The sequence below is a fragment of the Lonchura striata genome, chromosome 8 (genome assembly GCF_046129695.1).
Source record: "Lonchura striata isolate bLonStr1 chromosome 8, bLonStr1.mat, whole genome shotgun sequence".
Taxonomy (NCBI): domain Eukaryota; kingdom Metazoa; phylum Chordata; class Aves; order Passeriformes; family Estrildidae; genus Lonchura; species Lonchura striata.
This window is the reverse complement of record NC_134610.1, coordinates 9598027-10409384: the sequence shown is the minus strand read 5'-3', so window position 1 is coordinate 10409384 and position 811358 is coordinate 9598027. Positions and strand designations below refer to the sequence as shown.

The following is an 811358-nucleotide window of genomic DNA, read 5'->3' as shown; positions in this document are numbered from 1 at the left end:
GTAATAAACTGGGCCCAAGCCCTTTCCTTGAGAAAAGAGGGAAGCAATGCTATTCCTAGATGTGTCTGTCTAATAAGATAGTCAGCAGTATTTTACCATGCACCTTTAGAGCACTCATTGATGCTTAAATGACTCCAGATGATCAGAGTTAACCAGGAGAGCTACAAAGCTCCAAAAGTCATATAAGAAAGCAAGTTTTTGCTGCATGTATGTCTCACAAAACTTACAGACTTCTCTGTGCTCTCTTCAGGAGAACTGCACATCCAGTGTGATGATGCCAGCAGGAGGTCCAGCATTAGAGCTCAGGGGTGATAGAGAAAGGCTTCAGTGGTGAATGAGAAAAGCCAGGATAGCTTCAGCTGAATTTTATGGAAATAGTTTCTGAGAGATCAGGGCTATCACAGTCACTATTTCCACCTTCTACAGATATCTAGAGTTTCTTTTAAGCTTTCACTGAAACACAGAAATTATTTGCAAGGAAAATTAACAGGACAAAAGCATTATTTCCTCCAAATGTGTCTGGTACATTCAAGGCTCAGGTAGAAGACTGCTGACAGAATTCCACTGCCATGCAAACAATATAATCCCATACAGGAAAAGTGCTTATGAAAAATCCTGCTGAAAACTGCAGTTTAGCAAGAAGCTGAGCAATTCCTTGCTCAGCCTAATTAGAAAATGGGAAAATGGGGAAATGGGAACACAATGGGGGCAAAGAATATTGCAATTTATATGAGAATATAGCAATATATTATCAATTATGGATGGAGTAGGAAGACCAGAATTAGCAAGCTTAGCTAACACATCCTGTCAGCTATTAACTTCTCTGTTAAATAGTGATCAGACTGCATAATCTAACAAATACAGGTCCTGATCCTAAAACTGAGATGCAGGCTTCCTTCACAGGCTCAGAGCTGAGGTACTTTGATTAGAAGTGCACAGACTTTTATAAGCATTCTTTGGGGAACTTGGCTTGGAGGTCCCTGGAAGTTAGAGCTATGATTTATAATGAACTACCCACAGACATTCAGACTCTATTATGGTAAGAGTTTGTTTTCTCCAGTGGATAACTGAGGAAGAGTCTTATGCTGGTAAGGGTTGCAGTGGAAGAAAGATGGGAGCAGATTCATATACAACATAGTATTTGCAAGGAGAGAAGTATGGCAGGAAGGAAAGGGCAAGGCTTTAATATATAAGCATAAAACCACATAGATTAGACCAAGAAATGCAAAACTGCTCCAGAAGAAAAGAGCACAGTCTGTCAGTGTTATTCAGTGTAATAACACACAGAAGGAACACATTAATTGTAACCTTGACTCAATTGTCAATACTTGCAAGAGGTGGATGGGAACAACAAAACTAGTTAATGTCCCCTAAAACTGCCAGAATAACTTATTTAAAACTCTGCAAACCCACAAACATTAAATCCCTGGTGACTTGGCATACTACACCGCCAGGCTGTCTGAGCACAGGCTGAGAATGATCAATTACAAGCCTTGTGACTCAAGTAATGAATCTTGTCACAAGCCTGTAAAGTAAACTTCAAAAGGAGAAGGGTTCTTTTGCTAATTGTTGGAGCCCTGAATGATTTTTCAACAAAACCCAGGCACTTTAAAATGACTTTCATTTGCAGTCCTCCCAGGTCCCAGTAAAAGGAAAACCAGACTTTGGGAGCGTTTAGTGTGTTCCTGCTTAAAAGGTGAAAAAGTTGCTGCTCAGATGCTTCAGCAGAGGGGATCCAGCTGAAGGAGCCAACTGGGAGGAAATTTCTAGGCTTTTAGAAGTTGTTTCTGGAATTTAGGAGCAAAATGTTTCTAATTGTGGCTTCTGTGGGATGAAATGACTGATGAAACAGTGTATTTGGAAGATGTGGCCAAATCCAAAGCAACCACTTTCTGCAGCACGGCTGGATGACAACAGCTTTTGTTGTAGCCGAATGAAACAGTGGTTTAGAAATGCCCAGAGCTGTTTACAAAGGAGGAAAATCAGCTTCAGATAACTTTTAGAAATGGCCCCTTTTATAGTGTCATGGGCATGAAATGTAGATATCGCCCACGATCATGCCTGAAGACCCTTAAGCAAGAAGGGTCCAAGTACTGCAGTCATTTTTGGGACCTTTGGGACCTTTGGTGGAAGCTTCCAAGAAGGCCATTGGAATAGATTTAGCAAACATCTTAGTAATTTAAAATATTAATGGTGAACATGTGTTGTAACTGCAGTTAATTAAGCGTTGATAAAAGAATCTGAGCATAAACAATTACACACTCCCTGGAATATTTCCTAAGCAGCACCAACAACAGCAGCTCTGCTGTGCACAGACTGGGGCAGCCTGCAGGAACGAGCTGTGCCTGAATCTTCTTTGTGGGTTTTTGGAGATGATTCCTGCTCTTGTTTGCAGAGCCAGCATCTGGGAGAGAGCTCTGCTGCAGTGCCTGTGCTCTGAGCCCAGCTCTTGGAGCAGGGGATGCTCTTGATCCCTTTGTAAAGATTAGGGCTGGATTGTGATAGCAAAAGTGGAATAAAGAGAGTGATGGCACATGAGGGAGTGTTTGATGTGTGCTTACCCAGCACAGGGTATGAATGGGCAGGGCTGTGACTCCACTGTCCACACACTGATCACTGTTATCTTAGATGACATAATAACTGCAGCTGTGATTACCACTTGCAAAGGGAAGGTTGTTATTGACTCTCAGAGGCTTCCCAACAGCACAGCAGTGATTGCAGGACCCTGCTCAGGAAGGCTCCTGGGATGAAGTAGGAAGCCTGAACAGGCAGATGTCTATATTTGCTCAGTATATTTTACCCTGGGCAAATTGGAGTGATGATGGATAGTGTTTTTAAAATAAAAATAGTCAGTGCTTTTGAATAAAACTCACTTCAAAGTCTGATCTGAGCCTGTTGTTCCTCAGTCAATGACTGCTACTAAAGGAGTTACTTAAGCTTTGATTCAGTGCTTACAGGGTGGCTCCACTGCTCTCTCACAACACAGAGGGTCATGGTTTAAAAGATGGGCAAGGTGCCAACATTCCCAAGTGTTTGGGTGTCACAGAAGAAAGGTGAAAATCAGTAGTCCTTGAATGTCATGTTCTTGCCCAGGGGCCTGTGTAGGACATAAAAATGCCACACTCTTAGAGTGGAAAGGAAACTTTGGTTGGAAAAAAGATTTGTGCTGGAGAGAGCTCAGTGTCATGGTGAACTGCTGCATGGGAGGGAAGGGGGATGAAGGTGCAGGGAATACACGGGAACATCTTCCCAGTGTTGTCTGTCTGAAACCTTGGGGAGTGGAGCAAAGTACTTGGCCCTGGTTTGCTTGTGTTTCTTGGAAAGAGGGTGCTGGAGCAAGGGTGATGTTGGGATGATCTTAATACTGAGACTAAGTATGGAAGAGAACTGGCATTCCCCAGGGAATAAAGAGAACCAGAAACTGATGATAAAGCTATTTATATTCTAGATTATGCCAAGAAAAATATTTTACACTTAGCTTAATATCATAATTGCAAGTCCAAAAACACTCCTAACTTCTAAATACAGAATAGAATCTGGGAGGAGGCAGTAAGAAAATATATGTTTTGGCTTTATGATTGCAGCAGAGAAATAGCCAGAATTCATAATCATGGGCTTGGACAAAACCAGGAGTTTTAAAAGAAATAATACTTCTAAGTGGTCTTCAGACATTCAAATGCCTAAAGAGCCTATAAACCACATAATGTTAGCTGTAACACAGATGGCCACTACACGTTGAGCAGTTTAAGCTGCTCTGTTTGCAGGCAGTGAAGTCCTGATTTTACACTTTCTTTGGAACACAGTGTAAAAGCTTCAGTAATGGATATTCCCATGAATGCAAAAAGCAGATTTTCAGCATGTGTCCCTGCCTCTGAACTTGTAATACTACTGGTGTCACTTCATGACAGGATTGTTCCATGCCTGTGCACTGTGACTCCAGTCTTGTGTGGGGCCAGGAGTACAGTGAGAACCTTTGGATAACATTTTCTCCATTCTGTGCCCTGATAAACAGAAGTCTGAAAGCATTAGGCTTTCAGTTCACCTTGATGTTTGGTCTTCAAATAGTGAAACCATTCACTGATGATCCATTTAGGTAAGACCACATGATCTGTGTAAATCTGAATTTCATGGTTGATGCATCTTGCTCACATACAACTTCATCCCTGAAAATAATCCCGTGTAACTGTGGCATTTCCAGCAAGCCTTGAGAGGGAAAGCAGTGTAGACTGCCTACAGAGAGGCACCTTTCCCTTACATCACTGCAGTAAAAGGCAAAAAGCTATAGTGAATACACTTCCCAAGACTGTTAAGAAACACAGAAACAATCCATTTTCATAGATTAAGAGAAATCTGGAAACTAAAGCAACTATTTTCTTCTCTACCAAAAAGATTTATCTGAAAAAAACCTCTCAGCCTATGCTTACGCTGAAGAGAGACCTGATCAACTGCAATAGGAATCAAAGGCTGGCAGACAGTTCTCTTCAGGCTCCTGTCTGGTTACAGCTCAAATTGCAATAGTCATGAAAGTGACTGTGACTCTTAATTTGACCTTAAAGCAGAGGTTAAAGTGAGCTCAGCAATAAGACCTCATCTCCTACTTGACACCTCTGTACCTAAGGTTCTGCAGGCAAAAGCCCTGACTCATGTAACTGAACAGTCCAGAATATCCCTACAGCTGGCTGAAGGAGAGCAGACTGTAGGATTTTGTTGTGCAAGGAAATTACAGAAAAAATTCCATGAATTTTCGGGAAGACAGGTACTATCTCTAACACTATTTGCATTAATCTTGAAGATCCACTTGAGACGGCCTGCCTGAGCTTAATTGGAAACAGGTAATTAGTGTGGGTAGTCTGATCTACCTAGGATGCTTCAGAGGTAAATCTGTTTGGACTGAATTCTCTGTCATACCCACTTAAATATTCAAAATATGACTTAATATTTTCATCTATTCTGGTAGATTCTGGTGCTGTGGCAGGTGTGCAGACCTGTCCTGGCTGACCAAACTTGAATAATCAGCTACACTATTTGAGGACCACTGATGTGACTAAACCTATGACTTTCTTTTTTTACTCTTTTTTTAAATTTTTTTTTGCCTTAGCCTGTTTCTCTGATCTAACAAAGGAAATGTTCCTTTCCCTTCTAAGGAAAAAATCACCCTTGTTAGGAATGCCTGCATTAAGTCAGAGACTTAAGAAAGGTGCTTGAGGTAACGGCAGCAATCCCTCGTTGGTTGTTACACATTTTGTGAAATATTGAGGTCTAAAACCTCCCTTCCACAGGTAAGTGAATGATGTTGCCACTTGATGGTGCCAGTTGCCACAACTAGTGTCCCAGGTAACTTACTAGCACACACAGATGCCACACTGGCTTTACTTCAGCAAATAAGGCAGCTTTTGTTCCTTATGAAGTTTTTGATGGAATTGGACAGAGTAGTAAGACAGCAATCCTTCGTGTTTGCAGGAGCCATTACCATTCCCCAGTTCCTGGAATGGGACACTGGATTATAGGCACCCATTGCTCAAGAAAGCAGAGCAGGGAATTATATATGGCTTAAACTCAGGAGTGTTGCCCCATCTTTTTTATGTTTCACAAGAAAAAGGGTTCATAATAGGAAAAGAGCTTGATTACATGTTTTAAGAGTTTCTTTTCTTTCCACACCACTGGAAGACACAGATGTCAACTTCACAGTGTACGATTTGTTAAAATGACACTCTTGTATCTTCTGTGTTTACAAGAAAAATCTAGATGATGCTACATATTATAGAATGGTTTGGGCTGGAAGGGAGGGAAAACACCCTCTAGTTTCAACCCCCTGCCCTAGGAAGGGATGTGGTCCCCTACAGCAGGTTTTTCAAAGCCTAGAACAGCCTGTTCAGCCTGGCCTCAAACAATTCCAGGGATGGGGCAGGCACAACTTTTGGGGAAAACCTCCTCCAGTGCCTCATCAGTCTCATAGTAAATATTTTAAAAATAATATCTAATCATGATCAGTGATGTTGCATTTTGACCTATTCAAGTTAATCCATACAACAGAAGAGGCATTTCACAGCAGCTATTACTGAACACATAACAGTGCACATTTATAAGGCCCATATAGGGGAAATTTTATATTTCATTAAGTTGCCATAGCTCTGACTGACATACTGGAGTATAAAACAAAGGACCATTTTTTTAAAAAGTCTCCTCCTTCCTGTCTCTTCTTCTACGTTTCTCCTCCTTGGAAGTAGGGACACATTTCCAACCTGCTCCTATGTCATTTTGCCCAGGAGTGTTTTCCAGTAGTCATCTCCTGCTTTCACAAAACTGACTTCATAAAGGCAAACGCGAAACACGTAGGATGGTGAAACATCTTCCCCCACAGGTAACAGTGAATGTAAATGCTCTCAACACAAGAGCAACAATGCTTGGGCATCCTAACACCACAGCTGCCTTTAACATGCTGCAATTAGCTTTGGCCAGGAAGAATACCCTCCTTCAAATGGAGAAAGTCTTGGCTGCAAGGAGAAAATTGAATGAGTTGCCTACTAGTGAATGTTCTTCCCATCTTTTTTCAGGTTTCTTTTGAGTTCTAAAGACTAGAATTTATTGTAGCTTACCTTTAACCCACTCCATAATAATTGTTTAAATCTTGCTTAGCTTCTACACTGAAACTACTTGTAAATACTTACTTAAAACCTGTTCACTTTCATACCACCAACCTTATTTTGAATGTGTGCACAATTAGTGTGGAGAATACTGAGAAATCCAGGCCAAGCCTTAAAAGCATTCTAAATGACTGAAGTCACTATTTAGTCTAACTTTCCTTTTTCAAAGCAGGAGTGCCAGTTGGCATCTTCTGTAGTGAATGTTCTCTTCATACCTTTATATGACTCAGTTACCAGTGACTAAAATAACCAGAAATGCTCCCCAGCACAATGCATGGACAGCATCCTAACTTTAAATGTGTCCACACAAGCAGATAACCATGAGGGACTTTTCTCCTACGTGGAAACATACAAGAAAAGAGTGCCAGGAACTGGCAACAGTGTTTTCTAGGAAAAAAATAATAGGCAATTCTGCAGAAAAAGCAGTCTTGAACTCAGGTCTTTATACTGCTGTTCTTTTTCCAAAGGTACTTTCCCTGAAAAACCACTCTGAAGCATTGCTGAGGGTGTAAGAGGTACAGAATGGTAGCAATGGTACCTTCCTCTATCTGTAACTTAAACACTTACATTATGCATATTCTTGAAACTGAGATGTGGAAAAGCCTGTCAGGGAGAATAGACTGGAATTATTCCCTGCTTCACTCCCATTCCTTTGAGAGCCAATTTGGGTGATTCAGTCAGACTCTCTGTATTAATGTCCAAGAGATGTTTGACACCTCAACAACTGCAGAATTTCCATGCCTTCCTCAGGCTGTATATTCTGATGCTTTTCTAACTGTACTGGCTTGCCAGCTTTCAACTAAAGCCTCATTTGTCTCCTTTGTGTCAGCTCTGCTGCTTCTGTTCCTCAGCATCTTTCTATTCTGTGTTTATCCACTGGTACTACATTCCTTTTTACTTTAGATAAAAAGCAAATATTTGTAAAAGCATGCCCTATAACAGAACTGTAGAAAGCAATGGAAGTTTGATGATCCTTTTCTTGCCCTTGTCTGGACTCTCCACTTCATCAACTTCTTCCTCCAAGTACAATGCTCTAAAGAGAAAATTGTTTTAGCAGTGGTGAGTGAAAAGGGATTGCTTCATGTATTTCACAGGATATACACTAAAAATCCCATATCGATGGCTGTCTTTATTTTTGGAATAGCATGATCCTAACTTAGCAACTGTAACTCTATCATTTCTGCAGAGCTGCTCTGTAACTTACTCTTCTCTGGCCTCTACCTGTGGAACTCTTGCTCATGTGCAGCACCTTACAACAGTTCTTTGGGGAAGGAAAAAATCCACAAGTAAACGAGCACATTTAATTTTGCAAGTAAATAGTATAAAATAAGTAATAATTTAAAAAGCCATTTCTGTTTTATATAAAAAGCCAGTTATTTCAAGTTGTACACATCAATAGGAACAGCACTACAGCCTAATGAGGAACAAATTCTATCCATAATTAAGACAGTTAGGACATACAAATATACATATCAGTACCATACTTAATATACTTCAGAAAAACTTCGTTTATCCAAATAGCTGCAGCCTATTTTGCTTTCTTATACTCATTGTTTCCTAATGTTACTTTGCAGAGTCCTTTGTAACCTGGCTATGTTGGCATCCAAGGCTGCTAAGCTATTTTTAAAGTCCTCTTCATCTCGAGAAGTAAATGTTGAGAAAGAAGATGCGCTCCAGTCAGATCTCCCTGAGAAATCATCAAATGAAATGCAACTAAAATCAGCTGCTTTACTGCCCGATTTCTGAGAAGCCCCTGCTGGAAATGGCATGGATGCACAAGGGTATGGACCAGGCTGAGGCTGGTCTGGTTTCTCCATGAAATCCTTTGCAGCTCCACTTGGAATGCCTCTTGGTCTCACTTGGGCTTTGTCTCCTTCTGGCTTTGCTTTACCCCCTGTAACTTCAAGCGCGTTTTCCACAGTCTTTTTCACATTGTACCCAGCATTTAATTTATTCAATAGAGTTGGATCCTCACATCCATATTGCTGCACAGAGCTTGGGAGCTCACAGTTGTAATCCAGCCTCTGGCAAGCCCCTCTGCTCTGGGGTAGCACACCATTTCTTCCAGAGAATGGCTGCTGTTTTTTAGAGGCACTGTTAGTCAGTGGAATATAAATTGTCTCATCCAACTTGGTTTGGTCATCTAGTAAAGTTCCAGAATCACTCCCTGTTTCTGCATCTTGCTTCAATGGAGCTGGTGGTCCTCTGGGAGCTGATGTTTGTTCTTCTGTGAATGTACTGTTAATTTTACTTCCATCAGCAGCAAACTTTTCATAGGACAGATTTTGCATCTCTACTTCTCCAATTTTATTTGAGAACTGAAGATCTGTATCTGTCAAAATATGATCCATTTCTAATGTTTTAAGGTAAGTCATTACTGAAGTACTCCCAGGAAACAGCTCAGGTTGCATCTGCTTTTCGTGGTCTTCCAAAAGAGATTTTGAGAGAGCTTTTTCAGGTTTGGGTCTAACATTGTCCCCTGTGAGGTCAGACAGAAGCTTGGCCATGCTGCCCTGCAAGGTTCTGTTAGGGTAAAATCAACCAAACAGATTCAAAATCAGTCACCAAAAATAAATAGTTAGAAGCTTTTCTATAGAAACAAACCATTAGATTTATTAGGCTGTGGTAAAGTTGCAATGCACTTTCTAGACATTGTTATAAAATGCAGTACAAATGTGAACCAATTCCAAGTTTTTTGAATTCTTCTTCAGCTCATTGTGGCTAAAAAGTAACAAAAATAGCACAACCCAATGAAATTCTCCAGATTATTCTTGGTGTACCCGCTTTGAGCAGTAGGATGAAATAAATTGATGCCAAGAAACTGCTACAAAGTGGATAGAAGCAGTTACCAAAATCACTAAGAAAGGTTTTCTGAATTATTCTTTCCATTGCATCTAAATTAAAATAAATAAATAAATAATTCTTCTAACTTACTGCTCTGCCCATCAAAAGAGATTAACGTTTCAATGTTTATGTCTTTAGCATATACACACCATGTGTAATGTGACATCATTCTGCTACCACCTGGTGGTCAGCACAGCATAGAAGTATCTAAACTTCCACTGAAGAATTTCAAATGCTTATTCAAAATATTCTACTGTTCCAGTCAGTCCAACTAAAAACATACCAGAGAACAGTTTTGTTTCCTCTGCATAACATATCCAAAGCAATTGTACATGCACAGCACAATGCAGCTGCAAAAAGATATTTATATCTCCCAGCTTGCCATTATTTTCAGCATAAAAGAACAAGCTAAAATAAATTCACACCAATAGTTTTTCCTGGCTAATAGATCCTTACAGATGTAATAGATCTGCTATTAGGAGTTAAGACTTCACATAAGTTATGGCAGATAGTATTTTACTTTACCACAGAATTCAAGTCACAGACTATGACAACTCCATTTTAAAACAAAATTATAGCAGCATTGTAACAAAATGAACTGCAAAGAGAAGGTCTGGCTTATGTGACCTCCCACCATCAAGGTACTAAGACTACAATAATCCACAGGATGGAAAAAAAACCCCTAAAACCCCAAGGAATAAGAAAGATTTTTAAAAAAGAAAAATAATGTAATGAGGCCAAATAGCCAATAGTACCTGGTTAATTCCCTCAGTCTCTTAACTTCTGCATCACGCTGACGTAATGTTATGCCCAAAATCTTGTTTTCTTTCTCTGAAGCTTCCAGCTTCAACTGAAGGTTCTTCACAGTTCCTAATGCCTCTTCCACTTCTGAAATGCCAACAAGAACTTACATAATTACTTATTTTAACTTTTAAAATACTAAACAAAGAATAACCAAATTGAAAACACATACCAATCTTGAGCTTGGTGGAATTAATATCATAATGCTGCTTGTTTTCTAGCAATTCTTCTTCTTTATCTTGAATACCTTTTACAAGGTGTTTATTTTCTTCTTTCTGACTTTCTATTATTTTCAGTAGTTCTTCATTTTTAGACTGCAGTGAATCAAGGCCTTTCTGGGATTCTTTCAATTGACTCTGAAGCATCATATTCAAGGACTGCAAAGAAACCACTACCAAAAGTAAAACAAAAAGTTTAAGTGTTTTGTGTGGTAGCTTGAATTTCTAAACCAAAATTTTTATATTAGCTTGGTAATATGAATTTTGGCTAAGATAGAAGGGTTGCTTTTTTTGCAACAAGACAAAGCTCAAGCTTTCTTCTGAATTATTAATCAGTCATCTTCATTTTCCGAGGCACGTAAGAAAAAATAACCTGCTTGGCTGCTGAAGAGCCAAATCCCACATCTCAGTATGTGGAATCTAAAAAGGCCCAACAGTCCATGCAAATGCAGTTCCAGCACTAAACCCATTTAGTTCAGCTACTACTAAAGGCCACAATACATACAGACATATGAAACTACAGGTCTTTAACAAATATGGCTGTTATGGCTGATATGGCCCCTATCAAGAAACATTATTGGTACTTTACATTCATAGTTGCAGCTCTGTCCAGATGTCTTCTCACCACTTTCTTGTTCCCTGAGTTGCTGGTTTAACATTCTTAGTCTCCTAAACATGAATTGTGAAAAAGCACAGATTCAGTAGTATTAGAATACAATCAAAAGGACTCACTTTAAATTAGTTAGGCGAGAAATTGTTTTTGGGAATTAAATGTCAGGGAATATTTCAGAAATATAAAGAAGTCTTAATAACATATTTTTCATACATTCTGGTACTTCTTCAATACAGAAGACCCTTTCCAAGTATCTAACAAATACCTGGTATATTTCCAAGTGTCTGATAAATACCTGGTATGTAACCCTCTTCTGAAGTAAATGCTACTCAGTTATGTGAGAACCCCCTGAAATGAGAGACACTTTTGCATTTGAAAATAAATTACAAAAAGAATAAGAGCAAGCTAACTATCTTGTTAGCGCAGTTTTCAGAGCGATGCATTCACCCCACCCAGTCAAAGGCCCTATCATGAGGTGACTGATACTACCAAAATACCAAAGTCATGCTATGTGTTATTGTTTTTTAGAGTGTATGGCCTTACCAGCACACTTTCTAATTCACAAATATTGCACAGACAAGAAGGGAAGAGCCTTAACAAAGGCAATTTAAACCAGAGCAGTTAGAGGTGCTTTAGGTGTGGCTGCAGTAAGCACAGGCTCACTGAGGAGCTCCCCACCTGCGCAGCTGGGCATTCTCACTGCGCAGAGGCTGCAGAGCCAGAGCTATTTCAGCTTGGATATTTGTGCTTCCCACCACAGCTGGGAGCAAGGATACAGAGTCTTCTACTTCACTCATCAACCTCAGCATTTCTGAGTCACCTGCAAGAAGTGAGGGAAAATAGACTCCATAAACCTATAAATCTATAATATAACTAAAGCTTTACATGTGATTAAGCAATCTGGAAAATTATTTAATAGTATCTGGCGGTTTTTCCCCTCAAGAAAACTTCATCTTTAACTATATTTATTTTAAATTGTTGAGCTTGAATAAGAAAACTATGCTTTACAGCCTCAGTAAAACACAACCCACCATCTTTCCAACCAGCCTAGGTGGGACTGCTATTGCAATTTGCCCACACCAGGACCCTTCTCAGGGAAAAGCTCTGTCTATGGAATAGCAACAATCTTTACTTTGCTATCATAATAAGATTAAAATATTATAAAAATAATTTAATACTTATCCAGAGTGAATCCTAAAGGCTTTACAGTTGTGAAAAAACACAGTAAGATGTCACATATCTGACACATACAACTTCCAGAAACTGAAGTTATTGACTTCTTTAATCAAGCTCTTGTGTTATTTGTATGTAATAACTCTACTGCAAAATGAAAATGTCCTCACCTTGATCTGTTACCAGTGCTCTGAGCTCACCCATAAGATATTTTACAGTCCTAACTTTATGGGCTGTTTCTTCTGAGCTTTCTTTTCTAGATTTTAGAACTTTCTTCACATAAGTTGTCTTACAGCTTGTATCTTTCACTGGAGACATGTCAAGTACATCCAGTTCATCTTCTTCACTGACCATGTCCTCACTGTGCTCCTCAGGAGTATCCTCCTCTGTGTCACATGAGCCATCGTGTTTTGCTGGACAGTGATGATGGCTCCTCTGTTCAGTCCTGCCATTCAGGATTTCATGGGATTGTAACAGGGCTTGTATGCACCGCACCAAATCTGCTTCTTTCATCTGCTGCTCTTGGCTTGGGGCCACCTCTCTGGCACAAGATATTGGGACCAATGCAGACACTGAAGGGGTTGATGCTCCCAGTGCTGTACAGGGCATCACACCAGGAAGAGCAGCCCCAGACTGTGTCTGTGCAGCAGGAGCAGCAGAAACCACTGGGCAAACCACAGGTCCTCCCATTTCTGGCACACATTCATTGGCACTGCCTACAGGAACACCCTGCATAAAAGATATTCTAATTAAATAAAAAATAAACATGATTTTTAAATCTATAGGAGAAAAACCCCAAACAGCTACCCTTGTCTGACTCAATGTAACTTGTTCATTCTTTGCTAATTATAAGAACAACTACTCCTGTATAATAAGGAGCACTTATGTAAATCTGATTTTGATTACCTTTAATGTTATTAAAGCACAGTTCTTTTACAGCAGTTCTGTAATGAAAACCCTCAGCAGTTTCTTGAAAGCAAGCAGAAAAGGAAGAAAAGAAATATAAAGGACACTGTTACTTTTCAGTATCTTAAATAGATGATTTTTTTTAAAGCCAAGTTCACCACTAGCTACACATGGACTGCCTGCAGATGGAAAGTAAATCTACAGTCTTACAGATTCAAGGTAGATTCAAGCCCTTTGCCACATTTCCTGAGGTGGCAGCTGGTATTCTCCACCACCTCTATTCTATATCCTGAAATACACAGGCATTTTAACATGTGGCTCCAAGATAATACAGCATGTCTGAAGAAATAATTGCCTTGATCATTGGCAGGGAAAGCTCCATATGATATGAGTTCTTCTACCAGGAGTTGCTTAATGATCCTAGTGTGCATTACTGAAAATGCAATTAACAGTAATCAATAATTTCCTGCACTTTCCATGTTGCTGTCCTTTACAGAATTCCCCAGACAGAAGCAAGCAGCCAGCTGAAATGCCTCTTATTTCATTTTTTGTTGTCTACATAAAATGTGTTTTGAATAGCAATGTTTTTTTCTGTGCATCACTACTGTTTGAAATACACAATTTTTTAAAAGGAAAATTATTAGGAAAACTTACCCAAGGAAATGTATAAATAAGTAGAAAGTGCTAATTCAATGTTTATTGATAGTGAGAAACAAACTTTTACTTACTGACTGCGTGGATAAGGGGTTAGCTGAATGCTGCAGGGATGGTGCTGATGTAGAGGTAGGTAACTGATAATTCAAAGCTGTAACATTTTGACATCCTAAAATAAAACAACATTTATAAATCAGGGCAATGTGGGCAAAACTCATGCAGTTAAATAGTCAACTCTACATTAACAGGTCCACTAACCCTGGTTTGGGGTAGGAGAAGGAGTTACAGTAGAAATTTCATGACTCTTCTGTGGGGATTGGCCAGTTATCAAAGACATCTGAGTTTGCACATGCTCATACAGTTTCTGATATGACCCTGGAGCACTGCAAGGCACATGAATTGGTTGAACCATCTGGTTCTGTGCTGCACTGGAAAGTTCCTTCTCAGTAGAAGGTGTGGTAGATGAGGCAACTTTTCTATTCGATACTGGCACTGTAGAAAAAGAAAGAACAAAAAACTCCAGTTGAAGGTGCCCATCTTCCTGGTCTACACAAACCCACTGTATTGTCTGGCAGATTCTGGAAGGCTCCCTTGGAAACAGAAACAAAGATCCTATGGCCCAGGAAGCCAGTCAGATTTTGATTCACCAGCAAATGAATCCATCCATTTTTTCCTTCCAGATAGAGCAACCTAAACGAGTTGGACAGGCAGCTGTCCTTGAAGGATGCACAGAGACTTAATCCTACAGAAGGCCAGTTCTAAAACAATTCCTGAAATCTCTGCTTAGGTATAATTAAAACTCTGAAATTTTACAGTGCTGGGAAGATATCAGCTACATGCTCACTTCCTACAATTCCCAGTGGGCATTCTGCTACACACCTGTCTATAGGCAGGAATAATCTAATCTCACCTACTGGATTAGAAACTGTGCAGAAGAAACAGGATGCATAGAGGCAGAAATTACAATAAATTAAATATTTCCCCTGAGAGCAAGTCAGCTAACAGCATTCCATTCAGTGCTTTAGCCACTAAACCATTTGAGGTCTTGTCATTTCTAGCCACACTTCCCCGTTTCCACAAATCCTTTTTTGAGAAAAGCATGCCTGGACACTGAACTTCAGGCCAGTTTCTAGCTGTGGATCCTAAAGCGAAACCAGGGACTGCAACGCTTCCCTGTCCAAGAGAAACAGGGAAAGGGTATTATTCTCCACACTTCCTACCCGATAAACCTGATGAAGTTGATATTTATAAACACACTCAACTTTCTTCCTTGTACCTGAAGTTTAAACACTTGTGAATTTCAGTAATTGTTTAGTACATTTAAGTTTAGTAAACTTATCTTTCTGTGGAAGATTTAGTAACCATAATCTTTCTGTGGAATCAACCCAGGATCAACCTGTAACAAATGGCAACAATTATGTGAAGCCTTGATGAATCTCACTAAGTTGAGGAGCCTTTCAAGGTTGCTTGCACAGAAGAAGTAAATCAAGCCTAAGAAAGCCCACTTACCAATTTCTTTCTGGACAGGGGCAGGAGTAATGATTCTTTTCAACCCTTTCTTCTTGGAAGTATTCCCTTTGGTTAGCAAAGGCTTGGAAGTAAATTTAAAGGTAGTTGTTTTCCCAGGTTGTTTAGGGACAGTCTCTCTTCCTAGTATTAATTGAAAGAAAAAGTGGTCAGCAAAACAAATCAAGAGAGTATTAAAAAACTAAAAATGTAACTTGTGTTTTCAATAGGTACAACCTGTAGCTTCCTTTTGTAAGATATTCTTCAGTAAAGCTGCACAATGGTCAAGTCCATTTTGAATAGCATCAACCTGCACAAAGAGCACTGCAGTGAGTAAATGAGTAGCACTGTTTTCTTTCAGTAAACCAAGATGCTGTTTTAGAGGTGAGCATACTCTGATCTGCCAGCTGACAAAGAACAACTCATAACAAAAACAAAATATCATTTCCCATGCACTACTTTGCAATTACATGGAAGTTTGCAAACACACAGATTCTGCAAAATAACTAAGTTGTGCTGTTGCACCAGTGTCCATTTCTTTAATTCTTATTTTCATGTACATTTAAACAATACAGCCTACTTGTATTTTGGAGAAAACTGGCTCAGGACCACATAAAAACAGTACTGCAGCACTGACTGTGCTACTCATTCTTTCCAGCACAAAAACCTAACAAGGGCAGCTGGTCTTCTGTGAAAGCCAGCCCATGTCCATAGGCAGCTTATTTGTGTTTGTAAAATCTATCCTGTGCCTTGAGGAGACCTGTCAGAACCAAACTCACTGCTCACAAAGCCCATTTGCTCCTATCTGCAAGATCCAGTACAGACACTTTTGCTTGCCTTGCAGGAGCAATTTCAGGTTCAGATGCAAATTAATTAGGATCTAAATTAATCTGGCTTTCTTCTGTTACTCGAGGTATTCCAATTTCCCTTCTCTTTAGATAACAGGAATGACTGTGATAAAGAGCCATTTAATTACCTGATTGGCAGATGCAGTGGAATAGACTTTTACATCAGAATGACATCCTTTCCTTAAGCCAAACCTGAAAAAAGTGAAATTCACTGTTTATACCACCTCCTTAATGGGAAACAAAGTAAAAAAACACTTACTTTCATTTGATAATAGCAAGCAAAAGAAAATTAATTTCATCATGAAACAAAATAACTTTCTATTTCTGAAAACTTTTAGAGGCTGCAACAAACATGTTAAGCAGATAATAACAATTCTGTCAAAGTAGAATTCAGTCTCCACTCAGTCTTCTCTACAGATAGTAATTATATAAATTCGGTCTTTTTATAAATAAAACATGAAGAGTCAAATCTGTATTTTTATATGCAAAATTTCTCTTCAGTTTGTGCCTGTCTGCCCAAGCTGCTTAGAACCTTTCAGTTTAAAATGTTTTATATATACACACAAAGATTTTTTGTTCAAATGAGGTATGACAAGTATAAGGCTCCCAAATGCTCACATACACAATTTAAAACAGTAATAATAAGGCCTTACTGATTTCTTCCATTTGTTAGTTTAGTTGCTCCTGACAGCCTTCCAGAAGATAGAGCCTGTTGATTACAGAAGAACACCTTGATTTTCTTAAAGTATTTTCACAACACTTGAAGACTACTATTGCCCACCAATCCCAAGAACTTTTGCCAAGGTGGAACAGTTCAAGGGAGCTACAGCTCTCAAGCCAAGGGTGCAACTGCTGCCAGTAGAGCCTGAGACTTGTGGGTTTCATTTCACAAAATATGCCTTGACAGAAGGATGCTTTGTTAAATTTCCACAGTATTCTACAGACACAGCCACTCACTTAAGGACTCTCCAAGAGCTGATGTACAAATGTGTTTCAAATGGAAACCATGCTTGAGAAATACAGACCTGAACTACAGGGACTTTAAGAATCATCTTTGGCCAGAGCACACAGCACAGGAACACAATCACAGAATCACAGCATGGGTGAGGCTGGCAGGGACAGAGCAGCTCAAGCAGGGCCATCCCAGAGCACATGGCACAGCTCTGCATGCTGACCTGCTCCTGAGCATCTCACATCCTCTCTGGACAACCTGATCCTCCTCGTGTTCACGCGGAACTCCCTGTGCATCGGTTTCTGCCCACTGCTTCGTGTCCGATTGCTCGGCCCCACCGAGCAGAGCCGGCTCCATCCGCCCACACCCCCCTTTAGCCATTCATACACATGGGTAAGATCCGGTCCCAGTCATCTCCTCTCCAGGCTGAACAGACACAGCCCCTTCAGCCTCTCCTCTGCAGGGAGATGCTCCAGACCCCACTGATCGGCGCTGTCTTCCGCTGGAGCCACTCTGGAGCTCTCGGGTAGAGTCAGGCCTGGAACCGCACGCAGCGCCCCAGGACTACTGTCAGGTGGCTGCGGTGCAAGCCGAGCTCGGCCTCGGAAGGCCCGACCACGCGCAGGAGTCGTTCCGCGGACGGCGGGGGGACCCCTCGACACCCCCCCACGTCCTCCCCACCCCCGGGCTCTGGCGAGGAGGCCCCGATCGAGAACCGCGCCCGGCCCGTCCCCCCCGCCCTCACGCACCTTGCGGGGCCGCGCAGCGCCCGCCGCGGCCATGGCCCAGCCCCGCCCACACCGCCCCGCCCCCGCCCGCGCCGCCCCGCCCCCGCCCGCGCCGGCCAATCACCACCCGGTCCGTCCGCGAGGGGCGTGGCCAACGCGGGGGCGGGGCTAACGACCCCGCCTCGCGGCGCGCCGGCGGCCGAGGGCGCGGGAAGGGGAAGGAGGGGAGCTGGGCAGCGCGGCCGGGGATTGGCGGAGAGCGGGCAAGGAGCGGACCAATGGGAAGCGAGAGGGGGAAAAGGCGGGGCTTAGCCGGCCGTGAGGGGCGGGGAGCGCCGGGGCGGGGCTGGCGACCCCGAGGGCACGGCCCGGCCCGGCCCGGCCCGGCCCGGCCCGGCCCGGCCCGGCGCCCCCCGAGGGCACGGCCCGGCGGGGCTGCGGGCTCCGTGCGGTCAGAAAATAAATGGGAACCCGAGCCCTGCAGGTGACTTGTCACAGAGCCACGGAAGTGTTGGAAGAGATCTCCCTGCTCATGGAGTCCAGCCTGTGACCGAACACCACCATGTCAGCCAGACCCTGGCCCTCAGTGCCACCTCCAGCCTTTCCTTGAACACCTCCAGGGTCCGCTGCTCTACCACATCCCTGGGTAGCCCGTTCCAATGTCTAAGAAGCCTTTCAATGAAGAAATGCCTTCTCCTGTCCAATCTGAATCACCACTGGCGAGCTCTAGTCTATGTCTTGTAAAAAACACCTTCACTCTCCTGTGAAAAAGTTTTAATAAAGATTATTATGGCCAGGTGCATCTTGGCACTCAGGCAAGAGCACATTGTTATCTTTGGAGATACCCTTTAAATACCTACTCCCTTACATCAACCTGTTGCATATTTATAGATCTAATGCATAGTAAACTTTCACCCAAATTAGTTTACATGTTCCAAGAATTGTTTAGCATATCTCCTCCTTGGATCTACCTTTCTAGAGAATGTGTATTCCTTGGTTGCACTTTTAACAACCACAGCACCTTTTTTAACAGCGCCTTCAGTTTTGGCCCCAGCCAACACTTCAGACAGTGAGTGCTGATATTTGGCATATTTATAGCTGGTGTCCTCATCCTGTGTTCATTGGATATTATCCATCCAAGCAGGCATTTTAACATAAGTATACTTTTATCAGCTATTTCACTACTATGCCTAAGCTCAATTAACAGCAAAAACAAAGTTACTTTAACACCACACATACAGAATCTGTTTTAATATTTGCAAAAAGCCAATATTATAATATGTATCCTCTTGTCCTGCCTGGCCCTTCTGGGCCTGCCTGTGCCACAGGGGCATACAGGTGAAGCAGGCTGACCTGGGAAAGGAGCTGCTGGATCGTGGTGTGCAGCTGTATCTGCCAGTTCTTGGTCCTGCATGCCGGCTCCCAGTTTGTTAAACCTTCTGTGGCATTCCCAGAGAGCACCTGTGTGCACGGATCACCAGGGGTGGTGCCTCAAGCTCCACCCTCACAAACACACACAGTGTTTATCACTGGCATATCAGTATTCTGCATTTCCTTACTTTTATTAGCTGAAGAAATAGACCTTGTGAACACACAGAATTGGAAGCAATTACGTTTACTCAGGCTTAAAATGTGGTTGCATTACTATGCTATTAAGGCTACTATAGCAGAAGCGTGTATAAATATTCAACATCTCTGGTCTCCCAATGTGTCAATTGTGTTGTTATTACTATGTTAACATTTACACTGAAACTATGACAAAATTGAATTAAAAATATATTGTAAATATATTTATCATCCTGTCATGAAAAACCCCAAACAAAACAGTAAAAGAGAAGGATTTTCTGGCAGGAATTTGGGGACTTCTTCAATTCTTCTCATTAGAAAAATAATAATTATAAGATCACTGTAATAGAACAGCTGAAGGAATTAATACAAACTAACAAGATAAAAGAGAACAATAAAAAAAGCTCAAAAATATGTGTGGCAACTACCAAATTAGAGCCAGAACCATTGGTATACTTTCTTTTTAAGGTAGTTTCTGGAAATTTATGGATTAATTCTTACTCAGCTGATAGACGTGGGTGCAGTATTTTAATAAGCAAGAATTATTCAAAGGTGTTTAAAAACAGGTAATGTAAAAATCCCAATCCACCCTCAATCCCATCCTTTGGTCTGAAGACACACAGATCAGCCAGTACTTCATTTTTTCATGTGAATGAAAATTAATCAGAATCAGGGCCCATTCTTGCCACCTGAACCATTCTGAAACTACAGGCAAGATTGCCTTATAAATAATTTTGAAAAATGCAACCACAAGGGTTAAACATTGCATAAATAATTAAAATTCTCATGGTTACATAGCTCCAAGTTGTCACTCTTAAAAAACAAGGACAAGCTGTTATGAGACTCATGGTAGAACTGCAAGGGTTTGCAGCAGTGTATGCTGAGCACAGACTCACCCAGCAGAAGATGGATACTTTTTCTGACGCTGGCTTTCTTTACTGAAACAGTGTGGGGAATCACTGAATATTTCTGGACCTGTCTGGTGTTGTGGTAAAATGGAATTTATAAAAAAAAATTCCTCTTTGTCTAACACAGCAAATGCTTCAAAGTCATGAGCTGCATTCATATATAATATTATATTGTTACTTGTATTTATAATCAAGGTATCTTTCAGAGAGAAAAAGTAATTCCATTTAGTGAAACCATTTTTATCTTTTCCTCCTGTTTTATAGATAACTAACATTACTCAAACAATTCCAGGACATGGTTTTCGATATGGCTGAGGCTTTTGTGAAAGAAAATTGACAATCTTCCAGGTTTCATGCCTATTTGGTGTAGAAATAATATGCCAATGTCGATTAGGAAAGAAGAAGAAGAAAAAAAACCAAACTGGCAAATGTGAGATAAATAAAAGCATAGTAAATGTGGAAGAAAATACTCAAATCATTAGCCAAGGAAGAGCTGCCTGAATTATGAATAATTAAAACATACATGTGGTTGTATTTGCAATCTTAATGCTTGAGGTGCTGTCCATATTGCATGAAGCATCACTGAAAATAACAAAAAGCTTGTTCTTACCCTAAATTATTTACAGAGTGAGTTGAAACCCCAGGGTCTTACAAAAAACTCTGTACAAGACTGATGTGCTTAATAATGATGAACAAATACACACACAACACAAGCTTTTGAGGAGCAGAAGTCTTTGAGGGAGCAATTCTCAAATAAAGTAAAACAATGCTCCTTTGTTGCAGGAAGGAGAGAAAGTGAAGAAAATGAAGCTAATAAATATGAGAGAAGACACTCATCAATCAATCAATCAATCAATCAAAGTTTCATCAGAAAAGGGGTCTTTTCCAGTACCTATCTAGGAAAACCAAGGCAAGTTCACAAGTTCACACTCAGTGTAAATCTGAAAGTCTTTTGCTACCACTACTAAAAAGTTCTATTGATGTAATTAAATACTAACCTAAGCATGATTGAGCATCAGCACAAACTAATGTTAAACTTTCCTCTGAGCTTTCAAAAAAGTTGTGTGGTCTTAACAAGGAAGTATTTCACAAAATAAGGAACTTTTTATAAGACAAGTAGGGGAATACCAAGACAAGTAGGAATACCAGTCATTATTGTTTGAGATTATTTTGGTAGTTTTCCAAGTCCCTGTAGAATTAGTGAATAAAGCTACATCTTGGCTAACAGAAAGCAAATTAACAGACTTTTGTTTATCCACCTATCCTTCAATCTACATAGAGCCAACAGAAAAGAGCAGGTGAATAGCAATGAATATGTAGTTAAGAAAGAAACCTACAGAAACTGATTTTTTTCTTTATAAAAGTCAGGCTTAAGGGATGTCTTGACTACAGTAAAATATGATTAGAGGAAGCAGAAGTTTAATAGATAATGTTTCACTTGGATAGGTAGAGCTATAACGAGGAGGTTAAGTTTGGTATATTATGGACCCTAGAACTGAGGTGCAATTGTAAAAGAGACTTCAAAATTATCTACACTAGATTTTCAATGTCTCATTCCAATTTCAACTATGCATAGTGAAAGCTACAGCAGGACTTGCTGCATGGGAGACCTCTGGTCTCAGTGGTTCACAGAGCCTGCCACCACATTTTTATTTTCTGATGTCTTTGGATTTAATGTGTCTATAAATTATGGATTTCTTCTTTAGATTATATAAATATAGAGGGGGAAAAATAACTTGGCTTTGGTCTGTTGCCCACATTTAAGTGAAGGATCTTATATAAAACTCATTAAATGCTCTTCATCCTGATAAGTTGATACCAGGACGAGATCATGAGGCTGTTGAGTTATGCCTTGTAGGAGACATCAGTAAGAGTCGAGCTGTTGTGGGCTCTCTGAGCTGATGAAGGTGCCACGCCCAGAGTGCTCAGACAGGTGCTGGCAGCAGGTGACACTGTGCTGCCGCAGGACTGGTGCAAGAGGCTTCACTTCCACGAGATGGCGGCACGTTCACATGAAAATGCTCTGCGCTGGCCCTAAAAGAGATTGGCATTTCCATGCGATAAATCCAGGACATCTTGAGTTAAGGAATAATAGAATTTCATAGTATTTCCATGGTATTTCCTAGAATCTTTGTCATAACTCGTCTTTTCAGGCAATCTTACTGACAAGAGTAATGTTTTATTAGTAATGTGAAAAATAGGCATTTTTACCTAAAACACTATTTATTTGTTGCTCTACTTAATATAAAATCTACTGTGACATCAAATTGATCTTTAAAATCACATAGACAACTTTCACTAGTTTAATTGTAGATCTAGAATGTGATGAGTTTAGGGGAAAAACAAACTAACAAAAGATTAATATCTCAAATACTCATTTTCATTCTAAGTTATGAAAAGAAATTAAGCACTAGAGGGACAGTAAATAAAATACCTGAACAGAATTGTATCTAATTAGAGCATTTGTTCAAATTACCCATGAGTTAGGTTTTGGAACTAGTACTAGCAGTAAGAGTATTGAGGTCAAATGTCAATGAAATTGGTCCCACCAAGTTTAAATCCTGTAACTCTTATTGTTTTAGGAGAAAATTTATAGATAAGAAAGTTATAATATCTAAGAGAATTAAAAATAATATACTTACGTTGCAAACAGCCAGCACAGCTTTAGCCACAAATTTCTGCTTGAAGTTTTAACTTCCATTTGAGCTGTACCAGACCATTCAGATGAACTCAGGGGGTCCTTACAAGCTGAATGATTCTGTGATTCTGATTCAAAACCTTTTTCTTCTACTTTTTTTTTTCTTCACATCCACTTTTGATTATCTCAGCGTAATCTCTTGCCTTGCCATGTCAAGGCCTAACCTTATCTGAATTAAAGTTTTTGGCTGGAAATAAAGCTGGCTATACTGATATAAAAACAGTGCTATAGCCAGTGATCTGTTAATCCTCCTCATGATCCCACACAGAAATTATGGGACTATATATGTAAATGTGTACCTAACTGTGCTAAACTGGATGAGTGAGAGGTCCTTTCCAATCACACCAATACCTCTAACTAGACACATCAGCACTGCAACCTGGTTGTTTTCCACTGATAACAGAAATTCACAAATACATTTCCCTCTCTCTATTGAATAGTTAAGAGAATTGAAGAAGTCACACATTTAAGTGCTGTGAGATGGATGTAGGTACTTTTATGAATCCATAGTGAAACCCATGACTGTATTTCCTGTGTTGTCAACATTAAGTGATAAACTTTTAAATTCTGGTTTCTTGAGGATATGTGAGAAGACTGCAGTTTGCTTGCCATATGTATTGACTATCAATTGCCATGAGATCCAAACGCATTACCTGCCCTTTGGTTTTCTTAGTAACCGAAAACACATGTTGTGGTACTGACTTCCCCTCATGTCCTTGGGTTTCTTTGATGGAGACTGCCTGAATATGAGGTAGTGTGGAAAGATGCTGATGTTTCCTTTGACACAAGAAGTTTGCTCCACTCTTCTGCATTAGCCATACAAAATCAGAGAGAGTGAGGTATAGAAAGACAGAACCAGGATATTGGTTCAGCAATCAGTCCTGGCTGCTGAGTGATGCTGGAAACAAGGGAAACCTTTTGTGATCACACTCACAGCAAAAGCACAACCCTGCAGAAACAGCTGTAGCAAACTGTTACATGAAGCCTACAGCTTTGTCCCTATCTCTCCAGCTGTCTTCCCCAATGCCTAATTTGTTGTCAATTGTCTGGAAAGGAAAAAGCTATTACAAATATTCTTGCCTCATTGATCCTTGAAAGAAGATAATCAAAGTAATTCCTAAAAAAATATTTCCTCCTGACTTTTAGCAGTTACCTGGTTAAAAACTTTGATCTCCTTTTTCAACATAAACATCAACACAAAATCACAATATAAAGCATATTCACTCAGGACAGCATGGAAGGATGAATAAACTTTCAAATCTGAGCAGGTTATATGACAGGGTTAAACACTTCAGCCACTTGGTTCTTTCACTGAAGTGTCCAATATTCCTTGCACTCTCTGATAAGTCTTCTGGGAGATTGAGTGCCTCCTACATGTGAGCCAGTCCAGCTACAGGCAATATATCTCTTCCTTCCACCTGGGGATAAGCACAAATTAGAAATGCATCACAGGAAAAATTCATCCTATTTGCCTCCATTCAGAGGATGAAAAATTTTTCTGTAATCCAATATCATCCCCTAAAATAATTGAATTTGTCTTGACCTAGGCTTTTCTTTTTGAGGTGTGCTGTGATATGTGGGGAGCATCAGTGACATCAGAGACTAATTTGATGCCCAAAGTACATATTTTTTGGGTACATTTAAGAAAGATTATAGCAAAAATACTCCACAGATAAAGTGGGAGGATAAAGTAGAAGCACATAAATTATTATAAGTCATAAAAATACATTGGTAATTTTATAATGCATAAAATTAACAGTGTGAGTGCAAAAAATAGCTAGTTCTGTAACGTCTGGAAGGATGGTAATTTTATAGAAGCGTGGCCTGGCTATAATTTTATATTTGTTTCTAGACATTTAGCCATACATATTCTTTCTTTGGCAATGGGGATATGACTTGGGGGAGAAAGTGATCTGAGTATGAAAAACAGGAATCTTCAGGGCCAGGGGAAGCACAGCTGAAGAAATAATCTACCTTCCATTGTACAGAAATAGATAATAGATCAGTATTCACCATCTCTTGTACTTATATTATCCATATAGAATATTTATAGACATATGGGTGGAAGCAAATCATCCAATCTAAAAATGTAGTCAGTGTTAACAGTATTACTGTAGAATAAGAAGCCTATGGATGTAAATTATCAATGTTAAACATATTTGCCCCAGAAGTAGGGAAGATATCTCTTGCTTTTTGATTCAGGACCTTTAGAGCTCTGGTGTTATCTCTTTTCATTCTGTCCAAGGCATCCTTCCTGATGTCTGGGAAACATCACTGTGGGCCATGGCAGTTGTACAATAGAGAGATTCAGATCTCTGGCATCAAACTTGAGATGTCAAAACAAAGAAGGCAAGCCTAGAGGCCACCTGGTCTCCTCTGCCCCAAGGCTGGATCAGGGATGTCTCTGCCCATCCTGCCAGGAGCCTGCTTTTGAAGACCTCCAGCCTTTCCATGTGGCATTCCATGTCCTGCAATCCTGAGGGCACCAGTGACCCTAATGATTCTGCCCAGCCATCCTTGGAAGAGCCCTCATGCCTGCCCTTGCCCAGGGACTTTTATTTCAGCTCAGTCTAGGGCCATCAGTCCCTGCCCCAGCAATGCCATAGGGTGCCAGGCTCAAGCCACAGCCATGCCTTTCCTGGCCATGTGCCTTCCTGATCCCAGTCTGCTGGCTGGCTCTTGACTTGGCCTTGGATCTGCTGCATCACCAGAACTTGCCAGATAATGCTGTCTTGAGCTGCCTTGAGCTGCCTCTCCTGACCTCCCCTGATTCCTTGCTCAGGGCAGTGGGATGGGCCCTGGGTGGGGGTCTCTGCCCTGCCAGTTGTGGAACTGGCATCCCTGGCATCCCATGACTGAGGGAGCAGCTGGCCCTTGTGCACTCAGAGTTACCATCCTTCTGAGCAATCTATTGCAATGCTTCACTGTGAAAAAGTTTGTCCTGCTCCTTTCTTAAATCCTCCTGGATGGATTCAAACCTACTGTTTTATTTTATATTCTTTCTGAAATTGGAGGGCATAATTTCCCTTTCTTCTTTGCAGTAGTGTTTTAAAGATTTGAAGGCAATTACTATGTCATCATTGGTACTCCATTTTCTGTGCTAAACATCCTGAAATTGCTCAATCCTGCCTATGTGTTGTGTTTAAAAAATCTTTAGTTACTCTCATCTGAAGACTCCAGCTGATATGCATCTTTCTTGAAATATAATGCCCAAAATGGGACAAAACACTTCAGCTGAGACCTTACCAATGCTAAGAATAACAGGAGGATTACATCATCTGTCTATAAATGTTACCCCTGTTTATATTTCTTAGTACAGTGTTTTTCTCTTTTGCAACAACAGTGTCATCATCCAATGCTGAACTTGAATTTCATTATAGTCCTCAAAACTTTGTGCAGCAGCATAAGAAATCCAGTTATTCTTTATGCTGTGTATATTGCTGCTGAATTCTGACTCACTTGGTTATGTAATTTACATATATATATACACACACACACATGCCTTGGTTATGTAATTATATATATATATATATATATATATATATATATATATATATATATATATATATATATATTATTTTTGTAGGTTTGATAAATTCCCTGATGTATTGCAAGAACAAAAAAAAAAGGTACCAGACTTCTCTGCATGTGAAAATTATGAGCTTTGATTATCTTTCTAGGGAATTAGGTAGGACCTGGGCCAGATACTGCCATTCATTTAAAATGGAGTCTCAGCTGGGCCCTATACAATTGATGTAAATCCATACAAGTCCCTATTAATCAATACATTTACCTAAGCTAGGAAGCTGACCTGTATTCTTGGTTTAGCCACTGGGAGCTTTCTGAATTGGAGTTTCTTGGAACCTCAAATATTTTTAACTCCTTTTGGACCTTAACCTCAAACATTTGAAATGATTGGGGAACTTAATACTTATTTAATAGTAGGCATGTGATTATTTCCTGTATAAATCACCTAATAGTGCTGAAAATGTATCATTATATGCTCCTTGAAACAATAAGAAAATGACTGAAAATAAGCATGTGTTAGATATGTCTCAGCATTGGGACTCCATCAAAGGATGCAAGTAATGGCTTGAAGGCAAAGTGTTGTATTCACCTTAAATTATTCAGTAGAATTAAAGAGCATTAAGCCATTGATATCATCATCATCTTCACCTTAATTACCTTCTCTGAGAAAAGTAATTGTTGAAGTAAAATAACCTTAGTCACAGAAAAGCATATATCCTCTAAGCCCAGTTCTCCTAAGCTGTTTTATGGGATGGGAATTATCCTTAAATTTTTCTCATCCAGCTCCATCACAGTCTTTACCTGGTTTTGATCTTCAATATTTCAATATATCTCAGCTAAATCTCTCAAGCAATCGTTTTTACTCCCACTTGTGGAACAGCCATGCAAATCCTTCAGTGATATCCTGATCATCATATTTCCCAAAATATTTGGGCAAATAATTAACAAAATATTTATCAGGATCTGTGTAATATCTCTTTTATGTAAACAAACAAAATTAAAAAGTAAAAACCACCGCCTAGTATTTTGCCCAGCCTCGTAATGAAAGTGACTGGAGATCTTTTAATAATTTATGACCTTTTTCTGTCTTATGAGAAATTAATTCAGTGGTCTCACTCTGCTTGCTAGTGAATATGTTAGCATAATTTGTGACTCCCACAGAAGAGAAGGCTGCAAATATAAAGACTTGAAAACAGTTTTTCCTTTTCTAATAGAAGTTATTGTGGATTACCCGTGAGGGATTATCCCTGGTTTAAGCCAGGGAAGCTTGAACTGTTGTGTCTGTGCTTCTCCATACAGTGAGACATAAAGGAGCCACATATGAGAACTTCTCTAAGGCTACATACTCTGTCCTTGTCCAACAGCCTAAGTTGCCAATATTTAAACTCTGATGTTTTGCAATGATGGCTATGGTTATGTCATGGGACTGACTGCCTTGTGAGCTCTGTATGCTGTGCCTCAGGTAAACCAGGGCTCCTCAGGGCTGAATTAGGCTAAGGTGACCCAATATATTGGTCATACAGAGGACGATCTGATGTCCAGGGACTGTCTTGAATTTTGATAAAAAATTGGATTTTTTCCCCTTCTTATTTGGCTTCTATCAAGATGTTGGATTTGCTCCCTTTTCTTCTCTTTGATTTGATTTCCAGGGTTTATAACTTATTCACAGCTTCATTTTCAGTTTTACTCTCAGAGATGAAACTGATGGCCTTGGTCTTGGTGTCTGTGTCAGAACACATAAAGAACCTTCCTGACTTGCAGTAAGTTGTTTCTGTGCTGTGTCTCCCACTGGATTCCTCATTTTCACTCCTAACTCTTATCCCCAGTCTGAGTCCAGTAGTTATCTCCTCTAGTTTGTTTCCTATTTCTTTTGCCTTTTTCTTGCACCAAAATATCAGCTCTTGAGTTACAGTGGACCTGCCTTTACAAGGTTCCGTGTTGGTGAATTGCTTCCTGTCCCACATGGTCTCTTGCAGAGAGGAGTGAGACCTATGTTCTCATGTTGTGAGCTTAGTGGGCACCTCAGGAGACATGGGATAGACATACCTTTGATTTCTAGTCTGGATTATTTTCTGCACACAAAACAGAGGATAAAACAGAAAAAACTAGTCACAGTCTTGAAATTTATTAATTGACTGTTCAATGTGATCGCTATTCAATGTGATTAAAAGTGAAATGAATGGGGAAAAAAAGATGTTATAATAATCTCCCATGTGATTACTAATAGGCAAAATAGGACTTGGAAAGTGTTAGCTCAAAAACAGTAAAACCAAAAAACACTTCTGGAGGTGAATCTTACATAACTTCCAGCAGAAGTTGGCAGTACTTGTTTATGTGACTTTAGTCTATAAATGAAATAGAAAGGGTTATTTTATTTCTACATAAAAAGTTGTTCTCTGTTCCTGATGCTTTTGTCTAAAATTGCATTTAGAGATATCTTTGAAGGTCAGAAAATACTGGGGAGTTAGCCTGCTGCTTGTGAAGTGAAACTCTCTTCCTTCAAGCAGTTCTTTTTCTTTCACAGATGCAAAAAGCTAAATAGCGTTGCTAAATTGTCACTCACCAGAGCTTGAACTGGATCTTGGGGTTAGCCAGCTGAAGTCAGTGCTGAGCTGGTTCAGGCTTGCTGAGGATTCTTGATGGAGTTCTCATCATGCTCAGTTATGTGTTCCCCTGTGTAACTGTTTCAAGTTGTGAATAGGCTTCGTATGTCCCAGAGAGATTCGTTACTAACCAATTAGCACTAATAATATTACTTTCTCTTTCTTGTTGATGTCAGAGCTGGCTTTTTTACTTAAAAATTGTGGGAAGAGGATGGGCATCTTAATTATTGAGGACTGGATCATGCTGCCTTGTAGGAAACTCTGTGGGAGGAATACAAAAGAAAGCAAGATTCCTCCATCGAAAAAAAAAAAAAAAAGTAGTAGAAGGCCATCTTCTTCTTCTCCCTGCACAGAAGACACAGGGAACATTGTCTCTAGCACTTGTAAACAATCTGCAAGAGACATTGGCATCAGAACCAAATGGACTTCATGCTTTTCAGGTTGGCAAAACACTGCTTAAAGAAAAGGCACAGGGATTTGGTATAAATTAAAACCAGAACACTGCTTTTATCTCTTTTATTGACTCCCCATAGCACATGGGAAATAAATTGCTATTTCTGGGCTTCCTCACCTTCAGGATTCACAGAAACCATCTGAGTATCTTCTGATAATATTCACCCTGACTGCACACACATAATTGTTTTAATTTAAATATACATATTTGTTTTTAAACTAACTGCTATCTAAACTGGCTTTAACAGGCAGGTAAATTTAAATAATATTTTGTGTGTTGTACTAGGTCAGAATAGAATGAAAAAACCATCATGTTTAAATGATCATGTTCTGTTCCTCCTCTGAAGATATTTTGTGCAAATGCAATAGAACGTGGGCACATTAAATTTCTCTTGTGGATTGCTAAGAGCAGAAGTAAAGCTTGTGCAGAATGAATTTAATCAGTTGGAGAAACTGCAAATATAGATATTTAGTCCTTGAGAGAATTAAACAACAAATTTTATTGGGATTTGATTAAATAATAATTGTGTGAGTCATATATAATAATGTTGTGATTCATACTTATATGCTATTCATAATAATGTTGTGATTCATATTTATATGCTATTACTCTTTGCCATGACTTCTTACTATATACAATAGTTCATAAACCTTGTTTAATAGGAATGTATTTAATTAATATCAAAAGAGAGAAGAATTCTTGGTTTAGCATAGCCTGGGCAATTTCATGATAAAAACAAAAGATATTAATCTTATCCTTAAACTTAATGAGTGGATCCAGAGAGAGCTGTGTGGTGACCACATCACCAGTAATGGAAGCAAGTCACAGGAGGTCACTATGCATGTACACACTGTGACTGCACTCCTTCCTCCTCCAGTTTGCTCCTAGTAGTTTATCCTTCTTTAATCCATGTTTTGATAAGAAGGTGAGCAGAGAAGAGAAGCTGATCAGTCCATCATGAGTTGGAGCACCAGGATTATTTGATAAACACAAAAATAAAAGCCAAAAGCCCACTCAGCTGGCAGGCTGTGTTTGCATCCAGGCTTTCAGAAAAAATGGGGTCTGAGAGAGGTGTGGAAGAACGACAATGAAAAGGAGCTTGCTGGTTTTGTATCAGCATATCCTTAAGTAGGGAGGGAGACATGAATGTTTATAATTTCCCTATTTTTAGCCATAGCCAAGGGAAACAATAGCCTTGCACACTAACCATGCATATATTGCCTGCTCTTGGACGTTAGCAGGGTGCAGTACCTATGCAGGTGGAGGTGTTTGAATGCTGAATACATTTTGAAATTCACGTATTCGTGTTCTCATGTCAAGGATACATCTTTCATCAAGCCTGGGAGGTCAAAATCAATTATTTACTGTAAGTTCCTTGTTTGATCTTGGTTTTTCAACATCCAATCTGACAATCCAAGGACAAAATTAAGTAGGGTATGTCTTTCAGGCAGCAAGTTTTTCATTCTGTAATTCTCTGGTGCAGGTGGGATGACACAGGAATGGCATGTGGCCATGGCTGAAGCAAAGTGTTCTGTCACTCATCCTAAATGACCCCTGAGCCTTTCCATCCACCTGCTGCTCTGACACTTGGCAGGAAAAGAAAAAGGACAGTTATGACCTGGTTGCTGGATTTTCTTACTTCGTGACCCCTAGGTTTACATGAGTAGCAGAAGGAAGCCTGTTCATCACAGTTCATTTGGATCCCATCAATCATTCCTCCACTCTGGTTCTCCTGTAAACTCCATGCTTCAAAGAGAAACAGAATATAAGGCAGCCAGGGCAGTTTTCTCTCTTCATAACCCAGCCAGCATCCAGCAGAGAAGCTGCTATACAGCTGCAGCAGCAGGGAAGGAACACAGGTTTATCCAGCCTTGGATGTACCATGCAGCTATTTCCATGCTTGCTGGAGAAGAGGAAGAAGAGGTACTGTGGGATGGGTTTCCAGCTACAGCAATAGCAACTGAGCCCATCAAAAGCCTCCATGTATTCAACTCTTCATCAAATACACATTTTCTTAGGTCAAATTGGCGCCATAGGAACTACAGGCCATCAGCAGGCAAAGGCACCTCTGACATGCTGGTGTATAAATATGTTTGCTTTCTGGCTTTGGTTTGGAATCAAAGAATGAAGGGTCACTGGGACATGGAAGAAGGAAATTCATTGAACAAGCTGTGAGTAAAAGATGACATTCGCACCAGTTCTGTGAATCCACCTCACACTTGCAACCTCTCCCTGCCCTTCAGTCTCTCTTCTGCCATTTATGAATTTCTCACTCCCCACATCTGCATCCCTCTACATCAGGAAGGAAACTGCAGCATACTACTGCATTGGTCCAGATGTTTCCAGGAACAGAAAAGACCTATGTTCATGCTGTGTGGCAAAGCAAATGTTACATTCCTGATTCCTTTTCTCTTATTGTGCATCTTGGTCAATCCCCTGCCCACCACCAAAAACCTGCCAGTTTGGATGAACATCTCCTGTTTTGGTCTATTTTAATCAGTCTATTTTGGCATTGCTAATGTAAAGAGACCAGAGAGTTGCAAAGAGCAGTACATAATTAAAGATGGAGGTGCAGTGTACATCTGTACATAATTTTAGCTAATATCTAAATTAGCAAAATATTTAAAGCCATCTGAATTTTGCTTTGACTTTTAATTCCTTTGGTCCTTTACCACATAACTGGAACACTCCTAATATTGATACTAATCAGTATACTGTAAAGTGGAAAGCCCAACTACATTTTATAGACTCCATAGTGAAATTAAGAAAATAAGATTAAAGACAAAGTTTTTGACTTCTGGGCTTTATCAGTCTCTGGGAAAAAAACTTATATTTTCAGCTGCCCAGTGGAACTGGGCAGCCAGAGCACATAGATGAAGTAAGATGAAAGCAACTGAGAAAGGAGGAGGTGAACAAGGCAAAGAAACATGGAGGTGGTATGAAAGGGTCAGATGGCTTACTCAGAAAGCAAAAAAAAAAAAAAAAAAGGATCAAAGGGTAGAAAGCCAAGCACCAGAAGAAAGAATTATAATTTTCAACAAATTAGAATAGAGGAGTCTTCATGGTGCACAGTTAGAAAAGGAAACTGAAGTGTACTAAACCAAAAAATTATAGTAAGATAGAACTTGTTGGGGAAACAGCAGAGAAGAGCAAATAAAAGTGGCTGCTAAATGGAGAAGCATTCTGTCATTTGCATCAAGGCATGGTGGCATAAGAACAGTAATAGCTTCAGCTGTTCAGGGAGAGGTGTTGGAAATCCTTTTGCAGTGGTGCAAAGAGAAATGTATTTTCCATATTGCATTCAGCTGAGGCACTTCAGCAAGCTGGTGGAAGCAATTAGCACAGCTGATTGGTGCAGCATTCTTTGGATACTGGTCTGCTTGGCCTCATTCTGGCTAACACATGATACTTATAAACATTTCTTTTAAAGCATTAAGTTACAAATCAAGAAACTAACGAGAGACTCATGATAAATATGATCCTGCTTTTAAGGACAAGTCTGTTGGCAGAGGCTGAATAATGATCTTCATGGGGGAATGGACTGACCTTCAGGAAGGTTATCTGGTGGGAATTGGAGAAAATAAGAGGGACTTTTCTCATTTTCTGGCTCTAGTATTTTTCTGTGTCAGCTTTTGTTGCAGTCTGTGTAGGTGGTGGAGAGATTTGAGCTCTTTATAATTAGAGCCTCCAGAGGAATCCATAATTTCCTCAGATTCTCTATGGATTTATGCTGAAAATGATACAGCAAAACCACTTGCTATGAGTATGTTTTATTTTGCTTACAACTTTTTTTCCTACTGTATTCTTTTAGAGTTATTGCTCTATTTCCATTTCTCCAAAGTGACAATCTTTTATGAGGGTTTTATCCTCACATTGTGTTAAGAAATGATCAAGATTTTTAGCACCTCTTCTAGATTTGGCTAGAGCCATAAACACAGAAAAGCAACATAGTGTTGTCCTCCCTCAAATTTCTATGATGGAAAAAAGATAGACAGAAAAGACAGGCATAGACACAGTATTTTCCCCGGAGATGGAGAAAAAAAGAGGGTGTCAAGAGAGAAAATATATTGTTTTAAAACCCTCTTTTCACTAAATGTTAATTACTGGTGAGATTTCAGCCTGTTTTCAGTGAGCTGAATAACAGTATTAATATTTGCAGTTTTAGTGACATTAATGTAAATGGCAGAACACCTCCAGTTCACCCTCTCTCCTCACAGTGTTTTGTCCACTAACAAGGAAAATATATATGGGATGTTACATGAGCGGAGAATATACTGAAATCAAATAGCAATAAAATGGAAGGAATTGATGTGCATATGCAAGAGGGGTTATCCCCTTCCGGTGATAGTTCTAATGATTTTTACCTGATGGGCATTTTAACAAATTGTCTTCTAATCTATAGAAGACCTGTACAAGAAGCCTGTGTGAGTGTAGCACAAAGGAAGTTGAAGAGAACAATATCACAAATCCCAAGAACTGAACTAGTTATTCAGTCTCACAAAAATAATAAGCAGACAAAATATTTAATAGATATACATTAGACTTTAAAAAAAAATGCCCATTGCCTTGCAAAGAACCTGTTAACTTTTCTCCTTTTGACCCTTTTTTGTGCTCACCTCCAGTTATCATGGACCTGTCTCAAATCATAAGGTCACCTATGCAGATGCAATAATGAACAAGAGTTCTGAAGTGGGTCCTGTTTTAAACAGCATTAGGGGTAAAAAAAGGTACATGGAAACTTGTCTCATTCTGTAGAGAGCTATTGCTGCTGTAGCAACTTTCTCTAGCATGTTGATGTAGGTGTGTGGCAAGTGAGTCTGAGCATGAAAAAGCCAAGGCTTCTTGTCACAGTGTGCGTGGGAGGGAGCAGTAGCTGGTGAGTTTTAGTGAGGGCCCAAATGGAAGCGCTCTGCTGGAGTGATCTGGGGCTCAATCCTACTGCATCAATGACACCTTTGGTGCTGGCATCTTGCAACCAGGGCTTAAGCCTGTGGCCGTACCCCACCGGTTTTGTGTACTGTGCATGACAGTTTGCAAATAGGATACGGTGTTTTCAACTCCCCGCTTTACAGTTTATTTTTTCTGAAGCTCAGGTGTCTCTAGCACCCCACACTTTGCCCAGTATGATTCTTTCTTGCTCAGTTTCAAGACTACAGTTCTGCAGCCAAGACAGACTTTTCTTGCCCTTCCATGCTGAGGGAGGAAAGAATTTCTGTGACAGTGGAGAGGACAAGTGGGGTTAAAGTGCCACTTTATCTATTTCCCAAGTTAGCCACGGGGCCCAGTTCAGTAAATGTCATCATAAATGAACAAATTTGACTGACATAGCTCCTACTACACTATTTTAATGTAAGTAAGGTTCAGAAAGACTCTGGAGCTTTTCTTTGATTAAATAAGGAGAAATGCAATATGACTGCAAACTTGTCAGTGAAAATAAAATAAAGCCTTGCCTTTTATGATCTTGAAGAGTATTGGAATGAAAGTGCTGATTTGGGTACCTATCATAAATCCTTTAAGTTCAGAAAGCCTCTCTCCTTTCTTTGCCTAAACAAGACTAAATAAAGTAAGGTCCTTTTTTAAAGTATTGTATTATAACTAAATTACAATTCCCTTGAACAAATATCAGGGCTTGGAATGAGGCACCAGGGAAGAAGTAGGGCAAGGTGGTGCCCTGTGGCACTGAGGTGGAGGCAGTGCTGGGAGAGGAGCCCTGGGCTGCCCTGGTACAGAGCTGGTGTAGCAGCAGAGAGAAAAAGCACCTGAGTGGCCCTCAGTGCTAGCAGGGGAGGAGGATGCAGTCTAATACTGGCTTAATTACCAGACAGCTCTTGCTGTATAACAGTTGGCTAATCGGGAAGGCTGCTAAATCACAGCTTTAGAGAAAGAACTGATGTGTTTGAACACACAGTGAAACTAGAGAATTGTGTAATTATGTTGTTACAAAGCAGTATTTCTTTTGTCTGCCCTGTATTATTTATCACTTTTCTGTTTTGGATCATTGGAAAATGAGAGCCTGATTCCTCTTCTGGCCCTGGAAACATTCCTGCCCAAAGACCCCTCGTGTGAGTCCCTCCCCAAGGGTTTCAGATGGGCTCCTCCCATCACCTACTGACCCTGGCAAAAGAAGCAGTGTCTTCTGCTTCTCCTGTGAAGCAGCTTTTGCTGTACAAATAACAACATAATGACCATGGGAGGAAATGCCTTGGCAGTCAAAGTTGGAAGGAAACTACTGTTGATTAGTTTAGCAGCCAGAGCCTGCTTTTTTCACCTTTTGCTTTGATAAAAGTGGTTGGATTCCTTACATCAAATAGAAGCATTATAAAGACAAGTTGTCAGTAGCATAACTCTGCCCACACCATGCAAGCACCATTTATTATGTATATGGGGGAAAGCTGTGAAAACATATCTGCATATCCACATGTACTGTAAGGTGAGTCTTCATCAAGCCTTTAAAGGAGCATCTCCTAAGGGAAAAGCAAGGGAAGAAAGTATATTATGCCAGTGAGGGATAAGTTCTTTATCGATTGAATTGGATTAGTTAATTTAGTTTTACCCAGAGTCCATGGAAAGCTAGTGAAAAGATAAGCTTTGGATCAGGTTTAGTGAAGGGTAACAAAACCATGAAAAGACACAGCCTTGATACACCATAACACACATTAATTAAACCAATCATAATGACCAAGTCAGAGTCCTGAGGTTTACTCATACATCTGACCTGGGGATTTCATTTTTTTTGAAACCATAAGATTCTTTGTGTCTCGAAAGGCATTAAAATTATTGTTGGAGAACTATTTCTGGGTGATGAAAGGCTGTTGGTACCTCCCCAGCAGGATGCAAAACAAACAAATTCAATCTTGCCACAGCATTGCAGTGTTGCAGCTGGGATGATCCAACCTTAAAGTATAAGTAAAGCAAATAATGGAGCAAAACATTCTTCATTTTAGATGAGATGGCATTACAAGTAAAAAGCAGATATGTTTTGGGGAATGTTTATCTCTTTTTAGGGAAAAGTATTTCAAAGGTCTAAAGGAAAAATTCTGCACCCAAAATCTTATCTGGTGTTTCCCACTTACACCTGGTAAACTAATAAAATCTATTCTTTGCCTTTGCACACCATATGTCTTTTTGTGATAGCAGTGTGATTTATGATGCAGGATCTTTGTAATTTATCCTTTTTAGTTCCGCTCATCTTTGGTGATGTGGAGCAGCTGGAGTAGCCTGTTGCTCCTCACCTCTAATTTACCATGGAAGAAATGTCAGGTGAATTAATAAATTACAATTGAAGAGAAGTTTTAGTAAAAGCTCACTGTTTTCTATCTGTTTTGTCCTTTGTGCCCCAACACAGAATAAGAAACAGCTGCAAGGTTTTGGTAAAACCTTGAAGTGGGAGGTGCATTAAGGTAGTGAAAAGCCACTTTGGCATTATATCTCACTTTTATTTTTTCTTGTCTTTAGATAAGGAATCAAAGTGGAAAGGAGGTACATGTAAAGAAGGAATTTCCTTCTTGTATTGTAATGTGTGTTTTCTCTTTACTTGAAATAAATGGCTTTTGTTAATTCAGTTGGTAGCTAAACACCTGGAACTTTCAAGTTTAATTTAAGACAATAATCCTTGTATTTGAAAACAAACACACCTGAATACCAAATCTTTCTAGCCAGGTCATGAAAATAGTTTAGAAGTAAAAGTTTTGTAAATAGTTCTGGACTTGGCCAAGTCTATCTTTCATACAAAACCCCCCTTTATTCTATATGGATGCTTTTCACTGTAGCATATTCTGAACTTTTATTTTGTGACTTATTTATTTCCTCCTCTAAAATGAAAAATATTGGTGGAGGGAAAAAAAACCATCACAATTGTACATGCTCATTAGTCCCTGTGCTTCCAATTATACACAGGCCAGGATAATTGTATTTTGATCTCCAGGCTGGATATACAGGTCTCATTGAATTTTAAAATATGTTTCTGACAAATGGTTTTAATTAGATTCAAGTGATGATGCTGCTATTTTGGATATGTAGTCTTCACAATGTATTTGTCCATGAAGATTCAAAAAAAAAAAGGTCCTTTTGAACCTCAAAAGAAGTTTTTCTCACTGTAAAATCTGTCCTAAGAGTGGTCAGTGACACGGTAATGTCAAATTCAGAAACACTCTTTTATTAGCACTGAAATCATAGGCTAATGTCTCACATTCATATATTTGAAACTAATGCAGATTTACAGGGCTTTGAGCACAAAGAGACATATGCTTCGCCAAACAGGGAGCCCAGAGTGAACAAGACACTTGGAAGACACTCCCCAGTGTGCCTGACACTGTCTTCTGCTACAAAAGAAAAAATCTTTTCTGTTTAAATACAGTCACGATTTCAGATCCTTGCAGGCTGCAGAGCACAAGGAGCTGATCCATCACTCAGTGAAATCAGTGAGGATTTTGCTATTGATTTTAATCAGTGATAAATCAAGAAGAGGTGCTTTGTCCAAGCTGAAGAGTGGAGGTTGTGTTAAAACTAATCAGTTAAGGAACCTTGTCCTACATACTTGATAAGATCAGCAGAAAATGGAAGTTCTCATTCCTTCCTGTAAAGTGTTTTAGAGAAAGGATAGAAGGCAAATATTTAGATGGCAAGTTTGGAGGTGTATGAATATTTTCTGTCCTGTGGTCTTAGAAGTCTATATCGAAGATTCTGCTGCCTATGCAAACGCCAGCCAAGTCCAGAGATTATGTTCTGGTATTTGCCTGCAATCAGCCCCTCCTTAGCTGGACTCCCTTTGCTGCTGATTACTTTGAGCCATAGTAGAGACTGAGAAAGAGAGAAGGCAATTTCATATTGCCTCCCAGCAGGAATCTTCACTAAAAATCTAGTGGCTATACTCTCATTCTCCATTACTGTAATATTGCAGAAAAGATTGAAGAAGCTTTTTTTTTTAAATTTCAAATCTCTGGTTGCAAAGGAGTAAAGCCTCTGAAAGAGCAATTCGGTGCTAAGACAACTCCTCTCTGTCCTCTGCTCAATAGAAATCTGATTTTAAATGGTTTGGGTAAAATTATGTTCGGTCTCTTTGGCCTTTGACAGAGAATCAGAGTTTGTTTGAAGACTTTTTGGGTGAGCCCAGCACCTCGGCACTGATCCTGTTCCAACGCTGAGCTGAGAAATGAGGCAGTTCTGGTAACGGAAAGCTCTGTGATTCAATAATCTGCTTTCCCATACATGTATAATTCAGCCCCGTAAATCTCCTCATGAATCACCTTCTTGTTTATTTTCCACTCTCCCTGATTAATTTGCTGATTTCCTCAGTACTGATGTTTATAATGGGAGGCTGTTCAGAAGGTCAAAATGCCTCTCACTGGGCACGTATTTCTTTTTTTTTCATTTGCCACTAGGAAATAAGATTTTGATCAGCGGCAGAAAGGTTTCCTCCTGTGTTTGTTTTTTAAGTTAAAACCTACAAATACCTTGTTGTTTTCTTATATAGTGACAAAAGAAACAAAAAGCACCATATTTCTTTGGATATTATTTCCACTGCATTGCTAGGAAACATAATAATTTGGTTAAGTCATTCTGAAAGTTATGACTTTTGTTGCTGTTTTTTTGATTAGTTGAATTATTTTTAATGACTTGGACTGTATTGTATTGTATCACCTGTAATAAGAAATCATGAATATTTACAGTAGAGGGAGCAATAGCTCCATTACTGCACTATTTCTCTTTGGCTGTAGGTTTTGTTATAGCTTTATATAGCAGATGTATAGAAAAACAACAATTACTGAGATGTGTTCTTTTCTGTAGTAAAGTTTCCCTTGTGATTCATATTAACTATTGAACTAAAACTTTCCTTTTAAAAAGCAGAAAATTATGCTTATGGAGTTGTCTCACCATAAGCTGGAAGAGCATAACAGCAATATGTTCATCCTGAAAGAGATTTCCTTTTTCAATTGCTACCTTAAAATTATGCTCTTATCAGAAAATTTTAAACTCTAATCAGCATATTTAGCACTTTTTTTTTTTTGAAACTTGCTGAATGGTTGAAAATCTCTGAGTGTTTTGTGCTACCTGTGGTTAACAAGACCCTTCTGTGTTGCTATGGAAATGGTGAGGTTACAGTATGCACACACTTGATCCTCTTCATGCTCAAATGGGAGTGGAAGAGGTGATGGTGGTTCAATCTTTTTGTTCAACCACACTTCCCTGAAGCAGGAGACAGTCAGAAAAACTAGAAAATTATTTGGGTAAAGTCATCTTAATGCAGGATGTGTCTTTAAGACCTCTATTCAGTGCCATGAGCCGTACAGGCTATTTCCAGTACTAGCCTTCCCAGATTGGACTTTTAACTGCAGGTCAAATAAAAATCAGTGCCATTACTGGGCAGCCCATTTTCTCTAATCCTTTGGGTGGTCACTTGAGAAAGATCAATGGCTGCACATCAGTGTAGGGTTTGAGTTGGTGCATCTCCAGATGCACAGGTCTGTATAATGTAGCCAAGAACGGAAATGTGCCTAAATCCTGGTCTGGATTCCAGCTTCTGCCCCATCTTTACTTCAGCACAGTTACAGGAAGGATATTTCTCCAATATGGTTGGGATTTTTTAAGGGATTGGCTCCTGCAACATGTGGAGTTTTATGAAGGACAGAGATGAGACTTGTCATGGAAAGTGGTTCAGGCGGGGACTAATCTTAGGTGAGAATGGAAGGGTAAGGAATTTGAGCTGAAAGAAAAAGAGTGAAAGAAAACTTGATTTTTCTATCATAAAATGAAAGAAGAAAAGAAAGTCAGCAAATCAGGAATATTCCTATTGGGAAATTCTGAAATTTGGAAGACTGTTTTTCTTAAAATGTTTGAAAACATTTTAAAATCTTTGGTTGAAACTTCCTAGTGAGTTCTAGTGTTCAGGCTACAAACTCTTCCAAACAAGGGACTGTCTGCAAATACAGTCTAGATAATATGAGGCAAGATAAGATCTGGTCTTAGCATGTTTTCTAGACATTATAGTAAAAATGAGATGTTTTAAGGAAAAAAAAAAGTAGGAATAGAACTTTTTTCTTGTGGTCACTGACAATGAGTAAACATAGATTTCAAGAGTGTTGTCTTTATTAAGCTATTCCTCTTACCAGAAATGTACTTACAGTCTCTTTGCAAGGTGATCAGAGGAAGGGGGGGAAAAAGAAGGCTTGTGGCTCAGATGATGCTCTTGCCATAGAAGATGAACTGTCAAAACATTGTCATTTATTGTCACTGTCTCATTGAAAAAGCTGAATCACTAATGCATAAATGGCTCTTGTTCATAACATGATTTAAATGGAATGCCTCTGATTTAATTCAGTTTAATTTGGACATCATGCCATCATTGCAGAATCGTGTTAGTGTCACTTCCATTTTCTTCTTAAAGGTTGCTCATCAACAATTCACAGCATCACCCTTTCATTTCACTTGGGCAGCCCAGTGTTTCCTCCATGTGTGCACACTGAGAGTTTCATTGTGATATAGATTCACAGAATGGTGTGGGTGTTGTGACAGAACCATGGAAACATTGTTTTGTCTCCATAACGGTGTTATAATTACATCACAATGTCTTGAAGCAATTAGTATTATAATAATATGTTACAAAGTGTATGTGATGTGTGCGTAGCAGTCTGTGCTGTAGCCTTTGTTTGGTTTGTACTGAAGTTTGTTTTGGAGGCCTCCAAAGAGTGGTAGGTTGTAATAAATATTTACACAATAATTAGCATTTGGGTACATTTCAGCAAAAAAACCCCAACCTTCCTACCATGTCATAAGTAATTGCCTTTTTCTGTGTTAACTCAGAAAGAATTGACGTATTAAAGCTATTTTTAACCACAAGGTTGACAATGTATGAACCAATTAACTCTCCACTTTTCAATAGCACTCCTTGAGCATGTCAGAACACTGTAAACTAGAACAAGGATTCCTTGCCACTCTTGTGAATAAAATAGTATCATTACCCATTTTACAGAAGTATAAAAGATAGGCACAGAAATGTGAATTGTTTGAGGTTGCTTTGCAGACCCATAGCAGAATTGTTAGAAGATCCAGAGATTCCTGTGTGTGTATTGAGAATGTGTGTGCATACCCACACATGTGTACAAGCCACCCAGAGCCACCAAGTCCTTCTACATACTGCTGACAACTCTGTCACACAATTGTTGAGTTGTATTGATCAAGTTCCACTTTTTATTCAGATACTTTCTTTCATTAAAATTATACAGCAAAAGATGGGAAAATGAGATTTCTAAAACCGTGCATAGAAAATTGCCAATTGCAAGGAAATAGAAAGCACTGCCCTAAACAACCAGAAACTATAAATAAGAGTCAAACTCTGCTGTTGTTCCTGTTTGAAATCTTGAAATAAGGCTAATGACAATTTTGCTTCATCTGAGAGTATTCCCAAAATGAATAAGGAAGTGACAGCCCTGGAAATTGAACTGTCTTTCCTCTGACTTATAGGACAATTATACTGGACTCTAAAGGAATGGCTGTCTTTGTTTGTGGGATGAACTAAAAGCAACATCTGTTGGGTAGGCTCAGAGGGAGGTTTCTGTGACCTTTTCATGGATTGGTTTCTTCAGGACTAACCAAGTTTTGCAGAGGGAGATTCCTGTTAGGTTGAAAGTTCAGAGCAGATTCTGAGTCAGTAGTTCCTGATGTTAGTGTCTAAAAATGTCCACCTACACTTTTATGGACAAAACCATAGCACAGCAGGGAGGCAGCTCCGTGTCTTGGAAAATTGTGGTAGATATAGTAATTTATTTGGGGATTTTTGAAATTATTTTCATGGTATTTGGCACTAAACAGCTACAGAGAACTGTAGTGGGAATGGAGTGCCTAAGTCTACCAGGCTCTCAGCACAATCCCAGCATGGTGATGCTTTCCTTCTCTTCTCTTTTGCATTTCACTAATCTCCCTCTCCCCACCTGGGTTTGCAGGAGATGGAGGAGCTCCTAGAAGTGAGGTGCATGTGTCACCAAGCAGTAGCAGGTGTGTGGTGCTCTTCCTGGGCACAAGGAGGATTAAAGCAAACACAGCCTTTGCTGGTGCAGTGTGGGTGTTCAGCTCCCTTGCACTGGAAGGGTTGAAAATTTTAGACTCTCTTTTAAGTGCCTGCTGTTTTGTTAGCACACCATAAACCACAGAAAGTGTTACTGGGCCAGGAACAAAAAAGTATCATGTCCCTGGTGAACATGGGAAGACCATCAAGCTTTTGTTTTCTTTGAGGATGTATGTTGGAGTATTTTTCCTTGTCTAATGCTTTCATGGTTGTGTTTCTTGCACCACTGAATATATCACAGCAAAATCCAATTCAATCTTAAGAATAATCACTTTGTAGTTTGGAGAGTATACCATTCAGTACACACCATAAAGATCTAGAAGATTAATTGAATAATGAGGTGGTGAAACCAAGCAAGGAAGTATGGAGGACTGGGAGAATGTCTCAAAGGATTTAATAAATTGGATGATTGGGCAATATGATGGCAAATGAAATTCACAGAAAATAAACACACAACAATGCATTGGGGGAAATAATTGAAGCTGCTCCTGTGCACTGATGCATTCAGAATTAACTGCAACATCTCAAGTGTAAGATCTTGGTTATTGAGGATAGTGCAAGGTCCAAGAACTGATGCAGAAGGAGTACTAAGGGACATTCTGGGCCACATTAATACAAGGTGGAAGAATAATTTTCTGAACAACCCATTTTACTGAAAGCATGTAAAATGCAAGCATGTTGATTTTTAATTCAAGTAAGAAATTGCTCCCAATTAAACTTCCTAGGATTCGTTCTGGTTACGCAATCTAAATGTATGATGAGTTGTGCTGATAGTAGTATTTGAAGCTGAGATTTTCAGCAATAAAAATATCTTATACTGATTAAACTGAAAGTCATTTGGATGAAACATGGTCTTTTTGATGCTTAGCTTTTAATTTCACCAGACCAGGGACATTACTCCAGTCCCGCAGTTAGCCAATAGTAGGCATAGGACACTCATGTACACTAAATGCTGCTGTTGGGCCAATGTTACAGATACAAGGCATAGAAAAACTATTCAGTCTGATAAGTCGGACAAGGTGATAGTCATTGGCAAATAAAGAAAAGTATTTAATAGAGAACATTAATCTTCATTCCAAAACCAGCTTTGTTTACCCATATTTTAGAAAAATACATATATTAAAAAAAGACATGTGTGTGAAAATTTCCATTGACTGTGGGACAATCAGTGCAAGTATGCATGTGTACCCATATATGAAAGGAACAGGAGGGATGGCCTTGGCAAGAGATTAAAATAAAAGGATTGAAATGCCATTACATATAAACAAATACAAATTCATGGATTCCAAATTATATTTGACTGTGTGAATGATAACAATGACTATAGTGTTTATTTCTGTTGCCTAGGAAAACCACACATGTTTGCAATATTGACATTTGAATCTTAAATTCATGTTGTGTTGCTCCATTTTATAACTGATGAAGAAATGTATCTTTGAAATAAAAGTTTCTTCTGGCAGAGCTTACAATCAGTTATCCTTTTGCACTTGCAGAACATCAGACTGTGAGCTAGGGTGGCTGGGTTTTGGGTGTCACTCCTGTGAGCAAAGGGGACCAATGTGGCTGTTGCTCAGAGTGTGCCGGCATGGAGGAGAGACAGAAGCTGCAAGGGGAATGTGTGTTCTTGGGCACCAAAGTGTCCTGCTAAGGCTCTCTACCATAAACCATAAATGGGAATATGGAAATCACCTCTATGATAAGGTCCACTAGGGCTTCTTGTAGGAGTAAAATTCACCCTGAAGTTCTGTGTTGCTCTGCTGTAAATCTAAGAGTATTTCACTGAACCATAATGAATTTAACCTTTACCTGAAAGGAGGAATATACTACAGCCCTGTTGCAGACAGATTAATTATTATTTAAAGAGAGAATTACTCTCTGGAACATCACAGTTCACAGCATAAAGAAATGTTGCAATTGAATCTAAGAATCCTTACTCCTAATCTTTGTTTCTAATATATATTTTTTGTTGGATCTTGGTAGCCAGATGGCCTGTGGCCTACAGCTCAGACTTCTGGCAGCTCTGGAGCATGAGCTGTCTCATGCTGCCTATGCAATAAGGCATGCTAGCATAGCATAGCATGGAATTGGTCTCTTCCAGATGTTCACCAGAGCACAGGGAAGAGCTGACATGACACTATCAAAGAAAGGAAGATGGTTGGTTCTTGTGTACAATTTCTAGATTCATTATATTAGTCAGTGATACAGAGCACTTCTTTTTAGCAGATATCAGTGTTTCTAAACAGATCCAGATGACCACAGAGGATTTTCCCTTTGAAGGAAGGCACTACTTCAGCTCCAGCAGCTGTGAGGCATTATGTTTTCAAAGATACTCAGAATCATGTGTGGTCCTAAAGAATTTATAGCATAGCTTTCCTGGAGGTCAATTTTGATACCAGCCTCTATCAGATTGACAGATGGGGCTGTAGAAATACCTACCTTGAAGGCAGCTCCTCTGCAGAAAGTATGTCAGTCTTACCTGCTGTTATATAAATGACCTCCCTCTCAGAGAAAATGTCACAGTGGTTTGGAACATATTGTTTTGAAAATAGTATCTGCAGATACTGTCTTGCCCCTTCTGCAGAACAGTATCATCTGTGACTTCCCATCTGGTTCCTAATTATGTCTCCTTCTAAGCTGTCAGCACAGCAGATCCTCACACTTCTGTATGAATCTTGGCCCCATCAGCACTGGAATTAAAAATACAGATATCAAAGTGGCAATATGTATTGAAAACTCAAATTATACAGAGTTTTTTTCTTGAATGTTCTGCCACTGAAGCATCTCTTCTAGGGTGAAAAACATTAATACTTGAAATTGTTGGAATGGGCACAAACCTCATCAGGAATCTTCAGTATACCATATGTATATTATCATCCCTGACTAGAGGATGATAGGTCTCCTTGGAAGCCATAGGAATCTGTCCCTGACCTTTTAATGCATGAGAAATGTAAGATACTCTGAGCTAGATATGGTGGCAGTAGAGACCTACTTTTAAAGTTCAGAGCTAAGCTGGGGTTTGAACTGAGATCTGAAGTACCACTACAAGTAGGTAAGTGCCAGGTCTGGAGTCACGAGGAGAGGGATGGAAGGCTAATCCTCAGCCCCTCACCCCCCAGGGGCTCTGGGAAGCACAAGGATGGGGCTGTGGAGGCACATCTTCCTCCTTGTCTACTTACAAGTTTCTGGTTGCAGTCACATGTGGTTTTCTGTATGCCCAGTATCCCAACACCTCCCGTCCATCACACTTGCCTGTAGCAAGCAATTCTGGGAGGAAGCTGGAGCTACTCTCCATCATTGTGAATCTCTGTTTATAGCAGCAGGGAAAGGAGACCTGCTATTAGTGATAAAGAAAAAGCCAAAAAGATAATAAATGAAGGAGAACATCTAGAACCTTTCCAGCTGCAGCTGCAAATGAGGCTGAAAATATACCTGGGGGAAGTGACAGAAGTGGAAGTGTGCTCAGCAAGGCTCTTAAAGCCCTCTGGAGAGAAGTGGTGACTTGAAAGCAGGGAGACACTGAGTAACAGAGCCCTACTGCTGGTGTCAGGAGGAGTGATGACTGCCTCTGAGATGTAGCTCTAAGAACTGCTGGATGTGCCTGGAGGAGTTTGGGGGGAAAGCCAAAGTCACGGAATGACTCTAGTGCATCAAATTTGGTCTCAGAAATTTACTTATTGCTGCCTTCAAAAGCACATTTTTTTTTTTAAACCACACCCTCCACCCCCATAAAAAAAAACCAAAACAAAACAAAAATCCACCAAAGCAAGAAACCAAATCTAAACTGCCTCTGACAGTAGACTTGTTACATGAGCAATACTGGGATGTTTGCTTAATAGCAAAACAAAATTTATTTGATTAACTTCATTAATTTGGATAATTAATGGAAAAAAACATTCCCCTTAGTGTGTGGAGTCAGGTATGAACATCACAATGTACATTTTCAGTGTTGCAGCTATTGCAAAGCATGGAACTGGATAAACAGCTGCCAGTTACAGGGGATGCTGGCAGGATTTTCAAGGACTGTACTTTGTAGTACGGAGTTCTAGGGGATTTTGAAAGGTTGTCACCTGATTCAATAAGAATGCATGACTCATTTGATGTGTTAGCTGATTAATTTTAAGTTTACTAGGGCTTTTGAGGAGAATCCAAAGATTAAACATTATGGCACATTTACAGAGCCAAACTTTAGTTTTATCACTTTGTGTAGAAAAAAAAAAAAAAAACCAGGCTCACATTGTTTTTGTTTTTTGCATACACCACTACTAGTTTTATCACAAAAGAAACTTCTTTCTCACACTAATTTATACTGGTGAAATGGAAAACAGGTTAGTATTTATGTCCAACCATGTGTGAAATTAGTATCCTACAAGTGCATTGAAATGAATGCTTGTGGTAATAAAGTAGTAGTCACTGATTAATTTTAAGGCATGCTTCACTTTAAAATTGGTTTTCTGAATAGCTACTATGTACGTTTACATTCTCCCCAAAAACACTTCAATATTTAATATGTCCTTTTTCTGGTCTGGTTCTGTAAGTCTTTCTGCACTGGTCAAAACTTGCCTGGGAGACTGGTTGGAATTTAGGAGCTACTGGTAAATAAGTACTGCTCAGTATCACTAAGAATCTGGCAAAACTTCAGAATCAGGATTAAAAGTTTGCAGGAAACTCAGAATAAAATGTTCCAGCTTAACAGTGCTTAAGACTGATGTTCTTTATGTACATAAAAATACAGTGTAGACTTGGCTGGCACAAGCTTCTCTTTTCAAGCTTCTGTAGCAAATGGAGCTTGGCTAAGGAATACCACTTGTGTGTTTAGATTTATTTATTTTATTAGTTAACAGAATCTGTGATCCACTAGCACTTATTAGCACCTTATTTAACAAATTAATCCAAATAAGTTACCGAGGAGAAAATAATTTTCAGTCATTGTTGGCTCTTGCAGATTTGTATCTGTAAACTTAGCTAAGACTTGTGTCTTCTTCTTGGATATATCAGCTGTTCTGCTTGTTGCTAATTCAGTCTAAGCTTCTGTAGCCAGGGTGGCAAGTGCAGTTCTGGAGCTTATGGAGGAGACACATTTGTATGACTGATGATACTAGTAAACCTTTGCACTGCCACCCTGATAAAAATATTCTACATTTTGTTAATTGTTTTGCTAATTGCTATTGCTTTCTTCTGAGTGATGTGTCTGTAGAGAAGTGATTATTGCTCAGCTTTCTGTCCAAGTTTGGGGAAATTGGAATTTATGTCAGCTCTGAAAGCAGGAGACTAGATGGCAACTGAGCAGACACTCCCACTTCAGCTGTGATCCAGGCGGGAATATAAAAAGAGTAGGGATGATACTGGGACAGGGACTTTGGAATGGTATTAGAGCTTGGTCTATGCCTGCCCATGCATCTGTTCCACATCTGAGAAAACAGTAGAGCTAAGCCACATGTGTGAGTATGAATATGGGTGCTGCAAAGCCAGCCTTCATGTGTGTGTGCTGTCTGTTGAGCCAGAAATAATCGTTGGCATATATATGGGCATTTGACTTTAAGTATATGAAGCATATCTTCTGCCTCCTCCATTCTGCCCTGGAGGCTTCTCTGAACACCCTGTTTCCAGGGACTTGCAGATTTTCCCTTGCAGGATCCCTGATAGTCTAGAATACAGATTGAAATTTCCACCCCACAGTGCCTGATCTCATATAAGAGCATAGTAATTTCAAGTCTAATACCTAGACATAGGCCTAAACAGGTGTGAGAAATTCTTCTCACATACCCAGAATGCAGCTGTAAATAACTTACTAACAAGGCAGCCTTAAGTGCTTTTAAGACTTAGATTTTCTTGCTCTACTATTCAGGTTTTGTCTCGATCCCATCTCCTAAAAACACTCTCTGTTTAAACATTGCTGTGTCATTGAAAAGGAGGGACTTCTGCACAAGAAATGGTCTCTGCAGCCCCTTACAAAATGCAGCTCACCTGCTAAGTCTGTCAGATTGGTTTTTCTCCCTGTCCTTTTTGAATGACAACTCTTGGCCCATGTACTGTGTTTTATAGCACTGGATTCTTGGGCCTTTGTGCAGGACACACCTTTGCACGTGCATTCTCAGAGTTCTGTTCTGATTCCAGCAGTGCAGCTGTCCTGGAGCCATCAAATATATTTCTCCTGTCTTGGATCTGCTGTCTTGGAAAGATGAATTTTATTTATTTCTAGTTCACATTCTTCTCCCTCCTCCCATCCTGTAGCATGAAAGCTCATGAGATTTAGCTAAAAAGTGTTTAATCTCAGATACCACCTATTGCCATCCCATTGGAAAACCTGAATGTAGCAGAGACCTTAAATCAAAAGCCTGTGTGACAGTTTCTGATCTTTGAGCAGCTTTAGGGGCTGTCAAAAAGAAAAACAGTCGTACCTAGTTAAATGAAGTTGTTTGGTATGGATTGAGGTATTTGTCAAGTAGAGCCATGCAAAAGATTAAAGCAATGTCTGTCAGTGAAACTACTGTATTTTGGCTTACGTAATTCTACAGGGTTTTTTCCCATGTTTTGCTTTTCAAGGAAACTGTAGGTGCCTTCAGCGTTATATCTAAAAAGGGAATTATACATTGCAGATAGTATTTCATTCTATATTTAAAAGCTCTTCTTTGAACAACAAAAACGGTAAACTCATTGCTGAGACTTTAACTGAAGTCATGGTGGTTCCTAGTTGTTAATGATATTTTACAGTGACAGCCCTGTTCTACTTGCAGTTAAGAAAAACAGTAGCTCACACAGTGTCTGGGTTTTCACTAAAGTTTACTGATATTGGACTGTAATACTACCCATCCTGCATTGACATGGTGTGTGCACATGAGAGGTGTGTGCAAAATGTGGCAGCAGGACTGCTGCTTCAATGATAAAGCCATGAAAACAGTGAATAAATTGGGCAGGGCTTCCCTGGCCAGTGGAGCTGCAAGCAGAGAAGAACACTTGCTGTGTCTTACACAGCAGAGATGAGCAAGAAAAAGGCGTGGCTAAGCCTTGATGGACTTTAACATAAAATGCCTCCAAACACTTTTACTCTTTAAAATGTGGAAATTCCCATTTTTTTTTTAAATTATGAGAGATTTGGTACAATTCATGTTGCAATGAAGGTTTTCTATGAAGAAAAAAAATAATTTTCAGAAGACATTGGTATTTTATATTGTTAAATATTAGTATTTTCACAGGTTTAATCATTAAGCAGGAATCTGTGTAGGTATTGCGATAGCAGGTAAGCTAGATGAACTGCTCTCCTTCCCCTCAGCATTTTCTAACACCTTCAATTAGAGGTTATACAGACAAATATGCTTTTTGTAGACTATATAATTCCTACAACTGATGCTGTAGAACCCATCTGTAGGGTTTCTAAGAGAAGTGGAATATAAATTTTTCCGTCATTGACAAAAATAATTCCCTTTGAATGATGCTAAACCTTCGTTGCTTATGCATAACTCCTTTCTAGCTTCTAGGGATGCTCCAGAATGCTTTAACTCTAAAATCTACAAGGTTGTACCAAATCCTGAGTGGATTAGAAGCTTCATGGGGAAACCACATTCTTCCCAGCTGCCAAGCTCACACTCCTGAATGTGCCCATATGTAAGATGTATGTAAAAACTCCCCTTATGTTCTATTAAGAAGAGATTAGGTGGAGGAAACCCATGCTCCTCTGACATCTAAAATTGTCTGGGCTGAAACAGAAAATGTTCTGCTAACCTCAATTGCTAAACTACCTGCAGACTGAGAACTTATCCAAACAGTGTCACTTACAACCAGTTAACTCTGACACTTCTGCTAGACAAAGTATTTTCTTCCTTAAGATGCACTAGACTGATACCTCTTTAGAAGGGCTCCAGTGTGTCCCTCCGTGCTGGAGGTTTGGAGAGGTTTCGTCCTCAAGTGCCTTAAACTTCATACATTTTCAATGGCAAATGACTGATAATTGGACATTACCCCTAAAGGATAAAGACAGTGAGGCATGGGGATGTTCTAGCTAAAAGACTGCTGTTCTTGAGAGTGATGGATGGGATTTTGCAGCAAGGGTGGGTTTTCCAAGGGTAATACATCCAGAGGGGTCATCACACCAACAGTTGCTTTTTCTTTCTAATGGTAGAGGAAGCAAAGATGAACAACTGTGAGATGTGAGAGTAACATTCCTGTTTTACAGTGGTGGTTAGGTGAAAAAGTGACATTTTTCCTTAAGCTCATTTTAGAGCTGTTATGCGATCGTAGAAGAATGAGGAGCTGGGGAAACTTCAAATAGGTGAACAGGAAGAGAAAGTGCCCAAATGCCAAACATCTGTCTTCATCCATATCTGCCTGTCTGTGCTTGAAATCTTGATAGCTGGGTTCAGAGAAGAACACTTAACTCAGTGGCTAACAAAGTACAAACAAGTATTCCTCACAGCACTCCTTTTGAGACAATTATTGTCCCAAATCACAAATACTGGAGCTACAGTAGAGAATTCAAATCATTTAGCGAGCAGGATCAATGGCTGAGCTGGGACCAGGATCTTGGCTTTCCAAACTCCTTTTTGGCTCTCTAGTCACTGAAGACTGTAAAGAATAAAATATGAAGGCATACCTGCAACAACGTGCAGTTTCACTGATCGTTTCCAAAGCAGTCGTGCCCAACAGCTCTTGAACATAAAAAAATACCCTAACCCCTCCACCCAACCCCAAAACAAGAATTTTTTGTGTCCATATAAGCACATCAGCGTTCACTTTCGCCCCTCGAGTACCTGCCCGTCTAATAGCCGAGCGCCGCGCCGTGCCCCCGCGGCTGTTCACCAGCGGGGAGACATGGCAGCGGTGCAGCCCGGGCATGCACAGCGATAGGGCTGCGGAGCTTACAGGGGTAGGGAATAAAACAAAAATTCCCTCCGGACCCTCGCCGGGCGTCCGTGCCCGCACCTGTGCCCGGCGCGCCCCGCCCGGGGCGGCCGCGCCCCGCAGAGCGGCTGCCCCGGCGGCGGGGGGCGCCGCAGCCTGCCCGGCCGGCGCCCGGCCTGGCTCAGGAAGCGCCGGCAGGGAAGCGGCGGGGGCGGCCGCCGGGGGCCGGGCCGGGCTGTCAGCGCGGCGAGGGGCAGCGGCGGCGGCGGGGGGAGCGGAGCGGAGCAGGTCGGAACAATAGCGGGTGGAGGGGAGGGGGCCGGCGGCGGCGGGGCTCGGCACCGGCACCCCGCCCCGGCCGCACCGCCCAGCGCAGCCCGGGGGCAGCGCAGCCCAGCCCCGGGGCAGCCGCCCCGCAGGCACCGCGGAAGGGATGATCCGAACGGCGCTCGGCTGGGCTCGCAGCTGAACGCGCCTCCATCCCTCCCTCCCTCCTCTTCTCCCTCCCTCTTTTTTTTTTCTCTCTCTCTCGGCTCTCCTCCTCCCTAACTCACTGGATATTACCAGCCGCCGGGCTCGCCGCCGCCTCTCCCCCAGCCATGAATCCCACCGAAGGGGCGGCGGAGGAAGGCGCTGTCCCTGACTCCGAGGTGGATGCTTTCTTCCGAACAGGTAGGGGAGCCGCGGGGAAGGGGCCAGGGCAGCGCGGGCCCTGCCTCCGCTGCGGGATGCGGGGCTGGCGGCTCCGGCGCGGGCACCGCCAGCAGCGGAGCCGCGGGGAGGGGAGAAGAGGGGATGGAGGGGGTCTCCGCCTGCCTCCTGGCTTTGTCCGCCACAGCCCCGCGGTGCGCCCGTGGCCCCGTCGCCCCTCCCGCCCCCGGGAGGATGCTACCGCAGGGCTGCGCTCCCACCGCCTCGGGAGAGGACCGGCCGGGCCCCCGCCCCAAGCAGGCACAAAAGCCCCACGGGGATGCTCGGAGAGAGCTGTCGCGTTGTCACCCCCGCGGGAAACAGCGCCGGCTGGGCCCCGCCGGGCCCCCGCCCCGGGCGGCGGCGGCCACCCGGGTACCGGCTGGTATTTGGAAGCGGAGCTGGCTGGCTGCCCCGCTCCAGCCGGGCGAAGCGCCGGGCGCTACCCCTGCCGCGCTCGGGTGGGCGGTGAGTGAGCGCAGAGGCGCTCTGGGCAGCGCTCTCCCGCAGCCCCGCTGCATCCCCCCGGTCGGGGATGCTGACCTCGCGGAGACCGGCTCGCTAAGTAGCTCAGGGCTGGGTGAGAGCCCTGTGTTTCCCGATTCAGAGGATGCTGAAGTGCAGCCAAAGTGTAGCTGGACTACAACAGAACGTAGGGAGCCGTTGCTAATGAAGCAGTGGTTAATTAAATTTTGTGGGCAATAGGTACGTGCTGGGGTCCCCACTGCAGCACTCGTTTGTCAGGTGGTGTTTGTGTGGGAGCCCCCAGCTCTGAAACATGGCTTTGCACAGGATGAGCATCTCAACTGAAGCAACTTGTGGTCTGCATGACACACCCCCTTTCTTCTCCCTCACTCCCTCCCCCATCAAAATCTTAAAAAAGTTTAATAGTCTTGGTAGATTTTAAATTAAAAATTATAAAGGATTAAGTACTTGTTTCATAAGGGGATTGACCCTTTTGGGCTAGGACTGACACTGCCACAGCTGTTTGTCAAGACTGCTTTTCAGCTGTTTTCCTTCTTCTACCTGCTCATTAGCTACACACAATGCTTTGAGCTCCAGTTACAAAAAAAGTCATTATGTAATCACCAAAACTTTAAAGAAGTAAAATCCTAAAGGCCTGCAGCAGCTCCCTGCTATGGTAGACTGCACCCCATTTATGTGAAAACCCTTTGATCTAGTGAATAAGCATAATAAGGTCTGCCTGTGTGTATCTTATGATCCACAAGTCATTAAGCCATAGGATGTTTGCCTGTTGATAACCTACCTAGTTACAAGATAATTTCCTAAGTCCCAACAATGACAGATTTGTTAGAAAAAAGAAAAGAAAAACAACCCATCAATTTTCCTTTTAAAAGGAACGTGTTAATTAAGGTTCCTCCCTACCTTTTCACTCTCTCCCCTCCTTCACCCAAAGCTGAATCATTTCTCTGTGACACTGCCTTCTCAATGTAAGCACATTAGCAGAATTGAATTTGAAGAGAGTCAAATCTGTCTAGTTTATAAAAAAAAAAGTATTCTTAAATGAGGGGAAAGCACATGGAACCATGTGGCTAGACATTTCTCCCAAGCTGCCTTCTGCACCTTAAATTTCACCAGTAGATCTGTGAATACACTTGTAAGCTGCATTATACATTTAGCCCCAAGATTTCAGAGAATCTCTTAACACTTCTGTTTCTTGAGGAAACAACATCGCAGGAACCTGGGCTTAGGAGAGGTGCCTAGGTCCTCTCCTTGCCCTGAAGCATGTATGCATAGGCCATCCTTGATGGTTGTCTCCTTCACCTTAAGTTTCATCGAAGAAGTTGGCAAAATAATTGTTTCTGCATCGTTACATCTTTTGTCCAAAATGATGATGTGGGGAAAAAAAAAACCCAAACCCTAGACTATTAGTAATTAATTTTGGCTGTCTGCTGGCAACATCCCTGAGAAATGGGGAGACAAGCAGAGGTATGACTTGTGTGAATGACAGTGTTGGTTCTCTGTGTTGTTTGGGTCCCCTTTACTTGTGGCTTTGTGCACTGCTGTTGTGCTGTGTGAAGTTCGGTTCCGTAGATGGTGGAGAGAACAGCTGATGTGCAGCTTGGGAGAACAATCGTAGCCAGGGCACAACTGACTCCCACACCTCTCAGGCTGACAATAGCAATCCTGTGAGTAAGGACTGTGAAATGGGGTCTGATGTGTAATAGCTACAGAGACCTGCATTGACTTAGCGTTCTTTTTCCCTTGATAATAGATTTGTTTCTATACCTTATCCTGATTTGTGTTCTGGATTTGTAAAGCATAACCATTGTCTTACATGCTCACATCAAATAAAAAAATTACTGTATATGATTTAAAGATTAACTGCTATGATAACCCAAGCTTACACTGAACAGCCTAAACTCTACCCAAATTCACAATTACCACATGGAAAAGCATGAACTCACCATTTGTTAAAAAAAAAAAAAACAACAAAACAGAATCGAAACAACTAAAGCTCTCTCTGAGGCTTTTAGCAGCCAGCTGGGCTTTGCACTGAGCCGGGAGGATCGATAGGCTGCTCCCTGCTACCGGCAGAGGAGGCTGATGCTGGGAGTGGCGCCGCGCACACAGCAGCTTCCCCAGCAGCACCCGAACACTCGAGGTGCCCATCACTTATCAGCGGGGACACCTGAGCTAGCAGCTTTCTGAGCTGTACCTGGAAAGGCAAACGGAAGAAATTAACATGAATTGATAAAGGAAGGTCTGTTCTGGTGTTTATACTGATGAGAACTAGGTATAACTTTTAAGCAAAGGGTGGATTTAACAACTGTGTAGTTGATGCGGCAGTCAGTTAAAACATCCCTGAAGTTAGACAGGAAAGGAACTATTATAATTTTCACCATCTGATAAATGCAGTAAGAAATTCGGGAATACTCTTTTAGAGAATCAATCCCATGTAATTGGGATGAAAATTAGCGGGCAGAGGGACATGAAGGGCAGAAATTATTATTGCCATCTCCAGCTCTGATTACTAGGATAACACCATCTGCTGAATTGTAGCAGCAATTTCTGCAAGACGTCTATCACTTCTGTTTGAGTGAAAACCCGAATCTCTGCCTAGGTATTCCTTACTAAGTTTCTTAAGTCTGGTTTTTTGACAGGTAAAATATGACCAGGTTCTCTGGAATTCTTAGTAGTCTGTAATAAATGTGTACCTAAACTTTTTTATTGGGTGGAATGGAATCCAAATACTTACAGTTTCAAAAATAAACTAAGTCATTTTTAAAGTGTACAAATAAGAGATATCCCTTGAATACAGACACACAGAGAAATCTGTAGCTTCCTGCTTAAGCTGCAGTAATTTCTGCAGTGTGTTTTGGATACAGGGTTGAAACACGTAAGGAAATTCTTTACCAAATTTTAAATATTTATTGAGGCCAGTGACAGAACAATTTAGCAAACTACCAATTACTAGCAGAAGTAGTCATCAATATTTCTCATGTGCTAGCAGGTACTGTTTTATTTTCTAATTTATTTTTATGGCACTTAAATATAACATTGATTATATCTGATATGAAGACGCCAACTTTCTCATTGATACTTCCTCTGAGTGAGTTGAAAATTGATGTTATTCCATCTCCTTTGGATGCGATGAATTATTCTGTTTGCTCTCTGCTTTTCAGCCAGCTATACTTCTAGTGTTGTTCATTGTGCTCAAGTGACTGGCAGTTCTGCTATTAAATAACTTTAAAATGATTGGCATTGGCCAGGCTGTTTGATCAAAAGATATGCTTGAAATGATGTCAGCAGAAAAGTGCTCCTTGAGGTTGATGGACTCAAGTGTCTCCTTGTAGAGCAGGTAAATTGATTCAATTGTGTTGTCACTGGGGTGAGATGTTTATGTGATTCCTGGCTTCTTTACTTTGAGACTTTATAATTCATAAGGCCTGGTCTGGTAATGTGTGCTGTTAAAGAGGCTCTGTTGCAGAAAAGCCTGTCAGGTCTGTCCTACCATTCAGAAAGCTCTTGTGTTCTTTGAGGTGTTGCCTTTGATCAAAATCTGTACCATGCTCTGGAGACTTTGACCTCTGACCCTGTCAGGAATATGAGTTTTGTTGTTTTCTTTCTTTATTGTCTGGTGTAGGTAGTTTTTATTTTTTCATGTGATTGACATAGGGGAGGAGTTGCTGTTTTACTAGAGGTGGGGACCCAGGTTTCCCCAGACCTCCCCAGTGCATGGGGAAGGCTGTGTGGCTCCGCCCTGTGATTGTCCCATCTCTTCCACTTCGGGACTCGGGCAGATCTGCTAGTTCAGGAGCTTTCATGTAGACATGGGAAAGGACACATAGGTGACTCAAGAGGTCTTGGTGGGAATAACTGTCCTCTTCCCTCTCTTGCCATGCAGATGCTGCTAAGAAATGGGGCAGAAACTGCTGGATTGTGGGGTCTTGTGTCAAAAAAGGAGGATTTTTTTTTGTCTGATGCTGGAAGGGGGCAATTTAAATGAATAATTTATGTTCAGAGGAGCATTTCTTTCCCATACTGCTTCCTTCCTTCTCACACAGAAGTATGTACAGGGCAACAGGGATGATATCTGATAGCTATTTACAATGTGTTTATTCTGGATGAGATTGCATCGTGTTATAGGCCAGTAGGAAGATACTTATTCTATTTGATATTAATTCAATTAATGTTGAACATCTTTACTTCCAGAGGAAGGGACCTTTCACACCTAGGAGCTCATCTGTGCTGAAGTTCCCAATCCTTGAATTCTGGGCCAAGGTGCAATAGGAATATAAGCTTTAAACACAGACATCAGTAAAGTTCACAGGCACTGTAATAAGGCATGATGTGGCACCTACAGAAGTTATGGGGGAGAACCTGTTGCCTACTCTGTGTTTTTGGGTTGGAACTCAGAAAGAAGAAAAGTATAATCCTGTAGTCATCACAAAAGAGGAACCCTCCTGGTGGGTGTGTAGACCATTTCACATGTGGACTTAGATGGCCATGTGAGTTTTGGAATGATGAGTGGCTTGGATACAAGTGAGCATCCAACCTGGCCAGGCAAATATAACTATCACTCTTTCCTACCACCTGCCTCCTATACTGCATTTTATCAAGTCTCTTAATAATAACCTGCTGGGGAAACATGAGGTTTGAAAAATGGGAATGGCTTTGATGGGTTTGGTGGGTTTTCTTTGCTGTAATTTCCAGGCACACCCCCACATTAAGAGCCTTTTAGGGAGTCCTTTGGCTGCACAGGTGCTCTGGGCCTCTTGAAGGTTGGGAATGAAGTATTCTGTTGTTTCAGCTGCTGTGACCTTATGGTCTCTGGAAAGGCTGATTATGGATGTAGAGCAGCTTTATTGCTCCATGGTGACATGTACCATACAGTACCCAGTGGCATTTTAAGTACTTCATAGTTACATCAAAGAAAATACTTACAGAGTATTAGGCCTTATAAACCCATAGTGCTGTGCCTTTTACAGCTGGAACTTAAAGTCATGAAACGACTTAGAGGTATTTGTGCTTTTGTTTGATTTGGACTGGTGTCCTGCTTTTAATATTTCTTTGGATAAACAACTCCTGTTTTACAGCCTTGCATGGCTCACACACCCTGTGTTTAACTGAAGGGACTCTGCCTCTTGGGGAATTTTGCCTAGAGAATCTGGCAAGAATAACAGGGAATATTCCAATACATGTTTTACAAAAGAGAGCTGGATATGAAAAGAGAAGTCAAATATGATTGTCTGAATGGAGAGCCTTAAAGTGTAAAGGACTGTAAAAAAAAGAATTAATAATATTTTGAATTATTTCTTTCCCACTTGCTTCTAGGATGGATTGTGTTACTGCTGTACAGATCCAGAGAATTTCAGAGGAATTGCTTGGGAGTTTTCACAGATGTAACTGAAAACAGAACTTGGCCCAGGCACTGCAGTGGCAATAATAAATCTAGGTTTAAGTCAGTCACCTGTGTGATATGTGGCCTGCAGTGTGTTGAAATGGGATTTAGAGCATTTTGTGCTAGGAATGGAGTAGCATTTCAGCAAAATATCTAAGTTTTCATGTTGATTTCATATTTGGTTCAGTATGATCCTTGTGTTTGAATCTAGGGCAAAGACTTTGTTTATAAGTCATTGTGAAAGTCATTAACCTATGTGATTACTGTAGATTCACATTAGTTTCAGCTGTTTTTAATTTATTTTATTTTGAACTGTTCAGTGAACATTCAAAGTGATATACTGAAACTATGCATGTTCACTGCCAAAGTGTTAAATATAATTTTAAAGATTTGCTGAAGTTTAAGCAATTTCTGTTACTTAATCAAGGGCTTAGAAGATAATTCTGTTTCTACTTTTAAATATAAATATTCATTTTGTTTGCTCATTTTCATTAATGAGTGCCTGGAATAAATTGTGGTTTATTGGGATTCTTTGTCTCTTATCAACATGTAGCTTTCTTACTAAAATCTAGGAGTGTTTTTTGTTTCTTTCAAATTGCACAAAATGAAAACGTTCAGGTACATAGGTCTAATTTGTTGCACTTCTATTTCAAGGCAACAAATCACCTTTAAAACTAAAAATGAAATTCCTTTTTTAATTACCCTAATTATATAAACCAGCATTTCAGCTTCACTGATGGAACAAAACTACCATAATTAGGCAGACTGTAGTTTTTAGTGTAAGGTCACATCATGCTTTGCTGAGAATAATAAGAGGAAATGATCTTCAATTTAACATCTTGGTGACTGGCAGACCAGCTGCTCTGGTCATTTCTTTTAGTGAAGTGGCCTTGAGAAAAAGGGTGAATGTATGCTGTTTGTAAGAGAAATCAAATTAACCTTGTTACATAATTAGTACCCATGTAGATACAGTAGAGTTTTCACGTTTTTAAAATACATTTTTTGGGTGGGGGGAAGGTAGTTTTGGTGTGTGGAATTAGCTGTGCTGAAGTGGTAGGAGACATGCCTTATCTTTAAAATGGTAATAATAAAACCATAACAAGAGAAAATTTGACTCCAAGATGTTGCTCTCTTCTGGGGATAATGACCCTTTCTTTGCCAGGTGACTGCCTGGTGAAGCAGTAAAGGCAGCAGGTCAGGCACGCTCCAGTGCAACTGCCATAGAAAGGGCAGTAGTTGGCCCGGGTTGGTTTGTTACCTGAAATCAGAAAATATCTATGTCTCTCTCTATATGTATATATCTCAAAAAGTGCTTTGTATAGGTTCCCTGGTAATATCGGTGCTGCTGGCATGGTTCCTGGCTCCTGGAGCGTACCCTGGTGCTCCCGCTGTTTTAGTGGCAACTGGCAGCCTACTTTGGGAGCAGCATGGTCAGCTGGAAACAATAGTGTCTGATTCTTGTTTGTCAGCAGGGACAATAGCCCTGCTGATGGGCTTCGGTGCAGGAGAGGGGGCTTCCTTTGTGTGGCAGTGCGGGCATGGCAGATGGCTAATTGGACATGATAAACCACGGGGGCAATGGGGGAGAAAAAGGAGATCTGCAGGGATTAGCGGCTTGTATCGCCCACACTACGGAAAAAATATATATTTTAAAGATGTCATCAACTTTAGTGCTTTGCCATGAATATATCATTCAGTAATGAAGAAGGAGGACATCCCAAGTAAAGTATTTCCTCGGTTGATGTGAAGCCTGCTTTATTAGCAGGGAACAAATCCTGTTACTGTATGGGAAGGTAGGTGAATGCATGGCCCCCAAAGGTGCTGGCGTGGCACTTAGGAAAATTAGCAGTGCATATTTTTCATTAGTCTTGTAAGTCAATGTCAGACTGTTGTGCCAAACAGCATCCAAACTGAACACAAAGAGCTTTACCAGCTGTGGGTGTCTGGAGTGGAATGTTATGATCTGCCATAGCTTGATGTGATAAGAAGAGATGCTCCGCAGTGTTGGAGCACTGAAAAGCTAAGCTGATTATCAAAGATGGAATTTATTTATTTAAATATATTTTCTTGGTCTTATTAGAGTATGCACTATAAAGCCAGAGCCTGAGACCCTTGTGCAAACAAACTTTTGCTTATTTAAAACGGTTTAGTGAAAAATCAGAACTAAAGCCTTGAGGTTAGCTCTGTAAAAATTACCAAAGCTGGACATCTGTCCTATGAGGAAAGGCTGAGAGAGCTGGAAAAGAGAAGATTCAGAAAAGGATCAGTTGCAATAAGACAGGAAGCATCATTTTTAAAGTAAAAGAGAGTAAGTTCAGAGTAGAGATAAGGAAGACTTTTTTATGATGAGGATGATAAAACTCTCAAATTTTTTGCCGAGAGAAGTTGTGGATGCTCTATCCCTGGATGCCTAGATGGAACTCTGAGTAACTTGAGGCAGTCGAAGATGTTCCTGCTTGTGGCAGAGGTGTTTGACTAGATGACCTTTAAAGGGCCCTTTCAAGCCAAACTCTGATTCTAAAGTTCCCAGGCAGATTTTGGTATGAGATGTGTAGGCTTAGCTGATGGCTTCAGCAGCTTCAGGCTGTGGGCTGTGAGCCCAAAGCTGTGTCCACAGCCTGGCAGCAGAAATCAGAAGTTCATCCTAATAATTGGATTAATTTTAGTTATTTTTTTCCTCTTGCTGCCCTCTCCCTCTCCCTCTCCCCGAGTTAAATCACTCTGGGAGTAACTCCACAGAGGCGCTGTAGGAAGTAAGGCTGAAAGGGGGGGTCACAAGTGTTTGGTGGCTGCTGCAGTGAGCAGCAGTCAAGTCATTGCTGGCTGTAATTCCCTGTTCTGTAAAATGGTATCAAGTGCCTAGAATACTTTGCTATTTTAGTGTCTCTCATAATAATAATGTTATGGCATATAACAGATACATTTAAATTGTAGTAAAAATAAATCTGCAAGAGGTTAAAAATAATAGCTAGCGAGAAATATGCAGTTCTCCGTGGAAGCAGATTTACTTTCTGTGGAAATATCTGGACTGTGTTTCTCTTCGACTGTTTACTACTGTCTTTTCCCACGGGACAAGTTTAGTGGAGACTCCAGATGAAAACTTTCAGTTGCCTTTGGTTTTCTGCAGGCCATTCAAGTGTTGTACCTGTCAGTCTGCACAGCTTTTGAAGCTGTAGGTGCTTGAAAACATTCAAAAGATTCTGAGTGAATGCAATAAAACATCCAGCTGGGTTGTCCTCCTGTAGGACCTATGATATTGTCATAATATATGATGGTCCTCTACCAGGGTTTGTTATTTGTATTGCTGTCGCAGTCACTGATTAGTTCCTTCTGAAGCAGATCCTGCATGAACACTGAACAAAAAGATGATCCTTGCCATTGTATGCTTATGACAAAAGCTGTCAAGTAGACTGTGATTTCATTTAACCAAAGATTCATGTTTTGCTTTTGTTTTTAAACATGTCTGAAGGACAAGTCTGAGGAGTTACAGAGTCAAGCACTGGGTGTAGAGCAGAAGAAATGGATAACAAAAAGGTACAACAGAAACATAGGGAAGAAATGAGAAAACTTTAGGGAAAGCATGGAAAAATGCCATAGTTACCTAACAGAGCACTTCAGAGCTGGAGGGCACTTGGCTGAGAAAGGGATCACAGCCTGCATCCTCTGTGGAAAGGAAGCAAATGTCAGTGTGGGGAAGGTCAGAAGCCAGAGGAAATCACAGGAATGAGACTGTAAGAGGTTTGATTGGAGTTGTAGCTTTTGGGATATAGAAAGCCAAAGGTAGGTTTTCTGACACAGTAGAGAAAAAACAGCAAGATTGCCTGGGTACATAGTGAAAGGAAGGAACACACAAAGCCTGTGTATGTTCCATGCTCAGACTGGGTAAGGCAGCCATAAGAACTATGACAAAGCACAGGAAAAGTAGCAAGATTTTCTCTTCTAGGTGTCCCTTACCATTAAAGACTGTTATTATCACACTGCAGTCTTTTAATAGCGGTGCACCAGATGCCTGCCTTGCTTTGATGCTGTGAAGAGAAGGCATTTCCATATGAAGACACAGTGCCAAAATCCTTGCATGTTCTGCTTCATGTTTAATGCCTCTTTTTCACAGAAACATGTCATGGAGAGCCGACCTCCTTGGATCTGACTGCCACTCTGTTGGCAGCAATTTAACTTTCCTGCTCTGCTTTTCTGTGCCGAGGTCGAGAGTTTAGGAGTGATGCTAATTGAGTCAGTCTGAAGCATTCAGATAAATTTAGTCTGAAGGAGAAACTCAGGCCTACCGGGTAAAATAGAAATGATCTTGTGAGCTTGAAGGACTTATATCTAAGGTGTGCGAATCTCCTGTTAACAGCTTGCTCCCATTCAACTCAGTCGGGCTCAGAAGTGTGCTGGACTGTTAAATAGGCCAGCTACCTCTTACATATTCCTGCTAGTCTGTAATCTGTCTGCTGCTTCAGGTTATTTGTCAAATCCCTAATGAGACTCTCTTGAACTATTTGAGCCAGGAGAAAGTTTTTAAGAGTGTCTTGGTTTAGAACACCTCTGATGCTAAAACTGGAGGGAAAACCCTGTTGATTGGATGAGCTTAAATCAACTGAAACTGACCCATGTGGTAATAGGAGTTTGTAAAAATAACACTTCCCAGCATATAAGTCTTTATAATAGGTTTTTTTTTTGGTTTTTTTTTTTTTTTTGGTAAAGCTGAGTGTCTTCATTATTGAGCTGTGCAGTAAGATGTTACTGGAAGCTTAGACCTGGTTGCTGTAATTGGGATTGATTTCAGTGTTTGTTCCAGCTTCAGCTCCATCATGATGTTTCAGCCTGGGGGCCTTATGATGATCATTTGCAATAGTTCAAACCCAGTGACTGGTAGGTTCTTTCTCAGGTAGACAGAGGGCAAGTTTCTACAGCATCCACCTCCAAAATCAAGAGGTGCTTGACATACAGCAGGGTGAACAATAATTTCTTTGCTTGGCTCAGCCTGTATGCAGTGGTAACGGAGATAACAGTAATTAGAAATAATACACAGAATTAGTACAGCATTTCAGAACACTCTTGAGTTTTGCAATCTTTGTGTAAAATAGGGAGTCTCATCTACCAAAAAGGGAAAGTCAGGCACAAAGCTGCAGTACGTGGTTTTCATGATATTGTATGGACTTGGTGCCTGTGTTCTTGGGAAACTCATGTCTTGGTGGTGGAGCAAACCCTGACAAAGCACTGAATGGCTTCACCTTCTGTTGGCAGGACATAGGCCAGGAAAAGCACACCAATTCCTTTTTACTGTAGGGTTTTCAAAAGTTCATGCTGAAGTGACAGGTGAAATCAGAGGGGTATGAAAACTCTCATCTCTTCTTGAACCATTTGGTATGGGTTCCTGTATATAGATGCAGGTGACCTACTTCAGACAGATTGTACTTCTTGCCTTAGTCCTGGAAATGAGATTAACACACCTTACCTATGTCCACACCAAGAAGTCAAATGGTCTTAAGATTTTTATGACACTTGGCCCTAGTTTTAAATATATGTAGGTCAGAGCCACAGCTGGTGTAAGAGATGGCCCAGTGCCAGCGACAGCAGAGGAGCTACAGTAATTGACACAGGCAGAAATTTTGGCCTGTGTTCAAACAACAGACTTGTGTGGGGATAGACCAAAGAAGACTGGTAGCAGAGTAAGGATATTTCCAGGTTAATGTGTTAAGACAGCCACATGATTTTGCTCATCACCATGGTACCCAAATGTTGACAGAAGAAGGCAATTGGGCTCTGGGTCCATTCTGCTCACTGTTTGGTAAGGTCCCTGTGCCTTTTTGGTAATGAGGTGCTGCTGTGAATGTTGCATCTATTAAATACTAAATGTAAGGGAAATGTAATGACATGCAATTAAAAAGTTCCACCTACCTACAAATGCTTTGCTTTCTAGTCCAGGTTTGCTAGTACATTCTATATTTCCCAGAGATGTCTCCATGAAGAGAGAGCTTTCAGGAGCCATTTACAGCTCTCATCCTGCTTTGTGGCTGTTTACAAGTGCCAGGTTCCTTTTTGCTGCAGAGTTACCCACTCTACAATAGAGTTTGGTGCTGGGGATGTCTTGTATGAGCAGGTTAGTTACTTGGGGCACAGGAAGGTACCTCCTGACTAGTTCTGCACAGACGAGTTTAATAGAGCTATAACTACAGTATATGATTTCCTTTTCTTGGGCTCGTTTTTCCTTCTACATTTTCCTCTTGGACTATATCTAGCAAATGTAGGAGGTGTGTGTTGCTATTCTAAATGTTTGCTTCATGTGGCATTGTCCAGGGCAGAATAAATACCTGTGGCCTTCTGAAGAGAACTGACTGCACATCCCACCTGTTTGCCCAGTAGTATTCTCTATGTAACACGTGAATGAGACAACTGCAGAGACTTCTAATTAGGTGCTACTCTAGAGAGTAGTTTTCACGCTGACCAACAGAAAGTCACATTGCCTCTTCCTTTGGGAATATAGACAAAGGAAAGTTTCCTCTTTGGAAGTTATCTGTAGGGAGAGAAGCTGTGTGAGATATAGCACAGGCAGTGAACCCCAGTCTGAGGCCTGTATAGATTGATGTGGGAGTTCTATTCCCCCTGTAAATGCCTCTAGTGGGTTGACCTTGGCTGGAGTCCATCAAGCCACTCTGTCACTCTCCTCTTCAGGCTAGGGGGAAGAAGATAAGATGGAAAAAACCCCTCACAGATCAAGATAAAGTCAGCTTGATAAATAAAAAGCAAAGTTTAAACATGGAAGCAAAGGAAAACCAAATGTTTTAATGTCTTCTTCCTATAAGCAGGCAACATACACCAATTCGCAGGAAGCAGGGCTTCAGTGTGCATAATGGTTGCTCCAGAAGACAAGAGTTGTAAATATCAAATTCCTCCCTTTCCTTCTTTCTCTTAGCTTTTATTGCTGAGCAGACATGATACAGTATAGAATATCCCTTTGGTTTGTCCTGGCTATGTCCCTTCTCAAGCCTGCTGGTGAGGGAGGGAATGTGAGAGAGACAGTGTTGGTGCTGTGAGCACTGCTCAGCAGTAGCCAAAACACTGATGTATTATCAACACCTTTCTAGCTACCAGTGCAAAGCACAGCACTGTGAGGGCTGCCATGAGCTGGCAGTGTGCCCAGGTAGCCAAGGAAGTCGGTGGTATCCTGGCTTGTGTTAGAAATAGCATGGCCAGTGTAGGTGCACAGTTTGTGGTGAGTGGGAGTGGGGCTGTGGCCCAGCCTCATCCCCAGTGGGCTCAGCTGTGAGCAGCAGGTGAGCAGCACTGACAGCAATGAGCCATGGAGTGCCCAGGGGCACTGAGCAACCACCAAAGGGAGCAGAGGGCACACAGGTGCCGTGCATGAACATGAGGGTATAAAAGGTTGGGCTAAAGAACAAGAAGGGCAGATGCTTGAAGCATTCTGAAGTGGTCTGGTGTTACTCTGTGTGGGTTGAAACTTTCTGAAATTGTATGATGATACTCTGTGTATTGTGGCCATCTCGACTCCGATGTGTGCTGTGACAGCCAGCAGGACCAGGGAAGAGATCAATGTCCTGTACTTCACACTGGTGAGGCACCTTGAATCTTGTGTTTAGTTTTGTGCTCCTCAAGACAAGAAGTAGCAAATCCATGCCCTGGCTCTGCTTTCTAGATGTCTCCAATTAGTTGTACTGAATGAGAGAGTGCTGTGGGAGGAGTCTGTCACTCCTTTTCCTGTTGTGCTCTGGGGATGTGCAGTGACCTCTGTTTGCACATGAAGTAGGTGATGGTCAAATGGTCGAGGCAGAGACTTTATACAGTTTAAACTGAAAATCTTGAAACTAATAGGATGGCATGGAGGGCAGACTAAATGTGCAAGCAGGATTAATGTTGTGGGTTTTGGTTTTTTTTTTTTTTTTCTCTTTTTAAAATCTGACATGCAACTTATGTTAGCAGCTGCAGCTAATAACTTCTGGAGAGATCTCTCTTGGCTCCCATTTTGCTCTTCCAGTCTCTGCATGTTCCCTGAGAAGTGTTCCAGGAACTGCATTTAAACCTCCCTAGACATTACTTTTCCTTTTGGTGTGAGGACACCTTGCAAACAGTGGCTCAAGCAGAAGCCTGAAGCAGTTAGATTCCAGAGGAAACCAACTGTAGCAATCTATTTTTAAAAGGTTATTTTGATGAATTGGATTTTTTGACCTGATCTGAACTGGTGTTAAGCACCCACGTGTTATATTGTTGCAGCCTGGACCCACAGGAGCAGTCATGTATGCTGTTCTGCCACTGCAATCCTATTTGCTTGCTGTGTCAGACAGTACCAAATTATTCTCTCCATTCTCAGTCCCACTTGTCCTGTGTGTCAGTAGTGGAAAGTTGTAGATCTTTTGCTGAGGAAAATAAAACTTGTTACATTGCAGTTTCTTGGCTGTCCTGTTTCCCTTCAGTCACTGGGAGTTGGGGGTTGGGTCTGTCGTATTTTATAAAACATTATTATGCTTATTTTAACTATTTTTAAAACATTATTTTAAAATCCTCTATGACCAAAGATTTTATGCAAGAATTTACATAAGATTCATCCTTAATTTTGTTATAGAGTTACAGATACAGGTACTATATTAAGACCTTAAAACTCCAAATATCCAGACCTCTCAACTACAGTGAATGAAACTTGAACAATCTTGATCCAGAAAGCCAGGGGCTCTTGCAGCATCAGTCCCTGATGCCTTGTCTGGACAGGTCTTTGCAAAGCTCCTCTTAACATCCATGGCACAGGAGCTTTACAGTGGGATTTTGGCGGGCACCAGCCTGGGCTTGTACTTCCTTGTAGGAGGCATTCAGCATGTAGGAGTGAATATAAACCTCGTATTCAGTCTCTTGAAACTGTCTCAGTATTTCTGTTGTATAATTCTACACAATATTTCTATTGTGCTGAAGTAACTTGAGTTGATTCTCAATCCAGGAGCAAGTGGAAAGTTGTAATGGATGGCTTTGGATTAGGCATGGATGCTCAAAAAAGCTAAGTGACACACTTTTACACATGGATAAGTAAATGAATATGTTAATTTATAAGTTTAGAACTTGTCATGGAGGTTTTTATCATACTGAAGTCCTGCTGAGACTCTGCTGACAAATGAGATTTTTAGACAGAAAGTCTCCATGGATGAGTAGGTGCTAATGGCTCTGTTGTTGGCACCCATCCATTTGAGCCCCTAAGTGGCACTTAGATATTAAGAAGTGCACTTTTTTTGAAGTTAAGGCTTGAGGTTCATGGTTTTGAAGCTGTTGGAGAAATAAGGCATTCCCTGAGCAATTTCTGGAAAGGAAGGCTGCATTTCTGTGTCTTGCCCAAATTCGTCTTACGGTAGCTATAGTCTGCTCTTTCTTTTCCACATTTCTACTCTGGTTATGCTTTGTAATGCTGGTGTGCATGAGTAGCTGCTGAATTTGACTGCATGAACTGCTGCATTTTCATTTTGAGAGGTGATTTGTATGTTTGACTCTTCCATATAGGGCATCATTGTGAAGATCATATTTTTAGCACCTCTGCTTGTCTTTGCACAATGTCCCTTGCTTGAGTCAAGGTAAAATAAACACAGTCTCTGGCAGCTGTGTCAGGAACAGTACATGCAGACACCATGTCCAGGCACCCCATCCTTCCCGGCTGCTACCAGAGCCGTCCGGGAACACACGGGCTTCCCCTGCGTCACGGCCCAGCCTCTGTGCCTAAAGGAAACCTCCTTGGGTCTTCAGCTCTTCCTGTCCAGCTGCACATGGGTCCAGCACGTCACAGCTCATTGTTTCAGATCTCAAAGTGCACTGCGCTCTGCGGCACGAGAGGAGCTGGGAAATGTTATTTTACTATGATGGTTATTGTTATTAGAGAACTCAATAAATGGTTAAGCACCGTATGTTGGGCAGACAGAGCTTCCTTGCTTATGCTGATTGATAGAGGCTTGTGAGAGAACACCTGCTATGAAAAAAAGGGGAAAGGCAGGCACTGATTGTCTCCAGCATCCCAAATCAACAGGTGCTTTTTCTGGTGCTAACTAGAATTGAGTTTCCTATATCTCAGCTCTCGCCTGTGTTTTGTGTATCATGTTCTTATAGGGTTAAATTAGGATGCAGCAGCCAATTTGCAAGCTCTTCTGACAAGAGCTCTTGAGCTTCTGCATCTGTAACTTTCCTGAGGCTCCCCAAGGAAAAGTCTGGCATGCTTTATCTGACAGATAGCTCAATTGATGGTTCTAAAGGTTAACTTTCCTGGTGTCAGTGCATCTAGGTGCAGCCAGAAATGCTCATCCTAAAGTTGTGGGTATCCCCAAGTTCCATTTATAAGAATTCTATCACATTTGCAATAGGAATGTCTCAGCAGTAAGGCAGTAAGTGGGCATAAACTGGTAAGGAGTACAGCATCCCTGTAAGGTCAAACAGTTGTGCCTTTTTTGAGTGAGAGCTATAATATGGAGAGGGGAATCCAGGCTTCTAATTTTATGCATCTCACCTCTTCTGATCTATGCCAGACCAGAAGGTTCCTCAGTTATTCTTGTTCATCTTAAATATCAGTTATCCCCTTGCTGTGAAAACAGATCCATTGCAGAATAAGGAAATTTTTTTTCTTTTGCCTTAGAGTAATCCTAAGTGAAAAGATTGCTGCTGTGAAAAGTAAAGCTCTTGGTGTTCTTGTTCTGTGTTCCTCTTGTCATCATTAAAGCTTCTTGTGTTAGACCATGAGCAGCCCACATCATCACTGGCTTTCCCTGCTGCTGGAGCCTGCAGTGAGACAGTAATCCTGCATTTACCATCACAGTGTCTTCACATACAGTGTGATTTTACAAATGTAATATTATGTTTCTCCACAGGAACAAGAGCAACAACAAGCCAGCTAAACAGCAGTGTTAGCAGAAGTAAGCAAGTTTTGTGCCATCTGACAGTGCTGGACAAACAGCAAGCTAGCTTTTGCTGTGTAATACCAAGGCTGTAGATAAGTTTAGAGGATAATGTAAAATTCTGTAGATGAAGAGCCTACTTCTGCTCTGGCCTACTGGATGACACTAGGGAATTAGTGTTGCTTTGTGCCTCAGTTTCCCTCTGAGTGTTGGGTAATTGGCTGTGAATAAAAAGCTCTGTAAAATAATAACACTTAAAGCAGTGCATATAACAGTTACAAACACAGAACACTGTTATCATCTCCACTCCCTAAATGTGAGAAACTGAGGCAGAAAATGGTTTGCCGAAAGCTATGGATGTAGCTAGGGCAGGAGTCCTCATTAGACCTCTGGAGCTGGGGGCTGCCTGCCCAGCCTGCAGGCTTCGTGCTGCTCATGGCCCTCCTGCCCCTGCCACCGAGCACTGCAGCCTTGGGGGAATGCACAGCACTTCAGTGGGGACAACAGATTAGGCTCATTCCTTTCACTGGTTCTGCTGAGTGAATTGGAAAAGTAATGAAATGGGTTTTTATCTAGGAAAAAGGTTTGAGAGCCCTCTGTTTTTAACAGTCATCTGCTAAATAGTGCAAAGTATATGGGACAGCATTGTCCTAATTAGTTTTCTGTCAAAAATTAACAGCCCTTGAGTTCAGTAGGAATAGATTTAGGCCAATATAATGTCTTTGAAAAATTCACAGGACTTTTTGAATATGAGTTTGAAGCTTCAGCATCATGGAACCTCCTCTGAGCAGAGCTTTACTCTTCATATAAAACATTCTCCCGCTTTAAAAGCCTGTGTCTTAGTGTAATTTGAATCCATCTCATTTTAGGGTATATATTTAGTATCCAGCTGATTTTTTCCCTCTAAAGTTCTTGGATAGCATGTCCACTAGGAAATCTCAGCATTGCCAAACCATTTAAAGACATTTGGAACTTCAATTACCTGCTGAACTCTTAAAAAGTAATTTGGTAATGAAAGCAGTGAATGCATTCTGCAGTGTTTGAGGATTGCTTACAGAGATAAAATGGTTTTGGCTGTAGGTCAGATAAATACTTTTATGATGAAGCATATGTACAACCAGTTTTTCTCCTTTTTTTTTTTTGAATCATTCTGAAGAGTCTAATCCTTCAGAATATCCCCCAAAAAATGTTTGGATTACTAGACCCTTTGTTCTTAAATGAAAGGAAACATTTAGTATTTTGCACCTAAGGAACATCTTTTATCATGATGTATTTTACAAAGCCAAATATTTTCAGTTTAACCAAACTTGTGTGAAACAAGAAAATGTAATTTCCCATGTTAGCCAGCAGTAGGACATGGTCTGACTCTCAAGTCAGGCTAGTAGCAGAGATTGCTGGAAGATGATATGGAATGGCATGCCTAGGTGAAAAACTTGGGTAACAGATTATTGGAGTCTTGCTATGTTTGACATTGGCTCAAATGTGATCATGGTCACAAATCTGGTGTGGGTGGACAAAAGAAGGGTGCAAAATTGTTTGTCTCCCACTCTGGGTTGCAGACTGTGTTTGCATATGAATCCGTTATGAGTTCTGCCCATGCCTGAGAAGCCAGACAAGGGCTCTGTTGTGTGTAACCACAGCCAGCATAGAGGAAAAGAAAGATCTGAACTGCCTTGCTACCATACAGGTAACACACAAAGTTTTTCTTGTGAGAGAGAAACTTCTCAGCTCTTCTAGTGTGCTTCCATTTTAAAATTAATATTTTTGGAGTTGGGTGGCTGAAATAAATACCCACATAGTTCTAGTTTGAGAGGTGATTGAATTAACTGTGGGATGCCTGTCTTGGTGTGTGGCTGTATAGTATTAAGAAGTTTATCCAAAAATGAAGAATTTAGTTGAAAAATGAAGACCATTAGTACAAGATTTTTTTCGGGGGGAGAAGGAGGGAGAGGTTAAGTTGTGATAATGGAATCTGAAGCTGAGTTTGAGTTTCCTGTGAATCATATCCTAACTTTTTACACTCTATAGTTTATCTGGGACACTGAATGTAGCCTCATTTACCTTTTTTTTTTTTCCTGAACTATAGCATCTACAGCTGTGGCCAGATGTGCTACTTGGCTTGCAGCTGAGCTGGTTCAGAGGCTTTGAACCCAAGCCAGGCTTAAAGTGCCTGGGCACTATCCCCACTTCTGGGGGTTGGTGTCTGCAAGCGTAGCTGCAAATGCAGTCCTTCTCTAACCTAAATCAGTCAAAATGATCTGGGTTAAAGAAAACCCTCCATGTTTTTAAATAGAAAGCCAACCTGGATCATTTTGACACAACCGGGTTAGGGAGTGACTGTGTGCAGATACAGTGACAGATTGGAGGGTCAGAACCCAGCTCTGCTGCAGCTGAAGCCTGACTGGGACTACAGGCCAAGTAACACTGGACTGTGAGAGTTCAGGAAGCTGCCCTGACTTTTGTCCTGTACAATAGTCTTGTTTGTAGGAAATAATGAAATAGGTAAAGGGAGAGAAATGCAACTGGTGCTTCCCAGTTTTAGCCTCTGATGGCTAATTTGCTGCCTGATGCCATCTATTGTAGATGCACATTCCTACCCAAGGGCCTGGTAGTGGCTGAGTTTTCCCTATAGGGTGTTTAGAGCAACTTTAAGGTTCTGCTAAACGTGCTTTCCTGGGCTGTAAGGAAGCTGCTACCCAGGCAGTATTTTCTGTATAACATCAGTAATTTTCAGATATTTATGTACATGAGTGACACACATGTAATCTTGACATGAGAGATGCTCTGTGGGATTTCACAACATTCTAAGTATGCTGATAAAAGGCAGACACAGCAAGACCTTTTGCAGAAACTGAATGAAAACATTCGAGATTTTAGTTCACAGAGGATAGTATGAAAATCTCTTGGGCAAGTTTGTAAGTGTGTGTGTGTTTGACATTGGACTTGACAGTGATCTCATTGATTTCTGCTGGGCTCAGACTCAATTACTTTGGTTGAACAACAGTGCATTTGAGAGTAGAGTTAGGCCTGCTGAAAGTATGGATGGTCTTCCTTTCCTCTTGGGGATCTTTTGGCAGTAGTTATGCAGGTCATGTCCACATGCTATGACCTGTCTGCACAAGCCACCTCTTTATCACTTGGCTTTCGATATTTCAGATAGCTTCACCTATGAAAAAGCATTTTCTCACCTTGTCTTCCCTCCCGAGAAGATACAATCCCCTTGTTCCCATTGCACATACACTGGATGCTGTAGTCCAGATCCTCACCAGGGCATTGTGCTTTTGCCATCATGTGGCTTGTTCTCTTTCAGTTTCTGGTGAAGGCAACAATAGGAGACTCCTGGTTTTGTGTGTAGACTCGTTCAGGAGAGTTGAGCATCCATATAAACAAACGGAGGGAGCCCTGGTGCGGTGAGGGGTGTAGTGCATGCTGGTGAAGGGACATGGCTGGACCATCAGATGGGGTGCTCCCTAAACACCAAGGCCCATGGGAGTGACTTCACTAGTCCCATCTGGTGTGTGTTGCAGGTGTGTTGATGATGACTTGTGACAGCTTCATGTCCTGTAGCGTAGCTCTCAGGCTCACAACAACCAGAAAGAAAAGACTTTCACTTGTTAGTGATTATTTCCAAATGCACTCACAGCACAACGCAGTATTTCCTCCAGCTGTCTGAGGCGAAGACTTGACCTCTCCTTGTTTCACCTCCTGTGACATTTACCCATAACAAACAGGCCTAAATGCTGCAGAATGTTTTTCTGGGTCATTGAAAGCATTGTCCTTCAAAGAACAAACACAGCATCTTTCATCTTAGCCCATTAGCTTGTTTCACTTTTAAACCCAGTCATTCTGGGGCCTCGAGGGGAAGCCATATGAGGTGTTTGGACAATACTCTCAGCACATGGTGTGACTCTTGGGGATGGTGCTCAGGGCCAGGGCATGGCCTTGATGATCCTTATGGGTCCATCCCATCTCAGCTTATTCTGTGGTTCTGTCAATAGGCTTTATTCATATGGGAGAAATGAATTGATTCATACTGGAAGCACACTTCCTCATGCACACACTCCCACAGGGCTGTAGCATGAGGCAACAGCCATGAGTCCAACCCATGACTGGCCCACACAGGGGCAGCTCCTGTGCTGAGGGTGGGGTACAAAATCCCACAGCAGTACTTGGACATCAGTAGGGCTGAGCTGTCCCAAAACAGTCTGACCTCAGGTGGTTGCATCTAGGAAATCTACAATTTCTCCTGTGTTACGAACATGTGCTCCCAGCTCTCCAGTCTCCTGTTTGCTGTGTTATATGCAGAAACAAGTCTACATGCAGCCTACAGGCTGTCTCCAGCATTTTGGTAACCTCTTTGCATGAATGGTTTATCTGCACATCTGGATATGAGCTTGATTGACACAAAAACACAAGAAAAGCTGCATCCCAGATGCTTTTGCTATGATTTGGTTGTGTTTTCTGTGACTACTTGGCACTTATAGCTCTGTCTGGTCTCCTTCAAATCATGTACCTGCCTGGAGGCTAGGACCCTGTAAGCTCATGGCTTGAGCTGGAATTGGCTACCTTCAGCCTTAAACACTACTATTCTGCAACAACTGTCTTTTATTTGTAGAATTTCAGTCCAATTTCATGGTATGCAGGCTGTTTCACTTACCATTTCCCATGCTTTTTCCATGCCATCTCTGCCTCTTGGTGCAATGGTCTTCACATAATCTCATCCTGAAAATTTTGGTGATAACAATAAAAATATCCATGTTTGTTGATGATTTGAGAAGAAATCTCTTCAGCTTTTCATGAAAAAAAACAAAAGAAAGAAAATCAGATAATTTGACGTGTTTGGACAAAAACACTAGTAACTGAAAAATTTTGTTTGAAAACTCCCTGGAATATTAGAATAGAAATTATTAGCTAGTAAGTACTGTACATTTTCCAACAAAAATATTACATTATCTTTGAGAGCATGGGGCACTTTGGTTATTTTTCTGCATCAAAGACATATTTTATAGTGAAAAGAAAGTTTTTCTGAAAACTTGTTCAGCCCTGTTCCTTCGGCTATTTCCTTAAGCACCTCCTAAAAAGACATTGTTTGCATGCCCAGTAAACTACCATGTTTTAACTCTTTTGTTCAAAATGAGGTCTGATAACATATTAACAAACAAACAAGCAGGCAAGCCCATGGCCTGCATGTGCCAGAGTTAATGGAGCTGTCAGTTGTGTTCTTGCCATGGTGATTGATGGGTGCTCTGATGGAGTGGCCTCTTCCCTTTCTTTCTGTCTTGTCTGCATGTTAATGTCTCCGCACACTGAATAATGATCTACTTTAATACAGATGTGTCTTATTTTTGTTTCTGAGTGCTGGCAGGGCTGCGGTTATGTCAATGTTTCTCTGAGGCACCTGTCATGCTTCTGGTCAGGAGGAATTTTACCTGGAGATGGGAATGTCCTTGCTTTATGGGAGCACCAACAATCTGCAGATTTGGTACCAGGGGTAGATGAGGTCCTTATCTCAGAATCCATGGGATTGCATGGATGTGCATGGTTATGCTTGGCATTTTGGAGTGGTTTCACTGTGACAGAGGTGTGTGTTTGAGGGCAGGAGGGGCACACAACGGGATATCAGTGAGATTTTTGCAGGACTTTCACTAGGCAGCTTGTGGGGACACTCCTGAAAGTAGAATGCAGATAGACAGGTCTGTGCCCATCTTATTCTTGTGTCTGCTCCTGAGCCAGCTCGTGTTGACCAGTGTGGACACAACCAGTGCAGCTGTATGTGGTTCCCTTGTGGATGTGCTGGTCTGAGTTATACCTTATATGATGGATTCACTTGACTTTACACTTTATATACACACATCTGAAGCTCAAGTTAACCATCAGAAGCAATGTTTCACTCTATGGGCATGATTCCTTGTGGCAAGTTATACATAAGGGTGATTTATTTTTGCCCACAAACTACATATCTCAAATATATGGATTGCCAGTATTTTTTAGAAAGCTTTAAATCCAATAGGTCTCAATGAATTTTACATTTTTGAGTGTTTCTGTTGATAGTTTGGAAAACAGTTAACAAAGCTTAAACAATCAATTCCTCCCCACCCCTCCTCACCTTTCCCCCAGAGTAACTCTAATTCTCTACAACTTCCTACAAGGAGGTTGTAGCAACATGGGGATCAGTCTCTTCTCCTAAGTAACAAATGATAGTACAAGAAGGAATGGTCTGAAGTTGTACCAGGGGACATTTAGATTGGATATAGCAGGAAATTTAGTCACTGAAAGGGTTGTCAAGCATTGGGACAGGCCACCCAGGAAAGTTGTGGAGTTATCCTTAGAAGTGTTTAAGATGTGTGGATGTGGCACTTAGGGACATGGTTTTGTAGTGGCCTTGGTAGTGCTGGGTTAATGGTTGGACTCTATCTTTGGGCTCTTTTTCAACCTAAATGACTCTGATTTTAGAATTTCAAAAGCTCAGATCTCTTTCTTGTCATAAAGATGGTCCAGATCATTCTTTATTCACTTCACTGTGGGACGAGGCCGACAGGCCCCCTGCTGCAATGCACCTCCTGTTTGTCCTACTTGATATTCCTGTCTCTAATATAGGCATTTATGATAGTGCCAGCTCAGCATGTTATTAAATTTACAAGCCCTTGGTTGCATTGTTAGTAAGAATAAATATTTTAAAATACAATGGCAATTTAGAGATCCTGGGTTAGGTGTAGCAATTTAAGCAGGAAAAGTCAATTGATACTGGAGATCTAACAGTGTGGAAGGAAGGGGGCTTCAGGGACATCTGCCACCAGTGTGTATGGGATTGATTCAATCACTGCAAAAGACCTTAAGATACTTGCATCAACTACTGCTGTGTGATTCCAGTGTGTGAGGAGGGTATATGAGAAGTAGGAAAGGCAAGATTCTCACTACCACAACATAGTTTCCCCCCATACTTTTATACTTCTAAAAAAATTATTCTGGGAGTCTGGTGGGTCAAAGTGGTCCCAGGGCTGCTGTCCTGTGTAGGAAGCTTGGAAACCAGTAGACCTTTAGGGTAAGTAATTCTTTCAAGATTGCAAATACCCTCTCACTCCTATTTGCTCCAAAGATAAGTCTTGGAATAAAAGAAAATTCCCTGTTTCTGTTGACAAATATTGCAGAATTCAACATGAATATATAGGGTATACGAGGGAAAGCAGCAATTTGCATTGTAGCTGCAGTCCATTTTCATGCTATTTGGAAGACAAAAAGTATCACAGTTCCAGAAGGACAACAGAGGCTGCAGTTTGCAAGCTCTGCTTCTGCCTGCTCCCGTGCAGTGTTTATCCACCAAACTGTGCAGAGGGCTGTTAGCCACCAAGGCACTTGGGGATTTATCTCCCAGGCTGGCTTTGTTTCACTAAGGGGTATGGAGCTTTCATCCCTTCATCAAGCTACTCTGGAGAGGTTTAGTGTTGTGAATATGCCAGTGCATGGTACAGCTGTCATAGTCCTGCTGCTCGAGCAGAAATTTATGGCAAGAAGAGACAGATACATGTGGTGTTGGGTTATGAGACTGGCAGATTTGCTGTCATGTCTCATAGCAGTTTAGGTGAGATAAAGATGTTTTTTATTTATTATGTCATAGAGTGCAAAACCTGTACAGAAATAAGATATTTAACAGTAAAGGGAACCTAATTTTCTTATTGGTGTAAATGTGGAATTTCTCTACTGATTAGAGATGATTAAAAAAAACATCTTATCTAAGTGATTCAGAGGAACAAGATGAGGTACAAGGCAGGGACAAGCACAAGCTCCAGCATTTTGGGGATAGTCTCAACCCTCACTTGTGGCAATGTGAGTGGTGCTCACCTGCATTGGGTTATCACAACGTTATTGAAATTGTTTTCATGTGTGAATTGTTGTCTTCCCTCCAGCAGCTGTCAAAACTCTCCTCTGGGTAACTTCTCAGAGCAGTCTGATCCTGACGCAGGAGGCCACTGGAGCCTGGGCCCCCTGAGAGGTTGTTGCACACGGCTGCTCATAAGGGAAGATGTGCTACACCACATGAAAATGAAGCAATTAGGGAAAACCTGGAAACTAGGTTTTAAGCCAAGATTTTGAGTAGTTATTACCAACTTCTTAAATTTTCTGGCCCCTGCTGGTAGTTCCTAAAAAGGAGTTTAGGAACTGGGGCTAGTCCATGTTGTAGTGCCTTTTGTAGTGGTTTTTTTTTTTTTGTTAGTATTTATGTTTTGAGACCATATATGTGACTATTTGTGTCAGAAGCTGTTGCCTTAAGCAAGGCAAGTAGTGAAAAAATGGTCAGGGAGTTTCCTTCTCTGTGCCTTCACAGTAGGTCTGCATGCCCATAACCTGTCCACTGAATATGATTTAGGATGCCTAAGAGGAAAAGAATATTTTCCTGTATATATGAGTGTATTTCTGTCTCTGAAGTAAAATGTAAAGAATTGAAAGGAAAAAATTCATTCATTATGTAATTTCCTCCCCAACTTACTGTATTTCCTTTGAAAAATGTAATCCCTGTGACACTTGGATGTTCCAATGAATTTGTTTTAAAAATTTTACAGGTGATTCCAAATACTTACTACTTCCTTAGTGGAAAATCAGATTCTAGAGACTTCTTGGCAAATGTCTTTTTTTTTTCCCTTCCTACATCATGGTCACACTCTTCTCTAATTTATTGTCCAGCTCTTTAGAAAATAAATGAATCTAGGAAAACTGGGTTTATTTGCTCTGTGCCTGGTTTTGACTTGTCACCTGACCATGACCAGAACTATAGAGAGAACATTGACCTGGTTGTGACTTAAAGTACCAGAAAATGTGTATCCTTCAGGCTGGTGTGATTCCTTTGGGACTGCTTAGAAGAGCTGGCAATAGATCCAGCCAGGTCTACCCTTGGAATGACTTACATAGGCACGCTGGAACACCTTGGCATTAGTGCAGGTCCTGCATTTGCCACATTGCCAGAGTGGCACCATCTATTGCTATGCTCTGTATTTTGAAACATTAAACTTCATTCTGGAGAACTGCTGCCAGATGTTTAGGTTTTTTTTTTTCCCTTTACATGTCTCTCTGTATCCCAACAACAAAGCTGCTCTGTGTTCAGATATAAAATAATACTGCTTTTCTGATAGTCATCTGAAAAATAAATCCATTGTCATGGTCCAAGATAGATGTCCTAAAAAGGAAAAATATAACCTTCATGAAAATCTTGACATTTACTCAATTTTTTAGTGAATGGATTTCTTAATTGCTTTGCTCACAGAGAAACCAGATTGAATGACTGCAATACTTGCTTCTTTTCATTATTTGTATATTTTTAGTACTTCACAAAGAAATATTGGTATTGGGAAAATAAACTTGAGATTTTTTTTTCCTTTTCATCTCTGTATTTATCAAGCTCTTTTCTTTAAAATGTGTTGAATATCTTCTGGTGCCTTTGGTTCAATCCAGCATCAGCTTATATTGTGCCTTGGGTAAAGTATTTTGTTCTTAGTTTCCTGAAAATTAATATGTGCTTCACCTGGAGTATGCAATTTATGGTTATCTATCTTTTATCCTTTAGACCAGCCGGAGTTGTTAGCATCTGAACACCTTTAAGTAACACCTTTATGAAATCTTGTTGCCTCATTCTCTAAGCTGCTGAAAAAAAAAATTCTGTATTGCTGAGCCTTTAGTAACTAATATTCCAAGTATCACTAGGTCATTAAACAAAATCACAAACAAGCAAGCATAATTCCCCACCAGCCCTATTGGGTACCCAAAGCAGCCCAGTTGTATGTATCAAATGTGCAATTTGTAAGCAACACAAAAAGGGCTTGTCTTCTCCATCATTGTGAAAATGAGTTTTGATACAAGAACTTTATGGCATGCTTATGCTAAAAGTTCCGACTGCAGTTCTCCTGGTATTAGATTGTTAGTACATTTTGGACTTGGATATGAATTGAGACTGCATTTTGGAAAAGAGCAATAACACAGCTCTCTTGAGCATCTGTAGATTAAGTCAGTTGTTCAAGACTGTCAAAGGTGTTTGCTGTAGCTTTTGGAGTCTCTTGAGTTGCAGCACAACTCATACTGGTGTTTACCTGGAGCATCCTTACACCCATGGTGGGGGCTGGACCTGTGAAGAGCAGTCTGTGGTGGTGCTCATGCAGCACAAACAACGAGGTAGTTTTCTCTGTTCTAAACAAGCCAAGAGATAGAAATACTTCTGTTCTGATTCATTAAACATGACTTGTTGGAGCTTCCACACCAAATAAGGCTGTGGCAGCAACAAAAGGTCATTTTTTCTGTGACTTGCTGTCCATGGTTGTTTTTATTTTTTATTTTGGTGATCAGGTGCTGTGATAGAGTAGTTCACTTAGTGTCTCAGACATGTAGCCTAGAGCAGAGAAAATCTGAGAAGGAAAAATATGTTTTCTCTGAAAAGTGTACTTAGGAACTTAGAATGCTAAATGCAGCTCTGGCAGTGATGTGTCTCAGACCCTTTTTTCCCCCCCTCACTTTGCTCTTCTTGCAGTGAATTCACAAACAGTAAATTGTTAATGGTGTAAGAAGTTTTCACACTTTAAAGAACCAAGAAGCAATACCTTTGTAGGTTTTTAAAGTGTTAGTTAGAATTCAGGTTCCGGACACCTCTAGTTTGCTATTTTCAGTAGTCCTCCTTTCAGTAAAGTCAATGAGAGCTTTGCCACTGCCTTTGGGTAAGCTTAGGTGATTCTGCAGCAGAGAGAAACAGAGATTCAGTCATTTACTGAAAAAGCAGGTCTGTTCCAACCACCAAAAATTCCCCTTTTCTCTAGTCCCTGATCCTTTCTTTCATTGCTTTCCTAGCAGACATTAAAAGCAGTAGCGTAGCAGCAGTATTGAGGCTTGCTTAAATTCACATCTGTCTGCTGAGGTAGTAAAGCTCTGTGCCCTGCTATCTGCAAGTTTTCCCCAAATTATGAAGTGTGCACACAGAGAGAGGCTTCCCTCTGCCTCTCCCCAGTGCCATCTGGGCTTTGTGTATCTGTGTGTGAAGTGGGGGGTTTTATGTGGCCTCCCTGTTGCTGCCTGGTCCTGCTACACGTGGCCTGAGCTCGGTCACACGTGAAGTGGGTTGGGTGCTGTGAGCCACGGCCCCTCTGCTCTGTGGCTTTGCCAGCAAAGGGAAAGCTCAGAGTGGCTCTGCTCCATCCAGGATCAACACCAGCCTCAGCTGGTGCTGGACTGTCCTCCAGACTGGATCCTCCCAAAGAATGTGCCTGCTCTTGGGAAGGCAGTTGAAATGTTTGATCTCTTACTTTGTGTTTTGTGCTCCAGTTCATCTACCCTGTTGTGCTCCTAAATCTACTCTGCCCTTCATCCAGTTCCATCCATTGCAGTTTATTCACAGTTGTGCCCCTACAAAACAGCCTATGACAGTTTACTTGGGCTGGCTAATTGCTCCTGTCTCAAATTTTATCTTTATACCAAGTCACACAGTGCTTTTTAAACCAATTGAGGACCAAAAAATAAAGCAGAATCTTAAGAGAGGCCATTCTCTGTGTATGAAACAAGGGGCTGCTGGTCTGTCCCTCTCATCAGATCTGCAGTGTTGTTCATCCTCCAGAGTGCCAGGGCTGAAAAAGTCTGTTCTTGCTCTGCAGTGCTTTCTCTATCTGCTGTTCTGTGCTGGACTGGGAAGCTGCATAAGGAAAGCTAAAATTTAAATTTTAAATCACATTCCTACAAAGTGATGATATGGAAATATGGAAATTATATTTATTTGGTGGTTGTTCTTTGTTGACTATGGCCTTTTAATGTTTTTTTGTGGGTTATTTCTGTTGGGTTTGGTTGGGGGTTTTTTGGTTGTTGTTCTTGTTTTTTCTTCTTACCAATAAAACCCAGTTCTGTTTTTTTCAAATTCTTTAATCTCCAGTCATGATTTCTTTGAAGCAGACTGTGATCCAAACTGGACTGCAGAGGCTATTCTTGCACAAGCTGCAAGGAGACCACATGTGGTCCCAAACCTCATCTTACTTGAGATCATGAGATCTCACTTTACACTGCACCATCCTGAACTGCAAGATTTACGTTAAAACTGATAAAAGAAATTTATTTCACTGGATTTCCTGCTTTGAAAGAAACTGCATGTTTTGCCATTGCTGAAACTGTGAGAGAAGTTGGACCTTTCCCAGAGGCCCGTTGTGGAGCCTGCCAGCTCTGCCTGCCACCATGAGGTTGGCAGTGCCCTCTTGGGAGGGATGTGGTGCCAGGGCATGCAAACCGCTGTGGGGCCGAGGATCCTGGCATCACAGGATCTGTGGCTCAGGAGCAGGCTGCCAAGCCACTAGGGCCCCATTTTTCTTTTGGAAGAAAACCAGGTTTTTAAATACTAAAATGCTGCATTAGGCAACAGCCTTTTTCTTCCCAGCTCTAGTTGTTCTGACCCAGAAGGAAGAGAACCATCACAAATCCCCTTCTCTCAACAGTTAACTATTCCTTGGATTTTTCCCATTTAAATATTCTTTAATGTGGTCCTCAGATCCTGACAGAAGGAGATACAGACCAGACAGCATTAGAGAAGTTCATTTAGTCTGAAATAAACTCAATGAAAACTTCCTTGGTTATTCCATGAAATATTTCTGCAAAAACTACCAAGACTGATTTTTCAATTTTTAGGATCTGCTATGGTTATTAAAGTGTTTCTGTCTCCCATTTAGGAAACTGAGTGGAATATGTAATATAAACATGCACTTTATGTGTGCAGACTTATCAGGTGCAGCTGAAAGAGGAAGGCTTTGGGCTGGCATTGCCTGCCATTGCAGAAGTGTTTAATACCAGCCCAACAGGACATAGAACTGCAATCAGCAGTAGGTAGGATACAGGAACACTCATTAAAACTGGGTGAAAATTATATATTGATTAAAAGTTTTGTCATACTCAGGAATGCAACAGGTGGTTAATTTGTAGTCAGAAAGAAGTTATTGCTTCTCAATTATTTATTTATTTCAGCAATTCAAAGATACTCAGTTGCAAGACCTGGAGAATACATGCAGTAATTAATAAGTTGACAAAGAAAAGAGGTGATGCTGTGCAGGTCCCGTGAGTGCCCATCAGCAGGATGGAAACACCACAGAGCCCTGGCAAGTTAATTCACAGAACAGCTGTGAGATGGGGGGGGATTATTAACATCTCTGTTTTACAGACAGCACCAAAGTATGGAGAGTTGGATGTAATGGTAGGATTTGAAAGTGGTTGAGAGAACAGAAATGGATCCGATTTTCTCCTTCATTTGGAGGGTATGACTGAGGGTCTGAAATTCCATTTAAAGCCATTGTTTTCATCCTTCCCTCAGTTATCTGGGATAATTGATTATTGTGATCCCTCAATCCCCACTGGACTCCCCTAACTTTTCTTTATTTTTATTTGTTGTCTTGTAGTGAGCTTCTCTGAATCCTGGGCATCCTTTCTAACACTGACAGTTTCAGAGGGTGATTTTTTAACAGTTGAAGATTACCTACATGTCTAAACAGCTTGTGGATTAAGAACTCTTCAAAAATTTTTAAAAGGGCTGAAATTCTCCAAGTTGTAGTTCCAGATTTCTGTTTTAGGCAGTGCTCATTCACCATTGCACTGGTGCATAATTTGAAAAGCAAGGTAAGAGGGGTACACAGTTTGTTGTTTTTCTATGTGTGTGATAAACTTAATACCCCTGTTTGTCAGCTCCCAGCTTCAATTTTATAATTTGGAGTTAGTCAAAGCAGAGTTTGTTCAGCATCCTCATAAGATTTTTATGTTTATAACTGCTGATTTAAACAGATTCAGCTTACCAAGGGCCTCAGAAATCTTCAAAGACAATTTAGCAAAGGTCTAAGACAACACAGTTCTTCTAATTGTATCATAAATTCAGTAGGGACATTGCATTGCTGGTTTAATGCTAAAAATATTATTTGTATGCAACAAAAGAGACACTTCTATTTGCACATCTGTCAGTTCTTGTAGAGCACAGTTGTTTTCTCAGGATATTTCCTACCTGCAAACTAATAATGAAACCAACAAACAACTTGTAAAATGGGCTGAGAAATTGAATTTCTCTAAAAGTGCAGTGAATGCCTGGCCAGCTTGTGTGTGTACTAGATGGTGATACCAGGTAATGCAGAGGTGTAAATGGTAATGTAAAAGATCATAAAAATGACATTAAACAAAGTCACTCTTCTGGTAATAATTTTGGGGAGATTGTGTTGCCCAGAGAATAAGTTTCACAGCACTTTCTTGGTGCTTGGAAGCTGTAGCTAAAAGAGATGAAGACTGGAAGTGAAATTCCAGTATTTTGGTCTAATTTTAGGTGTGGAGACAAATTTTGGTGAATTTAGAAAATGGAGATTTCTTGCTGAGTAAACCCAGGCTCTTCAGCACCACACTTTTTTCTGTTTCAGCATTGCTCATCTACAGTGAATCCAGTTTTATCAGTAAAGTAGTGAGTGATATTAGAGCCACATTTACTGCTCTGGGGATTAAAATCCCACAACAGCACAAAGCTGAAAGCAGTGTGCTTTAAATGGATATGTGTATTAAAGTAGGGGAAAAAAAGCTTTCTGTCATCCTAGAATTGATACAAACCAGCTTAGTCACATTGAGGCATCACTACAAGTACAAACCCTATTTTAAATGCACGTCTTTGCTATGTTGGGAGGTACAAAGGTCAAGTTAACCAAAGGAGGTCATGAGGTGATACAGAAAAGATACAGTAGGGGAAAATAATTGAAAACAGGTAACTTATTGCCATACACTTCATAAGTGGTGAGAGAGGCATGGAGAAATGTCATTAATACACAGTCAAAGTTGCTGTGGCCGAGATCTGTTCATACAGTATTGTGTTGAAGCACATGGGTTAAAAACCAAACTAAAACATCACAACCCACTCTCTCACCAGCTTTTTAACCAGTTCAATCAGATAAATTTGTATCATGTTTGGAAATTACAGGCGTTAGCAACAGAAAGTCCTTTTTGTGCTGACTTTTCCTTATTTTGGTGTTATAATTGAAAACAGAGATGTAGCCCAGGAAGGATGAGACAGAGTCCTCTGGCTGATTTGTGAATGTGGAGCTGTTTATCAGATCTTGCATCTTCTGAGTAGGAAAGTCTTTGTCATGTGCCAGTGAACATCACAAAGATGTGGTGTTCACCCAGGCATGATTTAAACCAGACAATGGATCCTATGAGGAATTCTCTCAAGCCTGAGAATTTCCCTATTTTACTGGGAAAGCTCAACAAGCTCTTATTGAGTCTTAGTGACATTTGAAGGCACCCATCACAGTGCTACCTGCACTGGAAGACAGCAGGGAATTTTACAGGTGGTGGCATCTCAGGGTAGGCAAAGCAGCATCTGAAGTGCATTGCTTGATGATGACTTTGGCACACTGCATAATTGACAGGTCCCAATAGGCATCTTTAGAAAATTGGTCCTTTCAGTAGTTATTTTGTATAAAGGTATAAACAGGGTTTACTTGTCAGGATTTTACATGTGTTTCTCATAAACCCCATGTGCAGGTATCTAAGGAACAGTTTACAACTTAGCAATATGTGAGAATGGAAAATATTATTTTTGTTGTAAGTATTATTGGCTGGATGACTAAAATTTCTCATAAAAGATCCACTGCTTCTGAGGTGCCTCTGTCCCTGAGAAGCCTCCATGCTTGGATGTGGATATATGTTGTGATTCAGGACTGACTGCATCCCACACTCTGCAGGAATTTCAGATTTCCATAGAAACTTAAATGCAGTATGTCATTCAAGATAGACAACTTTTGGCCTTCTGAAAGTTTTCACTGTACACTGCCTGCGTCTGATCCTGCTCTTACTAAGGCTAATGGGAGCTTTGCCATTAACTTAAAGAAGTAGGAAAGAATCAGTCACAAGCTGTGCCTATCTGAGCTGTGGATTATTTTGTACAAATCAAGGTCTTTGCTTTAGTTTTTTGTTGTTGTTGCTGTTTTGTTGTGATTTTGTTTTGGTTTTTTTTTTTTCTTCTCATTGCTATGGTTTTCATTATTATTTATATAATATCTTTTCATTATTTGATTGAGCTTAAGTATGCTGTGCACTGTACAAACAGGTACCTGGAGAGGAAGCTTGCCCCAAAGAGCTTGTAATGTAAATAGGAAGATAAGGGAAAGCTGGCAGGCAAAGAAAGAGAACTGTGCAGAGGGGACACAGCTTGCTTGGAGTGGAAGAAAAGGATGAGGAGTGCAGCCAAGCCTCTTTGGTCCAGGTTCAGTGCTCCCAAGCACACTATTCTGTTCTGTGGTGGACTAATTTTGGAACTATTCTGATGGGATTGAAGGAATTTTCAAATTGATTTCAGTTGGAGCATTATCTGCCCCTTGCTTTTGAAGGGCAGAAGGAGAAGGGACAGACTTTGATGTATTTACATGAAAGTAAAAGGGAATTACAGTGCCTGTTATCAGGGGGAATAGAAGCCACACACAGCATTTCTCTTTGGCTTATCTGCTCCCATGAATAACCGTTTGCCTTCTCAGGAAAGTTGTCCTGATGCTGAGTGATTAAGTCTGCTGTGTGGTGGAGTGCTAATAAGGGAAATGCAATTAATTGATGTTTTTCCTATTGGTGTTTCAGAAATGGCCAAGATCCTTGTTAAACAGGAGTGAAGTAAGTCTCATGGAATGAAAATGTACCCTTATAGTCAGTCTTAGGTGTTTTCATCTGTGCTTCTTTATTCATCAGCTTCTGTTAGAGAGAAGGAAATTTATATTTTCATTTGGTTCATTGTTAGTGAGGTTTCCTTAATTTTATCAACTGCTGTGACATTATTAATTTCATTCCTATAGTCTCTCTACAGCTCTATGGTTTTCATATCATAGAATCATAGGATGGTTTGGGTTGGAAGGGACCTTAAAAACCATCTCATTCCAACTCCCCGCTGTGGGCAGGGACACCTTCAACCACGTTGCCCAAAGCCCCATCCAGCCCAGCCTTGAACACTTTCAGGCATGGAGCATCCACAACTTCTCTGAGCAACCTATTTCCATGCATCATCACCCTTACAGTGAAGAATTTCTTCCTAATATCTAATCTAAACCTACTCTCCCTTTAAAACTATTCATCTTCAGGAAAGGATATTTCTGTTGTTTCACAGGGGCTGGTTTATTCCTTGGAACAGTCCTTCACAAGTTCTGGATTTCACCCAACTAATTCATCTAGTCTCTCCTGGGCAATATGCCATTCTTTTTTTGACTACAAGGCAAACATGGTATCTGTTTAACACAGAAGAACATTAATTTACCTGCGAACAAAGACTACTTTGCCCACACAGGCATATTTATTTAAAATATGTTAGTATCAAACTTTATGCCAGGATAAAAATCCTTTTCTGTGTTCCAAGGTACATTTTTGTGCTAAATTTTGAGTGAAATTAATTCACTGTTTCAATAAGAAATACTGCAACCTAATATGCTCCCTCCCTGTAGGAAAAGCCACCAACATGTACAACATGACAAATTGGCATTTGCTGTTACGAGCTTTTTTCTGTATGTGATGCTATTTGAGAAATGGAATGCTATGGTGTATTGAAGGGCTGTGTTGTAAAAATGCATATGCACAGGGGGTAAAATTAAGGTTGCCTGGGTAACCTTAATTCTGGAATTTCCTGATTTTTGAATGCTATTTTGTGCAACCTTCTCATTGCCTCAGAGTGGTGTTTGCACTGTATTTTATTTATATGTACATGGTATAAACAAAAATAAATGTTTTCTAATGTTAGTAGTGGATTTCATCTGGCTAATTGTTCTTAGTTTCATGCAGGAGTTATTTTGTCTTTTTAGTTTGTTTTTGAACATTTTCAACAGTTAATATTCAAAGTAAAAGGTTACAAAATTTGTCTTTCCTGTACTGAAGTCAGCTCTTTCCAACTGAATCTGGACTTGTCAGTGTGAATCAGAAAAGAATTTTGCTCAAGTGATTTCTGTTTCCTTTTGTACTTTTCTCCCTGTTTTGCAGTAGTTCTGGATGCAGCTTTTCAGTGAGCAATATGTTTCTCCTACGGTTTCACTTTACTAGAGAGATCAGGATGGAAAACATAACATCCAATCAAAGCAATGTAATCTCCAAGGGAAAAGTTTATTCAGCTTGCTATAAGTAGAAATTACGTTTCTTTTTAGCAGGTCTCCTGGATCAAGCTGTTTAGGACTTCTAGAAGGGAGTGACTGCATCCAAATGGATTCTCTCCAAAGTGAATTTTTTTTTTTTTTTTTTTGGCTGTGCTTTTAATAGCAAAAGTTGTTTTAGCTCTCATCAATTTCTAAAAAGAGAGAAGAGTGAAGTTCACTGAATCATCTGAAAATATAGCTGATAAGTAATCATAAAATCAAACCAAGGAAACAAGGACTGGAATGTAACTTATGATATATGGGAACCTTGAGGAAACAAAGATGAATGAAGTGTTTTATTGAAGCTGGGAGCAGGAAGGAAGCAGGTGGGTAGAGCTAGCTCTAAATCAGATAGCAGCAAATATGGTCCTGGTTATTTTTAATATTACGTGTCTGATTCTTCTAATGCTGGGGAAAGTATTTTGGTGTCCTGAGGTTTGGTGATTGAACAGTGAGTTCGTGTTTGCAGTCAAGACTGATGCTGAGATCAGAGCTGCAAGGGAAGAACCTGGCCAGTAATTAATTCCTTTTGACCATTAAACTCAATAAATCTCATTGCCTTTTGGAACATGAGGAATGGGAGCAGGTAAACACCTTACCAAAGGGGTGATGGGGTGCAGTGCTGGGGTAACACCTCCGTCAGTGAATTAATGGCTTTCAGCAGCCCTGTGTCCAACCCACTAGAACTGATCTCCTTCTAAAAATATTTGCTTGTACTGTGATTTAAAATTCATGTTACTCCCCAGCACATCATAAGATTTTCTAGCAGGGCTAGAGTGAGTAAAAGTGCTCAGGACACTCCCAATATCAGCTGTTTTAATCTAAGTACAAGTAAGGAGTGGTTCGATGTCCTTCAGACCTGCTTTCCAGACTGGAACATGCTGTTCCTTTTTCCCACCCTGAGCTTTACTATATACTTTGGGCCAAATTGCTGAAGTAAACACCCAGAGTACCATTTGAGTTTATAGAATCCCAGACAGGTCTTCCTCCCATTGGGGGCTGGGGGAGGGCAAGGAGTATTTTATCATTACTTCCCAAATCTGAGCACTGAAATTACAGTGAGGTTGAAGTTTAAGAGACACTTAAAATAAATCACTGTGATATAATATGAAATGCACAATTAATCAATCTTCATACTAATGTCCTGCAATAATGTTAAATGTGTGGTTAAGGAATTTTAGTGGTTGTGATTCTAGAATACATGCAAATGATTATGAGGCATATTTGAGTTATTCTTCATCTTCTGATATCTTGTAAGGCAAGGACAATTCCTGCAAGACAGAGTAATTGAATCCTTGATTCAATTTGCAAAATGAAATTCAACCTAAATATTGATTTGTTCAGAGTACTGACACAGTGAGATCATGCAATGACTTGCAGCATTTTGTGCCAGCTTCTGTTTCCATCAAGATCACTGGAACTTTGTCACTGACTTCCTTGGGAGCAGCTCTGGGACGTGTACTTGTCGTTTCAGCACTCCCACTTGGCAGGGCCTGAGGATAAACTGGTCTTGGAGGTGATGTTTCATCACACAGAAAGCCAGCAGAGATGTGACTCTTTTGATGTGAGGTTTTCAGTCACTTCCTGGACTATTTGGAGCCTCAATGTCATGTGGTTGTCACTGCTGAGCTCCTGTGTTCATCACAGCTCTTCTGACCAGAGGCCCTTGCACAGATGCACCTCCACCAGAGCAGCTGTGTTCACCCTACCCTGGAAAAGACTAGCATAAATCTGTCAAGCAATTTTACCTTTTTTTACTTAAAAATGCTGCATCCACAGCCTCATTAGCACAGTTGTCCTGGTTTAATTGCATTGATGTGAAACCCTTGAAACTGGCACAGTTATGTGAGCTGGATGAAAGACCTTAGCACATCCCTTGCAGACACAGTGGCAAAATTATGTGGGTATTTCAACACTTCCTTTGAGCTGCTGTAAGCCTTCCTTGTTTCCTTTTCTTCAGGCCATGACATTCCCAGTGATCAAGATATAGTTCTTTGTAAAGAAATTACATCGACTGGTCTTACCCTGGAGATCAGCTCACTTCACAAAGTGAAAGTCAGGTTTTGGGAGTTTGTTACTCTGCTCTACTAGTCCAGCCAAAAATCCTGAAAGTTACCCTTGTTTCTGCACTATTGGAACTGTTACCTGCATTTATCTTGCAAAGCCATCTGTATAAACTTATTGTCTTCAAATTATGCTCCCAGTGACACATGTATAACCCCAGAAAGGAAATGGTGTTGGCTAGATGACACGGGAGACATGAGTAATGGATTTACACAGCATTGGACCTGAAAAGATTTGTATTGTTACTGTTGCTACATGAGCCAGAAAACAAAAAGAATGTGACTTTCAACTTGAGGTGAAGTTTGCAGTGGTGCTGTTTTGCTTTTAACCTCAGTGCCGTTTGATAATGGTTCTCAGCAGCTGTACAAGCCGTGTAGTCCTGTTGTAGAGTCACAGTGCAAGGCTGACTGACACTGCAAGGGAAGGTGGCAATCCTGAACAACAGCAAAGCTCTCTCTGAAAACACAACAGTCCTCTGATGAGGAGAACAAAACGTTTTTCTTTTTCACCCCACCATCAAAATATGTGATGGAATCTGAAAGTCAGGAATTCTTTCCATCTCCTAATTAACAACTTTTAGATCAACATCACAGTATGTCTTGTTGGAAAATTAATAGCTTCAAGCTGAGTTTTGTCACAACATCCACAAGTTGGTCTTTATAGACCAGCAAAGGCACAGACAGTGCTGGTTAAGTTGTTCTCCTAGGCAAGTCTTCTGGTTTATTTACTTCAGCAGTGTTTAGTTGCTAAATATAATTTTAAGGCCTAAATTTTCACTGTTAACACTTGGATTTACTCTGTTGTAGTTCATTTGAAGCCAGCAATGCCACATTGTCATAAGAATGAAGTAAAAGGGAAATCTCTCACTTCAATCTAAAGAGTTATCGTGTGCTAACAGTTACAAGGAGAAAGGGCCAGTATTTTCAGCCCAGCATTCTAGAAGACTGAGACATTTAAATCCATATATGGACATGTCTTTAACACATGCCTACTTTCAAGCATGCTGAATCTCTGCAGTCCTTGTTGGCATAAATGGAAATTGAGATGTTTGTTACTAATGCTCATGGAAGGCTTTGGGTCTGCTTTGCACATGTGCATGCCCGGTACTGGAGCATCCAGGACTTAGAGCCAGATGTTGAACTCCCAGCTCTCTGGGATGGGTGAGCTTGCCATTCTCTCTCTTTTTGATGGATTTCCTGTACCGGCTCTCAAAATTTGTGAGCAAATAAACCAGCATGAAAGCACAGAAGACTATGACAAGACTTTCTTCAAGTCTCATTGGTGCTTTCCCTTATCATCTAGGTTCTGTCTTCCAGAGCCCAAGATCAGGGCCAACGTGAGCTATTCCCAAACAAGATGAGATGCACCTTTTTCTGAAATAAGTAGCTTCTCTTGCCTTTTGAATGTCCTCAGCCTCAGGAACAGCAGACAAGAACCATTATTCAAACATGGCTTGGCACAGAGATGCAGTCACTAAGCTTCCAGGCTGGCTACAAGTTGGTTCAGTTGAGCAATTTTATAGAAGGCTGATGCAATTCTTTCTTAGTTTTCCTTGTAAGGGAAGAAAAACATTCATATTCTTTGGATTTGGTTGGAAGTTAAATGATCCTCACTACAGTATTTCCCAAAGTACCATGTAATCCAAATAAGTCTGGATTTGACTGAACTCCTGTAAGAGGCTTAGCGATATCTGAGCTATTGTTTTAACTTAATGCTGTCTGGTGGGTTGATTACACCTAGTGTTGTAATGCTTAGAGGTTTGTTTTGTATGTTAAATTGTGGATAAAGAAGATGAGATCCCTTTCATCTCTTTTAGAAATTAACAAGTCCAGCAATTGCTCATTTAGTGATTAACAGTTTGTGGCGTGTCTTACTGCACAGGCATTCCAGGTTGTATTCCCAATTTGCACTTCTGATCAAGGATCTGTATGATTTTGGTGGAGCTGTGTGCACAAGGCATGATGATATTTTGGATGTTTCACTTTTTTTTTAAGAGCCTCTCTCAATGGGGGTCAAATTTCTCACTTTCACTGCTGCAAATTTACTGCAAAATCTCTGTAGTATAACACATTCATGCTTTCTCTTGTAATGGATGAGATTTACTGGCATAATATTCCTTGTTTGTTCCTGGCTAGCAGTATGATTTGCTGAATGATTACCTGTAGCTGTCAGACCTGTATTACATGACTGCTTACACATTGTGAAGATAAAAAGATGACAAAGGATCAGTCAAAATGTCGACTCTGAAGCTATTGTTAGTAAACCATAACTGTCAAAGGTCAAATATTAATGGCTCTATCATGTAGTAAAGAAACTTTTCCCCAAAACTTCACCATCACCTATCAACATCAGGAGATTGTTACAAATCGGCATCATTATAACTGCAGTGCCCAAGTCATGCTCCCACTCAGATGTAAACTACCAAATTCACAGCATAATGATGGATTTATTAAACACTAAGCCAGATTGTGTCTTAGTTGTTACCTTTGTGAATGTGTTTTGATGAAGAGGTGATTTTGGGGGGACCCAAGCACCCCTCTGGTCACATGGCAGCAGAAGCACATGCCTAGTGCCTGTGCAGGGTTCCCAGCATCAGCTGTGTGTCCTGCTCTATGCCAGCTCTGTCTTTGAGATGCTGGATAGAAAGGAGAGACAGTTTGGCATTGTGAGGACTTGAGAATCACAGGGTGTTTAATTATAACATCATCTGGCCTGGAGAGGGTTGAGAGCAGTTTGACAGTTTAAACTGAAAACCAAAGACGCTCTGGGGAAAGAGGTGAAATTGATTCCCTTTTGTCATACAGGTATCTTGTCTGATATTTCAGTGACATTTACAGTGATTAAATAGAGAGGATCTGTAAATCTATGATTTAAGGTTTTTTAAAAAAATTTATTTAATACAAAAGTCGGTAAGAATTGGAAAAAAAAGCTTTTATCATCTCTTTAATCAGTTGGGAAAGTCTTGGTACTATACCAGCTCATGACAGTCTGGCCTCCTGGAATTTATTTCCCTGGAGTTATAACTGTTACCTATATAATCTATGATCTGAAATAACAGAAAAAAGTATTGCACATTGGGGAATTGTTCTCTCCAGCCTCACTTCTTTCTGTCATTTGCATGAATAATGCTGTGTCACGTGTTAGCATAATATACTTCCCAGGTCCTTGCCTTATTTTGAAGCCTCAACTTGAGTTTTCTTTTTCCCTTCCTTTATAATTTCAGTGCTACTGCTTTTGTGATGTTTCAGATAAATCCTAGATGATCTAATGACAATAGGCAAAGTAACAATTCTGGTAATTTTATTTATTCATCATTTGGTGATACCAAAAGCCTTGAAGAGGGTCTGAGGTCTTTCCCAGATCCTGTACAGGTGCTTGCTGCCTCACATCCAGATTTGAGAATGTATTTAAGGGCCAAATTTTTTTTTTTATGCTCTTAGCTCCCTACAGAAATGAGTAAGATTTAAGGGTCTATATGCCTCAGAAAATTAGACTTTTATTTTCCACTAATTTCAGTAGCCAGAATCTCACAAATAAAGGCTTACTAAGCCAGGCAGTGAACATGAAGTAGATTCTCTGGATGCAGATTATGGAGTGAGTGCTGTAGCTTTGTAAGTATTTTGATAACTGTCCATGAGTAAACCCTTAAATTAATGAGTCACATGTTAAAATGCCATCTGAAATCTGTGCTTCACTGCATTAACTGCTGCAGCTGAGGTGTACAGTGGCCTGGCATCAGGGGGACAGCACATCAAGTTGTGCTTATGTTTATCAGGTACTTCCAGAAGTTTTAGGGCTTTTCTTGCCAAAATCATAACCCCTACACCTGGACACTAGTGCTGTTATAGCTCCAATAAACACATATGGAACTACTTTTCCAATTGGCAACAGCAGCCCATTTTTATTTGATGGTACTTGAATCCTAAGTGGGGAACATGCTATTAATAATAATTTACTAAAAATATTTTGTAGTGAATTTATCATTAATGCAAAATGTATTTTTCTATTTTTGGGATAACTTCTTTGATTGCTCATTGCATACTGGTGGATATGGGGACAATGGCCTACATAGAAACTTGGAACCCGTGATAACAATTTTTTCTGTGATGACTTTGAAGCTGTTACATTAGAAACGTAATGCTGGTTTACCTTCCCCTGGCTTTCATGGAAACTTCAGCCTGACTCCATCCTGAGCTGGGAGCAGAATTGTGGCCTGCACATAAAACCGATTTTTCATATTGACGAGCAGGCCTGAGCTGCAAATGGAATTAAGAAACCATACCAAATCTCTATTGATGTTTTTTAGTCCTAATAAACGCTTGAATACAATTTTTCAGAGTGCTGATGGGAGGCACTGAGATGGAGCCAGCATACAGCCTGACACCTTTGAAGGGAAATAATAACTAAGTGTGCTCAGTGAAGTATGCTGATACCCAAATGCAGTCAGTTCAGTGGTTAAGGAGGGCAGTTTAGTTACACACTGAATCTCTTCTGTGTCTGAAGTGTAAATTCACCCACAGTAGCTCTCAGATAGGGTCCTGTGCCATCAGGTGCCTCTCAAAGCCTGGTGGTAGTTTTGGTGCCATCACAGCAGGGCAGTGGTAGCCACACCAGTCAGGGACACCTGGGGCAGCCTCTTCAAGCACAGCCTCAGACGTGCAGCCCGGTTGTGGTGGCAGGAGAAACAGACTTGTAAGGTCCTGCATCACTCCTGTGTGCATTAAATTTAGAGGGTCCCTGTGTCATTATGAATAGATTTGTTATTTGTAGGCAAAGGAGATAATTGTGGAGACCTCTTCTTTCCACAGATGGTGTTTTTTCATTAATATCTAAGATTATTTGTGCTTCTCAACCTGAACATGGGGCTAAAGTGACAACTGCTCTTATGCTTACAAAATACTTCAACCAGAAAGAGGAAATATCTGAATGTGTATAGTCCAGTTTTGAAAAAACATTGGCTTTCCCTTTATAAGAAGAAAGATTTTGTGTTGAAGGAGAAATGAAAAACATTCCCAGACATGGGTAAGTCTCTTACATAAGCCGTCCTTTCTTTTCAGATGCCCAGCAGTAAATGATGCAAATGAAAAAGATACAGTGTGGGGAGTACTATTTCAGTGTAATCATCCACCTCACGACTGATGCCTGAATGATTTTATTATAAGAACAACATGGTTTGGGGCACAATGTCAGAAAGCTCTTGCCTGGAGCACACATTAGAACGTCAGTAACCCCTCCACTGCCAATTGTCCAGAGAAATCCCTCTCCCTTGTATTTTAAAACTTTTTCTGTGCTGAATACTACCACTGAATTTCAAACACAAACCCACTGAAAAGTTAAAAGCCACTCATGTGGAGTGGCTTTTCAGTGGCATTAATAAATAAGCTGTAACGTGGATTTCTTCCTGTTGTGTAAATCAGTGTTAGGATGCAGTGTTTGTAGTGTGACTAGATCTTACCAGCTTGTCACCAAAAGGCTTTGCCATTGTCACTTGCTTCAGGAAAAGCCTCCAGATGCCTTGGGAGGCTGCTGTGATAAGGAAGAGCATGAAGGGTGGGCTCTAGCACTGGTTTATAGCATTGCAGGTTTGAGGAGGTGACAAGGTACTGCCCAAGTGATTTGGGTTTCAGCTTTACCCTAGGAAGAGATTTTATTTCATAGAAGAGTGAGCTGTGTTGGTACTGTAGGAACAATTTTCCTGCATCAGGGTGAAAATACAATCCCAGAGAGCATGTGGAGAGATAAATGAGCATCAGTGAGATTTGCTTTATGTAGACACACCCCAGGCAAACTGTTATTGCTTTGTAATATGTGCTCTCCTACAGGGTCTGCACCAAGCCTATTTTGGGAGAAGGATTTCCCATCTTGATCCATGAGTGCTAGGGATATAATTAATGCTTACTGTGCGGTCAGGCCATAACATATCTTCCAGCCTAGTGCAGAAGTGCTGAATTACAGCCTCCTCCAGGGAGTGCCAAATGGATGTAACTTGTGGAAATAACACCCTTCCTAGGACATCACAGGGCCTACTCACCTGCAGCAGCTTGGGCAGCATGTACTGCTGCCTGCCTGGGACGTGGAGATTTTGTCGTGAACTCTCTCAGCCATTGTTCATCATTTTGTTTCTGATGTCGAGCTGTCTGGAGTGGATGTTGTATTTACTGTGTGTATGGTGGCCAGCTCGAGTTTGGTTGAAAGCTCCAGTAGCTGCAAACAATGTTACAAACAATAGTAAAAAGGTAAAGAGCTGGTACTGGGAGAAGTGCAGCCTATGCCACTGGCTTGGAGCAGCAGGAATGGGGAAGATGCTCTTCCATCTGTATGGATTGTGTGGACCCTCAAGAGGAGAGCAGGCCTTCCTCACCCAACACCACTGCACTGGTCCTTGTTTTCTGAGACTCAAATAGGCCCCAGGGTGCCTGGGATGAGAGAAGCAGCAGGAGCATGACCAGGAGCAGGAAGGCTTGGCTGGAATATGAGGAAGGGAGACAGGGTATACCTTGCCATCAACAGCTCGTGAGTTCAGCTCCACTGGGGCAGCTGCTGCAAAGCTGAGGGCTTTGGGTGCTCAGGAGCTGGGGAGTTCAATAACCATTTAATAGCTGTTTTCTGATCTGTCGGTGTAAGCATGTTTCCTCCAAAACCATGTTTTCTTTCCCTTTTCCCCCTCCTCCTCTGTTGCACAACCACAGGCAGCAATTGATTCCCTGAGCCTTGGTGATGAACCTCCCAGCACTTTTCAGCTTCTGCACCTTTGGACCACACGTTAAAACCTTTGCTCTTGGCTGACTATGTAGGGTGCAGCACATTTCCCAAGTCTGAGGGCATGTTGCATGACAAGAAAGCATTGAAGTGAAGGAAATAGTTTTCCTGCCCAACACATCATTAAACTAGAGAATTCATTATCACAGGAGGTTGTAGGGCTCAAAATTATAAACGGATTCACAGGGAATTAAAAGAACTCCAGCAAAATATTTTGCAAAACAATTAGAATTTTTTCAGAGAAGACTGAAAACTTCACTGGAAGAGCATCTGGGAGAATCATCACTTGTCAGGTGCCTGGGTCTTAGACCCCCTTCCGTGAGGTTCCTCTGGTTATATCAGTCTTTCCTATGGTCAGGCCTAGGGCTGAACAAGTACAGCACTCCAGCATGGATGTTCTCCAGAATGATGGTTCCTCCATGACTTAATTATTTCTTTTCTCGTGGTAAGTGCACAGCTAAAAATCAAAGAGTTATTAGGGTAAAGAAAGATGAGACGTGCGTGTACATTCTCACTGGTCCCTAGAAATCAGCACAGCAAATTCTTGCTCAAAAAACAGGTAACTTCCTAGGACACAGAAGCACAAATGCTGGGGATGTGGATGCTGTATTCCTACTCGTGGCTCTTGGTGTGTCTGGTGCAAACTGAGCTTTAAAGATGGTAAAGAAGCAATTTTTTATGCCTTGACTCACTGTATGAGTATTTCTTGGCAAATTATTCTAAGCAGCAACACATTTGAGAAAATCTGCAAAGTTTTGTTTGAGTTATCTGTAAACAAAATTGTACACTTAATTTGGCAGGTGAATTTGTTGCTCTGAAACTTTTGCTGGTGTCTGATTTTGGGCTAGGTAGGATTATTTTTGTAGTTCATATTGCTTGTGTACTTATTTAAGTGTCATCATGCCTTATTGAACTCTAAATGTGTCACCTATAGTAATGTGTACAGACGTGGTGTGTTCTATTTTTTTATCAAACATGGGAAAATACTGATGCACAAACATATTGCAATCTTGATTTCTTTTACAACTTTAAGCACTTAACAACTGAAAAACCCCAACTTCAAACACTTCCTGCAACTATTTAGTAATTCATTTGAATGAAGATAATTCAAATGTTGGCATGTAACTATGAGTTGGGCTTTAAAAAAAAATCTTTGCAAAATGAAAGGATTTAATTTTTTTCCTCATAAAAACAAACAGCTGGGTCTCCCATATGGTATTCTCTTGTAAAATATTTACATTTGAAAGGCGCCTAGACTCCTTGCACTAGAATATAATTTAAACAATGAGCCCAAGTGAAAAAAATTCTATTGTTGTTGGTTCTGATTGCAAAGGTTTTTAGTGTGCACCTTCCTTCTTCTGAACCTTCTGTGCTGAGCATTAGGCTGAATCTTAATTTTGGAAGATTTGTCTTGTTGAGGAACTCAGTGTTTCCTTTTCTGAAGAAATAATAGTAATTTTCATCAAAACTCAACCTGATACATGTCCAAGGGTGTGTGAGAAGCAGCATATTGTGAAGGAATTGGGGGGAAAATTATATAAGGAATGAACAATTAGTACATGAAGTTCTTAACAGTTCACTACTCTGAACTGCAGAAAAGTTGGCGGTAGGAGAGTGTCCCTGGAAGCACCATCTCCCTCTGGTTAGTGGAAGCAGTTTCCTTGGCTGCATGGCTGCCAGAGTCTGTCTTTTTTACCCTACTGCAAGGATAAATGTTAACTTTCCAGCTGGAATTGCTCTGTTTGCTTTCACAGTGAAAACAGAACTAACTATTCTGGTAATGTTATTAAAAAATATTTGTCATGTCAAAAAGTCTTGCTGCCTGTAATTATGTTTAAACATCCCAAACTGAATAGCAACATTCAAGCTCAGCTGAAGTATTTGATTAGACTTGGTTAATAGTTACTAATGGCTGTGCATCTTGTATGTAGGACTCCAGGGAGAGAATGGGGGAATTAATGGCGAGCTTATTTGGAAAGCAGTGAATGACTGAAGAGCTGTGAAATCTTGAACTTTGTTCTGTCTATGGAAGAGGGCAGGGATGCCTGTGCCAGGCCTGTTTCATAAAGCAAGAGACCTGATTTTACCCGATTAAGGCTAGATCTTGACAGAAAACCAAACAATTTTTATGTCTGAATGCAAGGTTGATGGGAGTTGCTTTTTTCATGACTTTTTTTTTTAAATTTTAAAAACGTTTCTGTTTTGTCTCAAGCCCACAGCAATCTTTACTGGCTGTGTTTGTTGCTGACATTATGCTCTGCAGAGCAGCAGTAACCTCAGTCTGGGCGTTTCAGCAGCAAACTCTGATTATGGCTGGTTCCTGGTGCAGGGCACATCACCTGTATTCACCTGACACCCAAGATAGTTTTCTAAGGCCTTCTCTCTTGAGGAGGTGTATCACTTGTAACACCACCAGTGCTACTAAAGCAATCCATCACTCCCTAATGTAGCTGCAGATTGGATAGTTAAAGGTGCTTTTTCCTAAAAACATTGATGCTCAGGGGAAATTTTGTCTGCATGGACAGGGTGAGCACTGTAATCATCCTGTGATGCTATAGCAGGTCTTACTCTAGGACTCTGTGTTGGTATAAAATCCCAATAGCTGTATTGGTATAAAATCCCACCCCTGACCAGCAGTTGCTCATGGAGGAAAACTGTGTACAGATCTGGCTTTGGTAATTAGAGAAATCCATGCAATTTTACTTTTCATTTTATGTCACTCCAGTTTCCCATGGCCCCTTGGTGAAAGCTTCCCCGCAGTCCATGAGGATTTAGAATTGTGTTATTGAAGGAAGGTGTTTTACCCTTTCAATGCCGTCATGACATCCTGAAGAATTAGTTTCCAGCACAACTTTGTCCTTTCTTCTGTGTTTTTTTTCCTCTACGTCCCATTCTGAGTGCATGCTCACCTAGTTGTAGGAAAAGAGTATTTCCCTATTTAATTATTTATCAGCTCTGTCCAGTGCATGTTGTTTCTCAGGAATAAATATGATCTCCTAACAGGAAGATAGTTTTATGCTTTTTGGCAGTAGCCACTAGATGGTCCAAAAAAAGCTGCATCTTTTTTATTATATGCAATGCTTGGACTTCAGAAATATATTCTATTCAGAAATAATGTGTTACCAGCACCTTGAGAAAAGCCATGAGACTAAAAACTGCTTGTTAAAAAAAATGTTGTAAATAATATCTGTGATACATCTGATGTTTGAGATAAACTTGTTATTGGAGTGTGAAGCAGCATGCTGGTCTGTTTGCTGTTTTGAATGGAGAATTCAAAGGTTTGGGTTTATAAATGCATTTTTTTTTCTTAATTTGAAGAAGAGAATCTCAGTAAGTCAGAATACAAGAGTAGATAATCTCAGTGCAAAACTGATGGTTTCCTTGAATAAGTTTGGATTATTCATTTCTGACACAAATGCTAGAAACTAGTGGCCATTTTAAAAGCAACACAGGAAAGAAAAATCTTTTTTTTACTGGAAAGGAAAGCACCTGGCACGGTTACATTGAATTCAGAGACCTACATCATCCGCCCGTGGATGGTTTGGACAGGTCTGGAGGAGCTGGCAGGAAGATAATAGCAAGTTCAAGGGGTGCTGCTTACAGCAAGAAACCCCAAAGCAAGGTTTTAACCCCTTGCTGGCTGCTGCTGTCTCTTTGGCCATGTGTGGCCTGGAACAGCTGTTGGCAGCAGGCTCAGCGCACACAAAGGCTCAGCGACATGGAGGTTATGACCTAATGTTAATGGTGCTGCCATTTATTGTGTGCCTGCCATGGGACTTCCCCTGCTTTGTCTAGGGTCCTGCCTCATATTCTCTTTAAAAGGCTTCCTTGCACAAGGAAGAATTATGAAATAAAACTTTCTCTTTTATTGTAGCAGCTTGTGTTTACTCTTGACGTGCTTGGTCAGAAAAGCTATTTTTGTCACCGCCGGGGAGAAGAGAGTAGGTTCTTGCATGTCCTGTTTAATCAGAGTTTCAAATGTTTGTTTTGTAGGGGACAAAAAAAAAAAAATCAGGTCAACAGTCAAGGATCTTTTTATGTTTATGGTGACAGTTTTTATTCTGCAGGAGTTATAATTTAGATGGGAGAGGCAAAAATACTCGAGGATAGATATCTGGCTCTGTAGAGTAAAAATGTTAAGTGTTGCTGCAAGGCTGAATGTAAGTCTTTTTCACTTGAGTGCTTTATGTAGCAGTGCAATTTTGCACCATAGATTCTCCCTTGTAAATTCTGTGCACATCTGCTTTAAAACTTGGTGTAGTTTGTTGCTCCCTACCAATTGGATGGTGGGAGGCATTTATTTATTATATGCTTGGAGGATGTCTGTGGTATTTCCCAAACAATAATGTGAATAAATACAGCAAATCAACTATGATTAATGATGATAATAGTAATAATTTTAAAAATTAGTCCTTAGATACTTATCATTCTATCTTTCTACCTTTCTATCTGTCTAAATAGAAGATCTCTTATCTTCAATAAGAGATAAGTCAAATTCCAAAAGGGTAGCAAGGATGGAACATTGTTCTCCAGTTACAAGAGCACAAGCCCTCTGCTTGCAGCATCTGTTCACATTTGTCTGGGGTTATTAGCTTATAGCTGACCCATAGTATATGTTTGGGCAGCCCTTTTTGGGACAGTGAAGGGCAGCAGTGCTCACACATGCTGGCCAATTCATTATAATTAATTTTGCAGACTGGGAAATCTAGAAGAGCAAAGGTTGATAAAGCACAGGATAATCAGAGCTGCAAAATTCAGTAAAATACTATTTAGTTCTAACTGTGCCCAGGGGATACCTAGGGGAAAAGCAGATTATAGATACATCATGGCAGAGACTGTGCTATACAGTCCTGTCCAGAATTATTCTCAATGTTTTTATTCAAGTAGGCAGTTAAACTTGCCCTTTGGTTAGTCAGATTTAATTTGAGATTCAAGTGCCAGAATGAGTAATGTATATTTCAGATTCTTGTATCATTTGTTTCTAGCTGGTGCCTAAAACCAAGATACCTGAAATAACTATGTGCTTGTTAAAATCTTTGATAGGTTTTCATTGAGAAAAATGATACATGGATGGGCAGGAACAGGAAACATTTAAATTCTTTGAACATAAATGCCTCATGTGGCAGTGGAAACTGAATAGAGGCTTTTTGCCAAATGCCTGGGACAGACGCAGGGCCCTGAGCACCCCCACGTACTTGTGATGCCAGCGCTCAGCCACATGGTGAAATTCTAGCTCGCCAACTTTGTTTCATTACTTGGAGAATCTGTTTCAAATTTACTTACATAAAAACCCCACAACCTATTAAATATGGCTCATTATCAAGTTTAAAGGATATCTGTAATAGATATTTCGCAAACTTGCAGGTAATGGAGGGTACACATTACCTAAAATGACCCTTTGCATGTTTAAACCATTTGCTTCCACCACTGCAAAATGAATTATAAGGATATTTTAAAGGAAATTTAAAGGAAACACATATTGATGAAGAGACTCCTGGGATCCTTCAGTTGTGGTTCAGAATTGTCACAAGAATGATGCTCTCAAGTGTCTGATGTTTCACAGCTGGATATTGCATAGGGGGACCCCCATGTTTTATCTCACCAGAGGCACATGGGAGCCCAGTGCTTCAGACAGGCGACACTGGTGGTGCCTATTGTTCATCAAGGACAGATCACCTTTTGAAATGCTGCTTGCCAAAGTTGGGAGCATGGTGTGTGTGAAACAAATCATAGAAAATATGGACCTCGAGAGGTTGCCCTTGCTCAGTTTATCCTCTACTTCATGGTGGAGACAGTGACTCTTCTGTTTTACCTGGCAGCTTGGCACCCTTGCAGTGACATCTGTTCCAGCACTTCATTAATGCACTGTTTGTAAATGTTTTTTCCTAAAACTTTATCTCATTTGCAGAAATTTAAACAGGAATCTGCAAATTTGAAGCTACCCTTTCATTAACTTGTTTGAAAACCATTTGTGTGCTTGTCCATAGTCCTCACTGATAAAATAACCCCAGCTCTTTCAGTCTAGCCCAGGAATTTGTGTGCTCTGGACCTCTGCACATTTGTATCTCTGGGGAGGGTTTTTTTTTTAAGGATTAACATTTAGTTGTTCAACTAATTCAGCTTCCAATGTCAATTTAATGAATTTCTTGTAATTCTGGTACAAGTGATTGTGATAGTTTCATTTCCCAAATGTTTTAATTCGTGTATTTTCTCTTTATTTTCTTCTGCTTCATTCTATAGTACTTGCTGCTAGTTTTTAGGTGGAATTTTTGGGTAACTGAGAATGAAACTAAGAGATCCAGCACAAGACAGTGGAAATTTACTGTCTGCTCTGTTCCATCCCAGCCGCACACTGATTTATGTCTTTCTTCATCTGCAAGCCAGCTACCCTCTAATTTCTAACTCTGATTCAGGCCTCTGCTGTTGTTGCACTAGTCTGGGATAAATAAAACTTCTCTTGAATTTGCTTGTTATCCTAAGACTCTTGAAATAGTATCTTAGCTTTTTCTTTGTGTTAAAAATCAAGAAATTCAGCCACAGAAATAACCTGAGCTTAATTTTTTTTGTGTTTTGTGAATGTAAATATTAACTGGCTATTTGCTGACACCATCCATCCTCATGGCTGTAAATGAGAACAGAATATGCTCCTGATTCTTTATAGAAAAAAAAAAAAAACAACAACAACAACAACAACAAAAAAAACACATAGTTTGGACTTTCAGTGATATTGTCTTTTGGTTGCTGATCTGTCCAATGATTTTCAAATTATGATTTCTAGAAAGTTCCTCATAAGGCATCTACTGAAGGATTTTTGGCCTAAGCAGTTTGGCAAAGTGCTGGTTTTATGGGATCTGTGTCAGGGTTCTTGACTGTTAGTGCTTCTACTGACTTATCGTTCCTTTGCTGATTTGCAGCTCTGAGTTGTGGTTACCTGCAGTAATAACTTTGGCCCTTTCCATTGAACAAATAGCCCAGATTCAGCACTGGAGTTGCAGAGAGGTTGCAAATCAAGGCCACATGTATAGACTTAATATTTGCAGGAATATGGATTGAAGGCACTTTTCTGTCAGGGGAAGCAGCCAAACAGGATGGAGTACTGTGGAAGCCAAAAATTGGGTTTTTGCAGTTAAAATGCTTGAGTTGCAGTTGAGATGGCTTGGAGGAACAGCTCTTACCTAAACTGGCAGCAAGATTATGAATAAAACCATCTCAGAAAGCACAGCCCTTTAGGAGGGAGGCAGCAACCAAAGCAGTTATTCAAGCCTCTCAGTGAAACAGACTCCTGTGATGGCTGCATGCCTTCTTCAAGTATTCTTGGCTTTGTAGAAAAATGTGAGAGAAATTTTCATTAATCTAACATAGTAAAATAAATTTCTTTCACATTTTATGTGCAGAAAAAAAAATGAAATAATAAAAAACACTGAACTTTCCCAAACTCAGAGCAGTGTGTCCTGGGATGATGAAATGGATGGTGGAGACCTGTGCATGACTGTCCCCTATTTTACAAGTTTAGTAGCCACACAGTTCAATGTGGTGACAAAAGGCATTTCCTGGCTGGACCTATAATTCTTAGAGCAGAATATTTTTGCACGCCTCAAATACGTTAAGATCTGAATGATCTCTTTTTATAGCTGAAGCAAACCATCTCTCTGACCAGTCTTTTTGCTCACTTACTCACTGTGCTCAGCACTTTCCAATCCACAGTCATCTAAGTGACAGAGAATAGTTAGCTTGGACTTTCAGTCTTGAAAAATGCATCTTGTGGAGGGGATTGAATGCTGTTCCTGCATTTGGAACTCAGGACACTCGGAAATGCTGTGGAATCCCCAGCTGGTACATGCTGCTACATATACAGCAAATAATATGTAAGAGGGAATGAATCTGCCCCTGAGAGATGGTTGGTGTTCTGGACCTGATGTTTGCACATTGTGTATTTGAACTGCTGCACTTTGGACCAGCCCTGTGGATGCCCAGAGCATCCATTTGTGGGGTGTGTGTGTCAGTCATTTGAGCATCATCCAAAAAGATGCTCTTTGTCTGTCCATAATGTGCCTTGGCAGCACAAATCAAAGCAGCTGGGAGATTGCTCCAGAAGTGTGTTCTGGACCTGTGCTGTGGTGCTGAGGTAGCTGCACCCACTCTCAGCCTTGTGAGGTGAGAGGCCAGCTTACCATTCCTTTTCCTCTAATCAGCGATAATTACTGCTGTGGCTCTGAAGGATGAATGCACATCCAAAAATCTCCATCTTTACGTTCTCCTTCCCCCATGTGGCACATTTGTCTCTGGCAGCATCTGGAAACTCCTGTAAAGCAGGGGGAGTAAAGCTCCTCCCGCTGTGCCCCTCAGCCAGGCAAAGAGCAGGCACCCAGCTTCCCTGCCTGGCCCCTCCACCTCCCTTTCTTCCAGGGAGCTGTGTACACACATCAGCACTGCTCCCACTCAAGTGGTTGCTATTTTGGAAAAGAGCAGAGAGGATATCAGCCCCTGTATGGAGCACTTACTGGAAGTGCCTCACTGACTCACAGCAATTACTGGGGTATCTGAGGTTAAGGGAGTGATGAGTAATTGAGGTCTTTTTCACTTCAGGGATGCCAAATCCTGTCTCCTTGTGCACCCAACGGAGAGAAGTAATTTGCAAGCCTTCAGTAAAAATATGTAATAGCTGGAGTATTTTTTTTTACCTCAGCAATACTAGCAGTGTCTCTAAAATGTCCCTTTGCATTGATTGCAGGTGTCAGCAAGGGCAGAGAGTGTTGCACACTGCATCCTCTATGAGAAGAGTGCAGGGCTTTACTCTCTACCAGACTTACAAAAATTGTTCAGAGACCTGACCTTTTCCTGCATAGCCCCTCTGAAATTTGTTGTATCACATAGAACACAGGATTGTGCCTAAATAAGATTCACACTGATAATTTTCCAAGAGTGCTCTGTGCCTCTTCTTTATCAACTGGTGAGCCACATCCCTGGCAGATTAATGATTGAAGCCTGATAGCAGACATTCCTGGGAATACAAATCCCCACACTGCTGTGTTATGCATTCATAAGGCAATTATCAAAATGGAGGTGATCTTGCTGAGCATATAATTTGGATGCTGAATAATCTGTACTCAAAGTAGGATCAGTGCTGAGCAAAGGAATTGTTTCTTGTACCTGAACATGGAAATCTTTGAGCAGAGAATACAGCCCAGCAACTCTGGTAGCTAAAACTTGTCAGGACTGTGCAGCCACAGTCCAAGTCCATTTAGTGCAGTTGCGAAAATGCTTAGCAATTATCTGACAGTATATATTCCTATGGATCATTGCAATTCCATCAGATGTACCAGATGGCTGCTCCTCCTTTTCTTTATAGACTCAGCATAGTTTTCCATGGGCTTTTCCATGTGTCTGTAAAATTCAGAGAAGTTTGGCTGGCGTTAGTCTCTTGCCTGCCTTCCATCACCAACTTTGCTCTCCTTTGTCATGATGTTTGCTGTGCCAGCTCCTCCTGGAGGATGCCTGCCACAAGGGACTGGAGCTGCAGCCTATACACATTTGATTCTTGAACTAAAAATACAGAGATGTCATTCCAGTCATTTCTACCCTGAGGCCAGACAGGCTTGTGGGGTTTTTTATCATGTAATGAAATGCTGCCAGTGACACCATATAAATGAAGAATAATAACTTATGCATCTTGTGGAAATGAATTCAATAATGAAACATAATTAAATTGCTTTTAAAGAAGAAAAAATCATACTGCATTAAAAATAAGGAAAATTCCTTTTTAAAACACTCACTTTTCTGAACAGTGTTGGTTTTAGTCTGATTCATTGAAGTAATGAGAGCTTCCAAAGATCAATGATTGTCTAAAAAATATTGGTTTTCATTTATGTAGAACATATGCAAGCAGAATGGATGAGACCTTTCAGGGGAGAACAAGTTTTGGTATCACTGTTTAAAAGCTAGACAACAAAGAAAGTTTTGTTTGGAAAAAATCCTTCATCTTAAGCTCTGGACAGAGTAGATGTGGGACTGAAGAATGGCTTGTGGGGTCACAGCTTCATTCTCTCTTCTTGGGATCAAGGCAAAGTGACCCGTGACAGCTCCTTTTGTTGCTTTACAGGGCTGTGTAAAGTGGGGTTCACAAGGCCAACTTCCTTGGTATCACACTTCCCAAAACTTCCAGAACCCGGAGTGACTTCTATCACACTCTTAAGGCTTCAGATCTAAACCCAGACATGAACCAAATCAAAGTATCTTTTCTTGGTGGTTCCTGGCTATGCAAGGTGGATTTCCGACCCTATGTTTTTGGGATTAAACCAGGAACTCATCATGGCCCTTGGGTTTTCCTCAACCCAAGCAGGGCATTGGGGCACTGACCCTGGGCAGACCCAGTTTTCTGCACCAGCGCCCATTCAGTCAAAGCCTGGTAATTGTGCAGCCAATTAGTCTTTGTTGCAAGCATCTGTGACAAAATACACTTTGTTTTAATAGCAATCATTATTTGAAAAGCCACTAAAAATTAAAACAGATGCAGCCATTATGTAGCTGCTTGCATTTGTGAGGCTCTACCGGCTTTCTTCAGTCATGAGTGAAATTGTAGCTTGTTCAGGGAATATGACAGACCCCTAAATATGGAGATCAGGCAAAATATTTTCACCCGGCTGCCTTCACACAGAGGAGCTCACACACGCCTGTGCTCCCAGTGGCTCAGGGTGAGACAGCAAGCTGACAGATTTCTGAATTCAAAATAAATTCGTCAGCCTCAAAAGCAGGGATGGGAGGGAACCTTGTCTCACTCTCTCTGTCCCTCTTCACCTGTGTAAGTGTTAGGTCTTGGTAAAGCTCCAAATTAAAACATGATTTGCAGGTTGTAGTTTTGTGAGCATTTTTGTGCTTTTGAAAAATATTATCCCAGGAACTCAATTAAGAAAATGTCTTGCCATCACCTTAAGTGATGGGGATGCATTTTCTGGTAATTATAGTACCAGCAGTTACTGTTCTTACACTGTTCAGAGACCCTGTAATATTTGTAAAGGTAAAATCCATAAGGAAAAAAAATTGCATCAGCTGAATAGTACAGGAAATACTCTTTCAAAATGCCTAAGTCATGGCTAATACAGCATTGTCTTGACACAAAGCCTGGAATGATATTCTTCCATTTTCTTAAGATGCTTATTACCAGGACAGTGCAGTGATCAGGTATCATTCAATTTGCTGTGAGAAGTAACAGGGACTTGTTGGAAGTTTTCAGTGTATCATTGCCTGAAGAATATGAGAGATCAGGAAAGGAGTTAAGTGAGAGAGATAGTTTAGTACATACCACGCTTGCTTTTTCCCCATTGGCCCCTATTTTCCAAAGTCCCCTTCCTTTTGCTGCACAATTCATGCCATGACCTCATAAAAACAGCAAGGTTCCTGTTCTTCATTTGCTAAAGGGAAAACCAACAGGATTGTCTTTATTTTTTTCTAAACTTCATCCCTCATATCAGAGCCTCCTTCAGAAACTGCTCTTCCTCCTCTGTTCCCACTGCCTCCCTTTTTCTGACAGTTCCATGAAGTCACAGCTCTCAGTAACAGCTACTAATTATGGACGTTGTGCATCACAGGGAGCACCAGAATAGGTGAAACCAGAGAAACCACCATTGTGATGTTTAGCTTCCCTCATTTTTCTTTCTTGGTATTTCTGGCTGTGCCATGAATCCAGTAGTGGCCAGTTAAATCAATACCTGAAATTTTCCATTAAAATCAGAGGGATAAGCAGTGTCGGTATGAACTGGAATGGCAAGTCAGATCTCTTTCGGTGCCTATTGGCTTTATTTCCACTTTCTTATTTTTGTAAGGCTTAATGAAAGTTGGTGATATCAGGGAGGTTAAGTGAGGAGGTGACACTCCTAGGCAAATGTGAGTGCTGAATTGGTGGTGTTTAGCAGCAGAACAAGGAGCTGATGTGATGGGGTTGGTGCCAAGGTCTGCCTGAAAGGGCTCCTGACCAGGCTGCCCAGTTCAGGGACTCATCAACCTTTTGTGCTGGATTTTTGCAGTGGGATTTTTGCAGCTTCTCAGTTGCTGTTCCTCTGGATGTCAGTGCTTAAATCATGACATTTATTAATTAAAAACTCCAAAATCCAATAGATGAAGAGATACACAGGATGCACAACTTTGGAAAGTTGATTAGAGACAGTAGAAATGTGTTATATTAGAAGATCTTAGAAGTGAATCACACAGACCTTTAAATAATTGATCCTAACCGTAATTTTGTAGAGGAAGTTGCTGAGTAGCAACTTTTTCCCCATTTTTCAAGTGATAGCCTGGGATACAGTCATGTTAGTGGACTCGTCCAAAACGCAGATGGTTTCAGAAGGAGATTAAGAGAGCAGGAATTCCTGGCTCTTGGCCCTGTGTTCAGACCATTTGCCCTAACAGAGAAGAGGAAACCACAACACACCAGGCACTTGGTTGGAGTACACTCCATTAAAGAGAATACGAGACTTTTAAATTCGGCTCTGTTTCAACAAGGTGCTTTCAGCTTGCACTTAAGCTTGTGTGATTTATGCAATGACTTCACATGTTTTCCATGGGGTTACTCATGCTTAATGTTATTTGTTTGCTGAATCAGGGCCTAAATCAGATCTTCTTTTAAAACTTCCTAGTTAATTAGTGATCTCATATTATCTTGTGCCCAGAGCAGTTTCCAAACTGGCATTTTAGAACCTGTGGGTACAGTTAGCTTAAAGTAATCAAGATAAATGTTAGATTTGGAATGCTAGTCCTATCCAAATTGCATGTTAACTAAAAATACTGTTTGCATAAGCAGTATTGAATGCAGATAATATTAAAGAACTGAACCAGCCCATGTGTGCAACTTAGGAGATGCTGGAGATCTGGAAGAAGAGGGAATAAATGAGAAAGCTATTGGCATATTAAAGAACAACCCACTGATTCTGAGAGATTTGTGACACAAGGCTCTGTAGTAACTAGGGGCCAGTATATTTCTCCAGCTGTTGTAACTTGGCTTAAACTTACAGTCGCTTTTTCAGCTGAAGTAGAGGCATAAGATGATGGAGGAAGAGCGGTAACGTGTTTATAGTACGTGAAAGAAAATCTGTGTTCAGTTCTTGTCCTTGCTATAAATGTCCTGTTGGACTGTGGGCAGATCTCTATAAAGTTTTGTGGGCCTCAGGTCTCTGTTTTCTGCTTCATGTTTCATTTACCCATTGGTTGGGCTTTCCAGAACAGAGTCCAATGTCAAAAAGCTGAAAAAGTTTCAATACTGCTTCTGGTATTTCAATATCCCAAAATCTAAACACATATTTTCCATCTAAACAAGCTTATTTTAGATATAAAGAACCATGGCAATGGACAACCGTGAGACCTATAAACAAATCTTCCCTAAGGGCAGAACTATTAGAAAGGTAAAGATGTCCAATGCATACACAAGAGAAAAATAATCTGTTTTACAACTCCAAACATGATACTAAATACTTTTACCATGTAATATTCACTTCAAATAATAATGACATTTCATGCTTAAAAGCATTTTGAGCAAGACCAAAGAGTGTATTGATTACACTTAAATCCTGTGGAGGAACAGTTTGAGCAGTGATCTCGATGAGGCTTTGGTGAGGTACAGCCATGGAGCACCATGTCCAGCCCTGCAGCCCTGAGCAGTGCAGGTCATCAGAGTGGTACCAGCAGAACCTGGGAGGACTTCAGCATCTATTAGGGAAACAGTATCACTTCTTGTAGGACCACATTTTCACAAAAGGAATGGGAATGAAGCCAGCAGAGTAATTTTTTTTACCCAAAAAAATAAAAATGACAGAACACTGTAGTTCATATAATTTTATGATTTGATTATTGTAAATTGCAGGATGATTTTTTGTGTTTTAGAAGCATCTACATATATTTACCATATGTAGGACCCAGTATGCTAAAACTGTATAGTTCTATAGGACATCTGACTTGCTTATCTTCTTCCCTGGTCCCTCTGTAGCAGGATTGAACCAATGTACTGTTGTTTTTGTTTCAATATACTGCTGTTACCTTGAAATGTAAGGAAAAATGGGCCCTTGCCATTTGTAAGATTGCCCATCTCCATTTTCTTTAATTTTGTTTGAAAAAGACCTAGCCTATGAAAATAATCCCAAACAAAGCTTAGAAGCACCACAGAGTAAGTTCAAAGGAAATGGCTGAAGAATGAAAGCCATCTTGTCATAATTAATATTTTTTATATAATTACAAAATTATATTTGTTTGCTTGATGTTGGTGCTGTCATAATACTGTTATGCATTAACAGAAAAAGCATGAGGTTGTGTTTACAGTTCATCTTTACCACTCAGCATTTCAGCATCAGTGTAATGTAGCTTCCAAATCAATCAGGAAGTATGGAAAAAAATTACTCACTGGGTAGAATTAATCAATTATTGAACTGCAGTAGGAGTCTGTGTTTTAATCTCCATACTATCAGTAGTTCTTTGTGGTGGAGTGACATTTTATGATCTGCCAAAGGTGTTTGCATTTTTGACACAGATTCTTGGCATTACTAAGGTTAAGTGAAAAGAACCAGAAGGAATTAAATATTAAAGATTATTCAGGGTGGAGAAAAAATGTTCTTAATATATGTAAAATGACAGCCACCCGTCACTCATAGTCAGAAGCTGCAAGAGATGGACTTTTTTGTTTGAGCCCTTGCAAATTATCCTGGAACTGTCCCAGAAGTCTCTTTACCAAAAGAAACAAAATGTGTTGTAAATCTTGCACTACTTTTCAGCCTTAGACACTGCTAAAGTATAGAGAAGGAATTTCCAGTTTTCCTTATTGTCAGCCTACCTCAGCCTTTTTGGTTGTTGAAGCTTTGCAAGTGATATCTGAGGAAAGCCTGACCAACAAAGAGCTCTGAATTGTTCCTTTTCTACTTATCCAGCCAACCTGTAGATGATCTCAGTACTACCAGGTTATGAATATATATTCAGCCCTGGGAATAAGCACCAAAAAAAAAAAAAAAACATTGCATAATTCATAAGGCACCACTAAAACTCTTGAATGCCAGTGAATCACAAGTTGTTTTTTTTGTTTTACTAATACATGAATAGCCATTTCCAGGGGTTGCAGTACTGAGGCTATAGATTTTTGACCATCAGTTCTCACTGATGCAGAACCTAAAGTGTGATTTGTGGCTAGAACTGGAAAAATTAGTCTCTGGCTTTTATACCTGTATGTTAATCTGGACATACAGATACCTAGTTTGAATATTCATTCAAATACACAACCAGCTAAATGATATCTCCAGAAGAAGCTGAGGATGTAAAAAGGTGCCTAACAATATTTGCAAGAAATACAGAAATAAACAAGATGCCTGGCAAATACAGCTTGAACTTGTAGGTCTTCAGGCTTTGCCTGAAAGTCTATTGAAGCTGATGGAGTGATTCTCCTTGCATTACCTAGGGCTTGCTTTTGACTGTAAGTGTATGCCAATATTTCAGAAACATAAAATGTGAATAATTGTCAAAGCAATGAAAATACAGCAAACAGTCTGAAAAGGTGATAAACAGGTTAATTAGGGGGATCCTCCACAGATTCTCTATGTTGTATTACAGTGCTGGTAGTTTGGAGATAATAGTAGGTGAGGTGTAATTAAAGGGCTTTTCAATTTAATGCACCAGAGTTTGAGGTCTGCATGGTATATTATCAATCATTTAGCCTGGATTTTATTACATGCTCTGTGCAGCTCAACAGCTTCTGAAGAATACTAATTTAAATGCTCTGCAAATGAAGAGTACAGTGTTCATTTGATGTATCTCCTGTTTGATTTGAAAACAGAGAGCAACATTAGCCTTTGGTCTTTCTCCTGGATTCCTGTAGCCAATACATGGCCCCAGCTATGAAGCAGTCATTGAAATCAACAGTGTCATGGGCAGAACAAGTATGGGGACCATGGTGCTGCATCCCAAAGGTCTTCCTGACTTTCAGGAGATCAGTATTTCATTCTGCTGGCATTACCAATTTGGGGGGAAAATCCCATTCCCAGATAAATACATGTAAACTAGTTGACATCAGTCAGGCTAAAGGGGATTCAACTGCAAGCAGAACTTAGCAAAAATGTGAGAATTATATAAGAAATAACATGTTTTGTTTGATGGATAATTTGTATTTATCAGCCCTCTTTTTCTCCCTTACAAAGATTGCTTATGATGACTTGAGCTTTCTTTCTTTCTTTTTTTTTTTTTTTTTTTGGTCACAAAAGAATTCTTCCCTCAACTGGATTGGACAATACTTTGCTGAACTGTTTGTACCAGGAATGCTCCCTCACACAGGTGATGTTGTTCAGATGCCAGTGCATTTGAACAGTGAAAAAAATGTATCTGTGTTACAGGAGTGGCTCCAACCAGTTAGTCATTATAACCCATGTACCTCTTGTATTTAAATGCTCTCAGGTATCACTGAGGAGATGCAAAAGGTTGTTGCCTGTAGTTGCAAAAGGTCATCTTCTGTTCCATCATGAGGTGTTCTGACCAATAGAGTGGGATTTTCAGTATTTCCATTAATGAATAAGAGGTTTGGAAACCTGTAGGTCTTTACAGGCAATGTTTGCTGCTGCTGCCTTGCAGTGTGCATAGAAGCACTTAAAGCGGACTACAGCAAGTAAAAAAAAGGCTTAGTGTAGAATTCTGTGTGATTTACATGCAGTAAGATACAGGAGGTCTTGAGCAAAGAGTCAGTGTTGAATAACTTAACAGTCTGTGGGAAATGCAGCCAAACAGCTTTAAGGTGCTTCAGGAGAAGTAAAGGGGGTTGTCAGCAATTGAAAGGGTTGGAGGTTTTAATCACTGAGAGATGTGGGTGGGACTGTCTTCACCAGTCACTGCTGACCATAAAAGCTCCTTCCTGCAGCCCTTAGGCAAGGCTTTGCTTGCCTGAAGTAGCTGTATAATCACACCTAAACCATCCCACCGGTGTTAATGTCTGGCAGGTCATTTCACAAAACAGCTGTTGGTTACAACGGTGTGAGCATATTTGCACTCCCAAAAACTCAGCGTTGTTATTGGCTGGTGGTTAGGAGCTTATATCTTGTGTTGCCCAGAAAAGACAAAATGTATTTACATTTCAGCACAAAGAAAAAATATATGGGGATGGTTTGGTCAGCATTTATAGACAAGCTAACAGCTCCCATCACAAGCCATATAAAAAGCCTGTTTCTTGGCACGGGCCACACAGTTATGTTTGATGAACCTGAAAATGTTTTGTACAGAGAGACCTTGCAGTGTTTTGTCTAATTGTCACAAAATACTAATGATATATCCAAGTTGCTGTTGTTTTCCAGAATACAGTGGTAATAATGAACAAGAAATAAAATCTTCCCAGCAGAATGATGTAATATGTTTAAATATGTAAACTTTATAAGTGGCTTTCCAAATGACTTGAAGGAAGCCTATAAAAAGCAACCGAACATTGCCTTTGCTTTCCATGTAGCAAAGGTCCTTCAGTGTGCCCATGGGATGGCCCTGGCTGGTGCATAGGTACAGAGCTGGTGCATAATCTCCTTTTCTCTGAGAGACCTTGGCAGCTGATGGCTCTGGAGTGTCTGTCAAGTCACAGCCTGGCTGAGTGGGTGATGGATATTCCTGAGCAGCAGTTTAGTGCTGGAGAGAGCCCCGAGGCTGAAGTCATTTATTTATGCACGCAGTGTCCTGCACACAGCAGTGCAGCCTGGCCCTGCGTGGGGAAGCACCCAAGGCTGCCTGCATGGGACCAGCTGTCCTGGGCATCCCAGTGACTTCTGACACGGATGTGTGCCTGGAGAAATTGCCCAAAGGTTACTAAGGCTCCTTCCACCCACCCATGGTGCCTGGGTCAAACTGGGAGGACTCTTGCTGGTGGTTCCTCCAATGGATGACTGAGTCACAGCCTCCAACTTCCAGCTGCCCAAGCACCTGAAAGGGTGGCTTCCAAAACGCAGGAGTTTTCTGCATCAGTAATGGCTGGAATGGGCATGTAAGTGAATGACATGGAAGGTGTCTTCCAAATGAGAGCAAAAAGTAAGACTTGGGAAAGTCTGGGAAACACAGATGCTATAGTACAACCTTATGGCAGCACAGGGATTTTACTTCCAGGAGACATTGGATGGACTTGAACTAGTGACATGGAAGTGACTGGGTTCCTATGCCCGGATTTGTCCACTCCACCTCAGGAATTTTCTTTAATATATATTACGTTTGTCATAGCTGTTCCAGTTTCCTCAGCAAAGAATTTCCTAAGGCAGGGGCATCTTGACAGAACAGTTAATATATTGATTGCTTTTTTGCTTTGTCCAGTCCATATTCTGGCTCTCTGTAAAGATGTTTACAATTGGGCTAGATTACCAAACTGCCACTGATGCTATCAGGAGTGATGATTTAGGATTTATTTATACTCACCCAATAGGAAGTGATGGACAATGCTGTTTTTGGCAATCCTCACCCACCAGCTCTTAAAGGAGCCAGTCAGAATTTAACGTGATCAGGATTTCATGTTGTTGTGTCAGAAAGCAATTAAAACTTTAATTAAAATCAGATCTGTCTTTATTGGCTACAACTGCATATATCCTAAAATGATCCGACATGAGTCTGCAGCCTTTGGAATTGTGAATAGTGAACAGTTGCCAAAAGTTGAAATGAAGGAAAGTGTTGGCATGCATTTAAACCCATATAAATGCTAAATTAAATCTTTTAGATTGGATAATAATCTCCATATTTATTTAAAACTATTTTAAGTATATCTGTCTCAAAATAAAGCAGGGAGGCAAAGGGAATGACATATACTTTAGACAGAACAACATTACTCATCAGACTTTTAACTTCAATGATCACAAGACTTTTAAAAGACTCTCTGTGCAGTACTGTAATGTAGAACATATTTCCAGCCGACTATTTAGGACAAATAGAATCAGTTGCTACAAGTCAGGATTAAGCCTCCAAGAATGAGCTTTTTGGAGGCACTGGCATGGTGGGAAAAAGATGATGACTTCTTGTATAATTCTCTTCTCTTCCCCATTGCTGGAATCCTGACTTAAAACTTGGTGAATGACAAAGCTTGTTCAGTTTTTAAGACTGTAATATATTTTTGTTGAATTAATATTTCTTCTATTTTGATTTATATCCTTAATTTAAGATTTTGGCATACATTATGGGCAAAGTCTTGTTCAGGAGAAACACTGGTTTGAGGAGGGAACTCTACCATGCACTCACTGAGTGCAGTTGAACAGATTTAAATGAATGTGAATATGTCAGAAAACTTCCCCTATTTTGCTCATTAAAGGTTAAAGCACAGGCTCAGTAGCTAACTTCTTGAAGGTGTAGAGTCAAGGGATGTCTGCATTCATGAAGTGTCAGACTGTCAGTAAAATGGGGGAAAGAATCATAATATAAAAAAGGGATTTTATTTTAATGTCCCTTCTGTTTTACATTCTTGAGTTTGGCAGTCTTACCATGCCTGCAGAAGAGGAGTGTCCTTTCTAACAGAATCTCAGTGTTAACACAATGGATCTCACCCAGGATGTTGTAAAAGCCCTTACAGTCCATGTCCTGGTATTTCAAGCTGCAGGATCCTAATTGTTTGCCTTGTGTGTTATGGGTTGTTTTTTTTTAATGCAAAAAGGAAACCTCAAATTTTGCATAATTAACAATACTAAAAAGCCAGCGTGAATTAAAAATAACATTAGATCTTGGTGTAGCTGTAGCTGCAGAGCTGCCCTTTCTGGTAATAGCCTCATGTGTGGCTGCTCCACCAGCTTATGTCTGCCAAGAGTCCAACTGACTATTCTGCAGTCCTTATGTACATAGAGACTGTTGCTGTGGACAGAGGTGTTATTAAAAAGGCACAGAAATTACGTTTTCTGGTTTTTCCGTCCCACCTGGAAAATGCCCTTCCATTGCCCATTGCATAAGTTGGGTGAGAAGTCAGAGATGCAGTGAGGAAAGAGTTTCCATTTTCTTTTCTATACATGTGTGCCCTGCTTGAGGCTTCTGGTTGATTACAGCACAAGAGTTCTGTTTTCTTTATGTTAAGGGTAGAGGGTAATTTTTTGCATCTAATATGTGCCTTGATAACATGGAACTAAGACCAGATATCCTGTCACTGAGACAGGCATTCTTCAAGTGTAGCCATCCTTCTGGCCTGCTTTTTTTAATCATTGTTTTAAATAATCCTAAACAGGCCAAAAACCTAATCTCTCAGAAATGGGAAAACAGCAGTGGTTCCTTTGGTCAGTGATATGTAGGAAGAAACAACACATCAGGAAGTCTATTCCCAGAGAAGTGTTGCAAGTGGGCTTCAGGCAGAAAGTTTAGTTAAGCATAAACTTGATAAGCATCAATAGTGTCCTGGTAGTAACAGAATAAGATGCCCAATAATGGAAAACTTTAAAATAATCTTAAGTGCTCTGTACTTGTAGTTGTGAATATATCTGAACTGAACCTCTGTTTCTCATCTTCCTGTCAGAAAAAGGTATCACCACCACCACCAGGCACAAGGTTGTTTAGGGGTGCAAGGGTTCTCCTTCCTTTCTGGCATATGACAGGGATCATTTGATCAACTTAGTCAGCCTTAGGAGACTTAGGCAATGTTGTCAACTGCAGGCTTTGAAAAACTGTGGATTCAAAATGAGATTTGCAAGAAGTATATCTTTGCTAAAGTTTTGTATATGTATCCTGGACTTCAGACTTTGAGAATCTTTTCTTTTTAAAGTTTACATTGATAACCAAGTTTCAAGGGAATCTTCAGGAAGTTTGTGGTAAAATCAGGAGCAATCCAATCTCTTTTTACAGTATGTTAAGTCTAGTACGAATAGTCGTGGAGAACTGAAGTTTTATATCATATTCTCTAATGTGTAATATATGTACTTCCAGATGTGACACAAATGGGACTTGTTGATATTCATCCAACACAATGCACTGATCATATGCAGTAACATTTCACAGATTTTACAGAGATAAAATTTTGGAGTTTGGAAACAAATTAGTCTGGCTTATTTGAACACATCTAAATAGACACTCTGGGAACCTGCAGATCTGTGGGTATTTTCAATTTCTTGTACGATTTCCAAAGCTAAATTAGAGCAAAAGGCATCATTAAAAGGCCACACAACTACCACAATTGTATCTCATCAACCTGTAATTACAAATAGTTCCCACCGATTTGCCTCACTGACCTCCAATGGAGACAAATGTGTATTTATTTGGCACTGTGTTGCAAATTGTCCTGTGTGTTTCTTGATGTACATTGACTTTTTTATTCTTTCCGCTTTGTGTCTTTGTTTTTGGGGAAACACGAGTTAGTAGTATTTTCCTAAAAGTTATAAAAATAGGAGAGACAAAACTTTGAAAGTGAAGAGGGAATGTGTTGGCAGAAAAAATCCATTTGAAGCCACTGAAGAATTCCTACTGTCACTTGAAATGGCTGTTGTGGGGGGAGATAATATAAAGGCCTGGATTTTTAAATGTGATTAAGATAAACAAGCAGTGTTTCTTATCCTTGAGCTGGTTACAATCTAATCCAAGCAGCTCAGTGTAAAAGTGCATTTTTGGCCTTAATTGATATTTTTAATAATGTCAGTGCACAGTCTGGAACGATCACATTTTGCTTTGACAGCATAAAGCATTGTGTAAGTTTTCATCCGTACCACTGAACTATAAACATCGCCTGAGCCAGCCCAGCAGAGCTTGAACGTTTGAACTGGAGCCGGCTTGCCTCGAGCACGGGAAGGAGCCACTTCTCTTGCCGAGAGCACAGTTGTCAGTGGTGGTTTGGGGGACACCAGCAGGGGCCACTTGCAAGAATTTTAGATTTTATGGGTCTGATTCCATAAACTGCCTGGCCCTGAATTCTCATGGAGCAGAAGTTGTGTGTGTGTGTGTGAAAGCCAGGTAGGACTTGACCCCGAGATAGTTTTAGGTTAACTGCCTGTTTGTGGTGCAATTTCAGTATTAACAGTGAAGAGAGAAATTCCTTAAGCACTGTTGGATGCTAAAGCCCCTGCACAATTGCCATCATGATATGTCCTCCCTGGTTATTTGCTTTAAGGGTGTTAAGTCCATCTTAGTCCTTTGTAAGCCTGAGGCTGAAGTTTTGGTTGAAATTCCTACCTGTGGGCAAGGTCTCCACTAGTGTTAGGTTATCCATTCTGGCCCTGGAGAGTGCTTACCTTCAGGACTTTTGCCAGAAGATGCATTCTCTTACTCAATGCCATATTGCCCTGTGCTTGGAGGGGCAGCACCAAAAGAAAGGATCTTAAAGAAAACATGAATCCTTATTTATTATGTCCATGGTGCAAATCAAGGCTTTGTCTGCCTGTTGCTGGCCCCAGGATGTGGAGAGCAGGTGTGGCTAGGGAAGCTGTGTTGGATGCTGGGAGCCATCCAGACTTCTCTGTATTTAGATGGTCTTGAAAAGCTTTGGGTAGCAGAGCATTGCCTCCAAAGAGTGAGCCTCTCTGCTCTGGACCTGGCCAAAATGATGCTGCTATAAGTTATAATATAGCTTATTACAGAGAGATTTTTAGGCCTTCTGCAATATTTTCCCTCACTTGAATTCAACTCTTCCATTAGTAATCTCAGCTTCTGCCCTGTCCCCAAACCCAGGAGCAGAGAGGGTAAAAACTACAGCTTTTCCAAGCAGCAGTTATTGTTTGATTTAGGGATGAGTGGAAAAAAAACTCACTATAAAGCAATAACAAAAGCAACAAACAAAGCAGGAAGGGAAGATAAAGTAATTTTCTGTTTGCTTTTGAATTTAGAAAAAAATCCCAATTCATAATGCTATAAACCTATATCAGTTTTCTCTTACTCAACTAATTTTTTTTTTTATTTGGAGTAGGAAAAGTTTGTCTTTGTATTCACTCAAACAAACTCATTTTTTATTTTTATGTACATAGGATTGAAGGGGTATGGGATAATGCTGGTGAGAGCCAAACATCACATGGAAACACTGCAGGGTCCCCAGACCAGCACTGATTGAGGGCCAGGCTCTTAGCCACTTAGGACATTCACAGCTTCCACTAAAGTAATTTAAAGTTCTGCGGTCCAGTACCTTCCACCTCTATTGCTTTTCCCTTTGAATCTGTTTGCAGCCTGTCTCTCTTCATCCTTTTAAAATAAATGTCTCAAAACTCCTCTTTGTTTTCAGAAGCATTAGATCATTGTTTTTGATGGTTAAGGGTTTCAAAAGAGAAAGAACACACTCATTTGCTTCATGTAGTTTGTTTACAGAAATAAGCAATGACATTCTTTTTGTTATTTCTACTTCATCCAAAAGCTGTATCTCTTCTTTACTGTCTTTAATGGCCTAAAATTATAAATAGAATTTTAAAGTTTGTTTGCCTGTGGGAAGATAAAATTTGGGAGAAGTTGGCTGTGCAGTCTTCAGACCAAATCTACAATATTGAGTGACAGAGCTGAGAGCAAGTGTTGGTGAGCAGAAGGAATTCAAATAAGGCACTGCAGAGGATGGAAAACCAAAATGGGCTAAATGTCAAAGCTGCTGCTCATGAGAGTAAATGGGAAATAAGTTGTGGAAATGCTGAACCTGTTTTCATCTTGATCCAAAGAGGTGACACTGATACGACAGAACACATCCATTCGTGTCCAAGGCTGGTCTGTGCAGGAGACAGCATTTGGCTGTTACCAGCTTGTCCCCTTGCAACCTTTTCTGACTCTGTGAGAAGAGAAGAGCTGAGTCATGGTTGGCCTCACCATGAGAAGACTCATAGCTCTGATGCTGAGTGAGCTGGGATTTTAAGAAAATTAAGAGTTTATGTGTGTTTGCATCCAGGGACTGTTGATGTCCTCTTTTACCTCTTTCCAAGGCTGTAAAGCCAAGGGATGCTCTGGGTTTTGTCTTGGTTCATCACTCTCAGTGTTAAAGTGCTTTGCTTAATTCAAAATGTAAAGTCAGGAATCTCTCTGGACCAATTCCTCCTTGCTCAGCTGTGTACAGAGTAAGACAAAGAAAAATTGGTACTAACTATCACAGTGTCTGTGCGACTGTGCATCATTAGCCAGTTGGCTCCTCAGGAAGGATTTTAGTCCCCTCTGAAACCTGTGAAACACTTCACAAGTTCACACAACCTCAGTATCCAGATCTTGCCAAGGTTGGCTGGGATCCACACCACCCTGCATGTGGGTAGTTCAACATGCCAGACTACTGAACAGTGTATTTGGAGCTGGTTGATGATTTTGTATTTATCAAATAAACCTCATCTGATGGTATTAATTAATATCCTCTTTATGTATCACTGTCAAATAACAGATTTACCTCTTGGTAACCTCTCATGTCACACATCTGCTCTGGGATGAGAAGCACAGACACCTGTACACAAACATACAGTATGGTGTCCAGCTAAAACTGTCTCTTCATGTGGTATTCTTATGTCCATCTTGTTATCTTCCATGCTAATGAAAAACTCATTAGGGTAAAGTTGGTGTTGATGCAGAGATGAGTGGCAATGTGACTAAGATGTTGACTGCACAAGACTAAATCCATGGCACCAGATGCTGGTTTATTTCTTGCTTTTTCCCTCCTTCCATTCCTTGCAATTTCTCTCCATCCTTTTATGCACCCTCCATCTCACCAAATACATGTTGAGTGGCTGTTTTGGAAGAAGGAGTGCACATAAATATTCACAGCATTCCCACCAGCAGCAGAAAGGACTCAGTTATGAGCACTTACCTGGCAAGGTAGGAAAGGATTTCAGTTTGGCTTGCTGACATCTTCTGTCTCTATCCAAAGCACAGAGCCAAGGTGTTTTGAGCCTGCCAGTGGAGAAGTCAGGCCTCCCAACAAGATCACCAGAAGTTCTGTTTTAGAAATGGTCTGGTTTTGCTTCCTGCAAAGATAAGAGTTTAAAATATTCAATAAAGAAATGTGCGTCTTCCAAGGCCCATAAACTCAATTTTTACAGGACTTCTGGGACAAATTTCACAACTGTCATCATTCTTTCCATGCCTCTTCGAGGTGAATGGAAGAGCTACAAAGCTTAAAAAGCAGGGCTCTTTTCCAGTGTTTTGTATGCATACATCACACAGAGACATCACAGCTCTCTATCAAAAGTGATCTCAGAATTCCATCCAAATTGGCCAATATATCAATCAATATTCTTTTGAGAACTTAAACATGGAAAAGCTGAATTTACAGGACATTTGAGTACAGTGGATTTTATACAGACATGCATTTTATATCCACTCCTTGGCTTTTTTCACCTGCTACAACAATAATAATTAAGAAAAGCATATCTATGTTAGCATAAGGTAATGTTAGCCCAGCTCAGCTTGCATTTTGGAGACAACCTTTTCACCAGACAGCATGTGCCAAATGTAGAGCTCTGCATGGGCTGTTCAGAGGAGCAGCACCTCCCAAGATGAGTGCCTGATCCTCCCAGGGTGCTCCTGACTGCAAAGTCCATGTCTGCAGTGGCTTTTTCATTCCTCAGTGTCCTCTTTTGGTGACAGCTGCAAAGAAATTATGATAAGAACTGTTAAAAGTTAAAATACATTTTTGTGATGTATCAAATGGTTATGAATTTTGGGGGTTGGAGTGTTCTGGTTTTTCTTTTTTTTTTTTTTTTTTTTCCCTCAAGAAATCTTTCAGAGGAATATGCTTGTTTAATACCTTTCAACTATAATATGTGATAAATATGAAGATTATGTTCTTGGCTCAGAACTAGCTATGGTAAACTTCAATAATGCGTGTGTATGTGTATGAGAAAAAAAAAGGAAATTTTAAGAGAATGACTTAGAGTAGATAACTAGAAGCTGTTTTGGTCACAGCACAGTAACCCTTCTGCTTCAGACAGAGCTGTTGGAGGCTGGTAAAGGATAGTTGATTGCAGACAGTGACACTGAAGTTACTGAAAACACCCAGAGAGTGGATAACTTCTTTGTTCATAGTGATGCACTCCCCTAAATCAGTTTGCTTGGAGCAAGTTGTCTGATAAGAGCTCTGTTCACTGTTTGAATGAGAAGTGGGTGTATTTAATTTGTGTCATCAGAGGTTAGATAATGCTAAGTCAAGGCAACTGTGCTGACAGATGGGAATGCTTAGTCACAACCAGCTCCTGGAGGCTGTAAAATCTAAGATTTATAAGGACCAGTAAATTTGTTTTCTTACAAGTGATAAGGGAACAAGAAGCCCTCTACAGAAACATTGATTAAATCTTATTTTCTCTCCTAATGCCCTAAAGTTATCTGATCCTTCATGAGAACTTGTGCATACTTATCCTATTTAATTTATTGAAATACTTTAAGCCTTTCACATTATCCACAGGTAGTATAGAAAAATTGATAGAATTGTATGCTTCAGCAGCAAAACTTTTTTATTTTACTGATGTTTTGAGGAGAAGTAGATGCTGATACCAATAGAAAACCCTGCTGGTATGGCAGATGCATTCATGGCAATTAGTCAAGGAGCTATCAGTAGGAATCCTTACATTTCTGTTGTCTGTGACATCTTGAGATTATCCTTTCCCTAAGTACAATAAACTTCAGGAGGCAAAGAATGCTACAGAGAAATTCCAGCTATGAAGCAGTGTTTCTTCAGTGTTATAGTAAGAAGAACATAGGTTTTTTTAAGAGCATGGAGGCTAATAAAGATCAGACCAATAATCTCTAAATGTGCAAATTTCTGTACTAAAAAAAAAAAATATGTTTTTTTAATATTCATTTGCTTCTTTGGGCATCTTTTTATTTATTTCCTCTCTGCTTATTGAAATTGAAGTGCATATGAAATATGTTACAAAGGCAGTGGTGCTATTTTATTTCAAGATGTTACATTTGTCCCCTTGTTTTCAGTTGTTGGGTGGAACAGTTTCTTAGCACGCTTTGTTTGCAGCAGATATTGAGAAATGGATGTTTCTGTTAGCTTTTATATCTATTTCTTTTCTTTAATGATTGCAATGTTGTCCATTGAAATTCACTGTAAAATGAACTTGATCGTAGTGGAAATAGAATTTCACCTAATGTGTTGCAGAAAGGTCTAATCATGTAGCCTGGTAAGACACATAATCAATGAATACATTGACACAAGGATAGGATTCATAAGGACAGTCTCATAGAGTCATTGTCAATTTGGGTCAAAATTTGAACAATTTGAACTTTTTTGAACTTACGTCTTCCCTCCCAAAAGCCACAGGAAAGTTTCAAGGCCAAATGACTTGTCATGAAAAACTGTGTCTGGCTCAGGGACGGGAGTCTGGGCTTCACTGAGTCAGGGTTGCTTAGAGGTCATGAGAGCAAAGTGAAAATTGTCCATTGGTGGACATTTTCAGGGGAGCAGGAGTGGAAGAGAATTTGTCTATGAGGAGGAGGAATTTGCTGGAGAAGATAGGAGAGAAGCAAGTGACAGAATTGCAGGAGGAAAAAAGGGTTTATCTATGGGTTTTGAGGTCTCTTTTGATGATGCATTTAGGAGTTAGCACTGCAAAAGCTGTAAAGGGTTGATGGGTACCTGCGTGTCGCATGTGCACAGGCTGGGGTGGAGCACTGTACCCAGACTGTCCCAGAGCAAAGAACTTGTCCTTTGCTACTGTCCTCTGAACACTCTGCTGCCAACAGGAACAGTATTTGTGTAATTCCTCAGCTTACTCTTTTGCAACCTCAATTAAGAAAAAGTTCAAGGAAAGAGCTGTGTACTCAACTCCATGCAAAAGCCACTGTGGCCTTGGATCTTTCCTCTCTCTTCAGATGTTGCTGAGGATGCATTCTTTCAAATGCTGATATTGTGTTGCTTCCAGACTGAGCCATTTTAGGATTGTGGTTAAATATCATATTGTTGAAATTACTGCTGTTGTTATTAAATTGGCTGAATGGTGACTCTTGCTTGGGGTTACCACAAAAATAAATTCTTTCTCTAATGACTGCTTTCAGGTTCAGTGCCACTAACATTGTGCAGCAAATCTATTCTGAATGTGCTTAACTAAACTTCTTGGCAATAACAGATGTGTTGCTTCCACTGGTGTACACAAAACAGATCTTGCAGAATTTCTTTGTTTCGTGAAATATGGATTCTTGAAATCAAAGAAGTGAACTGAATTTTTAGAATAGATTTATATATATTTTAATTCTTGCCCTGTGAAAATATTGTACTTTCTCTTAGATGAGATACCTTTAGATTTATATCCAGTACTGTTGACAAGATGTCTCTTAGAATATGACATCTGAGTACAGTGTCACATGCTATTTCAATGTAGAGTATTTTTCCTTCATTTCGTATTCATTTAAAACCTGCTAGTACCAGCAAAGAGCCCCTAAAAAGTAGTAATTCTCTGCCAAAGTAAGCTTGGAGACACACAGTGGATAGAGCCTGAGAAATGCAATGCTCTGCTGTATTATATCTCATTTCCTTGCTAGAAGCAACATTTCCATCTTGGTTCTTTTGTTTGTGTTCCCTCATGTATGTGGATGTGCTGTATATTTCTTAACATTCATAATATTCCTAATGCTGTATGAAATGCCGATATTACAGGAGTCTCTTCCTCAGGTGTTTCACAACTTAGAAAATACAAAAATAAAATATGCACCTGAGTCGGGACACTGAGAAGTCACCCATCCTAACCCAAGGGGACAGAGCAGCCCTATAAAAAATGCTGAAGTGAAATGTGCGTTCTCATTTTGGAAAGAAAAGGTTTTTGGAGAGGTCAGTGTAAGTAGGGAACATGTCTATGCCAGTGTCTGGGTGCGGAGGGGACTGCTGGATTTTTCTTTGACACCAGCTGCCGAGCGTGAGGCAGACTGGGACAGGAGAGATGGCTCCTGTAAATGCAGTTTCTCATGCACACGAACTGAAAGCCAAGGTGGGCAGCTCACAGTGGGCTGGTGGGAAGCCCTCTGGAGATGCCCAAGCTTGGGTGTCCTGGAGATGGTGGGTGGTGGGGAGACCACAGCTGAGCCCCAGGACAGGGTGGCTGTGGCCAGCACTGGGTGTCTGCCTTGGACAGTCCTTTGTGTGTAGCTCAGGGTTCTCTGGGGGGATTCGCAGCCTTGCACCTTGCAGAGAGAGGCCCTCTTATAAACGGAGAAAGGCTGGGTTGGAGAGATTACGAAGCTGAAAATGGTTTATTTTTATCAGGACTTTGTGACTATTGTTTACATGGCTGATACCTAAACTCTCTCCTATCTCTCTCCTTGCTTTCGTGCCATCTCCTGCAATCTGCAGTGTCTAAGTAGCACTAGTTATGTTTATTTAAATAAACCTTTATGTTCTGTCCCTCACACAGCTTACTTCAAATTTCTCCTTTCTTACTTGAACCATTACTCCTGGTGCCTACAGAGACAATGTGGGAGTCACTGTCCTAAATCCTTCAGGAGACCAACAAAGAGCAGTTGCCTAACCAGGGGGGACTCAATGTACTCTGTGCATATAGAACAATTTTAGGTGTTCTCTTAGTAGGGAAGATTTCTTCATGACAAAAACACTTCCAGAAGGATCCACTGTGCATTAAAAAAATGTCAGATTTTTATTTATAATGTGAAACTGAGTAAATTTCTCCCTTCATTAACCTGTAAAAGTGCAATTGCCAGAGGTCTAACAAAATCAACAAAGCTGAGGACTCTCTGATAATGATGATCGGTTTCTAACTTTAACTTATGGAAAAGAAACACAATAGTATTATGAGCAAAGCCATTATTAACTGTATAAGTCTTTAAATTATTTTTTGCCTTCTCTAAACAGTCTTTTTTCCTTGGTCATTTGCATTATTAATCTCTTTTGCAATGCCATGGGTTTAAATTTTTAAAATTCAATGTAATTAATGTATAAATAAGTTCATTTGTGTTGTAAACAATGCTTGGAATTCTGACTGGATAACTAAACAGATCTGTTCATTCTTCTGTTCTTACTAGACTACCAAACACTGTCAAGAAACATCATCCCTAGTGATGGATCTGGTATCAATTGCTAGACAGAGATCTTCTGCAAGTTTAAGTTTTCAGGTGTTTATATAATCTTAGTTAGCTAATCACAAAGCATAACCAGCTCAGCTAAACCTCTGGCATGTTTAGAAATACCTGGGATGATATGTGCAAACTATCTATACAGAGCAGAAGATGTAGAAAAGGCTTTGCAAAACATTTTGATAAGCATCTGAACAAATTCAGTTTGTTCCTTAGCCCAGTTTCTGAAAGATCACCACCACTGTGGTGATTGAGATGTATTGACAGTTCTCTGGGTAATTTTTGAGCCCAGTGGGAAAAGACTGAGTATAAATTGAGTTATATCATTATTAGACTGGAAAGAAGTCCTATTGTAAAGGGTGTTCTGAAAGTTGTGCTGTAGAAAAGGCTTTGGATCAAAATGCATCTTACACCCCAGGGAACTCCTCCACAAGACAGAAACCCATAAGAAATGGGCATTGTTAATGTCAGTGTTGATTGTGTTTCATTAGAGCATGAGGCTGGGAAGCAGTAAATCTGCCAGTAGGTTGGGGGTTTTTTTCCCTGACTCTGACCTTGACTTGCTTTAACTGTTTGGGTAATTTTTTTTTTTTTTTTTTTTTTACCATCTTGGATAATCTTTAAAAAGATTAAAATGTTTTGCTCTCTTGTTCTACTCTGAATGGTAACACTGTGCTTTACCTAGAGAAATGGCATTTAGCCCCTGTGTCATCCAGACTAATTTTCATTACACTGAGATAGTCTCATTAATGGGGCTATTTCTGGAAACTCTTATTCAACCATAGGAGCAGGGCAGTGTTACTGAAGTTGGATACCTACACTTATTTCACCCTTCAAGAAGCTTGATCTAGCATCAGCATAAAGCTGTTTCAGAGATTGGAGGGGCAAAAAAAATGCTCTTTTGTGACACCATATTATTTCTAGGGAAGCACAAAAGTGTTAAGTTTAGGATGAAATAATTCCAAGTCAAATCACTGGATGCTTTGCCAATTGCTTTGGAAAACCCAAGCCTTTAACAAAATTATTAATTAATGAGAAAAAATCCTCACCAGGAAACTCCAGAAGCACACTTTCTACCTTGAAAGTTCAAACTCAGTTTACACTTTGATGAAAACAAGAGAATGTTGAAGAGTTCAACTGGAAATCAACAAAGCATAAGCCTCTCCCTGGCTATGCTTCTCATCCCCACATCAGGCTGTTAACCTGATAGGAACTCATTGATAAGAGCATTACGAACTTATTGATAAATTGTTGAGAGAAGCCATGCAAACAGATGGGTCTGGGAAGACTTCTTTCCCAGCTGCATATCAGTTCGCAGATACTTTCCAGCTTTCTGAGCAACCAATCTGAAAAGCTATTTACTTTCAGACATATCAGGTTGGAGTTCTAGCAGCTGGAGCTGAGTGAATAATTACTTCAATTAAAATACATTCAGCAAGAGGTCAGTGAATATTTTGTGTAACAACATACCCAGTACTTAGCAGTTTAAATGTGTGCAGATTTTTCAGCTGTGCATATATACAGAGTGTCACTTTGGGCCAGTTGTAAGAAGCTCAGGAGAGCAGCCCAGAGGTCTGGTTTTTACTGCCCTGCTGTCTGGTGGTTGTGCTGGGCTGTGGGGCTGGAGGTGTAGTGGGGGGCAGCAGCCACAGGGGATGTGCTGCCCTGCCTTGGTCAGGACTCAGAGAAAACCTCTGCTGGGCTTGGGCTTGGAGTGCAGCCTGGCTGACACTCAAGACATTATACATGAGCACTGAACATGCAGATGGGCTGTCCTCTGTTGTTATTATGCAATAACTGCACAAAAATGCTATTAAGCTAAACATGAAATTAATTGAACATAATATGGAACAGACCCATGAACTGACTCCATGGTCTGTCTGAGATGCTGTGGTCTGGTATCCACAAATACAGATTTATTTCTAGGTCTTGTAACCCATTTTAGTTGTGACAGGTAGTTAAGGCACGTGACAGGGTGTTCAGAGAATAGCATGTCCTAACTCCTTGATGACCTGCTTGTCCTATTTGTGAAGTGGAGATGTTAATTTTACCCATCAAAAGACCATGGAAAATATTCTTAATTTAGAAGCATTTTCCTTTCCTCTTTTTTTAGCCTTTCCATATGTATATCTGTATATGAAAAATCTTCATTCTTTTCCCTCTTTTTGTCTTTCATTTGAATGGTTCAAATTCATTGAGCCTTTAGGAGCTGAAGGGCAGGTGGGTGCTGACCAGGTGAGGGATCCAGGCTTGAACTGCAGAAGTGCTCTGAGTTCCCAGTAGGACATTGGGGCATCTGCTGTGTGACCAAGAGGGGATCACACCACTGAGCTTTGCTGCTGTGTGCTGGGTTAAGTAGGGAACTGTGGGTCAGTGCTGACTCTCATGTTGTATGCACAACTTTTTAAAGGAAAATATTTTATTTAGCCATCTGAGGCTTAGCAGCTGAGTTAATTGGGCCTTTTGCCCCCGTTTCTTTCTTTGGTTTTTAATTCTAGACCAAAATCCTTTGATACAAAGATAGTGACAAATGAAGAACTGACATAGGTCTTCCTAGAATTAAACATATGGTCTGTCATGCTCTTTATATAGGCTTTCTCATCTGATTTTTTTTTCTAAAATTGGCAGTAGTTAGACCCTGTGATGCAGTCAGATGCCTTATTGCTGGTAAACTATGTAAATTGAGTTTTTTAAAATCTTATTTTAGATTTTGTTTGCTGTACTTGGATTTTTTTATGGCAGTTCCCACATCACTTTCACAATTTCAATTTCACTGTAGCAATAGTGATTATAATTTACAGTAGTTTTCCAGTTCTTCTCCTTTAGCAGTCTTCTGTTTGCAGATCCCTTTTGTAGCATCACTGAATGAAGAACTTGGGGTCAGCTGCTGTAGCTCATTAACCTAAATTCCTTCAGACTTGCTGCCTTCCAGAGACAAGTCCCACTTTCCTGTGCCCTTTGTTTCTTGTATAATTTTTCACCTTGCTTTACAAAAATATGCAGTTTTGGAACGGATTCCCGAACAACCCAGATTGCTGCTGTCCTGCCTTCATCACTCTTTGCTGCTTTAGCAGGCCTTGTACCAATCAGGCATTACAGTAGTACTGAAGTTACTTTTATCCCCTGAACACTGGTGAAAATGTTCAGTGGCTTCAAGCATAATACTATTACTAATACTAATACTAATACTAATACTAATTCCTGAAAAAAACCTCTGCAAACACCCCTACTTCCTGTGCCATTTGCGATCTCAGCCATGTCTGAGTTAGTTTAATGCATACTTCATTGGTAAACTATCATGCTAATTTTTAATATGGGTGTTGTACTATACTAATTTTAAAATTTTATAAATAGACAAGTGCACTGTGCCAATAAAACCAGACTTAAGCAGCCACATTTTGCTGTCTCATTAAAGTATCAAGTCAGGTGTGTTTGACAAGATTTTTCAGTGATTGAAGTATGCACTGAGGTATTGACCATATTCATCTTTATCAATTGCATTTTGTATTAACTTGTATATTCATCTCCCTGCGGTTGATGTCAGACTCTATAGTTTATAGTTGTCTGTGCTTGTACTTTTTCAATGTTGGCACAGCATTATTTGTCTGCTAAAGATTTTTCCCTGGCTTAATTTGCAAGCCAAACTTCTTAGCTGGATTTAAGACCTTTGGGGTTTGCTGCTTTTTGGTTCTGCTTTTCTTTTCCATAGATTCTGCCTGAAAATGTTTTCAGGTTTTGATTACCTGGAGAGGAGTTAATAATCTTTGCATGATGGGAAGTCTTTGCCCTATTTCTCCCAGAGCAAAGTGCTTTTTTCCCTGGTAACAATTCAACTTCTAGCATCTAGCAAAAGGGGTCCACATAATTGCTAGGATTATAATTGATTATAATAATCGTTTTCTACAGAAGTTTATATAAAAGTCTAAAGTGTATAGAAATATAGCTGAGGAAGAATAATTTACTGTAGAAGTAGATGAGCACTCTGCTTTTACAGAATGCTCAGATCTAAAATGAAAGTTCAACTTGGTTCTGGAGCAGCATGCTGTGTAGCTTTCCCTTTAAAGACTTTTACTCCTTTTGCTGTGAAACCTTTTCATATAGGGCTTTTCTTCCTTGAGAAGATCTCCTGCTGGTTAATGTCAGTAGCTACACCCACGGCTGCTCAGGAGGGAGATGTCACAAAGGCGTCCTGCCGGCTTTGGATTCCCGAGGCAAGCCGGGCTCCCTGCTCGGGGAAGGGCAAGAAGCTGAATGCTGCCTCATGCAGCAGTCAGTCATTTTCCCTGGTTAAAATGAACCTTTATATACAAAGCTCTTTACTCCCTCCCCCACAAGCCTGATCAAAATACTTATTTCTTTTGTTTAAAAAGCACAAATCACTATCATTTCATGTACTTGTGCATGGCATAAACTGAAGCTACTTCCATTTTCATTATAAAGACCTCTGTTATTGTAACCTGCATTATATTTTCTTTTTGCTATTTGAAGTTTCAGTTTTTGATGTTACTGTGATCTGTAGCAACATGGCCAGCAACTTGTGTTTCCTCCTGTCCTGTTGTATCCTGTCCTATCCAATATATGTGTACTGTGCTCACCATATCCACAGCTGGCTGTCCTCCAGTGGTGCATTAGGCAAACTGAAGAGCTGAAACACATGACAGCATTACCACAGCTGAAATAATTACTGTGCTTTAATGGCTGGCAACTACCAACACACAGTACTTCTAAGCTCAGTGTAAAGTGATATTAACAAAATATGTACAGAAGCCTGGATGTCTCTATTAAACAAAGGTGCCCATAAGGGCTACTGGGATCATCAATAAAATAGAAAATACATATATAAGTACTTGTTAGAAAATACTCAATATGTGATTGTTTATTTCTCTAGCATAATGAAGACTGAGGGAACATAAGGGTTTTTTTCCTGCAGATAAAGGATGAGATAATCTATTATACCACCACTAAAAGAGATTGAACTCCATGTTGTTGTTTAACACAGAATGTCTCAGAATTTCAAGTCAAGTTAGATTGAGTTAGTAGCTGGAAATTTTCTATAAGTTTTCTAGGAAATAGAAGTTTAAACTTGGTCATCATTTGTGAGGTTGTTGTGAGCTTCTTCTAAGGTCCAGATAGATCCTTTCAAATAACGACCATTGTCTGGTAGACTGGATCAGGTGTCTTGGGGTAACTTACTTTCCTGTGACTTGCAAGCGTTGTGTGGCTACTTGCACTGACAGTCAAAAGGAGAAGATGGAGGGTGACTGAGGTCACATATGCATCTGGTATGGCACTGCATGGCTGGAATGGTGTTCATACCATTGTTGCAATCATCCTGTACAGAAACGTGGGAGACTGGAAACCATGGCTAGCTGTTACCTCAGGGAAAAGCAAATCCTGGATTTTGGCCAGTCCTCATGGACTGGTCCTCCCATTCCTACACTACTGGACCCTGCATCCAGAAACTTGAATTTCAGTGTGTGTGACTGATGTGGCTCAGCAAAGGCTGCAATTGTGGCAAGTCCTCTTGTACTCCTTCAATCCCTACAGCTCCCACACCAAATAAATACATACTTTACAACTTCACGAGTTGTAGAGTCTTTCTGTGTATCACTATTGCCACTGTGAAGACAGAAAAAAGTCATGAAGGTTCCAGTGAGAGCAGCTTTACAGTGCATTTAACTGCCATACAGTTGATCATCTCCCTTCCGCCCAGTGTTTTCTGACTGATCAGTAATTTGATAGATTCAGAATGATCCTGAAAATATGTGTGGAAAACTTTTTGTCTTTTATTTTGTTTTGTTCAAAGAGAAATAATTAATTCCCTTCCCGCTGAACTCAGTTCTGTTGCAACTTTGTTTTTATGCCTCATCTTACCACTTGACAGGCAAAATATGTTTGTGTAAGAACTGGCTTATTAAAGTAGGATAGCCCAATAAACTAGAAGTAAACCCATTGAATCCCACTAATATCCTTGCCTAACAAAAAACCAAATCTCATGCAAGTGTCCTTGTTTATTGTTCCAGAATACATAAAAGTTGTGCCAGCCAGTGATGGGAAACAAACTCTTATTTTTTCTTTTTATATTTAACTTTTTAGTTTGTGGGTAAAAGAAAAGAGGAAAACTTAAGCTCTTTGGAAAGAAATGCCATCTAACCTCAGCCCATGAGGAGGCACAGGCCAGATGTCTGAATTCTGTCTGTGTACCTATCTTGGAGGTCTGTGGGAGGGTAATTTCAGGCCAGAGATGATCCAAATTGTTGGGTGCCTAATAGTTGGATACTGACCACAAATATTCAGTCACATTTGGATGGCTGATGTTTGTGTCGTTCTGAGTGTAGGTGTTTCTTTTTCTTTTTTCTTCTACTGCCAGGACGTTGCTTTTTTATGAACATCTCAGGTGAGGGGGAGGAAGGGTGTTGAGTGCAGCAGGTCGGCAGCAATTCCATTGCTTGGAGTAGTCTCAAGCTGTTCAAAGAGAATAATTTTCCTTTCTCCTTATTAAATGCTAATAGCACATTGGCTTTTGAAAACCTTTCTTTGCTCAGGTACTTGGCTGGTGTCTGTGGTATTTTATGGAACTGGGCTGAATATTTCAGTAGCTGCAGAGTACTGTGTTCCCATAGCAATGGAGAAACCTTACTGCCTTGCACAGGCACTTGCATGATTTGCAGCTAGGAAAGGCAATCAAGGGAGAATGGTGGTAAAGCCTACACAGGCCTAGTTCCTTGGGACAGTTTGTTTTGTCTTCTTCTTGCTGAGGAGGAAATGCTGAAGTGGCAGTACTGGATAAGTTGATCAAATCACACTGGAAAGGAAGACATCTGATATGATTTCACATATTGGGGTGACAGGGTTCACCTTATGTGTTCAGTGTTGTGGCTGTCCTGTCCACAGCTGACAACAGGGTTGTCATGGGGTTGTCCTATTTGTCTTACCACCACACCTTTCCTGAGGAGAAGGAATTTGAGACTAGCATTCTCCTGGTATTGCCATTCTTCACTCAACCTTCCTTTTCTTAAATGCAGAGCAAAGAATCTGGGCATTGTGAATTCCGAGGCACTAAGCTTGTAGCAAACAGCTACATGACCATTTTGCCAGCTTTCAGGAGCAGCCAAATTTGGGAGAGGGCCTGACAGACAATTGAGAGAGAGAGAAGCATCTGAATTTATTTTCTGTAAAATAATCTATTATTTTTATAGTTTCTTTGCTTATCAAATGCAGAACTAGGAAAGTAAGGAAAAAGAGAATCTGGATTATATATCCAGATTGTCTTCTTCTGAACTATGGATCTTAACAGTGAGTCCTGTGCAGGCTGGAAATCCACTCAAACTTCTCCCTTAACAGGCTCTGTCTCTTTGGGATCAGAGGTTGCAGCATATCAGCTGGGTTTGGTGGTGGAAGGGTTTGCTTGGACAAGGGCATTGGGGACTGGATGCCATCCAGTGCTTGGATGCAGGTTAGAGTGATTGCCCTATCAGTAATGCAATGGGGCTGTGCCAGGATACAGTCCTTGGGCCAGCCAGGCAAAAGCAACCATGGATTTGCCTTTACGAACGTGCAAGGAGGAGCTTCAACTGCTTGGGGACAGCACATCCTGGAGAGTGCTGTTTTAGTGACCTTCCAGACCTGATGTGAATACAAGGCTCAGAAATGTCCCTTGGATATTCAAAGGAAGGCACAGCATATTAAACAGTTTTTTAATTAGTAGGAAGAGGCATTCTGAGATCCTCTCTCTGGAGGCTGCAGTCAGCTAAATTGAAACAGGAAAGATGGGTGAAACTTCAGCCATCAGGGTTATGGCATCTGCAGCAACTTACCAGAGGATGTTGGAAGTTTTTAATTACCTGCAGTATTTCAATAAAGATTAAATAGCTTTCTGAAGTAAATGATCTAATGTGGCCACAGCATGTAGCTTTGTTTCCAAGAACTGTTAAGGAATTACCTGCAGCTTGTCTGAAGTGGTGGATCTAAATTCCTGTGCTTGTGATAGTCTCTTCTTGCTTCAGAACACAGGTACTCATGCTTTGATTATTTCTGTATATACCTAAGCAGTGAAATTAAAGGGTTTGATAAGGCAGTGATTTAACACCAATTTTTGACTTTGTATGTTTAGGCTTAAAGAATCCTCAGGATGAGTTTCAAAACTCTTTTTGTCCCAGGCTTATTTTTTATATATGCCTTAACTAATGAAAAAAAAGCATACTGAAATGAAGTTTCTTGATTAAGGTCATACAGAAGACTGGTGACATTACTGAGACTGGAAACATACCATGATTTTTTAATATAATTTTTTTCTAGGACTGAGGCAAGCCCATATCATCTGTACTGGTATATTCTTTTCATAAATTAGCTCAGTTATACTGATACCTGGTCTGGTGATCTGGAGAATTAGAGTTCTCTGTCCATTGCTAAAAAATAATGGGGGAGAAAAAGCAAGACAAGCCTCATTCATTTTGCACCCCATTCCTAGGCTGAAAGAAGGGTTTAGCTCGTGAATTTAAATAACTCTTAGCAGATACTCTTACATGGCTGGCTGAAAGAGCCTTGACAGTAGTTATAGTAAAAGCAGATGAGAGACATTGAATATTTTTCACTACACATAACTTTTGACCATCTATGCAGGTCTGATGATAGATTCTGGCAAAGACAGTCCAAGAGAATAATAATCTGCTTGCCATTTTTGTACTTAATGATGTGATATTCCCTCTATCAAATTAGCAGAGGTGAAGTTTGAAGCTCTTTCACTGGCTGCCCATTATGTTTCTAAACAAAGAAAAAATGCACAATTGTGCCTTTTTACTATACTAATTAATAAACTGCAACACAATGGCAATATATTGCCTTTTATGTCTCAGCTTTACAACACATAATGGGTAAATAACCTTTTCAGTTCTTTCAGAGGTAGAAATTTAAAGGCAGGGACCATGTAACTCAGTGAATCAGTGCTAGAACTGACAACAAAGTTCCTCAAGTTCAGCTCCATGTACAAGCAGCTGTCAGCTACCAATAATCAACACTTTCAATCATGACTTGTGATTTCTGTTTGATGAGATGACAAATGACTGTGACATACATAACTGGAGCTCATTTTTAGAGTCTGAGCCATAAACAATTTTAAGAGCAATGTCTTTCAATATCACCTGCTAGTTTTAAACATTCATATCTGTTTTCATGTAAATGTTGCTGATCTCTTTGTCTTCTCAAGAAAATAACGTGTACTTTTAGGCTGATTGCTGAGAAAAGCCAAGCTGTCATAATCATTCCCTGTAGCAGAAGGATATGTTGTTATCTGAAATATCAGAGGGAAGAAGTTTAGCTTTTTGAAGAATTTGATCTAAATCTTGAAATGTATCAAAGATCACAGTGATTTAGCAGAGCTTACCTGAACTTTATGGAAGTTCTCCTTTAATGTTCCCTTTACAAAACTTCTGCTTCTGAAGGTATTTGAGATCTCTGAGAACTTGAATTCTCTTTTAACAGAAACCTGTCTTGACTTAGCCCATGAGCAACAGCTGTGAAGATCAACAGCCCACTGGTGAAAGGAATAAATTATATTGGAAGGATTTTTTATCAAGAAAGGAAAAAAAGGGTTTCAGAATAAAACTAGAAGGTCAATAACGCATTTCTGCTGTATTTGTAAAATTTCCTATGAGCTTATGCATAGCTTTGTATAGACAGATTGGTGTAATTCTTAACCCAAGTGAATATTAGAATAAATATTTAATCAAACCACTTACAATGTGAATCATTGTAGAGTGAAACATAAATCTCATGTACAAACTTTCTATTTCTTACTCTGAATTTTGATGCAATATTTATTGACTAGGTCAAGTTGAATAATTTAGATGAGCATGGTTGGATTTCCCAGAGTTGTATGTACTTTGCCTGCCATTTATCCAGCAGTCCTCTCATGGACATACCTTGTTTGCCATCTTTCCTCCAGGAATAACTGAAATTATCAATCTCCCAGTATATTTGGTTTCTGCATCATGAACTTACAAGAAGTAAAACTAAAAGCAGAGGCAGTGTTAATAGGCTGCTCGGTAACAAAAGGGGAGAAAAGCAAACCCAGCTGTAATCTATTGACATATTTTTTGTCTCAAGTATCTCTTCAGCAGGTCAGTTCTGTTTTTATGGGCTGGCTCTGTAATGAGCAGCATCAGTGGTATAAACCAATGCACACTTGCATTGTTAATAGACCAGACAAACTTTCAAAATAAGCATTTCAGGAGACTGAGCTGTCCCCAAGCCACCTGTAAGAGAAAGTAAAACAGTTTGAGAATCTGATGTGTGCTGGAGCAAAGGTTCCTCTGCAGCCCATGATATGGACTGTGGGGAGGCAGTTGTGCCCCTGGGACACACTGCAGCAGGGGATGCCCAAAGGAGGCTGAGACCCCATGGGAAGCCTGGAGCAGAATCCTGGCAGGACTTGTAGACCTGCAGGCAGCCCACGCTGGAGCAGGCAGTGCACCCCATGGAAGAGACTCGTACTGGGGCAGTTCCTAGCAGACTGCCATGAGAGAGAGCCCATGTTGGTGCAGGGGAGGAGTGTGAGGAGCCTTCCCACTGAGGAGGAAGGAGCAGCAGAGACATATGATGATGATGTGACCACAGCCCCTATTCCCTATCCCCCTGCACTGCTGAGGGGAGGAAAGAAAGAAATTAGGAGTGAAGTTGAACCCAGGAAGAAGGGAGGGGTGAGGGAAAAGTGTTTTAAGATTTGGAGTTATTTCTCATTATCCTGTTCCAATCTGATTGATAATAAAGATTGTACTCATTTTCCCAAGTCAAATCTTTTTTGCCTGTGGTGGTAATTTGTGAGTGACCTCTCCCTGTCCTTACCTTGACCAATGAGTTGTTGATGATACTTTCTGTTCCTTGTGTATTTGAGGAGGGCAGTGATAGAGTGGCTTTGTTGGGCACGTGGTGTCCAGTCAGGGTCAGTCCATCACAGGAGCTCAGACACCAGATTTTGATTGGCAAAGTAAATCTGTGCTTTATGTAGCACAAACATACAGAGCAGCAGTGACCACAGAACAATGAAATCTGTCTCTTGTCATTGAATTATAAATAATACCTAACATATGCATGTAATTAAGACCAGGATTACATACACACAGAGAGCCAAGTGAGAGCTGTAATATGCTTAAAAAACAGCAAGATCTTTCCAATTCTGTAGGAATTATGTGACAGCCTGTTCATTTTACAAATGTTCCTAATGTGCCAATTTCTGCTCCTGGTAAGTTACTCTTGTTTTACCTCTCATCTTGGCAGCTGTTTAACCTGGAGATCTTTAGTTACATTGTCTTGGGAAGACTTAGGATGGAGGGCTAAGCTTCAAGGCCAGGCTGTCATCAGATGCCATGCTCTACATATCCCACTAAACAAATTACTGACTGTGGCAAGGGTTGGGCAAGTGAAAACATGGGAGAGGAAAAGAACGTGTTGAGAATGTAACAAAAATGGTAGCAGATCATGGTTTTACAAGTGGTTTCATCACTTGTGACCAATTACTGTGTAGTTTACTGCTTCTAAATTTGCAACACCTGTACCAATCTCACATCTCTGCTGCTGCAGGAAGTGTCAGATGCACTGGAGAAAATCTAATGGCCCAACAGAGAGACAAGGAATGTGTCTCATTTGATATCAGTTGAGCTGCTTATTACAGCTATAATTGCTGGTACTTACCCCTTACACCACAGATATCTCACTTGTTTAAGAAAAAGGGAATAGAACTCAATATTTAGTTGTTTAGAGAGAGAACAACTTGAAATTCTTATGTTTGGAAAGGTCCCTCCCTACTTCATGAGTCCAGACACATCCTGCTGAGAAGTATCTTGCTCTCTCTGACATCCTTCATGTCTTGCCTCTGTCCCTGGTGTGAGTTGCTGTTCAAGGAACAATAGCTGTACAAGGAACATGAGAAAGAGTGGAGTCTCCTACACCTCTTGATTTCAAAAACTGATCAGGTCCTTGCATGCTTTAACTCTGAGTACTTCTGCACCAGACCCACTAATGTTTGCAGTCATAATTCTAGAAAATCAGTTATTTGTTTTCATTTTTCGTCGTGATCAAGGCAGACAATATTCCTCTGCAGCTTAGTTGTAGCTCTTCAGGGATTAATAAAAATTATAATACTGTATCTTGTTTAAATCATTAAGTAACTTTATCCAATTTTGTAGAAGAAAGTATTGTCAGATTATCTGCCTGCTTTGATGTATAAACTTTTCCTTGGGTAAAGCTTTTTCCATTGAAATCTTATTCATGTTGTTTTTATTATTTTATTGTTTTCACACGTGGACCCTATTATCAGCTTAAGAATGAAATGGTTCTTCTATATTCCTTTAAATAGAGAGTTAAATGAAAATATTATTAATCTTTCTGGAGTATTTATTCAGCATTACGAGTAGCATATCTGTGGTGTCAGTGTTAATGATTTTGTGCAGGAAGGAATGACATCTCTCTGTTGACCTTAAAGCACTGTGGGTTTGCCAAGTCTTATTTTGTAGCACAGACAACTACTACTGGTTACTGTGGTTCCATGGAAAAGTGTATTAGCTGCAGCATTGATTTTTCTTGTGCTCTTACATAGACAGAAAAAAAAAGTGTTTGCTACAATTCATTTGAAGAGGAGTCAAGCAAGGTTTTTGCATTCCTCTAGCCCCTGCTCACAGGGAAGTTTGGGTCCTGCCTTTGTAGGTGATACTGGGGTGGTAGCACAAAAAAACGGTAGATTTTTTTAAAAAACCATGGGGTAATGAGCCAGAAGTGAAGCTTATTGAATCTGTGCTCAGTATGTGCCTTATTGTACTGGAAATTGGGGTGGAAAAGATAAAAAAGTTGACCTTTCCTAGAAAAAAGTAAAAGTTGCACTCCAAAATGGAGGGTGGTAGCTGATGCAGTACCCTGGGCAGAACCTGACCCCTGCCCATAGTGGAGGATGCCAGAGAAATATCTGTATTTGTGTCCTCTGAGTGAATCAATTTGGTAGCTGTATGAGGCATGACAGGCGCCCAGTGCTGCACTTTAACTCTTGTCACACCGTTAGGCCTGGATCTTTCTCCCTGGTTTATTTTTAGAAGTGATTTGGCAGAGAGAGAAGTGCCGAGACTTGCCCTTTCCCTGTGGAGGGGAGCTCTGATTATTCCTTTAGCCGCCACATTCTTGTTTGTCTGTCTCTAATCTATTCTACCTCTGGAGGCATTTCTACTGCTCTCATTACTGTGGTATGTGAGCACTTTGTGCAGTGAGCTGAAGAGCAGAGTCAAATACAAAACCCCCCAGCAGGATCCTGCACCATATTCTGCTTCTCTCTTTACAGGGAGGTGCTAGGGATGGGAAAACTGTTGAGTTTGCCATCCCCTTTCTGTACTTTCTCTGTCTGGCCCCAGGGTGGTTATTACTTGCTGTGGTTCCTTCCTGTTCGGGGGGTTCCACTGGGACCTGTGGGTCCAGCACACTGAAATGACATCGACTGTGATGGAGCTACTGCAGCTCTGCCCAGATAGCACTCTTGAGTTACAAACCAGGATATCCCTCATCAGCAACAGCACGTGTCCTGCTTTGGCCCATTTCAGTGATGTGATTTTTAAAGTCTTGTTTGTTTTAGAGTAATTTGTGCTCTGGACTACTCCCTTTCCAGCTTGAACAGCAACCTGTGAACCGTAACACTTCTAGAAGCAGGTTGTTATCTTTTCCCTCTCATGAGCTGGTATGATCCTCTAATTGCAGTGCCATCTGCCCATGCCAGGGTTTAGTCAGCAAGGCCTGAGTGTGTGTTTTGTGTCATATGTGTAACACCTGGAGGAGAGTGGTTTTTGTCCTGTTCCTTGGTGCAGAGGTGAATTGCTGCCAGATACACGGAGGAGCAAAGAGCTGTGTACAGGAAAGTAGAAGCACAACCAGCCCACACACTTGGTGGCAACTTGGCATGTTAGGAACACTTTTCTGTAGCCTTCCCCTTGTCATATCCATAGTGTTAAGGGAAAAAAGACAGGCTGAAAAGTGCTTGGAGCTCTAGAAGATGCAATTCCCTATGCTGACAACCCATTGTTTGTGGTGCTGCTGAGGTGCCTGTCTTATTCCCAACTACATTCCCTGTGCAGCATTGCAAAGAACCACTCATGTCTGTGATGGTTCAAACACTCTGGTAACTGCTGAGGTGTTTCGATTTTTCCTCTTTTTGGCAAGGGATCCCAGCGAGGTGGAATACTTCTGTTTTCAGCAGTGATGGAGAGAATAAGAGGTACTCGTTCTCCATCTGCTGAGCACTTAAATTGTTATTCCTTCATGCTTTCCCCACCTTTCAAATATAAAATTGGCAGAAACAAATGAAGCTGTAAAATAACAGCTCTGAATTAAAGCTTAATTGTGCCAAGTGCTGTTAAAAAGAGCATTGCCCTCAATACGCTCTTAACACTTCAGCTGTTAGGGCTGCTGGGAGGAGAGGAAAGATGTTCATTTTTACCTGCCTGGATAGTATGGGTTAATAGACCCCACGCTAGGACAGGCAGTGTTAAAATCACTGTCTGGAACAAGTGGAAATCCTACTACAAATGCAGCTGAGCAGCACCAGTTAATAGCCTGGCTGTTAATGGCTGGATGTACGGGATTGCCAGTGAAAATACCCAGAAATGGGCAGGGCACTGCTTAGAAAGCAAACCTAGTAGGAGCAAGCACAGTGCTGCTGGGAAAGGGGTGGGATTTTTACAGGAGTCATCAAAGACTGCTGTGGGTGTCATGTCTCTTGGACGAGACCAAGTGAGCAGTGTAATGCTGATCTATCATAAACATTTGTTTAAAGTCTTCCAGGAGACTCACCCAGCCCAGGCAGGGGGCCCGGTGCATTAGCTGACTGTCAAACAAAGCTACTTGGTATTCATAGGCAGGTAGCAGCCTGTCTGAAAATCTGCCAGATTTTCTGTTTAATTATCTATGAGGGACATGTCACCATTAGGACTGTTTCCTATTTTGCATTCTTTGAGGAAACACAAGAACAGGCTCCCTCTGCCAATGACAGGGAAATTCAAGGATGCCTGGGAAGAGTGCCTTTGCTGGGGCTGCAGCTCTGTTAGGGCTGGTCAGAAAAATTTGTCAGACACTACACTTTGTGCATTGAAGCTGAAATATTTTGTGGTAACTGGTGTCAGGAATGTTTTCTAAAGGAATGATTTGGGAACCAATGTAGACAGTAAGTACTTCTGAAAAGAAGGAGAAATGTTCATCAGACCTCTCACCTTTTCTACCTTGAAACAGATATTTTGAGTATACTGATTTTCCTGTAAAATTTTAAAAGATTTTCAGTTGAATGATTAACAAAAGAAAAGAAATTATCCTCTATTCAGCTCTAGGTTATGTCAGGGCAAGGGGATTCATAGGCCAGTACATCTGAGAACCTAAAAAGCCATCTTACATTTTTAGTCAGTAAGTAGATGCATGCCCTGTGTACTGCAGGCTGAAAAATCTCTTTTAAGATCCATGTGATTTTCTCTAAGATTGAGGTTGTGTTTTACTTTCCCTTTCATTATTTATTATTGGTTTTCTCTGTGAGGAAAACTGGTTGCTCAGAGCAATAATCTCAAGCCTGTGCATGTCAAATGTGTGATTAATTGGCTGGAGTGAGAAGGGTGTCTCATTTAGATGATTAGTTTGGTGATGCTGGTGTGGTGAGCCAGCTGACCAGCTAAATGCAGCCACCTGATGAGTCCAAAGCAAGACTGGGTTATAGTAACAGCAAGTTATAGGTTAATTTATAACTTGATGGAAATACTAGACAACAGAATAATATTAACAGATCTAGTAATCAACATTCTGGCTTATTTAGAAATTCAAATTAAAGGACTTAGATTGTTGTGCTGCCAAGAAGCAGTAACATTCTGGGGATTCAATCAAGAAGAGCAGAGCTCATATTGCAGCTCCACTGCTTACACAGTGGATAATGCTGGGAAAACAATTTTTCTTACCTTTTTCAAAGGTGTCTGTTTCCTTTGGGTGCTGAAGCTTATGTGCTATGTGCTTGGTTTTCAATGCCAGAGCCAGGGACTTGGGCAAATGCTTAGGGCTCACCACTGCTGAGAATTTGTCATGGCCATCCTCATATTTGGCCAGAGGACATTAAAGAGCTCAGAGTTCTTTAATGGATGTCTTTTGGAGACTCTGGCAGTGGACATGTGTAGAACTGTAATGGCAGCCAAGGCTTCAGCATCTTTGAATATCTCATACAAGTTCTAAGGAAAATGGCAAATTAAATGGAGAAAATGGCTTCAAGGATTTTGGTGCACTAAAGCAAATAGAAATGTGAAATCTCCAGAATTTACAGTGGTCTAGCCTCAAACGCCTCTGGAAGTGAATGTGAAATACAATATATACTTAGTTATTAAGGTAATCAAGGTTCCTGGTGTACCCTTTCCTTCAGAAAGGAGTGTTAGGAAGCAGCCCAGCCCAGGCTCAAAAAAATTATCTTTAGATTGAATTTTTTAAGTCAGAAAGAAAAAAATGGAGAAGCTTTATGGACATTCAGGGAAACTTAGGCTGAGAGCAGGTTGAGATACTAAGCAACCACTACTCTACCCTTTCTCTGCAACTTCATATTGATATTATTGGAAAAATACATTAGCAGATGTGCACTTTTCTGAAGAGAGTGCAAGTTGCCATAATTAAGAGAGAGATGATGTATTATTTAAGAGTAATTTGCAATTAGTGTTCCTAAGTGCTCTGCTATATCATTGGTTTCTTCTCTCTGTCTTGATCAAATGCAGCTGGAAAACCTGTAAATTAAAAATGATGGAAAAATGACTGTGAGTACAGCTCTGGCTCTCTGGGCTGAAAAGAGCTGGAAGAGAAATTGGCAGTTGCTGCTCTGGTGGCAGAGGGCAGGTGGCAGAGCGGTGGTGGGATCCTGGGGCACTCTGGGCATGGGAGATTTGGGAGCAAGCTGAGGTCTGGGACTTTTCAGTCAGTCCAAAGCAGAACTGGGAGGGAGGGGATTTGCATCTTCCCACTTTTATGCAAATACTTCTTTCCTTGGGATGGGATCTCTGCACAGTAGGAAAATCAGAACTTAGCTGTCCAAGTTTGTGGATGTTTGCTAGAGGAGAAACCTAAGTCTCAGCCTTTGGAGAATATTCCTGCTCCAGACTTTGTGCATTCACTGGAAAAGGTTGTAATTATGCTTCACATGTCCAGTGATGATTGGGCAAATGTTAATAGTTTAATTATTTCTCAGAAAGTGTTGAAAAATTAATGTCTCATCCAAAGTCCATGCTTCTCCATGGACACTGGATGAGAAGTTTAAATGCTTTGAGGCCAAGGAAAAGTTCTTTACTCTGTTAGAAGTTCTTTCTCTACATAGGCATGAGGCAGCACGTTGCCACTGTCACATAATGCCAAATGAACAAGTTCCTCAAGTTCTTTGTCACCTTCTTATGTTGTCACATTTACCTTTCCACTGGCAGATTTATCCATGCAGTGGCTATGGCAGAGAATGATCAAATATAATTTATTATTTCAGACATGTCCTACTGGCTTCCATAATGTGGTAGGAATATAAAGGTTTTCAACCTGTAATGTCAGTGCAAAGAATTAAATATTTATCATATGCCAGAGAGTGACTTGACACTGATTAACATGCAGATTTGCATACAGGAGCATTAGGAAACCCCACACAGTGGATCACTCCCTTCTATAAATACATGCATAAACATGTTTTGTTTTCAAATTTTCATATGTATGTGTTTAAAAGAAGCCTAAAGAACTGTGATTGACGTGATCCATGTAGTTCTGCTGGCTTCAATGTCTGATTATGCTACGTATCCCATAGGGCAGCTGTCTCAAAGGCTTTTTGTCTATCTATGACTGTCAATCTCTATGGTGTCTGAATCAGCAGCAGTTTTAATTTGAGCTGGTGTCACTGTGAGCACCCAGTCTTTCAGCTAACAGAGTAATGGTTCATTTGCATGGTTGGAAGCAGTCACATGGCAGTGGTTTCACAAATTCTAGTTTGTCAGAGGAAACATGTTAATATGCTGTTAGTGTGCTCTTCCTTGGGTGGTTAATACCTCCGTGAAACAGCTGCAGATATCCCCCATGCACGTTTTCATCAAATGTATTTTATTTCAGTACAGAAGTGGGCTTCAGGTGCTCATGTACTTACTGCAACTCAGAGAACGGGCAGTCAATTGCTGAGCTGTAATAGCTCAATCATTTTTGGTTATAGGAATATGCCTGTGCTTTCTGGTTTTATTAAGAGTTTGATTTTTTGTTACAGGCCAAACTTGAGTTGGCAGTGGCATGCTGGAAATGCTTTTGAGTCCTTTTCAAAATCAAGCAGATCGATTTCAGTATTTTAACATGGTTTATATTTGTTGTCACCAGTGCTATCTGGCCATTTAAGCTGAGCCTTCTAGGAGTTAATTTCTTCCATTTAGGTGAATGAAATTGTTTACCCAACCTAGAAAACCAGGAGTATTTTAAACCTCTTTTCACAAAGAGGGCATTTCAATCTCTCCTGTGTTCAGGCTGGCAGTTTGTGAGATACCCACACAGGAGATAAAGGCCTGTTGTTTTTTTTTTGTTTTTTTTTTTTTTTTTCCCTAAGCTGAGTATATTAGTGTGTTTGACACTGGTCTAGCTTGTAGAGCTTGTGCTGAATCTTACTGTGAACCTGGCAGTTCTCTTGCAGAGATCACATCCCACCATCCTGGGGGTTATAGCCCATGGCAGATGTGTTTGTTCTGTAGCTCTCAAATATCTTTCCCTCTCCAAAATGATAGGAAAAGCTGTCTTTGATTCCACAGAGCTCTACTGCTGTTAGAGGGAAATACAGAATGGAACTGAGCTAACTTACAGATATTGCAATATCTACCTTGGCATCAAGTGTAACAGAAAACTTTGGCTTTCAAAAATCTCTTGCATTTAATGGAAGAATTTCAATTGGAGTCCCTCCATCATAGCTGTGCTCCTGATAATAGCAGTTTCCAATATATTTGCAGCAGTCATCATGGCTCCAGGTATTTAAGAATCCTAACGAGTCAGAATTGCCCAAATCTTTTTTTACTTAATATTCTCTTCCAGTTTCTTGTCTCCTGGGAGAGGAGTGCGTACCAGAGTGAGTAGCCAGAAGAGTGGGTGATCCTAGGCCCATTGAAGCACCTTATATGATCTTATTTTCTGTTTTATCAACAATATTGGTTGTAAGTGGTGACCTTTTTATTTTTAAAAACTCATTTCAACTAGATTTGTAAGGTTTATTTGTGCAAGTGTAAATGTACATAAATATATCTAGTTTCTTTGTTCAGTGTTCAGACCACCAATGTGATAGGATGCTGGGAATTTAGTTATTAACAATAGATATAATGATGGTATTCTGAGGATTAGATTAGATTCAAGGTACAGCCCACAATGCTTATTCAGTTTCTGAATTTCTTAGAGAATTCAAACTAATGAGAGACAAACCTGAAAGGGAATTATCATTTGTATGAGCTATCATGATGCATGATAGGGTAGCACATTATTGAATCAGTTGGTTTTAGACGCCAGGTACCAATCCTGTGGTGTTGATGAAGTTCCATAAAAAGGAAAAATGAAGGAAATGGAAAAGAATAAAACATGAACCAAGAGTTGAAATATTTTATGAAACACATGCTAAATCTCCCTGCTTTAGGACTGGTGGCCTACAATGGAACAGAGCACTGGGCCAAAAAGAATAAATCTTACTCTAAATCAGTGAGACAATTTTATGCACAGCATGAATTTAGAAAGGGGGGGAAAGGAGGAGGTCATAAGACAAAGCTTAGCAGAAAGAGAAAGAGGTAGAATATGTCTGCAAGAGAATGCAGTTGTAAAAGGAAAAGAAAATTGACACAATATGAACAAAATATGATTAACTCACTTTTTTCTTCTATGGCACTTTGCCTTCTCTGTCAAAGCCTATTCTACCATATTACCTCACTCATTTGCTGAGTACTAACCTGTGCTTCCCTGGGTCATTAGTTGTTCCCAAAAACTTTACTACCCATTCAGATCACCTTGAAGCTTGATTTTGCACTGCATTGGTGACAGTGGGTTTAGTCCTGATTTATATTGTTAAAATAATATAAAAATCACACACTTCATTGGTAACACTCAGCATTTCTTTAGGGTTTATCATTCATTGATCTCAGAGCACTCTGTGACAGTAAATAATGATCACTTCCAGCACATGGCAGATGATTTAAGAAACCAAGGAAAGCAGAGAGCACTTGCATGTTTTGCCAGTGATCACATGGTATGGCGGGGAACACAACCCAGATCTCCTGATGCCTTGCCTATGAGATCATGCTGCCTCCCTAAATAAAATTAAAATGGAGTTCTGCTGCAAAAAAGCAATGACTTTGTTCTGATACCAGTCTTAGTGAGATCAGCAGTGGGCCTCCTCTTAATAACACTGGGTTCACTGGGAACACTATTAGACTCCCATAATAACTGGAGAAGAAAGTGCTCAAGTTTTGGTTTCAATCTGTACACAAAATGCTGTAGAACACGCAGCAGGAGTGCTCCAGCAGGTGAAAAAAACAATCATTCCCCTCACAGTTTACAGAGCAAATCAAGTATTTGCTGTATCCATCCCGTCTGTAACTGTAAAAAACCCACTGTTCTTTTCCCTAAGGTGGCAATGTCTCCAGTTTATCTGTGATTTTCTGAGACTACTGTGTTTTCCATGGGATGCATGTGTATCACACTACCCTTCTCCCTCTTTTTCTACTCCATTTTGGTTGGGAAATGTGTTTTTAATATTGTGAATCAGAGATTGTGTTTCCACACTACCAGCACCACAGGAAATTCAGCTCTTGCTAATAATAAAAAAAGACTTAGTGATTTCAATTGGAAGGGAGTTCAGGATAAGTGCAGCGTGCAGCGTTCCACCACAGGGATGTGAAGATGTGGGAGCTGAGCAGAAGTGGCCTTCGGGAAGAGCTGTGGCCATGTGGAAAACACAGTGCAGCAGGGAAAACACAAAGCAGTCCCAGGGAATGAAGCAGTTGGGATGGCTCTATGGCAATGCTTCATGGAGACATGGTGATGCCAGCGCCACATTGCTGAAGGACACTGGGTTTTTAAGCTCCCCAGTCAAAATTGTAAATTTGGAGCTCTGTACTCCAAGGTGAATGATATATCCTGTGCTCAAAACCATGTATGTCTTTTTTTCCCCATATGAAAAAAGGTAGAGAAAAAAAGATGCTACTCTTTCACTATTTGCAGGTGTACCATTTATCTGGTTTTCCCTGAAAGTATACACTTTTTCCTCTTAGATATTTTCTTCCCCTCTTAAGAAGTGTTTTGTATCAAAAAGTCTGGAAAATTGATCATAGCAGATGTTTAGGCCACCTTGGTGTACATTTGTTGATTTGTGTTGGATCAGTCGAGCTCTATGTGGCCCACAGATCCTGAACACCTGAAGCAGAAAAGTTTTCCTTACAGAGAACAGGGAGTCTCTGCTGCATGGACAGGACCCCAGTTGTGCTCCCGTTCTGCTCACCTTTTCCTTGTGTGTAGCCTTGGCTAACTGTAGAGGCATGAGGGGGATCAAGGGTTTGTGTCAGGCAACCTGACCCCGAGCTATCTGCTGATGACTTTTGCAGCAAAGCTCTCTGATGTCAGTGCACATGTGTGGGTGCCCTGCATTAAGATGCAAGTTGCTGGGAAACAATAAAGTTAGGAGCAGTGGAGCCTAAGTATATGAAGATAAAGTAGTCTGTGATAAATAACAGGGCAAAGGTGCAATGCTACTTCAGTGAAATGAAGCCTGAGTTTATACTTTTCAAAAATATGGCTGTGATTCATCTTCATGGGTCAAGGTTTGTTTGTGATCCAGTAGAGGAATGTGTAGGAATCTGACCATAATGTATCTTAATATTGCATAATTGACTTGTAATACTGAATTCCCTGTGGTGGCCTGAAGTGACTATTGTACTTTCTTCTTCTTTTTCACAGCTGTGCGTGGTCAGGGCATCCCTTGAAATACTTCTGTCATGATAACATGTTGAATGTGTAGCAGTCATATCTGTAGTGGTGCTTTTTAAAGACTGACCATTTTCTTGTGAAAGGTTTTAAAGGACACATTTAATTTGTATTCTTTATGGCATTATAATATTTTGATTGCTTTAAAACAACACAATAGAAGCAAAATGCAACTTGAAGTTGGTATGGAGTTTTTCCCTTCCTTTGCTTTGGTACTTCAAGTTTATATACAAAAGAAATGTTGTGTTGCCATGGTAACTGCTTTTGCACAGGTTCACCCTGTGTAACATGCTGTAAATCTTTCTTATGTGCTGATGGCCAGAGATAAGGAGGTAAAATCTAAGCTCAGAGTTTGATGTATGGAAAGGAAAGTATAAAGTGGGCTCATGTGGAAGTAATTCAAGCAGTGCAAAGCACACAAATGTGCCAGTCTATCAGTGCATCTCTCTCTATTTTAATTAGTATTTCTCTCTTGGGAATACCTGCTTCATCAAGTTCTCTGTATTTACAGGCCATTCAGTAGAACTGAAATGGTAATGTTATAGCTCTGTCATGTGGCTCATGGTTTTCTTAATAAACATTGCAGCCACCTATTTCTTAATGGAATTTGCTCAAAGCAGACTGACAGACGGAATTTGTGATGACCTCTGTGGAAAATCATTATTGCCTTGCAAGGCAGTTAGTGTCCCATAAATCAGTAAGATTACAACCCTTGCACTCTTCACAAAACAGAGCTCCTGCCTCCTCCGTTGCCCTGCCGGGCTCACACATTTGTGCTGAGGATAATGCCTGCACTGGGCTAATCTCCTGTTGCAGCAGCAGATTTTTCTAAGTGTTTTAGTCCTGTTCAGCATGTAGTTTGTAGTCAGTATGTAAATCTTAATAAGGAAAAGCTTTAAATTGCAGAGAAATGGGTGTAAAAATTGCAAACATGTCTTGGTCATTTTTGGTAGTGAGAGTGCAGCACAATTCGGGCATAAGCAGTTTCTGCCTTGAAAAACTTTTGGACCAAACAGAGGCAGCAAACAGAAGTTTTAGGACAGAAATTCAGGAGTGTCAGAACTTCCCAAAAGCACACAGAGGTACAGCAATGTAGTGGGGAGGAGAGGGAAGCTGAGCACTGGGTCTGTCTGGCTGCGAAGCATTGCCAGGTTTGTCCTCAGTGCAGGATTTTGTACATGTTCATGATTTTGAATGAGACAGAAAACTGAACTTCTCAATGTCTCCTGGTGATTGTAACCTTGTTGTGTGTTGCAGAGTAAAGCAGGGTGAAAACTCTGGAGTGAGAATCTTTTGAGTGAAAAAAAAAAGAAATTATTTATTAGTATTTGTACCAGATTTCAGCGACATCTTGGATGTGTACAGAGAAATATGCAAAAACACTAGTCCTTGGTCACATAGTGTTGTGGTGCTACTCTTACAGGTATTTGAGGAGTTGATATTCTTGAGCTTCTCAAACTCACTTCATCTTTTCACCTTTTTCCCTTTGTGGAGAATGTGTTCCTGGCAAAACACAGCATGGGAGACAGTACATTAAAACATGAATAACTGGCAGTATACTTTAGTTCTCTGCAACAGGTAGATCAAAACAACCCAGAATTTCCAACAAAAACCTGGCTTGCAGCCCTGTTTCTTTTTTTACTGGAATGAAAGCCTAAGGAGAACCGTGATAGCAAGCAAGTGCATGTAGATATCTATCTTCATCTCTTTCTTAACAGATACTAAAAGGCAGTTTTGCTAGAACTCTGAATTCTTGATCGTGCTTCACTGGGTTGGCATAAAGTGACATCTGACACCTAAAATACTGTTTTCAAGGGCTGTCTCATGTTCATGTCCATGATGATCTGTAGCACTACAGCACCACACTGGTTTTCACCAGGAACATTATTTTTGCTAGGTAATAAACTTAGTTAAGGAAATTACTCACATGTCATAATTATGTTAGAAGTGTTGTGGCTAATTGTAAATACCCATATTGTGTTTAGTTATTCTGGAACTCGAGAGCAGGTCAGACAAAAGCCTAAGATTCAGATTTTACTTACTTAAGGAAAACATTGGACAGCATCTGATTTTGTTTGCATCGATTGATTTATCCATTAAGCTTAGACACAGGGAAGCTTTTGGGAATGGTTTCAGCCTGTATGTAGGCAGCATAAAGAGCTGCTGACGGGATGCTTTGCTTATTACCAGCACGCTATGGATGGGGGCATCAACTGCCAGGAAAGTATTGAATGGGGAGACAAAAGGCTGACCTTGTAATGGGCAGTGTTAGGGGCTTGTTATGGACCATTTCCTGGATGAACCAGGCACTTTGGCACCAGCTTCATCCCCTGCCCACAACTAGGAACTAAAGTGCCTGAGAACCAGAGCCTGCCTTGGCTGTTGGGCTATTGCTGGCACAGGGCAGAGCCACTTGCTGAGATCTCCTGACCTTCTCTGTGTAAGAGGAAGGAGCTGCAGCCCTCACCAGACACCAGAAGCTTGATCCTTAAATAAGGGTCGCAGGTAACAACTACAACAACAAAACCAACAATAATAATAATAATGTTTGTCTTAGGAGATAAGGTTGCAAAATGTCAGAGCAAAGGCAGTTTAGCCGTTAAAGACCTTTATAAGCTTCCTGGGTGCCCAGTGTTTTCAACTTTCCATGAGTCAGGAGTCCCAAATGATTTAATTGGCTCCAAAACACAGGATGCTGTGCTAAGTCCCAGTCATTCAGTGTGTTAAAACATAACTTGGGTTTCCTGAATTACCTCGAATTTTCTTCCATTGAACACAGGACCTGGAGAGGAGACAGTGAACTTAGCACTTTCCCTGATGTTAAGTTGGGAAGTGGCCAGAGTATACATCCAGAGGAGTGGGAAAAATTTCCCAGACATGATGGTTTAGATGTGCCCATGTAAACACTGTCTGCTTTTCCTGATTTATTTGACGATGTCACCTGGATAAACTTCTACAATGCTAAAGAGTACCTTTGAAACTCCATCTCCTGCAGGGAATGCACTTTTATGCATTTGATCCGAGTACTTCAATCACCAGCTTAGGTGATCTGTATGAACTCTCTGGAGTCTCCAGTGGCAATTCAGAGCCTCTAAGTATCATATTAGAAGCCACTTCTAAAGGGAGGATTTTTTTACATGTCTTTTCCTAAAACTGAAACAATCCAATAATGCTCCTTAAGTGCATTGTAGTAGTCTTATAATAACTCATTCAGGGACTGTTTTGAGAGACCTTGAACAAAAAGATAAAAAACATCTTCAGTCTTACTGTGGCTGACTCTATTGCATCCAGATGGAGGATAATAACTGGTTAACTATCTCTCAGCAAGAGGAGTGGTGGTTAAAGGGAGCAAAGCAGGAAGTGAAATTACTATCAGAGATGATGAGGATATTGACATTAAACACATGCAACAGAGTAGAGATGATACTAATTTTGTAATGGTTGCATAAAGGCCTGTTAGGAAGTGGAAGCAAGGCTTTTTGTCTGCTTGAGCGACATTCTGTACTGAGAGTTGAATTCTTACACAACTTCTGACCAGCTTGAAAAGTTTATTGAAGCACTGAATATCATTTCAGCCTAATTTTCATAAAGGTCATGGTGCAGTGAAACTGTTCTGTGGAAAGGGATCTTGTGTTATCACTGGGCATGTAATACATGTGCTTCGCTAAAATGTTTCCTCTTGATTCAACTTCTTGAAGAAGTTCCAGATGCATTCATGTTTTTATTAGCACAATAACTAAATCCAGTTTACAAACAGAAGGCAACCTCTCCTGTTGTTGTGTTCTTTTAATGCAGTAGTAAAAGAAAGAGAATATTTTTTCTAGAGAACATGTTTTTCATGCACTGAAGTTCTCTCATACTGTCATTTTTTCAAAATGGTAAAAGCAAGTTTGTTTGGTGGTTTTCCATGATGCTATCATCAAATCATTAACATAAAAAAGGATAAAATAGAAATGAAATGGAAATGATATAAAGAATCATATTTAAAGATTTATCATATATATGCCTTATTACTGTTTGTCTGCCTTTTTCTTTTCTGACTAAAATCTATGGCAGATTACAAAAACTGGAAAGCCTTTATTCTTTCTCCACATTCTAGAAAGCTGTATGTTAGGCAAAACATATAGTCACATGGGCAAAACTGTTAATGAATTAGCATCTTAAATTATTTTAAAGACTCCATCAGGAGACAAATAAGAAATAGTAAATTATGAAATTGTTTCTTTATATGTAAATTACCTACCAGATACCCTCAAAAGAAGGTTTTGTCCTGATGAAAATTATATGCCCATATCCATGTATAACCAAAGCACGTAACAACCTTTCCTTTAAACTCTTCTGATTAAGTGTAAGCACATTGTATTTTTTGATGTATCCATAATTGATTGAAATTACAAAAGTGTGACAGTAATTTGTCTTTAGGAAAGTTGCTTTGCATTAATCATACTTGGTTGTGGGGAGAAGTGTGGGTGTGACTTTTCAAATTAAGCAGCCACAGGGAAAAACACTTAGTGATTTTCTTCAAGTAAGTTAATGTTTTGAATATTATTTTCATTTGAAAGCAAACAATCTTGAGATCTGGGTTTGAGAAGGAGGAGTGGTCTTTTATTTTTATTCTCAATTAATGTTCCACTCTCTTCCATGGCATTTTTCTTGCACTAAAAAAATTAATTAACTTAATTGAGTTCATTTGAAAATAGTAGCAGAAGGATGACAGATGCATTTGTTGACCCTTTCCCTAATGAGGGAGCATTGTGTCATTCAGTAGCTGCCCAGTGCTGTGTGTGCATGGAAGGAGTACAGCAGTGGTCCCACTCCCTCTGCCACATAATGAACAGAAAACATCCCCTTGCTTCATTACCAGTCTGCAATGAAAGCTGCAAAGATGCTCCTGCTGGTTCCCCACTGGGGGTGGCAAGGCCACCTCTCTGGTGCCTCATTTGGGGCCTTCCTTGTCTGTGTCCAGACTGAAGAACTTTTAGTAGGACAAAACTCCTTGGAAAAAACAACCAAGATGAAAATGAAGATGTTTCCATCTGGAGGCAGGAGGAGGATGCCTCGTCCCTCTGTACCCCTGCCATCTCTGAGCAGCCAGCATTGGCATTGTTGCCGTGGCCCCTCCAGTCCTGTCCTTCTCTGGCTGCCAGTATTTACAGTTGCCAGCTCTTCCTCAGGCTTTTCTGTGTGTTTGCATGCCAGCATCTGTGCTGGCTTCTAATTTTTGCCTGGGCTTCCATGTGCAACTGCTGTGTGAAAAGTAGTTCTGTGCACCTGAGTAACAAACATCATCTGGGACAGGAGGTTCCCTTGGAGGGATCAGTCAGTGTGAAGTTTTTACTTTATGCTGGGATCATGCAGGGAAGCTGACCACACAAAAGCCTTAAATAATCTCTCAGGAATTGACTTTTTACTTACATTGATCATAGTTTAAAAAAAAAATAATTTTTCACTTATTTTTAAATCTGAAACTGAGATAATTGTTGTGATTTTGTTTTTTGTGGGTTTTTTTTTTTTGAGTTGGGTTTTTTTGTGGGTTTGGTTTTGTTTTGTTTTGGTTTTTTCTTTTTCTTTTCTTTTTTTTTTTTTTTTATTTCCCTATCTACTCAGACATCCAAGGAGACAGCCTAGAAGTCAATAATGGGTGCAGGGGACTTGGGGGCTTATCCTTTGTGCCATCCCCCCCCCTTCTCCCTCAGGTTCAGGCTTCCTCTCACCCCAGCTGCAGGCTCAGGTGAAGACAGATCTGCTCCCACATCAAGCCGCCCACGAAGCTCCAGAGGTCCAAATTTGTCTCATCATTTACGGTTTCAGGCTGGATGTTGAAAACATCTGCTAACCTGCCCACAGACATGAAAAAAATGGGGATTTATGTATTGTAGTCAACTTGATTTAGAGGGGTAAGAGTTATGGCAGACAAGGAGGTATCGGTTGTTCCTCGCGGAGCGAGAACCACCACATGGCCACCGTGACTGTTCTTGGCAAGCGCGGCCGAAACTCGCTAATGTGCGTGTTCCCTATGAGACACCAGGGATGAGCCATGAAAAATGCCAAGCAGCTCTCCAGGAGCAAGGCACACTTGGCTTTCCTCACTGCTGAGCCCCGTTCCCCTGGGGTTCTTCAGCTCCTGAGGCTCTGGTTTACCACATCTCCCCTGTGCAGCAAAACACAGACACAGATGCTGGAAGTTAAACCTACTCCTAAGACTTGTATAAGTCATTAAATACAAGCATATGCTTTTAAATGCTCTCCCGGGTGACACCTTCAGAGCACATGCCAGCAAACACGTATTTAATTTCATGCCTTTGGTGAGATGTTGATTTTGTTTTATTTATTTTTGTGCCTGGTGAGAAGGAAAAGTTCTTTATATTTTTCTGCAACTTTCTTTATAGAGAGTGTTGAAAACCTGGACTCCGCACCACCAGTGAGAAGCTTTGCTACATATTAAATCTAATTACTTCTCCCTGTGGTTTTAAAAAAATCAATGGTCATTTGTAAATGAATGTGCTATATAATAAATTAAATTATTTTAACAGCAGTTTGTATCTTTAATATCTGGCTGCAAGATAAGATGTGTTAGCAATTGGGCATGATGTGTAGAAGAGGCAACATTCCCAGTGCCCAGAGTATAACTTTGACAACAAATGAGCAGTAACATTTATTTATTAAGAGAACTGTGTATTCCTGCAAATGAGATGCCACCATACAGACCCAGCTCAGCAGAAAACATCCTGTCTCTGCTCAGCTGTTGCATAAACATGGCTTTGCTGGAGCAAGGCAGGATTTTGGGGAGATGTCTTGTACATTTTCCTTCCTAGTGAATATCCCCTTGTTGAGGTGTGCAGTTAATGATTTTAGATTTTAGATCATTACAGACTTAGTTTGTCAAAGCTTTTGAGCATGTTCTTACCTTCAGCAGGGAGTTAATGAGCATGCTTTGATGCTTGTGGGTTCATTGCTGCCCCTCTGATTTGGAGCAAGATCAAACTAACACTGAAGCAGGACTAGAGCTACTACACTTCAGAAGTGTCCAGGTTTGACTATTACTAGGGTAAAGCTCTTAAATTTATACAGGTGGCAAGTTTGTACCAGTACAGCTTTTGGCTTGGGATCTCCATGGGGAAATATGAAAGGCTTCTACTTTTCCAAAAGTTGTACTGCCCCAGTGAGATATTTACCTTTATCTTTTTTAATAATGCCTTCCAGTGTAGAAGGGAAACCCCCTCTCATTGTTTGGCCTGAATGTGCAATGGGGTTGGTGAACCATAAACAGACCTGTTTCAAAATATTGTCCTCAGAAGGATTTCTGAGAAAAGTGAAGTACCAGACTAGATATTTTTATTACTTTTAAATGGTTAAGAGTGAACTGTAAAACTGTAAGCTAGTTTACTTTAGAACAGGAAACTTGGAAGCTTTCTCCAGTGGTGTGATAAGAAAACCCCTGTAAAAGTGTAGTTTCACTATGGACAAGCAGGGTGAGGGCTGGCTGGGGAGTGACACTTAGGATATTAGAGGAAAAGCATTTTTTAGAAGAACTGCACATACATCTAATGGGGGGAGACAGCTTTTGGAAAACGTGTGGCTGCTGGAAACTGGCCTCATGCCAACAGCTGATCACTGCAGATGCAAAATCCAAAATTGAAAGGGTTTGATGGTGTGGAACCCTGTGGCACAGCTCTGCTCAGCCTCACCAGCTGGCGAGGCAGCAGGGTGGGCAGCAGGGCAGATGTGCTGGGAGGCTGGAGGCTCCCAGGCCTCCCGCAGCTGTGCCCCTGCAGCTGGGGACCCATCTGCACATGGGACAGCTCTCCCCTGGGCTGTCTGCTTGGTACTGACAACTGCAGTCTGTGCTAGAGGAGGAAGCTCTCTCAAGGTCTCATTGCATTTATTAAAACCATGTAGATCATGAAGATTCTGGGGAGTTTGTTTTGCAGGTGGTGGTGGCAGGGGGTTGTTCAGGTGCAAAGGTTCAAACTGAAGCAGAGTTACAGCTTTCCTATTTATTTTTTGCCATGCCAAAATGAGAACTATATGGTGGCTATGATGTCTTAAAATCTATACTGAGACAAATGCATGAAGTTGCATATATTCATCTCTTTGGAAACAGGAGGGAATTCTTGCTCATCTTTTAAAGGTCATTGTCCCTAATCTGTCTAATAACAAAATATTAATTAGAGTAACTGGTATAATCCTTGTTTATCCCTGACAGTCTGCTAAAGCCTGCATAACCCTGCAGGCTTGCTGCCAAATTTTAGTGAGTGCAAAAGATGTCTTGGATTTGTGGTCATGGTCGTTTCTTGTGCTGTAAGTAAATGAAATGATCAAAATGCACAAGCAGCATCTGACATTAATTGCATGAAATACAGTTCTGCTGAGAGTTAAACAAAAGAGAAATTCACTGCTGGAGACTCCTTGTCTTTAAGATTGATGCTACGTGGGACAACAGCCTTAAAATTCATTATTTAAAGTTCATTGGAGGCTGCTGACAGGGGAGGCCTTCTCAATGAAAAGAACTCTTCATGTGGGATTTCCTAGTTTCCTAAATAGGGCTGGGCTTTAGAGAAGACTGTGTTAATAATGGTTAGACCTTTTGGGTTTTCCTTATGTTCTCTGTAATGCCCAGGAAATCTGTGCTGCTGCCCCATGTTCTCAGATTCAGAAATAAGGTGGTGCAGGTACAGGCAGTTGCTTTGTGCACTATGTTTAAAAATGACATTTCCATTCCTGTTTGGAAGCAAAAGTGCTGTGAGGCTTATTAGAGCTCAATTAACATAATATATTGCAGTTACTACTCTCAGAATGATACCAGACATCCCCCTCGGAGGGGGTAAATTGAATCCTGATAACTGGCATTTAAACAAAACTGGAAACCAGCACTTAATAATAGGCAGAAAAATACAGAAGGTAATTGTTCCTCTTCTGAGTTCATCTGAGTCTGGTTGCAGGTGAAGAATTAACCATAGACTTCCATCCTTTGTTAAGAAAAAGTAAGAAGAAAAAAAGAAAGCCTTAACCTGAAATAATCATTACACTTGATGACATGGTTTGCTGTCAGTACAGAGCTTAGAGAGAAGGAGGAAGGTGTTATGGTCCTCAGCTCAGCACTTGATGGACATTTCTGGACTTTATCAGGCATTTCTTCCCAGGTCCTGCTCTCATTGTCTTGAAGGAGAAAGATAATAATTTTTTCAGTCTGCTACAATCTTCCAGACCTCTTAATATGGTCCTTTACTCCTAAAACAGGAAAAAAAAAAAAGTGTTCCAGCTGAAGCTTTACACAGAATTGTCTGTGTCCTCTGTAACATGATGGGAGAAAAATCAGTGTTGAGTTAGTGCCTCAGAAACAAAAATCCAATGGCTATTATGTTGCACACAAATCATTATGATTTTCAGGCTTCTGAACAGAGCTTCGAGGTATGTTGGTGTTGTAACAAACAGTTTATGTGAAAATTTTTTCTCTAAATATCTGTTTTTATCATGATCCCCAAATAATGATCTTTTAAACAAAATCATTATTATAGATACAGGAATTTTTTGGACATTAAAGTGAATTGCATTTAGTCAGTTCCTCCTCATGCCTAAAAGAGAGGCTGCCATGGCAAGCTGCCAAAGCTGTGTCCATACATTGGTGTGCTTTGTGGGTTTAGCTCAGTGGAGCAAAAACTTAAATTGGGAAAGAACTATCAGAGGGTGTTTGGTGGGACATTTCTCCCCTTGCTTCACCCAGCTGTGTCTATCCATGACACACAGTGCTGCTAAGTAAGAACATTCAGTGGAGCCAGTTTTGGAGAACAATCCTTGATTTAAAATGTAGTCCCTGTTAGAAAGTGTCAACTGGAAAATTTGTCAGTTGGAAAAGAAAGCTGAGTTACAAAACCTGTTAAAGATGTGGGGATCTATGAATAAAATGGTGATGGGTCTGAGGGTATTTAGTTATTTTCATTACATAACTAAAATAATTTACTGGGATTATTGATGTGTAACCTGAAGTAATTATGACAAAGAGCTGGCAGGCAGGAGCTGCCTTCACGAGCCACTGGTGTTCACACTCTGCACCACACTTTTCCCAGGTCCTTTTTCTCCCCACACTCACATTCAGCAAGGTGCTTGAAGCCATGCTTACATCCATTAAAGCTCTCTTAAAAATATGATGAAGTACTTTATTCAATAGACATCTTTGCTGAACTGGGGCAGTCAGTGCCATGCCAGGCTTCCTTGTGACCTGCTGCCTTTGCCCCATGCCCAGGGCTGGGTGCCCTCAGCAGAGCCCATCCCCTTGGCTGTGCAGCAGCACAGGGTGTTGAAGGCTTGATTACTGTTTGTTAAGTGATCTGAAATCCGTGGAAGGAAGTTGTCACAGGAAGGCAACATATTGCAAAATATGTATCTTCTGATGTACTTGTTAATCAGTTCTGGGATCCCTTGGAGATGAGAAGTGTTGCATAAATGTGAATTTTCAATTATTTCATATAGCATTACTCATGCAAAGGTACTGCAGACCTCCTTCTTTCTGATTAACATCTGTGCTGGTTAACTTCAGTTATGTTTAAATATTTTTATTGGACAAATTAAAACTACAAACAAAACCTAATTTGTAGTCTTATATTGATGGTAAGACTCCATTATTATTTTTTATGTAACTTAATGCAGATTATGTGCATGTATTAATTATGAATAGAACTCTACAATTGTATGGGTCATGAGTGGCCCGTATTTCATTGATTAAAATAACAAAGCACAGTAGAAAGAAACATAAATAAATCGAGACCTGTATTTAATTAATATCAGCCTCTTTTGAAACATGTCATGCAGGTCTGAGAGTGGTGCTGCCGATGTCCATTGCAGTTTAATAGCCTCCTTTGTGTGGTTCCAATTTGCATGAGATTTACTTGGGAATTGATTCTTCTCCAGCCCTGCTAGCTGCTATTTTGGGAAGACAAAAGGGACCAAGTATGGTGCTGTAGCTCAAGCACAGGGCAGGATTTCAAGAGCTGCACCCCAACAGGCTTTGTGTGGCTGTCAGGCTGCTTTGTTTTCCTGAGCTGCTCCAGTTCAACTGCTGAATTTGTGAGCTTTCTGTCTTACAGAATAGAAGTAATAATAGTTCAATAATTATTTCTAAAAATAGAAATAATAGAAATTCCAATTTTCATTGGACCCCAGGCATTTAATACTCTCTTAATGATTTATGCAAGGTCTGAGGATGGGGAATTGCAGCTTCTTTGTAGCAGGTGAAGCCCAAGTGTCTGTATGAGCTCCTCAGTCCCAGCCTGGCAGCCCTGTTCTGGGACAAGGAGCAGGGCAGTGCCTCAGCCCAGCTGGGGCAGGTCTTTCCCTACCTGGGAACCCAGCTGCTTCCCCAGGATCCTGCAGGAAGGGTTTGAAGTGTGCCATGCAGGAGGCAAGGGCATATTAAGGACCTGGAGTTACTAAGGAGGGTATCAATGTGTATTTCACATACTGCAGTGTAAACCCAGCTCCTCATAGGGCAGGCTTGAGGAAAGGCTGTGACACAGAAATCATCATTGAGAGATGCCCATGGCCTTTCAAGCACCAAGGTGTTGGGATGTTGTGGGATGAGAAAAGAGGGCTTTGAGCCACCCAAGGCTGCTCTGCCCCATTGGCTGTTTGCTTTAGCATGGCATAGCATGGTTTTGCACCAGGTGACCTTATTCAAGTGGCTCCTCATGAGCAGCTCATTGCTTTTATTTCCACAGGGACTGCAGTCTTGTAGGTTGTACCTGTGTAGCACTGGCTGGAGCTCATTCCTTGTGTAGGCTGGGTGTGCACTTAACACCAACCTGACAAACCTGTGAAATTGTACAGTTACAGTAATGTCAAGGGCAGCATCCAACAGAAGATCAAATGTGGGAAATACAGGTTCCACCATAGCCCTGGGGATCTCTGTTGAGTTTGCAGACAAGGGTGCCCAGCAGTGTTGTCGCTAAAGTGATTTTTGGGATATAAAGACCTATTCAGTACCATCAGCACAAAAAAGACTACAAATTTGAAGCAACTGAAAAGGTAAAATCTAAATAAGCAGGAAGAAAAACTGAGGGTGTTGTGACAGGGTTTTTATACAGTATTCAAAGTAGAAACATGTAACTGTAGCACCATCTGAATGTCTGAGCGAGGCCAATCCTGCATGGTCCAGGTTCTTGTAGGAAGCAGAGCGTCGGTGGGAGCTGACATGACAGAGCTCCTGGCAGGATGAGACCAGGAGCTGGCATGCTTCACAAGTGGCTCTTTTTGCTGTTAGCAACAAGCTCTTCTTTGATGAGTAGCAAAATAAAATGAGTGATGTGCTTTTTTGGTTCAAGGAGTTTTAAAATGTGATGGAGAACTGCCAGGATAGGAGCAGCACTCCTCCCTTATCTTTGCTTTTGATGTGCAGCAAAGATGAAGGCATTGCCTTGAAATAGTCTCCTGCACTGTTCAAACAGGAGAAGAAGAAAGGAAAGAAAAATCCTGGCAAAAGGACCATAGCAAAAACTGTGAGCAGAAGAGCCTGTGTAAAATATGTCAAGATAGGAAATCAATTTTGAATTACGCTACATGATGCATACTGTATTTTCCATCCTTCATTGTAACGAGCAAGCACACCCTTACATAATTATGACTTTTTAAGAGATTGCCTTTGGCTGAATTTATTCCCAGACAGATCTATCCTGTGGCATTTAAACTTCACAATGCTACAAAATGTGCAAGCTGGCTGAAACGGCAGGAGGATGCTTGTAAAACTTCATGCCAGTGAGGGCCATCTTTCTTTTGCTCTTGCACCTCATTGATTTCTTTCAATTGTGGCACCAATTTGTGAAAACCAGCAGAAATTGGTGCCACAGATCTCTTGCAGAATCTGTTTCACTCCACTCTTGCTGTACCACAGTAGGAGTAACACTGCTACAACAGGAAGAGGGGGTTTTCCTTAGCACTGAGATCCTCTGTCCAGGTATCACATCCTGCAAGGAAGGCTGACCAGCTGGCATGGCTGAGCATGCAAAGGTGGTGAAAGTCATTGAAATAACTCTGCACAGATTGAGGAGCGAGGCTTATGCTGTTTCTGTGGAAATCCCCAGACAGTTTAGATGTGACTGGCTGTAAGTTATTGGCGTGCAATGTCTGCAGTTTCACATTCTTCCACAAGACATTTGGGCACATTTTCCAGTGTTACCTCTGGGCTGAGACACAATGGAGGCCCTGAGTGAGCCTGTTGGGCTCAGACGGGAAGGGACACTCATCTTCCATGTATATTTGCTTCCTCAGCCTTGCAGCTGAGGATGCAGGTGCAGATGCAGGTTGTGATATGATTTTTGGCATGTGGGCAGCCTTTAATTCCAAAAGCGGATGGATGGATGGATGGATGGATGGATGGATGGATGGATGGATATAAGTTATAAGTTAAAAGTTTTAAGTTAAAAGTTATAAGTTGATGGAAGGCAGATATTGCAAGTAGATAATTTTCTGAGGTTGGATTTGAACTAGACCACTGTAGAAGAAGCACTGTGCTGGCTGATTGCTGCTTTCCAGCAGGCAAACAAATGCATTTCTAGCAGCAGTTGCAATGAACTCTCCTATTCATCTTAGAGTGTATTCATAATTGACAAGACAAGATGAGATTTTCACATTTTCTGTATTTTTCTTGCTAAGTTTCATTTTACAAATTGTGTGGTGAAATCCCCCTCTCCTTTTCACAAACTGGATTACTATTTAATGAATATGGACTCCCTCTCAGCTTGGAAGACATTTTCAGCAGTGCTCAAAGTGAAATTCAGTGATTTATTTACTTGTAGAAATTGCTAGCTACCCAAAATTCACCCAGGAATGTCAGAGTGCTCCTCCCAGAGTCTTGTTATAGCCCTCAGCTGAATGAGATGCCAATTCACTAAAAAACAGAAAAACTGAGGACCTAGTTCCTGGTTTTTTTTACAGTGAATTAAAAAGATAATATAAATTAGAAAAGAACTGGTTTTGATTTTTCATTTTGAAATCTAAACTGGACTTAGTTGGATTGTTCACTGTGTTTGCAAATTCTGTGAAAAATTTTTATATTTGTTCTACCTTTTCCATTGAAATGAGGAAATATATCCTGGATCTGAGATGGATGAGAGGTCCCCAGCACAGAGCCTTGTCCTGACAGGCCTACAGAAGCCTTTCAACAGAAATATTCTCTGCAGCCCTGCTTCACTGGCTGTTTAAGGGTTACTTCCTTCATGTTGGGAAGGTCAAAACACCATAAGGAAATTGAACATAACTTCTTGACATTTGAGATCGTGAATTTTCCTTTCAAATTAGAGCAGTAAATTTGCAAGTTCGTAAGAATAAAACTGAACCCTTCAGATGGTTTGGGGAGGGAGGCCAACTCTAATTAAATCCTCCAGGTCGAGCTGTCCTCGCTCATCTGGTTTGATTTTGATGAGCTGTCTGAGCTGGTGTGTACAGAAGTGTGCTGCTGTTTGTTTTGTTTCCCAAAGCACAACTGCTCGAATCCCCCAGTGACAACAGTAGACCTGGATGCTCTCAGCTGTGGCAGATTGATTGTCTTGCTGCTACCCTTGGAGTTACTGGCTGTTTGCACAGCATGGAGGGAGGGATATATATCACCCTAGAAATGCACTGAGCTGAAGCTCCCCAGCAGCAGAGCCTAGGGGATGCTTGAGTGCAGATCTGGTTTGCACCTGAACTCTTCCTGTTCTCATCATCCTCCCTGTCCCTTCCTCTCCTTGGCCTTTTCTCAGCTGTTCCAGAGGGCTGTAGGGTTTGTGTTTGCAAAGTGATGGGGGCAGAACTTTGTCTTATTTGGACAAGGAGGCTGTGCAGGGCTGCTCTCTCCATCCTACATGCTGTGATCTCTGGATGAGGAAGGAGAGCCATGACCAGAAGCCAGCATCTCTTGTGTGTGTGTTCACAAGACATAGCAAGAAGTAATTCCCATAGTGCAGCATAAGGCTAATTAATCACCATCTTATTGAGAAAGCCACGGAATTAAAACTTGGGAGTGCATCTGGACCAAGTTGAATGTGGTTCAGACTAGTTTCTAGCAGTGAGGGCGTCTGGCATAGGGCAGCCATGTCTGTGCTGATACCATGGTTTAGCCTCCAGAGCAGGGTGGCTACATACAAATTGCTCATGGGAAGTTGTACTTGGCCTGTGTTACCCTGCTAGGAATCATTTAGGAATGACCAAACTAAAATCCTGCCAGGCATCATTTATTCAACAGCAGAGAGCGTGGACTTCCAACCTGCATTTACTTTACTCATCAAATGCAACCCACGAGGTCACAGTTCAAAGAAATGACCATCTACTCCAGCTTCTGGAGGAGAGAAGAGGACTGGCTACTCCTCAGCCCATGCAGACTCCAGGAGGCCAAACTTCCCCAGAAGATCCTGCAAGATGGGCAAGGAGGGCGCAGTTGTCTAAAGAGTATCATGAGAGCTGTGGTTAGACCAGTCTGACTGGGGTTGAAAGAGCTGCACCAATACAGAATAGCACAGTTATTTTATTAGAATTTTCCCAGGGAAGCATGGAGTGGTCAGTGAGGGTGTCTGGAAGCAGAAATAGGCTGTTAGATCTGCTAGTGTAAACAAGCAGTAAATCTAAAGCCAAATTCAGATCTGGTTTGTAACATATAATCTGCCTTGGCTTAACGAGGGTTAATGAGGTCTAACCCTGGGCTGGTAATGGGCCCTGAGAGGTTCCTTCTCAACTGTGTAACAGACCATGGATTCTGCCTCGCTTACTCATAATTATTTCGACAACAGCTCTGGGTCCAGAGCCAGGAGATCTATTTGTTCTACATAACAGAACAACTTTCCAATTTATGTGTGCTTTACAGTGCTATTTTTGTTAACACTGGAATTATCCAATCAGTCTTTTCCAGTTCCAGTTTCTGTAGGTATGTTCAGTACAACTGCATCGTGTATACAAATATGGCAGCATTTCTCATATCACTACTGTTTTCCTATATGGGATTCCCCCAGATTTTAGGTGGGTTTTGTTATCTATTTCTACATGGGTGTGTTCCAGCTCACAATCACCACTTCATCCATTAGTCTTACCAGGTTTTGGTCTGTGTTTGAGCAAAGCAGAGTGTCTTCCTGGCTCCTGGTCTAATGTGGGAATCTATGGAACAAATACTGAATTAATTATATCTTTTCCAAGAACTACTTCTATCTACTTTCTTGTATGGTGTCACATCTTCCAAGATTTTAATGACTTTTTGTTTTCTTTTTAAATACAAATATTTCTCTTCCTTTTACATGCTTCATGCAGCTTTTCAGAAGCACACAGGGGAGTTGGAAACACCAGCTGTTTCCTTTCAAGATCTCTTTGAAGATCCCTGGGCCATGTACTCCTTACTCATCTCCCGGGTAGCTGCAGGATCCATGTTCCATGCAGACAGCAAGGGAACAGTTTCCAGCCTCTCAGTCTCACCCAAGAGTACCTGGGGCTGACTTGTCTCTTACTTGTGACAGCTCGGTCATCTCAGTCCTAGTGTGGTGAAAGCATGTGACGTCTATGTGACTGTCAGTGATAAGAGCTCCTGTTTCTCAATCCCTGTGAGGTGTGCCTCCATGTTAAAAAGCAGCAAGGCAAAATATGAGCAAAGTGAGAAAATGCATTTGTGTGCAATTTACAGTCAGAATTTGGACAAAAATTACACAGGAGAGGTGGAAATTATCACAGGTGGTCTGTTTTAAGAACAAAGGGCTACAGCAGATAAAATGTGCTCAGTCTCCAAGGAGTTTAAAAACACCTGCTGAGAGCAGCCACTGAAGAAATGTAGGAGTGGTAATGCTGGACTTGGTCCTGGAAACATTCCACTGCAGTCAGGGGAAAAGTCTAAGTGGTTGCTAGGATAAAGTCCTGACTGTCCCCTGGTACGTTTCTAGGCATGTCCTGCATTTGGGGTTTTTACCAGGCTGCTGAAGCTGTCCCCGTAAGCACTACTCCCATCTCCACGACACAAATATGTCTGGTGTCACCACTACATTGACACGGCCCTTGCCTGGTCTCAGCCCACCATCCTGGGGTGACTGATCCCACAGAGGTGGCCATCCTTCCCCAGCAGCTCCGTGCCAAAATCTTCATACAGCCAAGAGGGTGGAGATGTGTTTGAAGCTTAGAAGTGGCAACTTAGTTGGTCCATGAAGGGTCCTGGTTCTGTCCATCCCTCCCTGGGTCTCAGAGAAGGGATTTAAGGTGCTCTGCCTACCTCTGTATGGGGCCAGCTCTGCAGCTCAGCCACCAATGCCATCCTGGCATCAGAACTCTCTGTGAACTTCTGATCATCACAGATGCTGGTGCTGGCTCTGTTCATACTCATTATCCATGTCCACACAATGCAAGAACTTTCCCCCCTGAATGCTACTCCATATGAAGAATATTAGCACCAGGTATAAAAGTAAAACTGAGTTAAGAAATATTTGTTCTAATGATGCATTCATAGCATTGCTTTTGTTGCTGTCAACAGTGGTAATCACATGGGTTTCTGGAAGACCCTGCAGCTAAGAGATAACCATGGCCTTTCTATTGCAAATATGCCTATGGGTAACTTTTTATGCATATGCAGCCTCATTAAGCCATCTGTAGAGAATTAGACTGCTCACTGCATAATTGTTTGCAGGAACAGGAACTGGGTTCATCGCCTTTCTAACAAAAATTGTGTATCTGTCTAGAGAATGATGACTTCATCTTAATTTGCATCAAGGCAGTGGTAATGAAGTCAACTTGATGAAAATGAAAAGCAGACTATGAGAACCTGGCATCAGAAGTGAGCTACTGATAGCACAGTCTCATTTTCAGTTCATCTTGAGACTGTGCTGTGCTAGCACTGGGAATGTGTCAGCTCCTTACTTATATCCTGGAATATCAATCTTCTAAATATCTATATACCAGTATTGATGCTGTGTTCTCGCTGCTTATAATCTTATATACATGAACTCTCTTTAAAAAAAAACCCAAATATTTATTAGAATTTTCATATTTTTCCTTTATTTTGAAAAAGGACAGACCTTTACTTGAACTTTTGATTATGCTGGATTGAGATGATTTCATTCCCAGCTTTTCCTCTCTCTGATGCAGCAGTTTGTTCATGCCATAAATAGGATTGTGCACTTCTCCTACTCTGTGTGTATTGTCTTTAGAGATTGTTTTGTCCTTGGGAAGTGTTACCTCCTCAGGTTCCGAGCTAATGCGAGCAGAGATTACCAAAGGAGGGGCTGGCATGTCCCTCGTCCCAAGTGCAGCCTGGTTTTGTTCTGCTGCAGACAAACCTCTAGATGTGAGCCTGCTGGAGGGCAAAGCTTCTTGCTGTGCTGGTGACCAGACAGCCAGGCAATGCACAGTGCACTTTGGTGTCTGCTGAGTGTCAGGCACCCAAAATTTGGGATCTTGCATTAGTCAGCACAGCGGTTTGAAATGTCTTGATGGTGGTTACACCATCAGCTTTTGCCTAAACTGTTGAAAACCTTCATGTTTCATGTTTTTTTTTTCCCAAAATGTTCCTTCTCTCAAGCAGAGTGTATGGTGCAATTTGGTCTAAATATGTTGGTTTGCTACTAATAGCAAAACTCTGTGCTGAGGAAACTCAAAGGCAACCAAGGATCTCAGCTCTCTGAAGGTGTTGTGGGTGGGATTGATAGATCCTACTTCAGAAGTTTACAACATTTACACCTTCATTTGGGCTTATCACGAATCTCTTTGTTGTTAATTTCGAGATGTAGACACTTTTAGAGAGTGGTGCATTCCATTTCTTTTTAGATGTCTTTCAAATGAGATTAATTCTTCCCTATATTGTGCCATTTCTCTGTTCTCTCCTTTGCTTCTGTTTTAAGCCATATGCAGCCCATGAAGCAAAACCACCAAATGTTGGCCTTTCCAGTTGTCTCCCAGCACTGCACTGCAAGGGGAGAGTTTGCACCTGTCCAACCCTATGCAAAGTGAAGGATCAGCAGGAGCTAGAAGTGAGGGAGTTAGAAGTGCTCCAAAGTGTTTCCCGAAAAAACAGAGATTGAACCCCCCAACTGAAGGTATTCCTGAGCCCACACAGCACTCTAGGGCTTTATATTAGTTTCTGCACAGTGCATATTTGCAGTCTGCTCTATTTCTCTCTTTTACTTTTCTTCTGCTTTACTTGACTGGGAAGCATCATTGACTTGGAAGGGAGCAGTGAGAGACGGCAGCAATCCATACTCCATCCCTCTCTGTACTGTTGGCAGATGAAAGGAGAAGCTACTTGAGGTGAAAACTTCCTCACTTGCATTTTGCCCCCCTCCCCAGCCATATCTTACAGCCATGGAAGCAGATATTGCATAGGGGGCACTGGTTTATTTCATACCATGCTCTTGTGAGGCAGCCATGGACTGAAGTGGAAGCGCACAAATTGGCCAGTGCCGTTTGGGGTCCTTAATAAATATTAATTTAAGTGTGTAATTTCTGCTGAGAAGGTGTCTGGTGAGCAGAGTGCACGCTGGCAGCTATGCACAAATTAAGCTTTTCCATTTGCCGAGCTCATGCGTGGCCACCAAATTATATGGGGAGAGGAGATGCACCGAAGGGGGCAGACGCACCCTAAAGTCATCACACCATGGAGTCCATCCAGTCTCTGTAATTAACATCAGAAGTGTTAATTACACAAGTGTTAAAGACACATCAGAAGTGTCTTTGTTTTTTATTTTTACTTCTTTGATCTTTTTACAAGTGAGTCTTGGTCTGGTTTAATAAACTTTAGGATATGATGATTTGCCAAAGTACATAGTTTACACCAAATTTGGCAGTTTTGCCAGTAAGAGAATACATTATACTCAAACATAAGCAATTATATATCTTCAAATTTCTTTCTCCTATTTGCAACTTTTAGGCTTTAATCACTTAGAAAATAGTAAACAATTTTATTCTTATTTACCAAGTTACTTTTAATTCATAGTTTAAACCAAACTTGCTAAGAATGGAAATTGGATTTCAGTTAAAATGCAGAGAACCTGCACTGTGAAATTGCCTTAGTATTAGTTAAGTAAATCTACTTGTGCTAGATGAAGAGGTTTGGGGTTTTTTTAGTAATCCAAATATACTTGTATTTTAAAAGGCTTAAAATACTATTTTTATGTAATAAACTAGAATGATTATTTTTGGGCAACATTCCAAATAATTTGATCACAATTTTCCATTCTCATGTCTTTTTGATGTAACAGCAAGTGAAAACAAATGTTTCTGTTGTGTTTTTTTTTTTTTTTTTTTCCAATACTAAGTTCTTCTCTTGTGGCTGGGTGAACTGATTGCACTGCTTTACTGAACTAAAATTAAATATAAACCTAAGCTAAATGGGTCATTTCATTGAGGCATTAAATGTTTGCAAGGGTGGTCCAACCTGGCCCCAGTGATAGATAAAGCAGTATCAAAAGGAAATAGAAGTACTAGATTTTATTTTCCAGACCATGAAATGTTGAACTTTTCTGTAGTTAACCAAATGCATAACTCGGACAGTTCTAGATCCCTAATGAGCACTTGATTGTTATCAATTCCCAGTCCTATTCTTGATATAAAATGGACAATCACTGATTTTAGAATGCTACATAACACAATTAAATGTGGTGAATTTTTTTTATGTCCAGAAATATTCACTGAGATCTAGATAAATGAATAATCATGTGATTTTGGAGTTGAATATAAGTAGAAACTGAAAGAGATTTTATTGCTATCAAACATAGCTGGTGATTTTTAATGCAGAATTCTTATTATTTATCTTTATTGTAAAGGTTTGTAAAGCTAAGCATTGTTTATACATTGGAAATCAAACACAAAATAAGTATTTTATAAGCAGAAGAAAAAAGACATGTAAATATATTGGGTTGGATTTAGTTGAGTGAGGTTATTAAATTATTCAGTTCTTCATGTGATATTTAGATAAATAAAGTCTCATTTTCCACTATGCAGCTGATCTCATTAAAGGAAAAAACCCTTTAATGTTTAAACCATCCCCTAATTCTGAGAAAATCCCTAAGAATGTTCTAAGGAGAGAGAATTCTTAAATCACTGGATTTTGTATCCTAATTAAATCTCTTGACAGCTCTCCACGTTCTGTGCGGCAGTGGCTCAGTGCAGTACAGGAGGTGGAGTTCAGCTTTTCATCATTCTCCTTTTTTACAAAATAAGGCTGATATTCCCTTTTTTGTTCTGTGTACTGAGGAGCCCCGCTTCCGGGTGATCCAAGTTCAGTTACTCCTTGGAGGTGTCTGTTTTCTGGGTTTTCTCCTTGGCTGGGAGAGGGGGACTGTCCAGAGGAGGGGTAGATGTTTCTCATAGTGCAACAAATTAGGAGGAGGAGTGGATCTTTTTCTGAACTTGTCTTAAGAATGAAGTATGGGATTTGACTGATAGATTTTAAACCATAAATGGATTAATTAGAGTGTGACTGAGATCATGTATAAAAAAGGAGCAAGCTAATTAAGTCTGAGCAGTGCTCCAAATGCCTTTTGTACTGATGACTGGAGATCAAAGGCTACAGCAAATTTTTTAAGATTGTATTTCTTTAAGTGAATAAATGAGCCTTACTTAGGGTGGACATCCTTTTAGTCAATCCAGGCATATTTTCTACCTGGTTGACATGCTTAGAAATGCCTGATTTTTAATTGATGCCTGGGCATTCAGATATATTATGTTCCCATGCATTATGGCAGAATAGATTTGTACTTTTGCATTTTGATGCCTGACTTAAGATGAAAAAATTTTCTCTTATGCTTTAGGCTCAGTTGTCAGATATTCTGAAAATTTTATTATGAATGGTCTGTAGCTGCACCAGTCCAAGAATTGCACATGCCCTGATGAGTCCAGACAGCTATTCTCTTATTCTCTGTCTTGTGTTTCTGCTTCCTGCTTCTCTTGCCTTCTGTGGCTACAGACAAACAGCCAGATCTGGGGTTTGTGAATATCTTTGGGGCCAGGTTATAGTCATCTTGGTATGGATTCAAGGCAACAGTAATAAACAACAAAAAAGCATCTCCTGTGATGTGCTGAATGCCAACTCTGAGCCTGGAAATTGGGAAAATAAGGGTAGTCAGCTCAATACAAATACAAAGCTCAATACAAAGGAGAGTGTGTCAGTGAGGATTAGGGGGTCTAACTGGCACTTTAGTTTTTCTTTAACATTCCGTTGCTGTAGTTTAAACAGAAATTATAATTTCCCTGAGCAGAACAAGCCAAACCCAGGTATATCTTTGTGGAAGTTAAGAGATCATAGGAAGGAAAAAGACAGATGTACATCTCACTGAAAACTTTGGCATTTTCACATACATGTGATTTTGATGTAAATTTTCTGAATTTTTTTCTTAGAGACAAGAAAAAGGCAAGGATGAAGGCTACTAATTTTTGACTGCTCCCTTCTAATCTGAGAGCTATGTCCATGTGATTTTTTAAATTACAAGAGTAAGTTTTTGACACCTGTGGGGGTGGCATGGACCAAATCAGGTCTTGGGGTCCCTGGTTATGTTTTTTACAAGGTTGTCTTAGAAGTGACCCAGCCATTCAGAGTTACACCATTTAATTCATGAGGCTTATTCCTTTTCTTGTCTTGTGGTTCAGCTCCAAAATTTAAAGGATCTTTTAGGACAGCGAGAGTCACTGGTCAATGCCCACCCAGGTGAATGTGCAGAGTCTCCTGCAGAGGGTGTTGAGAAGCTAGGAAGCAGATGAGGTTTATAAGGTATTACTCCTGGCAATCTTATCAATCAGATTCAGTGTGATGTGCCAAGACTTGTGAATGGGACTGAAGGAGGATTTATTGTCCTCCTGCCCTGGATGGCCTGAGGTGGAGTGCTGCTCTCCAGTCTGTGGGTTGTTTGCAGCATCCGTGATGCTTCCCATGCATCACAGCACAAACTGCTTCAGTCTGTAATGATCTTAGAGAAATAGCACCTTTTCATGACAGTAAACATCACTTGATGGATACTCCAAAGCAGGTTTTATTGACCTTTGTGTCTTTTTATAATTTCGGATTTGTTTCTTTTTGGTGTAATCCACTGTAGAATGATACAAATTCAGAAATGAGAGTAGTGCTAGCTGGAGGCTTGAAAGCATTTCCTATGTTGACCAGCAACATAGGAAAACAGAAAATAGTGGTTCCTCTGCATTTTCCATCTGTGTGAAAAATTAGTTGATGTTCAGTATCTTTCAGTCCTCTGCACTGGTTTAAGCCAAGAAGGATCTCCACCTCTGTCTGTGCAGATGGGTGCTCTGCAAGCATCTCTTTCTTTCTCCAATTTAAATTGGAGCACCCAGCAACTGCTTGCAGATCATGACAGTGGTATTTGGTCACTGTAGAGGCCATGGCATAGTGACTTTTAAATCTACTCAACAGCAGAGAGGACCTTTGAGTCTCCAAATCAATAACAGAACTCTTAGACCTGGGAAAAAAAAAAAACTAAATACATCTAAGGACAGATCTGTGTATAAAGAAGTGTAAATATTACCTTGTGTGTCATGCCAAATCCACTTAAACAGCTTTACTAGATCTGCAGGCAGTTACTATTTGGAAGACAGATGACTATCAGCCAGTGTTCAAGCCATATCTGCTCTTCTCAGGGCCTAACTAAATAAGATGATGCCTCTCAAACACTTTCATTTGCAAATAAAAACTGTTCAAAAGCATATTGTGGACAAAGGAAGAATTCTGCGGACAAGGAGATGGGATATATTATGTCTTTTCATAGAAATTTAAACTGGGTTATTTGGCAGGGCACAGCATGCATACAACTGCCTGTATTATGGGGCCCTATTACTGTATGTGATAGAAACAAATCAAGTGCTATTAGATAAAAATGTTATAATCTCCATTATTGTCACAGCAACAGCCACTCAGCCCAGTTCAGATGCTGTGAAACAGTGCTGGAGTCACTCTCCAAGCACACAAAGGCTGGTAGGTGGCAAAAAGCTGCTTGCTCCTCAGCTGCTTGTGGAACTGAGGAGCTAGAGTACAGGAAGGTCTTGTATTCAGGTACAAAGTATGAGCAAACCCATTGTAAAATTGGGCTGGAACCCACTGCAGAGACATTAAGTGGAAGTGCATTGGGGAATTAGAAGTTTTCAGGAGCTACAGTGGAACACACATTTCATTTGCTGTGTAAGAGCACAGCATGACTCAGCCCCTGGAATCAACCTTGTCACTCACAACCTTACCCAGGTGGCAGCCAAAAAGAGCCATGCCATGCATGCAGTGTGACCTGGACAATCAACATATGGCATCCAGGAAGCCAGAGCAGCACACAAGTGAGGCCACATCTTGTAGAAAGCTGTGTATCTCACAGATATGAATGGCAGAGCAAAAGGTTCCTTCCACACAAAAGCATTTCCAAGAACTATCTCAACTGCTAGTGGTGTTGCACTTCTTTTATATAGGCTGCTAATCTGACAGGTTTATACCATCCACATCTGTATATGTGTACCTCTTATCTCTCTAGGTATGGATGGTTATAAACATTTACATACACACAGCTCAGTTTTCTCTCTCTGGCTTTCACAACTCTTTGACTTTTGCAAGTGGGCTGAGCAGTGCATATATTACACAAGTTATGTTCTTTTGTATTTTTTTTCTTGTTATCTGGATGAGTTTCTAAGCAGTGCTCTCACTGCTGTCTTGGAGCAGTGCTGGTGACTGAGAGGTTGCTTTAACAATATAGGAGCAAAAATCTGAGTCTGATCTGTGTTGCAAGTAGTCAAAGTAATTTGAGATTATTGAATGGAAGATGTGATGCTTAATGCATCAGGTATGGTTTTTGAAGCCCTGAGTTTTTATTGAGGTTTTCAGCCTTCCAACTGAATTTAGGGTGCAGAATATTTTTAGTTCTTTGATATGCAGCCACACAGAGGCAGAAGGAAACACAAAGATTTAGCCTGTCTCTCTTCTCAAGGCTGCCACAAATCAGGGTGCCCTAATTATGCAAAAATTACACCTGCAAAAGACATTCCTCATTTGAAATCTAGCTCTGTCTGAAGTGCAAGACAGAGAGGAAATCTGTTTTTTTCAGTGAATTGGGAAAATGTGGGGCTTAAGTTAGGGAAACTGTTTGCATATATGCTGCTGCTGTTCATGTCTCACAGGAATAAAATTTAATATGAATATGTTTATTATTACTTCATAAAGCCAAGCAGCATTTTAGAGCAGAAAATATCTTTGATTGATTGTTTCCCCCTATTGGAATGAAATCCCTGTGAAAACAATAACATGTTCAAGGAGTCCTTTGGGAAGCAGATGATGGTGAGGCTGGAAAGCCTTGTGCAGTTTCACACTGGTCTGTAAATAAGCTCACACCTCTCTTCTGTCTCTATCCACCTGGGAAGATGTTTATTTTTAGGACTCTACCTGTATTTATATTAGTCTCTGGAACTAGAAGCAGTTCTTGTACTAACAGGATTTACTTTTGAAACTTTATAAAGCTGTGGACTTTAAAAATTAGAGATGTCCTGTGCCTTTCTAGAGTTAAATGGATGTTAAACCCCCAGTGTATTTCACACCTTCAACTGCTTCTAGAGCAGGGTAATATAAGTGATGTATGTCTGCTTGGGAAGTTTTGCAGCTGAAAGGGAAGCACAGGAAACTGCATCCTGCTCCTGAGGTATGTAGGCTGCAGGGCTTGTGTCCACTTCTCCACATGTATGAATTGCTCACAGTGAGGTTCTTACAGGATATTTGTGATGTCAAACCCCACAGTGACTCTGCTTCTCTGTCCCTCTGCTTGTAAGACTTGAACACAGATAATTTTGAACTTTAAAGCGTAACTTAATTGATTCTAATGGACACTGTCTCTTCCACATCCTTCATCTCTTCAAAACACTTTGAGTTCTCCAAATGAAAAATGCTAAAAAGGTGAACAGTATTTTTCCTCCTGCACATAAAATAATGTCCTTATTTTTCTTAGTGATTTGAAGGGTTGTTTCTGTACCACTTGGCAGAACAGCATCATAATCTCTCCCTGTCTATACAGAAATATAGTCAATTTGATTAAAAAGCCCTCAACAAACACAAATAACCTTCACCATTAGTCATCAAAGGTGTTAATAAATAGAGCACATAAATATTACATTGATTATCTGCCTCAAATAATACAACTTCAGCAAGATAAGCTTCATTAGAAGGATTGACCTGTCTCTCTGTTGAAATTTTTATGGAATTACAGCATGCCAATCATTACATGGGGGAAGGCAGCTGAGATTATTTGGAGATGTAAGATTTGGGGACAAAAAAAGGCAACCTCATTGCTGTAAGATTCGATGCTCAAAATACCAAAAATTCTCCTCTCACCTCCCAAACACAAAACCACTTATAAAAGGATAAAATTTAATTAAAAGATTGAACTTGGAGGCAGCAGCTGAATCAGATTTATATTCTGAAGATCTAGGACACTCCTGCATCTCTTCCATCTGGATCACTTATTTTTTAGGAAAGGAATTTTTCTGCTGTAGATGGTTTACTATTATACAACTAACATTTATGAAGTGACTGAAATGGAAATGGTAAAGAAACCCACTTAAAAACCCCAAATGAAGAAATACCCCCGAAGCAGCAAGATGGCTTGTCCCAGCCAGTGCTGAAGGTCAGCTTTGGTTGTGATGTTTTCCCTTATGTCTTGCTGCACTCTCATGTGAGGTCACTTTTCTGTTCAACCCCTCTGTCCATCTTCTGTCAGCAAATCCCTGTGATGTGGAAGCTGGAGATGAAAGTCTAGGAAGTCCTGTCTTCCACCTGTCCTTTGCAGAATATTCTTCTTTGGTATAGTTACCATTTAATACTTGATTTATGTTTAAACTTTATGTTTCTGTGTAAGTGACCTTAGTGCTGAAGATGAAAGTAATTTGAAAGTGCTGCCTTTCAAGGTGTTAAGCATCCTTGTGTCTATTATAAAATCAGTGGGAGTTGATAGCACTAATCACCTCACAGGAAGCATTTACTATCCCTGAGGGTTGGAACTGTAGATTACAAAGTCCCTTGGGGAAGGAGCCTGTCATTATTTATTTGTCTTTGAGTCTCCAGAGTCCCCTATGGTGCTGTATAAATAACAACACCCTTCTGGAAATGCCATTTGTGCAGCCTTGCTAACTGACCCACTTATCTTAAACATCTCAAATGTCTTAAATTTCTTTCCTGCTGTTATGCTTGAGGGTGCAATGTTTGTACTCTCAGGAAGCTGAGCAGGGGTGCTGGTGGAGATTTGGGGCCCCCAGCCCAGCAGCTTCCCCTCCAGCACCACCCTGTGAAGTGGCACAAGCCCAGGGGCTTCCCCTGCCTTGGGAGCACTGGCAAGTGCCTTAATGACAAGTGCCTCACTAGTCATTAAAAGTTTAGCTGGAAACTAGTTTATCAAAGATGTGACCTGCAAACATTGAGAAGAACAAAGACTTTTAGGACAGTGTTTCAAATGTTTCAGACTGAGATGGTGGGCGAGATTTGTGGATTGTTTTCTCCCTGTTCTCATCAATGGGAACACAGTGGTTGGTTGTGGTGCCTGGTGCAGGACACACTCCTCTGCCTGTGTTGTGGCATTTAGGTGATCACTTGTCCTCCACCACTGAGCATTGCTGTGTGCTGCCTCTGGATTTGTCAGGTTGGTTTGAAAGCCAGAGCAGATCAGCTCAGCCTCACCTCAGCACCCTGCCTGCAGCCTGTGCTGGGTGTCACTGTCACTACACGATGATGTAGGCATCAGATCTCTCAGAGAACATTCTCTGAGTGATCCACACAAGGTGCATCACTGCTCATTTCCAAGAGCCTGATCAAGCAGATATGTCACCAGGTGGGAGCATGTGAGACCCACTCTCTACACTAGGCAGAGAGGAGAAAAAAAAGGATAAAATCTGACATGTGTTTGGTGTCAGATGCCCTCCTTATCCTGCTGCTCTGCACGCTGACTGAATTTACTGCAGAGATTGAAGGCTCTCCCTTTTAACACAGCCCAGTTGATGCAGGTTTAGAGGGCTAATTTGCTAGTTCCTCTGGAGAGAAAGGTCATATACTCCTTTGCTTGTAGAAAGTGATTCCAGTGAGTACAAAAGCTCTCAGAGCAGCACTGTTGGTGCATTCAGCACTGGGAGTGTACAGGGTGGTGAGGCAGAACACCAGCTCCTCTAGCAACTCAAGTGTGTCTCCATGAAATCACATATGATGATGTGTCTTTGGAGTTTGAATTTCTGTACTGACTGTAGTGGGGCAGGGAAGGAATTGAGGCTCAGCTCTCTGCAGCTGGAGGTGACCATGTGCTCCCAGTTAAGCAGGCAATGTCACACTGCAGCCCAGGCACTCAGAGTGCTGTCACAGAGCAAAACTGCTTGCTGCTCACTACCCTCAGCTCAGAACAGAGCTGTCTTGTAGCTTGTGGGTGCAGCCACTAAGGAAGCAGCTTTTCATTCCATTTCCGATATTCAGAATTCCACAGTTAGAGGTTTCCCAGACTTGGTAAATTCAAATTTTTGATTTTACACTCTGCTGTCATTTCCTGCATGGAATGGGGAGGCTACGCCTAAGTTCTGTTTTCTTCTAGCCATACCAGACCTACCATTGCAGCAATGGTGAGGGCTCTACAAAAGCTTTTATAATGGATTGCAAGGGGATTTCTTCACACTAAAGTGCTTTCTGATCAATGATTACAAGATCAGCTATTAGTCTGTAGAAGTTTCAAACCTACTTGTTAAATTAGGAATTTTTTTAGGGATGCAGTCCTGGAAGTACTGCAGATAGGGTGTATACAACCCTCTGGCAGAAAAAGCTTCCCATCCAGTTCAGAAATACTTACATCTGTTTTTCTGTTGTTTTGCAGTTCTTTTTTTCACCTCCTTATTACATGCTCATCACCAATGAAGAGGAGAATCTAAAATCCAAAGTTCACTTCTGTGGTCAAATAATTTGTTGTCTCATGTGAAAGAGTTCTGCTGCTGAATGTATTATCTGCTGCGGGAGACAGAGCTGACAGGCCCTGGGCTGGGAATTTGACTGTTAAATCCCGCCGACAAGGCTGTTGATGACTTTGACAGATAGCACAGCTTTTGTGTTGTGGCTCTGCTTCACATTCAGATTTTCTTAACCTCATAATATTGAGATCTTCTCATAAGGAGATGCTCTGACAAGTTGAAATATTATTTCAGTGGTTGCCCGCCAAATACACCTCTTATCCAAATTAAATTCTTTTGGCCTTCTCTGATTACACGATGAGCCAAGGAGGCCTGTGAGCTGCACAGTGAGGGTTGGGGCTTGCTTGGGGACGTGTCTATTGGTGGACCAGCCTCTTGCTGGTGTTTTTCAGAGCCTTGTCTCTGATGTTACTCAGCAAGGATGTCAGGACCACACAGAGGCTGCGGGACACCCCAAGGTCAGGGTGCATCACAAGGTAATGTGATATCTAAGGTGTAAACATAAAAAAAGGGCCCAAGGATAAACTGTTGTGGGTTGTACACATTCTTTCACTTGCTGAAGAGTCCTGAATAGCAGGGCTCCATCTGTGGGTGGCTTCATCCTTGGATTTTGGAGACACTTCTCCAGGAGCCTGGCAGCCAGACCCTGCACAATGCTTCCTCTCCCCACATGACCATTTCATTGAGGTTCATCTCTCCCTGTAACATTACTTCCCAGGTAGCTCACAGCCTCCTCTGGCCATTATTTTGTGTTGGATTTTGGAGAAAAGCAAAAAGGGCTGGCTTTTTTGTTTCTTTATGTGTGTCTGTGTGTGTGTGTGTGTAATTCAAATCTGCAAAGTGCTTGGTTTTCTTTAAGAGTCACTTGTGCCAGTGAATGAATTAGAGTCATGGTGATGCAGCTGATTTATATGCAGAAAAATGCATAGCAATATCCAGGGCAAAGATTGGTGCTTCCAGGTAGGAAAGGACCCCATGCAGGGATTTACATCCCCACCCAACTTTGGTGCAGGGCTGCACATCCAGACAGGGGCTCAGTGGAATCTTTCCTTCCTCTCCCTCTGGTAAAGTGTCAGCCCCTCATGCTGCAAAGCCAGATGGCAGACTCGATGGCTCCTCGGCGAAGCTGCTTCCCTTATGATGTGATCTCTCTCCTTCTGTGGGCCAGATCCTCAGCTGGGACAAATCATAACAGCTCCCCTGGGTTTCACTGCAGCAATGTGAAATTACAGCTGCTGACTCCAGCTGCTGAGGATCCAGCCGGTACCAAACAAAGAGCCCAATGAAAACCTTAGCTCATGGAGATGGCTGCCAAAAATTCAGATGAGCAGCTGTAGACCCAAAAGCAAATCTGGGCTGTGATGTCATTGCTCATCACTGTGCCACTGGACCAGTGCTTTAAACCTGATGCTGCAATAAATAGACTGAAAGTGCTGGCTACACCTGCACAAATCCATTTCCAAAGCCAGGGACTCAAAAGGTTGCACAGACATACCTGAGGTCAAAATCTGGCACTCTCCTTTCCACCTCATTCTTTTTCTGCCTCCTGTTGGCTTCCTTTGACAGGTGCCAGCTGGCTCTTTGCCTTTTTTCTGGCTTGGGTTTGGTGAGCATCCCTTAACCCTCACACTGGTGGTGGACAGCCATTTACAATGTGTTTATTCTTGTTGAACTGGTGAAACACACAGCTGGGAGAAAAACCTGCCAGTCAGTCTAATAGGAATGGGGCTGTTTCTCATGTCCTGCTATTTGTGATGTAAAATCCATGAGTTTCCTCACACCTGCAGGAGAGGCCCTGGGGTACAGCTTCATGCAGGGTTTTGGAAGATGCCCACCAAGCTGTGAATGAAGGGCTCCAGTGGATTTCAGCACGGCTTCAGTCCCAAAGCATGCAAGGTTTCTGGCAGCAGGTTTCTTCCAGCATCACACTTTATATATATACATAAATGTATATATATTGGATCTCACTTATTCATGAGTGTTTTTCTTTTACAGGAAGGAGGAGATGCATAGAAAGGAAATGTAATGGCTGCATATAGGAAAAATGTTACTTTCTTTGGCTTTAAAATTTGAGTTCATACAAACCACAGGAATATTCCTCCTCCCAGTGGGAGAGTCAGGTTTTGTCTGGGTATCATGTCATCTGTCCACATTCATTTTGGATCCAAAAGAAATTATTAAAAGTGATTGAAAAATCAGGCTTTGAAACAGTTGGTATGGAAGTGTGAGACCTGTCTATCACCTTCCATCAAAGAAGTCTTGGCACCTTTCTCACCATCTGATAATTCTCCTCACTCTGCTTCTGTAAAACAGAAATGTTGGCTGCTTGTGGTAGGGGAATGCAGCCTAGTTGATATCAGCAGATATTCTATGCTCACCATATGACCTGTTGGTAAGCAGCCTTGATAGAAAATTAATCTTTTTAAAATAGCATTAAGGAGACTGGAGGCTATTACTGTGCCTGGTAAAACGTGTTAGTTTTCTGGGACAAGAAACCTTTTTCTGCTTTTTGTAAAACAGGTGCTTTCTTTCTCCATCATTGACCTGTTGGATTTTTTTTCTCCTGTCACTGGTGATTCTTTCTTGGTCAATATCCTGCACCATCATCTAGTCAGATTTCCTTTCAACTATTTGTTTTCCAGTGCTATCCCCTTTCTCTCCTGTTCTCAGAAGTGACTGATTGACCTATTTTCTCATTTCTTTGTATTTCTCCATCAGTCTTTTTATCAGCATTGTCATTCACTAATCCAGGAAAACAGCCCTGTCCCAAAGTAGCATAGCCATATTCCTAAGTGCCTTCTTGAGTTTAAAACTAAATCCATAGCCTTCTCCTGCTGTCTGCCACCAAGAGAGAGCTGGGACTGCAGTCACAAACGTGGGGCACTGCAGGGTCAGTGCCCAGAGCCAGTGTGACAGCCCCAAGCTGGGAGTGGGTTAGAGCCTGGGACTCGGAGCTGTCACTGCTCCGCTCACAGGCAGCTGAGTGACTGTGAGATGGGACCAGCAAATCTGGGCTTGGTGCTGACACAGCCTTTCAATAACTGGATCATGGGTGCAGAACACCTCCATATGCCATAATATGTGCACAGCTTTATGCACAATAAGGAAAATTAGCCCACGTGTTACTTTTCTTCCTACCTGCTAAGTTACTGCATATCTACACTGTCTTCTGTACTTGCTTATTGACTATAGAGAAGGTACCTGTCTGCTGAAAACTAATTTAGCAGGATTGGCTTATTCATTCTGGATCTGTCCTCATTGTCACCTCTGTACAGGAAAAAAAATAGGTCTGTTCACCTTGACACCCCTCCTGTGAATGTTTGTCACTTTTTATTCCAGTTACTGCCAGCAACTTTTCCCAGTGCTCAGGCCAGGCTCAGGGAGCTTGATGTTCCTCACTCTCTGTCCTGAACCTGAGCTTGCCTGGTCTCTCATCTGCTCCTCATGGGGAGTTAAAGGGTTTCCTCCATAAAAGTTCTTCAGGCTCTTGCTTCTGACTTGCTAATCCTCCTGACCTCTCCAGAGCATTGTTTGATTTTAATTGTTCTTATTCCTTTTTTCAGTCATTTGACATATTTGCATATTGCCTAGCATTTCATTAATTTTTCATTTTCTGCCCCCGGGAAATTTCTCTCCAATTTTGGCATGTCTCCCTTATTCTCCCTGCAGAACACTGAGTCAAAGAAATAATTTAGTTTCCTAGTAATATCCGCCTCATCTGTCATCAAGAGATAAAATTACTAAAACAATGAACAAAAGGTTAAAAAAAAGCTGGACGTGTCCAACTGCCAGATTATAGGTCCTTGCAGTGAAATACTGGTTGTGTGTGTATTTTCCCTGTATGCCTTCATGTATTTTCTCTATGTTTGCCTCCTGGCTACTCTCTCTCCTGTGCTGAAACAACTTGGTTTGATCTGATCCATCTTTCTTGCCTAAAAATGGGGTGGAAATGTGACCTGAAAGCATAATTTTTGCTGATGGGACAGCTGTTTTGGAGATGTCTCTTTCTTGACTGTTAAAGGAAATGTAGAGTGGTTTTATTGGGTTGCTTGTGAGTGGAATGGTTAGCTTTTGCCTTCATGAAGCATGCAGAAAATGCTCAAAACATTGGGTAGACAGAGGCAAAAGTAAGCAGAAGTGGGTTCTGCTTAGCAGAGAAGAGGAAATTCTTGGCTTATTATTATTCATATTGTAAATGAAAGTGGTTTTCCTGGCCAGCAGATTGTACACAGCACAATTATTATTATTACTGCTGTGGACGAAGACCTGCAAGTGCATTATACCAAATTTATACCAAATTTCTGTGAGTACAGAAACTCCTTTGGACAGCAGTGGCTCACTCAGGTGTGACAGATGTAGTGAATGACTGATGGCTTCCTCCAGTTTGCCTTCTGGGTCCCGAGGCAGCAGATGTTAACAGGATGTGATCCCTCGTGGAGCTGGGCATGAGAGGAGAGTGCCAGGCTCTGTCCCCCACGGGGTGGTGCAAACCCGGAGCTCATGGGGCAGTTAAACCAGATGGACACTCACATTGCTCAGATGTGCTCTCTCCTAACTGCAGGTTAGTTGAAAGTCTTTTAATCTCCACAGATCTTTGGGCCTCTGCAAATTACCTTGCAGGTTTTTCACAAGCAAGTGTTAAATCCCAAGTTAGTAAAATTGAATAAAACGTTGTCTGAGTCATCCAAAATTTGTACTGGGGAGCTCTTGTTCAACAGGATGAGACTATCTGTGTGTTTCAAACAGCTGTTAGGCTGAAGCTTGCTTTTATCCCAGATGTGTGAATTTCCAGCAATGCTATTAACTGGATTGTTCATCCTCAATGCTGTATGGAATTCCTTCCTGCTATTACCATTGAAGGGAACAAAGGAAGAAAGAAAAGGCTGGGTGGCGTGGGGTGGGTGTTGCAAGGTGTCTTCTGCTTTCCCAGAGTGATTACAGAATAAAGCTTCTGAAAAAGCCACACTCTGCAAATCAGTGGATGTGTTTCATGTGATAAAGGAAAAAAGGTAAAAGGCCTAAAATTATGTGTCAGTTTGGATAATTATTCTTTGGGCTTCTGGCAATTGTGGTGGTTATTTTAAAGGTGGAATCTAAAAAGTGTAGAAATGTGTGATGGCTTCATGACCTGTTAGTACCAGCCAAAGCCACAGAGTCACCACCAGACAACAGGGAAAATGCATTTTTCAAGCCTTGTCTGAAAATATATTTGTGTTTTGCATTTGGGCTGTAGTTCAGTTTGAACTCTTTGAAGACCTTCTCATCTATGCTCCTCTGGGTTTGGATTTTTGCTTTTAAAATGTGACAAAGAACTCTTCCTGCTTGGAAAAAAGGCTATGGCCCTTCCCTTATGGTGCATTGATTTTTATATTGTTTAAGCATATGCAGAGCAGAGAAATATCACCAAGTCATGAACTTTATTTACAGAGTAAGTAAATAACTGGCAACCATTAAGTTTATATCATAAAGTCAGAGGGAAGACTTTTGTCCAGTCATTGATTGTCCAGAAAGCATGTGTGTGGTCTGTCCTTTACGGCCCATGGCCATACTCTGTTATGAATTTGCCAGAGGAATCAGTCTTTTTAAAATGCATGTTTTTTTCCAAACTTCTATGGGAGCAGTCCTAGACCACTTGCTATTCCATAATTCAGGTTAGTAAAACACTGTAAGTTTGCTTTTCTCATTTTAACTTGATGACCTGTGATGAACAAAAATTGAGTGAGCTATTCCAGTTTATTTCCCATGTGCATTTTAATTCTGCATCCAATGCAGGTTGCTCCATCAATTTATATTTTTCTTAGATCAAGAGTTGCTATTTAATTTTTCCAGATATTTCAGCTGTTTTAAATTTGCTCTGCTAAATGCCCACTACAGCATCAGGATGACAGTTAGTGAACACTTGAAAGTCTGTTTTATGAAAAATTTTGACATTACGAAATTTGTTTTCTTTCAAAACTTGAATAAAACCAACCTTGTTTGAATTTCCCATTAGAACTGAATTTGCAAAGCTAGAGGTGAAATACATCTTTCCATCATCATTAAAAGTATGAGAGAGCTCAAAAAGGCTACAGTAATCAAACCCCATCATTGGCAGCACAGAGGGAACGCTGCTGCTTTCTAAAAGATGAGACAAGTAGAGGGATTGAGCAGAATTTTAAATCCATCTCCGTGGCTTGTTATTGCCATTGATTCATTGCATTTAACTTCAGAGCCCATCAAGACCCACTCCTTGTCCCTAGAAATGTGGCAGATAAGGACAGGGACCTCTGTCTCCCTCTTTGTCTTTAAGTTTAAATGTACAACTCCAGTGATCTATAGTATACATCACCAGAAGAAAACATATGGCTCCTTTTACATTTTTATTCAGAAAGAGTGAGAATTCTAAGGTGACATTTCTGGTAGTCTCTAATGAGCAGCTTTATAACATGTGCTTGCATATGTATCCTCTAGTATAAAATCTTGACATCATGCTGGGGTGCCACATGACTTCACACTGTAAATGTCATTAGTATCTTGTATGTTAACAACCCTAATTGTTTTCAGTGATCTGTCCTGGATTGTTAGCAGAGGACACCAGCTTTTAACAGGAGATGTTCCACTAATTGCCTGGTTTTCACAGATTGGCTAAACCTTTGGCCTTTTGAAGTTTGTGTGCATGTGTGTGTGTAATCTTTGTTAAAGGCATGCAGATGATGAATGGAGCATTCAGCTGTGCTGGCATCCTCCAACAGCAGCTATGGACCTCAGTGGTTCCTACCAGTGAGTTCCTGGGAAGAGAGAGCCAGCTGTTAATGACTCTGGCTGCACTTTCTTTTATGTTCAGAAGCTCCCTGAATAAAAAGACACTACAGAACCTCACAGTTTATAATTTGTGTGAGACCTTGTTTAGCTTTGAATTATTTGGAATCTTACTTCTTGGAATCTGGGATCACATTATACAAACACACTTCAGCTATAAATTCTTCAGACTTGCAAAAAGTGGTTACAAAAACCAATGTTCTGAAGTGGTGAAAGCCCTTCTTTGGTGGTTTAAATGGTGTCTCACTTATTTGCAACTAGTGAAATTCAACTATAAAAATTCTTTTCTTAATGAAAGGAACTTCTGTAGTAAATAATCCTGACATCTGTAAAGCAGTCCAGAATAACAGCCATCTTCAAAGTAACGTGACTTACAAATTTAATAGCAAAAGGAGATTTTGTCCAGAAGACCAGGAAAAAAAAATTAGGGGACAGTAAGCATTTCTCTTGCTGAGCAGCTACCAGAGCAAATCTCTCTGCTGCCTGGTTCAGCAGTTCCATGTCCTATGGCAATTTTGTCCTGCCATATGAACCTGATTTGAGGTCCCCTGAGTCAGGCTTGTGGTGATTTCCTTGTGCAGCACCATGCTGCTCTGTGGTGACAGATAGCAAAGCTGACAGGAGATGCAGGGACCCAGGGAGAACCCTCCTTAAATTCCTGTCCTGGGGTCAGGGGATGCCAGAGGCTGGGGTGGGACTGTGGAGGGAGGGGGCCCAACATGTAAGCACATTGCACGGGCCAGCATCTGCAAGCACAAGCCTGATGAGCCAAGGTACAGGGAACTCTCCTGTTTTTAAAGTAATAGGGAAAAAATGTTTGGTTTTGGCAGAAATTTGGATTAAATTCTATTTCCATCAGCCAGTGTTAAAAGAGAAATTGTGACTCCCTCATGCTTGTCACATATACTTTTATTTTCCAAAGAAACAAAATATTAATAGATTCTGAAAGTGTATGACCTTGTCGTGCTTGTGTTTTGATTTATGGCTTCTAATAGCAAAGGAAGCAATACTGTGTGAACAAATTATTCAGAAATCAGAAAAAGCTAGGAGGCAGGAGAAATGGGGAGAAACAAGAGGCCACTAAAGAAATTTGCCTGAAGAGGCACCTAAAGTGATTCCTGTTTCCCAGTGGAGTGCTGGGGTAAAGTGTGTAGCACTGAAATGTGACTGATCCCATCCCAGATGTATAATCAGCAATACAGAAAGAGGAGGCAGAAATGGAGAGCAGAAAGCTTGTTAAATGTGGGGGGAAGTAGAATGTTTGGGTTTTCTGGAGGGAGAGGATTTTTTTGTGTGCTGTGGTGTGCTGCTCTTGCAGCAGTGGGAATTGGGAGGCTGCCTGGTACCACAGCAGCTCTATTGAGGACTCCCTTCTGAAGCAGTGCTTTAGCATTCATGATACATAGACTGAACTGCTGACAGTCCATTCAGCAGGGAAAGTGAAAAGGACAAAACTGCCCTGTGTTCTGCTCATCTGCACTGCTTTCTGTTTTAGACTAATGGAAAAACTCTGCTCCAACAGCAAAGGAAACTCTCATCTCTTACTAGCAGTAGATTAGGCAAGCCTTGGTTGTATCTGATATTCTGGTTGCTGAAGCGTGGGGTGGGATGCCAGAATGTTCTGCTTTCAGAATTGCAGGTTGAAAGAGTTTGTCATTCAATAATCCAATCAATATAATTCTCTTTAATCTCTTTTCCTAGTGGAGTCATTAAGTACACAGGATTGTTTGGCAGAGGAGTTATGGAGTGTGATATATCTTATTTTGGGAACTGACTTTCTTTTTTAATAACAATGAACGTTCTTTCTGCCCATCACTTTTGTGACTGACACAGGAGATGTATTAAAACAACTATTCAGAAGAAGTGTTAGGTCAACCTGCAGCATTTCCTACATACACAAACAGCTAACAACATTGTCTGGGTAAACCTCTCAACTTTACAGCCAAGTGCTTGTTTGAACTTCCTAAGCATGTTGAAAGATTGACCTTAATGTCAACAGGACCTGCTTGCAGCACTGTTACAGGACTGCTTACAGACAATAGCACCTTACTTTAGTGGGAGCAGAAGGAGGATACACAGGGGATCCAGCAGACTGTGTCCGATATGACACAGATGAAATTTTGCCAGTGGAAGCAGATGTTTTGAGGGTTTATATTTTCAAATTTCCCTTCTGAAACCTCCTAAAAAGCAGTAAGGTTTAGAGCATGCTCATTGCTTCTCTTCTTGAAATCTCTGCTCCTTAAGAGGTCTCTTGCAGTTGCTAAGAAACTAGGTTCCCCAAATGGACATACTTTTGAAAAATCCTGGTTTATTGTCAGAAGTATTTGTGGTATTTTGAAGAATGCAAAAAATTCTGAATAGTTTTATCTTTTGTTTTGGTGGGTTTTTTTGGGGTTTTTTTGGCAGGCATAGGGTTTTTGTGTTGTTTTGGTTTGGGTTTTTTTTGGGGGGTGGGTGTGTGTATAGGGTTTTTTGTTTTTTGTTTGGGAGGTTTTGTTATTTTGTCATTTTGGGTTTGCTGCTGTAGGCAAGAACAAAAAGAACCACCTTTTTGCATAGAGACACCTGACATGAGAAATTTGGCAGAGGAAAGGATGTTCGTCATCCCTGGGCTTAGGAGGATGGTGGTTTTATAATATGAGAAAATTGGTCCATGTACACAGGGCCAACATAACACAAGCTCACCTCTCTAAGGTCTCTTTTCCAAGCCTGCACAGCTAATGCAGGTGAGGGAGGACCATGGGGAAAGAATAAGGAGCATCTTTATCCTGAAGCCACGTCCAGCTTTTGCTGTTCAGTCTCTGCTTTTTCACTGCCCTGTGTATCTTCATTCCAAACCCAAATTCTTGGAGAGAATAGGCTCCAGGAAGAATTTCCACATGGTGAAGTTGTTCTTGTGGTTACTGTGGCAAGGTGACCAAGAAGCTGACTCAAATGGGGCCAGTTTGAGCATCAATGAGTGCTTGAGCAGGCTGGGGTACACATTTCTCTTGCCTAGAAGATGGGTAATGGCTCTGCCAAGCTTTTTAATGTGGTGACTTTTCAAGTGCATTTATAACTGCTTGATTATCTCTACATTCCACTGCTCTTTGACATTAAGACATCCTCTTGTGAGCTGTCCTCAAAATCCTTCTCTGCCTCTCCAATAAAGTGAAAAGCCATCATCATCCTTTACACTAACATGGTTTTGTTTTCTTCCCTGGGAAAACAGCCATCATTTGAGCCTATCACCAATCTCTAGCTTGCTCCATGTTTTTTGTTTAAAGACGTATTATCTTCAAAAATAGAAATCAAGGTCCAACTTTTCTGATTTATACACTCCATGCTACCACCTGGTCCTGAGTCCACAGTGATTCTGTGTAAAGATTTCCCATCTCTTTCAGTGGGTGTTTCATGCATGGATAGTATGAACTGACTTGGCCTTGTAATGATATGTTTGCTGGTAGTGTGTTATTTAGCTGCTAGTTATCTCTGTGTACTGTGGGGAAATTCAGGCAACATTTGCTACTTGGTAAACAGGAAAACAGGGTGGGAGCCAAAGTCTTTTTATGTGTGTCAACTCCTTTAGGTTTTTTTCTACAACGAATATCTTCTGTTTAAGAAAACAGTGTCTGACAGGAGAAAAATGGGAACAAAATTATCATTGATTTTCTGCTTGGAAAGAAATTGCATACTGCTTTTATTTCAGATTCTGGATTTGAATATTATCTTGTCTTGAAAGGTTTGATGAGGTTTTGTTGCCAAATATCAGGATGTTCTTATCAACCCCACACCTTGTCTTCTGATCACTGTGGAAAAATGGATCATTCAGGCCTGTTTTATGTTCAAAAAAACAGTTTATAACTTGAGTAAGTTAGCCTGAAATAAAGAATTATGGCTTGGATGTCTGTCTTTCTCATCTTCATGAATTTACAACATCTATTTAAACTGGCACTGACTAATAGTCTTCAAAATAGCACAGGGCATTTAACTGAAGAGGACTGACAATATGCAAGGAATAATAGGCTGTGAAATGAATGAGGTTACATAGCTAGATGGTTTCTTTTTCTTTGTAATTTGAGCCCAAGTTAAATTTCCTTTTCTGTGTATATAAGAAAAGCAGTAGTTACTGATCTTGTTTAAAATGATTTCTTGATTTCATTAAGGGTCCAAATCATTCTGGAGAAAGAGAGGCCCAGTGCAGAAGTCACACTGAGCCTGGGCTGTTGGTCTGTAATGATGCATCTGCTTCAGGCTTATAGACTCCTCCCATCTGCTCAAACTCAGGGATTCTCCTTTAGTTTCCAGATCTCCTGGCTATTCTGGTTTCTTCTCTTCATTTTTCCTTTCTGTTTATAAAACACTTTCCACTGATGTATTATCCAAGGATGTCCACTGTCTGTTGGGTGTCTCTCATACCAGTATGGACATAGGTCCCATCCATGCATCCAGAGAAATTGTGCTGTGAATTTTTTGTTTCCCCTGATTTGGATATTGAGGAACAGCTCTAAATGACAGTCCAGGAAACCAAGAGGTAAGTTACTAGGCTGTTTCTAAGCAGGGAGAAAGGGGAAGGAAAAGAAAGGACACTCTTTTTTAACAAATTATTCTGAAGCTTTTCCGCATCATCTTAATTATTAGTTCCTCACTATTTCCTTCCATAAGTAATTATGAAGTAGAACAGTCATAAATTATAACTTAATTTTCCCCAATTAATGTTGAACAATCAGTGCAGTTTGCAGAATTGAGTGATTCAACTGCACTAATGGATTGTGGTGAAAATGCGTTTCTGTCACATTATATAATGCTCTGTTATTGTCTTTAGCTCAGCCCATGAGATGCTAGAAAATCTCTTGTTTGCGCTTGCTTGGAAGCTGAAGTCTGTCTCAGATTGCCAAGCAAATGATGAGGTTTTCTCCTCAGTGCTCTTACCAGGAACACTGACAAAGTCCAAACCAGGAAATGGCTTGATTTCTTATTCAAGGGTTATCTTTATGGCAGAAAAACAGTATGAACTCATCACAGATAAGTGTATTTGCTATATCCATCTCTAAGATCATGGTCTTGCATAGTAATTTTCAAGACTACCAATTTCCCAATGGTTTGAATGGGATCTACAAAGGCCATTGATAAGAGTTTATTTCCTGCCATTGGACTAGACTCTGTTTCCAATTACCAACCTAAAGCTTTATGTGCAACAGATCATTACTATTTAGAAGATAGGATAAAAAAATCTGCATAAAATGTACTTCTTTTAACTTGTGCCACATTCAAATTTTCTTCTTTTGACTTTTAATCATGCAATTTAGCAGGATAATATTTTCATTTAAAAGTGAGTCTTCCTATCTCCCTTTCTCTTTTTTTTTTTTAAATTCATTGTCCTCATTTTCACTTATTATCTGTCTGTTCTTACCCCATATCACTTTCATCTGGAAAGGCCTGGCAGTTCCGAGCTATCACACAATCTTTTTCTTTTAGAAAAGTCCTAGATATTGCATTAAGTTCTTAGAAATTCCAGTTGGGTTAAAGGAAGATCATAGGATAGTTAGATTGCCCTGTTTTCAATAAATAATATTGAAATATTGAATAAATAGGTATTGAGCCTGAAGAAATGATAAGCATTGTCTCCCAGTGACACCAGTTCACTAACGGGAAGCTTCTATCAAGATATTTGGCTCCATCCTGGAGAGATTGGAGATGAGCACATCTCTTTATGACCTCTTGACTGCACAAGTCCCCTCATAACAAGATTCAGGTCTTGGCCTGAAAAAGGTTTTGGAAAGGCCTTGGAATTAGGCCTTCTATGCCAGAAGGACATGTGTCTGGGACCCGCTGTCATGGAGATGCATATGAGACCTTGCATGTATCTCCTGTCTGGAGGAACTGATTTAAGTCACAGCTACAAGTCCTGTGTGAAACCTGGTTTCCCTCACAGGACAGCGGGATGAAGGACAAAGATTGTGGGTGAGGGTCCACAGTGACACAGAGTCCCCAGGCAGTGCAAAGGAGAGCTGCTTTATTGCAAAACCAGGGCCTTTTTAGGCAATTAGCCCATTATCAGTTACATGGTTTCAAAACATAACAAATATAATTCAACCAACCACCATGCACCACATGTGAGCACACAATCATTGCATAACTTGTTTTTCTACCTCTAATTCAGTGAAGTCACTTTCCCCTTTTCTACTTTGCTGAAGTAACAGGCCTGAGCCATGATTTTATGAGGCCTTCCTTTGTAAGGTTATACCTGTATGCTACAAAAGATAATCTAGTCATTCATAGCATCATATAACATTTCTACCCCTTGCTATTTTCTCCTCATTTTTGGTATGCAATTATTTTTCACTTCTTTAGCCACATTTTTGGTTAGTTTAGCCAGTGTACAATCACAGACTCCATAAACTGAGTATTCCAGAGTAGGAAGCTGTGGTGCTTCTCATGAGTCTTCCTCTTCAGCTTTTGGTCCAGATGTGATTCTCTGGCTGGAAGACTGGGAGCAGGGGGAGTCTTTCTGAAGCTCTGTGTTTTGTAGCCACTCGTGAAACACTTCTGACTGCCAGCTCCCTCTCCATGTCCTGCTTAGTACCTCACATGCAACCATATGGGACAAGCTTTTAAGTGAGAGGTAGTTCTGGTTCACCTGAAAAGCAACTAAAAAAAAAGCAACTAATTAGGTTTTCCTGCTGAGGACCAAATTTTCATCCACATTTTACTGAATATGCCACACTGAGTTGGGGCATATTGAAGATGATGGGTTTGGTGACCAAGTGTTCCTGCTTTGCAAAAGACTTGTGCTTTTTGCCCCACACGGCAGTTCCTCTCTGCAGCTATGCTGGCAGCCTTCAGGCTCATAGATGGAGGAGTTACCTGCTCCAGTACCCAGGTGATTAGGCACGTGGCTTCATGCTTTATTTTCAAATCTGCTGACTTTGGTACTCAGAAATTTTGTGCAGTCTTTGTCAGATATAAGGAGGAAAAGATTTGGGCTAACACCCACTCTGTGCTTAAATGCTTCTTTTACCAACTAGACTGTATGTTCTGAGGATCACCACTTGCTGTGGTGGGAATTTCAGATCTAATGAAATATTTGAAAGCTCAGAAGATTAAGAATGTGTAAACACACTTCTGAGAGAGTCACCTTTTTGAAGTGTTTAGTAAAAATACCCGTAAACATCTGCAGCGTGGAGGATAAGCGTCTGGTTGGGTCCTGGTCTGTGTCAGGGGAGGCCAAGCAGTGCATGGCACAGGGCTTTGTGCAAGGGACAAGGGTTTATCCTGAGCCTGTGATAACCCCCTGCATTACCCCAGGGAGAGACTTGGCTTTCCCATGCCTGTCCCTTCACCCACACAGTAGATTTGCTTTACTGCTCTCCATGGTGGCTGCTCCAGAATAGGAGAAACCCTGCTCAAATGTGCATGTTGAATGCTCAGGGATGACTCAGACAAACTGGTTTTCTTTCTGAATGCAGTATTAGCCACTCTGACTTCTCACTTCCTTCACTAAATATTTGCACTGAGTGCTGGGTTGCAACTGAAGGTCTTCACTGGGTTGAAACAGGGCAGTGGGGCAGCTGGGAGTAGCTCTCTCTGACCACCATGTGCTGGAAACACACTGAGGCTTGCACTGATGGTAAATTAGATTACACCCAGTGAAGTTCAAGCAATCAGCAGACTAATTGCTCAAGACTTCACTTGGCAGCAGTACTAATGTGTGGCACTTGAATACTTTCTCACTTTTTTAGAGATGGGCATTTTCTTTCGAGAACAGCTTTATATCTTTGCTTTCTGCCTTTTAACTTCCCTCTGAGCAAAGCATACAGAAAAAACACCCACTTAGCACTGATGGTAAGAAATTTTCTTGGCCAGTAGAAAGACAAGATTCTGCTTCCAGGCTCTGTGGCTGCTCTCAGGAGGCAAGGAAACACGCTGTCCCCAGCATATGGGTGAACCAAGATGCTGGAAGACTGAACGATTTGCTTGCGATCACAAGTTATGTCAGTGGCCAGGATTAAAAACCAAATGTTTCTGGCTAACCCTGGGACCCATTATCCTTCCTCATCTTGGGACCATCAGGGAAAATGTCAGAGCTTATTGGAGATGAGAGCTGGCACAGCAAGACCCCAGGCAGAGCCGCATGGCACTGGGGGAAGATTTCACATATTGGGCCACCTGCAGCTTTTTTCTGCCTCACTGTGACATGGGTTATGTTCTTCACAGGCTTTTAGAGAGGGTACACCAAGGAAGGGAAGGCCATTTCCTTCCAAGGAGTAAAATGGTAGATTCAGTGTTGATTTCTCAAGAGTTTTCTGAAATGAGACACAAAAATGGATCAGGACACGCACTGATGTCTGAGTATCTCCATCATCTGCTATTTTTTTTCAGGATGACAGTTAAATGAATGGTTAGAAACATCCCATGCTTATAAGACAGTAACTGTTTCTTTGGCTAAATTAATTTACAAGAAACTTTGAGTAAGACATACATCCCGAGGCTTTTAGCCAATGGATTGTCTATGATGGCTTTATTGCCAGATTAATGTAGCATACCTCTGTGTTACTCTTAGCAGATGGATATGTGGTCTTTTTTTTCTCATCCTAAAATAATTTAATAAGGGAAAGATAAAAAATGAAATGGGCTTTCAGTATCAATTTAATCTGCAAAGGGCTTTCAATATCAATTTAATCTGCAGCTATCAGTAGTACTGTGCACTAGCCATAGTTGTGTACTCCTTCCTTGATATCCTGGAGGCTCTGCATTGTTGCTAGTGTGCGTAAACACACTGCTGTCATACTTCAGCTCTTTTACATTTAACTCAGTTCTGAATTTTCTGGATTTTTTTTTTTTTTTGTCTGGAATAATTGCAACTTCCCACAAAATGCTGCTTTTGCTTTCAGATACCTGAATTTACTCAACTTAGATTCCAATTAAATGTTATTTTTTCATGAAAATTCAAGTAACTAATGCAACATTCTGTGCTGTAAATGATAAGGCAAATCCATTTCTTCCTATAAAGAATTAAAATAATTTGCAGAGAGACCATGAAAGTCACACAATTGTCGAAGGACGGTTTCAGTGGGGTAAATCTACAATTCTCTGAATACTGTCAAGAGCTGCTCCTGTCTGCATCAACATAACAAAGGACAGGGTTTAATCCAAAGTCTAAAGCTACTGGTATTGTGAGGCCTCAATTTTCCCTCCAGCCTAAAGCATTTCATTGTCTGCCATCCTTCCATGCCATCTGTACAAGGCCCTTCCCCTGACATGGAGCAGCCTGTAGCTCTCCAGTGCTTGGAGCACTGGGAGAGAAGCTGAGCTCTCAGCCTGCAAGCAGAAACGCTGGGTTACCAGTTGGGAACTATTTGCATTCTCAGATGAGGATGACTCAAATAGCACGAGCTATGACTGCTGCTGGGAAAATATCATCTGGAGGACAGAGCGAGCCACAAGTACACCCATTCCTTCTCACTGTGCTTGTTTCAGAGTCCCCTTGGCACTTTATTATGGCAAGTCAGCAGTGGCTTATTGCAGGAGCAGCAGCCTTGCCTTGTGTGAATGTGAGTTTCTAAAATCTGCAGGCAGATTTCATCAGCATGGGCAAGACCTTGGCTAGGGCTGGCTGGGAAAGGATTGGCAATTGCCAGACACTAAAAGGTTGCATGATTGATGGGACTCCTTCGGAGTGAGTATGTCCTAAGCAGCACAATTAGCATTTGAGGCTGCACTTGCTTAGCTTACACCTGAATACATAAAGAGATCCAGAGGACAGAAATACATCTCTCAGCACCGTAACAGCCATAATTGGCCTGATGTTACATTGATCACAGCGCTCCTTAACGATGAAAGCCGGGCGCACTGCTTTCCAAATCTACAATTTTACACTTAGCTAAAAATGTTAGCATTTGGATTTAATTAAACACCCTTGCTTGTCCTTGTTGGAGGGAGATAGCAAAGGGAGGAAAGCCACAGTAAAGCTGCAGGGATGGCCTGGCAGGACTGCCCTTGCAAGCAGGCACCTCCAGCTTATGAAACCAGCATGGAAAGGCCGAGTGTGTAACACTGGCTAATGTTTTGGAACATTCCTTAGAACTCACTAACTCAGCACATCTGCAAATGCTGGCCATGTTCCCAGCCTTTATTTTCAGCCCACTTCTCCTGTAAGCTCTTATGCATTTTCTCTTTGGTTGCCATCATTAACTCCCTAAGGCACAAGGACGGAGGAGGCGAAGTGCAGATCCAGATGGGGTGGTCAACATTAGTGCACCTGTACATGAAGCTTTGTGACAACTGGGTTACAGAGCAAATGTTCCCTCAGTTTGACCTCCACAAACGCCTCAAAGCTAATGCTTCTGGAAACCCTTTGTGAGGCTTGAGTTGACCATCACACTGCGATCCACAGAGCAGCCCTACAGTATAATGTGTTTTTGACTGGTGGCATCCAAAACCATTTGGCACAGGAGCCCGGAGGAAAGAGCTGAATGTATTGGGGAATTAAATGAGAAGCCAAGGCATGGCTGAAAATTTTTGCTGTAGAGAACTCATAGAAGATGTGACAAAGAGTTAGAGGATATGTATGTCAACATGGTAGAAAGCTAATCTGTTCTGTGATCCCTGGAACATCTTGTTTCTTTCATGTGCAGGATAATGGGGCTCAGAAACCTGTTTGCAACATGTCAGAGTTGCTGTGAGGGAAACCTGCTAACCCCTTCTGGGGTTTACAGACATAGAGCTGAGGAATGGTTAAGTTACATGTGAGCACATGGCTCTCTGTAAGCAAATTGGCCATGTCTGTAATGCAGTAATTTGCAGCTGTCAAATAGTTAATGTCAACTCAGCCTGCGGACTCATAAAGTTTAGTTTAACATGCAATTCTTCTCCGACAAGTGTCTATATAAAAATAACACCTTCCTACAGAAATTATCTTCTATCTATGTGTAATCACATGCAAATCTGATTAATTTGCTGACTAAATTAAGGGGAACAGTTTTGAAAAATGGGTGTCTAAAGTTAGGTACATACTATTTATGTTCCTAAATATGCAGTAAAATTTTAAGTGGTACTTGAGTCTTGTCACTTTGAATTGCCCTTGGAGTAGCTTTTAAAATCAGGTTACCTTTCTAGAACCTTGAAGCGCAGAATTAGATAAGTAGGTGTGAAAATATTGTCTTCATTTTTATTCCTTATTATCTCGGTTGAAGCTGGAAGTACACAGCTGCTCCAGGAGCAGGCGAGCAGATTTCTTTTTCCTTCCTCTTGCAATTGTACAAGCCAAAAAGATGACAACTTAACTTCTAGATCCCAGCATGAGTTTGTAGACCTGGTAGTTGGAAAAACAAACCAAACATCTTTTTTACTTGTAAACTGACTGCATTTGATCTGGAAATCATTGAGATGCAATAAACATGAACTCCGTGATTCTGTTTTTATGGAGTCAGTTTTCTGAGTAGAACCACACGTAACAAAACAATCATTATAGTTGAATGGCAATGCTTATGAAAAGGACTGGATTGAAAACAGTGATGACAGAAGCCTTCTGTTTATCCCTGGAACAGCAGTGACAGTGGTAGTGTAAGCTACATCACACTGTTCCCCAAACAGCTGACACCCAAAGGACTAACTTGTGTTATGGCTTCAAGTGCACTATTTTGCTGGATTTCTATCTGTGCTGGGTGCTCCTGACCGGGTGGAGCTCTGAGCTGCAGAGCCACTGAACAGGTACTGGTGACTTAGTGCACTTCACCTTACTGACATTTTTGTAGCTGTGCTATTGCTAAACACCTTTTGGAAGCAAAGGAGTGAGGAGATAGATCAGCTGCTATTGCTTGCTTGGTCTCCACAGACAAGCTCACTGCTGTTCTCTTGATTACTGCTGGTTGTACATAGCTTGGGCTTTTTTCCCTCCCTATCTTTTTATTCTGACATCTGTCTGTTGGATATCAAAGGGCAATCTTTCAAAGCCAGAAAGTTGTATGACTTACAGAACATTTAAGTGATGATCTGCAGAAATGTGGATGAGCTCGCTCTTGGAAGAGGCATTCTGCATTAAAACAGCTCTTTGTATTTGGGCAATAACAAAGATTCATTTGAAAGTATTAGCTACCATCAGGGCTTGACCTCTTCAGAAAGTATTCTTTAGTCAGGGTTTTAAAGTGGATTTGGAAAGATAATTGTTCTTGTCCCCGGGTAGAACCTGGGCAATTTATGTGCTCAGCTGACTTGCCACTTCGGCTTCAATGGATATTTATTCCATGAAGTGCATGGTTGTGCTGTGTGGCAGAGGACGATGGTAATGAGCAGATCAGACACGTGCAGACAGAGATGCTGCTCAGGGTGATACATCCTTAATTGTCAGTAGTCTTATAGCAGGCAGTGTGCTCAGTACTGTAGCATTTCAGTGCAGGGAAAAATAGCACTGTTTATTAATCTCTTTGGTTTTTTCTCTGTGTGTGAGTTCACAAAACATTTGCAAAAAAGCTTCATTCAATGGCCATAAAAAGATTGTTTGTATCACTTAAGCCAGTATACCACTCAGAAAATTGAATTTTGTACATCTCCTGCCTGATCACTTTCTTTCTATAATATTTCAGTATGCATTTTTTGTTCCCAAGATGTCATTATTGCTTTATCCTGCAGCTTTCATTAGTAGCCAGTATCATGTATCTCAGCTTTCTGAAGTTGCCATAAATGGATATCACAACATTTGATAGGGCTTCCTAGGAAAAGTTAGAGACGGGGAGAAGTATTTCCACAGATTTCCATCAGATCACAAGATGCAAGTAGGCATTATCAAGAGGATATTTTTCTGGACTTCTCAGTCCCAAGTAATATCTGAGAACTCTGATGTTGGGCCAAATCCTGCAGTGGGACCCACTGGGTGAGATATAAACCAGAGACCTGTGGAATCATGAACATTTTCCTGCCATGTTCCTCAGGAGGAAAAACTCTGGGTGGAATGCCATAGCTACTTTTCCAGTGCAGTTTTATAAATATCAAGTTTAAAAAAGGCTAATATAAATGTCATGTATCAAATACCTGGCCATGACACCTGCACTCTGCCATCAGTCAACTCCCATGAAATATGGGAAATGAAGTTATGCATCTGTTTGTCACTTTAAGCATTTTGGAGTAAAACTGCTCTCTGTGATGTGTTTGTGCATCCCTACCAGTTCTGCTGACTGGACCCATAACAAAGCTGCAGGATGCAGCCATAAGAAATTGTGAGGGCATCAGCACAACTACTATTTCCATGACTGACACACGTGTGTTGCACCAGCTGGTGGTGGCAGAGGGGTGGAAACAAATCTTCTTAATGTGCACCTGCTAATATAAATTAATTATTATAGTCATGAAGCCAAAGCATGAAGAATCTGCTCTCTCCAGTCCATCTTTCACTCTGCTTTTCTTTGTAAGCAGGCAGAAAAACATCACTGTATTTCTTTCTTTTCCTTTGTGCAGTTAGTTTGCTATTTCTGATTTGTCATCGCTCCTAATGTTTCATTGACTCCTGACTGTGACTTGTTTATTCAAAGCAGTATTAAGTGCCTAAGAGTTATTGAACAACTAACATAATGAACAAGTCATTCCAGCAGCAGAACTGAAGCTTGCAGGAAAAGGTAATGGAAACCCTGGGCTGAGATGTAGGTTGGAAATGCATACATGGTCTGCTCTTCTATCAGCAAAGCTAGAAGCCAAATATAGGAAGGTGTGTGTGGTTGTATGTTTGTGTGGGGGAGCAGGGATGCCTGGCATGAAATGTTTATGCAGGATGAACTCCTGGCTGGGGGAAAAATAAAAAAAATGGTTATTAAAACTGCTGCAGCCAAAGGAGTGAAATCTCACCTGCAGTAGGAGATGTGGAAGAAACTGTGTTTTCTCCTTATCTCTTATTTAATGAAGGTATTAAATGTCCTTAGGTTGACTTAGCTTGGTTTAGATTGGGATCTGCTCCACAATGTTATACTCGAGGGAGGCTTGATAGTCACCTGTAGCAAGGCTGCAATAGGTCATCTCAGATCAAAATATCATTTCCCTATCTTTAGAAACCTATCTAATAAATCTGGTGAACTGTTGCTGGCACATTGAATGTGACAATTTCCTCCTACCTGGAATTGCTGTTTTTTGCAGGGCATGCTGCTCAGTGAAACCACCAATCAGTAAAATCCATTCAGAGGAAGGGAAAATGTGTGTGGGAAAAGGATTTTATAATTCAGTCTGTGAAATTAAAATATCATTGCCAATATATTGCACTTCTGTCACCTCCACTGAAAGAAAAAAATCAACCTGGAAGTGGGCTGGAAAGGGGCCCCAGACTATTTCCCTGTGTTTCAGGGAGGAGTTTGATGGTCATCTGACTCCAGCTGTCCGGGATCTACAGAGCAGCATCTTGTACCCTCTGGAGATCAGTCAGATCTCCTTAACCTATAGCCAGTTATTTGTGCAGCTCTGAGTCCCCCCTTAATGAAAAGAAGGCAATTTGCTGCATTTAGGTGCTAGTATTTTAGCCTGTTCCACACAGAAAGGTATGTTTGGGATGGAGAACATATTCCTGGTTAACTCTGGTATCCAAAATCATAGTCCAATGACTTTAATGGTGGATTTGGCAGTGCTGAGTTAACAGTTGGACTCAATGATTTTAAAGGTCTTTTCCAGTTTCAATGGTTCTGTGATTCTATGATAGATGAGATTGAATGCATACCCTCTGTGTTTGAAACCTGCCCAGTGGATTTTTGTAACTCTACCTTCTGGTGAGTTACATCATTTCTGCAAATCTAAGAGCTGCTTGTCCAGAAAGAGATCCAAACAACTCATGAGGCTTTAATCCCAGTCATCTATTTATATGTGTCCTTAGCTGGAACAAGCTAAAGGAAAACTGCATTTTCAACCTATTGATGATCCTTTTAAATTCAACATTACAATAACATCACAGGTTATTAGCACAAAAATGTCAAGGTTCTTACAGCACTAAGTCTTAGGGCTATAAACATTTATGCTAGCATGCTAAAGAGATTTGGGCATAAGGGGCCATACTGGCATCAGGGAGCAGCTGAAAATATGAGTAGGCTAACATTAGATTAAACAGAGGCAGGCAATAATTTAATTGGCATTTATACGCTGAGAGAAGGAAAAAATAGTAAGTTAAAAAAAGAAATGCAGCTAGGAGCTTTTGGAAATCAGGGAGGTAATTTGCTTTCCAAAATGATTCACAGCATCTCGTGTTAGCTAATTAACAAAACAGCAGGTTTATGAATTTAACTGCAGTGGGGTTAGGGTTCCGTGGGCTCGGTTCTCATCCAGGCATTCACTGGGGTCTGTTCAGCCCCCTCGGTGCTTTTGCTCTGCTTTTTGGCATCTTGGGGAGCCTGGCCTCTTTCAGAGGGCAGAGTTACAAGTGGCTGCATTCTGCGATAGGAGCCAGATGAGGGTGAAAGGGGCAGGTGGAGAGGCAGGAGATTATCCATTGACTGGCATGACTCAGCCATCCATAAAATGATTTTCATTAATGTTTAATGTGTGTCAAAAATGTCAGCGTTCGTAAGAGAGGCAGATAAATTATTTAGTCCTGTAAGTGTCTTGCCTTCCCCCTGCCGCTGATGTATGTAAAATGTTTGCCCTGGTTTTGTTTGGATGTGGGATGCTGGTGGGGGAGTTAAAGGGATTGCTGCTACACCCGGAGCGTTTCCTGGCCAGAGCCCCGGAGGAGCCGCTGCCGCTTCCCAGTTCAGCGCTCGGGCAGAGAGGTCTGGCCAACCTGAAGCCAGCTGCCAGTGGGCTGGCACTGGTGGTAGATTGGTTTGCAGAGGATCAGACCCTGGGAAATTGTTATAAAGACATAAGAGTGGGCTGTGACAGGAGGTCCTGCTCCCCAGGTAAAGGCTGTGGAGGCAGCTGTTGGAATAGCCCAGCATCACAGTGCAGCCCATGAGCCTTTCCCTGGCTCCTGATGGAGCCCCCAAGCTCTGCCTGATGTCAGCTAGAGTGCTTTCTGCTGCTCTTCTTGCTGCCTTGGTTTTGCTGGGTTTGTCCAGAGATGCATTACCCAGAGACGTGCAACTGCCCTGTTTGGATGAACTGTGTCCTGCTCAGGGGTGGGAGCAGCCTCTGTGATCCCACCAGGGCTATGGCTGCTCTCCCATGTATCCCTCTGCAGGGATGGTTTCTACTTTTGCCTGCCCTGTGTCAAGAGCTTAGGGCATGGATCTTGTTTTATCCCTAACCAGGGAATTAATGCACAGGAAGGGAAAACTCCCCTTTGAATTGCAGATTTAGGTTTTCTTTTATTCCTTTTTTTTTTTTTTTTTTTTTAAATCAGCTTCCCAGGATGACACAATAGCTGCAAGCTGAAATCATAAGCCCTGGCAGAAAGAAAGAGGGACCAAAGGAGATGAGCAAAAGCAGAAATGTATCCAGTCAGAAGGGATTTGAGGCAACGTGAGACAGGGGAAATGTAAGCCTAATTAATTGTGAGGTGCTGGTTTGTGAATGTTGAATGAACCACAGTCAAAAACGACTAATTTAAAACCCACTCTGACATTCATATTTGACACAATCTTCTTTCCTGGACAGGGATTTTTCTGAAGGCAGTGATACTTTGTCAATCTGTTTGGATGGGGCATGTTGAACTCTGTCAGAAAAATTAAAAAGAGAAAATGCGGAGTGTTTTTAAACATGGGGGTGGGAAATGCAATTGCCTTGTTTTTTTTAGGATTTTTTTTTCTTTTTTAGGGCAGTCACAGGCTTTGGGACAAGGATTTCAATTGGCCTCTAATTAAAGTTGCTTTCTAAGTGTCTGGCATGAAATCCCCCTGAGAGGCAGATGTTTGCAAAGCACACTTGGGGCACTGGCATATGGTTCCTTTGTATGGCTGGCGTTTCAGCAAAGTGCCTCCTCAATGTTGTACATAATTAGATATTTTATTTTATTTTAGTTTAGTTTTGTCCCGGAGAAGTTACTGATGGCTGGGGACCTCCAGGATGTGAGTAGGAGGCTTTCTGTGATATGGGTGGAAAACCCTCAGTACGTCACTGCTATGTGACAGGTGCTGGCAGATGCCCTTTTGCAGCTTTTTGGGAAAAGCCTGTTGACTAAACCAGTGCCAGTTAAAGGATATTATTCTAACCTACAGAATTTAATAGAGGATGGGACCTGGGGCACCCAGCCTCTACAGCTTCAAAGAGGGCCTGAATCCTTCATGCAGGAGTACATCAGCAGTTCTAAACTTTTTATGGGATTATAAAATTTTGAGGAATGTTTCCATAAGAAACCCAATTGTAATTGAGAGGGGAGTGAAATGAAAAGAAAATATTCATGCACACTTGTCCTGGATGGAGACCATGGCCGTTTTTAAAATGTGACTTCAGATTACAAATGGCCCATAGCTGTTTATTAACACCATAAAAGACTGTTGCATCTGGGTGGTCACTGATGTGCAGAGCAATCTCTAGATCAGAAAAATCTGTAGATGGCAAGAAACTTAACTGCTAAAAGCTCAAGGTGCTGAATATACTTATTTCCCTCTAGGGCAGTACATCTATCCCTTGTACACTTAAGAAATAAAACACAGGATTTTGTGTCAGATGATCTAATTTTTCCAGTTCTCCTAACATCTCCCATTCCTTCCCAGAAAGTCCTTTCCGTGATCACCCAAGCAAGTCTTTCCTACTGTCGATGCCTCATTTTTGCCTGTCTATAAAAGTGCAGTGCAACAGCTCCCTGCCTCAGAGAACTCGGAGAGGTTTTTTCAGACAAAATTAATTCATGTTTGAAAGGTGCTTTTGAGGTCTGTGAACCTGACTGTGCTTTACTAATGTGGGCAGTCGTTATTTCCGTTCTGTAGAGAGGAAAACCAAGATCTGGCACAGTTAAAACAGCTTGTTCAGGATCGTAAAGCAATTTAGAAGCAGAACCACAAATAGAGCCAGTCGTTTGACTAGCAGTTAGATGTGCTGTCCACAGGGCCACCTATAATGTCTAATTATTTTTCTAAGTGTAAGAACTGAAATATCTCAGCCTGATTCCAAAGTCCTGAAGAAAATGAAATGTGCAAAAGATTGACTCACAGCCATTGCATTCTCTTGGCATCTCTATTAGTGTATGTTTAAAATGAAATGAGTAAAATCCCCCATGGATGAAGTTGAAGCAGAGCCTCTGCTGCAGATTGTGCATAAATTCAGTATCCTTGTGATGCTTTGAAAGGTTTTGTGCCACATGAAAAGGCAAAGCCTGGCTGATGGCTTAGGTGGGATGCACAAGGTGGGATGTTTTGGGCTTCAGATGCTGAACACGGGTTATTAGAGGCCACACGTGCACACAGGCAATGAATTTGCTGCAAGGCGCTCTATCTTCCTGGAGGCCTTGCCTAATCTTTGGCTTGATTTCAAGCTGAGGCTACTGTTTAAACGTGTGGACATTCAAAGGCTGTGCTGGGAGGCTCAATGCTGCCAAGTGCCCCGTGGAAGGAATAACAATCTCAACAATTAGCAAGGTCCCCCAAACCCTTACGGGCAGGGGGGAAGGGGCTGTGCTGGCAGGGGCTGTCCCTGTGCAGGGGTTTGAGCAGTGAGAAATCAGAGGGACCCTCCTGTTAGTGTAAAGGGGGAGAAAAACAGCCGGACGTCTGAAGTACACTGGCAAAACTTGGAAGGGGAGGTAGCCTTAGTCCTGCCACCCCATAGATGTGACCAGAAGGATATTTCAGCAAGCAGGAGTGGTGTATAATTAATAAAAAGCACAGTATAAAGAAACACACAGGAAATTCTATTAGTCTTGGACTGAGCCTAACTATTACATATAAACCAAACATTCGTATTTTAATTTTAGAATAAATGCAGCAATGTAATGCGTGTGACTTTGGTCCTAGCTAGGATAAAAATTGTGGCACGTGGTGCAGTGGGATTAATCTTTTGTGCAAGGTTCTTGCAACTTTTGAAGGTATGGCATGGATCTGTGTGTCAGTCTGCATACTGGATCTGGTGGCTGGAGAAACCAAACATAGGATCATGGAGAGGCATAGCCACCATCCTTGCCCCAGGGCTGTGGTGCTAATCCAACCTGCCTTTCACCCTGTCCCTGCCACACTCCAATCTGCAGTCCTAAATGCTTCCTGTGAGATCAGGTATTGCCTTTTATTGGTTATCAAGGAGAAGTATATAGTTCTGTGTTAGTCTTCAGTAATAGTTGGTAATAATATTTACAGCTTAATTTTGTGTTTTTTTTCTCTCTGGTGCTGTCTTTAGATTAAATTCAATTTAATCCTTCCTTCCTTCCTCTGTGAAATCAAAGCCTGCTCTTCTGCTGCCTGCAGTGGGGAGGCATGGCAGGAGAGTCATGCAGGCTCCTGGGGAGCTCAGGACACCAAAATGCTATTTCTTTGCATCAGGGATCAAGCTGTTGTCCACAGAGGAGCAACTGGCAGATGCAGAGTGTCCAGCCTCATTTATCTCTGCCAGATGGTGCTAAAATACTAGTCCAGAGTACATGTTGCTTCTATTCAACCAAATGCTTGTGCCATGCTGTGGCCTCTCTGCCTTTGAACCAATAAGCCTCAGCCAGCAAAATCCCAGAGGCAAAGGCCCCAGCAGCCCTTGGCTAAGCCCCTCTGTGTTGCTTGTGGAAAAGCAGAGAAATCAAACTGGGAAGACTCACAGTCCTGCAGGGATAGACAATAGCTTGTGGGAAGGGGAGGAAGGGGTTAAAGAGGGTTTAGCACACACAAAAAGTAAATATTTGAGGCATAAATGCAAAAGGAAAGAATAATGGAGAGAGAAGGGCAGGAGGAGGAAACCAGAAGTGTAAAGAGAAGAAAAAGAAGGATTATATTCTGCTGGAAAACAAAGGGATGTTTGTATGAGAAAAGCATTGGGGAAATGAGGGTTCAGCTCTGCACAAACTTTCTGTCTGACACTGGACAAGTCAATCTCTCTGTGTCTCAGTTTGCAAAGGCTACAATGGGAATACTGAAGTCTCCTTTGTTCTGCCTCTCTGTGCTCACATCAGACATCCCTTCTGTTTGTGTGCTGTAGAAAGCCAAGACGCTACAGTAGTGCAAAGACAAATAAATTCCACTGAGACTTGGAGGGGGGGGGGAATAAAAAGGTAGGAAGGCAATAGGCTATGATAAACCTGGAAGATAAATGCCCCAAAAGCTGGGGTGTGGGAGTGGGGGTATAGAAATACAAGAGAGGCCTTTACTGGGGGAAGAAGAAATATGGACCAGATTAGTCCTACTGTTGCATCCTGGACTCCAGTGGAGTTCCTCGAGGGATGGGTTTAGCCCAAGGAGTTCAGTTTTGTTTGGTTAAAGAAACTTTATGCCAAAGTTTTTAAATAGTCAAATCTGTTCTGAGAACTATGAGAATGTGGGCTGCCTTTCCTGAAACATTGCATGGGACTTGGGATGAACAACTCTTGCTGAAGGCATCAGGAGCCAAGTGATTAAGCCCCATGCAGTGCTCTGACAGGAGGCCTTCTTGCCTACGCATACTTTTTTTAAGTATAGAAAGTATTTCCATATTTCCAGCAGCTGATCTTTATTTGAAGCCAAGAGCTGCATTTTTCAGATTAGAACTGAAGCTTTTCTAGGAAAAACCACTCTGGAGCAGACCATTGATCCATCTAGCCCAAGACGGTGTCTCCAGCAGAGACCCTGCACTCTGCTTTGAGAAAGAAATTCTAAAGCTCACAGGGCTCTCTCTGGGGATAATTTATTTTTCACTCCAAGAAAAGAGTTTGGCTTTCACTTCAAAGTCTGTAGGCTTACATTCTTTCCAAAACTCTTGCTTATTTTATTAATCTTTACGGTTCTCTGGAGATGTTTATTGTTTGCTGATCTCCAACCTGTTCAGGAAGCCCCTTGAGCTGCTGACTTCCATGTTCTTCAGCAGTGAGCTCTCCAGGCCAGTTGGGGCACTTGTGCAAGGGAAAAACAAATTTTCTCAATTTCAAGATTGCTGCATTTATCATGGAAGCATGCCTTAAGCTTCTCAGCTCACCCATCTGGCTTCTCATTACAGCATCTCATCTAAAACTGTGAGCTGCTTCTGCCACCCAGGGAATCCCTGCTAGGAGATGTTCTATGCACGTGAGATGCTGCTCTGCCCTGAAATGTGAATCAGCCATGCTGAGGATCCACTCTTAATTCTTCAGTGCTTCCAAGAACACGTTATTCTGTCAGCTGCTCAGGCTGTCATGCTGTGCTTCCCTCTTGGGTCACTGGAGTAATAAATGTTTGTGGCCAGTCATAGTGTCCCTTCTCCATGGGTAGCACACTAAGGCAGGATGTGATGAAGGTGTGAGGGGCTGCAGGGTGACTGGGTCACAGCACCATGCTCTCTGTGCCTCTCTTTTGGTAAAGAGGTGATTGCAGTGCTCGAGCCTCTTGCCAGACCATGCAGGTAGAAAGCAAGAGGGTCTCTGTTGTGTAGACCCACGTTTATGAGGATGGCGAACCAGCAAACCAATGAATGGGCAATGTCAGGATGGCTCAGCCTGCCCTTCCTTCATCCCTCTGTCTGTCTGTGTCCATCTTCTGCAGAAGGGCTGTCTGAGAGGAGCAGCAGAGAGGTGTAGGACAGGCTACATAGCTTTTGTGTGCAAAAGCAGCAAAATGAGATGGTGCTCTGCAGACATGGCCTTGGATCCAGCATGCAAACAAACAAAACAAATGTATTAGAAACAGCTGGAGAAGAGGATGAAAATGAGCATCATTAGGGATATGCTTATAATAACTTCTGAACTGGGGAATGCATCATTGCTATGCTGGCCCCTCTTGGAGACAGATTGGCTGTTGCTTTTGGAGTCTTTATTGGAGCCATTGGTTTTCCCATTTATGCATACCCTGCCCCAGCTCTTGCTGGAAACTTGACAACATGCTCTGGGATGTAGCCTCCAATGCAAGGATTTTGTCAGGAACTGGAGCAACCTCTGGAAGCACCGTCTGTGGATGCATGTGTGGGTCATGAAGTGCGACTTGGTTAAGTACTGTGCATTGCTTTAGACATTGGTCTGACATTCAGAATTTCCTTCTTCATCCCAAGGGAAATTTTGCTGCTCTTTGGACTTTTTGTTTATTCCATGGTACAGTTTTTTAATTCATTTATCATTTACTTTGGAGTGTGTCTTACCTGTCCTGGGTGATATTGAGAAAGGGGAAAGTACCTGCTGCAGCACTGTCCCCACTCAAATCCTTCCTTGCCTCTCCTCTGCAGATTCAGGACATGGGGACTGTTACCAGAGAGCCCCTTGCCTGCAGCCTGCCCTGCTACAGCTCAGGAGATCACCATCTTTTAAAGTCATACATTTTTATCCTGGTCTCCATGTATTTCCTCTGTGAAATGAAGTCCTTCCTTGCAGGAGTGTGTCTGAAGCTGGCCTTCAGCCCTCAGTATAGTGGGTTCTTGCTAAGAAGTCCTTACAGTGTGGTTTACATACGTCCACTGGCTTTTTTAGCAATGTTTACAAAGATTTCAGTTGCAAAGTTGACTTTGTCATTTTCCTGACAAATTTAACAAATACTGGGGAAAACTCAACTTGCCTTGACACTTGCAGATCTTACACCTGGATAAATTTGGCCCAGTGCTCTACTTGAATGTCTTCAGACCCTCATGATGTGTCTTGCACATTGGCTGTTCCCATTTGCTTCATGGGATGAAGCAAATGGGATGAGATGCTTATATACAAAGCTTCTTAAATTCCAAATGGTGCCTGTGACTGAGCACTTCCTACCTTTGATGTGAGAACTAGCCACAGCCTGACATCTGAGGGGTTATTCTTGTTAAGAGGATAAGTTAATAGCAAAGTCTTATATATTTAACACAGAGTGCACAAAGTCCTGCTTACTTGAACACAGAAAGAGTTCAGCAATCAGGACGTATTTCCCTGGTCCCAAAACATTTTATTGACCCAATGCACACTTTAGGCATCCTCTGGGACTGTGCTTCAGTGCCTGTTCAAATTGCAGTTACATTGGTCTTGGCCTTACATGGAATTACCTCACTCCTTTGAGTGCTAGTTTTCACTAGCTTAAGGCTTAGCTGGTGAGCTTACACATCTCCTGGGGCTGAGTGTCACAGAGGTGACACCTGAGGGTAACTGGGGACACAGAGAGGTAGCTGTAGCCTTTAGTCACCAGGAAGGGACATATTTACATGTACAAGACAACCTTGTTGCACAATCTGACTGACTGGCAAAAAACAGTAACTCAATCATAATAATACTTAACACTTGTAGATTTGCTGCAGGTGAAAATGGATGTTTTGGTCTTCATTCTGTCTGTTCCAAATGTCTGTATGGATTGAGCCACTTTGCCTTCACAAGCTGCATGTTGGCAGCAATAGATGACAATGTAAAGGGGGAGCTTTTATCCCCAGTCTTACTTTCACACCCAAACGGTCAGGTACCATCTGCTGTGTTCAGCAAGGAGGGTGTGATGGCTGCAGCAATGTTACGCTGTTTCTAGAAAACTGCTTAGTGAGAAGAGTTTCTTACCCTGGCACCATCTCAGAAGAATGGTGGTTGCCGCCTGCTTGTGAAAGGCAGAAAGTTGAAATACAGGGTTTCAAATGTGTTATATTCTTTGGTGAGCTGGAACAAATCTAAGGCCATATGGAAGATCACTTGTCATGATGGCTATTATTCATTACCCAGAGATGGATGAGTTGTTTTTCAGGGGAACTGCAGAGGTATCCTTCAAACCCACCTTTTCTGGGAATAGCAGTGTCTAGTTTGCTCTGGGATGATCCCTTACTGCTGGTCTTTTGCAGAGCAGAGAGGTGTTGCTGGAGCCTGAAACTGTGGGCAATTCTGTTCCCAAGAGAGTAAAAGTCTGTGATTTCTTGGGTGAATATTTAGGATACATGAACTAATTTGGCACTTCAGGGAAGGCAAATGGCCTGTGCAGATATGCTTCATATGTAATCAAACAACATGAATTCCCTGAGAACGTGCTGGGGCTTCAAACCACTCATAAGGAGTGTGTTCTCCCTCTGAGTGTGGTCCCACCTTGAGCCGCTGCATCCCAGCTGTGCTGTGCACAGCAGAAAGGGGCAAAGGGGAAAAGCCCTTTTTAGGCCAACCCCTGTGCAAATCTGTCTCAGAGGGCACACCGGTGCAACACATGAAAATGAGGTTATAAAAATTTGGGCTAAAGAACAAGAAGGGCACATGCTTGAAGCCTTCTGAAGTGGTCTGGTTTTACTCTGTAGGGGTTGAACCCTTCTGAAATTGGGTGATGATACTCTATGTATTGTGGCTGTCTCATGCAATGTATGCTCTGAGAGGAAATTTGTTAATTTTTCAGAACTTCTGAAAGATATTTAATTTTTTTAACAAATGTATCTCTATTGATGTTAATGTTGTTTGTTTAGCAGCCATTTGGGTCTCTTTGTTGGTGCTTTTATGTAATTTATAGCCTTTCTCCAGTCTGATTTTGAGAAACGTGGCATGTCCATGAAGCTGGGAGCAAGAACATGCTCTCTTTTAATGTGACCTTCCTGTTTTTCTGTTTCACAGGTTCTTTTCGAAATGATGGTTTAAAAGCTGCTGATGTCCTTCCTATACTGAAGGAGAAAGTGGCCTTTGTGTCAGGTAAGCACATCTTTCCTTGATCCCTCCAGCCCATTGTGAGCACTGTCTGCCTCATCCTGGTCCTTATGATGCTGCAGAGTTTCAAGGGACCAGCTTCATGTTTGAATTTGGTAGTACCTAAATTATCTCTTCTGCTAAGAAAAGGGCTGTATGTGAACCAGGACTATCCAGTATTATTCAGAGCACTGTAAACTGTAAAATGTTAACTTTCTTTATATTCTTAGACAAGGGCAAATGAGCAGCACAGGTAGGATGAAGGGCAGCTGCTTAGTTCCAGCCCAGATATAGGCTGTCTCAGCATGAAGGACAATTCAGGGATCCTGCTTTTGGTTCAAGGTCAGTGAATAATATTAAATTCCTGTATGTAGGAAGTACTCAGGCCTATAAATCACTGCTGTTCCATTTACAGTCCCAATCAGCTTGCAGTTAAAAGTACCATTGATGCTGCATTTACATAATAACTCAGATGCTCAAACTTCTCCTACCATTCTGTACAAAGATTTACAGCCTTCATTCAGAAGACAAATCTCAAGGATCTGGGGGTGGATGAGGACTAGACAATATGGAAGAGGCTTTGAGAATAGCTTGGATGATATTGCTTCTGGTGTGAATTACAACTTGTCAGTGAGAGGGGGAAGAGAAAGTCTGAAGCAATCAGAATCTTGCATGAAGTGACTCAAATTGGCAGCATAAACCCAGGGTATTTCCAGTGGCAGCGTTTCTGATGATAACAAACCATTCAGGCTGCTTGCAATGAGAAAACCTCCATCAAGAATAGCCGGCTCCTCTTGTTTACAGCCTTTGCTTTTTTGTTTCCCTCATCTCCACAGTAATGCTGACTGCAGAAGGGAGGAGATTGCAGCAAGGCTGTTTGGTGCCTGGACTCTTTCTCCCTGGCTCTCTCCACAGGAGCTGAGCCCCCAGTCCCATGAGGATGGGGTTCATCACTGTGCTGAGCCATGGAGGTATCATCCAGGCAAGAAAAGCTTTCGCCTCTACTGATAGCTGCTGTGAGATGTCTTCCCATATTTTAACAGTTAAATGGCCCACAGATCTCAAGTCCAGCTGTGACTCAGGGAAACAATTTGAGGATCTATAAATATTTACTAGATTTTTTCAATGATTACATGAAAATCCAGGAGATTGAGGGAAGCTTCTGAAACATCAGAAGTCTTTTGTGAAAACCCAAGACTATCTCAACAGTACTCACATGTGGGAGTACTTTATCTTGCACTGAAGTCTCACTCTGAATGTCCTGAAATGTTTTACATGGTTGGCTTTCACTGTTCCGAAGAGGGAAGCACTGTCATAAAAACACAGCATACCTGCACACTTGTTTGAGACACAAAAGCTGCACCGGGTGCTCTGGGGAAGTGAAGGGGAGGAATTTATGCAGGGACTGTACTGCAATTTAGTTCTTGGCTCCTGCTCTTGCTTTGCATGGAAATGATTGCTGGGTCATTTGGTAATTCATGGAATATTTATTAATGACAACCTGTCTGGATTGTTTATGTAGCCCCTTCCACTGATGGTGCCTGTGTTCAGCTCTGAGCCAGAGGGTCTCACATCAAATCATCAGCTCGTTAGACACTGTCCTGTGCCAAGCCTGCCTTGCGGAGGGGGGTGTTAAATAAGCAGCGCCAGCACAATCCCCCAGGCTTTCACACCGTGATCTGCTGCAGGCAGGGTACAGCTTGCTCCATATAGACTCACCAGCCTCCAGACTTAGATCTGCTCAAAATGTGCTGTTCCTGACTCAGCTAGAGGTTCTAGGATTTACACCTCTTCATGGTCTCCAAATGCAATGACTACGGGCAGCAGCTCCCTTTGCAGGCAGAGCACTGAGTTGCTGGTGTTCACGGCAATAACCCCAGCATCCCCTTCCAGCCCACAGTGTAAACACTGCCCAGTGTTCCCCTGGACTGTTGCAATAAAGCAGATTAAGAAAATTATTTTAACATTTCAGCTGATGGCTGTCTTCTTTTTAATTAAGATTAAATAATTTCCTAGAGTATGCTTTGAGCACAGAAGAGAAAATGTTTGACAAAAAAGAAAAATACCTAGATTTTCCAAGACCAACAACAACAAAAAAAAGTTCTATAGTTAGCACAGACTCTGAGGGCAGGCTGTGTTTTAATCATGCTTCCTTGAGGAAAAGGAGAGTTTTATTGGATCTTCTTCAGTGTTTAATACTACAGTTAATTTTAACGATAACAGTACAGTAAAGTGATCAAGGGGGTTCTCCTTATACAAGCAGAATTTATTAGCACACACAAAAACTCTCAGCTGAACATGTCAGTTAGAGTTTATTGCTTTTCTCAGCTGTGGCTCACCACCTTGTCTGTGATTCAACAGGAAAATTGCAGAGAACACACAAGACCCTTCAGGCAGGGGCTACACTTTTCTTTATGTTCCAGTGTGGTGGATACTCCACACCTGGACCCTGCCAAAGGGCAGAACAGGCAGGCAAGGCAGAGCAGCTGCTGCCTGCTCCAGAGCAGGCACAACAGGACCTGCCTGCACAGCCGTGGCATCTCAGAGGAGCACTCAGGCTCTCACAAGTGCACTTAATTTCAGGGTTGACATACAGTTTAACTGTCTGGGCATGGATTCATCCAGCCTAAGTGCTGTCTGGGGCTCTGTGCCTGGCACTTCCCCTCAGCTGCCTGAGCCGGCAGTGAGCAGCAGACGGGGGCTCTGCATCTGCATCCCTGCACCACAGGAAAGTTGAGGGGTAATGGATAATATCAGGATTTTTTTCCTGGAACTGGTTCTTGGTTTCTTCCAGTGATCTCATCTATGAGCTAGAATGAACCTGAGCAAAGTTCACATGTGTGTCTAAAGAATACCTGAAAGTCCCATTTCACAGTTCCTATGCAGAGCGATGGACTGAGCAGTTGTGGGTGAGGTGCATCCCAGCCATCACTGATTGCTTCCATTGCTGACCTCCTGGAAGCAGATTAAGGGGCTGGCAGGGGGGAGGCTTTGGCCACCTGCTTGTTGTCTAAACTCTAATAAAATCTTGGCTTTGCCTGGGTGGTTCAGTGTGTTGTTTCCAGCAATGGAATGGCTTTGGGAGCCATTAGGGAATGATTTTTGTATTCTGAGAGGAAGATGAACACTGAGGAGATGAAATAAAACGGGTTGTAGATTATTTTAGGTGCTTTTTTTCAGTGAGAGGTGGTGAAATATTTTGGAAACTGGGCTTACAGTCTTTCTTGGGAAACAGACGCTGTTTTAGAAGAGTGGTGTAAATTGGGGCGTTGTTCAGCTGCTTGATTATATTTATGGTAGATTTTCTATTGATCAGGGCAGTATGGAACGAAGCGTATGAACTTTCAGGGAAGGGAATTTGTTACCATGCTACCTTCCCATGCATGGAAATTTTCATGCACTTAGGCTATAAAAAGCTTGGTAGTTGACTGATGTCATGGGTCTTGTTGAAAGCATTTCCCCACATCCCACCCAGAAGAGTTTCTCAGGATCCTTCGCGGTATTTCCGCTCCCTGGAGGGCTCGGAAGAGCGGTGGCGCGTGGGCTCCCGCTGTCACCCAGGTACTGTCTGCTCATCTGCCGAGGCAGGAGCACAAAGGAGGAGGCTGGCCATGTTTCTGAGGGCGTGCTTGAGCGCAGAGGAATCAGCAGCAGAAGGGTGTAATAAGCTGGTGAGCTGCTGCAGCTGTGACAAGCAGAGCTCCCAGCATGTGTCTGCAAAGCTGGAAGTTTTCCCGTGTGCTTTGGGCACCAAAAGGGCACAGAGCAGGGAGGAGTGGAGGCACTAACAGCTCAGCCATCTCCATCCTTTGGTAGCCCACTGTCACCAACCCCTCATCTCAGGAGGAGCCTCATGATCTAGGTTGCAGCAACATCTGAACCTGACTGAGAGCCTTAAGGAAAAGGCTCTCAGAGATTTCCTGAAAGGTCTTTCAGAGAAGGAATTTCAGGTAAATAGATCTGAAGAAAGGACAGCTTTACAATTAGGTTCCACCAATTTTAGGCCAGCAGGATGAATGAAAGAGGAAAGCTCAGAGAAGAAGACACTGGCCTTCCCAAGGACACCACAGGTCACAGTGCCAGAGATACCACATGTGGAGGTGCATGTTTTTTTCTTTTTCTGCAGTAGATGCACTTCACTCTTCAGAGAAAGGGTTGAAATGAGACCCTCAGTGCCTCTGGGAACTGAAAGAGTTCACATCCTGGTTTCAGGAGGTCACAAATACTGATTTGTGGACATTGGAATTTGTATTGGGTTGGGAATAAAATTAACCAAAATATCTAAATTTTGGGTGATGTAAACATTTTGTATTTGCACAAAAAGTTTTGATTTAAAAGTTTCCATTCTCCTTTTCCTTTGGAATGGAAATTTTAAATGAAACACCAACAATTCTTCTACATTTTGTTACAGAAAGATATCTTCTTTTTTATACCATTCCCTGTAGTTTGAAAGCAACAGAGTTCAAAAAAGGGAAATCTGCTATTAAAAAAACATAACATTCCTTGCTCTTCTGCTTGTCTCAAATGATAAAGAGAGAGTGTGTTATCAGGGTGACTCTGTCCTCTCTTTGTTTCTCCTTATTCTGTACAGATTCTAGTGCTGTGCCCCGGGGTGTGGGTTTGGAGTGTCTGTCTGTACCACTATCAGCAGTGACTGGCATTGCCATATGCTGCCCAGTATACATTTAAAATTAAAGTACCGCCCCAAAATACTTGCATAAAGCAGTGAAAATTAATTACAAAACACAAGAAGTTGTCTCTTCAAATCCATAGTGGCTTTGGGTGATTGCAGAACAAATCTACTTGATAGGAAAAGGGATCACTCAGTGGCTGCTCTGGGCATCCCATCTACAGCCTCTGACTTGCTCTGCCAGGAGATCTTCTGGTACGACCAATTCACCTTGTTTTTGGAGTCATAAACCCTAAATGTAATGTCATGAGAGTTTGACATTAGAATTTGATTTGGGGAATTGACTCTGAGACATGGATGCTGCAAAGAGCAGCACTGTGGATGATCAGGCCCTGGTGATTGCACTGCAGCTGTGTTAATTGGCTTCTTGTGGGAGCTTAAATTTCCATCACTTGCACTAGGATCTCCTGATTGGCACCAACTGAAGTGGAGGGTGGTCACACAGCTAATCCTATGTGCAACAAATTAGTCTATCTTGAAGTTGCAGGAGTTTCAGTACAGAAGTCTGCTCACAGTAAGTCCAGTAGCAAGCAGACTCTCACAGAGCTCAGCTATGACAGAGAAAGGAATGTTATTTTAAGACTCTGGACACCAATTCCTTGCTACTTTCCTTTCCTAGGAAGTCTGTCAATTAGATTTAGAAATCCAGAGTGTATTGTTTATCACTGTGTTGAAGTGCCTGACATCAGCTGAGCTCCGTCTGTCTCCTGGTTCTCTTCATTATAATTCATTTTTTCACCATATTTTGGACTGAAATACCTGATGAGGATTATTTCAGCTCCTCTGGAAACTCACTTATGGTCTCAGCAGACTCTACAGCATCAAGATTGATCAGCTTATGATCTGCAGGGTCAGATGAAGTGGCACATTCACTTGAACTGCAGTAGACATCTGAACAGGGGCCAGAGACACCGTGTGCTGCTCCCGTTTCCGTTGCTGCTGTGCTGCAGGATGTCAGACAAGGTTCTTGGGAGCCTTTACATGTGTGGACATTTGCCTGTGTCTCTGGCTAATCCTTGTGAATTCATGCTTATGAAGGGAGTGCAAAAGGAAGCAGAGGGTTTGAAACCCTTAAATGTGGATCTCTGCAAGCAGGTAAGGATCATGGTGGAAGGGCTGATAGAACTGGAGAGATGCAGCTTGAAAACAGAGCTTGATAAAATCATTATCTGCTGTATACAAGAAGTCTGCATTAACGGAGACTAATGATTTCCTGTCCTCAACAAGACTACACATAGCTGGAATTTCAGTTTATTGTGTATTAACAGGGATGGCTGTGCCTCAGGACACAGATTTTGAGATTGGTAAAGCCTGTACACAGAGTTCATATCACTGACACTTTTGGATGGCCAACTTCTTGTCTTACCTGTAGGGCCAGTATAGGCAGAAACACTTGGGCCCACCACTAAGAGGTGTTCAGGCAACTGCCAGAACAGGGCTCTTGTCACTGGAGTCTCCTTCCTCTTGGTTGTAGGCTTAACTGGAAGTGTTTATTAGAAGGCTACTAACTGTGCTGCCTGCCTGCATGCAGGTTTTCTGAGCTTTCTTTAAGGTTTTCTTTTAATGTGGTATGTATGCATCACAAGGTCTTGTGCCATTACTGCAATGTCCCCTGGATGATTTGTGGAGGAAGAATTATGTGCTCTTACTTCTGGGAATAAACTCTGAATTTAGCCATGGATGGGAGAAAGGGAGATATGAAGAACTGGCAAGGAAGCCACTGACAGGAAAGGCCATCAACAAAGGATTTTGTAGGAGAAATGCAAGGCATACATGGCTAAATATTTGTTCTCAGTGTACTCTGTACCCTGAAGAACATGTGTTTTTCTAACTCTTTTTTTTCCAGAGCACTAATAACCAGACCATCTGTTTGCCTCTCTAAATCAGAGCAAAGCTCATGAAAATCCAACTTGAAAAACAGTAAGAAATTATCAGCTGTTTGTTTTAGCATTTAATAACTGTAATTAGCAAACCTAATGACATGTTTGATTATTTCATCACAGTTCTTCGAGTCCAGGGGGAGGCAGGAGATGGGACTTATTGATTAGAGCAATTGAGACTCCTGGCTTCCTTCTAGTTTTTATTGTCCTTTAAAACAATGTGCTGAGTAGCTCTCTGAAGACTGTGCATGTACAATTGGTGTCAAGAGTATGACTGACTTGGGCAGGATTTGTCTCCCTGAGTGGATTAGTAACAAGCAGAGTCTCAAGCACTGTGAAGCTCCAACACAGTGGATCAAGTCAGAAAATCTCATTTCTCTTCCTGGTTCTTTAAGTGACTCACTGTGGCATCTGGGTTCAACTTCTTCCCCTCTTTACTTTAATATTCTCTTCAGTAAAAAGATAATAACGAAAAGGAATGGTATAGACAGACTCCCTGCACAACCAATGCCAGAAGGTTTTTTTCTCTTTTATTGTGTGTTGCTATTTCTCAGCAAGCTCCATTAGAGGAGATGAGCATCCTTATGTAGGCCTGTTTGATGGTGGTAATATCCCCTTCAGTCTTCCTAGAAAAGCAGAGATTTTGAGCTACAAAATGTAACAAAAACTCTGCATATTATCAGTATTTAAGAGATTAAACCAGTTCCTGAACTCTGCAAGTCGGATGGTGAATTAAACATAATGGTTTGTTCTAGAAAAAAAATTAATTTTTCTTTATACAGGCTCTTAGTAAAATTGTAAATTATGTAGGCATTCATAAAAATTAGGGATTTCTCAGTAATTAGGATTGCATGGACTTGAAGGAAGCAATTGAAGAATTCTATTATGTATGATGTATATGTAATAATTTCACTCTATTGCTCAAAGCCTAGAGCTGCACTTTTATGACAAATGAGAAACATTTGTTTCTAAACTTAACATATCTTGATATTTTACCAAAGTCTCCTTGTTTCTGTGTGCTCTAAGGCTAGAAGGAATTAGTCTGGGTGTTTATTTCTCCTTCCATCATCCAGAAACATCCAGCTGGGTCATCATGTAACCTTCCTCCTCCAGTGAGAATTAACCCATTTTCTCTGGTCTGTCCTGGTAACTTCTAACCCTGTGCCCAAGCCTTATTTATCCTGCTCCCTGAGGACAGTTTAGATGAACTGTTAAGGGATAGTCTTTATCCTGAAGCAAAGACAGGAATGTTCTGGATCCTATTTTCTTTTCTGTAGCTAAAATATTTGGGTTGCTGTTACTGAAAGGATCAAGAAATTTCTGACTTAATGTTTTCAGCCTACCAGAATTTGCACAGGTTTCTGTTTATTTATTTTGTAGAGCTCGCTTTGGTGGAATGGTAGGTGTTAAAGGAGTCCCTGACCAGAAACACAATTTTTGGTTTACAAAGCCAAGGTGAATGGGCAGCATCAGAGTGATTAGTGCTTCTGGGCTGTGGGAAGCTCATGGCCCTTTCCAGGTGTTTCATATCCTCAGAGAGGATTATAAATGTGGGCTTGGACGTCTTCTGATCTCAACTCTTAGTGCTTTTCCACGTTGTACAAATATTTAAATTACTGTGAATGAAGGAGAGAGAGCCTGAATGATTAGCGTGTTCTTCTGGGATGCAGTTCAGGTTAAGGTCTCTGCTTCAGCAAATATCTGGAAGCTTTTGAAAACTTTGGTTACATCTAGATATGATGGGAAATGTTTCAAAACCTTCAAAAACTTTCTGTCTTGAAAAAATATTTCCCTCTAGCTTTAGTTATTTGCATTGGTTTGCCATTCTATAGGCTGGCTTGCTTTTCTGTTGGACACATATCATGCATGATATAATGGTTTGGCATTGATGTGGTGTGTGAAATAATCTCAACAAAGGGAAAATGTACTTAAAATGAGGAAGCTTTTTGTCATAAAAAGGTCTGAACATTTAGTTGAATTTATTTCCTTGTAAATGGAATCCTTTTTTACATTATGCCCTCATTTTCATACTATGTGGCAGAGGCATGGATCTGCCAAGGTGACACAGAATTCCAATGGACCTTCCTCACCTTCATGGTGTAAAGCCAAAGGCAAATAGAAAGCACAGAAATTTCAGTGGAGATTAGGGAGGGCAGTTTTTGTACTCCATGTGTACCCCTGTCTGCGTGAGGGCTCAAAATAAAGATGACATCTGTTGTTTGCCTCTCCATTTGTATTCATGGACAAATCAGACACAATCTGGCTCCACTGGAGACTTGCACAATGTAACCCTTCAGGTGCATTGCATCCACTGGAAACCATGGGTACCAGTGGTGTCTCCATTTGTATAGATGAAGTTTGTGTAAGAGACTCTGTCTTGTACAGTCAGCAGTGCTGTAGAAGACTCTTTAGACAGATCTTAGCAATTAAAAATTATCTGTATTTTAAGTAAACTTATATATAGTAACAAGAATGTGCCAGTAGCACAGACTGCAGGTGTCCCAAGTTCTTAATGAGGGAGCACAGTGTGGATCAGTGCCAGAGATGTTCATGTCCTTGTGTAGCTTTTTCTTCTTGTTGGCCAAGAAAATTAGCTCAGAAAGCACATGGGTTTCCTTTCTCAGAAGTGATATTTCTGTTAAAGGGATTATACTTTCCATTGAGAAGTGCAAACTCATGTGCATTTTTTCAGCTTGTTTGCAAAGTCCTTGCAGTTCTTTGCTAGCTTTTTGAGCTGTAGTTTAGCTGTAACTTTTCCCTAGATAACAGTGCAAACATGTATCTAACAACACAATTCCTGGAAGAAATCCTGAGATAATACGTAAAGAAAGAACTGAACATTGAATGAAGTACTAGAGTTCAGTTTCACTCTTCTTAAACTTTATTTACAGGAGAGAATAAAATAAGGTGCTGCAGAATAGATTGTTTGCCCCTGTATTTGTGGTTGTATAGTTCAGAGTAGAGCGATTCCTTTATGGATAATCCTTTAGACAATTGTTGTAAAAGATAAAAGGCAAGACATGGACAGTTTAAAATAAGTGATTTTTAAGACAGGAAATCTGCAGGAAACGCCCCCCCCCCCCCCCCCCCCACAAATACTCTGATTGCTAGCAACACTTTATGAATGAAAAGCTTAGAAGACATGAACTTCTAATTAAAATTTTAATTCAAATTAAGTACCTGATATATTAGAACATTGTAGAACATGCATAAACATTACTGGGATACATCACTTCAAACTGGGAGGATGTGGTAAATATCTTGGAATTAACAGTGCAACACATTCAACAACAGTAAAAAATGCTTTCACTTTTTTGGTGTTGATCAGTTTAAAACTATCCCCACGATAGCATCTGCTTGGAGTGGCAGATATATTAAATTTGATGGGATTAGGTGAAAGAAGAAGTGTTAGCAGCAATTTTTCTTGTGTGGGCACTTTTTTTTTTTTTCCTTATATTTCCCATTTGGAGCTCCAGCAAATGCAAGCTTGTCTTCCTCAATTAGGCAACTCTGAAAGCTACAACGGGTGTGCAAACTCTTAAATGTGCTGTAATTTATATTTATCAATTCAGTGCACGTAGTTTTTTTGATGTGTGCTTCCTGTCTGATTTTCTAACAATCCTTTATTTTCCACAGGTGGCCGTGATAAACGAGGTGGTCCGGTCTTGACCTTCCCAGCCCGCAGCAATCATGACAGAATAAGGCAGGAAGACCTTCGTAAACTTGTGACTTATTTGGCCAGCGTGCCAAGGTAAAGCTAGAAAGAAAACACTTCAAAGCTTAGGGTGGATTGGTGGGTGGGGAACTTGTTCTTGGCAGTTGCTGATTTCCAAGTATTAACACTGAGTACCTTGAGTTCTTGGGGCTGAGGAACAAAAGCGTTCCCTTCCTCCTCCTGTGTGCGCTCCGGTGGTTTCTATGGAACATGTGGATATGCAGGAGCTCCAGAGAGGAGGCAGTGGGAGCAAACCTGGTCATCAGGCTCCTCACAGCCTCTAGGAGCAGCTCTCATTCTCCATGTTTCTGTGCAACTGTTTTAAAGGAGTGCAAAGGGAGGAATGCTTAGAGGTCTGCTGTTAAATATAGCACGCTGGAGAGAGCCTGCTGTCTGTTGTTGCTTTTTAATACCTTGTGGGAGGTTTGGGAGAGCTCGGGTAGGGGGCTGTAGTTGCTGGGGAGGAAAGAATGCCTGTACAAGAAGGCAGATCTTCCTGCTCCAGTACTTTCCAGAGATTTCTCCAGGCTGGGGAAAGAACATGGGTGGAGTTAGGAGGAAGCTTTCAAAGAAAGGCATTTTAAATTGTTCTGAATGTAAACCACCACCTTTCTCCACATTAGTCTCTGTGGCTCTCTTCCAACAAACAAGTCCCCATCCTTTTCCCTGGGATGCTGGAGGAAAGGTGTGTTGCCAGAGCATATTTATTTTCTCAAGCTTTGGGAGATCATTTATAGAACTCAGTGCCCAGAGAGGCATTTCTGACCCAGCCTCAGAGAGTATGAAACTACACATGCCCTCATCCAGCTTCCTTTTCCTATTTTTAAGCTTGTCAAATATCCTTGCCCAAAACCCACTGCACCACCTGTTGAGGTGTTCCTCAGGGCGGGTGAGGGACTGAGAAAGGATGCTCAGGGTTCCAGGAATACATCCTCTGCCACCCAGGAGCTCCTTCTCTTTTAGATCCCCAGAACATGGGCCGTTAAACAATGCTCATGTTTTGGCTAAGAGTGTGAATTAAATACATGAAGGGCAAAGGGGTTGGCTGCATCTTTAAGTCAGAGGTAAGGATCTTGGAAATGCACTCTGTTCCTTAATTGTGCACTGTGCAGAGGACAAAGGTTGTGTTTAGTATGGAAGAAGGTTAAGGGCTGTTTGGAGACTTAATCACTTGGCTGCAGAGTGAATAGCAAATGCAGCCATGTCTAACAGATCTGCCAGTGCTTGTTTCCTGGACATCTTAAGTTCTCTGGTGATGCACTTTTTTGCAGTGTTGAACTTCTGGTCATCAAGGTTTTACTAATAAATTAGTCTTTGCTTTTTTCTCCACCCTCTCTCATTTTATCCTCTAGACAGCTCCATTTTCAACCATATTGTGAGAGAGATTGCAGACATGCTGGGGGAGCAGGAGGTCACTCCCTGGGACTGTATGTCCCAGAGTTTGGCAGTTCCCCCCCAGTTGCTGCAGTAATGAAACTGGTCCCCAAATCTTATCATTTTTGCATGGTTGCAAGTGTGAAGATATGATATTGTTCTGGGTTGCAAGCAATTGCAGAGCAAAAATGACCTTCTAACATGTCAACCTTTTCTATTAATTGCTCTTCCCTCATGGTGGTGGCAGTAATAGAAGGATACATCCTTTCTGTTCCCCACTGTCACACAACTGAATCAGTTCACTCAATTTTTGGTGGTGCTTTTAGTTGCCTCACTCTGGATCAGTGCAGCAGTGATTTTTCTGTGATGATGCAGAACTTGGGGTCAGAGCTAAGTGCTGAAGGAGCCAATACAATACTCAGCTACCTGTCTCCCTAGAAACACTAAAAAGCATTCTCTTTCTGCTGGTCACTGCAAAGCCTTGTCCTGTCCTGGTGTGAGAAGCCTTTGGAGGGTGTCTTCTCTAGCTATACCAGACAACATCCCTTCCTCTGTGCAATCTCCTGTCATTAAAATGTGCCCAGCAGTGAGGGACTGGCTATGCATGGAGCACTTTCACTGGCTTCCCAAGGGTCCTTGCAGATTGGACCTCTGCAGGTATTAACTGGAATACTGTCTCCTTTTTGAGATGTTTGCACATTGAGAGGTATGGAGCAGAAAGCAAGAGTGATAAGAGGCCTTGAAAATGTGGCCTTGTCAAGGAAGGATGAAAAGGGTAGAGTTTGTTCAGTCTATAAATTGAAAAGCATGTACAAGCATGTTGGGATGCTGCAAAAGGAAAGGGTTTGTAGGGTAAAGACAAACAAATGTGTTACACCAAAGCAAGGAAAGATTAGGTTAGGTATGAGAATAGTTTTCTAATAGATTCCCATTACCACTAAAAGACATCCAGTTTTTTTCTTGCATCTTTCTGTTGCTGTATAGGCAAGCCTCTGGCATTGATGTAAATGTTATGGAGAGGGTATGGTAGATCAGGAGGTGTTTCCAGTTTCTCCTAGCCCTGTTTGTCTGGTGCAACAGCTGTGAACTTGCTGCTCTTGGAGGGAAATGTGACCACAAACTTCATGGGTTTGGCACGTGGGATTGTATAACCTGTATGGTGTAAGAAAACACTGAAAACTCATTTTCCTTAAACATTTTGTTCACTTTAACAAGGGCAAGCAGCAGAGCTTTCAAACTTATTTATGTTTTGGAAACAAATGTATGGAAGGAGCAGTTGGAATTCCTATCACTGGCTCTCAGTTCATGTTTATTCCAAGATGAGTGCTGTAGCTACTAACTACATCAGCCATCCACCAAAATAAACAATTTCATTAGCAGAAACACTGAACAGGATGTCAGAAGGAACTGCTTGGATGTTGAGTGCTAAAAGAAGAAGAGTTTTCTGTGCTAGCTGAAAAAGTAGAAATTCTTTAGGAAAAGGAGACTGTAATTTATCATATTGACACCAGGATAATAATTCTTTCTTTATTCTTGGTGCATTGGTTTCTGAGTGAGACAGATTGCTCTCCACATTGATACTATCTGTCACTTAACCCTTGTTTTATATCTTAATGGAGGGGGCAGAGGTGGCGCAGTGCTGGGAGCTTGGAGCAGGTATGAGAGTGGTGATGAAATGTGATGATAGATTAGGGTAAGTAAAACCAGGGTCTTGCTAGCAGTTTTCAAAGTTTCTGATTCAGCTTTCTGCAGTTCCTTCTTCAAAAGCAGAATAATAATGTGGGCTTTCTGAAAGCAGCTATGTGTGCTTGAGTTAGAGTAGAATAGTGAGGGCTTTCATGCAGCTGGGAGCCACAGTCAGGCAGGTGCCTGCAGGCAGTGGGGTTTCCTGTGTGGTTGAGGATTACTGCCTGGGGGTGAAGATCTAGGAACACAGCTTGTTCCTATCCTGAAATGGTAACCTTTCAGTCCACGGTGCCTGGGGTAATTTAAGGCTCCTGGAGGGTTCAAAAGCCTGATCCTGCAGTTTTGGGTAGGAGGAGGAGGAGGTTGTGAGTGGGTATCTGAAACTGTAAACAAATGCGGTCCTGGTTCGGTGTCCCAGGTTGGCTCTTTCAGGCACATCACAAGGTCCTTTTCTCTAAGCAGTTCCACTGTAATTAGTTACTAAGAAACTAAGACACTATTCATTAGATGTAAAGATAATTCCACGGATGCCAAGTTTCTACCACTCTGCCATTTTCTGCTTGGTTTACATTTGCACTAATGCTTTCTGGGTAGGCGAAGCTGTATTTCTTGTGACTCAGGATAGCTTCTATTTACATGCAAATTTAAATGGATGCAATGTTTAGAAATTTGGAGGGCGTGACTGAATCTAGGATAACATGGTGTTTATGATCAGGGGAGCCGAGGGAGAATTTTCTGGCCTTGCTGAAGATTTTTTATTTTAACACCAGTGCAGTGCCATCTATTCCAGTAAACTGAGCTTTGATTTATGTGTGTGTAAATGAAACTAGCACCAGGCCAATCTCCTCTGCGAGCCCTTTGGAATTGCGAATTAAGTTATGCGTAGGCTATAGGAGGATAAAAAGGAGACAGAATATTATTAGCCTGAGTTATCTCCTCGCATGGTGAAGCAATACGATGAAGGAAATGTTCTCTGTCAGCTATAGTGAACCTTCCGGCTGAACACATCAATCTGTTCTGGAGCCAAGATAAGCAATCTTCTGTGCTCTCTGCAGAGGGGAAACCCGAGATGCTTCGGGGGCCTGTGTTTTTAAAGACATCTACTTTTTATTTGTGCTCTGTTCAAAAGACTGCTCAAATGTTTCCCTGTTCTGGGGGACATCCAGGGCTTGTAACAGCAACAAAGTGTTTCCAAGGGCCAGCCCTGTGTGTTTGAACAGCTCCTCAGAGCTGCCCAAGCTGGATGAGAGGTGCTAGGAGCACTAAAACAACTGAAGTGCCCCTAATAATTAGTTTAATGACTGGGGCTTTGTAAAATTAGAACAAATCAGGTGATGGCAAAATGTAGCAATACTCACCCACTCTTGGATTTATTTTAAGCTGTTCTCTGGTGACCTGTGGTGCTGTGTATGTTAGCTCCTCTGGCTGGGAGTAGTGTGAAACTCATTTTGTTGATTGATAAGAATTAAACCTGAGAGCTCTGCTTTCTGTTATGTGATCTTAGCACAGAAGGAGCTTTTGAGGACTTTTTTTTTTTTTTTTTCCTGGAGGCTATTGTAGATCTACAAAAATAGCCATCTATTTAAAAAATAACACCAGGGACATCATACTAATTTTAGTAACTAAATATCTGGTGCCATTGATAAGATAATTATTCCACCATATACTTGTTTCAAAATACATCAGTAAAAATGCAGTGAAGCTAATGAGCCTAATGGAGATGTAATATTTTCTTCATATATAATTTAACAAATAATTGTAAGGTGTTTTGGAGAAAGGGGTTCATTAGAAATAAATAACTGACATGAGTGCTGGTGAATTTAAGAGTGTTTTGCCACTCTGTAGCCAGTTCAAATCCAGCCTCTACTATGTGTGGTATTTGTGTGTTATCTTTTTAACACTCTCTTAGGAATTGGGAGAGTTCTGTTGAAATATTGGTGCTCTTACTTTGTCCTGCTGAAAGGCTTCAGAGCTTCCCGTGTCCCCTTACTGAGCACCTCAGGGCCAAGTTACACATTCACTGCTTGTTGGAAATCAGCACTTCAGAAGAGGATCTCTGATCTTCCAGCTGTGTTAATAACCTGTTAAGGCATTTTATTCCTGGGTGAGTGGACAGTGGCTATAATTGATGTTGAAATTCTGCAGCGTCTACAGCTGCAACCTTGGAAACTCTATTTACCAGAAGCTGCTAGAAAATGTGGACTTCTTAGAAGTGCAGAGAGAGTGACAAGAGCTGTCAGAGCCTGGCGAGCAGGAATTATGAGAAAAGATTGAAGGTGTTGGTAATGCTTATGTTAGAGAGGGAAATAAAGTGATCTGTTAAAATACAGTCTGCAAGCCTGAGCTAAAGTAAACAATTTAGTCTCAGTGTACATGGAAAATGAGACCAAAAAAGTTATTAAAATCACAGATTGAAGAACTAGAACAGGTTTCTGTATCCTCCCCATCTTGGGGACCCTGTTAGGAGGTGTGTCAGGAGAGACCCAGGTCTTGTCACTTCTGTCTTGCCACAGAGGCATGAAAACAACAGTCACTCCAGCTTTTGTGATGCTGTTTTATATAAAAATGTGGGGGTTTTAAATGGATACACAATTTTCTATGTTTGTTTTTGAATCAGCCCAAACCAAAGGTAAATGGGAGGGCTGTGGTATCTGTTTCCAAATGATTTCCTACTTTGATTGCCTGTTGCTGTTTTTCTGGCTAGCGTAGGGTCCCATCTTGCACAGCTCTAGACCTAAAGCAGATGTCCTCTTTTTCTCTGCCCTCTGTGGGAGCTGAGAGTGCTCTTTGAGTGGTTCCAGCCTGGTTACCTGCTGAGCTCTATTCTGCTGTCCAGCTCCATAACAGTGCAAGTGTTTTCAGACTGGTTTTGTGATGAGCAGCACAAAGAGCATGATAGAAAGCTTTGCAGTTGGTGCACTGTGAATTGCACAGCTCATGTAGCCTTTTCCCTCTAAAGACTAATAAAAGGCAGGGTAAGCTGGGCTCTGCATCTCAACTTTTATCAGAAATCATTGATACGGATCTAACAGCTTATGAAGATTTCTTTATCTTGTTTCAGAATTGAAATAAATAAAATAAAGGTTGATACAAGAGTGAATTGCTTATTTAAAGTAAATTCCTTAAAGTACTTACAAAGATATTTCCAACGCATTTTCTAAGTTGTTTATCTTATATCCAAACATTTTGTACTGTTTTGGAAGACCTGAAAATCTCTGGTTTTTTTTCCCCCTCTAAGTTGTACAATATTTCTTTATTCTTAAGTATAGCTTGCTCCATTTAATTATATTTTAATTATATTCCAATAAATAATTGAAGTTACTGATTGCCACATGCAGAGAAACTGGGATTTCAACTTGTCATTGTGTTCTTAAGCATTGTATTCAACACTCAACATCTGCTTAATTTTAGGCTATAAATCTGCAATTGAAAACAGTTAATATGAACGAATCCCTCATTTATTATGTCTGAATTATTTCCAAGGCAATTGTTCTATTTTACAGTGTAGGGGAGGGAGTTCAATTTTCTCTTACTGCCAATCTCATGCTGAGATTTCAAAGTCATGTTGGGTTCTTTCTGGTTCATCTCCAACACAAATTCAGTGGGTTAATAATTTGAGGACTTTGCAGAGGGTAGCCCAAGAGGCCAAGTTTAGCATAGAAGGGAAGTGCACAGGTCTGGAAGTGAAGTTGCCTTTGCTGGCACTGGCTGTTTTCCAGCTGAGTGGGAGCTCAGTTGTACCTTCTGCAGTGGAGTCAGTGGACAGGGCTTGTGGAGGGCACACATCCAGAAGAGTAAAAGGTCGCTGTTTTACTTTGTGCTCCTCCCAGGCAGCAAAGTAAGCATCTCTACCCAGTTCAGGTCCAATGCCTTTGGTTCTACTGGTCTGGCCTGTTTTGCTTCAGCCCTGCCCTTGCAGCTGCAGAGTTTCTCCTCCCCACAGGCAGGGCACTCAGGCTGCAAGCTCAGAGCAGTCAGAGCAGTGAGTGGATTCCTTCTCACAGCCCCCATCTGCCCATGTCCTCTGTACTCCAAATAGCCAAAAGGTGCTGCTGCCCAGCCACAGCTCTGCATAGCACCACATCTGGCTTCTCTTTTTCTTACTGGGAGAAGAGACATGGGAGGACTGTTAAAACCCCCTGAGCAAAGTCAGAGCTGTCTGTGGCAGTGCCTCCTGCTTGACTTCCTGCGAGGGGCAGGAGGGCTGACCTGTAGGGAGCTGCCTTCTATATGGGTGGTGATTCCATGCCGTGCCATCACCTGAATCTTCTCAAGGTTTGGTGGCCGTTGCCAAGGCCCTGAGAAAATCTCAGCTGTCTTCCCAGGGGAGCCTCAGGTGCTACTTGGCTCCCCTGCAGGACCTGTGGGATGCTGATTCTGGATCTCTCACACAAGATGGGTGCCCATCCTGTGCAGCCACTCCCTGGGTTGCTGTATTCTGTTAGCAATGTTTGTACATAGTATCTCACTGCATTTCCAACAGAGGATTCTGGCTGGGAAGGATTCTGCTTGGATTTCTCTAAATCTGGATCAAACAGCAAAACAACCCCTGTCACCATGCATGATGCTATCACGGCTGGTTGTCTGCCATGGCCTAATGCCACCCAGTGGTGCTGGCAGGGTCTGGGGCCTGATCCCATCCCCTGAGTTGTCTCATGCAGAGCTGTGCTGCACACTCTGCTTTTGAGCTCTGTCCAGGCCCTTAGACTGGGGATTAGATCAGCATTGTTCCTCCTCCTAAATGGCTTTTGCATGTTGGTTGTACCGGTCTCTGCTGCCTGGAAGAAGGAGCTGAGGTGATGGAGAAAAGGCAGAAACTTGTAAACTAGGATCTATCCTGCACCCATTCACTGGTGAGGGAGCTGGTGGGCACCACAGCCTGCTATAAATTTTATGCAGAGCATGATTTTCTCCATCCTCTTCCTCAGTGGCTCTCCGAGATGTGTTTTGTGAGTCTCTGCAGCACACCTCTCTGTGCTGCTGGCGCTGGCCTTGGCCACGCTGGTGCTGCTGTAAAGCTCTTGCATGCTCCTCATGGGCCTTTTAACCATCAGACCTGTGGCTCCACAGTGCTCCAAGAGGTCCAGGCAGCAGTGACTAGGAGAATTCCTTGGAGAAGGCAGGCGTGTGCTAATGTGAGCAGTAATTCAGAGAAGCTAAAATTAGCAGACAGAGGTTTTGTGGGAGCGTCTTGCTGGCAGCGGAGCTGGCACAGGCTGTGCACAGTTCCCTCCTGAAGCTGTCAGCAGCCGTCAGTGGAATATGCAGCATTTTGGAATATGCAGTTCAGCCAATCCTGAGTTTTCTTTTAGGTGATCTCTTTCCTACAGTTTTTGCAGAGACTGTAAAATAGTTTTTGTCTCGTTCCACTATGGATGCTTGTGTTCCTCATCAGTAACTCCAGTATGTGCTATATCCTTTTCACTATTAGAAATTATTATGATTTGGAAATGGCTTATGCCATCTCTTCATGGATGTCATTCGAAGCAGGAAAACAACTGCTGTGCTTTGCAGTCTGCTTTGCAATGGGCATATTCTCCAAGGTATCTCAATGTCAGTGGAAAGCTCTTCTAGACTCCCATGGAGGATGGATGAGACTTTTATTGTCTGCCAACATGAAGCAAGTAATGGGAGACACAGGAGTGAAGTTGTCTCAGCCTAGACAGGCTGATCCTTGTCCTCACTGGATGCATGGAGGTGGTGGGGATGCTGCTGGAAAGTTTGGATTCCCCATTGCACAGCTGGGGTAGGACTGAGGATATGTTTTCAGGAATATAAATTTAGCCATATCTCCAAATGAATAATAAAAAGCTGATGCTATCTGATGCTGTCTGTCAGTCACTGTTAAACCAAATCTGTCAGAGAAAATGCCCAAGAATATTAAATTTTTACATTTTTAATGAGAATAGACAGCTGCATCAAGGAAAGAGACCTCATTAGTGTCCACAGAGAGGAGAAGGTGGTCTGAACTCAGCCCTTCTCAGAGACTGGAGGTGTGCAGGTATCCCTATATCATGTAAGAGGCACATTTGTTATTAACCCTTAGAGTCAATGTGCAAACCACTAGCGAGGATTTGGCAGTTCCCATGCTCGTAAAAGCACATGCTAGTTTATGGTATGAGAAAATTTGATCATATTGAAATAAAACAATGACCAATTCATGGTAACATGTGGGATTGAGCAGGCTGATGTTCTTGTAGCATGGAAAGTATGGCTTGGGACTGGCAAGATTTGTCTCAGAGGTTGGGATGCTCAGTTCCCTGATGTTTGCAAAGGGAATTGGTATCCAAGTTGGGTAGACAGTTGTAAATCTCATCAATGGTTTCTTCTTATTTTCCACAAGGTGTTCCTAACCAAGTCTGTGGTGTTTTATGCCTTACTTGTGGATCCTGGCACTGCTTCAGAGTTCCCTGTGGATCCTGCAGCACTGTGTGCAGCAAAGCATAATTGTAACTCCACAGTGTGTGACTCTTGGGCTACTTAGATTAAGAGGGAAAAAAAAAAAAAGAGAAGAAGGAATTCTTTAGTGCAAAGTAAAATCATAAATAAGATAAATTATTCTAGACTCTCTCCTGCCCAGAAAAAGGCAGCAAAGTGTAATTCAGACATGCTTTTGGCTTGGCAGACATTGTCTGGTCAGCAATGTGTGCCACAGTGTATTTTTCTGCTATTAACAGGGGAGGATTGGTTTCCCTGACTGTGTACACAGGGCTTTATTTTATGTCTAACTTTAAAGAGAAACCTTAGTCTCTAGAGAATTTTCCAGTGATGTAATGTTTTAGAAAGATCCTTTGTGGTACTTCACCAAGAAGGCAAAGCATCAAAACAGCTTTCCCTTGTCCTGCAACTGTTTTCAGGGAAATCTTCCACCTCTTAAACATGCCCACAGTACTGTGCAAACAAGAGAAAGTAGGAACCTGCTGTAAGCTTGATGCTGTATTTACAAGGGACATCCTTGCTGAATGGTCCTTTTGGTTAAAGTTATTGAATAGAAATTGTAATAGAGCACGGGCTTTGTAGAATAATCGCATCTTTCTCCAAAAATCATAGCAGCAGTTCATCTCCAGCCAGATCAGTCTGCTTTCATATACCTTTCCTGTTCCTTTCCCCTGTTTCACACAGGAATACAAGAAGAATTACAGTCTCCAATATTAATGCCGTATTATTAGAAAACTTTCACTTGAAGGATAAGTTTTATAGTCTGCTTATTTATTTGAGGGTCTGCCAAGCCAGATGCTTGTGCTGTGGTTGTCATCATTTAGGATTGAATAAATACTACTTTTTGAAGTTTAGTTTGAAAGAATTACTAATTAAAAGTTATTTTTGCTTGGTAAACCATATTAAACTGATATTAAACCATATTAACTGATATCAAACCATATTAACTTTACATCTTGAAGTTAGAAAATCCTGATCGGTTTTATTATTGATATGCTGCATGCAGCAGCAGTACACATCTCTTTAACAGTGTGACCTCTAATTTCTGGGAATCAGGATCTTAAAGCTGCATTTCCCAGTCCTGAATTGGGAGCACTCTGTAGGAAATTGGTCATGTATTATGTTGCTGCCTGTTCTTGTTATGAAATGTACCATTTCACCATGTGGCAGTTCTAGGGAGTGGAAGAAGAATTTAGGGGAGAACAGTCTGATTAACTAATGGGTGATCTCACACATAGGAAGCATGGCTGGAAAAGCTTCCTTGTTAATAAACTGTTAGTCTAAGAATTATTCAAGTAGGCAACATGTTCTTTTTCCTTAAGACTTCTTTTTTTATTTTTTCTAAAGACAGAACTAAACTCTTACAACACTGATTAATCATATCCAATTTTGCGGTTACATCCCCTTATTTCTGCATTTGTCTCTTTCTACAACATTTGTAATTTAGTTCAGAAACTGCATCTGGAGAAGCAAACATTTCTGGGATCACAGATTAGTTAAGATTTTGCTCCCCACTGGAGGTTTGTGGGTAGGAGCTGCAATTCCATTCCAAAAATCTAATTAAAAATCAGGTACATAGGAAAGTAGTGAAAAATCTTACCCATAAGAAAAATGTCTGAGAGCTCTGCTTTAATGAACTGTTAGACTAGGAATCAAATACACAAGCAGTATGTGCAGGTTTTTTAGGGTTTTATTCTTCTTGCTTCACAAGGCAAACCTAAACTGTTACATCATTCCTCACTTGCCAGGCTTACTGGAAATCTCCATTTCTCTTCACTTTCCAGAACAGCCACCCTAATGATGTTGCAGTCTTGGATCGTAAACTGTAGATGACATGGAAATAGGGTCAGCTGAAAGGATTTCCTGGGGTTTTCATTTGGGAATGAATTCTGTAGGACAGTTCACAGTAGTTTCAGGGACTGTTAAATTCTATCTGTGTGTATTAGCATCAGCAGCACTTAATCAGTGACTTGTTGGGCACTATTAATTATATAAAGAAGGCATTAATTTTTGTTAGGTAAAATCCACTCAATACCTTTGAGAAAGAGGCCATTTGAGAATCCACCTGCTCTAACTTTGACACTAGATTTAGAAAAGTTCATCTTTGCAAATAAGATGCTAGTTGTCCTCATTATATATCTTTTACATTCCCAGGAGCACTTGGAAAATTAAAACAGAAATGTGAATAATATACAGAACTTTGAGCAATATAAAACAAATGAATGTATTGGATACAATACCAATGCAAGTCTGTCTTGAGCTCCCTTTCTGGGCTTTTAAAATTAGTGACAAGTCAGTATTTCCAGAAGCTGAAGTCCATTTTGTCAATACTGTGCTCACATTTCTCTTTTAGAGGCAACTGACTTTTTAATTGTTTTTACAATGAAAGCATATTTTTCCTTTTTTTTTTTTTTTTTTTTTTTTTTTTTGTGGGAGGATACAAATGCACAAAGAACTTTGTGTTCATGCTGCCTTGAAAGTAAAATGTGTAATTAGGGATTCTGTTAAAAGTCTAATTCCTAAACCTGTGAACATTTTTTTGGCAGATAGCTTTCTGTGTCATTGCTTTCTTTTTTGTATTTCTTGTTCCCTTAGCCAAGAAGTAAGTTCCTTTTCAGAGGAAATTGTCATAGACCTTCTGGGGTGTTATTTGTTCTTTGTCAAGGTCCAGTTTTGTTTCTGAGTGAAATGCTCTAAAGCATAGTATTAGACCCTGTTTTATTTAACACTAGGTTACTCATGGAAAATCTCTTTAAAATCCTTCATAAGATGTTACATTTTAAGATGATACACAGGTTATTTTAGCATTCTTATAATGTAGGTTTGTTCTTGCAGTGTTAAAATTGAATGTTTCTAATGCTAGGACACTTTCTTTTCTACATCACATAGGTTCAAATTTTGGTCAAGTTCTAAAAGCTAATGATTAGCTATTTTAGGTAGATAGGCCAGAGAGAAGATCAAAGAAATCATTATCACCAGATGATGTAACAGGATTTTTTGGGGTGGATTTTAAGGTAGTTGGAAACAAATTAATATATGAGGTAATTTTATGAGTTAGTCTCAATTGATTTATCAAACCATTAGTTCTTCCTACCTTTGATGTGTGCCTCCTGTGAAAATTACAGGATTCCCCTGTTGGTTCTTCCAGGCTACAGCTGACTTCAACAGAATCTAAATGAACTTGTTTGCTCTGCGAACAGAATCAGGCAACAAATGAATCTCAAGACAACAGACTAGAGAGGATTTTTCTAGGCAGCCATTACCAAGCTCTCAGACTTTTCCACAAGTCTTGTACATCTTAAAAGAAAATAAAGATATTTATTCGTTGTGTGAGTTGCCAGGGGCATAAGAAGGAAATCATCAAGGTGGAAACATGCATTCACCATGTCTGCTCTTAGTCCCAAATGAAAGGAGGATATCAATACTTTTTCAGGCTAACACATTAATTTACTACAATACATTGGAAACTGATGCAAGAGGTCAACCAAAGCAGTAAAAGGCCTGCCTGGCCTGCAGGCTTCTACTTACCGTGTCCTTTTACTAATTCTTGTTAAGTACCGTGATCCTCCTTCAGAAAAGCAGTCAAGTGTGATTGTGTGTCCATCCATATCCAGCAAGTGCAAACATGTGCTTCATGCACCATCTTAATTGCTTAATCAAGCTTCTTCTATTGTGAGGCACAACCATACAAACAGGAACCAGATGGAAGATATTTTTATCAGGCAGACCACAGGACTAAAGAAACATGGTCACTGAACATTGCTGTCCTTAAAAACCCCAGTTGGGATACAACTGCATCCATGCATCATCCCCACAATGTGAGAATTCAGGCAGCAGCCACTGTCATAAACCCAAATTCAATCTTGCCTCCTCTTTGAGATACCAACACCCTGAGCATGCTTAAGAGGCATAAGCACACATTGACATTTATTTTAGAGGAGTTTATGTCAAAGAAGGTTGATACAGTTATTTACATTTGGATTCAGGGATTGTTTTTGTTTTTGGTTTTTTTTTTTTTTTTTGGAGTCATTAGTTTTGTGGATGATTTTAGCAGTTTGTATAGCATTACCCTCATAAGAGACCAGTGCAGTATTCTTTTTGTTTTCAAGTGGTAGGAAAAAGTCTGAGTGTATTTGAGCTGTTTTCTCTGCTGTTTCTCAAGCCTATTACAGCAATGGAGGTTTAAACTTGTTCTCCTTGGTTTTATGTTATAAAGCACTTAAAATTATGCATTAGGCTAATGCTCCTGTAGGTTCTACATCAAATCCCCAGTGACTGTGCTTTTGCAGTTTTTTCCACTAGAGGCTTTGAGTACTAGTTTGATTACGCTGTGATAACTGCTTTTACTCTACACAATACAAAGAGAGCAAAATCCTTGATTATAATTGCAGGCATGTTTATTTGTCCAGGCACTTGCCCAGTCCTAACTGACAGCCTGAATTGTGCAGCATGGTCATCAAAATGGGCAAGAGCTTTTGTGAATAACTCATGGCTTTGACAAAGATTGCATCTGCAGCTTTGGTGGCAAAATTAGCAGTAGTGAAATAGTTAAGAATTCTGGTATTTAGGCTGCCAGAACTGGGTTTTCAGTTAGTACACCAATAAGATGGAGAATGCAAGTTCAGGTTCCTGTCTCATTGTTTCTTCCACTGGCTGCAGACTCAGCAAGACAAATGTGCATTAGTTTATATTGTCAAGGCTATCTTTGCAAGCAGATGGGCTAGAAATCTAATTTAAAATCCCAAAAGCTTTGATTCTGGCAAAAAAATAGAAAAGTCCGTAGGACAACTTTAAATCCTCTGAATTAAATGGATATTCTATGTCAATGCAATTCTATTGTCAAACTTATAAATAAAATATGAAGGGGTCTACTTTCACATAGACCCATAAGTGGGCTCCTTTATGAGTTTAATAAAGCATGTGTATTCAGTGCAATTAGATAAGCAGATGTATAGAGCAATAAATGATTCCTATATAAAATCAGCACACGTGTAACAGAGAATATATCCCAGTGTGGATAAATAAGCACATGGTTAGATTATTAACTGATCTCTCTTAAGCTTTTTAAAATTAACTCTGTGGTGGCCACAACTATTTGCAATTTTTCTGCAATTATGGATCTTCCCTGTGTCTGAAGATATGGTAAATATAATCTATTCAATGGAAGAAGTGGCTTCAACAAAGTGTGGTATCACGCACAAGAAGGGGGTGAATAACCCAATGAGGTTCACCTGACTCAATCTCATCTCTTGCACTACAGTGCTCCAGCCAGGTGTAAAAAAGGCATAACTTTTGAAGAATTGCAAGGAAAATAGCTACATATATTTGTGTTATCTCAGTATCAGGGACTCACATAACATAGGCTTTTCTTAAACTGGGGGATGTGTCCAGTGTGAGGATAGGGGTTTGCAGAGCAGCTGTGAAATGGATTCTGTTGATTCTTGTCAGTTCTTTTCTGGCAGAGTGGGGAAGCTGTAGCTGTGGTTGTTCAACTTGCTACAGAAACCCACTGCATTGCACCCATTTCTGTACTGGATGTAACACTGGCATTAGTTTAACTCACAGGTAGGAAACCCATTAGTCTGGTGGAATAGATATGCCCCGATGTGCCTCTTCCAGGCCAAATGAGTGGCTCAATATTAGGCCAATATCCCTATTTCAAGAACCTGCTCTCTCTGATTTTCATTACTGTGGGCTTGCTGACAAGGATGTTCTCTGACTAGCAGATTCCCATCATTACTAACCTGGCATATGTTAATTTGTCAATATAATTTTCAAGTCTGTCAGCAGGAAAAGCACCACCTGGGGTATGTAGTTCCTGAGATGAATAGGTTGATGATCATTCACATGTGGCACTTGTAGATGGATTTGCCAGTGAAGTTTTATTGTGCTTTTGATAGAGAAGCAATATAGCTAATAAGGAAAAGGGAGCAGGCAGTTGAAATTGAGCAATTACTCTTCAGAGCATTTATCTGAACCTGCTTAACTGATAAAAGAGTTCCTCTGGTTTTTCCAGTTATTGGTAACTGATAGGCAGAGGTACTGATGGAGAACTGACATTATTTGCATTCATGCTGAAAGTTCAGGTTTGTAAGGGAAACAACATTAAAACTGCATTGCTGTGGCATCAGTGTGTGAGTTCCCATCAGTGTGAGACACTGCCTGGCATGATGGATGGTAACCCTGATGAGACCACACACTGGCTCCTGAGGAGCTCAGTCCCTGCAAAGATGAGAGCATCTGAGGCTGGACAAATACCTCGAGTGGTCTTGGGAAGACACTCAGAGAATGTTAGCTCAGAGAGTGACTCACCTGGGGTTTGCACCTTTATTGCCAGGGTTTTGACTATTGGTTTCATTTTTGCTTTCCAGAAGCTTTTTCGATTCAGCTTTCTCACTCTGGGTGTCTTTTGGGTCTTCTACTACCTTTGAAATACTGAGTTTTCCACCTCTTCATGCTCAGTCAGCTCCAGTGATTTTGGTCTCTCCCACATTTATGTCTCCACAGGTAAAAAGGGATGATACCTCACATCCAATGGCTTTATTGGCTTGGCTTAGCCCCTCTTGCTAGACACAGTGGGAGGGCCTGGCCTTTCTAAGAGGCAGATTCAGAATAAATTGGACATGAGCTAGAGGTTTTGCAGCTGTGTTGGGAAGAGCTCATCAGTTTCCCCCGTCTCCTGAGGACTCTGTAAAAAGGCCTTTTTCCAATCTCAATGCCATCATGGTAGTTTTTTTAAAGAATGAGTAAAGTCTGCTGTATGAATGAATACACAAAAATTGATTTTGCAAGTGTATCTTACAACATAGATTGATTTTGTAGCTTCAGAGCAAGTCCTTCTGGATGTAGTACAACAGGCTGTCTTCACCCAGCCTGGCATGGCAGGAAGCATCTATCTGATAAGTGAACTATTTTAGGTAAATCATTGTGCCTACAAAGACCTGCTTTGTTTGTGTACGGGTGGAGCTCAAAAAGAAAAAAAAGAGTACCACTCATTTATTAGTCATGGTCAGTCCTCATTGTCCATCCAACCCAGGGAAAAAAAGAGACGACAGCTTTTTAATTGTGCAATTCTAAAGAGAACTGAAATTCTCATACTATATCAAAACAGACCCATGGACCATGGAGTGTTTCTGGGATGGAGCACTCAACCATGCCTCCAAACAGATGCACTGGAATCCAGTGTTTGCCCTTATGTCTGTGGATTCTGGCCAAAATCCTGTAAGTCTTAAGGAATAATTATGCCATTTTTGCTTAGAAGACATAAAGTGCAAAGCAAATCTCATGTTGAAATCTGCACTGCAAAATGGGCAGAAGCTGAGATAGTTGTGGAAGAATTTGCTATTTTGAAATGCAAATTTTTAAGTGAGGAAAAATACAAAATGTTTAGAAATTTCCCACAAACGTATCTCTAAAATGTTATATCAGTCAGAAATATTTTGATGAAATTCAAAGTTTTTATCCTTTTCTTTTTTGAGTAGACTGATCAAAAAAAAAAAAAAAGGAAAAAATGAAAAAAAAAAATCATCTGAAAAGGTAAACCAGAATATTTTGCTTCTATAAAAGCCTTTTTTCAGTTTTAAATTCAGTAATACTTTCATGAGAACCTGCACTCATCATGAAATATCTTACTTTAAGTTGATGTGTAGCATCTCATCTTCTCTCCCTAGTACCTAATTTTAATTAGTTTTTCTTTGAATTGGGTGTGCATTGCTCTCCTGCACTGCCCAGGAGCAGGTTATGGGAACTGATGGGTGCTTACTGCAAGAGATGTCAGTACTGTGTATAAAAAGTGATTTTACTGTCTTCAAAGGGGTTTTTTTTCCTCTCGTCATCTCTGAGCTCAGTTGAGCTCTGGATGAAATGTGCAGGTCCCAGAGTGGTTATACCTGCCTGCATCAGGAAGAAATTTGGCATGGTGTCTGCCTGTGGACATTACTGGATTTTACCAGGTGCTGCTGTTGACTGTCTAGACCTACATTAATCATTCTTTGCATGAGCTGAACATGTTTGCAGGCTTCTTTATGCTGTAAAGATCTTTCCCCTATGGGTTTCTCTGCCTTCCACAACATGTTTCAAGGAAATGTATGTATTTGCAATCTGGAGACTTTCCACTCTGGGGTGACTGTTTTATGGCACTGACTGGAATTCCTGGAGCTGCTCACCCTGCACCGTTCACTCACTTGTTAAGTCACTGATGTTGTGAACTGATAAATTAGGATGCTGTGTCTGAGAACCCAAACACTTGTTGCCCAGATGAAGTGTCCTTTTCCTCATGTGAAAATCTGGCAGTGCTGACCATAGACTAAACTTCACAGTAACAGCATGTGAAACGACCTTCATTGGCTCCTTGTCTGAACTGTGAAAAAAACTCATAGTACAGGCAGAAAGATCCATTTATTTTCTGAATCTTACTAGTATGGCTGTGCTTGGCACAGCCTTATATATTTATTTCTCCTCTGGAATGCAATGGATTTGAATCTTCAAACTTGCTTCCAATAGCCTCTGCTCATCCAAACCTTTTCAAGAATGGTGTGTTTCTATTTCAACACTACCCTAATATTTATTTTTTCTAGCAAATGCCAATAACATATAATTTTCATTTGGTAAAGCATTTTTGCTTTGTTTCTGCTAAATCATCTCAAACACAAGACTTTAAATGCTCAAAAGAGAGTTGAATGGTACTTACTGTTCAAATATTTCTTTGTTGTAGTAACAAATCTTTAAATGTAGCGCTGCTTTAACAAAAACAAAGCCCTGATTAATTTCATATTTATCTCAGCAGCTGTTTCGAGGAAGACCTGCCAGATATTGATCCAAATAGAGTAGACATGTAGCAACAAAAGGGGAAGAGGGTAAATGGGTTTAGATGAAGGCATCATTTTCCAGCAGAAACTTAACAGGAATGTGAAAAATTATAGCATTTGTCCTCCAGATTTGGCTCTAACAGCTGCAATCATGCTTTTTTTTGGCCACAGCTGTGTTGTATATCTTTGCTATTTGAATGAAGACAGGAAGCTTCTCAAATAGTGTTTATTTGCTCAATTAAATAGGAGGCTGAATGCCTGCAGAGCTTTGTGTCCCAATTCTGGTCTGGGTTGTAACAATGCAGATCAGGATTTTTACCTGGGTAGAAGAGAGCTCAACACAGCCCTGCTGAACCTTGACAGAGATGCCAATGGGACCTGCACCTCTCAGAATGATCTCCAAGCCCTCATGGAATCATGGTTTCATATTGGAGAAAGCTTTTTTACACCTAGCTGGTGTCTGTTCCTCCTACCTTACATCATTTTACAACAGAATTGCTTTGAGTTCAGAGCCACTTTTCTTAGATGTAAAAATTGAATACCAAAATGAGTTACTTGCTTGAGAATATCAGGAGAACCCATCTGGCACCAGTTAGCTCCTGCTGCAGTATATGGGAATTTTCTGCCTTTCTGCTCCCTTCCTGTTGTCTTGGGGCCAGAGGCAGGGGTTGAATGTGGATGTTGTGCAGCCCACACATCTGCATTCTTGTGCCATTCACAGACACACTTCATGTCCCCTAAGAGCAGTAGCTGAAAACCAGAGACATGAGGTTTGTCTTTGCCTGGACCTCACTGGCTCCAAGTCTTTTTACAACATGTCACTGAAATGTCTCTAGATTGCTGCTTTATGTCCAGATCCAGCCACTGTGAAACTGGCTTTGATTTCTTTCTTTCTCTCTCTCTCTTTTTAAGAAAGAAAAATGACCATGAGTGATTCCTTTCCAGTGCTAAACGAGAAAAAACAAATTTAGGTCACAGTAAGGAAGAAAGGATTAATTGGAAGCGGAGTCTGGGTGGCTGTTTCTTCTCTAATTGCAAAAAAGCATTGTGAAACCAAGTTCAAAAATGTAAGAAGGAAAATCTAGGATGACGATTGTCCACCTACAGTCTTTTAGGTAGCTGAAGTTCTCTGGTGGGAGCTTGCTGTGCTTTGTTACTCCAGAGTAATGGTGCTCTTGGGTTTTGCATCACTAAGTTCTTCCCCTGGTGTTTGATATAGCAACACAGAAGGGAAATATGAGGATTAGGAGTCACGAGTGTCCCAGGATCTTTGAAAAGATATCTGTCTCATCCTGCAGAGCACCCACTGTCACTGGGGATATGGGTGACAGCTCAGACTGACAGCACAGAAACACATTTCTTAACTGGGATAATAAGCAAGGTACAATTTGATTTGCTGAGAAGTATTAAATAGAACAAAATATTTTAATAAATAATGCTGGTTCAGGAGTGCTTGGCAAACAGGTCTAGTAAAACTTGCTTTATCTGGTCCTTTAAATATACTGGAAAGTAAATTATGAAAACACGTACTGACTGTTTCTATTGACAAGGTGAACTTCAGGCTCAACATGCTGATGTGAAACCAAAGTATGAAAGTCTGTAAGTGATGCTGATTATAAACCCCTCTGTCTGGTTTTATTTCCAAGTTGAGCAAATAAACCACACACAAAACGAATAAAAATTTGCAATTAATCAAAAATATTAACACATAAATCACTGAAGTGATCCTTGGTGCATTTTGATATGGAAGCTAGGCAGCAGAGTTAGTAAGTTCTCATATGAAATGAGGCCTTTGGGATAACATTTTGTGCTTGGATGCTTTTACATACCTGCTTTTCTCCTCTCCCTCCCCCTTTTCCACCCTCAGCTTGTGAACCAATTGGCTGACTAAAGCCACATTTATCAGAGGAAGGGTGATCTCAAAAATAATTAATTTCGTGCAGATTTTGCTCCTATATGTCAATGCCTGAAGAGCTACTTGTTATTCTGACAGTGTCTCCTGACAAGGTTATGCTGACCTACCTTAAAAGAGACCTTGCTCTCCCTGTTAACAAATCATATTAGAATGAGATGCTGGACATGTCAGATCTGGGCTTTTAGTGGTCCAACAGGAATGCTAAATGTGCTGCTTCATCATTAACTCATGACTGCAAAATGGGAATGGAGATATTATGTTATTTCAGCTAATCAAGTACTGAAGCTTCCAAATGCCAGAAGCTTTGGCCAAACCATAAGAGTGAAAAATACACATAATCAATAGGTATCTGAAAGATTAATCAGAAAGCATGAAGTCCTTAAATTCATTTGGTACCCAGCGAGCCAACTCTTTCCAAAGAAAATACAATTTAGAGCGTGCCTGAATTAAAGAGGAAATTTGAGAAAATAACCTTATGAAAATACCCTAGAAACCAAAATAGAGGCATTTATTTTTACAAAACTATCACATCTGCTGCTGAGTTTCAAATGTATGCCTTTTTTTTTTTAATCCAGATAATAAGTATTATTTTCACAAATATTCTTGGGTATTTTTATTAGATTTAGAAGATGGTCTTTGCTTAAAAGCAGTGGAGCAACTGAAATTACTTATCAACTATCAAATAATTTCTGCTCACCATTGCAAATTTAGTCCAGATGAGCACAGCCAAAATGCTGATGGATTGTCCAAATACCTTGATTTGAGTGTTTTTTCCAGTTTCTGGTCAAATATCAATACCGGAAAAAATGAAGCACCACAATCAACATTAATTGCCATGCTAAAGTGGTTACTTGTGAGTAATAGATATGTGTATTGATGTATCATCTTGGGAGCCAGGAATAAGGCATGTCTTGCTTGGAAAATGTGGAGGAAGCTTGATTGCTACTGATGCTTTTCCCGATCAATTGCTAAATTGGGAAGGGTCTGAGTTGTTGCTTTTAAGCAATAAAGTTAATAAGCATGGCTAGTCTATTCAAAAGGAACCTCACATCATTTCCTCAATCCATGCTGAGGTAACTGAGGAAAAATGACTGACTGTCAGAGATGACAGATTATCCCAGATTGCCTCACCAGAGTTTATCAGAGCTTCATTATGTCTAGGCCAACTTTTTTAGGATGCTGCCAATAGCTGGAAATATTTGGATATTTCAGCTTCCTTATTTTATTTTATTTATTTTTTTATTTTTTTTTAATAAATTGCCTGTGAGGTGTCCCCACAATTATGTTAGCATTTTGTGCTTTCACATCCGTGTTCAGTTTTGGTTTTGCAGACCATTATTACTCATTATTATTAATTGCCTGGATTAGCATTTATGGTTTCCTGAAAAGTAATTTATTGGAATTTATTCCAGGCAGCTGAATACTGTAGTATGAATATAGGTAGATTAAGGCCTCCAGCAAGGCAGGCTCCTTAAACAAACACAGCAGGGTAGATGGTCCCTATCCTGAAGAGGTTCTACTCTAAACTGTTTTCTTATTTCACTCCTCTTTCTTTGAGGTATTAGTACCTGATTAGTATCTGGCTACCTGTTTGTGCAGGGCAAGTGCTCTCAAAGGCACCCTCTCTGCAGTAAGCTCTGCACCTGAAAGCAGAAATGAGCAGGCAGCTTTCTGTCTTGCAACAGTTTAAACACTGTTAAATAATAGTTTTTGACAAGGAGGTTTAGAAATTAGGCGCTAATTTTCTGCAAAAAGTCAGAACAAGTTGGAGTTATCACTAGGGGAATCAAATTGTGTAGACGAGACTAAAGACCCAAAGATCTTGTTACAGGTTAGTTCCATTCATTACATTGAAGAAAAAAATTGCAAGCAGAATCACTTCTGCTAGAATGTTGCCAACACTCTTGAAGTAGAGTTAGATTTTCTCAAAATGATAAATACCATCCATTTATATGTTTCCTGCACTATAATTGCATCTCTGCAGTTTTATATTTCATACAGGAGTTTACATGCCTATGTGATGAATGAAGTAGGGAAATTGTCTTTATAATAAAGAGCATTGTTTGGAGTTTTGTATTATTGGTGTAAGAGTGATTACATGTTGGTGTATTTTGAACATAAGAATTCTGTAATTATTCTTCTGCCTTTCCTCCCTTTCCATTCCTCTTTCCCATTGTTTTCATACTTGAAAATGCACTAAGCTTGTCGGAAATTTTGTCTAGTTTACAAGGATTGTGGATAGTGCTGGTAGTGAATAACTGCTTCTTCCAGGGAAAGAATCAGAAAGAATTCCCAGCCTGGTCCTCAGGATCACTGACCATTCTCCTGTGTCCACCAGAAAAAGCTGGGGAATTCTTGCCATTTCTTCTTCTACTGAAAACCTGCTGTGGAGTCTCCAGAGCCAGGACAGTAGGAGTTTGGGGTGTTTTGGAGCATTTTTTCACACACACATACTTCAGCATCATGTCCTGATGGGAGTGGGTGGCAGTACTGCCTGCTCCCTGCACTGCTTCTCTGCACCTCACAGGCCTGGAGAGGCTGCAAACAGCAGACAGACTTCAGCCCATATTTATACTTCTTGGTTCCCTACCTGGAATATCTGTTTTAATGCAGGCTGAATTTCTAGTCATAGTGGTATATTATCAAGGGAGCCAAGGTATCACACTGCCTTCACTCTACAGATAGAGGCAGGGTTTGATTTTGCATCTGTTTTTGTCTAAGACTTCAAGTTCATAAACAGAAGACTTCAGTCTTCTAGGGCATTCCTGTTCTCCTTACTGAAACAGGTTTTATCAGTAAGTATTAACTTATTGTTTTACATCAAATTAGGTAAGCTGGCAGGTTGGCAGTGGTGAGGGGAGCTGGAATGAAGCTAATCCTGTCTATTCCTTGCTGTGGTTGCCATGGATGGTGGTGCTGTATTTATTTATTTATTTATATCAGAAAAGACAGATTGCACTTACCTGTTATTTGTCCTCTCTTGGGGCTCTCCATATGTCCCAATGGCTCCTGCATCTCTTTGTCAAGTGTTTGGAGAAATCCTTGGAAAAGTGTGTTCAGGATAACAGGGCTCAGTGATTTGGCAGAAGTTCTTGAAGGATCCTCTAAAGCTTTGCAAGAAAAATAACACAAAACACAAACCCCTTTCTAGTCATTGCTTTCTGATTTGCTTCCTCATCTCAGCTCTTGTTCCAAAAGGCAAGAGGTTGTAGCACCCCCAACAAAGCTCCTCTTACAGCCTTTTTTTTTGGCATTAAAGGATCAGATGTTTTACCTTTCAGCACTAGGTAAAAGGAGAATAAAAATATCTGTATTCCTGACAGTGTGTGGAAGTGCCTGGTCTCCCTAGTTTTTCTTTGCACTGACTGTTGTATGCAGTGTTCTCTGGATGTGCCAATAATGTTAAGGCAGAGGACCAAGCTTGTTGTCTCTGAATGCTCCTGTCTGGCTCTATGCTGAGACTGTTCAAGTTAGCAAACTCTCAATATCCAAACATCCATCCAATGTGGCTCCTCTGAAGTATACTCCTGTCCTTGTTCCAGCCCAGAAACCTAGTTATAAGCTTTATGGAGTTGTTTTGTGTTGAATACGTAGGAGATGGTTCTTATTAGCAGAAAGAGTGTTTTAAGATGTTAAAGAGGTAGAGTGCAGTGAATATCCCCCTGTGTGTTTGTGAACTGGGAATATTTCTTTGGAGTCCAAACAGTTTTGCAATTTCTACGTTGTACCCATACCTCTTTTTCTGAGGATTACTACTACTATGTCCCTTGAAAAAATTATGCTGAAAACTGCACAGACTTGACTTGAATTGTTCTTTTATTCTTTCTCCTCTTTCCTTCTGAGGAAAAAAAGAAGATGTGTTTGCAAGGGAATGCTGTGGTCTTGTTGGGCCCCACACATTGCCAGTAACCAGGCCAGTAACTGCCTTGGACTTCTGAGAAGGGAGGAGCCCGGGCTGGGGGAAAGTCTGACTGTAGATTGAAAAAGGTCCTGCAGCATTTGGAAGATCAGTTGTGAGGGAAAAGGGCCCCAGTGATAACAGGGCACATGCTGAGTCACAAGGGCCTTCCTGACAGGGAGTAATTGCAAGGCATTTTTCTGGACATGACACTTTTCTGGTTAAACTTTTTAAAGGGGCCTCTAAAAATGAAGGCACACAAATTTAAAAGTTGCCAGTAATGCTAAGAGCCAGGACCCTGCTCGCTGGTTTTGGCTTCAATATTTTGAAAGCAGAATCCATTGTATGTACACATAAAGAGATCCTATGCAGATGTATTTGATTCTGTTTCCAGTTGTGTGAAAGTATGTCTTTTCTTTAATGCATATTTGAATTACATGTGTTTGAAAAATTAGAGATTAAACTGTAATCTAGACACTTGCATTTCATGTAAATTACATTATATTCATTTTAATATTACCTTTCTTATAGCCTTTATACTACTATCTCCTGTCTTTTATGTTAATCATTCCTTGCTCTGCTCTGAAGCACCAAACACCAGCAACGAAAGCCAAGTCTCACTGTGGCTGCCCACAATATTAATTATCACGATGTGCTTTTATTCCTGCAGCGAAGATGTTTGCAAACGAGGATTCACTGTTATTATCGATATGCGGGGATCCAAATGGGATTTGATCAAGCCTCTCCTAAAAACCCTTCAAGAAGCCTTTCCTGCTGAGATTCATGTTGCCCTGATTATAAAACCTGATAATTTTTGGCAGAAGCAGAAAACAAACTTCGGCAGTTCCAAGTTCATCTTTGAGGTGAGAGCCATGTGGGAATGAATTGTAAAGAATTCTCTCTGATAAGAACTTTCCTTCAGGTAAAAACCCCGTGTGATTGAAAGCAAAAAATACATCTGAGGGCAGGAGTGGGCTGATGCCCTGGCATCAGGTTGTCTTTTGAGCACACTGGTGAAATGAGCTGCATGTTTCATCCCAAAGGTTTGCATAGTTCATTTTGCTGAGAGTTTTTTTTGTTGTTTGTTTGGGTTTTTTGTTTTGTTTTGGGTTTTTTTGTTTTGGTATTTTTGGGTTTATTTTGTGGTATTTATTTTTGGTGATGTTGCATTAAATCTTCCCTTTGTTTCTCATAGGGAAAAAACCCAAAAAAACACAGCACCAAATCTGTCAAAATACTAAAGACACAGTTTTCTAGATGCAAATGTATGAATTTGTTAGTTTACCTCTACCCAACTTCCGCTAGTGACTTTTTTTTTAATAAAAGATATTTGCTAAATTTTTGCCTCTTTCATTTCATTGAGATTTACAGTTCAGGGATAGCATTAACAACATGTGTGAATGATAATGTGTCTCAGGCATGTCCTTTGAGAAGTAACCAGTATATAACAACTGTATAATTAAGAGGAAGTTTACTAACTTTGTTGTTAATAAAGACAAACCAGCTGTGTTCTCTGTAGCACTTCAGTTTTCTGTGAATTTCAGCTTCTTGCCCAAAAAGAAGCCGAAATTCAGGTGCATAAAGTGCTCGTGCATAAATCATGCCATGCCATCACTTAGTCATTGTGTTGTTTTTTAATAACTCAGTGAGAAACACTTATATTGTTTGCTGCTTTACCAATCCATTAATTCAGAGAGACAGAGAGATTTTGCATCTCTGGAATGCAGAAGGGTATTTGGCAACAGCTCTTAGCATTTACTGAAATGGAAGACTGTATTTAAGTATATATTTTTGCTGAACTCAGTGTGATATAAATGTATCCTTATTTTCAACCTGTTCTTACAAGGACCCTTGAATTGCTACAGGGAATTAGATTGGTGTTACTCATTAACACAATTTTATATTATTATCACATTTTAAGTGCTTGTAAATTTTCACCCCTGTTTCACAAAATGCAGACAACTCATAAATTTTGCTTTCATTAAATAAGTCTTTGCACTCCTCAGTACCTTTGAGGACAGATAAAGTAACAGTTTAAGTATTGTATATTTCTAGAACATTTGTTTGGTTTTAAAATTAATAAATACCTTCTGGAGGCTTGACATATTTTTATTATATGGAGTTGTTGAGATGATAGTAAAGAGTAAACTGTGACCAAGTTATGCTTCATGTTTACAGCTCTGAGTTTGTATTGTTTTAAAAGCTCTGGATTTGTTTGCTGTACATGCTGGAATGCATTAAGGGTATTTTCATTTTGTATGTTTTATCAGGGCCTTTGAGCCTTAGTTGTCTGCAGGGCTATTCACATGGTTCACAAATTTTTGGGCTGGAGGAGAGTCAGTTCTTTCACTGTGTATTGGATCACCTGCAGACACTCAGAATCATAGAATGGTTTGAGTCCTTCAATTCCATGATTCAAACAAAGATTTCCTAAGCTGCAGTCCACCCTGCAATGTACACACCACAATCAAGGAACTTCTAATGAAAAGATTCTTTTAAGGCCAGCTTTCTCTTTTGAGCTTAATGGAAGCATTATGTGTGTGCCAGGGCACTGTGGGACCCTTAGTGGACACTGATGAGCTGAATTTTGGGGGGTGAGATTTGGGCACAGTGTTTCTATGTCACAGTCCAGAATGAAGCATGTACACAGATCTTCAGCCAGAAAGAGAAAGAAAAGTGTTTGGTTGATGTATGTGGATTCCAAAGTTTCCTGTCACTTTGAGGAATGGACCAGGCAGCTTATTTAGCATTAATTCAGAGGTGCCTTCAAGACTATTTTCTTTCTCCTATTGAAACTGACTAAATAGTGGACAGCACTTTTTAAATTGATTTCAAAAAGAAGGATGAGCAATGCCTAGGAAACAGTAAGCACCTGCCTGCCTCTCTAAAACTGTTTTCTTTAGAGTTTAAAGAACTATGTAAAAAAATAAAACCTGAATAAAGAAAATTTCTGCCAAATTTGAGAAATGAAAAGCTCATAATGTCAAACTGTCTCATAATGTCAAATTCTGTGCATGATGAGAACAGTGTTTCCATTAGCTTGACAGACTGCAGGGGGATGTCCAAGTGTTAGCCATGAAGAAAAGTATTTCCCTGACAGGCAGTTAAACTCTAAACTGAATTATCTTCAAGGTCTCAGTGTCCAGATCAGGAGGTTTAAAAATTTGAAAATGCTCTAAAGCTACATATTTCCCAATGTTTGTTTGCTCCTCCCTCTGCCCTCCCTTTCCCTCAAAGCAAGGAATATTGCAAGAACATTTTAAAATAATCTTTCTCCTGAGCTTAAGTTCAATACAATCTCAATTTTAACACATTGCAGAATGCCTAATACTTTTGGATGGATACAAATTGGAAGAAAAAGCCCATTGTTAACCTTTAACTAGTGGTTAGCCTACTATTTTGGATATAATTTAGGGATATGGTCAGGATTTTAGGTGTTTTTCTTTGTAGATGACTTCTACAAGAGTGCTGGGATTATTGAGTGCCTCCATTCCTGAAGAGCACAAGCTCAGACATTCTTTAGAGGCCTCGTCTGTAGGGGATAGATGTGCAGTCACTGATGAAGAGACAAGCCTTTAAGGGCTGCCAGCTTGGGTGTTAACATGAGAGCACTGAAAATCTCTAGCTACATATGAAATGCGATGCTCCTAATTTCAGAAAGAAGTATTTTGTCTAAAACAAATGGGAAAAGCTATCAGATGCTGTGTCCTTAAACTGTAATTTTGAAACACCCAGTGCTTTTCTCTGTCACCAGCTACTGAGTCTGAATGAATTAAAACCATTTCTCATTGATTGTGTATAATTCGTGAGCAGTACTTTCTATTGGCAATAAATTCTAGTTGCTAATACTTCAATGACATTTCACTTTCACATTGATTTTAGCATAATTACATTAGAAATTGCTAATATGAAAGAGTGGCAAAAAGCCAACTGGAATAATTTGGAATAAGAAAACCAGCTGTCAAGGCAATTTGCAATACCTGCTTTAGGTCATATACCTGAAACTTTTGCTTCTGTGTAGCTGCTAGCTGGGGTGTAGCACAAGTAGCAGAGTGCCTGTAATGCCATGTACCCATCTGGTGAACAACCAGGTCCAGATATCCAAAAGCTGCAGTAAGGAGTCTTCAGTGTCCAACTGGGCTGAGGAAATCTGTAGCAGAAACATTTTTACTACATGTTTTTGATAGCCAGGCCAGCTGAAAAAGGTAGGCATTATTCCAGTAAATATCCAGTAAACATCTTTTAATAAGTATTTAAATAAATAAATGCCAATAGAAGCAAATGGTTCTGCCTAGTTAATATATTAAAATTAAACACGGTCCTTGACATCCTTTGCAATGTTCCTTCAGTTGCGTATTGATGAGGAAAATACTCACCTTATGCTGTTTATGGTTTGTGCTGTTAATTCTGATTGGATGGTCCCTGATTTAAATGCTGTCCTTTTCCCTTCCTTAGACAAGTATGGTGTCTGTGGAAGGCCTGGCAAAGCTTGTGGATCCTTCTCAACTGACAGATGAGTTTGAAGGGTCCTTGGATTACAACCACGACGAATGGATAGAGCTGCGTGTCTCCTTGGAAGAGTTTTTCAACAGTGCCATCCATTTATTATCAAGGCTGGAGGATCTCCAGGAAATGTTGGCTAGGAAGGAGTTTCCAGTTGATGTTGAGGGCTCAAGAAGGCTGATTGATGAGCACACACAGCTTAAGAAAAAAGTGATTAAAGCTCCTGTGGAAGAACTGGATCGTGAGGGCCAGAGGTTATTACAATGCATAAGATCCAGTGATGGTTTTTCTGGTAGGAACTGCATTCCTGGAAGTGCAGATTTTCAAAGTCTTGTGCCAAAGATCACCAGCCTTTTGGACAAGCTGCATTCTACCCGGCAACACTTGCATCAGATGTGGCATGTCCGAAAGTTGAAACTGGACCAGTGCTTTCAACTCCGGCTTTTTGAGCAAGATGCAGAGAAGGTAGGGAGTAATGTCTTCCTTTTTTCATGCTTTCAACAAGACTCTATTGCAAGGGTGACCGTTTTATCTGTAAGTGGTAACAGGAGGTGTTCATCACAAGTGTAAATTTCATGTTGCCAGCAGATACACCTCATGTGACTCGTAAACCAAGTTCACCAAGCTAACTTGGATGTAGCAGGCATAGTAATATCCAAGAGTAATTTTCTGTGCTGCTTATGGTGAAAGTTAATCTGATTTTCAGTCATATAATAAGTATATTTGGTAGACATTAGCACAAGAATCTGACTTTTTTTTTTTCTGAGCTTCTTTTACTAAGCTTAAGAATATATTTATCTATTTGTCGTAGCGCCAAAAGAAGAATGTTTTTGGGGTTTGATTCACTGTGATTATGGTTTGCACTTCTTGGAATATATGGAAAATTTCAAGTATGGGTTTCAGGAAATTTACTTTAGAAGGCTGTGAAGCGCTAAAGCCTTGGCTTTCTTAATGCAGAAGTGCTTGGCGCCTTGGTAGGTGATCTTGTGAGAAGTCTTTGTTGGCACATTTAAAATTCCAGGCCACAGAGGTGGGGAATTCTCTGTGGAATGTACTGAACTCTCAGACTCGTGTTTATCTAGTCCGGATATCCATCAAAAGCACCAATCTCGGAATCTTCTCTACTTAATGTATTATCCAGTTGTTTCACTAATGTGTCTGCCTGGACAGACCCAGAGGAGTTGCAGAAGAAAAGCAGACCCATGAGCAGGGGCATCTCATGAGAATGATTTTTTTTTTTTTAAATCAGCTACTAGTTAGTGTTATTGTATGATATCACCGAGAAGCACATTGTTGAAACAAACTTAATCTTCAGTAGTGCAGAACAAGACACTTGATATTGGTTTTCAATGCATTTACTAAATATTTCTAAGACTTGCTAGGTCTGAAAAAGCTCCATCATTGAATAATCAATCCTCCTGTTGGGAAAACCCTGAATTCAGATGAGTTCCTTTAAAATAACAGTCACTGCAGCATCACTCAAGGAGCAGAGTTTTAATTGCAAATGCTACAATAGCAGCATTCTCCCTTGTTCTTCTGTGTCATATGCTATAAGGAGGCCACTCACTTGTCCTTCCCAGCAGTGGCTGTACTTCAGTCAGTGCATCACTTTGGATTTTCAGTTTCTTTGGATATTCAGATGACCACTGCTTATTAATATAATTTTATAATTATTTTGTTATTATTATTCATTAATATTATTAGTGAATTATTATTATTTAGGAAGTATGTATTATAATTAATAATGTTAAAAGCTGAAAGGCTCTCAGATCAACTCACTGTTTGAGAAGTCCTTGTTGCCAGGAGCTGTTCTGTGTCATTGAAGGAGGTCTCCAAGGAATTTCCTTTCCATCTCCTGCACAGGCATGAAAGGATCGTGTGATATAAGTCTAGGCAATGTGACAGCAAAGCTCTTTGCCTGTGATACTCTGAGATTGATATGTGTAAGGTCTAGGCAAGTCAACAAATACACAAAACTTTTGAGATGAAGAAAGAAGCAATGAGAATGTGATTTCTGCCTTTGTAACACTGGCTGTCTTGAGCAATTCCAGTTTGACAAAACCAAGATTCTACTCTTTTCTTCATCTGCCTCACATTAATGAAACATACAGTCAGCTTCTCCCTCCTTAGGCTCTGCTTGCCTTTTCTTCTACATTTTGTTAAAGAATATAAAATATTTTCTTGTTTTATATTCCCAAATCTGTGCTTTTAATCTTCTCAGTTTCTGAGTCCCTCAGATTCTTCCCAGAAGGGTTTCAGACCCTTTAACATCACATTTCACTCGTGTAGACTGATGTAAAACATGGATGTGCTTTTCCTCTGTAGCTGCCTTTCTCAGGTCTCCTTGAAGTAGTCTGACCACCTCAGACTGGAAATTACTTGTTTCATAAAATGTCCAGTGCTAAATCCAGTCTGAATGTCTCCACTGTAGAAATAGCCACCAATGTGTCTGTGTATTGAATTTTAGTTTCCTGGTACCTCCATTTTCTCAGTTGCATTCTACTCAGGTATGGTAGCAGGGCCCAGTTACTCTTCATCTCCTGGAGAGAGACACAGCTCTTTTTGTATAACCTAGACATGTAATTTAGTTCTAATCACATGACAACTCTAATAGCCTGTGAAAGCTCAAACTCCAACAATAAATTCTGAACATAAACAAAGTTTCAGGGTCTTTTAAAATACTTCTCTATATTCATTAGATGATATTTCAGCAAACTTGTTCTAATAAGAAGAAAATGGACAAGGACATTAATTTTCTGGACATCTCTAATTTCAAAAATTTCAGGTGTCCTCATTGCCTTAAGTTCTTAAAAATGGGATAGAGGGGAGAAAAAAAGGGACACAAGGACTAAAACACACAGTATTTTAAAGAAGATTAATTTTTGAACACTTTGGTATTACGGTACCCCAGATTTTAAAAGCAAATAAATTCACTTTTCTTCCTCCTAGAGATCCCCTGCATTAGAACATTTAGAAATGGCAGTCACTGCCTGGACATAAAAAATATTTAAATTACAGGCATTACAACTTACAGAAGTCTGTACAGTTTTGTGTTGAACAATTCATATTATTGCCAAAATAAACAGAGGGGGTGGCAGTCACAGCCTGGGCTTCTCCCACTTGAATCAGTGAGAGAGAGCAGGACTTTCTGTAGAAAAACTTTGTCCCCATTCAGGCCTTTAGGGTTTTACTTTCCTGTACTGGGGCCAAGGGAAAGGAAAAGTGGGGCTATCACATAGGCACAAGCAATGCAGTGAGATTGAATCTCCAGATGGAGACTGGAAGCTCCTTGAAGCTCAAGTCAGCAGGCAGGTCAGCCATGTGGGGAGCTTTGGCAGAGGGGTGTGAGGAAGTTCACATGCTGTGCAGTGCTGACTGTAATGATCTGCTGATAAATAACACATTTCAGCTGCTGGCAAAGCCCTGACCCTCACTGTTCAACAAATTTATTCCTCGCCAGCTAATGGAGAAATACGTATGTACAGATATATATAATTTTGAAACTAGAACTGAGGCTTCACTGTGTTTTACTGGGTAACAGGGAAAATATTTTTAGTCACCAGTAACATTAAAAAATGCATCCCAGTCTAAATTGAATATTGTTTGAAACAAAAACCTGACAATCAATGTACATCCAAGTATTAGAACTATCTGTGAAATGATAACTGGTTGGTGGAAATCTGGATAGGGAGAAGAATTCAGGCAAGAGTCCACATGTTTTACACTTGAATAAATACCAAAAAAAGACAAAAAATATACTTACACTCCGTACTTTCCAGCTTTTCTGGAAATCATTTGTAACTGGCACCCAATTTGACTTTTGTAGGAATTTCCACATCATTCTGTGTTGGTTCCACACCAATTTTACTGCCCCAACATGGATGTGAATGAAAACCATCTATCATGATGTAATCAGCGTTGTCCGTGTTAAGTATAAACAATACAGTCACCAGCTGGAGCGGGCTGAGGCTCTGCACTGTAAGCTGCTCCCAGCAGAGCGAGGAGCTGCTCTGACACTGTGGGGGTCAGCCCCAACAGGAGGCAGAGGGGGCTTGGCGTGTTCTCTCTGTCCTCACCTCCCCTTCTGCTTCCTAACTTCCCACACAGTCCACTACACAAAGGAGAACTCCAAAACATGGAGTTAGAAAATGCCACGAGTGAATTTCATTGGAAGCTTGCGGTGGGAGAAACATTTTATTTGGATCAGGCCAGCTTTGTAGAAAATCTAGTGGCAAACCACAGGCCACATCTAGTCTTCAAGGAGCAGTGAAGTAGCAGGCTTACAGTTAAAACCATCAGCCCCATGTAAACCAGGGCTTCCCTTTGAAAAACACAGCTCTGGCAGTGATTTTCCCTGTGGAGCAGGCGGTGGGAAGCTGTGCAGGCTGCTGGGGCTGCCATGGTGCTGCTGCTCTGTGGGTGCCTGCAGGGAGAGGGGGTGGAAAACACGGATGACTTGCAGCTCCTCCTCCACGGCAGCTGTGGCTCCCATTTCCCAGGTGATGTGACCAGCCTGGAACAACAGAAAGATTTCAGTGAGTGCGAAAATGATGGGAATGTGATTAACGATGCAAAGTTCATAGATAGGAGACAGGTTTGGAGGGGGGTATAAGCAAATGGTCAAGAGGAATAGGATGCAGTAACAGTTGCAGCAGTTCTCTTGCATCCCACTCCCTGTGCAAGGGTGAGCAGTGAGACTGTGGCACTGAGCAGATACTGCCTTCCTCCCTTCTCACACCGACTTCTGACCCCTTCCTCAGTCAGGTCTACTTAAATAAGTAGGTCTACTTAAATAAGAGAACTGATGTGTTATGTTAGTCTACTGAGTAGATGCTGTTAAACTCAGGCCCCACGGAGTGAAATAAATAATGTGACATTTGGTTTCTCATGGAAGAAAATGACAGATATGTCAGCTGTACTTGACTCCTGTCCAGTGTACAGTTCCCATTTCTAGTGAAAGTATTGGGAAGACTCCTATTAATTGTCAGCAGAAGCACATTATACCCATTAACTAAACGTATACCCATTCTGAATTGCCAGATGAAATTTAGGAGTTTAGAATGTCACTTAACACCAGGCAGAGTTAGTCTAGAAAAGTACAGAGAGGCTCTAGCTTAACAGTAAGTGAGAGAGAGGAATATCCAGGAATATATAATTCAAGTATTTGGACCATGCCCATACTGGTTTTGGAGTGTTACACCTGCCAAGGATTCATGTTCCTCAGAAGGAAGAAATGTTCTGCAAGCTACTCTTCATCTAAAAAGATGCAAGATGGCTTTGTGGATAATAGAATGCAAAATGTGGAAATTCATGCTGTGGTTTAGGTGAGAAAAGATGGCTTTAAAGAGGAAACATTGATATCTTGATGTTTGAGAGCAACGAAATTATCAGTACATTTGAGATTATAAGACATCCATTTTAACTGTTTCATACATTACTTCCCCACACTGCATTTAAAAATTCTGATGCTGTGTGTTCTGTAATAAAATGCATTACAAAACTGATTATATTATCCTTCTTGCTAATAGGAGGCAGTTTATTTTATTACAGTCCATTAAGTAGAGCAATTGTAGCTGCCCTTTTAGTCAAGGGAAGCATTTCCTAGAAATGGGTTCTAGCTGACTTTCTGGAAAAGCAGTATAAGAAAGGTTAAAAACCAACTTTGCTTCCTTTTACATTCCACATCACCTCTAAGTTTCCTTCTTTTAGCATTATCAAAAGACCCTTGAAGTGATGCATAAAGCAAATTTATAGAGTTTTCTTTTCAGTGACATGTCATATTAACCCTTTAGGATTTGCATATTTCCACCAGACCTGGCACAGACCTGGCATGGGCTCCTCTGAGATAGAATCCACTTAGTGAAGGGCCATTTCCCCTCTCTTATTTCACTGCTGGAAGCACTTGGTTTCTTTGATCTGTGCTATGTGCCATATATAAAATCACCTCAAAGATGTCATGTGAATTATTGGCTTACAATTACTGTGAGAGGGATGTGTCCCAGGGAGTGAGAATAGGAAGCCAATGAGGAGAGTTCTGAGAAGGTGACAGAGGAACCTTTCATATGTGAAATGAATAAAAAATGAAGGAGTTCTGGGGAGGTGGTTAATTGGGACTGGGGAGGAGGCAGGAAGCGCATTGAGAGGGGACAGAACCACAGTCAAGATTAATAATGAGAGCACATCTGAAGTACATATGCCCCATGTGCTGTTTGACTATGAAAGGATTTGTTACTGAATGAATAATATTTAGCAGTTAACAGTAATAATCATACAGGCATAATAATAATAATGGATTAGGCATGGATTTTTGTATAGGATTTAGATTTCATTTAAGTTACGTGAACACTGAAGTGGTGTGCAGAACTCAGCATGCTCTGGATTTTCCATCTAAGTACTTACACCACGAATATCACAACAGCACAGTGAGTGAGCATTGCAATAAGGAGCTTTCCTGGAGATTCTGAACACGAGGGTTGTTGTTAGACCTGAGGTAAGCTCTGTAAGACTTTGCCATAAAAGGATTCAATAAGCTTAGTGTCTTCTGCAGAGGTATTTGACTAAGAGTCTAAGTGAGACTCATTTAAGCATGTTTCTGTCATCCTTAGCCTATTTCAAATGTCTTTGCAGAGAAAGGACAGGGCCTTGGGGTACAGATGCTGCCTGGGAAAGGCACTAAACTGGCTGTTTGTGAACACACATGTGTTTGCAAAGAGCTTTATAAGAAGAGTGACCAAGAATTTACTGCTAAGTATAAATGAAATCTCTTACCTGTAATTCCAGAAAAAGAGTTCTTAGAGGACCAAGTTGGTGGTGGTGGTACCTACCCCTCTCAGCCCAAAGCAACTGCTTCTCCTTTCAGGTGAAACAACTCGGTTTCAGATTAGTTTTAGCTGTAGCCCTGATCTAGTTGCATTTTGGTGCTCAAGGTCTCCCTGGGTTGTCTGCTAAACAGACAGAGGCTTGGTCTTGTAAAGTAGAAGGAGTTCCAGCTGCTATTGAAATCTATGAAGGACTCGAGGTCTCTATCAGGGCTCCCAGTGACAACAGTGAGTGAGCTGAAGCAGGGTGGCATTCCCAGGTACCAGTTACTGGCTCTGGCTCCAGCCCTGCTGGTGGCAGGGTCAGCTCTGGCCACTCCCTTATGGTAATGAGACCACATCTCCATCTGTCCATCCTGGTGTCCCCTTCCCAGGGTTCCAGTTATGTTAGTTCACATTGGCAACATTATGGGAGCCTGATTGGCAAGGGCTTGCAATAGTCCTGGTATATAAATAATGGGCTTTGAAACCAATTCCTGACACAAATGGTTCTTATTTTTATTGTACAGAATAAATATATAGATCTCCACATATATGAATTTGGAATAGACATTGCTCAAGAGTCTTTGAACTTAGTTGAAGTACTTTAAGTTGCCTTAACATCTTTGTCTTTTTTCATGCAATGAATTCTCGAACAGAGCACATAGTGTCTGTTCTCTCCTGAAACCTTGTTTCCAAATCTGGCATCTTCTCCCATGCTGCCAATGACAAATGCTTTATTTTATAATGTGAAGTTTCCCTTAGCATATGGTGCCTTTTTTGCTATAGAGAGTCTCACTAGACAACTGTTCATAGACTCAGGCTTGGGATGCCAGTGTTAGAAAGGAAAGTCAGCTATCAGCCGAAATAAGCTGCCATGGGAATAGAAGGTCATCATGTCATCCCATCCTTTGTACTTAAACCCACTCTGAAACTAAAGCAGAGGGCAGGCCTCATGTTCAACATGAAGTGTTTGCTCTGACACATCATTTCTAATACAGGTAGAATACAGAAAGAAAGTGCAGATAGGTCCCTGAATTGTTGGATTGGCAGATACCATCTGGAAAGATGATTTATATGGGTGATATGGAAAGGAGGCTTGAATTCAGACTGAGCTGGTGCATAAACAATAAATAGTTGAGTGCATGTTTGTATGACATTTAGCACAGTGAGGTCCTGAATCTGACTGGGATGTTGGTTGTTTCCAACAAAGAAATGCAGCTTTTCAGTTGAGAATGGCCCTTGGAGATGTAAGGGTATGAAAACATTCCTATGGAACACAGAGGGTTTGGGTTGCTTTGGCATATACTGGGAATATTCTGCTTCACTTAAGCTGTTTTGAGCAATAACTCTTCTGATAGCATCAATCAAGGACAGACAAAAGACCAACACGGGAAGTTCATATCAAAGGGTGAAACTGTACATTTATTCTTAAAAATATATGTATTTACCCAGATGAACCTATGCCAGATCTAATCACTTGTATTTAATTACTTCACACTTCCTAGAACAAAGGAGGTTCTAATAAACAGGTGAGAATTGAAAGCATGCACCAATGACTCTATTGCAGCAGGTTTTAATTAACTTTCAGTGTTTATTCAAATCTGTTCTTTACCATGTTTTTTTTTTCTGTAGCATTTTAATATAATTTAAGTTTTGTTAGTGAGTACTGCTTCTGCTTTGTCTTGAAGCACATCACTACTCATTGTCATGGGTAAGCCACTATGAGATGTTCTAATGCAGCTGAATAAAGAATACAGTGTTCTGAATGAATCTTTACTGATCTTTTTTGGAACCTCAGTGGTGGCATAACAGGTTCATGGATTTCCTGTGTTTTGGGCTTACCTGGTGTCAGAATTTTAAATTATTTTTAAACAATCCAGATAAAAGAACAAAGTTTGCCTAGAAGCAGAAAAAACATTGTAACAAGGGGTGGTTGTGCACAGAGCGTGTGTTGACAGTTCATTGTGATGCTGTGAGTGTAGATGTCATGTGCTAAAGAGATTTCATAGTGGAATCTGCACCTTCCCTTTTGGAAGGCTCTGAGAGTGGCAGCTAAACTGTGTCAAATCTGCCATTTCCATTACCTAAACACGGGCCCCAAAGAATCATTAGGGAACTGTGGGGGCAAAACTTCAGCATCTATAACAATAAATTACTTGCAAACCCCTTCATCTTTGAGAGGAGTATGAATCCTGCATAGACTGCATCTCTCAGTTCAGAACCTGCATGCTGGCACTTGCTGTCTGCAGGCTGCAGTTCTGAATTAAAGATGCAGCGAGCTGACATCTGCTGGCTTTAATCAGAAGCCACTTCCTGACAGGTTGCTGATGCCATCCACAATTTGTTGCTCCCCAAGCTAAAGTGAAGAGTTGTTGGAGCGGGAACTAATCGTGGTGGGCTCTGTGGGAAGTGTTCATTACTTTGACCACTGCTGGTTACACTTAATAAGATCCTGTTCTTGGTACCTGTAGGGAAAAAAAAAATACTAGATTTTTGCAAGACTGGGAGCTCATTATAGATGTTTTTAACTTAACTTTCCTCAAAGCACAAATAGAACTTATTTAGGCTAATTGGACTGCAAAAGAAAAAAGTCTTCATTATTAGTGATGCTCCAAAGGAGCTTGCAGCTTCTCCACCGTGTCAAGCTTGTATCCTGCTACTCTCCTACTTATCAGTCAAGACCAGGGGGTCTTCCTTTGTGTGAATGTTTGCTTTTCTGCCTTTCCATCCATCAGTAGAAAGCTTGGGGACAAAGCTAATAACCACAGGACAAATTCACAAGTACACACCAAATGCTTTTGTGCTGCTCCTACAACTGAAAGCAGCTACAAGCCCCATTTTGCCATCTGGTTTGCGGAAGTGTGGGATTGCCTTGCCTGCTGAGCAGATCAATACAGGGACCAGGGTAAATATATATAGATCAGAAATTCTCTTCCTTGCGGCTGTGATTCTAGTGGTGAATGCCACCTTCCATTGCTGTAACCATCACTTCTGTCTCTGTGGCAATGGGACAGGACGCTTTTGTAGCCTCCTGTTGACATTTCTGTTTCTCCTGCAACAAGTCTGCTGCTGGCTCAAAAGCTTTAAGAGTACAAACTTCCTCTCTTAACACTTCCATGACCCGAGTTCAGACTCCAGAAGCAAAGAACACAGGAATCTTCTGAAGGCATTTGTACTAATTTTTCAGATGTGGACAGCTGTCCATCAGGAAGGGCAATCATCTGCCGGACACTGATTTCTGTTGAACTGGATTGGCACTGGAGCAGCAAAATTAAGTGCAAAGAACACATAGTTGAAAGCTAAAAATTGGGAATTGAAAACCACAGGGGTTAGCTGCCTTGCCTCCTGTCGCACAAGAAGCCTGTTCTGCAGGGGGAGTCCCAACCTGATGTGTAAAATAAACATCTCAGTGCTTTCCTTCTTTCTCTATTAATTCATCCTGCCCTGTGCTGCCAGATCCGCTGGGTTTTTTTCTTTTATTGGCAGATAAATATGTTGCCTCCACAGCACTTGGAACTGAACCTGATCTTTTCTATGGGAATGTAAAAACACTAACAATGCCTCACTCCGCTGCTGCAGCTGGGTTTGAGGAAGAGCTGCGTGTTTCCTCCATGCTGAGCGTGCCCTGCAGCACAGTTCCAGCCGCTCTGTCCCACTGAGGCCGCAGCATCCCGCACAAGTCGTGACCTCTCAGTGCAAGGGGCACAGACAGCACTGCCCGACCATGGCGCAGTTCCTGCTCTGTTTCCAGGCTCCAGCAGCTCCCCATCCAGCCCTGCCTGTGAGGAAGCGGCTCCGCGGCCGCTGCGGCTGGAACTGGAACATGGTGTGCTCTGCTATTTGTAGTTTCCTGCTGCCGACACGGGATACGCAGTTACTATTCCTCCTGCTTCCTCCCTGAACATTAGAACGGGTCCAAAAATAATTGAAGGCAGTATGTTCTGATGGAATATTTTTGCATTTGCAGAAATTTCCTCCCTCTTTCGCTTGCCAATTTTGATAAGGGAGCATTTTGAGAACTTTTCAGCATCTCTGACTTGGCACCACTGGGAGGCACAGTAATGCTCTCCTGATCAGTATGGCATAAAAATGAGTTTGGGCACCTGAGTACAGAATTAAAACTAATTTTAAAGGATGATTGTAACATGTTTTAAACACAAAGTTTTGCTTTAGCTAATGAAGACGAGAAGACACAAATGTTCTAGAGGGTAACCAAGCCCACACATCTAGAAAAATATGAGAAAGCTGGACTTTTTTTAATTTATTGCTTTGATCCTCAAAAAGGTTAGGTGGCAAGAGACTAGCTGTCGGGAAATAATGTAATTAAGCTGTACGTGAGGTTCACAGACTTATTTTGCAGCATCTTTCAGATGTAGCCATGTGATTATTTCTAAATTAATGTCTTCCTGGCTTGGCTGAAATGCTTTCAATGGCCCACACTTGGCAGAGCTTGGGGTCTTAAAAGTGTGTCTTAAATTACCCTTCATATCTATTTATAGAGAACAGATAGAGGTGGGTGTACAGCTGAGAGGTTGTCTTCTCTGGAGCTGGTGAGCGTTGAAGAGGAAAAACCAGGAACATGGTCTGTGAATAGCTTCCAGAAGTTATCAGTGTCATTTTGAACCAGGTGGCTCTGACTTTCCTTCTTACAAATCATGCACATTACAGAGAAACTAATTCAGAAATATTTTCTTGAACCCTCGTGTCTTGCAAGACTCCTCTGTATTATTTGGCACCAGAGTCCTGGATGCCTCATGTCCTGCACAGGTGCTGAAGAGGTGTCACAGACAAAACAGTCTTGAATTGAGGAAATTTGCTCTGTTTAAAGCTTATGAACACAAATTTCTGATCTTGATTTGAGTGTTGAAAGGAAAAAGCAGGAAACACTGCCATAAACACCTACTTTTCACCAGCTTAAATTTCCCTCATTTTTGTCTTGGTTTATACGCAGCCCGTCAAAAGTTTTTTGGTGGGCTGGTGGGCAGCAGGGCATGTCAGGGATAATATTCACATGAGTCTGGTTTTGCTGCTGTTACAGCTATTCTCTGATGCTTATTTTTTTTTCTGCTGCTATTCCTTAGAGTTCCTGCTCTGACATGGGCCACTTGTCCCTCAGGTGTGACCCCACAGTGTGTCTCCAGCACAGTGTCCCTCAGCAATGCTCATTATCTTTCCCTGACAGTTTGTGTCCAGGTGTTCTATGTCTGATGGATGTTCTGGCAGCATGGTCAGGCACTGGCATGTGGTGGTTCTCCCTGATGGGGCCTCCCCTGGTGCCAAAGCTGGTAGGAAGTGGGTGGTGGAAGCTCAGGATCCCCTGAAGACCACCTTGTGACATCCAGCAGCATTGCCAGCAGGGCAGTGAGACCCAAAGCCAGCTGCAGAGCCACCTGTGCCACCTCACCAGGTGCAGACACTGTTTGCCCTCCCAGCTCCACAGGTTTGCCAGAGCCAAGGGAAGCATTGAGCTGGTTGGTTTTTGGGATGGGATAGATGGGGCTCGGCACCCCAAAGTCCAATGGAAAGCTGGTGTCTTCAGCTTTCCAACTTGCAGAGATCCCAGCACTAGACATGAAGCAGCTTGACATGTCAGGTGTTTAAAGCTGTGCTTACACCCAGCTGCATCTCTGGGCCTCAGACACACATGGGTTTGGTAGGGGAAACGCCATGATTCTGTACAAACCAGCAAACATCTGTCTGGTTGGTTTGTTCTTAGTGGCAGCTATTTGGAGTCACAGGAATGTTACACATTCAGCCAGGAATAGAACCTGGGTCTATAACAAAGTCACCAAACTCCGACAGCATTTTCAACTGAATGAAAATTTCTTCTGAAAACTGAGAGGAAGATCTACATTTGGGAGGTAATTTTTATAATTTACACTGTGTTTTCCATTAGTGTGGCTGTTTTCTGTTTATATCTTTTAGTATTACATTTCCTATCCAACCAATTAATTAATTTCCACTTAGACAGTAAGCAGTTCTCTGTAGATGATCTGTGCCCAGAAAAGGCCATTTCCATTTTAAGGAACAGAAAATCCTTTCCAGGAATGCCTGAGTGTTTGATGTTACTAAGTGTGATGGAAAGGTGCAATATCTCAAAAAGCAAGCAAACAATGCAGACGTATAAAATACGCCCAGATGTCGCTAGTTGTATTTATGTTCAGGATCTGTAATTTTCTCCCACCTTCAACAATAAAACTCCTACTTCTCTATTCAGCATTGTAGGAATCACATACCTTACTTTGTGCATGGCTGTGGCTTGATATGGGTCAGGAGAAAAAGACACAGATCTCTTCCTCTGGCATGTAGTGGGAACATTCAGTGTGAGTATGTTGGAAGTGGTGCTCTGCTATAAATACAAACCTATTTGTCACGTCACACATCTTGCTAATTTTCTAGTGGGTTGACAGTTGGGCCCATTGTCTGGAATAATTTAATGTGCTGTAGCCTTACTTACTGTACTCTATGAATCATATACACAGATATTCATAATGGAAAAACTGTGTTCATGCAGCATTGAGGTTTACACAAATACAGCTGTGGGTCTGAATCTTCAGCTGGTGTAAATTGGCCTCGTTGGAACGACACCAATTTATCCTGGCCGTGGCCTGCGCCGAGCACATGTGAAAGGGAAAGATCTGGCAGAAGTATTGGCTTGTCCGTCACCATCCGTAAACATGAGACAAACACAAAAACAAACACCATGTTGTATTTAAGCCCTGGCTTAGCAAAGCATTTAGATGTATGCAGAGTTCTATTTTAAATCTACGAGTGCTTTGATTTAATTAAGGCTGTATTTATAAAGTGATAACAGGAATTACAGCAGATTGGAGGGGTGTTTTTAATTGAAAAAAATTTCATAAAATTTGTTGATTAATGAAAAAAAAAATTAGATGTGCTATCAAAGTTTTTCTTAAAGTCCAAAATTTATTCTGGATCCAGTACCCTCCTACCTGAGAACAGGCATTTTCCTGGTGACTGTGGAGGTACCCAGCCCACTGTAAGGGCCCTGTGGGCACTGCTGGACATGAATAACCAACATTACTGCCAGCTTTGCCACAGCCCTGCTCTGCCTGGCCACGGGCCCTGCTGAGCCAGGCACTGATCCATCAACTCGTTTTGTGGCATGACCTGGGACCTCCCTCATTGCTGTGGAGCTGGGGCTGCATCTGAGCCTGGTTACCCTCACCAGGCCTGATCCTGACCTGCTGGTTGACTTCATGGCTTAGGCTTGGACTCGTCTTGTACCAAAACTTGTGCAATGTCCTCCTGCTTAAATCTGGTTGCTGTCAGTTGTAAACCTCAGGGGCTGTGGGACAGGCTCTGATAAATGAGCTCTCTGTTCTACCTGCTGAGTCTTGTTTCTGGCTCCTCATCCCTTAGGGACCAGCTTGCCTGGACAGCCAGCATCAGTCCTCTGTTCTGCTGAATGTAGCTCAGAGGCTTGACTGGAGGGATTTTTCTGTGTTCCAGGTAGAAATCCTGATTCTTTAGACTGTTGGCGCTTCCCATATGCTCCTTCACACACTTCTGTTGGCCTTTCCCAGACATTTAGGTGACCTAGACATATGGCTGGTTCCAATCAAACTGTAGTTTCAATTCTAGTCTGGAGACATTGGGGGAGTTTCTTGATTGTCTCTAAAATTAGCTCACATGCAAATCTTTCCTGGATCATGCCCTTGCATGTCAGTAGACTGTGTATGTACCACAAATCTGTTGCTCAGTACTCTTTTTCTTCAAATACTGGCTAAATTCAATTGCAAAAGATGTAATAAATATGCCTTGATTTTTGTTTAATTGAATTGTTGTGAATACTTGAACTCCCTTAATGAGATAGGAATAGACCTTGTAGCTGGAAACTTTGTAAACCTCAGGAGAGGAACTCTGGCAGTTACTGTTGTGTGTGTGTGTGTTATTATTTTGTTTATATTGTGAAAACATATGAAAATGAACTTGCTTAGCTGTAGATGCTCTCAGAGTGGAACTTTCTACTTTCTGTTGTCAATTATTCAGTTTAACTCTGGGTGGACAGTTTTGAAAATACAAAATGCACATGGACTCTTAAATGGACCTCTCTTTAATAAGCAATGTATGCTTACCTCCAGCATTTCTCAACCTGTGAATGATGGATATTAAGTTCCTTAGTGGTTGGTACAGGTATTTGGTAAAACAGATTTATTCTTCTAAGGCCTTAAGTGGCTACAGTGCTTGCCTTGAAAAAATTATGGGGTCCACAGACTGGAAGAGATTGGAAAGCACTAATATAATGGGGATTTCATTTACCATATAATTAGTAATCTACTCTCTCCACAACTACAGGCAAGACATTCTTTTAGATTAACATATTTTGTCTCTTTGTTAGCAGCAGATGGAGGCATAGTGAGGGAATGCATTTATGATTACCTGGATTTCAAAACCCTGCCTCATATTTTCCTTAAGTGCTCTTGAACTTGCTCTTATTCAGAACATCACCCAAGTTGTGCTTGTCAGAGCAAATCACATAAACACTACTGGTCTTTGTCAGTATTTGTGCAGGGAACTACCAAGAGAAAAGATAGTGAGGCAAAGCAGAAGGTACTGACGTTGATCCAGCAGCTGTTGCTCTCCCATTTTTGTATCTCCTTTTCTAGAACTGATACCAGAAGCACTGCACAAGTAATCCTAAATGATGTCAACTGGAGTATTTCCAAAAAAGAAATAAAATCAACATTCACAAAGTCCTTAGTGTTAGTCCTTAGGATCTTAGTTGGGATTGAAAGATACCCATGAACTAAAACAAGTGCAGAGAAAGGCTGTGTATGTTAAGAAGCTGGGCTGTAGTAAAACAAACAGCACAAGAGACGGTGACCCTACCTGGTCCACACTGGAAAAGGTTTAACACCTGGTAGAACGTTTTAACTTACAGGGAAATGTTGACCTAAGAGAAAATGTGTATAAACTGGATATGAGCCTTGTGTAGATCAGAGCTTATCAAAGAGCTCAGTAACAGAAGCAGAAAGTTTTTGGAATTGCTTGTCATAAGAGGAGCTGGCCTGTAGCACTTCACTAGTTTTCAGGTGGAGCTTCATCCCTTTATGAAAGGAAATTTTATCCTATGATTGGCTGCCAAAAGTAGTGATTGGACTTGACCTGAATATCCCTTTGGAACCGTTTTCTTTACATGTACCCTATATTGTTCCTCAAGATTACATGGTTATAATGGTTATCATCCTGCCCTTAATTAACCATATGAGTTTGATATTTATGGCTCAGAACTTAAAGAGAAGATGATTTGCTACAAGCCAGTTCATAATTAATTCCAGCCCTAGTATAGTGTTCAATAGATTTGGGATTTATTATTTCCAGCATGTACAAACAATTTCATTAATAAATATGTTTAGTTTCACTGGCTGCCAAGGCCATGAGGGCTGTAATCCTCCCATCAATACCACTGGCATGGGGTGTGCTGCCAGCCATGTGGTGGGCACATCAACTTGTGGTGCTTTGCACCGCTGTGTTCAGAATCCAGTGCTAATGCTCCTCAGCAAGCACTGACAAAAGCCAGAGAGCAGAGGTTTTTATCTGAAATCATGTTATAAATCTCATTTTAGCTGATGTAGAGCTGGACTGTGCACAGCCTGCATACATGCTGTTCCACATCCGCATGTTTCTTGTCTGTTCTCAAACAGCTGTTCTCACCCTGTACTCACTGGCCTGCCAGATGTTACAAATCCAGGGAAAATATGGAGCCACATTCTCCCTCTGTAGGACTTATTCATGACCAGCTTGAGACCTGCTGTTTGGTCTAACACTTAACCTGGATTTTCTAGTAACTCATCAACTATGATGACAAAACATGAGGTTAAGAACTCGTTGTTGCCAACAGGACTGTTGCTGGAGATGTGATCTGATACCCTAATCTCAAGTGAAGTTGCCTCAAGACCACATCTTTAATAATTACTGGTGCATATATGATCACTAGTGACAGTGAGGCTAGATTCTTAAAAATGCACAGGGAAGAGATCCTTTGCATCATTCTTAATTCTTCTGACTCTCGTAAAAGACTAATTTCCTTAATTAAATGTAGCACTTAAGATTCTTCAGCATATACATTCAATTTTCTTTATGTATTGTTAGAAACAGGACTACAAGAGATAATCACATTGAAAGTTTATCTTCTTTTTTAAGTGTGCTTAACCCCTCCCCCTGCTTCTCAGTCACTGGAAAACTCCTAAGTACTTTACTGTCTCCAGATTATCTACAGCAATGTGGAGAAGTGCCAGTCTGGGAGACATTGAGGACAGTTGGTTCACATGTTTTTAGTGATGTAATGTCCAATCTTAGTTATTCTGTGCTGCTGCTTAGTGTGAATTCATGACTGCAGGAGTGATTAGAAGGCTTGAGAGCAGAATTATTTCACTGGCAGTCAGCATGACTCCAACTAAGAAGTAAGTCACAGAAATAATTAAAGATCCATTAATTTTGTGATAATCACTAGACTAGGTTTGTTAAGAGAGTCTTTTTCATGGATGGGACGAGATCAGTTGATACAGTGCTGTATAGCAATGTTAGAGTGACATGGAAAATCTGTTTGCTGAGGCACTCTATCTGGCTTAAACTGATCTCATGGGGCAAATTCTCCACGCTTTGATATTTATTGTATTAAAAACTCATTCCTTTGACAGGAAAACTCATTTGTCAAAGGATCTTGAACATTTTTCCAGGAGTCCACATTAGCCCCTTGAAACTGGGGCAGTCCTTGCAGGGTTGAGAGAAATAGCATTTGTTGGGTCATTGGCACGTTCACATCCATAATGGTGCATTTTAATTAAACAAACGAGGCAGTACACTTGCTTCAGGAACAAAGGAAGCATCAGAGTTTCTCATGTGGAAAACAAGTTTCACTTGAAAGCTTTCAGGAAATATTGCTGGTAATATGGGCCAGACCAGACAATGTTGACAGACCTTCATATCAAAACCTCCTGGCCACACACTGCAAACTCTCATGGCACCATCACATTTTAAACTCACATAATTAAACTCACATTTCATCTGGTATTTTCAGAGTTGCCACTTGGAGCCACATTATTATGAGAAAATTGTTTAAAACCATTTTAGAGTTTCTGGTCAGAGAAAAAAGGTTGAAAACACAATCCATTGTATCTCAAAGGAAAGTAATACCCCATTTTTATATATTTATTTAAATCCCATCATTGTTAAGGAAATCTTGTGACCTATGGTACTGTGTAATACATATCTCATCATTGAGGTCTATTGCTCAGTGTTGCTCAAAATTCTTGAAGGACAGCCTTTAAACTGTTGTCATATTTCAGTTTATTTAACAAGAGAAAAAGAAAGGGCAAATCATCTCTAAAACTTCCTTTCTTTTTCTTAATAGTTGATTATTTTACATTAAAAGGGAGAAGCATGGCTTAACTTAAACTAGGTTCTCATCTGGCACTAAGTGTATAGATTAGATAAAGGAAATGCTCCCTATCCACAGAACAATAGATTACTTGTTTAAATTACTTGTCTTAAAAAGATCCTGATTTGGCTTTGCTGAGCATAAAATATTAAATTTACTGTTTATTTATAGTGGATTCCTGCCAATTTTTTTCTCCCTGACTGTCTTTAGATTGTTTAGAACATTAAAAAAAATGTTCTCATCAAACATATATCTACTTACAAGAAATCTCTGTTGGTCTTTCCGCAGAGACATAAAATCTTGTTGTTAGGACATGAACTTGGCTGTTATGGAATTTTCCTTTCTTTTTTACCTTGATGTTTTTCCTGCCTTTTTTTTTTTTTTTTTTTTCCTTAAGCCCACAAGTGTGCAATTTATGTTGTGCTAATGCTGCTTATTAAATCTGCATAAAGGGAGAAAAAGGAATCCAGTGAGAAAGCTTTAATGCCTCTTCGGGTGTAGTAGGTAGTTTCATTCTGCTTAATTGGCAGTAATGTTTGAAAACTCTGACCTCATCCTTGCAAAAATTTTGTTACTTATATTTCCCGAAAAAGTGGTGATAGGCTTGATCATCTCCATTGGTAGAAAGTATCTGTGTCATTGATATTACTTTAGACTTGCATCTTTGTAACTTGAATCAAATTTGGCTTTTAGGACTATTTATCAACAGAAAATGCAAGGCTGATTTAGACTCTATAGCTGCAAGTGTATTTTCATAAATAAAAGATTAAGAACTCAGGCATATGTGACAGTTTCTTGGGGACCAGGTCAGTGTAGTATGTTTGGTGACACTTGGAATGTTTATTTGCCTTTTGTTGGAAGGGATATTCAGTGTTATTTTTGTAAATCCTCTCCATAGGGCAGAGCACTCCCATGCTGGATCGAGTGCTCAGCATGGAATGCTGCTTTTCCTGCAGGAATTTTAGGTGACCCATGCAGGGCCTTTTCTCTCCTCTCAGGAGCCCCATCTCCACAGGGAATGGGGAACTGACCCTGAGCAGCTACAGCAACAGAGCAGCGGGCTCTGCATGTTCTTCAGCTGGCACGGGTCAAAAATTGTTATGCAGTGCTGAAGAACAAAACAGCTTTTTTTTTTGGAGGACGTGGAAATGTTATAACAAAGATCTGAACTGATCTTTTGACCCTCAGAAGCTGCTTCACTGCCTTTTTGCCTTAAAACACTTTAACACCAGGGACTGCACTGACCTGACCTGTGCAGCCTCCATAATTAGTTTTTCTTTTTTATAGTGAATTAACAAATTAGGGAGTTTTGTTGTTGTTGTTGTTATTAGATTATGACTACTACTACTACTACTACTACTACTACTACTACTACTACTACTATTTTTATTATTAATACGAAATAGTCCTTATTAATGGACAGTTCCCCAGCTTACTGGAATGGAGATAAGGAAACATGGTTTTAAAGGATTTTTAAGGATTCTGCCAAAGAAGTTTGCAGAAAAGATCTGAGATTGTAATTGCCTGCAGAGCTGCAGTCAGGAGTAAAGAATGAAAGGCTCTCACTTTGAATACATTTAGTCTCTAGCACAACACAGAACAAGCTAAAACATAAATGCACTATCTCTTAGCTGACTTCTGAACTTCTGACAGCTTATAATGAATGAATGGGCTGCAGATTGAAATGTCACACTGATGTGATTCTGAATAAGAAATGAGTTTCATCAGCTTTATTCAATACATTCCTATCTGTGTCTGAAGTACTGAACAATCCATTTTGCTTGGGAATACATTTGGAAGTGGAAGAAGTTGAAATGTGTGCTCTCTATAGATATTAATAAAATACTTTTTTTCTTTTTTTCTCTTCATTCCCAAAAATAGTAAGTGGCAGACAGGCTGGGTTCTGACTTTGAACTTGGAAAGATCTAGGTAATAAAAGTGTAGGAAATCAGCTGGCTATTTGAATGTAATATTTGGAAACTTTATATATAGTTAAAAAATAAAGGGGTTTGAGAAAATTGCATTGGTAATATTTATGGAATTTTTGGTCCATTTGTGAATTAAAAGTTCTTTATCAACTGCTAGATCTTTGGTCAATGAAGCAATCCCTGATTATAGTTCCATCTGCTGACATTTTTCTATATATGAAATTCCCATTATTTATAGAAAAAGACTGTGGGATCAAGTTTACTGAAGATGTTTAATAAATTATTTTTCCTGAACTATCATTCTGTTAATAGTGAAATTTGGTGATAGCTTCAATGCTTCCATTGTTCAACCACAGTTTATTTTATTGAGGATCATAGGTGGGATGATTTTGGCTATATTGCGTACACATCTATCTCAGAAGAGGATTTTTATATGTTGCACTGTCTCTTACTGTTTCTCTCCTAGTCTAACTCTGTCTTTATTTTCTCTCTCTCGTGTGAACCCTTCTAGATGTTCGACTGGATCAGCCACAACAAAGAGTTGTTCCTGCAGAGTCACACAGAGATCGGTGTGAGCTACCAACACGCCTTGGACCTGCAGACACAGCACAACCACTTTGCCATGAATTCCATGGTGAGTTGAGTGCTGGGAGCAGCACGGGGGAGGAGAGGGCCAGCACAGGAGGCCACCTCCAGTGCTCAGGGACCAGGGACCTGTGAGAGGTGATGGAAGGAAGGCCAGGCTGGCTGAGGCAGCAGCAGGGTGTTGCTCTGTCTAGCCAGACACTGATGCATGATAAATAACTTCCTTGACTTAAAAGCAGCTCAGTCCTGCTGAGTTTGTTTACATTTTGGAGAGCAAATACAATATTATTTATTTTCCATATTTCTTTGACTGGGAATTAATGAGAGCTGTAGGATGCACTTTAATAATTTATACTTCTCCCTCGACAGAGGGTGGAGGTATATACCTTATATATAAGGTACTTTTCAAAACCTTGAGAAGGAGACACTAATCAAGCTGTCAGTTGTGGCCACAGTGGGATTTTGTCTTTTTCAGTTAATTGGTCAGAACTTTTGAATGCAACTCAATTTGCCTTTCTTTTCCAAACAAGAAAAACCATCAATATACCTTCATAAGTGCTTTGCTCATTTTCTTATTCTTACCAGACATAAGTTATTTGTCCTGGAAACTGCCCTGCTTTCAGCACAGAAATGAGGACAGGCTGTATTGATGTTTTGATCGTTGCAGTGGATAGCAAAATGCATGTTACCCCCTGCTGCAGCTGTGCAGTGCAGAGATGAGCCTCTCTCTTAACACTGTCAACTACAGCAAAGCTTGCCCTGAGTAAAGCACTCCAGCAGGTGAACCTCCTCCTGCTGTGCAGGGTCAGGCTCCAGCACGGGGGCTGACACCTCAGAGATGCTTAAAGTTGGTGGTGTAAGTCACTGCAGAGCCACACCTGCTCTGCTGCCCATGGGCAAGGCACTGGAGAGCAGCTGCCTGAAATGGGAAAATGAGATCCTGACCACCCGAGGAAGTGACAGAGCCCACACTGCTTTCATCAGGTTACACCATTAACCCTGGGATTCTGGCCAAATTCCAGGGCAGGTAATTAACTTCTCTGGCCTGAATTCCACAGGCCACTTCCACCTAGCTAGCTGTTCCCCACTTAAAGCACTGTGCCTCACTAGGGCATTGCATAACAGTGGGAGATGAGAAATATTTGTAATGCCTATTAATGTGTTTAGGGTGATTATATCAGAACAGAGCACTGAAAACCAGGCTCTAGGCACCCGGTAATTAAACTTGCCCTCACAGTGCCATCTAGCAAAATCCAGGATAACACTGTTTCCATATAACACTGCTGCTCTCAGAGTCCCAGTAAGTAAATGTGTCCTGGAGGTGAGTGCATTAAAATTAATTTGACTTATAAAATATGCAAATTTAGTCATAATTCTTCAGAAATACCATTAGAAGAGTCAGGCTTGGGAATCTCCCTTTATCCTTTTTTGTGCTAATAATACCACAAAATATGGTAATGTAAAATAATGTTGTCTAGTATTATTTTCTTAAAATAACTGGAAGTTAGGCTTGGAAAGGGATCATTGCTGTTAAAAGAAAATTAAAGATTTTGCTAGAAATTTGATTTATAATTTAGGTGGATCTTTTTATATGCAATACATCAGCAACTGCTGGGTTGAGAATAGCTCAGCTGTTTATTGCTCAGCAATATGAGTAATAAAATAATGAAATCTTGAGGCACTTTTTTTGGTTGTGAGGTTTAGGCTTTTTTATGGTATTGAATTTTGTTTTGTTTTGTTAATACATTAAAATCAGTATCTATTGGAGATCTGGAGGAGGACAAAGTAGCTAAAGATGGCTGTATGTTTAGCTGGAAAAAAGCCTACAAACTTCAGTGAAAGTTGCATCAGATCTTGGATCTGTAAGGTGTTTTGTTTTGATTGTGCTTGTTGTTTGGGTTTTTTTTCTTTACACTGTGCCTACTGTCCTTTAATCCTGGCATAGCTAATAATAATTAAAATGCAGTCTTCAGTTCTTCTAGCAAATGCACACCCCTAATGTTTACTGGGTCATGCCTTTTGTTGCATGGTCTTCCTGTACATCTCCATAGGCATGCTGTGACCAAAGCTCCTTTTTGGGAAAACAATTTGCTACTCTGTTTGTTACAATAGTAATTCTTCCTTCTAAATGATCAATGTGGGACGTGGGGAAATAATATATTTGAGGTAATAAACTGTAGTGTGGTTTTTCTTTCAAATAAAGAGCATAGATTATTTTTTTTCCCTGTGATTCAAGGCGATGCTTGTTTTCACTTCAGTTTCAAAATAAATTGTTACTCTTTATCACAGCTGTATAGTGTTTATACTGAAGCAGTAATACTTTTCACAAAGATGAATATGTAACTCAGGCCTTTTTCAAGCAATATCAATAGTCTAATAAATTCACTAGAAAACAAATCCTCAGTGTTCCAGAATGGCACAAAGCATACTGGATGTAGCTCTGCATTTGGATAGCTGGTGTACATGCTATTTGTTCTGACTAAAGTTATTTGTATTTCCCTTGCCTGGATTTTTTTATGCCTGGATCTGATAACTTCCTTAAATTATGAGTTCCTGCTTTCTGCACACAAAAATGGGAGTGTTCAGTGCTGATACTGCTGCCTGTTCTGCTGTCAGGGAATTACCTGACACCACACAGGATCCATGTTGTCTTCAATCACAATGTATTTCTAACATGTTACAATTATCATGTAAAGGCTAATAATGTCTGTTGAAAATTCCCAATATCTGTCTTCAATGAACGGTATTTTTCTGTATGTAGGCTGAGCTAAAATGCCATCCAATATTACACAGGCTACATGTAATTGGTCTTGTTATAGAAACTTAAAGGTCTTAAAGATGTCTCATGAGGGCTTTTTTTGTCACTGAAACATTATGTTTTAGATTTATGTGTTAGGCTCATTTCACATATAGTTTCTAAAGTCATAGTAGCACAGTATAGACTAGTTATTTTTTTATTTTATTTTAAGGAAAAACCCTTCAGCAATCAAATTTCACTTTCAATTAATCTGCAGAACCCTCCTCTAGTAGCCCACTTTTGCTGCTTGCCATCACAGTATCTCACCTAGTCCTCTAGGAAATGACATGCATACTGCCAAATTCCTTGCAGATTTAATGCTTTCCACTGCTCATTTTTCTTTTGTGAGTGTCAGGCGTTCTTTTTATAAGTGTGCCACAAGAAAGTGTTGTCCCAGCCAGGCTTGGAGGGTTTAATGAGGAGGGGAGGTCTCCCAGCATGCCCACGAGGTGCTCAGGGATGAGTGGCTGTATTTCCCCGAGGGACATCATTCCACAGTTGCAGCTCCAGCACTGTCAGTGCTCATTGTGACACTGGGCTCGTGCTGGACCTGGATGTGCACAGTGCTCACTGTGCTGGGGGACAGCTGTGTCACATGCTGGGGACCAGAATCAGGACCACAGAAATGGGCTGAGGGTTGGTGGACAAAGAGGGGAATGGGAGCTTACAAGGCACTGCTCAAGTCTTCTGTAAGCTGTAAAATAAACTCTTGCCTATGGTGATATCCATGTACATGTGGGGAAATTTTTGTTTTGTTTTCCAGACCAGTGATTTTTAAAAGGCAAAAATCCCCTTTTTTTGGAATAAAGTTTCAAAGTCGAAATAATGAGTTGTGTCAAAGTCATGGAACATTGCTGTGTTTAAAGAAAAAGTTTCCAAAGAAGTTTCAATTTCCTGTAGAAAACAGGTTTTTTTCATCCTGATTTTGATGAAATATTGCAAAGAAAAAATTATCTCTAACATGAGAAGTGCCTTTGAAAATTGTGCAAGTACATGTAAAATACTTTTTTCACTGCTGAAAGGTATATATTAGCCAAAATTTCAGTACATCCTAGTGTCATGACTACAGAATGTCAACTGAAGTGCTTTTACTTCTAGACATTAATATATTATTTCCTCATTTTTTGACCTGTTGTGCTCTTATATAGCTATAAATGACTGATCCCTTGCAGTCCTCTTTGGGTACCCCCCTTGGTTTTGAAAGAAAGATGAGGTTAGGTTAAATTTAAAGTGAGACTTCCCATGCACCTACAATTGTGGATTTTCCAAGCCTAAAAGAAAAACAAAGTCACAGACATTAGTTGCTCTATTGAATTTATTTCCTATTAAGATTGAAAGATCTATATAATAGTGACATAGAAAGAAAATCTCAATTCACTCAGTTTATAGAAGTGAACACACCAGAGGGCAAGGGAGATTTAACTTTTTCAAATGTCAACACACAAATTTCGTCAGCATAGATTTTCCATTTTACTTCAGAACATTACACATTGGGTGATAAAGATTAAAGAAAAAACCTGGCTTACAATGTTTGTTCTTCTTCCAGGTGGTAAAGAAATGCCTTGCATTTTGTGGATTGTGGTCAGGTAAATGTTGGGTTTTTTCCTGAAAGTAAATTATGGGTTGCCTTGAGGCCATAGTGCATTTTATTTCAATCTGCAACAGCAATACAGAAGAGCTCATGCATGTGAGTGCATTTGATGCTCAAAAATGAGCAGGAGAAGCTCAGGAGTCTCTGTTTTCTGAACCTTTTCCACTTGGTGCACAAAGAATGGAGGTGTGAGCTGGTGATTCCCAATCTGCTTCTTGCTTCCTGCTGAAAAGAGCTGTGGATTTAGTGGGTTGGTACCCTTCCATGAAAAATTCCCATATAGGAAAGAGACATTTTCATCCTTATCCCTGTATAGAAATACAAGAGACAGAACAATATCTAAATCTATCTAACTTAAGAACTAGACTCTCAGAACATCTGCTGCACTTCAGCTAAATTTTCCCTTACCCTCCTGCTGGTTACCACAGCTGTGCACTGGAGCCATTGGGAACCACAGAATTCACAGTTGTTCCCTCCATGCCCATTGCATCGCAAAATAAAAAATAAAAATAAATAAACAAAATCATGATGAAACCCACCTTTTTCTACAGGAAATCAAAACGTCTTTGGCAACTTTTTCTTCAAACACAGCAATGTTCCATGACTTTGGCACAACTCATCTAAGGTTTAGCACCTGTAGTGACACTGCACTACTTTCCATCAAAGGGATTGACCTGAAATGTTGCAAAATTATCTTGGCTGAGGTTTTACTCATGAAGGATTTCTGGGAAAAAGGCTTAAACATTTAGTATGATTTCCAGTTTCTAACCTAGAGGGACACACAGAAATGTTGGACTGTGGCTGGTGATCAAAATTCAAATCATAGTGTCTTTAGTATACTTTAAGCTCCAGAACAGTTTTGATTGGTTTCTCTAGTTGTAGTGAAAAAAAAAAGAAGGTTATTTCTTAATAATTAATCTAACAATTTTGAGCCAAATCTGTTTTTCAAAAAAAGGCTTTGTGATAAGAGGGGGAAAACAATACTGAAGGCTGGGTATTGCTTATATTTATGTTATTTATGTGACACTTGTCACAGTCATGGTTCTACCAGGGAGAATTGAGTGGCTCAAAGGGCTGGGACCCAATCTTTTTCCCCTTTAGCACCTACAGTTATGATGAATGTACTTCATAGTTATCCCACACACTTTGCAGACATACTTTGCCCTGCTTTACAACTTAGTTTGGACCTGTGCCTACCTTGGCAGTGCTCTGTTGCATTTCATGTTTGGATTGGCAGATACCTTTCCACATTTTGCTCCCACTCACTCTGATGAGATCCTGCTCCAGCAAACACTTCCATCTCTGATTTATTATTTGCCCATGAGTAATGCTGCTAAAATCATCAGGTCTGTGTCTGTCCTTGTGCCTGAGGGTCTTACAGACTCTAGTCCCAGAAATTTCTAAAACCCCTTGGAAATAGTTTAGAGAGACAAGAAAGCAGCAGTAAGTCATCATTAGCAAAACATCTCAAATTTTGAGATGTTCCTTTCCTCTGGTGAGGAGGAAAGAGAAAGGAAAAGTGCTTCCATCAAATGACTTTCCAGGAATCTGCAAGACAGCTGTCATTTGTCTTGTGATGGTGCATCATTGTGGGACACTGTCATGATGGCAATTTATTTTCAGCTTGCATTCCTATGCAGAATGGGGGTATTGTAATGTAATTACATTGCTGTCCAAGGTTCAGTTTGAGAAAAAACTATTCTTCCACTTCTTCAAGGCTGAATAAAAACAATAATGGAAAATTCTTAGGAAAGAACAGAAAATATTACCCTTTTAGAGGCTTTTGAATCCTTCTAAATGCAGAATAGAGTTGAATAATATCTCTGCTGGTGAACAGCTTAAAATAGCCTGCAGAAAAGATAACATTTTAACTGAACACCATAATGTAATAGACATTTCTATGGAAACACTTATATTTCTGTAGGATAGCCTTATGAGCTCTTTTAAATTCTGTAAGACTTTTCCATTTGTTGACACTACATGTCTATAAAGGATTATCAGACAGTTCTCAAAGGGCATAAAGCAAACCTTTTACTTATGATATGTGGATATAGCATCCAGAAATATGAATGAATGGAACAAGAATATCAGGAATAATATAGAAGCAATGAATACACCCTAGAAGGTGAGTGAATTGCAGAAGTATGGCAAATTAGTTTTAGATAAATAAATTCAAGGAGAGAGGGGGAGATAACAGTGTTAGATAATAGCATGGATGTACAGAAATAATCCAGAGGGATGTGTTTTTAGAGTGGAAGGCAGTATGCCTGCTATTCATGCATATTGAAGCAGGTGGTTGATTGCTCCCACTGAACTGCTTGGCTTCACTCCAGGTGATGGTGTTTGGAATGTGCAGTGAATGCAGAGTGTGGTCACAGTTCTTCCTTCTCTTTACTTATGTGTGCTTTTTAATTTTCAGAATGCCTATGTCAACATCAACCGAATCATGTCTGTGGCGACAAGGCTCTCTGAGGCAGGCCACTATGCTTCCCAGCAAATCAAGCAAATATCCAGCCAGCTGGATCAAGAGTGGAAGAGTTTTGCTGCAGCTCTGGATGAGCGCAGCACCATCTTAGCCATGTCTGCTGTCTTCCACCAGAAATCTGAGCAGGTGAGTTGCTTTGGGGAGAGGCAGAATGGGCCCGTAGTAAATGATGCTGCAGTTACTGCTTGATGGCTTTTGGCTTATGTGCAGTGAGGCTGAGAGCGTTGTTCCTGGGGGCTCAGTGTCCCAAAAACAAACAGGAATATTTCCACCCTAAAAATGGCCCATATCCCCTGGTGGGTAAGAAATTATGTTTTCACTTTAGTAATGAGAAAGAATCTGATCATAACTGAAGTACACTAGTGCATTAACAAGCTGTTTTATTTCTAATATTTCATTAATGCTGTGAATAAATTCAGGATTATTATGGTCAGGAAAACAGTATCTGCACTCATGTATATGTGGTATGTGCAGATGAATATTACACACATGACAAAGGTGTAGACCAGCAGGCAATTTCTAGGAGCCAAAGAATATTATTGTTAATGCATATTACGGAGTTCATTCTAATACTTACACTGATCTCCATAGCCCCAGACTTTGTTAGACCTCACTGAACAGAGATTTCAGAGACAGCTGTGAACATCAAAGAAAACTTTCCATACCCCTGAACTCTATTTTGTGTCTTTAATAACTACTAGAACAGTTCAAGAGTTCATAGCTAGAATAAAGATTTAAAATGTCACTGAATAAACCTTGAGCTTTTTTTTTTTGCATCTAAGCCAGGTTCACCTAATAATGATGCTTCAACAAAGATGATAGTCGAATACATTCATTTTCCAGTGACTAACACTGCTTTGGGGCTCTCTTCAGTGTTGTTGTGTGCTTGTTTTTCCAAGTAGTTAATACCAAAGCCACTAAGTGGGTGTGCTTGATATTTATAAAATAACCCATACTTCAAGCATCTGAAGACTAAATTGTAAGAGCTAAGATGAAATATATGTGTAGAAAAGGTTATCTTAAAGAGTAAAGATTTTCCTCATTGTTTGTTACTGACTGTAGAATTACAATGGATTTTTCTTTATTCCGTGTTTCTTATTGACAACAGGCAATAGCGTAGAGCAATTACTCACCCTACTGGGCACTTACTCATGTAAGCACACTCAGTGCCTTTGATGGGACTGATAATGCAAGAAGATTCCCAGTACAAAAACTTTCATCTCCTTACAAAGGTAGTCTTCATGTTAATAATTGGTCAATCATCATATATTTATAAAGAAAAATCAAAACATATATATATGCAGTCTATAGTCACAATGAAAATGTTAGGGTTTATTAATGAATTGGATAGTTCTTTGCTTGGTTATGTTTGGGGTAGTTTTTACCTCTTCATGGTTTTTTGGTAGTTTTGTTTTTTTGGTTTTTTTTTCAATGAGTGACCCTCTATTTGTCTGAAGTGTCAGTCTTGTTTGCTATTTCTGAGGAGCTGCTGAAGTATTGTGCAGCATGAAAGGCAATAAACCAGAAAACTATACTGACCTGCCTGGCACTTCTTCCCAACAAACTGAAGTTTGTGCTGTCTGACAGGAGCCAATTTCTCATTATTAACAGACTGCTAATTGTGCCAGCAGTTGCTCCACACTTTCAGTAAGAGAAAATTCAGTGGAAGAGAAACACTGAAGTGAAACCTGTGAACTAAAGTACAGAAAAGAAATGTGAGTGTCACTGCGTCCATGAGCCAGGACTAACATTTTGTCCCTGCCTTAGTAACTCTGGCCAATGTCTTGAGCTAATAATTTGGTCGTTTAACTTCTGTATAGTATAAATAGTGAGGTGTTTGAGATTTGGTCTGTAACTAAGTCTGTTGTCTATCAAATATTCATTCCAAATGTGACTCTTTATTAGTTGGCATCAGCCAGGGTTTTTTTTTTAAACTCAAATCAGGGCTTCATTATTTTACAATAAATAGAGCTTACTGTCAAATAGGTCTTTATTGTGAAGCAAAGATAGAGATAAACCCACTATTTCCTCTGTTGCAGATCAAATCTATTTTTGCTCCCTTTGTTCTCTCAGCAAGGATAATCTTGTTGCAGATGCAGCCATTTCTCCCAGAGTGTATCCTGCTTCCCTCACACAGATCTCTGGAGCAGATTGCCATTCCTTCTCCAGTGCAATAAGCTGCTGCAGTCTCTTTGTTCATTCTTTCCTATTGATTGAAGGTCTGTGTGATGCCAACAGGAAGCCAGTCTTCTAGGACCATAATCTTTCAGCCTCTGGCACACCCCAGCCTGCAAGGGAGCTGTTGGCTGGAGACAGAGATTTATGAAATATCTATAATACACAAGCTGAGCAGGAAGAAATCTGTTTTTTCAAGGTCTCTTCCTAAAGACCCCACACAGAAAACTGCACAGAATGCAATTTGACTGGTTTGGAAGGAAGAAAGGCTAAGTCAACCCTGCTGGGAATTGAACCTCACATCTGTCTTCATGTGCCTCGGAATCACAGTGCTTTCCTGGCTTTTATTGCAGATACATGTGGCATGTATGAATGGGACTCAGCTGAATTGATTGCTGGATGCTTTCTTTCTTTATTTTCCTTTTTTTTTTTTTTTTTAGTGTGTGTGCACATACTTGTCCTTCTTAAATTTTTAAGCACAACTAGTACATGCTAAGCCATCAAAAGAAAACAAGACAAACGTAGCCTCCAGCTAGGCAGCCTTCAACACGAGTATCTGATCAAAAGCCAGTAGACTGCACTCAAAACAACCACTTTGTCCAGGTCAAGGTACCACTCAATAGATTCAGTGGAGGTGTTTCCCAAATGTCCTATCATTCCACCTGCTACAAATCTCTCAATTCTTTGGTGGTGTTTCCTTCTTTCCTATTTCTTTTTTTTTTTTCTTATTTTTAAAATTTCCCCTCCTTTTCTCATGCTAACATAGAGCTACTCTAGAGCAAAGGAGAATATGCTTCTCTAGTTTTATATATGTCTGAAGCTATTCAAAGTGTCAGGAGGATGTAGGACAACATGTCTTTTCTCACTGAGATTTCAAGAGAACTTGCTGATTTACTCCAGATGAGCTTCCAGCTCACCAACAACCAGGTGGGGGAAGCACCCACACAGGTGTCCTTCCCATTTTGGATGTAATCTCTGAATGGCTAAAGTGTTCATAAGATGTTCACTCTACAGGTTCTCTCAGAATGCACGAATTAATGTTTTGAATTAGCCAGGATATCTCAACCAATTAATTCTGGTTCTGAGTCTACCCTCAGAAGTTCATGAGCAGAATTACTCTTTAAGGTAGTAGGTGTTAAGTGCACACACTAGACATTTATGCTGATTCTCAGAAAAGTGACCCCTGACCATTTGTTTGATATTACTTTACTCCTCAACTATGAACATTACTGTTCTCATCTCTCAGCTCTGCCTGGATCTCTCTAAGCACATCTTCAACTCCCCTGTATGATGCAAGGAAGAGAAGAGAAGAGAAGAGAAGAGAAGAGAAGAGAAGAGAAGAGAAGAGAAGAGAAGAGAAGAGAAGAGAAGAGAAGAGAAGAGAAGAGAAGAGAAGAGAAGAGAAGAGAAGAGAAGAGAAGAGAAGAGAAGAGAAGAGAAGAGAAGAGAAGAGAGAAGAGTTAATATTGATAAGATGCAGGGCTAAGACCAAAATATAAAGGAAAATTCCAGAAACAGCATCAGGAAAAATACAAGTATCTTGATACAAAAAAAATTGAAAAATTCAGGGTAGTAAGAGGTATTATGAGTCACTGAGGAAAGTGGCTTCATGACTGTCTTCCTATCTTTCCCCACAGCCATTCTGGCATGAAAGCACACTAGAATTTTGTTTTAAATTTTCTATGTCCTGTAGAACCACCCTGGTTGTCCTGCAGCTTCCACAAAGAGGCAAACAGTGAGCAAGGCTTGGGCAAAAAGGATAGAGAAATGCAGAGTACAGAATATCTGAGCTGTGTTTTGGAGCAACCACCTGGTACAGCAGAGCAGTCCCTGAAGAAAATCAGTAAGAAGTCTGAGAATCCTTTATTACCTGTTAGAATTTGCATACAGAATTTGCAACTCAGGTTGAGAATTACAAGTGTAGGTCATCATTTTAAAGATGCTTTTGGATTGGATCAGAGACACAAAGGTACTGTAGGGACTTCTTTATTTTTTGAGAGACATTCTTCCTAATCTTTCTTAAATTCTTGTAAAGCATGGGCAATTATTTTAGCCTGTCATTTCAAATCATATTTAAAGGGTTTTTATGTTCCCAGTAGGAAATATTCTAGTCAATAAACTAATTACAAATTTAAGCATTTCAATTAAATGGTATTGAGTTCTAGTAGACAGTAATGACTCCTGTTCCAAACTAACAGTTAGTAATTTACAATTTTAAATGCAAGTTTCTGCAACTCAGTCAAATGGTGATTTTGTGTTGCGATAACAATTGGCTTCTAGCATGAAGGGTTGCATTTAAATAATTTTTTGTCCATCACAGTGTGTGACAAATAATAAAAATTAACAAAGCTGCTCTTTTGAAAATAGCCAAATCAATGATGCTATGGTCTGAACTAACATTTTGAACTATCAATGGCCTGAACTAACATTTTGCAACAATCCCTAAAAAAACCCTATTTGCTCTTCCAGCATGACTCTGCACACACAGCACAGACCACTCTGCACTGTTTCAGAATATCAAACACTGGCAGGCTGCATCCCTTTAAACTTTTTAAAACAGAGGATATCGACTGCTCTTGCTAGGGGCGGAAGCAAAATTAACAAAGTAATTGTGACATTGTCTATGTACAAAAGGTACATGCAGAACAGCAAGGTGGACGTGTGCAGTGGATCTTCTTGAGACTTCTCTCACGTACTGTGCAAATCCCAGTCTGGAGTTGTGACAATAGATGAGTAACAGGACTGTAAGAGCTTTTCCTGAAATGGGTAGAATTCAGCAGTTTTGATAAGAACCATAACAGTGTGAGTCCAGCTGCAGGAGCACTCGTCTCTGGGGTGTAAAGGTCTTTTGTTCACTGTTTTGACCAAGAGGTTCATGGAACAGCCCCAAAAGGGATAGTGATCCCAGCTCTGTGCTCTTAACTGCATCAGGAATTATGTGAATTCCATTACTTTGGCACAAAATGTGATGACTTCAGCTTTATGCAGGGATGTTTGGGGATTTCATCTGAACAGATTCATCAGATCATAAGTCAAACCACTGCAGGAGAGCCTGCTATCCTTGCCTTTAGCTTTCTAGAAAGCACAGTCATCACTGGTAGACTTGTACTTTGTAGACATGAACTCGTAGGAATTCATCTTTTGTCACCTAATCGTTGTGCAAAGAGTTTACAGTGCAAACACTTTATAGCCTTAATTACACAGCAGCATGGTGAATAGCTTTACATTACCAATAAAAAAGGATGCTGATGCCAGAGACAGGGTTGAACTGGAATTCTTTGCTTTGAATCTCACAGCCCTTCATGCTGTGAGTGAGTGCTTAACTAACAAGCCACAGGTGAACACTTCAGGAGGTGACAAAGCTGTGATCCTGGGGTGTTTTTATGGTGTTATACATTCGTCCTACAGGGCACTACATCTGTTGTATGATTAGTTGTTCTTTTTTATAAATAGCCCAAGGTGTGGCAGGCTGGTTTAACAGAAAGATGGAAGAAGAGAAAACATTAATGAGAAATAATGAGGTGGCATTAGGCAGTTCATATGGACAAAATATGATCATGTGAGCTGTGTCATTGAAGCCAGCCCTGCTTAAAAGAAAAACAGGGTGGGAGTCTTAGAGACCAAATTCCTCTTTTCTTTTACAGAATAGGCAGCACCCAGGAGAGCTTCCTCAGTTTGTTCTGCCAAAGTGCATCAGCACTGCTCTGGACACTGTTAGAGTAGAAAAATATTTTTTTCCACCCCTTTGCACCCCAAAGTGTTCAGTTTCTGGCTGGCTGTTAAGGCTTCCAACCAAGGTGCTAAACCGTATCAATTGCAATGGCAATGTTTTGTTTTTTTTCCTCCCTCTTCATGGACATCTGCCCACCAGGAACTGGACTGAGACCAGCAGCTCATTTTGTGCTGGCTGCTTAGCAGCCTTCAGATGGTAATGGTATCTGATCACTGATGACCTGGGCCAGAAGCACATGTGACACAGGGGCTTAAAGCCTTGGCATCCTAGTAGTAACCCCACCGAGCTGGACCTGGGGTGGGAGCTCCTTGAATGCAGACTTTGTCTTTCACTGAAATTAATGTCAGCAGTGATTTTAAAGGGGAGTTTTCTGTTCCTCATGTGAGTAGTTTTAAGGACAGGTAAATGAGGGAAGACAGACAGATGAGATAATGTCAAATCCAACTGTGCCCTTTTTATGCTTCACACTGGTGGTTTTTTCTAGACATGTTTCACCCTCCCTTTTTGGAATGCAGTGTTGTGGCCTCCCTGATGGTGTGCAAAGGCTTTTAGAATGGGTGTTTGCTGAACCTGCTTAAATAAGCATTTATTTTTAATCCAGAAGAAACAAAAAACATTCCTTTGGATCTAGGTATCCTTTGTGTACTAAGGAGGTGACGGGAATGTTCCTTTCCAAGGTGCTCAAAAGGACTTCTTGGTAATTTCTGTGTTCTTCTCAGTCATTGCTGCAGTCATGTGTGGCACTCTGCAAAGTTTTCTGATGTTGATGATGTTGTGTTGTGGCACTGTTGCTCATTGCTCCTGGAATTGTTTCAGTTCCTTTCAGGTGTGGATGCCTGGTGCAAAATGTGCAGTGATGGAGGCCTCCCCTCAGAAATGCAAGACCTGGAACTGGCCATCCACCATCACCAGACCCTCTATGAGCAAGTGACTCAGGCCTACACAGAGGTATGTGCTTCCCAGAGCAAATGTGAGTATCTGCTAAGTGATAACAGACACGTGGCTGCATTTAGGAGTTCAGCTTTTCTAAATGAAATAGGATTTCCTTTGCATTCCTGCAACTCATTCAAAGATAGAGTCAGACCCAATCCCAGGCTGTAGTACATGACTTCCCTGCAATTTGCTTGTAAGGAAAGAATTAAAGGACAAATCTGAAATCATAAAGAAAATCTAGAACCAGTGTTGTCACCCCAAAGAAGAGCCATTTCGCTGTCTCTGCTGAACTGGGAACCCCTTTTTGCCAGCAGCACCTTTACTCCTTTTCCTTTCCTTCTGTGGATGAGTCCTGGCTCTAACACAGGTATGCTAATGGCTCAAAGAATGCCAAAGGCTTTCTCCTTCAGTGTACAAATCAAAGAGATGTAAAGTCCTAATTGCAACAAATGCTCAAAAGACTTTGCTTCAGAGAGATTCTAGAATCATTTAGGCTGGAAAAGACCCTTAAAATCTTGAGTCCAGCTGCTGAGCTAAAACTATCATCTACCACTAAATCCTGTCCCTAAGCACCATCTGAGATGTATTTGTATATACTGTTGTAAAATAGCTCTGAACTAAATAGGGTATGTGCTTTCTTCCTTTAAAAGAGGATGCCAAGAATGCTGAGACAAATTCTCTGGAATTTTGTCAAAAAAACCCACATGAAGTTCTTTACTTCCTTTTTTCCCCATTCAGGCTACAGCATAAAGTAAAAGCTACTGACAAAAAGTCAGTTTCCCTGGATTGTGCTGTACTGGAGTATCTCTCTGGCTGTGAAGGTTTTCCAAGCTGGACTGGAGGACTGTGGAAGTGTTTGCTATACTTAGTAAATTACCAAGTGAAGACTCCAGGACGGAATATATATATATATATATATATATATGTATCTTCCACTTGCTCATGCCTTGCTCTGGTCATCATGGAGGAATGATAGATTTTCCTCCAAACCCCATTTTTTTTCCCTAGTGCAAACTGTGCTTGTTTCACAGATGACACCATTAGTCTTCCAAGGCTCTGGAGGTCTTCCTGGCCCACTGTAAAGGATATCTGCAGATTTTCACTTATTCCCTATCTTTGTATAGAGCAGCCGTAGGATGTTTCCACTAGCACAACAAAATCTATCTTTTGGTTCACCCAAGGTTATATAACTTCTTTCAGAAGCATTTACATTCTGCCCATTCTTTTCCTACCACAAAGCCAGGAATATCAACTGGTGATAGACGTGATAGAAGTGTGTGTGTTTTGTGTCAGGTGGTGAACTAAACTTCCCCAGAGTCCAGCAGCAGTTTGCTTTGACAAATGCAACACTGGCACTTACACCTTACTGGGATTGCAAGTCGTGGGGTGCAGGTCCATTCACCTTAAGACTTTTGCAATACTTAAAAATATGTTGTAAATAAAATGGAAGTGAAGTGATGTGACTGACTTGGGTTGTTTTGCTTGTCTCCTTGCACAGTCCTTGAAAAATTTAAAAATATTCACATTAAAAGAGTTTTGTTGATTTATTTTTGCAGTTATGAGGAGAACATGGAAATGAATGAAAGAGAACTGTAGGTGGCTTCTCCAATTGTGAGGCTGCTCCTTTCTGAAATCTGCTCTTTGGGGAACTCTGAGAGCACAGGCTTTCTGAGCTATTGATTGGGAATGCAATAATAGTCATAGTTTTGGAAAACAAGCTTTTTAAGCTGAAGAATTTCAGAGATGCAGATAATATGAAACTCTGGAATATCTATGTTATCTTTGAGAATACTGAGTACCACTGGTTATCTTATAGTCACCTGCTCCTTTTTATTTAGTCCAGTGTGCTGGGACAGGGATGTAAACTGGAGAGCAGAAGACCCCTTCTAATAGCCAATGATTTGTATTAATGATTATTAACAGGACAACACAATGATTTCAAATCTGATGTTTTATCTCTGTCCATAGAATAACCAGGGGGTTATGCCCATCAGGGAAAAATCGTAACTTGTAATCTCTGAGGTTTTTTAGACAGACAACAGAAACAAATTGCTATGCAACAGATAAAAACCTATATCCCATAGAATAGAAAGGAGTAAGAGACAATACAGAAGGGTAGCTATTAATAGGTCTGTATTATAGCACAAACTTTGTAAGAAAGCTTTCCTGAGTAAAACATGTGTATTGTATTTTCTGTGCAATCACATCTCTTACTGGTAAACTTTTGAACCTTTAATTTTAATCCCAGTTCTGCTGTGATTGTAGCAGTGTAAATCAGCAAGGACTCTATTAAAACCATTGGAACACCACCTAGGGATCACCCAGGGAGAGATTCAAACCACCTCTAAGCCCAAATCCCAGTAATAGAAACACGATGAATTACACAGTGGATTTAGCCTGTGCAAGAGTAAATTTCTGGTCTAATAATCTGCACCTACATGTGTCCACAGCCTTGGTTTCCTGTTCCCAGCAATTAAGTAGTTGCTGGTTGTCTTCCCACAGATAAAATAGGATGTAGTATACCTTATCTTCTTCCTCTGGAAGCTGCTTCTTCCTGACTAGCAGCTAATGCCATCTCCATAGTCTTGCCAAGGTAACACCTGTACCTCAGTGTTTCCTCCCAAAATCCTCTATCATATCACCACTATCCATGCTGTTGCTCCTTCTGTGACCCTAAAAGGCTCCAGCATGTGCAAATTATTCCAGCTGATCTTCAGCAGCAACTGAAATTGAGTATGGGAAGCTACCCCCTTTGTACTCTCCAGTTATTTCCTGATCTAGTTTCAAATTACCTTGAATACTTAAAAAACCCTCCAGAATTTTCCTAAGGCCACCAAATAGTCATAAATATGATGAGATTTGACTCAAATTTTTGCCAGTATGCATCTCAAAAGGTCTCTTGATTTCTCTGAAATGCACCAGATACCCAGTGCTACCATAGTCCAGGACGTGGCATGGCTTGCCAAAAGACACAGGTTTGGGCATTAAAAGGGTATTAGCTACATTTGAATAAGCAACTTATAATACAGGAATAAATAAGACAATGGAAATCCTGGAGATGTGTTTTAACTTTGACTGATAATATTCAAAATTTGAATATTTGAAAAACATTCATTACCCTATTTTCTGTCAAGATCGGTGATTGTGATTGCATACAAATACACTTTTCAGGAAAACTTCATTTTCACTGCATTTTGTTTCAGAGGGAAAAGCAAAAAGTAGGCTGGCAAAAGAGAGGGATTCCAATAGTGTCCTCATTTACCATTTCTGTTGAACAAAGTATTTTGAATTTTTAATCTGGAACTGAAAAGTTATTTCAAAAAGCCATTTTTCAAGAATCAGTGCATGCACACATTTTTTAGCACAAATCTGGTTTTTATGGTTAAAGCTGTCATTCATATTGCCCCTGCAATATGAAAATGGTCCAGGGAAGTTCCAGAAAAAAAATTCTGACATTAAAAAATCAGGCATTCTGGTTTTTTTTAATGCCCAAATGCCTTTGAATCTGTAAATACCTTTTAATATGCTTGAAAAAGGTTAGATGTGTGCAGAGGGTTTTGTATTTCCTAGCAAACTTCATAGTCTATTGAAAATTGAGACCATAGGTTCCTCTGAGCTGTTCCTGGGAAAGAAAAGAATCAGTCATATACTAATTTATTTTTCACTGCCACTGAATGAAATGCAGAATGGAATGTCACATTTCTCAATGTATAGACATACTTAGTAATCCTACAAAAAAGGACTCTCCCTTATTATACAGAATATGAATGACTCTGCCATCTGTGGTTTTCTTAAAATGCCACCTCCTCACAAAGATAGGCCCGCTCTTGCAAATGCCACCTGTCACCAAGCAGTGTGTGTCAGGAATTTTCAGTGCCCAAGTGTCACAATGGAATAAAGCTCTGGGATCTTTGTGTGCAGCCCCAGCAGTGCTGTACCTGTGCTCCTGCTGAGTGACACAGCAGGGCCACTAGGAAGCAGAGGCAAGTGCTGAATGTCTAAGTACAAGTCAAAAAGAGATGTTATGAGCTCTTTCTTCCTTTTTGACTGAAATAAGGAAAACACACAGCAGAAAAAGAATGAGCTAGGCTGTTCTCTGTTCAGCTGTCAGATATTTAAGTACCAGTGCAGTGAAGCAGACCTATTTCTTCATTCAGGTAAGCCAGGATGGAAAAGCCTTGCTGGATGTCCTACAGCGTCCCTTGAGTCCTGGGAATTCTGAATCCCTTACTGCTACTGCAAACTACTCCAAGGCTGTTCACCAGGTGTTGGATGTGGTACATGAAGTCCTGCATCACCAGCGGCGCCTAGAAAGCATCTGGCAACACAGAAAGGTCCGGCTACATCAAAGGCTGCAGCTCTGTGTTTTCCAGCAGGATGTTCAACAGGTAATATCCCTACTAAAGTGAGGAAAAATGACCTTTTATTTGCAGCCATAAAGGTTAGTGACTCATCCAGAGGCTGGTGCCATAACCAAGATTTCACACACAGCTCTAGAAATCTTCTAAAATCCCAATGCGTCTTTCAGTATCTCTTGGTTTCATGCTGGAAATCATCAATTAGTCCATTGAATGTTGATCAGTCCTTTCCCTGTAGGAATGTGACACTGTTTTCAGTGGTTAATTTGTCACAAGTGAGCAATTAGCTATAGGCCCTCTACTGTTCCTGAGAAAGTGATGTTTAATCGAAAAAAAGAATTTCAACTGTAAAAAACAGTCGAACGGTGGTGTGTTCCACCTTTCAGTGTGGAAACAACATAAACTGCCATTTTAGTGGTGCTGTTTACATGGTCTTTGCACTATTACCACTCATGGAGTCCAAATACCCATGCTATGAATTTTCTGGCTCCAGTGAAGTGCACACCTCAATGCTCACAGCCCTCCTCACAGAAATAAAGTTTTTATAGCACAGGCTCATCTTGGAGAACCTCATCTCCAGGTGGATAACTTTTCTCTCCCAGAGGAATCCATATGAGTGCCAGCACAAGAATGTGAGTGACAGTAAGTATGAGATGCCATGTTTGTAGCTGCCAACTATGCAGGCACAATCAACAGATGTTCCAGGGCTCTGCTCATTCAGGGTGGTGTGGTTTGCTTAAGGGCCCCATTATAGCCCAAAGCAGATGTTGGGAGCAATATGGTACTTGCTTTAAATGAAGAGGCTGAATGCTCTAATCATGTTTATAGAGCATTTTAATGTCCCTGGGGTTCTTTATGCCACTGCCTTCCTCCAAGTGAAAAATGAGGCAGAGATGGAGTGACAAAGCTGTCACATGCAAAACAGACATGGACCTGCAAGGACAGGAGAGAGTCAACTGCTTTTCAATGTGCAAATCTGTGGTGCTATTAGTGCCATAACTGGAGTGCACCAGCACAGACAGAGCTGTAGTTGTAGATGTCCTTTGCAAATATTTTTGACCACATCTTTGGCAGTATTCAAAAATTTGCCAGTATTTCTACCTACTCAGGTTTTCCTCTAAGACCACAAAAATAATCATGACATATATATAAGTGAAAATGGGCCTGAATGTAACAGATGCTTAATTTAAGCAACTTTTCTTTCATTGTGTGTCAGCAAACATACTGCATGGTAATGAAATTCAAAAGCTATATATTAAATAGAGCATATATTTAGTATTCAGTTAGAATACTTTCAGCAAATTATATTAAGTTAATAAAGTTTTATGGTTAAAATCTGAAAAATTGAGTGTTTTTTAAATTCTGATGGTTTTATACTTTTTCTAATTGAAGTATTTAACATCAATACGAATCTTAGGTATTCTTCATTCTCTAGGGTGATTTGCACTTTTGTTCAGTCTTTCCAAACTGAAACTTTCTCTCATACATCTTTTGAATTCAGTAGAAGTGTTTATGAGGTTCATTCATGAAACCCATTCAGACTTTTGCTTCCCACACATGCAAGGCAATGAAGCTGTGTCACTGGTTTTCAAAAGGAGCAGGTCTTTGTACGTACTGTGGCTTTTGGTGAGAGAAAAAGAAACAGGCAGTAAGAGTCTCTGGAGCACAATCACTTGAGAGAGCATTACTCTGTGTGAGTTCTGTTGGCAGCAGTCTTTCCAAATTTTTCTCTTAATGGGTAGTTATTATCTGGGAAGCAACAACTTGGTGACAGACATGCTTCCATCCTAGCACACACTGGAGGCATCTCTTTGTCCTACTTAGAAAGTAGAGAGGAAGAGATGAATCATTCTGTTCACTAAACATCTGTACTATTCAAGATAAATGCTTTGTAACTCATAAATGAAATTATCACCTAAACAGAAATATGAAATGTAGATTCCATGAGGAGGAGGAAGATATCTGAGTATGTTGATGGGTTTTTTTTTTTTCAAATGAATCACCTCCTGTATATCTGTCATGCAATTCCTATTATGTTTATTTTGTTAAAAGCCCATCAGTTGGTAGATGAAGCTGTCTACCTGTATATTGTCACTGATTATAGGCAACACTTATCTATAATAATTTCTTGCCTTGTCAGAATTTAATAACCTTCAACTGAGCTCCCCATACCTCAAGTCTAAAATTAAAAGACGTGGGACAAGAAATCCTGACAAGAGAGCCCCGAGTTTATTTCTCTGTCTTCTAAACACATAATGATACAGCATAATTTCTCTAAGGAAGATATTCCTCTCACACAGCTCAGAATTAGTTTCTCACAGGTGCACTTCCCTCTGTCAGGATATCCTGTGGCTCACTCTCTCCATCTGCTGCCCAGTGCAGTAAAAGTTCTGGTGAAAGATGACCTCTGTGGCAGAGCTTGCACTCCTTCACTTGTTAATCCATTCCTTTCTTGTCGTGTCATTTGTTGTGCATCCATCTTGTCTCACACGTGGATGCTAATAGGGACAGGTTTTGTTGAATTGCGTGTCTTAATAAAAACTACAAGATTATTTGGCATCCTCTCAGTCTGCTATTAACAACATTAATAGATTTTGGCAAAGACATCTCCAAGAATAGACTCATAGAGACCCTGAGAGACCAGTAATTCCTTATCTAACTACTCTGGCTAGTCTTGTCAGAGGGATTGAGTATTTGGGCATGGAATATCAAGAGATAATGGACAGGTCTTGCAGAACTGATTAGCTGGATTAAGGCTTTGTGTAGGCCAAGTGTGTGCCATTTGAACTGGATTTGAGAGTTAAACTGTGTTCAACAGGGCTCATTAATATAATTTCTAGTTATCTGCACCACTTGCAAGGCAAAACTACCTGCTGTATGAACTAATGGCACATCAGGGCTGTGTTCTCAGAGGGTCACACTGTCCAGGAAATACTTCTGATTGTAGCTGGGTTTCAGCATGAGCTGCACAAAATGCCTGCAGTTACAGCGTAACTGAAATTCACATTGTGTTGTATAAAAAATCAGTGTGAACACTATGGATTACCAAGTTACAATATTAATGTAAGAAATGTTGTGCTATAAAATATCATTAGAAATAATCACTAGCTCTCTCCGTCAGACATTTTACAAGACTATTTGCTACTACATCTATGTATTAATACAATTATATCCATTTGCACATGTGAACCAAGATAAATAATGGTGTGCTGAGAATGCTGAGTTATGAATATATAGTGTTTTAAAGAAGGAAATAAAATAAATGGTGTGAAACTGCATTTGCAGCCTTCCCAGGAAATAGAGCACTATTCACACAAAAGCAACAGCAGTTAAGAAAATTTGTGAGCTGCCATGAGGTTCAACACAGGCAGGAACTGACAAGAAACCCTTTTAACACCAAAAGTACTTAGGATCATTATAAAAATGTTGGGTTGCTGAGTGTGTAAAATACTTCATTGCTTCAGTTGTTTTTTAGAAGTTCTCTGGTTTCAGATAGGGAAGACCTGCACTGTTTGATCCTTTTAGAACATAGCTGTGGGAGCACGTGCTGAAATTCTGTCCTGCAAGGGAGAAGAAAAATCCCTTTGACTTTCATGCCATTATTTTGTAGTGTCTGCAGATGCATTGGCCCATTTTTGTACCTTTTCCCTTTTATTCCTCTCTGCTCTGGGTCTTCCCCTTATGCAGACTATTTACCATCAAATTAATGCCACTTCCATTTCTGTTGAGATTTGAAACTGTTCACATATCTTCTCACATTTCCACTGCTTTACACTTAGGTCCTGATTTATCCTACCAGCATCTTCATGCATCTCTCCACTCTAACATGTTCCCTTTGCCCCATAAACATCAACACCATGAAACAAGGGGAGCAAAAAGCTTGTAGGATGAAATGTTATCAAATAGCTTTAGAAATAGCTGAAGTAAGTTTATAAGGTTGTTCTTCATCCCATTGCCTCCCCGACCCTTTTGTTTCACATGGGAAAGACTTTAACCTGAATTCTCCTCTCTGTAAACTCATTCAAGTGAAGCACACCTGTTGAAGGAGAAAGGAGACCTATTTTATGCATTATTGAAAGGGTCTGGGCAAGCCTTGAAATTGGTACTTTAGCACACTTTCATGTCAGAATAGCCACACTGGTATTCCCATCCTGCAGCCTTCATCGCTTCTCATGGAAATTCTCAGTCTTTCCATCATTTCCATACCTATATGCCAACACAGGCATGTGACAGCCTGTTTCTCCACAGACTCATGTTTCTCTGAAGATCACTGCTGGTGCTGTTTTCTTCTTGCTTCACTTTGGTTGGGATGTCTGCCTGTAAATGAAGAGTGGAAAAATAGGTGGATGTAGAGGTATTGTGTGTGGTGGTAGTTTCTTGGCTGTGAACAGTGTTGAGTTAGCTGTGGTGGCTCTGCATAGCAAAATGGAGCAGGCCCCTTGTGGGCAGATGAAGACCAGTGGTGAACAGCAAGATGGCACTGACAGATTTTTGCTGGTGAGAGGGTAGGCAGTGCTAAGAAAGCTAGAACTGTTGCCTTTCCAGCTGCAGTGATGGCTCAAATCCTCTTGGTTACTGAGAAAGTCAAATCTAGACTAGTGTCAGGTTCATCTGATTTCTCTAAATTTGGGATTTGCCTTCTGTTGGCTTTATGCCCAGATACATTAATGGACATAGTTTTGGTTCCTTTATGTGGTTATCTGCCTTCTGGTGATGGATAAAAAGGCCATGTGGCCATTCTGATATCGTTACATTTACCAGCTGCCATCGTTGTGGGAGACTGCAGAGTATTGAAGAGAAAAGGCTGTCTCTCTTCAGAACCAAGCACTTTAACTTGTAATGTGTCTGGCTTTTACTGGCAGAGAAAACAGATCAGGGCATGATCCTGACATTATTCATATGGAAAAATGTCCTGCCAACATCTGTCTGTCTCCATACACTATCTGAGAATGCTGAGCACTCCATGTGATCTATGTCATCCATTTGCAGAAGAATGCTTGGATATTTGAGGCAGTTTATGTTTCATTTAACTCTCACACGAGATTTTAGAGGATTAGGTCTGTGTATTACTCCCCCATTTGCCAGTGTACACTTGGTTGTTTTGATCCCTTCAAGGCAGTGAAGAGTTCTCCAACATTCTGTAGTTTTCCAGCATGTTGTAGTTTGTTTCAGAGACAAAGGAAATGAGACTATATATCTGCTTTTATGCTTTGTTTATAATAATACCTTCACTGGGTCTTGTAAAACAAGAGATTTATTCATAAACAATTGCTAAGAAAGAGAAAAGGACATTATAATTAAGTCAAGATTATATTTACTACCAGATGACTTCAGCCACATCAGCCTGCAAGAATACATCACATGCTCTGTATGCCATCTGAACAGATTTAGCCTGTAAATAGCTCCCACTGTCAGTCATTAATTAAAACATTGCAATTCAAAGCCTCCTAGAGAATTTTCACAACTCCCTTGGTAAATTTATGTGGTCATGAGATGCATTTAATGTTTGTCACTTTCACGTTTACATTTTCAGAGTATTTCTGTTGCACTTCCTCTGAGCTTAGAAGGTGTGTGTGACCTTACTGGACATAAGTGATAGTGAGTAGAGGTTCTAATTAGGGTTTTATTGCCCCCCAAAATAATGGAAAAGGAATAAATATTGGTAAAACTTCTTAGCAACCTTCTCCCAGTGGGATACAAGAGAGAAAACAACATTTTGTTATCCATGACTAAGAGATAAATAATCTTTGTTCTCACTAACCCTGCCCTTCCAGCAGTTGGTGATGCCCTTGGTTTATTATCTGGTATGAATATCTCACCAGATAGTTCTTACAGAACACCATACAGCTTTTACCTACACAACTGTAAAGGACCAACTCATGTGCACGTGTCTCCAAATTCACATAAATCTCTAACATCTCTGATGCAGAATTTCTCTGTTTTATTATTTATGCAGTAAAGGATGTACAATTGTAGTAAAAGGGTTTTCTGTTTGCTTCCATCCACATCACAGACTGTGCAATTAAACATTTTGTCAACTGATTTTTCATGGCAATTTTCATTCCATTCCTGTTGTTCCTGACAAATGAGTGGAAACATTTTCAGGCAATGTGAATGTGAGCCCAGGCATTGAAGGGATCTGTAGTTCCACTCATCTTCCAAAGAGGATTTACCAGTGCTGGAAGTAAAGTGGTGGCTTATTTGTGCTGATTAGTATCCTGCAAATATAGTGAAAATGGCCACTTAAATAACAAGCATCGCTGAGTGATTTAGTTGCTTATTTTGAACTATTAAAAAAGGATTGTCATTCTTTAATTTGAACCCACAGTGGCAAGGGATTATGCAAGAGTTTCAGATGATTTCTACTGACTGTGGATGTCTCTCTAAGCTCTAGTGGTGACAGAGTATAGAGTAAGAGCACCCTGCACAGTACACAACCCCTGGTACTTCTTGACCAGATTGAGTTGGATTTGCTGCACAAGGAACCACACTCTGAAGGAGAATATTGCAGACATATTTCTTCAGTTTCTGGTGATTTCATAGGGATGTTTCTCTAGTTCCTGCAGCTTGCAAAAACATTGAGCATTTACTGGCAGTGTGCTCAGGGTTGTGCAACACAAACAGGACAGGGTTCTTGAAAAAAGAATACAACTTAAAGAAGAAATGTGCATTTTTCCTCTTTATCAGTAACTGTCTTAGAAATCCTCTCTTTGAAGGGCCACAGCAGAGTTTCCTGAGGGAGGGTGCAATCATGTGGCATTTGGGCAATCATTTGCTATTTGGGCATGTTCAGACAGTGGCTGTTGGTATAGAGGCAGGCTTTGTGTTTCTGTCCAGGCAGAACCTGGGACATTTGCACCCTGTAACTGCTCATCACTGTATGGTATAAGAACACTTCAGATTTCTGCAGCTGTCAGTCTAAAAAGTAAATTGCTTTACTTACTTCAATCTCACATAAGAGAAAGGGAGCTCTGTTCTTAATGTCTGACAATACTCTTAAATTTAGACCAGTATTATATTTTATTATTTTTTTGCCAAAATTCTTCACAAAGAACTGTAGGTTTAAATTTTTGTTTAAAGATATTTATTCTGGAAATACCTTAGAGGTTGCTGATTAACAATACACTATCCTCTTCATAATGTGATTTAAAATGAAATTATCTGGAAACAGGCATTGTCTCATTCTTCCTTTGCACAGTTATTAAGACAAGCAGACCATTGTTCTTTGTACTCCTAAAGAGTCACTGATGAAAATATAATAATGATCACTTTTTAATTTATACACAGAGCGGTAGTGCAAGGGATATCCAACTCTGGGGGCCAGATTCAGTTACCAACTGAAGTTTACTTAGCACTGATGTATGAGCAGTGCAAGACCACTTTGATGAGCTTCACAGCTGTCCTGGGAGATAAGATCTGAAGAAATCTGAACAAGACAGCTTGATCTCTGAACCTGTTGAAGTAAGAAGAGGAACAGAAAAAAAAATTGTTGTCTGTCAAAAAGTGTTTTTCCTGTTTAGAGCACTGTCTCTCCTTCAAGACCTAGTTCCTCTCAGATGGTCTGTCCTGCTACTTCTTGAATGGCAAGTGTTTGGGCTCTTAGGTTAAGAAGCTCCTGTGGAAACCCTCTGAAATCATACTGGATCTGTCTTTCAGTGGATGAAGAGGAAATTAGGAATAGCATGTGGAAATGGAGAAGCTGATATAAAGATGCAGTTCCTTCTCTGTAGGCAGGTGTAATGATCCATGCTCTGTATTTATCCTGCCTGTCTTTAGAAGCATAACTGAATCATCCAAGTCAGGAGCCTAATGCAGAGTTTCCTTTTATAGTCAATGGAGAGACACTGGCATCACCTGAGAATGACTCTTATTGTACCCTGGATACTTCCCTTTCTGATTCCAGACTGTCAGGGAAATAATGATAATATGGAGTCTTCAGACAAGACCTTAGTTTCACTACCTAATGTTGGGTGGGACTTGTTAGGATGCAGGAGCCCAAATTCCTGATCCCAGATTTGCTTTGCAGCATTCTGCAGGGAAGGCAGTCCTCAGCAAACTGCTAAAATTTGATGTTACACTTAAACAGAATTTGTAGTCATTATGTATCCTGTCCTCATTATCTATTTCTGTCCCAGGATTGTTTGCATGTCAGGATTCCTGAAAATATCATGTGTAGTTTATTGTTTCTGAAAGGCATTGCTGGCTCTTAGTGTCATTGCAAAGGAGGAGAGAGAATTAGGCTTGTCTGTTATTGATTAGCCCTACAAAACTAGAAGGGTTGCAGTTGTGAAAAAGAGAAATAAAATAGAGTTTTCTCTAGCTATATGTATATTTTTTGAAAGTAATTGCTAGAATGAGTAATTGTCATAAGGACATGGAGAAAAAATAAGGTCTTTGAGTAGATGTAGACTGGAATGCCAGAAAACTTTCTGCTCTGTAACTTTAAGAAGTAACAATAATAGTAGTGTTTCTTGCTTATTAAGGTTTATTTCATTTCAGGATTATGGGTTTTCTAAAAGGTTGATGTTGAGCAACCTGCCAAAGGTCACTTCAAGCTTCATGACTAGAACTTTTCATGTCAGGATGTCTGATCCCTGCTCTAAACCAACAAAGTCATTGCTACTCCAGTTTTACCCCTTATGGAAAGATCTTACAGGATTTATTGGGACTTTCTAAAATTGAAATAAAGATATGTTATGCTAAGAAATAAATATGCTATTTTAGGCACTGGTTTAGGAGTCCAAAATAGTCATTCTATTGTACTCCATTTGTTTCCCTTGATCTTTCCTTTCAATTATCTCCTCATATGGCTTCCCAGCTTTTTCATGGTCCTGCCTGTCAGAGTGATCAATCCTCTTTCATATTCCTTTTGACTGATGGCCAACAAAAGGTATTTTCATTGATGTGAGAAAAAAACCTTGCCAGACAAAAAAGAGCATAATGAAAGCCGGTTGCTAATGTATAACTCTAACACTTTTCCCTGTGTTTTCCTCCATGAAGCAGCTGCTCAGCCAGCTGGTTACTTTCCCCCTCTGTAATGAATTACACTCGTGGTTTGAGATTATTATGTCTTGCTGGGTAGCAAAAGCCAACTTAGGCTGAGCTGCTCTGGCACCATGACCTGGCTCTGCCCACTGCTCCTCTCCATTCCAGCCATCCCTGTTAGTTCTGCTCATCCCCACAGCTCTGCCTTGCTCCATGCCACAAACCACCTTCCCTGGCTGTGCTGAGGCTCTGGTAGCATCTCCTGGGGGCTGTGCCTGCTTCTGCTAGCTGCCTTCCCAAACCAACTTGACTGAAGATTTTTTGTATTTCTTTCCATGGTAGAGAGGTTGTGCATTATTTTTAACTAAATGCAGAGTTTTAGCTCACAGGAGACTTTTAGGCAACTTCTTTTGTTTCATATTCCTCACAGGGAAGTCTTAGACAAAGCTTCTTGCTTGTTTTTAGAAGCTGTAACCTGGATTGTAGTTCTGGAAGCTATTGCCTAGGCTGGGGTAACCCTGCAGGCACATTTAGACAGAGCTGCTTGGCTCCAACTCCTGTGTACTTTTACAGCTATAAACTTCTTTTATGTTACACTGTGGTTCCCTTTAACAAAAAATGTCTTTCAAATGTGAAAATATGCAAACCAAACATATTTCAGGTCTATCCATTGGTCTTTCACCTTTCCACTCCCTTTGTTTTGAAAGCTCTTGACTTGTTTTTTTTTTTCCTGCCTTTTAGATTTTTTTAGATGGAATGTGTATTGAGGGATGGAGAAAATTGCTTTCATTTTTGGCTTCAACAACATATAAAACATTCTGACCTTCAGATGGTTCCCTTCCCAAATAAGGAGGAAAAGTTGTGGGGGGAAGGGAAACCACAAAATGAAACTTTTTTATTACTATTATTATTATTATTATTATTTTCCCTGTTCCTCCAACAAAAACTAACTTTAAACAATCAAACTTTATTTTGGGTATCGTTCCTGCTTGTTTACCTCCTCAGATTTTCAAAGTTCACAAGGTGTTACAAAACAACAAAAGAAGGAGGTTCAGGATGAGGGAATGCTGTAGCCCTGGAGCCATCAAACTTGAATAAAAATAGAAAAGTTTTTCACAGAAAATTTCAGTTTGAGGAAAAATGAGCTTTTCTATAAAAAGGTGTTCAAGGAAAGTCCCCAAACACTTTTGCTCTTCATTCTTCTCATGAGTGTCACTCCTGGAGTCATTTAGGTGTCTCCTCATTTCTCTGAACAGCTCAAGGTTGCTTCTTGCTGAAAAGGGTTTTCATAAGTCTGATCCTTCTTACTGATATATTCTAGTTTATTTTGCATTACCTGTCTGCCATGGGAGCCTGGGCATTGACAAACAGCTCCTCACTGCCACTATCCATGGCCTTCTCTGCTGCATCTGTAAGGTCACTGGCCTTTCAGCCTTTGAAACCCTCACAGGATCCTTCTCTGCTGTGACATGTGGAAGAATCAGCAGGAGATTGCACAAGGATTTAAACATTCCAGGCTTTTTGTTCCAGCCCTGCTGTGTCTGGCACAGGGAGTACCCAGCTCAGCACGGTCTGTGTGCTACAGGCAGAGCTTCTCACACACCACAGCAGCTTGGCCCTTTCCCCAGTTACCTGCAGTCCTGAGCTGTGACCTCTCTGCCCTGGACATGTTTGTTGAGCACAGCTGGTTTGCCTGAGCAGTGACTGAGACAGGAAGCCTCAGCAGAAGAGATGCTGCAGTGGCCTCACAGCAGGAGAAAAGCTGTGGTGCAAGTTTGAAGCGCTGGGCAGGAGCCAGTGCCAGGGCAGCCCTGCCAGGAGGTCAGACACAGCCTTGTACTGCACTCCTTTCTCCCTGCACACATCCTGGCACACACAAAGTTGGAGATTAAATGTTGTGAGGCACCTGGATATTTATTTAAAATACAAGAGATCATAGAAAAGTCCTTGATGAGGAGCAGCCACTTACAACATTCAGGGACTTCTTTCATCCCTGTCCTCCTACTTCTCCATTTGTACTCTCCTGCTTCTTCCCCATGTGGTTTGTGCTCTCATATTTTACCTCTAGTTTCTAATCAGGTCAGAGCCCCATGGAGCAAGGTTGTGTTTTCCAGGATGCTCAGCCCCAGAGTGCTGTGTTCCTGCAGAGGTGCACTTGCCATCCTGGTGAATTTTTCTGTTGCTGCCACAAGACTGTGCCAAGACCCTTTTGACCCAGCTGGGATTTGTTCTCTTACCAAACGTGTCTCTGCTGTGTGCTGTGATTATAATCCTTGTTAAACATGGATGATTAAATAATCTGTTCCCCATAGTAACCCAAAGCAGGGCTTTATTCAATATCCTTTATTCAATATTTAATATCAATCAGCAGTTTCCCCTCTGGTGCAGCAGGTAGCTCCAACACCGTGGGGAGTGCCTGAGTGCTTGTCTAGGGCCTAGAGCACTTGCATTAAAGATACTCTGTTGCAAAGCTCATCTTTGCTTTCTCAGTCTTTTCTAGTTGTTACTTACCTTTAAATGTCTTGTTTAAACTAGTAACAGGTTTCACTGGGTTGATACTATCAAAATGTGCATTCTGTAATAGTAGTAATGATACTGTTATCCTAGTCTGACATTTATCTGACAGAGAATTTCTTTTTTGTTTTACAAACTCAGGCTCTGAAAGGGACCATAAAGCAAATGGATGTTGGAACTGTGAAGAACAGTTGTGATTTTTTCTGAATCTTTATCCACTCTCTTTTAGTTTTGCTTTGTTTCTCCTCTTGAAACCCATGACACACTTGTCATTGGGCAGAGTTCAAATCAATTGCTCTATTTACACATTTGAGAATAATGTGCTTTTCTAATGAGTTTGTGTAGCTACCTTCTCTTTTCCATCCTGCATACCTGCTATACATTTCAAGGGGTCCTTCTACATTTTGGACACTGCCACCAAGAAAAAAAAAAAATGAAGCAAACAAATGCAAGGAAAATACTTCACAAGCCATGAAAGGCCATACTTTGAAAAAAAACCAAATTTCTCTATAGGGTCAGAAAGATTTTCCGCAAAATCATGAAAATTAGCACTGTGCTGAGGTGTTCAGAAACATGAAAATTAGTTCTGATGATATCTGTCATTAGCATCAACAACTTGGAGGTCAAGATCTTAGAAATCTAAATCAGCTGAGTCCTGTGCATGTCTCCACTTACTATCAGGTCTGCAAATGCTGTTTTTCCATTGGGGTGGTGCCAGAAAAGCAAAACAGGGAGTTACTAGAGGTAGGAGGAAACACAAGATGCTAAATAATCATTTGAGGAATTAATAAAACTTAAAGTGCACATGGTCACAGCAGAGTCTGAGCATTGTTAAAGTAAAAGGTGTTTCTAATAATTAGGATATTGTTTTATCTGTTGGTTCTAAAGAGCTGTAGAAATCCCCTATGTACATGAGGAAGAAACTGGGCCAGACATTGAGCATGCTCAGGTGTTTCCCTTCCTGGGAACTTTGAACCATAAGCTAAAGTGGTAAATGAAGAGGAAAATGAAATGGAGATTTGCTTGAGCAAAAAATCCAGGGCTTTTCAGGTTGCCTTTGCTTCAATGCTTACTCTGCCTGGACAATGTTCTTCCCACCCTCTTGAGCTGTGAGAGACCTGTGACATTCTTTCAGGAAACTCTGATTATGTCCAAGCAAACAGCCCAGATGAAGGGAGCCAGACCTAAACTAGAGCTGGCTACAGCCATGTCTGACCCAGCAGCTTCTTCTGGAAAAATTATGTGAAAGGACAAATATGGGACAAGAAAGGGAGACCTAGGAAAAATGTCTTGGTCTCAGAAGGAGCAAAATCACTGTTCTAACTAGAGCTATGAACAGCAACAACCAAAAGTGTCTATATGCCCTAAGTAAGAAAATATTTCTGAATTTTCTGAATATTACCATTGGCCATAGTCTGACAGACTTGATTAATTGTATTGCTAATTCATTACCCTGCAACTAAGTGCCAGGTATGATTCCTGAGAGCAGCAGAGAAGACTCACAAATAGCAACCCAGCAGCATAACTGCAAAAGAAATAATCTATCTGTCAGCCTGGAGAAGCTTCATGCAGAGCACAGCAGCATCTTTCTATGCTGATGCAGAGCACATTTTCTGTGTCTTGTACAGAAGGAACATGCACAAATGTGGTTATTTATAGCTTCTCCACCTACACTCAGCTTTGAAATTTTGTCTAAAAGAAGTTCAGCATTTAAAGACTACAACAAGGCTTTTAACTTGAAGATATGTTTTTCCTTTTCTTGAGTTCCTTAAAAAACAATAATCTGGGAACATTAGTAACAATCCAGGCATTAAGGAAGAAACATTAGTTCTTCATTTGTCTGTCTATTGTTCTCTTGGAATGTTTTTAGAGAGGCAGTTGCCAAATTTTATGAAGTAAAATATTTAATCAAGAAAATGAAAGATAAGTGGGTACATTTGATGAATGTGAACTTAACCAGAGGAAAGCAATATTAAGTTGAAAGAAGTTCCTTCTCAGGGTAAGAGAGGCATGTGGTGTATATTCCCACTCCCTTTTGGGGAGCTCACATCCCAGATGATGGCATTTAGTGAAGGAGCAGGCTGGGGCTGCGTGCCCTCAGGCATTGACCGGAGGAAAGGGATGAGTCTTGCTTCAAAATGCCCAGCCTACACCCAGCCAGCTCTGCCAGAACCCAAAACTGAACGTGCTGTTTCCAAGAGAAACATAACTAAATCCTACATTTTGCTAATTACTAGAGCTGGGACCAATTCCTTTCTTTACAAGAAGGTGGATGGGACCAGAACATATTGTATTCTCACTCTTCTTCAAACTCCTATCAGTTTCAAACCGTCATGATAGATGTGAAGAGCTGTACAAGTACATAGGAGCCATCTGCAAAAAGCAGGCACAAGGTTATTTTTGCCATATAAGCCTGTGGAAAGGTGGGAGTTCAGGTGGAGCAGCTCTGTGGGAGCAGTGTGTCCCTCACCGTCGCATGAGGGGAGCAGCCGTGCTGCCCATGGGGTGTGGCATCTCTAGGATAATATGGGATATTCAAATGAGTAATTGTGACTATTGCCCAGGCCTGTAGGTCTACAATAATGTGAAAGTTCTTGGAGATGGGTGGGGAATGGCAGAGAAATGCTGCAGCAAGTCACCATGAACTTCATGAACTTCTGAGCCTCTGCTAGAGAAGTTGTGAACAGTCTCGTTGATGGCAGTCCATTGCTATGGGAGATATTTAGGATGCCTTCATTTTGTCATCCTGTTAAGTCTGTAGCCCTTTCATAACCAGTTTGCATATTTTTGCAACAGAAACTTCTAAGAAGGGGGTTGCTGGGGGAGTTGTTATTCTGTAGTGTTTTCCACTGCAGAAGCTGTTGATGAGCAAGGATCCTGCTGCAGGGACTGTCTTCTCTGGCTAAACTCCTACAGACCTGTTTCCAGATGGGCTTGTAGGATATCTGTGGGTGCTGGAAGCAGTGAGAAGTGTGAATATGGCTATATGCATGTATTTTTGCATATCTCGGACTTCCTGACACTCCTCTGGACTCGCATGTCTCAGTAGTTATATGGTTTACTCAGGTGTGTCCAGCAGTGTCAGCTGTGCTTTGTGAGGCTGCCCCCACTGCAAAGAGCAGAACATGGATGTTCTGTTTTGACAACCTATTGGGGCTTTAAACTACAAAGACTAGATTTTTGTTGTTCAAATGAAAAATTGTGCAGAGGTGAAACTTTCACATAATGTCCAGGAAGCTCATAAAAACACCTACAATCTGCCTTTATAGGGACTTCTTTTTGTGGTTGAATTTAGACAAGGGAATAAAGGAAATTTTTTTTTAAAAATGTTTTAATTGGCTCTGCATTTAATTCCCCTCGTTAATTTAGTTGCAATATGCAGCAAAATACTGATAGGTCTGTAAGGTTGTTTTTCCCTCTAAGGGTAAATGGGACGGTATGTTTTTCCTTTTGAAAAGACCTCTTTAATTATGTCGTGGCATTTGGAATAGCTACAATTAGAGAGCAAAAGCAGGGAGTGATTAAAAACTCCTACTTAATAGGAGCTGTATTAGTTCTCTGGCTTTTGAAGGAGACCCAGGCACATGCAACATGGAGAAGTTGTGCTGAAAAGGAAAGGCAAAATGGTGGTCAAACATTTTTTAACTGATTTAGGGAACATTGTCTGTTACAGTGTTTTAAGAGAGGTCTTTCTTGAGAAAGGATTGAAGAAGTATTGAAGAAGTATCAAAGTTTATCCTTCTTGTCCAGTCTTCAGACTCAGGTAATGAGTGTAGCTCTGTTCACTCAATTCCACCTTAAAACAAACAGACATACCCAAAAAACTCCTCTGAAACCTCAGATTACTTGTCTGGTGATACTGGGCTACACCGTGTCTTAAGACAGTTAGAAATAAGTGACTCATTACATAGAGTCTGAGCTGAAGTAAATACAGAAGAACTTGATAGGCTGGGTATATTATTTTCTGAAGATGAATTAGTCATTGCTTCATGGGCAGATCAAGCTATGGTATTTCAGGATTTGTAGGTATACATTCAGCAATTAGGCATTTGTACCTGAATGGTTTTGGAGCAGCTTGCACCTGATTTTAAAGCCTTGCCTTTCAATGCCTGTTCCCTTTTGTGCAGCTGCCACCACGTTGCTTATTATTTATAATATTTCAGTATGTTCCTTTAGTGGAAAAGGTTCCTAGAATCCCCAACCAAATTTGGAACCACATATTTCTGGAGGCTGCAAAAACTTAAAGTGGAAGGCAGCATTCCACTTTCTCTGTCAGCCTGCTTTTTTCAACTGCAAATGTGATTAATGTCATTTTAGAAAAATGAATGGAGGCAGGGATGTTGAGTCATTTACTCAACTGCCATGCTGGGCATTGAACCAAATCACTCCAATTCCAGTCTACTTCTGGTATTAAATCCTTATTTGCTTTCTACTTTCTACTCTGCAGCAGGGCTGTACCTGGCCATGGGGACTGCTTCAACCTGTGCACTGCGACCCAGGAACTCCACATGTTCACACATGGCTACATGGAAAATAGGGCATGGTGCTGAGATGTGTGTCCAGAGGCTCAGATCCTGCTGGATGCACAAATAGTTCCTGGCTCTTAACTTCACACACGTGGGGTCTTTGATCCATGTTTGCTGAAGGCAGTTGAAACTTCACTGTGGCTTTTGTTGGGACCAAGATCTGAGTTTTAGAGTCAGATACAGATGTCTCTGGAAATAAAAATCATTTTGTGGGAGCCAAAGTTGATGTTTCTGGTTTTAAACATGAAGTGTGATCCGCATCTTTAAAAGGTTTTGTAACAATATTTTATTATGCCACCAACACAAATTTATAATGAAGAAGTGAAAAAGGGCATTTTTATTAGGAAACAGAAACCACAGATGAGAATGGCTGAGTTTTGTTTTGGGTTCTATTATAAACCATTAATAATATCAGGAAAAGCCAGAGGATAAGTTCCTTTGTATTTCAGTGTATTTTCTCAGCTAGACCTTTACTTGACATTACCCTGCTGTGACAGGGCCAGGGATACTAGGGAAAAGGATCTATTTTCAGCAATGATTTGGAACACAAAAAGAAACTGATTTAAATCAGACTGTGTGTGCATTTTATTCATTACAGAGGATTAGTATTTCTTAAGTCTCCTTGAGTTGTTGTGAGTTAGGCCAAATTTTTCATTTTGTTTTTCTTCTGATTCTCAGTGTTTGTTCTGTCTTCCCTGGTGCTGTTGCTGACACCAAGTTCTCTTGGATGATGTGGTAGCAGGCCAGGGCTTGGGCTGGCCATGCCATCCTGTACAGAGCAGCATTATCCACTAGGTGGAATTCCAGTGGATAGAAGCTGACAATCCCACATGAGCTGCTGCTTCTACTCATAGTCTCTGGTCTCCCTGGCAAATGTGCTAAGTATCTCTTAAAGGCACTTTTATCTCCCAATAAAGGAGTGGTTTGTGGGTAACCTGAGAGCACATCTTTTCTGAATTGTGTCACTCATAAATGCTTATATGATGTGTAAATTCTAGTCCTGCTAGAAAATAATGAACTATCAAGAGATTCTGTCTTGTATTTGGGAAATCTGGTACATCCAGTAAGTATTGCTAACTAGGCTTGTACAATTTTGAAGGGCTTTGACAGAAAAGATAGGATTTTGTTGCTGTGCAGTGGAAAAAAAGGTTTATAATAATCTTTGGATGTAAAGTATGATCTGAAATATGAACATTTTAAATGCATTTCTTGGTTACAAAAAGCAGGCTTGGCAAAGGCATGGCTTCTGGAATAGGAGTTTCAGACATGCAGGGCCTTCCATCTATTGAGTATTCATAATAGCAGCTGCAGGAAAGTAAAGAGAAGATTTGATTCTTGTGGATTTTAAAGTGCCTTATTAATTCCTGGTATCTCACCAGAATTTAGTTAGCCCATAGTGCCTCAAGAGCAAGCAAGAAAGTGCTCATAGTGGCAGCTTGATACTGCCTGGCTTCCTTTCACTACACAATTTTAGAGGCTTTGTCCATGTGTTTAAAGTTAGGCAATGCTTATGCACCTATTTGAAATGGGGCCTCATTTAAAGCTGACTCAATTGGGTGGAATTGCTCTGGAATTTATTACAGCTCTGTTACCAAAGAGTTAAACTAACCCCTTTGAGTTACACCAGGTTTGTACTGTTTTGAGATCAAGATCTGACTCTTAACTGTAAAATGGTATAATTTATTTTCAGTTTTCAGAATAACCTTGTTTTCAGAGTCACTATGGCAACAGCAGTGGGTTTCTGGCTAACAGAGATGAATGATTCCCTTGGCCAAGGCACTTCAGTGGGTCACCTCGCTCAGGAGCAGTGGAACTGTTGGACATGGCCTGGGTCAAATGCAGAGGTTGGGGTGCTCTGTCACCACTGGAACCACACATTGTGTCTGAGTCACCAGCTCACACTTCTCATTTCTTCCTGTTGCACGAGGGCAGGGACTGCTGTGTTTGACCCTCAGTGTTCAGGCTGCCTGGGAAAGTGTGGAGTCACCATCCCTGGAAGTATTCACAACACATGCAGAATCTTAGGAACCTGTTTTTGTGGTGGGCTTGGCAGTGCTGGGTTGGAGTCAATGATCTTCAAGTCTTACCCAAGTTGTCCTTATTTTATCTTCATTCATTTCTGCTAAAAAAATGTGAAAATACAGAAGTTTTTCAACTAACTTCAAGAGCAGATATAGTTCCTTAAAGTAATGGATTTACTATGCCTTTGACATTTTGTGTTCATGTAAAATGGGTGCAGATCAAGAGGATTTGCTGGGAAAGAATTGGTTCCCAAGGAGATTTTGATTTAAATTGGATAAAGTTATGACATGTTTCTTAATTTTCACGTTTTCTGATTAGGAAAGATACCTACAGAAAGAGACTTCATTTTCAAGTGCTGCCTTGAAATGTCTGTTTTCCCTTTAAAAATAGAGCCCCATTGCTTTTATTTTATTATTTAAAAACTAAATTAACTTTTTTAAAGTTTTTAAAAGACTTGACCTTAATTGCACTAATGTAATCATCTTGCCATATTCCCATCATACAAATTAGGCTAGAGGAAGAGCAATTATCATCCCAGAACTTTGCTAAATTATTGCCTGATTGCTTCTTCAACTTTTTTCCTTTCAAAACATTTTTCCATCTCTTTCTTCCCATGTTTTCCTAGGCTATCCCATACAAACTATCATCATTCCCTGCCAGTGGACTCTCAAGTGTGTTTTTCCCTGGACCCACCTGGGCAAGATTTGTTTTGCCAGCTTAATTGTGCCATTGTTTGTACACTTCCCATAGGAAGGAGTTTGATCCTCAGCAAGGAGTGTGGAAGGGCTCTGGAAGTGGCTCTCTTCAAATACCTCCTTCCCAATGCTCTGCTCACATGAAATCTGTGTGAATTGCCACTATTATTATTTTAACAGTTACACAGATCATTCCACAGGGACAGTTAGGGCTCTTCTTCCTCCAGGTAGCATTTTGAATCTTGTGGTTATCGAGCCATATAATGACTGTAATAGCTGGCACAGTCAGTCTGCTCTAGCTGTACTGAGTTTTATTTCATTTTCTCCATGACCTGGGTTTGCTGCTTATTTTGTTGGGTGTGTAATTGTGCCTTTGAGGAGATAAGGAGACAGGACATGCACATCATAACAGAAAATAATGTTTCTATCAATGTTGATCCTAAACTAGTGAAATAAAGATAATCTAAAAAAAAGAGATATTAACATATTATAGCTACCCCAGTGAACAGAAACAGCTTGTAACAGAACAGAACAATTCTTTTAATTCCAAAGAACTCATAAGTTATAGTCCTTTCCTAGCTAGAATAAAATACAGCTTGGCAATAAAGGACAATTAGGAAATCTGAACATTTAATTTGGAAAACACTCTTAACTGCACTTTTAATGGCAACTTCAAGCTTCTTCAATTTTTAAAGGATAATTAAATTATTTCAACTAAGTCACTGTAATGTTAACATCTACCTGTATCTCAGGATGTTAATTTTTGGCAGTAGAGTAAGTTACACAGTTCATGCTCTCAATTAAAATGTTAAATGTTTATCTTGAATTATTACAGTTATTCTAGTTCTAAAGACATTTCATTTCTTCAGGGTAAGGGTGAGTTTCTCCCAATATGCTGACACATAGATATTTACAAATGCAGATGATTTCAGGTTTGACTGGGACCTTTCAGAGTTCTTCCTGCATTTGCCACAGACTGACTGGTTAATATTCCTCATTGTTTGCACGGCAGATTAAGTGCTTTGTGTCCACAGATTTATGGTTTTGCTGTTGCTTTATTCACTCTGTTATTCCATTTCTCAACTCTTTAGAGTGCCAGCTTTCTGTGTCTTTTATGATGGAAGCAAAAATGTGATATTTCTCTATGCTTGCAAATTATCATGAGCTTATTAGAGCCAAGTGCATTATATATGGAAAAACATATTTATGTTTATTAGCATCTTAGTAAATGCTGAGGATTCTTTTGATAATTAAGCCTATCAGGTTATCAGAATCTCATACTAACATCTGGTCTTTTGCCAATTTCCTGGGACAATTCAGTAATTCACTGAGACTTTTTATATAATATATATAAAATATATATGTAATGTTTTTATTTTCCCCTCTTCTGTGCAAAATGAAATTATAGAATTTATGTATTTCACAGAATGGTTGTGAAAACAAGTTTATTGATGACTGGAGTGGTCAGATATGTTAACATGGATCTCCAATAACAGAAAATGCTGTTCAGCAAGTTATCCTCTGATGACTACTTCAATGCTATAGGCATGAAAAAGTTATTGGAATAGTTTTCTGTAGAGTTACAGTAAGTGGCTATCAATTATTAATAAATAAAAAGCATATACTGCATACTGATTTAATATGAAACATTGTTTAAAGAAAAGCCATTTGCCATTTAAGAAAGAATATAAGATGAGATTCGTTCCAAACTTGAATTCAAGTTTGCTTCTTGTAAAAGATTCCAGATTTCTGATTCCCTTTACCCAAAAATCATCTATGTGAAAGTTAAGTATTTAATATCTGCCAGGCTCCAATAACTAAGCTACACTTCAAAATAAATTGAATAACAAAAATTCAATAAACCTAATTTAGCAGTAGCTTCCATGAGCATTTATCTTCTCTCCAGTTAGAATGGATTTTGACAGAGCTGCTTGTGTTCACCCATAGCAAGCACAAGGCAGCTGTTCCATCCTCACCCACCCCCACAGGGTTTCTCTGTGCTTCTGAGACAGGAGAGGTAACTGGATGTTCTTCTTTTCTGGCAGGTACTGGACTGGATTGAAAATCACGGGGAAGCCTTTCTGAGCAAACACACAGGAGTGGGGAAGTCTCTACACAGAGCACGTGCGCTGCAGAAAAGACATGATGATTTTGAAGAGGTAGCACAGGTAAGAGTCTGAACCAGGCACTTCTGCTGGCTTGATTTTTGCTGCTCCTTTTGCATATTCAGAAAAAGCTATCACTGTTTTGGTGATACACACTTCTGCTGCTCTCTTCAATGATTTGGAGCTGCCCAGGATCCTGTCTCCAAGGTCTGGAAGTCAGCATGCACACTGCAGGGCTTGCAATCAGGAAATCACCACACTGGGTCAATGAAAGGTGTCAAAGCTCATGAGAAATCACAAGCAGTTTACAGGAAAGTAGCACTTTCTTTTGGGGCACAAAGGAGAATGGTTATCAGTGAGAGTAATGGAAAAATCAATCTTAACTCCTGCAGTGGAGACTGAGGGCCTTCAGCATGAGGTGGGAAGCTTATGCAAAAAGCAGGGGAACCACCAGATTTTGCAGTAAGGACAAGTACCCCTCCCATCCTTCAGTGTGGAAAGAAATTTTTTTGTTTTGGACTGAGGCAGTCATTACAGGTAGAAATTGTTATTGTTGTTATTATTAATTTAACTCATAGAACACTGTAAGTAAGATTTTTTCCAGGGATTTGGTAGAAAACTAAAATTTTATGACTGTTCCTCAAAGTGGAGTCATAGTAGATGTTTAAGCATATATGCTGTCCTTATTTATAGAATTTAAAAGAAAGAGAACCTTTTGTAAGTTCTTCCATGGATTGAGTAAATATTATTTCCCCCCTAAGTATCCATGGTCAGAAATTACCCAGTCTAAGGTCTGATTGTCAGATCATGTTATACCATTTTGAGGTAGATTTGAAACATCTACTATCTGTAACCGATGATCTGTAAAGGTACTTCTCCTTTGGGTATTTTGGATAAATTCCTGATGGATCCATGTAAAACAGAATGTATCAGATGCTTTGTCCTTCTGATACACACAGGGCAGGTTATTGCTCAAATGTTTCAATGTGGCATAAAATAAAAATCTACTAGATTTTAGTTTTGGTTTTCTGCAAAACCTTTCCCATGTGCTGGCCTAGTTTATTTTAAGATATTGCCAGTAACAGGGACATACCTCTTTCACTGTTTCCTCATGGAAAATATTTCACTGCCTTATGGCAGCTTACTGACGAGATTTTTTTTCTCCTCTCCCTCATATTGCATTTATATTTCTCTCAATCTCTTTTTTATTATTATTTCCTTGCTTGTATCCCTGTAGTCTTATTTATCTCCCTTAAGAGGATAAATCCCAGAAAATGGGATGAATTAACAATCCTGAAATATCTGTAGAATGTTGTTATGTTTTCTCTGGTGTGCCTCTTAACCATGTTCAATATTTCATTCTGCTAATATTCATCAATTTTCTTATTCATCAATCCCTTGAAAATCTTTTCATATCTGTGTTGTTGGAAATTGAAATTACCAACAGCTCTTGATGGAGTACCCCATTGCTTGGCTTGTTAATGAATTTCAGTGTTACCATTCAGCTGTGATGGAAAATCCTTACATAACCTTGACAATCTCACAGCCTGAAAGCAGCAGTTCTGCACTGGTGGGTTTCTAAAATTTCATGGAACCACCTGTGGAATTAAGCTTTCTGGTTATAGGCATGAATTTCTAAAAAACTTAAATTTCTGCAAATTCATTAAAATGGATTTTAGGCTGGAGTTTACAAAGCATGGTTCTGGAATGCCTCATCCAAAAGCACAAATTAGTCTTTGTCATGGTTAGGATGGGTAACTGGCAGGATTTTTTCCCAATAAAACCATGCTTTATTAAAAGCAGATATGCCACCATCCTAAAAAAGCTGTTGAGTTTGCCCATTCCCATCAGGATGTTAATTACTAGCTTTCATAGCAATAAAAAGGGTTATGTTTGTTTTTCTTAAAAAAATAAAACAGTATAAGAAGTGTTCTCCTGACACATCTGGTGAGCTTGACAATATAAGCAATAGTATTTTCTATTGGCAGTTCTCTGATAAAAATGCTTAGCCTGTCATATAGTATAAATTTATTCTCAAAAATCCACTTTCTTTGGCTCTGACATATTTGTTCTTATCTCTTGCTGTTTCAGGAGGGCATTTGCAAAGGTCAGACTAGAAGCAATTTTCAGGAGTCTTGACATTTTTAACAGGGGGCAAAACATTCCTACTTTTGCCTTACTGTGTGTAAACCAGAGTCTTGTGTCCGGCATTGCTGTGCTGAGAAATGCTCTGATTGACTGACCTGCCATGGCACTAGATTGAGAGGTGGAACATGCTCCCTCTATGTCTGATTAGAAAGTGCAGATTGATAAATCTGGATGTAATGATTCAATCAGGCATGGCCCAAATAGATGACATTCCTGCATACAGCTGTGCTCAGAAAATGTCAGTGATTTTACTGTACTGTGTTGCGGGCAAGTGGAAATGTAATTTGGGGTCTCTTTCTTTCGTAACTGCTGTTTAGACAAAGCTCTGGCATTTTTTCTGACTGTATTTATACTACATGGAACGCACAGATGGCAAATGTTTGAATTTGAATTCAAAATCTGGGGCTCCTGGGAGGGAGGTTGTTACCTTGTGCATACCTGCCACTGGTTCTCAGTCAGTGCCGGTACTGTTGGCAGGCTGCCACTGTGGAAGTGCCAACCTGGCACAGCACAGTGCCCACACTGACATTTTGTGGCCAGGCATTATCAAGACTTCACCAAAGGAATATCACTCTGGATGTAGCTACAGTGTTCCAATGATGGCATCTATGCTTGGCTGGAATTATTTTTTGCAAATCAGATAACCGTAGTCCAGTCAGTTACGGTTGTAAATCAAAAGATAATTTCATCTTAGGCTCTCTAACTTTTCCTTACTCAGAGCTTTTACCTGGGAACAGCATGCCTTCGAGCTGGAAAAGTCTCCCAACACTTCAGCACTATGTAGCTGAACTGCGCGTGTTGGGAGCGCTTCTCCTGTTCTCAGTACCTTTTCCTCTCTTCTGGCAGTCCTGGCAGTCAGAGGTTAAGGTGGTTAAGGTGGCCTTCTCAGCATCCTCCTCTGCTCACAGAGCCTTGCTGCCTTTGTGCTGCTGCAGAATTAGGAAATGTCATGGGAAGCTGCTCTGATAATCCCTGGCATTGTGCTGCCACAGGTCTGAGTGGTTTTGTGAATAGCCTTCCTGCCTTTACGAGCTTTCTCCTGGAAGTGCGGTTGAGATTTCCTGTGGCTCGGGTTTTTATCCCCGTTTCAGCCGGCAGCCAGTGCAGATTTGCACCTGCAGATGGCACTCACAGTGCGCTGCAGAGCCCGGAGCGCTAATGGCAAACAGAGCCGGTGCTCCTCATCCAGACTAACCAAACATTGTCTCGCAGTGAAACGAAGCAGAAGTGGAAGCTGGCTCACTCCCTGTCCCATGGTGTTCTCCCACCGCTGCCAAAAACCACGTTGTTCAAGGTCACACAGAAAAACAACCCCCCCTAATATTTTATTTTTTTAAATGCGAGGCTGGGCGGTCCATGGTTTAAGTCAAGGTGATGCTTGTCATCTGTGTTTATGGGATAAGCTGCTCTCAGATCTTTGGAGCTGTTCTCAAAGCTCTTGGGCCACGTTAAGCTCACAGCTGCAACTGGGTTTGTGTTTAGTATCTGTGTGTGTTTGCCTGCAAGAGTTGGTGTGTTTCTCACGGTAACCCAAAGGCACTGAAGTTTACAAGGTGAAATATCACAACAAAGCACATATTCTGAACAGCCTTGGCTCAAAATGTGTGGGGTTGCCCCTTCTTATCAAACACAGTAAGAAAGTTGACTGGAGGCTAAGCATGGCCATCAGAGTTCATGGGGTCTGTCCAGTGCAGCAGCTCTTTGTTCAGGCCTTGTGTCTAGAACAGTTTTGATGTAGGTACGAGGCTGAATTCTCTGTTCCCAACTTTGAAAGCTTTATGGGGTCCATTTTGCCAAGGCATAAATGCAATGCAGTGGACTTATTCTTGAATTACTGCAAAGAAGAAGAGCCAGACAAAATGTGAGAAAAATGCTGGACTTTGCACTCTGGCATTTGGGAAGCCATTCAGTGTTCCTGTTCTTGGGTATCTGTGCTTGCCTTCCTCCAAGACAGCTTTGGAAGAGAATGATTAAACACCTGACCACTGGCTTTGTACCATCAAAGTTAACCTTTGTGTACATGCACAGTTCCTTTAAGATTCAGTTCTTCCTTTTATTCATATCAGGGAGGTAAATGTATTTTCTTCAAGTGAAGGCTTTCAGCAGAGATGTTGAAAACCAAAGGCCTGTATCAGCTATAAGAAATCAAAGCTCAGATGATATTCTTCATCTAAGAAGCAATTTGTTCTCCAATATTCCTTTCTAGAGTATTCCCTTCCTCCACTGTTCCTAAAATACTGTAAATACAGAGTTTTTGAAAATCCCTTGCAGATAAAAAGAACTTTAGGTCCGAATAGGTTGGAAAAATACAGTTATGTTGTTTGTCATGTGAAATATCCAGAGGATCCAGTAAGAAATTTTGCAGGTAAAAAATAGTATTGTGTGACCTCTCAGTCCCACATAGTTTTACTTGAACTGCTTTAAAACTATGTGTGGTAATGGAATAGTCCGGCCAAAGCTGAATTGAAAACAGCTACTTGTTTGGCCTTCAGGATAAAAACCTAGTGCTTTCCCATACAAATTCCAGATCTGTTGGATGTTGTTGTCTAAAGTTTGGCATGAAGTTCAGTACTGATAAAACAACTAGGAATAAATGAAGAGTCCATGTTGATAATGAGCACATAGGGAGTGTTGTCCTAGGGTAGTTTTTTTAATTTTTGTTTTGTTTCACTTTTTACAATTTTGTGACCACTGTGGTTGTTGAAAGGAGTAGCTTGCTGGGCATACTGGATTTTTCCCTTTGGGTTGAGTGACTAAAATCCTATGTAGGATGAAATATTAAGCCAAAGAGGGAAAAGCAGATAATTAATCCTGGTGAGAAATATGCTCAAAGTTGGCAATAACGACTGTACTTTCAGTAATACCAAACCTTTTTTAAAATAACAAAAACATGAGACAGGCAACAAAAAATCAATCCTACTCTTATTTTCATCATCCTTTACATGGCCATTAGCAAGTTCTGAAGCTATAATCTGCATTTTCCTGTTCAGTTCATTTATGTAAATGTCTTCACTTCACAAAGAGGAAAGAATGCCCACTGGCAGCAGATTACACAGGCCTTTGTACCATGGTGCAGGAGCTCCAGAACTCTTGGTTTCTCCTTCTGGCTGGCATCAGGCTGCATCTGGCAGTCACAGACAGCAGAGATCAGTGGAAGTGCCAATACATGGGCTGTCTGTGGAGGTTACCTCAGTCCTGCTGGATCCAAAAGCTTCTAACAGCATTCCTAGGGCCAGATAGTTTATCATGGGAGCCGTGGTACAACTCTGTGCATGGAATCAAGAAGCCTCTGGGTGTCTTGGGACCTCTCTGCAGTGGAAAAGCAGAGATGCTGAAATGGGTCTGCACAGCCTGGGCCAGGAGCCAGAAAGGCTGGGAAGGCTTGGGCAGATTGCCTGGCTCGGGTGTGATGCTGTGGGGACTTGAGTGCCAGACCTAAGTTGGAAGCAGGGCATGAGGGACGTGTTTTCCCTGAGGAGGTGTCAAGGAAGGACTCTGCAGAGCACATTGTGGATCTCAGTCCCATGGAGACTCTGGCAGTAGCAGCCTGGCAAATCTTGTGGAAGCAATGGAATTGAATTGGTGGCCAGTGGTACTCCATGATCTGTTGATAGTGGGGAATCTCTTTTTAGGCAGGCTCTATAGTGGCATCAGAAATCAGCCAATGTTTCCTAAAGAAGATAAATTCTGGAATTTGTTTTTTTAAGGCCCAAAAGTTCTTAAAGAGAACACTGGAAAATAATAGCACTGATATGTTATATAAACCAAGTACTAAAAATATATTCAATATGGTACTGATGTATCAACTGAATAAACCTAGAGCTGAAACAAAAGGTATTTACCTCTGACAATTTCTATGAAATATACCCACTTAAAAAAACCACTGCTATTCTGACTGACCTGTCTGTGTTGATGAAAACCATCATCATCTAAAGGCTTTTAAAACTTTCTGGTCATTTTTCTTTGTGCTCTTCTTATTGGCAGGTCAGTGGGTTATCAAACTGTTCCTCATCGATTCCAGAAGATTAATTGCAGCAATGCCCAAGTCTCATTTGTAATGATGGTGGACTGGTACTCTTCAGTTTCTTGTAGCTATTGATAACAGGAAGGCTCAAGGGGACAGGAGTGACACTGTGAATCATATCAACTTTGTGATTCTGTTCCAGTGCAGTAGAAGGAGCTGCCCCAGGCTGTGCTGCTGCCTCCTGGCCAGCCAGTGATGGCTTTAGGAGAATGGCACAACTCTGGTTATGACATTGCTGTCAATCACAAATATGATGCTTTGCAGATACTGGTAGAAAGGAAATTTAATGTAGATAAATCCAATATCAGGGATTTGTATGCAGTAACAGAGTAAAACAATTTTCAAGGACAGATTTTAAGTATTTGTTATCATTTTCTGGAAATAGACTGAGTTCCGTTGATCACTCTGCTGAACAAGATTTAGAACAAAATCACACTTCCAGTTTCAGATACATGGCTTATAATTAACTTGTTCTGAAGAGTGGACAATCCAGTTTGATGGCTCTACACTGCAGAGAAGCTGCTTGGCAGTGTGATTGTGCCCGTCTTCTTTCCTATAATGGATCCCTAATTGTCCAGATGAAGGATGTCCTCTTAGTCTCTCATCAGGTGTTTGAATTGTCTAAAAACTACACTTGCATTATGAGACTATTGCAGAGGTTTTATACTGGTTATATATAAATTGAGAGTGTTCTACCATCTTTTTATTGAATATAAACCTGTTTTTAAGATTTATTTTCCTGTGCTAGTGTTCAGGTCTCAATTTCCCCTCTATAAAGATAGGGCAACCTCAGTGGATTTACAGAATACTTTTGGAATTACATGTGTGAATAGGGACAAAAATCCTAATGTACATATAAATAATTCACTTGTTGATTCAGTGCTTATAACCCAGCCACTAATATTGCCCTCCATAACAGTGGTCTGTGAGGTCTGGTTTTACATAACCAAGTCTCAGGGAAGCACTGTTTTGTGTCACTATGGAAATGGCTTCTGGTTTGAGGCATTTAGGCACCTTTGTTTAGTGTCTGGTTCAGAGCACCACCACATGCAGAAACACAGGGCCCTCGCCTCCTTTGCTGAGCTGGGGAGAGAAATTCTGAGGCTGACATGAGAAAAGCAGGCAGAATCAGCTCATTCGAAATGAAGCTTGTTTGGAGAGAAAGAAATTGCAGAATTTGCAAGAAGTCAGGAACTGAGACAGGAGGTGCCTCTGACCTGTCAGTGAGCATGTGCACATGTTAGTTTAGCATGACTGCCTGTTTTAGTATGCAGCTGGCAGAATAGAAACCACTGTGTGCTCCAGAACAGCAGCACTGGCTCCTCTTAACACGTGACTCTCATTTTTATCAGAGTGTTTTGTCCAATGCGTGAGATTTTGTCAGTGCTGGTTTTTTTTCTGTGCAGCATAGGTGAGTCTTTGTGACATTGGTGAGACCCCCAGCTTTGCAGCAAGCAGAACGCTGAGCCTGCTGTTGCCTCCTCTGGAGTAATGCCAAGGCTCAGTTCAGAAGTGCACGGTGTAAAAGGGTGGCTGTGGCTTGTCAGCAGCAGGGAATGGGATGTGCAGCCTTCATGTTAAATGTGTCAGCTGAAGCAAATGCACCATGGGGTGGAATGAAGGGTGCTCTTGCTTGGAGAGAGGAGAGATGGCTGCAAGCACTGGGGTTTGGCCTCTGGCTCCTGGTTATTTTGAAAATGGCCAAGATTTATATTGACAACCAGAGCTTGGAGTGGTCAATGCCCACATATCAAAACTGAGAGCAGGAAAGACTGGAAACCTGCAGTGCTCCACGGTGGGGAAGGGTCTGGTACCATCTGAGTCTTATTTTCTGTTGTCTTCTTGGGTTCGTTTTAGGCTTAAAATAGACTCAACTGAAACTTCTTAAAAATCAGAGGTAGGTGTTTGCTCACACCAAAAATGTGGCTCACATAAATACCACCTAGTCAGGAATGCATTCAGACCATTTGTCCTTTGGGAAAAAAAAAAACTTTTCTGACTTGGGGTGTAGAGTTGCTCCTCCCAGTTCCAGGCGCCTTCCCAAAGGATTCAGAGTTTTATCTGTGCCACAGCACAGCCCCTCAGTGCACACTGAGTGATGGGCACTGCTCAGGCTTCACTGCTCTGCAGTGCACTAGGACAGCCAGGAGAGAAGCAGCTCCATAGGGCTGTGCAGCCACGCTGAAATGCCATCATCCCTCCCAAGTGTGCTCCCCCTTGGCGTGGGGAATTGGGTCAGTAGGTCATTTAACCATTCAAATTTAGCTTTCTAATAGGTGCATGTAAATGTGGGACAGAAAGAAAAAAAAGAGATATTTCAGAGCACAGAGCAGAATCTGATTTGTGTGCTAACATCGGGATGTGAAAAAAAGGAGATTATTTTGGGATGAGAATGCTGGCAGGAATGGGACTTGCTGTTTGGATCTGCTGGACATGCCTCCAGGTGGGGTTTGGCACAGGGACACCAGGCAGAGAGAGATCAAATGACAACTCAAAGAGAATTTCTCTGATCTTTGTTTTTGTCTCATGTTATGGCCAGTCTTATCCTTTGGGGGATGACTTGGGAGTTTTGAAGGGGATTGGATAGGGAGAGGAAGGACTCAGCAACACTAAATAAAGAATACACTAGAAAGCTGTCAGGACTTTTTTAATAGTAAAAAATATGGTAGATGTTGACTATAGGGGTAATATCTCATATGCCTGCAATATTCATGGATATCTACTACTTGCCAGCAATCAGTATGTTTTATAGCATGAAAATTTCTGGTGGGAACGCCTCTGTACCAGATCTCTCACTGTAAGTCATTATTAAGATATATTTGTCTCAGAGCATGTGTGGCCCCCTAATAAGAGCCAGAAATAAAATCATGATATCTTTCTAAATCTTTGTTTTGCTTATGGATAAGCTGAATTGAATTTCATTCACACAGTAGAACACATTTTTATAGTGCACTCCATATGAGTGCTTTCTGGCCAACATAAAAAATGTTAGTTCCTGTCTGGAACTTTTCTAAAGTATAGGAATAAGTCTGGTATTAAATAAATAAAATGGTCTGTTACTTCTAGGGTAGTGAAACCTCTTTCCATTTTTCTTCAATATAATTATGTAATACTTCCTATGTGTTACAGGAGATTTTAATATTTTGAAGTTTTAGGGAAGACAAAGCCTTTAGTCCATCCTGCTTTGGTAGCACCCCTGAAGAACTAATTCGATGGGTAAGCCATACAGACAGTTCACATGTCAGGGAAGTAATGGTAGTGAAAAATTGATTTACAAATCTAATAAGATTCAGAGAATGGTTTCTACTCATTTGAAGCAAGTTCCAATGTGTAAACCATGACAGAGAGATGAATTGATGTTGACAGTGAAGAGATTCTGAACCCAGAGGGACCATCTTGCTGACCTGCTTCTAAAGATGCTCAGCTAGAACAAGGAGGTGAAGTAAAAAGTTACTTCAACTTTAATTGAAGCTGGGGGAGATTTTATTATTGTAGATAGGAGAGGGGCATTCTCCATGCAATTATCTGAGGTCCAGAGAGCAGGGAACCGGGGATGGATGTTATCTGAGTGGTGGCCAGGTGATGTGTTACCATTCTATAGACACATTATGTTGAGAAACCTCATTTTGCCAAATGAAAATACCCAAATTGTGAACAGAAGTGTGGGTGTTGTATTCTAATTTTGTGTTTGTTTCTGGTAGGCAATGTACTGAAGCATGAGGTTTATTCTGGAAAGAAATTAATTTTTTTTTAAGTGATGAATTTTTAAGTGATTTTTTGCTATAAGTTAAATTTAACAGGGCAAATTGGAGGGACCCAGGAGAACACCAAGGGGCTCCCTGCTTCCCTTTGAGTTTTGAGGGAATGGAGACAGTGCTAGGAGATGGCACCACAAAATGTGATGCCCTCACTGAGAGCATTTCCTGCACCACTCCCACCTGGGAGCTGATGCAGTGCAGCATGTCAGGGAGGAAACCTGTATTTCAAAGGAGCAGCAGCAAAAATTTAATTAAATCTCTGCATCCTTTCTCAGGTAGATGCAGTGCACTGACCGTGCTAAAATGATGTAGCGTATCTTCCTCTGTGTTTTTTTCTGCCAACAATCAGTTTGCTTGTCAGAGATGGCCTTTCATTTATGGCAAAAAAAAAAAAGATTTTGCTGCAAATCTGCAGGTCCTGTGATGCATTAGTGGAACACTTACCTTTTTGCAGCAGGTGTGTTGCATTTTTGTCATCTATTACCAGACAAAAAACAATGATTTTTATGTGATGTATATGCAGCACTGTGTTGTGCTCCAGATTGGTGGTCTCAATATTCAGCTGTGTAGGAATCCTCAAGCTGAAAGATCAGGAGAATGTGCGTCAAAGTTTTTCTAAATTTTCTTCTGTCAAACATGATCTCATTCTCTGAACAGTCCCATGCCCCTCCAAATGGGCTTCAGGAAAGGTGTAATAACCTATCTTCACATTAATGGAAATAAGAGCATAGCTGAGTCAGGGTAGTGGTTGTGGAAGAAATGGAGTGGAAATGCTTTGCTGTTCTGTTTAAAGTAGGTTTCATAAAAATATAGCCACAGAATTCACATTCGCACAAGTTTATTTTTGCTTTTGTTTTTAAGGCAACCATAATGCCAGTTGCATTTGGTGCTGGCTGTTCCCAGTGCTGCTGACAGTCCAAAGCCTTTTATTACTGTTGTTGCTGTGTCTTTGAAATGTCCAAATCATGAGCATGGTATTAAACCCAGAATGCCTAGAGTTATTTCAATTCCAGACACCTACCACACTTGATAAAACTGTCATGATTGCACTCAGGAAAGATGTGATTTGAGCTTTTGGGACAGAAAACAATACCGTGCCCTCCTGGATTGCTGCTCACCCTGGAGCTTCTCTATGTTTATTTCTCCACCTGCGTTCCCTTTTGCCCCTATCATAAAGAACTTGTGGCACTTTGCTGTGAACCACCTGGGTTTTTTGATGATATTAATCATTTAAGAAGCTTTCAAAAGGAGCTGCATTTCACTCCTGACAGTCTGCCTTCTTGTGCTCCCTTGTCATTTCCACAAAAGAAAATGCTTTCCTCATTTTTGCTGAATTTCAAAGGCTCAGTTACTATTCAGTCACTTGAGCAGCTCTCAGTTACACACTCTGCAACTTACTCAATTATGAAATTGGGCAGTGATAATTCTGTTGTAGTGGTACACTCCCTGTGCTGGATAACACCAAGCAGTATGAGTTTGATTTCACGTTTGGCACCACAGTTACTGTTTGGTTGTCTTCACTGTCCTTTCCTTGCTGCTGCTCACTTTCACATTCCTGTTCCTTGTACAAGGGTGTTCCCAAATTAAAGGGCCAAGCTATTTTCATGTCTACTACCAAGGACAGAATACTAGGATAAAACCTAGCCAATAATAATCAATTTCAGATATCTTCCTTAACTGTTACAGATACTTGTAAAGACCATAAAATATTGGAACTGCAGTATTTCATAATTTCATTTTAATATTTACCAGAAGACCAGTAAGGTGGCAGAAAATGAAAACTGAAATATCTTTATAAGCATGAAATGAGCCTACATGTAATTTGCTTTCCCAGCTGTCCACCTCTCTTGGTCTCAGGATGACACTGAAGATGGCTGAGAAGTGGAGATTTTGCCAAGCAAGCTTTTGTTCTTTTGTACTTGTACTATGTAAACACAGACATAATTCCATGTGTCTTTAGATACTTACTAATATTGGACGAGATGTGTGATTTTAAATGTAATTTAAAACATTGTTTCACTATACATTTCACTGGCATTTCATTGAATAATGGTTGTGATCACACTGGAATTAATTAGCATGATTGTGGTAATGGGAGTGTTTTCTACTTGACATATGAGTGCACTACTGATTGAGATGAACAATTGGTGGGATGAAATACACCATAGCCAACAATTGTTTTTAATCTAAAGCAAGCACTCAATATGAAATAGTACAAAGAGGAATTCTTTTAGCTAATGTATTCCCAACTATTAATTATAATCTTGCCTATTTATTTGTTTGAAAGTATGAGGTAGCTTTTAATCAATTTGTCTGGCATTTCAGCAGTTGATGTAATGTGTAAGTGTCACTCTTTTAAATTCAAATAATAAATTCATCTTGGTTTGTATGTGAACCCTGAGGGAAAATAATAAATAAAAGTAACAATACACAGAAAAATATCTGGTTCTTCACAATGGTCAGTGAGATTCTGGGTTGTATCCACCTTGTCATTCCTGGGAATATTTAATATCTAATAAATACTGAAAAATGCTATACATTTGTATTTAAAACATATATATACACAATATATTATACAATTTGTTGAAATAATGGAATTACTGGAGGTGTAAAGTAGTCATTAGTATCAGCATGACACTAATACCAGGAGAACTGATGTGAAATTATGACGAGAAAAACTAAAGATGAACTGCCATGTTTAAGGGAAGAACAGTCTGAAGAAGTAGGTGCTGATGGAAATTTCATTAGCCTAGATGTTTTTTTAAAAGGTCTGAAGAAGTTTCCATTCTAGTTTATAGTGGGGAACAATCCTGTACTGACAGAATGAGTGGCTGCATTACCTCAGAGAGATATTCTGCCTGTAACTTCTGTAACTGTAATTCCTGGTAAGTCTGTTTTGAATTAGAATCACAGAGCACAAGTAAGAATATAAGTCTTGATTTGATTATGTGCAATTCAAACGGAATAAAATCACAACTTATATTAGATCATCATATGCACTTAGCCTTTGCCCTTCTTAAGGGAGGAGGAATTTTGACAAAGATGGATGCTTCCTTAAACCCCAGATTTATTTATGAAAGAAATGTTTCATTGTGGTCACTTATTTTAGTTTTAGAATATCAAGTTACTAAAGATATAATTCTTCACAAAGGCCTGACTGTGAGATCACTTAACCTCAACAAATACTGGAGTTAATTTTAATGAAGTAGCTTGAGCAAAGAATCTGATAGCAGTAACTGAGCTTTATAATTAAGGATAACAATAGTTTATAAGGCTTGACAAGAACTGCAGAATCAGCTCTCTAATTATAGTTTTGCCCACGTGAACCGTGCTGCAGTTTCTTTGGGCAGGAGTTCTATGTACAGAACAGGTACCAGTTCTCCAGAGTTCTATTTTTAGCCCTTTGCCATTTTTTCCCTCCTATGATCTTGGGGAGATGGTTAGAAGGCTGACCCAGTTCTCCCTGAAGTCAGTAAAATCGTTTTTACTGTTTTCAGTAAGAGATGGATCAGGCTTTGAACTTTGTCTTGACATCCCAGCTTCCCAGCAGGAGTGCTGATACAGACATTTCCTTTTTGGTACTGGAGAGTCGAGTCACGACTCTAAAGAGCATAAAGGACATATCACATCAGAGAAAGCCTAATAAGTCTCCTAAACATCAGCCTGCAGGCATAATGAGGGATTCACATCACCTGTCTTTAGTCAAGAATGTCAGGTCTAAGTTAGTCGCCTTCTCTCTCCTGTTGGTAATTTCTGGACTCCAGAGATGCCTTCTCTTCCATGCCTTTTTCATGGTGAAACACAGGTATCAAAGCTCTCTGAATCAATACAAGGAACCTTTGCCTGGAAGTCCTTGCAGAGCTCCAGAACTTGGTCAATACAGACTAGTGCTACCTCATTCCCCTTACCTCAACACCTGCTTGGGAAGTGAAGTCTGGGGTATGTAATTTGTGTTTGATGTGATCACATACCTAACCATGAAAATCCCTCAAATAAAATAAACAGCTGGAAAATAGTGTACAGAATCAGATTGTTCTGGAAAAAAACAGTTGTCCAGATTAAGGGCATGAACTCTGCCCTGGACTATCACTAGACACAGCTATTTTCAATGTAATCAGCCTAAAAACATGCAGCAATAAACTACTTATGTGTGCAGTTCTAAGCACTAGATAAAAACTACATGGAGTAATTTTCTGTAAAAGCACATGAGCCAAAACCAAAATGCTGTGCTAAATTGATTGATACCTTAAAAATGTGAGGAAGTTCACAAAGATAGATAGATAGATAGATAGATAGATAGATAGATAGATAGATAGATAGATAGATAGATGGATGATAGATTTCCTTGTGTCTGTAAGTTTCATGATTGAAATAGGTCATTATGCAAAGATTGGTCTACAAAGATTATTAAGAGATATAAGGTGGAAGTTGTTTTTATGCATGAAATGATGCAGAAGTGTAGAATGCCAGTTAGCAGTTCATGGAGAATTTCAAGGGTTTGCACATGACAGTTCTCTCATGGGTTAAGACAATGTTAAGAAAAATGCCACACAACCCTAAAACTTCAGAAAGCATATAATTTTATAACTCATGGATTATTTTTTTTTCTGCCAGATCTCAAAAGGGCTGGGAATCTGAGCTAACCTCTTCTGGATTAGGATGGTGGGACAAGGAGGCATTTCATGCTTTTCTTCATTGTAGAACTTAATTCCCTCTTGGATTCCCACCCTGCCTTACCCAGGGTTATGTCACCCCAAAAAAAGTATAAAGTGCTTCAAACAAATAATAAAATAAGGGTCTGTACCCCAAAGAGCTTACTAGCAAGAGAGCAAGCTCAGGATGAAAATGTAGAGAGCAGGGAAGCAGTGCAGCATTATAGCACCAACCAGAATGAAGCTCACAGCTTCAACAGCACTTTGATTCAATGCTTGTAGAGAAATAGATGTACATGAAAATATTTTATATGTGTAACAACATCTGGTATGATTTATGTGCACTTTAAGCAAACAAACAGAAGAGAAGCAGGGCAAGCCCTCAGCAAATGAGTAACCTCTGGCTTGTTTGGCCTGTGCTGTGAGTACATCTCGACAGCTGACGAGGGAGGACAGTCCTTTCATGAGCACATCAAGCCCAGGAGTTCAAGGCAAGGGTGGGTAACTCCCAAATGTGCCTGCTTATCTGAACTGTATCTAAATCTCTTAAATCTGCAGCAGTGAGCTGGAAATCTCTCAGCACCAGGCCTTCCTTCTAGAATGGCAGGAATATAAGCATTAGTTGTTTTTCCTATCATGAACTGCACCTGTTTTTAAAATCCAGACACTAACCTGTGACCTCAGTGGACAAATATAGAAAAAGAGGTGAAGAAAAATGTCTCCATACTCAAAATGTGCTGTGTTCAAGCCTTTTATGTGTGACACATTTATGCAAGCACATCCCAAATTAGGTATGTATTTTTCAGGGAACCATCCCTGTGTGCTGACAGTGCCTGTCACAGCCCAGGGAAAACACTTTGTGGCTGCTTCCACACACCATCAAATTCCCTGCAGAAAATCCCCTTTGCCTTTGGAGAACCTTGTGCAATGCAAAGGGGCTGCTATGTATTTTTTTTTTTTTTTTGCCTGTGCAGTGAGACCAGAGCCTCTGTTGAGGCCAGTCTGAATTCTTTCTCCCCCAAAGCCTAGGGTCCAGCCTACATGCTTTTCACCAGTGTATTTACATCTGGTCATCGTGCCTGTGAACTCGTCTCCTCCACAGGTAACTCGACATAGCACATGTTGGAGTCAGTAAACTCTGTGGCTTTCAGCAGAGATGGACCTAAATGCCTTAGGGACAAATGCAGCAAATCTGTGTCCATACTGTATTTCAACTAAACTTTATTGTGTCCCAAATCTGTGCCACAAGGAGAGAGGGAAGGCATTTACAAGTACACTAAATAATACATATAAAAGCAGGAACAGTCTTCTGCTCAGGGAGCTGGACTGGTGTGTGAGTTGTTGTAGTGGTAATGTGTGAAGAACACTGGATTGGACTAGACTTTGAAAAATTGTGCTAGCTTTGGCATCTGCTCCAAATACTATTGGAAGAGGATCATTCAGAAAGGATACTGTTAAATGAAACTGGATCTGATTCAGATCACATTAAATGGAACATTTTTTACAAACTCTCAGCTAAAGAGGTTTCCAAAAAATGATTTTTAAAACATAAAATTTTGCTGCTGTTAACAGCCTAACTATTATAGCAGTAGCTTGAAAGTGAGGGAATAAAAATTTACTATATGTAACAAAACTGTCTCAAGTATGTTCTTCACAGTCCAAAAGGAGAAATGCAAATATCGGATATTTATAGTCAGCCCTCAGAAACTGGGAAAATGAACAGTGAATGAGATGTTTTCTTTTTGCTTTTTTATAACTGGAAATATGTTCCCCCATTAAACTTGGAGGTCAGTGCTCCATCTCTGTATTGAACATTTTCTCAAAAAACAACTGTTGACTGCAGCAGGATATTAACTAAGTAGGAACAACATGGTATGATCCATGGCTTTTATTTTTGACAGTGTTCATGTAATGCTCAGAAATGTGTGTGTGTCCACAGTGTTAGAGGTATTTTGTATATATGCATCAAGTTAATGCATTTTTAAACTGAGGAGGATTTTGACAGGGAAGGTGCTACAATTCTACTGTTGAAGCAGAGGTTAAAAATCCCAGTGAGAGCAGTATCAAGCTGATTCCAAGCAGTTCCAAAGATCTAGCCCAGTAATGGAAACACCCTGAAGCTGATATCTTTGTCTCTCCTTATTTTTGTTAAGTATTGAATACCAAAGAGCTATTGGATTCATCTTGAGTGAAAAATGACAGAAAGGGCTGGCTCTGTTTAGTTTGCCTAAACATAGCTGACTAAGGCATAGCTCCATGGTTCTGGAGAAGATGGCTGCACTCACTTTCCATTTCTCCTGTTATTCATGAGACTCTCTGGTGTATTAGTTGAGTGGTGTTTTCCAGAGATGTGAAAAAGAGAGAGAATGGATGGGCAGGTAGCTTGAAACCTGAGGTAAACTGGATGGAGTTCCCCTCTCTTACTTGACAGTCTGGTATGTCTTGGGTACATTAATTTGCTTCTGGGTTCTTCAGTTCTGTCTGTGAAGTAGGAGTCCTACACCTCATACTATAAAGGCCGTGGCCGTGGGGTAAATCTGTTCAGGATAATGCAGCATTCAAATGTTTGTATAATGCAGGGCAGGTATGTGCCCTGGGCAAACTGGAACTGAGCATTACATACTGGCAGCTGTAAGCAAATCACATGGACTCACTCCATCTGGAAATATGATGCAGAACAGACAGTAGACAAGAGGAAAAAACGTAGAAGGAGCTTGAAGATATGGTCTAGCTCACAAAAGCCAGTGAGAGGCAAATATTTCTTGGGGCTGAGACATCTCTGGTTAACGTGATTACACGCTGTAATGTGAGAGCAGTCGGGAGGCCATTGCAGCGAGCTGGTGGCTGCGTGTCTGGTGAGGCACTGTAGCCTTCTGAGCTGGTGAGTCCCATTTGCTTCATGCCATTATCTTTGAGAAATTGCAGGGAACTTGGAAATAAACATATGGGAAGTCCTATTGCTGTGCCTGGCAGGATTGGGTTGAGGTGGTGTGTTTCAAATAAGAAATCATTTCATGTGTACTCAGGCATTAGTCTATGTGGCTTTATACATTCTCCTTTCACAGATGGCAATGCCACTAGGAAATATTGTTATTGTTTTAAAACTCTGGTAATCACTTGCTTTCATGCCTTAAGGATAAACAGCCTCTTTCAGGGGTTTACTTGCCACAGTGTATTACTCATACTGTGTTTCTTGCTTTGTTTGCTGGTAGAATACGTACACCAATGCAGACAAGCTCTTGGAGGCTGCAGAGCAGTTGGCTCAGACTGGGGAATGTGACCCTGAAGAGATCTATAAAGCAGCTCGGCATCTGGAAGTTCGGATTCAGGACTTTGTCCGGAGGGTGGAACAGAGGAAACTTCTCTTGGACATGTCAGTCTCCTTCCATACCCACACCAAAGAGGTAAGAGGTGCACGAGGGAATTTTGCTGTGTATTGTAGAGTGCTGCAAGAGGCTGTCTGAAAACTTAGATAACAGAGAAAAAGGATTTTCACCACGCAGGGCTTATATTATCTGATTCATTTCATGCATATGAGTAAATGTTGTAAAGAGGAGATAAAATGTGAATGAAACATATGAATGTTACAGTACACTAAAATATAGCGCCACCATCTCGAGTGGTGCTTAATCACAATTAGAATGTATTGTTAGAAAGCAAGAATTCTCTTCTAAGAACATGAATTGATATTAACACTTTAAGTATAAACATGCTAGCAGCGTGATCCTGTGAGGATTCAATTTAAACATACTGTTAATTAATGTATCCAATATCATTATGTGTTACTAGAAATCTTACATTGTTTAATGAGGTAGACTTGACTTTTCAAAACCACTGTAAAAGAAAAAAACAGCCACACACTGATACAGTGAATCAGTGAGGACTTGAATAAATGCTGTTTTGTGTAATTGAAAAATATCCAGAGATAAGGCCCACTTGCCAGAGGAGATGCAGGGGACAGGACATCAAATGGGAGGCCACTGGGGATGTAATTAAAGCATACTTCACATTTTCTGCAGTCCAAAGGCCATTCAGTGGTGAGTGACTTTTAAAGATAGGGCTTCTGCAGAGAGAGGTGGAATTAGTCAGGATGGATGTTTTCATGCTCTGCAGCATCTGTTTGTGAAAGCACACTTGATCAGGAAGATACTCGGAGAAGCTGAAAGCTTTGCCTCTGCTTCTTGATTTACATGTTACAAACAAGTTGCATGTGTCAGGCTTCAGTGTGTTGGGGAGCCCCTGAAGTAGAAGGTACATGCACACATTTATTTATATTTGTATGGAAGATGGAGTTTACAGTTATAGTTGTTGGTACGTGAAGGTTTTTCTTTTACATCCTGCTTCTGCAATATATTAAAATATAGTTAACTTTCAGCTTGTGGATAATGCTGTTGTTCCCAGAGTTGCTAGAACACTTGCAGCTATGTTGGTTTGCCACTGGGGAAACTTAATTGGTTATTTCCTCTGTAAAAATTATTTCATAACGGTTTCCTGCTGTGATTATCCTTGATTCACCTATGCAGGTGATGACTAGTAAAAAAAAGATAGTTACTGGTATTGGGTAGCCTAATTTGGCTTTGGGAAATAAAACCTCCCTGTATGAAACTCCTGTTCTTCAATAAGAAGGGAGTCTGCATGCTCTACACACCTGGTTTTAATGAGCTCTGTTTTGGTGAATAAAAATGCAGATGTATTAAAAATTAACATTTTTTAAAAATAGTTTTAAAAAACAGTCTTCTGTGCTAGCATCAATGCTGCTCTCTAGATGTTAAGAGTAAATGCTAAGTATTTGCCTCATTAATGCTTTTCTGTGAGACAGACTGATTCCGTGATGCCTTTTTGGAAAGTTCAGTAATTAATTAATGTCATTTTTAAGGCAATCCAGAGTGGACAGACTCTGGGTGCCTCTCTCCTATAAAAGTCCCTTCCAACTCAAACTATTCTATGGTTCTGTGACTCTCTCTCCAGAGGGACAGTCAAGAGAGCTGTAGCATTGCTGGGACAACAGCAAAGTCAGGGTGGACACAGAAACCCATGTCCTTCATAAAGAATGACAGCCATTGGGTTGGGTTAATAAAGTTGTTCAGTCTCCACAAGTTCTCCAAAGTCTGAGAATGCCCAGGAGCTCTGCAAGAGGAAGTTTTCATTTATTTAATTCCCTGTGTTAATTCACTCCTGTAGAGGCCAAACAGTGATTTTCTGCAGGTTCAGTGATTTTCACTGTGTACCGCCACCTGACTTCTTCAGTGACATGTTTCTACACTGATGAAACCCACACAACTCAGTATCTTGGGGTTTTTTGCCAAAACTATTAATTGAGGAAGTTGCTGCAGAGAGGATTCAATTCCAAGATTTGGTGTTTGTCTGCCAGCTGTTGGAATCCCCACAGGCACAGTGAATTAACAAAAGACTGCCTGGGGGGAATTGGTGTAAAGGGCAAAGAGTTACAACAGGAGAGCCTTAGCATGTGTTTATATCTGCATTTACCTTTTTATGCTGTAGATTGGCTTGGGTAGAAATGAGTCATTGGTTGGCTTTGCTTGGCCCTTGTATTGTAAAATGGCAAGTTAACCAATGTAATTGCCATTCTTCAATATTAACAATAAAACAAGTAAATTTAAATAATAACAGATCAATTTAAATCACAGGAGATGTCAAGGCAAAGAATCCTTTTGCTGCAGCAGCAAAAAAATAGTGGGAGACCTGAGGTCCATTCCTGGTGTTTACCAGGAGCCATTCCAGTCCTGTGCTGACACAGCCATCCCTTGTCCTCCTACTGCCATGCTGGGCCTGGGGCTGGACTTGCTATGACCATCCAAACCCATCCCCTGGGAGTGTCTTGGAGTGAGGAGAAGCAGTTTGGTTGCATGTTAACCTCTTTAACACGTGGCATATTTTGCATTATTCTAGAAGACGTTATCACTTACTTAATAATACCCATCATTATTAACTTCATCCTTTGTAGTTCTTAAAACTGTTCCTTAAACTATGAGCAGCTCTTTTTCTTATGTATTTGGAAATGAAAAAAAGTTCCCTTCATACTTTTTTGGCCCTGATGCAGAAAACTGTGGCCTAGATGCATTTGTCATCTAAGCTTCACAAATTCTCATTATTTCATGTTGTATTAATCTATTGATTAGACACAACTGGTGAAAGGGTAAATTAAGTAGAATGAATTGGTCTTACTGACACTTTTTCTTTTTTTGGAAATATTCTAAAGATCTTCCTGCAATGAACATGTTTCTTCCGACAGTCTTCCTAGCACAGGTGACATGTGAATTTCTGATGTGGTAATTCCCAGGTGTGGATGAGTTAATTGACTGTGAACTTCTCACTCCTTCACCTTTACTCTGCCCACCTCTTCATCTCCACATGCAACTGCTCAGATTCTCACCACCTGAGAAACTTTTAACTGCTCCCACTTTTTTTTCTCTTGTCAAAGAAATATTTCCTTTTGTAGTCAGTCTTCCTGTATTTTCTTCAGGACAATAGGTAGTGTTGAATTAGGGAGTCATTTAAATGTAGATACCCCATGGGTAATGTAAATTCAGAGTGGCTTTTTCTGTACTACAGTAGACTTGAATCACTGCCTATTTCATGTGAAAGCATTAAAAAAGATCCCTTCTGCTAAACACTGACTCATACATTTGAAGGAATATAAAAAAAAGTCAATTAAGCATAACAATAATTTTGATGGGTTTTTTTTTAAGTGACCTTACTGAACAATACATACAATAGGCTGAAATGAGGACTTTTTGGTGTGGTAATAACACTTTAGAGGCATAAATTGGAAGCAGTCCTATAAGTGATTGTTGGGGGCATAACTCTTGAACAATGTAGGTGTCCTATTGCCATGCTTGTAAACAGGATTTTGTTAGTCCTACTGTCCTGTAGCATTCATTATGCTTTTCTAGTTTGCAGTCAATATTTTTGTATCCTTTTGGACCAAGGCATTTCTGATGGTGTAAAACCTGGTACCGTGGGAATCAAATCCAATTATCTGTATGGCAGGATGAAGTTATAAATTATTATCACTGGCATAAATGCATTCAACAGACTCATACCTGAATAATTTCTCTCAGGATTAAGTGTAATTGAATTTAGGTTCTTTCTTCAAATCTGAATCAATTATTTTCAGGATTGTCAGATCTTGCACTTTTATCACAAATCTCATGATAGTTGATGTTTTTCTGTGAACTTTCAGCTTTAGGATCAAATGATGATAGAGTATTCTTAGCTGGCATTTGATTTTGTTTAAAAGAGAATATTTTTTGAGCTTCCTGGAGAAGAGGTTGCAGATGTCATAAAATCACACCCTGAAGACTCAAAACCCTCAAAGACAAAAGAAAAACATCTTGCAATTCATTATCTGAATCTTAATACTTTAGTGTCTCGCAGTTTTATACTTAAGGTTCTGCAGTGTATTTTACATTTCCAAGTATTAAAATGTAGACAGGAAAGAGTGCTGTGACAACTTCTATATCACTAAAAACTTTTAAATCCTCTTGCATAGTTAAGTGATGACTTAGGTTGTGTTACTTGTTATATTGGCTGGTGATTCAGTTGCTAACTTAAGAATGAGAAGGAACTTCACTGAATTTAGAACCATTATAATATATGGGTCTTAACTAAACTATAAAATAGTTCTGCAGTAGTTCTTTGGGGCTTGAAAAGCATGTCTTACCACCTCTATAGATTTCTCATTTTTCAATGGGCCTCAGATTACCAGTTCTGTGTTGAGTCCAGCATGAAAAAATGGAGAGATAGAGAATTGTGTTTTCTGATCTTGTGCCCTGTGCTTTGTTGTTCTTTAGTGTGTCAGAAAGCTCGGGGCAGGCACTTCCATGTGGAACCTCCCATGCCTACCTGGCCCACAGAGTGGGGGTTGAGTATGCTCAGAAAATATTTAATGTTGAGAAAAAAGAACTGCCAGATTCCTAACAGGTTACTATGAACATGGGCAAACTGGAACTTGGCAGAGGTCCTCTGAGTGACCAAATTTGGGTAAATGTTCACATGAATGACATAATGTGTATTCTTGACATCAAGGCTAAGCCCTGCAAAATTTCAAACCCTTGCTTAAAAGCATGGAGGGTCTGGAGCATCTCATTTGAGCAGAAATAAAACTAACACAGGCAAAGTACCTTTTCTGTCCCTTTCTCTCATTCTGGCCCTTTCACCTCAAAATTCATCAAGTTCAGCCTTAGGCAGACACCTGGTATGGAAAGTTTCACTCTGAAAATCTTGTCTGATAAGGCCATGAGAAAGTGAGAGCTAAGACCTGGACCATTAAGTGTATTATAAGCTATATTATTTATGGTCAGTAGATCACCTTGGTCACCCCACAGACATCAGTGGGGTTACTCAGCTGGGAAATGGAGTGGGGCTGCCCTATCAGTCAGGAACAGTAACAGTGTTTTACTGCAGGCACTGCTAACTTAATTTTGCTTGACAAGCAAGACCTGTGAAATTAAACTTTCTCTGCTTGAGTTGAATATTGTGATTAGGAGATTATTTTAGTGTAGATCACTAATTCTGACAGGGCTTGTTCTTCACTTTGAGGCAGAGCTGCTGGGACACAGGGAGCAGAAAGCTCACCAGGCTGAGGTCAGCTGTTCTTGACTCCCATCAGAAGAGCTGACAGGATGTATCAAAGTTAATCACAGAGCAAACATGACAGTGGTTCTGGGATATATCCTGTAATCCTGTCACTCACTGTGAATTGACACAGGAATCAAAGTTAATGTTACTGAACTTAAAAATTTGTTGTTTGACTTTTACTGCTAATATTGACTTTCCTGAGCAATTGAACACTATATAATAAAGATTTGTGATGCAGGGGATATTCAGTTTAGTAACTCCACTTGCTGGCAACTTCTGGAAGTTCTGAAAACTCTTTTTCTCTGAACGTGTGTTTGTGTCTTACATGCTCCTGTCCTGGACAGCACTTTTGTTTCTTTTTTCATATTATGTCCAGATCTAAAAAAAAAAAAAAAAAAAAAAAAGGAAAGCATAAAACATTAAAATGACCCAAACTAGTTTACTGCATGTAAAATATTCACACCAACTCATACCCCAGAATTCCAGAATTTTCAGTGTTAGAACGAAGCATTATGTGTCTTGTTCAAAAGCTAGAAATTTTGTCTGTCACTGGGATAATATTAACAGTTGAAATAGATGCACAACAGCATGCAACATCAAACTCTGAAAATATCTGTCCTCCTCTCACAGCAGAGCTGTGAAACTTTAAACTTTAGTCTTAAGCCTCCTTTTAGTATGACCATGATTTTTGCTGGGATCTGAATCTGTGCGGCGGTAGATGGTGCTAAATGGATGGTTGGACTCAGTGATTTAAAAGGTCTTTTTCAACTTCAGTGATTCTGTAATTATATGATTCTAAGTAAACGCTGTTTTGTTGTGTTTGGTATTTTTAAGAAGTACTCAATTCCTAAATATTCTCCTACTCCTGTCAGAGGTGAATTTTCAGGCAGAAATTAGAGAATGTGATAGAAGTGAGCTGGCAGAAGTGCCCATAGAGTAACGTGTGTGTCCGTTGCCTGGGTGGCAGATTCCTTGGAGAAGGCAGATCACTTGTCTTCTCCAATTATCATTCTGATAATTGTAGATATGGAGAGGGCTCTGCTGGCATAAAATGTGTTATTTTTATGTGAGTATATCAAAGTACACTCTGGGTTATCAGCAATCAATTACCATGAAGCAGCAAAATAAAAGCAAATCCCCCTCCAGCTCCAGAGGGTAGAGTGTGGCCTGGACCAAAATGCCAATATTCACCAGTTGTTAACTTTGGTGGTGTTTTTTGCAGAGCTATATCTTGTCTGTAAAGCTATCTGGGACTGAGGAACCAGGACAGCTGGGGTGGTACAGAATGCCCTTTTTTCCTGTCCATTTGGTGCCCATAAGCAAGATTTTCATGAAGGATTAAGTATCTGGGAAAGAAAAGAGATGTGGTACGCTGGCAGCACATCCTGCTCTTGAGCAGGGGAGTTTGAAGCACAGCCAGGCCACTACTGAATAAAATTCTGCCATCTGTGATGGCAAAAGATTGGTAAAGGAGACAGAATCAAAGTAATGAGAATTAAATGCTTGTAAATGCAGCCACATAAACCAAATGTCAGAGAACTTCTTTCCACTATGTGCTAGCCAAAGGACTCCTGTAGCCTTCATTTGAGTTCATACTTTGTTATCCACATTTTTCAGGCCATTCACCACTATTGTTACACACCAATGGCACCACTCAAATATTTTCCTTGGCTTTTGAGGCCCTTGCATGTGTTCTGCACGTTGGGGAAATGGGTCTCCAGACTGTTTCCTTCATTCTCCAGAAAACAGTGGTTCATGCTGCAGCTAAAAGAGAGTTTTATGAGCATCTTTAAATAGGATGTGCCAACTTTCATAAAACATTTTTTTATGAGACACATTTCCACCCGTTCTAATTTCCTGAAGCTGAGGAAGATGAGCTTCTCCCAGTTCCAGTGCGTGGGCTTCAGTGCTGTGTACAAAGGCAACAGAGTGGGCAGCCTGCAATAATCTGTGTACTGAGTAAATCTTCTCAAAGCCATATAGGTACACTCCTGTAATTCACTCATCACACAAAGGACACGTTCTGTCTTTCACCTGAAGTACATCTGTGCACTGGAGTCTATTTAACTAGTTGAAAATTGTGTCAGTGGAGTGGCTCAAGACAATGGATCCAACCAGACTGATTGGTTAAAGAAAAGTCGTGCAGTTTTTTCAGTCCTTAGCAAGCTTCAGAATGATTCGGAATTGTCACAAATTATTTGTTTTTGCAATTCCCAGGGCATAGTGCACAAAGTTACACAAAAGGCTCAAAGCAGCAGATCAGGGTAAGACTGCGAGTGGCAGATACAGCCAGTCACTGGAAAAAGCACAGAGAGAAGAGGTACTGCAGCTTCCATTTGAGAAGTGATGTTTAGAACCAGTGAACAACATACAGGAGAATGTGAGGGTATCTGCGTTTATTTTAGTAGCTTGCTGCATTTGTAGTGTGGGAAGCTTCCCCTGCACCAAACTGTACTGCATAACACTGCTGTAAAACTGAGTAAATCTTCCAATGTGGGAAGAACTTTTCTAAGCCAGTGTGATCAAGTGCAGAATTTGATTATTCCAGTTACTGAAGTTAATTACAACCAGATTCCTAATTGTAAATCATGTATTAAAATTATACAAGAAGAGGAACATGTTTCTACAATTCATGATGGTGGCAGAAGAAGCATAGAATGTGTACATTTTATTCTTCAGTTATAAATCAATTTTCTCTTCTAGATCAAATAGTCCCTGAATTACATTTACATGACCTTGGACTGGGGATCTACATACTCCTTGATATAAGCCTAGCTACCCAAATCATGTTTCCCTTGAGAGGAGATTATTTTGTGCTATATCAATCTGGTCCACGCAGGACTTGGAAAAAGCATCAGATGTTTAGGCAGTGCAAATCCTTTTGCTATAGGCAAGGTTACTAATTAAAAAGCCTGAGCATACAGAAGCACCAGATGCAGCCCAACCAAGGATAAATGTCAAGAAATTGGCGAGGAAAGGGAAAAAACAAGAAAGAGGTTAGGGAGAGATCAGTTTTTTCACAGAATGTTCCCTTTCCTCTTGTCTTCCCAACCAGTTTGGTGGTATCTGACAACATTAGGTCTTGCAGCAGGGAGTCTCAAGAGTTGTGTCTTGCCATGGAAGTTGTGGCATTTCATATGTAGTATCTGGTCATATCCAATCCTGTCACCTTTTATTAGGTGTGCTGCCATTATGTGACACTTTGCTGGTGGCATGGGGTCACTTTGCAGCTCATCATTACAGACTTTGTTTCCTGTGTTTCTGTTGACATTTTCTGGAGAGCCTGAATGTGACTTCAGATAATGTTGCTGAAATATGCTTCAAATTTACAACAACTCTCAGTTCTTTTAACTGAAACAGGACTGGATGCATTCTAAGTGTGAATAAATACCAGTTGATGAAGGTTAATTGAGCTGGAAAGTTTTATCTTCACCACCGTTGGTGTGGGGACAATTTACTAAAGGCTGTTCAGTCAAGCTGGATGCACAACAGCATTTGAACAGATGCCTTAACAGACTAAAGTTCTGCCATAATTTAACCTAACTTGGGATCTGTGTGGCTTTCTAGTGCATATCATGACAAAGCTAAATATTATTGCCATAGAATAGGCTTGTATAAGCCTGGCATAGTAGCAGAGGGAAATAGGGTTGATGAACTGCTCTCTCAAGCAGTTCTGCTTGTGTGTTTTGGGGGGTTTTCTTCAGCCTGCCCTTGGTTTTCTGAACACTCACATGGCAATTTATGGAGTGGCAGCAGGGTCCCTGATTGTCACTGAATTCCTCTGCATTCTGCTCTAATCTTCGATGTTGTGATGAATGTTCCCTTCCTGAGTTGCCATGAGCATCCTTTGGGGGCCTACCCTGCAATACACGATGCTTTTCTAACATAGTGGAGGGGCAGAACATACACCCTGGGAAGTTGCTTGTTTCCATTAGCATCCTTGTTTTGAAGACTGGCAAAAATGCTGTACAACAGTAAATCTCCTGGATTGAACTGGTTCTTTGCACTGCTCTCATAACTCAATGCTTTTAAACTGCTTTTGGGTGGATTATAACTCATCTCTGCCATTTACAAATAGCAGCATATATGCATTGGGTGTTTAATAGTTATTCCAATCATGCAGGCAAGATTTTATTAGCAATCTCTTTATGTTTTAGATTTTGTTTAAAGTGGTTCCTTTTTCTAAATGAAAAGCATTAATTTTAGGTGCAGGTACAGGTGTCCTTCAGGCTTCAAGTTAAGGGGTCTCGCTAATTGAGCAAAATGAAGGGTATTTCAGCAGATGAAGTAACTGGGAATAAAAAGCTGTGCTGTCTCTTGGATGGAGAGAAACTGCCAGTGTTTCATATCCAAGAAAGATGTCAAAATGCATGAGGGGTGCCAGATGCTATCCCAAAGGAAAGGAGGGGAGTCATTCTTCTTTCCCACTGTTCTAGTAATCAGAGAACAATTAGTAATCTTGTGTATAATAAAGCTTCAGTTGTGGAGTCACTATGGACATTCAGCATTAATGGCTTAGGGATAGGTACTTACCTGAGACTTCTTCTAGCTAACAACTGTGACATTTCTACATGTAAGTTTACATGAATCAGATTTGACTCGGATCTCTCATAGACTGAATTCAGGTGCTACCACTAATGCATTGGGTTCTTCATATCCAATTAATCACCCCTAAGCATAGATCAGTTGAAGGAAGAACAAAACTTACTTTTTTTGATACTTCTGTGTTGTTTTCTAGGATTCTGTATTTCTTGTTTAGTACCTGTTAAGTAACATAATGCAGAGGTTGTCTCCTTTTCTGGACACATGCATGACTGGCAAACTTAGTGAAAGTTACCACAGGTGGATGTGGAAATTCTGCCTCTATATTTGGAATATCTGTATGTATCTACATACATCCCCTGTATGGGATCAAGTGGTACCTTAGTAGTAGTTTGAAATATGTACGAGAATGGGACAAGTACTCACAAATTTTGTTCAGGCTAAGAATAAAAGAAGTCAATGTCTGCAAATATGAAATGAAAGTTGTGCTGTGCAATATGTCAGATTTTAATGGGAACAGTTTCTTTGGTCTAAGCTATCTAGCTTAGAGTAGGTCACAGCATGGACTGGAAATGCACAAGGTATCCTGTGATTTGGGGCTTTAAGAGTCACGATTTTTTTTAATCGGTCAAATACTTGAATTGGAATGAAACATCAGGCCCTAAGAGGGACTGATTTTCCTGAGCAGAGACAATCAGGATGTGATTTCTGTTTTATGATTAACAGCTGTTCTAACTGGTGTTGCAGTGACATGGAATTGGTATTTTCATTGCTGTGGCATTCACAAGTGGGACACGGCAGCAATTTATTTCAGGTGCTATTAGTTGTAGCACATAACCTAGGAGGTTTTGGAATCAGATTCCTATTGTGAATTTTTCCTGAAACATCTTTCTAATCTTATTATTATTGGCTGATTCTTTGTATTAGGGTTTTCCAGGGATTGGTGAAGTCTAAAGGATTAAAGGCCTCCGAGTCAAGGATGACCTAGATTCTGATAGATTTTATTATGCAAATCCTTACAGTCAGAGGTCATTAATGGAAACATCTGAAGCTAATATGAGTTAATAAATTTGAGTGCTCTCTGAAATTAGTAAGTGTTTTGATTCCAGGTAAATACAATACAGTTTATATTTAAAGAATTTGGAAATTGATTTAGAAGCCTACTCAAAAAGTGAAGTAAAATCTTAAATGTCTGATGCTCCTTCTGAAAAGTTGGGTTCTGGAGACACTTTAGAACACAGGATTTTCCTCTGAAGGAACAAAACTAGCAATGAACAAAATTCCTGATTTCACTTTCATTTTTATAAAGAAAATTCTCCTACCTTTTTTAAGTTGAAAAAGGAACTAAGAATTGCAAGAAGTTAAAAAAACTACTGGATTTCCCACCTCAAAACAGAAGGATGATTTATATACACAGCTATTTTTCTGTATTTACAAAGTGCTCTATTACTTGAAGATCTGATAAGCAGAAGTAATATTCCTGAACAACCTGGTCCTTGTCTGTTTTGGTCCAGCTGCCCCTATTATTTGAGTGGGTGTAGGGATTGGATCAAAACAGGTTGATTCTCAATATAATTAACATATAAAGGCACTAATGCATTTTTCCTTTATGGCAGCTTCCCGAAGATCAGTACATGGACCTCAGATTACAACCGAAAAATCTCTATTTGGCTTATTAAATATGTTTTCATTTTTTCATTTATTTCTCATGCCTAGTCACTTACATTTGTTTCTTTGATTAATAGTTCCACTTTTATACTCTTTTTCCTAAGAATGTGAAAATATGTAAATATCCCAAGCAAAGACGTTCTGTTTCGGGCCAGTAGTTGGGCAGGCCATTATTATTATAATATTTATGAATAAACAGAAGCATTTACCCAAAATATTCAAAGCTGATTTTGGAAAACCTACAAGTAAGGCAAATGTTGTAATACTTGTTTTTGTAAGTCTCTCAAGCAAGGACTCGGTAGCAGAGGTGGGGACAGAGCAAAAGGCACTGGGCTCTCCCTTTTCTGGCATCATGAGTGTTCTGGGACAGCTTCTAATTTTGATTATTTTGATTTGGGCCAGGTAACATCCTTGAAGTCTGTAGCATGTGTATAGTGTAGCATTTAGTGACTGGCCTTTGGTGTGGGCCCTGGCTGTGAGAAGCTTTAGCAGCTGGAGCTTTAGACATCCCCATCCTCCCCTGGTTTCATGTGGACGTGCAGAATTCACAATCTCAGAGGAAATGCAGCAGGATGGGGATCCAATGCAACTCGTTTTGAACACAAACATTTTTACCAGCTCTTTGCCACCCACACACAATGTCCTCCTCTGCTTGATGTTCACTCCAAGGTCCCTGCGGGACAAATCTCTGCAGTCCCTGGGACAGCGGGAGCAGCCGCGGCCGGCCCCGCATCCCGCGCCGCATCCTTTGACGCTTCCCTCTGGTACTGCGCTGCTGCCTGCAGCCCGTACCAGCAAAACGTGGGTTAATGGGGCAGAGTCTCTGGTGGAGTCATTAGGGTGTGCCGGCAGGCTGCCAGCTCGGTTGGTGCAATTTTACACTCACTTTTCAGCACGAGCTTAAAGGGGAAACCTCTGTTCGCTTTAAGCCTTTACAGCCAGTGAGAGGCTGCTGGGGCATTCCTGCCCCTGGCCAGACCTCTGATGAACAGCTGGCTGGAAATCCTCCCCCAAGCACTTGCAGTGATTTGTTGCTGTGATTGTGGCTTTAAAACTGGTAGTCAGGACTATTCAAAATTAATGGATCTTCATGGGGTCGATTAGTGATATTGCTGTCTCCTATGTTTGGATTTTCCCAGAGTTAAAACACAGAGTCTGAGTGCATTTTGAGGAGGGAGTTTAAGTACTGGGGAGAAAAAAAAAAAAAAAAAAAAAAAAAAAAAAAAAAAAAGAAACCTCAAAACCTCAGCCTCTGGGAAGGCATAGCTGAGCAGGCACAGCTAGACTTCAGTCAGTACCATGCATACATACCAAAGATTGTAGGTCTGTCCTGCAACAGGCTTCAGCTGCATGTGAAATAATAGCAGCTAATAGTGCTCAGCTCCTGAAAGGGTTAGGTTATCACAGCTGTAGGAGATTTTAATTTGTTACTAGTATAAAGAGTTGATCAGAATAAAATAATTAGTTATTGCTATATAATAAACAGAAATTGAATTGTTTGGGTTTTGGTTTTTGTTTGGGTTTTTTTTTGAAAACTACCTGATATTATATTTATCTTACTTTCTTGCTTTAAATTGAATCAATAACAAATTTATCTTTTTGGGTTTACAAATTTTAGGTCAGTTTTCCTGTGAAACATGCAGTCTTAGTTAATGCCTATTGACCTGGAATTAGAGAGCAAAAGGGTTAAATCTCAAATCCCTCTCTGATTTATATTTCCCTCCCCTTCTTCCCAGCTGTGGACATGGATGGAAGATCTGCAAAAGGAGCTCTTAGAGGATGTCTGTGCTGATTCTGTGGATGCAGTTCAGGAGCTTATCAAGCAGTTTCAGCAGCAGCAAACAGCCACCCTGGATGCTACCCTCAATGTTATTAAAGAAGGGGAAGATCTAATCCAGCAGCTCAGGTAAGCATCCACCTGGGGTACAGGTGTTGAGAAATCTGATGCATGCTGTGCTTTAGGGGTGCCTAAATAGGGAACTGCAAGCTAGGATCAATTGGGAGAGTTGTTAATTCTTTGCTTATTTATAATTCTTCAAATCCTTTGAGTGTTTTATTGAAATTACAGGGAGTGATTTGTGTGGACTGATTAGAGTAGTCTGTGGATCAGTGTTGGTTTCCTGTTTGACTGAGAGATTATTTATAGGCACTGGGAAGTGAATGGAACCAAATGTGTTTGAAGTGAATATTTTTAGTTGGTATTTATAGAAGATTGTTAAATGGTTGTGAACTGAGGCCTCGTGATTTATATGGTTATTCCCGATGTAGGGTAAGTGTATTCCTCTTAATAAAATACACATGTGTCTAACAGACCTCACTGTTTCATTTTGCATGCAGCATCCTTCTATTTATTGTCAAAGAGGATCTTTTTCTGCTGGTTCTTCTACTAGGACTATGAATTAAACCAGCTCATTTTCACCTAATTTAAAATACATGAAGAGACTAGTCCCAAGAATTTGGGGGGGGGGGGGGGGGGGAAGGAGGGAAGGTTGCAATATTTGTTGGGTATTTGATGTTTTTGTTTCTTTTCTTTCTCAATATGCAAGCATTGTCAAATGAATATTTACAGGGTAAGCTTAGAGAGAATTTGTAATTGTGAAATCTCTCTCATTTGTTGTTAAAGTGGTTTTCTGTGCCTTTAGCTTTGTTGACAGCAGTGAAGTTTTCCTGCCTTTTAGGGATGTTGCTGGGCACTAAACCAAGTCCATACATCAGTTATTATTTAGATCTTTGTATTGTTACAGGTTGCCCTTACACACATGTACATAGTGTGCATGTTCTGTATACATTATACTATGCAAATATCCCAGGTTTCATGCATTTCACCAGACAGTCCTAGAGAGTGACATCATCTTCCTCACCCTGAATTTTCCTAATCTGATGCCTTTACTTCTCATCTGAGATATGCAGAAAACCATGAGCCATGATAGGAACCTGACAGGAAAAGCCCAAGATGCTCTGGAGTGCAATGGACAATGAGGCTCTGGTGGAGCTCTGCCCTTAAGAGCCCTCCTGAAGTCCTTCAGTGTTTTATACTGCCCTGTGCTGAGCTTTCCTCTGAGCTTTTCCCTGTCATCCTGGATGCAGAGTTTTCTCTGCTGGGTTAGAAAAAACTAATGAGAGATGTGAAAGGACTGCTCTAGGTTTTGACTGTCATTCAGCCCTGGGCAGCCACACCAGAGAGCTCATGGAGGTGCCTACTCTTGCTCTGTGTGACTTGCCAATGCCACATGGGAGGGCAAGGGACTGGAATTGTGGTATTGCTTGCCAGTATTAGAGTTGGAGAGGAAAGATCAGGAGTAGACATTGCATCCTTCTATTCATCTTTGCTGGTGAGATTAGTAGGATAAAAACATGCTGGGCTTGGTAAGTGAGCTGCCAGAGGGGAAGGGGTTTTAGCTGAGAATGTTTATGGCCAGCTGTAGCAGATCAGTCAAAGGTCTGCATGGTAACTTACTTTTATGCAAAGTAATTGATTGCAAAGTTCAGGGCATTTCTGTGAGATTAAAAAAAAATGGCAGTGAAATTGTGGGCTAACATTTTTTTGTTATTCTTCCCAACTATTGGAATGGCATCACTTCAGTGTGAACACTCCTGGGGTAGAGCCTGAAAAGGACCCTGTACAAACCCATCAGGTGGAGTGGGGAATGTTTTTTGGGGTTGCAGAAAGTGTTGACATTTTTAAAGAGTCCTGGTTCTGGTTGTGGGCTTGGCCTAAAGGATTTTTGCCTGCACCTGAGTCAGAAGGGAAGTGTGGAGAGTGGCCAGGGTAGTACCTGGAGCTGAGAAGTCAGTGGAGCATGGGAAAGAGATGAACTGCAAGGTGGTGCAGCTTTTTCTTAATGTGAATGTAGTCAATTCTTAGCTTCAGTCTTGGAAAAGTGTTTCAGCTTTGAGACTTTTTTTTTAATTGGTGTCATGCCCCAGTGTATGCAAAATATCAAGGCAGGTTTTGTGGTGGCTGTGTTTAACAAAGAAAAGTTGGGTTTGGGGCCTGGTTTGTACTCTCAGCAGTGAGCAAGCTGGAGCAAGGTGAACATATTTGTGCAAAATGATCCCCTGGTTCTGATGGAGTTAATACCAAACATTTGAATGCACACAAAAGTTTGCAGTGCTGAGCTGTCAAGATGAGCTGGTTCAAGTGTTGGATTTGAGGGCTCTGACTAACTGCAAAGCTTGTAATGTGATCCTGGACTCTTTCAAAGCAGAACAGTGTGGAAAAAAAACCCAGTGAAGCTCCCTCTGTGTGTGCCCACTCTTACCAGATTTCATCACTGCTGGCAATGGTAAAGAACACACAGATAAAAGAAAAACTAGAATTGCTTCAGTCTTTCCTTAGCACAGGATTGCATTTCAATGTGGATCACCTTGTACCTGCCATGAAGAATAGATGAAGATTGCAAATGCTACAACAATGAAAAGAATGAAATACGCTGCTCTTATCAAACATGTCATAACACAGGTTAAAAGCAATAAAATTAATGGAGCTTTGGAAAGTTTTACATTTCTTGCTCTTATCTTTGAGAGGACAGATTTTCATTTAGAGAAGATTATTTGTGTCATAGCACTCTGTTTCCTCCAGATAGGTGATGAAAAGCTCAGCTGCCTGAACTAAATACTGTGCCTGGAACTGCACTTCACACAAGGTGTTCAGGACCTCAGTGACTGCATCAGGAGACCACACCTATCAGGAATGAACCAGGCCTGCCTAGAAACTCTGTGCATGTCATGGTTCACATAGAAACACTTCTCACTCTTCCTTATCAGTGCTTTGCTGAGGTGGTCCTTGTTCTCAGCAGGCAATGCCAAGCAAACCTTTTGAACTGCAGTTCCAGGGGTGCTGCTGGGGGCAATATTTCTGGTCTTCTGTGAAAGGCAAAACAATGACTTGCTCCAGTGAGATGTGAAAAGCAGGAGTGTTTGTGGCTGAAAAAAAAACCAAAACATTGAAGAGTTAGGTATCTGGCCTTTTTTGCAGTAGTTTATCATATAATCCTTAGATAATAGATATTTCTCATTGAGCTTTCTCCCAGTGAAAGCACTGAAAGTGGTTTTAGGAGCACAGTGCTCATTTTAAACAAAGTCAGCAGCAATGTACTGAGTCCAATTTTATCTTCCCCAGAGTTTATTTTGGGGTTTTTTTTCACTAATTTCTTTGAATTTTAGAACTCCAATCCATAGCCTTTCAAAGATTAGTACGGGTCTTATATTTATTCTTTCCCAGAGTTTCTCATCACCAGACAGAACAGGAAATATTGTGACAGTAGTATGCAATCTCAGAAATGTTTTTTTTCTGCAGGGAGATCTTTCTCAGACCACACTAGCTAGGGGTTGTCAATGCCTTATCCAAGGAGACTTAAAAAACCCCACCAGAGTACTACTCTTAAACTTTTGTATTGCATCAGTCACTGAAATGCAAGTGTGTCTTGAAGAGTGAAATGTTGAATGAAAAAGAATTTCTAAAACTAAATGTGTCTCTAGATCCCGTGAGAGATTATTCAACACCGGTCTTGAATAATTCATTGAGTAATTTAGATAATATATGAATAATAATAATCCTGCATCTGAGTGAAGACTTATTTCATGTCCTTTTATAGAAGACAGGTGCTGACTGAAGGAAACAGAACTTGATTGGATGCAGCCTCAGTTTAAGCTGCAGTTTGCAAATCTCTAGTTATTTTCATTCCTCCTTCCTCTGTGCAGCTCTAATGTGGAGGCAGAGACCCTGTGATCATCAAGAATGTGAAAACAGACAGAGTGGGGCAGAAACCATAACACCTGGAGAGAGAAATATTGGTGTAATATTCCCATATAAGCAAGGGAAATCAGTAATACTTACATCTAAATCTTGTTTTAGCCAATGTGCCAAAAAAAAAAGCCAAGATTAAATTTTAGCTTCAGAGTTTCCATTCTGGCCCTTCTGAACGTTGGGGGACCTTGTGTGGAGCATTTCAGGATAAGTTTCAGTTCTTTATGTCTGCAAATGTTATTTATCCATAAAACAGTCACTGAAAAAAAATTGCTGAAGACATAGCAGACTGTAGGTGAGTCTATTAATATACATGAAAGCACAAATAGAAAAGGAATTGTTAGGACTTTCCTGTACCCATGCTAAGCTTTCAACTACAGCAAATTCCCCCTTGGTCCTGGCCCACCAGTAAAGGGTTTGCTCCCTTCTGCTGCCTGTGAATGGAAAATGTACCTGGAGCAGTATCTGACCTGTGGCAGTTACATCTCCTTTCATTTCCCCCAGTGAAAAGACAAGTCAGGATCCCTCTTGCAGTGTCTGAAAGGTGTTGGGGTTTTTTGCACTGCATTCTCTATCCATTGCTGTATTATGTTATACAGAGGATACCAAGGCATTGCTAGCCATTGGTCTAAAATACTCGTAATTCTGATTCAATTAGTCTGTAAGTAATAAGGCAATGAAGGAAATTAACTTGTAAAGGTCCAAGTGACCTAATAGCATCTCAGCTTGATATAAGTATAGGCAGGAGCGGGTGACCCTGTAGCATTAAAGCCAGCCAGTCTCCTCAAGAGAGCCCTAGAGATTGATGTGCATCTCCTCCCCTGCCCCTCCCAAGTGTGTAAGGTCACAGTGTCCCAACACAAGAAAGGATGATCCCCCTGCTCAAACTTTGTGCCAGGCTCAGGAGCTGCAGGATTTCAGCGAGTAGAGGAGATGAGTGTTGCCCACACCTTCCCTCAGCCCTCTGTGCTTGGGTGTGCTCCTCAGCAGCACACAAAATCACAGATGTGCAGCTCTTGTTCTTTTGCCTGCCTGAAGCTCAGCTTTAACCCTGCCCTCTGCCTTGCTACAGGGACTCTGCTGTTTCCAGCAACAAGACCCCCCACAACAGCTCCATCAGCCACATCGAGTCCGTCCTCCAGCAGCTCGACGAGGCCCAGGTACAGATGGAAGAGCTCTTCCATGAGAGGAAGATTAAGCTAGACATTTTCCTTCAGCTCCGGATTTTTGAGCAGTACACCATTGAGGTAAGAGCTGGCTGCATGACCTGGGTGGGGGGAGCTGTGGGAGAGAGAGAACATGTGAGCATACCCCGCGAGGGTACGTCTTGGGCTGTTTGATTCTGCTCAGCTGGCCAGCAAAGGGAAGAGAGAGTAATAAAGAGTGAGTAAAAATAAAGCTGTGCTTTAATTCAGACTATTGGACCTAAAGCATGCTTCAGGATGACTGCCAGAATGCACTGAAATGGGTGCATGGGTATTTACCTGACTGGGAATCTGCCTGCTTTGCAGAGAAGCTTTATGAGATGCCTGTTGTAACTCTCTGTTGACATGAGTCACTCAGGGATTTGAAAGATCAATATTCCTAGTGAGGTTTGTCTCTTCAGATAAAAACAGATACATGCCTGTCTTTAAACTACAGAGTGAACAAACATGTTACTCATAAAAGGAAAGGATATTTAAAAGGTGAGCTTTTTAGACAGTGAGTGGATTTATTTTAAAAGGAAAAAAAAATGTCCCTTAGAAAATTAAAGGGACATTTGTATGTCTTCATGCAAAAAAAAAAGGCCTTTCAGGTTTTGTTTGTACTTCTGTTTTGGAATCAAAAGCACTGGAAGGAAAATTCATCAAAATATTGACGTATTCTTGAAGTGAGAAATTTTGAAGATATTCCAGCCAATCTCAATAATTACTTTCTGTAGTTCTGATAGGAGATGAAAAAGGAACAAAATGTGCATTAACTTATACACAAAGTCTGTGAGACTGATGTTAGTGCTTGTGTCCCTTGTGGGGTGTGTTGTGCTGTATCCCCTGGGGCTTGTTCAGTTCAGGGAGCACCTGTAAGTGTTTGAGGATGATACATTCCCAAGGTGGGGTTTGTAAATCTGTAGGTTCTAGTAACTAGTGGGAAGTTTAGAATGCTGTGTTACATTTTGTGTTTAAGACATGACATGATGAATTGTAGTGGAATAAAAGGCAGGTGTCCAGTTTCTTAAAAGGTGTCCTGTTCTATTGGTGAATGCCAGACATGGGAATCAGTGAGGAGTATCTGAGCTTCTCTGCTGTGCCTTCACAGTGAGGTGTTTCACTTCAGTCTGTCCTACAGTGCTTGTTAATTATGGAAATTGGAATAGTTTAATTTACTTACCAGTTATGTGCAGCCTCCTTGCTGTTGAGAGGCATCATTCTTTGTATTTGTGTATAAATATCTAAATGTATCTATTTCATGTCAGATACTGCTCTTTCAGCAGAGTATGTTATCTCCTATATTTAAATAGAAGAGATTTTTTATACATGTTGGAGTGTCAGATGCTGAATAATTAAGAGTTTTACTTTAAAGATGTAAATGGGTGTGAATGCTGTACTTGAACATACCTGTAAATGGCATCTGTGTTTTCAAAAATGAAGAAAAAGAAGAAAGAGACAACCAATATGTGCCTCTGGAGTACCCAAATGTGTTTGTAGACAATATGTGGTGAACCCATGCAAGTTACTCATTAAGGTCTTGGGCTGTTTTACTGCAGATTCAAGGTCTGGACCTATAATTGTGCTGATTTAAGTAAAAATATTTTTAAAAAATTAAAGCAAATCACTGTTCTCAAATTCTTGTTCTTGGTAAATAGTCTTTCTATCAAAGAGTGTCACTAGCAGGCATTACTTTACTGATAGGACAACTGAGGCATCAGAAGAGGATGTGACTTGCATTATTCCCCTCACATAGGATACCAATATGGAAATACTTTGTGGATACCTTTGATTTGTTTCTGCAAGAATCTTACTTCTGTATATTCACAGAATGGAGTGGCTGTGATACATTAAGATATTTAAAATTGGAAATGTGCTTCGAGTCTTCTAAAATCAGATTAGCAAGAAAGGATTTTAAAGAAAATCACCATTAGTTGTCACTGTAGATTTGCTATTTTTTTATCATATGAACATCTGAATTCCCTCTGCAAGATTAATATTACAGGGAAATCTGAGATAATGTTTCATAGAGAGTCTATGGGCAGATGATTTTGTTTAGAAAGCTCCCTGTCTCGGAAAAAAATATTTTTTTATTTTAGAATAATTTTGACAATTTCTACTGAAACACAGTGAAAAACATACCCAGGTCAGTATCTTAAATTCTCTAAGTACATTTAGTGCTTAAACAAGAAAGGCAGTTTGATGGATAATAAAACAAAGGCAGTTTGAAATAAAATGTTAAATAACACATGTATGATATGCATTACAAACAGCTGAATTGGCTCAAATTGACACAGTAATGGTGCTTAGAAAGTAGATTGCAGTCAGTTGCCTCAGCTGTATAATGAAGATTCCAAGTCAGTAGGAAACTCTTGCAAGAATTAACAGAATTATCTCATGCCATTGTTGAGAAACAAAAGATTTTTTTCATTACCATAATTTAATGTAGTATTTCTGATGGTTGACAGTTCCAAGCTGTTGAGGAAAAAAGATGATGATGTTTAAAACAGGAAATGAAGTATTTTTTTCTACTAAAGACAAGTAGCTTGAGATATGACTGGAAATGTATTTAGGTTTTAATTTTCCATAATAGCCTAGATCCAGCATAGATTAAGAATTGTGAAATAATGTGTACCAGTATGATTGATTGTCAAATTAATTTCTTCTTTTCTAGACTAGATAAGCCCCCTTCCATCTGTCCAAAGAGCAGTGCCATATTGAACACATCCTTAGTGAAAGACCTCTACCTGCTGCAGCTGTGTTAATCCATCCTGCACTCAAACAAACTGCCTGCAAAATGTGTGTCCTCCTCCCAAATTTGAACATCTTTCTCCTCATTGCAGCTTCTGCCTTGTCAAGCACCCAGTTTCCCATTTCCCCCCTCAGGTGTGTGTTCTTGGGTCTGTTGGTTCTTGTGCTCCAGGGAGTCCCTCGACATGAGGACCCTTCCCTGGCAGCTCTGGTGAGAGGAAGATCTGCATCTCTGTGGTGGAAGCTGGAGGGATGCAGCTGTGGGAGCCCATCTGCTTCCAACAGCCTCAGAAAACAGCTATGTCCCATGGAGTCTCTTTCCATCTAGTTTTGGTATTGAACACTTCCAATTCTCTTTATTTTTCCTGCTCGTCTCTCTCTCTCCCTCCTTTCTAATTAATAGGGCAAACAAAGTAGTAAGTCTTTTTAAAAACTCACAAATGGCAAATGAGTGATTTGCCTTTTTGTTTTGCTTAGGAAGTGTCTCTCTTTTGTTCTTTGGAACCTGACCTGCTCTCCCCAGATATTGAAATATGTGCCATTGGTCACATAACCCATTCCTGTGGCGCTCCTTCCTAAACTTACACTGTGCCCATCTTTTTTCTAGCCCTCCTGGTTTTTGAGCTCTTCTATAATCTTTGCATCTTGACAGAGGTTTGGAGTCCAGACAAATTATAGGATTAATGATTACTGCACAATCAACACTTATTTCCATCTATTTAGGCATTATTGATCTTGTACTTCAGTGAAGTCTGTCAACTACTGCATTTTGTCTTCAGGAAAAATACTTTCGTTTAAGAGAAGCTACCTGCCTATTTCTTTGTCAGGACAGACCAGCTGTGTTCATTTAGGACTTTTAAGGACTTCTAAGCCTCAGAGGCAGCTTTTGTGTTGTACTGGAGTCATGGCAGGTTTGGCAGATACAAATTTGGGTACAAATGCACAGGCCTATAGCATGTGCTGCCTGTTCTTTCTTGCCTTAATCTCATTATACTGACAGATATTTACTCTGGGTTCTCAGGGTAAGTTATGAAATCCAAACTATGGCAGCACCTGAAAACAGACGTAACAGAAACATGAGAGACCCTGGCTGTCCCTACGGGGGGCTGTTCTGCCCTATGTTTTAACACAGAAAATGAAAGCCCATCCTTTATTTAGGAAACGTGTCTAACTCTGATGCCTGATAGGATTTATTCCTTTACTAAGCCACTGCATGTTTCAAAACAAGACAGGATCATTGGCATTATATGTTGGTCTTTCTATCTGATACAGACTCAATTGAGTTTGTGCAGCCAGCCAGGTAACTCGGGAGATTTCATGGAATGTGAGTGTGGAGCTGATCTGCTGCAAGGGAATGGGGAGCAGGGCTGGAGGGGTGAGGGCTGGAGGCATCAGCAGCAGCGCTGGCACCACGCTGAGTGTATTGTACATACAAAGCACAGGCTTGCTCCAGAGTTATGTCCTCAGGAAGAGCTGTCAAGTGTACTTTGTCCCTTGCTTCAGAAATAGTAATTTAAAGGCTTATTAACCGTTATTTGAGTGAACGCAAATGTACAGCAAAATGCTGAGTAAATGTATCAGAACCAAATGGTAAAATGCAATGAGTGGCAACCCCTAAAAATTACTGCTGTGCAGAGTCTTTCTGCATATTTTTCCCTTTTAACTTCTTTAGAGAGATTATCAAATTCACCTGTAGGCCTCTGTAGAATGCAATGACTGAGAACAGGAATGATCTCAGCCAATACATGTCCAGCAACATTTGTTGGTTACCTCAAAAAAAACCTTCCTTCTCTGTAGATACAGTTTGTGGCAATTGGGGTGGGGCTGTGGCCCAGCCTCATCCCCAGTGGGCTCAGCTGTGAGCAGCAGGTGAGCAGCACTGACAGCAATGAGCCAGGGAGTGCCCAGGGGCACTGAGCAACCACCAAAGGGCACAGAGGGCACACAGGTGCCATGCATGAGGGTATAAAAGGTTGAGCTAAAGGAAAAAAAGGAGCAGATGCTTGCAGCCTTCTGAAGGGATGCAGTGTTGCTCTGTATGGGCAGGTGCTCGAAGCTTTCTGATGTGGGATGGTGTTACCTGTATGGGTGAATGCTTAAAGCCTTCTGAAATTATACAGTGATACTCTGTGTATTGAGGTCATCTCAACTGTGACATGAGCTGTGACACTTCTCCCTTTCCTGGAAGTGTCCAGCTCCTTCCCTTGCATGTATTGTTTCTTTTCCTGCAACATGAAATGCCAGACAGAGCCTGCTTTCTGTAGTCTCACAGTGATGTGATTCCTACACCAGGATAGTCCTGGGAGGGATTAAGGTGGTTCCCACTGCACAGTAGAAATTGGATCTTGGAAGCTATTTGCTATATTTCAAAAAAGCCCATGATCACTAAAACCTTCACCTGCTGGATATCTAATTTTCCCCCATTCAATTTCTTTGGCTCTATTTCACCTGCTAATTAAATTTTTCAGCCTTGATTTCTCTTGTTGCCTCTTCTGGCTGTTCACAGCAATCCCTGAGCACGGGTTTAGGAAGAAACAGGAGCCAGCTTTCACAGCAGCTCATTTCACTGTTATTTACTACTCATTTGAGCATCCCATTCCAGGTTTATAACACTAGCTGTACCTTTCAAGAGCATTAGCTTCCTGCATGAAGGTACAAGATGTTTTGTAGTCCCCTCACTAAGAGCTGACACTCAGATGTGAACTTCTTTATTAGAAATAAGTATTAAGGAGATTTTGAGATAAATTTGAAAGAAACTTCAACCTTTTCTGTTCATAAGATGGGATCCTGTAATGTTTCATGCTTAGTGAGTTTTTATTTCTCTTTTGCATCTATACTGAGTTTTCCAACTGCATGTCACTTCATTTTAAGGAAAGGAATGCTCTAGCTGTTCTGGGCACCCTGTGTTTTGGAGCTGAATTCCATTGTTGCTCCAGATATATTTGGGATTCAAAGGAGTCAAAAGAACTGGAGCAGAATCATCACTGTGACAGTCCTTTCACACTTGGGTGGCTCAGGTCCCTGCTAAGCCAGTGTGGCACCTCTATCTGTTGTCAAAAAAATGGGGTGACACTGTTGTCATTTTGCACAGCATCAGCCAAAACCAAGGCCTGAGAAAGAGGAACAGCAAACTTTCTGCTTCTGTGATCTGTAGAAATGACAGTTCCATTTACCTTTCCTATCTCAGTCTGCTCCTAGACCCACTTACACTGTCACACCCAGGCCTCTGCTCCTTCAGCCTGCTCTGAATGTTCTTACCCTTGGCATTCCTGTTGCCCAATCTCTGGTGAGTGCCTTAGAGATCTAGTCTTACCAACTCTATTTTAATTCCTCTCCTTCTGCACTCACAGGCATTCCCTCTTCATACAGGGCCTGGAATCAAGTCTTACCTCTCATCTCATCCATCCCCACTGTTAATCCCAGCTGTATGGCTGTCACTTCTTTTCCTTGCAGTGAGGTAGATCTTGCCTTTTCAGTGCAGATCTGCTCTGTGCCTGTGTGACTGTTCTTCCTGTCCTGGCTCACCCCCATGCTCTACCCACTCTTCTCACCTTTGCTTCTCTTCCTACTTGCACTATCATTTTTGTTCCAACCTGCCTCCTACATTTGCTTATTCTTCCCAGGCATCTTTACTCTTTTTCAGATCCCTCTCAAGCCCACTCGCTTTGTGTTGATAGCTGTGCTCCCAGGATAGGACTTTCTTCCCTCCTCCTCATATGCCCTTCCTCAGCCCATGCTTCAGAATATCAACTTCTCTGTGATTCATTATCCTTATAGCATTTATCTTCTTTCACTTGATTCCTCACTTCCCCTCTCCACCTCCTTCAACTGGCAAACAAAATGTTCTGGTTGCTATTAAACATGACTTTAACTCTGGTTGCCATTAAACATGAGGTTGAACAAAGAATTAAGGCCAAACAAACAGCATTCAAGGCACAGAAGCATCATTTTGTAGAAAATCTCATCATCAGCCCCATAAAAAAAATACATACTTAAGGATTTAGACAAGAAATTATTGGAGATGTACAATTGTCTGCACAGCAGCTGCTGCAGCTCTGGCAAGCTCTTTGGCCTAATTCACAAGCAAACTGCAATGCAGGTATGAGATGCCTGGGCTGCTCCTGTTGTCATTATTGCTGCTGCTGCTTTTCACCTGTGTACCTCTTCTCTGCAGCTGTCATTATTCTCCAGGACTGAAGAACATGTCCCTCTCCATTTGGTCATGTTTCCTGCTGATATTGCATCATGACAAACCCAAAAGGCAGCAAATGCAGCAATAGTGCAGGAGTGGGAATTTGGATATATTAAGTTGCTGCTTTAGGAGGATTCCTGCCTAAAAGCTTTGTGGTCTAGACTGTGGTCACTGTGTCTGCATGGAAAAACAGACCTGGCTGCCATAGTCTGTATATCCATAATTGCTCTAGGGTAGTCTCATGGAACTCACACAAACCCAGCATTTGCTCATGTGCTTCCTCCCTTTCTCTGACAGGGATATCTCACTTTACATACTAGAGTGGGTTCACTGCCAGCGTTGCTTCTCCTCCCATTCTCATGGCAGCAGGAGCATCTGTTTCAGGTGAAGGATGACAAAATGTGCTTCCTAGGCTCATTGGAATCCAGGCTTTCTCCCATCAGTACTCCTGCATTGTTTGACCTTTCTTTAGTGATAGGGAGCTGTTTTTTGGCCACTGACCCCGTATGACCCACAGAAAAGGAGGGTGGCTCCTTCCAAGGAGCTGGCTGAAGTGTGGCTGACAATGAGTCATGTGCAGCTTTCCTTGGAACACTGTGGGAACCAGGGGATAAGGCTGCTGCTTGTGCTGCTGTAGACCTTGCACTGCTGCTCTTGCTGCTCTCACGACCCTTCTGCTTTGGTAAAATTGCTTTCTCAAACCACAGCAGAACAGAGCAGAGCTCCACTCTTTTATTACAGCAGGGCTTCCCTTCTCTCACTGCATGTGAGGGGTGCTGAGGTCTATTTAGAATCACTAACACTGGTAAATAAAGTGAAAAAAATACAGAGTGCTGTCAGTTCTTCCCACCAAAACACATGAACAGGGTAAATTAATCAGCCATTCTTCTTTGTCAAAAGGGAATAAAACAAGTTCATGGCCAAGTGACCCTCATTTATGAGAGAATTCCTGACAGAGGCCCAGTGCAATTGGATCTTGCCACAGCTTAGGGGATAGGACACTTCTGTTTAATGCAGTCCAAGTTTTATCAGAGATATCAAGGCCTGACTCATCTGTGAAAGCATCCATTTTTTAGACTTGAAAAGTATATGTCTGTAGTTAACAGAGCTGCCTAATTGCATCTTCTTCCTCAAGTAAAAGAAATCATTTTCCCTATACCCAAATCAAACCAGTAAATTTCAGACTTTGGCACTGTTTCCTAATGGTCCTGTTTGAAGTACAGAAAATGCTGGGATTTTGAGGCATTGTCTGTACAGACAGAAAACGAAATGTCCTAATGAGATATGCAAAGCAGCATGGTCTCTGGAATAGGGCACCAGATTGAGATTCAGGAAACCTGGGTCGTTATCACAGCCCTGCTATTGCTTGTTGCCTTAGTGTGCTTTAGATCCCCTGCTAGCCATCTGTTTGTTACTCAGAGCAATGTGCTCAGTCTTCCTGTACCCACTTAGGCTGAGAAATTTGGTGTTGTTCCACCTCTTGCTGTGTCTGATTCCTTCCTCTCTTCCTCTGACCCAGCACATGGGATGACTGTCACTTCTTCATCAGCCCTCACTCAAAGGCTACTTCCCTCCTTCCCTCTTCCCTCTGCTGTGGCTGTGCTCTTGGCCAGGCAGAGCTGGAACTCACTCTGACAGCTTTGTTACTGCTGGGTGCATCCAGAGCTGCTCAGGTGCAAGCTTGGCCTCTGTTCCTGGCCCTGACAATGTGACATGGAGCACCATGGGCTGGCCTTGCATCCTGCATTGTTTATCAACCTGCAGCCTCACTGCCTGTGCCATCCTTTCCTTTTAGCTGGAACACACTGGATCTGGGGAGTGTGGACAACAGAGCAAAACCCCTTTTAGCTCCGTTGTCCACAAGGCACAGGGAGATGTTTAGGTGACTGGTGGAAACTGGTTGCTTGGAGCCATCCTTCTCCTGAGTCTGCAGATGCCTCTCTGCTGCAGACCTGTCTTGGACACTTGCCTGATGGACAAAAGCCAGTACAGTCAGGAGGAACAATTTCCCAGTGCTGGAGTGGAAGTTGTTGTAGATTTAACAATAAAAGCAATAGTGGCTAATGTCCCTTCTGCAGCCAAGTGGAGAAGTTACCAAGAGAAAGTTCTTCTGATTCACTTATGTCATGTGCTTTTCCATTAGAAAGAGCAGAAAGGACTTTACATTGAACTTTGTGTTACTGTCATGGCTGTAAGAACCTGCGCTCACTCTGAATTAATTCTTTTGTTTGTAGTTTGAAATGAGTTCAAGGTCACCTCAGTTCTGATTACTGTTAGCTGAGTATCTGTCCCTAAATGTAAATGTATCTAGTAAAACTCCTCTCCACCATCAACTTTGGACATTTTCCCCTAACTGTTAAGTCTGCCAATAAGTTTCTACAGTCTATGGACTCCTGCTGTGATATGTGAATGAATCAGAGGCTGCTGGAATCAGGAATGGGGGCAAAGACAGTGTAGAGATAGCTATTATTTCAAGGTAATTGAGTGGAATGGGCAAAGGAACAAGCTGAAGAAAAGTAGAAACCCCTCGGGATATCCACACTCTGCCTTCTCTGCAGATGAGTCCCAGGTTCTTCATTGAGTAAGTCTGCTTTTCTGCTTCTCCCAAAAAAGAGCCTAAAACATGCACTTTTTCCTTCTAGTGCAAAACTCTGTGCTCTTGTCCATTCTGATGTAAGAAAGGCTGAGAACTGGTCCATTTGGGTCCTCTTCCTAAGTCTGTGTTGCATGTAATTTGTGTTTTCTGGAAAGCAAAGCTGAATGGAAAATTCTGAATCTTGGTTCTTTAGGAAGCTGTGTCTCATTGCACACAGGCCCTGAACAGCACTTTGAGTGAGAAGCAGAGAACTTTTCACTGCATCATAATGTGCACAAGTGGGAATGTAGACACCTACTTTTAGCTCTCCTGAATTTAGCTATGAGGAATTGACCTATTAATCAGAATTAAGTCATTTATTTAATAATTTTCTATCCTTCTAAGATTTGTATTCTTCACTGTACAACTTAATTCCCATTTCTCTTGTTCCCCGTCCCTCATTCATTGTCACTAGCACATTCCCTCTTTTTTGTCTGCAGCAGCAGAACCTAGGTTGAGGTGAGACTGGGCTGCTTAGGTTGGACACTAGATCTTGTTTTAGTTGCACAGGGGAAACTGAAGGACTTTGATGCCAGCTGCCTACTGTGGAGAAAGATGGAAAATGCAGAAAATACAATAAAAGAACTGCTAAAATCATCAGCCTGTGTGTTGCAATTAGGAAGCAGAGAAAGCAAAGAAGATATTGCATGTTCCCAGGAGTTACTTGGCAGGTCTTTGGTTACAGCCAGGTATCATTTGGGAATCTGTAGATGATTCACCTAAACCTTGAGTGTGATGTTTCTGTATTGTGCATTGCATCTGTGATATGTAACATATAATTTGTTGCAAAACTAATGGTTTAGAAACATTCAGGCCATTTTGGGATTGTGTGGTTGCAGGGGGGTTTGTAATTCTGGAAGCATTATTTTTCATATAATTTGAATATATTCAGAAACATTTATTCTGCCATCAATGAGAATATAGTGGGTATTCTCTTCCACTGTATTTTGGGATATGTAAGAAAAAAAGGAAGGTGACAATTTTTGTTGGACTGATAATCTTTTCATAGATCCTCACCTCAGAAAAATGTGAAGTGTCACCACTAAGTGGGCAGGATCTGGAGTTGGAAGGTTTCTGGATGAGAATCAAAATGCAAAGTATTTTCTGATCCAAATATTGTTTGAAAGTAAGTTATTTCATTGATTCTGAGTGTCTGTCTTCTGCCCATGAAGGTTACAGCAGAGTTGGATGCTTGGAATGAAGATCTGCTGAGGCAAATGAATGATTTCAATACTGAGGATCTCACTCTGGCTGAGCAGCGATTGCAGCGTCACACTGAGCGGAAACTGGCCATGAACAACATGACCTTTGAAGTCATCCAGCAAGGGCAAGACTTGCACCAATACATCATGGAGGTCCAGGCTTCAGGTGAAAAGAACAATTTGATCCCTATTTTACATTAAAAAAAAAAAACAAACCACCCAAAAAAAAAACCCCAAGAAAAAGCCCAAACCCCCAAAATGCATAGCAAGCCGAAATACCGCAATACATATCAAATAAGCTTTTAACATAAGTATAAGCAATACCTGTCTCTCTACTCCCAGGACTGTTCCACAAGTTTTGAGAATTTTGATTCAGGATTTTATGTAAAAACCTGCTATTTCTTTGAGAAAGAACAACAAACTGAGGAAGTGAAGATGAATTTCAAGTTTCATTCAGAAAATTTCACAGCTGCAGGATGGAGTGTGTGATTGACTCCAAATTGGATGGAGAGGGGAGGGAAAGACAAGATCCTTGTCCTTGTTCCAGCTCAGAAACAAGCTACAGATCCTTGAGCTGGGCAGTCACACCTAGGTCTGAATGTAGTCTAGTTGTTCTAGACTCCTAAACTTGTTAATCTTACTGCAAATTGATTTTAGTGAGAGTCAAATGGAACAGATGGGCTGGCTTCATTCTCTGCAGGCTTGAGTACCTTTTCCATGTTCCCCATTTCAGGATGCAGACATGCCCAAGGGAAAGAGAGACAGAGTAAAGGGAGAAAGAATCTAGTTATCCAAGAGTCCTCTGGGAAAGGATCCAAATATGAGAGCCTTGAAACCAGTAATGAAATGGAACTCTTGTTTCCAGTCACTTCTACTTGGAATTGTTTTGTGTAAAAAGGGAATATGATAAACCATACTGGAATTTTCGTTTTCAGAGTGCACTTAAAGGTAGCAACTTGGGTGTAAAAAAGCCCTTTGAGATGTGTTCTTAAATGAAAATCTTGATTAATTTTGATAGGGAGACTGATTCTTCTCAGCATAAGAAAATTTCTAATACATCCTAAGAGTCAAAATTGTTGTTTCCTTGCATTTTGCATCTGGAAAAAGACTATCATAATTCAGATTAATTGCTGCATAAAGCCCAGAAGTGAATGTTACTTGTGTAGTGCTTTAACCTTCTAAAATGTTTGGAAAGATTGCAAAGCAAGAGCAGTTCCTGTTCTTTCCCTCGTTTGAAATAAAAAGGATTTTATGGTATTATTCTTTGGCAAACATTTTACCTCTAGGCACCTACCTTCAGAACAATCTGGCAGTATCCAGCCTGATTTGGCAGGCTGCACTCAACAGAGGCTTGAGGACTGCTTCAAGAGGATGTTGTGAACTAGATAATTCTGTGAGCCTCTCTGAGATCTGCCCACACAATGCCTGGCTCTATGCTTCAGCCTCCCTGCTTTCTGAGTTAGAAAACTTGTCCTAAGACATTGGTTAAGATGTTTGTGCTCTTTTGGTTTTTTTTTTTTTTTTGTTGTTGTTTTTTTTTTTTCATCCCAAAGGAATCCATGGGAAGTAAAGAATATGATCCAGAGCAGAGCACAGTCAGGAGTCTCAGTGGCTGATTTTTAGAAAATAAATAATAAATTCTGTGTTTGTCAAGAAGTTAGAAACAGCTTCTTTTGGATTGCTGACAAAAGGTTAGCAGCTCAATGAATTGACTTGTAAAATGTTTTTGTAAGATTCTCTAAGGCCACTTTCTATTAAGCCTACCTAATAAAAATCCACTGCTCTCAAAAGCAGGGAAGCAGAAGTCCCATGGGGATGTAGAGTAACTGTAGTCAATCTAAGGTAATGGCCATGTCTACTATGCATGGAATGCTAAATGCTGGGAGAATAGAAAAATAAGAGAGAAAGATAGTACTTGGGACCCTACTGCTTCTTACTTCAATAAAGAACTGTTATACTTCATAAAAAAGGGATTGAATTTTACTCCCTCTTCCTGAATCCTTTATCATAGCCACTCGGGGCATAGGGTAGGGGATGACTGTTCTTAACTGCCAGAGCTGAAAACTTGCAGAGGTTCTGGGAAATCAGCTGCTATTCCTGCCTCCTGTTGTACACTGTCACCACTGCTACAATCAAAACTCAGCTGTAGCTATAGAATATAGAGCCAGAAAAAAATGTGATTTTCCAGAGCCATTCTGCCTAACCAGCCACCCTTAATTGACCAAGTTTCTTCCCTTCCCTGTAACTCTCTTTGAGCTTTATTCTTTTCAACATACCACACAGGAGACTGACTTATTTTTGATCACTCTCTAGTTTGTCCTGGAGGTCTTTAAGCCAGCAAGTCAGTCAGATAAAATTACATCCACATGCTGCCATTGATGATGTCTTTTTCACTTGGAGATCTTGAGGAGGTAGAAAAAGAAGGTTTTGGACATTCAGCCATGTTTTTTGCATGTCTGATACAGACTTGGAGCACTGACCCTTACTAGGCTGTGGAGTATCTGGCAATCCCTGTGAACATTCTTATGGTGGTACAATAAATTCAGTGGTTCTGTCATGCACCAGACTCTGTGGATATTGAGGGCATCCATACAATCAGGCTTCTCTGCAAGCCCAGTATTTCCAAATATCCAGCTCAGGGTTATGATCCTGTGATTCTTTCCAATACTCCAGCACATCCAAGTGAGCCTGGATTAGACTGTTTTCTCCATCAGAATAATTATTTTTTAAAGAAATGTTTGGTTTTGTTAGGGAATAGGTAAGATCTGGAAGTCAGGTTACATTTCCTGAAATTTTGCAGTACTTGCAAATTGTTGCTAAAATCTGTGTCAATCAGGAAACATATTTATATGTAGAGAATATTATAATAGTCTCAACAAGACTGGAGTTTTTAATGAGCTAGCCCTTTTTGTTTCAAAGAACATATTTGCTTTTTTTTCTATTTGATTTTAGCTCTACTGCTGATAGCAAAGCTGAATATGTAGGTAAATACTAGCAGAAATGGTTATTGGTTTTTCTGGATTCCTAACTCAATATGTTGAAGAAGCCTGGTGTTTCCAAAAGTGAAAACCTGGACAATTCTGAGAAATCCATTTCCCACAGAAAGTTTAGGATAATTATTCAGACGTAATTCAACACTTGGGCCCAAGCTGTGGTGCTGACATGCTTAGGTAATTTATTAGCATATGCACCTTAGTTAGTCTGATTCTAGGCATTAAAAGCAGATGCACTCTAATAGCTGGTTAATTGATTGTGCAAATTTATTTGATTAATAAAGTCCATTTGCATTGTCAATATCATTGTCAAAATGAGCTCCCAGTTGGGGGTCTCTAATGGTTTACAGAGCTCCTTTTTATATCTTAGACAAATTGCTTCTAAATCAAACCTGAAATACACTGTAGAGCTGAAGTTGGGGATATTTATTCAGTACCTGCCTGATATGTGTAAGATTAAAAGTCCTTTTGCTTCCTGGTCATCAAGCTAACATTGTTCACCTCTTTTCCAAGTGTTGCATTGCTTCAAAGGAAAGCAGAAATCTATTTGCTTTGTGATGTCCTTTATAGTTAATTATAACTGTAGTTTATATTGCAAGGAAGAGAAAATAAACTCTGCTACCACAGGTTCTTAATATTTCAGCATAAAGTAGGTTTAAAGCATTTTCAAAACAGTTTTGACAGTTTAAAAAGCAATACCCCTTCCTTAGACTGAATTGTATCTCACATTGCAAGCAGTTCAGGTGTCACTAATGTATATTTTGTAGGATGCCAGTTAGTGTGGCTCAGTACTCTTTCCTGCAGGATTTTTAAAAAACATTTTCAATTCTATATCACTCACTTGACATCTGCTGCACTGTTTGAGGCAGTAGAAGAAAATGGCAACCAAGTTCATTTTATCAGAAAGTCAGCTGTGCTTTTCCAGCTGTCAAAACACAATGCAAAGATAATACGTATGAAATTATTCAGGAAACAAGGCTTTCTATTTTGCCAACCAATACTTGAGAAGAAAAAGCGCTCTCACCACATGTGCTGGCACCACAGAATAAATCTGTGTGACATGTGACAAGCAGGAAAGGGCAGATCATTCATCATGGGGAGCACACACTGCCCTTGGATAGCATCCCAGGCAGTTCCCTGGTTGCTGCTGATGAGCGAGCAGGATCGGAGCTGCACCAGCTGAGTGTGCAGGAGGGAAAGCTGTGCATTTAATACCCAATAGGTGTGGTGAAGTCAAGCATACAAAAAGCCATCATGTCCTCAGGATACAGAACCATATGCAGGCTAATTGCAGCAACAATGCCTGGTGTCTGGCAATTGAAAAGAACTTCACTCCCAAGAATAGAAACATATATTAAATTTCCAGTTTTAAACGGGAAGCCAGGGGCCATTCCACTTTATTTGGTAATGAAGGAACTGTTTTGTTTTGGCTGGGAAAGGGAATAAGCCAATCATTTGCATTCCCATGTGCTTTTTCTGATAAAACCAGACACCAGGAAAAGGGATAGGGTTAGTAATAAGTATTTATTTTGTGTGCTGTACTGTGTAGATACCGCTAAATGAAATTCATGAGTCTCTGAGGAGGATAAAGAGGGAGGTAAAGACAACTTTCTAAATGGCTTTCAAAAATACTGTCCTGTCCAAGACTTTTTTTCAGCAGCTTCTAATTAACACATTTCTTTTTTAATGCTGTATTATTCTGTTGAATCACATGGCTTTGGAGGAAAGTGCAGTGTTTTCTCAGCATTACTGCAATCTTATTATTTTTATGTTAGGTTCATTATCCTTCCTGCTTCGAGGCCAATGGCAAAATTCCAGTAGACCTTCATAAGGGAAGAGTCAGGACATTATTAGTTTGCAGTCCCAGGGGCTGCAGTAACACGGGATGACATCATATTTCCTCCAGGCCAAACCTTCCAGTTGCACTGGTAGTGAACCCAGCACTGCAGGCGCATCAGTGGCACCCAGAAGGAAGGTGTGAAGCTCTGCACTGTATTTCATGTAACCACTACACACAAGGTCACAGTGTCAGGAAAACATTCAGGGGGTAGGAAGGCTCAGGAAGTCTCAATTTCAATCTCATGATCAAGTCAGGGCTATGAAATCAGACCAGGCCTTTGAGGGGTTAGCAGGTTCACGTAGGATGCAAGAGAGGGGGATGTGGTACTAAGACACCCTTTCTGTTTGCTGTGTGAGGACTGAACAAAAGTCAGTCTGTGGAATAATTCTGAATTAACTAAAGTCTGATTTCAACTAATTTATTGATGATGATCTTCTAGCATCCAGATAGAAAAAGGTTTTCTCTATGGAGTTCTCTGCACTTGTAGCACTACTGTAGATCTATTTGACTTTTCTATTTTCTTCCTTATCTCTTTTCTCTTCTATTTTTTTTCCCAATATGCATTTCTAAAGTATACGTTTGTGAATTACCCTAAAAAACTGAGGATTTTTGTCTTTATTCTTAATTTGATGTTAATGCAACTTTTTGAGCAAGACTGTGCTTAAGTCAGTCCAACTAGCCAGATGCTGATGAGTCAGATGAGCAATGACCACCAGAGAAGCACCACTTTGTAGAAAAATGTAGTGATGAAGATTAGGGAGCTGTGAAAGCCAAATATTACATGTGAGAAAGTTAAGTGAGAAAGGATTACTCAGACAGTTGCAAATCAATGTGTTAAGTAACAAAAAATTTTGAAGTTTCCAGTTATGCAAAACTGAAATTTCAAGTAAGTGCAATAATCTCTCTCTCTCTGCATGTTACAGGCATTGAGCTGATCTGTGAAAAAGACATTGATCTTGCAACCCAGGTTCAAGAACTGCTGGAATTCCTTCACGAGAAACAGCACGAGCTGGAGCTCAATGCTGACCAAACTCACAAGAGGTTAGAGCAGTGCCTGCAGCTCCGGCACCTCCAGGCTGAGGTCAAGCAGGTGAGAGTTTTCAAGCACATGAGGGGCTTGAGGGGCTTTTCAGCCATTGCATACATCCACACTGCTGAGCCAGACAGGGACAGACCTTCAGGTGGGCAGCCTAAATCCCCCTTTCCTTAACAGTACTTGATCTGCTGACATGTTGCAGAATGGTCCTTTGCAAATAAGAAGGGGCTCTGCTCTCCCAAGTGTGCCTGTTTTTGGTTTCATGAGTAGTCATAGGAGTTCTGTGCAGAGCTGACCACTTACCTTCTCAAATGGAGAAACAGCCTCAGACTCCAAGTATTCTGGGAATATAATTATTTGATTTGTGACCCAGATTTAAGCTGAGGTGGAAAACAGGCCCAAAGCAAAGGAAACTGAGCTGTGAGGCCTAAGTATGATGTTACATTGGTTTCACCTTTTCATTTATTGCTATACATCTGTTCTCTTGCAGGAATCTTTAACATCTTCCGGCAATTTAAAAAATCCTGTCAGTGGTCTCTAGATCCCAGGACTTGTTTAGACATCTTAGTATTATTAAATTGCCTTTCTTTCAGATTTCATCCTAGCATAGGCAGTCATGTTCTGCCTCCCTTGGTTTTCCCTAACATTTAATTTGGATGCATTCTATTTCTTTGTTTTCCTTTGCTGCACAGGATAACATTACACTTCCTGCTTCCATAGCCATAGGTGGCTTCACACTCTAGTGTATGTCTGTCTTTTTATTGAACGTTCTTGATTTCATAAGGAAAACCAAGAATGTTTTTCCAGACATGTGGAATATTCAGTTTTCCATTTTACTATACAAATAGGTGGGTTGGGGGGTGGTGTTGGGACAAGTGTCCAAATTCTACAAGGTGTTCATGAAAGATATCTGCTCATTTGTTTACTTAAACACATACACATGTTCTCTGAATGCTCAGTACATATGATCATAAATATTCACTTTTGATGACAGGGTAACTGAGTGATGCTTAATCTGAATTGCTTTATCATTGCCAGCAAAAGAAATCCTTCACACTCAGCAAACTGGCAGCACTAACAGCAAAGAAAACTACATTTTCTTTCCAAGTCCACTTTGATGTGAATATTTTTCAACTCTACCTAAAAGTGGCATAGAACTCTCCTAATTTTTATTTTTTAAAGATGATCATTTTGCATTTGTGATTATTGAAGATCAGCTTCTCACAAAGTTCTGGAGCTCTGTAGACTACTTGGCTTTCTTCTGAAAAATAAAAAAGAAAACAAACCAAGCAAAACTCAGAAACACTCTGTGATATTTATAACCACATCTTAACATGATTATGATGTATATACTTTTTTTTTTCCTATAGGTTTCTGAGGTTTCTTATACACAGCTTAGCTAAGCCTGGAGGTATATGTGATAGGTTTATGGTAAAGCAGAGCCATTTTAATTTATGACAGAAAGCAGAGAAGAGTTACATGTGTAGCAGAAAGGCTAAAGATGAAGGTTGCCCACTTGTCTGGGATGGAGTTCAGTCAGCCCCGTGGCTGCTCCTGCAGCCACTCAGTGGCAGTGCAGGACTTTCTGCAGGTACCTGATGTTATTTGCCTTACTATCAAATATCTGCTGGTCCTTAACTATTTTACAACTGAAATCTACCCAGAGGAAGTGGCTATAGGACTGAGCTAATACTTATTGTGAGAGAACAGCTGCCTTGAATTAGTATTTCCTTAACAGAGCTTGGGACGATCAGAGGCTTTGTTATTATGTGACCTCTCAGCAAACCAGTAGTGAAAAAACATTTTATTTGTTCAGCTGAATACTAAGCGCCCCTTCGCTTGTTAACTTATAAATTACCACAGCTACAATCTCCCTTAGAAAGAGGCAAGTTAAAATATTTCTATGTCCTATCTCCCTGGTTTCCTGTAAATGAGTCATATTCCCAACCATTTAGTGAAATTGGGAAATGTATTGATTTTGGCTTGCACTTCATCTCCAGTCTGGACCAGGTTTCCTTCACTTTCGGTTTAGTGCATCTGAGATGATGGATGATCTCATTACCAAATTGCTCTTTCTCTTGTGAATGAGTTGAGATGTGGTTGTTGCAAGACACCTCCTGTAGCTGTGTTAAGTTCTGCTGACAGAGTAAAATTGGTCAAAGCTGCTACATGTACATGTGTTTGCATTTTGATATAATGGCTCATGGAAATAAAAAGTCTTTTAACTGTCTCTATCTATTTAAGTTTCATTTACCAGAGATTTCTGCTTTGTATCATGTGCACCAAGGATTTGAATGCCAAGACAATGAATTGAAGTTTGGGGCCATTATAGTGGAACAATTCCAAATGTGATGTTCTGTGAACTGCTTTAGAGTGGAAATAGTAAAGATGAGTAATTCACAAGGTCTTTGTTATTAAGAAAAATTCTGCCCAAGCCTGATTTTCCCTCATTTGGATCCTACTCATTTCTGACAGAAATGATACTGCTTACATAAAAGTAATAACAGAATAGATTTGTGGAGATCAGTTTAAAAAAACAAACTCTAATGCTGTGCCTGCAGCTGTTTGGCTTCCTTAACCCCTTAATTTATTTTTGTATGGTTTGGGCTTTTTCTTTTAATAAGTTTTGAACTTGACCTAATTTGCTCCAAGATATCCTCAAGGTGTCCCACTGTACTTGCTTTCCAGGTTGTTTAGAAGTATATTTAATCCTTTTGATGTGCTTGTTATCCATCTATTTGTTACTGTTTGGCATTAGATTTGCTTCAAAATATATATGTCCAAAGGATGATGGGAAGTAGCAATTTGAGAGACACTGAATATATTTGTTTTTCCCTAATCTAATGTCAAATAGCTTCTGGAAAACTGATGCAGTTTTAAACATGGTTAAAATTACCAGAAACTGTCCTTGATGGTTTGGTCTGTGTTAGTAAAAGCTTCTGAAGGAAGCTGTAAAGGGTCTGGAGGTATAAAAGATTCACTTATATTGTTTTGTCTTCTAAACTTAAAAATCTTTTCTTATCTGACTGGACAGGTATCCGTAGCAAGGCCCTAAGTCTTTTTTAGAAACATGAAGGAAGATATTCTGACTAAACTGAGCAGTAGACAAAAGCACTGCATTGTACAGAGCTCTCATTTCTTAAGAATGGCTGCACAAGGGGTGCCTCAATCTTTATTTTTCCTGTAGAGTCTGACTCTGTGCTGAGTGAAGATGGCAGAGTTCCAAGGGAAAAATTAGAAGTTTAGAAGAATTTGGTACTATTATTTAATTACAGAGAACCCCTGTACAGGAGAATAGCCTCCCTAAAGCAAATTGGAGTCAAAGGTGGGAGTTGTTTCAGAGTTGTGGTCGTTGCCCTGTTAAACAACCTATGCCTTGAAGTAAAACTGTTCTCCAGTGGCAAGTAGCTTTTATATAAGATCCCATAAAAGTGTTTCTGCTTCTCTATTATAAAAAATTGTTAGGATGTATAAGAAAGTCTTTGAAGATTTATTTAACTCCAGAATTATTTAATCATTTCTTCTGCAAAGCTGATAAAATCTGTAATTTGTAGAAAATGTCTGTTTAAAGTTGTCTTTTAGGGTTGGCCTGTCTGCACGTTGCTAAATAATGGTGAAACTATTAATGCAGGAAATAATCATAGAAGTGCTTTGGTCCTGTATTAGGAGCTTTTCTGTATATTTTAATGAAAAGGTATTAAGCACTATATGAGTAGAGGTCAATTTGTGAGCAGGTCTTGTAAACCAGACACAAATGTGTAAATGCCCCCTTCCAGCCAGTTCCCTATTCTAAACCAGGGACACAAAGGATATCCCTGCAAGGGATATTTTTGAACTTAGACTTAAGAAGCTTTGATTGTGCAACTGAATTTTTTTTTCCTTACTGTATGTAAACAACACAAGTAAGAGAAAAACATTACTATAAAAATAGCCAATGCAAATCTCAGGTGAGGCTCCAACATTTAAATGCCAGACTTCTCAAAGTAGAAAAGGGTGACTGTGCAAATGCTTCCATGAGAAATTTGCTTGTGTTTGGGTGCTCCTTGGGCCTGACAAATGGGATGTAGGAACCCCAGAATGAGTGTCCAACCCCACACTCTGGGGGAAGGAGAGGGGGCAGCTGCTCAGGGGTGGCAGCAGCCTTGGTCAGGAGTGGTGCTGGCAGCATCACTGGCACATGGAATCCACCAGGCCACCTGAACTGCTTTTTCCCTGGATAATTTGAGGCTGCAAGACTCCTGAAAAGAGGGGTGAATATGTGTTGTTAACACAAGAGGAAACCTGGCAGACTGGTTGTGTGGTGTCTCTTCCTAATCAAGTTGCTTTGTTTTAAGACTGAGTTTCCATGGTTTTTTAGTGATGTTTCACTATTTAGAGTCTCAGATATTTGTGTGAAATCTGTGTCAAACTGTGGCAGCTTTTGAAAAATTCAGCTGAAATGAAAGATGTTCCACAAAGGAAAAAAAAATGCTGTATTTTTAGCATACTCACTCAGTATTTTCTACATTCCAAAAAGTCCAAGGCTGGGTGTCTTGCAGTATGTAAAACATGAAAGCATGTCTTGCCTCGTGATGTCCTCAATTCAGGCTTTTTCCAGGTTCAGTGATCCTTTGCTTAACTTCAGAGTTTGGTACTATGCAGTTGGTAATAATGCAGGGTTCAAGTCTGATAGGTTATAGAAAATGCCAGACAATACAATTTCCACATGATAACTCAACTGCTTTTTCTTTAAATGTGTGATGCATTTACCACAGGAAAGATTACACCTGCTGATGAAAGAGAAATGAATGAAATTAAATCTTCCACACTGTTGTACTGAACAGAATGTAATTTTCTACAAATTAGGGTCAGCTACATGTATAGATGTCTCCCTTTATTCTCCTAGGGAAAACTAATTTTTTACCCTATAGGAAACTGAATGGCAATAACTAGGTTGATGCATGATGTAGGGATGAAAAACAAAGCAATAAAAAAATCCCTATTTCCTCCAGGCAATTAATGGATCACTTGTAGAAAATGATAGTACAAAAGGGAAATTGTTATGTAGACTATTGCAGAAAAGTCAATTTTGGAAATCATGAACTAAATTTAGGGCAGTGATTGAGCAGTCAGGATTTCCTGTGGATCTATGAGTTGGACTCAGCAACTTTCTGGCTTTGTTGGACTAATATGACACCTTCACAGGTAGAAAAAAGGCTTTGAGACATCACAGAAAAGAACTTGCATGTGTGTTCTGGGTGCTAATTTCCTAAACACGTGTCTTAAAATAGCAGAAATGTTGCTGCTTAAATGAGTGAGTACAAGCTTGATGAATTAATTATGTACATTTAGGATGTGATTCTGCAGTCATTACAGCATGGATTTCATGTCTACAAATAATTTTAACATGTCTGAAGTAAAGCCTCTTGATTAAACACAAAATACAAGACTTGACATTTTTTCCTAGCTGTGTGCAGGTGGAAACTCCAACTGCATCTTAACTCCATGCCAAATGAATCCAACTGTCCTCTCCCTCCTCCCCACTAAGCTCAGACTTTTGTGTCTGAAAGATAAATAGGCAACCTAAGCAGAAAGGTTTTGCAAAATCCATGATTCCTATGAGAAATTTGAAAATATGTTTAAAATCAAATCTCCTTCATTATGCTTTGTGGTTTTGCCTTGGGATATTTGCATAGGGGCCCATTCATTTTTGTGATCAAACCTTGAAAATGAGTGTTCTTTGCTATCCAAATATCCATGTAAAGGGAGTTTAATTCTTCAAGCCATAACTTTTTCAATAAGATCTTTGCCTGTTAAAACTGTGTATCATTAAGACCTTATGCTAGGATTTCTTCCTGCTCACAGCTTCAGCCCAAGACCACACTTGTTCAGGCAGGCTGAAGCATTTTCTGATGGGTGACTGCATAAACCCTGGTACTGAAGCAACCTTTCCATGAGCACATCCTTTGTTTGCAGGTGCTTGGCTGGATCAGGAATGGGGAGTCGATGCTCAACGCCAGCCTGGTCAATGCCAGCTCCCTGTCAGAGGCTGAGCAGCTCCAGCGGGAGCACGAGCAGTTCCAGCTGGCCATAGAGGTAACACCAACAACTTCACTTTGTTTCTCCTTCCCAGGTGAACAGCGCACAAAAGGTTATCTCATGGGCATCAATCATTGCTTTCTTGAAGGAAGGGGAGGAATAGAGGCTTTAGAAAATCAACTTATCATTAAACTCGTAATGTAGCCAGCAGCTAATAGTGAAACAAATTATTTATCACCCGCAGCAAATTCTTCTGCTGCCAGATATCAGCTTTTCCATTCATGAAAAAGACACTCAGGCATCTCCTGATAATTTCTTTGATAAAAAATTAAGAAGATTGAAATTTATAAAATTATCTGAAATGGGAAAAGTTTTCTTTCCACATCCAAAGTCCGGAGGTCATACTGGATAATGCTCTCACACTAAATAATCTTTCATTCAGTTTTCCATTCATGAACACCAGAAAAGAAACTAATTCCAACCCTCATCCTCTAACAACTTTGACAAAGAGGCAAGAGGGGAAATTTTTAAGAATGGACTCCTAAACTGATTTTCCTCCTTCTTGTTCTGGAGTAACAACACGTCTTTGACCTGGCCCTTGGAAAGTGATTGTGAGCCAACCCGTTTGCCTCACACACAGGGCCAGGAGGAAGGGCCCCAGCTCTGAGCAGCTTTCCTTTGAATGAGAAGGTAGTGAAGGGCTAAGGTCTGCCCTGAGCAGGGCTCTAGAAGATTCCTAATTAAGCTCAGTGCTTCATATAGCTCTGTTGTTGTGAGCAAACCCCATACTCACAGAGTTGTTCCAGCTTAAAAGGTGTGTGTGCTTCCCAGATTATATTGATTGCTAGGTTTTTATAGAGAAAAGAACAGCTGGAAAATATTCATATACTTAAAACTAAGCCAAATTTTAAACTCTGCAAGTATGGAGATTTGAAGAGGAGATGCCTGACTGGGGGTGGGAGGTGGGGGGAAGAGGAAGGGATGTCTCCTGGTAAACTTGAAGTTAGTCAGTATGTATTACAGTGATGCTAATAAGTATAGAGTTTAAATCTCAGCTAATGACTTATTTTGATTCAGCTCTGCTCAGAATAATGAAGGAGCAGCTGTTGCAGCTCCTAAAGGAAAAGGAAGAAGTTTTTTATTAATTCTGTATGAGCTGACTGGCACCAAGCTGTGCTGACCACATCTTGGCAGCCACCACCAGACAGCAGTGGGGAACAAGACACCCACTGGCTGAGTTATCACAGCTTCTGACACTGGGGAAGTGCTTGCATTTGGTGGTGAATGCAAATTGCAGAGGGAGAAGAGGGTTACACCATAGTAAGAGGGAAATAAGTTTTCAAAAAGAAAAACCCACGAGATTAAATATTTAAAGTATTTAAAGCTCAATATGGGGAAGAGATCAGCAAAGCACACAAGGCAGACTGTTCTCTAAAAGCATTCTGGATGTGGAATTGATTTTCAGTTGAAATACCTCAAAGTCTATTTCAAACAAGTATTACAATTCTGACATCAGTAAAGCAGCTGGATATTAAATTTAACCAGTTGTTCTTGAACATCTTCCTAAGTTTCTGCCAAGTATTAATCTCTTTTGTTTCCTAATAGATCTCTCTACATTGCATTATTCATCACTGTATTGCCAGATGATTTCAAGCTTTTTTCCAGGGTCATGTCTTAGATCATAAAACTATCACATGAGAATTTGTCAGCAGCAGTTACAAATGGGACATAGCATAGAGGAGTCTGAGAGATTTTAGGGCTTCTGTTCAGAAGATTAAAATCAAATACTGGACTTAACCATGTCTGAACACAGTTACTCAGGAGGCTGTGAAGGGATGGGGGCTATTTTAGCAGCCCATGGAGGAAGACATAGCCACCACTTGATAACTCTGAGAGGAGCTGGTATAGGCCAGGGAATGGGGCAGATAACTCAGTCCTGCCTGTAAAGTGGCTGCTGAGTAAACTGGGGAATGGTGGAGGGAATGGTTTGACTCTCCCCAGCTCTGACCTTAAAGGTAGGAGCATAAGTGTAATCTCCATTGTGAGTGAACTGACTTTCAGAAATGCATCTTTTAGGGGCTGCTACTTGTGATAAAGTTCATGCCCTTTAGTAAGACATCTTATTTTCTGGGACTGATGTTTTGAACATCTGCACAAGTAAAGTTGCTGATGCCAGGTAAACTGCCTGGCAAGAGCCAAATCAGGGTGATTAGGCCCATAGTTTGCCAGCTGTTTAGAGTTTGCTTTTGGGCTGTAGATTGTGTGGGCTGCAGTCAGTACTGAGGCTGGGTGAGAGCTGCCTGCACAGTCAGAAAGTCAGAAAGGCAGTCAGAAAGGACCCCTGGGAACCCCCCACCATGTTACTGCCTAAGGGGCAGTAGCTGACCAGTGGAGCCACCCCATCTTAGCAGTGATTACATGTTCCAAGCTTTTATTAACATGTTGCAAGTGTGTGTGAATAACTGAAACTAAAATGCTTTGCAGAAAGTGACTGCTAACTGAAGATAACTATGAAAATATTTCGCTCTCTCACATCCCCATGCTCACGCCTCGCTTCACCTTTCTACCATACATCTGGCACATCTGTACAACCTCTCTTTCCTCCCCTCATACACAGTCCCTCTTTCATGCCACTTCCTTACAGAAGACACACCAGAGTGCCCTGCAGGTCCAGCAGAAGGCCGAAGTGTTGCTGCAGGCTGGACATTATGATGCTGATGCCATCAGAGAATGTGCTGAGAAGGTGGCCCTGCACTGGCAGCAGCTGATGCTGAAGATGGAGGACAGGCTCAAACTTGTCAATGCCTCTGTGGCCTTTTATAAAACCTCTGAGCAGGTGAGCTGCACAGTGCCATTTCTGAGCCATAGTAAACCAAGTCTGAGTCAGTAAAAATTCTTTCTTTGACAATTATTGCAACACAAAAAAAACCCCAAAAAAACCCAAACGCAAACAAAACATAACCCCCTCCTCCCTCAAAAAAAAGACAAAAAAGGAGCAGCAAGCATTTTGTAATAACTTTCATCTAAAAATTTTCCGTGTAGCAATGTAATTCTTAAAGGTGCTATTTTTGTTGGGTTTTCTTCCATTTTCCCCTTTCAAACAGGAATAATTTTTTAATCCCACCACTTTTGTTTCAAGTTCTCATGATACTTAATTTTGAGGAATATAAATCTGCTTTTCCTTGAGAACTGCTTGCAATTAATTAATTGTTACTTTGTGAACCAATGTTTTCCCTAGTACTTAAATTACCACCATGCCAGAAAAGTTGCCAAGATTTGAAGGGATTTCTCTTAAACACACCTGCAACACAGATAATTACAGCAGGAGCCCATTATATGCTATCCCAACTCTACTTCATTCCAGGTGTTCATGAATTGCAAAACACATTCCAGTTGGCTTCTGGCATGGTGGGATTATTCATCCCTTGCACAGGCAGGTGCCCTTTATGCTGTAGTCAGTGAGAATTAGTGTCACAGTGTGGCTACTCGAGCAGCCTTGCCTGATGCCATTTGCTGCAGCCAGGCAGTTGGTGTTAGCAGGGACACTGCAGGAACCTGTGGTTTTACACAAAAGGCAGCAGTGATTGCCAGGACATTTTCTATTGTTATTACCACACAGTTAGATCCTCAATTAGAGAACCAGACATGGGAAGATTTTTAGCACTAGATATGTCATTAGGGAAAGAGTGTAGTTTTCCTTAAGTTGGAGGCTAGAGATGATCCTTGGGCCACTTTTTGGTGTAGTTTATTTAATGTATTTTTAAGACTGTTTAAGAGGAATTTATTCTTTATAATTAATGTATTTCACTGTGAAGAGTTTCAAACAGATTTACAGTCCCTGATGCATTCAAGATCAAAATGAATTACTGCTGATGGAGGAGTGTGAAAAAGGAAAACTGTTAGGGGATTCATTAGAGTTATAGACAGTTAAATGTACTGGCCAAAATATGCATTGGCAGTAAATTTATCAGTTCAGTCTCTCTTCCTGTTTCCAAGTCTCAGACAAGCACACTGCAGTGCCCACCAGTTCATTCATTGGTTCTGTCTATTCAGCAAATGTGCAGGGCAAAGATCATTCAGTCTTTGAATGCTCATGAACTCATTCTGCAAGCCTGTCATCTTCTCTTGGGCTGCACAGCTGATCTGCAGTCCTTAAGGGTCTGCTCTGTGACTGCCTGACAGTGGAGTGAATAATTTACTGGATCCTGAATTTTCTGAGCATCCAGAAAAAGGAGCTGAAAGAACAGAGAGAGTGTCACATGCAGCCAAACTTTTTCATGCCTGTCTTCCTCAAGTATATTATGTTCTTGATATTAGTGGTGAAGTCCTGAATTTCAAACAGCCCAGTTTTTCTCTGACTTCATTGACAGCACATTTTATATTCACTTTTCTCATCACCTTAACAGAAAGATGATCTTTGCATATGCAGGGACAATTCTTTCTGGAAATATGTGAATCCCAGGCAGTCCATTTATTTTCATTCTTTAAATCACCAAAGTCCAATAGAATGTCAAGGTTTTCAAGAAGTAAAATGGAAACACTTCTGTGCCTTTATAACACGTGAAGCACTTGCTCTCCACTAAATGTTTGAGGGATGCTGATTTGCATCCAAGTAAGAAGATGATTTTAGATTGCCAAGTGCACTATGTCCTTACATAATGCATAGTGCATAAGCCTGGCAGCAGGATCTTTATCAGCTCACCATAACTCACCAGTTTTAAAGTGGACTTCAATGTGCTCTTGATCAGATTTACATGAAAATAGCCTGTGATAGTAGGGATGATTGAGAGGTAATTCTGGAATCTTCTCCAGACTGTGCTCTTAATAATGTGGGTTTCCCTGAATTATAACTGTGTTCATATTAAAGCTGCAAGAGTGAGCAAGAAAAGGATGGACATTGCTACCTGGATCCCAGCAGTAACTGACTGGGTCATCTCAGCAGCAGGGTCTGTAAGAAGAGCCCTTTGGGAAAGAAGAAGAAAGTTCCAAAGTCCTGGAAAACTTTTGCTATGTCTGCATAGGCCACTGTGAATATTCACAGGATCTGCAACATAAGAGACTCAGCCTTGTTTGAGGCAACTGCCTAGTTTCCAGGCTGTGTTGATTTATTTACCTCATTTCCACTGTTCCACTATTCTACCAAGATGGAACATATGTGTGTGAGCCCTGTGCAGTGAAGTACCTGCATCCACCTAGATTGTGACCTAGATTTAAAGTCTATTGGTTTCCATCAGCCTTTAAAAAAGCTGTATAGGGAGCAAATAAAATATAGCTGAAGAGAATTAATTCCAGGTTCAGGCTTTGTTTCAGGAAAGTATTTAAGCATGTGCTTTTCTTTAAGTATGTGTTAAGTCCCTTGACTTCAGTAGGATTTAAACATGTTCTAGAATAGGGATTGTTTCCTGAATGATCCACTGGGGCTGGACTGACCCCTGCCTTGATTCAACCTTTTGTGCTTCCTCCCATTATTCATTAGAAGAGAAGAATGATTTATCATTCTTAAACCAGATAAATTATATCCCAAACAGTAAAGATCCCTGCGGGTAAGAAAAGCACCAGGGCCTGTTTTATACCCAGTGACCCCCATGCTGTGGCCCTTAGAACAAAAATAAATGCCCTTGGTCACATGAATGTTCTCCTCCTGGTTATGATTGTGGATAACTGAGTTATGCTGTGGGCATGTTTCAGGTATGCAGCGTGTTAGAGAGTCTGGAGCAGGAATACAGACGGGATGAAGACTGGTGTGGAGGCCGAGATAAACTTGGGCCAGCAGCTGAGATAGACCATGTCATCCCTCTGATCAGCAAACATCTGGAGCAGAAAGAGGCTTTTCTCAAGGTCTAATTTTAGTTCTCTAATAAATTAGGAAAACTTTCCATTAAGTGGAGACAATTTAGAACAGTGTTGGTAAGTTTGAGAGGACGCTCTGATGTGCAATTCCAGTTCAGCTACTGTCTGTCTGTATAAACTCTAGGCCAGTTTTACTTTGTTAACGCAGGGGTAATGAGCATTATTATGAATACATATCTCAGAGAGATGTCATCAAGACCAGTTAGGTGATGTTTGTACTTGGAGGATGTTAGTAGTTGTGCTAGTTCAAAGTTCAGTTCCTAAAATTGCACTGTAAGTGACAGGTAGTACACATCATTTTGATGTTGGCTTGTAAAAACCATCCAGCATTTCAAATGTTGTCCTTCAAGCCAATAACTGAAGAACTAATAATAACTGAAGCAATTTTGTCCCTGCAAGGCAGCACCAAGATGGAGACAGAAATTTCTTCCTGCCTTCCAGGTGCTGCTTTGGAAGAAACAGGGATCTCCCAGGCTGACAAGTGAACTGTCAGTCAGCCTCCCACCTGCCACTAAAACTGATACACAACATGAAACTACACTTGCCGTCAAGGTTTAAGAAATTACACCTCTAGATTTGTACATTTTTTGAAACAATGAGTACTTTTCTTGAGAGATGGCTTAGATTAGACAGAAAATATGTGAGGTACCAATCCTTAACAAGCAGTTGTTTAATTACTGTCATTAATTTGCCTTCATCTATAAAATGAGCTACTATATTAAATATTACTCATGTTTTAATAGGTCAGTGAGACTTAGTTTATTAGCTGAGCTTATTGACTCTTAGCTGAAGTTCTCATCTTCCCAGAAAGAGAACTTCTCCTTGCAATATAAGAAAGAACTCCCTTGGTCCCCTTTTGCTTTCTTTGCTGATCTTTCCTGATTCTTTTCTGTGGGGGCTGTTTTTCCTAGGCCTGCACCCTGGCCCGGAGGAACGCCGAGGTGTTCCTCAAGTACATCCACAGGAACAACGTCAGCATGCCCGGCGTGGCAAGCCACACCAGGGGGCCCGAGCAGCAGGTCAAAGGTTGGTGCAGTGACAGCACTGAAGGTCTGGTTTGCCTCCCCCTCTGCAGCAGGGTCCTCCTAAAGTCTGGGAATGTGCTCAGAAGGCAAACTCTGTTCTAGCATCATTTCCTTCACCAGCTCACTCTGCAGCTAGGCTCGCTTTGGGGTGGTTTCTTAAGTGGGCGGTTTGGGGATTTGGTTTTGGGGGTTTTTTAGCAGCCCCTTTGAATCAATGCCCATTTTTAGGAAATGGGATTTTGGGCTCTCTGCTTTTGGGAATAAGGTTCAAACAAAATTATTAAATTCATCATTTCATAGCTTGCTTCTGTATTCACTCAAGGAATCCCTAGTCATGCAGATGTTTTCCTTTGCCCTGCAGCCATTCTGAGCGAGCTATTGCAGAGGGAGAATCGGGTCCTTCACTTCTGGACCCTGAAGAAGAGGAGATTAGATCAGTGCCAGCAATATGTTGTCTTTGAGCGCAGTGCCAAGCAGGTAGTGTGAAAACCTTACCTTGTCCCTCTGTCCTGGCAGTGTGTAAAATCTCCTGTATCCATGTAATGCCCCTGTCACAATCTCAAGTTGTGTTTAAACACTGTAACTTTTGAAAACAAGGCAAATATAGATTTTAAAACTTAAGACAATTCCAAAACCCGACAACAAGAATAACTGTTTTTGTCACCTTGGATTAATTTCTGTATTTGTTCATTTGTTTGAAAATAAATGTAAGCACAAACTTGTTTTATTGAGCTATTTCTGCATGAGAAAACTGTTTTCTCTGCAGATCTTTCTGTATATAGGTGGAATTCCCTACATTCCTTTTTGTCCTAGGAAACACAGAGTACCATTCTGTATCCTTTCCCACCTGCTTTCATTATTTTATTCTTTTTATATGTTCCTAGAAAGTGTTTTAATATGCAGGGTATTAAGTTCCAATGTATTTGATATTCTTTGTTTGGCAGAGGTTTTTGGTTGGGTTTTTTTTGTTTTGTTTTGTTTTGTTTTTGTTTTTTTTGTTTGTTTGTTTTTTCGTGTGTCAGAGGATTAATTCATGAAATACAAAGACTGTTTTGTTTTTCCTTTGGTGTTTTTGTCATTCACAGGCTTTAGACTGGATCCAAGAAACAGGCGAATATTACCTCTCTACTCACAACTCCACAGGGGAATCAGCAGAAGAAACTCAGGAACTCCTAAAGGAATATGGGGAATTCAGAGTACCTGCCAAAGTAAACAGTGACTTTAATCTTATTATGCCATCTGCTTTAGTCTGTATTTATGGTCTTGTTTCAATGCCTTAAATCTCTGTAATAATACTCCCTTGATTTTATAGTTACCCTCTAAAAATCCTAGCCCTGCAGATAAGTGATTTTTGAGAACTTTTAGCAAGACATAGGCACAAAATGGAGGTTTTCTCCACCCTGGTGAGTACTGGCTATAGAAAACTTCTGATCAGAAGGACGAGAAAGTCCATTTGCATACAGAGTTCACAGCAATCTAAGACATTCCATCCTCCAGCAATCATTCAAGAATGGCATAGAGTGACTAATTGATCTGAACATATCCAAGGTCACCATGGACACCTGGTCTCTTTCTTCTTCTTTAAAACCACAATTTGCCTCACTAATTCCAGCTGGGTTGATCACAGATGATCATTTATCTCATTAGAAATAATCTGCTGATCCCAACAAAGTATTTTAAATAGATGAGTCTTTAAACTCCGGGGTGAACATTTTTGAATACAGAACTGCATTACCAAGAATATATTAATTTATATGGAGCAATTCTGGGAAATCTGGTGAGGTTTACACAGGAATGGTGATTGGATCTGCTTCAGACAAATTAATTCAAACCATAGGTAATTCATAGACAGTGAATCCACAGAGGTATTAAGAGTCTCTGATAAGGATGTAAATTGCTGAGTTGGACTGCTGGAAGACCATGGCTTTGGTATTATGTAGCTACATTTCACTGTGTCCTGAAATTGATCTTCTGTAATCCTTAAATTCCTCCTTAGGCTGTCCATGCTTGCATGGGTTTGATTCACAGGCTTTGTGGTGTTCTTGTCCCCTTCTTTTAGCTTAGCTTGCATGTTTCTGAAAATGTGAGATAGCTAGCAGTGGATGGAAGGTAATTTCTTCAGACAGGACACATATGAAATTCTTTTAACTGCTTCTGAATTCTAACCACTCATAATTGGTCCACCTGAAATTACATTCTGGTTCATCATTTAATTTTTATCAGAATAATCGAAATTCATAACAAAGTTTCCAAACCATTTTGACTCTTGACTTAGCCTAGGATTGAATTTTAGACCTTGTTCATTATCAACCATTACTGGCTGTTTCTTACACTAAATCTTGCTCCCTCGGACTGTCCTGCTGCTGAAGCAGAATATTTTCACTGCCATGTACAGTCTGGTAAATGCATATCATTCCCAGACTGATATTTTTCTCGAATTAAGATGTAGCTGAAAGCCTTCCTGACCCCAGTAACTTTCTGGCCAAACCAATTGTTTGAAATGCAAAATCACCAGCAGCTTTTGGGAATTTATCACCCTTTAAATATGACAGGAAGTTAGATTTTTACATCTCCATACCTAGCCTTGATTAGGTACTCATTTAATTTGTTAGGATTATGTGTGACTCAGCTGTTAATCTATTATGGTGGTGAAATTTCTTGGATTTAGTTTTGTGTTTGAAATCTGCTGGATGTTTTCTGGTCTGACGTGTGTTTGTCCATTTGTGGTCAGATCACTGATAATGCCAAGGACCTGACAGTGTGTCTTGCTTCAGGCACGGGGGAACAGCCTCTCTGTCTTTGACCACAGGCTTGCCACTGCTTCATTTCCTGGATTTGGAATCAAAACTGGAGTTTATAACTAGGTCCTTGGTGCCAGTCTTGACTATGGGGCAGTTAGAGCCTAAGTGGAATAGAAAAGACCTCTGAAAGGTTTCGGAGCTCAGTGTGTGCTTTGGAGTTCAGGCTTCTTTGAGCTGGTAATGTTCTAAGTGGACCAAAAATACTGATGGAGGATTTTATAGTAGACCATGAATTTGGATTCAAATTATCTTTGTTTTTGAAACAGACAAGTAATGACTCAAAATCACTCCCTGGGCTGATATGTGGTGTATTAATGACCTTCCTACACAGGTCTGCAGATCCACCAGATATAGACTTAGAGTAGCTTGGTGTACTTTATGAGGTGTGATTTTAAAATCTTGTCTTCTACTCCAAGGCTCACCAAAAATAAGCTCTTGCTTATGGGAAGGAGGCATGTATAACTTCCAACATCTTTTATGTATTTGTGCCTGTGGGGCTTCAAAAACTTGACTTTCTATCTTCTTCCGCTTCATAAGTGTCCTTATAAAAATGTCATTCTTTTCATGTTTTACTGAAAGTTTGAAGTGTCTGATTCTGTATAAGATGAAATACAGACACTCTTTAATGACGTATAAAAATTGTGAACTTCTTTTAACTGCTGTGTGAGTTAAAAGCAAAGGAAATAATAATAAAACATAACCAAAGACCATATTTTGGGCAGCAAACAAAGGAGAAAGTGAAGCTCCTCATCCAGCTTGCTGACAGCTTTGTAGAAAAAGGCCACATACACGCCACTGAAATTAGGAAGTGGGTCACCACCGTAGACAAGCGCTACCGGGACTTCTCTCTCAGGATGGGGAAATATCGCTACTCCCTGGAAAAAGCCCTTGGAATCAACCCAGAGGTACTGTAAGACCCAGTCCTGTTGGGGTTTTAGATCAGAGTCACAGAGGAAGGTGAAGCCTGTGGAATGAATGCTGTTGGTTTTTGTGTGCCCATTAGAAACACTGAAAACTCAGCCAGCCCATCTGGCCATGCTCAGAATTGCTTCTGGAGAGAAAGGGTTAAAGCGTTTTTCTGTGGTTGGTCAGTGATGTGAGGAGAGGCAGATGAAGATCAGAAAGATTTTCTAAACAAATGTTTGCACCATTTTTCAGGAGACCATACAACTTTCAGGAGGAAAGGGGGAAAAACACTTTAATTGAATTGAGTCTGTGTTAATTTTGTATAAACCATAAATCCTGCTCCCACACCATTATTTTGTGTCCAATTAAAACTTTGACTCTAAGTTTTTATTCTCTCATCCTTTAAATAACATAAACAATTGATCCCCGGCCTCATCTCTGAAGCCTTCTAGGTGAAGTAGAGCATCATAAGAAGCATAATATAGGATTTCCTGCTATTCCCTGGCCATAGTATTATGAGAGTGCCAGAAGCAGAAACACTTAAAAGCCTTTCAGTTAATGACTTTTTGGAATTAAGTATCAAGAATAAGGAATAAATTCCCTCACACCCTCGTGATACTTTAGCTGCACTGTTTCTCATAGGGCTTCTGTTTTACACAGAGTTCTAACCACAGCCTGGAAAGGTAACCCTTGCTAAATGGCTACTGAAAGTTGTCTCTGCATGGTGCTCTACTTCATCAGACTATTTTTTGTGAAATCTTATTCTAGGCAACTAATTTAGAAATTAAAGAGTTAGGTAATTTAGATTTTTTATCAGTATTGATTCCTAATTAGGAGAAACAGTGAAGATTACAATGAATATAATTTGTTTTTTTAAGATGTCTCTCTCAGGTTTTTACCTCTTCTCACAATACTTCTACTTCTCTCTGAGTTTCTTCCTTTTTGATATTATCTTGTTTTGTCCTTTCTTACCTCTTTCATCTCATGCACATACTGTGCGTTGCACAACAGTAGGATTACAAGGAAGTTAAACTCTGTACTTATTTTTTTTCCTAGGATAACAAAGACCTAGAACTAGATATTATCCCAGCAAGTCTTTCAGACCGGGAGGTAAAGCTGCGAGATGCAAATCATGAAGTCAATGAAGAAAAAAGGAAGTCAGCCAGAAAGAAAGAGTATGTCCCAAACACTCTGTCTGCATGGCACATTATCTGCTAAAGAATAATTCTGTGATATTTGCATGGCCAGAACTGACTGACAGTCCTGTAGCTCCTTCCAGCTGCAGAGCAGGTGTAGGGCAGAAATTGTTACTTGTAGGTTAGAGAATTTCAGAACATAAAGGTTGAATTTCTTTTGGTTTTAATCAAAAGTTAGAAAGGGAAAGTAGCAAATCAAGTACTTGGGTTAATACTAATGTTGTGGAGTTACTAATTTCCTTCTGGTTTTATGTAATAATAAACATGAGCAGGAAAAAAAATAAAGAGCATCTTTAAGTGTCTAAATATTATCTAAACATCAGTGACCCAAGAGTTCACTTGAAGTTTAGGTTCAAATTTCAGCAAGTGTAGGACTGAGAACTGGAAATAGTTCATACTAGAGGAAATAGCTGAGAAGTGTTTGTTGCACTTAAATCCATAAAAAGTCTATTTTCACAGTATTCTGCCTTATTTTTTGTGGAAGAACACTGGGAAAGTATTTCTCAGCCCTCTGAAATTGTCACAGGGCATGATTGATAAGAAACCACTTATACTTTAAAAAATATTACACTTGGTCTGCCTGTGGCAAATTTTCAGGAATTTCAGCTTTGAGGGTCCCAGCCTCAGGCTCTACAGATGCCATTATTGCATTTCACAGCATCTGGATTTTCTCAGGTCAGATACCAAGCTGTTGAAATCTCTTCAAAGTAGTGGTGTCTCCCAAATCCATCTGTGTTGCCTCTGAAGGTAAAATTTTAGGGTGACTTCCCACTGACTGTCAGCAAAGGTGCAAATGTTGGTGAATCACAATTCCTTAATCTTGGGGTGGGGAATTTTCTGAGAACCAGATGGTAGTTAAGGATGGGCATGTATATGGTAAATCCCACAGACTCAGGAATACAACTTAATAGGATTTTGTGCAGAAAAGATTTTTAGAAAATAACTCTACAAGGGACTGGAGTATGAAGTGCTATTTTGGTCATGGACCTGAAAGGTGCAAAGTAAAGCAGCTTAATGTCTAGGGTGGAAATACCCTTATTCCTTAGGACAACAGGAGGATGTTTTGTTTTCTGTTCATTGTAAAAATGCTTATAATGTCCAAACCACCTAAAATACTCTTTTTTTTCAGATTCATTATGGCTGAGCTGCTGCAGACAGAGAAAGCTTATGTCAGGGATTTACACGAATGTTTAGAGGTAAGTTATGGCCCAGGAGGTCTCCAGTATTTCCTGGAAGCACATGTTGCCCTCTGCAGTGGGGATGTTCACTTTAATGCACAGCCTGTGCACATAAATTCATGGAGCCTTTCCTTAAAGATTAAATCTGTTCCTTTGAATCATCTCATACTAGAAAACCTCTGGATTTGCACAGTCAAATACCTTGCCTAGCTGTACAGCAGGATGTTCCTAAAGTGGATGGTGATATTCAAGGCAAAAGCCAGAGTGTAATTCAGTGAAATCTGTCAGCTTTCATATTCCTGCAGTCTGACAGATTTTTATGTATCTAATGCTGCTGAAGTGGCAAATCTGGCTTATCTTTCAGCTGTTTCTGCCTGCAGTTTTTGGACACCATCAGATGGACAGCAAAGACAGGTGTTGTTGGCATGTTTCTGCTTTTTTCTCAGACAACTTCAAAGCATCAGCACTTTGAATTTCTCTGGAGAGTTTTCTGTAACAGTGGAATTTTTTTAGCTTGTTTATTTAACCTCAAAGTACATAGTTCCTTTTCAGCCTGTGCCTTTGGCAATAAAATAGGGAGATCTATTCTTTTCCACTGTGTTTATTCACAAAATTAAGAGTTTCTGGTGTCTTCCAGACTTACCTTTGGGAAATGACAAGTGGAGTGGAAGAAATACCAGCTGGGATCCTTAATAAAGAACACATCATCTTTGGCAATATTCAGGAGATATATGACTTCCATAACAAGTAAGTTTTCTTAACAGTTCTGTTAATGTTTAGGCACTTGTGCATCTCTGTGGTGTCTGCAGAGAACCCCTACAGTCCAGTGCACACCTGAGTGTAAAGTAATTGTATTTTGCAAAATAATGTTTGATTTCTTGTTTTTTTTTCTTTAACAAAAATGAATTGCAACTTATTTCAAACTTCACCTTCAGCTGATTAACAATGTTAAAGTAATATTGTAGCAATCCTTTGCAGTCTGATTCCTGCTTTCTATCTCACAGCACAAGATCTCTGGATGCTTGCCTATCAAAAATACAATCTTGGAAAATACAAAGGGAAGAAAGTGGAATTATTGGCATGAGCTGGGTTAATAAGTAGCTTTCTGCCACTTCTCAGAGACTTTCAGTATTTAATCTGTAACTAACAGTACTCCATCTTGTTAAGATAGGACTGTGTACCAGATCAACTTAGAGGGCATTGTTTCCATGGTATAATGTGAATGCAAAAACAGTTATAAACTTAACATTTAAGGGAGATGAATCCAACAAGTTCAGTCCAAATTCCAAATCTGTCTTCAGGTTACACTTCAAAAGCAAATCAGAGAATCCTTCCATGTTCGAATTTGGGACATTTCAAGTGCTTCAGTCAGATAAACGTGCCATCACATAAATACAGCCCAGCAAAGCATGCCAAATGCATGCTTTTGTGCAAGCAGCTTCAAAGCATATCAGGATAGTAGCCTAATTGCTTTCCCACTTGCCCTTTCTCTGTGGTGCTGTATTTCTGTTCTAGTGACCCTGACTGATGCCATCTGATTCCCCTCCTTTTTCAGTTTGCACTTTTCCCAGCTACCATCCCTCCAGCCCTCAGTCATGTCCCACAGCTTCTCACTTTATTTCTCTTTTCTCTGACCCCTCCTCCTGCAGTCTGCTGCTGCTATGTAATCTTTTTTCCTCTAAAACTTCTTCCTAGCAATGCTAAAATGAATTTCCCCTCTCCCCTCCACCAGTGTCCTCCACAGCCTTCTCCTTTGGCTGGTGATGTTAAGGCATTGTCCAGCCTCACTCAGAATCCATGTCCAAGGAAGGGCAGCAAAGCTAGTGGAATGGTCCAGAAAACATGTTCTAGGAGAAGCAGCTGAAGAAACTGTTTGATATTATTCTTTCCACTCAGGCATTGTACAGGGCTCTATCTGCAAATAAGTGACACTTGTGGTACAAGCAGTTCAGAGAGAGATGATTTTCAAAATCTGCATTTTGGAAGTTTACTACTTACCTGTGAAATGCTGAGCTTGTTTAAGTTGTTGTCCTTTGTGCAGTATGCTGAGGTGGGTGTTGAGAACAAGGGAAGCTTTGGGCTTCCCGTGTTGCTCTTTGTGTGAACCACTACACAGGAACTCTTTGAAGATCTGTGTTCAGGGAGAGCAGTGCTGAACACACTGACTCCCTGCTAGGGATTGCCTTTTCTTCCTTTCTGATGGAGTTAGGCATGACTGTACCCAGAAAACAAAGCACCCCTTGGCAAGTGACACTTTTCCTGCTGGCTGGACACTTGGGTAATCCCATAATCAAGATACAAGTATTTATCATTAGCACTGATTAACTCATTGGTTATCCTGCATCTCCTGGGTATTTGACTGTAACTAATGACATTGGTCTCTTCTTTTTTCAGCATTTTTCTAAAGGAGCTGGAGAAATATGAACAACTGCCTGAGGATGTGGGCCACTGCTTTGTCACCTGGGTAATGAGGCTGCTGCTTCTCATTATTTATTCAAATTAATTCCTCCAGCACAGATGGGAACAAGCTGGGAATAGGTGCAAGGGTTATGTCCCCATTGATAAATGAGATTAGGGGCTAGTCTGGAACTACAACTGCTTTGTCCTTCACCCACCCCAGGGTGAAAATTTCCAAAAGTCTCCTCATCAATAGTGTGAAGTCTTTCCAGAGCCTCTCTCCTTGTCCTGTACTGACCAGCACAGCTTTTATTTACCTCTGCTGGTTTCTGTTTGGCAGAACTTCATCAAACCAAACCTGTTTTTAGGGGTGACATTCATTTCCCTGTGAAAGGCCCTAGAAGGTCAGACATTTAAAATCTCAATATACCTTCCTTAAAGAATTTTAGTTATGTCATGAGAACTCCACAAAGGCATGAAGAGCATATTTTATCAACTTTTTTCCTCCAGAAATTAGTGTCAAATTTCCGAGCCACTGTGCTCACTCATTCAATTGTGCAATGCCAGGATGATTTCTAACAGGACTTTGAAATCTTGATGCAGAGTCTTTGTGAGCGTAGGAGGGAATTGGCTACAGTAATTTATCTGTATGAAAGCTGTTCTCTTTTCAAAATATTTACCAGTCAAGTCAGCCATCTTTGTGTTTTGTCTGGTTGTTTTACTCATATATCAAAGCTAGGAATTAGTATTTTAAGAGTAAAGATGGAGTATTTTCACTTATCCAAAAAATGATCATGTTTAGATTATTTCAGACAGGCTTTTAATTTAAAAGCATGTCACAAGTCTTGATGAAATGGATTCAGAAATATTTTTTTGCAAAGAACAGGTTGCCTGTTTAGGAAAGATGAATGCATTTATGTTTCATTCTCTGCAAAATCTTCACAGTACTTTACATCTCTTTACAAACAGAGGTACATGTCCAGAGCTGTGTGTATGGTTACAGATGTACATACAAATCTGCCTGCACAATTGCAGGATCCTGTTGTTTAGATATCTGGGATAAAAAAATGCAATAGCAATAAAAGGAAAACATTCTCCTCTTTTATTTGCCTCCCTCTTCTTGAGACCAGAGTACATTAATAGGAGGTGGGAGTGCACAGATGCTTTTAATTTCTACTTACAAGTAAACAGACTAGGAAATAAAATGCAAAACACTCTTAGCACAACATAAAATTTGAGCCATTGCAGTTTGAACCAAAGTAGGAAAGGCGAGTCTGGGCCAAGTGTCACAAATTTCAAGTAAAAAATGTTGGCTTGTGCCAGTTTAAGCTAGGTGAGTCACTTGCCCAGTTTCTAGACTGGCTTTATCTTCAAATAGGTGATAGAGTCAACACTTCATGACTGAGTTTTGAGACACTCAAACTCTTGTATAACATTCACAGAACTATTAGAAATTATTTTACAGCTGGATTAAAATTTTAGGCCTTCCCTCTGTGGTATTTGTTAAAAACAGCCTCCCACAGCCCTCAGAACTGCTCAAGTAAGGTATGAACCTCTGAGTCTTCTGCTCTTAATTTAAAGGTTTTGTGCTGCTTGGTGGCAGGGTGGGGGTGGTGGTGGGTATGTGGGAGAGAGTTGTCACCTGTATTTATCCTGGTGTGCCTTAATAAAAACCTGTGGGAGCAGTGAAATAGCTTATCTTGCTTTTCCCTTGATGTTTGTTTTCACAGGCAGATAAATTTCAGATGTATGTCACCTACTGCAAAAACAAGCCTGACTCCAGCCAGCTCATCCTGGAACATGCAGGGACTTTCTTTGATGTAAGCAGCCATTGCTGTTTTCCTTCCACACACCTAGTGTAGCTCTCTGCTTTTTTACACTCAAGCTCTGGGTTCCTTTCCGTGCCTTGGCATTTGGGTTTTTCATTCCACTGCAAATATCACATGCTGTGAGAACTGATGGTGTGTGGTGAGGTGTGGAGACACACATTCTTATGGGAACCTTTGGGCATTTTTCAGACCTAATCCTTTTTAAAGATCTAGTTTAGATGTAATCTCTGTTTCTGGGTTAGTGATAAAATTAAAATCTCAGATTACATTATATATTATGGCCTGAAATCCCTAAATCTAAAATGAGGTCCTATGCTCCTGTTCTGCAAATTCTACCCAGCCTATTCCACGTTTACTTCATTTTTCTAATAAGGAACTCCATTGACTCCAATTAGACTGTTTCCCATAGAAGTGCTACAGCCAGTGATAAATGTTTTTAGGCTCCAATTCCAGCTTTGTATGCTGAGAAAAATCTTTCAAGATTTTGAATACCTTACTTAACCTCATTCATTTCGCTATGCTTGTCTGCTACCTTATAGCATTAATTAGTCATCTTTCTAAAAAAAATTAAAAAAAATAAAAGAAAGAAGTGCTAAGACCTCTCTTCAAAGCACTGAAGTGTTTGCAAATGCAGCAGATCAGCAGGATCTGTGCTGGAGTTGGCAGCTGACATACATCAGCTCCTCTGGAGTTTTTACGTGCCAGTGGTTGCACATTTCAGTCTCACTGGCCAGGGAAAGGTCTGACATGAGCCTCAGGAAGAGCCACGAGCACCTTTTCCTTTGCCTTGTTACCGAAAGGTCCGAAAGGCCAGCGGAACTGGAAGGGTTTTCCAGGAGGTGGCGCTTGAGGCTGTGCCATGGTTTTGTGGGAATGTTCGTGCAGGATGGCGCAGGTTTTGGGCTAAAAACCCTCCGCTGCAGCTCTGCGGGGCTGCAAAGCTGCCTGCTGTTGCTCGGTAGGGAATATTCGTGTGTCAGCAGCTGCTGGTTTGCCAGAGGGAGGTGTTTGCCTTCCGTGGGTGCTGGGCCAGCACCCAGTGATGCCTGAGCCAAAAGAGAAAGCTGACTCTCCCCCCCAAAAAATCCTCAAGGAGGCACTCAGTGTGAGTGACTAAGGTAATGCAAAGTATCTGTAGATCCTGACCTTAACCCTGGAGTGGCGGTATTCAGGGGCAGGACAGCCTGGCACAAGGAATACAGAGAAAATACTTGGTTCTTTTTTTCCAGGCAGAACCTGGAATCTCTCCAAACCCTGATGATGAGGGTGAATTATCTAGAATAACAACCCTTAGTAAGAAGGGTTCAAAATCACCTGCTTGAAAATCACAAGTGCTTCTCAAATTTCATAAGCTTTCATAGGAAGCTACCTTGCTTGCTGCTGGGACAAGCAGTCCCAGTAATTTGTTTAAACCATGAAGCCCATGGAAATCTTGCAGCTACAGAGCTCACTGTAAGGGTTAACTGATTAGGAGAAGGAGCAAAGATAGCCACATATCTCATTTGAAGCCATGAAGAGAATTACGAGCAATGCTGAGAGCTGGGCTGCTCTCAGGATGCAAGAGAAGAGATGTGTATGTGGAGAAAAGCAATGTATTTTATTGAACCAGTTGAGGCAGGTGGGAAACAATGCACAAACTCTCAGCTGTGAAACATGCCTGTTTATCCTACAGCACTGGTCGAATAAAGCATAAAGATTACCATCTTCCCTCCCTACAGATGGTGCTTTGTTTATAAAATTCAGAAGTTGTTGGTATGGTTATATTAGCTGGAAATTGCAGAAGGAATGAAAATAGTGTGTTTATTCTGTCTTGACTGCAGTAGACTTATGAATTTCGCTCTTTCAGTTTTTGTGTCCGTCTTGTTCATCATTACTTAAAACTGTTCTTTATTCAGTAGTTTCAACTATAAATTCTGCCTGCCATGTTTAGCAAATTTTAATATTTGCAATACCATATACTTCAGGCTAGGAAGGTGTATTTTTTATTACAAACATATGTTAGCTGTCAACTTCAATTGGAGAATCAGCATGTTATTGAAGTAATCAAGTCGATTTTAGTGTCTGTAGTTAAGCAAGTTTTGATCTTTGGGACAGAGTTTAATTGAGACATGTACATGCTTCTTCTATTTGGAATACTTTTTTTTGCTTTGAATCTTGGAAAATACCTGGTTTTATATTCAAGAAGCCACCGGGCCACTTGTGATTTGCATGACCAGCATGGAACAAGTTAAAGCTCAGTGACTTTGGGAGCATTGCAGAGCATGGTGTTTCTGCATGGATGAGGATTCTTGGACAGTTTCTCTGCTGAGCCAGAATGTCCCTTGGGAAATGAGCAGAGGCACAAACAGGGTCTTACTCCAACACTTCAGGGAGCAGAGGAAGGAGCTGCAGGGAGAACGTCCCCTCCCAGCACTTGTCAAATGTCACTCCACCAGCCAGCTGTGTCTCTGCACAGTCTGCCCTGGGAGAATCCTGGCAGAGCAAGGAGTGCCCAGAGGAGAGGCATCTTGCTGAGAGCATCCCCTGCTGTTCAGAGAGCTGGGGGGGAAGGGGTAGGGCTAATTTTTTACTTGGATCCTACAAAAACAAGTGTGCTTTGCCAGCTCCAGGAAGTTCACAGACGTGGCCGAGGTCTTGCTGGCTCCTGCAGTTGTGACTTGAGTCTCAGCCATGTGCTCTGCAGGCACAGTTCCTCTGTGAAGTCAGCTATGACTCAGCTTCATGCAAACTCCATTAATCCCCAGAGACTCCTCCCTTTTGGGTCTTCTTCATGACACAAGGGCTATTAAAAAAAAAAAAAAGGCAAAAAACACTTTTCTAGTAAAAGAAACCAAACCAACAAACCAAAAGTCTGTTGGCACATTGCATGAAAAGAGGATGCTTTTGCATCCCAACATTAAGACAAACACTGGAGCTAAAAAGAAGCAGTAACCTCCATAGTACTTAGCAGAAAATCAGATTGTATACAAAAGGAAAATCTCTGTTCTTGGCAGCTGCTCTCCCTTCATCTTCCATAAATTCTTCATTTTACAGTCTCAAATTTACACTCCAGTAGCTGGAGAAAAGTCCCATTCCCCTTTTCCATTTTCTTCTTTAGGAATCAAGGATTTCCTCATGGCCAGGAAAAAGGCAAGGCATGCCCAGGGCCTGGCAGAGACAGAAGGGTTTCCAATCTGTTCTATTTCAGCAGAGAATCTGCCCCTGTAGGGCAGGAGTTTGGAGTCTTTTAGATAAATAAGTATGTTCATTAGGATCCTGTAGGATTTTCAGGAGCTCTTAACTCCCCCTGGAACAGCTGGGGGGAGGCAGCTGGACCCTTTGGAGTCCTCAGAAGTTCTGTGATGTCTCCAGAAATTCGTGAGCACATCACACTGATCAGGCAAGACATTTTGGCTGGGGTTCAGGTGATGAAACAGAAGTCTTCAGTGCTGTAACAGGTATGAGGGGATATCTGAGGTGCCACCTCAGAGTAGAGCAGGTCTGTCAGCACTGTGTCAGACCTGTTATTCCCATGTGGATATTTCAGATACCCCAGGGCTCTCAAATGGGACTCAATGCCTGTGTTTGGACAGCTAAATTACACGCTACTCATGCAATTTAATTTAATGTCATTTTAATTGAATGTTAAGACTCAGCTTTCAGCCTCTATAGCTAGGGGAAACCAGATGACAGGTAAGTCACACTTAAGTCAAGGCCTGTTTACTCAGCAGAGCTTTACCTTGACTTGCAGAGGGACCCTGCAGTTTAAGTGGCCTTAGGGGGACTCTGCAGTTTATTGCCAACCTCACTGAAACCACACTTATGTACATGTGAGCTTAAAGAGGGTTAAAAAACTAAACATAGAATGCAAGGATCCAGCTCTAAAATTAGTTATGGGTGGTTCTATCTGGCAGGGGGTTAACAGTTTTCCATGGCTGACTGCTGTTTTTATCCCTTCTAGGAAATTCAGCAAAGACATGGGCTGGCCAACTCCATCTCTTCTTATTTAATCAAGCCTGTCCAGAGGATCACAAAATACCAACTCCTACTGAAGGTACCTCAGTGAGCTGCACAGATCAGCTGGTGCAGAGCATGTTCACAGGTTCATCAGTTACCTTCTGCTTAAGGGAGCTGCTTCATGACCTGTCAGCATAAGTCCCCAGAAATCTTCCAAGGGCACAATCTCCCCTTGAGAGCACCTTGTTTTATCTTTACAGCTGTTCCTATTTGACCCCCACTATTTGTGAGCATCCGCAGTGGGGTTTGCTGCAGTTCAGCTTTCTCCTGTCTCTGAAGCAGCCTGCAGGGACCGAGTGGCACAGCTGGGTGTGGAGGCAGCACGTGGCTCTGAGTTTGTTTATGGCTGTCTGCATTGCTTCTTAGGAGCTGCTGACCTGCTGTGAGGAGGGCAAAGGGGAGCTGAAGGATGGTCTGGAAGTGATGCTCAGTGTCCCAAAGAAGGCCAACGATGCAATGCACGTCAGCATGCTGGAAGGTGGGCAGGGGCCAGGGTGGGGAGGGACCTGCTGAGAAATGAAGTTTGTTACTGACATGTGGTGGAAGTTAGTAGAGGCTGACTGTAGCAATAATGTTGTTTCATCATAATTTTTAGGTACCTCCTGGCTCCTTTCTGATATTTCTCCAAAAGTCTTGAAAGAGTAAAGCTGGCTAGGAAGTTTAAGGGGAAGGGGAGGTATTGATCTGTATATTGTGTGTGTGTGTGTATATGTACATATATATGTACATATGTGTATATATGCATATTGATATGCAAGGTATGAGTATGTGGTAAGTAGATTTCTCTCCCTCTCAGGATTTTTCATAGAGAGAAATGAAAGAGAAAACAATTTCTATTTCTACTTTTTATTTTTTCTATGTAGAATGTGTTTGGAGAATTGTTTACCTGGAGTGAGTGCTTGATTAGATTCTAGTAAGGATTGCTTGAGCTTAATAACTAATCTAATCTACTTGTGTCTGGACTCTCAGGAGAGAGTCACGAGTTGTGTTGGAGTTGGACATAAATTTAAAGAAAGTAGTATGTAGTTTTAGTGTCTTCCTTTTTATATAATATATTAATGTATTTTAAGATAGTTATAATAAAGAAATTATTCAACCTTCTGAATTAAATCAAACATCATAATTTCTTCCCATTGGGTTTGCCTACATTTACAATATGTGTACATATGAGCTAAAACATTCCTTCTCAATTAAACAAAAAAATCCCCTCCTGAAACAGTATCAGTTTAGCTGCTGACAGCTGTAAAAATTATTGGATGAAAACATTTCATAATACTGTTTCAACGTTTCAAAATTTCTGGTTTTCTGAGACAAAACAGCTTGTGTTTCAAAATGTTATCATAGTTATGCCAATGATTTTTTAAAAAAGCACTAAAAATATTTTAAAACTACAGAAAAAAGAAGTTTGATTGGCACAAAATGAAGTATTTTATTGGCTTATTATTGTGTGGAGTATTTCTGAAATGTAAAAATTTTATTCTGGACTGAGATACTTTATTGTGTCTCACACATTTTTTTGGCCTGGGAAAATAATTTCCAGCCTGGCTTGAGGAAAACCAAGAAACAAGCAGAATACTAAAACAGGTGAAAAAAGGAACTAGTGCCATTAGCCAGGCATCACAATAAGCTCAGGTGATTAAAATTGCAGGAGAGCAAACTAAATTTGTAATGAAGTGCATAGGATTTCTTGCAGTGCAGTTCTGTGTACAGTAACCACCACTGAAACCTTCATAATACTATTTTTGAGTAATTATTACAAGACTTCAGCAGCAGCCTCATTTAGCATTTTACCTCTGATGAAGTGATTACATTGCTGCAGTAGAAAAAAAAAGGAAAAAGAAAAATATTGTCACTAGGGCAATAGATAGCCATTATTGTCCTTTCAGAATATGAAAAAAAAAAAAAAAAGACAACGACCCTTTAATTTCAAGTGTTGACTTTGGTGTTTCTGTGAATTGCTTATCCCAAGAATAAATACAAGTGATTGTATTTTGTGGTTTTAGGGTTTGACGAGAACCTTGACGTCCAGGGAGAGTTGATTCTTCAGGATTCCTTCCAAGTGTGGGATCCCAAGTCTCTCATTCGGAAAGGCCGTGAGAGGCATTTGTTTCTCTTTGAAATCTCTTTGGTGTTTAGCAAAGAGATCAAAGATTCTTCAGGACACACAAAATATGTTTACAAGAACAAGTTACTGGTAGGTGTGGCTGCAAAGAAAATATTCTGGGTGTTGTTTTTTGTAGGTAAAAATGATGTTTTGGAGGCTCACGTGTCCCCTGCTGGGTTGGGGTTACTTTTGCCCCTGGAAGGGCTGGCCCTGAGTCCTGCAGGACTCACCTGGAAGTCAGCCTGCAGTGAGTCTGGAGAGGTTTAAGGTAGAGAGATGTGAAGGGTGGGGGGAAATGCAATCAGGATCACTACAGGCATTCACTTCCCTGCCACCCCAGAGCTTTTCTGTTTCTTTCATGTGTGTGTAGCAAACGGAGATAAAATCCCATTCCCCTACCCATCCCAGCCTCCCCACTTCTTCCTACAAGTCCAAAGTTTTCTGTACTCATCAAGCTTCATATAAAATCTTTCATCATCTCTCCTCCACGCTAGACCTCAGAACTGGGAGTGACTGAACATGTTGAAGGAGATCCCTGCAAATTTGCTTTGTGGTCTGGACGAACACCATCCTCAGACAATAAAACAGTGCTGAAAGTAAGTCTTTTCTGTTTGTTTTCTTTGCCTTTAGCACTTCTAGTTCAGGCCTTGGGAGCCCTGAATGAAAGGTCAGTTTTTTCCCCTCCTCATATTCACATGGCTTCCCTATCTGCCTGTGGGGTCATGCCTGCATCAGGAGCAGCTGAGCTCTAATTGGGACAGTTGTGCAGCCTTGCTGGAATTGCATCTCCTCTTGCAGCCTGGGTTGAGCAGCTGCTCACGGACACAGGGCAGGTCTCAGGGTGCTTGGCTGGAGGTGTAATTCTCTTAGTCCTTTGCCACTGGGCTTATCAACAGCCAACCTCTTCCACAGACCTCCGGAGCTGACAGCCTGTTCTGTCAAGTGAGTCTCTGCTGAAGAATCCACGTTATAGTTGTGTTGTCTAAGGAATTCCCAGCTGTGCACTGATAAGCTGTTTCCCCTCTGCAGAGCATGCTGTATTGCTAGCATTAAATGTATTTATCCAGAGCTTAGCTGCTTTGCTGTTGCTTGCCAAGTAGGTCTAGGCAGACTGCTCTCAGTTCCCTGGGGTTACCAGGCACTCCAGCAGCTGCTGCAGTGCAGCAGAGAGGACAAGCAGTTAATCATGACATTCATCAGCTGACATCTCACCAGATTCTCTACACAGGGGCTGAGAACATGATAAAGTCTCTATCTTTCTGCCTTGTGAAACTTCAGGCATCCAGTATTGAAACAAAACAGGAATGGATCAAAAATATCCGGGAAGTTATTCAAGAAAGGATCATTCATCTGAAAGGAGCTCTGAAAGAGCCCATTCAGCTCCCCAAGACACCAGCAAAGCAGCGAAACAACAGCAGAAGGTAACTTCAGTCATTCCCTACAGCATGAAATCACTAGTGTGTTCTCAACCCACAGCAATGTGGTATCTGTGGCCTTTTTACTGGTTTTTTACTTTAGTCAAAGCCTTTTTCATTGTCTCTGCTTTTTTTATGTTGTCTTGGCAAAAGTAGCTAGAAATCTTTTTTATTGTATACGTACAAACAGCTTTCATTTTATGCTCCAAAGTATAGAGAGAAACAGAAAAAATTCTTCAGAGTCCAAGGTTATAGTTCTTTCCTAAAGTAGATTTTACTTCTTCACATTTGAGTGAAACCAGATTTTTTTTCCTTGTTTGTCACGTTTAATTGGCAATCAAAATCATAGTTGATCCTATCAACATATTGAAGAATATTTAGTGAATAATCTGTATTTCATCATCTAATACAACCTCGTTTCAGCCTGTCAAGTAATATGAATTTTTTTAGGTCAACTTTTTCAATTTTGGATTAAATATAAATTATAGATAATGAATTGTTTTTTTTCTGTTGTGGCATTCCCAAAAGCCACCTGTAGTTTGAGCATCTTCATTTCCTCATTAAATTTTATCCCTCTTTTACTTCAGGCTGTGTCACAGAGATGTCCAAAGCATAAATAACCAAGTTACTCAGAAGACCTGTAGCAAAGCAGAGATCCAGACATTTCCTCTAAGAACATGCTCCAATACAAAGTTTTCTTGTACAGAATGGAGACATATTTTTTCTTTGTCCCTAAGTATATATACTGTAATTTTTAAGTATTTACTTTGAAAGACCAATAAACATTTATGATTATTTTATTTGTACAGCCTAAGAGAAGAAAATGTGTTAGCAACCTCAGTGAGGTAAACAGGTAGAGCTCTCTACTGTCTTTATCTATATTTGGATAGCATCATTATGGCTTAGTATTAAATTCCTCAAGAAATTTAAACAAATGTTGTGATTATGTGCAAATCCAAACCCCATGGCTGAGAGGTTCATTCTAAATTGCAAGAGCCCTATAGCATCATGAGCTGCCTCAGAGGGGTAATTTTAGCGCAATCCAGCTCTGTCCTGCTGACTCAGCACTTCCCAGCTCCACCTCTCCCGTTGTGCTCACTGGTGGTATGTTGAGGAATGTCATTGTTTCCCTATCACCTCTCTTGCAGAGATGGAATAGATGATGCAGACAGCCAAGGGGATGGCAGCAGTCAACCTGACACCATTTCCATTGCCTCCAGGACATCACAGAACACAGTGGACAGTGATAAGGTAGGGCTGAAATGTGAAAATACCTGGCAGGTAATTGCCCCTGGAAAAATGTAAGTGAAAAGCAGAATAGAAGGCAGAAGAAGGCAATCTGTCTTGTACTGAGTGAGCTGAAACTTGAATTCCCCTTCGCTAGGTTATTAAAACCCAGTCTGTTTCTGTGTGCTTGTCAGTATTGCTCTTCTACACAGTAACATACCTGTTACTGCTGCTTGTTTGTGGTTAATACACAGAGGTTCAATTGGCTCTGAAGGAACAGCCCAGAGCAACCTTTATCCTGCCTGGTAAATCTTGTCCTGTGAGATCCAGCTTCTGAAGGAGCAAACAGCTGGTTATGTTACATATTTCCCTCTGAGCTGAAATCAGTGCTTTGTTGGAGGGAGTGCAGGTACTTGCACACCAATTAATTCAGCAACTGGCTGGTATCTTGAGAGCCTGGGAGACCTACCATTTGCAGAAACTGTGATTCTGGACCCCTCTGCTCACAGACATATGCTGGAGCATATGGATGGCCCTGAGACATACTAGATTCTGTTGGAATGCTGCACACTGTCAGCACTTATGTACTTGCCATTTTACTTGTCAGACAATCTGAGTCCAGATCCCCAACTCCACTAGGATGCCTCACTTGAATTTGTCACCCTGATACCTCCAGCTGTGCTTTTCCACTGAATTACCAGTTGATTGTAGGAGAAAATGGGCAGTTAATAATTACCTTAGCTACACTGATGGGGTTTGTCATATCCCCTGAGAGAATGCCCATATTCTCTTCATATATTGTCTTGAAATCACATGTAACTTGAAAAAAGCTGAATTCTCCCATGCCTTTATGGATTTACATATTTGTCAGGGCTTTAATTATGCTGCCACTCAGACAAGGTAGAAGGGTGTCTTCACAAAATCAAAGTCCAGCTTTGGTTGTAAAGTCCACAGGTAAGGTTCAGTTCAGACACTGCTTTGAAAGCTGGACTCAGAAATATAAGTTAATTGCAAATAAATTACCTTTGTAAGCCCATCTGTTGTATTTATCTTAAATGCATGTCCCCATTATTTAACTTCTTTGTCCAATAATGTGCATTAGAAAAGTACTAAGCCTTGCAATCCAAAGGCCACTGGAAGGTATGCAAATACTTTGCCTGATGTCTGAGAAGTCATCAATCCACATGGACTTGTCATACTTTCTGTGTTTTTCACATTTATCATTCCTGCTAAAAGGCCCTGACTTAGTGCAGTACTTGAGCTCATGCTTAATTTTAAGCACTTGCCTAAGCTTTGCTCGTTCCCCCAGCCCGTTGTCTTGGCTGCATGAATCCTGGCCATGTCTAGGGAAGATGCTCCATGTTGCATGCTGCAGCTGCATACAAGGGCTATGGTGCCAACACAGGCTGTGTACCCTGAAAGACAGCCCAGCGTGGCAGGAGTTGGTTTTAAGGATTCAAGACTGGAAACATTTATAGGAATTTCTATCCAGAACCTTGTTGGAGCTGAATAGCAAATGTGTATGAGATAAACTGAGTAAAGATGGTACAGGGAAAAAGTTGTTACCACTGGGGAAAGGGTTGTGCCATGCTTTTAACTTTTTTCACTTGCTGACTTAAGGCTGTGTGGTTTTGTGTCCTGTTATACATTTAATGAATAGAAACAAATTTGAGTCTACAGCTAAGACTAAAGGTTGCTTTGTTGAATCTGAGGTAGCAGTGTATCACCCTTATCTAGAGAGGCAGTTCCTGCTCAACAGTTTCCTTCTTGTCTCTGATGCTAATGCCAGAATACAGCTCCTAGAGTGCTGCCTTATCATGTCTCTGCTCCAAGGAGAATGAACTGCTGCATCTCTTTATAGTTCTCTCATTTTTCCTGCACAATGTTAGCCAGATTAGTGGGGGATGAAGTGGAGCTGCCTTGCCTCCTGCTGGATTGGCAGTGATGCTCGTGTTCAGTGGCCGCTCAGACATCGGGCTCTCCTGCTGGCACCTGCTGTGCAGGGACTGTCTTGTCAGCAGATCCAAAGCTCTGAAAGGACTCCTAATGGTGACATTTTACCACATGGGATTCTTTCCTTCAGTGTGTAGTTGAGTTTTTCTTCTGGGAGGGTCAGAATGAAACATGATTGGACTGGTAGGTTGTATATTCTCACATGGACGGGTGCTAGTTATCAGCACTGGAAGGCAGGACCATATCATGCTCTCCAGGTAGGTTTTCTTGGCAGAGCTGACAGTTCCTGGCACACACTGCCATGCTATACATGCTATAGTTACCTCGTGTGGGGCTGATAGCAGCTTCAGTGGGTACAGGGGTCAGCAATCAGGGGTTTCCCTGCCTATTTAACTCCAGCACAGTCAGCAGACTTATTCCCATGAGTTCAGATTCAAGCCTAGAAGCTTTTTGCAGCTGCAGCCTCCATGGGTAAGTTCTCTATGTGCCCCAGTGAGCTCTCCATCCAGAGGAGCCAATGGAAAGAGCTCCTACCTTTAGAAACTCTGGCTATTCACAGCAGCCTCATCTGCAAACTCATGCCAAGAGCTTTGCAGTGCCAGTAGCGTGCCAGGATGGCAGTGCATTCATCCTGCCTTGGGACAATCTATGTATTAACTCTGTGCCAGAAGCAATTCTCTGTTCTCAAGTAACATGTAGGAGTTGGTATTACTCTCTGGAACCTAAAAAAATTCAAAGATTTAGCTGACACACTTTGTCCTTTCCCTAAACCTTGCTATTATGCCTGAGGATTGCCTAACACATTAGTTGGATGCTCAGACAAGAATGTCAAACAACAGTTTAGACAAAGAAAATCACAACTTCTGAAAGATTCTCAATTTCAAGTAGCACTTCTGCTTAACAATACTTCTCATGCCTCAAGTCATATGTATTTCTTTCAACTTATTTGTGAGTCAACTCCTCCTGAGTTGTAAATAGCAATTTCTGTTTTCTCTCACCATGGCACAGCCCTGGAGCTAAGCTTTACTTTTGCATTTCAAACTCCTAAAAAGACAAAAAGGTTTTTTGTTGTTAAGTGGAAATGAAATAACCTTACCTATAAATTCAGCAAGGATTTTTTTCCTCTCAAGACATATGAATGTGTCCACAACATTTATCAGGGGGATTCTTTTGTGCAGAGGACAGACACTTTGACTGGGGCTGAGTCCTGGTTCTGCTCTGTCACTCACATGTTGGATGCCATCACAAAGTACATTTGATGGCACATTACCTTTTCCTTGTTTGAATAAGGAATTTGCAGAGAGGGACACACATTCTTGCAAACATTGCATTTGTACAATAATTGTAGTATTGTCCTCCATTGTCCCAAGACATGATGCATGCCAGAATTCAGACCTGTTTTTGTAGCCTTTATGGTAGCAGACTCTGCTTTCAAAATATTCAGAGTAAGATGCCTGACCCCAGAAGTGTTATTAAATCTTTAAGTATGCAGATTTTCCTGATTGCAGGCAGTGGTCAGGTGATTATATGTAAAGATTCTCCAGATTAAAAAAATATTAATAATAATCTCCAAGTCTGTTTAAATTAAATACCTGATTAAGTAGCTTCTTAAATCTGGATATGAGTATTTAATAGCTTTACTTTCTTTGGGCTTTTATCTGTCAAAAATACCTAAATCAATTATTTGCAGGCTCAAACATTTCATTTTCATGAAATACTATATAGTAGAAACACAGACTTCAAGTAAGGTCTGCACCTTTGTCAAATGAAAGGAGAGAACATATAAAATTTTTCTTTTTCCGTTTGCAATCCATGACTACTTCTATACACAACCTGTAATCTAAAATATTTCATACCCAGGAAAATAATTATTTGGATTGTCATTCGGATTGTGTAAGTTTTATGTAGAGGGGGAAAAATGGGTTGATGACCCAGACTCAGTGCTAAAGAATCAATAGATAATGAATACTATTACAGTAATTGCAGTTCCCATTGAGCATCCAGGTCAGGTCCTAGGTAACCCACTACACAGAATTTCTTCATCCTTTTCCAAAAGGCAAAGGAGACAGCTTTTGTTCTATACAGTAAGCCCTCTTCAGCTTGCTATCTAAAATCCTCTCCTTAGAGAGAAATCCTTGCCCTATTCATTCACAGCAGACAGGATTTCAGGCTTTATATTTGGATTGAAAGCAGTGGGGAATTGCATAAAGGAAATGTTACATGCAGGGCATTCTCATTTGTTAAGCCCATTGAGCTGCTGGCTTGTGAAACAGCTGTTTCTGGTGATACTGGTCCAGCTTCCAATGGCCTCCTTTATGTTGACTTTTGCAGAATACTGAGGAGAGCAGTTTTCATTTCCTTCTGTTGTTTTTGGATGTAGAAAAAGGCTCTGAAATGTGAACTGAAAACGTTTTACTCTCTAAAAATAAATCTACATTATACACTTCTATCTTTTTGATTAGAAACTATACTCAGCTCATCTTTCAGCAGCCATGAAACTGAGATCTTGACCTCTTCCACATTGGTGGCATTATATAAAACCTGGGAATAATCATTCTTCTAATTGAAGGTAATTTGTACAAGAGGGGAGATTTTAGAATTAAGGCTTATTGGAACAAGTCACTTAGGGGCAAATCCTCTTTTCTTGAGAAGCTCCTCATCAAGGTAAAACAGCTTTGATACTGTTGGTGAGTGGGGAGCACTCACTCACTGCTGTGAGCTCTGTGTTGAGTCACATGCCGGAGACACATTTCTACTGCAGTACTGGGGAAATATCAAGGGACAGGGGGTGTTGCCCCTCAGCAATGCTTGTGTATAGCCAAAAATGTGTCACCATGGACTGGAGTCTGTGCAGCACCTGAGCAGCAAACACCTGTCAGTGGAAAAGTCTGCCTGCCAGGGCTTAGTGGGTGCTGTGTGTTGCAGCTGATGGGAAAGAAGGTGGAAGGTGCAATGTAAACTCTGTGGCAGAGCCAAGGGAGAGCAGCATCAGGGGAATATGGAGTGGGTGGTGAAGCAGGGAGTCACTTGAATACAGAATCAGGAGTATTTAGAAGTCTTCCTGTTTTCTGGAGCACTGTGGTAGGTGTTATCAGTTTATCTGCCAGGCATTGACCTGAAGAGGTTTCTTCCTCCAAGATACTTTACTCTCAGCAAATTGGATTAGATTAAACAACTGTGAGTTTCTAAAGGGCAGAGGAAGGGATTGATTTGGTCTCATTTTTGTAAGTACTGTTGTGGTTATTCTGCCACTGTCCCAGGAAGTGATATGCCAGAATTCAGTGTATTGTCTGGAGTGCTGCTTCCTTGCAGAGACTGGTGATTTATGGGACCACAAGTAAAACTAAATTTATGTAATAGAAAATGACTGCTGACTGTTAAGTGATTTTTTCCTGTGAAGGTATGATAAAGAAGAGTGAATTATGGCCTCAGAGGATGTATTTCTATTGCTTGGATGCTGCCTAGCACTAGAGCAGTTCCCACACTGAGTTCCTACTGCACTCACCTGTGGAAAAGAGAAAACATGATAGCAATCAAAGGAAAGTCTGACATAAAACGTTTTGGCACTTTAATTAGCCTTCTTGAGGGCTCACTAGCTATAGGTGGTTAACTCTTTTGGAGATACTGTCATGTAGTTGCAAAATGTTTATCTTACCAAGGAAATAAATTGTTCAGCCAGGAGCTGACATTTCTCTGTCTCTCTAATGATAGCTTCTTAAAAATTCCTTCAGCTTTGGGAGGCTGCCTCTCAGTTCTGGCTCTGAATCCTGGTTAGGACCTCTGTAATTTCAGCTCTTCTCTGAGAAAAATATACAAATGTATGTATCTTTTTTTCACTGCGAATGCTTCCCTGAAACTGAAATCATTGAAGTGACATTTGGAGCTGATAAAGTGAGACTGGTTTATCTCTGTTGGCAATGGTTGATTTGGCATGGGCTTGCCTTTCTTAATTGTTGATGTTAAGTAATATTACTGTGGCTCTTTTTTTCTCTTTTTCCTAAGTATAAGTAAGGACTTTGCCTTTGCTTCCTGTATTTCTTATCAGGAATGCAGCAGTGCCAACATCATTAAATGTTCCAGCTTTTGATTTGCAGAGCTCTACTTGTCTCTCTATATTTGATGCTTTTCAGTCTTTTGGAAAATTACCTTGAGGCTCTTGGAGTGAAATATAACACACTCAGGCAGGGTATAAACTATGTTTTTAGATTTCCAAATGAAGGAAATCTGAAGTGCTACACATACTTTGAATTGTGCAAACTTTCATGGGCACTCACAGAAAACTCTGAAGCTCAGAGGGGATCCAAATAATTACAACCATTCTTTGCTCAGTGTTTGGCCCTATGCTCTACCTTGGTATAACTTAATCTCTGCTTTGGGGGCTTGGCTGATAGGTCTCACAATGCCTTTATTTGTCTGTACACTAGGCACTGTGGCTTGGAGCTGTACAGGAATTTACCCACCTGCCATGTGCAGGCAGAGCAGCTCTTTTCTTAGTGGTTTATAATGCATGTAGTAAAGAATCTCCAGTTCAGGTATTAATACAGGCTCTGCCTACAGCACAGATCTCCCTGGGCAATTCTGGGGCCTTTGGCACTTTTTTTTTCCCTGTGAACTTTGAAAAAGTGGACTTTGGTCTTTCCTGGATAGGAATCTGATTTCAAAACAATCAAAAAAATAACTGTTACCAACCTTGATTTTCAGCCAGGTTTCATCCTGGCTTGAATTACATGTTGCCTGTCTTTTCTGGCATCCACTGAAGGTAACAGGTAGGTGATCAGGAGATTTACCTCTGAGAACAGATCTGTCAAGGGTGCAAGTGCTGCAGACAGTAAGGACATTTCTGTTGCCAGCCAGTTCTTGCTGCAGCTGTGGGTGGAGGCAGCACCAGGCACAGGCTGTTTTGTTTCACAGAACCTTCTTGGAAAAGGTTCTTTTGGAAAACAAAATAAAATATGATCAGCTGCTTTTAAAATATAACACTTGTTGGAAGCACTTGCAAACTTCATAGTAATTCTTCAGGGGACTTTTTGTAAAGTCCTAATTATGTAGTGGAGCTTATTCATTTTTTCTTGTACTGTGTGGCTGGACAATTTCCCACACATCTACCGAGGAGGTGATGACAATGGATGAGTTTCCACAAAGGCCCCTTTTTTTTTAATCTACTAGTTGAATTTTAACAAAGAAATTTCACAGAGATTTGAGTGTTTCACACAGTGAAAATAACAGCAAAGCCAAAACATCTGCAGTGCCCACGGAAATAGCAATCATGTTGTTCATTGGGTAATATTTCCAGGAAAAAACTTCATAAAAGGCAGGCATGAAATTTGCCATGCATTTTAAATATTTCAGCTGGGATTTCTCAAAGTGCTGTTGAACTTTAATGGGATCTCTGCTCTCAAAATTCTTGGACACAATTCTCTCCCCAAAAGAAAGCCATTCCTGTGGTGGTCAGTGCAGGGTCACTGCTCAGCACCCCCAAGTTTATTTCCAAACGTGTGCAAGAAACAGCAGATATTTTCTGAACACCTCTCCAAAGTTTGGTTGGTTTTTTGTGGCAATAAAAAACTGCAAATATGAATTGAGATTCAGTTGGGTGATCAGATATTGAGAACAGATTCAACTGCAAGTCCCTGAAAGTGAAGTCCTACAGAAAGGGGTTCTTCAAAGATGTCTTTTCAGCATTTTCATCTGTGCAGAACTTGCATTTATGTCCAGGGCAGGTAGAATATGCTCCACTTCTTTTATAGCATGCATAGTTGTGTAAAGTTTCATTTCTATTGCTATCCATTTCATAAAGAAGATTTGCTATTGACTTTAATAAATTATGCTTTTTAATTTAGAACATAATCAGCATTCAGTATGCTTTCAGTCTTATTCTTAGATTTTTTAAATCTAAAGCATCCTTTGGTGAAAAATAAGTAAATCAATAACACTTGAAAATATAAGTCAAGTTCCATTATGATAAAACAAGTGTATGGAACTCCTTCAGACTGAACTTCTCCTGAGAACACTGTAGATGTAAATATCCACACATTCCTGTCGAGGGTATTTAAATGTAATTTCTGTGATAACCCATTTGATCTCTCCTTTCTATTCCTGCCAGCAGTGTAAAAATCAGATTCTGTACTGATGTGCTGATGGACACATTCCCCAGAGAGGTGCAAGGCATACAGTCAGAGTTTGTATAATCATATAATCTTAGTTCATATTATGAGTATCCTAAATCCACTGCAAATACGATATCTCTCAATCACAAGACACTTCTGAAGCACATGTGATTCTGCTTATGCAGGATGGCTGTAATTTAAAAATGTACAGAATAAGGTGGAGAGTGCTGCCCTTTAAAAGTTGGCTGGAAACTCAGCTGTGGACAACACTATGGTCTTACATGACAGGAAATCAGCTCCATAGCAATAAATCTATATTACTAAGCAAACAACAAAAAAAAGATATTTTGATACCTGCTGTGAAGAAAGAGGATGTTTAAGTTAGGGGGATGTTTAAGTGAATGAGTTTGATAAAATCAGATTATGAAGGAAGGAAGTACAGGAAAATCCCTGTCTTTATTTCAAAGGCATGACCAACCTCAGTGATTTTAAAATAGAAGGATTAAGATAAATTATTGATTTGCACAGAAGAATTAAAGGATATTCTGTTTTTGAGCTCTGCAGAGAGACCAGCTGTTGTTTGACTTTTATAAATGTGCTGTGATTTTCAAAGAATCAGCTGTCAAAGATTTGTTGCCAATTACCTTGCATTATAAATTGATTTAGACTTCAGGTGGGAGAGGAGTTTCTATCTCTGAACTGGTCTTTGATTGGGAATCAGTTAAAATTGATTCATGGTAGTCAAAATTAGTATTTTTTCCAGCAAAACTGGTTAGATAAAAGCATATGTATTTGAAGAGATCAAATGACTGAGCTCCTTCCTTCTCTGTATCTGCTAATGTGAGTGCAGGCTGAACTGTAAGTCATTAAAGGCCATTTCCTCATTATTGCTTATCAAAACTAACATTGTGTTCATTCCCTTTCTCCTCATGAGCAATTCCTTTTCACCTTTGTCCTTGCACCTCATGCCCAGCACAGGATGCCAGTCCTGGAGTGACAATGCTGAGGTGATTCCTCACCTTGGGCTGCCACAGAGTGATCTGCACTATTATTTCTAAGGGGGGTACACAGCACCTGCCCAGACCCACCTTCCCAAAAATCTGACACCACTTTGGAAATCAGCCTGCTCAGGACAAAAAATGGACACTCCTGCCTCAGCCCTGTGCTGTGCTCCAAATTAGTCTGTTGATTAAAGGGTCAAAATAGCTACTTAAAAGTGGATAGATTATGGGATCTCTTCCAAATGAGGACATAAATAGAATAGGAATTGTCCATCAATATTCTGGGCTTGTCTCTGTATCCATTCTTGGGCCATTAGATAATCTGAAGTACTTGGCTTGGAAAGAAAGGAGAAAACAGTATTCAGAACTTGTTTTTAAAAAGGGTGTTTTTATTCTTTTTATTAATTTCATCTCAAGTTCGACTTTCTATGTTGTCATTAAGCAAGAAGTTGTTCCTCATCTAAATCTGATTGTTCTCCTCCTGTTCTTCAAAGAGATTGAGTTCATGTTTATTTATGCTGTGCTGTTGTTTTGAGTTGTTTCTGGGGTTTCATTCTAGTGATTACAGTGTGTTTGTTTAATTTGGATGTACAATATAAAGTATATCCCTCTGGAGGAACAATATGTTTTCTTTTTGACATAGTTTTTTTTTTTAATTTTAGAATTTATCATTTGTGTGTAGTTAATGCTTACTAGAGATGCCAGGTTTGTTCAAGAAACTTAGAAATCCTTGGCACAAGATGATTCCAGCTATAAAGGGCACATAGGGATAACATGGAATAACTGTCTAGAAATGAAGAAAAGTTTGAGATCAGAGTTTAGTGTTTGGAACTGATCGTTGATCAACACTAAAACTGCATTGATCAAGGAAATTAGAGGACACTGGACATCATTCAAGTTCAAATTTAATATTAGCAAGAATTTTGATATTGGGAAAAACACTATGTGTGAAGGAGGGGGACTAAAGGAAACAGTTCCAAATTCATTTTCTCTTCATATCAAGGTGATCAAGTCAGGAAAATACAGTTCACAATATTTATAAGGACATCTTTAATTTAGTCACATAGCAGATTTTAGATGGTGTTCAGAAATTCTGCTGAAGGGTCTCTGCTTTCATTAAGTGTATATCTGCAGCAGCAGCCATTGCCCCCTTGCCTATGAGCGATGTTAGTGTGTGCTGGAGGCCTTACCCAGATTTGGCTGACTCTTGGAGTGCTGAATTCATCCTTTCCTGGGGAGTCAAGACTGTGTGTCTCCAGAGCTCATCAGTTCTTGGGAAAATCTCACAGCCTACCATCTGAGCTCAGACTTCTCCTCTGTTCACCTCGCTGTCTGCTGGTAAATGTTTCTCTATCCAAACATGTAGATAAAACTGATATAAAACTCATTCATGCATTCTCCTGGCATGGCCCTCATACAAGGTGAAATGCCTGATTTTGGGTAAAAGAGAGCAGCCAGATAGTGAGATAATTGAATTTAACTCTTTGACCTTATCTTTGTTGCCTTGTTGAGCACAGCTGTGACCATGAAGTATCAGAAGAATACAGGCACTGGACTGGGAGGCAATAGAAGGAGGCATGGGACATGGAGGGCAAGCCACAGGGAGGCACAGTGCTGGGCAAGTAGCTGAGGGAGGTGAAAGCTTTCCTGAGAACTGGAGATGTTCCATGTGAGGAGACTGGAGTAAGTGATCACACCACTGGATATATCATTATTTTGTCTTCTCTTTCTCCTTAAATCCCAGTAAGGGATTCTTTCTTCTTCTCACCCCTAAGTCAAGTAGGTAGGAAAGGGCTTTGAGTTACAGGAAGGGTTATTCTGGTTTCTTCTGCTTGTCTACAACTCACAGCCTTTTCAGTGGTCTGAGGCAGTATTTATTCTCAAGCCAAGTATTTTTGCTGTAGGATGCCCCAGGAGGCATCTCCCTGCCTTGGATTTAGCATTCTCCTCACCTTGTAAACCACATGCATACCTTGCTGCTGGCAGCTATGGAAGGGAGAGAGGCATCCAAAGCTTCCCCCAAGCCTCTGTGTCCAAGATCCAAGTGCCGCTGCTGTCCAGATCCAGATCAACTTTATTTTTTGTTTGTGTCTTGCATTAATTTAAAACCAACTAACAATCCAAATCAAACTCTCCTTCCTCAAGTGTGTACAGACAAGAAACAGAGGAGTGTGAAATATGTCACAACTCCATAAGCCCTCTTCTGCCTGGGTTAATTTTTCCTGACACTACAGCATCACTTCCTGACCATAGCTGCAAATAAACAATTATTGAAAGCACAAGGCTGGACCACACATGCATGTTTTCCACTGGCATGGAGAAAAGCTGTGTGTTGATTGCTGATTATTTATTTTCACAAGAGTCAGTTGGGTTTGTTGTTATGTCTTTAGGGCACCATCTCTTGAGGTGCTGATCCTTCTCAGTTTGCAGGAAGAATTGAGGGTGGGAGCCAGCTGTGCCCCACAGGTCCTGGGCCTCAGTTGGCATTATTACTAGAAGTTCTCCAGTGTTGATATTTACTGCATGATCCTGAGCAGTCAGTAGGAAAGGACAGCAGAGGTCTACCCAGCAGAAGGAGCACTTAACCAAGCCATGTGATTTTTCTTAAAAATTCGAGTCGTTAAACCATCAGTTAGAAGTGTGACATTTATATAGAGAAAAGAAAGGAAATTGAAATGCACACAGAGAAACTTCAGCTTTCTGGCTTGCTGCAGATAATGCAGTGAGAGCTGATTTTTGTCCTTAAAAATGTAAGGGTTGAGTTCTCTATCCATTCCTACCTATAAAATGGGCAAAATGGCATTCACCTGACTGGTCTTTGCCTTCACATCCTGGACATCCCCTGCTGTGCAGGCTTCCAGTGTGAGCTGGGGCAGTTGAAAAGCTGATGCCCTCTGAACCTCCCCAGCAGCAGATCCAGCCTCACCCGGCTTTGTACAGGCTTTTGTTGCAGTGGCTGAGCAGACTATGGCAGCATCCCCATCCCTCTGCCTCTCAGATATAACAGAGGTGTAAACCAGGCCTCCAAGGGTTGTTTTTGTGGGTTGTCTTTTGAAATCTCTGACGTTTCTTTCTTAGGTCCTGGCCTCAGTGCAGTTACTTTGCAGAAACTCCTTCCAACCCTGAAGTTCTGCTGCCCTCCCCAGCAACTGAACCTTTGGTACCTTTTTGCCTTTATGAAACCTCTGTCCTTCAGACTTCTGGGAGAGACATTTGAGGACTGACAAAGGACTTTAAAAATCAACCCTTTCTCAGGCTCATCGAGTTTCTGCCTTCTGACCTTCTCTTTGTGTGATGCCCATGTGTTATTTATGAGCGTTTCCACAAAAAAAAAAAAAAAAAAAAAAAAAAAACAGATAACATTGTTGAGGCTGAAGTGCAATTAGTTATGTGGCACTGCAAAGAGCAAGAAAGGGGATGGTGAGTGCTGTTGTACTGGGTTAGGCAGCTGCTAAGGCCAGAGATACAGGGCACAAAAGGTAAGTATTTTGAAGAAATGCAAAGGAAACAGAGTGATACATAAATCAGTTTTACTTCAAGTCAAGAGAAGCACCTCACTGTTCACCAGGTGAATATCTGGCTCTGGGCCTCTCATAGATCCACATCATATCCAGCCTTTCAGGATCAGCTGCTCAGGGTTTTGTTTTAGTAGGAGCAGGATTTGCCTCCAGCCTTGGAACAAATCACTTTCCCTGTGAGGGGGGAGGTGAAAGAATAAAGACATTCAAGGAAGAGCTGGGCTGAAGCGGATGTCTTTTAAACAAATATACAACTTATTTTCCATCTGCTGGTTCCCAAGTCCTTGCTTGCTGTGAGAGACAAAGAGCAGCACTGCTGCATTTCAGGAGAACCAGGATGTGCTCCCCAGGTACAGATGTGAAAGGTGGCCACTTGCAGCCACAAACCTGGCATTTTTGCTGATAGGAGCAAATACAGTAACTGCTGAAATTGATCCTAATGAATGAGAGCATTCCTTTGCTTTTCTTAGTGCTATAACTGATTAATTCCCCAAAGAATTCTTCTGGGCATCCCATCCCTATGTAAAGAGTATGGCTAAGTGGCTTAATAGGATAAGTGCTTTACAAAACAGCTCTGTAATATTTTAGTTGTCTCTTTTAATTTCAGTAACAAGCATAAGGGAAGCTAATGTCCCAGAATACAGGGATTTGCAATCACCGTTAATGGGGATAATTCCCCTCATGGGAAACAATAAAAAATACCATTGCAAGAGCTAGAACATTTTTCTAGCTTTCCATTTTTGTCACAACAGATTGTGTCTCTCTGGCTAAATTTCTTTGTGCTCTAGAGGAGAAAATAAATCTGGCAAAGAGAAACAACTTTAATTGTAAAGATAAACTCATAATGGGGCACAGTAAGGGTTTCTGTGTTTCCCAAGACAGCATCTGTATGATTGAAGAAAATGAAATAAAATCATGGTAGCTATTAGCAGTGCAGTGAGTTTTAAATGAGCCCTGAATGATGGCAGAATTAAGAAGAGTTTTTGCCTTTTTCACATTATCATCACTAACAGAAGGGGTCTCCCTTGCTTTTTGTCCTATTTTGATGGTAAATCCTCTCCTAACAAATATGCTGACAAGCTGTAAGAGAGCAACTGACTTCAATTGCATGGGAGGTCTCAAATTCCATATCAACTTAGATCTGGTTTTCATGTCTTTAAAGTATGCAGCATTGGAGATTATTACACTGGTTTGCTTTTTAATTAGTGAACCTTGGATTTGAAGGTTTGCTGCAAACTCTTTTATTTAAATGCTTTCATATTTATGGTGCCATGCTTAGAATGTTATGCATAGCATTATCTGGCTATTAACTCTTGTGACAAGATGGATTTTAGGATTAAATAAATTGTGAGCATTCCTTTTAAATTGCTGGAGCTAAAGGGGTTAGGAGTGTAGGAGTGTTGGATTGCCTAGCTGCAGTCATTCCCCCTGCACAGCCTTGTGATATGTTACAGGGGTTCTGGTGGCTGAGTAGGAGGGAAGAAGTCACTGGAAGCAGCTCGGATTGCACAGCCTTGACTCACCACACAGGGTAGGTGACCAAGCTCTTTCATGAGCAGCAGGCAGAAAGAGGGAATGGCAGCCTTGATTTAGCACAATATAACCTCCATGCTGGGCATATAGTTACTGTCCTTTGAAATCAGTCAGATTTGAACCTTTTGTGCTTAGTCGTGATTGCTATGCTGTATTTTTTGCTTTGCCTACCATTATGAGCTGGTGCAATGTGCTAATGCAAGTGATTATTCCAGGAGCTGTTTGGGGGTCAGCATGTTTCCATTGTGTGGACTGGTCCCAGTGATTTTTTTGGTGCAGAAAAATTGACAGTTTCTCTTTTCTTCAACTGCAAGATAGCAAATACAGAATTCTCTCCTGTTAGAAGCGTTGTGTTAGAACCCACATATGAGCTGTCTGCATTCAGCTGCCTTTCCCACCTCCACTTTTGGAAACCAATTCCAGGCCAAATCCTGTCTCTTTTAAGCACATGAGAACTGACTTTAGTGGGGCCTGAATCTGGGTCCTCTCTCAAGCAGGTTATTGCTTTGAAACAAGAGAATGTTATGAGCCTCTTACTGGCCTTGAGCCAACACTAGTCTTTTAGTCAAGCAAGGAGGAGTCATGTTTTCAGACCCAAGGATTAAACATTTCCATCCTGCTGTCACACCTGTTTCCATTGAGAAGTGCTGGCTGCTTGAAGAGCTGCTACCATTTACAGTCAGCTGTTCCTTGGAACAAGTCATCCTCTGTACACAACTCTGCAGCTTCCGCTTGGGTGATTCGTTCTTATGCAAACAACCTCTTGACTAGGGGATCATTTCCTTACCTGTTTCTCATATCCATATGTTGTTATTCCCTGCCTGCTGCGTAGTGTGCAGTGGTTTACTCCATCTTCAGTTTTTTAAATAAAAAAAATGAAGTTTCCTATCTTTCATTTTTACATATATCTAGATCCAACCTCAGTGTTGCCAGGAACTTTGTTCACTGATGCTGGGTAGTTGAGGAATTGTTTTTGTCCCACCATCTAGTTTCAGTTTCAGCCAGTGTTCTGGATAATCGGCCCAGTTATTCAGGTTAGTATGTCTCAGTTGTATCAGGAAAAGATACAGTTTATGTTATTACATTGACTTCAAATACAGCAGAAATTAATGTCAACTTGAATGTCACTGTTGGGGAGGCTTTCACGTTAATGGAATGGGAAAGGAGCAGGAAAAGGGAAGACAGTAAAGAATGAATTGCTCAGTTCCAAAGAAATGAAAACAGGAGGTATGACCTTTAGTAAAAAAGAACTAGCAGAAGGAGAAGGAATCACATGAACCTTGTCAGTGGATAAATTGGGCATGTTTCAGCACAAGGGGTAATGGGAACAAATGATACTGTGATTGTCTTGTCTGTTCTGTAGGCTTGAACAGTGGTGTCATGGGTCTGATCACAAGCACAGGGTGCTTGTGGAAGCCCTTTGCTCTGATTGCCGAGGTTGTTACTTTGCAAAATCAGAAACACTGTCAGGCAGAGTGCCTGGATAGCAGGAGGTGGGAAGGAGGCATGGTGCCTCAAGTGCAAATGGTGGGGAGCAGGAGACCAGGAACAGCAATAAAGCCTAGGGGCTGGGATGGGGAAAAACAGGAAGTGAGGCATGTGGAACAGCCCCAGGCAGTGGCTGGGTGCTCCAGACTTTGGACCTGATGGGATCAGGTCCAGGACCCATTGGGACTGGTTGTGTCCAGGTGGCCTATTGGGTCTTGCTTTTCTGAGAGGAGACAAGGGCAGCCCATGGCAAGGAGCCTGGTGGGACCCAGCTGTTGGCTGCAGCTGAGGAGGAATCTGACACTCTCCAAAGATACCAAAGAACCTGTTGATTTAGATTCCTTCTTTAGCAATGAGACAGTATTGGTTAAAGGTGTTCTTGGTGCTGGTGTGCTAATGTCTTTCACAGATGATTAGGAGAAATGGCTGGAAATGTTGCCTTTTGGAGTAGAACTCCTTGCAAGCAAATTACATACCATGAGTAATGAATGCATTTGACAGCAGAGTTTTTGATTTTACAACATATTCATAACACCTTGGAGCACTTAGTACCTTGTTAACCCAATTAGTATGTTCTGAAACTGCCAAGGCAATCTGAACAGCTGTTAATCACATGCCAAAGTATCCAAGATCACACTTGGTTATTACTGCAGAGGCAGCCAGGAGTGGATTGGGGAAGAAGCAGCTGTGAATGTTGAAATGCACAGACAGCTGGCTACAGTAAAACCAAATAATACTGAATCAGAAATTAATAGAATAAAACAAGCCCTCATACCATAGACTGGCCTGCCTCACTGGCACTTTAGGAGCTATAGTAGTGTGGGAGTGGAAGTTGCTTATCCTGGAGCTATGAAGAGAGCTCTGCATGGTTTGTGCTTAGCAATGTTGATGGTACCGCTCCAGCCTGGAGGCTGTGCAGGTATTTTTCCAACCCAGAAAAAGGAGACAACTGCAGCCTGTAAGCAATCAGACATGCACCTACACCTGATTTAACATCCTGGCATTGAGCAACTTCAGATTATACCCACCATGAGTCATTTCCAGGGTTCAGGGCTAACATTAAAGTGCAGTTCAGCTCCCAGGAACAGGTGATCCTTGATCTCTGTTGCAAGACAGCTTTTAAAGCTGTAAATGGTAATGGGAAATTTTGGTCCTGTCCAGGAGGAACAGGACAGGGGATCATGTTAATTAACATGTCCATTAGGGAGCTGCTTTCCAAATCTGTTCAAGTTTCCATAGCAGGGTCTCTTGTGCTACAAGAATGTCTATGCTACAGCAGCAAAGCTGGTATGGTTTCTACTAACATAGTAATGGGTATCTGTGTTCCTGCATGAGATATAAATAAATACAAAAGATCCTGAGAAACTTTGATAAATTGTATTTAACCTAAAATAAAAACAGTAAGAGGATTTGTGTCAGATATTCCACCTCACCTGTCAGCTGATAAAATTGCAGTTTTCAAAATTTGCCATCTCATTTGTAGTTCATGCCACTGAATTGCAAACCTGGTATATTTTATTTAGGAAAAACAAATGACAAAGAGCATGAGTTAATGACATATTAAACTCTTTTCATGTAAGTAATGCAAGTTAGCACCTGTTTATGCAAAATAATACTGAGCTAGGTTGATATTTTTATGAGCTTATAATTCAGCTAATAGAGGAAATAATGATAGATTTTTGTAGGCATTTGATTTGGGCCATGTGATATTTTTATTAACAGGGGAGAACAATAGAAAATAAACATGTGATGTATTAAATTATGGAAACCTGGCTAGCTGACAGATACAGATAAAAAATAATTATTATAGGGCAGGCAATTTTGTAGAGAAATCCTGGAGAGATTTATCTTTGTGATAGACAACTAGGTTAAAAAATTTCTCCTAAGGAAGTAACATTTTCTTTCATGTTTTCCGCATCTGTTTATGCTCTACTCTCTGATGACTTTTGTACCCATTGGTCAAATCTTAAACAACTTGGCAGAAGTTTCTGATCGTAACAAACATTTCTGTGGAAATCCACATAGGCTAGGGAGAGCAACCAATAATTTGCTCTAATTAGAAGGAATGCAGTAGTATGAACACGTGTATTTATGACACACACATTACTAGACACTACACATGGCTGAGAGACCTTGTAGATGCTTGACCCTCAGGAGAAGCTTCCACTGTAGCCCTGCTCTGTGGGAACCTGGTTTGTGCTGGGTCTGCTCCATGGGGACTGATAGTTATGCATGAGAAGCCAAAAAAATTAAAAGTATGTCACTAATGCCTGCAGCTGGACGAGCAGTCAGGAGCAAAAAGAACAGGCTGCTGATACAAATAGCTTGGCTGGCTTTCCATAGGTAAACAGGACCAGTCCTAAAAACTGCAGATCTCACTGTCATGGAGGGAAGTACATCAGTCTTCTTTTAGGCTCAGGGGCCAGTAGTGGTGTTGAGGAGGCTGGTGACTTCCCCAGCACTGAGGTAGCTTTCCTCTTGCTAGAAATGTGCTAATGCAAACAGCATGTTTCTTGCAAAAAATAACCATTAGTTAAATGCAAGCTTGTACTCGGTCTCATGAAAATATGACTGGCACTATCCCTGTTTCTGTGACTCAGAAGATATAGTAGAGTGGAGTCATCCAAGTTAAACATTGGACAAGAAAGAGAGACAGAGTTAGAACAAAGATTATCTGTGTCCCCGGCTTCTGATAGGTTTTTTTTACCTTCCATATCTGTATGTTCCCATTTTTAAGTGGCAATCCACGTGAACATAAAACCAGCACCTTTCTTAGATGCAGGTTTGTAACAGCTTGGGGCACTCAGCACTCTTGAGACACAATTATGGTTTGCTCCGTTGCTAATGCTTTTGGATTTTAATTATTTTGAAAACACATTTGTAGCAGCATATACAAGAGCAACATGGTAATAATAACAATAAAGCTATGTTGTGGTTTTGGTATAAACTCTTTGGTTTGGAGTTTAGGATTTATGTGTTCTGGAACTGGATTCTTGCCTTATAAAACAATGCAGCAGCCTTTTCTCATTTAGTTAGCCATCCATTTTTATTAGGGTGCTCTATACAATGCCTGCAATAATATTATAAAGGTGCACAAGGTTCATTATTTCACAACAAGTGACTAGCCAAGACCATTATTATTTTTATAACAGCCAGACTTTCTGTTGAAATACAGTTTGGATTATAACCTTTCTTTTTCTCCCTCTTTCTCTTTTCTCTACCCAAAGCAATGTGCAATTGTTCCTTTTCAGATTGCTTTTCCACTCCCCTACAAAACATGTAGTTTTCTGTGAAATTGATGGATTATAATGGGAACAGATCAGTGATAATGCATTGCTGGAATACAGCTATCCCCAAGAGAGCTTAAAATAATATCCAGTCTTCCTAAGCTTCAGAATCTGCAGTTTGGACAGCCTATAGTTCTAATATGGAATCTGAATTTTCCCTGCACTTAGAATTCTTTGATGCTCAAATATTGTTTGGGTTCTGCCCTTTCTGTCACATTGCCATGGTAACTGCCTTGCATAAAATCCTATGCTCAGACAATACAAACCCTGCTTTATAGAGGGGCTTCAGGCTCAGAAAAGTTGAAATTGTTCAGAGAGATTACTGAAGATTAATGACTGTGCTTTGAGCACCACAGAGCATATTTCTGAAAATCATGGTAATTAAATAAAAAGTACATGCAGGTGGTTTGTTCTCCGAGTCAGGAGTGTTGACACCTGCTGGGAATGGTGGAGTTACAGTAAATCTGCAGAAAAACACTTGGGAGTCTTATTCCAGCACATTTCTTCATGCTAAATAGCTCTGGTGTGTAATTAGCTGTGGTGGTTTTCCTTCACCCGTTCCCTGGCTGTAAATGGAACCCCCTGAGCAGAGTTCCCCACCGGGGCTGGCACAGGTTGCTGTGGCCCAGGCTGGTGCTCTGTGCTGGGCTCCCTCAGCCCAGTGGGCCCCTTGAGGAGACCAGAGCTCCAGTGCCTGCCACTGGCCTGTCGTAATTCCTTGGGCACATCCGTGGCTGTAAGAAAGATGAAAACAGAGCTGCAAATTGCTTGTGCTGAATCATAAACCAGGACGTGTTTCATGAGCCCATTAAGCACATGCCCTTGATGTTAAGCATATGCTGAGCTCTGCTCAACAGGAGCATAAGTATATGTTTTTAAGTCCTGCACTGATTTGAAGGTCTTTTAGAGTTGTGAACCACAGTGGGACAATGAATTAAATACATTGCTTAGATTTGCAAAAGCGTTAGCTATTTTCATGTTCAGTAATAACATCTTTAGTATTACATGCCACATTAGTTGTAAGCAGCCATCATGCAGCAGGATTTAAAATAATCTTAATGGGAATCAAGGCATTTTGTCTTCCCCAAAAACAACAGAATGCCCTTGGTTTAGGCTTTGCCTCCCTCCGAAGGTGAGCAGTTCTCCTTGGGAAAACCTCCAGAAGCACAGCTGTTTGAGAGCAGTATATTACAGCCTTATGTTACTAAAACATGTGTACTAGGAAAAACCTAGCTTAGGAAAAAATCTTGTGTATTCTAAGGGGATACAAATATTAACTCAAACCAGATGCAAAAAGGCTAAGGACATCTTAGTTCACTACAGCAGGTCTTTCAAAACCTGTTTCAGATCTTACGTCTGCCATATCAGATCTCTGTTTGCAAACATGGAGAAACCTGCAAGTATGTGAATTAATGAAAAATCTTAGTGTCAAGCAAAGAAGAAATGCATGTAGTCTGAAAGGGAACAATAATTTGTTTTGAGATCTAAACTTGTTTTTAAATTAGCTGTTTGTATGTTAACTTCCTCAGTTTGGAAGCTTAGCCATTTGTGTCAGTGAATTAGCCTTTGGCTGAGGTCTAATCATTGTAGCAACAAGAGGCAGGGGAATTAGTAGCCCTAGAGGATCCATAGGGATTGTTTCCATGAGGTTGAATTTAGCATCAATCCCAGTACTTAAATAAAGGGTGCCTTTGCATTGCTGCACAGGATAGGAACCCTGCTGGGGCCAGCATGGCAGAAAGGCTTGTGGGGTTGCACAGCTGTTGGGAAGTGTATTTTGTTGCTCTTTGGAGATTGTTTGGGTTCATTTCCATATCCAGGGCATGATCCTCTTTGAGGACTGCTGGGTTCTCCCTTGATGCTGTGAGAATAGTAATGATGATAATAAATAAATTTATACCACCAAATTTTCTAACCTGATGTTCATGGCCAAAATATTCCATTGTTCTCCTGCTTGTGGTGAGCTGCAGGTTTTGTAGCAAAAACCTAAGAAGTATTCAGGCAGCTGGGCCAGCCTTTTCCACAGGGGTTATTTCATGTCAACTGCTGCAAATTGGATGCATATAAAATTTATAATGTGTGGGTGTCTGTGCACAGAAATTTAGCTTCCTCAGTATTTACAGAACATAAAACAGTCCTCCTTGTTTAAGGCTAGGATGAACATTTCTGTCAGCCTTATTTCATTGGGTAGCTGCTATTTAAATTCTACAAGATCTCTTTTAATACTAGGCAAAGTTCAAAATGAGATGTTTCAAACATCTGCTAACTATTATGGGTCATGCCTGCTAGTATAGGTAATAAATATAGCCAAGAAGAGAATCAAATATCTTAATAATGTTTTTTGTTCATTGCTTCAAAGTTTGTCCTCTTTCAGTGTTATCTGTTCTCTTTTTGAGCATGATAGTCAACATGCCTACAAAAAAGATTGTGCTCTGGGTGAGGTCGTTGAGATTGCAATGGGATGAAGGTGACACCCTCTAGTTTAAGTTAGGGGAAAAACAACAAACAAGTTGGTTTCTCTTTTTCAGAGCAGAGGGAAATCTAAATCAATCACAGAAACTCACTCTCTGTGCTGTGTGCCAAAAACAAGATGGGTGGGTCTAGCAGAATATGGGAGAGAGGGCATTTCAATTTCCTCCAAAGAGGAGATAACAGATCAGCTTTCTAGTTTGTCATGGAAACCTTTTGTCAACCCAGTAACAATGACGTCAAGGTGGCAGAGGCACAGAGACTGGGTTAGTTAATGTAGCACACACCTGTTGAACTGCCAGAGAGAAAGGTATGTTGGCTTTTACATTTTCTGTCCCTGATTCTAAACAACTTTGGTGAAGGTTTCAAAAGTGTTATTCACGTCCCAATGCATTTTTCGTGGGCTGTAGCAGATTCTGACTATAAGCAGGTGGTGCTGGAGCTTTGACTCACTGAGAAATCCTGCTAGAAGGCATTTGCTCAAGCAATGCCATTCATTCCCTTCTGTTTTGGGTATCCTTTTAGAGGGTGAGGAGAGCAGACTTGTACTTCAAAAGAGCAGCACCAAATTTCTTTAGTGTGTTTGCTTTGCTTGGGAGTAAAGGCTCTGCTGGTGTTTACCAAAGGATTTTTTTAGAAACACTTCTATAAAAAGAGAAACCCAAATTTACTATGCCAGATCTATAGCTGTAGATGTATAGCATTACACTGTAACCCATTTTTGGAATGACCATTCTCCTGCCTGTTTCTCTGGTGGGTGCTGTGCTTTTGTGTTTAATGTTGTTGACTGGCTACTTTTTCTTTTGTAAAGAGAGATTCGATCACTTTTTTGCTTCCTTCAGTGTTGCTTGTGTGACTACCTTCCCATTTTTAGTAATCAAAAAATGCTTGAACAATTCTTTAGAAATAAATTTACTTCTTTTCATGAGAAAAGTATGTAAACAGGGAGAGCAGTCCATCTTTTCTGCACTATTCACATTTACCAGCAAAGTCACAGAAGCTGTGTTTGCAGAAGACTTTGAATCAGTTTAAGTGTTGCACTGGGTCAACAGTTGATGCAGGTTCTCTTATTATGGCTAGAATATGAATTTACATCAGTTGCATTTCTTGTCTGTGGTAACACGTGATAATTCTCTTAAAGTATGCCCTTGTTATTGCTAAGCAGTATGCATGATACAGAATGTTTCCTATCGTATAGCTTTAAAGAGGAGAGGTAGACCTATTATAGGGATGATAAGTCAAATTTTATCAGGTTGCAAAGTAGAAATAAGGCTGAAGAAAAGAACGGCATAAAATGACATAAAGTGATCAGAAGAGGAAAATGCAGTCAACCAGTATAAATTACATTTATTGTACAATTAGAACCCAACTGTATGTAGTGGTGCCAGTGAGTTGTACAAATTTTTGCAAAGGAACCGTCTGGGATCATAATTGTCCAAATGGGCAATATTGATGACCCATGGTGTCTTAATGGAGATGGATGATGTCAAATGGCTGCTAAGTTTCAAGGAGGTAGAAAAACTAAAATTGGGTGATAAACATTGTTTTCTGTAGAAGATGAAATTGTCCTTCATATGAAAGAAATAAGGTTTAGCTACATCCGTACTGTTGCCATTGTGGTATGTGTAAATTCTCTGGAGATATCTGTGAAGAACTATAATGCTCTTTGGCTTCAGTTTGGAAAATGTTGTTCATTCATCTATATTTTTTCTTTACACTCATTACTGGTGATTTCAGCCTGACAGAAGGGTATTTCATGTAATCTAAAGTCTCTGTAGTATCATTCAATTTTATTTGTGACTTTCTCACTGAAGGCTAGAAAAAGGTATTATAGACATTTTGCAATAAGACTCGTCCTAAGTTCTCACTCCCACTGATGGGCTGCCTGACCCCCAGGGAAGAAGCCAGTTTCAGACACTGGCACGACTTCTGCTGCCACCTCTCAGCCAACTGCAAGTGTCCCCTGAGCCCCTGCCCTCTGTGGGGACAGCAGCAGCAGGGCAGTGGGAAAGGCTGTCCTCGGGGAGCCCAGCAGTGATGTGCCAGTGACCAAAACCCTCTGTCTGCCTGCCAGGAGCGTGCTGCCTCTGAATACTGTGTCCCCTGAGTTTTCTCTCTCTTTTCTGCAGGGTCTTTTCAGACTCTTTTCAAACTCTGTTTCTTTTCCCATGCCTCAGTGGTGCATATTACTGACAAAAATACCTTTGATATAGGAGAGAGGTAAATTGATTTATCTGCACCTTGGATCAATCCAGATATTAGTTACAGTACAATACAGAGCAGTGTGGTAAAGGGTCCCTTTTTTGCTGGAGGGACAGAAAGGGGACCTAGAAAACAGTGCAGGCTGTGATAAGTTAAGTACATGCCCTTAATAGGGTCGCTGCTTACTAAGGCCTTGTGAACCCTGAGAAGGAAAGATGATTTACATTGTGTTTTCATTGTTTTCTTGCAGAAATTTGTAATTGAAAGAGCCACCACCTCATAACCATGTTGTTAGGTGTGGTGATGCAACAATAAATTCCTATTTCATGCAGTAAAGGCTAATTCATTCTCTTCTACTTCAAGCATGTTTTCTCTCCACTTAGGACTCATTCTGGCAAACAGAGCATTTCAGCAGTTTCTTCTTTAGATAGGGTGGGTATTCATGAGGTTTGAACACACAGTTCTGCTACTGTATTGTCTGGGATAGAGGAAATTGCTTACTTATTATTTATCATTCTTATTTTATCAAAGGAAACAGATGTTTATGCCAAAAGTACTCCAGCATAGATTAAGTAATACTGAATTCATAAAACAGAATTTGTTAAGGGAGTGTAATTCTGTGACTGAAAAAGGAAATATTCAGCCAAGGAAGTGCCCTGTTGGATATTCAGGTTAAGCAGGTGGGATAATACCATGTTAATTGCTACAGGCACAAGTATGGCAGGCAGACTGTCAATGTAAGAGTAATAAAAAGTGGAGTTGAAGCAAGGGCAGCAAAGCTTAATGGTTTCTTCCTTAATTTTAAGATTCTCCACTATGCAGCTTGAGAACCTGATCTCAAAGTGAATTAAAGTTGTGTAAGACTTGCTCAGTTTCATTACAAGGTTGTTTATCAGCCTGGCTGATTATCACTGCTGGTATTCCCCACTTTCCTTTGCCTAGCCCCAGATCTTGTGTTGCTGTCAGCCCTCCATCACTGCAGTCCAGTGCTCCCAGAGCCCTTTTCCTTTCCAGTGCCTCTGTCCCTCCATGCTTGGGCTCCTGTTGGCTGTCCCTCCTGACCCAGGATGCCACAAAATCCCTTACTATTCAAGCTGAAATAAATTAACTCAGAGCCACTGTCAAAGGCAATGAATTCACTGTCTTTTTGAAAGAGAATTTCTTAGCATTTATCTTTTTTTCCCAGTTACTAGCAAAAAATCAAATGTGGTTCCCCCGAGCACATATCTTTATATCTGCCAATTAAGGATAAGATGGAGATTTAGTCAAGATTTGCAAAGAAACCCAAAGGAAACAGTGTCCAATTCACACTGAATTCACTGACTTCAGGCTCTGTCCCTTCCCAGCAGCAGCTCTGTAACTGAGCTTCCCTGGACATGTCCTCCCTATGGTTTGAGACACACTGGAAATGCTATTGACAGACATTAAGTGTACTTGGATCTCAGGCTGAAAATGTTACACTCAGCTACCAAAATATTTTGTTTCTCCTGGACACTCTTGCATTACACACTGTCAAATACCCTGAGGATGTTTTAAGCTCAGGTCATATCACCTTCCTCTGCATGCATTGAGCACAAAAAAGAGAAACATGGTTTTAGGGAACACAAGAGCACATGTATGAGTGTTGTGGATAAACACAGACATCTGTCTGTGGAAACTGAGGTTTCCATATTGGCTGAATAGAGTGTAGGAAGAGCAGAAATGCATGTATTCGTCTGGGAACAATTTACATGTAACAGTGATTGCACAAGTCAGAGCATTTTATTGGAAGTGTCTTCAGGGAAAGAAATTAAGCAGGGGCTGGGAATTTGCTTATCAATAGACCTTATTATTCTTCTCAACCTTTGATAAATGAACCTAGCAAGTTCTTTCAGGCTCCTCTCAATATTCTACTTGTTTGTGCTGAATTTCATTGGTTCATATTTAGCCTTCCCTGATAATGCGATGTGACAGAAAATGTAAATTACAGAGTCAATGACATTTCTATTCAGTTGAATCAAAGCAAGTGAGATCAACTATCAAACTCTTTGGATTAACATCCTTTGAAATAGAATTTATTACCTTGTTAGAAACTAAAACAAAACACACACCAAAAAAAAAAAAAGTATGCAACCATTTTTTGTTATTGGAGTTCAAGAAGGAAATTTTATGGAAGGAGTGTCCTTTGGGCATGCTTCAGTCAACTCTGTCAAACAGAGTGGCCAAAAATGATAAAATTCAAAACCTGCAGCCGCTGGTTGCTTTGGGAGTCACATTACAGTTGTACAAGCAACAGTCTTTCATTTTAGAAGGGAAGCATATGAATGCAGCCAAAGGCTTTTCAATGCTATTTTAGGTAAGCTGATCTTCATAAAGGCCATTGTAATCTCTGGTGCTGCCCAGGTTTTAGGCAATATTTTCATTTCATAATACGGTTTCTGTGTCCACTGAAGCATCTGCTTCAACGTGCCAGGCTCCGTCGTGCACACTGTTACATCACTTGGCAAATGAGGTCACCTCAAGTAAATGGCAGTATTATGGAAAAGGGAATGAAAACCCCAGGATTTAACTGTTGGGAATCAAGCTGCTGCCCATCATGGGCTGAAGATCCTGCAGCAATGCTGGAAAGGCTCAGAGGGTGCAGTGGGCAAGGCAAGGAGTAGGGAGGACTCCAACACAAGTGATCATCTCTCCCAAGTTCTTTTTTCCTCAGTGCCAAACACTGTCTGAGGGTATTGGTATGCAACAGTTTTGCAAACTCTCCCACTCAAGGTTGGCTTTGCTTCAAGCAGAGATCACCCCTGCAGCCTTTCTGCAGCAGCAGTGACCTGGTGTTATGTGATGATTAATGGGAAGATTGAGCTGAAGCAGATCATTAGGATGCCCTCAACCATCACAAGTTCTTCCAGCCTGAAGCCTGCTTGGCACCCAGCTCCTTCTTTCAGTCATTTGGTAACATCTGTGGTTTTTCTAGAGTGTACTACATCCCTCTGAAAATTCACTGTCTTCAGTGTGACACTTGCAAGGGGAAAAGGGGCAGGAAAATGTGCCAGCCAGAACCAGGTCTTCCTTTAGTGGCTTGTATTGTAAATGCAGGCAAACCCAATGGGAAGGAATGATGATGTCTGACTCAATTCAGAAGGCTGAATTATTTCTTTATTATAACTATGCTAAAATACATCAATATACTATATAAAAGGAGGATACTAAAACTACATACTACTTTCTCTGACTCTAACCCAACTTGTGACCCTCTCTGATAGTCCAGCCCCAGGTGGGTTGGATTGGCCATCAGCTCAAACAATCCTCACCAGAATCTAATCAAGCACTCACTCCAGGTAAACAATTCTCCAAACACATTCCACATAGGAAAAACAAGGAGCAGAAATAGAAATTGTTTTCTCTTTCATTTCTCTCTGTGCACCTCTATGAAAATCCTGAGAGGGAGAGAAATGTGCTTGCCACAGGCTTGGAGATGAACACCACTTACTGTCACCATTCCTCCCAAAGTGTTTTATGTATTCACATCTGCATTCCCCTTTATGTTCTATTAAACCAGCCTAGTACTGAAAATCATGCAAAGCAGCTTGTCCAAATCCACCTTTGAATCAATTTTGGGCCTAAGGCCCTGATTTACAGTAATGGGACCTAGGGACCAATAATAATAATAAAAAAATAGCAGCTATTAAATCTGTATAAAGGAAATGACTTGGAAACAGAGAGGGATGCCAGGCTGGTCTCTCCAGCAATGGCAGAGGGGAATCAGGCTTACAAGACCATATGGCTTAGACATAGTTTAAATAATCTCCTCCAATTAAAAACAAAGCCAGTTTTATGTCAAACATCTGTTCTGTGAATTCATCAATTTAGGCAAAAAAACCATCAGAGGATATTTTAAGTACTTCATCATGGTTTTGGTTTCTCTGTGATCCACACCCATTTTGAGAGAGTTAATATCCCTGAAGGAGGGATGCTGTGGTTTCCTATGATGCTACCAGGCATGAGGGCAGGCTTTTGTGTTTCTGTGTGCTGGGCTCCCCATCCATGCTGCCTTCAGATATCCAGCATTGATTGCAGGAGAGGGGGGTGTTTAGCAGAGTCCAGAGCACCTGGGGCAGGTCAGTGAAGGTCAGCAGAGGGTCTGCTGGGTATGGCTGTCACTGGAGATGATATCTATCTACTGTAATCAATCTTATTTGTGTCTAAACCACAGTGGTACTTGGCTACTAAATCATGATTCCTGCATGCTGGCAGAGGTGTGGGAGAGAATATAAGATTATCCCTTTTCTTCCTTCAAGCCCTCACTTCTTATAGCAGGACCAGGAAAACACAGCTTTGAAGCAATCTACAACTTCTTGTCCTGGAAATGTCTACTTTTTACTTGACAAGGAGAGGGAGATCTCTTGGGTTTGATTGAAATTATATCACTTTTCATAAGTTCATTAAAAGTCTAACTGTGCAGACAGAAGTGTACTAATTTAAAATAATTATCCAGATTATAAAGGAAATATAATCTGGGGATATGTGTATTAAGCAAATCTGATCTAGTGTACAAACTAAGATTTACTTTGGTCTAAAGTTCTGGTACTTTGTTCTAAAGTTGTTAGTGCTTTTTTTCATTTACAATTATATCATTTGTTTCCTTCCCAAGAGAGCCATCTGAGATTTCTCCTCTGGTTACTGTGAACCCCTGTTCACAGTTCTTCAGGTAACTGTTTACTTTTAGTGTAATTTAAAAGCTGAGGTGGTTAATTAAGGACCTAATTATTTCCTTATGTTGATATCAGTGAATCTGTAGGTTCCTTGCTGAGAAACAAATAGTGGGGTCATACTGAGCTGGGAGCACTGTGGAAGGAGGAAGGTTTCTGGAAGATCTTTTGGTGTCCCTTCTCAAAATTCTGCTCAGGGCAGAACGCCCCACTTAGATAAAGACAGATATTCATATAACCCACCTTTTGCAAGGGCTTATTTTCTTATCCCTTGTGTTTCTAAAACTTCCATCAGCCTCAAATCCTTCTTTTCCATCAGTACCAGGTATGTGATGCCAGCAGCTGGGTTTCTATTTTAAACTCATCAGCTGTGAATGAAGACTTTTTACTGTGCACATTTGCCTCTGCTGCTTATACCTGGAGGTGTTTCACAAAGTTCCTGACCAGAATACATGATCAGATTTTGTGTACTTGCTAAGAGTGTCTCAGGAGTTGGTGTCTGATGAATTATCGGTGACTGGAATTCTTGATTCCTGGTTCAAAAAGGTGCCACACATGAAAGAAAACAGCTAGTCAGCTCCCTGATTTTAGTCTCTTCTTGCATTTTTATAAACCCTGCATTGGTTTAGAACATCTTGTGGCTGCAAAAGACCAGCAGGTAGGGTTTACCTTGGAGGGGTCCAGCCATCTGCCTTGCTTACCCTCCAAAACCAAAGGGTTTTGGAGCCAGATGTGCTGGCTGTGTGTCACTGAGGAGCACAGATATCTGCTCCATTTTGTGCTTCTCCAGGGAAGGGGAAAGAATGGAATTTGGGTACCAGCTCTCTGAGCCAAATGCCATGAGGAAACCCTCAGATCAAACACAGGCATGCTCTGGTTCAATTTGTTGCATGAAACAAAGTGAATCTGGTTGTCTTTATCTTCAAAAGCATTTTTATAGCTAGAAATGCTGTTTAATTTGGATCAGCTTTAGTCTTACTTTCTGGAAAAAGGCTCCAGAAATAATTCAGACAGCTCCATTCAAGCTGTTCTGCAGATGTCAGCATGTGCCAGAGTCCAAAATCCAGCAGAGTCAGGATATGGTTGTCTAATAGGAACTCCAGCAAGAGATGCTGGAAAGGTATGTACTGTTTGAGACCATAACACCAGATTTCCTTTCCTTTAGCATATTTATATGTCCCACGTGCCATTTGTCGATTCTTCCTGCTGTGGAATAACTTGCTGTGTTTATATTTATAATGCTGCACACCCAGATGGCCTCTGTTATATCCCCTTGTTGAGAGGAGCAAAGATGCTACATTTGGCCCATTGGATGTCACCATTATCCCAGCCATGTGTTTGATGAATTACCTAAATATAAACAGACCTTCCCCTGGGGATCAAGCACTGATCCTCTCTGTTGAGTCAGACAAAGCAGAAAGAGTGGGAAGCACCAATTCCCTCTTCATGGAAGATGGGACCTGAGGACTAAGAAGGATTCAGATGGGTCAGGTATTTTCCACTGAATTTTCAATTCAGAGCTATTCAGTCCAGAGCAATGATACTGACTGTAGCAGGTTATTCCTGGTTAGCCCATAGCTTCTGAAATACAGCCTGTCTTCACAAAACCAGCCCTGAAGAGATGCAGCAAAGCATCCACCAGCATTGCCAGAAGAGGTTTTAGAGTGAGAAACATGGGTAACTCAGAGTTCACACTCCAAACAGAACCTGGTATAGAGTAAAAAAAACTAAAGCAATTCTCTAGCACTGAAATTCCTGGAAGGCTTTTTTTGAATTCAACCTCTCACTCTCTAACCTCCTATTAAAAAGAGAATCTCTATGAAATTACAGAAATGTTCACAAATAACTCCATGGGGGATAAGATTTCTCATGTCTGTCTCCCAGCTAAATTGACAGGTCCTGGATTTATTTCAGTGCAGACAGAAAATCTAAGTGGTTTTATTCACTTTTTTTAATCTCTTGGTAAGAATGCAAATCCCATTCTTTCTCCTACTGCCTCTCTCACCCTCTTGAAATAGGCTGTTTATGGGGACTAAATGTTTCTATTCAAAATTGGCTTTCATCCAGAACCAGAGAGAAAGCCTAAAAGCAACAGAAAACTAGCAATTTATATTAGGCCGTAGTGCTGCAGCACACAAAATGCTTTGTTTAAACTAGCTGAGCTCTGTGTCCTCTTGAATAGATGTAAATAACCAGCTTGTGTGGGTTTCCACAGCAGTGTTGGCATATTTCAAAACACTTAGACTTCAGACACCTGCCTCCAAATACCTGCTCCCCCTGTTGGAAAGCTAACCATGCCCACTTCATTTTCACCTGGAGTGGACTTAGTACTACTTAAGATCTATTTTAGGGATTTATTTGAGGGAAGGAAGGGCAGCCTGTGACCTGGTAGGTGTTTTCCATCTGCACTATGATGACGAATATGCCTCTGGTGTTCAGCCTTGCTTCCTCTGGCTGCTGCTTTGTGCCTGAAAATGAAACACGTGCACAGTGGCCACACACACACATTGTGGCTCAGGAAGGACAATCTCATGGCCATCCTGCCCTGAGCAGTACCTGCTGTCCCTGGAGCTGAGCTGGCTCCTGCTCTTGGAGCAGCCTGGACACTCGCAGCAGGATGTGACCATGCCTGGGATCATTTTCTTTGCTTGCACTTCACTCTCCAGCAGCTGATTGGCGCTGGAGTGGGTGTTCCCAGGAGCAGAAAGGCTCGTGTGGCTCTGACATGATGTCATGTCTGACATGAACTGCTCACATCATTGTTCTGAGGTTTGTGAGCAGCTTCCTGCAGCAGAGAGGGAGATCCCAAGCCCGCACTGGTGAATGGGCAGGGCTCCCCTCCAGCTCAGATTTGACCCCTAGATTAGAATATCATGATGAAAACATTTACATACGGAATGCACAGTGATGTTTTCTAGCCCAGGAACTTGTGAAGGCAGAGGATGGGAGATGGTTTGCTGATGGCAGGCACTGTGGAGACAGGCTGGGGCTCCTGCCAGCTTCTCTCAGGACATACAGCCCTCTTGCTTCCTCATTACATTTTGCTATTTGCTTCTACCATTTCCTTTTCTTCCTGATTTTAAGGCTGTTGCTTGCTGTTTAATTTGTTAGATCTGTCCTTGTGTCAGATCTTTCAGTTATGCCTTGTGCTCTGCAAAGGCATGTTGCATTGTTATTTTTATTTTAATGTGTGTGTCTCGTTGTGCCATATACAGATTAGAGTGCTGTCTGGGTTCTAAATATATCCATTCTGTGGCTTTAATAGTGGTTTTAATCACAGGAATAATAAAAGTGAACATTTTATGTTAAAATGTGAAGCCATTTACCTGTGAATTTCAACCCCAAGGGCACTCTCTATTTTCCTTCCAAAACAAATGCAATACGTGTGAGAAACCAGCAGTCCATCTATATTCTTATTTCCATGCTCCGGTGTGGAGGGAAGCATGATATACTACTCTGAAGCTGGAAAATTGTTCTCTAAAATCAAATTAAGTACCTAACTAACAGCTTGAGTGATCACTTTGTAGGTGAAATAATTTCTGTCATCGGGAATCAGATGTATTTGCATTATTCCTCAGTGGCTTACAAGTTGCATACATATTAGTATATCATAAGTTTTCCAGAGAGATTACTTTGCTGTGGGTTAATTTGGGAAGAAAATGTTCTTTGTGGTGTGGTGGTATGTAAGACATGGAACGGGCCTGGGAAATACTTGGAAGCCCTTGGGCAACAGGAAGGGTTCTGTTCTTTGGAGCTGGCACCTAAAAATGATCTGTTCCCTTTTTTGTTCTTTGGAGCTGGCACCTAAAAATGATCTGTGGGCTCTCCCTGAGCTAACTGCTTGTATTTACCACCTGCACCTACCTGAAAAAGGTGCAGGTGAAAAAGGGAAACTGCTTAATTCCACCTGCCAAAGAGGGGCTCTTTCCCTGGAAATGTGTTATTTTAGCACTGGCTCCAGCCAGTCAGTCGGAGCATGTGGAAGCCCTGGTCCACATTTCCATGCAGCAGAACCTGGAGCAGCAAATCATATAAATTCATGTGCCTTCAGGGATATTCAGGCTTCCAGGGAGCTGAGGGAAGCAAGCTCCCTCCCTCACACACCAAAGGTGTGGTCTGAAGGTGGGGGGAGCAAGAATCTTGTCTGCTGAGGCAGAATTTGATGTCACACCAGGTGCCCAGGAGCTCCTCCAGGGGGTGATCGCTTCCTGTTCTCATTCTATTGACTTTTTGTTATAACGAAGCAAAGGAAACAGGCACACAGAGCTGGAAGGTACCCGAGGTACCTGCATGGAGCACACCTGCCTCCACTGAGACAACATTTACAGGTGTTGCCCAGACTGGAGCACGTGTTTGTGTCACAGATGTTTGGTTCTTTTGGAAGGGATGACAAGGCATAAACTGATGTTAGGCCAGCTGCCCCTCAGCCCCCAGAGAGGAGGGCAGGGAGCTGCTTAGGGCAGCACTGCCCAGGCTGATGCTTCCTGGGATGTGCCTCGTTTGTCCTAAACTTTCCCACGTGTTTCTTGACCAGGCTTTTTCCCTGGAATATGCCCAGGCTTATTCACCTTTCCTGCTTAAGCAATGAAAATTACTTCTTTTTCAAAATTCAATCTGAACCATCTGAAGACAATTGCTTTTAACATTCTGGAACATCCTCTGCCCATATAATTGAAAGCAATGAGTCTGGGGATGCTGTCTGAACCAGTTCCTTCATGTCCAGGCACTGCATCTCGTTCTTAGATAAGCACCTCGAGGACAAGCAAGAGTTAATTATTTATAGCAAATTCAGTTGCTGTGTGATGGTGAACACGGACACCTAGTGGTACTCCGGGACAGGGTATGGAATGCTCTAAACAGCTCTGTGGGAGAGAAGCTGATAGAGCAGAGTATTTGTTCACATTTTGCCCTGAAAGAAGGAGAGATTTGATTATTTTCAGAGAAGATATCATAGATAGCATAATTTGGGAGAAAGAAAGTCTACTTGGCATGGAATAGTGGAAGAATTAGGAGAAATCCATCACTTTTGGTAAGATGTGTCTGTGTATTTAGCAAGAAGTAATCAGTTTTTCTCTTCCTGTCTTAAATATCCCACACCATGCCAAATCATATCCTATATTGGGTCAGGAAGATTTTCTACTCTTCATATTAGTCCACAGCAAAGAAACCTCAGCAAATATTATAGCAGTATCTCATTCTTACCATTCCTGTGAATGTCTGTTCTCCAGTTATGGAGAGATTGTCAGCATGCTGAGTGGTGGGTTTGCTGATAAGCTGCCAGCTAGGTGCTCCACTGACCCCTTGTGCACTGTCATTGGTGCCCTGAGCTCCTTCTGCCAGGATTAATGCCAGCACTTGGTCTGAACGGCCTCAAACAGCTGCCATGGTTTGTTTTGTTTGTTTTTTTCTATTTACTTACAAATAATCTTTCAGAGAAATATTTCCTTCTTCTTCCCCAAATCTAGCATTTCGTCTACGGCAGAGACACAGGACAGGTGAGAACCAGTCCTTGTCCACTGACCCCTTTCTGTAATTGTGAATATCACCCCTGTGAGTGGGATGCCTTTCACATCTGCATTGGACACAAAATCCCCTGTGCCACTGAGTGGGGAGACAGGCTGTTCCCATGGGAGTGTGTTCTGGGGCTGCTTGGGCTGAGCTAAGGGATTTTGAGACTGTGCCAGCTCAAGAGTGAAGTCTATAGAGATCTGTGTGCTCTCCTCAAGGGCTCCCACATTCAAGCTGAGAAATTTTTACTAATTCCACAGTTACTCTGCATCTGACAAGATTTCTTCCAATTCAGTTGGGTTTACAAGTCATTCATTTAAAATTGTTGTAGAATATCCTTGGTTTTAGCTTCATATCCTAAGAAAATGAAGTTTATAGTATTATGCTTGTTTACTATCCACATCTTAATAACTTTTGAATCAGTGAACTAATTTCTATCAAAACTTCTATCAAATTTGACACTGGAGTAAGGACCCCAAAGATTCCTGCATACCTCGGAGAAGCATGCAGCACACAGGACAGAGAAAGTGAGTCTAACAACAGGCAGGCAGCAAGAAATCCACATTGCAGAGGAGCATTAAGAAAGATTCCTCAGGCCAGAAAAACTTAGATTTATTCTCACACCTTTTTAGACATGCAAGGATCCAATTCTGAGATCCAATTCCGTTTAAAAAAACCCAAGCTTTGTTAAAAACAAACCTGTACAATCACTTCTTTATGTGCACACAAATGCTTATATTCCCAGTCCCTGGCTATACAGGGACTGTGGTTACACAGACCACTGTTGTCCTTTGAAAATCACAGGGTGTGAGGCTGAAGGAAAGCAGCAGTTCCAGCACTCAGTACGGAAGTAAAATGTTACATTTATTCCTAGGTACAAATCCTGAAAGTCAGCATATAATCAATCACTCTGTGTTTATATATTTACACCTCTGGGTTCCATCAGAGAGCATGGGAGGAGCTTTTCTGATCTGCCCCATCAGGATTTCATACCTCCCAAGAGGTCCCAAGAGCAGCTTTGGGAAGATGAGGGTACATTTCTTGCCTTCCAAGAAAAGAGAAGCTGTTTCCTCACTGCTCTGGTGGCCAGTGGGATGTGCCTTGCTCTAGAGGAATGAGCTGGGAGTTGTCACACCATGAAGCTCAGCACTGAGGCATCCTGGGCTATTGCCAAGCTAGAAAGTGACCCAGAAATTAAAGCAACAAAAAAACCCCAGGGTTTCTGATGGACACTCACAGCTAGAAGATTCACAGCTCAAAAACTCCCCCACAGCTAACATTCAAAAGGTTACTGGGTGGGTAGCTTTGGTGTCTCACTTCAGCCCAGCAAAATCAATAAGAAGCAAAGGAAACCAGGGGCACAACGTGTTGAACTTTGACAAAACAAATTATTAACTTGGCTTCTAAGGAACACAAATCCTTTCTTTGCCAGTGTAAATATGATGCAGAGATGATTTGCTTTCATCCTACCCTCGCTAACATCTATTCCTTTTTTTTTTTTTTTTTTCCTCCCTGTTGAACCTGGGCAGTTGTCTGGAGGGTGTGAACTAACTGTGGTGCTCCAGGACTTTACAGCGGGCCACAGCAGCGAGCTGAGCATTCAGGTGGGGCAGACAGTGGAGCTGCTGGAGAGGCCCAGTGAGAGGCCAGGCTGGTGCTTGGTGAGGACCACGGAGAGGAGCCCGCCACAGGAGGGTCTGGTCCCCAGCAGCTCTCTCTGCATCTCCCATTCCCGCAGCAGCGTGGAGATGGATTGCTTCTTCCCTTCAGGAAAAGGTAGGCAACAGCCCAGCTGGCTGAAGATTGTTTTGGGTCTCCCCTTTTGTATCATGTAAGTGCAAAGCTGCTTGGGCTGCTCCTGCAGTCAGTGGGTAAAAGGCTGTCCAGTCCTTGGTGAGTTTTGTTCCCAGGTCCCTGTGAATGGGCACAGCACTAGCCTGACTCCATGTCCATGAATCAGTGTTTGTACATGTGCGTCTTATGCTATGTGGTAATCATTGTCTTGAGATTCTGGATAAATATAAGACTTTTAAACAACAGAGGGACTGTTTTCAGTGCCTAAAGGCCTAGAAAAAGGGAAAACCATGCTGTCTATATACTCAGGATGCCCCCAATTGTGGATATGTTATATTATGATTGCCAAAGTGCACACTAGCTCATGTTCTTTTAGTATATCCTCGTCTGTAAATGCAAAGAGGCCACCAGTGAGCACTTGTGAACTGGAGACGTTGTGTGTAATGGCACAGTGCAATGGGGAAAGAATCCTTTACAGTAAGTGTGGAACAAAACACATCTCTGGTATTACCCTGAGAGCTGGGGTTTCACTCACAACAAGTGGTGAATATTGTTTGTCTCTGTGGTGTCTGTGGCCTCTTTAGTTGATGTTCTGTTCTGAGCAATGTGTGTCCCACATACAGCATCCATTCAACCAGGCTTAGGAGATGCTCCAGACTGATAGACCAGGATTGCTTCAGCTAAGTGTGGCCAGAGCAGGTCTCCTTTTGGCTATGGCCCCACTTCTGGCCATGCACAACACAAGTAATGTCCAGGGAGGAAAGGTTCCTATCATCCCACTCCTGACTGGAAGCCAGCAACCTGAACTGTCTTTTTAAATTCTTTTTCCACTCAGCATTAAGAGAAATAGAATTTGATCCATTGTTTCTTGAGCAAGTTAGGCTCTGTGGTTTTGTTTGTTTGGAGAAAAAGCACTGAAACTGAGCTATAGTTTGTCCTCACTCCCTGCCTGCGCTCCCGCTGCAGAGGCTGGGAGTGGGACACATGCCCAGGACAGAGCAGTGCTGTGGGGCCAGAGTCTGCTATCAGAGTTTCCCTGCAAGAGGATCTGATCCAAACCCGGGGGACAAGAGCTCAGCTTCTCTCAGATTTGATCCCCTCAGCTGTCAGCTCTGTCTGCAGTGTGAGCTCCAAACTCCTCATGCACTTCTTAGACCCGCTGGCAGCTCTTCTGCTGCTCCATTCCCAGGGCCCTGCTGCTGCTGCTGCTGCCACAGGAGCCTGTCCTGGCCCTCAGCTGAGAAGTGCTGCAGTTGCTTACACAAAAATTATCTGTGACTTAACAGAAAGGTAAAGCTGAAAATCAGCCTGGTCTGTGTAAGAGCAGTCACTGGCTGGCATGGCTCACAGGAAGCTGGGGACGTGTCTGCTGTGTGCGTGGTCCAGCAGCTGGGCTTGTGTCTCTGCTCCAGGGCACTGTGAAACACCACTCAAACCACATCTGGGAGTGTCAGGTTGTAGAGCTTTTCCTTAAATGAAATAAAACTTCAACATTGCAAGAGTAGGCTGTGAAAATGAAAGCAGGAAATTCTGGGGTGGGGCAGGGGCTGAAGGCTGGCAGGGGACATGGAGACTCAGCTTTTGGCATGACTGTGTGAGCTTCAGGGCACAACTGTGCCCCAGGCAGGGAGGGATGGGTACAGTGCTGGGCTGTGGCTGGTGGACCCGTGCCCACTGATAGCTGGAAGCCACCAGGCTGTGTCAGCAGAGCAGCAAGGCTTTGCTGGCATGCTCTGCCTGCATCTGGGCAGGTTTTCTCACCTAACACGCTGCCACTGCTCCCAGGCTGGAGCTGCCTCTTGGCCCAGCATCCCTGAGCAAGGGAGTCTGGGGCAGGCTGGCTCCAGCCGTGTGTTCATGGCCTTTATTTCCTTTATATCTCTTTCCCCCTTGGCCTCAATTTTCTTCCTGCACATACCAAAGCTGTATCAGGGAGCCTCAGAATTAATGGGATCTCCAGAAGTGCAGCTAGAAATAATAAAAATAACCACCCAGTCCACAATTTTGGCCAGTGTACAGCAAATAGGCTCTGTGTCTAATCAGTTCTCCCTCTATTAGGAAAACAGGAAATTGTTTAAACTGAAAGAACAGATGCTGGGAATGAAGAAAGGAGTAAGTTTAAAGGGGAAAATGCAGTAGCTGCTGAAAGAGCCTGCTGGTCTTATGAGGTTCTGGAAAGATTAGCATGACAAATGGTTTCTGACTATTCATAGTTGTGCCCTTCTCTACTTCCAGTAGAGTTTTGGCACTGGTTAGATGCAGAATCCCTTGGTCTAGGCGTCCACAAAATCTTACCTTTCTCTACAGCCCAGAACAAAGGCTAGCACATCTTATATCAACATTGATGATGCTCCTGGTCTGCTTCAAGTATGTAAACATACACCGTTGCAGAAAGCAGGTTAATAGCTGCATTTTGCTTACACTTACCAAGGCACATAATTCTTTGCTTTTACAAGCACAAGTAATTTCAATAAGAGAAAGCACCTGCACTCAAAAGTTAACATTTCTAACAATAGTATTTACCATGTATTTTAGAAATATACAGTTTTGCAAAGTATCAAAACATAGTTACATCTTCATAGACAGAAACGGCAAATTACTCTGTTTGGTCCTATTATAAGTAATGATGGAGGATAAATGTAAATCATGGCTCATAAAAGCTACCTATTGTCCTTAAAATGAAAAATTAACAAAAGTAATATGTCAGCCAACATCTGAATAGATGAAGGCTTGAATGATTTGGTGGGGTCACCAGAACATTTTGTAAAGCAAGTCCTCACAAAGCCTTTCTGAACAGTCCAACTGAAAGCCACTAGAAATGCAAAGCCAAACTTCACAACTGAACATGTGCTCTGTCTGGCTCTCACTCTTTTACACCATTCCTTTGAAAATCGGTGGTGAATTAACATAAAATACTGCAAAAGGAAAGGCATGGTGTGAATATAATGGAACACACCCAGAAGACAACATTTCCTACCTTTTGTAATGAAATATCTGTACAGATCTCTCTTGTTGATCATTAAGAATGCAGAGGCTTTAAGGACTGGTCTCCCAGCCTTCCGTCTGACTCCTGGCTGTGTTCCTTTGGAGGATACACATTTGATTTTTTCATAACCTGACTACAGCCCAGAGCACAAGTATCCTCCTGCCTGTCCTTCCTTTCTGATGATCTGACAGTGTTTGCAATTACCCTCTGAAAAAAGGCAAACAGGTTTCTGGGATCAACCTTTTGCAAGTGATATACAGATGACTGAGTAAAAGGAATTTGTCTGCAGTCTCTGTTACTGGGCTCCAGAATTTGTAGGATGGATTTTTTTCTGACTAGTATTCCTAGGAAGGAAAAAGAAAGATCTCTGGTACTAGAAATGAAGCTCTGTTTGAACTATCCCATATGAATATATGCAGGAAAGCTGTGCCTTTTATTTCTGTCTCTTTTATCCTGTAACTGAGCTCTAAGGTATTAAGCTATAAATTTCAATTTGAGAGAGAAATGTACTTGGATAGAAAGCAATTTAATGACCTTCATTAAGCCCACTGAGCCAAGCATATTCCTGGTGGCAACCTGTTAACTTTGAGTGATTTCCAATTTGAATTTGGCCCATGAAAAAATAAGATGAAATCTTGGTCTTAAAAGTCATTATCTGATAACCCTTTACACAGGTCTTTTCTTGTAACATCAAGCACATGGGGTAACTCAAAGAAAAACAGAGGTTGGTTCTTGCAGTAATTTTAAGCAACCTCCATCACAAAAAGAAAAAGAGGACATTAAAAAAGAGACAGGGTTTCATGGCATTTGTTTTGGATTGATGATACATGAGAGGAGGGTCCTATTCAGGACCCCAAAGCAGATCCTGCCCACTGGATAATTTGTTTGGTGCATCTCTCTGGAGGAGAGGAGGAATATATATTTTTAAGATGCTGTGCAAACATCTTGCTGTGCAGGCTGAAGTCCACTTAACAGCAGGGCTGTGGTGGCAGTGGTGGGTCCTTGTACCAGAGCAAACTGACAAAGAGTTGGATTTTTTCAGAGGAGGAGGAAACATAGATCTTGCAGGGTGTATGTTACCATCTTGCCTGTGTTTCCCATATGGATCACTTTGTCCAGGAGTCACTGGCAGAGCACCAGGCTTTGGGCAGGAGGGATGAGAGTTTTGGTGTTGTGCCAGTCACAGCTCCCATATTTGGGGGCCACCCACAGCCTGAGAGAACCTGGGGCTGGGAGGTCCCATGGCAGGCTGGGCTGGGACAGCAGGAAGCAGAATAAGGCTTTAACCAGGCTGGTGAGAAGAGTGGTATCAATAAAAAAGAGGTCACACTGAGACCTGCATTTTGGCAATTTCTCCACGTGGGAAAGAGCAGGTCATTTAATGCATTAGTGTGCAAAGCTGGTGACACTAATCCAGCTCTAGCTGTATTTGAAAGACTCTTTCCTCCAGTTCCTGATCTCAGAAGAATCATCTGTGTAGGGAAAAGCATAATTGTTTCTTCCCACATCTCTGTTTTTTAAGAACATCCTGGGTTTCAGTGCGGGAAAAGAGTTTAGGCTGCTTTTGTTATATCCTTGTTCCTGTTGAGCTTTAAATTGTGATCTGCATTGGCTCAAGCACTTTCTCAGTTGTGTTTTAAACAATCTCTGTTGCAAACATATTCCATGGTAATGACTCCTGATATCCCAGGGGAGCTGTGTGAGGACAATTTAGAAGTTTTAGTGTGCTGCATTATAACTTCATTTGTCCTTGTGGAGACTGAGAAATTGTTTCTGTTTTTGAAAGTCTTAATGAAGAGAAGTCAATTAAAACGTTTGTAAGTCTGTGAACTAAAGGAAACATTTCATTAGGTAACACAGTTGATTTAACTGGTACATAAGCTGGTCATGGGGTTCCTATTAAACAAACAATGTTCAGGCTCCCATTGTCAATATAAATATGCAATGGGAACCTGACTAATTTAAATTTAAAAAAACAAACCCTCACTTCTGTTCCTGATACTGATCCAACAAGGGTGTTCAGAATCAAAATTTTGTAGTATATGCTGTCTTTCAAGAGAGGTCACATGGACCCCTTCTGCTGGCATTAAGTGCCTCATGGCATCCTTGTGACAAGTTCAAGACATGGTTTACATAGAAAAATCACACCAGGAAATGCTCATTTTCACTCCTTTTCAGTTGCAGTCGAGATGCTGTAATAAGTTGGTCACGAGTGTGGTAGGACATGGCAGCTCTCTGGGCTGGCATCAGGGTCTGCCCCAGCCCAGCTCAGGGCTGCTGCTCTGCCTCAGTATCCAAGTGTGGCTCCATGCAGCTGTGAAAGGAGCAGGAAAATAAAGATGAAAGAATTCAAAAGCACTTTGCTATTTCAGTCACGTCATCCTTTCCCTCTGCTGGCTTTCCCTCCTCTCATCAAAGTCTGTCTGCCTTCACTTTGCTGGCCCTTCACAGCTCTCCCCATCATCTCTCTCCTTTCTACCTCAGTGGGCAGTGTCTGCCACAGTGCTGGAGAGCTGCTGATGCCTGGCTCCCCTCCCTGCTGCTGTACTTTGATCCCACACTTCTGTGCTTTCCCCTACCTCACAATCACCCTGCAGAAGAACTCAGGCACCCATAAAGTGTCCATCCTTGGAGTTATCCATGCTTATACCTTCTCCTGGGCACAGTTATCTTGAAAATAATAAAAACAATGCACAAATATGCAGCCAAATTTCAAATATCACCAAATATGGGTGATGAGATCTGATTTTCATTGTGTCTAAGGGGTAAGCCAAGCCAAGGCTGAGAGGATGAGCCATATCTGTGTATGGGTATTCATATCACTATGCCTGTAGCTCTACCAGGGGTTTTACCTGTCAGGTACATCAAGAAAACAGAACTAAACTGACAAATAATTTGGAAATATGTGTCCTCCCCTACAAGTCACAGACACAGCTCATGTGCAGGCTGTGGGAGCCATCCTTTCAAGGTGCAGACAGTGTGCAGGCTGTTCCATGGTTTGTGAATAGCCCTATTTCACTGAGGTGGTATTTCTGTTTCATTATTTTTTATTTTCAGTATGGCATCACCAGATAGTAACACCTACATTCAGTCATGGGGACATACCAAGTACCAGTAAAGTCATTTATATTTATTGCTTCAGCTTCTTTCAGCTTCAGTTATCTAGTCAAAACAAAAGGCCTCCAGTACTCTACCTTTATTTTTATGGAGAAGGACAATTTTAATGAATGCTTTGATAAAACAGGAAAGGCTATTTTGGGGGAAGTTGCTTTGCTTTTGTACAGTGGATTTTTATTATTTTAAACACAGGATTCTTTGTTTAAAAGAGAGAAGGCCTGCAAATTTTCTTGTTTACTTTGCCTTTGCTTCCCCTTCTGACAGGGGGTGGGTAAAATTTATCCACATAGTTGCTGTCAGCTTAACCCCAAATTTCACAGTACAGTGTCTCTGCTGTTTTTATCACTGAAAAAAAGAAAAATTGAGGGAATTTAAAATGCTGTGGACCACTGAGACTCCCCAAGAGTGCCAAAGGGTTCAGTACTTGGTCTGGCAAGGAAACTGGAGAGAAACTCAGTAGTGAAATCCCTCTCTGTGTCAGGCTCAGGGCTGCAGTTCCTTGCACAGCCCCTGAGGAAGACCAGAGTCATAAACTCTCCGTGCCCTCCTGGTTCTCCTGCCTGCCTTACCAGTCTCCTTTCCTGGGGCCAGCTCATGCTTTTCAGGGCCAGGCTAAGCCAACCAAGATAGATCCCTTTTGCTGTCCTGCAGAGAAGTGAGAACTTCCCTCCTCAGCTGCAGCTCATGAAGGGGAGGTCCCAGCTGGCCCCTGGCTGCTCAGGTGATGGGTGAGTGGGTGGCCACAGCCCTCTCCTGGCCCCACAAGCCATCTGAGAGGACTTCAGCTGAGCATGCATGCTGACAAACAAGGCTGCATCAATCCTTTTTTTCCCAGCTTGTCTTCATGCTGGAAAAGGAAACGTTAATTTTTATTGCTCACATATTGATGTCCCAGCTGTTGGGAAACCACAAAGACCAAAGACTATTCTACTGAGTAAATATTAGACTTGTAATTAATTTAGATAGTTTTCTAGAGTAATGTGGGCTATGCAGGATCCCATTTGGCCTGGGGAAGACCAGAGGCATCTTCCTGACTCTAAACCAGTCCCCAGCCCTTCAGTGATCCCAGCATGTGGCTGTTCATGGAGCTCAGCCTTTCCTTGTTAGCAGCATCAGAGCAGAGAGGGGCCTTTGAAGCACCACAAATGGTGCTCACAGAGCTTGAGCAGTGCTTGTTGTACTGAGAAAGGACTCAGCTCTCCTGCTGTGGTACTCAGGGTCAGGGATCATCCAAAGTGCTCTCCACAGTTAGCCAGGGGAGGCACCTGCTGAAAATGGTCTGAATATCCTTTTTATTAGCTGCAAAGGAACCACGTGGGTGCCTTCTGTTTCTTCTCCTCGTGGGAGCTGCAGTGCCTCAGTGCAGTGCAGAGACACCAGAGCAAGCAGGCAGTTCAGTTTGTACCACCAGGTTTTACACCAGCTCTGACCCAAAGCCAGCAGCCAGAGCATCCCCACAGCTCTGCCCCACCAGTGAAAAACGAGCACCTGGAAAAAGGGTATAAAAATAGCTCCTTGGGTAAAGTCTCTTTCCTCTGTATTCAGCTGTGTGTGTTAAAATACAGTGGTGTGGTGAGGAGGGGGTGGCTCTGCAGCACTTGGCCCATGGAGCTGACAGGAAGGTCATCCCCAAAGATCAGCGGGAGCATGTGCATGACTTGCATCTTGTGTTTCCTCTGAGCACAGGCTAAATTTAGCATTTTCACAGATGGACATTGAACCCTAATCCATCTAGGACTGTGGGGTGAAGAGTGGGATGGGAGTTGTTTGCCTGGGCTTTTTGCTCTGTAACCAGCTTCAGTGCATCACCACTCATTGTTGTGTTCCTCAGAGTTTTCTGCTTTGCTCAATATTGTCTAACTCACTGGTCCTTTTCCCTGAAATTTTAAAAGTTTAAGCACAAGGGAAAAGTAAACTGCTGGTTCTGGGTTCAGACCTGGCATCCCTACTAACTTAATGTCAAACTTAATGTCAAACAGCACTATCACAAAGATTGAACCTATAACTACTGCTCCTTGCAAGAATTGCAGTAAGACAAATACTAATGACTGATGATTTTGGCATCCCCAAAATGTTGCCCCCCCGACTCTGTCAGCTTCCAGACAGTTAAAGGGACTAATCCTAAATGTGGTATTTGTACCCTGCAAGGCCTGTATACTGCTGGGCTGATCCTTCTGTTGCTAATCTTAAACAACAATTTTATGAGCATGTTTTGAATTGAACTAGTTCTGCTAAAAATCCCATTTCCCTGACTGGTCTGAGCCAGAAATAGGCAAACCATGATGCAAAGCACATGTGTATTAAATAATGTATTTCCGGTAACAGAAATTATGTTTCTGTGTATCTGCTTCAGCACACTGCACATATTTGATATATTGATCCTGACACAAGAAGCCTGATTTTCCTGTCATTTATGCAAGCATTTTGTCAGAGCACTTATTCCCAGTTACACATTTTGCAAAAGAGGCTGAAGCAATGTCAAATTTGCTTAGTTCAGATTAATCCCAAATTTTAGAAAGTAGAGTTAATGCTATTGCAACTATGATGCTCTAAAAGTCTAGAACAGGAGGTCATTCACATAAATGCCAGTGTATCTTTTCCCATTCATATTAGCTGCTCTCATAAAGAATATTATTTCTTTATAAAAATGTTGTCTTTAACTCCAGAACTATATTTTTCTTTTCTTGCAGGCAGAGTCCATATTTGACTGCATTTTCCTTAAATCTGTTTAAATAAGTCTCTCGCAATCTAGAACAGGAAAACCGATGTTAAACCATTTTTGTCCTTGGATGTCCTAAGCATTTATTAGAAGGTGCTATTTTACATTTGTATCATATATTCTTCATATGCATTGAATAGTCATTTATTCTGAAGAATTGTAATGCAGTTGAATAAGTTTGGTTTTTTTCTTCACAGAGTTTACAAAATACAAATTAAATTTTACACAGCATAGAGATAATTGCTTGCATATTGCAGGAAAGATTGGGATGGCCTCCAGCCTCGCTAAATGTGTGCCTTCCAAGAAAAACTGTAGTCATCCACTATCCAATACTTCACTGATAAAGCAGCCCTGACTTCTCCTTAGCAAGACAATTTGCAGCTCATGAGTGTTGGTGACTCCTGTTTTCATGAAGAGAACCTAAGGTTCCATTTTTCTCACTGATAACATTATACTGCCTGATGCCAAATGTCAGGTTTTTTTTATTGGCCTTTGCTTTTGCAAGCCAAAAAGATTACAAGTCCAACAGTAGCACCCAGTGATCATATTTCAAGGGCATTTTTCTCTGTCCTAGACTAGGGAGGAACACCAAAATATTTGAACCCAAGATACATTTCTAAAAGGTATTTTTAGGTCTTTGTGCAGTTTCACTTTTACTTCTTCAAGACTACCCAGCTCTTTATTTTCTCTATAGATTTCATGTATCTTCTGGATTTTAAGTTAATAGCTGTATTTTGCCAAGAAACATACATCCAGTTTCTTTGGAAATCAGTGGGAACTGCATTTAGCTACCAGAGAACAGATTCTGGCTTTAACAACCAAATAGCATTCTTCAGAAAAGCACCGAAGAACTTATTAACTCTGCAGGACTCCTACTCAGTGAAATAAGAACATTCTTCCTTTCACAGAGTCAAATTAGGTTTCATGCAGGGTGAAGGAATTGGGGTGCTCTTGGTACCAATTTGACCTGTGAAAAACCTTATTGAAAAAAGATCTGTGCATGGATGGCTGGTGAAGGTTGTTCAGGCTTTACCCCCATAACCCTCATTGCACATGTGTTCAGCCAGATCTGCTGTGGCTGTGCTGTGCACACACAGTGCTGCTCCACAGGACCTCTGCTGGGACACAGCCTTCACCTGGGAGCTCGACACGTTCTGGAGTGTTCAATCTGCTGCAGCCTTTCATTATTCCAAAGATGTGCCTTTCTGCACGTAAAAATGCAGAAATGCTCATTCCTCTCCCATCAGCTCCTGATTGCCATCATAAAACAGGCACAGCAGAGACAGCCTGAGCTCAGCAGCACTAGGGCTGGTGCTTCTCTCAGCTGAGCAGAAGATTGTCAGCCAGCTGGAAGTACCCATTTTGTCCCATACCAGGAGGCTGAACCTCCCTGAGCACGAGGAATGTGTTCTGTGCCTACCTGAGCAGCCAAGATCCAGCACAGCAGTGGGATCACCCAGACCAGGAGAGCACAGCAGCACAGGTGATGCAACAGCCACACACCCTGAGGCTTTTGCAGTGAAATCTGAGCAATGCTGACAGGAGAATGAAGGCAGATCAAGGAACAAATCTGGGCTAAAACTTAACTTTTTTTCCCCACTAGGTTAATTTTAACCTGGATCCACTTGTGGATCAGATTCACTGTGAGGCTGCACAAACATTTCTGTTGGCACAGGGGAAACAGCAGGAAGGAGCAGGCACCTGGGAGAGACAGAAAAGGCACCAAAAGGATTTGGCAGGACTATTGGCTCTCGACAACTCAAAGTGCTCATGGAACTACCATGTAATGTGGAACTGTTACATACCAAGAGATTGCCTGAACATAGGAATTAAAAAGTACTCCATGGCATCATGTACTTGTCCCTCTTGAAGAAAGACCTAGAGGGTTTTCTGTCCCTCTTGAAGAAATACCTAGAGGGTTTTCTGTCTTGTGGTGATTGGAAATTCCAGTGTGTAGAAATACAGCTTTTGGCAATGTTTGATGGTACCAAGCAGAAGGGTGATTTCCAGGGTTTTTGGTGCTAGAATGGTATTCACAGGAGCAGCATTTCAGTACAGAACATCAGCAGAAATCCTGTCTGTCAGAGAGCCAACATCCACAAAATATCCTAACTGCTGGTATATGGACACCAAAGAATGAAAGCAGGCAGAGGTGCTCCACACTGAAAAAGGAAGGGTTGTTTTCTAGCCAGTCATTCCACCAGCTGATAAAAATAGCTTTAAAACTACCTTTTTTTTCAATTCTCTGCACAGCAGGCTGCTTGTTATGTGTGCCCTTGTTATTTATACCCGCCATAAGTTTCAATAGCAGCTTTACAGATTCTTTTATGCTTGTCTTAGATCTGGTGTTGTAAATCAGAAAGCTTTGCCATCTTAAACATTGCCTGGTAAGAACTTCTCTGCAGTCTTTTTACCTTAGAATAAAAGGGAAGTGGAAAATACAGTTAATGCAGTAATTTGGCCCAAATAAATATAAGCTTTTACAATACTGACATTGAATTTTATTTTAATTTGAGTGCAATTCCTCCAGACTGGCCAAACAGAGAAAATTTTTCCCCCTAAGCAGCAGATAATGTGTGCCAGTTTTGAATTTTTTCTTTTAGCTTGTCTTAAACCCTGTTTGTGTTGGGTACTGGGTAGGAGAAAGGTGATGAACAGAACTCGCAATTTGCTGCAGAACATCCCAGGAAAATAGTCTGAATACTCTTCTATTAAACAAACAAACAAACCAAAACAGGTAACTACTTACTCTAAAGAAAGAGAAATAGCATTTAAAGGAAAATCAGCTGTGGCTTCTACCACCAAATAGAACAACCTCAGGCAAGTCGGGACAAGCAGGCTAGGAACATTTTTGTTGCACTGTTAGTATGTAGCTGCTAGAACAACTCACCTTTGTCATGCACCAGTGGGCGAGGCTCCTGTTTGTCTTGGGAAGCAGACTGTGATGGGCTGAGATAGGCTCCTGATTTCCCCTCCGAGGCCCAACACAGTAAGACAGGAGCCAAAACATGTCCAAAAGGCAGCGCTTTAATGCCTCTTGTCTTCTGTCGTTGGGCATTGCTGTAACTCCTAAAGATATGTCTCTGTTCTAATGGAGATAAGTGCTTCAGGAAACAAACACAAACCTGCTTTAAATTTTTATTTCACTCTTTTCTGCTGAAGGGTTGGGTTTTTTATTGTGACCAGCAGCTCGTTCAGGATGTGCCCACCATCCAGCACAGCTCCCCAGCAAACAATCGATACTGCACCGACACAACGTGGTTTGTGGTTTGGCTGACGGGGCCTCCCAGGTCAGACTGGTTTGTGGGGTGAGGCTCTTTGCTGCAGCCTCATCTGAGCATAACTCATCTGGTGGTATTGCTGGCAGGTCAGAGCAGTCCCCTCTGCTCACACAAGACCTTGCTGAAGAGGTAGAACCAGTCCAGGGGCAGGTGAGCCTACAGTGAGGTCTGGGAGGACGGTAACGGGGCTGTGCTTTACAACAGCTTGTAACTGTTTTCTTAAGCAACTCGCTGTAAGCAAATGGTTACTGCTTAGGAAGAAGCTGTATATATAGGAGAATTGGTCCTGTGCCAATTGGACAGTGTAGGAATCTGTTCTGAGATCTCTGAGAGGCAAAGTTAGGCTGGAGGTTGAAGGGGCAGATATGTTCTGCTCCAAAAGCAGGTGAAACCATCCCGTAGGGCTGTACCTACCTGAATATTTGGGGGGCAAATCTAAATTCCCTTGAAAACAGACTGAATCACATGAAAGCAAATAGGTGTATCTTATTCTGTGGTCTCTCTAAGATACTTTCGGGGATAAGTCTCCAAGCATCTTCTCTCCTTCTATAGATCTTCCATCTTCACAGAATGCAGAGAAAGAGAAAAGATGGGTTGTAAATAAGGAAAGACAGGCTGGTGTCAGTGTGGGGCTAGTGATGTTTGGGAGAGGTGGGTGAGCAGTGTGTAAAGGTGAGGTCCATCACAGCCGAGCAGATGGGTCTGGCTGTGGCCTTTGGCTTTAGAGCGGAGTTGGTGTGCCAGGATGCTGGTAGGTCATGGCAACTCTTCTAAGCTGCCATAAATCCCCCTGTGCTGACATCCACAACAGAGAGATAAGGATGATATATCCTAACATTTGCTGAACATATGCCTACATTGCAGTTGAGGATGGAGGTTGTGCTAGACTGTCTATATTTCTTCTTAATTTGTTTGGTTTAGCTAGTTGAGAATGTTCTTTTTTGCCTACCACTGTGCTGAACTGAGGAGCCAAAAACCTCTCCTTGGAGCTGTGCTCTCTTGCACCAGGAGGGAATATGACTCCATTTATTTATTTATTTTAATTTATTTTATCTGTTTTAGTACCCAATAAACTTGTTGTTTTTTCCAACTGGCACAACAAGGCTCTGGCTATTTTTAAAGAATGTGGTTCATTTGATTTAATCTAATGAATGTTTAGTGCTGTTGAAAATAGCTGGAGTCAGAGCCAAGAATAATGTACTGAAATGTGCTGGTTGAGCAAGGACTGCTTGACTCTGCCAATCTGTTTCCCTGCAGCTGTTCAGATTTACCTGGTTTTGCAAGTAGCATTTGCAGGCAAGAAGTATTGATCAAGGTGCTTTTTAATACTGATTCCAAAGGCCAATAGCACCAGAGACATATTTTGTCACACTCATTTCAAGACACAGCTAACAACGACAGCTCTACTTGTTGTTCAGTGTAGGATGTCTAATCTCTGTTTCAGACTACTTTAAAGGGAATGTGAAATGCTGATATCCTTTTATTTCACATAGGAAAATTGAGGCATGAAATGGTAATTTTTTCCCCTAAGGTCACCCAGAAAGCAAGTGACAGAATGAGTAATGAAACCAGCATCTATTGGGCTCCTGAAGCTGCAGTGTAAATACTGATTTCTCCACGAACTGAAGCAGGACCATAATCCGAAAAAAAAGTTCTGCTAAGTTCTGGTGGTTTGCACTGGTTTTCAGAACATCCATGTTTACTGTCTTGCCTGTACCCTCTGAATTGTTCTGTAGATGTACCTAAATGTCCCTATTAACAAAACTTAAATTCCATGCATGTCTTTGCACTATCTGATTTTGACACTACAAGGCACACCAATATTTAATTTTTAATTATGTTTTATATTTAAATTATGTTTTTAAAATTGTATAAATCCATTTTCCTTTTGCCACGCACCAGTTATTTCTGTTAGATAGTTGGGGTTTGCTATCCCTCCCGAAGAAAGGGATAACTAAGACTTAAGCTTCATTGGATTAAAAAAATAAATCAACCATAGTACCTCTTATTCCATGATAGTGATGTCCATAGGGATGGATTTTCTGCAGAGATCAATTTACGCCCTAAAGCACAATGTAGGATTGGCTTGCATAAGTAATGAACAGATGCTTCTGACAGCTATTACATTGTTCATCACCCTATGCATGTGATGGGGGAAAGGAAACAGCACCTGTTACTATGGGAGAAATATTGTCACTGCTGTTCTGTATTACAAACCTCCAGGGCAATCTGGGCCAGGAGTGTTTCACTGCATTTGTGTTGACCCAAAATGAAGCCATGCCAGTTTACATCCCCTTGTTATTTTGTCTTTTGTTTCCCTCAGATAAGTCCCTCAGTTCATAACCTAAGAAAATAAAATAACTGCTGCAGGTGTGAGAGAGCACTTGAAGGCAGTGAAAAAAATTGTTTTCCATCTTTCATCCCAAATTTTTCTCAGGAAGGCTGGGTAAAACTATTAGAACTCTACAACAACAGTACTTTTTACAGACCATCTCAGATTTCATATGAAAGTAACTCATATACCTGGGGAATTTCTAAAGGAGTATTTAAGAGCAGACAGAAGTAATTTCCTTGTCATCCTGACATTAGATTGAGATGACTTCCTGATCATCATTGGCATTGGGCAGGGCAGCACACATGGCCCATGGTGCAGACACGCTGCTAATAGACTGCTTCAGATGCAGCCAGCCAGGGCCATAAAATTTTCCTGTTCACTCCACTGCAGGTAATGATTGGAGCATTTGGAGTGTGGTTCCAGGAGATGTTTCCTTAAAGAACTCCTGTGACTCAGTCTTCCAGTAAAGGGGGTTTATAGCAAGGAGGGAGGGTGCCTTTTTTCACAGGCATATAGTGATAAGACAAGGGGGAATGGTTTTTAAAGTAGAAAAGGAGAAATTTAAGTTAGATGTTGGGAAGAAATTCTTTGCTGTGATGGTGGTGAGACACTGGAACAGATTGCATTCATATTAGCTGGTCTCATAAAGAATATTGCCAGAAATAGGCAATGCCTGGAGAAATTGTGGCTGCCAAGTGTTCAAGGCCAGGTTGGATGGGACTTTGACCAACCTGATCAAGTGTAAGGTGCCCCTCCCTATGGCAGCAGGGTTGAAATAAAATGACCTTTAAGGTCTCTTCCAACCCAAACCATTCTATGACCCTATTCTTTGACTCAGGCATAGCTTAGAGCAGGATCTTTTCCTTCTCAGGTGACATACTGATAATTCATTGACCACAGTCACACATAAATTCATCCTGCCCAATAATCTTCTAGTCCCAGATAAACAGCTCCATGTCCTTCACCTTGGGCAAGTGGGCCATACACATTTCCATCCTACACACAATCTCTGCAACACTTCTACATCCCAAAGGCTGAATTCCCTACTTGAAGCTAAACAATCAGTGCAGTTGGCAGCATAGCACCAATTTGCTGCTGTTGACAGATGTTTTTCCCAGCTAGGGCTGGAGCTGAACCAGACTGCCCACAGCATATCTCCTCCTCTTCTTTATAGGAGCTAATTGATTGGTGTGGTTATTAAGAATGTGGCTTTCAGCCTTATTTTGTGAAATATTTATTCTGTGTATCATTCATCAGTGAGTATGCATGGATGGATGTACATGTTTCTAAAGAGCAACTTTATAGACCTAATCTTCACAACACTGCTGGAACTGTAGGCTGGGGAGTGGCAGAACCTGCTTCCTCCCACAATAATTACTTCAATTCTGTTTTAATTAGGGAAGGAGGTTTTTAAAGACCTAAAATTGCACCTTAATTATGTTTTAAAGTTTGGCTGCAATTACAAGAGCTACAACCTTGCTTCCCAACCCTCCTCACAGTCTCAGACTCTGTGTCCATGTGCTGGTTTAGTGAAACCTCATTCCCTGGTAGGGTTATTGTGGTGCCACTGCTGGCACACTCTCTATGTTTTTCCACCACTCTGGCTCTCAGCTGATGGCTCTGATCAGCCCAGTTCCCCCCTGCCTCCCCAAGCTCTCCCCAGCATGCCAGGCTCACACAGCATCACAGAACATGCTGAGCTGAAAGAGACCCACAGGACTCCTCAGGGTGGCCAACTCTTCAGAAGTCATAGGAATTTAGAGGTGGCATGCTAGAGGTGAACAGCTTAGGCTGTTTCCTAGTTTCTTAAATGAGGAGTGTTAAAGGTTCTCATAAGATGATTTTTTAAAATAACCAAGAGCTGAGATCTGGCAAACCAGGCCCTGTGTATGGTCTGCTCCTGCCTCAGGTCCTGTATTGCAGGTCTGGGCAGATGCCACATGAGCAGTGAAATGCCAGTGAAGACTTTCCCCCTTTTCTGTTGGCACAAAGCAGGCTGAGATCAGGCGGGGCAGCCAGCCCATGGGGCAAGAGGTAGGCATGCTGTGCAAGGGTGGGTTAGAAAAGAGAGATGCAGTTCAAAGTAGAAAGCAGAGAAGTGAGGAGCTGCCTCACAGAAGAGCCCTGCTGCAAGTTTCCTGAATCACTCAGAAGAGCTGAGTTGAGCTGCTGCCTGGAGAGCCATGGCAGGAACTAACACAGAAAGAAGAGGTGCAGAAGGTGAGGGTGTCCCAGCTGGTTCCCAGCCCACCTTTTCCTTCTCTGGCTGCAGCTGTGGTTTCTGCTTGGTGTGTGACATATTATCTCCCTACTGCAGGCACAAGGGCCCTGAGTGCACCCTCGAGACATTCCCTTGCAGCTCCCAGATAGGCAAAGACCCAAGTCAAAGAAAGACACAACACACAGCAAATGGGAAACAGTCACAGAGCCCTTTGTTCTCATGTACCGAAAACACCTTGGTGCTCAAGGGCATTGGCAGGAAAATGTGTGTGCTTCAGGCGTTTTACAAGGTTGTCAGTCCTTCCATGGAGGCTGTAGTCAAAGAACAGTTCCTGCAGAACAGCCAGAAGTGAAGCAGGAAGGTTTCGTATTTGCCAGTGTGGTGGAGGGAGTTTCTCAGTTTCTCCTCTGTCCCTCTCCTGGCACCAGGTACTGGGATCTTTCTGCCAGGAATCCCTCAGGGTCTGCACGATCCCACCCAATGGTTACACGGAATCGCCCAGTCCAGGCCTGCCCCTGGACGAGAGCACCCTGAGGTGGGTTTGTGAGCATCTGTCCTGGCCCCAACCCTCCCTTCCAGTCCAGAAATGGCCTTTGCCCCTCTGGAGTGGCACTTACCCAAAGCCATTGCCAAAACACTAGTCCCAATCAGCAGCCTGTGGCACCAGTAGAGCTGTGCCCGCTCGGGCTGAAGCCCTGGCACACAGTGGCACAAAGCATGGCACATCTCCCCTCTGCTCTTCCCTCTCAATACCTATGTCTGCCTGGGAGAAGTAGCTTGTTGTGTTTGTTCAGCTTTTGATGCAAGAGTGCAAAACTATGATGCTGTTGCTCTGGAATCCTGCCCGACCTCTCCTACCAGCTGCCTCCAGCAAGGTTCGGGATGTTTGTGGCACCTCCAGTTTTCTATGCTTTAGGTGGGAAATCCTAAGACAACAGACTGGCACCTGCCAAAGCAAGCTGTGCCTCTGGATCTCGAGTGTCTCGGTCCGTGTGTCAGAAGGGTAGGCATTGCCTCTGCAGTGCTTCAGGCAGGTCTGCTGCTGCAGGAAGCAGGCAGAACCCTTGGGATCACCGCCGGCTGGGCAGCATTTTCAGCCGGTTGTGAAGAGTTTTAGCTGCCAGATGCTTAAGTTAAGGAATGGCACTGGGGGCAGGGAGGAAAGCCAAGAACATTATGAAGTTTAAAAAAAAAACCCACGGCAATACAAGTTTTGCCTTTTAAAGGCTTTGGTGCACCCCCCCCCCCCCCCAATCCCCAACGTATCAGAGCTTTAGCAAACTTCCTCCCAGGCAGTTTTTATTTCTCGCTCCCGGTCTCGGATACCGCCTGCCCGGGCGCAGATACCGCAGTTCTGCATTTCTTCCTCCCGAAAACTCGTTTTTTCTCCCTTGCAGGCGGCGGCGGAGCGCGGTCCGGCCGCAGTGCCCCCGCCCCGGCCGGGCCGGCCGCGCTCCGCCCCGCTGCCGGCGCCGCCCCCGGCGGAGCGCGCCCGGCCCGGGCACAGCGGCTGCCGGCGCCGCGGCCGCCAGCGGCTGTGCCGCGCTGCCCGCCCGCCTGCAGGCAGCTTTTTCTTTCTTTCTTCCTTCTTCTTTTGCTTTAAGGCCTTTTTTGTTATTATTATTATTATTTCATCCGTTGTTTCTCGCAAGCGGGCCGGTGGCTCCTTGCCATGAGCAGCCCGAAGGCAGCATGAAAGCGGGCAGGCGCGGCTATCCCGCCCGCTCCGGTGTAGGATGGCTCCTGGCGAAGTGCTGCTGCTGCTGCTCCGGCTCCTGCACAGGTCGGTGGCGCCCGGGGCTGCTGGGGGGTCGGGGGCTCAGCGGTGCCCGCGCGAGGGACAGCGGGGACAGCGATGTGCCTGGCCTCGGGGACAGCGGGGACAGGGAGGGACAGCGGTGAGCCCGGCCTGGGGGACAGCCCGGGACAGCGGTGTCCCCAACCCGGGACAGGGAGGGACAGCGGTGTCCCCAGCCCGGGACAGCGGTGTCCCCAGCCCGGGGACAGCGGTGTCCCCAGCCCGGGACAGCGGTGTCCCCAGCCCGGGACAGCGGTGTCCCCAGCCCGGGGACAGCGGTGTCCCCAGCCCGGGACAGCGAGGGTGAGCCGGTAACGGCACCGCGAGCGAGAGGGCAGGAGTTGGCACAGTTTTACAATTATAGTTTTGCGTTTTAGCATTGCTCGTAAAAAACACGCCGGGAGTGTAGGGTCAATAGGGCGGGGAGAAATATTCGCTTAAATGATTTGTTTTTTTCGCCCCTTCCTTTCTAGCCTTTCTTGGGCTCGAGTACGAGCAAAATGCTTTGAGAACATCTGTTTCTCACAGTTCACAAATCTCTGAATGGTGATGGGGGAAGGTCTGGGGAAGCTGGCTGAGATGAAATGCTGAGAGAGATGTGGGAAAGCCAGGGCAGCTGGAGTGCCTTGTAAAAATAAAATCAAAATCTGGCTTTTATGTGGAACAGCACAGATGCATTGACTGAAGGTTTCTCAGCCTGCAGTCTTTATGCTGTGATATTGCTCTTGGACTTGTTCTGGATGATGTGAGGTTTTTCAAAGATCTGTTTGCGGTATCTCGATGTTTCCTTTTCTCTGAATGGCCAAGGAAAATGCCTTTAACAAAACTTGGCTTTTGTTTTGTCCATTTTTTTTTTTTTTAATAACTAAAGCTTTTGCATGCAGTCTTTTGGTAACTCTGGGACCCAAATAAAGAGCAGCTAAAGATGACATTGAGGACGGGTGGGCCTGCTCGTTTCTTGAGACATACATTTGCAGTGCAGGAGCTCTCTTTCCCCATTACCGAATTAGTCACACTTATGTGGTGACAGCAGCAAACTAGTTGGTGATGGAGTTTGCCACTACTTCCTAAGAAGTGATCTTTTTTAGCCTGGGGAGAACTCACGACTCACGACATCATGCCAAGGAAATGATTCTTGAGGTCAATGCACAACACCCGCTGTTTTGCAGCCTTTAAGAAGGAACATGCAATCTGGTTGTAGGGGTAGGGCTGCCTGCAGAAAGGTTGTGTACTAAACCACTGTGAAAGCCAAGTCTCTTGGACAGCCCGTGCTTTAATGTGTTGGCCCATGCAGCAGGCTGGAGCAGTATTCAAGCTCTCTGACAGAGCTCTGGTCTTGAAAATGTTGATTCTGACGGATTAAAATCTCCCTGCTGCCTGTCTTGCCTACAGAGGTCTCTGGAAGGGGGAAGGCAAAACAGCTGGCTCTTCTCTCTCCAGTTGAAATGTTAACTGTATTTGCAGTTCTGGTTTACTGGGTTGGTAACAGAAGGTGTTTTGTGATACAGATTGATTTACTTCTTTCTTATCCTTGGTTGTATACTTCAGGCAAAAAGTTCTAAAAGGCTGTCTGTCATGCTGTGTTTATTATAGAAAACCAGAGATGGTGGCAATACTCAGTGAACTTAAGCAGGTACCAAACCTGACATTTGACAAGGGATTCAGGTGCCCCAGATTACAGCATCAGTGTGCCCTTGTTGGCAGCTTCTCCCGTTAAGCTTGGTGATGTTTTAATGTTGCAGCCAGAGCTTTGAAGCTCTAACTTCATGTATTCTGTGTTAATCAGCAATCATCTGGGAGGGCCTCTCACTGATCTCAGTCTTGCAGTGCAAATAGGTGAATGTAGTTTGTATTTAAGACGGGTGTGAAGCATCTCAGAGCTATTCTCAGTGCTGCCCCATAGGTGACCTTACCTTTTCCTTTGCAAATTCGACTCTGCTTTTTCCTGGTGCCAGTGCCTAATGTATCTTGATCTTTTGCAACAGCTCAGTAGGTTTTGTTGTGTGAATAAGAACTGTCCGATGAGAGAAAAAGGGAAAATGAGCCTGCATTCCGTGTCAGACACAGGTTTTGTGCTCAAATAGTTGGTATGAGCTGCACTATTGCTTTCCATGGAGCTTGGAAGTGATGTGGAATGCTTGATCTCCTAAATAGCAGCAGTAATGCAGAGCTGAAAAAAACCCAAACCCAAGGTCCCTTGTGTATGGTGAAATACGTAGGTTTTGTGTAACTGGGCATTTCTCTGAAGGATTTTGACAGATGACTCAAACTCCTTTGCATTAGTATTCCACTGTCTATTGCAGCAGTAGCGATCTTGATGCTGTTTTTTGCTTGCTTCTCTTGGTGAGTTTCTGATCTTTGGCTTTGCCCATGTACAGAGCTGTTGGGATCCATCCAGAGAAAGCAACTGACAATACCATTTGCAATTTTGCTCTTACCCCGATAGTTGCCTGCAGGAACTAAATAAGGACTACTTCTCTGTTCTGCAGTATAGAGAGATATGAATCCTAATATAGGAGTGCCTCAGAGCAAGAGTTTGTCACTTGCTTTCAGCCATAAAAAGGGGTAATCGAGGAGCAGCACATTGGCATAGCCTTTAGGACAGTGGCCTTACTAAGCCAAGAGTGTGCAAATGAGGCTTTTTGCTGTATCTCCTACAGAAGTGCAAAGTGACCTAGTGTAACAGAATGCTTCTTAATGCTGCAAAACTGTCCCTGGTAAGAGGGTTCAAATTCTGATGGTCTTCTCATAGCTAGAAAGTCATTGAACTCTCCTTAGAAATCAGCTTGGTATTTGCAATTGAATATACCTTTTTTTTTTTTTTTTAACATGAAGTCTGTCTTTTCAATTATCTGTGTGGTTCAGATTAGAAATTATTTTAAAAGGAGAAAGAGGGAAAATAAAGAGACGGAAGGGATTCCCACTTTGTGAAAGGTCTTTTCTAAAGCAAATGGTCAGCAGCATGCCTTGCATGTGGGAAGATCAAAACTTTGCTGCCTTTCAGCACAGAGCCAAGTCCAGCATGTGAGTGCCATTGCTCTGCACTACCCTCTGCACAGGGCTCTGCAGCTGATCAGTGAGTGGGAACATGGACATTGGGTGAGACTAAATTCCAGGCTCTGATGCACAGGGAGCTGTAAAGACTACCAGTGTCTCAGATTTAACCTGGAAATTAAATTCTGTGTGCTGCCTTAAACCCAGAGCCTTATTTAGAGGACATTTTTTGCAGTAGTTCAACTCCTTCAATTCTAGCCCAAACTCTAGGGTATGCTGGCATCTCACTGCCCTAAGGGACACCGGGGAGGGTGGAGAGCACAAACAAGGTGTAGGAAATACTTTTCTTTGAGCACAAGGAGACAGATGTTCCCATTTGCTGGACTTGAGCTGGCTGTGGGTGTACCAGGTACAGACAAACAAAAAAGTCAGTGGTTAAAAGTAATCAATTGCCAGAATAACTTTAGAGTTCAAATGAGTAAAATTATGCTATAGTGTGACTTCTGGTAAGGAAATAGTATGCTTTCTACTTGAGGGTAGCCAGAAACCAGGAGGATGGATTTAAATGGATGCACTGTGTTGGCTTTGATAAAGAGCACATCCTCTGCCTTCTCGAGCAGCTGCTTTTCTCAGTAGGCTGCTGGCTGTATGCAAACTTCTGATTTCAGAACAAAATAAACTTCACCTGAATGTCAAACTTTAAGTCTCGGTGTGTTAAAGTTGAAAGGTTGAGTGGATTTCTATTTGTGCTAAGCTCCTGCTAAAGCTCTTACTTTAAGTTTTCTGTCCCTCCAGCTTGTCCTATCTCCTATACTTTCAGTCTTCTTTCTGCAATTTTCTGGTTTACTGTCTTCTTTTTCTCTCTTTCCTTCCTTCCTTTTCTTCTTCTTGCCTAAATCTTTGATTTGTTACTGGATCTTTGCTGTAAGATGAACAAAGAAAACTTGTCTTGACAGAGTGGAGATGACTTCTGTGCAGTGAAGGGGGCTCAGCCAGCCCCCTCTACATCTTTCCTATCTGGGCAGAAACAGAGCCTTAACTGGAAGTTAAGAAAACCAGCATCATCACAAGGGCTGTCAACAGCACATTAATAAAAGTTATTTCTTCATTAGGTAAAAAGTGAGATCTGATGGTGCTTTTTATAGAAGGTGCTGACACTGTTACAGGGAGCTGCAGAGCTTTGCTAAGGGAACTGGTACCTTTGTGCTGAGTGGTAGCAAGAGAGTGATCTGCAGTAATATATTCAAGCCCATAACATTTCCTAATTTGAACATATTTTATTTAGTGCTTCAGGCTGAGCCCTGGTTGCACTGTGTAAAGCATAATGGAATGCATGGCCAAAGCAGCTCTGTCAAAATTGAGGCAGAGGAGAAAACAATAGTAAAATAAAGGGTGTCAACCAAAGCTTGCTTGGCTTCCTGGTCGTTCTTGAATGAAAAATATGAGGAAACTCTTAGGTTTCCCAAATAAACTCCTTGGGTGATGTCCATCTGTTGCTCATTAGTTGTATCTCAGCAAAGTTAAGAGGATCAAGTGTTCTGGTCCTCTGTAGGCAGTTTCCCTCCCTCTCATGCCAGAGTTGAGCTCTGCTCTTTGTCCTGGCAAATTCATGAGCAAATGGCTGTGGAGAGGTTTGCAAGACTTGTTATTATTTCCTTCCAGTTCCCTTAAGAGAAAACTGGTTCGCCCATGACAGGAGCATCTCTTTCAAGTCCTGTGTTTTGCCACCTCTGCAGGCTGAGTCAGGAGTCAGAATAGGTCACAGCAGAGAGGTATTGGAAGGGACAAAAGAGTTGATGAAAATGCTGCTCAGTTGAGCAAGCAGGATTAGCGTGACAAGGTGAATACTGGTAGCAAAAAAAAATCACTCTTTTTGTTGACGTGAAACTGCTTTCTCACACCTGCTCTACACCTTCCTGCCACACAGTCCTCAGTTAAGCATGTCCCAGAAGCATGACTGACAGTCCCCATGCCAGTCTTTTGCAGTAAATATTCTGAAGCTCACTATTGTGAACATCTTAGCATTTGTGTGGCAATGACACATAGGAGGAGTCCAGGAGAAGTCCTGGGGCTGCTGAGTAACCTCTGAGTATGGACAGTCAAAGGAGAAGCATGGCCACTGCTCTGCTGGCAGGCTGGGGAGCAGTGAGCTCCTTGTAGGATTTCTTAGTGTTGTTAAATCTTACCTGTTTGCAAGAGGGCTTCCTGAGGGTAGGAACCTTGTTCACAGATACAGCAGGTCACGTTTTCAGTGGGTCTGTGTTACTGTCAAAAATAAATTGTCCAAGAGCACAGAATGTTTGAGCTTTTCAGAAGTGCTGGTTGCTGCACGTGACTTTGTGCTCACTGCTCTCATCTGCCACCAGCCACTTTCTGTAAATCAAATGTTTATCACGTCAGTGCCAATGTTGGGATGCTTTAGCAACTTTCTCTCAGTTTCCAAGATCCAAGCAAGAACAGTGTTATTATTTTCTCTCTTGAAAACATGCACTGCTAGGCAGCTCTAACTCTCCTGATACAAGCTGGCTCAACCTCTGGCTTCATGTCTCCCTGTTTTGACTAATCTTGCAGCCTTTTGACATGTGGTTATGTACAAGATGCAACAGAAGTGATAAAGAAAATAAACTTTCAGATATTAATTCATATGTGAAAAAGTGGTAGCAAGAGCTTCTGCAAACATCAGCTTTCAGTTACTGATCTGGGCATGAATACATGGTGGGGATGCTTATTATTCAGATTGTTGTGTTGTTTTCAACTTTTATAAATTTGTCCAGCTTTAAAGAAACATAGGATTTGCTTTTAAGCAGGCAAAGCTCCAAAACTTCCCATTTACTCCAAGGAGCATATAGGAACCCACAAGGCTTTATTCGTCTTGTCAAAAACCTGAAAGGAGACTTTATTCTTAGGAAAAGAGAACAGATAATTGTGAAAAATATAGCTTGGGTAACTCTCCCTGCTCAGTATGAAGAGGTGGGGTAATTAAACATGCTGTTTTTCTATAAAATAAGTGCCAGATAGATGTATTGTTCAGGAATTCAATGCACGGATGCTGAAATAAAATCTCTCCATTTTGAAGTGAAACAAAAAGGGCAGTTATTTCACATGACCCCAGAAGGATTTTGTTTGGGTTTTTTCCCAAACTGTTATGTTTCAGCACACACCTTGTTAAAACTTGTGTGTGTGTTAGGAAAACTAATCTATAATTTCAAACATAATCCCCACCAAACTTCCAAAGTTTTCAGTCTAAAAATAGCATCAAGATACTTCTCAAGCACACCAGAACACTGTTGCAATTCATTCTAATTCTTGTCTGTTAACAGGCTTTATGAAAGCATTTTTATATTTGGCAAAAATTGCAACTTCTTTTCAAAAGAGAGGAATTGGTTGGGCAGTTAGTGATTACAGCAGGGATCTACAGATCCTGTGGTTTTCAGTTCAGTAAGGAAATCCAATTTTCTGCCAGTTTAGCCACTGCATCAGTTGCTATTGCAGAAGAGTTCAATTGCTAGTATTGCATCGCACAATCCTGTGTCATGTGAAGTTGCTTTTTTAATATAACTATAGAAACACATCTGGATGCTTTCTTTAAAAAGATGTATAGATCACAAGTAGGACTTCAAGATTTATTAGAAAATAATGAGATTACCTCTAATGTGATAAGCTTGAAATCATCTCCCTTGACCATTCTTTGCCATTGGGAACCACAAAACAAAAATTAATGTGTTTGCTCTTAGCTCCTGTTGTTTGATGTGGCTGTTTATGCTGAAATAAAAACTGGTCCTTGAATTAAAGGGAGTTAGTGCATCCCATTGGGTCTCCTGTTGAATTTGACCTGCCTCGTGTTCCTTCAGCCTCTGTCCTGGAGCAGCCCCACAATGCTCTCCCCAGCAGGCTGAGAACTTGGGAATCACACACATTACCTGGGATTTGTTCATATAATTAGAGCAAGATATTAAAATATCTTCAGTGAAGTTCTAATGAGATGAAAAATAGAACCTGCAAGCTGAACTACAGCAGTTAACAATAGAACAGCCATAGGCTTTCTTCTATTTGATGGGGAGGAACCCATTATATACACTTCAGTTTATGTATTTGTCATTAATTTTTTTATAATGTAGCACACATAACATTATGTTGCAGAAAGTCCTGACTGGATTTTACTCCCTGACCTCCCAGTACTTCCAAATGGTTGTGGGTGCTCCTTTACTACACAGAAACCATGGCTACGTTTGGAAAATGGAAAAAGTGTGTCTCCTGTTGTGTGTGTTGCCACATGATGAATCAGTAATTGCTATTCTGTTGCCCTTATTGCACCCCAGTGCACTTGGTTGTCCTATATGGTACAGCCATTGCTAGTCCTGGAACAGCTCAGCAGCTTTGAAATCTTGGATCCCCTGGAAAATGACATTCCAGGCTGTGAAGTTCCATAAGGGAGTGAAGCTTGGGAGCGAGACCTGCTGGGAACCCATTAGCAAACATCATCCTGAGGAACCAGTAGGTGGTTTCTTCTGGAGATTATTATTTTTTGTATTGGAAGTAAGTGAAACATGGAAATTTAAAGTTGCTGTGTACAGGAAAGCACAAGTACAGTCTATGTATGAGTTTGTGAGCAAAGCTTCTTGTTCACTTGCACAACAAAACATTGAAGTAAACATTTTGGAAAGTGATAGACTGTGGCTGACTGTGATGATAAGAGACTGGATTTAGTGACCATGGAGGTGTCGCTACCATTTTCTGAGAATTTTTCCATGTTAATTTTTTACATGGAGCAGGCAGCTCAGAGCACAGAAGAAAGCTGGGAGTGGCACATCCCCAGCTGCAGCTAAATCTTCTGAGAACACTTTCATGTTGTTGAGGCTTGCTGACAACTACAGCTATAGACTGTAGCAGCCAAGGACCTCATAGACTGTGTGGGGTTTTTTCCTCATCCCTTCGTAAGAAACATGCAGCTTTGGTGAGAAGAGGTTTCTCACATCCTCAAGACAAGTGGTACAACTGTAGCCTCTCTGAAAACACTTCACAGCTCAGTCAGCACTTAGAACCTTCCTTGAGGTCATGTAGGAAACCAGTGACCAGTGAGCATCAGATCATCAGCAGTTACAGCTTCCAGACTGATACCCACCATTGACTGCAGCCTCTTTGTGGGCCTGCATGTCCTGGGGAGCATCATGCACGTGCCCCAGTCACCTTGTTCCAGGGTGCTGGTTGATCGTGGCCCGAGCAGCAGCTCATGTGTGTCCCTGCTCATGGACTGCAGTCCTGAATCCAGTTTGTCCCTGCTGAGCACCCCGATGAACAAGGCTCAGCTCTGCTGCCACAGGAGCGTGAGCCAAGGCAGGCCATGGGAAGTGTTGCACAACCAGCATAATTTCACCGCATGCTGAATAAATACACTTTTGAGGACTCTTTTGAAGAGATGTTGCCTAATTAATCCTGCAGGGGGTATAATATGTATATTTTTGAAATCCAGTTTTAGCATCGTGCAATTAGCTTTTATGGCCTAGGGATTCTGATTTAAGACATTCTTTAGTTACTAATGGTAATCTGTTTTAATTAGAAATGCAAATGTATTTTAGATCCAAATGTGTCTGAGTGGTACAATGTAAAATGATGATTCACAGTGAATACCATTGAAGTGCCTCAAGTCTGGTGTTCTTTGTACCTTCTACAGTTTGAACTCTGAGGATCAACACAATGTTCAAACATCGCTCTCAGCTGAAGCATGTGGAGGCTGAATAGATTTCTTTAGGAAATGAAATAAATATTAATCAACATGGATTCTTTCTTGGATGGCAGAAGGAAAATTGTATGTTTAGGCAAGAAGGAGTCAAATACTTTGAATGTTAGTGGTAACTTCAGCTCCACATTAGCAGAGCACAGCTCCTGCCAAGGTGCAGGTGCTGAGCAGAGGGCAGCATCTTAGTTGACTTTGTCTTAATATCAGAGAAATCACCCAGGCTTGAGCATTCCAGGCTGCTCATGGCAGGGCAGTAGCTGCTCAGAGCTGTGTTGCTGTAAAATTTGGTGTGGCAGTGTGGCTAAGACAAGTCTACAGCAAGGCAAGCTCCAGACAAACATTGAAAGGCTGATGTTTTCTGAATATTCACTGCAGTCACTTTGTCCTGGAGATACTGAACTGTCAGGCAGGTGATATCTGTGATCAGATATCTTAAAATGCAGTAACAGGTCACCTGTATTTGACAAAGCCTTAGTAGAATCAAAGAACCCCTGCTACTAATCCTTGCTGTTGTGTTCAGGTGTTTCTTTTTCCTGTTTCCTTTGAAAGATGGAGACAAAAGAAAGTAACCACACATCAATAGAGAAGATGGCTTTTGTAATGAAAGTTTATTGGACATGTTGTCTGGTAGAGCATTTTTACAGCTGTTTGTGATGAGACTTGGTGATGCAGAAGGGAATAAGCACTTTATGTGGGGCACTTCTCCACATCTCCACAAAGCTGGATGTAGATTTTTTTTTCTGTAAGGAGCAATATGTAGGCACCATAAAAGCTGTGGGTGGCTCTGTGTGGCCCTTCAGAAGTAACAATCAATCAGTTTCTTAGGACTAGCCTCACTGGGAAGGCTGGTGTCTGGGTCAAAGCACTGGCACAGCTTCAGAGGGCTGAGACCTCAGCAGGGTGCTGCAGACAGCGAGCTCTCCTGTTCCCATGTAGCAGATGGTCTCTGAGACTTCAAGTTCCTGTCCATCTTTCTTGCTGACGCAGATAGAGTGTAGTAGTGACTTTGTCACCTGAAATTTGATAAACTTGTTGACTGGCATCACAGGGAAGCTTCCTGACAGAGCTGCTCCCTGCCGAGCTGTCAAACGAAAAACCAAGACGCAGACTGCATGAGCCTGTTATATGGGACAGCAAATGGTGCTCTGGTTTTGCTGCTTAAGCTGAATGAATTAAAGCTTTCCACAAGCCTAACTGATAGTCTTGAATGTGCAGTTAAAAGTCTCCGAGCTGCTTAGCCATCTCCCTGTGCCGTGTTCAAAGAGCAAAGTGTCACAAGCACCAGCAGTTCTTATCTGTGTGTTCTATTTTCAAACCGCTGTTTGCATTGACTTCATCCATTCCTTCCTTTAATTCATCCCAATCAGTACCTTTGCTGTGAGCTTGTATTTTCTGCTGGTGTTTCTGGAGGACGAGGGTGTGGAGGAAGCTGCTTTGGGCACCAGCCCTGGAGGCTGCAGCTGCAGTGTGTCTGTTGTCAAACACCCCAACCTCGTTGTTCTTGGTGCTTACGTGGTGTCCGCTCCTGCCCTGCGCCACTTGCAACTTATCCTTATTCCGTTCTTTTCTTTTCAGGGGCTGTCAGAGCCTGAATAATTTAAGAGTGAACAAATGAGAGACGTTCATGGAGGACTCTGTTCTTACCTAGGCACAAATTGACAAGCATGTAGATTGCCTTGGGTTTCCACTGCACCTACCACAACTTTACTAAGAGAAAAGTCCCCTTTGCTAGACATCTGTGTCACTCTTGCTTAGTAAAGTTATTCAAGATCAGCGCCTTTGGAATTGGTTGGTAAATGGACAAAGACTTTCTCTTTGCTCGGAGCTCCTCACAGCCTCCAAGTACCAAAGAGAACTCCACAGCACTAGAAAGCAAGAGGCAGCTGCTGAATGTTGGAAGCTACTGCATTTGGCAAAAGAAGCTGATGCAAAGATGCACACAGTTGTGTTTGTTTGTTCTGCTTGTTTTCTGTGCTTTCCAAGCCCTCTGTGTGCCTGGAAAGTTTAATAACCAATCCCTTCTTTCTCAACATGCAGATTTTCTTCCTATCCCAAAAAACTTTGGGTTCCGTTCATGCTTTTTTTTTTATTTTTCCAATTCCAACTTTGTCACTGATACTTTTCTGTTGTTTCCGTGGAGAATTGTTTGGGTACATAGCCACAGCCTCCTTTGAGATAGGGAGACCTAAATATGAAACTCAAATATCATTGTCTTCCCTTCTCTCTCCCCATTTAGCAGAGTGGTCCACCTTGTCCCAGAGGTTGCTGACTTTAAGTGTAAGGCAGAGTTGACCTTAGCAATGATGTCATTTAACTGAGAAATTACTTCAAAATTCTTACAGTAGCTCAATTTGGAAGCTGCTGAATGAAGCTGACCCTTGACACTTCACAAAAGAATAAGGCTTGTGTTTTACTAACAGCTGCTTGGAAACCATGTGTAATAAAGTTTGTTTTTGTGCCCAACATCCAGGATAAAAGATGGCATTTGCCGACTCTGGTACCCTTACGCTCCCAGAAGAGCAGAACTGCTTTGATCAAAGTTTAAAAGTCTGCTTCTATGTGGGTGTCTAAGCATTTCACAGTTCCTTATGCTAAAAGTAACAGTGTACTTGCAAAGGCCAGCAAATGCTGCTCTCGTTCAGCTTCAAACACATTACATTTTCCTCCTTGTCATCCCATATAGCTTTTCATAAAGTTTCAGGGTTAAAACTTTTTTTATGGAACATGCAAAAATCTCCCATCAGAATATATCAAGGGGGATTTTTGCTTCGTGTTTGGGGCTTTGTTATTTTTGCTGCTAGCGACACTTATTCTGGAAACTTCAGGGTTGGAGATTATTTTTGTCACAGAATGAGGACAGTGTAAATACAAAATGTAAAGTAGAACTGAGAGAAGTGCTTCAACAAGTTGTTTCACTACATTGAAATAAATGTTGATTTGTTCAAAAAAAAAAAAAAAAAAGAAAGCATGCCCTTTCTGGATCATGTTAGTCTTGACTTTTTATTTCCTTTCTTTGCTAAAGAAATGTGTGTCTCTTGACTTCAGCAGCCTGCTCGCCCAGCTGTGAGGCACTACAGGAAGGCTGCTCCGACGTGTGCTCCCAGCAGATGTGTTGGACTTGCTGTCACTGTGCTTGGGGCTGGGCTGGGACCTGTGCTTGGCACAAACTCGAGGCAAGAGAAGGGGTGAATGAAGTCAAGTGCACACATATACTGTGTCTGGCCTCCAGCTCTGCTGTGTGGAGCAACTGCTCTATTTCTGAGCTTTTCCACACCTTTTTATTCAATAAAAGCCTATTCTAAAAAGATGTTGCTTCAAGGTTCCCCTGAAGGTATGTTACTGCCCTGCCTTGACTCCTGTCTCACAGTGTCTTAGGATAGGAGCTAGCTAGGAGTATCTCACCAACAGGTTGGTGGATTCTCTCTGAATATTTGTCCTATTATTTTTACTGTGAATTCACAGCAGCTTATGTGGGTGCTCAGATGGGACTCTGAAGCAGGATGAATTAGACTGGTACATGGAGACAAAAAGGCTCAAACAAGCCAGAGAAGTTGTAGCCCCCCATAGCAGTTGTAAGCTGTTCTGTGGAAACCCCTTCCAGAGCAGGACACTCAGAGGGATGGACTTCAGGTGTTCCAGCTGCTTTTCAAGCACTTGGTGCCACTGGGCTGAGATGAATACTTTCCTGAGGGTCTCTTTGGAGGCACAAACACATGTTCTGCCTTCATGTTTAGCCTTCTGCTTCAGCAGCAGCTCCTGAGTTAAACTGGGTTTCCTTTCTGGAGGAAATGAGACCCTGCCCTATCTTCACCTGAGGACTCATCTTGCTCTTTTCCCCTTGCCCCCTCTGTGGTCACCTCTGATAAAAGCCTAGATCCACATGAAGCAGTAAATACAACAGAGACCTCCTGCATTTGTTCCTCTCACTAGGTGCTCTTGGACAGTACTGAAGTCATGTTTTACTTCAGGAGGCTCTCTCTCTCTGTGCCTTCCCCTTGTGCTGTTGCTGTCCCTGGAGACCCAGCTCGCTCGTTCAGCACGCTCTCAGGATTTCAGTAACTTTTCTAGCAAGGTCTCTGGGGGCCATGCGCCTCCTTGCTGTTTCTCCAGGCTTTTGGTTTTGTCTCACTCTTTGAAACTTTCCCAGAACTGCCGTGACTTTTCTCTGACCTCCAGGAACTGCAGCTCTGGAGCCCTGACACTCCGACTGGCACAACGAAGACCTGGAGACTATGGATGTCAGCTTTCCCAGCACATGCTGGATGGAAGCTGCATCTGAGCAACACCAGCTAAAAATAAAAGCTATTCAACTGAAGCTAATGGCAGCTTGCCACGAGTTATTGCTCATTAAAGCGAATTGACAGATGCTTAACTTCAGCTAATCATTCCCTGCTGCGAGATCGGCCTGGTATGAAGTGTACTCAAATGTGGGAAGGGGACTTACAATAACTAAATTTAGCTGAGGGTATAATTTCCTCGGACTCCCTCTGTAGTTAATGGCAAGAGAGAAGCTCCTACGGGGCGTGTCCCACTCTGCAGAGCCCTTGGGCAGAGTGTGCACAGCTCCTTGACTGCCGAGAGCAGGAGATGAAGCTGCTGCCTGCCACAAAAATGAGTGGCTCCAAGTGACAGTGTTTACTCGCCCCAGCTGGGTGAGTGCTTGTTTTCCTCACATTAGGTTTCAACCTGAAGTAGTGATCAGAAAGTTGACTATTGAAGCAAACAGATCGGTGACCGTTTTCCAAAAGCAAAACCCATTTGTACAATCCCTCTGGAGCATCCCCTGCTTCGCAGCATGGTTAAAGGGAATTCTGCAGATCATTCTCTATCCCAAAGCAGCTCTTCTTTCATAATTCCAAGAAATACCAGCTATTCAATAGCAAAACAGTGTATTCTAAATGTTGTGTGAATAATTTAGATTCTAGTCCTTTTTTTTCCCCTGTTCTTTGGAAGTTAGTCATGTTTGCATGCTTGGCAGTGAAACAGAAAGTCAGATTTTGAGGTTTTACATTACAGTGATCAGAAAGTTTGTCCAATATGTCTGTTGCTTCCAATATTGCACTAGAAACTTTTTTTATAAAATATTTAGCTCCATATCGTTATTCTTGAGTTTGGACAGAGGTAATTTCATCCATGTAAGTGGAGTTGTGAGAATCCTGCCAGATTGATTTGTACCCTTTGATATTACTTCCAGCTTGAAGCTTCAGATGATACTCCCAGGACACAAACAGAAAATTCAATTGAACCTTTTCAATTTACTCATTTCCAGGAGATTATGAAGTTAGGGAGAACAATCTCTGAACAAAATCTGCATTTAAATTTCAATGGCATAGTTTGAACGTGTCTGTACCCTCTGGTGTGAGGCTCTCTCCTACATGGTCAATCTCATATTTAGCTCGAGCTGGAGCACAGGGCAGCTCTGTGGTTGGACACGTGTGGAGCTGCTGAGCAGAGCTGGGAGCAGATGGAAGTCTCCAGGGCACGTTTTGCAATTCCATTGTGAAAGTTTAATGTACTTCCAATCTAAAGGGTTTTTCAAACCAGTTGTCCTCTGTCTTTGTCTGACATGGGCACTGAAATTTTGCTTGTGTTCATTTATATTCTTCACTAGAGCCTTTTTCAGAGGATGTGTTTGAGGAGACAACTTATCTGTTGACATTAGAAGTTGTAAGATACATTATTTACACTGTTAACACCTAGTGTTTTTACTAGAGGAATAGCTGTAAAGTGCCTTTGTATTATCCAGATGTTGTTGCCTCCCAAACTTTTGCAAATCCATGCCAGGTTTTACAGGCAGAATGGGCTTTAACACTAAAACCAGGACCAGTACTGTCATCTGCCTAAGCCACAAAGTTTTGTAACTCTGACTCATGCCAATAAAAATGTTTCACTGAGTATGTTTTGGACATTTTATACAAAAGCACAGAAGAGACCAGAGGAGCAGTGTTCATACCTCGTTCTGCCATCTTTGCATCCATCAGGTAGAGCTTTAGTCCCAAATCCCTTGAGCAGATCCAAGGGGATTCTCAGAGCAGCATTTCCCAAGAGAGAGTATAAAGCTTCACGGGACTGAGAACTGTGTACTGAAACCTGCAGGCTGAATGATCTTGGAGGTGCTCTTGGAAAAGGCAGGAGAAAGTGCATTTTGATGGTTTAGATGGTTCTTATTTGTTTAGTGTGAAATACTAACATAGAGGCTTTGTGCACAGGGTGAATCTAGATGGTTCCTACTTTCCAAGATTTTTTGGGATGGAGATTCCCATTCTTTAAGAAATTTACTCGAGTATAGACTGAGTTAGTCTTTTACCCACATCTGATTAAATTCTGTCTTTGTCCCAAGTTGTGACAGAAACCACTGAATGTGAAATGGGCTCTATTTAGCACAGCAGAGGTGATTTATGTGTTCATCAATCAGATTGTCATTATTAGCTTTCATTCACAAGTGGTATTATCTCTGAAAAATAAAAATTGTTGATTTAAATGCACATGCTAGTAGGACTTCGGAGTTCCCATTCTGGCTCATTTTCTTTTACTTTTGTGGAAAAATATATTTCTCTCAGGCTCTTTCTCTAGGATGTAAATGGAGCCACAGATAAATCAGAAAATAATTCACCTCACTTAAAGCAAGACTGTGCCCTGTTCTAGTGTCCTATTTTTATAGCTATATTCTATCTTCTGGTTATAGACACATATTTCTTTCCTATCCTTTATGATTTGTCATTATTATGTATCAAATAGAGTAGACTGATGTTTTCTTCTGAGTTGCTCTGAGAAGCCTTTTCCTTTCCCTGTTAGAGCTGAGGTTCTACAAAGGAGTCTAGTGCTGCCTGAGCCTGATCAGACAAACCTCCCTCCCATGTGTGCTCTGGGGAACAGGGAGGTAAAAATAAAATGCCTTGTATTTATGTTCCAACAGGAATTCCTGCTGACTCAAATGACAACATTACTGTGCCTCTAAAACCAGGTCTATGAGATTTTTGTTTTCCTCTCATCCAAGGTTGCACAGAACTGGAACCTTCTATTTTTCAAGTACAAGAGCTGTGCTTTTACAGATGTCTGTTCATTTGACCAACAACAACAAACATTTAATGGCTGCAGCAGTGCAGAAGCTCTGAATGTTAAAGCCCTTTAGTCTGGCTGAGTATCTCTCACAGTCCTCTTGCCAGAAGTTTCTTGGAGGTTTGCTTAGGAGTGTTTTGGAAACCATCATTTCTTCTGTCTGAACGAATGGTTTGGCCAGGAAATTAATCTAGCCACACGAGTCTGCTGACCTCCCTGCACCCGTTTTGCTTCACCAAATACCTTTTTTTAGTGGTGTGTCCTGGGACATTGGTGGGAGGACAGCTCCTCATGGCAGACCTGCTGCAGTGTGGGGACAGCTGCTGCTCCGCTGTTGTTTGCGGGCAGCAGCAGCTGCCTCAGTTATCACACAGTGAGCTGCTGCATCTTTCCCAGAAGCTCTCTGGCTTTCCTTAAACAAACTGTTTCCAAAGAGCTCTACTAATGCAGTTTGCAAAGCACATACGTGCTAGTGCTTTGCAGGAAGAGCACGGTAACGTGTCCTCCTCTTCCGCTCGATCCACCTGGTGTCAGGGTCTCAGGCCAGTATCAGGTGTCATGATTAATGTGTTTATGGCCATATGTGCTGCAGAAGCAGAGCTCACGTGGCTGAGGAGGTTGGCTGCCTGCTGGCAGATTTTTTTTCTGTTTCTTGTTTCTCTCATTTTGTGAGCTCTGCTCTTCCTTGAGTTCCAGTCCTGGCTCTGCAACCATGTTGGTGTGACATGCTTTATGTGCAAAGGAGATCATTCTCAGCAGGGCTGGCAAACTGCAAATGTGACATGCTCACAAATTTATCCAAATTTGCAGTTCCTTTGAAAAAGAAAAAAAAAGGTTATGAACATTGTGTGTGAATTCTCGATGTGGCTTTTGGATAAGGCATGTTTGCTATTAGTGGGAATTGGTATGGGTGAGATGAAAGTGCTTTTTACCAGTGTAGAGTGTGGGCAGAGATAAGTCACCCAACATCAAAGGGCTCTCGTGGTGGCTGGGGAGAAGGGAAATTCATGCCAGCTTTTCTGTCCCACCTCTCTGCCTGTTGCCCAGCCAGCAAACTGCCTTACTAGGCAAAATAAGGCCATGTTTCCAGTCTTGGTTGCATGGGTCAGGCAAAGCTTGGGTTCTGTCCCAGATGCCTTACCATGCTCAGCCTGGGCAGTTCAGCAAACAAGGAGGAAGAAGGGGACTTCATATCTGACAGGGTTGCATGGCATGACCAGGATGTAGTAACCCTTTGGTAAACAGCCTTTTTCATCACCAAAGGCATGACCTTGAGCAGGAAAATCCAGAGCCTTTTTCAGGTGAGATTGGACAGTGTTAACAGCCTCCCTCTGCAAACCTGTGGGTTGGCTTTTGTTACGGCTGGTGGCTCTGAAGCTCTGATGTTCAGTCTACAGAGGGTTCCTGGCTTTGGGTGTCAAAATTATTACAAGCAGGCAGGGTGGGCTGTAGCCAGCTTGGGACTGGGACTGTTTCTGCCCACGTGCTGCCTTCCTGGGAGTGACAGGATTACTGACCATCTCTTCCCCAGGACAGCTGAGCAAAGAGTGCCATGGCAGGAGAGGTGCTGTGTGTCTGTCTGTGCCCCAGCTGTGGCTGTGCTGCTGGGCAAGGGAGAGGGAGGCAGCAAGGCTGGGGCATGACCCTGCTGGTAAAACCCGGGCTGTTTCCTGCTGGGAAGAGAGGTCCCTGTCCCTTCACAGGAATCAGGGTTCCTGGACTTGGCCCTGTCTTGAGCCCACTGGGCTGAGATAGGATTGCCATCTCAGTAACAAAGCCTTGGGGTTATCTCAGGCTTCATTAGCCTCCAGCCAGCTCCCTTCCCTTCCCAAGAGTTAAACTGGCAAAATGCTGTGGACTGGAGGTGGGGGTTGGATTGTGTTACTTACAAGGTGTAGTAAAAACCTCTCTGTACATCAGCTGAAATGTGGTGAGATCAACTCATCCTTGGTTCTCCTCAACCTCCCCCTGAGCCCAGTCCCCAGCAAAGGCAGCGAGTCTGTGATGCCGCCGCTCCCCCCAAATCATCCCTGGAGTGGCAGCCCCACAGAGCACTCATTTCTCCTTCTGACTGCAGCCCAGCTCCCTCTGCTGCAGTAATTCCCAAAGTTAATCCTCCTGCAGTAGCAGTGGGAGCACGGGCACCTCAGGGCACTCCTCTTGGCAAAGCCCTTTGGCCAAGAACCCTCCAGCTTCCCCCACCACCTGTGGGGCTTTCAGTGCTGCCAGTGGCACGAGGGCACTTGGAAAATCAAACCCACCATGGTGAAACCCTGCATTTTGCTGACGCAAGGCGCACTGATAAACTTGCAGAGCATCTCGTGGAGCCTGCCAGGGAGAGCTATCCAAAGCCTATTGAGTGGAAGATAAGCTGGCTCCTGACAAACATTATCTGTCACTCGTTGATTTAGTGCTACCTCCTGTACATGAAATAACATCAGCAGGAGCTGGCTAAACCCAGGCCTTTTGGAGATAAGAGTGCTACTTTGCCCTTACAGAGGAATGCCAGAAAATCCCCAGCAGCTCCACCTGGGATCAGCTCCACCTGGAACCCGTCCTCCTCTCAGTTCCTCTTGCACTCATTCCTTTTGTCAAAAAACAGATGATTGAGATTTTCTTCTTGTCTGGAAAGTGAACTTTGACTTTCTCTAACTTGTTAAAATTATTTCTGTATGTTCTAGAATTTAACCTTTGACCTCAGGTATGTAATAACTTACCGGTTCTTCTGACTGGTGCTGGGTTTGGCTATAAAACATTCTCTCATGGTCTGCATTGTGCAAGCTGGCAGACAAGGCAGGATGCCTCCATGCACAGACAGCTGCAAGCAGCAGCTCTGCCCAGAGGGGATGTGATCTCTTCATGCAGGTAGCAGGAGCCAGCTTCTAAAACAACAGAGGTAATGATTCTCTGCAAGAGTAGCTCTTCCTCAACATATGTACAACCCAGCATCTCTAGTGGTAATCATTGCTGAACTGAGAATATCTGGATGCAGCAGTCTGTTTTCATGTGTTGCAACTTAGTTTTTTGGTCTCTGCTGGGGCAGATAAAAGATTCAGAGATAACAATGTAAAAATGTTTAATCACATCAGTTGGCTCTTCTCTGATGTACAGCCTGAGATGTTTCTTACAGGAGTGTGACAGCTTCTGAATTTTGTATAAAAACCTTCATCTTAAACTGTGTGGGATTAAACATCTCAGACCCTGATAGGGAGGGAAGGGGAGGGAGTTGCCTTGACATGGTTTCAGAAAGTTGAAAGCAGGGCACTTATTCCTGAAGGGCAATTTGGAAATCTTTGAGTAACTTGTTTGGTTTTAAAGCCTTACTGTCACTGGCACATCTTTGGTCTGTTGCATTTGGGGGGAGTATAGAAGGTTGCAGTCCTTTCTAAGGTGCCAGTCTGAACATGTGTATCAGTAACTGAGGTTGGAGGTAGTTCAGCAGAACCTCCTGCTTCTATATAATGAAACTAATTTTTTAATTTTAAAGCTTATAGAGAGTTTCCTTTGGTTTGAACAGTTTGTCATCTTTTGTAATTGTTCATTCCAGTTTCTTAGTTGTAGCAAATTTGTGAACTCTTCTGACAGATTGCTTTCAGAGGCAAAGGAGATAATTTAAGGTGCTTCGAAGTTAATAAGTAGTCTAACTAAATCATGTCATTGGGGTCGGGAAACAGCTGAGAAACAATTATGGAACCTGACAATGTGTTGGTGGCTGTCAGGTCTCCTGTAGTAATCTCCTTTTCGTGCTTATTTTCTTCCTGGCAGTTCACAATGAAATTGTGGGAAGAAGCTGAGAAATTCAGCACTTAGGGTGAAAATCAGGCTTCCATAAAAAAACCTGAATAAAACCCTGCATATAAAAAACTCCACCGTCTGCAATCTTTCATAAGGACAGATAGTGTGTTAGGAAATGAGAGAGGTGTGTGAGATTGTGGGAAATGCCTATTGCAGGGCATGTTCCTCTCTCTGGTATGCAGTAAAGGTTGCACAAAGTCCATAGGTCGTGAAGCCTTCCCCCCGGGCTGTGCTCTGGTGCTCGGTGCTGCAGGCGGCAGCGGGGTGCTGGGATGAAGTCTCACCTGCGCCGTTTCCTTGCAGACGCGTATTCGGCCTCTGCCAACGACAACGGGGGCAAGTCTGACTCAGTGGCCAACTTACAACCTCAGCCATCCCTCAACTCCATCCAGAGCTCCCCAGGCCCCAAGCGCTCCACCAACACCCTGAAGAAATGGTTGACCAGTCCCGTGCGCCGCCTGAACAGCGGGAAGACCGAGAGCCACATCAAGAAACAAAAGAAGGTGCGAGATGGCAGGAAGAGCTTTGACCTTGGCTCACCAAAGACTGGAGATGAAACCACTCCTCAAGGAGACAGCGCAGATGAGGTGTGTGTTGCTGTGTGTTGCTGTGTGTTGCTGTTTGCTGTGGCAAATACCGTGTATCTCCTCCATGGGGCATGAGTCATGCTGGAGTAAATGCAGCTCTCCTAGGGTCTGGAGGGAACAGCGAATCATAGGTAAAATTGCATTCTTGCAAACAGCTTTAGGATCCAAAGAGCAATGGAATATATAATGAATAGTGCTTCACAGTTTGCATATATTATTGTCCTTTGATTAGTTTTTTAACAGCCTATTAGAAAGCTGCCATGGACAGAAATGAAGTTATTCTTGAGCAGCTGCTATCACTTTTTGCTGAGTTCATATCACCTTTATGCTACCATGGCAGTGTAATTCCTTAATGAAAGAAGATACTCAGAAATAGCCATGTCTCTGTTAAATCTGCTATGTAGCTCTACCTGCATTTTTTCTGCAGGCATGTTCTCCACCAGAATGGCACTTTCCTGAGAAAGTGAATGAGGAATTAAAAGCCAAAAATGCAGAAGATACTAACTGAACAGAAATAAGAAGAATGCATTTTAGAAACTTTACATCAAACAGTTTTTATTTAAATGAAAAAGCTATTATTCTGTCAGCATACAGACAGATGTAGCTGCCTTAGCTCTATGAATGACCTATAAACTGTATCTGTAAGCCTTAGAATGCACTTGGATTAACCAAGCAAAACCTTATGTCTTTACTGCTTCTCTTTCATTACCTGCAGTTCCCTCTATTCAACACAATATTGAACTGAAAAGATAAAAGAATCCTGTCCCTGTCTCTAATTATATTTAACTTTTCTTCAGAAGAGCAAGAAGGGTTGGGGAGAAGATGAACCAGATGAAGAGTCTCACACACCTCTTCCTCCTCCTATGAAGATTTTTGACAATGATCCAACCCAAGATGATATGGTAAGGCCTCCCTTACTACATAATTTTTCTGTTTGAGTGCATTTTTCGCATAGCTACATCACAGTGGTTTCGTAGTGGCCTTCTGGTATCAAGGGCCTAGACTTGTGGTCATAAGAGTCTCCTGAGTGCAAATCATGATCTAATACCTTTCTCCAAGTGGATTTACAAACAGTGCTAGATAAGCAATTTAGCCTTGGCATCCAGTTTCATGGCAGGTCGATGGTGTGGCTGTGCTGTGTGTGCTCAGAAACTCCCTTCAGATCAATAATGCGAGTTTGCTACGTCTGTTTGAAAAGTGCTGCTGGTGTCTGGCTGTAGCAGTGGAAATGGTGTTTGGTGGCACCATGCTGGTGGTGGCAGCTCTCTGACATGAAGTCAGGATTTGATGTGGCAACTGGCCCTTTGGCTTGCAGAGCCCTGTGTTGGACTCGGGGTGAGAACATGTGAATGAGACAGTGGTTTGCATTCACAGCCAGTCCTGTCTGTACCTGTCCCCCACCCTTTCCTGGTGCTGTCATCTCCCTTGTAGAAAACCATCCTCCTGTTTTGCAGTTTCCTGCTTTCCTGCTGGCATCTGTTTTTAGCACTGCCACTTCTGTATTGCTGTCCTCTGATTGTAATTGCTGCAGGCAAAGAGGCAAGGATAGGAGAGATTAATAGATTGTCAGGAAAGAAAAACCAAAACAACCCAGAATGTTCTTGGGGAAGGTTCAAGCAGAAGTTTGGAAATACAGAGAGAGGAGGATGTAAATATTTCTGGGACTCAAGGAGCAGAGTGATGGAGTAAGGGATTTGGGGGCTTGCTGCTAATCTGTCAGGAAATGTTATGACATTGTGGTGGCAGCAGGAGCAGAAGGGAGCAGCTGGAGCTGTGGACTCCTGCCCTGGGAGTGCTCTGTGTGCTCATGGCTCTCTGCTGAGGGGCAGAGGCAAAAGGTCCATGGAGCAGAGCCCTGGTGGATCCATGCCCAGCACAACTGCTCCTGGCTTGTTCCCCATGGTGTTAGCTAAATGTTTGGGGCTTCATTTGCTTTTTGCTTTTGGGGGGATGGTTTTATTTTGTTTTTTTTTTTTTAAAGAAAAACAGAAGTGCTGCAGCTCAGGTCACTGTTTTTGGTGTCCAACATGCCATGTGATTTCAATATTTCTTGAATACATTTCTGACAGCATAAATGTCAGGGAACTAAGCTGTTTCCTGCTTCAGATGTCTGAGCTTTACAGAGTGTTTTGGCATCCTTTTTCTTCACCCACTCCTAAAACAGAAGATTAAATAGAGCAAGATGCATCTGAAATCCCTTTTTGCCTCGTGTTTTTCTTGCCCTATTCAACCTTTTCTCAGAGGGGTAAAAAACTTAAGCCCATAGGGTCCTGAATTTCCTGGCACAGGAGCATCGTATTAGCAATGTTTGAGCCATGCTGGAGCTGAAAGCACTCTAATGGTGTTAATTTGAGCACAGTGTCCTGTTCATGTCCTCCCTCTGTGCTTGCAGGCATGGGCTTAGGCTGGACCAGCAGCAGAAGTGTGGGCCAGTAGTTGTGGTAGGTAGGAGATGTCTGCATGTATGGGAGGTGACACTTTTCCCTGAGTCCATCTGCCAGGCAGCAGTAATTGTGCCTCACTGCTCCTGGGGGCTCTCATAAAGACAAATTGCAAGATCTTTTTATATTAGAAATTCATCATTTGCTTCCTGAGGAATAGAAATACTGGATTTCTATTTCCCCCACTCAAAGCAGACCCTTGTTGATCACAGAAGTTTTATTTAACCCTGAAATTCTTGTAGACAGCAAATGTTTTTATGCTTCCTTCTGAATCCTACAGTTATTTACTTTTCAGAGATATTGAGCAATTTCAGTTAAAATAAGTGAGGGCAACAGCTGTTTAATGCCTCCAAAAATTGGACTCCTCCTGCTAGAATGGCTGTGTTTGGCAGTCATCATCCATGTATTTGTCCAGTATCTCTTCAAAGTCCTTATTTTCAGTCTTTTTTTTTTTCCTAGACACGTCTGTCTGCATTGCAGGTGAAACAGGCAGGCTGAGTTTTTTACATTAGTATGAGATTCCTGCATAACCAGCCTAATTCCTCAATTACCAGCCTGATTGCCTGTAGTTTTTGTTGTTGTTGCAATTAGAACTGTTGATTAGATGTAATATTTGTGAAAGACAACTTGATGCAGTGTGTTCATGTTTCTGTTCTGTCACAAGGCTTCTGCTTAGGATTAATCTCCTTTGTTCCTTTTGTTTTTTCCTTCTCCTGGGCATGTGTCACTCAACAGGAGCAACCTCCCCAAAGGACTGCTGAAAAGGGTGGCCAGCTGCCTAATTCCTGCCATCCCATTTCCCCATCTCCCTCCCCAGCACTGCTAAATCTCAGATGGGTGTTCACTGGCACCTGCACAGTGACTTCACTGAAATAGTTGCCCTCCACAATGCTTTCAATAAGCAGCTGAGGGATGAATAAGCTTTTTCATAATTTATAAAAATTTATCCATGCTTTAGTCTGTGTCAGCCTGACATCAAAAGGAGGTTGTCCAAGGGCTTGTAGTTTTAGTCAGTGCTCGTATTGCCTTCAGAAGAGATGTGTGTACAGGTGAGCTAATAGATCCCAGTTCCCACAGCTGTCAAGTGAGTTTTGGTGTTCAGACTGAAGCTTCTTAGGACAGCAATCAAGGGGTGATATGCCCTTGTAGAGCAAAAATCTTAAACTAAAACAGAGATTTTGTGCCCTCCAGTGCCAGGTACCCAGAAGAGGTGAGACATGTAGGGGTGTTTTGTCTCCAGTGGTTGCAGAGAGGGGACAGAAGAGTTACACATTTTAGATGACTGAAGTTGTATGAGTGGGAGATGTCATCCGAAGTTCGTTTGGAGTTGCAATTGATCTGTGAGAAAAGGATGGGGGATGATTTGTTCCCCCCTTCCTCCCTCCCCTACTGCCTGAAATGCCATGTGTACCTTGTGCTTAACTGCTTTTATCAAATATGCATGTAGGGGGGAGGGGGTAATTTCTTACATTTGCAGTAGGAAAATCAATTTTCTGGAGCCTGTAAGACCGTAGATGGCCTTAGAAGGAGGAACCAACTTCAAGAGAATTGTAACCTGTTTGTAAATGAACTTCAGTTCTTTGATGCTGTTCCCTGGTTCCAGTCTTGGAGCTGCTGCAGGGAGATGTGCAGCCAGAAGTGGATGGCAATTCCATGCTTGTCTGACACAGCAGCACTCGCTCACCTGACCTGCATGTGTCCCTCACCCTCCAGCTGCCCTTCCGTGCTCCTTCTCCTGGCTCAGAAGCTTCTTCACTGACCGCTTGGTTTCCTTCTCCCTTCTCATCCTGCTAACTTGCTTTTCCTTTGCCACCTGGTGTCTTGCAGTCCTCTTCTTTGCTAGCTGCTCGACAGAGCTCCTCCGATGTCCCAACTGCTGCGGATCTTGTCAGTGCAATAGAAAAGTTGGTCAAAACTAAACTGGTAAGTTTAGTGTTGTGAAAACTGTGTACACAACAGGCCCAACGTGACTCTAAGGAAGGGCTTTAAAAGCTACCTCTTGTTCTGGTTTCCTTGCTTTCTACCTTCATCTGCTCTGCTTTTATTAACCTTGTGTGCTCTGCTTCTCACTAGTGTCCAATATTTTGCTCTGCTGTGAGATGAAGTCTACATCTCACATAGGCTCTGTGCTGCATAGTCAAAAGTCACTTCTGCAGTGGGTTTTGCAGAGCATGAGCTACTGTACTGCACAATTTCTGGGGTCTTGTTAGTATTCAAATATATTACACAGTGGGATGTTTTGTTTGTTTTAAAACGTGTTCTGAGGCGCAGGGGTTTTACTACTCAGTGTGAATTTTTTTGGTGTTCTGGTTTTGATGAAAAGACTCTCAAAAGAGAAGAACTGCTTGAAGTATCACAGCTGTACTTTAATTTTACAAAGATTCATGTGTCACTTTTAATCTGCTTTGTCAACTCTTTCTTGCAGGGAGTGGAATAAGCAATAAAAATGCTCTGAGATTAATTTGTTAAAAAAATTCATATTGTGTATTCTCACTGTCTGATCCCCAAGTCTGGTGGACAGGGACTAAATCCTGTTTCATATCTTGGCTCCTTTTAAGTTTTCCCAGTGCAGCTCAAAAATGTTAATATCAAAGCTGCACCTTTTTCTACATGTCCCTGGACCTCTATAATTAGCTAAATGCTTTCTCTGAACAAGTTTAACATAATTAACAAGCAGGGATATGATGAGCCTACAAAGGTTCATTTCCTTACATCTACTGGAATGATGAAGAGAGTAAAAAAAATAACAAAATTCCCACAGTGATCATTAAATTACTGCAACTCTGAGCAAGCATCTTTATCTTGTGAATAATTTCAGAAGACTTTGGTATTTTCTCAGTTTGAGATGTTGGTACATGAAAAGAGTCAGCGTTCACGGCATGCTTGATAAGGCATGAGTGGTAAAGGAGCTCTTTGTAGCATGGGAAACCAAGAAGGCTATTCCCAGAAAATTCACTTTAAATATCTCTGTTCCATCGAGGGACTAACAAACTGAAAAGTATTTCATTAATCCAGTTAGACATATTTTTTTATTATATTTTATTTTTGCTCCCCAACATGCAGTCTATTAGACTGTTACAACTACTTTCAAAGGATTTGGGGCAAACTTTAATTATTGTGGAATCTTACTATGTGTGTCCATCTATTTCCATTTTGTGTTTTATTTTACTACAAGAATCCCCCATTCAGCTTTTGGCAGAGGAACTTTTAACCACATGTAGCCTAACAATGGTCCTGATTGAGACATCAGGATATTTCCAGGTTGATTTGAAATAATTTGGAAGAGGTTTTTTTCTCAGATCTACTGAAACAACTTTTTCTACCTTCTAACAAGAGGATGACAACTCCACTTCAAGGCTTTTTTTGTGGGGTCCTACATCAACCTAAAACTAGTTTGGCTGTATTTTACAAAGTCCTGCAGGAGTGTATTTCTTTGTAGTGTTGGTTGCAGAACTGGCTTGAATACTACTGCTGAAGTTCAAGGAAAATGTTTATTCTATTGTTCTTTGGGGTTTTTTTAGACCCTTGAAGGAGGATCTTACCGAGGAGGCTTAAAAGATGCCACTGGCTGCTTAAATGAAGGAATGACGCCTTCAACTCCCCCACGAAACCTCGAAGAGGAACAAAAAGCCAAAGCAATGAGAGGCAGGATGTAAGTTGTGTTACTGGTTCTTTCCAAAATATGTACCCCAGGAGGACACACAGCAGCACTCCAGGATACTTTGTAGTCAGTGAGTAGGCATGGAACTGAAAGTAAAACCATGTTCTGCTTGCTTCTCGTTTTCCTTAAGCTGTAAAAGCTCTTCATAAAAGCACTTCCACATACAGGAAATTCATCATCACTCTAAAATGTACAGCTTTTACATCAGATAGCAAATCTCTGTTGCTGTAAAAGTCTCTGAAGAGCTCAACAGATATTACTGGGATGTTTGCATTGGTAATTACTGCATTGCCAGAAGTGAAATAGAGCTCACAGAGGCAGGATATGGGGTTGACCTTATTAGCTACCTTTGAGAAAAAGAACAGAGAATCCCTCTAGGATTTTTGAAAAAGATATTTTTTTCCCTTGTTATTTGCAAAGAAAGGGATGGGATTCGGATGCATCTGTGGTGGAAACATGCCACTGAAAAGAAAGTTCCATTTGGGAAACCCACATGTTCATCGTAATGGGAGAAAAAAGAAGTGGTGACAGCTCATGAAAGTTGTTTTTTGAAATTAACTGTACACTCCCTTAAATTTAACAAAAATAATGCTTATTCCTTCAAAGCTTATAACGATTAAAGCATTTGTTAAATGTGTGTTCAGCTGAAGAACACAGAGAATTGGAGCAACAGGATCAAGAATTATATGAAAGAAAGCTGAGGTGGCTGTTTACTTTGTCTCACTTCTTATACTAACAACAGTAACTGCAATGATCTAATCAAATGGTAGATTGAAGGGAAAAGTAACGTTCCATGCAGCTCTCATGGGAGTGTGTGGTAAGGTGAGAGGTGGAAGAACAGCACCCCATTCGGGAAAACTGCCAAGTCAGGGAAAACTGCCAAGTCAGGGACGAACAAGAAGGTGGTTAAGCGTAGAAGATGAAGTAGGAGGAAAGTGTCTGTGAAAGCCATCATTTGCTCCTGCAGTTTGTTGCAGGAAGCCAGAGAAGGAACACAGTGAGGGACTGGAGCAACTGCCAGCAGCAGACAAGGACATGACAGTCCTGGATATGTTTCTGAATGGCAGAAGTTTTCTACAAGGCAGCTGTCAGCCTTCCTGCAGGGAACCTCTCTGCCCATGACTGTCTCCTAGCAGCTCCTCAGTACTGCAGGATCTGGAGTTCCTCTGGTAGCAATTCATTAATTAGGGGCTGGCAGCTAACTGCAGGTTGCAGTTTGAGTGCAGAGACCTCTGCCACTGTAAGCTCAGCTACAGGAATGCTTTTGGCAGGGTACTGGCAGCCTATTACGTGCAATTAGTAGCTGCCAGAATTCCTAAACGCCAGGATGTTTAGGAGCACCTGCTAGTGGCTTTCAGCACAAGACATCTGTCTCCCCTCCAGCTCCTTTCTGTCTGTGTTCTGTGTCCCTGCAGCTTGCTGGGTTTAATTCCATAGTCATGTGAGGCAGCTGATCTCCCAGCTCGAGCTGTGACCCTCCAATCCCCACAAAACAGCAGCTGAACCCTTGCACAGGCAAGGGCAGAAATGTCCTCTGTTTCTGGCAGGACATCCATGCCAGCAGTTAGCCCTGGTGTGAGGAAACTCCTTCTTCCATCAGGCTTGATTGCTGCATTTCTGTGAGCAGAAAGACAATCATCTTATTGAGTGTCATTGTTCAGTATAGGTCTAATACAGAGTTTCCAAGATATCCAGCTATTCAGACTCAATCAGAAATCCTGTTCATGGCAATTTAAATACAGCTGAGTAGTCAATACCTGCTGGTGACCAGGGCACTTTGCAAGCAACTCCCTGCCCTTGCTCTCTGTTATCAGAGCAGGAGATGAGTGAAGTTGAATTTTTGCCTGCATGCATCTTAGAAACCTTATATTTTGGGAGTACCTCTAAGGTGCTGCATCAGGTAGGATTCAGAGAATGAGTAGAGATGGTCAAGGCTGATTTTCCTGTTTGGTAGGAAGACAGGAGCAGAGGGATCCCTGGTGTTGAATTTAAGCACTGGAGGTGCAGACCCTGAATTCTAGTAGAGGTGTGAATTGGCAGGGTTTGTCTGTTCACCAGAAACCTGGTTGCTGCACTGATTTTTAATAAACACACACCTGCCTGCATGTCCTGCAATTTTATGTACTACCAGTACCTGCTGCTTCATTTTTAGAGCAGAACTTGGCCAGGTGGATCCTTGGGAAGGTTGAGAAGCCTTGAGAGGTTCTCTCATTCCCTCCGCAGCTCTCTGTGCCTGTTGGGAGCAATGCAAACAGAGGTGGTGCCAGCTGGAAGGTCCCACCCTGGCCTTCCTCTCTGGGCAGAGGGGACTGTGGAGCCTGTCCCAAGGGAACAGGGGACTGTGGAGCCTGTTCCAGGAGCAGAGGGGACTGAGGAGCCTGTCCCAAGGGCAGAGGGGACTGTGGAGCCTGTCCCAAGGGAACAGGGGACTGTGGAGCCTGTCCCAAGGGAACAGGGGTCAGGCAGCCCGAGGGCTGTCAGCACACCCCTGCTCAGGCCGCGCACTCAGGGAAGGAGCAGCCTCCTGCCTTTTGCCTCTCACGTGTTTGCTGCCCGGGCACAGTTTGGCACAGCGCTCCAGAGAGCACAAGTGTCTGCTGTGGCTGCTGCCAGCCCTGCCTGCTGCCAAGGGGGCTGGATTTCACTCTCAAACCAACAAGAAGCTGTTTGACTTTTTTCTGCCACACGGCCAAAGGATCGCTTCTGCTTTGTCTGAGCAAGGGACGCGTTACAAGCGCAGCAGCAGCAGTGTTTATTTCCTCAGTGGCCTCTCATAACTAAGTCTCTCCTTGCAATGCCAGTCTGGTTGTTTTTTTTTTTCTCTCCAGGCTTTATCTTAGCACTGTTAGCCCTCAGTCCTATCCCTCCAAGTGGGTCAGTCTGGTTATGGATGTGGACAGGGCAATATCAGACATGAAAGCACTCCTCTGTCTTGTTAGCCATGTTACTGCCGTAGCAAACTTGAGGACAGATGGAGTTTATTTGTCATATGCCAAATCTATGTATTGGCATAATTGAGAGACAAACTGTCTGCAGCAAGCTGTAACTTTTTGGAATTATCCTCAAGAGAACTATGTGATTAGTCAGTTTGAGTTACAAAGGAGGGGCTTTTTTTAGCTTGCTGTTGTTTGCATGCATCAGGCCTTCATCGGATGACTCTCCTACCTGGGGTTATTAGCTCTGAAATCAGAGTTAAAACATTTGACACCCACACATAGATTACCTCTCCAAAAGATTAAACTCTTAGCTATGACAGGAGAGGGGATTTGTTTTCCAAGTGTTTGAAACTTCCAAATTGACACTTAATTGATGAATCTGGGGCAAAGCCAGATGGACTGGGGCAAGGACTCCAGTCTTGCTTGCTGCCCAGTGGGCCAGGACATGTGTGCATCGTTGTTGGGGAGCTATCTAGGGGAAGGGGAGAGGAGATCAGGGAGGGGTAGTTTAAGGTACAGGCAGCTGTTTGTGCTGCTGCTCTTGCACCATCCTGGGATGCGGGGGGGAAGAGGGATAGCAGGAAAGAATGGTTAAGAGATTTAAAACTACTCTGACCTGACATGTGATGTTTTTGTCTGTTACATTCCACTGAGCTCTGAGTGAAGGGTGAGTTGTGTTATGTGATCTGGATGATGATGGGGTTTTATGGTGAGGTTGTATGTGGTAAAGGAGCAAATGCTAACATCAAGGAATATGGTCAAATACTTGTGCATTCTGTTTTAATTTAGGTTTGTCTTAAATGAGCTGGTGCAGACTGAAAAAGACTACGTCAAAGACTTGGGAATTGTTGTGGAGGTGAGCTGAAGCAAACCCTGCTATGCAAAATGTTTTCCCACTAAAAAGCACCATGCTGACAAGTGACAACAAAAATACAGCATGAGAAACAAACTGCTTTATTTTGTAGTCTGCTTCCATGGTCCCCTTCTCATGTTGACAGAAGCAAGAAGAAATGCCTTTGGAAACTATTTTTGTTTCCATCTAGCAAATGTTGTATTTTAGGTTCAATTCCAGTGTGCAGAGGTTTTTCTTGGCTACCCTACTTGTGACATACTCTTTTTGCTGCAATGCAGATTTGGAGGCATTGGTGGAGAGTTAACTTATGATCCTACCACTTATTTCATGCTTTTCATCCCATCATATTGGGTAATGGTAACACATACCTTCCTTTTTTTTTTAAGCTTCAACTTGTAAAGATTTGGCTCATCCCTGGGGATCACCTGTCACATCTAACTCAGTGCAGGGTTCAGTTTTTTTCCCATTAAGAACTGGAGACATGTGATTCACTAGTGGCATTCTCTAGTCCAGAGAGAATTATCAGTCTATCTAACAGTGGTTTTCAACAGCTTCCAATCTTGAAAACATTTGTGTTATGCATGCACCACTGGCAAAGCTGACAGGGCTGTCATGCTCCAAAGACTTACAAAGAAACTCTCAGGAGGTGTGAGAAATCCTGTTCTTGTGACTCTAAACTTACTGCTTGGCTTTGTGCTCCCACAAGATACTCATGTTGATGAATGGAAGAACTCTATACAATCTATAGACTCAGTAGAATCTGATTTCTTCCTCTTACCAGAGAAGCCAAGAGTTTGACAAACTACTTTTTTTAGCTTTTATCTTACAACTGCACTTGTCACTTCAATTACATCTAATAATGTGTTGAGTAAGTATTGCAGATATTCTAAACAGATTCTTTAACGTTTTCTTTTAAGCAAACTGGGTAATTTAAAGTATCTACTTAGGTTTCTAGTTTGAAATTGTATGAAAGATATTTTAAGTATTTTCAATGTAAAAAGTCCTGGCATTATACTCTTGCTTCTTAAAAAAAGAATTGTGCTCCCCCTTCAAATGAGTCCTTTGCTAAATGAGTGATCCTTAATCCTAAAGGGCTTCATGAAGAGGATGGAAGAAAAAGGAGTTTCTGAAGATATGAAAGGGAAAGACAAAATTGTATTTGGCAATATTCACCAGATCTATGACTGGCACAAAGAGTAAGTTTTTGGTTTAGTTCCTCTTTAAACACCTTTCTAACCTCTTGTCCATAGAGGATTGCACTATATGCTGTCTGTATGTCTAAGCTGCTTTTAATTGAATATCATCAGGTCTTTCAGGGCTGAACTTCCAAAGGACATTTCCTCTCTAGATTGTCTCTGTTGGTTTGTAAGTGCTAGTTAATAACATCACAAATCCTGGCTACCTTGAATCCTGAGGTGTTCTTGATCATGTGCTTTTAGCCACAGTTTCTCAATACCCTAAATCCTGATATAGGACTTTGTTTACCCAGCCAGAAACAGCACAACTGCATGATGGAAGGCGTCGTGCTTACCTGAAATCATTTTTCCCATTGAAGAAAGAACTTTGGTGTGTGATAACTTTGCACTGCCTGGCTTCATGGGAGGCTGTTTGTCATGCTGTCTGTGGTCCCAGGTACAGCTTTGTGCTGGCTCAAACACCAGGCCAGCAGAGCTGATCAGTGTGATGGGGTGCTGCACACAGGAGGCTGCCTGTCTCATTCCTGGGCTGCTGATGGCTCTGTCACCTTGCTGTGGAGCCCCAGCAAGAGGCTTCCCTGGGAGGTACCACTGTGGTCCATCCACAGCTCCTGAGGCACTGCTCATAAGCATTCCCAGCATCACTCTCAGAGACTTGCTGCTTATGGGGTATTCACTGGATCTTCAGAGAAGCTAGTAGGGCTGCCATAATTGAGTTTCTTAGGTCACAGCTGTAGCCTCAATGCATCCTACTGATGGGCAGTAGCAGTCTGGAAAGTCATGGTTTCCTTCCTGTGTCTCAGCAACATCTTCACATGCAGCTGACTGGATCATAAAGGCTGACCATACCAGTGGTCTTTGGCTAGAAGGATGATAAAATGCAGATTGCTTCAAGGTCCTTCTCACTGAAAGCCCTTGCATGCTTTGGCCATGTTGATGCTTTTGGCTCTGAGTTAGGAACTCCATTCCTTGAAAATCTTACTCACAGTAGATTTTGAAAAGCTGCTGGAAACACAAGTCCTGGGCCATTTCCCATGTAACTTTGTGAACAATGTCTTGCTTATGGACAATATGGTCATCATTTCAATTCTGCTACTCAGAAATACTCTGCAGCTCCAACTAACTAAAATTTGAGCATGCACATACAGACTTGAACTATGGGCATTGGGCTGGATCTTCCTTCAGCTCAGGACATTTCCCTCACCCAGGAAGCACAATATCCTTGCTGTCATGGGTGCTTATCCCAGGGTCTGGGCCTGTCCTAATGTTCTGACAGATGACCTTGTGAGCATAAACTAAAAAATATCAGAGAGAGCTTCACTTTTTGTTAAGTTGATACCAGAAAATGGAGTGGTTTTACCAGTACCATTCCTTGATTAAGTGTGAGGATGGGAGTTTTCTGTAACACAAATTGAAAGATTCCCTATTTTTAGTTCTGTATATCTGGGTCAAGAAGTCTATTTAAATGCAGATGAATGTAGCATTTATAGAGGATTGGGTTATGGAAGCAGCTGTATCTAATGGTAGCAAAGAAGATTTTTAATTGGGACATCTGTCCAATTTGCATCGTTTTTGAAGTTCTGGGATTTCTTGGGATCAGATCATTGCAAGCATGTCCTCTCACAAAATCTGGCTACTGTTGCAAATCTGTGGAGGCATTTGAGACTGAAATCCTGAAATGAAAAAGAGGAACATCATGGACAGAATGATTGTCTGGATTTGCCTACAAGACAGAAAAATCTAGCAGTGTTTCTGAAGTTTTCAGCTCACTTTTAGGCATCCCAGTATATTCTTGATTAGGGCATTTGAATTAGAATGAATGACCTCCCTGAAGCTGCAAGTCAAGATGGAGATGGTGTTTATGAATTACTGTGACTATTATGAATTAGATATTGCAATTTTTAAGGAATTAATAACAGTAACAATCAGAACTTACCATAACTCCACCAGCAAAATATGTTGATTCATTTATTCAGGTGGAAACATACAGCAATCTCCTTCATGTTGACCAGTACTCCAGATTTGCTCATGCAACTGAGAGCTCCTGGTAAAGCTGGAGTTTCCATAAGTTGAGTTTTCACAAGAATTTTGGTATATGGAAGGGTTTTACTTTGGGAGTTCTCAGTGAAGGAAAGCAACTCTTGCAGTTAGATAATGATCAGCACTTTCTGAAAATTGAAATCACTGTCATAGTAAAGAAGAGCAGACAGTTTGCAGGACCTCCACATTTCACAGCTCTCACCTAATGATTTAGAAATCCCATAATTAAGGACTGAAGCCAAGCTTACTTTTTCATTTATTATTGAATACTGGAGTTAAAATGCCACTGTTACAAACGAAGGATGACTAGTTTGCTGCTGGGATGACCTAAAGAAGTGTTCTGAAGTGTTCATGTCCTTCCTTTTAGCTTTTTCCTGGCTGAACTGGAAAAATGTCTTCAAGAACCTGAGCGTTTAGCACAGCTTTTTATTAAGCATGTAAGTTTTATTTTGTTTCCTATTATCTCATACAATTGCCTTTTAGGGTGTGATGGCTCCTTCTCAAAAACACCTGTTTGTGTCCACTCAATACTTTTACCTGTCTAAACTCAATTTAAACATAACGTTTCCCTATAGTTGCACATTTTCTGTGGGCAGCTGGATTGCACTAAGGCATTAATCATTGTCTTCTTGCCGACAACTTACTTGGGGGACAAAATTGATGTGGTCAAGGACATCTGCCAAAATACAGTTATGGCAGGTACTTGCCAACTGCTACAATTTACATGTTCATGTGATGTCAGCCAAAGCATAACTCTAGAGGAAATTTCAGACCTGTCAGTGTGGGTGTAACATCTCTCACTGGCCACATCCCAGAAAGCTCCTCTTGCCAAAGTGCAGATGTGGAGAACAGAACCAGTTACCGGTTTTCTTTCCTACTTTCGCAAACTGAATCTTTGATTAAACCAAAAGTAAGGAAGACCAAGGAAACTATCATAGCAACTTTTTGCCACCTTTTAATACCAGAAGAATAGCCAATATCTCACCTGGCTGCTGTGTCTCTTGCCTTCACAGGAGCGGCGATTGCACATGTATGTGGTGTATTGCCAAAACAAGCCCCGGTCTGAGTATATAGTAGCTGAGTATGAAACTTACTTTGAGGTAAGCACAGCTCTTTGTACATTATTGTTGTACATTATTACTGCTTACAGCTCTGAGTCCAGGTCAAGGAGACTGTTCTGTAACCTGTGGGGTTTGCCTAGAGCAAACTCCTGGAGATTTTGATACTGCACATGGTGCTATTATCTGCCATATGGAGAAAGTGTTATTATTTAATTGCTTTCAGATTATCATATTGTGAATTTCTAATAAATATTGATAATAAATATTAATCGTAAATATTGATAATTCTAATAAATATTTATTTATTTCTAGTAAGTGTTTCTAATAAATACACTATCTGTGTGTGGCCCTCAGAGTACCACAAATGCACTAATTTCTGTTCCAAGTAAAACAAGACTTTTAAATCAGTAGTGTACAAACAACAGAGGAGGTAAAAGCTGGGTGGTGCTGCTCATAAATCCCCAGTAACTCTGTCTGTTTCAAGAAGTCTTTGGGGCAAGACACATTTCGATAGTAATGTGAAAGAAGCTTGTTTAACAAGGGAAAGATGTCTCCTTTGACCCCAGAGCAGGAGGTTTGTTCTGCAGGACTCACCTGTGAGCTAAACCCCACTGCAGTGGGGCGAGTGACCCCCAGCCCTGGCAGGCTGCTGGCTCAGCTGGGACAGGAGGATCCTGAGCTTCCCGACACCTCCCAGCTCAGTCACGGCTTCTACCCAGACCTTGCCTAAATAGGATATGCCAGATTTTTAAATCCTCAGAAATTCCCTCTTGCAAACAAAAGATTAAGAACAGACCAACTTGCAGTGGAAATAAATCTCTGCTGAGACATTTTATCATGTTGTCTGTCTTACTCTGTGATTGTTTGCAATTGTTTTTAATCTGCATTTTTTAGGAGGTTCAGCAGGAAATAAGCCAACGGCTGACCATCAGTGACTTTTTGATTAAACCCATTCAAAGAATAACTAAATACCAGCTTCTTCTCAAGGTGAGTGAAAAAATACAGTTTGGATTTAACTCTAGTCTGCATGTTGCATTAGATACTGTTATGTTACACTTAAATGAGGAATAAATTCATCAAATTAAGAGGAAAGAGGAGTCTGCTCTCTGGGCATGCAGTGACAGAGGCTCATGGAAAGTGTCCAGAGAGCAGGAGGCCACATCTGTGTGAGTGGTTTGTAATTTAGGATAGTAAACAGGTTTTTTTTAACTTTCTTTTGAAATTTTTTTATAGAAGGGTACACTTCAAATAGGGCTTTTCTTCCTCTGAAGTTTCAGAACAAACTTTCTTTTTTTTTTTTAATTGGAACAAAGATACACAAGTGTATTGCTAAAGTCTGTCTTAGGTGATGAATTGCATGCTTCTAGTAAATGCTAAGCTTCCATTTCTGAATAGCTGTCTTCAAATTAGCTGAAGAAACTTATTTTCAGAATATTCCGTTGTCTTAAAATTTGGGGAGCTCGCCACAATTTTTTTCCCAAGGAGTCTGACCACTCTGGTTTATGCTGACTTGTCCATAATGACAATCACTCAGCACTTTTGAAAATTCATCCCAAGGGGTCTGAAGCCATTATCTAAAATCAGGCATGTCTGAACCCACCCTGTAATCTCCAGGAGCACCAGGGCTCTGAGCCTGGTTTCTCCTCTGTTTTGAACTATACCCCAGCAGGCTGCCATCAGCCCAGGTTTGGGAATTGCACACTAGCAAAGGCACAGCAGTGTGTTCCCCAAAATGCCAAAAGGAAAAGAAAAATCATGTGTGTGTGTGTGTGTGTGTGTGTGTGTGTGTGTGGTCTTGTGGCTTAAGACAGGGACTAAATAAGCCATCCCAAGGTCTAACCCAAGCTTTGCCTTTTGTTCTGTGATTTTTTCAACAACAATCCACACCCCTTTTCCATATTTCTAAAGTGGTTATGACATTCAGCAATCTCTGAAGATGAGTTTATTAATATTAGCAAGTATCTTCTCAGAAAATCACATGCTGAATATGCTTTTTCCTTTTCAAACTGGCGCCTTTTGTTCTCTCTTTTCTGAAGTGCCTTAATGCAAACCTTTCTGCTTTCTCCAGGACTTCCTGAGGTACAGTGAAAAAGCTGGTCTGGAGTGCTCCGAGATAGAGGTACATTTTCATGCCCTGAACAATAGGGCTAATGGGACTCTGTGTGGAGAAATGAAAACCCCAGTACTCCTTTGACAATAGCTGAAGATCCTACTGATATTTTAAATGTGGTATTTCTCTTAGCTTAAATCAGAACTAAAAGATGATGGCACAGTCCTGCATTTTAGTCCTGCACCATCCTCTTTTAGACATCTATTCATGAGGGCCTTGCCATGAGCACAGCAATCATGCTATTGAACTTCATTATTTGACACTGTGCTTTCAGGAACCCTCTGGTTCTCTTGTAATAATGCAACATCCCTTTTCCTCAACAGAAAGCAGTTGAATTAATGTGCCTTGTACCAAAACGTTGCAATGACATGATGAACTTGGGTCGCCTCCAAGGCTTTGAGGTATGCATTTGCATTCTTCTTATAATAATTATTAGGCAAGGAAAATTACTTTATATGATTGTCTCTACCATCTACCAAAGCTAATTATCTAGGGCTTGTTCTTCTGCAGTGCTGAGCTGCATGCTTTGGTGAGGTTTCAAACGTGGGGGAGTGACACACCTCTCAGTCTAAACTTGTGACAATTCATATTGTTTCTTCAAAATGTGAAGTCTGTAAAAGCTTCTGCAAGTTTTAATGAGACTTATTATATCTATTGCCAGAGCAAAATAAGTGATGACCCAACCTACCCTGCCTATTAGTAAGGTCACCTGGCACATTAACAGCTCCCATTAACAGCTTCCACCAAATTCAGCAACATCCAGGAGGGAACTTGGGAGTTACAACCCTACAGGGTACACAGCCTGTGGCTTGTAACTAAGCCAGTGTCGGCTTTGGAGAGAGGTCTTGCCTCCAAAATTAATTAAGATTTTTCTTACTGTCTTTGCACTGCAAACAGGTAGGTCCTGGCCTTTGCACATTCAGAGGTGTTGTGTCAGTGACTGCTGGCTTAGGGCATAATGGAGAGCTCTTGGCTGAAGCACTACAGTCACATAATGGGAACAGGATTTGGAATGAAGTGTACAAAACAGTCTGCTTGAGACCTCCTCCTTTTAGTTTTATATACACAGTGGCAATGAGAGAGAGCAAGGAAAACCTAAGTTGTTTGTCTTCAGCTGAGGTCACGATTTACGGGATTGCTGCTTTGGTAACTTAGAGGGGATAGGATATGTCTCACATGAATGCAGGGCTGCCTGGAAAACTTGGGCTGCATGAAATAAAGCATATCACCTTGTGGGATCACAGGGGGTTAGGGTTTGTAATGTTGGTGCCTTGTTCTGCTTCCCAGGGCAAACTGACAGCTCAAGGCAAGCTGCTGCAGCAGGACACCTTCTACGTGACGGAGCAGGATTCCGGGGTTCAGTCTCGACCCAAGGAGCGCAGGGTGTTCCTCTTTGAGCAAATAGTAATCTTCAGTGAACTCCTTAGAAAAGGATCTCTAACCCCAGGCTATATGTTCAAGAAGAGCATAAAGGTAAGAAATGCAGAGGGAGAAGCATATCCTGTTTGATGGCCATGTAAGGTTCATCTTGTCATAGGGAACAGCAGTGTGCAGAAAATGTTTGCATTTACCTTTCAGTGGATCAGAAGCTGCTTAAGACCATCTCTAAGTACATCACTGGGTGTCTAAATTTATTGGGTAATTTTTACAAGGAACACAGCCTGGGCAGATCCCCTATCATTCGTAGCTCTGAATTAGCAAATATTGCTACAAAACCTGCAGTAGTCAAAGGACGTTTACAATAGTTGCTGTTATGCTTGATCATAAAAGGTAAGTGAAGGTACAGTATCCAAAACAGTCATTTTAGGCCAAACTATAAGTCAATACTAAGCCTTTAACAGGGTGTTTCTGGAAATACTCTCCCTAATTCGGATGAGGGCTCTTAGTACAAATTTGGATGTTGCAAGAATGTTTCAGAGACAAATAAAACCACACACAGTTCTAAAAATACAGCTGTGAGGAATTATAAAGGCAGATAAACTATAAAGAGAGTTTTGAGAAATTATTTTTGGTTTTAAGTAATCGCCTAGATTACAGCCCTGGAGCTAAAAGCAAAAACTGAAGTAACTGACAGAAATACTTTTTTTGTTTAACAAATGCAAAGTTAACCTGTGAAATGGTCAGTGACAGTGAATGAGTGCTGCACATCTCCTGGTAGAACAGCCTTGGCTGTGCCTAGAGAAAGAGCAAAATCACCGATTCATTTGAATTTCTGGGTCATTCAAAGCTGAGAAACCAGCCTGGCATTGATTTCCTTTTCAAAGATACAGGTTAAGAGACATGGGGGAATGCATTGTGTTTGCTCTAAGTTTTAAATGGTGCATGAATATGAAACAGAAGAGAACACTATCAGCTGAAATAATGCATATTAACATATATAATTAAACAAATCTGCAGCAAACAGCATCTTTACTGAAATGAGGTCATCTTCTTGGCTGATGGAAACATCAGCATTTACTGAAAAGCTTATATCCTTTTTCAAGTCAGTTTATTTTATAGTTTCCAACCAAATAACAAGCTATAAAGGGAAAACTCAAAGTGTACAAATAAACAATCATCTTCATTTAGATGATCAGCTTTGATTTTATCTTTTTTGCTGATTTAAATCATTATTAAAATTGGGGATGGAAATAGTATGAATCATTTTTACTTCAGTTTATTGTATATATAACAATGAGGCTTTTATCTGCAGGAAACAATTCCTGAATTGTATATTGTAGATAAAGAGAGAAAAATAAATCTCTCATAATGTCAATAAAATTATCTTGCCTCAAGGATATGAGTTGCTTTTCTAGTTACACAGCCTACGAAAGGAATGCTGTTCCCACTGCCCGAGTTTAAAATTTTTGTCTGATAATTTTCCAGCACCTTTTCTTCCACTTGGCAAACAGCTCATTCTCCTGTTGAGTGTCTACTGCAAGTGTGGAATCCCCTGTGGCTCCATGTGTGTCTCCCCCACCTCAGCATGGAGTCTGTGTGCCAGCAGCTCTCACACCCTCCCTCCGAGCTCCCGCTTGAGCTTCTCACTGCTTTTGCATTTGTCTGTTTTCTCCAGAGCAGAGCTGTGGCTCTCAGTGGAGCAGGAGCATCCCCTGCCTCCCTGGGCTCTGAGCATCCCACCTCACAGTGGGGCCTCCACCTGAGCCAGCACCAGATCCCATCTCTTCCCTCTGTCACAGCCACAGAGTGAAAAGTGCATGTGACTTCAAGTGCCCCTGTTCTGGTCTGTCAGCGAGATGGGACTCCCAGATATCATTCTCCAAAGTCTGTCACACTCAAACTCTGACAGAAGCTTCAGCATCTTGTCCTGAATTAGTGAAGAACCCTTTTTACACAGTCAGGTCCTTAGTGTTGAGAAGTGGCACATCCCTTCTCAGATACTGCTCAGCTGGATACCTTTCAGGCTCTCAAAATACCTAAGTGGACGAAGCCTTGATGAATGCATCTCCCTGAGACACAAAGAGGAGGTTGGGGACTCTGCACATCCTTTACCTGGAGTTATACCAGGACTGGTTTGGCTGTCAACCAGAGGAAAATGAGCTCAGCTCAGGAGCAAGAGCACTGTCCAGGCTCACCTGTCCTTTCATGTCCTCATGTCAGGGGGGTTCCTGCTTGTCACTGAACTTCACAGGGACCCCCAGAAGCAAAGGAAGATGCTAATTCCATCTTGCAGTTTGAATAATGGACAATGTTCTGATGTGGAGTGGATCTCCATACCTTGACAGATAGTCAGATCAATTAGAGATGGATTTCTTCTAGGGGACATTACTGCCTTAGTCTTCAGAACTGTCTGCTTTTGACATGAAGACACTCCCTCTCTTGTTTTTTGGGAGGCTATGCCATCTTACTCTTGTTTACTACCCTAAGTAGCTCAGGAAAAGCTAAAGTTATGAGTACACTTAAAACAGAAGCCTCCCAAGGGCAGGACAGCAGCCAAAATTCCCATCCATATGATTTCCAGAAAGAGTATCTGTGACTACAGTCAACTGAAGTGATTGCACACAGATTACTCTGATCTGCTAGAAATAAGATCTGTTGGAGCATGATGGGAGAATTGCTCTTTTTTTTTTTCATGGTATCCCTGTGCTTAGTCCATTCCATTTTTAAAATGTGCTAATGATTGAGACTTCCTTATCAGAGGACAAGAAATATAAACACTTACTTAAATTGGAGGAATGATAGACTTTACTAATATATTAATAGGAACATTTTTGTTCTATTTATGGGTTTCAGTAAATTTCAAGCACACCAGTCAGGTCTGTGTTACTTAAAATAGAAGCTGTAATTCAAGACAAGGTGGGTGGATGTCTGGTACATCTGTCAGAGCTTTATTAAGCATCATATTTAAGATTTAGTTTTATCTGGGTATATCTAGATGAGACAAATTCTTCTTATTATGATCTAGCAGTTCGTTATTGCACTTAATTATTTTCAGGAACATTTCACAACAGTTTTGATTCTTGTGTAACGTTAGCTCGTGCTCCCTGTAAAATGCTTACCTTGGCTTGTTTCAGATGAACTACCTTATCATTGAAGAAAATGTGGACAATGATCCCTGCAAGTTTGCTCTAATGAGCCGGGAAACATCAGAGAGAGTCATTTTGCAGGCAGCTAATCCAGAAATTCAGCAAGCTTGGGTACAGGACATCAACCAGGTCCTAGACACACAACGAGATTTCCTAAATGGTACGTATGTGCTCTTTGTTCTCTTTCCCAAACTGGAATGCTAAGTGGGATTTAGAATCTTAATGTCCTTGTTTCCTCTGTGAGAAAATTATTGAGCCACTTCTGCATGTGTCACTTGGGCTCGTGTTCCTCAGGTCCCTCCGTGGGTGGTGCTTTTGTTGCTGGTGCTTTTGTACTGGGGTTTGCAGGGCTCTGTCACCTGTTGCTTTCCATTGTACAGTGAGATTTTAACTCTGAAGCCATCTCAAGATCATGATGAAGCCAGGTTGTGCCACTGTGTCTACACAGCATCTCTCATTTACTCAGGGCAAGGTTTATCCCCAGGAGCCTCCTGTTAGACATCACTGTGTGCTACCAGCTGAGAATGTGAGGTGGGATGAAGAGTGTCTCACCAGGCATCCCCCCTACAGGTCCCAGCTCTGTAGGGCTGCAGCACCTTTCAATTAAAAAAAAAACAAAAAATAAAAAAAAACCACACACAAAAAAAAAAAAAAACCACACAAAAAAAAAAACCAAAGAGCAAGGAAACAAGGGCAAAGGGCTTGTTTGTCCTAGCAACCATGGGAGCTGTGCATGAAAAGGGGTCTTTCCAAAGTATCAGCTTTGCTGTAGAAATAGATTTGAGGTGGTCTGAAATAATATTTCAAATTAAAGCTATGTTTAAAAAAAAAAAAAGGTCTCAAAAACCAGTCACACACAACCAACAGAAGTCTGTAATTTGAAAATACAGAGAAATCAAATTCAGTTTATAATTTCAGCTTGTTCCTGCTCCTGAGTGGATGAGGGTAAGAGAAGGGAACAGGACTAGATGAAAAATCTAAAAATAGTTATCTCTTCTGTTTGTTTGGAAGCAACAAAGTAGCTTTGCATGCCTCCAAGATTGCTTTGCACTATTCATTTCAAAACAGCTTATTTTATGGAGCTTATATTAGGGTTCTATATTTAATAGCTGAATATATGTTCAATAATAAAACATATTTGCTTGAATCAAGATGTTTGGGCTTGGCACAGTATGTTAGGTTTTGTGATTTTTCAGGGGGGAGTTTGTTATTTGGTTTTGTGGATTTTTTTGTTGCAAAATGTGAAGAGGCTCTTTCAGTTCACATCCAAGCAAAGTTCCCCTTTTCTTCAATGTGAAGGTTTTAAAAATTTTAATTCAGCTTAATTTTACTTTTCAGAAGTTAACTGGGAAGGGGTTACATGCAAAAGTTGTTTGTGACAGTTCAGAATCTATGGCTGAGCTGAGAAGGGAAATACATTTCAAATGGGTTTTTGTGAGTTGGAATAGAAATGGCCTCATACAACCATTGCAAAATGATTCCTTAAATACACTAATGAGATGAAGAGTCTAAGTGCTCCAGTTTGACCAGTTGGTACCAAAGCTTGATGGGTTTATGACAGTGCAGTTTGCTTTGGAATTACTGGAATAAAAGTATGTTCCACTAACAGTTAGCTGCAGACTGTTTTTTTAAAAGCCTTGTGAGAGCTCTGCAGGCACTAATGCAAGGTTTTTCTATCCATTCCATATCTTTCTCGCTTGTTCTTTTTATTTTTTAAGTATTCCATCTTATCTTCACAGGACTGCCCTGTGAGCCTCTTTTTCTACTGAGACATCTTCATGGCCCCTATTCAGCCTATCTTCTATGAGGCCAGCAAACAATTTGATGGGTTAGGAACATAATCATCACTATCTCTAAGGCAAAAGTAAAAATAGATTTATATTAAAATATAAGCTTAAGGATTTACCTTAAAACTATAAATAAGACCCAAGAAAATGATACTGTATTCAGTAGAGCCTGTCCAGTCCAGAATATTTTAAGTGGCTTTTAGAATGTAATCTTATTGAGGCTGACTAATCTTTAAATATGTTCTTTAGCTTTGCATTTCATTAAAGCAGATGTTTTCTGTCCTTAAAGTCATATTAAATCCACACTGAGCCAATGCTGTGCAAACTTAATAACAAAATATTCCCCTTGAGTTCTTGCCCAAGCTGTCTCTGATTTTCTCTCTTCACCAGGGAAGACCTAAAGAGTAGGGGCTATGTACAAAGCGTGGGATTTGCATCCAAACTTCATTGAAGTAAAAGTGTAATATTCAAGGTTTTTATATTTTTCCATGGAAAAGTAAAAGCTGCTAAACTTGAGAAACAGGCTGTGCGTAAAATGGTGGGCTGTTGTAACTTGCCTTTAGGAAGCAAGCTGTAACAAAAGTCTGTCACTGCTAAACATGTTTTATAAGGAAAATGCCATTCATTTGTACCTTCTTTTAATCATGTTTTGTGGGGGAAATTTGAGAGAGAAAGAGAGAACATGCAAGTAGATGGATACTTACTTTTGCCAGAAGCTTCTAAGAATACTGACAGATGTTTAACAGGAGTCTAGAAGCCAGGCATCACTGTGATAGTTCATGGTGGAATTAGTAGTCAGAAATGGACACTCAACTAAATACCCTTTAAAAGTACTGAGTACAGTAGATTGTTTCAAGATAGATTAAGAAATATCCATTGAGATCTTACTGCTAACTGCCTTGCAGCCTTATTTACTGTATACAGGAGAAAAATGTCACTGTCAAAATCATTGTCAAAGTTCTCCCCAGCCTTCCTTGCCCTCTGTGGCTGGTCTGCAGCAGGACCAAATCATTTTCAGCTGCAGCTGAGGTAAGCAAGTGAAACTGGCAGTCATTGTAGCATAAATACAATCTGCTTTTGTGACAAGGGTTAGGTTTTAGAGACAAGTAATCTTTCAGATTGCTACAGATCTGTATCCATGTCCTTTTGAAGAAAAATGGTGATCTAGCATCCTCCTTGATTTTATTTTTTGTCCAGTCATTTGTTATTCAGTATGAAATGATTTCTTGAGTTGTCCTGCCTTTCTCTGGAAGGGAAATGCTAGAGAGTGTGCTATATGGTGCTGAGCTCTTCTGGTTTTTTTTCCTTTTCATTTTGTTGGGAAAGACATTCCTTCTGTTGTGGTTCCCTGGTGGGGCTGATGCTGTGACATTATGTCCTCTGTCTGCCTCTTGCTAGACTAGTCTCTCTGCATTCCAGTAGGTTTAGTCTGATGCATGTACACAGTATTAACTGACTATAAATCATCTGTTAAAGCCACATGACATGCAAAAAACCAAGCCCATAGGTCTGGGGCTGGTAGTCTTAGCCCAGCAAATATGCTCACTGTGAGTCCCAGCCTTGATCCCTTCTCCTCCAAACATAACAAATTATTTATTTCTTTATGATCTGGATTTTTTTCTTTCTATTTCCCAGTGCAAGTTCTCTCCATTAGTATAAAATCTACTCTCAGAAACAGACTTTATTTTTTATGGCTTATGAAGCTGTTTAGTGTTGCCTGTTGGGTGTTTTCTGGAGAGGTTTGGACTACTGGGATGAATGTCTTGGGGCTATCTATACTTCCACACTTGCTGGCCAGTTCCAGCAGTTTCCTTGAACTGAAGCAGTTAATGTAGAAAGCACATTGAGAGCCAAGTTGCAGTGCATCACATCTGAAGAGTATTTAATAGTCACACTTTCTTGGGAATATGCAAATGAGACTTAAAGGTCTTGATCTGTGTTTTCTGATGTTAGCAAAATTCACTGCAAATGTGCTGTGCACCTCTTAGTCAGGCTTTCATTTATTTTGACTACAGGATGTGATTAATTTGTGCGACTTCAAAGAAAATTAATGCAATTATGTATGCTGTAAATGGCAAACATTTTAGCCTACTCACTGTGTAGGTTAGAGAAGCTGTTCTTCACATCAGCATGGAGTGCTGTGTTCAGTTCAAGCACAGTGTGAAGTGCTTGTGTTCTGTCTAGCCATGAAAACGCCATGTGCTTCCATGGGTGGCATCTCCTGTTCCTGTTTGTTTTGCAGCGTATGAGTCTGTTCTGTGTGAACATCCCACCTGATGGAACACTTCTGCAGCCCCTGGCAAGGCTGTTGGGAGCACGTGGCTGACTCTTGTCCTCTCTTGCAGCGCTGCAGTCGCCCATCGAGTACCAGCGCAAGGAGAACAGCTCGGCGGTGCTGCGGCCCCAGCCCGGCAGGGGCCCTCAGCCCAACACCAGGCCCCATTCTTCTATTCCAGTAGGGTCTGAGAAGCCTTTGAAGGCTACAAGCCGTAACCCATCTCTCCCACCCCTGAAGATATCTACCTCCAATGGCAGCACAGGGTATGAGCACTCACAGCCCGGAGACAAGTATGAACAAAGCAAGGTACTGAGCTCATCTAATAAAACATGATCTCACAGGCCATTTCTTGTATCACAGGTGATCCATGATGTTATCTTCTTTAGCAGCTAACCAGGTCAACAGGAATCAACACACTGAAGCAATGGGGTAACATGTGATTTGGGATTAAACAGCCCATGCAAAAGCCCTGGCATCCACGTGGATGACACTTCATCTGGGAAACAGAGACAGAGCCTGACCCTTAAGCACTGATCTCGATGTTTTTCAGGGCACTGTGCTTGCAGATCTGCAGATCTGGTGAACTAGATATCCATTAGCAGTACTGGTAGAAGTAATATTCAGGCTTCTCTGATAGCCATTAAGCACCCATTTGTGAAAAAGTCTGTGGTAGGGAAGAGCTTAGACCTTTTCCCACATAACAGCTCACAAGGTGCCAGCTAAAGGTATAATTCGGGTACGTGTGCACTGCACACAAATCACCAAAGAGTCAGTGGCCACCAACCGTGTTTGGACCCTGCTGCTGTCTGAGGTTGACCAAAGCCACTTTCCATGTGACCTATGTTTAACTGTGAGTATTCACTCAGCTTCATTTGTCTTTCTCCCCGTTTGGCTCAGCACAGACCATTCATCTGTGACACCCCGCAAACGAGAGCACCCAGGGACACAGTCCTTAGCAGCTTTGAAGTCTGATGTGAAATAGGAGACTGGTTTGTATTAGATTACTGCCACCTTTTAGATCTTTAAAATTCTTTTCTGCCAGTGTGAACTCCCAAGTGTTTTGTGTCCTTTTCCCTGGTCTGGTTAGGCTGGACATGAAGTAGTGGGACTGCTGCCAGAAAGGGCAGGTTCCTCCGTGCTGGCCGCTCACCGGTTTGTGTTGTGTCCGTTTGCAGACTGATTTGGGAGGGTGCAATGGGACCTCTTCCATGGTGGTGATTAAAGATTACTATGCACTGAAGGAGGATGAGATCTGTGTGAATCAAGGAGAGGTGGTTCAGATCCTTGCTATCAACCAGCAGAACATGTTCCTGGTGTACCAGCCTGCAAACGACCACTCTCCAGCTGCTGAAGGATGGATCCCTGGCAGTATCTTGGCTCCCCTCCCTAAATCCACTACAGATAATAGCGATGGAAGCATCAAGTAAGTGCCCTGTTGGCTTCACTGGGAGCACTATGTGGATTTTTTGAGGAAAATAAAATAAATGAATAAAAATAAACAAACCCAAATGGTAGGGAAATCCTGCTGATTTTTATCTACAGTGCCATTGGAACAAGCTGAGTGGTCAATCCGCAGCGTCGGGCAGCCATGGTGGATAGCTCGGGTTTTGCTTATTTTCATTTTGTTGGATTTTGTTTATACTTTGGAGAGAAATAAAACCATAGACGGTTAAAGATATGCTTTACGTGACACCATTTTACACCAATATGGACCTGCTTGGACTGGACTTATATTTATGTTGTATTAAGTTACTAATCTATATATTGGTTATAACAGCATCTAGATAAAAAAACAAACAAACACAAAAATCCAGGCTCTGTGTTGGACTGAGGTTTGCTTCTCAAGGAGGAGAGATTTTGTTGTCTATGGCAATTTCCTTGTACAGCTTGTATCTTCTTTTTTTTTTTTTTTTTTTTAATTTGTTTTGGGTTTTTTTCTGTTTGCAGTAACTTTTGTAATATATTTTTTGGTTTGCAAGACCCCCATCCAAGTACATTCCTGTAAAAAGTATTTTGCACTATTTAAAAAAAAAAGAAACAAACTCACATTGATGAAGTCAGGTTGTGCAATATAATGAATAGTCGCAATGTTCATCATTGTACCTGTAATGTAACTAATTTTAAATGTACTATTTTAAATATGTAAAATAAATTTTCACTATGAGCATGTTTTAATGAGGTAAAATAATTAGTTTGACCCTTTTTTTTGTTTGATTTTGTTTTGTTTTGATTTTAATTTTGTTTATAATATTTTGTTGCTTATTTAACAAATGTGTGGATATATATTTTTCTTTTCTGATTTTTAGAAATTTGTCAGTCTGAAATGACTAATGCAAGGAAGTGGTTTTTTGGTATTAAATACAGAAGGTACAACCCTCATTTCAGTAATACTTGTTGATTTCTTTTAACATCTAAAATGACTAGATGGTAATGCATGATGTATGCTACAAATTGTGTTACCTTACATAAATACCTCGAGGTTCAGAATTGAACATGAAGAAAGACTTAGTGACAGATTCACTAAAAATAATAACTTGATCTCTGCTGCCATTTCAGTTAAGAGAAATGCTGACTTTACCTGTCAGTCAGTAATGAATGCTACCTGGAATTGCATGTTAAGCCAAAGGAATTGCTTGGCACATCTCTTGCACATCTGCCACAGCAATTCCCGGGTTCCTCTCTAGCCACAATTTGCAACGACATGCCCTTAGAATCATCCACAGTACCAGACTCCTGGTGAAGACTGATTTCGTGGCAGCTGTACAGTAAAATTCTGCATCAAATTCTGTAGGCAGATGAATTGTGGCCAGGAAGGTGTAACAATATATGAATTTCACTTCTTTCTTTCTCACTGCAGTGAGATTTAAAGTCCTAAATTATTTTTTCGGATTCAAACAGCTAAAACAACCCTGAAAACAAAAAGATGCTTGAATAATAGCAGTCCTATGAGTAAAAAACAACCTGGAGCTGTGCTATCTTCAACCCTGTCTGGTCTGCCAGACCACAGTGACTACTGAGTTTAAATAATAAAACTGTTTCTTCTGTTACAAATACTGTACACAAAAGATATGGTCTATCCAGTAGTGCTGGCACCATGAATTATTCACCTATGTTCATTATATAGATCAGGGAGCCCCATCTGCCACGTTCTTGCTTCTTATAGATCCTAAAGGAAAACATAACAGTCCTGAAGTGTTGGGTACTTCCCCTGCTGTGCAGTTCACATTTGAACCTTGTCCAGAAACGCCGAAATCCCAGTCAGCACTCAGTGCCTGTCTGAGCTGTGCAGGGTGCTCTGGTGCCCCCCGTGCTCAGACACAGCTGCCCATGCAGGCTGAGCTAGTGCACACCCTAATCCTGGCTGCAAAAACAGTTGTCATGACCCCGTTGAGTCCTGTGGCTGTGGCAGGGCTTGCTTGTTCTTTAACTGAGCTGCTGTACAGCTGCCGTCAGGGGCTGAGGTAGCAGCAGGAAGCGTGCAGGAGGCAGACGCAGCGTTGATCGGGGAGCGTCGGCTGTGTGGGGCATCCTTTGGGTCCTACCCTGCTAACATACTGCGTTTTATTGGCATCACAGGTGATCCCTGGATTTCATACAACTTCCTTTGTAAAATGTATCAAGGTACTGTAGACGTGACATGTGCCAAACATTGGGCTTAAACATGCAAATCAAATTTGCATGACTTAAAGGTGGGCAGATGCTTTGAACCTAGATCCCAGCTCATCACACTGCTGTTCTGAGAGCTTTATGCTTTGGACAACATACCCTTCCCCAAATTCCCCCCCAACCTGTCCACTATTTTAACCAAATGAAACCCCTATCAAGAACTATTTTGATTTTTTCTTATGTCTGCTTTGATATGCATTTCTCTTGTCAACACAGCATTGCTCTTAAAAAGGTTCATATTGGTCTTTTTTTATTTTTTTCCAAGAATTAGGTCACAGGAACAGTAATAAAGGGTGAAAAATTTACTGGAAATGGTGCCTGCTGCAATGCTAGCAAGAACCCATGGCTGACTGATGTCCTCTTTAACTGGATTGGCAAAGTCAAGTGGGAAATTCTTGGTCTTGAGAGACACAGTAAAGCTTGTCATTCTAGGAAATTACTTATCTCTTGGAAAATTAATAATGCAGCTCATATTTATTGAGCTGTTTGTGTTCTGAGCAACATGTAGTGAGCAACAACTTGAATTTCTTAATTTTTTTCAGTTTATTATACTGATTAATCTATTAGGACCATTCTTACATATTTGTTACACTACTTTCAACCAATGAGACTAAGGACCAAGTTGGTCTTTTAAATGTAGAAAAATTAAAATAAATTTATATTTGTGGCAATGCAAGACAAAGTCCCTGAAACCAGATGACCAAGTTTGAGTTGCCTGTGCTTCCATCATGGACATTTTTTTCCTGCTCCATGCATTTAAACAGCAAGTGTGGCACAACATCGGCTTTGCAGAACTCTTTGGTTTGGGTTTTAACTTCAGCTCTCATTGCTGAGATTGAGACTGGCATATTGCCTGCCAGTGGCTTTCACCTTCTAGGGAAATGCAGTAATTGCAAATGTGGATGCTGGTTCCCCTTTCCAAAACCTTTCTTCCTGCTATGATTTGCCATTTGATTGCTGCGTTTTTTTGGTACAACAGGAAGTCATGTTCATGGCATACCCTGCGCATGAGAAAGCGGGCGGAAAAGGAGAGCAGTGGCAAAAATGAAGCCAATGGGCCACGTAAATCCAAGGATATTCTGGGGAACAAAGTCTCTGTTAAAGTGAGTAAGGCCATCTGAAAGCTCTGTGCTGCTCTCCTGCCTCACATCCTTTCCACCCCCTGTAGCATCCTCTCCTGAGAGAGGGAGGGGGTGGCAATTTTGAGTTTGAGTTTTGGTTTTTTTGTTGTTTTGGTTTGGCTTTTTTCCTTCAACTTCAGTTATCTTTTTTTTTGTCCTTTTTTGTAGTATCCATTTTAGCAGGATTTTTGCATGCAAGATAAAACGCAGTCTTTGTTTTTTGTTTTCTTTTTCCTGGCATCCCACATACAAGTAAGTAATCCTCATTAAGAAACCCAACTATATACATGGTTAGATAACTTAAAATTGGGACAGATAGTGATTTACTGACCTCTGATGTAGCCTGGTCTGCCTCTTCATCAGAGCAGCTGCAGCAGTGAGAAAGCCACTGGGTGAACCAGTGGCCTTGCTGATGAGTTTTCTTTAGGTCAATATTTCATCAGATGTTGAGATAAGGGGTTCCCAGCCTGGGGATTCTTAAGGTTTTTGGTCTAGGGAGATGGTCTCAATGACCTTTTTCTTTCCATGTTATCAGACAGGGCAGAGATGCTGACTCTGTCTTGCCAGGAGAAGGTCTCGTGTGTGTGTGTCTGTGTGTGTCTGTGTGTCTGCGTCTCTCTCTCTTTCTCTGAGATCTCCCAGTATGGAAAAGTTTGAGAACTGTGGGGTTAAGCTTCATCTTCTGCTCTGGGTGCCTGACTACTGTGCTCCAACTCAAAGGATCTGCCCCTATAAACCGACCATGAGGCCTGCTCAGGACTAATCTGGGGCTTTCCCTCCCAACAGAGGCAAGCAAACACTTGTTGTGATTTTGACACAACCAAAGCCCAGCCTTGATTCAGGAAAGCACTTGAGCATGTCCTTTGGATCCACCCCTCTCCAGGAGAGTCCATGATGAAGTGTTTTCCTTTGCAGAGGCTTTCTGTCTTACAAGCCCGGTGCAATAGCCCTGGCATGTGCAAAGGGAGGAACCCTGACACTGCATCCCGGGCACCCTCGCACCCTCCGGATGAGGAAGGACTGGGTCCGAGGGAACCGGCTGCTCCAGCATGGTGGCACAGTTCTTCCTCCTCTTGCTTCCTCCTCGTTTTCACTACCTGAATGAATTGCAGAATCACTGCTGCTTCTCTGGCAAAAGCATGTCTTTGCCTTTGCTTCCTTTGTTTTGTTGTCAGTTTGTTTTTTGTATGTGTTTTAGGAGCATTTTCCCTACTGTTACCATTTCCATGCTGCTCACAACTGCACTGCTCTGCCCTGACTAACCAATCTCTTTTCTAATCTCTTGTTCTCTTTCTTCCTCTTCATGCTGCCAAACAAGGAGACAAACAGCTCAGAGGAATCAGAGTGTGATGACCTTGACCCCAATACTAGTATGGAGGTAGAGACAATCATCCTTGTGATTATTTTTTCCCAAAATTGTGTCAATTTTGAAATGCCTTTGCTGCACGGGGAGTTGGTGGGTCTGTATTGCTCACAGATGTGTGTGCCAATTTAGTGTGAGTCACAAAAAGTGTCAATTCTGGTTTTGCAAGCCTTGAACTTGAGTTTGGCCTTCTTTTGTAGTGGGAGCAGTGGAGGGAGCTCAGAAACAAGCTCCTACTGAGCTGGAGGCTCACGTAGCCACCCTCAGTCTCTGCTTCCCACCTGTGACCTCATTCCAACAGTAATGCAAGTGTGTCAGCTGCTGATAAATGTAGCGTCTTTCTATATTAAAAACACCCTTTGCCCTGGCAATACACACTTGAGCGGCCAGCCAAATATTGTTGTACCACAGAAAATCAGAACAGACATTTCCCTTTTCCCTTAGCAGTGTGGGAATTGCATTTCTGTCAAGGTAGTGAAGGAGAATGGTAAAACCAGTTGTGTGAATGTACTTGTATCTCAGGGAAGGCTAATGCAGATCAATGGACCCAAATTATGCCACATTATGCCACTGTTTTTCCATTGTGAAACCACCAGTTCTACTGGAGTGCCTTGTTGAGAAAGCCTAGAGAGCTTAAAATCATGAAGAGCTATGTGTCTGATTCTCCTCAATTAAGATCTAGCAGAATCCTTGGGTTTTTTCCTCCTGTTTATAGTGACCACACAAAGCATTTCTGTACATTTTTCCAAGGCTGAAAGAAGTTCCTGCTGAAACAGGCAAGGACATGGTTCAGAGAGATGGTGATTTCATGGTGATGGCAGGACAGGTCGCTGGAGAATAGAGATATCTGTGTCCTAGCAGATCTCCTGGATGCTGTCAGCCAGGCTGCACTATAAATATCCTCCAGAAGAAAGCTGATCTTCCTCCTGAAGGGAAAATAAAAAGAGGGAGAAGTGTATTGAGGTGCAGTTAACCTGAAAGCTCGCTTTTATTTTAATTGTGTTGGGATGTGTACAAAAGGAAAGCTTTTGACCCAGCTGACATCCTGGAGATTGAATGGTCCTCACTTCTAAAGCTGCATTATTCTCAGGAGTGTGTTTACATTTTCAAAGAGTGTTTTGCCAGTCACAGGTAATATCTGGAAGTGTATGTATTTGTTATAAGGCAGTGCCCATTATTACACATAAGTCTGTGTAATTTTCCTATACTGAAAGTTGTCCTGTGGAGCAACAGGTGGCTGAGACTTAGGGTGATTGTGCAGAGCTGGGTGAAAATCACTGTTCTTTTGTAGAGGATTTCTGTGTTTTGACTTTGTTCAACAGGAGGAAAAACAGATGGTTTAGAATTTCCAGTAGGAGGTATCTGAATCCTTGCCTTGTCAGCATTTCTAGTCTTTCTGATGGCTTGATTTGGTTTTTTACCATGGTAAAAAACTGTTTTGAAGTTCAGGAGAAAAAAAAGCCTTTCTATTTAAACCAGAAGACACCAGTGTGAAGTCTCAGCTATGGTATCAGTCTGCAGATGGGGGAGCAACTGTGTGCCTTCTGTGTGACTATTTACACTCAGAAAGCCCCATCCTGCATCTCCCAGGTCACTTACTGGAGGTGACAGTGCCACTGCACTGCAGTTTCAGAAGCCACAGTATTCCTCATGGCTTGGAAAGCTCAAGTTTGCTTCTGGCAAAACTCTCTGTGGCCAAATAAATATTTAAATCAGCAGAGGAAGAGAAAATAAGAGAACAATTGTGGGGGTGACTTACTAAGGTCACACTGCCCTGCAAGGAGCAGCACAGCCCTTGCTTTGTGCTGGTTTTAGTGCACCTGCAGCCAGGATTGAGTGTGGTTATCTTGTTGGTCTGGCTAAGAAATCCTGGGGAGAAGGGATTGCTGATAGTCAGTATAAACTAAATGAATCATCTGGAGGGAGCAGAGCACAGGCAGGCTCACAAAATGCTGGTGAAGCCCCTGAAGAGGCCGTGTGGAAGTCTGGTCTGTAAAGGTCTGGGGTATTCACCTACTGGGAGCTACGACTGCTCTCCCTTTCCCTTCATAATTAGTGCTTTGGTTCTCCTTTCCAAACATGTTAAAATAAATGAGCCATATTACAGCCTGGGAGGCCAAAGTCTTCTCTCATTAAATCAGAGGCAAAACAAGCTAATTCCAACACCAGAGCCTGATTCAGGGCTTCATTGATCTTCTAGGCCTCGTGTGCTGGGCTTAGATAACTTAAACAGCTGTGCTACCCCTCCAGCCCAATCTGTGTGTGCAGTGAACATCTGCATCTCACCTGGATTTGCTTTCTCTGCTCTGTGTGGAATGTCTACTGATGAGTTCCCAGGGCAGCTGGAGACAACGTGACTGCCCAAGGAGAGGGAACTCCTTGTTCTCACACCTGGCCAGGCTCAGGAGGGGTTTTATAGATGCTGGGAGTGGTGACAGAAGAGCTTTGTCCCAGCCAGCAACACTCAGAGGTGCCTTTCCTGTGTCACTAAGGTGGAGTCATCACTACAGGCATGTAATAACAGGGCCAGTCACCTGGCTTCTCGTACAGCACTGTCACCCTGACATCCTTCCTCTTCACATCGTGCACGAGGACGTGCACCCAGTGCTAGAACAGAGAGGGCAGTCTCTAAATGCAAAGCAGACATATTAATTACCGGGAAATGTGGGTGCAGTTTATCTCCACCCTACTTCCTGCACAAGAAGTCAGTAAGCTGGTCATAGTACCCATGAAGTCCCACGGCTACTGTGGCCTTTCAGATCTGGCTTTGTTTGCTATTTATGAAATACCACAGTGAGTTCCATTCGGTAGATTCCAGGTTTCTGGAAGCATTTTGCCTTTGTTTCAAGGGAACACAAAGACAGAAAGAAATGTGGAAAACATATATTGTGAGAGTAGGAAATAAATTCTGGGTGACTGTTTAAAAGAGCTAAAATTCCACTACTGGGCTTTTTTTCACACAGGCCTTGGAGAATTTTCTATACATTGTAGCTTTGGCTAGAAATAACATCTCTTGGTGACTGTTTTTTTCCCTCTTTGTTTATTAATATGTAATGAAAGTGCATAAAGAAGGAAATTAAGTTTGATTTTTTTCCCCCTAGTTTTCTGCTTTGTGCTGTAATTTCATAAAACAGAAGGCATGAACTTGCCCATTAAGTACGTGAGAGTAGGAGCAGGCACTTAAGGGCCACGTGAGTGACAGGAGTAACCTGCACTCAAGGATGATCAGAGGCTCTCCTTCCACATGTCTGTAGTTAACTGCACAGGGACAGGCAACTCCACTTCTGGGAAGATGTGTGCCCTTGTGAATCAGTATCCACACCCAAGCCTGGGCTCCTGGACAATGACACAACTAATTGTCCTACAATTCTGTGTTGTAACATCTCATGGGGTTGCAGTATTGCTGAGGGGGTCACAAGGCAGCAGTGCAGATGCCATCTGATACCTCTCTCATCTAAAGGAATGTTATTCCAGCAGTCAGAAGAGCTGACTGAGCTAAACCTCACTAAATCCAGCAGCAGCTCCTCCCAGCTTTGGGGGAGCAGGGTTCTGACATGGCTCCAGACGTGTTGCACAACTCCAACTGCAGTGTTACAAGTGCTGCTGGTGACACATCTGTCCCTGAGCCTCTGGTGTCTGTTCCAGTGTCTCTGCTTTGCAAAGCAGAGATGAAGCCCAGGCCAAGTCACTGGAAGTGCCAGTGTTAGATTAGTGAGCTGGGCAGCTGCCAAGGTACGTACGCTGGGCTTCCTAATCGCTTTTCTTTCAGTTGTGACATTTTAGCATGTCAAGAACTACTCAGAGACACTTAGACCAAGATAAGCACTGGGAAATATGCACTGTGCAAGAAATATTGTGTTAGCACCCCCACAGTCCATGTGGTTGAGTAAGTAATGTTTTGGTGGATACAGCAGTGGCTCCAAGTCACCATTCAGCTCAGGCCAAGAATTCCCAAGTACTTTGTGCCCTCGGCCCCTGCCTGAGGCTGTACACCTCCAGAGTAGATCTAACACTCTCTTGGCAAAATCTTCCTACAATACTATAAGGAAGTTTTTCCTGTCCTGTTACTACAGTGTGAATGAGTACAATCCTGGGAATTTCCCTGGGTTTCCCTGGAGTAGCCCCCAGGGGCAAGACCACTGTCCTGCTGCCCTGAGTGGCCAGGGTTGCTGAGACAGACCAGAAAGGTGGCTCACCAGGTGTGACACAGCCTGAGCCAGCAGCACAAACATGGGGGATTAGCTTTTGGAAAAGCAAGAAGTGACCTACTTCATCTGCAGGAAGGTGTAGGGTGCTACAGCACAGTGCCAGGGACATCCCACAGGTTCAGCCATGGAAGTCACCAGCCATTAGGGCCAGGCAGCAAGAACATGAGGCAAGAGGGCTTCTGCTCTGCACAGATGCAGTACAGCATCCTTTGTGCCTTCCCCATTTGTCCCAAAAGCAGCTAAGCCCATCCACGCTGGTGCCAGAAGGCATCCCCCATCCCTGACAAAAGGCTGACATCATGGGATGCTTCATTAGATGCCATTTTAAATTTTCCCTTTGGTAGCCTCTATCCATCTGTGGTGGAATCCTTATCTGCTCATTTTATCAAGACATTTCTCTAGTTAATTTGTTTCTTTTTTGGTGGAGGGGAGGCTGGTGACACTGTGAGCCTGTCACCCTGAAGGTCTCAAAGTAAAGTTGATGTAACCAGAGAAGGGTGGTAGATATTTTCCTAAAAATTAGAGTTCACCTAATTTCTCTCTAATTAATTTCATTTTTTTTCCCAGAGAATCATAAGTTTTGGTCATGAGTGAGGTGGCAAGGTGCTGCTGACTCTACTACCAGTATGAGAAAATGTGTCAGCATTGTATTTTAATTTGGTGACCAAGAGGTGCCATGAAATGGTTTACAAAATGCTCAGCTGCTTGTCTTGGAGTAAACATGCCCTCTGCTGTTTAGGTGAAGCACCGACCTTGTTACAGAGGGCTTGTTTGCAGACTCTTCTTATGCTTTGGGGAAAAAATAATATTCTCACTCCTGGTTTTGATGTGTTCCCTTAAAATGGGATTGAAACGTGGCACTGGAAAAATCTGGGCATCTGCTGGGCCCTTCTGTGCACTGGTGTGTCTGGGCTGGGTGTAATCCCTCCAAGGAAGTGGGGTAAGAACCCCCCTGCACTGGAGAAACAAACCTGGCCAGGGTGAGAACCCTCTCGGGGAGCCGAGCTGTGTTTGCAGAGCGTTTTGGGGCTGGCCACTGGCGAGGCAGGATGGCTTCTCCCTCCCACCAGATAAAGCATGTGTGCACAAGTGAGAGGTAAAATTATGCTAAGAATTAGGGCACTTAGAGTTGCTTTGCAAATGAGTTTTGCAGCTACTGATGCAGATGCCTTTCTATCTTTATAATATAAGCTTAACAGACCAGGAAAAATGCTGCAAAATACTGAGTGTCTGGAGAAGCAGCCATGCTACTTTTCTAAAGCTTGACTGTTAAGTCACACGTAATTGACCTAGATGTAAATCACTTAGATCCCTGCAGGTCCTGCCTTATGTGCCTTTCTCGGTCTGAGCCCTGAAACAGCACAGGCTGGAAGAGGGAGAAGCAAGGTCTATTTCTGGCTTTTTATTGAATAGCCCTGACCTGTCCTCCCATTCCTTTATCTCATCCCCCTCCCTCCAGCTGCCTGGCTTTGCCTGGTCAGTGTTAGACCCCACGTTATTTGAGCAGAGACCATTTCATGTTCTGCTTTTTGTTACTTTGGGTAGCATTTCCATTTTCAGCTGTCATTGTATGGGAAACAAACTCTCCTGGCCACAGAGGGGAGAAATTCTAACCTGCTCTGGGCCATGCAACAGGTATTTCATCCAATTAAAAAAAAAAAAATCTACCTTATCTCAATTAAAATTATGTTTTCAGGGAAAAGAGCACATCTGTGTTTCTTACATGCAGTGCAAACTGAGTTTGATCCCCTGAGGGTTTGTGTTTGCATGGTGTGGACTCACACTGAAGATGGAGTGAGAAGTTCTTGTGTTGGTTGGCTCCATCCCCATGAGTTTGTGCAGCCACACTGGTGCAGGAGGTTTGTGCTGGGATTTCTTCAGGTTGCCCTTGTCAGCATGAGACCCTGGGCCACCTTCCCCTGCTCACGGCCACTCTGGCCACAGGTGCTCAGCTGAGCGCTGGGCTGTGAGATCCTCATTCAAACTGCTGCAGAACGAGTGGGCAAGTGCATCCGTGAGGGAATCCAGCCCTGGCACCCCAGGAGGCTGCATGGAGAAGCAGTACAGGAGCTCCCATCCCCTGAGGGCAGTGAGGACACACTCTGGAGCTCCCCTTCTCCACCCCTGGGGATTGCAAACCTATTTGGCAAATGAAGAAATTGTCTCCAAAGGTGTTGCACTTCATCTAGAAGGACTCTATGGAGGCTCTCACCTCCTGCCATAGCCCTGAACCTGGCCAGCCTGCAGGGAGAGCAGCAGAGCCCCAGGGCCTGGGAGCAGATGTTTGAACCACCGAGCCAGCCCCTGGATGCAGATCTGCATGTGAACCTTTGCTTTCCCATTTCTGCCCTTTTCACCCCATCATTTGACACCCTCCTTCAAAGCAGAAGAAATCCTATTCCCTAATAAGGCGCTGTATTAAATCACTTAAATGTTCTCATGCAGACAGACTTTTATTTTTGACAAAGCTTACAGCAGGCTAAAGCTGTGCTGTGGCTGTGGGGGTGTTATTAGATACCATTTGATTAATTAACAGGTGAAGTTTTGGGAAAGAAAATGTAAATTTTGCCCACAGACTCTTCCAACAGTATGTTGCAGAGATAATTTTCTTTCTCGTTTTCCCATGGTGAGGTAATGAAAAAAAAATTGGTAAGGCAATTATTATAAATTATTGTACCTTGGAAGTCACTAGAAATGTAGAATTATTTATTTACAGGAATATCTATTACATTCATCATTGTAGTTGCATCTTCTAATGAATCCTTTAGAGCAATACAATTAATATAAAGTGTTAACTAGTGTTTCTTTCTCCTGATCTCTAATCCTACAGGGATGGAGATCAGTGAATAATAAGGGAATTTAGTGCATGCTGCAGGGAAGGAAGGGGAGAGCTTTGAAGAATGGCTATTTCAGTTAAGCCAAACAACACAAAAATGAAGATGTATGTGCAAATGAGCTGATGCCTGGGGTTACTCAGCTGAAAAGTAGATGGTGTCTCTGAGTGAAAGTGGCAAGCAATGGTTATCCACAAAACAGCTTTTTCTTCCTTTGCTGTGTTGTGCGAGAGATACAACTTAATCACCAAGATCCATCTCTCTTCTTTTCACATACACAGACAGGACAGAGGGTGTTTTCCACCCAGTACTCCACTGTGCCACAATTCCTTCCTGTCTGCAGGGTCCAGGGGGCTGTGTGTGAGTCCTGGAGCTGCTCCCCAAACCCCTGGGCTGGCAGGTCCATGTGCTGGTGGCACTGCTCAGCTGCACCCTTCAGAGGAACTCAGTGCTTTCCACATGCCTGGTTCCTGTGGGCTTTGTGGTGCTGGCAGGGGAAAGCAGACCCTGAGGTGTCAGTGCTACTACCAGAGCTTTGCCTGGGGCTGCAAAGAAATGCTGTGCAACCAAAATGAACCTGAATGTGCCCAAATACTTCCTTGAATTGCACCCTGAGCCATCGACCTTGGAAAACGATATATAAAGCCAAAATGTAAATACAAATCTTGAAGATGTATCTACTTTATTTTGAAGGGTTATTGTGTCTGTTTTGTGGCCTGTTTTCCGAGCCTCTGCAAAACCTCCTATCAGCTTTGGCAGGCCATGAATTAGGTCACTGCCTCATTGACATCTTCCAAAATAGCTCTGAAATAAATAGCAACAGAAATATTTAAGGTGAGATAAACCACATTGGTGTTTATGGTTGAACATAAAATGGCTTGAACATTAAAGTATTAGATTAAATTTGAATAACAAGGCCTTATGAGATTACTAAAACAGTTAATGAGGCTAAAACCTCTATACTATTGTACACCACAATGTAGTTAGGATCGATTCTATAAGAACTCAGTGGCATTGTCTTTGCTTTTTTCACCTTTGCTTCCAGTGTTACACTGGCACATAGAGACCACAGATAACCAGTAGCTTTTCAAGTCTTTGCTAACTTGGTCAATTAACTAGTTAGATAAAATAGCTCCTAGTTATCCATTACTAGTTTCAAGGTGGAAAGTTTCCAGCAGTCCAATGAAATGAGTGAATTTTCACTCATGTTAATAGACCAAGAATTGTTGCAGGACTGATCCTTGACGGTGGGCAAAATGAAATATTTATTGTTTAGTGCTTTACCTTTTTTCTCCTGAAGCTGAGCACAAATTAAAAGACATTTCCCCAGACCTGGTTAGTGGCCAGAGTGCTGGTGACATGCCCCAGATGTGTGGTGACTGCAGGTGCTGTGTGACACAGGTCTGGAGCCAGGCACAGGGGGTGCACAAACACCTCTGGGAAGAGTTAATGGCTTCATCATTAGCACAGAGACAAAGAGGAATTATGTCCACCCTCGTCAGCCTTGGTGCAGTGCCTGTTACCTTTGATGCTTTTTCAGGGTTCAAGAACCACAACTTCCATTTACTTTCCCATGTGTGTTATCTCTAGAGCTTGCTGCACCTGCTGGTTGTTAAAAGGTGCTTGTTACCACTGCAGCACTTCTGCAGTTCTGGTCAGAGTCACCATGGTACCTTGTGAAAACAGATACCTCTTTGTCACTGCCTAGGAAATAAATGCTTGTATCTCTTTGTATTTTTCAGATAATCAACCCCAATTTCATCCAAGAAGGTGAGTTAAGGACAGCTATGCTGCAATTGGGATTTACTCTGGTGCCACAGCACACTCTGCACCTAGCAGCATTTGCAGCAAAGGCAGCTCTCTGCTGCTCAGTCCCCAGGAAAAGCAGGCTTCTTGCTGGCTGCTGGGCTCAGACAGCCTGGGGCCACAGGCCAGGCTGAACCCCCCAAACCTGCCATCTCAAAATCTCATCCACCTGCCAGAGCACAGGGCTGGGGGATGAACGCTCCCCTCTGCCTCATCCTCTGAGCTGTAGACAGCTGGATTTTACTGGAGGGCAGTTTCAATGACATAATCCCAGGGCTCCCAGCTGTTTGGGACCCAGATCCCATAGTTCATCCTATGATGTATTCTTTAGCCTTGTATGACTCTAGCCATCCTCACCTGAAGATTTAAAGAGGTGTTGTGTGTGTGTCCCCATATTTTTTTTACAGTGGCTCCAGAGTTTCTTGTGCCATTAGTGGACATCACCTGCCTGCTTGGGGACACAGTGATGCTGCAGTGCAAAGTCTGTGGGCGACCCAAACCAACTATAACCTGGAAAGGACCAGACCAAAACATCCTTGACAATGACAACAGCACAGCCACTTACACAGTGTCATCCTGGTAAGGTCCTGCCTGTGGATCCCAACATGGCTGGTCCTGATGGTCGTGTTACCCTCAAATATGGCACCAGCCTGGCTACAAGACTCATTAGGATGCAAGACTCATTAGGTGTGGCGAACGTTAGCTGGAAAGGAGCAGACTTTAAGGCTGGGGCTGTATTTGTTTCCCAAGCTGATATAGGGTATATCCACAAAGTTGACTTCTTGAGCCAGCTGCAAGGCAGAAGCCAGAATGTTTACAACCCATTAGTATTGCCTCTGCTGGGGCTTCTCTGCTTGAGTTTGATGCCTTGATCTCCTTTGGGAATCAAGCAGAGCAAGCCCTCACCAGCTTGCAATACCCCTATCACTGGGATTTCTCATCTTACTGGCAGTGGTGGCGTTGCAGTTTTCCTGAGCCTTTCCTCAGCTGTTCCTAAAAAAGCACAGATGTGCTCTGGGAAGGCTACATCTAGCTGTGCTTGGACAGAAAGATGCTTGTCATAATGTTCCTGGCTTGGCTAGCAGAGAGGAAAACTATCTTTACAACGAGTGCTGGGAAGATTCAAAAAGATCTGGAGTTGAATTCAGGTCAGGTAACAGCCTGCTGCTGGATGCTCATCTGCAGCTTATATAAGAAATTTGGGCCAAACTGCAGTGGAAATCTCCAGGAGGCAATCTTTCATTTGAACTTTTCAGCACTTCTGGCTCAGGCTGAAATGAATCCAGGGAATACAAAGTCACTGAAAGTGAAAAAAGAATAGTAAGAGAGAAGGGATTTTACATGTTTAATAAAAAAACCCCTTACATCTGATCAAGAGCTTCCTTCAGAGACCATTGGCTTGTGCAGTTTCCCCAGAGCATCCAAAATTGTCTGTAGCTATTGTTTAGTAGATCTCCTAGTGCCTTATCTTCAGCCTCTGTCTGGGCTTGGGATGGGGGGGATATTTCCATACAGGGTTCTGGTTTTCATCACAGTCCTCTTCCTGTTGGCTCCCTGTGCACTATCAGCACTTGTATTGTCTTGTTACTCAAATAATCTTTCCAGTGAAGACACTGCCTGCCAAGCAGAGGCCCATCAGATCTTACAAATCTTGCTGGCATGAGTGTGTGGATTTCAGGGAGAGGGGATATTTCTGTCCTGTTTTAAACCAGCACAGTCAGGCCAGCAAAAGCTGCAGAGTCCAGACAGTTATCCCAGCAACTGTCTCCTTCTGCAGTACCTAACAGATTAAGCATTCAAGAACTAGCCTAGTTTTGCCATCAAGGGAACTTATTGTTGGCTCTAAGCTGGGTATCCTGTACAGCTAAAACAGTTACACAAGCAAAATCCTTTCATTGAGGCCAGCTCTCTCAAATTGCATATTGGAGACTGAAGTGTGCAAACAGCAGTGACTATGAACAGACCTGCTATAAATTCATGAGACTGCACAGAGCTGTTTATTTTCTCAGATTGGTCCAAAGACTGTGTCTCACAAACTCAGTGCTGTTCTCTTTATCCCTGGCTGCTATGAGATGTCCAGTCTTCCAACTGGGGCGCTGGCAGCAGCATCAGATCAATGGCACATGCTCCAGGGGTCTGAAGCTCCTTGGAAATGTCACCCTGTGCTGTGTGACTGCTTCCTGCGTCCATGGGAATCCCAGTCTGTCTGGTGTGTGTTGGACTTCGCTGCAGAGCCACAGCAGCTTACCATGTCCCATGACAGGAAAGATCTTCATGGGTAAATCTTTCCAGATATACCAAGTCTAATCATCCAGCTATGGACAGACACTGTTTAACTCTTTGACTGCTTGCTGCTTGAGTGATCCTTCACATCTCTTCCTAGACTACAACAGACATGAGGATTTGCCTGGCAAGGCAATTTTGACCAAAGGTTTGCTCAAAGGTTTCATTAACAGCCAAACCCTGACATAAGAAGGGGTTATACTTGGGCATCAAATTACTGGAGGGATGTTCCTTCAAATGAATTAACAGGATTGTGTGCATGTCTGTTTGCAATGAGGCAGGACAAGAACTATATAAAAACCATTAGCCAGTGAAGCAGTGTTTTATAACTTAGGCTTCCTGCATCCACAGTGACTCAGGAGAGCTCACCTTGAAGATCTGCAACCTGATGCCTCAGGACAGCGGCATCTACACCTGTGTGGCAACCAATGAACACGGAACCGCATCAACCTCTGCAACTGTCAAAGTCCAAGGTAGCACATCTGACCTTAACACATGGGATTTTCCCTCTGTGTGCTCCCTTGAGGGCTGGGAGCACACAGGAACAGCCCATGCAGAGGTAGCCAGATGTGGAGCTGTGCCAGGTGAATTGAGATGTTAAAGTCACACAACCATTCAGCCACAACTCCCACTGATGGCTGAAGGCTTTGCACACTCCCTGTGCTTGATTAAGTCATCTGACCATAAACATCACATTTGGGAAATGAAAATGTACTGGCACAGGTTCAGCTCCTGCATCCTGCTCCTCATGCTGCTTCCCAGGAGCTCAGTAAGGTCAACCAGGGGAAGCTCAGCTCCGTCAGGCAGCCAAGTCCCTGGGGGAATGATGCCCCAGCTGACTGCAGGGAGCCCTGGGCTTCAGAATCTCCCTGGAGCAGGAGGAACAGGAATCCAGACACTGATGTTCTGCCTCCCCTCTTCTTTAGGGGACAAAGGAGGTGAGAATAAGATTTAGCCTGGGTGAAACTGTTCTTCAGGGATTCAACTTGGTGACATGTCTCCAAGCCTGAATTCTCAGCACTGTAATTAGTGACCCATCTAATTGGAATGAATATGAAATAATGAGTTGATGGTCATTGCCTCCAGCTCTGAGAAGGGATTTGTTAGCACTAGAGGTGAGGTGCTGTGTTGAAGGGGATGGTCCAGAGATGAATGTCTAACTGGAGGGTTACAAATGCAGCAATGTCATGAGCATTTAAAAGTTAATCTATTTGGTCTCACAAAACACCCTAGAGATCTAATTTCTTCAATTTATCCAAGCAAGTCAGTGGCTGCACTAACTACTCCTGTGCTGAAGGGAGCCCTAGGCAAAGCACAGAGGATTACTGGTTGTTTGTCAATCTGCTCCCAAGCACATAAAGCACCCTACACACAGTAGAATTCTGCTTGTGTCACTTTTGGGCATTCAATGGTAGCTGGCTTAGTTAAGCCCCTCTACAAGGTGCAGCTGTCCTGTAGTGACCTGGTGTACCAGATACACCTGATCTTCAGAATAAAGCACTAGCACTTACTGATGTGATGCTGGATTTGGTATTATTTCCTCTTCCCAAGGTGTGCCAGCTGCCCCAAACCGCCCCATTGCTCAGGAGAGAAGCTGCACCTCTGTGATCCTGCGCTGGCTACCCCCAACCAGCACAGGCAATTGCACCATTTCAGGCTACACTGTGGAGTACAGAGAAGAAGGTAAGTGGTGTGAGCTGTGCTTGCTGGCTGTGAGAGTGAGAACAAGGTAAGTTTCCTTTATGACACAACATGTCCCAAAGCATTCTTGTCACCACTGGCGTGCCACTAATTGTAGCTTACAGATCTCAAAGTCTAAGGCACAAAGAAGCCCTTCTATCATCCAGTTCAGCCTCTCATATATTAGAGTCCTTTCTGTTTCTTCTAGTCACTTACGACAAATAAAGTGTGCTAAACCCAAACATATCCATCAATAAGGCATCTTTTTGTCATTTGCATTTTTTCCACCATCCTTTCTGGTGGGTGCTTCCCAGAAATGCAAAACCAAATCAGCCTCATTATTTTTTTGATCTGGATAAAGTTGCAGATCCCTGCATACTTTTCAAGCTCAGCTCTGAAATCCATTTTTTTTTAAATCCAACCATCCATTTCCCCTGAATAATTAGCTAGATATTAAATGCACTGTTTTTCCAATATTCACAGGCATGTGCTCTTGAACAGGGCATTTGAAATTATTCACATCCCTTTTTGCATCCTTCCTGCAAAGGTGTGAGGGTCCCTGGGCAGTAAACCTTATCTTAGGTATATGGCCTCTGTTTTTTCCCCCTTTATCATTCAAAAAATCCTACCCCATTTTATTAAGTGTACCTTCTCCTATATATTCTCAGGAGATGCTGGAGCCTGGCAGATGCTCAGAATATTTTATCTTGACCCTCACTGTGCAATCAGTGATTGGCATTTTTGTAAAAGAATAAAAGCTCCTTTATTAAGAACAACCACCAAAATAAACATAAAAGACCTCCAGCAGTGTTTTCAGTATTCCTCCCCACTTCAAAGGTAAAACTGACTCCAGTAAAACCAGCCATGACCTTGTGAAACCTGGAAATCAGAATCTGTCCACAGGACACACAAAATAATTGGGTCATATTAAATAGCGTAGGGGTAAAATGCTCTGAACTTACTATAATAAGATAAAATTTTATGTATTCTTGAAGAAATCTCCTATCTGTGTCAGGGCTCTGTGTTCCAGGGGTTCTTTTCTGTTCTCTGATCCTGTACAGATGAGTAAGTACTGGTCCTTTGGTTGCCACAGGTTAGGCAGTGGCTGGGTTTGATAGAAACAGAGTCACACATTTCTTTGCTGCAGTTGTGCTCATCTGCAAGCTGCCTGTGTTAAGTGTCAGAAGCTGGTTCTCCTCCTGCAGCTGCAGCTTTCACTGCAGCCACCACATCTTCATCTGCAAAAGCATTTGGATTGCACTGACGCCCTGTCTCAGTTTTATGTCCCTTGCCCATGGTTTTGGGGTTTTTTGCAGTATTTCTGCTAGTGTTTCTTTCACAACTGAGCTGTCATCAAACCAGCCCTCCCTTTTTGTTTTATCACACTGCCCTGAGACATCACTTGTAGTGCACAGCCACAGCCACAGTGCACTACAGTGGAGAAATCAGCTTGTCCCTGGGCTGAGCTTTTTCCATCATTATCCTGAGTCAACTGAGGGGCATTTTCTTCTTTTCTCATTTAGCCAGGTGGGAAGGTGGCTGCAACACAAAATAGTTTCTTGTGATCCATTTCTGGTTTAATAGTCTGCTATAAAACACTGCCTCTTAAAAATCCTGTAGATTTTACCCTGCCAGGGTACTACCTAAATTGGGCAGGGGCTCACACAGTGAGCCTTTCCCTCAAGCTCCCCTTCTCACCCTCTGTCCAACAGGCTCCCAGGTCTGGCAGCAGTCAGTGGCCTCAACTTTGGACACATACCTCGTCATTGAGGACCTGTCCCCAGGCTGCCAGTACCAGTTCCGAGTGAGTGCCAGCAACCCCTGGGGGATCAGCCTGCCCAGCGACCCGTCCGACTTCGTGAGGCTCCCGGAGTACGGTGAGAGGGCACTGCAGGGAGGGACTGCTGCACACAGGAATCCACCTGTGCTCTGTGTGGTTTGTTTTGATGGGTCCTGATAAAAGCAGGGATCCTGGACCAACTAGGCTTGTAAGAAAAAGCCTGGAAGATGCTCAGAGCTAGCTCTTGGCCCCAGAAAGGATTTTTGTGTCTTTACCTCTGTCAAGGCTCAGAGCCTGCCTCTGTCACAGAGGCTATTGCAGATTCCAAGCAGGTCCCTGATTTCTATCCCAAGACAATTTCTTGTGTTTATCTCTGCCCAGCAGGCTCCATGTCCTGGCTGGTGTTTGTCCTGACTTTCCAGCAATGTCAGCAACAGCTGCAGCTTCTGCTGTGCAATCCAGCTGAGGGCTGCAATTCCACTTGCTAAATAGCCCCCCTTGAGCAATGCAGCTGGAATGGGAATGTTGTGATGGAGACAATTCCAAAGCACTCAGTGCTGCAGGAATTTGGGGCACAGCTCACTCTCAACTGCTGTGAGCAGAGCCCACTTTTCCCCATGTTTTAGCAGCCCTGGTGTGCAGGTAGGTCTGTGACTGGCTTGGACAGCTGGTGCTGGATGGAGCGAGAGCTCACACAGCATAGCTCAACCCCCTGTCTCTGTGGCCCTTTTCAGCACAAAACTGCAAGGACAGTTTTGTGTCCCCCTTATCCATACCTTCCCCTGGGGAGCTCTGGCATTTAGTGGTCCAACACACTGCAGCTGTGCCTGAGCAGTACGAAACTGGAATCCTAGTGATAATGTTTCCTGTCTTAATAATAAAGTCTCAAAAAGTCTCACATATTTTTAAATATGCTGTTTATAGTCCACAGCAAACTGTCTTTATAACTTCTTGAATGTTCTTTGTTCTCTCAAAGACTCTGCTGCCGATGGTGCCACTATTTCATGGAAGGAAAACTTTGACCTTGCCTATGCAGAGCTGCATGAGATTGGGAGGTAATATTAACCTTGCTTATCACTGCAATAAAACACTCAAACAATGGCTTGAAGCTTTTTCCTTGGTGGGGAGTTTAGGTTACTTTTGTAGTTAGCTTGAAAACTGCTTCTCCTTTGAAAAAGCATTGCATATCAGATACTGATGAAAATACTGACTAAATTCTGTTTTTCATGATAAGTTCTAATTTGAGAATTCCAGATTGGCAAACTGGTGAGCAATTAGGCAGCCAGATCTCTGGCAGTTGGTATTTTCTTTGTCATCTCTGATTTGAGGTCTTGTTTTAAACTCATGACGATTTACTGGTTCTGGATAAGCTTAACCTCCAAGACTGAGTTTGCCAAAACCCTTGGGCATGTGACTGAGTATCTTTGCTGACTGGGAGGATGAGTTGAACAGAGCCTAAATAGGAGCTGCACATGTTGTCAGCCCTTTGTGCTCTCCACAGGTAACAGATAAGGGGCATGCAAATAATTCAGGTTAATGCAATTATTTCTTCAGCTCAGATGTCAGAGACAATTCTGGGACTGGAAGGACAGGAGTCCCTCTGGTTCTGTAGGAAACTGGAATATATTACTAAGAGCTCAAGTTCAGCACATGGTTTCACTGGGTAGTTTTACTTTCAGGAATGGTACTACGGTCTGTAGGAGTTTCCTAAATGCTTTCCTGATAGCTTTTTTCTTAATTTCTTACTGTGTGTCTGAAAAAATGAGACAAAATGGTAGGTCAGTGATTATTTAACAAGGGTTTTCTTTTAGTTCTCTGAGAATGTTTGGTCTCTTTAATAAATCAGCTGGAGAAGGGAGACCCACAGCTAAAATAAAAGGAGATAGAACCTGTAAAAGTGGCAGCAAATTGAACCCAGGGGAGGTTGTTAGAGGATATCAGTATGGCTGCACAAAGCAAAGTGACACTGTTTGCTCTCAGTGTTTGCTAATCCCCAAAGAATCTCTATACCCAGGGTAAGAGATGGAGGGCCTTTGTTGGAAAAGGTTATGAACAACTTGTTAAATCTGATCCCTTGTGAAATATTAATGTGACGAATCAAAAAAAAAAACAACTTTGAAAATAACTCTGTTATTGTGTTAAAAAGCAGTCATGATTTATTCATGGAGCTACCTCATTATTTTCTTTTCTTTGTAATTTCAGGGGTCGATTCTCCATAGTAAAGAAATGTGTCCACAAAGCAACCCGGAAAGATGTTGCTGTAAAATTCATTAGTAAAAAAATGAAAAAGAAAGACCAGGCAGCACATGAAGCAGCTTTGTTACAACACTTACAACATCCTCAGTACATCACAATCCACGATACCTACGAGTCTCCTACTTCTTACATCTTAGTTTTGGAGCTGTAAGTACAAAGAGCTTGGCTTTAAGCATCTGGGTAGGAATCACAGCCCTGTTAAAGTCAAGCATAAAGATCACCCTGAGTTCAGCAGGGAAAAGATTTTATTGATTGAGATGTCAAATGAAATAGCCATTTTCTGCAGAGTTTCCATTGCATTTTCTTTACAGGAAGTAAGATTAAGAGGGACAAATAAAACTGCTTTCTACTTGGGTGAAACTTGGGTGATTTGTGCCACTGAAAATCATCAGACCTACTTGGGAAGTTTTGTCCACTTTTTACATTGGAGTAAAAGTGTTTCTGCTAGATTGAAGCCTTCATCATTCTAATGCTTTTTGGTGAAAAGACCTGTGTAGCAACCATGCTTGTCCCATAAGAAGAAACAGCAGCCAAACACCAAAATGCTTTGCTATGGTTTATCCAACAAAGTGTATTTGGGCTATTCAATTGTTTGTTTGTACAGATAAATAAACCAGGTGGAAAACTTTTATTGGGTTAGTTTTCCCACAAAAAATATTACCAGCTGAAAATGTTAATTATTTTTTTCCTGCATTATGTAACCAGCTCTATAAATAAATAGATGGAACCAAATAATTAAGAAGTTCTGTTTCCATAGAGATTGTCTCTGTCTATTGAATCCATCCTTAAGCAAATGAGTTTACTTTAAGACTGTTGCTAAATTTGTCAAGGACTGGAGATAACAATTGAAGATTAATCATTCTACCATTTCCATGGCCTGCAGTATATTGAGATATCATTAAATACTCATCAGGTCTTGCATCTTATTTTCCTTCCTATTTTAGGTCACAGAGTTTCTGTTGCATTTTTGTTTTCAGATATTAAGTGTTCCTAGAGATGCCATGTGATGTTTCATGCACAGGGTTTGGTTTGTTTGTAGGATGGATGATGGTCGTCTCTTAGATTATCTGATGAACCACGATGAACTTATGGAGGAAAAGGTGGCGTTCTATATAAGAGACACGATGGAAGCCTTGCAGTACCTCCACAACTGCAGAGTGGCTCACTTGGACATAAAGGTAGGAACAAATGAGAATGATCCTGTTATTCTGTGCCCTGGAACAGAGAGTTCCCAGCTGTATAGAAGGGAGGAGGTGCAGCCTGTGCCCCATGGAGATGATCACTAAATGGACAAGCTGTTGATCAGAGAAAGGAGTTACTGGCCTGCAGCGCCAGGTCTTTGCCTTCAGACAAGAAATGCACCTTTTCCCTTCATTCACTGGTTTGTTCCCAGGGCTTTCTGGATTTAATGATGGGGAAGGAGGATGTCAGAGAGACAAGAGTGAGATGTCACTAGCACCTCTCTGAAGGGAAACTGAATAATTCTATGGAGTATGCTTTGGGCTCACACTGTACCAACTCAGCCACCAACCTTCCAGAGCAGGGGTGGCTTGTGCCAGACTGGCAGGCACAAAGGATAAGGAAAGCAGCACACTACATTGTACTGGACAGCCTGAGAGGGGAACTGGGTGGGAAAAACATCCAGGGAAGGGTTCAGAGGAAGAACAAAGGACAAGTTGCACTGTGGAGAAGAAATTGGGGTATTCTCTAACGTCACACTCAGACTAGTACAGCTTGTACCTGCTTTTGTGAGCACACATGGCAGGAGGCACTGTACTATCCTGGATTTGGCATTGTACTCCTGTCCTCCCCAGCATCCCCATTATCTTGGATGACAGAGAATTAGCCATTGAAGTTGTGATCAAGTGTTTCAGTTTTTGTGATCTGCAACATCGATTCTGGTTGCCAGGGATATCAGATAATCTATAACACTTTGTAGACTTAAATGACAATTAAAAATGGGGAATGAGGGATGAATTTAACTTTCTTATATAGTGGACAATCCAGCTTCAGGGAGATTTATTGTCATCTGTCTAAGCCCAAGGCATGTCAGATGAAGTGAAACTTTCATTCTTCTGCTGCCTCTACCCCTACAAAAATATTCAGTTTATACAGGACCATATATGAGAATTAGACAAAAAAGGCTCACATCATCTTGTTTCTTTCTATGCAATTGTTTGTATTTTTTGCTGTATTTATATGACCCGTCAAAAAGTAGGCATTAATGAGGTAAGAAACTGCACTGAATTCTCTGATCATAAACAAAGAAACAAGGTGGAAAGCTAATTTTCTGTGACCTATCTGCATATCCCCTGAATGAGGGATGCTAAATAAAGCACCTTCTGTTGCTAAGTGGGAAGCAGGAGATGCACTGACAGTGACAGCAGACCCATCCATGGACTATGTTATCCCAGGATCCTGCTCAAGGATGTGTTGATTTTGTCAATAGAGACTGTCAATTGCACAAAAGAAGAGCAAGTGGAGAGACTGGGACAGCCATGTAGTTTATATATATTTTTTCCAGGAGGCAGCAGTAAAATATGCATGAGGATAAGGGAGAGAAAAAAAACATCTAGAAGGGTGCAAGAAGTAAGTTCAGAAATAGTCTCAGAGCCAACAAAGGAAGGATAATCCATGTTAAGTCCCCAGAAGAGCGTGTATAGCAATACTCAGTATCTCTCACTGAGAGACAGACCTGATATACTGAGAGCTGCTAAAACAGAGAGAAAACCAGTTGGGATTAAATGTAATTTTACTCTATCTTGGAAAACATGACCGTGTCCTGGTGTGTGTAGGGGAACACTGGCAGCTCCATGTCAATTGACAGCAACAGTAATGGCACACACAAGTCCCTCCCTGGGTAGCGGGTGCAAATTTGAACATTTTCTTCATGAGGAACACTTCTGCTGCAAGTTACACACACTAATTTAGCCAGCTGTCATCCAAAAAAATGCAATCTAAATAAACTGATCAGATATATATGTCTTATTAAAATTGAAAAATCCATCAGTACTCTTAATCTGTAGAGATTAGTTTGGGAAAATAAACTGTAAGTATTTGGGACAAAGTGCAAAATCCCAGTGTGTTGCCCTAGTGCAAAAGAGGATCTTGTCGCTGTGACTGGAGCATCAATCTGAATTTAGAGCAAACAGCAACTGAGCTGGTTCTTTATCATTCACTCTCCTGATCTCTCCCTTGCATATCTAATTAAATGCAAGTTTTAATTAACTATTATGCCTACATGAATCCTACTTCTTTTATTTGCCAAAATATAGTTACGATTAAGTTTATGTCATTGTCTTTTCAACAGCCAGAAAATCTGCTCATTGATTTGAGAATCCCAGTGCCTCGTGTCAAGATCATTGATTTGGAAGATGCAGTCCAGATCACAGGTCATTACCATGTCCACCACCTCCTTGGAAACCCAGAGTTCGCAGCCCCTGAAGTTATCCAAGGCCTTCCTGTCTCCCTGAGCACGGATATCTGGAGCATTGGGGTCCTCACCTATGTCATGTTAAGTGGCGTCTCTCCGTTCCTGGATGAAAGCAAAGAGGAGACTTGTATCAATGTGTGCAGAGTGGATTTCAGCTTCCCACACGAGTACTTCTCCGATGTGAGCCACGCTGCCAGGGATTTCATCAATGTTATCCTCCAGGAAGATTTCAGGAGAAGGCCAACAGCAGCCACTTGTTTACAGCATCCGTGGCTGCAGCCGCACAATGGCAGCTATTCCAAGATCCCACTGGATACCTCCCGCTTGGCGTCCTTCATTGAGCGCCGCAGGCACCAGTACGACGTGCACCCGGTCCCCAGCGTCAAGAGCTTCCTGCTGAGCAGGATGAACCCAGGCACGTAGTGCCTCCACCCATGGGATCCTGCACTGCTGCTCCTGAGCCGTGTGCCCGGAGCGCCGCCAGGAGCACGCGGATCCTTTGGACATATCCCATGTTCGACATTTGCATTTCACCAACTGCAAGGTGGGAATCACTGCAGACGTGGCAACGGGACCAAGGCAAAGGAGGTGACAGCACTGGGGACATGCTCCCTCTCTCGGGGCACGTGGTACTGCCACATCCACTGCCAAAAAAGGACTGCAGGAAGCAAACACCAACTGGGAATGAGAGCCAAAATTGCAGTTGCCTTAATCTTTTTGAGGCAGCCTTATAAGAAATCCTCTTGATCTTGCTGAACTGAATTCAAAATGTACAAAAGACTAGAAGTAGCATAGTAGGGGGGAGTGAAACCAGGCTGACCTTAGCACGTACTGCAGAACTGGACCGGTCAGTTTTTGCTGAAATCATTGCAAGCCTGCTCCAGGTTATCAGTAAGATTTCTCATGCCCCATATGCCCAGGTCTGCCATGATTTCAGTGGGGACTTTGCCTGCATAGGACATGCAAGATCAGGCTCCAGTCACTGCTGGATCAGCTCCCATGGTGGCATGGCTTAGGTAGACTGGTGTTGCATGGTAGTGCTCAGACCAAAATCCTCCATTAAGCCCCTCTGTGGGCTTTCTGCTGTGTTAAGTCAACATGAGCTAAGATTAAGGTAATTAATTCATTGGAGCATACAGCTGGTTCTGATTAAGCACAATGGGACTATGGTGGGTTTTTTAAAAGCATTTTATACACATTGTACAAAAATCTTTTGCAAAACCTGTGCATTGAGAAAAGGCAGAGTCCAATTTTTGCAGTATCTGTAAACTAGATGATGATGGTGATGAAGACATTTTTTTCTATCACAGGTTTTCAGTATACATATATTGTATCATAGATATAAATATATATAAATGTAAAGGATCCTGTTCCATTTCTAGCTTCAGAATTGCTTGGCCCAAAGTCCATCCAAGCCTTTCAGAGTGCAGTAGGAGTGGTGAGTTCATTCTTGTGCTTACAGCTTGAAAATCGTTCCCAGTGTTTAAAGCATGTAATTTGTTTCATTTCCAAACTTGTAAATATCTCTCAGCCACCATTAGCACCTCATAACCAAAGCATTCATGAGGATATTTTTATGTCCAAAGCCTAATTTGTAATAAAAAAAATAATATTCACAATTAAATAATTTCTCTCTTGTAAGCCAAGTTGCAACATCATCATATTGATGTTACAGTGACGGAGCCAGCCTTAAGTATAACCAACATAGGGAGTCTGTAGTGACAAATCAGCAGTTTGTAGGTTGGCCAAATCTTCCTTTCCAGAAATGGGACTGGAAGGGGAAACCATCTGGGGCTTCCCCATCCTGTTGCCACACCACAAAACTCTACAGTCTTGTGGGGTTACAGTCAAAGAGATTTTTTTTTTTTCCCTGGCACATGGGGACTTTGTTTCGGTGCTGAGTACCATTTATGTGTCTGTAATGGGAAATGGCAGTTGTTACCAAAGGTTTTCCTAAGGAAAAGGGCTTGATCTGACCACGTGTGCTCATACAGACTCTCTTGTAAGGGAGAGAGTCAAATCTTGTTTACCATCTGAGTAACTGCACTGTGAGCCTACAGGAGCAAGCACTATCTCTGCCAGTGGGTGGTAGAGATACCCTGCAAGTACTGTTAAATTCTCAGGGCTCTGACAGCCCTTTTTTGATCCATCTCCAAGCTCCCTTTCACAGCAGGGAGGAGACCTGGCCCTCCTCTTTGTGCTTGCTCTATCACTACACCAGAGTGGTCAGTATTTTGTTCATGGAGAAGAGGCATAGCAAAAACCCTCAGTACTCAACACTGAGTGTGTGCACTCCTTGAGATGGGGAAGCCACAGGAAGAAGGGTGAGCTCAGGTGCCTCAGCAGGCAGAAGCAGTTCTGTGAGAGATCTAATACAGGAAGGAAGTGTGGAAAGGTTTGAAAGAGACAAGTGTTCACAGAAGGTTAAGCTTTTTGAAACTCATCTAGAACCTATCTCAGTTCCTCTCTAGAGCAGCAGCTGATTTTCTAAGCAATCCAGCAGCACCTCTTAGATAAAGACCACACTCTCATCCTGAGAAACAGTGCAAAGTATGCAATTTCTTAGCAACTGAATACAGACAGCAGTTAAAGGGAGTCTCTAATTACCACCAGCCTCAGGTACTTTCTCACTACAGGACTGTCTGTAATTCTTCCTATTTGTCAAAGCTGGCTCTTTGTGCTGTGATTGTGCTGCCCTTAAAAAAATATTTGTGGAAGTGTGGTCTGTAAAACCCACAGCTTTTATTAGGCCCATGGGTACAGTTTAAGCCACAGACTTTCTGCTTGGCATTAATACAAACAAATTCTCGTTTATCACATGAAATTTGGAGTTATTTAGCATTAAGTTTTTCTATGTCCTGCATTCATATGTCAAACTACAGCAGCGGACACTTTGAATGCACAGGGGGAAAAAACTGGACTGATTAAGGTGATATTTAAGCCTCTCATTCCTATCAAGTAACAGAAAAAAAACCCAAAAGGCTGAAAGAGAGATGATATATGATTAGGTGTTGGTGCTCAGATTCAGAAAAGACTCCTTGTTGAGAGAGCTGGAGGTGCTGAACTCTGAAGATGTTGAATGTTCTGAGGTAACTTTCTTTTGTGGTTTTGCTTTTTCCATATTCATGTTAGAGCACCTCTTCCTGGACACCATTCTTCTTACAGCCCATTCAGGAATACTTGAACCAGTTAAAACTTCCACAAAACATTTGTGATTACCAACAGTTCTAGCTTTTGCCTGAATACCAAGTTTACATGCAATACTGCCATATGATAAATGCACAGGAAGTATCCTGACTTTGCTCTTTCAAAGTCTTTTTCAGCCAGCCTGTGGTGCCTCTGCAGATACAACGGGTCCTTTAACTCTGTTGCAAACTCTTAACTCCATTTTAAAGAAATTAGAGAAACTGAGTAAGTAGGCCTGGAGTGCACCCGCTGGGTGAGGAGCACCACAGCCAATCCCCTGTGTGGCATTCTCCAATGACTGGATTTTGTTTTGTGCATGGAATATTGTCTGTAAAAAACATGGTTTCTCAGTGAAGCTTCCCAGAGAATATCCAAGGGGAAGATTTCCACCTGCAGCTGTGTACCACTCGGGGTGTTCCCAAGATAGCTTGAAAGTGTGGTGGTGGCTGCACCCTTTAGCTTCTCCAGCAGCTTCCAACCATCCAGGATGACCAACAGGAATACTGACGACAGTGCACCACAAGCTCTGCGTGGAGTAGCACTGTGCACACAGCCACTGCTGTCAGACAATTCCACAGTGCTCTTACCCTGCTCTGACATCAAAGTGTGGCTCACAGTGTCCCCAGGTGCTGGGTGACAGGAGGGCAGCAGCAAAGGTGCTGGTGACACAGAGGCCAGAGTACGTGGTGACATGGGGGCTTCTTATTTAAGATGGCTTCAATTAATGAATGTGCAATGAGAAATTAGCTCTCCTCTCTCTCTGCTCCACTTGGAGCAGCCAGGCCAGGGCAGGAGTTCTGGTGGCCAGTGTAAACTGCCAGCCCCATCAGGTGTTGCTGCCCTGGGGGAGGCCCCATTGACCACCAGGCTGCCAAGGTCCCTGTGCTACTGGGGTGACACAGAGCCAGGCCAGGGTGATAGACTTTTCAGGCTTTAAAATTTATAATATGTCTCTCTCTTCTCTAGTTTTATTTAGTCTGACTGCCCTTTTTTTTAAAAGACTACGGATTGGGTTTTTTCAGTAACATGTATCTTTTTCCTTCTAAATTAATGCTGAGACAAAGTCTGTGCCCTCAGCTGACCCTGAGGCTGTGGCTTCAGTGGAGTTCATTAGCATTTCTGACAATGCTATTAGGCCTGTGCTACAAATACTGTGCATAAAGGCTGAATGCAGAGCCACACATTATAACCTGACTATATATAACCCTATTTTAATGCCCTTGCAATGAGGGGACTGTGTCAAGTAACCTAGAATAACAGAAATTTCAGAGACATGTAAAGGCTTCTCTGTGCACATAAAAGTCTAGCAGAAAATTTACATGCACAGGGGCTCACCACCTTCTTTTTGTTCTTGTTTCTTTCACAGCAGAGGTGAATTCTCCTCTAACACAGGGCTTGGGTTTATTTTCAAGCTCATTCACTCATGTCCCATCAGAAAATGGTGCTTTCCCAAGGAAACAAAATCAAATCTCATTGTACTAGGCTGACTGCACACTGCCATCAAGTGATGTACTCTCGTTCTGGGATCTGTATAGTGCTGAGTGTTTCCATAGCGTCAGGATACTGAATGTTTGCTGTGACTGTAGTCTTTATTATGGAGCTAGTGAAAAACCAACATCTTCTCTACTCAAGCCATATTTCACCTTCATGTCCAACTTCTGATGCTGGTGCTTTTACTTCTCTTTCTACCAAACTGTTCAACACTGCTCTACCACTGAGGTCAATTTGCTGATAACTTTTGGAAATCAAATGCAATAGGAAGTGCAAAAAAAAAGTCCATCTCAGACTTATTCACCAAGGTAAGAGCAAACAGTTGGAACATATTGATGCTTTCAATCCTTGCAACAATTCACTGAAGGAGGAAAAAAGAAACAGTATTGCTAATAGCTCAGCATTTTCAAGGTGCAAATTCCACAGCCTTAATTATTTCAGTGTATTGCTGGTCTGCCTTAAATGTATCTTCAGTTTTATTGCGGATTTCATTTTGTATGCACACAATGTTGGTTTGTAAAGGCAGGTTTGTAAATATTTCCTTTGTAAGTCTAATCACTCATGTGTACTGTTGTGAGGTGACTACTTGCTGTCCCATGTTGTTGTTACTATACTGCAGTATATATGATCATCTACAGATGTAGCTTCGACCTGTACATCTCCTGTCCTTGCATTCCCATAAATAGAGTATACTAAAGACTCAATTTCTGGGCTTTTTTGATTAAATAAAATTATTCAGAGAAGACCGGGGTCAGTCTTATTTCACACATGTGGCATCTTTCTGAGTGAGGCCTTTGGAGACTCGGGGCCGGCTGAGGGCTTTATTCAGCTCACGTTTATTCGGCTCAGGGCTTTATTCAGCTCACGTTTATTCGGCTCAGGGCTTTATTCAGCTCATGTTTATTCGGCTCAGGGCTTTATTCAGCTCATGTTTATTCGGCTCAGGGCTTTATTCAGCTCACGTTTATTCGGCTCAGGGCTTTATTCAGCTCATGTTTTCTGGGGGATCTCTCAGGGAACCAGCCCAAGGGATCCACCGAGCGGCCCTTTGGGAATCATGCGAGGAGCCGAGGCGGCGAGAAACCCTCGGGCCACATCAAACCCTCTGCACCGGCGGCTTCTGCTCCCGGGGGAACGGGGTGAGGAGGGAGCTGGGAACCGTGGAGAGCGGAGGGAGTGGAGGGAGGGCGGCTCAGGGAGCAGGGGACGGCGCAGGGGCTGCCGCCTCGGGGAGGGGACGCGGACGGAGCCGGGGATGGCGCAGCCGGGCTCCCGCCTCAGGCAGGCAGGCAGGCAGGCAGGGAGACAGGCAGGGAGGCAGGCAGGGAGCAGGCGGCGCGGCTCAGCGGCTCCCGGCCGCCTCACGCCGTCCCCGCCCCGCGGCCCGCCCGCCCCGCATCATCTCCGCGCGCCGGGCCCGCCATGGCGGGGCCTGAGGCGGCCGCGGCCGCGCTGAGCGGGGCGGGCGCGCTGCGCTTCGGGCACTTCGTGCTCAAGAGCGGCCGCTCCTCCCCCGTGTACATCGACCTGCGCGGGCTCGTGTCCCACCCGCGCCTCCTCCGGCAGGTGCGGGCCGGGCAGCCCCGGCACCCGCAGGGTCGGCCCGGGCCGTGTCGGGCAGAGAGGTTGCATTGATTCAGTCGCGTTCGCTCCAGCCTGGCTCTTGGTTTTCCTTTGCAGGTTGCGGGACTTCTTTTCCAGGCAGCCCAGGATGCGGGTGTGCGGTACGACTGCGTGTGCGGCGTTCCGTACACGGCGCTGCCGCTGGCCACCATCATCTGCGCGGAAAATCAGGTTCCCATGCTCATACGGAGGAAGGAGGGAAAGGACTACGGTAAAGCCTTCAAATCAAGAGTTTGCAATTTACCTTGTTTGGGAAATGACCTTATGGTCATTCTTTGTGGTTCTTTTGTCAGGCACAGCATCTCCGTTCCAGTTTAAGGTTACTATTGCAATTTCCCTCCTAAAGCAAACCTCCACAGCATTCCAGCCTCATCAGCCTCTCCCATCTGGTTGCTGTTTAGCCTTTAGTCCTGCTGTAGGAGATTTAGAGACTCTTGAAGGATGTTCTCTGTTTCTTTGGTTTTGTTTGTGAGAGTTTCTTTTCCTTAGCCATGTCTTTTTTTTTTCCTTGTTACTCTTGCTATAGTTCTGGATTAGTGGCCTCATCCAGAAATGAGGATTTATAACTCAGATTCTGCAGCATGCTGAGACCAGAGCCATGTTTTGCTCTCAAACAGAGGTTTTTGCATATTAACACCAAAAGGAACTTTTCTAGTCTCTTCTTCATTTATCTCTCAACCCCCTTTTTCTTTCATTATCCTGTGGTCCTGTAATCAGTGAACCAGATGGGCAGCAGTCCCTTCTCTGAGTAATGAACCATTTATTTGATTGTGATAAAGGATGTGGGAGAGCAGACTGAAGCATTAACCTGCCATATAACTGGATGCTCTTCCAACTGTGTGTAATTAGAAAGTACACTTGTCAAAACTAAATGTTACTCCTGTGTCAGGCAGTGGGACAGCCATGTAAACATTTGCTGTTCCTTCTTGTGAAGCACAAGCCAGTTGTGACAGGAATTAACTGCTCCTGGGAAAGCCAGGCATCCCTTTGTCCTTGCCTCCAGGAGGCCTTTCATGGATTTGTGCCTGTTGTTAGTTAGGAAAAAGGCACTTGAGGTTTTACTCCTTCTAATTGTTCTAACAGGCATATTAAGCACACAGTGCTGCCTGTGGAAAACAGGGGACATGTGAAGAGTGCCAGTAACTTGGCCGCCTTAAAGGTGTTTTAAATAACAAGAGAATAATTTTGTAAGCCTGAGCTTTCGAGTCATGACAGTACTAAACTTCTGAAGTCATCTTATTCAAACATTTGAATTTGTGCTGTTAACAGTGTGTCAGTTTTGTTATGGAATGTAACTTCTGGATACATAAAGTAGTATTTTATCAGCTTGGAGAAGTAACAGTCTTTGTGAACCGAATTACAGATCAGTGAGTGAGCTGTGGTAAGAACTGTGATAAGTGGTATCATCTAATAAAGTTTTGATTCTATTAAGGTTTTCTTGCGTTGTCCAACCTTTGCTAATTTGGTGGAGTGATTGCTTTTTACTTTTCAGGTACTAAGCGGATGGTAGAAGGCACCATTAATCCAGGAGAGACATGCCTGATCATTGAGGATGTGGTAACAAGTGGATCCAGTGTACTGGAAACTGCAGAAGCTCTTCAGAAAGAAGGATTAAAAGTCACAGATGCCATAGTGCTGTTGGACAGGGAGCAGGGTGGGAAGGCCAGGCTAGAGGAGCATGGAATTCGCCTGCACTCTGTGTGCACCTTGTCTGGGGTGCTGGAGATTCTCCAGCAGCAGGGAGAAGTGGCTGCTGAGATGGTTGAAAAGGTGAAGAAATTCATTGAGGGAAATGTGTTTGAGGCAGTGGCTCAGAACGGTGCTGCTCCTGTGAAGAGACTCTGCAAGGAGCTGAGCTTCAGCGCTCGTGCCCAGCTGCCAGGGGTGCATCCCATTGCAGCCAGGCTTCTCATGCTCATGGAAAAGAAGCAAACAAACCTGTGCCTTTCTGCTGATGTCACCAGCCCCAAGGAGCTGCTGCAGCTAGCTGCCACCCTGGGCCCCAGCATCTGCATCCTGAAGACTCATATAGACATCCTGAATGATTTCACCCAAGAGGTAGTAAAGGAGTTGAGAACGCTCGCAGATCAACATGAATTCTTGATTTTTGAAGACAGGAAATTTGCAGATATTGGAAACACAGTCAAACACCAGTACGAAGGTGATTATCATCAACCTGGATTTACTATAACTGCCTCTGGTGTAACTGCACTACTGGCACAGGCTGCCAGGAGAGAGTGTGGAATCTCCAGCCTTGGGAAATACTCAAGGGGATAAGACCCTGAGCAATCTGACCTAGCATTGAAGTTAACCCTGCTAAGAGGGCATGATCTCCTGAGGTCCCTTCCAAACCTAAACTTTTTTATGACTGTGGTTATGCTCAGTAAGTACTTCTGAGTTGTGTGCCATGCTGCCTGCTGTTACTGTACTGCTTGTGTGCCCAGCATGGCTTTCTTTTGACTCTCCATCTGCAGCTGTAGAACTGCTGTTCTCTTTTCCTGATCCTTATGTCCCATATGGTCTGTGTGCTGTCTGGGCAGATAGCACCTGTGACAGCAGATTTCTGGGCTACCATAAATGTCTCAGTAAATATTAAAGGGGAGACACTAGCACGTCTTTGTGAAAAGTAAACTGAGAGATTACACACTTTGTGGTTAGGCAGCTGTCAGAGCTGTCTGATGAGACTGAACTTGTAACTGACAAGCTTCAGCAGTAAAACTGTCTTTTAGATCTCTGAGTGATAAGGTGTGCAGCTGTTTTTGTCTGACTTGTGCTTCCTGTTTAACACATTTGTGACGGCTCTTTGCCTGTGTCTTCCTGCCCGTGCTCTCAGGTGGCGTGTTCAGAATCGCGTCCTGGGCGGACATCATCAATGCCCACGTGGTTCCAGGCTCTGGAGTTGTGAAAGGGCTGAAGGAAGTGGGTCTCCCTCTCCAGCGTGGCTGCCTCCTGGTTGCAGAGATGAGTTCCCAAGGGTCCCTTGCAACGGGTGAATACACAAAAGCTGCAGTAAGTGGGCAGTCTTGTATCGTGTTAAAAGCTTGCAAAGTGTGACAGGGAAGTTTTATGTGTTTCTAATACTTGCACTTCCAAAAGTCCCTCCAGCTCTAACTATTACAGGTGTTTGTTTTTTCCTTGGAGACTCAGGAATATGACTGTGGTATTTAAAGGTTGCAGCTGTAGGCCAGTGATGTAAGATGGTCAGAGTTTACACTTGGAATTCTAGTACATGTCACGTTTTCTATTCGCACTCTCCCCTTATTTTTTTATTTCTTTCTTTAAGCAGTGCATTTCTAATTAATTTAAATCCATTTGCAGTATTATTTATAACATGGAAAGAAATATAATATTCACTTTTCTGCCAGAGGGAAGGAGTGACTTTACATTGGGAAAGCAAGAGGTGTTTCATACCCCTGCCTCACACAGATTGAAGTGTCAGAAGGTGAATGAGAAACAGATTGCTAGGCCAGCTGAGTTTTAAGTATATCATTTGTGTAATTGTTCACTGATCTTTTTCAGGTACAGATGGCTGAAGAAAACTCAGATTTTGTTTTTGGATTCATATGTGGATCTAGAGTTAGTAATAAACCAGAATTTCTTCACTTAACTCCAGGAGTGCAGCTGCAAACTGGAGGTAACTTCTGAAATATTTTTAGTCTGTAAGTACAGTAGTGATGTGGTCTCCAGTGAAAAAGTGGCTTCTGAAGAGGGTTTGGATGGTGATTCTCAGCTGGGAGGAGTCTGTTTCCCACTAAGGGCTGTCTCCCATATTTCTGGATATCCCTTTCTTGGGAGCTCTGGAAGGCAGTGAGCAGGCTATACATCCTTTTTTCCTGTTTTGAGGTCTGTGCATACCATAAAGCACATTATTCCTGAAAGCATGTAAAATGTCTTCAGATAGGTGTTAGATTAGATGTAAAACTATTCAGTAGTAGTAAAAAAAAATATAACAAATAGAGAAGTCCAGCTGAAACACTTGGTATTGATACAGATGCAGTGTCAGTGAATGGAAAGTCTTGTGCTGACTGAAGAGGTTATCAATGAAGCAGATAGGAGAGATATGTTTCTCTGCAATACTTAATTTTTATGAGACCTAAACTGAAATCACAAGCTTTTACATTAATATTTGGGGGTTTTGCCTGCTTTAAGAAGTCTGAGGCTCATTTTATGATGCTTCTTTGAGTAGCTGTTCCTTCTATAATGATTGGTAAACCATGAAAAAGAACGGTGCTGGTTGTCAAATTAGATCTGTGTTTTTTGGTTGGCAATGCAGTTTCTAGTTCTGTTTGTGGATTGTTAGGATGAAAGCTGGGATGGGGGACCTGTTTCGTGTTCCAGCACCTCTCTGAAGGTTTTTAGTACATGCAGTTTTGTACAAACAAAAGCAAAATGGTGTCTGTATTTCAGGTGATAACCTTGGACAGAAGTACCTAAGCCCCAAGGAAGTTATTGGTGAAAAAGGCTCAGATATCATTATTGTGGGACGTGGCATCTTGGCAGTTTCAGACCGTCTCCAAGCAGCAGAGAAGTACAGAAAGGCAGCGTGGGAGAGCTACATGAGCAGGCTTGGTGTTCCTGCAGAAGACTGAAAACCACACAGTGTCCTAGCCAGCAAGCAAAGCTGATGGAGCTGCAGCCCTCATGAGGGGTCCGGTTAAATACATGGACACTTCAGCCTGTAGAAAACTGCCCTTTTGGAGAAAAATCTATTACAAGGTTGTTTTAATTGTACACACGGAGGTCAAATTGTACTTGCCATTGTTGTTTTTTTTGATATTTGAATGTAAGAAAGCAGAACTTCATGCCCATTTTTTAGCCTTAGTAGGCTTTCTTGTTTGAAAAATATTGCACAAAACACTCCAAGGGTATTTTTTTGGCTGTTGTTGACTTCATCTCTTTTTCTCCCCCTCAAATTTTTTCTGGCTGTGGAAATGGTATTTTGTTATGTTCTTAATAAACTTCACCTGCAGATTTGATGTGCTGCCCCAACCTTCACAGGTTTATTCAGCTGTCCTGTTTCCAAGGAGCAAGTGCAGGTTTTAATGTCACACTCTGAAATTGAATTATGTGGTGTTTAATAAATACTTTTTTGCTACCATTTTCCCTTTTCACTGGCTCTATATGTCTTTGTTCTGTGGCAGAAATATAATAAAAAATTATTCTGTGTCTGTGTGTCTGTGACTGCAGGAGTTGCTCATGATTCTGTTTACAGAATTGTCAGAGCAGTTAGTTCTGTGCTTAATTAAAGTGGAGCTGTGTGCTTAATTAAAGTTGGTTCCTCTGATATGAATTAAAAATATACTTTATTAGACTTCTTGTGACAATAGCTGGCATACTTGCAGGCTTTACTTTCCACTGTACATGGTAAATAAGGAGAAATAGAAATATCTTGCATGATTGGTTTTGGTTCTAAAGTATGAAATAACCTTAAGTGTATCTAGCATGTATGTGGTGTAAATAGCAATGAAAATGTTACTGATCAAGAAGTCAAAAACCAGTGGTGATGCAGTTCTGGACTTTGTGGTCTGTTCCAGAGCACACAGAAAGCTGGGTCCTTTTGTTAATACACTTAATGTCTGGACTAGGAACAACTGTATTTAGTGAGGGTTTTGCCATTAGTGCCAGGTCTTTGAAAATAGGAAATTGGAGGAGGCTTTTTTTGCTTGGTTTAACTTACGCAGGATGTCTAAGACCAAGGGACACAGGCTGGGATCTGAGGGCTTTGCCTCGTGATTTGGTGACATAGTGCTCTTTCTTGATTCAGCTGCTTGTGGGGCTCAAGGTGTTGTGGAGGGAATGTTAGAACACTGTGTGTAATTTTCCTTGGGGGTACCTACCAGTTGCTTCAGGAGGATTAAGTATCATAATTCACACCTGGACAATTCCATCCTGTGGAAGAAGGAACTTGTTGCTTATGAGGTATCCTGTTCAGACACCCTGCAATGGTCAGTGGGATGGGATATTTCACATCAACTTCTAAGTGGTTCCAGTCCTTCAAAGTGAGCAGGGGATTTGTTTGCTGTCCCTGTATCTCATGGCCTTGATGCTCGTAGCAGAAATAAGACTTTCTCACTTGGGCCTTTTTGCAGAAAATGGTCTTTTCCACCAGAGGGAGCTGAGACTCTACTTTTGGGGAGCCTTGACGCGCCGCCGTTTTTACAGCTTCCAAAAATTTCCCACTCTAGATAATCCTCAGAATGAAAATCTGTTTGGTTTTAACAAGTTACACCCTTGCTGTTGGGTGTATTTAAAACATTTAAATGTGATTCGGACATTTAAATCAGTATTCTAGAGCTCATTTAAAACAATTGCTCAGCACAGTGTATTGTGGGCTCACTGTTACAGCACAAGCAGAATTTAATGAGTTCAGTATTTTCCACTAACTGCTGAATCGTGTTGAAGCACGTGGCTGACAGCCATGGAGCTAAATCCCTAGGCAGGCTCTTTGGAGACCGAGTTTATCAGGCCTCTAGCTGAAAAAATAGCAACTGGATATGGAAAGAGGAATGTGATCTAATATCCCATCACTTTTAGAGGGTACGTGCAACTCACTTTCTTTACAAAGCAAGTTCCGAGGAACGGATCAATTGGGAAACTTCATTTCACAGTCCTGCTTTGTGCCCTCCAGAAAGAGCTGTGTTCTGGCACTTCATGTGACACCACTGCTGCAAACATTTCAATTAGTAAAACAAAAACATGTTACCTCCTATATGCATTCTTCTGTCAGAATGATTATAGTAAACAAGTGTGTGTGCTGCCTTTGAGGCACCTGAAAGTGATTAAAAATCCATTTCAAATTAAGAACAAATGTTAATTTCCTTGCTTGCTCCTGCTGCTTGCATTCATCACACAGTCCCTGCTGTTGGTCCCAACTGTTCCTTACATGGGAACTAGGTCACAATTTACAAAACTCATTTGCATCATAATATATGAATCTGAAACTCTTGCAGTTCATTCTGTGATCTGATTGAGCCTGTGGTAGAGGCACAAGGCTATATTTAAATTTCTCAATTTAATGTTAACTGGCAGTAGGCATTTATATTAAATTGTGATCCTTGCCCATTCTGGAGTATGGTTTATAACAGAATGAAAGGAAAGCACTCTTTTTCATTGTGACCAAGTGTTGCCAGTGCTTGCAGCAGAAAGCTGCATGACTTGCTGCTATTTCTGGGCAGCAATTCCTGATAACTGTGAGACCAGCACAAACTCAAACCACCAAGGAATTGTTATGTAGCTGTTGATATTTGTGTGTAAAGTCCACTCTGTGTCTTGGAGGTTGTGGGTATCTGTTAAAAGAACCCAGCTCGGGCACTTAAATCAGTATAACTGCTGAAGTACAGTGCATTACTCAGACTTAAAATTCTTGCAAAATCTTGATAAAGCCAGTGCTGAATTAAAACCAGCCAAGTTAAACAAGCATCATCCTTAAAAGTATTATTTGTATGTCACAGTATCAACATTGCTTTATTATTGGTTAACTGACAGATCATATTGTAGTTTCCATAGCCTAGTCTATGAAAATTTATTTGAAACATAATCCCAGAAAAATAACTGAATCACTTCCCTTTAAGTTTATGTGGAAAGCCTGTTGCTGTGGATTTTTTTAGTAAGAGACACAAACATTGCATTTAGAGAATAGCACCAAAGGAATGTGAAACACCCAGAGGAAGTTTGTTTTCAGATCTGACATTTGGAGGTCACTGTCTCAGAGAACGGTCTGCTTTGGAAGGTTTGTGATTGGGCTCTGGACTAGACACACTGGACAGTTTGTTTTGTTTGTTTGTAATCATGGTGGTGGATCTTGGTCAGCCTGTACCACAGTGATGAGTACAGCTTTGGATGCTGCAAGAAATTAAAACTCAGCCTGGTGCCTGCTCCAGCTTCAGGTTTTCCTCCAACTCCTTTGGCAGGCATTTTCATGCTGGGAGAGGTGACCCTGCCTGTGTGTCTGGGTTGGCTTTGTCCCCAGCCTCAGTTCTCTGTTCTACATGACCCATGTGGCCTCTGAACATTTTTTCATAAGCTGCTGTGAGCCACAGTCCAGCTGTGAACGTGCAGGGCTGTAGGTGGAGGCTGGCCAGGACAAAGGACAGGGGGAAGCCTGAGCAAGGCTGTAATTGTGCATAAGGTGGTGGGTGGTATGCCATAAGCTGTGTAAATTGAAATACAGACTTGATGCTAGTATTGACTGCAGCTGCTGTGGAAATCCCTGTTTGGTTTCTGGTAGTAATCTGCAGTATTTTGTAGAGTAGATCTACTTTTTTTACCAACTGTAACTATACTTGCCTTGATAGTAGTAAACTGTAATGAATAAGAGAAAATAGGTAATAAATCCTCTGTGTCTTTGTGCATAACAGAGTCAGACATACTACAAACAGTCACAATCTTTGCATACTCACAAGCCAAGTAATCCTTCTGGGTTGTGGCATTAACTGGTGTCAGAAGTGTGGATCTGTGGTAAACAGGTCATGGATGCTTAGGAGAAGGCAGTAGAAAAGCAGTGAAAATGGCAAGATGTTTGTAGAAAACCCCTTTATGGGACAGAGATAAGGTGTCTAAGAATTGATTGAATTTGGAAAGGCAGCAAAATGAGCTTCAGAGGTGACAGGACATTCAAATGCAAAGCAGAGAATAGCAAGGGGCCTTTCATCGGGCTTCTCACAGAGGTGTCAGCTGTAGGTGCTCTGTTTAGCACTGCTAGGCAGGAACTGGAAGCTTTGCAGCAAGCTAAGGATGCAGAAGTGTGAGGAGTTGTCTTTGAATCCCATGACTTGGTTGCAAACCAGTTACTTAAAAACTACCCTCAGACATGTGGACTGTGGCACCTACAGCAAAAGCCTACATGCCTGGTCTCAGAGCAGGATCACTGAAAAGATAGGTACTGAAAATGGAAAATGAGGAGGAGGCTTTGATTCTGGCAGCGAGTCTTCCTCCCCCTCTTCATTGCCCAAGCTTTGTCCAGATAAAGCAGCCTCCTTGTACCCTGACATTAAAACTTCCCAGAGGGCTCCTCCTGGCTCCTGCTGGAGAGGAAGGCACCCCCAGGGTCACAATGACTTCTAGGAATTTTCATGCTGAGCAGCTAAGGCTGTTGTCCATACAGCACAGTCCTCCTGAGGACTGGGTGGGATGAGGGGAATCACCTGGGGGCTGGAGCAGTGATCCTTCATCAGGCTGAGGCTGGACAGATATTCCTGACAGGAAGAATATTTCTCCTAAACACTGATGCAGAGGCCAGAGTGAAAATCACCCTGTTATCATCCATAATAAATGCTTCTAGAAGAATGCTGGAATGTGGGGCTGTCTCCCTCCCTCTAGTAGTCTTGATGGATTCTCTGGCAGGACAATGAGACTGACTGCTCGGGATTTTCTTAAGGAACACAGGCAGCACCCTGGGACACAATGGTGTGTCAGCAACGGGGAAACTAAAATTCTTGCAAAATACAGCATCCAGAGAGACCAGAAAAACCTGGCTTTAATGTCATGGCATGAAATGTGGCACTGAAACACCACAGTGGCCTGGAAGGGCTGGAAAATTGACAGTCCTTACCGGGAGGCAACAAGGACAGAGAAGCACTCCCAAAGGGAAGCTCAGGTCAGGGTCATCCAGAGGCTTAAGGGAGCTCAGAGTAGTAAGAATAACAGACAAAATGCTTGAAATGCAATAGATCTGACGAAGTGGCCCCCTGCAGACAGGAACATCATCTGGAATGGAGACAACTGGGGGATCTCCTGCAAGGAACAGGACTCACAGTAGGCTGGCTAGAGGAGATGCCCATGGTCATCCTGCAGCCTGTGGGACAGGCATGATGGGGGTGGCACCAGCACACTGCAGCAGGGAAGGAGCCACCTCCCCTCCTCAGGAAGCTGCAGAGCACAATGAGGTCTTACCTCAGACTTCTTATCTCTAAACTAGATAAACCTGGAGTCTTCTGGATGCATTCAAGGACCTTAACATCATTCTTAAATTGTGGGGCCCAGCACTTCACACAGTATATGATTCAATTGTATTTAGTCCTCATTACTGAAATCCCTTCTTACCAATGCTTGCAACTCAAACTACACGGTTAAACCACCTTTATAACCAACACAGAGATTTATACATTCTCATTAACTACTGTCCCCTGTCCTTTAACAGGCAGTTATTACTCTCAGTGTCCATTGGCTTGCTCCACTCCTCCAGATGTCACACTGACTTGGCAAGTTGGCATGAAGTGAAACAACATCATGAGCATTTGTCTTTTTTATAACTTACATTATTGCACACCATGCCTTGTCATTATGTTATTGCTTGTTCCTTATTTCAAGGGTGGAATTGTGATCACATTGTACAATTTATGAATATAATTTCTCAAGCAGGCAACAAATTGGATTGTTAGATGCCAAAAACCACCCTTGATTGTTAGATGCCAAAAACCACCCTTGATTGTTAGATGCCAAATTTTGAGGCTCAGCAAGCAGAACCTGTCTCTGAAGCATCTTGGTGTCAACCTAATTTGTCATACTTACTCCCCAACACACCAAATTATCAATAACAACAACCTTTAAAGTACATTCATATGTTGAGGCCCCATAGTACATTATAATGCCCCAGGATACAGGTTCAATTTGGGTGAGGAAGACAAGCAACTGTAATTATACTTTGTGTTACAATCACACCCAAGCGTGGTTTCAGTGCAAGTGGGACAGAGCACAAGCTTGTATTGATCCTGGAAACCTAGTGGACCTGAAATAATGAATCAGCAAATACAAACAGATGAGGTTTTAATGGACTTTGGCATCTTACATGGAATGTTAATAACATGAATTGTCATAGGTACTGTAATCTCACTGGTCCTAATTCTACATGCTGCTGTCCACAGAGTTGGCTTAATACTGATGATAATTGGGACATCTATGACCCAAGCAACACAATTGGCTGTATAGATCATAGCCTCTATTGAGAATTCTGATTATAACAAAATTGAAATTTTTTTTCTAATCCATGTTTTTCTAATTCATTCTACAAACATGGCAATGACCCTGGGTGATGCTGGTGGCCAACATTTTAACCCCTGGATGGTTCTGTTTTTGTGGCATTAAAAGATTATCACCACAGAGGATAGACACTTGTACCACAGCACATCTTGCTCCTTAGATATTCCCATCTCAAGTTCTGGCATTTAACTTTCAACACAACCATTATCCTGTAGGTAATCAAGGCAGAGTGTTCAACGCTGTACTAACAGGTCCATGAGGTTTCCAGAAATCAATACAAGCTTGTGTTCTGTCCCATTTACATCATCATTTATTGACTGAGCCAGATGAAAATAGAAGTCAGCAGCATCTATTGGCTGCTCCAAGTGCTGGTGCCTTATGCCTGGTTATGTCTCTGGTATAAAAAGGTCTTACTTTTACCCCAAATGTAGCCTCTTTTTCTGATGCATCCCAATGTGCACAAATCCTTGTTGCCTGTGGTATTTCCTTGGCAGAGCAGGCCCTCACCAGGGATGCCAGGCTGACTCCAGGCTCTGTGATGCAGCGTGGGTTGACCTTGGCCAGGCACCAGGTGCCCACTGAGCCTCTCTATTTCTCCCCTTCTCAGCAGGACATGGGAGAGAATAAGATGGAAAACAACTCATAGGTTGAGAAAAGGCAGTTTACTAAAGCATAAAAATAGACAAACAGAAGTTTGCATGTGCATGAGCAAAGGGGAAAAGCCAATCTCTACTTCCCATCAGCCAGCGATGGTCAGGCTCTTCCAAGGAAGCAGGGCTTCAGCACACATAGTGGTGGCTCCAGCAGGCAAACATTGCAGAGTAACAAATGCCTCCCTGTTCCTCCTCCCTCCCTTAGCTTTTATAGCTGAGCTGACATCACACGGTATGGAATATCCCTTTGGCTAATTTGGGTCAGCTGGCCTGGCTGTGTGCCCTCCCAGGACCTTGTCCACTCCCAGCCCCTGGATGGGGAGGGAATGTTAGAGGGACAGGTCAGCTCAGCAGTAGCCAGAGCACTGGTGTGTTATCACCACCTTTTGCACTGCAAAGCACAGCACTGTGAGGGCAGCTAAGGGAAAATGAACTCTGTCTCAGTCAGGCCCCTTATTCCATGCACTGTCCACCCCTCATTCCATACCATTTGCGTCATACTCAGATCCCACATAATTTATATATCTTCCAACTGTTCCCACTGTATTTATTTCTCATTACTGGAATGCCTTCTTGCCCACACATACAACTTAAATTATGTCCTTAAACCATCTCTATATCAAACATACATTTTCATTAACCACTATCCCCTGCCCTTTCAATGATAGATATTATTTTTCTATTTCATGGGTTTCATTCATCCCTCCAGATCCATGACTTGGGCTCCATTCCATCAGGATGAGTGATCTGGACAGGAGAAATAACACACTTGATTGTTGGGCACTGACACCAGTCTGGCTCAGGTTGTTGTTGCTTGTTGTCTTCATGCTCCTTGCAAAGTTCATTCTTCATCAGTTCATATAATCTCTGCTACTTCCTGCAACATACAACTCACACCACAGATTATTTTTCACCAAGGTTAAATCTCCTTGAGGTACACACCAGGTCTCCCCATCCTTCTTCATCACCCACCAAGTACACCTGGGTCCTCGGGCAAAGACAATCCCACAAAGAGGCTTGCCTTTTCCCATGGGAGGAGAAATCCACACTGACTTTCCCACTTTCCTGTGTGTGCAGGGATCTTATTTCCTCCCACAGTGTGAAGGGGTTTCATTTGGGCAGGACCAGGGTGGTTACCAGATCCCCTAGGGTTGAGTAGCCAAGTGGCTTCTGCTAAATTTGCATCCCAGTGCTTCCATGCCCCATTACCTTACACTCTTTACATAGTTTTCAGCAGTCCATTACATCTTTCAGTCTTCCCAGAGGCCTGTGGGTAATAAGGGATGTGATATATCCACTCAATGCCATGTTTATTTGCCCAAGAGTTTATGAGTTTATTTTTAAAGTGACCCCCATTATCTGATTCAATTCTCTCTGTAGTACCATGTTGGCACAAAATCTGTGCCTCAAGGCCTGGGATGTCAAGGTCTCTCAAGCAGTGGCAATGTTTTACAGGGGATGTTTCCAGACAGCCACTTGTTGCCTCTACCATGGTGAGGATGTAACTCTTGCCTTGGCGTGTTCATGGCAACAGCCCAATATAGTCAATTTGCCAGGCCTCACCATTCTGGAGCCCCAGCCACCACCCTCTCTTCCAAGGAGACTCCACTTGTGTGGCTCACTTGATTGCAGCACATTTCACAATTGTGTATAACCTGTGTGGCATCTCTTGGCTGCCTTTGACTGCAGCTCATATTGAATTTCCAACATGTCAGGTACAGCAGCACTCACAGGTTTATCATTCAGACCCAAAAAGTCACTGTCAGCCTCCAGCAGACTCACACTGGCCATATGGGGCTGCTAATGGGTGGGCAGGTTGTGCTGATCACTCCTTGGCTCTCCAGGGACTAATGGATGGGGGGTTCATGGATGGGGTTACAGAGTCTTGGTTGGTGAGATACTGCTGCTGCTGCACAGTCCTGGTACTTGCTGGTCTTCATTCAACCCACAGCAATCCTACAATGAAGGGATAGAGGCCAAGCAGGGTGGATAACTCTTTGATCTTCTCTGTATTCACCGTAGCTACACTAAAAGCCCATGGATATCCTTTTGGATCCTTGAAGTATCTTGTCGATGCCAAGGATACAAGGGACCTCTGACCCAGTCACAGTGGGGGGCTTTTCCCACTTGTTCCCTGTTAAGCTCAGCTTGGCCTCTAACAGAGAAAACTCCTGGCATCCCCCTGTCACTCCAAAGATCCAGATGGATTCTGCATCTCTGTGCCTCGATGGCATCAATGCACAATGTATCTACTAAAGCTTTGCACTTCTGCGGATCTGATGTGCCAGGCCATTGAATCCACACAGTCCAGTATGCCTGGTCACCCCCTGCCTCCTCCTGGCCAGAGGCAGGGACCCTCTATTCCTGCTCCTGGTCAGAGTATTCACTATCTGACCTTTGCGATGCCAGATCAGAAGTCCCCTCATCAGGGTGAAAGGAAGTGATTTTAGCTCTTTTATGTCTGGGAAATCGCTCATTGCCTTCTTGTCTCTCTGTGGCAACTACACTGGCACTCTTCTTGGGTGACCCTTTAACAGCTTTCTTCCCTCTCAGTTCACGGACACGGGCTTCCAGCTTAAAGGTGGGTTCACCTACCCACTTCCTCATGTCCTCCCCCTGGTCCCGCAGAAAGAACCAGAGCTCACCACGGGGCCTGCGCTTGGGGCTTCCCTTCCCTCTGACCGGGGAAGGAGAGGACCGATCCCTTGGGCTGCCCCTAAAAGCTCGGCTGCTGCCTTGTAGGGATGAGGAAGTGCCCAGAGTTTCTTCTACATTTCGGAGCCAGGAGGACGCCATCTCTACGGTTGGTGTATCCATCTGTGGGTGGTACAGTGATACCAGGCTGCTGGAATATGATGCAGGGGCGCTTTGAACCACCTTCCTCCACATGGCCATTGTGCAATGGGCATCTTCTGGATCTTCAAGCACCCTGTCACTTTTTAGATCACTATAGATTATTTCCAGCACTGCTAATTCTCTCAGGTACTGGATACCTTCGTCTGCAGTGGTCCAGTTCCCTGGGGAGTTCACCAGATCTTCCTTAAATGGGTATCTTGCCCTCACGCTTGAGAGGAGCCGTCTCCAGAGGCTGCAAATTGCTCCTTCTTTTCCAATTCCTCTTTCAATTTCCCGATCTTTAGCAAGGGATCCCAGCTGTTGGGCTTCATGCCCTTCTAACTGCTGTCTGCCGGCCCCATTGTCCCAGCATCGAAGCAGCCAGGCAGAAATTGGCTCACCCGGCTGGCGGCTGTAATCTTTTCGCAAGTCTCGAAGTTCTGATGAGGTCAGGGACCGAGTGACTTCGGTTTCCTGTTTGATTTGCCTCACTCCTTTTGATTTCTTTGTTGAAGGACCTGCTTCTTGATCTAACCCCTCCTTTCCTACTGTTACTTCTCCTTCTTCCTCCCCTTCTTCTTCCTCCTTTACTAGTTGATGGAAAGGGTGTGTAACTTGCTTTGTCCATTTTTGTGCTTTCACTTCTGGGGTAGTTACTGTAGCTGCTGTGGTTGGAGTCCCTAACTCAGCCTTAGTGTCCTCAAATGCAGTTTGGGTTCCTGCCTCAATTACAGCCCTCTGAGAGTACAGAACAGTGGCTCGGTAGGCACAGGCCAGGCCCCAGTACAGAGCAAGAAGCCGCTGGTGTTCAGTGGGGTGGGCAAGGCACCCTTCTATCAGCTGACGGGTCAGTTTGTCAGGGTTGATTACCTGTTCAGGTGTAAAGTCCCAGGCAATGGGAGGTGATAACTGCCCTAGGAACCTGCCCAAATCCTTCCATGCACCTTGCCACCCAGGAACTGGATGCTTCAGGGCATCTTTCAGTATCTCCTCACCTAAAGTTTGTTTTCTCCTACCCCAGGATGATGCCAGATTCCATAAACTCCAGAGCATGCCAACAGTATTAGCTACTATTACTAAGAGTATTAAATGGCTTACATAAGGATCAGCAAAGACCATGGGAGCCTGCATTAAAAAAGCATTCACATCAATTACAGTCCCCAGAAAATAGCTCCCCACACACAACAAGGCCATCAGTGTAAGAGCAAAGCACAGAACCATTGTTTCTTTCAACATGTTCCCAAACTCAGCAAAATAAAGAGATAAGCAGTGCAGCTGACAGAAACTCTGTGTCCTGCACGAGAGCTTGCTACTATAACTACGATTTACTTTTTACTCCAGCATGCAATACAGATACATATATATATATATATCTATATATAAAACTGCCTTTATCTCACCCCACGTTTGGGCACCAAAAAGGACTGTAGAGTGCTGACCTTGGCCAGGCACCAGGTGCCCACTGAGCCTCTCTACTGCTCCTCTTTGCAGTGGGACACAGGAGAGATTAAGATGGAAATCAACTCATAGGTTGAGACAAGGCAGTTTACTAAAGCATGGAAAAGACAATTGAAAGTTTGCATGTGCATGAGCAAAGGGAAAAAGCCAATCTCTACTTCCCATCAGCCAGCGATGGTCAGGCTCTTCCAAGGAAGCAGGGCTTCAGCACACATAGTGGTGGCTCCAGCAGGCAAACATTGCAGAGTAACAAATGCCTCCCTGTTCCTCCTCCCTCCCTTAGCTTTTATAGCTGAGCTGACATCACACGGTATGGAATATCCCTTTGGCTAATTTGGGTCAGCTGGCCTGGCTGTGTGCCCTCCCAGGACCTTGCCCACTCCCAGCCCCTGGATGGGGAGGGAATGTTAGAGGGACAGGTCAGCTCAGCAGTAGCCAAAGCACTGGTGTGTTATCACCACCTTTTGCACTGCAAAGCACAGCACTGTGAGGGCTGCTAAGGGAAAATGAACTCTGTCTCAGTCCCAATACATTGTCCACATGACACTTCTGTTGTCAGCTGGCCCCACTGCTGGGATGGGTTTGACAAACACTTGGTACCAGCAACAATTTATATAACATTATATATATATGTGTGTGTGTGTGTGTGTGTGTGTATGTATGTATGTGTGTATGAATGTATGTATGTATTTATAACATTTTACATACACACACACACACACACACACACACACACACACACACACACACACACATAATCACAGAATCATTTAGGTTGGAAAAAACCTTCAGAGTCATTGAGTATATATTTTTAGTCTGTGCTGCCATCCAGTAGCCCTAGGAGCTGAATGCACAAAAGGAGGGTTGCTGCCTTTCTGAGCACACTGTCTAGTGTTCAAATACCTCCAAAGTGAACCATGACCTCTTCACTCCAAGAAAGAAAGGCTTAGATTAGAATCATAAAGCCATAGAAACATTTGGGTTGGAGAAAACCCTTATGCACATTGAATCCCAGTGTTACCCCAGCACTGAACAAGTCCACCACTAAACCACATCCTAAAGTGCTACATCTACTTGCCTTTTAAACACCTCCAGGTTTGTTGACTCCACCACTTCCCTGGGCATCCTATTCCAATGCTTGACAACCCTTTCAGTGAAGATATTTTTCCTAATATCCAATCTAAACCTCCCCTGATACAACTTGAAGACATTTCCTCTTGTCCTAAATAATAATTACTGGTAAGTATTTTTGCTGCTTTACTAGTGGTAATTTTAAGATGACTTGTAAAATTGAAATATAGACTTGCCACTAATATTCATTACTACTAACATGGATTTTTGCTGCTGTTGAAATATATATTTGCTTGAGCTGGTTTTAGCTAGGATAGAGTTAATTTTTTTCAGAGCAGCTAGCACAATTCAGATTTTTGCTGGAAACAGTGTTGATAATACAGAGATGTTTTAGTTACAGCTGAGCAGTGGTTACACAGATTCAAGGCCTTTTCTGCTCCTCCCCCTATGCCATCAGCGAGGATGCTGGGGGTGCACAAGGAGCTGGGAGGGGACACAGCCAGGACAGCTGACCCCACTGACCACAGGGACATCCCAGAGCATCATGCTCAGCACACACAACTGGGGGAAGAAGAAGGAAGGGGGTTCATTCACAGTCATGGCGTTTGTCTTTCCAAGCCACCGCCAGGCCTGAAGGAACTCAGTTTTCCTGGGACTGGCTGAACACCTGCCAGCCAGACTGAAGGAGTGAATTCCTTGCTTTGCTTTGCCTTTATGCAGCTTGGCTTTACTTTCGGGACTGTCTTTATCTTTACCCATGTTTTCTAACTTTTTTACTCTTCTCATTCTCTCCCCTATCCCACTGTGGCAGAGTGAGAGAATGGCTGTGTGGGGCTGAGCTGTCAGCTGGGGTTAAACCACGACAGCCTTACAGCAGTTATTTGTAGCATACACTTGTTTTGCTAATCACCAGTATGCTTGCCTTGATAATGGTGGCTTTTGTTAAAATGCAATGAAGTAATTTAGGAACTAAAGCCTCCATGTCCTTGTGCACAACAGGGTCCTGCAAGCCCATGGCTGCAACCTCTGCCCCCACCCAGGCTGGGTGATCCTGGGGCATGGCAGCTGAATGGACAAGTTTCTGATCTGCTGCATCCAGTGGACACCAGCATAAACTAGTGGGCATGCAGAAAGGGACAGGATGAATAAACTCCTGTGTCTCTGCTGTATAGTTTTGACTTCTGCAGGCTGGCAGTGGAGAGGAGAACAACAGACAATTCCAGTTTGTGTGTTCAGGTAAGAAGATGGTGCTGGGATATGCTGCTGGGTGCAGATGCAGTGAGCGACCCCAGTGTGGCATTTCCTGCAGGCAGCTTAGCGATCCTTTTCTCAACACTGCAGCTCCTTGGCTTTTCATGTGGCTGGAGAAACACAAGGTTAAATAAGTTCAAGAGTGTGGAGCATTCATCTTCCAGAGCCTGGGCTTTGCCTTCAGCTGCTGAGCACCTTCTTAGTCCACTGTAGAGGGCAATGAGCATGCAGGCAGGCATGCCTCACTCGGGCTTGTGTAACAGAGAACCATTTCACTGCATCTCCACAGCTATCAAAACAAATACTGCTGCCACTGGCCTTGACTTTTCCCAAGGAATGGTGCTGCCTCCTCCCCCAGACCAGCAGCACTGGCAAAAGGCACTGGTGAGCCCCAGCCCCAGCAACCCTGCAGCAGCAGCAGCAGCAGCCTGTCAGCTGTGGCTGGGGAACCGAGAGGAGATGATGTTGCAAGGGCATCCGGATTCCAGCTTGGCTAGACAAGCACTGACATTTTTCCATCACATTTGACCCATTGGTGCCTTCTGCTGGAGTTTTCATTCAGGAATGCTAGCTGTGGTCAGGCTGCATGTATTTACAGACACAAATAAACTGCTGCTGACCGAAATACACCACTCCCATGACTGTGCTTGGCACTCCTCTTGCAAGGGTAAAGGCAGATCTGCTTACCCAGGAACGCAAAGCCTTAGCAGTGCTTCCTTACTTTTTTTTAAAGATATAACCTTGTGGAAAAGCTGAATTTGGGTGGCTGCTCTGCACTGCCCGGTGCAGCATCACAGGCAGCACTGACAGCATCAACTCTATTAATTTCTTTTTGTACACTGGCTTAGCAGCCTGGCCTGTGGCACCCTTCCCTTGCTTATTTGGTCCCACACTGCTCCCTGCCTACTCTGCAGACCAGTCTGTTTTACAGCTGAGTCGTCTCCCTGGGCAGGGGAAGGAGGGCACTTGCAGTCCCGTCCCCAAGCCTTTTCTCTGCTTTTTCCACACTCCCTGCCCAAACCACCCCTTAGAAATGAGTCAAATCTTGGCTCCCTACAACTGCCTGGATTGCCCAGTCTCTCAGCCCTAACCCAGTGTTGTGGGAAATGCCACAGCACAAAGGTAATCTGCAAGAGTGCAAGGGAAAGGGTGGCAGGGGGGCACTGCCTGTGCCTCTCCTTTCAGAGTGCAAAGGGGTGGATTTGTTTTTGAACTGCTTGGTCCCTCACAAATGAACTGAAGCAGAAGTGTATTCACAGCATTTGCTGCTTTAGGTGGCAAAGCTGGTTTAAAGCATTCCTGCCCTTCCTTTTCCTGAGCTTTCCTTCCTGCTCCCCCTTTCTGTGCCTGGGGCAGTATGACTTGTGTGAGGCAGCCATGTGAACCAAGCTAAACTTGCTCTGTCTCCTTGTGATGATTATTTTCTGTCTGCTTTCTATTTTTTGTGTCAGTGATGAAATCTGTCTTGCCAACTTGGCACATGGCAGTGGGATAATCACAAATCCCAAATTTACCCCATGGATGCTCCTTCCCAGGTGGCAAGGTTAGTCCCAGCTATTCAAAAGGCAATTTCTCAGCCTGCAAACTTCAGCGTGGACTTCATTATGGTGTAGGAGATGTGGAGTTCTGAAGAGCTGCCCCTGTGCAGTACTCAGGCCTGTCCTGCTGCTCGTGGTGCTGCAGGAGGAGGCAGCACAGCCTCCAGCCCACCCATGGTGGGTTACATGAAGGCAGCGTTTAACCAGAGCCTGCCCCTGCACTTGTTTTCAGGATGTATCTATGCATCCTTCTCTTCTGCTAGGGTAGATTTAGTGGAATCAAGCAGGAAGACAGCATAAATTTCATTTGTTTGAGGTTTTGAGTTTTTTACCCCACTTGATCAGCACTGATGCCACCGAGGCACCACTTGCTGCCCTCCTAAAAATCCCAGTTCTGAGATATTTTTAGTATGGTCTGCTGCATTTCTTCATTTCTGCTTGTAGGCAGAGGGGGTGGGGGCATAAAGTTCTTGAAGGGGAGCTGTTTTTACTGAACAAATAAGAGCTTCTGTTTATAGAGGCAAAAGCACATAAAAAATAAATCCGGAAGGATGGGCCCATGGCCCTTTTCCAATGAGAAGAGCAAGTCAAAACAATGAACACCATTTGTTTTTGCTTTTCCCTGGCAAGCTTCCTTCAGCTGACTATTGCATGATCTGTTCAGGGTGAAGAGACAAGAAAAAAAGAAATTAAAAAAAAAAAAGGAAAAAAAATCCAGGCAGTAGCAATTGCTCCAGCTTCTCTCTCCTTCAGCGGCTCAGCCCCATCTGTGTGGGTTTAAAGCTGCAGCTGTCAGCAGGGTAACCCAAACCCCAGCTCCAGAGGAAAACAGACAGGGCTGGGGGAATAGCTTGGGGGGAAAATAAAAAAAAAAGCAAAAAACCAAAGCAAAATATACATTATGAAGCAACAACGCTGGTCTTTATCCAGGTCTCTTTCCAAAAGCTCAGGGTTCCACTGCTTTTCCAGCTGGGCTCCACTGGACCCCACAGTAACAGTCCTCTGGTAAAAAGTCAGAAATCTGGATGAGCTACTGCGTGCTCTCAGCTGCCCTCCTGTAGCCACCCAGGCTGGACACCTACTTGCACACCCTAAGGAATGGGTGTTTATATCAGTTTCCTCAGACTGAACTCCCTTTTCCTTGGGCTCCCACCAGTTTCCAATCTGTTTGACACCATTGGCTCAGAGCAGGAGCTCCCTGAGGCACTCGCTGCCCCAAGGTCAACACAAATATTAAATCAACACAATTCTGTGGCAGTCCCTACAGCTCCAGCTCCATGTTTTATAGCCATGCTTTGACTGATAAGGCTCTATTAATAAATCCATCAGGCAGCACCACTGCTGCTGGCAGGAGGAGCAAGCCCCAGTTTTGGTGGGGTCTCAGCAAAGAAACAATCCACTCTACTCACACCATCATATATGCACAACTGTTTTATTTCGGGGTTTATATAAAAAAAAATTCCTAAAGACTGCAGAGCTTTTTTATCCTAATTTTTTTACACATATGGTTCCAAGACCCTGTTTTCAAGCTAATTCCCTCTTAACAACTTGTGATGGAGTGGGTTCCCCTGATTTTTGACCTAGTCACCTTTCCTAACGGGATATGTCTAAAGCTGCAATATGGCACTTGGTTCACTTAGTTGGCAGGTTTAATACATCTGGAAAGCTGGGGTATGGAGATGCACACGGCTCAGAGTCCATCAACACAGGCAGGGACCCTGCCCTCGTATCTGTGCTTCCAGAATGAACCAGACCTTTCTCCTTACTGTGCAAATAACAGGCTTTGGTCATCGACCAGTCCCGTCGTGAGGGATTCTCATCCCTGAAGAGAATCCTGTCTTCAAGTGGGGAAGCAGCCCAGCCATTCAAGCAATTGTCCACGGCAGTGCCAGGCACTAAGACCCCTTCAGTCAACTGTACCGTTGTAAGACTTGTTGAGCTTGTTGAACGTGAACTCTACGTTATGCGTGGAAATCGGCTTTCGGTAGAGAGGGTTGGATGCCTTTGGAGAGAGGAGCAGACACAAAGAACAAAGATGAGGAACAAAGTCCGTTCCATGGTAAAAACATACCAGTTTGTTTGGTGACAGTGCTGTGCTTGGTTTTGAAGGAACTGAACACTCAAATCCAAAGGCAGTGTTGTTTAACTAGAGTTGGTCCATCAGACCACTCTCCCATCCTGCCTGCAGGCAGAGGCACCGCCCTCCAATGCTGAGTACCCCCTCAAAGCCACCCAGAACGGCTCCCTCAGAGACCTGTCTGATATGGCTGCCACCACAGTCTCCCCTACCTCCTTCATCCTCCAGCTCTGCTTGGAAATAGATGATGAAACCAAAGGCTGGGTATAGTTTTGCAAAGCATTTATAACTTGCCTAGGAGAAGGCAGTGCAAGATGCTGGACCCTGAAGGCACCACAGGGCACGGATGTCTGCATCCCTCGTTCCTGCCACCCTTCTCCATCACTGCAGAGCTGTTTTGCTGCATCCCAACAGCCCCCCATACCCCAACAGCACCCCCACCCCAGGCTCACCATTTCGTATCTGGCGCGGGAGCGTTCGCTCTGGAACCGGTCGAACTCCCGCCTGTCATGGATGGTGACGAGCAGCTTCCACAGCGCCAGCAGGATGATGCCAATCAGCACCACGCTGCCAATCACTGCCAGCACGATGGTCACAGCGCTGGGGGCTGAGCTGCAGGCTGGCAGTGGGGCAGAAAAGCTAATTAGCTCTGGTGTGAGTGTATCCCGGATCAGGTAATACCTTGTGTCACACCGTTCTTTTGAAAGTTTTACAGTTCTTCTAAAAGTCGTCTATACTTCTAATGCTTACATATTTCTACTGGAGTTCTCATGCACTGTCATGTAAACAGTGATTGTTTTGCATTCTTCTTTGTGGGAAAAGAGAATTGATAGACTGTTGGTTTGATCAGTGTGGTTGGAGAGGTAACAATTTCATCCTCCAATCCACTGTCACTTTTGGAATTCTATATATTGCGAGGTCGAAAATAAATTTCCCTCCTTTTGCTCTTTTCTCCCTCTTTTGCATCTAGCGTCTGTGTGTGAGTTATTTTGTGTCATAGTGCAAAAACTTGGACTGCAGCCACAGAGCAAGTGACCTCAGGCAGCGCTAGCAGCAGCAGCTAAATTTGAAAAAGCAATAGTGCCCTCTGAAATTGAACTGATTTTTTTTTAATTAAATAAATTCCTGGCTAGAGGCAGGTCAAAGGGACACCTCCCATGGATGTCACGTAGTAGGCTGCAGTGCCACTGTCCAACAGTGATGCAGGGTTTTAAGCCAGCTGACCCACGTGGGACACAGAGAGTTAAGGTGCCTCTGGCAAAAGCCAGCTCAGCTTCTCCCACACAGAGACAGGTGATCACTAAGGACTTTTATATAAGGACATTATCTGTCAGCTAATTAGCTGGCCTTTCAATTGCTGCAGCACAATTGAAATAGAACATGAGGAATCTCAATCTTTCCCATATTGGCCCATGCCTGAGAGGACCAGGAGCAAATCACAGGAAGGCACTGCTGGATGCTTGCCAGCTTGTCCTGCAATACCATGAGGGGTTTTCTTTGAGCAAATGCATTGAATGTGATTAAATAATGCTGGGAAGTACAGCTGTCTGCACAGCCTGTGGAGGGGAGCAGGGACATGCAGCCCTTATACTGCCTGGACCAGAAGTCCTTGGCAATGTGGAAATCCTTAGGTGGTGCAGGGCTTTCCCAGTACCCTGACTTAACCAGCAGCTGCACCAGGTGTCCCCTGCTGATGTTTTTGCTCTCAGGGGCTTTATCTCCAAATCAAGTATACATTTTTGCTACTTAAATAGGCTTCAGCTAATTCAGCTTCCTAAAGCTCTTCAGCCACTTGCTGGCAATGTTGATGGCTCAGGTGCAAGGTTTGCTCTCATAGTTCTTTTTTAGTACGTTGGGAGCATTTGGAGCTGGGTTTCATCACCATAAAACACTTCAGTTTAAATTGCCCTGCTTTTATCTGCTCACACATGCAGCCAGCCTTTCTGCAGCCCACCAGGCTCCCCAGCAGCCCATCACCTCTCCTGAAGCTGCCTGTGCTGTCAAAAAAGAAACCCAAGGGAGTTCCAACCTGGCTCCTTGAGGACGGTGAGGTTGGATTTCCCACTGGGAAGCTCCAAGTAGGTGAACTTCATGACACAATTGTTCACTGGGTAGGCGCAGAGGATCGCGTGAGGGTCATCTGTTTCTGGAACCAGATGCAAAAACCACAGGATTTTGTGTAAGTTTTTATATATTAAAAAAAATCCTAAACACTTCACAACTTTTGTACCATAATTTCTCAAAGAAATTATTCCAACAACCTCAATTTCTTAATGTAATTCCCCCCTAACAACCTGAAATGGTGCAGGTTCCCTGATTCTGAACTAGGCACCCTGTCTAACAGGCTATGTCTAAAGCTGCAATACAGCACTTGGTTGACTTAGCTGGCAGGTTCAATATTAGGAATTAGCACAGCTCTCCCCTGCAAGATAAGCAGAGCTTTCCAGGGATGCCTGGAGCAGAGGAATGGGGAGTAAGCCTGGAAAGCAGCAAAGTTTGATCTCAACTCATACAAACTGTAACTGAGCAGCATCCAGATTTATTGCTTGAGAAAATGTGGCACTTGGCAAACATCACATAGCAAACAGACTCCACCTCACACACACACATTCTTCCTTCATGTAAGTCTACTGCAATAAATGCAGTTTTCTTCTTAATTTGCTACATTTCTTGAAGAGTGGAAGGTGAAGGGAAAACAAGGGGCACTGACTCAGACAGGGCCAGCAGCAGCAGCAGCCCACGGCCAGCTTTGCTCCGGCTGTACTGAATGGTTCCAGCTGCGGAAACGGCTGAGAAGTTTGTTTTCAAAGAGTGAGACAGAAAAGGAAAATGGGAAGGGGAGGAGGGAGGGAGGGAGAAGTTGGTTGCAAGGATGATGTGTAGATAAGGGAGTTGCAAGAAATGAGAGGACTTTATACCCAGGGCCATGTGAGTGCTGTGTGTTTGTGTCTGACACACCACAGCACCAGACAGAGCCTGGCCATTGTCAGTGCTGCCTGAGGAAGGCTGCTTCACAGAAGCAATTTAAGATTAAGCAAAGCAATCACCTAAGATTTGCAGATCTAGCTTAAGAGGTGATTTCAGCAGAGGCACTGCCCTGCACAGCCAAAGCTCGTTCGATGCCCCCATTGCAGAGGCAGTGACTGGAGGGAGTTGGGGAAGCATCTCTGGCTGTGACAGGAGCACAACTCTGAACCTGGAAATAGCTTTCCACAGTTCCTGTATGTGTGCCTGTCATGCTGAAAAATGAGCACATTAATGGCCACTGCTATGCCAGCCCCTTAGCTCTCTCCTGTCTGTTTGTTTTTCCTTTCAGTGCCTTTGACCTGCATCCAGTTAAAAGATTAATACCCTCCATTTCAACAGCTGAGCTCAGATGCAGCTGCCTCTCTGGTGAGTCCTGACACATTCCTGGTGTGGACAAACCTCAGCTGTTCCTACCCTGGGACAGGAAAACCTCTTCTATCTACACAGTGGTAGCAAAGAATGGGCTGGAAAAGTGTTGATTGTTACAAAGCAAAGTACTAATTAGATTAATATAGATAATATTTCCAGGTTTCTTGACTAATGCCCTTTTCAGTTGAGCAGCAAATCTTAGTTCCTGTAGATCTAGCTGCTTTCACTCCCATCCTTGCACCGTTACTTCAGTAAAAGATACAGTGATTAAAGTCTCAATAGTAATGATTTCTGTTTATCTTCACTAGGTTTCTGAGGTCTCATATCAACAGAGAGAGGTGTGAGGGCTCCATTGAGTTTTCAGCAGATGTGTGCCGCTGCCAGGTTCAGCTCGGAGTAGGACCTGTCATGCTCCTCTCATGCTGCAAGCTCTTCTCTGGAACTGCCAGGAATGCAAAGGTAATACTGCAGAACTGAAGGAGATCCTTGCAGAGTCCAAAGCAAGTCATACAAGCCTCCCATGAGGCAGCCTTGTGGCTCGTGAGTCCAATGACCGAGGCCTCTGCTGTACAAAGCTTTGAAGCCCTGACTGTGTCATATCCAGAGTCAAAAGGCAGCTGGGATGTTCAAGGCTATGTTCATTGCAATTTGATATTTAAAAAGGTCCCATCCTCCTCTGCCATACAGACCTATGTATCCTCTGACGAATATCAGCATTCTGCCTTTCAGCAGGGTCTTGTAACATGTGCTAAATTGTACAAAAGCACTTGAAAACCAGGATTTGGCAAAGTCTCCCTGTGAGGAAGTCCATAGTCCATAAGAACTTTCTTTAGTAATATTTTGCTTTTTCTCTTTCTCTAGCATCCCAGATCTCCAACCCACAAAGTGCCTTGAGCTCCCATTGTATGCAATCTGACATCAGCAATTCAACAGAAGCATAGACATAATTCCCAAAAATGTCTTAAAGCAGAAGTCTGGCTGATTTTCCTCTGAAAGCCATGTAGGAGGCTGAAAAACTACAGCCCAGCCTCACCTTCCAGGGAGCAGGCAGAACAAAAGCTGACTTTGGCACAGTACACTAACCAGGCAGGAGGCATGAGCTTTGATTTCCAATATTTGCTGGCCAGACAGGCATTAGAAAGGAGCTTTGCATGTTTTGTATTTCCAAATCTCTCTCAGGATGCTGGTGCAGGTGCACTCCCTGCTAAACTGCACGGTGAATGGAGAGAATGAGAGCAAGTGTCCCAAAGGGAAGGGTAGGAAACACCACTGGTCATAATTTAAAAGTGGGGCACTGGATGTGAGAGGAGTCAATGGGAAAAACATCACCTGCAGACAGCTTAGGACGAAGTGAGTGAAAGGCTAAGCAAGGTATGGGACTCCCACCTCTATAAACTAAGGAAGAGGAGGAAATGCCAGATGCAGACAGTAATTTATCCCTGCTTGATCTCCATGCTCCCTCCAAGAGACATTGCTAAGGCCAAGGTCAGGACTGTGATTAAATCTGTCACAACTCTGGATCCCCTCTACTCCCCAAAACAGCAAACAGGGACTCCCAGAACGTATCTTGAAAAGAGTGGGGAGAAAGTCATCTGCTGAGGATGCACATGTGGGGTGACCTCTAGAAGAGGACACAAAGGGCAGGAGATTGCAAGGGGGACTTGCAGCAGTCAATTCCACCAAAGCAGAACTCATTTTCAAAACAGCTTTTCTTTCTCTTACAAGCTCACTTCTTCCAAGAGAAGATTAGAAAATACCTTTTCTTGAGTGATACTTTGTCCCTTTGCACTCTCTCACAAGTCAGCTCATCTGTCTCATGTGACCTTACCCCACTCTCTTTGCACTGGCACTAGTGGTTAGATGTTAGTTAAAATCAAAGTTTTTACTTGAGTATGGATTATAGCCCAGAGAGAGCATCACACATGCCACACATAACGTATACATACTACCCACACACACACATTTCTTAACATCAGGTGCTCCCTGAAGCTTTCTTTGCAGATATGTCTTAGTCTGGTTGAGAAGAGTTCCATGCCACAGTCACTGGCTCCCACCACCTGCAGTCCTGCTGCTGCCAACTTACCAAGAACATCCACAGTGGTGATGATCTCATCCTTGCAGTGCTTTTGGCAGGTTTGGTTATCAGCCAGTCTACCTGAGTTAAACAGCTTGCATTCAATGCAATCCCTGCAGGAACACACACAGAGGGGAAGATTAAGCACATGTCAGAAACTGCATGAACACAGGGATTCAGCCCTTGGGAAGGGACTTCCTCGTGCTGGTCTGGAGACTGCACATCTGCACCACAAGGGAGGAGCAGCTTCAGGGCCAGGCATCTCCATTGCAAGGATGGATTTATTCTAGGATTTGATGAAAGTGCAAAGCAGCTTGTATGTTTGAGGTCTGTTTGCCCTTTAGATGTCAGGAGCTACACATCAGCTACTCCAGAATCCATCCTGCCTGAGATCAAGGCAGGCAGTCCTGCTGCTCTGTGCTAGTCTGAGGCTGATGCCTGGGGCACCTTCATCACTGTGAGGCGGGGGCAGTGATTCTGATTCCAGTCTTCCCCTCCTCTGCAGCTCACAGCTCTCTGCACCCAGACATCTACAGCTCAGAGTGCAGCAAAACTGGGGTTGCCAGCCTTTCCTGCAGAGTGAGACAGCAGCAGAAATGAACAGGGACATGAGTCTCCATGAGCACTAGGGCAACAAGACTTATTGCTGCTCTGCCTAGGTCACTGTCAGGGTGTTTAGCGTGGGCTCCTAGCAGCAGTAGGCTTGCTTGGAGCTGATCACACAAAGCAGAAGTAATTCCTTAGCTGAAAAGTCTCCCGGAAACCAAAGAGCTGCCCTTCCCACCAGCCAGAAATCCCTCCTGAGCTGCCTGTGAGTACCTTTTAGTGCTACAGACACCTGGGCAGGTGGGACACTTCTCACAGGTCTCCCCGAAAGCTCCTGGCTCGGTGCACTGACACTTCCCACAGACGCAGGCACCCCGGCCGCTGCACATCTGCCCATCACTGGAAACACAGCTGTCCATCTCCGTGGAGCAGTTGCAGTTGTCCCCGATGAACCCAGCGTGGCACTTGCACTCCCCACAGTGACACTCCCCGTGACCTGAAGGTAAGAGCAGGGGAGAGGTGTTAGCAGAATGTGGGGCCACCAGTGCACGCTGTGGTTGGGAGGGACCAGCAGCCCAGCAGGAAGAGCTGCCAGGGAGACCTTACTTGGCAGGGCAACAAACAAATGCTGATGGGAAACACTTAAATATCAAATTAATATCAACATTCAGCAGCAAAAAATACATGTTCTTCCAGCTTCCCTCTATAGTTGCTCAAGACAACAAGGAGGCACTTCCCCCTTCCTACTTTTGTATGAAATAATTTCTTTCTCTGTCTACATTAAGAGATATTAAGATGGAAATGGAGTACTGCTTCCTTGCTGGTTTTGAGCCCAGAGTGTAGCAGCAAAATGTCTAGCAGGTTGCCCATCTCATAAAGTATTTACTTGCCTTTCTTCTTAACAGTTTTACTTAAGAAGTTTTCCTAAAACCTTGAAAAAAATATCAACAAGCACGATTTCCTGTGTCCAAACAAGAGCTCTGTGCCCCAGCCAGAGCCACAAAGGTTGTTGGGACTAGCTGAGTACCCCCCAGGGAGTAGCTCAGAGCAGCTCACAGCAGAAATAGATGATGAAACCAATCCAGTAAGGGCTCTCCTCCACTGAAGCATCCCCTTGGAGCTACAGGGTTTAGTGAAGGGCTGAGGAAGTCAACAGGCTCCAGGGCTTGTCAGTGACAGTAAGTGGAGGGGCTGTCCACTGAGCAGTTGGTTTCAGGGAGGCATCCATCTGCTGGAGACTGCTTGAATTCTTCCCTGGCCAGTCCCTAGGAGGAGGGATGCCTTCACAGGCACAATTTATCGAGTCTGTATATCGGGCTTGTATACAAGGCTCATCAGCAACCTAATTACAGCTCAGCTTTTCCACTAGAAAGAGCCTCAAGCACCCCAGACATGATAAATTATATACACACTCCTTTCATTGACACAAACCCGTGGATCTCCCTGCCTCTCCCACTGTGCCAAGATTACCAGAGGCTGTGGATTGCCAAGACAGATACCATGCCAAAAGTCACAGGAGCACCTTCTATTTTACTGGGCATCTCATATATCCCAAACACATCACAAGTTGTCCTTCTACAGCCTCTCCTGCACTCCCAAGATTTGCTTTGGATCCAGCCTGCATATTCAAACATTACTGGACAAAGGAGATTATGTTTATAAGATCTCTAGAGGTGACCTCCTTCTGTGCCTACATCTGATGGAGATTAAAATCCCTTGCTCTGCTTGCCTTCACAATGACAGCCTTGCCCTTTCCTCAGACAGAAAGCTCCGGGTTTGAGCCCATGGGCTCAGCTACATCCACAGCTGCCGCTGTTTGGGGGGCAGCTGCAGACTAGGGGACTTCTAGGACCATCACTTCACAAGCAAACCAAATAGGGTGTCTGGCTTTTATTCACAATTAATTCAGGTGATTTGGCTTTCACACACAGCAGGTTTTGTGCCTCCATGGCAATGCAAGTGTCCAAATTAGCTATAAACTATGGTTTTGATAAATGGCACTATTTCAAGGTATCCAAAGCAGCCAGCGATTAGTAAATGTGCTCAGGCTTGAATTTGAACTGTGAGGACCAGGAGAAGCAAACTGATGGAATTCATATCACCCCTCAGTTCTCCTAGCACAAGATGTGAATCCAGAGGAAATCTGTCTCTGGACCATTAAATGGTTCCATTTTTAAAAGCATCAGTGCTAGGTCACAGGAGGCTAGAAAGACTGCACATCCCTTCCAGCCCTGGCAGGCTGGAGGTGGAGCCTGAAATTACTGTTTAGAGAAGGGAAATGGTCATTTGCAAATAATGCATCCTATTAAACCACTGTGATTGGAAAACTTAAGGAACAACATCTTAAAGGATGTAGTTTTGTTTGATGGGGATGAAGAAAAAGCCATTCTGTATGAGGGTGACTAAGTGTGGGGTGTGAGCTTAAAATGTCAAAACATGTTGACACGTGTTTCCTGCCTTGGCCACACTGGCTTAGTGTGCAGGATGTCACTGGCTGAAGCTCATCATGGTCAATGAGCCAAGAGCAGGAATTTCCATCTTGACCTTCAACGGCAAAGATGTCACAGTCTCCACTGCCTCCATCAGCTTGAAAGAGTGGCCACTCCTTCAAGCACCATGAGCTACACTTCTGGTGCCATCCATCTCCACACAGCCCAAAGACTGGAGAAACTCAGTGAATGAGAAACATTTGTTTTTCATATGGGCACAATAAGAGTCCCACTTCTCAACATCGACCTGGAGCACCAGAGGTGGGAAAACATTCCATCCTCTCACTAGGGACACAAACTGAGAGGAGTCCCAAGGCAATGAGGCTTTTGGTGACAGTGACCCAGAGCTGTGTTTGCAGTGTTACCAGTACTCCCATGCTGCAGCACAGTGTGCTGTTGTTCCCAGTCCCAGCTCTCCCACGGTCACACACACTGCTGATGTGGCTAAGCACTCTCTGTGCCATCGTGCCTGCAGGAAACCTTCCACCACTGTGCCCATGATGAACCACGTTTCACTTCCCAGTTTCATTTCTGCGGCAATGTGTCCTCTAGGAGGATGTGTTTCAAGACACCTCTGCACCAGCAGCAGTCCTGTGGTGCAGGGCATCACCCTGGACTTTAACCCCCTTGAACCCTTTGAGTTTGTACATTCTCTGTTACAGCTGGTTTGTGAAGCCAAAATACATTAATTATGTCCTCCAAACATAATAAAAGATGTTTTCCTCTGTTTCCATATTCAAAATGAGACGAGCTTAGAAGTTTAAAAGATCCATATCTGACTAGGAAATGAAATGCTCCCCCTGAATTTGCTAACATTCTTTGCAGTCAGCTCCTGATCTTCAGGGTGGAGCTAACACGAAACACATGTCAGGAGGCTGCAGAAACCTGCTGGGAGGGTGTGCAGAGGACAGTAATGCTGCTGTGGGGGAGAGCAGTCCCAGACTGAGCTTTACTAGCCTGGGATCCATGCGGGCAGGAGCCACGGGGTGCGCTGCTCCCAAGGACACCACCAGAGTGGGCTGAGACTCACAGCCCTGCTGGTGTCTCCCCATCCCAGAACACATCCCCATCCCACTGCTGTGCCCTGGCTGGGCTGCACATCTCGCTGTCACTCAGGCAGCTTTTACCAGGACATCCAACCAGCCTCATTTCACCCAGCTGCCCCCCAGGATGGCAGCCACAGCCCAAATCCTCCCTGTCCCTAGCATGGCACTGCACAAATCCGGCTTGACACCCCCACACCAGCGTTGTTCTTGCTGTTCCCAAGCAGGGTCATTCCCAAACTGGGATAGCAGCTTCTGGCAGAAGCTTCCAGCCTCTGACCCTGATTTCATCCCAGGCTCCTGAGAGCAAGCTGTGACCCTGCTCAGCAGGACAGCCCCTCTGCCCTCCATGATAACTGCACCTTTTGGCAACTGCACCAAGAGGTCTGAAACTCAGTGCACTAAAAGCTCTTTCACTGGGGCCTTTCATAGAAGGTGGTTTTTCCTAAAGCTTCGTACTTCTGGGGACGATAAAGTCATGCAAAAAAGCTTTCTTTTGAAAGAAAAAACATGATCCTAGTTTTTATGGAGAGGTAGAAAAGGTTTGAAAACAAGCTTCCTCCAACATTCCTTTTTTCCCCATCTTCTAGAACATTAAACTGATGTGCCTAACATACAAGAAAAACAAGTCATGATTTTTAAGCCAGTTTAGTGGTTTCTGAGCACTCAGGAGGAGAAAGATCATACTGTATTTTGTTTCCATTAAATCAAGCCACTTATTTTTGTGCCTCTGTGCTCACATCCAGACTTTGGGTCAGGATCTCCGAAAGGCTGCGCTTTTGTCATTTTTGGTTATTTGAACAACTAGTCTGAAATAGGAAAAAACCCACAGGAAAAACACCTACGAGAAATGAGTTACAGCAAGCAATTTCCAGATTCTCCAGTGTCATATCCCTTTAACAAGCCCTGGCTGCTTCTTCACCCAGAGAGCCCCAGTGAAGAAGGGGTCCACAACCATGAATCAAAAACATCTGCTTATGAGAGAAGTCAAACCCTACAGACACAGGGCACTGCTTGGGCACCAGTTTTATACCAGACTGGCCAATCTCTCAGCAAAAGTGCTTGATGTTTTGGGGAGAGGCTCTGTGAACAGCACATTTTGAGTGGGAGGAAGAAGGGCAGCAGAAAAGGCTTGGAACACTTAGAAAACATAGGCCTTTTCATTTGGGAGAGGGCTAGGGTGAGACACAGTGCCTGCCCAGGCAAATAAATCATCAACTTCCCTAGTAATTTCTTTCCATGGCTCAAAGCAGGCAGTGCTGCACATCAAGAGGCTAGGCCAGGCCAGGCAGCCTGCCCAGGGCACAGCTCAGGCCCACAGCACTGCCAGATGGTCAGCACCCACAGGGACTTGGAGAGAGCTCCAGACATTTGAAACAGCAGGGATGGGTTTAGGATCCACCCCCTGGGTCATGCCAGTCCAGCAGCGAAAACAAGGGTGGCGGGTTGGCAGGAGCATCCCCAGCATAACAACCTCCTTGTGCTGAGGAGGCTTCTACACCAACACAGACAGACAAATGCCAAGGGCCTGAGGGTTCTGTGTAACCTGAAATTCATCCAAATGCCTCCACACCGGGAGAGAGCTTGCCCACACTCATTTATCCAAAATACAACACCGAAGCAGCAAAACCAACACTAAGAGGTTAGCAAGAAGTAAATAGTGCTTTTCTGAATGTTATTTACAGCAGATACCATGGGTCTGTGCACCTTCCCATTGCAATGGATGTTTATATCTTGAGCATATGGGTTTACCAAGATTTCATCCCAGCACTGGGCTCACCAATCATCAAAAATAGCACCGGACATGCAGACTAATGACCAAAGGTGAAGGAATAAATGCAGGCTTGAGCTGCTAATTCAGCCATGGCTACCACAAGCCAGCTGGACATTACTGCCAGCATCCCCCACAGTGCAGCACTGCCATTACAAAAACCTCCTCAGCACTCCAGTTTCTCACTCACTTGGGAATTTCTGGGTTCAGTGAGAACTGGACAAGGAGGACATGGTTTTGGAAACTGCTGTTTCTTGAAGGCAGCTGAAAGCTATCCGGGGTAGGAGGATTTCCTGTGGCAGCCCTGGCCAGCCTTTCCTCATTTTCCTTCTCTCTGCTAAAGAAGTGGACCTGAAACACAACCACGAGATACAGCTGATGATCCATCAGAAAGCCAAACTAGGCAGTGAGAAGTCATTTCCTGAAAGAGATCTAAAGCTGCATTTCTTAAAATAAAGCCTTCCTCTTTTTTTTTTTTTTTTTTTTTTTTTTTTTTTTTTTTTTTTTTTTTTTTGCATAAGCTCAGCACTCCACAAATCTTTGACTTCTACTTACATTAGCTCCTCAGCCAAGCCTGCCACATGTGGCCTTTTGGATAGAGACCCAGAGCTGGGAATTGGAGCTTTCAGGTCCTGCTGCCAACTCTGTTACTGATGCAGGGAGAGCTATGGGGCAAGGGCTGGTGCCAGATCCTCCCAGAGGCACAGAGTTTCATCCTCAGTGGGGGCAGTTAGGATGGATGTGCTGTTCTCCTTTGAGCTGTGGGTCCAAATACCATCCCACCACTCTGGGCACGTGCTCATCCTTGGCTTTGTTACCCCCTAAGTACCTGACATGCAAAGCAGTGCTGAACTGCCAACAATTCTTATTATTCCTTAAGCCAGATCAGAAGGGGGTGGTGTGTGTGAATCCTCTGGGGTTTTTGCACCTGCTGTGTCTCACTCCAAAGCTCTAACTCAAGGCCACTGACCCTTCCTATCAACCTCCATCTGTCCACATGCAGGTGTTCATTGGGTCTGCCACAGTACACAGCAACACCTCTCCCACAGCAGTGCTCCTCTCTCCACCAGCTCTCCAGCCCCTCACAGACTTGTTCACAGATTAAACCCCCCTGAATGCAGATCTATCCATTTGTTTCCTTTCTCCCCCAAAAAGCCTGACAAATAAAGCTGCTTGAAAAAAAAAACAAAACATTTTCCACTTGGCCCTGCCAATGCTGCCCAGATACCACCAATACCCATGGTCAGGTCAGAGCCAGGAGCTTCTCCCCCACTTAGAAACTTCCTGGCCTGTCTCTGCTCAGATCTGCTTATACAACTCTGAACTTCAGCTTTAGTCACTATGAATGCTCTGGAAGATTTGGAAACACGAGGGGACATATGGCAAACATGCAGTTGCTGAAATGCATAGAAAGGGTTTAAGAAAAGCTTAAGTGTTGCAACTCTTCCACCAACATGATGCCTGCAGGAAGGATAAGCTTCATCCTTCTGCTCTGACACCTGAGCTGACTCCTACCAGCTAGCTCCTACCACCCAAAAAACCTCCAGATATATTCTTAAAATAAAACTTGTCTCCAAAAACAAAGCGGCATGATCCCAAATCTCTAATCTCCAGGGGAAAAAAAAATGGACACTTCAGGTCCATCCTTCAAATAAAAAGCAGTTTAATTCCCATCCTGCTGAAGCACAAGTGGGTTGAATATCCCTTCTGCTGGGCTTTGATGAGAGGAGTGGGCTCTTGAGAGATTCTTCCTCTGCAAAATGCAGTGCCTTAGAAGACCTGCCCAGTGCTGTGTTTGGATGCAAATATATCATTTGGTGCAAGTTCACCAAAGGTCCAAGTTTTTGTAACAGATTTCTCCCTCAACAAAGTTCCTGGAAAATGTCAGAATATCACTCAAAGTAAGACAGAGGAAAGAAAAAGAAGAAAGAATGAACACACAGGTTGTGCTGCACTTCCCTTTCAGGTCAATTATCTAAACTCCATTTTTTAAAATTAAACTGAGCAAAATACACAGATTGTCAGTGCATGTCAACAAGAAATGCAGAGACCCAGAATTCCACTCACCTGCTGGTCTGAAGCTTTCATCTGCCTTTAAGCCCCAAATACAATGTTCATTTTCAAATGTGCATTTCTGTCAATGACTATCACCAGAGACCAAATTCAGACACCAAACTCACCGAGATGCTGGCCAGTAGAGCAATTAAAGTGAGTTTGTCCTAAGACCATCTAAGCTTTATTTTCTAAGTTCACCTTGGGTTTTTTGGAGCTTTCTATGGGGGTTTTTGGCCCTGGGAGGGGCAGCTGCACAGGACAGGGGGTTTGGGTACGTGCACACATCTTCAGGTGACGCCTCCAGTTGCAACCCACAGGTTGTACCACTTTAAGAGCAGAGCCCCAAAGACAGAGCTCTGGCTCCCATAAAGACGTCAAAGACATCACTCGTGTATTCTTTAATTCTGCCCGGGCATTTAATGGCTCATTAGCATGCGTTCACACTTGCTAAAGGTCCGCTCAGGGACAAGGAGAAAGCCAGTGAAAAGAGGCAGGAACAGCAGCGCTCTGTGCGGGCTGGCCCTCAAGGAGCTGCTGCCAGATTTGGGAGAGCTGCAAGGCTTGGACAGCAGTAAGAGCCTGGGCAGGGAGAAAGGAGGGGTAACAAAGGGCAGCTTTGCCCTTTTGTGCCAGGAATAGAGACTCTGGGAGAGCAGTACTCCATACATACAATGGGGAGAGAATGTCCAGCCTAGCTGCTGTTTCAGTGAAAAGCCACCACAAAGCCCTGGTGTGAGCAAGGTGGGGCAGGCAGGGTATGCCTGATGCCAGGAACGCCAGGGAACAAAAGGAATAAACACAGGACTGAGCACTAACACGAATTGAATCATCATTTGTGTTCCTGTGAGAAATCCATACAAAGATCATCAAATATCTCAAGCTGGAAGGGACCCATTAGGACCACAGAGTCCAACCCCAATAGAGTCCAATAATCAATAATATTTACCAGGTTACAATGTAATGCTAATGCCTGGTGGTGTAATAACAAATACTGCATTTAACTGTTGTGAAAGAAATCTAGAGGAGCATATCTATGGAATACAGAGTATCCTAGCTAAGAAACATCCACCTGCAGCCACCTCTGACCTGAAGCACAGCACGGGGGTCGTTAGCAGTGCAATTAGAGAGGGGACCAGGCATTTTTACATTGCAACTACAAACACTGGCCATGCTTTCACAGGTCACAGCCAGCAGATAAGGGTCACCCCATGCTGTTTGTCCCAGCCCAGAGGCCATTTGAACTCTGGGATCTTCAGCCCTTTGAACAGGCATGGAGCAGGATGGGCAGCAGGATGGGGAAGCAGGATGGGGAAGCACATACTCTTAGAGGATAGGGGCACATGGTTCAATATTAAACTGCAAAGAGAAGAGAAACCAGGTTAAAGGGGAAAAAATAAATTCTGAGAGGAAGAAGAAGAGAGAGATTGGGGAAGGATGGAAATGATGCCCTGGGAGGAAGTGGTTTCAGGAGCTGCCCAAGGACTGGAGATGTGAGTAAACACATGCGCTGAGTCAGCCCCATGCTCCTCCACTGAGGATCTGTGTGTCAGACTTCATGAAGATGAAATTTGGAATCCAAACACCTCCCACATGGCTCTCAGGCCCTCTCTGCATTGAAACACTTTGGGACACCCTGCTGAATTTGGTCCTGGCTAATGCTCAGGAGCCCTTTGCCTACAAGTTAAAATCAAACACTTCTACAGAGGAATGCTACTGCCAGTCAGCCACTCACACAACTCTACTGTGTAATCTCTCTACAGCCTTTCAAATCATCTGGGAGCTCAGGGCTGGGTGTCTCTGCCCTCAAATAAGCCTTCCCTGCACAGAAGGTGCCACCCTGGCACAGCAAGCACACGATGCAAGCACAGAGCACCACAGGCTGCCCACAGCCTTAGGTAAGCATGTCCCAGACGTGTCCCTGTAGTTTTTGCTCCTCTTCACACTGTGTAGAGAGCAGACTTTCTCAGTGACACTCCACACTAAAGGCTGAGAGGTTTCAAGTGTTGCTCTCAGAACTCACTGCTGTCTGTCAAAGTATGGCCAGACCCAAGGCAGCACGGGAAGCAGCCTGGGATGACCCCAGGGCTCAGACACCAGCACTTGTTGCCAGAACAAGACCTAAAAGCCAACATCCCACATGTGTCAGCAGCAGCAGGCACCTCCACAGTTCCTTCCTCACCTGTGGAAATGTTTTCTAAATCACTGCTTGACCAATCATGTTCTGCTGCTCCAAAACACTGCAACAGCCCCAAGCTCTACAGGAGGGCAAGCAGGAATGCAGGAATACCAACAGTTTAACAGCTGGCCTAAGAAAAGACCTGGTTTGTAGAAACACACATTAAAAAAAAAAAAAAAAAAAGGCATTTTGCTTGATTTGGGACTTAGACCTTGTGCAGCCAAATGACATTGGACACACAGCCAAACAGCATCTGCAGGGAGCTTGTAAGCAGGGCAAGAGTGGCATCAGTCTGAGCAGGATGAAGGTGGATTCAGCTGACTGCTCTTCCCCACCACAGTCCTCAGCCCTGCCTGCTCCAGCTGACCTGGCCCTTACTTTTTTTTTTTTTTTTAAGCTGACCCACTGGATTGGAATAAATGGAACTATCTAAACCTTCCATTTCTTTACAGCAATCCAAGTGATGAGAGTCAGCAGAACAGCTTTGCAGTTTAACCCCAGTAAAGGAACAGGACAGTAGAGGTGCCCCATTTGATTTGTTCCATATAAATGTTTGTAGTCTATTCTTCCTGGAGCCAAACCGTTTCACAGGTGGAGGAGGGATATAAGCTGGAGAGGGGATGCCCACCCAGGAGTGCACCAGGCACAGATGCTCTGGCCCCAGTTCCTCACAGCCAAGGGACACAGCAAGTCAGAGGTTTATTTTTCCTTCTTATTCAGGGGGATTATTCTGTTTTATCCATTTATTCTCTGGCTTGCAGACATCTCAGGACAGGACCTTTGGCTGAGCAGCTCCTGCAGGTGATAAAAGCAAAGGCTTTTGGGAATGCACCAAGGAGAAAGGTCTTTAGGAAGCTCAAAGATAAACATGCAGTCTGAGTTTTGACCACATTGTAAAAGAGACATGCTACAGCAGTGCCATCTCCTTGTTGCCTGTTCTGGGCACAAGGTCCCCTGGGCTCTGCAAGTGGCACTGAGGGCAAGAGACCTCAGGGTGCCTGAAATCAGGTTTGTGAGCTGCCAAGGAACCAAGGGTACCCTGTGCCTCACACAGTGTGACAACATACACAGACTGCTGTGTCTTCCAGCCCAGACTCAGCTTGTCTTTACCCCGTCTCCTACCCTGCTCTTTGCTGGAAAAAGGGGCATTTGCAGTGCTGCAGCACCCTAATGATAGAGGGTTTTGTTTCAGAGGACTTTACTTGATTCTGCTCAGCCCAAACCACTCTCCCATGCCCTGCACTCCAACAGGACCCACAGCCACTGACCCCTGAGCCCCCAGCCTGCTGCTAATGACTGGGACTACTGACAAAGCAACTGGCACTGTGAGGTTACAGCACAGTGACCCGAGCTGACACTGCATCCTCTGCCACCAAAATAAGCCTCAAACATGCTGGCAGATGAGTGCTCCCCATCCTCCTCCCATGTGGGAAGCACAGAGGGATTGACCTGCAGGGCAGCTGCCCCAGGGACAGAGCTGCATCTCCCTGCAGCTGCCTGCCTCACAGCTGCACTAGCACTTAGCAACAGCCAAAGGATTATTTTTAACTTCCATATTTATATGGTCCTTTTGTCTCTCCCCTTCAGGTTCTCTTTTACTAGGCAGTGCTTAGAAAAACCTACAGATAATAAGATTTGACGTGACTTAAAAGGAAACATTGCAAAAGTGGTTTAGGCTCTGTTCCCTCTCTTCTTTCTGCCACAGGCCAACCTCTTCCCTTCTGGCAGGGGTATATTTGTCAAAACCCACCAGCACAGCCACAGACAGTGGGCACAAAAGAAGCTCTCCTTCCTCCCCAAACCACACTCAAACACCACCTGCACCTCAGAGGTTAACAAATCAAATACTACCCATTTCTTTCCTAACAGCAGCTTCTGGTAAAAATTTAGGCATTAGGAATGAAAATAATTAAGATAAAAAAATAAAATGCTGTTGTGTGTCTGAAAGATGTGGATCACCTTTATTCTCACATCTGAGCTTTCAGATGCACACCAGCATCCTTCATCCAAGAGGCAGCTAGTATTGCCTGCTAGGATGGTAGTTTTATGCACCACTGGGCAGGTGAATAATAACTACCAAAGTACAAGTGGAAGAAAGTCTATCTCCAGATAATGCATCCATGGGCACAGTGATTTGTATAGTAACACATCTCATCCAAATCCCCAGGGTGGTTATACCAGCAGGGGGATCAAACCCAAGTGCTACTCTCAAAGCATGGGATGCACACCCACATGTGTGGGATGCACATTAGCATCCTAATGCAGGACCAGAAACCAGGGCACTGGCACTGAGCCATCATCCCACTGGCTGTTAAATGTGTTATGGACAGGGTACAGTGAAAACAAATTGCAAAAGCACGAGTGATGTTTCTAATTTGAGGCTGTGTTAAAACAAAACAAAACAAAACCTTATCTCCCTGGGCCTTAGTAGAGGCTAAAACCTCCCTGAGCTTCCCTATTTATGAAGACCAAGAGAGGAAGAATTCAGAAGTAAATACTGAGGACTTGAATGAACTCAGCAGTTTTTTAGTGGTTTCAGCAGGGCAGCTGGAATCACATCACGTGTCAGCTTGGTTATTCTCTGCAAAATAAACCCCAAATTTTCAATGAGCTGTCTCTTCCCACATCCCATCTCAGAAGTGATTGTGACACTTGCACATACTTGCAGATTTGACACCTGATGCTCTATTGCTGATGAGTTTTCTGTGTCACTGGCAGCCCTGTGCTGGTAAGGGAGGCCAGACCAGCTCCTGAGCTCCAAGGCATCGCCGTCATGCTGTGCTTTAGCCAGCCACAACTTCAGTCACCTTAACCAGTTCAGATGCTCACAGCTGCTTACAAGCTAGAGAGACTAGTTTCATCTACAGATGCAAAACTGTTTATGAATCTGATTTATTATCCAATTCTAAAAAAATGAAGAAGAGAAACCACAAAAGCTGGATCCCCCAAAGCTGGGCCACCATCAGTAGCTGTTGTGTTGCTCAGGCAGTATGGATTTTCAGGATGAGATCTTTTGTGTTTTAGGGGGAGGAAGGGCTGCAGCATGACAAGTGCTTTTCTGTAATTAGTGATGTGCCTGTGCACAACCAGAGTCCTGGGCTGAAGAGCACACAAATGACACTCACACAGGGAGCTGAGGAACAGTGGTGGTGGGTAACAGGATATTTCTTTAGAGACACATATGATGTTGATGCTCTGTGTCCCCCCATCCAAGAAAAAATAGGTCTGGAGCAACTGAAGCTAATGAAGCTTGGCCTCCAACAAGCCAGTCTTTCTTCATTAGAGGCAAATATGTGATGCCCTTACTGGGGCCTCTCCTCCCTCCTGCCACCTTGTTTTATGGGACTTTCAGGAATGCAATTAGGGCAGAGATGTTTCCTCCTTTGTCAAAGTGCCTGGCAGGCAGCCGAGGAGTTCAAAAGCCTGTGGCTTGTGCAGCCAGCTGCCCCTTCCCCAGCCCAGCTGCAGGCAGGAGGGCTTTCTGCCCCTCTCCTACAGCCACACACAGTTCAGAGTAGAGGGGACACACTGATGTCTCGAAGATCTCAATGCAAAAAGGCAACCTCTCCACCCAAAAAAAAAAAAATGGGAGTAAAAGCATTTGAGTGTTTGGGAAGCCTCTGGCTGCTTTGTCAGAGCACAGTGCTGCAGATAACCCAGCTGCATGTCTTTTGTAAGAGCAGAACTCTTGTGCAACTCATCCCCTATGGCCCAGAAGCCAGAAGCTGGATTAATGGTTTGAAACAGCTACTCCAGAGCTGTTACCTGGATTTGGGGAGCAGCAGAACAAATGCCACTTATGAGTGACTAAGTGATATTGATTCTGAGTTGGATGCAATTTGAATTAATATTTACTCCACATTATAAATTACTCCCTTTTCCCACTTCTCTCACAGATGCAGGAGGCATGTTAAACCTCCCACTAACAGGAAGCAAATCTTGCTGGTTCTTTAGATTCTTTCTCACCCAAAATCTGCTTCTCCACTTCATGAGGGGGACTACAAAAGGACTGGAGCTATAGGTAGCACTATCACAGGCATCTCTCCTCTCAAAGGCTGATAAAAATGAGGCTCCAATATTTATAAATGGATCCAGGAATTTTTTTTTTTTTTTTCCTAGCCAAAGGACCAAATGCCAAGAGACAAGAAACAAGTTCATTTCAGAGTATTTCAACCCCACTTGGCTTCTGCTGGGAACACAGAATGTCTGAGCATAAGATGTCACCCATGCTGTGCCATGGCAGTGGCCCAATGGGGACAGCTTTATTACAGGTCATAAAAGGAAGAAATGCCTGCACAGATTGGTGATGGGCTCATGGGGCCTCTGAGGCATGCCATAAACCACAGCCAGGAAGGTGCAAAGCAGTTTGCCTGGGTTGGGTTTTACTTCTCAGCACAGAAAACTGTGCTCTCCTTGTGGTGCTGCCCAATACCTCAGCTCGGGTTGGTCTGGCTGTTTTCTCTGGGATGGGCACTCCAGGTTGATGGTATCACCTTGCTCAACAGCTGGGGCAGGTGCAAATGCATTTGATGGAGGACACCACAGCCTGTGTGCTAAACCTGAGGTTGGGTTCCACTGCTCAAAGTACAGTCAGTCATCAGAAATGCACTGAGAGGAAGTGACTGCCTTCTATGCAACCAGAGGATTCAACGAGTATAAATAAAACCCTTGACAAGCAGTGATGAGTTTCCCCTCATGGGTCCGAGCCAAGAAACTCCCAAGCAAGGACAGAGACCATAATCTGCAGCAAAATGACAGCTCCCCACACTCTGCTTTTTGGTTTTTTGGTCTGCTTTTTTTGGACCTGTTGGTCCCCCCCTGCACTCCCCCCAGAGTGACAGGCACAGGGGTGACAGAGCCTTTCAAGGACAGACACTGTGCCCAGGAAAAGAAAAGTGAGGCCAGGGTGTCACTTCAACCCTAGCAGGAACAAAAACAGCAACCAGCCACCGTAGTGACTGCCCTGAGAATCAGCCTGCTCCCAAGGCATCACCCAAACTCTTCTGGCTTCCAAGTCTACACGTGCTGGTGGACAAATGTGCAGTGCTGAGCTAAACACCTGGTCTTTTCTAAGAAGACCCCAGCCGAAGGGGGAAGAGAGTGTGGTCTGCTGGAAGCCCCCAGCAGTGTTTGTGTAGCAGAGGGCTGTTTGTTAGGGGCAGCTTTGGGCATAGCCCTGCCATGCAAGCTTGGGGTGGGCTGGTAAATCCCAAATCTCTTGGCCTGACAAAACCACCTCAAACTGTTATGTCACTGGCACAGCGCTTACTACGATTCAGATTTAGCATCACAACTGCTGGAATTTATTTAAAAAAAAAAAAAAATAAAAAGACAACAAACCACCTCACACAACCATGCCAGATGCCATCCTGTCCCTCAAGCAAAGAGCTTACTTGGCCTCAGCCTACCCTTTGTTTTCTTTCATATCTATAAAAAGGACTTTGAAATTACTTAAAAAAACTTCAGCAAATCCCCAGCCAGCTATGCTGTGCTTCCCAGCACCAAACATCCTCCACAGGGACAAAGGCAAGCAGGTGCAACAGAAGATACACAACTTGCTTTCCTGTGGAGCAGCAGAGCTCTAGCCCTCCTGCTGGAAAGGAAATTTGAGCACAGGTGTGTCCTCTTACAGCAACTGATCCACCAGTAACTTACAACCTCTCCTGATAGCACTGATGCCCTGCTTGCTTGTAAATATACTCCTTCTGGGTGAGATGATGCTTTCAAAGCTACGTGGTCTTCTGGAGAACTCCCAGGCTGTAGTGCTCCTAATTACTTCACAGCTGAGTTTAATTTCCCCCTGTCTACCTTCAAACACTTTTTCTGTGCTCGCTCACCCATCTTTCCACTCATGCATCAGCAGGGAGACCCCACAGACCCCCCAGTCTGGGCAGTCACTGTCAGAGTGGAACTGGCCTTTCCTACTGGATCCCAGCAGTGATCTCCAGGGCAATTACAAACCCAGAGTATTGCCTGCCTCAACTTCAGCAGTGACAAAATCACTAGCCAGGATACAGGAAAATTAACACAAACATCCTCTATCCACCTAACAACACAATCACCTCAAACAGTCAGAAACATACAACCAAAGCTTATTGCTCCACTCTGAAATATGCAGGGCAAGATAAACAGCAGTAGAAAAAAACACCACTTCCCTGGAGAAAACATAAAAAGTAACTATTTTTTCCAAGCTTACACTTGTTTGGAATTTTTGTCCAAGGTTTTCAGCTATGGAAATATTTTACTTGCTTGAAAGCAGGCAAATCTTAAAGAACAACCCTTTGCCCGATCCAACTGAGGGAATTATGTCTGAGGGCTAATCCAGGCAATTATGTTCAAGGTAAGTTATTTGACCTTGGACTGATGAGGTTTTAAAACCATTTCAGCAAACACAGCTAAAAAACTCATCTACCTTTGTTTAAACAAAGCTGACTGGCTGCAGCTCTCCCAGTGAATGACTTGTTTTTCCAGTGGGAGAAAAATCCATACATAAAACAGCTTTAGGAATCTTTAATACAGCTTTTCTCTAATAACTAACAGCCTGAAACACAATCTTTCCTTTCACCTGTGACGCACCAGGGGATTACACCAAATACTTCATCTTTAAAAGAAGATTGTTTCTGCCTAGGCAGGGAAGGATGGCACACGTAGGAACGATCCAACCTAGGAAAATACCAAAACAGCCTCAGAGGATTCAAGCCAGTGCTGGTTTACTCTTTCCTAGGGAAATATATCAGTGTGCAAGAGATGTGCATAGTTACATGAACGTAACAACAGCTCTGCTCATCCCCATGGGACCCAGGCAGCAGACAAACCTGCAGGGAGACAGCCCTTGACTCCAATGCTGGACACCCAGTTCTGATGAGGATAATGCAATTTTTGTTCTTAACGTGGATGCCTCTAAATTTCTCCCTCCTCGTTGCCATAAGGAAAAGAAAGGGAGCACAGGGCAGACTCCCTGCACACTCCATCCCGGCAACCTTCCCCATGTCGGGGCAGTTTCCTCGCTGCCACGGCCCGCGGGGCACGAGGGAGGGAAGGCTCCTACCTGAGCAGAGGACTCCCTTGTACCTGGCGCAGGAGAAGTCGTCGCACTCGCAGAAGGGCCCGTAGATGTTGCCGAACTCGCTCTCGTAGCAGAGGCACTGGTTGCAGCTGCACTCGCCCCTGCCGCTGCACAGGGGCTTGCCCTCGGCCTCGCGGCACAGCGCCTGGTGCAGCTCGCCGCCGGCGCCCTCCTGGCACTCGCAGCGGGCCCCCAGGTAGCCGGGCTGGCAGTCGCACAGGCCGCAGGCGTAGGTCCCGTTGCCGCTGCACTTGGCGCTGGCCGGCGCGGCGCGGCCGGTGCAGCCGCACAGGCAGCTGTAGGTGACGGCCACCTCCAGCGTGTCCCGAAAGCCGGCCGGCTTGATGGTGAAGCTGTGGGACGTGGCCTCGGCGGGGCAGCTCCGAGCCTCCACGGCCACCTCGAAGGAAACCTGCGGATCGCAGAGGTCAGGTAACGGGCACGGCCCCATGGAGCAATTCCACAGAACGGGGCCCAGCTTCACTCCCAGGTGTGCAAAAAAACCCCCAAACTGCACATCTAGCAAGGGCACCGGCAGCTCAGTGCACCAACATCTGCCGCTCCCATGAGGGGCTGAGCATCCAAAGCATTGTAAAACTCCCTGCTGCCAGCCATTCACAGCAATTTTCCCCATCAAGGCATCACTGGTTTCTGTGGGGAAGGAACCTGCCTATTCCCATGAAACAAACAGGGCAAAACTAGCAAATAACCCAGTTTTCATGCTATTTAAAGTAGAAAACGCTCTCAAAACAGGCACTATCAAAGATCCCAGCAAAGAACCCAGGGTGCCTATAAGATGATTGATTTAGAAGGTTTTATGGGACTCCTGATTTGCATGTGGAAATGTGTATCAGCCCCACAGTCCCAAGCTTCTGGCATGCTGCTCACAGGCCATTTTTAATGGATGCTTCTATCAAGCCTGGCTTCAGAAGGTTTCTGTGTCATACTACGACATGAAATAACTCCCACAAGCAGGTTAGATGCAAAAGGAAAGAAAAAGAACTAAAAAAGCAAACTTTATTTTCTGACTCTACTATATACAGATTAGCAAAAGTCACAGTGGATTGGATTGTGAAATTACCACCTCTCCAACCACACTGGTCAAACTAACAGTCTATCAATTTTCTCTACCTACAAAGAAGAATGCAAAACAATCATTGTTTATATGAACAATGTGAGAAAATTCAGTTAGAAATATGTAAACATCAGAAGGCATAAGAAACTTTAGAAGAACTTTAGAACTCTCAAAAGAACAGAGTAACAATTCTCCAAATCATTACATGGCTATACATCACACTCCTACTCGTTTTATGTTGCTACAATCCAGCACCAGGGATTTTCTCCTTGAGAAAACCAGGACCATACTTTGGTTGCTTGCTTAGCCCTTGTTTTAATCCTGCTCTTTGTTAGGGCTGGTCAGCACTGCCCAGAGCTGCCAGTTAGCAAGGAGGATTAACCTTATTCCAAGGAAATTATATCTTTTCCTAGGCCTCAGGAAGGAACGCTTTCTCTCTGGGGACATTTGGGGGTCACCTCAAAATCTCACTGACTTCACTGTCCCACAGGTCAAGGGATGATTAGTGATGAAGACACAGCAGCCACCCCTGGTAGGAGAGCTGCACCCCCAGGAAACCTCCCTTGACCCCCTCCCATTCCCAAGGCCTGAAGCAATTAGGATAGAAGCTCAAATTACAGAGGAGGAGATCAGAAAGCAAGCTAAGGGGATCAGGGTAATCCTGCTCCCTTTCACCCGCTGACACCCACAGCCCCACGACTAAGCCCTGCCAGATTAGGGTCCAGTGCCAGCATGATCCTCTTTGGGGAAACTTCCTTAGCAGAAGTCAAATCTCCTGGAAGCAGTGGGGCAGAAAGCAGCTGAAAAGAAGGGGTGGAGGTACATGACCCCACAATCCTGTGGCATCTGCCTGTGCAAGCACCTTGACGCTCAGGGTGCCCCTAAAATGGAGCGGTGCCAGTGCCAGATCCCAGCTGCACTCATGGCCAGACCCCTTATGGCACAAGTTGCAGCAGCTGGAGCAATCCCCCTGCTCCTGCTGAAGCTGGAGCCCAGGATCAACCACCAGATTTACTCTGCTTCCTTGGGGGTTCAAGTTTTGCTGTAGGAACAGGGATTGCTTTTACCCACCTATCCAAGACCCAGTAAATTCAGTTTAAAAAGCAAGGCCACCTCCCTGTTTAACACCTCACATGATCCTTATTTGGTGGGGTAAAACTCCAGCTACTGTTGACTCTTTGAAACTATTTTTATATGCCACAGCACTGAGAGCTCTGGTATGTTTGCAGAGTCACTCTTCTCAAATAAGGCAATCAGGCTGCTAATGAACCCACACACATTGCCTCAGACAGCAAAAGTCTGAAGAAAGAGAGGAGGTTCCCCACTGACCTGAGCCCTCCTACCCTAGCCCTGCAGTCCAGCAACTCACTTATCTGCATCAACACTCAATTTAAACAAGCAAAGCTTAGCTTCACTGCTTTTTGAAAAGAACAGGGTGGATTTATGCCATGTTAACATTTATTTCAGTCTGTGCTGCCATCCAATAACCTAGAAACTGAACATAGGAGAGGAGGGCTGCTTCCTATGGAATTTCACAGGTGAGAGTGTGATGTGTATATCTGTGATTAAGGGAAAAAGGCCCATTTTTGACTACTGCATCCTGCTGCCTGATCAGAACCTTTAGCTCAGTACTGTAGACAAAATACTTTCCCTCTTTCCTCACAGCTCACCTGACTGACCTGCATCACCCAGAATTACTTCTAGCAGAGCCACTCTCTGTGGGTTTCTCTATCATCATGAGGAAAGCAGAGGAAAATTAGCAAAACTGTGTTTTATTGCCCAGCAGCACTCATCAATGGAGGGAAGCAGGTGAAAGAGCCTCTCCAGGGAACAGATTAAAAGGCAGACTCACCGTATCTCCAATTTTGAGATCCCCACACTTCCTGAGTCCAGGATAGGACAACCCATCCTGGCAGGTGGCTGTGAAGGTCAAGCCAATGTCCTCAGGGCTGTCCCAGACCGTGAGCTCCACCTTGGACCGAATACTCTGGAAACATAAAGGGAAAACAAATCATGAAGCTCCCAAACACAGAAGGATTTCTTCTGCTTTAGTCTCTTTTCCCGGTGTTTCCAGAGAATGAGCAGGACATCTCTGCACCTATATGAAAAAAAGTCACCCCTGCACACACATTGACATTTGAGTTTGACTCAACCAGCCCAGAAGACTTCTGATAGTCACAAATAGACTCACAGGAGCTGCCTACCACCCCTGAAGGGTTAATGGACACTGCAGCCAGTACTGGAGACAAACAGGTGCACAAGAAAAAGAAGAAAACCTTCTCAACCACAAACAGAATACTTCTGAATTGAAGGTAAGAGCTTTCTGTGCAAACTTGCACCTTCTCCTCCCCATAAACCAGCTCCTGATTCTCCACTGGCAGCTGTCCTACAGTGTCTGTTGTTCAGCACAGAGAACATGTTAAACTGCACTAACTGTCCTGCTTTCTTCATTTCACCCAACGGGTCAGAAAAATGTGTTCTCCCTCTTAGAAGAAAAAGCTGAACAAAAAACATCCTTTCGTAAGTGTCAGCTGGAAACAGCACCATGGGAAAAAATTAATGAAAAATCTCTTTCTTTGAAAAAACTTTTCAAAGTGAAAAGCATTTTCCATCTGTGAGGTTTTGGTTTGCTTCTACTCCTTTCTCCTGCTTTTCAACTCTCTACCCTGCTGCATACACAGACTTTTTAAGTCACAAGAAAATGAAGTTTATAAATATAAATCCGGAATGGCATTGTTTTGTTTAATTCTTCCAATGGCTGAACTGATTTTCATACCAATGGTGTCCAAAAACAACAAAGTTTTTCAAAATGGAGCTTTTTGTACAAATATGCTTATTATCCAAAGCCAGCTTCCAGCTCCATCCCTCCTTCTCTTGTCCCTAGCCCTCACCAAAGAGGCCAGATTAAGGAAAAGTGCTAATTCAGACTTCTTTCCAGTACATGTGATGAAAAAAGCAAGGTTCACATGCCAGCAAAGAGCCAGTGCTTCTAGAAATGGACAGGAAATAAATGAGTTTTGGCTGGATGAATCTAAACAGTCCTTGAGGAAAGAAAGGAATAATTCCCATCTTTCTACTGTAACAGAGAAGTTTTCATGGGGTAGCAGCTGGGACCACAGGGAGCATCCATTGCCTGTGGGCTGAACGCTGCATGTGCCAATTGCCAATTAATCTATGGATAGATTAATCTTTGGATGCTCTGCCCAAGTTATCCTGTAGAAATTAGCTGCTACACTGATATACTCCCATCTGCTTTCCCAGAGCATCCCATTGGTAGCATGGCAGAAAACAGGACACCAGGCCAAGCCTCAGTATGGCCTTGCACAGGCTCATCCTATGTTCCTACACAGATGCCAAATCCTCTTATTAGCCCTGTATAGTCCTGCTGTTACCCTAAATGCAGTGCCATTATTATCAGCCCCTTGGCACTGTTACACACCAGTGACTTCTGACAACACCACAGCCACCACGGAGGACAGCTGGTGGCTGCAACAAGAAACACTCCCAGGACCTCCATGAATTTGGTCTAGGAAAGTGCTTCTTAAACCAGCATCTCATTGCTCTCATCAGTCCAAACCCAGCCCTGTGCCTGGGCATAGCCTCCCATGAGCTTTTCCATCTCCCAGGTAGGTTGAGATTTGGGGGAAGAGCAGGGAGAAAGCAGTCCCTGTCCTCTTTTGCTTCACACCAGGTGGGATGAGGGAGAGGGGACAGTGTGCTGAGCAGATGAAAAGGGAGATAGAAGATGAAGAGATGGAGAAGAGATGAAGAGATGATCTCCTAAGCAAGTCTTAGGATGATGTGTGCATCAGTGAGGGGAAGCAGATGAGAGAGGACGAGAGATGGGGAAAACACTGAAGGGGAGGGACTGAGCCCAGGCCTACAACATTGCCACTGCCACCCCGCAGAAGGCAGTCCCTCTTTGCAGATGAAGGATTTCTTCAGGCTCAGACTTTCCTTTACACAGGGAATAAAAAAAGGTCCACTCCCACTTGGGAAACAGAATTTTAGCCATCTCCTTCAGAGAGAATTTCCCCCATCATTTCAGGAAAAAAATGAAGCTGCCAAGAGGAGACGGGCTGGGCAGACACCAGGTTCCCAGTGGCCTCAAGCTGACAGGCACAGGCAGGAGCTGCCAGCTCCCCACAGCACTCCAGGGGGTCCCAGCCCACACCCATCACCCAGCTGAACAGGCAAGAAACTAACCCCAGCCTCATCAGTCAGTCAACACACAGAGCTCATGCCATGGAGCACCTTGGTCAAGCACCCAAGTGCTTTCCAGCCAGCTGAGCTGGACAACTCACAAGCAAAAAAAGGGAAGGAGCAGTGGTGCAGCCACAGGATTCCCAATGGGTTTCATCAGCTTGTATTGATCTGCAAAAGCTTGAGGGTTGGTGAAATGGAGGCATGGATGCATCTTACAGCTGCAAACACAAGGCAAAGGGACGTTTCCAAATGATGGCACTGAGACTTCATGCAAAGTCAATGTGGAATAAATATTCATTTCTTTCTCCCCAGTCAAGAATCTCAGCCACCAGACCCTCCTACCTCAAGGGGACAAACTGGGACAACTGGGCTTTTGATTAGCAGTATCTCCTGGGCCTCATTAGCAGCAGTAACTGTTCATTGCCTTCCTAAGAGGGTGAAACTTTGGGAAGCACTCTTCCCAAGGGCATAGCCAAATGCTGCTTTAACTGCAGGGAGCTGGGGGGAAAGGAAGAACTTTACAGAACATGCAAAGCACGCCACAACCTCACATGAATTCTGGTTGTGTAAACTCTTCCCAAGAAGTTCTTATTGACCCTCTGCACTAATGAACATAGTACCAAGAAGAGCTTGCAGCCATCAAAATCTGTACCCACATATGAACAACTCTACCTGAGGGCTGACCTGTTACGGGGTCAGATCTCCATGCCCAACACCCAGCAATATCCTTGCAGGATCATGAAGACCTGACCCATAAGAATTCAGGGAGAAGTCAACACAATGTTGACACTAACTATGCCATGAACATGCAATTTAGCCTCTTCTAATTGATCTGCTCCCCTGATCTCCATGGAGATAGATGACATCAGGTCAGCAATACAACTTCAGGTCCCTTGCTGTCCTCCTCACTGTGCCAGGGCAGCCTGCCACATAGGCAGGGCTCCTTTAGGAGTATGGTCATACTCATATGGTATTGAAAATCAACGGGCTGCATGGAGAGCAAGGCAAGAATGAAACCTTACCTAGACCTAGTCCCATGCTTGAGAGGCCTCTAAACATCAGATATGAAAGAAATAATCTATTTTACCTTCTGGTAGGGTGCTCGGGGAGAGATCTGTTTTAGATGGGGGCTGTGTTTTGTGAGTAATTCTGCACACAAGAGACATGAGGTGAAATTTCTGCTGTCCCACAGGCTGTCTTAGATATCCATGCTTCTTGTCCTCACACACCTTGTTTCCCTCCCCAGGGTGGACATCCCAGCTCCAGCAGAGTGGAGAGGACAGGGAAGGGAGGTGGCCAAGATGGGTGGAGCTCACTGGGGGCAGCTGAGCTGGCCAAGCTCTTGGCACTTCTTGCTTCAGCAGCTGTGGTATTAAAATGCACTTACGTTGTAGGCTTTGACGATCAGCTCAATGATATTCTTGGAATCTTTGTGCAAAATCTCCACTGTTGTTCCAGGGATCAAAGTAGTAAAGTTCTTAAAAAAAATATAAGAAAAAGTAAAATGTTGAGGTGCAGAGAGGAAAGCAGAGGATGAGAAGGGATTGACTCCCTGCCAGGGACACAGGCCACACACACTGCCCCATCACCCAGTGGTGTACATGGTATGTTTTGGCTCTGGTTAATGTGGAGCTTTCAAAAGTAAAGCATTGCTAATGAAGCATGTCAAATATTAAACAAAGCTCATGGCCATGGGGCAGGAACAACCATACCTGGCTCTGCTGGTGGAGGGGGCAAGACCCAGCCACTGTGCACTCGGGAAAGCTGGCACTGCAGGGAGGGAGGGGTGGCTGTCCCGACTTCCCTCCCAGCCCTGAGCATCCCCAGGAGAGGGGGTGGAGAACAAGCTCAGCCTTCCCACTCCCCACGGGCGAACAGCAGCATCCTGACCATAGCAACACGGCTGCTTGTTGTTCCTGCTTGAGCCTCGAGGGCCTCGGCAGAGCTTTCCAAAAGCAACCCCGCCTGAAACATCACCCCTGCGTCTGCAGAGCAGCAAAACCCCACAGGACAGCTCTAGACACAGGTTGGTCTTTGTGCCTTGGGTCAGCTTTCCTTTTGAAGGGGAGAGCAGGAATGGCAGGAGAGTTCAAATTGTGTGTGGCACGTCAGGGCCCTGGAGTCCGTGATGGAAAAACACAGCTGGGCAGAAACGCTGTGCACGATTAGGTAACGGGATTAGGTCACTGCAGAATGGGCCGAGCAGGTTTCTGCTCTCTGGCACGCCGCACGCTGGCAGCCGTCCGAACATCCAGATTAACACAGCCTATTTTAGCTCTTCACATGCTCACTAACACACATATATCTGTTTGCTCTAAGAAGCTTTAGTGCTTTCTGCTGAAAGGACTAGAGGGGCTGAGCCTTGCCTGCCTGCACCAGGCAGCCTGTGGCCACATGCATGCACCCCTTACCACTGCACACATGTGTTTGCCAGTGCACACACATGTTTGCAGCTGTCTCCACTCCTCAGGGCCTCAAGAGGTGTTTCAGTCTCCCCCCAGCCCAGGCAAGTCAGCAGCACTTACCTTGTAGAGGATGTAATGACTTTTTGTAACAGCGAAAATCAGGTGGATGTTGTTTTCAGCAAGTTTCTCCCCAAGAAGTGCCAGGGAAGGATAATCCTAGGGAAAAAAAAAAACAGGCAGAAAGACTGGTGGGTAACATAGAAACAAAGACTAATTTCCTTGCTCTTCTCTTCCCAATAGCAAAATTCATTCCAGACACATGGCGTGTTTTGTTGTGGGATGAAGTCCCTGATGTACCAGCACAATCCCAACTGAAATAGTAGAAATCTGTTAAATATTTCTACAGCACTGCTCACTAAAATGCATGACTGACAACACCACTAGCCACAGCAATACCCAAACCACTGGGTTATTTCTTTCCCTTTTCTATTTTGCCATCAGCAGACGCACATGTGCTAAATGGCTGCTCCCTCAAGGGGTGTGAGGCAGGGAGCTCTAGAACTGAAAAAGTGGAAATGTATCAATTTTTTTCTCCCAAAACAGAAACATCCATTGCCTGTTCTTTCTGCATATTGGGACCATAAAGAGATTACAATAAGCTCTTTAATTCTGCAGATTTCCCAGGCAGAGAGGATAGCAGGGAGATGCTGCTCTAGCAACAAAATAATGAACCAGGGCTCAGTTTCGAGAGACCAGCTTGAGTTTAAAACTCCTGCCTGCTTCTGAAGTACTGTCCTTGGAAAAAAAAAAACATCTCATTTACTTGAATACTGGAGGGCTGATTGAGAGCCTCTGAGATTCAAACATGGAAATGACAAGGCAGCATCCCCATGCCAGCTCTCCAACATTAACTCCACATAAGGGAGCCAGTTCAGGGACTGTGCTCCCTTCCATATACATCCATTTGGTAGGATTGCACCGGAGGTTTCACTGTGGAGCCCAGCTTCTGACCTTAACACAGCCACCCAGGTTCCCTTCCCCTCACTGGGTGACATTCAGAAACAAAAATCATAATTAGTATATGTGATCTGCTGAATAAAGCACTATTCTGCAGAATGATGGGATAATGAAGTGGCAGGCAAGTGCTCATTCATCCCAGAAGTTTCCTCCACTGAGCTCAGGTTCTAAAATGGCTAGTTTGGTGTTTATTACTAAGACTTATGTTAGTGTTGTGCTCAAAGGCTATCAATAAAAGGAGCATTCTGTGGTACTTGCTCATGTAGTCACATCAAGGTAGATACATCCTCCTCAGGAAGAGTCCTTTGGACCGTCCTCAGACTCCATCCCCCTCAGACATATTTTAGAAAAGGGATTACATATTCTGTTTCCTCTACACTTTGCAGGCAAAATGTAATGCTCTTCAGGGCACCAAATTACTTTTCCATCCCTTGCAATGAGCTCTGAAGGAACTCAGTAAATCACCAACTCATTTTTGACCATCACAGAAGCATTCACTGTGGAGGAATGCCCAAAAGAAGAGCAAATCATAATTGCAAATTGCAGAAGCTGGGTTAAACCAGGCACTGCATTTGCCAAAAGCTTCTGGAGCAGGGCTTGGCTGGTCCCCAGAGAGGTCCACCAGCCCACGAGGTCTCCAAGGGCTGTGCCTTGTGCCCCACTCACCAGCTGGCTGGACGCGCTGTACTCGTTGGCTTCATTCAGGTGGCACTGGCCATCGTGGGGCTGCACCAGCCCCCCCAGCTTCCCATCCAGGGCTATGTGGGGCACATCATCCGTGGTGAAGACCAGCAGGTGAGATGCCTCCTTACGCCAGCCGATCTTCTCCTGGGAGAGAGCAAACCCTGTGAGACAGCAGCCTGCCCCTGCCAAGCCCAGCTTCACCCTCACCCCACACACGGTCCCAGCCACGTGCCTGGCCAGCAGCAGACCCGTTAGCATTAATTAGGGGAGTACCATGCTCCTGTCCACCCAGCCCTGGTACGAAAACAAAATGTCAGGAGCCCATCCAGCATTTCCCAGCATCTCCTTCCAACACACTTAATTTAAAAGGCACGAGGAGGTATGCGGACTGTCCACCAGACCTTCTCTACCCAGATCCAAGAGAAAGAATTTCAGCTGCTTTTATAGCCAAAGAAGACCTGCCAATTTCCTCCACACACATTTAATCTGACCTTGTTTCCTCAGCTCTGTGGAGCGGCCAACACAACAGCAAGAGCTGCAATATCCCAGCTCAGCACTTTCATTACTGCCCGCTCATAAAGGCTTTGAGCTGTGATGGACAAAGTGAGGTGCTTACCTGAGGGGAGTGGCTTTGGTGCAACCACACTCCTGCCCAGGCACTCTGTCCTGATCCCTGCTGCACACATCTCCTGGAAGCCATGGTGCCTCTGTTATTTCACTGTACATCTCGACACATGCCCCAGGCAGCTCCCTCCCCCTGCACCGCAGCCCAGGAGGGCCAGGGTACACACAGCCAGAGCAGAGCAGGGACCTTTGGCATTGGTGCTGGCACTAATTCCACACAACCACTCTGCACAGTGCTGCTCTGAGAAACCTCTGCCTCTTTAAAAACAGGGTAATGTCAAGACATTCTCTCCTGGTCCCTACAAAAGCACTGAGATGTCAAGCACAGCACATGAAGTGTCCTCTGACCCCTCCTTGGTCCCTCTGTGCAAGGAACAGACATTATCATTGTCCTTGCACAAAGAAAGATGCAAGGACAGATTTTTTGTTAAGTAAAGGGATAAGATCTAGATTACAAACATTTCCCTCCCATAGAGCTTCCCCAGGTTTCCAAGTGTTCATCAGCCAAGGAAGCAGCTCTGTGCCTGTAACAGCACACTGAAGCACTTTATTACAATGGAAGTGGAAGGAAACAGAGGTGCCCAAAGGAAATTTTTGCAAACCACTGCGCTGCAGCAAACCCCCTCAGTGGCTGCTCCTGCTGCCAGGTCACTGCCAGGCTGGGTAAGCAGGGAGATCCTGCCATGGCACAGACTGGAGGCAGAAAGTCCCATTGTCCAGAGTTTGGGCTGGCTACACTGACCACCTGCCAGCAAAGACACTGCCCCACACCTTCCCTGCCCACACACTTCCACATCCCACTCCCTCCAGACCCTGGCTCACAGTACCAGCACACAAATCCTTTGGGGAAGCACAAGAGAAAAGCTAGGTCACTGATGGGAACATGGTGCAGATGGAGATACCAAACTGCTCCAGAGTTACTCCTCAGCTTATTTAGCAGAACCCAAACTCTGCCCTGTTTACAGGAAGGTGCTGGCCCTTCCCATGGAAAACACTGGTGTGGGCAGGGCAGGAGGGCAGAGCAGGCAGAAGGGTGCAGAATCACGTGTGCCAGCACAATTTTCGCCTCCAAATGTGAGTCATAGCCCAAAGCCTGCTGGTTTTCCAATAATGTAACTCTTGCTTAATGGAAGCTATTCCAGAGTAGATTCCTTTTTCCTCCCCATTACAGAAGGCTTATTTTCTTTATTGACATTTTAAAAACCCCCACGATGTATATAAGGCCATAGGAAGAAATTTTTGGCAACACACATCCTTTACCATGCACCAGCACATTACAGCCCAGCTCAGGAAGCAATGAGGACTTTTTGCTCTGGGAAGCAGGATTCATTCCTCTGAAGTTACCCCACTGGACAAAAGGCTAAAACCTCATGCCAAAATGTAACTTCTTAAGAACTCAACCCAAAAGTGATTACAGCTCTAATAATATAAGAGGCAGTTTTCAGTCTACTCAGCCACCAGACAGAAGCCCATCCAATTCACTTTTCTTTGAGTATCCAAAGCTGATTTATTTTTAAATTATTAAGGCCAAGAAACTCCCAAAGAGATTAGAAGGATTAATCTGAGTTTCATTTCCTTAGAAATGTGCTGCTCACAAAGAAAAGGAGCTGCATTCAAGCAGCAATTACAGAGTCACTTCAGGGGTGCTGCTGCTGGTCACCTGCCAGCTAAGCCCACCTTTAAATCATGGGTTAAGAATTCCTTTGCAGACAAACTCTCCATGACTCTGACACAATTGCCCACATAAACAACATCAAAACTGCTGTGTCTGCTCAGTTCAGGAACTGACTCCCAAAAAGCAATGAGCACCCACAATCTCAGTGCCAAAATCCAGTCACTGAAAGTATGTGATGCCTCAGAGCATCAGACCAGGGTGCCTTGGGTGGGCTGGCCAAGCCAGTGTTGATCCCACACCAAAAAAAAAAGCTGTAGACCTACAAAAAAAGTCCCCGAAGGAGGCTGGCATGCCAAGGAGCATCTCACAGTGCCTCTGCCAGCGGCCTCAAGGCACTGGAAAATACAGCTCTGCAGCATGCAGTTTCCACTGAGAAACCCAGAGCAGCACTCCACTCTGCTTAAAGCAAATAACCAAGGAGAACTTCATTTATTTTTATTGGACTGCAATTGCTGAACAAGAAACCCTGCACTGATGCCTACCCCCTCATCTGGTTTTTGATCCTTATGGGATAAGAAGAATTTTTAAAGCAGGGGTGGGACTGGACTCAAACTAGTGCAACATATTTCCACAGGGCTTGGGCTGCTATGGATCCTGCCCCTACTCCTACAACCAGCTGCAGTTGCCTTCTGTACCCCAAAAAACGAGCTTCTCACTCCATACAGCTGACAGTGACTGGCAGAACTGCCACAGCTGCCTCAGCACAGCTCTCCAAATACTATTGAAAAAGCTGCAAAGCCTGTATTTCCATGCCTGAATAAATACCTACATTTATACTTTGGGCATTGAATAAAAGCCATTCAATTGCCAAGACTCAGTTGTCAAGAGCCCCCCTGGATTCATCAATTTGTCTAAAACCCCACCAGTTTTTCAGGTGCAGACCTTCTTGGAAGCAAGAAACAGATACAGGTGCAAGACAAGTATGCCTTAGGGATCAAAAGCCAAAACCTCCAAACCTCCTTCACTTGGTATTGCTCTGAAAGGCATTTCAATGTCTCCCTTGGCTATCTCCAACTACCAGTGTCTAGCAAGCACCAATCAAAACCATTCCAAAAGATGCTTTATTTTGCAATCTGGCATTATCTCCTCACTTCATCTTAGCATATAAGATCTGAAACTTACACATACCACCAAGCCATATGAGGCTTGCACTTAGAGAATGGCAAAAAACCAAAATACTGCAAATGGAAAATGTAATTATGGAAGGCTGATTAATATTCCTGGCATACTATTTTAGCATCAGAATAAAGGCTTATTGTCTCTGGCTCTTTCATTGCCTCGAGAATAACATTTACCATATCTTCATCTATCAGAAAGGAGCCAAACCCTGAGCCTGCTCCTTAGTCTGTATTAGCTGTACAAACTTTCCCCATTCCCTGGGTTGAAGACCAGGCCAAAACACTACTTGAGTGCTACAGAGCCCTTAGGCAGCTCATGCAGAAGAAATGCTTGCTATGCATTCCAGTGTAAAAACATCTAGTCAACACAGGAGGTATTGTTTCTGACACCTCAGAAGGGGAGAAGGCTTTGTTTAGACACCATGGCTTAGAGACAGTGAGGCTCTGCCATGCCATGACCAGCTCTCCCCTTGATGCTGAGCACAAAGTGCTTCGTGAGCAACACACTGCATGTCCCCGAGGCAGGGGACTTTCTAAGGTGATAACTACCCTGGAAAAAGCTGGAGCATGCCAGTGAGATGCAATGGGATACCACAGCAGTGGTGAGGAAATCCACCTCAGAAATCACCAAGGCACCCATATGCTGCTCTCCTTGCATGGGAGGGGGAATAGTTCCTGAGTTAACAGAAATTACTGACTGTTTCTGGGGTTTTCATTCCTATGATACTCCATTAGTCACTGCAGGATGAAAAACTCCATGCCAAGAACATCCTCATCAGTAAGCTGCACTTCACTGCCACCCCAGATGTCTGCAACCCTCACCCATCTCAGTGGTGTTGAGCCTCACCACAGCCCATAGCCAGTGACCAGCCGGGGCCTTTGCTTAGGGACCACAAGGGAAATTAAGCAATAAGTCCCCATTTTGACTATGGGACCAAACATCCTAATGGCAATCAGCTGCCTTGAAATTTTGCTTTTTTTAACTCTGGACAGACAGAATCTTTGCTGCTTATGGCTGTGATGCGAGGCAACTGCTCTGCCCAGAGCAAGGCACTGCCAATGCAGCATGAGTCACAGCACAACCAGTTCTCCTGCCTTGCACACCAGGCCCTTCCTTCCCCACACCAAGCTCCAGTAATTAAGTAACTGCTGTGGCTGCAGAAATTTGCTGTCATGACCTGCCACATCATGCCAACAGTCATGCATGTGCACTTGCTCACCTTTGCTCAGCCTTCCTTCAGGGTGCTCATTCCTGAATTTAGATGGTTACCATCATCTAAATTAATCTTCTAAATTTAGAAGAGACCAGGCTGTCCATTCAAGAAGGACAGTTAAAGCTTTTGGTCCTTACCAACAGTCTGAGACTGCCACAAATACAGAGGAAATATCTTGCAGGTCTCCTGCCTTCCACCAACACTTAGAAATGAGCCCTTGTGATACACACTGAAGCACTGCTGCACCATAGGGAAATATTTGCCTGTTTTTGCAGTAACATCATGGAAGAGAGTGCAAAAACCCACATGGTGAATGGCACAACTGAGTCACCATGCTCAGCCATTCCTGCTCTAACCATGGGAGCCACCTCTCCAAATCTGAAAAGCACTTTATATCCAGACAGTTACTGGGAGCAGCACTGTAGCTGTGCCAACAACAATATCCGTGGGAAGATGCTCCAATGGGACAGGCTCAGTCCTGCCAGGAGCATGAAACACAAAGAAGCCAACCCAGGCAAGGAAAGATCAGGTTTCCCACTTGCCTGCATCCCATCACTCCCACAGACCATGCCTATCTCCCAGCTCCCATTCAGACCCAGAAGAAAACATGCCCAGCCAAAAGGACTAAGCAAAGCTGAAGCAAACACAAAGCAAATTGCAGCAATAGGAGAAAAAGTAAATAGAACCATTCCTGATGAGCAGGGAAGCTCTGCCTCATTTCAGAGCGGAGCAAACACTTTCATTCATGACAAAGGGATATGGAGCAACCCAAGTACTTGTTCCAAAAAGATCTTCAAGCAAGCATCTCCAAAAACCCTAAGGATATGGCTAACATGGCACCAAGCTAATGAACTCTGCTCCAATTCTGCTGACAAAGAGGGAGAGAAAGCTATCAGCACCCAGAGCTGAGATCATCCCCCCACAGACAGAGGGAAAGTATGAGCAGTAGGAACCAGCTCCAGCCCTTAATATGGGTCTAGTGCTGCAAGATGTGTTTGACACACCCTTGAAAGCCACACTGAGCTGATGTGCAGTACTGCACATCAGTATGTGACTCCAGAAGGATTCTCTCCCAGGCACTCAGCACCAAAGGTCTAACTGTGTAATGAAATCTCAGCCCTAAATTTGCTTCTGCAAAATCTTCAATCTTTCCCTTTAAACTAGACAAAGAATTAACCCTTTTTCCTTTGCCTATTTATCTATGGAAACACATAAAAACAAAAGCCTCTATTTTTAAAAGCATTTTTCAGTTTCTCCAAGAAAAATTTAGTAGTTACTTCCAAGAAATGGCAAACTGAGCTTTGCCTTGGTTTTAGAACAGAGCAGAAGAAACCTCCAGAAATCAGAACAACTCACCTTGCACACAGCAGCCTGCAGAATGGCATCGAAGCCACCCTCTGGAGCATCTCTGTTGCGGGAAACCTTCTGCTTCTGCACTTCTTCGTTGAAACGGTCGACTTTATCCGTCAGGGACAGGAGGTGGCGGAAGCCAAAGGATGGGACACAGCTGGGGAACAGCTTATAACTGTGGGAAGAACAGAGGAGTGCTCAGCTGGGAGGAACCACACCCGCAGCCAAGAACTGCAGAAGCTCTCAGCTCTACCAGGTTGGTCTCTGAGATTTTGTTCAGAGGGTTGGAATACTTTCGCAGTGCTTCGTGTTTTGGACACTTCAACTTCTGGCTATTTCTTTACAAAACCCTGCAGTAGAATCAATTTTTTTTCCCCTCTCAGGGGCTTTCAGAAGCTGAAGTTTCCAGAAATCCCACCAGGACTGAACATCTCTCTCCATGTACCATGTGAGTGGAGACACTGAGCACCAGCCCACCACCCTTGGCCATCCTGCTCTGCAGTTTCAGCACTCATAAAGTGGTTTTCACTGGGAATCTGCAGCCAGGGATGTGACCCAGTGATAGGGAGGCTGGATTTTGGCAGATCCACCCTCCCCAGCAGCCCAGGAGGGCCATGGGAGCCATATTGCACACCTCCAGTGAGTGTGGGCTGGTGTCAAAGGGCAGGAGCATCACTGCTGAGAGCTACCTTTCCCCTCTTCTGCAGTATAGATTTTCACTGTGTCATCCAGTTTTCTTGCCAGTATGAGCCACCCTACACCTACAGCACATCACCAGGCACCTGGCAATTGCCCAGTATGAGATGGAGCAATAACCAACACCAGCTCAAGCTTCCTCCCACTCTGCCTGCAAGCTGGTGAGCAAACACCATCTCTGCTTCCCAGGGCACCACTGGAGCAGAAAGGTAGGAGGGGCACCCTAAGGCAGAGAAATGTCTTGGCAGGCTACCAGGAAACGTTTTTTTTTTCCATACAAAACCATGAGAAGGCAGTTTTGGTGCTTACTTGGAGAACTCAACAGAGCAGCTCCTGTGGCATAGGAAATCAGTGAGTGTGTGCAGGAGAGAGGCATGGGAAGGGTTAAGATGAAATGTGTTTAAATAGGAGTTGGCCTTGCACTAATTCATTCTTATCTTTAAACATATAACCCAGAGTACAATTAAAAGCTTTTGTTGACACATGACCCACTATGGATAAGTTACAAGAGGCATTTTACTCAAAGGAGTATTTAAAATTTACCATCACTGAGAACTCAAATTCCTCACAAGGGACCCCCAAAGCAGGGATTTCCATAAACACACACCCACCCCTCACAAAGTGTGGGGCAGGTCTTATTGCCCTGGGCTTGACTGGCAATTAGAGCCATCCCTTTTGATCCGTGATCCACGTCCAGACTTGCATTGCGCTCACACCCAGGGCAAGGCAAGGAATCTGCCATGTCTGAAACCTCTGCACTGCAGGGTCTCAGCAAGCTGCCCTGGGCCCAGAAGGATGCTGAGTCAGGAGCAGAGGTGATGAAGGAGACAAGGGAAACAGGGCTGCACCCAAACCAAACCTACAAGTCCGTCACCACCACAAGGAAGAGGAGGGGAGAGCCTGGACTAGGGGCAAAAAGCACCCACTGCAGCTCGAGTTTACTTGCAGCTTTTCTTACATGCTGAATGGATTGATTTGATACCCGAAATAGCTGCAAACAAAACCATACCTGACAACCCACCTCGCTGCACCAGGGACACGTGGCAGCAGCCAGAGCCCCCACACGGAGCAGCCTGGGGAAGGAGATTCCACCAGAGAGCAGGGAGCCAGCACCCCTGGTCTGATTCCACCAGAGAGCAGGGAGCCAGCACCCCTGGTCTGAACGGAGACACACGACAACTGAAAGGGAGCACCTACCAGATGAACTGCTGTGGACAATCCTTCCTAAATGCTTTCCCAAGACCAGGCTGGCTTAAAGTAACCAAGAGAAAGAAAAGCAACCACCAGGGTAAAGCCAAAGGAACACACAGCCTGATCATGGTGGGAAAGCTGAGGTAACAGCTCTGATGTTCTTGATAAAAGGTCATTGGAGGTTTCAGGTACACCTTTGTTGCTGAGCTGTCCACTTCCATCCTATCCTCCTTTTGCACCCATCTCTTCCTGCACGTTTCACTCTGTTTCACTCAGCAAAAGCCATGTCATTCCAATTGAATCACACACCAGCCAAACAAAATTTCCAAGATTTCTCCAGCTGGAACCTGTCCCCAGACTGAGGGCAGGTGTCAGAGACTGAGGATGACAGAGATGACAGGATCCCTCAGAGGCTATGCCAAATTTCTGGGAGAAGCACTGTGAAGATTGTGGTGTGCAATGCCATCATGGCAGAGATGCCTTCCTGGCTCAGTGTGGTCACTTTTGCCTCATGATTAAAGCAAGAGTTTTCAGTGTTAAAATCCATTTGACTTTTCACTCTGGACAGAACTGGTGAAAAGCAAATAGAGATAATATTTGTTTGGTCAACAAGCAATGTGCAGTGAGATGCCAATGCTTGGTCAGTGCCAATAGCTGGCCTAGAAACTCACAGCTGATGCAAGCTGTCTTTATCTGCCACTCAGAGCATGCACAGAGCTTGGCATCCATGCATGAGGTGACCTTACCATGCAAGTATCCACAAATGGCTCAAATGAAAGGGTTCTCCTCACTGTCCTTATGTGACTAGGAAGCACCCACTGATGGATGAGGTGAAGATGGGGACTACAAAGGTGACAGTGGTGACACTCTCCCAGGAGGGCACTTGCTGCTGTATCCATCCTTCAATGCCAACACCCAAACCCATCTGAGCCTGGACACCCTTCCCTACATCCAATTTCGCTCTGGCATAATCCTCAATTCAATGGACTTGATCCCAATTCTGGTTAAAAGGCAAACAAAAAGACTCTTGTAAAGACACAAGCGAAAATAAAGGAAATAAAGGGATGAAGGCTCTGATATCACCACAGAGTAAACCACACCATTTGTGCCTTTTGTAACTGCCGGTTTGCTTTCCTTCCACAGCAATAAAGATGAAAAAAACCTGCCTCTGCCTTAAAAACACTATAAAAATTCATTAATCAGCACTATAGGCCATCGAAAAATCTCAGTTCCTCCAAACACTTTTGTTAAGAAGCAGTTACATTGCCTTGGTCTCCTTATCTGTAAAATGCAGACAAAAAGCTTAATTGATTTACTCAACGCCAAACTATGACTCAGAACTAGGATCAGAAATCAGGAATTTCTGGCTTTGACTCCTTTTCCTTAAAGGCTGTAAAAAAAGCCTGTTATGTCTGCATCCTTTTCAGGTACTTAAAAATAGCTTCAGGCTTCCTGGTACAACAGTTTCCCATGTCTAGATGCTGAGATCTCCCAACAGCCACAGCTAAATTAGAAGCTGTCCTAGTCTGAACTGCTCAAGTATCACAGTAACAGTCAGGCTCATCATCATTCCCAAAAGCCAGGGCTGAAGCGTGGTTCATTATTTAAAGCAAAAAGGCACACGCAGACTGCAGCCAGGCTCTGTGCAAACACAGGCCTTGCCCCTCCAGGGTGCAGCCAGCACTTACCCAATGCAGGGATTGTTCTGGTATCTTGGCGCTGTGTAGGAGAAAGGAGAAATGTTTTTGTCCACAAAAGAGCCAAAGCCCAGACGGAAATTGCTCGTGAGCTTTCGCATCTCTTCAGCCAGCTTGGTGCCCAGGTTGCGGATATTATCCAGGTCGTCGTTCATGGACAGGGACAGATCCATCAGGTAGTAGAGGTCCACGGGGTAATCCTCCACCTGCCGCACCTGGACTCGGAACGAGGTCCGGTCACCTGCACACACAAAGGTTGGGCACGGTGAGCAGGGAACTCCCAGCACACATTAAAATCCAGATCACACTATTTTTTCCCCCTGCAGAGCAGACAGATCACTTTTCGAAAGAAGAGGGTGAGGGCAATAGGCTTTTCTAAATACATCCCTTAGGAGACTAACAGGAAAACGGGTATTGACTTTGGGTCCTCTTAAGTTATGTAGCATACTGGCTGGCAAGAAAAAGACATGGAGTTCATGTCTCTATTTTAGCTCTTTGGAGGTATCAGAGAAGGATTTTCCATCTCATCTGAGAGAACAGCTAAGGGAGGGACATATGAAAAGCACTGTTGCCCAGTGTGCAGTCCAGGGATGTTTTCTTAGAAAACAGGAAAGGAAAACAGAGTGAACCTTAAATGGGTATTTCTTGGACTACTACAACAGGGACCCTGCTCACACTTACTTGAGTACATCCTCAAAGAAAACCAGGAGCAGTCCAAGAAGCCCTGCACAAAAGAGAGAAGGAGGTGGAGCAGGAGAAGGAAGAGGATCAGAAAAAAATCGCATGAAGTGAATGCAAGATGTCCTCTGAGTTGTGCAGGGAAGCCAAGGTGAAGCAGACACAGAATAAACGCCTTTGAAAAGGAGCTCCCCCCAAAAATAGAGCAGGAGAAATCAGGGCAAAAGGGAAATGAAAAAGAAAGTTGTTAGAGTCACCCAGGGAAGCCCTGAGGCAGAGGTGAAACTTCCTGAAGTGACAAACACAAGGGAAGGAGCTGACAGGGCTGAGTCAGAGGTTGTGCAGATGTGAAGAGAAGCAGAGAAAAGCCTGACCCTGACCTTCTCCTTTGCCACACTGGTTTCAGTAGAGATACCTTCTGGAAGGACTGCTAGGGAAGGCCACCACAGGCAGCACCTTCGCTCAGAAAAGCTGAGGTTGCTTCAAAGTGAACTCAACACACAAGATGGACCTTGGTGGAGCCAGACAGCAGATGGCAAAAGATTGCCTCTCACTTTGCTGAGGGGTCTAAACAAAGCCTCAAATCACAGCCTCACAAGGCAGGCTGGTTTGGAGATCCCATGTTCCCAGCTTCCGCCTTAGCCCCTTTCCCAGTTCACTGGGGTGTCTGCTCTACGGAATTGGATCCTTTCAAAACCAAGCTCCCAGTTCTGCCCTTCATGGGCAAGGCTGAACTTGGGGCAGTGGCAGGTTCTGCAGAACACTTGTGGCTTCCCCTCTTCTTCTCCAGAAACACAATTCACATTTTTTAGTATTGTGAAAACATTTCCCTAACCACTTTATTGTTCTCCTCCTTGTGCACAGCAGCACAGCTGTTCCTACTTACTTCCAGCCCAACAGCAGCAACAGCATCCCAAAACTGCCATGCTGGCAATGCACAGCACAAGGGGCTCTGCAGCCTGGCTGCTACAGCCCTGCCTGGCACCTGGGGTCAGGCTACACCAAGCCAGAGTTCCCTAAACAACACTCTCCTTCTTCAGCATTTCCCTGCAATCTGCTGCAGCCCCACCTGGAAAAGGCAGGGCTGCAAGAGGCACCATGTGCAAACATGCACATGTAGAGGTAGTGCCTCGCTGTAGGAAGCAAGAAGCTCATGCCTTAAATATTCCTCCTTACTCTCCCCAGCTTTCTGGTCGAGCAGGACAGGGCACAGGGCTGGGATGTGGAGTGCAGCAAGTGCTCCAGGTAGACCTCACATTATACCTGGCATGCATTTGGGGGGAACAAAGAAGAACATAACTCATGTAGAACAAAAACTGTTAGCACTGATTGCAGGGTAAAAGACTGTGATTGCAAGCTTGACTTTAATTCAGTACTGCAAAAATGTGTTTAAATCTGGGAAAATTCTTTCCCATGCCCATATTTTTCATTCCTACATGTTTTTCCCACTGGAAAAGGGGATGTGTCCTCTGTATTTTGCAATGCTTTAATTTCCAAAACACTGTTCTTCCTGCCAGAAAGGGTATTTGGGATGCTGTGATCAAACGTGCTTCTCTTAATAGTTACGGATTTATTAGTCCCCAAGAAGCACCAAAACCAACAGAATCCTGTGGCTGGTTCTTCTTTCATTCCTAACTGCACAAACCAATTATATCAGAGAAAATATCACTAATGTATGTAGATGTAAGTGCAAAAGAATTTATTATTCTCTGTGGACAGTATTACTCTCACACTTCTAGGGATAATCCAGCCCCCTCCTTCCTCACATACTGTTGCCACCATCCTCTCCTTAGGACTTTTACTGAAAAGTTTTAAACTCAGAGCTTAATTCAGAAATTTTTCTTGGATAGCATCATGCAGAAGCAGTGCATAAATTGGAAAAATTGATTTTGATCAATTTAAGAACATAAACTCAACAATCATGCTTATCCAGCTTACTCCTGCTTGGTGAGGCTTATGGCTTGATGAGCAACACAGCTGCATCTATTCATTTTTTAAGTCAGTTTACACTATATTTCTTTTAACTAGGATACACTGCTATACAGCTGGGCTTAAGATTAAAAAGCAATATTATAAAAACTAATGCTCAATCCAAAAGCTGCCGTGTAAGGATATGAATTTAAGGCCTTTGGAGTTTAGCCGAGGACACAGATTTGGGGATGTGACTTCTGCCACAGGATGATGAGATCAAACTGCATGGGTGGGAACAGCAAACAATTGACAATCCACTCCCTTCTGCTTCTGCTTAGTGGTCCAAGAATAAAAGATCGCCATTGCCACAGGCTGTCTCCTGAATTCGTCTTTGAAATAGTACACCCCTCATGCCCAAAATTAAATCAACATTATCTCCTTTTTGTCTTGGGTTCACAGGGTGAAACCTGTTTTCCCAAGCTCAAGGATTAATGGACAATTTAAACTGGGCCTGCTAATGCAAGGGTTTAGGAAGTCATCAGCTTGAAGGTGAAGCGTTGCCCAACATCAAAAAAGAGAAGAAAAATGGGAATACTATGACAAACATCTAGGTTAGTCCCTCCTCCTGCAATGACTGTGATGCTCTGCAAAGAGGACAGGGAGAGGAGTTCACTGCCTCCAAGTGGGAATTACTGCAGGGGTCCTCAGGGTGATCCCTGCAGCTCAGCCCAGACCTGGAGGGCTTCTCCATCACGAAGAACTGAGGATGGCCATGAGTGTGGTCCCCACAAGGGTGGGCAGAAGCAGCACACCAGGCCTGTGCAGCCCAAGGCTTCCATGAGCCCAGATCCCAGGAGGCCACCAGGAGATGGGTGTCCACACCCTGTCACTGACTGGAGCAGCAGACACTGCATGGGCAAAACTGTTGGGGACTGGGAAAGCAGAATTTGCTGAGCACAGGGCACTGTGCGTGGGATAGATGTACAGGAGATGAGATGTGGAAGCTGAGCCAGCCCTTTCTGTCAGGAGTTGCCTCAAGAAACAGCAGGAATTACAACTCCCTTTTGCTCCCTTTTTTAGTATAATATTCAGTGGCAGAAGCCATGCATCCAGACGTATGTACAGTGGTCATTGCTCTCAGGTATCTGATTTTAAGGTTTTGAAGCAATTTTTTTTAGATTTGAGGGTCTGACCAATGACAGCTGATGAAGTTAATTGAAAAACATGACAACTTCTAACTTACACTAAAACAAAAACTCCTGTAGCAACTGGTAGCCTCAGGGAGAGTACTGATAGCATAAGCACCAGCTCAAACCCCCATTTTTCTTGGGCAAAACACCGGTATTTCTCTTTCCTGTATGCTTGTGAGAGCTGTCACAAAACTGTAAGCCTTAGAAACCCACACCAATCACTTAAAATGAATCAAGCTTTTATATTTGCTTCTTATCTTTGCAATAAAGAGCTTTCTTCCCTCTTCAGAAATGTCAGCTGCCAAATTTTTGCAAGAATTCTAAACCCACATTAAAGCCTCCCCCCACCATGCAAAAACTTTTCATAACAAGCATGCTTGCATAGCTCAGATGAGCTGTTCTCATCTAATTTTTAATTAAAAGGAAGAGATTGAAGAAAAGTAATGGCTCAGGAGAATGAAAGAGGGACCTGGCTACAGTCCAAGGCCCGAGTCACAAGTTCAAATCTCCATCTTCTGCCTTAGCTCTTTTGCATACCGACAGAAAACAGATATGTGGGTTTGTTTCCAATTTATAGAAGGAGCTGTCTCAGTTTAGAGTCATTCCCTGTCAGCTTAATGGAGGAACCAAAGTTCTTTTAACTCCTTCCACACAGTGATTCCATTCTGAAGCTGAGCAGGTTCCTCCTAAACACGTGCAGGTGTAAAGACCATTACTGGCAGCAGGTGTGGGTGGGCTTTGACTGACTTTGCCCAACAGCAGTGCCCTCTCATGAAGGACACAGCCCCCAGCCCCAAACCTGTTTGTGACTCGCCACCAAAGTTCAAAGGTATGGAAGGGGCCAGCTTTAATCACCTGCTTTAGTGGGTTGCAAGGCCACAAGCTACAACGTGCTCTTGGCACGTCCTGGCCACCCTTTCTCCCTCCCACCACAGCCCACAGAGCCACTGGGGACTCACCAGGACGAAGATTCAAGGCGACCTTCTGGGGTGTGATCTGCGTGACGTCCAGGTGGCTCTGGCCAGAGCCCTTGCTGCTCAGAGGGATGTTCCTCAGCACGCTGATGCTGCTGCTGGGGCTCTCGATGGCGCCGGCACAGCCGTTGGCAACCAGGTTCTGCAGGAAGTCGCACCGGGACGTGATGGACTTTGTGCTGCTGAAATCCTGAGGGGTGAAGAAGGGACAAAAAGGAAGTGAAGGGGAATGCATCAATCCCACAGCAGGGGCTTTGTTTTGACATGCTGGTATTAACAGCTAGGCGATGCAAGAAGCCGGTGTCCTTTGTGATGACTGTGTTTGGAAGGAGCCTGCACCAAGCCTTAAGCCTTTCAAAAGGATCAACCAAAAAAGGAAGTTCTGTGAGGATTTGAACACTGAATTTGCTCACAGAGCACTGAAACAGAAACCTAAGCCTGTGTTTTCAGCCCAGCCACAGCAGCACCTGTTCCCAGCCCTGACCACAGGAGAGTAAGGCAAAGCACTTGGTTTGCTGCGGGGACAGCCCATTGCCATCCCTATAATTTTATGCACATGCTTGGTCTCAAAGGAGCTTTGCAAAAGACAGAAGAAAGGACAAGGAAGTGGCACTGAGGGAAGCAGAACAAACCCACCAACCAGAGAGAGCCAAGTAAAGATGTGAAGCTGAAGACAGGCTGGGTGGCTCCCTCTTCCCTGGGACACTGCACATCCCCACACAAGCACTGCATGGAGAGTAAGGGAGGTGGGAGGAACATCACAAGAGCAGGTGAAAATGCAGACTGTGCCCACCACAGACAGTCAGGCACAGGCAGCAAGGTGCAGGCAGAGTCCCACTTCCAAAGGATGGCCAGGAGTCTCCCAACACCCATCCCAGAGCTCCAGCCCTTGCTGAGAGCCCCATGTGTGGTGCACAAAGCAGCCTTGTGCAGGGCAGCGCTCAGGAACAGCCAGGAACACAATGCACCCTTTTGCAAGAGCCTGTTTGTTAGAATGCCTTTTTTTTTTAATCTCCAAAAGTGCCAAAGGGAAAAAGTCACATGCCCAAAACTCATTTTCAACTGTAGATTCCTACTTATTTCTGCACTACAGCAATAGAGACAGCCCTCTTCAGCTCCAGGGCTGAGGGACTAATACGACATGAAATAATGCAGAGAAGATGCTTGCAGCCATGCCAGCCCCTCCTTCAGCTGCTCAGCCAAAATCAGTGTGGGTCTGAACAAACCTCACTCACTGCCTAAACTCCAGCATGGCAAAGGACAGGAGGGACACCAAGGAGAGAGAGGCTCCTGACAGATCCTCATGGGGTGATCTCCAGGGGTCCCTCAAGGACAAGCTCGGATGCAGAGCCCTTGGACACAGACAGAGGTTTCCAGCTGCGTTTTTCTCACTACAAGGTCCCAATGCTATTTGAAAAATGAGATATTTGCGTTCCAGCATTCAGCAGCAGGGTCCAGCCAAGAAACCGACGACGGCACATCAGATGGATACAAACACAAATTTCTTGGAACACATCCTGTAAACAGATGAACTTCCAAAAAAGGAGGACTGGGACTATTTAAATCATCTCCAGCATGACAAAATAAAAATCAGAATCCCTCACAAAACTGAAAAAAACACCCAGCCTTTCAGAGCCACACATTTCAGGCAGCCTTGGAGAAAAGTCTCTCTCAGATGTGGTTTTACCTGAAATCAGCAAAAAGCTGGGGGGGTCCAGGTGTTCCCCTGGGCCTATCCACCCATCAGCAGGGGGAGATGCTCTCCTGCTCTCCCTGTACCCAGACCACAGCTCCAGGTGAGCACCCCTGCCAGCTCATTTCTGCTGCTGCCACCTATTAGAATGAATGCTCCAAAAAGCAATCCAAACAGCCCAGGAGTGCAGCTGGGAACTTCTAGTTACTTCTGAGTAACTAACATTGGAGAGAAGCATCCAAATAGGACAATCTTTAGGGCTGCTCACATAACTGCAGCTTCTATCAGGTGCTTCCAAGCCTTACCAGGGTCTGCTCCAAAGAATCCAAATGAAGTCCAGGAGGTCAGGGGAAAGCCCCTACACAGCTCTTAGGTCAGCAGTACCTTCACACTCCTCCAGTCCCTAGATCCCTTTTCCTTTATATCTTCTCTAAACTTTCTTCAAATCCAGCTATTTTCTTGTCCTGTGAAAAGCCATATTACCTGAGGTGGAAGAAAATATCCACACCCAGGGGTGCAAAAGCCTGAGGGGAGGGTGGTACAGCTCAGCACCCAGGGGTGCAGGACTTACCCCTACTTCATCTTGTTTTTTTTTACCCAAGCAGAGTAACACTGAGCAGGAGGGTGACAATGGCCTTGGGAAAGTCCCAGTAAACACTACTGCACCCAGCAAACAAACACCCAAGCTGCTCCCACAGGTCAAAACCCAAAGCCAAAACTGGGGCAACCAGGTACCATCCAACTCCAGTGCAAAGTTTTCTGTGACAGGGAAAATCAAGGCTCATGGAGGTTCAGTAAAGGGGAAAAAGGATGAGCAGACCTGGGGAATAAAGGACATTGCACAGGTCCAGACAGCTCATGAGAAACCACACCAAAAGGCAGCTCCACAGCAGCTCAGACACAGCACGCTGGTTCAAACCCCAATTTTCCCTGAGCAGAGAACACCCTGGGGATAGTTAAGCAATTCAATGTGCCCACACATCTGGCAATCCTCTGCCTGCAGGCTTGCTTGGGCAAGAAATGCAGCAGATGCCCCTCACAAGGGGGAACCACCCCAAAGTTTGCTTTGTGGCACAGAGGAGCACTCTGGAAGATCCCCCAGCCCCTGTCAGTCACTCTGGCTGCTCCAGCCCCCTGGTCAGTGCTAAGAAGCTCACAAAAGCAAATGCACACAAGCAGACAGGATGAATGGAGACAACAGTGTGACAATTACATGCTCATCAGTTTGACAGTTTTAAGACAAATTGCTTGGTTCATGCTATAAAAATGGAGAATAGCACTCATGGTATCTAATATCTAATTCCTGACTAGGCATGTCCCTACCATTCAGCCCATCCTGTTCTCTTTTGATGAAGGTCTCAATCTTGCTTTTTGATTTAATCAATCCAGTTCTGCATTAATTCTGCCTGAAACATGCCTGCTTTCTCCATTAAACAAACAAAACTTGACATGCTCCCTTTAGGAACATCCTTGATTTTCTTTCCTCATTCTCATACATTTCTGAGACAGAAGAGGATGGGGTAAAACAGAGGGTGCCACTGGGGAGATTTCAGTTTACTTACTCAAAAAGGACGTTTCAGTTTAATTAATGTGTGTCTCTGGTTTCCATGTACACACATAAATGCATCCATATAGGTAATGGACAGGTGAACACTGCTGCTCCACCTAACAAACACATCTAACAAACAAAAGGACCCTCTGCACTCCCCAAAGCAGCAAAAAAGAAAACATAATGGTGACACTTCCCCCCCATACTGGTACTCCCAAATGCTCTCTTAAAGAGCTTCACCCCCTGCAATCACCTCAGGAAGGTTTATCCCAATCACAACCCCACCTGTGAATCACAGCTGCCCTGACAGCTCAGAGGATAGCACTGTATCCACTTCCTGAGCTCCCTGTTCTCCCAGCAAACCCAACAAGCCTGGGCAACCAGGTGTCACTGCAAACAATTCCATAAGCATCCTCCAGTCCCACACATGGAAACCAGGCTGCCACAGAGATACAGCAACCCCTCAGACCAGTGTGCAGCTTCCAGACAGAATATTTTACCAGCACCATGTCAGCAATTTCTCATCATTTCCAGCTTCTCCTAGACCTCAGCTCCAGTGTGGATGGAAAGGCTGCAGCAGTCTCCATCACACCAAGAGTCATTCTCCCTCAGAGAGCCCTGTTTCAAGGCATTCTCAGGTGATGGTTAAGGCCACATATTCACACCTCCTCTTCTAAGTGCCACTGAAATAACCACCTTTGAGGCCTGCCTTTCCAGGTATTCTTCCACAAGCCAACCAAATCCATGTCTGCTCCCAAATTTCCAAGAGCCCAAAGACTCATGGTTAGCTCAGCAGCCCCTGGGGGATCTAGGGCTGCTGCACACCAGAAGCTGCTATCATCAGCTCATCCATCATCACCCCTTGGGATGGGAACAGAGATGCTGAGCACAAGCAGAAGTGAAAAGAAGTCCAGGGGATGTGATGCACCCTGTACCAACAGGTTAGGAGGTGGCAGTCATAAAGTGAGAGCACCTGACTGCTCTGCTATAAGATCTATCTGTACACATCCCCTTACCTTCACAATTCAGGGCAATGAGACCTTCAAGAGACCTGGGGAAACTATTGGGACAGGGCTCCCAAAGAAACTGGTATGATGGTACCACCAAGTGATATTATTCCCCAAATGTTTTCCCAAAGGAAATACAAGAAGATATACATATACAGGAGGATCAAGTATACATATAACTATACAATGCAATTATATATACAGCTACACAATGTGTGTGTGTATATATATATAAACCGTATAACAGACATCTCTAAATATACTTTATACACTATATATAGAATTATACAACACGTACTGATAGACTTCTTCTATATATATTTCCCTACAAAATTGTTAATTGTTGCTTGCAAAGTCAATAAAAGCTGGCCCAATTTGCTCACAAACCTGTAAAGTAAATGCAAAGGGAGCACAAAATACACACAAATCAGCTGATTGAGGTTCTAACAAAACTGCCATCTGTGGAACCTACTCCAATACCTTTTGGCTGATATTTAAAGAGTAGAAGAGCTGTAAAATTTGACTGGCATATATGCGACCAGGAAACATAGACAGCAAATGGCAGCTAATGGAAAAAGCTAAGGAAAACACATCAAGAGCTATTTAATAAACCTGCCTAGGCTGCAGCAGAGGGAGAAAGAATAAGGTGGTGAAATGACTATGAAAAGAAGGTGGGTATTATAAAGTTTGTAGTATTACTTTAAAACTTTCTGAAGTTGAAAAACTCCAGGTATCTTGGAAATCCCATTACCTCACCTGATGATCTCAGCTAAAGAGAAATATAATTAGTTTCAAACAGTACATACTAAAAAAAAATACAAAAAATACAGAATTAGGATAAGAACTTGCTAAGTTTTAGCATGTAGCATGTCATGGGAACAGCATCTTTTAAAGACATAGCTCTTGGCACAAAACACCTTGAACTGTATATTTTTAAATAGCTTCTGCAGGCTAAAGGTCAGGAAGTATTACAGGACTTCCTTGTAAACAGCCATCTTCCTCCTTGGCCCCTCCATTCCAGTCAGGAATTTTCTTTTTTTTTCCAGTAACTACTCTGTTTGAATGATAAGAGTCAGGCTGCCAGTCCCATTGTACAATTAGTGGTCACAGTGACCACCACATAAACATTTCCACTAGTAGCATTCTGCAGAAAGTTGTCTTTTGATGCCAAGTAAGGGAAGAAAAAAGACAAAAAACAACAAAAAAAGCACAAGATATTGGGTACCCATAGCTTAGTAGCCAGCATTCCTGGATCTAATCTCACCACCACAGATTAGCTGGCTGGAAGAGGCACTCTTACAGCTGTTTACAAGATGTCTCAGAAGCAAGATCTATTGCTTTACCCTTTCCCTTCTGCACACCAATTGCATGGCTGGAAAAAAACAGCCCAGGAAAGCTGACAGAGTGGTGTTTGCAGCATTACCAAGTCTTCCCTGGAGAGCTGCAACTGTGCTTACCAGTGAAACATCCAGTGAAACACATGTGGAGAGCCAGGGGCCGGGGCACCCCCCTAGGACCCAGCCAAACCAGAGGGACTGGAAGCCACCTCCACCCCACATCCATCCCCATCCCCAACCCCATCCTTGCCCTGGAGCTGGCAGCTGCCCCAGGAGGAAGGGGAACAGCAGAGGGGACAGAGCCTGCATCCTCAGCTCAGCAACACCAGCTGCAGCTGAGAGGTGAAGTGAGTGCTCAGAAGGGGACAGGGATGGCCACACTAGAGGAATAAGGATCAGCAGGGAACAGAACAGCATCACCACTGGCCATGCCCATGGAGAGGTTCAAGATCATCCACTGCTCTGGGGTTCTCACATCCCAAAACTGGTTCCTGACACAGCAGCTGTGCCAGCCTGTTTTTCAGATTTTTCCATGCATTTGAAACCATCCATACTTTTCTCCTGAACACCTAGGAACACTTAGCAGGCAATTGCTTTCTATGCATCAAACATGATTAGGTCTTTCACACACCTTGTTCTCTAGAAATTGTAAGTCTACTTGATAAGACATATATTGGATTATATAGATAGACCTAAACTCATGAGCAGCCCCTAGGGAGCAGAGGGACGTATTTGCAATTGCTCATAAACAAGGAGGCACAGTTGAATTATGGGTGAGCAGCTTCAGCATCAACACAAGGATGTATTTTCCCTGTGAAGTGCTCAGTTCCTCTGTGAAACTCATGGCACCAATGCCAGAAGCATGGGCCACCCCCTGAAAATGACACAATAGATTCAGAAAGGAGAATTATCTTTGTTACAAAGAGCCCATGCCAGGCCACACGACAAGGGACACGTAGCAGGACACTAGCCAGGGGCTTGGGGCTTTTTAGGGGGAGAGCTTTGGAGCAAGGCTCCCTGTAACACAGAGCCCATGCAGGGACTCAGCATCCACCAAAACAAGAAGGTAATTGAAGGGACAGAAGGACTGAAGGAACAGTGCTGCTCTGTTGAGGGCATATGGGGGTCAAAGTGGGGTCAGAGACTTATTTCCTATGATGTCAAAGAGCTGAGGAGTCCCATACACCCCAAATACACTCGGCATGGAGCATCCTCTGCCCTCACTCACCCCTTGTGGCACAAGCCAGAAATAGGCACGGTGAGAGAAGAGCTCCCTTCCAGCACTACAAAAGGCATGAAAGTCAAACGAGGTGTGCCCACCTACCTCCTTGGAGCACCAGGCACACTTGGGGTGGATGAGGAGACACTCTTCACAGGACGTGGCGCTTCCACTGGTGCACAGATTGAGACCTTCAGCAAGAGAGAACAGTATGGGCTGAATGGTTATTCCACTCCAAAACAGTGTTTAGGGGGGTTCTGAGACATTCTTAATGCTAAATGCACTGTAAATTCAAATGAGAGCAAAGAGTCTCCCAGGATCCTAAAAGGCAGGAGAAGCTGTAAATCTCTCTTCACCGGTAAGAAGGTCTACTTTTCCTTCCCTAAGGTAAATGAAAAGAACAGAAACTTGTTTTGGGGTGCTGAGAACCTCTAAAAAATTACTGAATCTAGTGATTTTTCTCTACTGTTTTTCAATGGTGTCTGGTTAATCAAAGAGTCCAGCTACTCATATGCCTAATCAAACACTCCCATTGCTGTGGGCAGAATGCAATAACTGTTGGAGCAGTCTGAAACACGGAGCTGGCTGTCCAAAAGCCCTGAGATGCTGACTTTTAAAGACACATCTTTAGGCATACCTTCTCATTTTTTTTTTCTAGCTGAATACAGAGGGGAGCATCTCCCCATAATTTTCATATTAAAGCACTCTTGAAACATTCTCATCTCCCCTTCCCACACAGGTGATTCTCACAGTGGACTCATGCTGCAGTACATTACTTTTATTTTACTACAAGAGACATTTCCACAGGATATCCAGGTTAAGCCTTGCAGGGTGTTTGCACTGGGCCATGTCCAAGGCAGCAGGGGTGGAAGACACCCCTGCCTGTGACCTCAGCAGGGACATCAGCCAGGCTGATGCTCTTTGCTCTCGGATTGCTGCTGTCCGGCAGCACAAGGAGTCCCAAGCAGGTTTCACTTACAAAACCCACGATTTGCACTTTGGGCTTTAAAAATGAAGTGGAACCACACAAGTAAAGCCAAAGTAGACACCAATAGTATGGGCTTTGAATGCAGCAGCTTGTTCAAGCATGCCTGTGGCTATGAATGTGCCCTTCCATACCAGTGATGGCCCAGCTCCCCCGGGTGCAGCTATTAACTTCCACTGTCAATAAATGATTAAAGAAATCTTTAACCGAGGTTTCAGCACAGAGGCTGCACACTCCAAATGAAATGCCTCAGGCTTGAACTCCCAATCTGCTATTTCTTCCAACCCAAATGTCAATAAAAGCATTGTCAGGCCTCTATTTTCAGCCAGTTGCATCTGCAGATACCAGCGCACCACACTGATGCTGGGTGTAACGTGCAGATTCCACAGAATTGCCAATAGCTGCTGAAGAGTCCCATGAAGTTTTCTCCTAACTCAAGAACTTTTTGCCATGAGAACTTTGGAAGAAGGATTTTTGCTGTTTCCATGTGAATATTGCACCAAGAAATGGAAAGCAGTGGCTGCCTGGGTCGCTCCTGTAAGGGTTTGAGCTGTGAGCACAGGAAGCAGTGAATCAAGCTGGACAGCTGGAGGAAAACCTGGCATGCTCTGGACTATAAACAAAGAGAGGATAAGTAGGTCCTGTCAGTCACTGCAGAGGCCTGACTGTGCCAGAGCCCTGCACTGACAGGTCTCTGCTGCCCGCAAGGTGGTTAACTCTAACCCCAGAGAGCCAAGCCCTGCACTCTCTCTATAGCTCTCATTCAGACCAGCTCCTTGGGCTCATTCATACCAAACAAGAGCCTTCTTAAGAGCGTGGGGTTTTTTTTTCCTTCTGGCTGTTACCACATCCCCAGGCATTTCATTCCTTTTTTGCATTCAGAAGTTATATTCCAGCTCATGTACACTATAAGAGCTCAAAACATAAATAAGTCGTATAAAGCAAAATGCAACTTGTTCAACTGAGTTAAAATTTAGGCAGCAATTAACACTTGCATTTGCAAATCCTACAACATGGCCCAAAGCTTCTCCTTAAGAGCTGCTTCTCTGGCAGCTGTGCACAGGGTAACCCAGAAAAAATAATGGCCTTTATACAGCAAATACTTGCATTCATACCCTGGCTACCCAGGCCTGGCTCTCCCACAGCGTCACTCGCCCATCTGCATGGAAATATTTACCTCCATTCCTGACTGCTGGATTTTTAAGCGTTTACTTAGTCACAGTAATAGCTGAATGAAAACCAAGGTCTCCTCCTTCCACTGCGTGCCATGACCAAAGCAGCCCACGCTCCTGTGGCCAGCCATGGGGTGACATTCCTCCCGGTGGCAGCTTTTGAAGTTTCCAAGTATGCTTTTCTTTCCACTCTGTAGCAACACTAAACCATTTCCAGCATTGTTGTGAAAACAGGGCTTTGTGAAGCCCTCCAGTTTTAGACTGAAACCTGAGCTTTTTGAGTTGGAGTAGAAACACACTGGATTTTCCAGATGCAAGTCTTTGCTGTGCTTGATTCAGTGTAGTCTTTCCCGAATCAGGCAGAGGAAGGACCTGATGATGCTCATGCAAGTCCAGATCCTTCAGGTACTGGGGCAAGTCACCCTTGGAGACTGGAAGGAACTCAGTCTGCTCTTTAGACTGTGATACATTTAGTGAAACCACTCCTGAAAAATCAACTAAAGTTCTTATAATGGAGAAAATTCCATCCAGGGTCTAGCTGGGATTTCTCTGGAGGTAAATAATCCACCCCCTGGATTGCTGAGCTGCACTGCCTACATACAGTCCTTCATACTGATGCCACTGAGTCCTAAACCCTGCATCCTATTTATTTTGCACAGTAGTGTCCAGCAAGCACAAAGAACATCTCCAAATGACATCCTTCCCTTGGACTGAGCTGCAGGAAAGCCCAAAAAAGCAGAAGGAGACAGTGTATTCCACTAGACAGCAGAGATTTTAATACATCAAACTACAGATGCAGAGCAAGATAGGAAACTGATGAAAGGTACTCATCAAATTCACTCACAAAGATGCTCCAGGCAATCAGACCTCATTTTAAACCTGTTCTGCAAGAAATCCTACTTTGGGCACCTCCTCAAACAGAGGTGAATGTACTGGCTTGCTTAGAGAAGACAGTAGAAAAAAAGTTATGCACTTTATACAGCTAAGCATGAAAATGAAAAAAGGCATTTTATTTGTGCTTGCAATAAGAATTCTAAGAGACTCGACATGGTCTGCTGCAATACTGAACCATCAATTGCATGGATCAGGCACACACAAAAAAAATTAAGAAAACTTTTGAGCTTTTGCAATTATGTGCCACAGCACTCTGCAAGATGAGCCCCTTCTTAAGATTATTCGTTAAAATATCAAGCACTGAGGGTAAGTACTGGAATGGTGGACTTAGGCATTTTGTGGGGTCCCTTCTTACAAAAAAAGTTTCCTCAAATGCTCAGAGAGGAGGGAATCCCTATTTCCAACAGTGCTGGAGCAGAATTACAAACTGCACTGCAGTTCACGTGTGTGTATGTGTGTGTGGAAAACGAGAGCATCCTCACGAGGGACAAGGACCTCGCTGTGGGTGCCGCGGTTCAAGGTGCAAGTGGGGAACGATACAAGCTGAGTGTGGGGACCGGTGCCCGGCAGTGCGACAGCCCGTGTGTGGCTACTGCTGCTACTCCTCATCCCATCGCTTAACACACAGCGCTCGGGCAAACATCCCGGGGAGTGCATACCCTGAGCAGAAGCGGCTGCAGCCGCTTCCATTAGAAATATATATAGAGCGAGGGGTATAAATAGCAGTTAATTGCTTTGGGAGGCGAAGGTGAAACCCCCGCGGACGCGGTCCGTGCCCGGAGCGCGGGTCGCCGCCACCCGCACCGGGGGCACGGCGGGGATGCGCGGAGAGCCCCGGCAGTGGCCAGCCCCGGGCACGGGGACAGCGGGGACAGCGGGGACCGCGGGGACAGCGGGGACCGCGGGGACCCGCGTCCCGCCGGCTGCGGGCGCACGGCAAAGCGGCTGCGGGGGGAGGCACCGGGAAGGGGGGGCGGGAGGAGGCGAGAACACAGACGGCAACAGAGAGCACCGAGGCGGGTCTGGGGGACAAGCCGCCTTCCGGAGCGGCGTCCGCAGGGCCCGGGGCGGCGGGAGCGGAGCGGCCCTTACCTCTGCCGGGCTGCAGCGGCGCGGCCAGGAGGAGGAGGCGGAGGAGGAGGAGCGGGGGCGGCCGGCGGGCGGCGGCGGGGGCCGGCAGCCCCCCTCGGCGGGGCATGGTGCGGCGGCCGGGGCGGCCGGGCTGCCCTTCCCGGCCGGGCCCTCCCCGCCGCCTTTTGTGCGGCCGCGGCGGCGGCGGCGGGAGGAGGAGGCGGGGGCGGCGCCGCGGAGCTCCCGGGGGCGGCGGGACGGGACGGGGCGGTGTGCGGTGCCGCGGTCCGTGTGCCTCTCCGCGGGTCCGTGCGTGTGCCTGTCCCGCTCCCGAGGGTGCGCTGCCGCCTCCCCGCCCCGCGCAGGGGGGCGTAGCCCCGTCCGGAGCGGGACCCGCGGGCACGGCCGGGCCCCCGGACACGGACACGACACGGACACGACACGGACACGGGCACGCAGAGGCTGCCTCTGCGGTGCACGGAGTGGCACAGCCACACCGCACGGCGCACACGGGCACGCACCCCGATGTGCCCGCAGGCACACGAGGAAGGCGCGCCCTCCTCGCCGCTCGCAGCGGGGCTTGCACTCATTCCCCACGGGTCAGTGCCTGCTCTTACGTGGCGTTTTTGCCGCTTCAGGGGTTTTCTCTGTGCAAACAGACTGTGTCCATTTACTGAAGGGCTCTTTGGGCCAGGGCACCCGGGCAGCGCTGCACTCACCGTCTGACGGCTTTTTGGCACGGTCCGCGCCCCCGCCGCCTGGGACATCAACACTTCAGATCGAAAGGAAACATCGGATTTGTGATCGTCTTTGGGTTGCTGGAGAACATTCTGTGTTCTTCTGCTTTTAAAATAAATCATAAATCATCCCTAGAGCTCGTGGTTGATTTTAAAAGCAGTTTATAGTAACAGCTAACTTATCCATGGTCTGCAGACCTTCATGACACCCTTATGTCTGCTAGATCTCACCATCAGATTTTGCTTAAAACACATGTTGTGTTGCTGTTCTCAGGCCGAAGTGATTAACTGCAACGCCACCTGCCAAAATATCCCTTACCTGCATTGATTTCCAAAGCTGCTTTCACAAACCTTGCTGATTTCTTCAACCTCTTCATACCCCCGGGAGAAACGAGGTTTGGGTTTAAAGTGACTATTTGTTGTTTTAGGAAATACACACCTAAAAAAGTTGTAACATTGTAACTGTCCCAGTGCTGCTAAATCAAAACAAGTCCCAGCGTGGCTGTGGCAGCATCACAACCCTACTGCTTGCAACCAGTGCAAAAAATATCACTAAATGCCTCATCAAAACCTCTGCCGTGGTAGGAGTGTGGTATGTGGGACAGGCAGTAACCTACAAACTGCCCTCAAGCTGTTGGTTGTGCCTGGGGAAAGGGACAGCATCAGCTCTCCCTGTTATCACAAAAACATAAGGGGCATGCTGTCACCCTTTATTTATAATAAAATTAATACTGGCCATGTTGGAACTGACCTGGATGTGCAAGATGTGGTGTGTGGGATCTTTGAAGTAGGTTATTCCTCTGTGGAATACTTCTAATATTCCTGTGGGGGGGAAAAAAAAAAAAAAAAAAAAAAAGTGAAATGCAGATCCCGCCACACTTGCAAGAGAAAAAGCATCCAATATGAGCATTACTGCCCAGAGAAGCCTTGTGTAGACCTAGAAGTCCCTTCTTGGATCTTCTGGCCATGCCCAAGCAAGTACCCCAAGACATGACTACAACTATCCATGGATAGACTCATGTTTGAGAGCTTTAAACTATGCCTGGTTGTAGGAGCAGGGAGACACTCATCTTTCATCCCTGTGTCCTGCCATGCTGCCCAGGGAGCACTGGGTGAAGGAGCAGATGCCCAGAGGCAAGTGGCAAATGAGCAAGGGGGAAAAAGGAAAAGCAGGGCCATGGGGTAAATAAACTACTTGGAGGGAGGGAAACCACCTTCTGAGACTCAACTGTGCCATCTCAAGGAGCAGAGAAGAGGGCTTGAGGAAGCGAGCAGTACTTTGGGAAGGAATGCATGGCAGCAGGACCAGAGCCAGGCGAGGCGCAGGAGCTCCCCAGTCACTGTTCTATTTAGCTGGGCTCAGCTGAGGCCGAGCTCTTCCTGCAGGTGCCTGTGCCACTGGCACAAGCACCTGGTGCTCACTGTGCCAGGCTGTCCTCATCCCACAGACCCCATGAGGAGCCCCTGAGAGAAGGAGGAAGTGCAGGAGTGCTGTGTGCACTTTTTGGGCAGTAAGATGTTGTCGATGCTCCACATCTCCTATCGGTCATTGTGTTTTTCAAGCCAAATCCTTTGAAGGTCCCTCAGAGTCACAGGTGGTTTGTCCTATCCCAGTGCAGCACCACTGACCAACTGCCCACTGTGTGGTGTGCACAGGGAAAACCTCAGGAGCCACAGGAGAGGACGTGCTGTGGCTTCCCTAATGAGAAGAATGTTAACACCCTTCTCTGAAGTTGGTGCTGTGCTCTTGCCCTGCATGCAGCAGCAAAAGAGGATATTATTTCACAAATGGCCAAACAAGCATCTGTAACACCAAGAGGGGGAATTCATGGTGAACATGAGGTGGGCAGTTCATTTCCAGAGAAAGAAGGCAGCCCTGTGTCCCTGAGGCTGGCCACAGACCAAGAAATGAGGCATGAGTAGAGGTAATGTGTGGCCTGAAATGAGATCCACAGAGAAGGTGTTGGTATAAAACCTTCCTGCTTGCAGGTGACAATGTGTTCTGGTTGTTTTTCTGGAGTCAAGGATGGGGTGGCAGTAGATGCCCCCAAAAAAATTGCCTTCATGTATGAAACCAGATAAGGCCTTGATCTTCCTCCTGGGATTCCCTTGTTCTGAATAAGGGATTGAGAAATAAAGCTTTTAATGCCCCAGTCTCAACAAGATTATTATGTACTCAGTAGAAGATGAGTTTGAGGCGGCACCAAGATTTTGGGAAGAGGATTGAAAAAAGGGCTCTGTCTCCTGGGGATTGTGAAAGGATGACCTACAACAAAGTCTCTCTTGATCTCCAGGAACAGCCGCCAGCACAGCCTTGGTCTTTTCTCTCTTGACCATCTTGTCTTCTGTCTACAAAATGCCATTCTTAAGGATCACAGAGTCTGTGAGATCCCTCAGGCTCCTTCAAGTATTTACGTGCCCATAAATACTTGCCAAGGCCCTTGGACTTGGGTTTTCAGTGTCATTGCACAGTTTTGCTGTAACAGAGAGAGGAAAATCCCTATTTGGAAAGGCCTGATCTTTCTGTTCACTTTCTTATCACTTACACTTTAACCTGTGGTTAAAGTAGGACATAAACCCAGGGTATCTGACCTGGGCATGGATTTGAAAGTGATGTAATTATAAGTTGATTCTTTGTCTCTTTTATCATCAGTTAAAACAAATAAAATCATTTATCTGAGATACTCCAGGTGTTCTACAGATGAGTTTTCATTGTCATATCTTCCTTGGGGCAGAAAGGGTGGATAAAAGCATCTGAGTCACATCTAGATGTCTGCCATGGCACTAAAGTTGTTCTGGATTTTCAGTGGTGATTCCATCTTCTCTCTGCACCAGTCTGAGCCACTCCCAGGCCCTTGCACAAAGCCACAGCCTCTTTCAGGGTGAAGCTCCACCTCTGTCTTAGTGTTTCACAAAACACAGCCACTCTCCAGCAGCAAAGTCCTGGGACATCTCTGACTTTCTCCCATTTCTAGATTCTGTGGCATAAGTTTAGGTTTGTTACTTCAGCAGGTCCTGAACATGCCTCAGTCCTTTGGTCAAAGCAACTCTCCATACAACAAAGGATGGCCAAACTGGAATTCAGATGGTGAAAAAAAGTGGACTGATTTATGGTTTTAATAAAAAGGAGTTTTAGGAGAGCTAGGGTCAAACTGGGATGGCAGATCAGGGATGTGACATAAAAGGCAAACTCACTGGAACCTTGGAAACCTCCACTGTGTTACAGTTATTGTGTTAGGAAAACACTTCATTTGCCTTTCCAGGTCCTTACCATGTTGTTTCCTGGTTCCTCCTGGCTGTGCCATGATGGGAAATAGGGGAGCAGAGACGCAAGCTGTGGGCACCGTGCAGCTTTGCCATCCCCACACTGCCTCCTCCCACGAGTGAGCCCACAGATGGGGCTGCTGGGGCTTTCATTACCATGGAAAAGGTTTGTCTTCTTCTTTTTCCAAGGAAGCTGTAAAAAAATACAATTCACACAAAATACTTGTTAGTAATAGGCAACTACCACATGCCAAAAATTACAATAATAAATTTAATCTTATTTCTATTCTCTGGCTAAAGATGCAGCACATGCTGTTGCTGCCTGCTATAAAAATAGATATTTTTACCATCTAAGGGCCAGCCTCTGTTCTCAGATACTCAAGAGCAACACTACTCCCAAACAACTCCTGACCTGCTGAAGAGCAACATTGCATCACTTCTGGAAAGCAGAGAAAAGCACCTAAAGTGGTTTTGCCAAGTTTTGACCCTCTAATAGATTAAAAAAGGCAGAACTCAGAATAAATCTCTGAGCTAGTCCATGCCTGAAGCTGCTGGGCTGGAAAGTGAGGGAGGTACAAGGGGGAGACTTTCCTCACGCCTCTATGGTGCATAAAATTGAGACAGGGGTGATGAAGCCAGACCAAACCTGACCAAGTTTTGGGGCGCCTACAGCCCCTGGAGCAGGCTGGCAGGCACCTGGCTGCCTGAGAGAATGTTTGTAGGAGGGGCTCACTGATGTGCTGAACTGATGGATATCTCCAGCCATGACCCATCCCAAAAAAATATGCCCCAATCCCCAGAGTTAAGTAATGCACTATCAGAGGGACAGGCGTGGGAGTGTACTGGGCTGGGACACAGGAGAAGGTTAAAAATTAGCAGCTCCATGGCAACCTGTCTGTATCTATTAATGGTTAGCCCCAAGGAAAGCGTGCTCTTTCGAAGGTTTTGCCTCGGGTGTGCCTTATCCTGCAGCTGCAAAGAGCCAGCCCCATCTGGTGGCCGGGGCTCTGCCCGGTGGTGGAGAGGGAGGAGGCTTTGACAGCCGGAGGTCCGTCCTCACCACCCTGCAGGGAAAATGGAAAAACTTTCTGCCTGCCTGCACATCTTGCCTCACATAAGCTGGTTCCACTTTGGTTGGCATTCCGGGAGAGCTGCAAAAGCCAGGAGAAAATGCTGGATGCATCTGGCAGGGGGTTTCCTTTGAATAAAGAGAAGCGTAGTTAAATACAACCTAAAATGTCATCAGGTAGAGCCAGCTAGGCTTGGCTCCACTCAAATCTCTGGCAAAATTCCCACTGAGTGGACTAAATGTTCCAGTCTTAAGCACCTTGGTGAGCAGAGTGCTCTGGAGGCACAAACGGGTTTCCAAGGAATTCACCTGGATCTGTGCAGCCTGGACCTCACAGTGCCCCATGCAGCTTTTTCAAATCACAGCTGACACCTGGCTATTCAATCACTATCTGAAATAAATCACTGAACTCCGCTTTCTTGCTTAGTTTTCTGGCAAGTGGGTTTTGCCCAGCATGAGCTTACTGCAGAATCTGTTCACACCAATCTTGGAAGGACAAAACTGTTGAGAAATGCTAAAGAGTCTACAAGGAAAGATCTTGCTTTGAAAAGAATAATAATGTACACATGTTGTAACACAAGTGCAGCACAAGCCCTGTTTCAGTTATAGGAATGATATACAGGCCCAGGCCCACAATTCCTCCCCAGAGACCCCTATTCCCATTAATGTCAGTACAAGTTAGGCACTGAAATACCTGCCTGGGCTTGACCTCTGTTTCTCACCAATTTAAACATTCCTCTGCTTGAGAGGGGATTAAGAACCTTAGCACTATAATGACCTCTTGAATTCATTGACTGTTCCAGATATGAAACATTTCTTCTTTTAACTTTTGGCTGATTTACCCTATAAAAGATCTCTGTGGATAAAAAAAAAAAAACTTGAGAGGAAGTCTTTTTTTTCTCCCCAAAGTCTCATTTATGCAGCAGACTTTCTTTCCCCAGCTACATCCAGGCATCTCTTTCTAAAGGAGAGGCAGAGATTCCCTAATGCTTAGCCAGGCTCATGTCTTTTAGCATGGAACAGGCAGCAGTGCCACCAGTGAGGGTCAAGGGGAGCTCTCTCAGGAGGGCTGGGGGTTTTCTTTGCCCTCCCACCCACCAAGATGTGATGGATGTTACTGTGGGAAGATGTTAATATCACCTTTGAAAATTGGCTGCCAAACAATGACCAAAAAGACAAAAAGAAAAAAACTGTGTTTCCTCAGAGTGGTACCAATGGTATAAAAGTTTCAGAACAGGCAAAAAAAAACCCAAAAATACAAACAAACAAACACCCCAACTAAAAAAAAAAAAAAAAAAAAAAAAAAAAAAACAAACCAAAAAAACTTGGTTGCTGTAGATGCCCACCAAAAACCATGCTGGGTCCCTCCACAGCCCTCTCTGGAGTCCTGAGCAACATCTTTTATTTTTTTCAGTTCCCTATATTCCTTTTCCTTTATCTGACCCTGTAAGTCTCCCAGTTCCCCTGGGGAAATCCCTGCCATGTTTGGGCCACCAATTGGGCAGATGTTTTCTCTCTGCTCCCCTTGATGTCACCCACTGTAGTGGGTGCTCTGGGGGACACTGCCTGGGTCTTGGAGACAGTGTCCAGGGGACTGGGGATGGTGAGAAGCAGATGAGGCATAGCTCCTTTATAAGATGTTTTACTGCCACCAGGAGAGGGAGAGAGGGAGCTGTTGTTTCTCCTGGTGAGGAATAGACTTTGCTCTCCAGAGGTTTCTCTTTGGAGCCTTTGTGTGAAAGGCAGCACTTTCCAGACTCAAAAACAAGAAGCATTTTGCATTTCTTCAGTTATCTGCTTGTGAAATTTTCCCTTTGTTTCTTTCATGAGGCCGTTTTTACACAAACAGCAGAGCCCCATGTACAGCACCTTACTCTGCCTCTGTTTTATGAACAGCCTGGGCATAATTAGGGCATATAAAATCCACTATGTACAAATGCCAGAGGCATCACCTTTCAGCCCATGCTGCTGGTGAATAAAGCATGTCAATGCACTCAGAAGCTGAGAGATGTCCCTCTGCTCCAGGATGTCCATCCAGCCCCAGACTGCTCCAGCAAGTGCAACAGGACAGTCTTGGGGCCCCAGCTTCTTTTACAGCCCGTTCCTCCAGCACCCCCACTTTGTCACCCTTTTGTTAGAGGGTACATCTCTCAAGGATGCATTTGCATCCTTGAATTTGCCTAATCTCCTTTTGAACCTGCAGATAACAGCATCCACAGCATCCTGTGACATCAAGTTCACCAACTGTGCCTGTAGTTGATTTTTTTTTCTTTTCTGTCCACTTTACACTGACCTTCTCCAGCATTGTGTACCCCCAGATTCTGGTGGGTGTTTGGCTGCCCCTCTGAGTAAAGGCTTTGGAAACCCATTAGTGAAGGCTCTGCACCTCAGTGAGCCTGCAGGGTGTGATGCCTGCAGGCTGTGCCTGGGAATGCACAGCCCACCACACCTGCACCACTGGGTTGTGCTGCTCCTTTGGGTCCCCAGGATCAGGGTCTGGTCCCAGTCACTTTAACAACCACTTTTTCTGTTTGACCTCATCCCTCCTCTTAACTCAATGAAAGTGACTTCACTTTACTCCTCTTACCTCTTTACTCTGTGCTGCCCTTCTCCTTCCAGTTGCTCTCCAGCTGAACCACTTAAGCCTGGCAGACACGGGGAACTCCCCAACAGCTTCAGCTGTGAAAGCAGCCACAAAGTTATCACTGACCTTCTCTGCTACATCATCATCCCCATCTGCTGCTTCTATACCCTTGTCATCAGCACTCCCACTGAATTCCTAGCTTCCTTTGTGGCTTTGGTATATTTAAAGAGCCTTTTATCAGCAGCTAGAGCATCCTTGGCAAGGCAATTTACAGATCTTATTTTTAGCCCTGTTTCTTTCCTGTTTAATTGTGACCTGACATGCTTTATGGGTTTCTTTGTTCTTAGACCACTTTGGGCTTTTAGTGTTGGGTTTGGGGATTTTTTTTGACAAGTTGCTATAAAAATCAGTGTTTTCAGCTCACACCCCAAAACCTGGAAGAGGTCAATTTAATGCTGCTGGGAACCCTTAGTAAGCAAAGCTGCTCCATCTTCCCCCATCAACACAAGACATATGGCATTGAAACAGAGAGCATTACTGGGCTAAAATTAAAAGGCTGAAGGATGGGAAATTTGGATAAAATAGCAATTGATGGCTTTGCAGTTGCCAGACTCGACAAATGACAGTTCTCCTCTCACAGGAGTGACAGAGGAGGCAGCACTAGTCTTGTGGGTTGTCGAACCACAAATTACCAGCAGGATCCTCTGTCTCTGGGTTGTACCAAGGTCCAGTTAGCTTCCTGAGCCTGGGATGAAGGTGGTGCCCCCTAAACCAGCTAGGAACAGTCACGTTCACCTGCCTGAATCCCTTCAACCCTCACCTGAGTCCCCCCACTCTCCACACCAGGAGTTTCTGTTGGGAAGCCATTCCTACCAAAGAGGTGAAAACCTCTTGCTGGAGGAGAGGCTCATTTTCCCTTACCTCTCCTGTTGGAAGAAGTTCTATCATTCACCTTGAAAACAGCCAGCCATCAAACTCAAGGTACACAAGAAGTGAAAAGTCAAGCCCCTTGGTCTGCAGTGGCACCTTACCTTCATTGTTCACTTTTACTTCTTTATGCCCCCAGCTTGGCACATTGCATGCAGGATCTGTAAAAACAATCTCCTAGAGGAAACAAGGAGTGGCTTCCTCCAACAGGCAACCAGGAAAAATTCAAAGTGCCTCCTGCTTCCAGGCCTGAAAGGTGTTGCTTTCACATGCAAGTGTGGATGTTGGGCTTTGCTGGGGAATGTGTGGATGCAGAGATTTAGCTCTCAGTTTTGAGGCTGGTTTCAGGTGTAAGCAGTGCTAACAGCAGCAGGCCTGATCACCCCACCCCACCAATCCTTATCCTGAGCTGCAGCTCCTCTAAGACAGCTGCCCAGACCCAGGCTCTTACCCCACTGCCATCCACAGCACCTACCATGCCTCTCCCCTCCCACCCAACATTGCTTGAATATGCTTGGGTATATCTAAATAAATGTACAATGGCATATGACTGAACCTATCCCAACATTCCCAAGCAAGTATGTGTTGGAACCAGGCAAACCTCTGTCCCAGCTCCTTTAGCACACCCTGTGCAGACATGCCAAGCAGTTACACTCTCCAGAGTGACTTTTGGTCTAGGATAAAAGTTGGTGGCAGACTTGAGTGGGAGCCTTTTCCCACCTCCACTATGGGTCATGTGCCAGCAGGACACTCTGCTTCTCAAGGACACCCTGCACCTCAAGGGAGAAAATCAATTTGAAAATCCGAGATGCAAAATGAGTTCTGGCAGATTCCTGGAGCCTCTCAGCCTGCCTGCAGGCATGTCCACACTCACACTGACAATGAGGACCCAACTCAGCTCCTTTCCTATTCCTGCTTGGATTTTGAAGGATGTGCAGCTGAAACAAAGCATGAATCAAGAGGCAGCAGTCATAAAACTCAACAAAGCTCTTTTCCATGATGACATTTCCCAGAATAGTCACACATTGCTAATAGAGTAACAGAAGTGAAATATCTGGGAGTTTGCCCTTTCGGTACAAAATTCCAGTCCAGATAAAAAAACTGTAACAACCTTTGAAATGCTAAAAAGGAGCAGGCTCAGAGTGGTATCTGATTGCCCCACCCCAGCACGGGCTAAACTGGTGGCAGTTGCAGAAATTAGCTTTGAATTGGAGCAATGAAAATTCCTCTGCAGTTAAATGATGCAAACACCTGACTGTTTTTGCTGTTTTTATTACCAGTGATAGTACATGTCGGGATATCACACCCTCAATAAAGTTTTACTGCATTAAAGTTTCTCATTCAGCGTTCAGCGTTCAGCTGCATTTCCAACCTCTGTTGCTTTGCAAAAGAATAGCCGATAACACTTAAAAGCCTTTCCACATGCCTCTGTAGCAGATTACTGCTACATGTATTTTATGCATGGAGCCAGGCAATTTGCCTCTGTGAAAGACCACGATGACCATTCCAGTGGGCTGTTACTGTTGATATAGAAAAACCTTTTCATTCAGCTCCATGTAAGCCCAGGTTTCAGTCTGCCATACAAAGATTGGGAGGAGGAAGTATCCAAGCAAAAGTAGCCAGCTGAATGAAGCTGAGCTTCACGACTTTTGGCCAGTTTCTGCCTTTATCCCATCCATTTTCCAGCATCTCGCCACATACAAACTTCCCCAGCGTGGAGTCTGCATGGGGTTAACAGATTGCTGCAGACAGCAGAACCTTTTCCTGCTGCTGAAAAGTCAGAGAAAAGGGGGAAAGAAAAGGTCTGAGCAGAAGGATTAGAGTCTGGGAGCATCTCCTTCACCCAAGTTATTGAGGAGACACACAGGGGTCAAAGAAAAAGAAGGGGGCAGCAGACATAGGGGGAGCACACATTAAATTGTTGGGGGAGGGAGCTGGTCCAGCTTGTAGGGCTTTTCTAGCTGGTGGAAAAATGGGTCTCTCTGCCTCTTGTGATAAGAGTAACCACTGTGCCTTGCTTTGCTCCTCATGGGACATTACTCTCAGAGGAAAAGTCTAGAAAATAAGACCAAATCCCTCCCCATCCTTTGAGCAAGATATCATGACTAGTTAAATCCAGCTAGCACTGGTCCCATGCAGGCATGCTGAGTGTGCAGAGATGCACACAGATGGTGGGGTTGGCTGAGGCCACCAGAACCTGGTTTCCTACAAACCCTGCCAATGGCAGACACTGTGCAGCCAGGTGACAGCAGCAAAGGGGACAGGAGTGAACTGGAAGAAACAATGAAACCTCAGGAAAACAACAGAGAGAAAATGGCACATTTTCTCACCAGGCTACTTCTGAGAAAGCAGGGTCTACCTCCTTTTGCTACAGAAGCCACATGAGAAAGATCAGGACTATTTAGGTCCCAGCTTTCAATCACTTAGCTGGCAACTAGGAGCTGGTGTTGATCATGGAGGGACCGGAAACAAGCATCTGCATGGACATCCTGGTAATCTCTGCAGCTTCATAGCTTCATACAGTGCTCTCTACCGCTGACCCCCAGACTTGTCATTTAACCTGAAAGACACTTCTGTTCTCCTGGGCCATTTACAGCTGCCATCAGACAGAGCAGTTTGCCCAGCATTTTCAAAGGAGTTCCAGCTGCACTAACTACACAGTTCCCACCAAAAACAACCACTGAATATTGGTGCCAGTCTCACAATGATAAACATTTTAACTTAATTATTACTTAACATTTCTGAACTGAGTGAAACCTGGGTGCTGATATAGCAGAACTGTGCACAGTTGTGTCTAAATTCTGCATAAATTTTAACATACAATAGTCCCTGGAATTTAAAATAAAATAAAAACCACTTAAATCACTGGGAGGAACATAAGAAAGCCTTGGTACTGAGAAAAAAATAACATTTAATAGGAAAAGTTAATTGGCATATATAAAACCAAAACACAAAATACAACAGAACTAAATGATTCTTTAAATGATTGTAATCTATAAATATATGTACACATGTGTGCATATGAGTATTTTATATAAATATAATGTTAATGCCAGTCAACATATAATGCACACTCAGTAAAATACAGTAAAATATAAAATCTTTTACAGACAGATTTATTAACTGTATGTAAGAAATTTTTTTAAACCCCAAACACCAAGCTTATTATCATTCAAGCATAAAGACTGCAGAAGAAAGAAAAATGCTAATACTTTCCACAGGAGCTAAAAATGTAAAATCAATGCGGTTTTGCAAGAGGAGGAAGAATAATCTTTGTTTGGAGATATTGTATCTCGCCACTGTATTGGTCAGGCAAGTGCCATTGTCTCACACAACCCATGTCAGCAGAGATCTGAACAGAATGCTTTCAGATGGAAAATAATGGGGGATTGAGAAGAGTGAAAAAACCTGTATTAATATAGTAAAGTCAAACAGGTCAGATTCTTGTGAAAAACAGTTTTCATCTGCCCAAAGCTGTAGTTCAAATTAAGTGAGCACAAATCCAAGTGAAGCTCTGGGTACTGATGTTTTTCAGCATCATACTTATTGCCTGGACCATCTTCCAGAAGAACTGAAAACCAGCAGGGTTAAAATCCTGGTATCTTGTGTACAATCACTCTCTTGCCAATGTAGTGGCCTCATTGAAGAAGTCTAATTTGAGCACATTAGTTCTTTTAAAAGAAGTCATCTTCTTCTCCCTACTCTCTAACATTTCCTCTTATTTCAAAGTTGTTCATGATCTCTTTCAAGCAGAAATCTTCTAGAAAATCTTGAGAGAATCTGGGGTTAAGGTCATTGTTGTCTCTTCTGCTGAAGTAACTGCATTGGTGAGAGGCTGTGAAACTCTTTGCTCTGACCCAGTTTTGTGGTGGTCGTCCATCCTTCTACTGCTCTGGTCACTCAATATCTGCTCTGCGTCCTAAAGCCCCTGGGCTCCCGTGATATTTCATACTACAGGGAATTTTTAGACAAGAAAAGAAATAAGGATTCACAAAGATCATCAAGTCTAACATTTGCATGAATAGCCCACACAGCTTTTGATCCCACAACCTTGGTGATATTAACCCAAACTGAGCTAATCTCAAGCCTCTACTTCCTCTGTGGCTCCCTTGCAGAATTCAAGGATGAAACAGGAGTTTTTTTGGAAGATGCCTTCCACATAATGACACACTTCTTCTGACCAGGCTCCCCTGGGCCACAGCAGTACAAAAACTGTTCTATAATACTCATGGCACTTCACACCTTTTCCCTCTGCAATGCTGCAGCAGCTGCAGATGCTCTTGCTGTGAACAATGCAGCAGCAGCGAGGTGGGAGGACACAACCCCCTGGACATCAGTCCCAGCTTAAACTGACTGTGAATGTTGCATGAGGCTGCAGCTGGGAGGTGCCACTGCAGCACCTGTTGACTCTACAGCAGCCTAAAAGAAGCTCAGGTGTGTGATGTTTGCAGGCACACCTGTGCTGAGGGATAGGTTTGGATGGTGACACAGCAGACCACTGGGCAGCCAAACTCTTGCTTTGACCCTTGCTTTTCACATATCCCCCCTGTGGCTCAAGGATGACTACTGGAGCTTTAGAAAGGTCTCATGAATGCTGATCTCTGCATTGAGGAAAATTTCTGTATTAAGAGAATTTTTTTCAGCTGCAGCTACAGTTGTTTGGGTGCCTTTACACCACTTTGGCCTTCTAGACCAAGGGAGGATGTACAGAGGGCAGCTTAGGTTCTAGTAATGTCTGTAGCCCACAGTGCTACTGTTCAGGAATTCCATTCCCACAGGACTATGTGAAACACTTACCAAATCATCATAATCCCTCTCTGCAAAGTGATCTCTATTTGTGGAACGCATCTCATAGGGGTTGTTTGGCTGATATCCTGGGTTTGCATGGCCAGAAGTGGTCTGGACCCTGGGGAACATGCTTGGTCTGTCATCAGAGGTATTCATGTCAGAATACCCTGACTTCATCAGGCTCCTCTTCTCCGGCTTTTGTTTGTGCTTTGCTCTTCAGAGGAGATGAAAGAACAAAGGAGATTTAAAAAAAACTGTTTAGTGTGCCTTACTTAAGTCCAACTTAGTGATTTGTCCACTCCCACCTTGTTTTGAACACTCAGCCCCATTCTGAAGCATGCAACAGATTTTTACAGCATGGAGTTTTTTTATCTAGTGCAAAACCCTTATTTTGAACACACAGCAAAACAGTTTCTATTCAACTGTAAGAAATACTCTTACCTGACTGAAATAACAGAGATTGCTATCACTAAACTCAGGATAATGGCTCCAAACACTGTGCCCACTATTATAAGGATGAGTTCACTATCTGGGGGGAAAAACAGCAAAAAAGAAATGTGTGAATTAATAACTCACAGTGAATATTGAAAAAGAGGGAAGGGAAGGGAAGGGAAGGGAAGGGAAGGGAAGGGAAGGGAAGGGAAGGGAAGGGAAGGGAAGGGAAGGGAAGGGAAGGGAAGGGAAGGGAAGGGAAGGGAAGGGAAGGGAAGGGAAGGGAAGGGAAGGGAAGGGAAGGGAAGGGAAGGGAAGGGAAGGGAAGGGAAGGGAAGGGAAGGGGATTTATTTCCAGGCTCCTGGTGCTTACAACATTTTGTGGACACAGAAAGATGTAAATTAAGGATCTGCATTAAAGACCATCTCTGATGGATGGCTATTTTGACCTCAGCTCTAAGTCCTAATGCTGTGCACAGAATGGTTTTACACATAGTTATAGGTGAGGGACAGGAACAACTGGGAGAATATAGGTATTGTTTAAGCTAGTATTGATGCTAAATTATGTAGTTAGGTGTCAAATAGGCTCTTCCCATGCCCTAGGTACATAAGGCAACAGAGAAATTTCACTTTTCGCCCCCTAACATAGTCCTTCTATAAATGTAGAATGGTGGCACCCCTAAAGGGTGTTTCCACTTTTTTGTTATCTCAGTCAGATTAGGCATTACTAGGTATTTTTCAAGACCATAATTAAAAATCAAAAATTCTTTTACTTACTATCAGTGCATTCCTCCCCAGAGAAGCCCACTGAACAACTACAGGAGAGAAAAAAAGGGAAAGAAAGTAAGAAAAGATGATCTTAAGGGTCCCTTTTAACCCAAACCATTCTATGTTCACAAAATAATAGTACATTTCCCCCTTTTGTAAGCAATTTCTCCACAAAGTGTGTTCATTACAGGTTTCCTTTTTAGCCCTATCTTACTGCTAAATTATTTTCTTTCATTAAAGTAAAACAATCTGAAATTTTTAGAGTGATTTGTGATCTCGGCACTTGAAGTTTCAGGTTCACAGTCTGAAAAATGTTAAAAGGACCTAATTTTCCTAAAGAGCTAAACTCTGCACCTCTGAGCCACTTAGAATTTCCATGCAATGTCTTTAACAAAAGCCTCAGTATAAGGCCTGTAAGGACTGGTAACTATCTTCCTCTCAAAGTAGTTTCTTATATTTAAAAGATATCGACTTTATGGTAAGAAATGTTCAATTTACAGCAGTAATAACTACAAAAAGAGCTTAATGAATTAATGAATATGGGGAGTGATTCTGTCTGTTTATCCACCAGAGCAGAGCACAACCAGTCACTCACTTGGCCTCGCCAGCAAACACCCTTGCTCTGTTCTGATCCTGAACTGACAGAAATAATTTCAGAGAGAAAACCAAGCAGGAATAACATAGGTCTGCAAGTTATTGGGAAACAGTCCCCACTGATGCCAGTGCAAACATCCCAGGGACTGGAGGCACATCTTGCTCTAATGCCTGTTGCTTACTAAACACTTCAGCACAGCAGCTCCCATGGCCCAGCCAGGCTGTCAGAGCAGTTTGTGTTTATGTGGTGGAGTACTTTATCCTCTTCACCGACTCACAGGTGACCTTGGGTCTCCTTGCCTTTCCTCCAAGGTGTTATGAGTGCACACAAAAGACCAGTGCCAAGGAGTGAAAACACCACAACTTGTGACACCACGACTTGTGACACCCCCTGCTATCCCCCTTGGGCACCTCTCTGCACCTCACATAGCTGCAGGCTGTTCTGGTTGCAGCTGGCCCTGTGAGATGTTTTTCTCTCCTACCTTCACCTACAACACAGGAACACAATAAAATCTGAGTACTCACGCCACACATTTTTCAGCCTCTTTTTTAAAGTTAATCATACAACTGCACACTGGACCATCTTCTTCTTGTATGCAGTACTTGTGCTTCGCTCTAGAACAGCTTTTACTGCAAACTGTGTTTTCAGGGAGAAAAACATGAGTGACTTGCATATAGAAGATTATTTAATTGCTCTGGAAACACACACCCACCCTTCTCCTGTGCTTTAAAGCATCAGAATGGCTTTTTTAAGGATTGTATCTATGTAAAGCAAAAGCTGAAATATAAAATCACAAAATTAGAAGTAAACAGGCTGTGTTCAAAACCATCCAACTTCATCAAAAAGGAAATCTGGCTAGGCTGCATCTTCCATAGGCAAGCAATGGCCTGAAGTTTGATCTCACAGCAGATGATTTGTATGGCAAACTTTATCAGTTTTAGTCAGGCATGGGGCCACAAAGGCCTACACTGGATCACATCTCACTGGATTTATTGTAGCCAGCTTTCATAACTTTATCATGGATTTTTGAATCTTTTTTTTTCTTAAAATCTTACATGTTAGACTTTTTTTTACTTCTGTAGTGTGAAAGTTTTAGTTTCCATAAGAAGAAAATAAGGTACTTCTAAGAAAATTAGGTATATCACATGGCTTTGGAGGGTAGTTAAAGTATAAACAGAGCACTCACTAAAATACTCAAAACAAGAAAGTAAACAAAACCCTAACAACTAACAGTTCCCAAAAATGACAGAAATAATTCTTCTCATAAAAGCCTGTCTAAATCCAGGTAAAGCAAACCTAGAACAAAGGACAGAGCCTTAAGAGGCTATTGTAGTTCATCATGAGACTTTCAGTCCTGTCAGCTTCCTTCAAGCAACATGTAGAATTTTTTCCCAAAATATGTCCTAGTAGAGAAGGCTGTGTGTATAGGATTAAATTTGTTCCATCCCTTACCTTTCAGGTTTCTGTTTTGACCAGTACTCTAGAAATGCATTTAAGGACTTGCCTACTTACTGGTTTCAGTGATGATTTAATCAAGTTTTAATAATTTATTCTACTGGAATAAAAGTATAGATTTGTTCAAAGTGAAATGTGAGGATGTGTTTCTATGGCTTTCTTAACAGGATGCACATTCCCAGATTTTTAGAGGTCAGCAGATTGGCCCAGCACCTTTCTCAAAAAGGGACCGAGACAGGGAATAAGCAGATCAGTCTTTCAGGGATAGATAAAGCAGCAAGGTTCTTACCTGAACAAGAATATTTATCCCCTTCTTTCTTTTCTAAATCAGATTTGCATTTGCATTCTGGAAGTTGTTTCACTTCCACACACACTGTGGTTTTAGGATCACATGGATAAATATCACAATGTTTTTCCACTTTAAAAGAGAAACATAGAGCAAACTTGAATGCCCTTTCATAGAAAGCAGTGCACTTGCCCAGCAAATCATAAAGCAATTATTTAGTAATTCTAAACAGAAAAAATTATAAGTCCTTTTCTTGGGACATCAATATTGCAGACTTTTAGACCAGCTCTTTTTTTCCTCCTTGCTCTTTAACAGTTGAGGTCCTGTTTCCATCACATCTTCTGACCTTCTGATTCTCAGCCTCCCACAACTATTTCCAAACCTTTCTGGCTCCAGTCTATGGAAAGGGACATTCTTCCCATAAGTTCATATTCTGAAAACTAACTTTTTGACTCACCTTAAAAAAAAAAAAAAAATCCTACAGAGAAAAACCATAACTATTCTAGTTTTTTCCACAACTGAACTGTAAGACCCAGATCCCATACAGTTCTAGAAAGATAAATATTTATGGGCATGCAGCTCATTTCATGAGCAGCATTAGTACCCTGCTTGCCCAGTGTACAGCTCTTTAGATCCATGTCCTTGTCATGGGAATGGTTTAAAGTCTTCAGTGCATGGCATGCTGTAGAGGGATGTGACTGCACTGGTGCCTTGGGAACTCTCAGTAGTTTTCTATTTCCTTCTCACAGCTGAGGATACCTTCAGACAACAAACTCAGGCTTTAAGCCAGGAAATGCACTCTTCATTATTAGCTATGCCTTTTTAAAAAGCTGATTTCAAAATAGGAACTTATATTAAAACAAAAAAGTAAAAATATCCTTATTTTAATTAGGAACTCTTTCTCCCAGTATTACACATTTAATAATGCAAGACGTTACTGGTTTAAATCAACAAATCCCCTAGCTCAGTAGCTAATAAGTGACGCCTCATTTCAATTACCATGGCTTATTATGTGAGAAGTCTAAAGAGGGTTTCATCCTATTTTGCCAGTAAAATACTGGCTTATTCTCAGAAGCATAATATATATCTGTATATATTTTATCCTGATTTTCCCACTTCTTAACACTCAGCAGGTTAAAAACACCATGCCATTGCTTACCAGGAAAATATATTTTCCTTTTCTTCTTTACACAAGGAGTAGGAAGCCTTAATAAGACATAAGAACACCCCACTGAATTGTTGAGTCTTCAAAATTACCCAAGATTGAACATTCAGCTCCTCAAAGTCAACAAGGCTTATGATTTGATGGGCTCCTATGCCCACAGAAATCTTCCAACCAGGTTTTAAGAATCTCTGTTCCTGCTGATTAATTGCTTCTCTAGCAAGGAGTTACATACCTTCATAAGAAGAGACAAAGGGCTGGTCATTATTTTCGATTGCACGATTTACTGCAGACCTAACTGTAGTCTCATTTTCAGTTGAGTTCTCTGTGAACAGGTTTGTCACTGCTACCTTCAGTGAACCAGAACTTCTGCTTTTACTTGGAGGTCTGAAAAGGATAGATAGGACCATTTTAAAGTTTCACATAATCTGTATGGATAGCAAGCTAGATGCAAAGATGAAAGAAAATTTCTGCCAAATCTCCCTCTCTCCCCCAGCCTCTTTCTTCCCATAATGTAGGTAGTTGCCAAGAAACCTGAAAATGAGTGTAAATCTTGCTGAGGAATACATTAACAGCCATCTTTCCAGTAACTCCAAGTGTATATAGGTAGCTGCTGTATTTAATGGTAACAGCACTGCTCCTTTGTGTGCTGTTGATACACAACTGGCATTTTCTAGCTGGGTTAACCTCAAACCAGCTGCAGTGTGGAAAACCTCATGTCTTAGACCCTAATTTTTGCATGATTCCATCAGCCTGTGGTGTCATCCAGGTATGATGTGAAGAATCCACCCTGAAGGGCGGTGAGGATAATTCAGGGTGTGACCACCATGAATGCAGAAGAGTCTGTTTGCCATGTAGAGGAATCTGTGCAAGCTACACACTGTCTGGGTTGGGTTCAGCTCACAGCAACCTCCCTGGTGTGAGGTGGAGAACAGCAGTGACTTCCCTGTTCTTCAGCTAAACCTCATGCTGCCAGGATATGCACACAAATATCCTTAAGTGGCAGACTGCTGCAGTTCCTTGAGGTGTTACTGTGCCCCACGTCACAACTGCTCTGCTGGAAGTTACTGCACCACAACTCTTAGAACATTCTGCTTAGCTGCTTAATCCCTGGGGTGCACTGAAGGGGTTGACCCTGTGTGCTAGCATGCCAGGTTTTGCTGGATAGGGGTTGGGAAACACAGAGAAGTTGGCAGAGTTCTGGGGACAGTAACCTGTAACAGATGAGGATGCAAAAAAAAGAGACATTTCACAGGGTCCACCTAGACCAACAAGGGACCTATGCCCACAGCTACACCACAGCCCATTCAGTAGCACCTTTTCTCAACCTACCATCAGGAGACACCAAAAAATGCACAATAAAATACATTTGCTATGCCTTCTGTAATAAGGGTTTTTAAATTAAGCTGTGACTCCAAGCTGGGTAGCACTCCCAACAGTCATAGGAACTCAGAGTTAACTGTTAGAATTTCAGACATGTCAAATATCACAGGAACTGCTAGTCACAGCACAGTGCTGTATCCTCCATGGTGCTAGAAGCAGGACATACAGCGTGGAGCTGCCTCAGCCTGCCCATTTCACAGACATACTGGGGTAAAAATGGGGCCAGCATCCCTCCTTTATGGGGAAGCATCCTGAGCTGAACTCATCCCATACTTCTTATCCAAGTGAACTTCATGGGAAACAGATTAAAATTAGGTATGTGGAAGTATGTACTGTGCAAAAAATGAACCCGCAAACTTACTGAATTTTCACGATGACAGTTTCTTTATAGCCAGTTAGATTTTTAAAGGCCTTCTTAAACTATAAAAGAGAAAGAAATTGGAGTTCAAGGCAAGCAGGAACATAGACCACAATCACATAAACCACTGAGGCTTCAGTGGTAAAGTTTTAATACAGAATATGCTACTATAGGCACAAATAAAGTAAGGTGATGTGTTAAATGCACCAGGCAAGGGGAGGGCAGTGGAGGGAGGGAGAATGAATGTCAGTCTGGCTTAACTGGCTGATAGTGACAGATATCCCTTTGCAAACTCATTGCTTAGGAGGTGTCTCTGCAGCACCAATCTGTGTATAAGTAGGGGGAAGAGGGAGAAGTTGACCTCCTCACAGATGGCATGTGTCCCTGAGAGGCAGTGAAGTAGGATCATCACGGGTCGATCTTGTGGGAAGAAGCACTGATGAAAGCATTTGGGAGCTCAACAGGATCAGAAGAAAAGTCACTGCTCTTCCTCATCCCATGTGGAGTAGGGAACAACCAGTGGAGGCACCTGCCTTTAATTGCCATAAAAGCAGGAGGTACCACAAGAAGAGGATAAGATGCATAATTCAACTGAAATGAAAGATGAACTCTCTCTCTTTGTAATAAAATGCAAATTATTTTCCATGTTATTTTCACTTTTGCATTCTATTATGTATCTATTTTAGTCCTACATATGATGTTCTTCTGCAGCCATATAATGAAAAAATGCTGAACAAAAAAATTAAGAAAATATTTTTTAACATTCTGGAGGAACAACTTTTGGCCACTTTCTGCGACAACATTCATAGTAAGCAATATAATAATAAGCAGAAAGTGATAACCATTTTTGATCATTCCTGATTAACATAATAAATATTGATATCTGGTAGAGTTGTCTATATATTCTTCCTTACTGCCAGAAAGAGAAATAAGCAAATCCACTTGTTTCAACATGGCAGTATAAATTAAACTGATCATCTTATTTCTCCAGGAAATCTATTACCAGATTTTTTTGTATAATCATAGAAATATAAAAAATGTGCAGTATCCATTTTACTAATAACATTAAAATACTAATACTGGCAGACTTATGGAAAAGGGTCATTATTGGTATTTAGACACAGCTGGACACTCATTCAGAAAAGTTTGTGCTGTGTGGAACCAATAATTTTCTTTTAAAAAGAAAATTAAAGTTGTTCCTTTTTACTCATACTATTGAGTATTATTGAGCCTTCAGCAAACAGCAGAGATCAGAATCTCAATAGGCTGGAAAACTTCACTCAGCCCCATTGTTTCTGGAGAGGGGATGGTGAAATATGCAGAGCAATTTATGTGAGAACTCCCCAGAATACTAAAAATACAAATATTACTTCAGGGATCCCCTTCACTTCAGCAAGAGCTATACATTTGCTCATCTGAGGGGAAAGTTCAAGTCTTTTATAATTAGGTCTAAGTTAATGTGAAGCATTCTTTGAAATAAATAGATCTCTTGTAGAGAGGAACTTTTCTAGGCCCCACATTAAAGAGAGTGTGTCCTCTCTGTCTGCATGACATCCAGTATAGCATTAAATATATGGGGGGAAAAAAACATTGTCACTCACAAATTCTGATACATTGTTGAGCAGGTATTGATACTCAGTGGAATTTACATTTTGAAGATTATCACTGTAAGAGGCTCTCACTAAAATGGTGGCTGGGTATACTTTCCCTGGAACGAGAACAGAGAGTATAAATTAGAAAGCATTCAAGAAAATCCAGCTTCACCTCAGAGTTCTACAGCCTTTAGGGATGGGGAAATACAATGCAGAAAATAAATCAGTGCTATTTTTCATATACAGGAGGGATCAGTAGAGGACAAATCAATTCAGTCACAATGGGGGATGTACTTTGGCTGCCAGGGAAGAAGGCAGGATCCTGGGCCCAACCAATCTTTCCTGATTATGAAACTGAGTAATATTAAACTGTCAGCATGGCCTCAAGCTACAAGACTCTTTGCAAGGTGTTACAGAATGTAGTGAGAAAAAATGTATATTAAGGACTCCAAATTTGCAGCTATTAAACAGCTAATGTGGATCACAGAGAATGTTTCAGAATCAACCTGCTTCTTAAGCCTCACAAGTAAATTTGAGAATCCTACTTGCTGATCCTTAAATTAGAAACCCTATTTTCCTCACATACTTGGCATTCAGAAGCATTTCAGAGCTGCATTTCCAGAGGACTCTGATGAGTGTTTAGCAATGGGGAAAATCAATCTCGTTGTTCATAAGTTTGGTCCTTTTTAAATCACTATCATTAATATCAATGTCAGGTTTACACTCGCATTTTTTCCCTGTTTTTCACTCATTTTCATCTCCTGCACCCCTGACAGAGAATTCCCCTTCTTTTCCTAGAACATTGACCTCTTTGGCTGTCACCCTTTTGCGAGATTGCAATCTAGGTCATTGTAGGAGTGGCTGCCTGCAAAGCAAGAAATCACTCAGCAGTCACTTTCCCAGACTGAATGTGTTTTCAATTATAACATGACAACAAGCTATATGGGAAGCAAAATTCACCTGAGCAGGTAACAAAAAGCATTAATGCCCTTCTGCAACTCACCTTTGTGACAATCCTTATTGCTGTAGTAGAGTCCATATTGGCACACACAGGTATAATTGCTGTATAGGGAAATACATGTAGCTGAACTGTTTCCACAAGGATCTCCATGGCAAAAGTCCACTAAAATGAAAGATATTGACATAAGGGTTTCTGCAAATTTTTGCAATTGCCAGTTCATATATAAAGTCATTTCTATATTGAATAGTTCATATATACTTTTAGTAAGGGAATCTACCAGTTATGTTTTAGAGAGTATAGATGCAATTGCAGAGCATACAGCTATATATCTTGCTTGTTTAATGTATACTAACTGTTTTCCCTAAAATCCAGCAGGATATCACAGTGAGGACGTGGAGTATGGCTGAAATTAATTATCTGTCATACTGAGCATTCACAATTCAACTCTACTTAATACAAGTACAAGCAAATCAAAGAAAGAAGGCATATCAGGGCTTGCCAAAACATGTGACTGTTAGAGAAAGACAGACTGCAATAGCCTGTGTGTCTTTAATACTGCACTGGTACATGCTTGCTTTATTATGACAGTGTCATAGCACAGTCCTTTACTGCAGACACATGAATAAAATGAGGGCTACAAAGTGAATTATAATAGTATATTTTCTCAGAGTAATTATATATATTCTGTAAGGTTTTAGAGTATGTATTTTATATCTATACATAATTTAGGTGGTTAATAAGTAATTAAAAGTTATATTTCTATGCATCTTATACATAGGATGGTAATTACAGTTCTCTTTCAAGATATCAAATTCTGGTTTTCATCCTGCCTGATTTTTCACACTTCACTCCATAAGTACAGTCTCATAGATGAGACATTTCTGTGAAATGGGGAAAAGAAATAGGATTTCTCATTCATAACCCGAAACATAAAAGTAAAACACTCAATGAATTTTCATTTCCTATAAGGTTAATCTCCAAATATTTTTCCAGAGAACCTAGTGAAGCCAATTCTTTTCCCGATGAAAAAGATCCCAAACAAAAAGCTACAAAAATTGTGAACTCCAAACAGATTCCATTTGCAGCAAGGGCCCTCAGGGGGCATTAAATGGAAACACTTTGCCTACACTGGAAGGCTCCACTGAGATGGAAAACAGTGGGGTATGGAGAGCTCCAGGACAGACACATGCATGGTCCCCCATACATGGTTTCAGGTCCCAGCCCCACACCAGGGGTATGCCCCAGCTCTCTTCCTGCCTGTGCTCCAACACCCTTGGGAACAACTCCCTCCAGGCCAGGTCAGGGGCTGGCCCAGGCACCTCTTTGCAGGGATCCTCATGTATGCCTGCCTGCTGAAGGAGGCAAAGGCACATGGCAGAAAAAAAGCAGCCTCCTCCAATCTTCCCCAACACATTCTCCATGCAGCAAAGGCCAGCAGGAAAAGAGGGAAGAGTGGAGGATATTCATAGCCACCATCTGGTCAGCTTTGACTCTTCTGGAAGAGAAACTTGGGAAACCTTCCTGTCTGAGAGAGCTACAGATCTCCCTAGGATTTAGTTACTGCAAGCTGTCCCTAGAAAATACTGCCTGAGCATTTTTGCTTCTTACCTGGAGATACTGAGGGTGTCATCTCTGTTGGGCCAGGAGCTGTTCCATTCACAGTACTGATTTCTGAAGAAGGGAAGAGAAGAGTCATGGCAGCACTGCCTAGCACTGTCTGTTCAAAAACCATCAAGCTGGGAGTGAAGGACAACTAGCATGGTCTGCTCTGTGGCACCAGCCATGGGCCCTGGCCTCTCCCAGCTGGGGTGTGCCCCAGATCCCTCCCTGCCCATGCTCCAAAAGCCTCAGGAAGAACTCCCTGCAGGGCCTGGTCACAGGCTTGCCCTGGGCTTCTCTTTGTATGGATCACCTCATAACCACACCTGGTGCAAGAGGCAAGGGCAGCAAGCATGGAAAGAGCAGCCTCCTCAAATGTTCCACAACACAAAACAGGAGGGAAAGATGGAAGAGTGGAAGATATTCAAGGAGATGGGCTGGGTTACTTGACTACAACAGAAGAACTCAGAGAAATGCAGAGAGAGGAATCTGCAGTGCTCCCTGGAATGTGGGTACTGCAGACTGTCCCCAGAAGGGGATGCCTGAAAGCTTTTCTCCTTACCTGTAGGTTCTGAGCTAGTCACATCGGGTGTGTCAGTAGCTGTTCCATTATCAGTACTGTTTTCTGAGAAAGAGAAGAGAAAAGACATGGCATCACTGCCTAGCATTGGCTGTTCAAAAAGCCTTGGGGCAATTCTGTGTGTGTAGGACAAGTGATGGGCAGGGTAGCGCCATGGATCCTGCTGGGGCTGAGCACTCAAAGCCCTGAGCACCCTTGCCCAGCCTCTTGACTCTCCCTAGCTGAGAAGCCTGTGTCACCTCATGTGCCCATGACCCCTTGTCCCCCAAGGGGTCCTTGCTGAACACAAGGACCTGACACACACTGCAGTGTCCCCTGCTCTATGGCCACAGCTGGGTCAGCCAAAGCTGTCCCTTCCAGTGGCAACCAGCCTCAGTCACAGGTCCATGCAGGATCTGGCCACAGGATTCCCCTGGGCATCTCTACAGGGACCCCTTTCTATCCAGACCTGATGCAGGAGGCAAAGGTGCCAAGCACATAAACAGCACCCTTCTCAACTCTTCCCCAGGGCTTCTTCCTTGCAGCAAAGAGCAGCAGGGAAAGAGGGACTTGTGGAGGGTGTTCACAGCCTTGATCTGGGCACATTTGTCTCCCCTGGGAGAGGAATTCAGGGAAAACCTCTGTGGGGCTGCAGAGCTCGCTGCGCCTGTTCCCAGAAGGGGCTGCCTGGGGGCTTTGCTCCTTACCTGTGGGTGCTGAGCTCGGCAATGCTGATGTTTCAGCAGGGGCTTCTGCTGGAGGGAAAAGAAGAGAGATGGCAGCACTAAGGAACTATTTGCACACAGGACAATTGAGGAGCAGATATGTCTGTGGGGACCTGTGTGTGAGGCTGAGCAGCCAAACCTCTGGGCAGCCTTACCCTGCCTTTTGTCTGCCCCAGGCCTCGTGTGCCTCTAGTGTTATATGTTTCTCTCATAGTCTTTCTCTCACACCCTGCTTTGGACTCCTCCTTACCAGGAGCAGCTTTGTACCCTCCCTGCCTTTCTCCTCCAGGAGACCAGTGCTGAGTTGTAGGCTCCCTGCAGCAGCACTGGCTCCCAGAGCAGGCTCTGAGGCATCTCATCCACAAGCACACAGCCTCTGCACTAAGCACTGCTGCAGCATCCTTTAAAACTCCATCTATACTCTTCCAGAGCACTGGAAGAATGACTGCCTTTGCTAGCACACTCCTGTGCTGTAACAGATTCCTGTGGACATTGACACAGGAATTGGCTATTTCTATCCCAGGAATGCTTCTTCTGCTACATCCTCACCAGCAGTATCCAGACCCACCAGCCTGTGCCCAGCCTGCACCTCTGCCCTCCCTCAGAGTGGCCTTTGGCACAGGTTCCTGTGGGTGGAAGGCAGAGGCACAAAGTCTTTCCCAATGCTGGGCCATCTGCATGGGGAGCTGGGGTGCTGGCAGGAGGGATGTGCTCGTGCAAGCCCACCATGGAGGAGGAGCTGAGGGACTGAGTAGGCTGCCCGTCCTCAGGGTGATCCCAGCAGGAGCTTTCTCCCTTCTGGTTGTTGGCTTCCAGCATCATGCTGGGAGTGGAAGATGACAAGCATGGTCTGCTCTGTGGCCCCAGCCATGGCCCCTGGCCTCTCCCTGCTGGGGTGTGCCCCAGATCCCTGCCTGTCCATGCTCCAAAAGCCTCAGGAACAACTCCCTGCAGGGTCTTGGGCACCTCTTTGCATGGAATCTCTTGAACCAAGCATCCCCTGCCCACTGCCAAAGGAGGCAAGGGCAGCAAACATGGAAAGAGCAGCCTCCTCAAATGTTCCCCAACACATTTCCTTTACAAAAAAGACCAGCAGGGAAAAATGGAAGAGTAGAAGTTATTCAAGGAGATGGGCTGGATAACTTTTTCTCCAATGACAGAAGAACTCATAGAAACCCAGGCAGAGGAATTCCTCCCTCCTTGGGTATCTGCAGTGATCCCTGGAACATGGGTACTGCAGGCTGTCCCCAGAAGGGGAAGCCTGAAAGCTTTCTTCCTTACCTGTAGGTTTTGAGGTAGTCACCTCTGGTGTTTCAGGAACTTCTCCACTTCCAGTATCTGAAGACGGATGAAAAGAGTCATGGCATCAGTACCTGCCATTGGCTGTTCAAAAAGCCTTGGGGCAATTCTGTGTGTGTAGGATGAGTGCCAAGCAAAGAATTGCTGTGGATCCTTGTGGGGCTGAGCAGTCAAAGCCCTGAGCACCCTTGCCCAGCCACTTGGCTCTCCCTGGCTGAGAAGCCTGTGTCACCCCATGTCCCCAGTGGCAGGACTTGAGCACATCTCAGAGAAGCAGAGGCTGGTCCCCAGCCCAACTGAGCTCCCTGGCTGAAGCATTCCCAGCCTCAGGCACACAACAGCAACCATCCCTTCGCCTGCCCAGGGAAGCACAGAGCAGCCAGAGCAACTCGGGGGATGCCACCAGCCTGTGCCCAGCCTGCACCTCTGCCCTCCCTCAGAGTGGCCTTTGGTACAGGTTCCTGTGGGTATGAGGCAGAGGCACAAAGTCCTAATGCTGGGATATCTCCATGGGGATTTGGGATGCAGGCAGGAGGGATGTGCTCGTGCAAGCCCACCATGGAGGAGGAGCTGAGGGAGTGAGTAGGCTGCCCGTCCTCAGGGTGATCCCAGGAGGAGCTTTCTCCCTTCTGGTTGTTGGCTCCCAGCATCAAACTAGCATGGTCTACTCTGTGGTCCCAGGCATGGGACCTGGCCTCTCCCTCTGGGGCATGCTTAGTTCCCTCCTTGGCTAAGCTCGAAAAGCCTAAGGAACAACTCCCTGCAGAGCCTGGTCACAGGCTTGCCCTGGGCTTCTCTTTGCATGGATCACCTCATATCCAGACCTGGTGCAAGAGGCAAGGGCAGCAAGCATGGAAAGAGCAGCCTCCTCAAATGTTCCCCAACACATTTGCTTCACAACACAGACCAGCAGGGAAAGATGGAAGAGTAGAAGTTATTCAAGGAGATGTGCTGGGTAACTTTTTCTCCAATATGTGTAGAACTCATAGAAACCCAGGCAGAGTTACTCCTCCCTGTTCAGGTATCTGCAGTGCTCCCTAGAAATTGGATAGAGCAGGCTCTCCCTATAAGGGGAACCTGAAAGTATTTCTCCTTACCTGTACCTTCATCTCTGGTGTCTTTAGAGGTTGTCATGCGTGATGGGTCAAGATTTCTTCCTTTATCAGTACTGTTTTCTGAAGAATAGAAGAGATATGGCAGCACAGCCCAGCAATGTTTAAAAAGCCTTGGGAGTTTTGTGGGACTTCTGGAGAAGTACCATTGATCCTATTGGGGCTGAGCACTCAAAGCCCTGAGCACCTTTACCCAGCCTCGTGAATCTCCCTGGCTGAGAAGCCTGTGTCACCTCATGTGCCCATGACCCCTTGTCCCCCAAGGTGTCCTTGCTGAACACAAGGACCTGACACACACTGCAGTGTCCCCTGCTCTATGGCCACAGCTGGGTCAGCCAAAGCTGTCCCTTCCAGTGGCAACCAGCCTCAGTCACAGGTCCATGCAGGATCTGGCCACAGGATTCCCCTGGGCATCTCTACAGGGACCCCTTTCTATCCAGGCCTGATGCAGGAGGCAAAGGTGCCAAGCACATAAACAGCACCCTTCTCAACTCTTCCCCAGGGCTTCTTCCTTGCAGCAAAGAGCAGCAGGGAAAGAGGGACTTGTGGAGGGTGTTCACAGCCTTGATCTGGGCACATTTGTCTCCCCTGGGAGAGGAATTCAGGGAAAACCTCTGTGGGGCTGCAGAGCTCACTGCGCCTGTTCCCAGAAGGGGCTGCCTGGGGGCTTTGCTCCTTACCTGCGGGTGCTGAGCTCGGCAATGCTGATGTTTCAGCAGAGGCTTCTGCTGGAGGGAAAAGAAGAGAGATGGCAGCACTAAGGAACTCTTTGCACACAGGACAATTGATGAGCAGATATGTCTGTGGGGACCTGTGTGTGAGGCTGAGCACCAAACCTCTGGGCAGCCTTACCCTGCCTTTTGTCTGCCCCAGGCCTCGTGCTCTGCTGTACAAGATTCCTGTGGACTTTGACAGCAGCCTATATCTATTCCTGGAATGCTTCTTCTGCTACACCATCATCTGGGGTATCAAGACCTTTGTTCCCTGGACTGCACCCCTATGCATTTCTGACAGTATACATTATTTTTTTTCTCTCTCTATTCCTTCTCTGTCATCATTATTTCTGAATAAAGGGAACTGTGCATGGTACCAGCCGATTGGTGAAAATACTTCCTCAATTTCGGTTTTGGCCTTAGTTATTGCTTTAGTTCTTCCCAAATATTCTAGTTATTTATTTTTATGTTGTTGAGGTTTTTTTTTTTATTTAACCTGTGTCATTCTCAACTGTTGATATAATGAATGAGTTCAGGTTTGAGGAGTTTGTTTTGTTTCTTGTAGATGGAGAAAGAACAAATAATAAACCAGCCTTGCTGATAAACATGTGATACTGACAAATGGCCAGTTTGTATCATATAATCTAACTTTAATCTGAATTAGTTAATTACTCTTATTAACTATCATTAATTAATCATTAATTCACAAGTAAAGAATAAATTTATTTCCTCTGCGTGAATGCTGCTGGAAGCAAAAATTTATCTAAAGCATTAAAAGCATGCAGCTGAAAGACTAACATATTTGTGGCTAAAATCCATACTACTATCACAGTCTGCACATCTCAGCAGACATTTGAAAAATAGCCCCCTCTTTTTTAGAGCTTTATAGGGCTTTGAAAATCCAAAGTGAGGAAAATCTTCTATCCTTTTTTTCTGATTGACAGTGTATCTCACATAGAAAAGAGACATGCAAAAGACAATAATCCATTAGCCTCCTCTAGGTGAAGGGGAACGTGAGCAATCATGGCAGTTTCCTGACAGTCTCTTGCCACCACTGGTCATTGAGTTCTATAAACAGCATCATTTGTTTCCCAGTTCGTATAAATGGGTATTTTTCCTATAACTGTGATAATATGAAGCTCTGCTGGCCACAGGCAATGGATGTTGAAACAGCAACCTGTTACAGAGCTGGCTTTTTTTACAACTGCTAATGCTGGGAGGTTCTGGCTAACCATCGTGCAGGAGTACCCTTTGGACTCAGAAAGAACAGCATCCATGGTGCCAGCAGAGTGCATGAGCTGCAATTGAACCTTGTGCATGGGCTTGACAAAGGTAAGCTGAGCAAAGGTGGCTAATTTATGGCTCTGTGTGCCTAGATCTAACCTTCTATTTATGGAAACAGGATGTGTTAATGAGCTTGGGCATGACCACTGTGATAAAAAAATGGATGTTACCACCAAGGATATACAATAGCAGAGACATCTGGCTGTTGAGCAGGGCAGGGCCTTTGCCAGTACTATTCAAATGGACACATCCTGCAAAGCTTTAACAATGTTTGCCTAGAATGAAAAAGATTTCTTGGCAGATCTATCCTGATGTGAAGTCTGATCAAGTGAAAAACGGTTATTGCTTTCAGTAAGTCTTGGCACAAAAATTTTCCCATCTCGCTATTACCTACAAGCCTCCAAGCAGGAAACCAACCAACAGACAATCTTGAAGACTCCTATGCTTATGATTTACAGCTAAAATTTGGTCGATAGCACACTGTGGATGTTGGAAATACATCTTTCATTCACAGTAGTCAACAGAGACCCACAACCGTCTGCCACCAATTGCAAGATTAACAGGTCTTAATTCAGCTGATAACTCTGCAATTTTATATTTGTATTAGCTAGGAGATCCTGTCCTCTCACAGCTTCAAGTTGCTACAAAACTCTTCATAGATGTGCTTTACTTCTGCTAATGTCTTCGCCCCCTCATACCTCTCACTGAGTATCAGGAAAAGGCAAATTTAGCCGTAGACTCCAGCTCACAACTACCAACTCTGGCACAATACCAGAAAATCTACTAAGTGGCTTAAGGAATGACACCTTTAGTTTGAAAAGACTGTGGTACACTCTTGAAAGCGTGTGGTGATGTTTCCATTAATTTATTTCAACAGGAAAGAACAAAAGCTCTGTGAGCCATCTCGGGGGGAGCTGCTTTTCAGGCTGGTTGGTTAAGGAGCCTCTGGCCAAAAGGGTACTGGAGTGGAACAGTTGCACCTTTTGTTATGACTGCAACAGAGCTTGAATTACCTGGGTTTAGTATGAAAGTCCTGAAAATTGCTCTTGGAATAGCTGAATTAGGTTAATCATAAGCACCAGTGATTTTCCATTGTTCTGCGAACAAGGAAAGCCAGTTGGCTTACAGTGACATCTTTCATCATTAATTAATCAAAATCTAGACATGCTGAATTGTCTATCACAATTGGCTTCTCAACAGCTGCTGAAAGTACTAGAAAATCCACTCACTGACACACAATAGCTGCCTTGATAAATCACAAAACAGAAAGATAGTGGTTCTTACCTTTCAAAAGGCTCAACACCAGACTGAGCCACAGAGCGAAGAACACAAAGCGTCTCATTGCCACTTCTGTTGCTGCTGCCACTTGCTGCTAAGCCTAAGAGAAAGTGCCTTTCTCTTCTGGCATCAGCTCATTTAAGGTCCCAGCCACAAGGCAGAGAGCTCAGCCCTGAGCTGACGTCATGGTGGCAAGTGGTAAACGATAAATTCAAGCGGTGTTTTTCTTCCTCCTCAGGCTGGGAGGAGATTTCTGGACCTGCAGCGTTCTTCCTTTAAGTCATAAATACTTGTGATCTGTTAACACAAGGAAGTTACTGCTAAATAAGCTGACATGGGAACTGACAGTGCACCAGCCATCCCTTGCCAGTTTCCCATACCAGCACCTTTCATGCAAATTAAATGAAGAGTGCAGTATAATATGTTCTTAAAGTGGAAGAGGTGACCCCATCCCAAGGCATGCTAATTATGCACTTAGAAAAGAGTGCCTGGGATCCACATGCTCACTTCTCTTGCAGTAAATTACCAGTACAGACAAGCTTAATTCCTCAAACTCCAATTATTTTTTCTTACAAAATCTTATGCTAAAGCACTTCTTACTGATTAACAGGTTAAAAAGAAAGAGAAAACATCTGCACCATTGACCCCAAAGAAACAGAACTGACACTTGCCCTTCTGGCAGTGATCATGGCTGTTTTGTTTGCTGCTCACTTACGTGTTGCAGACTCACTACAGTGGTGGGCGAAGAGAAGGAGGAGCAGGCAGGACAGCCAGCAGGTGTTTTTGTTTTCATCTGAGAGGCAGCCTCCCTTTCTTGAGAGGAAATGTACTCCTGCCAGGGAGACATTTGTAACCAGGGAATGTCAGGCTGGAGCACAAAGCCTGCAGCAGATCTAGAAATGACAAAAAGCTCAGAAAGCCCTTAAGCAGGTAACACTGCTGTGATGTGTGGAAAATAGGTGGGAGACTGAGACTTTTTAACATTGTATTCCAGGAAGTTTCTGAAATGGCCAGTGAGAGACCAAGAAAAAAGGTCTCTGTGGGCAGGAGCTGGTTATCCCAAAGTCTCCTACTTCTAGCTGCCTCCCCTGCCCAAGTTCGCCAGTGTGTGTTCTGCTTTGTGCTCCAGTAAAATGCACTGCTTGAGATCAGCTGGGCCAGATCCGTGATTTCCAGTTCCTCCTTTTCAGGCAAAGGTGAAATTTCTCTCATTTTGAAGGTCTGAGTGGCTCTGTATCCTGCCACAACTGCCAGTAAAGTCTTTCTCTGAAATAAACAGAGCTTATCCCATCATTACCAGACAAAAGAAGGAAGAACAACCCATATCCCCTGCAATGCCACTTCTAATGACTATCTATGGTCCTGGTCTCCTCTGGTAGACCCCAAGGCCAGAAACACAGGCAGGTTATGAACACACTACTGAATGCCACATAACAGCTCAGTGTAGTAAATGCCTCTCCCTTCATCTGCTTTTGTTTGATCTTCTGTTATAGGAACAAGAAAAGCAGTCTTGGTTAATCTCCTATATTGAGAGGGTGTATTTCCTTGAATGAAGGAGGATGAGAGAGACTAAAAGTATTACTCAAAGTCATTCCTGAGCTTACGGTTGTCTTAAACTTTAAACATGCACTGAACCAGGAAACACTGCTGGCTTACAGACAGCAAAAATGGTTGTGTGCCTCTCTGGCACAAGAAATGAGTGGCCTTCTCCTGCCTATTGGACATGAAATGAGTATAAAGAACCTTGGTAAGTTCCAAGGAGAAAAAGAGAAAGTTTTATTTGAATATCTGGTATTTATCAAATTCTAAAGGTGACCGTGGATTGGAGGATGGAATTATCACCTCTCCAACCATACTGGTCTAAAGATTAATCAATCATTTTTCTCCACCCACGGAGAAATATGTAAACTACTCTATTTATACATGAATTTGTGCAGGAACTTTGTCTCTTAAATATGTAAATATTATCAGAAGGCTAAAGAAGTTTTATGAGAACTTTTGCACTTTCAAAAGAGCTATTAAAAAAACCCACATTTAAAAATCAGGGTAACATTGTCCCTCTGTGAACCTGCTCAGGATGTTGAGCCTGAAATGTGGGGTTTTTGCCTGTACCTTCCTTTGTATCTCTGTCCCTGAAGTCCCTCCAGTGTGACCTGCTCCCCACACCTACCCATAGTCCCCACAGTGACCCCCTGGCAGCCCCCTCTCCCTCTGTCTGCTTCTTCAGGCCACGCTGGATTCAGCTCCTGCCCTGCTGCTGCTCCCTCCCATGCCCATTGCCCATCACAGATCACTCAATTTCTCCAGGCCCCTCCTTAAAACTTCTTTGCCAGGAAGCTGACAGAATAAGAGAAGGAAATGCCTGGGAAATGTTTGGCTCCAGTTCTCTCTGCCTACCTGCTTGGCCAGTGTCCTGCCTCCACCTCAGGCCACCAAGACCCTCCTAGCTTCAGGGGACATCCAAAAACTAATCCCAAAGTCTTGTTAGAATAACATATTTCAGTGCTGGGAGCCCAAGACCCCAGCAGGTGCTTCAGGTGGGAAGGGGTGTGCAGAGGACAAACCTGACTGTTGGAGAGTGGCACAGCTGTATGTCACCCATCCTCTGGCAATGTCCATCTCCTGGATTTACACTCTTCAGTCTTCATGATATACTCCCATTTTCCAATGCTGCCTCAAGGTGCAGCTAGATTAATCCAGGTGTTAAAATCCCCCTGTTGGCTGTGAAGCAAGTGCATGGGACCTAAAGAACTTCTTAGGGCACTATTGAAAATGAGGGCCAGGTCTTCAGCAGGTGTAAATGGTGCAGCTTTTCTGCCCACACTAGAGACTACTGGTTGCGTGGGCAGTCCTGCACATTAGAACTTCTCTCTACAGTGAATGCACATCAGGAAATGGTGTTACCTATATTTTTAAACTTTACTTCCATTCCTACCTGGTTGTTTATGTTAACTATGATCATAGTTTTGGCAGTGTGAGTCATTTGCCATGCAAAAGGCCCCAGTTCCTCCAGGAAATAATGCACTCAGCAGATATACATCTTCACAGACCAGACATTTTCATCTCTGCTTGCCTTCCCTGTCCATTTTGTGACACACCAGTGGTAACAACAGGCTCTCTCCAGGAAGGAAGGTGACAGGCTCTATCTGCCCCATTGCTTGGTGATTTGTGGGGGAATTAGTTATAGAGATACGGTGGCTTAGGAGAACAGACACAGAGAATTAACAAAATAGGAGAACTGATACCAGTGAAATAGCAGCTCTGCTGCACTTACTAATTAAGTCTTTAAGCACACGTTTAGGCAATAAAAAGTTGACTGTTAGTCCAGACAGACTCACACAGCCACAGGAATTGTGATGTCCTGCAAGGAACTACAGAGAAAACTTCCTTTGCAGAAATAAGTCAATAACTTTCCAGAGGCTGTAAAATCAAACTGTTGTGTGTCAAAACTCAGATATGACAATCAAGAACACTGAACAATTATTATGGAATAAAAAATATGCTATGTTTACTAACAGTAGCTGCTCTATTGTCAATACGTTTTTATGGCAGGAAAAAGAAATACCAAAAGTAAAGGGCCTTATCTATCTATTAGAAAGCATATGTAATCAAGAGGCAATCATGCTGTCAAAAGACAAAGCAGGAAAAATTGTCTGTTACAGCTCCTGATGTGCATCAGCTCAATACTTTTTCCTGCACATTTTCCAATCCTTTTCCTTACTAGATTCCTATATATTTTGTTATTTCATGTAAATTTGGTTCCTCCACTATATATGACATATATAAGTAGAAATACATGTTTTAATTACCTAAAAGTTAAAAAAAAATTAAAAAAGCTTCAGAAGTCCAAATCAAAGATTTAGCTATGGACACAGATTCACATATAATCAGGGGAAGCAGATGCTCTTTAACTTCTTCTCAGGCGGTTCCCAAGAGTTTGAGGGCACACACTATGGATGCATTCAGTGGTCTCAGAGGCACTGACATGCAAATCTGAAGTGGGCAGTGCTGTTAAATTATGTGCTTGTCCATAACCCCCAAAGATCTTTTACTTAGTCCCACAGAAATGTTTGTGATCCGTGGTTTTACACTGCCAATTTCCTAAAAGATACCAGCATCACACAGACAGTAAGATAACATGAGACAGTCATGGTAAGTGGTCTCTTACCACGGGGTGAGCTGCTCTCTGTGGATGTGTGTCTCTTTTCATGGCTACTGGGAGAGCCAGATCATGTGTTCAAATTGGCCACCTAACTTTTCATAGAACAGATAAATCCCACCTTAGTCCCATCTGATTGCTGTCACAGCTGTACTGCTCTGGAGCAACACAGGAAAAAATTGCCCCACATGAACTTACCTGCCATTACTCCAGATGCTCTTCCAAATCATGCCTCTTCTCAGCAGCCTGAGTTGGACTTGGATTCCACTGGATTCAAGGTGCCCTTCTTTTCCTTTGAGGGACACCCAGCTGGGCATTCTTCACTGTCCCTGGTGGTTTTTGCTGGGACAGGACTGATCTCACGATGGTCAGATCCAGTCCTTTGCCCTTGCAAACAGCCCTGCTGCACCCCTCTCCTGAGGTTTTCCTCCCCTCCATGCACTCACACACGTAAACACACAACTTTACCAGTTCTAGCAAAAATTAAACGGAGGAAAAATTAAAATTAAACTGAGTTGTTTGGTGCCACCAACATGAATATATCAGAACACAACTTGTATTTCAGCTGAGCAGAATTTTGTTTGGCACAACTAACAACATACCCATTTCCTCTTAGCTTTTCAATTTAGTTATTCGATCAGGAAGCACCATCAGAAGAACAAAACCAATTTCTTTTCTATGCAATTTCTGATTTTCTGGATTATATGTATAACAATAATTAAAACCACCTAAAAATTGCATGTTTCCCTTTACAGGCAAAGCTAAAGAAAATAAAGAAGCAGGGACATAGTAATAGTCATTATTTTATTGTATCCTTTTATGATACTGACTAGAACGCCAGATTTAATAATATTGGATGCAGGTATAAAAATAATCCAATCCTTAAAAATTATATTTTGCTACTACAGTACTGTATAATTAGTGGAGATTGAAAATATGATACAACTTTAAATAATACTGGTTTGGAAAACATCCTCAGAACCCCAGAGACTTGGAAGCAAACATTCAGAGACAGAGGAAAGGGAGTGGAGCAATGTCAAGAACATAAAGCAGGTTTACATTCAAGTTGTAAAGAAGAACAAATAGATGCTGAAAATTTATCTTTTGGAAGAGAGGTCACAAAAGGTGAACTTTACTGCTGCTATTCTAAAAGCTGCTTAAATAAATCGTTATGATTTTACACACCAAGTTTCACCTTCCGCTAGGAGAAAGTCCTGTAGAATTTAATGGGTTTAGAGCAAATTACTGAGTTTAACAGAACAGAATTCCCTTTAAAAATGAAGGTAGTAAATATTTATCCTGTTGAGCTTCTTTTTTTTTTTCTTTAAAGCAAACACATCCTAGTAGATTTCATTGAAGACTTTTTATGTCCAGCAAATTCTACAGCCACATTCAAGAGAAGCGATCAGTGTTCACTGTATTCCACAGGACTTTTCCATACAGGATTCTGCTGATCTGGGGGCTGCGTGCTGCAGTCATTAACCCAAGTAAGACTCCCATCCCTTCTAGCATTTTATTGAAATAGAGAATGAATGACTTAGCATTTCAATACCACCTTGGAGGAACATCAGGCACCCTTGCTAGGTGCTCTCTCAACAAGGATATTATACAACACAGACTAAACACACAAGAGGTGTCATCCCACACTCAACCTCACAGTACTGAAGTCACACTTCTCCAGAATAAGTAAGCATATACTTTTTTTTTTTTTTTTAATTTTGGTACTTCTTAATCCTTCATGAATTTCTCTCCTGCTTTTCAATTTCAGCAGCTCAAGGGAATGAAGAATTAAATGTACATTGAAAAGGTACCAAACTCTTACAAGCATATAGGACATACCCATTCTGAAACTAGAAGATCTTGCTTAATTTCTAACGGGACAGGCAAGAGTGATCTGCAGAGCAGTTGATATGTGTGACAGCAGGAAGCATCTCTATATCCCTAGATATTACATGAAAGAAGCTGGCTGACCAGTAAAACAACTACACAAAATTCACAGTCATTCTCTTCCCAGGAAACTGTTTCAGATCTTGAAGCTGTTTTGTTCATTCTCGCATAACACAGGTCCTGCTACAGTAATAAATATGCTTTAAAAAGAAGATAGATACAACATGGAAAGGCAAGAACAGTATCACAGAAATATAGAGACAGAGCCATGGGAAAGCATGTACTACACACAAGTGACCCTGGTGGTGGAGTAATTCAGGCCTGAAAAAGAACTTTGCAGTCCATGGGAGAATTACCCCAGTCACTGTAGGGATGCTGGACTTCATCCTTTGTGTGTAAAGAGGAAAAAACATTAGTAAGCATAGGAAGAGCATTTAACTAAAATGCATCTGTTCTTGTTAATTTAAAGAAGAAAGCTAAAGATTACTATTAGGGAATGAAAATTCCAGCTGGATTTGGAATGGATGTGACCATTGACCAGCATCAGAGACAAATCCCAGGAAAGCAACTTGGTGTATCTGCAGCAGTGTCCAAACCCACTCTGTGCTCACTCAGGTCCCAGCAAACTGTACAAGTATCAGCACAAACTATTTCACAATGATAAATACCTCCCTCTAACTGTAATTTATTGCTGTTTTTAAAGCCTTTTACTACCCTGCAGTGTGGAGGCAGATAACTTTCATAAGGCTGTTCATGAGTGGTAACTCAGTACATGACTGTGCCAGTGGGTCTTATGGGAAATGCCACTAGAGCAATGGGATTTATTGCTGCTATAAAACCTAACAGTTCCAGTGTGGGGGAAAACCTGGCCTGCTTTTTCCACTTATAGCCCAATTCAGTGCTGTAATGTTTCAACAGTGTGAAAAAATCCTGATTTCCAGTGCAGCTGGAAGAACTGGTCAGGGCAAGCAGCAGGACACAGGAAGACTGTATGTTCAAGATGCCTTTTGAAAGATTCCTCAAATCTGTGTTTTGCTGATCAGGTCACTGGGACTGCCTCTCCTATGCTTTCAGGGGTATTTTTGTGGGTAAGGCATCTTGTCAATATAATTGGCAGAGCACCATAGCAACAAACACATGCCTCTCACAGTTTTTCCTGTCAAGCAATAGAATTAGCATTTTTTTCCAAATTTAATTAAAAACACAACCACACAACTGCCCATGGGTCATTGCTGACTGTTCCCCTCACTTTCCACAGCAGCCAGGAGCAATAACAGATTTATGAGCAGTGTTGGTGTAGTCTTTCTTCCTTTCCCCGCATCTGACTGAACTACTTGCATTCTCCATACCAAAAACATGCTGCTTCCCTCCTATCCTCTCACATAGTGGAGAGTGATTCCCCTTGGCAAAATCATCCAGTGTGCTCAAAATTTTCAATTTGGGGTAGCTAGAAATAATCTAAAAGAGAGATGGGAAATAATTTGCAGTATTTAGACATCCTACAGGGAGTTAGGTTGTGAACAGAGAAGCATCTGATTCTGAAAGTGGGCTTGAGGGCACATAGAGACCCTTCTTATACCCAAGAGGAAAAACAAGCCCCACTCCACTGCCAAAGGGTGCTTTGTTCATGGCAGACACAGAGAGAATCCTGGTGGCAGCTTTACACAGAGACAACCTGCACTGAAGCACTGCCCACATCCCTGCTGTGGCTGGGCGAGTCTGTAAAACTGGGGTGAGGCAGTGAACACTGCAGTAAAGCAACCATCATAAATTGTGACACAGTACAGTGCACTGCACCCACCCCTTCTGTCCCAGTGCAGCTGGGAGCGAGTGGTGCCTGCCTGAAGACAGAAGCACTGCAGCACAGGCTGCAGCTGGGCTGGTGGAGACCCAGGGGCTGAATCACCCCAGGCTGCCTCTGTCACCTTCCCAAAAGCTTCCTGGTACACTGGAGGGGGAAGCACCTGCACTCATCTGGGTGTTGACTCATCCTGCCTAAACCCCTCTCTTGCCTGCAGGCAGGGCCTCCTAAGACATCCAGAGGAGGTGTGGCAGCTCAGGAGAGACCCTTTTCCTTCTCCTTCTGTGGACTGTGCATTGGCTCTGAGACTCTTTTCTTACCCAAACCACATAGAAGGTCAGGCTGCAATGGATAAATCCACATAACAAATGCCCCAATATTTACCTGCATTGGGAGAGAGAAAATTTCAGTGCAATAACACTCTTTCAGAAAATTCCAAGTTTTGCAGTCCTCACTCACAAAATCCTGCTGGATTTACTGAGACTCTTTCCCTCCAGATACAATTCAAGAAGAATTTGAAGACTGTTAAGGTATTAAAATTATTACTTGCAAAGTTTTGTGTGCTCTCATTAGAAATAGTCCTATCTCAATTCCAGTCAAATCCCTTGCAATTTGCAATGTGCTGGGAGATACAGACCAGAAGTTTTGTTCATATACTCTTTGTGCAGAAGGGCTGATCTGCAATTGAGTTGGTGTGCCATACTTTGCCTTGGTAGTTGACATGCAGGAGTTCATCTCCTGGTCTTTGACCTAACCAAGCAGTTAAACATCTCTGCCTATCAGCATAGGCCTCAATGCTTCCCCAGCTGAGGACATGCTGGCATGGGTAAATCATGGGATTCTTGTGATTGCTGGGACACGTCCTTATCACAAGCTGCTTCACTGAAAAGGAACAAAGTCCAGTCTATAGGCTTTGGATTTAGATTTAGCATGAATTGCATTTTCTTCTTTTCTTTTGTAACAAAAACATAGCTCTGCTCCATACCGTGGGAAAGGCAGTCCTTTCTGTCCTGGATGAAAACTCTGATCAGCATGGCAGGGAACAGCTAATTCTTGTGCTTTACCTGGTATAATACTATGGACACTGTAAGTAGAGCTTTCCTTAAATACAGTTCCTTTAGGCAGCTGTACTTCCCATGAGCATCTATTCCTTTCCCCCTACAGCTGAGATCAGCTGTGCGTTACCAGCTGCAAGGCTGATTATGGATCAGACAGGTGTGAAGTTGCATGCATTGTCACCAAAAGGTTGTGTAAGTGCAAAGGGTACTGCCCTAGGTGTCCATAAAGCTCTGTTTCTCTGCAAGCTCACACTGCTGCGTCTACACAGAAGACAAGAGCGGAGGCATAAAAAAGACACTGTTTGTGTGCTGTAGCTGGTGCACCTAACTGTGCCTTCTCAAGCACATCAGTGACTCCTTTCCTGTCTTGAAGTTTTGAGAAAACAAGACAGACGTGAGCAGGGACCAGAAACTTCTAGGCCAACATAGCTTATAATTGCCTGTTACTGTCTCACTTCCCTCTGGATACCTGTTACTGATGTTTGGTAAGGAACACAAAAGCCTTTAAAGTGCTGGGAAAGGATCTGGGAATTCACACCTTCTGTAGGATGCAAGCATCTGCTCCCTGATGGAGAGCTCCTCATCGCCCCAAGTTTGCCTCCGGTGAGCAGCCACACAATACATGGGCATCTGAACTGGGGTTAGGCACTTTGGGGGATGCACCCCGTGATCCTCAGTGCTTCAGTGAGCTGAGCTACTTATTTGTAGGCACTGTGTCTTTTAAAGCATGGTGGGGGAGAAGGGAATATCAGTTTATGTACAAACTACAGATATGGTGAGTTAGTGACGAAGGAACTGTGCTATTTGTTATCCTTATACAAGCAGCCACCTTGAATTAAAAGCACATTCACATTCAAGAGGAGAAACCAAATCTGGACCTTGTATCTAAACAGGCTTTGGGTGACTCAGATTAACAGTGCAGTAAAGATAAGTGGCAAATATACTTAATGATATTTAATTATATTTCCTGCATACGAGTCGGGGCAGTCCCAAGCACAAATGTTGGAGAATAGAAAGTAGCCCAGAGGACTTGATGTGTTGGTTGGCGAGAAGCTCAACATGACCCAGCAATGTGCTCTCACAGCCCAGAAAGGCAATTGTGTCATGGGCAGCACCAGAGCAGGCTGGGGAGGGGATTCTCTGTCTCTGCTCTGCTCTCCTGAGACCCCACCTGCAGTGCTGTGTTCAGGGGTCCCATAAGAAGATATGAGGCCAGAGGAGGCCACGAAGATGCTCAGAGGCTGGAGCACCTCTGCTATGAAGACAGTCTGAGAAAAGTTGGGGCTCTTCAGCCTGGAGAAGAGTAGGCTCCAAGGAGACCTTAGAGCACCTTCCAGTAACTAAGGGAGGCCTACAAGAAAGCTGATTTTCGCAAGGTCATATGGGGATAGGACAAGGGAAATGATTTTAAAGCGAAGAAGGTAGATTTAGATTCATTACAAGAAAGAAATTCTTCATTGTGAGAATGGTGAGGCACTGAAACAGGTTGCCCAGAGAAGTTACCAAGTGTTCAAAGCCAGATTGGATGGGCCTTTGAGAAACCCGGTCTAGTGGAAGGCATCCCTGCTTATGGCGAGGAGTTGGAAAAAAAATATCTGTAAAATCCCTTCCAACTCAACCCATTCCATGGTTCTGTGACTAGTAAGATCTCTTCCAACACTCACTTTAAGTCAGAACACAGTCCATGAGTTTCAATCTGATCTTTGGTGAGACATGCAATAACTTACATTCTCCAACTTCTGCTAATATGAACGAACACACCTAGGTGAGGAAACTTGCCTGGTCTGAGTCACTCGAAACTAGGATGGAAGAAAGAAAAACACTTCAACATAAGTGATCTTTGCTATGCTAGGATTGCAAGCATCATGTTTTTCTCTTTCTTAAATGCAACTGACTGCAGTAAGCCCTCTTTTTCAATGCACTGAAAGTCTCCACAGTGCCTACAAATTCAAGGTGGACTGTGGAGGTTTGAAATCCCACCTTCATTGCCCAGAATTCAGATTCCTCTGCCCAGCCAAGGCTATAGCATTATTACTCCTTCACAGAATCCAAATAAAAATCATTCTGAAGTCACAGATCATCTTCTTCTTCCCTGTGAGTAATTATTTAATATTGTATTGCTGTGTCTATAGGCATTTAAATCATTGCAGGGAAACAGAGCCCCAAAGGATCCCAAATGGAAGCACCACGATAGCATGTAGTGGCATCACTTCTGAACAATATTGGTTGACAAAACAACAACATTCCCTATATACAGAAGGTTTTCAAAGCAGCACAGAGGAACAACTGTGCCTTTTTTCTGTCAAAATTGCAGTGGTGTGACCAACCTTCCTGCACTCCTTGGAGACAATCAACCCATGAATTCAGCCAATATTGCCAGACACTGGGTTTTGGCAAGGACTCGGGAATCTGGAGAACTTTTACCAATACAAAGGCTAGGGCCAGAAGACAAGCCAGGTTTCCGTCCTGCACGAAGCTGACAGCAAGGCAGTGGTCTAAAATGGAGAGGACAAACTTGCCTGACCAAAAGCAATTGCACAGTGAAGCTTTGCGTGAAGGCTGGCTAGGAAGACAAGCACAGTCAACAGTGAACGAGATCTGTAAACAAGACACTCCCTAGTGGTATTCAATGCAGAGTGCTGGGCACAGTTCATCTGCCTGTACTGATCCATGCTTGCCCATGTAACGCCAAGAATGAAGAATGAAAAAGGAGTACACGTGTTAGCTTCCCACAGGGTCTTTTAGTGATGTGCTTCTTGAGCCATTCCCTCCTCTTCCTCCTCCTCTCTGATGCTCAGCAACTGTGACCGTCCCTCAGGGCAGCAATGCTCAGCATGAAGTTCAAAGTCCTTCCTGTTAAATGGGAAGAGTAAGATTGATGTGGCCTCAACTACCCAGGAGACAGATTGTACCTGGGAATTAAGGGCCACACAACTGTGTCAATCTTCCACTCTCTCTCCACTCTTTGCTAAAAATAGTCTCTTCTTCTGGTTTCATCACTAATGAAGGATGGATTGTATTGTCCAGGGTAGATGCATGAATGTCGAGATCCAGGCAAACCAGTGTAGGGAGGATAAAGTCCATTTCTTTCCAGTTCAGGATTTCTTAGTCCAGTTGGCTGTATTAGCAAAAAAAGAAAGAAAAAAAGGTCTTATTCGCACACTCAAATCCTCCTTCAGGCTTCAGGCACAGCCTTACCACATTTCTTTGCTGTTGGTTCAGTAGCTAGAGGGAACAATGGGATATCTAATGATCTCTATAATCTAGAATGATTTTTGCAGTATTGCCTGAAGGCATTATTATGATGCAATCTAATTTCAACATCTGGCCAATGAACAGACTTGAAGCTTACCTGACTCTGCCGAGTGCAGTCCAAGTACACAGTTAATTTTTAATTTAAAAAAAAAAAAAAATCTACTGCTGAGCTCAGGTATTGAAACAACTCTCATTAAAAGGATATTGTCCCAGAGCCATCCTTAAAGGAGACAATTATAGAAAATCAAAGGTAGTCTTCTGCTTTGAGTATTACCTGGGCATTTCTCTCCCCATTTACCATAGGTACCTCCTCTCCCAAGAGAGGAGAGGCCCTTGAATTATATGTCAAATACAAAACAGTCTGACCTTCCTTTTTCTTCCCTTCTTGTAACTAAGTAAGACTCCTGGGGATGCTTGGTGGAGGAACACTGCTGTCTAAGATCAAGTCTGTACAATCCTTTCGCCCAGTGAATAACATGAAGCCTCTTGGTCTAATCTGTTACAGAGCAGATCCATGCAAAACCTCATCACCTACTGCTTGCTAAAAAGTTTCCATTTCTAGTTCCCAGCATAATGAGAGTCTTTAAAAAAAACCAGGAAATGCATTTTCATTTGAAATATCTCATTCTTAGTGGAAGCATGAAGGAGAATACTTTGACTCCATGCTGTGCAACCCAGTAAATTTGCTCACTGAAAAACTTAAAATATAAGCCAGGAAAATAGTAACACTCTCTGCTCTGGAAAGCAAGGAGACCAGAATGTGTGATTTGGGTGAAATCCTGTGACTTTCACTCTCATGAGTAACCCACACACACCTTAAGTACATGTTGCTGAAAATGAGTGACAGGCGATACAGCAGCACCACAGCTCTGGATACAGCCATTAGCAGATGGTACCAACCATGACACAACAACTTGTGCTGGTGTCTTTCTGTGCCCTACACAGCCTATTACTCCTTATTCCCTCAGAGCTGAAGGGATGCTCCTTACGTACCCTGCAGAGGGAAGGAATGGAGGAAAAGAGGAGTCCTCAGTGACAGCATCTTCCTATTTGGGGGCAAAGTTCCCCAGACAGACATTTCAACCTTCCACTTCATCAGTGAGGGTGGACAGGAGAAAACTGCTAAAAGGAAACCCTAGGAGTTTATCCAAAACCTTTAACTATCCTTCTCTACTCTAGGATTGGGATTTTTGGGCATTTTTACCAAAATATTCCTAGACCTTTCCTCAGCATTCTTCCTAATGATATGTCTTTGTAATGTTCACCACAGGTAATAGCTAGAGCCCATAGGACTCCTCAAATGCCTTGCTATGGAAGACATTTGCTTTGCTCTTTTATCTTGCAGGAAAGGGATCTGCACTTCCAAAAATAAAGGAATATCTCTTTCCTGTATGAGGCACAAAGGGTTAAAAATTAATCTCTGGATAGATACCGAATAATACACATCTGTCATCTGCAACAGGTTCTTGGTGCTTCCATTCTCCTGCATCTCGATGGTCTCTCTGCCCCACTCCTGTGCCCGGGGATTCTTCGGATATTCAGCATAAGGTGACATCTGGAAATCCCCACTCTTGAAAATCAGTTTACTTATGTCATTTTTATTCTTCCTGTTTATAAAAGAATGAGGGAAAGTGAAAACTTACAACTTATCCTGCTATCTTGTGTACACTTCTGACATGATCTCAGTAGAGATCATTACTTGATGTTACGAGTCTTGACTGGGAACAAAGATCACCTCAGAAGGACTGTAGTCCAGTCATCTGCTCTGAAGCCAAATCAGATATGAAATCAGATCATGCAACTCAGGGCATTATCTGGTGGGATTTGAAATCTCCAAAGTTACATGGCAACCTCCCTCAGCAACCTGTTCCACTGCCTTACTGCTCCCTTGGTGAAAGGATTTTTCCCTACATTCAGTTTGATCCCCTCTGTTCCAACTTGTTCCAGCTATGTCCCTTGTCTCTTAAAAACATGTGTGTTCATCTGAATCAATGAAGAAATCATGGAAATTGAGGAAGAAAAACATATAGGAGCCCCCATGCTATTAACTATAACTTGTAGACACTATGTTAATTCCTAAGAAGGAAGGCCTGCAAGGAGCTGACCTGAGTGACACCAAATGTCCCTGCAGGATTATAATGGTTAATGAGTGAACTTTGGTGATGCTTCCAGTTCAAAGCAGAGTATCCTCCAGGAAGTCACATAAGCTGCCCAAGGCCAGGACTCATGAGAAAATCAGTCCACCCCTGTGGAGATCTGTACTCTGGGCTGCCTCATCTCCTGGCTGGGGTTTGTGCATCCCCCTGGCTCAAAATATCAGGTAAAAGGGCCACAATCAAACCACTGCCACATCTATATTACTGATAAATCCAGTTGCCAACTTTATCAGAGAGCTTTGAAATCCTAGATTTGGGGACTGGAATGGTGGGGAGAGGATGTTACTGCAAGGCATCCCTTTTCAGATTACATAAATCAGGAAATAGAGCTTCCTAGGCAAGTACATCTTGTCCAAAGCTACCTCCTGGTATGGGAACGAGGTGTGTATGTGTGAGTGTATGTGTGAGAGGGAGAGACACACAGAGTGAGAGCACATGCAAGAAAATAGCCTTAACTACACTCAAACAACACTTCAGCAATGGCAAGTAACCTCTCCTGTTGCTTAAACTGCTCCTTTCAACTTAGCTTGCACTTTTGGAGTTTGCTTCCTGGCTTCAGAGCCTTACAACTCTGTGTGGGAAGGACTCCCCTGCTTCTCCATCCTTAGAGGATATGATTTCTATGTGTACCTTTAAGAGACACCCAGTCCATTGTTTAGCCTGACTGCTGGGGGAAAAAAAAAAAATTAAATTCTCCAAATGAAAGCACAGTGGGATACTTCAGTATCTCAGATTAACCCACTTGCTTAGCCTATGTTTTCACCTATGTTTTGGTCCTTAGCTATGCTATGTTTTAGTCCCTAGGAGTTCACACGGGAGCTCTGAGTGTGGTGCAATGCACGGGGAGGATGGCCAGGCGGAGCCGGGTGGCAGCGGTACGTACCGGCAGCAGGTGACGATCAGTGCTATGCCCATGATCAGCAGCAGCCCCCCTCCTGCAGCTGCAATCACCACCGTGATGAGCTGGTACGCTGCAGACGGGAGAGACAGAGGCTGAGGAACAGCAGTGTGGTTGTAAACCCATGTAACATATCCAGAGTCCCCGTGCCAAGGGATTAGCTGCTTATTTCCTACCTTCTCAGTTCCCCATAAGCAACATAGCCTTAAATTTTCAAGTGAAATGGAAACAAGTTCTTGTTTCCCTAAGGAATAGATTGCCTTCACTGATAGGTCAGAGTAACTCAAATATCTTGCTTTAGGAATGCTCAATATATGTACTATCCTGACAGACTATGCAGGGAAAGGAGATCTCCTTTCCTTAGATGACATTAAGTCAGCTTTGCGAAAGAAGGTCCACAAAATGACTTTTAACAGAAAATGAAGGAACAAAAAGCACTGAAAAAAGTAGCCTGTACCTACTTCATTTTAGACACAGTCACTTGCAATTACTTGTTTCAAATCTCCTACTTCTGGCACTGTAGAAAATAAAAGTAATGAAATGTGGTACTCACGGTTTCCACAGTTGAATCCACCCAAGCCAAAGGGGCAGCTGGGAACAGAGAACAACAGGGAGTTTCAGCAGCTCAGTTGTGCCAACAGGTCACCAGAGCAAGGATGGTGGGGTAGGAGGAGGGCAGAACAGTCACCATACCTCACGCAGGTCTCGTTTTCCAGCTTGTATCCATCTTCGCAGGCTGAAAGCAGAGAGAAGGGCCGTGAGCACCGCGCCGTGGAGCCGGCAGGGATTTCCCAGCGCCGCTTCCACGGCGGCCTCGCCTCCAGCGCCCGCGGCTGCACGGCAGGAGCGCCGCGCACCGGGATGGGGGCTGGATGTCCCCTGGTTTGGGGAAAACATCGTGCACTTAAGGTGAATAAGGACAATAATGCCTCCTGCTGACTTTAATGGAACCATTTCGGGGCTTTCCAAGCAGAGCCAGTTTGGAGCCCGGCCCAGGGAGGGCTGCTGGCAATGTCATTCCCAGCAGAGCCTCTTGCCCAAATGAAAACTCACTGCACATTGTACTGCTTCACACAAAAATGTAAAAAAATCTGCAAGTACCTCCAGTTTTCATTTTGAAAGCCCATTTAAACTATGCTACTTTAGCATTGGTTCGTGTTACTAATTACTTTTAAATGTTAGTACCGCACAAGATGTTATGCAAACACAGTCAGGGTAACCTGAAGTGAGATGCTAATGTTTTTTTGGTCATGTCACTTTTGCTCCAGATCTTTCAAATTTGCAGCTAAATCAAATTTTGAGACATTGTATTTTACTATACAGTAGAAATTGAATTTATTAGGTCTAAATAATCCAGAAAACTGCTATGTGCAAAATGTTGGTGAAAAACTGGAACCATCATTTCAAAATAAAATAATTTCTGTGCTTATGGACAGCTATCCTATATTATCTGAGGAAATTATACTACCCTTCTGATGAACAGCAAAGGGGATGATACATTGGGCACACAACTATAAGGTTCAAATTACTGATAAGATTACTGCTTTTCTCAGCAATAGTCCCACCAGAGCTCTGGCAGATCTGCTGCCTTTCACAGAGGTAGTGAAGGCAGTCACTCAAAGGTGTGAGCAGGAGTGACACAGACAGAGTCACTCTGGGCACAGGGACAACCAGGCAGCAGCCCTTGGGGTCTGCAAGACATCACCCGAGGGTCTGGAAAACCCCCATAGCACATTCCACAGGGAATTGTTCAATGAAAACAAAAATGTTCATGGATTTCTCCCTCCCTCAAACACTACTTGCTTAAAACTGTCACAGAATTTCCCTAAATTTAATTCCAGTTTCAAATCAAGTAGTTGGAGCTGCATTTTAGAGAAACACCCAAGACTGATTTTAATATTGTCAGTAACAGACAATCAACCACAGCACTGGAAGCTCACAAAATTCATTTTCCTCAGCCATTAAAAACATTCATCTTCTTTCTGGTCTAAATTACTCCAGTGTCATATTCCAGATTCTGGATGTTTACTTACTAGATTGGAAAAGGTTATATGATCACATTTGTCCTCACCACCAAATCACTCCTTTAAGCCAAGGCCACTGAGATCTCTGAGTCTCCCTAATTATTGCAGCTCTTCTCTGAACACTTGCAGGTTCTCTTTGACCCTTTTGATTTCTAGTTCCCAGAAATAGATGTTGCAAGCCTAGGGATAACAAAATGTCCCATCTTCTGCCTACCTCACATCCTCAGGATGCATGGACACGGAAGAGTGCTGCACTCCCATCACTTCTGTGGCTGTGGACACAGACTTGGTTTAGCAAGTGTCACCAGTGATGGTGGGAGGGCTGATGTCCACAATACCTGGTCTTGCACACCTTTCTTTACCCTGTGTAGCCCCACTACTCCTTCACCACATCCCTCATTCCATTTAATTTTTCCAGAGCTGGGGATGGGGAAGGTGACGCTCATTACACAGCCTCCCTGCTGCATCACGCTGTGATGCTTTTTTTGTCACTAGATATATTTTTCTGCCTCTAAGATGATTTCTTTGAAATAAAGGAAGAGAGTAGAGGTAACTGTGAAAGAGTTAAGAGCCCCAGTCAGCAAACAAGCAGGGCAAGGATAGTAAATCCCAAAGAATCCTCGCCTGGCTCATTCATCTCACTGGGGCATTAGCTAAAGGAGACTGGATGGGTTGTTCCGTTCACTTGCTAACAAAAGCAGACTGAAAATATTATGGAGTGAATGTTCCACCACAGGATTGGGCAGTAACAAAATGTGCAGTGGAAGGGAGGGAGGCATCACCTCAGAGCTCACTGGAGTTGCCTTCTCTAATGAGCACAGCAGCCCCAGCTCCATCCCAGCACCTGCATGTTGGGAATGCCTGCAGGAGCAGGCAGACAAGTGCTGGAGCCCCCTCTAAGCTCAGCCCTAGCCCAGGAGTGTGTGTGTGGCACATACACCTGGAGCAGTTTCAAAGCTGGAGCTGTGCCATGTGCAGGAGCAGCCCTGGGACCCTGCTGGCACACAGCTCTCAGGTCAGGAGGATATTGGAGCAGAAAAGAGGAAAAGCAAGATCCTGAATATGCATTTCTCTCTCTTATTTAAAAATTTGATGCTTATGTATTTTCCTCTCCTCCCTGTTTCTTTTCCTGCCACTTTGCTTTCTCCTTTGGCATCTTTGCTGCTCCTTTGAACACGTGCCCAGGAGAGCTCTCACTGTCACACTCACTTGGCAATATTCCAAACACAAGCAAGGAACAGAGGAAAGACCCAAGTGTCAGGGGCCAAGCAAAGCTATCAAGTTGTGCTCTTCAACCTAGGATTCCTTTGCCTTCCCAAAAGACACTCAGGGGTCTCTTTGGAAACCTGCTTTACTGCTCCTTACTTCACTCCAGAAAAGCTCTGTGCCAGTAAAAATAGCATGCCCTTGAAAAGCTGGCACACTGGGTTTGCTGCTCTGTCACTGAAATAGCCCTGAAGACACTGAGAAGGCTGAGAATCAGCAGTGACCCACAGACACTGAACAGCAGAGCCAGAGGTACCCTGGCCAACCTGCTGGACCGCCGGTGGCTCAGAGACCCAGCCCTTCCCTGGCCCATGGCAAGCCTTCCCAAGTATGGCCCTGAGGACAGATGCTACCAGGAGAACAAATCCTGTGGGTCAGGGCAGCCAGTTTTCCCAGCCTTCCCACGGGGGAGACCGGACAGGGCAGCACAATAGCCATTTCCCTCTTTGCAAATACTATAATTGGAGCCACTACACCGCATTTTCACAACCCACAATGAGGGTCAGATGCTCACGAGACCTCAGTTCCTGTTTAGGCACTAAAAGGGCAGAGATTTTCATAGAGGCTGGTATATTGTGTGCTATATTTATCAGGAAAATAGCCTTAAATATCAAAATGGGGCCCGTAACTTGGCTTTTGGAAAAGCCTTTAAAAATCCCAATGACCTGGCTTGCCCAGATGGGCACAAGTGATAATGAAAATCTGGCCAGAGAATGGCACCATGCACTTTGCTGCCCTCATGTCTCTGCACTGCAGCCTAAATCCAACATCAGTCCTGTCCCCCAGACACTCTCAAGCTGATCAATAAGATGTTTCCTACTGACAGCAGTGAGATGAAGGTGGAATTGAGGCCTCCCTGTTTACAGATGAGTTTTTTTTATTTTCCACAGCAAACAAGTTTCATAAGTAATCACACATACGAGGTCTTAGATCTCTTAGCCCTCTGCAACCATTATACCCAAGTGCCTCACAGCCTTTCAGGTATTTATCTTCACTACTTGGCAAGAGACATGAACAAGACAAATGCAGTAACTTTCCCTGGGTCCCCACTGTCCATGATGGAACAAGAATTGGGTAAAAACCTCTCAAGTTTCAGCTCAGCTCCTCACTCACTACATAAGCCCTTCTCTGCCTCTCTAGGGTTGGTGGAGATGCTCAATATTTCCCCAAAAAATCCTTCCTCCTACATACAAGATATGGGGAAGGGAGGAAAACACAAAGGGAAAGGTGAAGTGAAGGAGAGGCAGGGCCATGACGTGGCAAGCAGAGATGCCCATCTCTGAGCTGTCCCTCCCAGAGTCTGTAGCACATTAATTATTTCCAGGCATATTTTTCTCACTCTCAGATTTGGAACTGACAAAACATCTCCGCCTATGTCAAGAGCAACCCAGCAGGCATTGCCAGAAGCAATATATTACTACTGCAATTGTTATTGATATGTAATCAGAAAAGCCTTACTGCAACCACAAACTAGGGAATGGACACCCTGTTTCTCCAGAAGTCATTTGGAACACTGGCACATAAAGATTTTGTTTAAAATGCAGCAGAACCAGATTTGTTGATCTGAGGAGTAGCTAAAAAATAACACGATCTTTAAGCTTAAAATTTCTATTTGGAACCCAGCTGAAAAATAAATTCATAATCATTTTCATTTACAAATTTTTAAAATAATGATGATATATTAATATAAGCTTTTGAGTTTAAAGCTATTCCCCTAAGTTCACTGAGAGTTCAGGCAAAATCAAAACAGGCAGAGACACACGTCATCTCTGCTCTGTGCCACTGAACTGGAGCCCAAAGCAGCCAGGCCCCTTTCTCCCTCACCTCAATCACTGTAACTCACAGCATGCCCCAGAAAGAGATAATATTATTCCTAGAGAGAGACTGTGTCTTCAGTGTCTGCTGAAAAACCCCCTAACTAAATAAAAGAAACTTGAGCTGCTAATATTTATTCATAATATTGAGTGCTTGCATGCAGAGCGCTACATGCACACACTCATTTCCACACTGGAACAGAAACTTTGAGGAAAATTCATGCAAAGTACACCCCATGAAGAGCAATACCTCTGCAGGAGTGGTCCATCTTGTTGTATTTGAAGTACCCACTTTTGCACTGGCAGAGAGCGACCCCATCGAAGTCAGTGCATTCTGAGGTTTCCTTGTCACATTCAGGGTCCTTCTGTCTGCACAAGCTGCCAGCTGTTGGGAAGAGGTGCCCAACATCAGCATGGTTCTCTCTGAACCCACCATTATGCACATTTGCTTTCCCTGGGCATCCCATTCAGCTGATGTGCTGCTTTAATATTTTTCTTTTTTTTTTTTTTTTTTTAAGTATTTTCTGTTTCATTAGGAGGGAGTCAACATTACCCTATGTCACCAATTCTTGTGTGTTTACCATCATTTGTACAGGCAAATAGAGGGGGTGAATAATAAATGTTTCAGTTCGGAAGCAGAAGGGGAAATGAAAAAGAGAAATCTGGTTTGGCTCAAGCTCAGACACACTTATCCCCTGACACAGTTCAACAAATCAAGTTTTAAGTTTATATCAAGCAAAACATTTTGCTTACACCAAACCAATTCTTTTCCATTTCAGTATTAAGCACTGGATTTTTTCATTTTTCAAAAAAAAATTTGTACTTTCATTTACATTACTTTGAAGCAGTGTTTTAATTTAGAAAGTCAGACTTGTTACAATGAGCATTCAGCAAAACTGGATAAATGGTGGAAATTGTGACATCAAATTCATATTTTTACTGAGAGGTCAGGCTAAATGGAATTAATAAATATTTGTGAGAAATAGGATTTTGTGGAAAATATGTCACTCATTTGGCACTCTCCTTTTATAAACCTTTCCTTGCTAGATTATTTTTTTTTATCTGACATGTTTTCTTCTAGGTACTTACACAGGAATATGATTTGTTTCTTACTCTGCTTATTTCAAGTTAGAAGTTGACTTTACAGAAGCACTGTATCAGAGGTAATGGGTAGGTAGAATCTGAGCAGGTTTACCCAAATAATTTAAAGCAATCCATGGGCAGAGTATGGCTTTAAAACACAGCCCATTGCAATAAAAGCACACATTAAACTTCTCATCTGCATGTTTACTTTGCCAGAATATTACTGGGGGTTTCCCACTAAACCCAGGCTAAGCGTTGCCACCCTTAAAGCCTTGAACCCAGAAGTCACAAAACACCACTTGCAGCAGTTTCCTTGCAGGTGCCCCTCTCAGATAAATCTCCTCCATCACTCCCTCAGGAAGTGATGGGCTCAGCACTGGGGTCCACCTGGAGAAGGTCACACACAACACTGGTGTTCTTCTCCACGTCTTTCTGTGCTGCACCCACATTGCCCTTGGGCAGATAGAGGAGTCAGTGCAGAAATCACAGCTCTCACTAATTGTGAACATTTTACAACCTGCAACACTGGAACTGGGCAGGCAGGAGAGCAGAGCTCGCCCTGCAGCCTCCAGCAGCTCTAATCAAGTTCTCCAGCAGGGTTTTGTCTCTTGGCTTTCACACCCTTTCCCTGGCTCCCAGCCGCGCGTGTGAAATCAAGACTTATGGTTTTTTGATCTGGCTGGGCCCAGTGTCACATCCCTGAGATGAAAGGCTGCCCTACAATGTCTCTAATCCTGTGCTGCACAATATTTTCACAGAGAGGCAGATTTCTCACACATGTGGCAAAGATAAGGCTTGGTATCTGCATCCCTTTTGTACTGGGAGGTTCTTAAGATGACTCCCATTTAAGTAAGATAAAAAGATACAGTGGGGGTTTTCCACATGAAAAAATATTGTCCCCCTTTTATAAAAGGAGCCAAATAAAACATCCCTTCCCCCTCCTGCCACAGTCCTTCCAGATGCTATTTACCTCTGTGGAGTAATTTCAGACTTGATATGAACTGGCAGGCTTCAGTGGGGGATTTGCAAGCTCGAATGTAGCTTTTCACACTGCTGATAACATCGAAGAAAGTCACATTGGATGCTAAAGAGAACGTGGATTGCACTGAAACATGCACAAAATTTGTCTCCCTAAAAAAAACAAAAACAACAACAAAACAAAACAGCCCTGAGTATCACAGTTCAGGTTTGATGTCATCATTAGCACCATAAACATAGGACTGCTGTTAACACAAGAGATACTTACAAGACACAGCACTACATGCACTGTAACAGACCTTAAAACCAGGGCTAGCCAATACACAGAGAGGAGAATATGGAGCTGGAAGGAATGCTGGTAGCTCACTTTGGAACCAGCCATAAATCCCTCTTGGGCAGCCCAACCCCAGGCTGCTCAGGACAGGAGGAGAATAGCAGATGAGCCTGGCAAGCTGATCAGATGAGCCTGGCAAGCTGGTCAGGCACTCCTCATGTCCTGTACCACTGCCAGCTGGTTTGCATCTAGCACAGCACTGGCTCAAAATGGAAAGTGTGGCTCTCAAGTTGAAGATCCCAAATGCTCAAGTTTCTCATTTTTCCCCTGGTAGTCTTAGCCTTACCTGCTTGCTTTAACTGTGGAGTGGTGGTATCCTGGCAAGCCTGACAGCGATGCATTGAGCTGCAAGGAGGGAGAGAGCAGCTGTTAGTGCCCCAAGGGATGATGGAAGGAGGCAGTCCCATGGGATGTAGCATGGGACAGTCCTCCTGGGTCAATGACACCATCCCCTGTGTTTCCCAGAGATGCCTGCTGAGACCAAGGGGCTCTGAGCATCCCAGAGGTTCATCTGCTCTGTAAGAGACATGCACTGCCCTGTTGTCAGTAAGGGGTGGACAAAGTCACCATTGCACAGCCTTGGACAAGAACAAAGCCCTGGGGACTTCAACATGAGCATCTGTCTGTGCCCTGCTGTACAATGACCACAAAGGTCAGAGATGAGCCAGGTGTCAGCAGGGAGAGAGCCCCATGCAAGGCCAGGCTCAAAGAGCACCCTTGGAGACTGCAGATCTTCCCTGACCCTGGATCTGTGCAGTTGTTTATATTTATTCCCCAGCACAAATCCACAGTGACTCCACCCAGCACCTCCTTCCTTTGGCAGCATCTCTGAATCACCTGCTCCAAAGAGCTGGAATGAAGTGCACCCAGCCCAGGAACCACTAACAGGATGAACTTGTGCATGCAGTGATCTGGATAAGAACTGCACAGGGATGTGCAGATGATCCCCAGCCCATGGGTCTTTTTGGAGCTATTGATGGCACAACACTGTCCAGCACTGGGTCTCAACTGTCCAAGAGCCACATGGCTAAAACTGAATGGCTGGGAAATGTGACAATCATAAGAGGAATTAAGGGGACTTGTCCCACCAGCACTGCCAAAGTCCCAGCCAGGACACTCACCACCTCCAGGATCTCCCTCTCGACGTGGAAGAGCTCTGTGTACTTCCCGTGGGTGGTATTAAGTTTCAGGGGAACCTGGCCAATAAATATTCTCACTAAAAAGTCAAATAAGACAAGTTAGTTGGAACACATCTCTGTGACATGTATAGATAGTTTATCTGCCTTACATGAGAGGCTGTTTGCATGGAAAACCTCTTTACAAGGCATACAGAAAACTCAGATCTGAGAGTCACTGCCCCAGTAAAGCGAAGTCACAGCCTTGGATTTTTTTCCCCAAGGAAATGTGCTGCAATGTTCTCACAGTCCCAGTCAAATTCCAGAGCTCAGTGCTGCTGAACAGACAGTATTTCACTTCAGTGTTCATACATTTCATGCAGAAGCACAGACTAACTTAAATAGATCCCTCAACACAGGGAGAGATGGGTAAATTTAGTAAGAAGATAGTGTCAGGTACCAAAGTTATTTATGATAGTTGGGGGTCAAATTATGTCAAATCTCTTACTTTTCCCTGCAATGGAAGGAGATCAAATCAGTGAGTCAAAATAAAACACTGTAGAAAGGACGTTTTCCTTTTTCAAACTGCTGGAGAGAATGAGCAATGACATTTGAAAAGAGGTCCAAAAGATGCATTTTTCTGTGCTTAGATTCATATTTGATTCACAGCAGCAGAATGCAATAATCTGAGTTGTCCAGACTTGCAGAGATAATACCCCTAAATCTTGTATTAAGTGTCATGAGATCCTCAGTGGAACTGAGAACTCAGAATTCCAGCTTTATGTTCCATCAGAAAAACAAATACAGTTGCAGATAACATTATAAAGCCTCCAATTCTTTCCCATTTTTTTCCCATCCACTGAACCAATCTTCACCACAAACTGCATATCAGACATATCTAATGTAACAGCTCCAGACAAAAATTATTATGAGAATCACCTTCACAGTGTTTATATAATCTGTCCATACTCCAGTTCAAGGCATAATCAAAACAAGTCTCTAAATGAGAAGCTGACATATTCCAACTTGAAGAAATGTTCCAAAACACTCTTCAGGGACACCTCACCCATGTTTCCTTAGCAAAATTTCCATGCCTCTAATCCTTGTTGATTAAGGGTCAAAAGAAAATCCATGAAAACAAATTCCCCTTTACAATGGAATACTGTAAGTGCTTGAGACTGAGAGTCCTCTAATAGAAAGGAAGGGGTCAGAATCTGAGTTCCAGCTAATAACTGTGCTGCTCAAAAAATGCTAAAGGTATGAAACAAGACCTTGATCTTACAAAGACTTTCACCATGGCTGCTTAACTTTCCACACGTGGCTGATCCCACTGAAGCCAGGTTACACAACAGCCCCACTCATGCCTCCCAAGCCAAGTGCCTTCACTGGAGTTTGCAGGGCTGATAAGCTGCTGAATGCTCTTTGGGATTTTGAAAACACATCAGGAACAGCAGGGGCACATCTGTCCTTATTAAGAAGCCTGAGCCCACCGCTCCATTGCTGGGTTTTTAAGAAGAACTCGGATATCTCTGCCTGCTCCCCAGGCAGCCCAACACAACAGGCATTAGACACCACACTTGTATAAACACTAAAAGGCTCTGACAAAAGAGGTGTCTGGGAGGAACATTAAACTCCTGAACTAGTTTGAGCCTAAGACAATTTATTTTAGAAGATTAAAGATAATTATTTCCATCCCTAGTATTTCACTTTTGTTTTCTTACCTAAATTGCACTTTCCTTTTTCCAGCTCATATCCAAGAGGACACTGACAGATATAGGAGCCATGGGTGTTGTTGCAGGTGGCCAGTGCAGGACAAGGGTTGGAAAGACATTTATCCACCTCTATAAAAGTAAAAAAAAAAAAAAACAAAACAGATTATACTCACAGAATCATAAAAATCATCAACTCTTGGGTTAAAAGAGATGAACTTGGCTCCCCATCTGTGACTCCTTGAGCATTATCAGATGCTTCATTGCATCATTTGCACTTACTATTTATGCTGTTCCTAATTATTCTGTTGGAGCTGAAAGAATAAATATAAACCACTTGAATATTCATTCAAAAGCCCTTGAGGTCTAGCATGAATCCATGTTAATATGAACATCCAACTCATCTATAGCACTGCTCATCAGAGGACCTCAGGGTTCTTTCCAAAGACAAACCCAACAATTTATGCATGAGAAGACCAAAGAAGGAACCTCGACAGCCCCAATTAGACATGTGGGCATGGGCTGCTTCACCAAAGTCCTGCCCTGCTCATCCAAGCCCTGTTTCTCTGCTCCAAAGGTAGTGCTTGAGCACTGATCCAGTCTGTAGGTTACCCAGTAATGGTGGAGGCAGCCCTGGCTGCAATTACCTCTGTCCCCCAAGCTCCTCCATGCCAGCCTGGGGATGGTCACAGCAGCAATTCCTGCCTGTGCCACCACTCCCAGTGCCCTTCCTGATGGGTGAGCAAGAGCCTGGGGAGCAGACACCACTGTGATAACAGTGTCTCAGGGGATTAAGGACTGTAATGTCAGATGATTCACAGCTTACACAACTCAAACTGCAAATTCTGAAGAATATATCAAATATTTCCTCTTGGGGAAAAAAAAAAAAAAAAGGAAAAAAGATGTCCTGGTCAAAAAAGCTCTTCTTGCTGCATCTATGACTCACATGAGCACAAACACACATCACACACACCCACAAGGGCAGACCATAAGCAGGGCTGTGGACTTGTCAGTGACAAGGCTCTCCAAGACCAGCAAGACATCTTACACAGCACTTGTACCTGCCTTGTGGCTGCGGCTGAGTGCTGCAGCAGAGGCAGGAAGCACAGGCTCTGTGGTTAAAGCACAAGAGCCAAACCCATATGTGCATTTCTGGTAGCACTGCAATAACCCACAGCACCACACAGACCTGACAGCTCCCAGCCAAACTGCCCTGGCACACACCACTCGATGCAATCTCATGCCTGGCACAGCTGCCTCAGCATCAGTGAGAAGCAGATTTGGTGACTCTAATCTAAGCAGCCAGAAATGAGTGGGTGTGATTTAAAACCATGGCTTTCACTTTGCCATCCTTCAGTTCGTGCTTTGTACAGCAGAGACCAGGGCAGCCACTCTCAGGGCAGTGAGTGACCATGTACAAAGCACCATGTCCAAGACAGCAGAAGCACCTTTTGCATTCTGGTGAATGGCAAACCTTGGTTTTCAAAAGAAAGAATAATTTGACTAAAGTGTGAATCAGTTTCTAAAACGGCATTATCTTAATTTTTCAATTAAAAAAAAATTATTCCAGTTTTTTTTTTTCTGCATGAAGCTATAGCTATAATTAAAACAAATCAGCCTGAGAAGTAACCTTTAGATACTTAATTATTGGATGGAATATATATTATTGCCAGTATTTCACTGAGATTAATGCCTTTAGCATGCACAATATCTTACAGTGGCATGATGGCCAGGCTCTGAGCTTCAAACACAAAGTCAGTTTCCTTTTATATAAGACTTCAGCAAATGTATTTACTTGAGAAGATAAGAAGACTGGCAGTGGTAATAAATTACTATAACAACATACTCAGCAAGACTATGGTACCTAGCCTATCAGAAGAAGCATCAGGCCCCTAAGAAGATTAATATTTAGTGAGGTGGGGTGAAAACAACCATAGGTTGTAATATGAGAAGCAGTTTCAACACAAATACCAAGTGCCGGCCAACTGTACCTTCTCAATAATAAGACAGATATCAATCATTATCTATTGTTATTGTTGAGCCATCAAGAAATATAAAGTGCATCCTGTGCTTACCTGTAAAGCAAATCAGATTTATTTTCTGAAAACTGTCAAATCTCAGCTTAATCTTTCTATCAGAATTTTCATCAAAGTGCTCACCCTTATTTCACCCATTCAACTTGATTGGTTAAACCCTCAGCTTAAAAAGAACAACACAGAGATGAGTTATTGCCCTCAAAGCCTGCTGACAACAGACTTGTCATACACACATGCACACACAACTCTTTGAAAAGTCTTCAAGTGGGACCCAGGTATTCCTGCCTGCTTGTTCCTGGCCCCACCACTGCTGAGAGCCATGGCACACCTTACCTGTGGCTGGAGGTGATGTCCTCAGCCCGACCGTGCTGCTCGACGGAGGAGCAGTGGTTGGTTTGGTAGCAGCCAAAGTAGTTGCAATGCTCGCAGTGGTCTTGATGGTTGGAGGTGCTTGAGAAGGACTTGTAACAGGGATGTTTTCCTTGCCAGGCTTTGCAGTGGTGGGACCCATGGCTTCTGTGCTTTTACCAGTGGCATAGCTGTGCTTAGTGGCAGTGGGTGTCTGGGCCCTGTGGTCTTTCATGGTGCTGGTCTCACCTGGGGTGGGCCGGTGACTGGATGGTGTTGTCAGCACAGGAGGTTTCACCGTGGTCACTGCCACTGCAGGGACAATGCTGCTGGGATTTGTTGCACTTGGTGAGGGACTAAGGGGTGCATCTGTTGGACCAGCCTGTGGAGTAACACTGGCTGTGGTGAGCAATGGTGTTGTCTTCCCAAAGCTGTCCCCTTGGGTGGTGGCATCTCTAGGTGAGGCAGTCTCTGTTACTGTCACAGGAGCAGACACAGACACGATGCGTCCACCAAGCAGCTCCATGGGCTCCGTAGGGAGAGGTGACCTGGTGGGAGTGAAGGTGGTGCTCTTTTGGGGATGGTGTGTGACATTGGGCTTGTTGGTCTCTCTGGGTGAGCTCCTGGCTGTGGCAGCTGTGGAGGGCTCCTGCCTGACCACACTTGTAGCCACGGTGGTGCTTGCTTGATCACTCCCACTGGACTGCGAGATGGGTGAGGGTGATGAAATCAATAAAGATGCCAATGAGTAAGATGGGGAGGGCAAGGAGGAAGTGGGCAAGGAGGACGACAAAGCCTGCAGAGGGGGTGAAGATGCCATCACAGAGGGCGAGCGTGGCTCAGGTGATTCTGACAGTGTAAACAGATGAGTTGGCGGTGGTGTCGATGACAGTGATGACAGTGAGGAAGAGGCTGGAAATGCTGATGAAGACAGAGATGATCTGTCAGTGGTCAACAGCTCAGAGGCAGTGTTGAATAGAGTTGTATTTTCTATGCTGCCTGTAGAAGCAGACGTCGATGGTTTGGAAGGGTGCACCAGCAATGGCTCCGTAGATGGTTCAACAAAACTGCTACTGTTTGATGCATTGGTCTGCCTGTCATGAGCCACAGATGACTGTGAGGCATCAAAAGGGCTGGAAATTTCAGAAAAAAAGGTGGAACTTTCTGAGGAGTCAGCAGAGGTGCTGCTGTTGGAGATAGACAGGAGGGTCCTTTCTCCTCCTCTGGTATATGTGGTTGAAATGTATGTGCCGTCTGTGTGAGAAACCGAGGTCCTTTTCTCAGCATCACTGCTACTGACTGGCTGATGGCTACCTGAAAAGTCTGGAGTAAAAGGACAAAAAATATTAGAAAGACAGAGTAATATGAAAGCATTTTGAGGTCATATTAAAACTGCTTGCTAAATGAGATGTTCTTGTCTGTGAACGTGTCCATGATTTTCTAAGAATTTCAAGCACCATTCGAGCATGGTTATAGGATTAGGAGTCTTATTCACTCCTTAATTGACTGTAAAATTATGAACCCTGACAGACACTAGATTCCCATGAGATGTGCAGGTTTCCAACTCACTGTTCTTCACATATTGCTTTCCTAAAGATTGAGATCTTAACATTCCAGGTATATGTGGCAAGCTAAGCAGGAAAACCCAATTGTTCTCTTTATCACTCATTAATTACAAAACTCATATCCTCTCCCTCTTATCCTCCATTCCCATCTACAGAATATCCATCTTGTTCAGTCAGTTTTTTTTAGACACAGTGAACTTCATGCCTCTGCAGGATTAAATTATTACATTATGTTAATTTGCAGTTTATCATAAACCCAGTGATTCAAAACTTTGCAGCCAAGAAAACCTAAATGCACATCAGCATGCAAAAAGTTCAATTGTTTAGCACAAAAGGTGCAATCAGACTTATAGTACCAATTTCAAGATGTACAACTAAGTTCAGCCAACTTTAAAAATATAAAATATGGTATTGAAAATTTGTTTTAATTCTACAACTGCCTTAGGTCATCATGAAATACATCTGAAAGTATCACTCAAAAGAAACCAGTTAGGGTGCAAAAAAAAAATGCAGCCATCATTATGGCTCCACTTCGGGAATAGCTTCCCATGTGTGTGGGGTCTGGTTTTGGAAACATCCCCCTGAGTGAACCCATAGGTGGTGAATGTAGTAATGAATGAGAACTTTATGTACAACATACTAAAAAATGGACAATTCCCCCCAGATGTACACCAAAAAACATGAAATTACTTGTGAGATCGTTTTGGAAAGAAGAGTCAGTGGGTATCTTGGCAGAACGTACGAAGACCGTCTCCGTCGCAAAGCCCGTGAAACCCCCGCTGCTGGTGGAGGCGTTGGCTGTCCTGCCCTGCTCCACCAGTGCTGGCTCAGGCGGCCCTGGAGAGCTGGAAGCTCCAGCATGGGAAGAAGAGCTCTCCATGCCACCAGCCAGAGTGCCATCTGTCACTGAGAGCAGCATCCTCTCCTCAGCACCCGCAGACGTGGATGAACTGTACACGGGATCGGTGATGGGGCTGGACATCCTCATCTCAGCACTTGAGTTGCTTAGGGAGCGATGGCTGCTGCCAGTGGCTGGAAAGGGATTAAAAAGCAGGTGTCTGATTTTATCATCTCAGATCAGACAGGACTGTCCAAATACTGAGGAATCAGTACCATCAGAGTCATAATGGCATGTTTATGTTATTCGTAATTATCACCCCAACCCAGACAGGCACTGGATGCGTCCTACAGAAACAAGCTACATGTCTCAATGAGCACCAGCAGCTGCTCACCACGGGCAGGACCACGACCACTTATAAATGCTGCCCATGCCACCTGCAACAGCTGTGTCATACCAACAGCTGTGTCATATCAATCCTACAGAGAAGGGGAACAGACAGGCACTCAAACACTACCCCAGAGTTCAGAAAAACTCACTGGAAGATTCAGCAGCAGCTGAGAAGTAGGTGAAGACTCTGGATGAAAGGGTGACCTTGGGCTCTGGGGACCCTGCTTGGCCAGATGACATATGTGTCACTCGAGGCCATGCTGTGGAGGACGGGACAGGGACAGTGCGGGTGTCCCCAGCTGTGTCCAGATGAGATGTGAGGCTTTCTGCTTTTGTGCTCCACGTGCTGTGGCTACCTGTGGCTTGAGATGTCCCTTCCTTGTGGATGAAGAGTGTGGCTGAAGGTGAAGGCACTGAAATGCTGGGAGAAAACGCAGGCAGCAGCTTTGTTGGAAGCTCACTTTGTTGGAGTCCTGCACCGCTCTGTGAAACATTACTCTGCATCCCAGGCTCTGCTGCTGATGAGGACAGCAGGACTGTGTCCAGGGTGCTGGAAGCTCCACGGGTGTCCAACATGGGCACTGTGCTGCTCTCCTCACTGGCAGTAGCTGTCACCACACTGGGTGTGCTGGTGAGATGCAGGCGTCCTCCCATTGCTGAGGTCTTGTCTGCTGAGAGAAAGCAAAGCAAAGTGATTTATGTACCCTAAACTATAAATTAGCAGGTGTTCTCTCCTCCATCACCAGCCTCAGGCTGAGGACACAGAGAGAATGTGGCAGAAAATCCAATCCTTAGGAAAATGCTAACTGTGAAGACACAGCTCTGTGCTGTGCTAGGAGCTGCTGCTCACAGCAAGACACCAGGAACAAGTTATGGGAGCACTTTTGGGTTTGTTTCCCTTCGGCACTGCTCCCACAGGCCTGACCTGGGCACCAGGCACCCACACTGCTACCTCTGCACCCACAATGAGTGAGGGGGAGGTTACACAGCACCCCAATCCCTGGTACTTGAAGGAAAGCATGGCAGGTTTGTATGGGATCAGTAAATATTGCCTGTGCACCCAGGGTGGGAGTCAGGACTGACTGCTGCTGCTTCTGCTGGTACAAACACAGCCAGTGGGGCCGTCTGAAGTTGTGCTGTCCCTGAAAACACAGCAAATCTCAAGACTGCTCTGGCAGTAAGGCTGGCTTTTCCTGGTGGCTAAATGGAAGAAAGAGAATGTGTTTTTCTCTGGAAGCTGAAATTTTCATCCATAACATCCAGTGCCATCATCCAGCACCTTCCAGCACACCCTCACTCTCCATGCAGGTGGGTGTCTGATGTGTGGTCAGAGCTCACCTGGGGAAGTGCTTTTTGGAGCAGATGGTGAGCCTGTGAGCAATGGGTTCACAGATGACAGGGTGGTATCTCTGCCACCACCACCCAAAGAAGACTGGGAATGGCCTGGAGAGCTGATGTCTTCAGTACCAGTGGTGGAAACCTCTGTTGTTTGGGCCAGTATGGTGCTGGCTGGCAGAGACCTTAACGTCCTCCCTCCACCCTTGGTGCCTGTTGTGGAAATGGAAGTGCTGGTGGTGGGGAAATTGGTTCTTCTCTCTGTTGACAGGATGCTGAATGACACATGGCTGCTTCCAGTAGCTAAAATGTGATAAAGAAACAATTTACATTTTTACACATATGGAACTATAAATAAAAATGAGCTTTCTTCCAACAGCACCCAGAGGCAGCAAGTACAGTATACAAACACAAGTAAAAAATAAGACAAGATGTCAATTTCCAAAGATGTAAATCCTTCCTACTAAAATTTGTCTTTTAAACAACAGTGTGATGCTGACAAAAGTGCTATTATATAAAAACTGTTGAAACACTAATGCTGTGCACTTGATTTCACCATTATGTGCCTGAGTGCACTCCATGCTGCTAGAACAAATACTGGGATGACCCAGAAAAGCCAGGAAATCAGTTCAGACACGGCACTACCCTGAGCAGTGTGAAGGGCTTAGAGAAGTCTGAAGAAACAGGATCAGGAGGATCATACCCTTTCAGAGCCTTGGTGGGGACTATAATCAAACAGCAGCATGAAGGACCTCAGAGACCACATTTAAAGTTGCTTTAAATTTGTTGAGCTGGTTCAAATTCTGGGAAGCAGCATGATTCAAGAAGTAGGACAGAAGGTAGAAACTGAAGTCTGATCCCTGGGACCACAGGGACATGATCTAATCCTCACTTGCTTAGTTCTCTTGTCTGTAACATGAAGATAGCCACTGGAGACAGTAAAAAAAGGACTGTGATTTGAAAGTTAATTATTTTTCTTGGCATAATGAAACTTTCCACACATGTGCCCTTTCTGTAAAAAATCTAAAGCACAGTTTTTTGGTCAAGAAAGAGCTGAATAATTTCAGACACAAAATCACACTGCATCCCTCCAAACAGTATATTCTATATAGCAGGAAAGAGTCAGGCAAGTGCACGCTGCAGGAAGTTCTCCTTTGGCTTGTAAGAAAAATGCTATTTCACTTCTAACGTGAGCTCACCTGGGGAAGGACCTTCCAAAGGAGAGCCAGAACGTGTTAGGGGGGAGTCTGCCACCTCGGTGAACTCTGTCATTCCTGTGAACCCCTGAGCTCTGGAGGTCTCTCTCACAGAAGATGTGGACAAGGATTGGGTTGTGCCCAAGGTCCTGTACGTGGCACTGCTGGCCGTGGAGCCCTTGGCAGCCCAGGGTGGTCTCCCACTGCCACCACCGCTGGACGTGGCTGAAACGGGAGTGCTGGGGGCAGAGGAAGGGAGGGAGGTTTCCTCTGCCACTGGTCGGTGGCTGCTTCTGACACCTAGGACACAATAAAACCAGGCTTGATTTGTGCATACAGAGCTGTGCATACAACTGTTGGCTCAGCACCCATTTCTACAAGGCCCATTGAGAAGCTGAAGGTGTTTCTCTGGGAGGAGGTGAAACCCTTAAGTACAGGCACATGAAAAACCCATGAAAAGTCTCAAACCCATGTCCTACAGACCAGCCTGCATGGCAGATACAGCACCAGGTGACAGCTGCAAAACCCCAGCAAGTATCTCGGGCAGGGAAATTGTGTGCACATATTTCTTAGCAATGTTCTCCCCAGGACAGACAGGAGTTTCATTAGTAACAAGGCCATCGATGTTTTCCACTTTTTCACCCAAAAGCTGAGTTCCACTCCTCCTTCCCACCCACCCCACTGCCAGCTCAGTGCAGCCAGTAATAAAAACATCCAAGTATCCAATAAAGACTGATGACCATATCTGAAGAAAAACAACACAGGGATGTGAAATCTCATCCACCCCAAGGCAGACAACTTTCAGATTAACAAATTTACCTCGGGGAGGACCTTCAGAGGCAGAGAGGGAGCTTGTGAGCAAAGGACCCCCAGGAGAGCCTGGGAGATGGGTGGCTTCCCATGAGCTGTTGGGATGATGTGTCCCAGTCCTCAGGGAAGAGGAGGTCCCACCCAAAGAGCTTATGGGGTTGGTGCTGGCAGCGTCCCTTGTCACTCCAGCTGTGTGGCCCTTTTCTGGGGACATCAGAGTCCCTATTGCCACGCTGGACATGTCATCACCCTGGATGTCCAAGGGTAGCATCGCCTCTTCAGCACCTGGGATGCTCTTGAGGAGTTCATATTTGCTGCTAGAAGCTGAAAAAAGAGAAGAGAAAGACAAAACTGCATAAACATAATTAAAAATTGCTGGGTAGGGCTCATCCCACCGTTAGTAGATGTAGACAACGTATGTGTGAATATTCAATACGGAAATATTTAATACTGGGAAATCATTAAGACAGGGAAAAAAAGTGGTCTCTAAATAGGAACTGCTGAAGTTATTGCTTGCAAAATTCAACTGGAAATTTTCAAGGAAAATCTATCCTCCCCTTCCAACAAGAATAATATTTATCCATACTTTCATTTCTGTGAAATGTTTTTAAATGTACAGAATGTGCCAAATACAATATTATTCCTCCTTTCTTTAAAATAAAAAGGATATATTTTGTTAATAAAGAGTCTTTAAATAAGAGTTTTGAGCTATCTATCAAAACTCACTTGTGGAAGCGCTTCCTGAAACGGACGGCAAGCCTGAGAGCAATGGGTCTGTGACACCTCTGCCTCCATCACCCTGAGCACCCACAGACACCTCAGGGGTCCGACTCTGGGCTGAAGAGCTGCTGAATTCAGTCCCAGGGGTGGAAATCTCTGCCATGGTGACCAGCCTGGTGCTGGCTGGCAGAGACCTTAATGTCCTCCCTCCACCCTTGGCAGCTGTTGTGGAAATGGAGGTGCTGGTGGTGGGGAAATCCGAACCGAACCTCTCCGTAGCCGAGTTGTTGGATGGATGGTAGCTGCTTCCAATGCCTACGGTACAATTTAAAAAACAGATTTATACATATGAAATTATAAACAGGTGGATCCATTTTCTTCCCAGATGCTTACAGCACCCATACAGATATTAAGCATAGGAAGTTTTCAATCTGGACAAAGTGCTCCTTTGGAAAGGCATGACTCTTCTCAACATAGGAAGACCTTGCACAAAACCCAGGACTTGCTGCCAGGTTTTGTGAAAGTGGCATGGTCCAGACAGCAGGAATCCCCACAGAACAAGGACTTGGGAGTTTGCCTTTAAATCCCACCTTTGCTGTAATATTGCTGGAAATAGGCTCAGGATTTTTTTTTTTTTTTCCCTGTGGCTTAAGCACAGCATCCAACAGCAAAGGGAGGAAACCTAAGCCCAGCCACATTCCCATATGAGCCTGCAGCTCACTCCACATCCTGGGGCTCAGCGGGGCACAATCCTTCAGATACTGGATCTCAGGTTTCCTACAGCCCCAGTGGTGCTCCCAACAACTGTGACAGAGGGAAGGGATGTGTCAGTGTGAGAACCCAGAGATGAGTTTTTGCTCCTGAAAAGCCCTGGACACAGGATAAGGATTCAGTAACACTGAACTTTTCAGTATTCATGTGGAGCTGGGCAAAGTCTCTGTTTTTGGGAACTCCAGAAATTGGCTGCTGCAGAGCAAGCAAGGGAGGCCATAGGGCCAGGGATCTCAGGTTTGCTGCCCTGAGCAAATTGTTAAGCACAGGATCTCACCCTGTCTAGCTGAGGGCAAGCCCACCCCGTGTGGCCACAAGTGTGGGTTCCCAGCCTCCCACCCCACTCCCTCACCACTTGGGCACAGGTCAGACAGGGCTCAGAGCTGCCCTTGCTCTGCAGCTGGCACTGGCCCAGTGAAGCTATTTCACAGCTGCAGACATCCACCCTGCAGAAAACACTACTATGATAACATCCAAAGAACTTTTTTTTTTTTTAAACTGGAAAATGCTGGGGGGGTTGGACCAAATTTTTTTTTTCCATTGCTTTTTTCTGCTTTCAGCAGGGAATTTCAGCTAACCATCCAAATAATAAAAAACAGAGCACATGCAAAACAGAGCATCTCCTCTGCTTCAAGAAAGCAAACACTATCAAGTGGCTTTTCAAAACTATGAAAGAAAGGCTCACCTCCAAAGGCATTGTCCATGGGAGGTGACGCAGACAGAAAAGCCCTGGTGAAGTTGCCTGTGACACCCCTGGGGTGCAGCACGGTGTGCTCTGCACCAGTCTGGGCACTTGAAGCCTGGGAGGAGGCGTGGGGCTGTCCCAGGGGGGCACGGAGGGCAGTGCTGGGGCTGCTGCCCCAGGGGCTGGGTGCAGCAGCTGCAGTGCCCATGGCAGGGCTGCTGCCCAGCTCTGTGCCCACCCAGCTGCTCACGGCTCCAGAGAGGCTGTCAGTGCCTGCAAGGCAAAGGGGGAAAGCAGATGAGAACCCAGAGATGGGCTCAGCTGCCCGCACACCATTCCACACTGCCACCCTTCCCCTGCCCTTCAGCCCCTGTCTGCACTGTGCCTACAGAAACTCTGGGTCTGGAAGCTGCATCAAGATAATTTCGAATACTAGAAGTCGCATGGATTCTTTTCTCCATCCTTGTGCATAAAGCAAGCCAGTAAACTGCCCTGAGTGAGGATGGAGAGCTGGATCCACAAAGCTGTACAATACAGGAGAACCAGGCTTAACCAATGCTGGCTGCTCTGGGAAACAGCATTCACCTTCCTCCCAGGTGTTGGAACAGTTTCCCAGTGTTCCTAGGCCGAACTGGGATGGCCCACCTGGGTGATGAGGTTCTGAAGATGAAGGTAGCAGCGCTGTCCTCACGGTGTTGTCAAACCCAGACACGTTCCAGACCCCATGGTGCCCTCCCTGCATCCCCTCAGCCGAATCAGTGCTGACAGCTTCCGAGCCTGGTGGTGTCTCCTCAGCAGCTGCAGGGGTGTGGGGAGAAGCCAGAGACCTCTTGCCTCTCCCTGGCCTGCCTGCAGCATGGTGATGGCTTCCAGGGTCTGGAAAGCAACAGGGAGAAGGTCATGTTCACCTGGAATAGTTCTTTTGTCTCAGCTGGGTGGCAGAAGCATCACCTGCAGTGGTACCCAGCCCTACCAAATGCAATAGGAGGGGTCACAGCTGCATCCCTCATGTTTTCTCTGTTTAACAGAGCACAGTTTAACTGCAGGAGGGATTGATGGGAACAGAGGGTGTCTGTCGCCAAAATATAGTGGCATTTTAAACTTTGTCTTCATTTGTGCATGGCAAAAGAAACAGATTTTTTTTTTTTTTTTTTTTTTTTTTTAGAGACAGTAAAAATGCCGAAGGCAATAAGGAGCTGGTGCTAGAACAGCCCACAGCTGGCAGCCTGGGCATGCCAGCTCCACATTCTAGTCCCTAAGCAGAAAAAAATAAAGGAATCAAAAAAATTAAAGAAAACCTCTATGCTTATATCTTATTTCAGCCAGGGATATTAAAAAAAAAATAAGTGGGGACAGTGCAATCAGCACAGCTTTGTCTTGCTGCTGTGAGAAACAGGCCTTGATTTAAGTTCATATTTAAAAGAGTACAATGGTTTACTTATGACTGAAAATTATGAACAAGCCCAAAAGTAAGTGTTCACTTGCAGGTTTTCCATGTAAGGACCTCAGCCACAAATCGTCATTGCAACTGGTCAGTTATCCTTAAGCTGAGTTCTTACAACCTGGGCTGGGCTTGAAATGGGGTTCAGTTCCTGATGGAGAAATTGTGAAGACACCCAGGGGTCTGCACGCTTTGCACAGCCCCTGAGCTCAGTGGATGGGCAGAACTCCCTGGGTACTGCTGAGCGGTGAAAAACAGGGGCAGCTCCTGAGAATCATCTTTGTTGAAATGTTAAAAAACAAAGCCCAGCTTTCTGAGATTGGATTTCTCTCAAAAATCTGCATTTCTAGCTGTGAGGCAGGAATACTCCCTGACCCACTGGCTGTGCTCAGTCCATGGGCTGGGAAGAGCTAACAGGGACTCTCACATCCATGAAACTCACCGGGAGGATGGCTGGGGGTGAGCAGGTGGGTCACTGTCCCAGCAGATGGGTTCTCTGGGGATCCTGCTCCTGGAGGGGTGACATCCCCATCACTGGCAGGGGGGCCAGTGTGCCCTGTGACCCTGCTTGCTGCTGGCACTGCCCCCTCCCTGCTCCCAGCCAGCATCGTCACCAACTCCACAGGAGCACCAGCAGTCCTCATCTCCGGGCTTGAACTTCTCTCCTGATGGCTGCCTTCAATGACTAAAAGGAAAGACAAAAAAACTTAGATCCCATCAGAACTGATGTGCAGGCTCAGCTCACTGCAGTAACACCAAGGCCAGACTTTGAGCTCATTTACTTACACTAGAGAAAAATTTTGCATAATCAAAACACAGACATGAAATTTATTTTTGGATTTGCACCAGTGGAAACTAGATTGGTCTGTGGGACCAAAAACCAAAACCCACCTCTGTGCAAAACACTAATTCAATTCAGCACCCTCAGGATTTTTTTGTGTTAGGAGAAATCAATTTTGAATGGAGCAAAAAGAAAGTCTTAAACAAATGGAAATACAGTGTAGAGTCCATGGCAGGAGTGTTAAGGTGTCCAGAGCTGACAGTCCAGCACAGCCCATGTGCCCCATTCTGAATGTAAGATGGGAGTGGAGAGGGCCCCACAGCTCCTCCCCTCTCTCCACTTGGCCAGTGCTTGCTGGACACCCAACCTCAAATCCCATCACCTGCAGGGAGCTGGCATGAGGCTGGCTGAGAGCTGCAGGGCACTCAGGATGGTCACTATAACCCAACCAGCCACAGTGCAGCACTGGGGACAGAGGAGATGAGTATGGTGGGGATTATATGGCTCACCCACGTACCAAAACACCCCAAAGTGATGAGATATTTTAGCATTTCTAACATAATGTCTACCAGAATATGAGAAACAAGATGAAGACTGTGCATGAGTGGTGGTGCAGGGAATCAGGGTTTGCAGCTTATGGTACCACCCAGGGCTGTGAGGATTTCACTGCATATCAGTTCACACAAAAACCAGTAGTCACCATCTATGTCACAGTCCCAAGGCTTGGCTGGCACTGCAGCCTCAGATGACCTGCAGAGCCCACAACAAGCTTGGAAGCCAAAAGCAAGTCCAAATCTGAAAGGGCAAGGTCCCCATTTTGTCCATCTTCCTTACAACCAAAACGCAGTCCCTGTCAGGTGCGTGGCATCCACAGGCAGCAGATAAAAGCACTCAGCCTCTGCCCAAAAGCCCTGCTTTTGAAGGTTAAGCCTGTTCTGGGCCTCCAAACATTTTCTGTAAGAAAATAGTGTGTTCAAGAGAAACACTTATGGGACACCTCCTCCTTGTCCTGTACGTCTTCTTTGGAGTTGCTGCACCTGCCACAGCAGAGGTGGTGATTTCGGAAGTGGTGTCCTCTATACATCTGCAACAGCATCACTGGGAACTCACCAAGAAATAGAGGGGTAGGTAGGACAGTCTGTATTTCATCCAGTCTAAGCCCCATGTGGGCCAAGGAGACAAGAGCTGTGGTGGAGCAAAGCCCCCAGGGTACCATTACTGGCAGCGCTCAGTGGCTGCAATGCCGAGCAGCCACTGCCACCCAGAGCCCACTGTGAGCCACAGCCTGACTCACAGGGAAAGCTTCTGGTCCTCACCAGCTGGACAATGGGATGGGAAGTGGCAGGAGATGCTTGCTGTGTTCATTTGCAAGCCAATACCCAGCCTGTAATTGTAGCCCAGAAGTCCATTTATAGCAGCCCCAAAAAATGTGGCTGTGCTGGAGGGCAGTGCACTGAATTTCTCTCCATCCCCCTCTCACTAAAAGCTTTCAGCTGTGCAACCCATGCTGACTGGAAAGCTTTGCTGCGTGGAGAGAAGGCAAAGCAGCAGATGCTTAAAGAAGCCCTTAGGGTATGAGGATAGACAGAAGGAAATCTGCTTTCTCAGGTTGCCAAGTCATTTGTCAACAAGGGCTCTGGACAGGCAGGCTGAAATACACAGGATCACACTGCAGCAGGCATTTCATTGCCACTTCTTAAAAAGTAATCCTGGAAATGCCAACAAGCAGTGCCTTCAGCTATGTTCCTTGATTGAATGAGACCAGTTCAAAAGTAAAACACTGCTGTTTGCTTATCTGGTGGTTGTTTGCCCTGCAAATCCACCTCAGACTGTTCTCTATCTTCTTTTGGCTCTGCAGAGCTGCTGGGAATAAACTGAAGCAAAACCCTTCCCCTTATTGTGGGCGCCAGCAAACCTGGCTTTGAGTGCAGCCAGGCAGTGGAGGGGCTGAATAAGAAGGTATTATTTACATAGGCTTTTTAGAGTCAACTGGCATTTTTAACTCTGCCCTGCAAGGTATACCAGGTCCTGGCGAAGGGAGGAAAACCTTGTGCTAGCATGAGCTCAGCTCCCCAGATAGGCGAGTGCAGAGCATAAACTATGCTGGAAAATTCAACCCACAGCATGTAGTAAGGAAACCCCTCAAAAAATTGTGCTCTTCAACAAAATAGACACGAAATCTCACATCCATCAAGCCTACCAGAAGTGCAAGATAAAACCACAATATCCTCTTTGATTTGCCTGAAGAAATTAAGACTTCAAAGACGACCCTCCTCTGGAGCGGATGGACCAGATCAGACTTCTTCCAAAAAATTCCCCACGGGACCATCTGGCCTCCCCTGACGCATTAAAGGCTTAAAGCAGAGTGGCTCTTTAGCTGAGGTACCGATCTGTCACTAACAATTTCGTCACATCCTAAGCTGCCAACAGCTTTGCACGGTTTAATCACATAACCACAGCCACTGAGAAATATTTGACTTCCAGCACAAAACCCTGCCACCCACTGGATTGGTGTTTTCCTTCCCAGTTAAAACTAGCAGTGATGCTCACCAGACAGGTCGAGGCTTGGAGTTACTTTTTCTTTGCAAGCATAACAAGTCCGTGGCTTGCTGTGAGCCGAGTTACATAGCTCAGCCAGGACAAACAGATCAAGTTCCAGCTGATTTCTCAAGGCTTTGGGCTTGCCCCTGGCAGCCCAGTTGGATATCTACCTTGTGAGACTCCTGAAAAATCTCTTTTGGGCCAACAATTTTCTGTATTCATCCCTGGCACAGCACAGGCATTGCCCTGTTTCAGAGATGGCTGCATCCAAGGCAGCATTTAGGAGATGCTCACAACTCAACCATGGGCCAGCACAACACCAAAAAGCACAATAATGCAAGTTTTCTGCAGTGACTGCGATCACACACAGACACCTTAGGGCACGGAGGGAGGAGGGATGTATCCTGCTGATGCCAGGAGAGCAGCATCCCCGCCGGCAGCATTTGCCAGGAGATTGCAGCCAGCCAAGGCACGTCACAAGCTATCCCAGCCCCGCTGCTTCCCTGAAGATGGGATTTTTTTCCCCCTCGAGAGGAAGAAAAATCCTTTCTTAACGGGGGAACACAAATTTCATCTGAGTTCGCCCAGTCGGAAAGCCAAGTCCAGAGCAGCGGGCATTCCCTGGGGAGCGTTCCCGGCGGGACGGGGATGGAGCCGCCCGTGCAGCGCTGTTCTGCGGGCTGCGGGCCACGCCGGGAGATCCGCGGCGGGCGGAGCACGCGTGGAGCCGCAGCAGCTCCTCCCGGGACCCGCAGCTACAGCACAAACCCACATCTGTCAGCGTTGCATAACCTCAACATCATCCGAGGCTCGCGGAGGGGAGGAAAAAACTCATCGCGACTTCGCAAACTCCTCGCTGGCTGCAGGGAAGGTTGGGAAGAAAGGCAGGGAGGAGAAGCGGGGAGCAGGGCCGGGGCAGCTCCGTTTTGAACGGAGCTCTGTTTTGAACGGCTGCTGCGGATGTCGGGATCATGGGTGGAGGCCGCTTAGGAGCCAAGCGAGTTTGTGCGAACAAAAGCTAAAGCCCTAAATCTGGACCGTCCAGGGCTCTCTGGGATTTTCAATTTCCTTCCTTGTTCTTGCTCTGAAAGAAGAAGTTCAAGGCGGGGGGGGGAGCAGAGGGGGCTGAAATGGAGCTTAAAAAAAAATCATACTTGAGATGGGTCAATTGAGTGTAAACACACTGATAATATGCTTGGGGAAGGTCCCTCGTGTGCACTAAGTGCGGGAAAAATGCAAGAGGTTTTTAACCACATGCAGTCAACCCTGTTCTGCTAATTTTTTTTTATCAATAAAAGGATTTTTTTTTGTCTGGATTAAGAAAGGTGGCAAGAGGGGGTGTATGGGGAAGAGAAGAAAAGGTGCAGAAGCCTTGCCATTGCCTCTCACCCTTTTGTGGGGGTTGGTTTGGGTGCAGTACCCTATAGACACATTCCCTTCCTGCAGTGCTTCTGCTCCTTGTCCTCTCCCCACCGGCCCCAGGCAGAGCAGGACAGCAACTCACAGGACCTTCAGTAATTTTAACCATAATAGGAGATTAGTGCAGGCAACAAAGGTGCCTAGAGCATTAACATGTCACCTCAAGAAAAGTGATGGGGTTTAATGCCAGCAGCATCCCCTGCAAGCTCTGAATGCCAAAGTCCACATGGCTAATGCCCACCTGGGGATGGGTGGGCTGGGGACATCGGCATTATCCTCAGACATTCCAGTGCCATGCCACAGCACGTTGCTCGCAGTTCTGCTTTATGACACAGAAACACTCTGCACTTCCACACCAGGACCTGTAAAACCTCAGAGGATGCTAAAGGCCATTTTTGCTTCCTACACTTTTTTTCACCATCCCAGAGCCTGATGCTCGGAAATGCCATTAGGAAAAAAAAGGATCCGGTTACTGCTCTTAAAATCAGTACCCTAAAGCAAGGAAACAGGTTCTCTAAAATAAAGAGTACACAGAAATCTGTGATCCTTTCCAAAAGCACAGGATATATACATATGGAGTGCCCACAACTGGGATAAAACCTGCACAGTGCAGGGGCAGGATATTGTTCTGCTTATCAAGAGGTTTACAGCCTCTTAGTTTTGGTGTCCTAAACATTTCCCTGGAGAGGTGCAGGCTGCCAGATAACCTGCTCAAGCCTATGAAATCCTAAACTTCCTTCTTATCTTTCTTGGGCAATTTGGTTCAATCCACAGATGCCTGAGACCACATGGATTCATGGGATCACCTGTGCTGCCTGAAAACGACCAGCCCACGGCTCAAGGCACCTCCTCAAACCTCTTTTCATAAACAGCTTTTAGCAACTGAATATAAAAAAAGTCCTGGTTCATCATCAAGTCTTTGAAAAACACATTTATATAAAATTCCACTTCCAACAGGGATAAGCTATGGCTTACCATACTGCTAAAAAACCCATAACCATGCTGAGGGTCCAGTAAAATCTCAATTCATCCATCCAGTGGAGATTGTACCTCCAGTGTCCCAGGCCCTGTGTCCTGACAGAAAGCCAGACCCAGGCATATTTTCTTGCCTGACCACTCATTTCTGCTCTGCCCTAGAAGTGTCCCTCCAGCGTTAATGTGGCAAAAGCCCCCACAAGCAGAATGAAGGCAGCCCCAGCTGACAGGTCCCAGAAGCACTTACCAAAGGGATTTCTTTTCTACTGTTTTTAGTAAACATCAGTAAAACCAAGCCAAAATGAATCTCCCTAACTGCACAGCTCTCTGAGCACTCACGCCTCCTCCCCATCCCCTATCCTGCAACCCTACAATGCTGAAATGTCCCCAGCTACCCTGCCTGCACCACAGATCCCAAATGCTAAATCCCAGCATCAGCAAATTCACTTCGAAACACCTCCAGTCTTTTCTATAACGTCCGGCAGAAATATTACAGAAAATATCACCCACACATTGCTTCTCCTGCCTTTTTCTGATGTTTTTAAAGCCCCCTGGAAGCTCTTCTAGTTGGGAAGGCAACGCTGCCCTCACCAGCACTCATGAGGCCAGGGCAAAAGCCACACAGGGACCCAGCCTGGTGTCATTTTAACTCCTGCCCCCATCCGAGGGCAGTGCTGCTGGAGACTATCAGACGGCTTGGGGAGGAAGTCTCCTGGCAGGACTCCAGCAAAGTGGAGTTGCTAGGTCACTGGAACAATAAAAAGGCAAGAAAAAACATCCTGGCTGCAAAAAAGATGGGGAGGGAAAAAAAAGAGAAAAATCCACGGTGGTGCGTACAGTGCTGGTGAAGTGGAAAGAAACAAGCTGGTGAGGCTGGAGGGAGCAGGACCACGCTGCTGTCAGCTTCTGCAAGGACACAACTTCATTTCTAACATGGCTCTTTCTCCAGACCTCTCGCACAAATACTTCCAGAAACCTGGGATTTGTCTGCAAGGTTTGCAGCTTGTGAAAAGCTCACAGGGGCCAATATTTCCAGGGCAGCAAGTTCTCTGTGCTGTGGAGAGATTTATTGCACATTGCCTGTCAGCTGGGCATCACAACCCACTGGCTTTCACCCCAGCAGCTGCTGGCACCAAAACTGGCAGTCTAAGAAATCTGCCCCCAAGCAGAGCTGGGTTTTGGGGATAAGGGGTGAGCATCTCTATGAGGGGCTGAGCACTGCACAGACCTGGGGCTTGGGCTCCCCTGTAAGAAAAGGTGCAAGAGGTTTAGAACCTGCAGGATGAAATTTTGCTGTCTGAAAAGCCTAATTTCCGGGCCAGAAGGGAGCATTAGCTCATTCTGCGTGACCTCATGATAACCAAAGCTGTTCCATGAAGCTTATTTACTCCCAATATAAATTCAGTGACTTGTATTTGACTTAAACAGATCTTGCAGGGCAAAAAAACCCACCCAAACTATTGGTATTTGTAATTACCTGGGTTTTTACTCAAAACCATAAGGACTAGGGGCAGAAACACAGATTTTTCTGCACAAAACCTCAATGTCTATCAAAAAGTGATGCCAAGCAGGACGAAGCAAATGTGTGGCAAAAGACGTCTGCCCCAGGGGCTGAGGACTCAGCCTTTTGCAGACCCAGGTGAAAACAAGATTGTGTTTCCACATCCCACTCTGGAAACAAAACCACAAGTCCCTGCTTCAAAGTGGTCTGAGCCCAGGACCTGCTTCCCACACCCAGGAAGGGACAATAAATACTGGGAAGATGGAGGAAGGAGTAGAAAAAGGGTGCTGCAATGCTGAGAGGTGAGGCTGGGAGCAGCCAGGGGCTGCCACGAGTCCCTGGGGACCAAGCCATGCTGCTCCCTGATGCAGGTGGGCTTTGGTCCAGGTGTCTTGACCAGAGCCTCACTCCAGCAATGTACTTAAGAAGAGCTCCCCAGGGAACTATTCCCCGTGCTTAACATTAAGCACATACCAAAGAGCTTTGCTGGCTGGCAGTCACACCAGGGGTGATGACCAGCCTGGGAATTGAGCAACTTCTCAAGGACATTGTGGGGTGAGAAGGATAAGGAGCCCTCTGGGATGCAGGAAATTCATCAGACTGCCAAGTGGTAGATGCAATATAAGTGGATTCTTCCCTCCATGTAGACCAGCAAAATGCAACCCCATCTCAGGGGAAAGGTAGCCCAAGCCTGGCACCCAGCTGAAGGTAGGGTGCAGGCCATGATGTCACGGCGGTGGGAACCATGGATGCTCTCATGGCTCCTGCCCTTCAGCGAGGGGCAGTGAGACTTGGGAAGGGATGGAGAAAAAGGCAAACAGGCAAAAAAGAAAAATAAAGCAGCTTAAAGAGAAATGTATCCCCAGAAGAGATGAGGGCCCCCACCTCCCTTCCCCCATCTGGTGCGAAAGGATGATGATCTAAATCGCATTTCCTAGATGACACCGCGCCGATCCGCCGCCGGAAGCAGCGGTGGCAGCGCTCAGGATGGCGCCTGGCCTCCTTCTGCCAGGGGATGGGCCAGGTCTTTCCCTGCTGGCACTGGCAGAGCAGCCAGCACTGACAAGCAGAGGAGCAGCACTGCCCGGGGGCAGCTGGGACAGAGCCACTGTGCCACTGCCTCTGCAGCCACACGTTTCCGATTTACCACTTCCAGTGCCTCTCTGCACATGTTTCAGGGAGGCTGAAAAATAGACACCTTCCTTCAGATGTGGCCAGCAGTGGGAATGGGTGCTGGAGAAGGCAGGGCTGGGCTGTCACCCTCTGAGCTGTCGCTGAGGGCTCAGAGGGAGACGTGGTCAGGTCACATCTTACCTCGATGTGTACGGGCATGGGGTGGGGAGCAAGGCAGCACAGAAGCCTGAGAGGACAGAAATCTGTGCCCCAAACCCACCTGCCCACACAAAGACACACATTACCCAGCACAGAGCCACCACACATCACCTGCCTTGGCACGTCCCTGCCACCAAGTGACCACCAACTTCAGTCTTCTTAACCCAGCGTGTGACACAGCTTAGCCAATCTTACAATCTCCAGGTGCACCAGCACTTTGCAGGACAGGATGATGAGGATCTCTGACTGCATGCTGGGGACTGCCCTCAGAGGGCACAAAATTGCTGTTTCTCCCATTCCCCAATTTAAAAGCCTCCTGGTTCATTTAGCTTTCTTCATGCATCATATTTGCTACCTGCTCCTAAGAAGAGACCGTCTTCATGATTTTCTGCATTCTCTGATTATGTTTCCCTCCTAAGAAACATCCTTTCAAAGGGCCTTTATCTGCAGGGTTGGCTGATGGTCTAATACTGCATCCCCATTCTGCATTTGCTGAAAGAGCTGATAATGTCCTAAAAAGAATTAACATTTAGATGTTAGTCCTGTAACCAAATCTGAATCAAACAATGATGACTGTTCAAATGTCTAAAGCTACTCAGGGGTATTTTCATTTAAGCCCTACCAAGCTTGTACCAGGGATGAGGAGGTTTCTAAAGATGCCTTTGTGAGTGCCAGCCACTGAAACCCTTCTCCTTGTCCCTCCAGACACAGATACAATTATACCCAGCTCCAGCACAAAGATAAAGGCTGAATTACAAGAGCAGCATTATGCTCCACAATCAGGGTCCTTGATTCCAATTGACAAGGAACTCAAATCATGTGCACTTGGTCCGCGGATGCTTCCACGCCTGGAAATCATTCCCATCACAGGAGAGAAATTAGTTCAATAGACAGAGCTACCTCTTGCATTTCCTCCCCAAATTGCTAAATTACCTTGTCAGTTTGTGAGATCTTACAAGTAATGCAGGGTCAAACCTGGCCAACACTTGTCTGGGGTATTTCTTTGCAGAACATTTAACTACCAGCTGCTACAGTTTCCCTGATAAGAAAGTGTTTTCTTACCTATACTGGCATGGATGTAGCAGGACAGTTATTCAGAGATGCAGTAAAACCCTTCTCATTAAAAAAAAAAAAAAAAAAAAAAAAAAAAAGTGGTATGTTTATCTACCATTCTGGGTGATCCCAGAAGATAGGGAGGAAATATATCGAGATCCCTTGGGAAATGTCTTGAGATCTCTTACAGACCTACCTTTTGCTTTTATAGAGTACTCAAAACCAAAGCCAAATTAAAAACCCTTCAAATATCCAAACTCCCACATCAACCCCCCAATTTATGCATACTCCAGAAAGTGCTGTCCTCCCCCCAAAACAGGTCCTGACACCGTGGGTGGGTGGGCAGCAGTACCCTCCTCCTAGGCTATCAGAAAAGGTACCTTTTGGACAATATATTGAAGCCAAACTTAGTGTGATTCATCCCTGCTTCAGCAAAGTTCACCAGAGCGTGACGTTTCACATCAGTCCTCAGGGCTTAAGAGATTTTCCACAAGAGGAAGGGTGTTAACACCAGCATCCTAACAAGCAGTGACGTGAATAATTGTGCTCCATAGATCTAAATTCCTCTTGCCACTCCAGATGCAGAAGTGCCTTTTACATGCTCTTCAAGGAAAAAGAGAGCCCACCTTTGCTACCAGTAACCAAAAAAACCTGTCCATCAGTCCGAAATGCCTGCACAGGGTTTCTTCCATGCTGTAGGGATCTCACAGGAATCTAAGGGTGGTTCTGGTAGCAGAAATTACCACAGCATCTGCCTGGTTATAGAGGCGAGAGGTCAGACTGATCGTGTAACAGCCTTCAAAACCTCTGCCATCACAAGTGCTGAAAAATGCTGAGAAAAACGCCCTAAATGTGTGTGTGCAACTCAATGTCTTCTGGGAAACAGCCTGGGCTGTACCCCTGGGACAACAGCTAGCCCTGCTGACTTAACCCTTTCTGCACAGTCTGCATGCCTTTCCATCAACCACTTAAAATTCTTCCTCACTCCTTCCGCACTGAGTTCATCTCAAGAGTTAAAAAGGGTAGGTTATTTTCTCCCAAACTTCAGTGGCAAGAGCCTTGCTACCATCAAACCACTGTGTAAAAGGTCCCTCAAACGCCTCCATGTTTGCCTTGGCAAAAGAACTGCAAAGGTCACAGCAACTTCCAGAGGACTTTTTCCAAGCACCAGATTGGAAGCCCAAGATGGGGTGTCCACACTGCAAGGAAAAAGGAAGGACCTGCAGTATTTGGTGACAGTGTAAGTGATACGATCACCCTCAGCCAGAGCATAGTCAGAATGCTGCAGAAGCTGTTTTAAAAGTCCTTCCAGCTTCATGGCCTTGCAAAGAGTGACAAGGCAGATGGAGCTTGTTTTTCCCAGTGGAGAGTCAACCCACCAAGGTCAAGGTGCTTGCACAAGGTATTCAAACAGTTGGACAGAGAACAACTGGGTTTGCCCTCGGCATTCCTGCTGTGTTCCCTCTCTTCCCCTAGCAAAGCAGGGGTGTCTGAAACAACCCTTTTGTCTGGACACAAAAGCTTCTGGAGACCAGCTTTGAGCTAGAGGTATTTTTAAATAAACCCAACCTGGGCTTCCTCTGTGACTCCTAGCTTTGCAGCTAATAGTTTCCAGGCTTTTTTATCTACCACCTCAACAGCCAGACACTCTTTTTCTACCCCTCTAAGTGATTCTCCTGTAATGACAACTCCAGGAGTTGGGGTTTTACAGAAAGCCAAATCTTAGGAGGCTCTTGACACAGATCCTGACTTTTGGCAGCAGTGCTCCCTCGCCCACAGCTGAGATGCTGACTGCAGCTTGGGAGATGCTTAAGTAACCAACTGCAAACCTATTTATCAAACGACTCCAAGTCAAGGGCACAGCAGATGCAAAAGCAGATATAACCCTCCTCAACAGCCCTGCCTGCACAGAGGACAGTCAACTGGAACTAATTCCATCCAAAGCCACAGAGGGATGGGGGAAGCAGCACAGGAGCAGCAAGAGTTTGTAGGTTATTACACCCTGTTTATGCATTTCAGACACTTTTTAAATTATATTTTTATATCTCATGCATTTTATACTGGTTTCTGAAAGGATGAAGCTACTGAAACAGTTTTGTTTGTTCTCATACATTAAAACAAACTAGCCTGGAAGGCAGAGACCTCCAAGACAGCAGGTTCCTACAGGTTTTGTGAAGACCAGCACTTTAGAAGAGATGGTTCCAGTGACTGTCCAGCTTGGGGAGCTGCTGCACCCAGACAAAGGGGGGTACCCATGGCTCAGTCCAGGCCCTGGCCCTGGGACCTGCACACACTCAGCACCCACAGAGCCCAAGATAAGGCACAGCACTCACTAATGCCACACATCCCCTAGCAAGCAGAAGAGAACAAACCACAGGCTTTTGAGCCTAGTGAGTGAAAACCTTGCATTATTTTACCTTCCTCCAGCTGATCCCTGTGCTCAGCCTGGCTCTGCCTGTCCCTTCTCCAAGACTTCATGACCACGAGTGGCCATCACCCTCTCCAGCACCCAGATGAGGCAAAAAACAAATTAACGCCAAATAAGGGATATAATCCAAGGTCCTAAAATCTGCATTATATACCCCACAGTACTTAGATCCTACAAGAGGTTCACATTCTCATATAGGAGCTGGTTCCTATCCCCTTTTATCCCTGTTCTCTGCAGAGCACTTCAGTAAACCAGGTCTGACAGCAGTGTTAGTACAGCACAGGCAACAGCCACACTAACAGCTTGGAGGAGCTGAAGTTTACAGAGCTTCCTTTACTCAAGGGAACTGCATTTTTCTAAGATTATATTATTACTTGGGCTGGTTGCTCAGTAATGCAACATCATTTCCCTTTTGGGTGGGAAAATTCTCTCCTTGTCCTCAGATGTGAATGATTTCAGCCTGAAAGGATGAACGCAGACTCTGCATGAACTGTGCCCCTTGCTGAAGCAGCAGGATGTTATATATATAACAGCTGGGCATTTAAAAATATATGGTGATGGGTGCACACACGTCAGCTGCATGTATGCAGAAAATGGTGGGAGAGAAGAGGTGCCAGATGTGACAAAACCATTTCCTCCTGAGAGGAACCCACAGACTTCATTCTTTCACCACGCCTGTGCTTGTAGCCCTCTTGCATCTCCTCTGGATGAATATCCCAGCAAATGAACATCTCATATTTACAGAAACAGCAAATTACAATGCAAATGTTGCAAAAACTGCTCAAAGAAATAAAAATTTGAATTTGTAATCAGGTCTGCTGCCACTGAAAATTGGATTCTGCCTTCTGTGTTAAGCCATTCAGGAAAGAGAAAAAACCTATTGTATGACCTACATCTTCAACTGAATGTAAATAATTGGACCTGTGGTTGGGGTATTCAGGCCTCGTGACAAGCTTGCTCACATGCTACAGACTATGGATTTTGTATTGAGCATTTTCAAGGGAATATTCCAAACTACCAACCTTTGATTCTCTCGGAGCACTTTCTGACACTCCAGCTGGTCAAACTGCTGCTTTGCACCATTTCAACAGCAGAGAGATACCACAGCAGGTGCCAGGATCTGGCCCTGCCTTTTTCCAGGGGAGCTCTGTGCACATCCGAGAGGATCAGCCCAGGTTTCAGCAGTGCTATTTGTCTGCCTAGAAATATCCTGACCCTCAGACTCCTCACCCCTCCATACCAGAGAAACCCTTCTGAAACTACGTGAGGAAGGAAAGCCAGAATCCACATGCTTTGCACTGACTATCTACAATCTGTCCAGCTCCAGACTATTTCTCTGGGGGTATTTCAGCAGTTGCAGCCCTGCCTGGAGCACCTCAGGTGGCTGGAATGGCACAGAGAGAGGCAGAAAGACAGTATTTTTGTGCTGCAAAAAGTCAGCAGGCTCAGCCACAGCTGAACCTTGCCACTCTGTAGCTATCCTCGTTTTTGGAAATGACACACAGCTCCCATGGATGGGGAACCCACAGCGCCAGCCAGGAGGTTCCTCTGGCAGCAGCTCCAGAAGTGCTGTGGATGTTGGTGGTGCTTTAATCTCTGCATCACAGCACTGAACCACTATCGCTGTACTGACAGGTTGTATTGGCTTGATTAGCTTGTTATTTGAAATAGTTCTGTATTCTGTCGGGGTTGTTTTGTTAGCATGGATGAATGCTTCATTAAAACTAACACAACCAGACTGATGCTACAAAGTTTCATGTTTTGCATTTTAGGTGAACAGCAGCATCCATTCATTTTCACTATGACCACCAAAAATAACAGCCTTTCTAACCTGGCATCATAACCCCTCTGTTAAATGAGCAAAATTCTCTGCCACCTCTGAAGCATATGATGGCAATGGAGTCAGTCTCAGCAGCTCTGACATGCTCCCTGCAGATGAGCAGGATGGGGAGAATGGAGGGAGGATGGAGCACAAACAACAGCTTGAGAGTTCAGTCATGGAGAGTTTCTGACTCGCAGCCCAAAAAGTGGTATCTGTAAGAGCAGATGAAGAAAACAAGTTGTCCCAGAAACTACACACTCCTCTAAACAGATCAGTATCTGCAACTTCTGATTCTGATAAGAATATTTGCTAAGGAATGCATCCATGATGCACCAGCAAGGCTGGCACTAGCCCCTGCAAACGTGGCCCATCTCCCTCGTCCCCCCAGCCACAAGAAAAACATGAAGGAAGTTAAATTATCCCTCCAAAGTGGCGAAGAACATGCTGCCAACACCTGCTGAATGGGCACAGGCTGGCACTGGTGCTTTGGAACTGGGAAATCAGACTTTGTGGGGAGCCCAGTAACAGGCAGCTCTCCCCTTGCCTGCTCACATCTCTGCACACGCAGTCACTGCACACGGCTGTGTCAGTCAATACTCACCACTGTGTGCTCCCTGCCAGCCAGGTCACACAGTTATCTCTCAGACTACTCATTTAGCACTTCAACGTCACATAAAGTGCTTCCACAAATTGATGTGAACCCAGCTGCTCAGTGGACGGACCCTGCTACCTTCCAGGGCTTGAGATGGGGAACAGGCAGGAAAGCTGATCTCCAATCTTTCTCCGTTTCTGAAATGCCTTTTCTTCCTTTTCTTTTCTTGTTTGCTTTAAATTATGTACACAAAGGAGCAGAGGTAAATCCATACAACCCGGGGGAGTTCATGTTCACAGCCCACCAACCAAATCCACTTAGAGCTCACAGAGGAGCAGCAAAGATGCCCGAGACAGGAAAGCCCTGCAGCCTCTCGATAGTGACACAGAGGCACGGGAGGCAATCCTTCCTTGTCCCCGCACCACAGGGGGAGGAAGCATCCTTCCTGCACCACCCACGCTCACCTGAAACTACATCAAAGCTAGGGAGCAGCACCTTACACCTCTCTGCATCGGTGTGGCTGCAGGGAGAGCTGGGCTTCTGCCTCCAGGAGCCACAAAATACATACTGCAAAATGTGAGGCAGGTTTGGAGGCAATATCATACCTTTGTGCAAACAAACATCCTCAGCATCTTTGTCCTTCACTCCTAACTTTGCTTCTTTCTCACACAGAAAGTTTCAAACACAAATTTAAAAATATACATAAATAAATACAGACTGTATACCCCTTCTAAGAGTTTTAAAAAGTTTCTCCCAGCAGCCAGCCTAAATCTCTGCTGTGACTAAAGCTGGCTCCTTCTCAGGCAATTTCACACCTCATTGCCAGGGCTTCCACTAGGGAAGCCACATAGAAAGGTGTCACCTGCCATGGGAGAGAGGGAGCAGGGACAGAAGGACAGACACAGATGGCAGAAAAGCAGATCAGCTTCTCAGGAAAAGCCTATTGCCAGCTGCCAGCAGTTCCTTGCTGTGCTGGGCACTGTGGCAGGGCATCTGTGTGGGTAGAAGTAGCAGGAAAAGGGACACGGCAGGAACAGGGAGACCCCAGTCATAGTGACTTTGTCAGGGTTTCAGTGTTACCTCTGCTGTCCCTGTGGTGTCACTGGAATTATTCCAATTTCACAGACAGGAAACCTGAAATACCAAGACCTGCAGGAGGACAGAGCTTGTAACCAAACCCTGACCTGACCTAGGCTGGTGGCAGACAGTGCCCTTCAGCTCCCTCAGTGCCCATGTGAAGTAGCTGCCAGAAGATATTTAGATATTTCATGGAGCGATTTGATAATGCTTTAACTTTACTGTCACCAGCCTTCTTGCCTCCTACTTCACCTTTTTTTTTTTTTTTTTTTTTTTTTTTTTTTTTTTTTTTTTTTTTGTTGCTCTCCTTAGGTTCAGACCGTATTACAAACACAGGCTAAAGCCATCTGTCCTCATCTCTCAGCAGACAAGCCCACAGAGGGTCTGGCAGGGAGGGTGGCAGATGCAGGCTGAGGCACAAGCCGGCTGGGAAGGCAGTGAGGCTGCAAGGGCAGCCCTGCTCCCTTGCCCCATGCTTTGTGAGAGACTCAAAAGCCCCATTTCTACACCCACTGCCTCACCATCTGCTCACTAAGCCCTGCCTGAGAAAGGTCTTTTGCCACCCAGCCTCAGACTGTTGCAAAAGGAGATGTAATCTTCATTTCCTGGTAGTGCCAGGGTGATGGGTTTGCAAGAGAAATGATCCTCCCCACTTCAAGGAAATGTTTTCAAAGATGGAAGATGTCTCTGAGGGGCAGGAGCAGTTCTGAGATTTCTCAGGAGTCTGCAACTCAACCTGAGGGTGATTCAGGAGATTCCCCAGCCTGCTCCTGTATCACCAGGCAATTCCCTTGACTGGCAGGCATGGAGCTGAAGCCAACAGCGAGTGAATCGCAGCTGTCAGGACCCCGTGTAATTCATGATGCCGTTTGCTGGGGAGCGAGCTGCTGCTGGGCTATTTATCACTCCTTCACTGCATGCCCTGCTCCTTCTGGCTGTGGCTGACATAATTCACAAGCACCTGTAGCTGCTGAGCACTGGCTGCACGGAGCAAAGCCTTCACTGCTGAGCCAGCCAGCCAGGCACCGGTGGCCTGACAAATGGCTTTTCCAACATGTGGACAGATAGTTCGAGCTTTTCAGATTCTTAACAAAGGAAATGCATTCCTCTACTGACTCTCAGGAGTCATCAAGGTCACAGGAAAAGATGCCAGAATGAAAGTTGAGATGAAATTAAATATTTTTTTCTGTCCACTGAGGAATTTGCACAGCTTCCATCAAATAATAGGTGAGCAGTTTGCTGGCAAGTTGCAGATTTTATCTTCACAAGGATGGTAGCAGGTAAGACAGCATTATTCTCTCCCAGTTTGGAGGGCAAACTGATACTTGGAGTGGCACAAAGAAGTAGCTGAGCTGGGAACAGACCCAAATCTCCTTCATTTCCATGCAGTATCCTAGTCACAAAGCTGCTCTCACAAGCATTGCTAGTTAGGAGCTTTCTAATCCACTTCAGGATACATTCCAGCTGATATCCTTAGTATACATTGGTCTAGTGTGGCTGCATCCTACAAAGGCATGCCTTGGGTTTGTGAAGAAAACTAAAATAATGTAGTTTTGTCACATTTCCTGAAATTTTACAGCTCCACTCCACGCAACTAAACCTCAAGTTCCAAAGCACAATATTTTCTCCACATCAGAAATTAAAAGAGAAAATTTGACAGTCCAGCTCAGGCAGGCAATGAATCCTAAAACCCACTTAAAACCTACGCAGGATTAATTTGACATATTGGATTCCTTATACCACCTGCAGACACTCAGTGCTTTCCAAACTCATTGAGCATTAGTCATCCTTAGAGCTATGTGCCTTCTTTGGTAAGTGAGCCAGTATACTGAATGACACTTGAAACATCCCTGCTTGTTCTGGGAAAAATAAGGCTTATCCTGTGCTGAAACCAAATTCAGCACAATCCGTAAAGCATGAAACTAGGCATTGCTTTTGATAATAGCACTGTAGATGTGGCATGCAAGGAAAAATTTGACTTTATACGTGACTGACACTCTGTAGGCGACATAGAAAAAGAGGGTATTTATAGAGAGCTGATAGCATCTGTCCCCACACCTGATAGGGGTCAGTACCTAAGGTGAGATGAGAGCATTTCTGGAAACAAGCAGGAGGCAACCCAGACCCTGAAGACCACCTACAGGAGCACCCAGTTTCCCACCTGGATGGGGAGACACATGTGGACTGTACTCCTGGTGCCCCCCAAAACCTTTCTCAAGTTCCTCGGTGAACTTTCCACTGCTCACCTTCCAGTCAGTCCACACAGCTACAACGTGTTTACACCTTCCCACCCACCATTCCCATCCCAAACCTTCGCCCACCGAAGCAGTTGTCTGTAGGACGATGCGCTGGGCAAGGTTAAAAAGGGAAAGGGGCTGGGGGAGAGGGGAGTGTTACACTTCTCAGCTGAACCAGCTCTGGGTGATGTCGGGATGCTCAGCAGCCACAGTCGCGATGCTGTGGGGAGAGCGCGGGGTCCCACGCCACGGGAGACCCGCACGATGCAGACCCCGCACTCTCCGCCGCGCCGGGACGAAATCCCGTCCCATGCCCATCCCCATCCCCATCCCCATCCCCATCCCCATCCCGGGGCACTCACCCGGGCTGCCGGCGTGTCCCGCGGCGGGAAGCGAGGAAGGGCGGCCGAGACGGCTTCGGGACGGAGGCGGAGGAGGGGGAGGCGGAGGAACACGCCGCGGGGAAGCGAGGGGCAGCGACCCGGCCGGTGGGACCGGGACCAGCCCCAAGCCCAGCAGCAGCAGCAGGGTGCAGGCTGCCGGCATGGCGCTGGGGGTGGATGGAAGGGGAGGCGGGGGGGGCAGGGGGGTGGTTGTTCACATACCCGGAGCGGGGCAATGAATAACCACGTAAATAGCGATTTTTAATGAATTCCCCGTGCCCCCCCCCCTCGGGGCGGCGCCTTAGAAGTGCGGGGTGCCCATAGCGCAGGGGGTGAGGGGGGGGCCCGGCCAGCAGCGGCGGCAGCCTGCGGCCAAGTGCCGGCGCCCGAAAGTAAAAGGGCAGGCGGCGGAGGCTCCTCCTCGAGCCTGACATCACCCAGCCGCGGCTCGGCTCGGCTCGGCATGGCCCGGCTCCCCACGGCCCCCCCCACCCCGGCCCGGCCCGGCCCCCAGCGGCCGCCCCCTCCCGCCCCGCGCAGCCGTCGGGCCGCCCGCTCCCTCGCCCGGCTGGCTGCGGCATCAGTAGGAGAGTTAGTAGTAGTAATAATAATAGTAATAATAACGCTTCTTTTTACTTCTACTTTATTTTTCCTGCCGCGCCTCCCAGGCGCGCCGGGCAGCACGACCCCGCTGCCGCGGCCGCGGCGCTGGCGGAGAGTCCCGGTTCGGTTCCGCGGCTTAACGCGGGCAGCGCACGGCTGGGTCACCCCCTCCCCCTGCACAGCCCCCAGCTTCAATTCCATCGGAATCGAGTCCTTGACAAGTAACTTCAGCTGTTCTCTTGGTTATAAAGCTGACTCCCTTTCAAACGCCAGCAGCGGCGTTTGAGGGTACAGTTTCTGGCAGTGGTGAATTTCCCAGGCCGGGCTGTACGGGAGGCAAAGGATTTCCCTTCATTGTTCTGAAATTCCCCTCCATAATTTCATGCTCCTAGCTCTGGGAGAGAGCACGCCGCAGAGCAGTGGGTTGGGCTTTGCCGGCGCTGCCGGCATCCCGATGCGCGGCTTTCGGTCCCCTGAGCTCTGCCTCTGCGGGGAACACAAACCCGTCCCGGCCAGCCTCTCCCCTCGAGTCGCTCCTGGCCTCTGTACTTTTCCCTCGAGCTGCTTCAGAATCAGACTCGATTTCCACAAGCCAAGCAGAACCCGACCTTCCGAAGGGGAGGGTGACTGGTGACAACTCACCACGTCCGGACGGCTGCAGCCTCCAACAAGCCGGGGTCCGGCCCGCAGCCCCCAGGTTTGCTCTTCCCCAAAAGCAGAAGTCGGTGGCTGACTTACACAAACTCTCCTGGAAGCCGCTTTCCACCCAAGAGGTGGCACTGATGAGCCCACACCAGCACGCTAATGGCCTTGGCTTTACCCCGACAGAACTCGCTCTCCTCTGCTCCTGGGCTTTTCTCTCACGTGCCAATGTTTTTCCCACACGACTCTTAGAAATCCTCATTCTGGTACTTGAATAATCATAGATTAAAAGCCCTGGGAAGGCCACCTTTGAGGCATCCCTCTATCAATCTATGCTCTAGTCTACTCCGTACAGCTTTTGCCATCTTCTTGCTTCAAATTTGCCTAAATCCAAGGAACAAACCAAGTCTGGTCAGTTTTGGACATGAAGCACAAACCAATCATGATTATGCTTTAGTCATGCAAGCAAGCACCCCAGTCCTGGCAAACGGAGTGACCCAGATGCCACAGGCAGCACCAAGGTACCTGATCTACACAGGACATTTTTAGGCTTCTTCATTCTGTGTCCAGGTATTTACACATTTTGTATGGAATAGTTGTGCAAAACAAAGCTTCTGTCTCCATTAGACAGAGAGACCAATACACAGCTAAAGCTCAGGGGAAGAGCTGTAATGTATTTTGGGAGATGGCACAGGTAGTGCAATGCAGCAGCTCAAACACTTGGGGATATCTTTATACATGAAATACAGGACTCCATGCTATCACTTCCTAAGATACTTAAGTAATAAATATGATTCTTTAGAAAGTTTTGTTAGTCCCTAGAAAGAAACACTTGCCAACCAGCAAATCTGACACTTTTAACTTTGCAATACAGATAAAGCAGCAGGACCACAGAAACCTCTCTGATCCTCTCAAGGATGCATCCTCAGGGCTGCAGGGGCAAATGAAAGCCAAACTTCACCCTGACATGAAATGGATGCTCTCTCATCCACCCTCTCTCATGCCTGAGGGCCCTAATACCAAGTCCAGAGCTCACACCCTTTTCTCTGCCTTCTCCAAGAGATTTCTCTAACATCTAAGCCACACAGCAGCACTCTTACTGCATCCTTCCAAGCTGTAAATCCAACAAGCAGGAAGCACAGTATCAAATGCTTTTCCAAAAGGGTCTCAATAAATTCTTCCTACTGTTTCACTCAACAGGCCCATGGAGAGCCATAGCAGACACAGGCAAATGCAAAACAAACACTTCTGCAGAGCAGCCCATGTCGGTATCGAATGGCTCCATCTCCCCATTCCCCCATGGTGCCCCCATAGCATGGCCACCCTGCAGTGCCACTAGCTAGGGAAGGCTGAATTAACCCCCTCTGGGCATGGGGGAAGGGGGTAGCTGATGTCCTCCCAAAAGCTGCCATTAAACCTGCCTGACCTGCTGCATTTCTGAACCAGACAGGGCACTTGTGGCCATGGCAGGGGTGACCATGAGGACCGTGTGCCTGAGTGCAGAGCCAGCAGCAGGAAACACTGGCCACAGGGCCCCTGCTGCCCTTGGATGAGCCACATCCTGGCAGAGCTCAGCACAGGTGGGACAGGAATGCCACTGCAGCCTCTGAAGACCATGGCAGTGGTGAGCTGCCTTCACCAGCCCCAGCAAAGGCCCCACAGGTGTGAACCCGTGGGCCTAAACCAGTACTCACCATCGGAAAATAATCTCACTCCTCTCTCCATCATGGCTTCATGAGCAGCACATTATTTACAAGCACCTGGAAACACCAATATTCAGGCAGTTTCAGACTTCCCAAATGAAGTCCCTTCCCCCACAGGTGTCTGATTTGTCAAGGTTTAGTGCCTGTAAATGTAAAGCTACTGTGTTTTCCTGCCATCTTATCTTTTATTCCTACCTTCAGGGTTTCGTAAGGAATATAAGAAGTCAATTTATGACTGATATTTTTGAGTTCCAGTTTCAATAGCCACGCAGAAACAACAGAGGAAAAACCTCACTTTGTTGGTTTTTATTCAAAAACTACTCTTTTACCCATTGGAGCTGCGGATGGCAGTGTGGAGGGGATATCAACCCTGCCACCCATGTGATGAGTTTGACACCCTCCTTGGGGGCTGGGAAAGAAGCTTCAGTGATGGGAAAAGGAAGAACTGCAGCAGGATGAAGGTGAAGCACAAGCTCTCAGTGAAGGCCACCAGCACTTGGCTTTTCCCCATGTGGTGCTGCAGTTGTTTATCCCCAGAGCACAGCCACACGCCCCGCTGCTGCATCCTGCTGCTGCTGCTTCCAGGGCAGCTCCAGGCTGAGGGCTGCTCCATACCCTCCTTGTAATAGGAGATTTAAATGCATGAAATTGTGGCTGAGGAGCCAGATGGGCCCAGCAAAGCCTGATGTCGAGTAATGCCACAGCATCCTCCTGAAAGAGGCTGTGACCTCAAACGCCTCCCCAAATTATGTACAGAACACGTTTAGCACTTCATCTGAAAGCAAGCAGCACATTCCACACACAGCAAAGGAGTCAAAAACAAACAAACAACCTCATCAACATCAAACAAAGCTATATATGAAACATTATTGATATTGATTAATTGAAACCTGCCCATCACCCTGTTTTGGGGGAGGAAAAACAGAGTGTGTTTTGATTTCACCTTCATTCCCATTTTCCAGATTGAGGGCTAGAGACATGTGACAAAATGTGCTGGTTTCTACATTGTTTTGGTCTGAAATCCCAAAAAGCCACGAGAGTCTCTGCAGAAGAGGCATCTCTGTAGCACCTTGTGAGGATTACAGTGACCAGTCCCTTCCCTCTGGTTCCATGGGAGCCTTCCACGGCACAGCCCATGTCATGAAACTCCTGCAGCTCCCTTGAAACTCATCCCAGATCTCTCCAAAACTTGGATCAGGCTCATAAACCTCAGACAAGTTTTAAGCTGATGATGAATTAAGGTACAAAGTGAATATTTTCTCCTCCTGGAATTTATTATTAAAAGCCCTGAGTTTCCAAAGCAGACAAATAGTTCCTGAGTAATTAATTACCTTCACATCTCCTCTTGATGCCACAAGCCATCCATTAACAGATACCAATCGTCCAAAAGGCACTTAATACGTGACCATTATTCTTGAAATTTTGGGGGTGGTGGTATTTTATTGATTTAACAAAAACTGCTTGCCTTGTACCTCCATTGGAAGCAGCTTGTTCCAGATATTTGACATTTGGAGGTCAGGATATGGGTCTTGTGATCCCTCTTCATCCCTCACAGAAAAATGCACAACGTGAAATGATGTTGCATTTTGAATCCTGTCACTGGAAAAAAAAAAATCCCATATTTTCTGGGTGAAAAAATAAATCAACCATCCAAATCTGAGAAGAAGCAAATTCTAAATTTCTTATTTATTTATTTCAGGACCTTTTTCAGCCAGCTCTGGTTTGGAGCACACCCAGAATTTCTGGAGCTGAGCTAAACACTTCAGAGCAGTGCCCTTAAATCTGGAAAGAAGCCCCCAGTGAAATTTAGAAGGGACACTTGGATGCAATAAAGTTACTGTGCTCTTCTAAGTTTCTGGGAGCACCCATGGTTCTATTTGCTCTTGCATAAGGAGGGCAAATCCTAGGTATTGGGGGATACGAGTAAAAAAATCATGTGAAAAGCCACAAAGAGCAGAAGGCAGAGAGGCAAGGAGCCCCTCCTGTGCTGTATGGGCTTTAAAGTGATTTATTTTTAGCCTGCAGTTTGCTGCTAGAGCCTCTCATCTGTAGCTTTTAAGGCTGTTACCACTGAGGTCTCACCTTGTCTCAGGTTTAAGGGATGCTGTGCCAAATCTGGGTTGCAGCAAGACACCACTGCAGAATATAACAAGTGTGTTACATTCCACTTTCATACAGAGCTAATAAATTTATAGGTTTTCTACAAAATCTCTTATCTTTTATTCCTGTAATTACCTTCTCTAAAATTCACCATGCAAGGGCAATAATTCAAATACCTTCCATTCCCCTCTAACCTAAATGTTAATCCTAGGCTGGCTCTTATGCTTCAGCAAACCTCTTCTGACCTTGCAGGTGTAAGTATGATGCTGTTTAAGAGACTCTGCCTGTCTGAGTCTAAATCAGAGCCATATAGCTGAGAGCAACCAACCTCACAAGGCACAGAAAGTCCCCTGTGCCTTAATTCAGCCATGCACACAAGCATCATTTCATATTGTCACCCTTCTTTGCTGCTTCAACGCTGTGGTCACAACTATCTATGCCATGTCACCATGGCAGGTGTGCGATATTTTGGCCACCATACACAGCAATAACCACTGAAGGAAACTCAAGGCTGGTCAAGAGGAGCCAAGAGGAGAGTGAATAAAAAAGACAAGTTTGAGCTAAGATATGGATTTAATAAGCTTGATTCTCCCTGTGCAGACTCCTAATGGGACACAGATCCACAGATTCAGGTGGATGACAATTTATACCAATTTATACAAAAGAAACTTGTCTCTTAATGCCAATATCACAACAAAACTTCACTTTTCTTCTGCCCATTCTTAGTCTTGACTGTTTGTGCTGGAAGTTCTTTGAGGCATAAAATTCCAATTTCTGGACCCACTTAATGCTAAGGAATCATAAATGCAGCATGAGCTTCCAGGCAAGTAATAAAATATTTATCCCCACCCACCTTCTGTTCTTGTATGCTCTGCAAAGGAAAACATCAAAAGTAGAGCCACCAGTTTACAGCTGGAGCCTTCAAAAAGAACCAAGCCGTGTGCCATTATCCCCATCTCTCTCAAAAACAAATGTTTTCACACCTTGACCCATTGCAGAACATTTCCATTTCTGGAATTATAGTAATAATAATAATAACTAAAAATATCACATTTCAAACCAAAAGGAAAATAATTGTAGATTATAAAAAAAGCTCACATGGCTTAAAAAACAGTAAGGCCTTTTCCTAATTACATTAGCCAAATTGCAGCCTTGATATATGAGGCATCTGCTCAGAGCTGGGTCCCAAACTCACCTTCAGGGAACCTGAAGCTTCATGAAATCCCAGCATGTGGAGGCTCTGCTGGGCTCTCAGGGGATGAAAGCAGCACATTACCACTCACAGGAGCAGTCCCCACCCACATTTCTTCCCTTCCACTAAATGTGAAGGTGATAAATTCCTGCCCACCCAATTTTTTAGCGTGCTACCAAAGTTACAATCATTTTTGAAGTGACACCATATTTAGCTGTACAACTGCTTGCTTGCTTTCTTTCCTGGTGGAAAAGTTTCCTTGATGTGCAAAGCCCTGTGTTCCTGTAGTGTCTCATGGGGTCTCCAATGCTACCAGACTCCCTGGTGCTAAAACAAGGCTTCTTGCCACCCTTACCATTAGCTACACCAGAGCTAATGCTCCAGGGAAGATCTGCATGTCCCTTTCCAAGCATTACCCAGGAAGGCTGTTGCACTCTTAACCTGAAACGGAGCAAGGATTGTGCCATGCATTTCTCCCTGCAGCTACAAGGGAAGGAGCAGGTGCCTGTGCTTCCCAGGTGATGGAAGGAGCTGCCTCCTGCTGTGCTGGTGGGAATGGCAGTGAAGGAGGTGGCAGAGTTTCTCCAGCAGCAGCTCATGGAGCCCAAAGACCAGAACACCCTGGAACAGTGGGGTTCTGCTCTGCAGAGCATTCCCTCCACTGCCAGGGCTCAAGGGCAAGAGGCATCCAGCACTGATGCCAGCACCGCTGCCTCTCTCCAGACACACCAAGGCACACCCCATCCCTGCAGCCCAGAGCCCTCCAGATGTCCCCTCCCCAGGCCCCAGCGTGGCACAGCATGGTGCCTTTCTCTGGCAGCCAGCAAAGGCTTGACCAGCACACAAACACAACTAGAATGTTTCCAGAGGATGCTCAGGTGCAAAGGGCTGCTGGACAGTGGTGGCAGGAGAAGGGGACACTGCTGCACACCTAGCTGAAAGCAAAGCTGTGGCACCTCCTCCCAGTATTGCTAGACCAAGGGCCCATCACATCCCGGTTTTGGGGCCACAGTGTTAAAGAGGCAAATATTCTCCACCAAATTATCTGGTTTCAACCAGTGCAGCTCCTCAGTGAGTGAGATACACAGCCAAGGACCTTCCCCACCCTTCCTCTCTGGATCTCCTAACTCATGTCTTATTTTCTTTAATTTAATTCCCTTACTTACAAGAAGGGAATTAAATTAAAGAAGCTACCTAGGAATTTATGCCTATTAATCCCTTCATGCCATGCTCTGGGGTTTTCTTTTGTTCAAGTTGCAGAGAAATGTGGGGCTGAGCAATCTTGACTTGGGAGGAAAGGGACCACGAATGTGAGCAGACTTTGTGAAATACAAGATTTTACAGTAATGGCATTATGGTCAGGTATGAAACTGTAACACAGCACCAAGCAGCTGGCCAGCTGTGGGGCAGCACCAAGGAGTGTTTGAAGTTTGCACAACAAGGGTATCTGCGTAGGTTGAGGATACTATGAGCACAGGGAGGGGTCTCTGGAGCCACTGGCTCCAGGAGAAGCTTCAACATGGGCCCAAAATCCACACAGCAGATTCAGATTCTTTGGAAATGAACAGCAAGAGGCAGGCAGGAAGGAATCCTGGAAAGGTGTTTCCAACACTGAGTGACTGATTTGAGGTAGGTCAGAGCAGGTCACACAAACACAACTTTCCTCTCACCTCTATTGAGATAATTAAGGTTAAAAGCACTTAGTCAAAGACCTGCAAGCTTGAAAAATGAATACACTTTCTGCAGTGCACCAAGGTGGCTCTTTTCTCCATGTCAGCAGAAAGCCTCCTGTGCCTCCCTCTGTAAGGAAGATACAAAGCTGCAGCTGGCCAGGCCATGGGATGGGACCCACCCCACCCAGTAACAGCAGGGCACTGGCAAGTGGAATGGTGCTCAAAGGCATTGAGTGTGCCCACAGAATGGATGGAGACGAGTTCCTGGTGTCTCAGGCTTTTATTGCATAGAGGGAGAAATAAATAATCAAAAGTCTGAAATTATCAGAGATGAAACAAAGTGGAAGGCAGTGATTTCCCCTCCTCATAATGTCAGAACTGATGCGTAGTGCTGGGAGTAAACTTATTTTGCTAAAGCAATTCTGAGCCATCTGTCCCTTCAGCCAGGAGATGCTCTAAGTGGGCCCAGCTATTTCATCAGGTCTCAGCTCCCACATCAGAAAGGATGTGGGAAATAACTATGAACAGCTTCTAAGACATAATTTCACAGTTTTACAGAAGAGGTCATTATCCTGCATTTAAATGTGTGATTTCAGTTGTGAATATACTTCATAATCTTCTCGTACTTGCCACTGATTCTGGCCTATTGTCTAATGTCTTAAAATACTTTCTAAGACCTTGGTAATTGAAATGCTGAGGTAGAAAATTACTGTATTACAAGCAGGGAAATTCATGCCTAGAGAAGAAGTGAATTGACCTGGAAGGTCGCATCCATCCGTGACACAGCTGGGAGTGGGGTACCAGCTCCTGCTGCCAATGTCACTGCTCCCAGGCAGAGTGTCCCCAGCCACCCAGAGGACATCTGAAATGGGATGTTGTAAGCTTTTAGAGCAGCAACCATTTTTAGAACTCAATAGGGCTTATAATTGAATTCCTTAAAAGGGTTATACTGTCTTCAGGAACTCATCACTTCCCTGGACTGGCCCTTTAATTTCCATTTTTTCCCCTCAGTTTGACTAAGGTTTGAAGCCCAGTGATGTTGTAGTTTGCATAAACAAACAAGCCTCAAATACATAAATAGCAATTCACATCCTTTGTGCGTATATTCAAGTATTTCAAAAGGCACCCGTGACAGCCATTAGCACTTCTAAATGCTTTTGAAGTAATGGATTGATTTTTGCTGCTGTGTGTGTGTGTCCTTCACTGGAACTGGCTCCCAAATTGCTCTCTGCTGATGAGCGAGGACTGGTGATAGCGGTCCCGCGAGGCGAAGTCTGCGTTCTCCTCGGTGAGCTGCCGGGTCTCCATGCCAACTCTTGCAAGGGATGGTGTCACCACAATCTGCTCCCTGGGAGTTGGCTTTCTCCTGCAAACACAGAAGCAGAGGTGCCTGCATCACCCCTTGTTTGCTATCCATTACCAGCCATGCTCTCTCTGTTGTGCAAGCAAGGCAGGGGGATTCCAGAAGAAGCAAAATCCTTCTCAGCACCTTCTCAGCACCCTTTGGAAGCAGAGAGTTAACCTGAAAGCATTTTTCTTAGAAGGCACAAAAAGAATGTGGCTAACAGGACCAAACAGCCCTTTTTACAATTAGAGAAGAATAACTCTGAGTATGCAAGAAGGGGCAGAAAGACTGCTTAAGGTAATAAGCAAGTCAATTCTTCCAGCCCTCTCTATGCTCATTAGTGGGTCATGGGAACAACGAGCAATGGGTTGGTCACTGCCAAGTGACTGGTACCAACCTGCATGAAGTGATCAAAACTGACTTAATCCAGCCAAAGAAACTGAAATTTGCTGCTGCTCCTATGGAGAAAAGGCACAAGAAGTCAGTATGCTGCTAATTCTCTCATAATAGCATTACACCACTGAATTTTTGCATAAAATCTCAAATCAGCATTCTTGTTATTAGCCTGCAGTACCCAAGGGTTTTGTGATAGTGAGAACATTCCTGCAGTCTTCCTACATGCTGTGGCTTTTAAACAACTACCCAGGTATGAACCCAAATTTCCTATGGAGAGCAGATATGTGTTCCCAGCCTGACAGCTTGTTAAACCCCAGTAAAGCCTGAGCAAAGCACAGACACCACCACAATGGTGTCTTGCAACACCTTTCCCCCCCTGGACTGCAAAAATCCCCACTGCAGATATGGGGAGACAGGAGGAGCCATTCAGCCAACCTCAGCCAGGGTGGCTGTGGTCTCACCGTTCAATTCCTCTTGTCTGACCCCATAGAGAGCTGGCTTAGCTTATCACACCAACACTGGTTTCTTTTCTGATTTCTCAGTAGTTTCCTGCACTGGGTTCCTGCAGGGGCAGGGGAGTGCCAGAACTGGAAGCAAAAGCAGCAGGAGAAGTTTATGGTGAGGGACAGGGAGAACCAAGCCCTGTCAGGAAGGAATTGCTGGATTTGGCTTAGGCTGCTGGGGAGGAAGAGAGAGAAGGGGTGTGTCAACCACAGGACATTTCTGCTCCCAAGGTCTTCACTAACCCCTAATCCAGAGCTTCTCTCAGGCCAGTGTCTCCCGGCCTTTCCAAACAGAAGGGTTGTTTGATCCTTTGAAGAACAAACTCCAGACCATCAGGGCCTTGTGACCACAAAATAACATTCCCTCACAGCCAAGTAAAAATCAGGCTGACTTTTGAGCATTCACTTCTAACATTTTCAATGCCATGCATTGTTTTACTGTATGCATGAGAATGCATGTGCAAAAGAAACCAAGAAAAAATGTCTAACCGTGCTACTATTTCTCAGATCAGCTTCCAAAACCCTCTATACACTGACAGAGAAATTCTTATTAAAGTAATTTTTGATAAATATTTCAAATGCAGATTACAGAGATACAATACAGTGAGTAAACAAAGGCAAAAAATACTCCAACACCTGAAAACATTATTTGTGTTTTGTTTGATATATGGGGGCTATAAACATCTTGATTAAAACTGACACATATTTCAAAAGATACGAATTAGCAACTACTATCCACAATCTCAGCTTTTTTTTACTGTGCCCTACAGATACACAGAAAGGAAGTCTGTGTATCAAGTGGAGAAAAAGATGGATGGATGGATGGATGGATGGATGATGGATGGACGGATGGACGGACGGACGGACAGATGGATGGATGGATGGATGGATGGATGGATGGATGGATGGACGGACGGACTCATGAGCAGGCGAGGATGCCCACACCATGTCCCTTCAGAGACACAGAGCACTGCAAACCCCCACTGGCCTTGCCAAGGAGCTGTGGGCTCTCATGAACTGCTTGCTGAATGTGCTTCACTGTTTAATTTTGAACCTGTTTAAGCCGATCACGTGCACAGATCTTTCTAATGCCCTCTGCCTTAAAGTATTTTCCCAGATTATGTTCCCAACATATTCAACGTGTTTAGCTGTGGAATCAAAAGGTTCTCTTGTTCCACCATTATGAATGCTGAGATTTGATGAGATACTCATCATAATTCCCATTTTCCTTAAACTTCTCTAAGGTGGGTTTAGATTAGGTGTAAAAAAACTTATTTATGGCAGATTTTTCTCATTGCTGGAATACATTTACAAACTGCCATCCCTATTAAATCTTAGTATCTGGTTTTGCTGTTTAAAGAACAATATAATAAAGCAACAAGCACCATGTTCAAACTATCACACAAATAGAATCTAACAGAAAATTAAAAACTCAGAGAGAAAATGTATTTAAACAGCAATGAAACAAATTGTCATCGTTCACTGTGTCACCCATGTATTAAATACAAGAGTCTCAATTCCTAATTAAGTTAAATTAAAGCTTAATTAATTTTTAAGCAGGTTTAATAATACAGAGAAAAAAAAACTCACCGAGAGGGAGTCCTGGGCTGACTTGGCCAATGTAGAAATACAGAATAACTGCTGCTCCCAGGCTGACAAGGGTGTAGATCCACTGAATGACAAACATTATGATGAGGGACACTATTGCCTGTTGGAAAGATATGGTTTGGGGTTACCCCAGAGTCTGGGAGGTAAGACCATGTGGACAGTCAAAGCTCAGGTTTCCATGGTACAGGGAGCCTTGTTTGGTCTCACTTAAAAGGAGGGAGAGCACAGGTTTGCAGGGTCACCTTCAGCAGCATGGAGGCAGCTCCATGAGCTACCCTGACTCCAGGGACAGCGTGGGTCTCTGCTTCTCCAAGAGACCTACCCAGAGGCTCACCAGCTCAGGAGCAAGTTTGGCTCAAGCTGCATACAAACAGGTGCAGAGGTAGCATCTCCATGGAAGGTGTTTGGAACAGCAAGGGGAAGCACACAAAGAAAGGGCTAAAATGGTCCCATCTGACACAATCAGTGAAGCTCAAAGAGAGATGGCAGAGGGAAGAGGAGTCAGGATGAATAAACACATCCAAGTTTTGCTCTTGTGATTTTATTCTGCATGGCCAATCCCCTCCCAGCTCTATTGCAACCTCTTCCCAAGCCTACTTATTGACAGGAAACCAAGTTGGCTTTAATGAGCACATCCATCCTCTCCATAAGCAAATTCCCCTGCAAAGGCAGAGAGCTGATGGCTCTGCCATGACATGCACTTGGGAACCACCATAGATATGAGCCCAGAGATGACATCAGCACACAACTTCCTAAAGATGCCATCCTAAAGAGGGGCCACCATTCCCAGCCCAGCCCTGGTGCTGCAGCCCAGTGGGACCCCTCACCAGGAGCTGGCTGCTGGCAGCAGCAGTGGTGAATTTGAAAAGCAGGTGTCCAGCTCCATCTGACAATTAAACTAACAGGTTTTGTTGGGTTGTTGGGTTGTTTGAGTGGGTTTGTTACATTTTATGCACAGCTATGAAATCCTCATCCATGCAGCAAAGCCATATGGCTCATTCATTATGCATATCTGACCCTTTCCCTGTCATCTGCCCAATAATCCATCTTCCCAATATTAATTTTAAGTGTCTTAAACTTTTCAGCAACTTGAGGCAGAAGCTATTTGAAAGTTATTTAAAGTAACATGCTGTAGGAATGCTCTTCTTTCCTCCCTCAAAAGATGGAATTTCATAGCCAGGCTACTGATATCAGGAAGTCAGCATTAATGAAACCCCACCCCAAGCTTGCAGAAACTGGCTCATTAATAAAAGCAACACAGCTTTGAAGATGGTGTCTCAGTTCATTACACAGCAAGAAAAAGCAGACTGGCACACAGTGAAAAGAGGGACACCAATTTTTTTCCCCCTATGCATCCATGCATCTCTAAACTCCTAAGACTCCAGATTTTGAATTTGTACTTTTGAGTTGGGTTGGAGCTTGTCTGTTAGGGGTTTTTCCTGTTGTTATTTAGTTCAATATGCCATTGGCTTTCTCTGAATTTGAACTGCTGGATGCATGGTACCTTGAGTATTTAGTTCAGGTGACCTGGAATCAAGAGCCAAAAACTATTATTTAAGGTACTGGAGTACTTACACTGCAGTATGTGATGAACATCCTTCTGTTTTCTACTATCACAAAACACTGCTCAAAATAACACAAAATTACTTACACCAGCAAAGGAAATCCAGTGGCTGAAAAATCTGGAGTAGAAGGTTTCTGGTATTTGCTGAATTCCCAGTTCTGGATTTTGTTGCTTTATAGATGATTCTAAAGAAAATTAAAAAAAAAAAATAGAAAGGAGCTATAATGGGTTTTTTTTTCCCTCTACTTTAAATTACCAGATTCCAGGAACAAAAGCAGAAGTCCTAGCTGACAGCTGGGTATGATAGAGTTAAACCAAAACCTCTAAAACTAAAACTGAAAAGAAGTGCAAGGAAAAAACCAAAAAGTTGCCAGCTCTGCTACTGAGTCCATTTGAAGGCTGCATCTGTCTATCTCTGCCTCAGTTTCACAATTTGTGAAATAAGAAAAATAATACTTTCCTCCCTCAGAGGGGTTTAGGAAGCTTAACTGACTAATGCAGATGAAACCCTACAGCACTGGGAATGACAAACTCCACGCACACGTGCTGTATCAAATATCCACATCACCAACAGAACAAATTCAGACCTCCACCTATGGATGTTGAGTTGCAGACTCCACCTGTGCTGTGGGGACCACCTGAGTTTTAGAGCCACACAGCTCCAACCATCCTACCCCACACCAGGATGAAGTAAATCCCAAGATACATCTAAACCCTTTTTAATGCACAGCATTCAATTCAGCATGCCTGTGAAGAATTATGAGTATATCGTAAACAACCCAACACTAAATTTAGTCCTGCCTGCTTTCCTGTGATTAATCTTCTGTGGGAAATTGCATTGGAACTTCTCCTGTGATGCATTGCAATGAACTCTACCCTCACCTGGAATGAATGATATTATTGCCATGAATCACTGAATGACAGCCCCATATAAAGCTTGTTTCATGCCTGCCTTCAGGAAAGCACTGGGAGGACCAAGGTTATAAACAATTTCCTCTGGACATGGAGATGTCCATCTCCTACAGCCCTTACCTTCTTCCCCTGGGCCAGGGAGCATCATCACCTCACTGCAGGGCTGTTCCCTCTGCTCCAGCCTCGGGGGAGTGTGCTGGGCATCCGCTGCAGGTGATGAGCCCAGAGCTGTGTCCCACTGACCGCCCTGCTCAGCCACGTCCTGCTGCCCCTCACGGGGCTCCGTGGTCTCATCCCAGCCGTCCTGAGCCAGGGGAGCATCGTGATGGGGATCCAGGAGAAAGCTGTCTCGTAATGTCTGCTTGGCTGCCTTCTTTGCCTTCTTTCGTTTGCCCTTTTGGATTAATTTCTCAGCTCCTTCTCTTTTGCAAGTACTTGGCTCACTAAAAAATGGTTTAAAAAGCTGGTCCATGTCTTTTTTGAATTCCAGCAATGTGCCATTTGATCTGCTTTGAATTACCCCATCTGCTGCATGGCTGGAGGGCTTGTTGAAAATTAAAGGCTGGGAATGAGCAGGTCTAGCAGTTCCCATCTGGGTCTCTTCAGGTTTCTGCTGAATGTTGTAGCTCAAGGATATTGAGAAATAAGAATAGTCCACAGCAATATATGTCAGCATGAAGCTGATGGTGACTATGGGAGCAAGAACATTCACTTGCCCAATGAAGACAAAAGCCATGGTGATGAGACTTGTTAAGCAAATCGCAGCCACTGGAGTCTTGTTGGGGCCTTTCTAGTTCATAAATAAAACAAAATTACGTTTAAATTAATAACCATGAACCTTGCCATGAGGATCCCCCACTTGCTCAGCTGCCATATGTGGTTACCTGGGCTGTCTGCAGTACCCCCCTAGTCATGAAATACATGCATGTGCAAACAGAGGCTCACAGGCCTAATAAATACTGGAAGCCAAAAGCTGTTGAGCTCCCACTTCATCCCTAAGCCTTATTCAAGCTTTGTCTTTGGTAAATTCATCCACTCTCACTCATATCTCCATGGTAAAACAAAGTCATTAAAGCAGCAATAAACCTTCAGAGACATTTGTGAGGCTTATGGGAAGTCTGGCAATAAAACGTGTTAATTAGAGTTAACTGTACATCTGTAATTATTCTACAGGACTCTGCATCACTGCCTACCCAAAAGGCTCCTTCGTGCTGCCCTTGGAAAAGCTCTGCATGAAGCAGTGCCACCTGCACACCAGCAGCTCCTGGCCCTGCCAGGCAGCCCAGCTGAGCCCATGGGCTGCCAAACCTCTGCAGGTGGGGCTCCCCTCCTTCCACCCAGCCCAGCAACCCCAGGCATGTGTCTGGAGGGCAGGAGAAACATTGCCTGCCCCTGTCCTTTGAGACTGGGTGGAGGCAGGGAAAGGAGAAGGAAAAGAGGCACAAAACAAAGAGCACTGGCAGTGGAAATACCCAAATCTTCAGCTCATGAACTTTAATCCCAGGTCTAACATATCCTTCCTTGGACCAGGCACCATTTTGCCACCTGACAAGCCTGTGCAAGCTGTGTAAAGACTTTGCTTAAAAATACCTTACAAGACATCTTACAAAATATCTTAAGTTTTCATTTAACTGCATTTACTTCTTTAATAAACACACTCTCAAATGGAAACTACTTCTGTTTCCTTCACTCTTATTTATTAATAGAAAATGGACCATTTTCTATTAATAGAAATCTATTGGTCCAAAGATCTGGACCATCACATCTTTTCAGAATGAACAAAAATACATCTCAGGGACAAAGGAACACAGATCTCAGCATCTTCAGAAAGATGTACTGAGATGGGGAACAGATGGGAGGATCTCAGGATGCATCTGGCTTGGATTTAACTCCACAGAAAATATTTGTGTCCTTCCCATCAGCTGGGGTTATTGTGACCACACCACCTTCTTCAACCATGAAAAAGAAGAACTGATGTGGAGTAGATTTCTAAGGACAAATTAAATGTATTTACTCTCCATAAACCAAATCTTCAACAATTTCCAAGGTGGTGGAGTGATGGAAGGGGGAAAAGTGATCTGCCTTTGATTTCTCACCTCTTTTTGAGCCCTTCCCATTATGGCACTCTGCTTGGAGTTCAGAGCAGAAAATTTGACAGAAGGACAGAGAACTGTCAGAGAAGAGAGGAAATAAACTTTGCTAAACTACTGAGAATTTCACAAGGGTTGCCAAAACAGCTTATTCTGGGATCACCTGAAAGCTACCTTCAGGAGCTAGAAGTTTTTGCAGCCATTATTGTTCCTGATTTCCCTACAATTATTACTATTACTCTTGCTATTATTTTAACTTTGAGAAACATAAAACAACAGAGAGAAAATTATTATATTTATAAAATGTTTAAATATTTTTAAAGTATTCATAAAAATCAATACTGAAAAATATTTTTCCGTATTTTTAAGCACTCTGAAGGAGCAAAGCACCATAAGGCTTTTCCAGAAACTCTGTACAGACAGTTAGGTACTGCAGATTATTGAGTGATGGAAAAATGGAAAGAAAAAGGGAAGATCATGTATGGATATATAGCCCAAGACTACAGAGTCCTTGGTGACTGATATCAATAGAATGACTCATGCATAAAGACTATTCACAAGCAAGGAAAAAGCTTCTTGTCATATTCCAAGCAAGACTTTGTTTCAATGCATATCTAAAGCTTAGAAGACCCACAACTTAACCTTTCAAATCTATTCTTTGCTTTTATTTAATAGTGTCCTGAAGGCACCTTATCTCACAAAGAATTGTCCTCTTCTCCACTGCACACAGACTGAATCCATCCATCACAGCCTGTCACCCACTCAGCTCTGAGGTTACCACAGAGGATAGGAACACACCAAAGAAAATGCACAGGAAAGAAGATTAAGAAAGAAAACAGATAAAAGGTAAAGAGACAGTTACCATCTATTTCACCAAGTGCTGAGACAAAAGCTTCAGGCTGGGCAGGAGGGCAGAGGAGAGGGAGGAACTTCTTTGGTCATGGCTGGGATCAGCACCAGCAGGGATGAGGGGTTTGCAAAAACCCCCGAGGCAAAGTTATAGCATAAGTGCCTGTCCTGCTGGGCACATCCTGAAGTGGGTCATGGGGAGGGGACTGATGGCAGCCAGGCAGGGCTGTGTGTGCACGGGGCAGGACACAGAGCTCCAGGCCAGGGCACCCGGGGGGCTGAGCGAGGTGCCAGCGCTGCACGGTGCCAAACCCTGTGGGAGGGCTCGGAGCAGAGGCAGTGCACACAGGGGACAGGCAGGGAAAGGACCACAGACAGTTGGATGCTTGTTTTTTTTTCATAAAACCAACCATTTCCTGGCTTTTCTGCATATGCATGGGATAGCAGATCCTGAGCTTTCCCCTCCTCGCATTTCATGCATCCCCCATCTCACTCTACAGACACACAGAAATTTTGGCTTCTTAAGGTCAGGTGAAGGTTTGACAGCAGTTTTGCAGAAAGGATGACTAACCCCACGTCCAAGGAAGGCGAGCATGGGGATCACATTCTCCTGGGCGATGCACTGCAGGATCCTGGGTGCTCCATACAGCCCTCCCATGCAGGAGGCCAGGGATGAGATGTACAGCCCTAGCAAAAACAAAAAGCCCACCAAGGATACCTGGAGGAAGTGTAGAGAATGCAAAGTTCATCAAGTTATGCCTTAAAGACACCCAAGCAGTCTTAAATACATGTATTTTAAGAGATCACATATATTTTCTAATGTTGTTAAATGAACAGAGCAAGCCCTGGGAAAGCAGCAATTTAATTGGTCTTTGGTATAAAATATAAGCAATTAATACAGGAAAATTATCCCATAAAGGTAATTTAATGCTGAACATCCTGTACCGACAGAACAATTTTACAAGCTCATATCCAAGGAATTCTTTGTCACTTGGAGAAACTGCAGCAAAACAGCAGCTATTAGATTCCCCTTAAGTAACTGGAAGTGAGTTTATTTCAGGCAAGATCTCTTATATACAGAGCACATCATACAGGAAAAGCTGCCCAGGCTTCCCACCATCCAAAACAGGAAGACAAACCCCTGTGTCTCAGAGGGGAAAACCAATCCTGAAGGAAAACCCACAGTAAAACCAAATCAAAATTGCCACTTAAGTAAATGGCATCTCAAAAAACACTCTCCAAAGGATGTAATACAATGACCTTATTTTCCTGTCTTCAGTGAGAAAAGAATTTCCTTTGGCCAGCATGAAACATTAAAAAGAAAAAATTTAAAGCCATAGTGCTAACAAGACTGGTTTTAGAACTAGTTTCTGAAGCACCCTCTCAAGCTGGGAGCATCTCCTGCAGGTGTGGAGCAAAAGGAAGGAGAGCTCCTGGTCTGTCACACAGAAGTGAGCACAGGGCCCCCCAAGCAGGTCCCCACTGTCCAGAGCTGCAAGCACAGACAGCACATTTAGAAAACCCCACCCAAATACACAAAACCCCACAATATAAACATTGTGCAAGAAAGCTTTGAAACGGGAGTGTTCCTGGAACTGCAGTGTAAGGACCTGCACAGAAAAAATAAGGAAAACAAGGTCTAGGGTCACCTGAGACACCCCCAAGTCCTGCAAGACTGCAGAGGTCTGACAGCCAGCAGCCAGGCACAGAGAATGGCAAGGCATGGGGGGAACTCCAGCACAAAGGCCAGGCAGAGAGAAAAACACACATTTTGGTCCAAATCCAACATGCCCATATGCCTCTGAAGCGAGTGCTGGAGGTGCAGACAAATATCTGTGGCAGAATATGTCACCAAATGCAGGTCCCCTGCATCCCACGTGTCCTTTGCTCCCACTCCTCCTTCCATGGAAAAGAGGGTCTAAAGGACCACAGGTCCTCCCAGCTTCTGCCCCCATTGAAGTCAGATGGCACATGCTTTATTAGAAGGAATTACAAAAATTTACATGGCTAAAGATGATTCAAGCTACATCTGACTTTTTTTTTTTTTTTTTGTCCACAAAATCTGCAGGCAGCAAAAAGGAGATTGGGTAAAAAGCCCTAAAAATCTTCATGTTGTGGAAGGCATGTGAAAATAACATCATGATCCAGAACTGTTCAAACTTCCTAGCACAGCATTTCCCCATGAAAATCCACTTGGCCTTGTGAATTGTATCCTGTGGGACAGAAGGAACCTGAGGCAAAGATAAGCAGATACCAGCTCTCATTAGACCACCAGAAGACACTCAGTGGGGAATCCTCCCTTCCCTCTCCTCTAATCCTACCCTGCTCTGAGAAACACTCAGAAGAAACAAACAGTTGTGCCAGACATCATATATTATTTTAGCTGCCAAAAATGCTTGCATTTAAATGTGCTACTTGACATTCAAATCAGGGTTAGAGGGGAAGAGTCCCTTTCACCAAGGCTGATGAAAGGTTTTGCTACAGAGTTTTGAACAGAGTGTGAATACATTGCAAGGAATTGGCAGTTGGAGCTCATTAGAAGAGAAATTACTGAATCTCATTTTTGTGTTTAAAAAGCCAAACAAATATTGTAAGAGAGAAAAGCAGCCAAGCACTCGTTCACCTGTGATAGAAAGGGAGAGTTTGGAGGAGTAATGATCTCTCCCCACTTCCTCTCTCCAAAGTCATTAAAATCTAAATCATCTTGTAATAACTCAAAGAAGGAACATGAATACTGCACCATTTTTTTGTTCCATATTAGGGGAAAGAAAATTGAATTTGCTTTTTTGGAGGGGGGTGTTTGCTTGTTTATATTTTGTATTTGACAGTATTAAATATCTTCTCATTCATTACTAGGAGATTTTTCATTTTCCCCCTGAGGGCTCTGAAGTTAAAATACAGCTTTAACAACCTTTTTCTCTTCAGCAGATTCATTTAAAGCCGATTCTTTTGAATACTGCACTTTTTGCCCATTAAATCATTGATATACAAAGAAGTTGCCTTTGAGAAGGCAAGTTCATCCTTTTTTTCCCTGAAGCAGACGTGGATTTTTTTACCTCAGCAGGTAGTGGCAGAGCTCTACCAATAACTGGGAGTTTATTGGGGGGGGGGGGGGGAGGGGTTGTAAGAAGTTTAGAGCTGCAAGTACTTAAGAAACAAAACCAGAGTTTCAAATTGATAATTTAGACTAAAACTGTGTTACAGATCAAATGATATAAACTTCTCTACTTCAAATGAATCACAAAAAAAATAGTGTCAAACACAGTGAACCTGTGATTTTGGATAATACCAAATAACAAAAAATTAAGCCTTTCCACATCCCATCCAAAAAAAGACAATAAGACAATAGCACACACCAAAATTTCTTGCTCTCTTCTTAGAGGTCTGCAGTGGTAAGGTTCATTGTGTATTACACTACAACATCCTCTTGCATAAATACCCTGTGTACAATGTCTTGAGTTTAAAAATCCAATTCCTCACCCTGCAATTACAGCCTGCTAGATATGGAAATGTGAGCTGCGCTTGACTTGGTAAAGATAAGCAGGGGGGTTCTTTAGAGATTTCAATTTGGTCTAAGCTTTCACCAAAGAGAAAGGATACATGGAATAAAATACAGCATTTATCATTAGACCATATAACCATACTTTAGCTCTCAAAGCTATTGCTGCGTGATAATGCAGAGATTTGGCATTACAGGATGTGCTGGTGAATGCAAGGCTGTGCAAATCAATTGTACACTGGGATCTGCAACAGGGAAATCCCCCTGAATTTTAATGAGGGATGCATACCCAAATTCCTTAGGCTTTTGAAAAACTCAAGCATTCAGTAAGGCAGATGGCAACCTGAAAGCTCCATTATATAAAACCACAAGTTACCTTCTCTGCTATCATGAAGTCATAGCGGAGTGACTGACGGGTACAAATGGCTCCCAGCAAAAAAACGAAGACCATGTACAGAAACCACCTGCAAACAACAAAAATAAACCAATTTCTCCACATTAAGACAAGACCATAGAGCATTCTGCCACTAAGAGAGCCAGGAGACAGTCAAATGCCCACAAGCTGGGTCTTCAGTCACTCTGCATGGCTCATGAAGATTTTCGCTTCAGGGATAAATTTGACACCAACCCATTTTACTTACCCACTTTGATGTGCAAGGGACAGCTGCAGCATGACTGCAGGTACTCCTGAGGGGAAGCTACCCACTCTCCTTAGGTGTGCAGGGGGAAATATCCCAGTCCTAGGGACAGACTTTTTAGTAGGGCCTGTAGCTAAATGCCAGGGGGTAATGGTGTGAGCTAAAAGAGGGTCAATTCAGACTAGCTGTAAAAAACAAAATTTCCACAATAAGGGTGGTAAAACATGGGAATAGGCTGCCCCAAGAGGTGGTGGATGCCCCATCTCTGGAAACGTTCAAGGTCAGAATGTTTCCTCAGAGCAATCTGATCTGGTTGAAGAAGTCCCTGCTCATTGCAGGGGGCTGGGTCTGGATGGCCTTTAAAGGTCCCTTCCAGCCCAAACCATTCTGTACACAGGTCCCCCCATCTGGCAGCAACATTAACAGCACAGCCAGCCTGCTCTGCAGCCCCAGCCAGGATCCTCTTCTGGAGTTCTGGCCTTTCCATACTCAGGCTGGGAGATAATTTTGTATGTAAAGCCCAGACAGTGGAGAAGGGAATGACCACAGCCTTGGATAGACAGATTCACGTGAGACTTCTGTGTCCTGTGGAATCCACCCTCTGAAAACAAGCACCAATTCCAGCAGGAAAGCCTCCAAATTGTGAAGAATCTTCCTCCCTGACTGAACATTGGTACACAATTAAAATAAATCATTTCAAAGGCAATTTAGATGGCAATAAAAGCAGGCAGGAAAACCTACTGAGGGCTTTTTTTTTTTTTTTTTTAATATTCAGCAGTGGAAAGTTCTCCTGGAAAGTTGCATTTCCTTGGGAAGAGCACGACTTGCTGGCCCCATCTTGCAGGTGGGTAGGTTATCTCACCTCTCTTGGCCTCATTTGCCCAGCAATAAAAAAATACAAAATTTTGATACTTCTTTTCTATTTATATAGAAAAAGAACACAAGGGGACAGGGGGAAAAGGCAATAAACCCTCCCCACTTTGAAATCAACAGCAGTTAATGACAAAATCATCCCCCTCCCAAGCCTTGGAGAACTCTGCATTCCACTCTGGGACAGCCAGGCTGCAGCAGCACAAGCACCCCAGCACCAGCACAAGATCCCAGCCAGCAGTGGAAGGACTGAGCACATCCTCACTAACAAACATCTCCAACCCACCCAGAGTGTGTGGTGGTAATGGATGACAATTTGAATGAGAGCCACACTTTAATTTTCCAGATGGCTGAGTAATAGAAGGCTGATGGGAGCATGAAATGGATTGGTCACACTCAGGGCAGTCTCCAGAGCAAATTTTCCCCAATCAATGACTTACGAGGTGCCAATAGCAGCCAGAGACCCCAGAGGGACGTTGGAAGAAGGCTTCTGGAGATCTCCACTCATATTGAACCCAGCCATCACACCTATATTTTGCAGACACAAGTGCAATTTAGAGTCAATCTAAGTTATAGTATATAGAATACACATTGCAATATGTAATATAATTTAATCAATCAGTTAATTGATTGTTTCAGAATAGTAACTATATCACTTCATTGCACTGCCACACAGACAAATACTGGCTCCCATCAATTGCTTGGTAAAAAACTGCTCATGTCTTTAACAGAAGCAAGTCACCACTAACATGTCAAAGGAACCTCTGTCTGGTTTGAACAATGCTGGGGGGGAAGCAGTATGTGAACAAATCCCATCTTATCTTCATACAAACCCAACAGAAGACAATGCCGCCCAGTTGTTGAAAAGAGAAATGCCACTGTTCATCAGGGCAGCACACGCAGCTGGCGGTACAACCCCCAGACCAGATCCATTACAGGTCCCTGCATTCACAGGGGACAGCCACTGCTAGAAAACAGAATGTCCTGTCCATATTAAATGATGATCACATTAGCAGAGGGAATAACAGGCTCTCGACACGTAGGTGGCACCTTCCAGCCAAGGGATCTGCTTTGGAAGTAGGCATTATCTCTGCCTTGCAGATAGGAAAACAGAAACACTGAGAGGGCAAGTGATTGTCCCAGTGTCACGTAGAAAACACATGGTAGGACTAAGAATAAAATACTGAACTGTTATTTTAGGCCAGAGTGCAGGGTATTATACAATCAGGCACAGTCCTTAGCCTAAAAAATTACCATCTAAAGACAAAAGAGAGGGAAACAAGATGAATCACAGGATTAGAGTCTCTACATTAAGACTAGAAAGCCAAGGTACAGATTGGTTAGGGAGCTTTGTCCATAGCTGAAGGAGGAGTCATACCAGACTTGTCAAGAAAACAGAGATTCCCTTGCCACATTATGCCAGAAGTTTTCTTAGAAGACTTCAGGAATGTGCTATAAATAAAAACAAATAAATAAAAATCTATTATTTAAAATCCTGATGAGAATCTGGGTAATTTGAAGGCAGGACCAAAGACTTTAGGACGCTACCTCTCCCCCCCTAGGATGTCAGGCTAATGTCTCCATAAGGACACATGGGCCAGAAGCCAGCCAGCAGTGCTGATGGCACAGGCCCTGGAGCAGGGTGAGATCACCACAGAACAATGGGAATGAAGATGCCAGCAGCATGGCACCATGGCACCCACAGCATCTGGCAGCCGCTGCAGCAGGGGACCGACCACGTGCCAGTCCACCGTGGCTGCCAAGCCCAGCAGCCATTCCTCGTGTTCAGAGGGCATAAGAATGACAAAGTCAGTCTCTGCAGCTGCAAATCTGAGTGACTACAGCTCAAAATCAGCAACAGCCCATTGCATTTTAAAGCTGAAACACAGATTGCTGCTTGGAAGGGTTTTTTTCCCAAGATGAAGGATAGACAAGAGCTATGGGACCAATCTCAGGGTAAAGGGGACAAACCCAAATCAGCCAGATGGATGGCTTCCCTATTCCCTACAGACCTTGGCCTTTGATGGGCTGTCAGCAATGGCTGGGTTCTAATCATGACACACAAACTCTGCTCTGTCCCAGGTGTTGCTGTGCATCTCCATAGCACCATCTCCACATCTGCTCAAAGGGAATTGTAACACCTCCTCTCCTCACTGCTCTGCCATGAGGACAGCATACAAAGGAGCACAAGGCACTCTCATGCTGCCAAATACATCCAGGGCTTTATTTATTTGTTTGCTTGTTATTAATGCTTTTTGCTTTATCATCTCTTCCCCCCCCACCCCCCCACTTGATCAGTCCACTCACCAGCCATCTTTTCCTGTCATCTCCACCATGGAGCCAGAGCCCTGACAACTGTTCCCCAGTCCCCACAGAATCCTAGACTCCTCAGCTCCTGGAAGAGCTTTTCCTCCAAATTCAGACCACATTTGAATCCTTGACACCATACTGAAAGCATTAAAAATCAAGTTCTTCATTTTCTCCTGGAAGACTATTTTGTGGACATACTTCTGAACAGCACAGCTAAAAGCCTATCAGTTGCTCTGGTTTTTTTTAGATAAACCTTGCATTGAGTGTTCAAGCCCTGCTCCTTTCAAACAGTTACACAACAGGTAAGAAAAGTTAGGAAGGCAGAAGTCCATGGAAATGGTCACAAATATGCTAAATAAAGTCTCTATGAAGCCCTCTTTGATGATATGCTACTTTGCAATTCAGAGACAAAGCACAAAACTCCGAATTCTCGGAATTTTTCTTCCAAAGGGAACAAACTATTGTCAGAAGGACAGATGTTAATCTCATGTGCTTCTTGGCCAAGTTTCTCAAACATCTGGCACCACCTTTAAATCCTCCAGCTTGAGTCACCTCTTCCTCATCCAAACTCCTGCCTCAGCAAAGCACTGGGGGAAACACCAAAATGGCATTTTCTGGAGTGAACATAAAAAAGTTGAAACGTGAGTCATCGGCACAGCGATGACTGCACAGCCTGGGCTGCCTCACTGCCTCCCTCCCACAGGCCCACGCAGCTCGGGAGCAGCCAGGAGATGACTTCCCAGAGCCCACATGAAGAGGATCTTGAGGCTGACGATTGACCAGGGGTCACCCCCAGGCCACTGCACACCACTAGCTTCTGTCAGGGCTCCCAGAGGTCACCAGAGCTTCATGGGTTCCACAACCAAAGGTCGAGGCCACCAGAGGGAAGTAGCTCAGATACTCTCGGCCACTCGGGGCAAAGCCATCTCCTCCACGCTGCAATTATGACTCTGACATGACCAGGGCAAAGGTATGGACAATCTGGTAGTACAGATGTATGGGCGATGCCAAAGCCACCTCTCCACCACCAGCAGCCTTTTAAACCCTTTGAGTTAACAAGTTTTCCTGAACAAATCATTCTTCCCTCTTAAAATGCTTTCAAGTTAAGTACACGTATGGCAGGCAGTGAAGGTACAGAACTATCACAACACTCGCTGCAGATTCTGTCTGCATGTCCTTCCTAGCAGTCAAAGTAGGAAGAAATCAGGATGTTCCTTCCATCAGACACAGGCCTATCCCTAGGGAAATGGCCAATCCTTTCTGGACTCAAGCAATCATATCTGGAGATTCTCCATGGAGAAAATTATCCACCTCTCTGTTTCAATGAGATAGCAGGCTGGATTTTCCACACTGGCTATTATCTTAGGGAGCAGCAGATAGTGACAAAGCTTCTGGACAAAGAAGCATGAAAACACAGTCAACCCAGCCAGGAAATTATGGCTGAGACAGTCTGTACGTTGCTGCTATTCCCAATGCAATCTGGTCCTGGGCATCATCCAGGCAGTGCATGAGGGGACCACCTACATTGTGTGTCAGGCACAGCCACCAGCCCCACCAGCCATGGTTTATAGCTGCAGATATGATCACTCTTGCAAACGCCCAGTGCATTTTTCAGTGAACATACTATAAAATAGAAAAGGTGGGTTTTTTTCCTTCACCCAGGAGGTGAAGAATGGAAAATCTTAGATAAGGCTTGTAGCTGATTTTTTTAAAGGGCCAACTTCTCCACTGATGTAAGCTGGCACCTTGCCACAGACTTCAATGGAGTTGTGCCAGTTTACATCATCTGATAACTTAGCCCAAAACTTCTAAATCTATTTGCTGTCATTTTGCAAGTGCCAGATATGGTTTATTTCAGAACTGGTTTCTGTGCAGTGATATTTTCCACTAAAGGCCGCTTCAAATGACATCTTACTTTCTTGTATCACAAGACAACACACTTCTTTCATTAGACAGAAAACCATGGGGATTTAGTAGAAAAACATTTTTTGCACAACAGAAATGACATTTATCTTAATTTTAAACATGCACTGACGGCTGCATGGCTGCTGCTGGGAGCTGACTGTGGGCCGGTGACTCCCGAGACTCCCTCCCTGCTGGAAAGTCCGGGCTGGGTGGGTATCCAAGTGTTCACCTATCACAACACAGCAGCAAAATGTGTTTTCCTGCATTGAGAAGGTATTAGGAAGTATTTACAAACATGCAGAAGAACAGCTGGTTAATGCACAGCTTTTCTACAGGGGCATGTTTACATCTTCCACAGCTTGTATTTCAGTATTTTAACAGAAGCCAGCAAATCCAAGACTTCTGTACCCATGCTCTCCCATTTAGGCCAGCTCTAGATGTATGTTTTGGATCTCTTGGGTACTTCCCTATGATTAAATTACATATCTGGGGGAATTAGGCCAGCTGCACTGAACATCCAGCTGAAATGGTTTAAACAGCTATTGCCCAGGTAGCAAACAGACCAGCCCCTGCTTACCAGCGCTCAGCTGTAAAACTGGGGTAACTTCACTCACATTGCTGCAGCCATATCAATAAAACACAGAGGAACAGAGAAAACAACCTGACCTGGAGCAAAACACCCTGAGGAGGATATCATAGGAGGCAGCATGGTGCAACTGTCTGCAAAAGGCTGGGATGACCATCCTGTGCTCATCAGCTGAAGCATGTCCCCAACTCTGTTTGGTCCTGGCAGGGGTCTCCCCACAGGTCCTGCTCCCCCTTCCTGAATTGGCTGCCTCTCTTTGTGTTACAGCTACCAGCCTGCATTTCAGATATTTCTGTTTCACTGGTGTGTCTGGACAACTTTCTGCCACTTTTCAGTAGATCCCAGAGACCAAACATGAACTGGTTGAATTCAGATAGTCATCTCAGAGACAGAGGAAGAAGCCTATCCCGAAGAGATCAAAATAGTTTCACTTCAAAGAGGAACATTTCATCTCAAAAGGCCCAAACAATTAGTTTCACAATTTCCGAAATATTCTTTTTTAAAAACTTTGTTACCAAAATAGCATCTTAAATTTTAAGCTAGCATATGCTACAAATTAAAAATAGTAAACACAACATTTTATAATTAAAATAAACAGAACATTGCTGTGGGTCAAAGAACTGTTTCAAACAGGCTCAAATCCCCTCAAAACTAAACAGAATATTGTTTTGCTGAAACTCTCCCCAGATTTCTGTTGTGTCTCAAGGCAAAGGATTTTACTTCCAGTGCTTCAACCAGGTCACTGTGGGGGTTCCAGCAGAGGTGGGTGCCACTGAGGTGGGTGGTGGGGAGGACCACAGGCTGGAGGTGACAGCCTGGGAGCAGTGCTGGCCTGTCCCTGTCATTCCTCAGAGCCACTTGCTCACCCTCTGCATCTCGCTGCCTGCCCTGCAGCAGCAGCACTGTCAGCAGAGAAGTCTTGACTCCCATCCTAGAAATTTCTTAATCAGAAATTTCTTAATCTCTTCCATGCAGAGCACCGATCACAGCCCTGCATTTTATGAGGCTCCTGAACTCCACAGTGCTCCAAACAGCAATGACAGGAGTGATAGTGATGTTATATGGTACCACTGGCACTGCTGCTCTGAAGGAATAATTTAAATCCTGTAAATAACCAGGCAATTAAAAAGAACACATGAAAAAGCTGTGTTAAAAACCAAAGTAATTATACATCATCCCAAACTGTATTTTCAGAGAATGTTTGACATTACTACTGGTATTACTACTGCTAACTAAACAGAGCAACAGGCTGCCAGGGCTTTAAACAAATTGTATCTATTAGCTTTGGCACTCTTCCTAGCAGCCAAACATTAGCAGTGGCAAAAAATCTTTTAATATGGCTAATCACGATCATTTTCTGCACAGTTTTGTTGTAACTGTTCCTTCTATAACCAAGGAACCAGAAAACAACCTGCACCAGTGACAGAGCTCATGAGAAAGGTTTTTTCCTCCTGGGGACTCCTTGGGCCAGTCAAAAATGACAACAAAAAAGAGGGCAGAAGACATCTCCATGATGCCAAGAGTTCAGGAAGGTGAGTTTTCCAGGAGGAAGTGTATAGAGGCAATAGCCAGCCTGATAAGGTAGGAGAGAGGATATTAAAGAAAATGTGAAGTCCTGCACAAGGTTCACCTGACAAAGTGACTTCTGCTACCAGACCATTCCTCCAGTCCCATCTGTTTCACAAAACAATTTCATTTACCTCCTTGTACCATAGCAATTCCACAACTTCTAGTCAGTTGCTTAGAGCTGATCCTCTGAAAATTCATTCTGTAATCCAAGGATACATCACTACGGAAACTGCTTATAATCAGTACTTTTTATAGCTTAAAACACCCAGCATCAGCAAAAGGTATTGTAACTTCAGCTGATAGTTACTGCATTCCCACTGGAGATTGTCAGCTCTGGAAAGGGGACAGGCATCTTCCTGGTAATTTAAGGGAATGGATGATATGAAGGTATCTAATTAAGCTCATTATTTCTACTGACATACAAGGATGAACCTGTGACACCACACAGAGTGGTGGGTCCATCATGGGCAATGGCATCAGCCCAGCTCAGCCACCCGCTAAGGTAAGGATGGAGAGAAAGTCCTCCTGTGCTCTTCCCACTCTCCCAGTGCAACACAGTCATAAGGCTCATCTGATTTGGTAAATCATGATCAGATATTTTAAAGAGGCTTGATCCTTCTGCCCTGACAGCATTGGCCAAGATCAGTGCCTGAGCCTTGTCCTTGGCAGGGGAGGATTTACAGGACCACATCAACCCACAGAGGTCACCAACAGTTTCTAACCACAGAAACAGAAGAGCGCGTTCAAGTGAACAAGGCAGGACTACAAAAAATTTGAGATGCTTGGAGGGAAGCCTGAACATTTGAATTGACCACCTGGGTCTGCTACAGCCAAGTGCAGTCCTGCTCACTTCACCTCGCAGCCCAGAGGAGCTCCCCTTGCTTCTGCTCATCTCCGACATATTCCCGTGGAGGAAAAAAGGGCAAGGATAAAACTTAACCGTACCTGTGGCAGCTGGGAAGAACACTCCAAAAACAGTGAAGAAGGACTCCCCCTGGCTGTAGTCTGGCAGTGTGTTGTTGAACATCAGCTCTTGGGAGTAGCCGACGAAGCCGTGCTCTGTGGAGACACGAGGGCGAGAGGAGAACCTCAGGAGCCAGCAGGGCTCAGGAGCCCCTCCAGCTGCTCTCAGCCACCACCCCCTCTAACCATGCTCCTGCAGGGGCTGCTTCCAAGGACCACCTGAAAGGATGAACGCCAGCTCACATGGTGGGGGAGAAGGCAGAAACCAGGGCTGCCACTCCTGCCCCATCTTTCTAAGGACACACACAAGTTTTACAGAAGACAGGGGAGGGCGGAAAGTGATGGGTGCTATACCAAGGGCATGCACCTGGTTTACTGGGTGTGTAACAGAGGATCCTAATCCCTCACCACACACTTGAAGAATGGCTCCAATTCTTCCACAAACCTCAATTTGTTAGGAAGGGTTAAGCCTGACAGCTGGAGTGCAAGGCATTAATTAGGAAAAGTTTTAGATTCTTATAGACAGAAAACATAACTCACAAAAGCAGGTTAAAGAATTAATGCACGTGACTATTAAATAATAATTTCGTTTTTAACAGGCAACACTGCTTTTTGATGGAGTATCTTAATCTGTGGAAACTTCTCTTCCCTGTCAATAATCCAAACACTTATGCCAGCTGGGGGTGGAAGGTGAGCAAAGTCGGTTCCTTTTTTCTCCTGCCACTACAATCTATTTCCGCAAGACATGTGACTCCAATAACTTGAATTTTCTCATTAGCAGGCAGGATGTTGTTTATGGCTGCACAGGGTGATGGCCAGAAATTAAAAAAAGACTCCATCAAAGCTGTCTCATGCCTCAAAGACAACATTAATGATGTTTGGACAATAGATTAAACCAGAACATTAAATCAGAGCTCTGAGCACAAGACATATCCATTTAAAGTCTCAGAATATAACTAACCACAGAGCTTTGAAGTTTTTGCAGAAAAACCCTACAGATAATCAAAAGTTTCCTACTACATCTGCATTCATTGTGTTGCCCAAACATGGATGGAAACACACTGATAGAAGAGGTCTCCTGCTGCTAGGCTTTGGAAAAGCACTAACTCTCTTCACTAGGAACAAGTCCCAGATGAGATTTAGAGGGAGCAAGCTCAGTGCAACACACTGACCTCTGGACCTCACAGATGTCTGCAGAAAGTGCAGTTTCTGGAGAAACTGAGGTGGAATTTGTGTAGGCTGTATGTTCCTGTAAGTCCTATAAGACCTATGTAAGACCTATGTGACTTCAACCAGAATTGATGCTCATGACAGCACAGCACATGGCCAGTCTGCAGAGCTCCCACCAAACTGCTTAAGGGAAATGATGGTCCTTGGCCAAGGGATTTTTCACCAAGTATGTGCTCCTCAGAGAAATGTTAATTTTTAATTTAAAAAGCTAATAAAATACTCATCTCACCCCATGAAGATCAGCAGAGCTTTCTCCAACCAGAGCTTTGAAGCAGCATCATTATATACATCTATGCCACTTGATAAAAGTTTGCCCCACCAATTAATAAAAATCTCTAGTGAAGCCAACTCTAACCTCTCTTGATGGTTTACTCTCACATATTCCTATCATTCAGGTTTTCCATAATCACAAATTGTCCTTTTCATACCACTTGCCCAGTTTGTGGAGGTCATCTGAAATCCTGACCCTCTCTGCCAGCCTGCTGTGAGCTCTTTCCAGCTGGGGCTCATTTCAGGTTGAATCTGCACATTCCCTTTTCCATCCTCCAGGAAGAAAAATGCCAAATACCATCAAACCAAAACCAGACTGTTGCAGAACCTCACCAGGCACAGCGTCCTACTTTGTAAGTAAACCATCTCCATCTGGGGTCTTCCAGTGGTGTTTTGGGGCTATATAATTCAAATGAGGCGCTTTGGGTGCCTTCTGTTTCCTTCCTCGTACAAAAGGTCAAGTGTACAGCCGAGTGAACAGCCAGGCTACATTTTCTGTGGTACCATTTTGGCCATATTATGGCCACACACTGACCATGGGACCCACGAGTCCAATGTCTGACCTGCACCTGTGTGCATCTGACCCCTTTCAACCTTAAGAAATTAAATGATCCCCTAGTGCTCCATTTATTTGTAGGCTGTTCCCTTTCCTACTTTATTTCCCTAGGTGGAAATCCTCAGTGGAGGAGACAAAAGCCCAAAGCCATGGCAGATGTCACTGGAACCACAGAAAACAACAGCCATGGAGTTGCTGAAAGAGCCACAGGATGTGCCTACAACTCTATCCCACTTCTGCTTCCTCTCCTCACAGCTCTGGCAGGTGAGAGGCCATTCCACATTTCCCCTGTATACAGAAACCAGGAACATTCTTGACTAATTAAAGATAAGTTCATCCAAATGTTAGTTGTCATTGCACCCTCATTTCTCACTCAATCACCCTCCTGTGAAGCAAACCTCTCCTCCCTTTTGATCAGAGCAGGATCTGCAGTCACCTCTGTTTAGGAGCACATGAGCATGGGGCTGAGGACAACACGCTGGGAGCATCTCCTGCCTGCCCACGTGCCTGAGACCAGTGCAAGACATCTGTGACCTTTCAGCTTATTAATATTAATGTGACTAATTGCAGCTGACAGGGCAATTGGGCTGAAATCATCCAAAACAAAACAGGAATCAGCAACTGAGAGCGATCGGTTAAACCAACAGAGCGCTCGGTCAGTTGTTCACAGAGTCAATTATCCACATCCCATTGAAAGTGCACTTCAAAAGGACGAGCTTCGGAAGGAGGAGGGAAGGAAATGCGATAGGGTCTATATTTGGCACTCTGATCTTCAAACGAGGCAAGATCATTTTATACATTTTGTCTGTAAGGAGATCTTTTTCTCCAGCTTACTGCTGGGTATAAGATCCAAACCAGATTGCTCCCTCCTTGTTCATTACAAAGTATTTGTCTGAAAAATTTTGCTCTCAATCAATTTATGCAACCCCACAGCCTCTAAATCCTGCCTTTAATGATCCTGCTCTCAGCTGGCTTGCAGAGGGCTGGAGCTGAAGTGCTATAAACAATCTTCCCTGTGTCATGCTAGAAGAAAAGAATCCAGTTCCTTCTCTGTGCCGTGTCAGCCTTATGGGAAATGCACAATAAAGAGCAGTAACAATTTATTTTCATCATTAGATACTCAATAAATAGAAAGCAAATAATGCATTTCTCAAGTGGTTGAGCTGATCCAAATAAACAATGGGGAAAAAAATTACTCAGAGCAACATCTGAATTATTCCTGTGATTCTTCACAAATCAAGTCCTTCCAGTTGCTCTTATTAAAATAATGCAATAAACAGTAAAAACCACCTAACAAGTTTGAAATGAAAGAGTTTTCAGGATGAGCATCCTCTGTTCACATGTGCAGAGGGACAGGAGGCTGTACACCAGCCTGATAGAGTCAGAGGAGGAGGAGAAAGATGGTCACAGCTCTGATGTCTTTCTATCCATCACAGATGCCTGGGAGGAGGCACCAGCTTTCATTTGGTTGTCACTGCTGCATCCTCTCTCTTCCCTTGGGCTTTTCTTGTACTTTCTCCCACTTCCCACCCTGTGGAAGAGCATGAAAGCATGAGGTGTTTGGCCCTCAGGACTCCCATTATGAGGACAGCCCCTCCATGAAGCTCAGGGTTACAGAATGGGAGCTCAAAGAGCTTGGAGAAGGGGCTCAAGGCAGAGCTGTGGTTACACAGGGTCAGGCCATTATGCAACAGCACAGAGCACGGCAGCACTGCCAAGTTCCAGGCAACCTGGAGCTCATTACAGATTAGTTAAGTCTTGGCCAAATTCAATAAGCCTGTTCACAAGCTTAAGGTTAAGTAAAGCCTGGCATCAAGGCAAGGGCTAAATAGTGCAAAAATGGAAAACCACCTTAAGAAACAGCTCCCTGAAGACATTCCCATATTGCACTCTGCTTGTGATTAGAGATTTTAATTACAAAGGTGAATGCTGAAGGCTTGAAATGGTGAGATTTTTTTCTTTTCCAAAATAAGTGAGTCCACACATTCCCTCCTGGAAGGTACTTGCTGAGATTTGCTTTCAGGGGAACAGCTGGAAGTATTTGTCTCGCAGCACATTTCCCAGGTCTGACCTCAGCATTTTCAGGATCCTGTGTGATGTGTAAGACGTGGAGTGCCAAAGAATAATTATATATCCTTGGCATAATTATCTCTGCTCTCTATCTTTTTCCCATTTCTCCTTCCACCACTAAACCCTTCTGGCATAAGTTCTGAATTCCAGCTGTTGGATGCCAGTCCAAGCACACACCCAGAACGAGGTCCTGGTGTGGGTGCTGGAGATATCCGAGCACACCACTGTGGAGGACACAAGAATGGTCCTCACAGCCTGGTCCCACCGTGCCATCCTCATCTGAACACACACCTCTGCAGCAAGATAAAAGTTCCACTCCTCACCAACCACATGCTTACATTTTCCTCCTCCAAACTCTTAGCCGAGGGCAAGGTACAAGCCCAGAACTTCTGAGCTGTTGACTCGCCCATGGGCAAGTCAAGCCCTGTCAGGCTGGAATCTCTCAGAGGTTGTGGTCTATCAGGTGACTGTTGAGTATCCTAAGCCAAATTAATTCCTGCCTAGGTTGGTGTGCTCCACAGCAGGGAAGGAGTGACATTCTCCCCCCAAAAGCCCCTGAAATACAAATTCTTCTCCTGTCTGCAGAATAAGTCACCCATAGTATGGTGGTGACCAAACTCCCCCAAACACACATACAACCCATAGCTTTTCACATGAGAGCAGCATATTCACTTGTCAAAGGGAAGTTAGGCATGCCTAGCTTAAATGAAGTAAAATTTGGATGCCAAAGCACCACCAGCAATAGGTTTGTCAGCATCTCAGTGTGTAATTGCAGACACACAGCATTAACCATCCACATAGGAACTGTGGATGTGCAGAGATGGGTGCAAAGCCATGAATGTTGCCAAAACCTCAAAGACTTTATCTTTCTCTTCCCCCCCCACCGCCCCCCTACTCTATGCAAGCACTGAAATTTAGCTTCAGGCAACAAACAGCACAGGATCATGTGATGCAACAGCTTTGAAAGATGCTGTGCACCAACACAGCCACATTCTGGGTGGCTCTGGATTTCCTCAGTGAAGTGCTGGATGTGCCAGAAAATTATGTGGGTCTAGCTGACCACAGCCACAGCCCTGCAGTGCCATACAGCACACCCAGCAATGGGCACTGAAAATGGTGCACCTCTCCAGGGACTGGCATAATCAGAGGGGCATGAAGAGGGCACCATGGTCACAAATAACACTTGAATCACCTCTCCCAACAGAATGAAAAATAAATCAACCAAAGCAGTGCAGTCACAAGCCTCCACATCCCTCCATGCACACACCTGGCTTCCTGCGTGTGGGCTGCTTTAACACCAACATTAACAATCACATTCCCAAGCTCTTCCAAGGCTGGCCTGTTTCTGTAGCCATGCCTTCACAACTCCCAGCTCCAGCTCCCAAGGTCCTCACAATATTTTTTCCAGGCAAGTCCAACACTACCACTGCTGACCCCAAGCACTGTCCTACTGCTGCCACCCTGCTAAAGGTCAGGTGCAGGCAGAAATGTATGAGAAAAATGTGGAAAGGCTGGGAAGGAAAAGAGGCAGAGGGCAGTAATGCTGGAGGTGGAGAGAGGACAGTGGGGTGGTTTTCTCATGCTGCCAGTCCACTGCTCAGCTTGCTGTGGGCTGACACTCGACCTGTGGGATATATGAACAGATTTTCACCAGAAAGTCCCAGTTCTCCAAGAGAATGGTAAGGGAACTGACGAGTCATGGAAGCAGAGGGCGTTTAGTGGCAGAGCTGTGCTGACAAGAGCAGAGAATAAACACGACCTTTGCTGAACTTGTACATGAATACAAAAATGTTTTAACATCCTCCAGGACATCTCCTGCTTCACCTTTGGATAGACAGGTTTTGGCTAGAAGACTGGGAAGAAGCAGAATGAAAAGAGCTGCAGGGGAGCAGAGCTTGAAGAGGGGGGACAAACTGATGAGTCTGATGCCCCTGTGTCCTGTCAGCCACCACTGGACTCGCCTACCCAGGGGACCACATGCACCAAACCCAGGTTGTCCATTTCTGCAGCTCCAGTGCAATGCCTGTGCCATGTGAGTCAGCATGCAGCACTGCACATGTCCTGCAAGCCAGGAGCACATCAGCTCTACACTGGACTTGTGGGCAGCAGCACAGCTCCATAGCTGGAGATGGAGCACGTGCAGCCCAGCCCAGACGGAGAAGAGCAAACATAGGATCACTCCCTCTCCATATGTCACAAATGATGTCATGACTTTGCTTTATCTCAGTCCTCAGGACCACATCCTGCCTGCAGGCAGCTCCTACAGTCTCAGTATTGCTGCTTTAAGAATCTTAAACTGGGCAAGGGAAAAAATAGAGAGGAATTTTTGTATTGAACACATGCAGGTCAATGATTATGCAGTGATAAAAATGAAGCCATTAGGCAAAAAATTAACACATCAGCATGTGGTCACACTGACAGTGCAGAAAGGCTGCAGAGCATCTGCCTGAGCTGCCAGGGCACTGAGAGATGCAGGATGTGGGAGCTCCTCAGCTCCTGCTCTAACCCACCCCAACCCATGTTGCTGTTGGCAGCCCTTAGCAGAAAATATTGTGAAGAGGAGGTAAGAATGCAAAGAGACTCAATTCCCTCTGTAATTTCATCCCTAAATGCCAGTTAAACACATTAATGATCAAAAGGGCTCAGAGTGACCACAGACCCCAAGCCACAGGGAGCAGAAGCAAAAGCAGCACCTCTGCCACTGCTGTGACCCCATGTATAAGAACGATGCCAGCTGAAAATTGCCACAGCTGGCATCAGCCCACACCTCGCAAACCAAAGCTGAGCAGCAAGAGGCAGCCCAGGGTGGGGAGAGAAGCTCATTGCTAGTTTTCCACTTGAGAACAAATAAGCTCCTATTTTATCATCAGCACTAAGGAGATTGTTTCATGAATCAGGACAAACACCAGGCTTACGTTCCAAATTCGTCAGAGCTGCAAGTAGCAAAAAATAGACAGGTTTTAGTGGGAAAAAAGTTTGGCAAGAGGGTGATGGTGAGGAAGGATTAGAGCAAATTTAAAGAAAGTAGGGAAGGAGTTTCCTTGCCCAATACTTTCTCTGCACCCACAATAAAGCTGGCAAACCTAAAAAGAGAGAATATGTACAGTCTGTAATCGAAGGAGAGAAAGCCACAGTTAAAACAATCTAAAAAGGCCAAGCCCTGAGAAAGGCAACTGGAATCCCTTATCTTTTGATGGAAAAGAATGTGCTCCCTGAGATTAATGACGTGTTTACCCGAAAGGAAATCGCCGCCCTTCTGAAGCAGCGAGTGTTTGTTCCTCCTGAGTCCCTGTTTTCTGCTCCAGAGCCGATCTCCCAAACCTCCTGTTTAAAGTCAACACACAATGCAGCTTCCTGCTGCTGTGGGCTCCAGGGGATCCCACCATTAATCCTCTCCCAAAAACCACCCTGTACCCCACCTGCACATCCCCACCAACCCTAGCGGGGACAAGCCCGGGGTATTTAGATGCCACTGCGGGCAGGAGCAGCGCAGGGCACAAACACCACTCAGCTGGGCAGAAAAATCAGGCAGAGGGGAGACCGACAGCGCTGTCGAGGGAAAGTGCTCTGGGCCACCTCTGCCAATTGCTCAGGGTTCGGTCAGCCTCTTGGAAAGAGGTTTGGCATCAGCCCGTTTGGCACAGCAATGGTCTGCTGTGTTAGAGGAGGCCTGGGGACACATGGGAGCTCTGTGCTGGGTACACTAGGTGAGCAAGAGAGACTGGAGCAGAAGTGCCAGGGCCGATCTGTTTGAGGAAACCCGGGAAAAAAGCGTCGTCATCCCTTGACATATTTATCCTTTTTGGTAACTGCACCCCGATTTCCTTGTGGAGCATCCCAGCCATGAGAGCCATCAGATCACGAGCACCTCCTCTCCCTAAAGGCAATGGACCTGCACTACTGGGTGCTAGCCAACAGCTAAAAATAGCATAAGAGGCAGAATAAACAAAGAGAGCTGCTTAAACCTGTCTCCGATGTTTGTCTTTAGCTAATGGAGCAATTTTCGTTTGCAGGATGCCGTCACTTCTCTCAGAACAGGAGGTAGCCCACGCTCCCCCCAAGCTCCCCCCAGCCACACCACATCTTCTGCAGGACTGGACAGGGTGGGAGGAAATGCTGATTTCTGCCCAGCTCCCCATGTGCCTGCTTTATCTCTGCCTCAGCTTCTCAGGAAAGTGGAAAACCATAACGTACACAAGAGCACACTCGGAGCCTGCACAGGCAGCTCAACATCACAAAAGCACTGCTTAAATAAAGGAAAACTTAGGAATGTGCCCGTGGAAGTAGCTAGTAGAGCTCTTTGGCACCTACTCTGTCTCGACAGGTTGGTGGGGTTTAATAATTAAAAAGCCAGAAAATGATTATTTTTTGCAGTTAGAAACTCTGAAATTCTGGTTAGGAGAAAAAAAGTAAGAAGTTTTAACACAGGTGTTTCAACTTTTTAAATTCTTCTTATGTTTTGCATTATTTAATGCTAAGCACTAGACTTGTTGCAATATATAAATCCTTCCATTACTATTTAATTTCTTTGATGTGATATTTTCAGCCTGGCTTGTTCAGTGATATTCAAACCAGCTGGTGAAAACTATTTTATTCATTGCAAAGAGGACAAGAAGTACAGTGTCCCTTGCTCCATCCTTCTTCCAGAAAAATCAGTGGGGTATCATTATCAATTACAGAATGGTATTTCTTGGAAGTCATGCCCAGAGTGCCCAGCTGTGGGAGGCTCTGAAGAGCCTCTCCAGTGAAAAGCCCTAGGCTTGAGAGATCAGAATTTGGGCTGAGTCAAGGCACAACAATTGGAGGAAAATGAGTGGCAGTTCAGTGGTGATGACACACATCCTTTGGACTCGTGGAGTGACCTCCCCTCCATCTCAGAGCTACTCCGTGTATTGTTTGGGACAAGCCAAATCCATGCTGATCAAATCCCCATTTTTCAAAGGAAAGATGATACAACTTAATCCTCCAGATCCTGCCATGAGCTTTCTGCCATCCTCATGACTACAGCATCCCATGCTCCCAGCTTCCCATAATAAATTATGGATATATTATCCATATGACAGTGGTACTTCCAAAGAAAACTATTCCTTTTGTTGACTTTTTGATTTTGCATCTAAAATGATAGTTTGTTTTTATTTTTGGAATGTTTTCATTATCCTCTATAGGCAACACACACACAGCTACAGCCTTAAGTCTGGCTTCAGAACGCAAATCAAATCAAACAGCATTTGATTTTGGAAAGGTTGAACAAGATGTTGTCACCTAAAAGGATTTTTTGTTTGCTTGTTTGAAACTATTGATTTACTTCTGTGTATGTCATGGAATACATTTTGCCTACAAAAATCAATTTTTCAATTGATGCATTTCCCCCTTCAAATAAAAAAGAAAACCAGAAAGAACCACTGAGCCACCATCCAGGCTAGTGAAGGTACAACCAAGATAAACTCCCTTTCTTACTGACAAAAAAATGCCAAAAATTGTTAACACAAGCCAGGAAAGAGGATGAACAATAGATAAGGACCTATTTCCCACAGAAAGTTTTATCTTTAGCCTAGGAGAGGAATGCAAACTAGAAGTGAAGTGGCTGGAGGAAGAATCTAATATCTAGAAGTTATCTTAATAAATTAAATCCCTAAATAAGGAAAGCTGATTCAGGGCACAGCTGAACTGTGACTGGAATTAACACTGGGGGAATGAAAAAAAGAAGAGGCAAAATATCTCCATCATTTGAAAACTATTATATGGTGGCACAAAAAAAAAAGAGAAAAAAAAAAAAAACAATACAATTAAATAAAGCAGTCTCATCCAAACACAGCAATGAAGAGAGAGGGAGACATTGTTGGATGATATTTATGTTCCTCAAACCAGTCAGCTTTATTAATTTTCTAGCATTAAACAAGTTGCTGCTGAAAGAGAGCCTGGACAGGAGGTTTTATGGGAGGAATGGATGGGGAAACCCCACATGAAGGCAGAGTCTAGCAGGGAACAAAGGCAGCCAAGGTATTACAGGATTTATTTGTAAGTTCTAGGAAGATGAGCTTAGCATTGCTTCACAGGGAAACAGCGAAGCAATTAAAGGTTAAATCAATGCGTACAGAACCTCCTGTGTACATTAGGAGCTCTATTTCCTACTGAACAAGTTCAAACCTGTAACAAGCTCAGCAAACCCTCTCCTGGCTCCAGGAGTGGACCTGGGCCAGCCATACATGACAGCACCGTTCAGTGGCACATTTTGGGGTCTGGGGGAGGCAGGACTCTGCTCATCCCCAGCAGCACGGGGCAGAGGGCTGCTCACGCCCATGGCTGCTCAGATGGAGCAGCCCAGAGAACACTGAAGAGCACCAGAGGTCTTCCAAGCAAGGTGGTTTGATGCAAAAAGGAAGGACTCTGGATTGTGCCAAGTCCTCAAGAGACCCAAAACAGTGGGTTTAGGCTGCAGGGAGAGGGAGTTAGCCTGGCATCGCTGTGACCAGAGCAGGGTCCCCAGGGATGCGGCAAAGGAGCCACCGCTGGGAATTTTTAGGAGCAGATTAGAGGCACATGGATCCATCCCCAGCGCAGCCCAGTCGGTGCAGGAGGGAGGGACCCGCAGAGCCTGAGCCCTCCTCCCCTCGTTACCCACCTCCTGGGAGATGCCTCGGGAATCCTGCAGGGCAGGGACACAGGGGTGCCAGCCCCAGCCCCGGCTGCAGCAGCTGTGCTGACACCTGAACATCTGCCGGCAATCGAGACTGCTGCTCCTCAACGCAGTCCTACTGCTGGGTGTCCTCCAGCACGGGAACACCGTGAAAACCTACCAACAAACAGGGCAGCAGGGCTACATCTCAAGCTAACTGCTTTGGGTTTTTTTTTTTCTTCTAAATAAACTGCTTTAAATACCTGCTTCAGAGAACCTGGACAGAGTGGTGTAGCTTTCCTCTCACTATCTAAATAAGGCCTCTAACAATGTTATCACTTTCCAAAACACATCTGTCCCACAGCTCCTAGCCCAGACAATTGGCAGGTAACCAGTTAATAAATGTCTTAGCCAGACTGTTGAATAGGCTGGCCCCAACTCAAGAGTGATGTCAGGGCCATTCAATGCACTATAATTGGAAAAACCTGGGAAAAGCAATCCCATGTTTTTTAATAAATAAAGAGTGTATTAGCAGCCCCCTGCCTTTATTCACCACGGTGTGTACCTTGTTCAGTAGCAAAGTGGGATTTTATTTTTTTTCCGCTGCCGCTCGCACGATGATTTCTACTTGGGATTTGATGCCAGTTTCCAGATGTGTCTCAGGCCAGGAAGTCAGCAATCAGCCTGGATAAAGCCTCTGGGATTTGCTGCAGATCATCTTCTGACACACACATCCTTCCTGCACCCTCTCTTATGATATTGGGGCACACCCCTTGTGCCCAAAAATAAAATAAAACAACCCAGAGCCAAGCAGAAGCCCCTGATTAGGATGCTTTGATCAATTTCATATTCCATCTGTGGGAGTATTTTTAATTAATTCAGTCCATCAAAGCCCCAGAGGCAGCATTTGAGGCATCTTTACAACACCAGAGTGTCTATATACATAAATCACTTCAACAATTGCAGGTTCCCTGTCTGCTGGAGCAGCTCCAGGCAAAATTCATCTCCCACAAATCCTCACTAGCATTACCCACAGGACGGCATCAGCTCCCCAGCTCGGCCATAGAACATTGGAGGGGGATGAATCCTCCAAAGCACTTGTCCTCAGAGGAATAAATGAAAATGATAAATTAGTTTCCTGGGCTCTGTGTGAGCAGCTTAGGGAAGCTGAAACCCAAGCGGGTGACATGAAGGATGTGGTTTGCATGGAAAATAATCCCAAGCAGAAGCACCCTGACAGCAATATGCCTCTCAAACCTCCCTGCATCCCTGAGAAATAAACTACTCAGATTTCCCAGCCTGAGGAGAGGGGTTTAGCCCCACACAGCCAAGCTCCACGCTCACCCCAGCCACGTGGTACCATCTACCCCAGGACTGGGAAATCCCAGCCCAAGGGGACACAATTACTGAATTACTAACAAGAAAATTTATTTTTCACCCCCACCAGGCATTTAAGAGGCTGTTGTTGGGCCTCTTTCACTCATGTTGTGATTCCTTTCATCTCCCCATCAAAGCAGAACCAAATTAACACCAGCCCTCCTCCCAGCGATGCCCCCCCATGAGCTCCCACAGCCGCTCTGCTTTCACAGGGCACCTGGGAGCCACTGCCAAAACAGGAAAGCAGGCGCCTAATTGAAAGGGAGTATTTGGGAGTCACCCTACACAAAAATTAGCAGAGATATGCTAGGAAAATAAAATAGTGGGCATTAACGGACGGCTTATCTTCTTTTTTTCCGTGACTCTAATGTTCAGGATGTGAAAAGGCCACAAAGTTTCACAGATTGTTCTGAGAAACTGGTCAGGGAGAGGAGCATCCTCTCCTCTACTTTCACTGCTCCTCCGAAAATAACTCAGGTTGGTTTTGAGGTATGGACCTCCATCATTAAAACACAGCCGTACACAAGCCAAAACAACCCTGCATTGCTACCGTGAAAATCTGTAGCTAGTGCTTGGTCTTGGTGATGGGCTGAGAAGTGGAGCACTGACTGATTTCATTTCACCTGTGTTAGGTTTGCTAAAAACACTAACCTGTGCTAGAGAGAGAGGAAATGGGGACGCTCCTGTCTGCAGGAAGGAGCACAGGGGTCTCTGCTTCTGGAGGAGGGACTGAACTTTAAGCTGGGTGGCCAGAGGCAGCTCAACCAGGCTGGTTCTCAGACAGAACAGGGAGCCCCTCTCCTTACTACCCACCCTTGGCAGAGATCCCAGCCTGGGACTGTGACCAAGCCCCGGGGGAAGTGCCAGCTGAAGCCAAGGGAGGATTTAGGATTAACTCCAAAAAATCAGTCCCACCCCACCCTGCAGGCAGCCCGTGGAAAGGAGCAAAATCCCTGGGGGCCAGGCAGAGGGACAGAGTAGCCTGGTAGCAAGCAGGCTGGCAGGCCCAGAGGGGTCAGCAGCACCTGAACAAGTGACCCAGAGCACTCAGCTCCTCCAGCCCCAGCTCCTGGCTGCAGGAGCCCAGCTGGCTCTTGGAGCAGGAACGAGCCACAGCAAGAGAGAGGGAAAAAAAAAAAGGAGAAAGAGCAGCAGGAAGCCCTGCTGAGAAGCCCCCTTTTGTGTAAACATGCTCCGTCCTCAGACTAAAAATAAAGGCAAACCACAGGAAGGGAGTGAGTGCTTGGACAATATCCGATTTGGTGTGTGCCTGGGTGTGAGCTGCGGGAATGGGGAGAAGGGCAGGGGACTCCACCCAGCCCAACCACACAAAGGCAGCCAGTTAAGACCTTCAAGATGGACAGGCATTCCTGGAGATTATTTAAATTCAAGTAACTGCTGCTTGGCAGATGTGGAGTTCCTTCGTGTGTGCGCAGCACTTGGGAATGTTAAGTGAGGGAAAAGGCTGCCATGGCAGAAAAGGCAGGACGGCTGCACAAGGCCCATTATTTTACAGGGTCAGAGACTGAGACCCAAGGCTGTGAACTGAAACCCCATAAACCTGCCATAAAACAAGGACACGACCCACACAAGCTGTCAGCTACAATGCAGCTCACAGCTCCAGCCTCAGAAACCACCTCTCCCTGCACGCTGCCTTCGCATCTCCGCTCCTGCTGCGGCCACAGAACCAAACTGAAAACACCTGCGTGCCCCTGAGGGCTGTGGAGGCTGATCAGCAGAACGCCCACCCAAAGGGGTCTCAAAAGCTTCCCTCGGTGTGGGCTTTGGTGCACTGCACTCTGCCATTGTCAGCAGCTGCCTCTGGAGGCTGGAGCTGCAGCACCACCTGCATGTCCCAGCTGCAGGCTCCTTGCAGGAGGGGTGCTTTGCTGGTGGGTGCAGTCTCAAGAGACAGGCATCCATCCACCCATGCATCCATCCATGCATCCATCCATCCATCCACCCATGCATCCATCCATGCATCCACCCATGCATCCGTCCATCCGTGCGGCGCAGAAAGCGACAGCACTTGAGGAGGCTCCCGGAGCCCGGCGCTCACCCTTGATGCTGACACACCACTCAGAGGCCTTCTGGGGAAATGCAGGATTTGGGAGGATCCCCCGCCCGGGCTGCAGGGAAGCCACAGCGTGGAAGCACCCAAAGGCAGAGCTGTCCCTGCCAGGGCGGGCCACCCGAGGCAGCGCTGCTCTGGGGTCCGGCCACCATCAGCCCCATCCCTTCCCTGCACTGGAAGCCCTCCTCTCTTTAGTCAGCCATGGCTAAACTGCAGCATCTGCAATCTCAGCCACCTCATTTCCCTTCCTTTCTCTATTTTCAGTCAGAACAAAATGACGGTGCTTGGAAGTGGAGGAGATCAAAGACAGCTATGTTGGCTTCCACTTGGGTATATTTCCTGCTGACATTTGTATTCCTTTAATTCTTGCCTCCTGGTCCTATGTTCACTTTCCTACTATCTGGTCTCACCCTGAGTATTCATTTTTCTCTACTATTAGAAAGGTCTACTAGGAGCACAACAAAAATACAACACACGCCTCCCCAGCCCCACTTCCTCTAGAAAACAACTTCCTATGGAACACAGCTGTTTGGGGCAGATCACTTGGTTTCTCTGCAAAACACACCACAGCAACACAACTGTCCTTGCTTCATTCTCATTTACAAGTATTGCTGAAACTTTCACAGGCTTTCATTTGAGGCACTTCCTACATACCAAATATAAAGTGTAAATGCCTTTCCATAAGGCTCTGTCTGACAGGGGAGCTGCTGCTTCTGTCCCCACGCCACCATCCCTGCACACCACAGCAGCAGCACAAAATAAAACAGCAGCATGAACGACATTTGTGCCATCGGTGCTACGAGTGACACATGACACCTCCTGCTACCCAGCTGAATCACAGCTATCAATGAAAACTGAAGATCTTTCCTCAAACTCACTTTAGCAGATCACTTGCAACCCCCCAAGGTGCCGCTGGACACAGAGGAAGCCAAGAAAAAGGTGACACCTTCTGTTTACTCAGCTAATTACACTTCATTATTGCCCTGCAATGTGTTTCCCAGCAAACAGACAGAAGAAAGGGAACAGGACCTGGTGTGAGCAGGGCTGCAGGTGGGAGCCCTGAACCTCCCCCTTGCCCGAGCTGGAGCTGTCACTGCAGGCTGAACTCGATCTGGGAAAAGTTAGCAGAACTCCCACTCCTGGGTCCTTGAAAGCCCAGCAGTCACCTGCCCCCACCCAGCTCCTCCTCGGATCCCCAGCACTGCCCTGGCAGCAGGCCCAGCAGAGTGGACAGCACAGCACAGCCAGGGTCTAAGTGACCTCAGGGGTCTCCAGACAAGATCTCCACAGCTCAAATTCACAATCCTCCATCTTCATGGGCACAGTGCTGAGTTAGGCAACAGAAGGCTACAAAGAACACTGCAAACACAGATGCTCTCCCTTGTTAGAAAACCTCCAAGTGAAACATAACAAGAGCAGAAATTGAGAGCTCAATCCCTGGGGTTAAACACCCAAAATAATAAGGCATCTTCAGTCATGCTCTGGAAACACTCCTTGCAAAATTATGGGTTGTCTCTAAATGTACCAATGGACAGGGGGCACAACTGGAAGCTCTGAACTCTACCGCTGTCCGAGTGAGTGTCACTTCACAAACACAGCTAAAGAGAAAACCTCAGGGAACTAATGCCTGCTGACCCCAGTGCAATGAACCCCCCGTTTTACCTGGATCAAGATGTGTAAAGGACCCAATGACAAAGTCCAGCGTTGAGACAGCCAGCAGGAAGAGCAGCAGGAGCTGGAGCCTGATGATCCACTTCACCCCAGCCAGGTTGATTCCCAGCAGGCCGAGCAGGACAGCCAGGGAGATGCCACGCACTGCCCAGATGTTGCTGAGGCTCAGGACCCCTGCAATGGACTCTGCGAAGCCAGTGATGTACATGGCACCTGCAACACACTGAGGGACACAGCCCTGTGAGTGCCCTGGGCAAAAAAAGGGATCCCCATCCACAGCCAGGCTGTGGGGGCCTCTGTTCAGACAGACAGACAGACATTGGCTGTCACAGTACAGCCTTTAATGTTACTCTGGCCTGCAGGGACTGAACCTCATTGCTGTAGGACGGCACACTGCCAAGGCAGCAGAGCTACTCCTGGGCAAACAGGGAAGGCTGGGGTCCACTGAAACATCCCCCCTCTATTAACACTCCAGGAGAAACTACACTGGCATCTCGAGAGAGAAAAGGATGAGACAGCTTCTGTTTGTCCCTTTCTTCTGTTCCTCTGGAGGAAAGGGTCCCAGTTCAACACCTGCCTGAAGAGCAGCCCTTTGTTTTTGCTCCACTGCCTCCTGGGCGTTATTTTTAATTGAGTGTTTAGTTTGGATGCAAACTCTGACGTTTCACCAGCTTCCCATCTCACTGCTGGAATGGAGCCTGCACTTTGGAGGAGAGCACATTGTGTGAGCTGTGCCTCCCAGGAAAGCTGCCTGCTTGCCTCACAGCAGGACAGGACACACTCTGCCCGGAGAGCCTGCAGGACAGGACATCTGCAGCACAGGCTCAAACAGCACTGCAGCACAACAACCCAAAACACCAGGATGTTTCACTCCAGAAATTCCCACTAGCTGACACTCCAGCAACAACCCTTTCCAGTGCACAGCACCCCTGGAAAAGCAGGTCAGGGCAGACAGCTGCATTGACATGGCTGGTGTGACCTTGTGTCCTGCTACCCCACCATCCCTGTCCACAGCTGAGGCATGTGCAGCTCCCACACGTCTGGAAGGGACAAAACCCCCACCCAAGACAGCAAGAGCAGAGCCCTCATTCACTGCAGATCCCCCACCTGGGTCTGACCCAGCACTGCTCCACTGAGGGTGCTCAGGACAGCCTGGCTCATACCTGGGAGCTGCAGGATTTGTGTGGTTTTCAGCAAGGTTGAGGGCATGCAGATGTTCAGACTCAGGCACCTACAGCTTGGAGATCCTGGAGGATTCACTTCCATCACAGGCAGGCACCTAGATCAGGGGAACTACACCCTGAGAGTCTTCCTTGCAGCACATGCCAGTCATTCCCCACTTGCCCCAGCCAGAGCAGGGAATAGGGAATACCCTGTTTCTGGCAGCAGTTGCCTTACGCCAGAGGTTACAGCTCTCCCTGAGCATGCTACAGCAGAGGATCAGGCTGCAGCTGGTGTAGGGCATGTTGGGCAGAAAGCACAGCTGAGAAAGGAAAGGCATCAGCAGCTTTTGGGGGCAGGCAAAGAGATCCTAAGTGAGTTGCCAGCTCCCATCCCGCAGCCCCTGCACACACGGGATGCCAAGCCAGGGGCCAGGGCTGCTGCAGCCCAGCTTTTACGACCCTCAGGACAGGCTGCAATCTGATTGCTTTCCCAGACAGGATTCTCTCGGAGAGCAAGAGTGGAAAATATGACAGGAAGGATTCTCATGTGTGGCCCATTTCCATATCTTGGCTTGTAACTGGGTTCAGTTCATATTTTATGGACACTTGCTTTTAATCTGGAGTGAAAGGAGAAGAGGGGATTATTTTTGGTTTGGGGGCTGTTCAGGGGTTTTGGAGATTGCTGTAAGCCAGTCAGTTAAAAACAAACCTCCATAAAAATGCTTCTCTGCTCACCACATTTTATACTGTTCATAACATCTTTATGGGGGGAGAGGGTTAAGTTACTGCAGGTTTAAGTGATTATTTTCCATTCTTTTTGTAGACTACTTGTGTATTTTTGTGCCTCACCACCACAAAAGCTCCTTGGGATCTTTCAGAAAATCCAGAACTGTGACTTTTGGCTCACAAGAAGTCAATTAGCTGTGGCCCTTACCCCTGCCCAGCTCTCCTCCCACACCAGCTCCACTTCTGCTGGCTCCCAGAGCAGCAGCCAAGGCTTGCCCGACCCTAAGGGTATGTGGAGCATGCCAAGACCAACCTGCCAGTCCACAGCCACTCACTGAGCTTTGCTTGGCCACCCTGACCTCTCCTGCTTCCTTTGATTTCAGTCTCCCAGGAGCAAGGGCATGTCCTGGCAATGGGGTAATTTGGGATGGGAGGACATGTCCAGCTTGTCCAGACACTCGGCTCCTGCACCATGAGGCCATGCCAGGCAGCACATTGCCAGGCACAGGCTGGTTCCTGGGGAGCAGCGTGGGGCTGAGTGTTCCCTGTGCTCTCCCATGTTGTCCAGCATAGCGCAGCATTACTTACCCAGATTTTACTTGAAATGTTATTTTCTGCAGCAGGACAGCACAAGATTAATATCTGCGTCACAAAGTTTCCAAATTTTCTTTGAAAAGGTTTTTTAAATTACCTGGCCAAAAATGTAAAGGAGGCCAATGGTGCCCCCTACTTGACCTCCAAGGACAGTGGAAATCATGGAGTAGACTCCTCCACTTCCAATGGTGCACTTCTCACACACCCCAATTCCAGACAAGACTGTCACCAGGGCAACCAGAATGACAAAGGACACCAGAAACATGCCCATTACAATGCCAGTGTTTCCCTGGAATAAAAAAAAAAATCAAATTAAGATTAATTTACACCAATCTGCTGGGACAGAATAAGAACCTACCACTTCTAGTGGTCTATGAATCTGGAGTCATTAAAAGAAATACACACAGACACCCCTACTTGTCTAATTAACATAACTGATTGCCAAATTTAGCACCCCTTTGATGAGAACCTGCCTTGTCCTTGAGTCTGGGGCTGGGCAGACCTTTGCATGAGCAGGTTCTGCTCTGTCAATGGGCTCCTCCATGAATCACTGATTTTGTCCACTGGTTTAAAAGGAATGAGGTCAAACAATGATTCAGCCACCATAGTCAGGGGATCACTGCCTGTCTGCATGGTTTAGAATGACATGCTTAAAAAAAAAACCCAAAACTCTTTCATAACAAAAAGTAGTTTTAAAATTGAACCCCTGGGATCTGCAACGACTGATTTATTAACAGCATCAAGCTTGCATTTTAATTTTTCAGAACGTTTACCTTTGAAAGCTCTGATCCCTCCAAACAATGAGATGCCAAAGAACAAAACCCCAAAGGCAGCACAGCGTGGAAGATAAATCACTCTCCTAAAGCAGCGTGCGCCGGCCCTGATCTGCGGGGTGCACTCAGAGGGGCAGGTGGTTCTCACCCTGCATGGGCTCAGGAGACTTTTCTGCACAGGATTCAGCCCCATGGAAAAAAAAACAACCCTTCCTGCCTGGGGCAGAGGGAGGGCTCCAGGAGGAGCTGCTGCACTCGCCACTGTGTGGCAAAGAGAAAAAGTCTCTGAACAAAAACAGCTGCAGGTCCCAGTTGGTGGCTTTAAATGCCAGCACAACCCCTTGCTTTGGGTGGGTTCTGTTTGCCATTTAGGATCAGATTTTCAGAAAGAAAAGGTTCGTAGTACCTCCAAAAGAATTTAAGAACTCTTCAGAGCTCAGGACCTTCCCACTCTCTTGCTGTAATTTATTTTCCAGGGTCAGGTGTTTTCCCTTGTGCTCCAGCCCACCTTCCCCTGCTGACAAATCGCTCAGGCCAGTGCACAGCAATCTCAGAAGTCTCCTCCAGTGCCCAGGGCTTTGTTAACATCTGGCTTCCCTTCCTTACTCATATTCCAGGCCATGTACATATCCTCTTTCCAACCTTGCTCCGACAATGCTCATCTCTGAGGTCACGCTAGGGATGGGGTTTTTATCACCAGCACTAAAAAGTTGCTTCCCTGCTCTGGGGTTGGTTGAAATCCCAGATTCTTTTTCCTTTTCTCTTTTTTTTTATGAAAAAGCAGAAACATATCCAGGATGTTGGTATCATCATAAAATCCTATTTTGGTTCAGCATTCTGCTGCCTTTGACAGGGGTGTTATCTGGTCAGCGGGGAACAGAGCCAAGGATTTCTATAAACACAGCTGTGGTTGGGTCAGCACCACAGCCCACCCCAACCCCATACTTCTTTTTAAAAGGAAAATTGTTCTTTTTCTTCAGCTGCTTACCCCAGGTTAAATGGTTAATAAACATTATATACTTCAGTTAAACAAAACAAAACAAAAAAAAAAAAAAAAAGAAAAAAAAAAGAAAGCAATCATTATGCAAATATTCACTTAGCCTTGGGCTTTTCCAGAAAGGTGCTACCAGGCTATGGCAGCTATTAATGGGCAATCCAATGGTTCCTACAGAATAACACTAAGACCAAGGGGCAATGCTGGACTCAAAGCAACAATAGCAAGCAGAGAAAGTGGGAAGAAAAAACCCCCATTAAGCACTGATGCTTATTTATGCATGCATGCTGGAAGGGGTTAGTGCAGTGGCAATCCTTGTTGAACATTTCAGCAAGATTAGGTCCCCTGGAACTGCAAAGCTTCACCAGCCCCTGCTCCAGCTCTGGAAATTTATAGCAAAAGCCTGACTCTGGGAATAGCTCGACATATGACTGTCCTCTGCCAGGGGAGCTCTCTGCCAACCCTGACTTCTCCTCCCTTCCCTTTCATGCTAGCTTCCAGCTGGTTCTGTTTTTCTTTTATTCACTGGCTTTGTTTCTATTTGTGTTTGCTCCAGAAGTAACTTGCTTTCAAAGGAGATGTGAAGGAAATAAAATCAGAAGGAAAAGGAAGCTAAAAAATCATCCCAACTTCTCCACCACAACAACTGCAGCTCCCCTCAAGACCTCCAGCAAAGCAATCTTCAGTGCAGAGTCCAAGTGTGTTTCTGCTCCTTTTGGAAGGTGTCCACCATGCCTGTGACAAAAAACTTGCCTGAAGCTCAAATCCCATCCATCTCTGGGGAAACTTTTCTTATTCTAAGGGGAAATTCTGAGGCATAATACAGTATTTTGCATCAGGAGGGGACAGTATTCCAGGCTCTGACCCTCAGTGAGATACAATCAAGGACCCAGCAGTGGAAGATCCTTTGATAGCAATGACAATTTCACCTGACTGACTCATTCAAAAACTCAGGAACTCCAACACTGGCATGTTTGCAAGAGACCTCTTTCAGTGGTGTTGGGAAGATGGAGGAGTGGCTGTAACTACTTTACCTGAAAAGTGCTAATCTCCTCAACAATATGACACAAGAGTGTCTCTGTTCATTGTCAAGGTTGGTTGTTGTGTTTTCCTTTCTCTTTCTGAAAGCTCAGTGACCACTTCAGCTGCACATTTTAGTGGAACTTTTTGAAAAGCTACAAAATACCAGAGGGCATGAGCAACATCTAAAATGAAGAGCATAGAACCCAAAACACCTGGGTGGTGATGGGTAAGGGAGGGCAGAGGAAAATGCCTATTCAAACATTCAACCAAGTCAGCATGTGCTCACCACAAGCCATCCCGTCCTCAGGAAAAGAACTACTCCAAAAATGTTGATCATGCAGGAGGTGAAGACCCCATCCCACGTTCCAAAAAGCACCGGCTCCCATACAAACAGCTGGATCTTCCACCAGGGCTTGGTCTGTGTTTGAGATATCTAGAGAGAAGCAAAGGCTGGGGTTTACCACTCGTGTTTTATGGGCAGGCTGCACAAGTGGTGCCACAGCCAGCCACCAACAGCTGCTAGGACACTCCTTTGCTGCAAGTTGTCCCTGTGATGAAGGCTGTTGGGATGCCTGGGCCCTGAAAGAGACAGCTCCCTACAATACTCTGTTTATATTCTTGTAGGATAAGCAGCAACAGAGCCCTACTGGGCCTCAGTGAATTAACCCCAATGCATCAACCAACAGCACCATTCAAGGGTCCTTCACAGAGCCTGCAGCTACACACAGTGCTTGTCCTATTGTCCCTACCATAAGAAGACCCTTAGAGGACATGACAAACCAGCTCAGACCAACAGGGTAGGTTAAGATGGTTTTCCCATCACAGTCATATCTGATCAGGACCCTTGGCTTCTCAAGGAGACATGTGGCTCTGGGTCTTGGGGCACAGTGATTTTCCAGAGCTGCTGGAACCAAGGTCTGAAACTCCAGGAAAACTGAAGTTCTCCTACGGCAACTGCTTCCTCTTGCCCTCTGGAAATCAAGTCTCCTCTTTCCCTTTCTAAGTCATACATCTCAGACATACACAGCAAAACGAAGGGCAGTTTTGTTACTTCAGTCCTGTTCCCTTGCACAGAGATGACCAGGACTGCAGAGGCATGGAGATAGAAATTTGGGAAAGGAAATGGCTCTCTGACATACCTGCTGTGCTTCCTCATGGAAGAGCTCTTGGACGTATCCCTCGCTTTGGGTGGCATTCTGGCTGAACATCGTCTCCTCCACGCCACCTCCGCCTGCCAAAGCACAGCTCTAACACAGCCACAGGCAAAGCTGCTCGGAGTGCAAGCTCAGCTCAGTCCAATTCCTGCAGGCCTGGGTCCTCCCTTGTAGAAGATTCATGGTTTTATTCCAGCCTTACTGTGAAAGCAAGAAAGATGAAAGACACAACTGCTGCTTTGTGCCAAAGCACAAGGCCACTGTCCACAGAGTCAGTAGCAGCTTGTAGCACATGCTGAACCAGAGTGACACCACAGCAAGCAAAGAGCAATGCTGCCCCAGCACCCTCCCAAGCCCTGCTCCCAGCGCAGGCTCCACCATCAGCCACACATTTAACAGTCCTTGGTAGCCTTTTCCAAACCTAACCCCAGCAACCTGTAGCCATGGCTCTACAGCTCCACAGTGCTGTCTGCAAAATGCATTTCCTCTCGTTGGTTTTAAATCTGGTGTCTGGTAATGTCATTGCATGCTCCTGTGCTCCAGTGACATAGGACACATGGATTATTCACTTCCCAGCACCACTCATCACTTCACAGCCTTGACCACATCTCCACATCTCCTTCAGCTGTACCTTTTGCAGACCAAGGTCCTGCCAGTGTATTCAGTCACCCACAGCCTCCCACACCAGGTGGCAAGAGACCTTTTGGCTATTCCTCAGTACAGAACATGCCAAGGTAAGACAAAGAGGCTGCAGCCAGAGGGGAGTAAGGCTTGTTCCACCAGTGTGGAGAGGGCAGCTTGTCTGGATCATTGGCTCTCCTGGGGCAGGTAATTCACTGGCCAGCTGAGCCCACATGCTTACAAGAAGCAACCATGATCACACAAGGCTTGTACCAAGGGCTGGACACCTTACCTGAGACCAGAGACCAAATTAATCAGAGGCTCAGGGCAGGAACCCAACAGAAATGTGCTTTGCCTATTGCACAGGGGATTTCTGCACCAGAGTCTGAATGCCTTTCACCATCCTGCCCTTATTAGTCTACTTTGAAATAACCAGTATTAAATAACCAAAGCAGATGCTGCTCCACCACAGTGTTTGAGTTGCAGAAGGTCTCCTGCAGCTGGGGTACAATGGCCAGCACAGAAGGTTTTTCTTCGCCCTGCCCACATGGCCAGCTAAGCAGCACCAAAGCCATGAGAGTTCACAGATGTCCTGCTGCTGCCTCCACATTTCCTAAAGCAAATAACCCTTTACAATATCACAAATCCTTGCTATTTCAGGGAGACTGGGGCTTCAAGCAGGGCAAAAACAGCAGGAGCAGATGAACTCTAAAGAAACAAAGCTCGTGTTTTGTTTTTTTTTTTTCAAATAGCCACAGTAATAAAAAATGGAAGAAAATACACAACATGAAACAAGATTACAATTGAATAGCCATGTTCTCCTAAGAATCCCTACTGCAGTCCTTCTTCAACAGAGATTTCAATCAGTAAAGCATTCACTGGGGTCATCCAAACTCCAGTCTGCCACAGCAGTCCCATCTGGATGTGGAGAAAAGGAAGGCTGCATCTCTGTGGCCCCCTGCTCTCCTAAACCCCTCCACCAAGAGAGTCAGAAGGAAATGGCTCCAACCCCTTAGAGTAGCTCAGAGCTGAAGTGACTCCCTCAGTGTGCCTGGTGTGTGACATTACTTGGATAGGTGTCATGCACCCATATTACCCACCTGAAACTTGCCAAATGCAGAAAGAAGGGCTGCACACATGGATTTTAGACCTGAAGCACACCTAGCAAGAAATGTTACATGCCTAGACATTTAAATCCCTTATTTCACAATTTCCTTCCTTTTTCTCTGCTTTAGAATCCTTCTCCTGCCCTGTGCTCTAGAGCTCCTTCTGATCAGCTACTGCTCACCTTGCAGTAAGATCTTCCTCCTCCACAATCCCAGGAAATTGCCTCTGCACTGCTGCTCCTCTGTGGCATTTCCAACTGCCTAAAAGTCTTATTACCCAATTCTGTAATTATTTACATCCCACCACAACTGGATCCAATGGTCCCTACAAGGTAGCCAAGTCAAACACAGAAGGGGGTGTAAAGCACAGGAGTGGGAGCGGAACAAACGAACTCACAGCCACATCCCAATCTATCAACATGCAAGTATTTCTGCAATTTAGGGTCTGTGAGTAGAAAGGCCTTGGGGCAGGTGCCCTCCTCTTGCCCCACAAAGCACTCTTAAGAGTACAGGGATATTTTTGGGTACTATTTTGTAGCTAGGTTACCAATCCTGAGGAAGCTTTTTCTGCTACACACACCAGCAGGATAAATAAACTAAACAGACTCAATTTTCCCTAATACAAGTGAGCCTCTAACTTGAAAGTAAATTGCTGTTATTTTTCCTAAAGTTTCTGCCAAATACACTAACCAGTCTATAAATTAAAGACAAACGTCTGTTTTAATCTTTCCATACCATTTAGCACTCAAGAGAGCAGAAGAGCATTAGCAAACCTCGCAGAAACATTACAAAGGCTCATCTCCTTTTCCTGCAACACTTCTATATCTAATTGCAAAACCAGATTCTTATAGATTAAATTTCTGTGCCCTCCATATCCTTTCAAAGCACTATTTTATTAATCATCACATTAAAGCTGCTCTGAGCTACTCAACAGCTGGCTGATTTGAAGAGGAAAGGTTAACGCCTTCCCAAGCACAGCTGTGTGTGGTCCCACGACCTCCGAAGCCTCGGTCCCTGCCAGAGGAGGTGCTCCTAAAGCCTCTCCTCCCAAGGGACACAGCAGCCAACAGCATTTTAGTTTTAATAAATCCCTTCAACTCCTCTCCGGGTCGAGTTCTTAAAAACACCTAATTTAGGAGTCTTTTAGGAAAGCGGAATTAAAGGGAAATAAAGCAGCCGTCGGTGCAACAAAGGTGACGCCAAACAGAGCAGCGCTTGGCTATTCCCAGTTACTCATTTACTCGTTTTGTATTCGCATTTCGTAGAGCAACGAAGGCTGCGGAACACCAGACGTGGGAAACGAGCCCGGATTCTCCCCAGCAACTTCGCTTTTCGGTGTGGCCGGAGAGCTTCGGTGCGGCACGGCCAACACCTGGGGGCTGCGGCCAGCGCCGCACCGGGCTGCGCTGCGACCGACCCGCCCGTGCCCTCCTCCCTGTTTGTTTTGTGCTTTTTAAATTCACTTTTCTCAATGTTTCCTCCCCCCCTCCTCTTTTTTTCCCCCTATATTTTGCTCTTTTTCTCTTCTAGCTCCTTTTTTCTGGTTTTCTTTTACCTTTCTTTAACTTCCTCTCCACGCCCCTTTTAATTAGCCTTTCTTTTTTCTTTTACTTTTTTTTTTTTTTTTTTTTTTTTTTTTTTTTTTGGCGGGGAAGCGCTTTTCCACCTGTTTTTTTTTTTTTTTTTTCCTCGCCCTCAGCACGATTTTCACTTTTTAGCTTTCCTCTCCTCCGTTTACCTCCCTCCGCCGCCTCCGCCCCGACCGAGCCTCCGCGACACCGGAGGGAGCAGCGGGCAAAGCCGAGCCGAGCCCGGCGCCACCTGCGCGGCCGCCGGGGCTCAGCCCGGTCCCCACCCCGGCTCGGGGGTGTCCCCGCGGTGCCGACCCCGCTCACCTGGCGGCTCCCGGGCCCTCCTTCCCGCCGGCTGCCGCGGCGCCGCCTCCCGGGGCGGCCCCGGGCGCTGCCACGTCTGCCCGGGCGCCGCGCCCGGCCCGGCCGGACCCGGGACCGCCGGTGCCCGAGCGCCGGGAGCCGAAATCCTTCGGGGCTGGGAGCGGATTGCCACTCAGCCTGCAGTTCGCGGGAGTCTGACAAAATCAGTCAATAAATAAGCAATTCACGGCTGCTCGAGGAGAGCCCGGCCACGGGGAAAGGGGGCTCTGATTCTGCACAGCGACGTTTCAATAGGAAGTCGATCCAGTCGAACTTCCCAGCCCTGGGCTGCCAAGAAATTCTGTGACCTGCACAGGCAAAGCTCCACCTGAATTAAAGGCAAGGATTTTGGATAGTCTCAATATAAAGAGGATCAAATCTAGAGCCAGCCACTCTTCCTTAGAGTTCGTGTAGTACACTTTGCTTTACTTCCAAAATGGGTCAGAGCCATTTTAATTTTCAAAAAGGATCTATACAAGACATTAATGTAATCCAGTAAACCTGTTTTGATTTTCCTGCAAAGCCAAAATATGAACAGGCTTCTACTCTTGAACGAAACCACAAATTTCTGCAAGTGACAGAAAAGGAAAGCAAGAGTTCAGAGAAGACAGATGGCTTCTCAAAGGAGGATGAAACCTGAGGAAATCACAGAATGTCTGAGGTTTGATGAGATCTTAAAGATCACCTGATTCCAACTGCCCTGCTTTGGGCAGCCACTTTTCACCAGGTTGCTCAAAGCCCTGTCCAACCTGACCTTGAACATTTCCAGGAATGGGGGGCATCCACAGAGCTTCTCTGGGCAGCCTCTTCCAGTGCCTCACCACTCTCACAGTAAAGAATTCCTTCCCAGTATCAAATCTAAACCTGCTCTCTTTCCGTTTGAAGCCATTCCCCTTTGTCCTGTCACTACATGCTCTTGTAGTTTCCCTTTAAGCTCCCTTCAGGTGCTGGAAGGCTGCAATTAGGTCACCCCTAAGCACCTTTTCCAAGCTGAACAATCCCAATTCAATGGATAGCTCCCCGGGACATCCCATTCCTGGAATATACGGAAGCTCTCCTCCACTCCCTTCTTTTTACACTCTTCAGCTACCAGGGAACAGGTTCAGCCAGATTCTCCCATCATGAGGGCCGGAGAAAATCTGAAATAACTGTCTTGCATTTGTTGCAGCAATGATGAAGAGTCACTAATTCCCTGAGGACCAAGCCCTGCAGCCTGCTGCTCGCAGGCACTTCCGTGCCCTCCCCACACACATGTGCACACCTGGCAAGAACTAAATGTTTCCTGGGCAGCTGCTACTTCCACTTGCCACTGCTGAACACTCCTCTGGGAAATACTGCCTCTGCACTGGAAAGAATCACAGGAGAAAACCAATAAAAGGTGTTTTTTTTCAAGGACTGCCACATTAAAATCACCAAGCACTGCTAAGAAGCACTTTCAGGAATCTTCAGTGTTAATCTCTGTCTATTCCTATTTTAGTCATGGCAATTTTCAACATTCTCCTGTTTGTCAAGAGAATCCTTCCAAAAGCAGGAGTCCTCCTTCAGCAGGGCTGTGTGCATTTCAGAACCAATGTCTTCAGGTAAGTCTTACTCCACATCACTTTAAGGCCTTCCAAGAAAACGATCACAAACAAATAGGGAAAGTTTTCTAAGAGCCCTAATTAGAAATCTCTCTCATTATGCTGAGTACCTTAGCTCTACAGGGAATAAAAGGGGAGAAAAATGAAACTAAGAGTTAAAACTGTTGTCTTCGAGTCCAAATCTCGAGTGCTTTCAGGGCTTAGCAAAGGACACTGAGAATTCCACAGACCTGCTGGAATCCTCTCCAAGTTACACAGGTCCTGGGGCAGATGGAGCCATTGAAAGCCTGGCAGACCCACACATTGGACATCCTGAACCATGATTTGAGACTTTTGATGGTCCGTGTAGTGTCACTGGAAATTGCTCCAGGGAATGGAGTCTGGAAATGGATTTAAGAGAGTGAAGAGGGTGACAAAAGGTTACATGGGACACAACAGGTATGGGGACAATAAAGGTGTCAAAGACACAAACACAGCCTCCAGAAAATGGGAAAGCAGCAGTGCCGAGGTCAGTCAGCAAGAGATGAGAATTTGAAACATCCACAAGTCTGAGCCATCCTGAGATATGTGGATTGATTCTTAATAGGATGAATATCAATTGTCACCTACCTGATCATCTTCTTCAGCTGCCAGACATACACATAACACAATGTGCAATTTCCATGTACACACAGCACAAACTGAGAGTAACTACCCAGTTTAGCTAATCACATCACTTAATGACCTACAAACCCTAGACTGACTGTAAAACAGGCTGTGACACATAGATTATGTTCTCAGACTAAATGAAGAGACAATCTTTTTCAAGTTCACTCACAACTGCAAACTGTAAAATATTTAGCCTTTAAAACAGATTTTACCTGGTAATATTCAGTGTGTGTAATAGAAGTTATCAACATAATACCTGAGCATTCTTGTTTCAATTCCTTAAAATGGATTTTCAGGCAACAACTTTGTGAGAGCCAGTACTGCCAAAGTACATTTCCACACCTGCTGTGAGGACTCACACTGTCCTTATGGCTCATTTTCAAGTAGCTGCAACATCCATCACTCTAGCTACGTGTTTGACTAGGAGTTTTATCAATCATCCTGCTCTCTTTCTCTGAGGGAATAGATATAGTCTTAAAGAAAATCCCCCTTTCAGAGTCCTGGTTTGCAGGAAAAGATCACTTTGTCCCACTGGTACCCTTGCACTTACTTATGTCTTTCTTAGGCTGTTCTGTCTACATTAGCTTTTTACCAAAGATGATTTCAGGAACTGGCAACGAGAAATAGAAAACACAGGACTTGAGAGAAAACAAACAAGTTATCCTTTCAGCTTCTGCTGTCATGTTCTGTTTTGCTGCTGCACGTGACTGCATGGTCGAGATTACCTCGCAATTACCCTGAACATTCCCAGCACTCACAGCATTGCTTTATCCTCTCTCATGGCTCAGTTTATCCTGTGACAAGACCAATTAAGGATGTGCTGCTCCTGAAGAGCTTCCAGAGTATAATACTTACACATTTTGAACAGTCATTATTCGTAATACAACAGAGAAGTATTTTCTTATAATTTACACTGCTGAAGTAATGGATCCTTTTGGTTTCATTTGGGCCAGGCTAGTGCTTTTGATTTAACAAAATCTGTTACTTCTGCCTCTAAAATGGCACTAATGATCACATCTGATGACAAAAACAAAGAGTTTATGTGAATAAAAGTGAAAATTAACATGTTCAGTGGTATTAGTTATATTTCCATAGCTGCCGAGAAGGTATCACCTCCTCTAAATTCAGGCAGCTATGCCAAGGCACTGATCTATCTATAAGGATGTCATCACAAAGCCTGGTCTGGGACTGGGCACATTTCCAGCCAAGACACAGCCACTGAAGTCACACCAACAGCAATCACACAGCAACATGTCTTGGCTGTCCTGTGGAAGACAGGCAGAGCTGCCCAGGGACATGGACTCCGAGTGGAAAAAACAACAGTGACTTGTACACCCAGCAAACATCCAGAAGTGAGTTTAAATAACAGAGGCAGGAACTGGATTCCGTGATTTCTGCATGACGTGCTCGGCTGCTGACACAGGCAAGAGTGACGTAGACTGGCTGGACTGCAAAAGACCTGCAGACACATTTTAAAATGGAACCTCACCAGATCACCCTCTTTAATCTCTGCCAGGGGCTTGTACATGTATGCATTCGAAGCAGATGGCGCAGCAGGGATGTCATGAACCTGAAGACCAGCCCTGGTGTGAAAGGGGAAGAGCACTGCAGAGGAAGCAACTTACCTGAGCAACCAGGGCAGAGCTGTTGGCTTCAAAAGGACAGCACAGATGGGCTCCTTTTTTAAAAAAACCTTGTTTCAGTGAACAGCTCTCTTCATTCCACTTCATGTCTTGACAACTAAAGCAGACAAAAAAGCAAACAATATTCTAGGAAGACTATCTTCTGTTGATTTGGCAAGTGCAATGCAGAAGATAATCAACAGCCAAGATGCTTTCTGAGATGACCTCCCTAAGACAACACACCTCCAAATCTCCAAACTTTTATAAACTGCTCTCTATCCTGAAGCCACAAAATAGTTTACCCTGTGCACTGCAAGAAAAACATTAATTGCAAAGAGATATTTTTAATGCCTCTAAATAAACCAATAACCAATTACTTTAATAGAAAAATGCTTTCTTCTCCTAGCAAAAACTAAAAGCAAGCTAATTTAAACAGGCTATTTTTTCTCAACACAAAATATAGGTTCTGATAATTCTTTTCAGTATCAAAATGTTGAAAAGTATCTTTCAGTATCACTTTACTCCTTGACAGTCTTAATCATAAAGGTCAATAGGAAGATGTGATCAGTTTTGATTTCTTATTTCCACCACATAATTAAAACAAATGAAGATCAGTATAACCAATGTAAGTGAAAATAAAAACAAGCAGGGTGGCTGAGTACATAGACACTCTATCATCAGGCACGTTGCAGAGTCAAGAGTGCACACACAAAACCATCAAACATGAAACCATTAAAAGCAGTTATTATGCTGGCTGGATGCTAAGGGGAGGTTCCCCAGGTGGCTCTGGATGCCCAGGGAGTGCCCCGCTGCACCCACCAGGAAACACCCCAGCCCCACCAGCTCCTCCTGCCACGCTCATCTCATCACAGCTCCACTCTTCACGCACGGCTTCACTACAGCTCTTTTCTCTTTAAAAGGTATTGTGCCACTTGTAATACCTTCTTACATAAAACTTGGGTTTTCGACATGAAGTAAAATCAACACAGCCAAGCATTCCACAAAAATCAAGTATTTACCAAAAAGGACCCTACAGAAAGACTCAGGGAAACATCACACCTGATACACACAAATAAATAAAGAGGAGAAAATGGAATTACCAGTAATTAATGCTACAGGGCACATTTATGGTTTTGTAGGTGCATAAATGCTGTTATCCTCAGTATTTTTTTAAATGTTTGCTTTAACAATGGAAAAATATATGTAACAAATACTCCATATATTACACGTGCTACAAAATACTGTAGTGCACACATGGAATACTGTTATCCAACAGACTTGAAATCTTGAGTAATTGAGTTCACCCTTCTTAATTTAAAGATTAAAACAAAATCCTGATTCTCATGTACGTGAGGAGATGCTGGAACTGAACAAACTCACTCCAGTGCAAACAAAAATCACAAAAGCAAAGCGGGTGTAACACTAGGTGTTTCTATTAAAGTGGTTTCAGTGCAATCTTCTCAGACAACCAGGACCGAACTGAAGGTCAGATATTGTTTTCTATAATCAAAGGAGGCAATGAGATACAAAGGAGAAGAAAACCCAAATAAGTTCTGTGTGTTTCAAATCAAATACTTAAATATGTAATTTAATTACTGAAAAGTATCCACTTCAGTTCTTGCACAGTACGTATCTTTACATGCTTTCATCTGTCTCATTAAGAAAGCATATTTTGTTTGAAATTATCTAACATGAAAAATACTGCTAAGTCTATTCATAAAACAGTATTCTATATTTTTATTTTTCAAACAGCAAGTGACCACATTTAAAATGCATCATTTGCAAATATAAATTATCAAACTATTAGTTTAATTAAAAATAAAGCAAAAACATAACTTCCCTTAGTATCACAATACATAGAAGGGTATTATAAACCCAAAAAGACTAAGTTAACCATAAGAAAACAATAACGTCAAAAGTGATGAAACTCATTAAGTCACTTAATGAATAAATCAGTCTAAGAATACAATACCATTCACCATGATTATGTAAGAAAAAAAAAAAAAAAAAAGCAAACTTTCATTGTATTATACAGATAAAACAATCCAATCCTTCATGCCACATTTTGTAAACCATGATATAAATTACACTCACAGTCAAATGAACAGGAAGAGTAACTCCCAAAATATTTAAAGTTGCTTTTAGGGCAGAAATAAAGGCAGAAATAGAATCATTTAAAATATATCAAGTTTAACCAAAAAAAAAAATTCATTTGGTCAAGCCTGCTATCCAAATAGTTTTGTTCCCTGCAAAACTATTTTTGTATTTTTGTGAGTTATGAAATTTAAATGTTTCTTTTACATATTAAATGTAAGTCATGTGTTGAGATACATTAAATCTTGTTATACTTTTATCATTTTGGCCTTAAGACCCAAATATTTTCCATGTACACACACACACAAACACACACACACTCTCTCACTCATTCTCTTCTTGGTGTTAGGAAATTCCTCATTTCACAGGAATAATGAAAGACACACATACTGATTTCTGTCGGAAATATAAGGAATATGCAAATTCATACTTTCCAGGATCCTGTGAAATGATCTCTCACCTATATATACATACTCCAACTGATGGAATTTAGGCTATGGTTTTTTTCTGATAATAAAGGGATGGAATAGATGTTGTAGGATAAAGGAATACTGTATAATGATTGAAATAAACCTATTATCCTAAATTTATCTATACAAATTATCATTTTTTATTAACTGAAATACAAAGAAGGCATATGAACTCCAGGAAAATAGCACTATATCAGAAATTCACTGTAACAGTATTTCACTATATATATCATCAGGTTTTTCATAAGACAATTTCTTCTGTACACTAGATTTTGTACTAATTTATCTGTCTTCAAATCCATTACATTTTCAGATCCAATTCAGCACTATATAGTATGCCTTCAAAATAAAAGGAAGTCACTTGCCTTATTGAATACCAAGTTCCCTTCCAGACAGTATTTAAAGAAAGACAAGACTACACAGACAAAGTCCAGTATAATTCATTTCTGACAATGAAAATTTCAACCCCTCATACTGTTGCAAAATTCCTCCTACTGAAATGTCTACAATAATAATAATTATAATAATAATAATTATAATAATAAAAAGCATACATTACATATAAAAGATACCAGTGTACTAAAAGTGACAGAAGTGGACTAGCAAATCCTTCAAAGCACATATTATATAAATGACTAGCATTTAAAAACATTTCTTTTTCTATAAAATGTAGGTCATATACATTTATAAACTGGGGGGGAGAGGTTCTAAAGCAGTGGTGACTGTTCAAATTGATATGCTGCTCTGTACAGTCTAATACCTATTCAATTCAAACTATAAGTTTGACATCTAGTTTATCAGAATAAACCCATCTCATCATCTCATAGCTCATAATTTGAAAAATATGCAACTCAAACAAAGAGGTGGCTCAAAAGTTCACTGTTTATCTGCATATGAAATAAGAGAACTATTCCTTTCTATGGGTGGCCCAAGTCTCATCAGTTCAATATCAGGACTTAAAGACTCCAAATTTATGTAGAGGAACTGGCAGGAATCAGCACAGAAGCAGAATAGTGTCTCTGATCCTTTAGAGACACAGCTATTCAACCTTAGCAGTCTTCCTCGTCTTGCAGAAGTGCAGCCCAGCCATTCATTTCTCACTCAAAGTGGACGAAGCCATAGATCTACAGACTGTCCTCTCTGTGACTGAAATTGTGCTCTGTAAACAATGGGATATATTCCAGCAGGAGGACATCTGAATTTATTTATAAAAAAATGATTAGGAATATTCATTAACTCAAACAAGGCTATTAACTCCCAAAGGTATTTTTGGAACTTATCCTTATGCTACTTGTCAAGTTAGCACTGTCATGTATTATTGCTTACAAACAGTACATCATCATATGCTTTCTAACAGAGCAGTACTGTGATCAGTTCATATTTACAGGCTTTTCTGTTTGTTTTTAAACAAGCTATAAAAACATTACATACTTTACAGACAATACAAATACTCAAGTCGAACAAATGGAATGCATAACAATAAGAAACGTCATAAAGGAAGACTGACATAAGTCCTTGATTGTCAAGACACATTTATATTTATATATAAACTCTAGCTGTGCAGAATCAAAGATTCAATCATAGGTACATCCTTATTTGATAAATCATATTTACAGCATGATATTGCGTAAAAAAATAAAATAATGTTGTTTACACAATATTACCTTTCCACCCATTGGATTAAGGAAAGCAAGAAACAACTCTCAGAAATGTTTGCTTGCCTCAGTTCGTGTTTCCTACCAAAAGATGTAATTTTAAAAAGGAAACAGAAGTTTTCGTATGTTGAGTAGAGCAAAAGCAACTATAAATTTATTTCCCTGACACAAAGCAAATTGTACTTGAACAGAAGTTAAACTTTCAAATTAAAGACACGTCTTTTCATTAGCAGTAATACTTTCTTAGTGCTTGTCCTTTGCAAAGTGAGTTTCAGCTAAATGCATTACATGCCTAACATAAACATGCATTACCCTAAGTCCAATGAACTTTCAAAGTTACAAGGCTTCATTTTAGTAAGACATTTAACTCTAGGAAATTGTAAAATTATTCATTTGCTTCAGTACCAACCATGTAATTTGAAAGTTCACATGTGTACTGGTACCAACTGCATAAACGTATTTCTGCCTGTTAACATTTTCAAACAGATTCCCAGGAGTATTAGGATTTTCCCTGCAATTTGTAATGGTATTAAAACAAGTAAAGAATAAAAATCAAAGCTCTCAAAGCCATGAAAATTTAGTTAGCAAATACACATACATAATGTAATTCAATGCTGCAAAATTCAGAGTTAATTCATCCAAATATTTTGGTTCATTTCAAATAGTTACTAGATATGATACAAATTCTATAAAAATATCCTGATCAAGCATGGAATATAATGTATCTGTTCAGGTGGAAAGTTTTCATAGGAGAACACGAATATTTCGGAATAAACTCCAAAAGTTACAGCAGAACCCCAATAATTTGCAGCAATGCCTTAGAAACCCTTTACAAATTACAATTTTGAAAATAGTGAAGAAGCAGGCAACAAAAGCAAGGATGTCACATCACAAAAAGTACTTTGTTAATTTATTTTGACAACTGCAATTTAGTTTTCAATACTCCTTCTACCTCCTAGTATACTAATAGAGATGGTGTAGTATACTTGGGTGAAGTAGTACAGCATAATTGCGAGAGACCTTGCTACAGTACTTTTTAGACCATTGCAGAGAGGTGGGAAAGGACCATGAGGGATGTAGAAACCTGTCAGATGCTCTGTTTAGAGGTCAGCGAATTAGCAAGATTTTACTGTACTTCTCAATTAACAATGAAAAGCTCCCATCATCCAAAAAAACCAACAAGTACAATATAAAAATAACACAGGTGTTATTTCACATGAATACTTTCTTGTCCTATTTTTTGCTTGAAACACAATTTTCCTAAAGACAACACTAGGAGACACAAGATCATAAACATGGTTCTTTTATCATCCAATTTAAATTGTTTATGTTGTTATTCGTAAACCAACATACAGTAATACACATGGTTAATCCTTCTCCCCAAAACTCATAATTTATGATTAATTCATTCTCAAATCAAATGCAGAAAATGTAAATGCCTATTAGTATACCATTACAAGCTGATTCCTTCATTGTCTGTTATATTAATGGCAAAACATATCAAAAGATTCATGCTAAAAGGGACACTGTCAAGTAATTTAGGACCAAAATATGGCCTATTAATAAGTGCATGTGTGTATATATATATATATATTGTATATATATATATATAAGTAGAGAGAGAGTTTAGTAATAAACGTCATCAATTTCCTCTTTTTCAAAATTATCATGGTGCTATCACTAGTAGATATCCCCAAAAATTCCACCTTACACACACGTGTATCTGGTGCTCCCATGACCTTTCGGTAGGAATGGCTGCTGTTAGCTCAGGGGAATCTCCATGCTCACCCCAGCCTTATACTGACAGCACAAGAACAGAACAGACAACCAAAGCTGCTTTTTCCCACACATACACAGAAAACTAACAAAAATGACCAGATCAATGTGAAGACTCTGCATCTGCAGCAGATTAAAAGCAGCAAAAGTTGAGCAGTGAAAAACATTATTAAATAATGCCATTGTTAAACAAGCAAGAGCTTTTTACAGAGCTAAACCTCCCAGAACTACATAAACACTTATTCCAGGATAAAAGGGGATGTACTCAGGAAATCACAGCAGTACATTTGGCTAACTCCTCCAGTGCAGACAGCTCTAAGCATCAGCAGATCAACTACTCAGACCACTGCTTTAATTGTAGACGTGGAAGAAGCCCACAAGACAGCCCCTGTGGCTTAGGGGACGTCCCAGCCTGTCCTAAGGCACAGAGTGCAGCTGGAATGGCTCAGCAGCAGGCCAGGGGATGAGCTGTGATGTCAGGAACAGCAGCTCCTCTGGTGTTTGGCTGCAAGGAAGAGCAGCTTCCTTCGGGCTGTACAGCAGCCTGCTCCCTCGCACACCCTTGGAGTTTTCCCAAGTGTGACAATGGCATGGGAGAGCCACTCCCTCCGAGTCCTCAATCACCTTCTCACACCAGAGTGTCAATGCAGCAACATTTTTTTAAATAAAGCTGAGTCAGACCCCTTAGGGAGAAGGAGGCTTCATTCCTCTTACCTCCCTATGGGCCCACAGCAGTGCAGTAACACAGTAATAACCCAGCCTTTTGGCTTTTTTTTCTTTTGTTCCTTGCTATATTTAACAAATAGTACAATTGCCATCTCCTTGCAACATCAGGGCATAGGAACAAAAGTGCCAACACAGTATTATTCAGGCACCACAAGCTAGGATGTCATGGAAATGGACACTGAAAACAAAGTATGCCTTACAAGAGGTGGTTTCCTGGGATATAGGGACCCTTTATGTTATTTCTGTGCAACACACAATGGAAAGTCAAAAAACCAAACTGACCATAAAGGAAAAAAACCAGAGAGACCACAAATCAGTTTAAAAATATTCTTTCAGAGAATTTTCTTTACATATATCATTAATAATCCATAAGGAATTTACTCTTCTCCCTTGATGCCCACTCTTTTCAAGCCGTGGCCAAATATTCAGACAAAATTACTGGTAAGTCATAGCATGCTGAAATGCCTTACTGTATTACACACACGGTCAACAAATCAAAAGAGCCTGCTTTCTTATACAAAAGTATTAAGAAATTAGTTTATATAAACTGTATTCTAATCAATAGAAGAAGCAGGCTATGGATAAGAAATGCCCTTTCTCCCTTAACTGTACCAAGTGAAGTTAGTGCTGTAGTAGTGCTCCCATAAGGGAAAAGACAAAGAGGGATCAGTTTCCTAGTAATGAAAATTCAGAAAAATATTGCTACTGCTTTGGTAAGAGGTGGGAACTGTTCTAGGTCCTGCTCAAGTCCTTTCTTAAAAGACAGGATATATTTTAGCCCCTTGAGATGCAGCCTTTTCTCCTACCTGATGGCTTTATCTGAGAGACACTAGCTAGCAACAGTGCTGTAAAAATCGGGATGAAATCCTATTTTAAAAGCCACCATATACACACCTACCTATATGTGCGTGTGTGTGTGTGTTTTTCCCTGGTTAATCAGCCTACATGAGGCTTAAACTGCCTTGAACTACCAGACAGTGTCCCTTTAGGGAAGGTGCAATAGAATGAACATACAGTTCAAAAATCTGAAGTTTGTTAACTTAAACTACACAATAGTTAGGCTACTCAAATCTTACCACCTTAAAAATGCACACAGAACTACTTATCGTACCATACTGTATACTTCAAGACAAAGTACTATTCAAAAAAACATATTCATGGTACAGGGATAAACTTTGCAGTTTATTTATACTGTGAAATGCAATGAAAACTTCTGATCGCTCTCCTAGGCTGGAAAAAGAAATCCTGTTCACTAGCATCATTCACCAGTTTGGGTTGGTAAAATTGTAGTGACTTTTACTAAGCAAACACTAAAAAATAGGGAGTTTGAATGCCCACTTCTTCAGCTTTCAGGGATACTTCAATAAATTTAATCATTGGAATTGTCAAAATTCTAGACAGAGAATTAAAACAGTTTTTACAGAAGCTAAAAAGACCCAATCTCAAGTATATGGAAAGGAATTACTCGAGCTGCTGTATGCGATGAAAATGATGCAACCGTATCAAACCTAAACATCTAAAAATGGTTTTATTTTTTGAGAAATCAAAAACTATAAAGTTGGCTAAGTGCTCTATGTTAATCGTTATGAGTATGTAGGGTAAGGTACAATTAAGCTTTTAAATCTTGGAATACACTGTTTGTGTAAGCATTTTGCAATTGGGAATGTCATCTACAGAGTATTTTAACTAAAACTTCAAAATCTTGGTTTCTGCATATGAAAAAGTCATTAAAAAGTTACATCTAGATTCAGCTGTACAAAGAAATACACATTACTTCCGGAATGAAGTAAAGGCTTTAGCAGTTAGGCATTTTGCTTAAAAAAGTGTTTAAAGTATTTTAAATTAATTAGACTTTTAAATAGTAGAGTTAGTCTATCAGAATTCACTTTCTGTCCCTCCAAACACAACTCAAGGTAATGCAAAGCAGAAATAAAGGGCACATGGTCTAAAATTATTTTTGAGAGAGACTGAAGATTTTTCTAGAAAATGCTTTCTTTTAAAGCATATTTGTTTGACTTCCAAAACTTACTTGTTTATTCTGTGTGTTTAGTACATGTTGATTCCCTGCTGAAGAGCAACAACTATGCTGACAAGCTTAGAAATGACAATGTGAATAGTATCAGACAAAAAACTGTCCTCCCAAAGCATACAAGGAAACCAGCAAGGAAACAATAATGGGGGAAAGTCTTACCTGGGGATTTTGTTTATTTTAAAATTTCATAGAAGGTGAAATATTTTCTGGATTCAAACAAGTGAATAATGAACTGCCTTTGATAGGGGCACCAACATCAGGCAGTTCAATGACTGATGGCTAACGAAAAAATTGTTTTAAAAAAGAAAAAAAGAAAAAAGAAGCAGTTATTGGTCTTGCTAATATCAGCTTACTTCTGTTTTAACATAGCACTCTTAAAAGCTGTACAGAACTCCATCTTATACAGAGCAACCCCCTTTTGACAAATGTGTTCTAAAGTGCCAGTATTATTTACAAAGATTTCTTATCCAAAAGTCTGGCCTGTTGTGGCATCAGGTGAAGAAGTCATCCCAGCTCTGCTATCATTTACATTCACCAAAGGAAATTCTGGGAAATCAGCACTTGTCCCTGGTCCCCGAAGGTTCACCTGTCCATTGGCAGTGCTAAACTGAGAGGATATTCCAGCTCTTGCCCCATGGTACTGAGCTCTAAAGGGCTGCTCAAAGGAGCTAATTTGATATGCTTGATGAACAGACTGTGCCTCTGCTTTCTTCTGAGAAGTTACTTGATCCAAGAAGTCCTGTGTAGAGGAAGAAGAAGAATGATTTGCCTCATCACCTGAAAAGGGGAAAGGGTGCTGAGAATCACCAACCATTAGTCCAAAGTGAGACTTGTCTGGAGTTGTTCTCAATGGAGAGTTCATTCCCGACCGAAAGCTATTGACGGGTATAGATGTGTAGACCTTCTCCATGGAAGGAAATGCTGGCTGGGTTGTAAGTGTCTGGTTATCAGTCACAAAATTAAGGCTCGGGTTGTTCAAATAGGCATCATTTTGGCTAGTTCTGTCCAAAGCTTGTTGTAAAAACTTTGAATATTCTTGTAACATACTAGCTTTATCTGATGAGGAAGCTTGAGAGCTTGTTCCAACCGTTTCAGATGGGGTCACCTCAGATACTTCAGCAGAATTGATGGATATACTAGAGGTCACTTCTGTGTCAGCCACACTGAAAGAGATCTCATGCTGTCCATTAGCCTTGTGTGAATAATGATCTAACAGAGTTTGCAGTACCTCATCTGGAATGACATTTTTGTCATGGTTACCTTTAATTTCAACATTCAGTGCCTGTGTGTCTAGTATTGAGGCGGTAGCAGTTTCATCAATGACACTGGCCACAGCTGCCTGTGTTACTGAAGGTTGAGATGCTATGGTACTTACATTCAAGGCATATTCTCGACTGTTGTTACTTGCTGCTTGTAGATACCTCTTTTTCTTCAAAAACTGCATTGCATCATCATAATTAGTGCTGCTGTGTACAGGTTTACTGGGCCCTTCCTGTAATGTGTCGACTTGGTCAATGTCAGCATTACCTTCAGAGTCCAGTAAACTTTGCTTATCCACAAGATCGAAGGCATACTTCGAAACCTTGCTGTCTTCATATGTAGATAAAGGTGAAATGGTTTGACTTTGCTCAAGTGGCTGCTTTAGACTCCTCTTGTTGACCTTTTTGAGAACGAGCTTCGGTGGGTGTATTTCTCCAGAATTTGCTTCCTCTAAGTGCGATCCACCGACTGAAGAATGTGGCATCTCAACAGCATATTCCGCTACCATATATTCATCTTTTACTTTAGCACTAGAAGAGTACAAAGGCAAATAGTCATTTTTGTCCTTCTTGTGTTCTGATTTATCTATACTATCCTTATCCCCAGATTTTGTTTTCTCTGTTTTCTGCCTTTTCTTCTTTGGCAAGGAGCTGTCTTTCAGAGGCGTAGAGAAACCAGAATCTTCCTCCGATGGCAAAAAGCCAACTTTGGTGGCACTTCTGTTGGGTTTCTTCTCACGGTTCTCATGGCACATACGTTTGTGTTTCAGCACACGATCGGTCCTGGAGAAATACTGGAAAAGATTATGGTGGTTATTTATTATTATTATTATTATTATTATTATTATTATTATTATTATTATTATTACTACTACTACTATTATTATTATTATTAAATAAATATGTTAGCAGAAAGAAAATAAACCTTTCATTCTAAAGAATTTACTTGATGATTCACCCACTTTAGCAATTTCTAATGAAGTGTTAAACAAGAGTATACAGTCAATAAAATCAAGCACAGCCAGCTGTGACTCTGCTCCACCTGTGCACTAAGATAGCCCATCCTGACTGAAAAAACATTCATTATGTATTTATTTCTATAAAATAGAGAAAGCCCCATCTGAAATACTGGAGAATTGACTGGTGTTTTGGCTTTCAAGCACAGAAGATTTCACTAAGTCATCTTACCTGCAAACAATATTCACACTGGTAAGGCTTCTCTCCACTGTGAGTTCTTTTGTGCCTTTCCATGTGATACTTCTGAATAAACCTCATACCACATTCATCGCAACGAAATGGCTTTTCACCTGATAAAAAACACATAGCAATATTAATCTAAAAGAATAAATCAACATTTTTCCATAAAATTACCAGGTCAAATACTACATTCTCTATTAGAAGCAGTAAAAGAGTTTAGTATATTGCTATTGAAAAACAACACAGGGCTTGCTTACATCACTATTTTTTCCAATACTCAGTTGCTGATGCCTGAAATTACTTTAAGCTTTTATGCTAAAAAAAACCCCACCTTTAAAACCAAATCCTTACTCCACTTTCTAATGCAGGTGCAGGTATGTCTTACACCTACCAATTAAGAACTGCAAAGATGGTCTTCCTGAATTGTTGCTCCAGTATGCATTTTTTTAGGGCAGACAACTGTATAAAAATACCTCAATCCTCTCACAAAGTCATTAACTCAAACCAATCCCCACTAAGAGCGAATTAATGCATTTCCAAACTTCGAATATAACATTTTGAAGGGTGCTTTCTATTTTTCCATATTTTTCCCTTATTTGCATGTGGAATTGAGAGAACTGTTTTGAAAAAGTCCTACTATTTTGGTTTAAACCCTTTTTTTTTTAAAGAACTCATTTTAAAACTTTTTAAAAATTAAGTCAAAGCCCAAGAAACCTCTGTAGCAGAACCAGCATTTGCAAACTGGCAGATTTCTCATTTTGATTGTTTTGTTAGCTTGTTTTGGTTTATAGGTTTTTTCTTTACTTTTGTGAAATACTCATTCAGACAATATGCACTGCCCTGAATTCATCTTCAGTTCTCCCCCTTATTTTTCCTCACAAAGAAACCCTGTAACAATACTTTCTGAGCAGGGAGTAACTATTTTTATTTCCTTTAAATTTTGCCTTACATCTTCCCTCTGATATTTTTTCCTAGGTTTCTCTGGCAAAACCTAAAAATTTCAAATGCATTGAAAAGTTAGTTCTGCTTTTACAGAAGTTCACTATTATTTACTAGAACTCACCCTGAACAACAGAGATCTCCTCCTCTTAGTATTTACTATTAAATCTTTTGGACTGACATAGAGGTCAGGGATTGTCTTGGCAGCATCTGTCAAGATTGTCTTTGTTCTGGGTACTGCACTACACTGATTTTTGGGATATGAATCATTTATGTCTTGTTTCCAGAAAAATGCAGACTATTGCTAAATTCTGAAGTAGTTTTATTCTTACTAATTATATTATGAACTGTTGAATGACCAACAATTAGTTGTTAAAGTTTAAAACTGTAAATAAATAGATTTTATTATTTAAAACGTTGATAGTTTGTATTTTCCATTTAGAGTAGAGAAATTTATCCACAACCTTCTACAAATGGGAATACAGTACCTGAAAATAAGGTTCCACTATTTATAGAGACTAGAATGGAAAATATCTGTATCACTCACACATGTGCTCCTAGTCAGATCACTAATGCCCAGAGTTTCAACTTCCTTAATTCCAAGCAATTTCTAAATCTCCCTCTTTGTAAGCCTATGTCCTATTTAGAATTATTAATTCTTACCTCTCCGTGTGGCTTCTCAGCCAATCTCTTTCTCGGATAAAATTATTCCAATTTATTCTCTCCTAAATCAAATTATCTCCTCTCCTCAGATCTCTTGGCTTCCATCAGTTCTTCTTCTACAGGCTCACAACCCCAACATTCTCTTCTTTCACTTGACTTAGAGAACTTTACCATTTCTTGCTTATTAAGAAGCACCATAAAATTTTGCACTTTTTTCAGCATCCCTTTTAACTTATAAACACTTGTCATATCATTCCCTCTCATCCTGCCTATAAGCAAATCCTCCTCTCTTGCCTATTTCCTCACTTTCAAAATCCAAGTTCATTCCTCATGTTCTCTTTATTTGGTAGGCACCCTCAAAATTACAGTGCTTTACTCCCAACAAGCCTATTCAGTCTTTCTGAATCAAATTCCAATCTTTGCCTCTCATTTTCAGGATGCTGAGGTAGGACATTTAGACCTCATTGATTTTGTCTGATACATGGGAACTCTTCCATTCCTGAAGACTACTATTTAGTCCTTGCTACTTACTGTTTTCTTTACCTTTGTTCCACTATTCTATTTTGTGTTTTTTTTTTTTTTTTTTTAATTGTGCCTTCAAACAACTCTGCTTACATTGTTTCCAAGCTTGCTTTCATACTACTTTAGATTTATTTTAGAGAATAAGAGTGGCTGTTTAGGTTGAAAACTATCCTGAGCCTTAAAGCAAGAGAGCTGAGTCCTGTTCTGGCCTTGAACAGCCCTCTGAGGAGCCACCAGAAATGCAGAACACTTCATTAACACACTTACCTGCAGCCTTACACTCATTTCTGTAAGTGAACATTCTCAACATTTTCCTACTCAAGCTGACTATTTACTGGCAGAAGACTCCACTGCTACCTATTCCCATTTCAAGGCTTAAACAGGGCCAAAGAGGGGTCTGTGGTTTTTAGGTGGATTACAGTCACCAGCTGCTTTGGGGACTTTCAGGGCACATACAAATGCAGTGATGGCCCTGCCTTAACAGAGAGAAGAATGTGGGGACACTGCCCTGGAGTTAACTTAGCACAGTACAGAAAATAGTATTTTTCAGTAGAATTCCAGAACACTATGAAAGTAAGATTAAGAAAACCTTTGTGAAACTGACACCATATTTAATTTTGGCTTTAATCTTCATATGGAAGATAATTTTAGAAAAAGATTAAAAATTAATATGAAGATAGGCTTCCAATAATAATTTCATCCTAGTAGAAGTCTAAAACTTCAGATGCCTTCTGCAATTTTGTTGTACTTTTCAGACAGGATCTATTGCAAATGGAGGAGACCATTAATAACAGCCTTTTGATAATGCAGGGACAATCCAGGATACATTTTTCTGAAATGTCTTGGTCAGTGGGAAAGAATGAGGTGTATAAAAAACCCCTCAAAATTTAAAAATACAATACAACAATTAATGCATTATTTATGAAAACAGCTCATGTATTGTGTCTATGTTTGTAATCTATTAAAACCAAGCAATAGAACTACTCATCCAGTATAGTACAAATATTATGTGTATGAAGGCTGTAACAATTATAATGCCAGGCATTTTAAAGTCAAAACAGACAAAAAACAAATTATAAAATACTAAAGAAGGCTATAAAAAATCAGCATGACTGAATAAGAAGGCACTTGAATTGTTAGCCCCAGTGGTGCTTTATTTTTTTTAATGTAATCATAGCTTTTGTGTTTAAAATGGAAAATAGGGTGGCTTACACAATTAGGACACATGAACGCATGAGTGGGTAAGGTATATAGAAACATCTCTAAGCAAAAAGTAAGGAGACATATTTGAAAGAAAAAAAAAAAAGAAGAACATTCAGCATCTTCTCCAACCTCGTAAACTGAAAATATTTGCGCACCAGCAACTCTTCCCTCTCCTACAACTAAAATAGCAATTTTCTGTATCATTAGGGACAAGTTTAGCAGCAGGGTTCCAACACTGCTGCCCTCCTCTACACACAATTATAAGCAAATTTTGTATTAATACAATGTCTGCTTTTAGATGCAACTATTTAATTATTTACACAGAATAACGCTGTTCATTGATTGCTTCCTAACTCCCTCACAACATTTCCTTTGAAGGAGTGGTTCAGAGAACTAAAGTCAAATCAGACTGCAAATAGCTGGGGCACCTGTAAACTGGGGGCAAGTAACAGGCATAAAATGGGGCTTCTACCTGTTACTACTCTCTTTGATTGGTTTAAAATAAACTAGAAAATTTGACAAAAATCTTTAAAAGAGTAAGAGATTTCCTGTTCTACATCAGCATTTTGAACTGTCCAAGAGCTAGTGCTAAATGTGGTCATTCATGGAGATAAAAATGCAAAAAAAAAAGTATTGAATAAAGTTAAGAAACATTTGTTTAAAGGATATGAATAATACAAACAGATCTTTACTTTCATTGAAGTAAAACACAGACCCACTGTTCACCTTCTTATTAGAGAATCAAGTTAAAAATTCAGGTTTTCTGGATGGGTTTAGTTAAGCAGCCCTGAACAACAGTGACTACACAAACAGCTTAGGGCCAGTAGTGAACACTGCCATATAGAGGTGAAAGCACAGACAGGTATGTAGAGTGCCAATTAGCTACACTATAACTGGATGAAGCCAAAAATTAAACACTAGTTAAATTCTTGTTAACTAAACGGCCTTCAGAAAAAATTCTGCCACTCCTGGAAGCTGAGTTTTACATGTTTTCTCCTAATCATTACTAGTTGTCACCTAGGAAAACAACCAGGATTCAACAATTTAAACACCAGCACCATCTTCTATTTTCTGAGAAACAACCAAACTATAATTCAGGATGCTGAGGAAAGGAGGAAACACAGTTATCTACAAAGTCAGATAACAATATGGCAAATTAGTTAAATGATACCTTTTTCTCTGCTAAACAAAGACTAGCATATGTAAGAGCTGGGATAAAAACCTACAGTCCCACAACATCCACCCCCCTCCCTCCAAAGCTTACAATTGACACAGATTTCTCATTAGAGCTAGAAGCTAAATTCTAAAATATAATTCAATTAATTTATAAAATATTTGCAGTCAACTGTTAATTAACTGTATTTCCCAGACTCTCATTTTCAAAGCCACGTACAGGGAATAATCCTCATTTGAAAAAAAAAATAAAAAGAAAAATCTTCTAAAAAATGTGAAGACTGGACTTTAATTTTTGCCTTTTTTTTTGGGGGGGGGGGGTAGAGGGCAGATAGATGGAAGAGACTGAATGAGCATTCTTTTCAAGAATAAGTATCTACACAAAGTGAAGGCAGCATGGTTCACCAATTCAGAGCCAGAGGAAAGACTAGGAGCAGAACAAAGACACTGGACAGAAGAATGGAAGACTCTTCTGTGGCTGACTGGCTGAAGGAAACCTACTTAGTCTGGACTCATGGCAGCCTAGGATACAAAAATCCCATAAACAACAGGGCATTTGTGCATGTAACTCCCTGTACACTGCTCTGAAAATTCATTTTGCAGAGTTTTTTCTCCCTCTCAACCCTTACACATGCACACACTGCACTGCATGTTAGTAGCTTTCATATCCATTTAAATGCTACAGCCAAGAAACACTGTGCACATTCACCAGCTCTGCTTTTCTGAAAAAGAGGCTGAGAAATTGGCATCTAGTCCAAAAGGGACCATATTACAAAATATTTAAAGAGGGATTGAAAGGCCATGCACCAAAATGCCAAAAACCCAATGAAACCAAACCTGTTAAAGAATGTGGTGCTGTGTGGTGCAACAAGATAAAAAAAATAAACATATATAAACTTTAACTTGCTTCAGGCCTTATTTGACCTATACTGCATATTTTTCAACTAAGACTCTTCTTTTTGGAATAGTTCTGAATTAAACCTAAAAGAAAAAAAAAAGTGAAAAGAAAAGCTGATACTAATACCTTTGGGGTTAGGCATTTTGGCCATTTTAGTCCTGGCACTTTTCCATCAAATTCAAATACAGACAAACAAGACAAACAAACAAATAGATCTATGGAAATGTAATTTGAAAGTCGCCCTTGTCTGAATTAACTTGATACAACAAAAGACAGAACTGCTTAACAAACTTTGACTTTTATGAATGCACAAACTTCAGGATTTGGTGCTCCGAGGTTATTTATAGAAAACTACTTTCAGATCTGCTTACTGGACTTCATACTCATTTTACAGCCAAAGGAAAGTGGAACAAGTTGAAAGCACAAGACTAATTTCTTTTTAAAAGCTTTATAACTTTGTAACATGAGTTAAATTAAAACAAACTACAACAGGGTTTTTGGCTGCATATTTGTTACCAGAAACCTTGCCTGATTGGGGAAACAGTTTTTAAGCACGCCAGTAAAGATACTCAAGGCACTATACTCACCAGTATGAATCTTCTCATGCCTCTGTAGCAGGTACTTCTGTATGAAACGCATGTCGCACTGACTGCACTGAAATGGTTTTTCACCTTGAACAATATAATTCCACATCCATAAGTTAATAACTACACACTGTTGTTTCTGATAACTATTTTTGAGGAATATTAAAATGTCTATTAAAAACACCAGCATCTGAGCGAATTCCAAAAATACCCTGGTACCAAAAACATTTGCCTTACTAGGTATATGAACTGCAGAGATCTCTCCATGATCCTAAGGCTCACATTAAGACTAGCACGGAAGAGTGATCTGGAATGGCTGTAATTTCCTCATGTACAAGATCAATCAGGATGCTGGCATAGACTGCATTCAGGATACTGGCAAGCTGTTATAACAGTAAGTACCTTTTTCACTTCTCCGAACACAGAGATACCTCATCAGGCAAATAAGCAGCTGCAGCATGTTTTACAAAGGGGTCAATTTTTGGCACTTAGGCTACAAGTCAACCCATTAGCTTCTGATAAAGAAAGAAAAGAAACCTTGTAAACAGTTAGCTCTTCAGTTTATTAAATATATGTTGATTTTTTTTTTCTGATATTCTTTTGACACTTTGGTGCATGGAATCTCTAAGCTTAGATGCCAAGTTAGCTACACTCTTAAAACTGAAATTCGCATAGAGCTGAAAACATTTTTAACATAAGTAAACAACTCTTTATATAGTAGAAAAGACAAATTTGAAGTCAAGCAGTACCTGTATGAATGAAGACATGTCTCTGTAAATGGTAGTTGGTTCTAAAGGCAGCATTGCAATGCTCACAAACATGAGATTTGTGGGTTTTCAGACCAAGTGATCCATCCTCATTTATTGTAAGGATCTATTTTAAAAAGAGTAAAATTTGTTCTCACACTACCCTCTAAAGAGGTCTTATTAACTAAAAAAAAAAAAACATTAATTTTTTCAATGCAGAAAATGTAAATATTTCAGGTAAAACAATTCTAATTTCTACAAAACTATGCGTTAAGCTTCTAATACACATTTCCAGTTGCAGTCCAATCCAACTCGTGTCTCGTTGTGCATTAAGAGCTATTTCAACAGGACAGAGACAAAGGCAGCTCATGGAAAATCAGCTTAGAGCTTCCCTAGGCACAGCTGAGTCACTTTATACACTACTATTTATTTTGTCCGTCTGTTGGAAAGGATGCAAAGTAATCAAACCACTCCTGGGCACTAAACCACAGACAATCATATTTTAAAGAAAAAATAAATAGTTAAATTCTTTTTTTCAAATCACAACTCTAAATGTTTGCTAGAAGTAATTAAAGCTTAACCAGAATAGTCATATATATATTATCTACATCTATATAAAACCACTAGTCTCAAAGGTAAAATTGTATTTTAAAAACCAAAATCCCAAAGCCAAACAACCAAGAGAATAGTATTATTCTTCTCCCCCTTTCAGGTTTTTCACTTAATAAAGTATTGCTTACTTAATATACGTATTAAAACATCTCCTTGATGACTTCAACTTGCCACACTCAATTGCTTTGCTGTCAAACAAAGCCGCTATTTTCATATAAAATTTAAAAAACTTAAATTAAAAAAAATGCACCACATCTACTTTATTCAATAAAGCTAATCACATGTTTTCTCTAATTTATCAAAAATAATAAAAATAAAAAACTAAACCAAAATCCAAAATCTCTACTATCTCTGGCAAGAGAATAAGGAAATCAGTAAACAAATTACATTTATAAAATCTTGCTTAACTGCAAACACAACTATAAAGAAAAGCTTAAGGAACCTTAAATAATACAGTTTAGTCCCTTGTTATTAAAAAAATAGAAGTATGCTGGGAAAACACATCTGCAGTTTGATTAGCTACAGCATTTTAGGTTTTATGATAATGACAGTGATGAGAAAGAGAGAGTCAATAACTGAAACGGTATCTCTAAAATAGTAGCAAATACTGTAGATCTACTTAATTTTTAATTTTCCCACATCAAAACAAGAGTGAAAGTCTCAAACTAACAAATTCTTGTGCATTCACTCTGAAGGACAAGCACATTCATACGTTTGTAAGATTGGTGTGTTACAGCTCCATTCACAGATAGAGACAATTGTTCTGTAACATTATCCAGCTGATGAAGCCGACTGCGTCTTTAAAATTTAAACAAATTTAAATACATGTTATGAAATGCTTTTCATATATTATATTGAAATTTTTTAAATAGTGCAGAAAATACACTTAATTTCATGGTTATCCTAAACCTGGGCTCTTCTACTTAATCTACTACCTCTTAAATGATGGGAGCTAACTCTGTCAGAGCAGCTTCCCTAACCAAAGCAACAAAAAAGCTTGTGCGTGTGTGTGTGTGCGCGTGCGTGTCTGTCCGTGTGTGCACGTCTGTGTGTCTGCATGGGAGAGGGAACAGGAGACAGGAGTCATGATACCTGATGACTTCTTCCTTACCTGACTACTGCATTGATATAAAACAGAATTTAGAACGTTTCAGAATGTTAGCTGACTCCCATTTGTCAGAGTTCCAGCTGCCTGTTTGGATGGAAAATCAACCCCACTACTCTGGAAATACTGAAACTGCAGTAAGCTCTCACCTAGGTCAGTCCTTCAGCTTTTTTCTACTCTGACAGGTCTGAAAAAGGGGAAGATAGACTGAAAAAGAACCTGTTTAACAATTCTCCTGATCATTTTTCAATCTTTTGTCAGCAGACTAGGAGATAAAAAGGAAGCATGCAAGTACACGTCTGTAGAAAGAGGGGCACACGCCTCTTCTACCTTGCCATGTTTCCATGGAAGTGATCTCTGGATGTACTCAACCTAGATCTCTTTTTTCTCTCAAAGGGAGAAGTGAGAAAAAAATGCACAGCATTTGGAATTTGCTTCCACACCCAATCTGAAGCAATTTCTCAGCTTTCCAAGAATACTACAGGTGCAACCTTATTTGACAGTGCTTTGAGGAGGACTGGAAGGTCCTGCTCCGAAGGCAATAAAAAGGAGGTTTGGGAGATTTTCTTTGTATTACGGTGAGTTTTCCTTTAATGTACAAACAGTCTGGGTTGATTTCTGAGTAGGCTTATTTTAATGCTGCTGTCTGATAACATAACTGATTTACTTCTATCAGAGCAGCTTGCATATGTTCTATTCTAAGTCTGAAGATTAATACTGATTTGGGGAATTACTAGAAGATATAACACTGCTACCTCATGAGGTGAAATGATTCTGGTTTTATCTGAACTGCTTCTCAACAGAAGAAAATTGTTTTCAGACAGACAGGGTACATAGTCCTTATGAATGGATCTACAAAACAAATTTTTAAGTAACAAACCAGCAGCTAGGGTAAGAACCTTTTGATATAAATAAATACATATATGAAGATGATTATGAAAACAGGAATTTTCCCTACCAGTAAATTATTTTATGTATATTAGTAAACTTTTTAGAATTTTCAAAACTACCATTTTAGTTTTCTTTTTAAAAACTTTTCACTACTATGCATGAAGCATATAAAATTATCAGGCTCACAGAAAAGCACAACTATTATTAGATAGATACAAAGTAATGATTTATAAATGGTCTACAAAGCTACTGACTCATAATTTAAAAAAAAAAATATTTTGAGAGAGAGAACTGCCTGGAGAGACAGATGTTAAAATATGTCAAGAGTTCATGTTGCTAAAAAGGAGTTCAAAGAAAAACACTGTTATATCAGTTTTGTTTTGGGTCTCTGATGAACTTCAGAACTGCATCTTTACTGAGCAAACAAACAATTTCCAGCCTAACTAGTTCAAATGCTAATGAAATTAGTCATAGTCAACCAAATCTTCAGGTCCTTTTAATCTTGGTTTTGCCAAATCAATGTCTTACTTTTGCTGGTGAACGCTGTTTTCTTTTCTTCTTTTTCTGCAAATCTACTGGCTCTCGTATTTGTTTTTTGTCTCGTTTCTGTTGTTCAGATGCATCAGTAAAGGTAATTTCTTGCTTTACACTGATCTGTTAAGATACCAAGTGCCAGTTTCAGGTAAGGTTCTCACTACAGAAAAGCAATTTTTCAATTTTAGAAGATGACAAACTGCTGAAACAGAAAACCTTTTCCTAAGGGAATTATCTTCTGGTTTCACTCTTTCAGAAATTTAAGTGAAAGAATTAATATGTATCTTAAATAAAAAGGGCACAGTTAATTTCCTCAGTAACATTTTGATGTATCCTTTCATTCATCTCCCAAGGTCTTTTTTCCTGACCTGTGGTGATTTTGAGATCAGTTAATATATTAAAATCACTTCCATCTGTAAAACCATTCAGTTTTTCATACCTATTTTACTTTAGTCCGTGCTGTTGTCAATATAAGATTTAATGGAATAGTTTATTGTATATTTAAGACAGAAGTATTTTTAAGGAAAAAAAAAAAAAAAGACCAGTTCTAATGAAGATTTTGAAAAAAAAAAATTTAAAAATCTCAATCTAATGTGAACTTTAATGAAGACCATGATACTCTTACATTTTTCTAACACCTGAGCCACCTGATCTACAGCTAACAGAGTAGTGTTTTAACAGTGCTGTGTTTCTGAAGATTATTCTTCATGTGTAAGGCTATCTACTTTTATAGTACTGGTGATTGTCCTTTATGTTTGAAGGGTAACAGTGATGGTGTGCTGCATTACAGACAGATGCTCTGTTTTGAAGAGGAAGTCATCTCTATGCTCTCTGGGAAAGCCAATGTATGCCTTCTATGAGATTCCGTGGAGGGGCATATTTATGGTCATGTATGAAGTGTCACAGTCCAACCTGCAGTGTGAATGCAATTGCTAAGCGTCCACATACCTTAAAAACATACAAGATGCTTCCTATAGCAAAAGCAACTAAACAGTACTATGAACAGCATAAACAGTATGCACCTTCTAATAACACTATTTATTCCGGTTTGTAGTTACCCCTGAACATTAAAGGAGCACATTTTAACACTTTAGTTCTATGGTAACAGCCTGCTTATAAAATATTTATAAAACAGATACTTAAAGATATACTTAATTGGCAAAATTTATCCACAGCCTGAGGCAAATTACATAAATATTTCGATAATCAAAATCCAAACAAGCAATTAATAGATTCTTGCCAGAGTAGGATTAGACTACCAGATCAAACTTCCTAGTAACCTCTCCAATATTTCACAAAGAAATTGCTTACAGGGACATTAACAGCATACTGCAGCCCTTGAGGAAGTCTATCTTGTGCATCCATTTCATCATCATTTTTTACCGTCTCCTCATGGACCATGAGTTCATCATGTGAAATCATCTCTTGCTGTCGAAGTTCACTTTCCTGTAACACTTCATCTGTTGCAAGAATTTCCTGGTGCGGCATAGTCCGATCTTGAAGCACTGCCTCTTGCCGTTCTCGCGATACTCCAGACTGGTCAGATACTGCACCCATCCCTACCATAGCCCTGGATGACTGCATCTGGTCTATGCCACCACATTTAAGAAATAATCCTCCCAGCTTGTCTTCAATGTTCATTCTTAAGTGCAATTACCTACAAAGAAAGTTTTAATAGTAAACATCTACAATTGGTGCGCTTGCTCAAAATTTTTTACTTAAAAACATTTTATAAGAACTGAAGTCAGTACTCAACAAACACACATGCAGTCCTAAAATTGATACTGAGTAAGAACCAAAAGTTGGGTATCTTTGAGGAATGTCAAAAGACTCTCTCCTTTTGCATGTACACACAATTGAACATTTTCAAATAAAAGGTTTCAAATCAGCGCTCCTGACAACTGGCAAAAGTAAATTAAATGACGGCTAATTCCTCCTTCTCATTCCTTAGAAAACTTTTAAATTTCTCCTGTATGCCCTCTTTGCTCTGTTCTTTTTTTCCATTTTGACTGTCTTTTATAAACACCTTTCATATTGGTCTTGTTCTTCCTACTTCCTTGTCCTTTCACTACCCTTCCACTGCTGTTACCCCAGCACGTTGCAGCTCCGGGAACATCTTAATATCCACAAACAAGAGAAAACTGGGCTGCATCCAAAGCAGCAGTGGAGGGAGGTGATTCTGCCCCTCCACTCCACTCTCCTGTGACTCCACCTCCAGTGTTACATCCAGCTCTGGAGCCACAACATAAGAAGGATGTGGATTTGCTGGAGCAAGTCCAGGGAAGTTAAGGAAAATTATCAAAGGGCTGGAACATCTCTGCTATGCCAACAGGATTAGAGAGAAAGAAGGCTCTGGGGAGACCTTACTGAAGCCTTTCATTACTTAAAAGGGAGCTTTTAAGGTGGAGAAAGAACTTTTTAGCAGAGCCTGTTGCAACAGGACAACAGGTAATGGTTTTGGATGGAGACATGGTCAACTTAGACTAGATATAAGGAAGAATATTGTTAAAATGAGGATGCTGAAACACTGACACAAAATGCCCAGAGAGGTGGGAAATGTTCAAGGCCAGATTGGATGGGGCTGAGCAAACTGATTTAAGTGAAGATGTCCCTGCTCATTGCTGGGGGTTGGACTGGATGGCCTTTAAAAATCCCTTCCAACCCAAGCTATTCTGTAATGATGTTATGAATAGCTTGAAAATGTAACTTTATAGCTAAAGCTATACATCAAATAAAGACTCAAATAGAGAGGTCAAAGCTGTTCATAAAAGACAGTCACAGTGAGCAGGAGCATTAGTGAGGAAATATAAATTCCAATCATGAAAAGCAATACAATTCACAATATTCTAACAAGTATCATGACATTATTAGTTTTTAGCACAGAGCAGGAGGCTTTTGTGAAGCTGGAAGTGGCAGTGTCTTCTCATTCTACTAATCAATATATATGCAAGGTAGTTCTAGGACTCCTCCTTGGCACACTGGATGTCCAGTCAGAGCAGTCAGTCTCCTTCACCCTATTCCCCAGGCCCATAATCCCTACTACCCACTCCTCAGTGCTCCTTGTGACAGACACACCAACAGAAAGACAGACAGACATGCTTCCTCCACCTCTCTGCTCCCACAGCCAGAGAGCAGAGGCAATAACACACAGGCCACAGCAGACACAGGGGTGCGAGCAGCAGCACAGTGGAGTTGGACAACACACAGCAGGCCCAGCTGAAAGCACCAGATGGGACCTTGGGCAGCATCACAACAGCAGCAGCACCTTTGGTTTTGATGCATTCAGAGTTAGGATACAGGTGTGATGTGGGTACATTGCTAGACATCCGCTTCAAATTCCATCCCCCTGAGAGTGCAGCATGGAGAAAGGATCCATCTCCATTCAAGTCTAAAGTCAGAGGCTATGCTGCCTTCCCTGCAGCTCACAATGACTATTCATAACCAAAGAAATCAGGTCTCTCTATGGGTTATGTCCACAGAAATCAGGTCTCTGCCTAAAACCAGCAGGGCCATCACTGCAGAACTGCACCACAACAGCCCATGCCAGTCTAACAGGCTGCCAACATGCAAAAACACTACATCAAATAAATGTACATCAGGTGTCTAAATTTCCATATTCAGTCTGATCCATTTGATCACTTTCTAAATAATTTTCTTCTCCATGAATATATTTCAAAAACTCTCAGTGTATCTTAATATTTGTGAAGCTTTCTTTATATCAAACTACATCAAGTTTACAAAATAAGTAGTGGTTTCTTTTTAGGTAAGATCCTCGATTACTTGGTAGGAATGGAAGGCACCAGCTGAAAGAGCTGAAAAAAAATCTCATGAAGTTCTCCTACATTAATATTAATATTGGTTCTTAAGATTCTGAAAGTAAAACTAACTCAATTTCTTAAAAAAAAAAAAAAAGAAAAAAGAAAAAAACAACTCACAACACACCTCAAAGTAAAATGCCGATTCACACATCCTGATGGCAAGTCATGTCTTATAACTCAAAAGTGAAAGAACATTTGTCCCTATTCTGTACCGTGAGAGTTTCTAAACTTCCAAATACATCACAGAAAAGCTGACAGCCAGGATGGTCTGACCTCTCTCAGTTTCAAATATTTAAGAAGTACACCAAAGGAAGAAGCTTTTCAGGTAAATACTTTTTTTATTATTTTTAGTAAGCCTGGATCTGCTGGAAATCAGGAGGACAGAGTCACCAAGCTAAATGTCTTTATATATGACCGTGTCATCAATCTTTTTAGCATTCTTCCTTCCTACATAACAAGTCCATTTTAGGGACCAAAACCACCCATGACAGGAGAGGAACATGGAAAAATTCTGTTCAGGACATTTATGCTTGTGATTTGTCCTTTTTAGTTCTCCTGCAATTCTAACGTAAGTTTGAAATCATGCTTTTGATTTTCACAGTATCTGTCTTCAAATATGGACAACAATTTCTTAATGCCTTGAGTATGCTCAGGTAGTGCTATGTGACAAACTGACTCTCAAATTAATCCAGTTAGAGTAAGAGAATGAGATGTCTTCAACAGAAAATGCAAGTCTGGTATGCCATACAGCCACTTGCAGACATTATATAATCCATGAAGTATTTTTCAGATGTAACTGGGAAACCAAACTGATAGTTTCTCAGCAATAACACAAACAAACAAACAAAACCTGGCACAGCACTAAGGCTGTATTCTTCCCACCAATGCAGATCTCCCAGAGATCTTGCAACAACATCATAAAAGAAGAAAATGAGGATTAATTTATCATCTTTTTGGTTTGGAATATCCTGTGCCAAGTGAGAAAGGTGAAATAAAAGTGAAATTCTTAAGATATGGTAAAAGATGGTGCAAAAGACCTAAGGCTGAGACTGGTTCTTTTGGTAGAGCATTCTAAATACCTAGCTTGAAAGACAGACTTCAAGGAAAATAAAACAAATATATCTACTAATTTCAGACTTTATCTGAATTCAATCCACACTCAGGGTACATCTCACACAAATTGTCATTCACTATGCTTTTGTTCCACACTACAGAAATACGACAGCATCAGGTCACTGCAGATTCTCCACAGGAATTACATGGACAGGTATGAGAATACAAGAACTCAAGATGCTGAAGCATATTCAAGGGAGAACAAACAGCACCAAGTGTGAGAACATGGTGGCCCTAATCTGTCTGTTCAGGCCACTGGCAAGAACAGCACAGAAGGCTCTTCCACATGGAGGACGATATGGCCATATCACTCAGAAATTAGGTAGGAATTGCGGAAATCCTGGATTTAAAGCTACTTCCTGGCAGGAAGTTAGGCAGACTAAGAAGCTGAGTGTTAACCACACAGAAGAGCCTGCTACTCTCACCAACAGAGGCAGGAAGACTCCTGACATGCCAAACCTTGGGACAGCTGGCAAGATACAGCAGCTCCCCAGAGGACAGGCCGGCTGTGCACTGGTGTTCATGGGTCTTGCTGGCTCGCTCAGCTGCCACGGATATGGAAAGAGTTTCTTTCTCACCCTGACTAGCAGGTTTAGCACAGTCATGCAACTGAAAGCCCTCAAGTTATCTTCTAGCCATGATCTTGAGTCATATCAGAAGTGGTGTAGTAAGTGCACTGCTTATTAAATCAGGCTTTCAAACACCTGGCTTTTCAAAGAAAAATAGTGAGAACTCAAAGTGTTAGGCTGCATATGAGAAGTAATGAAAAACAATGTAAGTTACGTGACTTACAGGTGATGTTTTAAAACAAAGAACCACAAACAAAAACAGGCTATTAATCCAAGCAAGAAGCATCCCAAATGCAATTAATTCAGTAAAACACTTGTAATTTGTCAAGTGACACCTTTCGGCTCACATAAAAGGAATCCTATCATTCAAATTGAAGATGAGAAGTGTTCTTGGAAGAATGACAGTGTGATAAAGAAATGTAAGTTAAAAGCATTCAAACAGGAACACTTTACCAAGCCTGCAAAGATTAAATACATTTTTAAGTGCAAGATGCATTTGTGAAATAAAGATCAACTTACTTAGAGATTATCTCTAGGGAAGCTACAAAAATGCAAACCACATACACACACACACAAGCAAATTTCTTGGCATAAGACATTGCAATCCCTATTGCAGACATGTTTTTCATGGAATTTCAGAAATTCTATTAAGCTTCACCACATAATTTTATTATTTTTCTTAATAGTGTATAGTTCCTCTATAAACTGACAGAAAAATAGCTGTCAACAAAATGTTTAAAGAATACATTTTGCTTGATAGCGGTTCTCCAAGCCTTTACTGTAGGGAAAGCATCTGACAAGAGACATCTACAGGCAGAGCTCCCTGGGGAAGAGAGAGAGGAAGGGGAAGGACTGCCTGGAAAAGGTCTCACAGAACCCTGCCAGCACCTTCTCTTTTCACAGGGTGCTCCACAGCTGCCTGCAGCACATCCCCAGCCAGTGAACCACATTGCTTCGCTCAGAAACCGCTGCTTCGCCAGAGCCTCCGGCTGCACTTCACAACTATTCATTTCAGGAGCCCTGACATCAGCTTTTCCAAAATCTTCTGCACTGAGCTGGAGAGCTGAGCAGCAAAGACAATATTCCTAATTAAAGAAACAACCACTTAAATGAAAACATGCTGCATGAAAAGCATGACAACATTTCAATTCAGAATCAAAAATAAAAATACCATCTAGAGAAAACATTATTTGATTCAAAAAGTCTGCTGGGATGGTGGCTGCTATGGAGGAGATTTGAACAGAGACCCGGAAGGAAAGCAGTAAAATTTGTAAGTCATCAGAGTACAACACCAGGTCTTGCTCTTGTTCTCCACTTTGATTGATGCTAAGGGTTATTCTGTCTTCTCCCTTCTTTTTTTAAGCATGAAATAAGGCATTATTTAATTTAATGAGCAAGTACTCAGAGATACTAATTGGGTTCACTTTAAAAATAAAATCCGTATGTGCAGAATCATGAATTCTGCAGGATTTAAAAGACTATTTATGACAGAGGAGAAAAGAAAACACATTTAAGGATTAACAGCAGAGACAAAAAAATTAAAATCATCTGCAATTTAGTATCTATTTGTAGAACAGAATCAATGTTTTTGCTTTTTCTTTTTAAGTAAGATAGACATTTTGTATTTGTAAACAGTGTCCTGCGAAAAGTCTGTGTTGTTCTAGAACTTCTACTACTCCTTTTAAGTGTTAAAAAGCAGGATTAGCTGCTTTCTATATCCATAACCCACTCCACCCTCTCTCCTACACTATCTTCTCCCTACTTTTGCAAAGCAAGAAGGAATGAAAGAAGGCTGAGGGAAACATGAAAGGAAAGCTGTTAAAATAGAACTATTCTTCTGGTTTAAACCTGAGCTCCTTCTGAAAGGCTGTAGAAAAGACTTGTGACAGAAATATGACTTTCATTATAGCAATAAGCTCTCTTTGACCATATTTTCTATGATACAACAACTCAAACACAAGGGCCAGGATGCACAACAGCAATTCTAACTAGCCTTTAGCAATCTGATACTGTTCTGATGAAAACTACCTCCAAGAGTCCCCTCACAAAAGCTGACACTGTGCTCAGCCCAAGGTATTAAATGGTTTCAGGGTAACCTTACACTAGGAGTAGCCTGATGACATAATTTTAGCTCCACATTTTGGGAAGTGTTTTCATTAAAGACAAGGCAAAATTCCTAATGAGCCAATAACTGAAGCTACAGAACACATACCTGAGCACTCCTTCCACATCCTTGCTGCAAGAGCTTTGGGAAGAAGGAGTAAGTACATGCAGAGCTCAAACTACAAAACATATGAAGGTTACTTGTGCAAAATGCACACAGAATAAACTTTCAAAAGGCGATCTGGGGAAACCTCTCAGTTTCTTAGGGCTCATCTCTATGGTCATGCTGCAATTATTTGTGGTAAACTGTAAGCTTAAATTAATATAGTGTACATAATCTATAAAACTCCCCAAATGAACATTCTCATTCTAGCACAGAGTTTTTTCCTTCCCTAATTAGTGGAATAGTGGAATTCACTTTGGAAAGGTTTACTCCAAATTTAAAAATCAACACTTTTATAATCAGAACAGTTTACTGGCATTAGTAAAACCTTTCTGAATAGCCAAACTTCTACAAAATCAACTACAGTTGATAGGCCATTCCAGTGGACATTTGGTGTGCTTTGTTATTTACCCAACTCTCAATGACACTGCAAGAAACAATCCAATACAGGGGGTACCTGCCCAAAGGGGAGTGTCCTGCACCTCTTCTCCCTCAGACCTCTTTGTTGCCTGTTGAGAAGGGAGTTGGACAAAACCATTCCCACAGAAAAGCCATGAGGTTTGTGTCAGTGGGACAGAGCAGGGGGAGGACACGGGAGATGGACAGTGAGGAAGCAGGAGCAGGGAACAGGAGTTTCTCCCAGGAGTGGTCAGTGGCTGTTGGATCAGATTAAAGTGCATTGTGAAACTGCTCCACAAAGGCCATGTGCACACACAGATGAACACCTCAGAGCTGCCACCCAGACATACCCAACGGCTACAACAAATTCAGACCACGGGGAAAATGGCTATCTACATTCTCAAATGCCTTCCTCCTAAAATGAAGTATAAAAGTCACCAATAATTCTACAATTCCTGATGCTAATGAAGAAAGAGAAAGCAACAGGGCTCAATAGCACGTTTAAAACTACTAAGGTTTAAGCATTTCCATGAATGAAACCAGCACCAATTCAAGCCCCTCCAAAAGGAAGAGAAAAATTAGAACTGAACAGGTTCCTAACATCCACTTTAAATCCCTATCAAACCATGAAAAATGCTGACTACTCTCATCACATCATAAAATATATTTAGTTGCACTATTAAAATATGGCCATAGTCCAATACAAAAGGAAACAAAACTAGCTTTTATAATATCAAAGGTTCAATTTTTACCATACCACAGAAGCCTAGAGAGTAAAGAATAATACCCTTCTTAATGGTTCTAAATAAAGAACATTAAATAAAATTCTCTCTTATTCCCACTCAGAAAAATAACACTCAGCTAAAAGAACTATTTTTAAATTAACACACAAGTATTTTTAAGAATCAATTAGAATGTGTTGACATGCAAAAAGAAAGCAATCAAACATAAATTATCATGAAAAGGTTAACAGATCATAAAATCAACACATTCTAAAAGGTAACGTATGATACACTCGTATGACTTGTTGCACAGCTTTTTCTGAGTGCTCCATGTTGCTGAACACATGCCAGTGCAGGGCCTGATTCCACCAAGATTTACACTCATACTGAGCTGTGAATAGTCCTATTACAATCAACAGGATTACTCACAGAAAATCTCCTTTTCGTGCATAGAATTATCCATGTGTGAAAATCTTTGTCACCTTTCTTATCCTGAAATCTGTATTCCATCATCACCAGCAGAGACATAATTTATTATCAAATGTGCATATAGAAAAGCTTGTGATGCTGTATTTAAAAAGCCACAGTGCCATGTCAAAATCCACAGAGGTGTCACCAGTGTCACAAACATACTTTAAATAGCCTAAAAATCACAGGCAATGCTACTTTTTGTCTAGAAAAGAAAAAGCCATTGGTTTTGTGGTAAATTATAAACTACTAGATAATAGTTATTTTTGAGAATTTCTCCCACTGAGTAGTTAACCTCAGAAGAACAACACACGATTTCTGTCTTTGCACCATGAAACTTTGACACTCAAAAGTGCTCGCTCTGGGGACTTCTGATGACATTTATAATTAGGAAAACAAGCACTACACATAACTAAGGCTACCTAGCATCTTCTAAGTAACATTTTATAACTTCAGTTCAACTGGTGAAAATTTTGTGAAATTTCATTTATCTCATGCATGCCCCAAACTGAAACTTTATAAAAATATTTCAGATAGTGCGTCAAATGGTTTTTGATTTTGACAACAGTGCAGTTCTATCACAAAGCTGAGCCAGTCTAAAAGCTAAGGTCATTGGAAGGGGCAATCTCTCCTCCTAACTCTGAGAGTCCACCCTCTCACTGGTACCTCCTCTAATGCACAGATTTTTAAAAATATGATTTTTTTTTTTAAAGCCCTTAAACTCCTTGGGCCTCACAACTTCTTTACTATCTGCAAGTATCTGTGCATCTCTACTCATCACAAGCACTATGCTAGTGCTGCTTTACAGAAGATGACAACCTGCTGTTGCTCTCAAATTGGTCCAAACACCAAAGGTCTGTACATGGGTGTGCACTTCTTCCTTCCTCTTGGTGAATAAAGAATTGGCTGGATGGTTGCACTCAGAGAGCTGTGGTCAATGGCTCAATGTCCAAGGGGAGGCCAGTGACAAGTGGGACTCCTCAGGGCTTGGCACTGGGACTGAGGGCACCCCCAGCGAGGTCCCAAAGACACCAGTGCTGGATGCCCTGGAGGGAAGGAATGCCATCCAGAGGGACCCTGACAGGCTGGAGAGATGGGCCTTTGTGAACTTCACGAAGTTCATCAAGGCTGAGTGTAAGATTCTGCAAGTGAGACAAGGCAATCCCAAGCACAAATACTGGTACTGTACTTCTTTAAAATACAAATATCATAAATATATGTGCATGCGTGTGTGTGTATATATATATACATATGTGGTTTTCTACAGCACACTGGATGGAATGCTCCATAAAAATATGTGAAACTAGTCAGACAGATTATAATATCCTTTCTCTGCTTCTTACAAGTGCCAAAACATGCGTGAGTCACAGAGCAAAGAAAAGAAAGCTGTGACCATTTAGGCAGTTGAACCCTACCATGCAAAATAGGATCAAGCACTTTCTACAAAAGTTTTTTAAAAATAGGTGATCAATAATTATATTTGGCACATTTTCTGGCTGCTTACTCTGACACATTTAGGTCAGATTTACCCAAAATGCTGAGTACTCAGAGCTGCAATTACGTCACTTACAGCACTACTTTAAAAATACAAAGATGAATGCAATGCTGCTATTTTAATTTTTAAAAAAAGCCCTTAAAGAGCTCAATGGACATCCACACCAAACACAAATTTTCGTCTTGCTCACAGGCACCAATTCTCCAGCCATAAAATAAGAAATATCCATTTCCTCTCCCTGAGGCATAGTAAAATACTTGTAACAGCAAGCAATATTCAATATAGGTCACAAGGGTGAACTAATCGGTTTTGGTGCTCTTGTTCCTGCAGCCTGAGGGGAGAAGGCAGCACACCTCGGATGGGAAGGTAAACCTGGACCAGTGGCTGAGAAAACTGCTCAGAGAAGGTGGGTAAGAGGGGTCTGGCCTCCCCAGGACCTAACTACTGACCAAAAAACCCAACCAGCAGTAGGTTTCCAACTAACATGGAGCAACCACTGGTGCAGAATGATTAGAGGAATGGGGCACACCAGTGTAGGACTGCCACAAAAGAAAAGGTGCTTACCAGGAAAGGTAAGCATGACAATAAGACTTTGAAAAGAGAAACATTGTTTGCCACCATGATGCAACAGAACTACAAGAGATTTAGCTTTTTGCAGCTCTGCCACTGCATTTGGGGCTAATCTGTTATCTTGGCAAATCATTCCCCCTCCCATCTTTTCATTTTGTGTCTCTAAATCAATGATACACCTGGGATTTAGGTGTGAAGCGAGCAGCAGACATTATCTCTGAGGGCCTCACAAGCCTACTGATAACTATTACAGAAATTTCACAAAGTAATATATTCATTCTGCCCTCAGAGCAGGATTAAGCAAAGCACAATAAGAGAACACACGTTATGCAACAAGAAGAAAGCAAAGTACAGAGCAGCTGCTTATCCAATTCATGGACATTCAAAAAGGTATGGGCTTTGGGGTTCATGTATCATGAAATAATATGGCATAATATTAAGATGCAATATATTAATAATATAACCATAAGGAGGATGGTAAAATTAAGTGGCACAGGTAAAGCTCAATGCTGCAATTTTAAGGCTTGCCTACTTAATTTACACCTAAAATTGCTCTTTTAAAACCATGCTTTTCTTGTAATATCTTTACTTCAACTTGTTTTCTAAAAGACCATCTACGTGTACTAAAGAAAAGCAGTAATTACAGAAGAATTCAAGACAATTACTTAATACATCCACACAGATTAAATAACATTGGACAATAAGCTAACAGAAGTATAACCAAGAAAGTTTTGCTCAAAAAAACTGGAAGTTAGCTGCAAAAGCCATCTTAGAGGTTCTGGAAGACACTCCTCATTTAAATACATGACAGCACAAGGAAAACTTACAGGAAAAAAACCAACACTATTCTAAACCATAGGTGAGAAGGCCATGAATATCAACAATGCTGATCCTACAGAGCACAGGTAGTATTTCTAGATCTTACTTCAGCACTTGACGTTATTTCAACATGGGCACTCAGGTTGTGAAAGCAATGCAAGTATTTTAGAATTCAGGAACCATTCTCCTAAGTTCCAATTTCAATTTTAGCACACCACCATGCATAGAGCAGGCATTTTTTCTATAACTTCATTTCAGCAAACCTATTCAGGGTAAGATTACGTTCTGTGTAACATCTCAAAACAAATTCTACAAAATGTTCTTTTCTCTCCCTAGATCAACTTTCCACCAGGCAAGGAACATTTTCTCATCTCATTCTTCTGCAGAGGAAGCATTGTCATACCTCAGTATAACTTCATTTTTAATGCATATTTACTTAATTTCAACTGTGTTTCAAACACACCCTTCATCTATCTACACAAGGAACAGAAGCTCAAATAATCCAGTTAATCCGAAACATGATAGAATGAATACCTCTTTAGCAAAAGATTCATTCCAGACAGACCAAGTAAATCCTATGCTTTCTCTACTGCTTTTCAAATACCACAGTGTTACCTTCAGGGGTCAAAAATCTGGGCCAGGAGACCTGAAAGAGCCTAAAACTCAAAGACATACATCTCTACTCACTGCTCCATTCTTCAAACCTTTATTAAGGTTAAATAAATTATCTATCCTACCTATATTAATAAAAAAAGGCCTTTTAGTGACCTACCTATTCTATAAGACTAATACACCTGGCAACTAAAAATTAAATATCTACTTCACATTTGCTAACACGAGGCAACACACATGTAATATAGTCAATGGAAAAGATAAGCCCATTAATAATCTCATCAGGTAAGAAAAGGAATCACAGAATATTCATGACATTTCCAAAAAGCATTTGGACTCTTCAGAGATGGCAGCTCTGGAATATAAAACCAGTGCAATGACAATGATTTAGGTATCACTAGAGGCAGCATCTTGACCTGCATACCCTGGTTGTAGCCCTTTCTTTCCTTTAAAGCATGATAAAAATCAAAGAGCAGAGATGTTGTGACACTATGTTAGGGAGAACACTGATCAACACTGAGCCAGAAAAAGAAAATCTATCACTGTTCTTCAAATATTCAAGCAGTTACAAATTGGGCACCAAGGAGCAATTTTCATCAGTGGAATCAGGGATTGCTGTGGCCTAAACAGCACTCTGTTAAAGCATCAGAACAGTACCAAGCACTTTCATCAGGAATAAACAGAATATTCAGCACATAAAACTGACATGTGTTAGTATTTAAAGATAGTATGAAATCAGCCAGAGGAGGAAGGAGTAGAAATAAACTCTAAAATCATGGAAGTGAGCAACCAGGTCACTTTCTCAAAACCCCTCCCGGAACACAAGCATGTTACAGCCCATGTACATTTGCCAAGACAACAAAGAAGGTTTTTTTAAGAACATACTCATGTCCAGTTAGGATTTTTTTTCCACACTGTTGCAACAAATCCACCACCTCCCTACTGCTAACCAACACTTGTGGTGAGATTAACTCAACTAAGAATTATTCCTATCCCACTTACATAAAATTCCAGAATTGTAAATCAGCCTCTTTTAATTCATTTTTAATCTCAATGACCCTCACTTAAAAAAAAAAAAAAAAAGGCAAATCAAGTACTAAATCCAGTGTGCTTCTGCAGTGTATCCTCTTCAAAAGACTATCCACAACCTCAGCAAGAACTTCCAGGTAACTGTTCAAAAATGGTATGAACAAGGAATCCCACTGACTTCTACCACATATCCCAAGGTGATTTTTCCTCATTACAGTTTTAAATTTCTCAAACAATTTTCAGGCACTTAAGCCCATTTTCAGATTGAGACAAGCCAAAACATGAGATGTGTAGAAACAATTTTATAAGAGCAATAATAACACAGATATCCTGGCCCATTGACAAACACTGAAAATAATCCAAAAAATAAAACACAGACTTCTCAGGATTGTGCCCTCTTGAATAAAAAGGTTGTGGAAATTGGATTCTACCTCAATGACTTTTGTGCCCTGCAGCTAATTCACACTAATTAAATCCTAGAATACACTAAAACAAGAATTCAGAATGATTAAAAGATATGATACATGTTTATAACAATTCCTGTAATTACTAGGAATAAAAATTCTGAAGGTTCTTGATGCCATTAACTCACAGACCAATAATTAAGGGCTACCATTCCAAACAGGTCTGAAATTTTTTGAAAACCTATAGTCAAGTAACTTCATGATTAAGCCAAATCTTAGTGGAATACATTCAATATAATCTGTATTACTGAGTAAGCAGGAAAGCAATCTGTAAAGCCAGAAAATATTCTGACAGGATTGAGAAGAAGAAAAAAATTCAGCATATTCTACCTTTATGGACTGCTTTCCAGATATTGGCTCCTCATCCATCCATGTTAAGAGTCTCACACCAATGCAGCTGCACTCACCCAGTTCCCTCAATGCACAGGTGTGTCCCATAGGTAACACAGCAACCATTTGTTACAGAATCCTCAAATGGTTTGGTTCAGTAGGAACCTTAAAGATCACCTACCTCCAAACCCTCTGCCAGGGCAGGATACCTTCAACTAGACCAGTTGCTGAGGGCCCCATCCAGCCTGGACTTAAATAGTGACAGGGATGGGGCATCCACAGCTTCTCTGGGCAACCTCTTCCAGTGTCTCACCACCCTCACAGTCAAAATGTCTTCCTAATAGCTGTTCTAAATCTACCCTGCTTCAGTTCATTACCCCTTGTCCCAACACTACCTATTCAAGTACCCAAGATAGAAGAACCAGAGCCAAGGCTTCTCTGCTGAACTTGTGTCCAACAAAATATGGGAAATGAAGAGTTGCCCAATGTTACAGCAAATTCTAGGCACGTAAAATGTAACTACAACAGATTCCATTTTTTCTGCATGTGCAGCCACTCTCTCATCACCACCACAACTGCAGAAAGTCCCCTGCCTGTCCTGTGACCTACAAGGAATCCAGGAGTGACACAAAGGCACCCTAGACAGTAAAATGTGAGCTCATGCAAAGAATTGACAGATTAAGTTTTCTATCAGTTTCTCCTTTTACATCGCTGTTCCTTGGAAAGTGACAGTAAACTCACACTTAAAGCTGCACTACATTTGATCCAATATAGTGTAACACTGATTCCTACCAGGCACCAGCTGAACATGCCTGGGTTGCATGATCTACTTTTCACTGTCAGATTCAGACAACAAGCCCACTGGTTTTGTCTACAAACTGCCACCTACTTCACATCTTCCAGCAAAATACTGTGACAACTGGATGATCATCCTCTGTGTGCTCCTCTTCTATAAACCCTATTTTAATTCCCCTCTCAGTAACTTAATTTTATCACTGGTGATCATAAAAAAACACATTTCAAATACATAAAAATTCTCTTCTATGAGTCATTTAAAAAGACAACTTCGTAATCTCTACCAGGAAAAAACAACACTAAAGTCAAGTAGCTTTTCCTTACTTCATTATACCCCATAACAATGCAAGCTTTCCTGCTCCTCAGAACACAATCACATAACTTTGACATCTTTTTGCTGACTCACACAAAAATTCATCACAAAATACAACTGTCAGATTCACCATGACAGAGGAAGCTCCTGAGAACCACAGCCTAATAAAGCTTTCCTCTTTGAAGGATGACAGCAGTCTTTCCCATATGAAAGATTCATTTTTATTTGATATTGTTAAAGCAATATTCACTCAGGACACCTTCACACTAGACTTTATTTTCAAGAAAACCAATTATAAGGTCAGAACAGGAGTTGAAAACCAGTATTTCATGGGCATGTCTGGAAAATCTGCAAGTGATTTTGGTAAAATAATTGCATAACATGTTGGTGCCCTGAGGATTGACCACCTCCTTCTGCAGCTGATCTACAGTGGCCAATACAAAACTTTTCTTCAAAGTAAGCAGTGCAAGATTACTCTAGCAAAAAGGGAGAGTTTACCAATCTATTGTGAAGAACTTCTTTGTTAAAATAAACTTTACAGACACAAAAAAGAACATGTCTTAAATTTATGCATATAGTTAGTTACTGTTGCATCAAGAACTGCTCAGTGCTATAAATGACCAACTTAAAAGCCTGGCAATTGCCATCCATTTCACATGTATTTTGTTTGATAGAGACAGACATGTAACAGTGACCTATGTTAGAAACCACTGTGTGTATGTGGTCAAAACCAGAGGAGAATCATGCCTCAGGAGATGATAATTTCCTTCAGAGCACTCCTATTTGACACACTCTGAAATCATCCACTGAATCTGGAAATTCTGACTGTTATAATGCCTACAGACTAAAAAAATCTTCCATGCATCCTGTGAAATGTATTTATTTCTTGGCTTACATACTCACTTTGCTCCCTCTTCCCTGCTTTTACAAAACTGAAGAATGTCTGCAGGGCAATTCTAAAGATCACTTGTTGAAAGCAAGCCTGGAGAGTTTTCAGTACCCACAGATACCTGCAGAAACCCACTGCATTTAGAAACTGCTTCCTTGCTTTGCCCCTTCCCAGTGTCATCCCAGGCACTAAAACATGCTGCTTATTGTTTGGCAAAATAAACTTCACTTTATGATGAACATTTCTCATTCTCCAGGACTAGAGATTTAGGCCAGACAGCATCATAAATACATGCTATTAGAGTCTTCCATATACATCTGCATGCACACACACTTTTTAGGAGCATTATCACCATTTCCTTGATTCAAATACAATCCTAACAACAGAAAAAGAAAAATCTGACAAATGTTCAGGGCAATCACATAGCAATTAATATTCAGAGAATGTAAAAAGTTGAGTTTTCCCTTTTCTTAAATAGTGCTAGTGATCATATGACTATGACACACCTGCACAGCATCAGTATTTCTCACTTCACCTCTTGCATTAAGGTAACATGACCTGGTCACGATGTTACTGGCATTGTAAACCTCTCTAATGAAGTCTTTTATATCCGTGGTGGGGTGCATAAGTAGCAAAAGTTAATAGAGACTTTATGGGAAATGATTACAAAAACATTTAAGACAGTTGTACAGGTTTTTATGAATGGGCATCTTTTAACCTTGCAGATGCAGCTGCCATTTGAAACTATTTTAGAGCAGAAGGCTCTATCAGTCACATAGCTGAGCTCACACAGATATCACAACAGCCTTACACATGAGTAATATCACATGTTATATCAAGAAATTGGCTTATGGACATTTTACAGCCACTTTGATTTTTGATTTTGGTTTTTATGTTGGATTTTTTTGGTTTTTTCCAGTGCAAGAGATCTAGACAGTTTATATTTGATAGGCTGTTCATAAATTACAGTCTACTGCTGTTTGCAGGTTGGAACTTCTTCCCACACAGATTTCATTTTATCATCAGACTGTTTAATTCTGCGCTTATAAAAATGTCATCCTAGTCATAAGGGAAGAATCAGACAGCACTGTCTTAAGATTTTCTGCACATACCGTGACAAGATGCAGATACTGTGATACTAATATGCCAGTAGAGCGTATCAGTTCCAGGATCAGGCCAATACACATGCTGTTATTGAGCTATGGCTTGCTGTTTTCAAAAGTGCAATGAAATAATAAAATAATATAACCTAGTAATACATTAACTACATTACAGTATTCACAGTGCTACCCCTTGATATCATAGCCTGGAATATACTAACACACTGATAATATCCTAAGAGTACATTAAAAATTATTTTGGAGCCAAAGCAGTATTCCATATTATCTCCCAGAATAACATTCTGATTGTGTGAAAGAAGTAGTCAGGAGATTCTAACCCTTCTGTATGTTGTGGATTATACAGTCTTTCTAAAAGACAGTGAATTTTCCCTTGGGACACACTTACAATCAAGTTTTGTGAGAACATATTATAGAGTTTTTCCAAGTATTTTATCCAACATTAATGAATGCCATACAAAAAGTATCTCTATATGGAGTCAGGGGAAGATAATTTAATCACATATAATATTTGAATACTCACATATGTTATTGTATTTTAATTTGTACAATAAATTGTAAGTTAAATAGTTTAAAATTTTATCACTTGTGCAGTTTATGGAATTACTGCTGATGTATAAAACATTCCATTTTATGTAGATTAAAAAAAGTATATTTAAATTGTATAAAGAGTACCAGCTAATGAGCTAAACAGATGGGGTTGTGTATTTAACTTCACTGGAAAGTACTGAAATAAAGTAACTAACACCATTTCTGTAAATGAAAATAAATCTCATGAAAATCTGAATGGATTTTCCTTTGTTAGACAGAAATTTGTGCTTGGCATATTATAGCCAATGGCTGTGGTTTGCTGACATGTCAATAGCTATGTCTCAGCTATTAAAAACCAGTAGGTTTGTACATCTAACTCAATACTAGCCACAAGGGTTTCTGCACAGATACTAATTTACAGAACTGAAAAAAGAAAAAAAAAATCATGAATTTCAGCACTTCAAGAAATATAATTTTCCCAAAGTATTTCTTTCAAAAAAACCCAAACAAATTAAAGCGGAACTTAATCACAGTACTGATCCTTTACATAATTCCTGCAACCTGACAGAAGCAGACACCCATGTCTGGTTACATCCATGGTGCCTTTGTGGGACCACTTTTGTCTTTAAACACTCAGTTATGCAGATCAGACTGCAAGCTGAAGGCTTGAATCTATTTCATCATAAATGATGCTGGCTTGAAAGGCAGCTATCATTAAAATGCCAGGCAAAAGCAGAGGAAATACTTATTTTAAATAAAACCTATTATTTCTCTGTTAGACCCATTTAAGAGCCTTCAAAGTAAAAAATATTTCCACTGGTGCTTACTTTTCAATGCTTGTACCATTCATTTAACATATAAGACATGTTAACTTTGGACAAGAAAGCTGGATGCTTCATTCCATGTGTAGGGTAACAGCAGTATCTTCATTTACAAAAGACACTACCAGTTTTACTATTTCTTATTTAACTTCCACTATTTCACAAAGAAAAATGCATTTTATATTAGAGCCAAAATGAAATCAAACTTAATCCCAAATTATGCTAAACACTTAAAAGGGTTTTGATAGATTAAGGCCCACTCCATCAAGCTGCTCCATACAGACAGGTCTCCATTTGTAAGAGCTCTCACAGCAATCCTCGCCCGAGGAAGACACTACAGAGATTCCAGTCACAAAAAAATCACCAATGTCTTGTAGCAGACACAAAAACCAAACCCACCATGTTTCTCCCCAGATTACTAGAATACAAACACTTCCTGCCCATTAGTACATTTTTAAATGTTTAACCTAAATCCACCTGCTAACAACTGATACCCTGAGCTCCACTATTTGCAAATCTGTATTATTGAACCTGTGGTGCAAAGAACGTATCTAGAAGTGAGATAAACTCTTTGATGTGAACCGTCACCATATTTCACTAGAGTAATATATTATTAGCATTCTGATAGTTCAACTCTAACACTACTGGTACACAGATATTCTCAGAGGGAAGTACGAACTTCCAGCCTCAATGGTTTTACACCAACTGTCTTTAGAACATCTTCACACTCCACAGTGCTTTATATCCTCACACAAATAAACTTCTACACACTGAACTCAGAGGGAAAAACACTTTTGAAAAACTACATAACAATATTCCCAAGGTATATGTTCCTTCAGATGAACAATTCAGCCTGCAATACAACTTTTCACATTCTGAATAATTCTTCTCCCTTGTTTTTTTAATCACTGTGGTTGTTCAAGTAGCTACTTACCCACTTAATTGTTTGATTTCATGATCCATTATATTAGGTATGTTTCCATAAACAAAGTATGTTTGCAATACAGCAGACATGAAGCACACATGGACAAGACAGAATAACAGAAGCACAGACTACACACACATCTCTCAGGTCTCAGCCTGAGGAGCAAAGACAGAGGACACATGCACACAGCAGTCTAAATGCAAAAGATCAACCTCATCTTTTTCAGCTTTCTTCATTTATATCAGATCACTGACTTAAGTACATGTATACTTGGGGAAGAGGGGCACGAAGACATCCAGAAAAAAATACAAAGAAAACAATTTTGGAAACTGAACACACACATACATTCAGTTGCATATTCATGAGGAAAGGCCATGACAACAGTTTTCAGGAAACTGCAACTGAAACTGAATTTTGTTTTCCTAAATTACTGCAACAAAAGCAGGCTTTGCTGGTCTCTCCTATGAATGTATGTGTCCCCTGCATCAAGAGGCTGCAGATCCCATGAGATCCACAGGAAAGCAGGCCTCACATGCTCCAGAGCTTCCGGTGCAGCCAAAGCTCCTGCAGATGACAGCTGTCACTGGACAATGCACAAACCCAAACACTGGGAGTGAACGCTGAAAAACTAACATGGCCTGAAGGTATGCAAACTTTTCACACAGCAGGACAGATTTTAAGTCTCAATCAGACCACTGGTTTATCTGGACTGATTTTGAGAAAGGATAAGAACACCTGCAAAAATTTGATGCAGGGTAGTACTGTTTTTCTACTTCTTCCCTTCACAAGGTATATTCACCCAACTCATGCAGAATAGCTACAAAATTTATACCACTTACAATAACAAAATTGGATACGGGCACTCCAAAATGTTGAAGCATGATGGGTGGGCCCATGTATATACTCCTAGCAAGCTTGTAAAGTACTACTGACACTTGCAAATAAGTACAGAAATAAACAAAGCAACTGAGATCCTATTCAAAAGAAAAAACACAGTCCTCTGTCATTTGTCCTGTCCACTGGCAAAGATGCTCCTCATCAGGACTAAGACATCTCTCCCATCTTCAACTTCTTGGACCAGAATGTCACGTGTATGCAGACAGAGATAGGTCATGCTCCAAGCAGACTTTCAAAGCAAGGCTAAAGTTTGGATCATTGGATTCCACACGTGTACTTTTTTTTTAAATCATTCTGCAAAATCTCTCACAGCTGCCCTAAACAGTTTACAAAAACAAAGTGATCAGAGAGAGATGATCTATGTTTGCAACATAAATGTCTTCCCTTTCCATGAGCCAGCTTAATGCAGACGCTGCTGCACTCACCCCAGCTGAGGTTTGGCAGGAATCGGGGGAGGAATGATGTTGATGAGTGAAAGTGTTTGAAGCCCAACTAATTTCTCTTCAACTCCTACTGGTCCCCCCTGCTCTCCCAAGCCACTTCCAGCCTGGCACTTGTTAGCAGCTCCCGACGCTGGGGAAAAGAGGTGCCGTGCAAAAGCTTCCTCCGAGCAGCTGAGAGGAGACTCTGAGAAGGTTATGCAGAAATAAAACCAAACGAAATGACTGTTCGCAGGTCGGCACGCTTCACCTATCTTACACCGGGAACAATGGAGAGGCGGGCAGCGGGAGGATACGGCCCGGGAGGACGGGGCCCGCGGGACGCGCTGTCCGTCCGTCCGTCCGTCAGCTCTTTGTCCGTCTGTCAGGCAGCCCCGCCGGCCCCATCCCCGCCGCCCCGGCGCGGCCTGCGCGGCTCCGGCCGGGGGAGCAGCGGGAGCAGCGGGCGGAGGGCGCCCGCCGCCTCCTCATCCCCGCTCCGCGCCGGCCTCTCCGCGCCGGGGCCAAGCGCGGCCCATGCGGGACGCACCGCGCCGCGGCCCCCCCTTCCTTCCTCCCCTCCTTCCCCTCCCTGTCCTCCTCCTCCTCCCGCCCTCCCTCCGCGCTCCGAACGGCCCCGCCGGCCCCGGCTCGCTCCCGCCGGCACTTACCGGCCGCAGCGCTGCGAGGAGAAGGCGGCCGGGCCGGGCCGGGCCGGAGCGCGGCGGCGGCGGCGGCGGCTCAGAGCGGCCGTGCCGCGGCCCCGGGCATGGCGGGGGCGGCGGGGCGCGGGCAGGGGGGGCCGGCGGGGCGGCGGCGGCGGCGGGGGGAGCCCGGGGGGAGCGGCGGCGGCGGCGGCGGTGGCGGCTCCTTCCTGCTGCTCCGCCGAGCGTCCGCGGGCGGTGACAGCGACACCCGGCCAGAGCGCCGCGCGCGCGCTGCACCACGGGAAACGCGCCCGGAGGACCGGCGGGACGGGAGGAGGAGGAGGATGGGGATGGGGATGGGGATGGGGATGACGGCGATGGGGCAGCGAGCCGCGAGCCGGGAGCCGCGCCGGGGCTGCGGCCGCTGCCGGGGCGGGCGGTGCCGGGTTACGCGGGTCAGGAGGCCGCCGCGGCCGTGGGAGCGCTGCCCGCGCCGGCCCCGAGCGGAGGCGGGGCGGGACGGACCCGTGGGGCATCGGCCCCGGCGGGAGCGGCCCCGCGCCCCTCGGGGCCGGCCGGGGCCCAGCGGGCCTCCCGGGGAGAGAAGGCCCGAGCGGCCGCCGCCGGTGTCAGGGACAAGGCGCAACTCCTACAGAATTGTTGTGGCTGGAAGGGACCTCTGGAATCATCCCGTCCAACCCCCCGGCCAGGCAGGCTCAGCTGGAGCAGGTGACACAGGAACGCGGCCAGGTGGGTTTGGGATGTCTCCAGAGGGAGATTCCACGACCTCCCTGGGCATCCTGTTAAGGGCTCTGCCACCGTCAGTGTAAAGAAGTAAAGCCTGATCTGGTTCCCCACGCCGATGCATCTCTGGCGAGGCCCCACTGCAGCCTGCCAGTGTCATCACACACGTGGCGTCCCTCGGACTCTCCGTGCCTCCAAAGCCATCTGAAAGTCCCAACATGAGTTTTCTGCACTGTAATCTCCATTATCATGAAGTTCGCCATGACCCTGCACAATAAACTATTGGGAGAATCGCTAGAGGCCAAATCTTAAAACCCAACGCCTTCCCTGGACTAGCTCTCCACCCAAACTGGCTGCGCCTCTGCAGCCTAGGCTGTGGCACGGTGTCACTTGTGCCTCTCAGCTTCACCTCTTTCAGGGCTTACCAACTTTTCCACCTTTCTCTAAATAAAGTCTTTCACCCAGCAACGCACTTAAACACGTGCGTACCTCAATTGCTCTATGTCATTTGCGTATAATTAAGCATGTGCTTAAGTGCTCTGCTGGATCGTAGCCAGTATCTGCATAAGCTCTGTTGGGTAAAATTTACCAGCTTCGCTGGGCTTAGCTCTGTGAGTCATTCAATCAGCAGAAGCCCAGAGCTTTTTGCTACAAGCTTAGTTATTCCCAGGCTGTCCTACAGGATCACCCTGTCTCCGTGATGAGGCTTATGCCCTTCACTCAGGTCCTGTTAGAAGTGAGAAGCATCTGCCTGGTGAGTCAGCTGGACGCAGGGTTTCGAGTTCCTTCTGCAAGGTGCATTAATAAGGCTCTGCACCCTCACGCAGGTCAGAGGTTGTGCCATCGAGTTACAGTGCAAGAAAATTCATTAAGAGGAGAGTATTAATGACACCAGGACCCTGGTGAAGGTCTGCCCTGACTTTGTGCAATATGTACATTTCAAAATGATGGTGTCGAGTACTCAATCTCTATGAACAGAGGAAGGGGTTAATAAAATGTAGCTGCATCCCATGCAGTCCTCTACAATTTTACACAAATACAAGAAGTGTCATTAACCAGCTTATTGAATAAAATGGGAAACATTTTGTTTTCCAATGAGTTTTAGAAACTGAGGGAAGACGTACATTTATTCAGCTTTGATTTTTTTTTCCTTCAAAGACAGTTAACTTGGTGACTTTACTCATTTTTCCCTGTCAAAAAAAAAAAAAAATCTTTTGAATTGCATTAAGTCTCAGTTGGAAAGCTCAGCAGTAGAACCTGATTTTAAAACACACTGAGGAATTAAACCTTTCTGCAGGGTGAGCACAAGTCTTTCTCCAAGGACACATCAATTGGAACCTGCTTTTCAAAATATCTGTTTGGCAATTAACAGTGTAATACGAAGAAGAAAGACTGCCTTGTATTTAATGCAAAAAAAGTAAGACTCAGCATATCTGAGTGCTGTTCATTACTCTTCATTACTCTTTTATCATTCTTCTATGACCTTAATCAAGTCATGTTCCAATTTTCAAATGACAGTTTGGGTTAGGGTGCAGGTTTTTGTGTTGTTTTAAGAGGAATTAAGCACCTGCAATATGTCAAGTTCAGTGCTTTGTTCATCTGGAAGTCCCCCACACCAGGGCAGAGGTGGTAAAGGGACACATCAGCCCCTGGACCTCTCCCTCATGTATTTTCAAATTATGGCAGTTCCTCACCAAGTCGCCCAGCTGTGGTACTCATGTTCATACTGGTGTTTGGACACATACTTAACACAGTGCTGTTTATTTATTAATATTACTATTTTGACATAGCAAAATAGAAAAATAAATATATAAACTCAGTAGCTTGAGAAGCATTTTGACCTATATTTTTTTTCCTTACACCGCTCTGTCAATAGCAGAAAAACTCTGCTTTTCCCTAGGTGAAATAATTAATAGTCTTTAATATAGTCTTTCCCTTCTGAATTCCAAAAGCTGCCCACCCATGAGAAACCCTCTAAAAGGCAATGTGTATGCAGCATGGAGCACAGTACCTTTCAGTTTTAAGAGGCCTAAACACTGGAAAGTAAAAAGCACTTCACACTCCTTCCGTTTATTTTTCTTCTCTTTTCTATGTAAATCTAGAAACAAAAAAATTAAGAAGCACAAGTGGTTTATGTATTAAAAAGTGGCTTTGGGGAATCACTGGGGAATCCATGTGTTTTAAAATGTCTTAACCAGGAAGTAGCTTCAGAACATCAAGCAGAACCAACACATTTGACCTCCTGCATGAAAAACTAAAGGATTTAATTCAGAAATGGATGCATCAAGCCAGTAACTTCTACTGAAGTAGCTGTTTGACCTGGAGAGAACCAGTCTGGGAATTTGAGAGAGAAGTCCACCAGTTAAATAGGCTTTTAAGATGGCCTCATAGCCTAGCTCTCAAATTTATACCTTTGTATTTGTCTGAGCTTCTAATTATTCATTTTAGCTATCAGGTTTAAGGACTGTGTATCAAGATTTTTAACTTGATTCTCCAGGTCTTGCTTTATTCCCCTTCCAGTTTTTCAAAAATTATTTTTGTTTGTTTGAAAATACTATTAGGGTGGGCCTACAGCTCAATCCTTTAGACCCCAGACAGATAAATCAACAAATATTAAATGCAGCTTCTTTTCACCCACCCTCATCACCTTTTTTCTGTGCTTTTGGAGTGATGTACAGAGTCCAGTGATGTAACCTGTCCTACTGACTGTCCAGGCTGAAGTTCCCTTCAGCTTCTCTGTCCTGTGTCATGTAAAACAAGGATACAGCATGTCCATCTCCTCCCCTTCCCCCTGCAGGTGTCACAACTCACTGTTAACAGTCTCATTCCTTCCAACACATATGGTTGTCTTCTCTTGAGCAAAAAAATAAAGATCTGTTGGACTGTTTGTGTCTGTTTGTGGTTACAGGATCAGGCCAAAGGAAATGTGAAAAACAATCTGCACTTCAGCAATCAGTGTTTTTACTGAGTATTTTATAGTGATGCTAAGTCTTGAAAAAACAGACTGAAGATGATCAGTGAAGAGTTCATGTTAGTAGTTTATATATGGAGAACACTGCTTGAAAAACATTTATGTTTTCAAAAGAAGGTATTTGCAAACAGAAAACTCAAATCCAAGGTAAATCCAAGAGAAAGTGTGAGGTGGTAGGGTGTGGACAGACACAATTAATCTTCCCAAGCAATGTTAAACCCACTTTTTCTGTACTTGTGGAATCATCAAACAGCTGAAGTTCACAACTTTGGTGGAAGATGAGAGTAACTTGACTTTCAGTGATATACATCCCCTCCCATTATTCTTCTTCAGTTCCTCTCCTCCCCTCCTTCCTAGTCCACAAAGGTCGCTGGTTGGTAGCCAGTATGTGTCAGTGATAAAATGCATGGTGCTTTAGAAATGCCTTGGTGAATGCCTGACATTTCAGCAATAGATTCAATCGGGGAACAGTTGCTAGTGAAAGCTAGAAAATCACCTTCCATCCATTTTTTTCAATTGGAATATTTCACCAGGGCTTTAACTAGCACATATGTTCAATGCAGAAATTTAATGAGTCCATTGTCTGAGCATCCAGTCACATTGACTGTAAATTGTTCCTCTTCATTTCAGCATCCCTAGTGGAATTTGTGCTTTAATTATTTAATATTTTTTGTAGCAAGCTTTCAATTCATGATCCCACGTAAGCCTGACTCAATAGTCTGCCTTGCCCTACATTGCTGGCAGATCAGGAATCAATCCCAATGCCACAGAGTGGCACAGTGTGCTCATCCTGACATTACTGATGCACGGAAATGTGGTGGCATGCAATGGCTCAAAACACCTGGACACCTGACGTTTGCAAACAAAAATAATTACTTATGTTCAATATTGGTTAGAGGGTGCATGCAGGTCACACAGATCTTTTCCTTATTCCCAGAATCTTTTCTGTTCTCAAAGCTGTTTGCAGGAGAGCACTGTTCACTTTCACCTGAGCCATGAAGAATTCTTCATATCAGATTAGTTTCTAATGTCACAAAGATGCCTGGCCTGACTCAGTCATTTATTTTATAGTAATATAGCAGCCTGAAGTGCTTTAAAACTTGAGGTCAAAACAGCACAAAAATCCCATAAAAAACAAAAGAAAAGTTTAATGAGAGACATACCTGTCTGAAAAAAGATAGCAAGGCAGCATCAGTCAGGGTGGGATTGTGTAGACACGAGACATTCAGATATCTGTAATACGTCTGGCTTGGTCCCACCTGGCATGCCTGTAAAATTAGCATTATAAATCTCTAGACTAAAAGAAGAGAGGATGTTTAATGTCCCATGCTGAGATGTCTAATAGACAGAAAAAGCAACAAAAATGATGATAATGCAGCACTTGCCTAACACAAATTGTCAGATGACACGAGACAGATCTTAAAGAACCCATTTCTCTGCCTTAAAACACAAGTTGTAAGTAGAGCAGAAAACCATCTACTCTTAACTTAGATTGGCAGCCTACCTAAGACATTTAAGTTGAATTAACTGCAGATAGGAAAGCAAGAGGGCCTTAAACCCCAGTGTGAACACTTTAGGATTAAGCTTTTCAGAAATAATGTAAAGGAAGTGAGGGATATTTTATCTGTAAAAGAGAGAACATCCACACAGGGATTTGGTGGGCTTTAAGTGTTGCAATTTAATGTCACACCTTTACTTAATTCATCTTAATCTTTCCCATGTGTCTGTCCCACTGTAGCTGAGTTCTTTAATTTGAAATATTATAGTGGATCTAATTTGAAAGACAGCATTAGCTGAACCATTAGCTAAAGGCTTGTCGGGGTGGGGAGGTTACTCAGGGATGAGTAACCAGCTACTTCATACCTACTTTGTGTCAATGCTCTTGGTTTACTTTATCCAGTTGTAGGCTGCATCACACAACCTTGCATGTGCTGAGAGTTTGTGCAAGCCAAGTACAGCATTTTAAATTCAGATTCAAGCTTCTTTACAAGTCTAACATTGACCTGATTAGAAGCAACTCACAAGATGTGCAGAGCAGGTAGGACACCAGGCTCTGATGCAGTGGGAAGGATGGGAGATTGATATTTACCAACCAAAAGTTCAAACACAAAAACATATATTTCAGCATTTAAAAAAATAAATATATATGTACATATGTATATATCTATATATAGACAGGGGTCTTGGAAGTAGGTGACATTTAAGGTCCTTTCCTACCCAAACCACTCTATGATTTTGGATATTTAAGCCCAAGAGGTTGTACATTCCCAGGGTTACAAAGATCAAGCCATTATGCCAAATGGGATATTTCGTATATTATCTGAGCCAACAAACAATATATGGAAATGCCAACAGAGTATACAAATCTGAATCTGTGAAAGGCAGTGAAATCTCTAATTTAGTTGGCAGTGAAGGAAGGGGGAATGAGAAGAGCACAAGTGGATCTTGAGGACCAGGGAGAGATTCTAAAAAGCTGGAATTGGAACTCTGTAAGCTATTCACTTAACACAGCAAAAAAAAAGGAAGGGTTTTGGGCTTTGTGTAAAAACATAATAAAAATCATAATGTTGCCCTCCCATTACTGGTTTCCTCTGGTACTACACTCAAAAACTGCCTCGGCATAAGGAAATATTGGAACAAGTCAGGCTATTAACCATTTCCCAAATTACATAGAGCCCATTCATGACTGTCAGAAGTTAAACTGACTGGGCTGTCATAAATTTGTTAAGTTAATCAGGCCCCAGTGGGGACTAAGCAAAACCTCAGAGGCCTCCAAAAATTCCAGATAAATGCACAACACAATAGCCAACAAAGTTAATTGTATCTGCATTAAGTTCTGAATTTAGAAGAAAAGGCAAACTGCTAAGATATATTATAAATGATAAATAACCATGGTTCAGCTAAAGAAGGGGGACCTTGACAGGGAAAGGCAAGAAGGTAAAGTTGTTGAAAGGCACATCAGAAAATAACTTTTCTCATAAAATGAAAAGCGAACTGGATCAAATCTGTCATAAGGCCAAAGCAAGCAAATTAAATGCTACTTGAATGTAGTGATAACTGGTTTTTCTTTCTAAACACAAGGATGCATTGAATGGAGTTGATTAGGACTTGTACCAGACTATTCAACAGGAGGATGAGGACAGGTAAATTTTCAAGTTGCACCAAGCAGGTCCAGGTCTAGGTCCAGCCTTCTCTGGATGAGGATGGAGAAGAAGATGATGGAGTTCAGCTCAGTAAGGATGGAGAAAAGACCTGAATCTATGGCTGAGCTAAAAGACAGCAATATTGCAGAAGGTGGTTTAGTAGGGCAGTGCAATTTTTCACAAGCTGAACATCAGCTGATGTGCATATCATGCTGTTAGGTGTGACCTGGCTTAAACCTTGAAGGACACAAGGGAATCACTTCCATTCAGTCTGCACAGGACAGCTGAGAGTTCAGCTAGGCAGGAAAGATATGTCCCAGTTGGAAAGGTCAATAGGAATGCCAAGAAGTCTAAAAACCTGAACCAAAAGGCACATGTTCATAAGGAGAATGCTAAAGGGGAAACATGATGAGGGTCTTCAAACATGTAAGAGGACATCACACTGACAAGTGGAGAAAGCTGGTTTCCCTGACCTTGGGAGGGATGTAAGACATAAATTTTTACCTTTAGGCTAGATATTTTTCTGTTTTTCTAATAGCAAAAGTCACAAACCACTGGAATGGCCTATGGGGTTATGGAGTCAACAGAGATCTTTAGAAGCAGTTTGCACAAATAAACCACATAGAAGTAACCTAGATCACAGCCTTTGCCACCAGGTGCCATCCAGCTTTGGATTTTGTGTGCAGATAAAGTAAGCAAACAGATAAAATAGGCTGAAGAACAATAAAAAGATTCAGTATCTTCACATGGATCTGTGGTACAACTTCAAGCAGACTGCTGTGGTCCAGCCATCTCCAGTCATCTCAGAGACTGAGAACTTCAGAGAATTCAAAGAGCAACAAGTAGGATCAAGGGTATGGCAATTCCCAAAAGATTGAAATGATTTGGATTATTATCTTCAGAGAAAAACAAGGGAGACAGAATAAAAGTACATGAAGTAATGTCTGGTACAGAAAAAAAATCAACAAAGAAAGAATACAAGATATTAAAATGGGGAACTTCTTTGCTATGGCACATCCAAAGCATTCGTGCTAAACTCAAAAGGATTCTGAAGGGAAATGTCTTGCCAACATGGGTACCTGAGGCACCTGCGAGGCTATAAAGAAGTCTGATTCCTCTTGCTTGACATCAGCCCTTTGCACCATACCCTGTGGTTGTACCACGCTCTGTCACAGAATGGGCACGAAATGGGCAAGAGCAGACAAAAATCTGAAGTTTCAGATACTGCTCTTTTTAAAAACAGCAAAGGGGGAAAAAACTGGCACTGCTTGTTTCCAAGAGGATGCTGTTTATCCCGGTAGGCTGGGGCTGGCCGGCCATGCCTGCTCATCACTGAAAGAACAGAGGAAAAGTCTGTTCCAAGCACTCTCTGTGTTAAATATATCACAGGTCCTGAGCCAAAAACACTGCTTAGCCAAAAAGCAGTAACTTGAACAGACTTTATAAAGTCATGGCCTTGTTGCCATCTTAAGAGAACTCAGTGTGTGTATGAAGGAGGTGCCTCTGGTTTATCCAATAACAAGCAAACAGTGACAAAGGATCTCCAGTCCCCATGACAGCACTGACTACCTAAAAAGAGAAGGGCAAAGGTCTTCAGTGCTAAGTCTTACCCAAAGTTAACTTAACAAACCTAGTCATTACTGAATAACTCCAACCATGAAATTTGCAATTATCTATATCTATCTGCTGGTGCCTATGAAGAACTAAACTTGGAGGGGATCCATTTAAGGACACATAGAGACGCCAGAAATCTCAGAGGTATACCAGAAATTTTGCCAGAAATTTGTTTAAAATACAAAGCAATCTTTAAGAGACCAATTTCTGTGAAGGAATGTGGTGCTGTGTGTAAGCATTAAGAAAAATGTGACCTTCGTAATGCTGATATATCACACTGTTTTATACAAGGGGAGACAGGTTCCTCCCCAGTTTCTCTCCATGGGTCCACTTTGATAAGGAAGGGATGCTGCACATGATACGACCTCTCCATCGATCACCTCAGGAGTAGCAGCAGTTGTTTTTTAACATTAGAGCCCATGATGGAGCAACACCAGCCTATTTTCAGCTAACATCTCTAATGCAGTTTTCAAATTGTACATGTCTTCCAACAAGCTTGCTGGAAAAGCACCATCTCTCCAGGTCTCCTAGAACATCACACCTGGTGTGGCATTTGTGAAGCCCCTTTCACACTGACATAACTCTTTAGAGGGTTTGGGTGAGGACCAACTGTCCTGCAGAAGAGAGCACGCTGCCACACTTCGTGCCCAGGCAGATTCAGGGAGCCTGAGGTTGGTCAGCAGTCTGGTGCATGTAATGCCAGCTCAGAAAGCTCCAGAACAGCAATTACCACCTGCTTGGGAAATCCAGGGAGCTTGGCTAAGCCTTGGGGACAATGTAAAATGAAAGTGGTCAGAAGAACGTCAGAATGGTTTGAGTGTTGGCTGGGGGTATCCCAGACAACAAAGCCTGTTTGGTAAGAGCTGCTTTCCATCTGCAAAGCAGATGAGAGTTCAGTGCTGAGGATCATTTAAAAGTAAAATAAATGGTTTAAAATGGCTTGTAGTGAGTAAAACCATATTTCTTTGTGAAGTAAACTGCCCTTGTTTGCTGGGTGGATGCATGCACACCAAGCCAGACAAGCAGATGCAGAAAAACTGGTACCTGGGTTTAAGGAGAGAGCCTTGGCCAGTCTGAGAGGAGGTGCAGTAAAAGGTAGAAGAAAATATCCCATCAGTGCTTCACAGGGCAGGTGGGCAAGGAGCTGGTGGAGGATGAAAGGACATAACTGGAGAGGACAAATGTTGACAGTGGATTGCAAGTAATGCACAGGGTGTTCTTCTGGGTCAAAGCATTGTCTCAAGAAAGAGGCAGCTTCCCTTCCACAGCCCCTGTGGTGAGCTGACAAGGTTTGCAGACCTGCCAGTGGCTGTGCAGTAAGTCCTAACTGCCAGACAAAGTTAAATCTCAATTTTCAGAAGCTAGAGCCACAGAGAAAATAGACCCTGATAAAATATCTAGCTGATAACCTTGACAAAATCACAAAACTAAATAAATATAAGAAGGAGCAGGAGATTCTGGGTAACTCATTGAATACAAAAGGGCAAACCCAACAAGGTGAACCCAAATCCATATACCTCTGGGGGAAAAAATAGCTTTATTTTAAAAAAATATCATCATATTATCAAAGACTCCTTATCAACAACAGTAGATTCAAGCTGACAAACTGAAATCAATGCCAGCTATTGGAATATGAAGGCATGATAAAAGGCTACGACTTCCTTTGAAAAATGTATATTTAGATGTAGATCAAGGATACTTTCATTTCATCACCTTGGCCATTTTTTGATCAACTCACTTAGCATATTTAATTAAAGATATGATAGTCAATCTCATTTCTAATTGCATGCAAATTTGCAATATTTTGTGGATTGGTTCCTGCTTCGGAAATGTCTCTGTTTGTATTACAGCCCACTTAGGTACTAAAATGGCAGCTTTTTTTCCACAGTTTACAGAGACGTTAACGAAGCTGGAGCTGTCAAAAAATAAAACATCCTCTGCTGTAGCTGTGCATACTAACAAGTAGTCTTAATGCTGGTGAAATTTTAATGTAGAAATCAGTAAGTCAGTGTCCTTAAAAAGAAAGAAAACCAGGCCTTATTTAGTGCCAAAGTAGACAAACAAAATTATTTGTTAGAGTGAAAAAAAAACCCCACAATTCAAGTTCAAAATAAGAATGTGTTATTGAAGTAAGTTATGTTGGAAATACAAAAGCTATCCAAATCACAAATAAAGAAAATTAGTAGAATGGGGTTTAGCATAAGGTGAGGCAGCATCAAAATATCACATGCAAAAATAGCAAACAGGCTGGGTTAGAACAGAAAGAGGATGTTGCTGTGTCTTCACCACAGAAACACTGATCATAGGCATATAAAATTGTTAATATTGCAACTTCAAAGTTTAGTCTAGCGAAAGATGATTTTTCATAATAATATAGGGACATGTCCTTTGAAGGTAAAAGAGTAAAAGGCAAAGGTACAAAAATTTCAGTTGCCCTTGCAGGAGCAGTATCCTGAAGCCAGTGACAAAGACCAGCTGCTCACAATTAAATCAGATCAAAATTCCTACAAGGTAGCAGCTCAGGGTGCACAGCCCTCTAAAACACAGGGCAAAAAAACACAGATTATGGTTACTGTTGGAAATTGTTAATAGTCTGAACCTGTACAATTTTTTAATACTTCAAATCATTCCTAATGAATTGATATTGGGGTACTACCCAAGAACCTGCTGGAACCTTCTTGTGCTGGACACAGCCACCAAAATAACAGGTCTGTTAAAATATGTGAAGCAACAACCACCAACAGGAATATAGCATTCTCTCTCTCTCATTGCTGAATTTGCACATCATCTCACCATTCCCTGCAAGAAGTCTATTTTTTATAGCTGCAAACAAATGAAGGAATGTTAACCTCAAATCACTGCAGCTCAGGAATGTGGGGAGGAGAGAGGGAGCACAGGGAGCTGCTGTGATCCTTCCCTGTGATCTGCCTGACCCCGACCAGCAGCTGCTGGTAAAAGCACCACCTTGCACGGTCACGCTGTCCCTGTGTGTTTGCATTGTTTCTAGTGAGGGTCATGGATTTAGTGTCCAGAAAAAAAAAAAACTTCTTTGCAAGGTGGGAGCTTTTTCAGACCTAAAGTCTGTAGCAGCAAACCACCATCAACACAGACCACTACACCTAAAGGATTTATCAAATTTTTGCAATTAATCTAAGATAAATTGTTCATTTCTCCCCTCAGTAGATCTTAAATTTAAAGAAATTGGCATCAGAGTGTGAAAAAGAAATCTCAATCACCCTCTAGAAAATGAGATACTGGTCATCAAACATTGCACTTCCTGTAATTGCCATCACACTGTAAGAGCAGTCACACTGACATGAACTGCAGTTTAATTGTTCACAAAATACCTGAACTTCACAAGATGACCCATTTGATCCCAGAGCTGGCACAGCAGCCACGCCTCGGAATGTGCTCACAAGCCCTGTGTGAGGAGCAGTACCCCTGAGCTGGCTTCTAAACAGCACAGCAGCTCTCACCCCCTAGGCACTGCTGCATGTGCCCAGGCCCTGCATCCCTCCCTGCCATGGCATCCCCAGCCCCAGCTCACCCCCATGCCCACCAGATGGGAAGTGTGCCCTGCAATGCATCCCCTCCCTGTAGCCTCCATGCAGATGGGCACTCCCTTGTGCAGATGGTCCTGCCTGTCCCTAGCCTCCCTCCCAGCACCTCAATGCCCTTAAATCACTCTTTAAACTGCTTCCTCCCACAGGGACATTTCAAACCATATCATAACCCACCAAAAGCTACCAGCAACCCAGATTTCTTCCCTTGGAACCATTTTCAAGCTGGAAAAGGCGAGACAAGATACTGCCTGCTGTCACACTGCTAAGCACACTAACCTGTCACTGGGTTTTATTCTAGGCCCCTTCCAAGATTCCCTGGCTTTGCAATTACCAAAGAACACAAATAGCGAGGATCCAGCAAAGAAAGCACTAGAGACATGGGGCCACACCTGCAGCCCCTCCTTTGCAGTGTGAAATACAGGATTGCTGACAGTGAGCATGAGGCAGCCTAGAGCTGCTACCTGGAGGAACAAAGTGCTTGGAATTCTGCAAGGAATGAGGCAGTAAGAAAAGCAGGGGAACCAAGGGAAAACAAAATGATGACCGGCTAGCAAGTGCCTCTTTGGAGATGTCCAGCTCCATCAAGGAGCTGCACTGGAGTTCTCGTGCTGTGAGTTTTCTTCCATAAATACACCACTGTGTGCTCTCCTGAACACACCCTGCCAGTGCAAACTTTCTGAAGTCCTGTGAGAAGCCTCCAGGGCCGCGGGTACATTTTCCAATCAGCCACACACCTACCCTGGAAATTACCATATCTGCTACTGGAGAGCCCTGGGAGGAAGAGGTTATGAGTAGCTGCCATCTGCAGCAGGGCAAGCACAGAACAGAGCGATCCACACACAGAACAAAATATGGGTGATCTCAGCCCAAAAGATCCTTATCTGCCATTTAATTGATTGCCAGCTAGTCACATGCTTCATTGCATCACCTGAAGTAGCATCCCACAACAGGTTTTTCCCTCCAAATTTGTCTAGCAGGCACCAGGCACTAAAATGCATAAGATGCAAGTTTAGTGGACCATGATACCCAGAGGGAACTTGCCTTCAGTTTATTTCCTAAAGCAGACAGGCCATGGTGGCCACAGCACCAGGTGGTTTGTCTCCCCATTTCCCCTTCCCATAACTTCTGCAAGAACAGGGAGGTCTGCATCTCCCTAGCCCTGAGGAATGCTCCAGTCCATTCCCCATGGAAAGGTACCCAGGGAGAAGCAGCCCCTGTGGAAAAGGACCCTTCCTGGAAATTTAGCAAAGGCCTATTTTGTTTGCAGTGCAGAGGAAGATAAGTCTAAGCCCCTCTTAAAACAGTTTTTAAGGATGCCAGTAAGTCCCAGTGAATTTAATATTGGCACCAACTTGTGGTCATAAATTACTCAGACATGACTAAAAGAGGGCAGAGACTGCCAGTGTCCTGCCCAGGGGATGAACAGAGGAGACACAGCCCTGGGAATGTGCAGCTCCAGGGCCAGCACAGCCAACACTGGTACCACTTGTGCCTGACCCCTGAGCACGGACACTCCCAGCAACCAGGGACAGCCCTACCAACCCTTCGTTGTGTGAATTGCTGGCAGCTGAATCCATCTCTCTCTTTCTCCTGCTTTGTGCCACAGACACTGCAAGCAGAGGATGGAGGTGGCTAACGACCGTGTCCTCATCTTTCTGCAGCAATTTCTAGTTCATCTGCCCTAACCTACATCTTGGCAGCCCAGCCCAGTGATACATCACAAACCATTTGCATCAAGCCACGGGTGTGTTGCTGTCAGTAGATGAGCTCCTTCCAAGTCTCAGGATTTATGGCTGCATCCAAAGCACCAGTGCCATGGCCAGGATGGCACAGACTCACTCACAGTTTGACTCCTTCAACTGCTCTGAGAAAAGACAGAAATATTAAAGATGAGCAAAAGACCATGTCACAAGGAAAAAGGACATAAATTACCAAATAATGAGGGAAAAACCAAACAACTCCAAACCAAAGAAACTGAGGGCTTGACAGTAGCTGAGGTTACACATGAAGAGGAAGGGAAGAAGCATCTTCCACTCAGCTGGAGAAAGCAGCTACAGAAGAAGCTGCAGGATAGTGGAGCACCTTGACTGCACACTCTCTGCCCTGGAGTGTTTTGTTTTTTTCCTAAACAGGAGGTACAAGTCCAGGCTCTACTCCTGAAGATCTTGTCAGAGATGGTGCCCAGCCAAATAGGAGATCCAAAAAGAGTCTCAGAGGAGCTGGAGCAAAGCTTTGTATCTGGAGCCATGCATGATAAAAAAATCTCAGATCAGTCTGCTACAAACATTGAGGAAATCTGGATTGCGATGATGGCCAAGATCTGCCTCTTCTTTGACAGGTAAGCCATAAGCAAAGAAGTTATTTCTCTGGTTTTAACTTTCCAGGTCCAGAAATGGAAATAGTTTTTCTCACAGACACTGTCCAGTAGGAAAAACTTTGGCTGAAGGATTTTGTTTCCATCATTAGAGCAAAGACAATATATCAACTTGCAAGAAAAGACCAACAGCAAGTGGCTTTTCTTATGTTTTATATGGCTCTTTTGGGTTTCTTTTCTGCTGTTGTTTTACATTTATGTCACAAACCAGTCTGTCTAGCAAGCATTTCTTCCCTGAGAGTGCTGGCAAATAGCAGAAGTGGCTTCTCCTCCCCTGCACCCCCCACCACGCTGAGTGCAGCGTACCAGCTGTCATTTGCAAACACTTAACCTAGAACAGTGCCTGCCACTCTGGGCCTGGGGCTTCCACATTTCTTTCCATTCCCGAAATTCATGATTTGCAAACAAAAGCCAAATAAGCGAAACACAAAAACACCCGGTCCCCTTGTGAAAAGCACGCCTTAAATCTCTCTTTTTCTGGCTTTTCTTCAGTCTGGATTTGGAGTTCTCTGCCGAACCCACCGGAACAAAAGTCCCTTTTGGCAGAGCGGGGCACGGCGCGGGTTCGCCCCGCGCGCTCCTCGCGGTGCCCGGGAGCGCACGGCGGGGCGCGGAGCGCGGGCGGGCCCGAAAGCGCACGGCGGAGCGCACGGCGGAGCGCGGAGCGCACGGCGGAGCGCGGAGCGCGGAGCGCGGGCGGGCCCGGGAGCGCACGGCGGAGCGCACGGCGGAGCGCGGAGCGCGGAGCGCGGGCGGGCCCGGGAGCGCACGGCGGAGCGCACGGCGGAGCGCACGGCGGAGCGCACGGCGGAGCGCGGAGCGCACGGCGGAGCGCGGGCGGGCCCCGGAGCGCACGGCGGAGCGCGGGCGGGCCCCGGAGCGCACGGCGGAGCGCCGGGAGCAGAGATCGCATCGCAAACCCGGCAGGGCTGGCGCTGCTCCCGCGGCCGGCACCGACCCCCCCGTGCACGGGGCTTGCACAAGAGCTCCGAGGCAGGCAGTGACGCTGCTTGGGCGCTGCCGCTGCCCGGAGCCTGCCAGCCGGCGCTGCGACTTGGCTCCGGCAGGAGCAAGCGAGCGCAGGTACGGGCAGGATTTATTTTTCCTGTTGAGACACATTCATCTGCAGATTAGCGGCGGTTCTGCCCACAGGGAGCCCAGATACCACCAGGTGACTCTTATTTGCCAGCCCACAGCCATCCCTAGGAGCAAACAACACCCAGCTCTCCAGCCAGCACCTGGTTCCTCTGGCATTAATGTCCTGTGGTCCCAGCATAAACCCGGGTGCTGCAGGGACACTGACCTGCAAACTACTTTTTTCCCCCCCCCAAGCAAAGAAAAAAAATAACACCTATAAGAGAGGGGTTCCTTTTCCTAGAGAACAGCAAATCTAGTGTTTCTGGACCAAAGCCAAGAAGGCTCTGTAAAATTCCCACTTTCTAATTTTTACCAACAAAAAAAGAGGCCAAAGCAAAAAGCAAAGCCACAGAAATCCACTGCTGCTTCTTTTCCTTATTTAGGGTAGACTACACCTGAAATCTAATTATCTCTTTGCAACTCCCTGTGCAGTCAAGGCAGACAGAGAGGGATCTCCAAGGAGCAATTCTTTTAACCTGCCTGAAACACTTACCTGGGGATGTGACCAACTCTCTCACACTCAGCACCCAGGGATGCTACACTGAAATTACTCCAGAATTACTGTCTTCTGGGACATGCAAGTCAGACTGAACTCTTGCACTCAGCAGAACTTGTTCTTCCAAATATTATCCTCTTTAAACACCTGAAGGTGAAGGAACATCTTGGTTGTGTGTTGACCCAAGGGACTACAACAATGGCACAATCAGTCTGCAAGAGGAGGCTATTTCACGGTTTGTGCTTTATTTTCCCTTCTTTCCACAGATTTTGGCAATCTAATAATTGGATTTAGAGTCCCATACATCCACAGTTTGCCTTTCCATTCATTGGATCCAGAAATGTCCCTGCTCAGGGGAATAGCTGTGAGATATGAAAAGGATGTTCCAGTGGGAGAAGTGCACCTCTTGCTTGCTGCTGTGTTCCACATCACTGTGCTGCAGCAGGAAATGTTCCTCCAAAGTGAATGCTGCTCACCTTGCTACAAGAAAATCAGTGCTTTGGAAGAGAAGCATTGATGCAGTGGATGAAGAATTCCTGGACAAGCCAGCCAGAGAGGACTTGCCACTTGCTCTGTAAGGAAAACGGGGGAAAAACAGAAAAGTGACTGGTGGGGACATGGTTCGTATCAAAGCTAAGCAAGAATTCTGCAATTTTTAGAGACAAAAGGACAAAGCACTGTTGGCTGGAGACAGAGGAGGAAAGAGCAGGAATACAAATGGTGGGACGAGAAGCATCGCTGATGGTCAGTGCTCAACCCAAACTGAAAGGAAGTCCATGCTGCCTGAGAGCTCTTCAGTCACTGCAAAAAACCACCAATTTCTGGATAACAGAAGAACATCCTCCAAGGGACACAGTTCCTGCCTCTCTAGAGCCAATACATAACATGTAATTAAGCTTACATTTCCAGGGACAGCTAATTATGGAGCCACCTGTAAAGAAGCAGAGCCATTCCTACCAGCATACATCCCAGGAAGCTGGGAGTGTTGGTGAGGACTCTGCACAACACAAAGAAGCAGATCTCTCAGCAACATTTACTGACACCCTTTCCATCCTTAACCAATGGATAGGAAAAACAGAAAGAAAACATGGGTGCAATTGCATTTTAAGTGAGAGATAAAGGTTTTGTGGCACCTTCTTCCAGTGGGAAGGCTGTGTGCTGTGGATGGCCACAATAGGAGCCACCCAAATTTTCTGAGCATCAGGCTCAGTCAAGTTTGAAAAGATTGAACCAGCATGAAGGGAGGCTGAAGGGGAACAGTTGTGGAACTGGAGTGTTCAGAACAAAAGCAATGAAGCAATGAATGAATGTTCAGAGCAAAACCAGCTGCCTGCACCACGCCACAGAGGGGGGTAACACATAAAATCAACAGTTGTGACACATCTGCAGGCACAAACTTAGCACAAGGGTGTTACCAACACCTGGTGAAAAGATTCACATGCCAAAGCATCAACACCAATGGAAAGGTAGATGGCAAGAGAGGAAAGGTTGATCCTCTGGCAAAGATGTCAGGAACCACTTTAGAACCCACAACCCTGTCCGCCTGCTCAGGCAGCTCTGTCTGCCCAGGACACCAAAAACTGCCACCACAGCCCACACGGGCCACTCTAACCAGAGGCACCAACTCTCAGCTCTGTTGCTCAAGACCAGAGCTCCTGCATCCCACGTTGTTCCTCAGATGGAAACAGTAACCCCAACTCAGCTGCTGACCATGGCAGATTCACATGAAAGTCAGTCCCGGAGGCCAAATTTAAAAACTCTTCGCCAGCTGAGAGTGTGTTTGCCAAACACAGACTTACCCAAACCTCCAGCTGGGCTTCCAGAGCTTTGGTTTCTTCCCCCTGTTTACCTCCATCTCTGCTACCAACAGCTAATTTCCTCTCTACATCCTTATTTGCCTCCTCAAACAGGGATGTTGCAACACCGAGGTTATTAGCTCCCAAAGATGGGGTCCTACAGCTGCTCACTACCCTCTGCTCCCCTGAAACCAGACAAATCCTGTCAGCACCCCCAAACCAGGAACCTGCTGTCCTGTGACCCTCCAGGAGCATCTCCATCAGACCCAGCTCCCTGATCCCTGTGTGTCTGCTGGGAATCTCCAGCACTGCAGTGCCAAAGCCATCCTGCTCCAGTAACTGGACATAGGGGGAAAGGAGAAACATCACCTGGATCGAGACAACAATTCCCCAGGACCATCTGCCAAGGACCAGCATGGAGGCATCTGTCCTGCCACTCACATATGTGCTGGCAAACATCACTTTATTTTACTTATCATCATCACCTTCATTTAACTCCAGCCCAGGAAGCTCCACAGTGGATGTCAACACGAAAAAGGAAATGTTTTCAAATTGAAAAATAACCTGAAACCCAGCAAACACTAAATTGCCTTATAATTGAATTCATTACATTTGCTGGTAGGAAACAGAAAAAGCCCAGCTAAGCACTATGTATTTAGCATTTTAAAGCTAAAAATAGTAGTAACTACATCAGCAGGGAGAAGGAGTTTGAACAGAAAGTGAATGATCACCAGCAATTATTTCTGGATATTTTAAGTAAGCACCCTGAAACTGAAAAAGGCAGCACATGGTCAAATCCCTGTCCAGGCTTACAGGACAAATATAACCAGATAAAGTATGAGGAAGAGGGGAAGAATGCTAAAGCCAACCATAATGAGAAATTAGAGATTACCTATAAGGAAACAAGATGTTCTTTGGGAAGATTTGATACTGAGAATGATTTCAAATTTTGAAAGAAGGATCCCTGGCTACTCCTAGCTCACAAATGAGTTCACTCCATCTGTGAATATTCCTGACATTTTATGTGGTTCAAAAGTTAATTCCTCACTTTCATTCTGACATGTCAGAGAGTCAAACTTCAGCAACAGCACAGAGCTATTATGTAATAATGTGTTAAACTACACAAGAATACGCTTTTCACTTCATTTAGGAGGATGCTAAAACCAAATCATGATCTGTGCATGGTCTTCATCAATGATAGCTGTGCCTTAGCTCCATCACAAGGGGATATTTTCTCCCAGGACACACCCAGGGTGCAGCACTAGACATTAGCTGCTTAAATTAATGCCTGTGTCTCCAGATCCTTGTAGCTTTTTCTCAGGCTTATAGAAGTCTCAACATAAGAGGTCTCTGAACCATGGATGTTGATTTTCAACAGTTCTTGAATTTCAGGAGAAATTCCACAAGTCTAAAAGAAGTCTGTTTATAAAAGTATATAACTACAGAGACTGAATTACCAGAGGCCTGTCAGTCTGAAGCTAATCCCTGGGAAAAGAATAGTTGATACAGAGCTAAAAGTGATTAACGCCAATCAACGTGTTCATGAAAAACAAATCGTGTCAAATTAATTCTCATTTTAAGAGATTACAGCTTCCTTGATGGAGCAATAGTGTTAATGCAGCAATCCACCACATCGCAGCTCTCCTCCCTCCGGTTGGGCCAGTCCTGCTCTGAATCAGAAAGCCAGCCTAGCATTCCTTAAAATAAACTAAAATCAGGTCAAAGCCTTCAGGATGCAACTGGAAATGGGAATTCTTTAGGGAAGCAGGGTGCTGCTGTGTTCTCCTGTTGGCTCTGAGCTGGTCAGTCCTTACTGCCAGCCTGGGCAGTAGAGCATTACTGAGACCACGGTGAGATGGAGGTGGAAAGGATTAGGGAGCCACGGGAAGAAGAGGAGGCTGTGCTGCTGGGAAGCACTGATGAATCACCCGAAGGAAGCAAGGA

The 811358-nt window shown here is 42.6% G+C and overlaps 9 protein-coding genes across 22 annotated transcripts; 3 read left to right on the top strand and 6 right to left on the bottom strand.

Moving 5' to 3' along the window:
- Nucleotides 1-7753: 7753 nt before the first annotated feature.
- CCDC14 (coiled-coil domain containing 14) lies at nt 7754-17964 on the bottom strand. 2 transcript variants are annotated; one of them, XM_021526060.2, is made up of 13 exons: nt 17909-17964; nt 16861-16916; nt 16336-16399; nt 15597-15669; nt 15363-15503; nt 14112-14345; nt 13928-14022; nt 12464-13022; nt 11799-11940; nt 11097-11176; nt 10462-10680; nt 10244-10376; nt 7754-9167 (listed from the first exon to the last, which is right to left on the bottom strand). In XM_021526060.2, exons 1-13 carry the CDS (start codon nt 17939-17941, stop codon nt 8192-8194), a joined length of 2805 nt encoding a protein of 934 aa, XP_021381735.2. In that variant the 5' UTR covers nt 17942-17964; the 3' UTR covers nt 7754-8191. The 2 variants fall into 2 exon arrangements, with proteins under 2 accessions (XP_021381735.2, XP_077641061.1); XM_077784935.1 differs by lacking the exon at nt 14112-14345.
- Nucleotides 17965-51957: 33993 nt separating this feature from the next.
- On the top strand, nt 51958-457917 carry LOC110468287 (kalirin). The gene is made up of 36 exons (XM_021526058.3): nt 51958-52211; nt 207972-208046; nt 218247-218361; nt 243114-243306; nt 246899-247411; nt 267590-267712; nt 274471-274662; nt 281261-281392; nt 285535-285765; nt 306523-306645; nt 324377-324568; nt 337712-337881; nt 342797-342971; nt 353659-353854; nt 359445-359611; nt 365513-365632; nt 368193-368411; nt 371264-371413; nt 372337-372451; nt 372812-372927; nt 373536-373658; nt 375974-376156; nt 377214-377332; nt 378483-378549; nt 379169-379278; nt 380926-380995; nt 382659-382748; nt 386698-386790; nt 387120-387231; nt 388757-388947; nt 389352-389453; nt 390136-390278; nt 391421-391523; nt 425211-425240; nt 426783-427029; nt 455811-457917. Exons 1-36 carry the CDS (start codon nt 52139-52141, stop codon nt 455825-455827), a joined length of 5190 nt encoding a protein of 1729 aa, XP_021381733.1. The 5' UTR covers nt 51958-52138; the 3' UTR covers nt 455828-457917.
- Nucleotides 426924-522415, top strand: KALRN (kalirin RhoGEF kinase). 5 transcript variants are annotated; one of them, XM_021526047.2, is made up of 27 exons: nt 426924-427029; nt 465393-465676; nt 466474-466578; nt 469945-470040; nt 471639-471769; nt 475504-475570; nt 476660-476763; nt 479171-479240; nt 479817-479903; nt 480759-480851; nt 481933-481983; nt 482298-482375; nt 483262-483447; nt 486489-486660; nt 490633-490871; nt 491741-491988; nt 495211-495334; nt 496671-496730; nt 505500-505527; nt 505971-506142; nt 508198-508319; nt 509398-509529; nt 511239-511403; nt 512283-512361; nt 513509-513709; nt 514602-514740; nt 516873-522415. In XM_021526047.2, exons 1-27 carry the CDS (start codon nt 427002-427004, stop codon nt 517416-517418), a joined length of 3807 nt encoding a protein of 1268 aa, XP_021381722.2. In that variant the 5' UTR covers nt 426924-427001; the 3' UTR covers nt 517419-522415. The 5 variants fall into 5 exon arrangements, with proteins under 5 accessions (XP_021381722.2, XP_021381734.2, XP_077641058.1 ...); XM_021526059.2 differs by lacking the exon at nt 426924-427029 and adding an exon at nt 445225-445489; XM_077784932.1 differs by lacking the exons at nt 426924-427029; nt 495211-495334; nt 496671-496730; ... (7 more) ...; nt 514602-514740; nt 516873-522415 and adding an exon at nt 445226-445489 and having other exon boundaries at nt 466477-466578; nt 491741-492944.
- A 664-nt stretch (nt 522416-523079) lies between these two features.
- UMPS (uridine monophosphate synthetase) lies at nt 523080-528461 on the top strand. The gene is made up of 6 exons (XM_021526310.3): nt 523080-523238; nt 523353-523506; nt 524788-525456; nt 526129-526304; nt 526815-526929; nt 527703-528461. The coding sequence occupies exons 1-6, from the start codon at nt 523095-523097 to the stop codon at nt 527882-527884; spliced, it is 1440 nt and encodes a 479-aa protein (XP_021381985.2). The 5' UTR covers nt 523080-523094; the 3' UTR covers nt 527885-528461.
- A 16033-nt stretch (nt 528462-544494) lies between these two features.
- Nucleotides 544495-602530, bottom strand: ITGB5 (integrin subunit beta 5). Its single transcript, XM_021526045.2, has 15 exons — nt 602425-602530; nt 598387-598472; nt 591462-591666; nt 586715-586964; nt 583146-583314; nt 577141-577302; nt 575578-575673; nt 574440-574529; nt 570699-570833; nt 567754-568183; nt 551445-551667; nt 550635-550738; nt 547185-547301; nt 545608-545774; nt 544495-545080 (listed from the first exon to the last, which is right to left on the bottom strand). The coding sequence occupies exons 1-15, from the start codon at nt 602528-602530 to the stop codon at nt 544985-544987; spliced, it is 2436 nt and encodes an 811-aa protein (XP_021381720.2). The 3' UTR covers nt 544495-544984.
- A 5105-nt stretch (nt 602531-607635) lies between these two features.
- On the bottom strand, nt 607636-630080 carry MUC13 (mucin 13, cell surface associated). The gene is made up of 15 exons (XM_077784842.1): nt 630044-630080; nt 628929-628985; nt 626926-626988; nt 626373-626435; nt 623813-623919; nt 622215-622273; nt 620706-620857; nt 619312-619440; nt 618092-618203; nt 616982-617019; nt 616214-616301; nt 615782-615986; nt 611089-611161; nt 610061-610152; nt 607636-607749 (listed from the first exon to the last, which is right to left on the bottom strand). Exons 1-15 carry the CDS (start codon nt 630078-630080, stop codon nt 607636-607638), a joined length of 1389 nt encoding a protein of 462 aa, XP_077640968.1.
- Nucleotides 630081-638279: 8199 nt separating this feature from the next.
- Nucleotides 638280-689335, bottom strand: HEG1 (heart development protein with EGF like domains 1). Of its 4 annotated transcripts, none has more exons than XM_021526041.3 (21): nt 689126-689335; nt 671448-671690; nt 670210-670440; nt 669565-669837; nt 668115-668423; nt 667398-667712; nt 666582-666878; nt 665386-665685; nt 664197-664718; nt 663510-663851; nt 661240-662577; nt 658883-659002; nt 657168-657262; nt 656333-656391; nt 655705-655865; nt 653902-654036; nt 649241-649283; nt 649101-649138; nt 648533-648620; nt 646926-647100; nt 638280-645356 (listed from the first exon to the last, which is right to left on the bottom strand). In XM_021526041.3, exons 1-21 carry the CDS (start codon nt 689307-689309, stop codon nt 645207-645209), a joined length of 5418 nt encoding a protein of 1805 aa, XP_021381716.3. In that variant the 5' UTR covers nt 689310-689335; the 3' UTR covers nt 638280-645206. The 4 variants fall into 4 exon arrangements, with proteins under 4 accessions (XP_021381716.3, XP_077641056.1, XP_077641055.1 ...); XM_077784930.1 differs by having other exon boundaries at nt 664404-664718; XM_077784929.1 differs by having other exon boundaries at nt 664197-664715.
- Nucleotides 689336-697320: 7985 nt separating this feature from the next.
- On the bottom strand, nt 697321-741024 carry SLC12A8 (solute carrier family 12 member 8). Its single transcript, XM_021526289.2, has 13 exons — nt 740943-741024; nt 740090-740236; nt 737111-737302; nt 734522-734753; nt 718649-718762; nt 711774-711861; nt 710202-710289; nt 706898-707044; nt 703508-704177; nt 702563-702660; nt 700894-701011; nt 698802-698862; nt 697321-698425 (listed from the first exon to the last, which is right to left on the bottom strand). The coding sequence occupies exons 1-13, from the start codon at nt 741009-741011 to the stop codon at nt 698260-698262; spliced, it is 2190 nt and encodes a 729-aa protein (XP_021381964.2). The 5' UTR covers nt 741012-741024; the 3' UTR covers nt 697321-698259.
- Nucleotides 741025-750177: 9153 nt separating this feature from the next.
- ZNF148 (zinc finger protein 148) lies at nt 750178-791685 on the bottom strand. 6 transcript variants are annotated; one of them, XM_021526034.3, is made up of 8 exons: nt 791601-791673; nt 790936-791137; nt 770859-771204; nt 769542-769667; nt 766409-766532; nt 765663-765746; nt 759669-759787; nt 750178-759274 (listed from the first exon to the last, which is right to left on the bottom strand). In XM_021526034.3, the coding sequence occupies exons 3-8, from the start codon at nt 771186-771188 to the stop codon at nt 757685-757687; spliced, it is 2373 nt and encodes a 790-aa protein (XP_021381709.1). In that variant the 5' UTR covers nt 771189-771204; nt 790936-791137; nt 791601-791673; the 3' UTR covers nt 750178-757684. The 6 variants fall into 6 exon arrangements, with proteins under 6 accessions (XP_021381709.1, XP_021381713.1, XP_021381710.1 ...); XM_021526038.2 differs by lacking the exon at nt 791601-791673 and having other exon boundaries at nt 750178-757960; nt 758033-759274; nt 790936-791333; XM_021526035.2 differs by lacking the exon at nt 790936-791137 and having other exon boundaries at nt 791601-791685.
- Nucleotides 791686-811358: the final 19673 nt, after the last annotated feature.

Coding starts and splice junctions, on each gene's coding strand:
- MUC13 (XM_077784842.1), bottom strand. CDS start 630,080: ATGACAACCTCTAAAGACACCAGAGATGAAGGTACAG. Junction 620,858..622,214: donor ACTGTCATCGTGAAAATTCA/GTAAGTTTGCGG, acceptor TATCCTTTTCAG/ACCTCCAAGTAAAAGCAGAA. Junction 607,750..610,060: donor GGGCAGCACAGAGTAAAGAG/GTAAGAGGAGTA, acceptor TTGTGCCTCCAG/AGCACTCTGCTCACCAAGGT.
- ITGB5 (XM_021526045.2), bottom strand. CDS start 602,530: ATGCCCCGCCGAGGGGGGCTGCCGGCCCCCGCCGCCGCCCGCCGGCCG. Junction 583,315..586,714: donor CAGAACAATCCCTGCATTGG/GTAAGTGCTGGC, acceptor TTCTTCCCACAG/TTATAAGCTGTTCCCCAGCT. Junction 551,668..567,753: donor CAAGGGAGTCCTCTGCTCAG/GTAGGAGCCTTC, acceptor TCTTACCTTCAG/GTCACGGGGAGTGTCACTGT.
- LOC110468287 (XM_021526058.3), top strand. CDS start 52,139: ATGAATCCCACCGAAGGGGCGGCGGAGGAAGGCGCTGTCCCTGACTCC. Junction 342,972..353,658: donor TTGAGCAGTACACCATTGAG/GTAAGAGCTGGC, acceptor CTGCCCATGAAG/GTTACAGCAGAGTTGGATGC. Junction 372,452..372,811: donor GCCCGAGCAGCAGGTCAAAG/GTTGGTGCAGTG, acceptor TTTGCCCTGCAG/CCATTCTGAGCGAGCTATTG.
- CCDC14 (XM_021526060.2), bottom strand. CDS start 17,941: ATGGCCGCGGCGGGCGCTGCGCGGCCCCGCAAG. Junction 14,346..15,362: donor CCCTGTCCAGAAAGAAATTG/GTAAGTGGGCTT, acceptor CTTTTTCTACAG/TGCCAGTATCGAATAGAAAA. Junction 9,168..10,243: donor AGACTGAGGGAATTAACCAG/GTACTATTGGCT, acceptor TTACCCTAACAG/AACCTTGCAGGGCAGCATGG.
- HEG1 (XM_021526041.3), bottom strand. CDS start 689,309: ATGCCGGCAGCCTGCACCCTGCTGCTGCTGCTGGGCTTGGGGCTGGTC. Junction 649,284..653,901: donor GATGGACCACTCCTGCAGAG/GTATTGCTCTTC, acceptor CTCTGCTTTCAG/CCTGCGAAGATGGATACAAG. Junction 648,621..649,100: donor TGGATTCAACTGTGGAAACC/GTGAGTACCACA, acceptor TCCCGTCTGCAG/CGTACCAGCTCATCACGGTG.
- KALRN (XM_021526059.2), top strand. CDS start 445,399: ATGAAAGCGGGCAGGCGCGGCTATCCCGCCCGCTCCGGTGTAGGATGG. Junction 470,041..471,638: donor AGTTGGTCAAAACTAAACTG/GTAAGTTTAGTG, acceptor GGGTTTTTTTAG/ACCCTTGAAGGAGGATCTTA. Junction 483,448..486,488: donor TGTTCAAGAAGAGCATAAAG/GTAAGAAATGCA, acceptor GGCTTGTTTCAG/ATGAACTACCTTATCATTGA.
- UMPS (XM_021526310.3), top strand. CDS start 523,095: ATGGCGGGGCCTGAGGCGGCCGCGGCCGCGCTGAGCGGGGCGGGCGCG. Junction 526,305..526,814: donor GTGAATACACAAAAGCTGCA/GTAAGTGGGCAG, acceptor GATCTTTTTCAG/GTACAGATGGCTGAAGAAAA. Junction 526,930..527,702: donor AGTGCAGCTGCAAACTGGAG/GTAACTTCTGAA, acceptor TCTGTATTTCAG/GTGATAACCTTGGACAGAAG.
- ZNF148 (XM_021526035.2), bottom strand. CDS start 771,188: ATGAACATTGAAGACAAGCTGGGAGGATTATTTCTTAAATGTGGTGGC. Junction 759,788..765,662: donor GCATGAGAAGATTCATACTG/GTGAGTATAGTG, acceptor GTTTTTTATCAG/GTGAAAAGCCATTTCGTTGC. Junction 759,275..759,668: donor AGTGTGAATATTGTTTGCAG/GTAAGATGACTT, acceptor AATCTTTTCCAG/TATTTCTCCAGGACCGATCG.
- SLC12A8 (XM_021526289.2), bottom strand. CDS start 741,011: ATGTTCAGCCAGAATGCCACCCAAAGCGAGGGATACGTCCAAGAGCTC. Junction 734,754..737,110: donor TCCTTTACATTTTTGGCCAG/GTAATTTAAAAA, acceptor TGTGTCCCTCAG/TGTGTTGCAGGTGCCATGTA. Junction 698,426..698,801: donor GTTTTGATCACTTCATGCAG/GTTGGTACCAGT, acceptor CTGTGTTTGCAG/GAGAAAGCCAACTCCCAGGG.